Genomic DNA, 1153433 nt, shown 5'->3' with positions numbered 1-1153433 from the left:
GATCGAAGGCGATTATGATAATTTACATTGGCACCTAGTTTGACTTTTAATATGACATGGATTGGTATATTGTGTAAAAGCTTGATAGATAGATACATCAATAGATAATAAGATAGATAGATACAGGGTGGGGCAAATAAGACCGGACAAATTCTAACTTCTAAACAAATGAACATAAAATCGTCAATTTTAAAGATTTTATTGAATTTTAAAAACTGGCAAGCAAAATAGGTATATGACTATTAGATTATTCAATAAAATCGCCGCCAGCCTCAATCACCGCCTTCACCCGCCGTCTATTGGTGCATTCTTCAAAGTAGCCCCAGGCCAAAAAGTCTATTGAATTAAGATCGGGCTGCTGGGAGGCCCCATTTCCTTTAGAACGTGAGTAACCGCAGGATCCAAATTCACCCAACTTTAACGCTACCCTTTGACACGGAGGCTCTTATTTGGACCACAGTTGAGCTGGAACGACGTTTTTTACCTTTTAAGAAATGGCATGAAGTTTCAGCTAGGGTTGTCAGCGCAACCCATAGTCTAAAATGTGTTTTAAAGTTCAATATGGGTCCCTGAAGTCGAGAACCGAGAAATTTTCACGATTTCACACAATTTTTGACATCTTAAATTCGGCCACGTTTCACTTTGCCAGAGTACTACAGCCAAGCCACTTTAGATAGAGAGCTCTAGTCTTTTCTAGTGTCTTATTTATGTATCTAACAGTATCCCCAGCAAGTTGCATAACTCTACCTCATCTACAGATGGGCTGAGATCCGATTTAGTGGGTACTAGTCTAGAATCCAGATTATACCACCGGCGCATTTCGAATCTGCCTTGTTGAACATAAGCGCGGCCAGCTCGAAGTACGAGCCCATCTTCGTCCAAAGATTTTTTTGTGCTAAAAGGTAATTACCTAAGCTTTTTATAATGGGGTCAAACGTCCTGATTGGTCAAGTAGTTTTGGCGCTATGGCCGTTTAAAGTTTGTCCGGTCTTATTTGCCCCACCCTGTATATTCATTGCAACAAGGATATATTGATAAATGGATGCTTAAATATATAGAGTTAAGAGCAAACATGCTCGAAACAATTTGAAATGCCTGAATTAATATGTAAAATGGATATTTTGTTTAAGAGAAAACCTTTTTAGGTAGGTGTATAGATATGTAGTATGCCAGAAATTATATAGATTATTCTCGTATTCATTCGAATCCGGTGGTTAGGAACCGGTTTTCATCCGTACGAAAAAACTATGTCTAGCCTCGTATTATATCCAGCATTCTACGAATATAAAAATGTATAATCATAAGATTAAAACCAGTTTTTTAGCTCGTGCCTTCGGCACCTCGGGGCTAAAAAAACTGGTTTAATCTTATAATTGTACATTCTATATCCGCGAAAAGTGGTTTATAATACGATGAAAGAAATAACTATTAAGATATAGAATCATAGGTAAGTACATTGAGTTCTAGCTTGTATAGCATTTGCTTCATAAAATATATTTACTTTATGATGACGTTGTAATAAAGGGTTGATAGTTTGTTAACCCTTCTGTTATAAGCAGAGATGCATGAATATGGTAGAAGTAGTTAAATAAATCTACAACCCTTTTAAACAACATTATTTACAAACTAACAAATATTTTGCGAAATAAAATAGAAGACCCTCTGTGTATCTGTCTGTCTTTCTGTACAGAAGGATCTCGCTAACCACTGAACCGATATGGATCTTTTTACATGGTAGCTTCTCAGAGGTCCTGGGAAGGTTTGGAAGTTTATAACTATTTTAGGAGAGGGTACCATCACCTTCCCATGAGAAATAGCCCTAGAAAGAAATGACCACACCAATTTTTTTCTTTCTCTTTTTCTTTCTTTTTCACAATTGAAAGTGGGCGGGGGGTGGGGGCCCGTGGGGGGGGGGGGTCGACTAAACCATCCACCCTCAAGGATCCCTAGATGGCTCTAGGGGTGTATCTGCTAGTATATTATAACACACAAGAACGGCAGGAAATATTATCATTTATTTAACATTGTAATATCCCTATTTTCCTGAATATATATAATTATCACATGCAATTGGTAAAAGTATTCTGTTAAAGCTGTCAGGTAGGTGATGAGTTCGAATCTCGACTAAATGCAGCGCCGAAACTGTAGACGTTGTACAACATTAATTGCTAGTATAGGGGAAATAACTTGGTCCACAACAGGTGAAACCAACACCTTACAAAGATAGGAGTTGGTTGTCTGTAGTTCATTTGGCCGCGTAATCATGTTATTTCTTAGTAACATTTGTTTTAAAGATAAACCAAAATAAAATCCAAATGTGAATTCCGTTGTCCAAGTTTAGCAAAAGCTTTTTAATGGATAAAATTGTCTTTTATATATCCTTGTCTATATCTTAGAATTATTGTTGGCTACATCACGTACATACAAACTTAATGATTGTCATAAGCAGTAATTATTCTTAGTTTATCTTTCTATCTATATCTCAATCTATATTTCTATATTTATCTATTTGTATTTAAATCACGTATATACAAACTCAATGATTGTCATAATTGTTCTTACTTAGTTTATCTGTCTATCTATCTGATCTATCTATCTTTCTATCTATCTACGTATATTTATCTATCTATAGTTAAATCACGTACATACAAAGTTAATGATTGTCATAAGCAGTAATTATTCTTAGTTTATACATCTATTTATATTATATATCTAAATGTATACACATTCATCTATATTTCTATCTATTTATCTTTCCATAGTTAAGTCACTTAAATTAAGATTCCTTGGATATTTGGCCAAAATATTTGAAATTATTGGGTATAGTCCTTTTCATGACATCGCTTCATATTTTAAAAATGTAAATACAGATTATGCTCTGACATACGAAGCAGTACATACAATAATACCCATGCTACTTTTTTGAATAAAATTTAAACAGTGCCATTGTACAATGAAATCAATAAAATATGAAGAAAGTATAATATACAACTTTTAAATCCCTCAAACTAACTAGTTAACTCTTCCTCCCCTATTTTCAATTTATGAAAAGTGATTTTAGCTTATGTTTGTAGTTCTAACTTTTTCATTAAGTTTGTTTTTTCCCTACTCTTAGTTCAAATAAACCTATACCCTGCAGGGTTGTAGGAAATATTTGTATGTGTTGCCAAATTATTTTCACATTACCTAGCCCTAACCCATGCAGGGTTGTAGGAAATATTTGTATGTGTAGCCACATTATATTCATATTACCTATCCCTAATCTCTGCAGGGTTGTAGGAAATATTTGTATGTGTTGCCAAATTATTTTCATATTACCTATCCCTAATCCCTGCAGGGTTGAAGGAAATATTTGTTTGTGTTGCCTTATTATTTTTATATTACCTATCCCTAATCTCTGCAGGGTTGTAGGAAATATTTGTATGTGTTGCCAAATGTTGTCTGCAAATGGTTTTATTCAAATCTATTGATAGACACTATCTGCCAAATTTGATGTTCCCTAATTGCACACATTTTTTTTATAATAAAAAAATAGAAGGTGCTTTTATGCAAATGTAGAACACTGATAAATCCCCCACCTTGGGGTCAGGTTAGGTTATAATGAGTACTTTGTAGCCCCGCAACAATAAAAATTGGGGTTATTATGGCTCAAAAGGCAATCCCCCCCGCCCCTAAAAAAATGTCCCCCACAAAAAAACATCTTTTTACTTCTTTTTTTAAAATCTAAAATAAAATTTCGGTTGTTGAATTAAAGTGCCGCTAGTTTTAAATAATTTAGAAGTCCCAAAATAACTTTATTTGGTACAGGACGTTTAATGGTAAATTGATAACCACCCTATTACTTTACGTAAAAGGAGGTTGTCTAATTGCGATTTCGATATTTTTGCTTTTACATATAAACACTCGAAATAGTTTGGACTGAGAATTATACATAGTACATACTTTTCACTAGCAAAACTAGATAAAAAAAACAAGGATGACAGTAGACACATGTAGCTAGCTTATATCAACAATGAAAATAGTTCGAAAAAATCACAAAAACTATACGTGATTTTCAGCTGTCGGTTGGGGGCAACACTTATCTGAGCTTGTTGGCCATTCTTTATTCCTTATAAGTCGCATCAAAAATTATATCAGTGGACAAATGGACAAAGTGAGTTATAGAATAGATATTTAGTTGTCATAACAAAGAAAATAAAGGAAATGCAAAAACTCAAACGAAATGAAAAAAAACACAAAACTTTGGTGGTAATACACTTTTTTAGTTACTACTAAAACACGTAAGCTATTATATTGATCACCGTATTGCAAATATTCTCTATATTTAGCACATAACCGTCCGTATGCCCATCTTAACTTAAATAAAAGTACTTTAGTGTTCTTGATTTTTTATTTTTATTCATTGAATTTCACTATATTTTAATGATTTTAACAACTTAATACATGTTAGATAACACGTAACCCAGTCTTAGACTTCATGCTGTAAAACACTTTGTTTTTCTCAAACTTTCAACTAAAAAGTTAATAAGATATGTAATCTAACTTTACGATATTACAGGTAATTACAAATAATTACAACATTGCTGTCAAAAAATATTGTTATTACAAATAATAACATCATTTCTGTCGATAAAAATGATATTTATGTCAGTACTTTGCAGTAATATCACCATTTCAACAAAAATATTAAATCAATAAATTATTGTCATCATATAATAAGAAAAACATTTTTTCATCCATAAGTAATGAAGCTTAAAAGTATAAAATATATCAAAGCAAGGATAGCCATCATCAGACAAATGAGTCTACCTTTTATAGCAGATAAAAAAAAATGTATTTTATCATTAATTTTGGTAATGGAACAGAATAATAAAGCAGCTTATAGTGTCTCAAAAAAAGTGGACAAATGTTACAACCCTTGGTCGAATTATCCCGATTGACGGCATCTTGGAAGGGACTATGACGTCAATTGGTGTAGTTCGGCCAAATGTTGGAACACTTTTTTGGGAGATACTATGGAATGACGGAATGGGAACACTTGAGTAGCTATGTTATAGAAAACTAAACCCGCTTATTATATAAGAGATCTAAAAGAAACATACGTCATAAATCTTCAAATCTTTAAATAAAATGACTCAACGTGGGAGATTTTCATCCTTATCCCCCCCATACCACATTTTTTAGGGTTCATCTAATAAATATTTTTTTTACATATATTCAGATTCATTGTATAAAGTTTTGATAAATGTAGTGACCTTTACCTATTTACATTAAGTAGTTGTAGTATAAATAATGATTATTTCTATGCTATAATAATACTATAAATAATTATACATATTATGCATATATTTCTCATTTCCATGAAGGAAAAGTAAAAAATGAAAATAAGGATTATAACATTCATAAAAAATTTGCAAATTTGCCTTAATAGTTTTGGGAAATTTTTTTAAAAAGCCCCAGATGCTGGGGGAGCAGCCGTCAAGTATACTTTACAGTAGAACTTATGTACCTAGAATTAGCACAGCAATAGCTAATACCTTTATTCCTGGGGATTATTATACTTTTATTCATGATAGGTATTTCCTAATTACCAGAGCAATAGCAAATACCTTTATTCCTGGGGATTATTATACTTTTATTTATAATAGTTATTTCCTAACTAGCACAACAATAGCAAATACCTTTATTCCTGGGGATTATTATACTTTTATTTATAATAGTAATTTCCTAACTAGCACAGCAGTAGCAAATACCTTTATTCCTGGGGATTATTATACTTTTATTTATAATAGTTATTTCCTAACTAGCACAGCAGTAGCAAATACCTTTATTCCTGGGGATTATTATACTTTTATTTATAATAGTTATTTCCTAAGTAGCACAGCATTAGCAAATACCTTTTTTCCTGGAGATTATTATACTTTTATTTATAATAGTTATTTCCTAAGTAGCACAACAATAGCAAATACCTTTATTCCTGGGGATTATTATACTTTTATTTATAATAGTTATTTCCTAAGTAGCACAACAATAGCAAATACCTTTATTCCTGGGGATTATTATACTTTTATTTATAATAGGTATTTCCTAAGTAGCACAACAATAGCAAATACCTTTATTCCTGGGGATTATTATACTTTTATTTATGATAGGTATTTCCTAAGTAGCACAGCAATAGCAAATACCTTTATTCCTGGGGATTATTATACTTTTATTTATGATAGGTATTTCCTAAGTAGCACAGCAATAGCAAATACCTTTATTCCTGGGGATTATTATACTTTTATTTATGATAGGTATTTCCTAAGTAGCACAGCAATAGCAAATACCTTTATTCCTGGGGATTATTATACTTTTATTTATAATAGTTATTTCCTAATTACCAGAGCAATAGCAAATACCTTTATTCCTGGGGATTATTATACTTTTATTTATAATAGTTATTTCCTAACTAGCACAACAATAGCAAATACCTTTATTCCTGGGGATTATTATACTTTTATTTATAATAGTAATTTCCTAACTAGCACAGCAGTAGCAAATACCTTTATTCCTGGGGATTATTATACTTTTATTTATAATAGTTATTTCCTAACTAGCACAGCAGTAGCAAATACCTTTATTCCTGGGGATTATTATACTTTTATTTATAATAGTTATTTCCTAAGTAGCACAGCATTAGCAAATACCTTTTTTCCTGGAGATTATTATACTTTTATTTATAATAGTTATTTCCTAAGTAGCACAACAATAGCAAATACCTTTATTCCTGGGGATTATTATACTTTTATTTATAATAGTTATTTCCTAAGTAGCACAACAATAGCAAATACCTTTATTCCTGGGGATTATTATACTTTTATTTATAATAGGTATTTCCTAAGTAGCACAACAATAGCAAATACCTTTATTCCTGGGGATTATTATACTTTTATTTATGATAGGTATTTCCTAAGTAGCACAGCAATAGCAAATACCTTTATTCCTGGGGATTATTATACTTTTATTTATGATAGGTATTTCCTAAGTAGCACAGCAATAGCAAATACCTTTATTCCTGGGGATTATTATACTTTTATTTATGATAGGTATTTCCTAAGTAGCACAGCAATAGCAAATACCTTTATTCCTGGGGATTATTATACTTTTATTAGTGACAAGAATTTCCTAATGATGATTTTTCATTCCTTTCATAGGTCCACAGTGCCAACAAATCTGAATAACATACAAAATTATCACAAATAAATGGATAAGTTTTCAGACTCAATATCATATAGGAAAATTTTTATTGTGTTTATTTGCAAAGCTTAGATTGTAGATTGTTAAATAATAAACGGCTGCAGTTTGTCCAAACTTTTAGCGGCTATGAACAATCCAAATATAGGGCGTTTTGGGCATCCGCTTGTTGGTTTGTTTACATTCTGGTAGCTGCTGCTTTTTGAAAAGTTGACCTGGTTTAAAGTCTGCCGAACTCTGGAAAAAAACCAATAATCATAGTTATGTGAAGGAAAGCTATTCTATAATAATTCAGATTGGCTAAAGCATGGTTAATGGCACTAAATAATTTTGCATATAAACTATTTTACATATTCGTTTGTTTCCGAATTTATATATTTTTGACCAGTAATCAAAAACACAGTACTGCTAAAAAAAACTAGCATTTCATAGATATTAAAGTTTGTTTTACGTAACTAAGCTAAACTCTATGATTGTACGTCTCTGTCATAGTAATGAGGTCGTATGTTTTGGGCCGTTGCATTCTCCCCTTTTTTTTGACTTTTTTATGTCGCACGTTTTAATGTCTTTATTCATAACGCAGTGTAGGGCCGAGATGCAAATCACCTAATCGACAACGGGCTTATATATAGACTGTTTTTCATAAATAAGTTTATATTCTAAACTGTATGTATTATTTTGGGGGTACATTTCTAAAAGCAAAACTGTTGCAGTATTAATAGTGGAAATTTGGCATAAACCCATATAAAGATATAGATTGAGTATACCCCCCCCCCTGGATAATCAATAATGATTACAATATAATATACTTATTAGATTAGTTACAGGTTAAATGAACTATTACTAAGATTTATCTTTGTCCTCTCCTCTAAGTTTAATGTCGATTTGAAGTTATGTTAATTAAACTAATTACCTAAAACATAAACAAAAGCAAAAAATTACCTTAAATAAAAATAAGATTATCGGACAAACGAACGTACATCTTTATAGAGTGTCAGCAACAATCATCATAGTTTTAATCCAAAGGACGATTATAGCTTTCCTATAAACGTACGATTTAATACAATAATTTGTACTGACACTCCCTAATGAAGTTTAAGATTAGCTTTGACAATACGTGCAACTTATGAGCAGTTTGAATTTAGCAAAGCATTTAATGGTTTTTACATCATATCTGTAGAAAAAGAAATAAAGCATGAAATTTTCTGGCAGTCAAAATATACCTCTAAAATGTATTAAAGTGTTCTTCTTTTTAAATTTATTAGCGATGCATGGTAAGTTTATATAAAGCAGGAGTTTGGCAAAACAGATACTTCCCTTGAACGGAAATAGAAAAGTTAAAGAATAGCTTTTTCAAAGAAAAAATCCAAGACAAAGAGTTGTTACCATCGCGTCCAAAACAAAATCAAAATATTTTGCAGTATTACCGTGTAATGAATTTTAATTTAATCAGAGGAAAAACAACAGTCTTATTGTAGATAACAAAAAAAAGAGAAAATTTTTACTTTAGAACTTAACTAATTCTAGCTGGTTTAGGGGGTAAAAAAGCTTTAAGAATTTGTGACAATTAAATTGCTATTTCTTTCGCACATAAAATATTGCACTGGAAACTATGATGATACTTTTCCTATACTATAAATATGTCTAGGTGATGAGTCCAAATACTGGCTCAAATTGCGTCATAGCAAATTATATATAAAAAAGGAAAAAGGATGCACTGGCTATAAAGAGACTCAATTAAATAAATTATTAAATCAAGGGTATAGATTATTTTTAGGCACCATTATATCATAACTTTTTCTTAAAAGGATCCTGTGGTCGTCAGGATGGGTGTAGGCAAAATTGCTTAATACTAAAAAGTTAAAAAAAAAAATTTAGATTATATTACACATATATATACAACGCTACAGTAAAAAAGTTCTCAGATCAAAAACACTATTGTGATCATATGTAGGAATAAGGAAATAAGTGAAATAAATTAATATGTGAATAAAATAATATTTCGTGGGCAGATAAAAAGGTCGTCTTTACTAAGAAGCGATGCCGCCCAAAATCAATAAAAAATCTGATCAAATTACAATTGTTTTTAGAATTTATGCAGTTTTTGGTTACAGCTGGATCATATGTCATCAAACTTATCTCTACAACCAATCACGAAGTAGAAAATAAATTGTACAAATAAAAAAGAAACAGAAGTTTTAACAGAATGAAAAAGAGAGTTAGAGCCGAAGTTAGGGGCGTTTTTACGTTGTATAATATTTTGCTACTAAAGTCGATAATCCTTACATAAAAGTAACAGGATATCTGTGTGTTAGTAGCAAGGAATACCGTCAACCGATGGATCGATATGGTTCTCCTTTTCAATATAGCTTATCATAGGTTAGGGGAAGTTTAATAGCTATTTTACGGGGCCCGGTGTACCCCCCCCCCCTACCTCTAAAAATAGGGGAAGAGTTTACATTTTCCCCCCCACTACCTAAAATGCTTCTAGAAGCCTCTAGAGGTTTAGGTTTGCCTAAATTAAAAAAAAAATGAGATGAATCAAGGGCAGTTCATTGACAAGAATACTTAAACGTTTCGCGATTTCTTTTATTAATAATAGTGGCTACGCCCCTAGAGGCATGTAAATGGTAAAAGTCGACTTTAATTTTATTCACCGCCAAAATTTCACAATCAATTACTAAACATTAGACAGTTTTGTGCCATCTCGATTTACTTTAAATTGATAAAAAAATAGTCAAAACCTATTGCAAAACTAATCCTAAAATAATCTGTTACATTACAGAAACAAAAATAAAGTTTTGGCTTAAATTAGCTTTTTTTCTGGCAAAGTTTGTGTATTGGTAAATTTTACGCTCTATTTATTTTCATTTCTAGTTCTGGTAATTTGAAAAGAATTACTACCTACATGAAATGTAGGAAAATATAAGTGATATTTCGTGATTATTCTATTTGGGGCAATACTGAGGTGTCATAGACAGCTTTTCTGTTATTGTAAAATTAAACTATAATTTAAAAAAAAATAATTATTCTGTCTCCTTGATATTTGGGATATCGAATTCTATAACGTTTAGGTACAATGTTATTAACTAAGCATATTAATTACCAAATTTATTTTCATAAAAACTGTTTAAATGATACAAATTGACCAAGTGGGCATGGCTATAGAGTTGGTACATTTTCTAGAGTAAGTCGTATTTTTACAGGAACCTTTATGGACGTTTATAGATGAACGTTTCCAAGGACGTTAAAGCTTTTTTTTTTGGGGGGGGGGGGTATAAAAATTGTGTTTTTTTATGGGGAGGGGGGGGGGGAATCTTTATATTATAGAGGCAGGGACATCCAAGCTTTTTTATTTTTTTTGGTGGGGTGGGGGATAACATTAAAAGTAAAAAATTTTGGGAATGCCTAGGGCACCCACAAATTCATTTTTTAGGGGGGTTGGGGGTAATCACCTTTTTACCACCCCCCCCCCCCCTTGGACGTCCCTGACGTTTACACTCTACCTTATTGTAAAGAAGCTTTGATTTTAAAAGTAATAATATTGTATAATTTTATAAACTTCCTAATAAAATATTATCATAATGCTATTTTATTTCTTTATTTTGTTGTTTGAGAGTAATTTAAATGCATTTCTAGCTCAGTAATAACTATGAGTCTAAAAAAGGATAGTCATAGTTTTTCGTGTTGTATTTAAAAAACTTTATATTGTCAGCTAAACGGCTATATGTATTTTATATTTTTTAAATGAGAAGATAGTCTACATGACATCTATCTCACGCCAGGCTACAGTTGAATCAAGACAAAAGTAAGTGTCGAGCTCTGGCTATGTATGGTGAAATTAGACATAAAATTATGATGATTTTCACCCCCTAGGAGTTGCCGTATAATCATGACAAGAAAAGCAAATATTATTTATTAAAAATTTTTAACAACTTTGTTTTTATGAAGTCTTTCATAAAACCTCTCTATATATGATTTATTTAAAGCTATTTTTCTGTGACCTTACCAAAGCAACTGATAAAAATGCCCATTAATTAACTCCCTTCAGAGGTGGTTTTATGAAAAACTTTATAAAAGCAAAGTTGTTCAAAATTCTAAATAAATAATCTTTGCTTTTCTTTTCAAATCTAATTTTCTCAAAAAGATTCCGCTGAAATATTTTGGTTTTATCTTAGATCACTATGATTTTATGTCTAATTTCACCATACATAGGCACTTACTTTTATCTTGATTCAATTGTAGCCTGGCGTATATAGGCGTATATAGGCAAAGTATAATAGAGTTTAGGAAAATATGCTTATTGGTTTTTGAAGGATCTTCATAACAAATTACTTCAATCCAAAGAGGAATTAGCTATTGGACTGTAATTATAATGGTACCCAAACTTTTTAAGCAATAATTTTAATTTAATCTTTGGGTAAATTTGTATATCATCATTAGGGCTCTACATCAAATTGTCGTCCATTGGCTTACCCTTTAATTAAGAGTAGCTTTAAAATAAATAAAAAAATATGAGAGTTTCCTTTCTTAGTAGAAACTAATTTATTTATCTCCATATTATATTTTATAATTCTAGAAAGAGAAAATAATATGTACTTGAGAACAAATAACTTTCTTACATAACTTTTACTTCTTTTATTTATTTATTTTTGTCTTTATTTATAATATTTTTTCCTAGTACGGTAACTACTTTAAAATTTTGTTTGTCTAATCGTCTTTCTGTCTTTGTATTTCTTTGTCTCAACATAAGGGAATGAGATTTTCTCAGCAGCTATCAAAGATAGCGTGGTAAAATTTCTTATAGATTTTTTTTATAGAAAGTCTCATCACATGTTTTAGGTACTTAATGGGCTACCCACCTTAAAAATGATATTCTTCCAAAATAAATTATTATGAGGGTTGGGTTAAAGTGGTAAGGTTGGTTTCAGATTCGTTGTACATTGTACAAAATTTTAGGTTGTTTAGACTACATGAAGGAGAAATTAAATGATTTAAAATAAACTTTTTATTTTAATCATTGTCATTTGTGGATACTTAAATTCTAATGAAATTAAATTTATCACAAAGGACTAAAGAGAGATATCAAAATCTGTACTCAAGGTTGAAAAATAAAACGTTTACAATAAAGTTGATTTTAGTTGCGATGATTCTCGAAGCGGAAAGTGTCATGTGTGATGTCATAAAAAAGCGTTTAAAAAGGAGGGATGAGTGAAGAAGTGGTAAAGGAAACCCCTAAAAAAGATATTGATACTTTCCAGCACTGCAGATTCCCCAATTCTAAAAGTACGTCTTTTTGAAAAGTATCTTTTTTGTTAAAATTTCTTCGACCAAAGCAAAGAGTATCTATTCTAAAAACTTACTATATCCGTCCTTTTGTTCATAATGTTATGAGGAAAATTAATTTTATTTAGTAGTTTAGCTTTTCTATATAAAATAAACTAGCGGCTACGCCCCTAGAGGCCTCTAGTGGCACTTTAAATTTTTTTTATATTTAAATATGTCTATAATGCGTGTGACGTTTATGTTTCGTTAAACTCTCTTTGTTAAATCGAGAAACGTAAAAGTTTTAATTATTTTTTTGTGATTTCACTTGGGAGGGTGGTGGTACCCTCCCCTAAAAAAGTTATAACTTTTTCCGGGACCTATAAGAATCTACCCTGTTAAGGAGAACGCGATCGGTTCAGCGGTTAGCGAGATCCTTCGGTACAAAAACACCTACATCCTGTTACTTTAGTATAAGGATAACAGTTTATTGCTACGATCAAATATGTTCTTGTTTTTTTTTCCAAAACACTACAGATATTGTGTATAAATCATATTGTCTCCAGCCTTTGGGTAAAAGTCTTATGTCAGAGAAACTAGTGAAAACTCATTGCGCAAACACTGAAAATAGATGGTCTTACTGTCCGTTTACTAGCATGTTTAGAAAAAAGATCATGACGCTCATAACTCTATCATTTGAATAAAATATATTTTTAATTCAACAATCAAAACTGAAAATAGATGATCAAAGCAAACCGCAAACAAGGAAATAGATGCCCATATGGCCCGCTAAAAAATACCTTACATTTTAACACTTTAAAAAAAACCTAAGATATTTATACATATTAAATGTTTTCTTTGCTTATTGAGATATTAAAACCTTAAAAAATCTAAACTGAATCTAATTCTAATACGCTATACTAGTAAGTTTTAGGTTTATATACTAAGCTGATTAAGGTACAGTAAATGTTATTCGAAATTTCAAGCCTTGAGGGTTAGTGGGTGATTTTTTTCGAAAGTACAATCTAAAAAATAATTACAATTTAGTAAATACCTTGTTCTCTAATCTGAAAATAAATTTCCCAGTTAACAAAAAGAGATTTCCGTAATCAAGTTTTCCTTTGAAGTAAATTGTGTGTGTGTGTGTGTGTATATGTAGGTAAGTGTGTGAGTGTGTGTGTGTGTATGTAGGTAAGTGTGTGTGTGTGTGTGTGTGTAGGTAAGTGTGTAAGTGTGTGTGTGTCTTTGGAAATGTGAATATTTCAACTACTAGGTTTCAGATGAAATTTCAAGGAGCAAATTTTATGAGGTTTAGATACTACTCATTTAGTCTATGAATCAATATCAGACCGATTGTATAACATTTTTGAAAACAAAGATGACAACATCTATTAGAAGAGAATCATACAATAAAGAAAAGAAAGAGAGAAAATATGTAAAAACTCAAAGAAAACTTAAAACTTCAGCTGTCTTTAATAGCAGCCAATAAAATCACATTTTCCCCATAGTATAACGGACTGACTGATGATTGGCGTGTCTTGCTTTGCAAGGAAGTTTCACTGCATCATAAATGTTTCATTCCCTTTACCTTCAAATTCTATAAATATAAAAATTTAAAATTGCAAGATGAAAGTGAAATAAAAAGGACATGGACTAATATCAAACAATAATAAACTGGCAACATTTTAAAATTAATATCAAATTAATTGATAATATAGAAAAACAATATCTATAAGTAGCAAAACACAAAAAATCTGAAAATAGACAAAATGATTAATAGAGCTTATATTCAGTTGTCATAACAAAGGGAAAAAAGAGAAAGATTATTTAAACCTAAAGAAAACCAAGAACCCTCTAAAGAGCATAACCGACAGACAGACGGACAAAACAATGTATAGACTAGATGTCATAGGAATCTTCACTAAAAATTTACACTGTCTATCCTTAATAGCAACCGAGAAATTCCCTTAGCATTACGGACTGGCTGACGTTAAATCTGTTTTTTTTTGTCCGATTTTTATTTTTTTTTATTTTCAATTTCAGGAGAGATGTGATGCTTTATTTTGTGAATATAGTTCCCTAACACGTGCACCAAATGCCCTTGAAAATTAATTGGAAACAATATCTTTGAAAGTCAAATTACAATTTACAAATTACACTTTACAACAACTTTGAAATTTGCAGGGATCTTAAGGGATAAGACAATTGATTATAAATTTTTCTAAATCCCAAATAATGATAATCAAATACTGCAGATTAAAGAAATGGTTAAAACTTTTAAACATTACTAATTTTGATTGCAACAATCCTTATACTAAAGTAACAGGATGTTTGTCTGTCTCTGAGTCTGTACTGAAGGATCTCGCTAACCGATGAACCGATCGGGTTCTTCTTAACAGGGTATATTCTCATAGGTCCCGGGAAGGTTTTTAACTATTTTTGGGGAGGGTACCACCACCCTCCCAAGAGAAATCACAAAAAAAGAAATTTATTTTACGTTTCTTGATTTTAGAAAGAGAGTTAAGCGCAAACATAAACATTAAACGCAACATAGACATATTTTAATTATAAAAAAAAAACATTTAAAGTGCCACTAGAGGCCTTTAGGGGCGTAGCAGCTAATAAATCATAATTCAATAAATATAACCAAATTATTTGAGCCAATCAATAAGATAACATATTGATAAAGATTTGAATACCAATGTGAATTACAGTCAAATTTTCCCTACCTTCCTGGAAATTTGTAATGGAAAATATTGTTGAATTTATTTTCATTTTGTTTTAAGAACATTAGTAGAAAAATAAAACTAAAGTAATAGGAATCTCTCACTTTGTATTTCAGAAAGCGTTAGACTCAACATTTCGCAATCTTCAGGGAAGTTTTGTATTAGTCCAGTCATGTTATAGACCATTTAGTAAAGTGTTGCAACGCCTTAACTTGATACAAAATTTTCGGCGGGCATCGCACTGTATTTATCCCCTTTAAAGTTGAATTATCCCTTCTCCACTCCTAAACAATAAAAGCTTGGACGTCCATGAGAATTAATTGTTATTTGCTAAGGAATCTTGTAAGTTAGAGAATAATTACTCCAAAATTCTTTGCAAATACTTTGAAACCCAACACTTAAATTGTTTACAGGGAGGGATTAGACAATGATGTTTTAAACTGTAAAAATAGTTAAGAGAATAAATGATAACACAATGATTCTCTTTGTAGATTGAACTATTGGTTAAAAGGTTTGGACACAACAAAAGGGTATAGTACCTATCGTTAAATCGCACCTTATGGGGCGATTCTTCGTAGTTTTCACAGTAGCTTTTCTCCTATTTCTAGCCCCTGCGGGGGGCTCTAACCCTGCGGGGCCAATTACCTAACCCTGTGGGGCAATCGCCTAACCCAATATAACCTAACCTAACCTAAAAAACCTATAAAAAAGCCATTTAAAAAATATGACGAATCGCCCCTTATGGGCGATGTTACGAAAGAGACTATTCCCCAACAAAATTCAAGTAACCAACTAAGATTTTATTAGTACCCAATGTTTTTGAGCCTAGCAATGAGAAAGCATTTTAAATTTAGGTACCAGAGTTATTTACAGTTAGCAAAGAAACCAGAAGATTTACCATTGAATGAGTGGTACATTTATTTTATTTTGTATTTTCACATCCGTGGCCCCTAAATTGTTAAAATAAATAGAAATTGTTATGTATCTAGGCATATTTATGGTTTGTTAATAAAGCAAAATTAAACAAACTTGATAATAATTATTTAGGCATATCTTTCGCAGATATAAAACCAGGGATCGGAAGCCGCGCGTAAGCCGCGTGTAAGCCTCAGTTAAATCTTCATGTTATCACTATAAAATTCAGCTGGATGTATAAAACTGCTCTTTAGCAGACAATCCTTCTTTCTGACATTTTTTTTTATGCTCACAAGCAGGTTTAAAACTGAGGCTTATGCGCGGCTGAGGCGCGGTTTTCGAACCCTGTATAAAACAGATTATTAACCGACATAAATAGACAAAAGTATACACTTTGTATATTAAAACTATTAGTGGAGAGGCTTAGATACTGCAAGTTTGCACAACCCAATTAAGATTTTGAGTCAGCGAATGAGAGAACATATTTATGAAACTCTGAAAGCCATAATTTTTAAAAGTCCAATGTTCTATTCCTCTACGGAATTGACAAAACATAAAAATAAGATTAAAATAGTATGTCAAGTTTGAACCTCATTCTTTCAAAACAAGAATAAAAATTTGCAATATTTAGAAAACCAACATTTGACTATAATATACCTAACTACCCTTTAATGCACTTTGTCAAGTAGTCCTAACTTATCTAGGAAATTAGTACGTTAATATTGTTTGCAGTTACGTGCTTTTGTCAAAATAACATCATATAGTCGACAAAAAGTTATCTGTAAACTATATTGTTTAATTAAAATCTTAACAATGCAATGGATGTAGAATATAATTATACATGGATATTATGACAGGAGGAAATTTGACGCCAATTTAGCTTGCCATTTCCACAATCATTTATTTGCCGGGCCGTTAATCCAGTAGGATGGGCTGGGATGGGTGGAACGGAGGGATGGGGAAGTTTGTTATTTTAGCCCGCTACACGGTTCAATTTATTAGAGAACATGAAAATCTGTTGTAAGATCCAAGTAATAATAAATCCATTATCTTACCAGATTAGAACCCTAACTCTAAGGCGGCAGTTAGAGGACGTTTAGGGCTCTAAAGACTAAAGACACGAATAAAGTAAATTTTAGAGAAGTCAACTTATAACTTTAGTTTTTATTACATTTTTCTTTTCTATTTTTTCATTGAATTTTGTAATAAAAGAAAGATAAAAAGCCACGGGATATCTATAATGTTTTATTCCATGGAATAGAAAAAAATAAAGAATTTTTAGAGGAGGCAAGAGTTAAGTAGCTGTTTTCCTATCGAGCAATGACTTCATAAGCACTTAAAAAAAAACCAATTTTTTATCCAAAAAGAGCAGGCAATCGACGAGTTCTTAACAATGTCCAAAATGTGAACTCATCGAGGTATTTGCTTCTGTGATACATAATCAATGCTTATGAAAATGTAGGACGCCTTTACTTTACCCGACTTGTAGTATAGCTTTGCTTCCCTGGCTCCATCCCTAATTTTTCGTTAATTTCCCTTTAAGCTATGGGAGAAGCCATTGTGAATAGATCAATATAATGTATTATGCCTCTGTGTAGTAACTGTACATTTGAACCATTTATTATGTTTTGTTGAATCAGTTGTACATCTGCTGTTACCTCCCTGGGTCAGGGAGGGGATCAGCTTTGTATAACAACCAATTTAATATGATATATTTTACTATGTCAATTCTTATTCTCATATGTGTATCCTTAATCCATGTGCTATTATATTATGTTGTAAACCATTAGTATTTAAGCTGCCCTTAAACAATAAACATTTAAACTGAATTACTGTTGGTCATAGTTATAGGCAGATCAGCAAAGCTGACCTGCAAGTCATGGTGAAAAGTCTGTCTGTCTACCAAGCTTGTGATCGCGAACCCCTGAGGCTAAGGCGGGGTTCACTCCCACAAAAACATGGATTCTAGGATAAAATCTAAAGAAAAAGGTTGCTGCAAAATAGGGGTCTGGAGTATACAGCTATGATACTATATAAGAAAATGTTTTAATAGAAAAAGCAATTTTTAAAATTTCATAATTATGCATATAAAAATAAAAATATCTTATTCGTATTTTTGCCAATGATAAGATACAGGTATTTATATCCATTAATTAAAAATGAGACTTAGATAGACAGACAGAGGTAGATACAGATTGATAGAGATAGATTGATAGATAGAACGATGAAAAAGAGAGAGAGAGAGTATAAAAAAGTAGAAAGATAGAAAAAAGCGTAAAACATTATATTAAACTGAGAACGAGAGAGAGAGAGAGGAGAAAGAAAGAAAGAGAGAGAAAAAGCCTAGAACATTATATTACATTAAGAAAACCATTTCGTTTATTACTATCTTCTACACGAAATTATTAGTTATGGGAATAGATAGATATACATAGATAGATAGAAAGAAAAAAGAAAGAAAGATATATAGATACATAAACAGATAAATAGATAGATAGAATGATAAATATTTAGTTAGTTATGAGAGTAGATAGACATACATAGATAGATAGAAAGAAATACGAAAGAAAGATAGTTAGATAAATAAATTAATAGATAGATCAAAGTTTTAATAACAAGTCAACTATGACCAACCACGTTATTTTAAGTCATTTAGTCCACATAAAGATATAACCTGATTAGTTACTGATATACCGTTCTGTAATGCATAGTCGGTCAGTCTGCCATCTGCGGAATACGTCATTAATTGCAGTGACTGGGACATCTGCCATACTCGGCGAGTATGAGGTAATAAAAGTTAAGGGCCCTTGAGACAGCGGGTCAAGTACTTGTACTTAAGCGTGGAACTTGAGCTTGGACTTGGGCGTGGACCTTGGGCTGGCCCTGGAGGTTATCATACAAAAGTGTCTCGTATCGGATCTCCTTGCTAAATAGCCGAAAACCTTCCGTGTGACAAAGTAAAACTTCCCTACAAATTCTATAGAGACCAGTCCAGACGTTTACGAGATATTACTGAAAGGGAAATGGGTAAGAAGGGGAGAAAAAAGAGAAGAGGGTTGGGGGGAATTTTCACTCAGAATTGTTTGTCACAATCACATTTCCTTTTCCCTGATAACTAGCAGCTTCGGTCCTAGTAGGCCTCAAGGGCCATTTAAGTAGAGGGGGGGGGGGGTTAACCTTTTCCTAATTTAACCTAATTAAGATTGAAAGCTAAAAAAATTTTGGGAGGTATTAATTTTATTTGGAGGGTTGAGATACCCTCCCCTGCTAAATAATAACCTTCCCTGGACCTACAAACAAAAAAAGCTTACTACTTTATATAATAGGATATGATAGAGAAGCTGAGAAAAAAATTTAAAAAAATGTAAAAAATAAAATATAATTCGCATTGTTTACAGAAAGTAAAACATTTCTGCTTTTATACCAGGGATGGGAGGACAGTAATCAAATATTACCTCAAAAATAATAACTATCTGCCTTTGGCAGCAAGTAGAATTGGTTGGAGAAAATGTTTATTATAAAGATTTATTATAAAATATCATTTTCTCCCTCCTCCCTGGCTTTTAGACTCATTAATATTCTTCACAGACTTGCTCTTTCTTTCTTTTTTCTCTTTCTCTTGTTTTTGTTTATTTTTGTTTATTTCTTTATTTTTCGTTCTTTCTTTAACTATTTGTTTATATATATGGCAAAACATTTATTTATTTTTTAAAAGCGAAGCTTTCTCACATTTAGGGTAGGTCCGATTGTTTATACGTTATTAATGGATAGTTTTATTATTAATGGATTATTTATTTATTAATGTTAGATTGTCCTATCAAGCTCAAATTTTACGTGACGATTCCTGAATAATCTTTACTGAAAATATTTTTGCAATAGTTTTTACGTTATAAGGTAAACTACGCAGAATAATTCCTAGTAAGATTAGACACCATGTAAAAAGCATTTAATATTCGAGTCTTTTAATGTTTGTTATTTATTGAACTTTACTTAAATGTATGTTGCCATCCTTGTTTTTAAAATTCATTTTCTATAATTAGAGTCGGTCCGTCCGTAACGGATAGCTTTTCCCGCTAATTTAGGAATGTTAGAATTGTCCTATTAATTTCAAACTTTGCATGGTGATTCCTGTAGTAGTTAGGTAGCAACTCTATAATCATTACCAGAATGTCCGTACGTCCATTTTAAACATCCGATTGATCTGATTTTTGGTATACTGATTCCTGGGACAACAAAGTACAATATTATAAGCGAAGCAACTCTATGATCAAGTCCTAAAAATATAAGTATGTCCATAAACATTATTCTGTATCAAGCAGTTTTTCAACAATTTTACTTACAATTTTGCTTCGACATTTATACATTTATTTCCTGATTATTCAGTTCTGACACTATCCAAGTGTTAGTGTCCGTTTGTCCTACCGTTTCAGTGCTTCAATTTTATGGATGTTGTCAACCTTGTTTTCTTAGCAGTTTTGTAAACTAAGAGTATAATAAGTTGTGTTCAACCTAAATGAGACACTTTTAATCTATTCCATTTTAGGGGTTGATATACACTGAAGTTAGATTTTTATACCATCTAAAATATATTGTAATCTATTTTTTTTAAAGGTTTGTAATATGGTATTTCATTTATGAATAATATTTATATGTTTTAAAACAGAAATTTTGTTTTGTGGTTAACCTAAAAAGAACACTTCTAATTCGTTTTTTCTTTAGAAGATATACACCAAACTTAAATTCATGTACTCTTAATTTTAAACTTTTTCATTAATATTACCTCTTATGGGCGAGGTTAATGGCCCGAGACCAAACACGTCCGAGTCCATCAACCCAGGAAAACTAAGGAGAGCAGTAGTGTCCCCTTTTCTGTCCAAATTTCATTAATATTAAAGCACTTTCACTTTTTATTTGTTTCTTCTATTGTCTATTTAGTATGTAAGTATGTCCCTAAAGTTTTATATTAATGCTCTTATATTTGTTGGTTAAATGACTTTGGGGACTTTAATGAACTTTGATAGGTTGGCTAATTAAGTTGAGTGTTTAAACGTTTAATCGTTTCAACCACCAGAATCGGTAATTTTGTGTAACACAATTAGAGAAGTACATCAATTTATCGGCCATTGTCTTATCCCTTTAGATCCCTGGATTTGTGGAGCTTCTTTTATAAATGTTGTCATTCTTACATTACAAGTACAAAAATTTCAGTAAAGATATTTGAGTCAACCTGTCTTCTTCTGTATAATTAAGAATGTTTTAAATTCGCAGGTAGAATTTTAGTTGCTAAATTAAATTACTCGTCTTAGTTTTATACAGGAACACAAGATAATTTATTCGAATAAAACCATTTTACGTCAACTTTTCACTGCTTACCAGTTGGGATGGGGGGGGGGAGGGTGGTGGGAGTGGGCGGGTAAAACTTTATCCCCCCCTTCCTTTCAAAAAAGCGTAGAAGTCTTTGCACTCTCCTTAATACCAATAAACCTTTGATGGACCTATACAAAGTTTATATGTAAAGGAGAACCATATCAGTTAACCGATTAGTGAGAACATTCGCACTACATCCTGTTACTTTTAAAGATTACTAGCGGCTACGCCCCCTAGAGGCCTCTAGGGGCACTTGAGGAGGAGAGAGTCAAATTTAATAACCCAATTTCTTATTTTAAATTTTTAAAGAAAAAGTAAAAAAAAATTTAGGGGGGCTAAAAAAAATTATTTTTTTTTTTGGGGGGTGCCCTCCCCCCTCATTTTTAATTTTAGTTAAAAAAATGAAAAATTGTTTTCTTTTGGGGGGGGGGGATTTTTCATCTTTTGGGGGGGTTTGGGGTGTCCCACCCCCCAAAAAAATAGTTATAAACCTTCCCGGGACCTATGAGAAGCTACCCTTTTAAGGAAAACACGATCGGTTCAGCGGTTAGCGAGATCCTTCGGTACAGACACACAGACACACAGATACACAGATACACAGACACACAGACATCCTGTTACTTTAGTATAAGGATTGTACAATTTGTATGAAAAAGTTGTTTATCTTTAAAATATTAAAATTCTGGAAACGAAAGTAACTGCAAACCAATCTAATATCGAATATAAGCTTTATATCTGGGCTTGTGTATGTGTGTATGTGTGGGCTTGTGTATGTGTGTGTGTGTGTTGGTTTGTCTGTGTGTGTTTGGATTTAGAAGGATTTAGTGTATATTTCTGTGTGTCTGTGTGGTATTGGAAAAAGGATAGGTAAAGAAAACAAAATAAAAAAGTATTATTTTTTAAAGTAACCAACAGACTTTTCAATATCAGCTATTTTTAGCTCTATCCATCTGTTTTATGAGAGTCTATCAATACTTTAAACTTAAGAAGAGTGTAAGAGTTTGATGTCTGTCTAAAATATTCTAAATTAGCTCCTTGTTGATTCGGTTCCTAGGGAAATAATATTCCTTACTTTAAAAAAATTGCCAAAAAAAACATTATAAACTGTACATGTACATTATTTCTTTGGATTTTTTATTTATCTATTTTACTGAAGACTCTTTAACTGCATACCTTTTTTTCAAAGGCTTTAGCTGTTCTTAGTTTATTTTAATCTGTAGTTTCCCTTTAATGACAGTTGAAATACGTGTCCGATTTTGAATGATAGAAATTTTAACATTTAATTACCTAGTTGTTTTTCTTGAGTTTTATAAATAAAAAAAAAATATTTACTAAAATGTACAAACACATACATATACTTTTTAAACAAAATATTGATTAACTGACTTTTTTCCTTGTACTTTAAAACATACATTATCTGACCTCTGGGTACCTTTCAATTTTCATTAGCACTACAACCCTACAGTATACCATTGTAGAATAAGATCCCTAAATGCCTGAAGTGTAAAAGGGATAAAATGTATGATTTATGTTGAAATGTTTTTGTTGTATATCTTTGGTATGGCTGAGTCTTCAATTCTGCAGAAGTAACACATTATTAAACTATCAGAACCGCATATTATAACACAATACTAAACCTTGCCTTCTAAACATTTTCCTAATCCTCATTATCAGACTGTCAAAATCTCGTGTGATTAGTTTATAAAAATTAAATTATATCCCAAATTATCATAAACAAATTTACACCTTCTAATTAAATTAATGGAATACAGTTATGTTGATGAGATATGACTTTTAATTAAGCCAAATAATAAGGTCCTATGACAAACGCAGGAATCCCAAACGTCGGAATGGACACTTAACCTAACCTAAACCTATTTGAGACCATCTTTTAGGTTTTCAAATGCCTAACCCCTGCTTATTTGTATATTCATACCTTGACCTAACCTAATCTATATAGAAACACTTAACTAAATTAATACTTTAACAGTTTGTCCTGGAACCTTAACCCTTACAGATCGGGCCCAAATTCCCACTTTAACAGAAATTAATTATGAATATTCATTTTTTATTGTATTTTCTTTGACAGTTTTATCAGAAAAAATAAAGCCTCCACAAATTCTTAATTTCTGTTAGGGGTAAATGGGTAAAGTTAAACAATAATTTCATACTTCATAAAACCACCTTTCATGTTGTTAAAAAAATATTAATCGGAATTGAATGCCCACCACCATCTTTGTGAACAAGAGTTATGGCCGTTACCACAATTGTCCCCAGGGGGCGACAAACATGGATGGACACTTTAGGCCTCCCTGTTAGACTTTGCCGCTCTTATTATTTCGACACAAGACTACACTTTTATCAAATTACAGGTTTTATGTTAAGGTTTCCATAAGTGAAGATTTGCTACATAAGGGTCGGCCCGAAAGAAGTAACAGATAGTTTAAATCGAATTAATCTAGGCATGTTTAAAATTTGAAATATGAATGAAGAAACATATAACAGTTAGGTAAAATTTAGATAGTGTAGCAACTCATTTAATCTTTACCAAAGGACCTGTATGTCTGTTTTGATCATGCTGATTTTTTTTATCTAATTAATCTAATTTTAAATGAACTGAATTCAATTCATTGATTTTATAGGGGTAAAATAAATTACTGGTTAATAACTTGCAAGTAGATCTATTGTATGTTTTGAGTAATATCGTTAAATGAAGCTGCGGACGCAGGATTTTTAGCTAGATTATATTTTATTAACCAGATATTATACAAAAACTCGTGCAAAATTTTGGCAAACTTTTTAACGTACTAACTATATAAAATAGATGTATTCTTTTTAAAGTGCAAACTGCTAATTTAGTTGAATTGACCAATGCTGGTTTGGGGGCCGTTTTTGGGAGGGGGGGGGGGAACATTTTTATTCTAGCCCCCTCTATTCTTTACCTACTACCTGCTTTGCACCTAGCAACTACGGACTTTGATATAAAGGAAGAGAGGGGAGGATTTAACCATATTAAGATACAAATTAGAAAATAAAATAACGTAATGCTATCCCGTGACCTAGGTGAAGCTTTCCAAATATCTGTTAGGTTAAGTAGTTGATGAGAACTTAATTGACAAACACAGAACTTGCTACATTATATCACAGAACAATAGAAAGTAGAACGATGTCTATTTGTCTGTTAGTCATCCTGCTGTTTAAGATCCCGGTAACCGTTGGGACGACAGGTTTTTACTTTTTATGATCTAGGTTGTAGAATCACCAGAAAAAAAATAAAATAAAGTTTGACCTAAAAGGAAAAATGGAACTAAAGTTATTTTGTATTATAAAACATGATAAGAGATTCCCAAAGACAAAATTTTGCAATCTTTAAACAGTTAAATAACAATATAGTCCATCTGTGATAATGTGTTACACAATTTTTCTAAAACTGAGCTGGCTGTTTTGTAAATTTGAATTCTGTTCACAAGTTGTCTGAATGCACTGTGAATTAGATCCATACTTGACTACCACTGAATTTATTACGCAGAGAAAGATTGGAATTTCTCAGGCAGGGAGGGGACAATGGACTGTATATTTGCTAAAGGATCTTATGAGATTAGACAATGGACGCTAAATTGATATAAATAAGACAATAAATTATATTGATTGTATTGAATCTAGGTTGAAATGTTTTGACACTACTAGTTAATAACCAAACAATTAATATTTAATGAAGTTACTTTACAGCAAATAAGATGGTTCTAATATCTTATTCCTTGTTATTAATTACTCCCCCAAAATTTTATACATATTTAAGAACAATCTCTTTTTAATTAATTCCTCAGAACGAACAATATTGTTATTTTGTTATCCACTGGAATCTGTCTATAAAACCATAAACAATTAATTGAAGGGCCATTATTTTCCTACTCCTTTTTTTCAGATTTTTTCTCATTAGTTTTCTCATACTTAGTTTTCTTCCAGCTGAAATGAATCATATTAAGAACCCCACTAAAAATACATCTTAGACAGGTATAGGAATGGTAGTCTAGTAAGGCACTGTGTTAAGGTATAGTATTGTTTTACACTAAATTAGATTAACCAGTTCTAAGTTAGAACTATATGAACTAGGACATATTTTCGTAAAGAAAATTTGAAAGAGAAAAATTTCCTTTGATCGATATAGATTTCAAAGATTTAATTTTGTTTTGTTTATCTCCTTGCCCTACTAGAATAATTATGAAAGTTTGGGTACCAGTGTAATTTACTTTTGTGGTTTCTCCCTCTCAGATTTTTAAATGAAAAGGTTGTAACTCATATACATTTTATGCCAAAAGAAAAGGTTTTGAAAATAAAACCAATTGTCTTTTTTCAATTGTGACCATTTGTTGTTACCCTATTAAAGTAATATTCAAACCTTCAGAACATATATCCATCTCTCACTCTTGATTATGGAATTGAGACTTGTGACATAGAAATGCAGAAACCCAAAACCTTTTGTCCTAGAAATTGATGTTAAGAATTGTTACATAAAATAAGTCCAACTGATGATGACCTAAAATACATCTTCTCTACCAAATGATTATATATAGTAATCAATATCCAGAAAGTCTAAAGCCCATCTTGCATAGGCGCACAATTAGTCCTATATAAGCTCAAAAAACTCTATCAAAGATTGAGAATAATTTAAGAAAGAATTAGCATCATTTTTACTGGGGTTGTAAGAAATTGAGATATGTTTGTTGGAAGTATAATTATAAAGTTATATAACTACATATATTATTAAATTGAAATATAACAAAATATCTTAACATCATAAATATATTTCTTATAAATAATTTATCTACAATAAAAACATTTTACAATAATTTAAACACAATTTTCTTTTCTCAAAAAATTAATTCACACAATTTTAAACAATCAAATATTTTTCATCTTAAATTTTTTTTCCATGTAATAATCTTAATCTTTGGAAAATTAAATTTTAAGTAAAAATTCAAATACATAATTGTGTTATTGTAACAAGAATTACAACATACAAAGAAAGTTGACATTGCATATTAAAGCCATTCTGAATTTTTTTATATAAAATCATGATAGCAATTACTAATCAATTAATTTAAAATTTACAATCTGACAGCTTACTAAAAAACAAATATTTGAATTAATTTTATTGCAATATTTACCCTGGTTTAATTAATAATTAAAAAACAAAAAAATAAGGATTATTTTTAATTCCAGGGCTAAAATTCTAGAAGATTTAATCAAAAATGATTTTTCACCGGAAATAAGAAGGGGGAAGTTTCAGGGGACTATGTAAAATGATGAAAGGAAATTTAAGTCTTATTTTCATTTAAATGCAACAAATGATAATTTTAAATGCGTAAATCATAAATCATTGAAAGTTACATTTTCAAAATTTTAAATTATTAATGTAAACAACAACACTTTATATTATATATATATGTACATTTAAAACTATCTTTTTTTTTACAACTAATTCTTTACAGGTTTAAATGCTTTGTGGTTTTGCCTTAATTAACATGCATTGAATAAACTGTAAATAACATAACAATAATCATTTATATAAGTTTTAAAATTTAACCTTACGTACAACATTTATATTAGCAGAGCAATCAATTAAATATGAAGCAAAATAAAGTACAACAAAGAATGTTTTCTGTTGCTCTGAAATATTTAAAATCAAAATCAACTTAATCTGGGGATTAACTAAAGAGTTTGAGAAATAATAAAACTCTACTTCTAGAGAAAGCATGATATGTTTTTATTTATTTTCTAACATAAATTGTTTTAACAAAGAAAATCCAACACTTGCTACATTTATTTGAAAACCATGGTAAGAAATAGACCACCTAGTTTAAAGTATGTCATATCTAATAAAATTTCTTTTACTACTTGTCTTATGCATATGGTTTTATTTTTAAAAATAAAAATAATTTCAAATATTAATCTAATTCTAGAAATTGATTACAAATCTTATGAAAATTATTATAATCAAATTTAACTGACCTAAAATCATACAAAAATGATTACAACTTTTGGCAAAACTAATGGCATCTAGTTTATAATCAAAAATATATGATTTTATTTTTAAATTCATGAGTGTGCATCATTTCAGAATGATAATTATTAAAAAAATATGATCATCATTCAAATAAGCTTATGTTTGAATATTTCCAAATAAAAACAATTCAAATATCAATCATATCAAAATAAGTTTAATCATTCAAGTAAATCATGCATTTTACCTTAATTAACTGTAACAATAAAACATTTATGTGAGCTTTTAAGGAACAAAATAAATAAATAAAAAGAAAGCTTTACCCCAGTTGAGATAATATAGCACCAATATGCAAAGCTTTTACAATGTAGAATATTTGATCTACTTGGAGAAACTTGAGTGTATACAATGTTATTCATCAGCATATGGTAAACAATAAATCACATTAGAAGGATAAATTATGGATATATATTAGGTAAAGGTAATAAACTAAATTGGTATGGACATGCTTTTGTACTCTCCACCAATATGTTGCTTATCGATATATTAATATTTTTGACAGAAAAAAGATAAAGGATTATTGGTTATCTTATATCAGAAAAAAGTTTTGGTTTGTACTTATGAAACAAAAGGTACATAAGATATTTGATTGCTGGATTATTTCTGATGTATTGTAAATTATGCTGACAATTGACAAAAAAACACTCAGGGTACAATTATTAACAGGAGATCAGGTCCAAATTTTTCTTATTATATTATTTTATAAAATGATTATGAAAACTGATGATTTATATTATAATCTTTTTGTTTATGAAGACATGATTAATTGGCAAATAAATTATTCTAGACTGATCTCCTATTTTATGACTTAAAATTAATTTAACTACAATATAAACTACAATTCTGTACATTATATATATTTTTAGAAATAAAATTTACTTAAGACATTTATCAATTAAATAAAAAAGGGTGTTTTGTATTAACCTTAATAAGGATTTTTTCACTTCCTTCACATTAAATTTCAACTATGTACAAGTTTTGGATGTAATTATTGAAGATTTTGAGGTCCTAGGGTTTGAGTATTAACTATTTCTTTTTCACTTGAATATTTGAACACTTATGAGGGATGACCATTTTGGGATTAAAATGGCAAAATGTTTTTTTATTCTTTTGGCAAATGGCAGTTTTGTACTTAAATTCAATTTGTAAATTTACTTTTTATTGTCTATTGAATATGATGCAATTTGTTTGTTTTGTTTTGAATTCACTGGAATGATAATAACTCTTTTGTGCCAAAGTTTTGTCTTTTTTTTTGTTATATGTCCTATTTTGTGAAATAAAAGCGCATTTTGGGCAGTTTATTTTAAAATTTATTTATGCTATTAAGGCTATTTGACCTTATATGGTTTTAACAAGATAAAAAAAATTAAATACATTTAACAACAATATAAATAAATGAATAAAACAGTATCCTATATGTACAGTTACACTGAACAACAAATTTGCTTATTCAGTGAGGAGTTTAAATTGTCAACTCTTCACATGTGTTGAATATCTTTTATTGCCTTTAATAGATCTTAGTTTATTACTAGAATACTATTATTAAGTTATGTAGAATTAGAAACCAAGAATAAGTCAATACAAATTTTTATTTATTCATTGTGGAAGTCTTTCTAAAGAAAAAGAATGATTGAACAATCTAAAATAAAAGTTTACTGAAATAGTTATACCTCAAGTCATATCAAAGAAAATTGTAGATTGTTATGTCTCACAAATAAACAATAATCAATTCAAACTCTTCACTATAATATTTGTATTCTTGTATAAATTTGGGCACCAACAAATAAAGGAAAATCCTTGAAAATTGGTTGAGTAAGCATTACCATACATATCAGGGTTACAGGGGGGCGGGGGTGGGTTAGGCATGGTTGGAGGGTAATAAAATGAGAACTAGGGGGGGGGGGGAGTTGTTGTAGTATGTAAATGGGTTCACTTGTACATGCTTAGCCCTGGTTATGATACAGGGATATATGGGATGTTCATATTTAAATTAATCTTTCCCCAAATCTAAATAGCTTTTTTCCTTTTTTTTGTACTTTGACAGTAAAGAAAATATAAATATTTTAGAAATGAAAAATACAAAATTGTTAATTTGGGGTAAGATTAAGTTAATATTGTTTTTTATCTCCCAATATCCCTGCTAGTTATATCAAAACATAAACAATAAAATACAATTTGAATGTGATTTTTGTCTGGCATTTGCTACAACTTTAACTTTTACAGAAAGATTTTTAGATTTAAATGAACTTTTTTCATATTGGCACAATTTATTTTTCTTTTATTTTATAATAGGCACTTAATTATGAAAATAAACTTTAATACTCAATATTTCATAGTATTTTATGTTAACTTCAAAAAAATTCTAACAACCGTGAAATAAAAAAATCACTTTTACCTTATTTTTCGTTGACTTAATTATGCTTTACTAGGCATCATAATGGCTTTTAGTATAATCACTTAGTTATACTTAACAGTTTTAATTTTTTCCTACGTCTCATTGTTGAATAATTCACTAACAACCGTTGTTGTTTGAATATCATTTGGAGGATTTTTCCCAGTCCTCGTGGGTTTTGTGCATTGTCCACACAAATTCCCGCGTATCATGCCTAAAATAAATCATAACTAAGAAAAATGAAAATAGACGTTTTCCTGTGCTTAAGTACTAGAGATGTTGTCCTTGTAAAAAACTATAATGCAATTGATCCTATGTTTACAGTACTTAAAGTAATGAAAACTCAAATTAAACAATGTCAAAAAATATATTAAAATACAAATTTTAAGTTTCTAAAATTTTAATAGCTTCCAAAATTTCACTAAAATCTCTCTGCTATTATTTTGTAATTCTTGATTTAAAGTTAAAACATCTACTTTCATTTCAATCCTAAATAATTACCAGCTAAAAAATGCAAAATTTTAAAAGTAGCAATAAGTGAAGTTTGATTCATCATACATTGCCCTGTGTCTGCTTCTACTATATTGTAATTGTATAAAAATCATAAATCAAACATAATCCCAAATAAATGTATTTATTTGCCCGCGACACTTTTGTTTGACCATTTTTTTTACATTTTTTTTAGAGAGGGGAGAGTAATATTTTTTAAATAAAAAAACGATATCCATAAGTTTGTTTAGATGGAAAAATAACAGTAAATTGCAGCTATACACAAAGAGTTGTAAAATGGCTGTCTTCTTTGTCCCCTTTTTTAGTTATTTAAGATATGAAATTAACAAAATTTATCAAATTAATTCTTTTAAGATGTTGTTTAACAAACAACCTTAAAAATACTTACTGAACTATGAAATAAAGAGAGAATAGTAGCTTACGCAATAATCCGTAAAATTGTGAGCAAGCTTCCAGTCAAATTTGCCTATTAAGTCTAACTGTTCTTAATGTTGACCAAACGAATAGTATAATTAAACGCATATTTAAGAACAGTTTGACCCAATAAGCGCATTCGACTGGAATCTTACTCACAATTTTACGGAATTTCGCAAAAGCTACTATTTTCTTTCTAGAGAATCCTGAAATTGTATTTACCTTGAATACCCAGTTATTATGGCACTAGAGGTGACCACCCTGTATCCCATCATCTCCAAACCATTCAAAATCTAAAATTAATAATATTAAGAGACACCCTGTAAGTATATATGTATAAGTGACCACCCTGTATCCCATCATCTTCAAACCATTCAGAATCTAAAATATAATTATATTATGAGACATCCTGTAAGTATAGGTGAACACCCTGTATCCTATCAACTTAAAACCTAACAAAATCCAAGACATAATCATTACGAAGTTGTTATTAAAAATACCCAATTTTTGAATTATAATCCAATCAAAAATGTACATTGAATTATTTTCTGTAATGCTATACATGATTTTTCAGTATGGTCGAGAACCGGTTCTAATCCACGGTTTTGAAGCGATACTGGAACACAGTTTCATGTGACATCCCTGCGTGCTTGTAATGATTTGTATTCGTGTATGTGTCCACTTACTTATAAACTTGGCAAGTACATCATTACATGAGAGGTTTACAGGCATAGTTGGCACCAGGGATAAGGGACTAACTGTCCGACTTAACAGTATAAAAATAACCATTTTCCTAACTTCTAAAGTTCTATATCTCTACTAAAAAGCTATAAAGACTTATTTAGAACCTGTATAATAATAGTTTTCATTTTATAATTTTCTTATAATCATACAAATTTATTGTGTTACCATGATTTAAAAGAATAAAAAAAATATTATCATAAAATATTGTTTAATCATGATCAATATGAACATATTTTATAATTGAATAAAACAAATATATTCATTTGAAACTTATCTAGTTTTACAGAATCTGTATACACACTGTTATTTACCAGACTGAATGTTTTATGAATCATTTCACAGTGTCCTTTTTCTCTGATTGCATCCTAGTCTATCCAAAGCATATAAATGTGTGTGAATTTTTAGTTCAGTACATTAAAACTTTTAAAAGGATTTCTTTTTCTTGCCTCGCCTCAACCATTTTTTGTTCAAGTGTACGGAAATAGGACCAAGGACGTGGGAAGACCATAAGTTTTGCCTCATTTATATCTCATTTTAATTCACTTTTACCCAATTACCCCCTCACTCTTGGTAAAATATAAACAAATTTGTTTTTGTTTTCTTGGAGGGGATGTGTTGATTTATTTCCAAAACACTATATCACTTTGATAAAACACGCTGTATTGGCGTAATTAGTTAAGTGTCGGCTTGCTCTTGCGGAGGTGTCGGGTTCGAGTCTGGACCACGCCGCGTTATACTAGATACATTAAAAAAGGTACCTTTTGCTGCTATATCAGGCGCAAGACATCAATATTATAAGGCTAATAAACAGGCGCAACTCACACCCATGCACGGTTAGTTCTTCCAGAAAAAGGTCGTTTAATCAAAGGGTTGGATGTCTATCGTTCGAATGGACGCTGTATGTTTCAAGGTGCTAAGGAGATTCAAGTACATAAAAAAGTGAGAAGGGAAAAATTAGATTGTTTATAAGATTGACTTAAAAGTGCAATGTTTTATTTATCAAACACGTTTCTTAAGTCAAACTGACACTAATAATTTCTTTTTATACTTCAAAAAAAAGTTTAATTTCAAATTAAAACAAATAAAATAAACTAAAGTGTTTAGAGTAAAAGTTAAAAGTGAAAATAAATAGATATAAATGTTATGTTAAATTAACTTAGTAAAGTATACACTACACTTTGGAGTTCAGAATTTGATCATGTTTGAAAACAGAAACCTGATTACAAAATATAATTTTTTTTTTACAAAATATTAACGTTCGTCAAATCTAAAGTTCTACAGAATGCCTCCCTCAAAGTAAAGCGGACTAAAGTGGAGTTTTTGAAGGAACTTCTCGTTAATATAAATATTTTGGGTCAGGTTTTTCTAATTTAATGGGACTAAATTCTTTGGTTCTCTACTACACATGTATTTACTTTACAAGAAAAGCAAACAAATTAGAAACATATAAACCAACAAACAAACAAAGGTTTAAAAAATATAAAAATCCATTTTGGTTTAAAAGACAAACTATAAGCTGGAGCCTCAAACCAGAAGCTGCGACCGCCAGGAATTTGCTAAAGCAAAAAAATGCGGCTGTTGAGTTCTATTATCCTGATATAGAAGTTGCAGGATGCGTGTCTTTTTGTACTGTGAGATCATGTCAACCCTCTAGATCCAGGATCGGTTCGGAGGTGCTTTACAGGGAGAGGGGTTTGATTTTTTTTTTTTTTTTTTTTTTTGGGGGGGGGGGGTTACTTCCACCATCCATTGAATAATCAACTATAGATAATATTTGGTTTTCTTTTTTTAAATTTAAGCTGTTGACCTCCCCCTCACCATTGTTTGTGGACATATAGACCTTTTTAAATCACTAAAAAATAGTTCTTATAATATCTAGATTGCTAAAGAATTTCTTTTTAATTTGTTAATGAAAGTTAATTTTTGCAGAAAGTAAAATTACTTTTCTTTATTTGGCAGCGGAAACAATTTGACGGATGAGAAGTGAAAATGAAATAACATTTAATTTTATTTACTTTTACTTTATATATCTCGATCTTTCTCTCTCTCTCTCTCTCTCTCTCTCTCTCTCTCTCTCTCTCTATCCTACCGTTTTTTTTTATTTTTCCTCTGAAAACACTTTTTGCACTTTGCGTAGCATTTGGTTTTGTTCTTACAAAACATCCAAGGACAATTTAACTTAAGAAAAACTATTTTTCCATATTAAAAAATATATATCTATTATCCTTTTTTTCATTCTGAGAGCTAATTTGTAACTTAAAATCTTTGAAATATTTTTCTTCTTCTAAATCAATATTCCTTTTTTTCTAGTCATAAATAAGTATATTATCAGGTTGGTATTTTGCTACTTTTGAACATAACTATACTTGTTATTTTTATAAACCCAGAACCACTTCATTATGCAATCTACATTTTCCTGGATATTTTGTCTACGGTAGTCCATAAGTGTACAGCTTTACAGTACATTGTTTCTATTTGTTAAAGCAACACGTATGATAAAAGAAAAAGATTCTGTTTAGAGTAAAATGCTTATATTTCAATCAAAATCTATATTTTTGTATTTTTTACCGATCCACTTCATTATGCAAATCAAAAGAAAATCAATGGGAAAACGTTTGTTTTGCCCTTTTCTCCACTTTTATAAATTAATTCTGATAAAATAACAATTTTTAAAGAGATTTATGCATTAATTATTATGAAAAACAGTTTAAGGTAGATTTTAATGACTTTTCTAAATAAGAAATAATTGAAAAAAAGAAATTCTATCCCTATCACTTTAGAGGACAGCTGCCGACCCCCAGTCTTATGGATGAAGCTAAATGCATGTTAAAAATAAAAATTAGCCTGAAAATTATACAAAAATGTTTTTTGATGTGTTAAAAAAACTCCATTTTAAAATCTTGATTTTGAGGATGATGGCCTTTAACATGCTCTTACTGGTGGTGATTGTGAGCTAAATGTTATCAAAGTGCATGCCCATGATGAAAACTTATATATTGAACTATGGTCCAATTTTTGTAGTCATACCAGCCTCCAGCCAAGCAATATTAAAAACGAAAAAAATTGCAATTTTAATTACTAAAATTCATAAAGTAAATAATGTAGTTTTTGGATAATGGTTATATTTCATATCGAAAGGCTCCACTGGAGGCTGCTATGACTGCAAAAAATGGTACATAGGTTAATAGACAAGTTGTTATAATGGTCATGTACTTAGATAACATTTAGCTCACCTTCACCACCAGTAAGAGCATCTTAAAGGCCATCAACCTTAAAATCAAGATTTTAAAATGGAGTTTTTTAACATATCAAAAAACATTTTTGTATACTTTTCAGGCTAATTTTTATCTTTAACATGTATTTAGCTTCATCCATAAGACTGGGGGTCAGCAGCTGTCATCTAAAGTGATAGGGATAGAATTTCTTTTTTTCAATTATTTCTTATTTAGAAAAATCATTAAAATCTACCTTAAACTGTTTTTCATTATAATTAATGCATAAATCCCTTAAAAAATTGTTATTTTATCAGAATCATTTTTTAAAAGTGGAGAAAAGTGCAAAACAAACGTTTTCCCATTAATTTTCTTTTGATTTGCATAATGAAGTGGATCAGTAAAAAATATAAAAATGTAGATTTTGATTGAAATATAAGCATTTTACTTTAAAAAGAATTTTTTTCTTTTATCAGACGTGTTGCTTTAGCAAATAGAAACAATGTACTGTAAAGCTGTACACTTATGGACTACCGTAGACAAAATATCCAGGAAAATGTAGATTGCATAATGAAGTGGTTCTGGGTTTAGAAACACCATTTTTGGTTTTTTTTCACACCACAATCCGACACTCACAAACATTAAAGCTACTTAAACTAATGGCAAATACATTTCCGTATTTCCTCTTCTTAGTAGCGAATCTCCTCTACAATCAATTTGGTATAAATTAATGTATGTATGTCCAGCAGTTGTTTCTTTATTCCACTCTGTTTAAGCAAAGTAAAATTTGGAAGTCAGAGTACAAAAAACATGTCTATCATTTTTACTTTTGACAAAAGCTGGTTAATTAATTTTTTGGGCGGATGGATTTTTTTTCATATGAGATTGGAGTTATTTCCCCACCCTTCCAATGGAGGTTTCTGGTCTATTGGAAGGTAAATTTTTTGGGACAAAGAAAGAGAAAGAAAACTACAAAAAGGATCCTTAAAATTTCATCAGTAAATACAATAGTCCAATGCACTTGCCATGTCTGGTGCTAAATGATATCGGAAAATACAAGTTTTTTATTGCTCTATTATAGCTGCACTATCAATTGCTATTATCATCCTTGTTAATACTAATGTATTTTCTTTCACTTCTGACTAAACCTTCCTTTTTCAAGTTATTACAGTTATTATAACACAATATATAATCATAAAAAATGAGTTATTATCAATGTATTACTTTTTTGTATAATAATTTGAAGCTTTTTGTTACATACAGGGTGGGGCAAATAAGACCGGACAAATTCTAACTTCTAAACAAATGAACATAAAATCGTCAATTTTAAAGATTTTATTGAATTTTAAAAACTGGCAAGCAAAATAGGTATATGACTATTAGATTATTCAATAAAATCGCTGCCAGCCTTAATCACCGCCTCTACCCGCCTTCACAACCGCCGGCAGGTCCAGGTAAAAATGTACCTGTCCAAGCTGGTGTAGTTCTCCTTGATAGTGGCAATGAGGGGGGTCTTTGTGGTATGGGCACGTCTATTGGTGCATGCTTCAAAGTAGCCCCAGGCCCAAAAGTTCATTGAATTAAGATCGGGTTGCTGGGAGGCCTCATTTCCTTAGGAACGTGAGTAACCGCAGGATCCAAATTCGCCCAACTTTCAAGCTATCCTTATACACGGAAGCTCTTATTTAGACCATAGTTGAGCTAGAACGACGTTCTTTACATTTTTTGAAATGGCATGAAGTTTCAGCTAGGGTTGTCAGCGCAACCCATAGTCTAAAATGAGTTTTTAAGTTCAATATGGGTCCCTAAAGTCAAGAACCGAGAAATTTTCATGAATTTACACGGTTTTTGACGTTTTTTTATCTCTTAAAATCTGCCCCGTTTCACTTTGCTGGAGTACTACGGCCAAGCCATTTCAGATAGAGAGCTCTAGTCTTTTCTAGTGTTTTACTTATGTATCTAACAGTATCCCCAGCAAGTTACATAACTCTACCTCACCTACAGATGGGCTGAAGTCAGATTTAGTGGGCCCTAGTCGAGAATCCAGTTTAAACCACCGGCGCATTTGGAATCTGCCTTGTTGAACATTTGCGCGGCCAGCTTAATGTACACGTCCATCTTCGTCCAAAGATTTTTTTGTGCTAAAAGGTCATTACCTAAGCTTTTTATAGTGTGGTCAAACGTCCTGATTGGTCAAGTAGTTTTGGCGCTATGGCCGTTTAAAGTTTGTCCGGTCTTATTTGCCCCACCCTGTAGAATGCGATGATATTTTTTTTGCTTATTTCAGGAAATAAATAAATAAAATATATTTTGTCTCCAGCATTAGATTGAAGCACGTGCGTGCATAACAATTCATTAGGGGGTAAAAAAGAGAAAGTAGGCCTTCTCATTTTTTTAATTTTGAGGGAGTTGCCACTGGACTGAAGTCGATTTTTTAAATTTGCAATGCTTTTTTTAACAATTTTAAAAATGAAGTTTTAATAATATGTGGTAAAAATAAAGATGCAAAATATTTATCTTTTGATAAAATTTCCTGTTTTGATAACTTGTGCATGGAGGAAGAGGACATTAGACTCTACATCATAATGACGCCCAAACTTTAAGGGTTACATAAGGGTTATTTTATTTATTATAATTAGGGCATTGGAAAATGAATTGATCTACCATTTTCTCATACTTTATATCCCTGAATATTTCTGATATGCACCAAAGACAGACCTACTAACGCTAACACGGACTGATAGACAAACGGACGGACAGAAACATGAAATGAGAAACATAATAATCCTAATATATAAATTAGTAAGCTTTTTTTGTTTGTAGCGAAGGATCTCACTAACCGCTGAACCGATATGGTTCTCCTTTACAGTGAAGCTACTTATAGGTCCTGGGATGGTTTTAGGCTATTTTATTTATATAAAAGTCTGGGTATGTATGGTTTTAGGCTATTTTTCTAACCTTTTATATTCCTTCGATATAGAGCCCCTAGATACTAGGAGCGCAGCCGCTAGTATATATAGAATGAATTATATAGCCAACCTACCGACTGATCGACACAAATTTATAGTAGAGTAGTTGTGCTACTAAAAAGTAATCTTTGTACAACTGTCAAAATATGAAAATTGAAAATTATAAAATTGTTTTTTTTCTTTCATGTTTTGGAACCAATCTTATTTCAATTTTATTTTGCATTATGTCATAAGTTTATGAAACCAAATTACCTTTTTAAAAGCGAAGCTTTTCTATAATTAGGGTCGGCCCGTCCGTACGTCCGTCCGTCCGTACGTCCGTAACGGATAGCTTTTTTCGTTAATTTAGGCATGTTAGGATTGTCCTATCGATTTCAAATTTTGCATGGTGATTCCTTTAATAGTTAGGTACGATTTAGAAAGCGTAGCAACTCTATAATCATTACCAAAATGTCCGTACGTCCGTTTTAAACATGTTGATTTTTTTACTTTTTTAACAACAAATTTTTATGTGATCAAATCATCCGATTGATCTTTGGTATATTGATTCCTGGGAGAACAAAGTATAATGTTATAAGCGAAGCAACTCTATAATCAAGTCCTAAAAATGTAAGTATGTCCATAGACATCACCTGTATAAAGCATTTTTTAAAAACAAATTTACTTAGAATTTTGCTTCGACTCTTACATATTTTTATTCAGATTATTTAGTTCTGACAATATATAAGTGTTAATGTCCGTTTGTCCTACCGTTTTAGTGCTTCGCTTTTATGGATGTTGTCATCCTTGTTAAAATACAATTTTAAATCTAGAAGGAAAAAATCAATTATTTTCATATAAAAAACTTACAATTTTAGTTATAAAGTGTAAAAATCTAAATAATTTTTACCTATTTACTATAATCAATAATGAAAATCAACATAAAAATAATTACAAGGATAAATATAATAGTAGTAAGGCTTTAATTAATAAAAAAAAATAAACAGGAATTTTATTATTTAAATGAAGATATAGAATGTCAATAAACAGCATTTAGTTACCATACCAAAATAAATAAAAAAAATAATTTAATGTTTGTCCATTATGGAAATATGAAATAGTATAGACTCATAGAGTTAAATCTGCTATAAAAAATAAACAACCCATTTTAAAGGGAGTCTTCTTATTTTAAGGTAGAAGCTTATTAAGCCCATTTTTTTCTATTTTAAGAATCTATAATACATCAATAAAACCAAAAGGTAAAGTTAGAAAATTAGAAATTAGGAGGACTTACCCCCTAGACTGTAAAAAAGAAATAGTAAATTATGTTTGGACGAAAATTAAAATATTAAATTTACATAAAAGTTTATTTGATCAGACAAAGAAAATTGAAGAGTAGCTCCGCTGCTAACGATATTGCATGTCGTATGATTCATGTCAAAACTAATTACCACGAAAAGCATTAGTTTTACACCATATGTATGTATGTTGAATATATGTATACTAAGGACAGGTATACAATTAGTCAACAGTTTTTGATAGCACGACCATTCTCTGAAAGGCCTAAGAAAAGTTTTGTGAGTCAAAATCAGTAGTTGACACACTATCATCTTGAAAATAAAACTAGCGTTAGTTTTATGATTTTTTAGTATGGCTGAGAACTGGTTCTAATCAAGCGAATAATAACCGATATCCAAGCCATACAGGAAAGGAAAGTATTCTTGATGTTGATTGTGAGTTCTTAGCAAATTTTTTAGAAAGATTTCTTTAAGTAAGATGTCATAATAGAAGGTTGAAATTAAATCCTTTGCTATAAAGAATTTTTTTATTTGAAATAATCTGCTATGTGAAATCAGTTTAAAAATTTAAATCCTCTAACCCCTAACAGTCGGATCTAATTCCGAACCTTTAGCAATAGGAATGGGAGGGGGGGGGGGGAAGTGGGTGGCGTTGAAAGTTATGCCTTTTTTTATCTCTACCCTTCTATATATCCTCATTTAATATAAATTTATCTATCATATCTATTTATCTACCTATCCTCCTTCTTAATCTATCTATCTATAAGCTTAGTATGAGAGTAATGCATATTTTGGCATAGACCCCAACCTTTTATATTAATGCCAGAAGTATAAAGGAGATGAAGAGAGAGAAAGAGAGAGAGAGAGAGAGAGGGGGGGGGGGGAGTGAATGATAGTAAAAGACAATGGTAAAGTGAGGGAAATATAGGCCTTCTATTCCTCACATTGGGCATATGTTGTGCGTTTTTTTAGTAAAAGGGACAGAGCTAAGGTCAAAATTAATTACTTAATCCAGAAAAAAGATGTTTATTGCAAAAAGAATAATTAATGATTTGAATACATATAATATCACTTTTGATAAAATTTAAATGTACTTGGTAAAAAATACTTTTTTTTTCCGTGTCATTTGATTTCAATTGAAAAAAACTAATTTTTATTAAACAAAAACTCATTTTAACTTTAAGCTCTAAATGTTGTATTAAGAAGGATTAAAAAGAACCTGAAATAAATGTGATGTATTTTTTAACAGAGAACCAGAACATAATGTTTATTGTTTATTGGTTTCCTGGAAAAGGAAAACGCAATTTAATTTGACTTACCCCATAAAGAGTAGCTATACTAATAAAAAAAATATCCATCACCTGACCAACGTGATTTAGTGCACAGTCCAATAGTAATGAAAGCTTAAACATTCCTCCCTCTCTTTTTATCTCAAAATGTCTTTCCCTCCCAAGCCCTCCTCTAAAATACATGTATTATGTTTCCACTCTTTTCTAAAGAGTGACTTATAGAAAAATATTTAAATTGTTTTTTTTTGTCTGTTAATTGGTAAGTAATGCAATTTTAACCCATAATTTGCCAATTAACATAAAAAAAACAATTTACAAGAGCTGCGCGTAAGTGTTTTTTATCTAATTTGAATTATAGGTACATAGATTACATATTATTGTGCCTAATCTTCCAAGAAATTATCATTTACCAATAAATCATGTCAAAATAGCTACAAACTAAACATATTGAAAGTGAATATTCTGCCAATGATTACAGAGTTAATATGCTTTATAAATTGCATTTTATTGTTTCAAAAATCAGCAATCATCATGCAAAGTTTGAAATTGAACAGAGGATTATAAAATGCCTAAATTATTTATCATAGCTAACAGTTAAAGACAGACAATCCATTAATATAAAAAGCTTTGCTTTAAAAAGATCTTATTATGAGCTTCCATTTTTATTATAACACCCTGTATACAGGGAGTAAGGGAGGGGACAATGGGCAATTAATTCAATTTAAGAGTTTTTGAAGAAAGGCCATGAAAACCAGAATAATCCCGAAAATATGGTGGAAATTGTAAAGTGATTGTTGATTAAATCTAGAAAACCATAAACTAAGAAAAAAGTTCCAAGAAAAAAAGCAATAATTTGAAAATAAGATTACCAGTATTACAGACTGACATAACCATTCTGTAATTAATTACTAGAAATATCTCCCTGGATCTCTTCAGATGACAGGGAAAGAGAAAAGAGATTTGGGGGCAAGTGATGTGAACACGGAAAAAAGGGGCAGGCAGGCGTGTAGCTGGATGGGCAAGTATATGACCCGCACGCCTTCCTGCCCCCTTTTATCCTGTTTATTTCCCCCACCTCCCTTCTCCATTTTCCTTTCTCGTCTACTTTTAAAAAGGAGGTGGGGATGAAGGGAGTGAAATATAGTATGGGAGGGGGGCCGTGTATTTATATTTGAACTACTCTCTGTCTGCAAAACTATATATATTCAAAACTAACATAGCGAGTAACGGCATTTCTTGCGCATGTCCCCAAACTCAGTCAGAAACTGCTAAATTCTTGCACATTCCCTTTAGGCCAGTCCCCAAAGTCTGAGATTCCTAAAAATTGAATATTCGATCCATTGTCCCCTCCCTTACTCCCTGCCCTGTATATTCTTATAGGGGGGCCTCAGGGATCTTAAGGGATAAGACAATTGAGATATAAATACCCAGTAATGATAAACGAAATTATCCCTTTTTTTGAACCAACGCATAAGATAAAGTGGTTATAAAACTTAGGATACCATCGTACATTAAAATCCATTGTCCTCTCCCTCCCTGGGGTAGGGGAGCCCAAATGGGAATTGGAGACTAATTGAAAACAAGGAAGGATACATAATTGTCATTCAGAATATGTTATACATTATTTATACATATTATAGATAGATGGATAGTTAGATAGATAGATATATAAATATGAATACTAGAATGAAAATTAAATAATAGATAGCTTTTAAAATTGAAGCTTTCGTTATTCATTCATTTATAAAAGATATATGATTATATATCCAGAAAGATGAGTAAAGTAAAATAAAATCATATAATCAAAGGGTTGGTTGTCTGCTGGGCGAATTGACGCTTTACATTGAATTCATAAGACGCAGAGTCTGTCTCAAGGTGCGTGGAGAGAGGTCTATAACCCGAAGCGACACACCAAGTCCCCTAGCTACAGGATCATTTTTAATGTTCCTACAGTACACAAGGATGCATACCTGCCACCCTGCAGTACACAAGGATGCATACCTGCTACCAGGCAGTACACGCAGTACACATAGATGCATACCTGCTACCAGGTAGTACACGCAGTACACAAGGATGCATACCTGCTACCCTGCAGTACACAAGGATGCATACCTGCTACCCTGCAGTACACAAGGATGCATACCTGCTACCCTGCAGTACACAAGGATGCATACCTGCCACTCTGCAGTACATAATGATGCATACCTGCTACCCTGCAGTACACAAGGATGCATACCTGCTACCCTGCAGTACACAAGGATGCATACCTGCCACTCTGCAGTACATAATGATGCATACCTGCTACCCTGCAGTACACAAGGATGCATACATGTCACCTTGTAGTACACAAGGATGCCTACCTGCCACGTAGGTACACTGAACTCCACCTTCTTCTCCCTGTCATCGTGGTTCTCTGGCTGGTCACTAACTTTCTCTGTTAGCAATCTCACCTAGATAGATAGATAGATAGATAGATAGATAGATAGATAGATAGATAGATAGATAGATAGATAGATAGATAGATAGATAGATAGATAGATAGATAGATAGATAGATAGATAGATAGATAGATAGATAGATAGATAGATAGATAGATAGATAGATAGATAGATAGATAGATAGATAGATAGATAGATAGATAGATAGATAGATAGATAGATAGATATATAGATATATAAATAGATAGATAGATAGATAGATAGATAGATAGATAGATAGATAGATAGATAGATAGTTAGATAGATATATAGATAGATAAGTAGATAGATAGATAGATAGATAGATAAGTAGATAGATATATAGATAGATAGATAGATAGATAGATAGATAAATAGATAAATAGATAGATAGATAGATAGATAGATAGATAGATAGATAGATAGATAGATAGACATATAAATAGATAGATAGATAGATAGATATATACTATATAGATAGATAAATTGATGTATTAAAAAGTTTTATATCCATCAATATTTAACTACTTAAATGCCATTACTAAATGCATCTCATCTTATAAAACCTTGTAAATCAAAAAGATGTTTCTAGAAAACAGAGACAATAATGCCTTAATGTAAGAAAGCATAGGTAACATCAGGAAGGGAGGGGACTTTAGACAGCTTATTACACTAGTACCCAAAGATTTATAATAGCGTTGGCTTATCATCTTTGGGGACTTGAATTGAATTTGGATTGGTTAGTTCATTCAGCTGAGTATTCAAAAGTTTTGTAATCTACAGAAGTGAAAATGTTTTGTATCATCATTGGGGATGTATCATCAATGTATCGGCCATTGTCTTATCCCTTTAGATCTCTAAGTTGCAATTGCACTACTAAAAAAATAGTTGTAAAATATAAACACCAAGCCATATATTACACCCTTTACTAGCAGAGTTATAGAATATCAATATCTGTAAAATAATTTAAGGCCATAAAACGCTTCAAACAATATGATCCCTATTATAATATAGCAAGTTTCTCATTTTAGAGAAAAAAATATTATATTTTTGAAATTAAATTCAAGGGAAATATTATATGTTCTATTTTTAAAATGAGAAGTTTGTTTGTCTATTTTTTTTTCTTACATAATTATATTTTCTGTAACAGATTTCTCTCTTTAAAATTTTAATGATGTTATATTAAGATTGACCAACAATATGATCAAACACTTTACTGAAGTCCAACTTACACTATATAAAATTATGTTATATCTTTTTTTTTACAAAATTGTGAACCCTAAAAATAAATTTACAATACTGAAGCTAAAGATTTCCATAAGGGGGTTATAACCCCTTAATATATTTAGGGGGGGGGGGGAGAGTAATGTAAACCTATATTTTTGGTGTAAAATAAGAAAATTCACTTAATTTTTTGCTAACACAATACTTTTTAAAAGCGAAGCTTTTTCTATTAAAAGCGAAGCTTTTTCTATAATTAGGGTCGGTCCGTCCGTCCGTTCGTAACGGATAGCTTTTTTCGTTAATTTAGGCATGTTAGAATTGTCCTATCGATTTCAAATTTTGTATGGTGATTCCTTAAGTAGTTAAGTAGACATCGTAGCAACTCTATAATGATTACCAAAATTTCTGTATGTCCATTTCAAACATGTTGATTTTTTTTTACTTTTTCAACAAATTTACTTACAATTTTGCTTCGACTCTTATACATTTATATTCTGATTATTCAGTTCTGACACTATATAAGTGTTCATGTCCGTTTGTCCTACCGTTTCAGTGCTTCGCTTTTATGGATGTTGTCATCCTTGATCTAATAATGATTCAACACCTCAAGTCTACATACTTGGGGGCTGGAATGTAAATTAAATTCAAATACCTAAATGTGTGACTAAAGTATTTCTGACAATTAAAACAAGAATTTAGCAACATGAATACAGTACAAGTATAGCCATTTTTTGTATCTTTTTATCACTTTATCAATCTATCTGCTATTCTATTTACATTCTGAGCTAGATGTTTAAATCATTTTAGTGTTGAGCCAGATCGGGGTGAGCCAACTTTCCACCAATGAGAGCACAGCATTTTATGAAATGCCGCGCTGTGATTGGCTGAAATTCTATTGCTTACCTCATTGTAATTTAACCCCTGAACTGTAACCCACCATTTGATTTTATTCTCCCTAAAATAAAGAAATATTATTATATTTGGTGTTGCAAATCTTTTCTACATTTTTTTATAACCGTACTTCTGTTATTTATTATATCTACATTTGTCTACATTGTTTTTGTGTCTGTTTGTCTATCAGAGAAGTTTTTATGCTTGTCTGTTTGTTTTCTATCTGTTTGTCTGTCTATCTTCCTGTCTGTATGTATATTTACCTACTATCTTTTTTCTATCTATCTATGTAGCTATCCATCTATCTATAATCTATATATCCATTTATATTTAATATATCTATTTATCCAGCAATGTATGTATTGATCCGTTTATTCATCCAACTATTCATCTATTTATTACCCCTTCTATTCATCCATCTATTCATCCATCTATTCATCTTCCTATCTAACTGGTATACCTTACAAAGACATAAGGCATCCTTCCTCCAAAAGGTTTCTTTGAGTCGTTGTGGTTAATATCACTCCAACCCTGAATCATGCATATCATTAAATTAGTACGTCTGTAAGGCTAAAAGTATCAACAGGATGCTTGTGTGTTTGTAACGAAGGATCTCTATAATTGTTGGACCGATATAATATCTTTTATAGTGATCCTAATAGGTACAAAGAAGGTTTAAACTATTTTTGGCGAGGGAATCATTTTGAAACTAAAATGTAAAGGGTCAATCACTCTACGTTTAGATTTCATGGGCATCTATGATATAAAAATTATTGATCAATTTTAATTTAAACCATTCAAAGTTTCAGTTAGTTCTAAAAAGTTAATTAATGTTAGTTTGACTTTAAAATCCCGTTTGATAAAAAAAATGCAATTGTCTATAGATTGAAACCTTGTACATAGAGTAGTAACCTTACTTTAAAAAATACAAAAAAGGATTTCTTAAGATTTCGAAGAGTAAGAGATTCAAACTTATGGTTGATTGATTATAAAAGTTTTCAAAATATTTCTATAGCCCCGGAGTTTTAAACTAATTTAAATCTGCAAAATAATTAATTATCATCAAGGTTGGAAAAAAAAATAATGCAAATAGATTAAGAGCGATGTAGCTATTTTTGCACAAGTCAAAAAAATAGGGGCTGTAATATGATAACTATGTTGGTTTCCCCTAAAGAATCTAGTTGAGTACAAAACCACATCCTTATATTTTGAATAAAGAAATTAAAAAGGGCTATTGAGTACAAGAAAGCGCCGAATGCAGATATAGGCCCCGCCCTTGAGGATTAGGCATAAAGAAGAGTATGCCCGCCATCATGTTCAATTCTTTGCTGGTTAAGTTTAAGTCGCAATATTGTTATAGATAAATTTATCGTCCATTGTCTTATCTTTTAAGATCTCTGAATAAAACATTACTATTTGAATCTTAGTCTATCCTGTTTTGTCATTTGTCGAAAAATCTGTCAATTTTCTATATAAAAAAGTCTAAACTAATAACAAAAATAAGAAAAGTAAACTTGGATGAAAACATTTAATATTAAAGAGTTAATCCTTTGCGGACTATTAGACTAAAAACTTTTAAAAACCTGGATAATTGGACAGGAAAAAAGTTTGCTTTATAACAAATTTATCAAATTAAATTTTAAAAAGTCTTTTCTCAATTAAAATTGGGTATTTTAAATAGTTTAATGACTATTCTTATATTTTAAATATCAATAATGTAATAGCTTAACTATAAAGAGCCAAAAATAGAATGCTATTCTGATAATGAATTATTTTTGAAAATAAAAAGTGTTATCATTAGGACTGGGGGAGGTGTGTGTGTCTGGGGGGGGGGGGTGTTTCGGTGATTCAAAAATTGTTTTACAAAAAAACACAAATATCTTAGCTTAGCTTTTAGTTTATGAAAGACACCCAGTCCCTGGATGTTTGCAAGTTTACAGGAAGAAAAAAACACTAAAATAATGCTTTTAAAAGTTGACTAGTATTTTGATTGAAAAAAAAACATTATGTAAATTTTATTAGATAAACCTTTTCAAAAACAAATTGTAAAACTCGAGAGAAAGAAATATGAATCAAATATATTTGGACCCCAAAAAAACCTACCCCCCCCCCTCCCCCTCAAAAAAATATAGCAAACATTACCTTTGTGTCCGTGTGGTTTTCTACTCTCATCTGAAAAATAGAAATAAAATATGATAATATCAAAAATAGTCATTTCTCGCATCGTATCATAAACAGCTTTCCGCGAATATAAAAGTTTACATACTTTTAGCAAATAGAAAGTTAGGATTTTGATTAGGGTTGGGCCGGATACTTTTTTGGCCGGATACCGGATATCCGGCTGATTTCAAATGCCGGATATCCGGTAACCGGCCGGATATCCGGCCAACGCCGGATATCCGGCAAATATTCGGTTATCCGGCCAAATTACCGGTTATCCGGCCGGATAACCGGCCAAATTACCAGATATTAAAGTAGTAAAAAAAATTTCTTCAGAAATCTTATATAAATTTACAAAAAGTTAAACTTATTCAGAAAAAATGTTCTTCTAGCTTCAATGATAAGAAAATTATAGCCCTTTAAGATTTTAAAAAGCAGAGATTTTTGGTGTAAAGTATAAAAAATTGTAGAGCCGGATATCCGGCCGGATAGTTTCAATATCCGGTATCCGGCCGGATATTGAAAATGGCCGGATATCCGGATATTGATGACAAATGAAAGGATAAAAATCACTATACAAAAAGTGTGACAAAAAAACACAAAATATTTTGACATCATTGGCCATAAAAATGACTAAAAAGCAGTTTTAAAAATATTTAGTTTGTAAAAAAAATTAGAAACTATGAATTCATACATCGAATTTTCTTTTATTTCCTTAAGTATCTTAATAGTTGACAGGCAGGACAGGCTAGTTATAGAGAAGCTTCGCTATTTAATGATATTAAAATATTTTTCTCACCTGGTCGGTTAGAGCAGCTATTACTAGTATACGCCGCAACTAGATATCTAAATATAGATAGATAATTAGATATATAATATAGCTAGAGCAGCTATTACTAGTATACGCCGCAACTAGATATCTAAATAGACACCCCCAACCCCCCCAAAAAATGAAAAATAACCCCCCAAAAAAAAAAATTTTTTTTACTTTTTCTTTTTAAATCTAAAATACGAAAAATTAGGTTGATCAAACCTCTTAGGGCAAAGCCCCTAGAGGCTAGGGGCGAAGCCGCTAGTTAGATATATAATATAGCTAGAGCAGCTATTACTAGTATACGCCGCAACTAGATATCTAAATATAGATAGACAATTAGATATCTAGATATATAATATGGTTAGAGCAGCTATTACTAGTATACGGCGCAACTAGATATCTAAATATAGATAGATATATAGATATATAATATAGCTAGAGCAGCTATTACTAGTATACGGCGCAACTAGATATCTAAATATAGATAGATAATTAGATATCTAGATATATAATATGGTTAGAACAGCTATTACTAGTATATGCCGCAACTAGATATCTAAATATAGATAGATAATTATATATCTAGATATATAATATGGTTAGAGCAGCTATTACTAGTATACGCCGCAACTAGATATCTAAATATAGATAGATAATTAGATATCTAGATATATAATATGGTTAGAGCAGCTATTACTAGTATACGGCGCAACTAGATATCTAAATATAGATAGATATATAGATATATAATATAGCTAGAGCAGCTATTACTAGTATACGGCGCAACTAGATATCTAAATATAGATAGATAATTAGATATCTAGATATATAATATGGTTAGAACAGCTATTACTAGTATATGCCGCAACTAGATATCTAAATATAGATAGATAATTAGATATCTAGATATATAATATGGTTAGAGCAGCTATTACTAGTATATGCCGCAACTAGATATATAAATATAGATAGATAATTAGATATCTAGATATATAATATGGTTAGAGCAGCTATTACTAGTATACGCCGCAACTAGATATCTAAATATAGATAGATAATTAGATATCTAGATATATAATATGGTTAGAGCAGCTATTACTAGTATACGCCGCAACTAGATATCTAAATATAGATAGATAATTATGTATCTAGATATATAATATGGTTAGAGCAGCTATTACTAGTATATGCCGCAACTAGATATCTAAATATAGATAGATAATTAGATATCTAGATATATAATATGGTTAGAGCAGCTATTACTAGTATATGCCGCAACTAGATATCTAAATATAGATAGATAATTAGATATCTAGATATATAATATGGTTAGAGCAGCTATTACTAGTATATGCCGCAACTAGATATCTAAATATAGATAGACAATTAGATATATAATATAGCTAGAGCAGCTATTACTAGTATACGCCGCAACTAGATATCTAAATATAGATAGACAATCTATAATACAAAGTAGAACGATGTCTGTCTGTCTGTCTGTCTGTCTGTCCGTCTGTCCGTCTGTCTGTCCGTCTGAAGCTTAAGATCTCAGTAACCACTGAACCGATTGGGCTCTACTCTTCAGGGAATATACCTACTGGTCCTGTGATGGTTTTAAGCTATTTTCTTGGGGGGTGGGACACCCCCAACCCCCCCAAAAAATGAAAAATAACCCCCCAAAAAAAAAAATTTTTTTTACTTTTTCTTTTTAAATCTAAAATACGAAAAATTAGGTTGATCAAACCTCTTAGGGCAAAGCCCCTAGAGGCTAGGGGCGAAGCCGCTAGTTAGATATATAATATAGCTAGAGCAGCTATTACTAGTATACGCCGCAACTAGATATCTAAATATAGATAGACAATTAGATATCTAGATATATAATATGGTTAGAGCAGCTATTACTAGTATACGGCGCAACTAGATATCTAAATATAGATAGATATATAGATATATAATATAGTTAGAGCAGCTATTACTAGTATACGGCGCAACTAGATATCTAAATATAGATAGATAATTAGATATCTAGATATATAATATGGTTAGAACAGCTATTACTAGTATATGCCGCAACTAGATATCTAAATATAGATAGATAATTATATATCTAGATATATAATATGGTTAGAGCAGCTATTACTAGTATACGCCGCAACTAGATATCTAAATATAGATAGATAATTAGATATCTAGATATATAATATGGTTAGAGCAGCTATTACTAGTATACGGCGCAACTAGATATCTAAATATAGATAGATATATAGATATATAATATAGCTAGAGCAGCTATTACTAGTATACGGCGCAACTAGATATCTAAATATAGATAGATAATTAGATATCTAGATATATAATATGGTTAGAACAGCTATTACTAGTATATGCCGCAACTAGATATCTAAATATAGATAGATAATTAGATATCTAGATATATAATATGGTTAGAGCAGCTATTACTAGTATATGCCGCAACTAGATATATAAATATAGATAGATAATTAGATATCTAGATATATAATATGGTTAGAGCAGCTATTACTAGTATACGCCGCAACTAGATATCTAAATATAGATAGATAATTAGATATCTAGATATATAATATGGTTAGAGCAGCTATTACTAGTATACGCCGCAACTAGATATCTAAATATAGATAGATAATTATGTATCTAGATATATAATATGGTTAGAGCAGCTATTACTAGTATATGCCGCAACTAGATATCTAAATATAGATAGATAATTAGATATCTAGATATATAATATGGTTAGAGCAGCTATTACTAGTATATGCCGCAACTAGATATCTAAATATAGATAGATAATTAGATATCTAGATATATAATATGGTTAGAGCAGCTATTACTAGTATACGCCGCAACTAGATATCTAAATATAGATAGATAATTATGTATCTAGATATATAATATGGTTAGAGCAGCTATTACTAGTATATGCCGCAACTAGATATCTAAATATAGATAGATAATTAGATATCTAGATATATAATATGGTTAGAGCAGCTATTACTAGTCTACGCCGCAACTAGATATCTAAATATAGATAGATAATTATATATCTAGATATATAATATGGTTAGAGCAGCTATTACTAGTATACGCCGCAACTAGATATCTAAATATAGATAGATAATTAGATATCTAGATATATAATATGGTTAGAGCAGCTATTACTAGCATACGCCGCAACTAGATATCTAAATATAGATAGATAATTAGATATCGAGATATATAATAAGGTTAGAACAGGTATTTGATAGATAAATTGTTTTTAGTTTTACAAAGGATAGTATGTAATAAAAATAAGTACAGCAGAACCTTATCATAGATACATAAATATATGTCCTATTCCAAATAAACATAGTTAAAGAGTGGTTTTTCTACCAAAATATGTGTATAAGACTAAAGAGGGCTTTTGGTTTTACAAAGGATAATATGTAAGTAAAACAAGATACAATAGAATAATCTTTCATTAGACATACAATTATATGTTTGTAGAGCAGTTACTCTAAAATTAAGGAATATTTTTGCATATGACCTCATGTTAATTACAATTAAAGACTATTAATGGCTTTTTTATTGAAGAATTTTTAAAAAATTTTAAAAGCAAAAAAGGCTTGAAATCAAATCAAATATCTAAAATCATAGTAATTCCTTAAGGTAAAGTATTAAATTTTTAATAAGGTAAAGAATCTTAAAATCATGATTATGCCTCTTTTTAGTCTTAACTCTGTTGTATAAAAAGACCATAGATGTAAAATGATGTTCTTCAACTTCCGCATAGTATTATATTCGAATATTTGCAAATATTGGTAAAAATACAGAATAGTGAATAAATTACAATATGATCATATATTGCTGAAATAGAGTCAATGCTAAATATCCGTCAAAATGTTGTTTAAAATCCACAAATTTGTTTTTATTCTGGCCATTACTACATAATATTTTGATAATTGCTTTAAACTACATTCCATAGATCTTGAGAGGCGAGTTCCAGACCTTAATATTTACCATTTTCTCAAGCTATAAGTTGTACATTATATTTTTTTTTGTTAGCAAAACTATAATAAGGAGTCGTTTTACGGGCATCAAATACAATATTCTAAAACTTGCCAAGCCTAACTAAAGCTCACTTCAGTGGCATTTAGGACACGCTGTTACGGCGGTGGCGGTCATTTTTGAAAGCGAAATTGGAATTCAAACTTATTTTTTTATGGACCTTATATGAGCATTTTCTCAATTTCAGCAATATATGATCTAACTGTAGATATAATGGGACGTTTCTGTTGCGGTATAGATGGTCTAAAAATAGGATATATTTGTGGAAACTATGGCACACCACCCCCATGTAAAATATCCATATTCTTGGGGCCATAAAAGCTGTAAAAATCTTCTTCCCAAGTAAATGGGACAGAAAATTAATGCTCTAAAAATATCATCGGTTTATGTATATGTATATGGAACATTGTTGTACATGGTGCTTGCCTTTTATAGACACAATATTGCAAAGCTTTTCTAATTTAGATTTAAAAAAAAATAATTTCTTTAGGGGTCCCAAAATAAAGATATTCACCTCATGTAATCATTAAATGTTTGTCAGTTTATTAATTTTAAACATGACAAATTTTGAATTACTTTTAACAATAAGTTTATATCAAGAATTAAGATTCATCCTATTAAATCAATTTTAAAATGATTACTAAGGTGATTAGACACAGTATTGAAACGATAACTTGAAGGAAAATGGAGGTTGGATGGGAAGTGGAAATTCCAATAATAATTTTAGTTTTGAAAAAAAAACTTTTTTTTTATGTTTTTTTTCTATAGGAACTTTAACCTCCCAAAATATATATAAACTTTTCCTGTGCCTACAAAAAAAAATACTGTACCGATTCAGCATTTAGTGAGATCCTTCGCTACACACAAACACACACACACACACACACACACACACACACAAATAGACTTAATGTTCCGTCTATACAAGGATAAAAGTAAAAGTTTCAAAGACATTGGATTTAATAGCTAACAAAATGTTCCCTTAGAATATAATTATTTGAGAATGACAAATTAGCATTCAAATATCAAAGTAATTATAAACTTGGTATAAAAATAAAACCTACCTAAAACTATTGAAGAGAGGGCAGTATATAAAATGTAGAGCTAGCATTCAGCCATACAATAATACGCACTAGCGCCAGATATTGGCTGGTTCGCAGCCAGCTATGCAGCTATATGTATATGTAGTAGTAGTATCCTAAAATAAATAAGAATTAATTTTCTTCAAATTGTAACCTAATATGTGTGCAAAGCAAATAGACAAACTTTTTTATTCTTTTACATTATAAGTATGGTCAAATACGAAGATTTTTGCTCGGATTTATACTTATTGATAATGGAAAAAAGGTCAAAAAAAGCTACAGTCAATTAGTGCATTTTACTTTCATACAAAGACGAAATACAAGATTGAAGAAAAAGATTAAGAAGTATATACTATGATAATTTAATTAAGTATAAACTTTATAAAAAGTTAAACAAAATAAGTTAAGAAAATAAGACGAAGAAAAAATAAATGGATAGATTTCAAACATAAAAGAGAAAAGGTGAGAAGAAAAAGGATAAGAATGGAAGAAAAATATAAGAGAAAAGACAAAGAATATGACAGAAGGTAGGGAGAGAAAAAAATTACCGACAAATTTCAAAAGCTCATACAAAAAGTAAAAAATGCATGATAAAAAAGAACAACATTTTGTGTTAAAACTGAGTCTATAACACCTATCTTAATTTGCCCATCTTATCATAAAGCAAAAGAAAAAAGAGAAAAAATAGCATTAATGACAGAAGGACAGGCATACACCATCAAATAAAGAGAAGTTTTGCTGATATAATTAAGTTTCAAAATAAAAAAAAACCAACATTTTGTGTTAAAACTGAGACTGTAATTCCTAACTAAATTTGCCAATCTCAATGTAAATAAAAAAAGAAACTAGCCTTAGTAGCAATAGGGCATAAATATATACGACATCATCACATAAAGAGAAGTTTCACTACTAAAATTAAGTTTCAAAATAAAAAGAGCAAATTTGTTTAAAAACTGAGTGTGTAATTCCAATGTAAAGATTTCCTATCTCAAGTATTGACAGGCTAAGTGTTTAAGCCTATACATTCTCTACTTTACCTATACTTAACACAAAATATTTTAAGGAAAAAAAATAAACAAAGCCTATAACCATTAGAAGCTTTTGAAATGAAGAAAAAGGGAAGGAGAAAAGAAGGAAGGAAAAGGCAGGGCTTGGCAGCCGCACCTCATCCTTGATTAAGCCTCCAATTAAAACACGCTAGTATGACAAAAAAATTCGGAAAGATGGATTGTCTGTGTAGGAACAGGTTTAGACATTCAGCTGAAATTTAAAGTTATAATACTACGATATCGTTGAGGCCTAATGCGCGGCTGCCGAGCCCTGAGAAAAAAGTAAGAGGGAGAATTGACAGACATGAGGAGCAATACGATATGATACAGTATAACTTAAAACCATTTCTAATCCAGCGGAAAATTATCAGATTGGAAGCCACATTGAAATAGTTATTTATTGCTTAGTATTTTAAGACAGTTTTTCACAGATAATAAATGATTGTAATTAATTTAAATGTTGCAACCTTAAAGAGAGGAGAGAGAGAGAGAGAGAGAGAGAGAGAGAGAGAGAGAGAGAGAGAGAGAGAGAGAGAGAGAGAGAGTAAGAAAGATGTACATTCAACTCCACATAATAATACAAAGTGCCCAAAGTGCAAAGGACAACCAAAAGAATAAATTTTCCCATCCCTCTATGCCGGCATTCTGTTGATGAACCAATTCGAAACATCTGCGGAAATGAAGTCACACCGAACAGTAAAACTTTTATAAAATTTTGCACAATTAAAACAAAAAAGAAAGTATTAAAAGAAAATATAAATAGGTTAGGAAAAGTTTTGTAAGTATCTCTGCTGCTCTATACATAACTCTCTTTGTCCGTATGTCCATAATTCCCTACTTTCTGTATTACTAGCGGCTACGCCCCTAGAGGCCTCTAGAGGCACTTTAGGAGGAGAGAGTCGAATTTAATAACCCAATTTCTTATTTTAGATTTTAAAAGAAAAGTAAAAAAATTTTAGGGGGGCAAAATATTTTTTTGGGGGGGAGAAATTTTTTCATTTTTTGGGGGGGTAGGAGGTGTCCCACCCCCAAGAAAATAGTTAAAAACCTTTCCGGGACCTATGAGAAGCTACCCTGTAAAGAAGAACCCGATCGGTTCAGCGGTTAGCGAGATCCTTCGGTACAGACTGACACACAGAAACACAGACACACAAACAAACATCCTGTTACTTTAATATAAGGATTTAAGGATTTATTAAATCATCAAAATAATTAATAGTTGGGGCATGAGATATTTGTAACACTGCCCAAATGGCTTGGATAATGTCCCAATTTTGTATTGGGTCTTTGGAATCAGCTAATAGCTTTGGAAATATAAACAGAGAAAAATTCCTTCAAAAGAACATAGAGCAACATGATAGCAGATGAAAAGGGTCTTCACCACTTGAGACAGGAGTTGTCTAGATTGTACATCTATAGTTGTATATTTAGTATTCAATTAAAGCGCATTTTTCCTTAAATCCTCATGTCCGTCAGTCCATCCATGACGAAAATTTATACATACCTTTTATTTCGATCTTCTGTTCCGGTATAAAGAATTTTATTTTATTTTTTCTCAGTTACAGATGGATCTTGTGATCCTTGTTAAAAATCTAACTGGATTACCTATAATTTTCTATTGTTCTATTTCATTAGAAGGCCGATGCAGAGTCCAAACAAAGTCTAAAATAGAATAAAAATATTAATAAGGTTAAATCAAAGTTAAACATACTTTGACTTTGAGGATGGGCGAAAAAACGGTAGCTGTGTTTAGTGCCCTAGGAAGATTGGGATAAATGTCACCGCTTTTGGCCTACCTATTCTATTGGCGTCATATTAGAAGGAAAGAGAAAGGGGGAAAGAAACCCCCTAGAAAAGAAATGCGGTATAGGGCATTTCCTGGCGTCACTAGAATAGGTAGTCCAAAATAGTAACACCTATCCCTATTTTATTAGGGTACTATGGACAGCTACGAAAAGACGTAGTACTATTATATGCTTTTTTCTTATAAGAAGTTTTTCTTATATTGCTAATAATGTAATATTGGCAGAAATATCAATTTTATTATCAAAAGGAAAATATGTGCATACACTTCTGCACATAACCCCCTTAATCTAAAAGCCCTTTATTGTGCCTATAGAAAATGACGTCATATTATAATAGTCAATTATTCTAATATGACGTCATTCGGCATTTTTCGGCCAAAAGATTTTAACTGCAGTTCATGGACATGGGTTATTTATTCAACCATATTTTGCTGCTTATAAACAATTACTGTTTTTTATATTTTATTTAACATATTGGGTGTTTGAGTGTTTTCTCATTAGATTAACCTACAATTTATGGATCTTGGACAAAGTAGCTTCGGACAAAGTAGCTTCGGACAAAGTAGCTTCAGGACAAAGTAGCTTCCGGACAAAGTAGCTTCAGGACATTTACTTAAGAAAAGTAGCTTCCTTAGAAAAATAGGAAAATGTCTACACAGAAAGAGAGACATAAAGAAAGGCATAAAGACAGACATAAAGACAGACAAAAAGACAGACAAAAAGACAGACAAAATGACAGACAGACAGACAGAAAGGCGGACAGAAATTGTAAAAATTTTTAAAAATGTGAAAACGAATTAAAAATTATAAAAAAATCGCCGAACCATTTTTAGTAAAATCCACGATCCACTTTTTGTTAAAATTGTTAAAGTTTGGTTTGCTTTCAATAATATTAGAAGTTAATGTACATTAAACATTCTTACATAGGTTAGGTTAGGTTAGGTTATAGGCAAGGGGGCCGAGCGCCCGCGGCTAGGCAGGCCAGGGGGCCGAGCACTGCGGCCATAACCTTTATTACTATTAGAAGCTACTTTTCTTAAGTAAATGTCCTGAAGCTACTTTGTCCGGAAGCTACTTTGTCCTGAAGCTACTTTGTCCGAAGCTACTTTGTCCGAAGCTACTTTGTCCGAGATCCCAATCTATCCTATTCAAAAAATGTTTATTGATTTGTAGCTTTTACGGACAGACATTCATAGAATAACAATTATAGAGCAGCTTTGCTACGAAAACTAATCTACCTTTGGTATCAAACTTCTTTGTACCAGTCACAAAAGATCCACTCGTTACCACCCTACATTAAAATAAAATTATTTTAAAATTCAAATTCTTTAATTTTTGCGCTTCTGCTACTTTTTTTGTTTTTATAATCTCTAATTTTTCAAGGGATAGGAGACTTCTTTAAATTGTAAATAATTCATAAACAGGTCTTCAAATTCGTTGGCGTAAAAATTTTGTTTTATTTATGAAATGTTGATTGGTTGATATAACTATCACTGTCAAAAATTAAACAGATAATTTAAATTTATCAAAGCTTTTTATTATTTAAATTTATTTTCTTTCCTATTACAAACAAATTACAGTGTGTTTTTTTTATGAGAACTTTTTTGAAAGCAATTTTACCCCACCTATAGTTATCAGAATTTAATGATTAATGGCTTATTTTCTTGGTTTTTTAAGGGAAATTATGAAACAACCAAAAAAAATTACAGTTTTTGTTGAAAAAGTACAGTAAAGTTGAAAATTAAAAACTTATGTGTCAACATCTAAAAACGCTTCAAAGTTAAGATATAGAGCTAAAATTTATACAGATACTATTGGGGACATGTACTAGAATAGGACAAAGTTTGAAGGCCATATCTCAATCAGGGAGAAAGTACTGGCCCCCCAAAGTCGACTACTGAAAATCCAATTTTGAGCATAAGAAAAATGTGCTAAAACCATTTTTATATGTTGTCACCTAAGTTTTTAATTTTCAACTTTACTGTACTTTTTCAACAAAAACTGTAATTTTTTTGGTTGTTTCAAAATTTCCCTTAAAAAACGAAGAAAATAAGCCATTAATCATTAAATTCTGATAACTATAAGTGGGGTAAAATTGCTTTCAAAAAAGTTCTCATAAAAAAAAAACACACTGTATAAGCAATTATTTGACAAGATCTTAACTGGCAAACCAACAAAACCCTTACTACTTTAATTAATAACTATATATATTTGTTAATTGTAGAATATAAATGCGCTATTGGCCATATGTGTCCTTGATTATGACAATGGGATCATGGAAAGAAAACAAAGTCATTCCTAAATTAGGACAGAAGTCACCTTCCTAGGAAGGACATAAGTAGCCTTCCTTAAGTGAGAATTTGTTAGATGAAGGGCATAACATGCCTCCCTTAACAAAGATTTTGCAAGATTGAGGACATAAGTAGCCTCCCTTCACCTCACAAAACCTAGCTTTTGATTCTTCACATCGCAAAATCTTGCATAAAATTGGTTTTTGGTCCATCACATAGCAAAATATTGGAAAACTTAGCTTTTCTGTCCTTCACATAGCTAATTCTTGCAAAACATAGCAAATTCTTACAAAACATAGCAAATTCTTGCAAAACATAGCAAATTCTTGCAAAATATAGCAAATTCTTGGAACACTTAGCTTTTCTGTCCTTCACATAGCAAATTCTTGCAAAACATAGCAAATTCTTACAAAACATAGCAAATTCTTGCAAAACATAGCAAATTCTTACAAAACATAGCAAATTCTTGCAAAACATAGCAAATTCTTACAAAACATAGCAAATTCTTAGAAAACTTAGCTTTTATGTCCTTCTATTCTTGTAAGAATTTGCTATGTTTTGCAAGAATTAGCTATGTGAAGGACAGAAAAGCTAAGTTTTCCAAGAATTTGATATGTTTTGCAAGAATTTGCTATGTTTTGCAAGAATTTGCTATGTTTTGCAAGAATTTGCTATGTTTTGTAAGAATTTGCTATGTTTTGCAAGAATTAGCTATGTGAAGGACAGAAAAGCTAAGTTTTCCAAGAATTTGCTATGTTTTGCAAGAATTTGCTATGTTTTGTAAGAATATGCTATGTTTTGCAAGAATTTGCTATGTGAAGGACAGAAAAGCTAAGTTTTCCAAGGATTTGCTATGTTTTGCAAGAATTAGCTATGTGAAGGACAGAAAAGCTAAGTTTTCCAAGAATTTGCTATGTTTTGCAAGAATTTGCTATGTTTTGCAAGAATTTGCTATGTTTTGCAAGAATTTGCTATGTTTTGCAAGAATTTGCTATGTATTGCAAGGATTTGCTATGTTTTGTAAGAATTTGCAATGTTTTGCAAGAATTTGCTATGTTTTGTAAGAATTTGCTATGTTTTGCAAGAATTAGCTATTTGAAGGACAGAAAAGCTAAGTTTTCCAAGAATTTGCTATGTTTTGCAAGAATTTGCTATGTTTTGCAAGAATTTGCTATGTTTTGCCTGAATTTGCTATGTTTTGCAAGAATTTGCTATGTTTTGCAAGAATTTGCTATGTGAAGGACAGAAAAGCTATGTTTTGTGAGGTTTTGCAATGTGAAGGACAGAAAAGCTAAGTTTTGCAAGATGAAGGACATAAGCAGCCTTCCTAATGTAAGAATTTGTCAGACAAAGGACATAAGTCACCTCCCTTAAGTTAGATTTTGTTAGATGAAGGACATAAGTAGCCTTCCTTAGATCAATTTCCAGTGACTTCTGTCCTAATTAGGAATGACTTTGTTTTCTTTCCATGATCCTGACAATGTTTAATTATTTGTTAATAATAAGGTCAACGACATAAATAGTATTATAACAAGGATGACAACATCCATAAGAGAGTTAAGACTCTAGGGGGCTAGGTGTCGCTTTGTGTACTAGACCTCTCTCCACACACCTTGAAACATACTCCGCTTATGATTGCGGTGTAAAGCGTCCATTCACCCATCAGACAACCAACTCTCTGAGATGCACGACCTTTGTCCGAGAAGTCCCAACTGTGCATGGTAACGAGTTGCGCCTGTTTTGGGCCAAGGCATTCCCCCCACTCTAACTATTTACATCGCGCATCTGACATAGCAGCAGTGGGAACCATTTTTAACGTATTTATTTATGACGCGGTAACGGACCGAGATTCGAACCTATCACCTTCCCGACGACGAGCGGATGCGCTACGTGTTGAGCCACGGTCGCGGGTTTGACAGCATCCATAAGTAGAAAACTAATAACAAATCTAAATTAGTTGACAATTAACAAATAAATGTCTCCAAAGTTTTTAAAGATAGACTAACGAAATAAGAAAATTATTTAGTAGATGCACATTGGTCAGTGAAAATATTTTATCTATCTCTGAGAACAGCTGAGTTACTAGTAAATAGTAATAGAAGATAAATTCATCCTCCAATACCATAGCCCTGTATCAACGTGTGTTTATTTATGACATAAATGTTATTAAGAACTGCATAGACACGTCAGGTTTAATTAGTGTCAACCCAAAAAAAAGAAATATTGTATTTTCTTTTTTCCCCTTGAAACCCAAAAGTAAAGAATTACCCCCCCCCCTAAAAAACAAACAAAAAATTGTCCTAATAAAATGTTGGACGTTGTATGTATGTATGCAGCCCTGCTACTCTGACGTTAGGATTAAAATGCACACGGAGATTGGAAGTGAGAATCCTTTGAGAACCCTAAAAGTTCCCTTTTCCGTTATATAAATGTATAGATATTTAGAACTAACTAAATTCTTATATAGTTAGGACATATGACCCACCCCCTCCAAAAAATTAATTATGCCCTTGTAAATTGTTAGGACACCCAAAAATTCCCATTCAGGCCAGACACAATGCAATGACTGCCAAGAAAAAAAAACAAAAGAAAACAGTTAAGGAGTTGAAAATTAAGTTCCTAATTATATAGTCAGAATGGATTTTTTATTACTTGAATCTTATACAAGATTATTAAAAAATAGTAAAACTTGTAGCAGGCTAAAATAAAGATTCCCCCTCTACCCCCTTTAATCAATTCCCTTACATCCTACTGGATGAACAAACTGACAATAAATGACAGGAGAAATAGCCACCTAAATTGATAACAATTTTTCCCTGTCATAATATTTACGTTTATTCTACAGCCATCATACTTCTTTTAATTAAAAAGGATGATTTTATCTATCTACTATTTAATTCCCTAATACTTCATTCCTTTGACAAATTAGCATCTAGTCACAACTTATTTGGATTTTGGATATTCCGTATTGCTATTTAAAGTTTTATAAATATTTGAAATCTTTTAGGATTGATTAATTTTTTTTAGCTTTCCAACTGTAAAAGAATGTTATTTTTGTTTGTTTTGCTGGCTGAAGGAGAAATAAGCTTGTTCCTGGTTCTTATACATGTTTTCATGTTAGTATGACAGTTGGCTTTATGGTATATCTTGCCTGATAATCTGCTGTAATAATGCTGTAATTAATATTGCTTAGAAACTAGCCTTAATCTTTTTGGACATATTGTCTCGGCGTCATATTTAGAGTGTTTCTTCATTTGGAATATTTTTAAAAAGCACAAAGTTTTTTTTGTCAATGTAAAGGATGGATTTAACCTAACAAAAATAACTGATGTAAATCGTGATATGACAAATGCTACTTGCCTAATACGCTATGTTTAAAAATTGACAATATTAGAATATTATAACTTTGGCCATTATTCAAACTGGTTTTGTTTTGCGGATTTGAAGGCACATCCTTGAGATAAGCAGGGATCTTAAGTAATAAGGGATAGGACAATGAACGAAGAATTTATGTATAATATGTTAAAAAAATACCTTTCTTTAGAAAAATAATATATGAATAGTATAGAAACTGGTTTTTTTGGACCAACCAATCAAGATTTATAAAACTACAACAATTGAGGAACTTGTTTATAAAACTTTGGGTACCAGTACAATTTAGAGTCAGTGTTTCCTATTTCCCTGGTGATATCTAACATTCTAATTACTCACTGTACTATTACAGTTAGGGAGTTGAATCAATTTTTATAGAAGCAGAAATATAATCTATGATTATGGTTTGGACCTCTCTAAAACTGTAATCTACCCTTCCACTTTCCCCTCTCTTGGTGAAGATATCTTCAACGCCGATACGATTTTTGAAATATAAGATTCCACTTTTGTCTCTCTTGTTGAAGATATCTTCACCAAGAGAGGGGAAAGTGGAAAGGTAGATTACAGTTTTAGAGGGTCCAAACCATAATCATAGATTATATTTCTGCTTCTATAAAAATGGATTCAACTCCCTAACTGTATTAATGCTCAACCTAAAAGAAGTATTCCCTCCCCATATATTTATACCATGTATGTATGTATGTATGTTTGTATGTATGTATGTATGTATGTATCTAGGTCCAAAAATAAAACAAAACAAAAGAACTGAATGATGTATTGGGCCTTTGTATGCCAAAAAATGTCATTGATTGTTTTTTAATTTTCCCCAAATAAAGATTTTTTTGGTAGCAAGCTAATCTATAATTCAAATATGTCCGTATGTTTGACTAAAAAGATGTTTGTGCTTTAGTATTTAAATAGAAGGGAGGGGGGGGGGGGAGAGGCAGTACCATAGCCTCCTAAAAGGACAAACCTCCTAAAGGACAAAAAAAATATAAAAAAAAATTAACAATCAAATCCAAATGGCGATAATACTAATAATAATTGAATTTATTTCTTGAATAACTTTGCACACAGGCTGAAATTTAAAAATCCGTCTAACAGTTTTCCAAAGTCTGTGTTCGCTATCAAACGGCATGGTTTCAAACCCGATACAACCTTGCATTACAAAAATCGACCACACACTTAATAAATGTGATATTTTTAGGAGGTTTTACTTAAGAGATGTCTCTTTAGTACGGTTGTCCTTTAGAACGTTTGTCCCATGAGGAGGTTTGTCAGTGTACCGTTGTTTCATAAAAGTTTTTAACAAACAATTTTATTTTTCTAACTTTGTATCCATATCAAGAAAAGCAGTTATATGAAAATTATTGATAAAATAAAATGCACTTAATAATCTACTTAATGTGTAAACTAGCAGATTCTAACCAAAATCCTTTATATAATGGTTACTTAAAATTTTATTAAGTACTAAAATCTGTAAAAGAGGATTATTATTATGTAATAAAAAATTTAATATTTTAAAATATTAAAATTATATCATTACATTTTCTTGTTAAACCATAAAAACACACTTTAATTATTTTATTATAAATTTACAATCAATTTACACCTGTAACAATAAGTAAGATTTAGAATATTTAGAAACTCTATAATTGTTAACATTAACTCCGTAAGTCCATTACAAATATGATGATTTAAACTCATTTGAAAGTTTTTTGTATGATATAATTATTATATTTATCTGATTATTAGAACAATGAGTCATAGGACAACAAGGTACACTTTATTAACAACGAATCCTCTCTATAATAAAGACAAAAAATGTAAGTATGTCCTTAAGCAAGTATCCAGTATTTGCGCAATTTTGCAATTTATTTATATAATTTTGATTTCACTTATAAATTGGTATTATGATAATTAAGTTCTGACACTCTACAAGTGTTAAGATTCGTATATTTTTTCAGAGCTTCCCTTTATAAATGTGGTTATCCTTATTTTTTCCTCTTTTTGCGAGGATTAAATACAATGATTTAAGGCTTATTTCCCATAAACTAGGTAACGTGATGGATTAAAGAGGATAAACTTTTTCAGTTTTTAGGAATACTAAAATTTCTTTTAAATAAAGTGCAGATTAGTTTTTTTAATCACATGTGAAACGTTTTTACTACTATTAAATGTGGAAAATTCCTTTCCATGTGTCATTACTCTAAGTGTTCAATTTCAGATTTTTATATAAAGCCAATAATAGTTATCTATCACATCGCATTATAGACACCTTTTCCATTAAAACAAGTTTTGTTAGCCCCATTTTGTTATTAATTCCATGAATAATTATTTTAAAATTCGTGAGAAGTTTTCTATAATACGATGCTATACATAATTTTTCAGAATGACTGAGAACTGGTACTAACACAGGGAATATTAATTAGTTTCGAAGCCATACTAGAAAACCCTTTGAGACTATTTAGCCATGGCCCATGGGTTAATCATTAAGCTATTGAGTTACAATTTATGAAATAAATTTTCTTTTAGTGAAATTATAGTTATTTTTAAATAAAACAAATCTACACTGCCATGTGTCATGCATAGTAGCTGTTTAAGTTAAAATTTATACCTGTAACCTATCTGTTCCAATGCGTTCAGCAAGTTAAAGGAAGGAGTACAAAACTCTACCCTGAAATAGAAAAAATATTTATTGATTCGTTTTAACTTAATTCTTCGCATCATCGTTTTACTAATTACTTATTAAATCAGAGATCTAATAGGATTTCATTAATTGATGTACCTCCCCAATGATGATACACAAAAGTATCACTTCTGTGGATTTAAATTAGTGGTTAAAACGTTTGAACACTTAAACATATGAGAATCTACCCTGTTAAGGAGAACCCAATCGGTTCAGCGGTTAGCGAGATCCTTCGGTACAGACACACAGACAAACAGACAAACATCCTGTTACTTTAGTATAAGGATATGAGCTTCTCTAAATTATATGAAATACCGTATGTAGACTTAAATAAATATAAGCCAAAATATAGTTCTATTGAATAATAATATGATATTTTTGTGACCCAAAAAGCATTTTTTCTGCATTCCGTCATAGACAAGGATATACTTCTTAGAGGCAAAAAGTGGACCAACAAACAATTTATTACTTTTTATTCTTTAATTTTAGATTTTCTATCTGGAGAAAACTTTATGTGATATTAAAAATAATCTGAATCTAAGTTTTACTTTTTTAATGTTATTTAAAATTAGATTTACATCTAGAGGTTATTTATTAAACTTTCTATGTATATATTTATGTATTATGAATTTAGGTAAATATTCTTAGACTACTCGGAGATTTTTGTGATAATTTTAGAAGATTTTCTAAGCATCCAAGTTGTTTTTTTTAGGTTTATTTTTCCTGCCATTTGTTTGTGTATGTTTTTGTGTCTACACAAGAATGCATCATAAATTATTCATAATTTTTTTTCTTCAAGCTCTCATGGGAAAATAGGTTGATACATATGCCTAGCCTAACTCAAGCTTACCTTTTTTGTGTCCTAGTTCTTTGTAAACAAAGACAAATATACTAGAGAAGAAAAAAACAGTTAACTCGAAATTTTTCTTTCTTTAATTAATGATTCATTACGTAACAGTTCACATTCATAAAGGTGCTGCACTTTCCAAAATACTAGCAAAAGTTATAAATTTTATTCGTGGGGTTTTCAAATCATGTTTCGCAGCTACTCTATAACTAGCGTCTTTGCGTCTGGATGGTAAATTGACTGAGAAAATTTCCTAATTTATTGGTATATTGTATGCATATATTGAAAATATATTACGGATTTAATAAAAATGTAACATTAGATAATCCCAGATAAACTTCCTTATACAACCTAACTGCTTTTTTTTCAAAAATGTTTTAACATTAACAAATTAAATACAAAGAGAGGGGTAGGTTTCTGGTAAAATCCGTAAAGGTTATGTGTTATAAGTAAAAAACAGTATTAGAACGATAAAAATTTATGTTAACTTCTACAATTTTTTTTGTCTATAGTTCTTTTAAATAAAAAAAAAACACATATTTAGTGAATATTATCGTTCTACTACTAGTTTTAAGCCTTAAAACACACACCTTTACGAATTCTACCAGAAACCTACTCCACTCTTTATAAAAAAAAACTTTTCACTGTAATTCTTCAAATAGAAAGTATTTATGTTAAATAAAATTGATTTTAAAAGATCATTGAGGAAGGGGACATTGGGCTGTAAATTATTATGAAATACAATTTTTTAAAATAACGATCTCTTATTCGCTGGATTAACTGACAGTGCACAAACCCAAGTTATTTCAACCAACAATTTTAATTTCCATAAAGGGTAATTATTTCATCAGCATTGGGGATGTATAATGTATATTAATTTATCATCCATTGTCTAATCCCTGAAAAAATATAGAAAGATGTCGAAGAAAGAAAGACATATTCTCATGAAGACAAAGCAGCTAATGTCCCTTGGGACTGGAGGAAGAGAAAAGGCTGGCAATCACAATAGAGTAACAGAAACGAAAATATAAATGTATCATTTATTTTAACTTTCTACGAATATTCAAAATCCCACATCGATTTTAAACTGTGAAAAAATGAAAATCATTATCTAAATAAAACTTTGTCCTAAGGGAAAAGGCAATAATAGTTATTTCTCACATTGTATTATAAACAGCTTTCCGCGGATATAGAAAGTACAATTATGAGATTAAAACTAGTTTTTTTAGCCCCGAGGTGCCGAAGGCACCGGCTAAAAAAACTGCAAAGTCTTTACTATGTGCGTCTATTGTTTCTTAAGAAAAACAGAGTTGGGCTTTTCTATGCATCACTGAATCAAAGCAAATGTCTGTCACAGACAATAGACAAATACTTTTTTGACTCATATGAAATTACATTTTGTATATTATATACTGTTAAATTAGTCTGTTGTACATTTGTTCTAAATACGACACACGTTTTGAAAAAAGTCAAATTCAATCAGTGGTGTGTACGTACAGGTTTTTAAACCAAAATTGAGGTGGGCATAGAGGGGTGTTATCTTTAGGGGTTTGTAATCTAGAATCAAAAGGTGTCTCAACGTATCGTCAGAGGGTTTAGTGGAGAGTGAGCCTTGGGATTTGAGAGGGACAAGGGGGAGGAGCTAATCAGCATACTTTAAAGTCAATAAACCTACGTAACTTGTGACACTTTCATTTTAATTAAATCCTCCTTTCAGACAGGCATACAGATGGACAGAAACATAACAACTTTGCTAATTTCAAACGTGACGTTGTAGACTTCTTAAAACGTCATCATATGCTCTAAAAGAATGTTAAGAAAAACATTATAAACACTGTATTGGTATTATAAATATTAAAAACGAAAATAATGTATTATTAAAAGCGAAGCTTTTCTATAATTAGGGTCGGTCCGTCCGTACGTCCGTCCGTCCGTGATAGTTAGCTTTTATTCGTTAATTTAGGCATGTTAGAATTGTCCTATCGATTTCAAACTTTGCATAGTGATTCCTGTAGTAGTTAGGTACGATTAAGAAAGCGTAACAACTCTATAATTGTAACCAGAATGTCCATATGACCATTTTAAACATGTTGATTTTTTTTTACTTTTTTAATAACAAATTTTTTGTGTTAAAATCATCCGATTGATCTGATTTTTTTATTACTGATTCCTATTACAATAAGGTACAATATTATGAGCGAAGCATCTCTATAATCAAGTATTAAAATTGTCAGTATGTCCTTAAACAGAATTCTGTATTTAAGACGTTTTGCAACAAATTTACGTATAATTTTGTCAAACCTTATATTTTCATATTTTGTATATTCAATTCTGACTCTCAACAAAAGTTAACGTTCGTCTGTCATATCGTTTAAGAGCTTTGCTTTTATGGATGTTGTCATCCTTGTTACATAAGAATCTTAATGTGAGGTATTTTCCCAAATGTATCTAACTTATTATTAATGTTTTATAATGCTGATGTTTCTAACATAGTTTCATACTTTCTAGCACACAGATACTTTTAAGATACAAATATAATGTTATAACATATCCTTATACTAAAGTAACAGGATGTTTGTCTGTGTGTCTGTCTGTGTGTACCGAAGGATCTCGCTAACCGCTAAACCGATCGGGTTCTCCTTAACAGGGTAGATTCTCATATGTCCTGGGAAGGTTTTTTAACTATTTTGGGGGAGGGTACTACCACCCTCCCAAAAGAAATGACAAAACAATTGAAAAAATTCTTAAAATCTGGGAGACTTCAAAGTCAAATAAGGTGGTATCGTACATAAAAAATTTACTTTAACAAACAAAAACATTTAAAGTGCCACTAGAGGCCTCTAGGGGCGTAGCCGCTAGTATATAATTATTTTATAATAGAGATATGACAATTTACCGAAAATTTTGATCAAAAATAACAGCAAGGTACGATACAAAATTATAGATAGTTCTTTATAGTCAAAGATAAAGAAAAACAATCAAAATAACTAACATTCACAGGATGAGTGGGATAATATTACACAATATATTTCTTTAGGGTAATTCGATGTATTCACCCAAGTATGATAAACAAAATACTTCTGTAGCTTGTCATTATTGAAGGAAACGTTAGAACACGAACAAACAATCACGATCGAATTATAGTCTCTATAGTTTTCAAGTCAAACAATGAGAGAGCGTAATAATAAAACATTAGGAACCAGTATAATTTACATTCCTATGTACTACCTCGAAATAGTTTTAAATCTTGTGTTGGTTCGATCCCAAAAGGCTAGGACTGCAAATAAAGAAAAGCCTTGCTCTTCCAAAATGTAAATCCTTGAAAATGTCGCTATAAGTCAGATAAAATATCTTCTCTGCATAGCTTCAGGAATGCAAGGATATGACATTGGAAAAAAATAAGTCAGTCAAAAAATGAAACAGTATTTTTTGTAGCTCCAAAAAAAGAAGTTAAAATTTTTAACAAACAAGAGTTGGAGTAAAAATTTGTTTTTAACTGAAAATTTTTAGTATTAAAATTAAGCAACTTGCTGATAAACAACCCGTAGCTCCTCATGCCCCAGTATTACCAGCCATAATATTGTACCTTATACGAATTTGGATGAATATTTACTTTCAATTATTGCTTATTCCTTATATCCCTGTGGATAGCTCTTAAATCTTGAATCTTACTACAATATACATATAATTCCAATACTTCAAACTTTATACTATAAAACTAAAATATAGAAATGAGGACAATTGCGTCCCAAGGCATCAATCCATTTCTAGACTTATGACATTGTTAGAAAAAGTACATTGGTATTAGGTATTAGGTATATTTTACATTTTGAAAAGTATGTTCATTTATATTTAATTGTCAAAACTGGTGAATGAAAAAAAACAAGTAGGGGGAGAAAGTCACTCAATAATAAGCCACGCGACGTCATAAAAATGAGTGAGATGAGAGGATAAGTGGAAAAGAAAACCTGTAAAAATGAGATGAAGAATCCGTCATTTCTATGACGTCACTTGGCTGATATTTAAGTGACTTTCTCCCCCTACAAAAAAAGAAAAAATAGTTATTTCTCGCATCGTATTATAAACGGCTTTCCGCGGATATAGAATGTACAATTATAAGATTAAAACTAGTTTTTTTAGCCCCAAGGTGCCGAAGGCACTGGCTAAAAAAACTGGTTTTAATCTTATGATTGTACATTTTTATATTCGTAGAAAGCTTGATATAATACGATGCTAGACATAGTTTTTTCGTATGGATAAGAACCGGTTCCTATCCGCCGGTCTCGAATGAATACGAGAAATAGATTTTTCTAAAATTTACCATCTGCGGTTTTGCTAAAAGATCCAATATTTTTTTTTACTAACGTGGCTTAGTGCTGTGTTTGATTTTGGTAGAATCTCTAAAATTGGAATTATGACAAAAACTTCGAAACTACCTACAGATTTATTTTATGCATTTCTTGATAAAAGGCAAATACTTTTTATCGACTAATTTAGACTTTTTTGGTCCTAAATTCTAGTAAATTTATGTCTATCTTCCAAAGTAGTTGGATGTATGACTAATTGACTATATGAAATTTAACATATTTTTTTTCCTTTGGATTAAGTTTATATGAAACGATTGAAACCTTTTTTTTATTACAAAAAGGCATCAGTTTTCATGAAAACTGATCACGGTGGGAAAATTTCTAATATGAAAGGACTCCAATACGATGCGCTTTTTCTTCAAAATTGATAAAATATCTGTGATTGGGCTTTTCTGGTGTTACTATAACCAATGTAAGGATGATGTCTCGGGATTTTTACTCAATATTGGTTATTCTGCCAACTAACATTTTTGCAAAACTGTACAAAATCTTATAAATATTTTGACAAACGTCTATGGCTTATTTTGTATTAAATAATGTTGATTCATAGCGTTGGATAAAAAGTACTAAATTTTTAATTTTTTCCTTTATATAACTGTTCTTTATTATAATGTTTTTTTCAAAATATGCGAGTGTTTATGCTTACACATTGATTTTTCAAAAAAAATTGTTGATATATTTTAACTTTTCTGAACGTCCAAAGTGAGGATATTCTCCTTCGTCTCACTGTTTCAATGATCATAATTTCAACATATTAATCTATGCTTTAAAAATTATGAATGTTGTCAACCTCCTCGCAAAAAAATCAACTAATATAATAATCAAAATTACACTTTACAATTCATTATTTCTTATATAAAAATATTTAAAAATAAAAAAAGAAATGGAAGAAGATTCAATTTTTTTACTTAAACAACTTTAAATTACCAAACTTTATTTTATTTCCCAACATTGAAAGTAGAGAAAAAGTGTACAAAAAGTAAATTCCAGCATATTTATTTTTGTTATCGAAGCTAAACTACAATACATGCTTATTGTTTGTTCTTTTGCCACCAATCTATGGAATGGTTTGTAAGATTTTTCACATACACAGTGTGTTTTAATAGGACAAAAGTATTGCTTTATTTAACCCACTTACCATTGACAGGAGTTAAAAATCAATATCTCATTTTCTTCGTTGACATGGTACATTTTATATCAGAAAAAAATATTTCATGGTTTTCAACAAACTATCCCTTTAACCCTTAACGGTCGGGGGGGGGGGGGTTTCAACGCCCCCCCCCCCCATCCGGTTTTTTCTATCTCATTTTCTGTGTGTGAAAGATAAAGAGCCCAAACTGCGTGACTTTTTAAGTTTGGGTATGACACATAACCGAGAGTTGGAATTGTTTGAATATCTCCATCCAGGATGCCAGCAAACCTGGCAGGGTCATCCAGGTAAAGAGCAAAATTATTTTTTTTGGCTTAAAAAAGCATTTTATCTTACCAAAATACTAAAAAATCCTCTAGTAGTACATCCTCATATTAAATACAAAAATATAAAAATGCGTCTTTTTTTTTAAATTTCGTCAGTTTTTTGTATAGTCTACTTTCTCTTTGATATGACAACTAATATCTACTCTATAATTCACTCTTGCCACTTTGTTCATTCTATGTTTTGTGCTTTGATACTTATGGATGTTGTCATCCTTGTTACATTTAATTTTCTCAGTAAGTGAAAACATTGATTAAATTTTGGGTAAAGTGACTGTTTATCTAAATGCACTTAAATGCAAATACAATTTAGAATAAAGTGTCAAAACATTACAACTATTTTTTTTTATAAAAAAGCTAACTTTTTTTAACACAATGGCAAGAACATGTCAGTTAGTCATTAGTCAGTTAAAACCAATTAAAATACCTTTCTTGTTAATTGCTGGACTATAAAGTATAAAAATATCACTTTATTTAAATTGAACGAAATAAGATACAGCATATTCTTAAAATGTCACTTGTTAAATTTTTAAATCATATAAGATATAGAAAATTAATTCAGTTTTGCATCTAAGTTTTGTTTTGCGGTTTTGTATTTATATTATTTCAGATATATCTGAATTTCTGGCATCTTCTATATTGAGTATTTCACTTCTTCTGAGCCTCAGGGAGAGGACAATGAAAAATAAATCAACAATAATTTCTTCCCCTCAAAAATAAGCAACAACTCTAGACATAATTCGACAAAAAGCATGGGGAGATTGATTTATTATTTACATCCATTTCAATAAGATGCTTTAAAATCTAATTCTACACATCTTGTTTTGAATGTAAAAGAATTTTAAAATGATTTTACTTCAGTTTTTTAAATGCATTTTTTTAGTGACGAGTTTTCTGTGTAACACATTTGTCTGTTCGTCTATAAGTCACTGAGTTTTTCAGTCTTTATGCAGGTAAAATATTTCTATTCAAAAAATCTTTTTGTTTGTTAATTAATTTCCCTTTTCCCGTTACAGTTAACCAATATTTTTTCTTGTATTCATTCAAAACTGATTAATATCCGATGGATTAGAACCGGTTCTCATCACTACGAAAAAATTTATGTCTAGCATCGCATTATATCCAGTTTTCTACGAATATAAAAATGTACAATCATATGATTAAAACCATTTTTTTATCATTTCAGCAGCTCGGGGCTAAAAAAACAGGTTTTAATCATATAATTGTATATTCTGTATGCACTGAAAGCTGTTTATGATATGATGCGAGAAATAACTATTTTCATTTTTTTGGGGTATAATAATCCTTGGTTTTATATTTATGTCAGTACCCAAATATATCAATGATTAGCCCAATATTCAGTTGATAAAAAACCTCATTAATAACACTTAATCATATTACTTATGAATACTGGGAAATATTTGTAAATATATAAAGACAAGGAAAACTTTGTCCATAGGTACCTAAGCTACAAAAACGGTAAAATCAAGTTTTGTTTCCTATAATTAATCCCTGTAGGGGGTCGTGTACCTGCATGGCTACTTATTAACCAATATAACCTAACCTAACAAACTAAGGTCCACATTTAGAAAACAGTTTCCAATTAATATTGTTATTATACTTCCAATCTAAATATTAAGTGAATATAATATTTTAACAAAAAAGAAAACTCAATAAAGGCAGTAAAGATGATAATTTTGACAGGAATAAATTGATTAAAGAGTAGCTGCTCTGCTTATTAGAAAAGCACTAAGGTGTAAACAACCTTTTCATAGTAATGACATGTCATACAAATACACAGAAGTATGAATACAGGATTAACCATTGAATAAGATTGGTAGGACATTCCAGTTTTATCAAAATATTATCTATTAAACAAAGTAGCTTGATGTCCGCCCGTCCGTCTGTCTGTCTGGCTGACCGTCCCTTAATATCTAGGTAACCACGGAACCGATTGGATTCTACTCTTCAGGGAATATACCTAATGGTCCTTTGGAGGTTTTAGGCTATTTTAATTTTTTATTTTGAAATAAAAGCAGCTAAGATATGGTAAAAAATTTACAATAGGATAAACAAAAAATTATAGTTGCTTGGTTCCTAGCCTCTAAAGAGAGGGTGGTAAAGGTTAAGAAAATTTCCCTTAACCACCCTTGAACTTTTATAAAGCTTCTCTACGAAATATAATCAATAAGGACCAGTAATTTCCATTTTTTTAAAACTTAAAATAGTCAAGCTTAATACTTTTTTGACATAAGATAATGACATATATTTGTATTTTTATATGGTTACAAAATCATAAATAATAGATTAGCAAAAAATAAACACAAATAGATTTCCATATGAATAGAAGATATGAGATTACCATGTAGCTTGTAATAATCCCAGTTGTGTAGGTAGACACCTTATCAATTATACTTTAGATACACTACAGTACACAGTTATATACACCACACTGTCATCTACATAAACTTGGCCAGTGTGAGGGATCATAATTATATTTTTCCCCCCAAATAATTGTATGCTTGATAACAGGTAAATTTAGGGTTGAATTATGAAAAAATATCTAAAAAACCGGTAATTACTCTTTTAAACCAGTGTTTAGTACTTTATGTCCTTGTACTTTTTAAAGCTTGTGTACATACTGGACAGCTGGCATCGGATGTTTTAGTGGTTCTCATTGATCGGATCAGGGCACTGATAACTCACTCCTCTTAATTAAATTTGAAATAAGGTTGGGGGGGGGGGCTTAGTAGTTCTTTAGTATTTTCTATACTAGCACCTGCGGAGTCCAACCCTGCGGGGCCTATACCAGTAGTGCCCTGACCCTGCGGGGCTACCCAACATAACCTTGCCTAATCAAGCAAAAATGAATAAATAATCGAACAACACCAAAAATACCCCCCCCCCGTAAGTGTTTTAAATTCATTTAAAATAAGTAGTATACTTTGTGTGGATGTAATTTATTAAATTTTATGATTCAAATACTGTGTTAAAGTCTAAAGTACACTATATAACCTTAATATACTCTTCCGTTTTGTTTTAAATCAAAAGTTATCTTTATTTTCTTAATTAAAAATAAGGAAATGCAAGAAAAGTATATATATAATGTCTTAATGTGGCAAATAGCAAAAACATTATATGTAATTGTGTAATGTAATATTAATGTTTTCGTCACCAATATATTAAATATTCTTGTATATATGTGTACATTACAAATGTACAGTAATAACATTATATCATAACAACATAAGAAAAATTAGTTTAAACAATTTTGGATGCTTTGTAAGATTACTAAGAGTTTTTTTTTCATTTGTCTTAAAAAAACACAGAGTTTTTCTTATTTATTGATTTTTTACTTATTTATATAATGATTTTTTATGTTGAATTATGCTTAAGATATTTAAATATTAAATAATTATTATTCTTCATTTAATATTAAATAATTTTAAAATCTAAAATGTAATATTATTATTATTTTGCATGAGACTAAAACTATATATTGCAAGTATAAGCTCATAAATGTATATAAATGTCTGCATTATTATCTATGTATAGTGAGGAATTTGAGCAAAATACTATGTCCTTTACAAAAATGCTGGAAAGGGTATAATTTCTAGTTTTTAAAATTGTTAAAATCCTTTTTTGTTGTTGTTTTAGTTGATGAGTCATTTCAAATGATTTTAAGGACATAAATTTATTGAAATGTCTGCATCTATACATAGAAAGGAATTTGAGCAAACTACTTTGTCCTTTTGAAAAAAGGATATAAATTCTAGTTTTCAAAATTGTTAAACCTTTCCACGACTGTTTATAGTTGTTAGTTTTCTATAAATTACACATTAGTATGACATTGAAATTGTACATAAATGTATTTAGATTTCTACATTTTTATCTATGTGGAGTGGTTTTTTGGAGCATAATATTTTTACTTCAGAAAAATAATTTAAACATTATACATTCTAGTTTTTAAAATTGGAAATACCTTTCATGTTCTACCTATGAATGTAAAGTTCTATTTATATTAGGTCAAGATTATACTATAAAGTAATTTTGCTAATATTTGCCATACATCAGTATTTAAAACTGGAAATACATAAAAAATCAACATATTTTTAAAAATTTTGCAATATGCTAGTCTTCAAAATAATGTATATGAGCATATTATGAGCTTTATTAATTAACACTAAGATTCTTAAATAGATTCTTTTCAGAACACCACACATTTTCAAACTTAACATTAAAAATATCCCAGTTTAACACTTTTAATTTTACTAGCGGCTGCACTCCAAGCATCTAAAATCTATGTATTCATAGAAATATGGAAAGTAGGAAAATAGCATAAAACCAAATTAAATCATTTAAAACCATCCAGGAAATGGAGAACTCAGTTGGTTCAATAGTTATCAAAATCTAAAGCTTTAGACAGAAGAAAGGATAAAGCTTTTTTTACTGATCAGATCTGGAAAAGAATATATAGTTGACCAATCACATAAGTAAATATAAATCCCCTCATCTCTAACACTGTCATAACTATGTACGCTTTTATTGGATTATAGTAAATAAAGACACATTTTTCTCCTCTATAAATAGTATTATACATGACATATCATTTTTTGTCATGTAATCAAAAAGAAAACAAAAGATAACTGGTTGAAACAGTTAATATGTAAAAGAAATGGAATAAATCAATCAAGAAAAATGTATGGATTTGTCCTGAACTTTTTAACATTACCTAGTAAAATACAAAATTCCTAGCAATACCCTACATATAAAGTAAGGATATAAAAACAAAACTTGGAATATAATGTGTCCTCTGTAAAGTTATCCCTATTTCATCAATCAGGGAAATGTATCCTAAAGTGTAAAATTTAAATTGTTCTATCAAATTAAGTGGTTCATATCTAAATGAATTGAAAAATATCCTGTATGATATAAAGATAACACTTTATTATTCATTATTTAAGATTCTTGAGACATGCTATATTGCAAATTAGGACAGAAGAAAGCGTCATGTGTGGCGTCATAAAAACACAACTAATATACATCTCTTTTTTTCTTTCCACTTCTCCTTTCATCCTTCCTTTATAAACAAATATTTATGACCTCACACATGACAATTTCCGCTGTCACTTGCAAATTGAATTTTATTTTCCTTATCCATATCTCTTGTATAGCTATGCAGGGGTTTATATAAAGATTACACTTTATAAATTATTTAGTAGGGACTCTAGGAGGTGAAACACATAGGTATGTTTCTTACAATTGTACAGTGGACCACAACTCCCCCCTTACTTTTAAAATGTGTTTCTAGACTTTGAATTAATCTAATGTAAGATAATTTAATATAATCATGAAGCTAAATTTTTTTTTGCTTATTTTCATGTAAAAATGATTTGAAATTGCCAAATCATACTCTTTTTAGTCTTATTTAGACAGACATACCTAAAAGATTTTTGTATGAAAATTTTAAAAATAATCTTTATTTGTAAAACTCTCTACATAATATTCTATTTATGTTAAATAAGTTTGTCTGTTGTATAAATGAAGGTTATTAGCCATTGAAATACGAAGTAGTTATTATTAAGATTTATAGTTCTAACTGTTTGTAACTGACAACCAAATACTTTGACCTTAATATACCTGCCCGCATTCCATACCACGATCCTGACAAGTCCTCCTTGGATATATTTGTATGCAGGAAGAGGTCTGCTTAGTATATCTTTCTTTATTACATTAGAGTTATATTAGACTATAAGTCATATATCAGCTGTAGCGTTATGTCATTTTTATCTAAATTTGCATGTTTAGACCATTTGAGAACGACATTAATTTTTTCATTTGAAAATTCACATTATTTGATACAAGTGTAGTTACTATGTAATAGGTATTGACTGCTAAGAATATTGGTTTTACTTCATTTTAAAAGAAGGAATAATAATGTATCGCATCGTATTATACACAGCTTTCCACGGATATAAAAATGAAAAACTATAAGATTAAAACCAGTTTTGTTAGCCTCTTATTTTCTTATTTTAGTTTTTGTGGAAAATTTGTCTGTTATACGATGCTATACATGTATATTGTATAGTATAAGTATAGCTGAGAACCGGTTCTAATCCAGCGGATATTAATCGGTTTTGAAGCCATACTGGGAAATCTTATTTTGTTATTTCGTATTTCTTAACCAATTTTGAAGAAATGGTCATGATAAATCTATGACTATTTTGTCTATAAAAAGTTCTGGCTGCCCATGGATGGGCCAGCCCACACACACACAAAATGTCCATCCATCATTATTCTTCATGTTGGCGTCTATACCAAGTCAAGCTTTCCAGAAGTCTTACTCAAAATTTGCTCGCAGATAAGAGCGATATTTGTTTTTTCATACATGTTTCACTAGAAGTTATTAAAACAAATTTTTATGAAAATGAACTCAGAAAATACGTAATAGTAAAAGCATTAAATCAAATAACTTAAAAGTCCCAATACATCAAAAATGGTAAATTATTAAATTGCAGCTTAGAAGCTGTCCAAACTTAAATTCTAGTGCATCTTTTTGTGCAGCCTTTTTTTGAGAACTTACTCCTTTTGTGCTTAACCCAATGGTATGGAGATTTATAACAATCTTTAACATTCACCATATATGTACATATTATAACCAATAAATATATAGGTAAAAGATTAGAGAAATAATCTAAATGTTCACAAATGCTTTGTTTTAGTCTAACCTATATAAATTGGATAAAATTCATGTTGATTAACTAAAATTTTGTTTATTTATATTGAAGTGTGTTTCTTTTACATTGTAGCTTCTAATAGGTCCTGGGAAGGTTTATAACTATTTTGTGAAAATTTTAACTTTTTCTTTTTAAAATTAAAATTGAATATTAGTGCCCTAGAGCAATGAAGCAAGATATAAAATAATCCAAAAGTACTATTATGCATCTATAGTTGATATCTCTATTAAAAAAGCAAGGATTAAGATGAAATAGGAAAGAGGAAGGAATGATGATATGCATTTTTCTGCCAAAATTTATTTCAATGTGAGTTATATAAATGTGTGGGAATTTATGTTTGCATCTTTTAGTCATTTATTTTCTTATTTATATTTTATTGGCTCCTGAGACTAGAAATAAAAAAGTAAGAATAGCATAAATAATAAATTTTAATACTTTGTTAAAAGTTTTAAAAGTAAAGAAATAAATACAAAAACTGTAATAATTAGCTTTTTATACAAGAGGCTGTTATTTATGTCGTAGATAAATAGCATCAAATAAATATTATCTATTATCTAAAAATTTTCCACATTTAATAGAAAATGTTATATCTAGACTGTTATGTCAAACTCTAAACATTATCTGCCTAACAGTTTTTTTTTATCCTACTCCCTTTGTGTATCTAAATATATGTTAAACTATATCTCTATCTAATGCTCAACACGTAGCTGCTACTGCTATGTCAGGTGAGCGACATAAATAGTTAGAGTAGTGGGAATGTCTTGGCCTAGAAACACTGAACAGGTGCAGCTCATTACCATGCATAGTTAGGATTTCTAAGATAAAGGTCGTGCAATTTAAAGGCTGGTTGTATGTTAGATGTTACTTAACTTAATATCCTTGGTTGTTATAGTATCACATCCAATTACAAGCTGATCATGCTCTAAATTATCTGGATGATTACTTGAAAATCGAAGGATAATCCCAGCCTTACGAGGTAAGGTAAGGTAAGCTGCCGATATACATTTAGTGGGTAGTATTTTAAGAATTCAATATCAAACTTTCATTCATTAGAAAATCTTATCTACATACTAAATATCTTTCTATCTATTAAAAATCTATCTATCTATCTACCACTATAAATAGTAGATGATATCTTTAGAGTTGAAACTTTCATCATATAGAATCTTATCTTATACATAATTACTTTCTGTGTGTTACTCTGTATTTCAACAATACCACATACCAAACTCTAATATACTCCAATACTATCTTTGGTTTAACAAATGTATACAGGCCTACTATTGGTTAATTAAAATATATACTGGCCTACCATTGGTAATTTAGTCTGTGTATTGGCCTTTAATTGGTCATTTGTATTGTATTACGTTATTTTTTTCATAGGCTTGTGTCTATACTCATGAATAATTCCAGTAAATCAAAACTATCTATAATATAATATCAAAATATTGAACAGATTGTAAGAACATAACTATATCCTATTTCCCATTGACTTGATAGTTTCTGAACAAATTAACTTTAAGCAAATATATTCCAGGGCTCGGCACAAGTACCTTAAATCCTCAACAATTAAAGAGTATGCAAAAAATGCATTTTCCAACATTTTTATTACTAAAGAATGACAGAATTTAGAAAGATAACTATTTCTATCTGTATATATAGCAGGTGTGCTAGCTTACTGTTCTGTAAATGGATGGTTCAAGTCTGCCTTAAGCTTCACTAGAGATGAGCTTTTTTGATTCCCATTAAAAATTAAAGTTTGGTTACATTTTTTTTGTGCATTAAAGTAGGACACCTGCCATAATTTGAACAGGGTTAAACTGTTATTGCTTTCTGATTTGAATTATCCTTCTATTATCCCTACTTATGATAACTCTATTGTCAATACAAAAATATCTAAATCTTACCTTCTATTTTTTTCATCTCTCATATCTGAGGGTGAAGACGCCTTTTCAGACAATAACCTAAAATGAAAAATAAAAGATACATCAAAATTTAAAACATGTCTGAGGAAAATAAGAAGACCTTTGTATGGACATTAAAAGTCTTACTAAATAATCAAATTTAGTAACCTAATAACATGAAATTTATAGTAACTTGTGACCCATTGCATTGTTTAATAATGCTACCAATTTTTATTGAGTGCTTACCCAAGGAATAATCGTAGTTTAAAATAGAACCACCTGGTGACTTGAAGTTGATCTAATCTACTTCATTTCATTGAACAGAAGTACTCAATAAGAAATCCATATTATGCAACATAAAACCAAACTAAATTACCCATTTCTAATTTGCCAGTCTCAGAAGCCCAAAGAATATTAAAATTCATAAAGAAAGCTCCATTTAGAATAACTATACTGAAGCAATTACCCATAAAAAGCTAAATTATTTTTTTTAAACAGACGCCTAGTGACCAAAGTTTGAACTACATTAATTACCTAATTTCATTGAGTGGCAGCCCATCCACCATACAACTCGTTTGGATGAAGCTCTCTCGGACAATTACATAGGGCATCCTAAAACAACAACAATTTAGTAAAAAAATAACACTCTTTATGTAAAAGTAACACGATTTGTGTCTGTCTGTGTGTTCGGAATTATTCCGCTAACTGCTGAACTTAAATTGTGAAGCTTTTCATATAATGCTATTTGAAAAAATTATATTTCTTATAAAAACAGTTTAAAAGTTATATTTCATACAAGTTTTATTTACACTTCCTTTTTTATATTACAGGTTAGGTTAGGTTATATTGAGTACATGGTAGCCCCGCAGAGTTGGGGCTTCCATCAGACATAAAGAAAAAAATAATGGAAGTAAAATGTTATTAAATATGATTACTTGATACTGAATCAATAAGATATAAGTAGGAGTTCTCAAAACAAGATAACACTCCATATTGTACAGTCTATCAAATAGTACATCAATACACATAAATAGAATACTAAAATTGGATGAGGCAATGGCCGAATAAATGATCTAATGAAGGGGGTGGAAAAACATATGTATGTATGTATGTATCATCTATTTATCATGTATACAGAGGGTTAATTGTAAGATTCTATAGCAATGAGGAACATAAAAGGATTTGTTTTTACTTGAGAGAAAATTCTGTTTTCTTTTTTAACATTTAATTTTTGTAACGTATGACTAAAATCAACGACATTTTTAAAAAGGGTTATCAACTATAATATAAAAAAATAAGAACCCTTTTTTATATAATTTTTCAAGCAGTAATTTAGAGGCTATTTGCAAATGTACTTTTTAAATTTGTGTATGTTCTAGGTCTACTGAATCTCTGTAAATAAGGTAACGAATAAGCAAACTTACTAGTCAATCTTTTTTTAATAAATCAATAATCTAAGAACAAGAATAGTAAATTTACAGAATAGCTACAAACTGGTCTATTCAACTACCTCACTGCTAGAGTGCATTCATCCCAGAGTAAGTTAATAAACATTCATCATAATAATAATAATCAACAAATCAATAGCAAATAAAATAACACTAGAAACATCTATCTACCATGGAATACTGTTTATATTTCATTATTCTTTCTTTTATAAAACTATTTTGTTTACTTTTATCACTTTTTATATCCTTTATTGGTCCTAGAACAAACGCAGGAGTCCCAAACGTCGGATTGGACACTTAACCTAACCTTACCTATTTTAGACCATCTTATAGGTTTTTAAAATGCCTAACCCCTGCTGGGGGCTTATTTGTACATTAATATCTTAACCTAACCTATTCTGTATATAAATACTCAATTAAATATAATATTCAAACACTCTTGAATTAGTACTGGAACCCTTTATTTGATTATAATTATTTAAATCTTGAAATATGAACAACTATCTTAATCTCTGTTGTTGTTTGTTTGTCCGATTTATTGGTTTGTTAAACTTCGCTGGATTTTTATTTACATATGTTATCTTTATTTTAAAGCTATTCAACCTGTTTAATTAACCAATCTATCTATCTTTCTATAAATCTTTATTTTTGTCTAAATCACTTCATATTAACTTTGCTTCTATTATTTAAATATAGACATTATAAATATCCAAAAAATTTTCTCTATGCTACAGATTTTACATTTCTTACTGTTTTATATCTATTTATTTAAATATCAATCTATCTATCTGCCTATCCATTTATATATCTAACTATGTATCTACCTATATATATCTGTCTTGATATTTATCTATCAACTAATTTATATGACTACCTTTATATCTATCTACCTACCTATCTACCTACCTACCTATCTATCTGTCTAACTCTACATCTATTGGTAATTTTAATCATTCAGGCAATTACCCTTGATGTAGTACCACATATTTATATACTTGGATAGGAAAGTGTTTTACAGATTTAAAAAATCCGCTTTCGCATCCGCAGACTATTTAAGTTGGCTCTCAAATCTAGCCGTTTGCTCAATTTACAAAAAAACTCAAAATGGATTAACAAGCGTACAGAATTAAGACTCAAAATTTGTTACCCCTAAAAAAATATATTCCTGTGTCAAAACCCTGTGCACGCCACTTGTTTTCCATCTGCCAACATTGCTCGGTTACATTATTTGTGGTTCATCTGCCAACGTATTTGATTATCCGCCAGTTATTGAACAATCTGCGTTTTTAAACATTTCACAGCTGCATGTGATGGCTACAAAACATGTAGAAGCTTATAAAATATTAGATTTTATTGTAGTAAATGAAAAGAAAAGAAAAAACTAAATAATTTTTAAAGCCTTACACATATGAGATCTGCATATTTGTTTTTAAGAATGCATATGTATTTTCTTTTGGTATGTAGGAAGTTTACATACATACATACCCACCACAGTTAACATTATTTCCCTTTCTTTAATGGTGTAGCCAACCCTTAAGAATAGTTGTGTCTGTTCGTTTGTCCGTAACACAATCTGAGAATGCGATTTAAACAGCTATTTTGCAAGTTTAAACTTTTTGTGTTGATTTTCACGCCGTTAAGCATCTAGAAGCTTTCTATAACAATTTGAGCAAGTTAAACTAACAGTGATTTTGTTTTGACTTTGACCAATAATTATCAAGTTTTAAACAGGAGGGAGGGGATATTATTCTTTAAATCATAAATATACAAGTACCCAGAGTTTCATAAATAAGATGTAAAAGACTCTTTTAACACTTTGTTTTCTAAATGAAGACAAAACATTTTTTTAAAATTTGAATTATAGTTAATATATGACATGGGTTTAACTAATGTATCTCCCATTACCCTATCCACGCATCTCTCTTAATAACGGATGCAATTAGGTAAACGACTTTTCTCTCTCATCAAGTATTCATTATGTCCAAACAAAAATGATAAAAAAAGTTTTTAGCAATAAAATTTCATAAAATAATCGTACTTTAACTTATTTTTAGAACATGATTCCTAGACCGATTAGGAATCATGTGATAAATGTGTCAAAATTAAATGCCGTCCACTTACATAGTTTCAATACATTTTACAATTTTTTAATATCTTATTTTGTACAGACTTTTGAATATAATTTTATTTTAAAAAATTTATAAAAGCGCTGTCCTTCTATATTGGTGAACGTCCGTATTTGTTTAGCCTTACTTTTCTGAATATTATTTTTCGTAATTTTGTAAGATAATTTGTTTTTGTTGATGATAGCATCTGATAATTTAGTCAATATTTTATGCATACTATTGGCATTGAATAGATATCTATCTGACTATTTATCTATCTATATATTTTTCCTATCTGCCTATCTATGTATCTATTTTTCCATCTATCTATTTATATTTAATCCATGTGATATTATATCTATCCATCAATTCGTGTATCTATTCACCTATTCTTTCTAAGCTATTTATTCAATTTCATGGATCGTATTTCCATCTGGTTCAATATAAGGCATCTTAAGGGATAAGACTACGGACAATGAATTGATGTTCTGTCCAGTTTGATTCACAAAACTAAAATTAAAATAAATTTGTTGGTTAAAAAGTTTGGCCATTCTTAATTTTTCAACAAACCATTCAGGAGTTTTAATGCCACCAAATTAGAGAGCTCGTTAATAAAATTTTGGGAAAATAATTTACAGTCCAATGTCATCTCCCTCCCTGTTGAATAAACATTTATCCATCTATCAATCTATCTATGTTTTAGACTTCCAAACAAGTTAAGCTGCGTTTTTAAACATATGATTGTCTTTGTTTAATATATTTGTTATTCTCTTTGTTCGTTGAAAATAGGATAGACAGAAATTTTTAAATTTTAATAGATTATGATCATGATTATATGTTTTATAGATTTTATTTTTATACTTTAGGACAAATTTGAATGTTGTTCAAAGCAAAAGCAAAACGCACAGAAAACTATTATACAATGAAAATAAAGAATTTTAGGGTATTGTTGGTTTCGTTACTTTGCCTCTTAAAGGGCATTTCGTCGTATTTTCACAGTAGCTTTTGATTAAAGGTTATTATATAGAAATAGAAGAAAAGCTGCTGTAAAAAAATACAACAAAACGCCCCTTAAGAGGCGATGTCACGAAACCGACAACATCCCATCAAAAAAAAATCAATTAGATTATCATCTTTAAATATATGATAAACTTTAATGGAAGTTTTTAATAATTAAATATTATGGTTAAGTTAAATTAGTTAAATTTTGATAACCAACCACAAAAAAGTGTAGATATTACATTGATATTTTTTTTTGAAAACGATTTAATGTTTTACCCTGTCCGTGCTATGCATGCATATTTAACGAGTGCAATCTTCTAAGTGGAATTCTTAAAAATACAAAATCTGTGGAGATCCTTTTTTGCACTAGTAGGCTGAAAAAGTCCACCCTCTCCCCTATCCTAAATGTTAATAAAAGGAGGTTTTACGTCTGTCTGCATGTCCAGAAAAAAATCATAAAATAAAATTGGAGTGTTGGCCCACCAGATTATCCCCCCCCCCCCCCCTCCAATGAAAAATGTTTTAAAAAATCTACGAAATTTTAACAGAACATCCATAATCGTTAAGCTCAATCAATCACAACAATGTTATTCAGACCTGATCTTCATAATTTTAATTGATGTTATCTTATATTTTCTTTGCTATCCAATTCTCCGTAAAGTTTGAAATAAATAGGAAGATTCTAACATTTACAACTTATGGACAGATAAAATATAAACCCTAAATTAAAAAAAAAAATAATTTTCAATTTATATTATGATGATTAAATTTTAAGAAGTATTGATCTATATTTAGCAAAACTTTCAACTATATATCTATCAATCACTATTTTTTTCCCTACATACTTGCAAAAAATAGAATGCTACTAGTTCTGTCTAGACTTTTAGTTTTGGGCAAAAAGGAGTTTAACAATAATTCACTTTCCGCTTTCCCTTAAAAGTGTTTTTCTGTATTGAAATTGTTTTTTTTTGTTCTGAGTAAAATAAAAAATTACGCAAAAATTTGCATATGTACAGAATTAAAAACTTAAGTCCAAAAATTCTCAAAAAAAAAAAAGAATGTAATATTGTTTTCTTAACCTTATACAATACAAAAATAAAAGCTTACATACAAAGTTATAGCATGTTTGTATGCCTGTTTGTACCAAAGGATTTTGCTAACTGCTGAACCGATATGGTTCTTCTTTACAATGTACCTTCTTATTGGCTCTTTGAAGGTATTTGTTGGGTAGGGTACCGCCTTCCTCCCAAGAGAAGTAAATCCTAGAAAAAATTCCAAACACCACCCAAAAATATTTTCTTTTAGAACTAAAATATAAAATTGGGTTGGTGTCAACTTTCTTTCCATCCCACCCAATTAGTGCCCTTTAATGCATCTATTATCGTAGCCGCAGGTAATTCAGATTCAGAAACATACGAAATGACAATTAGTACAGGAAGTGTTAAACTAGCTAATTTATGTTAGCTTGACTTCAAAATCGCATTTGATAAAAAAATTTAATATAATTGGTTTGATTGATCGGAATCTCAATTCATTAAAATCATATAACTTATCTATAATTACAATTAATAAGATTCCAATTGGCATGATCTATCAACATGTTTTTAATGTAACCCGACATTATAATTCAATCAAGTGTTAACATAATAGGCTAAATTTAATATAATCATATAAAATGTCATAATTCATATTTAACACAAACATAATCTTATTTATTGAATGGTCTGTAATTATGTGAATTAGTCCGTGATGCAGACAATTACCTGTGAGGGTAGAAAAGGGTATATGGTGTATATTACTTGCATACATCCTCACAGCATCTCTCCTGATCCAATGGATATATTATTACTTGGATGTTACACCATGTCTTCATATTCACTAATAAAATGAAACTCGAAGCAGGCTAACATAACAATACCCTATATCTACCCCTTTACCTTATCCACTCCCCATTCTACTTGATGAAGTAACTGACCAATATGTGAGTTCCAGGTTATATACCTAAAAAGGTGAAATTTTTCCCCTGGCTTAATATCCACGTAAATTCTATATCCATTCCTGATCCAAACATTCTAACAGGGGATAATTACTGGCACTTATAACATTATACTCTGAAATATAATTAAGATTATTCTATTTTACAAAGTAGTACGTTTTTGTGGTCTGCAGCGAATGATCTCCCTAACCACTGAACAGATGTGGTTGTCCTTTAGATTGTACCTTCTCAGAGGTCCTGGAAAGGTTTATTGCCTTTTCCGGGGACGTTATTACCTCACTCTGAAGATAAATCGCTCTAGAAACAAATGCCGCTGGTTTTTTAATATCAAATATCATTAAAATTGTTGACATTCTGACGTTTTGGTGAAAGAGTTGTTTTATGTTGATTAAACGGCTGACATAAAAATTGATTTGTCATATACTAATGACCCTATGACAATGTTTGTGTAATAAGAACACAATATAATAACGACATGGTAATTATGAAACAATCATTTATAAACTTTTTCAGTTTTACGATTCACTATTCAGCTTTAGACAAATTAAACGGTAGCTTGTTGAAACTACATACTATGCTTGTAATAATATTAAATTCATAAAAAAATAAATTAATATTTTTCTTATTTTGTTAATTTGTTATTCATCAGTCTTGAAATACATTAGTTATGAATAAATCTCATGTTTTCTATCCATATTATGATAGACATCAATTCACTTTCGTACATGTTTCACATTATCAAATCATCAAAAATGCATATTATATTCAAGTATGGCTTCGAAACCGATTTATATCCAATGGATTAAAACTGTTTCTCAGACATAATGAAAAATCATGTACAGCATTACTGACAATTTTCAACGAATATTAAAATCTAATCATCAAATTAATACCAGTTTTGCTAGATCGGGCCTTCGACACTAACAATATTGGTCTTAGGCTTATCATTTTTCATTTTTAATATCCTCGAAAAGCTGTCTATATAACAATGCGATGAATAAGTATTGTCATCATAAACTATCAATTACCTTTTGCAAAAAAAACAAATTATTATATATGCCCGTTGTGTATTTTTGTGGAACTAAACAAACACCATCATTATAACTTCCATATATATGTAAATTACAAACAAAATTAGATCTTATAAATATGTTTTTATTTATATCCTTTTACTAAAGTAACAGGATGTCTGTTTGTGTGTCTGTTTGTTTGTTTGTATCGAAGGATCTCGCTAAATTTTAAAACAGTGGCGTACTTACAAGTAACATGTTTAACTTTGCTGCACCTACAAGTAACATGTTAAAGGGAGATAAAAAAAAGGAGATAGGCAGACAATGTTAGTTATATTTTTTATTGATAATAAGCTTATTAGTTATTTCTAAAGAACTTCAAAACCCCAAACAACTTCCTTCATCTTGAATCAAATTAAACCAGAAAAAATTCCTCCCACTGCACTCTTTAAAATGGTATTAGAATTATAAAAAAAAACATCTTAGTAATTTCAGGGTTATTTCTAAAAAGTTATAAAATCCATGTTTTTTTTGGCAATATAGTAAAAGGCCTTTATTGTTAGTACTTTTTCCTTCTATCAATCTTGAAACATATTACTCTATGATTTTGTAATGGTAAAAAGGAAAAAACATGAAGCACTACATTGTTTTTATTTCCATCTATATAATCTCTTTATATATATTGGGGTACCTAAGATTTTGGCCAGGTTTGACCATACAACCTGTATTTATTTTTCTATAGAAACCTACCAAAACTTATTCCCACCCCTCATTTGTATTGAGTTTTCTTCTTAAATATTTTTGATGGCACGAGGATGATGGGATATCATTTTTGAGGGGGAAGGTATTTCCTTTTGGCTATTTATCCACGAGTGTGTGATATGCCCCAATGCCAAATTGCTCAAAAAATTGCCTTGAATAGATAAAAATATCGGGTATAGTCCCTTGCGTGGCAACGCCTCTTGAGCGGCGTTCCTTCGTATTTTCACATTAGCTTTTCTTCTACTTCTAGTCCCTTTGGGAAGCTCTAACCATGCGGGGCAATCACCTAACCCAATATAACCTAACCTAACCTAAAATAACCTACCAAAAACCATTTTTAAAATACGATGAATCGCCCCTAAGAAGGCGTTGCCACGAAAGGGACTATACCCAACAGATCTAATATACATTCCATTATGATTTAAAAATGTAGGATTATTCCTTCTTTTTATACAAAGCTTTCTTGAGGCCACAGGACCGGTTTTAAAATTCAACATTAGCAAAATTCAGAGGCACCCCATTTTATACATTTTATCTATCTATTTGAGTTTGCCGCAGGATTATAGCAACGATCACTCAAAACAATATCTCTCCATTACAATTTGCCAAAAAGCTTTTGTGTTTCTTGCCCCATGTAAGAGTTACTGGGCTTTTCCCAGGGAATCTTAAGGGATAAGAGGATATACCATACATTTATGTACATCACCATTTATGATAATCAAAATTACCACTTCTGTAGTTAAAATCATTGGTGAAAAAGTTTGAAACCACAAATCAAATGTGATAAAATTGTCAATATTTTAATTTAACCAACATATGAGATAATGTGTTCTTAAAACTTTGGGTACCAGTATAATTTACAATTCACAGTCCCCTCCGTCCCTTTTTGTGTTTCTTGCACCATGTAAGAGTTGCTGGGCTTTACCCAGGAATCTTAAGGGATACGATATATATAACATACATTTATATACATCACCATTTATAATAATCAAAATTGCCACTTCTGTAGTTTAAATCATTGTTGAACAAGTTTGAAACCACCAATCAAATGTAATAAAATTGTCCATATTTTAATTTAACCAACATAGATGATAATGTGTTCTTAAAACTTTGGGTACCAGTTTACAGTCCCCTCCTTCCCTGGAATTTTCTGGTGTTCAATCACACTTCTGCATATCATGTTATCCGCAAAATAAGTTATAATCCCAAAAAAAACAATAGAAATAATCCAATAGGAAGGTTATAATGATTTCACAAGAAGGAGAAGGAACAATTTTTGCTGTTTTAATAATTGCGGTTCTTATTATTTGATAATGTTAAGCATTTAGGGAAGGGATTGCACACCACTTTTGCTGCTAAAGCAATATCTTTCCTTTTAGCATCCCCTAATATTTTAGCTTTTCTATTATGCTTTTTTCCTTCTATTTTCCTTCAAGTTAGAAAGAAAACTGAAGTACAACACAAAATAAGAACACTAAAAAAGTAAAAATATAAAGAAATTAAAGAAGAAAAAATAGATAAAACACAGGCCAAAATAAAACATTTAAAAGATTATATGGCTAAAAAGGAAAAAAATATCTGTTATCATGTACCATAATTAGTGAAATATATCTAAAAAAAAGACAACTATACTTCACAGCTACTGAATACTATACATACCTATCAATATTTATTTTAGCTTTGTTGCTTATTAACAGTATTGTCCTTGTTTTATTGCTTCTAATTGCCTCTTAGTTGTCCTTTAATTAATTTAAGTCACTATAAGTCATTTTTATGGCAAAACAAAATTATCATCATAATAATAATAATAATAACGTTGACTTACTTTTTAAGAACGAAGCCTTACTATAATTAGTTTAAAATCAATTATCTGAGTGGTTAAGGTTTCTAGCCATATCTTTTCTTTTCTGTAGATAGATTTCGTCAACTTTCTTGTTCTTAGGTTCTTAAGTTTCTTGTTAATCATCTAATGTAATAACTCTATTGTGCTATATTGCAATAGAAATAGAAGAATATAAGCAGATTCTGAACCCTTTTTTCGTCAAATCTAAGAAGGAACATTTCTAGCAGACAAAAGTATTGTTTACTTTCGACTCAAGCTGATGTGGATTCTTAAAAAATTATAGACTCGCCACTCGATAGTAAGGCAAAATTATTTTTGTGAAAAATCATCCAAAAGCACATTAAAAATCTACAAAAATTAATGTTAATAACCCTTTTAAGATTTTATTTAATTTTTGTAAATTTTTTTATTTGATTTTGGAGGATTTTTCACAAAAATAATTTTGCCTCACCAGCGAGTAGCCAGCCTAACTTTTTTTTAAAGAATCCATCTCGTTTCGAAGCTTTCAAATTTAAACGAAATTTTTGGGCAATTAACTCTGATTCCGCAAAGCTGTCTACTAAGAAAATATACTGTTTACAGCTGACTTTTAACTATGTATGAAATGAAAAAAAACATGCATTCGTAACAAGTTGTGTACAAAATTTCAACCAATGAAATTTAATGTATGTACCGATGCGATTCTCCCATTGGCTCAATCAGACATTCCCTCTCTTTCTTAGTACCTTAATTTATATTGCAGTTAATTAAAAGGGAAAGAGAAGAGTGAAAGTATTAGGTTTGTCCAAATTTAAGGGATAAGGGAGAGTAAGGACATTGGGCTGTAAATTACACTTGTACCAAATTTTAACATATATGCTCTGTCATTCGTTAGCTCAAAAATTTTTTAAGATATTGATATCGTCTATTGTCTTATCCCTTAAGAACCCTGTATGCTAGTACATTCGTTTAGTCATTTTTGTGTGACATTATCATTTGATTATTTGAGTCTTATCAAAGCTGCTCTATAATTATGATCATCCGTCTGTTCGTCCATCTTAAGAAAACTAAAAACAAATGATTTAACCATCAACAGTTTTGCCAAAGCCACGTAAATAAATCAACCTGTCCATATTTTTTTACAAAAAAAATTAAATAGCTTTGACGTCCTTATTAGACTTTACTTTTACGAAGCACAGATAAAAACATTTAATATTTAATAATATACAGCTATGCTAGTTTTATAATCAGATACATATGCAGAAATGGATGAACTTCCTAAACTATTTATGTGTGGTTTTTCAAGGGAAAACAGTAAAAGTGTCGAAATATGACGTCAGAAAAAATCAACAATTAACCAATAAGAAGCTAGTATTCACTGTGGTAAAATATATAGCGGCCTCTCATTGGTTAATTGTTAATTTTTTCTGACGTCATAGTTCGACACTTTTACTGTTTTCTTTTCAAGGAGGTAGGGGATAAAAAGGTATATTCTACTGGGCCTTCTTTCTTTCGAAATCTTATCAATCTCCATAAAGTTAGTTTAAAGTAACATAACAACACAATTTTTGTAAAAAATGACAAAATAGCTTTTCTACATGTATTTACATGCAAAGAGAAGAAAAATTGTAAATTTGTATTTATTCGCTTGGAAATGATTTCTCCTAAATCTTCTTTTACAACCACTTTTCTATGTTTTCCAGGGATATTGGCATAGGGCAACATAAAAAAATAATCATTTCAATATTTGGGTGAAATTTAACCCTGAGTAGTTCATAAAAACAGTGGCAGTAATTCTTTATGCTTTTCAATTTGTGTTTTGTTAATAATGTACATGGACGAAAAAAATTCCTGATGATGAGGGCAGTTTTGCCCTCGAAACGTTGAATAAATTTAAAAATTTGATGCCTTGAGTTTTTCTGTCTGAGGATTTTACATGTTGGGTCCGTTAACCATTCGTCTTATTTATGCTTTTTGAGTTATATATAGCATTTAATTAAAGTGGAAATGGTTGATATTATCTGATAATTTTTTTTTAAAATTATTGCTATAATATTTATGTCTACCAAAGGACCAGACATTGTGGCTTACATATTATTAAAATAACGGTATTCTAATGAGGAATGAAAGGGTTGTAGAGTAATTCAAACATTATATTCTACCTTAGATACTTATTTCCTTTATATGCAATATGAATGTAAAGAAATATTTTACATACACATTTACCTCACATTGGCATATTGGCTTGTAAAGGGACAAAGTATTTTATAAAAAAAACAAGAAATAGTTATTTCATAGGAAGCGCAGCATATAAAAAGTCAACAATTCTATATTTAAGAGTAAGGTAAAGAGAGATAGATAGATGGCGATAGAGTGAGAAAGAGAGAGAAAGAGAAAAAGAGTGTCTAACACATTTGAAGGAAAAACGGATATAATCTTAATTTTTGTCCAACTTAACCCTTTGTGTAATGTTATGATAAGCAGGAAACAGGCTTTGTACACACTAATAGCTTGGATATAAAAAAAACATTGAGTCTATGAATTACAATTACGTATGTCCTTATGTCAATTCTGTTCAGCAGCGAAGCTATTCTTTTACTTTTACCTGGCCTTTTGTACAGCCATACTACATACAAAATATTGAGGTAATATTTCCACTACTAACAAAAAGCATTGATAATGGTAAATTCAACGTTAAAATAACTGCTAATAATTTGTAGTAAGGGTCTGTTTGTAAGTTACTCCACCATTCTTGAGTAATGAGCCATTTTATAAAAAAAAATGAATTAGCTCTTTCTACCTACTTAACATGCCCGACTCTTAATGACTAAATGTACATTGCTATTTTATTTATGTCTTAACTTTGCTATTTTATTTTTATCTTAACTTTGATATTTTATATATAACCTAACTTTGCTATTGTATTTATATCTTAACTTTGCTTTTTTATTTATATCTTAACTTTGCTATTTTATTTATATCTTAACTTTGCTATTTTATTTATATCTTAACTTTGCTGTTTTATTTATATCTTAACTTTGCTATTTTATTTATATCTTAACTTTGCTATTTTATTTTTATCTTAACTTTGATATTTTATATATAACCTAACTTTGCTATTGTATTTATATCTTAACTTTGCTTTTTAATTTATATCTTAACTTTGCTATTTTATTTATATCTTAACGTTTAAGAAATTTTTATAACTACTTATTAAGCTATATAAGTTTGAAAGAATTTTAATGTATATAATAGATTTGAAATCTGCATAAAATTTTAAGAATTTTTTATAAAATTCGTTTTTTATATAATTCTTTATTTAAAAGCGCAAATACAATTTAAGTTAATTAATTTTGACCAATAGAATAGGTGGATTGGAAACTACCTGAGCTCTAATTGGTTGAATGATGTACGAAACTTAAGCTTCTCCAATCAGAGCGCAGATAGTTTTCAACCCACCAATCACAGATTAAAATTAATTTACTTAAATTGTATTTGCACTTTTAGATAAAGAATTATACAAAAAACGAATTTTATAAAAAAAATCCTTAAAATTTTATACAGATTTTAAATCTATTATTTACATTAAAATTATTTCCAACTGATATAGCTTACTACTTATGGACAGTATTGGCATTGTTCTAGGAAAGCCAAAACGTACATTTAGTGTACCTTACAAAACTGTCACATTAATCAATTATGTTAAAAAGCCTTTACCATCTACCCATATGTCTGTCCATCTGTCCTCAATAAGAGAGTTATATCCCAGAACTAGACACATTGATTGGTAGACAAGCGTAAGACTTTACTTAAGATCAACTGAAAATTTATTACCCATTTGTTCCCTAATTTCCGAAGTTGTACGACAGATAACCTAACTATTGCAAAAGCTATATTAAGCTACTCCGGTCAAAGGGAAAGGCTTTTTACATTTATTTTGGAAGTCTGAAGCTGTTTTAGCTAGTAGTAAATGTTGAGATAGGATGGGGGTGATACATACAAAGTCGGAAACTAAGATTCAGCTGAATGTTTACTAAGAAATAAAAATTGATGAGCTGAAAGATTTTATTGTCATAAAATTGTATGTTCAACTAATAATGCAGCATAATCACAATTTATGAGGAGACAAATAAAATATGGCTACACGCCTCTTTGAGGATTATTTCTTGCAGAATGGAGTACAAAAACATTTCAATTTCTTTATTTTGAAATAATCATTTCTGTTTATATTGATATCTCTTATGACAATGATATAAGGGTAGGAATATTATTATCACAACTTTATTGACAATCTTGCGACAATACCTTTTTACTAAGCAACCTTTATTCCTTAATGTGTACCCTGTACCCAATTTAGGTAGCAGGACAAAGTGTCTCAAAAATCAGCCATGTTACGTCATAAAATCAGGGATGTGAGAGAAGTGGGAAAGAAAACCCCTAAAAAAGATATGGATAATTACTCATTTTTATGACGTCACATGGTTGATTTTTTAGACACTTTGTTCAAGTACCAATTTAGCCCCATGTTACATGTTTAAGCTGTAGGAGTTACTTCCTAAATAGACAATATAAAGAAAAAAATCAGGTAGATGCATAAATGGATTACAAAGTATTGGAAATATTTAGATTCTATCTATTATAAAGATAATAATTATATAATAATATAGATTATCCTATTATATAAAGTAGTAAGCTTTTTTTTTGTCTGTAGCGAAGGATCTCGCTAACCGCTGAACCGATATGGTTCTCCTTTACAGTGAAACTTCTTATTGGTCCATATGTGGTTCTAGGCTATTCTATTTTTTTATAAGTAAGCCTGGGTATGGTTTTAGGCTATTTTTCTGCCCTTCAAATATAGAACCCCTAGATGCTAGGGGCGCAGCCGCTAGTAATATATATTTCAGTTAGATTTACACCTATTTAAAAATGTATTTTTGCTATTCTTAAAAATCAGTATCATCTTTTAGAATCTGGCTTGAATACTTTAGTTTTATGCAGCATAGGTTTACAACCAAAATATATAATAGATAATACATTCCAATAAATACCAATTCTTTTATTTATCTATCTAGAAATAGGTAGAAAAGAATTGTATAGAAAATGTTTGACCAAATCTTCTCAGTGGGAAACAAACATTTACTAAGATTGATATTATTCTTCTCTTACTCAACAAAACTACTCAATAGTTTACTATGTCTGTCTTTCTGTATGTCCATGAGTTCACAGAGCTGTACAGTAGATTTTCTATTCTGCTATTAAAGAAAGACAATCAAGATATCGCTGACTTATAGAGAATATGAATCTACTCTAAAACTGACTTAATTCACCTATAAGCTGTGCAGATATAATTTCTTTTGCAGAAATATGATTATCTTAGCTACTTTCAAAAGAAACTTCTGAAAATTTTAAACATTCCTATGAACAATAAGCAATGCTCTTTTTTATCCTAATTTGTCTGTTCGTCTGTCTGTAAGGCTGTATAGTATTAGTAAAATATTTAATATAATACATTTACAGGCTATTATTCTTGTAGTCTCTTTATGGATAAATAGAAGGATTTTTTAACCAGCTAGTTGATCAAAATTTGTAATTGAAAAAAAAAATATTTTTGTAATAATACCGTTTGTTAATAAGATACAGTATTATTTGCAATTAGGGCTAGAGTAGTATTGTAATCATTAAATTGTGTTTATTTTTAAAAAGACAGTTTTATAGTAGCTATGCTGATAGTATAGCAAAAAGTCCTATTTAGAAATGATAAATGGATTAACAAAAAAATTATCTTTTAATTTTTTTTCTAAAAAATAATAATAATTGATCCTGAGGCCTCTGGAGTCCTCAGTTTTAGTTTGGTTGCCAATTCTTGGTATTTGGGCATTTGTCTTGGTCAATACCTACATTAATCTTCATGGAGAATAGTTCTCAAACACACATTCACACTCTGTGTTAGGAATTGTAAAAAAGTTGAATGTTGAATTTAATAGAAATTTGTCATAACATATTTAGACCTTTAAAAGAATATGTTTTGAAGCCTACTTTACTAATCCTGATACAGTTAAAATAGTTGGAAATATATCAAAAATAATTTTCACAAATAAATCTTAATTTTGTAATTTATTTCAATTTTGTTCTTTATTAGGAAGCCATTTTATTCTTTTTACCTTCTACTTATTCTATATTTTATAACATAACCAAAAACTTACAAATAAACACACTCACAAATATTTTCTTCAAGTTTTTTTGGCAAGGAAACAATCATAGTACTTAGAAAGTACTAGAGAAAGAAAGAGAAAGAGAGAGAGAGGGGGAGAGAGAGAGAGAGAGAGAGGGGGGAGAGAGAGAGAAAGAGAAAAAGAGAAAGAAAAAGAGAAAGAGAAAGAGAGAGAGAGAGAAAGAGAGAGAGAGAGAGAGAGAGAGAGAAAGGAAAAGAGAGAGAGAGAGAGAGATTATATGACGGTCAGACACATTATAAGTTAAAGATTTGTGGTACTGAAAATGGTTAATAATTGTTTATAAGCCTTTCGTACCGTATTTCAATATAAAATAAAAGGTGATGGTAATATTCCTCTAGGCGCCAATATACGACACCCCCCCCCCCCCGAAACCCCCACCCTAAATTCTAGCAGATTTAAAATATATGCTTTTTAAATCCTCCATCAATATTTTTAAAAAAATTAAGTTCGTCAACTGTATTAGTGTTACTAGAAAAAACTAGAAGAATAAACTTGGATATTAGGTGGGCTATATATATGCAAGGCTTAAGGGATGAAGCAACAGTGAATTTATATATTATATCCCAAACGATGATAAACAAAATGATAAACAAAATTACCCCTTGTTAATTAAGCTTGTTTGCTGAAAATTTTGGATGCTGTTAGTTTGAAACCCATAAATCACAATTCAATAAAAATACCCGATGAATTAAGATAATGGGGTTATATAACTTAATACCAATGCACCTTCCCTCCCTGTTTATATAATATATACAGTTCCACTATTTGTAGGATTGTGCCAAGGTGTTATAGTGTGGTAAACACAAACTATACAACGCTGCTCATCACAGGAACTTCTTTTCATAAATCATCCTTAGAATGGATAATCTCACTCACAAATCTCCACGGATACAGAGATAAGACAGTGCATTGAAATATAACATTTCCTATAATTATAATAGACAAAATACATCCTTTTTGTTAGGTATTTTAAATCATGATACTTGGTGAAACATTATTTTTGTTTATTTTGTCAAAGCTGTCGCTCTAAAATTTGATTTTTCTACCATAATTATTGATATAATATTCAATTAGCGTCCATTTTCCTTTCTTTGTATCCCTGTGGTAATCTCTCTTTTTCAACTCTTGAAAAGATTTGCTTCCTAAAATGATATTAATGATACTTTAACTTGTTTGGTTGGCTTGGGCATCAAAGCATAAGAAAAGTTTTATTTTCAAAATATTTTTTATGAATGTTTTTTTTTCATTTAAGGTATATCTATCGCCCATATCGTATTGCATGTTTTAGGCTATTTTTTTGTGTTTGTAATCCCCCCCAAACATTTTTTTGAAAACAATTTGAAAAATATACCCTAACACACCTTGGATTAAAGCTCCTAGAGGCTAGAGACACAGCTACTATTTTATCAAAAACAGAAATAGAATTGAATATATATTTCATATTTGGGAATGTGAAAAAATGATTGAATCTTCAAAGTTAAGAGGAGAAAAATATATTAGATCTGGAATATTTATTTTATAAGGGAGCCGATCTTTATTATAAAGTTTGATACTTAAATGGATTTTAGTGCAATGTATTATATTTTATTTTCAAATCTTACGTGATGTTTGATTGTTCTTTATAACAAAGTTTTTCAATCGTCACGTCTTATGAAGCTAAAAGTAATCAATTCATGTTCCCAAATGTGGTAAACAATCAGATATAAAAACCGGTTAGGTAAGTATATGGTGATATTTTACCTCCTCCAGTACATAATAATCAATTTGTGTACCTAACTGTATGCTATGGCCAGGAAGAAAGACAACTTGGGTAAAAAATGATGCAGTTACTATTCAGGGTTGCAGGGTTAGGTCAGATAAGGAGAAATCAATATTCCCAATTCATATGTAATAAGGTCTGCTTTAAAACAAAAAGAATTGAAAATAAATTTTAACTGTGTCCGTTCCTTTTACTTTTTGTGAGTGAAAGATTTTAGTTTGCCATGCCAAAATTGGAAAGAGCAAAAAAGTGTTTACACTTCAGTTTCAACCAGGGATCTTAAGGAATAAGACTATGGACAATAAATTGATATAGATCTTTATGATAAAAAAATTATACTTTTGATGCTTTGAACCAACCCATCAGGGTTTGATAAAAGTCAAAACAATCCCTCCCATATTTTTTTTTTGCTGAAGATTTCCTTGGTCCTTTTACGAATTTCGCCAAAAAATTTGTTTTATCACATCTTGGGTCAAAGCCCCTAGAGGCTAGGTGCGAAGCCGCTAGTTATCTTATATACTATTAAAAACATGTCTGATAATTGAGAAGCTTTCTTATTTGTCTCAATTTGTCTTTCTTTTCATTAGCTCTTTCTACCAGTTTTTTAATGAGCTACGCTACTTTTGGATGTTGTCATCATTCTTTTTAAAATGTATTCTATGATATTCTATTCTATGTTTTTTTTGTCTGAAGATTAAGATCTCGAAAGATACTGGTTTGAATTGGATGTACTTTGAGCTTTATTTATGTCCCGCGTTGGTATTAGGCTATTTTATTAACCACCTTTACTTGCCTTATGTGCGTAACCGCTAGTTGAATATATGTAAACTAAATTAATTAAGGGTAAATACAGCTTTATTTAAATACTAAGCTTTGGGTTAATTTATCTAGCTTTCCCTCCAATTTGTAATATGCAAAATTTTGCAGAAATTAATTATTCAGGATTCTTTTTCTAAATTAATATATCTATATACATTATACATGTATTCATTATATATTTGACTATTTAACATAATTGAACTAGGAAAATTATAACCTAAAGCTCAATAATAGTTATTTATCGCATCGTATTATAAACAGCTTTCCGCAGATATAAACATGTATATTCATAATATCAAAACTAGTTTTGTTAGCCCATTCCGAAGACATGGGCTTAAATTGATTTATTTAGTTTAATGCTATATTAATTTAGGTCGAAAAGGTTAGGTTTTATTTTGTACTAAATATCCCCACATGGTCAGGGACGACTTTCACATACTTAGGATAAACTAACAAACTTCCCTCATTTCGGGAGAGGTGATCAATGCTTGACATGCACTTTTGGGAAAGTACTTACATAATATATATTGTAAGAATGACTTTGTTTAAAATCGACTTATGTCTGGGTATGAAAATGTTTAAACGCTGAAAGCTGCTGTGTTGACATCTGCAGTGAAATATTATAACGGATATATTCCTTATTTATAGCATTCTGTCAACCTGTTTATACCCCAAGGCCCGGCAGCTGTTTATTTTTTATAAAACCTAGATACTTTTGCATTACATATGGCGGGAAAATTGCAAATAAGCAAAGCATGTTTTGTTTTCAATAACTGTTAAAGATTATTTTTAATAAACCGTATTGCAATAATGCTTATTATCCAAAAATGCAACTGGCGAGCCCTTCGTTTTTTTTCTGTATAAAGCAGAAATGATGTATAAAATATACAAGTTTAAGGTAGAATTTTTCATAAAATATATGAGAATATAAACTAGCTATAGGTTGAACTTCACTTTATTTTAATACTATGTAACCAATGAAACAAAAATGCTTAATTAAGTGACAACCCTATGGCTTAATTAATGTTTATTAGAATCAATGTCGATTGTTTCAAGTACTTCTTATGCAGTTACATATTTTCACATATGGACTAATTTAGAACTTTTTGAAAATGTATATTTAATGCTTTAGGTTAGATTGGAAGAGCGCCGCAATGCTAGAAGCCCGAGATGATAGAGTCACTCGTAAAGACTTGAAATATGTTTTTTTTTCTCAAAAATTAAAGCAAGTAAGTTCGGTGGTGTTTTGAAAAAAGTTTTAATTGAGGTACAAATATGCCTATTGCCCTCTTTCTATACTAAAGATTAAAATACATAATTATTTGAATATAGACTAGTTTACCGAAAACTCCCCTTAAATTTTTAAAGAAAATAAAGATGTTCAATAGGTTATTTTAAAGTCCTTTTCATCATATAGTGGGCTTAGAGCTATTTCAACACAGTAAAAGAATAGGATGAGGGAGGGGGGGGGGGAGTAATTGCAACCTTGAAAAATGCGGGAGTCTACCAATATTTTGCTAAATTCTAGCTACGACATCTTCAAAATTTGCATAAGAATTGGGTGAACGTAACAGGTGTGCATTCACTTTGGCACAATTTGTTAAAACAGCATATTATTACAAAAGCACAAACTATCTTTAAAACCCAATCCAACTTTCTGCTATTGTGTCTTTTTGCAAATATACAACAATTTATTATGTGATAACTTACGGATGTGAAATCACACCATGCCGCCTATGTGTCCTAAATAATATAATTTCTCAGGGGATTTCATAAGAGTGATAAGATCTCCAGAACAGCAAATAAATCACGTATTGTAATCCTTCTTTTATAAGAGAAGCTCCTCTATAATTTTTATTGAAGTATTATTTTTAATCTTTGATTTCAAGGCTACTATTGATAGATATCTAAAATTTCTTGTGATTATTCCTATTAGCGTAAATATAATAAATCTATTTTCCATCTGCTATGTAAAATAGATGTCTAAAATTTCTTTTAAGTATATGAAGATAATTGAGGAAAAATATAAAATTTATTCGAAAAAAAGTATACATTTCTATGATCAAAAAGCGAAGTGTGGGTTTTCTTTGGAGGTTTTAATAGTAGCCAATCTAAACATATTCTAAAGTCTTCGAATATGCTTTAACAAACAAAAGAGAAAAAGAATATTTGCATTATATTTGGAATTCTTGTATCTTATATTATCAGGAATACATTGAAGGTTAATGGAAGACAAATTGATGTCCTAAAAATATACCTCACATATTTTTTTCCATCATGGTTCTAGAAAATCTGGAACTCGATCTAGCACCCCAATTAATTGACAAATTTAATGAAACAAGGAAGAATGTGAACTTGATCCCTGAAAATTTAAGTTGTTTATCTTGAAAAGGAGCCGAGAACATTCTGTTTCCTCCAAAGCTTTTCAGACGGACAGACGGACATTTTAAATTATAGAGTAGCTTCGCTACTAAAAAAGGTGTTTAAATTCAATATTAAAAAAGTTTTTTTTAAACTTAAAAAAAATTAAGATATAAAGGAAAACTAATAATAAATAAGCAATAGAAAATTACAATTAGATAAATTTTGTTCTTAACTTTTTAAAACAATTAAAATTAAAATTTGTTACATAAGTAATAATTATGCACTTTAAGTAGTACTCAACTAAATTTAAGATTTTAAGTAAAAATACTAAAAATCTTTAGTTCAAATTATAAATCAAACCTTTAAAGAATTACCACTTGGGATAATACATATTTCTTGTATTTAAACGAAACTTACAAATCATTCATTGTATCTGAAATAGTTGAAACAATTCAAAATACATAAATAAAATTCACTCTACGTTATTAATAGATATTAATGGCATAAAACTATTCTATTTGTAACTTTCCTAAAAAGGACGCTCAATCAGATGTAGCTAAGATGTGTGGAAAAACGACACACAAAAACTTTAGATTGTGTCTAGTATTCTAAAATGTATAAACAAGGAAAATTACTGTTAAATCTTTAAAGAATTTATATGTCATTGATCTTTAAAGTTTCACACACCCCTCTTAAATTAAGAAGTGGCTAAACCAATTTTTCCTTGACATCATTAGTATGATATTTCAGAATATTCTTACATTTTTGGTATTTTCTTTGGTAAATTTTTAACATAAAGTTTCATAATACAAAATTTGAAAATCATTAAAAATCTTGCTGTTTGAAGTTTCAATTCAGTGCAGGTTAAGTTATTTCCATGTATTCCCAAAATGTTAAAACCCACTAAACTATTATGTTTTAAATGATATAAACCTGGTTTTGTATTGGTCAGGATGTGTTCAATAAATGACTTCCAAATAAAGAGACTAAAAGTGAAGAGGAAGTTTAAGTTGAGTGTACACAATTTGGGTCAAACTAAAGAACGTGTCTAAAAATCAGTTAAGAGGTTGATTTTTATCCCCTCTATTAATGACTACTCTTTATGAATGTTAAATATTGGAATTGATTAAATCTCATAAAAACTGGTTAGGAAAAGAAAATGTGTATGACCTGCCAACTGTAAATGTGAAGATGTTAAGACTTGATAGTATTTGTGTAGTGTGTACTCAAGTCATAGTATAGTTACCATTCAATAGTAGTACCTTTACATTCTACAATAGAGCTACTGCAGTTAGAGTGTTGGATAATAAACAGAAACCATTTAGTTCTAGCATCTACATATTCTGTAATGGAGCTAAAGAAGACAGAATGATGTAAGTTAAAAAAAATATAAAACCAATAGTTTTAGTACAATAGAGCTACACAGAACACTAACTGGTCCATGCCAATTTACAATCTATATATATTCTAGTTTATCGCCCCTAGACTCTAGGGAAGGGCAGTGAAGGTAAATAGCCTAAAGCAACCCAAGATACTTACAAATCTTTACTGAAAAGTATAATTAATTCAGACATTATATTAAATAATATATATATATATTAATAACTTCAAACTTAAAAACTACATAATAAAAAAAATTTTACAATATAACGAATAATGATAACCTTAATGTTGCTAAAGATTTATGTTTCAACATAAGTGTTGACTTTTGAAAAACAATAAAACTTGAGGAATAAAGATTTGTAAAAGTGGAAAGAAGATAGGTATCATTCAGACTTGTCATTTGTCAACATTTTGCTGAGCTCAGCTGAGATCCAACTATCTTATCTTGTTCTACAACCACCCATCAGTATCCCTACAAATGAAAAATGAGAAACAAACCACTCCTCACTCAAAATACCTTTTCCTAAAGTTAGATTAGGATTGTTGTCTTTTTTTCTGGATTTAGCCTACAAAATATTAGTTTAAATTGAAGTTTCATTTACTGCAGGTGTAAGGATCCACAGGGTTACAGCTTAAATAAGTTGATATTTATGTACAGTAAAAAAACATTTACAATGTTTTAGTTCTGGAGGAATTGGGGATGTATAGGTTTTTGTCAAATGCAGATAAGGGTATTCTACTTTACAACTCCCCTTTAACACACACACTCACATATTTACAAATTCTACACACAGTTAAGCGTTACAAGGTATAAATCAAAATCCTGGAAGAAGAGGGTCAATAGCCTTGGATTATGTGGTGGCATGGCATGCCAGGTAAAACTAGTGACTGTGGTGGTATTTATGTGTTGCTGCATTCACTTTTGATCTGCAAATTAGATGAGGGGTTCATGGGAAACCCAATAATGTATTTTTGGCTTTGAAGTATCAACCTTGTTTTGGGAAAAATTACAATATTTTGTTTAGTTTGTTCAAATTATCTAATTTGTTATTATTGCCTAACCTTGAGGAAGGGCAGTGGATGAACTTTAAATATTTGATAAATACACTAAACAAGAATCTCATAAACATTAATAATTAGCAAAGCACAAATGGATAGGAATACAGACAAGCAGTTTTAAAGAGTATTTGTTAAAATCAAGAATGACTAAAACTTTCATCATAAATCTATTCTCAAATATTTTTATCTTTTATTATTTATATCTTATATCATGAATGACAGACCAATGGACAAATGAAATTACATACTGGATGCTCATTGGTAAGAGTATCTTAACAAAACAACAGCCGTCAATCTTGAATAACAGCTGAAAAAAATCACATATCACTTATAGCATTTACTGACTGACAAAACAAAATGAATTATAGATTAGCTTCTCAACTAAAAATAGTTTCAGAAAAATCATAATGTAATTTGGAAAAAAGGTCTAAAAAACTTTTTTTTTACCAAATTTTGATTTATTTAGATTGATTTAAGATAGAAAATCTAATATGTGATATGAATAATAGGGAAAACAGTGTCATAACTCAGAAGCCATCACTAAACAGTTGTACATATGTCTGTTTCTAAGTGGAAAATATTCTCAACACAAAGATTGGAAACAGATAGAATCAAAGGTAATAAATTATCTCGGCTTCTCTCCTCAACATTTATCCTTTTTTTTCCCTTTTCCATTGTATGCATAGTACAGTTAGTATAATAGCATTCTTTTATACAGAGTAGACATACTTAACATACCTTTCACACATTTTACTTTTATACACTTTTAGATAAATAGTAGCTAATATTCTATCTACTTGAGTGTTAAATACATAGAAGAAAAATTCCATAGAAGCATAAGGAACCAAAAAAATAAAGAGAAGGATTTATTAAAATTTTCTTTAACAAAACTTTCTTAACCCATCATATCTAACTGTCCTAGGAATCACTATTTCACATAAAAAAATATGAAAATTTTGACATGAACAATTTGGTATCAACATTCAACAGCTAAAGTCATTTAATACCTTTACATATTTTCAAAAATCTACACTTGTGCCATCATAGATAAACAAATGAACACACCTGAATTGCAGATGAGAATTTCTTTTCAAACAACATAGTGTTTCCTCTTAATACTTTTTGTATTTATTCTAATTTACTTAATTTAGTTACTATAGAACAGTGTAAGATATGTTCCTTCATAGAAAACAATTAAGTTATATTAATTATCTGCATCTAGTAATTATACAAGTATTGCAAACGTGGAAGGAATATAAATGCCATATACACAGCACATGATACTTATATTCATTACAAACATACATTAGGAGAAAAAAATGTTTATATGAAAGTTTTAGTGCAATGAGAAGAATTAAATTACATTGATACTTTTTTTTAATTCAAATAAAAAATGAACTCCTAAAGACCTCATTTTGTAAAATTATCATTTTCTACAATTTGTTTTTTGAAAATATAACCTTGTTGCCTTGAAAAGTTTAATTTGATATTTAGAAGAGCTGTTTGGTTAATAAAAGAAATAATTAATTATTACACACTCTATATTGGAGAACTAGAGTTTCAAGATTTTTCTAAAAAAGAAACATAAAGTCAAAATTTTAAAACAGTAAATTTCAATTTAGCACACATATCTTTCTCAGTTTCCAAGAAGAAATAGGACTCTGTTTCTACTTTCCTGGGCTAGAGCAGTTGGAGTAGATATGTATTTATATTTGAGTGGTTCAAGAGTGAAATTGCAATCTATTCACAAGATTTCTAACTTTGATTAAGTGGAGACAAACTTGAGTTTTGCACTACTGGTATAGTTGTAGCTAGTGGCTATATACATATAGAACTTCAGCTTTAGATACTATTTCTAGGTCTTTACAATTGCAAAATAATACTTACTTTTATGTAAAACAAGAACAAGTATTATGATGTATGTCCAACAAATGAAGTAATATCTTTTAAAGGGGTGGATAAACTTCAAATAGATAACAATGGTTAACATTTCAAATACTATAACTTTAAATGTTATAATTCAATTCAGAAATTCAAATCACAAAAACCTCAAGATTTATGTTATATATTCCTCAGATGTATTAATTTTAAGTTGTTTACATAACTTAATTTGAAAAACATAAATTTGAAAAGATCCTCAACACATCAAAAATGTGTTTTAATTTCCTGTTCCATTCTGTTTTAATCAGATTAATGTGGAAAAGAAAACTTATCTTTCTCACCATCGAGACATTTTTCTTTGAGGTTTTCCTAAAGGTCGCAGAACCTCAACCATTTTATTTTATTTAGAATATAAGTTTAAGCTGTAAATATTCTTTTTATGAAAATTAAGGGGAAAAATAGTTAAATTTTTTTAATTGAAAGAAATAAGTAAAATAAAATGTTTTTTTTTTTAGATTTAAAGACATATTACATCAACTACTTCCATAAAACCTCCCTCCCCCTTCTTTTTTCAAGCAACCAAAACAATTTTTTAAAATACATTTGTTCTATAATATTCATGTTTTTACATTTCTGTTTTACTGTAGTTTGCTGTTTCAAAAATTTTAAACTTAAACAATTATAATGAAATACCATGATATAATTTTGCAATTTTGATGATTTTGCAACAAAGAGATAAATTAATTAAATTGCATTTTCAACAACCTAGCATTTTTGTTCTCTCATTTTATTATTTTCTAATTCTTTTACCTTAGTTCTTTAAATTAGATATTGCTTTCATGAATTCCGAGGTTTATTTTCAAAGAGGCTTTCTATTTTTTATTAAGGTGTGTCCTTCAATCCTTATTTCTGTCTGAACAGATGGCCTTATAAGAAAGTTTCTATGTGATTAACTTTTTGATATGGTAATTCCTGGTACGATTAGCTATGTATAATGTAAAATGATGATACACAAAATTACCCGATCTGCAGATTAAAATTAATTGTTAAAACGTTTAAACATTCAACTTAATGAATAAACTAATGAAAATTCACACAAAGTCCCCAAATTTGTTAAGCCAACGAATAAGAAAACACTATTATTAAACTTTGAAGACTAGTGTAATAATCATTGTCCCCTCTTTCTATGAGAAGCATCCCTATAACAAGAGCTTAAAGATTGAAATGTTTTATTTTATTATTTTTTTTCTGTCAATAGTATTGTTAATATTAATATGTAAGAATACATATTGTTTATTTTCTGTAATATGTAGTATAAGTGTAAATTAACATAAACAAGTATAAGTACATATTATGTTGATGTATAAGTATGGATTATACATTATTTGTCTTTTCTAATCCTTTTTTGTGTGGGCTGAGTGTAGTGATGGCTGGGTATGTAAGTAACCAAGGTTTGTTTATCCACAATATTTTGGGACATGTGAACAGTGGTGCCAGGGGATATTAATTCATCAATATTTTACTGAGGTTTGATTAAAAAAAATATCAAATGTTATTCTAAGGTTTAAGGTTAAGTAACATTAATTGAAAAGTTTTTCAGTAGCAAAATTCGTGATATCATAATGTTTTTTTTCTTCAAAAAAAGGCTGCAATTTGTGCTATTTGAAAAGTCAGATAATTTTGTAACTGTACGTTTCACACAATTACAATGAGCTACCCTCCCTTCCCCCAACACCCCGTAATAAAGTTAAGTAACCTATGCTTAATTAATGTTAAATATGGTCCAACGGACGTGTGGACTTGTTCATTGATTTTCTGCTCTACTAAATACGTGAATAATTAAAGTTGACACCCGTGATACATGTGTGTAAACGAGACCAATTTATTTCCCACCAGGTTAAATAAACACAAACAAACCAAACTATCCATCTACCCTTTATTTTTCAATCTACTTATCCATCTATCTACAAGCAAAACCTATTATCTATTGTCAATCCATCAATTTGTAAATATATTTTAGAACTAAGCAACTAAACTTTTCAACTTTTAAAACATAAATAAAGCAAAGTATCTTTCTATTAACAAATCCCGCCAACTATAACCTCATAATATTCTTCTTATTCCAAACAAGAAGACAGCATGACAGCATCCATAAAAAAGCTATGAAACGGTAGGAAAAACGAACATTAACACTTTAGAGTGTCAGAACTGAATAACCAGAATAAAAATTTATAGTAGTAGAAAAATGTAAGTAAATTTGTTGAAAAACTGCTTAAATACAAAATAATGTTTAAGGACATATTTATATTTTTAGGGCTTCATTGTAGAGATGCTTCGCTTATAACATTGTATTTTGTTGTCCTAGGAATCAGTATAACAAAAATCAGATAAATCAGATAATTATATGATAGAAAAGTTTATTGTTGAAAAAAGTTAAAAATTAACATTTTTAAAATGGACGTACGGACATTCTGTTAACGATAATAGAGTTGCTTCGATTTGCAAATCTTACCAGATTAAACTACTACAGGAATCACCATGCAAAGTTTGAAATCTATAGGACAATTCTAACATGCCTAAATCTACGACAAAAGCTATTAGTTCCAGATGGACGCACAGACGAACCGACCCAAATTATAGAAAAGCTTCGCTTTTTAAAAACTATCTATATTTTATACAATATCTATCTTCAAAGTATTTTTTTGAAAATAATGAACTGTGAAAAATGTATAATATCACATCTCTTCTGTATCTAATAACTAGATGATAGCATCCTTATTCTACATATTACATATTTATTTAGCATGCTAAATAAACAAGGAAAATAGCAACCATAGGTTTCCACCATATTAAGTAAACAAAACCATACAGGTAAACAAACATTACATCTATCTATCTACTTATTCATCGGTGATACAACTATAGTGCAGTGGTCTAATTTCCTTCAACGACTGATTTTTAAAAGCGAAGCTTTTCTTTAATTAGGGTCGATCCCGTCCGTCCGTACGTCCGTCCGAGATAGATAGCTTTTATTCGTTAATTTAGGCATGTCTATCGATTTTAAACTTTGCATGATGATTCCTCTAGTAGTTAGGTACGATTTAGAAAGCGTAGCAACTCTATAATCATTACCAGAATGTACGTACGTCCATTTTAAACAGGTTGATTTTTCTACTTTTTTAACAACAAATTTTTATGTGATCTAAATATCCGTTTGATCTTGTTTTGGTATATTGGTTCCTGGGACAACAAAGAACAATATTATAAGCAAAGCAACTCTAAAATCAAGTCCTAAGAATGTAAGTATGTCAATAAACATTATCCTGTATCAAGCAGTTTTTCAACAAATTTACTTACAATTTTGGTTCGACTATCATACTTTTATATTCTGATTATTCAGTTTAGACATTATACAAGTGTTAATGTTCGTTTGTCCTACCGTTTCAGCGCTTCGCTTTTATCGTTGTCATCCTTGTAACTATATAATAAGTAAGGTTTTCTCTATCGGAAGATTTAGATTCAAATAACTACTTTTACATTTTATTAAAGCTTATCATAGCTCCCTTCATGGTTTTAGGCTATTTTACTGATAGATTTAAATCTCTAGATAGCCATAGCATTTTTTTCAATCTTCGATACCCTAAATGATAGGGGATAATTTTCATGAGATTATCTTTAAATCCTTTACAAAAGTAACAGGATGTTTGTCTGTATTAATGTGTGTGTGTGTAGCGAAGAATCTCGCTAACTACTAAATTGATATTTTTAAACCTTTACAGTGAAGCTTCTCATGAAGTTCTATAACTATTAAGGTGAAGGGTAAAACTACCCTCCCAAGGGAAATCGCCCATTTAGACGCCTCTAGGGGCGTTGCGGCTATTACATTGATATAATAACAGTCCAATAGTCTAACTGGGTAGAACAGTAGTAAAATTTAATGTCAGCAATATACTATTAAGGATTTATATACATTTTATTAGAAACCAAACTACACATAAAATACAGAAATAAAAGATAATAAATATACTGACGTGCTATTATTTCCGTACATGAATCACATTATCCAATCATCAGAAGCGCATTTTAGTATACCAGTAGAAATATCTGCTTCGGATGCTGTGAGTATTGGTGCAAAAAATATGACGTAACAAAAAAAATTAGCCAATGAGAGGCCGTTATTGACCAATGGTAAAATTTATAGTGGCCTCTCATTGGCTAATTTTTTTTGTTACGTCATATTTTTGCACCAATACTCACAGCATCTCTGCTTCGCTCATCTATGCAAAATCCCCTTTTTAATGATTTGCTTTTGTGTCTTTTTACGAATATGAAACACGATGCGGATGACATTGCACGACAAATAAACTACTGTGTGTCTTTTTTTCGTGAACACGGATAATACAAAAAAAAGTTCAATAACAACATTTATGCCTTTTTAAATTATACTTAATAAGACAAAATATATTATTTTCTGCATCTTATTGTACAAACAAATTGCCATTTATGAAAAAAGGAACAGAGATCATCTAGATAATAATTTAAACAAAAAAATATGATTAAAGGATGTCCAAATTTTGTATGTACAAATGAAAAAAACATTCATAATTGATGTTAAACCTATCATTGTGTTAATACCTAATTTTTAAGATAATACCTTATTGCTCCAGGAGTACACATACAAGGTTTTATTTTGATAATTTGATTAAATCACCAAAACAATATTAGTACTATGGCTGGCTTTTAGTTAGTGTTGGAGTAAAATATTCCTCTGGTGCCCTTTCTCTGTCCCTGTGTTTTTAGCTGACTAAGATATGACAATGATAAATATCAAACAAAATAATACAAAAAGATATCACAAGATAGAGAGAATGAGAATAAGACAAAGAGAAAGAGAGAGCAAGAGAAAGTTAAAGAGAGAGTGAGAGCGAAAAATGAAAGAAATAAGTTTAGAAATAATGAGAGAAAACGAAAGAAGAGAAAAAAAGTATGTTTGTCAACTTAAAAAATAAAACTCATTTCAGATAAATGTTATCTTTGATAAAATAAAATATAAATTCTCATTTCTCTACTTCAATCTGCCTTCGTAAATATTCTAAATATTATTCAATTTATCTATTTAACAGATAAATATCTAAGCTATGTATTAATCAACTAAATGTCAATTTATCTTTTTTACCAAATTTCTATCAATAGCTATTATTACTCTGACTACTTATTTAATCATTTATCTTATTTTTACCAAAGAATCTTCTCATCTAACCATCTTTAAATCTGACTATCTATCTATGTTTTCTATATAATATATCTGGTTATTTCCAATTCTGTCTATCTATCTATAACTCATATATTATCCAAAAGGGTTATTCCGGAAATGATGACTATTGACTGGGCAAACAAGCGGAAATAAAAAAAGATCATCTCTTCAGTTTTTCCCCAAAACATGAACTTTACATGTACTTATATATCATTACAATAATCTACCAAAACTGAATAAAACAAAGCTGATCTTTAACTTTTAAGCATTCTTCAGACCATTTTATCAAGGTATACAATGTTTGTTTAAATTTGGAAGTGAAACAAATTTTAGATTATGAATACTTTAAATAGTATTTGTAACAAACATGCTTAAATTTGTTAATAGTTAGTTAAGGGAATCTATACAAGACAAGCTACTCAAACTTTGAAACCTATCATTTTACTACATTAAAATTTTTAAAAATACAGTAGATTACCCCTGATTTTACCCCCCCCCCCCCCCCCTAAAAAAAAAGCTTGGACGTCCCTACGACAGTGAATGCTATATTTGCTTTCTTCTTAATTGTCAGGGAAAAGGGAATGTGATTCTGACAAACAATTCTAAGTGAAAATTTCCCCTCGACCCCCTTCCCTTTTATCATCCCTTCTTACACACTTCCCTTTCAGTAACACCAAAAATCAACTTTACTCCAACAAAATATTTAATTTTCGGCGATTTCAAATGTAATTAATTGGCTGAATAGCAGCCCCAGGGTATCATATAATTCATAATTGATTTAACCACCTTTGTTGTTGTTTCCCTCCCTGGTTTTATGCCTATACAGTATACATACATATTTTATCAGAATGAGTTTGCTCTTGTGTGCAGTAAAGTTTTTTCCAATATTCAAATTAGTTTCAAACTTTTTAAAGTCATTTCCTTCTTATCAGACCTTTTTGTTCGAGGTTTTAAAACAGAAAAGGCTTTTGGTTATGTCACCTTATTATTTTGCTTCTTCCAAGAAATTTTCTTTTTATTCAAAATCTACTTAATGAAATTAAAAATTATTTACCAGTCCTTTATTACTATTCATTTTATGTTTCTTAATTTACAAAAATATGCAAATTGTTTTTAATAGAAATATATAATAGAAGATGTATTTATTAGATATACCAATCTTACCCAAAAGCCAATATCTTAAAGTAGATACATTTCATTAATTAAATTTTAAGTTCTTGTGTGTTTGAATGTTGTGAAAAAAATGATGATTTTATTGTATTAAAAATTAAGTTCTTTTACTTACAATATTACGTTTAAAAAGAAAGTTTTACAATTTAAAACTAAAACTTGGCAAACTATTGGTTTTACTTTTATTGAAGCTTGATACATTTAATATCCTGAAAGACACAAACTTTACTTAATGAAATATAATATAGAAAAAAATACACCAAGAATTTTTGTTTAAATTTTGAAAATGTAAAAATTAGTTTTTGAGAACATTTTCAAGTTTTACTTAGAAGATTGATCTGTCAATTTTTTAAAAGTCTAATAAGTATAAGTCTGATTTTTTTGAGAAACTTTTTCCAGCTACTTCTAACTTCTTACCGTCTCTTTAGAATTTGGTAAAAACCTTGAAAATTGTAAATTTTAACATAAATAAGTCATTAAATTTTGTGCTTCCATTCTGCTGGATGCAACAACAATAAAGATATTTCACTCTTGGCGTTTTAAATTGGTTTAACATTATATATTCATGTATACCAGCCTTAAAGCTATTTAAGGCTTAAACAAAATGATGATAATAAAATTGCATAATATTTTAAACAGTGAATGTTTTTGAAAAACTTTTCCTTATATTATCATATTTGACTAAAACCTAAGGTTTTATAAAAATTTTACTTCTAAAAATAAAATAAGAAAATATATTTTTTTCCATATATAAATCCTAATTTTTCTATCCACGGACAACTTTCTATATATCCATATGATAAAGAGGTATTAGCATTTTTCAGAAGCATTAATAACAATAAATGATGTTATTAATAAAAAAAAAATTGATTTTAAAAGTAAAAAAAAATCTTAAAACTTTTGTAAAACTGCTTTTTAACAAAATTTATAGATCATTTTCAAAATAATAAATTAGTTACAAAACAAAATAAATAAAAATTGTCTCAAAAATGAGTTATGCTGTTTGGCCTTTAACTTTCTTAAAGTCTTGGGATAATGTTTTCAAACCTAGAGGACAAATACCATATATTATGATTTTCTTATATTTTCAAGGACAACAAAATTGATAAAAACATATTCAATAAAACTACTATTATGCCTTATAAAATAAACACTTTTAAAAATGATAAATCCGGGTAAAAATTGTAAAAAAAATCCGTCAGATGATAATGCATATATAAATGCAAATTTTTAGGCGTCATTTTTCCTTTTTTTGCAGAGAGAAAAACACACACAAATGTATGGAAAGAAAAATCGAAACGGACTGTTCTCTTTAGCTGGAGTTGATCAAAGCACTACTGTGTGTAAACTAAAGTCTTCTGGGCCCAAAATCTCCGTTGGATGGTCGGGTATGTGTAATGTGGGTGTGTGTGTGTAAGTTTTTGTTAGTGTGTGTGTGTGTGTGTGGTTGTGTGTGAATGTGTCCTCTTCTCTAATGTTTCATCAACCCCAAAGATCCCCCCTCCCAAACTCTCCCTAAAATTTTCCCCACCCAAGAGATGCGAATATCTAAACCCTTATTTCCCCCACTCCTCTCCGAGAGGACCCTATCATCTTGTAAAAGGCTCTGGTAGCGATGACAAGTTATATTGGTTTGGTTGCAAAATATACCATAACTCTTTTTAAAGGAAATATATCCTTTTCAAGATTATTGGAAATTTTTATAACTTTTCATTCAGCTCTTAATTTTTCTTTTTTAAAAAAACTTCGGAATATCTTTGATTTTTTAATATGGCTCATAACTGTTTTCAATTCAGTAGAAATAAATTGGTCTATGAAACATACTTGAAATCACTTACTATACTGCCCAATTATTTTCTTTATCTTAATGTTGCACAGTTCATACCTAATATTGGACTTTCACTGTCAAAATTATAACTTAGACTAGCGGCTTCGCTCGCTCCTTAGAGGCCGCTAGGGGCAATTGAGGTTGTAGATGAAATCGACCCCTTTTTTCTGGGGGGGGGGGGGTCTGGTACCCTCCGCCAATATAGCTAAAACATTACCCAGAAGCTACACTGTAAAGGTGAACCGTCACGGTTAAGCAGACAATCAAAGATCCATTTGCTTAAATTTGTTGATACCCTGCTATTAAACTCTGTCACAATTTAACTATAGTTTTATATGGTGGCCCAAGTCTTATATACAGGGAAGAGGAAACAACAAAACATTATATTCTCAAATATCATCAACGTACACAGAGATTAAGGGACAGGTCAACAGAAAAATTTTTAATAATAAACATCCATCAAATGCAAAATTTTATCTAATAGAGTAGAATTTTTGGGCAAATAAGATAAAGAACTATTTTATTATCCTTTATTATTTTATAGTTTGTAAAATCAGTAAAATCTGATAACTATTAAAGTCTCACAACAAGTAAGTTATCCAATGTAGATAGCTATCGTTGTTTTTTATTACTAATAAAAATTTTAAGTATATTCATAACCAAGATTAAACGAAAGGCCGTCTTTAGTCAACAAGCGGCAAATGTACTGACTACTTTTTATGTCATTTAAAGAGTTATTTGGTTATTATGAGGTAAAAAAAATAGGAAATAGTAATTTTATTCATATTACTTTTTGGTTAAAGCCTTATATACAGGGGATTGGGGGGCTTGGAATAAATACGAGGCTTTCTTAGACAAAATAACATAATTATTGCAGCTGTAAATGAATAGTAAGATTGTTTTTATTTAGTTTTACTCATTCACTTTAAATAAAATTTAGTTATGGTGTGCTAATATGTATTTATCAACTGATTGTGTTAGCTAATTCTTGTAGACATAATACATGATATTAGCATTTTCATCTAGGTTTTGTGATTTTTTATCTAATCTTGTTATATTAAGTAGTTACGCTTAGTGTTCGACTGCACAGTGGGATCCAGTGGGACATCCAAAAAAATTAAAATTGACTTTTATCTATCCTAGGAATTAATAATGGCTGTAAGTAGACAGCTAGAAAAGAAATTTTTAAAAAATATTCATTTTTGGCGGATTTATGCCATTTTTAAAAAAAGTAGTGAAAAATTTCTTTTCAGTTTTGATGATTTTCCAGATTTTTTTACATAATTTTTTCAAAGCAACAAAAAATACATTTATGTTCATCTTATGAAAATAATTTTTGATTGAGGTACTTTTCAGATACCTGTACCAATGTCTAATTAAAGAAAAATTTTAAAATTGGTGGTGTAAATTGACATTTTGTGAGAAAATTTCACTAAAATATTAAGATTTTTAACCCCAAAAAATCAGTTTTCTCCATTTTACCCAAAAACGGCCAGGATGCCCCGGGTTTTGCAATAATAATATTAATATGCAACATGTATTGTGTTTAACACAGTTTTCATAACCTGGGGCCTCCCGGCCGTTTTTGAGTAATTGAGCATTTTACATTGCATGGTTTGAACAATTTCGTTCTTGTTAATTTGAAATTTTCCCTCGTTAGAGGGGGAAGGAGTCATTTTAGAGCCCAAAGTCATCTCTGCAATGTTTTCTAACTTTTTGAGGCGGATCTTTCTTTACTTATGGATTATTTGCCTCCGGCCAACCGTTTCGCCGTTATTTGCCGCCGTAGGTGTGATTTTTAACGATTTTTGCCGTTCTCGCGGTTTTAATGGACATTTAAGGGAACAAGGAGTCCTTAAAAAAAGATGACTTATAAATACTTTTATTTTAGCAATTAAATTTGCTAAATTTCATGTGTTCTGAAAAAAGTTGTATTTCTAACTGGTTTTGGTTCAGCAGAAATTCAAATTCGGGGATTAATTATAATATTGCAAAAACATTATATATGCGTCTGAGAGAGAGAGAGAAATATACGTTTGAGAGAGAATATATGTAATATAAGCAATTATGTTTATATTCTTATACAAACTTTAAATGAAGATAGCTAGAATTAGAATAAAGGTATTAACACAAAATCAAAAGTGTTTTGAAAATTATGTTATTGTTGTTTATATCTGTAAAAAAAACATTAGAAAACATGCCTTATTAGTGTCCTATTTTACTTATACTGGACCTACCTAAAAATGCCGGGACTCAAACTGGGTGCACCTGACGCTATATTCATGTTCACAAACATTGTTTGCATTGAAGAAATATTTACATAGACGTTTATTTTGTTAAAATATTCCTATCCTAACTAAAGTTATGAAGGTTTATAGATTTTTTAAAAATAGGGTAGCTTCGCTCCTCCAAAACCGCCAGACGTACTTACCAAATGCACATTAGAAGTTAACAGGAGCAAAATTTATGTTATTTTTGAGTTAAAGCAAAAGAAATTACATCATTTCGTCTAATACAAGCTTTTTTATTGATGTTTACTTTTGTCTACCCTTAATGTCCCGTTTTTTGGCAAAAGATCCCACTGTGGACTGCTAAGATCTCGCTTACTGCAGGACCGATTTAGTTCCTTATTTTTTGGGAAGATTCAAATATCACCTGGGATGGTTTTATGCTATTTTTTCAAACTTTATTTTTAATGATAGGGATGACGACACTAGCATATGCATCCTTATACTAAAGTAACAGGATGTTTGTTTGTTTGTGTATTTGTGTATCTGTGTGTCTGTACCGAAGGATCTCGCTAACCGCTGAACCGATTGGGTTCTCCTTAACAGGGTAGCTTCTCATAGGTCCCGGAAAAAATAAATATTTTTTTTTACTTTTTCTTTTCAAATCTAAAATAATAAATTGGGTTATCAAATTCGACTCCCCCTCCTTAAGTGCCCCTAGAGGCCTCTAGGGGCGTAGCCGCTATTGAAGTATATAGCGTGCACAGATATTTTACATGAGTCTTGGGTGGGAGGGGGAGGGCGAAAAGGGAAGGCATGCCTATACCTTTTAATTTATATAGGTCTTGACGAATATTAGATTATAATTTTTATAAGGGTGACTAAATCCATGACAATATATGCATTGAATAAGTTATATAATAATACTAGCTATTTCTCGCATCGTATTATTAACAGTTTCCGCGGATATAAAATGTACAATTATAAGATTAAAACCAGTTTTTTTTGCATCGAGATGCCGAAAGCACCGGCTAAAAAAATTGTTTTAATCTTATGATTGTACATTTTGATATTTGTAGAAAACTGGATATGATACTAGACATATTTTTTTTCGTATGGATGAGCATCGGTTCTAATCCGACCGATATTAATCGGTTTTGAATGAATATAAGAAAATGAATTACAAAAAGGATAATCCAAGTGGTAGAAGAATCTTTTCAAAAATAAAATCAGTTATCTATTCATAATAGTAACTGAGTAAACCAGTAAAAGTTACTTCGTAGGACAGACGGACAAAGTGAGTTATATAATTAAATATACAGTGTTTTTTTTTATGAGCACTTTTTTGAAAGCAATTTTACCCCACTTATAGTTATCAGAATTTAATGATTAATGGCTTATTTTCTTCGTTTTTTAAGGGAAATTATGAAACAACAAAAAAAATTACAGTTTTTGTTGAAAAAGTACAGTAAAGTTGAAAATTAAAAACTTAGGTGTCAACATCTAAAAATGGTTTTAGCGCATTTTTCTTATGCTCAAATAATCAACCTTTTGCAAGAATGGCTGCTAAACACTTTCAAGTTGAGATATAGAGCTAAAAATGTATACAGATACTATTAGGGACATGTACTAGAACATATCAAAGTTTGAAGGTCATATCTCAACCAGGGAGGGAGTACTGGCCCCCCAAAGTCGACTACAGAAAATCCATTTTTTTAAGAAAAATGCGCTAAAACCCTTTTTATATGTTGACACCTAAGTTTTTAATTTTCAACTTTACTGTACTTTTTCAACAAAAACTGTATTTTTTTTTGTTGTTTCATAATTTCCCTTAAAAAACGAAGAAAATAAGCCCTTAATCATTAAATTCTGATAACTATAAGTGGGGTAAAATTGCTTTCAAAAAAGTGCTCATAAAAAAAACACACTGTAGAACAGAACATACAAAGCTTAATGTAAAATGAGTATTGTCTGTATTTGATTGAGACACACTGACAGATACTTTTTTTTCACCGTGAAATTAGCTACAAAAGTAGCCATGAAAAATAGATACTGAACTTTCAACAAGCTAATATTCATAAAGATAAGTTCAATAAATGATCATTGACAAACATTAAAATATAATAGCCAAAGGATAACAGAATTATGTGAAAAATTGAAGTCAATTCATAAATATGATTAAACGGTCTTGCTAAGCTGTTTCTGGAATCATCATGCATAGTTTGAAATAGAAAAAAACAATTCTAACATGCCTATATTAACGATTAGAGCTTTTATCAAGGTTTTTATATTCGAAAAAGTGAAGCTCGACCAAACAGACTAAAAAACTATATGAAAAGAAAAATAATATTCAATTTATTAAAAAAAAGTTGATAATAAATTAGAATGTTTATTTCCTTTTTAAACGCGAAGCTTTTCTATAATTAGGGTAGGTCCGTCCGTACGTCCGTAACAGAGAGCTTTTTTCGTTAATTTTACCATGTTAGAATTGTCCTATCGATTTCAAATTTTGCATGGTGATTCCTTTAGTAGTTAGGTACGATTTAGAAAGCGTAGCAACTCTATAATCATTACCAAACTGTCCGTGCGTCCATTTTAAACATGTTGATTTTTTTACTTTTTAACAACAAATTTTTATGTGATCTAATCATCGGATTGATCTGATTTTTGGTATTTTGATTCCTGGGACAACAAAGTATAATGTAATAAGCGATGCAACACTATAATCAAGTCCTGAAAATGTAAGTATGTCCATAAACATTATCCTGTATCACTCAGTTTTTCAACAAATTTACCTACAATTTTGCTTTGACTCTTATACATTATATATTCAGTTCTGACACTTTACAAGTGTTAATGTCCGTTTGTCCTACCGTTTCAGTGCTTCGCTTTTATGGATGTTGTCATCCTTGTTAAGATGTAATTAGGTGTAATTATAGAGATGTTACCATTAAAGTTTTAGTCCTAATAGTGATTTGAATTTTCATAATAAAAATCTCGTTATTAGAAAAATCATAAATTATTTATTTAGTAAACTTAAAAAAAGGTGTTTGTTAAATTCGATAAGAACCTACATTTACCAAAAATTAATTAACAGTACAAATATTTAATCGAATTAGCCCCCAACTGAACGAAATAAAACAAGTTATGCAAATCTTTAACATTTTTAAAGTCATTGAAACAAAATTTAAGGACTCTAAATTCAGTTCTTTTATAGAAATTTTTTGAAGGTGTGTCGGTTGCCAAAGGGCCAATATAAAGGTAACTAAAGTGGTCCATCCATTCACCCTAATCCTCCTTTATGAAGTTTGGTATAAAGGTACAAAAATTATTTTGTATAAATCTTTAATGTATAGATGAAATGTCGTTGTGAAAAGATTTATTTTTATGAAAATTAACAAACACTTGTTAGTAAACATTGGTTATGTTAGTACGTCCACAAAGATCTTGCAAACGGTTGGATTATTATTTTTATGATTTTTAGAAGATTTAACATCGTTTTGGGGCTGGTTTTGATGGGGACGCAATCCCCTCAGGAGAAATAGCTCTTATGCAATAAACGCCCCCGACCTACCTAAAAAAGGGTCATCTCAAAAAACGCTTATCTCAGAAAACGCCTATCTCAAAAAACGCCTTTTTCATAAAATGCCCACTACATTTTTGAAAAATAAAGCCTAATTTAAAAACAGTATTCAATAGAATAATACAATACTTGTCATTAATGATTTCTTACTTAAAACACAATTAAACAGTTACTAAATCAATTTAGTTAATAAACTATGTACAAAGATGGATAAAATGGTAAACTAAAGAGTAGCTGCTATATTAAGAGAATAAGGATAAGAAGGAATATAGGGGTAAGACATTAAAATAACCTCACCCTATTTTTCCCCCAAATTCATCAAATATGGAAAGTTAAATAGTTACATAGAAAATGTTAAATTGTTTATGATTTATAATAATTATTCTAAACAATTTATTTTATTTTGAGGAACAGCTATATAATTCTGATAAGTTTAAAGCATATCATACTCAATAAATATTTTGTATATTATTTGTGTATGTTAATAATTATATAACACGAATCTAAAATTTCTTTTAAGCATAATAAAAACTAGAACAAAATTTTGTGTTTTCCAAACTATTTATCACTTTCTTACACCCTACCCAAAGTTCATAACCCTATTTTGAAATTTACCCATCCAAAATTCCACAACATCTTCATGAATATCTCTTAACAAATTTACTAAGTGTAGTCATATTTACAACTTTTCAACCTGATATTCTGTTAATTCAAGATATTAGGTCAAATAATAAAGAAAATAAATAAGAATTATGTTTTAATAGATCTTATAGTTGTTCATCTTATTGTATTAACTGAAAAGTAAACTGGGTTGTTTGCAGTATACAAAATAAAGAAACTTAAAACATGAATTAACTAGGTAAAAGTAAAAAAAGCAAAATATATTGGAAGCTTGAGGTGGCAAAGTCAATTTGGATATACTGAAATAGCTGGATGCATCTAAGTAAGTTTAAGTTGCTACAGGAATCATATTATACTATCAAGTTTGAGTTTGAAAATATTAATCTAACATGCATGAATTAACAAAATGAGGTAAACGTTACGGGCGACGGACGGACCGACCCTAATTATATAGAAATCGATATCAATATTGTATAAGGCAAATTATGACAGCCTTCCTCTTTATAAAACACAAATTTAGATATCTACCCATACATAAAAATCAAGGATGAAAGCATCCATAAAAACGAATGTCTAAAATCAGTAGGAAGGACAAACGAACAATAACTTTTGTAGAGTGTCAGAATATAATAAACAAAAAATCTCAAATGATTATATTTTAGAAGGCTGTTCTTGTTTGTGTCGTATACCTCTATCTCTATGTCGCCGTGTTTTTTTTTTATACATTTAAGACTAAAAACCAATTTTGGGGAGGGGGCGGAGCATCTTTGCGATTAAAAGAATATCCAGGTTATTTTAAACTTTTTATACAACACGATTAGGCGTGTTCGATTGGAGAGTGCGATATCAATTTTGTGACAAATTACAAAATGAACAGCTGTTTAAATTTCAATAAATTTTCATCAACGTGTACTTAAACCTAGCTTTTGTGAAATGTAATTAGAAAAACAGACATATTTTTGTAGTTGCGAAGCGACTCTATAATTCCCAAATAAACACCAGAAATTCCCCTGACCTATGACCATCTAGTCTATCTTTTTTTGAATTTCTGGTGGTCTGTCGGTAACGATTTAATCAGTGTGCGACACTCAGGAGCAAAATTTATGGTTTTCTGTAAAAAAAAGGTTACTACCATTTTCCAGTCATTTTTTTGTTTAAGATTGTCTGCATATAAGAAAATACAATGGGAGATGTCTACTATACTGTTTTGCTTATAAATTAAAAATCGGTGCAGCGAAGATAAAATCTGCTGTCTACTTATTGAATAAATTAAAGAGGGGAGGGATAGTTTTTCCTATGTCTAAACCCTTAGTTGGGCCCTAACCATGATGAGTCTATACCTACTAGACAACCTTACCCAAAATAACCCAATAAAACCTGACCTAAAGTAATAAAAATTAAATGAAAATCTTCCACCTACTTTTTACAATATTTCAAAAAAAGAAAGCTCCTTGAACAAAGCCAGACTTACATATAGCCAATTGTATAGCAAAATTAACCTTGACATATGTACAGACTGTATCAGGCAGAGTTGGAGGGGATAGTATACCTCCCCCACCCATTAAGATTATATTATCTTAGCTTGTGATGGAAGCAAAGGCCTAGAAACTATTATAATGTTTCTCTGTTTGATAAAGAATGATAAAAAGTTGTATTTTGCCTTTGTTACCTATTTAGAAAACAAAGATTCTGAAAGACCTATCTAATGATTTTAAAGAAGTTAATATTAGAAGATAAAATTACTGAACAGCTGTACTGCTACTACAAATTAAATAACCTAACCCTCTTCACAGTTGTTTACCAATATTAGTGACACCTACACATCGTAAATAATAATAACAAGAGTTGCAGTAAATACATAATTCACAAGTGGTCAAAAAATAAATAAAAATGCTGAACTTAAAACTTTACTCAAGGAAAAAGTTATAGTAAAAGTAGCACACATACTTTATAACTAGGTCTGTATTGGCGGCAGAAAAGCCTTTTAATTAAATCTTATCATGAAATTATATAAAATGTTGACATAAAAATATTATTTCAATCTAGTTTAAAATTAGTCTGTGAATGGCTTGAAATTTTTATGAAACCCCATATGTAGCATGTCAATGACCTGGCCCAAGCGGTCACCTTGGACCAAAATAAGCTCGGCGAGTTTCACATGGGAGCTTCACATGAACGCATTTTTGTTCACTTCCCTTTCTTGGCTCACAACGGAGCTTCCCCATAAAGCAAAGTCTAGCACCAGATGATCTTTTTGATTTCGCGGTTATTTGAAATTACCGCCTATATTCTTTATGTTAAATGTATATAAAAAAAATCAGACTTCACTTGTACCTAAGATAAATGTTTTCTATGATTTATTCCATGAATTGCTTTTTACGACCAGCATTGATATAACTGTTGTTAAAAAGTTTTAAACGGAAAGCTAAGCTATCATTCAAAGTGACTATCAAGTTCTGCCCCTCCCCCCTCAAATTTTGAAATAAATTGAAAATAAATGGGGTGTGGGTTAGTTTGTTATAACTATGTCTTACCCCTGCGAGGCCTAAACCCGCGTTGCTCTAACCTGATGGACTACTCAATACCTAGAGTAGCCTTCCAAGATAATCTAATCAAACCTTAACTTAAGAATAAACAAACAAACGAAAAACTCCCCCCCAGTTTCAATTTGTTTCAAAGTAAGGAAGGTTCTGTGCTCGACTAAACACTTTGGGGGAAACCGCCAGGAATATTATAATTTAAATATACCTTAAACTTTTATCCTTTCTAGCTGCTCAGATTAAGTTTTTAATTTCAGGGAAGCTTTATATTACACCCTCTCAGGGTGTCCCATAGTGTAGTGGTTAGTGCACTACGCTGTGGTTTGGAGAAACCGAGTTCAAGTCCCCACATAGACTTTGCACTTGGTTGACAAATGCTGTCGCAATTTGTCAGATTATGATCACGCAACCTTCCCTAAGATGCCCTAGGGTTGTAAGGGGGGAGATTTGTAGGAAGTTAGGATTCTACAAATCAAGCAGCTCTAACCATGCTTTCCCTCATCCATGCTCCTCGTATGAGAGTGCCATTAATTAGGGTGGCTTAATATGGAACACCTGCCAAAACTCTAGGCCAGGGTGATGTAATAATTGAGTAGCTTCCCCGAGAATTGCGGGTCAGCTTGTAATGTAACATAGAATACAATCAGCTGTGCGCGAAGCTTACCAATCTAAGATTGGCCAAAGGGTTCTCACTTCCAGTCTCCGTGTGCATCTGAGTCCTAACTTCAGAGAATCATGGCTACAACAACAACAATTACACCCTCTTATTTACTAAGTATATTTGCGATAACTTTTATTTATTAGATTCTTCCGATTTTTAACATTTACAAAACAGCCTGCTATATTGCTTCAAGATTAATGTCAGATCTATATAGGAAATAAATGTCTATAAATGAGCTCAAGTTTTCCAAGGAATAAATGTTTAAAACTCATAGTGCTCGAATAATCCTCATTAAACTCTCATTGACCAAAGCAATAAGACCTTTATTCTATTTGTTTATGGAATGAATAAAGTTTTTCAATCCATGTTGATATTTGAATTACATTAAAGTATTAAATCTTGATTTAATAAACAAAAAATATACGTTCATAATATAAAAAATCTAAGAAAACTCTGTTTTAAAAGAGTTTGATTGTGGCGACACTTTCGTAGTGTTCAAATATTAAAACTAAAATTTTAATCATATTAACCCTTTGGTGATGGTAATGTAAATAAAAAATAAATTGAAGAAATCTTTTTAAAATCATTTAAATATTAAATATTTACTTCTTTCTTTTAGATAGTAATGGCGAGGGAGGAAAATTGAAATAGATAAATAGATATGTACTTATAGAAAACTAGCCAATAGTGGGATAGTTATATCGAGCCAACTCTAGTATATTGTATTTTCTATAACTTTTGATAGGTCAAAATTGGTGTTAATAATTTTCTTAACTCCAGTAATAATATTTCTAATGATGTTTGAAAAAACAATTATAAATAACATTCAAAGGTGAGATGTTAGGCCAATCCTTTAAATGTATTAGGTCAGCTTAATAGTTATGGTTCCTTTAGCCTTACATGCATATATATATATATAAGAGGTTAACTCACAAAACAAAATATGAATTTTACATATTTATTCAGACATTACAAATTGTTTCGTGCATGTTTGCACTCTTCAGATGTCAATGTAAAACTAAAGTTGAAAATAACTTTAATTTAAAGGATTTTTACTAATGTTTTAGAAGATTTTTTGAACATAATATTTAAAAAAATAAGCACCAGAAGTTCCGTTGAGGCAGAGTAGGAGATTTTTCTTTCTTGAAATTCTTCTTCTTGATCTTGTAAGCCATGAAAGGACCAGTTTTACAAGGTGCTGCATGAAGTTGGTCAGGGGGTGGGGGCAGATTCTTCTTCAGGATAGTCGTTGAAGGAAATCATTTTTGTTTCAGAGCGTTGATTGATATAAATATGCATGTAAGGCTAAATGAATTACCATATATACAAGGTGTTTCAAATAAAACTGCGTTTTCCAGTTTTGGAAAACAACCAGTAGGAGTATGAAAGAAATAATTGTATATTCTTAATCTCTATAAAAATATGGATCAATTTTATAAAAGGTGTTTTTTAATATCTCTTAAAACAATAGCGCTTTTTAGAGCTTAAAGAATTCAAAATGTATGTGTGTTGCTTTATTCTTGTAGAATTTAGGGCTAAAACGTCCAATTAAATTCTTCTTTTTACTTGAAAACGACATTATAGCATGCTAAACCAAATATTCTAATAATTACATTTAAAATTTAATTCAATAATGCTTTTTTAAAGAATAAATAACCAATTTTATTTTTGCTTTAATTACGATTCAATCATGATCATTCAATTATGCTCTCATAACCGTTCCTCCTACCCCTCCCCTTATAATCTCTTAATCCCTTTTGATTTGACATTTGTGACATATTAACCTAATATGATATAAATAGAAGCAGTTTTAACGACATTTTCAAACTAAGATAGCTTGCTTATTTTTTAAGATATTGAAATGAACTAAAAAGTGACTTGTTTTATTTCTCAATGCGCATGGAATTAAAAGATATTTTTTATGAAAAATGCCTTTGCAATGGAGAAATAGAAAAAACTAAAATCCGAGGAATCCAAAAAGCTCTGTGCATGTAGCCAAAAAAAGGAAATATGTAAAAAATCTCAAATGAGGACATTGATTTAACCTTTTATTACTTTTCAGCCTATATGTTGCAAAAAATATAAGTTAATTGAATCTCATTGTTGTCACAGATTTAGGATCAGGCATTTTTAACCTACATGTACCTATCAGTACAGCCACATTTTTAGAGATATCGAAAACCACCTTAAGTAAATGTTATGTGCATTTTTACAGAGGATATGGACCTATAATTATTTTTTTCTTGCTCCTTCTGGTTGATTCCCAAAACTGGAAAATGCAGTTTTTTCTAAAACACATTGTATATATATTGTATATGCATATAAAGGAATATGTAGGACTTATAAAACCAGCCTTGGAAATTGGTACAGGATTTGTCCTAACAGTTTTTTTTTATGAACATTCACTTTAGAAAAACGACAGGAAAAGAAAACTTCTCTATACTAATAAACATTCAGTGTGTAATTTACTTTGTCTGTCGGTCAGTCATTTATGATGAAATGTAAATACATACATGTGAAGGGTTTCATGATGAAAGATTAAGTGTAAATTTTTTCACCAATTCTTGATTTTAACAAATGCTCTTTAAATCTCCAAGTCTGCATTTGAATCCATGATTTATTGTGCTTCACTAATTATGAATGTTGACAATTATCAAGTCAGCAGAGAAGAGCATATTTTCTTGTTATATTTTCTATTTATTTATTCATGCATGTTTAATGTTTCTAGCACTGAAGAAAAAGTGGCACATCAAAATTATGAGATACATTTAGAGGAAAGAAAATTATTACAAAATAAAGAAGGAATTTTAATCTCTTATTTGAAATTGGGATTTTTGATTATAGCTTTAATTTTCAATACCAAGTAAATCATCGTATGGGTAGATAAAAATAATAGGATTAATCCTCCCTCCTCCCCATTAAGGAAAGACTTTCAAGCCTTGACTTGCAATACAACCTAAGGCTCACAAACAAATAAATGTTCTGTATTTAAGTTTTAAATTTTTTGACCATGACATGTAATAATAACAGTTGTTAAATTAGGTAATAAATTAAAACATCGTAAGGAAATCTTATGCTAAATTATTTTCTTCAACCAAATTTCTGTGGAAAGTAACTTTAGAAATAAAAGAGATATATCATTAAAGATACATTGAAGATACCATCTTTATATTATATGCAATATCTACTTGCACCATTTGAACCAGAAAAGGGTAAGTTTTTATTTGACAGTTTTTATTAGAAAAAGTTTGATGTTAGCAAGGATTTAACACAAAGCTTATATGCAAAAGAATTAAATAAATTTAGGTAACAAAATAACAAGGCATCAAACTAGATAATTTTTACTACAATATTTTGTGAATATATTCCATTAGTGGTTTAAGTCATTTTTTGGATACGTGATGAGACTTTGTACATAATGATAGAAAATACGTTTCCACTTTTGCCTTAAATTGTCCCCGGCGAATAAATATTTTTCGCAACATATTATTAGAGACAGCTTTCCGCGGATAGTAACATGCCAAATTATAAGACTAAAACCAGTTTTGGTAGCCCAAAAATGGTAATAATTTTGTGATTTTATATTATTATTCGCAGAATATTGTCTGTAATACTATAGGATACATGATCTAGCAGATATAAATAGGTTTTGAAATAGTTACCTGCTTTGTTTTCTTACATACATTGATATACAATATTTCAGGCAAAGCCATCAAGAAAGTTTGGCCCAAGGGTTGGAATATGTTCGCCAATCTGAACTTAAATCTTTTAAACGCTGAACTTACCAATGATTACTCTAGGAAAGTATTATTATAAATAACTATATAAAGTATTTTTTCAATAATAATTAGTACTTAGTAACTTTTTTATTGCTTGCTTTGTTAATGTCAGAATTACACGAATTCTATTTAAATCTTTTAATTCAGCTAGAAATAGTTATGCGAAAAAAAAGAAGCAATAATATTTGATAATCTAATCGTGTTCTTCATAAAAATGCAAATTACATAATGCTTTTATGGTAAAGAGTTGAAAGAAAACATGATAAGACATTTGTTTTTGAAAATCCAGGGCCCGTTGGTATTGTAGAGGAATTCAAAGATTTTATAAATTTATATTACATGTAAGTCTTTTAAGAAACAATTAATTAACATCCATGAATTGTAAAGCATATGAAATATTAAAATATGAAGTTATTGTGTAACAACATTGGAGGTTTTTATTTTAAGATTTCCTTAAAATACTAAAAAAATCAATAAATCTTTACAGACTGAACTCAAAAGACCCTCGACATAACCGGGAAAAATCAGGATTTTAAACAAAATATCCTTTAATCTATATAACTTTCCAATATGTCAGATAACTATGGATATCATATCTGGAAATCACTAATCTCCCGTAACATTGTGGGCTGACATAAAGAATAACACAATTATATAGTAAATGTTTTAGCTGTTTTAAACACATCTGCAATGAATTAATATAAAGTTAAAAATATGACAGAGAATAAACATATATGAAGAAATAAGTCACTAAATTAGAAAAAATCTTTGAATCTGGTAGAATAAAACAGTTGGTGAGAAAATAAGTCCTAAAGAGTCGAGGCATGTTCTGATTGGTAAGTTTTAAAAAAGCATCCTCATAATAGAGTAAATCCATCAAAGGACCAGTAGGAACATTTAATGAAAATCGAATCAGGTTATAGTGTCTAATAAAGAATTACGTAATTTAATACAAATGACCAATGATAGGCCAGTATGCATTTTACCATTAGTAAATTACAATTAGACAGATTTCACTGAACTTAGAATGAAAGTTAATAATGATAATAACTTGTAATTGATCAGTAACTTATAAATATAATTGTACTTTTTTGTTCTTGATACAAACTTTTTAGTAACAACCTGGAGAAGTGGCTCGTCATTTACTGGTGGCTTGCTGGATGAATTTCCTGGAACTTTCTACTCCTATGAACCTCTTCTATACAATGAACTCAGCAAAGATAAAGATATGTAAGTAAGAGTAATGTTAAAATGTATATCAAATCAACATTTAAGTATAGTTATAGAACTTAGATATTTCATAATTATGATGATTATTAATTTAACACAAAAGTAAAGAATCACAAAGTTTTGACAAATTTTTGGTGGCGACATTTCATCCATAGGCTAGGAGATACTAATAGTTTATTATTGCATTGTAAAATTATAGACAGGTTTCCACGATATTGAAAGGACTAATTATGAAATGAAAGCCTGTGTTAACAAAACTGGTATTAATCGTATGACTTGTATTTGTATTCATGGAAAATTGTCTGTAACACATTGGTATACACGATTTTTCAGTATGACTGAGATTTAGAAGATTATTCCCGTCTTTTAGGGTAAGAACATTGGAGCATATCTTCAAATGTGAGTTTGATGGAGAAAATGGCAATTTCCTAAAGTTTATCAGAAGAAATCCATTAGGAATACATAAGGTTATTTTTTAGATGATGAGCTACTCAATAACTGAATGTATGCCTGTATCTTTGGCTTTTAGTGTCTTACTATTATTATTATGGTCAACGAGCATTTTTCATATCACTCATGAATTGTGGTATTGTTCATGCAATTTAGTAGGAATGGGAATTCTAAATTTTTTTAAGATATGGATTTTATTTACTTTACAATCAGGTTCCTCGTTCATGTACTGATACTCACCCTTTGGATATGTGTTACACACCAAGTTATCTAGGTAACTATATAATTATTGCAGTTACTTTATAAATAGGAGTTAATAACTTAAAGGTTTAAAGGTACATCTCTAAAGAATCTGGTTTCTCAGTTTACATTCTTACTTTTATTTACAGTCCTATTTATTTTTAAAAATTACAGAATAAAATACAGATTACTGTATTATTCTTAATTTGCTTAATTATTTTGTGCTACTTATTGCATTTTGTCCTAGATCAAGATAATTAAAATAATTATAGAATAAATGAGTGAAAAATCCAATTTTTTTTTAAATTTTCAGAGGATTGGTGTAGTTACAACCCTATAAAATTGATCAAAACGGTCAGACTTTCAATGGAACAAGCAGTTATGCTTTCAGAAATTAAAGACCTTAATTTGAAGGTATAATGTCTTGTTTAATAATAATTATTCAACTTACACGTGTAGCATACTTTGCATTAAAATAACTTTATGTACTTTTTGAACTGTGTAATTTAATACTCAATAAGTAGTAATTAAAATAGATGCAAATTATTTATTTACAGCATCTGCAATTTGAAATCCTAGAAAACAAACAAATAATGTTGATAAAATTCTACTATTCAGATAGTTCTGTTGGTAAGAGATCCGCGGGGAGTTGCAGCCTCCCGAATGGAAAAAGGAGTGGAGCAGTGGTGCAAAAATACTCCAAAATGTTTTGATATGAAAGTTTCCTGTGGTATTACACTAAGTGATGTTGAGGTGAGTACTTAAAACTTGTTTTTTTGAATTTAAATTTCATATTTATATTTAAAAATTGAACACCTGCCTAGCTATCTATTCATAACATCTTAATTGGATATAATATAGTCCATTTCATCATCATACAGGATTATTACAGGATCCCTTTTGTCTTGTAGGTTATCCAGGTAAAGAGAGAATTTATTGATATGACAATAAAAAAAAAATAGAAATAATGCAGCCAATTTTAGGTATCCAGAAACCTTTTTTTGTAAGTGCTTAAATATACTTTATGCACTTTTAAAATATTACTTGATTGGTATCAATGATTAATAGAAATAGAAGAGTAGAAGAATATTCTGAACCCTTTTTTCGTCAAATCTAAGAGAGAACATTCCTAGCAGACAAAAGTATTGTTTACTTTCGACTCAAGCTGATGTGGATTCTTAAAAAATGATAGACTCGCTATTCGATAGTGAGGCAAAATTATTTTTGTGAAAAATCATCCAAAAGCACATTAAAAATCTACAAAAATTAAACAAAATCATATGTTAATAACCCTCTTAAGATTTTATTTCATTTTTGTAAATTTTTTTATTCGATTTTGGAGGATTTTTCACAAAAATAATTTTGCCTCACCAGCGAGTTGCCAGTCTAACTTTTTTTTTAAGAATCTAACTTTGTTTCAAGCTTTCAAATTGTAAACGAAATTTTTGGGCAATTAATTCTGATTCCGCAAAGCTTTCTACTAAGAAAATATACTGTTAACAGCTGACTTTTATGTATGTATGAAATGAAAAAAAACATGCCTTTGTAGGAAAATGTGTACATAATTTCAACCAATGAGATCCAATGTAAATTCCGATGCGATTCTCCTATTGGCTCAATCAGACATTCCCTCTCTTTCTTAGTACCTTTATTCAATGATTATTATTCAGATAGCAGAAAAATTGAAGAAAAAAAGGCCTGAGAGCGTTTATATAATGAGATATGAAGATTTATCCCTACATGTTAACCAACTATATAAAGAACTAATAAGGTATAAAAAACAGAGTAGTAGATTTGCTAATAGAGAGTTGTTTAAATCCAAAAATTAAAATAGATTATAATTTCTTAAAAACAATTGAAGTAAGGTGTATTTTCATATAACTGAAATTTATTGGTGTACACGTAGGTTTTGTAAGAGAACAAAATAGTAAGGAGAGCTTGCCAGTGTTAAAACTCTTAAAATATATTGAAAACAAGAGGTGTGTGTTTGTTGCTCACACATCAGGTTGGGTGATAGCAATAGAATTAGAAGAGAAGAAGTATAGTGTGAACCCCTTTTTCGTAAATCTGACAAAGGAACTCCTCAAGCTGACAAAAAACTTAAAAATTTTTCGAGTATATAATTTGAAATATGCTTTACACTATACTAGAAAATAAATTTTAACACGATATAATTTACGTGAGAAAAGCTTTATCTTAAGAAATGCGACTATTTACAGCTGACTCTTTATATGAACAAAATGAAAAAAAGATGCTCTTTCCTCTTACCCATATGTGTACAGTGTATACACAGTACAACGCTAGGTCCTGTTGAAAACGTAACGAACGTACTGTTGTATTGCTATTTGTTGTTATTTTATTTTTATGTAATTTATTTCGAGGTAAACATGAAACAAACTATGAATTTATGTATTTTAAATGTTTATAAATTATGTAATTAAAGTCCAAAATATTTTTTTTTGTTTTAATAGAAACTCAAGAAAAAAATATGATTTTATTAACTTAAATTCATAAAGGGATTTTTATTATTTTACAACGATTGCAATTGATGAAGCATATTTATTATTAATGCACAGATAAAACATAGATGTGAAACAACAATATGAAGGCAGTACTTCATGTGGTGGACTTTATTCGAGTAAAAGTTGAAAGAACAGCTCTAATTAACTCAGTTTAATTCAACCAATGAGATTTCATGTATGCTCCGATGCGATTCATTTATTGGCTCAATCAGACATAACCTCTCTTTCTTAGTACCTTTATTGTGATAGCATAGTAATTCCCAAGGTTGATTAAGTGAAGTTTTAAAGTTGATATGCTTTTGAGTAAATCCTGATGTAAAATTTTTATAGTTGGTTTTTAGTATGGTATTAGTAAATCAAGAGCAAGAAGATAAATCTAGAATAATAACATATCATTTTAGCTTTCAGTTAACCTTCATGTTCACCTACATCATTCACAATGTTGTTATTTATCTTATTTCAGATTTTTGGGCTGGCCATTGCAAAAATATTGGGAGAAAATGAAGAACTTCATTGATAAATCTACAAAGGCGGTAACACAGAAATATATACCCTAGCAGTAAAGTTACTCTACAATAATTCTATGTTTGTTTTTTATGAAGTTGGAAAGTCAGCAAAAATTAGCGAAGTTAATTTAATCTGAAGCTTGATTAACACACACCACATTATATTCAGTTGTTTATAGAGAGGAAAAAATGAATTATCCAAAATTGGACATAGACATTCCGTTAAAACAAAAACAATTTACAAATATAAACTTAAAAAGTGTATAACAGAGTAGATTCTAATTTAAAAGAAAAATAACAAAATAAAATCGCTCCTGACAAAAAAAAAATAAGAATGGATAATAATTTGTTAGGAAATTCCTATAGAGAAAAAGTATAATAATATTCTAATATTAATTTGCATTTTAGATGGACGAAGGAAATAACTTTTCTTTAACAAGAGATTCAAAGGTGAAACTCATGTACTTTAATAAAAATATAATAAAGTTAATTTGCCTTAACATAGCTTAGTAATTGAGCAAAAAAAGGAAAATTTATGAAGTGATAAGTAAATTAAACAATAATGATGTGATAAATTAATTAATTTATCTATTAATGTTTTGTAGAAAACAACATTCAAATGGAGGACAACTTTACCCTGGTATAAAGTCAAAGATGTTCAAGATTCATGCAGGTACATACATTAATGCGGTCATATTAGAATCATTCTGTTCATTCAAAACTTAAATTGAACTCTTACAACTTCAAGGACACACTCTTAACTTGTTTAGTTGAGATACAGAATGTGCTGAGATTTAAACCTGTAACCTTCCTGACATGTTAAAATATACTTATCTATTTTGTGTTTCAGTGAATTAATGACAAAAATGGGATATATGAAGTATAACTCAAAAGAAGAATACAAGAAAATTGACTCACCGTTACTGAAACCTCAAATACCAATAAATTAACAAAACTTTTTCTTTTATTTCTGCAAGTAGCAAAGCTAATTTTGAAATCAGCTGAAAGCTTTCGTTCAAACATGATTCTTTTGTTTTGTCTTTTTCAAAATTTTATTTCTAGTCCCCTTGGCCCTCTTCTCAGCTTTTTGGATCGAACAAATATCAACTCACAATACACTTACAATTATGCATGTCCTGGAAATGTCATTGGCTGACCTATTAGTAAGAGTTTCCTTAGCCATTTTAAGGAGGGGGTAATTCGTCTTTGGGGTGGGGGGGGGGTAAAATGGTTTTAAAAATTTTTTTTGTTAGAAATTTTTTATTTTTCGGGGGGTATTACCCCCCAAAAATTGTTTGGGGGGGGGGGTAAATACCCCCTCCTAAATGGTTTTGGGTGATTACGGCAACCCCTGGGTAGGGGTAAATTTTAAATAGGGGGGGGGGGGGGGTAATCCCCACTTTAACCCCCCCCCCCACTTTGTTCCAGAAATCCCGAAAAATGACAAAAAATCATAGAGAGTGTATAATTGAAAATTTTGATGAAATTTTCTTTAAATAGCAATAAGTATACATATATCTTTTTTAAAATGGTGAAAAATACTTATAATAGGGGTTTTACACAAGGGGCGTCAACGGGGGGTGTAAAGATAGTCTAATAAGCACATTTCAGAAGCTGTAACTTCCTTTCTTTTTGAGCTACATTGACGGGAATTATATCAAAAGATATTGTACTACCCAAATAACAATGTTTGTTAACCCTTAATAGTCGGGGGGGGGGGGGGGTCGCCCCCCCTTATGGTATTTTCTGTCTCATTTTCTGAGTGACTAGTTGTTAAAGATAGAGATCTATAACTGAAAGATAGAATAACTCTAAACATGGCAAGGACAACAGGAAATGATACAGGTAAAGAAAAAATAATGGGGGAAGTATGCCAGGATACCTTGCATATCATACAGGTAAAGAACAAAAATATTTTTTTTTATGACTTAAACTTAGCATTTCATCTTACCAAACTACTAAAATATCCTATATTACTACATTAGAATATGAAATATAGGCGTACATTTAAGCAGGGAGGGAGGGATCAATGGGCTGTTTATAATACTAGTCCACAAAGTTTTATAATAGTATTTTCTTATTTGTAGGCACAACAACTTTTGGGACTTTTATTGAATCTGATTGGTTGGTTTATTAGTTGAGTGTCCAAACATTTCAACAACTAAATGTAATTTATAGAATACACAATGGGCAATTTTGTGTATTAGCATTGGGGATGTACATTAATTTATCTGCCATTGTCTTATTCCTTTAGATCACAGATATGTAAGACTTTAATTTTATTTTCATTTTACTTTAAAGGAAACAGTTTCTATCTTAATCAGAGAGGTATGATAGTTCAGATAAGAGCTAAGACATTAGTAGATAATCTTTTATTTCATTTTAAAACTTTTCTTTACTTTAAGTTTAATTGAATATGTGTTTTAAATAATAAGAAAAATTGTTATTTTTTTGGTTGACCCTAGTTACTTAAGATTTAAAAAAAAAAACTTCGCAAGATTTCGGAAGATTAGGCTAAAGTTCTATGATATTGTACATAGTTCTAATTTACTCATACGAGAGGATTTTATTGCCATCCTTTGCCATTTTTAGTTCTGGAACCAAACGTAAAATTTTCATTTTAAGAAAATTGTTTATTTTACAAGAAACGGGTATGTCTAGAAAAGTACCTACAATTACAACAAAAAATGGAGATTTGACTTCTTTTAAAGGCTAAACGTTTAAAGCATTGCATATCTAATCCAAAAATGTATAATACTTAACGACAGCTTTAAAAATAAACCGTCCACACGGATTTGAAATGTAGTTTAGTTGACAGAAAAAAACAGTTGTCTACTATGATGAAAAGGAACTTAATTTAAAACCTCTGGTATAATTACACATACAATTCTTATTTTTCATAGTAAAGAGTTAATTCTTTCGGTTCTGTTTCCAAAAACTTGTGTGTATTACTAAATAATTGTTTAAAAGTGTATTTTCCAAAATGTAAAAATCGATTTTTTGTCACTGTCAGGAACATAGTGCCCCCCCCCCCCCTTGGACGTCTATGTTAGTCAAAGAACCTTTACAGGATTCGGCTTTTAATTAAAAAATTTTCTAAATTATTTTGTTTTAATATATTCTTGTACATTTTAAAAATATATTTATGATAGTTTTTTTGCTGAAATTATATTTTTGAGGTCTTCATGTTTTCTGTTTTTATCGAGAATAAAACCTTACCACCAGTTTTAACAGTATATAACTAAGAACTATTGTTTTGCCAATATGTCAATCCTATTATATAAAGTAGTAAACGTTTTTGGTCTGTCCCGAAGGATCTTGCTAACCACTGAACCGATATTGTTCTCCTTTACAGTGAAGCTTCTTATAGGTCCTGGAAAAGTTTTAAACTATTTTTTAAACCCCACAAAATAATTTTTTAAATCTTTCTTAAATCTTAAGTGCCACTAGAGGCTTCGAGGGGCGTAGCCGCTAGTTAGGGCTATAAAGTCAAATACTTCCTTAATCACCAATTCCCTGAACCTATTAGAAGCTTCATTGTAATTGCAGTTATCAGTTATAGACACACAGACAACCATCCATCTACTTTCATATAAGTATGAAACCTATTTGAAAAATATTTACAAAGCATAATTCATTTCAACAAATTTAACAAATTATTATACATATATAAGGATTATTACAAGATTTTCTAATTGATAAATCATATAAAGGGGGAGGTAGGTTGTAATAAAATTCCGTAAAGGTGTGAGTTTTAAGGCTTAAAAACAGTAGTAAAACAATAATACTCACTAAATATAATTATATAAAAAAAAATTTTCTCTGGTTCTATTTAATAAGGAATACAAATATTTTGTGAATATTATCGTTCTACTACTCTTTTTAAGCCTTAAATCTAAGCACAACCTACCTCTCCCTTTATAGATAATTTTGCATTTTATAAAATTAGTAATATGAATGTTTTTATTCTTTTTGAAAAACTATTTTTAAGAACTAATGTGATTATTGATTAGTTCATGTTTAAAAAGTACAGATTTGTAAGTACATTTAATTTAACATGAATACCAATCGTAGCTGCCATTTATGTGTTACTAATAAATTGCTTAAAGGAAGCCTGCAAGAAAAACTACGCTTTAACTGCTGAAAGACTGCCACAAGTAGACCCAATACCCAAAATTTGAAGCCTTCAGCTTCTATAACAAAAAAGTTCTAGGCATTTTAAAATGACATTTTATGTACAATGACAATTTTGAAAGAATCTCAATGCAGCTAATGTTAGAATTATCTTAATTAAACTACGTGGCCTAGAAACAAAATTATAAGCTTATTTTTGTCATAAATTTAGGTTGTCAGTAACTATTGATGTTTTTAGTCAAAATCATTAAAAAAATTAAGTTTAACTTGCATTGTACCGAGTGTACTGTAGCCAATCAGAAGTCTGAATCAGCTAAGCAACCAATCACAGCTGAGCTTGTATTAGTTTTCCCCTTTGTTTCCACTTTGTTTACAAATGCAATTTAAATCGATTTTTTTTCTATGAAATGTTGTGTTTTTATTGTAAAAATGTAATCAGTTATCGTTAATCTAAATTTCTGACAAAAATAAGGTTATAATTTTGTGTCTAGGTGACGTAATTTAATATTGTTTTTTCCTTTATGAGCATTGGATATTTTCAAAATTTTTATTGTACACAAAATGCTATTTTGAAATGCCTAGAACTTTTTTGTTATTGAAGCTGAAGGCTTTAAATTTGGGGTATTGGGTCTACTTGTGGCAGTCTTTAAGCAGTTAAAGCGTAGTATTTCTTGCAGGCGTCCTTTAACTGTACTCAATTCACATGATTATTTTTGTAATCTTTTATACAGAAAAACAACTTAAATTATGAAGAAGTTTAAGATATTGCCAACAATTTTTGACAGAAAATCAAAACTTTCACTTAGGAGCGAAGACTTTTGGTCTTCTTTTCTTTCTCTTCTGTCAATGATTGTATTTAGGTCTATATACTCTTGCAAAATTCTTAATTGCTCACTTTCAGCTTTTCCTCTTATTTCAGCAAATATTTGTTCAACTGGTTTCTATGTATTATTATAAGTTAATTATCTGAAAATTGACAAAAAATATTAATTTCTTCTGTTTGCAATAATTGCAACTTGAAAAACATTACTTAAAAAGCCTGCAAAAATATAAAAAATTTAATAAAAAGAATATACTCATTAGATATTATTGTCAAAATAGAGTTCTACAATTGCAGAAAATAAATATACATTTTAATTCCTATCTTGTTCAGAAGAAAAACATCTTGCTTTCAGATTTTTTGGATTTTTAGTATCAATAGTAATATTTTTTCTTCATTAATAAACATATACTTTTTATGATTTTTACATAAAAAAAAAGAACTTTATTTAATTCCTAAACACTTAAGATTGAAATTTTTTCAATCTTTACATGTTTGATAGATTTATGTTTTATTATTTCAATAAGTCTCTATTTCATCAGCTTGTTTATTGCCTTTTTTTTTAATTGAGTGATAATTGGCATCATTGAAAAATAGTTTCAAAAAACTTAATAAATATTCCTGTGAAAGACCATCAGAAAATCTCCTTGTTGTGTTGTTATCAGCTGTTATCTCTACTAACCGCTGACACTGTCTTCTATTTCTGCATTGACCAAATGATAGTTTACAAATATCAGGACATCTTGTTCTTCTAAATATAGTTGTATTTTCTTAAATTTTTGTTTACAGATGGTGTCTTGGTACTTTGCTACCATGTGAGGTGTATGACTGCCTTTGGGATTTGTTTCCTAGCTTCCCCTTTTTCCTTATATGACGTCCTACAAAGACGACCTTTGTGTTGGTCTGAAACGGGGCATTTTCCCAAGAGACTCGCGCTTAATGTAAACAACGCTCTCTTTTGTTTTAATTGAGGCACGCGCATTATGTTATGAGAATGAAAAACCATGTATTGTATGAATTGTGTGGTTTGCCGTGCTGATATATCCTCCAATATCTCCCGGCTTGATAAGAGAACCGTCTAGGTAACTTTTTTATCCGTAGAAATCTGCGTGTTAAAGTGTTAAGATGTGTTTTAAGCCAAGTAAAAAATTGCAATTTTATTTTTCTTATTTTCCAAGAGAAAGACCGATTGTTTTTAAACCTAACTTGTAACCGAATGTTTTAATATGCATTAATGATAATTTTATTCTTATGCCATTTATTTTTATTCTGTTTTTACACGTTTAATTATTTTGATTTTAATTATTTCTAAAACTGAAAGGATTTCTTTGTCTTACAAAAATTCACGAAATCTATCATTATTATTTTTATAAAATTACCTAAAAACAAATAAAATTAAATGTATTAATTTTAATATTGTTTCAGGATCGTCTGTTTTCATAGTTTTGTTCAATAAACATACTATTCATAAACCGCCTAGTTCTCCTGGGGAGTAGAGGAATCAGTTGCTTGTCGCAACAGATCTCGGTAATGGTCATATCTGTCCATGTACCTCGACAGATGGGAATGCAAGTACATTTTGAAGTAAATCTTTCTTGAAAAGCAATCAAAAATAGTTATCATAACAAAATTCCATACAAAATGTTAAATTAAATCAAAGATTGAAATGAAAACATAAAAAACAATGCTCTGTAAAAATTGATTGGACCTATTTGCAGTATTATTTTTTTTTCTTTACAAACAAAACATTGTCTGTATCTTACCTTGACATAACCATAGAGCCAAGAAGAAGTGATGAAGCAACTGTAAATGGTGGTACTAAGGCACCACCTGAAAATATATTAAAAGTTTAGTTGCTGTTACTGTATATGTAACTTTTAAAGTTTATAATAGAGAATTCCTGCAACTAATGATTCGAATTTTCTATTTAACTCTATGTCATTTTATACGTAAATCATTTATATTTTAGTTATTTAGTTTTTAAAATATAATATTTAAATGATTTATATTAACAACCTGCAACAGCAAAAGCACTACCAATACCAGCAGCTGCTATTCCAATTTGTACTGGACCTACCCCTGGGCAATTATTGCGACATGTACCAGTATTGCCTTTGTCTAAATTCAAATTGAGTTAATATTTAAAAATAATTTATTGTATTTAAATGAACAGATCTAAGATGACTATATTTACCTGTGATGCAATAAAAGGAATGGTCTCTATGCCCTTCTTGGTCAAAGGACCAACATTTATTAGTTAGATTGAAGAATTCCTAAATTACATTAAAATAATTATAATATAGTACATCCTTATTCCAAATAGTATATTCTTCTTAGTTTTGATTAACTTTTTCTTTTCTTACTAGGGGGAATCAAATTGTATAAAACCTGCCTTGGTCTATTAATAAACTTTATTGAAAATTGTTTAGAAAATCTTAGTCGACATAGACGTAGATACACATACATACAACTTAAATTTTTTTAGTAATTATTTGCTTCGTCCTAAGAATGGGTGAAGCTATCAACCCCCAACCTTATAAATAATATTTTATAATATAAAAATATGATTTAGAATATATAAATATGGCATGTTCAAAATTTTAGGAACTAATCTTGTTTTCTAAAATAGTTTACACCAGTGGCGTGCGAAGCAATTTGTCTGGGGGGAGGGGGGCATTTTAATTATATATACCTATTTTTAAAAAGGGCGTCTTAAGGGGGTGGGAATACTTGATTATGGGGCTTCTAATCCCTATCCCTTCTTCCCAATCCCTTCCCCCCATCACTTCCCCCATCCCATCCCTTATCTCTTCCCCCCATCCCTATCCCCCATCTCTTCATCCCCATCTCTTCGGTTAAAAGGCATCTTGCAAAAAAAAAAAATAATATTTACCTATCCCCCCCCGCAAGGAATCAAAATTTTTTTATGGGAGGGATGACAAAAAGAATGGCATTTTAAAAATCTGTCACTTTTTTATAAAGTGGTGATCGCAATTGATTGAATTTTAAATTGGTTGGTTAATCAAATTCCATGCATTCCATCGACTAATTTTAATCTATATAATGATTAATTTTGTGTATCATCATTGGGGATGTAGATCTTTTAATAGTCAATTGTCTTTTCCCTATAGATCCCTGCAAATATGTATTTTCTTTTCGGAAATGTTAATATTTTAAACAATTATGACAACATCCATAAGTAGGAAAGCACAAAAAAATCGTAGATGATTATTTTAGATTAATTTAAGAAAATAAGCACAAAACCCTATTTTATTTTGTATGATGACTGTTAGATCGACAGTCTAAGTAAATTAGATACTGGCTGCTAAGAAATATGGAAAAAATTCAAAAAGAAGTTTGAAAATTGGACCAAAAACACCAAAGATAAGGGAAAATATGTAAAATATAAAAATAGCCAAAAACCTGCTAAAAGACATGTTATTTGGTTATGCGCCTTGATAATAGGAATGTTGTCAAAAAGTTGCCTTAGTTTTTATTGGAGCCAAGAAAATCATGTATCCTCCTTATCATGTCTAACTGTTTCTACATTAGTTAAAAAATTATTGGTCATAATTAGGAATTTCCAAATATGGTAAGATTAATTGAATATTAAGGGCCAATAAATTTTTGGGTTATGATCTTTTGGATACAATGGGACAGTTTTGCTTTTTGGAGAGGGGAGGGGGCAAAATGGGGCATTTTTGTTCACCAGGATGGGGCAAAATGGGGCATTTTTCAACATTTAGGGGGGGGGGCAGGGGGAGCGTTGGCTAGGGGAGGGGGCCAGAAGGGGCGGGGGCAGAAGGGCAGGGGGCGTTTTAGGCGCTAGGGGGGGGGGCCCGGGGGGGCAATCTCCCCAAGTGCCCCCTTCGATTCGCACGCCTCTGGTTTACACCTTTTTTGTTTATTTCTTTAAAATTGGATAAAGCATTGTACATACCAAAGATTTTGCAAAATTACATTTTTGCCATCCAAATAGTGTATAAGCCTGACAATCAGAAGGTGCACTAAATAAAAAAGTATTTTTTTATTCATTTTTATTTATAATTTTTCTCATTATTATAAAACTTACACTTCGGAATATTTATTTCCTCTGCCATTAAGTTTAAAACACTCAGGGGGTGGATTATAGCCATCAGGCATTCTCATTCTATACTTATTTGCAATCCATCGCATGAAACATCGAGCATCTGAAACAAATTCAATGAATTTAATTCTAATATGCAATTGTAGGTACATTGGGCATTACATATTCCTATATCCATTACTAGTGGCCCCTTGCGGCCTCCAGGAACACTTAAGGTGTAGGGAGGGAGGGGAAATCAATAAAGAAATAAACTTTTTCCTAACCGTTAAGCATTCTTTTAACATATACTTTGCTCTAAACTAATGTATAGTTACTTAGAATTTAAATTAAACCATGATTTTGTCCATAATACAAAGTTGATTGATTTCTGTCTGTCCGTCCATCTATCTGTCTGAAGCTTAGGTTCACAGTAACTGCTGAACCGATTGTGCCCTCCTCTTCAGAATATACATACCGGTCCTTTGTTGGTTTTAAGCTATTTGTTGTTAGGTGTTACTCCTACAACCCCCCCCCCCCCCCAAGAGAATAAATATTTTTTTTTACTCTTATTCTTGATATCCTGATTTTTTGAGTTACAGATTATCATCTACTTTATTTCTTACTTGGTCTGTCAGTAAAGTAATGATTTGATGGTCATTTGATTTCAAATAGAAATTTACTCGGCGTTTGAAGGATGTAAAGAAAGAACCTAATCGCTCACAATTAAACTGCCTTAAGTACTTGAAATATTGGAGATGAGCCCCTAAATGTTTAGAGTTTTCGATGGGGCATGCAACCTATTTCCTTTTAATTGTTTTGCTGTTCTTTTTTTGCATTCTAAAGCTTCACTAAGTTTATGGATGTTGCTATTCTTGTTACAATATTTAAGATGAGTCACAGTGCCTTCGAAGGTGCTTTGACTTTAGTGTCAGAACCTAAATTGGGACATAGTGCATTTCATTACCCTAGGTTAGGTAACTTCATTTCACTTTTCAATAAAATCTAAAATGCAGCGGTTTTTGAGAAAATTAGATTTAAAAATTTCAAGTTCAATTCTCACCCACCAGGAGTTACCGCATAATCATGACAAGAAAAGCAAATATTAATAATTTAAAAATTTGAACAACTTTGCTTTTATAAAGTCAGTCATAAAACCTCTCTATATATGCTTTATTTAAGGCTGAATTTCCGTGACCTTAGCAAAGCAATTGATAAAAATGGCCATTAATTAACTTCAGGAGTGGTTTTATGAAGAACTTTATAAAAGCAAAGTTGTTCAAAATTTTAAATAAATAATCTTTGCTGTTCTTGTCATGATTATGAGGTAACTCCTAGTGGGTGAAAATTGAACTTGAAATTTTCCAATTTAATTTTCTGAAAAACCGCTACATTTTAGATTTTATTGAAAAGTGAAATGAAGTTACCTAACCTAGGGTAATGAAATGCACTATGTCCCAATTTAGGTTCTGACACAAAAGTCAAAGCACCTTCATTTGCACTGTGGAGTACTTTCACCTGTGAAAAATGTAGGATTTAAGGATTGCCTTATGTAGACTTCAGAAAATCCATTATACTTAGGCAAGAAATTGACTCGACAGCCCCTGTATTAAACATTAACAGACTTTTTATATTTAATGTTTGAATAGATTTATGTTTTTGAAATAAATTATACAATTATTATAAATTATTTTCTCGTAATCATTTGAATCCGGTGGATAGGAACCGGTTCTCATGAATACGAAAAAACTATGTCTAGCATCGTATTATATCCAGTTTTCTACGAATATAGAAATGTACAATCATAAGCTTAAAACTAGTTTTTTTAGCCGGTGCCTTCGGCACCATGGGGCTAAAAAAACTAGTTTTAATCTTATAATTGTACATTCTATATCCGCGGAAAGCCTTTTATAATACGATACGAGAAATAACTAATATTTTATTTGTAAAATGGAATTTTTAAAAAAGGTTTATTTAATACTTATATTTGAGGGAACTTTTGTTTAATTAAATCTTCCATTTTTTAATAATTACAAAACAGCATGCTTTATTGCATCAAGATCCATGACAGATCTATATAGGAAACAAATGTCTTTATATGAGCTCAAGTTTTCAAAGCGATAAATGTTTAAAACTCATATAATCCATAGTAATCTCTTATTGACCAGAACAATAAGACCCATTATTTTACTGAATGAAGAATAAATTATTTTTTTTATTTTATGTTGCTATTTGAATTATATTGAAGTATTAAATTTCTATCCATAAAACAGAAAATTTACATTTATAATATAGCAAAAAGAAAACTTAGTTTTAAAATGATTTGACATTAGCAATACGTGCGTAATATGGTCAGATATTGAACTAAAATCTAACAATTATGTGTTGGAATGATTTTCTTGTATTCCCTGGCAAGTTCGAACCCATTAATTCCCTTTTCCTTACACCAGAGAATGAGTGTGTTACGCGGCATTCCTAACTATCTCCGCGCTTCGCTTGTAAACAAACAAAGGCGCGCACATTTTTTCCTTGTTGATTCCCATGTGAAGAGCTACGTGAATAAAAATAATGTATTGGATGGATATACATGCGCTCTAATCCGTGGAAGATCTCAAATAAGCCTTCCTGCTTAGTTTGACGTATAATGTGGTAAGAATTTATCTTTAATTCTTAATAATAAGTGTAGTATGGTATATTTTTACGAAGAAATTTAAAACATTAATTTTTCAACAAATAGACCATTTAACTGCTAACTTTTGACATACGAATATTTTCCTTAATTTTATTGATCATTTGAATCTAAAATTATCAATTTCTGATGCTATTTAATATGTTTCGTGCCAATTTAAAGTTTTTTAGAAATTTTATATTTTTAATTAAATTGAAATCACGCAACCTCGATATACAAAAATAATAAACCATTAATATTATGTTATTAATTTTTATATTTTTGTTTTAGATGCACCGTTTTCATGGTAATAAATACACATTTGTAAACATTCACATGTTGGTCATTCGGAGGGCTTGGAGATTAAGATTTCGTGTACGGCAAGGCATGCGTACCGAAACAATGAAAACGAGACAGAACAGATGCGGCTAAGAAAATATCTGTGAAGTTTTGTGAATGTGTTGGTTGTGATACCTTACCACACACTATTATAATCATAATCAGTACAGTTAATTATTGTGACAATCATGGGTCCTAAAAAGAATAAAGGCGCTCAACTGGGACTACGGCTGCGCCCAGCCGTCGAGGCCCTAACCAGTGAACTAGATAAAGTGATGAAGTTGGTCAGTGAATCTTCAGAGCTTGATGTTAGACATTTCACTAAGGAGTCAATCCTTGTCCATGACAAGTTCGAGACATTCGATAGCATTATGGTCGGTTTTAGCAAGCTTGGTGTGAGAATCCAAGAGCTTGAGGAGTTTAGTGACATTTATTCTAATATAATTACTGTGCAAAAAGATTATAACGCTCTGAAAGATGCTCTAGATGCTATGGAGGAGCTCAGTGACATTCAAAGTGTTGTTGATTTAGTTGGTGATAATTTGCCTGACCATAAGGCTGAACTATATGATCGTTGCTTAAAGATTGTGAAGGTTATTAAAGGGTCATACTTTCCCTTACCAGAACCAATTATAAACACTTTGTCTGCTTTGATGAAACGGCTGGCCGAGGTTAAGCTTGAACCTGTGAAGCCGCCTACAACGACGGCGGGTGCTTCGACAGCATCGCCATTTGTGTCGCCGTTTGGCACACCACAGTTCGGCACCGGTTCTATGTTCACGCCAGGATATATGAATCGTGTCGACGAACGTCTTCTTCCAAGCTTTGACGGCTCAGAGTCAGCCTACGTAAGTTTCAAGGACAATTTTAAAAAGCTTACCGTAGGACAGGACCCGTCATATTTACAATTATTGTTGAGCAGTGAAAAGGTCTGCAAAAATAAAGAGTTAAGACTTCAGTTAATTCAGATTCAATCACATGAATCTCAATGGGCTTACCTCGACGCACGTTTTAAGTCCAAAACACGTCAGATGCTCTGCCTTTTCAACCAATGGGAGAAGAAGCCTAAACCGTCGGACTCCAACCAGATTGTGACAGTCTTAGCAGAGTTTGGTGGTGCAGTTAGCCAGCTCGAGCAGCTGACTAAAGATGATGATGATGAGGAAGTCACCACAAGCCAGTGGTTGACCATTATTCTTTTGGAAATGTTATCCAAAAAGTTGCCACGTGATTTCCAGGACAAGCTCAACCTGGCGTTGGGCTCAATGGATACCCCAAATATTCCTAAGCTGTTGAAGATTATAGAGGAACAGCGTGGCGCCATTTTGATGAGGTGTTCATTCGATGTAGACACCCCCTCCAAGAAGAAAGGTAATCCTGCGGCCGCAGCTACAGCCGTTGGTAAACCTGGGTCTCCAGCTAAGACCAAGAAGAAACAGCCTTGCCCGTCGGAAGGTTGTAACTCTGATCACCTGTTGTTCAAGTGCTCCAAGTTTAGGGATATGTCTGTTCCTGAACGCAAAGTCTTCATCAAGAAGATAGGCGCCTGTTTGCTCTGCTTACAAAAAGGGCATCGGGTGGCCGATTGTCCCAGAGCCGATAAGCTTGGCAGCTGCACCATTGACAGTTGCAACCAGCCTCATAATTCATTATTACATGAATCGGTTGCTAGTGGACAAGTTGCGGCAGTGTATGAGTCACAATTGTTTAGCAAGAACAATTTTATGCTGATGTTGCAGCAGGTCCCGGCGTTGGCGGCTGACAAACGTCAAGTCACCGTCAATGCCATGTGGGACAGTGGAGCAAATTTGACGTTGATTTCTAGAAGTATTGCCAAGAAGTTAGAGTTGCCATCTACTGGTCGCACAGCTACTATTTCTCTGGCAGATGGAAAGAGCCAAGCGTGTCCTACAGTCAAGATTTGTTTGGTTGACCGCAACCGGAATTCACATATTCTGGAGGCGGCGGTAGTGCCCAGCATTGGTACTGAAGAAGGGTTGCGTTCTATTGATCCTACAGCCGCCGCCGATATTTTCAACATGAAGCCTGATAATTTTTCTATGGTCGACGGCAAGATTGATGTTTTAATCGGCCATTTAACACCAGCTATGTTTCCGTGTGCAGATAAAATGGTTGGTGATTCTAGACTGTACAGAAGCTTATTTGGTACAGGCTATTTAGTAGTGTCTGCAGATGGCAGGACTGTTGCTAATCCTGTCGCCTGTAAAGCTGTGAAGTTGGAGGTCAGCAAGATGGAGTTCCTGAGTACTGAGAGTTTGGGAATACAGCCGCCATCAATGTGCAGCGGTTGTAAGAACTGCCGTCATTGCGCCGCCATAGCCGCCGGGCAGTCCGCCTTGGACGTGCGTAAGCGGCAGCTGATTGAAGAAGGTCTGACATTAGATCTTGAGAACCATATTTGGACGGCCTCATATCCCTACAAGCAGCCGCCAAGTGTGTTATTTGATAATTCAGAGCAGGCCTATAAGATCTGCTTACGTGACCGGCAGAGAATGATTAAAAAAGGTGAATACAGCACCTTCTGCCAAGTGTTTCAAGAAGCTGTGTCTCGTGGAGTGTATCAGAAAGCTTCGCCAGAAGACCTAGCTTATACTAAGCCCGTGTATTACTCGAGCCTAGTCTGCGCATATAAAGAGTCTATTTCCACACCGTTGAGGATATGCGCTAATTCTAGCCTCTGCTGCAAGGGGCTAAGCCTCAATAGTATTATGATGGACGGCCCAGTTCCATTATATACTCTGATGCACAATCTTATCCGGTTCAGAAGTTTTAAGTGTGCATTCGTGGCTGATATTCAGAAGTTCTATAATTCATTATTAGCTACCTATGAAGATTCTCAGCTGAAACGTGTTTTTTTCGCTGATACAGTTGATGGAGAGCCAGAGGTCTACCTTACCAAAACCATCAACTTTGGTGAGGCCTTGGCTGGAGATATGGCCGTGACCGCCCTCAGACTCACTGGTCGTATTTTTGGTGGACGTTCCCAGCAGGATGTTCAAGATGTTTATGGATCTGAGAAGATTAGAGGTTGTGACGTTGTAGCCCAGCAGGATGTGTGGAGAGATGTTCAGCAACCACTCAGTTCTGAATTTGTTTTGTATCAAGATCCTCCATCGGTCAAATTGGAGACTTGTACTTACGTGGATGACTGTTTGAGCGGTCATAACAGTAAACCTGAAGCTGTCCAGCTGGTCCAAGAGCTGGAGGATATGATTGCACCTGGCAATTTCAAGTTTAAATCTGTTGTTTATTCTGGAGATGATGTTGACAGTGTAAAAGTTCTGGGCCTCGTTTGGGACCCTAAACAGGATAAGTTGTTCCTACCTGTCAGAGCCAACCATGGCGAGAAGATTAAGGGTAGAAAGTTACTAGAGGATCTGGACCTGGAGGATCTCTGGAGAAGTCTACCTGAGTTGATAACTAAACGTGAAGTTTGGAGAATTGTGCAACAACTTTATGACCCAATGGGTCTAGCAGCGCCATTGCTGCTTAAGTCCAAGCTTTGTCTGCGCTCAGTTTGCATACATGGATGTAACTGGGATGATGTTATACCTGGAGAGTTGAGGTCGGAGCTCGTGTCCAGCCTCCAGGACCGTTCGGCACTTGGAAATGTGTCGTTCAGACGTTCGATGGTTCCTGATAAGCCGTTGGGGCTCCCAATGCTTGTTGGTTTCTGCGATGCATCTAACCAGGCCTATGCAGCCATCACCTACCTGAGATGGCCAGTTCCTGGAGGATATGATGTAGTTTTGTGTTGCGCCAAGTCACGTGTCGCACCAGTGAAGATTGAGTCTATACCAAGGTTAGAAATGCTTAGTTGTCTAATTTTGGCAAGGCTTGTGGATACTGTTGCCAGAGCCCTACCTTTCAACATTTCTGGCAAAGTGTTTTTTAGTGATAGCAGCTGCGCCCTAGCTCAGCTATCCAGTGACAGTGTTATGTTAAATGTTTTTAACAGTCATCGTGTTTCCGAGATACAACAGTTGACGAGCCCTGAAGATTGGAGATGGGTTCCAACCCAGCACAACATTGCCGATCTGGCAACGCGTGGTTTGTGTACGATTGAGGATGTACAACCTGGATCTACATACCAGGAAGGTCCAAGCTGGTTGCGCCTGGAACAGGACCAGTGGCCCGTTAAGACGGCGGGTGAGGTAAATGCATCCATTCCCGAGAGCGAGCTAAATCCCAAGATGGCGAAGCTCAAGGTAATGTTCACACAGGTAGTGGACAATGATTTTTGGAGGTCTCTGGCAAGAAGGACCTACAGGCAGGCAAGGAGGACTGTGGCCGCAGTTCTTAAGGCTGCCAACTGCTTTAAAACGCTGCTTATCAAGAAACGTGGCGTTGCAGCAAATGAGGATGTTGTTAGCAACACTGATAGTTCTAAGTATTATGAGAACTATACCTTCACAAATACATACATGGATTCTGTTTGTGACCTGTTTTTGACTTCCTTCAACCAAGAGGAGGAGATGACCATGGACGCCGAGGGGAAATTTGACTCCCTTCAACCGTATCATCACAAGGTCCAGGTTTGTTGGCCCATTGTGGGTCATGATGGATGTTACCCTCTTAGGACATTTACAATATTGAAAATGTCCGGGAGAGGAGATGAGGCTCTTGAGGCCGCTGCTGGAGGCCCCAGGAAGATTATGAAGGACAGCCCAGGTGTTGTCTTGCTCAGCCGCCACAACAGGCTGGCGCGGCTCATCCTTCAACAGTCCCACGATGAATTGGGGCATGGAGGCCATCGTAAGACGTTGGCGCAAAGCCGCAGGTATGCATGGATCACACATGGCCGCATGGAGGCTATGAAAGTGGTCAAGAGTTGTGCTGCATGTTCCATTGAATATGCCAAGCGTTCGAGTCCCGCAATTGCTAATATTCTGCCAGATCGTGTCGAGCCCTCTGTGCCCTTCAAGGAGGTGCATATGGACCTTGCGGGGCCGATCGAAGTTACGAAGCCTGGCGTTGGTACCAGGAGTTCCAAGACCAAGTACAAAGTTTGGTTGTTGATTGTGGCCTGTAGATTTACACAGGCTGTGTTTGTTGATGTGTTGACTGATTATTCAACTGAAGCCGTGCTGGTCGGCTTGAGAAAACTTCAGGCGTTTTACAATATGCCTAGAAGGGTTACCACAGACAGAGGCACCAATATGGCCGGTGCCAAGCGAATTATGGATGAACTTTTGAAGGATACCCGAATGCATTTTGAATGGCATCTGGTGCCCACCGCAGCACACTCGTTCGTGGGTACTGTGGAGAGGCAGGTTGGGCTGGTCAAGCGTGTGTTGAACAAGAAGTTGGCTGGTGCTACTGTAACCTTCAATGATTTATTGGTGTTGTGTGCTGAGACTGCACGAGTCCTGAATTCTAAGCCATTGACCTATGCCACCCAAGGAGATGACGTCAATTGCTGGAGAATAATTTCACCTGCTGATCTGTTAGGCGGCAGGACCAACGATGCAATCTGCACCTTTGAGACAGGTTGTAAAGAGCCCATCACCAGGAGGCTGGAGAACTTGGAGGAGTTGACCCGTCAGTTCCATCAGGTGTACAAGGAGCAGCTCATGCCTGAGCTACTCAAGTCCGTCAAGTGGCGCAGCAACAAGGTGCTGCTCGAGCCGGGAGACGTGGTGCTGATCGACGATAGCACAAATTTGATGAAGAAGTTCAGATTGGGGCGTGTGGAAGAAGTGCGCCCAGGTGGGAGGACCGTGGTTTGCAAGTTCAAATTATCAGATGACGCAGCCGCCACGAGTAACGAGACTTCCGCAAGACGTCTGCTCAAGATCAATCTACCCAAAGTTTAGTATAAGTATCGTTCTTGTTTAACTTTGAATTTTATTTTTACGGTAGATTTATCAGATATTTTTTTCGAAAGACAAAAAACGCAAATTTTGACTCAATTTCGTTTAAACTTTCAAATCGACGCAAGATTTTTTCATTTGAAATGCAAACTTAAGTTATTTATATGTTTACGCAAGTTTTTTCAATGATTTAAGTCTTTCCGGGACCAGGGATTTTTTTCGCGGAAATTTTCCTAGGTACCTACGCAAATACGAACATTTTTATCTTTGTTTAATTGAAATTCGATATGATAAAAAGTAACACAATGAAATTTTTTACATCATACAAATATTTCTTTAAGATTTATTATAATCACATAGATAATTTGATATTACATATATATTAAAATTATTTCTATTTACCTTTTAACCGATGTACCTAAAGAAAAATGCAGATTTTTTTCGTCTTGAATTAAGTAGATTCTTTGAGTTCGAAGATCTAAGCTTAATAAGACCGCTCTATAGTGTATCTTAGCTCTGTTACCTCGGCCAGACATACTACAGAACGGCAAAACTAAAGCATAAGATAATTTTATTTTGATTGCTTTGATTGATGATTCTAAAGTTTCTTGAATTATTCATGATTCTTTTAATTTTTGATATGATTTAAACATCACTAATTATGTTTATTTTCAGTTGATGGAGCCCTGCGCCAGAAATCCTGTCGGAAATTATGCAGTATCAAAAAATTGTGATGGAAAGACATAACGTCCGTCAGGATAGCTGGAACATGGCATTATTAATATTTTAAAGATTGGTTAGTTTGTATCTTGAGGGGTTCATTCTAACTGAGGCCCCAAATTGCCTTAATTTTGACTGTATGAATATGTACAAGTTGCTTTCTTCTTAAAACAGAGAGAAATTGCAAACTCAGCATTTAGAGAAGTTCTTTTCTTATAATTGAGCTTTTGTTTTATTTTGGTAATTTAATTTGCATATTTCAATTGCAATTTTATTTTACGCAATTTTGATTCACGAAGATTTAAAATTATGAAGTTTTAATTTTCCGATGTTTGATGATTTTACAGTCATATTTTATTTAGATTTAAGTATCTATTTTATTAAACATGTTAGATTTAAGGATTACCTATCTTATCTAAGAATGTCTAGATGTAAGCCCGAGTATTTTTCCGCTGGAGAAAATGCTTAATTTTGAGAAGTTTTTTATGAAAATTCTATTTTTCTTTTCTAGCAAAAAGATTCAGTAGAAAAAATGTCATTATTTAATCTTTCTTTCTTTTGATTAAAAGTTTGAGTTGATTATTTAATTATTGATGCGATTTTTAATATAAAAATCATTTGCCTATTATTATGTAGGTACCTAATCAAAGTTTAGGTACTATTGATTATTAATTCATGTATTCGCAATTACATGGTCTGTAATTCTAACTTTAATTGAGATTATGAGGCCATGATTAATGAGATGTGTGAGTGGTAAATGTGCATTTCATGAATGTTGAATGCTTTTCCCATTCCTTATTCCTATCCTTATGTGGTAGTGGAGTCGGTTTGAGTTATTGTGGTGTTCGTAAGTTACCATAATTAATTTTAGGCCTGATGGCCATGCCATTTTAAACTCTTGTAATTTATGCGTTATGAGATTGTGATTTTGTGGACACTGTCTGCACGCATGATGCTAAGATGAGTTATTGTGTTCGATTCCCAGTGACTAGACGGGTGTGTGTTGGAATGATTTTCTTGTATTCCCTGGCAAGTTCGAACCCATTAATTCCCTTTTCCTTACACCAGAGAATGAGTGTGTTACGCGGCATTCCTAACTATCTCCGCGCTTCGCTTGTAAACAAACAAAGGCGCGCACATTTTTTCCTTGTTGATTCCCATGTGAAGAGCTACGTGAATAAAAATAATGTATTGGATGGATATACATGCGCTCTAATCCGTGGAAGATCTCAAATAAGCCTTCCTGCTTAGTTTGACGTATAATGTGGTAAGAATTTATCTTTAATTCTTAATAATAAGTGTAGTATGGTATATTTTTACGAAGAAATTTAAAACATTAATTTTTCAACAAATAGACCATTTAACTGCTAACTTTTGACATACGAATATTTTCCTTAATTTTATTGATCATTTGAATCTAAAATTATCAATTTCTGATGCTATTTAATATGTTTCGTGCCAATTTAAAGTTTTTTAGAAATTTTATATTTTTAATTAAATTGAAATCACGCAACCTCGATATACAAAAATAATAAACCATTAATATTATGTTATTAATTTTTATATTTTTGTTTTAGATGCACCGTTTTCATGGTAATAAATACACATTTGTAAACATTCACATGTTGGTCATTCGGAGGGCTTGGAGATTAAGATTTCGTGTACGGCAAGGCATGCGTACCGAAACAAATTAACTAAACATTTTAACTTTTTCAGGACGATAGTTTGAAATAGAAAATATTAATATCCTAAAATAGTTTAAAGAAAGAAATCGTCAGGGAGAAGATAATGGAAGAATAGGGTTGGTAGTCAGAATTCAGATAATCAAAAGAAAGTAAATAAAAATTTGAATAAATCTAGCCAATAGCGAGATTATTAAATCAAGCCCAACTCTAGTAAATACATATAGGAGTGTATTAGTACTGATTTTTTGGATTAAAGTAAAAAACATTTGAATAAATCAACAAAACAATAGTTTGATTGAATTACTTTAGACTATAAAACTCTGTGTTATTATTTCCTGTGAAAACTGAGGGGGCCAAAGAAGCTGTATCTTTCCTTAAAAAGTGTACAGTATACGTTATAAAAAATGACCAGTCTTTAAAATGGTCTAGCCCCCCCTCTAATGAAATTTTAAAACTATTTTTTTGTGTGTGTTTTTATATACATGTATGATGGTGATTGTGTCGGTAAATTAAATAAAAGAACATTTTATGACATTTAGCAGGCTATAAAAGATTATATTCAAAATGTCAATATTCCACCGATTCTATATTTTAAGTAAATTTTACTTAAACTGTTTTTAAAGTATTTTTGAATGAGGGGTCAAAAATATACTTTGCCACATTTAGAACAAGACTGCAGGGCCCAAATTTTAATTAGGCCCCCAAGTTAGTTTTTTTGGGGATTTTAAAAATTATTTTTTATAGTAGATTGGGTAATTTTTACAAAAGCGGAAGCATTTTTAATTTTAATTGCTTTTTTCTTCCTTTCTTTTCATTTGTACACTCTACTATGCCCTTGATTGGGTATAACAAATAAAAAATATTTATGAAAGTAAAACACATTGGTTTAAGAATATCGTTCAGCTATATAATCTGCATTTTTGTGAACAAAACAACTGGAACGGGTAAATAAAAGGAATTTTGGACAATTTCTTCATTGCATAATTTTATCGTCTTTTCCCTGTATAAAATTTTGGGGGTTTAAAAAATAAGAGAATTTTTGTTAAGCGTATCCGCACCATATTTTATATGGTTTCTGGATAAATAACTTTGTACATTTTTTCCCCTAATTTATTCTATTTTCCTTAATTTAAAAATATAGAGAAAAAATTGGTAGAGAAAAAACGGAAACAATTAATTCATATGGTCTTTTGATTAGTCATATTATTATAACTATAATTGGCCATTAAACTTTTTTCTCTATTGAATTCACTTTTTAAGAAAAAATATTATTTGCATTTAACAGAGTACATTGTTTTTGTAGGCTATGCATATAAAGTGAATTACTAAAATGCTTCCATAAGCGACAATTTAACCACAAAATAAATAATCGATTTGCTGGGGTAAAAATTACCCAATCCACTATAAAAAATGATTTTTAAAATCCCAAAAAAAACTAACTTGGGGGCCTAATTTAAATGTAGGCCCTGCAGTCTTATTCTAAATGTGGCAAAGTATATTTTTGTTTTGTTTTGTTTTCTTACATTTGCTCATCTTTTTAAAAAAAATTTTCTTGGTCAAACTTTTACTTAAAGACTGATCTGCAAAGCTGCACCTATACTGAAGTTTTTTCTAGAGCAAATGATTTAAAGGAAGCCTGCAAGAAATACCACGCTTTAACTGCTGAAAGACTGCCACAAGAAGACCCAATTCCCCAAATTTGAAGCCTACAGCTTCTATAACAAAAAAGTTCTAGGCATTTTAAAATGCCATTTTATGTACAATGAAAATTTTGAAAGAATTACAGTGCTAATGTTAGAAATTTTGAAATTAAACTACGTGGCATAGAAACAAAATTATAAGCTTATTTTTGTCATAAATTTAGGCAACCAGTAACTAATTATAATTTTACAATAAAAATACCCATTTTTATAGTCAAAATCATTAAAAAAAATTAAGTTTAACTTGCGTTGTACCGAATGTACTGTAGCCAATCAGAAGGCTGAATCAGCTAAGCAACCAATCACAGCTGAGTTTCCCCCTTTGTTTCCGCTATGATTTTCGTTTAAAAATGCAATTTAAATCGAATTTTTTTCATGGATTTTGACTATGAGATGTGGTGTTTTTATTGTAAAAATGTAATCAGTTACCGGCAATGTAAGTTTCTGACAAAGGCAAAGTCATAATTTTGTGTCTAGGCGACGTAATTTAATATTGTTTTTTCTTTTATAAGCATTGGAAATCTTTGAAAATTTTCTTTGTACATAAAATGCTATTTTGAAATGCCTAGAACTTTTTTGTTATTGAAGCTGAAGGCTTTAAATTTGGGGTATCGGGTCTACTTGTGGCAGTCTTTCAGCAGTTAAAGCGTGGTATTTCTTGCAGGCGTCCTTTAATAACTTGTTTAATTTGACCGTCCAACTTTCAAAAAATTTACAAAAAAACAATCAAAAATTTGCCAGTTTCAATTTGTGTTTTGTTAATAATGTACATGGACGAAAAAAAGTAAGATTTTATTTCAAATTTAATTCTATTTTGTTATTTAAACTGCCCTACTTTGCATTTAATTAACCTTGTATAAACATATATCCTATTTATTCTAGGGTTGGGCCGGATATCCGGTGTGGCCGGATATCCGGCCATTTTCAATATCCGGCCGGATACCGGATATTGAAACTATCCGGCCGGATATCCGGCTCTATAATTTTTTATACTTTACACCAAAAATCTCTGCTTTTTAAAATCTTAAATGGCTATAATTTTCTTATTATTGAAGCTAGAAGAACATTTTTACTGAATAAGTTTAACTTTATGTAAATTTATATAAGATTTCTGAAGAAATTTTTTTTTACTACTTTAATATCTGGTAATTTGGCCGGTTATCCGGCCGGATATCCGGTAATTTGGCCGGATAACCGGATATTTGCCGGATATCCGGCGTTGGCCGGATATCCGGTCGGTTACCGGATATCCGGCATTTTAAATCAGCCGGATATCCGGTATCCGGTATCCGGCCAAAAAAGTATCCGGCCCAACCCTAATTTATTCACTTTATTTGTTATCAATGTGTAACCATAGGGAATTTTAATTCTTTTTTTTTATATGTAAAAATGCCTATAAAACATATATTAAGTAATAATTGACTTAAAATGCATATTTTGATAAATTTTAATTGCTATTTTTTTGTTTAGTTCCTGATGATGAGGGCAGTTTTGCCCTCGAAACGTTGAATAAATTTAAAAATTTGATGCCTTGAGTTTTTCTGTCTGAGGATTTTACATGTTGGGTCCGTTAACCATTCGTCTTACTTATCAACCAACCCTGTGACGGCCCAGTGTATCACGTATGTGATCCGTGTGAAGAACATCCTTGTGTAACTGTGATTTTAGAGTCGCCCCCCACCATGATGTCAGCCTCTCAAAACAACCCCATGGGCGACCAGACGCAGCAGACCATTCGGTTTCGATCACAGCCCCCAACCTCAAAATATTCAGGATTTTAGTTCTGTTTGGCTAACCATTGATAACATTCTTAAAAAGAAATATCTTAGAACAGTAGATTGTCTCAAAAATTATTCCCAAACTAAGTCGCTGATTAATTTTTTAAAAGACTGTTTAGTTAAAAAAGTCTTTCCAAAAACATTTGAAATCAAATCAAACGTCAATAAAAGATTTTCTTCTAAAGCCCAAAATAAAATGAAAAGTCTTTTTACCAGTGTACAAACTGAACAATTAAAGTTGTCTATAAAAGAGCATCACATATTGGAATGTGAACTTTATAAGAAATTTTTAAATCTAAGTAGTGAAGTTTATCTTTATCTTGAAAGCTCTGAAATTGTTATTGTAAAAAAAGAATTAGATATTAGATTATCTAAGTTTCTTCTAAGTGAAAAAAACAAGTATAAGGCAAAACTTTTTAATCTACAAAATGTGAATAAACAAGATTTTATTAGCAATGAAATAAAACCTGCTGAGTCTGACAATAACACAACTAAAAACGTAATCGCAGATTTATAAAACGTTCCAAATATAGGAGAAAAATGAAAAGGTTAAGTCAAAAACCTTTAGATGATTTGGTCATTAATTATTCTGACCATGTTTTAACATCAGATGAAATTTTGCTTTTCAACAAACATTTAAATTTCGCTCCTTTGCCAAAAAAGCTGAATATTACCAGCTTAAGTTATGATGTTAAGAGATTCTCTAGGTCAATGAGATGGAGGGAAGCCATTGATTTAAATCCCGATATTTTTAGTGAAAATTCTGATACAAATAATATACCAGAATTTAGCAATCCTGTTAAAAAATTTAATCTACCTTCATGTCAGCCAACTAAAACTTTGTCTAATTTTCTGTATGGAATTGAAAGTGATTTAATGTTTAATCAAAAAAAGAAAGTCTTTCCCAATGTATCAAAAGGGGAAGAAATTGCCTTAAAAAATTTAATTGACAAACAAAAATCGGGTCACATTGTTTGTTTAAGAGCTGATAAAGGTGGTGCATCCACTATAGTAAATAGAAATGATTATATTTCAGCGATTGGAGGTGAACACCTCAGCTCAAAAATAACCAATCAGGATGGATCTGTTTTGTCTGTTTATAGACAAATAGATCAAGTAATGGTGAAAGTACACTACAACAGAATCAAGGAGGCCTTAGAGGATGCTGTTGTAGACGAGACTATTGACAAAAAGCTGGCTGACCAACTTTTGCCTGACCAACCAGCAGAAGCGCGAGGTTATGGCTTAATCAAAGTACACAAAGGTGTAGCAGAAGGTAAAAAAATTCCGCCCACTAGATTAGTGATAAGTGGGTGTTCCAGCAATACTGAAAATCTAAGTAGCTATTTAGATTTTAAAGCCAAACATATTCCCCCAATGCTTGATAGCCACATTTTAGATACCCCTGATTTACTACGTTTTCTTGATCAGCAAAATGAAAATATGGACCAATCAGAACAGGCTATATTGGTCAGTATTGATGTCGAGGCACTTTATCCTTCAATTCCTATCAATGAAGGGATACAAGCTTTTAAAGAAGCTTTAAGTGATAAGAAATATGGTGATTGTAATGTATCTATTCCTTTTTTAATTATGTTACTATCTTTTGTTCTAAAATTCAACTCGTTCATATTTAATGGATTGTATTATTTGCAAGAGTGGGGGACAGCCATTGGAACAAAAGTGGCACCAACATATGCCAATATTTTCATGGGAAAACTTGAATCCCAATTACTCACAGATTGGAAAGGCCGTCCCCCCTCTAGGTGGAAACGCTTTATTGATGACATTCTTTGTTTGTTTGTAGGAACAGAGGATGAACTTCTTGATTTTTTAAAATATATAAGTACATTTCATAACATTATTAAATTTACATGTGAATATCGTTTAAAAGATAAAATTGTAAAAACAAAATGGAAAAATGGCCAATTTATTGTTGAAAATTTTCCTATTTTAAATATTAGGCCCAGATCTGTTGATTTTTTAGACTGTAATATTTGGATAAATGAAAATAATAAATTTGAAACTGACCTTTTTGTAAAGGGATCAGATCGTGTAACCTATTTAAAGCCTCAAAGTGCACATGCACCATTTGTTACAAAAAATATTCCTTACAGCTTAGCCTATAGATTAAAATGAATTTGTTCTTCAAATGATAATTTGTAATTAGATTAAAAGAACTTGAATGTAATTTATTAATTCGTGGATATAACTCTAAAGTTATAAAACATGCTTTTGAGAAAGTAAAGATTATTTCTCGCACACAAGCCTTACAAAAAGTTGTTCATGTAAAAAGTAACAGTAGACCTGTGTTTTGTTTAACATATGACCCTCGTATTGATTCTGTATCTAATTCTATGAAAAAACATTTCTCTTTAGCAAGTAAAGATCCAGTTTTTAAAAAAACTTTTCCTCTGATGCCAATGATAGGATATAAAAGAGCAAGAAATTTAGGTGAACACCTAATTCGAGCCAAGTTATATCCTACTCAGAGATACAATTTAAGAGAAAGAAATGGATTCTTTAAATGTAGCATAAGAGATATTGGTTGTAACCTGTGTAATCGTAGTCAAAATATTTCTGAACATGTTGCCAGTTTTTCTCAAACAAAGTACCCAATCAAGTCAAATATTAAATGTTCAGATAATTTTGTAATTTATTCTATTCAGTGTAAACAATGTCCAATGCAATATGTTGGACAAACTTCTAATGCTGCCTCTGTTAGATTTAATGCTCATTCTTCGGATATTTTAAACAAAAAAATTTCAAAGCCAGTTGCCAAACATTTTAACAGTAGAAACCATTCATGGTCAGACATGGTTTTTACCCCTTTTGAAAAACTCCACAAAAAAGATAAAACTCTGTTGGATATCAGAGAAAAAAAAGACAGTTGAACATATTTTAAATATAAATTCATGACAATTTTATGTACCTTTTTGCTAGTTGCAATAAAAATTTTTTTTTTGTTTTGTTTTGTTTTGTTACATTTGCTCATCTTTTTTAAAAAAATTTTCTTGGTCAAACTTTTACTTAAAGACTGATCTGCAAAGCTGCACCTATACTGAAGTTTTTTCTAGAGCAAATGATTTAATAACTTGTTTAATTTGACCGTCCAACTTTCAAAAAATTTACAAAAAATCAATCAAAAATTTGCCAGTTTCAATTTGTGTTTTGTTAATAATCTACATGGACGAAAAAAAGTAAGATTTTATTTCAAATTTAATTCTATTTTGTTATTTAAACTGCCCTACTTTGCATTTAATTAACCTTGTATAAACATATATCCTATTTATTCACTTTATTTGTTATCAATGTGTAACCATAGGGAATTTTAATTCTTTTTTTTTATATGTAAAAATGCCTATAAAACATATATTAAGTAATAATTGACTTAAAATGCATATTTTGATAAATTTTAATTGCTATTTTTTTGTTTAGTTCCTGATGATGAGGGCAGTTTTGCCCTCGAAACGTTGAATAAATTTAAAAATTTGATGCCTTGAGTTTTTCTGTCTGAGGATTTTACATGTTGGGTCCGTTAACCATTCGTCTTACTTATGTGGCAAAGTATATTTTTGACCCCCCATTCAAAAATACTTTAAAAACAGTTTAAAGCAAAAATCATAGATTTTAAAGGGATTGTAAATTAAAAAAATTCTCATCAGATTATCAAACCTTAACAGTATCTCATTCACATTTTCTCAAAGTTAGATCAAAACGGGCTCTCATTTCCTTAAAAAACGGCTTTTTCCGCCGATTTTTACTACGTCCAAGATTAGGGGAAAAAATTCCGTCCTATATAAATGTGCAGTTAATTGTCTTTTATACCTTCTATAGCTAAAACTAAACTTTTTTACATAGTTCTCTATTTTTCCTAACGGTTAAGCCTACTTTTAACATAATCCTTGCTTTCAATCAATATATAGTTACTTAGAAATTGATAAATTAAGCAATATTTTTTATTGAAAACCAAATACAATAACAAAGCAGGTTTTTTTATTAGTATCCAAGTAACTTTAGATGGCCCATCTCTCGCCCACCTTTAATTACAAAGAAGGTGTATCAACTTTTTTGTTTATAGCTAGCCGGTTCTTTTAGTAAGTAGTAGATGTAAAATTTTTCATAGAATTCAGTTATGCAATCGGTTTTTTTGTAGACCTCTTATTTTTAAAGTAATTTAAGTTTTTTTAAAAAATAATTAAGTCGGTTTTAAGGTACTAAAACGCAACAAAATAAAAGAAGAAAATGGCCAGTAAGAACAAAAATAGTAAGATCTTTAATTTGACACCTTACTTTTAAAATTCTGTTGAGTAATTATGGAAAAAATCTATTTTTTTAACCTCGGTTTAATAAAAACTTTAGACCTAAATATTTTCTCAAACAGACATAAAAAACATGGGTTCATATATACCTTTAGAATCAGAAAAATATTACGAATCCATTGTAAGCAAAATTGAAAAAAAGTAAAAAAATTAAAAAATATAAAAATGGCCAATTGTATTTTTTGTTCTGGCAACACTATTGTCTTCCCTTTTTTACCCCCTCTTTACCCCCTCTATACCCCCTTCCCATTTTTATAGTCAATTCAAGAGTTAAGACGTTGCATGTACAATATAATATGATATTTTCATATAATTCCTTTTATTGTAGTTTATATACTATATTGTAAACTTTTTTTTTCAATTTTGCTTACAATGAATTCGTAATATTTTTCTGATTCTAAAGGTATATATGAACCCATATTTTTTTACCTGTGAAATAATAAAATTAATGTCAAAGTTTTTATTCTCGTGGGTTTAAAAAAATCGATTTTTTCAATAATTACCTGACAGAATTGAAAAAGTAAGGTGTCAAATTAAAGATCTTACTATTTTTGTTCATAATGGCCATTTTTTTCTTTTTTTTGTTGCATTTTAGTACCTTAAAATCAACTTAATTTTTTTTTTTTAAACCTAAATTACTTAAAAAATAAGAGGTCTACAAAAAAACCGATTGCATATCTGAATTCTATGAGAAATTTTACATCTACTACTTACTAAAAGAACCGGCTAGCTATAAAAAAAAAGTTGATACACCTTCTTTGTAAATAATATAGGTGCAATATTTCTTTATAAACAGTCTGATAAAAGTGTAAACTAATTCTCCAAAGTGGGTTATTTATTGTCCTACACAATAAAAAAGGATATTATCATTTCAAATAAATTCTGAGATTCAACCCATTGTAAACAGTGAGGTATTTTTTTGTCAATAATATGAATTTAAAATAAATCTTTATTACTTAATTTCTACGTTATTACAGCATGAATCAACAATTTTATGTCATAAAATAAATGCTTAACAGTAAGTAAATAGTTTAAACTATATGTGACAATTTAAATATCCCTACAAACATTTTAATACAGAAAAACATTCAGATTTTCCCTGTTTTTCCAGTTTTCCCTCCCAAAATACCGAAAAATCAGGGCTTAACTCCTTGATATTTTTGTTAATAGGACGTTTTTGTTGATCAGTTTATTGAAAGGTGCTTAGAAAATGTTAAGATTTGATAATATGATGAGAAATTTTTATCTTTACACTTCCTTTAAGTTCTTGATACATACTTTTTGGCCTCAAATTACTTGTATGAGAACTAGGAAGCTGATTAATGTGTCTATGGACGCAGAATTTTATGCTGAAGATAAAACTCTTAATAAACCCTATGCTAAAATCAATTTTATTATGTGATTTTTTGGCTTAAGTAAAATTCAATTAAAATAATACTAGGTGGAATTTAGACATTTTTGATATTTATTTTTAGCCTGTTGCATGTCAATAAATGTTCTTTGATCTAATTGACCACAACAAACACCATTACACATGTATATAAAGATCACACACACAGAAAATGGGGCTACAATTTTATTAGAGGGCCGGGGGGGGGGGGGGGGCCGGGGTAGATCATTTTTAAGACCAGTTATTTTTTGTAATATATGCTGTAATAATTAAAATTTATATAGTATTTTTAATAAGATTGTAAAGGGAAATATAATAAGATAATAAGAACAAAAAAAGAGACTGTTACTTTAGTAAATATCTCAAGAAACAGCTATCTAATCAAAACCATGTGGATCTGCATAACCTGACGTTTCTGCAAATTGATTTTCCTGATATATATAATTAAATAACATTCCTATTTTTTGTTCAGTCTATTTTTAAAATTCAAATAGTTTTAATCTTACCAATCTTATATCTGAATATGGTCTCATGAGTCCAGATCCAGATATTCCAAAGTTTGGACAACTCATTGTAGTAGGGTCTCTAAATCAAAATAAAAGTTAACAACCTTTTATGCAAAAGTAGGAAATTGAGCCCGCTAAATAATCTAATTTGAAAATAATTAAATGTTTTGAAATTTAACCTGAAACAAGCCCCCTTTGGTGGATAATATGTATCTGTGTCCATTATATCATCGTCTTTACATTCATTCAGTTTTTCCATTAGAGCTTCTTTTTGGAAAAAAGTAGACTTTTCATATTCTGTAAAAGATTTTGAAGCAAGACCACCAATATTTCTTGTATTAACATCAGGGGAATCCCATCCAGCAATTCTCCCTTTCTTTAAAAGAATAGGGTCCCTGTACAAAACAAATGTAATCAGTCACAAAGATTATTTTTAATGAATGTAATGAAGCCTGCAGGAAATACACTAATTAAAGGGACTGTGAACGTAAATTTTTCTCATCTTAATATCAAATCTTAACATTATCTCATTCATAATATCTCACAGATAGAGCAAAACGCGCTTTTGTTTCACACCCTGCCTTAACCATTTAAAGGATAAAAAAAATTTACCATCAAAACGGACAATGCAGCGTTCAAATAGGACCTAGAGCTAAGTAGAATCCATTGAGCATGAAATCCTAGCTGTTCCTTCTTGGCAGATATTTCATTTTTAAGATTGAAGGTGAAAAACACCTAATTTACCCAATATACAAGGTAACTCTACTTTTAATACAGGAAGAAAAAATGTGTTTCTGTAAATTGTGCTCAAAAGGATACTTTTGTGACACAAATAAAATCTTATTAATGTGAAATCAATGAAGCAGTTGAGATTTGACTCAAATTTGGTTAACTAGTCTTTGTGTTTTAATTGTTTTCTTTTTATTCTCAAACATTCGGGTATAGAATTATTTACAAATTGTGTATGTGCTAAAAATAGAGATAATCTAGAAACACACTCTCTAGATCAACCAATATGATAACTGGGGAAGGGAAATCTGGCTAATTCATTGGTTGATGTGTACAGATTTTTGCATGGAAGAGATAGATTTTTCATTTAGTGTGCAAAATGTGTCAGATAAAAATAGTTGCATTTTTTAGAGTAAAGCTTTGATTGATTGATTAGCCATAGTCTCTTAGGGTTTGGACCTAAGTAGTCATGGAGTAGGCTGAGACACTTTTGTATAGGCACTAGGGCTATCAAGCTCCACATTCAAGGACATTATGACTTGACCCACTATCTCATGAGAGCTACTCATTATTACCTCACCCTTGCAGAGTATGGCAGGTGTCCCAAATTAAGTCACCGTAATGAATGACGCTCTCCACAGAGGAGCTTGGGATAAGGGTAGTACTGATATTATGTACTTGACTATTAAGTACCCAAACTTACTCAATAATCCCCTTCTTACACAACCAGGGGAAGTTGCGTTATTTAACTGAGAAATTTGAGTTGCCACATGGGGACTAGAACTCGAACTCTCATCACCATAAGTCAGTGCATTACCACTGAGCTACGACGCCCCTTAGAGTAAAGCTTTGAAAAGGTAAATAACATTCTGAAAGAATTTCTTTCTTCCCTTGTTTAAAGTAAAGCATATAACAAAACATATATAATAAGTCAACTATGAAAAGTTGCATTTCAAATTGTTGAAATTTCTTTGCTGTATTACTCAAATGGATCATACATACAAAAAAAAACTTTTGAATACTGTATGATAATCCATGGAGCTAATTTTCTATTACTTCTTAAAGTACTCTTTTAAATGAAAATGGAAACTTAATCCTGCCTTTTTTATACAAATCCCTAGTCCTAGTTATTGTATACAGGGAAGCTTAGGGTCTAACACAAATCACTCAGGAAGTGACTAAGAATCCAATTTGCCTAAACATGTTAAAATTATCAACCAGGCTCTCATATCTTCAGATGTCAGCGGGTTTTGAGCTTAAACTAGCATTAATTACTTTTTCAAAGCTTTATTTACAATCAATGTACAGTTCAAACTTGACTTAAACCTCGGCTTTTTCAAGTTCAGATTGATTAAATTTCTCCTAGAAATTCATATTTATTAATGAAAGCTTTACCTTTAAAAGTTGTACCATGATAACCTTTTGAAACAAAAACACTTAAGCAAAGGGTTCTTTAACTATAAGATTGCCTTTGCTGTACTGTGGCAATGTTTATCATGATTGAGATCTTGAGTGAATTTGGTGAAATGGTACCAAACAATGAGGACAGAGAAATGAACTTCTGGTTGTCTGAGGAACTAAAGCAATCAAATCTTTGTCATCAGACACTATCCAATAAAATTTAACTTACTTAGATCAAATATAAATTGAAAGTTGCTGTTTGGTTCAACCATATCAGAAACAAGAACTTGTAGATTTTGTAGGCTAGGGCTTATTGCCATTAAATAATAAACATACCAGTTTCAGGATCATTATCCCAGCTAAAGTCTTGTGAAAGTATAGTATCACTTAGAAGACTCTTTAACTCCATTTTTTATTATTAAGTACCTTAATAATTGGTCGTCCATTTTATTAATGAATTTAATTCAGAAATTTTAATAGAAACAGATTGATTACAAATTATTACTTGTCAGTTTATTAGAATTATATAGAAATATTAACTATACAGTCAAGTAATCAGATAACCTGTAGAGTCATATCTTAGCACTATAATCATCTATACTATCTCTGGTCCTATAATTCATCAGCTTAAAATAGAAATTCTAGCAGACAAACAACTTTGTTTATTTTTTAGTAGCGAAGCTACTCTATAATTTGAAATGTCCGTCTGTCCGTCTTAGTTTGGGGGAAACGTGATTTTCTCGGCTCCTATAAAAGATAAAAGGCTGAAATTTTTTGACAACATTCCCATTATTAAGGAGCACAATTAACTATAAAACATCAATGGCGATTGGACCGCTTTTTAGCAGGTTTTAGGCTATTTTTTATATTTTTCACATTTTTCTCCATATCTTTGGTGTTTATGGTCCGATTTCCAAAATTTTTTTAGTTTTAGATATCAAAATTAAATTACCTGTCGTTTAAAGAAAACAACTATGGCGGTCAGTCTGCGTTTAAGCAGGTTTTAGGCTATTTTTGTATTTTTCACATTTTTCTCCATACCTTTGGTGTTTATTGTCCGATTTCCAAAATTATTTCAGTTTCAGATATCAAAATTAAATTTCCTGTCGTTTTAAGAAAACAACCATGGCAGTCAAACTGCCTTTTAGCAGATTTTTGGCTATTTTTATATGTTTTACATAATTTCCTATATCTTTGGTGTTTTTGGTCCAATTTTAAAACTTTTTTTGGGATATCAGTATCAAAATAATTTTTACCATTATTATGAGCATCTTTTATGTAATTTTCTTTGACCTTCATCATTATACAAAATATGTGGTTTATTTATTTCTCCAATAAATCTATTCCCATACATTATTTTTTGTGCTTTGCTACTTATGGATGTTGTCATCCTTGTTTTATGTATAATCCATTCCAGTAATACAGCAAAGTAATATTTCAACAATATGATTTCTAAAAAGCTAACATTGTCTTAAGAAAAACAAAAATTTTCTCTTTTCTGCCAAATTCTTTACACATTTCTACCAATAACTTAGCCAGATTATTCTTCCATGGTTATTCTATTGGCTGATTTAGAGAGTGTGTCCCTAATTTTCTCTATTTTAATATGTAAAGAATTCTATACCCAAATTTATGAGATTAAAAAGAAAACAATTAAAACACAAAGACAAGTTAACTAAATTCGAGTCAAATCACAACTGCTTCATTGATTTCGCATAAAAAAGATTTTTTTGTGTCACAAAAGTATCCTATTGAGCACAATTTACAAAAACACATTTTTCTTCCTGTATTAAAAGTAGAGTAACCTTGTATATTTGGCGAATTAAGTGTTTTTCACCTTCAATCTTAAAAATGAAATATCTGCCAAGAAGAAGCAGCTAAGATTTCATGCTTAATGGATTCTACTCGGATCTAGGTCCTATTTGAACGCTCCATTGTCCGTTTTGATGGTAAATTTTTTTTATCCTTTAAATGGTTAAGGCAGGGTGTGGTTTGCTTATTTATTGTCCAACACAATAAAAAAGAATATTATTATTTTAAATAACCTATGAGATTCAACCCTTTGTAGACAGTGAGGTATTTTTTTTGTCAATAATACGAATTTAAAATATGCAGAATAAAATTTTTTTGGCAGAAAATGTTTATCTTTATATAAATTTTATATTTGAAATATCAAAATATAATTTCAGCGGCCGCAGCTGTACTTGGCAAACAAGAAAACAGCGGCGTATCTTTATGAAATTTTAATACATTATGTAGACATGTAAGATAAGTTTGAAATTTGAAGTCTCTAAGTCAAAAATTGCGGCCACAGGAGCCTTTTAAAGATTTCTGGAGACCTGCAGGATCAGGACCTGCAGGATCATACCTGCACCCAAAATTGACTTGAACACCTGTATTTAATATGAGGATGTACTTCTAGAGGATATTTTAGTATTTTGGTAAGATAAAATGCTTTGTTTAAGTCAAAAAATATTTTTGCTCTTTACCTGGATGACCCTGCCAGGTTTGCTGGCATCCTGTGCCCGCCAGGATGGATATTCAAAAAATTTCAACTCTCAATTATGTCTCATACCCACACTTCAAAAGTCAAGCAGTTTGGGCTCTTTATCTTTCACACATAGAAAATGAGATAGAAAAAAACGGATGGGGGGCGTTCAACACCCCCCCCCCCCCCTTAACTGCCTCATTGTATTGCTACCTAGTCTTATAACTACGTTGAAATTATATAAACAAGGATGACAACATCCATAAAAGCGAAGCACTGAAACGGTAGGACAAACGGACTTTAACACTTGTATAGTTTCAGAACTGAATAATACTAATATAAATTTGTAGAGTCAAAGCAAAATTGTGAGTAAATTTGTTAAAAAACTGCTTGATACAGGATAATGTTTATGGACATACTTACATTTTTAGGACTTGATTATAGAGTTGCTTCGTTTATTACATTATACTTTGTTGTCCCAGGAATCAATATACCAAAAATTAGATCAATCGGATAATTAGATCACATAAAAATTTGATGTTAAAAAAGTTAAAAAAATCATAAGATGAAGTTGGAGTCAGTTTCAGAGCTGAAGAAGCAAATTGCCTAATAAATTTCTTATCTTATAACTAAGTAAAAGCATCTCTCTGTGTCTGTTCTGAAGAATTCTGCTAACCACTGAAAGGATTAGCTTCTCCTTTACAGTGTGGCTTCTCATAGTTTTTTGGAAGGTTTATAGCTATTGGATATTGGGAAAAGGATAACACATCCCTGCCAAGAGATCATCAAAAATAAAATATAAAGCACCACCTAGCGGATATTTTCTTGTTAACAGCTAAATCTTAACATAAATTGAAAAGAAAACATTTTAAATGCAGTAGATGCCTCTAGGGGGAAAACCGCTAGCTATACTAAAATGGTAAGAGATTCTTGAACTCTGTAGTGGTGATTGTCTGGAATATATGTAACTTTTTAAATTTTAATACTGATTTACCAAATTCAGCTTTTTAAATGAAACAGTAGTTGGTTACTTTACATTAAGAATCTCCTTAAAACATTTAAAAAATAAAATTGCTTCTTCCAATATTTTCAACTAGCGGCTACGCCCCTAGAGGCCTCTAGTGGCACTTTGAATGTTTTTTTTTAAATATCTAATTACAGAAATAATTGGTTTATGTTTCGTTGGAGTCTCTTTTTCGGGAGGGGTAATTTTTTTCTAGGGGCGATTTCTCCTGATAGCGTGGTGGTACCCTCCCCCAAAATAGTTATAAACCTTCCCGGGACTTATGAGAAGCTACCCTGTTAAGGAGAACCCGATCGGTTCAGCGGTAAGCGAGATCCTTCGGTACAAACACACAAACACATAGACATCCTGTTACTTTAGTATAAGGATACAAAATATTTTTTGAGGAGGGGAACAATTCATTTCCTCTTTGAGAAAACTCTCTAGTTTTCAAAAATGCATGATACTAGAGAATTATTGGCAATCGTCTAGCCCTTTACAAGCCTTTCCCTTAAGAATTCAAGGCATACTGAGTTAAATTTTAAATGAAGTGAGACATGAAATCCTAGGGTCTTGCAATAAGTTTTTTCTTCATGACTTACCATAATTCAAAAACTGATTCATCTTTAGGAAGGCAAGCTGGCCATATGTTTCTTGGGTTTAAGATATTGTTTGTGAAATTCTAAATATATAGTAATTTGTTGTAGTGCATTGTAGAAAAACCTTTCTATAGACAACCTTAACCAGGTTTATAACCATTCCTAGCTAATTTGCATCAATAGATCGACCTGTTAAAAATCGAGGACTAAAAATAGACATAGCTGGCATATCTCATTGTTTGACTGATCTTGATGCCAAATTGGAAAGGATTAGGTTAGTAACCTGGTTTAGAAATGAATTTAAAATAAGGGGAGGGGGGAGTGGTGTTTTTATTTAAACTGAGGCTGGGCTATGTTTTGTTGGGTACAGGGTAGCCCCACAGAATTAGAACACCATAAGTGTGTAAAAATACTTTCCACCTCCCCTTATTTTAGATATATTTTCTAAGGGGGGGGGGGAGAGGTTCTGTGCCTGATTATTGGAAAGCATCAGTTTTGTATTACCTTTAAGGTTTGGTCATTGACCATGTAGACACTAATGTCATAACCATTTAGAATATTTGTAGGATCAAATGATGGATAGTTGTGATAAGCCAAAACTTGCATAGATATCTAGAATACAGAAACATTTCAAAGAAGTATTTCAATTTAAAATACAAAGTAGAATGATGTCTGTAGGTCTGTCTGTCCGTCCGTCCGTCCCTTAAGATCTCGGTAACCTATGAACCAATTGGATCTACTCTTCAGGAAATATACCTACTGGTCCTGTTTTAAGCTATTTTCTTGGGGGGTGGGACACCCCAACCTCCCAAAATAAAAATTTATACAATACAAATTCAAAAAGTGTGGACTGGCATCAACCCTTCTAATCCCTACTTTTTGTCCCTCTCATTTAATTGTGTTAAATATACAGTTACAAAATTTTCTTACTTCTTAAATGGCACAAATATACTTTTTGAAAATTTTTAAACCAGCAATCTTGGCGGCCACAGGAGCCATATTTGACCTCATAAAGGCCATTGGATTTGACAGGTACATATTAATAGCTGTTTGTAATGGTAAATAACAGTGATTGATAAATAACTTTAATCTTCCCTGAATTTTAATAACCAACAACATTGCTTTCAAGTATGTCTTAATATCTCTATTAGTTCTTTTAATGAGATAATGGTTGTTTTATATAAAATCTGCTAATATTCTAATAATTTTGAAAGTTATACCTCATTTTCTGCTGAGTTGTACTGATTTTCTATTTCCACACTTGCCTCTCCACAAACCATTACAAGATCTTCTGGCTTTGCTTTTTCCATCTTGAGATCCTCACTGTTACCACAGTGTATACTTGCTCTAAATAATGATATTTCTAGTGTGAAGAAGTTGTGTTTTAATCATTAAAGCCCAATCCCTTAAAGTCTGTTACTTTTTATATGTTCGATAATTACTTTATATTGATTTGTCAGTCAAAACATTTGATAACATTTTGCTCAGCATTATCACCAAGAGGAGTATCTTAAAGGTCATCAAAATTTTAAAATTGAATTTTTTAACATTTCCATTTTCTTTGGATTTGCATATCTTTTTGGTTCACCAGTATTTCCCCAAAATACTGTTCTTGAGATCTTGTGCTTCATTAATGCTTGTCAATAAAAAATTAACAGTGCACATAGGGGCAACCAGGGGATTCAATTCACCACCCCCAAATCAAGTTTTAATCATTCTATGAGTATTATCATACCATTACCCAATGTACATCAGAATTCAAAGGAATCGTAAAAATACGTTTTTTAAGTAAGCTTTCTAAAGCCTGAAAGTCAAGAAATGCACAAATTTTCTTACAGAAAAAGGCTTATTTTTTGTATTTCACCAACAATTTTAAAAGTATTATAAAATCTCTTAGAATTAACGTGATTAGACAAAATAACTTCTGATGAGTCATGTATTACATGTATTTTGACTATATAAAAGATAAAAACACAAATTAAAGATATTAGTCCTAAATAATTCTAGTTGAAGTCAAGATTTTAGTTTCTTTTTGTTTGTTTTAAAATCAACATTTAAGTAGACAGTAACAGGTTCATCGGTTGTCTCCGGCTAAAAAAACAATATTTGATTACCCAAAGACATATTATAATCGCCTGTACTGGTTTCAACCTAAATATAAACCTCTTTATGTTTGATGTTTTAATGTAACTGAATAATCGTTTCTATGGATTATTACAAACATCAGGGATTTAAAGGGATAAGACAAAGGTCAATAAATTGATGTACATCCCCAATGAGAATACACAAAATTACCCCTTGTGTAGATAAAAGTTAGTAGTTAAAACTTTTGAACACACAACTGTAAAACTTTGGGGACTAGTGTTATAAACAACCCAATGTCCCCTCCGTTACTGCGGAAAGGTAAAGTTAATATTTAAATAATGTGGTGTTCTTATAATCATTCTAAATTGGAATTAGCAAGTAGTCTATTTGTCTGTCTATTGGTAATGCTTTATTTTTAAATTATGTAGTTACATGGTCTTCATGTTTAGCGCCAGCAGTTTTATTTAGAAAGGGAAGGGACATTACACTAGTCCCCAAACTTCAAAGTTTTATAATAACGTTTTTAAATTTGTGGCATAACAACTTTAGAAAATTTTATTGATTTTTATTGGTTGGTTCATTAAGATGAGTACCAAAACTTTTCAACCACTGATATACTCTACTTACTATGGATGGTTTGCATGCAAATCAAAAGAAATTTTTTATTATGACCACTATGACAGAAAATATGACCACGTCAATAAATTGATGTTTGGCCACTCCCTACCCCGTTATCAGATGATAGGAAATAACACATTGACTACTGAAATTATTATTATTATTCTATAATTTATTGGTTTTTCTGTAAAATAAACATAAAATATTGATAAAATACGCATATATTAAAACAAGATAAGATAAAGTAAAAACGGTGAGATATAGTTTTACTGGTTTATAAGTTTGATGGCTTTATCATTTCTCTTTTCCATGTTGATGTTGTCATCCTCTGCATCGTTGTTGGTGTTGATGATGGTGTCGCTGTTGAAGATATTCTTCTTTGATAGCAGGGAAGAGAGTTGTACCTGTAGACTCTGTAGAGTCTGGAGGTTGGTTTGTTGAGTTTGGTTAGCAGACCAAACACAAATTTAGACAGTGTTTCAGTGGCGCTGTCCTGTAGATGGACGCCATCGGTGAGGTTGACACCAGCAAAGTTATGACCAAACACAGCAGGATATTCAATGTAGTGAACATTTTCGTGGCTGAGACCAGGTGACATGGCAATGTACTAGGAGACAGCAAGAGTGTAGTTGATCATGTTGACAGGGTTGCCTGTGACATCAACAATAGCATGGTCCCGGTTGTCACAGCATTTCTCTATGTGTCGGGGAAAAGGACTAATCGTAACTATTTTCCCTGTGAAAATACTTGTTAGTTTGACAAGTATTTGTGACAGAAGGACAATATGAAGGGCAGCTTGTTCATCATTGAGCAGTTGTGGGTGAAGAAGGTGATACTGTCCATTAGCTAATTGGTGCTGCTCTTTGACAAGCATACTGTTGCCAGTGGCATGGAGGATTATAATATCATCTTTGTTACACTCCTTTAAAGCAGAAAAGTCAAGTTTCTTTAACAAATCAAAAAAATCAAAATCAAAATAATAGACATGAAACATTTTTATGTTAATTCATTGATATATTGTAAAGAATTAATTTTTGATTAGTTCTGATAGATAAAATCAAAAGACCCAACTTTACTGTATACTAGCATAAAATATTTATGAAGCAAGACACTCTAAAAGCTGAGTATTTTATCCACAAAGAAAAGAAACATCACGATTCAGTAAAATTTATTTAATCCATAGTAAAAAATAAGCTTTAAAATCCTAATAAAAATCGATGTGGGCAATTATTCTCATTTTTGGTGTTGCATTATGATTCTACAGAGTATATTTTTGACATACCTTTCAAAAATAGGTTAAAAACAGTTTAAATAATCATAATAGCTGTTGCTTTAAATGAAAAACTATTTTAGAATATGAAAGCAATTTAACATATTGTTGAAGAATCCATGGTACATTATGTTTGATTTACCTTGAATTTTAATTTGGGAGAAGATTAATTTAAAGGAACCCTGCAAGAAATACAATACTAGGAATTTCAAAATTACATTTTATTTTGAAAGATTTCCATTGCTTATATTGGAAATTACAATATCATATACGTCGCCTAGACACAAAATTATAACCTTTCTTCATCAGAAACTAAGGTTGAAGGTAACTGATTACTTTTTTACAAGGAAAAAATACTTTTCATAGTCAAAATCTCTGAAAAAATTTGTTTAATTTGTGTTTGTAAGCGTAAAATCATACCAGAAACAAATGAAACTAATACAAACTCAGCTGTGATTGGTTGTTGAGCTGATTCAGCCTTCTGATTGGCTGGAAATACTACAGATCTCTCAGTACAAGGTAAGTTAAACTTCATTTAACTATAAAAATGAATATTTTTCAGCATTTATATCGGTATATTTCTTGCAGGCTTCCTTAAATGTCTTATTTCTATGCTTGATTGGATTATATCTAAAAATTATGTACTTTTGAATGAGCCTTAAAGGAAGCCTGCAAGAAATACCACGCTTTAACTGCTGAAAGACTGCCACAAGTAGACCCAATACCCCAAATTTGAAGCCTTCTGCTTTTATAACAAAAAAGTTCTAGGCATTTTAAAATGACATTTTATGTACAATGAAAATTTGAAAGAATTTTAATGCTAATGTTAGAAATTTTGAAATTAAACTACGTGGTCTAGAAACAAAATTGTAAGCTTATTTTTGTCATAAATTTAGATTGCCAGTAACTAATTATATTTTTACAATAAAAATACCCATTTTTATAGTCAAAATCATTAAAAAAAATTAAGTTTAACTTGCATTGTACCGAGTGTACTGTAGCCAATCAGAAGGCTGAATCAGCTAAGCAACCAATCACAGCTGAGCTTGTATTAGTTTACCCCTTTGTTTCCGCTATGATTTTCGTTTACAAATGCAATTTAAATTGAATATTTTTCATAGATTTTGACTATGAAATGTGGTGTTTTTATAATAAAAATGTAATCAGTTACAGGCAATCTAAGTTTCTGACAAAGATAAGGTTATAATTTTGTGTCTAGTCGACGTAATTTAATATTGTTTTTTCTTTTATGAGCATTGGAAATCTTTCAAAATATTCATTGTACATAAAATGCTATTTTGAAATGCCTAGAACTTTTTTGTTATTGAAGCTGAAGGCTTTAAATTTTAGGTATTGGGTCTACTTGTGGCAGTCTTTTAGCAGTTAAAGCGTGGTATTTCTTACAGGCGTCCTTTAATAATTTTATCCTTATCTATGTTTATATACTGGTTGGTTTGGTAACTGTTTATTTTTGAATTAAAAGAGTCCATGAATGACATGTTTTTACAAAATGAAAAAAATTGTGAAATATAATTATGATATTAAAATATTTTCTTTAATCTATTGTCAGATATAAAACAAGGCTTATTTTTAAAAATTAAGAACACATATTATGAGATAATCATTTTCTGAGATGTGTTTTGAGATGAACCAAAATATTTTTTCTAATATAAAGCTCCAAACTTTAATTAGATATTAATGATTAACCTCTGAAAGGGTAAGTGTGTTTAATTATTAAATTGTTTCTATTTAATGAAAAAGCTCACTATATTTACAAAGTAAGGAATTTGATTTTTAGCCATATACAAAAATAACTAACCTGCAATTAATGACCAATCCAGCATTACCATTTCGATTACAGCAGCAACTTTCATATATTTTGCCTTTTGAATCCTTAAAAAGAAAGTAGTACCCAAAATAAATACATTGCTAGGAGTACTAGGTATTTTCTTTTTTTTCTTTAAAATTTTATTTTCTTGTATACCCTTGTTTGGTTGATAAGGATTTGACATTGAAAAGAAAATAATCTAAAATTAAGCATATTCTCTCCAAAGCATATAATAGCAGAAATAACAAGGATGACAACATCCAAAAGCAAAGCTCAAAAATTATAGATGGACATCTGGAAAAATTTATTTAGAGCCATTTTGTAAAAAAATAAACATTAAACTAAAATAAATCAAATACATAATATGAAAAACTAGGAATTGATCTAGTACCTAAAAAAATAAGCAAATCTTAATGAATCTTATTTAATACCCTAAAATCTCACATGTCTATTTTGAAAAATCTATGATTGGAAATAGCACCCCAAGCAATAAGCAAATCTCATTGAAATTAACTGATAAAAGTATGCAGAATTTGAACTTAATCAATTCCTAAAAATTTCTCTGTCTATCTAGAAAAAATCGAGGAATCAATCTTGAACCCAAATTAAGTGATGAAACTTTGGGGAAATATGAATAATTTAAACTTATTGGGTATAGTCCTTTTCACGACATCCCTCCATAAGGAGCGATTCTTCGTATTTTTAAAATGGCTTTTTATAGGTTATTTTAGGTTAGGTTAGGTTATATTGTGTTAGGTGATTGCCCCACAGGGTTAGGTAATTGGCCCCGCAGGGTTAGAGCCCCCCGCAGGGGCTAGAAATAGGAGAAAAGCTACTGTGAAAAATACGAATAATCGCTCCTTATGGAGGGATGTCGTGAAAAGGACTATACCCAACTTATTTAATCCATGCAAAAGGAGCTGAGAAAATCACATTTCCCCTAAAATGTTTAATACAGACTTATGGACAGACAGACGTTTTAAATTATGGAAAAGCTTTTGCTTAAAATGTTGTGGCTGATCTTTTCCTCACTAGCAAAAACAACAAAAGATTTAAAGTTATATAACATTGTATAATTAACTGATCAACTTTTACCTTACATACATAGTTACAATGAGCAGCTGAAACAAGAATTGTAGGACTGTTAGGATTGTCTTTTGTAGGGGCGCTCAACATTGTTACTCCACATCTATGTAAACCCCTAAATAAACAAATATTTTTTAATGGTTATGTCTAATAAGCAGAACATCACTTTATAATAGCCGAATCATTTTGAAGCTTAATTCAAGTATTTGGAAAGTTTATATAATTTAAATATTTTATCTCAAATATTTGCTATAGTTTACCTATAACCTGAGCTTCTAAGAGAACAAACCCAAGGAAATCGTCGGTTGGTATCTCTCTCTAAAAATAACAATAAGTAATTAACTCAATCAGTCTCACTAGCCTATGTCACTCTCTTCACCGCTATTCTAAGGCAACCTCAGCTACAGCCAAACGACAGATAATACCTGATTTTAGTATTTCTACATGACAAGTACCTTCAAAACAATATTTAAAATTCTAAAAATAGAGCGATAGGAATACATAAATAATACAATAGTATATGTAGCATTTTTACCTATTAATGAGACTGAACAATGTATATCTATAATGCAAAGTATAAGATGTCTGTCTGTCCATCTGTCTGTTTAACTGAAACTTAAGATCTTGGTAACTGCGGTTTTAAACTGTTTTTAACCTATTATTAAAATGTATATCAAAAATATACTATGACACCAGTAGAATCAGACTGCAGAGCCCAAATTTGAACTAAGTCCCCAATAAACTTTTTTGGGGGGATTCAAAAATTAATTATTACTGTTGCTCTGGTCAGATTGACCAGAGCAAAAGGTTTTTTTTACTTGAGGTAATTTTGTGGCTTAGAGAACAATTTTATATAATTCACGTTATATTGATACAATAAAAAAAAAACATTATTCTGTTCAATGGAAATATTTTTTTTTCTAAAACAATTAATTTCAGTGAAAAATTTAACATAATACAATAAAACACATAATGCTAAAGTCAAACCAATAAGATTTCTTGTTTCATTTCAATTCTTTATAATTTCCGAAAGAGTGTTTTCACAAAGTGACTTATTTACAATGTAGTTAAATAATTTTTATATAATTAAAATGAAAAGAATGAAAACTATACACGTAAAAGATACATACTTTTTAAAAATATTTTTAAAAAATAAGTTTGAATAATCTTATTTTATATTATATTTGTATATGTGACAAAAATAATTTTGTTGTATTGCATAAACATTTGTTGTCATCTTGTCATGTTGTCATCAAATTTAACCCTTTACAGCCAATTTTTATGTGTTTAAAATAGGTGATAGAACACAAACATGTTAATGTTAATTCATTGGTATATTGTAAAGATTTAACTTTTTAGTGAATTGTTATAGTAAAATCATAAGGCCTAATTTTACTCTATACCAGAATACAATATTTATAAAGCAAAACACTCTAAAAGCTACGAATTTTACCTAAATAAAAAAAGACCTTTTGCTCTGGTCAAAATGACCATGGCAACAGTAAAAATTAATATTTAAATCCCCCCCAAAAAAGTTTATTGGGGACTTAATTCAAATTTAGGCTCTGCAGTCTGATTATACTGGTGTCATAGTATATTTTTTATATACGTTTTAAAAATAGGTTAAAAACAGTTTAACATTATCAATATATTTTGTTAGTAGTGAAAACATTAACTCAATGTACCCTTTAACACTTAAATTTCCTAAGAAATAACAGTGCTTAAAATAAAACTTAGTTATTTTTTCTTAAAAAAACTAAATGATTATGATTATTAGGTTAGACACTAAAAACTGTTTTGCTTCTTAAATCCTTTAAGCTAGGTTGAAGGGGAAGTTTTTGGGAACTTTATTGATTTATGCACAATTTTCATTTGCCAGTTTTGTGTTCAATTTTACCATAGAGCAATATGACTAAGAATATCTTTTTTGAAAATATCTCTAGCTTTAAGAATAATTTTATATTAAGGAGGGTTGACTTCTCATTACCTCATTGGGCGAAGCCCATAGAGGCTAGGAGCCAAGCCGCTAGTAGATTATAAGATAGCAGGGGCTTTATAAGTCTATTGATCTGGTATATCAATTTTTAAGAGAAACTTCCCTCTCTTACTAGAAAAGGTTTGAAATGAGTTACAACTTTACAATAATATTTTACTTACTCTCAAATGGAACGGCTGGAGATGGTCCCTGAATTCTTTCTAAAATGTTCCTCGTTCTAGAAATAGAAATATTTCAAAAATATTCATATAGCCATTATGTTTATATATTATATCATAAATTTTACTCAAGTTGTCACCTTGTTTACTCAGAGGTAAGGTGCATATAGCCAAAGCATAATTAGTAAAGATGTCTTTGTACCAATAAGGGCAAGAGTTTTATGAATTAATTTAAGAAATGGGATGGTGATTTGTAATAATATAACATTAATGTCAGCTCATACCAATAACGAAATTAATTCGGAAGAAAATCACGAAACCTATACGTGTTTTTCAGCTGTCGTTGGGGGGCAACACATCATAAAATTGACGACCTCTCCATTTGCCCCCCAAATATTATTTTAGAATTATTTTGCTTGTTGGTTATACCTTATTCATGCATTAATGTACTCCTTTTTTTAAAAAAATGGTAAAATATTTGCCCAGATTTCTGTCAATCAAATTTGACTCAATCAAACATTAGATTTAACTAGATTCGAGAGAATGAAATAACCTATTATCAGAGAGCTAACTATATATGTAGTGTATAAAAATAATAAAAATACCTGTCTTCTATTTTTTTATCAATGCTTCTTTTTTTTCTTTTACGACCCGAAGGACAAATAGATGGAGTAAATGTTGTACTATGGATACTAGTTGTACCTTTAATTTTATTTAGTCTTTGATGATTAAACATTTATATAAATATTTTAATTAAAAGTATAGGGTAATTAAAATTTTCTATATTCCTATTAACCCTTACAGATCGGGCCCCAATTCCCACCTTAATAGATCGGGTGGGGGGGGGGCTTATTTGACCCCCCCTCTATCTCGGCTCCTGTTACAGTTAGAGACATAAATTTTTTTCTGGTGGTTCATGTGCATATTTAAAGAAAATTACTTTTTCTAGTCATAGCGGTCAGCCCGCTCCTTGGCCGCTTTTTAGCGGCCAGCCGCTAATTATTAAAACAGCAGTAGAGCGGCAAATTTTAAGCTAGGATCACCAAATTTTAGGTGGAACTTTTTTTTATAACAAAAAAAATACTTTTTCTGACCATCGCTGAAAAACGGCAAGTAATGAAAACCTCCATTTTCGGCGGTTACGGCGGTAAAACGGCGGTTTGCGGCGCCAATCAATATTTTTATCTGTTTCTGATCACAATAAAAGACAACATAAAAAATTGGTTGGTCTATAGCTGTTTTGAAATTCGGCGGCTGGCAGCTTACAAACGGAATATTAAAAGTAGGAAATAGAAAATCAGTCAAAAATCGGTCAAGGAGTGGTTAAACAGTCATGACCTTACTACTCACGGAAGTTTATTATTGCTCAAGGATGTACCACAAATAATGCCACGAAATACATGATATAAGTCCATGTAAAAAGCAGGACATAAAATCGGTCATAAAATGGGTCAGGAAGCGGTCAAACGGTCACAACACCACTGTTCTCAGGTGTTCATTGACATCCCAGTATTCACCAAAAAAAAATTAGGTCTCTATCTAATACACAAAAGTCATAATGAAGAAATTAAGATTTATTTAGAATTTTTTCTAAATTTGGTGCCACCTAACCGACTTTGATCGGACGCCACAACCGACACAGACCAGATATTCTTATAAGATCAACTCTTGCCGACGTATAATTACTAAACTTAAAAAGTCATGAAGTCACAACTCTCTATCTTTATTTATGACATTGATAAAACTAGATGGTGGGTCATATTGACCCCCCCACCCCCCGATCTGTAAGGGTTAAAAACAGTAAACATTGAACTATTTTTATTACTTTAACTCTTTTAAAGCTTAACCCTTTACAGTCGGGCCCCTTGCCGCACCTTAATCGGTCGGGGGGGGGGGGGGCGTTCAACGCCCCCCCTAATTATCTCAGTTCCTATTAGAGCTAGAGGGCTAAATTTTTTTGTGCAAGTCCCCTGTTTGATAATGAAATTTCAAACAGCTGTAATTTTCTTATTTTTGAATCTAGAAGAAAATTTTTTTCCCAGAAAATGTTTATTTTTATGTAAATTTTACATTAGAAATATCAAAATATAAATTTCAGCGGCCGCAGCTGTACTTGGCAGCTGCCAGCCGCCGCAGTCGGCGGTCGGCGGGAAAACGGCGGCAGATCTTCATGATTTTAATACGTTATGTAGACATGTAAGAAAAGCTTAAGTTTAAAATTTGAAGTCTCTAAGTCAAAAATTGCGGCCACAGGAGCCTTTTAAAGATTTCTGGAGACCTGGAGGATCAGGACCTGCAGGATCATACCTGGAACCTGAAAGTGACTTGAACACCTGTATTTCATATAAGGATGTACTACTAGAGGATTTTTTTGTATTTTGGTATGATAAAATGCTTTGTTTTAGTCAAAAAAATATTTTTGCTCTTTACCTGGATGACCCTGCCAGGTTTGCTGGCATCCTGTGCCCGCCAGGATGGAGATATTCAAAAAATTCCAACTCTCAGTTATGTGTCATACCCATACTTAAAAAGTCAAGCAGTTTGGGCTCTTTATCTTTCACACACAGAAAATGAGATAGAAAAAACCGGATGGGGGGGGCGTTAAACGCCCCCCCCCCCTACCGTTAAGGGTTAATAGGGGACATATATTAAAATCCAGGGAAACTTTACAGAAAAATGTGGTATATCATATTTGGTTTATTTTAACGTGTTTTTGGTCTAATATTTAAAACAATTTCTGGATAAAAAGAATTTGTGTGTCTAAAAATACAAAGGACAAGAAGATTCATTTTCAAATTTTCAAGTATCTTAGCTGGTTAAAAAATGTGTATGATATTTACATTAGAGCTTAAGTTCTAGCTGTTACAGGACCAGTAGGTATAATCCCTGAAGAGTAGAGCCAAATCGATTCAGTGGTTACTGAGATCTTAAGCTTTAGACGGACAGACATCGAGCAACTTTGTATTATAGATATGGGGCAGTTAAAGGGACATCCGAGGGGGTGGTAAAGGAGTGATTACCCTCCCCCCACCCATCCTCGCGGATCATCACATTTATTATCTTCAGTTCTATATGTTAATTTATATTTCTGTTTGTGTTTAGTCATCTTTTGAAACTTTTGGGCTACGTTACATATGGGTGTTGTCTTCCATGTTTAATTATAGGTCAATGTTGTAAGTTGATATTCATACAATCATGAAAAAAAAATTTTCTGCTGAAAAAATAACAGACGGGCACAAATAATTTTAGAGTAACTTAGCCACTAAAAAACTTAAATCTATGTTGAAAAATATTTGAAGGTTGATTAAAGCGTAGTATTACTAAGTAAATGTATCTGTACCATTAACTTTAAAGTCAACATTTTTCACTTTTTATATCAAGTCAACAGACATTTTTTGCTAAAATTGATTAATTACCTATTGCTTTACATTTCTCCTTTTAAAGTAAAATTGACTGTATATCAAGCACTAAATTCCTGTATATGAAGCCAATGTTGAATCTAGAGAATTAATATGAAGATAATCTGCAACAAATGAAACCAATAGTCTTAGTGGATCAATCTGATAGTTAACCTCATACAACTAAACAAATACAGATTACAAACAAGCATTTTTTATAGCTAGTCAATGTTTTTAGTAAGTAGTAGATGTAATATTTTCCATAGAATTTAAATATGCAATCGTTTTTTTTGTAGACCTCTTTTTTTAAAGTAATTTAAGTTTAATAAAAAAAATGAAGTCAGTTTTAAGGTACTAAAACACAACAAAAAAAGAAGAAAATTGCCATTATAAACAAAAATAGTAAGATCTTTAATTTGACACCTTACCTTTTGAATTCTGTCAGGTGATTATTGAAAAATCGATTTTTTAAAACCTCAGTTTAATCAAAACTGTGAACGTAAATATATCCTATCACAGGCATAGAAAATATGGGTTCATATATACCTTTAGAATCAGAAAAATATTACGAATCAATTGTAAGCAAAATTGAAAAAAAGTAAAAAAAATAAAAATAACATAATGGCCTAACATATTTTATTGTAGAGGCAACACTTATTTCGTCCCCTCTTTACCCCCTTCCCTTTTTTACCCCAAAACAACAATTTAAGATGGTTGTCTGTACAATAAAATATGTTAGGCCATTTTTGTTATTTTTATTTTTTTTTACTTTATTTCAATTTTGCTTAGAATGGATTTGTAATATTTTTCTCATTCTAAAAGTATATAAAACACCTATTTCTTATGCCTATGTAATTATATAATTAAGTTCAAAGTTTTTATTCTTGTAGGTTAAAAAAAAATTTCAATAATTACTCAACAGAATTTAAAAAGTATGGTGTCAAATTAAAGATCTTACTATTTTTGTTCATAATGACAATTTTCTCCTTTTCTTTTGTTGCGTTTCAGTACCTTAAAATCTACTTAATTTTTTTAAAAACTTAAATTACTTTAAAAATAAGAGGTCTACAAAAAAAAAACCGATTGCATATCTAAATTCTATGGGAAATTTTACATCTACTACTTACTTAAAACACCGACTAGCTATAAAAATAAAAGTTAAGATGCCTTCTTTCATGTAATTGAAACTTTAGGAATGATAATCATTTCAAAGATAAATAAAAATAATTTAATTTAAATAGGGTGTGTTTAGTTCATATTAGTAGCGTGCACAGGGCTTTGTCATAGAGGTAAAATGCAATAAATATTTTAACAACTCTCTTAAACCAAATTGAGGGTGGTGTATTACAGACAGTAAGAGGTCTTTTATGATAAAAACTGAACATCATATGATATACCTCCAGTGATTTATTCAGAGAAACTGTGTGGAAATAAATTTGCAATATATAACACACAATAAATACAGATAGACATACAGACATAGTTAGATATCATAATCTATATGGTGCATTATTTGCCAAATGTACCACTTTTCTGCACTACCTCTCCGATTTTGTTAATACTCTATATTTTGGTCCGTTGGGTCATTCAAGGATGCTGGGTGGCCTAAAAAAAGTTTCATAGTCCCTGGATGTCTAGATATCTAGCTATCTATGAAGGTAGGTAACAAAAATGTAAAAAAGACCCATTTTTTCACAATTTTAAAAATTAATTTTTTCATCAATCTTACATCCAATCTATACATTTTATACACCAAAATGATTGTTTATTCATGTAAAAAGCGCACATAATGCTATTTTGGCCAAAACTCTAATTTTACAGGGTGTCCAAACAAAAAGTGTATTTTGGATATCTAGCGTAATACCCAAAATACCTGTCCGAAAAAAGTCATTTTTTTTGGCTTAAATCCTGTGTTTTATCTGTGTGCATATGTGGTATATAACGGTTCGGACCACCCGGGACTATAAGGTTGTCAAATTTCACTTTGGGACACCCTGTAAATGTGATTTTTGCGTCTGTAGAGCTAAAACTTGGTCCAAATTGGCTATTTTTTTCAAATTACTCTAATATGTGTCTTAGTATGTTTGGCCATAGTGTTTTCTGACCAGATCAATATTTTCATATTTTTTGGACACCCTGTATTTTCAAAAAAGAGAAAAAAAATTTTTGTTTTTTTTAAATTTTTTTTCTATTTTTAAGTTACTTAAAACTGTCATATAGATACAGATTTTGACTTATAACAAAAATATTTGCCTATTTTACAATTTTTTACACTTTTGGGACACCCTGTGCATGTTTTTGAAAAATGATGGTTTTTGCCCATTTTTGGGGGGAAGGAGTCGTTTTAGGGCCATAGACTATTTCTTCATTTTTGTAGAACTTTTCAAGACACATCATTTGTTATTTATGCAAAAACCACAAAAACCAAACCGTTTTGCCGTTATTCACCGCCAAAGGCGGAATTTTTTTACGTTTTTTGCCGTTCCCGAGGTTCTAATGGGCATTTGTGGTAAGAAGACGTTGATTTATTAAGATAACTGTGAAATACTTTTATTTAGGTATTTTAATTTACTAAATTTCATGTGAAGTAAATTTTTTTGTATATCCAACCGATTTTTGTCAAAAGGAATTTCAAATGCACATGATTTATGTTTCTTTTATCACTTATGTTATAGCAATTATTTATGTTATATTCACTTCATTTTCTTGTTTTAACAATTGAAATCCATCTCAACGAAAAACGGTTAGCTGCACAAAAAAATTTACTTAATATGAAATTTAGTAAATTGAATTACCTAAATAAAAGTATTTAAGAGGGATCTTGATAAATCAACGTTTTCTTACCACAAATGCCCATTACAACCTCCGGAACAGCAAAAACGTAAAAAAATTCCGCCTTTGGTGGTGAATAACGGCAAAACGGTTTGGTTTTTGCGGTTTTTGCATAAATAACAAATGATGTGTCTTGAAAAAATCAAAAATTCACATTTACAGGGTGTCCCAAAGTGAAATTTGACAACCTTATAGTCCCGGGTGGTCCAAACCGTTATATACCACATATGCACACAGATAAAACACAGGATTTAAGCCAAAAAAAATGACTTTTTTCGGACAGGTATTTTGGGTATTACGCTAGATATCCAAAATACACTTTTTGTTGGACACCCTGTAAAATTAGAGTTTTGGCCAAAAGAGCATTATGTGCGCTTTTTACATGAATAAACAATCATTTTGGTGTATAAAATGTATAGATTGGATGTAAGATTGATGAAAAAATTAATTTTTAAAATTGTGAAAAAAATGGGTCTTTTTTACATTTTTGTTACCTACCTTCATAGATAGCTAGATATCTAGACATCCAGGGACTATGAAACTTTTTTTAGGCCACCCAGCATCCTTGAATGACCCAACGGACCAAAATATAGAGTATTAACAAAATCGGAGAGGTAGTGCAGAAAAGTGGTACATTTGGCAAATAATGCACCATATATAATGTGGAATTCTATCAAAAATGTTACCTGTATATTTTGATCCGGTATTCTAACTATTTTTAAAAATTACAATTTAATTTTCTTAATTCTTCTTATACAATTACAGAAAGAAAAGCAAAATAAAATTTTATAAAAAGGATGGATATAATTTATAATTAATAAAATTTACCCCCAGGTTAAAATTTTTGCGATAGGTAATTTAATAATAGTAGTATCTCATTCCTTACATGAAAACATAATCACCAACTTACAAGTCTTGCTAACTGATAAACCAATATGATTATCCTGTAAAATGTAAAATCAAATAGGTAATGGTAAGGTTTTCTACTAGTCTTGGGGAAGGTACCACTACCCTGGCAGCCTGCCAAGATATATTGCCCCTAGAATAAAGTTTTTGAATGTTTGATTAAGTTGATTTATCTATTTTATGGAAGCTAGACAATTATTTTTGACTTTAACATTTTTTTCTTAATAACTGGAAAAAATTTACTTTTTTTGAATAGGCATTGTTTAGTCACACCCAGTCATTATAAACTATAACATATATTTTTTATCATGGTCAGAACTGTATAATCTGGTGGAGAATTATAATCTTTTGATTTTGAAGTTGAAGTAAAAATGCGCACAAAGCTCATCAAATTCTTTTTTTTAGGGATTATTTATTTTTGGGGGGTATTTACCCCCCCCCCCTTCCACAACATTAGTTAGGAGGTAAATTTTATATGAAAAGAATGAAAACTATTCTTATAAAAATATGTTAGGGTAAGGGGGGGGAAATTTCGTTTTTTTTTCGGTTTTTTTGAAAAAAAATGGGGTAAATATTAATATTTTCAAATAAAACCAAGACCAGTAGAAAGCTTACTGAAAGGACTATCAGGTCCTAAAAGGACATTATCCTAGGACTTTTAGAAGTTGGCCGAAATTGACCGCAAAAAAGTTACCGATATTTCCCCACCACCGGGGGAAATATCGGTAATTTTTTTCAACCTAAAAAAAATCTATGAAAAACGGCCAAACGGCCAGTCAAACATAAATAATCATAATTAGTATAGGTTATAGGGATTATCCACAAAAAGTTTCATAATGATCGGACTATTCCTTCTATGTTAAAAATGAATTTTTTTGAAAGACGCGAATTTTCGATTTTTTTTTTTCGAAATTTTTTTTTTTTTAAACTTAAAATTAATATAAGAAAAAAACGTATTTTATTACTTTTTAGGCCTGATCCTAAAAAAGCTCACATTGAACTATAGATTTAGCCCAAAAAACATGAAAATTGATTAAAGATTGACCTCAAAAATTGAATTTGAAGCAAAAGTGTCATCTTTGCAAAAAATCTTGACTACATTTTAACCTTAAAAAATCGATGAAAAAAGGCCAAACGACCAAACAAGCGTAATAAATCATAATTAGTATAGGTGATTGGGATTAACCACAAAAAAATTCATAAAGATCGGACTATTCCTCCTATGTCAAAAATATTTTTTTTTCAAAGGACCAGAAATTTTGATTTTTTCCACGCAAAATTTTGATTCAAAAAATAAAATTAATTTTTTTTTTGTTTTTTATCTGTTCTATTCATTTTTAGGCCTAATTCTTAAAAAGTCCATATGGAATAATAGATTTGACAAAAGATAACATGAAAACATGACCTTAAAAGTTGAATTTTAATTTCTTTTGAAATTACCGATTTTTCCCCCGGCGCCAACTTTGGTCATTTTTGAAAAAAATATTAACCAGATTTTAAAGCTCTCAACGGATTTGGAAAAAGCGGGCAATTTCTAGTTCAAAAAGTTTTTCAGATCAGCTCTAGGTCTTACCAATTTTTGTGTAGGTCGATCTTTACACACCTACTAAAAAATTTTTGGAAAAAAAAAATTTTCGTCCGACTTTGAGACCCAATAAGTACCCTTAATATTCATCTCACAAAAAATTCATTTGATACTTTTTTGTAGGCAATTTAATAAGGAACAAATTTGCTTTCATGTTTTTTTTCTGTCATTTGAAAGGAACATGGAGAAAAAGGTCATTTAATGAAGGTAGGTCGAAATTACCGAGAATAGCCCCTTACCGAAACTTCCCCCCCCCTTACCCTAATTCATTGATATATTAGGATTAGTGTTTAATAAGTTGAGAAAGATGAAATGAAAAGATCTAATTTTACTCTATAATAGAATCTAAAGGCTGATAATTTTACCCCAATAAAAACAAAACTTAATTATCTGTAAAAACTTTCTCAAAGCAAAGTAAAAAATAAACTTTAAGATTCCCCCAAAAAGTTATATAGGGGCCTATTCGTATTTTCGGCTGTGCAGTATGATTCTACAGGTTTGATATACCTTTCAAAAATAGTTTAATATTTTGATTTTATTTGTAAAGCAATATAAAATCAAATCTATGGAGATAAACCCTTTTAGCCTGTTTCCTACAATCTATTTGAAAATGATAACTTTCATGCCAAATTATATTTTCTTGGACATTTTATTTTAAGTGCAATAATATTTTGATAAGAATATGCCCTTTAAATATTTACATACAGGCATAAATTGTAATCCTGAAAAATAATAAATATAACACTTTACTAATTCTTCAATGTATTCATTGAATGTCAAGGGCTGAATGTCAACACAACTACATTTGTTATCTGGCTGATTCCTAAAAAGATATTCATACTGCCAGAAAGTGTTTTTTGATTTAGGAGGCAATATATCATGTTTTATCGAAAATACTGGGACACTTGAGCAGAATTGAACGTTTCTCTCCCCAACTACAGCTTTGATCCAAAAATAAGTGACAGAATTATGCAAAAAGTAGTAGAAATCCCACCCTCAACCATAAAAAATTGGGCCTATAGTATAAAATCAAGGACCTCTTTTTTTACGGTCCTGCTTCTTTCAATATTTTATAACATCTTGTATGTATGAGAAAAACCAGTTGGCCACACCGGGTTCTTAAAAATAATTGATTTATATTTAGTAGAATGCTGTTAAGGCAAAAGTTTTGTTAAATTTTACCTGATTTTGTCTTCTAATGTTTTGAAACATTTATTAAAGAAACAAGTCCAATCTGCCGGTATTCTTTAGAATATATTTGGATTTTAAGTCATAGTTTCTTAGTTTACAATTTAAATTTTAACTTGTACTACTGGTTTGAACACAGAGTGGACATTCCAGAAGACATTTGAGTAAAATACTACTCACAGTCCGTTCGAAGATTCTTTGACTTTTGTGTCAAAACCTAAATTGGGACATGGTGCATTTCATTACCCTAGGTTAGGTAACTATTATTCATTTAAAATTTTGAACAACTTTGCTTTCATGAACTCTTTCATAAAACCTCTCTATATATGATTTATTTAAGGCTAAATTTCCGTGACCTTAGCAAAGCAATTGATAAAAATGGCCATAAATCAACTCCCTTCAGAAGTGGTTTTATGAAGAACTTTATAATAGCAAACTTGTACAAAATTTTATATATTTTGCTTTTCTTGTCATAATTTTCTCAAAAACGGCTTCATTTTAGATTTTATTGAAAAGTCAAATGAAGTTACCTAACCTAGGGTAATGAAATGCACTATGTCCCAATTTAGGTTCTGACACAAAAGTTAAAGCACCTTCGAACGCACTGTGTATACAAGTACCCAAAGTTTTATAAACAAGATCCTTTATAAGTTTACAAAAAAAACTGTGGGTACTTTTATTATCCCATAATACGTATTTTTAAAAACCAGATTATATGAAAACCCCTGTAAATTAATTGTTTAAATTAATAATTTTGTTCTAAACAATTTATTAATTACACTTTCAATTTCAACTTTTCTCGTAATAGTATAACACAGTTTAGTTTCTTTCGCATTCTTAAACGACTCTAAATCCATTCCTAGTGTTTAATTGTGTGGCATAAATATATTTGTCAATGTACTTGCTATTGCTGATTTTCAAACATTGCAGTACATTTTAATGCGTAATGCTTCATATATTAGAAAGGAAAATTATTTGTCGCATAATAATCTATTTTTATGAAATCATATAGGGTAATGATAATAAATTAATATTTTAATTTAATGGGGAAGGAACCTTGTGAGCTTTACGGGGGTGTAACAAAGATATAAAGAGAGGTAATATTGTTTGTTAGGGTGTTTCATATTCCCTCATGGGTATCCGTCCCCCTACATAGTTAATGTACTAAAGATCAAACAAGCCTCCTTTGATTGGAAAATTGACGAATGAAGCGTACATCTTTTTAAATATCAGCTTTAAAATTAAGTATGGTATGCTTTTTTTAAACTTAACTCAAGCTTTGCAATTTTAAACGGGGGAAAACATTGGGTAGGTTAAAAGGTTTATCCATCCTCCTACCCCCTCCTTCTGCACGCCTCTGGTATAAAATGATGAGGGCTATAAGTGTTTAAGCCGAGTCCAGGTTTAAGAGTATGATCCTACAGGATCTCATCCTTCAGATCTCCTGCAAACTTTAAAAGTTGACTTTAAATCTAAATTTTAATCAAAAGCTTTTTCTTAAACGTCTACATAACATATTATTCTGTTGCTTCATAAGGCCTACACTCATAAAACCAACACTGACATAAGACCTAATCTCATAAGACCTACACTCATAACGTGAATGGAGGCCAAAATGTGTAAAATAAAAATTAACAAAAAATTTGTGTAAATAAATTGACAAAAAAATCTTCCAATTGCATTGTAAAAAGTCAACGATTATTTTTGTAAGAAGAGCACTTCTTAGTTTCTTATACAAAAAAATCACGCATGAACAGAAAAAGCCTAAAAACTATCCTAAATTTTTAAACATACATAAACCATTGACAGTGTATTAAAGAAAAGTTTTTTTATTGCTTAAATACTACAAAATAATTTTTTTTTCATTTTGACTTTAGCAACGCCATCAACTTTAACACATTGAAGAGGAAATACTAATTTTGTTCTAAAATGCGTAATTTTCAGAGTTAAAACATGATTAATACCTTAAACTTTTCCTTTAAACTTGCTTGACAATCTAAAACCTTTAAATCAACACATTTAATAAAGTGTATGAGTACAGCTCTTCACACGTGTTTTTTACCTGGAGGTCGATTGTGGAAAAAGCATGACCTAATATAAATTTTTTTTTCTCATAAATGGAATAGTCTGTACTTGAGTAAAATATGGTATCAATGCTAGATTGGCTACGCTATTCTAACTAGTTCTATAACTGATTAATCTGTTTCCAAAAATCTAGCTTTCTTTCTTTGCGCTTCTTTGTACTGTTTTTTTTTTGTCAAAATGATAAAATGTTTTAACAAATAGTCTTACATATATGAGATAATATAAATAGAAAAGGATATCCAGGGAGGTTGGCTAAATCTTCCCTTATTACCTCCTAGCAGATGAACTATCACTTCCTGTTAAATCTACGTAAATGGGACACAAAAAATACATTTTACATAAAACAACTTTACAGTAGCGAAGCTACTTTAAAATTAATTTTGTTTAAACCATAGATTAGTAAACAAAGCTCTTTACAACCGCCCTCTGTTTGCTAGTGGAACAAGGGGTGGGGGGGAGACAGTTTGAACACTTTCACATAAACAGTAAGCTCTGAGGCACATGTTTAATTGGGTGTGTTTTAGTTAATTATCAGAAAATATATCAAAAGTAACGAAAAACTATAGAGCTGCAAAATTGTTGTAATATTTATTAATAGCCACCACCAGCGGCTGGTAGTTTGCAGCTCAACAGTTTTTTGTTACTGTTGATATACTTTTTTATAATTAACCAAAACAAACCCCAAAAAAACAAGATTACATGTTTAATTTTACAAGTTTAGCTGAATAATTGAACCAGCGGTCAGCCGCCAAACCACCAAAATTAAAAGTTTTGCAGAATATTTCTAGACTGACCCATAGTATTATAATTCAGAGCTCTATCTTGTATATGGGGCCTCACAGCGCACTGTTTCTGTGAAAGTGTACACCCCCCCACCCCCTTATTTAAGTTTCATAAAGATATAGAGTCATTCTAAATGTTTTAAATTACAAATCCATTTATAACTACTGAATTTTTACACTATTTAATAAGAACATTTATTTGTATTAAATAAAAAAACAGGTTCACAACATCCATAAGTAGCGAAGCACAAAATCTATTGTAAAATAGACAAACAGACAAAGTGAGTCATAGAGCTGATTATCTGTTAACACAAAAAAGAAAAAAAGAGCAGTCTGACCGCTATGGATGTGTTATATTTAATTATGCTCCATATTTATGTGAATAGCTACAAGAATTTTCAGCCTTCTATCTTTCACAGGAGCTGAGAAAATCACGCCCCCCCCCCTCTTTTTGTTTCTAACAGATGGACTGACAGATGGACGGACGGACATTTCGAAATTTAGAGTAGCTTTGCTACTAAAAAAATTAATACATTGAGAAAATCAGTTGTGAAAATATAAAAAATATAAAAGCAGTCCGACTGCTATGGATGTTTCATACTTAATTATGCTCCATATTGATTTAATGTTTACAAGAAGTTTCAGTTTTCTATCTTTTATAGGAGCTGAGAAAATGATGTTTCCCATTGATGTCGATTGTCAAGTAAGTTTAAAGGAAAAGTTTAAGATACAAAACTCATGTCAACTCTGGAAATTGTTCAAATGAGAACAAAAATACGGTTTCAACATTTTTGTGTTGGCAGCCATGACTTCAACTAATTCTATAAGGAAAATAAAAAAATCTCTTTCTATTTTTAGAAAAAATATTTTTTTTCAACACACTATCATTTCTTAATGTATTTTTTACAATTTAGGATAGTTTTTAGGCTCTTTCTGTTCATGCGTGATTTTTTTGTATAAGGAACTAAGAAGTGCTCAGAACCAATAATTCGAGACAAAGTATCCTGCACTGTTAATAAAGGTCATGGCCAACATGAAGATTGCTGCAACAAATTACAACCATGCCTTCATCAAGGAGTACTTGCACAGCTTGTTTGGATTTCACACACATATATATATATTAGGGTAAGGCCGGATATCCGGCCAACGCCGGTATCTGGCAAATATCCGGTTATCCGGCCAAATTACCGGATATCCGGCCGGATAACGGGCCAAATTACAACATATTAAAGTATCAAAAAAGGATATAGTCCCTTTTGTGGCAACGCACCTTAAGGGGCGATCCGTTGTATTTTTAAAATTGCTTTTAATAGGTTATTTTAGGTTAGGTTAGATTATATTTGGTTAGGTGATTGCCCCGCAGGGTTAGGCAATTGGCCCCGCAACGTTAGAGTCCCCCGCGAGAGGCTAGAAATAGGAGGAAAGCTACTGTGAAAATACGAATAATCGCTCCTTAAGGGGCGTTGCCACGAAAGGGACTATACCCGCAAAAAAAATTTCTTCATAAACTGGTGTTTTATATTATACTAGCGGCTGCGTCCCTAGTATCTAGGGATATTATAAGGGACATGAAAGTGAAGAAAAATAACTTAAAACCTTACAACGACTTTTTTATAAAAATTAAACAGCCTAAAACCACCCTGGGACCTATAAGAAGCTTCACTCTAAAGGAGAACCATATCGGTTCAGCGGTTAGCAAGATCCTTCGCTACAGACAAAAAAAGCTTACTAATTTATATAATAGGATAAAATTAAGGTTAAAACTTAAAAATTAAGTAACTATTAAATGATCTTTCTTCTTAGCAAATAAATCTAATTAACTATTGCTCAATCTGGAGGATGGGCGGGGAGGTGGCGTTGAATGCCTGCCCCCCCCCCCCCCCTCTGTTTTTTTCTATCCCATTTTCTGTGTATAAAAGGTAAAGGGCTATAACTGAGTGACTTTCAAAATATGGGTATGACACATAACTGAGAGTTGAAATTTTTTTAATACCTCCTTCCTGGCGGGCACAGGATGCCAGCAAATCTGGTAAGGTCATTCAGGTAAAAAGTAAAAATATTTTTTTACTTAAACAACGCATTTCATGTTATCTAATACTAAAATACCCTATAGTTGTACATCCTAATATGTAATATAGGTGTTTAAGTCGAAATCTTTAAACGGTTCCTGTGACTGCAAATTTTTACTTAAAGATTTCAAATTTTAAACTTAGGCTTTTTTATATATCTTCATGACATATTACAATTTCATAAAATCCGTTGCCGTTTACCTGCCACCCGTCGGTTTGCGGCTGGCAGCTGCCAAGTACTGCTGCCACCGCCAAAATTTATGTTTTGAGATTTCTAATATAAAATTTACATAAAGATAAACATATTCAGAACAAATTGTTCTTCTAGCTTCAATAATAAAAAAATTACAGCCATTTAAGATTTTAAAAACTAGAGATTTTTGTTGTTAAATATAAAAGATTATATTGCCGGATATCCGGCCGGATAGTTTCAATTATTTATTATTTTCTAAATTTTCTTGTTTTGGGTAAAATCTGTAATTTCTAGTTATTATGTATAATTAATGCACAAACTCCTTAAAAAATTTAAGTAATATTTCCACTACTGACAAAACTATTAATAGACATTAACTGTTTAACTAACTCTAGACAGTTTTAGCGATTCTATGAAGATTTTAATGTTTTTTTTCTTTAATGTCTACACTTATAACATATAACTATCTTTTTTTTAACAGAAAAAGAGAAAAACTTCAAACTGAAAAACATGGAGAAAAACATCTATTGATTAAATCATCGAATAATGATTTCGATAATCCTTCTTGTGCTCCGTGTAAAAATAAGGAAAAAATGAGGGTATGCACAATACTGCAATTTTTACCCATGGTTTTTTGTAAGTAGTTCAAACATTAACATTGTTACAAAAACTGGAAAGTTTTAGCACTTGCCGTGAAGATTATGTTTTCTATCTTTTTTTCTCAATGTTTTGAGATATCAATGTCTAGTGATCCCCATTTAGATTATAATCTCAGTTTATTTTTTTCTATTATGAACATGAAAGCTGCCATATTATATTTCCTTCTGACAATGAAATGCTTGAAAATCTTTAAAGAGTTTTGTTAATCAATATGTATCTGTTCTGGATTTAATATGCCTACCTTTTATATTTTTGGATTAATTCTGTACTTTGCTATTTATGGATGTTTTAATCATTCCAATTTAAACAATGTACTACAATTACCCTAATTGAATTATGAGAGGATATAAAGCTGTATTCAAATCTCTGTCTATAGCCTTAAATGGACACGTCTCCCAACAGTCGTGAACCACTTTAGTTGCATAGTCCTTGGGGTCTGAAACATATTTGGGTTTTAGTATACAATTTACACAACACATACTTAAATCAATTGCTAAATAAAAAAAAATATTTTACATTTATTTTCATATATTTAAGACATTTCTAACTCTAAGTTAATTATGTAAAAATTTTCAAAAATTTTAGCGACCTGGTTATCCAGGATAAAAACCTAAATAGCAAAGATTATAAGGGTCAACTGATTTAACAACCCCAATTTTATTCTTATTTAAAAACGGTATCATTTGATAAAAATAACACTATATATTTTTAATAGAACAACACAAAAATATAAACGTAGTTCTGAATGTTTAAAATAAATCAATTACTTAGAAATAGTTGTATAATTTTCATATAATTTTGCTTGCCTACTTATTATTGGTAAGGGGGTTAAGGACAAGAGCTTTAGAATTGTTTGTTCAAGTCATTACCTTTGTTTTGCATAATATTATAAAGCTAAACCTAATCCAAATTATAGAAACCATATTACCATACCTTTTAATGACCTTGACTTTATTTTACAGACAGGTAAATAGCCATCAGAACAAGGTTTAACCAGCCAATTTGCACTGTATCTGTTCATCTAAATAACATTAATTAATGATCTAACAAGGATGACAACATCCATAAAAGCAAGATCTAAAACGATAGGACAAACGAACATTAATACTAGTAGTGTGTCAGAACTGAAAAAACAGAACATAAATGTACATTTAAATGTCGAATCAAAATTTTAAGTAAATTTGGACATAATTACATTTTTAGGATTTGATTATAGAGATGCTTTGCTTATAACATTGTAATTTGTTGTCCTAGGAATCAGTATTCCAAAAATCAGATCAATCGGATAATTTATCACATACAAATTTGTTGTAAAAAAAAGTTAAAAATCAACATGTTTAAAAACGACGTATGGACATTCTGGTAACGATTATATAGCTGCTACTCTTTCTAAATTGTGCCTTACTACTGCAGAAATCAACATGCAAAGTTTGAAATCGATAGGACAATTCTAGCATGCCTAAATTAACGAAAAAAGCTATATGTTCCATGCGTACGGACGGACCTACCCTAATTATAGAAAAGTTTCGATTTTAAAAAGATTAAAAAGATAAATAACATGCCCTTGTCAAAATAAGAATATATGTCATTTTTAAAGTTTTTATTCTGATACTAACTGTGATGTATATTACAGTTATGGACTTGAATCCATTTTTATAGAAGCAGAAATATAATCTATGATTATGGTTTGGACCCTCTAAAACTGTAATCTACCTTTCCACTTTCCCCTCTCTTGGTGAAGATATCTTCAACGCCGATACGATTTTTGAAATGTAAGATTCTACTTTCCCTTCTCTTGGTGAAGATATCTTCAACGCCGATACGATTTTTGAAATGTAAGATTCTACTTTCCCCTTTCTTGGTGAAGATATCTTCAACGCCAAGTCGATTTTTGAAATTTAAGATTCCACTTTTGCCTCTCTTGGTGAAGATATCTTCAACAAGAGAGACAAAAGTGGAATCTTATATTTCAAAAATCGTATCGGCGTTGAAGATATCTTCACCAAGAGAGGGGAAAGTGGAAGGGTAGATTACAGTTTTAGAGGGTCCAAACCATAATCATAGATTATATTTCTGCTTCTATAAAAATGGATTCAAGTCCCTAACTGTATTAGGTTTCTTCGAGCTATTGTAAATTTTAGAGGTATTTTATATCTAGATAACTAAATTGCTCATGAGTGTAAAATATCTTGGCTGAAAGTTCTTACACAATTTTATTTTTCCTTATTACCTAACTGGCCTTCACAGATTAAAAGTAAAATTTTTCTTAAGTTACTTTCTTGAAAAATTAATGGTTTTAAAAATTACCGCTATACACAGGGTATCATCCATCCCTTTACAACCAAAAGTATCATCTTGACAGTAACCAACTATATAAAGATTTTTGGATCATGGAAAGAAAACGAAGTCTTGTCTAATATTCACAGTAGCTTTTAATATAATATTTTAGGTTAAGTTAGGTTAAATACATGTTAATAATTGCCCTGCAGGGTTATAGTTCCCCGCAGGGGCTTTTAATAGGAGAAAAGCTACTGTGAAAAAACGACGAAACTTGCAACTTCGTTTTACTTCCTTTATACCGAGTTTTAAAGATTTAATCAAGATGAATCAATCTAATTATTTTTACATACGTTTTAGTTTCTTGACATAGCACGTAAAAGTTAAATTACTTCTGTCTTTCTTTCAACACCATTACGGAACAGAGAAAGTCTACATAGAAGGTATTCCCGTTTTTTTTGCTATGGAAACCCCAACTTATTATATTTTTAAAAGATAACAATTCTACACTCCAGGAATGTAAATTACCTGAAGAACCATCTGTCCACATACCCGTTCCTTGTTTTAACCCAATCCAAAAATTGTTTTTACTTGGATTTCTTTTTAAAAGTTCTGAAACAAAAATAATGATTATTTAAATCAAATTGATAAATATTAAACAATAATTAGGTTCTGTCCCTAACAGAAAGCTACAAACCCAGATACTTATGCATACAGGATAGACCTTATATTTAATCAAGATTTAGAAGGTGCAATATGTACGACAAACAACATGTACATGTCATCACAGTAAAACTATATTTGCATATAAATTAATTTGAACTTTTATTCAAATATGGTTTACTATTAAAAGTGTAGCAACTCCATTACTGAAAATTTTGAGTTTCTAATTCAAAAATGTTAAATTTTCAGTTATTTCATACGAACTGTTATCCTTTTTTATAGATTTTTAAATTGATAAAATTAAATAACCTAAGACAAATGCGTTGTCATCTTCACTGTTTATGGATGCCAAATGAGCTTCATCGGGGTCCAATTTTTTGCATTCTATTTCTGCTTCATCCCATGTATATTGTGGCTCTTTGATTATTTGATAGCAATCTCCTGATATAAAAAGTATAATAGCGGCTTTTCCCCTAGCCTCTAGGGGCTTTTTCCCAACAATGTAATTAAAAAAATTAGTTATTACTGGAACTCCCACCACTAATTTCAAATATTTTTTTTTTAATTGGGGAGAATTTTTTTATGTGGAATGATTGGGGTGTCCCACCCCCCCCCCCCCCCCCAAGAAAATAGCCTAAAAGCACCAGATGACCAGTAGGTATAATCCCTGAAGAGAAGAATCCAATCTGTTTATGGGTTACCAAGATCTTAGAGGATGGACAGCCATCAAGCTATAACTGTATTATAGATATTCCATAAGCATAATATTTTTTTAATAGAGAATATTTAATATATATTTTTTACATGTAAATTTTATTTTTATTTTGTGAGATTAAGTCATATCCACAACAATTTATACTTTAAAACCTTATAGTGAAGTAGTAAACTAAAATTTACCTGTTTTCAGATCAACAGTCCAATCACTACCACAGGTTTCAACTAATTTATATTAGTAATAATAAAAATGGTTAATATAAATCTAAAATACTTAAATATACATAAACTATATATTAGACGTACTTTTAAAAATTTGTATCCAAAAGAGACAAACATTTTTTTAAATTGTGAAAGTGTTTGAAAAGATAAATGATCTTTAAATATTAAGAGCAAGAAGTCAATTTCCTAATAGATATTTATAAATTGGTACTTAAAATATTCTATTAATTTCGATCCCAAGGCACACCTTTGATTTCTCCCACTCCATTAGGGGAGAATAAAGTAGAAATTATAATCTTTTATACATAATATAAAGCGAAAGATGAATTTCTGTTACAGTATAAAAACTCATTCTTATATTGAAATAAGATGATTTTGTATAATTTCCTTATTAAATAGACAAAATTATGCAAAAACAAAAATATAATTCCAACTTTTCTTTTTTGTGCACATAAGGTGACCATTGGAATAAAAAATAAACACTACCTGGATTTATCCTACCACAGTTTTGGTAATCTAAAAATACAATAATTTTTTTTAAAAACGATTGAAAAAACATTCTAATGAATTTTTCTATTAAAGCAAAAATCTATTGATGGATTAAGACCAAATTAAAAACCTTTCAGAAGGGTATTTACTAAAAATTTAAAAACTATTTGCCTCAACAAAATATCATTTACTAGCGGCTACACCCCCTAGAGGCCTCTAGGGGCACTTGAGGAGGAGAAAGTCAAATTTAAAAATTCACATTCTTATTTTAGATTTTAACAGAAAACGTAAAAAAAAATTTTAGGGGGGGGCGAAAAAATTTTTTTTTTTTTTGGGGGGGGGGTGCCAACCCTCTCATTTTTAATTTTAGTTAAACAATTTTTTTTTTAAATTGGGGGGGGGGGGATTTTTCATTTTGGGGGTTGGGGTTGGGGGTGTCCCACCCCCCAGGAAAATAGTTATAAACCTTCCCGGGCCCATGAGAAGCTACCCTGTTAAGGAGAACCCGGTCGGTTCAGCGGTTAGCGAGATCCTTCGGTACAAACATATAAACACACAGACAAACACACAAACATCCTGTTACTTTATTATAAGGATATTATATTTATTATGAAATATCATATTGTTTCACAATATAAAAAAAAATGAAGTTACTTCATGATATTTGTAGTTTTTATTGAAGAAGGTAATTCTTTGGAGAAAAATATTTTAATTATTATAGGCCAAACGAAATAGAAAGAACCAGAATTTGATGTTCTAATAAAACCAAAAAAGTAATCATGTACATATCAAGTATGTACAAGAATAGCAAAACACTAGTAATCCCGCAAAAATTTTAAAGGCATGTTTGTGTAATTTTTGTGAATTTTTATTATAAATAAACAATGAAGAAAATATATATTATTGATGATAATTGTTAAGAGGAAGGTTAAGTAAAGCAATACTGTTGTACTAAGACTTGTACCAAAGACTTCTAGGATTCTAGATGTCTAAAGTTTTTTCTTCCATTTTAAGTGTATAAGTTTCAATAACTTTTTTGACTTTTCAATTCAATGGTACAATATTCAACTTTTTTTGTAAATAAGATTTATTGTTCCAATAATTGGCTTACTAAAGCCAGTTTTGACGGGTATAACTGGCACCTGAAATACCTTATGAATCGATTGAGGAATGATGCTTTTACCCCAAACATTTACAACTTACCTTTAAGCACTGGAAGTTTGCTGGAAAACAAGTTTAGTACTTTATCCTCAAAATGTTCAAACCAATCATTTGTATCAAAGTTATTGCGCACTGAAAATAAAACTTTTTAAAAATTGCATATCTTTAAAACTAAAATTACTATGGATAAATTTCCGGAAAAATAAACTATAGAGCAGTTTCATAAAAAAATTAAACAAAAAAATCACGAAACCTTGTAAGATTTATAACTTGAAAATCTAGGAATCGATCTAGCACCTCGACCAAAATGCAAATATTAATGAAGCTGTGTGGGGATATATCAATTGTCGACTTAAATAATCCCTAAAAATATCAGCAATCTATCTCAAATAAGAGTAAAGAAAATCATGAAAACTTAAAAATCTAGGAATCGAACTAGCACCCCAACCAATAGGCAAATATAAGTATGCAGAACATTAAGGTATTAAATCCAGGGATTAAGGGAGTGGACAATGGGCAATTAATTCAATTTAAGAGTTTTCGCTGAAAGACCATGAAATACAGATTTATACAGAAAATATGAAGGATATTTTATGGATATATTAGGATATATTATGAAGGGTGTGTTAATAAAATTTAGAAAACTATTAAATTAGAAAAAAGTTTCAACAAAAAACATTCATTTGAAAATTAGATTACTAGCACATCAGACTGACGTAACCATTCTGTAATAATCATAGAAAAATCTCCCAAAATTTTAATGATTCTGTTTATTTAAAGACTGTTTATTACACAAATATCACAATAAAGTTTTTAAATATGAAATGATATTTTCTGGAGAGAAAAAATTGTTAAAACCATCTATCATGAAAACTTAAACATGTAGTAATCGATCTAGCACCCCAATTAATTGACGAATCTTAATAAAGCTATTATTATTGATATTAACATATTTAATCCCTGAAAATTTCAGCCTTCTATCTATTATGGGGAACGCGAAAATCACTTTTCCCCCACTTCATGACTGCAAGGACAGACGGACGGACGGAAATTTTGAATTATAGAGTAGCTTCGCTACTTAAAAATATATTTATACACTAATAAAACTTGTCTTACCAATTAAAGTATATTGAGATGTATATTGCCGAAATAGGAAGGACCCTTTTAGCAAGTGATGGTAATTTATCTATGTACCTTAGAGAAAGTTACATAGGGCTCACTTTACTATTTTAATTTAATGTCTTACCTTTACAATATGTAGTGTCTATAAGATAATACCATATCAATAAAGGTATCAAAAGATGATATTTCATTGTTTTATATCTAAAAAATAATAAAATAAAACTATTTTGACCATTGGTGATTTCACTTAATCCCTAGGTTTAATTTTTAGGTCATTTGGGAAAGCAAAAATCACATATTCAACTAAACGTTTTCGACGGACAATAGAATGACTGTTTAAAGTGCCTTTTAAGACCTCTTAAGTAAATGGCTAGTAAATTAGTCGACGGCCCTACGATCACTTGTGTTTATACGGTATCTTCGCAACTAAAATAAATTGAGTTTTATATGAATAAGGAAGTACTTTTTTAGTTTATTGAAAAGCTGCGCTTCTAAACATAAGACAAAATGTTAATGCTATATGTTTATATGTTAGCTATACTAAAAGTAAATATGTACTAACTGTGACCTAATATTGAACAGAGAACCATAATTTTCAGGGATATTGAGATAGGTCAAAGGTAAATCAATAAATTTAACTTTCTATATTTTCCCATTGAATGAGGTAGTGAGTTTTCTGTTTTAGGTAAGCGTCACATAGCTCCTGCTTACCTAAATGACTTTAAGCTAATTTTTTGCTTCTTTCCATCTCCTTAGAATATACATATACATATAACATATAGCTCCAAAAATGCTATGGAAACAATCACTTGTAGACTTAGTCTTGCCAATAATATTTCCTTTAAAAAATTCTTACTTATTATGCACTAGTAGTTCATCAGTAGGGCCTCGTGGTTTAATCTAGAAACAAAGTACAAGACCGCAACAACAATAAATTCATTGTCCTGTCCTTATATCTAAAATTTTTATTTTAGATACCCCTCTATAAAAGTCATCCCAAACAAGCCCCGAAAGAAAAGAATAATTCAAAGATTGTGGAATCGGATTCTAAAATAGATTTTGTTGGGTTGGGTATGACTGGTATATTTCTTAAAAATATACTAACAAAATTTTTGTGCTGCCACTTTATTGATTTTTAAAATGTTTAAAACTATTAAATGACTAGTGTGTAGATAATCAAGCAATTACAGATATTTCAGCTTCTCATAGGTCCTCTGTGAAGGTTTATAACTATTTTGGGGGAGGGTACCACCATTCTTCCAAGTGAAATCGCCCCATGAAAACCCCCCCCCCCCCCAACCCGAAAAAATTTTTTATTAAATTTTCTAACTAAAAATAGAAATGATGGAGCGTCAGCCCCCCCCCCCCCTCCGCTAGTCGCTAATCCTTATAATAAAGTAACAGAATGTCTCTCTGTGTGTTTGTGTGTTTTTTTTATGTTTGCACTGAAGGATCTCGCTAACCGCTGAACCGATCAGGTTCTCCTTTACAGTGTAGCTTTTCATAGGTCATTGGAAAGGTTTATAACTATTTCGGGGGAGAGTACCACCACCCTCTCAAGAGAAATCGTCCCTAGAAAGTAAAATTTAAAAAATTAAAAGGGGTGGGGGCGCGCAAAAAATACTCAAAAAATCCCCCCCCCCCTCTGGTTTTTTTCACTTTTATTTTTAAATCTAAAATAATAAAAATGGGTGATCAAATTCAACTTCCCCCTTCTTAGTGGCCACTAAAGGCATCTAGGGGGGCGTAGTAGCTAGTATTTTACTCACGCATACCAGTTACATGGTATGTTTAACAATTAACTCGTATGACCTCGCCTAGAAAACCAGGCTGTTTCTTTTGTTTATAATCACAGTACAATATACGCCCAATCACAGTTTCTATTCTGCTGTCCACTAGAAACTTTTTTTATAGCATCCATTGGCGTTAGAAAGTTTCGCGCACACTTACAGAAAATACCAGAGAGGGAGGGGACAATAGGGTGTTTATTACACTAAACCCAAAAGTTCTCTAATAACATATTCTTATTCGTTGGCTTAACAACTATGGGGACTTAGTGAATTTTGATTGGTTGGCTTATTAAGTTAAGTGTTCAAACGTTTCACCCACTACTTTTAATATACAGAAGGAGAAATTTTGTATATCATCATTTAGGATGTAAATTAATTTATTGGCCATTGTCTTTTCCCTTTATATCCCTGGCAAAATACTCTTTCCTCACGTACTATCTTGCCAAAATCAGACATTCACACGGATACATTCACTAGCATAGTGAAATATATCATAGCTTTAAAACAAACAATGGGTCTTTAGAAAGTTGGGAAATTAGACTAAATATGCATTTTAATAGTTTTATAAGAGATTCATCGCAATAATGGAACATTTTGATTTTAATCGAAACCCCCTTAATTTTTTCTTTATTTCTCAGCGAACAGAGAACTTACAAGCAAGCCTTAAATGTAGAAGAAAATATTTTGTTTAAAAGGGCGACCACTTTAAAAAAAAATAGAGGATGGACAAATTTAAGAAAGAAAGTTTAAACAACGTTCATTTACTTATGATATATCACAAGATATTACACAATCTATCCCGCAAAATTAGAGTAGAGGGTTTCGTCATACTTACACAGTAGCTTTTGATAGTTATTTTAGGTTAGGTAAATGGTTATAATTGCCCTGCAGGCTACAAATGGAGAGAAGCTACTGTGAAAATACGAAGAAACTCGATTCATCGTTTTCTTTCCAAGGATCCCCTTTTTCTTTGTGAAGCATGTTTAGCGAAATTGAAACACTATTTGTATTTGATGCGGTAGTTATTATACACAACTGGTAACTTTCTATTTCTGTAGACAAACTGAACGATGCTGTAAACCACGCGCAGAAGATAAATTACTAAATCAGGGATGCAAGGAGAGGCAAATACAAAATGATAAACTTTTCCCTCTCCTCAATATTTACTAATTTTACATTTAGTGCTATCGGCTTCATGTTAAACGAGATATGTGAGTCCAGTCTTAGGTAAAGAAGACATAACAACATCATGTTACTTGTAAATCCTGTCTGTCTATCTATTTTTAGGATCGCTTATCGCCAGACAGATATGGATCTGCTTTACAATGAAGCACACACACAAAAAAAAACGTTTATATGCAAAACTTTAAAAACGGCGTTTTAATTCTGGGTTTAAGGAACAACCAGAAGAAATATTAAAAGGGTAGTTTCACGAAATGCATTTAAACTTAATTTAGCGAACCGCATATTTTTTGCTAGTTAATGGGTTTAACTATATTTATAATTTATATGGCATATATTTGAAAGAATTTCAATTTTTTACCACTCAGTTTTTAAATATCAAGACTTGAAAATCGTCTTTTTGTGATATATGCAATTAAAAAAGACGATTTTCAAGTCTTGATATTTTAAAAACTACGTGGTAGAAAATTGAAATTCTTTCATATAAATGTAGTTTAACCAATTAACCAGAAAAATATGCGGTTCACTAAATTAAGTTCAAGTGCCTTTCGTGAAACTACCCCTGTGCATCAAAATTACTTAAGGCATTTTTTATATCTCTAAAAATCCAGCTGAACTGATAGGTATGTGTAGGGTAAAAATGTGTGATGCTAAATTTGTAATAACAATTAAATTCAATTTAGGATTATTATTTTGCATCATATTGGTTGAAAAGTACAGTATGACCCACGAAAAAGTGGTTTTTAGCATCTGCAGCCCATATTTCTCAATACAATAATAAAAGATGCATAGGTACTTGTTCTCTATAAATTTTCACATCAGAGGAAAAATTCTCTGAAATGTTCGATCAATTCAGAATCTTTGAATTTTCTGAGATCTATATCTTCAGACAAAAAACCTTACTACCTTATATTATAGGATATATACCTGTTCCTAAATCCTTGAATTTTAATAAAAATAGTTGGTTGAACCCAAACCCCCCTTCTATTATTATTCCTGCACTGGCACACCTTTAACTACGATGACAGTAGTTGGAGTTATTATATATCGTGGAATTCTTAAAAACCTGTTCTCCCCCCTCTCTTTTTTCTTCCCCCTTTCTTTGCGTAACTTTTTTTAGTTTATAGGTGTTTATACATATGCGCCAATTTTTTTTATAATTTTATTTTATAAAAAATGACATCTGTTTGGTTTTCCAAATTCCAGTGCAATTAAGCTTTTTTAGGTACAGGGAAGGTTTTTAACTATTTTGAGAGAGCGTATCTCCACCCTCCCAAATTTAAAATCCCCCCCCCCCCCAATTTTTTTTTAATATTCCTTATCAAAACTCAAATTAAAAAGTAGAAGGGCGGTTGACTTATCCCCCTCCCACATTAAGAACACCTAGAGGCTTCTAGTGGGAGTTGCCCCTAGTCTTTCTTAAAATAAAAGCTATGTCTTGCATTTTTTTTCAGTTAGGTGTTTGATCACGAATTGCATATGGAAAACATATTTTTCTTATTTAATTGTTATCCTAATAAGATAAAAGTTATGCTTGAAAATTGTTTTAATAGCTAGTAGTATATATTTCATTAAAAAAAAACGTGAATATTGAGATCAGAATTTGCGTAACTTTTGTACTCATTTGAGTCATTTCTATTTTCGGAATTTTCTTACCCGTCATCTTTAACTACATACATGCAAGCGGGTATGTTTCCCCCCTCCTTCTTCCAACACAGACAACCCATTGTGTGATATTATCATTAACAGCATAGTTAGGTTTCTAAGCCCAGCAACTCTATGATTACAACTAAAAAATGTAAGTAGAAAAAAGACAAACACAAAACCTATTTCGATAGGGACGGGGGAGGGGGAAAAGTAACCAGATTGACTTTGTTATTTTTAAGCGAAGCTTTGGTATAATTAGAGTCGGACAGTCCTTACTTCATCCATACGTCCGTCCATAACCACTAGCTATTTTCGTAAATTTAGACATCCTATCGATTTTAAACTTTTCACGATTATTTCTATAAAAGTTGGGTACGTTTTAGGAAAAATTGACAGAATCCCGTTCGGTAATTAAAATATGCTGATTTTCAACTTTTTAACAAAAATTTTTGTTTGATGTAAATATCTATCTGATTTTTGGAATACCAAAGTATAATATTATTAGCGATGCTTTTCTGTAATCAAATTCTTTGATTGAAACTATGCCCTTCTACTGTATCCTGTATTTACGACTTCGCTACAAATTATTTTTTTTCTTCACAATTTTATTTAGACTTACTCAGAATGTTGTATTTTGTTTTAAAAATGAGATTATCTATTTCTTCTGTATCAAATGTATTATTATATTAACACAGTATTAAAAACAGAGTTGAACAAAAAATACACAAAATAATTATCTAACATAGATTAATCTTAAATTTACATTAAAACATTTGATTTTATCTTTAAAAACAGTAAGTAAATAAATAAATAAAATAGAGAAAAATTTTTATTTTAATTTTATTCCAATACGACATTTTGTACTCCTAATGTTTTATGCATCTCTTTTTATCTATTAAATCTTTTCAAAAGGCACAAATATGCAACTTTTAAGTAAAAAAGTTTTGGGATTAATTAGCGACCACATGAGCCAATTAAGAACTAGCTTACTAGCTTCTCATCCAATAGTTTGTTGTTTCTTGCTTGAATATTCGCATTAGCAGATTCAAAAGCGGCTGTGCAACTGTGGACGGAATAACCATACCTTAAAAAAATTCAATCCATAGTGATTTTGAAGGGGACAAACTAATAAGAAAGGAAAGCAATTAGTTCCAGTTTTTATTTACACCAATACACAAAGGCAATTATGTAAAATGATTTTAAAAAAACCTTCATTGATCTAAGATTATCTAAACTATAATTTTCAGAGAAGCTTCCACTTACTTGAGTATGTCGTGTGTTGACCAACCAAACTGAGATTTTAAATGCAGACTCCACAGATTTTGATACCACTCTGGGGCATTCTGAACACATGTATAGTGTTATTTATTTTGACTAGCGGTTTCGCCCCTAGCCTCAAGGGGCTTCGCCCTATATAGTTTTGGGAAATCAACCCTCCTTAATAGAAATATACAAAAAATTATTCTTTGTTTAATTACTCTGTGGTAAAATTAAACCCAGGTTGTGCGCTTTATGCACAAAAATTTTAATTTGTACAAATTAAACCCAGGTTGTTTGCCGTATACACAAAAATTTCAATTCTTAAAAATTAGACCTAGGTTGTTCGCATACACAAAAATTAATATTAAAAAAAATATATTTTGATTTTTTTTTTGGGGGGGGGGATTCATTGGGGCTTCGCCCCATGTTGCAGTGGGGTTCCCCCACCCCAATTACTGGTTTTTGTTTAAAGAAAATAAAAAAATAAAAATTTGGGAAGTAGGGATTTTTTTATTTTTGGGGTGGTTTGGGTGTCCCACCCCCCCCAAGAAAATAGCTTAAAACCACCAGAGGACCAGTAGGTATATTCCCAGAAGGGTAGAGCCTAATTTGATCATCAGTTACTGAGATTTTACAAAAAATGTAAAAAAAAATTTTGGGGGTTGGATTTTTTTTATTTTTAGGAGGGTTACACCCCAAGAAAATAGCCTAAAACCACCACAGGACCAGTAGGTATATTCCCTGAAGAGTAGAATCCGATCGGTTCAGTGGTTACCGAGATCTTAAGGGACAGACAGACAGACGTACAGACGGACAGACATCAAGCTACTTTGTATTATAGATAAGAAAATGAATAACTACCCTAAAACTATGTCAGTTCTTGAGATAAGGAGGTTGCTAAATGTGAATAATTATAGCAGCTATATTAGAACAACAAAATTCGGATATCAAATGTTGACAACATAGATTTTTATAACACTCTAATGTACGTTAAACATTTGAAAAATTTTGCAAAACAAAAGATAAAAAATATACCTATCATAAGATGGTTTGGCTTTTAGTGAATCAATATATTTTTACCTGAATTTCATATCCATAATGAACAATATCTGTTCTTCTTTACATAGAATTATTTGTATTACATGATACTGTGGCTTGTAGTAATTAATATACTTTACCTGAATTTCATATCCAAAATTAATAGATATATCTTCTTATTTACATAGTCCAATTTGTACTACAAAATACTATGGCTTATAGTAAATAAATATATTTTTACCTGAATTTCATATCCATATTTAACAAATATCTTCTTACATAGATCCATTTGTATTACAAAGTACTATGGCTTATAGTAAATAAATTTATTTTACCTGAATTTCATATCCATAATTAACAAATATCTCTTCTCCTTTGCATAGATCCCTCTGTGCTACCAAGCATATAATTTCTCCAAACCTATCATGAAATTGTTTTAATAAATAAAAGCAGGATTAAAAGGTTAGGGATACTGTCAACAAGGAAAAAGATTGAAGAAAAAGAACAATTCAATTAGACTTACCAAACTATTTATTACTTTTATGGAAAACAGTAAAAGTGTCTAACTATGACGTCAGAAAAAAATTAACAATTAACCAATGAGAAGCCAGTATTCACAATGGTAAAATATATAGCGGGCTCTCATTGGTTAATTGTTAATTTTTTCTGACGTCATAGTTAGACACTTTTACTGTTTTCCTTTTATGAAATTAAAGAGGTAAATAATGAAATACCTTGGGTGATGAGTTTCAGAAAAAATGACATTAGGTTGAAATGAATGGCAGACTTTGTGGCCAAGGGTTGCTTTGTATCTAAAAACATGTCATGTGTTATTAATTACTAATGTCTAAACTAATGCTCTTCAGAAATTTGTGTACAAAAAATAAGTATCTTAATGTTTTTCTCTATACAATTTCTTTGATATATCTAATATTATATTACTTTATCAATTTCTTAGAGAAAAGCAACCTTACATATTTTTGGCGACCAGGTTGTAGCTTGTTTACTTAAATTACAAACTGTTAAAATAAATTTGGCTTCTTTAGTCGAATCTGCAGCTTTTGGCCTTGATCAAGTTATGTAAAATGATAAGGCCCAACTGTAGATTTTTAGAGTAACTGTCTTTCGTTGCTTTTTACTTATGATGTGACCTAAAATATCAATCATTTAATATAAGGTTTGACTTACTTTTTTATAGAAATGTATTCGTCAGGAATATCCAAACTTATATCTTTGCTCAAACATATCCTATAATTGATTTTGTGATATGAAAAATAACATTAAGCCAATGTGTTGTAAATTACATATAATACAGTGTGTGTTTTTTTATGAGAACTTTTTTGAAAGCAATTTTACCCCACTTATAGTTATCAGAATTTAATGATTAATGGCTTATTTTCTTTTAATGCAATTAATAGAACATTAACAAAATATTACAGTTTTTGTTTAAAAAGTACAGTAAAATGTAAAATTAAAAACTTAGATGTCAACATCTAAAAATGGTTTTAGCGCATTTTTCTTATGTTCAAATCTTCTACCTTTTGCAAGAATTGCTGCAAAATGCTTCAAAGTTAAGATCTAGAGCTAAAAATTGATACAGATACTACAGGGACATGTACTAGAATTTATCAAAGTTTGCAGGTCATATCTCAATCAGAGAGGGAGTACTGGCCCCCCAAAGTCGACTACTGAAAATCCAATTTTTTTCTTGCAAAAGGTAGAAGATTTGATCATAAGAAAAATGCGCTAAAACCCTTTTGATTTTGTCACCTAAGTTTTGAATTTTAAATTTTACTGTACTTTTTAATTAAAAAACTGAAATATTTTTTTTTAATGTCCTATTAATTGCATTAAAAAACGAAGAAAATAAGCCATTAATCAATAAATTCTGATAACTATAAGTGGGGTAAAATTGCATTCAAAAAAGTTCTCATAAAAAAAACACACTGTATTTAAATAGCAATCAATTTAGAAAAGTATTAGCTTAACTAAAGCATATGATTCATTACATTTCTAATTGTATATTAGTATATTTTTGAATTGCATATTACCTATATTCACTAAACTTCGTAATCTCTTGTTCTTGAAATGCACTTCGTAAACATTTTCTCTAATTTGAAGGGAAAAAAATTAATAGATAATGGAAAAAATGAGAATTATTTTAATTCTATACAAAATTACCCCTTCTGTAAATTACAACTTGTGGTTGTAAAGTGTAGGCACTCAACTTAATGTACCAAACAATCCAAATCTAATGAAAGTCCCCAAAAGTGTTAAGCCAGGTAGTAAGAAAAGGTAATTAAAACTTTGGGGACTAGTGTAATAACCAACCGAATATCCCCTCCCTCACCTAGTTAAAAAAAATATTTTTTTATACTTTTCTTTCCTACATTTTTAGTTTACAGTTTTTGCACTATTTCCAAAAGCTGTACAGTGTACAATTGGTAAATGCAACTTTATTAAGGGGTTGAACTTAAATTAAAAACAGTTTTGAAAAATATAATATACTAGGTTAAGCAATTATGAAATCTTAATGTAATTCAAACCTGTCTAATGCCATTAAAAAAGCAGACAATTTGATTTTGTTTTATATCTACTTTGGCGAACAGACCTTCTCCAGCTCCTTAAATAATTAAAACATTAGGTGAAAAATTATGGTACGTGTTAATCATAATCCTTATCCTTATAATAAAGTAAAAGAATCTGTCTGTCTGTCTGTGTTTACAGAAGGATCTTGCTAACTAAACCGAAATGGTTCTTATAGGTCCCTGGAAGGTTTATAATTATTATGGGGGATGGATTCACCACCCTCCAAGGAGAAATCGCCCCCAGAAAAAAATGACCCCTCTTTTTCTTTTCAAAACTATAATTAAAAGTATGGAGGGGGGAGGGTCGTCTTCCCCCCTACGCCTTCATGAGCCCTTAGAGACATCTAGGTATTTTTCGGTATTAAATTCAGCTGTTGGTAAAATTTTCTTTCTCTTTTACCAAGTCAAATAAAACATAAAGCCAAAAGCAATTTTTTTTGGTCAAAGTACTCTGCATGAAGGTTGTGAATAATTTTTAAAACAAATAAAGACCTACCAGGTACATTTGATTCGTTGACAAAAACTTGAATATTTTCTAGCATATCTTGACTTTGAAGGTTCTTTCCCAAACTAAATTAAAATATTATCAAATGGAACACAGTAATAGTGTCGGACTGATTATGACGTAACATAAAAAATTAGCCAATGAGAGGCCACTATAAATTTTACCATTACCATTACACTATTACTGTGTTCATCAAATGTAATTTGTGTCATTAACCTAAGTTTATTAAAATCTAGACCAATGATTCCTGAAGTAATACAAAAGTCGAGCTTAATAAACACTCTATGTGAATCTGAATGAATTTGAAAAAAAAATTTATATTAATTTACTTTTTGGATACAGTTCCTTCACATGCATTTGGAATGATGTTGTGAAAACAGTAATTTGAGAATACTGAACTTAAATTTTGAATTAGGTAGGTAATTGAAATACCTAATTTCCCATAAAAGATTTTTTAAATCTTAAATTAATTGTAAATAAATTGCTGTACGTTTGACTTCTGAAGTATAGACAGATGTTTGGAGGGATTACAGTTGACGTCGAAAAGATTAATACTACTAATATTTTGTATAACATTTTTTATTGTATTTACCTAAGTCTAGAAGGTGCCTCGAACTCTACAAGTGATTGGTTTTGTAATGGCTGAATAATTGGTTTCAAGAAACCATAATTATCATGAACTATATCTACTAGAACTCCTTCCCCACCTTTTAGATAAATTTACTTTGACTATTTATATAGATTTTGTTTAAATGTTTTGGAAGATTTTTCTAGAGCTTAATTAAAATTAGTGAATAAAAAAAAATTATATAAATATCATTTTATTTGTAAACTACATTGCAATATAAGAATGCGTGGATATTTTATCAAGATGTAGTTACTTTAATTGAAGATTGATTGCAAAATTATTTCAAAAAATCAAATTTTTTTGCTATCCAGAAAAACGGCCATACTCGAAATTTAAGAGGATATAGTTAAGGTTAAGAAACAAAGTAAATTTCCTTGTATAAATCTATCATTTTGAAATTGTCCATAAATAGCCAGCCAAAGATTTGGATAGAGATACACTCCATACCCTGACATCTTCCCAGTACTAAAAAAATATTAGAACATAGAATAGATGCATTTATAAATAAACTGCTTAATTTCTGTAAGCTTTTTTATTACTAGCAAAGATTTCTCTGTCAAAAAACACTTATTAACTTCTTTTCCTACTAAAAACGTACAATACATAATACATATGGCTCTTAGTTACAATTTTATAAAATTGATCAATTTTTACATAGTAAGTTAGCCACTAGCATAACCCGGGACTGTGTCTTAACACATAGCACATCCGCTGATTGTTGGGAAGGTGACAGGTTCGAAACTCAGCCCATGAATAAAAATGTTTAAATGGTCACTAATGCTGCTATGTCAGATGTGCAACAATAATAGTAGTGGGAATACATTGGCCCAGAACAGACGCAACTCATTACCATGTACAATTAGGACTTCTAGACTTCTAGAGAGTTGGTTTTTGTTTAGGTTTTACCTTACTTAATTAGCAATTATCGCGTTACATTGCAATTAAAACGCAGATTATGTTGAAAAAGGGTTTGGAGAAGTCTTGGGCCTGAAGCGTCACAGAGCACCCAAGAGCTCCTGCATTGTCCATTATATACTCTTTTTAAATTTTATACCTATCTAGTTGACCATATAATACAGCTCCATGATGAAGTATTGTCCAGAAAGGACCATTCCAAATGCCATATTTCACATTTTTTCCTCTAAAAATAAAATAATACCAAAAAAATAGGCTAGGTCAATTGTCAATGAATTATACTGGGAAATTGGCCTTGGGAAAAAAACTACCCCTCACTCTTGAGTTCATAAAATTCTTGTCTTTTTAGTTTCAAATCGATATTAATATTCTTTCTTATATCTCACTTTTAATTAAATTTATATCCCTTTTTATAGGCACTGTAAAGATCTTAATTTGTGACTTGAAAATTTATATAATTATCTTTATTTAGTAGCAAAATAAAGTAAAAATATTAAAATACCTTAATTCTTTGAATTGCCCATAGAGTTTCTCATTCTAAGAAAAGAATAAATTTTTGTTTTAGAATTCAGGATAAAAAAATATTTTTTTGATGTTGTATTTATTTTTTTCAATTTAATGTCTTCTTGACTTTTGCATAGCAGTTGTTGAATATTTTACCTTTTAATTTTTACTAATTTCTTTACTATAACTAATCTTTTATTATGTAAGTTAAATTAATATGATTTATGTAATTATTACTGAAGAGGGTGCTATGTTAACCAAAATATATTTCAAATGAAAAGTTATTTTTTTAGCTCAAGTGAATTTATCATGATAAATATACCTTGATATAGAAAAAAGCCCATTCTTCAGAATTATGTTCATTTTCACTGTAAAACAATCCTTCTGGGCAATCATTCACAAAGTAACCATCAAATCTATAATAAGGATTAATAATTATTTATAGCATTGTAAAATAAACAGTTTTCCATGGATAGTAAATAGAAATTATTAAAAAGATTAATTCTAGTTTTGATAGTTCCAAAGGACCGAAAGCCCTGGCTAATAAAACTGATATTAGCATTAGGATTCAATTATTCGGAGAAATTGTATAAATACGATACATGATTTTTCAGAAATGCTTACAACCGGTTCTAATCCAGCAGATATTCATCTGTTTTTAGCCTTACTGGAATTATTGTTATTTACTCTTAGATCAAAATATAATACACAACTGATTAAAATTGATTTTATTTTTTACCTAATATTATTTTTACTCCAAAAGCTTCCTTCTCCATGTTTTGTTCCATTCTAAATATAAAGTTTTCAACACAAATTTCATTTAAATACTTTATTATCAACTAGCAGCTACGCCACAAGTGAAATCTAAGGGCCCTTGCATGGTGTGTCGAAGAAGTCGATCCCTCCCCCCCCCCCTTTCAATTTAAATTTAAAAAAAAAGTATTTTGATAGGGGCAATTTCTCTGGAGAGGGTGGTGCCAACCTCCCCCAAAATTTATATAGACCTTTCCAGAACCTTTTTGAAGCTTCACTGTACAGGAAAACCATATTGGATGGGCGGTTAGAAACCTATTGGTCAGAAAGACACAGATCCTGTTACTTTTATATAAGCATTATTAAATTTATAAAAATCCATGGAACTGAATCTGATATTGGCAAAGAAAAGAAAAAGTACCTGCATATCGCCTTCATAATATGATCCATCAATATAACTAAAAATAAAATAAAAATATTACTAAGTAAAATAAATAAAAGAAATAATTATAAATCAACATCAATTATGGAAAGCAAAGCATTTACATAAAAGGGTTTATATCAAAGATAAAAACTGGTCAGGCAAAGAAGTAAGATAAAGAAGATTCCATTGCTCAGAATAAAACAAATATCATGATGAAACCAAGAAAAATACATTTATGTTCTATTCATTGTTTAGAGAATCTTCGCAATAAATCAAACGTCTATATATGTATATAACTTTTCTATAGAAATAACATATCTTGAATTGACACAGTAAGTTATTGAGTAAGTGCACATTGGACATTTTCCAGAAAAAAATGAATAGGATAGTAATTTAAATCATATCAAATTTAAACCTTATATTATTTTCTTCAATCCAACTAGGTTTGCTTTTTGTACATAATTCTTCTATTATCCAATGCTTAGGGTTATTTAAACCACCTTAATACAATAACCACATTAATATTAAATCAATCAATACAATTATATAGAAATGAATATTAGCTGGGTTCTTATTATAAAGAAAATAACATAGAAACTAATAACAGTAATCCATAATTTACAGACGGACATACAGAGAGTTTCCAGTTGAATAGCAGCTGTGCTACCAAAACAAAATTATTACCATTCAAAATGCAATCTTCAATTTTAGGAGTAGAAAAGCTTTGATTTTTGTCTCGCATTTCATCCAAAAATGTCCTAAAGTATAAACTATTATTGTTAAATCTCAAGATAATTTTATTTGCAAAGCTTCTCTTTAGTTAACTTTTTTTGTTTATCAGAAATAATATTTTCTCCGCATCTATTCAAGATATATGATTGAATAATCTTTTGACTATTTTTTATTACAATGAGCATCCAGTATATATTTTACTTGGTCAGTTGGACTGTCAGTCATATTACATTTTTAAAAATGTAAAAGGTTTCATTATATTTTAACAGTAAATTTATTTTTGATTTAAAACTTTTTTTTATAACTATTTGGTCCATAATGCATTTTTTGAAATTTTCAGAATTGTTACCTTAATATTTTAGTGGAATGTTTTGTAGCTTCAGAAAGTTTAATTTCAGTGGGTTCATTGTTGTAAGGTGACCTAAAGTAAATGGAAAAAATCATTTTGTAGAGAAGCTACTTTAAGATTCCATAAGTGTGTCAGCTGCTATCACATATAGATTAGAACAAATTAGAACAACATTAAAAATACAGAAAATCTCGAAAACTATTTAGAAACCCAAAAATTACCTTTTATTGATTTTGAGAGGCTTGGCAAAGACAGTATTTACATCATCAAGACAAACACATAAATCACTAAAATATTTCATTAAAATTATGATTAAAAACGTTTCAGGTGTAATGATAGATTGATATATATATATATAGAAGAAAATTGAGTTAATAGGGATACAGTCAAGTCAACTAATTCACAGCTAAATTATAATGTAATTTGATTGACAAAAATCTAATTTATTTCAGTATTCACTAGATAGACAAAATCTTACCTGGAGCAAAAGCAAGATTCAGAGGTAAATCTTGAAGAAGCTTTCGATGAAGTAGTAGAAACAGATCTTGATGTTAACAAGGAAAAATCTTGTAACCCATTTTCATATTCATAATCAGAACTTTCTTCCTAAAAATATGTTCAAGAAATGGGTCTCAAGCTGTGGTGCCAAGTGGTTTTAAATATATTTATTATTCAATTGTTACAATTGTTAAGTGTTTCCATGTGAACAAGGATGACAACATTCATAAAAGCGAAGCACTGAAAGCACTGTGACAACATTAACTCTTGTATAGTGTCAGAACTGAATGATCAGAATATAAATGTATAAGAGTCGAAGCAAAATTGTAAGTAAAATTGTTAAATAACTGCTTGACACGGATAGTGTTTATGGACATACTTACATTTTAGGACTTGATTATAGAGTTGCTTCGCTTATAATGTTGTACTTTGTTGTCCCAGTATCATTATACCAAATATTAGATCAATCGGATTATTAGATCACATAAAAATTTGTTGTTAAAAAAGTAAAAAATCAACATGTTTAAAATGGACGTACGGACATTCTGGTAATGATTATAGAGTTGCTACGCTTTCTAAATCGTACCTAACTACTACAGGAATAACCATGCAAAGTTTGAAATCAATAGGACAATTCTAACATGCCTAAATCAACGAAAAAAAGCTATCCGTTACGGACGGACGGACCGACCTTAATTATAGAAAGCTTCGCTTTTAAAATAAAGATCTTTTAACAAAATATTGTATAGTGTTTTTTCAAACACAATCTATACTGCTTCTGCCTATCCATAAATTTAGACTTCGATAAAATCTGTATATTTATTTTCTATCAATTTATGTATCTATATATTTTCTATCTGCACTGCTGTCTATCTATCTAATCAGATACGTACCTCAGAACCAGAAACGTATTCCCATTCGTAGTCTTCATAAATTTCAGTCATAATATCTTAAAAGAGTTTCCGTAAGATTGTTGTTAAACATACACATACAAACAACTGAGGTGGATTCTTTAAAAAAATAGGGTCACTTAGTGAGGCAAAATTATTTTTGTGAAAAATCTTCAAAAATCACATCTTGTGTTAATAAACCTTTTTTTGTAGATTTTTTATGCAATTTTGGAGGATTTTTCATGAAAATAATTTTGCCTCACTAAGTGACCTTAATTTTTTGTAAAGAATCCACCTCAGGACTGGTACATAAAAAGTAAAAATTATACCCTTCACTTTCGGCACTTGTGCTTTTGTCACTTAAACTTTTATGAATTTACCATCAGATTAATATTACTAAAAATTTTAGTATTATAGTTTAATTTTAATAGGAACTTCCAATTTGTCAGAAACTGTTCTACTATAGAATATAAATAATTGTTCTTATTATAAATAATTACTAGAGGCAGCGTTCTAAAATTATCCCATTAGCTAGATTGAATATTAATCTTTTTCTTCCATTGTCCTATCCCTGTTTAAAGTATTAAAGTATTTATAATTTTGCCTATCTTTCTTTAAAATATTTTAGGATCCTAATATTTTTTATTTCAAAGTATCATCCTGAAAGTGTCAAAATGTTTAGTTAACTGTTAGATTTTAGTTCAATATCTGACCACATTATGCACGTATCGCTAGTATCAAATTATTTTAAAACTAAGTTTACTTTTATTTTCTATATTATAAATTTAAATTTTCTGTTTTATGAATAGAAATTTAAGACACCATGGAAACTGTCCCAATTTTGTATAACTTTTGCGGAACATGTTCCAGTTACGTCATATTTTTCTTTCCCGAAAAAGAGAAGGGGGAAAGAAAAAAAGGGAAGGGGGGAAGAAAAAAGATATGGGAGAAAAGGGGGTTTTCCCCATCTCTTTTGAAGAGATTTTCTTCCCCCCTTCCCTTTTTTGGGAAAGAAAAATATGACGTAACTGGAACATGTTCCACAAAAGTTATACAAAATTGGGACAGTTTCCATGGTATCGAAATTTAATACTTCAATGTAATTCAAATAGCAAAATGAAATATAAAAAAAATATTCTTCATACAGTAAAATAATGGGTCATATCGTTCTGGTCAATGAGAGTTTATTATGGATTATTGGAGCACTATGAGTTTTAAACACTTAATATTTGGAAAACTTGAGCTCATTTATAGACATTTATTTCCTACCTAGATCTGTCATGGATCTTGATGCAATAAAGCAAGCCGTTTTATACATGTCAAAAATTGTATAATTTCATTATATAAAAGTTCCCGCAAATATAAGTATTAAATAATATTTTTTTCAAAATGAATAAGGGTAAAAAAAGAAGTTGCTTCTTTCTGACACGAATGTTAATCTAATACTGTACTAAAAGTGTACAGAAAGCATTAATATGATTAGTTTCATGGGCTTACGCATTTTGAGTCGTCTATATGGGAGATTTTTTAGAGTTGTGATTTTATAGTTTCTGATCTTTAGACTTTAGTGGAGCTTTTGATTGTTTTTCAAACCGTTTGTAACAAAATTAATTCAAAAGGTGCTGCTATTCTATAAACTATGTTTCTATTTATTTGAATATTTAAAGACCTATTACAAGTGAATTTATTTGTTAAAAATATCTAAAGGTTATTCATTATTTTTTTCTGCATTACAGCTTCTTGTTATTGTTTCACAGATTTTTGTTAGATTGTAATGTCTTAGCTACTTAGGAACGTTTTCATTCTTGTTAAATTCTAATCATCTAATATATCTCTAAGATAGACTTGACAGAAAAAAAATAAAATTATGATTGCAGAAAGATGAAATTGAACGGGCAAAGATGGATTAATAAAACGTGGAAAGTAAAAGTGTTTTTGTGGGACAGAAAAATATCATTTTTGTCCTCCTTTTCAAAAATATCTTTAATACAAAGTAGAACGATGTCTGTCCGTCTGTCACTCCGTATGTCCGTCTATAGCTTAAGATTTTATTAACCGCTGGACTTATTAGGCTCTTCTCTTAAGATAATATAATTACTAGTCTTGTGGTGGTTTTCAGCTATTTTCTTTGGGGGTGGGATAGAAAATTTTACATTTCTGTAAGATTTTTTTGTATATTGAATAAACATAAAACTATCACACCTCATTACTCCCGGGAGGGAGAGAAAAACTACAGTTAAATTAATCTACAAATCTTTCTTCAAATTTTCTGTTTCTACAGTCAAAAATAAGCAAATAGAAATATTAAAAAATAAATTTCTATCCATTGTAATATCCTTGTACCCTTGCATTGCTACAAACATCATTTGCATCATGTGGATTTTATTTTTGGAGTCCAGCTTATCTATAATTTGCTTTCTTTTTAGTTATAAAAATACAAAAAGGATATTTATGTGTGTTTTTTTTTGGTTGGTAAATAAAGACCTTTGAGAAAGAGAGGTAGCCTAAGGGGAAATTACAGTTTCATGAATTTAAAGTAATATAATATGATTTACAAATCTAAGCAAAATTTTAGGATAAATCAAAAAATTATTAAAAGTAAAGAATTAGTAATATGGAGATTTATGGTTTGGCTATAGAGATGCTTCATTTAAGCCTAATTATTCTAGTTATTGTTTTTGAAATATGTTTTTAGATAAGCTAGAATCAACGTGTTTGATATGGAAAACTTTATTTTTGTTGAAATAATCTTATCGATATGCCCCGTAATGCTATCAAGTGACTTTCTTTTTTTATTTCAGATTTGATGCGTTTGTATGTCAATTTCAATGAATGCTTGTGCGTCATTCATAGCATAGGTCATCAGTTTAAAAAAATGTAATTAATAGATAGATAAACAAAGATTAAAGTGTCATTTGAAGAGTAAATAAACATTTTCGAAACCAACAAAATAAAATGTACAATTCAAAAACCATTAAATAATTGTTCCTCCTGTAGGTAATTCCAAGTGTGGGTGCACCCCCACCCCCCTTATCCCCCAGCATAATTTGGAAATAAATTAGATTTGACCCCCCAACCTCCATAAATATTTAACTAAAAATTTCAAAAATAATTTAGGGGGAAGGGTTATAGCTCCCAACCGAAAAAATATTTTTGGCGCTTCGCGCAATGCTTTAATGTACATGTTATTTTTTAATTAGGTATATTTTTTACATTTCACACTTAAAATACGTGTTGTTACTCCCCCCCCCCCCCCATGCAAAATGAAAATAAAAAGTTTGAACACTGTGCTACTATTGGTACTGTGAATGATTGTTCATCTAGACCTTTTATATCAATTAACAAAAATCAGGAATCTAAAAGTATAAGACAATGAACGATAAATTAATGTACATCCCTAATGATGTTACACAAAATTACCTGTTCTTACTGGTTGAAACATTTAAACCATCAACTTGATGAATCAACTATTCAAAATTGAATAAAAGTCCCCATACAAAAAAAACGTTAATACAAAACGTTGGGGACTAGTGTTATAAATAGTTAAATGTCCCTTCCCTCCCTGCAAATAAATAGAAAAAAATCATACAAAGTTGATATACAGATAAAATAAAGCAGGATTGTGCCAGATTTATAGAATTATGACATAGTTATACTAAAAGTGTATACATTCCAAAAACTTTACGTAGCCGCAAAAATTGAAAAATAATAAATGATCCGAAAGATTTAATTTGTAATGCTAACTTTTTTATCTAAGGATGAGTTTATCATCAGTTGGAAAAAAAGTATTTTTTTTAAACAGAACAATAAAATAAATAACATATTTTGAATAAGTAAGTAAATGAAAGGTTAAGTTTAACCTATAATAAAAGTTTAAGTTTGAAAGAAAACATGGATTGAAAAATCATGAGTATCAAAGCCCAATAATTTTTTTGGAATAAAGGACAAAGTGAGTTAAAGTTAAAAACACATTGGCATTGGAATTCTTTAAGATAAAGATCTACCCTCAGTTTTCCGTATAAATGAACTGTTTCATAGGACCTTCAAAACTTAGTTTATTAGTTTCATTGACTAATAAACTGTTTAGGATAATTCCCAATAGTTTTTTTTAGTTTAAGAATAAGTGAGCGTGAAACTTTCGGTACAATTGATTTAAAGCCCAATATACCCACCCTCCATGCATAAAAAGAAATAGTTTACATTTTTAGGATTGATACGGTGCGTCACTGTCACGCTTTTTTTCTTGTAGCGCAGCTACTCTATACCTCTATAGGATCCATACGTCAGTTGTACAGATAACGTTTTGTTATAAGCATCAAAAGTATCTAGCCAGAAAGGGTTTTGTAATTGTTAAAATAGCCTAAAACTATCCCGGGACCTTAATGAAGCTTTCTTAAAAAAAAGAACCTAATCAGTTCAGTAGTTATTGAAATCTTTGTATAACAGAATAGTTATTAGTTCTACTTTAGGGAAGCTTTACATAGGTCCCGGTAGGGTTCTAGGCTATTCAATTTTTAGAAATACTATTCTACTACATTTTTACTCTAAATACAGAGCTCTTAGATGCTAGGGGCACATCCGCAAGTACATATGTCAAATAGAAAGATATGTCACGCAATTTTTAATTTGTTTGATAACTTTTCATATTTCTGATATGAGGCATCACATTTACATTTGATGTGTGACGCACTCAATTGTTGGAGCGCACCTTATCTATAATTATCCTGAGAGACTATGTCGTAACAAGTAGCGCATCCGCTAGTAGTTAGTAATGTGATGGATTCAAATCTCGCCCCAACTGAGTCATTACTAAAGACTTTCAAAATGGTTCCTACTGCTGCTAATGCAGATGCCCGACATAAAATAGTTGGAGTAGGGGGAAGGCCTTGACCACAAACAGGCGTAACTCTTTTACCATGCACAAACAAAGATAGTGCAATCAAGAGGTTGTTTGTCTAAAGATTGTTTGACCATATATTCGTGCACATTATTAATCAAGATTTGGTTCAGAAATACAAGAAAATAAGAACTCTGTTGTACCCTGTCTTCTTTATAGGCTATCCGAGGCTATATAATTATATAATGAGGGTAGTTACATAAATACGTCTATCTGAGTCATATTTATTTAGTAATCATGATTCGATAATGTTTACTTAAATATTTGATGTCTTGGGAAAAATGAAAATATTTTTACATATCCATCTTTAAAAAAATGTATAAATAAATAGATTTTACTATCCAATTTATGAAAATTGGCTTCGCTTTGAATAAGTTCATTGGAATATTGTCATCCTTGTTTTAGTACATTTCTTTGAAAAAACGTAGCGATATACAAATCAAATGAACGGAAAGAAATAGAAAAATAGTTCACATTTTTTACGTATTTCTTTTTAAAAAGCGAAGCTTTTCTATAATATTATAATCGAAGCAACTCGATAATCCTAAATAATAGTCCTAAAAATGTAAGCATGTCCATAAACATTATTCTCTACAAGCAGTTTTTCAACAAATTTACTTACAATTTTGCTTTGAATCTTATACATTATTTTATGTTTATTCAGTTCTGACACTATACTGACAAGTGTTAATGTCCGTTTGTCCTATCGTTTCAGAGCTTCGCTTTTATGGATGTTGTCATCCTTATTTTATTTTTTTAATGACGCACCTACTAGTTTAAGGAAAGTTTTATTAAATTTAGGGTAGGTATGCAGAAGTGATCCTCCTTTGTCATTTTATTCATTTCAGATTATTCTAGCTATTTTTGCTAGTTTTAGCTATTTTGAAAATAATTTATTATATAACGAGTAAGCTATAAAAACTGGAAAAAATTTTAATGAATATAATATATTTGAAATCTGCATAAAATTTTAAGGAATTTTTATAAAATTCGTTTTTTGTATAATTCTTTATATAATTCTATATCTATACAAATTAAGTTAAATAATTTTGACATCTGTGATTGGTGGATTGAAAATAATCTGCGCCCTGATTGGAGAAGCTTAAGTGACATACATCATTCAACCAATTAGAGCGCAGGTAGTTTCCAATCTACCTATCCTATTGGTCAAAATTTATTAACTTAAATTGGATTTGCGCTTTTAAATAATGAATTATATAAAAAAACGAATTTTATAAAAAAAAATCCTTAAAATTTTATGCAGATTTTAAATCTATTATATTCATTAAAATTCTTTCCAATTTTTATAGCTTAATAACGAGATTGAAATGTACAATTGATTTTTGAAATAATTATTCCTACGACGATAGGACGCAACCTTTAAACTTATAAGTAAATTTTAAGCATCTTTAATTCAATTTATATAGGGATAATTTATACAGAATTTTTGTTTGTTTATCTGACTCTTTCTATTCTATATTTTTATTATTTACATGTATGTTGTATGTAGCCCTGATTTTCTGAAGTTATGATTCAGATGCACACAGATATTGGAAGTGAGAATCCTTTGGCCAATCATGAATTGGTGAGCTTTGCGCACAGCTGAGTTACATTACAAGCGGACCTGCAATTCTCGTGGAAGCTACTCCATTATTACGTCACTTTGGCCTAGAGTTTCGGCAGGTGTTCCATATTTAGCCGTCCTAATTAATGGCACTCTCATATGAATGAGAAGCATGAGCAGGGAAAAGCATGATTACAGTTGTTTGATTGGTAGAATCCTAACTTCCTACAAATTTCCCTCCTTACAACAACAGGGCATCTTAGGTAAGGTTACGTGTTTATATTCTGACAAATTGCAATATAATTTGTCATCCAAGAAAAATATGTATGAAGCGATGTCAGAGCGTAGTGCGCTAATTACTACTTTATGGGACATCCATTAATGTTGTCATCCTTGTTTATTTAACTCTGCAACAAAAATAGTTAGTAAAACTCTTTTTCGTATCCAGCTTTCTACGAATATAAAAATGAATAATCATAAGATTAAAACCAGTTTTTTTAGCCGGTGCCTTCGGCACCTCGGGGCTAAAAAAACTAATCTCATAATTGTACATTCTATATCCGCGGAAAGCCGTTTATAATACGATGCGAGAAATAACTATTATACAATTATGGTAGGCCTGTTCGTCTTTCAGTCCATCCGTACTTCCATAACGGATAGCTTTGATCGTTAATTTAGGTATTGTCATATCAGTTTCAAACTCGGCATGACGGTTTATGATGTAGTTAGGTATAAGGTTTGTTTTATGTCTATCTCTTTTGTTAATCTAGGTCGTCATCCTTGTTAAAATAAGGGTGACTTCAATCATATCAAAAACATCTAATTTTATAAATTAAAATATTAAACTGAATTGATAAACGTAAAGTAGTTTTTTTTTGAAATAAATACTATGCAGTCATCACATTATCAAAGATAGCAACATTAAAAAGTAGCAAAGCACAAATATATTGGATGTTATAACATATATATTTAAATAACATGGAATAGATGATAATAAATCTGAGGAATCGTCTAAAATAATTTCAAGCTGCAATGAAACCTTTTGTCATCAACCATTAGAACAAATAAATATTAAGTTTTGATTTTAATAGCCTTAAAATTTCAAAAATGTTAGAATAAAAAAATTGTCTTCACTTTTATAGTTACTAAAATTCCATATAAAGTCTTAAACTTAATTTTGTTAATAGCCACGAGGAAGACACAGACCAACGTGCGGCCATACCTGAGTCATCACATAGCTGCCCTATCAGTAATCACTATTGATTAAATTAAACAAATTATTGCACACACCTGTAAATTATGTTCTTCAGTCAATAATACCAAGAAAAAAAATATAGAATAGCAAACATATTTTAGTAAGATTGCTTACATTTTTATCCGATTTGTTAATTTATCTAATTTCAACCTGAAATGCAGTTGGGTTGGGAAAAAACTCCCCACTCCCCCATTCCGACCCTCTAAAGAATGAATAATTTTGTGTATCATCATTGGGGATGTACATCAATTTATCGGCCATTGCCTTTATATCCCTGGTAAATTAGTGACTTTGAAGGTTGGTTATCATACAAAAATACGAAATTATAATTTTAAACATGACGAACAGTAAACTTGGCAGGGTCAACCGATCCAATGCATGTGAGAAAAATTTGTTGGACTTCAATAAAGAAATTAAAATAGTTATAGATCAAAATATCATACATATAGCGGCTACGCCCTTAGAGCCATAGACGTCCAAGGGGGAGGGGTAAAGTTTTATGGTACTTTCTACCAGTGTGCCTTTCGAGCACTGGTACCACTCTGCTTTATTTTTTTTTAAATGAAAATAAGAAGGAGTATGGGTTGTTTTTATCCTATGCCTAACTCCTTCAGGGTGACATAACCCTGCGGGTCTACCCAGTACCCAATATAACATAACCTAAAGTAATGGTTTTCCTCTCCTAATTTCTACTTTATATATTTAATGAAAGGGAGGTGTGATTGCTGACCAAGTCCAGGTATAAGGTATGACTAACAAGTAAAATAAATCTAAAAAGATATTTGGAGGGAAATTTTATTATATGTTGCCCCTAACTACAGCTTAAAACCACGTAAAGGTTTCATGCTTTTTTTCTCGAAATAATTTCGTTAGTGGTATAAGCTGGACCACTTCGCAATTTGTGGGAAAACGCTTGTTTTGCTTTAATGTAATTCGTAAATGTCCAAATGTTCTATTAGTTTGTTCAAGCAGATGTTCAGTTATAGGTGATTTAATTATAAATTAATATATGATAGTGACTTTAGTTTCAAGTGTTAAAATTTATATAATTTAAAATGTTAAATGCAAGAAATTACTACAGGAAAGGATTTTAGTACATATAATAGATTACTAAACTAACACAACAAACACAAATTACCTAACGACTGCAAAAATCCAAATCCCATTTTGCCAATAACTAAGGGGCCCTGGTAGTATTTTCTGCCTCTAGCGACCCTTTGAAATATTTTTGTGTATAAAATGTTTTCAATGTCAGTGACAATATCTAGCGACACTATAAAATATTTTAGGGATGATTTCTCTTAGGCGGGTTAGTTACAAAACCTTCCCATGACCTATAAACAGCTACTTTGTAATTAAAGGAGAACCATATTGGTCCAGTTGTTAGGGATATGCTTGGATACACACAGACACATAGATTATGTTACTTTTATAAAAGGATTTAAGCCTTTAGTTTGCAAACCAGGCAGTGAGACTAATTATTATTATCCTTGGTTTTGTTATTTAAATAAAACTTTTGTCAGCTTTAATTATCAGCTTATTAATTGAAGGGGACTATGCACAAACAAGAGCAAATGATTCTAAAGACCTCCCAACAGTAATTCTAAATGTTTCTTATTAGTGAATATACTAGGGTTATGTTTGATATCGTTATATCGATTTAAAAAATTTAATTTCACCATGATTTTTTATGAATAAAACTTTGAAATATTATACATTTTGTGACCAACTATTACTAAATGTTTTGTTGAGTTCAAACTGCTGTAACACAGAAGTAAACTTTTTTGATGAAACATGTTTATTAAGAAAAATTAATGGTACTTGTAATATTATAAACAGTTTTATTAGTGTACTTTCGTAATTTATAGCATTTGATTATTTTATTAGAACTTTTAACTCAACAAAACAGTTGATGATATATTGTCAAAAAATGCTCAACATTTCAAAGTTTTATTTGAAGAAAACCATGGTGAAACTTTATGGGGTTTTCTTTTTTTGATTTTAAACTAAGGACGTTATTTGTATGATTATGTACTATAATTCTTTAATTAAGATTTGTGTTAATAACAGTTCTTGCACTGTTTATGATACTATTAATCACAGATAAAACTTATAAACAAAACAAGCTAAGGTAACTCATTTTTTTCTTCTTAAACTCATGCAAACCTTTTCTACAATCAGGGCCGGTCTATTCCTATTTTTGTTTGTATTTAACCTGGCTTTTATGTATGTTGTCATCCCTGTTTCACATACCCCTTTTTAAAAGCGAAGCTTTTCTATGATTAGGGTCAGTACATATGTTCGTCCGTAACGGTTAGCTATTTTCATAAATTTAAACAGGATAGAATTGTCCTTCCGATTTCAAACTTTGCATGATGATTCCTTTAACAATTAGAAAGCGCAGCAACTCTATAATCGTTACCAGAAAGTCTGTCCGTCCATTTAAAACAGGCTGATTTTTTTTACATTTTTGACAACGAATTTTAGTATGTTTATTAGACCTTTTCATGAAAATACACTTTTTCGAATTTCAGTCTTCTGCTAACCTAAAAAGTTACTTTAGGAGCCTAGAAATACATGTACAAAATTTCAGCTCTCTATCTCTACTGGCGACCTAGCGCCAGGCATGTAAAATATCAACAGATAACGGTAGCACGGCGGTTTTAACAATATCTCAGCAATGTGCAGGTTTTAAGCTCTTCTGCATATTTCAATTTAAACACATAAGGACAAAGGTATATTATCCCAAAAATCTTTTGTCAGAGTCTACTCTACACCTAGCGCCAGTCAGTTTTCTAAAATCATTCATTTTATACCTCTGAAAATAGAAATCGCCAGCGCTAGGTTTAGAGTAGACTTTGACAAAAGATTTTTGGAATATTATATCTTTGGCCTTAAATGTTTAAATTGAAATATGCAGAACACCTAAATTCATCTTCCAAGCCATTCTCTAAGCATTTTATATTTTTTTATTAAATAACGGGATTTCAAAACTGCACTTTGAAAAGGCCTAAAATATATCTTTTTTTGTCACTTTTTTCACTGCTTATAATTACAACTTATTAAGATATTATGCTCAGTTAAAAAAAATCGGCGCCTCTAGCACCAAAACCGGCAAAAACTGGCAGTTAAACTTCTGTGCCCCTGCTTGCCCCCCTCTTCGGCCAACAGTAGTTAATAGTTATCTCAAGAAGTAAAAGACATATCAACACACAGAAAGAAAACTTTTTTAACATAACCGAACAGATTGTAATGTAATGTTTACAGATTTCATTTTGGGACTTTCCTTCTAGGGGCTTGTGGAGCAAAAGACCCCCCAAAACACTAAAAATATGAGTTCTGAGCTTATTTTTAAAGATATCAACCTGATTTTTTTTGAAAACTTTGTTAACATAAGCAAACTCAGTAACATTTACAGATTTCATTGGGGACTTTCCTTCTAGGTGCTTGTTTGGCAAAAGACCCCCATAACTAAAAATATGAGTTCTGGACTTATTTTAAAGATATCAACCTAATTTTTTTTTGAGAAAACTTTTCCAAATAACCAAACTCAGCAACCTATACAGATTTCATTTTGGGACTTTCCTTCCAGGGGCTAGTGGAGCAAAAGACACCCAAAACACAAAAATATGAGTTCTAAGCTTATTTTTAAAGATATCAACCTGATTTTTTTAAAAGAAAACTTTTTAAATAAAACTGAACTAAGTAACCATTACATATTTCATTTTGGGACTTTCCTTTGAAGGGTTTGTGGAGGAAAAGACCCCCCTAAACATAAAAATATGAGTTCTGAGCTTATGTTTAAAAATTTCAACCTGATTTGTTTAAAGAAAACTTTTTTAACATAACAAAACTCAGTAATGTTTACAGATTTCATCAAACATTACTGAGTTCGGTTATGTTAAAAAAGTTTTCTTTAATAAAATCAGGTTGATATTTTTAAATATAAGCTCAGAACTCATATTTTTTGTGTTTTGGGGGGTCTTTAGCTCCACTAGCCCCTAGAAGAAAAGTCCCAAAATGAAATCTGTAAAGGTTACTAAGTTCTGTTATGTAAAAAAAGTTTTAAAAAAAAATTAGGTTGATATCTTTAAAAACAAGTCCAGAACTCATATTTTTAGTTTTTGGGGGTCTTTTGCCAAACAAGTCCCTAGAAGGAATCCCAAATTGAAATCTGTAAATGTTACTGAGTTTGGTTATGGTAACAAAGTTTTTTTTAAAAAATCAAGTTGATATCTTTAAAAATAAGCTCAGAACTCATATTTTTTGTGTTTTGGGGGGTCTTTTGCTCCACAAGCCCCTGAAAGGAAAGTCCCAAAATGAAATGTTTAAATATTACTGAGTTCAGTTTTATTTAAAAAGTTTTCTTTTATAAAAATCAGGTTGATATCTTTAAAAATAAGCTCAGAACTCATATTTTTAGTGTTTTGGGTTTTTTTTTTGCTCCACAAGCCCCTGGAAGGAAAGTCCCAAAAAGAAATCTGTAAACATTACATTACAATCTGTTCGGTTATGTTAAAAAAGTTTTCTTTTCGTGTGTTGATATGTCTTTTACTTCTTGAGATAACTACTGTTGGCCGAAGAGGGGGGCAAGCAGGGGCACAGAAGTTTAACTGCCAGTTTTTGCCGGTTTTGGTGCTAGAGGCGCCGATTTTTTTAACTGAGCATAATATCTTAATAAGTTCTAATTATAAGCAGTGAAAAAAGTGACAAAAAAAAGATATTTTTTAGGCCTTTTCAAAGGGCAGTTTTGAAATCCCGTTATTTAATAAAAAGAATAAAATGCTTAGAGAATGGCTTGGAAGATGAATTTAGGTGTTCTGCATATTTCAAATTTAACACATAAGGCCAAAGATATAATATTCCAAAAATCTTTTGTCAAAGTCTACTCTACACCTAGCGCTGGCGATTTCTATTTTCACAGGTATAAAATGCATGATTTTAGAAAACTGACTGGCGCTAGGTGTAGAGTAGACTTTGACAAAAGATTTTTGGGATAATATATCTTTGTACTTATGTGTTTAAATTGAAATATGCAGAAGAGCTTAAAACCTGCACATTGCTGAGATATTGTTAAAACCGCCGTGCTACCGTTATCTGTTGATATTTTACATGCCTGGCGCTAGGTCGCCAGTAAAGATGGAGAGCTGAAATTTTGTACATGTATTTCTAGGCTCCTAAAGTAACTTTTTAGGTTAGCAAAAGACTGAAATTCGAAAAAGTGTATTTTCATGAAAAGGTCTAATGTTTTTATTATCCTATTTATCTGATTTTTTTAATACTGATTCCTTTTACAACAAGGTACAATGTTATAAGCGAAGCATCTCTATAATCAAGTCCTAAAAATGTAAGTATGTCCTTAAACATTATCATGTATTTCAGCAGTTTTGCAACAAATTTACTGCCATTTTTTTAGATTTTACATTAATATTCTACTTATTCAGTGCTGACACTTTACATGTGTTAATGTTCGTTTGTCCTTCCATTTAGAGCTTCGCTTTTATGGATGTTGTCATTCTTGTTATCTCTTAATAGACTATTATTATTATATTAGCCATATGTAAATACAGATTTCAAAGTTATTTGCAATTTCTCAATCCCTAATTCTAACATGCTTAAATCAAAACAATAGCTAGACGTTACGTACGGACCTACCCTAATTATAGAAAAGCTTCGATTTCAATGAATGATATTTATTTAGTGTATACAGATCCCAGCCAGAATATGAGTATGATTATGTTGAAGAGTGGGAAGGTGTAAAAGGAGAAAACATAGGAATATTTATCTTCTATCAATGGATATTTGATATACGTGGATATTATCACAGGGAAAAATTTGTCGTCAATTTAGCATTCTAATATGAAACTCATTTATTGGTCAGTTCGTTCATCCAGTAGGAGGTGGTGGGGACGGGGTAAATGGGGTGGAAAAGGTTGGGATCGTAATTTTAGTCATCTTCTACAGGGTCATCCAAGAGAAATGTTTTTTTTAAAACTTAATTCACAATGATTTCGAAGGTGCTTTGACTTTTGTGTCAGAACCTAAATGGGGACATAGTGCATTTTATTACCCTTAGGTTAGGTAACTTCATTTCACTTTTTAACCAAATCTAAAATGCAGCGGTTTTTGAGAAAATTGGATTTGAAAATTTCAAGTTAAATTTTCATCCCCTAGGAGTTATCGAATAATCATGACAAGAAAAGCAAAGATTATTAATTTAATATTTTAAACAACTTTGCTTTTATAAAGTCTTTCATAAAACATCTCTATATATGATTTATTTAAGGCTGAATTTCCATGACCTTAGCAAAGCAACTGATAAAAATGGCCATAATTAACTCCCTTCAGGAGTGGTTTTATGAAGAACTTTAGAAAAGCAAAGTTGTTCAAAATTTTAAATAAATAATCTTTGCTTTTCTTGTCATGATTATGCGATAACTCCTAGGGGATGAAAATTTGACCTAAAATTTTCAAATCTAATTTTCTCAAAAACCGCTGCATTTTAAATTTTATTGAAAAATGAAATGAAGTTACCTAACCTAGGGTAATGAAATGCACTATGTCCCAATTTAGGTTCTGACACAAAAGTCAAAGCACCTTCGAAATCATTGTGAATTATGCAAAGAAAAATAAACATTTATATAAGATGCTTTATATATTAGGTAAACCTGTTATAGGTCATTTATGTTTTAGATATTAAAAAACGATTATTTCAACAAATTGTTCCTTAAAAACCAGTTTTTACCAAAGGCATTATTTTTGAAGATTTAATGCTTTTAAGATCGTGCAAAAAATGCTCACATTCAAATTCAAATTCAAGTTGCGCGGCTTTTGTTAATAGTAGAAAAATGTTATGCATACCATTAGAGTCGTCATAGACTCTAGTTTTCAGAAATATAAATATTATTTTTGTGCTATTTGTAGTTGAGGCTTTACAGCTTATAGTGTCCATAAAAATGACGCCATACAATACAAATGACCAACGATAGGTCAGTATACAATTTACCATTGGACAATGATCATGTATACAGGCCTATCAATTTGTATTGTATGACGTCATTTTTATTGGATACTATACGCTGTTTCTGTTTTTAGTAGCAAAGCTACTCTATAATTCGAAATGTCCGTCTGCCGTCCGTCTGTCCGTCCGTCTGTCCGTCCGTCTGTCCGTCTATCCGTCTGTTCGTCTGAGACAAAGTGGGGGAAACGTGATTTTCTCGGCCCCTATAAAAGATAGACAGCTGAAATTTTATTGAAGATTCTTATAACATATGCCCATCTAATCTATACATTGTTTTGTCCATCTGTCTGTTATTTGGGGTGCTAGATCGATTCCTACATTTTCATGTTTTCCTGATTTTCTCAACTCCTTTTTAAGATAATGCGCTGAAATTTTTAGGGATTGAATAAATTTACATTCTACCTATTTTCCTTAAGTTTTATTACGATTTTCTTATTAATAGGGGTGCTAGATCGATTCCTAGATTTTTAGGTTTTCTTTTGTTTTCTCAATTCCTATTCAGGATTTGCGGCTGAAATTATTAGGGATTGAATATGCTCATATTCTACATTTTTTTTATCAAGTTTCATTAAGATTTGTCTATAAATTGTGGTGCTAGATCGATTCCTAGATTTTAAAATTTTCATGATTTTTAAGGTTGCGTGATTTTAAAGATTTTCTGATTTCTCTATTTTATCAACATTAATGTTTATTGTATGACACTGCTTTTTAGTAATTTTTCCTGATATATACTCATAATTTTTGAGCTTCGCTACTTATGGATGTGTCATCCTTGTTTTTTATTCTGAATGAAGATAAATACTGAAGAACTTGCTGACAATAAAAAAGGTACTGTTTATGATGTAACAGAAGACAATAAAGAAGATACTGTTTATAACGTTACTGAGGACAATATAACAACAGGAATAATTCATCATCATTTATCATTAACAAATACCTCTTAACTCTAATACCAGAGGAAGGGGGGAAAGATCTAAAGGGATAGGACAATGGCCAATAAATTATGTACCCCCCAATGATGATACACAAAATTACCCCATCTGTAGATTAATATATTATAAGTAAAAACGTTTGAACACTCGACCTAATGAATCTACCAATCAAAATTCACTAAAAGTCCCCAAAGTTGTTTGGCAAACGAATAAGAAAACATTATTTGTAAATTGTAAAACTTCGAGGAATTGTGTAAAAAAACAACCAATTGTCCTCTCTCTCTATGTATCTAAGAAGGGGATGTTTCCCTTCGTCAGTTTTTCTTCTTTTATTTCATTGTGTAAATTTTAAAATAATAAAAGAGAAGAAAAAAATGAGCTTAGCAAACCATATCAAAAGGAATCTAATGATTTTTAATATTTGATATATTTTGCTATGTCACAAGCTGAGATATTGAAGTTGGGTGTCACGGGGAGGGGAAAAGGCTATTAAAGGAAAATTAAAGATTCATTGGAAATTATAAGTATAACAAACCCTAGATGAGAAAACATCACTTGAGGCCCAAAAAAATGAAGATGAATTTAATGAAAATCCAAAAAAAGAAAATACTGATATTGAAGAAATCCTAAATGAAAGTGAAGATGAAATTACTCCACCTTCAAATGTTACAATTGAGATACCAGAGCTAACATATCTGCAGATTATGCTACAGCCCTACAGATTAAAAAAAAGTAAGTACCTCTTTATTGAATACTAGGCGTCTAGGGGCGCTTAAGAAGGTGGTAGTTGAATTCGATAAATTAAGTTTTTTATTTTAGATTTTAAAAGTAAAAAAAGTATTTTTTGATAGGGTAGTTTTTTTTAGAGGGGGGGGGAGGGTTGGAGGGGTCGACCAATTCTTAAATTTGAAAAGAAATTTTTTTTCAGGTGGGGGAAAATTTTTTTTCTAGGTGCGATTTCTCTTGATAGGGTGGTGTTACCCTTCCCTTAAATAGTTAGAAACTTTCCCGGGACGAATTATAAGCAACCCTGTAAAGGACAACCACATTGGTTCAGCGGTTAGTGAGATCCTTTGGTATAAATAGACAGTTAGACATCCTGTTAATTTATTATAAGGGTTATTTTTTAAAACGTTTACTTTGACTACAAATGCATTTTATGAATAACTAAATTTAATCAGGGAGTAAAGCAGGGGACAATGGGCATTTGATTCATTTTAAGAGTTTTAAGACCATGAATTTCAGATTTATCCAGAAAATATTAAGGAAATTTTAAAATGTGTGTTAATAAAATTTAGAAAACTATAAAATAAGAAAAAGTTTCAAGACAGAAAAGCATTCATTTGAAACATTCATTAAATTACCAGCACATCAGACTGACATAACCACTCAGTAATTAGAAAAATCGTCCCTGGAACCCCTTCAACGAACACAGTAATAGTGTCTGACTGATTATGACGTAACAAAAAAATTAGTCAATGAGAGGCTGTTATTGACCAATGGTAAAATTTATAGTGGCCTCTCATTGGCAAATTTTTTTGTTATGTCATAATCAGTCAGACACTATTACTGTGTTCCCCCTTAAACCCATAGCCCAATAACCCCAAATTGTAAGGGTTCTTAGATTGTTTATTACAAAACTATCACAATAAAGTTTTTATCTATGAAATGATATTTTCTGGATAATTTTTTTTTAAACTATCTCATAGCAAATTAAGTTTATTGATACTTGTCTGCTATATTCAAAACTAACGTTGTGAGTTGGCAGCATTTGATGCGCTAGTACCCAAAGTCAGTCAGAACCTGCTAAATTCTTGCACATTACCTTTAAGCCAGTACCCAAAGTCTGAGACTCCTAAAAATTGAATATTCGATCCATTGTCCCCAACCTTACTCCATGAAATTTAATTCTTCTGATTTAATATGTTAAAATTTGTTTTTTTGTGTGTGTTTTAGCTAGTAAGACAGTTGCCATGGTGGATGCAGAGTCCTGGGAAAAGTTCAAAAACCTACAAATGTATTTTATGAAAACAGAATTTAATTTCTGTTTTAATTTGTAAAATTTGTTAAAATTTGTTTTTTTGGTGTGTTTTAGCTAGTAAGACAGTTGCCATGGTGGATGCAGAGTCCTGGGAAAAGTTTAGAAACCTCAACTTGAACATTTTAAATGCTGAACTTACAAATAATTACTCAAGGAAAATATTATGATATATTATTGGCACTTTAGGAGATAGGATAGTTGAAGTCGACTCCTCAATCTAAAATTTTTTTTTTTTCGAGGAAAATTTTCCCGAAAAATAGTTGAAAATCTTAAAAATGAATTATATTTGTCATGAATTACGAGATCATAAGCTACAGTAAAAATCATATTACCTTTATATATGGTTCATATAGAACAAGCCTTTGAATTTTTTACAGTAATTTATTACATGTTTTAACATATAACAGCTGTGTTTTCTAATAGTTGTTGAAATGCATATATTCACATGTTACAAAAATTATTCTAAAAATAAAGGAATTTAAAAGATTAGTTGGTTTAAACAGTTATGCAAGCAATAAGAAACAGAATTGGAAAACGAAAGGTTAATAAAAATTAGCTTAGTAGAATGGATATAAAATACGTGGATATATATATGTGGGAAAATTTGTCATCAATTTAGATTGTTAACATGGACCTCATTTATTGTTCAGTTCGCTATATCAGTAGGAAGGGAGGGGATAATGTAAAGGGGTTAGGTGGAGGGTATCGTTCTTTTAGCCAGCTGCGAGTATCACTTCATTAGAGTACATAAAGATCTGGTGCAATATCCATTATCCATGTCATAATGTAGCGATTCCTAGTAACAATGTTTAGCAAAATTTTCTCTACTCTTAATTGAAAACTAAATATCAGAATATTTTTAAAACTAGAATAGAAACCGAGAACGAGGAAGCATTTGTTTTTGAAAATCCAGGACCTGTTGGTATAGTTCAGGAATATAAGGATAATTAAATTCATTATTTTAATAGTAACGTTATCTATATTCCAGACAACTACCTATAGAAAGAAATGAAGACCCTGTTTGTCTGCTAGCAAATTTTTTTCTGATCTTTTGTAGGGACTTGTCTGTGTTTATATTTCCGACGTTATTAGCTGAATTCAAAATTGGGACAGGAGTTACATAAAGCTCATGCCCCCTCTATTCTTTTACTTTAATAATAATGAATCAGCAGATTTCAAATTTCATCATTTTGTGTAAAGTATTATTCTAGGAGAAAAATTTTCCTTGACTGTGACTTAACACCTAGCGCATCCGCTCAGAGTCGGGTAGGAGATTAGTTCGAAACTCGGCTCGTCATAACTGAAGACGTTAAACACGGTTCATACTGCTACTATGCCAGATGCACAACTTTAATAGTTAGAGTAGTGGGAATGCTTTGGCCCAAAACATGCACAACTTGTGTTTTTGGATATGAAATTATACTGGTTCTGAGCCATACTAAAAAATCATGTATCGCATCGTATAAAATTTAGTTTTCTACAAATAATAAAATAAAAATCATAAAATAGACCTTCAGCTCCTCGGGTCTAACAAAACTGATATCAATCGTATAATGTATGAATATCTGGTGGGAAGCTGTCTATAATACGAGGCGATAAAACTTTTCTAATATTTAAGAATAAATTGCATTAAAGTTGGTTGTAGACTATCCTTGTAACGATTTGTAGAACAAAACTGTTGGAGAAAGAATAAGTAATGAAGAATCAAGACATGTATTAATTGGTAAGTTTTTTAAACAGCTTGCCTGCATGCTTCATTTAAAACTGACTTGCAAACTACTCATTTATTACATCACATTGGCCTCATTGAGTATTTACCCTACACCCAATATAATCTAACCTTACCTGACCTAGAGTAAAGCACATTTAAACATTGAAATATATTTAATTTTGCTTTTTATTTTAGTAACAACCTGGCGTAGTGGTTCCTCATTTACTGGTGGCTTGTTGGACGAATTTCCTGGAACTTTTTACTACTTTGAACCCTTACTTTACAATGAAATAAGCGGAAATCCTTATTTGTAAGTAATAATTCTGCTGGTCTTTTTCTTAAAAGAAAATTTAAATTCTTATTTAGTTCAATAAACCAACCTGTTTTATAAATATATCACCTCGAAGATTTTTATTACTGTTAGTTTTGTTTGTGAATTTTCATCTAAGAGTGTCAGTAGTTTTTTGCAAATTACTTTTTCATTTTACTAATATGGTTTAATATTAGGTAGAAATGGGCGCTTTAAAATAAATATCTTATTTGCGATATTTTATACAAGTTTGAAGAATTCAATAAATTTATGGTCATGAAAGCGGTAATGAAAATTTTTATAACCCCCCCCCCCCCCCTCCTACAGAACTATGAACTCTGGCCGCAACGCTCGGCACCTTTGCCTGCCTAGCCGCAGCGCTCGGCCATCTCGCCTGGCTAGCCGCAGCACTCGGCCCCCTTGCCTGCCTAGCCGCAGCGCTCGGCCATCTCGCCTTGCTAGCCGCAGCACTCGGCCCCCTTGCCTGCCTAGCCGCACCGCTCAGCTCCCTAGGCTAAAACCTAACCTAACCTAAAATAGTTAATCTGTCTATAAAATTTTTCAAAAGAGGAGAACGCCATGATAGCCCTTATATGTACTATTATACAAAGTAATAAAATTTTTTGTCTAAAGCGATTTGATAACTACAGAACTCAACTGAATTAAACTTCTGGATGTTGTTAAGCCTTTTTTTCTGCCGGACAGAAAGCTGGGAGTGCTTCACTAGTTATATCATAATTCGTTATTTTATCATTTACAATTTCAGTGTGAAAACATTAGAACATATTTTGAAGTGTAAATTTGATGGTGAAAATGAAGATTTTCTTGGTTTCCAAAGACAACAACCACACAAAATTCCAGCAGCAGTAAGTAAATTTTACATCCAATAAATGGACATAGAATACGTGGATATATTGACAGTGAAACATTTGTCATTAATTTGTGTTGCTATTATATGGACCTCTTTTACTGGTCAGTCCATTCATCCATTAGGGAGGGAGAGGATGGGATAAAGGGGGTGGATCGTCATTTTAGCCAGCTGCGAGTATCACCTTAATAACTATTATTTCTTAAATATTTGCTAATTAGATAAATATTTTGGTGCTTTAAAATCTTTTAAAACTTTAAGTAAAAAAGTTTTCCAGGCAAAATATTTCTGTAAAGTTCTGAATATTTTATATTTATCTGATTGATTTTTTTTTAGATTCTACGTTCATGTTACAATACCCATCCAATTGCGATGTGCTACAAGACAAATTATTTAGGTAAAAAAATGGAGAAAGTTGTTGTAATTTATTTAAAATTATTTATCTTTAAAGTTAAATTTTTGGATATATGAGAAAAGGTAAATATCCATTCCCATATAAACACCCTCTAAATTTGTATTAAGAACAGTTATTTCATTCTCCGAGGGTCTTAATAAATTAATTTTTCCCAATGGTTCTTCAAAAATCTTTTTCTTTCCCCGATGATTTTAATTGGTAAATTTAAAAAAAAAATTGGTAGATTTAAAAAAAAAATTTGGTAGATTTATAAATTTTAATAAAATTTTTAAATCTTTAAAATAAAGAAATGGTCACTAGAGGAAAGAAAACTTGTTTATAACATAAAAAAATTTTATATAGTAGCATTAGTGATAGTCATAGTAATAAGAAATAATATATTTATTTGGCAATTGATTTAATCTCTTATGGTTTTCAGAGCAGCTGTGTTCAACAAGTCCAATAAAAGTGATTAAAACAGTGAGATTAACCCTAGAGGATGCAGTTAAGCTCTTGGATATTAATGATCTCAATTTAAAGGTTTCTTTATTTATCATTCATACTTATATAAAAGTAACAGGATGTCTATTTGTCTGTCTGCACCAAATGATCTCGAAATCGTAAAACCAATATAGCTTCTCATAGGTTCTGGGATGGTTTATAACTATTTTGAGGAGGGTAGCACCACCCCCTCCTCCCCCCCCCCCGCCAAAGAATTTTACTTTTTCTTTTTAAATAAAATTTAAAATGAAGACAGCGTAAAGTGGAACCAAAAAAATGATGTCATACATTAAAATTGACTAATGAGAGGCCAGTATATACTGTAATTGACCGATGGTAAAATTAATACTGGCCTCTCATGGGTTATTTTATCGTATGACGTTATTTTTTGGTGCCACTTTACGCTGTCTCTTTAAAATGGTGTAGGGGTTGACTTCTTCAAGTGTCCTAGAGACCTCTAAAGGCGTAGTATAAACTAAAACTTGATTATGCAATTAGACACACTTCTTTGTCATTATATTAATATTATTATCTATTTTTGCAGAGCTGGATCTTTAAATCATTTTAGTGGTGAGCCAGATCGGGGTGAGCCAACTTTCCACCAATGAGAGCACAGAATTTTATGAAATGCCGCGCTTTGATTAACTGAAATTCAGCTCACCCCGATCTGACTCACCACTAAAATGATTTAAAGATCCAGCTCAGTTAAATTTTTAGATAGTACTTTTGGTTCGTGACCCCAGGGGTGTAGCAGCTTCCAGAGAAGAGAAGGGAGTAAAGGGATGGTGTAGCAATACTCCTAAATGTTATGATATGAAAGTATCATGTGGGATTACTCATCAAGATGTTTTGGTGAGATTTGTTCATCTATTAGAATTTTAAAATAATTACCAAAGAAAGTAATTTTTTTGCGTATTATCCGTAAAGCTGTGTGTTAGTGTTAATACGCTTATTAAGTCAATCAGTTCTTAATTTTGACCATTTTCAACAATTTTACTTAATAATCGCATTTGACTAAACGCTAACACACTACTTTACAGATGATAAACGAAAAAAAATAAACCTCTTTATAGCTTATTTATTTGTTTTCTACATTTTGGATATTTTATACAAATTAATTTACATGTATTAATATTGGTATTTTGTATTATTCTCTTAGAAATATCCACCCCCCAACCCCCCCCCCCCCACCCCCCCTAGACAGAAAAAAGAACTCTGGCCGCAGCGCTCGGCACCCTTACCCTAGCCGCAGCGCTCGGTCCCCTTGCCTGCTTAGCCTCTTGTCCCCTTGCTTATAACCTAACCTAAAATAGTTGTTCTCTGCTAGAGTTATAGTTCCGAGGGGGGGAAGGGGATATAAAAATTTTCAAAATTAAAAACAATGTTTCTAAGATGATAACGCCTGATATTTTTAGTTAGCTGAAAAGTTGAAGAAAGAGAGACCAGAAAAAGTTTACATCATGAGATATGAGGATTTATCACTAAATCCTACACAACAATCCACTCATCTTTTTAGGTAATTACAATCTATTTTATAGTTTATTGGGGAAAAAATACATGGATATTAAAAGGGGAATTTTTGACGTCAATTGAGAATGCTAATATAGTTCTCAGGTATTGGTCAATACGTTCCTTTATGATTAGCGCAGGGGATGGGGTGAAGTCAATAGAAGCGGATGGGGGTTATTGTTATAAATTAGCCAGCTGGTAGAAACATCAGGGTATGCGAGAATCTCTTACAATATCCACGTTTCTTATATGCATTAATTGATTTATTAATAACAACTTTTACAAATCTTATAAGTTATAATTTATGTATGATTATGATAGTACATAAGTATTTTTCAAAGAAATTTAAATTCACATTTGTTGTTTAATTACAGTTTTAAAGTTGTCACATGTGGATATTTTAAAATTATATAATTTCATAAAATTTCAATATACTTTAAATATTCTCTTGTATACACTTTTTGTTCATTAAAAAACATCAGAGTAATCAATTTATAATCAAATTGTTATTTAGATTTTTAGGCTGGCCATTAGAGAAATATTTGGATAGAATGAAAAACTTTATTGAAAATTCCACAAAACAGGTGTAAATAAAGATAATTTAAAATAGTAAATAGAAAGGTTCTTCATTACTAGCAAATACAAACAAATACAGAAAGGAACTTACTTTTCAATATGGATTTAAAACTGATTAATATTTTCATTATGCTGTAGTATACATGTTTTCAGCCATGCTGTAAAATTATGCATAGCATCGTATAAAAAAAAACATTTTTCAACGAATATAAAATAAAAATAATAAAATAAATACCAGTTTTTTAGCTCGGGAATTCGACCATACAAGGCTAACAAACAAGGCAATAAATAACTATTCTCGTATTCATTCGAATCCGTTGGATGGGAACCGGTACTCATCCATACGAAAAAACTATGTCTAGCATCGTATTATATCCAGCTTTCTATGAATATAAAAATGTACAAGCATAAGATTAAAACTAATTTTTTAGCCCGTGGCTACGGCACCTCGTGGCTAAAAAAAACTGGTAATACTATCTTATAAGTTTTCATTTTAATATCCGCGGAAAGGTGTACAGGGTGAGTCAGAAAAAACTGAGTTTTCCGATTTTCTGATACAACCAATAAGAATATGGAAAAAACAATTATAGGTTCTTGTTCTCTATAAAAATATACATTAAACATAGAAAAGGTGACTTTTTCGGCCATTATTTTGTACTTTTTAGGTAGATTTATTTATAATAAAAAATGTCTACCATCCTAAAAAGATAAACAACCATATATTTTGATTATTAAAATTTTTATTCAACAGATTGTAAATATTTAACATCTTAAAAATACAATTTGTTTAAATTAAATTATCACATTATAAATCAAACGTTTTGTTGTAATCAAAGACTATGTTTCAAAGCACTTTCCATCATTATTTAAGCATAGATCTGCACGTTTTCTGAAATCTAAAACGGCTCTACGACACATGTCAGGATCCATCTGCCTAACCTCACGTTGAATAGCTGCCTGCAGTTCATCCAGATTGTTAGGTTTAGGATAATAAACCCGAGATTTTAAATAACCCCACAGAAAGAAGTCACAGGGATTTAAATCTGGTGATCTTGGTGGCCATTCTCTTTCAGCTCCCTTGCTTATCAGTCGGCCATCAAACTGGCGGTGAAGATAAGCAATGTTTCTTCTTTCTGTGTGGCATGGAGCCCCGTCCTGTGTCCAGGTAAGGTTGTCTAGGTTGCCACCATTATTTGCCCTGACTTCAGGCAACACATGGTATTGGAGAAGTGACTTATATTTGAGACCAAATAAGCCAGATGCTTTGATTCCACAAAAAAAACAAGCAGCTTCTCCGACACAAAATTTTCATGTGCAAGGTTTTCTGGTCGCCCCTTCCCTACTTCAGCATACATTCCCACATTCTGTTAGTTAACATGACCTTTCAAATCAAAACAGGCCTCGTCCGAAAACAGGATATTCTTCATTTCACGCACTCTTTGTCTAGAAACCCAGTTACAAAAGTTGATTCGCCTTGGAAGATCTGTATCCAATAGTCTCTGGCGCCTGACAGCCTTGTACGGATGATATTTCAACTCGGCAGATATTCTACGCCAGCTGGTCTGACTAATACTAAGTTTAGGCCTGAGTTGATTGGTGATTGGTCTCGTCCAATACGGCCTAAATCCTTTGCAGAATCTCTATCCATCAACCTTTTAACCCTACGCTTATTTCTCTCTGTCACAACCGTGTGTGTGCGGCCACTTTGATTGTTGCCTGGAGAATATTTACTGTTACAATTGTGCATTGTAAACTTTGACAATTGTTTTTTCATAAGATTTCTCACTGTGTTCTTTGCAGGCAGACGAGACATGGGAAATGCTTCCATATACCGCTGGTTAAGCTCTGGCCAAAAGTTTTTTTTTAACACACTTAAATTAGAATAAGTCAAGCATAAGTTTAGTCCTTTGTTCAGGAGAAAACTGTGCACGAACCATTGTAATGACTTGATAGCTTTAAGGTATAATTAAAACTAAGGTAAATGAAAAACTATTCTTAAGATTTAACCACCCCATGACCGGAACACCAGCTCATGACCGGAAAACCAGCTCATGACCAGAAATATTTCATCTTGTTACCTAAATTCCTCCCCCCTCCCCCTAAATTTCCTCTATATTTGGACTATGACCGGATTTAATCTAAAAAATCTCCGCCCCCTTTTGACAAATTATACTTGTGTGTTATAATAACTTCATTTAAATAGGGTAGGGCTTCTAAAAGGCATTTTTATCTTAAAAATTCAAACTTTAATAACTTTTTTATCTTAAGAGATTTTTTTGTCAAATAAAAAGGTTTTTTTTTCTTTTTACTATAAGCTACGTTATTATAGAAGATTCTTTTAAACCACATGCATCACAATCAAGAAATATGAAAAAATGACAAATTGCAGTATTCTAAAAATGCTTTTGTAAGGAGCCAAAAAGCATTTCACCTATAAAACTCATTAAAGTACTTTTCTTAGACCTTTTTCTAAATAAATATTGAAATTTTAAGATTTTTATATACAAAATAGATGAGTTATTTTAATTTTTCTTGATCAACATTTTTCACACAAGGCATTTTTTGACACCATACACCTATCATAGAGGCCGCATTTTTAGAGATAATGAAAAACACCTTTTACAAGTTTGATGTGCTTTTGTACAGAGAACAAGGACATATAATCATTTTTTCTGTATTCCTTCTGGTTGTTTCTGAAAACCGGAAAACTCAGTTTTATTTGACTCACTCTGTATATAATAAATAACTATTAATAATCAATATTTTTGCAAGAAGGACAATGGAGACAAGTATGCCTTAACAAGAGACTCTAAGGTATTATTTCTTATCTAAATTTAGTAACATAACTCAAATCTTAACAATTAAATTTTTTTTATTTTTAGTATCAAAGCTATCCTATAGTTAAATTTGTCTGTCCGTTCGTCAATCAATTAGTCAGTTCATAATATGCTATGGCGGAAATGTAATATTCTTGACTGCTATTTAAAATAAATAGCTGATTTTTTCTGTGAAGATTTCATTGGCCTGTCAAGCTGTTTTTTCATCCTGGAAAAGTCAAAAATACTAAAAATTTAATATTGTAATTTCTATTTGGGGCAATGGAAATCTTTCAAAATTTTCATTGTACATAAAATGACATTTTAAAATGCCTAGAACTTTTTTGTTATTGAAGCTGAAGGCTTCAAATTTGGGGTATTGGGTCGACTTGTGGCAATTTTTCAGCAGTTAAAGCGTTGTATTTCTTGCAGGCTTCCTTTAACTCACTCTGTTTGTCTTTCCATGTAATTGTTCTTCACTATCTATGAATATTGTCATCCATATTTTGTTTATTGTAGAGTGTAACATTTAAATGGAGAACCACATTACCTTGGACAAAGGTTGAGGAAGTTCAGAATTCCTGCAGGTTAGATAATCAGATATCTCTTTAAATAAACAAAGATTTGAATTCATATTTGTGTTCTTTTTGGATATTTCATGATATGGTTACTCTACAATTATCAATGAATGTCCATATGTCTGTCTGTCAGTTACAACCAGTACGTGGAAAACATATTTTTACTACTAATGATGGTTGATTATTTTCTCTGTAGATTATGGCACAAAAGATATTCAATTTACATTGAAAGGTATTGTGTTATCTGTCTACTCTATTTTATTTTAAGATTTTTCCACCAATAAGTATTTACTCCACAATTTATTTAATCTGCCAGTCCGTCAGTAATGCTATTTATAAGGTGCAAATTAAAAGTAGCTGTCTATAGTGCCCTGACAAAATAGGTATAGATGTCACCACTTTTGACGTGCCTATTCTATTGACGTCATAAAATACCATATATCCCATCTCTTTTCTAGGGGGTTTCTTTCCCCCTTCCCTTTCACTTTCCTCTACTATGACGTTATTAGAACACGTTAGCCAAACGTAGTAACATCTATCTACATTTTGCTAGGGCTCTAAATAACAGATATTTGGGCACTAGGCTTAAATTTTGGAAGAAAAATAAGCTTCTACTATTTAACTTTCTTCTTTTGACTATCTGTCAGTGTTTCATTCTCTATGTTGAAATGGTTTTTATCATTTACTATGAAGTTAGAGATGTAATGCAAAATTTATATGATAATTTGTCCTTTGCCTTTTCTTCATATTTTAATAATGTTGATTTATGTGCTTCACTAATTATGTTACTATCCTTGTTTTCTTGTAGCTTTAAACTTCAGTTTTGACTTCTTTGATTGATTGAGAGAAACATTGTTTTAGTGAGTTGATGACAAAAATGGGGTACTTGCAGTACAATAATGAACAAGAATTCCAGGATAATGATTATCCTTTAACAAAACCACAAACTATTATAAATTAAAAGTTAAACAATTTTAATAGCTAAATACAAAACAAAACAAAACAGTTATACCCAGTGAAAATGTGAATTCTAAAGTAATTTAATAATAGATTAGAAGAGAAGATCAAAATAAAAGTTAGAAGTTATCTAAATATTAAAAGAGCAAGTATTTTATAGTATAATGATTTATTAATGAATATTTTTTTTAATCTTTTAATCAAATTATTATAGGACCATGTAATATTTTTTTTTATTTCTGCATCAATTTGTTATTTTTATGTTTTATTTTTTACTGAAAAATCACATGCCAAGAGTAATATTTTTGTGTATGTGATTGTGTACTAATAGAGTTAATCATTTAAACATATTATATAAGTGTTTACAGACACCTTTTAATTGTAATTTTTAATACATATAAATTCAAACCATAAAGCTTCTTTTCATGATATTGCAAAACTGAGAAAAAAATCTTTAGAAATAAATAAAATACAATGATCTGTCAATTTGCTGGATATGTTTCTTAGTACTGAGCAAATTAGGATGATGGACAGCAATATTTCCTAAATCTTATATTTTATTATTATCATTTGATATGAGTAAAATAGATTTTTTAATGCCACTTGAAATCATTTGTCTGTACTGATATAGTCCTCCTTTACAATGGTTTCTCAAAGGTCTTGGGAAGGTTTATAGCTATTTTGGGGAGAAATTGTCCATAGACAAAATTATTCTCTGTCCAAAAAATAATTTTTCACTTTTTCTTTTAAAACTAAAACTGAAATTATTGATAGTCCCCCCCCCCCCCGTACCCTTAGAGGCCTCATACTTACTTTTCTCCACACTCCTTTGCAGATAATTCATCTATTGATATCCTATAGAATAAATATTTTACTTTTTTATCGATTTCAGTAAACGTATACTCAATAACAACTTTTCAAAAACTTACTTTCTAAAAAGACTTTAGGATATTCATTATTTTGGGTTTTACAAATAAAACTTACTTGTTTGAAAAGTATTGATTTAGTAAAATTTGACATTCTACGCATATTTCTCCTGGTTCACAGCTATTGTTTTTCCAAGCCTACATAAATAACATAGGTTAATTAGTATTCAGCTCAATATTGTGTATGCTTTTTAATGTTATGAAAGAATCTTTTCAATAATCAAAATTAGGATTTTGTGACTTTGTTCTATCTCTTAAGATAGTTGTTTTATTGAAATAAATTTGAATAAAGTTAAAAAGAAATCAGTGAATGGAAAAAATAACCTGATTCTTATTGCTGCTGCTAGATGATTGATAGTTCCTACTTTCACTATTTCCACTATACCTAAGGCTCTATAAGACATAGAAATTTTAGAATTTTTATTTAGAAAATGGATATTGTTAAATTCAATTTATACCAAGCGACAATTAGAACTATTTGAAGAGTTCTAAATTATTAGAAATCAGGCAAATTATACTTAAAAATAGTTAATAACGCTATTAATCCTTTTTATAAAGGAAACCATTTTTACCTGGCGGCTATTCGAACTAGATGTTTGATAATTCCTTCTTGAAGAGCTCTAAATAATTAGTAGAATAGACATCATAAATATTTTAGTATTATATTATGGGTTTTGATAATAGAGATGGAAAGCGTTAAATACAGGGAGTAAGGGAGGGGACAATGGATCGAATATTCAATTTTTAGGAGTCTCAGACTTTGGGGACTGGCTTAAAGGGAATGTGCAAGAATTTAGCAGTTTCTGACTGAGTTTGGGGACTTGCTCATAGAATGCCGCTACTCGTTATGTATGTTTTGAATATTGCAGACGGGGAGAAGGGATAAGGGAAGTGGGGGGAAGAGATAAACACTCGTTGTGTTAGTTTGGAATGTAGCAGACGGGGAGAAGGGAGAAGTGAGGTGAGGGCAAGGGGCAAGGGAAATAAACAGAATAAAAAGGGGCAGTCATATTCTTGCTAGCAGCTGGCCAGGTCCAATAATCTTTTAATATAAAATCACACCAAAAAACCTCAATATATTTCATCAAAAACAAGTTGTGATTTCACTTTACATGACGCTATGGAAATTCATTATTCAATTAACAATCCCTTTATAATTTCCTACAAATTTATTGGATTAAACTGGATTTCATGCCCTTTCTTTGATAACTCTTATATTTAATTAATTGCCCATTGTCCCCTCCCTTACTCCCTGGTTAAATAACTGTATGAACCCAACCCGTGGACCCTGTGCCAACTTTCAATAGGGTCTCTCCATATTAGACAATATCGTCTATAAAATTAACACAGCCAAGTCGCTACAAAAGAGCTGAAAGCAATTTCCTATAAGACGAAAAAGGTCTCCAAGACCGGAAAAAGGTAGTAGTCTTGGTTATACATCTATACTTATTACATTTATTAATAATCCTTTAATACAGAAAACAATTTTTACCTGGCGGCTATTCGAACTAGATGTTGGATATTTCCTGCTTGAAGAGCTCTAAATAATTAGTAGAATTGACATAATAATAGTTATTTCTCGCATCGTATTATAAACAGCTTTTCGCGGATATAAAATGTACAATTTTAATATTAAAACTGTTTTCAATCTTATGATTGTACATTTTTGTGGATATAATACGATGATGGACATAATTTTTTCGTATGGATGAGAACCGGTTCTATTCCACCGGATTAGAAGCGGTTTGGAATGAATACAAGAAATATTTTTCTGTTACATTATGAGTTACTAGCGGCTTCGCCCCTAGCCTCTAGGGGCTTTGCCCCAAGAGGTTCGATCAGACCAATTTAAAAGAATTTTTTTTTTTTAATTCTTGGTGGGGGGAATTTTTTTTGGGTGGGGGGAAGTCGACCCCACTATTTTGACTTTAGTTTTAAAAAGAATTTTTTTTTTTGGGGGGGGGGATATTTTTCATTTTTGGGGGGGTTGGGGGTGTCCCATCCCCCAAGAAAAAAGTTATAAACCTTCCCGGGACCTATGAGAAGCTAACCTGTAAAGGAGAACCCGATCGGTTCAGCGGTTAGCGAGATACTTCAATACAAACAGACAGACAGACATCGTTCTACTTTGTATTATAGATGACAATGAAATCTTGCCTGTCTAGATTGCTGAGGATATCTGTTGCGGTTGGAAGGCCTCTTTAATACAAAAATTACCAAATTTGAATATTAAAGAAAACCATTAAACTTTTATGAAAATAAAAAACAGATCAACTAAACCGTAAAAGATCAGCAAAAAATAAAATCACTTTCATATAATGTAACCAAGCAAAGCTTTGTCCTATTATTCTTTGTTATTTTAATAACAGCATCATTATGCAAATGAAATGAAAAAATAACCGCCCCTTTTCACCAATAACTGTACACTTTCTAACCAATCATATGGCCGGGTAGTTCCTCCACTGTTTTAAGTTTTCATATTGTCTGATTAAGAGAGTGTGTGTCTTTATATAATCTCTATTGTTGATTTAAAAGTCAGTATGTTACTTCTATCGATATATCATTACTTGGATGTTGCACCACATTCTAAATTCTAATATACTCTAACAAGGTGATACTCGCAGCTGGCTAACGTATCGATACCCTCATATAACCCCTTTACCCAATCTCCTCCCAACCTACTGGATGAAGGAACTTGCTAATAAATGAGACCCATATTAGCAACCTAAATTAACGTCAATATAACCACATATTCTACATCCATTATGTTACTTTGTAAACTTTGATATTACCTGTCTTCTGTTGGAATTTTGATTCAGGATACCATTACTAAAGAGAGTCATTATAGCCAGTAAATTATTTATAGCAAATATAGAATAAAAATAAAGTCATATTCAATACATACTTGGTCTTCCATGTTTGATAACTAGCCTGAAAAAATAAAGACTGTTAGATCAATTAGCAAAATAAATTTAAAAAAATCTATTTTGAATAATATACGAATTGGCATTGAAAATAAGGTAGATCTATTAGTTTTATAACCTTAATTATGATATTTTATCAATGTAACGCCACGCAAGCATTAAATGCGAGTCTAAAACTAGAGGTATCCTGACTATTACACCGTTTTTCATTCGCAGGACAAAATAAAAGAAAAAAGCTTTTGTTTATCCAAGAGTATGTCCTGCGATTTAAAAAGTCTTTCTCTTGAAAACAAAAATAGCCTTAAACTGGCGAGACAATCAATATATCAATACAATAAAACAATCAAAATGAAAAATTTAAGCCAAAACAATCTTACCACACCAGAAGATTGAGTATTGGGTTCGAATCCAGTTCCAGATGGCATTACATGGGCTATCAACATATTGATCAACCTAAAAATATATTCATTTGTTTTTTTATCTTATGTACTTTGTATTTTGAAGTAAAAGTAGCTGCCTTAAGTGCCCTAGCAAAATAGGGATAGATGTCACTGCTTTTGGAATAATTATTCTGTTGACGTAAGGAAATACCCTATACCCCATTTCTTTTCAAGGGAGTGTCTTTTCCCTTCCCCTCTAGAAAAGGTAGGCTAAAAGCTGTGACATCTATCCCCATTTTCCCAGGGCACTAAACACAGCTACGAAGTAAAAATCTACTCGAACATATATGAAACCAAAAAAATATTTAACAATATTATAACAATTAAAATTTTTTTAGATATTTACCAAAATGATAAAAATAATCTTATCATCCTTAACAATCTTTCTTAAGTGTGTTAACCAGACGAAGAGTTTATCTAAACTGAGGGGATTTACAACCATAGAGAAAGTGTTGCATAGCACATATCAGTTAAAAATCTTAACCACTCAGGCTCATAAATAATTTTTAAACAAGGACAATTTAGCTAAAAGGTTTTGTTCAAAATAATATATTAATTATAGTATATTCGTTTGCTATCTCCTCATGAAAACTTAAACCCAAAAGACAATACACAAACCATCGACCATTCGGGTAAATGTTATTTTTTATAAATATCTTATGGTTTGTCTCTCACCCCCATAAACAAAATTCTTTAAAAAAACTCGATACTTTTCAAATTTCAAAACTTGAACTTCCATGGTACAGGAAAACTGATAAGAGGAATTATGGCCTCGGTTGGCCCTGTGGATGGGATACACAAGATCTTATTTTCTCGTATTCATTCGAATCCGGTGGATAGGAACTGGTTTGCATCATTATGAAAAAACTATGTCTAACATCGTATTGTATTTACCTTTCTATGAATATAAAAATGTACAATCATAAGATTAAAGCCAGTTTTTTTTGCACCTCGGGGCTAAAAAATAGTTTAAATCTCATAATTGTACATTTTATATCCGCGGAAAGCCGTTTATAATACGATGCAAGAAATAACTATTAGTGTCTCTGAAACTTGCTGAATGGTGTGCAAGGTTATATGGTCATACTTCCTTCAAACAGCCAACCCTTTGATTGCACGTGCTGATATTCGAACCTATCACCTCCACGAGTGAATGCTCTAAGGTCGCGTTTTTTTTATATTTGGCAGAGAAAGGGAATATCAGACAATTTTATATAAAATATGCATAGAGACTAAATGACTAAGTAACAATAATAACCTATAGAGTAGTTTTGCCATTTTCTGGCGGTTAATGGACTTAATTTAAATGCAAAAAAACAATGAAATAAAAAAAATAAAGTCAAATAATACTATAACTAGAAAATTAATAAGAAAAACAATAAAATATGCAATTTTTAACTATTTTTACATAAAAAATAAAATCCAATATTTTATTTCATTGATTAAAATATCATTTGTTTTTTTCCACTGTGTTTTTTGCAACAATTTACTGCAGTCATAACATGTCAGACTATGAAAAAAAAAGTAGAAAATCATGATCATTACAGATTGTAAAAGGTGTGCAAGCTCAATCGATTTTTTATTACATGGATGTTGCATCATATTTTCATGTACCCTATTAAAGTGATACTCGCAGCTGGCTAAAATAATGGTACCTTCTATCATCCCCCTTTACCCCAACCCTAGATATACCACACTTTTCTGGGATCTTGCCGAGTCAAGTATCAACTGTTGGGAATATCAAAGGATGACTCCATGCAAAATTTGAGCCGGATCCGGCCAAAACCGGCCGTGAATTTTATATAAAACCGTTTTTTCCGGTTTTTAGGGGGTATCTGTAAATCGATTCAGCTGGAGCAAAATCAGTTGGAGGTACAAAAAATTTTACTTCACATGAAATTTAGCCAATGCAATTGCCTACAAAAATGTACTTCATCATCAACTTGATTGGACAACTCTTTTCCCTCCTAAATGTCCATTAAAACGTCGGAAACGGCAAAAATCGACAAAAATCACGCCTTCGGCGGCGAATAACGGCTAAACGGTCAGCCGGAGGCGAATGAAACATAAATAAAGTCTCTAAAACGACTCCTTCCCCTCCTTTAAGGGGAAAAACTGAAAAAACGTCATTTTCAAAAGTATGCCCACTTCGTGGGTGTGGGGGGCACTGAACCCGTCACCCCAGGGTCACCAAATATAAAGTCTAGGCGGCTCACATTGCTGAATTTTCACCAAGTGAAAGTCTTGTGTCATTATCTCTTATGAGAAAAAAGTTATTAATTATTTAAAATTTCAAATTTTGATTTTTTGATGGATTTCTTTGATGAAATGAAAGGCCGGTCAATTTTTAGGCTATTTTTTGCGGTTTTTGGGCCGTCAGGCCCAAACGGTTTGAGATAATCTCACAGGACCTTTTGCCCGACCTAAGTCTGGTTATTTGTGAGGTCTAAGAAAAAAAATCTCGGATTGGATGAAGCACGACGTCGCTGCGCGCCGTCAAAAATCGCTGGTCGGCTCATTTTGCCCCCTCAAACCCTCACCTCATGCCATTTTTCTGTGTAAAGATTATAATTATAATCTTTTGCGTAAGTCGGATTTTTTTTCCTAGACCTCACAAATAACCAGACTTAGGTTGGGCAAAAGGTCCCGTGAGATTATCTCAAACCGTTTGGGCCTGACGGCCCAAAAACCGCAAAAAATGGCCTAAAAATTGACCGGCCTTTCATTTCATCAAAGAAATCCATCAATAAATCAAAATTTGAAATTTTAATTAATTAATAACTTTTTTCTCATAAGAGATAATGACACAAGACTTTCACTTGGTGAAAATTTAGCAATGTGAGCCGCCTAGACTTTATATTTGGTGACCCTGGGGTGATGGGTTCAGTGCCCCCCACACCCACGAAGTGGGCATACTTTTGAAAATGACGTTTTTTCAGTTTTTCCCCATAAAGGAGGGGAAGGAGTCGTTTAAGAGACTTCAAGCATCTCTTTGATATTGAACAACTTTTTGGGGCGGACATTTCTTTATTTATGTTTCATTCGCCTCCGGCTGACCGTTTAGCCGTTATTCGCCGCCGAAGGCGTGATTTTTGTCGATTTTTGCCGTTTCCGACGTTTTAATGGACATTTAGGAGGAAAAAGAGTTGTCCAATCAAGTTGATGATGAAGTACATTTTTGTAGGCAATTGCATTGGCTAAATTTCATGTGAAGTAAAATTTTTTGTACCTCCAACTGATTTTGCTCCAGCTGAATCGATTTACAGATACCCCCTAAAAACCGGAAAAAAACGTTTTTTTATAAAATTCACGGCCGGTTTTGGCCGGATCCGGCTCAAATTTTGCATGGAGTCATCCTTTGATATTCCCAACAGTTGATACTTGACTCGGCAAGATCCCAGAAAAGTGTGGTATATCAACCCCACCCCTCCTACTGGATGAAGGAACTGATCTATAAATAAGGTTCATGTTAGCGATATAAATTGAAAATATTCCCCTGTCCATTTATTCACGTATATCTAATTATATCCATTGCAAGCTCTCTCTTTCTTAATATTAGACTCATGGTTTTAGGAATGGTTTAATGTTCTGTAATTTACTCATCTTATAAATAAATACTTACAAAGTATTCTTTAGCAATAATGACAACATCCATAAAAGTGAAGCTCTGAAACGGTAAGACAAACAAACATTAACACTTGTAGTGTGTCAGAACTAAAAAATCAGAACATGAATGTATAAATGCCGTATCAAAATTGTAAGTAAATTTGTTGAAAAACTGCTTAAAAAAGGATAATGTTTAAGGACATACTTACGTTTTTAGGACTTTAATATATAGATGCTTCGCTTATAAAATTATACTTTGTTGTCCTAGGAATCAGTATTCAAAAAATCAGATCAATCGGATATTTTTATCTGATAAAATTTGTTGTTAAAAAAGTTATAAATCAACATGTTTAAAATGTACGTAAGAACATTCTGGCATTGATTATAGAGTTGCTTTCAACATCATACCTAACTACTACAGGAATCACCATGCAAAGTTTGAAATCGATAGAACAATTTTAACATGCCTAAATTAACGAAAAAAGCTATCCGTTTCAGACGTACGGACGGACTCACCATAATTATAGAAAAGCTTCGCTTTTAATAAAAATTAAGAAATTATAATAACACTGTTTTCTTAAGAGAATTATTATATTCTATTTCATATAATTATAAAACTGAAGACTTACTGTTCGTACAATTAAACTTTACATTACTAATAAAATTTCTGATCAGAGTTTTTGCGATTTCATTTACTTATTTTCTTTATAAGATAAAAGCGATGCTTGCAACATTATCTTATTCGCTATGATATAAAGGTAAATTTTAAATCGCGAAAACTAAGATCTGAAATTTGCGTCACCCTTAAACATTGCGTATGAACGCGTATTACTTTGGAAACGGCATTTTATTACTGATCATCTAAACTCAATGCATATATATTTTTTAAATTGCAAAAAAAGGTTTAAACATTTTACACTGTTTTAACAGATACTAATTCATAGGGCTCGGCAGCAGCAGCATCCAAGCGCAGCTACTAGAGGCAACCCAATAAGCTGCGAGGCGTAAAAAGCCGCCCAAGAAACATAATATTAGCTGTACGGCTTGGTATGAATGTTGATTAATTAAGTAGGGTAAATTGCAATGCGCTCCTGCAAATATGACGTCAGAAATTACCTTTTTCTATTGAAGCCATAGGCGAATTAAATAATACAAAAAAAATATTTTAAAATTATATTTCTATTTATTCAAAGCAATAAATGTCCGACCTAAACCCAGGGATCTAATGGATAAAACAATGGCCGATAAATTAATGTACATCCCCAATGAGGTAATGATGTACATTAATTTATCAGCCATTGTAATTACCTCTTCTGTAGATTAAAATTAATGGTTTAAAGGTTTAAACACTCAACCCAATAAATCAACAAATTAAAATTCACTGAAGTCCCCAAAGTTGTTAAGCCAACGAATAAAAAAAAACTTTGGGGACTGGGGACATAAATAGCTCATTGCCCCTTCTCTCTCACTTCAGTATAATGCCAACAGTTTTGACAGAGAACGTACTGATACCCATCTTTTTATTTAGAAACAGGACAAGTAATCAACAAATACATTACTATTTGCAAGCAGGGATCTAAAGGGGTTTAAAAATGGCCCATAAATTAATGTACATCCAATTTTGATAAACAGAATTACTCCTTCTGAAGATTACAAAAAGTGGTTGAAACTTTTGGACACTCATCTTAATAAACCAACTAATCAAAATTAATTAAAAAGTCCCGAGAGTTGTTAAGTCAACAAATAAGAAAATGTTGTTTCAAAACTTTGCTGGTGACTTATGTAATAAACGCACATTGTCCCCTCTTTCTCTGATTTGCATGTGTATATGGTTTAAATAAAATCTGGAGGCGAGGGGGGGGGGGGGGGGGGTTAACAACAACTTCTTACAACCCCGCCGTTTGGGGCAGGTTACATCTTTAAAATCAATGAATATCTGTCTTTCATCCTTGCAAATCTTGAATATTTCTAGTTTCAATAGATATAGTAGATCTAAGTGGTCAATCGGTCAAACTTTTTTCAAGTAGACGAACCCTTTTTTATATATAAATTTATTTAATAGTAAAAGATATGAAATCTTTTCACAAAAGCTAATTTTATCCTGTTTTGTCATATGCTTTAAATTATAATAAGGAAGAATTTTATAATATATATTTTGTTCAAGCAAATCTTTATCCTAAGAAATGCAACCATTTATATTTAAGTGTAGATAAAATGGAAAAATAACTGCCTTTTCGTAAAAGATACCAATAATATAGCCTGATTGTTATTATACTGTTTTCCTATTAGTTGATTAAAAGATTATGTATTTAAATTGTATCAATACTTGTTTTACTGATGCAACAATTTGATGACATATTTAAGGGTTGCCAACAAATAATGAAAACAGGGACAAATATATTATCATAGAAAAAAATGTTGATGTTCACAAAAAAATTAAAGATGTGTTCAAACTTATTACATTTCAAGTATTTATTTATTTTTTATATTTATTACTGTAACTAGATTGAAAACAATGAGAAAGTGTAGTAATTTTACCATAACAAGGATGACAACATCCATAAAAGCAAAGCTCTGAAACAATAGGAAAAACGAAAATTAACACATGTTGTATAAACAAATTGTAAGTAAATTTGTTGCAAAATGTATAACATATAAAATGTTGCCAAAAAGGTTAAAAATCAACATGTTTTAAAGGGACGTACAGACATTCTAGTAAAGATTATAGAGTTGCTACGCTTTCTGAGTCGTACCTAACTGATATAGGAATCATCATGCAAAGTTTAAAATCGATAGGACAATTCTAACATGTCTAAATTAATAAAAAGAGCCAACCGTTATGGACGGACGGACGGAATGACGGATAGACTGACGAGCGAACCGACCCTAATTATAGAAAAGCTTCGTTTTTACAAACTATAAAACAGAACCAGAAATTAGTTTGTATTCAGTAGCATTTCAACCCCTAACCATCAAACATGTATTTTGGAATCAAACAGTGTTTCATTGTAAGCATTTTCAACTTGTGAAATATGTTATATAAAGCTTAGCTTCACTGTAATTCATATTAAATATCCGTATATATATATTATATGAGTAATATAAGCGCATCTTACTACTCTATGTGTTAGTAGTCTATAATTATGTTTTTTTTTATCAAACTAACATACAATTTTGGCAAAGGCAGTCTAAGAAAGCTGCATTCAGCAGCTATTGGCAACTGGAGTTTGATTTCCCAAAATGTTAATATGTCATGTAGGGATGTAGGATAAGTTTCTATGTCGACAATTACGTTTACGGAGGCCATTCAAAGTTTACTGGAGAATCAGGACATGCAAGATCATACCTGGAACCTAAAATTGACTTTTATAATGTTACTACTGTAGGATATTTTAATTGCTTTATTAAAAAAGTCAGTTATTGCCTTCTATATTTTTCACTCAAAAAATAACAGATCTATAGTATAGATGTATATACAGATAACTACCTCCTTTCTTCTGTAATTAGGGTTCGGAAGCCGCGCCTCAGCCGCGCATAAGTCTCAGTTTTAAACCTGCTTGTGAGCAGAAAAATAAATTTCAGAAAGAAGGATTGTCTGCCAAAGAGCAGTTTTATACATCCAGCTAAATTTTATAGTGATAAAATGACGATTTCAGTGAGGCTTACACGCGGCTTACGCGCAGCTTCCGATCCCTGTCTGTAATGATCTTATTCGTCTGCTAGCAAATTTTTTTCTGCTTCTTTGCTGTATTATTATGCTCGAAACCATTGGTTGATTTTCATTGACGGCCCAATTGAGAGTTAGCACAAGAACATTGTGATAGGGAGGTAGCGGCGCTGTAGGACGGGTCATTCCCTACCGCCGTCACCCCTCTGAACCTTGCAGGACGGACATTCCCTGCTGCCAGTGCTTCCAGAATCACACCTAGAGCTCCTAGTGATAACAACACATAAGTGTGTATAAATGTCAACCAAGTGATAAAAATAAATATAAAATTGTTGACCCAGTGATAATTAATAAGCTCTAGTGATTCGAAGCTACAGTCTAAGCCACCATGGTAAGCGATACCACCATAGCTGCGGTTCGGCCACCACCGAAGTTTCTGCCAACCCCAGCCGAACGGGAGGCCCCCTTGTCTCAAGGGCAGGACCTCCACTTCCCCTGCCATATCAGGGTGAGGTTTCCTACTCCTGACCCTGCCCAGCATGTACAGGTTGATGCCATGATCGATTCTGGCAACCGTGTACCAGGGTCTGCTGTAATTTCTGAACACCTCATGCACGCAATGGGCGTGCAACGCATGTTGATTCCGGACAACACCCAAATCCTGACTGCTAACGAGGAAGGTCAACCCCTCCAGGTAATAGGAAAATTGAAAGAATTATATATGGCAGTCTCACACACTCTTATACTCCATCTTTACCACGTGACTGTGGTCCGGAACCTCTCACACCCTCTGAACCTAGGAGGGTATTTTCTCAAGGAGTTCGGAACTAGGCTCTGTTTCGACATGCAACCACCTTGCTTGTGGGTGCGTGAGGAGTTTATCCCACTCCGTGGCGTCCCCATTGACCGGGAGACAGCCGAGAGAGAGTTGAGTTATGAGGGGCCTCTGCCAGGCCCGCTGCCAGAGCAGCCGCGTGTGGTCGAGAAAGGCACGCACTGGGTGGATGCTGCGCTCAACGCCCATAGGGGGACCAACCTGCTAGCCATGGGGTTGCCCCCAGTGCCCAAGGTGCCGCGGGAGAACCTGCCAACAACGTTCCCTGAGATTGCCAGCCCTCCAGAACCAATCTTCTCCGCCGACACCTTTATCAATGGCCAGCCGTGTCCACCTGGCCCCCTCTACCTGGGACCTCCAGCCAGTCCACCAGCCAAGCCCGAGTCCAGACCCGTCAAGTCGCGGTCTGATGTACCCGGAGCCACACTCAACTCCCAGGTATCAGCCTCTCCCGGCGCCGTGCCCGTCAAGTCGTGGCCGGCTGCCTCCGGAACCATGCATGGCTCCGCTGCCTCAGCCTCTCCTAGCGCCGAGCCCGTCAAGTCGCGGCCGGACGCCCACGGAGCCCAGGCTGGACCCAGCACTTTGGCCTCTCCCAGCGCCGAGCCCGTCAAATCGTGGCCGGACGCCCTCGGAGCCACACCTGGCTCCAACACGTCAGCCCCTCCCGAGGCCGAGCCCGTCAAGTCGCGGCTGGTGGGTCCCGGAGCCGAAGCTGGCCCCACACCAGCCACGTATAGGTTAAGCGCTGTCACTCCAACTGACGGTCAGCCACCCCAACTGCGCACGGCCAAGCGGGTGGTCTTGCCTGGCCGCGGCGTCATGGCGGTCCCTGTTGAGCTAGTAGGCCACCGCACCAAGGATGCCATCCAACTAGCTGCCCCAGAACAGAGGTTTGGGGAGGATCTTGTCATCCCAGAAGGCCTGTATGCCCACAGGCCTGGATCCGCCACTGTGTTTCGAGTGCTGGTGGTGAATGAAGGGGAGACACCCCTTCTGCTGGACGCTGGCCTCCCAGTGGCAGGGGAGCTGGTCAAGCCTGACATTTTGGAGGTTTCTGATAAGCCTCCCCCGAGTCTCCACTCGTTCCAAGAGCCTGCTGAGCCCCCAGACATGCAAGAGTTGTGGGAGGCCCTTGAGATGGAAGACAACGAGTTCCTGCGCAAGGACCCCTTGCTCAAGAAGGAGGTCTGGACCATGCTATCAGAATACAGGGACGTCTTCTCCAACTCTACCCCCGGCTGCACCGATATAGTCGAGCTGCAGCTGCGCCTCAAGCCAGGGACCCAGCCGATCCGCCAGAGATTTAGGGATCTGAACCCGCGGCAGGAGGCTGAACTGGAGAAACAATTGGACAAATGGCTACAGGAGGGAGTCATAGAGCCGTCAGACTCCGCCTGGAGCAGCCCCCTGGTGCCCATCAAGAAGAAGGACGGGAGCACCCGCTGGGCCGTCGACTACAGAGCCCTCAACAAGTGCCTGGAGCTGGATAGCTACCCTCTGCCCAGGATCCAGCAGCTGGTAGAACGAGCTGGAGGGCACCGCGTCTACAGTGCCCTAGACGCGGTGGCCGCATACTACACCATCCGTGTGTCTGAGGACAGCCGGCCCTGCACCGCCTTCACCACCCCCAGAGGCTTGTATCAATGGAAAAGGATGCCCTTTGGCCTGGCTACGGCACCATCTGTCTATTCTAGATTTATTGCAGGGGTCCTAAACCCATTAGGCACAGCCAACCTCCAGTCATACCTTGACGACGTCCTGACCTTCCACCAGGATACCTGGGCCCACCTGGCTAGGCTCCGAGAGGTCTTGGAAGCCCACCGCAGGGGAGGAATCCGCCTCAAGCCAGCCAAGACTAAGCTGTTCCGAGCCAAGGTGGATTATCTGGGCCACACCCTCAGCCGTGAGGGGATAGTTATGCAAGAGGATTATATTGACCGTATCCTGGACTGGCCGGCCCCCAGCACCCCCAAAGACTTGCTGGCGCTTCTGGGGTTCTTTGGATACTACCGCCTGTTCATCCCAGAGTATGCCGACCTCACCTACGAGATGAATCGGCAGAAGACGGCCAAGACCCTAACCTGGACACCTGAGATGGAAGCCCAGCTGCTGCAGCTCAAGGACAAGTTCCGTCAAGCCCCCATCCGAGCGCCGCCCAGGTTTGACTTGCCAGCGGTATTCCAGCTCACCACAGATTTCAGCAGCCGCGCCATCTCTGCCATTCTGAGTCAATGCCAGGACGGCAAGGAGAGGCTGATTGCCGCCGTGGGGCGCAAGACAACCGACCCGGAGACTCGCTACCCGTCCTGGAAGGGAGAGATGGCCGCCATTATGTATGGAATCCGGAAATTCCACGGCATCTTGTCCTACCGCAGCTTCCAGATCAACACTGATTCCTCAGCCTTGCTGCAGATGAAGTCACTGAACACATCCACAGGAATGGTGGCCCGCTGGCAAGAGGAGCTAGCGGCCCTAGACTTTACTGTCTGCCACCGTCCTGGCACCCAGAACACCAACGCTGACGCCCTCAGCCGCCGGGAGGACGCCAACATGCCAACGGCCAGCGCCGAAGAATTAGCAGAGCAGGCTGAGTAACTCCATAACCTTTGCCAGCTAGGGGAGTCCGCAGCCAGCCGGCCCCCTGCCGCCCGACTGGACCCAGCTAGAGTACTAGAAGCCCAGACACAAGACCCCCTCCTGCTCCGTGTCCGCCAGTGGGTGGCTGATGGCAGAGCCCCAACCAAGGCTGAGCTGCGTGGCAAGGACCGAGACGAGCAGCAGTACGCCAGCCGCTTCCCAGCCCTGGGACTTGACGAGCATGGTTGCCTCACCACCACTGACCAGACCCTGACAGGGGAGCGGACAAGATACCTGCTGCCTTCGGCCCTCCAGCAGGACGCGTTCTTTCTAGCCCATGGGACCCCCATGGCCAGACACTTTGGGATGGACGCGACTATCGCCCGTGTGGCCATGCACTTCTGGTGGCCCAACCTGGCCCGTGACGTCCGCCTGATGGTTCAGACTTGTCCTGAATGTGTCCAGAAGGTTACCAAGGAAAGGTTGAAGCAAGGGATACATGTACCCTCCCGCCAGGGGTATCCACAGCAAGTCCTGTTCATCGACCTGGTGGGGCCGCTGCCAGAGACCCCAGCTGGGAACCGCTACATCCTCACCTGCCAAGATGGGTTCAGCCGGTTTGTCAGCCTCTACGCCATCCCCAACAAGCGCACCCTCACGGTGGCTGAAGCCCTGCTGCACCGCCACCTGGCCACGTTTGGATGCCCCCTGAAGATCCACTCCGATAATGGGATGGAGTTCACCGGCCAGGTATTCCAGGAACTGGCCTCCAGGCTTGAGATTGGCCTGACACATCCACCACCCTACAACCCACAGTCCAACCGAGTGGAAAGGTTCCATCGGACGCTCAATACCGGCATGCGTCTGTTCTTAGACAGAGACGACAACAACTGGGAGCCCCACTTGCCTGCCATTGCCTTCGCCTACAACACCAAGGCCTGCAGATCTACCGGCGTGACCCCGTTCCTGGCCTTCTTTGGGAGAGAGGCCAAGCTTCCGGTGGATATGGTGCTCCGGCTGCCAGAAACAGAATATGCCTCGGTCCCAGCCAACGTCCAAGCCCTCCTGCAACGTTACTATGCAGTGTATGATGCCATCCAGCAGAAGGAGGAGGGAGCCATCCGGAGGAGCGCGGCAGCCTACGCAGGCACGGCCAAGTATGAGGTTGGAGACTTGGTCTGGTACCTGGCCCCCCGCCTGGTGCCAGGGAAGGCAGCCAAGATCACCAAGAGATGGACTGGCCCCTGGAAGGTAGTGAGGAAAGCTACAGAAGTCCATTATGTCATCAAACCTGCCTCTCCAATAGCCAGGATCTCGGAAGTTACCGCGCATGTAGGCCGACTGCGCAAATACACTGGAGATGTGACTGCCCACCAGATTCCAGCAGACATTCAAGTTGATGTGGACGGTGACGAGGATGCCACCGAGCTGCCGGTTGGAGCGGCGGCGCCCGCAGCTAGCGACCCAGGACAGTTCCCAGTGCACCAGCCGGCCGCAGCCGCCCCACAGCCCAGCGGCCAAGATCGTGACCCAGTAGAAGAGGACCTGCAGGAGCAACCAAACGAACCACCGCCGCCGCCGCCAGTTCCAGAGCCACCCAGAGATGCCATCTGGAATCCTGACACAGACATGGAGCACCTGCCAGCCAGCAGCGAGCCTGTAGGAGGAGAAGCAGCTGTTGCAATGGAAGAGGCCGCCCCAGAGGACGAAGCTGAAGCCATGTGCCCCCTGTTAATGACAGCCATCCCTATCCGGGTAGGGGCTAGGAGGCCAAGCAACCTGAACCAGGCAGGCGCCCCCATGGAATTTTATGCGCCCTCATCCATCGTCATTCCCCCCTTGGGAACCACCAGAGTTAGCCTAGGCCTCCGTGTCCAGCTACCCGCTGAGGCAGAGCTAGTCCTGCAGACGAGGCAAAATTTCCAGCGCCGGGGCCTGGCCGTCGCCAACCCCCGTCTAGAAGCCAACCAGGAGCTGACAATGCTGATATCCAACCACAGCCAGACCGAGCAACGAGTGTCCCGTGGAGCCTGTGTAGCCAGAGCTGTCCTCCATCGAGCTGTGCCCCAGGAAGAGCCTGTACTGCGCAGACATAGGTTGTCGTATCCCCAGGTTCAAGGCCTGGTGGCTCGAGAGCCACGCAACCCTTGAAGGGGAGGTTGTGGTAATACGACAACCAGACGGACAGGCAGTTTACAGAGTTGCTACGCTGTGACTTATCATAACAAACCCACTGCACTAATCTTATTATATCACCATCTATCTCATGACCGATGTTGACCCCGCTATCTAGCGGTCAAACTGGCCTGCCTAAATGTGGGGAGGGGCTCAAACATGCAGCTATCACGCGCCCCTCACGCGCTTATATAACCGGGAGGCGCTGCCTCCCCTTTTACCACCGCTGCCCCCACAGCCTGTCTACCGCCGGGAGCTAAGCCCTAGCGTCCCACACCCCCTTCAAACCTAACCATTGTTATAATCTGTTGTATATATATAGTAAACATTGCTTGTAAATATTATTCAGTTAAATATATAATTTCTGTATGACTAAATCCTGCTAGTTTGTTTTGGTAGAATAATTCAAGGCTAGGGCTCGTTGAACTCGAACTCGTTACCCTGTGGGCCGAGAACGCTCGGCTTACCAGAATATATATACAAAATATTTTATAATGATTATAATTCACATTATTAATTTAAAGAGCTTGTTGCATATTCACCAACAATTCTATGCAAACAATCTAAGGTTCAAAGCACCTATATTTACAACAACAACGAAAAGAAGTTTAATTTCGATATTTCAAAAACTAAAAATAACATATCAGAAATGAAAAAACAATTTAAGAGGTATAAAGAAATGTTCGCGTGATAAGATGTTAACTGTTTAAAGCTTTGGTTTGAACTGTAGACGCACAATGTTTAGGGGTTAAAGGACCTATTCTAATATAGCACAAAAAAGTATCACAAAAAAGGCGCGCACTCAAATATACGGATGTTTGCAGCAAATCTACTCTACATTTGACTGTATTCTGCTTTACAATTTTCAAAAGTTCTTTTCTTAAAAATCCGTCACGCAATTAATCTATTCTTTAGGAACTAAAGCAGCTACTCTATATATACAAGGTATCCATCACATATTGTACTAAAAAGCCTAAGTAAATGTGTAATTTGGTGAATTCAATAATTATTACATATCCTATCTATATACGCAGTTTCTTTTTGTCATAAGATTTTGTAAATATTTATTACTGTATTACATTATACTGTGCTTTATGTTGTTAACCGGCTTCTGCTGCGCGAATAATGAACAAAATTGCACTTGTTGTGTATTATATTGGTTGGCATATCTTAGGCTCACTTTCTATTTTCATTCAGAATTTTAAAATTTTTGTGATTCCCCTAAAAAATCAATCTTCAACCCATGGAGAAATCTCAAGGATTTAAAGGGATCAGATAATGGCCGATAAATCAATGTAAATCCCCAATGAATTTACACAAAATTACACACTCTGTGGATTAAAATTATTGGTTGAAACGTTTGAACAACTTAATGAGCCAACCAATCAAAATTCACTAAAGCCCCCAAAGTTGTCCAGCCAATGGATAAGAAATCGTTATCTTAAAACTTTGGGGACTAGTGTAATAAATAGCCCATTGTCCCCTCTCTCTCTAAGAAATATACATGAGTAGTTGATTAAGACATCGAAAATTGAATATTGTCTATTATACGATACAATGCCTGATTTTTTAGTATGGATCAAAACCAGTTCTAATCCGGCAGATGGTAATCGGGTAATTTTTGATGTCTTAAATATTGACAACATCCATAAGTATGAAAATGAAAAAAAACATGGATGGACAGACGTACACTCCGAATTATAGAGTAGCTTCACTACTTGAGAGTGGGTGCGTCAACTTTCTAAAATTCCAGGCAGGTTTTCTTTGTAATGGTTTCAGATTCACAATTCCCACACAAAAAAGAAATAGTGATTTACGTATTATGATTATATTATAGACAGCTTTTCACAGACATTAACAATAAACATCTCAGACAGCAGAAAAATGTATAAAACTAAACAATTATTGCTATTTTGGAGATGATATGCTTTAACTAATGCTAGCGGCTATACCCCCTAGAGGCCTCTAGTGGCACTTTTTAAAATTTTTTATTTTGTGTCTATGTTGCCTTCAATCTCTTGAAATTAAAAAAAAATGTGTGTCTATGTTTCGTCCAAGTCTCTAGAATGTTTTTTTATAAAATAAGATTTTTTGTGATTTCTCTTGGAAGGGTGGTGGTACCCTCCCCCCAAATAGTTATTAACCCTCCCGGGACCTATGAAAAGCTACCCTGTTAAGGAGAACCCAATCGGTTCAGCGGTTAGCGAGATCCTTCGGTACAAACATACAAACACAAAGACAAAGCGTAGCAATTCTATTATCATCACCAGAAAGTTTGTATGATCATTTAAAACAATAAACATCTCAGACAGCAGAAAAATGTATAAAACTATGCTATTTTGGAGATGATATGCTTTAACTTATGCTAGCGGCTATACCCCCTAGAGGCCTCTAATGGCACTTTATTAAATGTTTTTTTTTATTTCAAATAATATGTCTAGATTGCGTTCAAGTCTCTATGTAAAATCGAGAATATTTTTGTTTAATTTCGATATTTTGTGATTTCTCTGGGGAGGGTGGTTGTACCCTCACCCCAAACAGTTATAAACCCTCCCGGGACCTATGGAAAGCTACCGTGTTAAGGAGAACCCAATCGGTTCAGCGGTTATCAAGATCTTTCGGTACAAACATACAAACACACTGACAGACATCCTGTTACTTTATTATAAGGACATATCAAAATAAAAATTTTAAACAATGAAGGATTTATTTATAAATAACATTATAACACTGTAATTATTATTATACCAGTAAATACGAATATAAATTTAACAAGATGCAGGACACACAATTCTTCTGCCTTGATAAGTTCTTTTACAACACCTAAATATTTGAATTTTCACGATTTTAAAATGAATATATTACACAGATAAGGATTGCTAAGAATCAAGTAAATCACACATTTTTTCTTTTTTCAACCACTAATAATAATCTACAGAAGTAGTAATTATGTGCATAATCATTGGGGTTTATATCAATTTATCGGCTATTGTCTTATCCCTTTAGATCCCTGCATTTTTTGGATATTCTAAAAGTCTGACTTACTGTCCACTATGAGCTCTGCATTCATTTCTCTCTACAATGCAATCTCTTTCTGAGGCTTCTAGAATAAAATATCATTTACTAGCGGCTACATAAAATGTTTTCCTTTCATTATATGTTAAAACCAACTGTTTACCAAAAAAAAATTCGCCGCTAAATGAGGTTAATTAAGTATTTTTTTGGTTTTAGCTGGTTACCAAAATATCTGCTAGGCGGCTTTTTTTTTATTTTTAGCGATTTATTTTAGGGGTGGTGGTATCCTCTCCTAAAATAACTTTAAATCTTTCCAGGACAGATAATAAGCTAAACTTTAAGGGAGAACCATATCAGTTCAGTGGTTAGCTAGATCCTTCTGTACAAACAGACGGACATACACCCTGTTACTTTATTATAAGAATACTTTTTAAGGTTTATTTTCATTTAAAGTGTTGTATGCATAATTAGTTATTATAATTAATTTATAACTAAAAAAAAATGTAAAAAATATTATCTACTATTACCCAGCGAAACTTTTTAAAAAGGTAGCATGGTACGTTGTTTGATATCTCAAATGGTAGCTTATGAATTACCACCTATTTTTTACGATAAACGTTGGAAATCGGCCTTTCAAGCAAAAGGTAGCATGCGAGTTCGCCATCGATATCGTAGCAGAGTAGCATAAATTAAAAGAGAGAGAGAGAGAGAAACATATCTTACTCTTTATTTAATCTCTCTCTCGCTCGCTCTTTTAATTTATGCTACTCTGCTACAATATCGATGGCGAACTCGCATGCTACCTTTTGCTTGAAAGGCCGATTTTCCATCGTTTATCGCCAAAAAATTAGGTGTTAATTCATGGCGAATGGGATTCGAGGTAGCATAGGAATCGGTTAATGTATTGCACGAGCTCGAAGGCGACTCTATGGCGAAATATCTAGCTGGGTATCTATCATTCATTAATATTTAACCTGTATCCGATAAAGATACTGATATAGTTGGGCAACAATGTTTCCTAAAAAAGAATGAATATTGTTTTTCTGTTATAACAGTTAATAAAAATAAATTTAAAAATATAAAAAAATATTTTTACTTACTGTTTGCCACATTCTTTTCTGGATAGCTGATCATGGGTTATTCTAAGATAAAAAAGTTATATTGAATAGGAAGAAAGAATCTGAATTGGGGTTGGGTAAAAAAATTAGATTTGGATTATTACGAATTGTCTTTCAAACTTATAGAGCATGTCATGTTTTTTTGTTCTCAGAAGTTTGATACTGTCAATATCTTTTGTTTTCTACTTGAAAAATATGTGTGTTAAACAGATAGACTGCAAATTAATAAAAAGAATCTTAAATTCATTCCTCAGAGGGCATCACCTAAGAGATCAAAAATATACTCTGACACCTATTTATACTAGAGTACAATATTTTTAAAGCATAAGGTTTAGAATTTTAGAAATAGGTTTAAAACAGTTTTAAAGATCTAGCTAAAAGTGTGTTTACCGTTTTGAGAAGAATTGCTGGAATAATTCTGGACATTCCTCACATGTTTCTCCAGGACAACAATCACGGGTCTGATGTTCCTAATGAAACAATAGTATTAGAAATAACTGTTGGTTTGGATGCACACTTATTTAGAATTTTGATTATACAAACAAATCTGAATAAGCAGCTGAGCTATTCAATGTTTGTACTATAAATAGGACACAAAGATCCTTGGATACTAGTTTCTAATGTCAATTTTCTAAAAATAATTGCTAATAAAGCTTAAGAATAATACAAATTAATAAATGCAAATCATCTGAGTTCGAGTAACAGTTATGTTAAAGTCTCCAATACAATCAGTGAGAGTAGAAACCTAAATATTGAACATGTAAAGCAAATATGTTGTAATCCTTCTAATAAAGTAATGTATCTGCCTGCCTGTCTGTCTGTCTGTACTGAAACTAATGAACAAATATGGTTCTCCCTTACCAGGTATTTTCTTATAGGTCATTTGAAGGTATAAAACTGCTTTGGGGAGGGGACCACAACCCTTCCAAGAGAAAACGCCACTAGAAAAAGATAAGCAACCATAATTTTTTTTAAATATTTCTTTTTAAAACTACAATTGAAGTGGGGGGGTTGACTTCCCCCCTCCCTTAGAGCCTCTAAAGGCCCAATGCATAGTTATAATGTAAAAAATAATTATAAACTTAAATTTTGCCTGAGAAATACTATTGCTAGTAGACGTATAGCTTCCAATGCGGTTAGTTTGACTGTATGTAGGTCAAGATTGACTGTATGTAGGGCTTGGTTGACTGTATGTAGAGCTTGGTTGATTGTATGTAGGTTGAGGATGATTGTATGTAGGTTTAGGTTGACTGTATGTAGGTCTAGATTGACTGTATGTAGGTCTAGATTGACTGTATGTAGGTCTAGATTGACTGTATGTAGGTCTAGATTGACTGTATGTAGGTCTAGATTGACTGTATGTAGGTCTAGATTGGTTGTATGTAGGTCTAGATTGACTGTATGTAGAGCTTGGTTTATTGTATGTAGAGCTTGGTTGGTTGTATGTAGGTCTAACTTGATTGTATGTAGGTTTAGGTTGATTGTATGTAGGCCTAGGTTGATTGTATGTAGGTCTAGGTTGATTGTATGTAGGTCTAGGTTGATTGTATGTAGGTTTCGATTGGTTGTATGTAGGGCTAGGTTGTTTGGTTGGAGGATCAGGTTTATATGATGGGAAAGGATTAGGTGTAAACACGGTTCCACCTGCCTGAAATAAATAAATTAGCACACAATGAGGATTTATGAATAATAGAACATTATAAAATATTAATGAGGTATTAACAAACACTAATAAATGGAAATAATATTTCAAAAAAAATATGATTACAAATACATTAAGAAGGCCTACAAATAATCTGGAATAGCCAAGATCCAATTATGCACAGGGAAAGCTTCACTGAAGAAAAAACGCGTAAAATATGTCTTTTTAGCACATTTCTCTGCACTGCGAGATAACTATGCATTAGTGATTTATGGCTATTCCAGATTATTTGTAGGCCTTTTTATGTCGCTTAAAACAGTGTGCGGGCATGATCTGTACGTTCAGCCGTTTGGCAGCTAGCAGCCTTAAAAATTCATAGATTTTTGGAAATATTACTTACCAGCAATATTTTACCGTGAACTGCAGTAGATCCAATATTTTTAATGGATTTCTTATCCTGACTACCTAGAGAAAATATGCTATCTTCATTCATTATCTATTATAACAAGTTGATCAATCCATCTGATAATTTTTTTGTCAATATTCAAGTTCCAGATCAATTATGGATCCATGATTATTGATTATGGGTGTAATAGTAAATGAAAACCCAAATATTATCAAAATCACTTACTACACTAGTCTTAGTTAGAACCTTCTGCATAAGAACATATAGATCAATTATCTAACTTTAAAAAATAAAAAAATTCTTATCATTTATTAGTTTTCTTTTCCATAATTAAGTGTGATCAAGGAGTATGTAGAGATAAACAACATTTAACGGAGGAGATTAAAATTGGACCTGCACAACTATGTTGAGATTTAAGTAATTGAGTAGTAAATTATGCAAATAGGCAATATTTATGAATAAAAACAAGACCAAAACTGTGACACGTGAAGATGATATGAAATTTAAATAAGGACAGCAAAATAAAAGTATAAAATAATTCATAATTGTTGATTTTAAATCTTACATGCAATGATATTCTTTTATTATGGTATACAAAGAAATTTCGGGTATAGTCCTAATCAAAAATTTAGTTTACCCACCCAAAATTTACCCCCGGGGTAAAATTTTTTTGGGGGGGTAATTTAAATTTTATTAAATATTTAGTATTAAAAATGCAAATGCAAGAATTGTTTTTATTAGAGATTTTTTATTTTAATTGAAGGGGGGGTATTTACCCCCCCAAAATTGTTTGGGAGGGGTAAACCAAGGTAGGGGTAAATTTTAAATGGGGGGGGGGGGTAAAATGAAAAAACATTTGGCACCCTTAAAATCGTTTGGGGGGGGGTAATCGCCCCATTACCCCACCCCCCTTGGACGGCTATGGTGCTTACATCCCCTCCCAACCCTCACAAAGAAAAATTTCTTGACTTGAGCCAAAACTTTTTAATAAATAACTATTTTGTAAGTGGGTACCTCCAACTTCCCAAGAATAATCGCCCCTGAAATGTTAGATATATATAATAGGTTTTACCCATCCCCACACAAAAAAATACAACCCGAAGAACCTAGTAAAAGTGTCTGACTCTGATTATGACGTAAAAAAATTAGCCAATGAGAGGCCAGTATACACTGTAATTGACCAATGGTAAAATTTATAGTGGCCTCTGATTGGCTAATTTCTTTTACGTCATAATCAGAGTCAGCCACTTTTACTAGGTTCCAACCCGAAGTAAAGGTTCAAAGCACCTAAATTTGCAACAACAACAACAAAAGAAGTTTAATTTCGATATTATATACACTAAAAATACACCCTCAATTAAAAAAGTAATGGGGATAAAGAATTTTTCGCGTGCTGTTAACTGTATAAACTTTTGGTTTTGACTGCAGGTTTAAGGACCGACCCTATTATATACATAGAAAAGTTTGACATTTAAAGTGCGTACTCAAGTATATGTAATAAACAAAATCACACTAGTCATGTATTATATTGATTGGTCGGCAAATCTTAAGCTAACTTTCTTAATTCATTGCAAATTTTAAAACTTGTGATTACCCTTTAAAAAATCAGTCTTCAGCCCATAGATAAATTTTCATGCGGATTTAATTATGACATCGCATTATATACAGTTTTCCCTGGATAATGAAATAAAAAATGTTAAGCTAAAATCCTGTTTTATTGGCCCCTCGTATCAAATGCCCGAGCCATAAAAAATATTATTGATTTTATTATTAGTAGTTTATTATGCGTTGAATTTTTCCTATTATACGACATAATGCATGCTTTTTCAGTATGGCTCAAAACCGTTTCTAATACAGCGGATATTAATCGGTTGGCATTGATATCTTAAATATTGACAATGTCCATTAGTAAACTGATTAATTACAAGATTGAAACCAGTTTTATTTGTACCGAGGAACCGAAGATCCGAGCCGACAAAACTTATATTAATTTTATGATTATTACTTTATTAGGCGTTGAAATTTGTCTATTATACGATACAATGCCTTTTTAATTATGGCTTAGAACTGGTTCTAATCAAGTGTAAATTAAGCGGTTCATGATGCATCATTGATGCCTTTGATCTGATCTGAATTATTGAGTACTTGAAATTGGGCGTAGCAACTTTCCAAAATGTTTTCTTTTTATTGGTTTGGGATTCACGGGTTCTTTAATGTTTATTCCTACACACAAAAAAAGAAAATGGTTAATAGTTTATTTATTATAGACAGCTTTCCGCAGATATTAAGATGAATAGTTATTAGATTAAAACCAATTTTGTAAGACCCGAGGGGCCGTAGTCCCGGGCTCATAAAACTGGTATTAATTTTATGATTTTTCTAACTTATAGGGATAATATTAAAAAACAAGGATTATATTGTCTTATAGATTTCAAACTTTGCATGATGATTCCTGTAACAGTTAGGAAAGCGTAGCAGCTCTATTATCATCCCCAATAAGTTTATATGTTCATTTAGGATGATTTTGTTACAACAAAATTTTTAATGACGTCAAAACTCCATAACTTCTCACATTATCCATTTTAGACAGCGTAATAAAGTATATAATTTTCATAAAATAAGGTAAAAAATGCTATTTAATCGATGTTTTTTATTATATATTAACTATATAAGGTTCAATATTCTAAAATAGATTTACATTGATAATAATTGACATTTAAAGTGCGTACTCAAGTATATGTAATAAACAAAATCACACTAGTCATGTATTATATTGATTGGTCGGCAAATCTTAAGCTAACTTTCTTAATTCATTGCAAATTTTAAAACTTGTGATTACCCTTTAAAAAATCAGTCTTCAGCCCATAGATAAATTTTCATGCGGATTTAATTATGACATCGCATTATATACAGTTTTCCCTGGATAATGAAATAAAAAATGTTAAGCTAAAATCCTGTTTTATTGGCCCCTCGTATCAAATGCCCGAGCCATAAAAAATATTATTGATTTTATTATTAGTAGTTTATTATGCGTTGAATTTTTCCTATTATACGACATAATGCATGCTTTTTCAGTATGGCTCAAAACCGTTTCTAATACAGCGGATATTAATCGGTTGGCATTGATATCTTAAATATTGACAATGTCCATTAGTAAACTGATTAATTACAAGATTGAAACCAGTTTTATTTGTACCGAGGAACCGAAGATCCGAGCCGACAAAACTTATATTAATTTTATGATTATTACTTTATTAGGCGTTGAAATTTGTCTATTATACGATACAATGCCTTTTTAATTATGGCTTAGAACTGGTTCTAATCAAGTGTAAATTAAGCGGTTCATGATGCATCATTGATGCCTTTGATCTGATCTGAATTATTGAGTACTTGAAATTGGGCGTAGCAACTTTCCAAAATGTTTTCTTTTTATTGGTTTGGGATTCACGGGTTCTTTAATGTTTATTCCTACACACAAAAAAAGAAAATGGTTAATAGTTTATTTATTATAGACAGCTTTCCGCAGATATTAAGATGAATAGTTATTAGATTAAAACCAATTTTGTAAGACCCGAGGGGCCGTAGTCCCGGGCTCATAAAACTGGTATTAATTTTATGATTTTTCTAACTTATAGGGATAATATTAAAAAACAAGGATTATATTGTCTTATAGATTTCAAACTTTGCATGATGATTCCTGTAACAGTTAGGAAAGCGTAGCAGCTCTATTATCATCCCCAATAAGTTTATATGTTCATTTAGGATGATTTTGTTACAACAAAATTTTTAATGACGTCAAAACTCCATAACTTCTCACATTATCCATTTTAGACAGCGTAATAAAGTATATAATTTTCATAAAATAAGGTAAAAAATGCTATTTAATCGATGTTTTTTATTATATATTAACTATATAAGGTTCAATATTCTAAAATAGATTTACATTGATAATAAAAGTATTTTAGCTATTAAAATTGTCATTCTCTTGCTTATTTGCTTGTTAGTACTTGAAAAAAAAACACAATTTAAACAAATACATATTACATATATGTTGCATAAGCAGTAGATCTTTTCATGAAAATACCCTTTCTCGAATTTCATTCTTCTGCTAACCTAAAAAGTTACTTTAGGGGCCTAGAAATACATGTACAAAATTTCAGCTCTTTATCTCTACTGGCGACCTAGCGCCAGGCATGTAAAATATCAACAGATAACGGTAGCACGGCGGTTTTAACAATATCTCAGTAATGTGCAGGTTTTAAGCTCTTCTGCATATTTCAATTTAAACACATAAGGCCAAAGATATTATATCCAAAAAATCTTTTGTCAAAGTCTACTCTGCACCTAGCGCCAGTCAGTTTTCTAAAATCATGCATTTTATACCTGTGAAAAATGAAATCGCCAGCGCTAGGTGTAGAGTAGACTTTGACAAAAGATTTTTGGGATATCATATCTTAGGCCTTATGTGTTTAAGTTGAAATATGCAGAACACATAAATTCACCTTCCAAGCCATTCTCTATGCATTTTAAATTTTTTAAAGAAATAACGGGATTTCAAAACTGCCTTTTGAAAAGGCCTAAAAAGTATCTTTTTTTGTTCCTTTTTTCACTGTTTATAGTTACAACTTATTAAGATATTATTCTCAGTTAAAAAAAAATTGGCGCTTCCAGCACCTAAACCGGCAAAAACAGGCAGTTAAACTTCTGTACCCCTACTTAACCCCCTAACAGACCCCCCCTCTATCTCGGCTCCTGTTACAGCTAGAGACGTAAAACTTTTTTCTGGTGGTTATGTGTATTTTTAGAGAAAATTACTTTTCTAGTCATAGCGGTCAGACCGCTTTTTAGCGGCCAGCCGCTAAATATTAAAACTGCTGTAGAGCAGCCAATTTTAAAGCTAAGAAAACCAAATTTTATGACGAACTATTATTTTTTATAACAAAAAAATACCTTTTCTGACCATTGCCGAAAAACGACAAATAACGGAAACTGCCAATTTTGGCGGTAAAATGGCGGTTGGCGGCGCTAATTCATATTTTTTTTCTGTTTATAGTTACAATTTATTAAGGTATTATTCTCAGTTAAAAAAAAATTGCCGCTTCCAGCACCAAAACCGGCAAAAACAGGCAGTTAAACTTCTGTACCCCTACTTAACCCCCTAACAGACCACCCCCCCTTCTATCTCGGCTCCTGTTACAGATAGAGACGTAATACTTTTTTCTGGTGGTTCATGTTTATTTTTAGAGAAAATTACTTTTTCTAGTCATAGCGGTCAGACCGCTCCTTATCCGCTTTTTAGCAGCCAGCCGCTAAATATTAAAACTGCTGTAGAGCAGCCAATTTTAAAGCTAGGAAAACCAAATTTTACAACGAACTATTATTTTTTATAACAAAAAAATACCTTTTCTGACCATCGCCAAAAAACGGCTAATAACGGAAACCGCCAATTTTGGCAGTAAAATGGCGGTTGGTGGCGCTAATTAATATTTTTATCTGTTTATGATCACAATAAAAGACTTCATACAAAAATTTGCTGATTAAGACCCGGAAAGGGGCAACACAGTTAATTGTTGAAACTAATGTAATAGATTTTTATTTTAGTCAGATGCCAGACGCAGGCAATTAAATAAATTAATATTTAGAAATAGGAAAGAAAACAAAGTCATTCCTAATTAGGACAGAAGTCACTGGAACTTGATCTGATCGATCTAAGAAAGGCTACTTATGTCCTTCATCTAACAAAATCTAACTTAAGGGAGATGACTTATGTCCTTTGTCTGACAAATTCTTACATTAGGAAGGCTGCTTATGTCCTTCATCTTGCAAAACTTAGCTTTTCTGTCCTTCACATAGCAAAACCTCACAAAACATAGCTTTTCTGTCCTTCACATAGCAAATTCTAGCAACACATAGCAAATTCTTGCAAAACATAGCAAATTCTTGCAAAACTTAGCAAATTCTTGCAAAACATTGCAAATTATTGGAAAACTTAGCTTTTCTGTCCTTCACATAGCAAATTCTTGCAAAATATAGCAAATTCTTACAAAACATAGCAAATTCTTGCAAAACATACCAAATTCTTACAAAACATAGCAAATTCTTGCAAAACATAGCAAATTCTTGCAAAACATAGCAAATTCTTGGAAAACTTAGCTTTTCTGTCCTTCACATAGCAAATTCTTGCAAAATGTAGCAAATTCTTGCAAAACATAGCAAATTATGGGAAAACATAGCAAATTCTTGCAAAACATAGCAAATTCTTGGAAAACTTAGCTTTTCTGTCCTTTAAATAGCTAATTCTTGCAAAACATAGCAAATTCTTACAAAACATAGCAAATTCTTGCAAAACATAGCAAATTCTTGCAAAACGTAGCAAATTCTTGCAAAACATAGCAAATTCTGGCAAAACATAGCAAATTCTTGCAAAACATAGCAAATTCTTACAAAACATAGCAAATTCTTAGAAAACTTAGCTTTTCTGTCCTTCACATAGCAAATTCTTGCAAAACATAGCAAATTCTTACAAAACATAGCAAATTCTTGCAAAACATAGCAAATTCTTGCAAAACATAGCAAATTCTTGCAAAACTTATCTTTTCTGTCCTTCACATAGCTAATTCTTGCAAAACATAGCAAATTCTTACAAAACATAGCAAATTCTTGCAAAACATAGCAAATTCTTGCAAAACATGGCAAATTCTTGCAAAACATAGCAAATTCTTGCAAAACATAGCAAATTCTTGCAAAACATAGCAAATTCTTGCAAAACATAGCAAATTCTTGCAAAACATAGCAAATTCTTGCAAAACATAGCAAATTCTTGCAAAACATAGCAAATTCTTGCAAAACATAGCAAATTCTTGCAAAACATAGCAAATCCTTGCAAAACTTGGCTTTTCTGTCCTTCACATAGCTAATTCTTGCAAAACATAGCTAATTCTTGCAAAACATAGCAAATTCTTACAAAACATAGCAAATTCTTGGAAAACTCAGCTTTACTGTCCTTTACATAGCTAATTCTTGCAAAACATAGCAAATTCTTACAAAACATAGCAAATTTATTCAAAACATAGCAAGTTCTTACAAAACATAGCAAATTCTTGCAAACATATCTAATTCTTACAAAACATAGCAAATTCTTGCAAAACATAGCGAATTCTTTCACAACATAGCAAATTCTTGCAAAACATAGCAAATTCTTACAAAACATAGCAAATTCTTGGAAAACTTAGCTTTTCTGTCCTTCACATAACTAATTCTTGCAAAACATAGCAAACTCTTACAAAAGTGTCAAAAAATTTAACTGTTGATAGAAAGATTCTGGATCATGGACAGAAAACGAAGTTGCCGGTGATTCTTATGTGCTAGTATGCATAAAATGACTTTAGAAATGTCTTCTGATTTTAGTTGAAAGGTGGATACAATAAGTGAAGGACCTATTTTTATAGTATCTAACAAAAAAAAGTTTATAATCAGTAATAGTGAGAAAAATTGTGTCTATGGTTGTCTTTATATAAACTTTTGTAAAATATCTAATATTGATATAGTGTAAAAAATAATTGTAGTAATATTACCATTCTCCCCTTCAAGGACGTCCAATGTGTTTATTAGGCAGGGGGGGGGGGGAAGGATATTTTATTTAGGGGGGATAACAGAATGTCTGTTTTTATGTCTCTCTGTACTGAAGGATCTCACTAACTGCTGAACTGATATGGTTCCCCATAACAGGGTAGCTTCTCTTAGGTCCTGGGAAGGTTTATAACTAATTTGGGGGAGGGTAACACCACCTTCCCAAGAACTTGAAAATCTAGGAATCAATCTGATTTGACACACAAAAAGTGTAGAAAAGTATGAATAAATATATATGATTGATCACATGGTACCTTCTGAATAAATTTTGACAAATAATATAAAAATAAGGGACAACAAAACTTATGTAGTTATAAAAAATAATAGTTCGTCATAAAATTTGGTTTTCTTAGATAAAAATATTAATCAGCGCCGCCAACTGCCATTTTACTGCCAAAATTGTCGTTTTTTGGCGATGGTCAGAAAAGGTATTTTTTTGTTATAAAAATAATAGTTCGTTGTAAAATTTGGTTTTCTTAGCTTTAAAATTGGCTGCTCTACAGCAGTTTTAATATTTAGCGGCTGGCTGCTAAAAAGCGGATAAGGAGCAGTCTGACCGCAATGACTAGAAAAAGTAATTTTCTCTAAAAATAAACATGAACCATCAGAAAAAAGTATTACGTCTCTATCTGTAACAGGAGCTGAGATAGAGGGGGGGGGGGGACTGTTAGGGGGTTAAAGTGATCGCGAATTTGATTTTTCAAAATGCATTTTTGTTTACCTTTTCGTATTTTTAAAGTAATTTTCAAAGTATAATGCCTTAAAAGTTCAACTAAGTTAGAAAAAAATCAGTTTAAAATGCCAAGAGTATTTCAACATGAAAATAATGTTAAAACTTGAGCATCAATTAAACTAAGAGAAAATAAGTCATTTCTTCGCTTGCAGATAAAAACAAAAAAAATGATACTTAGAAAATATTTTTGTAATATATCTTTATTAATATTTGTCCTCGAACTTTCTTTAAAATGTAATGAAAAAGTTTGGTTTATTTTAAAAAATCATTAACCAAATACCGCTGTGTTTATGCAGATATAGTGACAAAAGAAAAATTGTTTAAATCTCTAGAATCAATAACATTTAAGAATTAAATTGTTTAAAAACCAATGATCTATTATATTTGCTATACATTTACAGCAAAAAGTTGAGTCATTTTAATAAAATATTTTCATAAAAATGAGCATTCTTTTGTTCTCCCGATCATCGGAAACAAACCAAATTTTCTCAACAAAATTTACTATATTTAACCCCTAGATATCCAAAACATATCTTTTTTATTTAAATTTTTGTAAAGCCTAAAATTCTTATCTTTATAATTATAATAAATGTTTTTCACGTGTTTTTGACAAAACATTAATTTTAAAAGAAAAGGTTATATAAAATGAAAATTCAGGGCCCAAGGTCTATTTACATTTTATGGTTTGTTATTGTTTTTATTTGTACTGTGAATTCTGATAAAACACGCGTGAAAGATTACAGTTACATATAATGATATTTTTAAAATGATGCAACATTTATAGAATAATAATAATATATATCTACTATTCCCTTCCTTCGTTATCATTTTTATTTAAATTAGTCTTTTTTATCTTTTTATTTAACTCTTTCTATCATTTATGTATTTATGATATAGAAAGATCATAACACATAATGTATTCTTTTACCTTGGAATCTAAGTACACTTTTTATTTAACACTGTAGTAGTAACAAGAAAATAGCCTAAAATAACCACAGGACCAGTAGGTATATTCCTTGAAGAGTGGAATCCGATCGGTTCAATGGTTACCGAGATCTTAAGGGACAGATGGCCGGACAGACAGACGGACCAGACATCATTCTACTTTGTATTATAGATAAAAAGATTGTATGCAATGTATTCTTTTACCACGGCTTCTAAAAACACTTCTTATGATATATAAATAACGGGAGAATGTATTCTATAACCCTAAGTACACTTTTATAAGAAAATGCTAATACCAATTACGTCAAACGAGATATTTGTGGGGGAGAGTGAGTGTAAAACTTTAAATAAATATTCAATATTTAACAAAACTACAATTTGATTGTAGAAACAAAATGAAAATGTACGACGTTTTAGCCAAGAATGTGAATACCTTTTGAGGTAAATTTTTATTGATTTATCATATAAAATTAACTAACTATTTACGTTGTGCATCTGACATAGCAGCAGTGGGAACCATTTTTAACGTCTTTAGTTTTGACACAGTGTCGTACCATTATTCGAACCTATCACTTTCTCAACGACGAGCAGTTGCGCTGCGTGCTGAGCCACGGTTGCGGGTTATTTACGTCAAAAATGTTTAAAATGAATTGACAAAACCTCTTATTTAGTGGCGTGCACAGGCTTTTTTTTAGGTTCTGAGCTTATTTTTAGAAATAATGAGATGATTTTTTTCGAAAACTTTTTTAATATAACCAAACTAAGTAATCATTACAAATTTCATTTTGAGACTTTCCTTCTAGTGGCCAGTGGACCAAAAGACCCCCAAACACTAAAACTTTTAGTTTTGAGCTTATATTTAAATATATCAACCTGTTTTTTTAAGTAAACTTTTCCAACATAACCGTACTAAGTAATCATTACAAATTTCATTTTGGGACTTTCCTTCTAGGGGCTAGTGGAGCAAATACCCCCAAACATTAAAAAATTAAGTCTGAGCTTATTTTTAGAGATATTGAGATGATTTTTATTCAGAAACCTTTTTAAAAATAACCAAACTAAGTAATCATTACAGATTTCATCTCAATATCTCTAAAAATAAGCTCAGAACTTAAATTTTTAGTGTTTGGGGGAGTCTTTTGCCCCACTAGCCCCTAGAGGGAAAGTCCCAAAATTCAATTTTTAGACCATTGTCAAGGAGGGGAGGTGTATCTGTCCGCCTTAGTTTTTTCAGGGAGTGTATCCATCCAACTTTATTTAAAATCGGCCCAAAATTGACATTTATGTTGTTTTCAAACTACATAAATAATATTATTTTTTTATTTTGATTATTTTGTTGACTGTGATTTCATAAAACAAACTGAAGCTTATTATTCAAAATCTAGAAGAAATAAAAACACAGTGAGAAGTTGGAAGTGTCACTTTTTGAAAAACAAACTTTTACATCTTACATTTCTTAGTTTCAAGTAGCAATTGCATGCCTATGCTTTCGGGAAATTTTGAATTTTATTAAAGCATTAAATTCATTTATGAACGAGAGCAATTAATTTTAAGCACATTTCTTTTTCAGATAAATATACTAGGTTTCTTTTCAATATAGGTAAGGGGGGGGGGGGGAATGTGGTGACTCATACCACGACCGCCGCCGTTTTTTTTAAAGATACCAAAAAAAATGATCCCTAACAAAAAAAATTTGGCGAGCTTCGCGCGCAATTTCCCTACTAAATATTTCATAATTAGCTAGGTACCTTTATATAATTATTAAATTACCCCCCCCAAAAAAAATTTTGACCCGGGGGTAAGTTTTTTTTTTTTTTGGGGGGGGGGGTTGAAAATACTTACCCCTGCCATCGGATTTCAGCTGGGGTAATTACCCCCCTCCCCAAGAAAATTTTACCACCGTGGTAAAAATTTTTTTTGGGGGGGGTAAACAAATTTTGCAGAACGCTCCGCGCACAATTAACCCCCCCCCCCCTTACTAAATTACCCCCTTTACAAAATATTTACCAACCCAAAATAAAAAAGCTTGGACGCCCCTGCAAATATCTCTAAAACTAAGGGAGTAGCACCCAAAATAAAATTACTGGTATGTCGTGGCATGAGTAACCACATCCCCCCCCCCCCTTTAACAAAACAAGGATGACAACATATATAAAAGCGAAGCTCAAAAATGAACATTAACATTAGTATGTCAGTTTCAGTACTTAAAGAGCAAGTTATTAATTGTATGTATAGGACATACTTACATTTTTATAACTTGACTGTAAAGAACCTCCTCTTAAAACGCTGTACCTTGTTGTCATGGGAATTGTTAATCCAAAAATCAGAAAATAATTATTTAAATTAATAAGCTTTTTTTGTTTGTAGCAAATAATCTTGGTCCTTTTTACAATGAAGCTTTTTATAGGGCTCGTGATGGTTTTGGGCTATTTTATTATCGTAAAAAGTCTAGATATGGTTTATGGCATTAGACTATTTTTTGTCCCACAAATATATATTGTTGCCAAAAAAAAATGTTCCCAAAATTACATATTTTTATTGGACATATTATGTTTCTGGTAAGGATAATCTGAATCATACCTTACAGTTAAAGGAATCATCATGGCAATTCTCAATCAATAAGACAATTATTACATGCCTAAATGGACTATAAGATGCTAAGAGCTATCTATTACAAAGAGCTTCGTTATTGAAAATTTTTAATAAAAGTTTACACTAAAGATGATTTAATTCTTTGATACTAACTTTTGTGATTTATTTGTTATAGATGTATCATGTACTTATATTGGTTGATATTTTGCAGAGATTTATCCTTATACTAAAGTAACAGGATGGGTGTCTGTGTGTTTGTGTGTTTGTATGTTTGTGTGTTTGTATGTTTGTGTGTTTGTGTGTTTGTTTGTACCAAAGGATCTTGCTAACCGCTGGACCGATCGGGTTCTCCTTAACAGAGTAGCTTCTCATAGGTCCCAGAAAGGTTTATAACTATTTTCTTGGGGGGTGGGACACCCCCAACCCCCCCAAAAAATGAAAAATCCCCCCACCAAATTTTTTTTATTTTTTTAACTAAAATAAAAAATTAGGAGGGGGGCACCCCCACCCCCCTGATATTTTTTTTTGCCCCCCAAAAAATTTATTTTTAAACTTGTCTTTTTCTTTTAAAATCTAATATAAGAAATTGGGTTATCAAATTTGACTCTACCCTTCTCAAGTGCCCCTAGAGGCCTCTAGGGGGCGTAGCCGCTAGTGTATACATATTGAACTAAGCAAAACTAAATATATCATCATTTTTTACTTTGTCAAGCCTATATGTTATTAACTAGCGGCTACGCCCCCTAGAGGCCTCTAGTGGCACTTTAGATGTTTTTGTTTGTTAAAGTCTCTATGTGACCTCTTTATTCTTAGGTCTCCCATAAATTTCAAAAAATTTCGTTTTTTTTGTCATTTCTCTTGGGAGGGTGGTTGTACCCTCTCCCAAAATAGTTATAAACCTTCCCAGAACCCATGAGAATCTACCATGTTAAGGAGAACCCGATCGGTTCAGCGGTTAGCAAGATCTTTTGGTACAGACACACAGAAAACAAACAGACAAACATCCTGTTACTTTAGTATAAGGATTACTCAGAGAGAGAGAAGAGACTATTGACTGATTATTACACTAGTCCCCGTCGTTTTTAAATTATGTTTTCTTATTTGTTAGTTTACCAACTTTGGGGACATTAGTGAATTTTAATTGACTGGTTCATATAGTTGCGTGTTCAAATGATTTAATCACTAATTTTAACCTACAGAAGGGATAATTTTGTATATCATCATTGGGAATTTTCATCAATTTATCGGACATTGTCTCTTTATATCTTTCTTTCATATGTATTTCAGTTAAGTCGATTCCCTTTTTCTGGTAAATCTTTATAATATAGTAACAGAATGTTTGTCTGTGTGTTTGTATGTTTGTACTCAAGGATCTCGCTAACCGCTGAACTGATCGGGTTCTCCTTAACAGGGTAGCTTCTCATAGGTCCCGGGAAGGTTTTTAACTATTTTTCGGGAGTGTACCACCACCCTCCCAAAAGAAATAAATCGAAATTTTTATTTTAAGTATATAGACTCCTACGTATCATTGCGAGGTATCGTATAAAGATACTCTTGCGCTACATATCGTAGAAACTTGAACGCAACAAAAAACCAAACATTTAAAGGGCCACTAGAGGCTTCTAGGGGCGTAGCCGGTAGTATTTCAATAATTCATTTTGACCATGTTTGCTATTTTTTTTTATTAATGTTGTAATTCGTGTCATTCTATCTATTTAAAACATTAATGCAATGTTAAATGGCTTTCATCATATTTTTTGTTGTTCTTTATTAATCGTAGTTTTTAAAATCTAATTTTTATCTCCAGAAACAATATCAGTACTTATATATAAAAAAGTTTTAAAACACTTTACACTAAAAACTATTTTCTTAAAATTTCTATGGATTTGATCTTACTTTTAATTTCACCTAAAAATATCATTGAATGACTCCTTTAAATTTTGTAAACCCTAAGCTTTTGTAATTGATTATGTTTGTATTTTTAGTGAAGATTAAAATTCCTTTTATATACATATATATTGCGTTTTTGTGTTTTGATCAATAAAATATTTAATTTGGAAAAGATTTTCTTGGTCTATACATTCTATACGTCAAGTTTAATATGTTGGATTAAACCTATCCAACTTCTAACTTATTAGACGTTAATAATAAGGATGAAAATGTCCATAAGCAGCATAGGAAAACAAGGCCGGATGAACATCCATAAAAGTGAAGCTCTAAAAACCACAAGGAAGAAAAAACGAACAATAACTCTGTAAGAACTTTCTGAACAGAACATCAATTGCTAAGACTAAACAAAATATTTCCTAAAGGGGGAATTCCGTAAAGGTGTGTGTTTTAAGACATTAATATAGGAGTAGAACTCTAAAATTTGGCATTGTAGTTGCTATAATGCGGTTTAAAGTGGATTTAAAAAAATAAAAAAAAACGGCGGTGGAATCACTACTCCTGCCGAAAACTGCAAAAAAAAATTCCGCCTTTCTCGCCAAATTAGACAATTTTGAATCATTTGTGACAAACTTTTATTTGATAGAGTTGGGACATGTTTCTAAAATTAAAATCAAAGAAATCACAAGTGTCTGGTAAAATCCTTAAAGGTTATGTGTTATAAGTTAAAAACAGTAGTAGAACAATAAAAATGTATGCTAACTTTAAAAAAAAATTTGTCTATAGTTCTCTTCAATAAGAAATACACATATTTTGTGAATATTATCGTTCTATTACTATTTTTAAGCCTTAAAACACACACCTTTACGGATTCTACCAGAAACCTACCCCTCTCTTATTCAAATTTGGGTAATTTAGCAAGAAAAACCAAACAAAAATTTTGTAGGGAAAACTGTTTTTTTTTTGCCGCCAGCAAAGGTTTTGCTGCCATTTCTTCACAGTTTTATATAGTACCATATTAGAGCAACTGTCATAACAAATTTTAGAGTTCTACTCCTATTTTAAAGTCTTAAAACACACACCTTTACGGAATTTTGTGAAAAATAAAGACTTTTTGGTAAAGATTATATAGTTGCTACGCTTTTTAGATTGTACCTAACGCTTATAGGAATCATCATGCAAACTTTGAAATCAATAGGACAATTCTAACACGAGTAGATAAACGAAGAACAGGGCTTACTGTCATGGACAGGAGGACAAATCCTAATTATAGAAAAGCCTCGCCTATCTGAAATAAATTATACATAAATTTTTAGCAAAATTTCGTGAATCCTATTACATATAGTAGTCAGGTTTTGTTGTCTATTGCAAGGGATCTCACTAACCGCTGAACAGATTTGGTTCTCCTTTACAATTTAGCTCCTCGTAGGTCCTGGGATGGCTTATAACTTTTTTGGAGGATTGTACTACCACCCACCAAAGATAAATCGCTCCTAGAAAAAATGACAACCAACCAAATATTTTTTTTTGATTTTCATGAAAATTAGTGGAGGGGGTAGACTAATCCTAACTCTCCTCAAGGGCCCCTAGAGGCCTCTAGGTATAGCTGCTAGTACAAGGTAAAATAAAAGGACAAACTTTGATTTTAAGGATATGATTACAGATTCCTTGCTTATAATACTATACCTTTATGTCTTAAGAATCTTAATTCAAAAAAATTTGATGAATAGAATAGGTAATTATATCACAAAAAATTTTTTGTCAAAAAAGGTTTTATATCAGCATGTAAGGACTTTCTGGTAACAATTAGAGAGTTTTTATGCTTCCTAAAACGTACCTAACTGTTATAGGAATCAGCATGCAAAGTTTTAAATCAACAGGACAGTTATGACATATCTAAATTTATTAAAATAGCTAACCATTACAGACGAACAGATGGAGTGACTCTAAATATAGAAAAGCTTTACTTTGTTTCTTTTTAAAACAGTATAAACTATCTCTACATGTCATAGGAATCTTCACTGCAAATTTTTGATGAAACTTCAAAAGCAGGCGAGAAAATCACATTTCCCCAATGAAGTAATAGACAGACAAATTATATTATAAAATAGCTTTGCTACTTCTAAAATCGAATAATAATGACATGTAACTTCAAAAGCTTTAAAAAGTAAAATTCAATATAATAAAATGTATATAAAAAGCATGTAACCCTAACCTAGATTAATCTTCTTTACTTGAAAAGTTGAGTTACAACAAAAGAAAAAGCAAAAAAAGCAAACAACGTAAGGAAATATTTAATAATCGAAAAAAGGGATAGTTCCACGAAATTTATTTTTTTAAATCGTTGAACTTGAACTTGTACTTACAAGAGGTAAAACTGTTGAGACTTTTAACTAATCCCTTAAACAAAAATAGACATTTCTTATTATAGAGTAACTTTGCTACTTAAAAAATATACATCATAAAAAGTAAATATCATAGAAACAAGTCAATCTGTTAAAAGTATTTATATTTTAATTTCAACTAGAACATTACCTAGTAAAGACATTTAAATTCTTATTTTTCGAAATTTTCAAAAATACAATAATTATTATTAATTTTTTTATTTCATTTCTTATTTCTTGTTCTCGTCAAAAGGTTGGTAACTTCTCAACACCTGAAATAAAAAATTAATTAAGAAGATTTTATACATGTCTGTTTGAAAAGATCTCGCTAACCGATAAAGGATTCTTTTTAAATCGAAGCTTATAAAAAGTCCAGGGAAGGTTACATAGGCGTCCAAGGGGGGGGGTAATGGGCCATTTGGCACCCCCAAACGATTTTGGGGGTGCCGTAGGCACCCCCAAAATTTTGTGAACAATACCCCCCCCCAAAAAAAATTACCCCTACCTTGGGGGTGCCGTAGGCACCCCCAACGATTTTGGGGGGGGTATTTACCCCCCCAAACCATTTTGGGGGGGGTAATTACCCCCCCCCCAAAATAAATGTTCTTAAAAAAAAATTTTTTGGGGGGGGTATTTACCCCCCCCAAATTGAATGTTCTTTAAAAAAAATTTTACTGATAGTTTATTTTAGGATAGGTTATATTGGTTTAGGTGATTGCCCCACATGGTTAAGCAATTGGCCCCCCGCAGGGGCTAGAAATAGGAGAGAAGTTTGTGTGAAAAAAACGAAGAAACGCCCCTTAAAGAGCGTTGCCACAAAAGGGACTATACCCCAATATAGTCCAACCAGTTAAAACAGTTCTTAACCATGATAACAAAAAATTTAATAGTTTGATCATGTTTTATTTGCTTGGGCCTTTATAAGGGCTAAAACCATCCCGGGGATCTATGATGTAATTGTAAAGCACTGAAGATTCCATAAAATAGATACCTAACTAAATTAAATATTTCATTAAATAATGAAAAAGAATTTCTATAGGCGATTTCTTTTGGGAGGATGTCAGGGTGTCTCAAAACTAGTTATAAAACTTACCAGGACCTATAAGACGCTTCACTTTAAAGTATAATCATATTGGTTCATTGGTTAGTGAGTTAATTATTGTATTTTTATGTTCTAAAGAATGAGATACTACTATATATTTGAATAGTAGTGGCGCCCTTAGCATCTAAAAACTCGTGTTTTCTAAAGGGTAAAAAGGGAGGAGAAAAATAGCCTAAAACCACTCAAAGGATTGACCTATAATAGTGTGGAACCATCATGGGATCTATGTGAAGCTTTCCTAAAAAGGAGAACTCAGTATTAAAAGTAATGAAATCTGAAGCTATAGTCAAATAAACCTTACTTACTACTTTATGTTATAGGATAGTACTTATTAACTTAATAGATTAGGTAGGTGCTTTTTTTACATAATTAAATTACCCCCCCCAAAAATTTTACCCCCGGGGTAAATTAGTTTGGGGGGGGTAATTACCCCCCCCAAAAATTTTACCCCCGGGGTAAATTAGTTTGGGGGGGGGTAATTACCCCCCCCAACAGATTTGGGGGGAGTATTTACCCCCCCCAACAGACTTTAAGGGGGGTAATTACCCCCCCCAATCAAATTTTACCCCCGGGGTAAAAATTTTGGGGGGGGTAAAAAAAAATTTCGGCGCGCTTCGCGCGCCATTTTACCCCCCCCAAACACGAATTACCCCCCCTCCTAAAATTTTTTACCCCCCCCAAAAAAAAAAGCTTGGACGCCCCTGGAAGGTTATATTCAATAACTACCTAAAATTACTGGAAATTATTTACTCATATTTATTAGAAACCGATTAATATCCTGTGGATTAGAACCGGCTCTCATCCATACTAAAAATAAACTATGTCTAGCAATTTAAGGTCTGATTTAATCTGCAGAAATTGGTATAGAGATTCTTTGATTCTTTAATTACTCCTAGGTAAATTTCTTCCTAGCTAATCAAGCGGGGCTAATCTAACCTTTGTTTAACATTCACAAAATTTAATATACTTTTACGTAATGAAGGGCATTTCACGTTTTTAAAGTTCAAAATCATTATTATATACCTATGATATTCATTTATCATTAGCCTCCCCCCCCCCCCACCAAATAAAAGAGTGACAACATCCATAAAAGCGAAGCTCTTAAACGGTAGGATAAACAAACATTTACACTTGTAGAGTGTAAGAACTGAATAATCAGAATATAAATGTATAGAAGTTAAAACAAAATTTTCTTAAATACTTCTTAAATACAGGATAATGGGTGCTTGCTTACATGTGAAGACCGGAGCACCGAAAACCCCCCCCCCCCCGCTTAGTTTTGACAAAAATCAAAAATAAGGGGGGGGTAGTTTTTTAATGTCTGGAAAACGGCAAGGAGGAAAAAAGCACCGCAAGGCAAAGAATTAACCCCCCCCTTAATTTTGAAGAAAATCAAAAATAAGGGGGGGGTAGTTTTTTCACGCCAGAAAGTTGAGTGAGGTAAATCAAGAAAATCCAGTATACCAGAGGGGAAACCTTATTACAGGGATATTCATGTTTTGGGGCATAATTTCCTTATTTATTGACTTTGGCCAGTAAAAGGTTTTAATTTTGCGCAAAATTAAAACCTTTTACTGGCCAAAGTCAATAAATAAGGAAATTACGCCCCAAAACATGAATATCTCGTAATAAGGTTTCCCCTCTGGTATACTGGATTTACTTGATTTACCTCACTCAACTTTCTGGCGTGTTGTACAGTGAAAAAACTATCCCCCCCTTATTTTTGATTTTCTTCAAAATTAAGGGGGGGGGTTAATTCTTTGCCTTGCGGTGCTTTTTGCCTCCTTGCCGTTTTCCAGACATTAAAAAACTACCCCCCCCTTATTTTTGATTTTTGTCAAAACTAAGCGGGGGGGGGGGGGGGGTTTCGGTGCTCCAGTCTACCACATGTAAGCAAGTACCGGATAATGTTTAAGGAAACATAAAAATTATGTTATATAATAGCCTAAATAACATGCCTAAATTAACGAAAAGAGCTATCTGTAAGGGACGGGGCCCTGATTATAGAAAAGCTTCGCTTTTAAGAGGGGGGAGAAGTTCCTGTACTTGATTGGGTTTGGTTGGTATCTTACCTGTTGTTGTGATGCCATAATGTTTTGTAGTTGTTGTTGCTGAGCCATCATATTTGTTGTTGAATCTGCATTTGTGTCCTCTCGCTCCTTGGAAATTAAAATTATTAATCCTTATTATAAAGTAACAGGATGTTTGTGTGTTTGTATGTTTGTAACGTAGGATCTCGCTAATCGCTGAACCGATCGGGTTCTCCTTAACAGAGTATCTTCTCATAGGTCCCAGGAAGATTCATAATTATTTTGGTGGAGGTGTGGTATTCGGCAACCGTGAGCCATGCCTATGGCACCCCTGACCGGGGTTCGGGGAAGGGCCACAGGCCCTCCCCCGAGTCCTGGGGAAGGGGTCTGCCGACCCCCTCCCTATGCCTAAAATTAATGATTGAATCTGACAAGCTTTATTATGGTTAAGCTGCATTGTTAATTCCCCCACCCTTTCCAGGGATGGGGGATCATTATTGCCCAAACTGACTATTGTATATGTATTATAATGCTTTTATGTTATGATTATTTATTCCTATCTGTGTAACTATTGTTTGTTGTATATAGCTTCAATAAAGGAACAACTGAATAGATGCTGTTTGTTATTTAGTGATTGTTAGAGAAGCGTAGCTTCTCTATAGTAAGGTGTCCACGTCTGTCACACTGCCGTAGTCTTTTCGAACTCTGGTGTCTGCCATTTATCCTAGGCGGATACCACAGAGGTTACCAACACCCTCCCAAGAGAAATCACAATAAATAAATTTTTTTATTCTCGAATAGAGACTCCTACGTAACATTGAAGTATCGTATTTATTTTAAACACCAAACATTTAAAGTGCCACTAGAGGCCTCTAGGGGGCATAGCCGCAAGTCCTTTTATAAAGTAAAGAGTTTTTATGTCTGTAACTTAAGGCGTCAATAACTACTTAACAGATGGAGTTCTCCCTTTCAGGGAGGCTTCACATAGGCCTCGGGATGGTTTTAGGTTTTTTTCTGCCCTTCCCTACTCCTTCAAATGTAAAGCCTCTAGAGGCTAGGGGCACAGCCACTAGTATTTGTGTGTGTTTGTATCAAAAAATCTTGTTTACTGCTAAACCGATTATAGTTCTCCTTTATAGTAATGCTTGGCAAAGGTCATAGGAAGGTTTTAACCATTTAGAAGATTTGAGTAATAGGAAAAAATGACCCTCATGAAAAAAAATCTTGTCAAGATCTTGCTTACTACTGAACCGATAGAGTTAAAGTTGACAGATATATAACAGCATATTGAATTCAGAAAGGGCCCCCCCCCCCTTTCTGAATTATCTGAATATGGGGGGGGGGGGCGAATGTGGTGACTCGTGCCACAACATACCAGCTACTCCCTTAGTTTTAGAGATAACTGGGTAAAATCTTTTGGGCTGGGTCACTAATTACCCCAAGTTTTGGTATCTTCAAAAAAAAACCGGCGGCGGGATCGCCGCTCCAACCAACCCTGCGGGGGGACAGTCATTTTTTTCTTCAAATTTTCGTTTATCAAGGTATATCTTAAATTCAGTGCCTCTCCTAAGCTTTGGAAGATATTGAAACAAAATCTTTTAGGTAGGTTAGTAAAAAATATTAGAATAAAAAATGGCGGCAGTACCGCCGTTTTCCGCCGCCGCCAAAAAAAAAATTTTATTGCATTTCTCGCCGAATTAGGCAATTTGGAATCATTTGAGGCCATGTTATTTTTTCAAAAAATTTTCCCCTTGTACCAACCTTGTGGGGGGACAGTCATTTTTTTCAAACTTTCGTTTATCAAGGTATATCTTAAATTCAGTGCCTCTCCTAAGCTTTTAAAGATATTGAAACAAAATCTTTTTAGGTAGGTTAGTAAAAAATATTTGAATAAAAAATGGCGGCAGTACCGCCGCTTCCGCCGTCCACCGCCGTTTTCCGCTGCCGCTGCCAAAAATAAAGTCCACCCGCAGGGTTGGTTACAAGGAGAAAAATTTTTGAAAAAAATAACATGGTCTCAAATGATTCCAAATTGCCTAATTCGGCGAGAAATGCAATAAAAAAACTTTTTGGCGGCGGCGGAAAATGGCGGTGAACGGCGGGAGCGGCGGTCCCGCCGCCGTTTTTTTTTAAAGATAACAAAACTTGGGGTAATTAGTGACCCAGCCCAAAAGATTTTTACCCAATTATCTCTAATAAAATTGCTGGTATGTCGTGGCACGAGTCACCAAATTCCCCCCCCCCCCCTTTTATTAATACTAACCTTTAACAGTTTTTGAATTAACAGGCTTCTGTCTTGCTGGTTCATGTTTAGCAGCATCTGCTTTTGATGTTGAGTCAGCTGAATGGTATGCCTCTGTAGCTGGCCCCATTGACCAGTTGGGTTAGGTATTATCAGTCCCCTATAAAAAAAAACAAGAAAAATAATTACCAATATTGGTATTTTTATGTACAAATCCTCTAAAATACCTTCCGATGATTATCCACAAAATTATCTCTTCTGTAGATTACAATTAGTGGTTAAAACGTTTGGACGTACATATAACTTGAACCAGCAATTCAATAAAAATACCTAAGGTGATTGAGCTAACGAATAGGAAAACACTGTTATAAAACTTTGGGAACTCATGTAATGAAAAGCCCAATGTCCACTCCCTCCCTGTCTAGAAAAAGATTCAGTGACGGGCCCTAATTATAGAAAAGTTATGCTTTTAAAAATCTTTACGCATAACATCTATAGGTATAATCGTTACGTAAGTAAGTGTACATATAAACATAATCATAACTCAAATTACCAGGTAAAATATATGTGTAAAAAATGTATAGAACGCTCTCATTCATTGCAAGAAAAATTTTGGTACTTAAAGATTATTTTTATTGGCTGGTAAAAATATGCAGTGTCCAAACTTTTCCACGTAATTGAGAGCACATTAGATCATTTTCCACACTTTTAATTTAATAAATCTTTATAAGTTGATAAAAGATAAAAGCAATGAACAAATGCATCCCTTGAAATTATGTATATTATAATAAAATTACCTTTAAACAAGATTTACTATTCTTTGTTTGACATATTTGCATTTTATTTATTTAAAATATACAAGGTTGTATAAAACATATATAAAAACAGATTATATCGACTATCAATAAAAAAGCAAGGTTTAACCAATCTAAAGCCTCTAGGGGCATTTAAGGTGAGTGTGAAAATTGCCTTAATACCTTCAATGGACCTATAAGAAGCTTCACTGGAAATAAGGACCTTGGCGATTCAGCGGTTTACTAGATCCATAGCTAAAGATAATAAAGCTTACTACTTTATATAATACTAGCGGCTACGCCCCTAGAAGCCTCTAGGGGCACTGGTAGGAGGGGGAAATGTCGACCTCCTCCCATTTTAAATTTGAGTTTCAAAAGAGTTTTTAAAAATATTTTATAGGGGGAAGGGGGTGAAGACACCCTCTTCAAAAATAGTTTAAAACCTTCCCAGGACCTATAAGAAGCTTCACTGTAAAGGAGAACTATATCGGTTCAGTGGTTAGCGAGATCCTTCGGGACAGACAAAAAACCCTTACTACTTTATATAATAGGATTATTATATGTATAAACACAGTTTAATTTTTTAACTTTCTTTATTGTTGGAATACATATGTTTCTCTATAAAATAGATCATCAGTTCCAATTAAAGGATAAGATATTGTATAATACATTTTTTAGAAAGCTAAAATTTAGTTATAAATAGATGGGTCGACCTTTAATGTAGAAAAACATTGCTTTTGATTAATAATAATAAAATAATTTGCGTTTAAATTAAATTGTTTCTAAAAAAATGTTTAAAAGCATAATTATTTTAATCTACACTCGACAAACAGACTGGACTGGCTAGAGCTGTGCGTTTGTTTTGTTTTGATTTGTTACACACACACAAATATGCTTTCCTTCTCCCTTTCTCATTGGATAATGGTGCCGAAATTTCTCAATTTTATTGATTCTATCAAAATATTAATTAATTGCATTTATTTAATTTGTTAGTTGTTATATTATTTAATCATATATATACAAAGCAAATAACTGACTTCAAATGATTTTTAACATTATATATCTATGGATTTGTAGATATTTTTAAAAATATTAAAATAAATGAAAAGTTGAAAATCCAGGGTCCATAATCAAAAATGTTTTTTGGCATTTTTTTCCATATATGGATATATTTTTACGATCATCGGGAGAATTTTTAATCACCCCTAGAAAGCTATATACAACCTATTTTGGTTAGTTTAATATGTATGTAACAAAACCTTACATATTTTACTATGTATCCACGAGTAAACTTCAAGAAAAATAAGTGTCATTTGTCAATTTGATAGGTTTTAAGATATGTATAATAAACCTTTCTTGAAGATTAGTGGATTGGTAAGATGTAAATCACATTTTCTCATTTGATTATAAATTCATATTTTTAATACAAGAATGTGGAGCTATTGGTTTTGTTTACAATTTCATAATTTTTTCAATATCTTCCCATTATATATCCTCTAATGTGTTATTTTTTTGAGGGACAATTTATCTTGGGAGTTATGAGATATCCCCCCCCCAAAAAAAAAAAAAGTTATAAACCTTCCCTGGACCTATTAGAAGCTTCATTGAAAAGAAGAACCATTTCGGTTTTATGGTCAGCGAGATTCTTTGCTGAAAAAAATACAGCTTACATCTTTACAAAGTAGGATAACATATAGCCAACGGAAAAGTAAATGTTTTCTTAGCAATTTACTCTTAAATTAAAAAAAAATTCTTGCATCTTTTTATAATCCAAATATTTTCATTTTTATTAGTTATTTTGCATATTGTTTTATGTAAAAATGGATCTAGGATATATATACGTACGTACAGGGGAAAATTTGTCTTCAATTTAGCTTGCTTATATGGTCATTTATTTGTTAGTGCGTTCATCCAGAAGGAGGGAAGGGATGGGATGTATCGTTGTTTTAGCCAGCTACAAGTACTTTATTAGAGTGCAAGAAAATCTGGTGCAACATCCAAGTAACAATATATCGATTTATGTAAATAAGTATCATCATTTTCCGTATCATGATATCTCATCAACAATTAATTTCTTTTATCACATTTAATGTGAGAATATTGCTATTATCATATTCAAAATAAATGCTGTAATAAGCTTTAAAATATTTAAACACTAGTCTCTCATTGGACACAAAATAACGTCCAATAAGAAAAAGGAATAAAAATATTGGAAAGAAAATTATTTTATTTCAAAATTAATTCTTGGCATTTTGGAATAAAAAATATAGGGGAAAGAAAATTATTTATTTCAAATTTATTTCTGGTCTTGAAATAATATTCATTATTTTATTTTAATTCGAGTGTCAACCAATAAGAAATAGGCATGCTGATTTAAAAGTTTGGAATAAAAATAATTATTTTTTGTCAATTCCTTTTTTCAGAGTATAAAATGAAAATAAATTTTCCAACATCATTATTGATTTCTAATTTAACATTTCATACAGTGCAGTGGGTAATATTTATTTCAACATTTTTTGTCATTCAAAATCAAGTGTCACAAAAATAATAATATTTAACATAAAAAAGAAATTTTTAATATAATTTTGTTTTCTTTATTTGTTGAAGATTTAAGCCCAAGCTTTTTCTGAGGGGGGAGACCCCCCTCGACCCCCAACCCTGACGCTCTCTTCTTTAAATCTTTCATTATTTCTGTAATTTATTCTAACTATCTTATAAATTTCAAAACATGAGATAAAAAGGAAATAATTTGCTGTACATTATTAAAAAATTTAAAAATTGTAAAAAAATTCCAACATGATTTTTAATTTTAAATACAAGAATATTTTTTCCTATATGATATGTTAAATTTAAATACAGGAATAATTTTGTACTGTGGAATTAAAGAAATAAATGCTGTACATTAGAGTGGCTTGATTTTCAATGATTTTCTAATTTTAAATGTGCTACATACACTTTCTGCGTGAACATCATATAAGAGACCAAAAAATGAAAAGAAAATATTTTGAATAATGGGGAGGCTCGCTGATGCATGTAAACTTTTAGAAAGACACTTGTGGGGAGAATTTTTTTTTTTTTTTTTTTGGGGGGGGGCAATTATTTTTCTTTCTAAGTATAGCTTTATGCACCTTCCCAATTTTGTCTTGAAGAGTAGAATAAGAATAAAAAATCTGTTTTTAAAACTATTGATCCTAGCAAGAAAAATCCATAAATAAATTTAAAAACCAAGAGATTTTACATTTAATTTAAGATTTTTCATGCTTGGATGAATAATTTTTAAAACCAATTTGATATTCTTATATTAATCAACAAGACAAATTCAAAAAGATGCATAAAGCAATACTTTGAAAGAAAAAAAGTTGCACCTCCAGAATAAACTTCTAAAATTTTTAATGCATGGAAACACCTTCCCCCCATTTCCCCTCAAGGACAAAATCAATTTTTTATATTTAGGTTTCTTATATGACGTTTAAACTGTAGATGTTGATTACAAATTCAATGTCCAAAATTGATCCACTCTACTGTACATTGTTATAATTTAATATTTGATGTGGGTATAAACATTAGACATAGATGGTCAATCTGACCCCATTTTTTTCTTAAAAAGAAACCTTTGTTCACTTTTTGTTGTATATGAAATACAGCCCTATAGGCAACATTATTTGCAACTAAATTTTGCAATGATATAATTTTTAGAAAGATAACTTTATTATAAGAAATTAAATTATTTATAACTAACTTATTATATGTTGTGTCATACGCTTCACATTATATGATGGAAGAAATATTTTCTTCAAATATTTCACCCAAGGAAAGCTTTAACCTAAGATATTCAACAATTTATAGCTGATACATAATGTAAACAAAATTCCCTTGTGCTGTCTCTAGGTTATCTCTATTGTATAAATGAACGTACAAAAGAGGAGGAGAGAGAGAAGGAAATAGACAGAAAAGTGAGAGAGGGGGGAGGGGGAAGAAATATAGAGAAAAATAGACAGAGATATTTATTGTTCACCCTTAGATGATGTAAATTTTTTGATAGACTTTTTTGAATTTAAGAAAAAGATAGAGAATGAGACAAAACCAAGTATCATATTTTATTAATATTGCTTATACAAGAAAGGTCATTCAAAATTATTTCACCAATATTAAGGTCAAGTGACAAAAATTTAAATTTCCACCTACTTCGCCCCCAGAGGGGGCAATAGTAGAAGGAAAATTCAAATTTTGATCACATGACCAAAATTGTTGAAATAATTTTAATATCCTTTCTAGCATTCACAATATTACGAAAATATGATAAATAACTATTCTCGTATTCATTCGAATCCGGTGGATAGGAACCGGTTCTCATCCATACGAAAAAACTATGTCTAGCATCGTATTATATCCAGTAAATTTTTTTTACCCCCCCCAAAATTTTTACCCCGGGGGTAAAATTTGCTTGGGGGGGGGTAATTACCCCCCCTGAAATCTGTTGGCAGGGGTAAAATTTGTTTACCCCTCCAAAATTTACCCCCGGGGTAAAATTTTTGGGGGGGGTAATTTAAATTTTATAAAAAACTTAGTATTTTTTTTGTTAGAGATTTTCTATTTTGGGGGGAGTATTTACCCCCCCAAAATGGTTTGGGGGGGGGTAAATACCCCCCCCCCCAAAAAAATCGTTGGGGATATCTACGGCACCCCCAAGGTAGGGGTAATTTTTTTTTGGGGGGGGGTATTGTTCACAAAATTTTGGGGGTGCCAAATGGCCCATTACCCCCCCCCCCCTTGGACGCCTATGATCATGTAATTAAGTCTTTTCTTTATCTTTGAGGTGGGGTGGTGAAAAATGAAAATCAGTTAAACAGTACGCACCATGCCCTAGGCGTCCAAGGGGGGGGGTAATGGGCCATTTGGCACACCCAAACGAATTTGGGGGTGCCCAAACACGAATTACCCCCCCCCCTAAAATTTTTTACCCCCCCAAAAAAAAAAAGCTTGGACGCCCCTGCACCATGCCTCACCCTTTTTTAAATTTAAGAAATTGCAACGTTCCCATTTACATTACATTGCAAGACGTACTCAATTAAGTCTGAAATTTGTTGTGCTTGAACAACTTTAAACAGCTTATGGAACTTACATGTTTTACATGTCTGCATATTTAATAAAAATAAATGCAGTTAATTTTCTTTTTGGCTTTCATTTCACTTCTACCATAGTCGAGTTCAAGATTTTGCATTGAAAACTGCCTAAAATTCATAGATCTTAAGGTACATTGAATTTTATAACGAATTATTGTGTAAATAAAAAACAAGTAATCTTTCATTATTCAAAACTAAAAATGACTAAAAGATTCTTCTTTAGAACTAGAATTTTACTTTTATTTTCTCTTTTAATGTTCATGGCTTAATCTTTAATTCCAAATTTTCAGGATATACAATGAAGCTGAGTGCACTTTTATTTGGGTATTTTTTATTTAAGCTTCTCTATATATAATCAACTTTGTCTGTCCGTCCGTCCCAACGTCCGTCCGAAACTGAAATTTTTAGAGATTGAATAAGGGTGTTGCTACGAAAGATCTAATTTACAAAAGACCTAATCCTACAAAAAAATCTAATTTACAAAGGATCTAACCATACAAAAGACCTAATCATACAAAAGGTCTAATGTTGCAAAAGATCTAAATTACAAAAAAATAAAAACCCTTTTTTATACCATTTACCAAGATCTGTGTTTATTTTTTAAATTATTATATTTTAGATTGTGTTTAATGCAAACAGAAATTTTTGGGAGTCCTCAATTCGGCAATTTAGTTCAGAGGTATTTTACTATTACTTTCTTAAAATTAAGCTAATTATTTTCAGGGGAATGCATAAAGACCTTTGGTTGTCTTATTAAAAGATTTATAGTATAGATGTATATCAGATAACTACCTCCCTCACTTTTTCAATGATCTTTTTCGTCTGTAAGCAAATTGTTTTCTGCTACTTGACTGTGTTAATATTCTTGACACCATTGGTTGAATTTCAATAATTCAATTGAGATTCGTAACAAGTACGTTGCGTTGGGGAGATACAGTTATTTAACCCCTTCCCCCTCTAGTGTTTAACTCTAATGTCTCATTTTAGATTCTAAATCTTTCTCAGCACTATAGTAATACTCAGAAGTATTATATTATTTTATTTTTAAGTGTACTACAACAAGTGGCATCAGGAGGAGGGAGGGGAAGAGGTGGTAATAATAGAAGAAATATTGCAAATGCAATACAACAAGTTGCAAGGGACATTGTATCTGGAAGTTTTGGAAGTGGTGGTACACAGTTTGGTGGTGGTGGAGGTAATGGTGGGGGAGCAAGTGGAAACAGATGTCCAGGTTCTGAAGGTCCTATTGGAGATGGTTGTAGGCTTGATTATGATTCATCAAGAAATTGTTATGTAATTGGATGCCCAGCCATTGCTCCTGATGCCCCACAAACTTCATCAGGAATAGTAAGCTGTTTATTATTTAGCTTTTAAATTAGTTAAAAGACATGTAACCATTAACTAATTATGAATAAAATTTTATTTTTGAAAGCTCTTTTCCAATGTTTTAAGTTTAAATATAATAATTATTTCTATGTTGTGTCCCTCTTCCTCACTGACTTTGTGTCAATGATTTTCTGACTGTTTATAATACTTTTTATTCTAACTTGAAGAAAAAATGCCTTTTTTCGCAACTAATAAAAATAAACTTTATTTCAGAGTGGCACTACTAACTTCCAGTATAGGTAAATACTTTATCCAAACACAAGTTATTGTCAATTTTCGTAAAGTTGTTTAGTTGAGCAAAGAAACACCATCACCTCTATTTGAAATAATATAAAGTTATAGGATGGGGAGGGGGGGGGGGTGGGGCTAGATTTAGATTGTTTGTTTATTACTTATGGTCTGGTTAGATTAGGTTATTTTCAATTTATTCCACAAAATGAAAGAGAGGGTTGGTTTATTACTCGATAGGACTTTGCTATGAGCCTTTTAGTAGTAACCAACTTAATAAAATAAAATTAAATGTTTGATGGATTAATGCTACTTCAAGACATGATTCTATATTTAGAAAACATTTCAATATTATAAAACTATATCATCTTTTTCAGCTGTAGACCATATTGCAATAGACGTACCACAAGAAGGGTGATTTATTTTATTATTTAAAAATCTTCAATCCTAAAGATAAAACAATAAGTTTTTTTTATTAAGAAAATACTTTTCCGGTATGACTTCAAAACCGATAAATATCTTAGCAATACTGAAAAATCATATATAGCATCGTATTACAGACAATTTTCACTAATATAAAAATAAGAAATCATATATAATAATTTATATACCATTTATAAACAAACCTGGTTTTAATCTTATAATTTTTTACTTCAATATCTGCGTAAAGCTGTATCTATGATACGATGTTAAATAATTGTTCTTGAAATATAATTTTTTTGTTACAGCCTACATACTACAGACCCACTGCTACTTCATATGTCACACAAAACAACCAACCATCTAGAAATAACAACCAGCCGGTAATTCTAAAATTCTTAAAAGATTGAACAATTAGAACTTTAAAATGAAACATCTTGTTTTTAGAGCACATCATACAGGCAGCCTAATCGAATTGGAAATTATCAAGCTTCTAGCAATAACATAGTACAGGTAAAATTTATCTTAAACCTTCAGCATTATTTAGATTTATTTTTAAAAGCAAACCTTTTCTATAATTATGGGTGGTCATTCCGTATGTCCGTCATGGACAGTTACCTTTGTTCGTTAATTTAAAAAGATTAGAATTGTACTATCGATTTCAAACTTTGCAAATTCCTAAACAATTTAAGAAGCGTAACAACTCTATCATCGTTACCAGAAAGTCCATACGTCCATTTAAAACATGCTGATTTTTTATACTTTTTTACAACAAATTTTTGATGTTATATTTATTCTATTTATCTGCTTTTTGGAACACTTATAACTAATAACAAAAGGTATAATTTTATAAGCGAAGCATCTTTATAATCAAGTTATAAAAATACAAATATTTCCTTGAACAGTAGGTATCCTGTTTTGCAACAAATTTATTCATAATTTTATTTAGACTTATGCAATAATATTCAGCTTATTAATTATGACACTCTGAAAGTTTTAATGTTCATTTGTTCTACAATTTCAAAGCGTTGTATTTATGGATGTTGTCAACCTTGATTTTATACATTATGATTATTTAGTAAGAGATATAAGTTTTCCGGAATTTTAATGTAGGGAGGAGATTTGAAATCTGCATCAAATTTTAAGGATTTTTTATAAAATTCGTTTTTTGTATAATTCTTTATCTAAAAGCGGAAATACATTTTAAGTTAATTAACTTTGACCAATAGGATAGGTGGATTTTAAACTACCTGCGCTCTAATTGGTTGAATGATGTACGGCATCCAATCAGAGCGCAGATTTTTTAAATCCACCAATCACGGATGCCAAAATTAATTAACTTAATTTGTATTTCCGCTTTTAGATAAAGAATTATACAAAAAAAACGAATTTTATAAAAAAAATCCAATTTGATGCAGATTTCAAATCTCCTCCCTACATTAAAATTCCGGAAAACTTATATCTCTTATTATTTAGGGCTCAAGTTCAACTATCAGTGACTGTATTGGAGGAAATAGTATAACTATTAGTAGAACACAGGTAGTGATTTATATTTGTTAGATCATCTTCTCATCACACTTAATGCTCAATGTTTTGATTTTATTTGTTTATTTGATTTTACATCATATTAGTATTGTTGAGCATTCTTTGAAATTAGAGATGTAACCCAGAGAGGGGACAATGGGCTGTTTATTAGTCCCCAAAGTTTTATAATAACGTTTTCTTATTTGTTGACTTAACACCTTTGGAGGCTTTTATTGAATTTTTATTGGTTGGTCCATTAAGTTGTGTTTAAACGTTTCATCCACTAATGTTATTTACAGAAGGGGTAATTTTTTCATGAATTTATCGGCCATTGTCTTATCTCTTTAGATTCCTGGATGTAACCTCATTTCTTGTTACCATATGATTCAATGCTGTTTAATTTGTAACCTTCAAGATAATCAGTAATCCTTCGCCAACAAAAAAATATTGACAGCCAGTTTGTATAATGTATATAAAGGGTTACAAATCTAAAAGGAATAAAATTGTCTACCACCCAAAACCAGTTTTAGCAAATGGTTTTTAATTAGTTAAAAAAAAAATTTAACACAGGGATGGCAGACTCGAGATTGTTGTCCAGGAGAAACATGTGGGGAATGTCCAGATCTTCTACAGAAATTCTTCTCAAACCAGTAAGTCCACTTATAAAAAAACTAGCTGCTACTCTCTTAGTATCTGTATTTAAAGGGGCTGAGATGGGCTAGAAAATGTGCTTAAAACCATCCCAAGACCAAAACCAGAAAAAAATGGCCTATAAACACCACAGAAAGCTAAAATAGGGAACCCCATCGGTTTAGTATAGTATTTGAGATCTTAAGTTTCAGACAAAAAAACTTGCTACTTTATATAATAGTACTAGAGTTGGGCTCGATATAACTATCTCGCTATTGGCTAGGTTTATTCAATGTTTTATTTACTTTATTTTGGTTATCTGAATTCTGACTATAAACCCTATTCTTCCATTATCTTTTCCCTGACGATTTCTTTTTTTAAACTATTTTAGGATCTCAATATTTTTTATTTAAAATTAATGTCCTGAAAGGGTTAAAATGTTTAGTTAACTGTTAAAGAAGGTGTATTAACTTTTTTGCTTTTTATTTAAGATAGCTAGCCGGTGCTTTAGTAAGTAGTAGATGTAAAATTTTTCATAGAATTCAGATATGCAATCGTTTTTTTTGTAGACCTCTTATTTTTTAAGTAATTTAAGTTTTTTTTTAAAAATAATTAAGTCGGTTTTAAGATACCATATATTAAGTCGGGTTCATATATACCTTTAGAATCAGAAAAATATTACAAATCCATTCTAAGCAAAATAGAAAAAAAGTAAAAACTTTAAAAAAATGGCCTAGAATATTATATTTTTACAGGCAACACTTAATTGTAACTATTAAACTAGCCAATCAAAAATCTCTAAAATTGACGAATCAAGAAGCTTCACCTCAAAACTTAACCAATAGAATTGACAAAAAAAAGGATAATGTTCAAACAATATATACAATAGATACTACAATAAAAATAGTGATACTTACATAACATGTAAAGAATGAAAAATTATGAACAAGTATGCTTCAGTCTGTTTATAAACTTCAAAACAATGCAGTTAAAAATGCATTATTGTTTCTTGTGTTTAAAAAAAACTGTTACAGTGTATGTACATTTGTTTAGGTTTTGTTCAGGTTTTGTTCAAGTCAACCCTTTAAAGCCAAAAATTATGATTCTTAAAATAAACTTTTTTTTTATTATAGTTTTATAAAACTTTTTCAATTTTGCTTAGAATAGATTCGTAATATTTTTCTGATTCTAAAGGTATATATGAACCCATATTTTTTATGTCTGTTTGAGAAAATATTTAGGTTTAAAGTTTTTATAAAACCGAGGTTAAAAAAATTGATTTTTTCAATAATTACTCAACAGAATTTTAAAAGTAAGGTGTCAAATTACAGATCTTACTATTTTTGTTCATACTGGCCATTTTCTTCTTTAATTTTGTTGCGTTTTAGTACCTTTAAACTGACTTAATTATTTTTTTAAAAAACTTAAATTACTTTAAAAATAAGAGGTCTACAAAAAAACCGATTACATATCTGAATTCTATGAAAAAATTTTACATCTACTACTTACTAAAAGCACCGGCTAGCTATCTTAAATAAAAAGCAAAAAAGTTAATACACCTTCTTTTAGTTCAATATCTGACCACATTACGCAGATATCACTAGTATCAAATTATTTTAAAACTAAGTTTTCTTTTATTTACTATATTATAAATTTAAATTTTCTGTTTTATGGATAGAAATTTAATACTTCAATATAATTCAAATAGCAACATAAAATATAGAAATGAATTTATTCTTCATACAGTAAAATAATGGGTCTTATTGTTCTGGTCAATGAGAGTTTATTACATATTATTGGAGCACTATAAGTTTTAAACATTTATTGCTTAGAAAACTTGAGCTCATATATAGACATTTATTTCCTATATAGATCTGTCATGGATCTTGATGCAATAAAGCAGGCTGTTTTGTATATGTTAAATTTGGAAGATTTCATTAAACAAAAAATCCCGCAAATATAAATATTAAATAATTTGAAATGCATTTAAATTTAAATACTTTTAAAATTGAATAATTTCCCTATTTTATTTAGAATCAACATAGACCAGCTATCATCAAAAGAATGTGGAAAACAGTATGTATTTCTAAACTTAAAGATATAAATAGTTATATTGACAAAAAATTTTAAATTTTAATTTTGAATAGTAACATTTATTCTTAATTTTAGAAAATATTGCTGCCCATCTCTATCTGTTACAGGTAAAAATAATTTATTTGATGATCAAGTAATCAAAATTGCTATGGTACAATGTTTGTCTTATAAAATTGGTGAAATAATGAAAATGAAAACAGATTTTAGTGACCTTACTACAAATCCTAATTGGATCTTACAACAGATTAACATATACTCTAATAAAGTAAAACTTGTAGCTGGCTGAAATGACATTAACAACCCCTCACCTCATACTTGCCGATAAGTGCTGTACATTTTAGCAATTTTCCCCCTGTTTTAACATCCACATATATTCTATATCCATTTCAATGATATGTTTAGAAGGTACACCAGTAAGAGAGTGTATCAGGGAGAGAAATGAATGCAGAACCTACAGTGGACAGTGAGTAGTTTTTTAAGGCTTTCATACAAAGTACCTTGTTGAGCACTGATAATCCCCCCCACCCCCCACTAAAATCATTTCAGGTTTTATTGGGTGATTTAGTAGAGCCCCAAAGGGTTAGAAAACCGCAGGTATAGGCCCACAGGGTTATACAAAGGAAAAGCAATAAATATTATCAGTGCCAAACAGACACTTTGTGTAATAAATGTATAAGTATAGATGTATAACCCATACAACTTCCTGGCCCAAGGGATATGGACCTTTTTCCTCTGCTAGAAAATCGCTTTCTTTACTTATGTAGCGACTTTGCTGTGCTTATATTTCCAACGCTATTGGCTGACATTCAAAGAACCAATTGAAAGTCGACACAGGATCTCCAACCCGTGGGTTACATATAGCTCGTGCCCCCTCTATTCTTTTACTTTAATTTTTGTGTGAAAGCAAAATTTTGTTAATTTCAAATATCTTCCTATTAAATGTTTATATTTTATATCTAAGTAAATGTAACCTACCTCACTACCTACCTTATTATAAGGTAGGTATTATTCAATCACTTATGAAATTTTTAATAATCATTTCTTTTAAGATGCTGTAAGAGGTATAGAGAAGGAAGGAGAATTGTTTGCCCTGCTTCATGTTAAATTCATGAATTCAGCAACAAATTTTCAGAACAAATACTTAAACTCTATATTACTAAATCAAAAAATGGGAAAATCTGATGAGCAAAGAAGATATTTTATAACAGTATGTGTAAATTGTTCTGTATAAAACTTATAAGTTGTCTAAATTGTACAAAATTATTCATTGGTGAATAAATATTATATATTCTTGTTATATTTCAATATTTTTTTAGAAATAATCACGCAACCTTTACTTTTTTTTTTTTGACATGTGTTATTGATAATAAATATTACAATCGGCCAAGCTGTTAGCGAGATCTAAAGCTACAAACACAGAGATAGACTTTTATATAAGGACTGTATGACTGTTTTTAAGATCTAGAGTAAAACACATTAATAATCTGGGATCTAAAGGGATAAGACAATTGACGATATATTGATGTACGTACATCCCAAATAATGATACATAAAATTATCCCTTCTGATTTCAATTGTTGGTTGAATCGTTTGGACACCCAACTTGATGAACCAACTAATCAAATTCATTGGAGACTAGTGCAATAAACAGCCCAATGTCCCCCGTATAATCATAGATTCTTTGCCATAATTAATTTTGAACTTATTGCAACCGAGATGAAAAAGAAAGGTTGTTTTCCTAAAAACCCTAAAAAGTTCTTGTTTAAGAAGAGCCTTTAAATCGTTTAGTGGTGCGCTGAATTGGGGCGATCCAGTTCACCTCGGTTTTCTAGTATCGTGCCACTGGGCGCGCTGATTCGCCCATTCCATTTTGATTTAAAGATTGAAATCTAATAATATCTAGGTGCGCCGAACTGGATCGCACCGATTCAGCGCACGACTAAACGATTTAAAGATCCAGCTAAGGATACATTTTCAGAACTTTTTGCTTTAAAGCATTTTAGATATGGGTATATTTTAATAAACACTATCACTGTTAAACAAGAAGACTTTGCGATGACATATTTTAAGGTCAACTAATAAATGTATAAGTATAAATGCATAACCCAGACAACTACTTGGTCCAAGTAGGAGGGAAATTTTTCGTCTGTTAGCTCTATTGTAGCAACTTTGCTATTGGCTGATATTCAAAGACCCAATTGAAAGTCGGCACAGGGTCGCAACCCTGTGGTTAGAGTAATATACAGTTCGCGCCACCTATATCATTTCATTTAAAATGGTCTACTTTTAAAATAATTATTATCATTCAGCAACAATAAGTTGGAACACTTAATTTATCTTTAATAGTAATATTAGGAATTTTACTCCAATGTTGATATCATAACAGCAATCAAAGTACCAAAGTTTGATATAGATGTCCCTACGAATATATTTTAATAAAGATTGACATTGCTACTTCTCGTATGATTGCAACGCTTCGCTGCGCTTTTGATTGGCATCACAGTAAAGAAACAATTTTTCAGATTTATTTCCCAAAAAATGGAAAAGGACTGTTTTTTTAAGGACGGTAGTACATATTTGATAATATATTTAAGTATTATGATGTATTGGATATTTATGAAGAGCCCCCCCCCCCCCCCCCCGGAAAAATAGTTTAAAACCACCACAGGACCAGTAGGTAAATGCCCTAAAAACACAACCTTCTTGATTCAGCGGTTACTGAGCTCTTATGCTTTAAAAGGATAGACATCGTATTAATTTTTTTAAAGAAGACATATTAGATTTACGTTGCATTTTATGTCTGTACAGTCCTTTTTAAAATTCATAAAATGTATATATCAGGTTCTAAAATATTAAGTAACCTATCTATAGAATTAGTGTAGACGTAAGTTGATTGGGTATTCACAAAATAAAGTTAAAATTATAAAATAAAAGCCAAAATTACTATACACAGCCAGAATTGACATTAGATGCCAAAATAAGCATATATTGCCTAATTGGTATAAAGCTAAAATAAAAATACTAGCTACTACGTACGCCCCTTGCCTCTCGTGGCTCCTATTCTAAGAGGAACTAGAAAAATAGCTTTAAACCGTCCCACGACCTAAATCTGAAATAAAGGAGCTATGTGAAGTTACCTAGAACAGAGAACCATATCAGTATTCAGTATTTAGATCTTTAGCTTCAGACATTAAAAAAAACCTTACTACTTTATTTAATAGAAGGACAATTTCCTAAAATTATTTATGTAGAAATGTACGAACAGCGTTTGATTGACATATCAACTTTAATTTGATGGAATTGCCCCTGACCCTCAATGCTTTCCCTTAAATGTGCCTACTTCGTAAGTATGTTTTTGACCCAAGTTTTTTTTTCATAGCGAAGCTACTGTAATAAACAATACAATATTTGATTAAAACAAGACAAAAAAAAATGAATTAATAGGATTCAACAAAATAAACAAAATGAAATCAGTCAATTTTTTCCTAAAACCTTTACTTAATGGAGGGAGATTCATTTTATAGGAGTGTTTTCCACTTCATACTTTTAAACCACTCATTTTACCCCATATACACATTTCAAAATATAGATTAGTTACCCCCTATAGAAAAATACTTGGACGTCCTTTTGGTTAACTTAAAATTACGGGATACACCACAAGATCTTATTCTGGACCATGGGCGCCGTGGCTCAGTGGTAACACACTGAGCTACGGTGGTGAGGTTTCAAGTTCAATTCTCCATGTGTTGACTTGAAATTCTCATTCTCAATAATGATCACGCAACTTCCCCTGGTTGTGTTAGAAGGGAATCATTGAGTAAGTTTGGATACTCAATAGTCAAGTACATAATATCAGTACTACCCTTATCCCAAGCTCCACTGCGGTTAGCGTCATACATTACGGTGACTTAATTTGGGACACCTGCCATACTCGGCGAGGATGAGGTAATAATGAGTAGCTCTCATGAGACAGCGGGTCAAGTCATAATGTGCTTGAACGTGGAGCTTGATAGCCCTAGTGGCTAGACAAAAGTGTCTCAGCCTACTCCATGACTACTTAGGCCCAAACCCCAAGAAACTATGGCTAATCAATCAATCAATTAATTCTGGACTATACAGACAGACATATTGTAACTCTTATAATAAAGATTAGTTTCTTTGTCTGAAGCTTAGCATTCCAATATCTACTAAACTATTTTTTTTTCTTTTAAGAAAAGCTCCATTTAGGTAACGAGATGGTTCTAGGCTATCTTATTTTAGTTTAGTTAGGCTATTTACTGACCCCTTTGAATACAGAGCCCATAAAGGCTAAGGGCATATCTACAGTTTTTTTATAAAGTGATAAGATTAAGTATGTTTAGTAACCTATTAGTGTATATTATATAACTTCTTTAGTACTTTGCTCTTTTTAAATATGTAGGTCTTAAAAATTTTAAATCTATTCAACACCATTTAATAAAAAAGGAATATTTTAGAAAAAGCTTAAGAGCAAACTTATGAAAGAGTATAGGAAATTTTGTTATCAGAGAGGGGAAGAATAATGGCGCGGTTATTTTAATTTTAACCCATTTTTTACATAGTTCAAGAAACTAAAATTTAGCAAATAGGAATTAGGGAACAGTTTATTAATCTTTCATTGTCCAATCCCCAAAAATCCCTGCACATTACTATAAAATTCAAGCACCTAATCACTTAAATTTACCTTCCCTTTTTGTATAGTAGGTATTTACCTAGAAAATATTTACATGAATAAAATAGTTTTCGGTGTTTCTTTGTAATAACAAAATAAAAAGGACACAAGTCATAAAAAGTTATAATTACAAAATCATTTATGATAACTTATATTTAATTAAATGTTTTGTTTTTCTGTACAATATGTAACGAAAAATCTCACTAAAAGCTAGTATGATATTCAAATCCTTTACAGTATATCTTATTTTTGGTTGTAAGATTTTTTCTATTTTTGGGAAAATTTTCCTAGAAAAAGGACACATCACCTAGACTATAAAGAAGATTTGCTTCTTATGATGCATGTTATTCTGCTGTTTTACATGAACACCCATAGAATACTTGAAGTATATTTCCCTAAGTGAATATGAGTTGTATGAGATAGTATTTAGTTTGCAGTATGCGTGAAATAATTGAATACATCAGTGACACTGTCATGTAGTTGGGAGTTACCCGTCAATACAATTAGAATACTCAAACAAATTGTACTAATCAATCTATCATCTATAATAAAAAGTAGCTTCATGTCTGTCCGTCCGTCTGTCACTTAAGATCTTGGTAACCACTGAACCAATTGGATTCTATTCTTCAGGAAATATACCTAATGGTCCTTTGGTGGTTTTAAGCTATTGTCTTGGGGGTTGGACATCCCTAAACCCCTAAAAATTCAAATTACCCCCCCCCTAAAAAAAAAGAAAAAAAATTTATATGTTTTTAGATATTTTTATATATTTTTTTATATTTTCTATATTTTTTTATATTTAAAATTTTTTTCTTCTTTTTAAAATAAATTTCTTTTCTTCTCTTAAACTTTGTTTTATTAAATTCACAAAGATTGTGAAACCTTCCTTCTCCTGTAGGGGCGAAGCCCCAAAAAGGCTAATGGCAAAGAAATATTTAAGTGCATTAAAAAAGAGAAAAAAGAAGGTTTTAAAAAATATAAATCAATATAAAAAATATAAAAAGTTATAAATAGTTATAAAATACAGAAAATATTTTAAAAAGTATAAAAAAAATTCAAATTTTCTCCTGAACCTTTAGGGAACAAGGATGACAACATCCATAAAAGCGAAGCACTGAAACGGTAGGACAAACGGACATTAACACTTACATAGTGTCAGAACTGAATAATCAGAATATGAATGTGTAAGAGTCGATGCAAAATTTTAAGTAAAAATTTGTTGAAAAACTCCTTTATACAGGATAATGTTTATGGACATACTTACATTTTTAGGATTTGATTATAAAGTTGCTTCGCTTATAACATTATACTTTGTTGTCCCAGGAATCAATATACCAAAAATCAGACCAATCTGATGATTAGATCAAATAAAAATTTGATGTTAAAAAAGTAAAAAAATCAACATGTTTAAAATGGACGTACGGACATTTCGGTAATGATTATAGAGTTGCTACGCTTTCTAAATTGTACCTAACTACTAAAGGAATCACCATGCAAAATTTGAAATCGATAGGACAATTCTAACATGCCTAAATTAACGAAAAAAGCTATCCGTTACGGACGGACGGACGTACGGACGGACGGACGTACGGACGGACGGACGTACGGACGGTCCGACCCTAATTATAGAAAAGCTTCGCTTTTAAAAAGCCCCTAGAGGCTAGTGGCGAAACAGCTAGTATTATATAAAATAGTTATGTTTTTATATTTGTAGCTTGAGATTTTGATAACTAGTGAGCCGATTGAGTTCTCCATTTTATAGAAGCTTCTTATAGGTCCCTGGATGGTCCAGGCTATTTGATTTCTATATGTAAGTTTGGTTATAGGCTCTTTTCCTACTTACCTTAGTGTCTTTCAAATACATAAATCCTAGATGCTAGGAGAGTAGCCTCTAGTATGATTTTTTTTCTTTGTCTAAACTAATATTTTATATTGAAGCATTAGAAGCATAGCATCCCTATAATACGTCATAAAATATGTAGATTCTGCCTTTTAAGTATCCTGTAGGTATTGAATTCAATTTTAGTACAAGATAACACAGAATCTAATCTTTAATGATTCATTCTTTCAATCAGCGTTTCGGAGCCGTTTGATTTTGGTGCGGCTCCGGCTCCGGCTTCAGCTTCGGCTAAAATCAAGAAAAACTCGACATATTTTTTCCCCATAAAAAAAAATATTTTTTATTTTTGTTTTTTGTAGGTATTAAAAGTTAAATTTTTGCTAAAAATGGACTTGAAAAACTTAAGAAGGACATTTGCACATGACAAAACAGAGTTACCAAATTATAATTTATAAAAAATCTCTTTATTTATCTAGACCGGAGCCAGAGCCGTTTTAACGAAAATGACGGCTCAAGCTCCGGCTTCAGCAAAATATGGCGGCTCCACGGCTCCCGGAAACACTGCTTTTAATCCATCACTAAATAATTGTCGGGTATGGCTTCGAAACCGATTATATCTACTGGATAAGAACTACTGCTCAGCTATACTGAAAAGTCATGTATCGCATCGTATTATAGACAATTTTCTACGAAAAATTAAATAAAATTAATAAAATAATATTTATTTATGTTAGCCTCAAGATACAAAATTCTTTTTTTATAAGAAGCAATCTTTCATAAGTTTTCTAACTGTACTTTTATAGCTGATAATTTTCACACCTTTTAACCTATATTAAAATTTCAGACTTGGAAACAATTTTAGTGGAAAAAAAGTGAAAATTTATATAGTTTTATATATAAAAGGGAAACTCTACGACTTTTAAACATTATTAGTAGAGGTCTGAATAGCGGCTTTTTTAATTAGCACAAATATCTTTTTTGCTAATAAGACATTGAACATAAAAAAAAACGCAATGTTTTTAAGGTAATTTTTCGGCTGATTCTTAAACCTATTTTTCGGCAAACTTTATTTCTTGTAGCCAAGATTGTATTAAAATATTTAACCGCTGTAAAAGTCAAACCGTACTTTTGTCAACAGCTGAAAATCATTCGCCGATGTTGACTAACTAGCATGAATTTTTTTTTAATTTAAAATTGTAGATAAAGTGAATTTTTTGAATTAGTCAAATATTTTAAATGACTTGTAAGCCTTTTTAGTATTGAAGCTACTCTACTATAATGTCTGTCTGTCCGGCAGAAAGTTAGTCCGTAATTATAGTAAGGAAATTGCATATTCTCGGCTTCTATTTAAAATAAACAGCTAAAATTTTTAACAAAGATTCCCTTGTCCTGTATGCATATAGTTATACATAGTTTTTTTTCGTATGTCTGTCGTTAATGATTTAAAAACATACAAATTATTTTAATCTATAAGTTTTGTGATAGTTTTGATAATTTTGCATGTCAAATTGTCTTTTTTTGACATCTGAACATTGTCTGTTTGTTTACCAAGTTTTTGTGCTTCGCTACTTATGGATGATTTATTTTGTAATATTCAATTTATTTGTGCAATGTATATAATGCGAAGTCGTAGAGGGTCCCTTTATTAGAATTAGATAAAAACAGATAAAAATGAGTAGCAGACTTCCCGCTCCTAAAAAGGAATAGACACATCAAAATTAACCACAAAAAAATCTTCAAAAACTGGGATAAAAATCAGGGATCGGAAGCCTCACGTAAGCCGCGTGTAAGCCTCAGTGAAATCGTGATTTTATCACTATAAAATTCAGCTGGATGTATAAAACGGCTCTTTAGCAGACAATCCATCTTTCTTAAATTTTTTTTTCTGCTCACATACAGGTTTAAAACTGAGGCTTATGCGCGGCTTACGTGAGGCTTCCGATCCCTGATAAAAATACTTGAAATCTATTCGTAGAAATTATAGATATAAAAAAAAGTTGAACCAAAGCTCAAAGTATATATCTTATTAAAATCTTGAAGTAAATATCTTGTAGATAAATGAGCTTTTATTAAACAGTATAATTAAATTTATAATAAAAAAACAATAATTAGTTTTGAATTTAAAACCTAAAATATTGTTTATAAGTATTTTTTGTTTGTAGCTAAAATTACTAGAAATTGCTGATCAAAATGGGTTAATCAGAGAAGCTTTATAAATATTTTTAGTTTAGTTTCAGGCTATTTTCTCCCACCCATAAAGGCAATGGGGGAAGCAATTAGTATTCAGTATTGCAATAAAGAAATGTCTATAACATTAAATAATTCTTTCCTTTAAATAATAAATTATTATTCCTCTATTTTCCCATAAAATCTTTTTAAAGCTGGTCAAGGTGTTAGAGCATAAAATCATGTCTGTATCTAAATGTGAAATTTTAATAAAAGTACAAAAATATCATATGATATACCTTTCTACACGTTCCTACCATATCTTACTATTTTATAAGTTTATAGTATTTTTTGTGTCATTTCAAGTCTTTTTTTTGATGACCTCAAGACAGTTTTGCAGCCGAGTATGAAATTAATCAAAATTAAGGGTAAAATATATTCTGCAAAGCCCAAAAAATCATTAAAAATCTTAGTTGTATTTTTTTAAATTCCTTTTTGCTTTGAATTTAATTTTTTATTAACTCTACAATTAACCCATAAGTTTGTGTATCCCTGTCCAACTTTATAAAAATGATATGATTGTCTTCATCTGAAACAGTTAAGCACAACTACTTGTGGCTGGAGAAAGAAAGTAAGATATGTCAATAAATCCCATATTATGAAAATGTTCTACAAGTTATTTTATAAAGAAAATGGCTTTAAAATTTTTTGTAGAATATTTTCATAAAAGCACTTGTACAAAAATGAAATTTTAAAGATATTTATACATAATTCAGAAAATGATTAATTCTGTAAATAATCCTTTTCAGAAAAAAATATTATTTTTAATATTAAACTATTTTTGTATAGAAATTTATAACATTGTTATTGACATATGAAAATATTTACAATTCATAACTAACAAGAATGACAACATTTGTAAAGGCAAAACACATGAAGAAATAAAAACCAACAATGTACCAATTTTAAATAAGAACTTTTCATGTAACTTAGGAAGGGAGGGGACAATAGACAGTAAATTTTACAGGTCTACATATTTTTTTAAAACACTATTTCTCATTTGTTGACTTAAAAAGTGTACTTTCATTAAAGCTTGTTTGGGTTGTACAAAACTTGAGCGTCCAAACTTTTCCATCCGTAATTTTAGAAGGGGTAATTTTGTTTAAAGCAATCAAGGGTGTTCATTAAAATATCGTCCATTGCTTACAAAGACTCTTGAAATAGATATGTCGAATTTTTAAAAAAATAATTGATTTTCATATAACAAAAAATGTTTATGTCTTAGAAAAACCTTTATCAATTGCTATTTAAAAGTCTAAACTACAAAAAAACTTATAATTGCCTAACACCCAATAATAATGATTGTAAATAAATTGTACACTGTAAAAAAAAATTAACCAAACCTTGTACATAAGAAAATAACTTGTTGATTTTATAGTTATTAGGTAATCTGGTATGACAGATTTGAAAACAGAAATAAAATTCATATTTGAGGTATTATTTATAAAACATAAACATAAAGGCGGTTTCTTCCCCACCCCCTTATTTTAAAATAAATTAAAAGTAAGGAAGGGGTAAAGTGTCGTTTTTTTGTTTACTATTGTAGATCAGGTTAGGTTAGGTTATATTAGGGATCGCATGAATAGGCCCCGAAGGATTAGACATAGAGAAACAAATAAATAACTGCTCCCTTATTTTCAATTCATTTTAATGCGTAAACTTATAGAAAATAAACATATAAAAATACGAAATAAAATATAAATAAAAGACGCATGTTTTAATATTTGTGCATGTATGTACATAAACCAGTTAGGGAGTTGAATCCATTTTTATAGAAGCAGAAATATAATCTATGATTATGGTTTGGACCCTCTAAAACTGTAATCTACCCTTCCACTTTCCCCTCTCTTGGTGAAGATATCTTCAACGCCGATACGGTTTTTGAAATATAAGATTCCACTTTTGTCTCTCTTGTTAAAGATATCTTCACCAAGAGAGGCAAAAGTGGAATCTTAAATTTCAAAAATCGTAACGGCGTTGAAGATATCTTCACCAAGAGAGGGGAAAGTGGAATCTTACATTTCAAAAATCGTATCGGCGTTGAAGATATCTTCACCAAGAGAGGGGAAAGTAGAATCTTACATTTCAAAAATCGTATCGGCGTTGAAGATATCTTCACCAAGAGAGGGGAAAGTGAAAAGGTAGATTACAGTTTTAGAGGGTCCAAACCATAATCATAGACTATATTTCTGCTTCTATAAAAATGGATTCAACTCCCTAACTGTAAACTGCAACTAATATAAATTAATGAAACCAAAATTAAAATATACATCCCCTAACTGATATGTTACATAACCATTTTACATGACTGTACATAAAAAAACGCGAACAAAAAAACTGCGCCAAATTAATGATGCATTATATGTGTGTGTCCTGTGTAGAGCAACAACATGAACATTTCCTCCATCACCTTCTTCTCTGAGGAGAACTGGACCGGAGAATCTTTCACCTCGGAGGTTAGTATAATAATTTATTCTATGCTTAATAATCTAAGACGTACAAGCTTAAAGCTTGTTGCTGGGATTGAGAGGGGTTAAGAAATATCATCAGAGGGGGGGGGGGGAGAGAACAGTCTTATTAGAGGAGGGAAAATTAAAGTTTTGGGTAGGGTTTGAGGATGTCATAAATTTATCAGAATCATTTTTTCGTTGGTTTCAAAACTCTCAGGTTTACTGTTTACTGTTTCATTTTGATACTTAGTTGTTTCTTAAAACATTTATAACATTGATTCTTATAAATGCCTTCTAAAGAGCTAGTTAGTATGTATCTATCTATGGTTAAATATCTAATATTATCATGTTGCAATTAGCGCAACTGACCGATAAGCTAAGGTCATTTCCGCATTCAATAATAAGTGTTTCATGAAAAAAATCCGCAACATTTAAAAACAGCAAATCCGCCAAATATTTATATTATAATTTTTTTATATTTTATGAGGTGAATTTTATTTTATAATTAGATTTGTAGATGGTTATAATAACCAAACATCAAAATGAAAACTTTTTAAAAAAAATAAACATCAACGTGATTAATGGTAGAAAAATAGCCAGCTGTTAAGTTAATTACATAGGTTGTGCTATGCTAATTTCAAATCTTATTTTCTGAATGTAGAAATATATTTAATTTTTTGACACCTAATTTGCTTTGAAAGGAATTTAATTTCTGTCAAAATAAAATTTGAAACAAGTTTATTCACTTGAAATTTGAGGAAAATTAGTAAAATATGAATATTTATAGATTGTGTACTGTAAATGTCAATTTCTGCAATTTAATGATTAATTTAGGATTAAAAGTAAAGCAAATGGTATTTGTTTCAAAAGATCATTTTGACCTCAATATTTGAAATTTTATGGGGTGGAGATATTTTTTCTGAAAGTGATTTCTCTAGGGCCTAAAAGAAACTTTACTGTATACGGATTAAACGCAAACAATGTTTATAGCCTTCTCGATAGAAAAAAACTTGGACTGTAGCGGAGCTGCTCTATAATTATTATTTATTTTTTTGTTTAGGATTCTTTGTCTCAGTTAAAGAAACCTTGCAAGTTTGATGTTAAATCTGTTATCATTAAAGGTAACGTTTGATTTTTATAAGGGCTAAGACATATTTAATTTACAATCAAATTGTGATGAAAATAATGTTCCTTTCAATTATTGGAGGACAAGTTTGGACACTGTTACTTTGTACCAACCTATTAGAAATCAACCTATATATTCAAAGTTTTTAAGCTAGGGAAGGAATGTGTTTCTTTTTAATTATAGGTCAGTTATTTTAATATAGTTCATTGTCACACCCCTCCCTTATTCAAATATTGGATCATCAAATTATCTTGAATTTGTGTAGGTAACCCCTGGTGTGTGTACACCGAGCCCAGCTATGGGGGTAGGCCTGTTTTCATTGAAGAAGGAAAGTACCCGGATGTCAGCCTGTTCGCCAATTCTGAATTCCAGGTAAGATTTATTACAAATCTAGCAAATGTTGATAATAGTACAATGGTATTTAATAAATAGCGCCATTGATTTAAAAACTAAGTCAACATCAAAAGTCAGACAGCTCAAAGAATCAATATGTTCACCTTGATTTTGGGAGATGGGGGAGTCACCCTCTGAACATTATCAATTTTAGTTTTAAAATGAAAAAAAAAGAAAAATGGGGCAGGGAGCTGTCTAATATTGTAGGGGTGATGGAGGGTTGTAAAGGAGAACCATATTAGTTAGGCGCCATCCTTCGGTTCAACATATAGACACAAACACACACATACACAGATAGAGAGACATCCTGTCATTCTTATTTAAGGGTAATAGAATGTTAAATATATTTATGCCAATTTTGATGAAACCACAAAAAAAATTATGTTTTAGTCCGTGAAATTATTGCCTGAAGATATGAGCAAACCAATTCTTATTTGCTATAACTCTTCTAAATATAAAGGTAAAGTTATTTGATTGTTTATTGCTGAACCTTACCTCTCCCATCTTTTCAATCTTGTATCAGAACCCTGGAGGGTTACAACCACCCCCTTTTTCTTTTATTTTCTAGTGGGTGGTACAGTAATTCAATCCTATTATGTAAAGAAGTAAGTTTTTTTTGTCTAAAGCATATGATCTCGATAACTGTTCAACCGATTTGGTTCTTTATTTTAAGTAAGCTTTACACAGGTCTACTGATGCCCCCTATACCTTTATTATAGGAACTTATGCCCCCTACATTCTAATAATAGGAACTAATGCCCCCTATATCCATATTATAGGAACTGATGCCCCCTATACCCCAATAATAGGAACTTATGCCCCCTATACCCTTATCATAGGAACTGATGCCCCCTATACCCTTATTATAGGAACTAATGCTCCCTATACCCTTGTTATAGGAACTAATGCCCCCTTTACCCTTATTATAGGAACTAATGCCCCCTATACCCTTATTATAGGAACTAATGCCCCCTATACCCTTGTTATAGGAACTAATGCCCCCTATACCCTTATTATAGGAACTAATGCCCCCTATACCCTTATTATAGGAACTAATGCCCCCTATACCCTTATTATAGGAACTAATGCCCCCTATATCCTGACAATAGGAACTAATGCCCCCTATACCATGATAATAGGAACTAATGCTCCCATACCCTTATTATAGGAACTAATGCCCCCTATACCCTTATTATAGGAACTGGTGCCCCTTATACCCTAATAATAGGAACTAATGTCCACTATACACTTATTATAGGAACTGATGCCCCTTATACTCTAATAATAGGAACTAATGTCCCCTATACACTTATTATAGGAACTGATGCCCCTTATACTCTAATAATAGGAACTAATGCCCCCTATACACTTATTATAGGAACTGATGAGCCTTATACCCTAATTGAGGGAAGGACAATGAGGTTTGTGGCTATTGGTGAAGTTGGCCTGTGGGCGATAGCAAAGGTAATTATTCCAGTGATTCAAAGGTAGGACAATTGTTAATAAAAAAAAAACTTTTCTGCCAAAGTCTAATGTTTTAAATTCAAAATTAATAGTTCCAATGGCCTTATACTACTTCTAGAAAGAACTATAGCGGGTAAATAATTCTTTAAGTCTATCCCCCCCCCCCCCATCCCCTTCGTCCCCCATTTAAACACAATTTACAATGAAGATTTTTCAGGGATCTTAATGGATAGAATTTTGGACAATAAATTGATGTACATAAATACCAAATGATGATATGATATAATTACTCCCTCTGTACATTAGAATTATTGTATTGAAAGTTAAAACACTGGAATTTTCAACCCATAAGTAAGATTTTATTTGATTAACAAAAGAAAACAAAAGTTTTTGCCAAGTGTCAAAAGACATTAAATTTACAGTTTTGACAGAGAGTTTCTGCCGGTTGTCAAACTGGCATTTACCCATCTATATTTGATGTAGGATAATTCTATCTGGGTAAGAGGTGGTTGTGTAGGAAAGACTGGAACAACTATTGGTGAAAACTGGACCAAATGTCAGGTAAACTAGATACTCTTTTTTGGCAGAAGTGAAGCTACCCTTTAGATTAAAGCATGTGCCGTTCCGTCCGTTAGTCAGTAATTCTTTCCAAAAATAAAGAATTTGGGATTTATTAGGATTAAAGATAGAAAGTTTGGTTTTTGTAAAGTAAATTAATAGAGGGGGCACGAATTATATGTGTCTTTACCCACTGGGGACCCTGCACCGACTTTGAATTGGGTCGTTAAATATAAGCCAATAGCATCGAAAATATAAACACAGTTAAGTTGTTTCAAAAGAGCAGAAACCAATTTGCTAGCAGAAAAAAAGGCCTATCACTTGAGCCTTGTAGTTGCTGTGTTATACATCTATACTTATACATTTTTTACCTAAAATCATATAAACACTTATGTAAATAAAAAACTTAGATGATGAGAGACAGATGAAACTGTTCATTACACCATTTTTGTTTTAGAGTGCTCCCATCAAGTCTGCAAGTGTTGGAGGCAACTGTGTTTGGTGCATAGACATGGAGGGACATATCACCGTCAGAACTGAGGTACTGCATAACTTATCTATCTTTGTATCTGTAGAGCAAGTTTCTATCTATCTATCTTGATATCAATTGTTGGAGGTAATTCTGTTTATACCTGTGAGACATTTAACTATCAGAACTGAGGTATTTATACATAATCTATTTATTTATCTTATATAGCAAATTTCTATCTATCTATCTATCTTGTTCGCAATTTTGGAGGTATATGTGTTTGTTGCTTAGACATGGAGGGACATGTTACTGTTAGAACTGAGGTATAGATTATACATTATCTATCTATTTATCTATATAGCAAATTTCTATATATCTATCTTCATATCAATTGTTGGATGTTATTCTGTTCAGACATGTGATACATATAACTGTTAGAACTGAGGTATTTTTACATTATCAATCTATCTGGTATCTATCTGTCTATCTATCTTGAAGTTGGATGTTATTGTGTGTGATAGTTAGGTATAGTGTAATGTAACAACTAGAACTAAATCAGGTATTTTCTATCTATCTTTCTATTTGTGTCTTTAACTATATTTATATTCATTTGTTTATTTTCAATTTTTTTAGATTATTATTTTTTTGTCAAAACATATTATTTTTCCCTGTATCTTTTCTATTTATCTATGTTTTTAGTATTCAATCAAATTGTTTTTTTTTATGCAACATGATTATCTTTTATTCTATCCTTTTAGGTATCCGTGAGTAACCCTGCAGGCAAAAGCTGGGCAACTATAGATGGAGACATGAAATGTATATCTGTCAGTTCCAAGGGTCATGTGTGGGCTGTCAACAAAGGAGACAAGTAAGTCTTTTCCAGTATGGCTTCGAAACCGATATATATCCACTGGATTATAACCGCTTCTCAGGTATACTGAAAATCACGAATGACATCTATTAAAGACAATTTTCAACGAATATTAAAATAGAAATCTTAAAACTAATACCAGTTTTGTTAGCCCGGTCCTTCGGGCACTGGTCTTGATCTTATAATTTTTTATTTTAATATCCTCGGAAAGATGTCTATAATACGATGCGAAAAATAACTATTAACTTTTGAAGCCTTGTTATTAATAGGGTTTCATGGTTTAAAAAATCTAAACGCACTTTTTATTTTTTAGCTATTCATTATTTTATCAAATTTTCTCAGTGTCATAATGGTTATGAACCGCCCTGATATGAAGCCTAAAACCTTTCTTGGGCCAATGCTAAGTTTCTCCAAAAATTAAGGAATAATTGGTCCAGCCGTTTTGGAGACTTAAAGCGTACATAGAGACATCTAACTACTTTTTAATGGTGTATTAATAATGTTTATAAGATTCTTTTACATAAGATTGTCACATTTCAAGATTATTTTGTATTATATATTCAGAGTATGGTATAGAAAAGGGTCCAAACTGGACTCCCCTATGGGTTCAACTTGGAAGGCTGTCGCTGGTTCCCTTAAACATGTAAGATTATTTTAGTATTAGTATAATGGACTTTTAGAATATAATTCCTTTTAAAATGTAAAAAAATTCTCAAATTCTTATTTCTGCATAAAATGAGGGAAAGGCTTGGGATTAAATAGTACTGTAAAAAATTAATATGTAATATATCAAACCAAATATTTGAAAAATTGAGACATTGCTGTCATTTTGGTTCAAATTCCTCTCTGTTCTTTTTAGAGTTTCATTTGTTACTTAGCATAACGTTTTTTTATAATGCAAAAATCCTTAAAAATGGAGGGAATCAATAATTAAACCAAAAAAAAACTAATACCATTCCAGGACCTAAGTGAAACCAAAAAAATGCTACTTTAATCTAGTTGCTACCCCTGTAGTACTCAAGGGGTACCCATACCAAAAAAACCTTTCCTTGGCCTATGAGAAGCTTCATTGTAATAAACAACCATATCCTCAGTTAGCGAGATCTTATTGTGCAAACACACAGATAAACATTTGATGATATTTAGGTGAGTATTGGACCCCTTGGAGTGTGGGGTATTGATGCCAAGAATGAGGTCTACTTTAGGGAGGGTACTTTTGGAGATCCAGAAGATTGTGACGGAAAAGAATGGCTTAAGGTAAAAAAATGTTTTTTATTTTTATTGGGTAAAAAAGGGTTTTAAAAGTTTAAGGAGGGTAATCACCCCATTACACACCATCCTAAGACGTCCATGATTTTTTCAATTAAAAAAAAAATCTAATCTAACAAGAGACCTCATCCGACAAAAGGCCTAATTGCAAAAGACCTAATCCTACAAAAGACCTAAATGACATAAGACCTAATCCTACAAATGTCTGAAGGTTAGTTAGATTAGTTTAATTAAGATATTCCATGCAAGGCTAATAAGTAAACACCTAGGCTAGATTTGGAAATTTTATAGGATTTGTAAATTTTTATATTCTATAGATTGAGGGAAAGTTTATTGACCTGTGTGTTGGAACAAACACTGTCTGGGCCTTGGCATCTAACAGAGACATTTACTACAGGTAAAAATACTTTAACTAACATTTGATAAAATCAGCTGTAACTAACAACTGAATTAATTCGAAAAAATATATTTGGTAATTTCAGCTGAATTTTCTGTGAATTTTAAGGGACAACGCTTCGTATTAAGGATTACCTTTTTTATCTGCCACCCAAATATTACTTAAAATTTTTTTGCTTGTTGGCTATACCTAATACCTAGATAAAATGCATAAAGTTTTACTTATAAAAGGAATAAGTAGAAATATTATGTAGAAATTAAAATAGCTCAAACATACTAAAATATGATACACTTGAAAATATTTTCTCGTATTCATTCGAATCCGGTGGATAGGAACCGGTTCTCATCCATACGAAAAAACTATGTCTAGCATCGTATTATATCCAGATTTCTACGAATATAAAAATGTACAATCATAAGATTGAAACCAGTTTTTTTAGCCCGTGCCTTCGGCACCTCGGGGCTAAAAAAAAATGATTTAATCTTATAATTGTACATTCTATATCCGGAAAGCTGTTTATAATACGATGCGAGAAATAACTATTACATACTAAGTAATTATTTTTATTTTTAGTAACTAAGATTCTCTATAATTCACTTTGTCTGTCCATCAGTCCGCAACGCTATGGGGGAAATATGATTTTCTCGACTGCTACAAAGATAGATAGCTGAATGATTTCTATGACATATTATCATCTGTTATGGCTGTCTGTCTGTCGGTCATGCTACAATGCCATAAACCTGATTTTCAAAGGTTTATTGATTCTCTTTGCGTTTTGTATATTTTCTTTCTTTTCTTTCTTATGGCATCTTAAAATCTACTCTAAAACTTTCATTTTCATCTCGCTACTTATGGATGTTGTCATACTTGTTGATATTTAAGTTATTAAGAATTACCAAATTTTATTTCATTTTTCAAAATCATTTAAATACCCTTTTATTATTGTATAATTTATTCTAATATGATTGACATGTTTTAGAGCTGGCATGGATGGAGGACCAGGAACACATTGGTGCAGAATTGAACAGGAATAATACTTTACTATTCTTTTTACAATAAACTGAAAATTTTAAAATCTTAAAGGTGAAACAAAATCAAATAAGTAGGGAGAATACAAATCCTTATTTAAAAGTGATAGGATATGTGTCTGTGTGTTTGTAGCTTTATATCTCTGAACCAATTTGGTTCTCCTTTACACCGGAGCTTCGTATATGTGCAAGAAGGCTTATAATAATATTAGTGAATGGTTTCTCTACCATCAAAGAGAAAGCTCCCCAGCATAAAAAAACACCAGTACTCCACCAAAAGCATAACCTTTTCATTTAAAAACTAAAATCAAAAGTATGAGGTCGACTTAACCCTCACTCTTTCTTCAGTACCCCTAAAGGCCTCTAGCTGCATATTTGTAAGTAAGATTTAATTCATTAAAGAAATTAAAGTATATTGTTAATTAAATCAGAACAAGGACAAAAAGATTGTTTTTAAGCAGCTATCTGTGTCAGGTTAGTAAATTTATAGACATTCATAACACAAAATTATTGATTATTCTCTAATAATCAGTAACAGAATACCTGTCTTTCTCTGTGTAGCAATGGATCTCGCTAACCGCTGAGCCTATATATTTTCCTTTACAGTGAAGATTCGTATAGGTCTTTCGTCCCTGGAAATATCACCCCTCCCCATCCCTACAAAGAATGTAAATTGTAGGGTAGATTCTTCCACCCCCTTCCCTCAAATGCCTCTAGAGGCGTAACCGCTTGTTACAATATATAGACAAAGAATTATCGTCTTTTTTTGTTATTGATGTAAAATCAGCTAGTTCAAATAGCCATTTAGTTTGACATAAAATAACCCACTTTGACTTTTTTATGTAACGGACTCTATCTTACAGTTTCTAAGGTAGGATGGGGAAGAATTTTAAGATCACGGAATAGTAATTATTCAAAGCCCCCATCCCCGGAAAAGGTTAATAGCAAAGCATTGAAAAACAAATACTACTTTGTTTGCGCATTGTTTGTGTGTTGATTAATGAAACTATTGACACTGATACCTCAACTCATTTTTATGCATTGCAATGTGACAACATATTTTTTTATTGCCTTGACAATCATAAGTTCATGATACTGTTTTTTTTATAAGTTTCTAGCAGTGAGAAAAAAACAGGGAGAGGATCTGATATTCAAATAATTGAGTCATGTATTTTTAAAAACTTTCAAATATATTTTAATGTTTTATTATTGTAGCATGGTCTACGGACAAATATGCATATTATTATAGTAAATCTTCAACTAAATAACTTAACGTCTATGTCTTGGATAGCAGCTGAGAAAAATTCAATTTTCCTCATAGCGCCAAACAGACAGACAAAGAGAATTAAAGAGTATTCCACTCATGTTAATGGATGGTTAATATTCCACCAATGTTAATGGATTAAGTAAAATACTTGTACCTGGCCAAAACCCATATATCCACCCGCTTTACTCCATTATCTCCCTTCCTTTAAGATGAAACACTGACAAATAAAGGAAGTCAATTTTAGCAACCTATATTGACGAAAAAAATTTCCTGTCATAATATCCGTTCTTATGTCTTTAAGAAATGCAAAGACAAATAATCATAGAAAGAAAAATTTATTTAATTTGACTAATCCCTGTATACCTGGGATGTAAGAAAGGGTGAGAATAATAAGAATTGCATTTATTGTGACAATTCCTGAGTAAATTATTTAGTGTGTTTTCGTTTCCGCAAATGTATTATATTATCCAAATCATTAATGACTACAATGCACACCTTATCATTAAACATCCCTTTTTAGAATGGAAGCTTTTCTATACATCCGTCCGTAACGGTTGGCTTTTTTGTTATTTTAAACAAGTTACAGATTTCAAACTTCGTATGATGATTCCTATAACAGTAAGGTACGACTTAGAAAGCTCAGCAACTATATTATCAGAAAGTCCGTACGTCCATTGGAATCATGCTGATCCTTTACTTTTTGAACAACAAAATTTTTGTATTTTAGAATTATCCATTTATCTGATTTTTTAAATACTGATTCCTATTACAACAAGGTACTATATTATAAGCGAAGCATTTCTATAATCAAGTCCTAAAAATTTAAGTCTGTCCTAAAACAATATAATTTATTTAAGAAGTATTGCAACAAATATCCTTCCAATTTTGTTTAGACTCATGCAATAATATTCTACGGAAAAGTATGCACAATAAATTATTCTGCATTTCTACATTTTTTATGAAATGTTTATCAAGGTGCATTAAAAAGTTTCTTCACACTTGATACAAGGATGTTTACTTGTTGATTAAGAATTATTATTTATTCCAAAAACAATTAAGCAACTGTATGACAACTTCTATAAAATTTTAAAAATCGGAACCAAAACAGCAAAGATATTTGGAACAGTTAAAAATTAGAAAAGCGCATAAAAGCTTAAATTTAGATAATAAAAATAGAATAATTGGAATGCTACAAAAAAAAATCAAAGATGCAGCTTTAGTAGCAGCTGAGTAAATTCCATTTCCCTAATTAACGTTACGGACAGACTGACGGATGGTTAATTGTCCATTTCTGCTGAATCAAAATTGGTTCAGACCTATACTGCAAAATCATGTACTGTTGTATCATAAAGGCCGAGCATAATTTGTCCCTTCTTTCCTAAAAAAGCATGAAGATTAAATTGGCTATTATTTGCTCTCGTCTTTAAAATAGCGTATTACAATTTTATAAACTTCGCATCTAGCCTCTAAGGGTGATCTTAAAACCACCGCAGCGAGATACCTATAGAAAAGCGGTTAGTGAGAAATTAAGCGAAAGACAGACAGACTCACACATGAAAGTTAGACATCCTTCTATTTTTTATTTTTATATCAATCTATTTCAGAGGATACTCTGTTAGCAGTTGATAAGGACAACAATATTTATCACATCTTCAATGCTTCAAAAAATATCGAAGGTTAGTTCATTTTTATTTAATTATAAAGGTTTAAACATAAATATTATAAACTTTTTATGCTTTTTATATCTAAACTTAAAATGATAAGATCAAAACGACTAGATTAGTCTTATATGAATCATAAGGACTAGCAGCTGCGCTCCTAGCATCTAGGGCTAGAAAAATAGCTCAAAATCATCCTAAGATTTAATTGTAAAAAAAAATAAGATAGCCTAAAACCACCCTTTACTTATAAGTAGCTTCCATGAAATGGATAACCTAATCGATTTAGTAGTTATCGAAATCTTAGGCTACAGAAAAAAAACCTTACTTCTTGTTAAAATATTATAATTATAATAAAAAGAGCGATGAAACTTTTATATACACATAATACGATATAATAATAAATACAACTACATATTAGCGAAAGCATTGTCTCTGTTGTACCAAAATGTGTACACTTTCCATCCAATAATATATTCGTATTGTTCCTACACTGCGATCCTATTGGTTCTACTAAGTTATCTATATTCTATCTATCTATTGTTAAAAAATCTATGAATATACAGTTCACCATAAAAAAAAGTTTATAGTCTATTATATTATATTTCAATCATTAATAATCTTAATGAAGTTAACCATATGTTGAATATACAAATTAACTTATATTTGAAAATAAATACTGAGAATGCAGATTCTTTTCTTCAAAGTGCCAACTAGGCACTGAACCAACCCCCCCCCCTTATTTTTTAAATAAATTGAAAGGGAAAATTTTCCGGGGCCAATGCACTGAGGGGGGCCCTAACCCTACAGGGCTATCTAGGACCCAATATAACCTAAGTTCACTTAAGTTCAAAATAATTGGAGAGTTTCTGTGCTTGACTAGGCTTTATGAGGTAAACCGCCTGATTAAACATTAAACATACTCTGTATAAAAAGAAACGTATTTTGATTATATTTTATTGGTTTAGGGTTAGGGTATCCTTGTTAAATTAATGTCCCTCGCAAGGGCTAAAACCCATTTCAATAAGGTGAAAATAAAGATAGAAATATTTCTTTTTAATTAAGGTAGAATTAAGTGAAAGTTACATATAAAATTGAAAAATAACTGAACATTTTTATTAGAAGAAATATACAAAATTTACAGCCCTCTAGCTTTACTAGTAGCTGAGATAATAGGAAACATTAAGGGTTGATAATATTTGCAAAGTAGCTGCGCGAGAAATTATCTAGTTGTTCTTGCTTATTGTAAAGTTTAATTCTTAACACGTTAACATATAATTATTATTCTAATATAATTAAGTAAATAGTTTGAAATCAATTATCATAATTATAATGAATTGGTTAGAGGTTTACATATAGTCTACTCTACATAACAAGGATGACAACATCCATAAAAGCGTGGCTGTGAAACGTTAGGACAAAAGAACATAAACACTTGTAAAGTGTCAGAATTGAATAATCAGAATATAAATGTATAAAAGTCGAAACAAAATAAAATTGTTGAAAAAATGCTTAAATACAGGATATTATGAAAGGACATTTTGTGACTTTATGATAGAGTTGCTTTGCTTTTAACATTGTACTTTGTTGATCTAGGAATCAGTATTCCAAAAATCAGGACAATCGGATAGTCATAACACTTAAAAATTTGTTGTTAAAATCAACACGGACGTACGGACATTTTTATGCTGATTTTTGAGTTGATATGCTTTTGAACGACCTTAATTAAAGAAAAGCTTCGCTTTTAAAAATAGTTTAAGGATTAGGTTTTTTCTTCTTCTTTATATCTTAGTGTTTACAATATAAAACATGTTTAAATTAAAAGTAGAAAATTGTAAAACATTATTCGTTGATAGTTTTGGACAAAACAATCAATATTAGACAAAAAGTCCTCAAAGTTTTTAAGCCAACTAATGATAGCACAAGATAATAAAACCAGTAAAATCAACTTTCTAATGACCCCCCCCCCCCATCCTCTTTGTCAATATACGAACGTTTTCTTTCCTGGGAGATAAAGCATAATGACAGTTAGTAATATTAATTTACATTCCTTTTCCCCCCATATGATGCACTAACAATAAAAACATAAATTGGGGAAATATATTTTTTTTGTTCAGTTTCCTATCCACTTTTCCCCTGACATATATGCATGGTATAATTGTAATTAGAGCAATATGTTTTAGCTATAGCTACTGTTTCAAACCAGATGGAAGAACATTATATGGTGTGCCTTAAATTCCACAAAACTTATTTCTGCTTATTGCAAATAAATGAAAGTCTTCGTAAATAATAAAAGATAAAGCAAGAAGAAGGAGTCAGAGAGGGGGGGGGGGACATTAGGCTGCTCATTACACTAGTCCTTAAAGTTTTATGATAACGTATGCTTGACATTTTTGGGGGCCTTATTGAATTTGATTGTTTGGTTCATTAAGTGGATTGTCCAAACGTTACACTTACAACCATTAATTGTAATCTACAGAAGGGGTAATTTTGGTTCTAGGACAAACGCAGGAGTCCCAAACGTCAGAGTGGACACTTAACCTAACCTAACCTATTTTAGACCATCTTATAGGTTTTTAAATGCCTAACCCCTGCGGGGGGCTTATTTGTACATTCACATCTTAACCTAACCTAATCTGTATAGAAATGCTTTATCAAATTAATATTTAACACTCCTGCGTTTGTCCACTACGACGTTTGGGACTCCTGCGTTTGTCCTGGAACCGTAATTTTGTGTATAATTATTGGGGATGTACATCAATTTATCGTTCATTGTCTTATCCCTTTTGATCACTGAGAAGGAGTAGTTTATCTTGTAATAATATGCGATTCTGAGAGTTTTATAAGATGATACACTCGCGGGAGTAATTGCACACCATATTATATGTATGATTATACCCTTGACATTGAATATTTATATTTGTATCTTATACTAGTAACTAGGCTCTCATTTTATCAGGGATCTTAAGGGATAAGACAATGAACGATAAACTTCTTCTTCTGTAGATTAAGATTATTGATACTGGGCGTTTGTTAAATCACATTAAGATTAAACAAAAGTCTCAAAAGTTTTTAAACCAACGAATGGGAGAATGTGTTTATAAAACTTTGGGGACTAGTCTATAGTGTCAAAAATCGTAGGGGAATATCAATTGAAGAAAATAGTGAAAATATTTTTTGGGGGAAATCGTTCCTTGTTCTTAGTTTTTTTTTTAATTAATATACCCTATAAAAAAATTCGAGGTAATTATGGGTTATAAAATGCAAAAAAAAATAATAATAGCTATTTTTTTCTTTCAATTGCAACTTCTGCATTTTTTACTTCTTTATAATGCAAATTTTTATTTGTAAATGGGCTAACATTCTGTGCAGTTAGGGAACGTGAATATTACATTGAGCAACATATTTCTACTTATTTATTCCTAGACTAGCGGCTTTTCCCCTAGTGGCCTCTAGGAGCAGTTGAGGGGGGGGGGAGCATCCAGTTTTAGGTGAAAACAGAAGAAAAAAAATTATTTCGAGGGGAAATTTTTTGTGGTGCGATTTTCCTTGGGAGGGTGGTAGTACCCTCCCCAAAAATAGTAACTATCACCTAGAGGCCTATAAAGAATTAATTTTAGTTTTAAAGGTAAATTAAAAAAACGAGGATGAGTTTACAAACTGGAGGAGCTACCCTTGACCAAAATTAATTAATAACTTTCTGGGACATATTAAAAGCTTCATTGAAAAGTATACGCATTTAAGTTAAGTTGTTTTTAACGCACCAAATACACGTTTGAGAAATAGTTTGTATACGTTAAGATCGGCTGTTTCTTAATTATGTTTATCCATGTTTCTACAATACTGGCGCCGCGTAGCGGTGGTATCCAAATTAATAAAAAAAAAATACCAGAACCTATAAAAATCTAGCCGGTAAAGGAAACCATAGCGGTTTAGCGGTTAGCGAGATCATTCGGCACAGTAAAACAAACACACAAACATCCTGTTACTGTATGATATGGATAAAGAAGCTACTCTAATAAAGTACACAATTACAACAAACAAGCTTATGAACACACACACACAAACACATACACTCATACTTACACACACACACACACACACACTAACGAACCATCTCTCACTCGTACATGCATAAAGTCATACATACACAAAGACCATGGTGTTCGTTCCTAAACACAAATATATTTTTAAGTAAAATAGCTAAATGGCCGATGAATTGATGTACATACTAATGTTGATAAATAAAATTACCCCCTCTATAAATTGCAATTAGTGGTTAAAACGTGTGTGAACACTTAACCTAATGAACCAACCAATCAAAATTTAATGAGATGTCCCCAAAGCTGGTAAACTAACGAATAAGAAAACGTTATTTTAAAACTTTGGGGGTTAGTGTAATTAACAGCCCAATATCCCCTCTCGCCATGGATTTTGTCCAATTATGAAATTGGCTATTTATTATAATTTGCTGGTTTGATACTGCAACACTATCCATGGCAAATGGTATCATATGGCAGTGCAAGGTGAATTGAAAACATTTATCTACTGTGTTCTGAGACTCTGTGTGGTCTATGCCTCAAAGGAGCGATAGGAGCGAAGCTTCTCTATAACTAAGTATGTTTAAAGCACTTTTTTCCGTCTTTAATAAATTAACTGCCAACCGTAAAGAAAATATTCACTAATCTTCTCTTTAATATGACACATGACAATAAGTTGAGTTCTCTAATAAGACAAAGACCAAATTGTTTTAAAAATTACCCATTTAACGTCATAAAAATGAGGGAGATGAGAGGAGAAGTGAGAAAAAAAAACCCTAAAAAGGAGAAGGATAATCCCCCATTTTTATGACGTCACATGGGTGATTTTTAACACACTTGTCTTTGTCTCTGTAATCAAATAAAAAACGTTGGCTTTCCCTTTAACTTGTCAAATTCATGCTTTAGATGGAAAATGGAAATTCTTCACGCAAAATTTATAGAAGTATACACAATATAAAATTTTCCGAACATGGATTAAGGGCTGTGTAAACAATCGTTGCTGTGCACCACAATGCTTTTTATATTAGTTTTTTTGTTGAAAATTAAGAAGTACACCCACTAAAATTTGGTTAGATTGTTACTTGATTTTTCGTATCTGGTAATTGGAATAACATGCAAATTTTAGATTCAACAATTTGTTAACTATTGTGTACTAAACTTTTAATTGCATTATTGTTTGAAAAATCTGCTTAGAAATTTAAAATTCTCAATATTCTCTAATTAAATTTAGTAAAGTGATAGGAAGCATTACACCTGTTTTATAATCTTATTCGTTGGCTTCAAAACTTTGTTTTTTTTTTCTGTTTAATTCAAATCAAGGAGTTTCCAAACTTTTCCACCAACAATTCATTGAGGATGTAAATCAATTTAATATCAACTAGCGGCTACGCCCCCTAGAAGCCTCTAGGGGCACTAAGGGTAGGAGGGTGAAATGTCGACCTCATCCCATTTTAAATTTGAGTTTCAAAAGAGTAAAAAAATATTTCTTTTTTGGGGGGTGGAGGGGTGTAAAGACACCCTCCCCAAAAATAGTTTAAAACCTTCCCGGGACCTAAAAGAAGCTTCACTGTAAATTAGAACAATGTTGGTTCAGCGGTTAGCGAGATCCTTTGGGACATACAAAAAGCTTTCTACTTTATATAATAGGATATTGTACTGTCCCTTCAGACCCGGGAAATTATTTAAAGCAAGTATTTAATTATTTAAAACTCCCACTCACTTTATTTTTGAAATAAATTGAAAATAATGTATGGGGTTAGGCTAGCCTTTTCCTAACACCTGCTTTGGGTTTTTATCCTTGCGGGGCTACCTAGTAATCAATAAAACCTAACTTAACCTAAGATAAATTAATAAAAAACGAAAAACTACTCCCCTCGCTTTTTACATTTATTTTTTTTTTAAATGTTTATTCTTTAAAAGTTTGATTAAAGAGATAGCTTAAAAGTTGCTACACTTTATAGACTGCCGCTAGTACCCTAGATATTAGGATATTAGGCTAATAAAACTTTAGGAGTAACTTGATTTTTAAAATTACATTCTTTAAAAATAGAGGGGGGGGGGGAAGTTTTGACACATTTGCGTAAACCTGGTACCTAGGCTTTATCTTTGGACTGAGAGGATAGGTTATTAGAAATAAAATCATTCTTATATGATGAATTTCACGAAGTTTTAAGATTTTTTGGATAGACCTCCAGGTTCCGGAGCTGCAGGCCTCCAGGTGGTCTCTGTACAGGTAAAAATGAAAAAAAAAAAATTTTAAGTTACAGGTCAACTTACAAAACAAAATATGCATCTTTTTAAATATTATTAACATATTTGAAGAAAAAAGATGCATATTTTGTTTTATAAGTTGATTTGTAACTTTAAAAAAAAAAATTTTCATTTTCTTCCCAAAAAATCTTAAAACTTCGTGAAATTCATCATATAAGAATGATTTTATCATTAATAACCTATCCTCTCAGACCAAAGATAAAGCCTAGGTACCAGGTTTACGCAAATGTGTCAAAACTTCCCCCCCCCCCCTTAATCACTAATAAAATCTAATTAGAGTAATGTATTTCCTAAAAATAAATTTTACCATGAAATTTGAATTCACAAGGAACTGCTGATAATAAATTAGCATGAAACCAAGCAACAATAAAACATAACCTTTTTACAAGTAATAAATCTTCTCTACAGCGATTTTTTTAAATTGGTATTCTGTAGATATTGTAAGAGATAAAAGAAAGGAGAAAATAATGCAAAGTTGCAAAAGGAACTGTTAAAAGCAGAAAAATCTATGTAATTTTTCCCCCCTTATTCTTCAAACCCGTAGATTAGAACCAGTTCTCAGCCATACGGAAAAATTATGTCTAGCATTGTTTTATATCCAACTTTCTACGAAAATAAAGATGTAATTTTTACCCCCCGTTTAAGTATCCAGTAGATTAGAACCGGTTCTCAGCCATATGGAAAAATTATGTCTAACATTGTATTATATTCAGTTTTCTATAAAAATGTAAAATCACAAGATTGAAAAAAAATGTTTAGCCCGTGTCTCTGTTTATAATACGATGCGAGAAATAACTATTTGGAAGAAAAAACATATCTATTCTTTTGGAAGAAAAAAGTTTTTTTTTTAAAGCTTAATTTCTACTGAACATACTTATTCTTGTTATATGAAAAAATAAACATATTGATGAGGATTATGCTTATTAAAAAAAACCATGCATACAGCATACAGCAAAGCTACAAATCTGTTCAACCACATTCATTTTTAAGTTGTAGATTAAATGAATATATTTAGAATATTATGGTTTTAAAATGTTGGTAAAATTAAAAATTAATTTTAGAAATATTTTGCTTCTATTCGAATCATCAAATAAAATTAGTAGGAATTATGTCTGTGTGTGTAGCGAAGGATCTCCATGGAAGGTTTATAACTACTTACAGGAAGGGTATGTTTAAAAATCACCCTATAGAAAGAAAAACCCCCTCCCAATAAATATTTAACTGATATTGAAAGTCGGTGTTCGATTTACAACCCTTCCCTTCCCCTTTCCTCCTTTAGTGCCGTAGAGGCCACTTAGGTTATATCCTCAAATATGTACCGTATAAATGCTTCACCCAATAAGGACATATTGAAATTTGCCTAGTTCAAATTGTCAGCTTTGAAATACAAAAATATTTATATCTGTTTTGTTTTTCAATCCTATGAAAGGTGGCAAAAACATGGGGAAAAATTATATAGACTTATTAAAAAAGAAAAAGGCATAGAGCGAGTCAAGAATACAATTAATAGAAATTCTCTAAATATTTCAAAACATCAAATAACATATAATTTACAAATAATCTATATTGATCATAAAACATAAACAAATTGTACAAATATTAAGAGATTTTAACACACATATATCTACAAAATTCTATTACTGGAAAGCAGTTTTAATCTAATGAAGAATTATCTTACCTTCAATTTTATCTTTATCATATGAGGCAAAATTGTTCTTCAGTAGATTAAATGTCCCTTCCTTGAATAAAAAAATTTGCATGGTTATCACATTTTAAAATGACTAGAATTTTGAATTTGACTAGATAAAAATAATGAGTGTACGGTATAATCATAAGTATGTAACAAAAATGCAAAAAATCTTTGAATTTATTCTAAAAATTGTACGCAATAATTGTCATATGTTGCGGCAATGAAAAATTAAATGTTTCTTTAGAGTAACTAATTATAGAGTGAAAAAAAGTTTTTGAGAAACTTACTGTGGATGCCCCCATGGACGTCCAAAAATTGCTGTCGAGGATGTTAAAGAATCCATAATTCCCAATACAAAGTAGAAATATGTCTGTCTGTCCGTCCGTCTGTCTGTCCGTCTGTCCCTTAAGATCTCAGTAATCACTGAACCGATTGGATTCTACTCTTAAGGGTATATACCTATTGGTCCTGTGGAGGTTTTAAGCTATTTTCTTGAGGGGTGGGACACCCCAAACCCCCCAAAAAAACAAGAAATTCCCCACCATTTTTATTTTTTTAAAGAATTTGCTTAAGATTTCCCTAGTCCTTTTACGAATTTCGCCTTAATTTTTTTTCAATCACCTCTTGGGGCAAAGCCCCTAGAGGCTAGGGGCGAAGCCACTAGTAAAGAATATAACATAAAACCGTTCTTTAAATAACATTGAATGTAAAAAAGAAAAATGGCGAGAAGCCAAAAGAAAATTTACAATTTTTTCCAATTTGTGGATGTTTTTACGCTTTGTTGACTTTAATGATTTTGATAGTCAGCTTTATTTTCTCCTAAGATTGATGCATATAATATGTAAGGATAAATACATATTTAGTAGCGTAGTTACTCTTTGAAGTTAACTGTCTGTCCATCGCCTAAAGATTAGTGATTAATGACTCACTTTTTATGAACATTACATGTACTAAATAAACATTTTTTGTAAATACAATTTGCTGTTCTTTTGTTATCCAAAACATTTTAGCTTCCTCTGGACATAATTATTCTTGATTTTTTTTTCATGGAAAATGTCAAATCAAAATGAAAACATATACCATTCCAAAAAAATAGAAGTTGTGAAAATGTATGTTTTGGATAATTTCACTAAAAATAAAGTCAACCCAAAACAACCTTTTTCTAGAATGACCGAATTCTTGATTCTAAGTATGGGTTAAGATAAGTTAGGTAAGGGATATAAAAGCCATACAGGGTCAAAATTCCCAGAATTTCTAAAAACTTAAATTTTTTAAAGTTAAAAATAAAGATTGGGGAGGGGGGGTGGGTTTGACCACTTGCCTATTTAAGATCAAATAATATCACATAAGAGATTTTTTAACTAATAACCTAATGACTAGAATATGTTTCAGATTATATCAATAAAACTTTGTTATTGACTAGATTAATTCTCACCAAGTCCAAGTTTCTTATTGAAATTATCTATTGTCTGAGTTCATATTATTGTTTTGTATTTAATAATTGTTAAATTCACATCATGAAACATTATCCTTGTGTTCACACATTTTCTTTGGAATATGATTTATATTTGGATAAAAACTTTTTATATCTTTGTTGACTTGATAAAGGAGGTGGGTTTAATTTTTTTCCTGTCTTGGCATCTTTTGTGAATTCAGCTGGTGGAATTCTACCCTCATTATCAGGATCATTCATTTCATCAAAAGAATCCTCAAAGTCATATTCTTTACTATTATTTTCCTGTTCACTGTTTTCTTGATTATCATTATTAAGTTCCTCAAACAAGTCAGCATACTGCTCAGCATACTCAGCTAACCAATCATTATATTCTTTATCAGGGTCATATGTTGTAGTTGTTGTGGTGGCTATTTCGTCATAATCAGTTACTTCTTCAGATTCAACTGTTACAGATTCTTGAGATTCAGAGGAATTTTGAGATTCTTTGGTATCATCATCATTTGATATATCTTGTTCTAAGCTTATTGCGCTGTCAATTTCTTTGCCATTTCTTGGAATATCTTTTTCAATATAAAGATGGTGCTTTGGTGGTTGGTTGTCAGATTCAAATGTTGGAAGTCCTTTCAGCATATGGAAAGGTTTAAGAATAGAATTGTTAAACAAGCTAGCTAATCTATCTTGAATACTATGATCTTTAGGTTTTTTAATCACTTCAATATCTCTGGTTGGTTTGCTCTTTATCAGCTGATCAAGTCTTTCTTTAACTCCATTGTTTTGAGGTTCATTTTCATGGAGAATTTTTATGTCCCTAGGAACATTTCTATTGGTGCTATAATTTTCATGGCTTTTGTACATATTTATATTTTCATGCTCCCTGTTACTATGACTGTTTATAATCCTATGATCCATCTTATTGACATTATTCAAGTCTGAAAACTCTTGACTATTTTGCATTTCATAATTTTCTTTATCAAGAATAACCATGTCCATGGGTTCATAATCATCTGTATCATCAACAAACTTTGGTTCATTTTTATCAAAGTCTCTGATATTATTATCTTCTTTGATATTGTGATAATTAATTTCTCTAGATTCAAAATCTTTGGAGGGTCTCATTTGTTTTGATTCAGCTGAAGAATATTCAATATTTCTAACATTATCATTTCTCTTTAATGATGCAGAAGAGTATGGTAAAGATTTTATTGTCGGTGAAGTTTTAGGAAAATGAAGTCTTGGAATTGATGAAATTATATTCTTCAGAGTGTTCTTAGCTTTTCTTAATGGAGCTGGGCTTCCAGTGGGCTTCTTTATTCTTATTGGGGCCTAAAATATTTTATTTGATTGTTTAATTAGATTTTAATTGTTCAAATTAATTGCTGGTTTATTTAAATCATCAGTAACACGGTTAAAGAGAAAATGCTAAGAGATAAAAAATTGTATTTCATTTTATTTGTTATTATTTAAAATAAGCTAGGAAAATAACACTTGTCCATTAATATTTATTGTTATTAAATAATTTGAATAAGGAAGGACGTAACAAGTATGAGTAGTTGGAATTAGAAATAAAAAGAAACATGTATTCAATGAATTTGTATATGTTAATGTTATAATACTGTTAAAGTCTATCTAAATACTTCCCTTATACAAAGGTTTCTTATATGTTGGTTTGTATGAGGGTGGTGTACTTGGTTTTATCAATTGACTGTCAGGTTTACTGGATGTTGCAAGTGGTTTAGCTACCCAACCCTAAAAATCAAAGAAATATTAATCAATATCAAGTCAGCAGAAGAATATCAAAATATTTTATACTAACAATTTCAATATTATTCTACCTGATTATTTCCTGAAACCAAGTCCTCCATAACTTCATCATATTCTTTCATATCTTCAAAGAATGTAGCTTTGATTATCTTATTATGGGGTAAATATTTTGGTGTTTTGCCATCTTTGGGAGGCAGTTCTACTTGGGTTGAATACTTAAATGTTGGTAACATTTTCTCAGGTTTGGGTGTTACTGTTTGCAGATTTTTGTCATAAAGTGGCTTTTTGATGTAAGGTATGGGGAACTGTAGTGCATTATATTCACTTTGAGGGAAGGGTGCTGAGAAAAATTCATCAATAGGTTCATTACCGTCAAAGTTAAAAACATTATGACCTGTTTGATAATCATTGTAACTATAGGGATTATTGTCATATTCAGGTACATGATATTCATTCCCATGTTCATGAATAGGCTTTGGGGTTGTATACACAGGTGGCAATACTGTAGAGTGACTTTCTGGTGCATGTGTTGGGTATATATTTCTATAACTTGGCTGCAGTGATGACATATAGGCAGGTTCTACTGTTGGTTTATATGTAGGTTTATTTGGCGGTTTGTAGGATGGTTTATATGTTGGCCTATACTCAGGCTTGTTTGGATAATAAATTTGATCAGGAATATGCTTAATTTCTGGTGCTGAATTAGCCCAATTTTCAATAAGTCCACCATGGTGGTTATTATTTGGAATCTTTTTGGATACAGTTTCAATAAATTCCTCACTCATAAAGGGAAATGGGGATAGCATTGGAATAGGCATAAACTCTTCAAATTTGTATGGCACTTGACCAAATGGAGATTTAACACTAAGGACAGGCTCTATTGTAACATCTTCAACATAATTATGCTTAGGTGCATCATATAATTGATTATGTTTATATTTTGGTGCATCATATTCTTGATTATGATTGTATTGTGGTGCATCATAGCTAATTGGTTCTGGTTTAGAGTTGTGGCTGGTGTAGGATGGTTTAGCCTTGTAGCTTGGTTTACTATCCGATACAAGTTGGTATGATGGCTTAGATTTTTTATTGAAATGGTTAAATATAGTTCTTCGTTTATGAATACTTTTTTCATCATTACTAGTTTGTTCATAATCAGTCAACATATCTTGAAAGGAGTCAAAATCATCATCATCCATTCTTGTCATATCTCCTTGACCCATTAACATGTCAGCATCTGGGGCTGAATCAAATTCTTCCATTTTAGGCTGTTCATCTTCCAATCTTATTTTAGGTCTTGCTATCAACTGTCTCTGTCTTGTGTACATCTTAACTGGTCTCCTTACAACCACAGGCTTTTTGCGTCGGAATTTTGCTAAAGTTTTCTTTTCAGCAGAAAAGTTATTATCATTTTCCTCAATAATCGGTGCATTTGTTGTTGAAGTAGTTGTGGTCAATGCACTCTTTGTGGTTGTTACTGTTGTTGTTATGGTCACAGTTGTTCTAGAAGTTGTTGTTGTCACGGAGTTACCATTATGTTCAACAGTTGTCTGAGGAAGTAGAGAATATTTATATTTCAACAAATCACCACTTGAACCTTTCTCATTAATCAAAATGCCTTGCTTTACCTCAGGATTATTATTATTATGATTATTCATAGCCACCATATGTTGGGGTAGAGTAGTTGGGGCTGGGGGAGTTGTTGACGGGCTTGGTAAAGAAGGTAGAGCAGGCAGGGGTTGCAGGAAAGGCATATCTTCAGGGAAAGTCATTTGATTTGGGAAAGACATGTCTATGGACTCTTCTGGAGTTACTTTTAGAAAGTCTAGCTTGTGCCAGTGATAGGGATCTAGATTTTTATTTTCATCTTCCAATTCCTGAAACAAAAATTCAATTATAATTAAGTTTATATTTTTTTGTAAATCATACAAAAACAAGAATGACAACATCCATAAAAGCAAAGAACTGAAACGGTAGGACAAACGGACATTAACACTTGTAAAACTGAATAATCATAATATAAATGTATAAGAGTCAAAGCAAAATTGTAAGTAAATTTGTTGAAAAACTGCTTGATTCAGGATAATATTTATGGACATACTACATTTCTAGGACTCGATTATAGAGTTGCTTCGCTTATTACATTATACTTTGTTGTCCCAGGAATAAAAATTTGTTGTTAAAAAAGTAAAAAAATCAACATGTTCAAAATGGACGTACGGAGATTTTGGTGATGATTAAAGAGTTGCTACGCTTTCTAAATCGTACCTAACTATTAAAGGAATCACCATGCAAAATTTGAAATCGATAGGACAATTCTAACATGCCTAAATCAACGAAAAAAGCTATCCATTTCGGACGTACGGACGGACGGACGTACGGACGGACGGACCGACCCTAATTTTAGAAAAGCTTCGCTTTTAAAAATACATTGAGTTAACAAAACTATAACAATGAAAAGTACAAAGGAGACATTTCATCCAAAAGCCAGAATCAGAATTAAATTCTTTTGAGGGATCAATGTGAGAATGCAAACAGTAATGAGAAAGCAAAATGCAATATTCGATTATATAAAGTAGTAAGCTTTTTTTGTCTGTAGCGAAGGAACTGGGAAGGTTTATAGCTATTTTTTGGAGGGGGTTAACTCCATCGCACAAAAAAATTTCCCTCCCCTGAAATTTAAAAAAATCTTTTGAAACTAAAATAAAAAATAGGGGGTCAACTTAATTTCCTACCATCTAAGTACCACTAGAGGCCTCTAGGGGCGTAGCCGCTAGTTATGTAAAAAGAAATAAAATTACTGAACCACAGAAGAAAAAAAACAGTGACTAAATATATACAGTCTTCTAAACCCGCGACCGTGGCTCAACACGTAGCGCATCCGCTCGTCATCGGGAAGGTGATAGGTTCGAATCTCGGGCCGACACCGCGTCATAACTAAAGACGTTAAAAATGGTTCCTACTGCTGCTATGTCAGATGCGCGACATAAATAGTTAGAGTAGGGGGAATGCCTTGGCCCAAAACAGGCGCAACTCGTTACCATGCACAGTTGGGACTTCTCAGACAAAGGTCGTGCATCACAGAGAGTTGGTTGTCTGATGGATGTTACTTAGCCTAATATCCTTGGGTGTTTGGACAGAGAAGGGTGCGTTAGTCATCCTTAGTTCTCCTGGATTGCTGGACCAGGACCTGGACAGTACATCAAGTCGATAAGGTCCGGTACTGCAATCCCGACCGTACGAGGTAATCTAGGTAATATACAGTCTTCTAGATTCAAGATTAATTTTAAAGAAGGTGTATCAACTTTTTCACTTTTTATTTAAGATAGCTAGCCGGTTCTTTTAGTAAGTAAGGTGTCAAATTAAAGATCTTACTATTTTTGTTCATAATGGCCATTTTTTTGTTGCGTTTTAGTACCTTAAAATCGACTCATTTTTTTTTTTAAACTTAAATTTCTTTAAAAATAAGAGGTCTACAAAAAAAACGATTGCATATCTGAATTCTATGAAAAATTTTACATCTTCTACTTACTAAAAGAACCGGCTAGCTATCTTAAATAAAAAGTGAAAAAGTTGATACACCTTCTTTCTTACTTTGAAAAATGATGGTAACTCATGATGAATTTCATTTTGATGATCTATAGGTCTTATGATCCTTAACTCTGGTTCTGGTTCTTGATATGGATATATTGATGTTGTAGGATAGGGCAGCGGGGTGGTAGGATAAGGTGGAGAGGTGGTGTAATAAGGTGTTGCTGTTGGTTGGAAATGTTTGGGGTGTCTGTAAAATTCTTGCCTGTTACTCCAATCTGTTTTTCTAGGCAGGCTAGATACCTATAACATATAGATATATTAGATTATTAATTGAATTTTCAAATTTATTATCAGCTTTTTTACATTATTGTTAAAGCATTTCAATATGCAAAATATCATACTTTAGATGATTCTGTATAAATAAAATAAGAAGAAAAGATTTAATTTAGTTAAAACTTTGATATTCTTTTTCTTATACAGTGTTTTTTTATTAGGACAAAAGTATTTCTTGATTTAACCCATTTACCATTGACATAAATAAATAATTGATCAATATATCATTTTCTCATTAGGTTTATTTGTAGAGGAGCTGTAATAATATAGAGGAACTTAGGATAGAAAGAACATATCATTGGATATTAGAGTATATTAAGACTGTGTTGAAGCTGTAGAGTCTATAAGTACTCTAATGCCCTTGGGCATGTTCTTTCTGTCTTTTGTATATTATTACATTTCCTCTAATTATGACCCAAATAGGCTTTTATGTTCATAATAATCACAAAAAAAATCTTACCTTAGCAAAAGGAAGAGAGCTATTCATAGAATGTTTTTCTCTGTGCATTGGTATTATAGTGACTGGCTTAGGAGTAAACAGGTAGAATCCAGAGGTAGTTTTCATATCATCCTCATTTACAGGAACTAGGGGGGAGGGGGAGGTGTGTTGGATCATTGGGTGGGGGCGGGGCTCTATTAGCTTATACTACACAAATATAATCATAGATGAGACAAAAAAGTAATACAAATATTAGAAGATAATTTTAAGAAAAATTTAAATTATTAGATAGAGAAGTAGAGTATAAAAGAGAATATAAACTATTTCTTTCAGCATTTGCATAGAATAAACTATTAAGATTTAATATAAATCTATGATTATCCCTTTAGTTTAGTTAAATTTCTTGTATCTGGAACTATTCTTGGCTCTGCATCAAGCATTTCATCATCCTTTTTGTCTGACTCCGCTGCAGGTATAACTGGGATAGAATTATGCAAAGGATAGATGGGCTTTAGTGTTGGTTGCTGAACAAAATTGTGACATTTAAAAACAAAACTTCAAAATTTAAGACAGTGCAGTGTTATAACCATCCCCCTCCCCCACCCCTCACCTTCAAAAGAGGAACTTTATCCATCTCAGCCCCAATTTTTTTTGTACAGAAATATAACTAAATTAGGAAATAAAGTATACTTAAATCAGGCAGCTAAACAAGATTGATGATTGGCCAAAGTTGAAAATTTATAATATAATATTAATCAAGAAACTAAACAAATGTCAATCCTGAATGAAAATAGGTTTCAGGGAGGAAGTTGGTGTAACTATTTGTGGCAGGATGACCCTGGATCTTATTTTAAATCTTTTAGGCGGCCCAGTGGCTGGTCCTGTGCTCATCATCATGTCTTTGTCTTCATTGTGAGCCAGGTTTCTGGAATTTTCTCTTCTTCCTAAATTATAAAAATTATTCAGTATCCAGCAACTAGGTTCTGTATTATGTACGAATTGCTTCGCTCCTAGCATCTAGGGGATGGTGGGGATGACATGGAAAAAATGAATGCAATCGCCCTCAGATATTAATAAAGCTTCTCTTTCAGACCAGCAAAGACGATTGAAAAAATTTATTGTAGAATCTCTATACCAATAAGCATATATGTAATTCATATGGTCTATGTAAACTAAAAATCTGCTCTATAACTCACTTTGTCCATTTATGATTATGTGTGCTTCTCTACTAATAGATGTTGTTATCCTTGTTACTTTACCTTTATTTGTATTGCTATTACTTTCTTCTTCTTGAGAAAACATTTCGTCTCCCCCCTCTGATGTTACCATATAATCATCTGTTTTCATATCAAAGTCAAAATTTATTATTTTTTCTGAACTGATATGGTTCTCCTTTACAATGTAGCTTATCATCAGTCCTGGGAGGTTCAAAACTATTTTTTAGGGAATGGTTGGATTCTACTTTTCCTTTTAAAACAAACAAAACAGGGGGGGGGGGTTGAATACAACCCCCACCCCCCACCTTAAGTGCCTCTAAAGACCTCTAGGTAAGTAATAAGAAACTATTTGACTTGAATCCTGATTGTTTATCTTTCTCCTCTGGTTGTATTTCTCTCTTGTTATGCATATACTCTAAAGTTTCATAAAATCCTCTAAAAGATTCTTTTTCATTGTTTCCTGGGAATCCAGGTAGGTCAGGAAACCTCTGTTAGATTGTGTATTTCAAATTTCATGAAATGCTATTTAATTCTTTAATTTTTCCCAATTAAACATCATGAACATCTAAATCCCAAAAAATAGTTGAGTATAATGTATAATTTAACAAGGATGACACCCACAAGTATCGGAGCTCAAAAATTATGTTTTTTAAAGCATTACAGACATACAGACAAGGAAAGTGACTGTTTTCGCCCACTCTGGGGCATTTTAAGGGGGATAATCACGAGGAAATCACGTTTCCCCCAAAGCGTTACGGACTGACTGACTGGCGAACGTACAGCCAAAGTGAATTATAGTGTAGCTTCACTACTAAAAAATTATTTATATCTAAATTAGATACAATTATCACCCCTTTGTATTTAATTCACATTGTATCACTATAAATATTAATATACACATTCCTGAAAGAAATCATTCATAAATCCAGAATTAGCTTGGGCTGCTGGCAACCCAACCATCCAGGTGACTGCCAGAGAGACCAGCAGGAGCCGGGTTACTACAGGAAGGGAGGACATTCTGGTAGAATTGGGTCGGGGAAGATGGTTGATTACTGGGGTGTAGCACCAAACAGGATTTTTATCTAAATGAAATAATTTTAAAACAATAAAAAGACAAGTTTTACAATTTTCAAGGGACGGTTTTGGACTATTTTAAGTGGATATTAAGACCTCCCTCCCCCCAATTGAAAAATTAGCTGCAAGAATATATTCATTCCCCCCCCCCCCCCTCCTCCAAAAAATTTGTTTGATTGATGGCAACATGCAAAACATCGCTAGCTAGTAACACCTTTCCCCATTAAAACATAGCTGTGACCCGAGGCGTTCACATTGTTTTGTTTTACCAGGGGGTGCGCGAAGCGCACGTGAAAATTTATCCCCCCCCCCCTCCTTTAAACTGAAATCTAGGGGGTGTAGGGGGTTGCAAGCTTTAGGGGAGTGTAAAACAGGCAAAAAGAGAGATGTTATTTGATTGTTAGGGGGTTAAACTATTAAAATCAACATGCCAAGAAATCAAACAAAATGGGGTTCTCTAAAATTAAGAATTATTTAACAAATACATAAAACTTCAAGTTAATCATTAAAAGATATATAAAATTTCATTACAATTTTGTGATAAACAATAAACATGTATAAAATGCAAAATCATGTTAGAGATTTCAAATATGCGAAAAAAATCAAATTTATTTAGCATTTCCAATAATCAATGAGTGAAAACTATAACCGAAGCTTTTCTATAATAAGGGCATGTACTTTCGTCCGCACGTCACAGTTAGCTCTTCAGACATATCAGAATTGTCTTATGGATCTCAAACTTTAGATGGTGATTTCTGTAACAGTTAGGTATGATCGATGAAGCGGTGCAACTCTATAATCTTTACCAGAAAGTTCCTTTAAAACATCCTGCTTTGTATAAATTTTTTGGCAATGTTTGATGTACATTTATCCTATTTATCTGATTTTTGGAACATTGGCTCCTATAATAACAAGGTACAAAGCAAAGCATCTTTATAATCATTTTCTACAAATGTTCTTAAACAGAATCCTGTATTTACGCACTTTATATTTAGTTTTGTTTATACCTTTAAATTATATTCTGCTTGTTTTGGCACTTTACAATTGTTAATGTTTTTTTCTATGCCTGACCCCTACTTGGATAACCTAACCTTACCCAAAGTAGTGAACAGACAAAAGAAAACATTATAGTAAGGGTATAACATCATGATATGTTTATTGAAATTTTATATTTTTATTAGCCCCCCGCCCTCGCCCTCCCCTATTATGATAAACTTCATGACCATTAAAAATTAAATTGAAACAATGAAAAGCGGCTTCACAATGGAAACACTTTAACAAAACAAAATATTAGCTCCAAGTCAAAAATTGACATTTCATTCAACGTGCAAGAAAAACATTTCAAATACTTTATTTTGCAAATTGGAAACCGTCCCCTCTTCTTTATATACTTAGGTCTAAGATAAATACCTAATTATTGTTTCAAATAAGTTTAAGCTATTTTTCTATTAAAATTTCTTAGGTTAGGTTATATTGTGTACTAGGTAGCTCCGCAGGGTCAAGGAACCACAGGTATAGGTTCGCAGGGTTAATGCTACCCGCAATGCTTAGGCATAAAAAATGTACCCATCTCAACCTTATTTACACAATTGATATAAAAAGAGGGAAAGACAATGGCCGATAAATTGATGTAAATTGTACATCCCCAATGATCTTTCTCTCTTCTCTCTCTCTCTCTCTATTTATCTATCTCGCTCTCTCTCTCTAATGTTTGATTCTCTTTGGTGTCTTTCGTGGGATTGATTATGCTCTTTTTGCAAAATAAGGGATCCTACTAATAAAGTGTGCAAAAAAGGGGTCGTTATGCAAAATTGAACAGAAATGACAGCATCTATATGCAAGAAACTAAAATAATTTAGACATCTTCAAATTGACGTCTAGTGTGCAAATATTAAAATTAAATCTGAAAAAAATAGCAAATTTTTTTTATGGGGTATCAAATCTTTTCAAGCGGAGGGAGTGGGGGAATATTTAGACGGATGGGGGGGGGGGGATTAATTTCGAGATAAGGGGTTACTTTGGCTCCTTAACTTGATTAAACCGAGTAGATTCTGCTTTTCTGGAAACATATCTACCTATCGGTCATAATAAAATTTTTATATTTCTATGCAACATCGACTTACCCCCCAAAAAATATGGTAAACAAGGATGGCAACGTCCATAAAAGCGTCACAACTCTATAATTGTTACCAGAACAGAAAACTGTATGTCCATTTCAAGCATGCTAATCTGTAACTTTTTGGCAACAATTTTGTGTATGATATTATCCTATTCATTACTAAAATAATGATTCCTTGGAGAACAAGGAATAACATTATAGGCAAAACATCTCTATAATCAATTTCTTAAAATGTAAGTATGTCCTGTATCCTGTATTTTGCAAACATTTTTATAAAATTTTTGTTTACGTAAGTAGACTAAAATATAATATTCTGCTTGCTAACTTCTGACACTCTACAAGTGTTAACGTTCGTTTTTCCTACCGTCTGGTTCTACAGCTACACTTTTATGGATATTGTCATTCATATTTTAAATTCAAATCTATAGAAATGCTACAAACGAATAATCTATAATACAAAGTAGAACGATGTCTGTCTGTCTGTCTGTCTGTCTGTCCGTCTGTCTGTCCGTCTGTCTGTCCGTCTGTCCGTCTGTCTGTCCGTCTGAAGCTTAAGATCTCAGTAACCGCTGAACCGATTGGGCTCTACTTTTCAGGGATTATACCTACTGGTCCTGTGATGGTTTTAAGCTATTTTCTTAGGGGGTGGGACACCCCCAACCCCCCCAAAAATGAAAAACACCCCCCCCCAAAAAAAAAATTTCTTTTTAAAACTAAAATTTAAATAGTGGGGTCGACTACCCCCCCCCCAAAAAAAATTCCCCCCCCCCAAAAAAAATTTATTTTTAACTTTTCTTTTAAATCTAAAATACGAAAAATTGGTTTGATTAAACCTCTTGGGGCAAAGCCCCTAGAGGCTAGGGGCGTAGCCGCTAGTTTATATATAACTTACCAAAATATGTACAAACTCAAAAATTTAACTTTGTCCATTTCACTATTTTTTGTTTTAATCTTCAAAACTTATAACTAAACTAATCTTTGTATACCGTTTAATTTTCACAGCATTCTGATAATGTTATATTTTGCTAAAAAACTGTATGAAAAATAATGTTAACATATGCATGAATAACTAACCAACTGACTGATATTCTTACACCACACAGTTTACTTACAATTATATGGAGTTGGGGGGGGGGGAGGGGGGTATTATAGGAGGCAATGTGGAATTTTTACGCAATTTATGATAAACAAACAGTTACGCCCCTAGAGGCATCTAGTGGAACTTTAAAAGTTTTTTTTATTTCAAACATTATTATATGTACATGTTAACAGATTATTTCAGATTATTCATATGTTGCGTTGAAGTCTCCAAAAATATTTTAAAATTTAGATTTTTTGTGATTTCTCTTGAGGAGGGTGGCGGTACCCTCCCCCAAAATAGTTATAAATCTTCCCGGAACCTATGAGAAGCTGCCCTGTTAAGGAGACCCCGATCGGTTCAGCGGTTAGCTAGATCCTTCAGTACAGACAGACATTGTACTACTTTGTATTTTAGATAATGTAAAGCTACATTTAAGGCTTACACTTCAGCTTGTTTCTTCTTAATTTTTAGGGGTCTTCAGTAAAAGAGACTATAATAATTGCATAAAACCATTATAAGGTTTAAAGATAAAAACAAAATAGCCTAAAACCATCCAAGGTAGTAGCTAGATTTTTTTTTTAAATTTTGAATATTAAAAAGCCACTGATTTTAGAATTCATTTTCTCGTATTCATTCGAATCCGGTGGATAGGAAACGGTTCTCGTCCATACAAAAAAAAACTATGTCTAACATCGTCGTATTAAATCCAGCTTTCTACAAATATAAAAATGTACAATAATAAGATTAAAGCCAGTTTTTAAAGCCCGTGCCTTCGGCACCTCGGAGCTAAAAAAATGGTTTTAATCTTATAAGTGTACATTCTATATCCGCGGAAAGCTGTTTATAATACGATGCGAGAAATAACTATTTTAGTATGGCTTCAAAACCGAATAATATTCGCTGGAAAAGACCCGGTTCTCAGGCATACTGAAAAATCATATATAGCATCGTTTTACAAAAAATTTGTGAATATTGAAATAAAAATTATAAGATTAAAAGGGACCGCGGAAAGATGTCTATAATACGATGCGATAAATGATTATTTTAAAATCTATTGAAATGTTCCACTGTGTTTAATGGTAGGTGTAGATTAAGACTTTTTCCTCAATATGCTACGAAATATGCAAAATCTTTTTACGCGAGTCATTGGTTCCGTGCTTAAGCTTCATATACAAAAACAAAAGAAAAACATGAAAATTATATCTTATTTTATTGTATAAAATTCTACTTATCTTTTCCACATAATTCAAAAATTATATTTATATTAACAAAGCAATCAGTATTTAAATAAAAACAGTTAAGATCAACATGATTAAAATGGACTTACGGACATTCTGGTAACGATTATGGAGTTGCTACTCTTCCTAAATCGTACCTAACTACTACAGGAATCACCGTTCAAAGCTTGAAATTAATAGGACAATTCAAACATGCTTAAATTAACGAAAAAAGTTACAATATAATTTCTCAACATTTTTCAAATTTTCTTTTAATTATTAAAAATAACCTTATTTATACAAACTTTTATATATATACATAGTGACATACCAATAGATTTTGAATTTAATAATGCAATGTACAAAAAGATACTAGCAAAATGTTTAATTATTAATTAGCTTCACAAATTGACAAAGCTTAAGCACTCTGAATAACAAATAGTTAAATGAATTTCTCATGACCGTAGTATTGTTGTTTAAACCCTTACGTAGACAATAGAGTTGTTATGTAGAGTATCATTTGCAATAGAGATAATATGTAGAGTAATAATATTTCTCATGACCGTAGTATTGTTGTTTAAACCCTTACGTAGACAATAGAGTTGTTTATGTAGAGTAACATTTGGAATAGAGATAATATGTAGAGTAATAATATTTCTCATGACCGTAGTATTGTTGTTTAAACCCTTACATAGACAATAGAGTTGTTATGTAGAGTAACATTTACAATAGAGATAATATGTAGAGTAATAATATTTCTCATGACCGTAGTATTGTTGTTTAAACCCTTACATAGACAATAGAGTTGTTTTGTGTAGAGTAACATTTGCAATAGAGATAATATGTAGAGTAATAATATTTCTCATGACCGTAGTATTGTTGTTTAAACCCTTACACAGACAATAGAGTTGTATTGTGTAGAGTAACATTTGCAATAGAGATAATATGTAGAGTAATAATATTTCTCATGACCGTAGTATTGTTGTTTAAACCATTACGTAGACAATAGAGTTGTGATGTAGAGTAGATCATTTGCAATAGAGATAATATGTAGAGTAATAATATTTCTCATGACCGTAGTATTGTTGTTTAAACACTTACATAGACAATAGAGTTGTTATGTAGAGTATCATTTGCAATAGAGATAATATGTAGAGTAATAATATTTCTCATGACCGTAGTATTGTTGTTTAAACCCTTACATAGACAATAGAGTTGTTTTGTGTAGAGTAACATTTGCAATAGAGATAATATGTAGAGTAATAATATTTCTCATGACCGTAGTATTGTTGTTTAAACCCTTACACAGACAATAGAGTTGTATTGTGTAGAGTAACATTTGCAATAGAGATAATATGTAGAGTAATAATATTTCTCATGACCGTAGTATTGTTGTTTAAACCATTACGTAGACAATAGAGTTGTGATGTAGAGTAGATCATTTGCAATAGAGATAATATGTAGAGTAATAATATTTCTCATGACCGTAGTATTGTTGTTTAAACACTTACATAGACAATAGAGTTGTTATGTAGAGTATCATTTGCAATAGAGATAATATGTAGAGTAATAATATTTCTCATGACCGTAGTATTGTTGTTTAAACCCTTACATAGACAATAGAGTTGTTTTGTGTAGAGTAACATTTGCAATAGAGATAATATGTAGAGTAATAATATTTCTCATGACCGTAGTATTGTTGTTTAAACCCTTACACAGACAATAGAGTTGTATTGTGTAGAGTAACATTTGCAATAGAGATAATATGTAGAGTAATAATATTTCTCATGACCGTAGTATTGTTGTTTAAACCATTACGTAGACAATAGAGTTGTGATGTAAAGTAGATCATTTGCAATAGAGATAATATGTAGAGTAATAATATTTCTCATGACCGTAGTATTGTTGTTTAAACACTTACATAGACAATAGAGTTGTTATGTAGAGTATCATTTGCAATAGAGATAATATGTAGAGTAATAATATTTCTCATGACCGTCCTTAGTATTGTTGTTTAAACCCTTACGTAGACAATAGAGTTGTGTTGTGTAGAGTAACAACACATTTACAATAGATATAATATGTAGAATAATAATAAAATAGGAGTATTTGTGTTTTATATTTCATTTCTTCTATAATTTAATATAACAAACTATAATTTGTTTACTTTAATACTGGCGGTTGCGCCTCTAGTATGTAGGGTATCTGTATTCAAAGGGGTATATAATTGGCAGAAAAATAACCCTAAACCATTCCAAGAATAATATCTAAAAATAAGACAGTCTAAAACCATTCTAGGATAGGTGAATCTTCCCTTAAAGGAAGAAGTCAATCAGTTCAGTGATTATTAAAATCTTAAGCTTCAAACAAAAAAACGCAACTACTTTATATGATACCAGCAGTTACGCCTCTAGAGGCCTCTAGTGGCACTTTAAATGTTTTTTTGAATAATACAATCCTATCTATCTATGTTGCATTCAAGTCTCTACGATACCTTGCAATGAGGCGTTCAAGTCTTTATAAGTAAAAAAAAAATTGTGATTTCTCTTGGGAGGGTGGTGGTACCCTTCCCCAAAATAGTTGTAAACCTTCCCGGGACCAATGAGATGGTGCCCTGTAAAGGAGAATCTTATCGGTTCAGCGGTTAGTGAGATTCTTCGGTACAAACACATAGCCTCTAATATAATAAAATAGGGCATTATAGAATTTATAAGTCTAATGAAACACACACTCTTACGAAAAAGATAAATTGTTATTTAAAGAATTTTAGCATGACAGTAAAATTCCAGCCTATGCTTATGAACCATATTTTGAAAAGCGAAGTTTTCTATAACTAGGGTCGGTCCGTCCGTTCGTGACGGATAGCTTTTTCGTTAATTTGTTTTAATTGTCCTATCGATTTTAAACTTGTATGGTGATTCGTTTAGTAGTTTGGCTCAGAAAGCGTCCATTTAAACATGCTGATTTTTAACTTTTTTAACATCAAATTTTTTGTGATTTTTTTGTCTTATGAGAATTTGTAACCATGCTTAATGAATTAAAATAAAGGAAGTAAGTAAGATACAAATGATTAGTTATTCAAACATTTACAATGACTAACAACTAATAGACCGGTAATGTACGCAATTAAGTTTTAAAGTACGATGGCAAATAAGAATCATTACATTACTATTTTGTCATAAGAATCTATTTTTTATGTACATTTAAGTATATATACCTTTCAAACCTAATTAAAAACTCTAAAATAATGTTTGGGGTCAGATGTAGAGGTCGTATTGACGTATAGGTTTCATGATTTGTTTCGAATCAATTTCGTTGTTGGTATAAGCTTAAAAACTCGAGAGAATTCCGAATTTACAAAATATGCACTATACAAAATTGGTCGTTAATGAAGCCGTCATTACACTTACAATTATATTTTGAAATGTTAATGAGAAATAACTTTGCAGTATAATAAAAGCAAGCTTAACAAGGATGACAACTTTCCTTAAAATGCATATTTGGGCACAGATATTCTCCAAAAGTATTTTAAGATATTAAGATAAATTTTTTTAAAAGGAGGAGGATAGGTGGGTCTTTTGTTTGTGTTTTACTGTAGGTTAGTATATTAGGTAGTACAGGTTTAGCCCACAACAGGTATATAAGGCCCCGCAGTGTTAGATGCACCTCAGCAAAATTAGGCATGAAGAAAGAAAAAAAACTCTTCTATTACTTTCAATTTATTTCTTATGTTCTAATAATGGAAGCTTATCTTGTAAAACTGTTTAAAAATAAAAATTAAAAAATCAAATTTATTACATATAGAGATACTCTACTTAAACTATTAATAATATGACTTGTTAATAGCTATGATATGAAATTTATAATAAAAAACTTGAAAAAAAACAGCCAAGTTGTAATTTTGAAATCATGATTCATAAAAACTAATCTTTCAGAATAATTATGAAAAGTTTTACAATAATTTTATTATCAAATTATGCACGAGATCTTTTTACTTCATTAGTGAAAATTAATGTTTTATCTTAAACATAAAATTTTTCTAGTAAAATGTTTTGTTTTAAGATAACATTTATATGGTTTTCCTTCAAATGCTTAGTCGAGCACGTACACCATCTCCCGAATTTTATAAATATGTTGTTGTTTTGGCTGCTCATAGTCAGTTTCCGGTCCGGGTAGTCATCAGTGGGGTGAGGGGGGGGGGCGTGGGCTTATGGTGGGGGCTCTGGAGGGGGGCGTTGGAGGGGAGGAAGGCTGGTGAAACTTGGATGGGAGGAGAGGAAGGCAGCTACATGGGTGGGATTTTGCCAGAGGTCCATAGGAGTAAGATTTGTAGGATTATTTGGGCATGAAAAGAGGTGCTGGACTGTTTCTGGGGTAGGATTAACAGGACAGGATGGGCAGTTGGGGGTAAGAGAAGCGTTGATGGAATGGAGGTAGCTTTGGAGTTTAGGACAATAGTTGGATCTTAATTGGGAGAGGATGGTTCTGTAGTGCCTGGGGAGTTGGATTTCGGAGGGGTTGATGTCAGGGGGAGCTTGATTAAGGACAGGATTAGGGGGGTAAGAATTTATGGCTTGGGTGACAGCTGAGGTATGGAGTCTGGAGATTGTGGATTTGTAGTTTGTGGGAAGGAGGGTGTTGTCGGGGGAAAGAAAAGGTTGGAGAGTAGGAAGGAACATGGATTGAAGGGTGGATTTTTTGGATCTAGGGCCAGGGGGGGTTGTGACGTTGTGGAAGGATGGGTGGGAGGGGCGGAGGGAGGAGGCCAGGTATTGGGAACAAAGAAGGGAAAGGTGGTTCCGTACTGGTAGGATTTTGGTTTCTTGGTGGAGGTGGCTGATGGGAGATTTTTTAGTGGAACCAGTACAGATGCGGAGGGCTTGGTTTTGGAGGACTTGGAGTTTGTCAATGTTGTTTTTGGAGGTGTTAGGGAACCAAACAGGACAGGCATAGGTGGTGATGGGGCGGAGGAGGGTGTTGTAGGTGGTGAGGAGAGTCTCCTTCTGGTGGCCCCATTTGGTGCCAGCCAGACATTTGAGGATTCTAAGGCGGGAGGAAATTTTTGAGGAAATGGTGGAGACATGGGAACTGAAATTGAAAAAGGTGTCAAAGGTAACTCCAAGGATTTTAGGGGTTTTCTCAAGGGGAAGGGTGGAGCCGTTGATTTGGACTTGAGGATGAAGGTTGGATTGGTGCTTGCGGTCAGAAGTGAAGAGGGTGACAGTGGATTTGTTGGGAGCTATGGAGAGGCCGTTGGTGGAGGCCCAGTCAGCGATTGAGGAGAGGTGGGAGTTGATGGATTCAACTGACTGGGGGATGTTAGGGGAGGAGTGGAAGGAGTTAAGGTCGTCGGCATATGAGGAGGTGTGGGCAGGGGGAATGTGGGGGGCATCTGCTATGTAGAAGTTGAAGAGGACTGGGGAGATAACAGAGCCTTGGGGGACGCCAGTGTGGACAATTTTAGGAGAGGCATTGGTGTTTTGATAGGAACAGAAAGCCATCCTGCCACGCAAGTAGCAGGATAGCCATCTAATGATGTTGGGATGAAGGTTGGAGGAGGAGATTTTTTGGAGAAGGAGGTGGATGGGAATGCAGTCAAATGCTTTGGAAAGGTCGATGGAGGCAACAGTTGTGCGGCTGGGGGGGAGGTTTTGATTGAAGCCATTGGCAATGGTGGTGGAAAGGTTGAGGAGGGAGGAGGTGGTGGAGTGGAGGGGTTTAAAGCCGTGTTGTGAGGGGTGGGTGGAGAGGGATTGTTTAAGGTAGGGGAGGAGTAGGCGTTCAAGGACTTTTGCTGCAGGACAGAGGAGGGAGATTGGGCGGTAGGAGGTGGAAAGGTCAGGGGGTTTACCAGGTTTGAGGAGGGCAATGATTTTGGATAGTTTCCAAATGGCAGGGATGTTGGCAGCGGAGATGGAGAGGTTGAAAAGTTTAGTGAGGTAGGAGATGCCATTTGGACCAAGGTGTTTAAGGTGAAGGATGTTAAGGTTGTCGGGGCCAAGTGCAGAGGAATTGGAGGAATTTTTAATTGCTTCAAGGACAAGGGCAGGGGTAAAAGGTTGGAAGTTTCTGTTGAGGTGGTTGCGGCGGCGGATTTTACGGATAATTTTTCTGGAGAAAGGGTTGGAAGTATGACGGGAGACAGAGGTGAATTGACTGGTGAAGGATTCGGCAATGTGGAGGTGGGAGGTGTGGACTTTGTTGTTGTTGAAGGAAATGGGTTGGTTGGAGGGAGGGGAGTTGTTTTTGCCGGAAAGGGACTTGAGGAGGGACCAGAATTTGGAAGGATTTGTTCTATGGTCGGATTTGGAAAGGGTTTCTTGCCATTTTTTGTTGGAATGTTGGTTTACTATTGAGGAGATTTGGTCATTAAGGATTTGAATTTGAGGATCATGGGGGTTGGTTTCTCTTAAGGAGTCTCTTTGCTGGATAAGGGGTTTAGCAGACTGAGGGAGGGTAGGGTTGGAATTTTTGATGAAGCCAGCAGGAACAGTGTGTTTGGAGGCAGTTTGGAGGATTTGGCGGAAAGTGGCTTCACCTTGGGAGCAGGAGGAAGGGTCAGGAAGGTCTTCAAAAAGGGTTTCAGTTTCTAGGGTAAAGGTGTCCCAGTCTGCTTTATAAAATATACTAATAAGGGGGGGGTTTGTTTGTTAGTATTTTACTTAAGATTAGGTGAATTATAACAGGATAGCCCCGCAGGGTTAGGGACCAGCAGGTTTATGCCCTTTTGGGTTAGGAGCCCTCGGATCGGTGAGGCATAATTAAAAAAAACTACACCTCTCCCTAGTTTTCATTTTTTAAATTCACTTCTTTTTTTCTCGCAATTTGAGGAAAGCAACTAACGTTGATTATAGATATTTTGACATACATATAACACGATTTTTTCTTGTCATGATAGCGATAAAATATATAGTTAAAGATATCTTGAAGTATTACTTTTCGTCATTTGCCCTCAAAACTTTATGTCACTGTAATATTATAACTATACGCTGCTCCCTTAGCATGTAGGTGCTCTGTTTTTAACGCGGTAAGATAGGGGGCAAAATAGCCTAAAACCATCCCAAGGCTTAAATCTAAGAATAAAATCACCTATAACCATCTCGGTATCGATAGAAAACTTCAGACAAAAAAAACCTTACTAATTATATCATAAAATTAATGCATCATAATAAATTGCCTTGTATCGTATTATAGACAGCTTTCCGCAGATATTAAATGAAAAACTATGAGATTTAAAACAGTTTTAATGATTTTTATTTTAATATTCTGTAATACTATGTTATACAAAAAATTTCAGTATGGCTGATAACCGGCTCTAATCCAGCGGATATTAATCAGTTCCAAAGCCATAATTTATAACCTGTAAATGTACAATTAAAAACACCCAAATAATACTTTTAATTTTAAGAATTTAAAGACATGATTTACATAAAAGATCTAATCTAAATTAATTTAATTACATGAAAAAAAAATTCCAATTAAATTCCGTAAAATGAAGGAGTAAATCACGTTTTCATTTTTTTGGAATTTTTTAATCTTTATGTTTCAACAATATGACGAATATTTTACAATAAACATAGCAATGCTATATCAGTAAATTAAGGTCTATCCGTCTGTTCGAACGTCCATAAACGACAAGTGAAAATAAAACACAGTGCAGTGATAGCTTTATTGCTGCCGCTTGCCATAGAGGGGTGTTTAAACCCCACTACCCCATTACCCCTTTTATATATCATAGCAATTGTTTTTGGACAATATATTTTCTGTACTACAGTTTACTTTTCTTTTAAAATATACTATAATAACCGATTAATATCCGCTGGAATAGAGCTGGTTCTCAGCCATACTGAAAAATCATGTACAATCATTTTATTACAGACAACTTTCGACGAATAATGAAATCAAAATCATAAAATTAAAACCAGTTTTGTTATCCCAGGCCTTTGGACCCTTGGGGCTACCAAAACTGGTTTTAATCTTATATTTTTTTCTCATTTTAATATTCGAAGAATTCTGTCTATAATACATTGTGATAAATAACTATATAAATATTTTGCTAGTTTTATAAGTAAAAAAATTACAGAATTGTTCGACCTCAAAAAATGTAGACATTTCTATCAATCTGAAATTTCTCGGCTTTTTTCTAGCTGACGATACTCATCAAAATATTGACATTTGATCTTGAAATAATTGAAATTTAGAGCACAGAGATGGGTTTATGAAAGATGAATGCCGCGTTTATTCAACATTTTTTAGACATTGATTGATTGAACGAAGACGATAGGATTTCAACAGAGTATATAACTTAAGAATTCAAAATTTTAAAATTATTATTTTAGCCATTTGTATAATGTCTAATACAGCTCTAAAAAGATGCATTATTAAATATGCAGCAAAAATGGATTAAAGATATTTTGTTTTTCTTCTATGAAGGCCGTACCAACAAATGCGAAATAATTAAATAAATAGTTGTTACAGTTGAATTTCGCGAAATGAAAAAACGCGGCATTCATCTTTCAAAAACCCATCTCTGTAGAATAGCAAACTTTAGATGATTAGACTTTACCTTAATTCAAACTTGTTTTTGAAAAGTGATAGTTTTTCAAAAATGCTTTATAATTGTATGGTAGTAAGTCTGTCCAGCGTGTTTAAAACACAGAACCCGTGTGTTTATGTTTTACTTTAGGTTAGGTTAAGTTTAAAGTTAGGTCATAATATTATATTGAGTACAATGAGGCCCCGGAAGGTTTAGTGCACACTGCAGTTGTTAAGCATAAAAGAAGAAGAAACTAACCCCTCCCCCTTATTTTACTTTATTCTTAATAAAGGTGGATGGAAAGTTTATATGCTCGCAAGGCACTTTGATGGAAAGTACCAAATACACTTTCTTTATAATTTTTTAAGTAAAAGTTATATGTTTTAGTTAAAAACCATTTAGAAATAATATACAATCCTAACTGTCCTATATCAGCAGACGGACGACGTTAATTAAACATAGTTAAATTAGCTTTATTGATTTCATTCAATAAAATGATTTTGTAAAAAATTGATGTCGAATATACGACATACGTGGATATATTGACAGGGGAAAATTTGTCTTCAGTTTAGGTTGCTGACATGGACCTCAATTATTGGTCAGTTCGTTAATCCAATAGAAGAGGAGTGGATTTTTTAAAGGAGATGGATGGGGTTATCTTATTTTAGCCAGCTGTCAATATCATTTTATCAGAGTACATGATTATCTGGTGTAACATCCAAGTAATAATATATCGATTTTTGTTAATTGATGTATATAAAAAATATAATTATTTTACTTTATAAGGAAATTCACCTAATATATGTATTATGTATGTTAAGATATACAGAAAATCACTAGGTTTTCAAAACTTATATTTTGATTAATGTGTTAATGTCTAGTCGTCTAAATGATTCTTTGAATTTTAAATATTTGCAGTTTAAATAGTGTAGCAACTCTATATAATTAAGATTTACCGCTATATCAATAGTTCTTTTATACAGAAGCGACATAGGAGTTCTGGGGTGGGTGTAATGTCGTTTTTAATTCCCTCAAACATTGAAGCCCCTTATTTTACCCCCTTTAAAATCAAAAAAGATACATTAGATTAACCCCTCATTTCTTTAAAATCCCACAATTTACTCCCCTCATAAAAAAGCTTGGACGTCACTTCAGAGCGTCAGAGAAGGTCAAAAATAAGTGCAAAGAAAATCTTATATGATTTTAGGAAGCTACTTTGTATTTACTATATTTACTAGCGAAGCTACTCTATAATAATCTATGTTTGCCAGTCCGTCTTTAATATTATTGGGGGGGGGGGGAGTGGCTTGCTATTGGCTGCTATTTAAGATTAGACTGCTGATTTTTATACCCAGCATACTAATTACTTGGTCCGTCGGTAATGCTACACAATACTTTTATTAGTTACTATTTATTTAACTTTAAGGTTTCGTGATTTTTAATTGCTAATTTGACATATCTTATTTATGAAAAATAAACATCTGCTTTGTAACTCATGATATTTTTGTTGCTTCGCTTCTTATGGATGTTGTCATCTTTGTTATTAATTTTTAGAAGGGTCCTTTACAAATGTGTACGAAGATACTCCAAACTTTGACCAGTATAACTTTCCTAACAGAGCTACTTCCTATAAGGTAATCTAATCATTTTTTTATATCTAAAAAAAATATTTTTTTAAAATGAGTTGCACCTGTTTTTGGGCCTAAGGATTTTTACTTTTAATGTCTCTTTATCTAACACAACAATGAATTTTCCTTTTTTTAGATTTAGATAGACCAACCAAATAGCATTACTTAAAGAGTTAATTTGCAACTATACAAACATGCCATACATACAATTAATAATTTTAGGTTGTATCAGGAGGATGGGCTTTCTATTCTGAGCCTAATTACCAAGGAAAAGTTCATTATCAGCTTCCAGGTAAAGTATTCTAGATTTTTGGGTGCTTTCCCTCAAAGTACATATATAGTAAGGAATAACCCCTCCCTCCTCCTTATATTTTTAAATAGATTTAAATCTTATGGGTTTGTTTTCGTTTATTTATGTTTTATGTCAGGTTAGGTTAGATTATATTGGGTATAGTTTAGCTCTGCATGGCTACAGCATGCACCACGGGTAAAGGCCCCGCATAGGTTTGGCATAAAAACCCCTCTCCCTATAATTAAAGGTTACTTGATGAAAATCACTAGCTAATGAAATACAAACTCTAACAATTTCAATTGATTATTTTGATTGTTATTGTATGTACTTTGTAACAACTAATTAATTCTTCTTTTAGGAAACTGTATCAGTAATGACCCTCCAGTACCAACAGAAGAAATATACAAACAATATTCTGCCCAGTTTGGATCCTGTAGGCCAATCAGAAACCTTCTTTATAGAACCTGTATTATGAAGGTTAGTTTTAACCAATCATTAATCGTTTTGATTATGATTTACCAATAGGATTTCTTGTAAGATGTAGTTTGACCAATATCTTATCAGTTTGGATCTCGTAGGCCAATCAGAAACCTTCTTTGTAAAACTTGAATTATAAAAGTTAGTTTTAACCAATCATAAATAGTTTTTTATTATAATTTACCAATAGGAAGTCTTCTAGGATGTAGTTTGGACAATTAAAAACATTCTTTACGGAACATGTATTATTAGGGTTGGTTTTAACCAATCACAAATAGTTTATAGTTAATTGACCTATAGAAAGTCTTCTTAAATTCTGCTATATTGTTTTGTAGGTTGATGTTCAATGGGATAAGAAACACTTAGATGTTGAAAAAGAACTGGCATTTGAAAAGGTAACAGTTTTTTGAATGAACATCAGCAGTGGCGGTTTTTTCTTGACAAAACATAAATATTTCAAAACAAGATAAGAAATGAAAATTAACGCAGAAAAAATAATTTCCCAGGTATTGTTAGGTTGTTAATGATTTAAAAAGAATTCTATTTTGATGTTTATAGGACATGGCAAATGATACATTTGAGGCGATTCCTTGTGATTCTGAGTGGGAGCCAGCAATGCAGGTTAACATTTAAGTTAAATTTTAATTTGCTATTTTGGAATAACTTTACAACTTAACAGAGTTATGTGTTTCATCTTATAAAGTAAAAGAATCTCTGTCTTCTGTCTGTCAATTTGTCTGTCTGTACCAAAGGATCTTGGAGGAAGGTAAAAAATGTAATTTATTTTCTCACTTTAAAACTAAAATTAATAATAGTCGGGATTAATAAAATTTGGTTATCGAATTCTCCCTTTTTCCTCAAGTGCCCCTAGATGCCTCTGTGGGGGTGTAGACGCTAATATTTTAGAAAGAAATTAATAACACCATGCCACCTTTACATAAGAATATCTGTTTTAGTTTGAGACAGGTGTGAATGCCAAGTTCTCTCTAGATATTATTCAAAATCTTCCTGGTGTATATGTCAAGGTAAAAATTGGATAATTTTCACCATTTAAATTCTTAACAGGGCTCCTCAACTGCGCCTCAGCAACGCATAGGCTTAAAATCTTAACGCTTGTGTAAAAAAAAACGAAAGATGGACTGTCTGTTTAGGAATAGATTTAGACATCCAGCTGCATTTTAAAGTTATATGACGATTTCACGTGGCTGACGAGCACTGATGATTAACACCTGTTTAAGCTGATTTTACCTTTCTATCAATTAAAATTTGATGCCTATGATCCTAAGGACCTATAAAACAATGGTCTTCAACAAGTGTTAATATATGAGTTAGTCACATTTTAAAACTTGTTTTATTTTCAAAAAGGACCAGTAAATAATTTCCAGGTGTTCTATGAAGTAATTAGGTGTCTGTTTGTAACAATGGGTGTTTGTCTGAAATTTGCGTATCTTGACCATTTTCTTTCAAACTTATTTCAATTTTGATCCTCAGTATGTTCTTAAATATCATCTTTTTGTTTCACATATATCTTGGATAAAGAATATGTGGATATTGTGACATGGGAATTTTTGTCGTCAATTTAGGTTGTTAATATAGTCTTTAGCTATTGGTCCATACGTCCTCCATGGTCAGGGGATGTGATGGGATGGGGGGTATCGTTATATTAGCCAGCCAGGAAAACATTTTATCAGAGTGTGCGAGAATATCTCACAATATCCACTTATTCTATATCCATTTATATTTATTACTAAGTTTGTTGAAAGATTTTTAAAGTTTTTTTTTTGTAATGAAATATTGTTAATTTATTTAGGGAACCCATTTTTTTATTCCCTCTCCAGAACCAATGGAAATTCCATTCAAAGACGACCCTTCCATTTTTACAGGTAAAATTATGTTTCCATAAAATTCTGGTTAATTACTTGTTTGGGATGGGATTCTCCTTCGTTTTCAAGTGATCATCTACAGAAGCCAGAACATCATCCGCTTGTAATGGGATTCGATACTCTAATGCCTACAATAAGATTTCAAAAAAAAACATCAAACAGACAACCGACGTTTTTAATGGCACGACTTTTGTCTAATAGTCCCAACAGTGCATGACAATGAGTTGCACCTGTTTATGGGCCAAAGCATTTCATCTGCTCCAACTATTAGCCACGTGGGTTCTATTTTTAACGTCTCTGATATGACGAAGTTTGGACTAGACACCTCCCTGACAGCATTTACACTAACTAGCAGATACGCCCCTAGCATCTAGTGGCTCTATATTCAAAGGGGAGAGATGAAAAGCCTAAAACCTTCCCAAGACTTAAAATAAGATAGCCTTAAAACATCACAAGACAAATATTAAGCTTAACTGAAATAAAAAGCCCAATCGGTTCAGCAGTTTTTGAGATCTTAAGCTTCAGTACATAAAGCCTTACTACTTTATATAATAGGATGCCTTGGTTAGTTCTGAATGACATATGTATTTTGTAGGTGCTGAGTTCAATGAAATTCTGTCGACATGTTTTGTAATGACAACAGAAAAGGATGCAGTAAAAAATCTCAAGAAATTAACAACAGTTCAACTACCAAAATTCTTGGAGGGTAAAGCTAAAGCAAAGGTAAAATTAATTTTTTAGTTTAACTTTGAAACCGATTAATATCTGCTGGATTAGAACCGATTCTCCAGGAAACTCATGTATAGCATCGGTTTACTCACAATTTTTTCTCGTATATTAAAATTAAAAGTAATGCCAGCTTTTTTAGCCCAACCCTTCGGTGTTTTGTAGCTAACAAAACTGGTTTTAATCTTATAATTCTTTATTTTAATCTCCGCGAAAAGCTGTATGTAATACAATAGGATAAATGTCAATTCTCTATCCTCTCTTTCTCCATTTTTATCTATATCTTTCTTTTCATCCTTTATTTGTTGTGTCCTTTTATCTATTTCTTTTTTCTTTCTCATTTCTTTACTCCACTCAGAATACACTAAAATGTACACTAAGCAAATCAATAATATCCCTAAAAACGTTGAATTTTTGGTCTAGACTTTTGTGAGATCTTAACATAAAAATAGGCAGGCGAATTTTCTTTCTGTTTCTCTACCAAATTATCTTCTTTTCTGTCTTATTATTGTACTTGTCTACCCGTTACTTTGTTTTCTAATTATCTTTTGATTTGTTTCCCATTTTAAAAGATATTATGAATTATTTTGATTTTGTATTATTTTTAGGTTAAAGTTTACACGATGAGATACAAGATAACAGTGCCCTGTAGACTAGCCCTCAAAGTTGGTTTTCTACCTAACTTTGATATTGGCTCTGAACAATGGTAAGTGGATTAGGCAATGAATTTATTATTACGTTGATCTTACACCAGATTATCATGTAATCTAATAAAATGTAATTTGTAGCTGGCTAAAATAACAATCCCCCCATCCATCATCTTTACCCCTTACAATCCTCTACTATTGGACAAACGAACTGACCAATAATTGATGTCCATGTTAGCAAACTAAAATGACGACAATTTTTGTCCTGTCATAATATCCACGTATTATCTAATTCCATTAGTAAAGCATATCCGCAAATATTTAAAATTAAATTAGAGATCAAATATTATCTTTTAATCATTTTAATAGCACTACTAAAAGCAACTGAGAAATTGTTAAAAATTTAAACTTAACATTTTTTTATAAGAATTATAGTACAGAAATTACATTTTTACGATTTTAAATATCGTCTTGATTTGAGAACTAATATAAAAATAGGATTTATATAATTGTATTAAATTAATATTTCAGGACTGATTCGGCAATGCTCTACATTGAAGATAAAACATTCTTGAAGGTGTTTTTAGTAGCAATGCTATTCTAAAATTAGGGCCGGTCTGTTCTTCCGTTATGGATAACTCCGTTAATTCAGGCATTTTCTCATGCTCCTATCAAACAATATAATGCAGAAAGTGGGTGTAGTAGGGTTTCTACACCTCCTAAGAAATTCAAATGGGGAAGAACTGCCTTCCCATTGCTTTTTGCTTTGCCTCTCAAGAAATACTCCCCCCCCCCCCCTCCCTCTGTACACGCTACTGTATTAAACATTAAATTTCCTGGAAAATATATTTTTAAAAATCTTATCAATTTTTGTTTAGGTTGAGGTAAAGACAGAATCTACCAACATTGCAAGAAAGGCCTCCAGAATGAGAACCAACGGCTTTTAGACTGACATTCACACATCTTTAATTATAGAACAGCATCACTTCTTTTCAATGCAAATGGCCTAAGTATAAAAAATAATAATTCCAGTTAAGAAAATTATTACACTGCACAATGAAAACTGTCTTTTTACTCTTTTTTAGTATTTTATGTACTAGATTTGAAATGTATTTCTGAACGATTTTTTACTGTTTTCAAGGACCTTTAATTTTAATAGAAGTAATATCTTCAGCTGCAAGAAAATAAAAAAGAAAAAAATTTCATTATTTAATCCTAAAAAGAATTTTAAGATTTGAACCAACTAGCTTAATTCATAATTCCTTACATGTAAAAAATTTTAATTTATTTTCTTGAATATTCCATTAATGAATCATATTTTTCAGTTTCATGAAAATAAAATATTATTATTTTTAAATGTTAAATGTTTAGATAGAAAAGTAGGTTAATACTGTATTTGTCTTATATTATATTTTTGATCTAATATTTTTGTAGACAATTAAAAATATTTTAAAAATTGTACTCAATTCTTATAGATTGTAAATAAATTCTTAGATTTTAATGTTTTTTAGTAACTATAATTTGGTAAGTCTAAAACAAGGATGACAGCATCCATAAAAGCGATGCTCTAAAATCAGAAGGAAGGAAAAACTAAAAATAAATAGAAGAATGTCAGAATTTATTAATCAGAATATTAATTTTTAAGTCTAAACAAACTGTACATAAATTTGTTGCAAAATTGAGTAAATGCAGGATACAGTAATAGGGTATACATACTTTTCTAGGCCTTGATTTAAGAGTTGCTTCGCTTATAATGTTGTACCTTCCTAGGAATCATTATTCTAAAAATCAGATGGATAGGACAATTGTATCATACAAAAAGTAAAAAATCTGTATGTTTCAAATGGACTTTCTGGTAACGATCATAGAGTTGCTACGCTTTCTAAATCGTATCTAACCATTGCCAGGAAGGAATTATCAAAGTTCCAAAACGATAGGACAATTCTAACTTGTCTAAATTGTCGAAAACAGCTTTTCTTTCAATTTTTTTGTGACTGTCATTTTCTCCTTAAGATTGATGGCTGATATTTATAGAGTGTTATCAGACACTACACTTGGTTTGTTAACAGGGATGAGACAATGGCTGATAAAATGATGTAATAGCTCAATGATTATACACAAAATCATCCCTTCTGTTGATTATACTTAGTGGTTGAAACGTTTAGACACTCAAGTTAATAAACCAACCAATCAAAATTCAATAAAAGTCCCCAAAGTTGTTGGGCCAACAAATAAGAAAATTTATTATAAAACTTTGGGGACTGTTGTATTAAAAAGCCCATTGTCCTCTCTTTCTCTCTGCTTAATTTACTCGCAATCTTATGAGATTTAAAATAAGTTCTGTTATAGTGAGAAAGAAAGAGAGAGAGACAGAGAGAGAGAGAAAGAAAGAGAAAGAGTATGAGAAAGATAAATAAGAGAGTAGTTAGTTAAAGGGTTAGAGGAAACGGAAGTGAGAAAAAAAGAGAGAAAGACAGAGAGAGACAGAGAGAGAGAGAGTGAGAGAGAGTGAAAGAGAGTGAAAGAGAGACAGAGAGAAAGAGAGGTAGATAGATAGATAGAAATTTCTAAAAGCTAACTCTACTTTAGATAAAATTAATACAGGTTTCAGAGATTTCTCCAAACCCAAATCCCAACCCCCAATTTCCTCTCAAGCCCCAGGAAATATAAAATCTCCGAGAGACCAATTAAGAGGATCCGTATTTCTCTCCTCAAATCTCGGCACCGTCAACTTTATTGTGACTTAGAGCAAGTTAAATTGGTTAATCCGCCGGGCTTTATGCGGAGATGGCTAGGTTGGGGGGATGGGTATGGAGATAAAGGGCTAGTTTGGGTACCCACTGCGAGAATTGGGGTAAAGTGATGGTTTTGTCAGTTAGAAGTACGAACATTTTTATGCCGTCGAAATTTATGTGGTTTCATTTGTGATATGTTTATTATTAAAAGATTTTTTGGGTAATTTCTAAAAATATTGACATTATATTTTTTGTGACACATTAAAACCTGTATTATCAAAAACTTTAGACTTTAAGTGTTTTTTATTGAAAATTTAAAATTCTATGGATTTTTTAAATTGCCGCCAAAATTCTCCCATTTACAATATCTAAACATAAAAAAGGGTTGATTTTGTTTCTCATAATTAGAAATAGAAACCAATCTATCTTCCATGATATTATCCAGTAAAGTTGTAATAGTGTTTAGTGATATAATTTGTCCTTGTTTTTAGTGGCGAAGCTGCTCTGTAATTCAAAACAAAGTCGGAATGGATAAACGTCATTTTCTCGGCTTCTATTTCCGATAGACGTCGTTCAAAAAGATATCTGTGTCTATAAATGAAAGGAGAAGTAACTTTCTTATTAATTTTTCACATATTAAAAATAAATCTCCCATTGTTTTAAGTGTTCATGTAAATGAAAAGACAAGAAGATTTTAAGTTTCTCATATTTTAGCACATTTTGTCTGATTTCAAAAATATTAAGGATATTTACATTAGTAGAACATATGTTTTAGATGTTCTAATAAAGGTTGTTAAATTGTAAATAAAAGACTTTATTGCAATATCAAATTTGCTTCTGAAATCATTCTAGTCAATTCATATGCTTCATCTTTTTTTTTTAAATGTCCTTCACTACTCATGAATATTGTCATCTCTTTGTAATATTTGTTTGTAATTTTGTTACCTTTTCAGAGAATATATTTAATGGCAAAAGAATGGTCATAACATGTAGAAGGTTAATTTACACATGATGAAAATACATCAGGTACTCTAGTTTTTTTTACCAGTGCAGCTATTCTATTATTAACGTCTTTATTATGCCTGACCTTCTGTCATTAGCAGCACTTGTTCGCTTTGACCCTCTTCTTTTTCTGAAGCAAACAAAAATGCTCCAAAATTTTAGATTTAATGCCCAGATGTTTTGATAATATTGTCAATTAATGTGTTACTGGCCTTTTTTCATTTAAGTAATTCGATCCTTCTTATTAATATATTTGTTCTTGTTAAATTAATTATCAAAATTAGTTTTCTGTCTGAGGGTTTTTTGTCTTCTGGGGCTTAAGATCTTAAAAACTAACTAATGAATCGATGGAACCATATCGGTTGAGGGGTTAGCGAGATCTTTAGCTACACACAGCCATCGTGTTACTTAATATAATAAATTATCGTATGCCAGCTACTTCATAATTAGGTATATCCGTATAATTATATGTTGCGGCCTAAAATACTTTAAATGACGAGTTTTCATGGATTTTTTTAAATTTTCTTATTGGAGTTTATTATATTCTACGACTTAATTGATTTAGATTTACAGTTCGGTCTTTTTTATTAAAGATTTTGATACCTTTTAGTGCATTTTAATGATATAATTAAAATTTTAGGAAGATGTATGTACAGCCTTTGGTTTCTGCGATCCAAGCAATCTTTATAATCATCATTACTTTTTCAATCTTGTTACAGACAGGTTAGATAATGTTAATAGCAGCAAAGCTACGCTATAGTTGTATGCCCTTCTGTCTGTCTTTCGATATAGGTTGACCTAATTGTAATTCCAAATTCAAAGAAATCTAACTTTTTTAAAGATTTCAAATTTTAAATTTCATTCCCTTAGAGATATTATTTTTCTATAATGAGAAAAAAATATATTCCTATTTTTAAATTCTTTACAAGTTTACTTGTTTATAGTTTTTCAGTAGAAGCCTGTTAAGGGGGGAAGGGGGGTTGTTTAAGGACTGGTCCCCTAGGGAGCTGTATTCACTCCCCTAAGTTTTGACACCCCCCATCTGCATGCCTCTGTTTGACTATTATATCCTTTTCTATTATTCTCTTTCTGTTTTTTTTTTATTTCTTCTTTCTCTTAGTTTTATTGGCCGTATATTTTACTGGTAATTTTAAAAAGCTTCGCTAGTATTGGACGTAATCATCTTTATATTCAACGTAACCGGCTGTGTATAGTTCTTATAAACAATCTTATTGTTCATTTGTTAAACTATCATTCAAATATGAGGAAATAGTTATTAATCGCATCGTATTATGGACAGCTTTCCGCGGAAATTAAAATGTTAAATTTTAAATTATAAGATTAAAATTAGTTTTGTTAGGCCTGGGCTAATAATTTTTTTTGATGATGGAATGTTATGATTTTTCTTTTAATATTTGTGGAACACTGCTGTAATTCGATGCTATATCTGTGAATATATTTAGTAGATGGACTGGAATGTTATTCTGAGATAACTGGAGATCAGTATGGCCGCTGCAAAGAAAGAGAAGGGTATCGAACCTGCTTTACAAAATATTCAAGTATGAAATTTTTAACGATAGGGGTGGTTTTGTCATCTTAGCAAGGCTCGGCAGCCGCGCATAAGCCTCACATTTAAACCCACTAGTGTGCAGAATAAAAATGGTGGATTGTCTGTTTTAGAATTGGTTTAGACATCCAGCTGAATTTTTAAGTTATAATATGAAGATTTTACTAAGGATATGCGACTGCCGAGCCCTGGATCTTAGATTATTTTGTCTGTTTAGGGTGCTTATCTGATAGTTCTAATATTTAGTAAATTTACCTATGTTAGAAAGTCTTGCCAATTGCATATCTTGCACGGTAATTTCTGTAACAATAAAGTATAATCTTGAAAGCGTAGCGTCCGATTAGTCAAAGTGAATATTATCATATTTTTGTTTGTCAGTTTTAAAAAATATATGGTCTTTTTAAAGTTGAATTTTAAAAAAAATATTTTTAAGAATTGTACCATTATTTCAAGTTATTCAGTGACACCATTTACAATAAATGAAGGGTATATTGCATATTCATATTATTTTTGAAATATCACTTCAACATAATTAAAGTCTTATTTTTATTAACGGAGCTACACTATGAATCACTCTGTCTGTATGTCAGTCCGTAACGCTATGGGAGAAATGCATTGTTGCGGAGCCAGAGCCGGGAACCGTGGAGCCATATATTGCTGGAGCCGGAGCCGGGAACCGTGAAGCCATATTTTGCTGGAGCTGGAGCCGTTATTTTCGGTAAAAAACGGCTCCTGCTCCGGACTAGATAAATAATGAGATTTTTAATAAATTATAATTTGGTAACTCTGTTTTATCATGTGCAAATGCCCCTATTAAGTTGTTCAAGTCCATTTTTATCAAAAATTGAACTTTTAAAACCTTCAAAAGTCAAAAATAGACATGGGGGAAAAAATATGTCAAGTTTTTTCTTGATTTTAGGTCGAAGCCAGAGCCGCACCAAAATCAAACGGCTCCGTAACGCTGGGGAAATGTGATTTTCTCGTCTGCTATTTTATAAAAGTTTATATATGTATGTTATATTATACTAGCGACTTCGCCCCTAGCCTCTAGGAGCTTTGCCCCAAGAGGTTTAAAAGAAATTTTTTTTTTATTTTTTTTTGGGGGGGGGGGGATTTTTTTTGGGGGGGGGTAGTCGACCCTACTATTTTAATTTTAGTTTTAAAAAGAAAAAAAAATTTTGGAGGGGGGGATTTTTCATTTTTTGGGGGGGTTGGGGGTGTCCCACCCTCCAATAAAATAATTATAAACTTTCCCGGGACCTATGAGAAGCTACCCTGTAAAGGAGAACCCGATCGGTTCAGCGGTTAGCGAGATCCTTCGCTACAAACAAACAGAGAGACAAACAAACATCGTTCTACTTTGTATTATAGATTTGTTAAACCTTCCCTTTTCTAAGAGCATCCAGTATACAACTTGCATGATCCGTCTGTTCGTATTACAAATGAAGTTTACATATTTTTATGAGGGTTTCGTGATTTTCTATAAATCTTCTTCCCCTCTTTTTCTTTGATGAACATTTGTTAATAACTCACTTTGTCCGTATGTTCATCAATGATTATTTTGAGCTTCGATGCTGTTGGATGTTATCAAACTTTTTTTGTCATTTTTTATCCTTTCTTTTCAATGGACAAACTTTATTGTAAACTGTATTTTAGCGGAAACTATGGGACACCATACAAAGGATAGTAGATGAAAATTTGCATATAAATCAGAATATTTTCGGGGCAATAGAATGCAAGGGGTTGTAAAACAATATTTTAGCACACGGTGTCAAAGGTTATTTTATAAAAGTGTGATTAGATCACAGTAACAACCTGTGACAGATGTAAATTATGATGTGATTCTACAATTTTAAACCTACCAGATATTTTAATATCAGTCGAATATAATATAACATGGGTCATGCCAATTTATATATTTTCATTTTATTTCAAAGTTCCATACTTAATATGATTTAAAAGACTTTAAAATCCATAAAAATAACTTTGCGTTAACATTTAAATAACATCACCCTTAAAAATAGGTAGATAGATAAATAGATAGATAAGTAAATAGATAGATAGATAGATAAATAAGTCAATACGATGTGCACACCCTTGTTTAGATAGAAAGATAGATAAAACATACGTGAATATGATATATATATATCTTGACAAATCTTTTTCCAATGCTTCTCAGAATACAAACCATTTTTTTCCTTACGGTATAGACATACAATAAAATCTGCTGTAAATATTATTTTATTCTTTGTCAATTTTCTCGATGCTTTTCTATATTAGGGATCATTCTGTAAGTCAGTAAGTCAAAACGCCACTAAGACTTTTTAGATATGTAAGATTAATCCTGTTTCGGAAAAATTCTACAATGCACAGGACTATGTTACTCAATTTTATGAGTAAAGGTGAAAATAAATATACAACTATTCAGCTACTCTAAAAATTAATTGTTTATTAATAGTTATTTCTCGCATCGTATTATAAACGTCTTTCCGCGGATATAGAATGTACAATTACAAGATTAAAACTAGTTTTTTTAGCCCCGAGGTGCCGAAGGCACCGGCTAAAAAACTAGTTTTAATCTTATGAATGTACATTTTTATATTTGTAGAAAGCTGGATATAATACGATGCTAGACATAGTTTTTTCGTATCGATGAGAACCGGTTCCTATCCACCGGATTCATATGAATACGAGAAATATTTTTATTTTTAGATGGTGAGATATCTGGGAGGGGGTGTGCAACTAAAGATACAATATTTTCTCTCCACTGTGAAAACCATGTCATGAAAGGCATTCAGGTATAATATTCATTCGTAGATTTTTTTACCTTTCAAAATTATATGACTAGACTCTAGCTTTAAAACATTTTAAATACAAGATATTCACAAAATGAATAATATATATCGCATACTTATTGGATATTGTGACAGGGCAATCTTTGTCAGCTAGCTATAACCAACAAGCGAATTAATTATTTAAGCCTATTTCACCATATTTGCTTAAAACTTGTTTTTTGGGAGATTCAATTGTTAGCATCAAAACTGTCATATTAGGGTAATCGATATAATATTACACGGATATTGCACCAGATTTTTATGTACTTTAATAAAATTATTCTCCTAGCTGGCTAAAATACGATACCCCATTTACATCCTTTACCCCATTCCATTAATCATGATGCTGTCAACATAAAATCTTCTAATTTTTTTGAACAGTCCTTTTTTATTCATACAGACTTTTGTCTGCAATAATATAATTTTTTTGTTTACAAATAAAGCACAATATTTACAAAATGCCGCGATTTATCTATTGTTTCCCAATGGTGAAATACCAATTTTGCCCCCCAACGACAGCTGAAAAAGGCAATTTAATAAAGGTTGCGTTATTTTGCCCCCCAAATCAATTTTATAATTAATTTGCTTGTTGGTTATACCTTATTTCTGAATCTTTGTGGTCAATTCAGATATTGGTCAATACGTTCCTCCTTGGTCAGGGGAGGGGATGTGGCAAGATCAAACGGGTGTGGGGGGGGGGGTACATCGATATATATATTAGCCAGCTGGAAGAAATATTTTATCAGGGTTTACGAGAATCTATCATAATATCCACTTATTCTATATCCATTTATACTTACATGTTTTTCCTTAACTAAATACAACTTTTTTATGTATTTCAGGAAAGATTTTGTTACTGCTCCTCACGCCTCTGCAATGGCTCAGGGGGTACTATTGAAACTTTATTTATACCAATACTTATCACTTCTTTGATAACATTATTAACATGAGACTAATCCTTAAAAATATATGTAATTTACAAGAGTCTAATTCTTAAAATATTTAGTTGTTAATTATTTTTTGCAGTTAAACATTTTCAAACCTTATTTATACCATGAGACTAATCCTTAAAAAATGTTATTTGGTTAAAATGAGTCAATTACTTAAATTATTGTGTTTGCCAATTAGTTCTTTAAGGTCATTTTCAAACCTTATTTATTTCTTCTTTAATGCCTCTATTAACATGAGACTAGTCCTTAAAAAATACATGTTATTTTGTTAAAATGAGCCTATTACTTAAATTATTGTGTTTGCCAATTAGTTATGTAGGGATATTTTCAAACTTTATATTTATTAACATGAGACTAATCCTTAAAGATATTTCGTAATATTGCTAACATGAGTTTATTACTTAAATTATTGTGTGTGCCAATTAGTTCAAAAGGACATTTTCAAACCTTTTTTATTCCAATAATTATTACTTCCTAATTATTTGTTTATTTAAAACTTATCCTTAAAAATAAATATAATTTTGTTTTCATGAGTCTCTTACTCAAAATATTTAGTTTGTCAATTAGCTCTTTAAGGATATTTTAAACCTTACTTATTTCAATACTTTGTAAATTTAATAACATGAGACTAATCCTTAAAAATACAAGTTATTTTGTTAAAATCAGTCTATTACTTAATTTATTGTGTTTGACAATTAGTTCTTTAAGAACCTTCTTAACCAGCTTATTTATAGCAATATTTATTACTGGTTTAATAACTTTGTTAACTTAAGAGTAATACTTAACAAGATATCCGTAATTTTATAACATGAGTCTATTACTTAAATGATTGTGTTTTCCAATTAGTTGTTTAAGGATATTTTCAAACTTTATTAATACCAATACTTATTAATTCTTTAAAAACTTTGCTAACATGAGACTAATTCTTTTTAAAAAATTAACATGAGTGTATGTGTGAACTTGTTCTTGCAGTACAAATAACCTCTTTAATATCTCTGTTAACATAAGACTAATCCTTTAAAAAATCTATGTAATTTTGTTAACACGAGTCTATTTCTTAAAATATTTAGTTTGTTAGTTGTTTCTTACTGTTTTACATTTTAAAACCTTATTCATCTCATTATTATTATGTTACATCTTTAAAGCCTTTCTTAACATCAGATTAATCCTTAAAAATATTACGTAATATTGCCAACATGAGTTTATACTTTCAATATTTTGTTATGTTTAGTTTGTTAATTACCCCATTCATTAAACTCTGAAAAAATGTATTACTCCCAAAAATAATCATTATTTTAAAATCTTTCTTTAAAGTAGACTGAACCATAAGATATTTTAATTTCTCGTATTCATACGAATCCGGTAGATAAGAACCGGTTCTCATCAATACGAAAAAAACTATGTCTAGCATCGTATTATATCCAGCTTTCTACGAATATAAAAACTGGTTTTAATCTTATAATTGTACATAATATATCCGCGGAAAGCTGTTTATAATACGATGTAAGAAATAACTATTATGTCACTTATTTATTTCGTAATGTGATCTTATTTTTAAAAAATGCTAAATGAATATTTATATTAGATTCGTTTTTATCCTGTATGCTTATTAATTTAATAAATTTGCTTTACCAAAAAATTATATTTGATTTATTATAATTGTTGTTTTTTTAAAGAAATAAATATTTGTAAAACTGGATTTTAAAAGTTTAAATTAATAAAAATAAAATGAAATTAAACATAAATTATTTATTTTATTTTATAATAAATCACTTTTATTGGCCTTAATGTCTGTCCGTCAAATTGTATTTTTCTCTGCTGTCGTGAAAGATATCTGTTGTAATATCCTTGAATAGATTTACATGAGTACAATAACCCAATTCTGTTCTAAGTTCTTGTAAATAAAGAAAAAGTTTTATCTTTGATACCTATGGAAGTAGTAATCCTTGTTTCATCATTGTGTACCGAAGGATCCCACTAACCAAAATATTTTTTTCTTTATAGTGTCCTGGGAAGGTTTATAGTTATTTTGTGCGAGAGTACTACGACTACTACCACTCTTCCCAGAGAAATATAATCGTAATTTTTAAAACATTTTCTTTTTAATAATGAATTTAATAATTGAGGGTTGACTCCCCCCCCCCCTCCCCCTTCTCTAGAAGCCTCAGGGGAGAGTTATTTTTCTGCTGTAATGGATTACAGTGAAATAGGGCAATTTCATTTCGAAACAATTATCCCTTTCCATGATAAGAATTAAGACAAATAATGTATGCATGTGTGTACACATTTGCAGGGATTTAGGGATAAGACAATTAATTGTTTGAGAAAAGAAACTATGTTTTAATGCTTATTTTAGGTTAGGTTGATTAAGTAAAAGTATTGAGAGGGCAGGGGTTAAATAACAGTATGTTTACGGGATGGGGACCCTGTCGACTCTCAATTGGGTCTTTTAATATTAGCCATCAGTCGGAAATATTAACACAGCCAAGTCGCTACAAAGATCAGAAAGCTATTTGCTAGCAGACGAAAAAAAGTCTCCACCATTGGAATCCCAAATGGATAGTATCTTATAAGGGCCACCTGACAACATCCATAAAAGCGAAGCACTGAAACGGTAGGACAAACGGACATTACCATTTGTATAGTGTCAGAACTAAATAATCAGAATATAAATGTATAAGAGTCAAACCAAAATTGTAAGTAAATTTGTTGAAAAACTGCTGGATACAGGATAATGTTTATGGACATACTTATATTTTTAGGACTTGATTACAGAGTTGCTTTGCTTATAACATTATACTTTGTTGTCCCAGTAATTAATATACCAAAAATCAGATCAATCGGATGATTAGATCACATGAAAATTTGTTGTTAAAAAAGTAAAAAAGTTGACTTGTTTAAAATGGACGTACGGACATTCTGGTAATGATTATTGAGTTGCTACGCTTTTTAAATCGTACCTAACTTCTAAAGGAATCACCATGAAAAGTTTGAAATCGATAAGACATTTCTAACATGCCTAAGTTAACGAAAAAAGCTATCCGTTATGGACGGACCGACCCTTATATAGAAAAGCTTCGCTTAAAAAAAAAAATAATAATAATGGGGAAGAGCCGGATTTGGTGTTCTCAAACATATTCAGTAGTTTAAAAAATAATTTCAAAAATAACAGATGACAAAACTGTCATCTAAAAATAATATAGTTATTGCTGATACATTTTCTAACAACCAATAATTTTAGACCCATTGCCTTATTCCTAAATCCCTAATATATACATGCGTATGTAGATATATATTTGTGTTTAGGCTAATTACCAGAAAATAGATTATTTTGTCCTTTTTTCCCTTGGTATAGAATCTATAGATAAGTAAGTGTTTATGCAATGCAGATAAAAATTAGCCATAGACGTCCAAGGGTGGTTGTAAAGAAGTGTATATCCCCCCCCCAAAAAAAAACGAAAGAATTCCTCATTTTAACCCCCTCAAATTTTAAAACTCTTCATTTATCCCCCTCAAAATAAAAATCTTGGACGTCCCTGACTGTAGCGTAAATAGTGATTTACGCCATTTTTGCCTGGTTGAGTCAGGACCACACAGAGTCATAATAAAGACGGTAAAGTTGAACCCATTGCTACTATGTCAGATGCCTCCCTAATACGAAGATTAAGGCAAAATGTTTTGGATAAAAGTTTTTAAATTTATCCCTCTTAAAAGGCACTATAAATACGTCAATCGGGATACTCTAGCCAATTTTTTAAAAATTATACCCCCTTTTTTATAGGCACTGTAAAGAGCTTCTTGTATTGTCTGTTAAAAAGTAAAGATGAATAAAACAATAGAAGTGCTAATTTAAGTTTTTGTTGTTTTTTTACCTTACAGGTCTAAAATAACTATAATAATTAGTGTAATGTACAAGATGCATATACTACAGTGTGGGTATATTACAGATAGAACATTTACTAGGGTATAGAATAGTGTAAAATAAAATTATTTTACTATGGTGTGATTTATATTACATATAAAATATTTACAAAAGGATAAGTATATCCACTATGATATAGAATAGTGTAATATACAAGATGCATATAATATGATGCGAATTTATTACAACAAAAATATAAAATAAGTTTGAGTTTATCTACTCTAGTATAGAATAGCGTAAAGTACAAAAAAGCATATATTTTGATGTTGGCATATTACAGCTATAATATAAAACAAGAATAATTACATCCACTATGGTATAGTATTGTGCACTAATTTATACATTTCATACATGCTATACAAGGTTTATGTCTACTAATACTATTTAACTTCATTAATCTATAACCTGTTCTGCACCCACCACCCTCCGTAATTAAAAATAAATAAATATTTATCAGCTAACAAAGGCATAATTTACGCATAAGAATTAAAAATCTTCAAAATAACTGCTGTAATATTTTGCTACTCTATTCCCGACATCATTTTACAAATGTATAAGGAAAGATAGCTAACAATAATAAATAAATATACATAATACTATTGTTCATTTATAAAAAATGTAGATTTTTAAATACAAGATTTAATATATTTAATATGAAACTACAAAAAATTCAGTTAAAAATATAGCGTGAATATGAAGATTAGATCAGGGATGGAGGTTAAATTGGATTTTAAATTATAATGGTACGCGATTTTAAAAAATCTTAATTGAGGGTGTACATAAATTTATTGTCCATTTGCATATTATTTCCATTCTAAACGAACCACTCTCTCTCATCCTCCAGTTGTTCTTTTTCTGTTTGTGAAATATAAAGAGTTATGTATGTACTTATTAACCGACTTATTATATGGTGGTTATATACATATCAGAGAATTGGATTTCTTTTCAAAATATCCATGCATGTGGGCCCAGGATGCTAGCAAAACTGGATATGTCATCCAGGTAAAGAGCAAAAATATTATTTTGACAATAACAAAACATATATACTATGTTGCCATAATAATGAAATATCCTATAGCAGTACATCCTAATATAAATATAGGCATTCAAGTCAATTTCAGGATCTAGGTATAATGCTCCAGGTCCTTTTAAGCTTAGATACTTCAACCTTAAGTTTCTACAACATGTCTACATGTCATATTTAACTTTTGTAAAAACCCGCCGCCGTTTTCACATTCAACGAGCTTAGATCCAATGTGGTTGCATAAAAGGGTCACAATACGGTAGAGGTACAGGCTACAGCTGTTTAACTCTTGCCCCCACTATTCTTTTCTCACCTGAATCTATGAAGAGCTTTTAGAATTCGATTCAATACTGGATGGTTGTACATTTAGTTTCAGAGTAGCTGCAAAAAAGAAGATACATACATATTTGGATAGATGTTATTGAAGACAACTGAAAGCCTTTAGTTAATCCCTTCCCTCACTATTGGAAATTTTTCATTCACAGTCTTAAGTTCTTCTCACAATTTTATAACCGTCAAATATGCACTGCTCGTTAGTTTATGTATGTTAGAATTGTGGTATTGCTTTCAAACTTGGCTTTTTGATGGTTTCAGGTACAATATGAAAGGTCTAGCAACTTTGATTTTCGAAAGTCTGTATTACATTTTAAACATTTTGATATTTGATTATTCATAGCACAATAAGGTACAATGTTATAAGCAAAGTTTCTCCATAGTCAAGTCTTAAAATGTAAATATGTCTATAGATGTTCTTTTTTTGGAGCTTAGCTTATATGGATGTTTTTGTAATGCTACTATCTACCTTTTAATTTCTCTCTTTTTCTATCTATCAAACAATCAGTAATTGTAAGCTGCTCTCTATCAAGTTATCTTTCCCATAAGAAATACATTAAAACGCAACTAATTTTTAAGTTTTACTCTCCTTCCGTGTCTCTCTTTTATTTTATTCCAATGTATATTCTTAGATTTAGCTTATTGTTTTAAATGGCTTCCTTACTACTGGACGTAATCGCTTTTTGTACCAAATCCCCCTATTTAAAAAATTTGCCGGTGGTAACTCAGCCTACCCTACTTACATGTTTTCTGTAAAAACAACATGGAATTTCCTTGGCTGTCAGTCAGTTAAACAGGATGGCAGGTAAATTCAGGCTCCTATTTTGTACAATTCATAATAAGTACATATAAGATTTTATTAGTATTTTAAAAAAAAAATTCTAAAAACCAATTGTTAATTCAATTCTTCGAAGCAATGTTTTAGTGGTTTTATCTCCGTGTACAGTATGAACTTGGGTACACTCTCTGACTTCTAGGTGTCTGTCACCATTAAACAGATATAGAAAAGGTCTTAGTACAATAAAAACAAGAAAGAGTTCTACAATAGCAGCATATCTTTATAATAATTATATGAGGATATCTAATTGACAACCGCGAGGAAGGGAGACTGTAAATTACACTAGTACCCAAGATTTTACGTTTTCCCAACGCTTAATTTTGAGTACTCTAGTTGAATTGTGATTAGCTGGCTCCATAATATTAATAGCCAAACTTTTAAACCAAGAATTATAATCTAAAGAATGGGAAATAATGTTTATCATCACTGGCGATGTAAATACCTAGATTTTTTGTTAATTTCCTTACCTGTGAATTATTTACTTAATACAAATTATTTATGCATTTTTAAAAAATGATTTAGTAAATTATGAATATTAAAATTACAATTCAAAGTGCAACTTGAAATCTAAGTCAATAAGTGAAAATGTGACCAATTAGAAAGATAAGAATTGTGACATTAAAGTTTTACTGTTTCAATTTAAAAAATAATCATTACAGAGTATATTACGGACAGACATGATACCTAAAGAGTAACTGCGCTATCAAACCTTCTAAAAGTTTTTAGATAAATACTTATTATTTAACAAGGATGACAACATCCATAAAAGCGAAGCTCTGAAACCATGGGACAAACGGACATTAACACTTATATAGTGTCAGAACTGAATCATATTGAATAATCAGAATATAAATGAATAAGAGTAAACGCAAAATTGTGATTAAATTTGTTGAAAAACTTCTTGATACAGAATAATTTTTCTGGACATACTTACATTTTTAGGACTTGATTATATAGTTGCTTTGCTTAAAATATTGTACTTAATTGTCCCCGGAATCAGTATACCAAAAATCAGAACAATCGGATAATTAGATCACATAAAAATTTGTTGTTAAAAAAGTAAAAAATCAACATGTTGAAAAGGACGTACGGACATTCTGGTAATGATTATAGAGTTGCTAAGCTTTCTAAATAGTACCTAACTACTACAGGAATTACCATGCAAAGTTTGAAATCGATAGGACAATTCTAACATGCCTAAATTAACGAAAAAAGCTATCTGTCTCAAACGGACGGAAGTACAGACGGACCGACCCTAATTATAGAAAAGCTTCTCTTTTAAAAATAGGTTTTAAGGGTTACAATCATATGTTTTGGTTAACAAAGTTTTCAACATTAGGGCATCTTATTTTAAAAATGCAATAATTTGATTCGTAACTTAAAAACAAGGTCGAATTCCTTATTTTTTTGTATGAATTTACTCTAAAGATTGGACTAGAATATTGACTTCATTTTAATTTTTCTCTTTCTCTCACTCATATATTTATCATATATTTTACTTATGAGTTAAAACAGCTTTTCTACTATTGGACCTAATCGTCCTTTGTTTAAGCAATGGCACAACATGTTGAAAAGTTGGATTCTTAAAAAACAAGTATTGTGGTAACCGCCTCGGTTTAATGGCTGTTACCCAAGTTCAAATGACTACGGCAGTGCGGACAGACGTGGACACGTACAATTATAGAGAAGCTGGGCTTCTCTAGCTATCATTAAATAACAAACAGAATTACCACAGTATCACCGAATTGGCCATCATAGTCAGATCACCAAATATTATTTTGCACATGTTCTTCTATAAATTTTAAGAAAATTGTCTAAGGTTTATTAACATCCCATTTTTTATTTTAATTATATGATTTAGGAAGATTTTTACAAAATAATTATGGTGATTTAGCTACCATACCCTATTACAAGATTAATGTTTTTTAAGAATCCACCTATGATCTCTATACTACATTATCACTTACTGTACTCGCACTCGCAATATCATTCAAATATTTCATTTACTGAGTGTATAACAAAATATTGAATACTTTAATCTGTTTACTGTACTATAACATATTGGTGAAGCCCCGCTACTTTATAAACATAATTGTTCTTTTTCTTTCTCTGTTTGATGTTGTGACAAAAGAAATTGAGTAAAAGTTGTTCTGAAAGTTGCAACCAACTTTGACCAAATTAGTTTACTTTGTCTTCATCAGTTCAATACTTGGATACATGGATGGAAAGATAGATAGATAAATGGATAGATAGATGGATGGGCTGATAGATATATCAAAGGATATATAGATAGATTGATAGATTGATGAATAAATGGATAGATGGATTAATAGATAGATTGATAAATAGATGGATGGAATGATATATAGATAGATTGATTAATAATTGCAAGGAAAGATAGATAGTTAGATTGTTAAAAAGATGAATGGATAGATAGATTGATAAATAGATGGATAGATAGGTAGATAAACAGAAAGATAGACAGAAGTTAAAATGAAAGATATCTATATATGTACAGTACACATGGATGATATTTTTTCCATATATGTGTAAAAATAACAGGATCTGTGTCTGTCTGTCTGTACCGAAGGATCTTGCTAACCACTGAACTGATATGGTTCTCCTAAACAGTGTAGAGGCCTAAGGGGGTGTAGCCGCTAGTATAAAATAAAAGAAAGGAAACAGAATTGTTTAAATATAAAATAAAATGTATCGATTTAGAGGGTGCTAAATAGCAAATATACATACAATCAATATATTAGAATAGATGAAAACTATTTGCAGAATTCAGTAAATTTTATTAAATGGGCGTTTCCTATTTTTTGAATAATACTATGTCATTTTTAAAATGGAAATATAATATATTTCCAATCAAGATTTTAAACTCGTCTACATTTTTAACGAAAATGTTAATGATTGCTTGCATAAATAATCAAAATTATGTATAAATTTGTCTCTCTATATTAGTATACTGTATTATAATACTATGGAATGTATAAAATAGGTTGAATTAAAGATAATTCAAGATAATAAACTGAGATTGATTTTCCATAAATCATTTAATTGCCAAATTTTAATGATTGCTTGCATAAATAATCAAAATGATGTATAAATTTGTCTCTCTATATTAGTCTACTGTATTATAATACTATGGAATATTTAGAATGGGTTGTTTTCAATTCAAGATTCTAAACCATAACTTATTTTGTGCAGTATCATTTCATTGCGAAAATGTCTAGAATTGCTTTTATCAATGAAAAAAATAATTGTATTTTTGTCTCTCTATTTTAGTATACTGTATTATAATACTATGGAATATTTAAAATGGGTTGGATAATATAACTTCCATTCAAAATAATAAATTCAGATTGGTTTTCCATAATTCATTTCATTGCAAAAATGTTAATGATTGCTTGCATAAATAATCAAAATTATGTATAAATTTGTATCTCTATGTTAGTCTACTGTATTATAATACTATGGAATGTATAAAATAGGTTGAATTAAAGATAATTCAAGATAATAAACTGAGATTGATTTTCCATAAATCATTTAATGGCCAAATTTTAATGATTGCTTGCATAAATAATCAAAATTATGTATAAATTTGTCTCTCTTTATAAGTATACTGTATTAAAATACTATGAAATATTTAAAATGGGTTGTTTTTAATTCAAGATTTCAAACCATAAATTAATTTGTGCAGTATCATTTCATTGCCAAAATGTCTAGAATTGCTTGTATCAATGAAAAAATTATTTGTATACTGTATTATAATACTATGAAATATATTAAATGGGTTGAAAAGGGTTCAAGATAATAAATTTAGATCGGTTTTCCATAAATCATTTCATTGCAAAAATGTTAATGATTGCTTGCATAAATAATCAAAATTCTGTATAAATTCATCTCTCTATATTAGTATACTGTATTATAATACTATGTATAAAATGGGTTGAATAATATGTTTTCCATTCAAGATAATAAACTTAGATTGGTTCTCTACATTATCATTAAATTGCAAAAATGTTAATGATTGCTTGTATTTTTTAACAAATAATGTGTGAATTTGTCTCTCTATTTTAGTCTACTGTATTATAGTACTTTGAAATATATAAAATGGGTTGATTTTAATTAAAGATTTTAAACCATAATTTATTTTGTGCAGTATCATTTATCAAATTGCAAAAATGTCTAGGATGCTTGCATAAATAATCAAAATTATGTATATAAATTTGTCTCTCTATATCTGTATACTTTATTAAATTACTATGAAATATATAAATGGGTTGTATAATAATATAACTTCCATTCAAGATAATAAATTCAGATTAGTTTTCCATGAATCATTTCATTGCAAAAATGTTAATGATTGCTTGCATAAATAATCAAAATTCTGTATAAATTTGTCTCTCTATTTTAGTCTACTGTATTATAATACTATGGAATGTATAAAATAGGTTGAATTAAAGATAATTCAAGATAATAAACTGAGATTGATTTTCCATAAATCATTTAATGGCCAAATTTTAATGATTGCTTGCATAAATAATCAAAATTATGTATAAATTTGTCTCTCTTTATAAGTATATTGCATTAAAATATTATGAAATATTTAAAATGGGTTGTTTTCAATTCAAGATTTCAAACCATAAATTAATTTGTGCAGTATCATTTCATTGCCAAAAATGTCTAGAATTGCTTGTATCAATGAAAAAATTATTTGTATACTGTATTATAATACTATGAAATATATGAAATGGGTTGAAATGAGTTCAAGATAACAAATTTAGATCGGTTTTCCATAAATCATTTCATTGCAAAAATGTTAATGATTGCTTGCATAAATAATCAAAATGATGTATAAATTCGTCCCTCTATATTAGTATACTGTATTATAATACTATGGAAAGTATAAAATGGGTTGAATAATATGTTTTCCATTCAAGATAATAAACTGAGATTGGTTCTCTCCATTCTAGAAATTACTAGGAACAGATGGACTAAGGGACGTTCTAGTACAAAGCAGGACAGCTTAATTTTTTTTAAAACGTGTTATACTTAAATAAAAGTTACAAGATTGGTGTATGTCTGTTACAAAACATCTCGCTAACTGCTGAACTTTTACAATAAAGCTTCTCATAGGTCCTGAAAAGGTTTGTAACTTTTTAAAGGGTAGGGTACCACAAACCTCCCAAGAAAAATCGACCTTAGAAAAACATGACTACTCCACAAAAATAGCTGTTAGTATTATTCAAATGCAAAAGTTCTTACAGATCTGTTAAAAAGAATAAAATATTGGATTCAACTTAACAAGAACATATTTATTTACAGCAAGGAAAATTTTTATTTCTATAACAGGAAATCCTTTTTTTTCAGATTAGCTGATAAATAAAATAAATGAAGTGTATCTTTCCTATTCAAGGTGTGCAAATCATTCAACCAATTGATATACATTGCAAGTAAAAAAGAGCACAAAAAGTGGAAAAGCCTACGTAAAACACTGTGTCATACTAGAAACGTTAAAATATTTAGTTAAATAATAATATATAACTGCAATAGAGAGTAATCGAGGTTTAAGTGTTCTGCAGAGATAATGAAACTAAGAAAAAATTATATGTATTTCCCACTAAAATTTGTAAATTGGAAGCTGTTTATAGTGCCTATAAAAAATCACGTCATACAAATGACCAAAGAAAGGCCAAGATGCAGACTAAATTACTAATGGCAGGCCAGTATACAGTTTGATGTCATTTTTTTATAATTTCTGTAAACTATAATGTTTTAAATGAACTTAGACATTCTTGTAACGAGTTTCTAAGCTTTTTAAACCTTACTGTTACAGGAATCGCCCTGCAAAGTTTAAAATAAAGAGGACATTCCTAACACGTCTTCATAAACAAAACTGCTAACCGCTACACATGTACGGACCTACCTTGATTATAGAAAAGCTTCGAGAAAAAAAATTTGAGGCTCTTTAAGTAGTAGTCACACTACAAAAAATTTGGTTTGATCATATAAATGCCTGCCCTATTGTGCCTCTATTGGAAATCTGAGAAAACTACTCAAATCTTGATAAAAGTCCGGATAGAATTGCTTTCCGATTTCACCATCATACAATATTGCTAAACATTAATTTTAGCAAAAGTATGGAAGCACAAAACGACAAACGGACAACGTAAGGAATACTGCAGATGTTCCGTTGTCATAAAAATATAAGATAAATTTTATGAAATTAACCTTTTCAAAGATATGTTTTGATATTAAAGCATGACCGAAAGATTGACCAACCAAGTATATTATATACTGGATGCTTACTGGTCCAGGAAAACTTTAACAGTTTATAATAAACTAGCGGCTTCGCCCCTAGCCTCTAGGGACTTTGCCCCAAGAGGTTTGATCAAACCAATTTTCGTATTTTAGATTTAAAAGAAAAAGAAAGAAAAAAAATATTTTTTTTTTTTGGGGGGGGGGGTTAGTCGACCCCACTATTTAAATTTTAGTTTTAAAAAGAAAAAAGAATTTTTTGGGGGGGGGATATTTTTCATTTTTCGGGGGGTTTGGGTTGTCCCACGCCACCCCCCCCCCCCCCCCCCCAAGAAAATAGTTATAAACCTTCCCGGGACCTATGAGAAGCTACCCTGTAAAGGAGAACCCGATCGGTTCAGCGGTTAGCGAGATCCTTCGCTACAAACAAACACACAAACAAACAGACAGACAGAAAAAAAAACATTCTCCCTGCAGCGTTACGGACGGACATGCTTAGTGAATTATAGAGTAGTTTCACTATAAAAAAAAATACAGTTTCTTTGAATGCAATAAATATTCTTTGTTGATAACATTATACTTCTTATAATTGTTGTTTTGTTATTTTATTAGTTGTTTTGTAAAAACTGTTTTACAATTTGTCCGCGATACTTTTCTTCTAAGGGCATATTTTCCTGATATCTATCTATCAATAATAAGGATGAATATGTTTTTAGTAATCAAAATATCTTTTTACATTTGCCCTATACAAAAGTATTGAGCATATTTGTCTTTTATTAATATAAAAGCGGCTTAACCCTTAGTGGCCTCTTGGGGACTTGAGGTGGTGGTGGTGGGGGGGGGGGGGGGGGGGTTGTTCGTTCAATTGTTCTAAAGCTTCCCAGGACAAATGAGGAGCTAAACTGTAAAGGAGAATACTGTCGGTTAAGTGGTAATAGAGATCCCTTAGAACAAACACATGCACACACAGAACCTGTTACTTCGATCATTCTAAGTATGTAAGCAAAGTACTGTACATAAATCCTGCTAATGTTTTATTTGAAACCCCTCCACCTTACACCTCCCCCTCCCTCGTCAAGGACCTTTTCTTTTTTAAATTGAGATAGATTTAATTACATGTAAAGTTTTGGTTGGTTATCAACCCTATCAATCTTTAAAAAAAACGTCTTTTTTTTCAATACAATCATAAAAATTATCAATATATATATCAAAGTAAAAGCATGATCTTAATGTAGCTCTCACCACAGGGCGGGATCCTGTCCCGATTTTGTATTAGGTCTTTGAAATCAGCTAATAGCAACGGAAATATAAACACAGCCCACAAACCCTACAAAAGAAAAGAAATCAATTTGCTAGCAGATATTAAGGTCTCCAACACAATGGCTAGGAAGTTTTGAATCATAAATCTATACATTTATTGAATATATTTAAATTAAAATCAATATAAAATGCTACGGTTAAGTCAAAGTGACTCAAATTATAAGATGATATGTTTTTTTTTATAAAATCATAATCATAACATAAAAATTAATAGGATTGTTGATTGCTTTGAATTGAATTTTAAAAATATAACAGTACAAAATTAATGAAAAGAACTTTAGAAATATTGATTATTAGAAGAAAGTTTAAATCTAATTTAATTTTGTCGTGAAAAAAAAAGTTAAAGTTGTTCGTAAGACTAGTAAGTCCAGGAAGGGCGTGTACAATGGCCTTGAAATGAATACTCACCTCTTATCTCCCACAATAGCTACTAAAAGACAGAATTTAACCCTCCAAAAATAAGGGAGAAGATTTAATTAAGCATCTATTGTCCCATCCCCGTAACCCTGGGTAAGACTGATTTAGCTGATAAAGTTTTTCTTTCAAATTAATCTCACATTTCAGCATTTTATAATATTGACACATATTCAGACTAAGGTAGCGCAGCAATAATAGTTATTTATCACATCGTATGATAAACAGCTTTTTTGTGGACATAAAAAAAATGTAGAATTATAGGATTAAAACCAGTTTTTAGCCCCGAGATGCTGAAGGCATTGGTTAAAAACTGGCTATAATCTTATGATTGTACATTTTATATTCGTAGAAAACTAGATATTATACGATGCTATACAGGATTTTTCAGTATGACTGAGAACTGGTTCTAATCCAGTGGATAATAATCGGTTTTGAAGCTATACTGGAAAATTTTTAGACCCTCCCCCCCCCCCCCCCCAGAAGTATATGAACTCTGGGTCGGTGCTCGGCACCCTTGCCTGCCTAGCCGCAGCGCTCGGCCCCCTAGCCTGCCAAGCCGTGTGCGCTCGGTACCCTAGTCTATATCCTAACCTAACCTAAAATAATTATTCTCTACCAGACATATCTTTTATTGAAGATAGTATGTCTGTCTATTTTTAAACGAACCATCAATGACATCTTTTATATTTTGTCATACCTATTGACGTTAACATTAACAAAAATAATAACTTGGACGTCCTATACTAGAATGAATTAAAAACATTATATAAGTGTATAGCCTGTTTTGGTCAGTAAGTCAACCGAAGAGATATCTTATTAAACTTTGTTTACAACATAATCTAAATAAGGTTTCTAAGGTTATTTGTAACATTAATTACATATTGTCCAGTGTTCTTTCAACTTATCAAATTCAGTGTCCGATTTTGTTCTTTACATATTTTCAAACAAAATGAAATAATTTCCAAAATTAGTTGGGAGTAGTTTTTAACGCCTAACCCCTGGAGGAACCCTAACCTGCGGGGCTACCTTATACAAAATATAACCTAACCTACCTAAAGAAACAACAAATACCGGATTTTAATAAATTGTACAAATATTTTAAAAGTTTTTTACTAAATTTTTTTAGAAATATAAATCAACTTTCAGAAGAAGTATTTTAGTTTATCAAGTAGTAAATCTATTCTAACGCCATAAAAGAGAATATTAAAAATTGGGCAGCGAATAAAAAAATAGTCATCTAACATATAGACTAATATACTCTAATAGCTTTATTTCTAAATTCATTCCAGTAGTAAAATTCTAATTGTTGTATAGAATTTTTGGATCTACTGCAGTTCACGGTAAAATATTGCTGGTAAGCAATATTTCCCAAAAATCTATGAATTTTAAAGGCTGCTAGCTGCCAAACGGCTGAATGTACAGATCATACCCGCACACCACTTTAAGCGGCATAAGAAGGCCTACAAATAATCTGTAATAGCCAAGATCCAATGATGCACAGGGAAAGCTTCACTGAAGACAAAAAGCGTAAAATAGGTCTTTTTCGCGCATTTCTCTGCACTGCGAGATAATTATGTATTATTGATTAATGGCTATTCCAGATTATTTTTAGGCCTTCTTATGCCGCTTAAAACAATGTGCGGGCATGATCTGTATGTTCAGCCGTTTGGCAGCTAGCAGCCTTTAAAAATCATAGATTTTTGAAAATATTGCTTACCAGCAATATTTTACCGTGAACTGCAGTAGATCCGAATTTTTTTGTTAGAAATAATAAGTTAGTAGGTTAGTGAGGGAAGCGGATACTTATAATATGTTGTAAACTGTAATACACTTAAGAAACTGTGATTCTAAATATTTAAAGACCTTTAAACCCGAAATTAATTTAGCTACCAGCAGAAACTACATGAATTCTATATCACTTCTACAAACTATGCATTTAGTCCCTCTTTAAAAATGTGTATATGAATATTATGTAGGACAATGGCGGTTTCCCTTAAAGTAACAAGTAGTGCACAGAAATAAGTTTCGATTATATTGGGTTCTTGGTAGCTCCAGAGGGTTATGCTTAGGAAAAATACAATCCCCTATACTTTTCAATTTATTTTTGAAAATAATAGGGAGGGGTTCAGTGATCAATATGCACTTCGAGAAAAAGCACAAGAACATTTATCAGTTATGCATAATTTGATTTTTATTAAAGCAGATATATAGTTGATCAAAATTATAAATCCTAAGTTTTTTTTCTCCAAAAGTTAAAGAGTGTAAACTTATTAAGATTTAGCCAACACAAGGTTAAACTAATTTGAAGAAAAACATTTAGTTAGATTTGCATATCCTGCACATTTCTTTAGTTGACAATATTTGATAATCCTTATTATAAAGTAAAAGTATGTTTGTCTGTACCAAAGGATCGCGCTAACCGATAAACCGATCTCCTTAACAGGGTAGCTTCTCATATGTCCCGGGAAGGTTTATGACAAAATGGGGGAGGGTATGACCACCCTACCAAGGGAAATCGCCCCTAGAAAAAAATTACCACCCCCCATTGTTTAAACTAAAATCAAAAATCCCCCCCCCCCCCTCTAAGATATTTTTTTCCTTTTTCTTTTAAGATCTAAAATAAGAAATTGGGTTAACAAATTCGACTATTTCCTCCTCAAGTGCCCCTAGAGGCCTCTAGGGGCGTAGCCGCTAGTCCTAAAATTAAAACAGTAAGCTTTTTGGTCTGTAGCAAAGGATCTTGCTAACTGCTGAATCGATCTGGTCCTACTTTATAGTGAAGCTTCACATAGGTCCCGGGATGGTTTTAGGTTATTTTATTTTTAGATTTAAGGCTTTGGACGGTTTTGGGCTATTTTTCTTCCACCTCCTTACCCTTTGAAGATATGGTCCGCTAGATGCTAGGGGCGCAGCCGCTAATCTATAATACAAAGTAGGGATGTCTGTCCCTTAAGATCTCGGTATCCTTCGAACCATTTGGATTCTTCTCTTCAGGAAATATACCCAAAAACATAATGAATAAGAAAATACCGCTACTCTTCCATACTCAGGGGCTAGGAGGGGGTGAAGCCACTATAGTTTGATATATTGTAATCAGAATGATGGAAAGTTGTGGAGATAGAACAATCCCAAATCCAAATAGTTTCAATCTTAGTTATACAAACTCTGAATACATATATAGAAGTTGTCGTTCTTTCCTTGATAATATTTCATGTTAGTTTTTGTTTTCTATCATCATCCTTTGGGCATTACAACTTGCTGAATGGTGGAAAGTCAAAACTTAATCCTTATTCCAGTATGGCTTTGAAACGGTCCTATGGCAAATGCAGGAGTCCCATACGCAGGAGTGGACACTTAACCTAACCTAACTTATTTTAGACCATCTTTTAGGTTTTTTTAATGCCTAACCCCTGCGGGGTGCTTATTTGGGCATTCATATCTTAACCTAACCTAATCTGTATAGAAAAACTTAATTAATTTAATATTTTAACAGTCCTGCATTTGGGACTCCTGTGTTTGTCCTGGAACCTTTAAAACCAATTAATATCCACTGGATTAGAAGCCATACTGAAAAATCATGTATTGTATCATATTATATCTAGATTTATAGAAAATAAAAATGAACAGTCATAATATCAAAACCAGTTTTGTTAGCCCGTGCCTTCAGCATCTCGGGGCTGACAAAACTAGTTTTGATATTATAATTGTACATTTTTATATCCACGGAAAGCTGAATATAATAAAATGCGATAAATGACTATTGCTGTTATTGAGCGCTCTTTAAAAAGTGCAAAAATACAAAAATTTTGATATTAATTTTTTTTCAACTATGAATGGCTAAACCGTCCTTAGACAGATTACAGAGACTTTGAATTTTAGGGGAGATAAATTTTAAAAGAAATAAAGGCGGGAAAAGACAAAATAAATCATCCAAAATATAATTAAAATGTTATATTCTTGCCCACAGGGAGATGAGAGACAAGAAAACATTTAGTTTTAATTGCACTTGAAAGTTTTATCATTAAGAGACTTGTAATTAGTAATTCTGAAGTCACTCAGCAAATAACACATTACCATTTTTGCTCATCTTAGAACATAAAAAAAACTTGGACAAGAAACAGGGTTCGACACCCGCTATTTTATTTACTGGCAGCATTTATCGATAAGAAATTTCTATGACAGTTAATTAAATTGATCATAACTGACATAAAATCGCCGTGAAGTTTTTGGGAGGATATATGTCCACTTTATTGATTGAAATATATCATCGACATAACAATATTCGGGTTTGGTCATTTTCGTGACAACGCCTCTTAAGGGGATTTGGGTATAGTGTCTTTCGTGGCAACGCACTTTGAGGGGCGATTCTTCGTTTTTTTTCACAGTAGCATTTCTCCTATTCCTAACCCTGCGGGGCCAATTTCCTAACCCTGTTGGGCAATCACCTAACCCAATGTAACCTAACCTAACCTAAAATAACCTATCAAAAACCATTTCAAAAATACGACGAATCGCCCCTTAAGGGGTGTTGCCACGAAAGGGACTTTTCCCGGGTTTTTTTTCTTATTTCCACATTAGCTTTTGATAGGGTATTTTTTTCTTAGGTTATGTTATGTTAGGATTGCCTCGCAAGGGCTAGAAATAGTAGGAGAAAAATAATATGAAAATACCACTAAAAGCCCCTTAAAAAGAAGATGTCGCGAAAGGGACTATACCCCAATGTTATAATAAATAAGTAAGTTGTGGTTTACAATCCCTGTATAAAAGAACCTTGCATGTATCATTAAAAAGACTAGAGGTTAAATTGGCCTTTTTAAGAGCGTAGCTCCTCTAAACCCAACAAAAAAGGTAGCACTACAATTCAACGCCAACAAAAAGTGTTTAAGCTAATTTTAGGTTTGGTATGTATGGGAAACGAGCTGGAAGAACAAAACTCGGCAGGTTTGGAGCTTCCAGCAGAAGTTAGAAATACGTTTGTTTCCAAAGTTAAAAGTTGAGTTGAATTTCCATGGTCTACTCGTACGTTCCAAAGCGGGGAATTATTAATTATTAAATGCTCTGATAAGAGTTTTTCTCGTATTCATTCGAATCCGGTGGATAGGAACCGGTTCTCATCCATACGAAAAACTATGTCTAGCATCGTATTATATCCAGCTTTCTACGAATATAAAAATGTACAATCATAAGATTTAAAAAAATTAAAAAAAAAACTGGTTTTAATGTTAAAATTGTACATTCTATATCCGCGGAAAGCAGTTTATGATACGATGCGAGAAATAACTATTATTATCTTTTCAATATTGTTATAAAGCATAATAGATTTCTAGGCTAGCCTAGGTGTTAGTGATTCTTAGCCTTACATAGATATTAATGAATATTAGGATATATAAGTTGGAAGGAATTTTGATGTTAGGGGGAGATTTGAAATCTGCATCAAATTTTTTTTGTATAATTCTTTATCTAAAAGCGGAAATACAATTTAAGTTAATTAATTTTGACCAATAGGATAGGTGGATTAGAACCTACCTGTGCTCTAATTGGGTGAATGATGTACGACACTTAAGCTTCTCCAATCAGAGCGCAGATAGTTTTCAATCACAGATGTCAAAATTAATTAACTTAAATTGTATTTCCGCTTTTATATAAAGAATTATACAAAAAACGAATTTTATAAAAAAAATCCTTTAAATTTGATGCAGTTTTCAAATATCCCCCCAACTTTAAAATTCCAACTTATATATCCTAAAGAATATGAAACCCAAGATCCTAGGCTGGCCCAAGAAATTTTATAGTATTTGGGCCAATAACTTTATTTGCGTTATCTAAATTTTATAGAAAAGAAGCATTTAATAAAAACTTAAATATAAACAGAAAAGAGAGAAATTGTGAAAAGGGCAAAAAAATAAACAAGGATGACAACATCCATAAAAGCGAAGCACTGAAACGGTAGGACAAACGGACATTAACACTTGTATAGTGTCAGAACTGAATAATCATAATATAAATGTATAAAAGTCAAAGCAAAATTGTAAGTATATTTGTTGAAAAACTGCTTGATTCAGGATAATGTTTATGGACATACTTACAATTTTAGGACTTGATTATAGAGTTGCTTTGCTTATAATAGTGTACTTTGTTGTCCCAGGAATCAGTATACCAAACATCAGACCAATTAGATAATTAAGTCACATACAATTTTGTTGTTAAACTTGTAAAAAAATCAACATATTTTAAATGGACGTACGGACACTCTGGTAATGATTATAGAGTTGCTACGCTTTCTAACTCGTACCTTACTCCTATAGGAATCACCATGCAAAGTTTGAAATCGATAGGACAATTCTAACATGCCTAAATTAACGAAAAAAACTATCCGTTTGTGACGGACGGACCGACCCTAATTATAGTAAAGATTCGCTTTTAAAAATGATGCATTGAGTGAGAATCAGAAAATTAAGGAACATAAATATTCATGAACTGTTGTAAAAATTGTGAATCTAGTTTATAAAAGTTATTCATAAAAATCCAGTGAAAATTGTGACAAAATGTTGTTAAATCCACGTTCTAGCCAATATATTTGGTGTGCCTACAATAAATATGAAAAAAATAGAAGTCGTTCTATTATGCATGGCCTTTATCTCGAAGTCTTGTATCTACACTTTTCATGGTTTTTGGATTAATACTGGTTTTAAGTCATGTTAAAAAAACGGAGCCAATCAAACAGAAATTGGTCCTATAACTTACTATCCATGAAAATTTTTTTCTATAATACGATGCGATAAAAGTAAGCACTATATTTTTTGCTTAAGTCGTGCAAATTACATTGTATTATTGTGGGAAGACCAATATAGTCACTGTTCTGTCTACTCGAGTAGAATTATAATTTAGTTTTTATATACACAATATACAAATATGGATTTTTTAGATGCGTAGCTTCTCTATAATTATGGTCGGCCAGTCCGTCCTAGATAGATAGCTTTTATTCGTTAATTTAGGCATGTTAGAATTGTCCTATTGATTTCAAACTTTGCATGATGATTCCTCTAGTAGTTAGGTACGATTTAGAAAGCGTAGCAACTCTATAACTATTACCAGAATGTCCGTACGTCCATTTTAAACATGTTGATTTTTCTACTTTTTTAAAAAACAAATTTTTATGTGATCTAAATATCCGTTTGATCTAATTGTTGGTATATTGATTCCTGGGACAACAAAGAACAATATTATAGGCAAAACAACTCTATAATCAAGTTCTAAGAATGTAAGTATGTCCATAAACATTATCCTGTATCAAGCAGTTTTTCAACAAATTTACTTACAATTTTGCTTCGACTCTTATACTTTTATATTCTGATTATTCAGTTCAGACACTATACAAGTGTTATTAATGTCCGTTTGTCCTACCGTTTCAGTGCTTTGCTTTTATGGATGTTGTCATCCTTGTTTAGATGCATAGCATCTCTTTAATTCTCCTTCTTCCTCACTCCCTGATTACCTAACTGATTTTATTATTTCATTATTTACTGACTCAATGATTGATTAAAGGATCGGTCGGTGTTATTGCTTGTCATGAATGAGTATCTCAAAATAGCTTTGAAAATAATTTAAATGTGTAAGATAAATAAATTTACAATACTTTTTTATACTTTCACGCTACTGTAGGCAGAATTTTGATCATACACATTTGGGAGAAATTGTATTTAACTTCACATTAGGGTTCAGTATTATATATTAGTCTTTTTTAGACAATCTTGAAATCCTATTGTGTAAAGTAGTGAGGTTTTCTGTCTGTGGCTTATGATATCAATAAATTCTGAACCCAATGAGTTCTTCATTTTAGGGAATCTTCACCTAGGTCATGGGAAGGTGTTAGGCTTTTTATGTCGTTGCTACAAAAGACCTTAATTACAAAAGACCTAATGCTACAAAAGACCTAAGTTACATAAGAAAAATCGGGTATAGTCCCTTTCGTAGTAATGCCCCTTAAGGGGCGATTCGTCGTGTTTTTAAGAATGGCTTTTCTCCTATTTCTAGCCCCTGTGGGGGACTCTAACCCTGCGGGGCCAATCGTCTAACCCTGCGGGGAAATCACCTAACCCAATATAATCTCTAACCTAACCTAAAATAACTATCAAAAGCCATTTTGAAAACACGACGAATCGCCCATTAAGGGGCGTTGTCATGAAAGGGGCTATACCCGAAAAATCTAATATAACAAAAAAAAATATAGTTGTATCAAAAGCGTAAGTTTATGACTTGCAATGACTCGATCTATGGAAAAAAATGCACCATTGCATTGTCGACAATGTATATAGAGAGGGACAACATTGCCAGGGAGAGAGGGGACATAGGGCAGTTTATTACAAAGGTCCCCAAAGTTTTATAATAACTTTCTTATTTGTTGGCTTATCATCTGAATTTGAATTGGTTGGTTAATTAAGATGAGTGTCCATCATTTCAACCACTCATCGTAATCTACATATGGGGTAATTTTGTGTTCAATATTAGGGATTACAACAATTTATCGACTATTGTCTTATCCATTAAAATCCCTACAATATTGCACTTTATTTACACAATTTTATGCAGTTTATATTGTATTTTGCAGTCATTTTTAGCACATTCTTTACAATAAAATATAACATAAGGATAATAAATTCAGGGATCGGCAGCCGCGCGTAAGCCGCATGTAAGCCTCAGTGAAATCGACATCTTATCATTCTAAAATTCAGCTGGACGTTTAAACCTGCATTTTATCAGACAATCCTTCTTTTTAAATTTTCTTTTTTTGCTCACAAGAGGGTTTAAAACTGAGGATTATGCGCGGCGGACCACTGAATAAATTAATAAGATTAGTAATAACCTTGTAAGAGCAAGATACTCCTTTGATTTTTAATTAATTATCTAGATATTATAAGATATTAGATTAAGTAACATTCATCAGACAACCAACCCTTTGATTGAACGAACTGTGTCTGAGAAGTCTTATTGTAATTAGTTGCACTATTATTGCATTAGGTTTATGAGTAAAAGCTCCTACAACATCCTACAATTTTCCCCTAAAAAATATTAAAAGCTTAAACGTAAATAGCCAAATATTAATTTTGATTAAAAATTTAAATCATAATGTTTAAAATGTATAAACGGACAAAGTATGATTTAGATGCTCTTTTGTAAATGAATCTTACCGAAAAATAACCATCTATTAATACAAAGTAGAACAATGTATGTCTGTCTGTCCGTCTGTCCCTTAAAATCTCGGTAACCACTGAACCGATCGAATTCTACTCTTCAGGGAATATACCTACTGGTCCTGTGGTGGTTTTAGGCTATTTTCTTGGGGGGGTTGGACACCCCCAACCCCCTCAAAAAATAAAAAATCCCCACCCAATTTTTTTCTTTTTCTTGCGTATATAGATACCTATTTTTACACAATTTTTTTTTCTTATGGGGAAGTTAGTTCACATAAAACTACTGGCGGCAGCACCAGTAGTACTTAATTTTTTTTTTTTTTTCTTGGGGCAAAGCCCCTAGAGGCTAGGGGCGAAGCCGCTAGTTTATAATAAAAAGCAATCAGAAAAATAAACTTATATAAAAAAAATCAATTACTCACCTTGCATTTGATGGTATGCCTGATAAGAATGACGGGCATACAGACATTTTGGGTTATAGAGTAGCTTGGCTCCCAATTTAGGACGCTTGTTTTGTAATTATGCCAAGTGATTCAATGAAACCAGACAACAAAAAAAAACAATAAATAAAAGAAAAAAAGGAAAATGTTATTGTATGATTGTTATTATTGATAATAATTACCACCATATTGCCAAATATGTCTCAGTATTAGTAATTCATCTGACAACAGTAATAAGAATTCTGGTAAATTAATCTTAAAGTAGTCAAGGATCTAAAGGGATGAGACAGTGTCCGATAAATTGATGTACAATGTACATCCCCAATGATGACACGCAAAATTACCCCTTCTGTGAATTAAGATTAATGGTCGAAATAAATCAACAAATTAGTGTGATGAATTTGATTAAGAAAACTTACTGTTAAATTTCATATTGAAGCCGAGAAAATTACATTATTCACAAAAAAATCAGATGGAAAAAGTGATGCTGTGAGTATTGGTGCAAAAAATGGGGACATGATTCCAGTGACGTCATATTTTTCTTTCCCGAAAAAGGGAAGGGGGGAAGAAAAAAAGAGATGGGAGAAAAGGGGGTTTTCCCCATCTCTTTTGAAGAGATTTTCTTCCCCCCTTCCCTTTATCGGGAAAGAAAAATATGACGTCACTGGAATCATGTCCCCATTTTTTGCACCAATACTCACAGCATCGAAAAAGTCAGTTATAGAGTAATTAGAGTAAAACACTAGAGGGAGAAAGGGTTAAATAAGTGTATCTCCCCATTGCAACCGTCTTATGCAACCTTCCTATTGGGTCATTGAAAATCAACTAACGGCGTCGCTTATATTAACACAGTCAACTAGCAGAAAATTATTTAGAAGCAGACGAAAGAGGTCTTTGAAAATTGAAGAGAGGTAGTTGTCTGCATATACATCTATACTATAGATCTGTTGTAAAGTAGATGCTTAATGGTCTAAAATTCACAGAAGTGAAAACCAAAAGGTATTATAGCATTAAAGGTATTGTGAAAGGCATTATATGCACTTAGGTCATAATAATCTCAACGAAAAAAAAACAGTTATCTATCTTTACTAAAAGCCGAGAAAAAAAAATTATGAATCCTAGTTCCAATTCTTGAGTTGAGTTGCCAATTGTCCTAATTATGCTTGTAGCAGATAAATAAGAGTATATAAAGTATGGTGCTTTATCTCAAAATGCCTTTCGAGCACTAACCCCCTTTTTTTTAAATTGAAATCAATTTGGTACGGTCTAATTCTTTCGGGGACTCTAACCCTATAAGGTTTATACCTAAGGGTGTCCCATAGTGTAGTGGTTAGCGCACTACGCTGTGGTTGGGAGAAACCGAGTTCTAGTCCCACATAGACTTTGTACTTGGTCGCAATTTGTCAGATTATGATCACGCAACCTTCCCTAAGATGCCCTAGGGTTGTAAGGGGGGAGATTTGTAGGAAGTTAGGATTCTACCAATCATGCAGCTCTAACCATGCTTTCCCTCATCCATGCTCCTTGTATAAGAGTGCCATTAATTAGGGTGGCTTAATATGGAACACCTGCCAAAACTCTAGGCCAGGGTGATGTAATAATTGAGTAGCTTCCACGAGAATTGCGGGTCAGCTTGTAATGTAACATAGAATACAATCAGCTGTGCGCGAAGCTTACCAATCTAAGATTGGCCAAAGGATTCTCACTTCCAGTCTCCGTGTGCATCTGAGTCCTAACTTCAGAGAATCATGGCTACAACAACAACAACCTACGGTATTTCGATTAATTGATTTATTCAGTCTATGCACACTTGTTCTACCATTGGTTAGCTTAAAATTCATGGGAAAGGGTTTAAAAAAAGATAGTTTTCGAGAAAAAAAACATTTATCTTAGGTATAAAACACAGGGCGATTAATTCATGTACACAACAAAATTACATCAAATGTAAAATAAGATTATTAGGAAAAAATTGGATACTGCTATTTTGGAACAACCTATTAAGATTTCATAAAAGCATCCTTGTATGAGAAAGGATGTTTGTGAATTTTTGGGTACCAGTATAATTCATAGTCTAATGTCCCCATCCTCCCTGTATATCATAACTTAAAATATTTTTGAATTTACGTTGTTGTCACCTTGTTACAGCGACCAGTTTGCATGAACGTCTAGCTCACGCGCGTACCTCTCAAACAGGGTAACGAACGCTAAGGAGCATTTGACCGCCCTTAAAGCGCACTAACAAAATACTAGCACGTACTTTAATTTGGGTATATAAACTGATGCATTAATATTTTTTGTCATATTCCAACACACTGCACTGCAAGATGATACATTGTCTTCGAATCATTACCTTTAGGGTTATTTGGAAGTGATATATTTACTTATTTGTATATCACAGTCGAATGACCTTCATGGAAGCCTTAATCTTCATATTTTCTGTCTTTGCATACAGCTAATTTATTTCAAATGGCTTGATTAATTGTTTGTTATGTTTAGAAGGACATAACTCAGTGATTGTTTAAAATCTAATCACTGGTTAATGTTCTTTGATATATGGCAAAAACAACCATCTACACTATATATTTTATATAACTATAGATAAGGTAGTGTCTCTATAGTCATGGTTATATAATATACATGACTAGAGTAGACACTGCTTTATTATCAACCATCTACACTATATATTTTATATAACTATAGATAAGGTAGTGTCTCTATAGTCATGGTTATATAATATACATGACTAGAGTAGACACTGCTTTATTATCAACCATCTACACTATATATTTTATATAACTATAGATAAGGTAGTGTCTCTATAGTCATGGTTATATAATATACATGACTAGAGTAGACACTGCTTTATTATCAACCATCTACACTATATATTTTATATAACTATAGATAAGGTAGTGTCTCTATAGTCATGGTTATATAATATACATGACTAGAGTAGACACTGCGTTATTATCAACCATCTACACTATACATTCTATATAATCAAAGATAAGATAGTGTCTCTATAGTCAAGGTTATATAATGTACATGACTAGAGTAGACACTGCTTTATTATCAACCATCTACACTGTATACTCTATATAACTATAGATAAGGTAGTTACTCTATTGTCATGGTTATATAATATACATGACTAGAGTAGACACTGCTTTATTATCAACCATCTTCTCTGTATATTTTATATAACTATAGATAAGGTAGTATCTCTATAGTCATGGTTATATAATATACATGACTAGAGTAGACACTGCTTTATTATCAACCATCTACACTATATATTCTATATAACTATAGATAAGGTAGTGTCTCTGAGTCATGATTATATAATATACATGACTAGAGTAGACACTGCTTTATTATCAACCATCTACACTATATACTCTATATAACTATAGATAAGGTAGTGTCTATAGTCATGGTTATATAATATACATGACTAGAGTAGACACTGCTTTATTATCAACCATCTTCTCTGTATATTTTATATAACTATAGATAAGGTAGTGTCTCTATAGTCATGGTTATATAATATACATGACTAGAGTAGACACTGCTTTATTATCAACCATCTACACTATATATTCTATATAACTATAGATAAGGTAGTGTCTCTATAGTCATGGTTATATAATATACATGACTAGAGTAGACACTGCGTTATTATCAACCATCTACACTATATATTCTATATAACTATAGATAAGGTAGTGTCTCTATAGTCATGGTTATATAATATACATGACTAGAGTAGACACTGCTTTATTATCAACCATCTACACTATATACTCTATAACTATAGATAAGGTAGTGTCTCTGAGTCATGATTATATAATATGCATGACTAGAGTAGACACTGCTTTATTATCAACCATCTACACTATATACTCTATAACTATAGATAAGGTAGTATCTCTAAGTACACGTTTATTGCTTAGTTTACTGAGGGCTTGAGATGCTAAGCTTCTAACACTGTACCTTGTTGTAATAGGAATCAACATTCCAAAAAATAAATGAATAGGAAAATTATATCACACAAAAAAATTGTTTTAAAGGTTAATCACTTTTTAGAGTCTCAAAGCTTTCTAAATCGTGCCTAAAGGTTATAGGAATCCTCTTTCAAATTTTTAAATCAATTCTAAAATGTTTAAATTAATGAAAAATCTAATTATTACGGACGAATAATAGAGAAAAAAATTTTAGTAATTTGATTAAATGGAATTGTAATTCTAAAAAAGAAATAATAGATAACCAAAAAAGGGTGTTTAATGTTATATAAATCCCCGGAACTAATTTGTATATAAGTATATCTGATTATAATACTTGTTTATGATTGATATGTTTATTTACAAGGTTATAGAAAGAGGTTTACCAATTACGTATGTGCTTTAGATGAAATTAATTTACAGATTTTTTTTGTATACAATTAATGAAGCTTTTTATACTACCTTATACTAACTTTTGGCCTAAAAATCTCTGAATGTCGATTTTTCAGACTTAATAATTTTTTTTTAAATATAGCCCTAAAGAGGCGTTGTCACGAAAGGGACTATACCCGAAACTTCTATGTATTGCAAGGTATACCTTATTTAATAACCTTGACGAGTCTAATTTGGTTTGTTTTGGCATAGTTTATGATAAGAATGGCACGGAAACTTGCCAATAATATGCTAAGGCCATTCAGCAAAGCTACTCCATATTTTACTTTGTCTGTCTATCTGTCAGTAGTCTTTTTTTTGCTCTGCTGCTATTGCTGATTTTTTAATATCATTTTCAAGAGTATCCATTTTTTTGTCTCCTAATAAATTGGTGAACAAAATACGCTCGCCAATCCAAGATATTTTTGATCGCCACGTGTAATATCAAGTTTTTAAAGAACCCCAAATTGATTCTATGATCAACAAAACTAAAAAGTTTTAAGTCACTTGTATTTCCTTACATCAAATAGGGTTCTTTCTCATTCAGAAATTATTCAGAATTCCCCGCACACTGAACATGCCATGGACCAATACATAGCTTTCCTAAAAAACAGGATGTTTAAAAAACTTATTATATTTTTTGCATACATACAAATATCCAGCTAAATTAGAATATACAATCCGATATTTCGGGTATAGTCCCTTTCGTAACATCGCACCTTATGGGGCAATTCTTCGTATTTTTCACAGTAGCTTTTCTCCTATTTCTAGCCCCTGCGGGGGCTCTAACCCTGCGGGGCCAATTACCTAACCCAACATAACCTACCCTAACCCAAAATAACCTATAAAAAGCCATTTTAAAAATACGACGAATCACCCCTTATGGGGCGATGTTACGAAAGGGACTATTCCCTATATTTCTATATTTACTGGTTATACACAGGCATAAGACAATTGCTGATATAGTTATGTACATCCCCTGGGATAATACACAAAATTACCCCTTCTGTAGATTACAATTAGTGATTGAAATGTTAATCTTAATTAACAAACCAATCAAAATTCAAAGTTAACAAGCCATCGAATAAGAAAATATTTTATGACTTTAGGTACTAGTTTATTAAACAGTACATTGTCTCCCCCCTCCCTGAGTTATACAATATACATATAATACATATATGTCAATGTTAGACACATATCTTAAGAAACTAATTCCTTGGCTCAAGTATTTGACATGTAATTATTAAGTTTAGAGTGGAATGTCCGACAAACAAATAATAATTTTATAATAACTTTGCATAACAAAATTACAAGTAGCGAGCAAGAATAAGTGGATTTCACGACTGGTTGTTTCTAGGAAAAAGGTTTTAAACCTTCAGCAGATTTAAATTACTGGTGTAAAGTTTGGACACTGATAGTTTGTATCAACCAATCTATATTAAGTTTTAAGGTCAATGAAAACAGAAATAAGGTATACCCAACAAGTAAAATAAATCTAAAATAATATTTGGGGGCTGATGTAAAGGTCGCCAATTTTACTATGTGTTGACCCCAAACGACAGCTGAAATTACGTATAGGTTTCGTGATTTTTTTTCGAATTAATTGTTGGTATAAGCTGCAATAAAAAAGATAAAGTGTTTATAAAAGTTTGAGCCCTAGTGTATGTTCCCTCTCTCCCTGAAAGTCTTATCTGGATATATTTACGTGTATTTTTAAATAACCTGTAGCGGTTTCATACATCTTATAGGAAAAACAGACAAAAAATATCCTCTAGTAGTACATCCTCATATTAAATACAGGTGTTCAAGTCAATTTTAGGTTCCAGGTATGATCCTGCAGGTCCTGATCCTCCAGGTCTCCAGGTCTCTAGAAATCTTTAAAAGGCTCCTGTGGCCGCAATTTTTGACTTAAAGACTTCAAATTTCAAACTTAAGCTTATCTTACATGTCTACATAATGTATTAATTTTATGTAATTTCATAAAGATCCGCCGCCGTTTTCCCGCCGACCGCCAACTGCGGCGGCTGGCAGCTGTTAAGTACAGCTGCGGCCGCTGAAATTATATTTTGATATTTCAAATATAAAATTTACATAAAGATAAACATTTTCTGCTTAAATAATTTTATTCTAGCTTCAAAAATAAAAAAATTACAGCCGTTTGAAAATTATAAGTAAAAAAGGACCTAAAAACAAAGGTTGTTAAATAAAAGGGTGAAGGAAGCGAAAATTGACCTTGACTTACTTAAGGACGAAAATTCATCATAACACAGGGGACTTGCACAAAATTTTTTAGCCCTCTAGCTTTAATAGGAACTTAGATAATAGGGGGGGCGTTGAACGCCCCCCCCCCCCCGACTAATTAAGGTGCGGTAAGGGGCCCGACTGTAAGGGGTTAATCTTTAGGAAATTGAACTATAAATTAACTGTCCTCCTAATTATCTTTTCACTAAGTTGTCAACTATTATAATTGGAGTTATACCAAGAAAAATACAGAGATAATTATGTCTATAAGTAGCGCAGTTATAATATATACACTATTTTCTTTATTATTACTTCACTGACAGTATTTCTTTATTATTACTTCACTGACTAAATTGTCAACTAATATAATTGGAGTTATACCAAGAAAATACAGAGACAATTATGTCTATAAGTAGCCCAGTTATAATATATACACTATTTTCTTTATTATTTCTTCACTGACTAAGTTGTCAACTATTATAATTGGATTTATACCAAGAAAAATACAGAGATAATTATGTCCATAAGTAGCGGAGCTATAATATATACACTATTTTCTTTATTATTACTTCACTGACATAGTTGTCAACTATTATAATTGGAGTTATACCAAGAAAAATACAGAGATAATTATGTCTATAAGTAGCGCAACTAGAATATATACACTATTTTCTTTATTATTACTTCACTGACAGTATTTCTTTATTATTACTTCACTGACTAAATTGTCAACTAATATAATTGGAGTTATACCAAGAAAAATACAGAGATAATTATGTCTATAAGTACCGCAACTAGAATATATACTCTATTTTCTTTATTATTACTTCACTGACTAAGTTGTCAACTATTAGCATTGGATTTATACCAAGAAAAATACAGAGACAATTATTTCTATAAGTAGCGCAACTATAATATATACACTATTTTCTTTATTATTTCTTCACTGACTAAGTTGTCAACTATTATAATTGGAGTTATACTAAGAAAAACTAAGAATGATTATGTCCATAAGTAGCGCAGCTATAATATATACACTATTTTTTTTATTATTACTTCACTGACTAAATTGTCAACTAATATAATTGGAGTTATACCAAGAAAATACAGAGATAATTAGTCAAAAGTAGCACAGCAATATTTTGTGATAATTGAGGTTATTATAAATTTTATAAATTATAGACAAATTTCGGCAAGCTTCATCATCATATCACTTAATTTTATTGACGTAATATGCGAAATGTAATAGCTCATAGTTAAATACTAGGCAATGAAAAGAATAGTTACTTATCGCATCGTTTTTAGACAACGCAATACGCTGCTACACATGCTTTTTCAGTATGGCTCAGAACCGGTTCTAATCCAGCGATATCAATCGATTTTGATGCCATACTGGAAAAATAATCATGTGTTTTTTCATAGAGATGGATAGATAGAAAAAATCAATAGTAAAACCAAGATATGTAGAATGTAGATAGATAGTCAAAGGGTATAGATAGATAAATGTTCAATGTGAAAGATCTATTTATAAGTTTACAAGGATGACAACATCCAAAAGCAGACAAAAGAATATGGAATATGGACAAATGAACTAAGATCTTCAGTTTGGAGATGCGATCCTCAATTTTCAAATTCTTTGAACGTACATATGAGACTTTTACAGAAATGCTTCGCATCCAGACTATCTATCTATGTTTGATATAAAGTTAACACTATATAGAGTAGAATCTAAATATTTGATTGATGTGCCCCTGTAATTATCAAGTAGCAGTCAGGCACGAGACACAATTACTTTAGCTAGGCCCAAGGCATCATTTGTATCCTTTTATGCATTCATAGGCCTACCTTTACCAATATAACACCATATATGGGTAATGCTAGCCTATTCATGGTAATTTGTATGTGATTTGTTAATATTATATGTTTATTAAAGACATTATGTTTATTGTTAAAGTAACCATGTAACCAATCAGTACAAATATGTATGCCTACAACCATGTCTGATTTACGTCACAAATTAACATACAGACACTTTATTGCACAGACAAACACTAAGATCCTTGTTCTAAGCTGATGTTATAGCATGTACCTCTTAAAATAAGTTAGTTATTCATTGACTCTCCTACCATCAAGTTCTCTTCTGGCTTTAAAAGGTAATGACTTAGTTGTTTGGCATGCATTGTAGTTTAAATTTAGGACCCTTAGTACTTAGCATTAATTGAGCTTAGGCCTTATGTTAGAATTCTAACACTTAGCACAACTCACTGCTTGGGACTTAGGGCACTTTTCTGTCCTACACTACTTATAATTTTAACACTTATCCTGTAAATATTTTCATACTTAACTTATTCACTTGTAATATAAATACACTTTATAAAAACATTTTCCTTCCTTAATACTTAATATACTTATATAATTCCGATCGAATATCAAAACCAACCATTTATTCTTAGATTAAAGCAATATAATACTTTGCGTGGGTCTTTTGTTGAGCTTCCACCAGCTCAACCAAATTCGTATTATACTTGTGGGAATAGAGGGATAAGCATTCTAAATAGACGAACCGACGATGAGAATGTCTATGTGTATTGCAGTAAAAGTAGGTTTTTAGTAGTACTCATAGAAGAGCGGTCTCCATACCATAATTTGGACAAATGCCCCATTCGCACTAACAAGTTGTCATAAAATAAAGAAACAGAGAATATGCAAAAACCAAAAAAGATAACGAAAACGAAAATTATCTTTTGAATCATAACCGACAGACGGATAAAACAATGATTAGACCAACTGACTGACGGACAGACAACGGTAGTTATAGAGTAGCTTTGCTATTAAAAAATATAGAAGATGTAGAACAAAGCATTTACATTACAATCAGAGATTTTATACGAGATATACGAACCAGAGAGAGAGAGGGGACTATGGGCTGTTTATTACACTAGTCCCCAAAGTTTTATAATAACGTTTTCTTATTCGTTGACTTAACAACTTTGGGGACTTTAGTGAATTTTAATCGGTTGGATCATTAAGTTGAGTGTTCAAACGTTTCAACCTCTTATTTAAATCTACATAAGGAGGAATTTTATGTATCTTTATTTGGGATGTACATCAATTCATCGGCCATTGTCTTATCCCTTTAGATCAATGTGTACGAACGTTGGGTTGGTTTTCAAACAATATTGGGAAAATATATGAAATATTAAATGTTGTTTATTGGATTTGTAGCTTATATATTTTTTTCTATCCTTCATGTAAGTTCCTAAAAACCTAAAGTAACTATCAGACTTTTTAATAACTATCTTTTTTGCTTTCTTTTAGAAATGGTTTAGCTGTTTTAAAAGTTAACTTGCGTAAAACAATTGATCTTCTTTTTTTTTCAACGCTGATAAATTAGTCCGAATACACAAGAATGACTTTTTACAAAGCTATCCAACTTATAACATTGAACCTTGTTCTGTAAGGATAATTATTCCATAAGTCAAATAATTATACCATACAAAAAGTTCTGTCCAAAAAGTTTAAAATCAGCTTGTTTTTAATGGATGTACAGACTTCCTCTCTAAATCGTACTTACCTCTTATTGGTATCTTCATGCAAACTTTGAAATCTATAGGACAATTCTAACATGTCTAAATTAACAAAAAGATCTAACCATTAACCGACCCTATTTATAGAAAAGCTTCGCTTTTTTTTCTTTTGAAAGACAATCACGTCAAGAAATAGTAAATTGTGATTAGAGCCTAATTTTAAAGTAGCTTCAATAATTATTTTAAACTTTAGGCATGAAATGAGAGAATAAGATGTTCTTAATTATATACATCTAGTCTGTATTCAAATTGTTTAAGTTCACAACTATTATTCACACAAGATTTAAAAGTTTTGAGCCACCGAGCATGTTTTATATCTCCTGGTAACCAGTATTAGTTACAATCCAATTTATCCTCCTTCCCCTTTTAATATATTATTTGTCATCAAATTTTGCTTCTGTACATTGTTGATACACAAATAATATTGTTTGTTATTTTTGGGCAAGGGAAAGTGTGGACCAGAGCAGGGATATAGGGATAAGACATTGAAAGAGAGTTAAATCTGTCCTTCCTCCCCATTTGTTATAGTCAAAATTACGCATGAGGCTAAAGTTGAGTTAAATTTTTTTGTATGTAATAATTTTTCTCGTATTCATTCCAATCCGGTGGATAGGAACCGGTTCTCATCCATACGAAAAAAACTATGTCTATCATCGTATTATATCCAGCTTTCTACGAATATAGAAATGTACAATCATAAGATTATAACTAGTTTTTTTAGCCCGTGCCTTCGGTAACTCGGGGCTAAAAAAACTAGTTTTAATTTAGTAATTGTACATTCTATATCCGCGGAAAGCGGTTTATAATACAATGAAAGAAATAACTATTCCTGTTTCTCTTTATAATAACCAGAAAAAAAGATGAATTTATCTTCCATATTCCTATCCCTGTTTCGCTGAAGGCAAGGGCAAGACCAAGTATCAATTAATCTCCTAGTATATTTAGTATTACATGTAATAAGGAATAGCACATGTTGGGAAAAAATGTTCTTGATGCCCCCAATCAAACATATTTTTTCTTTGCATGGCCACAATATCCGAGGGTCTCTCTTAACCCTTTACTAGCCTAGTTTAGCAAAATGAATTTTAGTGTATTTTCTCAATGAGGATGAGGTATTTAATCTGTAAATTATACGGGTACCCAAAGTTTTATAAACACATTCTCTCATTAGTTTGCTTAAAAACCTTGGGAACTTTTATCAAAATTTTATTGATTAGTACAAACCAGCAGTTTGGGGGTATAATCATCATCGTAATTTAGTTTGTGTATGAATTTTTTTTCAATTGTCTTATCCCTTAAGATCCCTGGTATTTACTCCCTTCATCTTACACTGTATGTGTGTAGCGTGTTACAACAATGGATATATTATTACTTGGATGTTGCCCCAGATTTTCCTGTACTCCGATAAAGTGATGCTTACACTATGTAGCGTGTTACAACAATAGATATATTATTACTTGGATGTGGCACCAGATTTTCATGTGAAGTTCACAGCTGGTTAAAAAACAATATTCCCCTTTTCCCTATCTCATTCCCTCCTACTGATGAGCGAACTAGCAAATAAATGAGGTCCTTATTAGCAAACTTAATTGATGAGAAATTTTCCACTGTCAATGTATCCACGTATATCTTATATCCATTGTTACGACTCTATATGTTATATACCCCAACCAACAACAGCTAAATATATAACAACTTAATACAACTTAGTAAAGAACTGACATGTTAGTCGGTAATTCAAAAATTCTATCTGTTTTTGCACTTTTATAAAATTACTTAATTTAACTTATCTTGCAGTGTCTTAATACAATCAAGATTTTTTTATCATGTTTCAAAAAAATCTAATACAAGAATGACAGTATAAATAAGTAGTTAAGCACATTAAATCATGTAAAGACAAACAGACAAACTCAATTATAAAGTAGATGTTCAGTTTTCATTACATAGGAAAAGAAAGAAATAATAGAATAAGCAATAGATCTTATTTAATTAAAGTTAAACCGACGGACAAAGTAAACTATATACTGGATGTAAATTGGAATAATGAATAATCACCAAAAATTTCAGTTGTCAATCTTAAATAGCAGCTGAGAAATGGATATTTCCAACAATGCGTTACGGACGGACAGACAAAGCGTATTATAGTGTAGTTTTGCTACTAAAGCTGAACATTAAAATAGACCGAAGCAGCAACTAGTCCCTTAAAAAATGTCATCCAATACAAATGACCAATGATAGGACAGTATATATTTTACCATTACAATGTATACTGGCCTCTCTTTGGTCATTTTTATTGTATGACTAGTACACCTCTTAAGGGTCGTTTCGTCGTATTTTCACTGTAGCTTTTCCCCTAATTCTAGGCCCTGCGGGGGGCACTAGCACCGCGGGGCCAATTGCCTAACCCTGCGGAGCAATCACCTAACCCTACTTAAACTAAGCTAACCTTAAATAATCTATAAAAACTAATGTGAAAATACATTAAGAGGCGTTGCCACGAAAGGGACTATACCTTGTTCTAACAAATTTAAGATAAATAGTTTATCCATGTTAGCTTAGTCATAAACATATTGTAATATCTTATTTTAGCATAAATGACTCTTAACAGAGTAAATGAGATTACAACTTATTTACTTAGAAAACAGAAAAAAAGTTTAAATAATATGTTATTTGATAGCCGTTTCAAAGATTTTAAGTAACAAAAAATAATCTACTTTAAGTCTTTCAAGGTCAGTTTTAAATTATGAAATATTTATAGATATAAATTAATTACATTAAAAAAATTAATATATATATTTATGTTTTTTCCGTATTTTAGTCACTTTGACATAAACAAAACATCTAACAAAAACAACAAAATAGCATTGCAGAATTTTAAAATGATATATTTACAAATGATTTCTGTAAAAAAAATTTTTAAAAATGTTATACGATTTTCTTCTTTTTATGGACATATTCAGACTAGGATGACAACATCCATAAAAGCGAAGCACTGAAGCAGTAGAACAAACGAACATTAAAACTTGTATTTTGTCAGAACTGAATAATCAAAATATAAATGTACACTGTTAAAAATAATTTTTTTTTTTAGCATCAGGTAATACTATATATTCTTCACATTAATGTACAGCATGACCCTCAAAAAAGTATTTTTTAAGCATCTGCAGCCCTTATTTCTCAATGAATTAAAAAAAATGCATATGTCCTTGTTCTCCATAGTTTTCCACATAAGTAGATATAAAAATATTTTTTTTATCTCCATTAACACTGGAGATTTTTAGAGCTAAAGTTTTGAAAAAGTGACTGAGAAAAAGAATTTTTTTTGTTTCTCTTATTTTTTGGATGGTTATATTATGTTTTTCTGGCAACTGAATAATGAGACACAAAGAAAAACAAGTTAACTAATTATTTCTTTTTTATTCCACCAAAAAATATAAATTTTTAATGGCAAAAAATACTACTGAATGAATTGATAATTTGCAAATTTTAGGTTATTTATTAACCCTTATTTGAGAAAAGGATTAATTATGACAGTTGCTCCGCCTACTTTTCTGACATCTCAATAATTTAATAGGGGGTTAATTAAGCTTTTTAGACAAAAAAATCATTATGTTTTAATTTTATTTTCTTCATAACTTTTTTGTTATTAAAGTTAGGATTGTGAAACAAAAACAATTTTCCTGCTATATTCATAAAGATTTATTTGGTTTTTTAATCTTAAAAAATTTTGCCTAATAAGTAAGTTTTTCAAAATATCATTAAACTAAAAAGACTCAAAAAATATGTGTAAAAAAATGCTTTTTACTCAAAAACTAAATTTTTTATTTCATTTTTGTATAAAGTTTCTGCTAGTAACAAAAATAAAAGGATTTCTACCTTAATTTTGCTAAAAAAGTCGTTTCGTGTTAAAAGTTACTTTTTCCTCAGTCACTTTTTCAAAACTTTAGCTCTAAAAATCTCCGGTGTTAATGGAGGTAAAAAAAATATTTTTATATCTACTTATGTGGAATACTATGGAGAACAAGGACATATGCCTTTTTTTATAATTCATTGAGAAATAAGGGCTGCAGATGCTTAAAAATACTTTTTTGAGGGTCATGCTGTATAGTATCAATCCGTACGTACTAGGAAAAAAACCTCATTACGATACAAGGAAGTTTTCAATGCTGTATTGAGTATTAGGTAATGTTCTGTGAAGTAACATGTAGTACTAAATAATGTATTTGTCTGTAGAGTATTATCCAATACGCTCTTGGGAATAAAATTCAGTACGGTAGAAGTAATTTTTCATTACCCTCCTTCGCAATTGTTGTTACCCCCTATCATAATTGTTGATACTTTGTAGAGTATGAAACTGTTTTACTTTGTATGAAAGATCAGTTTATAATATATGATTATTATATGTACATATACATTTTGTTATATCAACAAACATACCAAGCAGAGCCATAAAACATTAATTTAAATGTAAATTTAGTAAAAAAATTACTTTAAAGATGTTTAGGACTAAACATTATCCTTAAAAATAAAAACTATGGTCAGTCATAATTACAAAAAACAAAATTATAAATCTGAGCATAAATAGTAACATTTCATCTTTGTCTAAAACGACCAAGCAGAAACACTTCCATGAGAGGTGTGCACGAATGGTGTCTGTTTCAATTATTCTTTACAGTACAGATTCGTACCCTAGAACGTATGAATAGTTACTATTTTAATAAACCATTCTCTTGCGTATTGTCTGATACGCTACAGCGCATGAAATAGTACTAAATCAAGAAACATTTCTACAGCGTATTTTCCGATACCCTACAACGTATAAAATATTACTATTTTTATAAACTTTTCTACAGCGTATTCTATAGTACCCTAGAGCGTATCAATCGATACTAAAAAAATGTATGGGTTCTGTATAGTAATAATTATTGTGTTATATAGTATTACATAGTGTTATATATTAATTATATAGTAGTAGCGTACTTATGGGTCCAATACTCTCCAGAGTATCAATTGATACTAAATAAAAAAATTATTTTTAACAGTGTATAATAGTCGAAGCAAAATTATAAATAAAATTTGTTGAAAAACGCTAGATACAGGATAATGTTTATGGACATAGGCGTCCAAGGGGGGGGGGGGGGGGGGGGTAATGGGGCGTTTACCCCCCCCCCCCCCCAAACGAATTTGGTTGTGCCGTAGGCACCCCCAAATTTTTTTTCATTTTACCCCCCCCATTTAAAATTTACCCCTACCCTGGGGGTGCCGTAGGCACCCCCAGCCATTTAGGAGGGGGTAATTACCCCCCCCCAAACAATTTTGGGGGGGGTAAATACCCCCCCCCAAAATAGAAAATCTCTAACAAAAAAAATTTTTGCGCGATTCGCGCGCATTTTTAATACTAAATTTTTAATAAAATTTAAATTACCCCCCCAAAAAATTTTACCCCGGGGGTAAATTTTGGGTGGGGTAAACAAATTTTACCCCTGCCAACAGATTTCAGGGGGGGTAATTACCCCCCCCCCCCAAGCAAATTTTACCCCCGGGGTAAAAATTTTGGGGTGGGTAACAAAAATTTGCGGCGCCATTTTACCCCCCCCAAAACCGAATTACCCCCCCCTTAAAAAAATTTTACCCCCCCCCTCAAAATAAAAAGCTTGGACGCCCCTGTTTATGGACATACTTTAATTATAGAGTTGCTTCGCTTATAACATTGTACTTTGTTGTCCTAGGAATCAGTATTAAAAGAATCAGATCAATAGGATAATTTTATCTGATACAAATATGTTTTTTTAAAAAGTTGAAAATCAACATGTTTAAAATGGACGTACGGACATTCTAGTAACGATTATAGAGTAGCTTCGCTTTCTAAATCCCCCCCCCCAAAAAAAAAATCACCCCCCCCCCCCCAATTTTTTTATTTTTTTATTTTTCTTAGTAAGCTGCTAGTAATCAATATTAGAAAGTCAAAATTTGTATTTTAAATATGGAGATTTTTAGCTTATTTTTCAAGACATTATCATCATATGCACTTGAATTATAAATATTATTACTAAGACCATTAGGTATATTGTTTTAAACGAAGCCCCTCTATTATCAATTATTAAAATACGAACGGCTTCGCCCCTAGCCTCTAGACAAACAGACAGACAAACAAACAGACAGACAGACATCGCTCTACTTTGTATTATAGATAAGGAAGTCCATGTTAACCATTCTCTATTAGTGTAATTTTGGTAATTTTAGGATTGATTTGTATTTTGTACGGAATTTTCGTTCAAATTCTAAATTGTAATTATTAAATGCATTGTTATTCTGTATTTTTCTGTAGTTTCTTTTTTGGTTAGTTTTGCTTTTGGAAGTTTTCATCCTTGTTATTCTATTCTGAAATGAAAGTCATCAAATTATCTTAAAGACTGCCAAAACTATTGTAAAAATTTCCGCTTTTTTGTCTCAACTCAAACTTTAGAAAGTCTAAGTTTTCATAATGGCAATGGGGAAAGTATAATTAAAACAAAATCAGGGTAAAATATACGATAGAAAAAAGCTTGACTTTCAAACTTAAAGTCCTAGAATTTTGGTATAGAGGTTTATATCTTAATTATCTTAATTTATTACTTACTAAGTCCATCTGTCTGTCTGCACTACATTTCCCTTTGCTTTGTTGTTTTTATTTTTACATTAAAGAGCTACGCTACTTTTGGATATTGTCAACCTTATTTTTTTATATTATTTTATATACTTTACAAATCTGTTGCCAATAAAATATTGATTTTAAAAATATAAAACAGTAAGAAAAAATAAAATAAGTTTTTAACATTCCATTATTTTTTCATAGTGTTTAATAGCTAATTTTCTTTTAATAAGATAGAAATAATATGATTGTCTGATATGTGAGTAAGAAATTATCTAAAGACTAATTTGGAACTGAAACTGTTAAATATAGATTCCCATTTAGATTGAAATTATCAAAAACCCTTTATTTTTTTTACTCTTTGAATATTGCATGTGCGTCCGTACATCTGTACGTGTAAATACAAAACTTTGTTTATTTCTTATGAAAAAAACATGCATTTTGCCCTACTTATGAGTGTTTTTGTCTAAATTGAACAATTCCATGATTAAATTAGGAAAGTAAATCGGTAAATCTGTTGCACAAATTTACTTATAATATAGACCTATACTTTTATATTCTGCTTATTCAGTTCTAAAGTGTTAATATTCGTTTGTCCTTCCGTTTCAGAGCTGAGCTTTTATGGATGTTTTTATTACAATAGGGGGGTTTAAAATAGGTTTATAAAAAAAATATACCAACCATACACAGACAAATCCAAAGTTTGCCTAATTTTTACTCAAAGATTCTGAATACCTAATAGACAAAAGAAAATCTTTACAATAAGAAGTTGGAAAGTAAGAAATATTACTTTCTCTTTCATTAAGAAGATATATTATAAAGTTTTAGGATTGCTGTAGACTATTTCTATATAACTATTTAAACTGCTTTATTAGAAGAGTCGTAAATAAGTTTTATCAAAATTCAAAATTATAATGGCGGAAAGAGGGTGGAAGGGGGTACTTACAGATTGTCCTAATTTATATATGTGTTATATGTGTACTTGCTGTTAAGCCCCTATTCTCAAGGGGCCTTTTTATTGAGTGAAGGGGCATAATCACCATCCTATAACCACTTCAAGTATTTTACAAAGCTTCCCTGAAATGCACAACTCCACCGACCCGGTAATTTCAGAGATCCTATGCATTAACCAAAAAATACCTTACTGCTTTATACTACAGACTTGCGATTGGGCCCCAACATCTAGAAAATCTTTATAATTTGGTTAGGAAAAACCAAAACATATATCAAAACCATCCTCAGACTTAAATCTAAAAAAAATAGCCCAAAGCCATCTTGGACCTATGTGAAGCTTCTTTAATATAGAGAACTCAATTGGTTTAGAAGTTATCGAAATCTTAAGGTACAGAAAACTTTCCATGATAGGATAAATATTAATAAAATCTTTTCTAACCCTTATTGAATATAAATCTATGTATGATGAATATGAGGGCACATTTTCTATACTTTGAGAAGCAATATATTTTGACACTTTAATGGTTTATATTGTCCTAGGTATACATTTAGAAAGAGGTATAGTCATAGAATATTATAGATAGATAGTGTCCTAGGTATACATTTAGAAAGAGGTATAGTCATAGAAAATTATAGATAGATAGTGTCCTAGGTATAGATTCAGAAAGAGGTATAGTCATATAATATAAGAGATAGATAGTGTCCTAGGTATACATTTTGAAAAAGGTATAGTAATAGAATATTATAGATAGATAGTGTCCTAGGTTTACATTCAGAAAGAGGTATAGTCATAGAATATAATATAAAGATAGTGTCCTAGGTATAAATTTAGAAAGAGGTATAGTCATAGAATATTACAGATAGATAGTGTCCTAGGTATATTTTTAGAAAAAGGTATAGTCATAGAATATTATAGATAGATAGTGTCCTAGGTATATATTTAAAAAGAGGTATAGTCAAAGAATATTATAGATAGATAGTGTCCTAGGTATATATTTAAAAAGAGGTATAGTCATAGAATATTATTGATAGATAACACCATATGTATATATTTAGAATATAGAATATCATAGTTATATAGTGTCCAAATTATTCAGTTTTATTTTTATTTTTTATTTTCTACTTTGTTCACATTCTTCTTATTTTTCTATGATTTCAGTATATTTTTCTCTTTGCAAGAATATTTATGAGCTGCTTGGGAATAGCTAAAAGTTATCATTCAAAGCTACAAGTTAAGATTTTTTTAAATTGTAACGGGTTTTGCTTGTCAAAGGTATGTAAAAATCCATTCTCTAATTGTCATCTATAATACAAAGTAGAACGATGTTTGTTTGTCTGTTTGTTAGTAGCGAAGGATCTCCCTAACCGCTGAACCGATCGGGTTCTCCTTTACAGGGTAGCTTCTCATGGGTCCCGGGAAGGTTTATACCTATTTTCTTGGGGGGTGGGACACCCCTAACCCCCCCTTAAAAAAATGAAAAATTCCCCCCCCCAAAGCAAAGCCCCTAGAGGCTAGGTGCGAAGCCGCTAGTGTATCTTATATTGCAATAGTAGATATAATCATGGAGGGAAGGGATTGGGCTGTTTATTACACTAGTTCCCAAAGTTTTATAATAACATTTTCTTATTCGTTGGCTTAAGAACTTTTATTGAATTTTGATTATTTGATTCATTAAGTTAAGTTTCCAAACTTTTCAACCACTAACTGGATTCTATAGAAGAGGTAATTTTGTGTATCATCTTTGTGGATGTACATTAATTTATCAGCTATTATCTTATCTCTTTAGATCCCTGAGTCCTTTTTGATTGTTTAAACACGAGCAGATTTTTAAAAAATTTGTTGTTTTGGAGAAACAACGTATCTACTAAGCACTGTGCTCTAAATCATTCAAATTCCATCAATACAACTTGGATTTTATAAAGTAAATCTTAGACATTCGATTTTATAGAGTAAGCATTAAAATGTAAAGAAACTTCACTATGTCTTGAACTAATCCATTAATACAAGTTAGATTTTATAATGTCAACTTTAGACATTGCAATATCTAGAATACTACTTTACTATGGATTAATCCATTAATACAAGTTGGTAATAAGTTGCACCTTTCTTGGGTTAAGGCATTCCCCTACTCTATTTATTAATATCGTGCATCTGACATATTAAGTAGTCAGGAATCATTTTTCTCGTATTCATTCGAATCCGTTGGATAGGAACCGGTTCTCGTCCATACGAAAAAACTATGTCTAGCATCGTATTATATCCAGCTTTCAACGAATATAAAAATGTACAATCATAAGATTAAAACCAGTTTTTTTAGCCCGTGCCTTCGGCACCTCGGGTCTTTAAAAACTGGTTTAATCTTATAATTGTGCATTCTATATCCGCGGAAAGCCGTTTATAATACGATGCGAGAAATAACTATTAACATCTTTAATTTTGATGCTGTGTTGAGCGTCCGACAAGCAGATGTGCTACGCATTGAGCCAAGGTAACATGGTTTGCAGTGAAGGGATAGTGAAGGGATAGTGAAGGGATAGTGAAGGGATAGTGAAGGAATAGTGAAGAGATAGTGAAGGAATAGTGAAGGGTTAGTGAAAGGATAGTGAAGGGATAGTGAAGGGATAGTGAAGGGATAGTGAAGGGATAGTGAAGGGATAGTGAAGGGATAGTGAAGGGATAGTGAAGAGATAGTGAAGGGATAGTGAAGTGATAGGGATGGACAGTAAAGGGGGAGAGAAGAAATAAAATGAAAAAGGATAAGGAAAGAGTTGGAAAAAAGAAAGGAAGAAAAAATTTTGAAATTAATTATCTGTCGTTCTAAAAATATAATTAGCAACTCATATGATTACAGAAGATTGAAGAACCTGAGAGAGATGGGAAATGAACTGCTTATCACATTTACCCCAAAGTTTTATAAAAAAAAGTTTCCTTTCCATTGCTTTAACAACTTTAAAGTAGTTATAAAGTAGCTTTAAAAAGTTACTAAAATTTAAGCTTACTTAGAGTTATTTATAGCATCGTATTATAAACAGCTTTTAGCGGATATAATTTTTTTACATTCTCATATTCGTAGAAAACTGGATACAACTCTATATGATAAATGCTTTTTCAGTATGGTTTTGCACCAATCTAATCCAGTGGATATCAATTGTTTTTGAAGCCATATTGGAATATTTATAACTTAAATATTATAAAATAATCAAATTTATATTATTCATATTTAAATGTGATTTTAGTTAAGAAAAAGGGATATATAATATTATAGGTATATTTTTTAGTAAAATATTAAGGTATATTAGTATAATTGATGAAAATTATATTTTTGTTGAATAAATTTTCATAATGGATATAGTATATGTGGATATTACGACACAGAAAAATTGTCGTCAATTTAGGTTGCTAACATGAAACTCATTATTTTTCAGTTACATTCAATAGGAGCGGGGATGTGGAATGGATTGTCATTTTAGTCGGCTGCGAGTTTCGCTTTATTGGAGAACAAGAAAATCTGGTGTAAGATCCAAGTAATAATATATCAATAAATTCTCTTAGATAAATATTTCATCAAAACAGTTTTTCAGTAGTTAAGAAATTAGTTAATAATAGTTAAGAAAAAGGAATATATAATTAATGTATATTTTTTTAGTAAAATATTTAAGTACTAAAATAAAAAAAAAATTTGTATGTCAAGTAAAAAATCATCAACTATAAGACAGATATGCCAAATAATTAGAAATCATTTCGATTGATCATGTGTGTTGATCAATACAATGAATTTAAATCTCTAATCCATTTATCCATGATATCCATACTCTTAAATTAAGAAATAAATTCTCTTAGATAAATATTTCACCAAAACAGTTTTTCAGTAGTTAAGAAATTAGTTAATATTAGTTAAGAAAAAGGAATATATAATAAATGAGTTATTTAAGCAAACAAAATTTAGCATAAATGGATATTTAAATCCCAAGGTATTAAATGATCGAGCGTTAGCTCATCATTGAATACTGAGGGATTTAAATATCCATTTATGCTAAATTTTGTTTGCTTAAATAACATTCTATTGCAACAAAAAGGTGATGTTAGCAAATAATTTCTTGAATAAAATCATAAAACGTTTTTTCATTTAATTTTCATTTTTTTCACTGTTGTGTTTTTATTTGACATTAAAAATAAAAATCATAAAAAATCTTTCAAATCAAAGAGAAAAAATCTTTGAATTATTGGTCAATTTAAGTTCAAAGATTTTTTTATTGTAAAAAGTTAATTTTTTAAAAATATTTTAGAAAAAAAATCTTCTAACAAAAAAAAATTATCATAATCCAAGATGGCGTCAATACATGTAAAATAATATTTTTAAAACAAAAAATTAAAACTTGAATATCTTTTTTCACAGATTGAATTTCAAAAATCGGGCTTACAGTTTTTCCAAAGTCAGTAGGATCTATTGAATGGAAAAGGTTTGAAACTGATAGAACATTTCTTTATACTAAAACATATTCTTTCTCCCGTTTTTTCCCACACTTCCAAAAAATGAAATTCAATGAAAATTAAATGGTTCTCACGTTAAAAAAATTTTCTCACGGGTCCTAAAAACGAATTTAAATGAAAATCATATGTACCATTTAAATCAAAATAAATGGTTCCCACATTCTAAAAATTTTCCCACGCTTGACATTATTGGAAAATGATAAATAAATGGACATTTAAACAAACCAAAGATCGCGTTTTTTGCAATGGAATGTATATTTTTTTAGCAAAACATTTAAGTACTAAAATAATAAATTTTTTGTATGTCAAGTAAAAAATCATCAACTATAAGACAGATATGCCAAATAATTAGAAATCATTTCTATTGATCGTGTGTGTTGATCAATACAATGAATTTAAAATCTCTAATCCATTTAGCCATGATATTCATACTCTTAATTTAAGAAATAAATTCTCTTAGATAACTATATTATCAAAACAGTTTTTCAGTAGTTAAGAAATTAGTTAATATTAGTTAAGAAAAAGGAATATATAATAAATGTATATTTTTTAGTAAAATATTTAAGTACTAAAATAATAAATTTTTTGTATGTCAAGTAAAAAATCATCAACTATAAGACAGACATGTCAAATAGTTTAGGAATCATTTCTATTGGTCATAAAAATTAGAATTCCAGTAAATATATCATTTATTTTTACTTTTCATTAAATTTTCAAAAATAACATCCAATCCATTTAGCCATGATATTCTTACTCTTAAATTAATCAATAAATTCTCTTAGTTAAATATTTAATCAAAACAGTTTTGCAGTTAATTAATTGTATTCTTTGTGTGTGCTTTTAAAAAATAGTGGTTCATATTTGAAAAGTGTATTGTATCAGATATTAGAGTATAACAATAGGAGGGGAAGGAGTTAAATAACTGTACGTCCCCACCCCGACAACCCCGTGCCGACTTTCAATTGGGTCTTTGAAAAACAACTAATAGCGTGGGGAAAATTAACACACCCAAGTCGCTAAAAAAAAAGAGCAGAAAGCAAGAAACTAGCAGACCAAAACAGATCCCACACAAAAGGACCCAAGTATTTGTCTGGTTATACATCTATATTTATAGTTTTATTTATCATATAGATAGAGAAAATATGAACCTTAAAAAGGTGATACTTGGTGTTGTAATAGCACTTTTATACCTAATCAACATAAGCATAGTTCCAGTGACAATAAGAATATTAACTTATTCACTATTCTTGCCTATTGGTATATTATCCTCATGCCTGGCTTTATATTTCTGTACTAAGATACCAGAAACTCAGTACTCCGTGCTAACTTGTGCTGCTAAATCAGTGATTGGTTATCATATCATCTTTTCAGGTACTGTATTAAAGTTCTTTAAAAACTTCCTACTTTTATTAGTAAAGCTATTCTATAATGTCAGTCAGTCCGTCTGTCATTCCTATAGTAAGTTGATAATCCAGTAAGATTTACTCAGCTGCTAATAAAGCTAGAACTCTGTATTAAAGTAATTTATGGTTTTTTGATATCTTTTGTGATTATATTTAATAATTTTGGTAAATGCCATAAAACTGACATAAATCTTTGGGTTATGGAAAGAACACGAAGTTGCGGGTTTCATCGTATTTTCACAAGGTTAGGTTAAGATAAGTAAATGTTAATGATTGCCCAGAAGGGTTAGAAAATATGACCCGCAGGGCTAGAGCTCTCCGCAGGGGCTAGAAATAGGAGAAAAGCTACTGTGAAAATACGACGAAACTCGCAACTTCGTTTGTTCGCAAGTGTCTGACTCTGATTATGACGTAAAAGAAAATTAGCCAATGACAGGCCAGTATACACTGTAATTGGCCAATGGTAAAATTTATAGTGGCCTCTCATTGGCTAATTTTTTTTACGTCATAATCAGAGTCCCTTTTACTAGGTTCAAAGTAAACTTCAATAAATAGGCTTGTATTTGAAGCAATGGTGTAATTTCTTTAACTTTAACTCAGAAATAACTTTAATTTTGCTCCTGTTAACTTCTAATGTACATTTGGTAAGAACGTCTTGCTATTTTCGAGGAGCAAAGCTACCCTATTTTAAAAAATCTATAAACCTTCATAACTTTAGTTAGGATAAGAATATTTTAACAAAATCAACGTATATGTAAATATTTCTTCAATGCAAACAATGTTTGAGAACAAGAATATAAAGTCAGGTGCACCCAGTTCGAGTCCCGGACTTTTTAGGTAGGCCCAGCATAAGTAAAATAGGACACTTGTAAGGCATGTTTTGAAATATTTTTTTTTACAGATATAAACAACAATAACATAATTTTCAAATTAAAACACTTTTGATTTTGTGTTAATATCTTTATTCTAAGTGTAGTTATATTCATTTAAAGTTTGTATAAGAATATACACATATTTACTTATATCAAACGCACATTGCTTTTTCTCTCTCTTACGCACATATAAGGTTTTTGCTAATATTATAAAAAATCCCCAAAAATTTAATTTCTGCTGGACCAAAACCGGTTAGAAATTTAAAAAAAAAACATGAAATTTAGCAAATTCTATTGCTAAAATCAAAGTATTTATAAGTCATCTTTATTTAACTATTCCTTTATCCCTTAAATGTCCATTAAAATTGTGAGAACGGCAAAAATAGTTAAAAATCACGCCATCGGCTGCAAATAACGGCGAAACGGTTCGCCGGGGGGAAGTAAAGAAAGATCTGCCTAAAAAATTTTTAAAATATTGCAGAGATGACTTTGGGCTCTAAAATGACTCCTTCCCCCTCTTGAAGTTGAATTTGAAATTAACAAGAACGAAATTGTTTAATTCATGCAATATAAAATGCACAATTACTCAAAAACGGCCGGGAAGCCGCAGATAGTGAAAACTGTTTTATACACAATACATGTTGCATATTGATATTATTATTGCAAAACCAGGGGCCTCCTGGCCGTTTTTGGGTAAAATGGAGAAAACTGATTTTTGGGGTTAAAAATCTTTATATTTTTGGTGAAATTTCAAAATGTCAATTTACACCCCTAAAAAATATTTTTTTTTAACTTTTTCTTTAATTAGACATTTGTACAGGTATCTGAAAAGTACCTCAGCCAAAAAATATTTTTATGAGATGAACATAAATGTATTTTTTGTTGCTTTGAAAAAATTGTGTAAAAAATCTGGAAAATCGTGAAAACTGACAAGAAGTTTTTCACCCCTTTTAAAAATGACATAAATCCGCCAAAAATTAATATTTTTAAAAAATTTCTTTTTTAGCTGTCTACTTACAGCCATTATTAGGTCCTAGTATAGATAAAAGTCGATTTTAAATTTTTTGGATGTCCCGATGTTTGTCAAAAGATCCCACTATGCTTTAGTTTCCAGAATTGTTGGTGTAAAATTATAGAATAGAAAAAGAATATTTTAAACCTTCCTGTATTTTAGGAAGTTCTTATGTCTACCTAATGAACTCCTTTGCCCACTCTGAGCAAACAGAAATGAACTTTGAAGAAAATGGAAATGAAACATGCTATGAGAACCCATCCTTGTATGTGTCTCCAGTATTCTCAACATCCGTTGCTCTCTTTCAAGTTCTCAGAGTCTTTCTTCAGCTATTTCCACAGGAATGGATGTACAATATAAATGGATGTTATGACATGGGGAAATTTTTGTCAATTTAGGTTGCTAACTTAGAACTCGTTATTGGCCAGTTTGTTTTTCCATCAGAAGCAGAGAGGATGAGGTAAAGGGGAGAATCATTATTTTAGCCCGTTGCGAGTTTCACCTTTATTAGATAACATGAAAATCTGGTGTAAGATCCAGGAAATAATAAATCCATTTCCACTAGAATAATTTTCGTCAATTTAGGTTGCTAACTTCAAATTCATTTATTGGTCATTTAAGCCCACTGCAAGTTTAACTTTCTTAGAAAGCATGAAAATCTGGTGTAATATCCAAGTATTAATACATCCATTTCTACAGGAGTTTTTAGCTCTGAATCATGAAGCATGGGCTTACCCATTAACTGCTCTGATTCCTATCACTGGACTAACTCTACAATATCTTGTTCACAATTATGATGGTACAATTTGTGATAGTAGGTTTACATTATACATCCTAAGAAAACTGGATATTAATGTGGATTGGAGCAATATCAAAGTTACCAAACTACAAGTAAGAACTTTAATGTCTCTTCTAGTTGCTTTGGGGGAATTTATCATAAGAGTGTCAAGAAATTGGAAAATTATTAAAAAGAGGCTAAGAAAGGAAAATAGAATTATTTATCCAGCCAATACTAACCTAAATCTTGTTGAATCTGCTAATAAGACAAGAGAACCAACCCTAAATACTTGTGAAGACGAAGCAAATCATGATAATTCTGCAAACTTGTCTGGTTTTCACCCTAAAACATCAAACACTCCAAGAGTTGAACAAGTTACGAGCCCTACTGTTAATAATGACATGGAAAATTCTGCAAACTTGTCTGGATTTCACCCAAAAACATCACACACATCAAAAGTTGAACAAGTTACGAGCCCTACTGTTGATAATGACAAGGAAAATTCTGCAAACTTGTCTGGTTTTCACCCTAAAACATCAAACACTTCAAGAGTTGAACAAGTTCCTAGCCCGACTGTTGATAATGACATGGAAAATTCTGCAAACTTGTCTGGCTTTCACCCAAAAACATCAAACACTCCAAAAGTTGAACAAGTTACGAGCCCTACAGTTAATAATGACATAGAAAATTCTGCAAACATGTCTGAATTTCATCCTAAAACATCAAACACTCCAAGAGTTGAACAAGTTACGAGCCCTACTGTTAATAATGACATGGAAAATTCTGCAAACTTGTCTGGATTTCACCCAAAAACATCAAACACTCCAAAAGTTGAACAAGTTACGAGCCCTACAATTAATAATGACATAGAAAATTCTGCAAACATGTCTGAATTTCACCCTAAAACATCAAACACTCCAAGAGTTGAACAAGTTACGAGCCCTACTGTTAACAATGACATGGAAAATTCTGCAAACTTGTCTGGATTTCACCCAAAAACATCAAACACTCCAAAAGTTGAACAAGTTACGAGCCCTACAGTTAATAATGACATAGAAAATTCTGCAAACATGTCTGAATTTCACCCTAAAACATCAAACACTCCAAGAGTTGAACAAGTTACGAGCCCTACTGTTAACAATGACATGGAAAATTCTGCAAACTTGTCTGGATTTCACCCAAAAACATCAAACACTCCAAAAGTTGAACAAGTTACGAGCCCTACAGTTAATAATGACATAGAAAATTCTGCAAACATGTCTGAATTTCACACTAAAACATCAAACACTCCAAGAGTTGAACAAGTTACGAGCCCTACTGTTAATAATGACATGGAAAATTCTGCAAACTTGTCTGGATTTCACCCAAAAACATCAAACACTCCAAAAGTTGAACAAGTTACGAGCCCGACTGTTGATAATGACATAGAAAATTCTGTAAACTTGCCTGGTTTTCACCCTAAAACATCAAACACTCCAAGAGTTGAACAAGTTACGAGCCCTACAGTTAATAATGACATGGAAAATTCTGCAAACTTGGCTGGATTTCCCCCAAAAACATCAAACACTCCAAGAGTTGAACAAGTTACTAGCTCTACTGTTAATAATGACATGGAAAAACCAATGGAAAGTGAAGATCTCAATGGATTTATCATATTTATTTCCCTGACCGCTATTTTTATCATCTACAGTTTCTTATTTGGACATGAGAGTATTATGTATGTTGTTTCTGTAGTGTTAGATTTCTTTCTTTTTGTCCTACCAACCTATTTTGTTTTCAACTCAGTGAAGATTATCAATTTTGTTAGACATAAAGTTAATCAGTTCAGTAATAGACTAAATTTTAATTAAACTATTCGGGTAAGTTCGTGCAAACGCCTCTTAAGGGGCTTTCGTCGTATTTTCACAGTAGATTTTGATAGGTTACTTTGGGTTAGGTGATTGGCCCGCAGGGTTAGAGCCTACCCCGCAGGGGCTAGAAATAGGGGAAAAACTACTATGAAAATACGACGAATCGCCCCTTAAGAGGCGTTGCCACGAAAGGAACTATACCCAACTATTGATAGAAAAGATAAAAAATATCTGTGTATGTAAAAATACTAAATAATTATAAATTTGATGTTTAATTTGTATTTAATTTTGTAAAAATATTTGTAAACTGTATATCTTTTCAACTAATAAAATACAATGATAACCACTAATTAATAATACCAAGAACAATTATGTCCATAAAAATAAATCCCAAAACACTAACATTAACCCTTGTAGAGTATCATAAATTAATAAGCAGAATATTGTATAAGGATATAGTCACCTTTTTATAACTTAGTTATAGAGAAGCTTCGCTTAAAATCCTTTACTTTGTTGTCCTAGGATTTATTGTTCTAAAACCCAGAACAATAGGATAATTATATCTCAAAAGGTTATAAATGGACGTACGGACTTTCTGGTAACGCTTACAGAGTTGCTAAATTTCTACATGGTACCTAAACAGGAATTTTCATGCAAAGTTTGAAATCGATAGGACAATTATAAAATATCTAAATAATGGTAAATGTTCTCTGTTTCTTACAGACAGACTTGAATTATAGAAAAGCTTTTTTTTTAAAGGAACAATAAATTTCAAAATGGCAAAAATATGCAAATTTTAGTTATCATTAATAAAAAATTATCAAGAAAGAAATAAAAAAAACGGTTGACTCAGAATCTAAAGTGAAGTATAAAGAGAACTGCAATTTTAAAGAGAAATAAAAAGAGAAAAAGTATGAAAGTTGTATGAAGGGTAAAGAGATGAATTGAATAATATGCAGTATGAATTATACATACCATATTCTCCACTTTAGGATTGGTTCAGGTTAGAGTAAAGAAAACTGTATATTACAATTTTACTCAATATATAATTTTTTAAATTTTCCTCTTATTCTTGGATTGGAGGCAAAATAGTCATTTTTGTACTTCAAAATTTGATGTGGGTTATTGTTTTATTTATAAACTTTAATGTTTATGGGTAAGGTTATGTTCTTCCACATGACCCAATCCCAAGGTCATCTAAAATCCATAAAAAAGATATTGGATATATTAAAAAAAGAAACATAGATTTTTATGCGAGATGTGAGGGGATTTAATTTTTAAAATACGGGAATTGTTATTTCTAGCATCGTACTATAAACACCTTTCCTCGTATATAAAATGTACAATTATGAGATTTTAATCTTATGATTGTACATTTTTATATTCGTAGAAAACGATGCTAGACATAGTTTTTTCGTATGGATGAGAATCGGTTTCGAACAATTACGAGAAACGTTAATTATTCAAATATTATTTAAGTTTGGCCATTAAAATCTTTTTTTAAAATTCTAGGATACCTATAAACAAAAAAGCTTTTGTGTTGGTAGTTTAAAATATGCTACGTGGATCTTGTTATTCTTGCTTTACAAATATTTTAAAACACTCTATCCATGTTTGAAATAGGGATCTAAAAGGATAAGACAAAGGCAAATAAATTGATGTACAATTTACATGCCCAATGAGGAGGAAACACAGAATTGCCCCTTCTGTACATTACAATTGGTGGTTGAAACGTTTTGACACAACCAACCAGTCAAAATTCAATAAAAGTCCCCAACGTTGTTAAGCCAACGAACTAGGAAACGCTATTTTAAAACTTTGGGGACTAGTGTAATAAACAGCTCAATGTCCCCTCCCTCCCTGGGTAAGTGAATATATATTGAGAAATATTGAATAAAATATGACCTGGACTTTAGCGGATTTCTTGCCATTCAAGAGTTCTTTTTACCTATGGAAGTTATCAACTTACTGTGCTTTAACATCCGCGTTTATATCTTTTCCAATTTATTGCAACAGAACAAATTATCTTCCATTGTTTCTCCGTCAGTCAGTAAATCTATGACTCTATAGAGAATATGTGATTTTCTCGACTGCCCTCAAAGAATAGTTATTTCTCGCATCGTATTATAAACGGCTTTCCGCGGATATAAAATGTACAATTATAAGATTAAAACCAGTTATTTAGCCCGTGCCTTAGGCATCTCGGGGCTAAAAAACTGGTTTTAATCTTATAATTGTACATTTTTATATTCGTAGAAAGCTGGATATAATTCGGTGCTAGACATAGTTTTTTCGTATGCATGAGAACCGGTTCCTATCCACCGGATTCAAATGAATACGAGAAAAACAGTTAAAATTTTCCGTGAAGATTCCTATGAATGCGCTTCTAGTCTATGAATAATTTTGTTAACTGTCTGTCGGTCATGCTTTAAAAGAAACTGGCGGCTGCACCCCTAGCATCTAATATGAAAATATACTAAAACCATCCCAATGATTAAAAAAGAATAGCCTAAAGCCATCCCTGGACATATGTGAAGCTTCCATGTAAAGGAGAACTCAATCAGTGCAGTAGTTATTGAAATCTTAAGCTACAGACAAAAAAAAACTTACTACTTAATGTAAAAGGATTTCCCAACGTGCTTTACTGAGAATAAAAAATTATATTAAGCGAATATTATGATAATATGCGGAATTGAGAGCACCCCTCAACCTTCTCTTCTGACTTTACCTTTGTCCAAAAACTTTTTAACTTTCCACTTTATTCTCTTAATAAAATCACATCCTTAAATATTATGTATTTTGTACTAGCGGATACGCCCCTAGAGGCCACTAGGGTGGAGAGTTTACAAGTCCCCCCCCCCACCCCAATATTATTGATTTTAGTTCAGAAAAATTTTTTTTAAAAACTTATGTAAGGTATTATTTTGAGAAAAAAAAATATTAAATCCATACTTGATATCTTTACAATGCTTAGGATCAAACAGCATTATGTTAAAAAGTTCGTAATGCTACTATGTTAGACACCTAAATTAGTAAGATTAGGTCAATGACTTAAACAATATTAAAGTCAAATAATTTATATGCAGATTTAAAAACATATGTTGTACAATCAAAGGATATTGTTGCATATTTGATGTTCCTTTTAATAAAATGCAAGGCAAAACATGAAGTGTGACATTCCTTATTTATGCTGGCTTTTGAATTTGAATCTTTTGTGTGTTATTTTGTTACCGTGTATCACCAAATATTTACTTACCTTACCTCGTAATGGCGGAATTCTCTTTCGATTTTTAAGTGATCATACGAAACGATACCCTAACATCCAAGGATATTAGGTTAAGTAACATCCAACAGGCAACCAACCCTTTAATTGCACGACCTTTGTCTGAGAATTACTTAATGTGCATGCCAATTTGTTGCGCCTGTTTATGGGCCGAGGCATTCCCCCTACTCTAACTATGTTGCGCACCTGACATAGAGAAGTATGGACTATTTTTAATGTTTTTAGTTATGACGCGGTGTCGGGCCGAGATTCGAACCTACCACCTCCCCGACAACGCGCAGATGCGCTATCTGTTGAGCCACGGTCGCAGAAACAATATATTTAAGTATTGAACGAAAAAAGTGGTTTGCAGTTTTATTTGAGTGAAAGAAATATTTGAATTCTATATTACATGATTAAATGTAAGGATTTATGTGCCCCTCACAAATATTTGTGAATATATTTTATTATTTTTGGACTTTTCATATTACTTTTTAACCTTAACTGTCATATTAATGTATTTAACAACAAAAATCTTTAGAAAATAAGGGTGACACCATCTAGGTAGCGAAGCACAGTAATTAGAACAGTTTTTTTTTCTGTAATCATTATGCTGTGCGCACGAAAGGACGGACAATCTAAGATATAAAGCAGGTGATCATCTATAATACAAAGTAGAACGATGTTTGTTTGTCTGTCTGTTTGTTTGTAGCGAAGGATCTCGCTAACCGCTGAACCGATCGGGTTCTCCTTTACAGGGTATATTCTCATAGGTCCCGGGAAGGTTTAAACCTATTTTCTTGGGGGGGGGGGGGGGGGGGGGGAGACAACCCCACCCAACCACCCCACCTCCCAAAAAAAATGAAAAATACCCCCCCCCCCCCAAAAAACAAAAATCTTTTAACTCTTAAATATGAAAAATTGGTTTGATTAAACCTCTTAGGGCAAAGCCCCTAGAGACTAGGGGCGAAGCCGCTAGTAAATCAAAATAGAGTAAAATAGTACAATGTTTGTTTACTACTTTAGGTTAGGGTTCCATATTATTTCTTCAATTAAAAAAATTTTGGGGCTAAGTGACGTTTCGTTTACAATCACCCAGGGTGTTAAGTAAGGTACCGCCAAACTTACAACCAACTCAAATAAATTTTGCGTGTCACTTCTAGGGATGGGGGGAGCGGCCCTTGCCTGCCCAGCCGCAGCGCTCGGCCCCCCTATCCTGCCTAGCCGCGGGTGCTCAGCTCCCTAGCCTATAATCTAAACTAACCTAATTGTAAAAAATAGGGGTATAAAAAAATTTTTAAAAGAGGATAACGCAAAAACCGTTTTGAAAAACATTTATCCTTAAATAACTATCATAACCAACAGAATTTGCAGAAATTAACTTCATTTTACAATTATTTTAGGATACTCCATTTTTTCAGTTTTTGGTTTCTTATATAATGTTAAAACAGTAAATTTTTAGCTCATTCCAATTCCAAAATGAGCCCAGCTTAATAACTAGTCGAAATAGCAGCCGAGATAAACGTAATTACGTAAAAAACATTTTAGAGACAGATGGACATTTGAAAACATAGAGAAGATTTGCTGCCAAAATAGATGCAGAAAAGCGTTCTTTAATAATGCAGTTTATATTTTTAAATGTGTTGAAAAAAGCATTGTTTAATATTAGTTGACAATATTTAGTGCTAAAAGTTGTCCAGTTACTACATTTAAATGCAATTTATTTTATTATGTTAGGCCAGGGGCGTGCAGGAAGGGGGTGTCAACAGCCTCCCCGCTTCAAATTTCTACATTATTTTCATATCTTTTTTCAGGCCACCCATTTACATAATACATTTTTAACCCACGGCATTAGCTTAAATTGTTTGTGGCTACTTGCTGTCTTGGGGGCTGTCGGGCTCGAATCTGGACAACACCACGTCATACTAGAGACGTTTAACATGGTACCTACTGCTGCTAAGTCTTGATCGTGACACTTATAGTGATGGTAGGGGGAATGCTTTGGCAAAACGAGGTCATTGAATATGTAATTACTTAATACATTTTCAAAAAAATATACAGCCTTATTTTTTTTATGTGGGTGGAGGGGAAGGATGTTTGTTAGGGGTGTTTCATGCACCCCCATTGTAAAATACTGTGGCTGCGCCAATGTTAAACATTTAGAAAATATATTCATGCAAATAATATACATGTAAACTACTTACTTAGTAGACGGTGCTTCAAAAAAGAAAAGAAAAATATCTTGACAAATTGTTTATTTTAGAATAATTTTTTAATTTTAAACAGTTATTTCTCTAGGGGCATTGCCCCAATAGGTGATTAAAAAAAATAAGTACCACTGATGCAACAACCACCACATTTTAAAAAAGTTAAGTATCACTGGTAAAAAAAATGGTCGAGTATTTTTCTAGTTTTGTACATTGTACATTTTTATATTCGTAGAAAGCTGGATATAATACGATGCTAGACATAGTTTTTTCGTATGGATGAGAACCGGTTCGTATCCACCGGATTCGAATGAATACGAGAATAGTTATTTCTCGTATCGTATTATAAACGGCTTTCCGCGGATATAGAATGTACAATTATAAGATTAAAACTATTTTTTTTAGCCCCGTGGTGCCGAAGGCACCGGCTAAAAAACTGGTTATAATCTTATGATTGTACATTTTTATATTCGTAGAAAACTGGATATGATACGATGCTAGACATAGTTTTTTCGTATGGATGAGAACCGGTTCCTATCCACCGGATTCGAATGAATACGAGAAAAAGTATTCCTTGTCTCTCTTCTGACTTGTACCAATTTTCTCTATTTTGTATATTTCATATTTTAAAAGAATATCACTAATTTTCCCCAGAACTTTTTCACCCTCTACAAAAGACAGTTAATTTTAACCCCACAACTATATTTTCTTCCCTTGAACCACCCTCTACCCCTCCCCTCAGATTCCCCTAAACATAAAATATTCACACAAATATTAGAATTTGATTTGGACACTTTCATGTACCAATTTCTTTGTCACCAAAAGAAAATATATAAATAGATAAAAACAAATAAAGATAAATCTATAGGCGTTTGTTAATTAGTAGTATCGGACATTAGTAGCGGGACAAAGTGTCTCAAAATTTAGCCATGTGACGTCATAAAAATGAGGGAGATGAGAGGAGAAGTGGGAAAGAAAACCCATATAAAAGAGATGGATAGTTCCTCATGTTTATGACGTCACATGGCTGATTTTTGGCAGACAATTAGGTTTTTAAAACATTAGGGGGTGAAAAAGGGGATAGAGAATGACACCCCACTACCCCCCTCCTCAAAAGGAGGGATTGTAAGATCTAAATGAACTAAAGAGGATTTAGAGATTTTTGTGTCCAAAAAGTTATTTGTTGAAAATGAGACAATACAAATTCTAAGCATATTGTCTTCCAGTTTATTCACACATTTTTATTCCAATAGTTTTATGCAAAAACAGAAATACAGGGTGTTCAAATATAATTACAATTTACAATAGCTTTTCCTCTTTTTCTAGCCCCTGCGGGGTGCTCTAACCCTGCGGGGCCAATTGCCTAACCCTGCAGGGCAATCACCTAACCCAACTTAACTTAACCTAACCTAAAATAACCTATAAAAAAAGGGGAAATTACGACGAATCGCCCCTTAATAGGCGTTGCTACGAAAGGGACTATACCCAATTATTGTATTACAGGGTCTTTACTGTGGGATGCATTTAGGGTGACTGATTTTTCTCGTTTTGATGTCACTTTCGCTCTTCTGATGGTAGCTGGGTGAGAGTTAGACCCTGAGTCCTTCAGAGTTTTCTGTTTGTTAAACCAGTAGTGTTTTGTATACACCTTAACATCTAAAATTTGTCTACCGTAAGTCCCTGGTGACTCAAAATTGGATTTAGCGTTCGGTCACCTTGAAAGCATCCTACTGTCCAATGGAATTAAAAAGCGCAATAGTTTTTAAAAGCGAAGCTTTTCTATAATTAGGGTAGGTCCGTCCGTCACAAACGGATAGCTTTTTTCGTTAATTTAGGCATGTTAGAATTGTCCTATCGATTTAAAACTTTGCATGATGATTCATTTAGTAGTTTTGTACGATTTAAAAAGCGTAGCAACTCTTTAATCATAACAAGAGTGTCCGTACGTCCATTTTAAACATGTTGATTTTTTTACTTTTTTAACAACAAATTTTTATGTGATTTAATCATCCGATTGATCTGATTTTTGGTATGTTGATCCCTGGGACAACAAAGTTTAATGTTATGAATCAAGCAGTTTTTCAACAAATTTACTTACAATTTTGCTCCGATTCTTATACATTTATGTTCTGATTATTCAGTTCTGACACTATATAAGTGTTAATGTCCGTTTGTCCCAACGTTTCAGTGCTTCGCTTTTATGGATGTTGTCATCTTTGTTTTATGACAACTCGAAAATAGAAAATAGCGAATACCTAACCTATAATAGTTGTTTCTAAGAATGAAAAACCGAGGATAATTTTCGGCAAAAGTGCAAGCTGCTTTAATCTTAGATTCAATGCTATATTCTTTAACTTTGTTAGAAAACTAGTTTCAACCATATATTAGTCAAATACTTCCTTATGTCAAATGTACATAAATTACATCGCATTATTGTAACAAAATTTTTATTCTTTTTCTTGCTTTCCTATCTGTCTATCTATATATTCATCTTTCTATCTGTCCATCCATCTGTCTATCTATCTTTCTTTCTCTTGCAAGTCCGCTGGGGATTGAACTAAATATTTAAGTAGATTAATTTATGTCTTGTCGCCTTTTCAACTTATTCTAGCAACATTCACTTTTATGTTATTTCTCAACAAAAATGTAAAGTATTGGGAGAACAACCCCCCATTCTCCCTCTATTTAAGGTGCATTAGGATGGGGATGGAACCTCTAGTATCTTATAGAACTCTTAAACGATGAATTTTAGATTTTTTCAACATTTTTTACTTAGCTGGAAGAATTTAATGTTTCAATTCTTATCTTATACTAAGTTATGTAATAGTGTTCTTTTTAAGTGCTAATCCTTTCTATGATTAGTGTCAGTCCGTTCGTAACGAATATCTTTTATTGTTATTTAACATGTTAGAATTGTCCTATTGATTTTAAACTTGGTATGTATATTCCTGTTATAGTTGGGTAGCTAAAAAGCGTAGCAACTCTATAATCAGAATGTCCATCCGTATATGTTGATTTTTATGTGGTAAAATTATCCTATTTTTTTTTTTTAAATACTGATACAAAAAAGCAAAATATTATAAACGAAGAATCTTTATAATCAATTCCTAAAAATGTAAGTATGTCCTTAAACAGTTTTCTGTATTTACGCAGTTTTACAACAAAGTTACTTACAAATTTATTTAGATTAACAAATTAATGTTTTGCTCATTTAGTTCTGACACTCCACAAATGTTCATTTGTTTGTTCTTCCCCGTGGGTGTTGTCATCCTTGCTTAAATATAGATGAACAGAGCGTAACATGAAATAAGAGATTTTCCGTTGAATAAAAGAATAAAAAAAGAATCTTTGTTTCTTTTTCTATAGATTTATAGAATAGGAAGTTAATGTTTTTCAAAAACTGTTAAGTTTAATAACTTTTTGATAGCGTATTTTTTACAATTTTATATTAATAAAAGAAACATCTTTAAAACCAAAGATTCGTAGATTGGTCTATATTTCCTTTCTGAATATATATTCATTCCCTTGATATATTTTGGGGGAAGGAATCACAAATACTAAGTTACATTTATGATTTACTAAAACAGATTTAATACAAGGAAAATGTTATTATGGGGCGCACAGCTACTTTCTCCCCTACAACAACACTTTATTCTAAAACAATTTATTAAACTATATTTTTCTAAATTTCAAAATCATTCCTTTTTGAAAATGATTTTCCAGGTAGCTAAATTATATTTGTTGTTTCATATGAAGACGCTGAGTTTTTATCTAAAAGCTTTCGATTGACCATTGAATAAATTATTCCTCTCTTATCAAAATTAAAAAGAAATAATATTTTGTAGCTATAACATATGTTTTGTGCTGTGAAAATGAAGGATACAGTGAAGACGAAGAAAGTCCCTAAAAAAATCATAAAAACGAGGGATTATTCATTTTTTTTCAGGGGTTATCTTTCCCACTCCTCCTTTCCTCATCCCTCATTTTTATGACGTCATTGAGAGACTCTCTTCGTCTTAAATAGACAGTAAATAGACATACTTTCAATTTTAAGATTTGATTATAAAGATGCCTCGCTTATAGCATTGTACCTTGTTGTCTTAGGAATCAATATTCCATTAATCAGATGAATAGGATAAATATAAAAAAAAGTTGTTTTGAATGGTATATAAACTACTACAGGAATAACCATATCAAGTTTGAAATCGTTATCGTTAACATGCCTAAATTAACGAAAAAAGCTATTCTAATTATGGAAGGGCTTTGCTTTTAAAAATTATACAGAATATTATATGTATGTAATGTATCAAACTTGAACTTAACTACGACGTTTAACAAAAGGACCCTGTGTTTTTAATTATAAAGCAAATAATTGCGGAGTTTAAGTCACTTTGAATTTAACAAAGCATTTGATAACGTTAAAATTATCCTTTTTCATTAGAATAGTAAAAACCAGAAATTGTAACTAACTGTATAAAGTATGTAAAATACATAATATTAATATGAAAGAAACAAATCTATAAGTAAAAAAACTAAAACATAGAATTCCATAACAATTCATCTTTCATAACTCTATGCAGATTTTAAAATTTTATTTTCATAAAACAACCTAAATATATGAAAATCCAAGAGTTTCTTCTATTTGAAATGTTCATAAATGAGTATTGAGACAAATGAACAGATTGGGTGCAACTACATTTGAGCTTTCATTAATTAACTCCTTAGGTAAATGGAATTCTAATTCTCTTCACGATTCATGATTATTTGTGAATGTAACTTTAAGTGTCAAAGCAAGTAACACTCAATAGACAACCCGCACATCCTTTGTCTGGAAATGATTATTGGGCATGGTAATAGTTCAAAGGTTGGATGTCAGAATTATGAGAATAAGATCCAAACCGCTCCTTCCTGGGGAGAAATGGGCATTTTTACTACTTTATTCTTACGTTTCTGGTATCACAATACATAATACCAGACAAATTAAAAAGAGAACCTGTAATGATTTTTGTTAAATCTAAAAGACATCTTTGGAATCCAGTGACTAGTTTATGAGCCAAGCCATTCCACTTGCCCTGAGCATTGAATACCGATGACAAGTTTTAAAAAATCAAAGGTTTACATTTTACGAAAAACATGATTATAATTTTCTTTTTCTAAAATCTCCAAAATTAGATTCATCTAAATTATTTGTAATGCTGAATTAATTGCTTTCCCAAATTATTGCACAGGGCATTAAAAGGCAACCATTCGCTTCATTCCTTGTATTGTCCTATAAATATTAAGCCCAATTGTAGTTGTTCCAACTTGCCACAAAGTCTAATGAAGGGAAAGTTTGACAACAATCTAAATTGTTAAATCTTCATTTACCAAACTAGTACTCTCACAACTTTACCTGTCCATACAATAAAGCAAATTAGTAATGGAGTAATAAATGTATAAGTATAGATATATCTACCTGAATCCGGTGTTGGAGACCTTTTTTGTCTGCCAGCAAATTGTTTTCTGCTCTTTTGTAGAGGCTTGGCTGTGTATATTTTAACGATGCTATTAGATAATATTCAATACCCCAACTGAAATTCAGCACAGGTTCTCTAACCAGGTAAATGTAGTTATTTAACCCCACCCCCTCTATTCTTTTACTTTAATGAAATGATGGCATCATACTTTTAAAGTTTCATAATAACACGGTATAGTTTTAACCCCTATAAAGTGAATGGAAGTTTGTTTAGATAGTCCTTAACATTAAATCATTCTACAATTTGATGTTTTACCATTTATTTTTAATTTTACATAGACATTTTAAAGAGTGTCTGTTACATATGAAATGCGCTTTTCCCTATAATTATTTTTGTTCGTTTGTCTTATTTTTATAAATTATTAAACTTCACCGTTATGGATGTTGTCATTCTTGTTACAATAAACTTTTGTATCAACATTTCATTTAATCCGAATGCCAAAATTAAAAATAATAAAAAGTAATTGTTAATAGTTTACAATTTTAAGATGGTATCTAGACATCCAGGAAGGAACTCTGAAACTTTTTTTACCATCCAGCATCCTTGAATCACCCAACGGACTAAAATATAGAGTATTGCCGAATTCGGAAAGGTGGTGCAGAAAAGTGGTCCGCTTGGCAATTAATGCACCAAATATATCATTTTGAAAGCATGTGAATTGAATATAAAACCTTTTTTTTCATATGCTAAAATTCACTAAAATATGTACAAAACTTATTAATTTAATTTACAAAAAGAAAATTCCTGATTAAACTGATTGATTATTCATATTCATACAGTTATTTTGGTCCTGTAAACATAATCTCTCATTGGTGCTGAAACTGATGATTTTATTCTACAGAAGATCTTTTGATGCTTTTATCCTTTTTTTAGTCCACTGACATCCAACTTTTGAAGTCTCTAGATGCTAGCGACAAAGCCACTGTTATCTTTAATAGAAGGTCAAAAACAGAAATTAGAAACTCTACTAAAATATTTATATTGGCAAGAACCTCTTTATTTTCATCTCAAGGAAAGATTAAGATCTGTTTAAATTTTAGAAACCATAGTAGATTTATTTTACAAATAATATATATTTTTTAGTACAGAAGTTACACTTAACTAACTTTGTCAGTCTGTCTGTGTGTCAGTCTAAAGATGTGAAGCAAATTTATTGAACTAAAATATGCTACTGAAATTCTTTATGGAGAACCTTTGAGCTAATTCTTTATTCAATTATAATTATGTTTGACCAATGAGCAGCTATTCTATAAATAGTTTTGTTTGTCCATACGTCTTCTTTTAAGACTGTCCTCTTTAAAACAAGACAACATAAATATCAGTAATGAGATGCAATACTCTAACGCCCACTGGTACTGGATATTAGGTTCAGTATCAACCAACCCTTCAATTGCATTACCATTAACATTAGAGTAAAACACTAGAGGGGGAGAAAGGATTAAATCTCCCTATCGCAACCGGCTTGTGCAACCTTTTTATTCGGTCATTGAAAATCAACCAATGTTGTCGCTTATATTAACACAACCAATTAGCAGAAAATAATTTAGAAGCAGACGAAAGAGGTCTTTGAAAAAGAAAGGGAGGTAGTTGTCTGTATATACATCTATACTATAGATCTGTTGTTTTAACTGTGCATGGTAATGAGTTACGTCTGTTTATGAGCCAATGCATTCCCCAACTATTTATGTCGCGCACTTGGCATAGCAGCAATAGGAACCAATTATAACGTCTTTATGGTGGCAGGTTATTTTATATCCCCCCCCCCCTTTTAATTTATATTTAGGAAGCAAATATCTGTGCACGCACCTGCTTGAAAATTCGTATTATTGTAATAATGCGAAGTAAAATAGTATTTCTCTTCTTTACACATAAAGTAGTAAAATCAAAGATTATATAAAAAAGTTAAACATATGAAATTAAGTTAAGAAAATAGACTTACATTAACTTTAAATTCCAACAAACAAAATTACTCCTTCAAGGGAGAAGAAACAGATAAATAAACAAACGAAAGCACAATATAATTGAAATTTATTTTGGTTGCATAGGTTTTGGTTAGCAAGGGGATAAATCACAATCTCATAAAGCAATGGATTTATTATTACATGTATCTTACACCAGATTTACACGTTCTCTAAGAAAGTGAATCTTCTAGTGGGCTAAAATAACGATATCCCCACTCCCTCCCCTTCTACTGAATGAACAGGCCTACCAATAAATGACAAAGGAAATAGCAAGCTAAATTGATGTCAATTTTTCTCCTGACATAATATCCTAGTCTATTGTATATTCATTCATAAAGTAGCCCTCATAGATAAAGTAAGCTATGGAGATATTGTTAAAAATACTTTCAACTTAACTATAATAACGTTGAAGGGTTTAGTTCTAAATCTATGAAAGTGTTTTTATAGATTCCGCTAATTTTTCACAACTAAAATTTTTTTTGAAAAAAAAAATCCAATATGTTTGACAATAAGAAAATATTGCCAAGTAAATGTGACAGTGTCTTTAATATTATCTATAATACAAAGTAGAACGATGTCTGTCTGTCTGTTTGTTTGTGTGTCTGTTTGTTTATATGTCTGTTTGTTTGTAGCGAAGGATCTCGCTAACAGCTGAACCGATCGGGTTCTACTTTACAGGGTAGCTTCTCATAGGTCCCAGGCAGGTTTAAAACTATTTTCTTGGGGGGTGGGACACCCCTAACCCCCCTAAAAAATGAAAAATACACCCCCCCTTAAAAAATTGAAATAGTATTGGACTACACCCTCTCCCCCCCCCCCAAAAAAAAATCCCCCCCACCATTTTACATTCTCATTTTAAATCTAAAATACAAAAATTTGTTTTGATTAAACCTCTTTGGGCCCAAGCTCCTAGAGTCTAGGGGCGAAGCCGCTAGTTTAGAATTAAAGAGGCAACGCCTTTAACATTATGCCTAATCTTCCTAAAACTCACTTAAACTTGGTGTTTACAAAGTTCTTTGTTTTTAGAGTTAATCTTCATTGTCACAGGAAGCATCCCACCAGATTTTAAATCGATAGGACCATTCTAAAAAATTGGGTTCTCCAGCAGATTTGTTGGGACATATCAAATCTATTGAGGTACTGCCCAAATATCTTCTCAGGGCTTTGTTAAAGTTCAATCAATGAAAAATAATCATTTCCTTGGGCCAGCAAACCCACTCTCTCATTCATACACATCCAACACAAATAAATGGATATAATACATCTAGATAAGCAATCTGATCCCATTTTTCGTCAATCTTAAAAAGGGATATTTTACAGATATATACGAGATCTATTCAAGAAATAGCGCGATGAATTTTTGATGGTATTAATTAAAGAAGGCTAACTTTATCCTAAGAAATCCAACTATTCATAACTAACTTATTATACAAGGGAAGAATTTTTACACGATATAATACCTAAGAAAAGCTTTATCCTAAGAAATACGACAATTTATTGCTGACGCATAATGCGTACGAAATAAAAAAAAATACGTGCTCAAATCTGTAAAATGTTTGAACCAATGACAGGTCTGGGATGTACCATCACTTTTCTCCTATTGGCCGATTTAGATAATATGTCTCTAGATTATCTCTATTCACAAATAGAAAGACAGGATCAAGTGCCGTTCACGGTAAAATGTTCATGGAAACGATTATCTCCAAAAATCTATGAACTTTAAAGGCTACTAACTGCAAAATGGCTGAACGTACATGTGATTTCCACACATTTTTAGGCCTAAAAAATCTGTAATTGCCAAGATCCAATGATCTACAGGGAAAGCTTTACTGAAGAAAACATGCGTAAAATAAGACTTTTCATACACATCCTACACAGATAGAAAAACTGGACCTAGTGCAGTTCACGGTAAATGTTCCTGGAAACGATTATCTCCAAAAATCTATTAACTTTAAAGGCTACTAGCTGCAAAATGGCTGAACTTACATGTGATTTCCACACATTATTTGGCCTACAAAAATCTCTAATTGCCAAGATCAAATGATACACAGGGAAAGCTTGACCGAAGAAAACACCCAGGTTCTAATTAATACCATAAAAACACCTAGTTTTTACCACTTTTATGGTAAAATTTTACCAGCCTATACGATTTAAAAGGTGGTAAAATTTTACCGTAACCGTGGTAAAAACACTTTTTGTGGTACTTTCTAACGCTTTTTACCAGCGATTTTTACCACAATTATCGGTAAAATTTTACCAGATTTCCGGTAAAATATTACCATTTTAGGACGCAAATTTATACCAGATTTTGACCAATTTTTACCACTTTTTTGGTAAAATCTTACCGCAAATTTCTGTAAGATTTTACCGAAAAAGTGGTAAAACTGTTCAACACCTGGTAATATTTTTGCCCTAAATTGGTAAAATTTTACCAGAAATAGGGTAAATATGGTAAAAATTTACCAAAAATTGTGGTAAAAACGGGTGGTAAAAATCTCGAGAAAGTGGTAAAAAACGACTGACTGACCTTAATTATAGAAAAACATCGCTTGTAGGTATAAATCGCAAAAATAAAAAAAAATTGTTTTCATTTTTATCTTTATTGATTGAAACAACACTTAAACATATTTTTCTTGATTCTACTGCTCTGGCCGCGAAAACTGTTGCGCAACCTCCTGGATTTGCTGGGCACCGGCCCCATTCGACCTCGTATCACTGATATTCAACCTGGAATAAAATTGCTCATTAGTTAATTAGATAATTACAGGGATATAAAGGGATAAGACAATGGCTGATAAATTGATGTTCATCTCTAATGATGATACACATCGTTACCCCTTCTGTAGATTACAATAAGTGATTGAAATGTTAGGACACTCAACTTAATGAACCAACCAATAAAAAATCAATAAAAGTACCCAAGGTTGTTAGGCCAAAGAATAAGAAAATGTTATTTGAAAACTTTGGGGGCTAGTGTAATTTACAGCCCAATGTCCCATCCCTCCCTACTAAATATCTAATCTATAATACAAAGTAGAACGATGTCTGTCCGTCCGTCCGTCCGTCCCAAAGATAAAGCCTATACTCGTTGTTTACGCAAATGTGTCAGAACTTCCCCCCCCCCTTACTCTCACACCTAAATTTTTTCTTTTGAAAGCAAAAATAAAAGTGTGTAGGTTCGACTCCCCCTCTCCCCCCTCATTCATTTCCTACAGGCATCTTGACACGTGGCAAAAAAATCAGCAAACTTATCTAACTAAACATCTTTGAAAACGCAGAACGAGAAAAAATAAAGGGAAAGCTTACCTGGAAAACATAAGCAGTAACAACATCCCTGGCTAACAAGAACATGCTGTGTCCATACTACTCGGCATTACTGATTATATGCTTCACGTGGCGTATGGAGTCGTGGAACGCGGGGTCCTAAGTTATGGAGGATTAAATGAAGGAAGGAAGTGGACTGTTTATTACACTAGTCCCCAAAGCTTTATTTTCTTCTTCGTTGCTTTAACAACTCTAGGGACTTTTATTGAATTTTGAATGGTTGATTAATCAAGTTAAGTGTCTAAGCTTTCAACAACTAATTATACTCCACAGAAGGGGTAATTTTGTGTATCATCATTGCTGATGTACATCAATTTATCCGCCATTGTCTTGTCCCTTTAGATCCCTGTCCCAAACAAGTACTAATATTAGATAAATTTAGACCTAAACCCCAGGCAGGGAGGGTAAAATATGGTGTAAATATCATAATGGTATCCAAAGTTTCAGAAACAAGTTTACTTATTCGTCAACTCAAAAACTTTGAGTACCTAATTTTTATTAGGTAAATCTTGATTTAATTTCAATACTTCGTCTTTTGTCCTATCCCATAAGAACCATGTTTCCCGTTGTGTCTACAGAAACGTAAATTATTTTAGTACAATCTTTTTTTAAACTTAAACAATATTTTACTTCGTCTTAAATCATTTAATAACCCATTCCTGAATAGCCTTGGTCCCTGGTCCACGTCTACCCGGGGAGGGTGGAGGTCCCCTGCGTCCTGGAGAATAGTCACCTGGTGGCCCTTTGGATGGGAGTGGTGACATGTACCTTGAATATTCAGATTAGTTTATAATAAGTAAATGTTATGTCGTTATCTATTAAAAATAACATATATCATCAAAATTCTAAAAATCAAATTAGGTAAAAAAACTAGGTACTTTATGTCATTATTGAGAGGAGACAATGAACTGTTAATTTCATCAGTCCCAAAAGTTTTATTATAACGTTTTCTTATTCATTGGCTTAGGTAACTACTTTGGGGAGTTAATTAAATTTTGATTTATTGTTTCAATAAGTTGAGTGTTCAAACGTTTTTTAACCACTAATTTTATGTATCATCGATGTTGATGTTCATCAGTTTATCGGCCATTGACTTATCCCTTTACATCCCTGATATAAATTTGATTTTACCTTGGGGGTGGCCGACCTCTTGGTTCAGGTGAGTAATCCCTGGGTGGTGGGCCCCTACCGGGAGGTCCCCTCCTGGGTGACGGGGAATATTTTCTGTGGTGGGGGGGAGGAGGTCCGCGGGGGGGTCCTCGTGGCGACATATCCCTCATTGGCGGTGGGGGGCCTCTGTAACGTTGTTGTGGAGGGGAGTAGTCGCCCCTGGGGTGTGCCTCCCTTGTGAAGTAATGTGAGGGGGGTCCGTAGCCATCTCTCCTCTCATACCTGAAAAAATAAAAATAATTTACTTAAAAAGTTAAAATTCATTAAAAAAAAGGTTTTTAAAATTTTTTGATTGGTAGAAAAGGGAAGAACTAATAAAAAAGAGCATATCTAGGTAGGAAAGTTATTGTAATTTTAGAAAATCTTTAATAAAGCAATAAAAGAGATGGTAGGCATTTAAAGTTAGCAAATTTGGAAATTACACTAATATATTTTGTTTATATACTAAATTGTTTAAAGTAAAAAGGTTCTTTGTCTTTAGCTTAAGATTTCGATAACTACTAAACCGATTGAGTTCTCCTTTATAGGTAGGAAAGCTTCTCATATGACACGGAATGGTTTTAGACTATATTTCTGTCCCCTATCTATCCTTTTTAATACAGAGCCCCTAAATGCTAGGGCCGCAGCCGCTAGCAATATCTAAACTAATCTTAAAATTTAAAATTTTACCTTGGTGGAGGGGATCTACCACCCCCTCTGCCACCACGTCCTCTGAAACCACCCCTGTCCCCTCCACGGCCTCTGCCTCTAAAGCCACCCTTATCACCTCCCCTTCCTCTAGAGCCACCTCTGTTATTTTTAAATGTTTTCATTTTGAAAAAAAAAATTCGATGATTTTTAGTAAGTATTTTGGAAGATTAATTTTAAATTTTTTTATCTTAGGTACTGCTGTTTTATTAGCGCAGCAACTTTATAACAAAACTGTACGTCAGTCCATGGCGAAATTACAAAAAATGCATTGCTTTTAAACGTTACATTTAATAAATAAGCCTACCTAAAGATTTTCTAACTTTTACTTTTTAAAACAAAAACTTTCCTAGAGTAATGTGGGGGGCTGCGTCTTTCATACCTATCCCCGCCCCCACCCCGGCCTCTACCTCTGTAAGAACTGCGCCCCCTATCACCTCCGCGTCCTCTATCACCGCCTCCACGTCCCCTGCCTCGTCCCCGGGATATTTCCACTCTCAGCCGTTCACCGGCATATAATGTACCGTTCATTTCCTTAAAAAATAAAGTGAAGTAAAAATAACTTCAAGACCTGAAGTTTGTTTAATAACAATAAGGTAAAAATAAATCAAAACAATTCCCTATAACTTAAAAATACCTCCTACCCTTGTGGAATATTCTAAACCCTTCTTGATCTCCCTAAACCTAACTAAAAGCAGTAGTGAAAGTTTCAAACAAAAAATTCAAGTAATGAAAAGGTGAAGGCAAGCCTTGACTTTTAAGGGGGTGGCAACACCCAGCCATTTTGTTGTAAAGAAACCAAAATATTGTTTGTATTATTATACAGATCTACAAAGATAAATATAAGCTGCGAAACTTTTCTGTAACTTACTTCTTCAACTGCCCCCTATGTTTCAAATGCTGATCTGAGGTCTTGTTTCTTTACAATCTAAATAAAAGAATTTGTTATAATCAAAAACTATAGGTATGAAACTAAAAAAATACGACAAAAGTAGAAACCTTATACTTTTTAGCTAGACCAAAATAATCAGTAGGTAACAAGTTTGAAATAGATAGGACAATTCCTACATGCTTGAATTAATGATAATAGCTATGAGTTTCGTCCATACAGACCGGCCATCCAACACTAATTATAGAAAAGCTTCGCGTTTACAAAAAACATAATTCCCTTCCACAAAATAACAATGATAACGTTTATGAGAGTAAAGCTCTCAAATAAGACAGTGGGACAAACGGAATTTTGTTGGTAAAACTTCAAGGATTTAAAGGGATAAGGCAATCCCCGATAAATTGATCCACATCATTAATGATTATTAACAAAATTACATCTTTATAATTATAATTTTTTTTTCAATTTTTTTCAATTTTGTACCCCCCCCCCCCCCCCCCCCGACTACCGACGAACAACTATTTTAGGTTAGGTTAGGTTTTAGGCTAGGGAGCCGAGCGCTGCGGCTAGGCAGGCAAGTGGGCCGCGCGCTGCGGCTAGGCAGGCAAGGGGGCCGAGCGCTGCGGCTAGGCAGGCTAGGGAGCCGAGCGCTACATTTCTAAAAGGATAATACCACCTACTCTAATGAATGTAGAATATACGTGGATATTACGACAGGGGGAAAAAATTGTCGTTATTTTAGCTTGCTAACATGAAATTCGTTTATTGGTCAGTTTGTTCAACCAGTAGTAGGGTAAGGATTGGGTTTAAAGAAGGGGGGTATCTTTATTTTAGCCAGCTGTGAGCATCTCCTTATCAGAGTAAATGAAAATGTGGTACAACATCCCAGTAATAATATATCGATTATTTTTATAAACTTTAATGGAAAAAACATTAAAAAAATAATATACCTGTCTAGCTAACACTCTGGTAAGGGTTTCCATAGTCTTAAACCACTCCCGGATTAATTCTTCCCATAAAGTTAGTCCACTCAAAACCTAAAACAAACGAACTTATTTTGACAAGTAGAAAAGTTGGTGGAAAAATAATTCATCTAAGTTAATGAAGCAAAAATTCGTCCCCAAACTTCATTTTTAATTCTTGATACAGATTTTAAAGGGTGGGGCTTAAAGGGTGTTAACTCCACTCAACCCGTAAAACCCCTTATTTGTTTCCCTTCAAAATTAAAAAAAAAATATATTAGATTACCAACCTCAAACCTTTGAAATCCCTCATTTTATCCCTCTTAAAATTAAAAGCTTGACGTACAATCAACCATTGGTTGTCTTTAGGACGATTGGCAAATAGATCTGATTCCTGTACTGTAGAACAAATAAAACATTATGGAATGGATATAGAATATACGTGGATATTGATGACAGTGGAAAAATTGAAGTCAATTTAGGTTGCTAACATGAAACTCATTCAATGGTCAGTTTGTTTATCCAGTAGGACGGGACGGAATGGAGTAAAGGGGGCGAATTAGGGTTATCGTCATTTTAGCCCACTGGGAGTTTTACTTTATTAGAGAAAATAAAAATCTAGTGTAACATCCAAGTAATAAAATATCTATTTCTGCAGGTTATCTTAATTATAGTATAGCTAACATTACCTCTAGAAACTGATCCCAAAGTTCACAGGACACAACAACATAGAGATTAGCCTTGATCCATGTGACAATGAGGGTCTGGAAGATGGCCTGGGTCAACCTTCCTCCAAGGGTGTCCTCCCTGATAAGCATAGATAACTATTAACTAAAGATCCAAGAACAAATTAAATATAAATAGGCTATTTTTATTTAAGTGTGTAGGTAGGTATAAAGTATACTTTTTATCTAAAAATGGTATTTTTGTCTCTGATTTTATTTATCGCGTCGTATTATAGACAGCTTTCCGCGACTGGTAAAATGAGAAATTTTCAGATCAATAGCAATTTTGTTAGCCCCGAGGGGCCAAAGGACTGGCCTAACAAAGCTGGTATTGATAATATAATTTCTAGACTATTGTTCATAGAAAATTGTCTGTAATACGTAATTTTTCAGTATGGCCCAGAACCATTTTTAATCCAGGGGATATTTATCGGTTTCAAAGCCATACTGGAAACTCTTTGTTTAGGTCAAAACTACATTAATATCAATTTTTCTTTATTTTAGATTTAGTGTGCTGACTAAACAAACTAATTTCATTACTTCTTCTTTACAAGCAAAATGCTAGTGAATTTGTTCTTAAATACTTAAAGAAAATCGTAACTTCTCTATAATAATTATCTATGTGCCTGCGTCTTGGTGGTGTTTCTGTGAGGGTGAGTTGAGTTATCTGCAGCAAGATAAAGAGTAACTGCTCCCATGTTCGCCCGTCCATCTTTACATTCATTACCATAAACCTGACCAAAATAAAATTATTGTTAGATTAGGAATATCTATTTCTTAAATAAAATTAACAGGATGTCTTTCTGTACCATGTGAAAAAGTTTAATTTTAGCTATAATGGGAGAAAAAATCGGCGTTATCCTCTTAGAAATTTTTTTTTCAATTTTTTTCAATTTTGTACCCCCCCCCCCCCCCCGACTACCGACGAACAACTATTTTAGGTTAGGTTTTAGGCTAGGGAGCCGAGCGCTGCGGCTAGGCAGGCAAGTGGGCCGAGCGCTGCGGCTAGGCAGGCAAGGGGGCAGAGCGCTGCGGCTAGGCAGGCTAGGGAGCCGAGCGCTGCGGCCAGAGTTCATAGTTCGCTGTCGGGGGGGGGGGGGGGTACTCAAATTTTCAATATTGAAAAAAAAATTTCTAAGAGGATAATACCAAAAAATCAATTTAATGGACATTTTATATAATACGGAAAATTTCTTCCTTTCCCTGTACCTTATAAAAATCGTCGGAAAAAGCCGTTTTTTAAGCAAACAAAAGCGCGTTTTGCTCTATCTGTGAGATATTATGAATAAGATAATGTTAAGATTTGATATTAAGATGAGAAAAATTTACGTTCACAGTCCCTTTAAAGACACAATACCTGTAATAATAATGTACAAACTTTTCAACCACTAATAATACCCTGGCCTTTCTAATTATAAGCCTAGGCAGAGCCATGCTGGTGATGCTAGCTCAAGCGTGTACCGTGGTTTCTGTAGAACTGTACTTCTGAAGCCAATACAGGGTTACGAAAGTTTAAATTGATGTTTTTTTTTTAATGTTAATATTAAATGTAATATAGTTTTGTAATGACATATAAAATATATATCCGATAGAATATAAAAAAATATAGTGCATTCAATATTAAAAAAAAATATTTAAATATATATATAGTTGTTAACCATATATGAACATATATGAATCTATTTCCGGCCGGGTTCTTAAAAGATATTGCCGCGTTTTTTCGACATTTTTTACGCTATGAATAACAAGCGCGACATTCGCGAAATCTAAAAAAGTATACAATGATTTATTTAATTATTTCGCTTTTGATGGTACGGCCTTCATAGAAAAAAAAAGATTATCTTCAATCCATTTTTGCTGCATATAATTTAATGCATCTTTTTAGAGCTGTGTTAGACATTAGAAAAATTGCTAAAAAAATAATTTAAAATTCAGTATTTTTATGTTATATACTCTGTTTGAAATTCTATCGTCAACGTTCAATCAATCAATGTCTAAAAAACGCCGAAAAAATGTGGCATTCATCTTTTAAAAACCCATCTCGGTGGTATTTCCGGTTGGCAAAGACAACATAAATATAGAAATCATGAAACATTGTTGTTCCACAATTTTGCCACATTTTTAAACATCTTGCTTAAAAAAAATCTTCCTTGTAAATTCTACAAATTTAAATATTTAGAGAAAATTGAGTAGTAATTTACTTCTTGATTCAAAATATTTGATTAAATTGAATCAAAACTAATAATTATTTTTGGCACTCTATATTCAAATAATCATAAGCTTATCATTAGTGCGCATGCGCGCACAGAGGTGCCATAAATTTCAAAACTTAAAAATATAAGTTTTGTAGCGAAATTACTCTATAATTCGAAATCTCTGTCTTTCTTTTAGAAACATTCAGGGGAATATACGAAAGCTTATATTTATATTAAAGATGAAAAATCGATAAATTCAAATGCACACGGCACATCTGCGTAAACACACCCTGGATTTTTTTTCTTTTAATTTTAATTCGTATGAAGCTAGCTCAAATAAGTAAATATTAAATTTGATATATTTTTGACGATGCGGGAGGATGTTTTAAAAGAAATGATGAAATAATTTTCAAGGTTTTAAAAAAAAGTTAGCTTCTTTTATGCGAAAAAATTCAATAAAAAGTAAAAATTTTTACCAAAAAGTTGGTCAAATTTTACCAAGTTTTTTTTTTGTTAAAGTCCAAAAATCTGGACTTAGCCTAAAAATTTACCTTGTCAATTTTTACCAAAAAGTTGGTCAAATTTTACCAAGTTTTTTTTTTTGTTAAAGTCCAAAAATCTGGACTTAGCCTAAAAATTTACCTTGTCAATTTTTACCAAAAAGTTGGTCAAATTTTACCAAGTTTTTTTTTTTGTCAAAGTCCAAAAATCTGGACTTAGCCTAAAAATTTACCTTGTCAATTTTTACCAAAAAGTTGGTCAAATTTTACCAAGTTCATTTTTTTTGTCAGAGTCCAAAAATCTGGACTTAGCCTAAAAAAATACCTTGTCAAATTTTACCAACTTTTTGGTAAAAATTGAGCAAATTGCGTTTTTTATCTAAGTCCGAAAATTCGGACTTAACCTGAAAAATAGAGTTGTAAAATTGACCACATTTTTGGTAAAACTTCCAAAAGTGGTAAAATTTAAAAAAAAAAAAAAATTTTTAAATATAGGCTTCATTGTATAGAAGTCATTATTTTAAAGTACTACAACTGATTATGAAGAGCTGTTTTTAATTTAAAACACAAAAAACGGGGTTTTTTGTTTCGTCAAATTTTACAAAAAAAATGGTAAAATTTGACTAATTTTTTGGCTAAAATTTTTGCTGGTAAAATTTACCACGAAACTGGTATATTTTACCAGGTTGACCAGCTTTACCACTTTTCTGGTAAAACGATTTTTTTTTCTGGTATTTCGTAGAACCTGGGCAAGCGTAAAATAAAACTTTTCATACACATCCTACACAGATAGAAAGACTGGATCAAGTGCAGTTCACGGTAAAATGTTCCTGGAAACGATTTTCTAAAAAAATCTATGAACTTTAAAGGTCACTAAGTGCAAAATGGCTGAACGTACATGCGATTTCCACACATTATTTGTCCTACAAAAATCTCTACAAAAAGTTCCAATGATCCATAGGGAAAGCTTGACTGAAGAAAACACATGTAAAAAAATATTATTATTATTATTCACGATTATTTGTAGACATTCTTGTGTTACTTAAAATTTTATACTAACATGATACATAGGTTCAGCCGTTAGCAGCCTATAAAGTTCGTCGATTTTTGTAGATAATAAATCCTAGGAATATTTGACAATGAACTGCACTAGATCCGAAAGGCTTCTCCTGGACAGGTATAAAGAAACTCAAGATTAATGCAAACACCAGGGATTTTTAGGGATAAGAATATAAACAGTAAATTTAGCAGGGTTCGGAAGCCGCGCTATCAGCCGCGCGGCTGCGGCTGCAGCTGAATCCTAATTTGCGGCTGCGGCTGACGTGCCTGAGGCTTACAGTTATGGAAGTGGCTGAGGCTGAGAGTGGCTGAGGCTTAGTGCGGCTGAGAGTGGCTGCGGCTGAATGCGGCTGAGGCTTAATAAGAATTGGGGTGGCTGAGGCTTACAGTGGCTGAATTGGAATTTTGTGGCTGAGGCTTCGAGCGGCTGAGGCTTACAGTGGCTGAGGGTGGCTGAGGCTTACAGTGGCTGAAGGATTTGTGGCTGAGGCTGCGGCTTACTGAAAGCCGCGCGGCTCAGAGCGGCTGCGGCTTACAGTGGCTGATTGGAAAATTAAGCCGCGCGGCTGAGGCTGAGAGTGGCTGATAACATAATTAAGCCTCGTGGCTGATTCTGAGGCTGCGGCTTACTGAAAGCCGTGCGGCTGAGGCTGTGGCTGAATTAAATTCAGCCGCACAGCTGAATGCGGCTGCGGCTGAATACAATATTAAGCCTTGCGGCTGATCTTATGGCTGATTATAAAATAAGCTTTGCAGCTGAGGCTTCGGCTAGATTGGATTTTTTAAATGCATTCTAGGACATTTTTTGGAGAGTTGAGGGTGGTTAGGGGTTGTGAGAATAGGAGTGGAGGGAAGAGGGGGGAGGACAGCAGGATTTTTTCAAATGTTTGATTCAGAATTAGTACCCAAATTTTATACTGGTACCCAAAGTTTATTCTGGTACCCAAAGTTTTATTCTAGTACTCAAATTTTATTCTGGTGCCCAAAGTTTTATTCTAGTACCCAAAGTTTTATACTGGTAATCAAAGTTTTATACTGGTACCCAAAGTTTTAGTCTGGTACCCAAAGTTTTATAATGGTACCCAAAGTTTTAGACTAGTACTCAAACTTTATTCTGGTACCCAAAGTTTTATACTGGTACCAAAAGTTTTATACTAGAACCCAAAGTTTTATACTGGTACACAAATTTTACTGGTAACCAAAGTTTTACACTGGTACCCAAATTTTTATACTGGTACCCAAAGTTTTATTCTGGTACCCAAAGTTTTATACTGGTACCCAAAATTTTATACTGGTACCCAAAGTTTTATTCTGGTACCGAAAGTTTTATACTGGTACCCAAAGTTTTATACTGGTACCCAAAATTATATACTAGTACTCAAATTTTATTCCGGTACCCAAAGTTTTATTCTAGTACCCAAAGTTTTATACTAGTACTCAAAGTTTTATACTGGTACCCAAAGTTTTAGTCTGGTACCCAAAGTTTTTATACAGGTACCCAAAGTTTTAGACTAGTACTCAAATTTTATTCTGGTACCCAAAGTTTTATACTGGTACCAAAAGTTTAATACTAGAACCCAAAGTTTTATACTGGTACCCAAAGTTTTATACTGGTACTCAAAGTTTTATACTGGTACCCAAAGTTTTAGTCTGGTACCCAAAGTTTTTATACAGGTACTCAAAGTTTTAGACTAGTACTCAAATTTTATTCTGGTACCCAAAGTTTTATACTGGTACCAAAAGTTTTATACTAGAACCCAAAGTTTTATACTGGTACCCAAAGTTTTATACTGGTACCCAAATTTTACTGGCAACCAAAGTTTTATACTGGTACTCAAAGTTTTATACTGGTACCCAAAGTTTTAGTCTGGTACCGAAAAATTTTTTACAGGTACCCAAAGTTTTATACTTTTATCAACTCCCAGACAACGAGCGGATACGCTACATGTTGAGCCACAGTCGAGGGCTTCTATGACACTAACTTAAGGTCCACTATTCCTGGATAACTAAGGGAACCATATCTTTCCTTTTCTATATTAGTTTAAGTAACACTTATCCAGCAACCAACTTTTTAATTGAACTACCTGCTGAAAGTTCTAACTGTTCATGGTAATGAGTTGTGCCTGTTTGTGAGCCAAGGAATTCCTCCTATTCTAACTCACACCTGGAATAGCAGCAGTACGAACCATTTAACGTCTTCAGTTATAACGCAGTGTCAGGCCAAGATTTGAACCTATTACCTTCATGATGACAAGCAGATGCGCAACGTGTTGAACCCTGGATAACTCAGGGGAACTATTTCTTTACTTTTCTGTACAAGTTTGAGTAACACATATCCAGCAACCAACTTCTTTATTGAACTACCTTCCTGAAATTCCTATGGTATTGAGTTAGACCTGTTTATGAGCCAAGGAATTCCTCCAACTCTAACTTTTAATGTTGCACACCTGGCAAAGCAGCAGTAGCGCCTTCATTTATAACTCAGTGTATGGCAAGATTCGAACCTACTACCTCCCTGATGACAAGCAGATGTGCTTCATGTTGAGCCATGGTACGCAGGTTAAATTTGTCCTAAAAATAATTGTCTTATAAAGGCTTATCATAAAAGGTACACTTGCAATAAGTGTATTTTTCATACAAACTTACCTCTTATGAAAAATGTTTTTTTTTTACAAACGTACCTTTTATTACTATTATTCATGGGACAAGTATAATTTTTATGACAAATTTCTTATGTCACATAATCGTAATGACAAGTGTAATTATGAAGTTATGATAAAAACAACTGAACAATAGGTACTGGAAAAAGAAGAACTGAATTAAAATAATTTTTGAGGGGATAGGGTGATTTTTATTGGGTGGGGAGGGCCGGGGCGAGTAAATCCCATTTTTATTATTAATTTTGGGGTGGAGTTTAATTTTTTTTCTAAGGCAATTTTTTTCTGGTAGTGTGATGGTACCCTCCCCATAAATAGTTATAAACCTTCCCAGGACCTATGAAAAACTACCCTGAATAGGAGCACCATATCGGTTTAGTAGTTAGCGAGATCCTGTAGTACAAACAAATAGACAGACAAACAAACAGATATCATAATACTTAATGATCTAAAAATAAGACAAATTTTCATTTTGAAATATTGAAGCTCTGATAGCTTTTTGGTACGGTAACAGCTTTGAACCATCTATCATCCGGGTTCGAATCCCAGAAGAAAAAAAAATTGGGAGGATGAAGGGTGACTTTTATTAATTTTTGGTGGGAAAAGAAGGGGGGGGGGTTGGTTGAGCACCCACCAGTTTTAATTTTAGTTTTTAAAAAAATTAAAAAACTTGGAAAAGGCAATTTAAAAAGAGCATTCAATTAGTTCAGTAGTTATCCAATTCTTAATCTACAGACAAAATAACTCTCCATACTTTATACAAGGTTTTAAAAATAATCAAATATAATTCTTAGTAAAATTGAACCGTAAACCTTTCTAACACAAGATGGTGCACAACCCCTAGTCTATGGGTGTAAAGCAATTTTATATAAAAATTTAGTTAATAATAATACAAATAAAGTAAGTTTACTTAGAACAAATCTCCTCTAATCTTTTTTACACATTATATCCACCCATTAAATTTTTTTCAACTTGAGAGGAAAATAGCTATAAATGAGAGGAAACACCAAATAATTGTCTATTGTCCATAGCAGAATAAAAACTCTAATCACATTCAATTCTTGGTGGAATTGAACCAAAACCTTTCCAACACAAGACTGCCACACTAACCCCTAGACCAAAGGTGAAAAGAAATTTTGAACAAAAATTTAGGTCTTAATATCACAATTATAATAAATTATTGGTTGCTAAATTTCGTAGGTATAACTATTAAGTACATACTTTTAAAACCTGTTTTAATAAGTAATTAGTTAAAGTGGCTGTGAATTTGCAAATAACGTTATATAAATAGGTAGATAACTGACAATTGAAGATAAATCTTTAAAAATATTGACTTAAAAAAATCACAAATATCTAATTAGATGAAAAAGAATTTTCAAATTTTGTGAACAGTTCAATACCGTACGTATCATTTTTATCAAAACTGAATAATAAATGCATTAAATACGAACAATGGCAGTGTTTTATAGAGAATTGGATTTACAGTAGGTAAAACATTGTGTGTTTTTTTAAAATGTCATTTAAAAGTAACATACATGACAATTATTTTAATGATAAAAAATGAAAAAAAATAAAAATAGCCAATGGTTCGAAATTTAAAATCTATTTTACTGTCACGGGATTTCCTCTCTCTCTCTCTCTCTCTCTCTCTCTCTCTCTCTCTCTCTCTCTCTCTCTCTCTCTCTCTCTCTCTCTCTCTCTCTCTCTCTCTCTCTCTCTCTCTCTCTCTCTTTCTCTCTCTTTCTCTCTCTCTCTCTCTCGATCGCTCTCTCCATAACTCTACCACCTACCTTAGTAGCTCAGTGAGTGTGTCGTGTGTGTGTGTGTGAGTAATGTACGTAGTGTGTGTGTACGTAGTGTGTGTGTGCGTATGTGGGAGGTATACAACAAAACTATCTATCTATCTATCTATCTCTCCATCTCTCCTCTTTCTCTCTCTCTCTCTCTCTCTCTCTCTCTCTCTCTCTCTCTCTCTCTCTCTCTCTCTATCGCTCTCTCCATAGCTCTACCTACTACCTTGGTAGTTTAGTGAGTGTGTGTGTGTGTGTGTGTGTGAGTAATGTACGTAGTGTGTGTGTGCGTATAATGTGGGGTAATTAACAAAACTCGACATATTTGAGAAGATTTGTAAAGAAATGAAAATGAATATTTTTATGTATATATTATGGACTGCTAAATTTTTTGCTGGATATGTCCGGCAAATATTATTTGTTTATTCTATTTAAACAATTCAATTCTTAAATATCATTATTTCTAGGGATTTAAACAATTTTTCTATTGTCTTAAACCAACTGAAACATACCGAAATTTGGTTAATGATTTTATAAAATAAACCAAACTTTTTCATTACATTTTAAAGAAAGTTTGTAGACAAATATTATTAGAGGTTTATTACAAAATTATTTCCTAAGTATTGATTTTTTTGTTTTTATCTGCAAGCGAAGAAATAGCTTATTTTCTTATAGTTTAATTGTTTCTCAAACTTTAACATCAACTTCGTGTTGAATTGAACTTGGCATTTTAATCTAATTTTTTTCTAACTTCTTGGAGCTATTAAGAAATTATTCTACGAAAATTACTTAAAAAATAGGGAAAGGTAAATAATAATGAATTCTGAAAAAACTAATTCGTGATCTCTTTAATGGATAAAGGATACTAGTGGCTGCGCCCCTAAAACCTCTAGGAATACTTAAGGGAAACGATAATAATCTATTTTGAGGGTCATTTTTTTTTTAGAGGGAAAAGATACAGAAAAAATTATAAACCTTCCCTGGCCCATAAGAATCTTAATATTACCACTTAATATAATAGAAAAAGTGGATATATTAAAAAAAAGAAAATATGTTAATAAAATTATGAACCTCATTTATTGGCCAGTTCATTTATATATCCCATTAGAGGGGAGAGATAGATTAAAGGGGGTGTATGGGGGTTATTGTTATTCTAGCCAGCTGAGATTATTTCTTTATCCGAGTACATGAAAATAAGGACAACATCAAAGTAATGAAATATCGATTCATGTATTGCTTATAAATTCAGAAATTGTATAACATAATGATAAAGATAAAGAAACATTTTTTTATAATAATTGCAGTTTCGAAAATAAAATTAATTTTAGTAGGCATCTTTGTAAAATAAACAAAATCGGATGATATGTGATAATCATTTAACTATTTCAATCTATCGCGCGAGTACTTAAAGATTATGAAGATAATATGGAGAGTATAGTTTTGTAAAGAAGGTGTATTAACTTTTTTGTTTTTTATTTAAGATAGCTAGCCGGTGCATTTAGTAAGTAGTAGATGTAAAATTTTTCATAGAATTTAGATATGTAATCGTTTTTTTTGTAGACCTCTTATTTTTTTAATAATTTAAGTTTTTTGATACTCAAGTTATATCGTAGCTTCTCTATTATTTTTCCGTTTAGGTACGCAATAAATGTTCTATATAATTTAGCTTCTCCTACTTAGATATTTCTTCAATTTTGAATGTATTTAATACTTTGTGGTTGATGAGAGACACTGAAAAAGTTATGCAAAAAAAATAGATTTATACATATACATATTTCATTTTTCATAGTATTTTAAAAATTAATGAAAATAATTAATTAAATTAAGATTTGGGGAGGGGGGAAGGGTGTGTGTGTGTGTGTTTATTTTGAACCAAAATTATCCTAAATATAGTTTTCTAACAAAAAAAATAAACAGCGATGTATTTTACTTTTTAAAGTTGGTTAAAAAAAGGTCTGTAAAATGCAATAAATTGTCCTTTATAATATGCTGGATCAACATTTCACCCCCTTAGTCATTTTACGACATACAGAAAATTGTAGAGTAGCCTTGCAGGGGAGAAAAGTAGATCCGGATTTAACTTCTATATTATTCTTCAAAATTTACAAAGAAACATCTAGAAAATAAATAATCCAGATAAATCCAGTTATGTTTAAAATTATCAACAATCATATGCCTATAACTTTTCTACCAGTAACACAAGCCTAATATTTTACCTTCCCCTATATATTGAAATTATATCTGATCAAAATGTTACCCTTTTTTCATAAGCAAATCTCTAGAAACATCTGGTTAAGTTTGAATTCAATAGGCTGAAGGCCCCAATAAGAAGTTTTCCACGAGTTAACACATGAAAAAATATGCCCTCCCCCATGTCATGAGGAGGTGATTAACAATAATTTTACCCACTTATATGAACAAATCAACATAATATCCTTCCCTTTTTGTCTTTATGCATTTAGTCTTTGAATCAAAACTTAACTCTTTTTATAATAATTCCCACAAAACAACAAAAATAATCAAAATAATATTCAAATACTTTTCTAGTTTAACAATAACATTATTATAGGATTCCTGGTTTCAAAAAGCCTCAGTTTAGGATCTCATATAAGTTTAATAGTTCTTAAAAAACATAAGAACAGATATTGGCTAAAATTTCCTAAACAAAGGAATCTTTGAAATCACTAATTCTATACCTTCGTTTTACTATGTAGTAATTATATGTGATCACTTTATAATCTTTAATTTGCTAATTAGTCACATTGTAACAACACTCGATTATTTTTCAAATGTCTCAAAGAAAAGGGGAAGGGAGATCCTTTGGTGATATTCTGCCTAGATAGTAGAATCTGCCTGGCTAGCAGGCTCTGCCTGGATAGCAGGCTCCGCCTGGTTAGTAGGAAGTCAGGCCTATAAAAAGCAGCCCATTTGGGCTCAATATCTCAGTTGTGATACTACACTCTTTATCACCAGTCAAAAGTCTTAAGGGTTAAGTCGGGTTATAATCTTTGACAGAATTTAACTTGAGTAAACTTTTCTTTGAGATCTTTGGCCAAAACATACCTAAAATAAAATAGATTTTGTTAATTAAAATTATTCCGTTCCCTTAAAAATAAAAATCTGAAATATTAAAAACTTTGTTTATGTATTAGGTGTAGGAGGGAAGTAATAGGGTTCAAGCCCTTATGGGCGAGTATTGGTAAATAGTCATTGAAATTAGTTCACAAGGAGTAAAATTTGCTCAGACCTTAAGATTACACAGTAGAACCCATTCTAAGGGATCGCATGATGGATCTGAGGTTTTTTCTAGTAGTACAGCATGACCCTCGAAAAAGTATTTTTAAGCATCTGCAGCCCATATTTCTCAATGAATTATCAAAAAATGTATATGTCCTTGTTCTCTGTAGATTTCCACATAAGTAGATATGAAAATATTTTTTTTACATCAATTAACAGCTGAGATTTTTAGAGCCAAAGTTTTGAAAAAGTGGCTGAGGAAAATGTAACTTTTCAAGAAAAATGTTATTTTAAAGTGAAATGACGTGTTTTCCTCATTATTTCAATACTTTTTATAAAACTTATATAAAGATGTTTCCAAGAAATTTATTTCATGCTGAAAGCACTTTTTTCACTTGCTCTAAAAGGCATTTTTAGATTAGTGTAAATTGCAAAAACACCCTTACAGAAAGAAATCCTATAAAAAATAGTAGCAAATTGAAAGTTTACATAAACAGAAATCAAACACTTTTTATTTTTATCAAAATAAGTTAAAAAAAACAAAAAGTTACAGCTACAAACTTTTATTGAACATTTAACAATTTAAATGATTTTTATGTGTCTTAGATTAATTTGATGAGTGGGCGTGAATTTATTGGTAAAGGTTGCGCTAATACTTCCGGTAATGAGCATAAATTGGGGAGGGGTTTATTTAAGGTCATATTAATAAGTGGGAGATATTATAAGATTTGAGGGAAAATGGTTATAAGAAAAATGTATTCAGTAAAATTTGAAAAGTAGTTTTTTATATGTTAAAGTAACGTTTTTTAATGCAATAAAAAATGTATCAATTGTAAACTTGCTCTTCTTTCTTATTTGTTTTTTAACTGGTTGATAAAAAGTAATATACTAATAAAAAAACTAAAAAATATTTAGCAATATCCAGTTTCTCAAGCACTTTTTCCAAACTTTGGCTTTAAAAATCTCGGCTGTTAATTGATGTAAAAAAAATATTTTGATATCCTTTGATGTAGAAAATTATAGAGAACAAGTACATATGAATCTTTTAATATTTTATTGAGAAATATAGGCTGCAGATGCTTAAAAATACTTTTTCGAGGGTCATGCTGTATAATTCCGTAACCAGAAGATAACACAGTAGACTACCACCTAAAGGCGTCGCATGATGGTTAGCAGGTGCCCACTTTAGTGGATATTTCTTCGGAGATAAAGTAACCAGCTTATTCTGAGGTTGTAAGGAATTTATTTCTTTATTATTTTGTGCTAGATTTTGAGATAACACAGTAGACTACCACCTAAAGGCGTCGCATGATGGTTAGCAGGTGCCCACTTTAGTGGATATTTCTTCGGAGATAAAGTAACCAGCTTATTCGATAGATCTTAGCATAAAATATTAGGGATTTTCATTTATTTTACGCCAAGACTTTAAGATAACACAGTAGACTACCACCTAAAGGCGTCGCATGATGGTTAGCAGGTGCCCACTTTAGTGGATATTTCTTCGGAGATAAAGTAACCAGCTTATTCTATAGATCTTGGCCTAAAATATTTATTTGGGTTTCATATATTACCACTAACTTAATAGTTTGATTCCCAATAAACGTATGATCGTTGATGTACAATCCTAAAACTACCGATAGCACATTATTTTTGGAATAGGGTTTTTAGGTAAATTATATATCTACTGTTTAGTAATCTATTGTCTAGTGAATTGGTTTGAATATAATTAGTCATTTCATTGGATAGTATTTCTAATCAGACAGATATTAGTGTTTCACTGAATCAGACTTGGACTGTAACAGGAGGTGAGAGCACTGCGCCTTAATCATAGTAGTGTGATTAAAGGGTGCGGCTGTTTCGAGGACCAGGTTGTGAAGCATAATAATTGGTTCCGTTACCAGGAATCGAACCCGGGCCTGCTGGGTGAGAGCCAGCTATCCTAACCACTAGACCATAACGGAGAAATAATATTTGCATATTTAATGGAGGAGCTAGGATATATAGAAGGTCTCTCAATTTTTGACACATATTTTGGAGATATGTTACAGACATATGAAAAGGAAATATTATCCCAGATGCTCCAAGATAAAGCCAGATATTTATTGGGAAAAGAAGTTCTTATTATACCCCTACATCTAAGAGGAAGCCACTGGGCTTTTGTGATTGTTTATTAGTCATGTGACTTGATTGAGTATTATGATTCTCTGCTACAATGGGATATAAAGGAACACCGAGACTACATAACCAACCTCCTCAAAAAACTACATGATTTTGTGATCTTCGAAAAAATCTTAATAGGCCCTGTCACCACTAAAATAGTGACAGACGCCCCACAACAACCTAATTTAACAGACTGTGGCCTTTTTGTGTGTCACACAGCTGTGGCAGTGTTAAGAAATTATCCTCTGGACTTCAATCTGCAAGACTTAGGATTTTTTCGAAGAATCATAGCTGATAAACTACTCGGACGAGACACTGCTAAACTGCTGCTAATACAACCACAACTCCAAAAAGAATCATCTGCCAATCTACATAAATGCCATCAACCAAGCATTCAAGTAGATAATACTAAAACACACAGCAGATCCTCCTCAGAGGAAAGCACGTGTTACGACGACCAGAACCTCAACAACTACCATCAACAGAATATAGGACAAACTAACCAAAACACCCTGATAAAACCATCTAAATTAAAGAATACTGAACCTCAACAGCGAGCAAGGAGAAATAAACCCAGTCCTGAAGAAAGATGGTTCAAGGAAACCTATGAAGAACAACTTAAACACCTAAGAATGACCAACATACCCTACCTTGACTATAACAGCAAAGGAAATATGGTCACACAAAACTTCACAGGAAACTACAAAGATTACAGAAAAATGAGTGAGGTAATATTTCTTCTGCGAAAAAATACAAAGAAAAGTGTACCTGAAATATGGGAATACCTGGAAGAAGAAGTTAAAAAAGATGCCCGGTTTTTGATGGAATGGTTTTCAAAAATAAAGGACACTATGACACCTCTTAACTTCTTACCTGGCAGCAGAAAGAACCACCAAAATTTAAAAAGACTTATGAAGCTAGTAAACGTGGACCAACTAAATTACCATCAATATCCTGAAACGAAAGTCGAAATCAAACGGAAAAAACTACCCAAACAAAAAAATAAGTTTCGAGTAACTGACCTTGACAAATAATCAACTATAATACCACATAAACCACCAGACGTCTGACCAATGAGAAAACAACACTTCAGGAACAATAAAAAATCTAATAAAACTGAGTTTTCATAAAAATAATAAGTTTTATGCATTTAAACATTGAATTTTACTAAATAATATCATGAGTAAAATAAGTAAAATTCTTAATTATATAGATTCAGACTTTCCCCAATTAAAACAAAAATATTCTTATGATATGATAAATAAAATAAGTCCTAGCAGCAAAATCTTGTGTAAAGTAAAAAGCCTACATCAAAAATTGAAAGCAAAAAATCTTTAAAAAATAAGCCATGCTAACACTCAATTAGAAACAATTAAAAATTAAAAAAAGCAAAAACTACTCTATAACTTAGATATAAGGTTATAATCATGTAATACTATAATTAAAAAAGTTACCTAACCCATAACGGCACATCAAAAAACCCAATGAATAGCTGCTCTTTTCAAAAAAGGGTTGTTGATAGGCAATGTTATCGGTCTGGTGACTGTTGATCTACTGTAAACCAGTGGAAAAATTGCATAAATAAAAAAAGGTTAATAAATTAGTGCATTTTCTCAATTGGTTATAATTTATAATATATTAATAAAATAATAAACCCCGAACAAACATATTATGCAATACTGAATTTTCAAAATAGCAGCTTTATTATTCATTTAGGATGATTTTACAATAAATATGAAATGTAGATGCCTCTTTTGGTTACAAAATTTCACTGTTATTTTTTAATTAGTCAGCACCAATAAAACACAAGATCTCAAAAACAGCATTTGGGGGTAATACTGGTGAACAAATATATTATGCAAATCCAAAACAAAGCGACAAAAAAAAGGTTTTTTGGCACTTTTCTCCTCTTTTAAAGATTGATTATGATAAAATAATATTTTTTCAAGGGATTTATGCATTAATTATTATGAAATATAGTATAAGGTAGAAATTAATGATTTTTCTAAATAATAAATGTATGAAAAAAATAAATTCGATCCCTATCACTTAAGTTGACAGCTGCTGACCCCCAGTCTTATGGATGAACCTAAATACATGTTAAAGATAAAAATTACCCTGAAAATTATACAAAAATGTTTTTTGGTGTGTTGAAAAAATCTATTTTAAAATCTTGATTTTGAGGATGATGACCTTTAAGATGCCCCTATTGGTGGTGATGGTGAGCCAAATGTTATCAAAGTGCAAGTCCATGATGACAACTTATATATTAAACTATGATCCAATTTTTGTAGTTATAGCATCCTCCAACCCAGCATTATTAAAAAAGAAAAGAATTGCAATTTTATTTACTTCAATTCATAAGGTGAATACTGTAGTTTTTAGAAGATGGTTATATTTCTTGTCAGAAGGCTCCATTGGAGGCTGCTATGACTACAAAAAATGGTACATAGGTTAATAGACAAGTTGTTGTAATGGGCATGTACTTAGATAACATTTGGCTCACCATCACCACCAACAGGAGCATCTGAAAGGTCATCATCCTCAAAATCAAGATTTTAAAATGAATTTTTTTAACACATAAAAAAACATTTTTGTATAATTTTCAGGGCAATTTTTATCTTTAACATGTATTTAGGTTCATCCATAAGACTGGGGGTCAGCAGCTGTCCTCTAAAGTGATAGGGATCGAATTTATTTTTTTCAATCATTTCTTATTTAGAAAAATCATTAATTTCTACCTTATACTATATTTCATAATAATTAATGCATAAATCCCTTAAAAAAATATTATTTTATTATAATCAATCTTTAAAAGAGGAGAAAAGTGCCAAAAAACCTTTTTTTTATTGCTTTGTTTTGGATTTGCATAATATATTTGTTCACCAGTATTACCCCCAAATGCTGTTTTTGAGATCTTGTGCTTTATTGGTGCTGATTAATCAAAAAATAACAGTGGAATTTTGTAACCAAAAGAGGCATCTACATTTCATATTTATTGTAAAATCATCCTAAATGAATACTAAAGCTGCTATTTTGAAAATTCAGATTTGCATAATATTTTTGTTCGGGGTTTAGTAAGAAAGGTCATACTAACGAGTTATTAAAGTAATTGATACTCACCAAATTTAATTAATAATGCAGATAGAATCAAGCTGCAGAGGCCCAAAATAGCTGCCACCAGAGGCCCCCGATTCGGATCACCAGTACTGACCCAGTCAAAACCTGACTGGGCCAACTGATGTAACACAATCTGAAAAATAGAAATAATAAAGTCATTTTTTCTTAAAATTTTAATCATAAAAGTTAAAAACTAAAATTATTAAATACCCATAAATTCAATCATAGAAAAAATAATTATATCCAGGTTATAATTCAGGAATGATTGCAATTATATGGAAAAGTAATAAATAACTTTTAAAAATACATATAAAATTTAGTCTATAAAACATTTATTCAATGACAAGTGAAAGGAAGACTAAATATTATATACCTAAAATATGTAACATAAGATTAAAAAACCCTAAGAAAATGAACTTTTAAACTAATCAGTGACAAAATGACCAAATAATTTGTAAATATTTGTAAATTAACTATCATTTTATCTTTTCAAAAAAGCTACCTAGTTATGATCTTAAAAGCTGTTTTTGAAAAATAAAAAGATATAAATAATGTAATATAGTGTAACAATGTACAAAAATAATTAATAACGATAAAAAATGAATTACCTTTAACTGTGCTGCCGCCTCCTCCTTCGACATCGACCCTGCACCCAACATATCCACCAGCTTACCACTGGCGTATAAGTTGAGTGCATTGAACTGTTGCAATGTGAGGTTGTACTCGGCCAAAACCGAGTACACCCTCTCCATAGCAACTTCGTTCAACATCAGGTCGGCAAAATAATAGTAAAATCAATCTAAAACAAATTATAATAACTTATATATGTGGTAATATATTCACGAAGGCTATAAAAAGAACTTTACACAAAATTTTAGGGAAAAATTAATATTTATCACTCAAAAATTAAAAGCCTCTACAATAAACGATATTTCTTTATCATTTTTTCACCAATTTTTCAGCCTAAAAAGCATTATTAACACTATTTTTCCCTTTTCAAAATTATAAAATTTTTCAGCTTGTAGCTACCATATTAAGACTAAAACAGTAAGGCACACGCAAAATGGCGTAGTTAAAATTTAACGCGGCATCCATTGCTTTCTCTTACAAATACGACATTACGTGTTTTGGTATAAGTTTTATAGGCCCTCAAGAAAATAAAGTATATTTTAGAAAACCATTATGAATATTTACCGTAAAATAGTAATAAGTACGTCTGTGAAAAAATAACAAAAAAATTCCAAAATTTCATAAAAAAATATTTCAAATTTATACATCCTTGAAAACCAAGTCAACTGCGATCATCTTTCATTTAACCTCATGAAAATGGCAATGCAGGACTTCTCTTTTTGAGGAGGGAGCATGGATCAACATTTTACCCCCTTAGTCATTTTACGACATACAGAAAATTGTAGAGTAGCCTTGCAGGGGAGAAAAGTAGATCCGGATTTAACTTCTATATTATTCTTCAAAATTTACAAAGAAACATCTAGAAAATAAATAATCCAGATAAATCCAGTTATGTTTAAAATTATCAACAATCATATGCCTATAACTTTTCTACCAGTAACACAAGCCTAATATTTTACCTTCCCCTATATATTGAAATTATATCTGATCAAAATGTTACCCTTTTTTCATAAGCAAATCTCTAGAAACATCTGGTTAAGTTTGAATTCAATAGGCTGAAGGCCCCAATAAGAAGTTTTCCACGAGTTAACACATGAAAAAATATGCCCTCCCCCATGTCATAAGGAGGTGATTAACAATAATTTTACCCACTTATATGAACAAATCAACATAATATCCTTCCCTTTTTGTCTTTATGCATTTAGTCTTTGAATCAAAACTTAACTCTTTTTATAATAATTCCCACAAAACAACAAAAATAATCAAAATAATATTCAAATACTTTTCTAGTTTAACAATAACATTATTATAGGATTCCTGGTTTCAAAAAGCCTCAGTTTAGGATCTCATATAAGTTTAATAGTTCTTAAAAAACATAAGAACAGATATTGGCTAAAATTTCCTAAACAAAGGAATCTTTGAAATCACTAATTCTATACCTTCGTTTTACTATGTAGTAATTATATGTGATCACTTTATAATCTTTAATTTGCTAATTAGTCACATTGTAACAACACTCGATTATTTTTCAAATGTCTCAAAGAAAAGGGGAAGGGAGATCCTTTGGTGATATTCTGCCTAGATAGTAGAATCTGCCTGGCTAGCAGGCTCTGCCTGGATAGCAGGCTCCGCCTGGTTAGTAGGAAGTAAGGCCTATAAAAAGCAGCCCATTTGGGCTCAATATCTCAGTTGTGATACTACACTCTTTATCACCAGTCAAAAGTCTTAAGGGTTAAGTCGGGTTATAATCTTTGACAGAATTTAACTTGAGTAAACTTTTCTTTGAGATCTTTGGCCAAAACATACCTAAAATAAAATAGATTTTGTTAATTAAAATTATTCCGTTCCCTTAAAAATAAAAATCTGAAATATTAAAAACTTTGTTATGTATTAGGTGTAGGAGGGAAGTAATAGGGTTCAAGCCCTTATGGGCGAGTATTGGTAAATAGTCATTGAAATTAGTTCACAAGGAGTAAAATTTGCTCAGACCTTAAGATTACACAGTAGAACCCATTCTAAGGGATCGCATGATGGATCTGAGGTTTTGACGATTTTATTTCTCTAGTAGTATAATTCCGTAACCAGAAGATAACACAGTAGACTACCACCTAAAGGCGTCGCATGATGGTTAGCAGGTGCCCACTTTAGTGGATATTTCTTCGGAGATAAAGTAACCAGCTTATTCTGAGGTTGTAAGGAATTTATTTCTTTATTATTTTGTGCTAGATTTTGAGATAACACAGTAGACTACCACCTAAAGGCGTCGCATGATGGTTAGCAGGTGCCCACCTTAGTGGATATTTCTTTGGAGATAAAGTAACCAGCTTATTCGATAGATCTTAGCATAAAATATTAGGGATTTTCATTTATTTTACGCCAAGACTTTAAGATAACACAGTAGACTACCACCTAAAGGCGTCGCATGATGGTTAGCAGGTGCCCACTTTAGTGGATATTTCTTCGGAGATAAAGTAACCAGCTTATTCTATAGATCTTGGCCTAAAATATTTATTTGGGTTTCATATATTACCACTAACTTAATAGTTTGATTCCCAATAAACGTATGATCGTTGATGTACAATCCTAAAACTACCGATAGCACATTATTTTCGGAATAGGGTTTTTAGGTAAATTATATATCTACTGTTTAGTAATCTATTGTCTAGTGAATTGGTTTGAATATAATTAGTCATTTCATTGGATAGTATTTCTAATCAGACAGATATTAGTGTTTCACTGAATCAGACTTGGACTGTAACAGGAGGTGAGAGCACTGCGCCTTAATCATAGTAGTGTGATTAAAGGGTGCGGCTGTTTCGAGGACCAGGTTGTGAAGCAATGCAAAAAAATATTTATAAATAAAAAGTAATTTGTAAAGAAGGTGAATTCACTTTTTTGCTTTTTATTTAAGATAGTTAGCCAGTGCTTTTAGTAAGTAGTAGATGTAAAATTTTTCATAGAATTCAGATATGCAATCGTTTTTTTTGTAGACCTCTTATTTTTTAAGTAATTTAAGTTTTTTTTAAAAATAATTAAGTCGGTTTTAAGGTACTAAAACGCAACAAAATAAAAGAAGAAAATGGCCAGTATGAACAAAAATAGTAAGATCTTTAATTTGACACCTTACTTTTAAAATTCTGTTGAGTTTTTAACCTCAGTTTAATAAAAACTTTAAACCTAAATATTTTCTCAAACAGACATAAAAAATATGGGTTCATATATACCTTTAGAATCAGAAAAATATTACCAATCTATTCTAAGCAAAATTGAAAAAGTTTTATAAAACTACAGTGTGTTTTTTTTTATGAGAACTTTTTTGAAAGCAATTTTACCCCACTTATAGTTATCAGAATTTAATGATTAATGGCTTATTTTCTTCGTTTTTTAAGGGAAATTATGAAACAACAAAAAAAAGTTTCAGTTTATGTTGAAAAAGTACAGTAAAGTTGAAAATTAAAAACTTAGGTGTCAACATCTAAAAATGGTTTTAGCGCATTTTTCTTATGCTCAAATAATCAACCTTTTGCAAGAATGGCTGCTAAACACTTCAAAGTTGAGATATAGAGCTAAAAATGTATACAGATATTATTAGGGACATGTACTAGAACATATCAAAGTTTGAAGGTCATATCTCAACCAGGGAGGGAGTACTGGCCCCCCAAAGTCGACTACAGAAAATGCATTTTTTTAGAAAAATGCGCTAAAACCATTTTTATATGTTGACACCTAAGTTTTTAATTTTCAACTTTACTGTACTTTTTCAACAAAAACTGTAATTTTTTTTGTAGTTTCATAATTTCCCTTAAAAAACGAAGAAAATAAGCCATTAATCATTAAATTCTGATAACTATAAGTGGGGTAAAATTGCTTTCAAAAAAGTTCTCATAAAAAAAACACACTGTATAATAAAAAAAATAAGTTTATTTTAAGAATCATAATTTTCGGCTTTAAAGGGATGACTTGGACAAAACCTGAACAAAACCTAAACAAATGTACATACACTGTAACAGATATTTTTAAACACAAAAAAAACAATGATGCATTTTGAACTGCATTGTTTTGAAGTTTATAAACAGACTGAAGCATACTTGTTCATAATTTTTCATTCTTTACATGTTATGTAAGTATCACTATTTTTATTGTAGTATCTATTGTATATATTGTTTGAACATTATCCTTTTTTTTGTTAATTCTATTGGTTAAGTTTTGAGGTGAAGCTTCTTGATTTGTCAATTTTAGAGACTTTTGATTGGCTAGTTTAATAGTTACAATTAAGTGTTGCCTGTAAAAATATAATATTTTAGGCCATTTTTATTTTTTTAAGTTTTTACTTTTTTAAATTTTGCTTAGAATGGATTCGTAATATTTTTCTGATTCTAAAGGTATATATGAACCCATGTTTTTATGTCTGTTTGAGAAAATATTAAGGTTTAAAGTTTTTATTAAACCGAGGTTAAAAAAATAGATTTTTTCAATAATTACTCAACAGAATTTTAAAAGTAAGGTGTCAAATTAAAGATCTTACTATTTTTGTTCATACTGGCCATTTTCTTCTTTTATTTTGTTGCGTTTTAGTACCTTAAAACCAACTTAATTATTTTAAAAAAAAACTTAAATTACTTAAAAAATAAGAGGTCTACAAAAAAAACGATTGCATATCTGAATTCTATTAAAAATTTTACATCTACTACTTACTAAAAGCACTGGCTAGCTATCTTAAATAAAAAGCATAAAAGTGAATTCACCTTCTTTACAAATTACTTTTTATTTATAAATATTTTTTTGCATATTATAAAGGACAATTTATTGCATTTTACAGACCTTTTTTTAACCAACTTTAAAAAGTAAAATACATCGCTGTTTATTTTTTTTGTTAGAAAACTATATTTAGGATAATTTTGGTTCAAAATAAAAACACACACACACACCCTTCCCCCCTCCCCAAATCTTAATTTAATTAATTATTTTCATTAATTTTTAAAATACTATGAAAAATGAAATATGTATATGTATAAATCTATTTTTTTTGCATAACTTTTTCAGTGTCTCTCATCAACCACAAAGTATTAAATACATTCAAAATTGAAGAAATATCTAAGTAGGAGAAGCTAAATTATATAGAACATTTATTGCGTACCTAAACGGAAAAATAATAGAGAAGCTACGATATAACTTGAGTATCACAAAAGTCGATTGCCCCCTGTGAGGTTTGAACTCACGGTCCCTGGTTTACAAGACGAGTGCTCTACCATTGAGATAAAGGAGCCACTTGTACAAAGAAAAAAATTTTAGATAATACAAATCCACAGAGAATATTAAGTAAAAAAAAATTGTATCATTTAAAAACAATAAAATTAGGCAAACGTCAGTAGGGCAGTTACCCTATAAATAGTATTCAAAAATATTCATAAGTATCAACATTCAAAAACGTATTGCTCCAGGTGAAACTCGAACTTATAACCCCTGCATAACAGTATAGAAGAACCGTGCGCTAACCGATTGCGCCACTGAGATCGGTTTTTAATAAATGCCGCGTTTTTTCGACAATTTTTTAGACATTGATTGATTGAACGAAGACGATGGGAGAGTATACAAAAGAATTCAAAATTTTAAAATTATTATTATAGCCATTTGTATAATGTCTAATACAACTTAAATCCATTTTCGCTGCATATTTATATTATTAGATATTATACAAATGGCTAAAATGATAACTTTAAAGTTTTGATTTCTTAATTTGTATACTCTGTTAAAATCGTACGGGGCATTGATCATCAAGATGAAATAAGGTTTAAAATAGAGTATACAACTTAAGGATTCAAAATTTTAAAATTATTATTTTGGCCATTTGTATAATGTCTAATACAGATCTAAAAAGATGCATTAATAAATATGCAGCGAAAATGGATTTAAGTTGTATTATACATTATACAAATGGCTAAAATATCAATTTTAAAATTTTGAATTCTTATGTTGTATACTCTCCCATCGTCTTCGTTCAATCAATCAATGTCTAAAAAATTGTCGAAAAAACGCGGCATTTATTAAAAACCGATCTCTGGAGCTCTTACATTACAGGTTCAATCTTTTTGTAGCTCTTCGAAATGGTGGTTTCTATGTTGTAATTTAAAAAAAAAACTTAAAATAAAATTTTTTTAAAAGAATATAAAAAAATTTAATAGGATAACATTTTTAAAAAATAAATTTTTAAAATTTTTTTTTGGGGTATGGAAATGTCTGACCCCCACCCCAAAATTAGCTCAAAACCACCCAATGACCATATATATATTTTCTGTGAAGGACAACCTTGTCAGTTCAGTGGTTACTGAGATCTTAAGCTTCAGACAGACAAAATAATATGAAAATTAAGCCCCGCGGCTGAATTGACGGCTGAGGATGTACTTGCACCTGCGGCTGCGGCTGGGGCTTACAATATCTCAGCCGCGCGGCTGCTTCAAAGCTGCGGCTGAATTTAAAAACTTAAGCTGCGGCTGAGGCTTACAAATATCAAGCCGCGCGGCTGCGGCTGAGGCATAATTAAACTAAATTAGGCAGACAGAGAAAGAGAGAGTGAAAGACAGAGAGAGACATGGTGTAAAGAGAAACCATTCTTTGTGCCCTTCAACTTTATGTATACTCTCAAAAGTTTTCAATTAACTTTGATAGAGTATTTGTAGGTTTATAACACTCAATGGCAATGATTTAAGGAATATTAAGACACACATTTAAAAATGTTGCCATTTAGAAAAAAAACTTTTTAAAAATACTTTTATTTGTAATATTAAACATAAACACATTATGACAATTTTAGTTATCAGTTTTATATTTATTTTGTTTGACAACAGAAAAAATGCAATATATTTTTTAAAATAATGTGAACTTCTAGCGGCCAATTTATAAACTATATTTCTCACAGAATGATGTTGATTATATGTTGGTTGTGTGTCTGTTTGTAAGTGTGTGTTGACACACATAAAATGCTATTGTTTACGATATCTTAGGGAAATCGTGGTTGCCGCGATTTTTACTACAAAATCGAATTAATCCCTAGCGATTTTTGCTATAAAATCTTAAATAAGATTTTGGCGATAATATACTACATATTGGATGCGAGTTTCCTTACGACGTTTCTAGCTGGGAAAGTTTTCATATTGCTGATTTTTATTGCAGACAGAGTAACTTATATGCTACAATATTTTTATTATCTTTTGTAATTTGTTGCGTGCACAGGGTTTTGTCAGGGGGGGTGTACATCGAGTGGGATTTAGAAGGTTGCTAAATTTTGTGTTGTGTAAGTCTTAAGGAAATAATTATTTTTTACCAACACACCAACAAACACACACACGCACTCACACACTAACACACACAAACACAATCACACACACGCGAACACACACACTCACACACACGCACTCACACACAAACACACACACATTCAATATGTGTTCTAATAATCCTACTTGACGTAAAGAGATCAATATACACATCACCTTATACATTTCTTACACATTAGATCTGTTATTTAACGGCTACTTGCAAGAAGAAAGGACCAGATCTAGTATATATATATACATATAACTACCTCCCCCCTTTTCCAATGACCTTTTTCGTCTGCTAGCAAACTGTTTTCTGCTACTTGGCTGTGCTAATATTCCCGATACCTGGTTAATTTTCAAAGACTTAATTGAGAGTCGGCTCAGGGTCATTGCAATAGGAAAATAGAGTTTTTTAACCCCTTCTCCCTCTAGAGTTTTACTCTAATAAAAAAAACAAGAATGGACAAACGGACAAAATGTGTAATAGACCAGAGGTGGATTCTTTAAAAAAAATTGCTCCACTAATCGCTTAGTAGGGCAAAATTGTTTTCGTGAAAAATCCTCCAATTTCACATAAAAAATCTACAAAATTAAAAAAATCTTTTGTTCATAACCCTTCTATGATTTTGTTTATTTTTTGTAGATTGTTAATGTAATTTTTGTGGATTTATGACAAAAAAAATTTTGCCCCACTAAGCGATTAGATCGATGATCTTGGGAGCTACATTAAATTCAATGGATATTGGATATATTTACAAGTTAAAATTTGTCGTCAATTTAGCTTGCTAGTATTCATCCAGTACTGACGGGGGGGGGGGAATAAAGGAGGTGGAAAGGGGGAATAATTATTTTAGCCCACTGCAAGTTTAACACTATTAGAGAACATGAAAACTTGGTGTAAGATGCAAGTAATAATATAATCATTTCTAGGGTATATGTCTGACTGAATTCTGTTAATTTCTTCCCCCTAATAGGTAATTTTGGTGGAATTATTTTGTTATTGCCTGTATCTTACACCAGATTATCACGTACTCTAATAAATTGAAACTTGTAGTTGGCTAAAATAATGATCCCCTCCATTCAACCCCTTTACCCCATCCAATCCCCTTTTACTGGAGAAACAAACTGAGCAATAAATGATGTCCATGTTAGCAATATAAATTGAAAAAAAAATTTCCTTTCATAATAAATCCACGTATATTCTATAACCAATTCTTTGGGCTCGGAAACGATAAAGCCGCGATTAACCAAAAATTATAAATAATATCGCGATGCAGCCACTACTACAGCGGTTAATATTTGCTTAACGTCATAATTGTACAAGCAGCTGCAAAATTTAGAACAATCTGCAGATGCCCGACTAAATAAAAATAGCTCGTGAACCCTGGTTTTTCTATTTAAAAGATTTATTACAATATGCATAGTGTGATAGTTTTACCTTAGATTTGCTGAATGTACACATTCTAGTCTTTTCAATACTCTCTAAATATAATACTTTTATAAACTTTTTTAATTCTTTTTTTTAAATTTCAAAAATGTAAAAGAATAAGAATATAAATTGATAATCTCTATATAAGGCCAGTGATTTGACATAATATTGTAGTCGTATCATATTTAGAAATAGCTGCGTTATTCTCTTAGAATTTTTTTTCTCGTATCGTATTCATTCGAATCCGGTGGATAGGAACCGGTTCTCATCCATACAAAAAAAAACTTTGTCTAGCATCGTATTATATCCAGCTTTCTACGTATATAGAATTATAATACGATGAAAGAAATAACTATTCTTAAATTTCTGTTTAATCTTGACTGAGTGCTACAAATCTTCACTTAACCACCATTAATTTTAATCAACAGAATGGGGTGTACATCAATTTATTATCTTATCGAAGCAGCTTATAGTGCTTAATAAAAAATAACAAAACAAAATACAAATGACCATTGATAGGCCAGTATACATTGTAATTTGCCAATGTAAAATGAATACTGGCGAATCATTGATCATTTGTATTTTGTTACGTCATTTTTTCTCTATAAGCTTCTTCATCTTATCCCTTAAAAATCCCTGTAGTAAAAGTGTTATCAATTGTTACACAATATAAATTAGGTCACCCAGAACCATATATAGAAAAATATCGCAAGTGAGTGTCCTAACATTATTGAGAGAAGATCAAGGATGAAAATATACAAAACTAACCAAACTCATCAATATTCAAGCCGTCATTACTACTGAGACAAATATCTAAAAAAATGCTAATATTACGAATTTTTTTATGCATTAATTCAGTTATCAATGGTTGCAGCTGTATAATTTCCCACATATTAAATCTCATTTTAACAAGATATAGCAGATGGGCTGCAGGACAAAGTGCAGTAGCTTCGCCCCTAGCCTCCGTGGGCTTCGCCTTGTAAAAGGAAAAAAGTTGCATTACATGTTATAAAGTATTTTTTTACCAGTATCTATGCTCTCTTTGAAGAATAGGGCCTATTCGATTCTGCTGTTTGCGAGATCTTTAGCAGACATACAGATTGACAGACAGTCATTATTCTACTTCTAAAATGACAATGCTAATATAGCATGATTCACTTGAATAGATTTGAATCATAATGAGCTTTTTTACTTGAAATATATTTCTGAATGACAACGTAGACTTTTTCCTCTTAAATTGGGTTGAAAAAGAATTCTAACTGAATGTATTTTTTTCTGTAAGATCGTATGCAGACCACGCATGTTGTTGAGTTGGCTTGTTGAAAGTTTTTGTTTAGATTAGTATGATCAATAGTGACTACACAATAATAGTTGCCAACTATACCTGCTAGACTTGGAGCTATCTCGTTCACATCAAATAATAGTTGCCAACTATACCTGCTAGACTTGAAGCTATCTCGTTGACATCAAATAATAGTTGCCAACTAGTCCTCCTAAACTTAGAGCTATCTCGTTGACATAAAATAATAGTTTTCAACTATACCTGCTAAACATGGAGCTATCTCGTTGACATCAAATAATAGTTGCCAACTATACCTGCTAGACTTGGAGCTATCTCGTTGACATCAAATAATAGTTGCCAACTATACCTGCTAGACTTGAAGCTATCTCGTTTACATCAAATAATAGTTGCCAACTATTCCTGCTAAACTTGGAGCTATCTCGTTGACATCAAATACTGGTTGCCAACTATACCTGCTAGACTTGGAGCTATCTCGTTGACATCAAATAATGGTTGCCAACTATACCTGCTAGACTTGGAGCTATTTCGTTGACATCGAATTTTGTCGAAAGTACAACAAACTGAAGTGTCAATTTTTTGCTTAAAGAAGTTGTATCAACTTTTTTGCTTTTTATTTAAGATAGCTAGCCATGACCCATGAGAAGCTACACAGACAGACAGATATAGATCCTGTTACTTTTATACAAGGATAGACTAATGTCCAAAGAAGTTGTATCAACTTTTTTGCTTTTTATTTAAGATAGCTAGCCGGTCCTTTCAGTAAGTATTAGATGTAAAATTTTTCATAGAATTCAGATATGCAATCGGTTTTTTTGTAGACCTCTTATTTTTAAAGTAATTTAAGTTTTAAAAAAAAAATAATTAAGTCGGTTTTAAGGTACTTAAACGCAACAAAATAAAAGAAGAAAATAGCCAGTATAAACAAAAATAGTAAGATCTTTAATTTGACACCTTACTTTTAAAATTCTGTTGAGTAATTGTTGAAAAAATCTATTTTTTTAACCTTGGTTTAATCAAAACATTAAACCTAAATATTTTCTCATACAGACATAAAAAATATGGGTTCATATATACCATTAGAATGAGAAAAATAATATGAATCCATTGTAAGCAAAATTGAAAAAGTTTAAAAAATTGTAATAAAAAATAGAAAAAATAAAAAAGTTATTTTAAGAATTGTAACTACTAAACTAGCCAATCACAAATCGCAAAAATTGACGAATCGGGAAGCTTAATCTATAAAATTAACCTATAGAATAGCCAGAAAAAAAGGAGAACGTTCATACAATATATACAATAGATACTACAATAAATATAGTGATATTAAAGAACATGTAAAGAATGAAAAATTATGAACAAATATGCATCAGTCTGTTTATAAACTTCAAAACAATGCAGTTAAAAATACATTATTGTTTCTTGTGTTTAAAAAATATCTGCTACATTGCATTGTCTTTTGTTTAGGTTTGGTTCAGGTTTGGTTCAAGCTAACCCTTTAAAGCCGAAAATTATGATTCTTAAAATAAACTTATTTTTTTTATTATAGTTTTATAAAACTTTTTCAATTTTGCTTAGAATAGATTCGTAATATTTTTCTGATTCTAAAGGTATATATGAACCCATGTTTTTTATGTCTGTTTGAGAAAATATTTAGGTCTAAAGTTTTTATTAAACCGAGGTTAAAAAAATAGATTTTTTCAATAATTACTCAACAGAATTTTAAAAATAAGGTGTCAAATTAAAGATCTTACTATTTTTGTTCATACTGGCCATTTTCTTCTTTTATTTTGTTGCGTTTTAGTACCTTAAAACCGACTTAATTATTTTTTTAAAAAACTTAAATTACTTTAAAAATAAGAGGTCTACAAAAAAAACCGATTGCATATCTGAATTCTATGAAAAATTTTACATCTACTACTTACTGAAAGGACCGGCTAGCTATCTTAAATAAAAAGCAAAAAAGTTGATACAACTTCTTTGGACATTAGTCTATCCTTGTATAAAAGTAACAGGATCTATATCTGTCTGTCTGTGTAGCTTCTCATGGGTCATGGGAAGGTTTATAACTGTTTTGGGGGATGGTACCACCAATCTCCCAAGAGAAATCACCCCTAGAAAAAAATGAATCCCCCCCCCCTTACGGGCCACCAATCGGGCTCTAGGAGCGTAACCGCAAGTTGTTGATAAAAGAATAGCACCGCTGTTTAACAAGGTAATCTATGATCAACCAATTCCAGATTGAGATTCTAACAACTAAATTAATTGGGTTTTGCTAATTTTGTTTCTTTCAAAAAAAAAATTTCAACCTTTTTAAACCTTTTTGCAAACTTAATTTTGTAATCTTTTTTTACACTAATTTTTTATGATATATTTTCATAATTTTTTGTACATTATATCATTTTACATGTATTTAAATATTTTTTTATTCAATAAAAAAGAAAATAAACATAAATGAATATCTACATGTATTTGATAACACAGTGGGGTCAAGTCATAATCATTAATTATAATTTAACAATAATCACTACAAAAAAGCGAAGCTTTTCTAAAATTATGGTTGCTCTGTAGGTCATTGTAATTGTCATAGACAAGTAATTTGGCACAATTCGACAAGAAAATCAACTCTATAACTATGATAAAAGGTCTGTCCGTCAGTACAACTACTTGAAAATTAACGTCTGTCCGTATGTCCGTCAGCTAATTCGTCACTTATACTACAGATTCCATTTTTATTTGCTTTAAAATAACTTGATTATTATGAAATATTTCGTTTGGTACTATCGTTTTATTTTTATTTCATTTATTGTGTCAACTTCTAAATTTTAAGTCTTTCAATAGGCTTCGCTTTTATGGATACTGTCAGCCTTGTTAAAACCTAAACATTGTATATAATGGATATAATAAAAGTATGGATTGTAGGTTCACATTACTATGTAGTCGTCTACACGAGGAGTTTGGTAACTTTCTGAAATTAAAAACAATAGTAATTATAAATCTAATGGTAGAAAAGCCTTAGATATAAAGGGGCAACGATTTCATAATAGTGTAGGTCGACCTTTTGACCAATAATAGGCCCTATTTCTTCATTAAAGTAAAATAGAGGAAGCAGGCTATATATAAATCTCCCTTTGGGATGATGACTCTGTGTCGACCTTTAATTGGGTCTCTGAATAAAAGTCAATAGCGTCGGAAATATAAAAACTGTCAAGTTGCTACAAACAGCAGAAAGCAATTTGCTAGCAGACGAAAAAGATCCCCACTTCTTGGGCCAGTTAGTTGTTTGGGTTATACATCTAAACTTTTACATTTTAAATTTTAAAAATGTAGAACATTTAATCTATTGTGAATAAAATAAACTTTCACTTAAAAGGAGAACCATATCAGTTCAGCGTAATCCTTCTTAATTCCACACATACAGACAGATAGCCTGTTATTTCCGTGTATTGATTTGAAAAAGAATGAACAATTTATAAAACGTGTAACTTGTCATAATTCAGAAGGGAAAATTGGCGAGAAAAATTTCATTGACTGCACACTCACAAATAGATTAGACCGACAGACCAAAGCTAAAAGTAGCTGATTAATTTTAATTAACGAGTAATATCCTCTGGATTAGACCCGGTTCTCAGGCATACTGAGAAATCATGTATAGCATCGTAGAATATACAATTTTCCAAGAGTGTTAAAATAAAAATCATAAAATTGATATCAGCATTGTTAGCCCTGGCCTTGAACTCTAGCCGTGGCGCTCGGCACCCTTACCTGCCTAGCCGCAGCGCTCGGCTCCCTAGCCTAAAACCTAACCTAACCTGAAATATTTGTTCTGTCGGGGTGGGTGGGGAGGTATAAAAATTTTCAAAATTGAAAAAAATATTTCTAAGAGGAGAACGCCCAATTGGTATTTATTTTTTTATTGAATATCCGCAGAAAGTTATCTATAATACGATGCGATAAATAGCTATTATTAACCTGTTACAGAGATAGAAAGTACAATAGCAGAACTTCTCAACCTAAAAAAGTTAGGTACGATTTAGAAAGCGAAGCAACTCGATAATCATTACCAGAATGACCGCTAAAAATATATTGATCATTAAAAATTTTGAGATATAAAGTGAGATATAAAGAAGATGTTCATTGGTTATAAAACAAGGATGACAACATCCATAAAAGCGAAGCACTGAAACGGTAGGACAAAAGGACGTTAACACTTGTATAGTTTCAGAACTGAATAATCCTAATATAAATGTATAAAAGTCAAAGAAAAATTGTGAGTAAATTTGTTAAAAAACTGCTTGATACAGGATAATGTTTATGGCCATACTTACATTTTTAGGACTTGATTATATAGTTGCTTCGTTTATTACATTATACTTTGTTGTCCCAGGAATCAATATATACCAAAAATCAGATCAATCGGATAATTAGATCACATAAAAATTTGATGTTAAAAAAGTAAAAAAATCATCATGTTTAAAATGGACGTACGGACATTTTGGTAATGATTATAGTCGTACCTAACTGCTAAAGGAATCACCATGCAATATTTGAAATCGATAGGACAATTCTGACATGCCTAAATTAACGAAAAAAGCTATCCATTACGGACGTACGGACGGACCGACCCTAATTATAGAAAAGCTTCGCTTTTAAAAAAAGATAGAAAATATCTGATTATTTATTAGTATAATTCAGGAAACCTTTGTAAAAAATATTTTTAGAATGATAGACAGATTGACAGGCCAAGTAAATTGTTTATTGGAAGCAAATAAGTATTTTAAAGCATTAGGTACAGACCGACGAAAGGACATAAAAATTGAATCATAGAGTAACTTCGCTACTGAATCTACTAGATAAAAAGTAGATGGAGAGATAAATAAAAAGATAGACCTACCTTCACAGTATCTTGAAAAGTTTCGCATATTTCTTTTTCTGTCAGCGATAATTCAAATTTCTAAAATGAAAAGGAAACTTGTTAATTAAAGACAAGTGTCTGAAGACAGTCCCTCAATGACGTCATAAAAATGAGGGATGAGGAGAGGAGGAGTGGGAAAGAAACCCAGTAAAAAAGGGATGGAAAATCCCTCGTTTTTATGACGTAACATGCTCATTTTTGAGGGACTTTCTTCGTCTTCCAAGTGTCTCCATAGGTTTTAACCTGAAATAGTTCTTTAGTCTATAATTGATATTTTACCGGATTTAAAACTTATCTAAAAATGCTTTTTTTTATTTTGAGGGCGGTAAAATGAGTTTCAAAGTTTGAGAGGGATAAACACCCCATTTAACCCCATTATTGGACGTCTGTTGTAAATACCTCTTTACCCCCACCCTTGCACGTATATGTAAGTATATGCTAAAGAGCTTATTAGAATCTTAATAGCATTGATATCATGTGCACTCCTATTCTATCAATATCAATGCTCATTAGTCTGAGTTTAAGTAAGTTGTGTTTTAATGTATGTTACCATCCTTGCTTTATTATCTAGAATTTGATTTAATATAAAATAGTAAGGTTTTTTGTCTGAAGCCAAAGATCTCAGAAATTTCTAGCTCAAATAGATTGCACTTTTCAGGGAAGCTTTGAACATGTCTATGGTTGGTTTTATTCTACTTTTCTGACCTCCCCTGTCCTCCCCTAGAGGCTTGGGACAAAGCAGCTAATTCTATAATAATCTTTAAAAAGTAGTTTTAGAATTAATTTTATCTTATTCTATGGTAGTCTGATTATAAGAACTAAGCCTTTTGTTAAACTTTAGTATAAAAAGGTATTTTTACCGTTCAGCTAATATTTTTTTCTAAATTATTTCAAAGTAATATTATGTTTGTAGTAAAAAAAACTAAAAGACACGAGCAATTATAGAGTAGACTTTCAATAATGTTATTAATTAATTTCATAAATTAAAGTAAAAGATTATAGGGGGCAGGGGTTAAATAACTGTATTTTCAAGGAATGGAAACCCAGTTCCGACTTTTAATTAGGTCTTTGAATATCAGTCAATAACGTCGGATGTATAAATTCAGCCATGTCGCTACAAAAGAGCAGAAAGCAATTTGCTAGCAGACAAAAAAGGTCCCTACCACTGGAACCAGGTAGTTGTCTAGGTTATACATCTATACTTATGGAAAATATTATCAAAATCGAGGCTTTGTTACAATTAGGGTCGGTAAATCTTAAGTATAAGCTTTTATGGAAGTGTCCTCCTTGTTTGAGTTTCAATTAGTAGAATAGACATAGTATATCTAGATAGTCCAACTGACCCCATTTTTCGTCAAAATCAAAGAGGATATACAAACTTTCCCGATTTTGTATAATTTTTGAGGAACACGACTCCAGTTATGTCATATTTTTCTTTCCCGAAAAAGGGAAGGGGGAAAGAAAAAAAAGGGAAGGGGGGAACAAAAAAGAGATGGGAGAAAAGGGGGCTTTCCCCATCTCTTTTGAAGAGATTTTCTTCCCACCTTCCCTTTTTCGGGAAAGAAAAATATCACGTCACTGGAGTCGTGTTCCTCAAAAATTATACAAAATCGGGAAAGTTTGTATATCCTCAAATCAAAAAGGGAAAAAATTTAAAACTATTATTTACATTGTGATATATACTAAATACGGGCGACGAAATTTGACGATATATTTTTTAGAAAGCTAACTTTATCAAAAGAATTTCACTAACTTAATATATGTTTTGTCATATGCTTAACAGTATATGAGGGAAGAATATTTACACAAATTAATTTACCCATGAAAAGCTTAATCCTAAAATATGCGACAAATTATAGCTGACTTATGATACAAACGAAATGAAAAAATTATGGCCTTATGTAACAAAGTGTGTACATAATTTCAACCAATGAGATTTCTTGTATGTTCCTTTAGTATTCTCTTATTGGTGGAATCAGACAATATGTCTAATATTTCTAAGTAACTCTATTACTATTAGTTATCTTTTGTTGTTGTTTTATATGCCAACCGGATAAAAGATTCAGAATAAAAGTTGTAAAGAATAAAAAGTAAGTGAAAAAGTTCTTTCTAGTACAAGTCCATTAAAATAAGTAGAAAAGGTTTTAATATTTTATTCTGGGTTCAGTAAAATTTATATTTCATTAAAAATGACTTTAATTTACAAAAGTAGAGAATTGTCTTTTTCTCTTTAGCCTGTGTGTGGTTGATTTTGTATATTAAGATCTCAAAAACGAACTAACTGTTTAATAAGAGTTCTTGATGAGGTTTTTCTTCCTGGGTTTGTTTTCATAAAAAGTAGGAAATTTATAGATATCCAGAAAGAAAGACTTTTAAGCAAATAAAAATTTTATTAAGCAAATTTACCCGTTTTGTAGATTGAACTTAGTTGTTGAAAAATTTTGATACTGCTAGTTAAAACAAACCAAAAAAAGATTTTAAAAATTGTTTTTCAGCTAGGTTGATTTACTAAATAGAATAGCTATCATGTAAAACCTTATATTTTGACATTTAATTGGTGGAGACGGACGGACGGCCGTACATATCAGAGAGAGAGAGGACTATGGGATGTTTATTACACTAGTTCTATTCGTTAGCTAAACAACTTTGGGGACTTCAGTAAATTTTGATTGGTTGGTTTATTAAGTTGTGTGTTAAAACTTTTCAACACTACTTTTCATCTACAGAAGGGGTAATTTTATGTTTCAACATTGGTGATGTACATCAACTAATCGGCCATTGTCTTATCCCTTTAGATTCCTGGGTATATACAGAGACATAGAGTAGCTTTGCCTACAAAATTTGTCCTAGATTTATAAGTGTTTTCAGCTTACATATTGTGAATCTGTTTGCTGTCAAACCTTATCAAATCTTCATTTTATTGGGGGAGACTAAATTTTTTAAAATTCTTTGTATATATTTATATTTGGTTTAATACAGTACTACCCTCTTTGGTGATTTCCCTTAAAGTAACTTTGTGAGCACAGAACCACCTCCCCCCGCCTAAATTTGTTAATAATTGAAAATAGGGATGGCTTTTTTCTTTATGCGTAACCCCGAGGATGGCTTACACTACGGGCCCTATAACTGCAAGGTGCTCAAAACCTGAAGTCTACCCTATTTTGTACTCAATTTAACCTGACTTGAGGGAAAAAAACTATCATGCAAAAATATAACTAGGGGGGTCTATGGTCGTTAGGTACTCAAGGGAAACCACTTTGCCTTTTGTTATACTTATAACTGTTTGCTAAACATTTGAGAATACATTGAGAGAGAAAAGATTGAGAAAGAGAAAAAGAAAGAGAGAGAGAAAGAGAAAGAGAGAGAGAGGGGGGGAAAGGGAGAAAGAAACAAAAAACTGAAAGATAGATAAATAAAAAAAAAGATAAAGACAGAAAGAAAAATAATGAGAAAGAAAACTGAATAGGAAAAAGCTTATAGAAGTAAGACTAGAAGGACAGACAGACAAACCAAATTAACAGATTCTGATTTGGACTGTAAACCACCAAACAAAAACTAAATATTACCTTATTTGAACATCCTCTGCCCGTAAGCTTGCCATCTAAAATAAATAAGTAAAGTCTTTCTATTTGTATATCTGTCTAATTTACCTTCCAATGTCCTGTCCCTCCCTGAACGCAACCCATGGTTGAAAATAAGTTAATTATAAGAAGTGTGTTAGTAGTAGGTTCTAATGTGATTGGACTAATTTTAATCAGTGCTTATAAAATGCAACCAATGATAAGAAATAGCAAAACAGTTCTAAAAATCCATAAAAGTCCTATGTATGAAAACATTAACACCACTTTTCACGAAAACAAAGCGGGTTTTAACGTGGTGTGTGTTTTAGGGGTTTGTAATATAGACAACAAGAGTGGTGTAGGTTTCTGTAAATTTAGACAACAAGATTGGTGTTTGGGGGGGGGGGGATATTATTGTAAGCTTTAGGGGGTTGTAATACAAAAAAAAACAAGTGGGGTGCAGGGAGTTGTAAGTTTTAGGGTTATGCAATACAGACAACAAGAGGGGTGTAAGGGAGTGTAAATTTTAGAGACTTTTACAAAAAAAAAACAGAGACAACAAGAGGTTTGCAGATGGTGAAACCTGTAGGGGCGTGCAATACAGAAAACAAAAGAGAAGCTGGGGGGTGTAAGCCTTATTGGGATTCATTACAGTCTACAATAGGCGTGCAGAGGGGAGTAAGTCCTAGGGTGTACGGCATTTATTGTGTGGGGTAAAACCAAATAATTATCATGCTAATAATATAAACCTATTTTAGTGGAACTTGTTATTGATTAAAGACTATCTATTCAGATACATACAAATGAAAAAAATAGGATAAGCGTCAAACTTTTTGAATGAGATTAGAAAATAGCCGCAAAAAGTCCATTTTCCCCTTAGTTTTACAAAAACACTAATTTTAGTCTCCCTTCTTTGAAATCTTTACTTTTTCCCCAATTCACTCTCATTTTGTTTTCTTTGCTCAATAGTTATAAAAGATCTAGATGGTCAATCTGGCCCCGTAATTAGTCAAAATTGAAAAGAGATTTATTTCTTAAATTTTTATTTATTTAAAGTTATATACGATTCATTCCAATTTTCACAAGATATAATTTAAGAAATTTTAAAAATGTAACTTTTTATAGCTCAATATACGAAGCAAATAAATTTAAAAGTTTGTATACTTCCTAACAAATAAAACGTCCGGATTGTTCCTCTACTTGTTTTCCTATTGGCTGATTTAGATAGTGTGTATCTAGATCTTTTCTATCTATTATTTTCTTACTTTGGTATCCCTCAAAATATCGTTGCTACTCTATGAATTACGTTGTCTGTCAGTTTGTCAATAAAATTATGTATGCCAGAACATATAGAATGATATAAGTATTGCATCTAACGAAATATTATTTTCTAAAAGGGAATAGTAGCTTATACAATAAGCCATAACATTGTGAGCAAGCTTCCAGTTAAATGCGCTTATTAGGTCGAACTGTTTTTAAGATATGCATTTAATTATACTATGCGTTTGGTCAATATTAAGAACAGTTAATCTTAATAAGCTCATTTGACTGTAAGCTTGCTTACAATTTTACGGATTATTGTGTAAACTACTTTTCACTTTTTAGTAGCGAAGCTACTCTATAATTCACTTTGTCCGTCCGTCCGTCCGTCAGTCAGTCCGTCAGTCAGTCCGTCAGTCAGTCCGTAACGCTATGGGGGAAATGGGATTTACTCAGCTCCTATAAAAGATAGAATGCTGAAATTTTTTGACAACATTCCCATCATTAAGGAGCACAATTGACTATAAAACATCATTGGCGGTCGGACCCCTTTTTAGCAGGTTTTAGGCTATTTTTATATTTTTCACATTTTTCTCCATATCTTCAGTGTTTATGGTCCGATTTTCAAAATTTTTTCAGTTATAGATATCAAAATTAAATTTCCCATCGTTTAAAGAAACATCCATAAAGGCCAGACTGCCTTTTTAGCAGGTTTTAGGCTATTTTTATATTTTTCACAATTTTCTCCATATCTTCAGTGTTTATGGCCTGATTTTCAAAATTTTTTCAATTATAGATATCAAAATTAAATTTCCTGTCTATTAAAGAAAAGAAACATGACGGCCAGATTGCCTTTTTAGCAGGTTTTAGGCTATTTTTATATTTTTCACATATCTCATATCTTCAGTGTATATGGTCTATTTTTCCTAATTTTTTTAAGTTAAGGTGATAAAAATTAAATTTTCTGTTGTTTTAAGAAAACAACCATGGTGGCCAGGCTGCCTTTATTCAGGTTTTTGGCTATATTAGTATGTTTTACATATTTCCCCATATCTTTGTTTTTTTTATCCAATTTTCAAACTTTTTTGGGATATCAGTATCAAAATAAATTTTCCCATTTTTATGAGCATCTTTTATGTAATTTACTTTGACCATCGTCATCATACATAATAAAACAAGTTTTCATGTTTATTTTATCCAATAAATATATTCTTGATTTTAATGAATACCCTGTTAATCTACTTGTACGTATTCCAATCTACGATTTTTTGTGCTTCGCTACTTATGGATGTTGTCATCCTTGTTATTAAAATAACTTACAACAATTACAACATTCTTTAACAAGGAAACGATAATTTTGATAAAATGTAGAAATTTAGTCATATGGTCATTGAGAGGTATATTTGCAGGGGAGCTTAATTAGGTCCATCAAATATGGATGAAATGATTATGGATGTATTACCTGTAAATTTAGTGAAACAAGAGTGGTAACCTTCATTTTCCTAAAATAATATGTTCAAATCAACATAAAAGTAAGCTGCTATGTCAGACGAAGGACAATCATTAATTGTAGGAGTAGAGAACATAAGAATGACAACATCCACAAAAAGCACAAAATATGATTGATGGACAAGCGGACAAAGTGGTTTGACAAAACAGATGTTTAGTTGTCATTAAAAGAGAGAATATTCAATAAATCACGAAAAAATATGCATAGAAAATAGACATTTGTGTCTTTTGAAGCTTGACCTACTCACCGACGGACTAAGTAATTTATCATTGGTACAAGGAATCAACGCTAAAAATATCAGTAGACTATCCTAAATTGCTTTCGGGAAAATCACATTTCTCACATAAAAGACAAAGTGAGCGTTAAACAGTAGCTTAGCTACAAAAAAAAGTAAGTACTTATTGGCATACAAGTTAGGACATCCAGACAAAGTATGTGTAATTAAATGAATACTTACATGGCAAACTTGCGTAGTCAACTCCCCGTCCTCGCTCTGCACTGTACATTTCAGGTTAGACACCATTCCTCCTAGATAGATAGATAGATAGATAGATAGATAGATAGATAGATAGATAGATAGATAGATAGATAGATAGATAGATAGATAGATGGATAGATAGATAGATAGATAGATAGATAGATAGATAGATAGATAGATAGATAGATAGATAGATAGATAGATAGATAGATAGATAGATAGATAGATAGATAGATGGATAGATAGATAGATAGATAGATAGATAGATAGATAGATAGATAGATAGATAGATAGATAGATAAATGGATCTAAAGGGATAAGATAATGGCCGATACATTGATGTACATCCCTAATGATGATACACAAAATTATCCCTTCTTTTTTATTACAATTAGAGGTTGAATCGTTTGGAAATTCAATTCAATGAACCAACCAATCAAAATTTAATATAAGTCTTCAGGGTTGTTGAATCGACGAATAAGAAACCGTTATTGAAAGACTCTGGGGACTAGTGTAATAAACATCCCAATGTCCTCTCCCTCCCTGCAAATTAGTAGATGGAAAAAAACGCAATTCATCATAGACGTCCAAAAGAGGGGGGGGGGTAAAGGGGTGATTAACCCACCTCCCTAAAAAAGAAAAGCATGGACGTCTTTGTGGCATTCATAAAAGAGGAAATGAAAAGTAAAAAGGTGAAAGAAAGATATAATTTTATTAGTTCTTTCCTGTTTATTCTTTACAATTTATACATTTTTATTTCAACACTTTGATTTACAATTTATGCTCACTCAGTGAGGATTTTAAATAAACTTTTGTTAACTTATGTGGTCAGATTAATATTAACTTTTTTAGCAAAATTACTTTTATCGATCAGTCAGTCAGAAATAATTGGGTTTTTTTAATAGTTATTGAGATTTTACGAACAAATAAAATAATTAATAGTGTCCATTAAAGTGATTTGATAATTTGTTTGCAAATATCTTTTGAGAAGATTTCTATTGGATTTGATAAAATTAATCTTTTTAGGCCAAGGGGTAGATTCTATACTCAAATGAAAAACGCCTTAAAAAAAATAATAATCAACCCAATATTTAGCAAATTTTAAATAAAATATTAAATGCTTGGAGCATCTATATACTTATCTCCTAATGAGAAACTTCTATAGGAAGCTGAATAAGTGCATATAAAAAAATGACATCATACAATACAGATGACCAAGTATAGGCCAATGCACAGACTAAATTACCAATGGCAAGCTAGTATACATTTTAATTTACCAAATGTAAGCCAGTATGCCTCATTTTTAAAGGCACTATGAAAAGTTCTTTATAGAGTTTAAAGTTTAATGTAAATCATAATGATTATCCACTTAAGTAACCAGTAGTCCCTTTAAATTCCAATCTCTGACTCCATCTCCTCACAAGAGTTTATAATTTATATTTTACATTATCTATTTTTTAATTTTTTGAGATTTCTAGTACTTTTGGTCAAATTTTGTCTATGTTTTAGAGTAAGGATCTTATTCCCTTCTTGAAAAGAAGTTTAATAAGAGTTTAAAAGTTTAATGAATAGAATAATAACTACCCACTTAAGTAATTCGTAGTCCCTTTAAATTCCAAACTCTGACTCCAACTCTTCACAAGAGTTTATATTTTACATAAAATTTTAGGAAATTGATAATTTGCATCACATTTCCTTTACAAATTTGGCACAGTTGAATATTTCATTGAAAATATATATTCTAAAATAGCCGATAAATACTTGTACATCCATAATGTATCTATCTTAAAAGGGTATCCTATCTAGGTACCTTAATAAACACTTTAAATCAAGGTGATGACCGCAAGCAGCTGGCAGAAGATCCAGATTAAAATTATAACTAGGTGGCTATCTATCTACTAACTTACCATTGCAGTAGCTACCAATTTATCTTAATTAAACCTATATAGGTATCTAATTAAGTATCTAGGTACCTGAATAAACACTTTTAATCAAGGTAATGACCGCCAGAAGCTGGCAGAAGATCCAGGTAAACCAGGTTACACTCATTGTTGGCACAAACAAATATCATAACTTTTTCCTATAACATATTAGATGGTTGAAATCTTAGCAGAGAAAAAAAATAAAAGAAGCTCTATAAGTGTCCGAAAAAATGAGCCGTGTGACGTCAATAGATCCATCTCTATTTAAGGGGTTTCCTTTTCCACTTCTCCTCTCATCCCTCATTATTATTACGTCACAAGGCTCAAATTTTCGGACACTTTGTAGAGCTTCCAAATAAAATTTAAATGTGATTAGTTGTGAAAATAGAATACATGGAAAAGAAAATATTTGCCCTTTCTTTAAGATAAAGTGTTATTTTTTTGTCTAAAGCTAAAGATCTTGGAAACTGGTAGTCCGAGTGAATTATATTTTTCAGTGAAGCGTTAAAAATGTCTTAGGGTGGTTTTAGGCTATTTTCCCTCACCTAGGACATAGGGGCGAGGCAATCCTATAATATAAAGTAGTAACATTTTTGTCTGAAAGATATCGAAAACTGGTAATCCGAATTAATTGTATTTTTCAGTTAAGCTTTATGAATGTTGTTGGGGGGTTATAGGCCATCTCCTGATCACCTTCGCTCTCCCTTAAAACCTAGTGGCGAGGCAACTATTTGCAAAATGAAATAGAATTAAATATTCTACCTTGGTTTTCTTATGGATGAAACAGTTCTCTTTTTGAAGCACTACAACTATTCATAAATAACATTTTAATCTGAAAAAAATGCTATCTATTTAGCTAACCTAAAAATATGTATTTATTTATTCTTAAATTAAATTTACGAGTAAAAATAAAACTTTTTTGAAATATAAATGCATGTTTTGATTTTCAATGTTTTTGGGCCTTATTTAACCTAAAATGTTTCTGAAACAAGTTAGTCAACATCCACAAAAACGAAGCTCTCAAACGGAAGGACAAACAAACATTAACACTTAAATAAGCAGAATATAAATGTATATATGGAAACAAAATTTTAAGTATATTATTTGCAAAACTATCTGAATACAGGATACTGTTTTCTGGATGTACTTATATGTTTGGGACTAGATTATAGAGTTGCTTCATTTTTAACATTGTACTTTGTTAGCAGTATTAGCAACTATTCAACATTAAGTTTGCAAAAATATTTGTGCTCTGTCCCTATCCCTGTCGCCGAATGTTGCCATTATTTAGAACTTTGTCTGGACACATGGACAGTCCACACATAAAAGTGCCATTTTTCTCTATATTACAGGGGTCCTACAAAAACAAAAAATTTTCAACAAAAAAATAATATCAATGGTTAATTGCATCCAAAAGAATTTTCAAATTATAAGTTGTGAACCTAGTAATAGTGTCTAACTTTTTATCTTTGTGACGTAACAAAAATCCATCTCTTTTTTAGAGTTTCCTTTCCCACCTTCCCTCTCATCCTTTGATTTTTGTTACATCTAAATAATTTAATTGTATAAGGGTTTGATAATTAATGGGGCTGAGAGACTAAAATCAACTGTTTTGAGGTATTTTGTGCAAATTTTGTCGTCCATATGCGAAAAACACCAATATTTGGTTAATTCTCTAATAATTAAAACATTCCAATACATCTAAGTTAATCTTTTAAGTTTATATATTTTACTGAAAATTTTCTTTTTTGAAAAACTCATAAAAGTCTTGTGATTTTTTTGGCAAATTTATTTTGTTGGTATAAGATAAGTCAGAAATAAAAATTAAACCCTACCCTCCTGCACAAAAATCTAAATTATGATATTTTGTATCTCCCCTAGAATAATGATATAAAGTGTGTATGACTGGAATATAGAGAGCTAAACTTGACACAATATATAAACAAACTTTATCAAAACAAGGATAATAATGTACGTTGGTAGCTCAGCAATAAACAGGGATCTTCAGGGATAAGATAATGTAATAGAGAATAATTTGTTGTAATTACCCAATATATGATAAACAAAATTATTGGTTGAAATGTTTGTACACTACTATTCCCCTAAATTTATATGCTATTGAATGAAAGAATGTACTTCTAAAACTTTGGGTACCAGTATAATTTACAGTCCATTATGACCTTCCTCCCCGGCAATTACAGTATAGGAAACAAAAACATAAAAAAAACATTTATTCAGTGACAGATTACGCCCCGTCTTACGAAGCAGTACATACAATAGTACACCAAACTACTGCTTAGTACCAGGTGCACTTTACAATTTTTCATAATATTTATAAAATTTAAATTGCATGACTAACACTAGATGTTATGTGTGGCACTGATTAGGCTTCCCCAAAAGTAGGAATATGCGTATCCGAGATGTTTGCATAAAATTGTTATACAGTACACTATTTTATCAAAACCAGGGAAGAAGGAGACTGTAAATTAAACTTGTACCCAAACTTTTATAAACATTTTCTATCATTTTTAAAGTAAAGACTTTGGGTACTTTTATCAAATCTTGATTGTTTTGTCCCAACAGTTAGTGTCCATACTTTTCAACAAATAATTATAATCTGCAAAAAGGGTAATTTTGTTAGTCATCATTGTAAAATAAATTAATTAATTGTCAAATAAGATTAATGATTAAAACTGTTCGTTCACAGTACAGATTAACTACTTTTCATCACTAACTTAGATTTTATTCTGCATTGATTTAAGGGACAGCAAAATGTTATGTGTGACGTCATAGAAATACGTCTATTATCCATCTCTTTTTTAGGGGTTTCCTTTCTACTCTCATCCTTCCTTTAAGACGTATTTTAATGACGTCACACATAACACTTTCCGCTGTATAAGATTCTTTTTTGGGAGGCATATAACAACAGATATATAATATATTCCTTGTAAAACTTTTACACTATTTTTCTTATTTTCAGGAAGGGAAAGGATATCATTAATTAAAACTTTGGGTACTTTTATAAAGATTGGTTTTTTACTTCAAACCCGAATTAGTTAAACCAATAACTTTAATCTACAGAAAGGGTAATTTGTTTATAAAAAAGGAAATGTTCATAAATTTGACGTCCATTGTCTTATCCCTTAAAATCCCTGGTGTTTATATAGTTGAGGACAGAGAGGCCATGGTAATGGGTTTAGAGTGGTGACCAAAAACTTTTTTTTATGTTTATATAATCCAACACATTTTTATTACTTAGGTTTTATGCACTTATTTTTGTATACAATAAGGATGACAACATCCATAAAAGCAAAGCTCTTAAATCAAGTTATTGTCAAAACAATTTTAATGGAATTTCTGATAACGATCATAAATTTACAAAGCTTCCAAAATCATACCTAACTGTTATAGGAATTATCATGTAAAGTTTAAAATTGATAAGACAATTTTTAAAATAACTAAGGTAATTATAGATATCTTCACTTTTAAAAAATATATATCTCTTAAGTGCTAACAGAGGGGGTAAGCTTAGTCAATAAAAAATCAACGCAATTCAAATAATGACTTTATGCCTATATATTTATAGCACCAAAGGTAACACAGTTTTTTGTATAAATTAGCTGTTTTTTAAAAACACTATAAAGTTTTTTGTCATGTTTTGCAATAGAAAAGACGTAGATATACATTTATTCATACCTTTTATGGACGTAAGATCTGGGAAAAAACAAGGATGACAACATCCATAAACGCAAAGCTCTAAAATCTAACTATAGGACAAATAAACATTACATGTTTATAACTTGATCATAGAGATACTTAAAATATGTTACCGTGTTGTCCTAAGAATCATTATTCCAAAAATCAGATGAATAGGATAATCAATATCATACAAAAATTATTGCAAAAAAAAGTTTTGAAAATCAGCATACTTTGGTCGCCCATACTTTCAATGGACGTACGGACTTTCTTGTAAGATTTTAGAAATGCTATGCTTTCCAACTCATACCTAACTGTTACAGGAATCATCATACAAAGTTTTATATCAATAGGAAAATTCTAACATGTCTAAATTACCGTTATGTATGTACGGATGGATTGATACTTATTATAGAAAAGTGTCGCTTTTAAAAGTATACAATTTATTCTCATTGCTTTTCATAATAAAACTCTTTTCTTGGGAATAATAATTAGGATAATAGAGAACTGCAATAATACTCTTATTTATATTTGTACTTGACACTTGGGATGATAGAATGCCATAGTCTGCAGGGATCTAAAGGGATAAGACAATGGCCAATAAATTGATGTACATCCCCAATGATAATGCACAAAATCCCTTTAATGTAGATTACATTTATTGGTATAAAACGTTGGACACTCAACTTAAAAATCAACCAATCAAAATTCATTAAAAGTCCCCAATGTTGTTAAGCCAACGAATAAGAAAACGTTATTAAAAACTTTGGAGACTAGTGTAATAAACAGCCCATTGTCCCCTTCCTTCCTGTATAGTGTGGCTATTAAATCTATTGTGGTTTATTCCTCATATTCTAATATATAGGCTTTTATACATAGTAGTAGTACGGCTGTCTGAAGATTAAGATTTCAGTAACTAAGAAAGAAGCTAGTAAAGTGGCAGATTATGACGTCAAAAAAAATTAACCAATGAGAGGTCAGTATACACTGTAATTGACCAATGCAATGGTAAAACGTATAGTGGCCTCTCATTGGTTAATTTTTTTAAAGTCATAATCTGAGTCAGCCACTTTTACTAGTTTCCTAAGAAACCGATCGAGTTCTCCATTTTAGGGAAGCTTAACACAGTTCCTGGTATGGTTTTAGGCTATTTTAATTTCTAGATTTAAGTCTTGGGATGGTTTAAGACTTTTTTCGGCCCCTCCTTACCCCTTTGAGGTATGACATGAGGTTGGCTTTTTTAACTGAAAGACAAAGATCTCTAAAATTGTTAATTTGAATGGTTGTACTTTTCAGTGAACCTTTCTAGACGTCTTGGAGTGGTTTCATGCTATTTTCTTGACCTCTTTCCCCTATAGGCTAGGGAAGAAGCAACCAATAAATTATAAAACATGATAACGTCCATAAGTAGCGAAGCACAGAAAATAACAGATTAAATGTAAAAAGGCCATGGAAAATTTCAGCTGAATATCTTAAAATCAGATGTTCTTTTATGGATTTTACCATCCTTGTTTAGTTTTAAGATGAATGGATCTTGAGGGATAAGACAATGGAAGATAAATAGATGTGCACTTCTGATTATGATAAACCAAATTACCCATTTGTAGATTAAGTTATAGGGGAAAAATTGGGTCACTGAAGATTTTTGTCCCCATAGTTTGTAAGCCAACTAATGAGAGATTGTATTTATGGAACTTTAAGGTCCAGTATAATTTACAGTCTAATGTCCTCTCCCTGCCTCCCTGTGTATGATAAGAAACACTGTGTTACATTAGCTAAATTAGTAATGCTATACAAATTGGGATGGGGGATATTTTTACCAGAAAATATTTTTAGCACAGCACAATCACCAGGGATAATCTTAAATCACTATCTGTATCCCAGAATAACTAGAATAAGATAAATAAGTAAATAACCAGCACCCATACATTATAATCTTGAATCACTATCTGTATCCCAGAATAACTAGAATAAGATAAATAACCAGCACCCATACATTATAATCCTCAATCACTATCTGTATTCCATACATTATAATCTTGAATCATTATCTATATCCCAGAATAACTAGAATAAGATAAAAAAGTAAATAACCAGCACAAACATCATAACTTTGAAACGTTATAACTAGAATAAGATAAATAAGTAAATAACCAGCACACATACATTATAATCTTGAATCATTATCTGTATCCCAGAATAACTAGAATAAGATAAAAAAGTAAATAACCAGCACAAACATCATAACTTTGAAACGTTATAACTAGAATAAGATAAATAAGTAAATAACCAGCACACATACATTATAATCTTGAATCACTATCTGTATCCTAGAATAACTAGAATAAGATAAATAAGTAAATAACCAGCACACATACATTATAATCTTGAATGATATGCAATATACAAAAGTGTTAACATAATAATATATTTGTATTATAGATAATCCTAATATATGAAGTAGTAAGCTTTTTTTAGTCTCTAGCGAAGGATTTCACTAACCACTGAACCGATATGGTTATCCTTTACTGTGAAGCTTCTTTTATAGATTTTGTTAGAAGTGGCTTCAAGAAAAAATAAAGAAAAATTGCACCTAAGGTTACCCAATATTTGAGTTAATATTTTGGGTATAGTCCCTTTCGTAACATCGCACCTTATGGGGCGATTCTTCGTATTTTTCACAGTAGCTTTTCTCCTATTTCTAGCCCCTGCGGTGGGCTCTAACCCTGCGGGGCCAATTACCTATCCCTGTGGGGCAATCACCTAACCTAATATAAACTAACCTAACCTAAAATAACATATAAAAAGCCATTTTAAAAATACGACGAATCGCCCCTTATGGGGCTATGTTACGAAAGGGACTATTCCCAATATTTTTAGAGGTAGGGGTGCCCAATCTCTCAAATATAGCTTAAAACCATCACTGGACTAGTATTTATGTTCCCTAAAAAGCACAACCTTGTCTGGGCAGCGGTTACAGAGATATTAAGCTTCAGACAGATGGACGTAATGATAGATAGCTATCATTTGACTTAGGGAGGGAGGGGACAATGTGCTGTTTAATAAATTAGTCCCCAAAGTTTTATAATGACGTTTCTTTTTCGTCGGCTTAACATTGGGGACTTTTTATAGAATTTTAATTGGTTGGTTCATAAAGTTGAGTGTTTAAACGATTCAACCACTACCTTTCATCTACTGAAGTGGTAATTTTGTGTATCATCATTGAAGATGTACATCAATTTATGGGCCATTGTCTTATCCCTTTAGATCCCTGCTTTTGACTGCATATTAAATTGTTGAAAAATTACCTGCTTTTTCGTATCAAAATGTGTACACACTTTCAAACCAATAATGTTGTTGGATTGTTCTACACTTTGTTGCTATTAGTCTAAGCCATTGATTCTTAACATATATTTTTTCTGTATTAAATTTAGTTGTTATTTACAAGTTATATGAAAGATATCTTACAAATTTAAGAAAAACAAGGATGACAATAATGCGAAGCTTGAAATCAATTAATCAATAACATTTGTAGAAATTTTCATACCTAAATAAGCAGAATATAAATATATAAGTTGAAACAAATTTGTTGGTTGCAAAATTGCTTCAATATAGGATACATTTCCAGGACATCATTATAGAGATGCTTTGCTTATAACATTGTGCCTTGTTGTCCCATGAATCTTTTTATTAAATTAATAGGAAAATTACATCATACAACAAATTTTTTGTCAAAAAAGTAAAATAGAAAAACAAACATAATCTAATGACTAACTAAAAGTTTATAGTTATTAAATTAATAATAGATATAGTTATATTAGGATTACTTGTGGTTACGAAAGTTTATGTTTTAATAGTTTGCAATTGTCATTAGTAAAGAATAAAAAAGAAAAGCATAATGGTTAACTTGAGAGGAGGAAATCAAAAACCACAAAATAAACAGGGCTTAGTAGCTAGATTGACTAAAAAATTCTCGAATAAATTGGTTGTTTGTTTATCAACAGGATTAGACACCCAGCTAAATTTTAAAGTTTTAATATCCTATTATATAAAGTAGTAGGCGTTTTTCGTCTGTCCCGAAGGATCTAGCTAACTGCTAAACCGATATTGTTCTCCTTTACAGTGAAGCTTCTTTTAGGTCCTGGGAAGGTTTTAAACTATTTTTGAGAAGGGTGTCTTCACCCCAAAAAATTATTTTTTCACTCTTTTGAAACTCAATTTTAAAATGGGATGAGGTCAACTTTTCCCTCTCCTACCTTAAGTGCCCCTAGAGGCTTCTAGGGGCGTAGCCGCTAGTGATTATATAAATTAGCTAACTAAAAATATAGATATTTCAATTTAATCGAACGACGTATTATTTTCTGGTAAGTTTCATAGAGTTGCAACGTTTTCTAACTTATACATACCTTATACCTAAGAATCACTATACAAAGCTTAAAATTGTTTTTAACTGCAATGACGTAACTGATTGTATTGTAGAGAAGCTTCGCTTCCAAATAGTTATGTTGTATGTTTTTAAATATTGGTATCTTTAAAAGATTCTAGCTACAAAAAAAGAATTACAAATTGATTTTAACATTATTACATTCAAATATAACATTAATTAATCACTTTTTAAGGCCTTATAAACATATGCAACATGTAAATAAAACAAATTAACCAAATAACACTGCCTTACCAATTTTTGTTAAGGCTAGCCAGACTAAAATTTTCCTAGCCTTCAGCCATTCTCTCTCTCTTTCTTACATTACATGGGATGGTTGTGTGTGTGTGTGTGTGTGTAGGGGGGAAAAAGGGAAGGCATGGAGAAAATCTCCGAAAATTTCGGAGCCGAGAATCACTCATCAATTCTCCGTTTAAAAATGTTCCGTGAAAAATCTTCTTGAAGAAACAAAACATTTTAAAAAGTTAAATAAATATTTTTGATATTAGAATATTAGTTTTGTAATAATTAGTATAAAGTCAGCTTGCAAAAATTGTTTGAAAAAATTTCATTCCTCCGTCGCGCGGCTCCGGGAAGGCAGAAGGCAGCATTTTGGAGTGCTCTTTACAATGAAAGGTTTCGTGAATTTTACTATTAAATCAAGTTTGTTCGGCGATCGAATTGTAACAGTATTATATTCATAAGAACGTTACGTAAAAAAACTAAAAACAAAGGGGGGGGGGGGGGTGGCGTCTAATGGGGTTTTTAGGGTTAAGACATTCATATCATATTGATTTACACCCTGAATAATGATAAACAAATTGCTTTTACAGATCAAATTATTGGTTGAAAAGTATGAAAACAGCTGGTTTTTAACCAAACAATCAGTATTAAATAAAAGTTCCTGTGATTTTAAACCAACAAATGTGAGGAATTATTAGTTACCACTATAACTAACATTCCATTGCATCCTCAACTCTTATTATCGTGGATATTATCACAGGGAAAAAATTGTCTACAATTTTGGTTACTAACATGGATATCACTTATTGGTTAGTACGTTAATCCATTAGAAGGGGGTTTTGGTTAAGGGGGTGAATCGTTGTATTCGCCTGCTACAAGTTTCACTTTGTTAGGGTACATGATAATCTGGTGTAAGATCCAAGTAATAATAACTCCATTGTTATACCTATTTAATACCCCTGGGAATAACTATTGCAGAGAATTAACCTTTTGCTTGCGCGATCTTTGTCAGTGAATGAATTTAAGTTATACCTTTTTTGGGGGCGAGGCATTTCTCTTAATCTTACTAAAATGTCGCTTCTGTGAAAAGCAAGCTAACATATTTACTTTCAATTAAAACAAACTTTTAGCCATTTGAGAAAGTGACAGACAATAAATAGACAAAGAAAGTAGGTTAAGTACAAGGGCAAATAACCCTTGTACTTATGACAGGCTGGCCAGTTCATTTTGAAAATAAAACGTACAAATCACGTAAATAAATTTTTTTATGTACATAAAAAACGTACATATTGAATATTTTATTCAAGTTATATCAATTAAAGTCTACTTTTAGTTTACAAAGAATATCTATAAAACAAAATAGGACGATGTAATATCTAAAAGCCTAAAATCTCGGTAATAACTGATCCGATAAGGCTCTTCTCTTTAGGGAATACTAGCGGCTACGCCCCTAGAGGCCTCTAGGGGCACTTGAGGAGGGGGGAGTCGAATTTGATAACCCAATATCTTACCCACAGAAAATAGGAGAACCCGATCGGTTCAGAGGTTAGCGATATCCTTCGGTACATAGCTACTGATCCTGCGATAGTTTCAAGCTATTTTCTTGGGGAGTGGGACAAACCCACCCAGCCAAAAAATAAGATACCGACTAATATTAAAATATGAAGAATGCGCTTCTAAATCCACCCTTTTAATTATTAGATTTTGTACTACGACATTTAAAGAAACAAAGATTATTTCTTTCAGAAGAATACTTACTTCCTAGTTTCAGACTTAAGAATTTGCGGAGATTAGTTAATTAATAATATACTCATTTTTTTTTTTTTAATTGGGAAGGGATTTTTTTCTCGGAGCGATTTCTATTTGGAAGGTAGTGGTACCCTTCCCCTAAATAGCTATTAACCTTCCCAGAACCTGTGAGAAGCTACCCTGTAAATAGTTCAGCGCTATTAGCGAGATCCTTCAGTAGAAAATAACAAACAAAAAGACATCCTGTTACTTTAATATAAGGATATAATATCGATGGAGTGAGAGGACAACGCATACCACCCCTTTTGAGTTTTCTATCTCATAAAGTTTTAGCCAGATACAAGTTTACTTATACAAATCCGGAGCTGCCATCTTCACAGACGGCTCCGCGAAGCCGGAGCCGCACCAAAATCAAACGGCTCCGCAACACTGCTTATTAGAGTACATGATAATCTGGTGTAAGCTCTAAGTAATTATAAATCCATTAAAACCATTAAACCATTGACCAATACCTAAAAACAGACAAATCAAGCAAGAGTATAGCTTAGCTTCTAATAGTAGGCTAAACTTAATTTGACTTTTATTGATTTATATTTAAAAATATCAAATATATCACAAGATAAATCACACAAAATCACATAAAACGGCTTTATAGAAGTATAAATGAAAAATCAAAATAACAAAATTTCAAGTGTAAGATTAATACAATAAATTAAAAAATATCCTAACCAAAACACAATCTTTCAATCGATTTATCATGTAAACTTTGTTTTAAAATTTCATATTTCTTTCTCAAAATGGCACAAAAAAAGCTTTTTTAACATTAGCAATAGAATTATTTCTCATTAATCTATTGCAAAGTAAAAAATAAATAAGAGAATTTTTTTATTAACATTAGGGTAAAACAAAAAAGGGGGAAAGGGGTTAAATAACTGTATTTTCCTACCCTGAGAACCCTGTGCCTACTTTTAAATCAACCAATAGCGTCGGAAATATTACAAGTGTCGAAAGCAATTTCCTAGGAGAAAAAAAACCCTGGTAGTTGTCTGGTTATACATCATATTTATAGATTTATTGTCACTACTAGAAAATTACAGTTTAATGTTCTTTCTTCATACCCATAACGTTTTTCTAAAGTGTGTTTCTCATATATATAAATGGAGTTTATTAATTGTTATTGCTGCGATATTTTGAACCGATTAGGAGTATTTGAAAACGTCTAAAGAGGAAAACTATATTCTTGTTAATTTAAAAATTAAGATTTAATTAAGATTTTTATACGAGGTGCAATGAATATTAAAAATAATATAATTTGGAATGATTGTTTTCTAATTATTTTTCTTGTGGTCTCCTGAGGCTAGTGTGGCACCTGAAAATAACAAGATTAATTTTCATGATAACTTGTGCGTTTTCAAAGGAATAAAAAATATGTCCTTTAGACAGGGCTCGGCAGTCGAACATAAGCCTCAAATTAAACCAACTTGTGTGCAAAAAAATCCCAAGAGATGGATTGTCTCTACATAGAAATTCAGTTTAGTAGTATGACGATTTCACTTTTTGGGTACTAGACATAGAAAATCCATGGATCTGTTAGACAATCTGAAAATCAGTATCTATCTGTCAGTCACCCAATAAGTTAATCTTTTTCTATCCCTTAGTCTGTATTTCATCTTGTCTTTGGATTACCTGCCACTGTGACCGCAGGAATTGGATTACCTGCTACTGTGACCGCTGGATTTGGATTACCTGCCACTGTGACCGCTGGATTTGGATTACCTGCTACTGTGACCGCTGGATTTGGATTACCTGCCACTGTGACCGCTGGATTTGGATTACCTGCTACTGTGACCACTGGATTTGGATTACCTGCCACTGTGACCGCTGGATTTGGATTACCTGCCACTGTGACCGCTGGATTTGGATTACCGCCTCCATCCAAAAACATCTTAGGAATGTCTGATCCAAAGTAAACCTTAAAACATAAATCAAATATGTGAGTTATTCAAGAAAAGGTTGATTCCCCTCCCCCCTCCCTTTAAAAAAAAAAGACAAAAACCGCCTAGGACTAATATCGATTCTATCACATAAATCGCGCCGGCTGTGCACTGATAACCCTTCCCCCTTAATTATGAAATAAACGGAGGGGGCGGTTGTGACACTTTTTGAAACCAAAACTATAGGAATTCAACTTTAAAAAGAGTTACATCACTGACGTTTTGAATAACAGTCGCTTTAAAGAGTTCCAATGTGGAACTGTGAAGAAAAGTTGGTGAGACTGCCGCTACCGCCGTTTCCCGCCAAAAATAAATCGGTGATAGCGGCGGTTCCGCCGCCGTTTCTTTACAGTTCCACATTGTACCTCTTTAAAGCATCTGCCATACCAAATTTCAGTGCTGTAACTCTTTTTTTAGTTGAGTTCCTTTGACTTTTAGTTTTGGTTTCAAAAAGTGTCACAACCGCCACCCCCCCTTTAAAGTAATGGTTAGCTTTATTTTTCTGTGCCTAACCCATGAGGGGCTACCAAGTGCATAATATAACCTGTCCTGAATTTATAAACAAAAATGAAAAATCCTGGAATCTTAAGAGGCAAGACAATGGACGATAAAGATTTGCGTTCACTACTAATTTCGATGAGAGATTATTTTAACTTCGGAGACTAGTCCCCAAAATCTATAGAAAGAAATAGTTGGTTTTCAAGAAGATAGAGAGGGAACAATGGACTGTGAATCACAGTTTCTACACTCATTCTGTCATTGGTTGGCTAAAAGTTTTAAGGTTTAAAGTAGAATTAGGATTGTATTACCTAGGTACTAAATTTAAAAAGTAACAGTGCATACAATTTTCTATAAATAATTCTAATTTACAAAAGGGGTTACTTTTAAGATAAATTATTATCCTTTATCCTATCCCTATATAAAAAAAAGACTAAAAGCTCATGAATATAATTCTATTTGTTTTATGTTCACATTGTTATATAAATAACAATTTGCATATGTACACGTAAACACGTGAAATCTTGTAATTTATACATAATTATATTTTATTATAAATTCTGGTATATACTGTAAAAAAAAATTAAGGATGAAACTACTTAACAAGTCATAACTCAAGCATTTTCTGTATTGTTTTCCTTCCACTTTTCATGTCAACTCACCTTTACTTCCGTTTTAAATTAAAAACAAGGATGATAACATCCATGAAAGTAAATCTCTGAAATGTAAGGACAAACGAACATAAACACTTGTAAATTGTCGGAATTTAATAAGCAGAATATAAATGTATAGGTAGAACAAAAAAAGTAAGTATTTTTTTGCAAAGCTGTCTAAATTAGGATACTTTTTAAGGACATTCTAACATTTTTAGGGCTTTATTATTAAGATGCTTTGCTTATAATATTTTCCTTTTTTTGTCCTAAGAATCAGTATTCCAAAAATCAGACGAATAGAATAATATGTCACATAAAAAATCATAAGTGCTATCCGTTACAAACGGACGGACCTTTCCTAGCAATAGAAATGTTTCGCTTTTAAAAATGGTGTTAAGCATATATGAAAGACAAAACCCGCAATAATAAAGCATTATGCCTTACTTCTTATTTTAACAACATATGAAACTTACCTTATTATTATTAGCAATTGCTTCAATTCTTTTAAGCTCTAAATACTCAGGTGTTAGCAAAGCTTTGTTAGCTTCTGCTTGTTTGGCTATCTAAAAAATAAGTATTGTTTATATTTTGTTTATGCATTTGGAGGAAATGAAATTCAGTAACAAATTTTGCCCTGGACGTTTGGGCTTGTCGTTATAGTTATCAACCTAATTCTTTTTGTATAAGTGTACAAATTCCACCCCCCCCCCACCCCCCTTAGGGTGGCTTAATATGGAACTCCAGGCCAGGATGATGTAATAATTGAGTAGCTTCCACGAGAATTGTGGGTCAGCATGTAATGTAACATAGAATACAATCAGCTGTGCGCAAAGCTTACCAATCTAAGATTGTTCAAAGGAATCTCACTTCCTCTCTCCGTATGCATCTCAGAGTATTAGGGCTACAAACATACATACCCCGCAGCCACAGAGTAGCTGCGCCACTAACAATTACACTGACCTTGTAATATTCTGCGTCAGTTCTACTCTTTTCCTTGGCCAGATGAATCTCGTCATCAATTTTCTCCATTTTCTGTTTGGACTCTCTTTCTGCCAGATTCTGGTCGTACCTGGATTTTAAAGCAATTCTTTTTTTTCCAGTATGGCTTCGAAATCGGTTAATATCCGTTGGATTAGAAATGGTCCTTCGCCATTCAAAAAAATTATGTATATGATCGTATTATATCTAGTTTTCTTCGAATATAAAATGTACAATCATAAGATTAAAACCTGTTTTTTTAGCCCGGTCCTTCGGCCTTTTAGGGCTAACAAAATTGGTTTTGTTCTTATAATTTTTCACTCTAATATCTGTGGAAAGCTGTAATTAATACGATGCGATGAATAACCAGGTATTCTGTTAATTCAATTAAACATATTTTTTAAGGTTATTTATTTATTTGTAGTCGTTTTCGTATATGTAACCTTGGGTGCGTGCACCGTTATTTGCAAGGGGGTTGCACCAGGCAGGGAGGGGACATTAGACGGATCAATAGAGTTTTATAAACACGTTCTTTATTCGTTGGCTTAAAAACTTTTACGAATTTTGTTATACAAACTGACAGCGTCCTGTTGAGTAATTTAGTACATCCAAGTTCGGAGTGTACATAACGTCCATAATCTTATTCCTAAAGATCCTGCGTTGAATCAAACCCCTTAAGTTGGGGAATAGAGTTTTGTTTTTGATGAACTATAATTGATTGTCCCTGTATGTGCCTCATATATTTCTTTTCTATAATATTAAATATTTTTTAACTGTTCTTAACCTACGTTATTTAATTTTTTATATTTCCTAATTTCATCGCACGATTGATTGATTACCTAGCTTAATTCTATCCTTTCCTATATCTTCTGTGAATTAACACTTACTTTATTTTAGCAACTTGAGCTTCTTTTTCAGCTTCTATGACAGCTTTCTTCCTCTCTGTTTCAGCATCTTTTTCAACAACCCTGACCATTTAGAACGTAGTATTTGAATCAAAGCAATTGTGATCGTATGCGTTAAGTTTTTTACAATCTGTGTGTCATTACAGAACACTTAAATAGCTGGACTAAAGATTGGTAATGGTCTTGGTTATCTTCAGTTTTTTTTTCCTTATATGAAGAAGGTTAAACTATCAAACCAATTTCATACAAGAGTAAGAATAAAAAATAGATTGCAGTTTCAATGCTTATTAAACCAATGAAAACACAGGTTTAAAACTGTATTTTTGATATTTACTTTCGGTTTGGTTGGCAAAGCCCTTTAGTTCATGGAATTGTTCATTATACTTGTGCTTTCATTCAAATCTATTTTTTGACAATCCCCCTCCCAAAAAATTCTTTTTTAATTTGGAAATTAATGTGAACTTTCTCTTTAGGGCTCTTCAAACTTTTACCTAACTAATCCTACAAGTTTTGCTTGTCAAAAAGTTTGTATGTTGACCTAATACAATAAAAGAAATCCACCAAAATATTATTTACTACAGTTTCCACCTATGTTACTAAGCCCATATAATTCCAATCATGAAAATTTTCAACAACGTCCTTGCCTCTGGCGCTGAGTTGAGATCAACAGTTTTGTCTTTTCTGCCTCCATAAGCTCGTAGTTCTTTCTAAAAATAAACTTTTATTTATTTCTTAGTTAAAATTGGCAATTAGGATTCTATAATACAATGTTTTTTTTGTCTCAATCTTAAGGTCTCGAAAAACACTGGTCTAAATTCGAAATGAATTTTAGGGAAGCTTAATAAATGATATAATCGGTTTCGAAGCCATCCTGGAAAGCCTACTACGGTTTTCTGTGTAGCTTTTCAATAAGTTAATAAGGTTCTAGTTTATGCTCTTTGAACTAAAACAAAGCGTTTAATGGTCAATTTTAACAATATCATTTATTTACATGTATAACAGGAAGTCAAAGCTCTATCTTAAGGGGGGTAAAATTAGGGTTTTTAAGGGTTTGAGGGGGGAGGGGCGGGTAATCAAATGATTTTTTATATAAATTTTGAGAGGGACAAAAGAGGAATTTTAAAGTTTGAGGGGAGGAAACACCCCTTTACCCTAACCATACAAACTAACCTAACATTCAAGTATAAGATTATATGAAAATTTATAAGAGTGTTAAATAAACAAACGTAGGTAACAATAAGTATATTTAGCGAGTAGCATGTAATATAGAAATTGAAATACAAGGAATATTAAATCCATAAATAGCGCAGCAACGACAAGCGAATACAATTTTAGTTAAAACAAAATTGTGATTAAGTAAGAGAAATTGTTGCTTGTGTCACTGAATAGTGATCAATAGAGTTGAAAATAATTAAATTCTTCTGATTATTTAAATGGTTAACGCTTGCATAAGTGAACGTTGTTTTGTTGTTCTTTGAAGAAATAACTCCGAAAAGGACAAAAGGTAAAAAATACACTTTGAAAAATATGATAAAATGCTATAAAATTGTCTTTAATATATTCTTTAAGACCCAGCTTATTAAATCAAAAGCCCGTAAATTATACTAGTTCCCAAAGTTTTATAAAATCCTTCTCTTATAAAACTTGATTCGTTGGTACAAACTAGCAGTGTCCAGATTTTTCCACCAATAAATTGAATATACCTACAGAAGAGGATATCAATTTATTGTAGGGTTGGCAATCCGAATCCGGGATCCGGAATCCGCCCAATTTATGGCCAATTTTGTAATCCGAATCCGGAATCCGATTTTTAATAGCGGATTCGGATTCTTAATTGGTAGGCTAAAATTAGCGTCTTGAGTTTTTTCTTTCAACTCCCGCTTTTTGAAGGCAAAGATTATCATCATTATATATAATATCTTTTAAAATCTGGTTCGATTCACGGAAGTGATTATACAGAACACCAAGAACATTAATTTTAAGGACATATCATTATGTAGCACTTAATTTAAAAATAAAGCCTTTTAAAATATTGCTAGAATCCGGAATCCGAATCCGGAATCCGCAAAAAATAAGAATCCGGAATCCGCGGGAATCCGCCATTTTTTTGGAAGGATTCTTGTAAGAATCCGAATCCGGTCCAAAAATTTGACGGATTGCCATCCCTAGTATATAGTCTTTTCCCTCAAGATGTCTGTAGTAATATTAGTCCTTGTCATCCGTTCGATGATGGTTATGACTTAATGTTGAGTTTCTACGCTTCTCAAATAATAAAAGATATAGCAAGGAACCAATAAAAGTATAATTATTCATACGGCCAGGAAGCTTGCTTAAACTGTTTGCCAAGTATCTTGAAATGGAATAATACCATTTGTAATGAAGGCTGAATTTGCAAAATGTGCTCTATAAAGTTTAGATTACTTATACTATTTGTTTCAACCGGCTCAAGGGGCACTTGAGTAAAGGTGGGGGGAGTGGATAAGTTAATTCTAATTATAAACTATCTCTGGACAAATAAGAAGCTTCGCTGTAAAGGAGAACATACAGGTTCAGCGGTTGGCGAGATATTAAGCTACAGACAGAAAATATCGTATCTCTTTTTTCCAATTAATTCAGTTGTTGGTTTCAGCTGATCTGGAGCTTTTATTTTATTAATGATTAATTTGGTTAATTTTCCCAGCGTATATGTTGTGTATAACTACATCCTTGTTTGTAAATAAAGGCAAAATATACTTAGAATTATTCGTAAAACCGTACACAGTCCTAATGCATTTTTTACAAAAGGTTAAAATGTTCGTAGTGGGATATAGGAAAATAGGGGGAGCGGGAGGGGGGTAAGTAAGGTATTTTCATAGGCTTTGAATTTACATAACGTGGAAAACCTATGTTAATTTGAAAAAAGGATCCAATAATTGCACAACCTTTGTTTAAAAGTCGAAAATGTCCACGGAAATAAGTTACTTCTGTATTGGACGGGAATTTTTACCTCTTCCTATTTAAGTCACATATTTGACAACGCAGAAGTTGGTGAAATCTTAAATGGCTCCGTTTATAAAGCAGTTTAAACTGTGAATTCAATTCGAACAGTTCACTTAACAGACAATCAACAGATTTATTAGTTTAACGCTAGAGTTGTGTCTTAATAATGGATTTATTATTACTTGAATATAAACTAGATTTTCATGTTCTATAATAAAGTGAACTCTCTAGCGAGCTAAAATAACAAACTCCCCCACCCCCTCCTTTATCCCATCCCCACATCTCCTACTGGATAAACGGCCCGACCAATAAATGCGAGGGGACATTACAATTTAAATTGACGACAATTTTTTTCCTGTCATAATTTCCACATATATTCTACATCTATTGTCCTAATACTCTTATTGTTATGAGTAAGCTAAACTTCTTCCTTACCTGATTGCTTCAGGAATCTTAGGTTTGGTAACTCTGACAGAATGTACTCTCAACCCAGGGGCCATCTCAGTCAAATCTCTCTAAATAGAAAAATATTTTTTAATACAAAGTAGAACAAAACATATCTGTCGGTCGGTCCTATTTGTCATACCATAGATATGATAATTTTCAATACCAGAACTCCCTCCAAAAAACTAAAAACTAAAATAACAAATATAAAAAATCGAGAACTATCAAATTCGATCTTAATAAAAGAACCATAATATTTTTACAAGTTGTAAAACACCTGTTCGAATGTTATGATCGATGCATTCTTCAGTTAGTTACTTATAATTCAGAGGTTTATAAGCTCATTTGTATTTTAAAGTACCAATTAAGACATTGGAATTTGCATTTAGGTCTATAACATGTTTTCATCCCTTAACAACTTTAATTTCCCTCTTTTAATCATTTCTCTATAAAACGATTCTAAGTAAATGGTAGGTTAACAAGAATGTTAACATCAATAAAAGCGAAGCTCTAAAACGGTAGGACAAACGAACATTAACACTTGTAGAGTGTAAGAAACGAATAATCAGAATATAAATGTATAAAGGTTGTTACAAAATTGTAAGTAAATTTGTTGAAAAACTGCTTAAATACAAGATAATGTTAAAGGACATTCTTACATTTTTAGGACTTGATAATAGAAATGCTTCGCTTATAGCATTGTACTTTGTTGTCCTAGGAATCGGCAACGATTATAGAGTTGCTACGCCTTCTAAGTTGTATCTAACTGCTACAGAAATCATAATGGAAAGTTTGAATTATAGAAAAGCTTTGCTTTTAACAAGTATGATAACATCAATAAGTCGCGAAGCACAAAAATCATGGATGGGAAAGTAGCAAGGAGACTTAAAGAGCATTTGTTAAAATCAAGAATAGATTTATTAGAGAAAAAAGCACGAAATCTTTCATCATAAAACCTTTCTTGTGTACTTTTTATATATTTCAATATTTATATTGTAACATGAGTGACAGACCGACGAACAAAGAAAATTACATACTGGATGCTCATTGGTAGAGGGAATCTTTCCCCAAAAATAAGCCATCTATCTTGAATAGCAGATGAGAAAATCAAGTTACGGACATACAAATAACTTATAGAGTAGGTTCGCTACTGATAATATTTATTTAGATTTATACATAAAACCATAATTATTGGTTTTGTAAGCTTACATAAACAAGGATGACAACATCCATAAAAGCGAAGCACTGAAACGGTAGGACAAACGGACATTAACAATTGTATAATATTAGAACTGAATAATCAGAATATAAATCAATGTATAAGAATCGAAGCAAAATTGTAAATAAATTTGTTGAAAAACTGCTTGATACAGAATAATGTTTATGGACATACTTACAACTTTAGGATTTGATTACATAAAAATTAGTTGTTAAAAAATTGAAAAAATATCAACATGTTTAAAATGGACGTACGGGCATTCTGGTAATGATTATAGAGTTGCTACGCTTTCTAAATCGTACCTAACTACTACAGGAAACACCATGCAAAGTTTGAAATCAATAGGACAATTCTAACATGTCTAAATTAACGAAAAAAGCTTTCCGTTACGGACGGACGGACCGATCCTAATTATAGAAAAGTTTCGCTTTTAAAAAGTAATGATAGGCATATGAAAAACAAAGTTTAGACATAAATTGATTGAATATGATAGTAGATAATGATATTAATGACCATATAATTAGCTTAGGTATCAAAATTGACCTTTTTCGGATGTTTTCAGCTTAAAAAGAAAATTGCCTTTTAAGTTCTCTAATATAATTCCCACTCCCGAAATTGTAGAAGTGTACAAAAGCGATGTACATTCCACATGTTACACAAAATTACCCCATCTGTAGAATAAATTAGTGCTTGAAACGTTTGGACACTCGGCCTAAGGAACCAACAAATTAAAGTACAATAAAGGTTCCCAAAAGTTATTGAGCCAATGAATAAGAAAAAGCTATTATAAAACTTTGGAAACCTGTGTAATAAACACCTAAATGTCCCTACCTCCCTGTTCTTTACTACTTATTTTAATATTTTCCCAATATCCAAATTGAAAAGGCTTAATTTGTATGGAACAACTTGATAATATTTTCAATAAAGTGTCACAAAAAAATAATTTTTTTTATTGATGAGTGCTGAAGTGCGTAATTTCTTACGCATAAACATTAATTATTCATTTCATACCTTTTTATAAATCCATTAGATTTTTTAACATGGATGAAAATCAAAACTGGATTTTGCCCTTTAGTTGTTTATATGTTAACTACCGGCTACGCCCCTAGAGGCCTCTAGGGGGACTTAAGGAGAGAGTCGAATTTAATAATTAAATTTCTTATTTTAGATTTTAAAAGAAAAAGTAAAAAAAAAATTTGGGGGGGGGGGGAGCGAAACAAATTTTTTTTTGGGGGGGGGTGCCCCCCCCCCCTCATTTTTAATTTTAGTTAAAAAAATTTAAAAAAAAAACATTTTTTGGGGGGGGGATTTTTCATTTTTTTGGGGGGTTGGGGGTGTCCCACCCCCCAAGAAAATAGTTATAAACCTTCCCGAGACCTATGAGAAGCTACCCTGTTAAGGAGAACCCGATCGGTTCAGCGGTTAGCGAGATCCTTCGTTACAAACAAACAGACAAACACACAGACAGACATCGTTCTACTTTGTATTATAGATTACTCGAGATATAAAAATGCAAAGAAATTCTGTGTTTTTATGAAGAGCTTTATTAGAATCATCAATTGCAACCTTGAATGTGGATTCCTGTAACTATAAGAAATAATAACAAATGTTTAGCATTCCTGAAAAGTCATTTGTCTGATTGAAACATGTTGATTTCAGTTGTTTTAGAACTTTTAGACGCAAAATTGTTGTGTTAGAAACGTCATCTTTTAAAAAAGAAATAATGATTCCTAGAAAAATAAAGAAAACTACCAAAATAAGCATCCTGAAGTTAAAATAAAAAATTATGACAAATATATTTCAGGCTAAAAATTAAAAATTCTGCCAATAGACATTTGCTTACCTTTCCTATTAATATGTTTTGATCAGCTTTTCATTACATTAAATTGTGAAATCCTATGGTGCTGTAAGTATATATAATATACCCATATATTCTATTATAAAAAGTAGTAAGATTTTTTCGTCTGTAGCTAAGGATCTCGAAAACCGCTAAGGGAAGTTTCTGAACTATTTATGAGGAGGGTATCTTCTCCCTTCAAAAGATGACTCCCCCCCCCCAAGAAAAAATAATTTTTTTTAAATTTCAAACTGAAAATGGGGGGGGGGTGTCGAATATTTTCCTTGCAACCTTTAGTGCCCCTAGAGGTTCAAGGGGCGTAGCCACTAATTAAATCATAAAAGGGGAGGGCTATGGGTGCATCCAGTACTTAGAAGTGTCCAGGGGTTGTGGAGTGGAGGGATAAATACCTCGCCCCAAACTTTTGAGGCTCCTATGACACCACACATTGGGGTGGGTGGGTGCCAGGAGAATAAAATGTAATATATTACCAAATGATATGGAGGAAGCAAAGATTTTATTGGGGGAGTGATTATCCCCCCTCCCCCTTGGACGTCCTTGTAAGAAGTAACAAAAAAAAAAAAAGGAAATGCAAGAAAAATTAATTTTTATATAAAATACAGTTATATGTAAATAAATTACCTACCAAATATTAAGTGAACTTAAGTCAATAAAGAACTCTTGTAATTAATAGGTATAAGTTATAATATTAATAAAATGTGCTACCATTTCTACATAAATATTAAAAGTGATAATTGCTATATAAAAAGGGGGTGTTTACTCGTACCTTGCAAGATCAGTCTCCTCCCTCCTTATTTTGATATCCTTATACTAAAGTAACAGGATGTTTGTCTGTCTGTGTGTCTGTACCGAAGGATCTCGCTAACTGCTGAACCGATGTTCTCCTTAACAGGGTAGCTTCTCATAAGTCCTGGGATGGTTTATAACTATTTTTTGGGGGGTGGGACACCCCAAACCACCCCCCCCCCAAAAAAAAAATATATTTACGTTTTTTAACTAAAATTAAAAATAATAGGGGAGGGGGGGGGGGTACTCCCCCCTCCTCAAGTGCCCCTAGAGGCCTCTAGGGGCGTAGCCGCTAGTACATTTAAACAGGGGAAAAAGGTTTTTGTATAGTTCTTTAAACCCATCAAATTCAATTTCTTTGAAAATTAGGGATGGGGAGTTTTTTGGTGCTCAAAAATTCTACTTGAGATAAACCGCCAAATGCTAAAGTTTTACACTGATATTAAGCTTTTAAGACACATTTAGATGTCTTACTGATCCTTGAATAATAAAAACTTTCTTAAAATTAATTCTTTTTACCTCTAGGCGTAATGCCTATAAGGCAGACATTATTCTCCTTATTGTAAAAGGGGGGGGAGGTTTAATGCAACCATCTCGTAATCAGTGAGCAAATGGCACTTAAAATTCGAATTTCGATCTGAAATTTTGCATGAGTAATCCTTGGTAGGTCTATTTTCGCTAAATCGAACAAAAAGTTGGAAAAGTAATGGCGGGAGCTCAGCCGTTATGCCGTTTTTTTGCCTATTTTTAGGGTAAATCCATCATCAATTACGTAGGAATCAACTTTTAAAAACATATTTTTGATTTAATTCATGCTAAATGATAGCAATAACCATTTTTAAAACTTCTAGTACCAACAGCTACCGTCTAGAACCGTTTGATAGCGTTTTGGAGTGGAAAAGAGTATTAGGTGGAGATAGGTTTCGCGACTAATTTGCAATATAGATATCCAAAACATGGCAAAATGGCTGAGCCGCCAGCCGTTAGCCGTTACTTTTCCAATTTTTTGTTCGATTAGGGAAAATAGACCTACCAAGGATTACACATGCAAAATTTCAGATGGAAATTCGAATTCTAAGTGCAATTTGCTCACTGATTACGAGATGGTTGCATTAAAAAAAAACTCTTATATCACAATATTTATGACATTTTGTTATTAATCATTTTTAAAAACTTTGAAACATTGCTGTCCTGCTATCCTAATTTTGACAATCCTTAAAATCATAGTTATTGAGCAGAACTGATGACACACCTGTTAATACCTATGAATATTTCAGTTTAATATTCCAGTAATTATAGGTCTATGCAAGTGGGTACACTTCCGTCAATATGAAGACAGAAACTATGTTAAGGTTGTTTTTTTTAAGGTTTTTAATAATTCTTATATGATTCAATTGGCTCTTTTTAGAAATTTAAACACTTTGGTATTTACAAAATGTTAGATTAAGAGATAATTCCATGACATGCAATTAAAGAAATATTTAGAGTAATGACCATTAAAATGATGTAGAAAAGGATATCAAAGATATTCTAAAAATATATTTGAATGAAAAATTAACTTTCACCAGGTTTCATGAATTGGTGAAGGATAGGAAAATAAGGCATAAAAAATCAATTAAAATGCCAATTAAGTCATGTCTGAACTAAACGAAAACCATAAACATTTTTGGAAATACATAATTTAGGGGAATGGCTGCTTTAAAGCTGATACCAATAAGAAAAGGAGAAGATAATCTTGCTGTTCATGATGTCTTTCACCCTCTTGCTGTTTTTCATGTTGCCCTTTTTACTTCTTGCTATATAGCCTATGTTTATCTGATAATTGAGGTAAACAAACAAATTTTACTAGATTACCTAGATTACCTTGTACGGGCGAGATTGCAGTACCGGACCTTATCGACTTGATGTACTGTCCAGGTCCTGGTCCAGCAATCCAGGAGAACTAAGGATGACTAAGGCACCCTTCTCTGTCCAAACACCCAAGGATATTAGGCTAAGTAACATCCATCAGACAACCAACTCTCTGTGATGCACGACCTTTGTCTGAGAAGTCCCAACTGTGCATGGTAACGAGTTGCGCCTGTTTTGGGCTAAGGCATTCCCCCTACTCTAACTATTTATGTCGCGCATCTGACATAGCAGCAGTAGGAACCATTTTTAACGTCTTTAGTTATGACGCGGTGTCGGCCCGAGATTCAAACCTATTACCTTCCCGACGACGAGCGGATGCGCTACGTGTTGAGCCACGGTCGCGGGTTAACAAATTATACTAATATTTAATCTTAATTATATGTCATATACAGTTTCTTTACAATTCTTTAATTTATTCACTCCAAATTATAGTATATGGCTTATTTGTTTATATTTGTTTAATTACTTTTCTCAAATTATTAAAAGAACAACTAAGAAATATATTTTATTCTGTAAAATGCTCATTATGATAATTATCCTAGAAATATTGATTGACAAGTATCTAATTTTGAATTATCATTTTTAGTTTTTTTTACTATATAAAACTTAAGGTCAGGTTAGGTTAAATAATATATTGGGTTCAGGGTGGCCACAAAGGGTTGGGGCAATTCAGGTATAGGCCCAGCAGTGGTTAGTCATGAAGGAAAAAACTTCTTTTTCAAATTTTCAATTCATTTCTAAAATTAGGTCGAAGGGGGTGTAGTGTTGGCAATGGGTGCTTTCAATTTCTATGCAATTATCCTAAAACCTAACTTGTATTTTATGAAAAGTGCCTCATATTATTCAATCATAGTTTCTTCATTGTCAATTAAATTCATAACAATCTCATGGTAAGATTTAATCTATATATTTCAAATTTTTAGCAAACATGCATGGACACTTTGACTGCAGCTGAGATTATTGTTGATATCTTCAAGATGGCTTCTTACATTTTGCCATATATTGCTATGTATTTAAACTCTGACATGGCAACTAAAATGGAACATTTTTGGTACAGGTATAAAAATGTTTGTTATGAAACTGTTTTTTTTTATTATAACATCATGTTTTAAGTTTTTTAATTTGTATTTTGTTTTAAAGTGGTATGGAGTTTGTACAATTCTCTTTATAATCCTAAATAACAATAATATATTTTCTTTGCTGTCGTAAAAAAATTTACTGATGATTCTGGTGACAACTGAATTGACATCTACTCAATAATTCACCAAGTTTTTCCATTTGTTAGTTATCTTATTAAATTAGCAAATTGTCTTAATAATGTGATCTTTTCTTCTTACCATCCATGTTTGAAGCCCTGCTTCTGTAAGTAGGAAATTAAATTGTATTGAATGACTTCTTAATTAGTGATAAGGTGAACAGAATGCCATGTCTGACCATATTGAAACACTGTGGTGTGGTTACATGCTATTATACAGGTTAGAACAAAATACCATTTAGTGTTTTCAGGTAAATTGGACATAATGTTTTACATGCATATTAAATTTAAAATAAAGTATAGGTATATACAGGGTCTCCAATGCAAACTGTTATTTCTTACACTTATTACTCCCTTAATATTTCAGCTAACTTAAAGGATTTGGCAGCCTACTGATTTTATTCTTTTAGCTTTGTGGATATTTTATCATTATCCCATAAAATATAAAATAGTAGGCTGACAAAATCTTTTATTTTACTAATATAGCTGGAATATAAAGGGAGTTATAAGAATTTTTTTCCAAAAATTACGTGGGACTCTGTAAATAATCATCTGTACAAGTAAAGAGAACCTTAGATCAATGGAGAAACAAGTTTTAATTAATGTCAAAAGCCATTTAAAAAAATTATAATTGACTGCTATATTTGATCATCAAAGAAGACACTTCAAAACATATTTTGTGTCTACCATTGTTCAATATTAAATATTTGAATAAACATAGATATTGTAACATTTTATTTTGAAGGTCTAATATTTCTGGATGATAACTACCTGTCCGTTCTCACAAAAGGAAGTGAATTTTACAAGGCTCTGCCACTTCTTGTGCTATTCATTTATAACATTTTGTCTTTATCTACTTGTTTTATTTTGATTGAATTGGCAATACATGTTGCTAGACGTTTTTTAAAAGGTAATATTTAAGTGTTACATTTCAAAAGAGTTATTTTTGCAATTTTGTATTTTTAAAAAATTTATTTGAAAGTATATTTAATACCTATTTATTTTTATGTATATATTTATTAATTCTCTTAATTTAGAAAACCTTGAGATAGAAATAACAGATCAGAAAGATGTAGAAAAGACAATCATTATGTGGGAGACCATAGTTAACTCTTTGTCATATTCTACTTTGCTTTTTTTCACTGCTCAACAGGAATATTTGTATTAGCTTCATTTCAATATAAGGAATAAGGTTGTATAATAAGATATATAAGTTTTCCGGAATTTTAATGTAGGGAGTAGATTTGAAATCTGCATCAAATTTTAAGGATTTTTTATAAAATTCGTTTTTTGTAAAATTCTTTATCTAAAAGCGAAAATACATTTTAAGTTAATTAATTTTGACCAATAGGATAAGTGGATTTTAAACTACCTGCGCTCTAATTGGTTGAATGATGTACGACATCCAATCAGAGCGCAGATTTTTTAAATCCACCAATCACAGATGCCAAAATTAATTAACTTAATTTGTATTTCCGCTTTTAGATAAAGAATTATACAAAAAACGAATTTTATAAAAAAAATCCTTAAAATTTGATGCAGATTTCAAATCTACTCCCTACATTACAATTCCGGAAAACTTATATCTCTTATTGTATAACCAACAGGCAAAATAAATCTAAAATAATATTTGGGGGGAGATGTAGAGGTTGTCAATTCTATTGTGTGTTGATCCCCAACAACAGCTGAAAATATGTATAAGTTTTCTGAATTAATTTTGTTGTTAGTATAAGCTGCTTCATTATTAGCACATTCACCACATTTTTTCAATATCATCGATGCAATATTGTTATAATAATATTTAGTAGGTACCTATATGTTTTGAGCCAAAAACTTTTTTTAAATATTGTTCAATGAAGAAAACAATTCATCACGAAACAAATTATCAATGTCATACTTATAAGATAAGGTGCTTCAATCAATTAACTTGATCAAGCATACTACATGTCAACAAATTAAGTGTAGATAATTTAAATATTAAGCAAATAAAATTATCTGTCAGATTCTTGTTATTATGGCAGCTTATGTATGTATTGCTGACATAAACCAATATTATATGATCATTTTAACAACTACAGCAGTAATTGGTAAGTATTCATCATTATTTATTCCTTGTATTTTGGTTTTCTGAAACTTTATACATTTACTAACATCTTGATGTCTAGATGTCTTTAAAAATACAGGTTCTAAATAATAAAGACATTTTAATGTGATTTTCTTAACAATGGTACTTTTTTAAAATTAAAAATTTTGCATTCACAGTAAATATTGATTTAACAGAATTTTTTTTGTTGGAAAAAATACAAACTAGATATTTTCAAAAAGTCAAAACTAGTACAGACTACACACTTTTAAATTTTTTTAATTTGGAAAAAAAATTCCCATAGGTACACTAAGTCTTCTATGTACTACATCTATAATTGTAGGGAAAAGTGTGTTCAATGCTTACTCTGTGGAAGATGTTTATGATCTGATCAAGAAATATGTCAAGAAAGCTCAACTAGATGCTTATAAAGCTAAGGTAAATATATTATCTACATACTTAGGTATGGTCATGTGTAGAATTTGTATAAATGTAGATTTTGTAAAAAATCTATTCATAACAGTTCTAATAATTTACTAGGTATGCAAATGTTTAAGTTTAAATAATTTTATTCCTAAGATACTAAGGAAATGGTACAATCAATAACCAAATGCCACAAACCAAAAATTCCCAAATTAGTAGGTCGTCAAAGGAAGATTCAATTTTGCAAATTTTAATCCACTTGGTGTAAATTCTGAAATTGCTGCTATTGTTTTGGGGGAATTTTGAAGATTCCCATGCCTAAGGAATTTTCTACATTTATGTTTCATTCGCAAAAACAATTTCAAAATCACAACATTTACAGTCAATCTTATTTATATGTATAGCTCTGAGTGGTTAGAGCTACACTAATGTTATAAAAATAGTACCTACTGTCTAGAATGTTATTACTTCAAAGTAGTAATGACAAAAACTATCCAAATAAACATTCTATAAGGTGCATTAGGCTATGAATATAAATAAATTGCTAGTTCTGAATCATGTATAGTCACTTTTTAAAGAAATATTTTTAACATTTAATAATATTTTAAGTATTATACTATGTCATGACCACATACATAGGTTTAGAGGTCATGCTTTGACTTTTTACAAATTACAAAAAGTCTAAAGAACAAGGCTTCTCTGAAAAGATGACAAGACATACTGTTACATTTTGTATTTAATTTAGGAGCTAAAGAGTCTAATGCAAATGAAAGAAAAGGCAAATGAGCTTGAAAATATTGGACCCGTTTCAGGAATCAGATTATTATAATCTTAAATTTTTCTACTTTTCAAAACAGAAAGATCAAAAAATTTGTGCTGTAATTAAATTTAAGTATTTAATATCAAGAAAAAAAACAAATGGCAGCTTCATGAGGCGAACAAATTTTTTTTTTGATAAACTTATTTCTTTATAAGTGCTATATTCTTTCACATAATTCGGCAGTGTCCCTCAAAGTGCCTAATAGAGAACAGAAATCCTCCGCCCCCATTATTGTGTATTAAATCTATTTATGGAAAGGAGTTTTTGTGTTGTTAATATAGGATTGGTTAGGTTATATTAGGTACAGATAAGCCCTACTAGATTAAGGCACCGCAGGGGTTGGGCATGCAGAAAAAATTACCCCTTTTATTTTACATTTTTCCAAAAAGTAAGTGGAAAGAGGGGTAGGGAATGGACAGAATCCCTTTTGTTTGTTTGTGTAGCCATTGTTTCTTAGTGTTTGGACCTAAGTAGTCCATGACAGAATCCCTTATTATTAGTAAATGCTTTAGTGTTATATTTAGTATTTACATATAAAGATTGTAATAAACTTGAAAACTAGGAGGTGGATATTTTGATCTGGATTTGAAAACTTTGACCGCTATGTTATCAACTACTGTTACCTATGTTATTATTCTTATTCAAATGGCACCAAAATAAAATTTTTTCAACATTGTGTTTTTTTACGATTAAAATTTCATGAAGAAAGTAGATAAAGAGATAGTTACCTATATGGTTTCACAAATTGTATTTAATTTAAGATTAGTAATTCTAACTTTTCTAGAAATTTAATATATTTATTTATTTTATTCATATCTTTGGTGTTTTTCAAATGATTTTCCATTTATTTTTGTTGTTCTGAGTAGGAATCAAATATGTAAATTACTTCGACCTTCAGTCCTCTTATCCTTGATTTTTTTGTGCGTCGCTATTTATGGATGTTGTCATTTTTGTTAACATATTACCTGTAAGGCAACTTTTAGGTTCTCGTCAATTTGATCAAAAAGTTCAATATAAACTTCTTGAAGATTGTGCACTGAACAAAACTGATTCAACTCGTGGTGAACCTGATAATAAATAATGATCAGAAACAACAAGGATGGTAACGTCCTAAAGTAACAGGGTGGGCATACAAAAAACCCACCCAAAAAAAACCCACCCAGGGTTTTTTTTAAAAAACCCAATAAAACCCCCATAAAAACCCTTAAAACCCTGGGTTTTTAAGGTTTTTTGGGTTGGGTTGGGCTTGGCTTTTTTTAAAAACCCTGGGTTTTTCCCCACCCTGTAAGGTAACGAAGGGCCAGGTATGAAAAGTGAGTAAGGGATACTTGCATGAAGTGTATTTAACGAGTTTTATTGCAAGCATAAGTTACAAAAATAAAATCTAACAAATATAATTTGGTATTACATAAATAGCAATCAGTTAGGCACCACTAAACAGTCAACATGATGTTTTTGTGAAAGCAGGACAGCCATCCAAGTTGCATATCAATGTCCAAAAAAAAATATGATATTTGATATTTTAAAAACTACCTAGTAAAAAATTAAAAATCTTCCAAATATATGTCCTATAGATGTAGTTTAAACTAATGAACAGCAAAAATTATAATTATAGAGTACCTTGCTACCAAGAGAGGAAGGGGACATTTATTACACTGCACTAGCCCCGAAGGTTTTATAATAACGTTTTTTTCTCGTATTCATTCGAATCCGGTGGATAGGAACCGGTTCTCATCCATACGAAAAAACTATGTCTAGCATCGTATTATATCCAGCTTTCTACGAATATAAAAATATACAATCATAAGATTAAAATCCGTTTTTTTAGCCGGTGCCTTCGGCACCTCGGGGCTAAAAAAAAACTAGTTTTAATCTCATAATTGTACATTCTATATCCGCGGAAAGCTGTTTATAATACGATGCGTGAAATAACTATTCTTAGTTGGCTCATCAACTTTGGGGTCTTTTATTGAATTTCGATTGGTGTGTGTGTGTGTGTAGCCATTGTTCCATAGTGTTTGGACATAAGTAGTCATGTAGTAGGACAAAACACTTATGTAGAGCTACAATTTCGATTGGTTGGGTTATTAAGTTTAGTGTCAAGACGTTTCAAATACTGATTGTAATCTAAAGAATTTTGTATATCATCAATGGAGATGTACAGTACATCAATTTATCTTTGCCATTGTCTTATCCCTTAAGATCCCTGCTTAATACCTATGCTACAAGATAGGAAACTAACCAAAATTTGAATACCTTGTCAAAGATGAGTGGTTTGTCATAATCAGCTGTAAAGTTCTTTACAATATCATAGACAGCATTGTACTGTAACACGTTCACCACCTCGATTCTAAAATAATTTACAATAAGATATCTTACAAAGGCTGACTTCTGTTGAGCTATGCTAACCAAATAGGCAAGTTTTCTGGTGTATAGGTATAAGATACAACCAAAGAAATATTATAAATGTTTTTGGTGTAAGTTATTGTCCTTAACACAGATGTATAATTCAACATCAGTCGTTAGAAAAACCGCGACTGTGGCGTAAAACGTAGCGCATCCGCTCGCTCGTTATCGGGAAGGTGAAGGGTCCTCATCTCGGCCTAACAACACGTCATAACAAAAGACGCCAGGAAAAGGTTCCTAACACTTCTATGTAAGACATAAGAAATAAATATTTAAACAAAAAAATATCTTAAACCATCCCAAGACTTAAATCTTAAAAAAAGAATAGTTTAAAAATTTAAAGATCTAAGTAAAGCTTACCAAAAAAAGGAGAACCTAATAGGTTCAGCAGCAGTTATTGAGATCTTAAGCTTTAGACAAAAAAAACTCTCTACTTTATATAATAGAATAGTTTATCCATTTTCATACCTAACTCTCTGAATATCTCTCAACCAAACTATATATCTATTTATTTATTTACCTATCTATCTATTGTACCAACCTATCAAAGTAGATCATAACACCCCCCGAGGTACCGCACGGAACATTCTTAACTTCATCTGTTTGGAGAGTTGTTTGAACATTTCTTACTGCAGAGGTCAAACAGTAAAATAGGAATAAAAAAATAGCTACAAAATCAACAAGTTTTAAATCAGGGAACTAAAGGTATAAAACAATGGCAGATAAATCATGTACATCCCCAATAATGATACACAAAATTATCCCTTCTGTATATTACAATAAGTGGTTAAAACGTTTGACACTTGAACCAACCAATCAAAATTCAATAAAAGTCCCCAAGGTTGTTAAGCCAATGAATAAGAAGACATTATTAAACTGCCCAATGTCCCATGTTTTAAAAGAAGGATAACAAGGTTTAAATCAAAAAAAAACATCATAACCCAAAAATGCCATCTTCTAAAGGCAGATTTACAAACAAGCAAAAAACATTCCGTAAATTACTAGGATTTGTTTCCAGCTTTTAGGGGGGGGGGGGGTAGTAGAAAGATGTTTTAAAAGAAGGATAACAAGGCTTAAATCAAATAAACACATTATAACTTAAAAATGCCATCTTGTAGAGGCAGAATTACACACATTAGACGAGGGGGGAAAGTGCAAGTTCGCTTTCAGCAAGTACAAAAGCCAACAACAAAACTAGATTTAACCCTTGAAAAATAACCCATATTATACAGGGTGCGCCACATAAATCCGGACTTTTTTTAAACAGCCATATAGCGCCAAAACTACTTCACCAATCAGGACGTTTGACCCCTCTATAAAAAGCTTAGGTAATGACCTTTTTACCCAAGAAAATCTTTGGACGATGGAGGACGTGTACGCCGAGCTGGCCGCGCATATGTTCAACAAGCCAGATTCGAATTGCGCAGATAAATTACCGTGGATTTATGACTTGGACCTACTAAATCTGACCTCAGCCCATCTGTAGGTGAGATGGACTAATGAAACTTGCTGGAGATACTATCAGATACCTAGTGAAAACACTAGAAAAGACTAAAGCTCTCTATCCCAGCTGACTTGGCTGTAGCACTCCGACAAAGTGGATCGTGGTAGATTTTAAGATGTCAAAAAACGTCAAAAATCTTGAAATTTTCTCGGTTCTTGACTTCAGGGGCCCATATGGAACCTTGAAACTCGTTTTAGACTATGTATTGCGCTGATAACCCTATCTTAATCTTCGTGTCATTTTTAAAAAGGTATAAACCGTTGTTCTAGCTTAACTGTGGCCCAAATGAGAGCGGCCGTGTCAAAGGGTAGCTTTAAAGATGGGTTAATTTGGATCCTGCTGTTACTCACTCCTTAAGGAGATGTGGCCTCCCAGCAGCCCCGATCCTAATCCAATAGACGTTTGGGCCTGGAGCGCCATTAAAGCATGAACCAATAGACGTGCCCATACCAAAAAGACTTCTCTCATTGCTCCTATCATGGTGAACTTCGCCTGCTTGAACAGGGACATGGTGACCAGGGTCAGCGGGCGGTTTAGGGGGCGGGTAGAGGCGGTGATTGAAGCTGGCGGCGATTTTATTAAATAATCTAATAGTCATATACCTAGGTTGCTTCCCAGTTTTTAAAATTCAATAAAATCTTTAAAATTGACGATTTTATGTTTATTTGTTTAAAAATAAGAAAAAGTCCGGATTTATGTGGTGTACCCTGTATGTTCCGGTCTTTTAATGTACACCAAAAATGAATGAAAGTCACGTTAATTTGTCCATTGAAAGTACACTTGTGTTTTACATTTGGCCTTAATGGCTCTGAAATGTACATAATGTAATTTAAAAATAATTGTAAAGCAAACAATGAATACTTACCTAATATATAAGTGTGTTTATTCAAATCATTTTAGTTTTAGACGTAAGAAAAAGTTATTTACCGCATCGTTATGTTGTAGACAGCTTTCTGTGGGTATTAAAATGAAAAATAATTATAAGGAGGTTCTCCCCTCGACTAGTCATTTAGAGGGAAACCACTGATTTTTATTTACAGAATTAGTTCTGGGGGATAAGTGAAGTCTGTTCTGACTATCACCCTTTGTTGTCAGTAATAACTTATCCCTTGGTTTTGAAAGATTTCATCATATTATACAAATACAAGAGATACATTAGGTACACGCTTGGTTTTTTATTAAATGAATAAGTTAGGGTACAATGTTTGGCACTTTCGATATAAGTAAATGATAATAAAAAACCCATAGAATGCGATAATAACTTCAGAAAAATCAAAGAAAATAGTTTTAATACTTAATTAACGTTTTTAAGTTTTTCTTCAAAAAGTTTAGATAAGATGCCTTTAAAAGTCGTCTATGATTTTGTCAGGGATAAAAATGTAACTTTAAAATAAGAATTACAACATATTTTTTCAATTAGTACAAAGTAAAATTTTGAACATTTTATTGATCAGTATATTTTTTAAAATGTGAAGTAGAAACCTGAATATTTTATCATGAAAATTGTGTTATGATTTGATTGTCTGCTAGATTACAAGAAAAAAGATACTGACAGTACTTGTTGGTTCTTTAAAAATAATTAGGTAGATTACTTTCAGAACCCCTCTTTTTGCAACGTTATTTCAATAGAACAGAGCCGTAGTCTTAGTGTACTCAATATCTAGACAGCCAACCATTGTTTTAGAATTGTTCAATTTTTTTAACTTCTGATAAAAACAGAATTAATGGTATTTTTGTAAATATTATACCTCCAAGAAATGGCTATACTTCCCAATCATATGTTGTGTGATATTTAAGAGGAATTATTTTGATATAATGTCATTAAAATATTCGTTAAAAAAAGTGCTATTCTAGCTTATACTTTACATTTTAATGTGTATGATAATTCAAATAAAAGATAATGAAGATTTATATTATATTTAATTGTTATAATTATAAAGAAAAACCTGGAAACAGTAAAAAACTGACTTTATTTTATTGACGTAGGGAAAATTTTGTCAAATATTTAAATAAAAAAACACTATAAAACAAAATAAATTATTTTTAATATAGTCACAAAAAGGCTTAATGAGTTTAGGAAATATTTCATTCACTAATCATGTCATTTAAACTCTATTACACAGAATACATTGTAAAAAGATGTTCTCCTTTTAATTTTAAGTAATTTGAAATGCATTTTAATACCTTTTAATGATTTATTTTTTGAAACATCTTTTTATAAAATGTTATTGATTTTTGAAGTTATATGTTAAAATGTTTTTAAATTTTGTTAACATTTTGTTTTAAATGTAGAAAATTGGTAATTCTAAACATTCAAAAAATGATTTTATTAAATTTTCATCACTTAAATTGCATGTTTGATGAAATTTTCAACTGATAATTCAAGAAAAATCGTTTAAGTTTTATTATATTTTACTTTGAAATGTTAAAAAAATATAATTATTGTCAAAAATGTGGAAGTTATACTTTCCTCAAAAAAAGACCTAAAACATGCAAATTAACACGAGTAATGAGATTTTTTTTCTTTCAGGTTTAATTTTAAGTAATTATTGATATTTTTTGTAAAAAGGATTTTATATAAAAAGTTTTAAAACTCGAGTTATGTAGTGGTTCTAAAAAAGGTTGCGAATTTATGCAATTTTCTTGCAAAAAAAATTTTCTAGGATTTTAAAAATAGCAAAGGGTGTTATTAGACGTACTTACAGATACAATTGCAAAGTCATTTTGGCCAAACACTAAAATAAAGTTTTGACATCTGAGGGTCCAACCGTGGGTACCAAATCTTTTCATTATTTAGATTAATTTTAAGTAATTTTCACACAATCAAAGTGATGCTAATATATCATAATATTATTGTTTAGGTATGTTTGTTTATCGCACTTAGATTTTATATCTAGGTTGTTTTTACTGATTTGTCCTCCCTGAGGTTATAAAAGGAATCATCATATGATAACCAGGTCCAGAAATGCCCTTTATCATCAAATATATGCATTACAATTTATATCTCTAGCTTTGAAAAGAGAAAATGAACTTGATCGACAGTTTTCTTATTCTATTTTTGATGTAATGTTTAAGATTTCTATCAAAGTGTGTAGCGACCACAGAAACCCCCCTCCTTACCATCGACTTTAGAGTGCAATCAAAGGGTAACCAAGTCCCAATAATACCCATAGGGCTCTTAAGATACTTTAAAAGGGGTAATCCCGAGGCGACACTTCGCCCCAAAGAGGTAATTGTAGGTAAAACTGTTCTTATTAAAAAGTGTCATTTTTAATGCCTATTTTCTGCAGACACCTAACCCTGAGGGGGACTTAGGTAAAACAAACATGAAGACTTACCCTTTATTTTTAATTTAATTCAAAATAAAGAAAGGGGGTGGGGGGGGGGGGGGGTCTGTTGCGGCTAGGCACAAGAGAATAAAAACAAGTTTGATGCATTATTTTCCTGTAGCATGGCCCCTCCTCTAAAGTACACTCCAACATGACCTTCTTCTATCTTGTGCAGAGAGTATTGGATCACTAATCCAAGAATCACAACAAATATTATTCCTGGGTTTTATACAGGCTTTTATTTATGTAGTTAAATGTATTTCATATGGATACTCGCGTCAAAAGCATAAACGATAGCATGCTAGCTTATTGTCGAGTTCTAGTCTGGTCCACACCGCGTGATACTTGAGTACCTGCTACTGCTATGTCTGGCACGTGAAACATTAGTTGAAGTAGGGGAAATACCTTGGCTCATAAATAAGCGCAACTCATTATGATGTACTGTTGGGACTACCAGACAAAGTATGTGCAATAAAAGGGTTGGTTATCCCATTACAAGCGAATGATGCTCTGGCTTCTCTAGAAAATCTCTTGAAATCGAAGAATTCTGCCCAAACGGTCTTATTAACTAGGTAGGTATTTTATAGGGATAAGTTACAATCACAAACAGAAAAGGTAATCCAAGGAAAAATCGGATTTAGCTTATCTGATTGGGTGTCAAAATATTTTGTAGATTAACCTGGAAACGGAATCCAGATGGATCCGGGCTAAATTTTCAGATTTAGGTTCCTGTCCTATGTCTACATATTTGCTATTAAAATCATGCAATAAGGGTAGTGTCAGTCACAGAATCGCAAGTTCCAATGAGTAGGAACCTCCTGGAGACATGAACTGAAAGTGGAATATATAATAACACCCTAGGTAATTATTTTTAACTAGTTACTCATTCACTAGCCTGGCATAGTCAAAAAAGACAGTGCTTTTTTAATGAGATATTTGAAGAGGATGGGTTCTTTCAAAAATTTAATTCTATTGAAAAGCCTTTCCTGTCCAGGGTCCGGTGTTGGCCATTTTTAATCTAAAAAAAACTAAGTTTTTTTCTGAAAACTTGTGTTCAAACCATTTATCTGAAAAAGTTATTAATAATTCAGTTTGTTAATATTTGTTTTTGTTTTAAGAGGCTGCTTTTTAATAGAAATAGCTGGGATATTTAAATATTATTGAGATGAAAAACATTAAGTTAAATAGAAAAATTACACCTATTTATGTAATAAAAATTGACAATGAATCACATGCAACCAATGAATTATGAGTAGATAAGGCAAAGCTTAAGTCCTATATGTTTCCATGTATTAACTAAGCAATTAAAATAACTTGCATAAAAACGCACATTTATAATAAAAAAACATCTTAAGAAAAGTTGAAAAATTTCGTGTACACAAGAACATTAGTAAGATAATAAGTATTAAATTAAATATTATCTTTTAAGCTGTTAAATGTTTTCATGTTGATAGTAGAATTTAAACTACAAAAGTAAACATTGCCATGTTGATAAGATTTCGTCATAACTTGAAATAATAAAATGATAAGCTTACGTGTCATTCTGCAATGCCGGCACTACACAGTAGGAAAAATAAAGAAATAAAAGGATTTAATAATTTACAGACCGATTTAAGTATCAAAAACAATAAACCTTGGTAGGTCTTTCAACATTTTATAATCCCCTTACGATTTTCAAGACATTAAGCTTCTAAAAAATTAATGTAGGTACTTACACATAGTTATGTGTTTTATAAAAGTTGTAAAAAAAATTATGACAAATTGATCTAATGGGGTTAATTAAGATTTCCTCAAAAAATTCAAAGCAGCCTCTTACAAAATACTAATGAAACATATAGTTGAATAAACACTAATACTTGTTTTGATAATAACTAATAATATATTTACAAAAACAGTTATTGCTGCCACGTTGTTACTTATTATAATACAACAATATATAACAATCTTTTACATCAAGTATATCAAAATATTTTTTGTTCTTGTTTATTTTATAAAAAGTTGTTTAGAAGAATTTTAATCAATACGAATCATGTTATGATTTCTATTTCGTTCACCCTAAATTTGTCCAACTTTTTAGTTTTTATACAGGGGTTAGACAATGGACAATAAATTGATGTTGTCTACAATTATAACAAGCAAATGTAAATTATTGATGGAACAAACCGATCAAGATTTAATTAAAGTGCCAACAGTTTTTAATTTAACGAAAGTTCATAAAGCTTTGGGTACCAGTGTAATTTATAGTCCAATATATCCTCCCTCCCTGAAAAAAAACCCCAAGCTTTCAATTCTAATTTGTCCCAAACTTAGCATAATTCATATTGATTAAATCTATGTCTGTCTTATGTTTAGAAAAAGTTGTTTTTTAAAAATTACATTAAATAAGTTATCTTAAAAACAAAATTGGTAGGTATGTGTTTTACTTATTTAAACCTAATAGGTATTAATGATTTTTTTATTTATCTGCTAAGCAACAAAAAGTTCTTTTAAAACAAGATTTTTTATATAAAGTTAGTTTGAATAAATTCACAGCCGTTGTAGAATAAAGTATAAAATTAATAATAGTTCATTTTTATATGTATATAGAATAATAAGATTCGCCTATATAAAAGAAAATATATATTTCTTATCACTTGTATTAATTAAACTAAAATAAGGGCACTATATTTATATTATAAATGTTTGTTTTTCTAACACATTTAATTTCAAATCTGGACGGATTTTATTTTGTTATCTCTTGTAGAATATATGATTATTAGCACTGGCCTTTGATAATAATTTTCACCCTAATTTAATTAGGTGTTAAAGATTTTAATTAAATTAACTAAAACTGTAGGTATTTCATCTCTATACATAAACAGGACCGGAGGGATTTTCGTTATCATCCGTAGATCTTGAGAAACTATTGCCAGCGGTGTTGCCACTCCCATTACCGCCATTGCCCCCGCCCCCTGACATAGGCGTAGTAATGTACGGATGCCCGGCATCGTCAAAAAATCTTCGAAACGTGAATTCGTAAAATCCGTGATAGTCCCGATTATTGTCGTCCCGGTCGCTATCACTCTTATCATCATCATTGCGCAGCTTGTCCGGATCTATGGGGTCGAAATTTGACGTGTCAGTGTCGAACATGATCTGCGGTTTGTGGGGCGCTTCGCGCATGCGCAGGTGCGATGTGAAATCCACACTGTTGAAAAAGGCGTGCTTCTTAATTTCATCCGCGCCGCGCGTGCCTAACCGCCGTTCCGGTGAAGTACACAGTGCAAGGATTAAATCTGTCGCCTCGGGGCTAACGCCCGCCGACCGCGGGACAATCATATACTCCTGCCAGTGGATAACTTTGTATTGGGTCTCCGCCGGCGTGTTGGCCAAAAACGGCGGCTGTCCAACTAACATTTCATACATGATAACGCCTAAACTCCACCAATCGCACAGCTGGGTATAGCCCAATCGTAGCAATACTTCGGGGGCGATATAATTTGGCGTTCCGACAAGACTGTGGGCTTGGCACCTGGCGTGTTCTCGTTTCCGCCGCCGTTCCAGCGGTTTCAAGGAGTTGTTTGAGCTGGGGCAGCTGCAGCGGCCAGAATCCAGGTCAAGGTTGCCAGGATCCATGGAGTCCTGCCGGCTGTGCCCGCCCATAAGGTCATTGTTCTGGTAATATTTGGAGTTGTGTGTCCACCTAAGAAAAATAATTTATAATATATTATTTCAAACTAGAGGCTATGCTCTAAGCACCTGGCTCTTTTTAAGAAGGGGCATAAATATCCTAAAACCATTCCAAAACTTTAATCTAGTAGCAAACTAAACTAAAACCATCCCAGGAAGGACCTTTATGAAACTTCCCTAAAATGGAGAACTCAATCGGTTCAGTAGTTATCGTAATCTTAAGCTACAGACAAATACCTTTGCTACTTTATATTATAGGGTGATGAAATTTCACACAAATTATAGCTACCTATAGTTCTAAACATTAAGTGGATTTATTTTAAAAATTAATTTGAATTTATTTTAAAAAATTTCCGTAACATATTATTCTGTAACCATCTGCAAAAAAGGAATACCTACTATACCTATAGATAAAAATAATTGCGATGTCCTATGAAACAAACACTGAGACATTCTGTTACTTTTATAAAACAATTATCTGACTATCTATATTTCTATCGCAAGCAAATTTATCATATATCTTACCTAAAGCCAGTACACAACCCGAAATCCGTAAGTTTGATATGTCCTCTAGCATCTATTAGAATATTGTCAGGCTTGATGTCCCTGTGGATAAATCCCATCTTGTGAACACTCTCTATAGCACACACCAGCTCGGATATGTAAAACCTAAATTAATTGAGTTTAGCAATTATGAAAAACTTTCCTTAAAAATAAACAAGGATTTACAAAAGTTATAGAAAAATGTTCAGTGGCAATAAAAAAAAGAGAATGAAGGAAACATAACAGTAAAAAGTAAGCTGAATTTGGTGCTTTCCCTAACCTTGAGGGTCTACACATTACCCATATAATCACCTTAGGTAATAAACAAACAAAAAAAGGGGGGGATTCCGTGCTCTAGTAGGTACTTTGAGGGAAACCAAGGGGAATCAATTCATCCCAAGTTTGTGATGTTGTAAGTAGACTCGAACCATATACCCGAAGAACTGTCAGCGAGTGCTTTAACCACTCACACACTGATCTCCCTACTATGCACACTTCCATGTACTGTACAGTACAGGAATAAGATGCAAGTGGACGTTTTAATTATGGCTTTTCTTTTGATAGGAAGAAACTACATTTAAAAGAATACACAGCTTGAATATGATAAATTGTGATAGTTTTTTATCGCATCGTATTACAGACAGCTTCCAGACAAATATTAGATTAAAACCAGTAGGGTGTCCTATAGAGTAGTGGTTAGCGCACTACGCTGTGGTTGGGAAAAATCCGAGTTCAAGTCCCCTCATAGATATTGCACTTGGATGACAAATGCTGTTGCAATTTGTCATAATATAATCACGCAACCTTCCCTGTGATGCCCTTAGGTTGTAAGGAGGGAGATTTGTAAGAAGTGTAATCGTGCTTTCCCTCGTCCATGCTCCTCATTCATATGAGAGTGCCATTAATTAGGGTGGCTTAATATGGAACATCTGCCAAAACTCTAGGCCAGAGGGTGATGTAATAATTGAGTAGCTTCCACGAGAATTGCGGGTCAGCTTGTGATGTAACTCAGCTGTGCGCGAAGCTTACCAATCTAGGATTGGTCAAAGGATTCTCCCCTCCAATCTCCTGGTGCATCTGAATCCTAACTTCAGAGAATCAAGGCTACATACATACACATTAAAACCAGTTTTGTTAACCCCAATATCAGAAGACTTGGGCTAAAAAAATTGTTTATATTTCATATTTGTTTTAATATTCGTGGAAAATTGCCTGTAATACGATGCCAAACATAATTTTTCTGTATGGCTGAGAACCGGTTCTAATCCAACGGACATTGATCAGTTTCGAAGCCAATGTTACCTGGCAAGTGTTTCACTGAAGATTCCAAACTTTATCAGCAAAGACATCAAATCTCCGCCAGGAATATATTCCATAACAAAGTACAGATTGTCTCGGTCCTAAAAGGTTAAAAATTAATTAAGGATTTGGCTCTACAACTATGCCCATTATTAAGTGCTTGGCACGATATTTTAGACGAAGCATCTCTATATTTAAGGTTAATACTTTATATACTTACATGCTGAGCATTTTAGGCAATTTTACAAGAAATAAACATATTATTTACATCTTCTATTTATTCAGATTTCTTTAGAAACTCAAATTTCTTAGTATTAATACCTAGTGCTTAATAAATAATGTTTGTGTGTCCTGTTGTTTGATTTCTTTGATTAATGTAGTTAGTCATACTTGTTAAGTTATGCTTATTTAAAAGTAAGAGGATGTTTGACATCTGTCTGTGAGTGCGTGATACGAACGGCTAATCCGAAATGGGTTTCCTTTACTGTGAAGCTTCTTATAGGTCCAGGGAAGGCTTAACAATATTTTATTGGAGGGCACCCCATCTCTTTCAAGCGTAATACACCATAGAAAAAATCACTTCCGCCGCGCCGTTCAAAGATTATATTTAAAATATGTTATTTTCAACTTAAGTAGAAGAGGGTCTACTCCTCTCAACCCTTGACACAATTGCCCCTAGAGGCCTTTAGGGACGTGACCACTTGTGATAAATAAAAGCTTATTCATGTTACCTGGAAAGAATAATAAAGTTTGACTACCCATTCACACTCTGCTTCAGCTAGGATATCTCTTTCTGCTTTCACATGGGCTACTTGATTTCTTTTTAATACCTAAAAATAAAATATTGTGTTAAAAAATCTTCTAAAATATTTTGAAAAAATCATCTAGGTAGGTAATTCCTTTGTAAAAAATCTTATGTTATTATTATCTATCTGAAGATTGCACAAGCATGAAACTTAAAGCTAAAGTTACATAAAATTGAAGTAAAAAAATATCAAGATAAATATCATACCATTGGAATACACGGAATTGTATCCGCTAGCTACACCCAAGCTTCTAGCCCTTGCAGGACGCCTAAACCTTGCGGTGGCTTAACCACTGTGTGGGGCTAACCTAAACTAACTATTTTTAACACTTAGCCTAACTGAGCAAACCATATAGATATAATTCAAATGAGCAAAACTTTAACTATAACGCCTCCAGCTTTTCCGCTATACAAATCAACAAGAATAAAAACTTACCTCAGATTTCCTCAAAGTTTTCATTGCACATAGCTGCCTGGAGTCAACTTTTCTGACTAGAGCCACCTCGCCAAATGCTCCAATACCTATGAAAAATGTTTATAGGTTATAGTACAATAACAATCTTACTACTTTTTGATAAACTTGCGCCTGCGCCCCAAGCATCTAGACGATCTGTATACAAAGGAACGTTAGACGGGGATAGTAAAATATGTAAATAGCATAAAACCATACAAAGGCTTTAATCTAAAAATAAAAAAAGCCTAAAACTATCACGGGACATATAAGAAGCTCCCCTAAAAATGATTCCTCAGTTCAGTAGTTCTTGAAATCTTAAGCTTCATATATGTAAGCCTTACTACTTTCATATAGTAAATTAATGTAGAGTTCTAATACATTTTCATTGCATATCTATCCTACTAAATTTTAAAAATCCGCCAATAAACACAAAAGTTACGGTTTATTTTCTTACAGATTTTGGTGAGGTTTTAAGGATATTAAAGTAAAAAATCTTAAAATATACGTTGTATTTTCAATGTCAATGTTTTGTAGGTAAGTATTTTAATTCAACCTTGGAATAACAAACAAAGGAAGTAAAATAAAAAAAAAGGTTGTATTTGCTGCAAAAAAAAAATGCTGCAATTACGACTATTTACATTTTTATTAAGTTGTTGAATAATGCTGATTTGAAGCTAATCTTTTCTAATAAACTACCTATGGTTTTCAATTTCTTGAACATTTTCTTGTCCATCTTGGATCTTTTAACTCTCAGGTGGTTTGATTCTTTTTGGCACAACATTTTCCTCATCTGCTCTTTGGCCTCTTCGTCCAAGCTTATTCTAAAACAAATTGATTTCTTATTGGGGACGTTTCATGAGTGGGTTTATGCAGGGGTATTTATTCTGCATGGGATACCTATAGGGGGGGGGGCGGCGGGTTTGATGAAAAATGTATGGGAGCGGAAAAATGAAAAAAAGTTACAGTACCTACCTAGTGAAAAAAAAACTAGAAAAATATGAAGGAAGGGTTAAAAATATGAATAAAATAAAAGAGTATCTACTGAAATTTTTTTCCATTTTTGAGGAAAACAACTAGGTGGAAAAAATAAAGTACTTTGCAGCAGGGGAATAAAGGAATCTTGTGCAGATTATACACCCCTGGGTTTATGTTAATTTACATATTAGCTAGAAATCTCAGTATAAATACTTAAAACTCAATTTAAAAATCATTTTTTATGTGTAGGTACCTAGTTTATCAAGATATTTAAAAAAAGAATTGATGTTTCTAAAAAGATGGGTAAAAATCTTTGTTAATAGGTAGGTATTAACTATATAAGTAGGTAAGTATCTCAATTATTGAATCGAATGTTATAAGTAAAACATTTTTCTGCTTCGATTTTATCATTTTAGTTAATTAAATCTTACTTGAGCATTTCTTTTTCAAGTTGCATCCTTCTCTTTTTTCTATCCTCGGAGCTTTTAATAACATTCTCAATATGCTGCTCCATGTAGAATTTATAGGCCTGAGGGGGACAGTTACGAATCTTAGACTCTAATCTCACCTAGATAGTTAGATAGGTTATTATATACTATTAGTTAGAAGATAAAGGAGATAATTAGATGGATAGTTAGATGGATTGAAAAGTAGAAATCCTATTTGGCTGTTGAATATTAAAATCAAATATTTTTAAGGCAACAAATAAGTTTAAAGATTGATGAACAGATAATATTATACCACATCTCCTTTTCCTTTTCAGAATAGGTTTTCTTTTTAAGGATAGGGGTTATTTGATGGGTGGTCCAGCTATGTAATATTGAGATATGGATGAATAAATAGATAGATAGAATATCTCACCCCTTCTTTCTCTTTAGAGTAAGTTTTTCTTTCACAGATTGGGGATATTAGATGGGTGGATTTATAGGGAACAGTTATGTAATATAAATATAGATAGATAGAAATGCATGTAAGAAATGCATAGATAGATAGGATATCTCACCTCCTCTTTCTCTTTAGAGTAAGTTTTCCTTTCAGGAATTAAGGATGTGTGATGGGTGGATTTATAAAGAACAGTTATGTAATATAAATATAGATAGATAGAAATGCATGTAAGAAATGAATAGATAGATAGGATATCTCACCTCCTCTTTCTCTTTAGAATAAGTTTTCCTTTCAGGGATTGGGGATGTGTGATGGGTGGTTTTGTAAGGTCCAGTGGATGTAGGGGGTGGCATTTCATTTCCAGTGGTTGTATGACTATCCCCGGTTGGGCTCATAACTAAATAATTCAATTCTTTATTCATTTTGTCCAAAAAATAAGAACATTTCTACAAGTGAAGCTTTTTATAATTAGGTTCGGTCCGTCCCTAACAGTCCTTAAATATAAATATGCTAGAATTCTCCTGTTCATTGGTTCATTATTTAACAGTTAGGTACGATTTGGGAAACAGCTATTTTTGTATGATATAATAATCCTATCCATCTAATTTTTGGAATAATGATTCCTAGAACAACATGGTATGAATGTTGTCACCCATGTTAACTTTTATGTTTGTTGATAATAATCATTCATAAAACAAAATGTGAATGAAAAAGGACAAATGGTTAAAGAATAAAATACCTGTGGTAGCTGTTGAAGCAAGATGTTGGTGATGTTGTTGTTGGGAAATGTGGTAGGATTCTTCAGCATTTAGATGGGAAGACTGGAACAACAAATAAACATTATTAGTGTATCAAGAAAAATGTTATGTTAACAATCATTCTACAAACAGAAAAATAAATACTTTTTACCTAAGGATTAAATATAACTGTAAATTATTTTGGTAATAAAAGTAGTATGTATCTACTTCTTTTGTGTTATCACTTGTTTTATGTCTAGAGAGCTTCTTTGATATTGAACACAAACGGGTTTTATTATTCATCTTAATACCTAGGGTCCTAGGTAGTGGTTTTAGTGAATTTAATATTTAGGATTCCTAATACAATTTACTAACCTCATAGATACTTAAAAAGTATGATAAATAAGATATCGTCATGCCAAAGAAAAAAAACTATGAAAAAAAGTTATAACGTGACGTTGAAAGGTTAAATTACTTAAAATAAACGTTAAAATACAACAGAAATTTGGACAATTTTTTTTTGTTTTTTTTGTAATAAAACTTTATTGCTTTTATTTACCTGTTGAATGTTATTATTATTATTGTTATTAGAACCACTACTGGCAGTTGACACATAAGAAACCGGACTAGCATTATCCCGCGAATTTGGCGGCGGCTGCTGAAGCAATTTATTGCGGCCACTGTTACTATTATTGCCACTACTTCCCGCCGAGCCGGTAGAGCTCGCCCGCATCCGCTGCTGTTCGGCGGTCTCATTTGGCGGCGGCAGCTGCATGGGTGATGCTTTGCGGGTGAGCGGTAGTTTGCCAACAACGGAAGACTGGGCGGCTATTACGGAGTCGTGGTGGACTAGGTTGGCGTTGCTTGCAGGAACAACCTTGAATAAACAATTAAAATTCTATAATTTTAATTATTTGGGACATCGCCATATTTGGGATTAAGTCATAATGTACTTAAACGTGAAGCTTGATGGCTATACAAAAGTGACTCGTCCTACTCCATGACTTCTTAGGTCCATACATTAAGGAACAATGGCTATTAACACACACACAAAATTCTATAGAAATATCCTAAGATATGGCTCATTGGACTTGGATAAGTGAACCTTAAAATGTATTAGTTTAATGTTACATGTAGATAAGTTTAGATGTGAAAAATATTTTTTGACATTTCGGGGCTGTAAAAATATACCATTTTAGAGGGAAAGAATATTTTTACCTAGCTTAGGTAATTTATATTTTATATGAAAAATAAATTAAAAGAAATAACAAACTAAAAGACACAATTAAATGTTTCCTAAAAGCCAGCAAATTAATCCAATTTAAAATTGCTGAAAATTTGGTTTAATATTTGTATGGCGTAGTGATGGCGTAAAACTAGTGCCTTAATTAAAGAGAAGTCGGTAAGAAAAGGAAAGAGGTAAGAGGAGTGTGGGCAATTTTCACTTAGAAAAATTTGATTCATTGTCCCTGCCAAAAATCAAAATCATAATTTACCTTTGCAGTGTTGATAACAGGTGAGGCCCTAGTCAGGACAGGTTGAGCAACCACTAGCCCCTCGTCTCCAGGTGACATTACTCGGCCATTCCCTATTGTTATACATGTTGTATTGTGTATAGGTAGGTAAAGTTTTTTTAAATGTTGATTTTTCAGAGTTAGGACTCCCCGCAGAGGTAAGGCTTTAAGAAAAAAATCTAAACCAATTTATTTCAATTTATTTCAATTTATTTCAAAAACAAAAGGTTAACGGGGGGGGGGGGGTCAATGCTCGTTAGGCACTTTAATGGAAAGCACTAATATATAAAAATCATTAAAATTATTAGGTAAGCAAGTGTCTAAATTCACATTTAAATCACTTTAATGTTAGGAAAACCCTCGTTACCAAAACATAAAATATATACATTACATCCCTTGAACTGCAGTCGACGGATAAGGGGGTGGGGGCATCATATCGCCCCCGCCAGCACCTGGAACCGGAGATCCAGCCCCGCCTAATTGCATGGGCGACATAGCCTGCTGGCGGGCGGCGGCTGCCGCAATTTGCTTCGCTTGAATAGATGTATTATAGGAGGGCGGGTCGGAGTTTGGGAGTGGAGAGGGCGACATCATGATGGGCGACATCGGGGACATGGGTATGGGGGTGCCGGGCTGACTGTTCACCTTGTGTTGGATAGATTGGGCATAGCTGGGGGGAGGCATCTGCGGGGTTAGCGAGTTGTTGGTCACGGGGACACCTGTGGCTACACCTGAAAATGAGTTAGGTTATATTATATTAGAAAAAAAGTCTCAATATACCTACCTATTGCAAAGAATTATTTTAGAGACAAAAGTATTGTACTGTTTTTATACATTTTGTAATATAAATGTTACGTGTATGATGATATTAATCATTAATCATACAGTACAAGTTAAAGATTGACACTTTCTCTCAAAGTGCTTATCGAGCACAGGACCATCCGCCCTTCTTTGGAAATAAATTAAAATAAGGCAGGTAAGATTTCATTTTTAATGCCTAATTCCTGATGGGGGCCATAACCCTGCCGCTATGCCTATACCTGCGGTAATCTAAACCTCCGTGGCTGCCTTGTAGCCAAAGTAACCTAACCTAATATAAAACTCTTGACTAGGCACTTTGAGGAAAAACTACTGATTTTCATTTACCCGTAACAACGCCAGCGCTGACAATATTGGTTGTTGCCACGGCAGTGCCTCGCTGCACCATCGGCAACTGGACACTGCTGGCAATGCCCGTGGGAATTGTTGCCACGCTGCTGTTCAAGTCCTCGGGGGCACAGGCTGTCTGTAACACTGGCTTTTGAACCTGAAAACAGGGAATCTTTTAGTACATATGAGCCAATAAAGATACAATGACAAATCAATGACAGATTAGTTGTATCTCGTCTAAAGTAAAAAGTACTACCTAGTCAACTTTTATGTGTAAAACAAAACAAAAACAAATGTAAAATGTAGAATTTCTGTCTAAAATCCGTCTAAATAACTATACCTGGGTAGATTTAACAGACTGCATAAAGATTGGCGAGTGTGTCTTGGCCTGTCTGGCTATCCAAGCCTGCTGGGAACTGGACCTAGACGAACCACCTATTTGGGGTCCACCTAAAAAAACAAAAGTAAAAATCTACGAAAAGTTTGGAGAAAAAAAACATATAATAAACCCCTATATTATATTTAAGTATAAATTAAAAGTAAATAAAGTCTCCGAGAAAATATTTTTGTAAGACACCTAACTGTTTTGCCTTAAGCTTTTTAGAAAGTCCGATTAAGGCAAAGTAGCGGGGCTACCACTCAACATAACTTAACCTAACCTTAAAATCAATCAAACGAAAAACTAACCAACCCTTGTATTTTCAATTTATTACAAAAAAAGGGGGTGGTGTTTTTAAAGGGGGATGTGGAAAATAACCATTTGGGCAGGGGGGGGGGGTTTACTCGAGAACCCTTAGAGCTAGAGGGAGCTAATTTTGGATATAAGCTTCTATGGGGCCAAAGTTACTTTTAAAATTATCGTCGACCCCCCACCCCCCCCCCAAATTTTTTTTTTTTTTGGGGGGGGGGGGCGGGTGAATTATACTATAGGATGTTTCTCATAAACGACTTGAGATAAATGGAGCAAACCTTGGGATACAAGTTTTGTAGGCCTATATTTGATTTTAGAATTATCGTTGACCACCCACCCACCCCAAAACCCCTAATTTTGGGGGGGGGGGGGCGGGTGAATTATACTATAGGGTGTTTCTCATAAACGACTTGAGATAAATGGAGCAAACCTTAGGATACAAGTTTTGTAGGCCTATATTTGATTTTAGAATTTTCGTTGACCACCCACCCACCCCAAAAACCCCTAATTTGGGGGGGGGGGGGGGCGGGTGAATTATACTATAGGGTGTTTCTCATAAACGACTCGAGATAAATGGAGCAAACCTTAGGATACAAGTTTTGTAGGCCTATATTTGATTTTAGAATTTTCGTTGACCACCCTACCACCCCAAAACCCCTAATTTGGGGGGGGGGGGGCGGGTGAATTATACTATAGGGTGTTTCTCATAAACGACTTGAGATAAATGGAGCAAACCTTAGGATACAAGTTTTGTAGGCCTATATTTGATTTTATATTTATCGTTGACCACCCACTCACCCCCAAACCCCTAATTTTTTTGGGGGGAGGGGGGGCGGGTGGATTATACTATAGGGTGTTTCTCATAAACGACTTGCAGCAATTTTATTTTGGGTGCTACTCCCTTAGTTTTAGAGATAATTGGATGAAATCTTTTGGGCTGGGTCACTAATTATCCCAACTATTGGTATCTTTAAAAAAACGGCTGCGAGACCGCCGCTCCCGCCGCCCGCCGCCATTTACCGCCCCCACCAAAAAAATTTTTTTATTGCATTTCTCGCTGAATTAGGCAATTTGGAATCATTTGAGACCATGTTATTTTTTTCTAAAATTTTTCGCCTTACAAGCAACCTTGCGGGGGATTTAGTCATTTTTTTTTCAAATTCTCGAAAAAAATAACATGGTCTAAAATGATTCCAAATTGCCTAATTCGGCGAGAAATGCAATAAAAATTTTTTTTTTATGGCGGCTGTAAACGGCTGCGGGCGGCGGGAGCGGCGGTCCCGCCGCCGTTTTTTTAAAAAAGATACCAATAGTTGGGGTAATTAGTGACCCAGCCCAAAAGATTTCATCCAATTATCTCTAAAACTAAGGGAGTAGCACCCAAAATAAAAGTCGAAACAAAATTGTAAGTAAAGGGGGGGGGGGGAATGTGGTGACTCGTCACACGACATACCAGCAATTTTATTTTGGGTGCTACGACCTTAGTTTTAGAGATAATTGGATGAAATCTTTTGGGCTGGGTCACTAATTACCCTAACTACTGGTATCTTTAAAAAAAACGGCTGCCTGACCGCCGCTCCTGCCGCCCGCCGCCATTTACCGCCGCCACCAAAAAAAATTTTTTTATTGCATTTCTCGCCGAATTAGGCAAATTTGGAATCATTTGAGACCATGTTATTTTTTTCGAGAATTTGAAAAAATGACTTAATCCCCTGCAGGGTTGCTTGTAAGGCAAAAAATTTTAGAAAAAAATAACATGGTCTCAAATGATTCCAAATTGTCTAATTCAGCGAGAAATGCAATTTTTCGCCTTACAAGCAACCCTGTGGGGGATTTAGTCATTTTTTTCAAATTTTCGAAAAAAATAACATGGTCTCAAATGATTCCAAATTGCCTAATTCAGCGAGAAATGCAATAAAAATTTTTTTTGTGGCGGCTGTAAACGGCCCAAAAGATTTCACCCAATTATCTCTAAAACTAAGGGAGTAGCACCCAAGATAAAAGTCGAAACAAAATTGTAAGTAAAGGGGGGGGGGAAATGTGGCGACTCGTCACACGACATACCAGCAATTTTATTTTGGGTGCTACGACCTTAGTTTTAGAGATAATTGGATGAAATCTTTTGGGCTGGGTCACTAATTACCCCAACTACTGGTATCTTTAAAAAAAAACGGCTGCGAGACCGCCGCCCGCCGCCATTTACCGCCGCCACCAAAAAAAAATTTTTTATTGCATTTCTCGCTGAATTAGGCAATTTGGAATCATTTGAGACCATGTTATTTTTTTCGAGAATTTGAAAAAAATGACTTAATCCCCCGCAGGGTTGCTTGTACCATGTTATTTTTTTCAAAAATTTTTCGCGGCTGTAAACGGCTGCGGGCGGCGGGAGCGGCGGTCCCGCCGCCGTTTTTTTTAAAAGATACCACTAGTTGGGGTAATTAGTGGCCCAGCCCAAAAGATTTCATCCAATTATCTCTAAAACTAAGGGAGTAGCACCCAAAATAAAAGTCGAAACAAAATTGTAAGTAAAGGGGGGGGGGAAATGTGGTGACTCGTCACACGACATACCAGCAATTTTATTTTGGGTGCTACGACCTTAGTTTTAGAGATAATTGGATGGAATCTTTTGGGCTGGGTCACTAATTACCCTAACTACTGGTATCTTTAAAAAAAACGGCTGCGTAACCGCCGCTCCCGCCGCCACCAAAAAAAAATTTTTAATTGGATTTCTCGCCGAATTAGGCAAATTTGGAATCATTTGAGACCATGTTATTTTTTTCGAGAATTTGAAAAAAATGACTTAATCCCCCGCAGGGTTGCTTGTAAGGCAAAAAATTTTAGAAAAAAATAACATGGTCTCAAATGATTCCAAATTGTCTAATTCAGCGAGAAATGCAATTTTTCGCCTTACAAGCAACCCTGTGGGGGATTTAGTCATTTTTTTCAAATTCTCGAAAAAAATAACATGGTCTCAAATGATTCCAAATTGCCTAATTCGGCGAGAAATGCAATAAAAAATTTTTTTTTTGTGGCGGCTGTAAACGGCGGCGGGCGGCGGGAGCAGCGGTCCCGCCGCCGTTTTTTTTAAAAGATACCAATAGTTGGGGTAATTAATGACCCAGCCCAAAAGATTTCATCCAATTATCTCTAAAACTAAGGGAGTAGCACCCAAGATAAAAGTCGAAACAAAATTGTAAGTAAAGGGGGGGGGGAAATGTGGTGACTCGTCACACGACATACCAGCAATTTTATTTTGGGTGCTACGACCTTAGTTTTAGAGATAATTGGATGAAATGGGCTGGGTCACTAATTACCCCAACTACTGGTATCTTTAAAAAAAACGGCTGCGAGACCGCCGCTCCCGCCGCCCGCCGCCACCAAAAAAATTTTTTTATTGCATTTCTCGATGAATTAGGCAATTTGGAATCATTTGAGACCATGTTATTTTTTTCTAAAATTTTTCGCCTTACAAGCAACCCTGCGGGGGATTTAGTCATTTTTTTCAAATTCTCGAAAAAAATAACATGGTCTCAAATGATTCCGAATTGCCTAATTCGGCGAGAAATGCAATAAATTTTTTTTTTTTGTGTGGCGGCTGTAAACGGCTGCGGGCGGCGGGAGCGGCGGTCCCGCCGCCGTTTTTTTTAAAAGATACCACTAGTTGGGGTAATTAGTGACCCAGCCCAAAAGATTTCATCCAATTATCTCTAAAACTAAGGGAGTAGCACCCAAAATAAAAGTCGAAACAAAATTGTAAGTAAAGGGGGGGGGGGGGGGGGAAATGTGGTGACTCGTCACACGACATACCAGCAATTTTATTTTGGGTGCTACGACCTTAGTTTTAGAGATAATTGGATGAAATCTAATTACCCCAACTACTGGTATCTTTAAAAAAAACGGCTGCGTGACCGCCGCTCCCGCCGCCCCCCTCCATTTACCGCCGCCACAAAAAAATTTTTTTATTGCATTTCTCGCCGCATTAGGCAATTTGGAATCATTTGAGACCATGTTATTTTTTTCGAAAATTTTTTGCCTTACAAGCAACCCTGCGGGGGATTTAGTCATTTTTTTCAAATTCTTGAAAAAAATAACATGGTCTCAAATGATTCCTAATTGCCTAATTCGGCGAGAAATGCAATAAACATTTTTTTTTTGGTGGCGGCGGTAAATGGCGACGGGCGGCGGGAGCGGCGGTCCCGCCGCCGTTGTTTTTAAAGATACCAATAGTTGGGGTAATTAGTGACCCAGCCCAAAAGATTTCATCCAATTATCTCTAAAACTAAGGGAGTAGCACCCAAAATAAAATTGCTGGTATGTCATGTGACAAGTCACCACATTTCCCCCCCCCCCCCCCTTTACTTACAATTTTGTTTCGACTTTTATTTTGGGTGCTACTCCCTTAGTTTTAGAGATAAATGGATGAAATCTTTTGGGCTGGGTCACTAATTACCCCAACTATTGGTATCTTTTAAAAAAAACGGCGGCGGGACCGCCGCTCCCGCCGCCCGCCGCCGTTTACAGCTGCCACCAAAAAATTTTTTTTTATTGCATTTCTCGCCGAATTAGGCAATTTGGAATCATTTGAGACCTTGTTATTTTTTTTGAGAATTTGAAAAAAATGACTAAATCCCCCGCAGGGTTGCTTGGAAGGTGAAAAATTTTGAAAAAAATAACATGGTCTCAAATGATTCCAAATTGCCTAATTCGGCGAGAAATGCAATAAAATTTTTTTTTGGTGGCGGCGGTAAATAGCGGGGGGCGGCGGGAGCGGCGGTCACGCAGCCGTTTTTTTTAAAGATACCAGTAGTTGGGGTAATTAGTGACCCAGCCCAAAAGATTTCATCCAATTATCTCTAAAACTAAGGTCGTAGCACCCAAAATAAAATTGCTGGTATGTCGTGTGACGAGTCACCACATTTCCCCCCCCCCTTTACTCACAATTTTGTTTCGACTTTTATTTTGGGTGCTACTCCCTTAGTTTTAGAGATAATTGGATGAAATCTTTTGGGCTGGGTCACTAATTACCCCAACTATTGGTATCTTTTAAAAAAACGGCGGCGGGACCGCCGCTCCCGCCGCCCGCCGCCGTTTACAGCCGCCACAAAAAAAAAAAATTTTATTGCATTTCTCGCTGAATTAGGCAATTTGGAATCATTTGAGACCATGTTATTTTTTTTGAGAATTTGAAAAAAATGACTAAATCCCCCACAGGGTTGCTTGTAAGGCGAAAAATTTTTGAAAAAAATAACATGGTCTCAAATAATTCCAAATTGCCTAATTCGGCGAGAAATGCAATAAAAAAAATTTTTTGGTGGCGGCGGTAAATGGCGGCAGGAGCGGCGGTCACACAGCAGTTTTTTTTAAAGATACCAGTAGTTGGGGTAATTAGTGACCCAGCCCAAAAGATTTCATCCAATTTTCTCTAAAACTAAGGTCGTAGCACCCAAAATAAAATTGCTGGTATGTTGTGTGACAAGTCACCACATTTCCCCCCCCCCCTTTACTTACAATTTTGTTTCGACTTTTATTTTGGGTGCTACTCCCTTAGTTTTAGAGATAATTGGGTGAAATCTTTTGGGCTGGGTCACTAATTACCCCAACTATTGGTATCTTTTAAAAAAAACGGCGGCGGGACCGCCGCTCCCGCCGCCCACAGCCGTTTACAGCCGCCACAATAAAAAAAAATTTTTATTGCATTTCTCGCCGAATTAGGCAATTTGGAATCATTTGAGACCATATTATTTTTTTCGAGAATTTGAAAAAAATGACTAAATCCCCTACAGGGTTGCTTGTAAGGCGAAAATTTTTTTTAAAAAATAACATGGTCTCAAATGATTCCAAATTGCCTAATTCAGCGAGAAATGCAATAAAAAAAATTTTTTTTGGTGGCGGCGGTAAATGGCGGCGGGCGGCGGGAGCGGCGGTCTCGCAGCCGTTTTATTTAAATATACCAGTAGTTTGGGTAATTAGTGACCCAGCCCAAAAGATTTCATCCAATTATCTCTAAAACTAAGGTCGTAGCACCCAAAATAAAATTGCTGGTATGTCGTGTGACGAGTCACCACATTTCCCCCCCCCCCCCCCTTTTACTTACAATTTTGTTTCGACTTTTATTTTGGGTGCTACTCCCTTAGTTTTAGAGATAATTGGATGAAATCTTTTGGGCTGGGTCACAAATTACCCAAACTAATGGTATCTTTAAAAAAAAAACGGCGGCAGGACCGCCGCTCCCGCCGCCGTTTACAGCCGCCACAAAAAAAAAAATTTTTATTGCATTTCTCGCTGAATTAGGCAATTTGGAATCATTCGAGACCATGTTATTTTTTTCGAGAATTTGAAAAAAATGACTAAATCCCCCGCAGGGTTGCTTGTAAGGCGAAAAATTTTTGAAAAAAATAACATGGTCTCAAATGATTCCAAATTGCCTAATTCAGCGAGAAATGCAATAAAAAAATTTTTTTTGGTGGCGGCGGGCGGCGGGAGCGGCGGTCTCGCAGCCGTTTTTTTTAAAGATACCAGTAGTTGGGGTAATTAGTTACCCAGCCCAAAAGATTTCATCCAATTATCTCTAAAACTAAGGTCGTAGCACCCAAAATAAAATTGCTGGTATGTCGTGTGACAAGTCACCACATTTCCCCCCCCCCCTTTACTTACAATTTTGTTTCGACTTTTATTTTGGGTGCTACTCCCTTAGTTTTAGAGATAATTGGATGAAATCTTTTGGGCTGGGTCACTAATTACCCCAACTATTGGTATCTTTAAAAAAAAAACGGCGGCGGGACCGCCGCTCCCGCCGCCCACAGCCGTTTACAGCCGCCACAAAAAAAATTTTTATTGCATTTCTCGCCGAATTAGGCAATTTGGAATCATTTGAGACCATATTATTTTTTTCGAGAATTTGAAAAAAATGACTAAATCCCCTGCAGGGTTGCTTGTAAGGCGAAAATTTTTTAAAAAAAATAACATGGTCTCAAATGATTCCAAATTGCCTAATTCAGCGAGAAATGCAATAAAAAAAATTTTTTTGGTGGCGGCGGTAAATGGCGGCGGGCGGCGGGAGCGGCGGTCTCGCAGCCGTTTTTTTTTAAAGATACCAGTAGTTGGGGTAATTAGTGACCCAGCCCAAAAGATTTCATCCAATTATCTCTTAAACTAAGGTCGTAGCACCCAAAATAAAATTGCTGGTATGTCGTGTGACGAGTCACCACATTCCCCCCCCCCCCTTTACTTACAATTTTGTTTCGACTTTTATTTTGGGTGCTACTCCCTTAGTTTTAGAGATAATTGGATGAAATCTTTTGGGCTGCGTCACTAATTACCCCAACTATTGGTATCTTTTAAAAAAAACGGCGGCGGGACCACCGCTCCCGCCGCCCGCCGCCGTTTACAGCTGCCACAAAAAAATTTTTTTATTGCATTTCTCGCTGAATTAGGCAATTTGGAATCATTTGAGACCATGTTATTTTTTTCGAGAATTTGAAAAAAATGACTAAATCCCCCAGTGTTGCTTGTAAGGCGAAAAATTTTTGAAAAAAATAACATGGTCTCAAATGATTCCAAATTGCCTAATTCGGCGAGAAATGCAATAAAAAAAAATTTTTTTGGTGGCGGCGGTAAATGGCGGCGGGAGCGGCGGTCACGCAGCCGTTTTTTTTAAAGATACCAGTAGTTGGGGTAATTAGTGACCCAGCCCAAAAGATTTCATCCAATTATCTCTAAAACTAAGGTCGTAGCACCCAAAATAAAATTGCTTGTATGTCGTGTGACGAGTCACCACATTTCCCCCCCCCCCCCCACTTTACTTACAATTTTGTTTCGACTTTTATTTTGGGTGCTTCTCCCTTAGTTTTAGAGATAATTGGATGAAATCTTTTGGGCTGGGTCACTAATTACCCCAACTATTGGTATCTTTTAAAAAAAACGGCGGCGGGACCGCCGCTCCCGCTGCCCGCAGCCGTTTACAGCTGCCACAAAAAAAAAAATTTTATTGCATTTCTCGCCGAATTAGGCAATTTGGAATCATTTGAGACCATGTTATTTTTTTCGAGAATTTGAAAAAAATGACTTAATCCCCCGCAGGGTTGCTTGTAAGGCGAAAAATTTTAGAAAAAAATAACATGGTCTCAAATGATTCCAAATTACCTAATTCAGCGAGAAATGCAATAAAAAAAATATTTTTGGTGGCGGCGGTAAATGGCGGCGGGCGGCGGGAGCGGTGGTCTCGCAGCCGTTTTTTTAAAGATACCAATAGTTGGGGTAATTAGTGACCCAGCCCAAAAGATTTCATCCAATTATCTCTAAAACTAAGGGAGTAGCACCCAAAATAAAATTGCTGCAAGTCGTTTATGAGAAACACCCTATAGTATAATCCACCCGCCCCCCCCCCCCCCCAAAAAAAGATTAGGGGTTTGGGGATGAGTGGGTGGTCAACGATATTTATAAAATCAAATATAGGCCTACAAAACTTGTATCCTAAGGTTTGCTCCATTTATCTCAAGTCGTTTATGAGAAACACCCTATAGTATAATTCACCCGCCCCCCCCCCCCCCAAATTAGGGGTTTTTAGGGTGGGTGGGTGGTCAACGAAAATTCTAAAATCAAATATAGGCCTACAAAACTTGTATCCTAAGGTTTGCTCCATTTATCTCAAGTCGTTTATGAGAAACACCCTATAGTATAATTCACCCGCCCCCCCCCCCCCCCAAATTAGGGGTTTTGGGGTGGGTGGGTGGTCAACGATAATTCTAAAATCAAATATAGGCCTACAAAACTTGTATCCCAAGGTTTGCTCCATTTATCTCAAGTCGTTTATGAGAAACATCCTATAGTATAATTCACCCGCCCCCCCCCCAAAAAAAAAAAAAAATTTGGGGGGGGGGTGGGGGGTCGACGATAATTTTAAAAGTAACTTTGGCCCCATAGAAGCTTATATCCAAAATTAGCTCCCTCTAGCTCTAAGGGTTCTCGAGTAAACCCCCCCCCCCTGCCCAAATGGTTATTTTCCACATCCCCCTTTACTCAGCAATTTGAGGGAAACCGCCATAAAGACGATTATTAAGAAAATGAAGATTGCTTACCTACAGGAGTAACCGTTCCTCCGCCAACTTGAACAAAAGGATAATTACTAAATCCAGGACTTCGCCTAGTAAAAATATTGTGTTCTCATATTGATAGTTGATGGTTACAAATTCAAGGGTTGTCTATTCTGCATGGAATCCCCGGCTAAATAAGGGGGGTGGGGCAAAAAATAAAAAATAAAGCTATTAACTAAGGTAAAAAAGCTAATATGAACAGAACAGAGAACATTGAATTATTGAAAATAATCTTGACTTAGTATGTCTATCATAATGAAATACAAATATTAAATCAGATACCTATAATTTAAATCATAAGATACCATGAAAGTACTCAGATTTCAATATTAGGCCATATACAATCCAGAAAATATGCAAGTTCTTTGTATATCATCCATTTTTCCATTATAACTACCTCTTTTCATCTTTCCCCTCACTCTTTAACACTTAAAAATGGGCCACCCTATGTAACTGAGGCGCTAAAAAGTAATCCATATAAACTGGACTAGCATTTCATTCTTTAAGTTTGTTTCATAAGTTTTATCATATTTTGTAAAAACACATTCCTGTATTCGCTAGAGGTGGAAGAAAGAGTTGGCGACTGTCTCATGGCAAGAGTTTGTGAGTAGGAAGGTGGTGGTGGGTTATTTGACGTCATGGCTGCCGTCCCCATGGGGTAGGGCGGTGGTGGCTCCATCTGCCCGTTCATCAGGTCACCAGGGAACAGACTCATAGCCTGAAAATGCACAATTTCATTATAATTTATTTACTGGATTTATCTTAATTACAATTAGTAATTCGATTATGTATTTTGCCTATCTAATAAAATACACTTTGCGTTCATCAAAACAATATATTAAAAAAAATTAGGTAGGTAGTATACCAATCAATTCAAAAACTAAGAACCGCAGTTTTAGAAGAAAATAGAGAGAATTAAATTTGGGGATGGGATATTTTTTTCTCCAGGCTCTATTTATCTTATGAAGGTGAAGGTTCCCTCTTCAAAAATAAACCTTATAAAAAGCTTAACTGCCACATCGATCAAGTGGTTAGCGAAAACAATTGCGACACACAGACAGATATTCAGTTATTTTTATATAAAAATAAAAGTTACTAAAACCTGCAGCTGTTGTTCAACTTGATTAGTGGATTGTTGTTGCTGTTGTAATCTTTGTATTTCCATGTTGGGATACAGGAGATGTTGTCGGGGAGGCACAGGACTAAAAAAAGAGGTTTTTTTAATACAACCATCTCGTAATCAGTGCATAAATGACACTTAGAATCTGAATTTTGTAATGAAACTTGCCATGAGTAAACATTGGTAGGTCTTTTTCCACTATATCGAACAAAAAGTTGAAAAGGTAACGGCTGGCGGCTCAGCGGTTTAGCGTTTTTATGTTGTTGGCTATTTTAAACCCCTTCCTTAAACAACATTGAATTGAAATAAACTGTTTAATTGCTTTATTTGAATATTTTTGAGTCTACTTTTTCTTCCGTCTTAACTTTAAATTAAAAATACAAAAATAACATTTGACATTTTTAATGTTAGTATTTTTTCAGGACTGTTAAAAGGTTAAAGGACATTTCATCTGATGAAAAATTACTATGTAATATTTCCCAATATCTTTATTGGCTGATTTAAAATGAACACCTAGTTATGCAATAATAACATGCATAAACCCAAAATATATACATTTTATCTCAAAAAAACAAAATAAGAAATGTACCTATCATAACTGTTATGAAGTTTTATCAGAAATATCGACAACATCATACAATAGCAAAAAATAATCCAATGGCAATATTTGAAAATATTAAAATAATCTCACCTTGTACCCCTTGTACTGCCAGTTCTGGCACTTAAACTGGAAACAGGAGAGGCCGTTGCACTAGATCTATAAATTATATAAAGTATTGAATTTAAGAAGATGTAGTTCCACAAAATGTATTTAAAAATGATAGCTGCATAGAATTGTCAAATTATAACAATGCTATAAAATAAATTAAGAAAATGGATAGACAGAAAGATAATTATCAAAACTTCTTTAGGAACTATTTTTATCTTTTAATGAAATAAGTGTCTTAAAATAAAGTTGACTGAAAATAAAATTAAATATAATGAATGATGAAAATAACTATTTTAAGAACCTGGTGTTATCTAGGTATTTTATTTCACAAGAATAAACTTTCAGAATATTTTCTGAACTTGGTAATATAATCTTTATATTTTGTCTATATAGAGGTAAACCTTACACTTGAAAGTAAAATAAAATATCACAGGTTTACTACCGTTTCCTGAATTCTTTACAATCCATTTATAAAGAACTTAGAAAATGTTTTTGATGCATTACCTTGAAACTAAACCAGAAGGAATCGGGGAAATCCTCCTATGATATGAAGGCGGTGGGGGCGGGGGCACACTATTCCCCAAACTTGAACTAGAATGCGGGGGCACTGGGGGTGGAGGCGTAGAGCCCCGAGGCGGCATAGGGGGTGGCGGGTTTGAACCCCTAGGTGGGGGCAAAGGTGGTGGGGAGCCGGAGTGATATTGTCTTTGAGCTGCGGATGATGAAAAAACGACAGAAGCCTAAAAAAATGAATTTGATTTACAAAATAAATTTTACAATATCTTAACTGAAATCCAATTTATTATATATAGGTATATGTTTCTATTACTACATACCACCTAGGTACCTACATAATTTCAAATTGTTAAAAAATTTAAAATTGGCAAAAACATATTTAATAACACTTAAAACATTTTTACTAACAGAACAAATGTAAAAGGAATAGTTTCATATTTGTTAAACAACTATTTTTGGCAAGATACAAGCTCAGATTAGGCAAAACTTAAAATAGTAAACTCACTTGAATAGCAGAATCCTGGGACGAAACCGCCAAAACAGGCACCGCATGATGATGACTTGACCGCGGCGGCAGTGCGGGCGCCGCGTCGCTGGGACTCGAGCTGCGCCGTTCTGACAACATGGCTACGGCCGCGGACGGATTTGAGGCCATCACAGAGTTGTTTTGATTGATAAAAATTTGGTCATTGTGGTAAAAGTATTGCGGTGGCAAGCCTTGGCCGCGGTTCTCATTGCTCGACTTCCGCTCTAACACTGAAAATCCTGAAGCTTACATATTTGGAATGTTTTTCTCTTTCAAAAATGTTAGTGCAAAAAAAGAAACAAATTGAAAATAAATCAATAAAACTTGGCCTTAGAAAAAGCAATAGCATTAGATGTCACTTTGAAGGACAGTAATATCAATACTGTACAGTATATAACGGTGAAGAAACAGCGGCAGAGGTAGTTTTAAACTAGCTTTCATTTTTATCAAAAAATGTAGGATGCCTTAAAGTAAACACTGTTTTCATAAGTAGAAAACCTTATATATAATATTTTTTTTGTAATGCAATTCTAAAATAATCGGGACAAAATAAAGATTTTACAAACATTTTAATGAAAAATTTGCTTTATAGTATATGAAGATGCTTTCCTGGATCTTTTCTACGCATACTAATAGCCGAATCAGTAGAATCCGATCCAGCCGAAATTCGGCCGTCCTCTTGAATCGGCACAGCTCGGATAGCCGTGGCAATGTAACCCCCCGAAACGGGTATTAAAACAACGGGTCCCTGCTGGGACTGTTGCAGTTGCATGTCCCTGTTTGGGAGGGGAGGGGGCTGCCCCCCGTCACGGTAGTTATCACTCATTATAAACTATTTTTCATTTACAAATATATAGAAATGTCTGGTTAATTGTCTATGTTAAATATTAGGCTTCATTTTTACATGTTCTGAAATCAATTTATATGAAAAATATTAAGACAAATACTGTATTTCAAACATTATAACAGTAGTATATGACATAAAGTTGATCATAAAATGTTTTATTATTGATTAATATATAATTTGTAAAAGTGTAAAATTAAATTATTATATACCTTCTCTTTCTGCAACTAGCGAAATTGATAAATTCATCAAATTTTCCCCAAACAACTAAGAAAACATATTATACTTTGAAAAAATAAAATCTGATCGAGCAAATTTTAACTTTTACCTGTTTTTATAATTGCTTTCAAACTTTCATTTTCTATAAAATCCTATATATATATTAATCAAACAACATAATAATAATAATAAAAAGTTAATATTTCATTAATTTTAATTATTTTATACACAAAAAATGTAAACAATCAATTTAAATTAATAAAAATATTTAATTGTTTACAAATTTTGAAGTGAAGGCTCATTGTGTGTGTGTGACGTCAGAGTGTCTCTATGCTCTGTGAATGCCGCGGCAAATTTCCAATATTTTCAAATGTCGTCTTTGATTTTAAAGAACAAATGTCGTCGTTACTTTAAAATAAAACTATTCAACCAAGGGATATTTAAAATACGTGGGTAAAGTGACATGTGAAGTATTGATGTCAATTTAATCAACAAAGTAACTGTTAAGAGTGGAGAATTCCTCACTAAAAGAGAAATATATTATGAACAACTTTTAAGCTTCAAGCTAATAGGGTTATTGTGGCTGAACTAAAAAATATGTTAGTACATTTTACTTTTTATTAAAAATACATTTAACATTCAATACATTTTTCAAAACATGTATAATTTTAAACATAATTTATATACTGTTATCAACTTTAAAATGTTTTTTTTTAAAACACATAAAAAATTCTTTTCAAATAAAGCTCAAATTTTAATATCAAAGTTTGGAATTTATACCATTTATATGACAATCTATCATTTGATAAATATGTTTAATACAGTTTCCATGATTGGTAGGTATAAATAATACTTACCATGTACTTATTTAGAAATTGCAGATCTGATCCTTTTGCTGATGAAGTTTTCCTTGATGAATTGGACAACCCAGACAACAATATCATGAAGTCCCAGTACAGATAAACCTAACCAGAGCCCAAACTGCTGCCAACATCAATGATATACTTGAACATATCATAGTTGGCTACTCTCTCAGTAACAAGTACTTTTGGATGGAAAGAGATAAGAGCTTCACGCATAATATGTTTCTCTTTGATTCCTTTTTCATTACTAATATATGTTTTCCTTCTACAAGATTTTCTTCAAACTTAATATTGCTCAATATCTGTACCATTTCTATAAAGTTTTCATCAAAGGCATTCTTAAAATCTCCATAAAAGTTTTCAGAATAAGTAAGATTGCATTGTTTGATGTAAGACAGCCAGGGAGGGACACACTCTACATTGTTTTGTCTGAAATCTTCCTGTATTTTGTCATCAACACATTTCTTAAAATTCTCTCATGTCATTGGTCATTCTCACAAAAGTTCCTCTCTTGAATGCTGACATCAATATAATACTTTGCTGCTCTCTCCATAAAATTTTAGAACCAATATGAGATGACATATCTGGCATGATGTAGCTTCTGTGATTTCTATCTGTAATTAGAACCCTTGCCTCCACAGGTCGCCTATTAGTTAATTTCAACTTTTGGGTAATATTGACATATGAAGTTTCTTTACACATACCATACCTTTGTATAAACACTAAATCATCTTTGTATACTCCTCCAGAAATGCCCATTCTCTCGTGTTCATCCAAATCAAATACCTGACTTTTGACTTCATCAAAAGTAAGATTTACATTAGCTCCCCAGGAATGGCATTGTTTTGTAACATTGCAATAAGTATATCCTGCAAGGAAATTATCATATGATAAGAATTCTAACTCAAAAAGCCTGTCAATATCTGTCTGATTTATAGGGCATACTGTTACAAGGGGAATATCATCATCAGTAATATCTCTTTCATATGTTGAATCAACTCTTAGTGGGTCCATCAACAACATTGTTGCTGTGTTAAGTTGGTAACAAAACATGGCAAATGCTACAACCCAGATAATAATCTTGAGGCTCTCAAGAACTTTCATTGCAGTTATTTAGTCCAAATAATAAATTAAATTAACCTTACTTTCCAAAAGCCTAAAGTTGATTGTAAAACTCACATGTTTAACACATTAGTTTTTTTATCCAATAAACAAACATTTAAGGAAACTCTATTTAATTAACTACCTCAGGTATATTTGGGTTCTAACAGAAAATTTGATTCTGATGCAATTCTACATTAAACTTTTATTTGGACTGTTGATATCTTTCTAATACTTAGAATACTAAAAAACTTATGTAAAATAAAAGGAATAGTAGCTTTGGCAAAATTCCATAAAGTTGTTAGCAAGCTTCCAGTCAAACGCGCTTATTAAATCAAAATGTAATTAATGTTGACCAAACGCATATTTAAAAACAGTTTGACCTCTTAAGTGCATTTGACTGGAATCATACTCACAACTTTACAGAATTTAGCAAAAGCTACTATTCCCTTTTTAAAACATTTAACAAATATTCTTCACAACCCATAAAAATATTAATAAGAGCCATTTAAAGAGCTGGGGGAAGGTAAATAAAAAATTCCTTATTCCAGGGGAAAGCTTTAATTTACAAAAATTGGATTTAGTAAGGTCAAAGTTATTTACTAAAACCTGAAACATATAAAAAGTTGTACAGAGGAACAAAGAAAACCAGAAATGTCAATTGTGTTATGTCTGTAGTGAACCAAAAATCAAGTTCCCAACAACAAAATTTATTTGAAAAAAAATCATGAAACCTATACATAATTTCAGCTGTCATTGGGGGTCAACTCATAATAGAATTATCAACATCTATATCTGCCTCCAAATATTATTTTAGATTTATGTTGCTTGATGGTTAAACCTTATTAGACTCATGGAAACATTTGTGTTTAAATTGTTTGCTTAGTTAGTTAATTTTTTATATTTTCGACAATTTACACACATAAATGTTTAATTTGCGGCTTAAAAAATTTACCTTTACTTAGTTAATTTCTATACAAACTTTTTGAGTGGCTTGATGTTTCTTGACTTCTAATTAAATTTTTTTAATGCGTTTAAAAAAATGTTATTCCAAGGTCGCAGTTTTGGTAAATAGTATCAGTGAAATTAATCAGCTAGCTATAACCAACAAGCAAATTAATTATTTAGCCCTATTTCACCATACTTGCTTAAAACCTGTTTTTTCGAAGATACAATTGTTAGTACTAAAACATTCATACTATGGTAATTGATATATTATTAAATGGATATTGCACCAGATTTGCATGTACTCTAATAAAATTATACTTGCATCTGGCTAAAACAACGATACCCCCATCAACATCCTATACCCAACCCCTCCCCTATACTGGATGAACGAACTGACAAATAAATGAGTACTATAAGAAAGATGAAATTTTCATATAAAATAACCATATCCATAAAATTTGACTTTACATATAAATGGACATGATATTTATTTGATTATTTATTGTTCTTTTTTTTATGTATGTACAGTGTACACCAAAGATTAAATTTAAAAAAAAAACCAAATTGACAACAATGTCCTCCTGTCAATATATCCACATATATTATATCAATTATTGTGATGTGCGTGTTAAGTTTTAATTGGTTGTTAATATCGAAGATTTTCTATATTAGATATACAGAGATACATAATCTTAAAATCAGACAATAGGCAAAAAGTAAAGAAACAACAAGGCCATATAAATGGTTAGATAGTGTATATATTTTGATGCAAAAGGACAGTTATTTTTAGTAGCGAAGCTACTCTATAACTTGAAATGTCCGTCTGTCTGTATGTCCGTCTGTCCGTATGTCTTAGTTTGGGGGAAACGTGATTTTCTCGGCTCCTATAAAAGATAAAAGGCTGAATTTTTTTGACAAAATTCCCATTATTAAGGAAACCAAATAGTTATAAAACATCAATGGCGGTCAGACCGCTTATTAGCAGGTTTTAGGCTATTTTTGTATTTTTCACATTTTTCTCCATATCTTTGGTGTTTATGGTCCAATTTCCAAAATTTTTTCAGATTTAGATATCAAAATAAAATTTCCTGTCATTTTAAGAAAACAACTATGACGGTCAGACTGCCTTTAAGCAGGTTTTAGGCTATTTTTGTATTTTTCACATTTTTATCCATACCTTTGGTGTTTATGGTCCGATTTCCATTTTTTTTTCAGTTATAGATATCAAAATTAAATTTCCTGTCTTTTCAAGAAAACATCAATGGCGGTCAAACTGCCGTTTTGCAGGTTTTTGGCTATTTTTTACATTGTCCTCATATCTTTGGTGTTTATGGTCCGATTTCAAAGTTCTTTTAGTTTAATATATTAAAATTAAATTTCCCATTGTTTTGAGCATCCAAATGAACAAATGTTGAAAAGGTTTCGTGATTTTTCCCTACAACTAATCTTTAAATTCTTTTACATAATTTTTGTGCTTCGCTACTTATGGATGTTGTCATCCTTGTTTTTATTTAGTTTGCTGTAAAAAGTAACATTTTTTAGGATAACACTTTGCTTAGGTATATGTATCATGTAAAATATTATTCCCTTGTATAATATGAAGCGTATGACATAACATTTTTGTTGTTCTTATAAATGGAAAGAATCCTATAAATTTGTTTAAATAAACAAAAAAGTTTACAGTTCGACAGATTAAAAGGCCAGATTGACCATCTAGATCTATTATTTCTATTAAAATAAATCTCTGAAACTAGAATATTTATTTTTTAAGGTGTGTCCAAATGAATAAAAAGGAATTATAAAAATCTTTAACTATATTCCTAAAACTTTTTTTTTCTATTTGATTATAGACAGATTCTATATGACAGCATAGCGATCAAAGCCCTTTGAAAATTTTAGCCTCTAAATATTCTAAAGAGGACAATCCACGAACGAGAGCACATGATTCTAAGTACCTTCCAGCATTGATCCTAAGTATTTTCTTTCAGAATATAATAGGTCACCATATATTATTATTATATTGACGAGAAAATTTATGTTTCACCACGATTTTTTAGGTATTTTAATTGATTTTAAAACTTTTATGAAGCTAATTCTTTTAATAAAATGGATATTTGATGATACATATGCGAATACTCGTGTTATAAAGATTGTAAATTAATCCATATTAGCATTAATTTAAACATACATATGAGATATAGTAGATGTGCTTTTGACTTTTTTTAATTTTTATCATTTGGCAACATGGACAATTAAAGACACCCCGAACTCAACAAAACGTTTGATAGAATTTTAACGAAAAATGGTGGACATTTTTTTACTTTTCTTCAACTTGAAGTGGTGAAACATAAATTTTCTCGTCAATATATTAATTATTTGATAGTGACCTATTATATTCTGAAAGAAAATACTCAGGATCAATGCTGGAAGGTACTTAGAATCACGTGCTCTTGTTCGTGGATAGTCCTCTTTGGGTACATATATAGCGTTGTGAGAGGCAAAAAATAGGAAAGAAAACTAAAAGAGTCGCCACTAAAGGAGCACAAAAAAAAGTGTGGAATAGCTTAATGGTTAGAGGTCAGAATTTTGATCATGATGATTTCAACTTAAAATCTTTTTTATTTTTTTTTCTGCTTGTGGACAGTCCTTCTTTATTATTCCTACAAACTATTGTCTGCAATCACTATTTTCTTTGTTTACAAATAAAGCTCAATATTATGAGAATGCCGCAATTACCCTATAATTTCTCGATTGTGAAATACAAATTTTGCCCCCCAACGACAGCTGAAAAAGGCAATTTAATAAAGGTTGCGTTATTTTGCCCCCCAAATCAATTTTCGAATTAATTTCCTTGTTGGTTATACCTTATTCCTGGAAATTAATTCTAATCTTACTTATTTGTATTTTCAAATAACTTACCTTAGCAGCTGCGCGTCTGATGCTGAATATTGCGCTTTTTTAGGCCATGGCATTCCCCCTACTCAACTATTCAAGTAATGACATGGTGTTTAACTGATTTAAACTTATTTATTAACAGAATACTCTGCTTAACTTGATCTGGCTATTCTTCTAAATGTTTTGCAGCTTTGCTACTTATAGAATGTTGGCATCCTTGTTTTTGTCCAAGGAGCCGCTATACTACTCGTAAAAGGTTAAAATTAGCCCTACATCAGTCACAAAATAAAAAAATAATACATCTTACATTAATTTTTTTAAAGTTTAATACATCAAGGTATGTTATTTTAAATTTAATAATTTTAAAATTTTTGTCAATAGTTAATTTACAGATAAATTTTCAAGAATTGTAACACACTTTTCTTCATATACTTCTCTGGGTATTTTTACTTCTTCTGATGGATTTTCTTTTGTTGGTTGCTTAACCTTTATTTGTAACAAACAAAGGATACTCTAAAAGTAATAATGAGATTAAGAACAATTTTTCAAACCTACTCTATTAGTGTTATAACCCTGAGGAGGTTGATAACAGCGCCAGAAATTTAAAGTAGGACCGAAGGCACTAGTAACCCAACTGTAGCAGACTTACAACCAACCCTTTCATTTCGTCTTGGAGTCCTAACTGTAGAAGGTAATGAGTTGCGCTTATTTTGTGTTAAGACATTCCCCCAACTCTTACTATTAAAGTCACACATTCGATATAGCATCAGTAGCTACAACTTTAAATTAGTGGGTTATGTGTTAGGGTATCTCAACAATGCTGCTCTAGAAATGGCTCTCTCTACTAAACTACTTGATCTGAATTATTTCATCTGAATATTGGCGATAAACATCTTTTTTTACTATTGGTAATCGTATAAGTATCTGTAATTTTGCACCTTAGACTTAAGGACAATGTTTGATATTAATTGCAATATAGCATCAATGACGGCTTCAGTTCTAGAGACCTCTATGGGCACTTGAGGAAAGGTTGGGGTTATTGAACAAGAGGTTCAATTAATCTATTACCATTGATCACCCACATAAACTTCGCCATCTCAAAAATTTTGAAGAGTAAAAGACGTTTTAGGATAATTTTGATGAGAAAATATTCATCTGCTTTCAAAGAACTTTTTCTTATGAAAACTTTAGATATATCTTCCAGTTAATTGCCTAAAACCTGCAAATGACCGTTAGATGCCACTAATACCTTGGAATTCTTTCTAGGCCCATCTACATACATGTGTTTATATCAATTTATGGAATAGTTTGAAAATATCATTACAAATCTCATTTTTTCCTTTTCAATAATATCATTAGATTCAGAATTATTGATTAGCTGCATAAACAAGGAAGAATCAGGTACACAACATTCAGATATGTTTGATAACAGTCTTACCAGTAATGACAAACCATCACTCTAAACAAAGAACACTGCACTGATATGTTGCAATCAGATCACTTTTAATTATAAAAGATACCTAACAGCAGTTCGACCGCCATGAATGTTTTAAACTTAAATATACTACATAATGTTGACAAGAAGTTTCAGCCGTCTATCTCTAACATAAAATATAAAATCTCTGTTAAACTAAAGTTAGACATTGAATAAAAATAGGGCCCAAGTAAACCGGCATTGATTTTATGATTTGATTTTATTATTTGTAGAAAATCAGTTCTAATCCAGCAGATTTTAATCGGTTTCACAATTCACAGCCATACTGGAAAGCTTTTATTTACCTGGATGTCTAAAGATTTGGAATTCAGCAATGTTTTAAAAAATTCTGTAGAAGTTATGACACTTTCACAAAAATCTGTAACTGCCTGTATAATAAATGCAATTAGTTAAAATATGATTAATATGATGATTTTACAAGCACTAAGTAGAAAGATACTGAGCTTGATCTTTAAATCGTTTATAGGTGATCTAAACCGGGGTGATTCATTCAGCGCGCCATCAAATTATTAATACCAATCTTTAAATCGAATTTGCATGGGCGATTTGGCGGGGCCAGTGGCGCGGTACTGGCACAGCAATGCCACTCACCGAGTGGCATTGCCGCGCCAAATCGGGGTGATTTATTTAATAAATAAATATTTTTTTTAATTACTTTAATATTTTATTGCAAAACTATCGTGAAAACATTTTTAAAGTTATTTAAAAAAAAAATTATATGTTAATGTTATATATAAAATACCATACTGACACGGCATTTTATATAAAATACCTTACTGACACGGCTTTAGTAATAAATTTGTACTGGCGCGCGTCGATATTTTATTGAGTGTCGCAAGCGATTTAACAACACCGCACCGAAAATCTTTTAAAAATCAATGTTTTATAGGTGCACCTCTGAATCGCCCCGATTCAGCGCACCATAAAAACGATTTAAAGATCAAGCTCAGATAACATTTTTTGATGTTTTCATTAGAGGATTTATTTTTAAATGTTTTTTAGTTCAAAGATTTTTCTCTTTAAATCAAATTACATAATAATCCATTTCTTTAGATACAAAAAAATCTTCCAAAAGAAATTAAAATGCTTAACTCAATATTATAAATATTCTTGTTTTGTTTATTATACCTGTTGACTTAACAGAATTAGTTTGATTAGAAGTGCTAGACTTGTTTCTGTAAGTTCATCATCATCTTTTTCTAATAATAATAGATTGTAATTTTTATATTTTTTAGTTTTTGATTTTTTGAGGGGCACATAAGTATTATATTCCAGTATGGCTTCGAAACCGATTATTATCCGCTGGATTAGAACCGTTTGTCAGCCACACTAAAAATTATGTCTAGCAACGTATTACAGACAATTTTCCATAAATATTTAAATAAAAATCACTAAACAAGCTTTAATGTTATAATTTTCATTTTAATATCCGCGGAAAGCTACTCTATAATTGTTAACAGAAAGTCCGTACGTCCATTTCAAACATGTAATTAAAAAGAACTTTTTATGTGGTATACTTATCCTATTTATCTGATATATTAAAATAATGATTTCTATAACATCAAGGTACAATATTATAAGCGAATCATCACTATAATCAAGTCCTAAAAATGTAAGTACGTCCTTAAGATAAGACCTACCTAAACTGTGCGTAATGATATTTGTTAGGACTTGACAAACCCCACAGGGTAACAACAAGTTTATGTAGGAACTGCTTTCCTAAAATAAAATAAAAGATGATGGAAATTTCCCTCAAAGTACCTTGTTGTGCATCGAACCCCTCCTTTATTTTTAAAACATATTCAAAATAGGGGAAGGTATAATTTGTCGCATGTTTGTTTATTACTTTAGGTCGTCTTGGGTTTTATATTTGGTTCAAGGTTGACCCACGTCCCACAGGGTTCGGGCATAGTAGCTACAGGCCCTAGGGTGGAGGGGTTTTATTTCTTGATGGACAAATTAAGGGAGCGCACTGTGTTATGTTCCAGTAAGATCTACAGTTTAGTTTCAGAAATGTGTAGGTAAATATTACGAATAAAATATTCAATTATATTTTATACTTCAATTATTTTACATTGTAAAAAAAAACTTACTTCACAAATTTCTACACTCCAATTGACAAATGGCAGAGACAGCAGTTTCAATGTTTTCAAGATAACCTCACTGAAAAAGCATAATCACACAAGTTTCTTACATGGTAATAATTCATTCTCAACTAGAGACTATGCCCCTAGAGGCCTCTAGAGGCATTTGAGGTGGGAGAAAAGTAGGACCCTGCCTATTTTAAATTTTAATTATAAAAGAATAAGAAAATTAGTTAGATGGGGTGATTATTTAACTAGGGACGATTTCTCTTTGGAGTGTAGTTGTACCTTCCCATAAAATAGTTATAAACCTTTCCAGGAAAAGACAGATAGACATTCTGTTACATTTATATAAGCATATGATTTTTTTGCGTAATATAACAAATTGACAAGAAATTAAAAACAATATTTTAATGTAAATACACCTTGTAGTTTCTTGTGTAGATTTTATTGGAGCAATTATCATTTCTAGAAGGTTCTTATTACTGATAGCACTGCAAGTTTAGTTTTGCTGTAATTCCAATTATATTTGAAATTTAAACTTTAAAACAATGCAAAGGTGTTGCTATTTTGTCGACTTAAGAAATTTTGTCATTGGACTGTTGATATGGGGATGTCATTTTAGCCATGAATAATGAGCATTAGTTAACTCAACCATATATTTGAGTAGATATAGTAAAAAAAACAGTATGCCATCATTATATCAGCTATGGCCACTTTTTATTTAAGTCATAAAATCGACATAAACAAAACCCTTGAAACTGCATATAGATTGAATGTCATCACATTTGAAAGTTAATTATGCATAATTGATGGACATTAAGTACTCAATTAAATCCTTCTCACTTCTTGAAAATGTAAAGCAAAACTTTCCAAGGGTTTTCTAGTGTTTCCAGAATTTGGGAATCTAGGAACTCAAGCCACTCCTTTAGAAATACATACGATGAATTTTAATTAAAACTGCTTCAAATAAATAGTGGTGATGAGGGTCGATAATAAAAGTAATAGGTAGAGATTAAAAGAGGTTTAATCAAAAAGGAAGAAAACACAAAAACATTTGTACTAATTTGGCAAAATTAATTTCAATGCATGTTTCCCTGATTTTCTAAATCCTGTTCATCACCAGAATTATCATTATCAGCATTCTTAATTGTGACATTACTATCAACAGAGGCAGTAGTAAGATCTTCATTAAGTTTAGCAACTGCAGGATTTGTTGGCTTTTCTGGCGGATTTCCTTTTTGTGTCTGAGGCTGTAATATTGAGGGGTGATATTGAACATTGTTAGCAGCTGTAACTGGCTTGCTAAAAGCTGTCTGGGCAGCTGCTAGGGAAGTACTATAAGCTGTTGTTTGGATAGCTGTTATAGGCTGACTGTAAACCGCCATTTGTCTGGGAACAATATTTAGAGCTTGGGTTTGTGTGGGTGGGTTTGATATTATTGCTCTTTGACTGTTTAATCCATGCATAGGAAAATTGCTGGCAGCATGCTGATTAAAAGCTTGGTTGTTGTATGCCATTTGTGGGGCCGCTGCAGCTGTTCTTGGGCTAGTAATACCTGAAGTCGAAACGGCTGAAACTTCAGTAAATACCTGTGGCCTAAAACAACAAAAAAAAATAAAAAGAATTATAATTTTTAAGAAAAATTCAACTGTAGTATGTATAGGTAGTAGTTTACCTGTTTAGTTTGGCTTGTAGGCACTGATTATGATATGCAGGGCTGTTTTGCTGGAAAAAAGCAGCAGAGGGATAATTCGTTGTCGGAACTTGATTCAAATAAGGCTGGTATTGATTTGATCCATGGGGCATAGGTCTTTGAAGTGCAGAATTATAAACCATGCCTGAAGAACTGTGGAGGCCTATTTGGGTAGCCATTGGGTTTTGTGTGTCAGGCACGAAGGAGCTCACTCTGTAAGGCGGCTGTTGATATACAGAAATTGCTGGATTATGACATTGTGTTTGTTGCATCCTTAAATATTGAAAAAAAAGCTGATCATTATCATAATATTGTAGGCATTGTCGACCCCAAAGAATACTCCTTACCTAAAAGATAAAGTTTACCTGGGGAAATATTGTTGCTGTTGCAATTGATATGGCATTTGACCATCTGGGCTCATTAGTCCACCAGTAGGAGCACTTGGATTTAACAGAGACTGTTGGCTTCCAGGATTAAAGGAAGGCTGATGGTTGTTAGTGGCAGGTTTGTTTGGATTAAGGTATGGGTGCTCTATGTTGGATAACGGTTGCAATGGTCTAAGCACCTGGGTGTCAATCATGTTTCCTTAAAAAATGTTATTGAAAATTAATGCTTTACACACAATAATCAAACATTATTGTCAGGAGGTTATTGGTGATTTTAATTGATAAATTGGTATACACCTCCAATGATAATTAACAAAATTACCCTTTCTTTAGATTAAAATTATTGGTTGAAAAGTTTGAGACTACTATTATTCTGGAACCATACAATCAAATTCAAATAAAGTACCCAAAGTTTATAAGTCAACGAAAAGCTAAAAGGTTTTAAAACTTTGGATACCATTGCATTGTAACTTAATGTCCCTTCTCTCCCTGATTAAGTCAACATGTAATATACAAACAAGACTATGTTTGAAGTGCACCTTAAAATACAAAAGATGGTGGCTGAATGTTAAAATTTGAAAATTTGCCGAAAGCATTCAGCAGGAGAAACCGAACCACGTTTTTTATCTACCCAAAACTGCAATGAATAGTTTAAAAATCATAGTTTCGAGAATTATACCTGGCAAAACAGCATCAGAAAGTCTGCGGTCTGGATTGTGTTTCCCCAGCAGGAGTGCAGAATTAGTTGCCTGTCCAATATCAGAGAACCGCCTCCTATTATGCCTACTTCCTCCCGCCCGGGGTGGACCAACGGATTGTGCATACGAATTCCCTGATTTTCTTTGTTGTAGCTCAAGATTGCGTGTGAATGCCGCAAGTTGTTGTTTTTGTGCCTCGTGCTTTTGCGCCACCCGTATTAGGGTTTGTGAGTTACCGGATAACAGTTTGGATTTGTCCTGGCGTTGCATTTCTTTGGCCAGTTCTTGGCTCTCTGAGAGAATTACAGTCAAAGGTTGAATTTCTTTGCCTCCGGTTGCAAGTACACGCCCCTTAATTTAACAAAGTTTAAAATTAACAAATAAAAGATTAGATGAAAATTATTTGCTTATCATAGTGGCTATTTTTAAATTTGTTTCAGGTTTCCTGGAACAATAAGGTATATAATAAGGTATATAAGCATAGTAACTCCATCTGAAATCTTGTTCAGATTTCAGTCAGTAACTATTTAAAGTGCTGTTATAGAGTATAATCCAGACAACTACTTTACCCTATCTTTCACCTGCTAGCAAATTGCTTTCTGTTCTTTTGTAGAGACTTGGCTGTGTTTACATTTCCAAAACTATCAGCTGATTTCAAAAACCCAATACAAAAACGGATAAGAGGCTCCGCCCTGTAGACAAAGGTGCATATAGCTATTGCCCCCTCTAATTATTTTAATATTCTTGTTGAACTATTCATCTAGAAGTAAGATAATTACAGCAAAAGTTATGGTTCATTACCTGTACAAACGGATGATGGGCTAAATCTGGCCAACTTAATCTTCTTTTACTTTCCTAGAAAAGAAAGGATGAAATCAGCCATAAGTAGCGAAGCATAAATATTATAAATGAGAATAATAATATTGGAGAAAATAATCACAAAACCTTTCTTACATATTCCTAGGTAGACGTATTATTTAATATTTATATTTTGAAGCATAACTGACAAACTGACGGAAAAAGTAAATTATAAAATGGATGCTTGTTGGTATACAAAATCTTCATATTTTTTTTCAGCTATCTACCTTGAATAGCATCTGAGAAAATCGCATTTCCCAATGGCATTACGAACTGACAAAGTCAATTATATAGTAGCTTCACTAATAAAAATTCTATTTGGTAAAAATCCTTAAAATAGATGGAATAATGGTTGATTTGTTGGTTACTTATATTTTTCCATTTATATAAATCAAAATTTTGTTTGAAATAAAAAGCAAACCTTTTCTAATACACCCTGTAGGAATGATCTAGCGTTCTCGGATAAGTGGGCTGGCCACTGGATACATTCATACCTAAACAAGGATGACAACATCCATAGGTAGCGAAGCTCAAAAATTATAGATGGACCAGGACATCCGAAAAAAATTAGCAATATAGCAGTGGCATAAAAAATAAACATTAAACTTGATCAAATACATCACGAAACCTTTTAAATTTTTAAAATGGTCTTTTGAAGAATAACAGACAGAAAACTTGGCAGTTTTCGCCCTCTTAGGGGCATTTTTAGGGGTGATTTATAGAGTAGCTCCTTTACTAAAAATATACTGAAATAAATCTTATTGAAAATGCATGCACTTTCATGCATTAATTGAAATAAATTAGAAAAAATGAAGATTGTTTTTATTTTCTCAATAAAACCTAACCATAAGTAACAAATAAAAAAACAAACCGAAAACTAACCCTCCCCCCCCCCCCCGCCTTTAATATCAATTTGCATCATGATAAGAAGGATTGGGGGGGGGGGGGGGGGATATCAAACGATAAAAATTCAGCAACTGATAATTAGTAATTACCTAATTTTGCTGATAAGTTTGAACAAAGAGCTGGTAGAGAACGGAGGCTGTCCACACAGGAGTTCATAGATAATACAGCCCAAGGACCAGATATCAGCTGTGTGGTCGTAGGGCTTTTCTTCTATCAATTCTGGTGCCATGTACAGTGGAGTTCCCTGTAATATAAATGTAATAGAATATGCCCCTAGAGGCCTCTAGCATCACTTTAAAATATTTTCTATGCCAATTAAGGCTATTAGCGGCACTTTAAAACATTTTTAGGCATAAAATATTTTCTACGCCAATAGTGGTGTCTGTCGGCACTTATATTTTTTTGTTATTTCTCTTACGATTTATCTTAGAAGGGTTGTGGTACCCTCCCCCCAAATGGTTATAGACCTTCCCAGGACCTATGAGAAGCTACATGGTAAAGAAGAACCATTTAGGTTCAGTGGTTTGCAAGATCCTTTGGTACAAAGACACAAAGATACCCTGTATTTGAAGACACTAGAAGAAACATTACAGAAATCTAAAATTAAAACCTCCAAAGAAACAGTTATAAAAAAATGTTACTTATTTTACCCTTATTTTTAATGTCTTCTGCTTTGATAAATATACAAGGATGACAACTTTCAAAAGTAGCGAAGCACAAACAAATTATGGATTAGAAATATATTGGAGAAAAATCATGAAAAATGGAAATGTAGGTTTCGGGTAAAATCCGTAAAGGTTATGTGTAATAAGTTTAAAACAGTAGTAGAACGATAATAGTTATTTTGTCTATAGTTCTTTTCAATAAGAAATACACATATTTAAGAATATTATCGTTCTACTACTATTTCTAAGCCTTAAAACACACACCTTTACGGATTTTACCCGAAACCTACTATCTTTCCCCCATTGAGTTACAGACTGACTGACTAACAAACGAACAAAGTGATTATAGAGTAGCTTCAATACTAAATCCCAAACCAAAACCCCAAATTACCTATATTTCCCTCAAAATAAAAAGCTTGGATGTCCCGGCTCACACAAGCATGAATATTACCTTAATTGAAGTAAGTACATGAGTATTAATGCCGAGGTTTCTGGCAAATCCAAAGTCACACAGCTTTGCCCGTCCTTCGTTGTCCAATAAAATATTCTAAAAAAATTGAGTTAAAGGTTGAGCAAAAAATGCGTAGATTTTTAAAATTCAAATCACGCGGCTTGTGCTAATAGTAGAAAAGATTTATACATACCATTAGAACCGCCATGAGCACTAATTTTTGGAAACATATGAACTTTTCATGTCGTGCTACGCATAGTTTAGTAGCTATGTGTTAAAATGTCCCAACAGACCTAAATCTTTAAAATCATATGCAAAAAAATTCGTACATTCATAAAGTTTTTTATTGCGCGACTTGTGTTAATAGTACAAAAAATGTTATGCATACTGTTGGAACCACTAAAAGCTCTAGTATTTGGAAATCTTTCTATTTAATTATTAGTGTACGCACAACCTGTGTAAAACAGTTCCAAAAGCAAAGTATTCAAATGTTTATAAAAAAATCTATTATATCAGACAAAAAAACTTTGATTATATTTGTTTGCAAAAAGTTATGCAAAAAAATATACACTACTGACAAACAGGCAAGCCAAACTTTTATAGCAGAGCAACTCCGCAGTTATTTTCACCTGAGGTTTAATGTCTCTGTGAAGGATCCTGTTTGAGTGTAGGTAGTATAAAGCAGACAGTAAATCACCGCAGAGCTCCTAAAATATTTACATTTATTCAGGGATCTTATGGGATGAGACAATGAACAATATATTCATATACTTATTCCCCAATTAAGATAAAGAATTACTTAATAAGATAAATTAAACAGTATGGACACTGCTAATTTGAAAGCAACCAATATAAGTTTAATAAAAGTACTCAAAGATTTTGAGCCAGGAAATAGGATAACGCGTTTATAAAACTTTGGGTATCATTGTAATTTACATTCAAATGTTTCCTCCCTCCCTGCCAATTTATAGTAAGACTAAAGAAAACTTTAAAACCTAGCCATTTTTTAAGATAACGATAAAACATTTAGACATTGCTTACTCTCCATACCGTATTATTTGAACTTAATTTTTCTTTTTAAAACTAAAATTCAAAGTAGAGGGTCTAGACTCTAGATGGCAAATCCTCTTTAAAATATAGTAATTTATATATATTCTTGCTATGAATGTAATAAATCAAAATGAAGTATCTAAAAAAATATCATATGCTTACCTGGACTCTTTCTTCTGGTAGCCGTCTATATCCCATCTCTACTTTGTACTGATCAAATAATCTAAACAAATAATATTTGTAGTGTAAGTAGATTCTATAAAGTATGTAAACCAAGAAACACTAAAACCAATTAAAATCCTTCAAAAATCATGCATTAGAATAATTGCAAAAACTAAAAATAACAGAGAACCTACATCCCCTCTTTTTAAACAATATGGAATACTTCCTGTAAATGAACTTATGACATACAATGTGTGTAAATTTATGCACTCATTTAAATATAACCAAGCCCCAAAAGTTTTTAATGATTGTTGGCATTTCACAAATAATGTTCATAATTACCCAACAAGAAACAATGAAGACTTTGCTACTAGAACTAATATTAACACTTACATTATGAATACTCCATTATATAAATTTCCTCGTATATTTAATAATTTGCCAGCAAATATAAAGAATATTGAGAACAAGAAATTATTCTCCAAAAAACTATTTACCCACCTCATTAATAACATAAACTAATAAACTTATTTTTCAGGAAAATAAGGGATAAGAAGAACTATGGAACAAATGCTGCATGAAGTCATTTTTGTAGTCCTCTCTTTTTTTTGTAGCATTTCTTTAGAAATCCAATTAATTGTAACCCCATCTAATCTTAGTTAATTCTACTTTCGCTCGTAATATTTACTTTTAAGTTTACTTATTATTATTTTACTATCTTATGCATTATTTAGCATATATTTTTTTTGATTTTTTATTAATCATACTAAGTCAACGTCTATACATAATTATGTATCATATCTGACTAAACCAACATTATTTCTATCCACTTTTTGTACTCAACGTACAATATACTTTAATAAAAGTACACATGAATAAATATGTCCCACCACTAAAAAATGGTAAACTAAATTACATTTTTTTCATCTTACTCTTAAAAGGACTGTCTCAAAACATCTAACTATTTATATCTTTTATATCTGTCCCCCCCTGGGGGCAGCCAAATTCTACTATTTTAGATACCTGACCAATTGGTGAATTTGGAAGTCACAGGGACACGGCACTTGGCACACCCACCACACCGCAACACAGCACCCCCCTGAAGTCGCTGACGGCACGGGTTCACACTGGCACGCAGCAGTGAATGGCCTGACAACGTCGAAGTACACACACCTCCACACACACATACCCAGCTGCAACCGCAGCACCTTTGTTGGACAGCTAGCCCCCACCTGGAACCCCAGAAGGGTACTGCCGTAAAAGCAGACCTCTAAGAGCCGACCTGTTTTCGGCTAAGGTGAACCTTTAAAGTGGACACAGCAACCTGTTCAACGCAGCAGCAAGCCTAACCTACAATTGTCTATATATTATATGCAAGTATCATAATAATAAATTATTTTAAATATTGCAAACACTTTGTACCAGCATCAACAAAGTGCAAGCGCCCCTAACTTAGAATATTGTGATTAATAAGGCTAAGTTTATTTTAAAATTATTACTATTAAATATGTACACTATTTCTAATATAAGTAGGGCCATATTTTGTTAACGTGATGCTAATGGTCATTTAGGCCTGTAATGCTGCAGTGCAATAAAACGAGGCGAGCAGTTATTGCACAGGAAAATAAATTACAATTACAATGTATTCCAATAGGTATAATCTATTAATTAACAAGTAGCCAGGGAGAGGGGTTAGGCATTGGGCTTTTTATTACACAAGTCCCAAAAGTTTTAGAATTACATTTTCTTGTTCATTGGCTCAGCAACTTTGGGGACTTTTATTGATCTTTGATCGGTTGGTTATTTAGTTGAGTGTCCAAACGTTTCAACAACGAATTAAACAATCAAGCAAATGTTCAGGGGTCATAAAAGAGAGGAAGAAACAAAGGACATCTATTATACAAAGTAGCGGATGTCTGTCCGTCTGTTCCTTAAGATCTCTGTAACCACTGAACCGATCGGATTCTACTCTTCAGGGTATATACCTATTGGTCCTGTGGTGGTTTTAAGCTATCCCCCCCCCCCTATTTTTAAAAAAAGATTTGCTGAAGATTTCCTTGGTCCATTTTATTTAAGAATTTCGCCTTAATTTTTTAGTCACCTCTTAGGGCAAAGCCCCTAGAGGCTAGACCGCTAGTGAGAATAAAAGATAAAAAGAATGACATAACATCACAAACCTTTACATAGTATATTTTTTTATAATATCCTTTGTTGCATCACCGCCAGACAAAGTAAGTTGACTATTGGACAGGGGTGTTTAGTTTATCCTGCACAAGATTTATTCCCTACAAAATACTTAATTTTTCTTCCCTTGCTAGTTTTTTTCTCCAAGGAAAGAAGGAGGTGGGAAAATGTTTTCAATACTCTTTATCTTATTCATTTTTCCCCATCCCACATATTTTTCTTGTTTTTCCTCCCAAGGAGGTGAAAATTTTTTTATAGGACTCCTACATATTTTTTTATCCCCCCCCCCCCTTTTAGCAGGGTATCCCATACAGAATATACACCCCTGCTAGTACCTAATGCTTTGTGTTACCTGTAAAGTTCTCCAGGTATAAACTCTGCCACACTGATTAATTCTTTGTCAGTTTCAAATCCGTCCAAAATTCTGACAAAAAAGCCTTTTCAATTAATTTTATTTAGATACTAAATATTTTGAAATTAGTGTATTGTAAGTAGCCCAGCTAGATTATCATTAGGGTATGGTATGTCAGTCACGCCGTTCAGAAAATGTTAAGCAAAAAAACCCAATGTATGCAAATAAGGTGCTCAAAAACTTTGAGAACATTTATTGAATTTGATTTGCTGGTTACAAACTGTTAGAGCCCACATTTTTCAACCAATAATTTAAATCTACAGAAGGTTTTTTTTTGTTAATTATGAAACAACATTTTTCTTATTACTTTTAATATGTTTCTTACTAAAGCTCATATGTCATATATTATATAATGTGACTCAATGGACTATTTTAGCTTTTTCATGCATTTAATTGACAAGGCCTGTTTTCCTGACTATATTTGGGTGTGATAATTCTTTCTGTATTTTGAACTCTGATCTCATTGATGATATCTCTCTGTCTGAATGGCTCACCTAGAAAATATTTTCAAAATTTAATGGACTGTTAATTCCCCCCTTCCATCATAATATTCCTGTTCTGTCGTTGGCTTCCTTAAAATTGATGGTTGGTTTGGATCCAGGTTGAACGAAGTTAAAATAACCTTACTTTTCCTCCAATATTATATAAATAAAAGTTTTCTCGTTTTAGTAACCTCTATTAAATCTTGGGTAAAAACTATCAGTGTCCATTCCAAGCTTTTCCATCAATGATTTTAATCTAAAGTAGCGGTCATTTAATATATCATAATTTGGAGTAAATATCAATTATCATCCACTGTCTTATCCTTTAAGATCCCTGATAATGACAATCACATGATCATATAGTTTATTGAAGACAATGTGGCATACAAGTCTAATAAGTATTATGCTTTAAATCTTCAATTGAAATGATACGATGAGTGAGAAATATTACCTTAGGTATAAGTTTGAGAGCAACTGTATTACCCGTCTGTTTTTCTGTCGCCCTGAAAAACAAACATTGGAAAAAGTGTCAATAATAAATGCATCCATATAGCAAACTTGCATTTTGGTAATGTTCTTATATATGAAACATGAAATTATATCTTAAGACTGAAACAAAGCGTTTGATCGAGAATGATATAAAAATAAAGATTATATTTTAAATTTTCTAAAACTTATCTATATCTATCTTAGTATACAACAAAAATATACTTAATATTTAGGGTTGGGCATCATATCCGACCATTTTCAATATCAGGTTAACTACGGGATTTTGAAACATTCCGGCCAGATATAATATCCAGCAATATTGTATTTTATATTATACAACAAAAATCCCTATTAACAAAGAGATTTCTTATTTCTTAAATTCTTGGTATTAACAGCAATAAGTAAGTAACACTTCATTAATATTACAGATTAACGGAATTACGGACGTATAGACGGACATACAGATGGACATACAGACATTTTAAGTTTTAACCTTTTTATATAATAAAACATAAATATGAAGAAAACTTTTTTGGTACTTCAATATCCGGTTATACGGTCCAACCCTATATAAAATACTAGCGGCTTCGCCCCTAGCCTCTAGGGGCTGTGCCCCAAGATGTTTGATCAACCTAATTTTTCGTATTTTAGATTTAAAAAGAAAAAGTAAAAAAAAATTTTTTTGGGGGGGGTTTTCATTTTTTGGGGGGGTTGGGGGGGGGTGTCCCACCCCCCAAGAAAATAGCTTAAAACCATCACAGGACCAGTAGGTATATTCCCTGAAGAGTAGAGCCCAATCGGTTCAGTGGTTACTGAGATCTTAAGCTTCAGACGGACAGACAGATGGACAGACGGACAGACAGACATCGTTCTACTTTGTATTATAGATAATTTAACCTACCTAAAGACTCTCCCAAACGATCCTTCCCCTATGATTTCTATGACTTTGTACTTGTCCATTTTTTTCTGAAACAAAAAAAATACAGTAACTAGAATATGACTAAGATTTAGGTTTACAAATGTCACTAATATATAGTTATTATAAATGAGTACTTGAATACATTTATGTTTCATATCTATAAAAAATATAACGTTTATGGTAAATTTTGAGATCAAAATGATGTTTGATGTTAAATCATTTTAGTGGAAAAATATCAAAGGTGACATATTAAGATTTTTAATTCGGCGTTCCTTAAATGGACAAAAAAATAGTTTAAATCACTACCTAAGCATTAAAAAAACAAAAAATATTTCTAATAAAGTAAGGGGACTTATCACGAATGAGAGCTATTTAGCTGTCTTAAGGCCTTTAGTCTTGATTTCATTTTTTTTAAATACTGCACATTTATGTAATTAATTGATAAATGAACAAAAATATTTTAGTTTTTTACAGTACAAATCTGAGTTTATCTATCAGTAACATCAAGCAAAAAAATGGACTACTTAAAGGTCACTTATATTCGTTCGCTAATAGTCTCCTTATTAAGATTAATAAAATTACATTGTTGTTGTTTATATTAATATATCTCTGATAAAATTTTAATGAATATCAAAAGTTAGGATCATGGAAAGAAAACGAAGTGGAGGGTTTCGAAGTATTTTCACAGTAGCTTTTGCTAGGTTTATTTATGTTAGCTAAATGTTAATAATTGCCGTCGCAGGGTCAGGAAATAGGTCCCACATAGGCTAGAAATAGGTGAAAAACTACTGTGAAAATACGACGAAACCCGCTACTTAATTTTCTTTTCATGATATAAAAGTTGTACACGAGCCAAAATATTTCTTATCAAGATCAAATATGAAAGTAATAGAAAATTTACAAAGTAAATTTTTATTATCAAAGACTCTTTACTTTGACAAAATCTGACAAAATAACATAAAGGGGTAGTTTCACGAAATGCATTTGAACTTAATTTAGTGAACCGCATATTTTTTCTTAGTTAATGGGGTAAACTACATTTAAATAGCATATATTTGAAATAAATTCAATTTTCTACCACGTAGTTTTTAAAATATCAAGACCTGAAAATTGTCTTTTTGTGATATATGCAATTCAAAAGACGATTTTCAAGTCTTGATATTTCAAAAACTATGTGGTAGAAAATTGAAATTTTTTCAAATATATGCCATATAAATGTAGTTTAACCATTTAACCAGGATAAAATATGCGGTTCACTAAATTAAGTTCAAATGCATTTCGTGAAACTACCCCTTTTAATTTGTTTTTTTTTACTATCTATCTAGATCAATTTTTTTATTAACCATATGTTAGTTTGAGAAAAATCTGAATAATTATGTTACATTGATTAAGTAATGATCATACATGGCACTTAAAAAATATCTTAAACTATAGAATATACACATAATTTTTTTACATATTACATTTTGTCAATTACTTAAGCTCCACTTACTTTATCACAAGATATCTTATAGAAAGGAAAATTATTTTGCCTATATTTCTTATATTTAATTTAAATTTAAGTTATACCTATCAGTTTCTAATTTCTTTGTTGTTTAATTTTCATGTAAATAAATAGAATGATTTATTAAAAATTAATGATCTTTTGATAAAAAAAATGAGGCACTATAATTTTTCTTTAGGTAAAATAATCATTGGTACTTTACTATCACAATTAGTGTTTACACTTAAAAGCTCAGAATGAAAGAATTATAGTTTTTGGTTAAGCGTTTTTATCACATATATATTTTTTGATATTGGCAGTTTCAATACAAAAACAAGACTATGAATTTTTTATCATTCAAAATAACATGAGATCATACTTATAATTACATACAGGAGATACTAAACATTAACCCGTCCTGTTTTAGAAAAATTTTGGCCCCTCCGCCAAAATTTGGTTGATTTATGCAAAATAATGACCCATGCAAAATATTTTTTATGTAATGCAAAAATTGCGATGGTACAAGGCTACAAGCACTGCAAAGTTTATTAAAATCTTCGATCAATAAGACCTATTTTTAAAGCTCTCGTACAATCTCAATTTTAAGATTTTTGTAAAAATGGGTAGGTAATTCTTTTTGCATAAATCAACCATATTTGGCTGGTTGCCAAAATTTTAACAAAATTTTTCTAAAACGGGACGGGGTACTAAATATATATTGCAAGATTTTTATGAGTATTGCCTTAAAAACTGACGAAGCAAAACTTTAACATAATTTTCTTATAACTTTAGATTTGTTAATCCTGGAATACCATGATTGTGTTGGACGGTTTGCAAAGAATGCCTCCATTTGCTATTGGGACAATGCGGAATTCGAATGTCAGCTTCCTCTGAGAGTAAACCAGCAAATAAAGTTTCATAAAAACAAATATTTTATACAATTATTGATAAACTTGCATTTAAACTTGAATTTAGTGAACTGCATATTTTTTCCTGTATAGACTTCCTTTAAAGGGCATATGTTTTAAAGAATCTAAATTTTCTACCGTGTAGTTTAAAAATTATCAAGACTTGAAAATCGCATTCTTGTGATATATGTAATGTATGGGTATAGCTAGCTTATTTAAAAAAAAAAACCAGCATGACGACTAATTTAGTAATGTCTAATTGTTTGTTATATATTGTAATTCAAAATTATATATGTTTGATGGTATACTTGTAATTTAAGCTCGAAATCAGTTATCTGAAATGCACTTCATGCAACTATCCCTTTTGAAAAAAATTGAAAATGAAAGAGGGGGGGTGGGGGTGGGGGAAGTAGAAGATTTCTTTTAATTAGGGTAGGTCTGTCTGTCCTAACATAACGGATAACTCTTTTTGTAAATTCAAGCAAGAATTTTTAAACATTGCAGGATTAATATTCTGCTTATTAAGTTCTGACACTACAAGTGTTAATGTTCATACAGTCCTACGTCTAATTTTAAAGCTTTGCCTTTATGGATGTTGTCATTCTTGTTTTAAATAAATTCATCTAGTTCTTGTTTAAAATGCAGCAATAAAAGAATAGTTATTTATCGCATCGGTATTATACACAGCTTTCCGAGGATATTAAAATTAAAAAAATATGAGATTAAATTTCTAAATCCCGAGCTAACAAATCTGGTAAAATTTTTATTAAGTTTATTTTAATGTTAGTGGAAAATTGTGTGTAATACGATGCAATAAATTATTTTTGGTATGCATGAGAACCGGTTCTAATCCAGCAGATCTTAATCAGTTTCAAACTTTACAAAACTTATATATAATTTACTGATTGACCTGATTGCTTTGTTGTTGGGGCATTTGTACAGTGGCTTGCATCGGTAGCTGTATAGGCTGCACTGATTGGACTAACCTCCAGGGGGGAGGAACTTCTGTGACACTCACTTTAAAAAAAAACAATAAAAATGTAAGGCAACTGTAAAGATTAGAGCTAAACGCTAGAGTGGGATGGGGTTAAATAACTGTATGTCCCCATCCCAAGGACCATGTGATGATGTGCCGGCTCTCGATTGGGTCTTTGAAAATCATCCAATTGTGTCGGGAATATTAACACAGCCAAGTAGCAGAAAACAATTTGCTAGCAGACGAAAAAGATGTTTGGAAAAGTGGGGCAGGTAGTTATTTGTATATATATCTATACTATAGATCTGTTGTTTAGTCAAAGATCTTGAGACAACTTGCAACGGTTCACCATATACTTTTAATTTTACAATTTCTGATACTAACAATAAAATTAAGGGATCTTAAGGAATAAAACAATGGATAGTAGGTAATATGATATACATTCCGAAATAAATAACCAAAATTTCAACTTCTGTAGACTAAAATTATCAATTGAAAAGTTTTGAACCATCCAATCAAAATTTAAAAAAAAGTACATTAAGTTCCGAAAAGTGAAGCTTCATATAGGTACGTATAAGGTTTATAACTAACTACACCCCCTTTTTAAAAAAATTAGCCCCTAACAAAAATTTTCATCCCCCAAAAATATTTTTTTCTATTGAAAACTTAATTAAAAAGTAAATAGTTGAATTACCCCCCCCCCCAGGCCCCCACCCTCTCTCTTAAAATCCCTTAAATGATTCCTCTTGGGGCGTAGCCGCTAATAAATAATAAAATTAATAACTTACGTTGTTCGAAAGCTCTGCACTGTATTCTGTATGAAACAACAAGGTACATAAGGTGCGCAGGTCCATGATTCCATCTTAAAACAAGGAAGGTCAAGTTAATTTCTAGCATGGCTATTAGCAAGACAAAAATTATACATTTCAGCCCTTTATAATAGGTCTAATCATCCCCAATTTCTAAATACATTCAATCAAATCACCCCAAAAGTAAAAAAAAACGCACCCACAAATCTTTTTAGTAGGGAATTACTCCTCCCCCGCCCAATCCAAAAAAAAGTTTTTGTGCGCTTTGAGAAAAATCTGGTATACTTTTCAAATGTGGGGTTTTACCACTTTAAAAAAAATTTCAGAGGGAAATTACAAATTTTCGGTGCCATCCCCCCTCCAACGTTCTTAATACTTCGACTTAAAGTTACCTTAGTGCCAATCCTGTGCTTTGTATATTGACTGCCAATCTCGGGGCCTCCAAACATTCTGTATTTACTACAGCCTGCTCTCTTCTGAACAAAACAATAGTTATGTTATTCTTATGAAAAAGTAACAGGATATATATCTGTCTGTCTGTGTGTTTGTGCCGAAGGATCTTGCTAACCGCTGGACCATGGTTCTAATTAACAGTGAAGCTTCTAAAAGGTCCTAGTTTGGTTTATAACTATTAGTGGAGGATACCACCAACCTTCCAAGAGGAATCGCCCCTAGAAAAATTAACAACCCACTTATAAAAGACAAAAATTGTAAATGAGCGGAGGTCAACTCAACTCTATCTAGATCCCCTAGAGCTCACTTGAGCGTAACCACTAATATTATATATCAGGACAAAACTTCCACTAAAAATTACTTATAGGAAAGTTCTGCTTAATATAAGCAAATTTTTATAAAATTAATAAAGTGTCCATTTATGGGTGACAATTAAATTAGAAATAATTCCATGAAAATGTAACTTTAATAAAACCTATCCCTGAATAAAACCCTACTAATAAGATGTTTACCTTGAAATCATTTGGGGAGGAATAAGAAAATCAGCTGGAATTTCTGATGTTGACACATTCATCTTTGGAACAGCTTGTTGGTTAGATGGTCCTTTATTTTCTTGGTTAAATTGCACTGTTGTTACAGCTTGTTGCTTGGATGAAACTGGTCGTGATGATGGTTTGGTTACCATTTGTCTGCTAGAAGATGGTCTCATTTTGACACTTTCTTCAGTAGATAAAATACAAGGTCCAACTGATGGCCCTGCTTTAATGGGAGATGAGCTTATGATTTTTACTATATTTCCATTTGCAGAGGACGTTATAGGTCTAAAAGTTACCAGAGTAGACAATGGCTTTGATGTGGAGAGCATTGAGGATCTTGAAATATCAGCAGTTGATGGCATTGAAGCTCTGGTAGTCACAGGTGTTATTGAAATTCTAGAAGTCACAGGATTTATTGAATCAGAGGGTTTTAAAGGAAAGCCACCAGTTACAGACTTTAATGAACTTGACAAAGTTGATATTAATCTGCTTGGACTTTGTGTGAATGTTGGCAATGGTCTTCCTGATGATGCTACGAAAGGCCAAGGAATACAGGCTTTATTTGATGATTGTATAGCAGGGACTGGAGCTCTAGATAATCCTTCTTTTGGAGAATTAATAGAAAGTGGTTTTATTGTTCCTGAAAAAGATCCTGCTATATTAGATTTAGATGTAATCTTGGGATTAATGGTTTTATTTTGTTGACCACTTTCTCCAGCCATCATTTGACTTTCAGTTCCTCTCACAATAATTGATTTTGAGTTGCTGGTTTCAATTTTCTGGACACTCATTAATTTCCTTTGAGTTGGTACATTGGATTTTGCATTACTTTGTTTCATTCGTTGTTGTACCTGTGAATGCGTTTCAGTTATACTTTCCTTGGCTAACATTACAGGTATTGATCTCATTTGTAAGCCGCTGAGCATTTTGCTATTTGTCACCACATTATGGGTAGAATTTCTGGTTGTACTTTGCTTGACACCCGGTTTGATAGCATTACTTCTATTAGCCGCATCAGAAGATCTTGAGTTGCTGGTATTTATTTGCTTGCCCTCAAAGAAATGACTTGCTGTGGGACACTTCCACCAGCAATTTGCTGGAGTAGCACTTGCTACTGAGTCAGTTGATGCAGTAGATGTTGGTTGTGGTGTGTTAAATTTGCTACCACTGATGACCTGTATTTCGATAACAAGGATAAAAAGCAGGCTTTATATTCATAAGAGGGGAAGCAATAAAAAGATATAATGAGAAAATATAATGTATAAAAAATGATATATCATCAAGCTTCTACAACAAATGATGATGGCATCATATTTATTTCATCTAAAAGCACAAGTGTACTTTGGACTGTTTTTAAAGGCTTGAGAGACAGAAAGTGTGGGGGGGGGGGTAATGCAACCATCTCGTAATCAATGCGCAAATGGCAATCCGAATTTCGTCATGAAACTTGGTATGAGTAATCCTTGGTAGGTCTATTTTCTCTAAATCGAATAAACAGGATAACGGCTGTCGGCTCAGCCGTTTATCCAACTTTGGGCTTTTTACGAGCAAAATTATCAACAATAATACCAATAAACTTTTTAAAAATTTCTATTACCAGCTGCTTAACAGCTAGAACTGACTGAAAAAGGCTGGTAGATTCTATAAAATGCCAAAAGTATATTTTTTATTCCAAATAATGTAAAACTATCATTCAAAAACACTGCGAATTTTAAAAGAAAAAAAGTTGACCCTTAAAATTCCACCTTGAAGTGATACTTTTCTAATAGTTTATAGTCCACTAAGTCGTAAGCAGTAAAAATTAAAATCCATTAAGTCCCTTCTAACGAGATATTGGCAACTTTTTGCACACATTTTCGCAAACGGCAATTATTTCCTTTATTTGGAGTTTTGGTTAATAACATTTTCATAAAAGTTTTCAGTAATAATCATTTAAGATCCATTGTCGAGAAGAAATGACTGAAAAAGTGTGTTTCCATGCAAAATAAGCTTAAAATCTAATGATTTTAAAAATTAGCAATTTAATAGTAAAAAAAAAATATTTTTAACTTTTTGATAGGTAGCCTGAATATGTTTAATTTAGTTTTTTTATATAATCTATTCTTTAAAAAGACAGGCATATTCTTTCAGATTTGAAAAAAATTTAAAAAATTAAAAATCGGAATTAATCAAAATTAATCTATAGCCTTTAAAAAATACTTTTGATATTTTTAACCTATATAATCAATATAATCAATGGAAAATAAAATATTTTTATAAAACAAACTTTTGGAAAGGGTTTAAGATAACTTCATAAAAGTAGCATTTAAGTAGGATATTTTTCTTGTCTTTTAAAAAAATGCAAATTAAACATAGTTAACGACTATTTAATTAGCAAGAATGGTAATAAAATATTTCAATAACTGCTTAAACCTTTTTGTGGCCATGTTATTTACTTAAACAGAAATTCTATTTTGACAGAATTATAAAAATAATGAAGTATTTTCAAAAAAGCTTGCAAAATAAACGTAATTTTATCAAACTTCCTCACAGTTTATAGAGGGTAATGTTGTAAAATGTTAATTATCAAAATAAAATCTTCAATTTACAACGTTTAAAACACCTAAAAGTAAATTCTAAGCAAAATTAGATTTATTTCCTAGATTTAGAGTAGCTGCGCTACTTAAAAAAACATCTAGTATTAAAACCAATCAGCTGATCAAATTGCTACAGACATCATTTGTTGGGTTGTTATTAACTGAAACATTTATTTTCTTTTTAATTCTAAAACGATGCTTGCCATGCTAAAAACGCTACGCCCCAAGCAATCATTATGGGCACTAGAATTTAATCCCCTCTATTTTTTAATTTAAGTTTTACAAAAAAAACAAGGACCACATCTGTTCAGCGGATAACGAGTTCCTTTGCTAGAGACAGATATACATACATCCCGTTATTTCCATATAAGAACTAGCGGCTACGTACCCTTAAATCCTCTAGGGACACTTGGGGATAGGAAGGGGAGGGAGGGGGGGGGGAGAGTCGCAACTACACTTAAGATCATAGTTTTTCAAAAATTTTAGAGGGTTATTTTTTGTTAGGAGCAATTTTTATATGTGGAGGTACCCTTTCCCAAAATAGTTATAAACATGGCCAGGACATATATAAAGCTTTAATGTAAAGAAAAACCATATCTGTCTAGCAGTTAGCGAGATCCTTTGAGACAAATAGATAAATAGACATCATGTTACTGTTATATAAGGATAAAAATCAAAGACGCCCAAGCTTTTTTGGGATTCAAATTAAAAAAAGAGTTAAGCGACAGGTTTGTGGGTAAAATGATGCACGGAGTATAAAAATGCAGTTTCACACTAACTTGAAACTTATATTGTGGGATCAGAACAAAAATTTTAGTATTATTTTTTTATGAACATTCTTCTTATTAATATTTTTGACAAACTGAATTTGTGATATATTTTTATTCATGAAAGTACCCCCTAGCAAAAATAATTTGCTGATATATTTTTAGATTTCTAATATAAAATATTAATAATTAATAAAAATATTAATAAAAGATAAAATAAAGGCAGCCGTTAGTAATATTGAAGTAAAAAAGGACCTAAAAACAAAGGTTGTTAAATAAAAGGATGAAGAAAGCGAAAATTTACTTTGACTCACTTATAGTCGGAAATTTATTATCAAACAGGGGACATACACAGAAATTTTAAGACCTCTAGCTCTAATAGTGGCTCAGATAATAGGGGAGGGGGCGTTGAACACCACCCCCTCACCCCCGACCGATAAAGATGCGGCAGGGGGCCCGACTGTTAAGGGTTAAGTAAATTATACAATATGACATTTAGTCAAATTTCAAACAAATATTTTTTCATTAATTCATTTATAAAAATCAATATTATAAATATGAACTCACAAAGAGACGTTGTATGTTATCATAATACATTTAGTCTGCTATGTAAAACAAAACAAATTTATTTCTTCTTTCATTGCAGGGATGATTCTAGTACAAAAAAAAAACAAAAAAAAATAAATTATTTTTAATTTAATTTGATATTACCGTACAATATTTTTTTATATACATAATTTAAGAAATATATTCATAACATCTTCACCTGTCATAAAGACGACATATAAAATCAACATCCTGATAAGGATATTAAAGTTTATGTTAAAAATTTTCAAATTCATTTTATGCTTAAGAAGGAACGAGAAGGAATTGAATCTCAACATTAACTTGTTATTTTGCTTGTATATTTATCATATTTGTTTACAGTTTATTGGTAAAGTTTGGTAATACTTTATTTCGAGTCTATCATGCAGTGAAAAGTTGATATATCCGTAATTAATGATTGATTTGTCCTGAAAATAGGCAACAAAAAAACTGCCGCCAGCCGTTACTTTTCTAACTTTCATCCGATTTGGGGAAAATAGACCTACCAAGGATTATTCATACCAAACTTCATCCTGAAATTCGGATTCTAAGTGCCATTTGCGCATTGATTACGAGATGGTTGCATTACCCCCCCCCCCCTTTTAACTGGCATATCCTGTCTAAAGAGGAGCTGCGCTAATAGATAGAAAATTAAAAGAATATCCACCAATTAAAGCTTTATCATAAGATATGTGTCTATTTACAGCTGACTCATTATGCGAACGAAATGAAAATATAACTACACTTTTGTAACAAAGTTTTCCTATTGGTTAATTTACTGAATATCTATCAAGATCTTCTATATCTATTATTTATCCTTTTACCCCTAATGAAGCAATTGTTGTTGAGGTAGTTTGTGTTTTGCTTGACTCAAACTATTTTGGAGAAAGAGTAAAGATTTTAAAGTTCAATTAGAGGAATTTGATCATTTAATATACATTTTCATTAAATTAAATACTATCTTTATATAAAAGTAACAGGGTGTGTCTGTCTGTGTGTAATGTGTACTGCACCAATGGATCTTGTTAACAGCTGGACCGATATGGTTCTCCTGTACAGTGAAGCTTCTCATAAATCCAGGAAAGAAATAAATAATATCTAAACTAGGAAAAGATACCTAGACACTCCCAAGAGAAATATTACCTGGAAAAAATACCCAACCTGATTTTTTACTTTTTCTTTTTAAAACTTAAAATGTAAAGGAATTAATATTGAACACCCCCCTCACCCCCTCCACCTTTCCTGAGTGTCCTAAATTATATCTTTAACGGTAATAAATTTTGTAAAAATAAACCGCGCGGCATTTTTCTCTCCCTAAATCTAAATCTCTATTCTTAAACCTGATTTGGTGGTGAAAGAACAATTCTTCCGTAAACTAATTTCGGTTCATCCGGATCTTTTTGGGTGGCAGATTTTCTTTTGACACATTTCTGTCCAGTATGATCTTGAATTTGTGTATGTGGAGAGATATACTGTCTAGCTACGGAATCAAGTGTATGGCCTCTGAATGTGATTTGATTCAAAGTTGCTTTGGGCAAATTTTGTTGTGACTTAAAATCTTGATTTGGAGATTTTGCTTTTGTTTTTCCATTTTTATCATCTAGCGCCATTACATTTTTAGAAGTACCCACAAAAGATGTGTCTGATGTAAACTCTTGCTGTTTCTTTGGGGCAACCATTTCAGAAGAATTGTTTTTTTGGTTTCTATTGTCTAGGCTAACTCTACAAGGTCTAAATAAACAAGGATGACAACATCAATAAGAAGCAAAGCTTAAAAATAAATATGAGCATATTCAATCCCTAATCATTTCAGCCGTCAATCCTGAATAGGAATAGAGAAAATCTCGAAAACCTAAAAATCTAGGAATCAATCGAGAACTCCAATTTATTGACAAATCTTAATAAAACTTTGTGAAAATATGTAGAATATAAAATTGATTAATCCCTGAAAATTTCAGCCCTCTATCACAAAAAGGAGTTGAGAAAATCACGAAAACGTAAAAATCTAGGAATCGATCTAGCACCCAAAATAACAGACAGATGGACAAAACATTAATGTATATATTAGATGGGCTGGGCATATATACAGGGCGACCACTCCAAAACAAAAAAAATATAGTATTTTTATAGTATATTTTTAAAATCCATATAGTATATATAGTATATTTTTTTGAACACATATAGTATGATATAGTATCGGACTTAGAATTATTTAGTAATACATAGTATATACATCATCAATAACTCAAAGCAAAGCTGTTATCAAAGCAATTTCACAAATAAGGGGCTTACTCTGTGATTATTAGGCTAGGTATTAATGTGAGACTATAGGTTATTTAGGATAAAAGTTTACTTTTGGTTAGTATTTCACATATATTTAATCATTTTTTGGATAGGTCTCAGGTTAAGGTGCTACAGGCTAGCTGGTAGGTGGTTTCTGGACAAGTAAAAAAAATTAAATTTCTGTTTGAAGGGTTAGAGATAAACTTATAAAACAAAATATGCATCTTTTTGGATGTTATAAACGTAAATAAAGAAAAAATTTAAATAGGCCTCCAAGTTCTGGTCTTACAGGCCTGCAGGTCCACTCTGGACAGGTTATAGATAATTTTTTAGTTGAAGAGTTAGAGGCCAACTTATAAAACAGAATATGCATCTTTTTGAATGCTATTTACATATCTGAAGAAATCTAAAATCGGCCTCCAAGTTCTGGTCCTGTAGGCCTCCAGGTCCACTCTGTGGACAGGTAAAAAATTCAAATTTCTTTTTTAAAGAGCTAGAGGTCAACTTATAAAACAGAATATGCACCTTTTTGGATGTTATTAACATAACTGAAGAAAAAAAATCGACCTCCAAGTTCTGGTCCTGCAGACTCTGCATTGAGAGTTGAACAACAAACTTCCCTTAATTGAACAGTTAATGGTATATATTTGTAAACAAAATGAGCTTATATTTGGATATTATTTATATATTTGAAGAAAAAATAAAATTGGCCTTCAGGTTTAGGTGCAGCAGGCCTCCAGGTGGACTCTGGACACGAATAAAATAAAAAATTTAAATTTAAGGAGTTAGAGGTTAATTCATTAAACAACATAAGCATCTTTATAGATGCTATTTATACACGGCGTTTAAAAAAAACTGTGTTTTCCAAATTTGGGAAACAACCATTAGGAGTACAAAAAAAAATTATATGTCAATATTCTCCATAAAAATATGCATCAAAATTGCTACAGGTGTTTTTTAATATCTCTGAAAATAACGGCGCATTTTAAAGCATAAATATTTCAAAAGATGCGTATGATACTTTTTTTCTGGTAGAATTTTGTGCCTTAAGGTTGGTTTTCAAAAATTTATTCACTTGAAAACAACATCTTAGTACGGACGATACAATTTTCTACCAATTACACTAAAAATTTCATTTAATATTCCCTCACTGAAAACAAATATTCAGTTTTCTTTTTGTATACTTAAGAAACATGACCTTAAAAATTGCTCATGTTCGTAAATCCCCACCCCTCATTTATGGTCGAATTTGATCCACTGACAAGAGTTCTAGGATTTATTGTAACTGGTTTCTAACTCATCCCTTATCCTCTACCCCACTTTTGCTTTCATTACAAAATTCTTCCATCCAAACTTAACAACGCTATTCAAAAATGTAGCTCACCAAATTTACACATAAACTGACATTAAAATGCGAAATACATATCATTCATTATGAAAATGATATATCCAAGTGCGTCTGTCGATAAAAAGAGAAAGACGCAATCACTCATTTAGCTCTTTATTAATTTTTTTAGTTTAAAACTATTGTACTCAGCTAATCCTTGGCTGATTTAGGCTTTTAATTATATCCTGGCTGAGACAAATTTAGATCCGTTGACTCAAAAATCGGTTCAGTTAGAGGGATACCCAACATCTCATTTTATTGCTACCCAAGTCTTATAACTACGCTGTAATAATATGTAACCCCCTAAATTAAGTTTAGATAAATGTGTACTATATATATTTAAATCACGCCCCTACCGCGTGGGTTAGTTTGGCAATCCTTTGTCAACAACCCTCATTTATTCCTATAATCCTTTAATTTGATTGACAGGTTAAGATATAAACTCATAATTTATCCATAATTTGTAGGTAATTAAATGCTTTAATAAAAAAAATTCAAACTTCAATAACTTTTTTGTCTTTAGAGATTTTTTTGTCAAATAAAAAGGAGTTTTTTTCTTTTTACTATAACCTACGTTATTAAAGAAGATTCTTTTACTGCAAATGCATCACAATCAAGAAGTGTGAAAAAATGACAAATTGCAGTTTCTTAAAAATGCTTTTGTGAGGAGCTAAAAAGCATTTCACCTTTAACACTCATTAAGGTACTTTTCTTATACCGTTTTCTAAATTGATATTGCAATTCTATGATTTTTTTTTATACATAATAGAAGAGTTATTTTAATTTTTCTTGCACAACATTTTTCACATTAAGCATTTTTGGAAACTATGTACCTATCATAGAGGCCGTATTTTTAGAGATAATGAAAAACACCTGTTATAAATTTGATGTACTTTTTTACAGAGAATAAGGAAATATAATCGTTTTTTCTGTATTCCTTCTGGTTGTGTCAGAAAAACGGAAAACGCAGTTTTTTCTGAAACACCGTGTACATATTCTGTTTCATAAGTTGACCTCAAAGAATAAGAAATTTGATTTTTTACCTGTCCAGAGGGAACCTGGAGGCCTGCAGGGCTTGACCCTGGTTGCTAATTTTCAATTTTTTTCAGATATGTTAATAAAATCCAAAAAGATGCATATTCTGTTTTATAGGTTGACTTCTAACTCTTCAAACAAAAAAATTGAATTTTTACTTGTCCAAAGTGGACCTGGTGGCCTGTAAGACCAAGAATTGGAGGCCAATTTTAATTTTTTCTTCAGATAAGTTAATAACATCATAAAAGATGCATATTCTGTTTAATAAATTGTTCTCTAAATTAAACAATTTTTCTACCTGTCCAGAAACCACCTTTTAGCCTGCAGCACCTGAACCTGGAGACTTATCAAAAAAAATATTAAATATAAGAGAACTACTACCCAAAAGTAAACTATTAAACTATTATCCAAAATAACCTATAGTCTCACATTAATACCTAGCCTAATAATCACAGAGTAAGCGAAAGTGGCAAAACTCCCCCCTTAATTTAATTCTATGAAAAATAACTGATATTTATATCATAATCACAAACAAAAATATTTTTTAAAGGATTTTCTTCATCTCTTTCTTACTGTAGAGCTTTATGCATTTTTGTCATATCACAGTATATAATAAGCCCCCCGCAGGGGCTAGAAATAGGAGAAAACCTACTGTGAAAATTAGACAAAACGCTCCTTAAGAGGCGTTGTCGAAAAACTGACAATATTCGTTTTTTGTTATATAAATGTAATATTATATAGTATATATAGTAAATTTTGTTCAAATAAAGGTAATAATATATAGTATATATAGTAATTTTTTGTCATATAGTATGATATAGTATCCAAATTCATCCTATATAGTATAAATAGTATATATAGTATGCAGTGGTCGCCCTGTATATAATGAGAATCTTCACTATAAATTTCAGCTGTCTATCTTTAATAGGAAACGAGAAAATCACGTTTCCTCCATAGCGTTACGGACAGACCAGGGTTTTGGATCCGGATCTGGATCCGGATCCGCATATTTTCGAGTCCAAGGATCCGGATCCGAATCAGCAAAAAAATTCGGATCCGGATCCGGATCCTTGGACTCAAAAAAAAATGCGGGAAAAATGGAAAAATCTACCTAAATTTATATAAAATCTCAGACATTCTCTTGATGAGAGCCAATCTTTAAGGTTTAGGGTAAGACTTGAAAATTAAAAGTATTTTTGACTTCGAATTAAGAATAAATATTTTTTGAAAGGTTTGATGATTTTATTTTTATTGTCAAGGATCCGGAATCGGATCCGGTAGGATCCGGATCTGGATCTGGATCCGCACTGACCAAATTTTGAGGATCCGGATCCGGATCCGCAAAAAATCAATGCGGATCCGAAACCCTGGGACAGACAAAGTGAAATATAGAGTAGCTTCGCTACTAAAGACAGGAACATAATTCATATACCTATAAAAACTAGGACCAATAAAGTTCACCAAATATGTTTCATCTTAATGTAAAACAAAAACGATGTTTATATCTTCTACCGTTCAAATCACTTACAAAAACAATTACATATTGAACATATAATAATTCTGTAAAGTGTAGATATACTGGAAAAAAAAAACTAGGCATATTGTACCTTGTAATGCACAGTTGGGACTTTTAGACAAAGGTTTGGTTGTCTGTTGGATGTTACTTAACCGGCCTAATATTCCTGTATGTTAGAGTATTGCATCCTACTAATGTTCATCAATTAAAATCTAAGGAGAATCCCACCCTAGGTAACATTGTATCAATGTATATTACCCAGTAATGACGAGAGACGGCTGTGCAGCATATGACACTTAACATCAGCTACAACAGCCAAGGATAACTAAGAAAGCAATGTCTCATTCCACGTTTAAACACCCAGGTATTATGTAAGTTAGCACCCAATAGACAATCCTGCCTCTTGATTGCAAGACCTTTATCAAGAAGTCCTGACTGTGCATACTAATTGAATTGCTTCTGTTTTAGGTCCAAGGCATTTCCTCTACTGTCACTAATAATGACATAGGTCAATTCGAACGCAACACTTCCCCGACGAAAGCTAATGCCTTAGGTACCTTGTTTAGGCAGATAAGCTATCTTTTATAAAACCAATTTACCTGATATTAGCAAGAACCTCAGGATTGTTGATACTAACATATTTTGTTTCACCATTATCAAAATACTGTATGCTATAATTTTTCACAGACTTTGTATTATATTCCGGTGTTTTTACTGGAGAAATTTTGATAGGTTTTTTGATGGTTGGCCCCGCCTGATTTGACCCATTTTGAACATTTTCCTTATTTGTGTCTAATTTAGAAGTAACATCATGAGTATTGATTTTCGGGTTTGATTTCTTCTTTTCAATCCCTTTCCTGACTAAATCAATGAATGCATCCACATTCATTTTCGCTCCAGTGTTTCCACGTGGTTCTTTTTCTTTATTGTTGTCTGATCCTCCGCTGGTAACTGCATTTGTTTCGGTAGCACTTGGAGGAGCTTGCTGAATGGATGACTCTTTGGGATCATGAATAATTTGAATTTCACCACCGTTGCAGTTTGGTTCTGTTTCATGTATTTGTTAATATTTATAACTTTAACTAGCGGCAAAACCCCCCAAGCATATAGAAGCTCTGGGTAAAAGTGGTAGGGAAACAAAAAAAAGTAGCCTAAAACCTTCCAAAGACCTAAAACTAAAAAATAAATGGCCCAAGATCATACCGAGAAGTATGTGACACTTCCAAAAACTGGAATACTGAATCAGTCCATAGGTAGGTTATCAAAATCCTATGCTACAGACAAAAAAACCTTACTACTACATACCTAATGTAGAATATGCTATGCTACATTTTGGGATAATGAAATAGCAAGAGACAAAAGTTAGTAGGTACTTATTGCTTATTTTTAAAAAAGAATTATTAAAAAGAAGAAATGTATTTTAACAACAAACATCCCTTGATTATTTTCATTGGTTGAATCTTCAATTATAATGGGAACATTATCTCGCCAATGTGGCAATGATTGTAGCCTTCTTTTATCAACCTTAAAGAATTACAGCAACATAATTGTATGGGTGTATGTATTCCCGCAGGGGGGGGGGTGGGGGTGATGAAATTCAAATAATTAATATTTCGTATGAAATAGATAGGGGGAAGAAATTCAACTTGGTTGGAAAATATACACCCCTGCGTAATAAGTGACTTGAGCAAAATAAGCTTTAAATTATATTTGTTTTTTTTTCTTACCAAGTCAGGTGTTGCTCTAATTTACTTTACAATAAAATTTACCGAAAATAAGGGGGGAGGTGCTTCCATGTCTTTACCTATACAAACCTGGATTCCAACATCTCTGACAGCGACTATTTCTGTTTTAACACTTGCCAGAGTACCTAGAATGAAACAAAATGGATCAAATCTAGCCTTACATAATCGTAACTGGATGTCTGTCTGTCTCTGTTAGTGTAACCTAGATTCTCGCTAACCGCTGAACCAATATGGTTCTCCTCTACAGAAAGGCGTTTATAGGGAAAGGTTAATAACTATTTGGGGAAAAGTACCCCTAGGAAAAAAATACAACAAAATTTTTTTACTTTTAATTAAAAACTAAAACTAAAAATAAGATTTAAGGGTCCCCCTCAACTCTCTTTCACTCAAGAGCCCCTAGAGGCTGCTGCTATCTTAATTAAAGTTATATAGTGAGTTTAAACATTTATATTTGCTTCCTTTTGTCTTATCTCTTAAATAATCTTAACTATATGCAAGATTTATAATCAGAAGTCATCAAAATGTTGAGAAAAATAAAGCAAAAAAATATTCGAACCTGCTATATTTGCTTTGTGATAATCTGAAATATTTTTCATTTGTTTCTTCAAGTCTTCCACCTTATCTTTATAAATCTTCATTCGCTCTCTGATTTTTAAAATTGTGATCAAAAGTTTTCATGTGTCTAATATAAGATGTCTGAAACGACTCTTCTACAATTTTTATTTGTCCTCAGCAAGCCTTTTGCTGTTAAAGAAGCGTCCCGCTACCCACCCTTTTAAATTGTCCAAAAAATATAAAACCTCAATATTTAGATAAAAACTTCAGTTATAACTTTTTCAACTTTATTATTTCAAACATATTTGACAACTGACAGGCCATAAGTAAACCCTGGTAAGTGGGCCGTGCCAAACAAGACCGAAAAAAATACTGTTTATCCTGATGGCTTTTTTCTAACAAGTTTTTCTGACCAACTATTAATTTAACTTTTTATTACTGACTGACATACCTACGGACCAATTACATAAAATTAAATATTAAATGCTTACAGGTATTAGGTATAGGGAATCTTCATCAAAAAAGATTTAGCCGTCTATCTTGAATAGAAGCCGAGAAAAATACAATTCAACCATAACGATACAGACTGACAGACAGATAGAAAAAGTAAAATACAGAGTAGCTTCATTTCAGTATGAAGCAATCATGAATTTTCAATCACAATCCTTTCAGTGTCACATTGCTTTCTTGCTTCACTTAACTCGCCGCTGCATTAACGATAAGGTTTTTCATAATTTCAGAAAATATAATAATTTAATTATTTAATACTAGCGGCATCGCCCCTAGCCTCTAGAACTGAGATGGTGGTTAGTCGACAGCCCACCTTTTATAATTTTAGTTTAAAAAGAAATATTTTTTTTCAGGGGGGGAGGGGGTGTCTCACTACTCAAGAAAATAGCTAAATAGCTTGAAACCATTACAGGACCAGTAGGTATATTCCCTGAAAAGTAGAGCCCATGCAATCGGTTCAGTGGTTACTGAAATCTTAAGCTTCAGACAAACCGACAGACGGAGAGACAGATATCGTTCTACTTTATATTATAGATTGCTTTTACAATATAAGATTAATCTAGAACCCTTTATCTGGCCAATAATCACAATTTCTTGTGGAGATGTTTTATTCAAAGTCCATTTTACGTTCCCTATAAAATTCCAGCGAATATAACATTACATTACACTCTTACCCAGGGTTCTGTAGGGATAAAACAATAAAAAATAAATTAATGTACATCCCCAATGATAATAAACAAAATTGCCCCTTCTGTAGATTTAAAATTATTGGCTTAAAAGTTTGAACACTACTATATTGGAAACCAAAGTACTTACTCAAAATTTTTGAGCTAACGAATAAGATAACATGGTTATTAAACTTTGTTACCAGTGTATTTTTTAGTCTAATGTCTACTCCCTCTCTTACCCCAATTTTAACATATTTTTGTCAACTGTTTCAATTTTTTTTACTTATGGGTATGCTGAATTAAAATAAAATCCTTCCTGTAAATGGAAGTGAGAATCACTGCCTTTTTTATCTCGTTCAAAAGATCTGTTTTTTTTTATGTTTAATTTTTTATGAAATATAATACCTAGGTACTGAATTAATTTCTCTGATGTTTTTTTTTACAAAAACGTAGAGCCTACCCTTGAAGTATATCTCCAGGCACAATGGATCTATTATTACTAGGATCTTACACCAGACATTAATGTACTCTAATAAATAAGTGAAACTTGTGGCTTGCTTAAATAACGACCCATCCCCCCCCCATCCACTCCTACTGGATGAACGAACTGATAACTTAATTGGAAAAAAAAATTTGTTCCACGTACATTCTATTTCCATTTAAGGCACTAATATCCCCACAGACAACCAGCCCAACAGGCAACCAACAATTTGATTGCACAACCTTTATCTGAAAGTCCAAATTGTGCATGGTAATAGAGACGTCTGTTCATGGACCAAGGCGTTCCTTTACTAATACTATTGATATTATTAACATAGTAGCAGTAGGTACCATTTTTTTTACATCTCTTGGTTGTCGCAGTGTAGTCCAGACTCGAACTCGACAGTGACACGTTAATAATCAAATACGCTAATTTCGCACAAATAAAACTACCTTTTCAGTGCTTAACAGACTCTGTGTTTCAATAAAAATCTATTACACTTTTTTAATATGAATCTTAATGATATCAGGCAGCTCAGTATATCTTTTATATTCAAATGATAACATAAATTATTCCTGATCTACTTAGTCTCTTAACTTTCTTCTTCTTAGGCTTTACTATCCCCAACTTTAGTAGATTGGAAGGTCCACTTTTACAAACACCAGAATCGTCGACTTTTCTTCTTTTTTCGTCCATTTTATACGATCTTGCATTTATTCAGCTTTGAATATTTTACTAAATTAGAGGACTTTTATTTGGAAGTTTTAAACCAAATATAAATTCCTAAAAATGTTTAATTTGTGATTGTTAAGGTTACCATTTCAGAAAAATTATTGGAAACATAAGTCACATGATTATAATTTAATATAAATTAGTATTTCATAAAAATATAATATCTTGATGCACTTACACATATCAAATGAATATGTATAATTTTCAGGTGAAGGTAAAAAAAAGTAATTTCTTTTATTTATGCTTCATCTATTAGATATGCCCTTATTTTCTAGGGGCTCTGTATTCGAAGATTGACACAATAGCCTAAAACCATCACAAGACTTTACTCATTGACTGAAATATCCTAGAACTACCTTTAATGGAGAACTTAATCGGTTCCGTGGGAATTGAAAACTTAAACCCTCAAGACAAAAATAACCTTACTACTTCAAATAATAGCATTGCATACATTTCAGGGGTGTATATTCTACAGGGGATCCCCTGCTCGGGGGGAGAATTAAAAAAATAAGTGGTTGGAGGGAAAAAAATGTAAAAATTAAGAAAACTGAAAACATTTTTTCCATTCCCCCCCCCCCCCTCCTTGGTGAAAAAACTAAAAAATGTGTGGTAAGAGGGATAAAATAAATAGAATATAGAGTTCTTTAAATATTTTTCCATTTTCCACCCTACTTCGTGAGAACAAAATAGTGGAGGGGGGGGGGGGGGGGGGGGGGGGTTAATAAAAAATTTTGTAGCCGGGGAAAAAAAATAAATCTTGTGCAGAATATACACAACTGAATTATGTTTGAAAAAAAAATTTAATATGTTCACTAATTTTTAATACAAATGCATTTCGTGCAACTACCCCTTATGGTTGAAGTGATCAACAAATAGATAATATACGGACGGAAAAACACTAGTTTAAGAGTTGCTGCGCTCAATAATATCCTTCTTACATTTTGATATATATCATCTACATTTTTATCTAAAACAGCCAAACATATCTGAAATTAACTTAACAAACAAATACGCCTTTTTTCAAGTTTAACAAACAAAAAAAGCATTAACACAATATATTCATTTAAAATCTATTTTACATAACATTTCTTTTTATAGAATTTACTATATTAACACAATTAATTTTAAGTCTTTTTATGACATACATATATTCAAGAGATAATTTAATGAATATTAACTTATGAAAAAATTGAATAACCAAATCTTCAAATTCAAATAGTTTAAGTTAAAATGGTGAACAACACAAAATAAAAATGCCACAAAGAAACACAAAAAAAATATTTTCAATTATCTACAATTTGAAATAACTCAAAAAGTTTTATATAAAATCTTTTAATCATAATATATTTTCTTTATTACTACCTATTAATTTTATTGAAATCTAAAGTGAATGGTTTTTAATAGTTATAATTTGCACTTTAAAACAAGCTCTTGTGTAGGTGAAAGAAACACAAACTATTTATTGAAAGCGTAAAAGAAATTGAAAAATAAAGGGATGTAAATATTACATATCTTCATGTCATGCAATTAATAAATTAGACATTTTTTCGACATTGTACAATAAATGATAAAATCTGAACATTAAATCAGGTTTTGTTGAAAAAATAACAGAATATAAACAACTTTCATTTGAATTAACACTTTTAAATTCAAGACGACTTTGTTAAATTAATGATGCAGGGGTGTATATTCTGCACAAGATTTTTTTTTTTTCCCCTGCTACAAATTTTTTTTATTTTTTTTCCCCCCTAGATTTTTCTTAAAAAGTAGGGGGGGAAATAGAAAAATTTTTAAAGAATTCTATATTTTATTTATTTTATCCCTCCTACCACACATTTTTTAGTTTTTTTTTAACCAAGGAGGGGGGCGAAATGGAAAAAATGTTTTCAGTTTTCTTAATTTTTAAATTTTTTTTCCCTCCAACCACTTATTTTTTATTTCCCCCCCCCCCCCCTGAGCCGGGGATCCCATGCAGAATATACACCCCTGTAATGATGACATTCTGAAGATTAAAGACGACCTATTGAAGATGGATAACGACATTTAAACTTGAACTTTAACATCCTCCATTACAATTTCCTCCCCCTCCACTTCTTGTCCCACCCCCTCCTCCTCATCCTCTATCTCTTCCCCCTCCCCTTCCTCTCCCTCTTCCTCGGCATCGTTGATCATGAACATCCTAGAACAAATAGTATATAATATTTCTCGTATTCATTCGAATCCGGTGGATAGGAACCGGTTCTCATCCATACGAAAAAACTATGGTTAGCATCGTATTATATCCAGCTTTCTACGAATATAAAAATGTACAATCATAAGATTATAACCAGTTTTTTAGCCCGTGCCTTCGGCACCTCGGGGCTAAAAAAAACTGGTATTAATCTTATAATTGTACATTCTATATCCACGGAAAGCTGTTTATAATACGATGCGAGAAATAACTATTATCTCTTTCCGCGGAAAGTAAAATGCCAAATTATAATCAAAACACATTTTTTTTATGATTCTCTTCTACTTAACTATAGATGTTGTAACGTTTCGTTAACTCATCATTTTTCTAATACATTCAATACGCTGGGATATCGAGGGATAAAAAAATAAACTGATTTACATTCCCATTGATGATAAACAAAACCACCTCTTCTATAGTTAAAAATTATCAGTTAAAAAGTTTGGGAACAACCAATCTAAATTCAATAAAAGTATCCGTAATTTTGAGCCAACGAATAGAATAGAGCGGTTAAATACTTTGGGTACTGGTGCAACTTACAGTCTAATATCACCTCCCTCACTGCATAATAGTAAAGTAGATACAATATCTGTACTTACCTAACTCCGCCCTCCTTATGATGATCCTGGACCTGTATGAAAACATCTGGACTTACCTCACTCCGCTCTCATGATGATGGTCGTGGACCTGTATGAAAACATCTGAACTTACCTGACTCCGCCCTCCTGATAATGATCCTGGACCTGTATAAAACAATTGGACTTACCTGACTCCGCCCTTTTGATGATGATCCTGGACCTGTATGAAAACATCTGAACTTACCTGACTCCGCCCTCCTTATGATGATCCTGGACCTGTATGAAAACATCTGAACTTACCTGACTCCGCCCTCCTGATAAAGATCCTGGACCTGTATAAAACAATTGGACTTACCTGACTCCGCCCTTTTGATGATGATCCTGGACCTGTATGAAAACATCTGGACTTACATGACTCCGCCCTCCTTATGATGATCCTGGACCTGTATGAAAACATCTGTACTTACCTGACTCCGCCCTACTGATGATGATCCTGGACCTGTATGAAAACATCTGTACTTACCTGACTCCGCCCTCCCGATGATGATCCTGGACCTGCATTAAAACATCTGGTCTTACCTTACTCCTCCCTCCTGATGATGATCCTGGACCTGTATGAAAACTCCGTCCTCTGTCTGAACGCTCTTATACATCTAAACATAATAAACATATGAGTAAAATAAAATTTTGACATAATTTAAACTACCATGTTTATTTGATGTTTAATTGAATTTTAGAGTGTTAATTTTATTAAAATAATTTAGTTATAATGTTGGGATAACACGCCGTAATGAAAGGGTTATTGTATCGATTAAATTATATAAGAGTGGGGCCCTTCTGTATCTTTAAATTTGTTTAAAAAAAGGAGTGTGGGGGGGGGGGAGGTGTTAGTTTTTCGTGTGTTTATGTTTTACATTATGACGGATTAGGTTAGGTTATATTGGGTACAGGGTAGCCAACAGGGATAGTGCATAAGGAAATAAAATTACACTCGCCATATTTTCAATTAATTTCAAACATAAGGGGGGGGGGGGGAGTCCATGCTAACTAGACACATTGAGAGGAAGCACCATGTATACAATATTCTTACCGGATCAAGTACAGATTCTTCGACCAATGACTCCGCTCCCTCTGTCAGATGCAATGATGCTCCATGTTCTTAATTTAAAAATGAAATATATCAATAAAACTTTATTATATGTATGTGGTGTAATCAATTCATTCCCATTAAATTCAGCGCTTAGTCAAGCAATTGTCCTTAGCATGTGTAAATAACATAAATTTTAAGAATAAGTAGATTAGGTATAGAAATGTTTCAAGCCAATAGAATGATTTTAACATTTAAGTCCAGAAAGAGCTATATACCTGCATCGATAAATTCCATGGGAAATCCGCGATTAGAAACTCTATGCCTACTACCCGCTTGTGTCTGCAAGCTGGCTGCTACACTGGCCGCCTGGCTGTTTTCTAGCTGCTGCTGCTGAATCTGCCGTTTCTTCTCGTTCACTTCCTTCCTCTTTCTTCGTTCCTCTTTGTGTGCCTTGCTGTTCCATTTTATTTTCATACCGTAATGCACAGCATTCTTATGTCTAGTCATGTCCTACAATAATAAAATATTTAATTACAAAATACAACCACTAAGGCCTCTAATGGCACTGAAGGCAAAGGGGGAGGAGGGATTCGACCCCACATCACCACATTTTCAATTTTAGTTTTAAAAAGAATTTTTTAGAGTGAGGTTATTTTTTTCTCTTAAGAGAGTAGTGGTATCCTTCACCAAAAAAATTAGAAACCTTTCCAGGACCTATGAGAACCTACAATGTAAAGGAGAACCATATTATTTAGGTAGTTCACCCAGACAGACAAACACACAAAACATCCTATTACTGAAAAATTATAAAAATCTTGTAAATGTAACAAACCTTCATATCAGCGAATCTTTTACCACAGAGATCACAAGGAAAGTTTCTAACACCAAGATGTACAGTCACACGGTGACGGTTCAGATCAAATTTTCTCTTAAATCTTAACAGAAACAAATTTGTTCATCACTTGAAAATAATGTTTACTGATTAAGAGTTAAACGAATACTAATATAAGCTATTGGCCCGGGGTTAAATTGATGAGTTCTAACAAATGAAAAAGGGGTGTAAGATAAATGATATAAAAACAAGTTTTTTCTATCTTGTATGCTTAGGTATTATTTAATTGTATTGAAAAGCGAGAGGAATAGGCCAGTTGTATGAAATCTAATCATTCTCACAATTGTTAAATTGAAAAAAGTTAGAATTTTTGGATTGGTTGGTAGGTAAAAACCTTATTTTTAATATTCAAAACAAGGGAGGGGGAAGGGGTATTTTACAATCCGCTCTGGACCCTTACCTTGCCAGGCCAATACCTACGGGGCCTCCTTGTTCTCAGTTTTCCCTTCTCTTGTTTGGGAATTTAATAACACAGTATGCACAAAGGACGTTCAAGCTTTTTTTGAGGGGGGGGGGGAGGAATTTCAAAGGTGTGAGGGTGGTAATCTAATGTATTTCTAAAGGGATAGGGTACCAAATAATTCCACGGTCGTAGCGTCTTGCGTCATATTGGAAGGGTGACGCAAATTTCAGATCTCAAAATTAACTATTTTTCTCTATAAGATAAAAGCGATGCTTGCTAGATAATCTAATTCGCTATAATATAAAGATCAATTTTTCTCAAATCGTTAAATCTGGGGTCTGAAATTTGCGTCACCCTTCCAACCTGACGCAAGAAGCATAACCGCTACGACCGTAGCATTATTTTGTCCACTATCTTTTAAAAGGGGGTAAAACGAGGGGTTTCAAAGTTTCAAACACTCCATTACACCCACCCTTGGACGTCTGTTTGCACCATTTTAAAATTCTTATAAATATGAGTATCTACTCGGTGGCAATGGCAATGCACCAGTATAACGTAAACTTGACACGTACCTTTTACCACAATCAGGACAGGGGAATTCCGGTAGTTCTGAGTGAACCATTCTCACATGGAGGTCTAGCCTGGTCACAGGTTTCTCACATAGTGGACAGATAGTTCGGACACCTACAAAAATAGATTTATTATTACTTGGATGTAGTTACACCAGATTATTATGTTATCTAATAAAATGAAACTTGTAGCTGGCTAATGATACCCCACATCCAACCCTTTTACCCCCATCACATCCCCTTAAAAACTAGAGTAATCAGAAGGCCATTGCCCCCATCCTCCCTGATAAAATACATTCACACTCCGGCACTGTAGTTCCAATTATTTAAGAAGTTACCTAAGTGAATAGCTTCTCTATGAAACTCTAATCCCTTCTTGTTATCAAATCCTTTGCCACAGTCCTGACACTCATACAGCTTCTTCTTTACCCAACCAAGGTGATGCACCTACAAAATAGAAATCCTATAATATAAAGGGGTAAGGTTTTTTTTTTGTCTAAAACTTAAGATTTTGATGACTACTGAACCGATTGAGTTCTCCAATTAGTGGTTTCAGGCTGTCTTAATTTACGACTTAAATCTTTGGATGGTTTCAAGCTATTTTTTCAATCCTCGAGTACAGTACCTTTAGATACTAGTAGCGCAGCAACTAGTATACTATATTCCTTTAAGTATAGGTAACTAATACTTTGCTACGGATCCGAAAATTTAAAATAAATGTATTTGTGGAAACTTTCTATGAAGCCATTTAGTAGTAGGAACTTAATAAGTTTTTTTGTCCATGGATAGGACAATGGACAATAAATTGAGGTTAGACCCCAAGAATAATCAACAAAATAACTCCTTCTGTAGATAAAATTGTTAGTATAAAAGTTTGGGCATTGCCTGTTTTATCCAACTATTCAAGATTTTTCAAATTACCCAAGAGAAATACCAAAACTTAAGATTATGATACCAGTATAATTTACAGTCCAATAACCTCCTTGTAAAAAAAACAAATACCTTGATATGAACTGTGCAAGTTGTCTTGTGTTTAAACTTTCTCTCACAGACGGGACAAACCACGGTGAAGTCTGCATCTCTGTCAGGATCGTCTGGCTCCAGGTCCACAGGTTTGAACTCCTCCAGCTCGGGATGCACTTCAGTACGATGCTTTCTACAAACAACAAGAATGGTGATATGACAGGGACAGTCGAACCTCCAATTAACATCTGAGATCTTGTACAGATAATGAATTATAAAATAACAAGGATACCAAAAGAAGTTTTTTTAGGACAATCACTACTCGTTAAGTTGAAGTTCTTGAAAGTAAATTCACTTCATTGGTGAGTATAAGTTTTAGTCTATAATTACCTAAGGGCGCCTCTGCTATCAAATATAGCATTGCAGTCACCCATCCCACATGGCAGCCTGGGCTGTTCTCCGTGCTCTCTCCTCACATGCTCAGATAGTTCGTCCATAGAGTTGAAGAAGGTGTCACAACCCAAATGTTTACATCTAAATAAATTTTAGTTTTAATAAATGAATTTCTAAATCTAATTTTTATCAGAAAAAATAGTAATATTGGACAATAAACGTTAAACTAACATTCCCATAATCCCCCCCCCCCCAAAAAAAAATTTCCAAACTCAACTTTATAAGTATTTTTGTATAAAGAAGCATGAACAATTGATAGACCGACATAAAAATGCGCAAAGGTCATAGGAATCTTCAATAAAAATTTCAAATGTCAGTCTTAAATAGCAGCAAAGAAAAACATAATTCCCCCAAAAACGTAACAGAAAGAAAAAAAAAGGAAGTTGTATAGAATCTTTGTACTACAAAAAGTTAGTATTAAGAATAGTTTGATATTTAACATTACATAGGAAATTCAGAATCTTTCTTTTAAAAAATGCACGAATTTAATTAAACATACCTAACAACGACAAGTTCAGTGGTGAGAACCAACTTGTTGACTGTCCTATCTGGGTTGTGCTTCATGTCCTTGTGGTTGGACAGACTGGCTACGAACACGTTACATTCGGGACACCTGCCGTAAAAAATAGTCAATAATGATTCCTGTAACAGTTAGGTACAATTAAGAATGCTTTTTAAAACAATTTTTAATGGAACAAAATTATTCAGTTGACTTGAATGTTGGCAATGCTGATTCCCAGGATGACTAGGTACAATGTTATATGCGAAGCATGTCAACAATCATGTCTTAAAATGTAAGTATGTCCTTTTTACTAAGTATAGTAGTCTCACGTCGAGCAATTTTATGGAATTTTCGTTCTAGCTTTTGAATAATTTTGAAGATTGAATGCGTTTTTACTCTACATATGCTAATGTTCGTTTGTCAGGCCGTCTAAAATAGTAAGCTTCACTTAACGAATGGTTCCATCCCTTTTTATGAATAAAAATATTAGGGTTGGCAATCCGTATCCGAATCCGGGATCCGGAATCCACCCAATTTTAGGTCAATTTTGGAATCCGAATCCGGAATCCGTTTTTTCATAGCGGATTCGGATTCTTAATTGGTAGGCTAAACTTAGCGCCTTGAGTTTTTTCTTTCAACTCTCCCTTTTTTAAGGCAAAGATAATCATCATCATATATAAAATCTTTTAAAGTCTGGTTCGATTCTCGGAAGTGAATTATAGAGAACACCAAGAACATTAATTTTAAGGACATTTAAATTTTTTAATTTAAAAAAAAAAGCCTTTTAAAATATTGCTAGAATCCGAATCCGGAATCCGCCATTTTTTTTTGGACGGATTCTTGTAAGAATCCGAATCCGGTTCAAAAATTTGACGGATTGCCATCCCTAAAAAATATTTAGGATTAAACAAGTTACCTGTATTTAGCAGTGACTATTTTTTCTTGATTATGAATATACTTCATATGAGAACTCAATATCTTTACATATAGTCCACAGTCGGGACACTCGTATTTATGATCGTTTACATTCCTGAAAAAAAGTAAATACAGTGCACAGTTACGCAAAAGTTTTTTTTATCGCATCGTATTATAGACTGCTTTCCGCGGACATTAAAATTTAAAATTTATAAGATTAAAACAAAACCAATTTTATCATTTTTTTTTGTATTCGTGAAAAACTGTCTATAATACAATTCTATACATCAATGACACGTGGTTCTAATCCAGTGGATATTAATCGGATCAAAGCCATACTGGAATAGTTATCGCATCGTATTATAAAAAGCTTTCCGCGGATACAATTTTTACAATTATAAGATTAAAACCAGTTTTTTTAGCCCCGAGACGGTTTTGTGTTTTCTGTATCTTCCCCCTCCTTCGAATGCAGAGCCCCTAGATGCAAAAGCTCAGTCGCTAGTTGATAAATATTAACATAAGCTATTGGGCACATGACCCAGTAACCAAAGTTTTTACCTGACTATTCTGGCTCTTGGTATTTGTTCATTTTCCTCGTCACTAGAATCTATTGGCATGTTGTAATATTTCTCTGGCTCAATGGGTTTTCGTCCTAAAAATAATATTTCATATAAGCTTTAGTAAGGATGGGACATTGAGATGTAAATTACGTAGGTAGGTAGGTAAGTAACCAAAACTTTATTTGAACCTGATCTTATTCATTTTAAGAACTTTAAACACATTTTTATTGGATAGGTAGTGTCCAAACATTTCATCTAATAGTTTTAATCTTCAGAAGGGATAATTTTGTTTGTCAAATTACAAAGTAGGAAAATTGCGATATTTTAATATTCAAAGTTCAAACAAGTTTTGTCCATAAAAGAATATTAATTCAGCCTTAGGAAGGAAAGCAGTCTTGTCATAAGTAAGGAATTTTGAATAGTCTGTTGTAAAAAATCTTGATAAAAGGCTAGCTTCTGCCATTTTCGAGATCTTATTGTTTTTGTTTATAAATATTATTAAAATTAACTAACCTAAAAGTTCAGTCTCTTGGGCAATAAGATCAATATTTCGCTTCCTCTTCGAGAGATCACAGTCCACGTTTTTATGTGTCCTTAAAAATATTTGATTTAATTTCTGAAACTTTTTCTTAATCTCTTACTATTATATTTTTCATCTGTAACTGTTTTACTAGGTAACTATTTATAACGCCCTTAGATGCTCTGACCTAAGGTTAGCTTGTGTACAACATTGTGTATTACAAAGATCATAAGAGTAACTGTATCACTTTCTATCTGTCTCTCTATCTTTCTAGGTATCTAATTATCTTTCTATACTAGTGACCTAAGGTTAGCTTGTGTACAACTTTGTGTATTACAAAGATCATAAGAGTTACTAGAATCACTTTCTATCTGTCTATCTATTGTTCTATATATCTAATTATCTATCCATACTACTGACCTAAGGTTAGCCTGTGTACAACATTGTGTATTACAAAGATCACAAAGGGTAACTTTGTTGGATATGTGAATACGTAGGTAGTGCTCGGATACAAAACATTTCTAAAAAAGAAAAAAAATATCAATTAGTTTATTTAGACGTACAAAATCCGGGAAACGACTAGAAAAATATACACAAAATACAACTTTTTTTTGGTAATCTCATTATTTTTTTCCTTTTCCGTTATTTTAAAGTAAATAATAGAATCAATTTTCTACCATGTAGTTTTTAAAATGGCAAGACTTGAAAATGATGCTCTTTTGATTTATGCTTCCTTTATGTATTTAATATTTTCATCAATATAAGTATTGAATTAAAAACTACGACAATTGGCAAAGATAAACAATATAAATTAAGATCAACTCAACTCATATTTAAACTAATATCTTCAGTTTACCTTACAATTTGGACAAGCTACAGCTCTGTTGGTAGATTCTTTTTCGAACTGGGCCAATATATCTTCTATTGTGTCTCCTTCAAAAGTGTTCTTTTCCTAAAATATATGATTCTACATTTATGTCATAAAAATTACACCTTTTTAAATATATTTTTATAATACTACCTAGTAACTAAACTATACTCCTAGATGCTTTTAAGGAACACTTGTGTGAAGAAAAGATAGGTCGACACTTCACTTTCAATTTTATTTAAAAAAAAAAAAAATTCCGGGTTATAAACCTTCCCATGACCTTTGAGTAGCTTCATTGTAAAGGAGAACCATATCGGTCTAGCGGTTTTCAATCTTCAGCTACAGACAAACATCCTATTACTTTTATATAAGGATCGGGTAATCAAAGTAAAACTCTCGCAAAAAATGCATCCTATTATTAAGTAGAATAATATCCTAGTAACTAGGCGTTATATAAGTAAGATCTAACTATTTATATCTATCTATCTGTTCTTTATTTACCTCTAATGGATTCCTATTAAGCCTGCTTAGTAAGAGATATAAGTTTTCCGGAATTTTAATGTAGGGAGTAGATTTGAAATCTGCATCAAATTTTAAGGATTTTTTATAAAATTCGTTTTTTGTATAATTCTTTATCTAAAAGCGGAAATACATTTTAAGTTAATTAATTTTGACCAATAGGATAGTTGGATTTTAAACTACCTGCGCTCTAATTGGTTGAATGATGTATGACATCCAATCAGAGCTCAGATTTTTTAAATCCACCAATCACGGATGCCAAAATTAATTAACTTAATTTGTATTTCCGCTTTTAGATAAAGAATTATACAAAAAATGAATTTTATAAAAAATCCTTAAAATTTGATGCAGATTTCAAATCTACTCCCTACATTAAAATTCCGGAAAACTTATATCTCTTACTGCTTAGAGTAAGATGCAAACAATAAAGATCTATCTTCTGTATATCTATATATCTGTATAAATGAAATACCTAACTGAGCTGTCTATTCATCTATCTATCATTTTATTACCTCTAATGGAATCCTATTAAGTCTGCTAAGTGTGAGATCCGTATGATCCAGGTCCACGTCACTGCCATCATCATCAACTATGACAGTGAACTCTCTGTCCTCAAACTCACTGTCAGTATCAGAATCTCCATCCTACAATACGATAATAGTTATATCCCACAGCCATCATATGGATCTTACACCAGATAATTCGTGTACTCTTATAAAATGAAACAACTTGTAGCGGGCTAAAAAAAACAATCTCCCCATCCATTATTTTACCCCATCCCCACTCCTCCTACTTGGTGAACGAACTGACTAAAAATGATGTCCACTTATCCACCTAAATTGACGACAATTTTTCCCTTGTCATAATACCCACGTACATTCTATATCTATTCAGTCAGTGTAACTTTTTAATAGCAAAATATTTTTCATTTACTTTTTTTCTTTCTTTTTAGGTATTATCTATTTATAACCCACTTTGTCCTTTTGTCTGTCCAGATTTTATTTGTGCTTCTGTTAGATACCTTGAAAAAAAATAGTTCACCTTTTCCATAAAAACAATAGTATCTCCATTTTCATCCACAATTTGAATATTTCTGTCCATGTTTTTAGATCCTCTGATTTCTTCTGAGGAATGAATTGTTTTGATTGATCCAGGTCCATCTCCTAGAAAAGGTATAGTATAGAGGTAATTCTGCACTGATTAGCCATACCAAAAAAACATGTATGTTAAACTATGCTTGTTTTATTTTCATTCAAAGTCATGTGATCAATTTAAATTTTTAAAGAGATAAATATAGCATTAATAACAATTTAGCTAGCAAGCATAGAGGAGGGATATGATTAGAAAATAGAACAAAACCACCCTAATACATTGTTGAAACACTTCTAGTTTCGCACTAAAAAATAAAATTAGAAAAAGTACCCAAAGTTTTTAAGTTAATGTAAAGGATACATATCGGTGCTATAAACCCTATATATAAGAAACAGGATCAAGGTCTGTCTGTCTCGAAGGCTTTTGCTTACCGCTGAACCGAAATAGTTCACCTGAACAGTGTAATGTCACATAGGTCCTGGAATGTGTTTTAACTATTTGGGGGATGGTTTCACAACCATCCTAAGAGAAATCGCCCCTAGGAAAAATACCCCCCCCCCCCCTCCCCTCGCTTTTAAGTGCCCCTAGAGATCTCTAGGGGCGAAGTGACTAGTGAATAATAATTTTCTTACCAGTTTCAATTATTGTTATTTTATCAATCTCGTTCTTTGGTTCTCTGCGCGTCAAGTCCTTAAAAAAGATAGAAATTCTTTTAGAGAAACGGAGAAATTCCAGGGATATTAAGGGATAAGACAATGGATAGAAATATAATTCAAATGCATTCCCAACGATGATGAACAATATAACCCCTTTTATATAATAAATGTTTAGGTTGATGGGTTTGGACACTGCTATTTTGAACCAACCAATCAAGATCTAATAAAAGTTCCCAAAGTTTTTAAGCCAACAAATGAGAGACCTCGCTGATAAAACTTTGAATACCAGTATATTAAACCGTCCAATGTCCCCTTCCTCACTGAGATTATATAAAATTATTGGTTTATACCTATAAGTTTCAACTGCGTAAAGATAAACAACAGTTTTTTTTTGGCATGCAATATTTATAAGACCCCATAAAGTTCTACTAAATGATAAAAAAAAATTACCGTTGGAAATTTGAAAAAAAAATTTAAAGTAGAAATCTTACCTCAATCTTTCTGAATACAATTTGATTTCCCTGTTCGTCAGTAACCACCTCCCCCAATTCCCCCCTCTCCAACCCACCTCCGCTACTTACTTCACCAACTTCTAAAAAAAAAATAATTATCAGCTATACTTGGTTTCAGGGCTGTATATTCTGCACAATATTTATTTTTTTCCCTGCTACAAATTTTTTTTTCCCCCTCTATCTATTTTTTTTCACCAAGTAGGGGGGAAAATGGAAAAATATTTAAAGAACTCTATATTTTTTTTTTTTTTCCCCAGCCACATATTTTCATTTTTTACCCCCCCCCCCCCTGAGCAGGGTCAATTTTGCAGAATATACACCCCTGTTTGGTTTTCAAAACTATTCTCGACTAATGGTTATATTATTACTCGAATCTTACGCCGAATTTTCTTGTACTCTAATAAAGTGAAACATGTAACTGGCTAACCCCCGTCCAACCCCTTTAACCGAAAATTTGTATAATTATTAAAAGCGAAGCTTTTCTATAATTATTAAAAGCGAAGCTTTTCTATAATTAGGGTCGGTCCGTCCGTCCGTCCGTACGTCCGTCCGTACGTCCGTAACGGATAGCTTTTTTCGTTAATTTAGGCATGTTAGAATTGTCCTATCGATTTAAAATTTTGCATGGTGATTCCTTTAATAGTTAGGTACGATTTAGAAAGCGTAGCAACTCTATAATCATCACCAAAATGTCCGTACGTCCATTTTAAACATGTTGATTTTTTTACTTTTTTAACAACAAATTTTTATGTGATCTAATCATCCGATTGATCTGATTTTTGGTATATTGATTCCTGGGACAACAAAGTATAATGTAATAAGCAAAGCAACTCTATAATCAAGTCCTAGAAATGTAAGTATGTCCATAAACATTATCCTGAATCAAGCAGTTTTTCAACACATTTTACTTACAATTTTGCTTTGACTCTTATACATTTATATTATGATTATTCAGTTCTGACACTATATAAGTGTTAATGTCCGTTTGTCCTACTGTTTAAGTGCTTCGCTTTTATGGATGTTGTCATCCTTGTTTTGTTCAAAATTATTATTGAAAATGAAAAAATAAAAATCTAGAATAGGTATAAAAACAATATCTGGTAATTCTTTAAAAAACCCTATAGCGTTTAACTTAAGAGATGTCCCCCTAAAACGTTTATCTCATAGAGGGTTTGTCGCACTCGAACATTAGTCGGTGTACCGAAATAAAGTTGATAATGCATAATCTAAACTCCATTATCCTATCCCTGTATCCTAATAAATAATGTTTACCTCCTTCCACTTCTTCCTCCCTTATAACCTGCTGGTGCAGGTCCTGGTGGCCTCCAGCTGGACCTGACACTTCTCCGTCAGATGTCAACTCAATGTTCTACAGAAAAACAAAGTATTTTGTAAAATTTTGATGGGGGTAAAATAAGGGTTTAAAAGTTTTAGGAGGGTAAACACCCCTTAACCGCCACCCTTGGACGATTATGCATAAAATATCATAGCGAATTTTATACCAAATGTTCAGTTTTCATAAGAGAGAAAGAGAGAAGAAGATAGATAGATATAATGGAACTTTGAAAAAGTAATATTATTTACATGACTTGCTATATTATCGAAAAATAACTGCAAATGGTTTTTAGAACAGAAATACATACCTTGTTATAGAATAGCTTCGCTACCGACAACCAATCAAAATTATTAAGAGTCTCCAAAGTTGTTAAGCCAACGGATAAGTAAACGATATTATAAAACTTTGGGGACTAGTGTAATAAACAGCCCAATGTACCCTCCCTCCCTGGTTTCCTGATACCTGTGTTTGGATAACCTCCAGGTTCTGAACCTCAGTGCCATCCTCTCCGACCACCACCAGGATTTGCTGGCTGTCTTCGTCAACATTCTCCAGAAACTCAACCTCCTCAACCGCCATTACGTTATGCTGGGGTGAGTCCTAAGGCGATAACAAAGTTATCATACATTTAAGCTTATGCTTTTTCAAATGAAAAAGACACAAACATAATAGAACGACTTGGATCAATCCTAATATGAAAGAAACAGAATGTCTTTCTGTGTGTAGTAAAGAATCACTATAACCGCTGAACCAATATGGTTATTCTTTACTGTGAAACTTCTCATAGGTCTATGCAAAATTTTTACTATTTAGGGGGAGGGTACAACCACTCTCACCTAGAAGAAAATGCATCCATGAAAAAAAAATTCAGACTTTATCTTTTTAAAACTAAAATTGAATTGGGGGTATCTACTCCTCTCCCCTCCCCCCTTCCTTTACTTTTTTTTACCTTAGAGGCCCTAGGATCGTAGCCTGTAGTGTTATTATATATTGACTATTAAATACCTGTTTATCGTCTTGGTATTGTGTTTGGTTTCTGATTATAATAGTGGCTGCGCCTTCTTGGTGCTGTTGTTCTTGTTCCATTATATCTGGTATCACAGCCTCATGAGAGTCAACTTCAAGGATAATGTAAGTTAGTTATTTGATAGCTAGCCTGCTAGGTAGGTTGCTATTAAATTATTTAGGGTTGCTATTAAAAGGAAAATCCGTCAACACTTGATTGAATACCAGGTACAACATGAGTGAAATATAATATTCCCAAAAAAGACAACATAAGTTGCCTTTTTTGAAAATTCTTTACTGTTTTTTTGTGTGATTGATTATTGGCACATGGGCTATTTTTTTTATGTTTCAGTGAAATCAAGGCCCATTAGACGAAATCAGCCAATTCAATCACGTATATTTTTAATTGTGTGTATCTTTGTTTGTACGGGTCTGTGCGTGTGTGTGTTAATGCGGGTCTCTTAACAGCGGTGTGTAAGAATCAAGTAAACAAAGGCGTAAAATATAATATTAATTAGGCAAGCTTAGGTTAATCAGTGCAGAAAACTCTATTTATAAAGTAGTTGCGTTACTAATAAATCAACTGTACCTGTAACTAGAGTCTCTTCAATGCATTTAGCCAGCGCATCCATAGGCTTGTCCTTGTTACTGTCAACAGTCGTAACTTGGATAGTGTTATCCCCAGCTAATGTGGTGGTTATTATTGACTCAGGACCGATAACGTGTTCACTTGCTATAACCTAAGAAAACATAGTTATGGCAGGAGTTCCTTAATAGGCCACCCTAATTAATGGCACTCTCATATGAATGAGGAGCATGGACAAGTGCTATCAAATCATGATATTAGTTGTTTAATATATAGATTCCTAACTTTCTACAAATCTCATCCTTTACAACCTCAGGGCATCTCAGGGAAGGTTGTGTGATTACAATATGACAAATTGCAACAGCATTTGTCAAACAAGTGCACCGTCTCCCAGCCGCTACACTGAGGGACTTGAACTTGGTTTCTCCCAACCGCTACACTATAGGATACCTCAACCAATCACTTTTCTTACAACAAGCAGATGTGCTACGTTTAAGGCCAGAGATGCGGATTGCAAGAGCTTCTAGGATAAAAATAAACTTTACCTCTGCCGCCTCTGTCACAACAATCATTTTGGGTGTTTGTTGCTGTTGTTTAGCTTTAGGAGTTGTGTTCATTACAATTCTCTCTATCCTTGTTGCCGGAGACGTGCTAGTTGTCTGTCCTTGTCTTGGGGGTGTCACCTGGCTAACTGTTTCGTCCAAGGGCGCTTTTGTTATCATTCTAAATAATCATAACTTCAAATATTTTAATTAAAGAATATTTCACCGACATGGAAGATGTTGCTAATAGTTATTTGTATTGTATTACAGACAGCTTTACGCGGATATTAAAATGAAAAAGATTTAAACCAGTTTTGTTTTGTTAGCCCCTAGGGGCGGAAGGTCTGGGCTAACAAAACTGGTAATAGGTAATATGATTTTTATTTTGTTATTCGTAGAAATTTGTATGTTATACGATGCTATGCATGATTTTTCGGTATGGCTGAGAACCGGTTTAAAATTCAGAGGATATTAAATCTCAAGTTTTATTTTACCTGATGGGTCTTTCATTGCCAACCTTCCTGACAGGTAGTGGATGTGCCTTGTTCTTGTGCGGCTCTGGAACTGTTACTATTTTCTGTACAGTCATACCAGCCTTCTGTCTAGGTGTCTGGGCATTTATCTGGGAGGGTTTACGGCCCCTGCGGGCTGGTGTTCCATCCTAGAAACAGATGAAATTATGCAGAAATATTCAAATCCGCTGCAGGGGGGCTTATACCATCTAAACCTAACTTAAACGCATAAATAATAAACAAACAAAAAAAACCTACCCCCATATTTTCAATTTATTGAAAATAAAATAATGTTTGTTGTGTTTCTGTGCATAACAAGGCATTTATAGGTAAATGCCCAAAGTTGTTATTGTATTAAATTATGTTAAATTGACGCTAATATTACAAAAAAAAAACAGTTATATTCATGTGGAAAATATGGGATTGCGAGCAATTAGGAATCCCTAATAAATTGGGGAAAAAATTGGCGTTTTATCAAAAAAGCTGGCAAAATACTGACCTTGACACTAATATCAGGTCCAAGATTTCTAGCAATAGTATTCATAGCAGCAATACTAAGCTTATCATCACTTGTCCTCACCTCCTCCACAGATATTCCAACCTCCATATTATCCTCGAGATGGTCCGGCCCAATGTCGGATTTCAGTGGTGATTGTGCGCTTATTGCGATCTTTGTCGGGCTTGTTTGCAGTGCTGCTCGCGGGCTTAGGCTGCCAGCAGCCGCTATTCGCGGACTTGAGCTGCCAGCAGCTGCAACACGTGGACTTGTTACACGTGAAGGACTTGAGCTACCTGCCCCGCGGGGGCTCAACACACGTACAACTGTTCCCGGGCTGCCACGTGGACTTCCGGGTGCCTTGATAATAGCAACGGTTGCAGTACCTCTTGGGCTGCCGGGAGATTTAACAATTGCTGCTGAGCCGCTGCCAGCACCACGCGGACTAGCAGGCGCTTTAATAATTGCTATGTTGTTACCACCACGTGGACTTAGAGGCGAGGCTATTTTCATAATTGCGGAACTGCCGGCACCGCGTGGACTAGTTAAAACCGGTCTAGGACTGGCGGGAGCCGCTTTAGGGCTTCCAGGAGCTGGTCTTGGACTACCTGGAGCCACCGCAGCTACTATGTGCGTACTAATAACAATATTGTTGGCTGGCTGCGGTGTTGACACCTTTTCTACATCTGCTTTATTCGAAACAGGTAAAGATGTCTTTGAAACAGTCAAATCAGAAGATCCACTCAGGAAATTTATAACTCCCATTGACTTGGAACTTTCAGGTAGTGCAGTAGATTTAGAACTAGTTGTATTACCAGCTTCCTGGCTTTTAGCTTGGCCCATTGGGATAGGTTTAACAGCGGCGGCTGTAACAGCTGCGCAAGTCTTGGCAGCTGCAACAGGAAGAGGAGTTATTTTAGTCTGCCCATGTAGAAGGATGGGTGTAGTAACAGGTTCAATGATGAGTTCTTGTCTTTCAACAGAAACGTCCTCTGGTTCCTCCTAAACAATAACAATGTCAACTTTAAGCTCCATTTATTGATACTAGCGGCTACGCCCCTAGAGTCCTAAAGAACCTTTCGAGAAAGGGGGTAAGTCGAACTCTTTACTTATCATTTTAGTTTGAGAAAGTAGCAAATATTAAGAGGAAGGTGCGATTTCTTTTGTAATCTTATTTACCATCATTTGGGTGTATAATAATTTATCGTCCATAGTCTTATCACTTTAAATTTTAAAAAAATTGCAAAATTACTAACCTTAATAACAATGGGCCTAGGGATATCCTTGACATCAAAGCCATGGCATATTTCTATATCCTCATCATCCAAAAAGATCTTTTTATTCTCCTTCACTTTTTCAGGTTCTACAACAGACGCAACAGCGGCAACAGCTTCCTCGAGTTTGGCCCGTTTCCTGGATTTTGTCTTTTCAGCGACGGCGGAGGCTTCTGTCCGTTTGTTTGCAGGTTCTTTTTGCTGTCTGGTTGGTTTTGTGGGTTCATTCTTGCCAGCTTTTGGGGTTTGCACACGGACAACCTGGAGTGTAAAATAAAATGAATGGTCTAAAAAAAAATTTGTCTGTACCTTGAGATTTTGGTAATTACTGAACTGGTGGAGTTGTTATTTTTTATGTAAGCTTCACATTGTTTGTTACCCAGCTTTTTTTCAGTTATGTAAACTTGGGTATTTTAATTACTATTTTTAAAAGATAAATCATCCAAAATTAAATATAAGACAATTAAGTTAAAAACAAGGTAACTAAAATCTAATACAGTAAGAATTTAGGAAAGAAATTGGACGGAAGTTTTTAGACACATAAAGAAAATTCCTGCGCTGTATAAAATATTTTTACTAGAATTTAGTAATGATTTAATGAACCTGGGTTTTTATTCAATTTTGAATAAGTTAACCAGTACATAATTATCCAAGTACCTGTATATTCTCAATTGTTTCTTCATCATCCGGTGTAACCTCTATAGACGACTCTGGAATGTCTGACTCATGGAACCCAAAACATGGGGAGAGGGGCGGTGACACGGCCTGGTCCATGTCACTGTAACTGCTGATAAGGTCAACACCACTGAAAAAAATACTTTTGAATTTATTTTAATGAGCAGTCAACAGCATAACCCGCGAATGATAGGTTCGAATCTCGGCCGAACACCGCGTCATAATTAAAGACGTTAAAAAAAGTTCCAACAGCGGTCATGTGCGCGACTTAAATAGAGTTAGAGGAAATGCCTTGGTGCAACTAACTAACTAGTAAGCACAGTAAGGACTTGCAATCAATGGGTTGGTTGTCTTAAGGGGGATTGACGAAATTATTGTCATAATTATAATAAGGCAAGATTTAATTCAGAGCAACACAAAAAAAGATCTTGTTGTGTATCCCGTCCTCTATAGGCTAATCACTAAACAGCTGACAGCTTACTATGACCAATAACAGTAACTTTTAAAATGTATTTAAAGGGAAATTTTATATTACAAAAAAAACCCAAGTAGGTAGGTATAACAATTTGAAGAAAAAAATTATACCTTGGAACTTCGTTTTCTGTATACCCATGGAAAGGCGACATGGGGGGTGATAGGTCCGATTCCTCCATTTTAGAGAAAAGATACTGCATTAACTACAGTAGGTAATAAATAACTCAATAATATTTTTTTTTCATCAAATGATCATATTATCAATCTGAAACTTAGAAAGCTACACATAAATAGAGAATATTTACATATTTAGAAACATCTCTAAGGCTTTTTGTAAAATTGTAACATAGAGAATTCATAATACATGTGTAATAGTGATAAAAATTAAATTACATAGAACAAATTATTTCTAATATCGAAAGATTTAAGATTAATTTAAAATACAGGTACTGTAAAAGATTTGTAATAAAAAAACTATGATTTTTAACAAATTTAAAGGGAGGGGGCGCTTGTGATACTTTTTGAAACCAAAACTACAGAAATTCAACTTAAAAATAGTTACAGCACTGAAATTTGGAATGACAGTCGCTTTAAAGAGGTACAATGTGGAACTGTTAAGAAAAGTTGGTGAAACCGCCGCTACCGCCGTTTCTCGCCAAAAAAAAGTCCACCGCCGTTTCTTCACAGTTCCACATTGTACCTCTTTAAAGCAACTGCCATACCAAATTTCAGTGCTGTAACTCCATTTTTTAGTTGAGTTCCTTTGATTTTTAGTTTTGGTTTCAAAAAGTGTCACAACCGCCTACCCCTTTTAAGTACATTGTTAATGTAAATTTTATAGGTGGCAGTTTTCATTTTATAAACAGGCAAAAAGGTAAAAAAAAAGAGCCTGTAAAATGCACATTGAGGCCTTATTTATATTTTTGTGGATTGCTTTGAGGAAAAAACACATATTTTTTTTGGCAAAGTCAACACATCCATAATATAATAGGGGATAAAAATTATCCATTTTCTTTAAAAATCTAATGCCTTAAAAAGATTTACTCGTTCATTTTATGTTCTTCCATTCCCGCTAGAGGGTCTATCCGCGTATCCATGCCTTTGGTAAAACATGCGCTGTTTTTTAAATGCCTTTATTACAGTCCTAAATGGACAGATATTAATAAACAACAATTGTGTGTATTAATATCTTTAATACTTTATGCCAAAAAAGGAATAGTTACAAATAAAAAGTAGTGAAAAAGGAGTTAAGCCCAAATGGAAGTTTCCTTAATAACACTTATGTACCACAAAAGAACTTTTATGTAAAAAGAGAACAGTAAAAAAAGGCTTATTTTATGATAGGTAAAGGTTAGAAAAACCCCCAAGGGATAAACCAAGTATAGGGTTGTGTGCAGCAAGGGAAGAAAATACACGATTTTTAAAAATAAAAAACGGGAAGAATGGTTTCAATGTGTCCAAAAAAAGGTTTGAATAAAATACCGCTACAAGTATTTAGAAACTATGTAGGTATAATTTTTCTAGAAGCGCATGTTTGCCTGTGGTAGGATCTAAACCAGACGCGTCCATTCGTTGTTCTTCTAGTTTAGGCTCTGCTGTAGGTACATGCATTTCAGACCCCATCTGTTGCTCATTTACCTAACATTGAGGAACAGTTATTATTAACAGCTTTCCGCGGAGTTTAAAATGAAAAATTTTAAGATTAGTTCCAGTTTTGTTGGCCTGGCCTTTAGGGTTTAATTTAACGATTTTTATTTTATTAATCGTGGATTTTCCTGAACCGCTTCTAATCCAGCGGTTATTAATCGGGTTAAAGCCATACTTGAAAATTATCTTTTGAATTTGACAATCATTGAACATTTGAATAACAAAAAACTTTTAATTTCCCACAACAATTTTTGATTTAATGATGATAAAAATAACCCTTCTGTAGATTAAAAGTATTGTTGGAAAAGTTAGGACACTTCTTGATTGACCAACTATCAATATTTAATTAAAGTACCCAAAGTTTTCAGCCAACAAATGAGATACCTAGCTTATTTTTAAAAACTTTGGGCACCGGAATATTTTACAGTCTAATACATTGTTTAAATAAAACTTAAGATTATTCTACTTCTTAAATTTTAAAAGTCAAACTATAAATAATATTTTACCTTAGGTTTAGTGCCTTCACTGAAGTTCTTAATAATGCCATGTTTTCTAATATAATGGGCTTTCAGTGACCGTTTTCTCACACATTGTGACGGACAGAGCTCGCATTGGAATGGCTTCACTGACGCATGTGTCATTTTGTGCTCTTCCAAGTCACTAAAAAAATAAAAGATAAATATCAAAGGCACTTCTCAGCTATAGTACTTAATAAATCCAAAATCTATATAGTTGTTTGATATCAAACTTAAAATAGCTTGTGTCTTTTCATTTCCTACAAGAAATTGTAAGCTTTTAAAGCAAAGTTCATAAAACAGTCTAAATATTAATCTTTTAATTAAGAGGAGTTAGTAGAACTGTATTATTCAGGGATAAGACAATGGAGATAAATTGTTATAAATCTCCAACAATGATAAACAAAATTACCCCATCTGTTGGATAAAACAATAGGTTGAAAAGTTTGAACACTTCTAGGTTGGAACCAACCAATCAAAATTTAATTAAAGTGCCTAAAGTTTTCGATTCAACAAATAAGATAACATGGTTATAAAACTTATAGGTACCAGTGTAATTTACAGTCCAATGTCCCCTTCCTCCCTGATTAATATAGCAACAGAGAAATACTTACGCCATTGTTCTAAAAGATCTCGGCTTGACGCATTCATCACAGCTAAAAGGTTTGTCTTCATTATGCGTATTCATATGACGCACTAAATATTGACGCTTCTTAAATGTTGAACCACACTATTTGAAAGTTTGTTTTAATTAGTATATATAAATTGTTTTCATTATTGATTCCTAGGACAACAAGATACAATATCTAAAGCGAAATATCTTTATAATCAAGATTAAGAAAATGAAAATAAATTAAAATATATCCTCCATATTAAAAAAACAAAATTACCCCTTTTTAGATTAAAATTATTTCAATAAAGTTTGGACACTTCTAGATTGAAAACAACCAATCAAATACAATAAAGATATACAAAGTTTATAAGCCGACCAATAAGATGGCGTGTTTATAAAACGTTTTATAAAAATGTGATTTACAGTTCAATATCCATTTCTTAAAAGCATAGGCACGTTTTATTGCTATCACAATGAAAAATGTGTATACATCATAGGTAGGTATTGAAGATCTTGTAAAAAAAACCCTCATGGAATTACCCCATTAAGTTTCTCTTTAGTGTTAAAATAAAATGACAAACAAACTTTCCTGTTCGCATGCAAAATTTTTGCCCGTTGTATGAACAAATTTCACGTGGCGTTGCAGGTATATCTCATTGGCAAAAGTTTTACCGCATTGCTGAAATTATAAAAAAAAAATATCATTAACAGAGAATTTAAGGGGTTCCGATTTGATAAACAAGAGTTTGGACAATGCTAGTTTGATCTAACCAATCCAAAATTATAATATCCTAAGTTTTTAACCAAATGAGAGAACATGTCTATTATAATAAAACTTTGGGTACCAAGTTCAATGTCCCTACTTTCCCAGGCAGCAGCTACATTATAATTGTGGCCTGTTAGTATGTCCGCTCGTAGTAAATATGTTTTTGCTCGACTTTCATATTTTTAAAAAGGCCGAAAGCTTATTATGCTCAGCTCATTGATATAACTATTACCTAACTACCCTATCTATTTCGACCCTCACTAAATCAAATATATTTTTGTTTAAGGTGCAATTTATCATTTTATATTTCACTAGTTATATTCTTTCCCAATAACTTACAGACATTCTTTAAAAATGACGGAGAAAAAAAATAGTTATTTATCGCATCGTATTATAGTCAGCTTTCCGCGGATATCAAAATAATATTTGTAGAAAATTGTCTGTAATACGATGCTATACAGAATTTTTCAGCATGGCTGGTTCTAATCCAGTGTATATTAATCGGTTTTGAAGCCATACAGGAACAGCAACTTACATCACATTCTTGAGGCGTACTGTTTTCCATCCCGATACCATGGACCATTTTCTTGTGTATCAACACATACTCCTTGGTTGTCAATTGTTTGCCACAGATATCACAGCAGAATAGTTTCACTTTTGTGTGCTTTTGTACATGGTGCTTCAGATGGTACAGTGTTCTAGTAGAAAATAAGATATACTTATTAGGATTAAGGTATAGTCAACAAGTGAAATAAATCTAAAATGATATTTGGGGTCAGATAAAAAGGACGTCAATTACCACTAAGTGTTGCCCCCCAAAGGGGTAGCTGCACGAAATGCATTTAAACATGAATTTAGTGAACTGCTCTATATTTTTTCCTCTTTAATGGTTTTAACAACATTAACAAGGCATATAATTGAAATAATTTTAATTTTCTACGATGTAGTTTGAAAAATATAAAGACTGGAAAATCGTATTCTTGTGATATATCCAATCTATAATGCTGACTTATTGTCACAAATACATCATGAAGACTATTTAGTGATGTCTTATTGTTAGTTATTCATTGTAATACAAAATTATATATGTTTGATGGTATACTTCTAAATTATGCTTAAAATAATTTTTCTGAAATGCACTTCATGCAACTATCCCTTTGATAAAAATCAAGCAACGGGTTCGTGTTTTTTTCTTCTTTTTTATCTTAACATTTGTTATGACAAAACTTATGGAAGGGCTTTCTAAACTAAAATATGTGCTGTATTAATAAATCTCTTTTCTTCCCTGAAATATTTCCCACAATACGTGCATCTCAATTCTTCATGATCAAAATTAGCCTGATGTTCTAAATATCTTTGGAAGGTTAAAAATTTGCTCTTGCAAATTGTGCAAAGGTAATAGGTTTTGTCTTCGTGTAGGATTGTTTGGACAGAGTTTGGGTCTATGTCGGGTGGTGGCTTTTTCTTGGCTCTGCAACATTATCCAAATCAATTCATAATTTTTAAGTAGATATATTGTTAGGTTTTATATTTGAATATCAATAATTAGCGGCTGCACCCCTTGCAATAATATACTCTAGATCCATTTAAATATATACCTACATAATATATTGTAAGATATTTTGATTAAAACAAAAAGCCCGTATAATTTTTTGTTGGCATAAGCCGATTTAACGCACCCATACAAAAAGTTGAAAGATGTCTTCTTCCATAATTCAATTCATATAAAAAATTAATTTGGTAAATTCCTTTTACAAGTGCCAGTCACGGGTTTGGTTTTCTTTTCTTCGGGTTCGTCAAATTCTTCAAATTTAAAATCTTCGTCATTTAAATCATCAACATCCTCATGGTCATCATTAACTGTCAGAACAACAGCATTTTAAACAATCATTATATAATAGTGTGAGAATGTTTAATATTATTATTCTTTCTTATTAGCTGGACAAAATACCTATTTTTTTAATATTTTATCTAATGCCGTAACTGGACCTTTTACAAGATTTTTATGGAAACCTCCTAACTACCTATTTTCAATTTACACAAAAACTTTATTGCTATCCCCTGTAGGAGGCTATAACCCTGCTGGGATATTCTAACTTTTACTTAACCTAACATAAAGTGATAATCAAAACTACGATTAACAAAAAGTTACATTTTGTGGTCAAGATGCCAAATAAGGGAAACCACATCAACATCAGTTTATCTCCCTCTCACAAAAACACATCTAAATATAGTTGTATAATGTTGAAAATGCTCGCCATCATCATCAAAACTTGCATTGCTCTCTTCTTTGATTTGTTTTATATCTTTAGAGTCACCATTTGTTTCAAAATCCTAAAATACAGCAACTATTAGATATGTAAAACAGGTACATGGATTTGTTGGTTATCAATAGATGATGTCATGGATATAAGACTTGCCCAAATAGATTCATTAAAAAAATATTACCTACAACAAATTCCTTGTAAAAGATCATGCAATGAAATAAGTTCATTCTTAAATAAAAATTAAGGAAATGCGTAAAGAGACAAATATTTGTCTTGGCGCTAACTTCAGAAAGATGGCGGTGGATTCAAGTTGTTCCAACTTTAAAATAGGAGTGGTCAGCTCTTGCCAATGAAATTTGTTGGTCTAAGATGTCAAATCAATGGTTAGGGGAATCAACAATAGAAAAATCAGACCTCAATCTTTTACAGCATTGAAGAATTGCTTTTGTTAACTTACTTTTATCAGACGGACTAAGGTCTATTTAATGAGTAGCTACGATACGAAAATAATATACCCACCTTTGGATCTTTGTGATTTTTAAGAGAAATATGGGATAAAGAGTTGGATAGGAGAGATCTGATTAGGTTCAAATTTTCTAAAACAATTTCTGGTGGTTCATCTGTCACGTAATTGAAAATTGCTTCCACCTAAATAAGTAAATTAGTTTTATTAAAAGCGAAGCTTTTCTATAATTAGGGTCGGTTCGTCCGTCCGTAACGGATAGCTTTTTTCGTTAATTTAGGCATGTTAGAATTGTCCTATCGAATTCAAATTTTGCATGGTGATTCCTTTAATAGTTAGGTACGATTTAGTAAGCGTAGCAACTCTATAAGTATCACCAAAATGTCCGCACGTACCAACATGTTGATTTTTTTACTTTTTTAACAACAAATTGTTATGTGATCTGATTTTTGGTATATTGATTCCTGGGACAACAAAGTATAATGTAATAAGCGAAGCAACTCTATAATCAAGTCCTAAAAATGTAAGTATGTCCATAAACATTATCCTGAATCAAGCAGTTTTTCAACAAATTTACTTACAATTTTGCTTTGACTCTTATACATATATATCATGATTATTCAGTTCTGACACTATACAAGTGTTAATGTCCGTTTGTCCTACCGTTTCAGTGCTTCGCTTTTATGGATGTTGTCATCCTTGTTTTTCAATACAAATCTTAGGTATTGATTTTAGTTTACCATTAGAAAACATCCATATTATCAGTCTCATTAAGGTATCGTTTTCAAGTAGGATCTTTTTAAAAGCTTGTATAACAAGTCACACTGTCAATAAAATTTGCTCATATACAATGTCAGTTATGACTATCTACTTAGGACATTTATTATCATTGTTATGTGTTTGTCGATGCTAATTTAATGCAATCACTGTGTAAAGTTAGGATTCCCAAAAAAGGTTTATTTAAGTAGCGCAGTAATTTAACAACACATAAATGATTTTAGATTTTACTTTGTCTTTAGAGAATTCTAGATTCTAGGGGCATAACATTAGTATGGCTATAAAGTTGCTACATTTCTAATAACATTTACCTTAGTTTCAAACTCCATCAAGTCACTAGTTAAATGTGTTAAACAGTCCATTCTTCAATGGGTAGTTGTATATTATGTGTGATAAAACATTAATTATATAAAACTAAGCTTTGCTTGTGTTCTTCTGAAATAAAAAATAATGAAATATAAATTGTAAGGTTTAGAAGCTTCATTTAGCACCCAGGATGGAGGTTCTAGGCTATTTTAAGTAGAAAATTAAATAGTATTTGCATAGGCTTCGAACTATTTTTATAATCAATCCTTTTCCTAACGAATACATAGGCCCTAAATGCTTTAGGGGCGTAGACATGCGTTCAAATTTAAATAAAAAATATTAAATACATTAAAAGTATAAAAAATTATTTAGTTAGAATAATTGAGAAATAATAAAATTCTAAAATATTTGACATATATTCTTCACGTGGTCATTTTTGTAAAATAACAATACTAAAAACATAAATCTTACTAATAAAACTATCACAATTAGCACTTTTAAAGACAAATTTAAGGCATTTTTTGATATAATAGGTAAATAAATAAATAAATTTTCATTTGTTATGAATTTAAAGGGTCTATGCTCACATACCGCGCTTCCCTCTGTTAGCCCGCACAAAATGACGCGGCAGCCATTTAATAAGGCTGTTAGTAAACCAACAATAAATTGGAAATAAATAAAATAATAAAAGGGAAGATATATTTTCTCTGCTATAAATTTTCCCCTTCTAAATGAGGTGCACAACAGGGAGTAAGGGAGGGGACAATGGATCGAATATTAAATTTTTAGGAGTCTTAGACTTTAGGTACTGGCTTAAAGGAAATGTGCAAGAATTTAGCAGGTTCTGACTGACTTTGGGTGCTAGCGCATCAAATGCCACTAACTGGCAATGTTAGTTTTAAATATAGCAGACGATTATCAATAAACTTAATTTGTTATAAGATGGCTGGTTTAAAAAAAGTTTTCTCCTGAAAATATAATTTCATAGATAAAAACTTTATTTAGATATTTGTGTAATAAACAATCTAAGAACCCTTATTATTATATGTTGTTATGGAGCTATGGGTTGAACAGGTTCCAGGGACGATTTTTCTAGTAATTAATTACAGAATGGTTACATCTGTCTGACGTGCTGATAATCTAATTTTCAAATGAATGCTTTTTTTCTTGGAACTTTTTTCTTATTTTTGTTTTAATTTAAAAAATCGAAAAATCTATGTAAAAGTGAAAAAGCGAAAATGTGAAAAAAGAAGATTTAGAGTAATGTGATGTTCGACTATTGGCTTTAAGAAATAATACTTTTCTAGACAATTTTAATAAATTAACAAAAGATAAAAAGATGTGGAAAGAATAACTTTATTTTAAACCTTTTTAATGCAAAATTCAATATCAAAATATTACAAGTGGCATAAATTTTTCTAAATTTTATCAACACACATTTAAAATTTCAATAACATTTTCTGAATAAATCTGGATTTCATGGTCTTTTAGTTAAAACTCTTAAATTGAATTAATTGCCCATTGTCCCCTTCCCTTACTCCCTGGGTGCACAATCCTGATGTTAAAGTAACTATTAATATAAACCTAATTTTTTTTTCTAATTTCATCCATGGAAAACAATTGTTCTATTCCATCATATCTGTGTTAAGATGTTATTTACTATTTCAGAGGTTACGTGGCATGCGCGCATTAATGAAAGTTAATCTATATTAAGTTAGTTGAACCTAATTTAACCCAACCTAACCAAACATAACCTAACCTAACCTGAATTAACCTAATAAAGCTTAAATTTTTCATTGATGCACACATGCACAAATCGTATATAACACCATAACACAAATATAATGGAACAGTTCAACTAATTAAATAGATCATCAGTTCCAATTAAGATTTTTAAAAATAAGAGTTATAAAGATATAAGTCTTTGAATTTTTAATGGTTTAATTGGCATTGATCTGTTTTTGAGTCTCTCTGTCTCTCTTTGAGGAGGAGGGGGGAGTTAAATTTGATTATCCAATTTTTTAATTTAGATTTTAAAAAAAATTTAAATTTGGTGGGGGGGGGGGGGGACTGAGTAGACCTCACCACTTTTCATTTTAGTTTTTTAAAAATTTAAAAAATTGAGAGGAGGGAAATTTTTTCAAGTGGCGATTTCTCTTGTAAGGGTGGTGGTACCCTCCCCCAAAATAATTATAAACCATTCCAGGAGCTATGAGAAGCCTGTAAAGAAGAACCATGTTGGTTCAGTGGTTAGCAAGATCATTTGGTACAGACAAACAAATAGACGGACAAACATCCTGTTATTTAATTATAAGGATTTTCAAACAGGGGGAATTTTATCACTACATAATTGGTCCCAAATGTGTAAAGTCTATTTTACTAGAAGCCGAATAAAAACAAAGCATTTTATTTATGACGCATGCGCAACTTATTAACATTTGGTCTGCAGTGAAATCATAACAACAATTTTAACTTATTTTAGTCATTTTCTATAAGAAATTAGTTTTTATTTTATTTTATGACTTCAATTTGTGCCTTCAGGTGTATAAAAGTTAGCGTTTTTATAAATTATATTTATCTTATATGGAAATACTACTTTATTGGTGAGTCTTTATAAAAAGTATTTACTTAATTACTAATGATTTTTACTTTTGATCTATAATATTAATATTGATTTATGATCTTTTACAGAAAATTAAACCATAGGTTTCTTTTTTTTTGGGTGGGGGGGGGGGGTTGAATTGAGGGAGTACTTGATCCTATTATATAGTACCTAAGTAGAAAGGTTTTTATTTGTCTGTAGCTTAAGATATTGATACCTATATTTATTATTTACTGAACCGATTAGAGTTAAGATTAGGGGCAAGCATTACTGATAATCCCGGGATGGCTTTAGGCTTTTTTTCTGCCCTTTCCTACTCCTTTAAATGTAACGCCCCCCCTAGATGAGAGGGGCGTAACTGCTATACACGTCGAAATATTGTAATTCATAATAGGAGGAGAGCATATGAGACAATAAATGTATCTAGCTAAATGTGGCGAGGAAAAAGAACGATAAAAATATAAAAACTTCTGTTTTTTTTCAGCGACAGCGGTGGTTTTGCCGCCGTTTTTTTTTAACTATTTGTTGTTTAATCTTTAATATACTTGAATTCTATAGAATATTAATAGCTTCAATTGATCTAAATAAGTGCCCCAAATATTTTATTGTTAGATCTAGCTCCATAATTGCCAACCCTCACACCATTTAATTTGAGTTTAGTGGCGTGCAAAGTTTGCCTGAAAATTTTAATATCCCCATTAAACCAACATTTATGGTTTTTATACAAGTTTGGTACGTAATTATTCGTATTACATGCTTCTAGTTAGGTTCCTATCACATTTGATTTTAATCACCCAACCTTAGGTCTAACGGATTGTCCTATTATTTTATTTGTGAAAAATAAATAATACTACCTATAAAAACTTTCTTTAACAAAGACCGTGTTTCTTATTTCATTTGTAAGTTACAAATTCTTAAGTTTTTCTTTTATTTCAGTAATCTCTGTATTTCTGTATAAGACATACGATTCCTCATGTTTAGTATCGAAGATACTCCAGGATTGGCATAAAAAAACCCAAGTTGGGTTTTATTGGGTTTTTTAACTCAATAAAATCAAAAAACCTGGTATTTTTTAAAAAATGTACCTTTTGTCGATAATGTTAACTCTATTTTGACTCATAAGGAGTATTATTTTCAAACAACTATAGAAATTATTTAACACCGAAAATGTTTAATACGAGCGATTACGCCCATAGAGGTTTCTTGGGGCACTTGAGGAGGGAGGAGTTGAATTCGGTAACACAATTAAGATTCAAATAGAAAAATATTTTTTGAGAGGTGTGGAATATTTTTTTTTTTTGGGGGGGGGAGATTTCTCTTAAAAGGGTGGTAGTATACCCTCCCCCAAAATTGGAATAAACCTTCCCTGGACTTATGAAAAGCTACCCTGTACAGGAGAACCATATTTTACTTTCTCATGCATCACGTCCCTTCATAATGCTAAGGGGTAAACGTCGTTCATGCTACCAAGGAAAATGTTTTTTTTCCATATATTTTCTCATTTCTTCTTTTCTGACCAGACCACTGAACATTTGCTCCATAAATCAATATCTGTTTGAAAATTCATTGTTGTTGAATGTTTTCATTGTTGTTTCTCGAAAAATTCTGGTCCGAATTGGTAACACTCTTCAGGGAAGCTTGATAAATATTGTGGGATAGTTTAAGGCTATTTTTATGATCTCCCCCTCCCCCGCCCCTCCCTTGAAGCTAGTTTGTATAAAATGTGGTTAATAGTTATTTCTTGCATCGTATTATATACGGCTTTCCGCAGATATAAAATGTACAATTATAAGATTAAAACAATTTTTTTTAGCCCCGAGGTGCCGAAGGCTCCGGCTAAAAAAACTGGTTTTAATCTTATGATCGTACATTTTTATATTCGTAGAAAACTGGATATAATACGATGCTAGACATAGTTTTTTCGTATGGATGAGAACCGGTTCCTATCCACCGGATTCGAATGAATACGAGAACGTTTGTTATGGATATTTTAAAGGTGTGTCTTGTTTTAGAGAGAAAGGTTTTTGCTATCTTATTCACTGTGAACTATCAGTATTTTTCTTTTTACATGTTGCTAAATCCATGAGAGTAAAGTATATATAATTACTACGTCATGTAAAACTTTAAGAAACACACCTTTTCATACAAAGAGTTGTTGCAGGCATAAGGGAAAAGTTAAATCTACAAAAAAATAGTTTTTGAATATGAGTTCATTTTTTAATTGAATACTTGAGTTGGAAAAAATAGTTATAAACCTGTCCAGGACCTCTGAGAAGCTAAATTGTAAAGGAGAACCGGATCAGGGAAAGAAAACAAAGTAACGGGGTTCGTCGTATTTTCACAGTAGCTTTTGATAGGTTGGGTAAATGTTAAGAATTGCCCCGCTGACTCCCGCTGGGGTTATAAATAGATGAATATAAACTGTGAAATATGACGAAACCCACTACTTCGTTTTCTTTTCATGATCCAGAGATTGAGAACCTTATCGGTCCAGTGGTTAGGGATATCCTTCTGTACAAACAGACACACACAGAGAGACATCACGTTACTTTTATATGATGGTGAAAATTACTTTCAAAGCTGTTGGTTTATTTACCGATCCCCCAATCGTGAGAGGAAAAAAAGAGAGCTACTGATAAAGGGTTATGCGTGCATTTTTTTGAGTCGCCTGTTACAATTACTGCAACTGTAACGCAACTTGGTAAATATATTAAAGTTTTAGAATTATTTTTCGTAGCTTAATGAATTTTGAACGGTTTTGGAAAAGGAGCGAAAAGTACTTATCTTAGGTTGTATCAAATTAATCAATTTGATCCCCAACTTTGGTTTCAGTTGCGTCATACCAAAGATGTCAAAAATGGTACTTCACTTTGTTGGACACATGACATAAAAAAGTTTGAGTAGGGGAATGCATTTGCCCCGATCAGGCGCAACTCATTCCCATGCACAGTGAGAATTTCCAGACAAAGATCGTGCAATCAAAGGGTTTACTCAAGGTGCAACTTACCCATACGATATCAGCATTGCTCTCGGTTAAAAATAATCATTATTGAGACAAAATATTTAGCTGTTTAGTATGTTGGCTTACTTTTTAGGATGTAAAAATACTGTCGGATTTTAATTGTGGATAAGTTAAGTGTTCTTTTAATGCTCATTTGATATTACTAACAATTAAAATGATGATTCAAATGGCATTGGATAGAGATTTTGCACCCGAAGAAAGACTTTTTGCGTTTAAAATTGAATATTTTCTTTGGTGTTTTCATATTTATTTAGTTATAGCTAGCGGCTGTGTCCCCAGAATCTTATGGCTCTGTCTTTGTAGGGTAGGGTAAGTAGAAAATAGCCTAAAACTATTACAAGACTTAAAGCTTAAATCTAAATAGCCTAAAACCATCTCGGGACCTAAGTGAAGCTTAAATAAGATTGAGAACTCAATCAATTCAGCATTTATTGAGATATTTAGCTAAAAAGAGACAATAAAAATTGGGGAATATTACAGGCCAAATTGTCAGTTTTTTTTTCGAATTGTCCGTCCGTCTTTTCTAGACAAGGCAATAATCAAAGAAATAACTTTGCATTGAAAAACTTTGAAAATTTAAAGCGTTACTTTTTCTAACATGTTCCAACACATAATAATTGTATGAATAGAGCGTGTGTGTGTGTGTGTGTTTCTGCGCACACTTGAATTTGAAAACATGTAATTTTTGTTGATTTGTGCAGTTTCTAACAAAATTTGAAGGACGTGCGTGTGATTGTGCGCTCGGGCAGGGATACAGAGATAGGGAAATGGGAATTAAAATAATCTTTCCAGTTATTTTGTATTTAAAATTCTGCTTTGGTAACCCGTTTTCTCATACAGACGACAATTTGGAAGTATAGGGTAGCTTCAAAACATTAAATTTGAAATTAAAGTACAAGAGTTTGCCTTGTTTGTAGAAGATTTGCTGCCGTCCAATACAACAGGAGTCAAAAGGGATAAGACAATGACCGATAAATTGTTACACTTCCCCTATGATGATACACAAAATTATCTCTTCTGTAGATTACAATTAGTGGTTAAAGCGTTTGGACACTCATCTTAATGAACCAACCAATCATGTTTCAATAAAAGTCCCTAAAGTTGTTAATTCAGCGATAAGAAAACTTTATTATAAAACTATGAGGACTTATGTAATAAACAGCCTAAACTTTTATTTATTAATACTATTAGGTATACTATTTAAAAAATGAAGAATGGTTAACTAATCTGCTTTTGGCCCATAAAGTATCCATGGGTTGTCAAGGAGATTCAAAGAAAACAAGGGCACTCTAAAAGAATTTAGATTTGATCTGAACAGAAATTATTGCTCCTGGAATCAAGCAGGGCTAGTTGGGATCAGGAATAAGGTACAGCCAACAAGCGAAATAAATCTAAAATAATATTTTGGGGACAGATAATAAGGTTTTCAAGTGTTGCCCCCCAACTACAGCTGGAAATCATGTATAGGTTTTGTGATTTTTCTCAAAAATTAATTTCGTTGTTTGTATAAGCTCAGATGGGATTCAAATAATATTTGGTGTGAAAATCTTTGGTGTTTTCCCTATAAGTGCCTATAGAGCATAGAACCCCCCTGACTTTTTTTGAAATACTTACCAAACCAAAATCTTTAAAACCTATTAAAAACTAATGGTGTGGGGTTTTCTATGTTTTACAAGGCTCTTTTAGGGAAACCGTCTAGTTTTTATCCCTGGAAGCTTCACACAGATCAATAGATAGTTTTAGGCTATTTTGTTAAAAAATTAATAACTCTGAAATTTTTGTAAGTAATCTCTTCATTCTTGAGCATAAGATTTGTATGTTCCGTGAACAATATTTTAGGATAGTTATTCAAATATCATTTTTAAATATGGTTCATGAAAAATACTGTTTTGAGAAGAACTTAAAAAAACAAAGATGATAACATCAACGTGCAGCGAAGCTCAATTATAAACAACTAGCGGCTACGCCCCTAGGAGCCTCTAGGGGCATTTAAGGTAGGAGGGGGAAAAGTCGACCTCGTCCCATTTTAAATTTGAGTTTAAAAGAGTAAAAAAAATATTTTTTTTGGAGGAAGGGGGGTGAGGACACCCTCCTCAAAAATAGAAGAAAATAAGAAGCTTCAATGTAAAGGAGAACAATATCGGTTCAGCGGGTAGCGAGATCCTTCGGGACAGACAAAAAACGCTTACTACTTTATATAATAGGATAATAAAAATAAGTTGCTTCACATTGATTTGATATACTTATAAGAGTTTTTTTCATTTTGAAGGGGTTTATGTTTTTCTTCCCTTCTGCTCTCAATAGCCTGAAACCTTCCTTGGGTTATTATGAAAAGTTTGGAATGATCGGTTTAAGCCATTTAAAAGATCACATTACTTTTGTTGTTATAATTTAATAATCTACATCAAAATGCTTTAAAGATTGAAACAATTTTTGATTTTAGAAATTATTAAAATCTTAAAATGGATGTTGATAGTGATAGCGAGGTTCCCGCTGGACCTTCCCTGATGAATAAGGAGAAGAAAAGGTAACTATCAGGAATCTAAAGGGATAAGACATTGGCCTATAAATTGATGGGCATCCCCAATGATGATACACAAAATAACCCCTTTCGTGGATTACATTTAGTGGTTGAAACATTTTGACACTTAATCAAAATTCAATGTAAGTTCCCAAAAATGTTAATCCAGCAAGTAAGATACCTAACGTTATTATAAAACTTGGAGGAATTGTGTAATAAAATTAAACAGCCCAATGTCCCCTTCCTCACATTGGACTATAGGAATAAGACATTAGTCTAAATATTAGGGTTGGCAATCCGAGTCCGGAATCCGCCCAATTTTTAGCCAATTTTGGAGTCCGAATCCGGAATCCATTTTTTAATAGCGGATTCGGATTCTTAAATGGTAGGCTAAAATTAGCGTCTTGAGTTTTTTCTTTCAACGTCGCCTTTTTGAAGGCAAAGATTATCATCATTAGGTATATATAATATCTTTTAAAGTTTGATTCGATTCTCAAGAGTGAATTATAGAACACCAAGAACATTAATTTTTAGGACATATGTAGCACTTAAATTTTATAATTTTTATAAAAAGCCTTTAAAAATATTGCTAGAATCCGGAATCTGAATCCGGAATCCGCAGGAATCCGTCTTTTTATTGGACGGATTCTTGTAAGAATCCGAATCCGGTCCAAAAATTTAACGTATTGCCATCCCTACTAAATATAATATGCACCTCTAATTATGTTAAACAAATTACCTTCCTCTTCTATAGATTAAAATTATTTGTTTATGTTTGGATACTCTTCGTTTTTTATACAGATTTGATAAAAGTTAACAAAGTTTTTTGATTTCTGTTTTTAATGCTTTCCTGAAATTCACAGACAAGGTATCTTTATAGATCCTAACTAACCCAATTATTGATAGACATACAGACTATTGTAGTATATTCTATTTTAGGTTTGAGGTAAAGAAATGGAACGCTGTAGCTCTGTGGGCGTGGGATATAGTTGTAGACAACTGTGCTATCTGCAGGTCTGATAAAGAATAGTCTTTTATCGTATTATAAACAGCTTTTCGCGGATAGTAAGATAAAAATTATAAGATTATTTCCAGTTTTGTTGTACCTGAGGGCTAAACAAACAATAATTACATAATTTGTTTTCGTAGAAAATTATAATTTTAGGATTCTTTAAACCATCTTAAACCTAAATACCTATATATTTTAGGAACCATATTATGGATCTGTGCATCGAGTGTCAAGCTAACCAAACCAGCGCCACCAGTGAAGAGTGCACGGTAATCATTATTTGTAGCGCAGCTACGCTCTTGCTTTTGCGTATGTCCGTACGTCCATTGATACGCCTCTAAGACTATTTACAATTAAATCGTATCTTATTATCAATCAAATAAGAAGGGAAACTATTGAGAAATTTGGATATTCAATAGTCACATTCATGAAATCAGTACAACCCAAATAACAAGCTCCTCTTCGGAAAGCGTCATTCATTGTTGTATGGTAACTTAATTTAGGACACCTGCCATACTCGGCTAGGGTGAGGTAATGATGATCGTGGGCCGTTTCATAATGTGATTGAGCTGGCCCTTGTTGCAATACAATAGTGTTTCAACTTAGTCCATTACGACTTAGATCCAAATATTAAGAAACTGTGGCTTATGTAATAGATCATAAAATGTAAATGGCAATCGAAAGTTTTTATTTTTATCTGGTTTAGGTTGCTTGGGGTATGTGTAACCATGCTTTCCACTTCCACTGCATCAGTCGCTGGCTCAAGACACGTCAGGTAAAGTAGTTTTTAAGGTACCCAGATAGGCTGTGTCTCTAGCCTCCAGGGCTATACTGGATTGTATACCTATCCTTCAATTTATTAAGTTTTGACACTACAAGTTTTAATGTTAGTTTGTCCTACCGTTTTGCTTTAAAGAATGTTTTCTTGCATGATGGGGTGACTTTTTCCATCTCAAAAAAGCTTCAGTTACGTCCCCCTTTAACTAACAACCCTAGTAGTTTTTACCCCTTTTCGGTCAGATTAGAAATCCACAGTCACTAGATTTCAGATTTAAATCTGTCTCAATATGACTCTGTGTTACCAAAGTTCATATATGACAAAATTTGACCAAAGTTCAGATTTCAATCTGAAATTTAGTGACATTATGTCAGGTTATTTTCTCATTTTTGGCAATGCAAACAAATCTGACACAATATAACCAAAAGTCATATATGACATTTAGTGACATAGAGTCAGAGTTGGGGAAATTACCTAATCTGACACATTATTGCCAAAAGTCATATATGACATTTAGTGAAATAGAGTCAGAGTTGAGAAAATTACCTAATCTGACACAATATCACTAAAAGTCATATATGACATTTAGTGACATAGAGTCAGAGTTGGGGAAATTACCTAATCTGACACAATATCACTAAAAGTCATATATGACATTTAGTGACATAGAGTCAGAGTTGGGGAAATTACCTAATCTGACACATTATTGCCAAAAGTCATATATGACATTTAGTGAAATAGAGTCAGAGTTGAGAAAATTACCTAATCTGACACAATATCACTAAAAGTCATATATGACATTTAGTGACATAGAGTCAGAGTTGGGGAAATTACCTAATCTGACACAATATCACTAAAAGTCATATATGACATTTAGTGACATAGAGTCAGAGTTGGGGAAATTACCTAATCTGACACAATGTTACTAAAAGTCATATATGACATTTAGTGACATAGAGTCAGAGTTAGGGAAATTACCTAATCTGACACATTATTGCCAAAAGTCATATATGACATTTAGTGAAATAGAGTCAGAGTTGAGAAAATTACCTAATCTGACACAATATCACTAAAAGTCATATATGACATTTAGTGACATAGAGTCAGAGTTGGGGAAATTACCTAATCTGACACAATATCACTAAAAGTCATATATGACATTTAGTGACATAGAGTCAGAGTTGGGGAAATTACCTAATCTGACACATTATTGCCAAAAGTCATATATGACATTTAGTGAAATAGAGTCAGAGTTGAGAAAATTACCTAATCTGACACAATATCACTAAAAGTCATATATGACATTTAGTGACATAGAGTCAGAGTTGGGGAAATTACCTAATCTGACACAATATCACTAAAAGTCATATATGACATTTAGTGACATAGAGTCAGAGTTGGGGAAATTACCTAATCTGACACAATGTTACAGTGCTTCGCTTTTATGGATGTTGTCATCCTTATTGTAACAAAACTTTTTAAATGCAGAATTCTGACTTGATTATATAGATGCTTCGATTATAATATTGTACCTTATTGTATTAGGAATCAGTATTTCAGTCAATCGGATATGAAATAAAATTATATTATTAAAAAAGATAAAAATCAACATGCTTAAAATGAACTTACGGACATTCTAGTAACGATTATAGAGTTGCTACGCTTTCTTAATCGTACCTAACTACTACAGGAATACAGGAATAATCATGCAAAGTTTGAAATCGATAGGACAATTCTAACTTGCCTAAATTAACGGAAAAAGCTATCAGTTACGTACGGACGAATTGACACTAATAATAGAAAAGTCAAGTAGTGCAGATATAATTAAATCTATCTATACGTTTATTATCATGAACAATTTATCTCTAAGTAGTGAAGTTTTTTTTGTTTATAAGATGTGCAGCTATATAGAACTAACTATTAAATACCCTCCCCCCCAAAAATTTTGAAAGTACATTTGATCCCCAATTTCCTCCCCTCTGACCTTCGAAGGGCCTCATTTTAACCACCCTCCAAAAAAAATAAAGCTTGGACGTCCTTGTATTTATGTCCTGAAATAGTCAGGGAACTTAATGGATAAGAGACTGGCTAATAAATTGATGTACATCCCCAATTTTAAAACACAAATTTACCCCTTCTGTAGATTACAATTAGTGGTAAAAGTAAAAAGTATTTGGACACTCAATTTATTAACCAACCAATCTAATTTCATTTAAATTCCTCAATGTTGTTTGGCCAACGAATAAGAAAACGTAAATATAAAACTTTGGGAACAAGTGTTTTAAACAGCTCATTGTCCTCTCTCTCTCTCTTTCTCTCTCTCTCCCTCCCTCCCTCTCCGTCTCTTGAAGAAAATCTAGCTGACAATTTTATATTAATAAGGAAAATTATGATCATGATTAGCGAAGCAAAATATTTTAAATAGATAGTCTAATAAGAACAATCAAATCCTATCCATACTGACGTATTTTTTCTTTTAGAAATAATTACAGAATAATATTACTATGTCAGACAAACCCCAAACTGTCCCAGTTTTGAGCAAGACAATTCCTGTGACGTCATTTAAAAAGGGCAGAGGGAAGAAAATATCTTCCCTTTTCTCCCATCTCTTTTGAAGAGATTTTCTTCCCCCCTTCCCTTTTTCTTTCCCGAAATGTATATGACGTAAATGGAATCGTCTTGCTCAATACTGGGACAGTTTGGGGTTTGTCTGACATAGCAATATCATTCTGTAATTATTTCTTAAAGAAAAAATACGTCTTTAAATAGCGCAGCAATATATGTTTCTTATTTTAATAATATACAGCTATGACATAAAAGTGCACTTAAAACTAGCTATACTTATTCTAACCAAGTACAATTTCAACAATAAGTAGCACAGCAAAACAAGCCAACTATTTATCGTGCAAAGCTTGAAACCAATGCATTGCAATGGGACAAAATTGATTAATTATGGATGTACAGACCTATCCTAATTACCTCCTAAAAACTCGTGGTATCAAGGACGTCCAATCTTTTTTTTTATAGTGGGGGTAGTCATCCCTTTATAAGTAAAGTTTAATAAAAGTATAGTTTTTAATCCAACGAATAAATAAACGTGATTTTAAAACTTTGGGTACTTTACCCTTCTCCCTGAAGATATTTAAATTGATTCTCTAAGTAATATCCCTGAAAAAATAGATTGACGATAATATGTCTGCCAAGGGTATCATTTTAACAGCTATATAGTCGACGACTATATTAATTTGAACTTTTTTTCACTTCTATTTTTAGCAAAGCTACTCTATAATTATCTTTGTCCTTTCGTAACTGTTCGTAACTCTATGTGGGCAATGCTAATGTTTAAGATAGACCGCTTAAACATTTGGTACTAATTTTTTTCCACTTCTATTTTGTAGCAAAGCTACTCTATGATTATCTTTGTCCATCAGTCCGTCAGTAACTCTAAGTGGGCGATGCTAATATTTAATATTGACCCCTTAAATATATTGGTACTAAAATTTTTTTCATATTTTTTTTCTTTTCTATATCAGCTGACAATCCTCTCTAATTATAATTTTTTGCTTTGTTTCTTGTGGATTTTGTCATCCTTGTTATTAATGTTGCAAAGTCTAGTATTTTTAAACTGGTTATTTCCCCCTCCCTATTTAAATATGCTTGCACGCCCTTGAACGAGAAGACAGGCATGCATCCTTATAAAGTAAAAACCCATTGAATACTACGCTTTTTAGATTGTACCTTACTGTTAGAATCATCATTAAAAGTTTGAATTCAATAGGACAATTATGACATTTTTAAATAATTCAAAAGAGCTATGCGTTTTGAACGGACATGCGGATAGACCAACCAGAATTATAGGAAAGCTTAGACTTTTAACAATTGTTACTTATGCATAGCTAACTTCTTTTCAGGGATCGAAAGGGATAAGACAATGGTCGATGATTTGATGTACATCCCCAATGATGGTACACAAAATTACCCCTTCTGTAGATTACAATTATTGGTTGAAACGTTTGAGCCCTCAACTTTCTGAACCAACCAATCAAAATTCAATAAAAAGTCCCGAAAGTTTTCTACGAAGTTTGCAACGAATAAGAAAACATTATCATAGACTTTGGGGACTAAAGTAATAAACAGCCCAATGTCCCCTTCCTCCCCAACTACTATACTGTTTTTTTTTAGAGAAAGAGGGGTAATTGGCTGTTAATTACACTAGTCCTCAAATTATTATAAAAATGTTTTCTTATTTGTTGGCTTTTCAACTTTGGGCTCTTTAGTTAATTTTGATTTGTTGTTTCATTAAGTTGAAAGTTCAAACGTTTCAACCAATAATTTTAATCTACAGAAACGGTGATTTTGTGTATCATCATTGGGGAAGTACATCAATTTATCAGCCATTGTCTTATAACTTAAATCCCTGGTTTATTTTAAAGCTACTTTGTATAATTGGGGTCGGTCCGGTTAGCTAGAATTATCCTATTGATAATCAACAAATATTAAATTTTTTTGATAAATATTTTGTTGGCATAGAGTTGGCGTAAAACTTGTTTCTTGATGTAAATGAAGGGAAGTGGGTAAGAACAGCAGAAAAAGGGGAAGGAGATTGTGGGGAAATTTTCACTTAGAATTGTTTGTCAGAATCCAATCCCTTTCCCCTGGTTTTACTACTTTAGAGCTTCGCTTTTGTATTTTTCCTCGTCAAAAGAGAAGCTTTTTATATAGTTAGGGTCTGTTTGTCCGTACATAATGGTTATATTTTATTAATTTATCATGTTAAAATGTTCTATCCATATCAAACTTTTCATAATTATTCTGTAAATGTTATCAGAAAGCCCACACATCCATTTAATACATTTTATTTTTTATCAATTAGTTCAAGTGTCCTTTGATATGTTTAGGTGAAATTTTGGAAAGTTGAATATAAGGGGGGGGGCCGGGGGGGGGGGGGCTGAGGTGCATTTATAAAATTGAGAGATATTTCCTGATATTCATTTTAGTAGACTGATTTTTATATGATGCTCTTACTTGAGGTAGCCTAGCTAAAAGATGACGAATATCCTTGGTCAACTTAATACTACAATTAATCCTTCACAGCTTAGAATCCACTTGCTTTTCAGAGACGTATAACATTGTCAGTGATAAAAGGGATAAAACAATGGATGATACATCAAAATACCCCTTCTAAATTCTATAATTATTGGTTAAAACGTTTGGACCCTACTGGTATATTAATTGACTAATCAAATTTAATAAAGTGTTGAGCAAATGAATTAAAACTTTGGTATTATTGTAATATGCAGACTTTTTGACCAGGGAGGGAGAGGACATTTTTCTACATTTGTTCTACATTAGAAGAGTGCAAATTTTTCAACCAATAATTTTATTCTACAGTAGGATTATCTTGTTTATCATCATTTTGGATATGAATAAATGTTTTGTCCATTGGTTTATCCCTTAAATTCCTGTTAAATCTTTAACGTTTTTTCATTCATTGGCACAACAACTTTAGGGACTTTTTTACTTATTTTGAGTCTCCAAACGTTTTAACTACTTATTATAATTTACAGAAAGGGTAATTTTGTGCATCATCATTGGAGATGTATGTTAAGGCGGGTAGATTTTCCACTTTTTTGTTTACACAATTTTTTTTAGTAAAAGTCCCCAAAGTTGTTAAATCAGCGAATGACCAAACGTTATTAAAAAACTTAGGGGACCAGTGTAAAATGGCTCATTGTTCACTCTCTCTCTGGACAATGTGGTGATTAAACTTTGGGTACTTACTTATTCCCTACTTTGACATTTGGCTGTTTATAACACTGGTACCCAAAGTTTTATGATAATGTTTTCTCATTCGTTGGTTTAATAACTTTTACAAAATTATGATTGGTTGATTTATTAAATTGCGTGTTCAAATGTTTCAACCACTAATTTTAATCTTCAGAAGGTGTAATTTTGTGTGCCATTGATATGTATATCCATTTATCTGCCATTGTCTTATCCCTTTCGATCCCTGAGTATCATTAGATATTGCTATTTTGTTCAGGGATCTAAAGGGATAAGGCAAGGGCCAATAAAAAAATGTTGTATATCCCCAATGATAATACACAAAATTAACCCATCTGTAGATTAAAATAAGTGGTTGAAACGTTTGAACACTCAACTTTATGAACCAATCGATAAAAATACAATAAATATCTCAAGAGCTGGCAAGCCAAAGAACAAGGAATAGTTATTTCTCGTATCGTATTATAAACGGCTTTTCGCGGATATAGAATGTACAATTATAAGATTAAAACTAGTTTTTTTAGCCCCGAGGTGCCGGAGGCACCGGCTTAAAAAACTGGTTTTAATCTTATGATTGTACATTTCTATATTCGTAGAAAACTGGATATAATACGATGCTAGACATAGTTTTTTCGTATGAATGAGAACCGGTTCCTATCCACCGGATTCGAATGAATACGAGAAAGGTTGTTATAAAACTTTGGGAAATAATGTATTAAAATGCCCATGGTTTTTCCCTCCCTGTATTTTGATTCTAACTAGCGGCTACATCCCTAAAAGCCTCTAATGGGGGGGGGGGGGGAGTGAATCAACTCTCCTTAATTTTCAATTTTAGTTTTATAAAGAAAAGGTAAAAAACATCTTCTCCGGACCTATGAGAAGCTACACTGTTAATTAGAACCATATTGGTTCAGCAGTTAGAGAGATCCAATTGTATTAAGAGACAAACTGACACTCTCATATAGACATCCTGTTACTTTTATATAAGGAGAAACAAATATATGAATTGTTAATTTCAATAGATAGATAGTGAAGTTTAAGTTTTAAAAGAAAAACTAAAAATTTATAAAGTTGGAGAAAATATTTTGTGTTGTATTTTTTTAGATATCCTTTCCGGTTAGTTTTTTTTTCTAGATAATCGTTATTGTGGTTGAATTTTTGTGTTATATAACAATCAAGATATTTGCATAAACCACAGAGGGAGTGGACATTGGACTGGAAATTACACTGGTTCTATAATTTATTTTGGTTATTTTGAAATATTAATTGGATGTTACATGCCAAACATACAGACTGAAAGTTAAAAAAATTTTCATTTAAAATTAGGTAAAATTAAAGTTAGAAGAACACTTTAGATTTTAAGTACCGAGGCATTTAAAAAAAGGTTTTGGTAGGATTATAATCAATGTTACTTTGTGCAAAAAAATTGGTGGCATCTAGGAGTAAAAAAAATTACAGTAAAGATTGCATATTTGTGTAATTTAAAAAGAAATTTTGTAAATCTAACATTCAAAATAAGAGGCAAAAAAACTTTATGGGGGGGGGGGGAAGTATTAAAAAAATATAGAAACTACTTCAAAATATATCACAATATGAATCTTGATCTTAACAACATTAACAAAAACAAAAATATTGTTGCATATTCTGTGTTTTTTAGTTTTCTTTTTTTCTGATATAATATTATTATTTAGTTTAATAAATTGTTTAATTTGTTTATTTGAATGTTTAAATCAAATATTCATAGATATCCAATTAATAGTATTAAATTTTTCCTTATTTTTGCATCAAAGGTGTAGTTGCAAGAAATGCATTTAAACTTGAATTTAGTAAACTTCATATTGTTTATGTTCAATAGTTTATCTAGAGGACATACATTTGAAATAATTTCAATTTTCTACCAGGTAGTTTTAAAAATGACTAGTCCAGTGGTGCCTATTGATTGTTTTTCATTTTAATACAAAATTATATATGTTAGATGGTATTTTTGTAACTTATGCTGGCCATCAAACTTTTTAAATGCACTTTATGTAACTATCCCTTTAGATATTATTTGTTGATTATAAGTTTACCTATTGTCAATAATTAATTTAACACAAAATTTTAGAATCACTTCAATGTCAGGTTGTTAATTTTTTTTAGTCTGGTGTTGAAGTGGTTTTGAAAATCTTAAAACTACATCATAACTTATTTTTAAATTGTTGATGAACATTTTTTGGTGCATTTACCACACAAACAAAGAAATGAGAAACCAAGAAAGAGACAACTTTCAATAGATTAACTTAATTAAAAGATTGTTACATAAGTACAAAATCTTTTATAATAGTTACTTCTGTTGACCCATTTTCACAACTAGAACAACCAGAATCTTTTGAAGAATACCATCACTTAATTTTATAGTTTTATATTTTTTGTATAAAAATTATTCAATTTCGTAAAATTTATTGCTATTAAAATCAAAATATCAGAATTATTATTTGTTTAAATAAAGAGTATGACTATTTGTCATTAAGAGTCAGATTAGAGTATGACTACTTTTCACTTGAATTCAGATTAGAGTATGACTGTTTGTCATCAAATATCAGATTAGAGTATGACTGTTTGTCACTAAAAGTCAGACTTGATTATGACTGTTTGTCAATAAAAGTCAGTTTAGAGTATGACTGTTTGTCTGCAAATGTCAGATTAGAGTATGACTGTTTGTCATCAAATGTCAGATTAGAGTATGACTGTTTTTCTTTAAAAGTCAGGTAAGAGTATGACTGTTTGTCATCAAATGTCAGATTAGAGTATGACTGTTTGTCATCAAATGTCAGATTAGAGTATGACTGTTTGTCATCAAATGTCAGATTAGAGTATGACTGTTTGTCATCAAATGTCAGATTAGAGTATGACTGTTTGTCTTCAAATGTCAGATTAGAGTATGACTGTTTGTCATCAAATGTCAGATTAGAGTATGACTGTTTGTCATCAAATGTCAGATTAGAGTATGACTGTTTGTCATCAAATGTCAGATAAGAGTATGACTGTTTGTCATCAAATGTCAGATTAGAGTATGACTGTTTGTCATCAAATGTCAGATTAGAGTATGACTGTTTGTCATCAAATGTCAGATTAGAGTATGACTGTTTGTCATCAAATGTCAGATAAGAGTATGACTGTTTGACATCAAATGTCAGATCAGAGTATGACTGTTTGTCATTAAATGTCAGATTAGAGTATGACTGTTTGTCATCAAATGTCAGATTATAGTATGACTGTTTGTCATCAAATGTCAGATTAGAGTATGACTGTTTGTCATCAAATGTCAGATTATAGTATGATTGTTTGTCATCAAATGTCAGATTGGAGTATGACTTTTTGTCACTAAAAGTCAGTTAGCAGTATGACCATTTGTCATCAAATGTCAGATCATAGTATGACTGTTTGTCATCAAAAGTCAGATTAGAGTATGAGTGTTTGTCATCATATGTCAGATTAGAGTATGACTGTTTGTCACTAAAAGTCAGTTAGGAGTATGACCATTTGTCATCAAATGCCAGATTAGAATATGATTGTTTGTCATCAAAAGTCAGATTAGAGTATGACTGTTTGTCATCAATTGTCAGATTAGAGTATGACTGTTTGTCATCAAATGTCAGATTAGAGTATGACTGTTTGTCATCAAATGTCAGATTAGAGTATGACTGTTTGTCATCAAATGTCAGATTAGAGTATGACTAATTGTCATCAAATGTCAGATTAGAGTATGACTGTTTGTCATCAATTGTCAGATTAGAATATGACTGTTTGTCATCAAATGTCAGGTTAGAGTATGACTGTTTGTCATCAAATGTCAGATAAGGGATTAACTGGGCAAATTTTGAGGGTCAATTTAATCACAGATTACGATCTTAATCACCTGAACTTTGCTCACATTGAGTCAGATTCGTCAGATTATAATCTGAAATCCCCCCTGACAGATTAAAAATTTGGCGGCAAATCCTGAGTAATCTGAGTTTTAGTACCTTTTTGCGCAAAAACACAGGTTTCGTCAGATTACAATCTGACGAAATGTAATCAAATGTCAGAGTTGATTGATGAGGGGCGGGCAGATTAAAACCTGAGGAAAACCTGTCAAAACTCAGATTAGACAAGGTTTTGTCACTACTTGTCAGATTTAAAAACTACTAGGGAAGTAAAAACACTATACCTAATACTTTATATAATAATAAACTAGTTGCATCTACCTTACCTAGCCTCTAGTAGAGGACGGGAAAGTTCAGGAAAAAATGTTTAAAGCTTTCCTAAAAAGTGCAACCATTTAATCATGCCTTTCCGAGATTTTTAACTTCAGACAAAAAAGGATTACTTTATATTATAGGATAGGCTACAGTTAGATTAATTTCTTATATCAATCTATTTTCTTTTTAGGTGTGTCCGCTAGACAACAGAGACTGGGAATTCCAAAAGTATGGCCACTAAAAAATATCCATCTTTTATTCCAAACTTTTCTAAATTCCACGTGATGATGCACTATGTGTTTAATTCATCCTGGTTGCCTATAATATTAATATCCTTGTTAAAGGGATAGTTGCATGAAGTGCATTTCAGAACAAAGATTTCAAGCATAAAAATCACTAAATTAGTCGTCAGGCTGTTTTTTTTTGTGTGAAAATAAACAGCTATATAAATTACATATATCACAAGAATACGATTTTTAAGTCTTGATATTGTTTAAACTACATGGTAGAACATTGGAATTTTTTCAAATATATGCCCTATAAATGTAGTTTAAACCATTGCATTGAAAAGAAAAAAAAATGTGCAGTTAACTAAATCAAAGTTTAAATGCATTTCGTGCAACTACCCCTTTCAATATTGCCCAGTCAAATTATAATATGAGTTCATTTTAAGATCTCCAATATAAAAATATTTTTTACTAATCCAAGAACAATTATGGTGGTTTTAATGATGATATTTGTCAAATGTGTTTCTTACTTAATAAAAATTCTTTTATACATTCGTTTTGACTTTATTATAGGCGAGGCTTTTCAATAATTAGGGTCAGGCTGGCTGTTCAGATAGCCCTGATTGTTAATTTAGGAACAGATATATAGTATATATGTATATACAGATAACTACCTCCTTCCTTTTTTAATAACCCTTTTCTTCTGCTCACAAATTATTTCTTCTACTTGGCTGTGTTATTTTAACCGACGTAATTGGTTGATTTTCAATGACCCAATTGAGATTCGGCACAAGGACACTGCGATGGGGAGATACAGTTATCTAACTCCTTACCCCTCTTTTGTTTTTTTTCTAATAATTTAGGCATGTTAGAATTGTCCTGTCGATTTCAAACATCGTATGATTCTTGCAAAAGTTAAGTACAATCATAAAAGAGTAGCATTTTTTTAATTCTTACCATATTTTTGGTACTGTATGACTATGCATAGCACTATGTTATAGCTGAAGCTTCTCCATGACTAAGTCTTTACTTGTAATTTATGGCCGTAATTACAGAAATATTTAGGATAGATTGAATTGAAATGTTCCTCATTTGTTGTTCTCTGCATAGCTTATTGTTTTGAAAGCTTCGTTTCTATTGTGTTTAATTGTCTTTGTTACTTTGAGATGTTTCATCCTTGTTTAACATCTAAAATTGTCCTATGCCCCATGTAACATCATAATTTTGACTGTAATAGACATTTAAATTGTTTGTTTATGAGACTATTTCATAACACAGTTATGGAATCTCGACCACAAAGATTTTTTTATCCAATCTTGACAAGTGAGGTATTTTTGGAAAGAGGAATATACATAGAAAACGTCTATGTAAATTAGAAAATCTGCAGAAATCATATTTGAAAGTTATTTGCAAAAATCTGCAATGTTAATTTGCAAAATTTTTTTCATGCCTTAAATGACAGATTAAGAAAAAATTGTTTTATAAAATATGTTTATCTATAAGTTTAGAACATAATTAAGGCAAAAAAAATTTCTTCAGTGTTGTAAACACAATAATTGGCATAAAATCTATCATCCTGAAGGTAAAAATCAGATATAGAATCCTTTTTAGAGTCAATATAGTGCAAAAAGTAACCAAGACATTTTTGCAAAGTATGATTATCTAAAGAAAATAGTTCTTTTTGCTTTTGATATACATATCAGATAAATGTATATAAAATTAGTGATCAAAAACTATAAAACATGTTATAAGTTTTTCAACACTGTCATTGCTTAAATTGCACTTTTAGGTTTAAGAATTACTGAAGTAGTGCATAAAAACTCTTATTATGAAGTAATTAAACAAAATAAATGCAAAAAAAAACAACTACAAAATGGTCTACTGCATTATAAAAAACGCCTAATTGTTGTTTGAATTTATTTTGTTTAATAACTTAATAAAAGGAGTTTTTATGTGCAACTTTAGTAATGAGTAAACCTAAAAGTGCATTTTAAACAATGATAGGATTGAAAAAAGTTATACTTGTTTTTATAGTTTTTGATCACTAATTTTATATACATTTATCTGATATGTATATCAAAATCAAAAAGAACTATTTTCTTTAGATTTTCATACTTTGCAAAAATGTCTTGGTTAGGGTAAAGTGGGGCGATCTCGGTTTTGAGGTGAAGTCGGTATTTTTTTGACCACCTTCATTAAATGACATTTTTCTCCATGTTCTAATCGACTGACAGAAAAAAAACAAAAAATCAAATTTGTTCCTTATTAAATTGCCTACAAAAAAGTATAAAATGAAATTTTTGTGAGATGAATTTTTAGGGTACTTATTGGGTCTTAAAGTCGGACGACAAAAATTTTTTTTTTCGATTTTTTTGCTTCGGTCGGAAAAACGGTAAGTTGGACAAAAACTGGTAAGAGCTAGAGCTTAGACGTCTTCAGGGGACTTATTAAGAATCTAATAGGCTATCCATTTCCGTTTAAAACTTTAAAAAAGCTTGTATAGTTTTTTCTTAAATCGACTAAAAGTGAAGCGGGGCGAATTCGGTTTTTTCACTTTTTATACTAACTTTTTCAATTTTATATAAAAAGTGAAATTTTCGAGAGAAAAAAGTCAAATTTCTTGTACTTAGAAAAAATTTATTTTTTTTGTAGAAAAAATTTTCCGATCTTCATAATTTTTTTTGTGAATGCTCTTTATTACATTTAGCAACTTTAACCTTTAGGGCATGCTGTAATTAAATCAATATGTCATAGGTTTTTTTGAAGCTGGAAAATCGACCACAGATTTTGCCAAACTTTTCTCTTTTTTTCAACTTGATTTTTTTAGGAAATTTTGCTAATAGAACTAATTTTTTTTTGGCCAAATCTATTCAAAATTGCCTGTATTTTAAGGATCAGGCCTTTAAAGTCATAAAAAGTTATTTTTTTCTAGTAGTATTTTTATGTTTTTTATCAAAAAAATTTTCGAAAAAAAGTCAAATTTCGCGTACTTCGGAAAAATTATTTTTTTTGGTAGAAAAAATTGACCTATCTTAATAAAATTTTTTGTGCATACTCTTTATTACATTTAGCAACTTTTACCTTTTGGGCATGCTGTAATAAAATCAATACGTCATCGATTTTTCGAAGCTTGAAAATGCCCTACCGACTTCGCCTCAAGGCGGGGCGAAGTCGGTGCCGTTTTAGAGATCAATTTTCACAAACTTCCCAAAGTCCTAGGTTTACGTCCTTTTAGGACCTGATCGACTTTTCCGAGATCTTTCTACTGGTCTTGGTCCCATTTAAAAAAAAAAAAATTTACGATTTGCAGGTTCAAAAAACCGAAAAAAACACCGAGTTCGCCCCGCTTTACCCTACTTTTTGAACTATATTTGCTCTAAAAAGGAGTCTATATCTGATTTTTACATTTAGGATGATAGAATTTATGACAATTATTGTGTTTACATCAAGAAAAAACATATTTTTTGTTCCTATACCTTTTTTTATCATAAATTGTGAAAAACTGCTTTTTTCATTTATAAGGTGAAAAAAGTAACACTTAAGAATTTGTTTTTGCCTTAATTATGTTCTAAACTTATAGATAAACACATTTCATAAAAAGATTTTTTCAAAATAAGTCATTTAAGGCATGAAATTAATTTTGCAAATTAACATTGCAGATTTTTGCAAATAACTTGCAAATATGATTTCTGCGGATTTTCTAATTTACATAGGCGTTTTCTATGTATACTCCTCTTTCCAAAAATACCTCACTTGTCAAGATTGGATAAAAAAATCTTTTTGGTCGAGATTCTATAACTGTGATAAGTAAGAACATGGTTACAATAGAGATATGTTAGATAGAAAGCATACTCCATATGCAACTAGAGCTTAAAAGGCCTTTAATGACTACTTAGGTTCAAACCCTAAGAGACTATAACTAATCAATCAATCAAGGCCTTTAAGGGGGGGGGGGGGTAGTGGTCGACAATCATCAATAAATTTGATTTCGTTAAGAATTTTTTTTGCCATGAGTTGAGCTATTTTTGTACACGCCCCTTAATTTCCAGGGGGTGTGACTTGACACCCCCCTTAGCATGTATTAGGGGGTCGTCTAGACATGATTTCTTTGGGAGGGGGGTTAGTCCAGCGCCCCTTCTGCACACATTTTATCATCCTTGTTAGAAATTTTAAAAACTAATTAAAAACATATCTAGTAGATAATAAAAGATATTTTAGAGGTTGGATTTGTAGCAAATCGCGTTAATAACCCTCAATAGAACTACTTGTTGAACTTCTATCTTGTTCTAGCTTTTAGGTTATTAAATCTATTTTCTGGACTTGACATAGCATGACAATATTATTTAGAACATTGTTGAATAGTGATACTAAAGATACATATTGGTTAGTCATAGTTGAGGATCAGGCTTTGAAACTGATTATTATCCGATGGATAAGAACCGGTTCTCAGCCCAACTGAGTAATCATGTATTGTATGGTAATATATCCACATATAAAAATGTACAAAAATAATATTAAAACAAGTTTAGTTAATCTTATAATTGTACATTTTTATATCCAGGGAAAGCTTTTTATAAAACGATGCGATAAATAACTGTTCCGAATTAGTACCGGTTCTCAGTCATACTGAAAAATAATGTATATTGTATAGCATGCATCGTATTACAGACAAATCATAAAATTGATACTATTTTTGTTATCCATGGCCTTCGGCCCTTCGGGGTTAACAAATCTGGTTTTTATCTTATCTTTTTCCATTTTGATATCCGCGGAAAGCTGTCTATAGTACAATGCGATGAATAACTATTACTTAAGTCTATCCCTGCATTGCTTATTGTAATGTCTTTGGTAAAAATGCTTAGAGCATAGATCATTTTATTACACTATGTAATTTATTTATTTTAAATCATTTATATACGAATCAATATTCTGTATTTAAAATCTAGCTTAATATTTAGATTTGTTGTTTTTAGCAAACATCAATGGTTACCGAGATCTTAAGCTTTTAGTCAGACATATCTATACTTTGCATTGTAGATTATATTTTTAATTTATAATGCTAACTTGATAAAATTATCTTTTGTTAAAAAAAAATAATGAAAAAAGAGAGAGATAGCATGTATTGAGTTGTCATAAAATATAAATGGAAGGAATATGCCAAAAAATAATTATGAAACCTTTGAATCATGAACGTCAGATAGATGGACAAAGCGATGTATAGATTAGATGAGCATAGGTCACAGGAATCTTTTCTGAAAATTTCATATTTCTATCTTAAATAGCAGCTGAGAAAATCACATTTCTCCTATCACGTTACAGACTGGCTAACTGATGGACCGACCGACAGACAAAATAAATTGCTTCGCTACTAAGCAATTTTAAATTGAAGCAGTGTTGCGAAGCCGGGAGCCGCCATATTTTGCTGGAGCCAGAGCCATAGTTTTTGTTAAAAAACGGCTCTGGCTCCGGACTAGATAAATAAAGAGATTTTTTATTAAATTATAATTTGGTAACTCTGTTTTGTCATGTGTAAATGCCTCTAATAAGTTTTTCAAGTCCGTTTTTATCAAAAATTGAACTTTTAAACCTTCAAAAGTCCAAAATAGACGTGGGGAAAAAATATGTCCAGTTTTTTCTTGATTTTAGGTTGGAGCCGGAGCCGCCATCATCACAGACGGCTCCGCGGAGCCAGAGCCGCGCCAAAATCAAACGGCTCCGCAACGCTGCATTGAAGGTGTAGGACCTGCCACAAAGAAAGAGCTTATATCATCAACAAAATTAATTTGAGGGAAAATCACGAAACCTAGACGTGCTTTTCAGCTGTTGATAAGGGGAAACACTTAGTATCTGTCTCCTAAATATTATTTTAGATTTATTTCGCTTGTTAGCTATACCGTGACCTTATTCCTGCAAAGTCCCATAAAATATCCCCAATGATGAGTTAAATTGAGTTTTTCTTTAGCTTCAAATTTTGATAACTACTAGACCAATCTATAATAATATCTTCATTGTAGGCAATATTCATATAAGTCCCAGGATGGTTTTAGGCTTGTCTATTTGTATGGTTCTAGGCTATTTGTGTCTGCTTCCAAACAATTCCGAATAGGTACATAGCCGATAAATGCTAGTATGCATAAAAAGTGTCTGAAGCTCTAAATGATAAATGAGAATCTGGACAGAAGGACAAACAAATAAAGATATATAAAATACACTCTTTTTGATAACTGAACAAAATATTGTCCATTGAAATCTTTATATTAACTATTTCAGTGGTTGTTACATCTTCACTATACTTATTTTTATGGCTTAGTTTTAATATAATCTAAACTATTATAGTCTTCCAAAGACATAAATTTGTAATTATTTCAATGGGATATAATAAAGGGATCTAAAGGAATAAGGCAATGAATGAAAAATTGAGACGCATCCCTATTATTATGTCAGACAAAATACCCCCTCTGCAAATTAAAATAATTAATATTTAGATTATATAATTTCTCTAAAAAAAGTAATAAGTTATTAACTTTTGACTCTTATAATTTAATCTTAGTTTAATTTAAACATTAGCTCATTTACCTGGAGGGAGATAACATTAGACTGTACATTTTACAGACCCCAAATGAGATGATTAAAACCTGAAGGTTAGGTTTAACAAAACTGGTATTAATTTTATGTTTTTTATTTCAATATTCGTTGAAAATTGTCTGTAATACAATGCTATACATGATTTTTTAGTATAGCTGAGAGCCGTTTCAAATCCAGCTGATAGTTATCGGTTTCGAAGTCGTACTAAATTTTTTTATAAATAAAAAAAAAGTAAATTGTTTGTGTATTAATCGATAACAACGTACAGGTGTTGCACTACACAGTAGTTGACTCAGAGTTTAATGTTCCGTGAACAACCTGTGGAAAAATTGTAGCATAATTGGTCTAATTTCATTCATTTACACACAAAGAATAAAAGAAATAGAATGTCAATGAAAATTAAACACAGAAAATTATGATAGAAAAATTGTAGAATAATTGATCTAATTTCATTCATTTACACACACAGAATAATAAAATAGAATGTCAATGAAAATTAAACACAGAAAAGTATGATAGAAAAATTGTAGCATAATTGGTCTAATTTCATTCATTTACACACTTAGATTAATGAAATAGAGTGGCAATGAAAATTAAACACAGAAAAGTATGATTGGTCTAATTTCATTCATTTACACACACAGAATAATAGAAATAGAATGTCAATGAAATTAAACACTAGGGTGGGTTGATTTTGGACTTTTTTTTCTGAGGCCAAAGCGGGGATCTGCACTCAATTTATATAGATATAATACACCTCTGGATGATTTAAAATTTATCCTAAGTCTTAAAACCGCTGACGACCAGACATTCAATTGTATAGCTATTTGTAAATGGGAGTCAAAAATTTATTGAATCAGAATTATGGCTTCATGGTGCTCCCTGGAAATGCCTTGAGGAGCTGAGTCAGGAACTTTTGTCCGTTTCAAAAAATCTCGTTCCTAGCCTGAGAAAATCTAAAAAAACCTCTACAAATTAGACAATTCTCAATAAACCTTAATTTTTTTTGGTTTTTTAGTGATTTCTAAGGATAGGAACGAGATATTTTGAAACGGACAAAAGTTCCTGATTCAGCTCCTCAAGGCCTTTCCAGGAAGCACCATGAAGCCATAGTTCTGATTCAAAAATTTTTTTGAATGTCGTCTTTGCATACTAATAAGTAATGAATTATATTTTTAAGTGGTCGTGTTCTAAAACTCAATTTTTTAAAATTCTTTTTCGGTCAGAAATGTTTTTAAGGTTAATTTTATCTGTTGCATATCCCCGCTTTGTCTAATTCCGATATGAACCCACCCTATTAAACACAGAAAAGTATGATAGAAAAATTGTAGCATAATTGGTCTCATTTCATTCATTTACATACACAGAATAATAGAAATAGAATGTCAATGAAAATTAAACACAGAAAAGTATGATAGAAAAATTGTAGCATAATTGGTCTAATTTCATTCATTTACACACAGAATAATAAAATAGAGTGTCAATGAAAATTAAACACAGAAAAGTATGATAGAAAAATTGTAGCATAATTGGTCTAATTTCATTCATTTACACACAGAATAATAAAATAGAGTGTCAATGAAAATTAAACACAGAAAAGTATGATAGAAAAATTGTAGCATAATTGGTCTAATTTCATTCATTTACATACACAGAATAATAGAAATAGAATGTTAATAAAAATTAAACACAGAAAAGTATGATAGAAAAATTGTAGCATAATTGGTCTATTTTCATTCATTTACACACACAGAATAATAGAAATAGAATGTCAATGAAAATTAAACACAGAAAAGTATGATAGAAAAATTGTAGCATAATTGGTCTAATTTCAATCATTTACACACACAGAATAATAGAAATAGAATGTCAATGAAAATTAAACACAGAAAAGTAAGAAAGAAAAATTGTAGCATAATTGGTCTAATTTAATTAATTTACACACTTACATTAATGAAGTAAAATGATAATGAAAATTTAACAGAATAAAACATATATGATAGAGAGTACTTTCTACTTTGGCTTAGAAAATGATTAATATCCGGTGGTTCAGAACCTGTTCTTAGCTATTCTTAAAAATTATTTATATCATCGTATTACAGATAGTTTTCCACAAATATTGAAATAAAAATCATAATATTAATACCCCTTGAGGCTAACAAAACTGATTTTAATCCTTTAATTTTTCATTTTATTGTTCGCTGAAAGCTGTCTTTAATACATTGCGATAGATAACTATTCTTGTATCATTACATTCTATCTTATTTTATTTCCTGTTTGATTTTCTATGCACCTTGACGACAACTTTAATAATCAACATTCTTACAACTTAAACCAACAATAGTAGTTACTTTAAATTGTTTCAACTTATAATTGATTTGTAATAACAGTTCAAATTATATGTATCTCTATAACAAACATATTAACATATCTGTCAATTGCAAATTATTCTATATGATGTCTGTCTGTATATTCATCCACAGTAATATTTCGTAAGGCTGGACCAAACATTGTATAATTTTTTAGGGAAGCGAAGTATTGATTTAGAGTATAAAACTCCCTATGTCCCAGAGAATACAACCCCCACCCCTTCCCCCATTGCATGAAAAATTTCTTTGTACTAGTATTTAAAGGGAAGGAGTGGACATTGGACTGTTTATCACACTAGTCCTCAAAGTTTTATGATGAAAACGTTCTTATTTGTTGGCTTAACAACTTGTTGAGAGTCCAAACGTTTTAACCCAATATTGTAATCTACAGAAGGTGTAATTATTACGGATTAGAATAAATTCATCGGCCATCGTCTTACGCCCTTATATTACTTTGTATTTAGGTGAAGTAAGCTAAATTTAACCTATAATGAATACTTAACAAATTACAGACAAGCCCCATACTAGTCGTTTACTCCTTACCTAACAGATGTATCAGTATGCATTTTTTTTGCATAAAACAAACCAATAGCTTTTAATATTTTTGCAATATGTTTTACAGTTATTGAAAAAATATCCTTATGGCTCAAAACTGCCCAGAATTGTACAGGGCTCAGCAGCCGCACAGCCTATGACAGCTGGCATCAGCCTCACTGCTGGCAGCTGGCTGAGCTTAAGATGAACTTAATTAAAGTCCCACTGCCTATTGCTGGCAGATAAATATTGTAAATATATTAAACAGCGGCGTGCTTAGGTTTTTACCAGGGGATTTGCAAAACCACAGCAAAAATCGAGGGGGGTTTGATACAGACAATATAAGGATTACTTTTTTTCACACAGCTCTAAATTTAAGGGAGGCTAGGGGTGTATCAGGAAGTTTAGACCCTTGTCAAGGAGTGTTTTTATCCCCCTTAATTTTTCCTCCTATGTCTCCTCTTCTGCACGCCTCTGATACCAAGTTAAAAAAAAAAAAAAAAAAAAAAAAAGTACAACTGAAATAGTACGGCTGTAAGCTTTAGTTTTTATTATTTTACGGCTGATTGGCAAGTTAAGGCGGCTGTTGCGGATGCGGCATAATGCATTTATGCTGCGGCTGACTTTTTTTAGATTAAAGACACATGTGTAAAAGTAAGAAAAGGTGGGGATTGTTGCATAATTTGACAAGGATGACAACATCCTTAATCTAGTTCCCAGTATGGCTTTGAAACCGATTAATATTCTCAGCCGTACTGAAAAATCATGCATAGCATCGTATTACAGAAGATTTTTCACGAATAATAAGTTAAAAATCATAAAATCAACACAAGTTTTGTTATCCATTGCCTCTGCTTTCTCATAACTAACAAAACTGGTTTTAGTAATTAAAAAAATCAATGCAAGTCGAAATACATTTATGTCTTTTGTTTATGTCAAACAGTAAAAGCAATTTATACACTGGATGCTTATTATTAAAATTGATAAATACTCGTTTATTTGTCTATTTTAAATAAAAGCTGAAGAAAATACATTTGTACTTTACATATTTCAATTTGCATAGATTGAAATAGATTGATAAACCGAGATAAAAGTATGAAAAAACAACATCCACAAGTAGCAATGTTTGTAAATGTAAAAGTAAAAACAGCAAAGTAAATGGAAGGGACAGTGTAAGTAACAATTAATAGTGGTCATACAAATCTTCACACAAAATAACAGCATAAAAATGTGTTTTTAAGAGCAGTACCGATATACATACGTACAATGATTTTTTATTGTAGGAAAGTCACGAATTATTCAAACAAAAATCAGCCTTCTCTCTTTAATAGCCGAAGAGAAAACCACATTTCCCCTATAAAATTCGATGCACTCTAGAGCATTACATACAGACTAACGGAATAAGTGATAAATAGAGTAGTTGCTCGGATGAATGGACATTCCTAATTATAGAGTAGCTTCGCTACTAAAAAAAGGAAATAGATTTATGTAGAGGGAGGGGGGAGGGGATAGAGAGAAATGGGTTTTGAAGATTCATAAGGAATTATCAATGACATGTTTATGCTGCAATTTATATCTTTGCAAACCTACACACACACATACACTCACACGCACAATAGTAAGAAAGGAATAAGTATATGAAAAAAGGGACATTATTGTCCATAAGCAGAGCAGCAACAACATTTTTGTTCAGGATAAAACAGCAAAATAGAATATGTTAATATTGAACAAATTTTGACGTGTCTTTAATAAAAAAAAGTTGTTATGGTTGAAAAAATATTGAGTCTAAATATTGAAAAATAGTCTAAAGAAATCATAATTACTTACTTTTTAAGGAGCAATAAGAAATCAAATTCCTTTCGTATCTTGAGACAGATAAAAAAGGCCATGATTAGGGTTATCCGTCACAAAAGACATTTATTTCGTATTCCAAAACTCATATTTTGATTGCTGTATCCATATCCCTGCAAATTGGATATTGAATGTACGTGGATATTATGACAATATTGTCGTCAATTTAGGTTGCTAGCATGGAACTGATTTATTGGTCCAGTTGGATGGGAGAAGATGGGTTTAAGGGGTTGGATGGGGGTTATCGTTATTTAAGCCAGCTGCGAGTTTCGCCCTATTAGAGAACATAAAATCTGATGTAACATCCAAGTAAAAATATATCCATTCCCTGTATATTCCCACCAATACACACACACTCACAAACACACACACACACTCTTACACTCACACACACAAATACATAAATAAATAGCTACACAATACAGGCATAAAATTGTGAAATGCATGCTCATAAGAATCATAAGAGGGGTGTAAAATATATTTGCATCCAGGGAAGGAGGGGACAATTGGCTGTTTAATACACTATTTCCCAAAGATTTATGGTAACTTTTTCTTATTCGTTGACTTAACAACTTTGGGGACTTGAATTTTGATTTAGATAGTTTATTAAGTTGAGTGTCCAAACATTTCTATTAGTAATATTAATCTACAGAAGGGGAATTTTTGTGTATTATCAATGGGGATGCACATGAATTTATCAGCCATTGTCTTATCCCTTTAGATCCGTGGTTTGCATCTCTTATTAGTTGCGCAGCTACTCCACAATTCATTAAACAATAGCAATGGATTTATTATTACCTGGATTTTGCACCAGATTATTATGTACTCTAATAAAGTGAAATTTTTATCGGGCTAAAATAACGATCCCCATATCCTTTACCCTATTTCCTCCCCTTTTAATGGATGAACGAATTGACCAATGAATGACAGGGGAAAGAGCAACCTAACTTGACGACAATTATTCCTCTGTCATATATCCACGTATATTCTACATCCATTACAATAACTTTTAAAAAATTGTGAGAAAATTGTATACATATAAGGTTAATTCAGGGATCTTAAAGGATAAGATAATGAATGATAAATTGATATACATCCACAATGATGACAATTAAAATTACCCCTTTTGTAGATCAAAATTAATTTTTTATAGGTTTGGACACTACTAGTTAATCTACACAAGCATTAAAAAGACAATTAAAGCCCCGAATAAGTTAACGTGGTTATAAAACCTTGAGAACCAGAGTAATTAACAGTCCAACATCCACTAACTCCATGGGTTTATTTGATGCTTCAAAACTTTGGTAGCTTTTAATAAATCTTGATTGGGTTGTACAATATAGCAGTATAAAAACAGAAGGGGAATTTTGTTTATCATCAATTTATCTTCTATTTTTTTATTCCTTAAAATCCGTTGGTTGATAAATAAGCAGTTTAAATTACATTAATTTTTATTGTATGGATTCTTTATGAAAACTTATTTTTTTCTCCTAATATTTAATTTTTGAAAGCCACATAAGTTTATTGAAAAATATTGTCCTTGTTTGAAGATACATAATATACAATTATATCTGTTAGAAATAGAATAGGTTTGGTTTGCATGCAGCTTTTATGTTACCACTTAGTACCTTTACAACACAGGGTGTCCAATTTTTAGAAATCTTATTATAAAAGTAACAGAATGCCTGTCTCATTATCTTTACATCTGTCTGTAGTCCAGAATCTCGCTAACCGCTGGACCTAAATGGTTATCCTATATAGTGAAGGGAAGGTTTTAAACTATTTTAGGTGAGGGTAACTTTACATTCCCAAGAGAAACTTTTTCTTTTCATATCCCCCCCTCAAGTGCCACTTAGTACATATAATTATACAGGGTGTCCAATTTGTATAAACCAAGGATATCTTCTTATAAACCCAACAGAATGCCTGTCTGTCTGACTGAAGCTCATGATCTCGCTAATTGCTGCTCAGATCTGGTTCTTCAGGGAAGGGATTAAACTTTTTAAGGGGAGGGTACCTCCACAATCGTCCATGGAAATTGATACTCCCACCCCCATACAATTTTTAAAACTTTTTCTTTTAAAAAGTGTAATTGAAAGTTGGTGGTCGATTCACATCTTTCTCAAGTGCCCCTAGAGGCCTATAAGGTCGAAGTCGCTAGTATATATATTTAAGGATTCAATTACTAGAGCAAATACTAGGTTATGGTAATCCTGGTGTATAAATAACAGGATATAGTGTATACTGAAGGATCTTGCTAACTGCTGAACTAATATGGTTCTCCTTAACAATAAAGCTTCTCATGGGTCCTGGGATAGTCTATATCTATTTTGTGGGAGAGTGCCACCATCCTCCATAGAGGAATGATCTTTAGAAACCCCCCCCCCCCACCGGAAACAAATGGATTATTTTACTCTTTTTTTTAAAATCAAAATTGAAATTTAAGGAAGGGGTGGAGGGTTGGACTTCCCAAAACACCCCTAGAGGGTTTTAGGGACGTAGCTTCTACTACAAGAAGTTAGTATTATAAAGAAATATTAAAATAATCAATTTTGTGTAAGCTGCACCATAACATAAATAAACAAATATGTACAAGTTTTATGCATTTTTAAGATTCTCATTTTAAAAAGATGGACATGAAATATATCCGCATTCAAGGCTTGTCCAAAACACACACACACAAACAATAATTTCGGCGAGTAAAGGGACAGATTCATATTGCGAAAATATTTTCGCATACTTAAATATTTGTTGTTCATATTCATACTTAAAGGAGGGGGGGGGGGGGGGGAGATAGCTTGAAAATCATTAGCTAAAATGGACTTTAGCTTTTATAGGTATAGATCAAAAGTATCTTTTTGGAAAAATGTTTAGACACTGTGGAGGGCCTTTTCCTGTGGGATACTTTACCTGCGATTCGATTCTTCGAAACTTTACTTAACCTCAGGGGGTGGGGGGGAATTAATAGTCCATTGTCTTATCCCTGCATCACATGAAATATCCAAACACATTACCCACATATTATCACACTCATACCAGGGAGGGAGGGGACATTGGACAATAAATTACACTGGTACCCAAAGATTTATATCCACAGTATCTTTTTCGTTGATTTAAAACTTTGGGTACATACATTCAATTTTGATTTGTAGATTTCAAACAAATTGTGTACAACCAATAATTTTAATCTGTAGAGGGGTAAATTTTGTTTATTATCATTGGTTATTTACAATAATTTAATAATCCTTTAGGATCTCAACACTCATACACTGTCAAGAATTTGAATTTACTCAAAATATAAAGAGATACCACACACATACACACACACACACATACACACATAAAATATATATAGACACATAGATATTTACCTAAGCTGCCTAATAAAAGAAGGAAGATTTTGTCTGTTGAAGCTTATATGAGTTATTTTTAAAAATGATTATGTATATTTTGCATTCTATCACACCTTATTTAGATTGAAAATTATTTACACTGCTAGCTAGAACCAACCAATTGATATTCAATAATATTACCAAAAGTTTTTAAGCCAACGAATAAGATAGTTATAAAACTTTGGGTACCGTTGTAATCTACAGGCCAATGTCCTTCCTTACCTGGTTTGAACTGAGTTTCGAACCAGTCATCTAACACACAACTGGTAGTACTTATGAAGTGGAAAGGCAAATCTGGCAACAAATGTCCTATGTTGGCAACTACTGGCAAAATTTGCAAAAGCCCAGGGGGGTTTAAGTAAACTTGTACACTCTGAATATACAGGAATAGCTTTAAGCCACCAGGAGGGGTTAGAAAGGACAATGGCAGATAAAATAAGTGTCCCCCCATCATCGTCCAAATATTTACAAGCCATGAAAGTTAGAATTTCAGTAATGATATATGGAAAAAAATCAATTTACTCTCCAATGTCAAGGCCCGATCTATCAAAACTGGTATTAATTTTATGGGTTTTATTTTAATATTCGGGGAAAATTGTCTGTAATCGATGCTATTACATGAGTTTTGAGTATGACTGAGAACAGGTTCTAATCCAGCGGATATTAATCGGTTTTGAAGCCATACAACAATCAGTGCCACACAAGAAGTAAGATTTTTGTATAGATTTTAAGATTGACTATAAATAAGAGACTTGCATCAAGAATAAATATGATAGACAACCAGTTATAGGCAGGGATGAGACAATGGTCAATAATTTGATGTACATCCCCAATAATGATACACAAAATTACCCCTTCTATTGATTACAACTAGTTGTTGAAACGTTTGGACATTCAACTTAAATGAAGCAACCAATCAAATTCAATAAAAGTCCCCAAGTTGTTAAGCCAAAGAATAAGAAAACGTTATTATAAAAATTTGGGGACCAGAGTAATAAACAGCCCAATGTCCCCTCCCTCCCTTAATTATAGGACTCATCAGAAGGTTACATAAATAATTACATAAAAGAGACTTCAAGAATTTAGTCAGCACGAATGTGAAAATGTGGTTATAAAACATTGGGTACCAGTATATGTATATTTAAAATTTACAGTTGCAATGTCTCCTCCCTCCCTGGTAAAATGTGTCCATAAATGTGAATGACATTGCCACACAAGGGTTGGAAAAGATCTTGGACTTCAACTTGCAAAATTTGTGAATATTTGCACTTTTAACACACACACTCATAATGTGTGTGTGTGTGTGTGTGTATGCTATTGTCAGGTGAATTAAAGATACTATAAATAGATTGAAGGTGCAATTTACAGAAGCTCTATTTAAAACTTAGATTTGTCCTATGGATTCAAACTTGCCATGATGATTTCTGCATCAGTTAGGTACAATTGAGATAGCGTAGCAGTGCTACATTCATTCCACTAAAGTTTGTAAGTTTATTATAAACATAGACATGCTGGTTTTTGAAATTCAAATATATAACTATGTAGTTGTCCTTTTAAAATGAGTTCTGTTAAATGGCGATTCCTAGGACTATTAGAAACCATTAATACAAATTTCAAATATCCTGATTTTAACGACCAAGCTAATACGGCTTGATTCACTTCTACAAGGCATGCGATTGATAATGAGTATTTTTTTCTTGAAATATATTTAAAAAGATAAAGTAGACTTTTTGCTTTTAAATTGGGTTGAGAAAGATTTCTAAATGGATGTTTTTTTTCTGATTTTAATATGTTTAACATGAGTCATAGTTGACATTGCACATTTCATTGGTAGAACAATCGATATATTATTACTTGGATATTGCACCAGATTTTCATGTACTCTGATAAATTAATACTCGAAGCTAGTTAAAATAAATATTAGCCACATCTACTCCCTTCCCTCATACTGGATGAACAAACTGGTCAATAAATAAGTTAAAACTGTACAAATTCTAATAACTCTTTTATTAGAATATGTAAATAATGTGTGTAATGTAAATGTCCAACAATATTTATTTTATCCAGATAAGTGAACAATTTTATATTTAACATTCTGTAAGTCTTAAAGTTTTGAGGAAGGGTAGGTTTTCAGGGTAGGAGGGGACATTGCACTGTGAATTATACTTGTACCCAATGTGTAACGAACACGTTTTCTCATTTGTTACACTTAAAAGCTTTGAATCCTTATACTAAAGTAACAGGATGTTTGTGTGTTTGTGTGTCTGTACCGAAGGATCTCACTAACCGCTGAACCGATCGGGTTCTCCTTAACAGGGTAGATTCTCATGGGTCCCAGGAAGGTTTATAACAATTTTGGGGGAGGGTACCACCACCCTCCCAAGAGAAATGACCAAAAATCAAATTGTTAAATATATTGGGGAGCCTTCAACGTAACATAAAGAGGTATCGTAAAAGAAAGGATTATCGTAGAGACTTTAACAAACAAAAACATTTAAAGTGCCACTAGAGGCCTCTAGGGGCGTAGCCGCTAGTTCTATATACAGGATCTATACAAAACTAAAAAACGTTCAAACTAGTAGTGCCCATACATTTCTGCCAATGATTTTAATCTAAAGAAGAGGTAGTAATCAATTTATGATCAATTGTCTTATCCCTGGTAAATTTCTGGTTTTAAAATTAATTTATAAACAGTTAGAGGAAAAGTATTTTTTTTTAAGAGGAGGGGTTACGTAGTATATGCACTTATTGTTACTTAAGAGTTCTAAAACGGCTGTAAATATCTGTAAAGGATACATTACAATTTACAAAGTAATGATAATAGAATCTGCTGGATTAGAACCAGTTCTCCGCCTCGCTGAAAAATCATCTAAGCATCGTATTAAAGACAGTTTTCCATGAATATTAAAATGAATATCATAGAATTAATACTACTTTTGTTTCCTCAGGGCTGATAAAACTGGTTTAAAATTTATGATTTTAATATCCGAGGAAAGTTGTTTATAATTCGATGCGATAATAACTAGTATTTAATAATTTTACTTCTAGAAAAATAGGACAATAGACGATTTTTACATTACTCAGATGAAGTAGGGGCTATCTTATAAAGTAGTAAAGGTTTTTTGTCTGTAGCTAAAGACCTTGGAAATGGCTTGTCCGGATGGGTAATTTTTTTTCAGGTTATGTTCAGATATGTCTAAAGTAGTTTTGGGCTATTTTTCTTATATATCCGTCCTCCCCTAGGCTAGGGGCGAAGCAACTAGTAAAATATTTAAACTAGTATTGTTCTTCCACTTCTTAAAAATATTTTTCCCTAAAACTTATTCTCTCCCCTATGGTCAACAATTTACTTATACGGATTGTTGCAAAAGCTGAGAGAAGTTGAGGGATTATCAGCTGCTGGCTCTAATTCGCTGGCTTAAAGACTTTGGGTACTTTTAAAATTTAAAATTAGCAGTGTCCAAAATTTTCCACTTTCAATTTTAGGCTATAGGATGGGCAATTTTGTTTATCATGATATTATTTGTCCATTGTAACTTCAGTTCACCTTTATTGGAGAGCTATACATAGGTCCCGGGATGGTTTTAGTATATTAATTTTCATATTTATCTCTTGGAGGGGTTAAAGCTATTTTTTTCTGCCCTTCTAATCTTATGATTCTTAGGGTGCAGCCACTAGTAAGGAGCTAGCCGCCCATAACACAGCAGCTGAGGTTCCCTGTGGGATTATTGCTCCGCGGCGAAGCATGAAATAGGTTTGTAAGTAAAATCCGAATTAAAAATGCCTCACATACATGCAAGCCCAGTTCAAGAATTTTATAAATTTAACGTTTGGGTTCGTAATAGTAAAAAAAACTATTTTACAAGCACTCCTAGCATCTTGTGGCGTTGAAATCGAAGGTTAGGGAAGAAAAAATAATTAAAACCATCCCAATACTTAAATCTGAAAAAAATGGCCTAAACCATTCCTGGAACATTAAAGGCTAGGTGTGAAGTATTTTAGTATTATTTTTAGAAAAAAAGTGATAGCAGAACAGAGCTTCTGTGTATAATATTTACATAAATTTATTATTACTTGGATCTTACACCAGATTATCATGTACTCCATGAAACTGAAACTTTTAGTGGTCTAAAAAAACGACCACAGGGTCAGAATGATTATTTTTCTTCGTGGTTTTAAGATTAGGCGTTGTTTAAGTTTCATATATTCAAAGATTTTCTAAAACTAAAAAAAATATATGTGAACTAATGGTTTAACTATGTAGAGATAACTCATAAAGCAAAAATCATAAAAAGGAACTAATAAACCACTGAGAAGTATTAAAACAATTAAATTGTCACCGTTTATGTACTTCTGGTAATTTTAAAGAAAGGGTATAGTATTTTTAAATAACTTAAAAGTAAATTTTATTGACAGGTGACGGACGTACAGCAAAATCCGTAATATGGGGTAGCCGCGCTACTAAAAGTATTTCTAATGCTTCTTTTTGATTGGTTTACAAAGCTAAGCTAAGCAATAGGATATATAAGTTGGAAGGAATTGGAATTTTAATGTTAGGGGGAGATTTGAAATCTGCATCAAATTTTAAGGATTTTTTTATAAAATTCGTTTTTTGTATAATTCTTTATCTAAAAGCGGAAATACAATTTAAGTTAATTAATTTTGACCAATAGGACAGGTGGATTAGAAACTACCTGCGCTCTAATTTGGTAAATGATGTACGACACTTAAGCTTCTCCAATCAGAGCGCAGATAGTTTTCAATCCACCAATCACAGATATCAAAATTAATTATCTAATTGTATTTCCGCTTTTAGATAAAGAATTATACAAAAAACAAATTTTATAAAAAATCCTTAAAATTTGATGGAGTTTTAAATCTCCCCCTAACATTAAAATTCCTTCCAACTTATATATCCTACTAAGCAAGCACCTTCGTTGTTAAAACAAGGATGACAACGTCCCCAAAAGAATGTCAACAAATAAGACAGTCAGACTAACAAACATAGCATACATATAGAGTGATAGCACTTTTTAATATTCAGTATTATTTAGAATTCAGAACAATTATTTCATTAATATCAATCAGAATTACATTTCTGACTTTATTTTAGACATGCTTCACCTATTACATTGTGCTTAATCGTATCAAGAATCGTACGCGGTATAGGGTGCTAAGATGTCATGTCAATAACAAGTCAGTCATTTGTTTTTCCTAATATTTATCTCTTTCTTGCTTATGGATTTATTATTACTTGGATCTTACACCAGATTATAATGTACTCTGATAAAGTGAAAATCGAAGCTGCATATGATAACCATATCCCAATTAACCCCCTTTACCTCATTCCCTCCTCTCCTACTAGTTTAACCAATAAGTGATGTCCATGTTGGCAACTTAAATTGATGACAATTTTTCCCTGTCATAATATCCACGTATATTCTTGTTTATCTATTACATTGCATTATAATTGTACATTTATTATTGCTATAGGAAACATAAATTTTCTTAATATACATAATAGGTGTGTCTTCAGTTCCGCCTGTATTACACTCGCAAAATGTGTCAAAATCGCGAGAAAATAAGCATAAAAATAAGAGGGGTTGTTTATACGGAAGAGTGAAGGAAAGGACCAGTTTTTGCTGTTGTTACAACACCTTACAAAAATTCAAAGAGGGCTATTACCCCTTCAAAATCGTCTAAAAACCTCATCAGAAGACATAAATTTTTACAAAATAAGTGAGTTTTTGAAATTTTATATAAGAATTGGTTCTTACACTTAAGAATTTCAGTTGGCTAATCACCCCCTCTATGGAAAATTTCCCCAATTTAAATAACAAAAAAGCTCGGACGTCTTTAGTCAACACATGAGGTTTTGACGATTCCTTAAAGTGATACAAGTGCGGAAGTTATGGCACTACTTCATAAATTTTGTCTTAGACATAAATATAACAAAACATAACTTATAATGTTACTACACTTGTTACATGTTGCTAATTCTTCAAATCAAAATACATCGTGTTCTTGAAAAAGTTGGCTTTTTATTTTTTACACATAAAAACTGTTAAGTTTCTTAGTTTCATCAATTAGTCAGCTAATTTAAAAGAAAATATTCGTACCTTGATGTTTATGTTCAAAACCTTGCAAAAGTTAAGTAGTTTAAATATAGGATTTTTTAGATGATTTGCAACAGGGATAAGACAATTGACAATACATTTATGTACTATCCAAATTATTGATAGAAAAGTTTGGACACTGCTTGTTTGTATAACCCCATAAAGATTTAATTCTTTTTATAGAACGTTTTCATAAGACTTTGGAGAGCAATATAATTTACAGTCCAATATTGTCCCCTTTCTTCTTGGATTCACTGTTTTTATCTTACTGTATTTAGAGAGTTTGCCATATGTATTACCCTACTTCTAAGTAAACCATCCTTGTACATATAAGAATAGTTATTTATCGCATCGTATTACAGGCAGATTTTCGCGGATATTAAGATAAAACATTGTAATACGATGCTATAAATGATTGTGTCAATATGGCTAAGAACCGGTTCTAATCTAGCGGATATTAATTAGTTTCGAAGCCACACTGGAAAATGAGTGAATTCCCAGATGATAATGTCTCCCTCACTCAGGGATCTTAAGGGATAAGACAATGGATATACGTTATAAATAAAATTAACCTTTCTGAAGATTAAATTTATTTGTTGAAATGTGTGTACACTCTAAGTCTAGAGCCAATCAATTGAAATTTGATGAAAGTGCCCAAAGTTTTGAGCCAAAGAATTAAAACCGTGGATAAAAAACTTTGGGTAAGGTGAAATTTACAATTGAATTTCCATTCCCTCCCTGCCCTCACACGATTATATGTACTTGAAGATGTCAAATTTACAAAAATGGTGCCACTTCATCTAATAGGGTTAGGTAGGGTAATTATTATTAAGCAAAGCACGATTTCGTCAAAGTATCTGCAATAACCAAAGGAAAATCAAGGTCTTAAGTCATATAATACCTTGTAGTCCGCCAGAATGGATTATATAGGCACCCAAACGGGTTTTTATCAACGGCTAATACCCCCCGTTAGCAAGCAATGCAGATAAATTCTTTCCTTCTACCCAATACTTTTCAGATACTTGTAAACAGGGATGTAAGTTGTCCAATTTGTGTGCTAAACCTTTGGAACTTTTATCACATTTAAAGTAGATTTTACAGAATAGCATAAAAAATGATAGAAGCAATACGCTTGGATGTTGAGGTTCTTTCACACAAAGTAAATGTTGAACACTGGTTTCTCCCTAACATTATTTTTATAATAAATTATTTTTTCCTGCGGTGCCTATACCAAATATAACCTACAGTAACAAAGAAACACAAAGAAAAAATTGCCAGGTTGAGGGGGCAGGGATGCTCAACAAGTTAATTTCTGAGAAAACGTCGATATTGATAATATGAAGGCTATATATTAGAGTAAAACATTAGAGAGGGAAGGTGTTAAATATCTGAATGTCCTCGCCATGAGGACCCTGTGCCGACTTGCAATTGGGTCTTTGAATATCCGCCAATAGCATCGACAATATTATCACAGCCCAGTCGCTCTTAAAAAGCAGAATAAGGTCCCCTACACTGGATTCAGGTATTTGTCTCGGCTATACATCTATATTTCTAATTTATTGGCTAGCTGGAGGGGTAATGATGTGCGATTTTGATGTGATACATTTGCGGAATTACGGGCTCACCAATATGGCTCGATTCACATCTACAAGGCATGCGATTGATAATGAGTATTTTTTACTTGAAATATATTTAAAAAGATAAAGCAGACTTTTTACTTTTAAATTGGGTTGAGAAATATTTCTAAATGGATGTTTTTTTTTCTGATTTTAATATGTTTAACATGAGTCCTATTGACGTGTTTTTGTGTTTGCTTCTAATTGCATATTTCAGTGGCACAACAATCGATATATTATTACTTGGATATTGCACCAGATTTTCATGTACTCTGATAAATAAATACTCGAAGCTAGCTAAAATAACGATTTGCCACATCCGCTCCCTTCCCTCCTACTGGATGAACAAACTGTTCAATAAATAAGTTAAAACTGTACAAATTCTAATAACTCTTTTATTAGAATATGTAAATAATGTGTGTAATGTAAATGTCCAACAATATTTATTTTATCCAGATAAGTGAACAATTTTATATTTAACATTCTGTAAGTCTTAAAGTTTTGAGGAAGGGTAGGTTTTCAGGGTAGGAGGGGACATTGCACTGTGAATTATACTTGTACCCAATGTGTAACGAACACGTTTTCTCATTTGTTACACTTAAAAGCTTTGAATCCTTATACTAAAGTAACAGGATGTTTGTGTGTTTGTGTGTCTGTACCGAAGGATCTCACTAACCGCTGAACCGATCGGGTTCTCCTTAACAGGGTAGATTCTCATGGGTCCCAGGAAGGTTTATAACAATTTTGGGGGAGGGTACCACCACCCTCCCAAGAGAAATGACCAAAAATCAAATTGTTAAATATATTGGGGAGCCTTCAACGTAACATAAAGAGGTATCGTAAAAGAAAGGATTATCGTAGAGACTTTAACAAACAAAAACATTTAAAGTGCCACTAGAGGCCTCTAGGGGCGTAGCCGCTAGTTCTATATACAGGATCTATACAAAACTAAAAAACGTTCAAACTAGTAGTGCCCATACATTTCTGCCAATGATTTTAATCTAAAGAAGAGGTAGTAATCAATTTATGATCAATTGTCTTATCCCTGGTAAATTTCTGGTTTTAAAATTAATTTATAAACAGTTAGAGGAAAAGTATTTTTTTTTAAGAGGAGGGGTTACGTAGTATATGCACTTATTGTTACTTAAGAGTTCTAAAACGGCTGTAAATATCTGTAAAGGATACATTACAATTTACAAAGTAATGATAATAGAATCTGCTGGATTAGAACCAGTTCTCCGCCTCGCTGAAAAATCATCTAAGCATCGTATTAAAGACAGTTTTCCATGAATATTAAAATGAATATCATAGAATTAATACTACTTTTGTTTCCTCAGGGCTGATAAAACTGGTTTAAAATTTATGATTTTAATATCCGAGGAAAGTTGTTTATAATTCGATGCGATAATAACTAGTATTTAATAATTTTACTTCTAGAAAAATAGGACAATAGACGATTTTTACATTACTCAGATGAAGTAGGGGCTATCTTATAAAGTAGTAAAGGTTTTTTGTCTGTAGCTAAAGACCTTGGAAATGGCTTGTCCGGATGGGTAATTTTTTTTCAGGTTATGTTCAGATATGTCTAAAGTAGTTTTGGGCTATTTTTCTTATATATCCGTCCTCCCCTAGGCTAGGGGCGAAGCAACTAGTAAAATATTTAAACTAGTATTGTTCTTCCACTTCTTAAAAATATTTTTCCCTAAAACTTATTCTCTCCCCTATGGTCAACAATTTACTTATACGGATTGTTGCAAAAGCTGAGAGAAGTTGAGGGATTATCAGCTGCTGGCTCTAATTCGCTGGCTTAAAGACTTTGGGTACTTTTAAAATTTAAAATTAGCAGTGTCCAAAATTTTCCACTTTCAATTTTAGGCTATAGGATGGGCAATTTTGTTTATCATGATATTATTTGTCCATTGTAACTTCAGTTCACCTTTATTGGAGAGCTATACATAGGTCCCGGGATGGTTTTAGTATATTAATTTTCATATTTATCTCTTGGAGGGGTTAAAGCTATTTTTTTCTGCCCTTCTAATCTTATGATTCTTAGGGTGCAGCCACTAGTAAGGAGCTAGCCGCCCATAACACAGCAGCTGAGGTTCCCTGTGGGATTATTGCTCCGCGGCGAAGCATGAAATAGGTTTGTAAGTAAAATCCGAATTAAAAATGCCTCACATACATGCAAGCCCAGTTCAAGAATTTTATAAATTTAACGTTTGGGTTCGTAATAGTAAAAAAAACTATTTTACAAGCACTCCTAGCATCTTGTGGCGTTGAAATCGAAGGTTAGGGAAGAAAAAATAATTAAAACCATCCCAATACTTAAATCTGAAAAAAATGGCCTAAACCATTCCTGGAACATTAAAGGCTAGGTGTGAAGTATTTTAGTATTATTTTTAGAAAAAAAGTGATAGCAGAACAGAGCTTCTGTGTATAATATTTACATAAATTTATTATTACTTGGATCTTACACCAGATTATCATGTACTCCATGAAACTGAAACTTTTAGTGGTCTAAAAAAACGACCACAGGGTCAGAATGATTATTTTTCTTCGTGGTTTTAAGATTAGGCGTTGTTTAAGTTTCATATATTCAAAGATTTTCTAAAACTAAAAAAAATATATGTGAACTAATGGTTTAACTATGTAGAGATAACTCATAAAGCAAAAATCATAAAAAGGAACTAATAAACCACTGAGAAGTATTAAAACAATTAAATTGTCACCGTTTATGTACTTCTGGTAATTTTAAAGAAAGGGTATAGTATTTTTAAATAACTTAAAAGTAAATTTTATTGACAGGTGACGGACGTACAGCAAAATCCGTAATATGGGGTAGCCGCGCTACTAAAAGTATTTCTAATGCTTCTTTTTGATTGGTTTACAAAGCTAAGCTAAGCAATAGGATATATAAGTTGGAAGGAATTGGAATTTTAATGTTAGGGGGAGATTTGAAATCTGCATCAAATTTTAAGGATTTTTTTATAAAATTCGTTTTTTGTATAATTCTTTATCTAAAAGCGGAAATACAATTTAAGTTAATTAATTTTGACCAATAGGACAGGTGGATTAGAAACTACCTGCGCTCTAATTTGGTAAATGATGTACGACACTTAAGCTTCTCCAATCAGAGCGCAGATAGTTTTCAATCCACCAATCACAGATATCAAAATTAATTATCTAATTGTATTTCCGCTTTTAGATAAAGAATTATACAAAAAACAAATTTTATAAAAAATCCTTAAAATTTGATGGAGTTTTAAATCTCCCCCTAACATTAAAATTCCTTCCAACTTATATATCCTACTAAGCAAGCACCTTCGTTGTTAAAACAAGGATGACAACGTCCCCAAAAGAATGTCAACAAATAAGACAGTCAGACTAACAAACATAGCATACATATAGAGTGATAGCACTTTTTAATATTCAGTATTATTTAGAATTCAGAACAATTATTTCATTAATATCAATCAGAATTACATTTCTGACTTTATTTTAGACATGCTTCACCTATTACATTGTGCTTAATCGTATCAAGAATCGTACGCGGTATAGGGTGCTAAGATGTCATGTCAATAACAAGTCAGTCATTTGTTTTTCCTAATATTTATCTCTTTCTTGCTTATGGATTTATTATTACTTGGATCTTACACCAGATTATAATGTACTCTGATAAAGTGAAAATCGAAGCTGCATATGATAACCATATCCCAATTAACCCCCTTTACCTCATTCCCTCCTCTCCTACTAGTTTAACCAATAAGTGATGTCCATGTTGGCAACTTAAATTGATGACAATTTTTCCCTGTCATAATATCCACGTATATTCTTGTTTATCTATTACATTGCATTATAATTGTACATTTATTATTGCTATAGGAAACATAAATTTTCTTAATATACATAATAGGTGTGTCTTCAGTTCCGCCTGTATTACACTCGCAAAATGTGTCAAAATCGCGAGAAAATAAGCATAAAAATAAGAGGGGTTGTTTATACGGAAGAGTGAAGGAAAGGACCAGTTTTTGCTGTTGTTACAACACCTTACAAAAATTCAAAGAGGGCTATTACCCCTTCAAAATCGTCTAAAAACCTCATCAGAAGACATAAATTTTTACAAAATAAGTGAGTTTTTGAAATTTTATATAAGAATTGGTTCTTACACTTAAGAATTTCAGTTGGCTAATCACCCCCTCTATGGAAAATTTCCCCAATTTAAATAACAAAAAAGCTCGGACGTCTTTAGTCAACACATGAGGTTTTGACGATTCCTTAAAGTGATACAAGTGCGGAAGTTATGGCACTACTTCATAAATTTTGTCTTAGACATAAATATAACAAAACATAACTTATAATGTTACTACACTTGTTACATGTTGCTAATTCTTCAAATCAAAATACATCGTGTTCTTGAAAAAGTTGGCTTTTTATTTTTTACACATAAAAACTGTTAAGTTTCTTAGTTTCATCAATTAGTCAGCTAATTTAAAAGAAAATATTCGTACCTTGATGTTTATGTTCAAAACCTTGCAAAAGTTAAGTAGTTTAAATATAGGATTTTTTAGATGATTTGCAACAGGGATAAGACAATTGACAATACATTTATGTACTATCCAAATTATTGATAGAAAAGTTTGGACACTGCTTGTTTGTATAACCCCATAAAGATTTAATTCTTTTTATAGAACGTTTTCATAAGACTTTGGAGAGCAATATAATTTACAGTCCAATATTGTCCCCTTTCTTCTTGGATTCACTGTTTTTATCTTACTGTATTTAGAGAGTTTGCCATATGTATTACCCTACTTCTAAGTAAACCATCCTTGTACATATAAGAATAGTTATTTATCGCATCGTATTACAGGCAGATTTTCGCGGATATTAAGATAAAACATTGTAATACGATGCTATAAATGATTGTGTCAATATGGCTAAGAACCGGTTCTAATCTAGCGGATATTAATTAGTTTCGAAGCCACACTGGAAAATGAGTGAATTCCCAGATGATAATGTCTCCCTCACTCAGGGATCTTAAGGGATAAGACAATGGATATACGTTATAAATAAAATTAACCTTTCTGAAGATTAAATTTATTTGTTGAAATGTGTGTACACTCTAAGTCTAGAGCCAATCAATTGAAATTTGATGAAAGTGCCCAAAGTTTTGAGCCAAAGAATTAAAACCGTGGATAAAAAACTTTGGGTAAGGTGAAATTTACAATTGAATTTCCATTCCCTCCCTGCCCTCACACGATTATATGTACTTGAAGATGTCAAATTTACAAAAATGGTGCCACTTCATCTAATAGGGTTAGGTAGGGTAATTATTATTAAGCAAAGCACGATTTCGTCAAAGTATCTGCAATAACCAAAGGAAAATCAAGGTCTTAAGTCATATAATACCTTGTAGTCCGCCAGAATGGATTATATAGGCACCCAAACGGGTTTTTATCAACGGCTAATACCCCCCGTTAGCAAGCAATGCAGATAAATTCTTTCCTTCTACCCAATACTTTTCAGATACTTGTAAACAGGGATGTAAGTTGTCCAATTTGTGTGCTAAACCTTTGGAACTTTTATCACATTTAAAGTAGATTTTAAAACTTTTTTACCAATAATTATAAAAAGCATGTGAATAATTGGAATGTACATCAACTTAGTCCATTGTTTTATGGAGGTCACCCTCCACCAAAAACCCTATGTAGGAGCTAAAAGAAAATGATTGCTATATTGGTCCAGCATTTAGTCAAAACTTTTACTAAAACAACTCATACACACATACTCTGTTGCTTTTCAATATTCATATGATTTACTAGGACTTTTTTATTTTATTTAAAATCACCCCAAGTTACCCTACCATTGAAAAAAACATATTGCATCAAGAAGAAATGTTTCCTACTTGTTACATGACAAATAATTGCATATTTCACCCAGTTTCCTATATGTTTTAAATAAGGCTAATACCTCACCCCTTTACGCTGTTGCTTGATTTAAGGTTTAACCAATTATCCTATATTCTATCGATCTTTATGTCAGTTAATATTTCGAAACACACTCAATTGATCGTTTTACATTATTTTACATTGGCGCAAGTAAAAGTTTTAGTCTATTCATATTGTGTATGCCTATTCCCATTATGAAGGGGCTGGTAGTTTTAGGCCTTTAATGAATTGAAGTGAATGATGCATATTTTTCTTTTCTGTTTTACACATCTTTACCAAGAGGAGGGAGGGGACAATGATAGTTAAATTAACCTATGTGCCTCTTATATACCCAAAAATTATTGTTAAGGTATCTTGGAAGTATTAATTTATTTTCCATAGATATATCTCCTTCTTTACAACACATCTTTACATGTTTAAAACAAATTTAAGATATAGCAATAAAAAATTGGAAATATCTTGGCCCATAAACAAAGGTTGTGCAATCAAAAGGGTTAGTTGTATGTTGGGTATCACAAGAACCATCAGGCGAATGTACGCTTTAATTATAAAAGGCGAGTTTCAAGGTGCTTGGAAAAGGCTAGAACACCCCACCCCTCGAGAGGTAAAAAAACGGGTGTATTTGAATTTAATAAAAGTTCTAAATATGAAATGGGATGTGATGTGATTTTAGATTGCATTTTTGTATCGCTACACAGTGATAATTACATTCTTGTTTATAATTACTTAAATCTTTGTTTTGACAAATAAATAAAAAGAAATGTATAATAGTTATTATTGCATCGCATTATAGACAGCTTTCCACGGATATTAAAAAGAAAAATTATAAGATTAAAACTAGTTTTGTTAGCCTCGAGGGGCCGAACAAAACTGGTATTAATTTTATCATTTTTATTTTAGTATTCGTGGAAAATAGTCTGTAATACGATGTTATACATGATTTTTTTCAGTATGGCATAGAACTTGTTCCAATCCAGCGAATATTAATCGGTTTCGGAGCCATACTGGAAAACACACTCTTGTTTAAAATTACTGAAACCTTTGTTTTGACAAATAAATTAAAAACAAATGTATATATTTCCACAAAAATATTTAGACTGGAAAATTAAATACAATAATAATTTTTGTTTTGTTTATTTAAACATAAAAATAAATGGAAATATATTTTTACATGAAACTTGGCATACCTTTTAAAAGCTGATGTAAGATCTATCCGACATTGAGTAGTATATAAAAGTAACAAGATGTCTATTTTTCTTCGCTTAGAATATCGCTAACCGCTGGACCAATATGGTTCTCCTTTATAGTGAAGTATCTTATATAAGCATGCAAGGTTTTTAACTATTTTGGGAGAGGATACTTTCAACCTCTCAAGATGAGTAACCCCTTAAAATATCACATTTACATTAAAAAAAAACAAGAACTTAAATCAAATTGTGAAGCGTATCTGCGTGGGAGCAGCAGTAAATAGGTTAAATTATAGAGAATTATTTGTCTGTCCGTTAAGATCTTGAGAACCAATAAAAATTCACACATTCTTTATTTGGGGAAACTATTAGATTGGTTTGAGTCTCTATTCACCTCCCCCTCCTTAAACTTCGAAAACAGAGCCCCTAGATGTTAGGGGTGAAGCCATTAGTCTATATTAAGATGTCAACTTTTCTATTTACATATTTGAATTTCCTTCCCGCAGTAAGGATGCATTGATAGTAGGTAAATGGTTGCAATTTTTGTACTGTCCATAGTACATTACCTATATACTGTTATGTTCAGTAGGTATATTCCAGGAAAAACAGCGGTTACTAACGTCTAAAGATTCATAAATACAGAGAGACAGGCGGTCAAACTTTATATTTAGACTAGCGGCTACGCCCCTAGTATCTAGGGACTCTGAAGGACATAGAGGGGCTAGAGAAAAAGCTTAAAACCAGAGTTAAATCTGAAAATTATATAGCCTAAATATATCATAAATCGCAGAACATATATGAAGCTTACCTGATCAATTCAATAGTTTTTAAGGTCTTAAGCTTCAGGCAAAAAAACTACTTTATATTAGGATATTATGTAAATGGTCATATAAATCATTCTAAATCTACAGTATGGATTCAGAACCAATTCATATCCGCTGGATTAGATCCAGTTCTCAGATATACTAAAAACACATATAACAGACAATTTTCCACGAACAATAAAAGATAATATATTTTAATATCTGCGGAAAGCTGTCTATAATACCATGCACATAACTATTACCTATAAAAATGTGGTGAATTTTGTATCTATTATACAATTACATTTATATTATTAAATTTTCTGAACAAAAAATGAAACCATTATCTGTTTACTGAAAAGCTGCTTCCTTAAAGCAATTAAGTATATTTTGTATGAAACACATTTTTACGATATTATATATTGTACAAATCTGTATTTATGAATTAGGGTAGGTAAAGCCCCGAGGGGCTAAGGTTCATTAATCAGGATTGATATACTATATAGTGATATTTTGGTTAATGATTAAACAAAAATTGTATGATGTCATTGTCTTTCTGTTTGTACCTTGAGATCTGGTTAACGGCTATAATAAAATGATTTTATTTACAGAGAAGCTTCTTATAGGTCTTAAAATTTTAGGTTTTGGGTCAAATGTTTAATATTAATCCTGAGGTTTATAGGAATAGAAATAGAAAAAGTGGATATTATGACAAGGAAATTTTTGTCATCATTTTAGATTGCTAATATAGTCCTAAGATATTGGTCAACTCGTTCCTCTCCATTATCAGATTAAAGATAGGGTAAAGTAATACGATGAGGGGGGTATTGTTATATTAGCCAGGTGGGAGAAACATTTTTATCAGGGTATGCGAGAATCTCTCACAATATCCACATATTATATATCCATTGTTATAGGAAAGAATTTCGGATATCCTATATAGTTGAAATACCTGTATAAATATGTGCTTAATTACGTCCATACACGGATAATATTAAGGATAGGACAATGGATGATGAATTCTAATCTGTGTGCTAAAAATCTCCCTTTGATAGCAAATAATTGTTAGGAGAAAGAAAGTAGCGTAATTTTAGATGTTTTGGAGGGTTTATTGTAGAAATGGCGATCTTTTAGTTTTATTTTGGTAGTTGGTTACGGTTATACCTTATGCCTGGAGTGAAGATAATAATGCCATTATAGTGTCAAAACTTTCGGAAAGATCGATTTTTTTTGATTTACATGTAAATCTAGTTACTAAATTAGTCGTGAAGCTTATCTATAATTCACTTTGTTTGTCCACCATGTAGTCCGTAAGTCAATCAGTCCGCAACGGATTGGGGGAATGTGTAGATTCCCTTATCTGATGAGCATCTGGTATATATTTAACTTTGTCTGTAGGTATGCCAGTCACGTTACAAAAGATTTTGAGAAAGTGTAAATAAGAAAACGTTATTGTTTGGGACTAGTGTAATAAACAGCTTAATATCCCCCACCCTCCCTAAATGCTTGAACTGTCCCAAATTGCTGAAGTGCAGGATGGTTAATACACAAATTACGAAAATGCAGCTTCTTAATTTTTATAATTTCTCATTAGTTCCTCATTAATCTAAATATTTCATTGAGTAATATCATAAAGAGAGGATGAATTATATCAAAAGTATAAATATTTTTTGGTAATTTTCCTTAATTTGCAAAGCGAATCCAAACCGACCTACATATTTTGGAAATTATTTACAAATAGGGAAATTGGAACATTTTTTTCATTTCGCCAAAACCCTGCTAATAAAAACTGGTATTAATTTCATATTTCTTTATTATTCGTAAAAAAATTGTCTGTAATACAATGCTATTTATGATTTTTCAGTATGGCTGAGAACTGGTTATAATCCAAGGGATATTAATTATTGAAGACATACTGGAAAAATACTTCCTGTTGCCTTTAAATTCGCCTCTTGTAAGTTTACTCCTTGAATATGTGTAGTAAGTACTTACAAAATTGGTGAGCCCGTAATTCTGCACATGTATCACATCAAAATCGTACATCATTACCTCTCCAGCTAGCCAAATCTAAAAATATAGATGTATAACCGAGACAAATACCTGAATCCAGTGTTGGGGACATTTTTCTGCTCTTTAAGAGCGACTGGGCTGTGATAATATTGTCGATGCTATTGGCGGATATTTAAAGACCCAATTGCAAGTCGGCAGAGGGTCCTCATGGCGGAGACATACAGATATTTACCCTTTTCTATCTCTAATGTTTTACTCTAATATATAGCCTTCATAATATCAATATCGACGTTTTCTCAGAAATTAACTTGTTGAGCATCCCTGCCCCCTTAACCTGGCAATTTTTTCTTTGTGTGTTTCTTTATTACTGTAGGTTATATTTGGTATAGGCACCACAGGAATAAATAATTTTTTATAAAAATAATGTTAGGGAGTTATAAAAGCTCAACAGTTACATTGTGTGAAAGCTCATTAACACCCTTCCTTTTGCTTAATGTATTTTTGCTATAGCTTACTTGTTACTTGCGGAATCGAGGACCCACCTACAATATTTTATGGCAAAAATGCAGTCCATATTATTGGGATGTAGAAATGGATGTAGAATATGTACGTGGATATTATGACAAGGGAAAATTGTTGTCAATTTAGGTTGCTATTTCACCTTTTATTTATTGGTTAGTTCGTTTATCCAGTAGAAAAGGAGTGAATAGGATAAAGGAGGACGATAGGGGGATCGGTTTTTTAGCCAGCGACAAGGTTTACTTTATTAATGTACATGATCAATGGTGTAAGATCCAAGTAATAATAAATCCATTGATGTAGCGTATTTTAAAAACATTGCTATATGATACAAACGGATAAAATGGTAAGTAATAAGGCGGAAAAACAAAGGTTGATAAGCTGAGGGGTGTCTGGTAGGTGATTAAATCAACAGGCTGAACAGGGTTGATCGTCTGCGGCTACTAAACGTTGGCAGCTGTAATTTTTTATCAAGTGGCAGCAGACAGCAAAAAATTATTTGAATGGATGATTTCTTTTGGGAGTGTATTCTTCCCTAATATATTAAAATAACCCTCCCTGGACCTTTCCTGTAAAGAAGATATCCTGTTACTTTTTAGTTTACTAGTTTCAACGGAACCCGGTATTAGTGTCGGACTGATTATGACGTAACAAAAAATTATATAATTTTTGCATCAAATCTGAGACTGTAATATTTACATCACAAATTGCAAAATTTAAGTCTGGAAAAGGTTTTTCTATGAAAAAGTATCTTAAAAAGTAGCAAAGCATTATGAAGCTAACTAAAATTTAAAAAAAGGTTGAAAATATGCGATACTTTCCTTTAAATTGCCTAGTGATCATACAAACCCTCCTAATTTTTTGAAATAATAACTCTACCCAATATAACCTATCGAAATCAAAACACAAAAACACGAAAAAATACCCTTCCCCCTTATTTTCAATTCATTTCTCCGAATAAGATTGGTTTGGTTTTGTGTGTTCGATTAGAAACTTTGAGGTAAACATTAGTCTTATAGAAGGAATAATACAGGGTGTTTTTTTTTAATAGGTTAAAAGTATTGCTTAATATAACCCACTTGCCATTGACAGAAATTAATAATCTATATCTTAATTTCTTCATTGGGTTGGGGCAATTTGTTTAAGAAAAAAATACTTGGCAATTTTATTTTTGGAAGATTTTTGGACCATGACTAACTTAAAAAGTGTGCAAAAATGCGTATATTTTAAAAATTCAAATTGCCCGGCTTGTGTTAATAGTAGAAAAATGTTATGCATATCGTTAGAATCGTCATAAACTCTAGTTTTTTGGTGTTTAAGAAATATTCCTGTGCGACGTATAGTTTTGGAGCTACATGGTAAAATGGCCCAACTTACTTAAAACTTTTCAACCTTTCTCACATTTTCCAACGTAGCTTCTATACTACAAATTGCATGAATATGATACATATATTTCCAAAAACTAGAGTTTATGACAATTCTAACGCTATGCGTAACATTTTTTTTACTATTAACACAAGCCAGGCAATTTGAATTTTAAAAATGCACGCATTTTTGCACACTCTTTAAATTGGTCATGATCCAAAAATCTTCCAAAAATAGGTACTTTGGAAAAACTGGTTTTGTTGAAAATCGCCAAGTATTTTTTTCTTATACAAAATGCCCCAACCCATTGAAGAAATTAAGATATAGATTATTAATTCCTGTCAATGGCAAGTGGGTTATATTAAGCAATACTTTTAACTTATTTAAAAAACACCCTGTACTAAACAAAAAAGTGAACATACCGACAAGGTTAACTTGTTTAGTAGCAACGGTAATAAAACACTTTTTTTTTACAATTTCTGAATATGAAACATACCTAACCCATTTTTGTTTCAAGCATTTACCAGCTACCAAAAGCAGGATTTCACACAAGAAAATTATTGTTTTTTTGTTCATTGTTCTATCCCCGTGTATCCCTGAGTAATACGAGACTGATTGCAATGTATTTATTTGATTAAAAGGCCTTTAAGCCAGGGAAGCATGGATGGGATAATGTTAAAAATATTAAATCATTCTTACTCCAATTCTTATGAATAAAAACTGCAAATCACCTAGCTCATCTTTTTGTTGTTGGGAAGGTCAGAAAACGCGTTATAACTAAATACGTTAAAAATGGTTTGTAATGCTGTTATGTCAGGTGCCCAACATAAATAATAGAGGTTGGGTAATATCTAGGCCTAGAACAGGCGCAACTCATTACTATGCATAAATAGTTATAACTTCTAGACAAATGTTGTGAAATCAAAGGGTTCGTGGCCTGCTGTAATAAAGTAATTCATAAGATTTGGTTTAGTGATACATCAAAGTAAGATCTCTTAGTGTATCCCGTCCTCTATATTTAGGAAATCCAAGGCTAGTAGCATTTGATTATTGGAGGAAAGAAAGTGTTGTAGATCTATCTAATCGTTAATGCTGATCCCCCTCCTCTCTGGATTTGAATACCTAATTGCCCGCATACAAGTATATTTTTAAGTATCATCGCGATTGCGAAAAGGTGTCAAGAACGATTATATTCACAATCTATATGATTACTTGCGGATACGCCCATCTAGTGAATTTGTATTTGTATTTGTAGGGGAGGGGTTGGGGGAGGGGAAGGACAAAAAGTAGCTGTAAACCATGCCAAACATTAATTTTAAGAGCAGAAGAGCCTAAAACCAGCCAGGGACCTATATAAAGCTTCTTCAGTGGATAATCGAACAAACTAAAAACATAACTACTATTTATACTTTGATAAACCAAAAATATATTTTAATAAAGTTAGTATATTAAAAACCAGTTAAATAATAATTCTTACAGTCGACAATTGTAGAATAGCTTTGTTTCTTCAACAAGGATGACTGTCTTATTTTTTTTGGCAAAAAATATCTAAACATTAAGGACTTTGACTCGACAACCCCCCCCCCCCCCCCCACCAAATATATAAAAAATGCAGTTCTTCGGAAATGAAACTTCATATAGGTCCTTCATATTCTTATACCTATTTTGAAGAAGGGTAACTTAACCCTTTCAAGAGAAATCACCCAGTAAAAAGATAAGTTTTAACTTTTCTTTTAAAAAATAAAATTAAATATAGAGGTCGATTTCCACTCCCCCATAAATAACATAACCTACTCCAACACCTTCTATGATAATATTAACTTTGGTAATAAAGAAGTCTTGTACAAGAAAATATGAGGATATTTATGACTAGACACTTTTATTGGCCGGATTTTTTAGGGTATATTTTTAAAGGGTTTTAGAGATGTGGGACAAAAAAATAAGTTAGGTAAAAAGAAAATTTCTCAAAATACTTTGAATTTGCTGTTTAAAGGTATTAAGAGAAAGCAAAGCAGTTAGAATCACTGGACTCTTTCACACAAAAGACCTCTTGAGCACTTATAGTTATAACCACCTCTTTTTATTTTGAAAAAAAAATTAAATAGGGTGGGGAGGAGGGAGAAATTTTTCTTTTTTAGTTTATTACTTTAGATCATGTTTGGTTAGGTTTTATGGAGTAATGGTTAGTTTTACAGATAGATCCTTTTAGGGGTAAGTATAGGCATACTAAGAATAAAAATATCTAAACTTTATTTTCAATTCATATCGAAAATAGAGGGAGGTTGGGAGGGAGGGGGTGGGGTTTATCAGTGCTCAACCGGTCTTTTGTAAGCTATTACCAACCATCACATTAGCCTATTAGAGATAAACTTACACTGGTAAATGATAGAGTAGCCTTATATATTAGAGACAAACAAACACTAGTAAATGATATAGTGGCCTTATAAATCATCCTATTAAAGATAAACAACCACTGTTAAATGATAGAGTAGCCTAATGAATCAGCATATTAGATACAAACAAACACTAGTAAATGATATAGTAGCCTTATAAATCAGCCTATTGAAGTCAAACATACACTGGTAAATTAGGTAAATTATAGAGCAGCTTAATGGATTAGCCTATCAAAAACAAACTGACAATGGTAAATGATGTAGTAGCCTAATGCATCAGCCTACAAGAATATTGCAAGATTGAAGCATCACATTAATTCTGATGTAAATACACAATAAATTTGGTAGCTGGGCAACAAAACAACTGAAAAATCAATTTTTCTTTAGCCAAAAATATGTAAACATATCTTATATTTTTAGATATTGAAATAAACCTACATACATACTAACATAGTCCTAAAAAGTAAATAACATTACTGTATTCTACTATCTGTAGAATTTTTGAGTTTTGTTAGACAAACAATTTTGTGGTGGATTTTTGGTGGATAATTATGCGTAATGCAATTTTAGTCTTTATGGTTGTTTGAATCTTTAACAATCTATGATTTTGATATTTTTGGAAATATAGTCAGTTGTAATTATATGTATCAAAAATCATAAGCTAAGATTTTGTATTATTTTTTGTTGTTAAACCACTAGTATTATAAGTTTCTGTCTGAAGCTTTAAATTTCAATAACTACTGAACTGACTGAGTTCTAAAAAAGATTCATATAGTTCTCGGGATAATTTTATAATTTATTCTGCCCCCTCCTCACCTATTTGAATACTAAGCTCTTAGATGCAAATTATACAAAGTAATAAGATTGTTTTGTCTGTCCATTAAGATCTTACTAACTACTGAAGCAATTTAATTTACATCATAGGGAAGCTTAACAAAGGTCACGGTATGATTTTATCATATTTTTATGCTACCATCAAATACAAAGCTTTTAGATACTAGGGACGCAGCTGCTAGTCCTATTATATAAGTAGTAAGGTTTTTTGCTTGTCCATAAAGATCTCGCTATCCACTGTACTGATTTATTTCTCAATTCTAGGGAATCTTCATGTAGGACCTGGAATGGTTTTAGGCTATTTTTTAGGTGGTTTTAGACTATTTCTTTGAATACACAACCCCAAAATGCTGGGGGAGAATCCGCTACTTTGATTTTATTTAAAATTACAATTAGGTTCCAACATTTCATGATGTATGTAAAATTAATGTTGGCAAAATATATACTTTTCTTCAGGGATCTGAAGGGATAAGACAATGGACGATAAATTGATGTACACACCCATTGATGAGGAACAAAATACCCCTTTTGTTAAAGTATTTAAATCAACTAATCAAAATTCAATAAAAGTACCCAAAGTTTTTGAGCAAACGAATAGGAAATTTATAAATCTTTGGGTACCAGTATATTAATATTTCAATGTCCCCTCCCTCCCTGACTTTTCTTGCTAACAAGTTTTGACCCTAAAATATCTCTAGTCCTACTTTTTGCTTCCAAAACTATTATCACAAAGGATTTTTTCATACACATGATGAAAAGTCAGCTTTTTATGATTGTTTAGTAACGCAGCTACTCTATAACTATGGTTTATCTGCCCTTATATTTAGGAAATTGGCTTAACTTTCTTACAAAAATTGATTACAAAAAATAAAATATAATTTCCTTTAGCTATTGTAGCTATTGAGTGTTTAATGTTATGTAATGTTAATTTTTTTTCTTGGCTGCTCTTAAATACCAAAGAACATTAAGTATACAACTTTTTTGTTTATCAGTCTTTTGGTCATGCTACAAAACAAATTTATGGATTGATATGTAAAGGTTTCGTATCTTTTTTTATCTCATTTCTCTCTTTGTCCGTTCGTCTATCAATGATTTGTTTGCGCTTCGCTACTTTTTTATGCCGTCATCCTTGTTATATATTTATTATTGTCTTTTATAAAAAGCTAGCTATAAAAAAGTTGAGTTAAAAAAATCTTGGTTCACAGGAAAGATCAAGAAATTATTTTGACCCATTTTGTGCTAGAAGAATAATAATTTGCAAAAATTAAGTAAAAAATGTGTGAATTTGTTATAAGTTATATGTAATATGTATGTCATGTTTGTGTATGTGTATTTTTATACACTGTTTGTTTAGCGGTTTCGCTCAAAGTGCTAAGTCAAGCAAACAACCCTTCTCAGGGAGTAAGGGATGGGACAATGGATTGAATATTCAATTTTTAAGAGTCTGAGACTTTGAGTACTGGCCTAAAGGGAATGTGCAAGAATTTAGCAATTTCTGACTGACTTTGGGTACTAGCGCACAGAATGCCGCTAACTCGTTTGTTTGTTTTGAATATTGCAGACAAGTATCAATAAACTTAATTTGTTATGATGTGGCTGGTTATAACAATTTTTTTCTCTCCAGAAAATATCATTTCATAGATAAAAACTTTAATGTGATATTGTGCTGGTAATATAATTTTCAAATGAATGCTTTTTTCTTGGAACTTTCTTCTTATTTTATTGTTTTCTGTATTGTATTAACTCTCCTTTTAAAATTTCCTACATATTTTCTGGATTAATCTGGATTTCAAGGTCTTTCAGAAAATACTCTTAAATTGAATTAATTGCCTATTGTCCCCTCCCTTACTCCCTGACCCTTCTCCTATAAACAAAAATTATATAAAGGGATTGGGGTGGTTTTTCATGTGTTTTGCCTTAGCAAGAGGCTTAGAATAGTTATTTCTCGCATCATATTATAAACAGCTTTCCGCGGATATAGAATGTACAAATATAAGATTAAAACTATTTCTTTAGCCCCGACGTGCCGAAGGCACCGGCTAAAAAACTGGTTTTGATCTTATGATTGTACATTTTTATATTCGTAGAAAGCTGGATATAATACGATGCTAGACATAGTTTTTTTCGTATGGATGAAAACCGGTTCCTATCCAACGGATTCAAAAGTTTTAAAGTCAGATTACATAGACTACCCTGACTTTGTTTCAACCAGCCTCTTTCATTTGAGCGGCTTATATATTTTTTAAGCCACAGCTAGACCCCTTCGCACGAATTTTATTTTTGTACCAGGAATAATTCTAAAAATTGTTAAAAATCTAACCAAACAGAATATTTTTCGGAAAGTATAATATTTGATGTGAGTAGACAAAATTGATTAAAGTAATCTACATCCTGTTCTCCTCTGAAAAAATAAAAGCTACAAAAGGTAGAATTTGCTTAATTAGATTTAAAGGAAGAAAATTTAATATTGATTGTAATATCGATAAGTTTTATTTGCATACCAAAGTAAAAGAATAGAGGGGGCATTGGCTATATATAACTCTGTCCACAAAAAAAAACCAGATCAGATCAGAAATTAGCTAATACCGTCGGAAATACAAACACAGAAGAGTCACTACAAAAGAAAAGAAAGCAATTTGCTAGCAGACGAAAAGGGTCCCAAACACTTGGTCTAGGGTGTTGTTTGAATTATTCATCTATACTTATACATTTATTATTTACACATGTTTTATGTTTACATAATCCAAAAACCAAATATGTTTCATAATTCTTTTTGTTTTAATTTAAACAATAAACAAAAATTTATGTTTATTTTCAGTGGTTTTTGTCCAAACATGTATACATATACATATGAAATGTATGTATGTGAAATGTCATGTGCATTAACTTCCGCATTAATATTACATTCTTAAATCTACGGAATTGCATATTATTATCACAGAACAACTGCCGTCAGTTTTAAACATTTTGTCCAGTCGTTTAGCCGTAAATTTCTGCCTTGCCAAATGTAAAATTAATAGTTATTTATTGTGCATCATAAAATTAATAATGAGCTGAAGGCCAACAAAACAGAGATTTATTCTAAATGTCATTTCAGTGAGGCTTCAAACTGGTTTCAATCCAGCAGTAATTATTAAATTAATAAGATTTGGAACAATACTGAATAAAAGTTTGTAGTCTTTATTTACTAAGTAGTGTGCCGCTTGTCTTTTTTTTCTGCTGAAGCATATTATCTCAGAAACGACTTACTTACTTTATATTTTCTTTTGTTTTTTCTTTATTTAAATTCTCCTCATTCCAAAACTAGAATTTTTTAATCGCATCGTATTATCGTATTATGAACAGCTCTCCGCAGATATAAGATTCAAACCAGTTTTTTAGCCCCCAGATGCTGAAGGCACGGGCTTGAAAACTGGTTTAAATCTTATGATTGTACAATTCTATATTCGTAGAAAACTGTATATAATACAATGCTATCATGATTTTTCAATATGACTGAGAAAATATTCTAATCCAGCGGATATTAATTGGTTTCGAAGCCATACAAGAAAGGTTTTCATAATATCAAGATTTTTTCACATTCCACTTACTTCATTTGAATTTTCTGATCATAGAGTAGCTACGCCAAACATTATAATGTCCATAATTTAAACAAACGGACACTGTCTAAATTGTTTTGGATTTCATGTTAAATTCAAATTAGAATGATAGCAAAGGTGACAACATCCATCAGTAGCGAAGCACAAAAAACATGGAATGGACAAACAGACAAAGTGAGTTATAAAGAAGATGTTCAGTTGTCATAACAATGAAAAAAGAGATAATATGCAAAAACTCAAAGAAAATTATGGAAGTTTAAAAAATAAGATTCACGTCTTTTGAAGCATGACCGACAACAACGGAAATAGGAATATTCACAAAAAAATCAGATTAATATCTTCAATAGGAACCGAGACAATCGCATTTCTTCTAAGCAGTACATACAGACGGATATAAGTAAATTATATAGTTTTAGCTTTGCAACCAAAAATATTATAACCGTTTCCTAAATATGTGTTAAAATATTTTTTTTTAAAGCGAAGCTTTTCTATAATTAGGGTCGGTCCGTCCGTATGTCCGTAAAACCCGTAACGGATAGCTTTTTTCGTTAATTTAGGCATGTAAGAATTGTCCTATCGATTTCAAATTTTGCATTGTGATTTCTTTGATAGTTAGGTACGATTTAGAAAGCGTAGCAACTCTATAATCATCACCAAAATGTCCGTACGTCCATTTTAAACATGTTGATTTTTTAACTTTTTTCAACAACAAATTTTTATGTGATCTAATCATCCGATTGATCTGATTTTTGGTATATTGATTCCTGGGACAACAAAGTATAATGTAATCATCGAAGTAACTCTATAATCAAGTCCTAAAAATGTAAGTTTGTCCATAAATATTATCCTGAATCAAGCAGTTTTTCAACAAATTTACTTACAATTTTGCTTTGAGTCTTATACATTTATATTATGATTATTTAGTTCTGACACTATACAAGTGTTAATGTCCGTTTGTCCTACCGTTTCAGTGCTTCGCTTTTATGGATGTTGCCATCCTTGTTCTTTTTTTATTAGTGAAGCTACACTATTACTCATAATGTCTGTCTGTCTGTTACACAAAATGCTTTACTTGAGGTAGACTTTTGAAATTTCTTGTAAAGTTATGTTTAGAATTCAATGTCAGTCCGTCCATCCGTCCAGCCATGAGGCATGGACTTCGTATTAACGGAAATTTCTTGTGAATATTTTCTTGGCCAATAAAGTATCTTTTTAAATCTTCATCTTGTCATAATAATACTTATTTATAAGTTTATTTTAAGTTAGGATGATATTAGCCCGTTTACAAGCCACATTTAACTTCATTCGGACGTCATGATGTTTGAGACGAAGACCAAACTGCATTACTTTTGTGTCACTTTTGATTCCTGTGACGTCATAAAATGAGGAAGATGAGAGGAGAAGTGGTAAAGAAAACCCCTAAAAAAGAGATGGATAATATGACGTCAAAAGTGGTGCAAAAGTAATGCAGTTTGGTCTTCGTCATGTTTGAGTTATCTTTAAGATTTATTATATCCAATTACTTATCACGAAGGACATTGGGATGCAATATACAATGATCTTCTAACTCCTTATCTTATTCGTTGGCTTAAAAACTTTGATTACTGATATTGAATTATCATTGGTGGGTTTCTAACTAGTAGTGTCAAAATTTTTCTACCAATAATTTTAAATAATAGAAGTGGTAATTATATTTATCAATATAGGGGTTGTATATCAATTTATTGTCATTTGTCTTATCCCTAAATATACCTGCTTATCAGAAATTTTGCTTTGATTTAACAGGATGTTGTTATTTTTGTTACATTATGTATTTTTAACTTGGTATGTTATATCATCTTGGTCATGGATGTTGTTATCCTTGTTAAAGTTTGCATTTTTAACTTTGTTTGATGTACTCTCTTGGTCATGTTGTTATCCTTGTTAAAGTATGTATTTTTAACTTGGTATGTTATACTTTCTTGGTCATGTTGTTATCCTTGTTAAAGTATGTATTTTTAACTTGGTATGTTATACTTTCTTGGTCATGTTGTTATCCTTGTTAAAGTATGTATTTTTAACTTGATATGTTATACTTTCTTGGTCATGTTGTTATCCTTGTTAAAGTATGTATTTTTAACTTGATATGTTATACTTTCTTGGTCATGTTGTTATCCTTGTTAAAGTATGTATTTTTAACTTGATATGTTATACTTTCTTGGTCATGTTGTTATCCTTGTTAAAGTATGTATTTTTAACTTGGTATGTTATACTTTCTTGGTCATGGATGTTGTTATCCTTGTTAAAGTATGCATTTTTAACTTGGTATGTTATACTTTCTTGGTCATGGATGTTGTTATCCTTGTTAAAGTATGTATTTTTAACTTGGTTTGTTGTATTATCTTGGTCATGGATGTTGTTATCCTTGTTAAAGTATGCATTTTTAACTTGGTATGTTGTATTATCTTGGTCATGGATGTTGTTATCCTTGTTAAAGTATGCATTTTTAACTTGGTATGTTGTATTATCTTGGTCATGGATGTTGTTATCCTTGTTAAAGTATGTATTTTTAACTTGATATGTTATACTTTCTTGGTCATGTTGTTATCCTTGTTAAAGTATGTATTTTTAACTTGATATGTTATACTTTCTTGGTCATGTTGTTATCCTTGTTAAAGTATGTATTATTAACTTGGTATGTTGTATTCTCTTTGTCATGGATGTTGTTATCCTTGTTAGAGTATGCATTTTAACTTGATATGTTGTATTATCTTGGTCATGGATGTTGTTATCCTTGTTAAAGTATGTATTATTAACTTGGTATGTTGTATTATCTTGGTCATGGATGTTGTTATCCTTGTTAAAGTATGTATTTTTAACTTGATATGTTATACTTTCTTGGTCATGGTCAGTTAGACTTTTATTTTTTTCGGGCGTAGCTTTTCCACAACCTAATTGAATGTTTTTTTTTATATTTGATTACATTTATAAAAAGCATTTTACTATGGTAAATCCTATTATAAAAAGTAGTAAGCGTTTTTTGTTTGTCCCGAAGGATCTCGCTAACCAATGTACCGATATTGTTCTCCTTTACACTGAAGCTTCTTTTAGGTCCTGGGAAGTTTTTAAACTATTTTTGGGGAGGGTGTCTTCCCCCCCTCCTCCTAAAAATACTTCTTTTACTCTTTTGAAACTCAAATTTAAAATGGGATAAGGTCGACTTTTACCCTCCTACCTTAAGTGACCCTAGAGGCTTCTAGGGGCGTAGCCGCTTGTATAATATACATGAATTAGTGCTAACTGATAAAATTACATATAAATATATTTATTAAGAATAGATAATAAATATAAAATATAAGATCAAAAATTAATTAAACGCCGAATGATCAATGAAATCATAAATTTCTTATCTATAATACAAAGTAGATAAGTCCGTCCGTCTGAAGCTTAAGATCTCGGTAACCGCTTTACTGATTTGGCTCTACTCTTCAATGAGTCCTATTATATAGAGTAGTAAGGTTTTTTTTGTCTGAAGCTATAGATCTCGGGAAATGCTGGTTTGAATTGGTTGTAACTTTCAGGGAAGCTATACATGTCTTGGGGTGGTTTTAGGTCATTTTCCTGACCTTCGACGCTCTTCACCGGAAGCTAGGGGCGAAGCAACCAATTATATTATGTTTTATCAAGTAGAAAGGTTTTCGGTTTGCCTCTTATGATCTCACTAACCTCTCATTCGATTTTGGTAAGTAAAGGGATGGTTTTAGGCTATATTGGAATGATTTTTACAGTCCTTTCTCCCATAAAAGCTAGTGGCGCTTCAGCTATATACAAATACAAATAAAAAATCTGGAAGAAAAATGTTCTTGTTTTGAGTTCCAGTTTGATGTATTGAAACTGACAGAAAATGGCTGTATTTAGCTCCCTTTTTCATTGCATGACCATGTATAGTGTAGTATTTTTAAGAATCTTAACCCTTAACGGTCGGGGGGGGGGGGCGTTGAACGCCCCCCCATCCGGTTTTTTCTATCTCATTTTCTGTGTGTGAAAGATAAAGAGCCCAAACTGCTTGACTTTTTAAGTTTGGGTATGACACATAACTGAGAGTTGGAATTTTTTTAATATCTCCATCCTGGCGGGCACAGGATGCCAGCAAACCTGGCAGGGTCATCCAGGTAAAGATCAAAAATATTTTTTTGACTTAAACAAAGCATTTTATCTTACCAAAATACTAAAATATCCTCTAGTAGTACATCCTCATATTAAATACAGGTGTTCAAGTCAATTTTAGGTTCCAGGTATGATCCTGCAGGTCCTGATCCTCCAGGTCTCCAGAAATCTTTAAAAGGCTCCTGTGGCCGCAATTTTTGACTTAGAGACTTCAAATTTTAAACTTAAGCTTTTCTTACATGTCTACATAATGTATTAAAATTTCATAAAGATCCGCCGCCGTTTTCCCGCCGACCGCCGACTGCGGCGGCTGGCAGCTGCCAAGTACAGCTGCGGCCGCTGAAATTTATGTTTTGATATTTCAAACATAAAATTTACATAAAAATAAATATTTTCTGCAAAAAAAATTTTCTTCTAGCTTCAAAAATAAAAAAATTACAGCCGTTTGAAATTTTTAAGTAAAAAAGGACCTAAAAACAAAGGTTGTTAAATAAAAGGGTGAAGGAAGCGAAAATTGACCTTGACTTACTTAAGGTCGAAAATTCATCATAACAAAGGGGACTTGCACAAAGTTTTTTAGCCCTCTAGCTCTAATAGGAACTGAGATAATAGGGGGGGGCGTTGAACGCCCCCCCCCCGACTGATTAAGGTGCGGCAAGGGGCCCGACTGTAAAGGGTTAAGGGATAAGAAAATGGACGATAAATTGATGTACATTCGAAATAATTATTAAGTACAATGACCATTTTGTGTATCAAAATTATTGGTTTCGACACTAGTTTTGACCTAAACAATTACAATTCAATAAAAGTACCCAAAGTTTTTAAGCCACCGATTAAGATAACGTTGTTATAAACTCTTGGGTACTAGTTAAATAAACAGTCCAATGTCTCCTCTCTCCCTGATTAATATAGGGTAACTTTCATGTAACGAGTAATTTTGATTATGGTCGTTCTTCCTTTTATTAATAGCTGATATTTACTATTTTAGATGCACAGGGAAAAGGATAATTATATAGTATAATCGCTTTTAATAATATTTTACTCATAGTTTTCTAGAATTATATTTCTAGAGAGGGTGAAATAAGTATTATCCCCCAAAATCAGATACAAAACTTTTCAGGGACCTTATAATGAGCTTTACTTTTTGGGAGAGCCATATCGGTCCAGTGGTAAGCGAGGTACACAGACAGACAGACATACAGATTATCAAACATTCTGTTACTTTAATTTATACTAGCGGCTACGCCCCTAGAGGCCTCTAGGGGCACTTGAGGAGGAGAGAGTCGAATTTAATAATCCAATTACTTATTTTAGATTTTAAAAGAAAAAATAAAACAAATTGGATGGGGGGCGAATTTTTTTTTTGAGGGTGGGGATTTTTCATTTTTGGGGGGGTTGGGGGTGTCCCACCCCCCAAGAAAATAGTTATAAACCTTCCTGTGACCTATGAGAAGCTACCCTGTTAAGGAGAACCCGATCGGTTCAGCGGTTAGCGAGATCCTTCGGTACAGACACACAAACACACAAACATCCTGTTACTTTAGTATAAGGATAAATATTGAGTTCAAAATTGCCTGAATTTACGCATAGCCCTAGGGCCAAATTCATAAATAGACATGGGAAAAAATCTATAGAAAAATAGGGCGATTTTATTTTCTTCATGTTAGAATAGTTATTTCTCGCATCGTATCATAAACAGCTTTTCGCGGTTATAAAAATGTACAATTATAAGATTAAAACCTGTTTTTTTAAGCCCCGAGGTGCCGAAGGGACGGATTAAAAAAACTGGTTTTAATCTTACGATTGTACTTTTTTTATATTCGTAGAAAGCTGGATAAAATACGATGCTAGACATAGTTTTTTTTCGTATGGAATTATGCATTACATGTATATATTTATATTAGAATTGTTCTACTGTTTTTAAACCGTTTTGTAAGAACCGATTTTCAGACATACTAAAAAATCAAGCATAACAAAACTGGTTTTAATCTTATAATGTTTTATTCTAATATACGTGGAAAGCAGTCTAAAATACGATGCGATAAATAACTATTAGTATGTATAATATTAAAGATTTCACCTAATTTCAGAGTATATAGAAAATTAAATTGAAATTTTATATTCTATAAAGTTATATAAAAAACAAAAATATACATTACATGAGAAAAACAAGGATAACTAAAGAGCATTAAAGCGAGACTTTTAAGATGAACATATAAATTTAAAGACTTGAATAAAACATTACCACAAAGTGACTATCGAGCTCAGATTTCCAACCACCTCATTTAAAAAAAAATAAATTACATGGGTAGTTATTTTTCTTATGCTTAATGCAGTTATGGAGTTGAATCCATTTTTATAGAAGCAGAAATATAATCTATGATTACGGTTTTGACCCTTAAAAAACGTAATCTACCATTCCACTTTCCCCTCTCTTGGCGATGATATCAGCATAGCGGATACGATTTTTGAAATATACCATTCCACTTTCAATAGAGGCGAATTTGGAATAGTACATTTATGTTTACATATCAGCGTATTCATAAACATTGATTTCCTTATTTAAATCGACATAATAGTAATGGTATATTCTAGTCATTATTTTTGGATGGTAATTTGATGGAAACCACACTGTTCCTTTCTGGGTCGATGTTCTTCATACTCAAGAAGAATACAGCCATACAGACGAACATACAGACACACACATTTGGGAAAGTTTCGCTACTTGTAAAAAAAAGTAATTGCATAAAATGGGGTTATCCTGGGTTATGGAAATTATAATAGTTATTTCTTGCATCGTATTATAAACGGCTTTCCGCGGATATAGAATATACAATTATAAGATTAAAACTAGTTTTTTAGCCCCGAGGTGCCGAAGGCACCGGCTAAAAAACTGGTTTTATTCTTATGATTGTACATTTTTATAATCGTAGAAAGCTGGATATAATACGATGCTATACATAGTTTTTTCGTATGGATGAGAACCGGTTCCTATCCACCGGATTCGAATAAATACGAGAAATAAACTTTCAAAGCGTTTTACACATTATTCAATAACAAGAATAATTTTGTTTTGCAGTAGCGAAGAATCAGCAAATTATAAAATATTAACGGCTAATTGTTATATAGTATGAATAGAGAAAATCTTAGGACACAAAGAGTATGTTAACATGGTAATGGCTATTTTCACTATTACATTACACAGTTAGGACTTATAGACAAAGATTTTTGCAATTAAAAGGTTATTGATTAATTCCATATTTCTTTCTATTTCACAAGTAAATGTTTTTGACTTTCTATCTGTCTGTCAATCCATTTATCTATACGTTTGTCTATCTTTCTATCTACCAATATACATTCATCTATCTATATATCATCTCTTAATCTATTTATTTTTTTATTATTATATATTAAGTAATCCAATAATCTATCAATTAGTCAATCAAACTATATGTATATTTGTCTCTGCTACCTTTCTATCTATCTATCTATTTTTCTACCAATTTATCAACCTAAAGAAAGCTATCCTAGGGATGGGGGGGGGGGGGGGGGAATGATGACCTGTTAGGGGGGAAAATGTCATCTTCCAAAGGGGGAAAGATAGGATGTAGGAGAGAAAGTGAAAATTGAGGAGGGGAAAGAACAGGAAGTCTCTAATGTATGAGAATATTTTTGGGGTAGATTCCCTGGAAGCGAACAGTGGACCACACATCCCCCCCCCCATATATTTTATTACAAAAATAATTTCTAACCCCTGCGGTTAGCCCACTCATTCTGCCTTTCCTGAAACTTACATGACCTAAAGGAATACAAAATAATGATGACAACTATGTTTAAAAGCAAAGCTGAACAAATTAGAAAGCGGATATAAGGCTTAATTTTATGTTTATTCGTTGGCTGAAAATAATTTGGGGACTTTTATTAAATCTTGATTGGTTGGTACACACTAGAAGTATCCGAAACTTTATTCGCCAATATTTGTAATATACAGATCTAACGTATAGTTGCTTAACTAACATTTTTGCCCGCAATTATACGCTTATTATATCTTGTCTATTACAAATCAAATTGTATAAAATTGACGTACTTTCAATAAAATTATGCTTATGACTTATAGTTACAAGAAACGCCATACAAAATTTTAAATTTAAAATCAATAAGATGATTCTAGTATGCCAAAATTTAAGATCAAAACAGCCTGTACTGCTGTACAGACAGACGAACATTAAATGCTGAAAAGCTGTGTCTTTAGAAATATTTACCGAAAGGGGTATGTAACAATTGCCCGACTCGCAATTTAAGGGATATTGACTGACAATGTTTTCATGCACAGTTCAACTTTTAGAATTGATAGCTTCAATTATTTGTATCGTCCCTAAAAATGGCCCAAAATTTTAGGGTGCTAAAATTATAGCTTTTAGTTTTGGATAGTTTTTAAAATGTGGTAGAATCTTTAATGAATCCTTAAATAAAATTAAATGCATTTTTGTATGTCTGTTGTATGTTGTATGTCTCTACTGAAGGATACCGCTAACCGCTGAACCGATACCGCTGAACCGGGGAGGTATCGTTATATTAGCCAGCTAAGAGAAATTTTTTATTACTATATTTTATCAACGTATTCTATATCCATTAGTAAAGTAGATGCCCTATTTATTGAAATGCTTTGCTGATTGTTTTAAAAATTGATATCAACTGCTGCTTATTCAGGTGACAAATATCAATTAATTATTTCTTTATTTCCTACATGCAGTTATGCCCCCCCCTTCCCTTCTGCCCCAAATGGGAGACTGACACACATCCTGTTACTTTTACAAGGACTACCGTCTACACACCTAAAGGACTCTAGCAGAACGTAAAATGTTTTCTTTTAAATCTATGTTAAGATCAGCAGTTTACTAAAAATATTTTTTTTTGCCGTGTGGAGAACCATATCGGTTCAGAGGTTAGCGAGATCCTTCGATAAAACAGACATACAGACACACATCATGTTCCTTTTATAAGGATATAAACTGTAACTATATATTTTCCTAACCGATAGACGTTTTCTTTTAAGGTAAGATTAATACTAGTCCTAGGATGATTTTAAGCTATATCCTTCCATTTTTGCGCTGCTAACCCAAGAAATAGCTTAAAACCACCCCATGATGTAAAGGACATGCTTTCCTGTTATATTAATCGTGAGAATAACCTACTGTAATACAATACGGGAAAATAGGAATGAAAAGGAAGAAATGAACGACATTGAAAAATAAAGGCTTAAATTAGCCCTAACTAGGACAAGTATGTTTATTAGTAGCGCAGAAAAGTTAATAATTTTGAACATAAAAGAAAGTATTATATTACAATAAATATAATCAATTCTAAACGAAAAAAATATTTTTGAACAAATAATGATTTGCCTCAAAGTGCCTTGTTAAGCATTGAAACTCTCAACCCTCTCTTCTTAAATGATTTGAAAATAAATGGGAGGGGGGTTTTTCGTTTTATTTTGTTACTGTTGGCTAGGTTAGGTTAGTTTATCTTGTGTACTAGGTAGCCCCGCTAGATCATTAAGAGACAGGCAGACAGACGAGTGAAAGAGCATACAGACAAACAGACAGACAATAGTTTTTAAGTAGCAGCGATACTACTTCAAAAAGGAGGGGAAAATATGAGGAAGAGGGGACATTAGACTGTAAATTATACTGGTACCCAAAGTTTTATAAACACGATATTTTATTCGTTGGCCTATAGATTTAGAGACTTTTATTAGAGTTTGTTGGTTAGTATTAGCTAGCAGTGACTAGACTTTTTCACCAATAATTTAATCGTGGATTATTTTGTCTTATCCCTTACTATCTCTGGAAGACATACATTAGAAAACTAAAATAAAAGGGTAAAAGAACAAAACATTAATATTACTTACAAAGTGACGCAATAGAGAGAGAGAGAGAGAGAGAGAGAGAGAGAGAGAGAGAGAGAGAGAGAGAGAGAGAGAGAGAGAGAGAGAGAGAGAGAGAGAGAGAGAGAGAGAGAGAGAGAGAGAGAAAGAGAGATAGAATTTTGAAGAAGCAACTTTTACATGCAAACACAGTCACACACACACACACATAACATGATCATGAGAAGTAAATCACCGGTCTTTTCAAGCCAATCCACGGTGTCCCCGGTGTCAATACAAGTACGCAAATTTAAAACTACAAGATAGCAATCTGTTTTTATTAATTGTGAGGAGATTACGAATTTTCATATAAACATTAATCCAAGACTTAAATCTGAAAATATAATAGCCTAAAACAATGACAGGACTTATTTAAAGCTTATCTAAAAATAGAGAACCCAATCGGTTAAGTAATTTTGGAGATCTTAAGCTAAGACTTACATTTGAAAATAAAATATATTAAAACAACGCAAGACCTATGTGAAGATGAATTGAAATAGAGAAACCAATCGGTTAAGTAAATATTAAGATCTCAAGCTTCAGATAAAAATCCATACTTTATATTATAAGATTTGAGGGATACTAGTTACTTATTTAATTTTGACTTCAAAAATTTTTGCTATTAAAACAAAACAAAATTTTTGCGCCATTTGTTCCAAACCACTTGTTTTCCCCCATGTAACATCCCCTCACCCCTTCTCCCCCCTCCCCCCATCATTCAATGTCGCTTCCGGTGACTCTTGACAACGGAGACGTTGGAAAGAGGGGGGGGGGTAAATAGGGGTTAGCAGGCGTAAATTCTACGGTGATTTCAACACCGATAGAGAACAGTAGCGCTTTTAGTGTCGTTCACCAAAGAACACCGCGATATTTGAGTTTAACCTCTTTGAAATATATATTTTCTTGGTGATTTTAACATAAGTGATACTTAAACATAATAATAAAATAGATAAATGAATTAAAAGTGTTTTAAAATAGTGATAATATTAGAATAAGATATATAAGTGAAATAAAAAAAACAAGGAGCTATACGTCTAAAGCAGGGGGTGTAAATATGCGTGATATTGCCCCCACAGTGTTGAGGGGGCTAGAGGCGGAGCTGGGCACCCTCCACAGACGAATTGATGATAATATCAAGTGGGATATGTGATTTTAAAAATTTTCTTGAAATAATAACTTTATCAAATTTGCAAAAAAATCTTTTAAAGTATATTTTAATAGTGGGAACAATGGTTGGTAAAAATTTATCCCCAAAAACAACATATTTTGCCGTTGGCTCAGTAGGGGTAAAATTCAGGATAAGAACTGGATTAGTGAAAAGTAACATTTTTTAAACTCCTCTCCAATAATTTCAAAATAGTTTATTTTTATTATCAAAGCTGGAAGGGGGATGGATATTCTTTACCTTCTATTCTCCTATCTATGGCCCTAAAAAACTTTCTTATTGATTTAAACGCAAAAAAGGCCTCTAAAATATTTAATAGCATTAACGGATTTTAGATAGGCCTTATCGCAGCTAATATACTACGAAACTAGTGAGTTACTAGTTACCCTGATTTTCTGTTTTAATTTTTATTTAAAAAGTTAATGCAAATTTTTACAAGTAAACTAAAATGGAAAGAAAACAATTTTAAATCATAAAATCCAAAAGGCGAGTAGACGAGAATAACGGCTATCATCTTGGCGGGATGGAGCGGGTGCCGTTAAGGAGCACGTCAATCCGCCTCAGAAAACGGCGGGATCAGGCAAAACGAGAGTTTCTTGTGAATCGGCGTAGCGGCGATTTCGGCTATCAGGGATTTATTATAGTCATATGATAATACTTAAAATTAAATTATGGTATGATAACAAATAAAAGATGAATTAATTTTTTGTTAGAAAAAAAAACTTTAGAAAATTAACATTTGTACAAAGTGTGTAAAATACAAAAATAGATCCTTAACTAAACCTATGAACAAAAAAATGTTGGTGGCATGAAAGTATTGCACCTTTTCTTTGTATGTTTGTTTGACCGTCCAATCGCTAGCATAAATAAGTTACGTTAATTACTTAATCAAGTCATTACAAGCTTAGTATATTGACAATAACTGCGAGTTATTTTTTGATTTGTTTCAGCTGAATTTTAAAAACTCTATAATATTGGCTTGCTTCTAAGGAACATGAAAGCATAATATAATTTATAAATATTTTAAAATACATTGTCAGTAATAACTTTTTGCAGTTAAAACTATTAAGCATAAGTAAATAAGATGGATAATACAAAGTAAAACAATAAAACAATCGCAAAATCATTTTCTTGCTGACCATACAAAAAATTGACAAAAAACATTCAATATTTATCCTATGCATTTCACTTTGATACTGGAAAAAGCCCCTTTTGATTTATAAAAAAAGCTTTACAAATAGTCTAAAAAAATCAGCCATGTGGTGTCATAAAAATGAGAGATGAAAGCAGAAGTGGGAAAGAAAACCCCTAAAAAAGAGATGGATAATCCCTCATTTTTATGACGTACCATGACTGATTTTTTAGACACTTTCTTTATAAAGAAATTAGAATATATATGTATAACCGCTTCTAAGCCATCCTGAAAAACGAAATATCGTATTGTATTATCTAATTTTTCAATTTACTATCCATGGAAAGCTGTCTGTAATACAATAACTATTATTGTTGGTTAACACTATGTCCAAGCTTTTTATTTTAAAAGTGAGGGGGGGGGGGGAGGGTAAAATAATGAACAAAGATACCTGAAAATTTTATATCTTGCACAATTACATTTTTGTTTGATTTACTAAAATCAGAAGGGCTAATTATCAACCATTTTGTTCAAATGACTTCAAAAGTTGGTAACTTGTCATAAATGACAATATATTGGTTGAGTTTAACTAGGGGTTCAATCTTAACCAAAATGAAAACTAACTGAAACGTCAAGTCTCCTAGATTTAGACATCTTTAACAATACACGACATTATGTGAACAAAAAACCAAATAGGTATTCAAATAAGAAGAATTATATAGACTACAATATTAGTTTAAACATTTTTTTTATTTACATCTTTATAACTATTTTAACTTCAATTTTAAACACTTAAAGTTTGGAACCAACCAATCACAATTCAATAAAAGTACCCAAAGTTATTGAGCGAACGAAAGATTAAGAGGTTTATAACTTTGGGTACCAGTGTAATTTAAAGTCCAATGTCCCCTTCCTCCATGCTTTTATCTCATGTTAAAATGCTTGCATGTCCATTTTTAGCAATTGCAAAGTGGCAAAAAAAGATTTAAGGAATAGCTCTTTTTACGTTATACAAGCTTATGTCATGTAGTCTTTTGTAGATAAACCTTTAAATATGTATTTATTTTGATAAAAAGGTTTTTACACATTTCTTTTCTATACATAAAATTTGAATACTATCAAAACTAAAAATCTCTCAAAAGCAGTTGAATAAACATTATTAAGTTAGATTTAAATATACTGTTAAAAGCACAAAAAGAATTTTAAAATCTTGTCCATATAACAAGAATGAAAACATTCATTAATAGCAGGGTGGTATTGGTCTGTAAATTATACTGGTACCCTAAGTGTTATTATCATGTTCTCTAACTGGGCATGTATAATTATATATCAATTTATAGTGCATTATCTTATCCCGTAAGATTCCTGCTGAAAGTTGAAAAGTAAAAAAGAAAAAAAAAAGACAACTATGGATATCTAAATATAAGTAGGACAAACTAATAATGTTTTTAAAAAAAGAAAAGTACGGTCTATTTGCATTTGATAGAAATAGTAAATTTTTAAAAATCCGTCTATAAACCAAAGAAATCTCGGACAAACGGATCTCGGTCATATCATGATAATAGATTGGCTACGCTTTAAAAAAACCCACCAGTTGCGGACTAAGGAAGTTAGCAATAAAATGTTTAATTAAGATTCTAATATCACAGCAAATGTAACAAAAAATTATGCAAACAATTTTATATAAAATATGGTACAAAATGGTACAAAAATCCGCTAATTACTTCTGTATATTGCTTTTTATTAGTTGCGAAGTGATGCTTTAATTCACTTAGTATGTCGTGCTGTCCGAAATGTATTTATTAGACTGCTATTTAAGATGGCAGTATCAAGCATCAAAACCACGTGACAGAAAAGACTGCTCTTATTATTATAATATTTTTGACGAAGATCAAACTGCATTACTTTTGTGTCACTTTTGATTCCTGTGACGTCATAAAATGAGGAAGGTGAGAGGAGATGTGGGAAAGAAAACCCCTAAAAAAGAGATGGAGAATATGACGTCAAAAGTGGTGCAAAAGTAATGCAGTTTGGTCTTCGTCATAATTTTTTTTTTATAAAATCATGCGCTATGCCAGTTTTAAACATATTTGACCTTGTTATTACACAATTAAAATTTAAAATTTTTGTATGAATAAGATAATTAAAGCCTGTGTTTTAATGCCATAAATCAAGAACTTCATATTTATTCATTTCATAGATTTTTTTTACTAATTGCTAAAATTTTTAGTAGCAAATCTAATCTATAATTCAAAATGTCCGTACGTTCGACTGTTAGAAACGGTATGTGGAAAACGTGAATTTGTCGGCTGCATCCAGTTTATAATTTACTTGGTACGTCTGTCTATTGGTAATGTTCGAACGATTTTGACATAGAAATGTGTTTTTATAATAAAATGCTTATTTTTGTATTGAAAATATCAAATATTATTATCAATAACTTTTTGTTCTTAAAGTTTCTTTTTGATTAGAAGAAAATAGAGATAGAAACCAAAACTAAAAAATGCTTTTTATGATTTGACGATTCTCCAATCTTGATGTATGTATCTGTTTTCGGTATACACAAAACATAATTCTTTGTCGGGCAATGTATAATATATTTATTTAAAACAGTAATAAATTCATAATAGCTAAAACTTGAAACATGTTTAATTTTTAACCTTTTTAACAACAAATTTTTATAAGATATAATAATTCGATTGATCTGATTTTTTGAATATGATTCCTAGGACAACAAAGTACAATGTTTAAAGCGCAGAATTTTTCAACTTCAATTGCAATTTTGTTTCGACTTTCATACATTTGTATTCTGATTATTCACTTCTGACAAGTGTTAATGTTCGTTTGTCCTACCGTTTCAGAGCTTCGCTTTTATGGATGTTGTCATCCTTGTTGTTAAAGTAGCTTTCAAACTTCGCTAAATTTATATAAAAAGTTTTGCAGTTTTCTAAGATATATAAGAGGGAAGGAAAAGAAGAATTATAGAGTAATTGATCTTACAACTTATTAGGGATAAAATTTCTTAAAAATAATCTAGGTTAATAATAATAATGACTTTTAATTTACGTATTAAGGGTATAATTAAAATTAGAAATTAAAATTAATCTACTTTAATAAGAAGAATAGAAGTTTTTTTGCTTGTCCGTCAAGATTTCGCTAACCACTGAACCGATTAAGTTCCCTATTATAGTAGTCGCATTGCTAGGATTGTTTTAGGCAATTTTACTTTAGATAAAAGACTTAGATGGGTTTATGCTATTTTTCCTAAGTCCTTTTCCCTAGATTCTAGGGGAGAAGTCACTAGTTTTATAAAAAGCCTGCCAATATTGAAATTATTATCAAATTAATGTTTAGGTATTATTTATTGTAATGTGTCATCTATAAGATATAACTTTCTTCGTATACTACATTCTATTATTTAGAATACTTGTCTTTCTCCTGACTTACAGCGGAAGTGCTGGGTAGAATCTTGACTAAATTTCTATTTTTTATATGCTCTATTGAATATTCTAATTTGTTTTGGTTTTCATGTTTTGTAATGCATTCGTAGCTGCCCTATAATCATATTATTATTTATGTTGACGGTTAGTATTTAAGATAATTAGCTTATTAAAATAGCAGCTGCACCCCTAGCATATAGAAGCTCTGCATTCGAAGAGGTAGTGAAAGCAGAAAAATAGCTTGAAACCATCTCAAGACTTATATCTGAAATGTAAATACACTAAATCATCCTGGGATGTATGAGGAGCTTCAATAAAAATGATAACTCAATCGGTCCAGTAATTATCAAAATCTTAAGCTACATAAAAAAACTTTCTACTTTAAATATTAGGTAATCAGGTAATTAGATATATACAATAGGTTTGAAAGTGATAGAATGATTCTTACATTAATATTGGGGGGGGGGGGTGGTTGGGGGTATTAGGGTTCAACGAACAAATTTTCGCATGCCACAGGCTACTTTAGTAATAATATTTAATCAAATCAGAAATTCTATTTATAAATTTAGGATTTAGTGTTCCATCAATTCTAGCAAAAAAAATTATATCTGGAAATACGCTAATTAATACAAACGGACAAACTGGCCTTTCATTTTTGCTTCACTCTCATAATTAATTAACCAATCTATTTGCAATTGTATCTTTTGGCGATTATAAAACAACTAGCAGATGTGATATCATGGGAAAGTTAAAGCACACCTTCAATATAAGGGAGGGAGGGTTAATTGGATAAAAAACTACACTTATACCAAAAGTTTCATAAAAAATATCCTCTTAATAGCTAGCTTAAAAACTTTGGGTACTTTTATTAAGTCTTGATTGGTTGATTTAAACTAGGATTATAAAATTATTGCAACCAATAATTTTAATCTACAGAAGGGGTAATTTAAAATTTTGGATGTGTATAAATTATTCACCCATTATCTTATCCCTTATAATATTGTAAGATATACATTACATTACATACATATTTATTTATTTCCAAACATCATCTAAGGAAGTCACAAATTAGAAAAACGGTACTTTTCAAAGTTTTATAGAAAAGTATATATAATAAAAATTTGACTCTAATAGTTTCCCAATAACTTACCTTATTGGTTTAGAATTATAATTAAAATCACATGGCCTAATCTTGTTATAAGGAATCACTATTCTTCAAATTTAAAATTTAATCAAACAAATAGGGCAAAAATAATTAATCCCTTATTTAAATTGACGTTCTGAATTTAGGATAAAGACTTAAGAGTTGCTTCGCTTTCAAGAGATTCTTCCTTATTGATTCAAGAATCCTTATGCAAGGTTTTAAGTTGAAAGGAAGATTTTAACAGATCTAAGATTCAGAAAAAAGTTTCTTAATACCTTTTCGAAATAACTTTGAAAAATCCTAATTTAATACAAACTTATGTTTGAACGAATAAAAGTGTAGGGAAATTAATCACATTATATAAAATCATACTGATAAAAATATTCATGTCTACGCAAAGTTATATCTAAAATATATCTTGATTTCAATAATAAAATTAGACTTATTTCGATAAAAAAGGAGCTTAAAAACATAAGTAAATTTCAATAAAAATATTACTGTTTCCTTTATCTTTAGTTTAATGCTTCTCTATATATTAATATGTATATTCTCGTAATTGAAATTCATGATTTGATGAATCTATTTCATCAAAATTATAGACTTTGCAAATGGACCTAGGAACGATAACAACCAGCAAATATTTATTTTTGCACTTTTGACAATAAATTGTATTATAGACAAGCTTATAAAAAAGATCATAATACGAAAAATTTAAATAAAAAATTCTCTATTTCATCAAACTAATAGTCATTAATGATTTAATAATTTTTTTACTTAAACAGTAAATAATAGAAAACATAGTATGAAGCTAATTTTATAACTTAAATGACAACTATTTTACTGATATATTAACACGATTGAAGTATTACGTTAATTAAAGGAACAAAATTTAATAAATGATGAAGTTCCTCTTAAGTTAAATATATAAAATTACATATTTAAATTTACCTACCTACATATGTTTAAATGATAAGCAACATTTTTCTTACACATACATTAGTTTTGAAATAGACTTTAGGTAGCGTGGCAACTCTTAAGCTTTGATTTTTAATCCGTCCATCAATCAGCACTTAAATTTGTTTTTATGGAGGAATTAAGGAAAGTTACCTAGGGATTCAAATAAGTAAATTATCTAATATAAATCTGATACTCAGTGATTTGTAAACATTATCGGCTAAACAATTTAATTTGCTTTATTTATGTATGACAATTTACTGTTTTTTTAAAAGTGTTGTAAGTTTGTTATTGCTGTATTTCTTTTTTTATAAAATGTCCAGAAAAACATTAACTTTACATAAGAAAATATCGTAAACTGAATTATTTCAATTAAATGTAAGTAATTTTCTATAAAATAAAGTTACAAACGATTTTTCCTTAATAGGAAAGCTTTATATTGGTCCTTAAAGGGTTTTATGCTATTATTTGAGTATATTTTCCCCCCCATCAACCTTAAAAGATAGTTTTCAGCAGTGAATACAACTTATGGAGTAGCTGCTCAACTATCAGCGCATATAATCATAAAAAATCTTTACTTTACTGTGGAATGACAATTATTCTGCAATTCATTTTAATAATAAGGAAACATTTTTATTAGTAGCAAATCTACTCTATAATTCACCTTTTCTGTCAACTAGATAAAGCTATGGGAGAAATATGATTTTCTCGGCTGTTATAAAATATAAACAGCTGAAATTTGTGCACATCTAGTCTATTTATGGTTTTGTCCGTATGTATGTCGTTAATACTTGGACATAATCCTTATTTTTTAAAGGTATCGTGATTTTCTTTAAATTTTTGCATATTCTGTCTCTTTCTTTTCTTTGCTTCATAACTTTGTCCGTTTGTCCATATTACAGCTTTTTTGTGGTTGGCTACTTATGGATGTTTTCATCCTGGTTTACCAGATATCCTATTACACAAGTGGCTGCAATAACCTCTGTAAAAAAAAGAAAATAAAGGACACACAACCCTTGTAATAGAGTATCTGCGTCACTAAAATATTTTGTTTTGTCGTTTATATGGTATCCTTTTAAAGTGGAATTGACTGACTTATTTTCACGTCATTAATACATGGATCTAAAGGAATAAGACAATGGCCGATAAATTGATGTACATAATACACAAGACTACCCCTTCTGTAGATTACAATTAAGGTTTTAACGTTTAAACACTCAACTAAATGAACCAACCATTTAAAAAAAGTCCCCAAGGTTGTTAAGCCAACAAAGGAGAAAACGTTATCATTTTTGGGACTAATGTAATAAACGGAACAATGTCCCCAATCTCCCTTTCATTAATAAGTGCCATTAGCAATAAATATTAAATAAAAGTGGTTATACATTTACTGAAGGGACTTTAATGTTTTTATATTATTTCTATATTAAACAACTTTTTTTTGTCAATTTTTCAGAGTGTTTTTTTTATATACAGAATTCACAAAGTATTAAAATAAATGACCAAGACAATTTTTTTTCTTCACAAAAGGGCATTTTTAACTGTTGAAGCAGATTCTTGATTATAATTAAGTTAATAAGATAAAATTATGCTTTAAAAACGTTATTATATCTTATTATTTATCGGCATCAGCTACTTCTCATTAGCTTAGCTTTTATTACAGTTTACTGTTTTCTGTTTAATACTTTATCGTTGTTTTTGATCAAAAATGTTATTAAACTGTTTTTTGCTACGCTACTTATAAACTTTGTTGTCCTAGGAGGAACCAATAAGGTCAAGCAGTTACCAAGATCTTTTGGTACAGACGGATCATATTTAATATATAAAAGTATTAAAATTATTAATGAATAATTTGTCATAAATTTAAAATCTCATATACAATAGAATTGAGTAATATCTCATTTTTGCAGGGAGGGAGGGATGGGGCATTGAAGAAAAAAAATTATAATCATTTTCCATTTCATTAACATGTTCTCTCGTTCGTTGGTTATAACATTGGGGACCTTTTTAAAATCTTGTTAAGGTTGCACAAAAGAGCAGAGTTCAAACCTTTTTTACCAATTAATCTAATTTATATAATGGGTAATTTTGTTGATTATAATTGTGGATGTACAACATAGTCTATTATCTTATCCCTTAAGATCCCTGCATTCTTGTGTGTTTAAGAATTGAAATCTTACTTATAGACAATACAGTGTTTAAACAAAAATACAAAAAAAGAATGCAAAGCTAATTAACTAACCTTGTATAAAAGTAACTTGAAGGGTATGGTTCTCCTTTATAGTGAAGCTTCTTATAGGTCTAGGGGAGGTTTCTTACTATTTCTTACCTCCACCCTTCATAGAAGAATCGTCCCTGGAAAAAAATACCCCCTTTTCCCCCAAAAAAACTTTTTTTCCCAAAACTAAAATGAAAAGTGTGGCTCGACTCCCCCCCCCCTCACCCCACCTCAAGTGTTTCAAGAGGCCCCAAGGAGCTTTTTTACAGATATATTAATACATAGCTTATTTATAAGATCGTTTTATGTATTTTTATCTCTTCCCAATTCGTTGAAGAGAGTAAAAATTGTATATTGTATAATGAAAATCTGTTAAATTGAATGGACAATTAAATAATATTTATACTTGGGTGGCAAGGCAATAGTTCACATTAGAATGGTTCAAATTATTCTAAGTTTAAAAAAAGTACACTCTTATTGGCTACACTTAGAGAGTAGCGACTCTCATTTATTACAATTAGCATAGCCTAGTGCCTTTTATAAGGTCTAATTTTTTGTTAAAGTCTTTCACACAAAGTGTTAGTTGAGCACTGATAAATCCTTTCCTCTTAATTTTGAAAAAAATTGAAAATAAGGGGGGCTCTATGCCTTATTAATGCGGGGAACTTAATCCTACGGTGACTATAACTGCGGTGCAATAAGCCTTTGGGGCTACCCAGTACTAAATATAACCTAACCTAAAGTAATAAAAGAACATCAAAACAACCCCCCCCCCCTCAATTTTTAATTTATTTGAAAAATAAGGGGAGAGGTTGTCAGTGATCAACAAAATACTTTGAGTGCCGCCGCCAATGATATAATTTGGATTTTTAGGCCAGTCTATTCTCATACATATGAAGATAATTAGCATAACAATAGCTTTGTCACTTTAAGAAATACATTAAGTAATATGGCGCATACCATGAGGTAAATGGTAAGTGGGCTCAAAATTTACTATTTGAGTTGGAGAAGGGATATTGATAATGTTCTCTTTAAATTCATTTTAATTATATTATATTACTATTATATACTATACTATTATATTAATTAGTTGGAATGGACAGAAAAAAGACTTAAAATCACCATAAACTTAAATTATCAATTGAATAGTCAATCGGTTCAGTGGTTAGCTAGATCCTAATGTACAAACAAAAAATACCTTACTATTTTTTAAATTTTTAGGCTAGATAACATATCCTATCTATCTATGAACTCATACATAACATACTATTGTCTTCTCGTGAAGGATTTAGAAAGGGTAGATTTAGGGAACTTAAAGGGACAAGACAAAGGACGATAAATTGTTTTACACCCTATATGATGATAAATCCAAGTATCCCTTTTGTAGATCAAAATCATTGGTTGAAACATTTTGATCAAAATTAAGTTAAAGAATCCAAAGTTTTTGACTAACGAATAAGATAATGTGGTTATAAAACTTTGGGTACTAGTGTATTTTTGCCCAATGATTCCTTCCCTCCCTGTGAAAGGGAAGATAATAGTTTTTAAAACACACTTTTGTTTGATTCATTTATGAAATGCGCTTCCATTTAAAAACTTTGGGGCTTAAATCTTGATTGGGATGTACAAAGTTTTTTCTTTCTTTTCGTCTTCCTTAAAAAGGGGCTTCAGGAATCAAATACACTATCCCCATTTTGGTCAAGATAGTACTCCTGTAGCTCCTGGTGCATATCCTAAAATTTTCCTTCTTTTCCACCAATTTATATTTAGATAATAATTTAAGTCTTAGTTAGTATATATTATTTTATTTTTTTTGTATGAGACTAAACATCATAATGTAAACTCTAAATTGGCTATAGATAGCAGCAATTTAGAGTATTGTATGTGCTATCTCCTAAGCTGGGGGGTACCTGGCAGCAACAAATAAACATTATTATCATAAGTTACAATGTCCAAACATATTCACCAATTATTTTAAGTTTAGCATAATTAATGCACACTTTCATAAATTAAAGTTATAGAGATTCCCTTACAGTTTGTTTACTTATATGGTTTAATTATTATTCCCATGTTATAACTTAGAAGTTCTAAAATGAAATATTTATTTTTGAATTTACTAATATATGTATCAAATAAATTTTGTTTGAAATGGTAGCATATTTCATTATGTTTTAATTTTTTATATCTTTAGTTTTAAAATACTTAGATGCTACTATCATCTTTGGTGGCATTTAAAAAAAATTGCCGCTAAAATTGACCAATCACGTATCTCTATGTCAAAATACTAACGTATTGGCGGATGTCTTTTTACCTGGAGACACGCGATTGGTTCATTTCTTTTACAAAATTACCAAGATTCGAACTGGGCACTAATTTTAAATATTTAATTTAATTCTTATGCCAGTAAGTACTTAATACGCAAATGTTGCTTTTAATTAAATTGAACAAGAATGACAACATCCAAAAGCGAAGTCGCACTAAGCCTTTTATTTCGAAGAAACAGAACATTTAAAAGCCTGGACAAAGTTTCATATATATCTGTCGATAATGCTAAATATGAATCCTACTTTCATTTGAAGACTTGTATTATAACGTACCTTATTTTACATTTTAACATAAATTGACTATATTGATCGTACGGACTTTCTGGTAATAATTTTTGAGTTTCTACACTTTCAAAAGCCTTCATTATGCAAGGTTGAAAATTAACGATTACAACTATCCACTTAGGACATACGGACGGAGACGCCTTAATTTATAGAAAAGCTTTAATTTAACTAGGGCTATGATTTATTATTTAATACTTCCATACTTAGCATATCATAATGTACCATTATATAGCTGGCTTATTATTTATGAATAGGGGCACGAATAAAGTTATCATTGGTTTTACAATTTTCATAACTTATAAAAGCGAACCTTTTCTAAGTCCGTTCGTCCGTACAGCCGTACAGGTCTTATTGTATTTTTAGGCAAGTTAGAATTGACCTATCGATTTAAAACTTGGGTTGGTGATTCCAGGTACAATTTACTACTATTACCATAAAGTCCGTATGTCGGTTTTTAACATGATAATTCTTGGCTTTTTTAATAATACTTTTTATTTTATTTTTGTAATGTACATTAAAATCTCTTTAATTAGATCTTCAAATTGAAATAAAACCATATTAAGCACCCTGTATTTAATAAATAATTTGTAAAATTTTCGCCCATACGTCTAGATTATAATAAATGATTGAACAGTCTTATGTCTATCCGCCTGATTTATTGAGCTTCGTTTTTATAGATGTTGTCATACTTTTATTATTAGCTTGTGGCAAAATAACTTATATAGAATTGTTATTTGGCTTACCTATATCTCTTCATGCGTGTTGAAGATAGCAGAATTAGATTTGGAGTAGGGGTATTTAGATTCAATATCTATGTTGCCATTTTTAGGCATACGAAAACCACAATGTTCTAATAAGGGACAAAATTATGACAATGCTATGAAATATCTTGTATGAAAGTAACTGGATGTCTGTGTGTCCCACATGATCTTGCTATCTGCTGAACCGACATGCTTCTCCTATAGAGTGAGGCTGGGGATTTTAGAATGGCCAAATAGCTCCATTTTAACCCATTGTGCCCGGTAATAAAGTATCAAAAATGACACTTGTATTTTTGCATGGGCGGGTGTTCGTGATAATTTTTCACCCATAGAAAAAGTTGAGAATACAAATTTCAGCTGATTAATTGATACAAATTGAAATTTAATATGAGGGGGAGGGGGATCTAACTATGAAGGACTAAATAATGGGTTTATTACTTGGATCTTATACAAGATTGTCATGTAATCTAAGTGAAACTCGTAGCTGGCTAAAATAACGATACCCCAATCCACCCAATTTACCCCCACCTCTTCAACAGGCTGAAGAACAAACTGGCCAATAAATGATAGCAACATAAATTGACAACAATTTTTCACCTGTGTCATAAAATCTACGTATATTCTATATCCATTGTCTAAATAGTCAATGCAATAAATGATTTTTCAGTATGGATCACGACTGCTTATAAACCATTGGTAATCAATCGGACTCGGAGCCATACTGGAAATAATAATAAAATTTTATAGCACTGAAATTCAGTATTTGTTAATTTTAGCTTGTCTTACTGTCTGATTTGTTGAGCTTCTCTTTATGAATGTTGTCATCCTTGCTTATTAATAATCTAATTAAAAACACAAAAAAATAAAATAAACAAATAAAAATTGTAATTATATTACAAAATTACATTTAACTGTAAATAAAGAATTAAAATGCATAAATTAGCGGGATCTTTAATATGTTTAATTTAAACTTTGATTAATTAGAATGGTCATTTTAATTTTAACAACCTTATTTATACAGAGATGTTTATGCATTTTAGAAGATTTAAACAGTTATGTATTAAATCGTATTGTAGACAGCTTTTAAAAAATAAAAGATTAAAACTATTTTTAATAGCCCCGAGTTTAAAAAAAAAATAAAAGATTAAAACTAGTTTTATTAGATCCGAGATGCCGAAGGCACGGGGTAACAAAGCTGATATTTATTTTATCATTGACTTAATATTCGTGTAAAAATTGTATGTAAAACGATGCTATACATGATTTTTTAATATGGCTGAGAACCGGTTCTAATCCAGCGGATATTTATCGGTTTGAAGCCATACTGGAAAATACATGGCATGAATGGGAGGTTTTAGGTTCAAGCTTGAAGCACACCGATTCATTCTAGAGACGTCAAATATTGAAGCTAATTCTGCAATGTTAGGTATATTAAATCAATGGTAAGAGTAGGGGCAAATGGCTTTGTCCATAAACAGGTGTAACTCATGCCATGCGCAGTTGGAATTTCCTGCCAAAGGTGGTACAATAAAAGGGTGGGTTGACTGCCTCTTATTAAAATAATTTGCCGCTTTAGCAAATGAATTTTTATACCACTTGTTAAAACACCTATTAAAATAAAATAGCGGCATATCATATATGGAATTAAAAAATGTTAATTTGGATGCAAATTAGTTTAATTTGGCAACAAAACGTGTAATAACAATAGTTGTGTTCGTTTTTGATAAAAAGAGTAAGTTTTAAATTTTCCATTAATATGGGACCCAAAGGACCCATAAGATATTGGCCTCCAAGAAGTTTGTCTGTCTTCAAGTCACACATTTTTAAATTCTGCGAATTTTAATGGTTTTTTAGATTTAATATTCTAAGTAATTTGTGTCTAAGCACAAAAGGATAGTAATCTTTATTTTTCTTTACGAAAGGCATAAGTTTTTTTGAAAAGTAATCTTGTTAATTTTTTATTTATAATGATTATCTCTAGTTAGTATAAAAATAGCACAGCTACTTGATAATTAAACATTTTGATACATCTGTCTGTCTGTCTGTCTGTCTGTCTGTCTGTCTGTCCTCTTGTCTGTGCGTCTGATTTGTTAAAGAAGGCGATAAAATTGCATAAGCTTATTCAAGTAAATCTAATTGAATAGTTTAAACCATGAGAGAAAATTTGGGTGTGCATATATAACAACAACTAAACATCATCATGATTATCATGACAATAAAAACATTAAGTATGAGAAAAATGAAAAAGAAATGAAAAAACTTGTACAAAATTTGTATGACATTAAAACACATTTAAAAGAGAGTTTTTGTTTGTGTATCCAATCCATCCTTTACAAAATAAATTTTTTGATAATGGTGTATCTATTCATACACCCCTAGCATCTAGGGGCTCTGTATTACAAGGGGCAGAGAGTTTAAAACCTTCCCAAGGATTAAATCTACAATTAAAATAGTCTAAAAACACCCCGTTAACTAAATGAAGGAGAACTTAATCAGTTCCGTAGTTATTAAACTCTTAAGCTTCTGACAAAAGAACTCAGAAAGGAGAGGCTTCCTTTTTTTCACCCACTGAAGGTTTCACATCTGTATTGAATTGCTCTGCATTGTCATTTTTGATCAATAAATTTACCATTTTAAGATATAAATGTCTTACTTACATGACATTTGCATCATTTTGAAAAGTTTTGTTCTTTAGTGTGTCACTGCTTATATAGCTATATTGTTTATTTAAATACTGCGACCCTATATTGTTAAATATGAAGGGGGGGGGGGGGGGAATTCTCAAGACATGAGTATTATTAAGACGCCCTTCCTCAAATAATTCTTTTTGAATAAACACTTGAAATTCGATCGTGAGAAGATAGGATGCAGTATTTGAAACACTATGTGGCATTGGTTTTTATATCAAATATCTGTTCAATAAGATATCAGAAGTGGCTAAATAAGTCGGTAGCTTGCTTCACTAAAAGATCACCAAGATAAATGAGAGTGTCTTCTTTTTTTTATAAAGGGATTTTAAAAATTCATTTATTTAGCTTTCAATCTAAAATGTACTTTGAAAACTTTTTTCTTTCTTTCTGAATAAAAGTATTTTGTTCGTTTGATTTTAAATGAAACTTTTTATGATTAAATTTGTTATTTGCTGCAAAATGTAATAAAAATGTACGCACAGTGAATTTAAAAATATGAAAAAAAACATTATGTATGAGAAAAAAATGAAAAAAAAAGTAATACATAAAATGCTTAATGATAGCCTATGACGTGAATTTTAATATAAACAGTTAGAAAAAAGGGAAAAATTCAGATTTGTGCATGTAATTTTCTCCGTAAAATCAGGGTTCTAACTTCTAAATTGATCCATTCATTTTAACGGGATAAGACAATAGACGACAAACCTAATATATACTCCCAATTACAATGAACAAAATAACTCCTTCTGTACAATAAATTTTGTACAGCCCAAGCAAGCTTTAAAGATTTAATTCCAATAACGAGAGAACGTGTTTTATACTTAGGTGACCAGTATTATTTATTGGCAATTGTCCCCTTCCCCTTTGATTTTCATGGACTTTTTCTTATTTTGGAGTAGCAGTGCTACTAATTAACAAGAAAAGTAAACTTTTATTGTCTCAACCATGACACTTTGGTTGAGCTTGGACTTCCGAATTAGCGGGAAGTTCACGAGATCAGTTGGCGAACATACAAAACCCCCAATACCAGGAACCATCAAGTTTCAACAGCAGGTTTGAATATAGATTTATTGATGAAATTATTTCAAAAGACCTGAAATTACAAGATCAATTAATAAACAGAATAAAATATTATTCGTTATCTTAAAACTTTGAGCACTAAAAAAAATCTTTTTCTTTTCTTATGGTTAAAGAATCTTTGGAAACTTTGGCTTTTAAAGGAAAATTATTTGGTTTAATAAATCATTGTTAAATGCAACAATAAGGCACATAAAAATTACTAAAACATATATTAATCATAATTAAGTTTCATGCTTAGCTGGCTAAAGCCTTTTTTAAAACTACATATAATCGTCCTATACACCATACTTCTTAATCAAATTAACAAATTCTACCTGAAGCTCTTATGGTTTCAAATCCCTGATATACTAGGGTAGTTCACACTCAATGAGACCAATGATAGGCCCAATTTTGTTCTCCGCAATCTTCACACTCTCATATCTCATTCAAAAGTAAAGAACGTGCGCTTCAAAATAAACAAACACTCTATGCCGCGCCACATTATGAAAGGAAAGCCCTAAAAGACGACATTTGCGCTTTGTTTTTGGTTTAATGATAAGGAATTTAATTTCGAACTTGATAAACACAAAGCTTCCTCGAAAAGAGGTTAAGACACACCCCCCGTTTGAAAGTCAAATTAACTTCCTTAACGAGATTCAAGGTTTTTTTCGCGCTGAGCACTAGCAACATTTCTCACTAAACTCAACTCACCATAATCACATGAGAATGGCCACATCCCGAAAACGTGACAATTTTGCTCCTAACTAAATGAAACCCCGTGAAATGCATACACAATATTATACTTCTCACTAGAACTCATAATACCTCACATTTAGGATAGAAGGATGGGAATTGGTTTGTACCATACAACATTCCATGCACATGACAATCACAAGATCACATACACAATCCTAAAATGGATAATCCTATTAATCATGATGTTGTAAATATAACAACTATACTAAATAATAATCATTTCATAATCAATAGGCAATAAATCATTATTAATAAATCAATAAGTACCTACGAAATCAGGTTGAAATGTAAATGTAAACAATAATGTAAAATAAAACGAAATAAATCTTAGACAAGAAAATTAAGATTTATAGGTACTTAAAACTAAATTTGTTAAGCATCAAAAAGAGTAGTAAGAAAAAATTTTTCAAAATCCTTGGGCAGAAAGTTTTTCAAACCTAATGAATAAGAACTGTAATATCTTAATCAACAATAAAACTTTTTAATACTTAAAGAATAGCAAAATAATATCTTTGTTAGAATTTTCATTGAACTTATGAAAAAAATACCAATTTTTCTTTGTAAAAAAAAACTTTAAATATGAATTTTCAATCATTCCTTGATCTGAATAAAATGTTTTACTTGATTGAAATTCATATATAATTTTTTAAAAAAATCTGCTAAAAAAATACTTGATTTTTTTCTTAGAATAAATATCGAATCACGCAACCTCGACACATTTATTCCTTTTTGTTAAACTTTTCAGGTAAGTTTTAAAATGAATTTTACTTTTGAAAGGAAATTAAACTCAATAAAATTAAATTTGAGCATATGAAATAGAAGAATATTTAATCGCATTTCATTTGATTCTTATTTTAGGCATAAAAATAGGCATATGAAAAATGTGGCTTTTTACTAAAAAAAATCTCAATTTCCATAAAATAAGAATCAATTATTAATCATAATTTTTAACAACTGCCTGACTGATACAGCATGTTCTTCTAGGGGAGATTTATCTGTCAGTCTGAACAAGACTCTTGCCGTCTTTCTTCCATCCTCAATTCTCGTCACTCGGCCCATCCTCAAACATCTCATCAGCGGATTGGTACTCGTAACCAGAACTATATCTCCATCAGTTAGTGGCTCCGCCATCTCATCCTTCCACTTGGACATCCGCAATATCTTCGGTAGGATCTCCTGGCGGTAGGCAGTCCAAAACTGGGCAGATAAATCTTCCAACAACTTCAACCTGGAGGAAATTTGGTCCTCCGGTTTCATCGCCACATTGCACAACGGCTGGCGGTCAACATTTCCCAGCAGCTGGCCAGGGGTGATCAGCCGCCAGTTCTCCACGTCGTTCGCAGCTTCAATCGTCAGTGGTCTGCTATTCATAATTTTGCTGACCTCCGCCAACAGCACCAGGAGCTCGTTGAAATTAACAGAACTATTCACCAACTTCTTGGACAGCAATCTCTTGGTTAATCCCACCATTTTCTCAGCCTGCCCAATATAATGGTGGGCTCGGGCCGGGATCTGAGACCAAGAAAACTCTACCTGGCTGCCCAACTTCTGCTCTAAAACCTTGCGAGCACCGGATAATTGTGTGCCCATGTCGCTTACTATGATCTTCGGCAGACAATGAACAGCTTCCAACTTGCGCAGGGACAACAGGATACTGCTGGTATCATACTTTTCCAAGGCATCTAACCACAACGCCCCTGAGAATCTGCAGACCACCACGAACACCCACACCTTCTTCGTTGCTGTCTGGCTCCTCGTTTTGGCGGCAGCTCTCCTCGTAACCAGCGGACCCATCAGGTCGACTTGCACAGCTTCAAAAGGCCTGCTCGGGACCAACTTGTCAGGTAACACCTCCTTCATGGTAGCACGACATTCCTTAGCCCTCTCAACACTGCAGGGCCAACATTTCTTCACTTCCATGATGGCCAACCTCCTTGCCTTCACAATCCAGCACCAACGGCGGCTCTCAGCTAAAGTTCCACGGACACCAGAGTGAAGCTCAACATGCGCTTCTCTCATAAAAACAGCAGCTAACCAATTACCAGGCTCCAAAATTATTAAACCTGGCATGTCTTCAAATATCATTTTACGGCCGCCAGTAATGGCGTCAATGACTGGCTGTCCTCGACCAACCATTTTAAGAATCCTCATCTCCCTGGTCACATACTTTCCACCGGGACCAACGACAGGCCAGGTCAATGATACTTCATGCACTAATGGATTTAATGACGCATAATTGCCTTTAGCATCATTTATCCACTCATCCTCTTGGCTTCGGGACACAATGAAAAGTTCCGCCGCCGCCATAAAATTGTACAAAGACGGCTTGTACACAGCATCTGCGGCTGCTACATGACTACCAGCGGCTGTAGCCTTACCTTCTTGTCTGCTCTTTAGCTTCTTCAACCAGGTGTTCGCAACTTGCAGGACAGCTGCCATAATACGTTTGGCCTGTCCAAATGACCTCCTGTGCTTAAACCTAAAGACATCTTCAGCGGCTTCTCCGGCAACTTTCATTGAACATAACTTAACCATTTTGGTATTCAACTCCTCAGGGGGTAAAACCTGCTTGACTTCTTCGGCAGTTTTCACCGGCCACGCACTTTCATCCTGGCGCAACCATTCTGGGCCCAATCTGTACCTGGAACCTGGTCCCAAATCTGATACTTTGCAGGTGCTTCTGGTGCCCAAATCTGCAACGTTTTGCGTCCCCGGGACCCACCTCCAGTCATCCTTGTTGGTCGCAGATTGAATTTCTCCAATACGATGAGAATTAAATGTGTTCAACATAGCACTGTTGGAAACTATTTGTGATAAAACACACGATGAATCAGTAAAATACATCACTCTGATAATATCAAAGGGCAGGGCATCTCTGACGGACTTTGCCAGCCTTGTGGACATTTGGCATCCCATCAACTCAAGGCGTGGAATTGACTCACACTTGACCGGCGCAACTCTTGACTTAGTGGCTAGCAGAAACGTTTCAAATCCTTGTCTAGTTGGCCACCTCAAATATGCATTGGATGCATAAGCCTCTGATGACCCATCCGAAAACATCATCAAGGATGGAAGGCCAGTTGGTTCATCCGGAACCACACAACGGTCAAACTCCAATTTAGCGACCTCAGCTCTGTCCTCCAGCGACTGAACAAGTTCATCCCGTAGACTTTTTGGAATGAAATCTTGCCAGCCCAAATTCAGCAAACAGGTTTTCCGCAGGACAAGTTTAATTCTCAACAGAATAGGGCTGCAAAGCCCGATCGGGTCGAAGGTTTGGGCGGCGAACCTGTGGACCATCTTCTTCGTCAGATTCTCGTCCAAGGCGTCCTGGAGGTTGTACAAATCAGCATCCTCTTTCACCTTCCTTCCCTTGACTTTACCATCTTGGTTGACTCTTGTGGCAATGGACAACACATCGGTGGCTGGCTTCCATATCAGCCCGAGAACCTTGGTATGCTGGCAATCATCTCCAGAATAAATGACTTGTTTGAAGGAAAAACTACCTTTGCCGATAATCCTGTCGGCCTCTTTCATCATCTCCTTGGCTTCTGGCTTCGATCCTGCTCCCGAAATAACGTCGTCTATGAAGCTGTGCTTCTCAAGCTTGACTGCAACTGGAATCTGAAGTAACTTGAACTCCTCATCAGGGTAGGTAGGTATTTGTGGCTCCTTCCATAATTCAGGTTTGGCAACAATTTCACTACCGTTTATTTGTCCCTCTCCATACATCTCCTTGACCTCTGCTTCACTCTTTCCGCCGAACAGGCGGGACGTCAACTTCAGGGCTGTAACTGCCAAATTTCCCGCAGCTAACTCGCCGAAATTTACAACTTTGGTCAGGTAAATTTCAAGTGGACCATCTGGCGTCGGGGAAAATAAAACTCTCTTCATCTGGCTGTCGAACTCTGTGGCCAGGATGGAGTTATAAAACTTGGAGATATCCGCGGTTATACCAACTTTGTAACCGCGGAAAAGCATCAAATGATAAAATATCTTCTGCATTGGCGGCGGGCCTCCCAGCATTATGTTATTAAAACTGGTACCCTTGAACGTCAGAGAACTATTTGCACACAATCGCATGGGTGTGGAACTTGAATCCTCCTTGAAAGCAACCACTATTGATGAACAAGACTTAGGTCCTTCATACTGCAACTCTTCAGGCGTGGCTTTTTGGAAAACGCCTCTTCTTATGGCGTCGTTGAATACCTCCACATACATTCCATAGGTACCTTCCTTGACCATCCTGGCACGATCCTTTTCAGCAATTTTGCGGGCTAAACTTTCATTGTAGGGTAAAGTGTGAGGATCTTCAATATAAGCATATTGACCTGTCCACTTGTTGGACTGCAAGTCTAGTGTTAAACCTGCCTCAATTATCCTCTGCCTCTCACGCTGGTCCCAGGTAGTGCCGTCGGCCATAGCCTTGCACTCTTGACAAGCAGTACATCCAGGACAAAGTGCCTGCGGCCGTATGCCAAACGATTCAGACGTCAAAAAGTCTGGCAAGGTGCCTCCACTGACACTGACAGCCTTATAAGCCGACTTTTGATCTCCAGCTCCACCATCAGCACTCGTACAGATAAAACCACTACCAAAAATGGTTCGCCACAACATAGACTGGCCCACTTTCTGGTAGGTTGAAGGAAACACGTCAGGATGTGTATTTCCAATGATGATATCTAAGCCTCCACTAACATATGTAAACCTTTCTGGCGGCATTTTAAATATCTCGGCGGCAGTTTCGGGGTGGACCGAGCGCATCTCGTTGGCCCCGCCGAGGGTAGGCATGACAGCTGCCTCAAACTCCCTCAGATTGCCGTCCCTATCCTTCAAATAAAACACAACATTGCGGCAGGAAGACTCACTACCATCAGCTACAGAAATAGTCGTATATCTGCCGGTAGATTTCAGCTTCAACTTGTTGGATAACTTCTCAGACACAAGTGGCAAATTTGCCCCGGAGTCAAACATTACCGTGGCGTGGCAGGTGCCGCCGCCAGGTGCTACAACAGGAACTAACTGCAGTAAGAAAGTACAGGGGCTGGGTGCAGAACTTGACTTGTAAACTGTATTCACACCAGCACTAGCCTCATGGAGTAACCTGGAATGGTATCTGTCGCAATTATTAGTACCACAAACACCAAGCTTATCAGACTTATTACACTTGTCAGCAGTATGGCCGTCACATAGGCAAAGTTCACATAATTTCTTCTGCTGGACAACTTTCTTTCGGTCAACCACGTCCATCTTCTTAAACGTGAGGCAACGGAAAATCGGGTGTTTCTCCTTGCAGCTCTCCACAGGACATGCACTGTTCCACTTGGAAGCCTTGCCCTTTCCAGCCTTTCCATTCTTATCGTCGCTGCGGCCAGATACTTGCGCGGCAGCAGCTCTATCACGATTTCTCTTGCCGGCGCCATTATCATAAGACATATCACCGGCCAACATGGCACCCCTGGTCCTCTCCAGCAGTTCTACAATCTTCGGGATGTTTGGTTGGTTCATGCTACCAAGCTCCATCATAATTTTGTCTCTCAAATTCTCAGGGCACTTGTCTTTAAAAATATGAATAAGAGTCAGGTGGTTGTAATCCTTTGCAGCAGAACCAACGATGGCTTCTACCTCCTGCATCATGCTCTTGAAGGTAGCAATTGCGCTAACCACGTCCACAGGTTTATCCACAGGTTTCATCTTGTTCAACTTAGTTAAAATCCTCATGAACCGGCGAGTGTTTGATAAAAACATCTGGTCAAGAAACGCCCATTGTTCATTGTGATCTCTAATCGCTGACACTTGCTTGCGTAGTTCCGGGTTGGTTATCACCTTCTCCATACACAACATCAGACTTAACCTCTGGTCAGCAAATCCATAACCAGAGCATAGATCCTTAAAGACCTGTTTAAAGTTTGGGTAATCCGTGTCAGTACCGTCGAACGACGGCAACAAACTGTTGTCCCAGCGCCCATACTGCGGGTTGGAACTCCGAATATCCACAGCAGACATACTTCTGGAGAGCATGGCAGGTGTTCCACTCTCATCCAGATTAGATGAACGACGTTCCATCTCTCTAAGCCTTCGGTACATATCACGTACTTCTTGGCGCAACTCCACGGAAATTTTAAGCACTCCCATGTCCATCTTCACCTTCTCAATGACGTCAAGGTTCCTGGCGACAGTGCTTGACCTCGCGTCATCTGAATCATTGTCAAGCCAGTACAGAATTTTTGTACACTGCTCCAACGACGCATAAACTTTATCTGCAACAGTTTTCTGCTCACTAGCTTCATCCAAATCACGCTTAAACTCGCGCAGCTCACTAGTCTCCACGGCAGGTTTTAGACTTTTTATTAGGTCAGATTGGTCCTTGACCTCACTAAAAATGTCACGAATTGATTTTACATTCACATTTTCACATGAACTAAAACTTTGGCAGGCTTTTAGATTGTCATAAAACAATTTTAACTGTTCATCAAAAACTTCTAGCCTTTCACTGCCAATAGCGATTGCTCGCTCAATTTTCTGCTTTTTGGTTAGTGGCATATTGATTCACTAGGTACTTATTTCACAGAAAAATTGTCACAGTTTATTGCATCAATAATTCACTAGATGCTATTGATCTCTTGATGAATGCTAACGCCTATTCATCAGATCTTTTGAAATTGTCTCAACCATGACACTTTGGTTGAGCTTGGACTTCCGAATTAGCGGGAAGTTCACGAGATCAGTTGGCGAACATACAAAACCCCCAATACCAGGAACCATCAAGTTTCAACAGCAGGTTTGAATATAGATTTATTGATGAAATTATTTCAAAAGACCTGAAATTACAAGATCAATTAATAAACAGAATAAAATATTATTCGTTATCTTAAAACTTTGAGCACTAAAAAAAATCTTTTTCTTTTCTTATGGTTAAAGAATCTTTGGAAACTTTGGCTTTTAAAGGAAAAATATTTGGTTTAATAAATCATTGTTAAATGCAACAATAAGGCACATAAAAATTACTAAAACATATATTAATCATAATTAAGTTTCATGCTTAGCTGGCTAAAGCCTTTTTTAAAACTACATATAATCGTCCTATACACCATACTTCTTAATCAAATTAACAAATTCTACCTGAAGCTCTTATGGTTTCAAATCCCTGATATACTAGGGTAGTTCACACTCAATGAGACCAATGATAGGCCCAATTTTGTTCTCCGCAATCTTCACACTCTCATATCTCATTCAAAAGTAAAGAACGTGCGCTTCAAAATAAACAAACACTCTATGCCGCGCCACATTATGAAAGGAAAGCCCTAAAAGACGACATTTGCGCTTTGTTTTTGGTTTAATGATAAGGAATTTAATTTCGAACTTGATAAACACAAAGCTTCCTCGAAAAGAGGTTAAGACATTTATACAGTAATAAGAAGAATTGACTACATAAATCTACATCTTTTTTTTAATGTAGGCCTTCCACTATAAAACATTGACTAATTGAGAAATCTAAAAATTGAAGGTTCTGCATGATTGGTTTATTTAAATATAAAATCATGCATATAAAACAATTAAATATGTATGTTTTAAAATTGAAGTTATTTTATGCAACTAAAATGCTGGTGGCTTCGCGTTTAGCTTCTAATAAGTGACAGAAAAAGGGTCTAAAATTATCCAAAGATTTGAAATAAAAATAAATAAGATCAAAACTAATGAAGCAATCTTTACGTTTTATAATCTCTGATTACTTTTATTCTAGAAACTTAAAAAATAACAATAGAATTAATATAAATAACAGCAACTCTGTGATTTAGACTAGTTATTTATCGCATCACATTATAGACAGCTTTTTGCGGATTGTCATATGAAAAATTATAAGAATGATTCGAGTTTGTTGGCCCCTATCGAGTAAAAAATTGTCAATAATATAATACAATATGATATTTTTAGTAACCGGTTCAGAAGATATTTTTCTGTTTTTGAAAATGAATTAAAAAATGGTGAAAATTATTATGATACCTAGAAATAATATGATCAAAATTGAACAAAGCACTTTCACACGAATCGACAGACGTACGCAGAAAAAAGTATATTACAGCGTAGCTTCGCTACTAAAATAATAATAGTTTTATTGGGGGGTAAAAAGGCAGGATGTTTTCATCTTTTATGCTTGTCTATCTATTAATACTGGATAGAGATTGCTCTTATGAAAAAATTGCATAAAAGCAATTATTTTAATCAAGGTTTATACGTTTGTCATACTATTACCATAAATTCTACTTGTTTATTGGCAGATTTTAAAATTAAAGGAACAAATCATAATTTTTCTGTAGGGCTTAAAACCGGTTCTATTTCAGCGGATATTTTTCGGTTTCGTAGCTATACTGGAAAATGATATACATTGCTTACAAAATGACTTTCCTAAATTCTATCAAACTGGTCTTTTTATAAAACACCTTGGTAGCAAAAAATTTGAGGAGAAAACGTATTCCCGCACCGAACTGCTTCTCTATAATTCAGTTTAGCTGTGGTTTTTCTGGTGCGGTTAGTCTGCAAGGTTAATGTTGTTGTTCTGTACACTAAAAAAAACAAATTTTGAAAATTCGAAGATTTTTTCAACAATTTGCATTAATTATAATAATTCAATTCTACCATTTGCAGAAATTCAGAGCAAAATTGGTACCCAATAGTTAATTTAACACGTTTTGTCATTCGTTTGATAAAAAACCGTAGGTGCCTTTTTCAAGTCTTGATTTTTTTTATGTCAAATCATCATTATCCAAACTTTTCAACCAATAATTTTAATCTGCATAAGTGGTACTTTTTAATATTTCCATGGAGTGAGTCTTTTAAATCACGAAAATAAATAAAATATATCAACTGAAAAATTTACTATATATTTTTTATAGTACAATAAATCTTTTTATACAAAAATAGACCAACATTTTTATATCATTAATATAAAAAGTACATTATTTTTATTCCTAATAACATATTTGTGCATTATTTTTATTATGTATCATATATTTTGGTCTTTTATGTTGTTAACAAGGACATAATTGTTTATAAGAGGAAATATAATTGCAGTAGAGTCTAAACTTTGTTGTCAGGAGCGAAGCTACTCTATAATTCACTATGTCTGTCCGTCAGTAACGTTCTGGAGGAAATGGGATTTTCTCAGATGTTATATAAGCCGAGACAGCTGAAATTTTTGGTGATGTTTCCCTGTACCAATGAGAAGGCAGTATATAATTTACTTGTTCCGTTCGTCTGTCAATCAAGCTTTAATAGACAGAGATACTTGTTTTTTTAGTTCAGTGATTAAATAATAGTTATTTCTTGCATCGTATTATAAACAGCTTTCCGCGGATATAAAAGATTTTTTAGCCCCGAGGTGCCGAAGGCACAGGCTAAAAAAACTGGTTTTAATCTTATGATTGTACATTTTTATATTCGTAGAAAGCTGGATATAGTACGATGCTAGACATAGTTTTTTCGTATGGACGAGAACCGGTTCCTATCCACCGGATTCGAATGAATACGAGAAAAGGATTTTTCGCATAATCTTTTCTTGACAACTGAACAACTGCTCTATAACTCAGTTTGTCCTTTTGTCCATTCAATAATTTTTTTTGTGCTTTGCTACTTATCGATGTTGTCATTCCTGATAATATATTTCTAGTGTTAGACAAACTATAATTATAGAGTAGCTGCGCTACTAAAACTACGCCAAATTCCTTTATGGTTTATGCACTGTTATTATTTGCCAATAAATTGGTTTATTTAATATGCTTTTTAGTTTTAATATATTTTATTAAAATCTAAGGTAGGTAAGAGTAGAAAAATGGCTTAAACTACCCTAAAATCTAAAAGTAAAAAAGCTTAAAACCACCTCGCGATAATTGTGAAGCTTTCCTTAAATGAAGAACTCAATCGATTAAATTTTTATCACAATTTTAAGCTCTTAAGATGGATTTAAATTATTATAAAGTCATCATTAATTAGAAAGTACTTAAGTATATTGTCCACTTTTGAAAACAACGTCATTTAATATTAATCTACTTATGTAATTTGAATAATAAACAGGGATTAATCAAATTTTAAAAAATGAATAAGAAATTTAAAAAATATACTTTTATTTAGTTTTTAATATTAGTAAATGTTATATTTTTAACCACTTAAAATGTAAACAATCGATTTTTCTTACCCATGGGATTAAATGATGGAGCGATAGCTCATTAATTGAATAACTACAGGAATCCTATCTCTCTAAAGTAATGATTCAATACTTACTATTCCTTCTCTTTTAGTTATGTAATTATCTATTGTTTTGTTACCTTTTGTCACAATTGTCCTTGTTAATTAAAAATATTATTATTTTGGATTTTAATTTTTAATTGGTACTTGATAAATTGAAAAAAATAAATTAGTTTAGTTTACACATTCTAGTGATGTATACAACAAAATACAAAGTATTGTTTGGTCTGTATTTCTTTTTAATATGCATACAGCCCAACTATGATTGCTACTTTGCTGCGCTGCTCTTCACCATTGGAATAATTATAAACACTGCTTGTCTTGTTGCAATGTTTAATTATTACCACAATGTTCCGCAATCAAAGAAAAATATTCTCATATTCCTAATCAGATGTTTGATTCTGGCTCTGATGGTTGTGAGTATTTCTGATTATGTTATAAATATGATTATGTTCCTATGGAGAGACAAAGTAATTCAACTAGTGGAAGATTATTTTTCTCAAGTTTGCATGCTGTTGGAAAGAACAATGATAAATTTGGGATATATCATGTTTATGATTGAAATAATAATCTTCAAGTGGATTCTCATGCTGTTTCCTACACATTTCCTTGGAATGAACACAGTTAGGATACAGACTGCCTGCTTTCTGCCAATAATAATACATTTTGTATTCCTTATCTACAGATTTGTCAAGATTCCTGTTTGTTTAGAGTTCTTTATTTATGAGATGCACACGAGATATAATCTTGCTTCCTTGGAGACAATTCAGGAGCAATTGTCTGATAGTGATGAGAGTAAGCTTAGATTTTTAAAACTTCCTGGATTTTTTCTAGTCTTTATCAGCACACTTGATTTAATATTCAAAATTATTAAGTATGTCAAGTTTAAACTGCAATATCAAGAAAATCCTTGCTGTGGCTCAACAAGTACATTCAAAATATCCAATGTATCAACTAACATGTCAAGTTTTGGATCAAGCTTAACATTACAATCTGTAAGATCTACTTCTTCAATACCTAAGTTTATTCAATCATTTAAACCAAACAAAATAAATCCTTTCAAGGCTACAACAAATCATAGAGAACAAACAACAGAAGAGGAACCATTAGAAATATTTACAATTCATACGCGACCATCATCGCCTTGTATAAATTTACAATTATTACCTCTATTAGAAACAGGACAATCAAGAGCAAGCTCACCTCTGCAAATATTGTCACCATCTGCTCTATTTAAACACTTAGCACCTACTTCAGCTTTAAAACCATCAACAGCTCCTTCAACTTTAGAACAATCAATATTTCTTTTAGATGTAGAGTCACAAAAATCTTCTGCTGATCTAGAAACATCAATTGATAATGCAAACTTATTGGTTGAGACATCAAAGGTGCAGCCCATCACAACTAATAAAGATCTAGAGCAATCAAGAGGTGATCAAACTGTTGAACCAACCATATGTACTCCTTCTAAAGAAACATCAAATGCTACTTTAAATCTGCAATCATCAACATCTACCGGAACATTAACCCCAAACATAGCTTCTGAAAATTCTGAAAACTTAAAGGTTTCTGTGAAGCCTAAATCAATAGTTGGTACTTTAGAACAGTCATTTGCTAAAAATCCTACTGGTTCTGCAAATCTAAATTCAACATCAGGAACTTCATCAAAACCAACATCATTATTTTCTTCAGGATTACAAGTTCCAAATCTTAAAAGATCTGTATCAAGTCCAATGTTTAAATTAACAGCACCCTCCTCAATTAATATCTCAATGCTAAATCCTCCAACAGCTATTTCAACATTTGAAACACCTACTAGTTCCCTATCCCCAAATAATTCAAGTTCAACTGTTAATCTAAAAACTTCAAGTGTAGAAATATCATCAATTAGGCTATCAAAAGAATTTAAGCAATCATCAAAAACAGTATCAAAAGTTAGTCCTGAGAAAATACCATCAATGCTGCAGACCTCAATAGCTGCAAAAACAGTAAAATTATCACCAACCCAGTTATCAAGATCAAAAACTTTATCACACTTGCTACCATCAGCTAGAATTCCCCTTCGCCAGCGACCACCAACAGCTGTGTCAACAAACAATTCAGTAACCTCAACTAAAACAGTTGTATCCCGCCAACTATCAGCTGCCAACCTGGACAAGAAAAAGATAAAGAAACTGGAATCACATGGTATGTTAATGTGGTTGATTTATCTGACTATTTGTGTGGGGATGTTAAATCTCTTGTGGAAAGTATCAGATGCAACTAAATATGTGTTGATGTTTATGAATATTGTAGTGAAAAGGATGAATATCTATATATTTCCATTGGTTTGGTTTTCCAACCATAAGGAAGCCATAACTTTTAATAATAACAGAATTCGAAGACTTTTTATGAAAAAAAACTCAATAAACACTGTATAGTATGTTGATATGCTTTATTTATACCTGAAATACATGTTTTTTTGAGTGATGGTTGTGTTTGGTTTGATTGGGTTGATATTTTCAGTTTGTGTCTTTTATTCTTAACTTCCCTCCCTTTGTAGATCACCCACCCTTGTTAGTTGGGATAGTTTTAGATTTATCTTTAGGTCATTGTTATTGTCTAATTTTAAGTATTTTAGTTGTATGTCTATTTTAATAAATATGATTTGTATTTTATTTATGAATAAATGGACTAATATCTGATTGATTGTTTTATTTTGGGTTAGATATTGTATGTTATATAGACTTATAATAATATAATGTTTTAATAATATGAATTTCTAAGACAATATTCTTTATTGATAAAATTTTTTTTAATAAAATATGACTATAATAAATTGTATCAGAGCTCTGATATGGTGGACAATGGATGGGGACAGCCACTGCAGGATGTCAGACATAACAGGTAAATATTGGATAGATAGATACATGTTCAGTGTCATGTGTGACGTCATAATGGATGGGGACAGCCACTGCAGGATGTCAGACACAACAGGTAAATATTGGATAGATAGATACATGGAGATACGGTCAGTGTCATGTGTGACGTCATAATGGATGGGGATAGCCACTGCAGGATGTCAGACACAACAGGTAAATCTTAGATAGATAGATACATGGAGATATGTTCAGTGTCATGTGTGACGTCATAATGGATGGGGATAGCCACTGCAGGATGTCAGACTCAACAGGTAAATCTTAGATAGATAGATTGACTTTTGACTCTAGGGGTCTGGTGACGCTTCGGGTACAAGTCCTCTCAACTTCATCTTTGAACATACGCTGCATTTTAAATTGCAATATAACGCGATCAATCGCCTAGGGTATCAACACCCATCAGACAACCAACCTTTTGATTGCACGACCTTTGTCTGAGAAGTCCTAACTGTGCATTGTAATGAGATGCGCCTGTTTTGGGCCAAGGCATTCCCCATACTCTACCTATTTATGTCGCCCATCTCACATAGTTTATTTAATTTTAAATAGTAAAGTCTTACAATGTTCATAAAAACATTACCATTAAAGAAACTTTTTTTCTAACGCGAAACAAATTAACTTTGACTAACAAGGATACTATTGTGCAATTGTAGCGTAAATAAAAATAAACCTTTGGATTTTAATTTTAAACAAATATCCTCCAAATATAGAAAACAATATATAATATTTTCTATTTCATGTGCACAACTAATTTCCCCCCGGCTTCCTACTAATTTAAGCCCCCTCCCCCCCTCCAGTTTGAAATAAATAAAAAACAAAAGGGTGAAACAAGAGTTTTTAGTTTGTCTGTTAATTTCTTGAGGTTAATTTAGGTTAGGTTATATTGGGTACTAGGTAGCCCCGTAGGGTTAGAACCTTCCAAAGGTGTTAGGAAAAAGGGGAAAAAAGTACTTTCCTATACTATTTAAATTCATTTAAAAAGTAAGGGGAAGGGGTCAGTGTTCGATAGGTACTTTGAGTAAAGGTACCTATCCTCTTCTTTTATCTTTAGTCTTAATACATGATAAACGTACTATATACAGCGAAAGTAAATCATAGAGTAGGGCAACTGCTAACAAATTAGGTATGGCTAAAAATAAATAAATTACTGTATTGGCTCTTGTTGTATTAATTTTGCATTACGCCAGAATTTCACTCACATGGACTTACAGTATAAGTTTTAAAATATTAAGTTTCTGTACTTGTAACTAGAAGCTGCATCCCTAAAAAAAAGTGATAGAAAAAAGCCTGAAACCATTTTAAGACTTAAATTAAATATCAAAACAGCCTAAACCCACAATGTTACTTAAATTAAGCTTTCCTAAAATAGGTAACTCAATAAGTGAGAATGGTTAACGAGATCTTAACTGACAAACAAAAAACCTAATTATTATATACACTTCGATTACTCTTCTTCTTTATACTCAATCAAATTAAAACTTTGGGAACTTAGAACTTTGGGAACTATAATTAAATCCTAATTATTTAGTTCAAGCCAGAAGTGTTCAAACTTTATAACCAACTAAATCTACAGAAGAGATACTTTTGTTTATCTTCATGGGGAATGTACATTAATTTATCGTCCATTGTCATAACCATAAAGATCCCCTCAATACAAATTAAAATCATAAGATTTTCGGCCAATCGGATCTAGCAAAACTGGTATTAATTTTTTTGATACTTGTTGGAAATTGTCTGTAATTCGATGCAATACACGATTTTTCAGTATGGCTGAGAACTGGTTCTAATCCACCGGATATTAATCGGTTTCGAAGCGATACTGGAAAATATAATCTTACACTTATCTTGCTTGATTTAAATTTACTAAAATCAGTCTCTGTCCCGATGGAAAATAAATTGCAATCAATGTTAAACATTGCAGATGAAACCTACGCACTTTTGTGACGTGACAACGTTCGTGCTTAATTATATTTTAGCAGTGCAGATAATCTATATTATACTAGCGAATGCGCCTCTAGCCTATTGTTGATTCGTATCAAATGGGTAAGGAGCCAGAAAAATTGTCTATAAGCATCCTAAGGTTTAAATATAAACTATTCTGGGACCTATGTGAAGAATACCTAACAATGAGAACTCAATCAGTTCAGTAGCTGGCTATTCTAATTGTCTGAACTCTTTTATTAGTGGATAGGGAAAAAATATTCTATGTTTTATAGTAGATCAAAATCAAGGACTTCCTGGGGGTGATTACACTCCCCCCCCCCCATCCAAAACGAATTTTGGGTTGCCCTAGGACCTTCCAAATTTGTTAGGTGCACATTAGATTAACCCAACCTCGAACTTTGAAGAAAAAAATAAATTAAAAGTTTGGACGGCCTTGCTTATTTTGTTTTCAATTGCAATCCTTAAATACCTTAATCAAACTCAAATCAAAGCAAAGTGATATAATTTTTGCTAAAACGTTTGCATACCATTAAATTGCATTTTTATCCCTTTCTATTTCATTCTACTTTTTTTTCTCTCCCTTTCTCTCTCTTGAAAGTCAAACACTTTTTAGTTGTTATTAATAAAAAGCTAGTGTTGCATACTGTTAAAAATAATAAAATTAATAATCAATGAAACTAGCGGCTCTAGGGGTACTTGAAGGAAAGGGGGCGGGGGTTACCCTCCAGTTTATATTTCAATTTTTAAAAATGTAACAAATATGGGAGGGGGAGCATTACAGGGGCGATTTCTCTTAGGAGGATTAAGATACATTTCCCTAAAATAGTTTTAAACCTTTAATGAACCTATGAGAATCTTCACGGTAAAAGAGAACCATATCGAACCAGTTATAAACACACAGGCAGACAGACGGAAATCCTGTAACTTTTGTACATACATGACCACCTTTGGCATTTAAACTAGACTTATCTCATTCCATTGAATCCCATGAAAACATAAACAAATAGTTTTTTTTTGCAGTGGGAGAGTTTTAAATATTCTAAGCGAATTCTTTTGCGCTTTTTAAAACAAGTTTTTAATGGTTTATAACTTAAGATTAATTCTTTTTGATAGCCATACCACTTTTTAAGTGGCGTAGCTACTCTCAATATTAAGTATGTATGTACTATCTTTAAAAACAAATAGGGATAACAATATCCATAAACGCGTAGCTTAACAAATTCGACAGACAGACGAACAAACGAAAGTAAGAGCATATGATATTGAAAAATAAATTCACAATTGGAAATTGCTAAGGAAATACTTACGTTTTAATTAGTAATTGCCAATTGTACACAATCATCTTAAGAAGCGTCATATCAGAGATTCAAGTAAATCTGGAATCATTTAAACAACATATAATGGGCTATTATGGAATAATTCGTTCTTGTACCTTATTGTCCAAATAAACTTAACGTCTTAGGATTATGTACAAAGTACATGATTATCTTGAATCTTAAGGGATTAGACAATGGACGATAAATTTATGTACATATCCCAAGATAATAAACAATATTACCCCTTCTGTAGATTTTATTATTAGTTGAAAACTTTGAACATCAAAATTCAATAAAAGTACAAAAAGTTGTTAAGCCAACGAATAAGATAATGTTGATTTACAGTTTAATGTTCTCCCTCTCACTGATCTTTATACACTAAGACTTGTAGAGCAACTGCGCTCCTTAAAATGATTTCTTATGGCTTACTTAATATAGCCAGACAAAGAATAATATGTAATGCTTAATCTTCGCATCATTTGTTTTCACAAATTTTTTGGTTGGATTGTTAATCATGGATTTAAAAAAAAGTTACTGGTACATTTTTTATTTTAGTAAACTAGAAGCCGAGAATATATGCCCCACCCCACCTCATAAAAAACAGTAGAGAAAATGACATACAGACAGACGAGACTTACAAACAGACAGACTTACAGATTAGCCTTGCTTATAGAAAACTAACTTTTCTTTAAAAATCTTGCAAACCTAAGTAGATGATTTTAAGTAAAAATTGCAAAATCTTCGGTTAATAAAATTGTAAAATATCCGTTGTTGTATTGCAATGTTGTTTTAAAGACCGACTTGCACGACAAAATTATTTTATAAATAGATGGATATTTATATACAAAGGACGATTATATCCAATAGTAGTGTATATTTTACAAGGATTACAACATCCAATACAATTTTTGGGGGGAAGATTCTGTACCAAAAAAAGTACACCTGGATATAATAACCCCATCAAAAAATGTTTTTCTAAGCTTTTCTTTTTAGAACTAAAATGGGCGACTTTTCCGTCCCTTCCTTCAAGTGCCACTAGGGGTCTCTAGGGGCGTAGCCGCTAGTTACATAGAAAACAACCTGCACGACAAAATATATAAAGAGCAATTTCAAAAACAATTTAAGTATAAAATGTAAATAAAAATAGCAATTACTTTTCAATATAATGCAGCTTTTTATTATCTTCAGTCTTATTTGACATTTAGAACAGGAATGGCAGAGTCCAATAGTAGCCAAGACACACATTAAAACAAGGATAACAACATCCGAACAAGCAAAAGCTTTTAAATAAGTCAGTAGGACAAATGAACATTACCACTTGTATAGTGTCAGAATATGCTGAATACAAATTTATAAGTCTAAACATAAATTTGTATATTAAGTTGTTACAAAATTTATTAAATACAGTATACTGTTTAAGGACATACTAACATTTTTGGTAATTGATTATAATATTGTACCTTGTTTTTCTAGGAATCTTATTCCAAAAATTATAAAAATAGGATAATCATATCATACAAAAAATTGTAAAAAGTAAGCTTGTTTTTATTAGACGGGCCTTTAAAGTAACAAGTATTGAGTTGCTACACTTTCTAAATCGTAACTAACTGTTTTATCGTACTAAGTTTGAAATTTTTAAGACGATTCTAACAGGCCCAAATGAACGATACGAGACAGACAGACGGACCGACCCTAATTATAGAAACACTATAATGAGCAATGTGGTATGGTAGCAAAGGAAAAAACAACTGCTTATGAGAGAGTACATTTGATCAAAAACCCAAGCTGAGATTGAAATCTAACCAAAATACTTGAAACTGCTTGAAATCGATTGTTTAATTGTATTAAAAAGTGTCAATCCATAAAAAGACTGAAAAAGAGAAAGAGAGAAAAAACTAGGATGACAAAATCCATGTAATACGAGTGTGGAAAATGTCAATTGGTTGAACTTATTACTTTTGACAAATTTTAAATTTGAAAAAATATAGTGGTTAAGTTATCATTGTAATTGAGTTGATATTAAATTATACTGGTCCCCAGAGGTAAATAGTTTAGTTAAATCTTGATTTGGTGTTACAAACTAGCAGTGCTTAAACTTGTCCACTGATATGTAATCTTATAAACCTCTGAAACTCACCAAAGTAAAGTTTTATTGCTTCGCTCCATCGTTAGAAACCTTTCCTTTTACAAATTATGTGAATTTTTAACATTTTATATATTAAAATATGGGCTTAAATGATCCCACACCCCCCCTCCCAAAAAAAGGCTGTGATGTCCTTTGACGTCGTATAATCAACTACTATATAGAGCAGCAGCGCTACTCAAATTGGCTGGGTGTCAACACTGAAAAATGATCCCCCCCAACTTTCCTTATCAAGCCAAACCAAAAATTTGACACGACAAAGGAGAAAAAAATGCAGTTTTGAACGTCCCACCCTGAGAACCAGGGATAAGGCATCTGAAGATTAAATACTTTAATAAAAATACTTTTCCAGTATGGCTTAATAAACACTGGATCAAAACCGGTTCACTAAAAAATGATGTATAGCATCGTAGAATAGATAAATTCCTACTAATATAAAAATTAAAATCATAAAATCAATATTGTAGGCCCAGGCTAACAAATGGTTGGAATCTTACAATTTTTCATTTTAATATCCGCGTAAAGCTGTCTATAATACGATACGATCAATAACTATTCTTTGTTTCTTGTACAAACGTAAGTAGTACCAGAGATGGGTTTTCATAAAGTTATTGATTGATTTAAGCGCAGACAACAGACAGAAAAATGCCTCGTAGGATTTAAACAGCGTATACAACTATTTATTTAATTATTTCGCTTTTGCTGGTACGGTTTTTATAGAAGAAAAATAAATAATCTTATATCGTTTTTTGCTGTATATTAACCCATTAGTGACGAACCGGCTTTTAACGCCCGGTTCCAGAAAATGCCGAAAAAAACCGGTTCTCAGTTTTAGGATTGCATCATTCTCAGTATGAATCCCCCCTCTACTACCCTGGTTTTCATTTCCCCCTGGAGCAGGCAGATTTGCTTACTTCCGTTTGCCGGTATAGCTCAACAAAATTTGAAAACCAAGAAAAACAAGGTGATTTTAAAATACCCCTCCTAACTTTTTTGTTTATGAAGTAAAGTTAGTGATTTTTTTCGTGAAATTTAAAGTTTATTGGCATTTACATTCATTTGTGAATTCGTTTTATTCAAATTATTATTTTTTATATGATTTTTTTATCGTTTTTTTACGTTCTATATAGACCCGGCTCGGCATATGGGGGGAAAGTCTGAAATTTTCATTACCCGGTTTTACTAATAGATCTTTTTTACAACAACAACAAAAACCGGGTTTATTAACCAAAAAGGGGTGGTACCTATAGCCAAAATCTTAAATGTGATATAAATTGTTTTGTATGTTAGTTGTAGCTCTATCAATTACATGAGGTTATGTAGTTTTCAATTACGGATCGTATCGTAGTTTTAAAAAGTGTTCATCTCACTTTGGGCGTTCAAAAATTACATTTTTAATTTTTTGGGCCAAATAACCGGGTATTTAGGTCGCAAACGGGCTTTAATGCCGGGGGAAAGCACCAAAAAACGCCAAAAACGGTTATTAATGCCGCAAGGTTTTTTTACTCGCGCCGAACCGGGTTTTATTGCAACTTTCCTGTGCACGCCACTAGAGCAAAACAAAAAAATTGGAATTCCGTTTTTACCATTATAAAGCTTCCCTGAGATTTTCAGCTCGATCGGTCCATAAAAGTGGCGCTCGGCACTAATGGGTTAATTGATGCATCTTTTTAAAGCTTTATTAGACATTATACCAATGGCTAAAATAATTATTTTAAAATTTTGAATTCCTAAGTTATATACTCTGTTTAAATCCTACAAGGCATTTTCTGTCTGTTGTCTGTGCTTAAATCAATCAATAACTTTATGAAAACCCATCTCAGGGCCGTGCAAAGGGATTTTTAAATGGGGTGCTAAAAAAGTTAATCTTCTTTAAGGTGAGGTGAAGGGGGGAGGGGGTGGAATTATTGCAATCCTAAAAATCTGCAAAATTCAAAAAAAGATTATCACACTTTACTGGCAGTAAACTAATAATTTTTTCAATACCACATACCCCTATCTTTGAAAAACACCATTCAAAACACAAAAATTGTATATACCGTTAAATTTATCGGTTTATTTAACAAGATTTAACATTTTTACATTATGAAAAACCTATGCTATGTGAAAGCTTATAATTCTCAAAAAAATAACATTAATTTTTATATTTTTATCAAGTTTATTCTATTATATAAAGTAGTAAAGTTTTTTTGTGTCTGAAGCTTTATATTTCACTAAATACTGAACCGATTGCGTTCTCCTTTTTAAAAAGAAATCTTCACAGAGTGTGGTTTTAGGGTATTTATTTTTTTTTAGATTCAAGTCATAGGATGGTTTTAGGCTAGTGGCTCAACCACTAGTTCTCTTTAAAGAAGAAGCGTGTAGTAAGAATCCACCCCCATCAACCCCTAGACAGATAATATCACCCCTCTTGTTGTCAGTATAGCAACCCCCTCGACATTGCGTTAAGAAGGGGTGCAAAACACTGTGGACGCCATTGCTTTAAAGCCATTTTCCCCAAAACAGACATAGGTACCAGAGAGAGAGAGAGAGAGAGAGAGAGAGAGAGAGAGAGAGAGAGAGAGAGAGAGAGAGAGATAGAGGGGGGGGGGGGGGGAGGCAATAGGCTGTTTATTTCACTATTCTCCAAAGTTTTACTATAACGTTTTCTTATTCGTTGGCTCAACAACTTCGGGGACTTTAACTGAATTTTAATTGGTTGGTTTATTGAGTTGAGAGTTCAAACGTTTCAACCACTAATATTGATCTAGGGACGAACTGTAATCTTACTTTCATAAATGATATCATAATAAAACTATAAAGCGGCCTATAAAAATGAAATATTGATTATTTTATTAAGCATAAAAAAAGTTGCAGGACTTATAAGGACTGCACACATTTTTCTCACAGCACGTTTTACTATTAGTGAAGCTACTCTATGACTTTTACGGTTGATAAAAATATCTGTACGTCTGTCTGCCCCACTTTCAAACAAGGACTTCATTATAGAAATAAATTTCTTTTAAATAGCCAAGCTAATCTGTAATAAAATTTATCTGTCCGTCCGTCAGCTTCCCGTATGTAATATAGTTGGTCCGTCGGTCTAAACTTAAAAGCTACCATGAAAAGGGGAACCAAATCGGTGTATCCGTTCGATATATCTCAAGAGACAGATACACATAACATTTTGTAATCCTTTTTTAATATTAAGATTACAATAGATAAAGAATCAAGTAGACATTTACTATTATTGCTGCGCTACTAACGAACTAACTCATCCTATTTTCTCACTCCTTTCACTCTTGATTAAGTTGAACAGAGAATTAAATATCAAGCCATGGCGATTTACTCCTAGTAGATCGAAATTGTACACAAGTTTATAAAGTACAGGGATAAAAAATCGAAAATATTGCTTTTAAAAGTTATAGGTTTTTAAAATCTGTTTGTTTCATACATTTTACTATACTAGCAGCTGAACTCCTAGCATCTAGGCGCTCTGTATTCGATGGAGTAGGGAGAGTAGCAAATAGCCTTAAAGCAAACTTAGATATAGAAATTTAAAGTCCAAACCATCCAGGGACATATAAGAAGCTTCTATAAAATGGAGAACTCAATCTGTTTAGTGGTTATCAAAATCTTAAACTAAATACAAAAAACCTTACTACTTTATCTAATAGGATGTACACAATATAAACAGTATTAATTCGGACCTTGAATTAACCCCGCATTTAAACCACAGTTGGATCGAGCCATAAACACAGGGATAGGGCAATGGGCGATAAGTTAACATTACCTATAACTCTATAATGACGAATATTTTTTTTTCTACATAATAACTAATAATTTGAAAGAATTAAATCTATTTATAAACATATTTTCCTATCTGTACATGCCTGGATTGGAAAAAAGGTCAGAAAAAGATCAATTTCTTTATTTAAAATGACAGCCGCCTTTACACGTTGGAAATTTGTTAAAATCCAGCGAAACTTCTTTATAATTTATGTCCAATATGACAATCACATTTCTTCAATACGACGGACTTAGAGACAAATTGAATCAAAGTGCAACAACTTCACCCATTTAACTGCGACAGAAGAATAATCCTAGGCATTGAAAAGCCTCGCTAATAGAAAAAAAAGTCGGGTAAAAACATCACGAACAAATAATTTTGAGATTATACAAGTGTCGTAAGAATTGGCATTATTATGCATATATCACATGATTATGAGAGTTGGAATATTTAGATGAAACAAGAATGAGAGATGGATAGATAGAAAAGAGAGAGAGAAAGAGATGGAAAGAGAGAGAGAGAGAGAGAGAGAGAGCGAGAGAGAGAGAGAGGGGGAGATAGAGAGAGAGAGAGAATGCAGGAAAGAAAATTGTGAGATAGCTATTTAGAGAGTGAGTGAGAGAAAGGTAGAGAGAGAGAGAGAGAGAGAGAGAGAAAGAGAGAGGGAGAGGTTGAAAGAAGACAAAACTAATCAAACGGATAAACAGACTTGTATAGTATCTCTGCTACAAATAAATAGTGTAGATAAGACAGACAGATGGATAATTGTAATTGTGCATATATCACATGAATATGCAAGATTTGTATCTATCTTAAAATTGTAGTAAATGCATCCTTTGCTCGTAAGAAATAAAAGTAGAACCTAGAATCAACAAAGATTTTTAAGTAAGAAAATGTTAAAAAGATAAAGAATTTTCGCTAGGGAAGGAAAAAAACTAAAAAAAGAAGAGTTAATTCTAGCTTTGATATTTTTTACCATTAAAAAAGTTTTTTTTTGTCTGAAGCTGTAGATTTCAATAGATACTGAACTAAATGGGTTTTGGGAAACTTCTTATATTTTTCTTAAATATTTATAAAAAAATTACAATATGCTAGGTGCGCAGTCGTTAGTTTGAAATATAAAAGGAAGTAAATTTTTTTTGATTAAGTCTTGGGATGGTTTTGGACTATTTTTCTGCAATAATCTTAACAATTTGAATACAGAGCCTCAGAAGATTACAAACATGAACAATTTATATAAAAGCTTCACTTTCTAAAGCCTTGACGAATATCTTAGTGTCACATGTAGTTTTTAGATGATAAAGATATTTTAAAACATAGTCTTAATATTAAACTAAGTAGTGCTATAAAAAGTTCTTACAATTTGAACAATTTTATTTGCATTATTAAAAAAAGCAGTAGAGTTACATAAAATAAAAATGAAAATTTTATGAAATATATATAATATGAAAGGAAGTTATCCTTATTTGGCTTGTTCAGCACTGACCCCCCCAACCCCCTTTGAAAAATTAAAATAAGGTTGGGGGGGGAGGGGTGGATAGTTTGTTTGTTTTTTACTTAGGTCAAATTAGGTTAGGTTATTTCGGGTTAAGGGTAGGGTTCAGTGATCGACAGTGATGAGGAAAAGCATTAATTTTTTTTTTAATCCAACTAAAGAAATTTTTTACTATTTTTTTCCTCAAATCAATTTTTTTCTTCAAAATCGTAGCACCACCTTCGACAAATCACGACTCTAGTAAAAGTTGCCAAATCAGGGATCATACATATGTCAGCAGTCATCTATCTACCTATCTATCTATCTATCTGTCTATATTTTTGTCAGTCTATCTATCTATCTATCTGTCTGTCAGTCTTTTTATCTATCTAATATATATATCTGTTCATCTTCATTTTATATCTATTAATACATCTATCTATCTGCTTATACAAAAGAAAAGCTAATAATCTATTGTCTGTCTAATTCAATTGTATATTCATCTATCTAAAAATCTAATAATTAATAAGCTAATAAATCGCTTAATGTGACTTTTTCGTTAAACATCACTCTAGAAAAAGAAATTTAGGAATTCATAAATGCTAGTCTTTTGAGATATTAAATTCATCTTAAATTGTCATTTTGCAGTTTTAAGATGTATCTAAGAAGGCGCTTTCCCATAAAGTACTACAAGTTTAAGCTCTCCTCCCCCAAATTTTTAATAAATTGAAAAAAAGGAGAGAGGGGGGTGTTCAATGTTCAACCGGATTTTTGGGGGAAATCACCGCTAAGAATATCCAAGGGTATGTGATATCGGTAAACTTCGACATAGGAAGCACGATTCTTAAACCAACATCTTGTTTTTTGAGTCACAGATACCCAGTACTCAGAAAATAAACGCAAATTTAAAAACTGCAAGGACAAATTACTACTATGATACTGCTTCTAAAATTTGAATAAATATTTTAATACAAAATATCTTTGTATTATACATTTAAATAATTGATCCGTTTTATCTATATGTACAGAAAATGTACTGTACAAAATCATTACCTGAATGTAGCTTGGTAACCTTTTTTTAAAATTTGTCTCATATTTACATCGATAATATGAACAAAATAAAGCAATGTGGTCGGTTTCCCTCATATTCCATCCGGACAATAAACAAACTTTTTGAAGAAAAAAAATGTATTTTTAATGTTTATTTCAGGTATGATTAAGAAAACGCATATTAAGAGCCTCTGGAAACGTTGAAACAATCATGGACTAGCGGATAGCCAAATATTTTAGATTTCATCTTAGTACAAAATGGGGTTTTCTTAAGTTAACAAATTCGTAAATGAAGGTTTATTCTAAATTTTGTAAAAAAATATTAAAACTAAATTTATTCAACTTTTACAAAAAATATTTTATTGGTTAATTGAGCTTGTACTTTTTAAACTTGCGTACATTCTTGGTCTATTAATTCTCTGTAATGGATCCAACAACGGGTTTCCACATTTTTCTGAACATCCCTCATTCTTTTCCGATCAATCGCGGGTTTCAAGGTTTATTTTAAAAAGGTTGAAAAATATTTGAATGGCTAACTCTAGTTGCTGCACCACTAGCTCAATAAGTTGGGGGGTGGGGGGGGGGGGCATAAGTCAAATAATCTTCACGTGAAGAAAAATCGTAAAACAGGACCAAACTCTTCTGAAAGATTAGATCAAACTATCAAGTTTTCAATATCTTATCTACACTGCACAATTTATCTCCCCGCTTTAGTTCTTAATTAATGGAAACTTCCCTAGAGGCCTCTAGGGGCACTTGTGTGATAAGTCTATCCTCGGATTTCAATTGATATTTAGAAGAAACAGTGGCTTTGGGTGGGGAATACTGGGGCGATTCATCCTCAGAGGGTAGCCTCCCCCTACAATAGTTATAAACCTTACCTAGAGTTATAAGAAGCTTTAAATGACAATCATATTGGCTCAGTGATTAGCAAAAATTTAAGCTCAATAATGATAAGAATGTTGTCATGAACTTTCTGCCATCTATCTTGAATAGGAGCCGAGAAAAACTTGATTCCCCTAAAACGGACAAACAGACGCTACTAAAAATTTTCAATAACCTAATTTATCAACCTTATTCTTCAAACCCTAAAATCGCCTTGTAGTAAATCGTGGCTTTATTTGTAGCATTTGTTCACAGTTACATGGCAGGACACCAGGGAGGGAGGGGTCGTTGGACTGGAATTTACATGGGTACCCAAAGTTTTATAAAGTACGTTATTGTTTATGTTGATTAAAAAACTTTGGGTATTTTGTTGGTTGATTCCAAACTGTTAGTGTCTAAATTTTACAGCCAATAATTTTTATCTATAGAAAGTTTAAATTTGTTTATTATTATTTGGGGATACATATCACTTTATCGTCCACTAGCGGCTACGCCCCTAGAGGCCTCTAGTGGCACTTTAAATGTTTTTGTTTGTTAAAGTTAATTTTTTATGTACAATACCACCTTATTTGACGCTGAAGTCTCCCAGATTTTAAGAAAATTTTCAATTTTTTTGTCATTTCTTTTGGGAGGGTGGTAGTACCCTCCCCAAAAATAGTTAAAAACCTTACCAGGACATATGAGAATCTACCCTGTTAAGGAGAACCCGATCGGTTTAGCGGTTTGCGAGATCCTTCGGTACACACAGACAGACACACAGACAAACATCCTGTTACTTTAGTATAAGGATTGTATTATCCCTTAAGATACCTGGAGGACAGGGATCTTAAGGGATAAGATAATGGATAAAAAATTAATATACACTTAAATAAAAAAAAAACCTTCTGTAGAATTAAATTCTTGATATAAAAGTTTGGATAACGCTAGTTTGTATTACCCAATCAAAAGTTGTTAAGCCAACAAAGGTCCAAAGTCTCAAAATTTAAAGGGGTGTTTACTCCCCCTAAACAAATTAGGGGGTGCCCCCCCTAAAATATTTTGAAATCTTTTGGGGAAAGAGGGGTGTTAACCCTTTCTTACATTATGGCTATTAAAATAGCCAGGGTCGAGAGAAATTTTTTCTTACAGCAAAGTGTACACTTAATGTCACTTAATGTGAGTATTGGCCCATGTGTTAATTACTCATATGTATGAGCTCAGTTGTGTAGGGGAATATTTACAGTCATTCATGTGGTCTGAAGAAGGCAAGGTGTAAAATTGTGATTTCACCCAACTTGAAAACAATGCTTAAAAAAGTGATAAAAATACATAATAGTGAATTGTCAATACAATAAACATAATCATAACTAGATGCTCTTTATGTGTATAGATTCGTTTTTTTTTATACAGTGAATACTTTTTTAGTTATATCTATTCAAACACAAATTTTCACAAAAATAGCCATTAATGGAGAACACACTTTTTCCCTTACCACTTTATTAGCCACTTATGTAAATACTGCTAGTGAATTTTCAGTTTTTGATAATGCATTTTTATTCTGTTATCACTTTTTTCAAAAAAATCCAAGACCTGTGAATTGGCAATTGCCTCTAATATATGTATAAAGCTTAAAAAAAACATATTTATGTAATAAAAAGTATGATTTAAAAAAAAAAGTTTTTTTGTGATTTGACCAACTTTTTTCAAATGGGGAAAAACCGGTCAAAAAATTGTCTGATCTGCATGCGTCTAGTATTGTTAGAAAGCTTATGACCTAAGCTTTCCATTTATAGTTTAAAGTATTGATAAAAATTATTTTAAGGGGGTGTAGCATCCCCCAAAGTCAAATGACCAGAGTGGGATAATTTCGGTCTATGCCACCCACCTCTCTTTAGACCGATTTTTGACCAACTTCTAACCAACTTAATGGGACCAAGACAGGCATCAACCTTAATGCCATAGGTGTTATTAGCAACGAAAATATTTTGTAAAAAAGTTATTAGAAGTATGTTTTTTTAGGAAGAAGAAAAAAATTGACTGGAATTTCTTCTATTAAGCATTTACATAAGTGGCTGTTTTTTTTGGCTAAAAAGTGATACCAAAAAGTATAGTTCTCCATATTGGCTATTAAAGTAGCCAGCTGGTTCTGGTTCCCTGGTAAAGGTAGGAAATTTTTAAAACCATTTTTGAAATGCTTATGCCTTGTATGTTAAGGTCCTAAAATATGCACAATGTATCTCAAAGCACAAAAAACTATGTAAGAAGGGGTTAATTGGGTCAAATCTCTTTAACATTTGAAAAATCATTTGTTGATTTGTATTTTTAGCTATCTAAAGATGGTGTCAAAATTGTCTTAGCATATTGACTGATCTTATTTTTATATTTCGTGTACTTGTAATTAAAATTTTAAATTGGTACTATTTTTATGTAGATTCAATCTATTTTAATCAAGTGCTTACTAAAAACAACAATATTTTTTCTATTTTATAATATAAAGTAGTAAGTTTTTTTTGTTTTTGAAGCTAATCTCGGAAAATGCTAGTTGGAATTAGTTGAACTTTTTAGGGAAGGTTTATACGTGCCTTGGGTTTCTTAGCTATTCTGAAAATAATGTTATCCTTGTTATATAGGCGTAGCTGCTCTAAATCTAATTACCTTATAAGGTATCACTGTATGCTATACTTTCTGAAAACGAAAATTTTATGCCATTGATTTAATGATGATATTTACTAAATAAAAAGTACTTCATTTACAAAATAGTTATACAATATTATTATTATTGCTGCGCTACTTATCGCCATAATTGTTCTTGTTTTACTGATAAATTAAAGACAGATGTTCCTTGCGTATTTTTTACGCACCTTGTGCGCCTTACAGAGCGACAGTAGTAAAGTGTACTTGCGTAATCCACTTTTAGGCATACCAGGGACGAAGGGAACATTGGACTGTAATTTAAGCTGGTACTCAAAGTTTTATACCCCCATTTTCTTATTCATTGGCTCAAAGAGTAATTTTTTTTGGCGAGGTTTATTTTTTCCATAAGGAAAAAGGATAAGAGGATGAATACTCACCCCTTTTTCATGGTAAAATACTACTTCCCCATCCCTAAATTTAGAAGCAGACGAAAATCAAAAGCCGGCCAGGGCTTTTTGTAAGTCAATCATAAATAATAATGTGAATAAAAAGAAAAGCGATATTTAGCAAACAGCCGTGGGCGGTCAGAATCAGCTGAATGTTTATTATGAAAAAAATTTCCCCCTTTTTAGAAATGGAAGGATTCATCTTTCATGAACAAATTTTTTTAAATAAAAATAAAATTCTATGTAATTTTTAATTAAAACATTAAAACGAAAATATCTAATCTAATATTCTTGCCCTAAATATAGAAATAGTAAAAAGTAAAAAAATATTTTTTTTTAATAATTTTTGATCCTCCCATTTGAAAAGTAGTGGAATAGCAATAAATTTTAGCGCGGCAACAGCGCTGAGTAGGCCTCTAGGCCCACTGCCTATTTTCGCCTCTAGTTGCTTCGATTCCTCTCTTTTATTTTTTTCTCTATGATTTTTTCGAATGATTTTTCTTAGTTTGTTTGAGTTACCCTCTCCCAAAATAGCCAAAAATGTTCCCTGAAAATATAAGAGGTTTTACTGTAAATATAACCATATTGCTCCATTGGTTTGCGATTTCTTATGGTACCAACACACAAACATACAGCCAACCTCTTACTTTATATAAAGATAAGCAATCGAAAAATATAATTAGAAAAAAGTTAATTATCAAGTATTTTTGAGTTTATTGTACAGTCTTTCAAACATGTCATTCATGGATCTTAAGGGATAAGACAATGGACAATAAATTTATATACATTCCCAATGATGAAAAACAAGATTTCCTCTTTTTAGATTAAAATTATTGGTTGAAACGTTTAGACACTAGTTTTGAACTAACCAATAAAATTCATTAAAAGTACCCAAAGTTTTTGAACTGACGATTAAGTTCCGTGGTTTTAGAACGTTGGGTACAAGTGCAATTTATAGCACAATGTCCCCAACCTCCCTGAGAATATTACAAACAAACATGTCTTTAAATGTATGGGGTATTCTTTTATTCGACCTTTAGCTACTGGTAAAGAATTTATCTTTCTATTAGAAATAAGCGAAGCTACTCTACAAATATTTGATTGTTTTCCATATCCGTCCTGTTCGAAATGTTTTCATAATGGATATAGAACATACGTGGATATTGTGACAGGGGAAAAATTGTCGTCAATTTAGGTTGCTAACATGGACATCAATTATGGCCAGTTAGTTGGAGGGAAGGGGATAGGGTTAAGGGTGTTATCCAGCTACAAGTTAAACTTTATCAGAGTACATGATAATCTGGTGTAAGATCCAAATGATAGTAAATCTATTATTTATATTAATAAACATAGAGCTTTTAATTTTTGTAGGACTATACAATTCCCTTTTTTATTTGACTGAACTTAAAGTCATTTATTATAGAAAACACTGCTAAAACGTAATTGTCTTCTTTGTTTTATATGTTTCAAGTGCTGCTTATGGATATTGGTATCCTTGTTTTAAATATTATCTAATTTAACTATCTATCTATCTAATTCTTCTGACCAAATCAACTAATTTAGACCTAATATGTTTCTATGATATAGATATCAAACTTGTTGGCAGGCACGCTCTACGAAACCATAGAAAAATAGTTTGTAGAAGAGATAGGACATTGGGGGATAAATATATCCGCAAATTAAAAGTTTATGTATGCTATATATTGAAATATGATAATTTATATTTTAGTTAGAAAAAGAAATAGTATAGTTTTTTTTTTTTTGGGGGGGGGGGGAGGGGGTACATTTTTTGCAAGGGTCGAATTTTCATGGTAGGTTACTCAGTGACTCACCCTCAAAATAGTTATAATTAGCTTCACTGTAAAGGACATAATAAATAACTTAATTCAAACGAAGAAACCATGATTCTAACCTATTATTCTATGTCAATAACAATACGATTTCATGGAATTAGATTTTGAATGGAGAAGTTATTTATCCCATGTCATTGTATGCCCAGGCCATAACAACCGTAATATTTCCTAACAGTGGGACACTGCTGGCTACCAGGATTATTTTTGCCTAGGCCTTGACTACCGTAATATTCACTAACAGTGGGACACTGCCAGCTACCAGAATTTTTGTATGCCCAGGCCATGACTACTGTAATATTCCCTACCAGTGCAGTGTGACACTGCTAGCTACCAGGATTATTGTATGGCTAGGCCATAACTACCATAATATTCCCTAACAGTGGGACACTACTAGCTACCAGGATTATTGTATGCCCATGCCATAACTTCAACAGTGGGACACTCCTAGATACCATATATTAATAATATTTCATAAGTCCCTATAAAAAGACAAAACACAATTTGCTAGTAGTTAAAAGAATCTCTGCCATTTGGGGCAGGTAGTTGTCTAGATTTTAGATCTATAATCTTTCAGTGAAAAACTATCTAAAACAATGTAAATTATATTTAAGCTTCTAACCTCTTTATGGATTAAACAAAGTTTCATGAAATAATTTTGTCAGATGCTATCCTTACTATTTGAGGAAAGTAGTTGTCTGTAATATACACCTATTATTATACATTGATTAGAGTTAAAAGGTCCCAATATTATACATTATTATGGTATCGCTGTGCAAACATTGGGTGGCCAGCCAAATAAAACGTTTATACAATCCCTCAGTTGGTGTCTATTAAGTTAATTTTTATGTAAAGGGATGAAAAACTAAGTTTTCATAATTCTGTTCACTGCCATTTTCTATTAGAAGAATGAACTTATTTTGGTATATGTTCGTATGCTTCAATATCTAATTCAAAATTAGGATAATTATATATGTATGTCTATATTTTGTCAGAATTGGATATCTTTTTTGATGTATTCCCTTAAAGTGATGTTTTTTTTGTTTTGTTTGTATGCTTTTTACTTTAGGGTATGTTAGGTTAAGTTATATGAGTTATAGAGTAGCTCCGCATCAACAAGCACTTTAAAGGAACGAGAATTGCGGGTCAGCTTGTAATGTAACATAGAATACAATCAGCTGTGCGCGAAGCTTACCAATCTAAGATTGGGCAAAGGATTCTCACTTCCAGTCTCCGTGTGCATCTGAGTCCTAACTTCAGAGAATCATGGCTACAACAATAACAACTGTAAAGGAAAAATGTATTATATAGTCTATACCAGAACATGGCAATTTAATTTGCTATTATAATTAGATGGATAATGTGAAAACACCTGGTATGTCCTGTGCACTATGTGAAATAATTAGTTTAATTTGCTATTATAATATGATGGGTATGTATGTGACAATGCGAAAACACCTGGTATGTCCGGTGCTCTATTTGAAATAGATAGTTTAGTTTGCTATTATAATAAGATGGATATGTGTGTGATAATATGAAAACACCTATTATGTCCTGTGCACTATGTGAAACAAATAGTTTGAGGGCAAAGAATGATATTCAAAAACAACAGAAAAAAATAATATACCCCATACTTCATAGATTATTCATAAGGATAGACAAATAATTAGGTAGTATGTAAAACAAATTTGTTTAGAAGGCAAAGAATGATATTTAAAGACAGATAAGAAAAAAATATACCCCATAGATTATTGATAATGATAGACGAATAAGCAGGTAGTAAATAAAACATAGTGGTATGAAATCATAGAATGATATATTAAAACCCCATACTTCATAGAGTATTGACAAGGATAGACGAATAATTAGGTAGTATGAGAAAAAATCGTTTGAGGGCAAAGAATGATATCCAAAAACAACAGAAAAAAAATAATAAACCTAATACTCCTTAGATTTTTGATAAATTTAGAATTACATACCTATTACAAAGTTTCACAAGTAATATTGTATAGTTTTATGAAAGTTGTCTACAGAAACATATAATGATTATAAACGCCAACAAAAAAGTATAAAATTTAGGATTTTAGGATGAAATAGACATTTACGTTTTAGAACTGTTTTGATTCCAATGGAAAAGAATTTGATACCTAGCTCTTAAGCATAATTATTACATTATAACTTTTTAAATTATATTATTGTTAGTTTAATTTTAAGGTCTGTTTTTTTTATGTGATTAAGATTTCTGTGTGGATTTGTTTATGTGTGTGTGTGCGCGTGTGTGTTTATGATTTCTGTGTGTGATGAGTGTGTATGTTTTAATTTATGTGTGGAATTGTGGTTTTCTTTATCTTTCTGTGTATAAGAAAAAAAGATGTCAAGAATTCCCTTCAATTTAAATAGAGTTGACTATCCCCCTCCAGCAATTTAATCTCTTGTTATAATTTAAAATGTCCGTCTGTCTGTCTGAAACAGTTTAAACATTATAAAAATAATAAATATATCCTATTTTTTTCATTATAAAATACATATTTTAAAAACAAAAAAGTAGAAAGGTATGATGCTGTGAGTATTGGTGCAAAAAATATGACGTAACAAAAAAAATTAGCCAATGAGAGGCCGTAATTGACTAATGGTAAAATTTATAGTTGCCTCTCATTGGCTAATTTTTTTTGTTACGTCATATTTTTTGCACCAATACTCACAGCATCGAAAGGTATTTGTCCTGTATAATTAGGAAACTACTGAACTTATTTAGCTTTTCTCTTGGGTCCAGAGATGATTTAAGACTCTTTTGTTTGTGTTAAATACTTTAGATGGTTTTAGGCTATTTTTCTGCTCTATATGAAATGGGCAGCATCGCTAGTATAGAATAGAATTGTGGGAGGGTTATCAAATGGTACACTCAGCTTTCAGGGGGAAATTGCGAAAATAATTTTGAAAATGTTTAATGAACTGTTGAAGTAAATAATGATTGGCATATGCGGTAATGGACAAAGCCGTAGTGTGCCCACAATCACACAAAACAACATAATGTTATTTTTGTAAAAAACTTTTTTACGACATTTTAATGTAAGGTCCAACAACTAAGAATAACCAAGAGGAGCCAATCTCTCATTTTCTGTCTTAACATCTGGGTCATTAGGTTTAGTATCACCCAACAATCAACTGTTTGATTACATGAACTTTGTCTGGAAGTCCTAACTGTGTATGGTAACGAGTTGCGCCTGTTTTTGGGATTGAGGCATTGCCCAACTTTAATTATTAATGTCACACATTAGACATACCAGCAGTAGAACATTTTAACATCTTTTTAAAATTCTATTGTCGCTGTGTTATTATTGTGCAAGATCGAATAAACGCCAGATAAATTTACCATACACCTAAAGCCCCCGAGGACGCAAGTGCTGGTTTTTAATTGAAAATTGCTAAACTAAATTTGCTATTACCAGTTTACATAATTACCTTTCAAAAATGGCATTTTTAATTTTCAAGAAACATTTAGATAAAGATTTAATTTGGTGGATTTATCTTATTTAATCTTAACAATTTTCAAAATTTAAAAAAAATAGCAATCTTTGAATTAATTTGAGAAAATTTACCCTTTACATTTAAGATTTTATTGTTCTCACACCCTTAATATACTTTAAAATTGGATTTGGAGGGGGGCTACCCCACCTACTACAAATAGCATTAAACCTTCATATGACCAATAGGTATATTCCCTAAGATACAGAGCCCAATCGGTCCAGCGGTTAACGCGTTTTAGAGCAAATTTATGGTGATAAAATATATTTATTGATATTTATGTTTTTAATTTCAGGTAAGGAAAAACAAAAAGTCTGATCACGGAATACAAACAGATTAGTTGAAATTAAACCAATGTAACTGGACAAAGTGTCTAAAAAATCAGCCATGTAACGTCATAAAAATGAGGGAGATGAGATAAGAAGTGCGAAAGAAAACCCCTAAAAAAGTGATGAAAAGTCCCTAATTTTTATGACATCACATGGCTTATTTTTGAGACAGTTTACTAAAACAATACATAACTTTTCAGTGCTTAAATGCATAAAAGGAATAAGTTAATGTACGTACAAACGGACATATTTTAGTTATAGAGAAACTATAATCCTTATAAGCAAACTGAATACAGCACTGTAAAAGATGGTAAATTTTTATGGTTCACATATGTTCTTAAAATACTGTGTGTTTACTTAAGAATTCAGTGATAGGACAATTGGCAACATATTTATCTTATAAAAGATTGTGTTTTTGGTATACTTTATTTATTGCGAAAAGGCATTTTAAACAAAAACTATTTTTTTTCAAATATCTTTCAGTAAATTTCTTTTTATCTCACATATATTATACAGTCCAAACTTTTCCACCAATGGTATGATGTACATAATGGGTGATTTTGTTTATTATAAAAGGCAGCAAATAACTGTTTACTAAACTAGTTCTTAATTCCTAAATAGAATTTAATATTTGACAATTTAACAGATCAATAGGTAAGCTCTAAAGAACGCCACATTAGCTGAATAAGTGAATATACAAATATGCAGAGAAAACATTATGTTCATAGGTAGCGGAGCTTTAGAAGATAATACGAGTCACATACTTGATATTTTGTTTAAAGGATATGTAATGCTTAATCATTGCATTATATAACTATTTAGCTATTACTTAAATAACTCTTGATAATCACCAAACTGGTTTAGTTTTCTATTGTAGGGAATAGTTCATTGGATTGAACAAGGACTTTTTTGATTTTGAATATTCTTCTTTGCATGGTTTTAGGCTATTTACTGCTCCCCTTTCTAAAAAATAGAGAACCTCTAGATGCCAGGTCGAAGCCAATAATGTTAGGTATTCAATTATTTAAAGTAGTAAGGTTTTTTTGTCTGTAGCTTAAGATTTTAATAACAACCGAACCGATGAGATCTCCCTTTCAGGGAAACTACACATAGGCCTCGTGATGGTTCGAGTCTATTTTAGTAAAATAAAATACTTACAGTAATAGTGGTCAAATTAGATTTCATAATTATGATATATGGGTGGATAATATAATTGTTTATTAAGCTCAAAGAGAAGCTTTGCTCCTACAAAAAAGCAGCAATAAGCTTTTACACCCTATTTTTGTTTGGTTATACATTTATACAACTTCCAACAAATAAGATGACCAATAGTAGTATAGAAAGGGTTGTACATATTTTGATTATTTTGGAAATGATGTAGTTTAAGGTTAAATTGCATATTTGCTGTACTTATCCTTATAAAATAGTAATAGGATGTCTTTGTCTGTCGATTTGCACTAATATTGATCTTCTTTACATTTTAGCTCCTCAGTGGTCCTGGGTAGGGTTATTTATATTTTGGTGGAGGGTAACACTCCCCTAGGGGCGTAGCCGCTATTAACTATTATCCTTATACTAAAGTAACAGGATGTCAGATTGTGTGTCTGTGTGTTTGTTTGTACCGAAGTATCTCGCTAACCGCTGAACCGATCGGAATCTCCTTAACAGGGTAGATTCTCATAGGTCCCGGGAAGGTTTATAAACACCACCCTCTCAAGAGAAATCACAAAAAATAATTTTTTTACGTTTCTCGATTTAACAAAGAGAGTTCGACGAAACATAAACGTCAAACGCAACATAGACATATTTAAATATAAAAAAAACATTTAAAGTGCCACTAGAGGCCTCTAGGGGCGTATCCGCTAGTAATAATTAAAAGGAACAAATGTATATCTAAATTACAATATCATAAAAATTGTACCTAAAATTGAGTCTGATGGTTGATCATCTTAGATTGTAATACATACAGTACACATGAATATGCCTATTTTTATTTTCATTATAGAGAACTTAGAAATAGATAGACAGGGTATTAACCTTTATGTCTCACTTTAAATTATATGCTATTTAGAAAAAAATCAAAACCTACAATATTCACCCAAAAAATGCTTTACATTAATCGAAATATTATTTGTTGCAACAGATTTCTACGTACCCTAATAAAGTTATATATACTTATAGTTGGATAAAATAACGAACCTTCATTTACCACCATTACCAAATCCTCTATCATAATACTGGATGAAAAATTGACCAATAAATAAGATCCATATAAGCAACCTAATTTGACGACAAATTCTCCTCATTAAATGTATCTACCTATATACATCAATGTTTGACATCACTGCTGGAATATGCTTTACATCATGCTATACATGATTTATCAGTATGACTAAGAACCGGATATTTATGGTAACAATTTTATAATAACAAATAAGTCTAATACTAAACCAAAAAGTGTTTTTCCATTTATGCAGTGTAAAGTTAAATATTTTATTCAATTATTTTTCCATTGCATTGATTAAACCAAAAAGGGGGAGGAGAGATTTGACTGTAAATTACACTGGTACCCAAAGTTTTATTACCACGTTACTTATTCGTTGATTTTGGGTACTTTTATTGAACTGTGATTGGTTGGTTCTAATCCCTTGGAGTTTAAACTTTTCAACCAATGATTTTAATCTACAGAAGGGGTAATTTTGTTAATTATTATTTGGGATGTACATAAGTTATTGTCGATTGTCTTATCCCGTAAGATCCTTTCATTCAATAAAAGACTATTTGTGCGGTTTGGAAAGAACATATTGAACCAAATGGGCGTAGCTAGTTAACTAAGCTATGATGAATTTATATTTTTCCTGTGTATCTGTAAATCTTGAACAAACATAATAAATTAACTTAAAGACCTATAAGGCACTTCCTAGCTGGGACGTCCAAGCTTTTTATTTTGACGGGGTATAAATGAATGAAGGGTTTCAAAGGTTTGGGGAGGTAAAATAAGGATTTTAAATTTGAAGGTGAAAACCCCTTTAGAAAGGAAGGGATAAATAGTTTGGAAAACACAAAATGTTGTTCTTGTTTTTATTATGCTTAAAAGAAATTTTAGATTCATGTTGTATAATTATTAACATACACAAATAATATACAAAATATTTATTGAGCATGATATGCTTTAAAATTATCAGAATTATACAGCTGTTCCTCAAAATTAAAATTTAGTTTAGAATAATTATAATAAATTATAAAGCAATTTAACATTTTTTTTTAGATTTTACTTTCCATAGTTGATTAATTTTGGGGGTAAAATAGGGTGAGGTTATTTTAATGTCTTATCCCTATATTCCTTCTTATTTTTATCAGATTAAAAAATGATGTACTTTTGAATAAGCTTCAAATATAATTAAATCCTTTCCTCTAATGAGTTCTTTCTCAAATAATTTTCATCCATCCCCCAATTTCCATTTATTTGAAGTATCCCTATTCTCTTAATATAACAGCTACTCTTTAGTTTACCATTTTATCCATCTTTGTACATAGTTTATAAACTGGTTGATTTGGTAACTGTTTATTTGTGTTTTAGACAAGAGATCATGAATGACAAGTATTTTAATATTCAATTGAATACTAGTTATAAATTAGGCTTTATTTTTAAAAAATGTAATGGGCATTTTATGAAAAAGGCGTTTTTTGAGATAGGCGTTTTCTGAGATGGGCGTTTTTTGAGATGACCCTCCAGTAGGTTGGGAGGGGAGAGGAAAAAGGGGGAAATCGTTTTTTAGCCCACTGTGTATTTTACTTTCTTAGAGAACATTCAAATCCAAATAATAATATATCCATTAACATGCATGATATTTCTAATCTAATTCTAAAAGCAATCAAACGAAATGAAAATTATATTTTCCATTGTCCAATCCCTCTATTCCTGTGAAGACTGTAGCCCAAAATTAATTCATCAAATTCAAAGTATCCTAAAATGATAAATGGCATATCATCGCAAGGTTAAATTTCATGTTTTTCTTTTAAACATGGATGCCATATTCAAAATGTTATACAATACCATTTTATCATAGTATTTACGAAAGGCTTTTCTATAATTTTAAACTTTCATTGTGAATCCTGAAACAGTGCAAAGAAGTGATAATATTTTTCTACTAATAAATGTATAATCCAGAACACTGTCTGGTTCTAGTTGTGGGAACATTTTTCGTCTGCTAGCAAATTTGCTTTCTGCTCTATTGTAACGACTAGCTGTGTCAATATTTCCGACGCTATTGGCTGGTGTTCAAAGACCCAATTAAAAGTACGCCCGTCTAATCTATTACAGTATTGTTCTTCTGTTCATACCAACCTTTGATTTCATACCCTTTATCCATTAGTTCTAATAACGACTTTTGTTATGGCAAAGTTATCACATATTAAACCACCCAGACAAATAATACAAATTGATGTGGCAACCCTATTTAAAAACCAAACCTCAAAGTAAGGGCGGGTTGTTGTCAGTCTAAAAATATGGTTTTATGCATTGCATAAGGCCCAGGAAGGGAGAGAACAATGGACTGCAAATAACTCTGGTACCCAAAGTTGTATTACCACGATGTCATATTCGTTGGCTCAAATCTTTTACTAGTTTAGATGAATTTTGATTGGTTGATTACAAACATAAAGTATCCAAACTTTTCAACCAATGTTTAGTTCTACAGAAAAATGTATAATAATTTATCATCCATTGTCTTATCTCTTAAGATCCCAGAAAAAATGAATCTTTGCATAAGGATGAGGAGAGGACAATGAAAATCAAACTAATCTGCATCCCTGTCTTCTCCCTATATATACTAAAAGCATTTTAAGAAAATAAATTTTTGGCTCCTTTGTCCATGCCTGTATTCCTGATAAGACTTTTGATTTGGAAGATTGTTTTTGTTTGTGCATAGTGGCCAGCTAGGAAAAACATTTATCAAATTTTACGTATAGCTCTCAAAATGTCCACGTATTTTTATATCCATTCGTTCATATAAATTAAATTCTCTTAAAAATTTTATATATAAAAAAATTTACTTAGATTTTATGTTAACTATAATCCCTGTGAGCTGTGTTTATTGATTTGCTGCGTTTTGGGTGGGTTTTCTTTACAGGGAAGAAGGAATAAGAAGAAAAAAACCACATGTATAAGATTAAAATTGGTTTCAAAGATTTAAAGGAAAATTTTTTATATACTAAAGTAGTTAAACGTACTTAATATTATTCATTGGGTAAAAAAAATTGGATGCTTTTTTTGAATTTTGATTTATAGTGTTTAATCTTTTTAACTAATAATTTCAATCTACATAAGGAGTAATTTTGTTAATCATTATTGGGGATGCATATAAATTTATCCACCATTGTCCTATCCCTGAAAATCCCTGCTTAGAATAGGTCTAGGGCAGGATTAAGTAAATTTTTCGAGATGGAGAAAAATGACTACCATTCAGAAAAAAATCAATTTATTTAATCAGGTATCCCTTGAATATCATGCAGAGAAAATATCTTATTTAGCCAAAATAAATTCCTTAAACTTTCATTAGTAGATTTATTTAAACTTTTATAAAAAATATTGAAACCAATCTAACGAATATACATGTCTGCGTACTAAGACCTTGAAAACAGCTTAATCGATGACTCCACAAATTTCAATAAAACTTAACATTGGTCATTTTAGGATTTATACTAATTTATAGATGAAATACCCCATAAATTCCCCCACAAAACCCTTTCTTTATTTTTTGTCTTTATATTATTAAAACAACAAAATAAAGGAGGTTCTTTTCCCCATAGCTTTTTTGAAAATATTTGTGAATTTTAAAGATATTGATTTTCTAGACAGATTAGAACTGGTTTTTGCTTCGTGGAAAAACGGGAATTTGGGACCGCTTAAGAAAAGCTATTTGATTTAAATCAGGGCTCGGCAGCTGCGCGTAGACCCCAGTTAAATCGTCGTATTATAACTTCAATATTCAGCTGGATGTCTAAACCTGTTTCTTAACATAAGACGGTTTTAGTTTGAGGCTTATGAAGGGCTGTCGCTGGCTGCCGAGCAATGGTTTGAATATAAAGATTCATTCCCATATAAACAACCCCTTAAATAGTGGATGTAAATATTCATTTATTTCCCTGGTATCTCATTTATATCCCTGGTATGATTTTAGAAGATTTTTAATTTTTTTTGGAAGATTTTAGAATTTTTATTAATTACTAAAAGAAAGAAAAATTATACCAGGGAAATAAATGAAATTTAAAAACCAAAATTAACCACATTTTACTAGCATAAAAATGGGTTTTTGTTTAAATGAGAATGATATTCCTGTCCAGTTTTTTGTTTAGGAATGAATATTTCTTACCCTCGTGAATAAATGATGACCTATCGGTCCATCATTTATTCCCTCGGGTAAGAAATATTCATTCCTAAACAAAAAACTGGACAGGAATACCCCATTGTCTGATTGATTTCTTTAAGTTAATCCTATTTAATCAGGGAGGGAGGGGACATTGGATTGTAAATTACACTGGTTCCCAAAGTTATAAACCACGTTATCTTATTTGTTGGCTCAAAAACATTGGGCACTAGCAATGTTCAAAAGTTTCAATCAATAATTTTTAAATAACATTTTACTTCATTGGGAATGTACATTGTACATCTATGTATCATTAATTGTCTTATCCCCTAAGATCCCTGTATTTTGACAAGATTGATTGGAATTTAAAAATGAACAAAAAGCAATAATCATTTTACTAACAGAAAACAATTAGCTTAAAATTTATAGCAAAAAAAGAACTTAATTTATCATTTACTATAAGAAACAGAGAAAGTAAAAAAGTTATAAATATTTCTGTTTTCTATTAAAGGTATATGTATACTACTAGTGGGACACCCTGGGAGGGAGGGAGGGGACATTGGGCTGTATATAATACTAGTCCCCAATGTTTTTATTAACGTTTTCTTATTTCGTTGTCTTACTAACTTTAAGGACTTTTATTGAGTTTTGATTGGTTGGTTCATGAAATTGGGTGTTCTAATGTAATTAATGTAAAGAATGGGTAATTCTGTGTATCATCATGCAAGAATGAACATTGGGCTGTAAACCAAACTGGCCATACATTTGTGCCTGTTTCGGGCTAAGGCATCCCCCCCCCCCACGCTTACTATTTAAGTCGCACATCTCGCATAGCAGTAGCAGGCAAACTTTTAAGGTCTTTAATTATGACGCGGTGTTGCCGAAGATTGGGCCCTATCACCTCCGCGAATAACAAGGATGAAATAAGACCAAATATAAACATAGTAAAAACAAAATTAACAAGGATGACAACATCCATAAAAGCGAAGCACTGAAACGGCAGGACAAACGGATCTGAATAATCAGAATATAAAAGTATAAGAGTCAAAGCAAAATTGTAAGTAAATTTGTTGAAAAACTGCTTGATATAGGATAATGTTTAAGGACATACTTACATTTTTAGGACTTGATTATAGAGTTGCTTCGCTTATAATATTGTTCTTTGTTGTCTCAGGAATTAATATACCAAAAATCAGATCAAACGGATAAATAGTTCACATAAAAATTAGTTGTTTAAAAAGTAGAAAAATCAACATGTTTAAAATGGACGTACGGACATTCTGGTAATGATTATAGAGTTGCTACGCTTTCTAAATCGTACCTAACTACTACAGGAATCATCATGCAAAGTTTGAAATCGATAGGACAATTCTAACATGCCTAAATTAACGAATTAAAGCTATCTATCTCGGACGGACGGACGGACGTACGGACGTACGGACGGACGGACCGACCCTAATTATAGAAAAGCTTCGCTTTTAATAATCAAAATGAAATCAGAATCAGCATTTTAAGAATGACAGACTAAGTAAAGTATTACAGTTATAGAGTAGCTATGCTTTAAATCATGGAGGGAGCAGAAATTGTACTGTAAATTACAATGGTATCCAATGTCTTTAACCACGTTCGTTGACTTAAAAACTATGGGTACTTTATTTGCATTTAGTTTGGTTGGGTAAAAACTGGGTAATTTTATTTATCATTTGATTATATTCCTATATCTTCGAATACAATACCTAAATGAAGATTAAAATTTCTCTGATCTTAATTAGAGTGTATTAAAAAGCAAGCCATATATAGAGATAGATTTTTGAGTGGTCTAATTAAAAACAAAGCTATTCTTTGGTTAAACTTCACCAAATCAGGCCCGTCCATAACGGATAGCAATGTCAAAATTGGGTTTAATAAAAAAATTTGCGTTCTCCTCTTAGAAATAATTTTTTTTCAATTTTGAATATTTGTAACCCACCTTCCCCCGACAGAACAACTATTTTAGGTTAGGTTAGGTTTTAGGCTAGGGGCTAGGCAGGCAAGGGGGCCGAGCGATATAAAACTTATAAATTTTCAAAATTTAAAAAAATATTTCTAAGAGGATATTACAAAATAATTTATTCATTAACAAAAAATATAATAAAACTAATAGAAAATCATCATGTCCGTTTTAGGTTTTTATTAGTTATTGTTGCGCTACTTATGAACATAATTGTATCCGTTTTGAACATTTTACAAGATTAATGGCTACTATTAAACAAAAACAGCTTTTTAAAAGACTTATATTAGCTTCGCTTCTATGGATGTAATTCTTGGTATTAATTTTAATAAGCCGCTAAGTAATTAGAATGAAAGTAGGTCTACTTAGAGATAGTTACATTTTGCTAAATCACATTATTTTTAAACTGCCTCAAAAATTTAACTATCCATTTACCACTAAATGTGTCCTAATGCTTCTATGTCAAGCTCTTGATATAATTTTTAATTCAGAGGGAATGTCTTGACCTAAATACACTCTTCTTCTTTTTAACTCCTTCTTTCTCGCATTCTTTTCAATATCCCTTTCTCTATCTCTCTCTCTTTCTCGCTTACTATCACCCTCTCTTTATCTTTATCACCTTTTTTTATATCTCCCTTTTCTCTCTTTATCTTCATCCCTCTATTTATCTTTATCTCTTTCTCTATTTCTCTCTCCCTATCTCTATCGCCCTCTTTACATCTCCTTTTCCTCTCTTTATCTCCCTCTCTCTCTCTCTCTCTCTCTCTCTCTCTCTCTCTCTCTCTCTCTCTCTCTCTCTCTCTCTCGCTCTCTCTCTCTCTCGCTCTCTCTCTTTCTTCTTTGTCTCAGCTAAACATTTCAAATTAAAACATCTTTGTTATTTGGCCATAATCGTCGCTATTAGCTTGTATATAAATCATAAACATGCGGTGGGAGTTGCAAACCCCCCTCGATTTCGAAATTTAGTAGAACTAACTACCCATTTTTCGCCAATCCCCCTGGAAACACCCTCTGTATACCACTGATTTCAAATAACATTTTTGTATTTTGCAATCTTCTCTAATGTAAGAAACCTAAAAATAAAACAGATGATATTCTTTAAGCAAAACAAAGCTTTGATTAATGAACTTTTATTTTTCATCATTTCTAATAATAGAGGTAGAATATATAGAGAGATAATTCAATAGATAGATACAAAGGTATTGTAGTATTGGGATATCCTAATAATGTTATACATAATAGTTATTGATCGCATCGTATTATAGACATCTTTCCACAAATATTAAAATGAAAAAAAATAAGATTAAATCCAGTTTTGTTAGCCCCTTTATTTTTATTTAAATATTCGTGGAAGATTGTTTGTAATACAATGTTAAAAATGATTTTTCATTGTGGCTTAGAACCGGTTCCATTCTAGCGGATAAAAATCGGTTTTGAAGCCATACTGGAAATGAGAATTGAAAACAAAACATACATACAAGATAAGAACCAAAAAATATATCTAAAACATCTAAAGAGAAATTGAAATATAATATAAAAAAATAAGAAATTATAGATAAAGAAAGCAAGAAAGAAAATAATAAGAAAGTTATAGATATTATAGATAGCTTTAATTAAAGCCTTCTAAATTTTAGGGGAAAGCCACAAGTAATCCAAAAGAGGAATAAAACCAACCCTTTAATCCCATATCTTGATATTTAATTGTAATGGAATACCTTATAAGGAATTTTAATAACCTGTTTAGGATTAAATAGTCCCACTAGAGAGTGTTTAAAATAGATAATTTTACAGAAAATTAGTTGCTTCCTTCCCCTATTTACTAGAAAGGAAGGGCGTTGGATGTTCATAAAATAGCTTAAAACCACCCCAGGACATTTAAAAGCTTTCCAGAAAGTGCAACCAATTTGGACCAATTTTCAAGCTCTTTATCTTGAGACAAAAAATATGCTAGAATTGCTTGAAAATATGAATACAGAATGCAACTATGAATAGAGAATTATAATTTTTTTGAAAGGACAGACGTAGATGTTCTACTTATTATAGATCACATAATTATAAATGGTTTTTATAAAAAATATTGAAAAAAAAGTATTATAGTAGTATAAAATGAATTAATTAATCTGTTTTATGTATAAAAGAAATACGTAAAGCAAATTTGATAAATAATTGTTAAATGTATTGCATTAGTAAGCATACTAAATGTTAATACTCTATTTTATAAATCTTATGTGTTGCAACTATGTATAATTTGGAATTGTTTAATTTACTTCTAGAGAAATTGTTTAGGATAATTTATCTTGCACTTCGAACCTAGTAATAGTGTCTAACTTTTTATCTTTGTGACGTAACAAAAATCGAAGGATGAGAGGGGAGGTGGGAAAGGAAACCCCTAAAAAAGAGATGGATTTTTGTTACGTCACAAAGATAAAAAGTTAGACACTATTACTAGGTTCTTGCACTTCTTTATTTAGTAGAGCTCATATTTTATACTTAGGATCTGGTAGACAATTAGTACTCCAACCATCGGGATATTATATATTTTATTTAGGGAGGGAAGAGACATTGGGTCGTTTATTACACTAGTCCCCAAAGTTTTACAGTGACGTCTTTCTATTCGTTAAATCAACAACTTTAGAACTTTTATTTAATATTGATTAGGTAATTTATCAAGCTGAGTTTCAAACGTTTCAACCACTAATTTAAGAGGCACAGAAGGGGTAATTTTGTATATAATCATTGGGGATTCATCAGCGATTGTCTTATCCCTTTAGATGCCTGCATCATATTTGTCTTTTTGTTAATGCTTATTTTTTTCTAATCTTCCTGATTTATGGATGTTGATTGTCATTCCCAGGACCTATGAGAATCTGCATTGTAAAGGAGAACCTTATCGGTCATGCAGTTAGCGCAATCCTTCGGTTCACACTCACAGACATCCTGTTACTTTTTATTATAAGTAAGGATAATCGCTTAAATACCTGAGTTTGTATATGATTGAATGATTTAGGTTTTAGCCTTGCTCCGACTATTTTAGAAATTATCACGGTGCAATAGGGAACAGCCAACTGCGAAAAACAATTTACCAACATTAATTGTTACATTGACTTGATTTTAATTTCCTTTGCATAAGAATCGCAGCAATAACAAGCTAACTATCCTAATATAAAAGAAACAGGATGTATGTTTGTCTGTGTATCTGTCTGTCTTGCTGACCGCTGTACCGATATGGTTCTCTTTTACAGTAAAGTTTCTCATAGGTTAAGGGAAGGTTTATAATCATATTTTATGGAATCTACTTCATCTATTCAAAAAATATATCTTCCCTGGAAAACATCCCCAAATATTTGTTTTACTTTTTCCTATAAAGAAATAAAATTGAAAGTGTATGATCGTTTAACTCCCTCCCCCCATTACTCAAGTTCCCCTTAAAATGGACTCTAGGGGCATAACGCTAGTATTTCAATAAAGCAAAAAACTTGTTCATTTAAAGAGTTTATGTTTCAAACTAATTAATATACAGAGAAGTCATCTTTTTTAAGAGTAGCGTAAAGATTTTCCCCCAAGTTCAATATTCCCTGTATTTCTTGTGAAGATTTTACTTTATGTATGGTGTGTGTTTATTCGTGTGCTTTTTCAACAAAATTTTCGGGGATAAAGGGATAGGACAATGAAGGAAAATAATTATTTATCGCAACGTGTTATAGTCAGCTTTCCGCGTATAGTAACGTAAAAAATATGAGATTAAGTCCAGTTTGTGTGACCCCGAGGTGCCTAAGACCCGGGGTAACAAATTAATTAATAACTTAATTTAATATTATTACTATTACTTTATTATTTGTAAGAGACTGTCTTTAATACGATACGATACATGGTTTTTCAGTGAGGCTAAGAACCGGTTCTAATCCAACGGATTTTTATCTGTTTCAATGTTTTATTACAGTCACAGCAAGATAATACTAAGATAATGATAATAATAATTAAAGAAAACAGTAGCTTGTTATACAGTAATATAAAATATAAGGTTTAATCTGCGTATACAATTGATATACTTTAATCTTTTTTACCTATCCCCTTTAGCCCTGCAGGGGGGTTTATGCGGTTATTTTTCCCCCTATGAATGGTGTGTGGCTTTGTGGGGATGTTTTTTTTTGCACGGAAAACCACCAAAAGAATATCAGTCTTCATACATTATTACTAAATAATTCATCTTAATTGAAAAAAAATCGATAAATCAATTTAATAAGGGAGGGGACAAAGGTACCCAAAGTTTCGTATGCTTAAATTTTTGGGGACTTTTGTTAAATCTTCATTGGTTGACACAAACTAAAAGTGTCTTATCTTTCTTAACAATAGCGTTGATCTTACTTAAATTTGGTTTATAATAATTGGAAATGAACATCAAATTATCGCCCATTGTCCTATTATTTTTGGTCTCTAAGAAGATTTGACAAAGGTTTTTAACCTTTTAAATCCACTTGCCAAGAAGAAAAAGAAGACATATGACTTAATTACTAACAATTGTAACTGGCTAAAATAATGTACTTCGCGGGAAAGTATAAACGCCATGAATATGATCATTGAGATATTTTCTATGCATGAAAACAAAGTTAGTAAACAAAGTCATAATCATTTTTTATCTTGAGCTTTAACAAGCGCACACTATATTGTCCAAATGAGTTTTTATTACTTAGATATTACACCAAATTTTCATGTACTCTTATAAAGTGAAATTTGTAACAGGCTAAAATAACGACATCCCCCATCCACCTACTGTATTATCGAACTGACCAATAAATGACAGGAAAAATAGGAACCTTAATTGACGACAATTTCCTCTTGTCATGATATCCACGTATATTCTTCATCCATTTTTGTCCACAAATAGCGTAGCAGAAACAAGATTACATAATTTCATTAGATATGAAGCAAGATGTTATAAAGTATAGCGACCTTTAAAGTTTCTGCAGTTAATTTTATTTTTAGTTTGACATTTATCTCCAAAAAGGATATAAATAGAAACCATTGGGATTGAACGTAAAGGCCCCAAGAGGCTAGGTGCGCAGCAATTCACAATTAATTACTTTCTAGATTAACTTTGGACTAAATATCATGAAACAAACTCATTTCACTCAACTTTAGGCTTAAAATGCAAAAAATAAAGGAAGAAAGTTAAAGTCAGGAAAAAGGAAAAAAATAAAATAAACAAGGATGACAACATCCATAAGTAGTAAAGCACAAACATATATATTTTTACATTGCTTTATAGACGGATAGACGGACAATATGGGTTTCAGAGAAGATGCTCAGCGAAAAAAAAATCATTTCAGGATTATTAGCGAAGGTAATCCTCAAAAAATCATCCATTTATCTTATGTAGCAGCCAAGAAACATTACATTACAGACAGACTAACACACCTAGTTAAGCACTAAGTAGATGCTCATTGGTCATATAAATTTACATTACTAGGAATAAAGGGCATACAAAATTAGTAATAGATTAGCTTTGCTCCTACTAATCTTTTGTTTTTATGTTTAATTTTAGTTAAATTTCTAATATTTACTATGCTAAATCATGCAAAGGGCAAATAAATCATAAAATCTTGTTTTTATTGATTTTCCATACATGAATACTATTACTTATACATGATATAAAGGCAATGAGTTCCAAGGTTGAGATAGAAGGGGTCTTTACCACCCTAATATTAAAATATAAATATTTTCTCGTATTCATTCGAATCCGGTGGATAGGAACCGGTTCTCATTCATACGAAAAAAACTAAGTCTAGCATCGTATTATATCCAGCTTTCTACTAATATAAAAATGTACAATCATAAGATTAAAAACAGTCTTTATTAGCCCGTGCCTTCGGCACCTCGAGGCTAAAAAAAATGGTTTTAATCTTATAATTGTACATTCTAAATCCGCGGAAATCCGTTTATAATACGAGGAAAGAAATAACTATTTTTACCCCCCACCCCCCTATAAGCAAATTGACCTCAAAGGTTTTTTTTATGGGGGGGGGGGGGAGGGTCACCCTTAAATAACTGGAATAGCCCCTTTATTTAAGAGCTTGTAGAGATTATTTTAATAAATTAAAACTTTACGATGTTGTTCTACCTTTCGTTGATGTTAATTTTGCAGTCAATTCAAATGGATTTGAAGTCCTATAAAAAAACAAATAATAAAACTGTACTTATGTCCATTAATATCTCGTTAATGATCTTTTAAGTATTATTATTTTGCCTGTTTTACTTTAACCATTCTTGTTTATGTAAATTATTATTTTAAATATTTTTAGGCCATTGTGAATTTTTCAATTGACTTCACGTAACCTAATTTTTTTGAATAAGCTTGTGTGTGCATTTCTTTTATTATTCACACTTACACACACACACACACACACACACACACACACACACTTCTACAGACACACACACACATACACACACAAACACATACACACACACAAACACACATACACAAACACTAGCACAAACACACACACAAACTAAATGTATCTTTTACACACTGAAATAGATTCTAAAGGTATACTCCTAGGTTTTTACGCTATGTCATCGCCCATAATAAACAGATTAATATCCGCAGGATTAAAACCGGTTCTCAGTCATACTGAAAAATCATGATTCAGGGGCGTCCAAGCTTTTTATTTTGGGGGGGGTAAATTTTTTTTAGGGGGGGGGGTAAAATGGCGCGCGAAGCGCGCCGCAATTTTTTTTTACCCCCCCCAAAATTTTTACCCCGGGGGTAAAATTTGCTTGGGGGGGGGGGGGTAATTACCCCCCCTGAAATCTGTTGGCAGGGGTAAATTTAGTTTACCCCCCCAAAAATTTACCCCCGGGGTAAAATTTTTGGGGGGGGTAATTTAAATTTTATTAAATATATAGTATTAAAAATATCAATATCTTTCACCCATGGAGTAAAATTTCTTCATCAAATATTTTTTCTTTGGATGAATATTACGTATTAGGGGATTACAATATTAAGTTTTAGCACTATAATTTTTTTTCTTCAAAAGCTATAAATAGGTTAACTTTGGTATTCTGTTTTCTAATAAAGATATCAAAATGTCAAATCGAAATAAATTTTTAACTTCAAGAAACTTTTTAAAATTATTTCTTGTGTTAAAAGTATCTCTTTAAGCTCACACACAGTTACACACACATAAACAAAATCACACACACACAAACACACCGCGGATTTGCGCTTTCAATAGAAAGTATAATAATAAAAGCATTTGCATTTTAGAAAACAATTTTTCAAAACACTTTTTTTGCCCCAGGAATTAAATGTATTATGTCTTACGAAAAAAATATTATCTTTAGTGGCTCTTAATTAATTTGTTTAAACAGCTTTGTTTTTTTGATACAAACATTTTGTAAGTTGTTAATAGCGACGATCTGACCGTCCGACTATCCATCCATAATGCGTTTTCCACCCCTTCCCTCTACAATCTCTTTTTTACGTTGATGTAATACAATATCAGAATGTTTTTCTTGCGGCTGATCTGCTAACATCTAGAGGCTTTGTATTTTTAAACGCGAAGCTTTTCTATAATTAGGATCGTTCCGTCCGTCCGTAACGGATAGCTTTTTTCGTTAATTTGGGCATGTTAGAATTGTCCTATCGATTTCAAACTTTGCATGGTGATTCCTTTAGTAGTTAGGTGCGATTTAGAAAGCGTAGCAACTCTACAATCATTACCAGAAAGTATAATGTTATAAGCGAAGCAACTCTATAATCAAGTCCTAAAAATGTAAGTATGTCCATAAACATTATCCTGTATCCAGCAGTTTTTCAACAAATTTACTTTAATTTTGGTTCGACTCTGATACATTTATATTCTGATTATTCAGTTCTGACACAATACAAATGTTAATGTCCGTTTGTCCTACAGTTTCAGTGCTTCGCTTTTATGGATGTTGTCATCCTTGTTATAATTATATTCTATAACCCTTTTTAGAAAAAAAATTGTGTTTTGACTATGCTTAACAAAATTATATTTATGCTTTTTAATATTTTTTTTTACATAAATCGTTTATAACTTTATTCCCACACTTTTTTACTATTTCACCACTATAAAGAACAGAAAAAAGGCGACCTAGCCGCCCTCTATTGGTTAGTTGCATGTAGAAACGCAATGGATATACGATATACGTGGATATATTGACAGTGGAAATTTTTTCGTTAAATTAGGTTGCTAATATGGAGCTCATTTATTGGTCAGTTTGTTCATCCAGTAGGTTTGCGAGGGGATGGGGTAAAGAGATGTATGTGGGCTATCATTATTTTAGCCAGCTGTAGGTATTACCATATTAGAGTACATAAAATCTGATACAACATCCAAGTAATAATAGATCAATTAAATTAATATACAATCTGGTGCATATGTCCTTTGGTAATAGATATAATATAGATACACACTCTCTTAATTGGCCAATAGGAAAACAGTAAAGGAACAATACGGCCATATTATTGGTTATAAAGTGTACAGTATTTAGTGTGGCAGTTATTTTTTTATTTCGTTCGCATAATATGTTAGTTATTTCTCGATCATTTAATACCTTGGGATGTAAATATGTATTATGCTAGTTTTGTTTTAGTAAAAAACTGATTGTTCAACATTTGTATTATATTAGTGGCTTCGCTCATAACATCTATTTGTGTTGTATTTTAAGGGGTAGGAAGGGGTCGCACAAACAGCCAAAAACTAATCTAAAGCCTAAATATACAAATATTATAGCCTAAATCCATCCCGGGACCTCTGAGAAGCTTCTCTGAAAAGGATATTCAATCAGTTCAGTAATTATTGAAATCTTAACTTGCAGTTAAAAAAACCTTACTACTTTATATAATAGGAGTTTTCTTAATAAGTTTATTGTTTAAAATTACCAAATTATTTTTATTTCAGAAACGAGAACAAGGACGCTGATGTTGTAAGGCGGAGAGATGATAGAAGGGAAACCAGGTATAGTTGATTTTTAGCACTTCCCTTCAGGGATTTTTAGGGATAAGATACTGTAAGATAAATTTATCTATATCCCTAATGATGATGAATAAACCTTTTGTAGTTTTGAACAAACCAATTTAATCAAAGTACCAAAATGTTTTGACCATAAGAATAAAATCCCTTTTTAAAAATAAAACTTTGACATCCAGTGAAAACTACATTCCAATGTTCCTTTTCCCTCCGTGGTTTTCCCAACAACAGTTTTGGACCATGAACATTCTTTGCTAATTATTTATTGATGCTTACAAAACCTAAACTATTAAGGAGGGGTTGGTGGGGTTGGGTGGGTATTAGTAATATAGCCTAAAACCATCTCTGAAGCTGTATGAGGCTTCCCCAGAAAAGATAACTCAATCGCGTCAGTGGTTAGCGAGATCAAAACAGACAATTTTTAATTTTAATGTTAAATATTAACATTTTTAAGGATATCTTAACATAATGTTTAATGAATAAATATAGCTTAAATATCTCCTAATATTAGTATAGCTATCAGGGAATAAGGGAAGATAAGTTAGATTAATATACATAGTCTTGTAATCTGATAAAGTGATGATCGCAGCTGTCTATTTTAACGATTACCCCCATCATCCTTCTCTACCATATATCCTCCCCTGATACTGGATAAACGAACTGACCAATAATGAAAATCCATATTGGCAACCTAAATTGACGTCATATTTTCCCCTGTCAATATATCCACGTATGTATATCCTATATCCCATTAACCTTTCCTTATCCCTTAGTCCTTGCAAAGATATATGGCTTCATCAGAATATACCAGGGATTTTAAGGGATAAGACAATAAACAATAGATTAGTTTAAATGACGATAAAAATAAACACCACTTTTTCTAGAATTAAGATTATAGGAAAAAAGTTTGGACATTACTAGTTTTAAACCAATAAATATAAAATTGTATAAGGGTACCCAAATGAATATAAAAACTTTGGGTACCAGTGTAATTTAGGGTCTAATGTCCTCTCCCTCCCTGGTGGTATATCCTGATATAGACCATTAAGACTTCTTAATGAATGTGCCAAAATGAAGGATTTTCAGCCACAAGATATGCGGACTTTACGCGGATGCGGCAAATAGGGGAATATACAAAATATTACGAAATCTGAGTATCTTTCTTATTTATTAGCAACATTTAAAAAAATTTAAAAAACTTAACAAGAATGTCATATAAATTGGTTTATTGTATAAGGGATCTTAAGGATAAGATAATGGACGATAAATCAATATGATAATGAAGAAAAATTAGTTTACCTTTTTCTAATTCTAGATTTTTATGATTGGTTAAAAGATATAAACCAACTAATCACAATTAGTAAAGTATCCAATTTTTTCGAACCAACTTGGTAAGATAACTTGTTTATAAAACTTTGGGTAACAGTTAAATTTTTCCGTTAATGTCTCCTTCCTCTCTGTTTTGTTGACAAGTATATTGACAGCTTGTTATTGCTACGCTCATATGAAAACATTTTTCCTTGCACACGCATTGTCTCTTATCCCGCGTTTTACGATCCCTTGAATGTGTAAATGGAAAATCAGACCTCAAAATTGTGGGCTATGGTTTGACTTGTCAAAATTTTTAGACATCTTCATAATAAATATTGGGGGCAGGTTTTTATAATAAGTGATCTAAAGAGATAAGACAAAGACAGATAAATTGATGTACATTTGCAATGATAATACACAATATTACCCCTTCTGTAGATTTCAATGAGAGGTTACAACGTTTAGACTTAATGAACCAACTAATCAAAATTCAATAAAAACAGCCCGATGTCATTATTTTACATGTCATGCAGAGAACATCAATTTTCTCGTATTCATTCGAATCCGGTGGATAGGAACCGGTTTTCATCCATAAGAAAAAACTATGTCTAGCATCGTATTATATCCAGCTTTCTACAAATATAGAAATGTACAATCATAAGATTAAAACCAGTTTTTTTAGCCGGTGCCTCCGCCACCTCGGGGCTAAAAAAACTAGTTTTAATCTCATAATTGTACTTTCTATATCCGCGGAAAGCCGTTTATAATACGATGCGAGAAATAACTAATATAACATTCATTGTTCTATATATCTTAGATTTTGTCAATTAATCCTGAATTACAAAAGAGAGCTAACACTAAAAACCACGAATGAGTTAAGAATAAAATCCAACGCCATTTAGATGATTAAAAATTCATAGATATGGATGATGTGACAGTCTTTTGAATTATAAAGAAACAGAAAAAGCTATATTTATAATTTTAAACGTTTACAACTTGATACTGTTTAAACAGATAAGGCCATCAAAAAAGGCCATGCAATTAAATGGAAATAAATCATATCATTATTCCAAGAGGTATACGAGAGTAAATTAAAATTTAATTCTGTAGTGTTCTACAAAATATTAAAAAAAAACTCTACAAAAGACTGTTAAAACTGTATTTGTATGCAGGGAGGAAGGGGGGGGACATTGGACTGTAAATTATACTGAAATAATTCTATAAATATGCTCTCGTATTTGTTAGTTTTAAAACTTTGGATCCTTCCATTGAATCTTAGTTGGCTTAATCAAATTAGTAGGGTAGTGTTGTTTAACATCATTGGGGATACCAATTACATCAAATTATCCCTCAATGTCTTATCCCTTAAGATCCATGGTTTGTATATCATTAAAAGGTTAATAGCTGGAACAAAATTAAAAAGAAAAAGCTTTAATTAATCTTATTTAGTTAACAAAATAACGGGAATCTTGTTTTCTTTCAGAACTTTATTCTCTTTATGCAAGATAAGGATCTTAGGGGATAAAACACTCCCAATAACAATAAATAAAACTACCCCTTCCTTAGATGAAGATTATTTGTTGGGAAGTTTGACCACAATGAAATTTTATTAATTAAGAAACCAAAGTTTTCAGACATGGAATAAGACAATGTGTTTATAAAACGTTGGGTAATGGTATGCAATATATTAAATTCTCTAAATTTTTTTTCTCCAAAATATTATATTAATTTTTCCAACCAAAGGTCAAATGAAAATTTTGCTTAATTAAAAGGAACATAATTAATAATTTTGAAAATGAATATTGTGTAATAAATGATTAAAGGAAAAATCTGGGAGTGCCATTCACAATTTTTTCACCGAATAATCTTGTTTATTATTTTTATTCAAAGCGAAACTTTTCTATAGGGGTTTGTTGTCAATCAATAAAACTTGTGGAATCTTATCACCTTATTTGCTAGCTGTCAATTATAATAAAACTGCATCTGGACCACAAACGATTTTTAAAAACCCATATTTTTGTTGCTTATTTAGTTTAGGCTAGGTTAATAAAAATAGAGAAAGTACCAAAGATAATTATAAATGTTGTTATAGCTGAAAAATCATAGAAATACTCATTAACCCTTAACAGTCGGGCCCCTTGCCGCACCTTAATCAGTCGGGGGGGGGGGGGGGGGCGTTCAACGCCCCCCCTCATTATCTCAGTTCCTATTAGAGCTAGAGGGCTAATTTTTTTTGTACAAGTCCCCTGTGTTATGGTGAATTTCCGACCTTAAGTAAGTCAAGGTCAATTTCCGCTTCCTTCACCCTTTTATTTAACAACCTTTGTTTTTAGGTCCTTTTTTACTTAAAAATTTCAAACGGCTGTAATTTTTTTATTTTTAAAGCTAGAAGAAAATTTTTCTTTGCAGAAAATGTTTATTTTATTTAAATTTTATATTTGAAATATCAAAACATAAGTTTCAGCGGCCGCAGCTGTACTTGGCAGCTGCCAGCCGCCGCAGTCGGCGGTCGGCGGGAAAACGGCGGCGGATCTTTATGAAATTTTAATACATTATGTAGACATGTTAGAAAAGCTTAAGTTTGAAATTTGAAGTCTCTAAGTCAAAAATTGCGGCCACAGGAGCATTATAAATTTCTGGAGACCTGGAGGATCAGGACCTGCAGGATCATACCTGGAACCTGAAATTGACTTGAACACCTGTACTTAATATGAGGATGTACTACTAGAGGATATTTTAGTATTTTGGTAAGATAAAATGCTTTGTTTAAATCAAAAACAAATTTTTGTTCTTTACCTGGATGACCCTGCCAGGTTTGCTGGCATCCTGTGCCCGCCAGGATGGAGATATTCAAAAAATTCCAACTCTCAGTTATGTGTCATACCCATACTTAAAAAGTCAAGCAGTTTGGGCTCTTTATCTTTCACACACAGAAAATGAGATAGAAAAAACCGGATGGGGGGGCGTTCAACGCCCCTCCCCCCCCCCCCCCCCCGACCGTTAAGGGTTAAATATGTTTTTTTTGTCTAGAATAATGACTTTTTAATAATATGTTTCGCTTCTTAAAATACATTGTCATCCTTGTTTTTTTTCGTTGGTTCTTGCAATAAATGACAGCATAAACAAAACGCTTAATAAGAATAAGAAATTTTTTAAAAGCTCAATTCAATTATTCAAAACATTTAAAATAAAATTTTATGCTGTGTAAAATTTAAAAAAAAAATAATATCTCCCCACCACCCCCTGAAAGAAGACAAAACTATAGATACTTTGTTAACAACCCTCCCCTTTAATCTTCAATATAAAAAGAAAATCAGGCCCCTACAGGAAGCTCTAACCTTGTAGAGCCTTAAACCTAATATGGTACTTTTTCTTTGGTGCTCTTCTTGCCTTTACAAAACCTAACCTAACTTTCAATAAGCAACAAAAATTTGTTTAACAAAAAAAATTATATTGCAAGTTAAAATACAGGACAAAAAAAAACTTATAGAGAAGCTGCATCCCTAAAAAATATGCAATCTGCCTTTGCTAAATGACATTTTATTTTGAAGTTTGATAGCTGTAGTGTTGTTTATCGATTAATAAAATTTGGCTTAAACCTTAGGCTTTTAATATTAAGAATAATATTTTGAATATCATAATTTTGTCAAAACAAAAAAGATTTAAAGGATAAAATGAATAATGGATATAGAATACGTGGATAAATTGACAGGGGAAAATTTATCGTCAATTTATGTTGCTAATATGAACCTCATTTATTGGTCGGTTCTTTAATCCAATAGGAGGGTAGGGAATTGGGTATAGGGGTCAGGTGGCAGCTGGCTCCTTTTATCACTGTAGTAGAGTGCATTAAAATCTGGTGCAACATCCATGTAATAATAATTAATTTGTAAAAAAAGGGAAAGGAAGGTTGCGGATATAATCCGTAAAAGTGGTTGTTTTAAAGCTTAAAATTAGTAGTAGAACGATAATATTCACTAAATATGTGTATTTCTTATTGAAAAAAACTATAGACAACAATTTTTTTAAAAAAGTTAATATAAATTTTTATCGTTCTACTACTGTTTTTAACTTGAAACACACAACCTTTACGAATTTTACCCGCAACCTACATTTCCCTTTGTCGTTTTGACCTTGGATGGACAAAGATGTAAATTATGGATATATTTACGGTAGTTTGGATGTTTTTATTCTTGTTAACCATCTATCTTTATGTTTTAGGTCTGATATATTGGACAAAAAGGCGTACAGACGAAGTATGACAGAATTTAAACACTTTGGACTCATTGACGGTCCACCAAATACAAATCAGAAGCAAGAAAATAGGTAAATATGTTTTCAGTTTGACTTCCAAACCTATTAACATCCGCTGGATAAGAACCGGTTCTTAGTCATACAGAAAAATTATGTATAGCATCGTATTACAGAGTATTTTCTAGGAATATGAAAATAAAAACCATAAAACTAATACCTGTTGTAATTTTTCATTTTAATATCCACGGAAAGATGTCTATAAAACGACGCGATAAAAGAAAAAAAATTGTAAATTGATTGCAATGTTCTTACCCACCTGGAAAATATTATCTAAATTTATAATAAATATATATATTTATTTCCAGGTATTCCTATTTTATGGATTCTCGGCACCAGCTGGACCACGCCCCCCAGAATCTTGTAGGCGGAGCAGGAAGACTCAGAAGGGGCGGAGCTCAACAGCCAACATCCATGCAGGCAAAGTTTTGATATAAGAATGAAATAAATCGTTTAAATTGCCTCAATAAATTCCTAAAATTTTTAAATTGAAATTTAAAATTGAGGTTATAATATGTAAAAATTAGTAAATAAGATTAATATTTACATTTATTACTTCAGTCATAAGATTTTTTGTGCTCTCCACAAAGTGCCAGTCAAACTCTGAACTCCCCTACCCTTATTTTGAAAAAAATTTTGTGAAATTATTTCCCCCCATTCCTAGCCTAACTCTGCGTGGCTACTCAGTACGCAAAATGACCCAACCGAACTTAAAGTAAAAACAACCCCCCCCTTCTCCTTATTTCAAAATATTTCTTCTTAAAATAATTTGATCCAACAGGAGCGTAGTATACCAGAACACCACGAGATGGCGTCGGCTCCCGGTGGACAGAACAGAGGCAAACAACAGAGGTAAATATTTGTCAAATAAGATTTTACTAACGGGGAAATGCTACTCTATAAGTGGTCGTGTCTGTCTGTCTTTCGTTTGTCTAGCACACTGATCTTTAATAGGTTCTCTTCTAGTATACACATACTCTATATTGTAAACTTTTCTCACTTAATATTTTTTTATTGGGTAGTCCAACTCATTCTCGTATATTATTCTCTTTAATACTTTCTTTTTCTTTAAAGCTCTTTATAGTGCCTTTAAAAAATGGCGTCATACAATTCAAATGACCAACGTTAGGTTAATACGCAGACTAAATTACTTGAAAAACAGTATACATTCTAATTGGTAAAATAAACATTTTTTATTAATATTTAGGCCCCATTCTGGTATCTACAGAATGGGACGGGGAGCCGAACCTATATCCCTGCCTGTTAATATCCAGTCTGATTTTACAAGGTAAGGATTTCCTCTCAGTCTTCGAAACCTTCGGATTAGAAACCGGATTAGAACCGGTTCTCAGCCATGTATCATATCGTAATACAGAAAATCTTCAACGAATGTTAAAAATACAGTTTTGTTATCCCGAGTCTTTAGCCCTTAGGAGCTAACAAAACTGACTTTAATCTTTCAATTTTTCCTTTTCATATCCGCTGAAAGCTGTCTTTGACACGATGCGAAAAATAACAATAAAACGAACGAAGACCCTAGAGACTTAGAGCGAAGCCGATTGTAAACATAAAATTATTATATAGCATTTTTCTTTTAAAGCGTAATTTAGATAGCTTACCTCTCATGGACATAAACATGCTTGTTTCATGATAATTAAACAAAATGATGATTACAGATTACATTAAACATTTTTATGATTAATTATTTTTGTACGAAAAAATAACATACACATGTTAATCTTTTCAAAATAGAATTTAATGTTAAAGTTTTTTTATTGGATCTGCCATAATTGTGATTATTACGATATGTATATTAAGAGATATAAGTTTTCCGGAATTTTAATGTAGGGAGTAGATTTGAAATCTGCATCAAATTTTAAGGATTTTTTTTTATAAAATTCGTTTTTTGTAAAATTCTTTATCTAAAAGCGAAAATACATTTTAAGTTAATTAATTTTGACCAATAGGATAGGTGGATTTTAAACTACCTGCGCTCTAATTGGTTGAATGATGTACGACATCCAATCAGAGCGCAGATTTTTTAAATCCACCAATCACAGATGCCAAAATTAATTAACTTAATTTGTATTTCCGCATTAGATAAAGAATTATACAAAAAACGAATTTTATAAAAAATCCTTAAAATTTGATGCAGATTTCAAATCTACTCCCTACATTACAATTCCGGAAAACTTATATCTCTTAATGTATATACACCATTTTAAGAAAAAAACTTCCAATAACGTCCTATTTTGTGTACCTACTGCTACTATGCCAGATGCAAATATTAGGTTAGGTTTTGTAAGGGTTAAGAAAGCCCTGTTGGACTAAAGCCTCGTTAAAGGGTTAAATTATTTTTTTTGAAAAGTACATTAAATAGACAGTACAAACCTTGAAACTAATGTATTCGGCCATTTTTATTACAAATGAGTAATAAAAAAAAGTACATCAGCAAAACTTTATTTCCGCGTCATATGCAAATAGTTCTCGGTCAATAAGTGTACGTGTGTGTGTTCATATTATTTTTGTACATTCATTTTTATTATTTGGTCATTCTCAGGGGGGAGGGTGTATGAGACTGTAAATTTCACTAGTATCCAAAGTTTTTAACTTAGTTTTCTTGTTCGATGGTTTAACACTTCGGTACTTTAATTGAATTTTGATTGGTTGGTTCCACACTACTAGTAGTGTCTAAACTTTTCAAACAGGAATTTTAATCTACAGAAGGGGTAATTCTATAAAATGATTAGGTAATTTTATTAAATTTTTCTTCCATTGTCTTATCCCTTAAAATCCCTAAATATTCAATTATTTAATTTGTGTCATTTATGCACCTTACTAGCTATATTTTTAAGGTTCATAATCTTCTTTACAGTTTGTGTATGACGATAAACAAAATTACCCCTTTAATTTCAATTAGTGATGGCTCTTTCAAGAAAAAACTCTGCACACGCCACTGGGTTAGAGTAAAATGATTTAGGTTTTCAAAAGTTTTCTTTGCAGAGAATTTGCTTACCATACAATTTCGCTGACTTTTTTTTTTTTTATAAAAATGATTATTGATCATTTTTGCAACATATGTTAACCAAATTTAAACTCTAATTTAAATAATGACTGGAAAATTATTATTATTATTACTATTATCGGATGAAAAAATAATATAAAAAGCGTATGAAGCCAGGAATAAGGTACAGCCAACAAGCGAAGTAAATCTAAAATCATAATTAGGAGCAGACAAAAAAGTCGTCAACTCTACTGTTTTCCCCCATAGGCTACAACATAAGCTTAACTTACCTACAACCCTTTCACCCCCCCTATCCTTATACTAAAGTAACAGGATGTTTGTTTGTGTGTCTGTGTGTCTGTACCGAAGGATCTCGCTAAACGCTGAACCGATCGGGTTCTCATTAACAGAGTAGATTCTCATGGTTCCCGGGAAGGTTTAAAACTATTTTGGGGGAGGGTACCACCACCCTTCCAAGAGAAATGACAAAAAATCGATTTTTTAAAATACGGGAGACTTCAACGTAAAGTAAAGAGGTATCGTTCGTAAAGAATTATCGTAGAGACTTTAACAAACAAAAACATTTAAAGTGCCACTAGAGGCCTCTAGGGGCGTAACCGCTAGTATTTCCATAAAGAGCATTAAGAGCAAATAAATTCGGGAAAAAATATTTTAATTGCTAGTGGCTTCACCCCTAGAATCCTACACTTGTATATCAGTCATCATAATACTAGGAGGGATATTCCCTGAAAAGTAGACCTGTTGGCGAGATCTTAAGCTTCATCAAAGTACCATACCTCTGTTTTGTATCATAATATGAAAGTAACAGAATGTATGTTTGTCCGTGAGTACTGAAGGTTCTCGCTAACCGATGAACCAAAATAATCCTCCTTTCCATTAAAAATTCTCATAGATTTAGGGAAGGTTTATAAACATTCTAATTGGGGATGGGAAAGGTAACAACAAAGCATCCCTAAAATATGATAACCCACCCCCCCCCCCAAAAAAAAAAATTGTCTTACCTTACCCCACTTCCCTGAAGTAGTTTCTAGTACTAAATATTGAATAGTTGCGCTACTACTGTTTCTGTCATGGTTGATGTGTATAAATTGTGTGCTATGAATATATGGAGGTTTACTTTAAGTACAAGAAAACCGACGCATGACCAATATTTGTACTGAGATTTTGTACACTATATTTCGATGAAAAGCTAAAAATCATGGTTCATATTTTAGAGTTACGAATTAAAAGTGATAGATAGTTTTATGCCATTTTTTCTGCCTGTTACGTCCTCCCCCTTGAATAAAATGTCCATACATGCTAGGAAATAAAATAATAATATTGAATATTTAGGTGTCAAAAGCAAATTTCCTCTTACATGTTTGAAATGTATAACTAGGGACGGTTTAAAGCTATTTTCTTACTGTGTAAGGATCGATCTGCTGCTATTTATTCCAAATTTAAATAGCCTTTTAAGATATAAAAACAAATTAAAAATGCTTACTATTGATCACCACCAGAACATAGATATACCTAGAAACCACAAAGTAGTTTTTCTTCCTGGGTAATACAGATAATAAATTAGATTAAAAGATGGATAGCATAAGAAAGAAAAGTTGAAAAGAGAGAGCAGGGTAGAGAGAGAGAGAGAGAGAGAGAGAGAGAGAGAGAGAGAGAGAGAGAGAGAGAGAGAGAGAGAGAGAGAGAGAGAGAGAGAGAGAGAGAGAGAGAGAGAGAGAGAGAGAGAGAGAGAGAGAGAGAGAGAGAGAGAGAGAGAGAGTGAAAGAGAGAGAGAGAGAGAGAGAGAGAGAGAGAGAGAGAGAGAGAGAGAGAGAAAGAGAGAGAGAGAGATAGAGAGAGAGAGAGAGAGAGAGAGAGAGAGTATTAACATATATTGTATGTCAAATATGTATTTTTATTGACATAATTTCTAAATCAAGCATTTTCGATGATGCCGTTCTAATAATGAGATGTTAATTGTTGTCCTGATTCGACATAACAATACTAAATACTGAAACAGTGGTATATGAATATTATTATATTCGATATATAATTACTTGGATGTTGCACCAAATTTTCATGTACTCTAATAAAGTAATACTCACAGCTGGCTCAAATAACAATACCCCCATCCATCCATTTTACCTCATCATCTCCCCTCCTACCGGATGAACGAACTGACCAATAAATGAGGTCAATGTAACAGACCTACAACCAACTTTCCCCTGTCAATATATCCACGTATATCATATCTATTGTTTGGGGGGGGGGGGGACGGGGTATATGAATATTATTATTAATTGTGTGTGTAATTGGTCATAAGGCAAGGTACATAATCTCACGGCGTTTCACGGAGCGGGAATAAGGATCAAGGACGTCGAAGCTCTTTATTTTCATTGGGGCAAAATGATGGGTTTCAAAGATATTGATTAATTCCTAATTATCTTAACAAGATTGCCCCTTCTGTAGATTAAAACTAGTTGTTGAAAAGTTTAAAATTAACAAATCAAAATTTAATAAAAGTTCCCAAAGTTTATGAGCCAACGAATACGATAACATGGTTATTAAACTTTGATTACCAGTTTAATTTACAGCTCAATTTCTCCTTCCTCCCTGACTTTAAAGACTTTATTTCTGTCAATATATTACAATTGAACATTCTATCTGAAAACTATGTACAGTTTTTTTAGTAAGAAGGTAGTTATCAATGAATCACTGAATATGATATTGTTTTGGAATAGCTACGCTTTTAAAATATCAGATTGTGCTACCTATGAAATTATTTTATATTACTAATCATTTTTAATAATTTTTTGTCTTGTTCTTTCTCATTGCAAGGCCCAGGAGTGAAATAACCCTTAAGGGCCATTTCGGGTATTGGATAAAATTACAACTGATATATTATTTAGTAATTTTGAATATATCTGTTGTCCAAATGGATATAGAATACGTGGATTTTGTGACGGGGGAATTTATTCGTCAATTTAGGTTGCCAATATGGTCCTCCAATATTGGTCAATATTTTCCTCCGTGGTGAGGGGAGGAAATAGAGGGTATTGTTATATTTGCCAGCAGGGGGGACATTTTATCAAAGTAGTTTTTGTTGATTATGCCAAAAAAGCCTCAAAAAAATGTAAAAATGCAAACATATTGGTTGTGCATTTTTCCACCCCAAAATTTAAATGTGTAAAGTATTTATATTTCATTCGATAGACTTCATTGTTTAACTTTAAACTATTTCCAACTGTGACAAAAAGGCAACATGCAACATTTTGCTTGTTGCTTAAGATAAGATTCAACTCCCCCCCCCAAAAAAATGTTTGACAAGAATCAAAATAAATTTTGTAATGATTATGACACAAATGCAGAAATTAAGAAAAAAAGTTTGGTTGTACATTTTCCCACCCTCAAGTTTGAATGTGTGAATAACCAAGTATTTATATTTGATCCGCTGCACTAAATTGTTTTAATTATTTGCAATTGTGACAAAAATGCAACTCACAATAACATTTTGCTTCTTGCTTAAAAGATAAAATCCAATAACTCACCCCCCAAAAAATGTTCATTATTTGCAAGAAAACAGTTAGTTTTTGTTTGTTTTGACAAAAATGCAAAAATGAAGAAAAAAAGTTCGTTGTACATCTTCCCACCCCCAAGTTTGAATGTGTGACTAACCAAGTATTTATATTTCATTCGCCAGACTTCATTGTTTAAATAGTTAGAAATGAATTTATACAGCTGTAGGCGCTAATAACAAAAGGGCTTATATTTAAGTAGAATAGTGACTTGTTTTTTTATCAGGAATCTTAGAGAATAAGTCTATGGACAATTAATTGACATGCGTTTCCAATGATAAGAAACAAAATTACTCCTATTTTAGGATAAAATATTGGTTGAAAAAATAAAATTTAATTAAAGCACCCAACGTTTTTGAGCAAAGCAATAAAATATTGTGGTGATTAAACTTATGGTACCAGTGTTATTTTCAGTCATATATCCTCTACCTCCCTGGTTTTAATATTACAAGGATGACAACATCTTTAAATGCAAAGCTAAATCAATAAACAATGCTCTAAACCAGAAAACTTAATAAGTTAAAAACACTATAAAAGTCATCTAGCATGTAAAACTTACTTTTCTATAAACTTTGAACCTTTTCAAGAGCAAATTAATTTCTTTAATTTTGAATTGTTTGTGTTTGAGTATGTCTAATATATGTTTGTGTAGGTAGAAAATAGAAAGTGATTTATTGTTCTATTCTTTAAGGTAAACATTTCTTTTGCTATCATAAGCTTAATAATGTCGATAGGATGTCAGCCATTAACACTTTTATTTGATGTTTATGACTAAGCATGCATATAAAAAATAACATGTTGATAATGTGTCACTTATGACCTTTTTTAGTTATGGCAATAAAGTCGACATAAACAATTGAAGAAAATAATAGCTATTTTGACATTTCACCCCTTCACCACCCCCCTACACATTCTTCTATTATATAAAGTAGTAAGCTTTTTTTGTCTGTTGCGAATGATCTCGCCAACCTCTCAACCGTTATGGTTTTCCATTACAGTGAAGCTTTCCATTGGTCGGGAGATGGTTTTAGGCTGTTTTAATTTTATAAATAAGGTTGGGTATGGATATAGGCTTTTTTTTCTGCCTTCCGCCCCTAAAAGGCAGGGGCGCAAACGCTAGTATATATATTAAACAGCATAGAAACGATAAGAAGATCAATGCATCATCCATTGAACTATCCCTGGATTCCTGGTAAATATACAAAGGATAATTAACGCCATAATTGAAGTAATATTTTGTCTCATCTTCTTGCCAGGGATATAGGTATAGCTATTAAAGTAAAAAATAGAGGGGGCATCAGCTATATGTAACTTTCACCTCAGGGCAGGGACCCTGTCCAAATTTTGTATTGGGTCTTTAAAATCAACTAATATCCTCGGAAATATAAACACAGCCGAGTCACTACAAAAGAAGAAAGCAATTTGCTAGCAGACAAAAAGGGTTTCACCCACTTGGGCTAGGTAGTTGTCTGGATTATGCATCATTATTTATATATTTATTATCATTTGTTTTGGACTACCCATATGTCTGTTTGTCTTACATACCATATCAATTAGTAGCTATGAGTGAAACTAAAAAAAATACTAACTATCTCTTTATCTTTCAAAGTTTTTAAAAGCGAAGCTTTTCTATAATTAGGGTCGGTCCGTCCGTCCGTCCGTACGTCCGTCCGAGATAGATAGCTTTTATTCGTTAATTTAGGCATGTTAGAATTGTCCTATCGATTTCAAACTTTGCATGATTATTCCTGTAGTAGTTAGGTACGATTTAGAAAGCGTAGCAACTCTATAATCAATACCAGAATGTCCGTACGTCCATTTTAAACATGTTGATTTTTCTAATTTTTTAACAGCAAATTTTTATGTGATCTAATTAACTATAATCAAATCCTAAAAATTTAAGTATGTCCATAAACTCAATAAACATTATCCTGTATCAAGAAGTTTTTCAACAAATTTACTTACAATTTTGCTTCGACTCTTATACTTTTATATTCTGATAATTCAGTTTAGACACTATACAAGTGTTAATGTCCGTTTGTCCTAACGTTTCAGTGCTTCGCTTTTATGGATGTTGTCATCCTTGTTAATTTATACATAACGTAGATTTTAGCACTCCTTTTCGCAGACTCTATGCTTAAAATTAAAGAATTAAACCGTGTATTCAATTCTAAAACATTAATGTGTCGGCGTCTGTATAAATATTAATTTTTGATGTTACTTAAGATCTATGAAATGACTGAAAAATTTTGGGTTTGTCTTGAACTGATTTGAAACTTATTTTTTTACAATTTGCAATTTTCAAACTTGAGTGAGCTTTTAGTAGCGAAGCTACTTTTTAGTTTGTCAGTTAGTCATTCAGTAACGCTGTATGGAAAATGTTTATAGACTGCTACTTAAGATAGGGTGCTATTTTATACTTACTACTGAAAACTTCATATCATAGCATATTACTACTGAGCGGCTGCTTTAAAAATATCTTTGTCTCTTTGTTCTTCCTTCTTTTTTGTACCTATGTTTGATTGAATTACGCTTTCTACAAAATAAACTAATTACTACGAGAAACACAAATCTACACTATCCCTAATGTACCTATAATAATATTCATCTCAAATAAAACGAATTTTGGCGCCATTGTACCTTGTTGTGCACTGATATCCACCCCCTTTAAAAAAAGGAGTGGAAAGGGGTAATTTTTCGTTTGTTTGTTTATTACTTTAGGGTCAAGTGAGGGTCAAGTGAGGGTCAAGTAACCCTACAGGGTTTATACTTCCCGTTGGGGTTCTACATAGAAACCCCTTTTATTTTCTATTTAATTTTGAGGTTAGAAGTGCTCAACTGGTATTTTGTGAGAAAGCACCAAAATTGAGACGCGACGACGTTGCCCAATTATGGAATACTCGCACACTTTTTGAAAATCATCGCTGCCCTTTTTTATTCCATATTATATTCTTATATGTATTAGTGTTTTTGTAAAACTACCCGTTTTATTATAATTTTGGTAGCTAAAAGAGAATATTGTGTATCGAAGGATCTCCCTAACCTTGAGCCGATATGGTTTTCCTTTATAGAGAAGCTTCTTATAGGTCATGAAGAGGATTATAAATACATAGGGGGAAGATAAAGCATCCAAAGAAACCGTACCCCCCATTTAAAAAAAATCTTTTAAACACTAAAAGAAAAAGGGGAGATGGTCGACTTTCCCTAACTCAACTTCAAGTGCCGCTAGATGCCTCTAGGGGCGTATCCGCGACTATTGCTGGCTTCTTTTTTAGCAACATAATATGCTTTAATAATAATCAGAATTAATTGTACTACTACTTTTTAGAAAAGTTTTATGAATGTCTTGAGGTGGGTTTAGACTCTATCTTGACCTTCTCCGCTCTCCCTAAACGATAGGGAGGAAGCTACTTGTCTTACTTACTTGGGATACTTGATGTTGTAATTCTCTGTGTCCCCAGCTAGGGGCCCTGTGAGAATGTCTGATATTCTGTTAAACTCGTAACTGCATCCATTCAACCAACTTTTGCTTGAACTTTTTAACATCTGCTGTGTGTTTGATGTCCGAAGGAATTAGGTTCCAACCCTCCACTACTCTCTCGCAGAAAAAATTCCTTCTAATCTCTAGATTACACCTAGATTTAACTAGGTTTAGAGGTTCAGCTCGAGTTCTAGTTAGATTATTTTCTCTGTTTTGAACAAACTTCAGACCACATTCTACATTTCCAATTTTATTTACAATTTTGTGAACTTGGACCATATCAAACATTTTTCGGCGCTGCTCAAGGGTCCAAAGATTGAGCTCTGTCAATCTGTCTTCATAGGTTCTTGATGTTAGGCCTGAGATCATACCAATAGCTTTCCTTTGCACATTTTCCAGACTCTGTATGTCCATAATAGACCACGGAGACCACACAGAGCTAGAAAACTCTAAATGTGGCCTTACAAACTGTTTGTATAGCCTCAGAAAAACAACTTTATCTCTAAAGTGAAAACAGCGAGTTATTTGGCCCAACACTGCTCTGGCTCTGCCAACACTTTCCTGAATATGTTGAGAAGGTTTAAGGTTTGAGTGAACACAGACTCCAATATCTCTCTCCTTTTCTATCTTAGATAGTTCAATGCCATTTATAGTGTAATTAAATGACTGATTTCTTCTTCCAATGTGCATTACCTTGCATTTTTTAATGTTGAATTCCATGCTCCAATCTTGGCTCCATTTGTAAAGTCTGTTAAGGCATTCCTGCAGGTTTTCAGCATCCTCCAGAGTCTCAACAATATTAGCAATTTTGGTATCATCAGCAAATTTTCGAATCATGTTAATTCCAGCTGTAGCATCATCAATATCATTAATAAATATGATAAACAGAAGTGGACCAAGCACACTTCCCTGTGGCACACCAGAAGTTACTAACTCCACATCAGACTCTTCTCCATTCACTGAAACATATTGTTTACGATTTGTTAACCATTTTTCAATCCATTTCCTGACATTTCCAGACACCCCATGAGCCTGAAGTTTTTGTATTAGCTTGGGATGACTAATCTTGTCAAATGCTTTCGAGAAATCCAGGTAAATGGCATCCAAAGGCTTAGAATTATCCAAAGCTTGGGTTACAAAGTCCAAAAATTCCAATAGGTTGGTCTGACAAGATCTTTCTTTCATAAAACCATGCTGTGTCAATTTCAAGAGATTATTAGTGTACAGATGATCAGTTATTTCCTCTCTAACAATACCTTCAAGCATCTTGCATACACCACTTGTTAAGGAAACTGGACGATGGTTGGTAGGTAACCCTCTGGCACCTTTCTTGAAAATGGCTATAACTTTAGCAAGTTTCCAATCATCTGGAATGTCTCCCGTTTCAATTGAATGTTGGAAAAGTATCTGTAATGGTTTTATTACACTAGCCTTCAACTGTTTTAGGATATTATTTGTAATCCCATCAGGACCAGGAGATTTTCCAACTTTTAATTCATCAATCTTCTTGGCAACTTTGTCATAAGTAATATTTATATCTCCTATTTCCACTCCAATATTAATGTTATCCATATTTGGTCCAAGTTGTTCATTTTCTTCATGAAAAAAAACACTACTGAAATGTTTATTTAACAGGTCAGCCATCTTCTTGTCATCACTCACAATGTTTTTATTTTCATCAAGAAGAGGTCCTATGCCTTTTTTGTCACTCATTTTACTTTTCACATAAGATGTGAACTTTTTCCTGCCAGCATTACCAGTCTGTTTAGATATATTAATCTCTACTCTTCTCTTAGCTCTCCTTACTGCATTTTTTAATTCCTTCGACAAATCATTGTAATTGTTAACATTTTCTTCACTGTTATGAGCCTTCATTTTTTTATATAACTTTGGCTTTTTATTTTTTAACCTCTTTATATAGCTATTCATCCAAATTGGCTTTTTATTATCACCTTTGCAGACAATTTTCGGCACATTTTTATCAATCACTTTTTGAATACTATCTTTAAATAGTTTCCAACCTTTATGAATATCTCTGTTAATCTCTTCTTCCCAGTTGATTCTGTTCAGCTCATTTTTCATTTTTCCATAGTCTGCTTTATTCCAATCATATCTAACATAATCTTTAATTGCTTCACGTTTCATAAAATGATTGGTATTTATCATCATCATAACATGATCACTATTTCCAAGGGGTCCTAAATTATCAATACTAATAACACTATCATCATTACATAAAACAAGGTCAAGTATATTATTACGAGAGTGTGTTGGAAAATTTACATATTGACTAAAATTACATTCTAAACATTTATCAAGAAATTCAGCACTTACATTATTACTGCCATCACAGGTTAAATTATTCCAATTGATTTTAGGTAAGTTAAAATCTCCAATAAACATTGTATTTGCAGTTGCATTTTCTATAAGTTTAATTAATTTTTCACTGTTTTCTCTGCTACAATTAGGTGGTCGATAAACTAAAACAATATTAACAAAAGAATTACTAGTTGAAATCTTAAAATTACAATATTGGTTAAAATCATTATTATATTGGTCACTTGGTAAAATATCAAGTCTTTCTCTTGAATAAACTAATAGGCCACCACCTATTCCATTTTGAGTGTCAGATCTGTCTTTTCTGAGTTCAGAAACAATATTAAATCCATTAAGCTTTAAAACATTTTCAGTCACACTAGGGTTACACCATGATTCAGTTACCAGAATGATATCTGGTGGATTGTCACAAATTGTTGCATTTAAGTCATTTACTTTACTTAAAATACTTTGAGCATTAAGGTAAAGTATTTTTAGTCCTCCATCATGTTCTCCTCCTCCTCCTCTGGTGCCTCCCTCTCTACCATCTCCTCTTCCCCTTCCTCCTCCACCTCTGAAGGTCTCGTTCTTTTTTTCTCCTTTCCTGCTTCTGGAGTCAGCTGTCTTTTCTGACCTCCTCTCCCCCTGCCCCTTGTTGGGCCTCTCTCGTTGCTCCTCCCTATTGCTGGGCTCCTCCCACTGGCTGCGCCTCTCCCTCTGGCTGTGCTCCTCCCCCTTCCAGGGCCCCTCCCTCTTTCGTTGAAGGTTCCCCTTCCTCTGACTCCTCCCCTCCTTGTTGCATCTGGCCATATTCTCCTCAATATTAATCTTTTTTCTCCTCTCATTCCGACTACTTTCCACTCGGAGTTTAAAGCAGCTTCTTCATCTAGTTCAGCATTTCTTCTCATGGCTTCTTTTCCAAGTTCTAGCTCTTCATCTCTCTGCTGCTTAGTTAAGTCAGGGGCAATATATATTTCTTCATAATCATAATTGTCTTTCAAGCCACGGGAATTCATAATCAGCTCCTTCTTCTTTTCAGCATCCTTAAACCCTAAAAGTATAGGCCTAGCAGCGTCACTTGTGTTTAAATCACCTAGTCTTTTAATGAACTTAATATCATTGTCAGCAACTCTCACATTCACAGCATATGCTATGTCTACAGCCCATTCTATATCATGTGCTTTCTTCTCCTTGCCAGATTCAAGGTCAACTGGTTCAGGTACACCATAAATGAGGACATTACACTTTTTTTCATCCCTCTCTCTCAGCTCGCTAAAAACATCATTTTTAACAACTTTAGAAGTATTACAGATTTTTTTGTCCAACTTAGTATAGTTCTCTTTACAAACTGTTACCTCCTTCTTCAAATCATCCTGCTCAGTTTGAAGAGATTTAACGCTTTTTTTGATATCCATAATATCTTTGTTGAGTGCTTTAACTTTATTGTTAAGAACTTTAGCAACTTTTTTACAGTGAGTACATGTCCATGAAATAGAGTTACCTTCGCTGCTTTCATCAATTAAGTACTTGAGAAGATCGTTGCTAATGCCAGAACACGTTGGATGTGTGTACTCCTCACATACTTGACACATTACACTGGTATCCTTTCGTTTTAGAGCCTCCTTGCAACCAAGACAGAAATATTTTCCCTTTTCTGCCATCTTGGACACAGCTAATTTTGTTTGATTCAACAATCCACAAACTTCTCCAACATAAACATAAAATATATTCTACTCTCTCCCCTACCCTACCGAGATGTGATAGGTACGGGGCACCCTCGCGGATGTGTAAGAGAGAATATATATACAAATCACAATAATATAATTACAAAATATTACAGAGCTTGGGTGTCCGATTTTTTTTTGTTTTATGTTTTTTTTTCTCTTTATATAAACTTTGTTCTTTACTTTTACTTTAGATCTTTTTTTTTTGTTCTTTTTCTTTTTATTTAGATCTTTCTTCTTTAACTTTTTTTTGGGGTGATCATTTATTTGATCATCTTTTTTTTCTATTTTTTTTAACTGTATCTTTTTTTTATATAAAATTAAACCGGACAATCTTTTTATTGCTACAAATGCAATACTCTGTAATATTAGGTTTTAGGTGTTAGTCAGGAATACATATATCCTGTGATTAGGTTATTTGATGTTAGTCGTATTAGTAGGTAATCATTAATCTTTCAACTTAATTATAATTTCAGAAATATCAAGTTCACTAATATAATCTTAATTATAATTATCCTGGGTATTATAGTACAGGAGGGTTATTTATTCCGCCTCAACTGTTTCTCCAACTCAAAAACTCAACATTTTTCCGGCAGCCGCCGGGGAAGACATTTTTATATGAAAAATCTTTTAGTGAAGTGAATCAAGCAAGTATAGCTTGGTCAGTTTAGATATATAAGATATATTTGTCTATAAAAAGGAGTTTTTGAAATATTCACATTATGACTATAGTACTGTAAATACAAAAAAACAGCACTAGATATACGATTTGCTATTTAAAAATCTACATTTTGTTGACTTTTGCAAGAACCCTTTTTTTAACAAATTGGCCATGATGTTTAGCTACGAATTCAATTCAATTGTACTCCAAAGTGTTGCGATTTATATGCAATAAAAAGTTTGCAAAAAATCTGCATGGAAAATTGAAAAAAATCTTCGAAACTTATTTTATTGCATTTACAAACAGTGGGTAATAGTAGAATTACGACTGGGCGACTTGAGGAAAAAATCCTATAATTTCATTCTTTTACCCGCGGAAAACTGTTTAAAGTATTCTATTAAAAATGCAAAAAATATAAATTTATAGAGAAGCTTTGCTGACATTGAAATGGATCTTATTAAGAAATAATCAGCCAAGGTTCATGCATAAATAAGTTATGAAAATAAGAGATTTTATTTTGAATTTGGTTTGTAGATGGTGGGACAAGAACATACCTCTAGAACAAGTTTGGGGGGATATTTATTTGAATCTGTTACTGTGTAAATTGGGAAACCAATCGCAAAAAAGAATGAAAGTCAAGTTTTAATACAAAGCTTTCCTGAAAATATCCTTAGGTCAACTCCTTTAGGTTATCTAACTGGACATTATACAAACACACATACACTCAGCCACTTTATGGTAAACTAGCGGCTTCGCCCCTAGCCTTTAGGGGCTTTGCCCCAAGAGGTGATCAAATAAAATTTTTGGCGAAATTCGTAAAAGGACCAAGGAAATCTTTAGCAACAAAAAAAAAATTTGGGGGGAATTTTTTCTTTTGGGGGGGTTGGGGGTGTCCTACCCCCCAAAAAAATAGCCTAAAATCACCACAGGACCAGTAGGTATATTCCCTGAAGAGTAGAATCCGATCGGTTCAGTGGTTACCGAGATCTTAAGGGACGGACGGACAGACATCATTCTACTTAGATATAGATTAGCGGTTGCACTACTAGCATCTAAAGGCTCTTTGAAGGGGTAGTTAAGGACATAAATAGCCTAAAACCATCCCAAAAATTTAAAAATCAATCGGCTCAGTAGTTATCGAAAATTTAAGCTACAGACAAAAAAATGTTGGTATTTTAAATAATAGGATAAATTTGCTTTTAAAATTACATATTTGCATTATTAAAATAAACTACTACAACATTAGTATAACTAAAGTAAAAAACTATGTTTTTCTAACCTTTATATTTTGTATTTATGAAAGAAATCAGCGAAAGTTGGTAAAGTTCATTTTACCATGAAAAAACGTCAATTTCAATTTTGCAAATATTTAATTGCAAATTAGTATTGGAGCGTAGCTACATCACAATTTGTTGTTTGCAAAATTTGTACTTTTCAATTATATGCCAATAGCAATATAAATATTATTATGGGGGAGTATTTTTTTCGGAGGAGGGGGGGCTTTTTTGACCATTTTCATGGAGGGTTTTGTGAACTCTCCCCACCCCAATGAAAAAATTAACAAAACCCGTGTATTAGGTCAACTCTTCTTTAGTATGAAAAAAATCTTTATTTTTAAAAATCCTATTTATTTATATGAATTTTGTAATCCTTGTTAAATTTTCAATTGCATTTTTCTTCAGTAAAAGTAAAAATATATTTATCAATTTATTTTCTATCTAAAATATTTTTTACAAATTATACTTTTTTAAAAAGAATTAGAATAATTGTACAACTGTTTTTTGTTTGATATGACTTAACATTCAAAAAGCAAAACGCATGGAGACAGGGGACATTAGGCTGTCCAAACATTTCAACCACTAATTGTAATCCACAGAAGGTATAATTTTGTGTATCATTATTGGGGATGTACATCGGTTATCGGTTATTGTCTTATCCCTTCAGATCCTTGCTCAAACGCGATAGTTTTATTACTCACAAACGGACCGAATATCTAATAATTATAGAGTATCATTGCTATATCTATGATACAAAGTAGCTTGATGTCTGTCTGTCCGTCTGTCTGTCTGTCCCGTAACCACTGAACAGATCGGATTCTACTCTTCAGGGTATCTACCTATTGGTCCTGTGGTGGTTTTAAGCTATTTTCTTGGGGGGTGGGACACACCTAACCCCTCTAAAAGTGAAAATCCCCCCCCCCAAAAAAAAATAATTTTCTTGAGAACACATTGGACTATGAGCACCACTAGTATTAATTTTCTTGAGAACACATTAGACTATTTTTTTTACGAATTTTGCGAATTCGTTATTTAATCGAGAAAATGTTTTCCTGCTGGGTAGGGGCGAAAATTTGCGATCCGTTCTGCTGGGTAAGTAATAGAAATGTAATTATACCTCTTGGGGCAAAGCCCCTAGAGGCTAGGGGCGAAGCTGCTAGTAAATGTAAAAGTACTACCTATAACATTACGACGTCTAAGAATTAATATATTCAACGACGCTTTTATATGGAAATAGTCATACATGAAAACGAATTTAACAAGGATGACAACATATATGAGTAGCGAAGCAGATGATGGGTGGACATACGGATGCTTGTTTATACAGAAAATTTTCACAAAAATACCAACTATCCATCTTATATAGCAGCCGAGAAAATCAGATTTCTCCCTAGGTGTTACTCACAGAAAAAGTAAATTATAGAAATACCAAAAAATGAGCTAGTAAATTCAATTTGGTATTGTTGTAAATTACATTTGGCCTACTGTATATTAGTTTGTCTGACCTTCTGTCTGTCTGCCTAAGTTTGCTTGTCTTTCTTTCTCTGTTTGTTCTAAAAGCTAGTGGCGAAGCCGATGGCTTATAACTAGGATAAAAAGCTAAAGATAATCACTTAATAATCTGCGTCCCAACTGCCCCGAGATAAAATGAATATTCATTATGTGACACCTTGTCGAGCTTTATGGAGAGAAAAAATTGTGTCACATCACACTTCAGGGATTTTAAGGGATAAGACAATGGACAATAAATTGTTGTACACTCTTAACACCCTTCTATAATCACAATGAACAAAATTTACCCTTCTTTTCCATGTGGGTGTATTTATAATTTTATATGACATCTAATCCAATCAATAAATGAAGAAGATATGTAGAAAAGCTTCACTTTATTCTAAAAAAAGATAATTTTTCTGACTATCCCTTGCCTTTTAATGCTATGAATTTTGTCACTTTATACTGAATTTAATCGTTCTGTTATATTTTCACTTTTTATATCATTTAATTTTTGAACACATTAAAATTGGATAAAATCTTTAAAAACTAATATCATATTATACTTAGATTAATTTAGAACAAAAGTAGTTACTATCTCATGTAATTAAATGCTTAAACCTTTTTTGGACATAAAATTTTTTTTAACACGCTTCGCACCCCATTTATCCCAACCCTCATATAAACTTACCCCCGCTTTTGAGATTTTACTCCACCTAAAACAAAAAAGCTTAGACGTCTTTGAGAGGGCAATAGAAAACTTTTTAATGATTACATCCATGATTAAACATTACCTATAGGTTTAACAGAGATGCTTCGCTGAAAAAAAATACTTCATCCATAATTCTAAAATCCAATATTACTCATCAAATGATTTCTTTTCTACCTCACGTTGACATCTACATAATTGTATGCATGTTACACTTGGCGTGTCACAGAGAAAAAGAACAGTAAATTATTATAAAGTAAAATAAGGAAACTCTTTTGGCAAAATTTGATGGTATTCATAAAAAAGATTATATTTTTGGCATATTCTAATTTTTTACATCAATATACACACATTATTTTATTACCGCAGCTACTTTAAAATTAATGCAACGTCCGTACGTTCGTCCTAATATCCGTATATATAATTATAAACCTTCTTTTAAACCTGAAGCATCATTGGAAAGAAGAACCAGATCGGTCTAGTTTTTAGTGAGATCCTTCGGTAAAACACACAGACAGACAGACAGAATCATATTCACTTAATTTTACCAACTTCCTGTTCTTAATATAACACTATACTGTTATTTACCCAAGTATTTGCTTACTGGCGATGCTGCGATTCTTATGGACATAATTTTCCTTGTTTTAATCCTATTTACTTAATCTATAATCTTTATTTGTGCATATAGATTTGGTCTTTATAGACGTATATCCTAATAAGAAAGGTGTCGCATATATAAGGAAGCTCCTATATAGTTATTTCTATCTTTCTATAATAATTTTCCATTTTTACTTAAAGACCGATTTATGCCCTCTAGATTAGAACCGGTTTTCTATTAAACTGAAAAAACATGCAAACCATCAAACTGCAGACAAACTTCCACGAATATTAAAGTAAAAATCATTATTTTTGATTTTGATGTCCGCGGAAAGCTTTTATTAAAAATTACGATGTAGTCTAGTATATTGCTTGTTAATGTTTCCTTAAAGATGAAAAAGGATTATTTTTTCCATATATTGCCCTTCTCATATTCTGTATATTACTGTAAAAAAAGTAGATTATGATAAAATAATTTAGGCACCCTGTTTATGAAATATAGTCATCCTGTAGGTTGAATGGTGATGTTTGGTTTTGAATTCCCATAAGAATGTAATAGAATAATTTTATTGAACAACCTGTATAATTAGAACATGACAAAATGATATAGTCACACTTTATATCGATTTGAATATGGCAAAATTTAATGAAGTCACCATGTATATTTATGTAAAAAATATAACATGCCAAAACAATCTAGTCACCCTGTATATTGAAGAAAAAAAGTAGAATATGACAAAATATTCTAAGCACCCTGTTAAATGATGTAAAAAATAGAATATGCCAAAATAATGTAGTCACCCTGTATATTGAATGGTGATGTTTGGTTTTGAATTCCCATAAGGATGGGATGGAATCGCCCCTGGCATATTTACCAAGAGAAATCACTTTATTCCAGGAAATTATGCATTGGTACATGGACAAAAAAACTATACAAAATTAAACAAAATCATAGGATAAACATTTCATATAAAAGTTTGGGTATAGTTCCTTTCGTGACAACGCCTCTTAAGGGGCGCTTCAACGTATTTTTACGACAAAACGCCTGTTAAGAGCCGTTGTCACGATAGGGACTATACCCAAAAGTTTTATACCTATGCAAGAACCTTTGTTTGAAATAGACGTACAGACATTTCAGTAATAATTATAGTGTTGCTTTGCTTATCTTCATAGATTATACCCATTGTTAAACGAATCTTAGTGCAAGGTTTGAAATTAATAATACGACTTTAACATACCCAAATAATCAGTAAAGAACGGAAGGACGTTTAGAGCAAATATGAATGTAGAAGCCTTTTTTTGAAAAAATCTAAATATTCCTAAAGTCCTGTTTTATTCTTAAATTTGATGAAAACACACACACACACACCCAAACACACATACACACACACACACACACACACACACACACACACACATGTATCAAATCACTTTTACTCGAATAAAAATATCATCATTTGATTTTCAGAATGTATATATGAATTATTAAACATTTAAGGAGTAGAAAGTTTAAATGACTTTTTTCCAACCATTAGAAAAGGATTCAAAAATGCATTTTTGATAGCGCAGCTACTCTTTATTGCGTATGTTAAATGACGATTACTTTCTTGTTTATTGGATGATTACATTAGTATGTTATTAGGTTGTTTTAGCTGAACATTACTATGATAAATAAAATAATTTTCTCGTATTCATTCGAATCCGGTGGATAGGAACCGGTTTTCATCCATACAAAAAAAACTATGTCTAGCATCGTATTATATCCAGCTTTCCACGAATATAAAAGTGTACAATCATAAGATTAAAACCAGTTTTTTTAGCCCGTGCCTTCGGCATCTCGGGGCTAAAAAAACTGGTTTTAATCTTATAATTGTGGTAATAAACACCCAAGTTTATGTATCCTTATCCCTGTTCACATTCCTATACTTCTCTGGCTGAGTCAGACCTCCACTTGTAACCGCCACCATACTCCATCCTGCTGTGTTGAGGGCTAGTTGATTGTTGCAGGCCAAAGAGTGAATACGCTTCCTCCCGTCTGCACTCGGTTAGATACAAGCCTATAAGTCTAGGCTGGCGGTATCTATATCTCCCACGTGTTCAAGTACGTCGTTTCTTACCTAACTAAGAAACAGGACGTCCAAGCCTTTAATATATATATCATAATAAATATATCCTATAATAATAATCCCATTAATCTGCCTATTTCTAACCAGTTTTATATGTTTAATAAATGTGTATTTTTTAGAAATACTTTGTTAGATTATTGATTATTAAATTGTATCGGAGCTACTCTATACTCGTATTCGCAGTCTGTCTGTACATCCCCTCATACGTCATTTTGGCGCAGTCTTGTCTACCACTCATTTTTTGAGGGGGGAAGGTTTGGATAATTAGCGTACAGACAAAATTAAATTGTAAAGTAGCTTCGATTGCAAAGTGAAATTAATATTTTCCTGATAACTAAGTTTATTCACGGAATCGGTTTACAGTAACAATTTGTTACAGAATATTTATAATAATTATTTCGTGGCAAACTGCCAAATAAAGATAAAAAGGAACCCGCCTTTTATTTTCACACTAGTATTTAATTTCACACATTTTCATATTTTCTCCTTAAAACAGGAAGAAAGGGATATCCCCAAGTTCTTAAAAAGTTTTGTGGTAGACAAATCAGTGTTAACGAACACTACACTCCAGCACCATGACCGATAAGAAAAATGATGATAAACAAAAACCGCCGCCTCCGCCGGCTCCGGCCGTCTCTGGCACCTCGCAGCAGCAGCAGCAGCAGCAGCAGCAGGCTGACCCGCTTTCCCCTGAAAAAATCAAAGATCTCATATCGGAAGCGTTAAATGATAAGTTAAACGAATATTCGGCACATTATAGAGATTTAATAAAACAAGAATCCGAGATTATGCAGCTCGAATTAGAAACAAAATGGGCAGGGTTTAAGGACACAGAATCACATCGCAGATTATTAGCCGATACCGACATTTTAGACCTAAAACGCAGAGTATCAAAACTCCCAGCGGACGGAAATCTTGGCCCATTGTTTGCGGAAAAAACGCTAAACGAAAGTCTTAACATGACTCATTTTAACACCATAGGTGACGATTCAATTAATGCCACTTTTTATGACCGTATATCGGTCCAGCAAAAGATAAACGTGGTTGAATGGGTCGCCAAGGATAGGATGACAGCCCCAGGTTGTATGGCCTATTCAATTGTAGGCTTTATAGGTCCGGCGGATAATGACAATTGGATGAATGTAAGAGAAACTTCTCTAACTGAATATGAAAAAACCTTGCTAGAAAGGATTCCCTTTATCCCTGATAGGATTAAGTCGTTAGAACCCCTCCGTAAAACTACAAGGTCTGCACCCAATGTAGCAAATAGACCCTCTACAAGAAATACGCCAAACACAGGCGCAGCCGCAACGGCAACAACTAGCGCCGCCGACGATGACTTTATTAAAGAATGCTTTATTAAGGGACAAAAATGGGATTCCGATTTTGCGAGGGATGCCCCTAGGTGGGACGGTAGGGCTGATTTTGATAACTTCTTTTCTAATATGTGGAGGGTTGCAAAGACATATAGAATCTGTGACCCAATCCTTTTTAAGGATATTTTATACCAGCGAATTTATGACTCTAGAGGGGAACGATTAGGAGACTTAATTACGCCTGAAAGAAATCAGGCCTTATCTGCTTTAAGTTATTACCTGATGATTAGGAGGCTGGTCACTCCTTTCTCGGATCCAGAAGTAGCCTCTCAGTACTTCTACAACCTAAAACAGGAGACTAATCAACCCCTTGACACCTATTTTGAAAACAAACTTAGGGTGTTCAAACTCATGAATCCTGGTCTCATACCTAAAAAGAAGTGGAAAGAATTCTATCTTAACGTTAGCAAAAATCTGCTGTATACCAACCTTGCCATAGACATGGCCAATTACGTTGAGAGCATGCAATTTTTGGACGATTACAACGCTTACTTAAATAAACTTATTAATCTCGGACAGAGATACGTTAACTGGGATGGGTCTGGCCATATTAGCAAGGAAAACCTTTCTGCTTGCTATTCTCAAGCTATGGAAATGTTCCTACCTAAAAATTCTGCGGAAACGAAAAAACAACCCATAATCAGTATTATCGAAGATAATATCCCCACTAACACGGCAATGTATAAAGAAAACTTAACCGAAGAACCTGACGAGGTTCCTTCTTGGGTAGACCATGAGGATGATCCTATTGCTTGGGATCAAATCGAGGGCGTTATAGGAGCCTTTAATGGGAGGAGTAAAAATATTAAATGCTGGCATTGTAATATCCCTGGCCATGTAGTGCAAAATTGCAACAAAAAGAAAGCTGGGGAGCCCCCAAATCCTGAGTCCCGCTTTGGTAAAACACGGAGTAAATTCACGCCCAGAAAAGCTCCAAGTAATAGTAATAAAATACCTGAGCAGTATGCGCGTAAGACTATCAACCAAATGGATCAGGAAGCCAGCGAAGAATCTGAAATAGATAAATATGTTCAAGCGATTGTTAAAAATCACGTCCTCTAAATATAAAAGTGGATTTATGCGATATTAATTGTCCCTATCCCAGAAAATAAAAATTTGCTGAATGAGTTTCATATTTTGATACGAAAGATAAACAAAATATCCCATGCCAAGCTAAGCTTGCAAATTCCTTAATATCAAATATCCCTTGCCAAGCAATGCTTTGGCGCGAAAAAATAAAACAAATTATTGTTATTAAGTCTGACTAAGCAACACAAAATAAACTCCTCCCCCTCCTTTCCCTATCCAAATGTAGCTGATACAGGAAATTGGGGGAAGTAGGGAAGTAACCTGAGGAGCATTTCACATGCACTTAATATTTCCATTTTTTAAAATCTAATAGTCTTTATCAAGAAGCTAATAAGTGAATACCTATTTTCTATTTAGTAGTATTTATTTTTAATATTGCACGACTTATCTAATATGTAAATATCGTATATTTTGAATGTATATATAGTAAGAATCTAAAACATTCTAGTTTAATTTTTAACCGCTAGGGGAACTTAAGCGAATTATCTGTATATAAACAATGATTTTTGAGTTGAACCCTCAGTATCGACTTTATCTGAGAGTTGCTCACTCTTAGCCTCTGATTTTTGTAGCTGAAATATCTCAGCAATTATGTATATTAACTTATCCATATGGATACATATTATTGCATTTTGTACAGTGACAATAATAGAACTATATTTAATTTATTATGTATCCGAAAGATGTCACCTAGAATGCTACCGCGGTCCGTATAAGTAAATGATAAGGTTAAGAAGGGGGGGGTCTATGGAAAATCTGTATAAATACAAGCAAATTTTCAAATCTAATTCAGTTGTCCTTCAGTTCTTTGTTGTTATCATTTACTCATTTTTGAGCTGCAATCAAGCAGCATTTAAAAATTAAAATCTTTAATCATTTAAGATGTGATTAATAAAATCTTAAAACATTTTGATTAAATTATTTTCCGCTAGGATTACTAGCAGAATGAAATAAAGTTAGTTCTATTAGCTTCCGCTAGGATTACCAGTGGAATAAAAAGTCTATATAAAAGTGAATGCACATTATTAATCAAGGCCAGTTACTACCAAAGCAGTTACTACAAACCACATCCTATTTTTTTAAGCTGATTTCAGCATTAATTATACTCTAGTAATTATATAAGCTTGTTCTACCCCATAGGTGGTAAAAATTTAAGTATAAATACTAACAATATCAGAATAATAAACCAGTCATCATTGACCCTCTTTATTATATTAACCATATCTAATAATTTTTGAGCTATAATTTAGCGCTAACCTTAAATTATCTGTATCGTGAATCAGATACTGACTAATGACACTATATTTTGTATAAATACAGATGTAAGTCAAAAAATAAGTCAGTCTGTTTTTAATGTCTTGTTAGTTGCAAGCTGAACACTTATTTTTAAGCTACTTTGTAGCCCTTCAATCTTTTAAAACTTTTTAGTTCAGTTTTATTCCGATAAGTTTCTATCATATATCCAAGTATATAAATAAGGACCCGTATAAAAATTAAGTAGTTTCTTTAGAACTATTAACATTCTCATGCTTATTGAGACATTTCTGGAGCTGAAAAGCGCTTGATAAAAAAACTTAATGAAACCCAGAAAGCTATACAAAATTATTTTAACAATTAACCATATTGTTAAAACATTTCATTATTTAAAAAATTTCGACAGACAACTATACCTGGAACACAGGAAGTCTCTGTGTGAGGATTACCATCGTCTAACCGCTGAGGTGGGAATCTTGGAAAATATGCATCTTAGGCTTCGACTAAAAATATAATTTATTTTATAATGCCTATCTGTGCAAAACTAAAAGTTCTTAATCCCGTGGGGGGGGAATTCCTGCAACACGCTTTAGTGGATACAGGAAATAACTTTAGGTCCCTTATTTCTAGAGAAATCTTAGATGATAATAAAATCACATTCACCCCCGCCAATCTTAGCGCTCTGTCTGTAGATTTAAAACCAGTAAATATCATAGGACATGTAAGTTTAAAATTCAGCTTTGATGGGTCAGATAAAATATTCGAAGAAACGTTTTACATCCCTGAAACGACGTCTAAAATTATAAATCTAGGATATGAATTTCTCAAAGTTAATCGAATTAATTTATTATTAGATAAGTTTTCCTTTGAGCTCCCCAATGGCGAGCAAATCCCCATAGAAAATTCAACAATTAATATAGTTGAAGAAAGTAAAAACGTACCCTTAATTCCTACAAATAATGTTCATACGGAACAAAACTCCCTTATCCCGGGAATAAATTGGAGTAACAAGGGGGGTACTGGGACATTGAAACAAAATAAAACATGCGTAAAATTAGCAAAGAAAACAACATTCTTGCCGGGGGGGAATACAACGGTGATAATAACTCCTATTCATCAGAAAAATAGGAAGCTGTATATATCCCCAAATAATTCTAAAATGACAAGCCATAACGGCTTAATGCTTATGGAGGGTATTTATAATGTAAATGAGAAGGGAGAATGTTGGGTAAATTTTGTTAATTTAGCAGGAAAAAATATTACCTTATTGGATAACGTTAAAGTTGGATACTGCTTTGAATTCGAATCAGATCCCCCAAATTCCTGCAATAAAAGTATTAATCAAATAAATGAATTATCAGGAACTACACTTCTTAAAAGAATTAAATTCATTAAAGAAAAATTAGATTTAGAAAATAGTGATCTTATCAAAAATAACCCAGGGATGAAGGAAAAGGTAATAAAATTATGCCTTGATCATTTTGATATATTTTCGGCTGACGATGCTGATATCGGTAACTGTGACCTCTTACAGTATAAAATAGACTTGATCCCCGGGGCTAAACCTATTAAGGCTAGAAACATTCAGTTAAACCCATTATACGAAGCCAAATTAAAAGAACAAATTGAAAATTGGCTAAGGGGGGGCGTCATTGAGGAGGGCTACAGCGAGTGGTCCTCCCCAATCTTTGCGGTAAAGAAAAAACCGACGGCTGGGGGGGAAGGCAAGCTTAGGTTCGTTATCGACTTTCGTGCGCTTAATAGTGTAACACGAAAAATTAATTGGCCCCTTCCCCTGATTTCTAGTAATTTAGAAAAATTAGGCACTGGTAATGTATTTACCACCCTCGATTTGACTAGCGCATTCCATGCGCTAGCCATTTCGAAGGAAAGTAAGCACTTGACCGCGTTCACAGCCCTTAACAGGCAGTATCTTTTCAAGAAACTGCCGTTTGGACTGTGTAACGCGCCAAGTGTTTTCTGCCACTTGATGGACAAAGTCCTAACCCTTATCCCTGGCTTATATGAATTTATAATATCTTACCTTGATGATCTTATCATATTCTCAAAGAATGTTGAGGAACATCTGAGACATCTCAGAAAACTCTTCGGAGTCCTAAAAATAGCAAAACTTAAGTTAAATCTAGCCAAATGTAAATTTTTCACATCCGAATGTACATATTTAGGTCATATAGTCAGTTCCCAAGGGCTTAAAATGAACCCCGAATATTTAGAACAAATTAAAAATTGGAGCAGGCCCAGGACTGGCAAGGAACTCCAGCGTTTCCTGGGCTTCTCCAATTATTATAGGGCCTATTTCCCAGCCTACGCAAAAAATTCTTGTACCCTAGATGAACACAGAAATGATAAAATTATCGATTGGACCGATTCCCTATCAAAAGATTGGGAAAATTTCATAAATATGTTCTCAAATTCTATAAGTAAAGGCTACCCCCAGTGGGATAATCCTAACCCCTTTATAGTAGACGTAGATTTTTCTACGAGTTATTTCGCTGGAATTCTCAGCCAAAATCAAGGGGGGGTAGAAAGAATTATTGGAATATGTTCCAAAAAATGTAACGGGGCAGAGAAAAATTATCCAAGCTATAAAGGTGAATTAGCATGTCTAGTATTTGTTCTTAAAACCTTTCTTCATTATTTAAGATTCAGAAACTTTATTGTGCGTACAGATTCGATTTCCTTAGTTCATTACAAAAAATGGCAAAAAGGAACAATAAATGGTGTAACTGTAAGATGGATTTACTTCATCCAAAGTTTTGACTTTACAGTAATTCATCGAAAGGGTAGGGACCATTGTAATGCCGACAATTTATCTAGAGGGCAATTTTTATGCAAAGAACATAAGGAAACCGATTGTGAAAAATGTACTAGCTCATTTACCTTGGATCCTTATGAACAGGATTGCCCATACCAAGACCAGATTTTTGAGTTACATTCGGCTTCGGAAGTCGGTGTGAACAATGTTTGGCAATCTGAAACACAGAAAGATCAAGTATTATCTGAAATTCGTAGGTGGATATTCGAAAAAAAGAAGTTGTCGAGCTTTGATAAAGCTGAACTAACCGGCCGGAAAGAGGTCCTTTTTAAATTAATAGAACATTTATACGTTATGGAAGGACTTCTAATATTTAGACAACCTCTTAGCAATGGAACATTCATTGAAAGACCCGTCGTACCCATTGGATTATATAATAAAGTTTTTGAATTGGCACATAATAATAGTATAGGTCACAAAGGGGTTAACGAAACAACACGCAAGATAAATGAAAGATTCTTCCTTATAGGAATTAATAAGTTTGTCGAATCACGCATTAAAAATTGTATTACCTGCCTAAGAAAAATAGGACAGGTACCTAAACACAAGCAACCTATCACCCATTCAGCCATTAGTCACGAGATTTTTGGCCAGGTGTCAGTAGACCTTATCGGTCCTTTAACCCCTAACTATTTTCAAGGACAACATGTCCGTTACATATTTATACTAGTTGACCTATTCTCTAGGTATATTATCGCTCACCCCATCAAGGACGCCACCGTGGAAAGCACGGTGAAGGTCATCCTTGAACAGGTGGTACCCATCTACGGCTTATTTCGGTCATTGAGAAGTGACAGGGGAACAAATTTTACCGGGGAAGTTTTCAAAAAGGTTATGGATGAACTGGGTATTGAAACTAAACTTATTCCCCCAAGAAACCCTAATAGTAACCCATGTGAAAGGCATAATCAAAGCATTTATGCAGGTCTAAGATCCGATGACCGATTTGAAAGTAAAGACTGGGCAAGAAAATTAGCCTTGACCACTTTTGTAATTAACTCTAGTACGTCTAGAAGAACGGGGTATACGCCTTATTACCTCATGTTCGGCAGGCAACCAACTCTCAATCTCGATTTCTTTTCTCCAATCTTGCAGAAAAGGCAGGACATTGACTGCAGGTCTTATTTGAACTACCTAAAAAATTTTGGAAGAAATTATTGCACAGGTTTCCAAAAAATCTAAGATTTATTTAGAGTTTCAAAATAAATCTAGGAAGGCTTCATCTCCCCTTTTCGTTAACGACGTGGTCTTTGCATTTTTTAACCTAGTCAAAATAGGGGTCAGTAAAAAATTGCAATCTTTCTATGGGGGTCCTTTTATTGTAACAAAAAAATTCTCAGAGGCCCTTTTTGAGCTCAGTCCCTTTGGATCAAATCCAATAAAAACTAACCAAGTTGTTAGTAGAGATAAAATACGGAAAATAGATTCTAAAGTAGAATTATTGGGGGAAACACTTTCCTTTAACGTCTTTCCTATTGAAGAAATCGTCCCGTCTGAGGAAATAACCTTAGGAATAGATAATACCGGGCAAACCGAAATAAACGATAATAAAGGTATGGAAAATGACGATTTTACCTACCTAGATAACGATGGTGACGATTTTATAGAAGGAAACCCTGAAACTAACCAGGATTTACCCCAGGGGGAGGTGGATTGTGATGGGGGAGGGGATATAATGGAAAAAAACTCACCATTTGAGTCACAGCCCAAAGACCAAGAAACCCCTAACGCAGACCGGTCATCCGGTCCTCAAATTCACGTCGAAAATAGTTTCTTGGAAGAAACCGTCCCGTCCGAGGCTTCTTTCTTCGCACAAAGACCCAAACAATCCAGCCCTGAAAAGGTTATTAACGTTAACAAACAAAGCATAGTACCCAAGTATATATTAGAAGAAGAAAGAAAAACTAGGTCACAAGGGGGGGATAACCGCATACATGTCCAAATCGGACTGCATAACCCAATTAAAAGGAAAAAATAAAATGTATATAAATGTATTATATAAAACCAAGGTGGCAAATGTATATAGCTTAATCTACGTATGTATAATAACGAAAATAAACAAAAAAAATATATGTTAAAACTAACTAATTAACATATTTCAGAGAAAAACGAGAAGCATAAAAATAAAATGCAGCATCATTTGGCAAAGGCACCAGGAGCTCGAGGTAAATTTATTTTGGGATTCTTGGGGCTTTTTATTATTTTGGCAAAATCAAATGCGTCCGAAATAATACAAATAGATGCGACTCAATGTGTAGCAAACGAAAATCCGCGTTTGAAAATCTCTGAATGCGCTGCGTTTCTTAATATTACTAATATTGAACAAAAACAATTTCACCTGCTGCAAAAGGTTGAAAGAAAAATTATACCTGGAATTCGTTGCCACCTCCGAACCAGTACTCATTACTGGTATTGTGGCAGATATAGCCACATACACCTCGCTGCTCCAGCTCTTGTAGAGATACCGAACCTCGTAACTTATGAAGACTGTTACACCATGTCCAAAACTAAAATATTTAACTTTGAAGGAAAATCAGTCTCAGTGTATGAACACCAGATGTCATACACGCGTTTCCTGGTAAACGGGACACTTACTTACCCCAACAACATCCTTAACGGCATCGACCCCGCCTGCGAGGGGAACGGCGTAAACATAAACGGCATTTTTATCCCTGGGACATTTGAGGAAAAGCAAATAGGGGTCCAGGCTGAGCCTGTTGAATTATTACAAACAAAAGCGGGCTGTTACCTGGGCAGTCACTGGGTGGGAAACAATTGTTTAGATCACAATCTGAGATTAGGCTACGATAGAATTATCTCAGATGATAAAACTGATAGCGCACAAAAATTCACTTCTCCTTGGCGAACGGTAGACATCTTTAATATTTCATTGTTTACATTTGAAGGAGAACAGGGTACCCAAAAATATCTAGTGATCGATCCCCAAATTACTCTAGCACTAGAACTTAAAGAAAAAAAAACATTTTGAAAGTCTAATTCCCGAATTATTTTATTACAAAACTAATATTGATAACTTAATGGTATGGTTCACAAATGCTATAAAACCATATTTCCCACTCTTAAACGCTAAAGAAAAAGATGATATGTTACCACTAGAGATTTTCTATTCCTACCAACAATATAACAAATTAATTGTCCCCGAAACTCGCTGTTTACAGAACCATTTTCTGTCTAAAAGCAGTATTCAGACTCATCGTAAAAAACTAGTCAGGGCGCTCGGTGAGCTGGATTTAGTAATACAGTGCGACAGTCTTAAAATCAATGTTTCTCTGGGAGAAAATTTACCCTGTTTTGTGGATCATTTTTCGGTTTCAATCAATAATAAGACTATGGGAATATCCCCATTTTCGCGCAGATTGGTTAATACCACCCATTTAACCCCGACTAAATGTGCCGAAAATCCAATTTTCTTACATTTGTACCAAGGAAAATTCCTTGGTAATCAAGGGCAGGGTATGCAAATACTAAATGTAAATCAATATCTTATGGATAAACCTATTAGCTTATTTCTATATCATTCTTGGCAAAGCCTAGAAAAAACTAATTTCTCAGAAAGTGCCGAGGAATTATACCTCAGCCAACTTGCCGCAGACTCCAATAATTTTGAAGTAAAAATAACTGACTCCTGGTTTATTCAAACTTATCATAAGGTGGTTGATTTTCTATCCAGTACTTGGTATCATATAGTACTTGTAGTAGCAGCCATCCTTACAGGAATAGGGTCGTTATTATGCGTCGCTTTTATTATCTACATATTAGCCTGCACCAAAATTCACGCGTACAAAGAAGGAGGTACGAGTGAAACGCACGAATTGCGGGATTTTACAAATAATGGGGAAAACTAATCCCCTCAAAAACGGACGACCTGTATCAAGCATATATACCTATAAAATTGTCGTCTCTAAAGGTCGTCTTTGTAAAAATATTTCCTTATTCGGTATAAGGAATTAATGACCCTTAATTTTAAGTTTATTATTTTTGTTTTAGGATATCCCAGGCGGAATTTTTCAAGGGGTTTTCACCACTCCCATGGGGCCGGTCACTCTTCATACCGTCGAGAATATGAAGAGGCACCCTTTTACAATGAAGAGGACTATTACTATGACAGCAATCATGGCTATCCCCAGGGCGGCCCTGAGGAAGCCTACTATGAACCTGATGAAAACAGGTATCAGCCGCGTGTAAAACCGCCGCGCAACCCTGAAAACCTCAGTGAATTGCAATGTGTCTCAAAGTCAATCCACGTTTACCGCCAAGCGAGAAAAGATGTTCCAAAGGAACTCCTAGACTTGCAAGAAAAATTGCGGCAGGCTAAAAAATTAGAAGCCAACGAATATTCCGATAAAGCCAGGTCTATAACCAGGCCTCTAATGGAACAAAATAGGGGAGGGGAACCGCAAAAAAATCGGGTGGAATCGCCGCCAAAACGTAGTGCCTCACCTGAATTGGAGGTAGTCGCCGTAAAATCTGCCCCAAAAGCGGTAGAAAAACGTCCGCCAACACCATCAGGCAGCGGCGGCCCAGTAGCCAAAAAGGCTAAGGTGGAAATTCAACCGCCTCCATTACCCCCTAAAAAGAAAGAGACATTAGCAGAAAACAAAAGTGAGCCTAAGGCTTTTTGGGTGACCGCTGAGGAATGGAAAAAAGTCCTATCCTCCACTGTAAAAGAAGCAATGGAGGAAGCTCTTCTCCCCTTCCAGAGAAGTCTGGAAACTAAAATTGCTAGCAATGCTTCATTTGTTGAGAAAGCATATATACAACATGGCAAACGCCTTATTGAAATTTCCGCAGAATTACTGCGGAACCGCAGAACTTTGCGCGACAAAATTCGCACCGTCTCTGAGGACTCGACCGTTGAGTTAAAATCACGAATGACCACGGTTATTGAGGCCACTAGTCGACTGTTGGACCAAAACTCTGACAGGGTAATTAAATATATTAATACTCGTTGTAATGTAATGAATGTACCTGGGCAGAATGTGGCACCCATAGAGGCATCTCTTCCCGCTAGGGACGTACCCCGGCCAGATGATGATGGAGTTGAGCTGATCTCCCATTATGGCGGTTCTGAATGCTCTGATGAGTACAGGCCCACCGATAGAGAAGGCAATCCAGAGGTCCTGGATCCTGCAGAGGAAAACAGTGACACAGAGCTCGATAATCAAATCAATGAGCTCTTTCCATCTGGAATTGATCTGCCTGTTAATCCGCAGGCTGGCGCTGCCTCTGAAGATCCAGTAGCCACGGCTCCCTGTGAGGGCATGTTAGCTCTCCAGAATGCTGTGGCTCCAGAGCCTCCAGCAGCTCCAGAAAATCCTACTCCCGCTGAACCCAATCCTGTGGATATCGTAGAAAGGGCCATGGCCGCAATCGAAGAACCTGCGAGTACCACATCAACCCGCAGAAGCCGGCGTGCAGGTCAACTGTGAGGGAATATTTCATATTCCCTCAGAGGGGGCAAGTGTGGTAATAAACACCCAAGTTTATGTATCCTTATCCCTGTTCACATTCCTATACTTCTCTGGCTGAGTCAGACCTCCACTTGTAACCGCCACCATACTCCATCCTGCTGTGTTGAGGGCTAGTTGATTGTTGCAGGCCAAAGAGTGAATACGCTTCCTCCCGTCTGCACTCGGTTAGATACAAGCCTATAAGTCTAGGCTGGCGGTATCTATATCTCCCACGTGTTCAAGTACGTCGTTTCTTACCTAACTAAGAAACAGGACGTCCAAGCCTTTAATATATATATCATAATAAATATATCCTATAATAATAATCCCATTAATCTGCCTATTTCTAACCAGTTTTATATGTTTAATAAATGTGTATTTTTTAGAAATACTTTGTTAGATTATTGATTATTAAATTGTATCGGAGCTACTCTATACTCGTATTCGCAGTCTGTCTGTACATCCCCTCATACGTCATAATTGTACATTCTATATCCGCGGAAAGCTGTTTATAATACGATGCGAGAAATAACTATTATTCAATTATTTAGGTCCCTAACCTTAAGAAGCCTAAATCTTGAAGGGTCCTAACCTTGCGGGACACTTATCCTTCGGTGCTATCTTGTACCCAATATTATTTCAAAATAAGGTTCTGTGATCGACTAGGTACTAGAAATGAAACTGCCTAAAAGAGCTATACCATTACTTTCAAAATAAAAATTATGAATATTTAAAATAAATATTTTATTTGTACTGGTTAAAGCCATAACAAAAGGAATAGTTATAGAGTAGCTGCGATATTTTTAATAATGCATTTAGATTTAATTTTTAAAATTATTTTGATTTGAATTAAACAAGGATGATAACATCCATAACTAGCTAAGTATCGAAATTTCACTTTACAGCGAAGCTTCTTTTAGGCCTAGGAAAAGTTTATAACTATGTTGGGGTGGGGGGGTGGAGTGCCTCTAACCTTCCAAGAACAATAGTCATTGAAAAAATAACCTTTTCTTTTAACATTAAAATTAAAGTAACTCTCACCCCAACCCCCTTTTTTACCTAAATCGCTATTAGTGTGAGAGGCCTCTGGGATGTAGCCACTAATTAAATATAAGATAAATATTTTTCTTAAGATATAAGACGATGAATTGATGATAAACATAATTACCCCTTCTGTATATTTAAGTTACTGATTGCAAAGTCTGACAGGTGTTTAAGATGTTATTGAGAATAGTTTTTACGAGAAATATGACTTAGATACCGTTTCCATTCAATTTAGATTTCGGAAAAAATTGGCGTACGGACGTACGGACGGATTTTCATGGTTATAGAGTAGCTACATGGAAAAGGTTAAGAAATGAAAAGCAGAGGGGTTATACAATAGAGCTTCATAATTAGACCATCTTAAACTCGGGGAGGGATGGTACATTGGACTGTGCATAATTATGGTACCACAAGTTTTATTAACACACTCTCCCATTCGCTAGCTTAGTGTCTTATTAGATTGTTGAAGCAGGACAATTATGCCAATAAAAAGCACAATAACGACAACATCTATTATAGAATTACACTAAATAGAAAATGTCTATTTCAAAATACAACTCCTTTTAAAATTTAAAAAAAAACAGTTCTTTATCAATTTTGCTTGAAGGGGTGGGGGGGGGGGGGGTGGGGATAAAAACCCGCACGCCACTGATTCCAATTCATTTCAAATCTATTAGTTTGAATATTAAAAAATGTTTTGAAGAAGAAAAAAATATGCTTTAATATTTGAAATGCTATTTTATAACAGAGGGTATTCATTGTTGTTAAATAGTATATTAAACCTAAAACTTTTACATGATTTAATTTCATTTAATACAATGTTCACCTCTCAGCAAAAAAAATGTAGTAAATTGTATACTAAAATGATGGAAAATAATTTTTTTTTCAAGAATCGGTTAAATTACCTATTAGGCCTCCAATTAAATCCGATTAGGTGCTAAATGTTTCGTCTCATAAGAGCCAACAAAATCCTTTGCTTTTATTTTTTATTTCGTGGAAAAAAATCTTAATAGCAATAATCTTTTTTTATTATCAGGTTTATACAGCTAATTTTTATAGAATGTTAATTTTCAACGTTTATGTAAATATATTTTTGTGTATATGACTACTAAATGAATGTAACCCTTAAGTCGAAATTTGGACTACCAATTACCTCCCCGCCCCCCAACACAAAAAATATTTTTACCCTTTGGTGAACTTTAAATTACTCAGTTTTAAATTGATTAACCCAAATAATGATAAATAATGTCACCCTTTTTGTAGATTATAATTATTGTTTGAAAAGTTTAAACACGCTTTTTTTGAACCAAACAATCAAAATTCAATAAAAAGTACCCACAATTTTTAAGTAAAAAGTTATAAAACTTTATGTACCAATATCGCAATCCTAACCTAACCTAACCTAAAAGAAGCATCTTAATTGTAAATTTTGAGTAATCTAAAAATCAAACTCTGTATGAATGGGGGAATGAATTAGTTGACTCGCTGACGAAGTAATGTATTTCCCCGTGTTGTTTCTTGTCGACGAAGTCTCTGGGAAATTTTTTTTTATCGGTGAGAACTTCCGTTGTTGTTTGGCTGTCACGTGATCATTTTACTTGTTTATACAACACGGTTGACATCAACCATAAAAGCGACATGTTTTAAATGGATGTACGGACTTCCTGGTAACGATTTTAGAGTTGCTAAGCTTTCCAAATCGTACCTAACTGTTATAGGAATCATCATGGAAAGTTTAATATCGATAGGACAATTCTAACATGTCTAAATCAACGAAAAGAGCTGTCCGTTTCGGACGTACGGACAGAACGATCATAATTATAGAAAAAAACGCTTGTAACAACTAGTTGCCTCGCCCATTACCTCTAGGGGCACTTTAGGAATGGGAAGGGAGGTCTACCCTCTTCTTTACATTTTAGTTTTAAAAAAGAAAATGTAAAAACTATAAATCTAAGGTGTTGTGAGCTTTGTTAACCCTTACAGATCGGGTTTTTCAATCTCATTTTTTTTGTAGGTAAGATGGAGAGCTGTAACTTCATGACTTTTTAAGTTTTTATAATTATTAGGATATCTGGTCTGTGTCGGTTGGGTAGCAAAATAAATTAGAAAAAATTCTAAATAAATCTTAATTTCTACATTATGACTTTTGTGTATAAGGTAGAAACCTAATTTTTTTTGGTGAATACTTAGATATCAATGACCATCTGAGAAAAGTGGTGTTATGACCGTTTGACCGCTCCCTGACCGACTTTATGACCGATTCTTGTCCGGCTTTTACTACAGACATATATCATGAATATCGTGGCTTCTATTACAGCTAGAGACCTATAATTTTTTTTGGTAAATCCTTGAGCAGTAATAAACAGATATAAATATTAATTTGCGCCGCCAACCGCCGTTTTACCGCCGTAACCGCCGAAAATGGCGGTTTCCGTTATTTGCCGTTTTTCGGCGATGATCAGAAAAAGTAATTTTTTTGTTTTGAAAAATAAAAGTTCGTCCTAAAATTTGGTCATCCTAGCTGCAAAATTGGCCGCTCTACAGCTGTTTTAAAATTTAGCGGCTGGCCGCTAAAAAGCGGCTAAGGAGCGGTCTGACTGCTATGACTAGAAAAAGTAATTTTCTCTAAAAATACACATGAACCACCAGAAAAAAAATTTACGTCTTTATCTGTACCAGGAGCCGAGATAGACGGGAGGGGTCTTGGAGCCCCCCCCCCGGCCCCCCCCCCCGATCTATTAAGGTGGGAATTGGGGCCCGATCTGTAAGGGTTAAAATAAGACAAAAAGTGGGATGTTATTTTGTTGTCTGGGTGGTGGACACACACCCCTAAATGTTCATAAACATATTACTATTTAGTAACACAGCCAATAAAATAACAAAATAAACATAAACTCTCAAACAATTAGAATTGAGAAGGCTTGAATAAAGCGAAATATATTTTCTACAAAGAAGTGTGTTCTTACTGTGTAGTTAGCTCTAGCCGCGCGTTTTTTGAAAATAACAAAAGTTTTGCTGTACGTCCACCCGTCTCTAACAAAAATTTACAATATGTGTTTTGTTTATTGCTGCGCTACTCATGGATAAAATTATCATTGTTCATTAATGTCGATTCTAGTTAAGATTATTCCATGTTTTATTCATTTTACAACGGAACCAGAAAGGTTAAAATTATTCTATATAGAATGCGTGGATATTGTGACAGGGGAATTTCGTCGTCAATTTTGGTTGCTGATACAGTCCTCATATATTGGTCAGTACATTCCTCCATGGTCAGAGGGTAAAGTCATAAGGGAGGGAAGGAGGATATCGTTATATTAACCAGCTGGGAGAAATATTTTATCAGAGTATGCGAGAATCGCTCTCATTATCCACGTATTATATATCCATTATTAAAATTAAGGCAATGATTTTTCCTGGGAAAATTATAAAAATTACAAGGATCACAATGTTCATTAATGGAAGCTTAATCCTTAATTAAAAGTAAAAGGATGTATGTCTGTGTGTACCAAAGGATCTCGCTAACCCCTGGACCAATATAATTCTTCTTTACAGTGTAGGTTTATAACTATTTTGAGGGAGGGTACCACCTTCCTCCCAAGAGATATCACCATTAGATAAAGAGTCGATCAAATCAAATTTTTGCTGTCAATCATGTTAAAAAGAAGAAAGTTTAGAGATATTTTTAATGAAAACATTATGTTGTTATCCTTGTTTTTTATACAAGAAATATTTTGTATTTTATATTATATTTATATTTATATCATTAATGATATATTTAATATATACATTTATTTTATAATTGTTCTGGAAACAATTTGTAATGTCGAAATGAATAGAAGCAGCTTATAGTGCCTATAAAAAATTACCTCAAACAATAAAAATGACTAATGATAGGCCAGTATATATTTTAATTGACCAATGGTAAATGTATACTGGCCAATCATTGATTATTTGTATTGTATGACGTCATTTTTTATAGGCACTATAAGCTGCTTTGAATAAATATGTAAAATTCATATTTTGTTTGTGAGTTAACCTCTTATATTTTTAGGTATGTTTTTTACTATTTCTTTAAATCACTCCGCTAGTAAGTAATGGTTTTTTCTTGTCTATATAATTTAATTTCTTTACTGGATTTTTACCAGGCCTCAGAAGCCGTTCATTAGCTGCCACAAATGAAAACCTGTTTGGATAAAATAAACTTAACATATAAATTATTGTATGAGGGACAGGTTTAGTCAAACATTCAGCTTATTTTGATAATTATTAAATATTTTTTTCCCTGCAACATTTATATAACCCTGATATAACCTATAGAGGACGATTGTCGTACTATTTTCTTTTTGCTCTTGTTTTGTTTTGATTTTTTGAATTTCTCTGCCTATAATTATTTATGTACCTTTGCTGTCAAGGATAAAGACTATTTTGATAAATTCACTGGAGTCAAACAATAGTCTTTTCTTCCACGGATCTAAAGGGATAAGACAATGGCCGATAAATTGATGTACATCCCTAATGTTGATACAGTGATTAAAATTACGTGCTTTTAACGTTTTAACACTGAACTTAATGAAACAACCAATCACAATTCACTGAACTCCGCAAAGTCATTATGCTAACGAATAAAAAACATTGTTATAAAACTTAGGGGACTAGTGTAATAAACAGCCCATCTCTCTCTCTCTCTCTCTCTCTCTCTCTCTCACACACACTCACTCACTCACTCTCTCTCTCTCTCTCTCTCTCTCTCTCTCTCTCTCTCTCTCTCTCTCTCTCTCTCTCTCTCTCTCTCTTTCTCTCTCTCTCACACACTCACTCTCTTTCTCTCTCTCTGCTTTATCATAGTATTCATATAGAAATATATTTCGGGGAACATGGCACCCTTTTCCGTCTAAATGACAAAAATCATAAACTTTTTAATACTTCCTATATTGGATTAAGCTTTTTAACGACCTAGTTGTTTTCATATCTAAGGTATGCAAGCCTGAAAAAATCTACATTTTGACTGTAACACATAGTTACCAAAATTGACAAGAAATTTCTTGTTTATTGACTATTTTTTTGTGTGTTTAATTATCTATATCTTTATTCTTGATAAAATGAAAGGTTGACTTTTTATTTGTATTTGGCAATAGCAATTATCTTTGAGATGGACCATACCTACATAATACAACTTTCCCTGTAATCTAATATTTTTTAAGTAGCACAGTTCTTCTAGAATTAGGTATGTCCGTCGGTATGAATTTAGATTTTGAGATATTTCTTTAATAATTTTTGTAGATTTTTGATACTATTTTGGAAGATTTTTTGCTAAAATAATTTTGTTGCTTTAACAAGAACCTAACTCAGTTTGTGTGATTATTTTATCTGAATCATATTTTATGTAATTTTACTATATAACTGTTTTTAGTAGCGAAGCTACTCTATAATTCACTTTGTCCGTCCGTCCGTCCGTCCGTCCGTCAGTCCGTCAGTCCGTAACGCTATGGGGGAAATGGGATTTACTCAGCTCCTATAAAAGATAGAAAGCTGAAATTTTTTGACAACATTCCCATCATTAAGGAGCACAATTAACTATAAAACATCAATTGCGGTCGGACGGCTTTTTAGCAGGTTTTAGGCTATTTTTTTATTTTCCACATTTTTCCTCATATCTTAGGTGTTTATGGTCCGATTTTCAAAATTTTTTCAGTTAGATGTATCAAAATTAAATTTTCCGTCGTTTGGAGAATCAACAATGACGGACAGACTGCATTTTTGCAGGTTTTTGGCTATTTTTATATTTTTTACATTTTCCCCCATATCTTTGGTGTTTATGGCCCGATTTTCAAACTTTTTTCAGTTCAAGATATCAAAATAAAATTTCCCATCATTTGATGAAAACAACAATGACGGTTAGACTGCCTTTTGCAGGTTTTTGGCTATTTTTTATATTTTTTACATTATCCCCCATATCTTTGGTGTTTATGGACCGATTTTCAAAATTTTTTCAGTTAAAGATATCAAAACTAAATTTACGGTCATTTGAAGAAATCAACAATGACGGTCAGACTGCCCTTTTTGCAGGTTTTTGGCTATTTTTATATTTTTTACATTTTCCCCCATATCTTTGGTGTTTATTAATCGATTTTCAATTTTTTTTCAGTGAAAGATATCAAAATTAAATTTCCCGTCGTTTGAAGAAAACAACAATGACCGTCAGTCCCATCCTCGAAATGTTGTGCTTCGCTACTTATGGATGTTGTCATCCTTGTTATTTATATACTTATTGATAGCTCACCTACCCTATTAAGTGGAAATTTATAATTACACCTATAATTAAAACTTATAGAAAGCTTCTAAAGATTCATATAAAGAAAAAGTATAGAGGGGTCATCAGCTATATGTAACTCTGCCCACTGGGTTAGAACTCTATACCGATTTTGTATTGGGTTTTTGAAATCAACACTTCGATACTATAAACACAACCGAATCCATACAAAAAAACCCAGAAAGCAAAGTAGACGAAAACGGACTCCACCACTTGGGCTAGATAGATGTCTGGATTTAGCATCAATACTTATACATTTTTAAAAAAAAACTGTAACTGTTACATTATAGAACGTTCCTTATCCCTGTATCTTACGTAATTACTATATCAGATATCAGATATTAGATACAAGATAAAACAATAAATATATTATCCTAAATGGTTAATTAGACACAATAATTCGTTCAACCAAAAAAAGGAATTTTTAACAAAGGAGGAAAACAATTGAGAGGAAAGGGGTTAAATAAATGTAAGTCCCTATCCGAGGACCCTGTGCCGAATTTGGTCTTTGAAAATCAACCTCTAGCGATCCAGTTTATAGATTTATTCCCTTAAATGAAACTTATTATAATAAATTTCACAATGATTACTTATTATGTGAATAAAAAAAGAATTAGCACAATGTGTACACTCTCTAACCAATAACATGGTCAGATTGTCCCTGCACTGTGTTTCTATTGGTCCATTAATTGATTGGGTATCTAGACGTTCTATATTTCTTGATAAAACAATCATCTCGCTGCAATTTTCAAATACACACAATTTAACAAATCAAGGTTGCCGTATTGACCATATTACAACCTCTAATTATAAACGTAGATATATTTTAAAAAAAGAATTTCTAAATGGACATTGCCTTTATATAATTTTTGATTTGCTTAAGCTCATATGTCATTTATTTAAGTTCTTTTACTTTTAATGTACTAACGGCCATATATTAATATTATGGGCAAATTTATTTCAGTCTAAAAAGGGGGAGGAATAATAATCAAAAAGAAGAAACTTTTTTGATTCAGCGGTTAGTAATATATAGACGGACAGATAGATAACGTTCTAATTTCTTTATAGATTTTAAAAATAAATGTTGTTTTTAGCTGGCAGAAAAGGTAAATACAAACTAGATTTTCTAGAGCAAACTATTTTACTCTATATCACTTTAATATTTTGATGTAAAAACTTTGATACTATTAGGTGTGCATATTATAATGTTAGCTAAATCGATAAATAATTACTTGGATGTTGCACCAGATTTTCATGTACTCTAATAAAGTGATACTAGCAGCTGGCTAAAATAACGATAGCCCTCAAACACACCCTTTTCCCATACCCCCTTCTCCTATTGGATGAATGAACAATAAATTAGGTCCATGATAGCAACTTAAATTGACGATAAATTTACCCCTGGCAATATATCCGCGTATTGCATATCCATTGTTATTAGTTATAATATTTAATAATCCCTTTGATCTTATGATCTTTAACTGCAGACGGATTTTTAGTATGATTTTTAAACTCAAAATCTTTTTACATAAAGTAGTAAGGTTTTTTTTATAATATTTTGGGGAAGTTTCATATAGGTCCATATATAGTTTTAGGCTATTTAATTTTCTCTTCTGCTCCATTCCTAATTTAATACAGAGCCCCTAGTAGCAATGACAACCGACGGACCACGTAATTCATATACTAAATGCCCACTGGTACTGGGAATCACCACCAAAAAAATTCAGGTTTCCGTCCTTAAAAGCAGAAGAAAAATTAACTTTTCCCTCATGGCGTTTCAGACGAATGGACTGACAGACAAAGTTAATTATAAATTAGCTTGGCAACAAGTAGTATATATTTATTTCAATATACAAATCCTTTTATCTAAATTGAAATGTAAAGCAATGTTCACTTAACCTGAGCTAAATTTAGTCTGACTTTCATCTATTCTCACTATCACGAAATATTTCAACTTGGTGATACAAATTTTAAAATAATAATCCAGCTAAACAAGGATAACACCATCCACAATGGAAACTCAATATTTTTTTTCACTTTACAGATACCTAATCAAGTTAAAAAAAAAGACATATTAACTAAATAAAAAAGCTTAAAACTATCCCAAAACTAGTAGTTTAAAACCATTAAAGGACCTATGTAAAGCTTTCCAAAATTATAGAACCTAATCGGTTCAGTAGTTATTGAGATCTTTAGCTTCAGACAAAAAACCTTACTATTCTATACAATAGGATAATATTAGTACAAAGTTTACTATTAATTTGGCTATTTTAAATGTCCACATTTAAGTTGAGTGCAATTTAATTTCAGTTTTTTTGTAGCACCGCAAAGTTAAGAATCTTACTTTAAAAAGATAACATCAATCGAATTAAAAAGGCTTAGGACGATTTTTGATCTAGTTTGAAACTATAGTATAACAGCTAAATTTCTATGTAAGTTAGCCTGTTAAGTTACTGTAACGTTACTTAAAATGACTGACTTTAGGAAAATGCCTTAAGAAAGATGATACACATTTATTTCAAACAGAAAAATTGCAAATGATAAACAAGGATGACAACAATCAAACATTGAGTAAATGTATGTTATACAGTGCATATGGTTTTCCTTTACAGTGAAGCTTACTATGTATGTAGGTCATGGGAAAGTTGATAATTATTTTTGGAGAGGATATCTTCACCCTGAAAATCACCTCTGGAACCTCACCCCCTCAATTTTCAAAAATTCTTATTATAAATTAATTGGTTTATGGATGGTCAACTTACCCCCCTTTGCATTTCCTTAAGTGCCCCTAGAGAAACATTTTTAAAAACAAAAAGGTTTGACATTTTGATTGGCTTTATTAGATTCCAAAATGTATTTCATAAATCATTTATAACTAAATTGAATTCAAAACAAATTTCTACTTTGCTTATAGCAAAATATAGAATTTTATTGATGGCCTAAAAGTGACCTAAAAAACAGCCACCGGCATTTTTTTCACTTAGAAATGATAAAAATTAATGAAGAAATCAATCAGAACGTTTTCATAAACCAACCAATAATACTTTATGGTAAATAAGCTTAGTGTACATGTCCCAATGTGATAATCAAGTTCTTTAAAACGGCTTTAATTGTTTACATTGGGTCAACTTAAAAATTCTCCTTTCTTAGAAAAAACAACTATCTAAAAAGAAGTCCTTATCTTTAATAAAAACAAGCATTAATAGCGAAATAAAAAGCGAAGCTCTGAAATCAACAAACTTAGAATAGCAAGCACTTTTAGAGTGAAAAACTTGATAAGTTAATAAGCAGAATATTGATTCAAAGGAATGAACAGATTTGTTTACATTTTTTCTCTCCAAAATTACTTAAATAATTAAACTGTATAAGGACATACTTACTTTTTTGGACTTGATTATAGAGATACTTCGCTTACAAATTTTATCTTGTTGTCCTAGGAGTCACTGTTCCAAGAAACCAGATGAAAAAGATAATTATATCATACAAAGAATTGTTGTATAAAAAGTTAAAGATTAGCATGTTTTAAATTGACAGTCATAGAGTTGCTACGCTTTCTAAACCGTACCTAATTGTTACAGGATTCATCATCCCAAGTTTGAAATCGATAGGACAATTATAACAAACAAAAATTGACGTAACAAGCTTTCTGTGACGGACGTACATACTACATACAGACCCTAATTGTGGAAAGCTACGCTTTTTGAAAAAGATACACAAAACCGCATTTGCACTCAGGTCTAACTGTAGAATATAACCTAAAGACTATAATCTTACTTTATTATATACAACTCAAATTTTATAAAAATAGGATAGTATATTTGCGACAAAAGATGAATTTGCAGGCAAATTTTCAAATTCAGATCAAAAAAGTTGTGTTGTTATTGTGTTGCCCCATTGTCTTCGCGCAATTTTACAACAAAAAAACAAGTATATATATGATCATAAAAAGCGCAGCAAAATCAATCAATCAATTTGTTTCAATAAGTTTCAAAAAAAGTTGTTTCCCATTTACAGAAATTGGAGCTTTTACACAAAGAGTGTCTGTTGATTACTGTTGCCCTCATACCCATTATTTTCCTATACGTTGTCGTGCAGTGGCCTAAACTTGCGGAGGTACCACCCTTATTATTATGAGGAGGGGGAGGGGGGGGGGGGGGTTTAGCAGGGCACTTTGTGTGAAAGGCCGTAAAATTACTATTTGTACAAAAAGTCTTTTGTAACAATTAAATCAATTGTTTATAACGGATGGTCGGATGGACATGTTGAATTAAAGAGTAGCTTCGCTGACAAAAATGATGTTTTCAATGCCTTTACATATGTTTGTATGCATGTGTCATCTTTGAGAGCTTTCAAAAGCAAAACTTCTGGATATTTCACTCATGTTTTTCGGCTTGTTTTGGAGTGAGTCAAAAGTAAATCTTCTCAAAAATGTACTATTACCCTAAAACCTTTAGAAACCTCAGGTAAACTTTATCATTGGGGTAAAAATTAGGATTTTAACCCTTTCTAATTTATGAAATATGAAATTTATGAAATAGCCGGGGATTTTGAGATTTTGTACTCCTCTCTGCCTTAGAAAAAGGGTAGTCGTTGATTTAATACTACGTCATCAACAAACTTTTTATTTTGATGGGGGAAAAATTAAGGGCTTCAAAGGTGTGAGGGGGGTAAACACCCCTTTACCCCACACTTTGACGTCTCTGTTGTCAAGAATGTTTTTCGCTACTATCTATCTAAACTGCCCTTGTTTTATATCTATTTTGATCAGTATATTGTAAGGTTATATACAATGCATCGTAAACTGTTACATTTTATATTCAATTTGTTGTGGGAATATTTTTAATAGCTAAGCTTTTACATATTTAAGGTCTGTCCGTCTGTAACGGTATCTTTATCATTAGTTAAATCATGTTAGAAATGTCCTACCTCTTTCTAACTTGGCAAATAAATCATAAAAAAGCGCAGCAACTCATTAATCACCACCAGAAAGTTCTTAGGTTCCCTTAAAACATGAATGTTTTTTAAGGATAAAAATATATTCGAGAAAAAAATCACGAAACTTTTTTGATACATGACTGATAGACTGATGGACAAATTAAAATACATACTGAATGATCATTCGTATGGGGAATCTTACCAAATAAAAATCATCTGTCTATCGTAAGCTACGGACTGACTGACGGACGGACAAGGTGAATTATAGAAGTGCTTCGCTACTAAAAAGATAACCTTATTCATCATTTTGTCTGATAATTGAACGGAAAGACAAACTTGAAAAAAACATGAAAAATATGAAAAAAATACAAAATGTTCTTGAAACGTGAAAAGCCGAAGTGATTAAGGATATCAGAAACTCATTTACTTCCGTCAAGGAGGTTTTACCAAAGGTTTTAAATTTGGTAGTGGGACAAAGTGTCTCAAAATTCAGCTATGTGACGTCAGAAATATTAGGGATTATCCATCTCTTTATTAGGGGTTTTCTTTCTGCCTCGTTTTTATGACGTCATATGGCTGATTTTGTTCCTTTCTAAATTCCCAGTTCTAGTTTTCTAAACTTTATGAAATGATCCTTTATTTCCCCCCTTGTAACAATTATATTTGTTGGTAGATCTTTTTATAAATTATATCAGCCTATTAGGAGCGAAGTGACTCTTAATATTTGTATGTTGTATTAGGAAATGCGTCCCTTTTGAGTTTGTAGTTTTAACAAGGATGTCAACATCCATAAAAGCTAAGCTTTGAAACGGTAGGACAAACAAACATTAACACTTGTGATCAGATGAATAGGATAATTTCATCATACAAAAAGTTGTTGTCAAAAAAGTCAATAAATCAGCAGGTTTTAAATGACCGTGGTAATGATTATTTAGTTGGTACGCTCTTTAAATTGTACCTTACTGTTATAGGAATCGTCATGCAAAGTTTGAAATCAATAGGACAATTCTAACATGTATAAATTAACGAAAATAACTAACTTTTACAGACAAACGGACGGACCGACTCTAATTATAGAAAAGGTTCGTTTTTAAAAAGAATAATAAAGATTTTTTTTTGCTACATATGTTTTTAAAGATAATTAGTCTGCCAAAATGATGAAAGCTTTAAGAGGGTTCTAAAATGCTAACTATAAATGTTATCATTTTTGTTAAGTATATGAGATTGTTATAAAAAAAGTTAAGACAAACTAATTATAAATGTACAGTGGGTTGTATATAAAGTCCTCCTCCTTATGCACTATTTATGGATTTATATTTTCTTGTAATACATATAGGCAGGGAGGGGACATTAGAACGTAAATTACACTAGTACAACAACTTCCTCTTATTTGTTGTTTCAATAACTTTGGGCACTTTTTAAATTTTGATTGGTGTTTAATAAACTTTTTGACCAATAATTCCAATCTTTTTATTATATGTGATTTTTATGTCTATTGTCTTATCCCTTAAGATCCCTGTTCATTATTAATTGACAAAATAATTAGAACGTTGCAGGGGTTGATGTAATTTAAGAGGGGTGTTAGTTCAGTTAATTAAGATAGAAGGCAACAATAAAAATGTTACTTATAAAACAAGAATGACAACATCCATAAAAGCGAAGCTCTGAAACGGTAGGACAAACGGACATTAACACTTGTATAATGTCAGAACTGAATAATCAGAATATAAATGTATAAGAATCGAAGCAAAATTGTAAGTAAAATTGTTGAAAAACTGCTTGATACAGAATAATGTTTATGGACATACTTACAACTTTAGGACTTGATTATATAGATGCTTCGCTTATAAAATTGTACTTTGTTGTCCCAGGAATCAGTATACCAAAAATCAGATCAATCGGATTATTATATCACATAAAAATTAGTTGTTAAAAAAGTAAAAAAATCAACATGTTTAAAATGGACGTACGGACATTCTGGTAATGATTATAGAGTTGCTACGCTTTCTTAATCGTACCTAACTACTATAGAAATCACCATGCAAAGTTTGAAATCAATAGGACAATTCTAACAACGTTTAAACTTTTCCTCCAACGATTTTAATATTCTTAGAGTTATTTTTCATCAAAATTAAGAGAAAATTCATTTATCTTCATTTATGCAATTTACTGTGTCTGCAACGCCATGGATAAATGTGATTTTCTCGCCTGCTTTTTGAGATAGAGAGATTATTTTTTTGTAACAATTTATTTTCCTAATGAGGAGAGCATCTTATGCTAGTTTTTTTACAACAACTAAACATCTGCTCTATAAATCAATTTCTCGTATTTATTCGAATCCGGTGGATAGGAACCGGTTCTCATCCATACGAAGAAACTATGTCTAGCATCTTATTATATCCGCGGAAAGCCGTTTATAATACGATGAAAGAAATAACTATTCTCCGTTTGTCCATCTATGATTTTTTTGTGTTTCTTTACTTGTGAATGTTTTCATTCTTCAATAAAATTTTGAACAAAATAATAAAAAATTATATTCTCAATATAATGCATTTAATTTTTATTCATAAGTTAGAGAAGTTTTACCGAAGCCGTTCCTAATTATTGGGGCATAAGTTAAAAAGGCCATTTTAGCCATGTTTTAAAAACCATGATATTTTCTTGGCATGGCTTTTAAATGCTACAGGGAATATTGTTCTTTCCTAGATATGGAAGTAATATAATGTCTCTGTGTTTGTCTGTTATAAAAACTACTGAATCTATATGGTTCTCCTTTACAGTAAAACTTCTTATAGGTCAAGGGAAGGCTTTAAACTCTAGCGGAAGATGGTGCTCCCATGAGAAATTGCATTTGGATGTGAAGCCGCTAGAATATGATTATATAATAGGATGTCCGTCTGTATGTATGTTTTTCAATATGACAAATTGTTCAAATTTCTTAACATTATTTTATTTGGGGAAAAGCATATTTATGTCCTTATTTTTTGGCATAAATCTTAAAGAACTCTAATAACTCTTTATCTTAAATAATAAGTGTTTTTGGCCTATTTTTACCCGGGATCTGAAGGGATAAGACAATTGATCCTAAATTATGATAGACCAAATTGCCCTTTTAAATCAAAAAGATTAAAATAATTCGTTGAAAAGTTGAATACTTCTAATTTAGCCAACCAATTACGATTTAGTAAAAAATCCTCAAAGTTTTTAATCCAACAAATAAAAGAACGTGTTTTTAAAACTTTATAATTTTCAGTCTACTCTGCCTCTCGTATTGAGAATCATGAAATAAAAAATCATTAAATAAATTAGGCAATGATTTTTATTTAATGATTATTTTATTTTTACGGATAACTTTATTAAATAGAAGTTTTGTAACTAATCTCACATACAATGTATGTAAAATTTAATGTGTTTTTCACTATACTATTTATGGGAGAGCCTACCAAAAAAAAATCGCACATAATAGGGGAAGCTACGACATGAATAAAAATATATTTTTCATGCTTTTATAGCCAATATATCTGTTTCAATATACCGTTGGCAAAGTGGTTAAACACATGTTGCTAAATTTAATACTTGGTTTGGTGAACTTGTTCTATTCGTATAAAACAATATTGGTTACAAAATAACTAAAAATTACATCCTGAATTTTTATATTATCCAGGATGATAAACAAAATCACACTTCAAATAACATTGGTTGGAAAGTTTGGACACTACTAGTTAGGTAACAAGCAATCAAATTTAATATGAGTACCCAAGGTCTTTGAGCAAATGAATGAGCAATCAATTTGGGTACCAGTGTTAATTTTAATTCTAATGTCCCCCCCCCCCTGATATGCCATTAATTGTTCTTTTGATTTTAGGTAAGTTTTTGTCCTAAACAGCATTAAAGCTGCCCCTGACCAATATCAAATATCCCCTAGAACGAACCGATTGATTCAGAAGTTTTCGAGATCTCAATGAACAACAATAAATAAATCTAAGTATACATAAAAGAATATAGCTATTTTTATAAATTGCAAACCCATCGACATATCCATCCGTTTAAAAGATCTTACCGTACAAACACACATACTTTTTTAGTAACAAAGATACTCTTTAATTCCAAATTTGTGATAGTTTGTAATGTTTAAGGGAAGCATGAACTTTTTAGCTACTATTTTTTTTTGAGGGGGGAGGGGGGAGTGGGAGTCCATCCCCCAAGAAAATGAGTTGAGCCCAAGCGGTTCAGCGGTTACCGATATCTTAGATTTCAGACAGACAGACATTGTTCTACTTTGTCTGTCGGTATATCGATCATGCCATAAATGAAATACAATTTCTTTAAGATAAATATGATATACTTGAGTGTACATACTTTGTTATAGCTAACTTTATGCCTATAGTATATCTTTTTCAATTTCCTCAATAAAGACATACTAAACAAATAATAACATCTCAAGGAGGGGATAGGAAAATAGACGATAAAAATTAAAAAGCATTTGTGTTAAAATCTGATTAATCAATTAATTTCTTATGAGAAAAATGGAGCATTCTGTCCACCTACAATTTAAATGGTTTATGCTTTTAGGGCATTTATTTAGCATTATGCTCAAAAATTTATAAAAAAACAGTTTAACAATTATTGAGACCTTTTAATCAATTTATAATACTTATATATTCAGTAATTTATTCACAATACCTGCAAAAATTCATTAGCTTGTTATCGATGTAATCCAACAGACTAAGTTTTATATTTTTGGAAAGCTTCACATAGGTCCCGGGAATTTTTTGGACTATTTTATTCTCAAATTTCAGTCTTAGGTTGGTTTAATGCCCTCCTTCCCCAAGATGCTAAGAGCGCATCCAATATTGTAGTATAAATGCATAATATTTATATAAAAACATAATAATGTGATAAATAAACATCAACAAGTTTAGATAAAGGCCAATATAATTGTTTGAATTACGCATCCATGCGTAAAACATGAGTGTTTGTGTCTAAATATTGATATAAGTATAATATTAATATTTTGTCGTCTCTATAAAGACAAGAGTGACATCATCCATAAAGGCAAAGCTATGAAACAATAGGACAACCGAACATAAGAGTGTCAGAACTGAATGAGCAGAATATATATAAATACGTAAGTCTTATCAAATTTGTAAGTAAATTTGTTGCAATATAGGACATTGTAATATTTTAGGACTTGATTATACAGATGATTCGCCTATAACATTGTACTTTGTTGTCCTCACTACTACAGGAATCACCATGCTAGGTTTAAAAGGTTTGAAATCAATAGGAAAATTTTAACATGTTTGATTTAACTATAAGAACTATCTGTTAAGGATGGACAGACGGACCGACCCTAATTACTTTTAAAAATAGGAAAAGGCCCAAATTTTCAGCGGATATTTATCTGTTTTGAAGCCATACTGGAAACTTATATTTATAAATGTAATTATATAATAAATATAAGTGTATGGCCTAATTTATAATGATTCTAATTTACAAAACAATCGAGATTTTAAATGAACAATTATCTGCTAATTATCACCTCTATAATTAGATGAAATAATGGTGGGAGTTAAAACATTTCCAGCATGGCTTCAAAACCGATTAATATCCACTGGATTATAACTGGTTCGGAGCCATAATGAAAATTCATAGATCGTCTATAGAAGAAAGGGTAATTTTGTTTATCATAATTGGGGAGAAAAATTTATTCATCGTTCATATCAGCATATCTGAGCAGGATCTTTAAATCATTTTAGTGGTGAGCCAGATCGGGGTGCGCCGAATTTCAGCCAATCACAGCGCGGCATTTAATAAAATGCTGTGCTCTTATTGGTGGAAAGATGGCTCACCCCGATCTGGCTCACCACTAAAATGATTTAAAGATCCAGCTCAGAATATACAGACATACAAAACAAAATTATTGTGTAACAGCTTACTGTATCTTTGCGTTTCATAATTAGCAGATCAAAAGGGATATTAGATACTCTTTTTTTGTGTGTGTATTGTGTTTGTGTATGTGTGTGTGTGTGTGTGTGTGTGTGTGTGTGTGTGTGTGTGTGTGTGTGTGTGTGTGTGTGTGTTTAAATGGTTTATGATATAATCAGATAGGTATTATTATAGACACTCAATCAGTAGTGTGCATAAAAAGCAACTAATTTTATCTGAGAAAAAATGTAAAAATTTAAAAAAATCTTTTCTAGAAATAAACCTACTTTTGATAAAAAACAACATTTATAAAAGCGAGGCTCTGAAACCAGACGGTAAAACAAACAAACATGAAGAGTTGTAGAGTGTCATAACTTAATAATCATAATAGTAATTTATAAATAAAAACAAAATTTTTAAAATTTAGGATACTGTGGACAAAATTACATTTTTTTGACTTAATTAAAGTGATGCTTTGCTTGAAATATTGTTCCTTGTTGTCCTAATAATCATTGTTTCAAAAATCAGATTAATAGGAAAATTATCATACAATAAAGTCAGCATGTTTTAGGAAGGACGTAAGGATTTTCTGTTAACATTCAAAGAGTGGTTACGCTTTCTTAATTGTACCTGACTGTTACAGGAGTAACCATGCAAAATTTTAAATTGATGGGACAATTCTAATCTGCCTAAATGTACGAAAAAAGCTACCGACCCTAACCATAGTAAAACTTCGATTAAAAATAATATTGGTTGTAAGGTCTGAACTAGCTACTCAATCATAAGAGGCTAAGATAATCAAAACTAATACTTTAAACAGCCATGCTCTACCCCACGGAGGAGGGGACATTGATTTTTAATTATAATGGTACCCAAAGTTTTATAACCATGTTTTCTTATTAATTGGTTTAAAAACTTAAAGTACTTTTTAAAATTTTGAATGGTTGGTTCAAAACAAGCAATGTTCAAACTTTCCAACCAATAAATTTCATATAGAGGAGGGGTAATTTTGTTTATTATCATTGAAGATGTATGTAAATTAATATCCATTGTTTTATCCCTTAAGATCCCTGGCACTACCCCCATATCATATAATCTATCAAATTATCTATCTATGTATGTAATTATCCATCTATCTATATCTGCTTTAAATAGCCATATAATCTATCAAATTTAACATATAGGATTATTAAACAGTAGGAACAGAGTATTAGAGAGTATTGAGAAACGCCTTTTATTTAATTGATTTTGTATTTTATTTGGAAAGGAGTAAAATGAACGTTATTTTGGTATCAAAATTATAATTTTTTACCTCAAAAAGTTTAAGTGTTTTTAATATACATAATTTTTTATAATTTTATTATTTCTATATGTCATATACCTGCGGTGCCCTAATCAAATATAACCTAACCTAACCTTAGCTAAAGTATAGTAGAAAATCTATTCCGCCCCCTTCCCCCTTTATATTGGGTACCGGGTAGTCTGGCATAGTTAAGGCACCGCAGGTGTAAGCCCTGCAGGCATAGAAAAAAATGCTCTCCTCTTATTTTCAGTTTCGAAAAATAAGGGGTGGGGGTTCAATGCTAAACTGACAATTTGTGGGAAATCACCCCCAAAATCTCTTTATGCACCTGGAGCCTACTTGCCATAAATAGAATGTTAACATTGAATATTATTTTGTTAACTCATATTTCTACCTAAAGGCATGGGACTACAAAAACAAGGCTGCTACATCTCAGGAATCTTAAGGGATAAGACAATGGATGATAAAGAGAGGGGTAGAATCCGTAAAGGTGTGTGTTTTAAGGCTTAAAAATAGTAGTAGAACGATAATATTCACTAAATATGTATATTTCTTATTGAAAAGAACTTTAGACAAAATTTTTATCGTTCTACTACTGTTTTTTAAAAACAATGATGACAACATTCATAAGTAGGGAAATGAAAAGGCATGAAGGGAAAAACTGACAAAGTTAGTTTTAGATTAAATGTTTTCAGTGATTTAATGAGATAGAAGTATGTGATAAAAATAAATTATGTCTAGCATGTCCAGCTAAAAAATCACTTTTTCCCCTAGAATGTTACTGAGGGACGGACGAACGGACAGATTGTAAGATAATAAGTTTTTGTTGTGAAAGTAAATACTCTTAACAAATTTTACTCTTAATATCTAAACTGCAGTAGAGTAATCCTTGGTATAAAGCCTTAACAACAAAATTCGCAGTCGCACAAGGATAACAATTTTCATAAGTAGCGGAGATTTAGTATATAGTAGAAACATGACGGACTAAATTTTTAGTCATGCAGCTGTTTTTCAGTACAGGGAGGGGGGTGACATTGGAATATAAATTTAACTTCTTCAAAAAAATAATAAAACCTGAAATATTCAGGGATCTTTGGGACAAGACATATGAGGATACAAATGTAAATACCCAATCATGATAAACAAAATTATTCTTTTGTTCATTAAAACTTTTAAGTGAAACGTTTGGACACTCAACTTAAGTGACGAAGCCCAATCTGCACCACTTTTGCACCACTTTTAATTCTTGTGACGTCATATAAATGAGAGAGATGGGATGAGAAGTGGGAAAGAAAACCCCTAAAATGAGACGGAGAGTCCCTTGTTTTTATGACGTCATAGGAATCAAAAAGTGGTACAGATTGGGCTTCGTCAACTTAAGTCAACGAACAGGAAAACGTTAATTAAAAACTTTGGGTACTACTGTAATTAAAAGTCCACTGTCTAATGTCCCTCCCTCCCTGAAAATATTTTAAAAGAAGGGGCGGCGTCATAATATCCTCGGGGACAATGTGGGCGAGAAAACAATGTAAACCTCTTACAAGAAAAACATAAATTTTAAGTAAATTGCTACTTAAAAATATTTAGAATTATGTTGAAAATAAGCCATTATAAACCTTCTATTCTGCTCATTGTAGATAAATTAAAAATATTAAATCTTAAATTCTTTTCAATAAAAATATATAGAAGAATAGATTTATTATTTTACTTGGATCTCACACCAGATTATCATGTACAAAGTGAAACTTATAGCTGGCTAAAATAACGATCCCCCAAATCCATCCCTTTTTCATCCCTCCTCTCCTACTGGATGAACGAACTTACCAATAAATAATATCCATGTTTGAAATATAAACCAACGACAATTTTCCCCTGCCATAATATCAACACATATTCCATTTATAGAAGTGGTATGTATTATTCTAGCTATAATACTTTTTAGGAAAGCTGTATATAGGTCTTGTAAAGCCCTTTTTAGTTCTACCTAGAGGCTAGGGCAATGTCATTAAAACAGGGATGACAACACCAACAAGAAGCGTAACAGAGAAAAATATAGATACCCAAATTGAAAAAAAATTGTTCGGTGGTCATAAAGAAGAAAATAACAGAATATATGGGGTATTTCTATCCAGTTTATTGTTTAGGAATGAATATTTTTTGCCCGAGGGAATAAATGATGGAGCGATAGCTCATCATTTATCATTTCACTCATATTCATTCCTAAACAAAAAGCTGGATAGAAATATCATTCTCATTTAAACAAAAACTCATCACGGTTGGTTTTTTATTAAATGAATAAGTTAGGGTACAATGTTTGGCACTTTCGATTTAAGTAAATGATAATAAAAAACCCATAGAATACGATAATAACTTCAGAAAAATCGAAGAAAATAGTTTTCATACTTAATTAACGTTTTTAAGTTTTTCTTCAAAAAGTTTAGATAAGATGCCTTTAAAAGTCGTCTATGATTTTGTCAGGGATAAAAATGTAACTTTAAAATAAGAATTACAACATATTTTTTCAATTAGTACAAAGTAAAATTTTGAACATTTTATTGATCAGTATATTTTTTAAAATGTGAAGTAGAAACCTGAATATTTTATCATGAAAATTGTGTTATGATTTGATTGTCTGCTAGATTACAAGAAAAAAGATACTGACAGTACTTGTTGGTTCTTTAAAAAAAATTAGGTAGATTACTTTCAGAACCCCTCTTTTTGCAACGTTATATCAATAGAACAGAGCCATAGTCTTAGTGTACTCAATATCTAGACAGCCAACCATTTTTTTAGAATTGTTCAATTTTTTTAACTTCTGATAAAAACAGAATTAATGGTATTTTTGTATATATTATTCCTCCAAGAAATGGCTATACTTCCCAATCATATGTTGTGTGATATTTAAGAGGAATTATTTTGATATAATGTCATTAAAATATTCGTTGAAAAAAGTGCTATTCTAGCTTATACTTTACATTTTAATGTGTATGATAATTCAAATAAAAGATAATGAAGATTTATATTATATTTAATTGTTATAATTATAAAGAAAAACCTGGAAACAGTAAAAAACTGACTTTATTTTATTGACGTAGGGAAAATTTTGTCAAATATTTGAATAAAAAAACAATATGAAACAAAATAAATTATTTTTAATATAGTCACAAAAAGGCTTAATGAGTTTAGGAAATATTTCATTCACTAATCATGTCATTTAAACTCTATTACACAGAATACAGTGTAGAAAGATGTTCTCGTTTTAATTTTAAGTAATTTCAAATGCATTTAATACCTTTTAATGATTTATTTTTTGAAACATCTTTTTATAAAATGTTATTGATTTTTGAAGTTATATGTTAAAATGTTTTTAAATTTTGTTAACATTTTGTTTTAAATGTAGAAAATTGGTAATTCTAAACATTCAAAAAATGATTTTATTAAATTTTCATCACTTAAATTGCATGTTTGATGAAATTTTCAACTGATAATTCAAGAAAAATCGTTTAAGTTTTATTATATTTTACTTTGAAATGTTAAAAAAATATAATTATTGTCAAAAATGTGGAAGTTATACTTTCCTCAAAAAAAGACCTAAAATATGCAAATTAACACGTGTAATGAGATTTTTTTTCTTTCAGGTTTAATTTTAAGTAATTATTAATATTTTTTGTAAAAAGGATTTTATATAAAAAGTTTTAAAACTCGAGTTATGTAGTGGTTCTAAAAAAGGTTGCGAATTTATGCAATTTTCTTGCAAAAAAAATTTTCTAGGATTTTAAAAATAGCAAAGGGTGTTATTAGACGTACTTACAGATACAATTGCTAAGTCATTTTGGCCAAACACTAAAATAAAGTTTTCATATCTGAGGGTCCAACCGTGTCATTTTATGCTAATTGTAAATGATACCAGGGAAAAAAATGACTACTTCGGGGAGAAAAAAAAGAATATTTACATCCACTATTTAAGGGGTAGTTTATGTGAGAATGATTATTCCAATTTTTAAAAATCACGATACCCATTTCACCCATTTCGGACAGCCTGCATGGACATGGACTGACAGACAGACAATTTATATCAAAATGAATCTTCGCTACTTATAACACGTAAATGTTCAAATTTTCTACATGCTAATTTTTAACGTATTAAAATCTGAGGAAAAATTAACAAAGAAATTTTTTTCTTCTGTATTATCGTGTCAAAAAAAAGGATTTTAAGTATCATTTATTGTATGTTAGGACAGATGAAAGACAATAATGTTATAATATTGTGACCCGCGTATGTGACCTATATTGTTTAATATCACAGGGAGTAAAGGTATAACATAAATAAGGAAACAATTATATTTATAAATAGCGCAGTCATAACAAGCTCATACTAAATAATAAGGGATTTTACTTGGATGTTGCAACAGATTTTCTCTTATTCATTCAAATCCGGTGGATAGGAACCGGTTCTCATCCATACGAAAAAAATATGTCTAGCATCGTATTATATCCAGCTTTCTACGAATATAAAAATGTTTTTATATTCGTAGAAAGCTGGATAAAATACGATACGAGAAATAACTATTAATGTACTATGATAAAGTAATACTCGCAGCTGGCTATAATAACAATCCATCCCCTTTACTCTATCACTCTCCACCTCCTACTGTATGAACAAACTGACAAATAAATGAGTTATAACATATTAGCAAGCAAATTTGCGACAAATTTACCCCTGTCAATATTCGAAGCAAAACTCCATATTTCCCTGGGTTTAAGATTATGTCAAAGCATCAATCAAATCATTCAAACATCTTTTGTTGTTTCCATCTAACTTAAAATTTTATCCTTTTTGTTTTTCTTAGTTTTTCTTGTTTTTTTAGTTTGTTTATATTCAAAATATTAAAATCCTCCGATAAATAAACCAAAGTAAGTCGGCATTAAACTAACTTCCCCCTGAAATAAAAAATAATCCAAAACCTTTACTGTATATAGATTTAAGGTGAATTATTAAAAGATCATACATACATCAAACTGCCTTTACCCCCCTCCACATATACTAAATAAATAAGGGGGAGGGGCATTCCTTTACCCATCCCATTTAAAGTTGACCTTTAAATAAGAGCTTGGACGTCTTTCGAAGTTGTCTATTTGTCTTTTATTTTATTCAACCTTTTAAATTTATTTATTTTGTTTCCTTCTCTCTCTCTCTCTCTCTCTCTTTCTCTCTCTTTAACTCTTTCTTTCTTACTTTCTTTCTTTCTCTCTCTCTTTCTCTCTTTCTTTTTTCTTTCTCCCTTTCTTTCTTTTCTCTTCCTCTCTTTCGCTCTTTGTTTTCTTCTCTCTGTCTCTTTTATTATATCTTTTTCTCTTTCGCTCTTTGTTTGCTTCCTTCTTTCTTTTTCTATTTCTTTTTCTCTATCTTTCTCTCTTTCTCTTATTCTTTTTTCTCTCTCTCTCTCTCTCTCTCTCTCTCTCTCTCTCTCTCTCTCTCTCTCTCTCTCTCTCTCTATCTCTCTCTCTCATTCTCTCTTTCTTTCTCTCTTTCTTTCTTTCTCTCTCTCTTTCTTTCTCTCTATTATTCTTTCTCTCTCTCTTTCTTTATCTCTCTCTTTCTTTCACTCTTTCTTTCTTTCTCTCTATTACTCTTTCTTTCTTACTTTCTTTCTTTCTTTCTTTCTCTCTTTTTTTATCTTTCTCCCTTTCTTTCTTTTTCTCTCTTTCGCTCTTTGTTTCCTTCTCTCTATCTCTTTTATTACATCTTTTTCTCTTTCTTACTCTTTTTCTCTTTCTTACTCTTTTTCTCCTTCGCTCTTTGTTTCCTTCCTTCTTTATTTTTTTCTTTCTTTCTCCCTTTCTTTCTTTCACTTTTTCTTTTTCTCTTTCTTTCTCCCTTTCTTTCATTCTTTCTTTCTTTCTTTCTTTCTTTCTTTCTCTCTTTCTCCCTTTCTTTCATTCTTTCTTTCTTTTTTTCTTTCTCTCTTTCTCTCATTTTCTCTTTCGCTCTTTGTTTCCTTCTCTCTATCTCTTTTATTATATCTTTTTCTCTTTCTTACTCTTTTTCTCTTTCGCTCTTTGTTTCCTTCCTTCTTTCTTTTTCTCTTTCTCTCTTTCGCTCTTTGTTTCCTTCTCTCTATCTCTTTTATTATATCTTTTTCTCTTTCTTACTCTTTTTCTCTTTCGCTCTTTGTTTCCTTCCTTCTTTCTTTTTCTCTTTCTCTCTTTCGCTCTTTGTTTCCTTCTCTCTATCTCTTTTATTATATCTTTTTCTCTTTCTTACTCTTTTTCTCTTTCGCTCTTTGTTTCCTTCCTTCTTTCTTTTTCTCTTTCTCTCTTTCGCTCTTTGTTTCCTTCTCTCTATCTCTTTTATTATATCTTTTTCTCTTTCTTACTCTTTTTCTCTTTCGCTCTTTGTTTCCTTCCTTCTTTCTTTTTCTCTTTCTCTCTTTCGCTCTTTGTTTCCTTCTCTCTATCTCTTTTATTATATCTTTTTCTCTTTCTTACTCTTTTTCTCTTTCGCTCTTTGTTTCCTTCCTTCTTTCTTTTTCTCTTTCTCTCTTTCGCTCTTTGTTTCCTTCTCTCTATCTCTTTTATTATATCTTTTTCTCTTTCTTACTCTTTTTCTCTTTCGCTCTTTGTTTCCTTCCTTCTTTCTTTTTCTCTTTCTCTCTTTCGCTCTTTGTTTCCTTCTCTCTATCTCTTTTATTATATCTTTTTCTCTTTCTTACTCTTTTTCTCTTTCGCTCTTTGTTTCCTTCCTTCTTTCTTTTTCTCTTTCTCTCTTTCGCTCTTTGTTTCCTTCTATCTATCTCTTTTATTATATCTTTTTTCTCTTTCGCTCTTTCTCTCATTCTTTCTTTCTTTCTCTCATTCTTTCTTTCTTTCTCTCTCTTTCTCTCTCTCTCTCTCTCTCTCTCTCTCTCTCTCTCTCTCTCTCTCTCTCTCTCTCTCTCTCTCTCTCTTCTCTCTTTCTCTCTTTCTCTGTCTTTCTCTCTTTCTCTGTCTTTCTCTCTTTCTTTCTCTCTTTCATTCTTTCTTCCTTTCTTTCTATCCTTCTCTGTTTCTTCCTCTCATCCCATTAATATATTTCTCCCCTATTAATGAGTATTTGAATTGAAGGTCTAATGTTTGTGTAGAAAGCAGGGATCTTAATGGATAAGACAATGAAAGAAAGATTAGATTACTTTCCCAATGATGATGAACTAAATCAACCCTTATGTATATTTAGAAAGTTGTATATTGTAAATTTTTACATTGCTAGTTTAAACAAGATTTAATCAATGCACCCAAACTTTTTAAGGAAAAGAAAGTGAAATTTGTACAAAAATTTGGGTACCAGTATGAATTATAGTCCAAGGTCCCCCTCCTTCTTGATGTTGTAACGGAAGGAAGAAGTAGAAATTAATGATGATAGGGGGGGAAAATTTAAACTCTAAACATGGTGAAAGTCTTATATTAAGCGAAGCTTTCCTATAATTAGGATATGATCGTACGTCCGTTGTTGATTATGAAAGTTTTATATTATAGGCTATGGAAAATCGTCCATAATGATAAGTTGTATCTAATGTCAATTCGTTCCTTTACTCATTTGAAAAGGCTTCGAAACCGTTTAATATTCGGCGGATTAGAACCGGTTCTCAGCCATACTGAAAAATCATGTATAGCATCGTATTACAAAAATTGTCCACGAATATTAAAATAAAATTATATTATTAAAACTAGTTTTGTTAGCCCGAGCCTTTGGTTATAATCTTATAAATTTTGATTTTAATATTTGTGGAAAGCTGTCTATTATGCGATGCGGTAAATAATTATTTTTTTTACTTATATTATCATAATCGCTATCTAAGCTACGCTTCTATGGACGCTTTTATTCCGTTCATTGTTTCCAAATATATGGTATTAATAATAGGTTTTCTTCACAGATAATATCCCATTAATAACAGGGATTGTCATCAAATCAAGGTTAGGTACCACTCAGTCAGAGATCTAAAGGGATAAGACAATGGGCGATAGATAAAAAATTATCCCTTCTGTAGATTAAAATAATGAAGTAACCAATCAAAATTCCCCAAAGATGTTACAAACGAATATGAAAACCTTATTACAAAACTTTGGGGACTAGTGTAATAGACAGCTACACGTCGTCGGGAAGGTGATGGGATCGACTCTCGACTGCATCAAAACTAAAGACGTTAAAAATGGTTCATACTACTGCTTGCCCATAATTAATTGCAAAATTTGTCATCAAATACGAAAAAACTAAGTCTAGCATCATATTATATCCCGCTTTCTACGAATATAAAAATGTACAATCATAAGATTAAAACCATTTTTTTAGCCCTTGCCTTCGGCACCTCGGGGCTAAAAACTGGTTTTAATCTCATAATTGTACATTCTATATCCGCGAAAAGCTGTTTATAATACGATGCGAGAAATAACTATTAAAAACTTTGGAAACCAGTGTAATTTACAATTCAATGTCCCCTCCCCCCCCTGCAAAAAAACTTTGCACTTGAAAATTATGAAATATCCTTCCTTCGCGAATACAACATTCAACATTGTTTCTTAATACCTACAAAACAATTGTTACGAAAGCTAAAAAAAATTATCAATTGTGAAAAAAATACAATTTCTAGCCACAAGAGGAGGAGGGGGGGGGGAGGGGTGGTAACACCCTTATTTTGTTTGGATAAAAAATAAAAACTATTAAATTTCTCTTTACTTATTTTCAAATGATAAAAAAAATTATTTTTAGCCCCTACGGTTGTTCTAGCAATTACTTAACCTAACCTAACATAAGCATCAAAAGATCGTTTGTGGTACTTGATCTTTCATGAGTAGAAATTTAAAGATTAGAATTTATAAAAACATTATTGAAATTTAATGGCCGTTTTTATGGTATCCTTATAAAATATGTATTACTTTATTAATAGACAAATAATTTTAGAAAATATAATTATATTTTTTCTATTTAATTTCAGGTATGTTTTTTTTAAATTTTAAGTGTTGAAAAAAGGTAGCGAGTAGGCATAAAAATAGCCTAAAACCAACACAAGACTTTAATTTAAATCAAAAATAGCCTAAAACAATCCTGGGACCTATGGAAAGCTTCCGAAAATGGAAAACTTAATTTGTTCAGTAATAAGCGAGATCTTAACGTACAAACAAAACAATCCTAGTTCTTTACTTAAAACTAAAACTAAGGATTTAAATATCCGAATTAAAGAGTAGAGGATAAAATAAAAATAAATAAAAAATATTTAAAATCCCCAATTCAGAGTCTTATGGAATTATTATTACTCGGATCTTACACTAGATTACCATGTACTCTAAGAAAGTGAAACTTGTAGCTGGCCAAAATAACGACCCCCCATGCATCCATTTTACCCAATCTCCTCCTCTCCTACTATATTTTATATCCATTAGAGTTTTATAGGTAAATTGTACCTCTAATATTTTGGATAGTTTCTTAATTAACATAATCACAGTTAAGACAATAATTATAATCTTGCTAACTTAACTGTGATTCTAAGTCATGCATTACTTTAGACCTGACATATAAATTCCTTTGAAATGCATGAAACAGTAGGAGAGATAATTTAACAAGAAATTGCAACCGTGATAGGATAAATCCATTCAGAGTGGCCAAAGTTTGACAAACCCGCTTATCGTAGGAGAGGTGATTGGTTCGACACTTGGCTTAACACCGCGTCACAACTTAAGGAGTTAAAATAAATGGTTTCTACTGCTGCTATGTCAAATGCGTGACATTGATTAATATAATAGTGGGAATGCATTGGCCCAAAACAGGCGCAAATCAATATCATTAATTAGAAAAAAAGAGATTTGCTCCTATTAATTACCCTTGTTTGTTAAACCTGACGTTAAAGTGTCATGCCTAACCCGTATTTGACGAGATGAGTTTGACAAACTTTCTTGCAATAGCATGCTATAATAATTATCCTTTAGAAAATATGAAGATATTTATGCTATGTATAATTCATAATTTAGGCCACTAAATGCCTCTACGGGCACTCTAGGGAAGGTGGTGGGACATACGACACTTTTGCATTAATTTTAAAGACAAAAACAAAGAAAACTTTTGTCTAAATTATGAAACTCTAAACAAGATGAACCTTTAAGTAACCAGAAAAGTTTAAATGTTATGTTTGCTCTATAATATATCATGTAATACCATAGCCGTTCATATGGGGCGTATGGGGGTGATTTTAACCTACCCAAACTATCGTCCAGGGTCTTAGGGCATCGTTGCTAAGGTAGACGACGTTTTTTTATACATTAGGGCCGGGAGGGGGGAGGGGAGGATAGTCAACATTATTTTTAATTTTGCTTTAAAAAATCTTTTGAGAGGGGTATTTTTCGGGAACGATTTCTCTTGGAAAGGGGGGGGGGTACCCTCCTCCATAATGACGAGAAGGAAACTGTCCCAATTTTGTATAATATTTGCGGAACAAGTTTTAGTTACGTCACATACGTTTCGGGAAAGAGAAAGGGAAGGGGGGAAGAAAATCTCTTCAAAAGAGATGGGAGAAAAGGGGGCTTTCTTACTATAATAGGCTGAGTTGATTATACAAAAAAAAATCATATTTAAAGATGCAACGAGTGCAAACTGCAATGTTTGCTATGCTCTTTGTAAATCTACTTTATGTTGCCTTTCCATAGATAAATTAATTTGTATTTTCTAGAAGATAATTAACTTTTAAATTCATCCAGCTTGGATAGGATATAGGTAGAATTTTGTATTTTGCTTGTTTATTGCCCCTACAGGGCCATATCCTAACATAGAGAAAATAGACAACATAAAGAGAAATCAACGAAGTACAAAAAGAACTTTCTTCTTACTCGAACTAATTTATTTTTAAAAACAGAACTGAAATATATGACTGCTAGCGGCTACGCACCTAGATGCCTTTAGTGGCACTTAATTTTTTTTTTATATTTAAAATATGTCTATGTATTTTGATTTTTTTTGATTTCTCTTGGGAGGGTGGTGGTACCCTCCCCCAAAATAGTTAAAAACTTTCACGGGACATATGAGAATCTACCCTGTTAAGGAGAACCCAATCGGTTCAGCAGTTAGCGAGATCCTTTGGTACAGACACACAGACAAACAAGCAGACAAACATCCTGTTACTTTAGTATAAGGATTATGCGTTATATTTTATTCGTGTTCAGAAAAGCATGGAAACAGTATTGAAATAAAAACTGCGTCCCATGGCTATGACGGCATTTTAAATTTTTAGAGGATATTATCTGCACTAGACTTTCTGGATCTAGTTGATTTAATTACATTTCCCCGAATGCCCATTAATTTGACATTTTTCACCTATTTATAGCCACCCATAGGTGGCTAACTCTCCAAGGCACTTCTACCCCTTTAACCCTTTACAGTCGGGCCCCTAGCCGCACCTTAATCGGTCGGGGGGGGGGGGCGTTCAACGCCCCCCCTTATTATCTCAGTTCCTATTAGAGCTAGAGGGCTAATTTTTTTTGTGAAAGTCCCCTGTTTGATAATGAATTTCCGACCTTTTATAGGTCTAAGTCAATTTTCGCTTCCTTCACCCTTTTATTTAACAACCTTTGTTTTTAGGTCTTTTTTTACTTAAAAATTTCAAACGGCTGTATTTTTCTTATTTTTGAAGCTAGAAGAAAATTTTTTTTCCAGAAAATGTTTATCTTTATGTAAATTTTACATTAGAAATATTAAAATATAAATTTCAGCGGCCGCAGCTGTACTTGGCAGCTGCCAGCCGCCGCAGTCGGCGGTCGGCGGGAAAACGGCGGTGGATCTTCATGAAATTTTAATACGTTATGTAGACATGTCAGAAAAGCTTAAGTTTCAAATTTGAAGTCTCTAGATCAAAAATTGCGGCCACAGGAGCCTTTTAAAGATTTCTGGAGACCTGGAGGATCAGGACCTGCAGGATCATACCTGGAACCTGAAAGTGACTTGAACACCTGTATTTCATATAAGGATGTACTACTAGAGGATTTTTTAGTAATTTGGTATGATAAAATGCTTTGTTTTAGTCAAAAAAATATTTTTGCTCTTTACCTGGATAACCCTGCCAGGTTTGCTAGCATCCTGTGCCCGCCAGGATGGAGATATTCAAAAAATTCCAACTCTCAGTTATGTGTCATACCCATACTTAAAAAGTCAAGCAGTTTGGGCTCTTTATCTTTCACACACAGAAAATGAGATAGAAAAAACCGGATGGGGGGGCGTTCAACGCCCCCCCCCCCCCCGACCGTTAAGGGTTAATTACCTAATCGAGGAGCTTAACTCTGCGGGTCAATTATAACCTTTATAAACTAATGTTACCTAAAAGCCTAAACTGTCTAAATATTCTTAGTTATGGGCAATGTGTATCGGTCGGCCGGGTCTACCAAATAGTTTTTCAAAAGTCTTAAAACAGAAAAAAAATAACAGTTTTAATTTTTATTAAACATAAATAATTGTATATACATAACAACTACAAACTTTAAAAAAGGCTATATAATTTCACAAATCATGGTGAAAACAAGGATGACAACATCCATAAAATCGAAGCTCTAAACGGCAGGTATAACAAAACTGATTTTAAGCTTTTAATTTTCATTAACTACAGAAAACTGACTATAATACGATGCAATATATGACTATTAATATACAAAAATACAACATTTTATACTTTATCACAATAAAAAAACAAGGATGACAACATCCATAAAAGCGAAGCACTAAAACGGTAGGACAAACGGACATTAACACTTGTATAGTATCTGAACTGAAAATCGGAACATAAATGTATAAATCTCGAATCAAAATTGTAGGTAAATTTGTTGAAAAACTGCTTAAAAACAGGATAATGTTTATGGACATACTTACATTTTTGGACTTGATTATAGAGTTGCTTTGCTTATAATATTGTTCTTTGTTGTCCCAGGAATCAATATACCAAAAATCAGATCAAACGGATATTTAAAACACTTTAAAATTTGTTGTTAAAAAAGTAGAAAAATCAACATGTTTAAAATGGACGTACAGACATTTTGGTAATGATTATAGAGTTGCTACGCTTTCTAAATCGTACCCAACTACTACAGGAATCATCATGCAAAGTTTGAAATCGATAGGACAATTCTAACATGCCTAAATTAACGAATAAAAGCTATCTATCTCGGACGGACGTACGGACGGACGGACGGACCGACCCTAATTATAGAAAAGCTTCGCTTTTAAAAACAATTATAAACAACATTAACTAGATTTTGAAAATTAAATAAAAAAGGGATAAAAAAGTAAAGCTTTTGATTATGTAAGGTATATTTTTTGTTTTCATCTTTGGGAACTTTTCTTTAGTTTTTTAAAATGAAAAGTTTGATTTGTTCATGTTTTCTAATTAGTTTTTATGTAAAAAAGTAAATGCAATGTTTACATACCCTGAGACAAATAGTAAAAAAGGTTTGACTGTTTTTTAACATTTATATAAACAACTATTTCATTATGTAAAACATCAAAAATTAACTCTTTTCATATGAAAATGAGGGTAAAATGATATTTCCATTCCACTTTTTTAAACAAACAATTGAAATTGTACAAAAAAACCCAAAAAGATATGCATAATTTATATTTTTAGACTAGCAATTATTTCAAACAAACTGGTATATAATCTAAAAGTTCTAAAATTAATTTTATCAAGTAAGGTTACTCTTTTTTGTTTTTGTGATAATTAATCATTTATATAGTTGATATTCTATACATGAGTTTTGTGGTGTGACTTTAACGGATTGGACCAGGTTCATTAAAATTTCACTAAGGGGGGGGGGGGGGTTAATGCAACCATCTCGTAATCAGTGAGCAAATGGCACTTAGAATTCGAATTTCGATCTGAACTTTTGCATGAGTAATCCTTGGTAGGTATATTTTTTCAGTCGTTTTTTTGCGTATTTTCAGGGTAAATCCATCATCAATTATGTAGTAATCAACTTTTTTAAAACATATTTTTGGTTTGATTCATGTTAAATGATAGCAATAACCATTTTTAAAACTTCTAGTACCAACAGCTACCGTCTAGAACCGTTTAATAGCGTTTTGGAGTGGAAAAGAGTATTATGTGGAGATAGGTTTCATGACTAATTTGCAATATAGATATCCAAAAAATGGCAAAACGGCTATCCGCAAGCTGTTAGCCGTTACTTTTCCAACTTTTTGTTCGATTTAGGGAAAATAGACCTATCAAGGATTTACTCATACAAAAGTTGAGATCGAAATTCGAATTCTAAGTACCATTTGCTCACTGATTACGAGATTGTTGCATTAACCCCCCTCCCCCTTATCGACGGCGGTGTTTTTAACTGTTGTCCGGTTACTAAACACTTCCGCATTTTTTCCAGCGTACTGCATGTCACAAAAACGGCTATTAAATGCGGCGTTGAATGTTACACTGCCGCCTCCGCCGTTACCACCATGACCGCTACAACATGCGCAGTTGTAGGACACTCCCACGGCCTCTGGTTGGCTTTTCTGAAAAAATATATTAACTATTAATGAATTTTGATTGGTTGGTTCATTAAGTAGAGTTTTTAAACGTTTCAACCAATAATTGTATTCTATAAAAGTGTTAATTTTGTGTCTTAACATTTGGGATGTACATCAATTTATCCGTCATTGTCTTATCCCTTTTAGATCCCTAAGTTTTATATATTATTTATATCAACGTATTATAGACAGCTTTCCTCGGATATTATGCAGATAGTATGACTGAAAACTGGTTCTAATCCAGCGGATATACCATCTCCTTCCTCAACCTTAAATCATAATTATAATAAAGTAACAAGATGTCTGTCTGATTATACCAAAGGATCTTGCTAACCCCTGAACTGATATGGTTCTCTTTTACAGGATACATCTAAGGACCTAAGGTTCTTTTTTTAGGGGAGGGAAAAGAAAGTAGAAAGGAAAGAGAAAGCGCCCCTAGGACCCGCCCCCCCCCCAAAAAAAAAAAAAAAAAATATTAGGTCATTAGGCTGTTTATTACACTAGTCCCCAATATTTTATAATTACGTTTTCTTATTTCATGGTATAACAAAGGGGGGAGAGAGAAAGAATATTTACCCCCATCCACTTACAGTTTTAATTTCTTTTAAACTTTCGACGGAAATTTTTGGAGAGTGAATTAACAGGTATCTAGAGGGATGAGACAATGGACGAAAAATTGATGTACAACCCCAATAATATTATAATGATACTCAAAATTTCCCCTTCTTTAGATTAAAATTACTTGTTAAAATGTTTGATCACTCAACTTAATGAATCAATGAATCAAATTGACTAACATCCTCAAAGTTTTTAAGTCAACGAATAAGAAAACTTCGGGGACTAGTGTAATAAACAGCCCATTGTCCCCTATTTCTTACTGATTTTTACTGGTACCCAAACTTTTATATAGATATACACAGACAGTCATTTACCCTAAAAAAGCTTTATCCTAGAAAAAATTAACTTAAATTGTATTTCCGCTTTTAGATAAAGAATTATACAAAAAACGAATTTTATAAAAAATCCTTAAAATTTGATGCAGATTTCAAATCTCCCTCTAACATTAAAATTCTTTCCAACTTATATATCTTATATAGCCTAAAACGTGTCTATATACATTTGTTTCAAGTTTCTAAAGGAGGAAAAGTTGATGGCAAAATATTTTTTTCCGTCAAAAAGAAGTGGCGTTCAAATTTACAAGAGACATAGTAAATCTAGATGGTCAAATTTAAAAAAGGATTCCATGCAGAGTTTTTCCATTTTTAGCTGACTCTTTATGCAAGTAAACATCTGTACACCAATAATATGACCGGATTGTTATCCCATTGGCTGATTTAGGGAGTATGTATCTAGATTATATCTATTAAATAACCTTAAAAATCTTTTTGAATGGAAATTTTAGTTTTTGCTTTTCCTTTCCAAACTGCAATATTTGTCAAAACTGTCTGACAAATTTACTCAGGGATATGAAGGGATAAGACAATAGACCAAATATTGATATACATCCCCAACGAGGATAGACAAGATTACCCCTTTAGCAGATTGAAAATATTGGTTGGAACGTTTGGACACAACTAGTTTTAAACTAACAAAAGTTTTTTAGCCATCAAATAAGATTATGAAATTTGGGTACCAGTATAATTATGGGCCCAATGTACCCTTCCTCCCTGGTTTTAATACACACAGGAGACAGGTAAAGGCTACATTTTGTCTGTTTGAAATTTGTTTTTAATCCTTATATAAAAGTAACAGGATGTCTGTCTGTCTATGTGTATCAAAGGATCTTTCTAACAGCTGAAATTATTTAGCATCTAATAGGTCTTGGGAAGCTTTATAAATTTATGGGGCTTTCAATACCCTTCCAAGAGAGTCGCCTCTACAAAGAAAAACTCCCAATATTATATTTTTTTTGGACTAAAATCTAAATTTTGGGGATTGACTACCCCCCCCCCCCCGGCCCCCCCCTCTCTACATCAAGTGCCTATAGAGGCGTAGACGCTAGTTGTATGCCGGTAATGCTTTAAAAAACATAAATCCTATTTAAAAAAATGTTTTGTGATTTCTTTGACTTTTTGCATATTTTCTCTCTTTCTTCTTTTTGTTATGAACAGCTGCTTTATAACTCACTTTGTCCGTTTGGATGTTGTCATCCTTGTTTAAATTATTACCAAAATAATTGTACCTATTCCTTCAAGAATAACTGTAACAATATTCCCTAAAAAGATAGAGCACGTTCGAAATCTTATCGGTAATTGTTATCCTATGTAGCGCAGCTACTCTAAAAAGCTTTTAATACTGCCTATAAAAAATTACGCCGCACTGGCGTACCATTGGACAATTAAAATGTATACTGGCCTGCCATTGGTAATTTAGTCTTTAAATTGGTCATTTGTATTGAATAACGTCAATTTAACCATTGGACCAAGATGATTCTATTTTACATTGAAGCTCCTCATATGTCCTGGTAAGGTTTATAACTATTTAGGGGAAGGAAACCTCGATCCTCCCAAAAGAAATTGCTTCTCCCCTTGATATTTATGTATTTTTGGCTACTAATGGATGTTGTCATCCCTGTTTAGGTAACATAATCAAAAATGCATTTTTATAATACAGTTTCTTTACCAATCTTGGCATATACCATCTCTATCTATTTATCTATCTATCTATCTATCTCTCTTAACTATTGGAATTTGGCAACCGTACTATTACCCAATTATCATAACATTTCATTTTCAATAGATTTTTTTCACCCTAAAGATTTTTTTATGTTTAGTATTTCAAGCAATTCACATTTCTCTCTCTCTCTCTCTCTCTCTTTTTTTCTCTCTTTCTCCCTCTCTCTATCTCTCTCTCTCTCTCTCTCTCTCTCTCTCTCTCTCTCTCTCTCTCTCTCTCTCTCTCTTCTCTCTCTCAAATTTTTTTATCCTGTTTTCTGAGTCCAATTCCATACTTAAAAATTAATGAAAAACAACAGTAAAAGAAGTAATTTTATTAAATCTTAAGTATATTTTTACACAACCTATATTAGTATTCAAAAGGCATAGAAATCATTATTCGAACGTTTATTGTTAAATAGATACTCCTTAAGCCAGTATCACTTAGATTTTCAGACAAATACAATGGGGGTGAAATTGTATTATTTAGAGAGGGGATTTTGGAGTAGAATAATACATGTGACCAAGAGTTTTAAACACGTATTTGAGCTTAAACACTTTGGATACTTTCATTAAATTATTCATTTAATGGAAATATCCTCCTCCAAAAAAAGGTAAAACCTTCACTGTAAAGGAGAACCATATTGGTTCGGCGGTTAGTGAGATCCTTTGCTACAGACAAAGAAAAGCTTACTACTTTGTATAATAAGATATACTGTACCTACTAGTTTTTAAATCTGAAAAATAAAAATAAAAATATCTATTTCTCATAGCAATTAGAAAGATTAATTTTTTGTATATCTTTTTCACTGACAGACAAACGAACATGTCCTAGGTATACAAAAGAGAAGCAGCTATAATAGATATATTATTACTTGGATCTTACACCAGATTTTCATGTTCTCTAATAAAGTGAAACTTGCAGCGGGCTAAAATAACGATTCTTCCTTTCACCACCCCATCCCCTCCTCTTCTAATGTATGAATGAACTGACCAATAAACGAGTTAAATTGACGATAATGTTGGCCCTGGCACAATATCTACGTAAATAATACATCCTTTGTAGCTATAGATATTAAGATATATTTTTTGAATATCAAACATAATAAATCAATTCTAAAATGGTGTAAAATTTATGTTCGAACGTGGCATAAATTCTTACAGCATTTTAAAACAGAATATTTAAAAAAAAACTGTTGGGTTTAGAAAAACAGTAAAAATTATAGCAAAACAAGGATGACGACAACCATAAAAGAGAAGCTCTGAAATCAAACAGCAGATCAAACGAACATGAACACTTGTAGAGTGTTTTGCCCAAGATCAGACGTAAGTCCTTACCATGCACCATGTTAGGACTTTCAGGCAAAGGTCTTGAAATAAAAGGACTTATTGTCTTTAGGGCGTTTGACACAAAAAATATTATATTTAGGGATAACCCGTCTATCCTAACCCCGTGGGGCTCTCCAACTTTACTCAACTAATCCCTTTCTAATGATGAAATCCTATAAATAAACATTTTACACACTATTATTGTGGTCCATGTTTTATAGAAGGAAAATTGCCAATTTATAAAATTAGCTTTTTTATGCTTTGCTGGTGTAAACCCAGTAAAAAAAGTAAGAGATACTCTAGTCCTAAATAAGATAGATAGATTATTTTAACATAACATAGTTACATCGTTCCAGGGAGGGGGGGGGGGGGGGGACATTGGACTGTAAATTCATTGGAGCTCAAGGTTTTATAACCGTGTTGTTTTACGTTGGCATCTTACTTTTATTGAATTTTGATTTGTACTAGTAATGTTTAAACTTTTCAACCTATAATTTAATCTAAGACATGGGTAATTTTTTACCAGCATAGGGGACGTATATCAACTCATCTTTCATTATCTTATCCCTTAAGATCACTGCGTAGTTCTATCCATTTAAAACCTATTTACATATTAAATACTATTAGCTAAGCTTCTAGAGGGCACTTGAGGTAGTAAGAGGTGGAATTCGACTTCCTATTTTTACTTTTGTTTTAAAAAAAGTAAAATCCCTTCCACTCATTCCAAGGACCTGACTAGGATCCTGTTACTTTATTATAAGGATTATAATACCAATTATAAGTTTTGTAATTCTATCAATTTAAAGCCTACATATATGCATAATAATAAGCATCTCTTTCAATTCAGTATCGATTCTATTGAACAACTAAAGGCTATTTATTCCTTCTATAAATAATTGATTTGAATGAAAAATGATTGAAAAGTTTTAAAATTTTCTTAAACATATAAACTTCATATGTGTTGGAATTTTTTTTCTAGCTTCGACACTTCTTTTGTTTAAAGTTTATTAATATAAATGTACAAGTCAATATTTAGAAGATATGAACATAATATTAACTTCTGTTTTGAATTCATTGATACTTATTTTGTGTGAATATGTGTTTTGAATGTAATTTTATCTCAGGCAAAAAAGGAACATACAGACTCTGAAACTTATTTAATAATGGTATACTTTACTGACAGGTCGTTTAACTATATTAAAGAAAAATGAATAGTTCTCTATAGTAATTCTATTGCCCATGAATCTAATTGTCCTTAAATATTTTGAATTAAAAAACATTGGAGTTACCATTATTCCATGATATTCTTCGTTAATGTTGAAAATATTGAACAAACCAAAACTAATCAGGAAAATGATATCCTAATCAGATTTCAACATACTATACTCAAAAATTGCAATTCTAAGAAAAAGCATATGAAAAAGTTTTTTTCGCCTGTACAAATTTTTAAAAAAAAATGTCTAATCTAAAGTTGTTCTTCAATGAGGATAGTCTGTCTTTACATATTTACATCTGTAATTCCCTTTTCCCTTTTTTAAGTTATGCACAAGGTGCTACTGAGAAGTTAAAAGAGTAGGTTATACTAACGCAGCTTTTTAGTTGTTAGTAATCATTGAATTGTTGCAAAGGTTGATAAAGAAATCCTTTTCTAAGCACATGCATAAAAGTACATTAGTGTAATGCACAAAATTAGCATTTTTATCTACTGCATTTTTGAATTACCTTGATTTTGTTATTGTTGCAAGCTTTTAAAATAGAAATATTGCTTTCCACATTTTTTGAACTATTCCAAAGGTGTTATTGAGAGGTTATGAGGTTGTTGTAATATGTGAATGTGGCATCATAATAAACCACATCTCCGACTGCCTTTTTGAGTTAGTGCCACTGGATTATTGCTGCAAGCCTGTAAATTAGTAGTGATTTTTTATATTGCAATCTGTGGGTTTTTCTAGACAGGAACTGTACAAAAGTAGCAAAGTTGAATATCACACATTTGAGTTATTCTGAAGGTGTTATTGAGAGGTTTTGAGTTAGCCTGATTGATTTATTGGTGCAAGCTTGTGAAGTAGTAATAATCTTATGCAATCTGTGTGTTTTTTAGACAGCAAAATAGACTGTACAAAAATACCAATATTGCTTACTACATTTTTTGAGCTATTCCAAAGGTGTTATTGAGAGGTTATGAGGTTGTAATATACGGATATGGCAACATTATTAAACAACATCTCCAACTGTCTTTTTGAGTTAGCAGTTAGGGTTATTTGTGCAAGTTTGTAAAACAGTATTGCAATCCGTGAGTATTTCTAGACAGCAACTGTACAAAAATGCCAATATTGCATACCATATTTTTGAGTTACTCCAAAGGTATTATTGAGAGGTTGTGATGTTGTAATATGCGGATATGGAAACATCAATATACAGTATCTCCAACTGCCTTTTTGAGTTAGCCTGTTTTGGTTATTTGTGCAATTTTGTAAAATAGTATTTCAATCTGTGAGTATTTCTAGACATCAACTGTACTAAAATACCAATATTGCATACCACATTTTTTGAGTTATTCCGAAGGTGTTATTGAGAGGTTATGAGGTTGTAATATGCGGATATGGCAACATCATTAAACAACATCTTCAACTAACCAGGGAGGTGGAAGGCTTTCATGAAAAACTTTTTGGTTTTAATCTTAACAAGTTTTTGTGCTATTTTTGTATATACTGTTATCATAACAACATAATCCACTAAAGTTTACTCATTATTAGAATATTGTAATATTTCTTGTTGGATGTAGGGAATACAGAAATAGTTTAAAGAGTCAAATTCAGTGATTTATTAACATTAATTATTTTTATTGAAAATCTGTTCAACATTTATTATTTCTGGGCTTAATATAGACATAATTATTTTATCAAGATTTTTTTTATCTTTTCTTTGTTTCCCATATATATCTTGATTTTTTATAATTTTTGTGTCTCTCCACGAAAACAACAATTTCCATATATGTGGTTGTTTATTTTTTATCATTCTAAATATTTATTCTTATATATATGTACTTCAATATGGCACCTTATATTTTATTTGATTCTTTGTACATATGTTAAGTTTACATTGTTAGATGTATAAGTGGCATAAATTCTAGTCTTCATGCATATTGGACTGTAGATTATACTAAAATTTTATAAATAAGATATTATAAGTTAGCTTAAAAACTTTAGATTTTTTTATTTTGAAAATAATTCTACAGAAGGGTAATTTAGTTCATCGTAGTTGGGTGTGTACATCAATTAAGTAGTTAACAGTTATTGGGTTCTTCGCCATGAACATTTAGAGTGGTGATAGTGGGGACATTGAACGTAAATTAAACTAGTACCCAAAGTTATATAACCACATTATCTTATTCGTTGACTCAAAAGTTTTTGGTACTATCATTGAATTCTTAATGGTTGTTTCCAAACTATGGTACTAGGTCAAACGTCAGAGCGACAAACGTCAGAGAGACAAACGTCAGAGCGACAAACGTCAGAGCGAAAAACGTCAGAGCGACAAACGTCAGACTGGACAAACGTCAGACTATACAAACATCAGAGTGGTACAAAGGTCAGACAAATTAAGCTTTTTGTAAACGTCTGACGTTTTTATAAACCTTAAAAACTATGTTTGTATTCATTATTAGTGTCTTAACTATTTATCAATAAACTATTAAGCTTATCATCATTGGAGATGTACATCAATTTATCGTTTATATTCTTATCCCTTAAGATCCCAGAGTCTAGACTGAGTTTATACCTTTTTTGAGAATAGGCTTCTATGCGTATATCCTTTAAACTTTCCATAATTTGGTACAGACAAACCCTAGTTATAAAGTAGCTGCGCTACCAAAATGATTCCTTAAACATAATGCATACTTAATATAGAGTTTGGGCAGATTTTTTTATGCATATCAGACGTTTCGGCAATTTCCCTTGAAATTTCATTAAAATTACATTTCTAGCCCCCCCCCCCCCCCCGCCCTAATTTTTTTCTATTCAGGTAAGGGCAAAAAATTAATAGCACACCCTCGCTCCCTATATAAAACAGTTAAAGTCTGTTTTTGATAGCTTTTACATAATAATCACTGAGTTTTGAGGGGAGGTTAAAAAAACTGCCAAGCTAAACCAACTGAAAATTTGAGACATATCAACAATGAGTTTTCAATTCTTTTATCCTTTTTATGGGGGGATGATAGCATTTTTATATTCAGGTGTTTATGCGATTAATAGCGAAGCTATTCTGTAATTTGTATAATAATAGCTGCGCCCCTAGCATATTTTTTAATCTGATGATTGAAAAATATCCTGAATCCATCCCAAGATTTAAATAAAAAAATAGATTAAAAGCAGGGATCTAAAGGGATCATACAAAGGCCAATAAATTGATGTACATCCCCTATGATGATACACAAAATTAACCCTTCTGTTGATTGCAATTAATGGTTGAAACCTTAGAACATTTGACTTAATGAAGCAAATAATCAAAATTCAATGAAAGTCCTAAAAGTTGTTAAGCTAACTAATACCCCTTTACTGTATTAAAGGGGTTAATACTTTTTGCCAGCGGATTGAAGAGGGGTGTAGGGGGCGGACACTTATAAAGTGTCTACAACTTCCTTAATTTTACTATGGAGTTGATACTCCCCCTGCTACACGCCTCTGTGTCATCCTTGTTTATGTTTCTTTATTTGTTTTATGTTTGTTTTATCCTTGTAATTTAGATTAAAAGTCGTTATTAAATAACACATAATAAATTTTCTTTTGATAAATTAAGAGTTACAACATGTGTCATATGGTTTAAGTTTTTAGTATCGGTAGCTATTCTACATTTTAGTCGTCGGTACGTCAATGGCTAATAGTTCTTTTTATCTTAAAGTATTCAAAAAAATATCTATAAAAATGAAACTTGTCTTGGTATGAGAATATTTGTATATTTTGTGTCGTGCCCCCTTATGTTAGATGCGCAGCATAAGTAGTATGAATAGTATGCTTTGGCCCAAAACAGGCTCAATTCTTTAACTTACACCGTTAGGACCCCAAAACAAGCCCAACTAATTGACTTGCTGAGTTATGACAGTCAGACAAAGGTTGTGAAATCAAAGGGTTAGTTGTTTGCAATAGCTGGGATGTTAGTTCCTTTTTTTATTTATATAATTCCATATGAGCTTTTCTTCTATGTGTGTATAATCCTTGTTTTTTTCCTATCGTTTAGCAGTTAGTTTTAAATATGTTTTAACCTTAATTATAGTTTTTGATAAATTGAAGTTTTTCTATAATCGGTGTTTTTACTTCTGTATTACCGTAGTATATAAAACAAAGTAATTTAAAATTACAAATATTCGCAAGAAAAAAAGCCAAAAACATGGTATGACCTTTGGATACATTCTATGAAAATCAGAACCTAAACAGACCAACGGTCAGATTTTAGTTTTCTTAGACGAAATGATAGACATACAGTCATCGTTTTACTCTGCATCTGTAAAATAAATTTTATTTGTTTTAGGTATGTCTATCTCAATTGGGAACTAAGAAAGTTTTTAAGATTTTAATTTTCACAAAAACTAGAGGTTGAAATTTATTGTGTAAATCGATATTAAATTACTTGGATGTTGTCCCAGATTTTTATGTACTGTAATAAAGTGATACTTACAGCTGGCTAAAATAAAGGTACCCCCACCCACCCCCTTTACCCTATCCCCTCCCTTTCTACTGAATGAACGAACTGACCAATTAAAGAGGTCCATATTTACAACCTTAATTAGGACAAATTCTCCCCTGTCAATATATCCACGTATATTATATTTATTATTGTTATAACATAATTGAAATTGTTAAATTTACAACTCTAAACCTATAAGAGTGGCTTAGTTTTCGAATGGGCACTTTGAGAGAAACCGCCTGTATTTTTAATCCGTTGTCATATCCCTGCATCCCTGCACTTTAGAATCTTTAAGGCATGTATTGTAAGTCATGTTAATATGTAAATCTCTATGTCTCGAACCCAGAGAATAATTATAGATGAGCTGATAGGTAGCTTAATAAGTAGCCTTGAGCAACGATAATGGGGTTTGACAATTGCTACACAGGGAGGGAGGGGACATTGGACTGTAAATTATACTGGTACCAAAGTTTCATAAATGTGACCTTTGTATCAATAACTTTAATCTCAAAAGGGGTAATTTTGTTTATCATGACTGGCAATGTACAATACATATCACATATTGTTTAATCCATTAGGTCCCTGTCCAAACTTACATAAGCAGTTTGACTCAAATTGTAAAAAAGTTAGTTTTAAGCAATTAACATGACATTTTTCAATTTTAATTATCATATTATTACTTATCATCAAAAGCGCAGTCACTCTATATTTGTTTATGTTTGCTTGTACGTAAGTCTGCTTAGTTAATTAGCGTTTTTTTATCCATCGTTTGTATTCTTACTTATTCTATGTGTTGTATCCTAAAGAAATTCAACCAGAGATCACAAGGGATAAGACAATGGACGATAAATTGATATATCTCCAATGTTGATAAACAAGATTACCGCTTCTGTAGATTAAAGTTATTGGTTGAATCGTTAATGCACACTCTAGTTATGAACTAACAAATCAAAGTTTATTTATAGTATCCATAGTTTTTGAGCCAACCAATAAGAAATCATTATTTAACAACTTTGGGTACCAGCGTAATTACCAGCCTAATGCCCCTTCCTGAATTCGACCTTCCGCTGGCCTTAAGAATTTGAATACTAATTTACATCATGTTCTTTAGTAGCACAGCTAAAATACATTTTTAAACGTTGCAAAGACGTACAAACTTTTGTGTGTGTGTGTGTGTGGGGGGGGGGGGGGTACACCACTTAACCCCCCCCATGGACGACCCTGATACGTTGTTAAACTTTTTGCTGATATTGTACCAACAAATACTATAAAGTCATAATGTTATAATTCAGCGTAGATATAGACTTCTCAAGTAAAAATTGAAATATTATTCAAATTATGTCATTAATAAGTCACTAATGATTACTTTTAAGAAATGCTATATAATCGCTATAAACTCGTTTTTATATGTTTATTTGTTTTACTAATAATACATTTTTAGTAAATTTTTAATATAGATTTGCTTACAGAGTTGCTTAATTGTCCCAGGAATATTTTTTAGATATAATAGATTGGCATAAAAAAATCAAAATGTTTAGGTTATTACAAAATTGCTAAGCTTTTTAAATTGTACCTTATTTAAGCAGTAATCATAACATAATGTGCGAAATCTATAAGAGGTTTTAAACATGCCTCTAATGGTTGTAGAAAAGCTTCGCTTTTAAAGTTTTAATTATTATTGATATCATAAAATGTATGTTTATATACTCAATAATTATTTAATAGCTAGACAGAACAATAGTATATTTTGTTTAATACAATAATTAAAAATTTAAAAGCATTTAAAAATTTTACACAAATTTTTTATCTGTCTGGCCTTTACCCCTTCTCTCAGCTTTTTTTTCGGATTTTCGTGGATATTAAAGTAAAAAATAAAAAATTAATACCAGTTTGTTAACCCCGAGGAACCGAAGGTGCTGGCTAACAAAACTGGTAATAATTTTATGTTTTTTCATATTCTTGGAAAATTTTCTATAATACAATACTATTTAATTTATGATTAGTCAGTGTTAAATTAGATGAGCGATAAAGGCGAACGTTACGGCGGACTGACCCTAATAATAGGAAAGCTTCGCTTTAAAAAATTTAAATTGATTTCTATCCATGAAGTTAATACGTCTGATCACTTAATTAAAGGTTGGCATGAAATCTAAAGGCTTTGCCAATTATTTTATTTAACTGGCAAAAAACCACAAGCTATGAACAAGCGTTGCCAAGTTTACTTTCTAATTTGCCTGAATATTTTGCATTTGACATCCTATATTCTCATGTTACTATCGTCATCGTCTCTTGCATCGATGCGGCGAAGAGGGTACAAAAAATCATAAAATTATCTAAAGTATTCAATCTTTAATTAAATAGTTTAAAACCCACCTGAAACCTATGTGAAGCTTTGTAAAATGGAGAACTGTTCTGTATTCATTGATATCTCAAGCTTCAGGCAAAAAACCTTACTACTTTATGTAACACTAGCGGATTCGCCCCTAGCCTCTAGGGGCTTTTTCCCTTATGGTTCAGGAGAATATTTTAAAAATTTTGTTTACATTTTTTTATAGATATTTTCTTTATTCTATAACTTTATAAAAAGAAGATGTGGTGGCAGATGGACTGATCAACCCACAAGTTTAAATAATTTCGTGTTGTTCTAGGCAGGTTTTAGGCTATTTGACGAGGGTACACTTCCCCCTAAGGTTATAATTACAAATTATAAAATCTATTTTTGAACTGTATCGACTAGAAAAATGCATCAATAAATCAATATTAATTTTGAACCATCAAAATTAGTTGTAGGTCAAGCTCCATGCTATGAAGCTTGTTTTGCGGTTTCATGGATTTTACTCCTTAACAGTGGGGGCCTTCAATTAATCCTTTTTTTTCAAACACGCACATTAGTCTTACAATTAAATTATCTTTCACCTTTTTTTAACTTTCGCAGCTACTTTTTCTATATTGTGTTTCTTGTGTTCAGTTGAGCTATTCATGTGTCTTTAGAAGATTGGTCTTTAAATGATTATGAATATTTTCAGATGATAACATTTATATGCACTTTTTTGTATAGTGGAATTATAAAAAAAATAAGATTATTTTTTCTGTTGTAGCACTGTTGATCATCAAAATAAAAGAAACAACAACATTATTCCACCCAATTAATTTTCAAAAACAAAAATAAATATTAAGGGCATCCCCCACCTCTTGAGTTTTTTAAAACTATGTATAATATCTCGCATATTCCTAGTAGCTCCTTGTAACGTCAAAATGAACAAAGATATTGAAACCAAAAAGTGCCCCCATGATTTTGGCCCGAATTAGCGGTATTTTGTAACAATTTCTGTGTGTGTGTGTGATCTTCTGTGTCTCTGTGTGTAGGATTTTTAGTAGCGAAGCTACTTTATATCGTAGGTGTGATGGTTGGTTGGTCTTTGAGAATGTCAATCATTTATATTGACATACAGACAAACAAACAAACAGACATTCTGAGAGAAAGACATGGAGAAAGAAAGTTATACAGGCAGACAGACAGATATAGAAGTAGACAGGCAGAGAGTCAAATAGATAGATAGACAGGCAGACAGACAGATAAAGAGGTGGACAGGCAGACAGACAGATATAGAGGTAGACAGGCAGACAGACAGATATAGAGGTAGACAGGCAGACAGACAGATATAGAGGTAGACAGGCAGAGAGTCAAATAGAGAGATAGACAGGCAGACAAATAGACAGACAAACAGACAAACAACACTGACAAACAGACAGACAAAAAAGAGAGACAAACAGACAGACTAACAGAAGACAAACAGACAGACAAACAGATAGACAAACATATAAACAGACAGACAAACATATAAACAGACAAACAGACAGACACACATATAAACAGACAAACAAGACAGACAAACAGATAGACAAACAGACAAACAAACATACGAACAGACAGACAAACATACGAACAGACAGACAAACAGACAGACAGATAAACAGACAGACAGACATTCAGACAGACAGACAATAGATAAATGATCCACAAATAATTTATTCAATATACTGCTGCGCGACATTAAAACATAAGCACATCCTTGTTTAAAAGGGGAGCGTCAAAAGAATCACTCTTTTAAAAAGAGCTCTTGAAAAATATTATGTCATGACACTAGGATTTGATATGTTCAATGGAGATATATCAAAAGTAGAATTATTTCAAATTACAGCACTCTAGTAGGATTTAGTTGCAGACTAAGACTAGCTACGCCCCTAGAGGCTTCTGGGAGCACTTGAGAAAGGGGGAAATATTTTTCCGGGGACGTTTTGATTCGAAGGTATTAGGTATCCTCCCCAAAAATAAACCTAATAATAACAATATTTAGTGAAATCCTTTTGCTGACAGAAAGGCTTAAATTGAAATTATTCTTTTTTTTAATAATCAAGAGCTTAGAACATGCAAAGTTATTGTTTCGTAAAAATCTATGTTTATGTTTTTGAGATCTTAAGCATCAAAAAGACGATAGTAGACATTATCACCAAAATTAAGTTTCAAAGTTTTTAAAATCATGAAAAAATAAATACAAAACTTAAAAATAAGCCTAAATGATAATTTTAAAACATATAAACTTCTTAAGACTTACTTTGAGCGTGTGTGTGTGCGTATTTTAGTGTTAAATATATCTAAACAAAGGGTGGAAATCAACCACTGTTATTACAAAATATATAAAATTAGGAAATATTTTCATTTTAAATTTTTTTAAAGTAGCGCAGCTTCTCTTTAACTCGCCTTTTCTATCATTTTGTAGGTGGATCATAGGAAGCACGTCGTTGGGTAGGGAATGGGTTCGAATCTTAGCCCAAACAGCGTCATAACTTAAGATGTCAAAAGCTGTTTCAATTGCTGCTATGTCAGATGCGCACCATTAATAGTAAGAGAAGGGGGAAGCCTTTGCCCAAAACAGGCGCATTACCATTAACACGCGCAGTTAGGACTTCCATACAGAGGTCGTGCAATCAAAGGGTTGGTTGTCTGAAATAGTTGGGATGTTAGTGCCATGAGACCTACTGTAAAGGTTTGGCCCATGTTACAGCTGACCCCTAAAGTAATAAATCAGGTAAAAGAGGTTGGAAAGGGTTAATTAAAATTTCTCTTGGAGGGGTTTAGTTAGAGTTACCTAAAAAAGGCAGAAGCTTAACTGCTAAAGAGAACATAATTATTCCATAACGAGATCTTTCGGTATAATAATCCTTCTTTTTAAGTATAGGTATATGAAAAATTTGTTCTAATCTGCGCTATGTATGGAAATTGTCAACCATGTTCATTTATGTCATTTCTGATTACATTGTCGTCAGCTGCAGCCTGCACTTCACCAAGGTTTTGTATCAATGTGCAGGAATCTAAAGGGTTAAGACAATGGCTGATAAATAGATGCACATCCTCAATGATGACAAAAGAATTATCTCTTTTAGGGATCAAAATAAGTAGTTGAAACGTTTGAACATTCAACTTAATGATTCAGCCAATCAAAATTCTCTAAAGTCCCCAAAGTTGTTAAGCCAACGAATAAGAAAACGTTAATATAAAACTTTGGAGACTAGTATACTTTACAGCCCATTGTCCCCTCTCTCTCTCTTTTTTTATACCAGAGGCCTTAAGGGATAAGACAATGAACAATGAATAGATGTACATCCCCAATCATGCAACCGAGTTATTCTATAATTGACGGTTCTCGATCCCAGTTTATGCTATATGCACAAGAATTTTATCTATTCTTATTTGACTACCTTAATATATTACCCTAGGGTAAGACTTCATTTAAAAAGAATGATAAAAGACACGTCAAATCTTCATTTAAAATTATTTCAAAATTGTACAATAAACAGTTAGCAGATGGGAAAATTTATCTTTTCTTAAATTAAATACTTTTTATATTTTCTTACATTATAAAAATTCAATGATTTGAAGCAATGGTTAAAATACAACGAAAAAAAAAATTTTAAACATCCCCAATGATGAAGCACAAAATTTTCCCCTCTGTACATTAAATGTGCTTAGACACTGCTAGCTTATGCACCAGCCAATTACAATTTGATTAAAGTACCCAATTTTTGTTTATAAAACTTTGGATACTAGTGTTATTAACAGTCTAATGTCCCCTCTTTAGCTTAATTTGATAACTTTCTCATTCTTTTTTTTAAGAAAAGAAACTATCATTTATCTGCCTTTCTGGTGAAATCTGTCATTTAGAGTCGTGGTTGAGTAATAAATAAGAAAACAAGGATGATAACATCCATAAGTTGTGCAGTAAATAATCAATATGTATGTCTGTCTGTCTGTCCTTCCAAATGTTTGTCTGTAATGATCTATCTGTAATAATATAATGTATCGCATCGTATTATAGACAGCTTTCATAAAAAATACAGATTTAAACCAGTTTTATTAGCCCCGAGGGGCCGAAAGCCAGAGTTAACAAAACTGGTATTAATTTTAAGGTTTTTACTATGATAGTTGTGGAAAATTGTCTGTAATACCATGCTTTAAATGATTTTTCAGTATGGATGTTCCGATTCTAATCCAGCGGATATTTATTATATTTTTATTAACGTAGTAGAAATGAAGTTATCGTAATAATTATTGTACATAGAGTAGCTCCGCTACTAAAAAAGTAATTTAGTAAATGACCGAAATAAAAAGTAACGATCTTCTTGTAAAAACGAAAGGTCATACTGTTGTTGCCATTGATAGATACTATGTCTGGAGGACTTTTTAAAAGCAAAGCTTTTCTATAATAGATTTCATCCATCCGTACGTAACTGATAGTTTTCATCGTTAATTTAGCATGTTAAAATTGTCCTACCGTTTCAAAATTTTCCATGATGATTCCTATAACAGTTATGTACGATTTGGGAAGTGTAGCAACTTTATTATCGTTACCAGAAAGTAAGTGCGTCCATTTAAACATTTAACCTTTTTGATAGGATTTTTTTTTGTATATTTAAAGTAATATTGTTTTTTAAAGATCACTAAACCAATTATTTTTTTCAATTCCAGGGAAGCTTTTGGAATTGATGAAGCAATTATACGTCTTAGGATGGTTTTAGGCTATGTATTCATAAATTTTAGAGCGCCTAGATGCCAAGGTCGCAGAAGATAGTGATGTAATTTGCTGTTATAATATACAATCGCAAAGTAATTTTGGGGGATGATTATAATTGAGGGTTGTTCTAAGAGTTATACATGGATATAACGTTATGACAGTGGCAGATAAAATATTTACAGAACGAATTTATAATCATTGGGGTAAGGTTTAATCAAGATTGGATAGTAAAAAGAAACATTGTATAAACTTTTCCACTTACAGTTTAATTTTGCAAAAGGGGTTATTATGTTTATCTTATTTTGTGTGTAGGTGGGAGGGAGAGGGGGGGGGGCAGGGTGATGTTAAAAGATGATTTGATTGGACTTTATTTAAATTAAATATTGATGGGATGGTTTAACTTGCATTGTCCAAACTTTACAACTAATAATTTAATCTACAAAAGTGGCAGTTTTGTCTATTATAATTGGGTACGAACATCAATTTATCGTCTATTGTCTTATCTCTTAAGATCCATGTAGTACCACCCTTTTGTGGTTCCCTTAAACATTTTACTATAACAATACATTTACCCTCTGATTATGTTATTCTTAAATGTTATAACACCTCAGAACTAGATTAAAAGTGTTTATTAATTGTAGTAAATTTTAAGTTAGTATTGATTCTTACTCTAGAAAGTATGAATTGTTACTATAATAATAAACTAATCTGTAAAGTATTGATCCTTACTCTAGAGGGTATCAAATATTACTATATTAAAAAACTATTCTCCAGCGTATTTTCCCGTACGCTAGAACGTATCAAATGTTACTATACTAAAAAACTATTCTCCAGCGTATTTTCCCGTACGCTAGAACGTATCAAATATTACTATATTAAAAAACTATTCTCTAGAGTATTTTCCCGTACGCTAGAGAATATCAATCAATACTAAAAAATGTAATGATTCTGTATAGTAATAATTATTGTGTTATATAGTACTACATAGTGTTATATACTAATTATATAATTGTAGCATATTTACAGGTCCAATACTCTCCAGAGTATCAATTGATACTAAATAAAAAAATTATTTTTAACAGTGTAGGGCCTTACTGTTCGTAGGAACGTCAGAGTAAGTAAAATAAACTATGTTACCCTGTTTATAAAGTACATTGCTCTTCAATTGTATTCCATCAAACAGACGCATTTTTAAGTAGTAATAAATTAAAATCTATTATGATTTTTAGGTAAGTTTTGAGGGAAATGTGATTTTCTCAGCTGTTATTTATAATACAAAGCTTTGTTGTTTTTAAGATTCCTTACGGTAATGATCTACCAGAAAATAAATATTGACTACTCGTCTTTTATTAGAGATAGGAAGCTGATTTTTTTTTTGTGAAGATTCATCTGACCAATAAGCATTTCTAATATTATTACATACTATGTCCGTAATTCTCATTTATTCAATAATACACATGATTTACTCAGTTGCTGTGTAAGATAGAGTTCAAACCATGCATTGTATGTCTTTCTGTTTTATTTAAATAGTAAGATCTATTTGCAAAACTACTGTAACGATTCTATTTCTTCATTTTAAGGAAACTTCACATAGTCCCTAGCACGGTTTTAGGCTTTTTTCTTCTCTAATCTACCCCTCTGAAAACAGTGACCATAGATCCTAGGGGCATAGCTGCTATTATTAGTAGCGAGGCCACTATCTAATTCTAAATGTTCACCTGTCTCTCCGTCCGTTCGTCTGTCTGTAAGAGACGAAATGGGAGAAAGGTGATTTTCTTGGCTCCTATTTAAGATAGAAGGCTGAAACTTTTTGTCAACATTCCCATCAATAAGGAGCATAATGAACTATAAAATATAAATGGCGGTCAGACTACTTTTTAACAGGTTTTAGGTTATTTTTATATCTTTATCCATATCTTTAGTGTTTTTGGTCCTATTTTCAAAATTTTGTTGTTTTGTTTAAACCTAGAATATGATTGAACATGTGAACTATCTTGACGAATTTGTTTCTAATTACAGTCTTACCAAGTGGGGGTTACGTCAGGGAGGGAGGAGACATTGGGCTGTTTATTACACTAGTTCCCAAAGTTTTATAATAATGTTTTCTTATTCGTTGGCTTCACAACTTTGGGGACTTTGGTTGATTGGTTGGTTCATTAAGTTGAGTGTCCAGACAATTCAACTACTAATTGTGATTTAGAGAAGGGGTAATTTTGTGAATTAGCATTAGGGACGGGGATCAAATTATCAGCCATTTTCTTATCCCTGTATTCCTGGTGTTAGGCTCTAGTTAACATTCCAAATCTTACACATGTAACAGGATGTTTGTCTGCGTGTCTGTATGTTTCTTAAGATCCTTGATAATGCATATCTATTACCTTTTGAGTTATAAATATTTATAGGCTGGTTTTAAGCCATTTATATTTATAAATAACAATTATTATAGTTTAAATTGAAAACTTTAGCATTCTATTGAACAATAAGATGGACAATAAATTAATCATCATCCAATTATGATAAACAAAATCAATCCTTTGACAGATTAAAATTACTGGGGGGAAAATCTTGAAGATTGGTTCTTTTTTTCTATAAAACTGGAAACAATTATGATCTAACAAATAACAGAACGGGTTCTAAAAAAGATTGTAAAAAACGCAGAGAGTATTTAATTTAAAGCCAATCAGATTTGTATTGCTTTATATCTGGTTTAGTATAAGATAGATCTAAAATTAATTCCTAAAACTGTTTATCCTGAAATAGTAGATACAGGGCGGTAAGTTTTTAATAATAAAATTGTTTCACACTTTTCTCATTTCTAGGTCCCATTGTGAAAAAGAAAACAACGTTAAATGTTTAGGTAAAAACGAAGAATAGGAATAATAAAAAGACAAACAAGTATATTTTAGTTTTAAAGGCAAAATGCAACATTTTTGGGACACCCTGTATTTCTAATTTATTTCTATGTTATAATCAACAAGGAGGGAGTTGACAATGGCGGTTAAATTATTTTGAAACCCTTTATTCACCCATTAATTAAAGTATTTCAAACTGGATTTCAAACAAGAAATGTTGAAAGATACATTGATTTTCATTACACGATCCCTTTATCCCTGATAATAATCCAAATATAGAATTTTGCAAATCATACGGGAATTGAAATTAGTTGGCTTTGATCATACTTTTATTAATGGATATAGAATATGTGGATATTGTTAGAGATTCTTGCATACCCTGATATAATACTCATCAAGCTGGCTATTATAACAATACACCCCCACCTCCTCCCATGAACACATTGACCAATATCTGACGACTTTATTAGCAACCTAAAGTGACGATCAAAATTCCCATTTTATAACATTTTTAAAAGTCTAAGATTGAAAATTGGAGAAGAATCGACTCAACCCCCCCCCCCCCCCTCCCCAACTCAAAAGGCGTAGCCACTAGAAGTAAATAAACCATTAAAAAGAGCCCTTGAAATTTCAGCTATTTAAAATTAAATAAAATTCAAGTTGTCTGTATATATGATTAAGGATAGGAATATAATTTCTGAAGAAAAATTATTTACTTTTTTCATGAACAGCTGTTTTTCAGATTCCTTTAGGCGAAATAATTAAGGGGGTATATTCCCCATAATATTTATTTTGTGCTTTTTAACTTCAAACATCTTCGCTACTATTGAACGAAATCGTTTTTTTAAAATTTATTATTCATCTGGCTTCCTGAATATAATTATGAGTTAAGTGATTTACACCTAGTCTTGGCTAACACTTTAAAAGTGTGTTTAAAAATTACCAACACTTTTAATATTTGTTTATTTTTGCCACTTAGTGTATGTCTGACATCTGTCCTGTCTGCTGTCTACTCAGCTATTTCACTTCTGTATAAATACATTCTACATTCTAAAATCTCCTCTTATTTTATATTTGTTCATTTGCTGCGCTACTCTAAATGATACACAGTTTCTGTCTGTCTGTCTGTATGTGTGTGTGTAATGCTTTAATCTCCTCTCATTTATTAATTTCTAAGTTCAATTCTCTATCCAATGACAGGCGAATTTAGGGTCTGATTTAAGACAGTTTATATTCTGTACATAAGGTTTTTTTTCACTTGCGTTATACAACTATTTTTTATAAAGGCGTATTTATCAAAATAAAAAAAAACAAAAATAATTTTAAGTAAAATGTCAATTCAACTTTTAGAAGCAGTCTTTGCACCTACACTTTTAAAACTTGCGTAAATCGTCAGACTTTTGGGTATATGTTATTAAAATAGACAAACTGACTCTTTGATTGTGGTTATATAGTTGCTACGCTCAGAAATGTATATTAAGGTTTGAATTGTATAGGGCGACTCAATTATATCTATATCAGAGTACCGTTTTCTTAATTGTAGAAAAGCTGCACTTTTGAAAACAAGACTTAATTACATAATACATAACACTATTACCCCGGATATGCGTTTATGTATAATTTTAAGTGAGGCTTGGTGACCGCGCATTAGCCATATAAAAAGCCTGATGAAAATTTACGTTAATAACTAACAAGACCCGCTGGATGTCTATACGCATTTTTGATATAACATTCTATTTGACTGTTCAGTAAAATTCATCTAGCTCTCGGATGTTTGGCGTTTTCTGCGCGGCCTACGCTCGGCTGCTGAGCCCTGATTTAAAGTATTAATAATATGGATCTTAGTTTAAAATATTCAACAAAATGTACCATACAAAGCAATTAATTTATGGAAAACAAAGCTAATTATATCCATATGCAGTAGCACTGGAAACCAAGGGTACATTGTACTGATAATTATGCTAGCACTCAAAGTTTTATATATAGCTCTGTGGCTTAAAAACTTAAGGTACTTTTACTAAATTTTGATTGGTTTGTTTCAAACTGGAAGTGTCCAATTGTTTTAACCATAATTATAATATATAATGTTCAATCTTGTTTATTATCATTGGGAATGTATATCAATTTAATGTCCACTTTCTTGGGCTCTACCCTTATTTTTTTGTCATATTTCTAAAACATACTTCTTCATCAAAAGTTACCTTCCTTCTATTTCATTGCCTTAAGAATTTTAACATTCTAACACCCCATTCACAATAGAATAGCATTGGTTTAGAATGACTAAATCTTATGATTACCTAATTATGAAACAGGGCAAATCAAATCTTATCTATTATGAAACATTCTATTATAGTTTCCTAGATCTAAATGGACATACAAATGCACACATATATTTAGAATACACAATATACATTTTTTATGTATTCAAATTTAATAGAGACCTTTAGCTTTATGTAAAATAACTGCACATGGTTATTTGAACCATAAGCTCTAGTTCAGCACTCGATGTATATAAATTCTACTATATTCCAATTGTTAATGGAGACCTTTATGTCCTAAACAGAAGTACATGGATATTTAAAAAATGAAGCTATAAGCAGCACCCTATGTATACAAATTCTACTATATTCCAATTGTTAATAGAGACCTTTAGTTTTTGTGTCATGCATATAATTAGTTAATGACGAAGTTAGAAAAAAGTTCCACTTTAGACTTAGAAATCGCGGCTACTCTTTGGCTATCGGGTTGTCTGTCTGTCTATTCGCCCAGGCCTCTTTTCAAAAGGTGTTACTTCTTCACATTGGTTTCATGCTTTCAAACCTATTAATTATTAATTAATAGAATATCTAAATATTTATGTGTCTGTCTTCTGTACTAAAAGATCTCACTAACCACTAGTTGAAGTAATGTTCTTTAAGGCCTCTGACAGGTTTTAATCTAATTTATGGGGGAGTATGTCAACGACAACCCTCAACTTTTATTTCTCTTTTATAAACTTTTCAACTAAGCATGTCTTTTTCGAACTCACCCTTTTTTAGTTCCATGTCAATTTTAGAATATGTTTGTGTATGTGTGTCTTTAAATTGGTCTGTCTGCAGTCTGTTTGATGTGTATGTGTGTGTGTGTGTGTGTGTATCTGTGTGTGTTAGTGTTACACAGATATCTGAATTGCCTTAGGTTAATATTCATAATTTCCCTAACATACACACACACTCACACACAAAATTTACACACGCACACACAAAGACACATTTACAAACAGCCACACAAACACACACATACAAACACACACTGACACAGATATTCAATGTTTAAAGGGCTAAAAGCTAAATGCGTGTTAATTGCCATATTTAGCAGGAACAGACCCTAGCTTCTAAGGACGGAATATTTAAAGGTTATGTTGGAGAAAATAACCTATAACCACCCCCCCCCCCCTAGAGATATTGCCCCTAGCGTTATAGACCGGACAGACAGACGGATAGAGTTATTCAAAGAGTGGATAGCAATTTGTCAAAATGATTTCAGTTTTAAGCCGTCTTTCACTAATAGCAACTGAGAAAATCACAGTTCTTATTAAGGACGGACAGTCAAAGTGAATAAGACATCAGCTTTGCTGTTTGAAAAGATTAATAAAGGATTTTTCCACCTCTCAAACATTTAAGGGAGTGTTTTCTTCCCCCCAATGCTAGTTTTCAAATAATACAATGTCCAACAATATATATGATAGAATTGTTAACAAAGAGATATAGTCCATTATGTCAAATTAATCATATCTGTTGAAATCAAAATAAAAAGAAAATGGACATTATGGCTGCTACAATGATAGAGCATTTGGAGAAAATTATTTTTTATAAATATTTAACAACATGATTGAAGAAACTATTTTAAAGGACTTTGAGAACATTATTTTATTATTCAATTTTATTTTTTTTCTTCTCATGTTCAAATTCCCATTTCTACCACTTAAATTATTTATTATAATGATAAAATTATTGATTAATTGTTATATCCTTAAATAAGAAGATAATCGTTTGAAAAGCAAAGTTTTTCTAAATTTAATATGTACGTCCGTAAAGGCCTTAATTTAGGCATGTTAGAAAAGTCCTATTAATACAAAACTTTGCATGATGATTCTTGCAAGTCTTTATATTATTTAGATTTCTGTAAGAATAATTCCTAGCACGATTAGGTACAACGTAATCAGTGAAGCCACTCTATAATGAAGTATTCTGTATACAATTCATTTTATAAAAGATTTACATTCTATTTATACGTATAAAACATATTCTCTTTTTTTTCATTTAATTTACTGTTAGCCTGTCCTTTTGTCAGATTTATGAAGCTTCACTTTTATGGATGTTGTCATCCTTGTTTATATTGATAATGATTTTTAAAACTAAATAAAAGCGTTTTGTCGGTCCATTTTATTATAGAAATTCTTTTCTTTTATTTACAGTCGGTTGCGAAAGACCTTAGGGGAAAATTTTATTTATCTAATCTATATTTTATTCTATCTGTATGGCTTAAAGGATATTTTTATATCCTTATATTATTCAATTAATCTTGGATATAAAATAGACTCAATTTTTTGCAGCAATGCAGCAGCAGCAGCAGAAAAAGTAATTGTTTTAATTCCGCTTGATGAAAACCGGTTCTGATGCCATACTGAAAAGTCATGTATCGAAATTCGAATCGTATTATAAAGAATAAAAAAAATATATTATTGCTATCCGCGTAAAACTGTCAATTATACGTTGCGATAAGGGCTATTTATCGCATAATTTATAGACAGCTGTCTGCGGATATTAAAATAAAAAATTAAAAATAGTTTTTAGCCCAGAATGGTGGGTAGCCAAGGTAAAAAAACTAGTATTTATTTTATGATGTCATTTAATATTCGTGGAAAACTGTCTATAAGTCGATGCTATACATGATTATTCAATAAGAATGAGAACCGGTTCTAATCCAACGGATATCAATCGGTTTCGAAGCCATAATGGAAAAATCTATTCTTTATCATTTATGTTAATAATTTATGTATTGATTTTGGTTTTAAGAATATAACTGTAAGTTTATTTATTTATTTTTCATATTATACCAAGAAAAATAATGTTCATAGATTTGTAAAAAAAATACTTATAAAATTTTATTCCAAAATTATACCACAAAAAGATATGATAGAAGATTTAGTTAAAAGTTTACATCATTATTCAAGCCATTAAAATTTAATATATAATAAGAATGAAAACAATCATATAAATGGATTAGTAATGATAATTATTGAGTAGGTACGCTATTCTAATAAGCTAAACAGCAACACACTATTATTATTATTATTATAGAGTTTTCTGGTTTTAACAGTTAGGGTAACATTAATGATATGAGTTATATAGGGCAAAGGATATTAATTTTTATCTTCTTTTTTTGGAGGGGGGGAGGCTTCTAGGGTTGATTTTTATAGGGAGGGTGGAGGTAACCTTAAAAAAATAATTATAAAGCTTCAATGAAAAGGAGAACCATATCAGTCCAGTGGGTTAGTGAGATCCTTTGGTACACACAGATAGACATCCTGCTGCTTAATACAGTTATCTCTTTCCCCAATCGATTTCAAGCTAATAAAGGCAGATTTGCTAAGATTCTTCACCCCATAGTATGTTCATATCAGTTGTTGACTTCACTGGTTTAAGGGTGGGTGGGTAAATCATCTCATACCCATATTTAGAAAATTACACAATAGTTTAAAAATCTTAAAAACCATGCACACTTATTTAAATTAATTTTAAACTTGTAATGAAACGAGAAAAAATACAAATAAGCAGTCATATATAGAACATATTATTGTAATTAATATCAAATTAGCTTTCAAAAAACTAGGCACACGCTCCTTCATCTATATGTCATAGGAGTTTTGTACTCATTATGACCATAGTAGGGCAGGGGTAATGTTTTTATAGACTTAATGGGTCTTTTTCAGGGTTGATGGGGGATAACAGGATAATATTTAGGAAAAAGAAATATAATAAAAGAATAGACAAAGAATAAATAGATAGTTTTTTCCTCAAATTGTTCGGCTTTAATGGTTGAACAATCAAACGGACATAAAAATGTTTAAATGACAGGACCTTCAAAGGTTTTTTTTCTTATATAATTTTTAAAATTCGAAGTGTAAAAAGCCGGATAACTTTACAAATATATGGCGGCTCCTTGTTTATAGGGGCTAGAACATAGCTTAAAACCATCTCAAGACTTAAATCTAAAAGTAAATGGCCTTAAACTATCTAGGAACCTATGTGAATCTTCCCTAAAATAGAGAACCCAATCAGTTTAGTAGTTATTGAGATCTTTAACTTCAGACAAAACCCCTTACTACATTATATTATAGGATAATAGATGCATGATTGTTTTAAAAATAATTCAGAAAAGCATGAATTATTGTAAGGATGCATATTTTACCTATCTTATCTAACCGATGTTTGACATGTTTTGCATTATTTTTTTTTATAAAACTTATCAGTGTCCCGTAGGGTTGATGCCTAACTATGAATGATAGATCGGGTTACTAAAAATTCTTTATTATGGAGTGTCAGTAAAAAATACTTTTACAAGGATGACAACTTTCACAAAATCTAAAATCAGAAAGCAACTTGCAAGCAGGAGAAAAAGGTCTCTACGGATTAAACCCGGTAGTTGTCTGGGTTATACATCTATACTTTTAAATTTATTATCAAAACAAATCAAGACTCGTGCGCTGTTTATTCTTTTTGAAGACAATTACATTTATATAATTGAATGACTTAATTGTCCTATTGAATTGAAATTAAATAAAACCTAAATCAATCATGATAAACGTTATGTTTTTGAAAGCAAAGCTTTTTTATAATTAGGGTCGGTCAGTTAGTACGTCCGAAACGGTTATATATTATTGTTAATTTAGGCATGTAAGAGTTGACCTTTTGATTAAAAACTTTGCATGATGATTCCTGTAATAGTTACATTTTAGTCCATACGTCGTCCATTTAATACAAACTCATTTTTTTTACATTCTTGACAAGAACTTTTTGTGTGATATAATTATCCTATGGATAAAATTTTTTGGATCTTGATTCCTAGGACAATAAGAGAATCATTTCTTTACTCTAATGTTTGTTTGTCTTCCGAAAATTGCTGCATTTTTATGGATATTGTCATTCTTGTTTTGTCCAGCTTTGATTGCACTTTAATTCTTTTTATTTATGGGAAAATTTAGCTTCGTTTTGTTGTTTCGTTTAGATACAAGAATAACGTAATACACATATTTTTAACTTTCTTAATAAATCCCTATCTTATAATACAAAGTAGCTTGATGTCTGTCCGTCCGTCCGTCTGAAGCTTAAGATCTCGTTTTTTTTTTGTAGAAGATTTCCTTGGTCCTTTTTTTTTGTAGGAAATATCCTTGGTCCTTTTTTTTTTTACGAATTTCACCTTAACTTTTTTTGAACACCTCTTGGGGCAAAGCCCCTAGAGGCTAGCCGCTAGTACTTATATAAAAGTAACGGCATTTCTGTCTGTCTCTGTGTTTTTCTAAACCGATATGGTTCTTCTTTGCAGTAAAGCTTGTTATAGGTCTAGGGAAGGTTGTAAGGTAGGATATCTCCTCCCTCTCAAAAAAACTTGAAAGTTAAGGATCGACCCCCCCCCCCTCTCCCCACCTTCACCTAACTGCTCACAGAGGCTCCTAGGGGCGCAACCGCTAGTATTAGATATATCATAAGTTTGCTAAAACTGACATAAAATTTAATTTTCTAGGATAAAAATCTTATTTTCAAATAAATTTACTTATTACTTTATTCTATTTTTATGTTGCTTTTCATTGCTTTTAAATTCTCTGTTATGAAAGTCACTTATCAACCCTTTAATTTAATTTTTCTGACCTTTAGTAACACTTTATTTGCTACTAGCAGTTGCGCCCGTAGTAACTAGGGGATCTGTATTCGAGGATATGATGGGGGCAGAACGTAGCCTAAAACCATTCCAAGACTTAAATATAAAATAAAGTATCTAAAACCATCTCGAGATTTATTTGAAAACCTCCCTAAAATAAAAAACATAATTTATTAAATCTTAGACTTCAGACAAAAATACTATAATACTTATAATATAATCCTATTATACAAAGTAGTAAGGTTTTTTGTCTGAAGCTTAAGATCTCAACAATCACTGAGCATATTGGGTTATCTATTTTAGTTTAGCTTCACATATGTGATGGGTTTTAGACTGTTTCATTTAAATAAATTGGGATGGTTTTAAGCTATTTTCTAGCCTCAATATGCACCTTCGAATTCACAGCCATTAGATGCTAGGGGCGTATCCGCTAGTAAAAAAGAAAGGATTAGTACAGATGATTAAAGTATTTGTCTATCCGTCATAAAGAATAAATTATATTTTTTCAGTTGCTATATGATATACTGGTGGGGGTAGGTAGGTATTATTTTTAGGGGCGATTTCTCTTGGGAGGGAGTTGGTACCCTCCCCCAAAATAGTTATAAACGTGTCAAGGACCTATGCAAAGCTACGGTATAAAGGAGAAACATATCGATTTAGTAGTTAGCGAAATCCTTCAGTACAAACAGACAGACAGGAAGACATCCTCTTTTTTTTATCTATAATACAAAGTAGCTTGATGTCTGTCCGTCCGTCAGACCATCTGTCTGTCTGTCCGTCCGTCCGTCCGTCTGTCCCTTAAGATCTCGGTAACCGCTGAACCGATCAGATTCTACTCTTTAGGGTATTTACCTTTTGGTCCTGTTGTGGTTTTAAGCTATTTTCTTGGGGGATGGGACACCCCTAACCCCCCCCCCAAAAAAAAAAAAAAAAAAAATCCCCCCCATTTGTTTTTATTTTTTTTATTTTGAATTTGATACTGGGGCAGATCCAATTTTTTTTCCCGAAAATTTTGAAATTGATACTTGGGCAGCTCCAATTTTTTTAAATTACCTCTTGGGTAGCCGCTAGTTATAACAAAAAGAAAACATATAACTAAAAAGATGCTTTGCTATTTTGAAAAGAAAAAAAATTGCATAAACAAATATCTCAAAATAATCATAGTTACCTAATAGACAAGTTTTAAAAGTACAAGGGCAAATAATCAATAATTAGTTTGTTATAAAATCTCTTTGTTTTGTACATTTAAACCTTTTATGTGAAAATATTTGTAAAACCCGAGAAAATCTCACAATTTAGAATATGAACTGTACACAATGGGGCTCTAAATTAACCTGTCATCCTAGAAAGTTATTGACTTGACTGCTTGTCTACCATTGTTAAAAAATCAGGAATAACAAGCATCAAATATGAATATCAGAGTAGCTTTATATGTTATGAAAATTTATCAGTATTGAAGTATATTAACCATAATTTTGACAAAAGTATTAAAAAAAAACTATCTCTAACAACGACATGTCAATAATAAATCAGCCAAGACCACTTTTGAAAATTATCATATAGTCTATAATATAATAACCATTGAGATTGTGTTTCCGTTAAAGATTTTTTTTTCAGATACACTTTCCCTACCAAACATGGCTAATAGTCTCGAAAACTGCGGAATCACTGTTTGTATATTGTTTTACGTTATTCATTTGTCACCTCTTTAACTCCTTTAACCCTATTCCTGAGAGGCTCTAAATAATAATTTTTCCTGGGGCATGGGGCGCAAAATGGTCCTACCCCAAACGCAGGAGTCCCAAACGTCGGAGTGGACAAACATAGGAGTGGGAAAAACGTCGGAGTGGACAAACGTCGGAGTGGACAAACGTCGGAGTGGACATTGCTTAAGTAAAACGCAGGAGTGTCCGCTATTTTACTAATATGACAATTTTGAATTTTTTTAATACCCCTGTCTACAAAATAATGGTTATGGCCGCAGCGCTCGGCCCCCTGGCCTATAACCTAACCTAACCTAACTAAGAAAAATAAGGGGACCGAGGGAGGATGGGAGGGTGTATAAAAAAATTCAAAATTGAAAAAAAATTAAAAATTGAAAAATAATTCAAAATTGAAAAAAAAATTCAAAATTGAAAAAAAATCAAAATTGAAAAAAATTCAAAATTGAAAAAAAATTGGGACTCCTGAGTTTGTCCACTTCGACGTTTGTCCCAAAAATCCTGCGTTTGTCCACTCCGACGTTTGTCCCACTCCTGCGTTTGTCCTACTCCGACGTTTGGAAAATTATTTTTGATTATTATTTTTCAACTTATTTACTCTTTTAAATAGCATACCTTCTTTATAATTGTGATTTTATGCAAAGTATTTGTCTGTCTGTAGGTTTGTTAGGATAATATGCAGAAAAACTTCCAATTGTTTGTTAATTAAATAAAAAAAGTATCGTAAAGGATAATGCAGGAGATGAAAAATGTGTGTACAACACAAATCAAGATAAACAAAATTATCCCTTTCTTTATTCATTGGTAGAAAAGTTAGTATACTACTAGTTTTTACCAACCAATTTAGATTTAATACAGGTTACCAAAGGACAACGATTGTAAGCACGTTTGTGAAAAACTTTTTTCCAATGTCCCCTCCCTCCTTGAGTATAACAAGAGAAATTCTACGCCAAATATAGATATAGGGTCAAGTGCCTAATTATACACTTGATAAAATGCGCAAAAAATCTACTACCATCTTTACATTTCAGGGATGAATATGGACACATCAGAGAGTCAGAGCCGAGACAGACAGAGCAGGGAATAGAACTGAGCAAAACTGTCCTCTGGGTACAGAAAGATAAACTTTTCTCAAGGTAAGTATTTCATTTTCTCGTATTCATTCGAATCCGGTGGATAGGAACCGGTTCTCATGAATACGAAAAAACTATGTCTAGCATCGTATTATATCCAGTTTTCTACGAATATAGAAATGTACAATCATAAGATTAAAACCAGTTTTTTTAGCCGGTGCCTTCGGCACCACGGGGCTAAAAAAACTAGTTTTAATCTTATAATTGTACATTCTATATCCGCGGAAAGCCGTTTATAATACGATACGAGAAATAACTATTAATTTGTTTTATAACACGACCCCTTCCCCCTAAAAAATCCTAAATCCCCCACCTATAATTTAATTACCTTAGTCTTTTTCAAATCAAGTAAACTTTTAGATTTCAAATAAAAAATGTTTATATTCCCCCACTCCTCCCCAAAAAAGTTACTCAAATTTTCAAAATTGAAAAAAAAATTTTTAAAAGGATAATACCCAATATTTTTTTCTTTTTAATGCAGGTGTTAATGTTCGTTTGTCCTACAATCTGTTTTGGGAGCTTTGCTTTTATCATCCTTGTTTCAGATGGAAAGAAAGACTGTGTATCGTACGTGACGACACCGTAGCCTTCTGTAAGAAACCAGACAATTCAATGAGCAAAGCTTCTACACAAGATTTGATTATGAAGGTAGGCATTTGGAAAGCTTTCATATTAAAGCAGCTTATAGTGCCTGATAAAAAATGACGTCATACAATACAAGTAATCAATGATAGGCCAGTATTGTAATTGATCAATGGTAAAATGTATACAGGCATATCATTGGTCATTTGTATTTTATGAAGTAATTTTTTATTAGGCAATATAAGCTGCTTTGCTTTCATTTGTTTATTTGCTGAAGCTATGAATTATGAGGCTTACAGGCGGCTGACGCAGGGTGTATTTTTGGCATGAAAACTGTCTAATTTGACAGTCTAATTTTCATGCAAATGACAACGAAACTGTGTCTTAGACAGTGGTTAAGTTGTAATTTTGCCTGTGAGTGAAACACCTAATAATCAAATTGACAAAAACACACCCATATTTTATAAAAAAACTTGACGTACTTTTGCCGGTCGCAGAAATGGCAGCACCCCACGTAATAATATTTTTATTAATTATGATAAACTAAACCAACTAACGCTTAACATTAATTAACAAAAACTACTAACTAATTTGAAATTTTTGATTTATAAAATCCTGAAATAATAGTAGTATGATGTCTTTGTGTCTGTAGAGTAAGATCTTGCTAACCGCTCACCAGATATGATTCTCCTTCACATTGAATCTTTTTATAGATCATCAGTAAGTTATTTAATAATTAGGGGGAGGGTATTTCTGTGGTATCCGCCGAGGATAAATGGCAGACACCGGAGTTCAATTAGATTACGGCAGTGTGACAGACGTGGACACCTTACTATAGAGAAGCTACGCTTCTCTAGCTTTCACTAGATAATGATCAACATCTATTTTCAGTTGTCACTTTATTGAAGGTTTAAAAGATACTGAAGCTATATACAACAAACAATAATTACATGGATAGGAATAAATAATCATAACATAAAAGCATAACTAATACATATACAATGGTCAGTTTGGGCAATAATGATCCCCCATCCCTGAAAAGGGTGGGGGAGAATTAAGAATACAGTTAACCATAATAAACATGACAGATTCAATCATTAATTCTAAGCGTAGGGAGGGGGTCACTAGACCCCTTCCCCAGGACTCGGGGGAGGGCCATTGACCCTCCACCGAACCCCAGATCAGGGGTGCCATAAGCATGGCTCACGGTTGCCGAATACCACAACTCTCCCCTCGGAAGGCTGGGAGGTGGTTTCCCTACCAGACTTCCGACAGTGGTTGAGGCCCTCGGTCCGCTCCTTAGGGCTAAAATTATATACAAACGATAATGATTCAATGGAATCCTAGTGGTGAGTATCTTCTTAGGGTTGATGGGCTCCCAATGTGGGATAGAAGGCAGAGGCTGGCTTAGGTTGGACACGTTGGTCAGCGCCGGCAGGTATCAGGTTTGCTGGTGGCACAGTTGTTGCTGGAACAGTCAGCAGTGGGGCCTGCTGGTTGTTGTTGGCAGCGGCTGGGGCACTGGCTGCCAGGTTGATCGTCTGAGCAGCGGCCTGTCCTCCTGAGGGGCCGCGGGGTCTGCCAGAGGGCGGTCCTGGCCTACCTGGGCGGTCATGCCCGCTGTCAGTTGATTTCATAGACACCATTTCCTCGGCTGCTTCCCTGCCAATGGGAATGGCATCCCAGTCCACTGAAAAGTCCCGGGACTTGGCATGGTTGAGCCTGGCTCTAGCCAGCGCTTTCCTATATAAAGCTGGATGGTACAGGAACACTTGTGATATCGCATTCAGGGCTGCTCGGACTCCTCCTTGTGCTGCTGCCAGGGAAATGATGGTTAGGTCCCCCAGCAGTTTGAGGATCAACAACAGCAAACACAGTATGGCTGCGCCATCTCCCCACTCGTGGATGGCTTGTCTAAATCCAGCCCAGACATCCAGGGCTGCCTCTCCTTCCTCCGCCAGTCGGTCAATGTTGTAGGACACTATCCCATGGTCTCCTGTGGCCGAACAGCTGCCTTGCTGAACGCAGGAGCCATAGGATAGGCCGGTCAGCATGGCACTTTTGTATGCTGGGAACGCCAGCAGTTGTTGCCAGTCGTTCAACTCAGCCTGCGAATACAAGCCACCTGAACTGAAGTCATCTAAGGGTTCTGTCAACAACTGTTTAGGCGTATCCAGCGGGGGTGGCCTCTTCTTGGGAGCGGGGGTTAACTCTATCCAGCCTTCCTCCGCGTGCACAGTCAGGGGGTAGGTGGAGGAGCAGGGAATCTTGGTGGCGTGTTCACTGTATACCCGTGTCACAGCGTCTACAAAACCTGTGGGCTCTACTGGCACTTTGTCCCAACACTCCTTGTGTTCGCGGACAACGTACTTGTGACGTTGGCAGGTCAGCTGCAGCAGGATGTCTCCCCTCAGTACCGAGAACGTGCTCCCCTGGACACGCACCGGGTGGGCCGGGTCTAGTTGCTGGAGCTTCCAGCAGTTGGCCGCTACTTCTTCTGCTGCGGTGCTTTTCATGCGCGTTTCCAGGGTAAACCCAATATAACCTGCATGTATCTGTGCTTGAAGGGGAACGTCAACATCCCTGGCCGACACTCTGGGCAGCGCAGCCGCGGCTGGGTCAGCTGCCACGAACAACGCTGGATGGTTTGTGGCATGGGCCTCGAAGTCGCAGTTCACAATCGAGGTGGGGTTGGTCATGTTGATGAAAAACTGGGCCTGATGGTCAACCAGATATGCATCCATCACCAGGCTGGGCTGGAGGCTGCGGATCAGCCTCAAGGGGCAATCTCTTCCCAGGTGGTCCCACACATAGGTTGCTTCCCCAGTGATGCAGGACAGCTCAGAATGGGGACACTCTAGGGTCAGGTGGTCAGACTGGGACTCCACCCGTCCATCCTCCACCACATAGGTCTCCTCCTTGACCAGCAGCCGTCGCTCCTGGAGCACTAATTCGTTGCGGTATAGCTGGCCCTCGAAGTGGACGTCCTCCCCCTCACAACCTACCCCCTCGGGGCTGTTGACGAGGGCGCCCACCATGTCGATGGTGAAGAACAGGGGATGGTTCAGCTGGAACGTCAGTGGCTGGGTCTTGCCTGGCAACGTGTAGACTCGGTTCCTGGCCAGGTCTCGGCACGCTTCTGGGTCTATCTTGGTTGGCCTCATGAGGGTGGGGACCGAGGTCACCTTGAGGTGACCCCATACCCCACACCTGAATGTCCACTGGGACACGGTGAGCTGACAACTGTACCCGGTGGTTTCCCTCACCTTGACTTGCTGCAGGACGTGTACTTCATGGCCAAGGGGCACCTCCTGGTGTAGGGGCTCCGTGTTACACATCTTTTCTTTATTGTAAGACGTGACATGGGTGGGGTTGGCACAGTCCCACCCCACCAGGACGTAGCTGGTTGTAGGCCACACGGCTGCCAGCAGGAGGCCCCACAGGACCATCCACCAATGGGAGAGGCTTCCAGGCAACCATCTTCCTCGTACACGCGGCTGGGGATCTTCAGCTCTGGTCACGGCTGCTTCTTGGGACTGGACACGGCTGGGCTGCTCCTGGCTAGATACAAGTTTCCATTGAGCGTTATCTGTATGCGGCCGAGGCACCCCGATACCCTCCCCAATGACAGACTGGCAAGCGACTGGCACTTGCCTGGGTGTCGGCTCCCCTAGCCCTAAGTGCTCCCTTCCCTTGTCCAAAGCATGCCCAGTGGCATGGGGCTGAAGTGCATGTGGCACAGGCTCGCCCTTACTCACTTCCCTCCCCTGCCCTAGGAACTCAGGTGCATGTGGCACAGGCAAGTCCTTATTTTCCCAAATTTCAATCTCCCCAGCCTCTGGTGCAGGGGGCACAGGCAAGGCTGTTTTTTTACAATATCTTGGATACAACACATTTAACAAATTCAACTTATCCTGATGTTGAGCAGCTGGGTTCCCTTGGCTGGCAGGGGGCTCTGGATGGCATGTAGCTGGGCTCTCCCTGCAGGCTAGTGGCGCTGGCTGACTGGGGGTGACGGGTGTCACCCCTTCCTCTGGGACCGCTGGCTCGTTCCAGGACTCAGGTCTCTCGGTGGCGGCGACGGTTGTCGCCCCAGACATCAGGTTGGAGGCTGGCTCGTTCCAGGATCCAGGTATCTCGGTGGCGGCGACGGTTGTCGCCCCAGGCACCAGGTGGGAGGCGCTGGATAGCACCCCCCCATCATCCCAGGTGGCGACGCCGGGTGGCGTCCCATACATCGATGCAGAGGTGCTGGCTAGCACCTCCTGCCTCTCTCGTTCGGCGGCTGCCAGGACCTCCCCATACACCGTCTCAGGGACGCTGGGCAGCGCCCCTCCACTCTTGCTGGGTAGGCTCAGTCGGGCAGGTTCCATCATGTTGAGGCTAAAAGGCTGGGGCCTCAGCACCTCTGGCTCGGCTATGTTGGTGGGCTGTATCAGCTCTGGCCCCAGATGGTTAAGACTGAAGCCTAGGCCAACCCGGTTGGGTTCAGCCGCGCCGCCCAGTACGTTGATCCTAGCTGGGACAGTCCCAAACTGCGGCATCCCATCGGCTCGGTCCGCAGCTCTGGGGGCGGCTGCTTGCTGTGGTGGTGCTGGGGGCGCGCTCCCTTCCATGTGGGCCACTCTGCTGGGCTTCCCTGGAGGGGCACCCTTGTCGGCGGTGCGCCTGCGGCTGGCTACCTGGGCCCAGTCAGCTCTACAATCGGCCGCCGTGTGACCGTCATAGTGGCAACGCTCACACTTGGCAGAACGGTCACGGCGCGGCTGGGTGCGTCTCTCCTCTAGGCTAACTTCCACAGGCGTTGGGCAGTCTCGAGCTCGGTGGCCTCTCCCCTGGCAGCGGTAGCAGCGGCCTGGAACCTTGTCATCTGGAGCGACCTTCCCCATCTGGTGGAGACCCGGAGCCAAGGAGCCAATCTCCATTGGCTCCGACTCGTCATATTGGGGCAACTGGATGCAGGCAGATCCAGTCAGCCCGTCGGTCGAGTCCACTAAGCACACACCTTCCTTCAGCTGCTTAGTAACCATGGTCACGGTGAACATGGCCTTACGAGTGTACTCAGGTACACTCGTAATTTCATGGTTCATCATGAGGCGTTTTACATTGGCGTTACGAATTCCACGATTTAATTCGTCCACCAACAACTCAAGATCCTCATGGTTGTAGGCGTCCCTATACAAGGCGCACTTAGTTGATATGTACGCTTGTATAGGTTCTGTCGAGTGTTGCTTGTAATCCCTAAACGCTTGTTTAAGCGTTTGGGATTCAAAAGCAGGGCGAAATAGCAATTCACACTCGGTCTTGACCTGTTCGTAGGTCAAGGCTTGGCCTGCCTCGCCAAACAGATGGGACGCCATTTCCGCCGCTTGCCCTACCAGTGACAGTAGTAGGGCGTTGCGGCGGTTGAGGGAATCATGAGGTGGCACGCGGTAAGCCGCCCATGACATCTCGAGTCTGCGGATATGTGCCGACCAGGATTGCTTGGGCGGCCCTCTAAACTCCGGCAGATTGCTCAGCATCAGCTTGCGGTACTCGGCTGGGGCCGGCTGAGGGTCATCCTGGAGCCATCCTGGGGCTTGGTCACCTCCTGGGGCTTGATGCTGGTCCATTGGGTCAACGGTGCAACGGCGGGCACAAAGTTATACAGTACTAAAATGAATGGTTTGTCACTTGAGGCTTCCTAGCCTAACAGCCAACACTGTTTGTATCACTAGGTTGGGAGTTTAGTTGCAAAGGTATAACTTAGCTGTACTTATCACTAGTTAGGTGTTGAGGTTGTAGGGTAGGCTGGTAGAGGTAGATAGATGTTGAGGGTCTGAACTGCTGTCAGGAACTGATTGGGTTTTCCTTTATCACACTAGAGCTAGAAGGAAAGAAGCTTGTAATTCTTTATTTGCTAAAAATACCCCTGTTAAATGCTATGGAGTAGCTCCGCTCCGGTGTGAGTGTGTGTGTGTGTGTGGAATCTCCTGTCCTTGTAACGCGCGTCCGCGCCGTCAAATCCGCGCACACGGGGAAAACGCGCTCTCACCCCTCAACTCGCTCTCTCATTGGTCCGCTTCGTCCGTTGGATTTATGATATTTTCCGCACTCTGTTGCGCTACCCGTGAATGGCGCTCTGTGTGTCCGATCGCTAGCCCCACACTACAGACGGACTTAGTCTAGTGTGGGTAGGAAGGGGGAAGCGCTTGAGGGGACGGGGGTAACTCCGTCCGTTCCCCCTGTGAGGGAGGGGGGTAACTGTGTGCTGGTGTAATATTGCCTTTTCTTCTTAATCCTAGGCTTATCTATTATATCACCCTGATTGTATTTGCCTTCAATGGAGAGGGGCTCCTCCCTTTCCTTGGAATAAGGGGTGTATTGTTGTTGTGCTGTGGGCTTGAGATGTTTTGATTGTATATCAGGATCTTTATTATATCACATCTAGCTTCTATTTTTGTCCTTATCACAATTGCATAACAGATTTGTTTACCAACTCTGTTCTATTTTTAGCTGTTATCACAATACACAATAATCCAAGCCTGTTCTATTCTTAGATTTATCACAACACAACAATTTGTTTGCCAAGCTTTGCTCATAAATCTATTGTTTGGCCATCACATCAGGGTGGTAATCCCTGCAATGTAACATAATATCTGTTTTTCTAGATGGGTGGCTGCGTTGTAGCTTCTCAGGATACTCGGAGTTGACGTAGTTTTTCTCTGTTCTGGTGCACTACACTCGTATGTTAGCTCGCAGCTTGCAGCTATGTGGCATGTTTCAGCCTATCGGCGGAAGGGAATGTCCCGTCCTGCTAGCGCCGCTGATCCAAATCCGGCTGATGGCGGCAGGGAATGTCCCGTCCTGCTAGCGCCACTGGTTCGGATCCTGCTATTTCTTGCAGTAAAGTTGGCCTATTTCCAGCCGTTTACACTTATTTGGCTTGTTTCAGCCGGTCCGCAGGCCTGTTTCAGCCCTTTTGGCGCTCAATTCTCCGTTAGATATCAGCGCTGCTCGCGGTTATTCGTCAAATTTCGCTGTCTCGCTTCCACAACTGCCGGATGCAGAGTTAAACTTTGCTGTCCAGGGTGGGTAATTCAGGTTGCTTGCGTCAGTTTTGCCAGATTCACTGCTGGGAGTACCTTAGCCTCAGATGCGCGTCTGCTCTACACTTGTGGTTCGCCGTAATCTCACACAGCTGTCACCAAAGTTGTGGTATCCGCCGAGGATAAATGGCAGACACCGGAGTTCAATTAGATTACGGCAGTGTGACAGACGTGGACACCTTACTATAGAGAAGCTACGCTTCTCTAGCTTTCACTAGATAATGATCAACATCTATTTTCAGTTGTCACTTTATTGAAGGTTTAAAAGATACTGAAGCTATATACAACAAACAATAATTACATGGATAGGAATAAATAATCATAACATAAAAGCATAACTAATACATATACAATGGTCAGTTTGGGCAATAATGATCCCCCATCCCTGAAAAGGGTGGGGGAGAATTAAGAATACAGTTAACCATAATAAACATGACAGATTCAATCATTAATTCTAAGCGTAGGGAGGGGGTCACTAGACCCCTTCCCCAGGACTCGGGGGAGGGCCATTGACCCTCCACCGAACCCCAGATCAGGGGTGCCATAAGCATGGCTCACGGTTGCCGAATACCACATTTCCACCCTCAAAATAGAAATCGTCCATTAAAAATCTTTTCTTTCTAGAGGCCTCTAAGGGCGTAGCCGCTAGTATACTATTATATATTACGTTTTTATTTCATTTATTTTTGCTGACCATTTTATTGGCAGCACCATATAAAATCTATCCAAACATTTGTGTTGTATTTATATCAGGGATAAAAGGTATAAGACAATGAATGATAAATGTACGGATTCCTTTATAATGATGAAGAAAATTACCCCTAATTTAGAATATGAATATAATGGTTGAAAAACACTGGCACTTTAAAGTACCCAAAGTTATTAATCTGATGGATGAGAAATTGTGTTTACTAAATTTTGGGTACCAGTAAAATATAAAATTCACTGACCCTTTATCCCTGTGTTTGTATACAAACTGGAGCCAAATTTTTGCCAGTTTTTGAGTGGTCTAATTTCATGCATATTATAAAGTTATCAAGGGCAAGAAGGGGGGGAGCGGGGCGGCTTACCCCCACCTCCAGCCCCACCTTGATCAAGGCCGACAATGTTGTTCGAATAAAAGAGGCATAGTTCAATAGAGGCTCATTTTTGTTATTTATAACACCAGCGGAAACGCCCCTCGTAAAAAAAATAGTTCGGGGGAGGGGGGGATTTTTTTCGAAAACAGTAAAAGTGTCGAACTATGACGTCAGAAAAAATTAACAATTAACCAATGAGAGGCCGCTATATATTTTACCTCAGTGAATACTGGCTCCTTATTGGTTAATTGTTAATTTTTTCTGACGTCATAGTTCGACACTTTTACTGTTTTCTTTTTTTCCAGAAACTAGTTCTCTTCAGTAAAAAAGTTCCATTTCTGTTCAACGAGATCTTTCAGTATACACAGACAGACATACATCCTGTATCTTTTAGTTCTTAAGTAATCCTAAAAATTAATAGAAAAGTGGAAAACTGTAAGAAAAAAGAAAATAAATTGATTGATCGGAACTCTAGTTCAAGAGTAGCTCCGCCACAGTGCCTTCGAAGGTGCTTTGACTTTAGTATCAGAACCTAAATTGGGACATAGTGCATTTCATTACCCTAGGTTAGGTAACTTCATTTCACTTTTCAATAAAATCTAAAATGCAGCGGTTTTTGAGAAAATTAGATTTAAAAATTTCAAGTTTAATTTTTACCCACTAGGAGTTACCGCATAATCATGACAAGAAAAGCAAAGATTATTTATTTAAAATTTTAAACAACTTTGCTTTTATAAAGTCAGTCATAAAACCTCTCTATATATGATTTATTTAAGGCTGAATTTCCGTGACCTTAGCAAAGCAATTGATAAAAATGGCCATTAATTAACTCACTTCAGGAGTGGTTTTATGAAGAACTTTATAAAAGCAAAGTTGTTCAAAATTTTAAATAAATAATCTTTGCTTTTCTTGTCATGATTATGCGGTAACTCCTAGTGGGTGAAAATTGAACTTGAAATTTTCAAATTTAATTTTCTGAAAAACCGCTGCATTTTAGATTTTATTGAAAAGTGAAATGAAGTTACCTAACCTCAGGTAATGAAATGTACTATGTCCCAATTTAGGTTCTGACACAAAAGTCAAAGCACCTTCATTTGCACTGTGCCGCTAGTAACAATTAGAAAAAGAATGAAACAGTCTTCTTTTTATGATTCTCACTGGCTTAATAATAACACGCAAGGACCAGTTAAGCAATTTTGAAAACAAAAATCCAAGATTTCGTACGTTAAAATAATTATGAAGACAAAATAATAATTTTCATATAAAAGTCACATGATGTCTGGCTGTGTGTACCGAAGGATCTCGCTAACCGCTGAACCGATATGTTTCTCCCTTACAAAGTAGCTTCTTACATTACATGTCACCCCCAAATTTTTTTTTAGATACAAAATAAATTTAAAATAGGGCGGAGGCTAATCCTCGACCCCCCCCCTCACGACCTCAAGTACCTCTAGATTTCTAGTCGTATACTAAAAAGAAGCTATTATTAAATTTACAGAATGATTATTTTTCTGTATTTCTATTCTTATTCCTTGATAAAGGAGCAACGTAATGTCTTCTTTTTTCCCAAGTAATGAAAGCGAAACATCCTTATAATCAAGAAAGATATGTATGTCCGTCAAACATTTGGTAGTTATGCAATACTCAAGTCAATAGAAATGATGATATTATTTGAATTGCGTTATAATGTAGACTATCGGCTAGTTACTTTTAATAAATCCTTATTGGGTTATACAAAATTTCAGTATCCAAACTTTTCCATCAATCTACAATTTATCGTTATTTGGGGATGTGTGCACCAATTTATCGTCTATTGCCTTTTCTCCTAAGATCCTAGAATAAACCCCAACATACATATCCCAGTATATAACTTTCCATAATTTTAGTTCCTTTGTGCTTCTCTTTTGAGGGTATTGTCATCCTTGTTTGTCCTGTAATTAATTGTATTACCGCGGCTAAACAATCTTTAATTTGGAACTGAAAAACACAATGATATCTTCATTTAAACAGATTATCATTTAAAAGTGTTTTAAGCGTTTGTTTTCCTAGTCCTAATTACAAAATGTACAAAAACGATGGTCTGACAAACGAACATTAACAAATGTAAAGCAACAGCGGATATGATATCTACTATTTATATGTTTGAAACGAAATTCATTATTTTTTTTATTTTTAAAATCTTTGATGTGTACTAAAATTATTCAACAGAGCATCTTTATTGTTTATTACTTAAATTAAGCAGTACATATAAATTCTCATGTATACTGTACATAACAAGGATGTTAACATCCATAACTTTGAGAGGAATACTTTTCCCAGCATGGCTTCGAAGCCGATTAATATCTGCTGGATTAGAACCTGTTTTTAGCCATACTGAAAAATCATGCATAACATCGTATTACATACAATTTTCCACGAATACTAGAATATAAATTATAATACCAGTTTTTTAGCATTTGGCCCTTCGTGTCTAACAAAACTGGTTTAAATCTTATAATTTTCATATCAATATTAGCGGAAAGCTGTCTCTAATACGATGCGATAAATAATCATTAACATCACAGTTTACTTTATTTAAAACTGTTTTTTTTATTTGAAATAGACAGATAAAGGGTAAGATGGCTGATTATTATTTTTTATTGCACAGTTTATCCAGGCTGATTTTGTTTGGTTTTTAATGCACAAATCCTCAAAGCTCCTTATAGAGTTGCTATGCTATCAATACTAAATTGATAACAACAATCTTGAACAGAAATAGATATTCAATAACTTTAATTCATTTGAATCAACCATGTTTTTTTTTTTTTAAACTGCTTATTTTAGGTTAAGTTTAGTAAACGTTATAGAATCCCCGTTAGGCCTTTAATAAAGTTTTTTTTTCTGGTATAAAAGTGGGTTTTAGTGAAAGGACTAAGATCTTATAATTTTAGAATAAGCAGAAGGAATGCTTTGGCCCATAAACAGGCACACCTCTTTACCTTTAACAGACATCGTTTAGCCTTAAAATGATTGGTTGTCTGATGGGTGTTATTTTTCCGATTATCTATCTCTGTTCCCCAAGCACAACAATAGAATAAGGCAGGAAATCTCTCAACCTTTGTGGCTTCCGACAAGGGGCTAGGGACGTTTTTAGCCAGTAAAGCTATTCTACAACAAAACTTGGCAGTCAGTAGGTCTTTGTACAGTTGAAATGTAAGACCATCTTCGCTCTACGAAAATACTCATAAAACCTATAATATAAGTTAGTTATAGTCCAAAGCTAAATAACTCGAAAAATGCAACTCCGAATTGGTTCTACTTTTCAGTGGAGCTTTATAAAAGCTTGGGGCGATTTTAATCCTTTTTACTGACCTTCCTCGGCTCTCCTAAAGGATAGGGACAAAACAATTTGTATCACATTCAGTTACCATTGGCAAAAAAACAAAGCTTCCCTTAAAGTAATACATGGCTTTCCAAATCCAACTAAATGTCTTCTAGATTTCATTGTATGAAGTAATCTAAAATGGCTTAAAGGTTTAACTCGGTTATACATGAATTTTAGAATTGTTTTTTCCCTCAAATTATCAAATATTAGGTAAGAAAAGTATAATTATAAAGATGTTTAGAATTGTACCTGCTGTTGCTTTGTTAGATGTATGATTTTTGTCTGGGTAACTAATTACAATAAAGTAATATACAGTAAAACTTATTGTTTGAAAGTTATTATCAATACAAAACCTTATATGATGTTAATTAAATCAAAAGGTTTTAAAACTTAAAAATCAATTAACAAATAATCATAGAGTAGGTGCGCTAGTAACTAATCCAGGGATCTAAAGGGATAAGACATTGAATGATAAATTTATGAACATTGAACAGTTATAACCTCAATTAAGATTCAAATGATAACTCATTCTGTAAATTAGATATAAAGTCTAAAATATATTTCAACCATCGAATGGGAGAAAGTGTTTTTAAGCGTTTGATATCAGTATTATTTACAGTCCAATGTCCCATCCCTCCCTCTTTAAATCAAACTGTTATTTTTAAACCCAAAATTGAAATATAATCATTTAGACGCGACTGTAAATAAAATAATATTAAATAGATATATTAGATCTAGATCTATAATCAGTAAATTTGACCAATTAAAACACAATGTAGGAACCCAGCCATATTATTGGTTAAAAAGCGTAAAGTTTTGGTACGAAAAGACAGTTATTTTAGCATTGCATTTCAGATATTTATATCATCCAAAAATGACCTCGCTTACATTATAGATACATTTCCTAAAGTATAAAGTGAGAAGTTTTTTTTGTCTTAATCTTAAGATTTCGGAAAATGCTTTATATATGTCTGGGGGTGGTTTTGAGATATTTTCTATACCTACATCTACCCCCCTTAGAGGCTAGAGGCGAAGTAACTAGTATACTAAATAAAAACAAAAATCTTTGTCTGCCATAAATTCCTTTTAAGTTGAACTGATTATTGTGTCTGACAGCCCATCTAGTTTAATAAATCTATTAATACCAATATCAAAAAGCTATAAACGTTAACTTTAGGCTTTGACGGTTTTTTTAGTTGTAAATCATATAAAATTGCAGCATAAATTCTGAATTTGATTGCTTTAGAGTATAATCGAACTATTTCTAATATTTTGTCTATAAAACCGACTTATCGCCCTGCGTAGGTGAAATAGAATGCGCAAAAATCCATTTTTGGAATAGAATTAGCACAAACTAATGCTATGTACGAAATTGGATACTTCTTATTGAAAACTAAAGTATAAGTATCAAGGAGGGAGGAGACATTGGGCTGTTATTACACTAGTCAACAAAGTTTTAAAACAACGTTTTCTTATTCATCGGCTTAACAACTTTGGGGACTTTTTTATTTTAATAAAAGTTGAGTGTCCAAACGTTTCCACTACTAATTGTAATCTACTTCAGGGTCAGTTTTGTTCATAGTTAATTGGGACGTATATCTTTTTATTGGCTAATGTCTTATCTCTTTAGATCCCTGATATGTATAGAATTTAAAAGTTATTCGATGATGTTATTACACTTTCACATCAACATTATCAAGAACAAAAATTTGCAAACCTTTTTTTAGGTGGTGGGGAAAGGGTAATTTTTTTTCTTGAGACCACAACTTGTACCTTCTCCTCCCCCCCCCCCCACCCTCAAGACGTTTTCGAGATCTTACCGGACCTTCAGGATGTCATACATCTTGTTACTTTAGCAGATAAGATGATAAAATTTTATATTTTCTTTACCTCCTAATGGAAACCAATTAGAAAGTTTAAAACTTGAGTAATTTCTAATGTTTTTATACATATTAATATGTTTAACATAAATTACTTTGCATCACCTCATACTCAAAGTTAGGGAGTGGGCAGTGAAAGAAAAATTATGTACAAATGTCCAATCCCCCAAAAAAATTTGTAGAAATTTCTAGCACAGAATTACCCCCCCTCCCTCCCCCATCCTTATTTTAAAATAAATCTAAAATAAGGGGGTTGGTGGTAGTTTTTCGTTTTTTTTTTTAATTTAAAAAGGTTAGGTTATATTGGATACTGGGTAGCCCCGCAGAGTTAGCACACAGCTTAGAACAAACAAAGGTGGGATAGTGATTAAGTGCTAGATGTACACTTTAAGGGAAAGCAAAGCACCAAAGTAAGTTTTTTACACAGGAATTTGGATGAAGATTAATTTGCTATACATTGGCCCATCTCTTATTTAGCTTTTCTATAATTAGGGTCGGTCCGTCCGTCAATCCGTGACGGATAGCTTCTTTCGTTAATTTAGGTATGTTAGAGTTGTCCTATCGATTTCAAATTTGCATGATGATTCCTGTAGTAGTTAGGTACGATTTAGAAAGCGGAATAACTCTATAATCGTTACCAGAATGTCCGTACATCCATTTTAAACATGTAAATTTTTAACTTTTTAACAACAAATTTTTATGTAATAAAATCATCCAAATTTTCAGATTTTTACTAAAAATTTTGTTTCTTCTTTTATTTATTTATATTTTGATTTTTCAGTTCTGACACTCTAAAAGTGTTAATGTTCGTTAGTCCTACTGTTTTAGAGCTTCGCTTTTATGGATGTTGTCATCCTTGTTTTTACAACAAATATTTATTTTCTTTAAAAGATTTCCGTCATACTTTTTTGAATGTAGGGAAAAAGTACCAAGAATGATTATTAGATATAAAAAAAATATTTTGGAGTTAGGGGGGGGGGGGGACACCTCCTTTAAATTCCTTTAGACACCTTGTTCTGTTATGAGACAGTATTTTGTGTTATAATAATAGTTTTATCAAGTCTGTAAAATAGAATTATTATACCCTTAAGCAAATATAAATACGTGTTAAAAATTTGGAAAGCGCAAAATTCAAATTCTGACTTTTATGACTAAAAGGATAACTTTTTCATTATTTCTGAAAGCCATTGATATTTGTAAAAACAGTAAATTGTAGTTCAGAACATGTTATAATTTTGTGACAAAAAAACACTGCAGTCTTTGTCTGATAATCATTGCAATGCCAATGTATTACCCCTACCCTATGAAAAGTCATGGCAAGCTTAGAAATGTTTAAAAATCATTGGCAACAAATGTATGATGTTCTCCAACCCCATCGTTTAACCCATGATACAATTTTGGTTTTGATTTGACACTCAAATTTTTCTTATATAGCTTCGTCATGAATGATAAAGTTTCCTTAAATTTTAATAGCATAGGTAGAGACATTCAATGTGCTCTATAAAGCTTAGTTAAAGTCCTAATCTGGATCTTTTAATCGTTTTAGTGGTGAGCCAGATCGGGGTGAGCCAACTTTCCACTAATGAGAGCACAGCATTTACTGAAATACCGCGCTGTGATTGGCTGAAATTCGGCGCACCCCGATCTGGCTCACCACTAAAATGATTTAAAGATCCAGCTCTGTAAAAAAAAAATTTAGGCTATTTTATCACCGCAGTTAAGAATTTTGTCATAATGTCAATGTTATGTCACATTTTTTAATGCCATATAGGATAATAATAATAATCAATAAATTTATTTGGAATGTCGATATTATGTCAACTATGACCACTTCTTATCAAAGCCATGTATATCGACAAAATTTGTCAGATTTGTGAGGGTTTTAAAGGAAATTAACCAGAGTTAACACTTGAATGTAATAACTGAGCAATACTTTTCCAAAAAGTGCATGTGGAGTACTGAAACCCTCCTCTCATCCTCTTATTTAAAAACAAGGATGACAACATCCATAAAAGCGAAGCACTGAAACGGTAGGACAAACGGACATTAACACTTGTATAGTATCTGAACTGAAAAATCGGAACATAAATGTATAAATGTCGAATCAAAATTGTAGGTAAATTTGTTGAAGATGATTAAAAACAGGATAATGTTTATGGACAAACTTACATTTTTGGACTTGATTATAGAGTTGCTTCGCTAATAATATTGTTCTTTGTTGTCCCAGGAATCAATATACCAAAAATCAGATCAAACGGATAATTAAAACACTTGAAAACTGTTGTTAAAAAAGTAGAAAAATCAACATGTTTAAAATGGACGTACGGACATTCTGGTAATGATTATAGAGTTGCTACGCTTTCTAAATCGTACCCAACTACTACAGGAATCACCATGCAAAGTTTGAAATCGATAGGACAATTCTAACATGCCTAAATTAACGAATAAAAGCTATCTATCTCGGACGGACGGACGGACGGACGTACGGACGGACGTACGGACGGACGGACGGACCGACCCTAATTATAGAAAAGCTTCGCTTTTAAAAACATGGGGGGGGGGGCGGATATTTTTCATCTACCTAACCCCTGGGGGGGGGGGTGGTGGCTATAACCATGCAGGGCTACACACTATCCAAAATACCTACCTTAGATAATAACAAACAAAAAATACCCACCCTCATTTTTACAATTAATTTCCAAATAAGGCTGAAGGGGGATAGTTATGCTCAACAAGTCACTGCGAGGGAAAACGCCAACTTAGCTAAGTTAATGTATCCTAGAACATTATCAGGAAGTGATGGAACAATGAAAGAGAAAAATAATCAAACTTAAAGTAGAAAGGTTTTTGTGTCTGTAGCTTAAGATTTTTACTGAACCATTTGAGTTCTCAATTTTAGGGAAGCTTCACATAGGTCCTAGAAAGGTTTTAAGCTATATTTTTTTTATCTAAGTCTGAGAATGGTTTTAGGATATATTTTTCTTTGATAACAGACCAACTCCGCTAGTGACTGATTTAAATCATAGATTTTCAGAGAAGGAAAAAAAACAATGATAATTAAATAAATTTACAACATTTATATCCCCAATGATTATCTATCTATGTACCCCTGATCCTAAGACATTATGAAATGTGTGACTTAGTTATTGGAGCTGAGAAAATATAGAGCTCTGTTAATGTTGCTATGTTCAAGTTAAAATTATAGTTTTAGCAAATAAAAACAGTAGCGACACTATATTATTCAATTACTAGCGGATGCACCCTTGGCCTCTTAGGGCTCTGAATTAAAAAAGGCAGAGATGGGCTAAAAAATAGCTTAAAACCATTCCAAGACTTTAATCTGAAAATAGTATAGCTTAGAAACATCACAGAATATATATGAAGCTTACCTAAATAAGAGAACTCAATCGGTTTAGTAGCCAATAAGATCTTAAGCTTCAGACAATAAAAAACCTTACTACTTGATATAGTGTAAGTATAGCCATTAACAATATCCTGTATTTACGCAATTTTCAACAAATTTATTTACATTTTTGTTTAGACTTATAAATTGATAGTCTGCTTATTAATTTCCAAAACACATTTTATTATTGAAACCATTTTTTCTTTCTGTTTAAAAACACGTTTTAATTAAAGTCTTCAAAAAATTTAATTACAAAAAACTTTTTTGCTGAAAGGAAAGAAAACTAAAATACTAAAAGAATGTTAAATGGACTAAAACCTAACGCAAACCCTTTTCCTTTATAATTACAGATTCAAGCTATTTTGGACTTTTTGTTATGATGCATTAATTGGCAGGGATCTAAAGGGATAAGACACTTGCCGATAAATCAATGTAGATCCCCTATGATTATATACAAAATATCCCATTATTTGATCACAATTAATGGTTGAAAAGTTTTGACACTCAACTTAATTAACCAATCCATAAAATTTAATAAAAGTCCCCAAAGTTGTTGAGCCAATGAATAAGAAAACGGTAATATAAATCTTTGGGAACTAGTGTAATAAAAAGCCTATTGTCCCCTCCCTCCATGGTTTATGACTTCAATGTTTCATAAATTGTAAGATTTAAAAATAAAATTTGGAAGATTTTCTTGAGTTGGTTGAATTATCCTAAATTATCTTCATGCAGATATATTTTACTTCCTAGTCACCACTTCACATATATTAAAGACTAATATAATTTATATTTTTAACACTTGGTACTTCAAGATATAAACAAAAAAAATAAAAAGTAGCGAAGCACAAAAAAACTATGGAATGGACAAACGGACAAAGTGAGTCATAGAGCAGTTGTTCAGTTGTCATGATAAATAATGAAAGATAGAGAATATACAAAGCTTTAAAAAAAGAATTACAACTTTAGAAGCATGTCCGACAGACATACGGACAAAACAATTTATTGACTAGATGCTCATATATCATAGAAATCTTCACTAAAAATTTCAGCTGTCTATCTTCAATAGCAGCTGAGAAAATCACTTTTCCTTTATAGCCTTACGGACTGACTGACTGACTAACAGACAGACAAAAGGAATTATAGAGTGGACAAGGTAAATTGTACTCTACAAGCATAGTATGTCCGTCTGAAAGTCAATCGAAGGTCTTTAAACTGCATATTCCTTATTTCTAGACACTATTCTGTTAAAAATAAAAAATTTCTAATTTTTAAGTAAAGTGCTAATTGTCATGTATTTAAAAGTATGTTCAAATCTGCTCGTTGGTGTAAACCATTTAGGATTGTATGCAAAATTGTAATAAAAAGATAGCCGAAAAAAAAATTAAAAAGGGATAAAACTGTTATGTAAAATATTGATCTAAAAAATACTATTGCAAAACTTTTTTTTATCATTCAAAATTTCCAAGAAATTGATGTCAAAAGATTTTAAAACCTTTTTTATAAAAAAAATTTCTTTTTAACACATATATGTATAATTCACAAATGGAAGGTGTAAAAAATAATTGCAATCCCTTTAGCAAAAATTAAGTTTGGCAAAAAACAGCAAAAATATTATATTAAATTTATACATTTAGTATCCTAACATTAATATGCAGAAGAGGGGTTTAGGATCTACTGCAGTTCACGGTAAAATATTGCTGGTAAGCAATATTTCCAAAAATCTATGAATTTTAAAGGCTGCTAGCTGCCAAACGGCCAAAAGGCTTAAGAAGACCTACAAATAATCTGGAAAAGCCAAGATCCAACTATGCACAGGGAAAGATTCACTGAAGAAAAAACGCCTAAAATAGGTCTTTTTCGCGAATTTCTCTGCACTGCGAGATAATTATCCATTATTGATTTATGGCTATTCCAGACAATTTGTAGGCCTTTTTATGCCGCTTAAAACAGTGTGCTAGCAGCCTTTAAAATTCATAGACTTTTGGAAATATTGCTTACCAGCAATATTTTACCGTGAACTGCAGTAGATCCGGGGTTTATTCACCCCCCTGACAAAATCAATGGGGTTGGATACACCTCCTTAACAAGGGTCTAAACACCCCTGAAATTGAGCTGCACTGGTTTTTTAGCTACATAGTAGTATATCTTTTACTTATACATAGAAAATGAATTATTAGAACGTTCCCTATTACACTCTTTATTCTACTCTTTAGGGATCTTAAGGGATAAGACAATGGACATATTTACATTCCATATTAGATAAAATTACCACTTATATAGATTAAAATTATTGGTAGTGAAGTTTGGATACTGTTAGTTGGAATCAACTAATCAACAAATGTTAAAAGTACCCAAAGTTTTATTAAAACTTTTTGAAAACAAGTATGGTCTTTTTTGGAGGATTTTTTTGTGTTTATAGATGAAAAGCTATAGATTTATGTTTTTCACTTGCATTGATTTTCTCTTCTGCTATTTAAGATATATTGCTGATTTTTTGATGAAGATTATCTGTATTTATTAACAAATATATGCTACCTACTTGACATTCTTTATAATCTTATTCTGTGTTAACACCTATCATATTCGTTTATCTGTCCTACTATCTCAACCCTGATACAAAAATTGCCCCCCTCAAAGTATATCTAATAATGTTTAAAAAATCTAATAGTGTTAATCCTTATATAAAAATTAGAAAGAGTAAATAAATATTAGCAATATTTATTTATAGCATCGTATTATGGACATGTTTCCGCTGTTTTAAAAGCAAAAATTATAAGAATAAAACCAGTTTTGTTAGACTCGTGGGACCGAAAGCCTTTGATAACAAAACTAGTATTAATCTTATGATTTATTTTAATTTTCGTGGGAAATTGTCTGTAATACAATGCTGTACTTGATTTTTCATTGTGGTTGAGAACTGGTTCTAATCCAACGGAAATAAATTGGTTTCGAAGCCAACTGGAAAATATCTAACTTTTCTTGAAGAACTTTGACAAAATAGAATTGGTTGAAAATCTGCAATAATAAGCTAACAGCAAATTAAATTGCACATACATAATAGATATAGTATGTTTAGATCACTATTTCATTAATTAAATCCATTGGAACACAAGAACAATCCGATAATATTATTGGTTATTCATATAATAGGTCAGCTGTAAACATTAAAATTTCTTAGGATAAGATTATGCTTTGGATGCGCTCATATTATTGTATTGGACTTATTTATAAGATTGTCCATCTAGGTAATAAATCTATTTTGAACATATAATAAATGTATCGTATCTATATGTGTAAAGTGCAAATTTTACATTTATATTTGTATATATTATACATCCGTATCTACTCTACAATTTTATAGATTTGTAGTCATGAAATTTAAAAATGGACAATGATTTCAACCTGAGTTGAAATAATCATTCTATTATATAAAGTAGTAAGGTTTTTGGTTTGTACCTCAAGATTTCATAGAACAATTAAGCTTTAGAAGAAGTACTAGCATGACACAGTAATAAATCTATTTTAGACTTGTTTAGAAAATGTAAAATTGTCATGTCTATGCGATAAGTTATGTACATAAGTTAATGTCGGAAGATTTACATTCATAAGGCAAATTATCATAAATGTGAATTCGTGGTGTGATAATTTTATTAAATATTAACATCATCTAGCTCCCAGATAAAATTATCTCAATTAACTCTTTTTATTTGAAATCATAAGTGTTAGAAAATTATTTTACAACCCCCGTAATAAAATTAAATTTTGTGCCCTTGGAAAGTTTATTATTGCAATTTCAATTGTTTAGCCAGTTGGAAAATTTGTAAAAACTTGCATACACTCTAAAAAATTTTATAAATATTTTTTTTATTAGATTGTATGCTGCGTCGGGCATAGGATTTTGCTCAGACAGTGACCAAAAGCACACCCAAAAATTATGTCACCTTCTTACGATTTTTGAAAACCTCTCGAAGCCAAAATCGAGGGGGTTTAGTACTTACATACAACAAAGGGGGGATGTTATTTTATTGTCAGGAGGGTGGTTCCAACCACCTAAACTCCCTTTAAATTTGCCAAAGGGGTGTAACCACCTCCCTTATTATGGGTTACAAACCCCATCTGATTTTGATCGTCTAAAGATTCCTAAAGTCTTGTGTTTAAGCCATAATTGTATCATCAAACATTTAGCAGAATGTAATTTTAAATTGTTGACATGATAATCGCAAAAAATTTTTTTTTATTATTTTTTAATTTAAAATCTACACATTTTTTGGTTGATTTTGAAAGTTTTTTTTTACAGTGAGTTGTAAATAAAAAGCATAGAGCAAAGGGTCACACATCCACCTTTGCATGTTAACACATTTGTGTTGGTCCGGTTCTAGAGTTATCCTGTTTGATATGTACAGTAGGTAAAGTTGTTCAATGTCCTTCAAGATCTTGTAAACTACTACTGCAAAGGGCCACACATCCACCTTTGCATGTTAACATATTTGTGTTGGTCTGGATATAGAGATATACTGTTTATTATTTATAGTAGGTATGGTTGTCCGGTTGTAAGATCTTGGAAACTACTAGTGCAAACGGTCACATCTCTAAATGTAGAAGGTTTTGTCGTACATTAAGATCTTGCTAAACACTGAACCGATTGAATTATCCATATTATGAAGGATTCACTTAATTCCTGGTGTGGCTTTAGGCTATTTTTAGAATTATAAGTCTTAAGAATTTGTATATATGTCCGCCACCGATGCATTATGACTACATGTATAATTATGTATATTGTAATGTGCTGTTATACTAAGCTAACTTAATGTCCATAGGAATGGTCGTTTTTTATAAAACTTTTATTTTCACTTATTAAATATTTTGATACAGCTAGGTATTGGTCAATGTCAGATAAAATGATATTCTTCTGGAAATTATAAATGTATATTGACTTCACTTTAATATAAGGAGAAAGATTACTAATAATTAAGCTCAAACATTAATTGTATTTATAATAAATTAATGTTCAATAAGTGATTTTAATTTATTTGCTGATTAAAATTTTTTAAAGAAAAAAAACAATAACTTTAATTAAGTTTTCTAGTTAAGATGATGGACATAAAGTTATTATCAAATCATTATTCTTTTATCTGGTATTCTTAATGATTTTTGAAGCAAATTTAATTAACTTTAATGAAGTTTTAAGGGAAAATATAAACAAAAGATTGGTACAGATATTATATATTAATTTGTTTATTTTTTTATCAGGGATCTCGAGGGATAAGACAATGGACGTACTAAAGATAATAAACAAAAATCAATATTAACCCTTCTTATTGAAAAATTTACACACAACTAGCTTGAAGCTAATCATCAAAATTTAATAAAAGTGCCCAAAGTTTTGGGACCAATGAATCTTATTTATAAAACTTTGAGTACCAGTGTAGTTTTTAGTCTAGTTTTCCCTGAATTTAATAGATTTTTGAAGCTAGGTTGCGTGACAATTTACATTCTTATTTTTAGTTTTGTATAATAGTAAGACATATTATGCTATATTATAAAACAGCGGTTGAGCCCCAGGCATCTAGGAGTTCAACATAAAAGCCTAAAAGGTATTGGAAGAGCAAAAAAAATTCAACCATAAAATAACAAGTAGCCAAAGGCCCGGGTTAACAAAACTGGTACTAATATCATGATTTTTATTTTAATATTCGTGAAAAATTTGTCTGTAATACGATGCTATTTATAATATTTTAGTATGACTGAGAACCGGTTCTAATCCAGTGGATATTAATCGGTTTCAAAGCCATACTGGAAAAGAGTTTCTCGAAATTTTAAGCTACTTTCAGAAATACTATATTGTACAATAGTTCAATCATAAAAACTTTCTTGAATAAGAACCAAAAATATGTTTAAGACTTTTATTGAAAATATTTTGATGTTTATGTTGCACTTATCAACAATAGGAATATAATAGATATCTAATTAATGACAATTTGACAAAATGTTCAGGTAAAAAAAAATCCTATTTAACAAAGGTTTTGGTAAAATTATAACACGACTAACTATTAACACATTTGGTCCATCCACAAATATTCCCTTCTGAACAGGTTAAAAGCTCCATAAAGTTGTTTTTGTTCCAGGTCAATCTGACAGACATTGAGGATGTCAAGCTGGAGGAGAGGCGGGGATATCTGATTCTGAGTATCCAGGTAGATAAATAGATAGTTAGATAGATAGATAGGCGTTTTTCAGCCCATGGATACTTGAATTATATTGTGTTAAACCTATAGTATTCATTGTTTACTAAAAATAGTTTATTAGTTAATTTTAATACAATGTAATTATCATTTATTAATGTTGATATTAAATGTATAAGTTGTTTTGTACCAATAAATATTTGAATTTGATTTGAGATAGATAGATAGATAGATAGACAGACAGACAGACAGACAGACAGACAGACAGACAGACAGACAGACAGACAGACAGACAGACAGACAGACAGACAGACAGACAGACAGACAGACAGACAGACAGACAGACAGACAGACAGACAGACAGACAGATAGACAGACAGATAGACAGACAGACATACAGAAAGGTAGACAAACAGACATTCAGACAGACAGACACACAGACACAGAGACAGAACCTAAGACAAACCCACACATAGATAGACAGACAGAAAGACAAAAAGACAGACATACAGACAGATAGATAGACAGACACACACATAGATAGACAGACAGACAGACAGATAGACAGACAGACAGACAGATAGATAGACAGTCAGACATACAAGCAGTCAGACAGACAAAATGTCACGTATGGAAAGAAAAACATAGACATACACTGGAAACAAACTTAATTAATTTTTTTTCAGGTTTCCAAAGAGGGTAAAATCTTGTTAAGAAAGACAGACAACATCAGAGAACTTTATAATATTCTCAAAAGACTGAGCGCCGAATCACAAGTAAGTACTTTTAATTTAACATTCACTATAAATAATTAATTATGAATTACTATGAATTACACTGGTACCCAAAGTTTTATAATCCCGTTGTCTTATTGTTAGCTCTAAAACTTTTGGCTTTAATGAATCTAAATTAGTTAGGCCTAAACTACTTACCAGTGTTTTAGCTTATCACACAATAATTTTATTATCTTTAGAGTCGTTAATTTAAAAATTAACTATCATTTTTTCAGGTAAAGATGCGCTCTACTGAAGAGTTCTGGAACCGGCGGAACCTGGCAGAATCAAACGACCTCGAAAACTGGCTGCTCAGCCGCCAAGTGCTTCCACAACAACAGAATAACGGCGGCGTGCGGACGCCAACATCATCTGCCAGCGGCAACCGCCGCAACCGTCGTTCCCGCTCTGAGGAGCGTCCCAAAAATAATCAGTTGTTGCATCATGTGGGCAGCCATCATAATTTGGCGGGAAAAGATATTTTGCGCGGGAACAACAACAACAAGGAGCGCGGCATTGTTGGCAGCGAGAAGGAGTTTAGGATGAGCAAGATGTTGGTGCCAGTTAACAATAGCGAGGATTCGGGTAATTCATCCCTTAATACCTCTACAACGGACAGTCGTAAGTCAAGACGGAATCAAAACAAGTTGATTCATGCCTAATAATCAATTAAAAAGTATTTTTTTTATAATGTACTATATTTTAAGTCTTAGTCAATTGCAATATGTAAATTGAAAAATGAAATTATTGATTTAATAAATGTTTGATTTTAAGATTTTTTCTTTTAATTTAAATATGAAACTAAGATTAATTTATCACAATTTTGGGTTCTTATACCTAAAGAACTTTTTATGTTAATTTTAATGTTTAAATATAGTTTATTTTTTTGGTTACTAAAGTTTATGACATCTTTTATCTTTTCTATTACTATTAAATTTTATTTTGATACAATATAGATTTCCATAATTTTAAATTACCTTTTAATTATTAGAAAATTTTTGTACATATTTTTCATAAATTAAAATTGTATATGTAAATAATATCAAAACTGTATATTTATGTACTATAAATTGTAAATTGTATGCAATTTTGTAAAAAGTTTTATTAAATAAACTTAGAAATGTTTTTCTGTCCTGGTTGTTTTTTTGTTGAAAAAAAAGTTGCTAAACTAAAAAAACCATGGGGGGGGGGTTGGATGAGAAAATTGAGCTATAAAGTAGATGTTCAGTGATCATAAAAAAGAGAGAACAGGATCTTAAATAAGTAACAAATCACGAAACCTTTACATAGGAATGTACAGGGTGCCCGTCGAAAACTGTTTTTTTTTCTAAACGCTTACTACTCCCTTAATATTTGAGCTATCTTAGTAAAATAAAACGTTTTTGGCAGCCTACTACTGACCATTTTATGTGATAATGATGAAAAATCCACAAAATAAACAGGAAAAAATCTACGAGGTAGTACATAAGAGGTTGATTTTATTAAATTTTGACTAGACCAGTTAGAAAATATGAAAGGATATTGACAGGTCAATAGACCAATGAAGTAAGTCATATCCTTGATGCGCATTGATATGGGGAAACGTGTTTGGGGGAACGAAACCGTATTTTAAAACTTTGGGTACTGCAGAGTAACCAACTTACAGTTCAATTTCCTGCTGTCAATTCTGAAAATCAATGATCTATTTAGACAATCTGGCATTTTATAAAAGTGGTCGTTGCTGATATATTATTGACCATAGCTTTAAGTTGACAAGCAACACAGATTTTATTCCAAGAGTCAGAAGATGTAGAAAGTATAGAAGATTAATGTACCAATTGGACCAATAATAACACAGTGTAGCAATAATCCAACCACCTATCTATAATACAAAGTAGAATGATGGCTGTCCGTCTGTCTGTCTGTCCGTCGGCCGTCCCTTAAGATCTCGGTAACCACTGAACCGATTGGATTATACTCTTCAGGGAATATACCTACTGGTCCTGTAGTGGTTTTAGGCTATTTTCTTGGGTGGTGGGACACCCTTAACCCCCCAAAAAACAAAAAAATCCCCCCACCACTTTTTTTAGGTAGGCTGTAGCACTAGGCGTCAGCCTGTAGCAGTGCCTATTTTTTTTAACAAATCTGCACTAGGCATCAGCCTGTAGCAGTGCCTATTTTTTTTTAACAAACTTGCACTAGGCGTCAGCCTGTAGCAGTGCCTATTTTTTAAATAAATCTGCACTAGGCATCAGCCTGTAGCTGTGCCTATTAAAAAAAAAAAAAAATCTATATAGGAGGGTTGACTTCCTTACCTCTTAGGACGAAGACCCTAGAGGCTAAGGGCTAAACCGCTAGTTTATTAGAAATGATACTAAAGGATAATTTTTTTTTCTCATTTATATCGTCAATTATCTTATTGTGGTATATACTAATATGTTACAAAAAAAGAATATATATTTATTATTTTTTTTACAAAAATATTTAGTACAATATTTATTGATTTGATATTTCATGTTCGATTCAAAGTTTTATGGAAAAAATAATATTTTTAAAATCTTTCTTATATTTAAAAGTTTAAGAATAATATTTGAAGGGTTGAATCAATTCACAAATGCAAGGAAATAAATTAACCGGGGGGGGGGGTGGGGGGGGGAGCCAATGGAATGTAAATTACAGTGGTACCCAAAGTTTAATAACCACGTTATCCAGTGGCGTGCGAACCGAAGGGGGCATTTGGGGCAATCGCCCCCCCTAGCGACCAAAACGCCCCCCCTGCCCCCCCCTAGCCACCGCCCCCCCTGCCCCCCCCTAAATGTGGAAAAATGCCCCATTTTGCCCCCCCCCTGGACAACAAAAATGCCCCTTTTTGCCCCCTACCCTACAAAAAGCAAAACTATCCCAGTTTCCAAAAAAAAAGATCAAGAAATACTCATAAAAAAAAATTTTTGGCGCTTCGCGCCAAACAGACAGTTACTATTCATTTAACCTTACCAAATTTTTAATTAGTGTAGAAATTAGGTTATAATCTTTTTTCATTGAACATAACAAACCAGGTAATAGGAAGTATTCTATTTTGTATAATATAGATTTTTACCAAAGAAATTTTGTACATCCCCAATGATGATACACAAAATTACCCCTTATATAGATTACAATTAGTGGATGAAATGTATGGAAACTCGACTTAATTAACCAACCAATCAAAATTTATCAAAAAAAGTTTATCATTTTTTTTTTTATATACCCTTACAAAAAGACATGTTTTTTTATGGCAATTTTCATTAAAAACCCTTAACTAGCTACACTCTATATTCCTAACTTGATAAAATACGCCACTCTTGTTGTCTTTAATTGATTTTAGTTCAAAGGGGGAGTAAAGGGGGGGGGGCGAAAGTGACACTTTTTGAAACCAAAACTAAGAGTCAACAAAGGAACTCAACTAAAAAAAGGGTTACAGGTCTGAGATTTTGCATGGCAGTTGCTTTATAGGGGTACAATATGGAACTGTGAAGAAACGGCGGCGCAACCGCCGAAAACCGCCGTTTCCCGCCGTAATTTTTGTTGCCTTTTCTCGGCGGTTTTCGGCGGTTGCGCCGCCGTTTCTTCACAGTTCCATATTGTACCCCTATAAAGCAACTGCCATGCAAAATGTCAGACCTGTAACTCTTTTTTTAGTTGAGTTCCTTTGACTTTTAGTTTTGGTTTCAAAAAGTGTCACTTTCGCCCCCCCCCCTTTTTTTAGGTGCGCTTCACGCACCGCCCATATAAATGATTGGAAACACCACTTAATCAAAAATTAACATAGTTTTAAAGTGCCATTTAAAGAGGGTAGGATATGTTGATATAACTTTTTAGCTTCTCTATAATTCACTATGGCTGTCAGTACGTAATGCTAAGGGGGAAATGTGATTTTTTCAACTGCAATTAAAGATAGAAGGCTAAAACTTAATGTTAACATTCCCATCATTATGGAGTATAGTTAACTATTAAAAATTCATGGAGGTCGGACTGCTTTTCAGGACGTTTTTGGCTATTTTTGTATCTTTTAAATTTCGGGTATAGTCCCTTTTGTCACATTGCCCTTAAGGTGCATTTCATCGTAATTTCACAGTAGCTTTTCACCTATTTATAGCTCCTGCGGGGCCAATTGCCTAACCCTGCGGGGAAATCACCTGACCTAACTCAACCTAGAATAACCTATTAAAAGCTACTATGAAAATACGACAAAATGCCCCTTCAGAGGCATTGCCACAAAAGAGACTATACCCCAAAGTTTTCCATATTTTTAAGAGATTTTTATATCTGTAGATGAAAGGACAAGTAATTTTTTATATTTTTTACATAGTTCTTTATATCTTTGGTTTTTATGATACGATAAACTTTTTTGTGGATTATAAGATTAAAAAAAAAAAGTTTTTTTCGCTGTTTCGAGCATCCAGTATGTAATTTACTTTGACTGTCATCACACAACATACAGGAAAAAGGATTTGTGACTTTCTATCTAAAATATATATTTATTTCAACAGATGCTCTTTAAATCTACTTGTCTGTTTTCTTATTAATGATTTTTTGTGCTTTGCTACTTAAAGATGTTGTCATCCTTGTTGTCATACAATAAAGAAATATTTAAAATCAGTTTTACATATTAGGTTAATTTTGGTAAATTATTTCTAAAATAAGTGTTTTTATCTCCCCCCCCCAAATTTTTTTTTAATGGGGTTATTCATCCTTCCTGCTGAGATTTTATAACATCCCCTTCCACCCATAAAAAATGTTTTGATGGGGGGGTGGGGGGAAGGTTAAATTATCTTCTGTACTTTTTTTCGAAGATGCTTTCTAGCTCCCTTCCCTTTGGTCATTGCAGGGTGGGGAGAAGGGATGGGGGAGAAGAGATGGGGGGGGAAGAGATGGGGGATATAAATGGGAAATAGGGATGGGGGAAGGGATGGGGAAGAAGGGATAAGGACTAGAAGGCCCATAATCAAATAATCCAACCCCTTAAAACGCCCTTATTTAAAATTAGTATATATAATCAAAATGCCCCCCCCTAAAGCAAAGTGCCCCCCCGGGGCACTTTGATTTAGGGGGGGCAAAATTTTACAAAATCTTCAAAATGCCCCCCCCTAGACAAAGTGCTTCGCACGCCACTGACGTTATCTTATTGGATTTTTGATTGGTTGATTTTAATCTAGTAATCTCCAAATTTTCAACCAATCTTTATCTACAGAGGGAGTTATTTTGTTTATCATCAATTTATCGTGCATTGGCTTATCCTTTACGCTAACATTCAATTGTGAGTAGCAGTGTTGCGGAGCCGGAAGCCGAGGAGCCGCCATATTTTGCTGGTGCCGGAGCCGGAGCCGTAATTTTCGTTAAAAAATAAAGAGGTTTTTTATAAGTTATAATTTGGTAACTCTGTTTTGTCATGTGCAAATGCCCCTATTAAAAATTGAACTTTTAAAACCTTCAAAAGTCAAAAATAGACGTGGGGAAAAAAATATGTCGAGTTTTTTCTTGATTTTATGTCGGAGCCGGAGCCGCACCAAAATCAAACGGCATCGCAACGCTGGTGAGTAGCGAAGCTACTCTGTGATTCCGTTTTCTGTCTGTAATCTAAGTTTAAGTAGGATTTTCTCGGCTACTTTTTTGTTATTATGACCTAGATACTCTAGACCATTGCGTCTCAATTCTACCGTTTAAATTTCTTCTTGTGTATGATTTTTAGTCACATCCCTACAATTGTAAAAATCCTTTAGCATCAATACAAAATATATATTTAAAATTCTAAACATCTAAATAATTTCATGTCAGTTATTGTCATCAGGGATAACAGGGATATTGTGCAAAAAATTGAGATTATTAAATCCAGAAGCGTGCAGAAGGGATTACCAACCTTCCTGAGGGGGTAAATACAGTTCCTTAAACCCACCTAATATAGCCAAAGGGGGGGGGGGGGGAGATTGTCAAGGTAAAAAAAGCTATATCAACCTAAAATTTAAGGGGGTTTGAATAAAAATTTTGAACTATGCGCGTCAATTTATCAATTCATTGACACTTTTAGGACTTTTGAGTAAGTGGTTGGACACCTAGAGGGCTGTATTACCCATGTAATACTAATAATACACCTCTATTGTTGTCTGTAACACGATTGGGTTTAAAATATTGCCACGGTCGTAGCGGTCATGCGTCTTGCGTCATATTGGAAGGGTGACGCAGATCTCAGTTTTCGCCGTTTGATTTACTATTTTTCTCTATAAGATAAAAGAGATGCTTGCTAGATTATCTAATTCGCTATAATATAAAGATAAATTTTTCTCAAATCGCCAAATCTGGGGTCTGAAATTTGCGTCACTCTTTCAACCTGAAAGTAGGGAAGAGAATAAGGGATGCGGTAGAACCGGTTATCATAATATTTTATTTTCTCGACTTTAAGTTAAACTCTATCTGTAACACAGCCCTCTAGATTTTAATTTAAGGAGGGTGTCAAAAAAAGAAATTTTTATCCTACGAATGGATATAGAATAGACGATATTTTTACGGAGGTAAACTTGTCGTCAAATTTTGGTCGCTAACATGGAAATCATTTATTTGTCATATCGTTTATTTAGTAGGTAGGAATGGAATTGGTTATTTTAGCCAGCTAAACGTATTACTTTATTAGAGTACATTATAACATGGTGTAAGATCCAAGTGATAACAAATCCATTATACTACGCAACAAACATACATTTAAAATATTTGAGGGTATTAAATATTAATATTTTGTCTTACTCTTAAAGTTAAGAGCATACTATGATACATCATAAAAAGGAAACAAGGATGACAACATCCATAAAAGCGAAGCTCTGAAACGTTAGGACAAAGGAACGTTTATACTTGTAGTGTGTCAGAACTGAAAAATCAGAGCATAAATGACGAATCAAAATTTTAATTAAATTTGTTGAAAAACTGCTTAAATACAGGATATTGTTTAAGGACATACTTACGTTTTTGGGACTTGATTATAGAGATGTTTCGCTTATAACATTGTACTTTGTTGTCCTAGGAATCAGTATTCCAAAATTAAATTAATCGGATAATTTTATCACATACAAATTAGTTGTTAAAAAAGTAAAAAAATCAACATGTTTAAAATGGACGTTCGGACATTCTGGTAGTGATTATAGAGTTGATAAGCTTTCTAAATCGTACGTACCTAACTATTATACAGGAATCACTATATAAAGTTGAAATCGATAGGACAATTCTAAATTAACGAAAAAAGCTATCCGTTGCAGACGTACGGACGGTCGGACGGACGTACGGACGGACCGACCCTAATTATAGAAAAGCTTCGCTTTTAAAAAGGAAAAAAAGTGAGATACATTAAAAATTAAATACATGATATATAGGGTTAGGATACAGAAAGCCCGACTCAGAAAGCCAGAAATAAACTTTTTGTTTCAAATTTCAGAAATCCCATAAATCTCAAGGCAAATTATTGGGGTTGAAATTTACACTTTAAAAAGGATTTTAAGGGTTGGGGAGGGGGTATATTAGGTAAAGGAAATTGATTTAGAATTGATAAAGATAGTGGACTAAATAATGCCATATCTCCCGGACATACGCCGTCATGCGTCAGGTTGGAAGGGTGACGCAAATTTTAGATCCCAGATTTCGCGATTTGAAAAAAATATCTTTATATTATAGCGAATTAAATAATCTTGCAAGCATCGTTGTTATCTTATAGAGAAAAATAGTAAATCAAATAGCAAAAACTGAGATCTGAAATTTGCGTCACCCTTTTAATATGACGCATGACCGCAACGACCGCGAGACGTGGCATTACTATATCGAGGAAGATGGGGGGGGGGGAGGTAATAAATGTGTCATAAACCCAACTAAGGTCACCGGGCTATATGATAAATAAACTGCAGGGATTTAAGGGGATAAGACAATGGCCTATAAATAAACATACATTCACAATCATGATACATATAATTACCCCTCCTGTAGATTACAATTAGTGTTTTAACCGTTATAACACTCAACTTACTGATATAACCATTAAAAATTCACTTTGTCCCTCAAAGTTGTTGAGCTAACGAATAAGAAAACATTATTACAAAACTTTAGGTACCAGCATAATAAACAGCCCAATGTCCCCTCTCTCCCTGATAAACTGTTTAAGATGGGGAGGAGTTGTATTATAATTCATAACAACCTCACAAAAAGGAGGGAAATTCTAACTGAAGATTATATTGTTTCCTACTATACAAATAGGAATGGTAAAATATTGCAATTACAAGTAAAATAAGACAAAGTGGTTCTTTGAAAATTTATTTAGAATTTGGAAAAAAATTTGCTTTAGCAAGCAATGTTTATAATGGCGTACATATGATTAAGTATTACATTTGTAATACATAGAATAACCCCTCCCGTTTTATAATTCCCAATTTAAGAAATAAACAACAAGGAGGACAATATCTATAAGTAGCAATAATATCCAGAAAAAGGCAGAAACATAGCCCAAAAGATAGAAGAAATAGTGAAGGAAGAGTCAGCAGAATAAAACAAGGATGACAACATCCATAAAAGCAAAGCACCGAAACAGTAGGACAAACAAACATGAACACTTGTATAGTGTCAGAACTGAATAATCACTATATAAATGTATAAGAGTCAGCAAATCTGTAAATAAACTTGTTGAAAAACAGATACAAAAAAAACTTGATACAGGATAATGTTTATGGACATACTTACATTTTCAGGACTTGATTATAGAGTTGCATCGCTTATTACATTATACTTTTTTGTCCCAGGAATCAATATATCAAAAATCAGATCAATCCGATGATTAGAACACATAAAACTTTGTTGATAAAAAGTAAAAAAATCAACATGTTTAAAATGGACTTACGGACATTTTGGTAATGATTATAGAGTTGCTACGCTTTCTAAATCAAACCTAACTACTAAAGGAATCACCATGCAAAATTTGAAATCGATAGGACAATTCTAACATTCCTAAATTAACGAAAAAAGCTATCCGTTACGGACGGACGTACGGACGGACCGACCCTAATTATAGAAAGGCTTCGCTTTTGAAAATACAAAACACAGCATAACATATAGACTGACGGATATAGTGAGTTAAAAAGAAGCTCTGTAATATTGTGAAAAGTTTTCTTTGTTCATTTCCTGTGTAAATTTGGTTTATTTCAGAGCAATACAAACTGACCGACAAATCAAAAACTTTTTTGGAGTAGATTTGCAATGGATGCTCATCTCGGTAAAGATAATATTCAGTCAAAAATTAGCCGTCTATCATGAATAGCAGTAAAGAAATTTCCCCATACTGTTTTAATGGACAAAAAGACAGACAGACAAATGGAGAGATGGAAGGAGATTCTGTAACAGAAAGCAGCTTCGCTATTAAAACAAAGCCTTTATTTCATCTATTAGTATCTTTTAACCATGCATAATATTAACCCTTAACAGTCGGGCCCCTTGCCGCACCTTAATCAGTCGGGGGGGGGGGGGCGTTCAACGCCCCCCCTCATTATCTCAGTTCCTATTAGAGCTAGAGGGCTAAATTTTTTTGTGTAAATCCCCTGTGTTATGGTGAATTTCCGACCTTAAGTAAGTCAAGGTCAATTTCCGCTTCCTTCACCCTTTTATTTAACAACCTTTGTTTTTAGGTCCTTTTTTACTTAAAAATGTCAAACGGCTGTAATTTTTTTATTTTTAAAGCTAGAAGAAATTTTTTTTTGCAGAAAATGTTTATTTTTATTTAAATTTTATAATTGAAATATCAAAACATAAGTTTCAGCGGCCGCAGCTGTACTTGGCAGCTGCCAGCCGCCGCAGTCGGCGGTCGGCGGGAAAACGGTGGCGGATCTTTATGAAATTTTAATACATTATGTAGACATGTAAGAAAAGCTTAAGTTTAAAATTTGAAGTCTCTAAGTCAAAATTTGCGGCCACAGGAGCATTTTAAAGATTTCTGGAGACCTGGAGGATCAGGACCTGCAGGATCATACCTGGAACCTGAAATTGACTTGAACACCTGTATTTAATATGAGGATGTACTACTAGAGGATATTTTAGTATTTTGGTAAGATAAAATGCTTTGTTTAAGTCAAAAACAAATTTTTGTTCTTTACCTGGATGACCCTGCCAGGTTTGCTGGCATCCTGTGCCCGCCAGGATGGAGATATTCAAAAAATTCCAACTCTCAGTTATGTGTCATACCCATACTTAAAAAGTCAAGCAGTTTGGGCTCTTTATCTTTCACACACAGAAAATGAGATAGAAAAAACCGGAAGGGGGGCGTTCAACGCCCCCCCCCCCCCCCGACCGTTAAGGGTTAATATTACAGCTTTTACAACGTTATTGATGAATTAGTAACTTCTGTAACATAGAGCAGCTTTCCTATTAAATCAATGCCTTTATTTCATATTTTATAATCTTTAAACCATGCATAACATTAGTATTGCAGTTTCTACAACAATAAACTGATTTATTAGCGAAGCCACTCTGTAATAAGTCTTTAACAATAAGCAAATTTACTCTATGATCGTTACCTTTAAAGCAACAGTTTTTAAGTGATAAAATAACATTATTTATATGATTATTAGAATACTAATTCCTACCGTTTCAGAGTTTCGCTTTTATGGATGTTGTCATTCTTGTTTTATTTATAGATGTATTAAAACATTTCAATTACTAGCTTAGAAGTTGAAAATATTTTTCTCTTCCTAAAATGCTAGTTTTATGTAGTGGGGAAAATGGATACAATATTGCTAGCTTGCTGATACCCTTGAGGCCTCTAGGAGCACTTGCATTATGGAGTAGGGTTTTTTAACGGGCGGATTCTTTACAGAGGGTGGTATTCTCCCCTTAAATTGTAATAAACCTATGAGAAGCTTCACTATAAAAGAGAACCATAGTTAGCGAGATCCTTCACTTCACACACCATGCAAAGCCACTCATTAATTATAAATTTTTATCCTTTGATTTTCTTGGCTGCTATGCAAGAGCTACGAATGGAATTTTTTTTGTAGAGATTTTCTATACCAATTGGCATCCAACATTTAATTTACTTTATCATTAAAGCCTTCCCTTTTTATGTAATGCATTCAACTTAATCAAAATTAAAATAGTGGACACAAGGATCTTAATGGATAATATAATGGTCAATAAATTGAAGGAAGAATCCCCAAAATACGAGAAAAGTTAGTTAGCGCATCGTATTATAGACAGCTTACCGCTGATATTAAAGAGAAATATCATAAGATTAAAACCAAATTTGTTATTCCCGAGGGGCCAAAGGTCTCGGCTAACAAAACTTGTATTTATTCTATGATTTTAAAAACGAAGCTTTTCTATAATAAGCGTCGGTCCGTCCATCCGTTATGTTTACCTCTTTTCGTTAAATTAGACATATTAGAATTGTCTTCATATTAAACTTTATATGATGATTCCTATACTGTTAGGTATGATCTGGTAGCAAATCTATAATTATTACCAGAAAGTCCGCATGTCTATAAAATATGCTGATTTTTTGACAAAAACATCTTATTTATATACATTTAATATTTTGAATAATTAATCCTAGTACAATATTATTAGCAATGCGTCTCTATAATCAAATTCTAATAATGAAAGAAAGTGATTTTACTGTACCCTGTATTTACACCATTTTGCAACAAATTTCTGTACAATTTTTTGGGGCTTATAAATTATTGCGTTGCTTAATAAGTGCTGATACTCTACAGGAGTTATTGTTCGTTTGTCCTTCCTTCTGATTTTAGAAAATTACTTTTATGGATGTTGTCATCCTTGTTTAATCTGTAAGTTAAAGTTGTGAAAAGGATTTATGGAAGCCAAGTGTCACTAATTAGTAATAATCTCCACCCAATAAAAGGAAAGAGTTTGAGAGGAGGGGGGTTTATTAAACAAGGTCAAAATAGTCCAAAATGTACTATAAATAAAATAAGAATTAGATGTAGAATTAGAGACGGAGAAAGAAGACATTTTCACCAATGGCATCAAGTAGAACTAAAGAATCCATTTAAGAGGTAGAAAGGAGAAAAGAAAGGAATGAGGTCATTATGAGGGATGCTACTCATGAAATATGTTGATTTTTTTTATGTTAAACAAGTTGTATATGTGCACTTTTGTTTGATTTATAGTTTTTGATATGCAATTTACAAATTATGAATTTTGATTGATCTTAAGTAATAAACTACAGTAAGAAAGAAATACAAAGTGTATGAGGGAAGAAGGGACTTATAGAGATACTACATATCTAAAAAACATATAGTGGGGGGGGGGCAAATTTAGAAATGTGATACTTCCTATTTCTTTGAAGATTGTGTGATGAACGGGAATGAGGGGGGGGGGAGACATTAGGAAAGGATTATAAGGAATGGATAAATTCTCATAAGGAGGGTGGGGTAAATATCCCTTATGCTTTAGTTTTATAATAAATTGACTATTTTAGTATTTTTTTAATGAACATTTTTAAGTACTTTAATTTATTTTTTTAACACTTAACATATTTTTTATAAAATATTTGTATTTTTTTGGCACAAAAACAACATAACACATTTTGTACAAATTCTATCTATAATGCTTATGAGCGCTATTCCGGGTGTTCAACCCCAATAATTAGCCTTGAGACCTTCAAAATGAGGTGTGAAATTTAAAATCCCCTATTGCTGGGTAACTCAGGCCCGGGGTATCTGATACCTCGTCCGATATATATCTTATGTACCAAAGTGACATGGTGTCCATTTTACCGTCTGTAAATATATCAAGTAAAATCTCCTAAGCGACTGTGTTAATCTATAATACAAAGTAGAATGATGGCTGTCCGTCTGTCTGTCCGTCTGTCCGTTCCCTAAGATCTCGGTAACCACTGAACCGATCGGATTCTACTCTTTAGGGAATATACCTACTGGTCCTGTGGTAGTTTTAGGCTATTTTCTTGGGGGGTAGGACACCCTCAACCCCCCAAAAAACCAAAAAAAACCTCATTCTTTTTTGCCGAAGATTTCCTTGGTCCTTTTTTTGCTGAAGATTTCCTTGGTCCTTTTACGAATTTCGCCAAAATTTCGTGGAGGTTTAGTATTAGTCCAGGGCTGGTTTTAGGCTATAGATAAGACTAAGAGCAATCTGTCTATATATATGCCTATGAAAATGCCTTACTATCTGTCTGTCTATCTATCTATCTATCTATCTTTTTTGACCGTCAGACAATAAACATGATTTATAGAGTAGCAGCGCTACAAGAAAAAAAACCGGTAAACCTATATTTAGTATCATTATCAATAATAATATTATATCATAGACTTTGTGGAGTTAATTAAATCAACTTCCTTTAACAATTTTGGATTAATTTGATTTAGATAGCGGAACCTCTCTATATGTTTGGCAGAGAACAATTATTTAACGCTTTCCGGAGATAATAATATTAAAGATTTGGATATTAATTTCAGTTTTCTTAGTCCCAAGGGGTTAAAGGGCCGGTCCATGATTAATGTTAGTTTTATAATTTTATTTCCTAATTCGTGAAAATTTTGTGTAATTCGATACGATACATGATGTTTCAGACTCAGAATCCAGAGGATATTTATCGGTTTCGAAGCCATACTGAAAAGTATTTCTATTATGATGTTATTAACTAGCGTCTAGGGCTCTGCATTCGAAGGGGTAGAAAGGGGGCTTGAACTATGGCCCAAAAAAAATCCAAGACGTTAGTTTTCAAATAAAATAGCCTAAAATCATCACCTGACCTATATCAAGCTTATATAAAACAGAGAACCCAAATCTCTTCAGTAGTTATTGATATCTTAAGCTTTATACAAAAAAAACTGTACTACTTTATATTGTACTAGCGGCTTCGCCCCTAGCCTCTAGGCTTTAAAATGAGTAAAAAAAAAGTTTTTGGAGAGAATTTTTTTTCTTTAGGAGGGGGGGGAGGTTATTCGACCCCCCTTTTTAAATGTTAGTTTAAAAAGAAAATTTATTTTTTTGGGACGGGTAGGAATTTTTTATTTTTGGATGGTTGGGGGTGTCCCACCCCCCAAGAAAATAGCTTTAAACTATCACAGGTATATTCCCTAAAGAGTAGACCCCAATCGGTTCAGTGGTTACTGAGATCTTAAGCTTCCGACGGACAGACAGACAGACAGACGTCGTTCTACTTTGTTTTATAGATTATAGGGATATCATTATATTCAGTCGAATGTTGATAATTGCAACTTTAAGGGATTTGTTTCGTCCTATTTGTTAATGAACGTCCTTGTTTTCGGTTTCTCATGTTGCTCAATAAGCCAAAGTTGATTTAGAACCATAGTAAGTCGTGAATTATGAAATGATCCCTTATAATCAAGGCAAGGAGGGGTCATTGGGCTGTAATTTGCTTTGGTACCCAAAGTTTTATAATCACGTAATCTTATTTGTTGGCCTTAAAACTTTTATTAAATTTTGATTGGTCTAACCTAATAGTGTCCAAACTTTTCAACCAGTAATTTTGATCTATAGAATCGGTATTCCTGGTTTATCATTATTGGGAATTTATATTAATTTATAGTTTATTGTCGTATTCCTTAAGATCATTGCTAATAATCAATGATGTTGTGCATCAATTTCTGCATGTGGACCTTATCCTAAAAGTGTTACATTTTTGTTTGTGAGTTAAGATCTCGCTAACCACCACTGGACCGATTGAGTTATCAATATCAAGAAAGCTTTACATAGGTCTTAGTATTGTTTTGGGCTATTTTTACTAAAAAATAGGATGGTTTTATGCTATTTTCCTACATACTTTCTTCCACTTCTAATGCAGATGTTAGTGGCGCAACATCCAGTTTACAATAATGTTAGGAAATATTTTCAAGGGGTTGTTTGAAGCTGAGAGTATAACAAAGTATTTTTTTTGTGATAATATTTTACTGTTCTGATGATTAAATTTTAATCTTTTGAGAAAGTGATAGCACTCCGTAATAAATAAATAGGGGTACGTTGATAGGACAATATACAATAAAAATATTTTTTTTTGTGCATCTATACCTTTGGTAGTATAAAAATATTGGGAAGGTTGATGATATATTATTCTAATTGAAAACTGTAGATTTTTATTCTTTTGGTAGATTTGTGAATTAAAAGATTTAAAAAAAAACTAAATTGTTTTACTAATAGCTTATATCAATTATTTATTTTATAAATGTACTGAAAACCTGGAAGAGAAATTTTCTTGTTCACTTCCATTTTGTTTCATTATAACAAATAATCACGCAACCTTTGCTTTATACAGATTTTTGACGACTGCTCATAAAAGATTAGTTATCTAAATTGTCTCGTATTATCGACAGTTTTCCCCGGATAGACATGATTATATGAATAATTCAGTTTTATTGGTTCCGAAACACCAAAGGCCCTATATAGCCATCGAAAATGTAAATAGCTTTAAACCAAACAGGACCAGTGGGTTTTATATATGAGATAAACATTAATCAATTTAGAGATTACAAAGAATTTAGCTTTTTCCTAACAGACAGACGGACAGACAGACACCGTTCTACTTGAATAATGACTCTCTGTATTTCTGTTTTAAACTAATAAAAGTAAAGTTTTTGTTTGAGGGGGGCAGCTCAATTATTTATTCCGGCAAAGTTGTGGAAAACGGAAATAAAAGTAATAAAACTACAATTATTTAACTTTTTCTTAGCTTTTACGCCACAATTTTTAATCTAAATAAAAGCTTTCAAAAAGAAAAAGTATTGGGAATGGGGTAATTTTAAAAAGACAATTTTTCTTAGAGGGGTTGGAGATACCCTCTTTCAAATTAAACCTGTTCTTGGCCTATGGAAAGCTTCACTTTAAAGGAGAACCATGTCGGTCCAGTGGTAAGGGATATCTTTCATTATACACAATAACAACAAAGAAAAATAAGACAACTGCAGCATCCAGCACCAAGCATTTATATGGCAGCGGTTGCAGCACATTGTCTAAAACAGCGGCCGCCGAGAAATATCTCTTTGGTTAAAATATTATATGTTAATGATATGATCTATAACACATAGACCATCCAATGCAATGCATTGCAATTGCAATGGTTCGAATCTTGGCCGAAACGGCGTCAAAGCTAAGAGAATTAACGGCTGCTAACCTGTGACTAAAGACGATAATAATGGTACTAACTGATGTTATGTTGTATATACATAAACTCTCAAACAATTAGAATTGAGAAGGCTTGAATAAAGCGAAATATATTTTCTACAAAGTTAGCTCTAGCTGTGCGTTTTTTGATGTTATGTTAATATTAAGAGTAGGGGAATACCTTGCCAAAAAAACAGGCGCCGCTGATTACCATGTACTATTAGGACTTTATGACAAAGGTTATGTAATCAAAGGGTTGGTTGTATGCAATAGTTGGGATGGTAGTGCCTTGGAACCTTCTATAAAAGATCTGGCTTTACTATGTCAACAACCGTCCTCCAAGAGGTAGTAATAGTTAAGATTAAAAAGTTCGGGTTAGTTGTGATTTAAGTGGTAAAATCTTGGAACAATATGTGAAGACTTTCCTTGGTTTTTCCCTATTTTTTAGTTTTCTAAATGTTAAAGATTTTGTGCCTTTTTCGTACTTGGATGACAAATAGCAAATATAAAGGAATAGTTATTTACCGCTTCGTATTATAGACAGCTTTCCGCGTGTATTAAAATTTAGAAATATAAGATTACAACCAGTATTGTTAGCCCAAAGGGGCGGAAGGTCCGGGCCATAAAACTGGTATTGATTGTACGATTTTTAAATTAATATTGTCTGTAATGCGATGCTGTACAAGATTTTTCAGTATAACTAAGAACCGGTTCTAATCCAGCGGATATTAATTGGTTTTGAAGTGATAAATGACCAAGGAAACCTTCAGCAAAAAAAGAATTAAGGGGATTTTTTGGTTGTTGGGGGGGGGGGGGGTTGGAGAGTCCCAACCCCCAAGAAAATAGTCTAAAACCACCACAGGACCAGTACGTATATTCCCTGAAGAGTAGAATCCGATCGGTTCAGTGGTTACCGAGATCTTAAGGAACGAACAGACAGACGGACGGAAAGACATCATTCTACTTTGTATTATAGATTACATTACTTTAGCTGGTTTTAAGGATATTGTTTTAGTGCTAATACTTTATAAGGTACGTACAAAAGTGAGGGGGGGGGGGGGGTTAAATGTTAAAATGTTAATCTGGTAAGCCGAGCGTACTCGGCCCACGGGGTAACGAGTTCGGATTCAACGGGCCCTAGCCTTTAAGTATTCTACCAAACAAACAAGCAGGATTCAATCATACAGAATTATATATTTAAACTGAATAATATTTACAAGTTATGTTTACTATATATATACAACAAAAATATGACAATGGTTAGGTTTGAAGGGGGTGTGGGGCGCTAGGGCTTAGCGCCCGACGGTAGACAGGCTGTGGGGGCAGCGGTGGTAAAAGGGGAGGCAGTGCCTCCCGATTATATAAGCGCATGATGGACTCGTGATAGTTGCATGTTCAAGTCCCCTCCCCACATTTTAGGCAGGCTAGTTTGACCGCCGGGTGCGGGGTTAACAGCGGTCATGAGATGGATCGTGATATAATAGGATTAGTGCGGGGGGTTTGTTATCATAAGTCACAGCGAAGCAACTCTGTAATCGGCCTGTCCGTATGGGTGTCGTATTACCACAACCTCCCCTTCAAGGGTTGCGTGGCTCCTGAGCCACCAGGCCTTGAACCTGGGGATACGACAGCCGGCTCATGCGCCGGACAGGCAGTTCCTGGGGCACAGCTCGATGGAGGACAGCTCGGGCTACACAGGCTCCCCGGGACACTCGTTGCTCGGTCTGACTGTGGTTGGTGATCAGCATTGTCAGCTCCTGGTTGGCTTCTAGGCGTGGGTTGGCCACGGCCAGGCCTCGCCGCTGGAAATTTTGCCTCGTCTGCAGGATCAGTTCTGTCGCGGCTGGTAACTGGACACGGAGGCCTAGGCAGATTCTGGTGGTTCCTAAGGGTGGAATGGTGATGGCAAAGGGCGCATAGAATTCCATGGGGGCGCCTGCTTGATTCAGGTTGCTTGGCCTCCTAGCTCCTACCCGGATGGGGATGGCTGTCATCAGCAGGGGGCACATGGCTTCTTCTTCTTCTTCTGGGGCGGCCTCTTCCATCGCAGTGGCTGGCTCTTCTCCTACAGGTTCGCTGCTGGCTGGCAGGTTCTCCATGTCTGCGTCAGGGTTCCAGATGGCATCTCTGAGTGGCTCTGGAGCGGGCGGCGGCGGCGGTGGTTCGTTGGGTTGCTCCTGCAGGTTTTCCTCCACTGGGTCACGATCTTGGCCGCTAGGCTGTGGGGCGGCTGCGGCTGGCTGGTGCACTGGGAACTCTCCTGGATTGCTAGCTGCGGGCGCCGCCGCTCCAACTGGCAGCTCGGTGGCATCCTCGTCGCCGTCCACGTCAACTTGGATGTCTTCTGGGATCTGGTGGGCAGTCACATCTCCAGTGTATTTGCGCAGTCGGCCTACATGCGCGGTAACTTCTGAGATCCTGGCTACTGGAGAGGCAGGTTTGATGACATAATGGACTTCTGTAGCTTTCCTCACTACTTTCCAGGGGCCAGTCCATCTCTTGGTAATCTTGGCTGCCTTTCCTGGCACCAGGCGAGGGGCCAGGTACCAGACCAAGTCTCCAACCTCATACTTGGCCGTGCCTTCGTAAGCTGCCGCGCTCCTCCTGATGGCTCCCTCCTCCTTCTGCTGGATGGCATCATAAACTGCATAGTAGCGCTGCAACAGAGCTTGGACGTTGGCTGGAACTGAAGCATATTCGGTCTCTGGCAGCCGTAGTACCATGTCCACCGGAAGTTTGGCCTCTCTCCCAAAGAAGGCCAGGAACGGGGTCACACCAGTGGATCTGCAGGCCTTGGTGTTGTAGGCAAAGGCGATGGCAGGCAGGTGTGGCTCCCAGTTGTTATCGTCTCTGTCTAGGAACAGGCGCATGCCTGTGTTGAGCGTCCTATGAAACCTCTCCACTCGGTTGGACTGCGGGTTGTAGGGTGGTGGATGTGTCAGGCCAATCTCGAGCCGGGAGGCCAGTTCCTGGAATACCTGGCCGGTAAATTCCATTCCATTGTCGGAATGGATCTTCAGGGGGCATCCGAACGTGGCCAGGTGGCGGTGCAACAGGGCTTCAGCCACCGTGAGGGTGCGCTTGTTGGGGATGGCGTAGAGGCTGACAAACCGGCTAAATCCATCTTGGCAGGTGAGGATGTAGCGGTTCCCAGCTGGGGTCTCTGGCAGTGGCCCCACCAGGTCGATGAATAGGACTTGCTGTGGATACCCCTGGCGGGAGGGCACGTGGATCCCCTGCTTCAGCCTCTCCTTGGTAACTTTCTGGACACACTCAGGGCAGGTTTGTACCATCAGGCGGACGTCACGGGCCAGGTTGGGCCACCAGAAGTGCATGGCAACGCGGGCGATAGTTGCGTCCATCCCAAAGTGCCCAGCCATGGGGGTCCCATGGGCTAGAAAGAACGCGTCCTGCTGGAGGGCCGAAGGCAGCAGGTATCTTGTCCTCTCTCCTGTCAGAGTCTGGTCAGTGGTGGTGAGGCAGCCATGCTCGTCAAGCCCCAGGGCTGAGAAGCGGCTGGCGTACTGCTGCTCGTCTCGTTCCTTGCCCCGCAGCTCAGCCTTGGTTGGGGCCTTGCCATCAGCCACCCATTGGCGGACACGGAGCAGGAGGGGGTCCTGTGTCTGGGCTTCCAATACTCTAGCTGAATCCAGTCGGGCGGCAGGAGGCCGGCTAGCTGCGGCCTCCCCTAGCTGGCCCAGGTTGTGGATATACTCAGCCTGCTCTGCTAATTCTTCGGCGCTAGCCGTTGGCATGTTGGCATCTTCCCGGCGGCTGAGGGCGTCGGCGTTGGTATTCTGGGTGCCAGGCCTGTGGCAGACGGTAAAGTCTAAGGCCGCTAGCTCCTCCTGCCAGCGGGCCACCATCCCTGTGGATGTGTTCAGTGATTTCATCTGTAGCAGGGCAGAGGAATCAGTGTTGATCTGGAAGCTGCGGTAGGACAAGATGCCGTGGAATTTTCGGATCCCATAGATAATGACGGCCATCTCTCCCTTCCAGGACGGGTAGCGCGTCTCAGGGTCGGTTGTCTTGCGCCCCACGGCGGCAATCAGCCTCTCCTTGCCCTCCTGGCATTGACTCAGTATGGCAGAGATGGCGCGGCTGCTGAAATCTGTGGTGAGCTGGAACACTGCTGGTAAATCAAACCTGGGCGGCGCTCGGATGGGGGCCTGTCGGAACTTGTCCTTGAGTTGCAGCAGCTGGGCTTCCATCTCAGGCGTCCAGGTTAGGGCCTTGGCCGCCTTCTGCCGATTCATCTCGTAGGTGAGGTCTGCATACTCTGGGATGAACAGGCGGTAGTATCCAAAGAAGCCCAGCAACGCCAGCAAATCCTTGGGGGTGCTAGGGGCTGGCCAGTCCAAGATGCGGTCAATATAGTCCTCTTGCATGGCTATCCCCTCACGGCTGAGGGTGTGACCCAGATAATCCACCTTGGACCGGAACAACTTGGTCTTGGCTGGCTTGAGGCGGATCCCTCCCCTGCGGTGGGCTTCCAAGACCTCTCGGAGCCTGGCCAGGTGGGCCCAGGTATCCTGGTGGAAGGTCAGGACGTCGTCAAGGTATGACTGGAGGTTGGCTGTGCCTAGTGGGTTTAGGACCCCTGCAATAAACCTGGAATAGACAGACGGTGCCGTAGCCAGGCCAAAGGGCATCCTTTTCCATTGATACAAGCCCCTGGGGGTGGTGAAGGCGGTGCAGGGCCGGCTATCCTCAGACACACGGATGGTGTAGTATGCGGCCACCGCGTCTAGAGCACTGTAGACACGGTGCCCGCCAGCTCGTTCCACCAATTGCTGGATCCTAGGCAGGGGGTAGCTGTCCAGCTCCAGACACTTGTTGAGGGCCCTGTAGTCGACGGCCCAGCGGGTGCTCCCGTCCTTCTTCTTGATGGGCACCAGGGGGCTGCTCCAGGCGGAGTCCGACGGCTCTATAACTCCTTCCTGCAGCCAGGTGTCCAGTTGTTTCTCCAGTTCAGCCTCTTGCCGCGGGTTCAGATCCCTAAATCTCTGGCGGATCGGCTGGGTCCCTGGCTTGAGGCGCAGCTGCAATTCAACCACATCTGTGCAGCCGGGGGTAGAATTGGAGAAGACGTCCCTGTACTCTGACAACGTAGTCCAGACCTCCTTCTTGAGCAAGGGGTCCTTGCGTAGGAACTCATTGTCTTCCATCTCCAAGGCCTCCCACAACTCTTGCATGTCTATAGGCTCAGCAGGTTCTTGGACCGAGTGGAGACGCGGGGGAGGCGTATCAGAGACCTCCAAAATGTCAGGTTTGACCAGCTCCCCTGCCACTGGGAGGCCAGCATCCAGCAAGAGGGGCACCTCCCCCTCATTGACCACCAGTACTCTAAACACAGTGGCAGAGCCAGGCCTGTGGGCATACAGGCCCTCTGGAATAACAAGGTCCTCCCCAAACCTCTGTTCTGGGGCAGCTAGTTGAATGGCATCCTTGGTGCGATGGCCTACTAGCTCAACAGGGACTGCCATAACCCCGCGGCCAGGCAGGACCACCCGCTTGGCTGTGCGGAGCTGGGGTGGTTGACCGTCAGTTGGAGTGACAGCGCTTAGCCGATACGTGGCTGGTGAGGGGTCAGCCTTGGCTCCGGGACCCACCGGCCGCGACTTGACGGGCTCGGCTTCTGGAGAGGCTGACGTGTCGGAGCCAGGCTTGGCTCCGGGGGCGTCCGGCCACGATTTGACGGGCTCGGCGCTGGGAGAGGCCAAAGTGCTGGGTCCAGCTTTGGCTCCGTGGGCGTCCGGCCGCGACTTGACGGGCACGGCGCCGGGAGAGGCTGGGGCCTGAGAGTTGAGTATGGCTCCGGGTACATCAGACCGCGACTTGACGGGTCTGGACTCGGGCTTGGCTGGTGGACTGGCTGGAGGTCCCAGGTAGAGGGGGCCAGGTGGACACGGCTGGCCGTTGATAAAAATGTCGGAGGAGAAGATTGGTTCTGGAGGGCTGGCAATCTCAGGAAACGTCGTTGGCAGGCTTTCCCTTGGCACCTTGGGCACTGGGGGCAACCCCATGGCTAGCAGGTTAGCTCCCTTGTGTGCGTTGAGCTCAGCGTCCACCCAGTGTGTGCCTTTCTCAACCACACGCGGCTGCTCAGGCAGGGGGCCTGGCAGAGGCCCCTCATAGCTTAGCTCTCTCTCGGCTGTCTCCCGGTCAATGGGGACGCCACGGAGTGGGATAAACTCCCCACGCGCCCACAAGCAAGGTGGTTGCATGTCGAAACAGAGCCTAGTTCCGAACTCCTTGAGAAAATACCCTCCTAAGTTCAGAGGGTGTGAGAGATTGCGGACCACAGTCACGTGGTATAGATGGAGTATAAGAGTGTGTGAAACTGCCATATATAACTCTTTTAATTTTCCAATTACCTGGAGGGGCTGGCCTTCCTCATTAGCAGTCAGGATCTGGGTGTTGTCCGGAATCAACATGCGTTGCACGCCCATCGCGTGCATGAGGTGCTCAGAAATTACAGCGGACCCTGGTACACGGTTGCCAGAGTCAACCATGGCATCAACCTGTACATGCTGGGCAGGGTCAGGAGTAGGAAACCTCACCCTGATATGGCAGGGGAAGTGGAGGTCCTGCCCTTGAGACAAGGGGGCCTCTCGTTCGGCTGGGGTTGGCAGAAACTTTGGTGGTGGCCGCACCGCAGCTATGGTGGTATCGCTTACCATGGTGGCTTAGACTGTAGCTTCGAATCACTAGAGCTTATTAATTATCACTTGGTCAACAATTTTATATTTATTTTTATCACTTGGTTGACATTTTATACACAATGATGTGTTGTTATCACTAGGAGCTCTAGGTGTGATTCTGGAAGCACTGGCAGCAGGGAATGTCCGTCCTGCAAGGTTCAGAGGGGTGACGGCGGTAGGGAATGACCCGTCCTACAGCGCCGCTGGTTCGAATCCCGACAAATGGCGGCAGGGAATGGCCCGTCCTGCAGCGCCTCGGGTTCGAATCCTGGGAGACAGCGGCAGGGAATGTCCCGTCCTGCCGTGCCTGTGGCTCAAAATCTGCTATCCGTCGCAGTGGTAGGGCTTACTTGTGTGCTGAAGCTTCGCAGCCACACATTGCCTTCTTAGGGAGACCAGCACACAGCTGTCTGTCTCGTAGGTTTGGCCTGGGTGTCCTGGGGCTTGTCCCAGCTACACTTGCCAATTTAGACTCAGTTTTGTAGCCGTCTGAGCTAAATTATCCGGTTGCCGTGGCTGCGCACCTAGCGCTACTCCTACACGACACGGAAAAAGCGTCTTAACTGGCGCTTTTAGCAGGCTAAATCTGCTTGCCGTAGGCCAGAGGCCCACATATTGCGTTCAAAATGATGGAAATTCGACCTAAAAAGGCCGTGTCACGGGTCAGTTGGCGGCTGATTGTCCCCTTACTTGCCAAAGGGTCCAATCAGAGGTAGAATAGGCTAGTTTCTGTAAGGCTCGATCTCACAGCTGACACCAAGTTCTGGTAAGCCGAGCGTACTCGGCCCACGGGGTAACGAGTTCGGATTCAACGGGCCCTAGCCTTTAAGTATTCTACCAAACAAACAAGCAGGATTCAATCATACAGAATTATATATTTAAACTGAATAATATTTACAAGTTATGTTTACTATATATATACAACAAAAATATGACAATGGTTAGGTTTGAAGGGGGTGTGGGGCGCTAGGGCTTAGCGCCCGACGGTAGACAGGCTGTGGGGGCAGCGGTGGTAAAAGGGGAGGCAGTGCCTCCCGATTATATAAGCGCATGATGGACTCGTGATAGTTGCATGTTCAAGTCCCCTCCCCACATTTTAGGCAGGCTAGTTTGACCGCCGGGTGCGGGGTTAACAGCGGTCATGAGATGGATCGTGATATAATAGGATTAGTGCGGGGGGTTTGTTATCATAAGTCACAGCGAAGCAACTCTGTAATCGGCCTGTCCGTATGGGTGTCGTATTACCACATTAACCCCCCCCCCCCGAATAGAGTTAATGTGTATTAGAAATCGTACTAAATTTGGCGTTGCTACATAAGACCTAATTGCATAAGACCTAATTCTACAAAAGACCTAGTGTTACAAAAGACCTAAATTGCATAGTGAATTTTATTTTATTTCTTTTAAACTTCATTATAAAGCAGAATATAATTTTAAAACTGACAATAATTTTATATTGATGTATTTTTTACTGAATAATTTAGCGACACCCACCATATTGTGATTTTATTTTGGATTTATGAAATAACATTTCTGTATTTGCGATTACAGGTGTGAAAAATATTTTCAACTTTGGCGAATACAAACTATAAATAATAAATGTATAGATTGATAGGTTGGTTAATTATTTAAAAAATAAATAGGTTAGAAAAAACAGAAATACACTAAATTCTAATTATTTTTAGGGTCTATAAAAAAAGAATTTCTGTTGCCCTTATATTTCCATGGATCTAAAGGGATAGGACACTGAACAATAAAATGAAATACATCCCCAATGTTTGATAAACAAAATTAATCCTTCTGTAGATCATAATTATTGGTTATAAAGTTCGGACACACTAGATTGAAACCAACCAATCTGAATTCAATAGAAGTACCCAAAGTTTTTGATCTAACGAATGAGATGATATGATTATAAAACTTTGGGTACTACTGTATTTTGCTGTCAATGTCCTCTCCTTCTCTGGGTATTTCTTGAAGAACCCTATTTTATAGTATTGTATATAATTACTAGCGGCTTCGCCCCTAGTTTAATCAAGGTTTAATCAAACCAATTTTTCGTATTTTAGATTTTTTTTCTTTTGGGGGGGGTTGGGGGTATCCACACCCCAAGAAAATAGTTATAAACCTTTCCGGGACCTATGAGAAGCTACCCTGTAAAGGAGCACCTGATCGGTTCAGCGGTTAGCGAGATCCTTTTCTACAAACAGACAGACAAACAAACAGACAAACAAACAAGCATCGTTCTATTTTGTATTATAGATTATGTAAAAAAATAAATTCAATAATTTAGTTTGTAAAATCACGAAACCTTCCCCAAATATAAAATAACTAACTAGAACCCTTTATAAGATTTAAAAGCAGAAATCGCATATCACTACGGATAGAATGGACAATTGGGCTGTAAATTATACTTGTTTCCAAAGTTTTATAACCATAAAATCTTATTTGTTGGCTTATAAACTTTAGGTAATTCAATGAATTTTGATCGGTTGTTTCAAAACTAGTAGTTTCCAAACGTTTCAACCAGTAATTTTAATCTACAAAAGTAGTACTCAAATTATCACCATTGGGAATGTAGAATATCTCTACAAATCAGTCAGAACAAAATATGATCTAATTAAGTAACGAAATATAATCCTTTACTCATATTTTAAATAGATTTTTTGAAGAAAATAATTTTGCGCGGATTTTTAAAAAATCCCCCGTATAATACAACAATTAGTAATAACTATGACTAGGCAGCCGCTACTATGCCGTCGAACTGCTGTATTAAAGCTGTACAACAATGGGGGCGGGTAATTAAATAAATAGATTTTAGGAGTTCTTATGGAACCTCTTGGACGTCCCTATATTGATGTAGTTTTTTATTTAAAGTTCATTGGAGGAAAAAATAATCTGAATTTAAAATCATATCTTCTTTCGCCTCTAGCTTCTAGTGGCTATGACACTCATGAGAGGAGAAATAAAAGAAAGCTGTTCACATGTTGCATTGTTCCCCCTAAAAAACCCCTACATTAACCTACCAACAAAAAATCTTAAAATAACACAATTTGAATCTATAATAAAACAAGGATGACAACATCCATAAGCAGCGAAGCACAAAAATTGTGGATGGGAATACGTAGAAGTAGATTTAAAGTGTATTTATTAAAATCAAGAATAGATTTATTGGAGAAAAAAACAGGAAAAAGTTTTAATAAACACCAAAGATATGGGGAAATACGTCAAACATGTAAAAATAGCCAAAAACCTGCAAACGGGCAGTCTGACTATCATTGTTGTCTTCTTCAAACGACAGGAAATTTAATTTTGATATCTTTAACTGAAAAAATTTCGAAAATCGGACCATAAACACCAAAGATATGGGGAAAACTGTGAAAAATATAAAAATAGCCAAAAAACCTGCAAAAAGGCAGTCTGACCGTCTTTGTTGTTTTCTTCAAATGACGGGAAATTTAATTTTGATATCTTTAACTGAAAAAATTTTGAAAATCGGACCATAAACACCAAAGTTATGGGGAAAATTTGGAACATATAAAAAATAGCCTAAAACCTGCTAAAAAGCAGTCCGACCGCCATTGATGTTTTATAATTGTGCTCCTTAATGATGGGAATGTTGTCAAAAAATTTCAGCTTTCTATCTTTTGTAGGAGCCGAGAAAATCACATTTCCCCCAATTCATTAATTACGGACGGACAGACGGACGGACAGACGGACGGACAGACAGACGGACGGACAGACGGACCGACATTGTGAATTATAGAGTAGCTTCGCTACTAATAATATATATTAAAATTGAGTGAGTAAATTAAAGAAATACTTATGCTTTACAATAAACTAACACATTTTAATAAGAGAATATTTTGGATTAGTTCAAATTTAATATTTTTATAATAACTCTTATAATTCATATGTAAACTTTTTATGTAAATAATTAACACAAATAAAGAATTAAATAAAATTTTTAAAAAATAATTGAAGCGGTTTAGATGCGGCAAATAAAAGCGGCTGCCACGCCCCCAAAATAAAACTTAGTTGAAAGGGAAATAAAAGTAATTTAAATATAATAGTTTCACATTAGACCAGTTTTAATCTCAAAATATAATGAAGGCTTAAAAACTTTATATACAAAATAAATCTTCTTACGTAAGAAAAAAAGTATTTATTTCTTTCTTTTTCCCTTACTTTGAATTAATTATAATGCAAGGATGGCAACATCCATAGAATATCAGGGAGTAAGGGAGGGGACAATGGGCAATTAATTCAATATAAGAGTTATCAAAGAAAGGGCATGAAATCCAGTTTAATCCAATAAATTTGTAGGAAATTATAAAGGGATTGTTAATTGAATAATAGATTTCCATAGCGTCATGTAAAGTGAAATCACAACTTGTTTTTGATGAAATATATTGAGGTTTTTTGGTGTGATTTTTATATTAAAAGATTATTGGACCCGGCCAGCTGCTAGCAAGAATATGACTGCCCCTTTTTATTCTGTTTATTTCCCTTGCCCCCACCTCCCTTCTCCCTTCTCCCCGTCTGCTACATTCCAAACTAACACAACGAGTGTTTATTTCCCTTCCCCCCACTTACCTTATCCCTTCTCCCCGTCTGCAATATTCAAAACATACATAACGAGTAGCGGCATTTCATGCGCAAGTCCCCTAACTCAGTCAGAAACTGCTAAATTCTTGCACATTCCCTTTAAGCCAGTCCCCAAAGTCTGAGACTCCTAAAAATTGAATATTCGATCCATTGTCCCCTCCCTTTCTCCCTGATAGAATATAGTTGTAAAACAGACAGATAGGCAAACGAACATAAACAAATATGCACAGTGACCAAGCTTTTTTAAAAAGTCTGGTTAAAATTTAAACAAGAACTTAATAAAAATAGATATAATAATAATAGATGAATATAACAAAAATAAAGTAGAGCTACGCATAAAATTAAATAAATAGAATAGTAACAAATCTGGTGTTAATTTTGTAATTTATATTTCAGTTTTCGTGGAAAAATATTTATGATTCAAAACAATACATGATGTTTCAGTATGACTCATAACCGGTTCTAGTCAATCGATTCAGCAATTTCAAAGCCATACAGAAAACGCTTTACTTTTACAATGTCATTTTTAAAAATTAACTTGTATTTTATTCATATTAATCTATTGTACGTACATAAAACAAAAATCAACATAATTTGATGATTTCCAAAAATGAAATAACATTAAATTAAATTTGCAACTTTATTTCCTCATAGTTTCATTAACAGCAGAGCAGAGATGTAGGATAGGACAATGGGGAATTAGAAAAATTTCCTCGGGATGTGTGTTTGTATCAAGAGATCTTCTGCTTCCCGATAAACCGATATGGTTCTCCTTTACAGTGAAGATTCTAGGCAAGAGGTATAGAGACGGTTAATAACTATCCTGGGAGAGGATACCACCACCCTCCCAAGATAAGGGGGAATATAGTGTTGTAGGTTAGTCAAATATAAAAAAGTAATGTTGTATCCACGTACATTTGGACATAGATATACTTGTTATTCCCCCGACATAAATAAGAAGTCTGACCAAAGTTATATTTAAATTTGAAAGGGGGCAGTATCCCCCCCCCCCCACCCCAACATCCCCATAACTCATTCATGTTACGCCTCTGGCTAGTAGTCATACCAGGGATCTTAAGGGATAAGACAATGAACGATAATTTGTTATACAACCCAAATTATGTTACCCATTCTGTTGACTTAAATTATTGGACACTGCTTGTTTGTACATTATCCATTTAAAGTCTCCGAGGTTTTTAAGTCAACGAATGAGAAAACACTTATATAAAACTTTGGGGACCTTTACAATATCCCCTAACCCCCTTCAGCTGAGTAATACATACAACAAGCAAAATTGAGTCCATAGAAAGGGCAGCAGAATTATGTTTTCAGAATGGCTTCGAAAACGATTAATATCCGCTGGTTTGGAACCGGTTCTTAGCCGCATTAAAAACTTATTTATAGCATCGTATTATAAATAATAAAATTAATACTAGTTTTGTTAGACCGGTCCTTCGGCTCCTCGGGTCTGACAAAACGGGATTTGATTTTATATAATATTTGCGGATAGCACTCTTTAATACGATACGATAATAACTATTACACATATTTTAAATCCTTATACTAAAGTAACAGGATGTCTGAGTGTTTGTGTGTCTGTGTGTTAGTACCGAAGGATCTCGCTAACCGCTGAACCGATCGGGTTCTCCTTAACAGGGTAGCTTCTCATAGGTCCTGGGAAGGTTTATAACTATTTTGGGGGAGGGTACCACCACCCTCTCAAGAGAAATCACAATAAAATCGAAAAAAATGAAATATTTCCGCCGCATAGTGTCGCGCTGCGTAGAGACATGAATTTAACAGCTGATAACATATACAAATTATTTCTAAAATAAAAAAATAACATTTAAATGCCACCAGAGGCCTCTAGGGGCGTAGCCGCTAGTATTAAAAGAAAGAATTAGTACAATTTCTTTAGTTAATTGAAGGAACAAAATAATTAAACATTTCCGTCTATGTCAACATATCTAAAGATATTTTGTAATATATTTTTTTAAACTTAGAGAGACAGAATTACTCTACTTATATAGTAGCTGCGCTGCTAACGTTGTTGTTGGGTGGGGGATATTTTGGTTCCCTACTAACTTTCTGATAACAAGGACACCAACATCCATAATTAACATATCCAAGACCTCGACACCATATCTTCACTATACATGAATACATATGCATGAAGCTCTTTATAATGACTCTAAAAAAGGAGATAAAAAACCTTTGGCCAACGTATACCGAATGAGGTCATATTAGAGTAATGGATTCTTATAATATGACACCATTCGGGATTCTTTGGCCAAAACTTTTTAAATTATCCCCTTTTTTGGTGGGCACTATAAAGAACCTCAAAATACATTTCTTGAAACAGATTCGTTTTGTGGGCTTAATGAACTAGAAGGAAAACCGTCAAAAAAAAACGTGTCAGATATAAAGATTATAAAGTAAGGGAATGTGAATTGTAGAACAGCTACGCAACTGAAGAGAGGGTAGACGAATAAAAGAGCAATTGAATAGTAGCAAATAAGAGAGAGAGAGACAGAGAGAGAGAGAGAGAGAGAGAGAGAGAGAGAGAGAGAGAGAGAGAGAGAGAGAGAGAGAGAGAGAGAGAGAGAGAGAGAGAGAGAGAGAGAGAGAGAGAGAGAGAGAGAGAGAGAGAGAGAGAGAGAGAGAGAATGGTTGATTTGCTAGTTATTCAATTTAAGTTATTTAACTTGTTAAACAATTAGTTTATGCTCTTGTGCTTTACATCGATCCAAATAATAGATGAAATAAAATAGACAATCAACTAATGACAATCAAATCTATTACTACGTGTGTCTATCTTTAATATCAGCCAAGCAAAAATACTTCTTGCATTGACGGACAAAGTTAAAGAGTAGATGCACATTGATCAATATTAGTAATCTATCTTTTTAAAGCAGTTGAGAAAATCATATTTCCCCCTTCAAATTGACAGACAGATGTGAAGACACATTATTAGGCTGTTTATTACAATTGTTTTGCACACACGTTTTCTTATTCGTTGGCTTCACAACCTTGGGAAGTCTTAGAGAATTTTAATTAGATGGTTTATTTAGTTGATTGTTCAAAGTTCCAAACAACTAAATAGTTGTAATCTACATTGGGTATGTACATCAATTGCGGAGAATCACCTTTTTTCCTTGACAGACTTTGCAATTATAGATTAATATGAATAAAAGCGAAGCGCTGAAACGTTAGGACAAACGGACATTAACACTTGTATAGTGTCAGAATTGAATAATCAGAAAATAAATGTATGAGAGTCGATGCAAAATTGTAAGTAAAATTGTTGAAAAACTGCTTGATATAGAATAATGTTTATGGACATACTTACATTTTTAAGACTTAATTATAGAGTTGCTTTCCTTATAATAATGTACTTTGTTGTCCCAGAAATCAGCATACAAAAAATCAGATCAATCGGATAATTAGATCATATAAAATTTGGGGTGTAGTCCTTTCCACGACATCCCTCCATAAGGGGCGATTAGTCGTATTTTTAAAATGGCTTTTTATAGGTTATTTTAGGTTAGGTTAGGTTATATTGTGTTAGGTGATTGCCCCACAGGGTTAGGTAATTGGCCCCGCAGGGTTGGAGCCCCCCGCAGGGGCTAGAAATAGGAGAAAAGTTACTGTGAAAAATACGAAGAATCGCCCCTTATGGAGGGATGTCGTGGAAAGGACTATACCCATAATTTGTTGTTAAAAAAGTAAAAAAATCAACATGTTTAAAATGGACGTACGGACATTCTGGTAATGATTATAGAGTTGCTACGCTTTCTAAATCGTACCTCATTACTGCAGGAATCACCATACAAAGTTCGGAATCGATAGGACAATTCTAACATGCCTAAATTAACGAAAAAAAGCTATCCGTTACGGACGGACGGATGGACGGACGTACGGACGGACGGACCGACCCTAATTATAGAAAAGCTTCGCTTTTAAAAAGTGCATATTTAATGCTGTTTAGACCTTTTGGAAGCATTTGACAACTATTCTAATATTTGTTTATTTAGATTCAAATTTTAAAGCTTTTCGAACATTCATTTTAATCTACCATTCTTTAGTAATATTAATTTCAAAACTAAATTATAATTCACCAAAATTTTGTAATTATTACAAATAGAAAAAAGTTACTAATTTGTTTTAAAAGTTTTGCCTACAATTTATAAAAAAATCAGGTATTAGCCAAACAGCAGGTGCGACCCTGGCATTTAGTAAAACAGTTACATGACCTATGTTAAGCTTCCCTAAAAATGAAATCTCAATTAATGGAATCTTATGATTATGTCAAATCTCTTACTACTTTACTATTTCTCGCATCGTATTATAAACAGCTTTCCGCTGATATAAATGTACAATCATAAGATTAAATCCAGGTTTTATATTCTAAAAAAACTGTATATAATTTTTTCGTATGGATGAGAACCGGTTCTAATCCACCGGTTTCGAATGAAAACAAGAAAAATCTTTAAAACATCCTAAATTATCTCCATTTTCCTGTTTAAATCTAAGGTACGGTTTAAGGAAGTATTTCATTGTCAAGGAGTTTCTCTAGAACGGTATGAAATAGTCTTTCAGGGTTCGACAGGTGCAGTTCAGCCGATGGTAAGCCGCCTTAGTAACATCAAACTGTTACAAATAAATAAATCAGCTGGAAATCTAAACCTGACCCAAATATGACAATCCCCCATTTGAAAAAAAAAACTTTAAAACATCCAAACGGGTTTTACTTTGAGGCTATTGACTTTCACAACATCGCATTGGATTAAAAAAATACGTGTTGTTTTTTAGAACAATTTAACAGTCTTATGTTAGGTCTGTTTTTAAGTAAATTTTAGGCAAAATATCTATAATTTTAGGATTTTTACAAAACAAATAAGTTTTAATTATTTGAAATGCCATTTCTGCATACTTAAATAGATATTGTAATAAAAACAGAACACTTTAAAATCACTAATTAACTTCTTATTATAGCCTATATTGTTTTTAGGCCATTTTTGTATCTTACCCGAACGCTCCTTGAGGCTAGGGGCGAAGCAACCAGTTATAGTTAATTCTTCAAGAAATATTAAATTTATTTCTCATAAATCCTGTAATTTAAAAACTTTTGAGAACATTCTCTTTCATGTAAACAACTAGCTAGAGACTTTGGCTTTACAATATCATTGTAAAGAATCAAGTTTATTTGGGAGTTTTGGGTTATATGTCGGTTTCCCTTAAAAAAGCCATTCGAGCACATAAATCCCCCTCCCTCACATTATTTTGAAATAAAATGAAAATATGGTAGGGGGTAGTTTTTATTACTTTAGGTCAGATTAGGATAGATTATATTTGGTACAGGGAAGCACAAAATTGTTAGGGCACGACTGTTATAGTCCACGCAGGGTTAGGGTTGCCCACAGATGTTAAGCCTACAAAGAAGAAAAAATGTAACTCCCTACCCTATATTCAATTTACTGCAAATAAGGCTAAAAATGTTAATCTTCCCAAAAATCAGTTCAGTGGTTATCAAGATCCTAACGGACCAAAAAACCTTACTACTTTATATAATAGGTTTAGACTTAGCTTAGATAGTTTTCTATTTTACTGTATTATACTTCACAGTTATCTTCGAAGTTACAAACTGAACAAGATCCCTTCCTGTTTTGACAAGAATCTTGTAACAGAATGTTAATTTCTTTAGATTTAATTTAGAGACTTAAGGTTAATTCAAAGACTGATATCTTTGATAAAGATTGGAACAACAATATCATCAGAAACAGCATATAGCGTCCAATAAAAAAAAATGACCAATGATTGGCCAGTATACAGTTTACCTTTGGTCAATTATGATATATACTGGCCTATCACTGGTAATTTGTATTGTATGACGTCATTATTTATTGGACAATATACGCTGTTTCATATCAAGTAGCGAAGCTCAATGAAACAATGGATGGACAAACAGACAAAGTGAGTTTTTGCGTAGGTGTTCAGTTGTAAATAAAAGAGTTAAAAGTCAACGACAGATCAGACATTCGGACAAAACTCTAGAATAGGTGTGCAAAGTCAATAGGGATCTTCCCTGAAACTTTCTGCTGTCTATCTTACATAGCAAATGAGAAAAAAAAAACAGATTCACCCTAGTAGCGTTACGGACTGACTATTATTACTGACGAAGGGATAGACAAAGTGAATTAAAGAGTAGCATTTTATCATAAAATCATGCATCCATTAAACAATATCTTTTTGTCAGAGATTTACTTAAATAATATCTTACTAGCGGCTTCGCCCCTAGCCTCAAGGGGCTTTGCCCCAAGAGGTTTGATCAAACCAATTTTTCGTATTTTAGATTTAAAAGTTTAAAAAGTTTCTTTGGGAGGGGGGGGGGGATTTTTTGGGGGGGGAGGTTGGGGGTGTCCCACCCCCCAAGAAAATAGTTATAAACCTTCCCGTGATCTATGAGAAGCTACCCTGTAAAGGAGAACCTGATCGGTTCAGCGGTTAGTGAGATCCTTCGCTACAAACAAACAGACAGACAAACAAAAAGACAAACAAACAGACAGAAAGACATCGTTCTACTTTGTATTATAATTTGTGTATCCTAATAGTTTATCCTAGGAACTATCTATCTACAGGTTTTCAATTAAAGTGTCCGTCCCATTAAGATTAAACCACTCCTGGCTGATTATTCCTGGGACAATGGGCAGCTTTCAAATACACTCTCAGGGGTGTGCACTTGATTTTGTTATGGGAGTGCTAGGGGGAAGAGGTTGTAAAATATTTTTTTTATAAATATGGGAGGGGGTGGTATTTTATAAAGAAGTATTTTTTTGTCTGAAGGCTACAATTTCAATAACTATTTAGAGAATCTTCATATAGATCCGCTTTTGGTTTTAATATTTAAGCCATTTATTGCCCTCATACGCCTTTGTACAAAAGAAAAGCGTTTAAATGCTAGAACGCATCCTCTTGTAAACTATTCATCTAACCCGTTTACTCCCACCTATCCCCCGTATGAGCACTCTTATAAATAAACTCGCCATTTATATTCCCACCTATATCTATTGAATACTAACGTAGGCGGAAAATAAGTTCCAATCGTTACAAGAAGATAAGTTCCAAAAGGTGTCGGGTTTGAATCATGATCAAACTGTGTCATTTCAATACCTGTTGCTGCTATATCAGGTGAAGCTCTTTATAGTGACTATTCATCTCCTTTTTTATAGGCACTTTAAAGAGTGTCGTAGCTTATACACTTGTAGGTCAAGGTGATAGGTCCGAATCTCGGCCCAACAGATAGTTTCTACTCCTGCTATGTCAGGTGTAGGATATAAATAATTAGAGTAGGGGGAATGCCTTGTCGCAGCTCATTACAATGCATGGTTAGGATTTTCAGTGTCATGGACAGCAACTTCGCGTGTTTACTGAATATTATAGTATCTTAAGATACAAATAATTGCAATTAACAAACAAACTTTTAATAATCTATAAAAAGAAATGCTATATTAATGATCTAACAGTTATACTGATTCTTAAGATCCAATATAATAGTGAAGGATTGCATAATAGTTTTATAACCTCAGGAGGGAGGGGAAAATTGACTGTAACTTTTACTGATAAATAGATTTTTATTACTACATTTTCTTATTCGTTAGCTTAAAAACTTAAAAACTTCATTTAAATAGTGATTGGTGGGTGGTACATAAAATTCTTTTAAAACTTTTAATCTCACTATCTGCAAAAGGGGCACTTTTGTTTATCATCACTCGGGATGTACATCAACTTATTGTCCATTGTCTTAGCCCTTGAGATTCCTGGATGTAATACATTATTTTGTTTTAACACCCGGGTTATTTACCTTGAGAATCTACTAGAGGTTTTATCGTTTATCCTTAGAGGCCTCTAGAGGAAAATCCGCTATTTTACTTAGAAAGCATTAATGTTATTTGTCTGTCCGTTAAAATCACGCGATTTATTTTGAGGAAATTTGAATAGGTCCTATGATGTGTTTTTGTTATTTTACACAATTTTGTCTTGTCTTTCTTACTCTTAGAATTCAGAGCTATTTGATTCTAGGAGCGCAGCCAATTGTATACTCCAACATAAAACTCTCAAAAAAATTTGGAGATGGTTCTTTTTATGTTTGTATAATTGTAAAAGGAAAAGACCATAAAGTTTTCTAATGTGGAGTAATTTGTGTTGTATATAATCTAAAAAGACCCAATACAATACACTTGCAACACTATAAATTATTGACCAAGGTTTCATACATTAAAAAACACTAATAGATTAGAAATATTACATGAAAAGTATCTAAAGTAATGTTTGATTTAGTGTTTAGGGTTACCAAAACTATATACATTAATAAATCAGAAAAAATAACCATAATAATAACCCAATTCCATATAATGGTAATAGTAATAGAGTTTATTTAGGCTTCATTAGATTAAGTAGCATCCAATAGACAACCAACTCTTTGATTGCATGACCTTTGTCTGAAAGTCCTAACTGTGCATGGTAATAAGTTGGTCCTGTTTTTGGCCAAGCCATTACCCCTACTCAAACTTTAAATGAAGAGTATCTAACATAGCAAGCTAATACTCTAAATGTTAAGCCAATAGTGTGGGTTATCCTACAACAATGATTCTTTTCATAAATTACATTTCCAATACGGCTTCGAAATCGATTAATTAGAACCAGTTCTCAGCCATAAATATTCTCGTATGGCTCTAAATTAAGGGGATAGGGGGGGGGGGGGGGCTTTTGCTATAACAACTTGTAAAATGTTGTTAGTTTTTCAATCCATACCTAATTGTTAGTCTATGAAACCAGAACTATAAATTCCGACAGAGAAAATTTCTTTGAAATTGAAAGTTGATGGTAAATCAATATTTTTCTTTTGTGCATAGAGGGTGTTAGTCAACATTATTCAAGAACAAAAAGTTTATATAAAAAGTCAACTCTATAGGGGAAAAAGTTAATTAAAAATAAGGGATCTACTGCAGTTCACAGTAAAATATTGCTTATAACGCAATTTTCCAAAAATCTATGAATTTTAAAGGATGCTAGCTGCTAAACGGCTGAACGTACAAATCATACCCGCACACCATTTCAAGCGGCATAAGAAGGCCTACAAATAATCTGTAATAGCCAAGATCCAATGATGCACAGGGAAAGCTTCACTGAAGAAAAAACGCGTAAAATAGGTCTTTTTCGCGCATTTCTCTGCACTGCGAGATAATTATGCATTGTTGATTTATGGCTATTCCAGATTATTTGTAGGCCTTCTATGCCGCTTAAAACAGTGTGCGGGCATGATCTGTACATTCAGCCGTTTGGCAGCTAGCAGCCTTTAAAATTCATAGATTTTTGGAAAATTGCGTTATAAGCAATAATTTACCGTGAACTGCAGTAGATCCAAAATAAGACCTATTCATTCGTAAATTTTTACCTAAATATTGTGAAGAGATTAAAGTTTAAATGGTCGAAAACATTAAATTTCAGGATTTATTTATACTTTTAGTAAAAGATGGAAATAATTTTGGGCCTAACATTTTTTCATAAAGATTTTTTATTTTGATTCATATATAAAATGACGAAACCCCTTCTATCTCTATAGATTATATACAGATTGAATTATCATTTAAGGGAAGCATTATATTAGTTATGAAAATCCTTTCTAGAAAAGGCACTGTTGATATGATCCCCACTTCTCCCTTCAAACCTTTCCAACTCCACCCAATTTAACATTTAAAATTAAATAAATATCAAAGAAGGACTGAGTTACTTTATTTCCCCAAATAAATGTACACAGCCCCCAGAGGCAAGGGGAGCAGCTGTTAGCATATGAAAAATGTAAAATGTGTTTGATATGATATGTTATGAATATTCAACGATATTCAAATCTTTTGTATAGCGGCCTCAAATTCTAATTCTTATAGCGTTTTTTTCTTCATCTTTTGCATACTATGGATATGCAAGACTTCTCTACAATTTAGAGTTGTAAATTAAGGCATCATTATGTAGGCTTTATAAGACAATTGCCGATAAACTGATGTACATCCCCAATGATGATATACAAAACTACCCCTTCTGTAGATTACAATTAGTGGTTGAAACGTTTGGACAATCAGCTTAATAAACAAATTAATCAAAATTCAATAAAAGTCCCCAAAGTTTTCAAGCCAACAAATAAAGAATCGTTATTATCGTTACTGGTGTAATGAACAGCCTATTGCCCCTCCCTCTCTGAAATCTTTAATAATCCCTTTGGTCGTTTGGAACTGAATTGTCAGAGATCTAAAGTGATAAGACAATGAAAGATAGATGGATGTTTATTCTCAATAAAGAAGTACAAAAATACAAAAATATTGGCTGTAAAGTTTAAACACTGGTAGTTTGTAACTAACCAATCTCAATTCAATAAAAGTACTCAAAGTTTATTAGCGAATGAATAAGAGATAACAGGGTAAAAAACGTTGGGTACTAGTGTAATTTAAAGTCCAATGTCTCCTCCCTCCCTGGTGCACAGTACTAAGAAAAACTCCCTTTTTAAAGTTGATGTTTTTTTTTGTTGCATGTTTGTTGTCATCCTTGTTATTCCTAACTTTCTTCTTATCAAAATGAAAAGGTAAGGATGAAGGAGGGGAAAGACATAGAAAAAGGGGGAAAGAAGGAGATAAAGATAAAGGGAAAAGAAAGGAACTATAAAAAAGATAAAAATACAATCCTGAAAAATAAAAAAATTGTTTGTATGTTAATCTATAATCTTTTTTTTTACATACCTTTAGTGGATAGGGGCGAAACTACTAGCAAATAAATAGAATTAAAACGATTTAGAATCCTTTTAAAATTGATTTATATCCATTAAAACCTTAAGAAATCTATTAGACGTAAAGTAATATCTAAAATTCCAAATAAAATGGTATAAAACCAACTTTTTTTATAATATCTATTTATATCTTTTCTATATAAACATATGTATAATATTTCTGTCATGTAAAAAAGATTTGAGATTTTATCCAAATTTGGTTTCTTTGTGGGGAATATTTTTATATGTACTTGAAACTACATTAGACATTAGATCTTAGCACATTTCTTTTCAAATATTAAAGTCCAAAAGAATAATGAATATATTATTACCTCGATCTTACACTAAATTTTCATGATCTTTAATAAAGTGAAACACTTAAAAACTATTCAAAAACAATCAAAATTTAATAAAAGTCCCCAAAGTAGTTCAGCCAAAGAACAAGAAAACGTTTTTATAAAACCTTGGGATAGTGTAATAAACAGCTTAATGTACCATCCTGTTGTAAAGAAGATTTTCTTAAAATATGTGTATAATTAGACAAAATGTAGTAAGCCAAAACATCCTCTCGTCGCCGGGGAGGTGACAGGTTCGAATCTCGATCCGACATCGCGTCATAACTAAAGACGTTAAAAATAGTTCCTACTGCTGCTATGTCTGGTGCGCGACGTAAATAGTAGAAGTATGGGTAATGCCTTGGCCCATTAACAGGCGCAACTCACTACCATGCACAGTTAGGACTTCTCAGACAAAGGTCGTGCAATCAAAGGGTTGGTTACTTAACCTAATATCCTTGAGTGTTAGAGTATCGCATTACACGTGGATGATGGTCTGGATTCTCTAGATGATCACTTAAAATCGAAGGAGAATTCTACTCTTACGAGGTAATGGTAATAAGTCAAATCCATATACTAATCATGTCTATAAAACAGTTGATTTGGTAAGGAGTATAATGAGTAGTTTCTCTTTTAATTGTAATTTGAACACATGTAGATGTCCACAGACTGGCCTACTTAAAACCATTCATGTCTATGTATTTAAAATTGTGGAAAAAGGCCCTAATATTATCTATCTTAAATTGATCTACAGAATATTGCTTATGTATTCAAATTTAAATGGAATTATTACAATTTTCCATTTTGTATATGTGAAAAATTTCAACTTTAAGAATTCTATAATTCGATAAACCACGGCATTAGCGTAAATGATAGCGTGCCTGCTTTCTGTCGTCGAGTTGTTAGGTTCAATTCTTGTTCACACTGCGTCATGATAAAGACATTTGAAATAATCCGACTGCTGCTATGTCTGGCACATGATACTAATAGTGAAATAAGTCGAAATGCCCATAAACAGGCGCAACTTATTGTGATGCAGAGGTAGATTTCCAGACAAATGTCGTGCAATTAAGGGGTTGGTTGTCTGTTGGATCCCTGGGTGTTAGAGTATCGCATTCCATTACAAGTGGATGCTGATTTGGCTTTTCTAGATGATCAATTAATCTTTAACGGTCGTGGGGGGTGGGGAGGCGTTGTACGACCCCCCCCCCTCTACCGGTTTTTTATATCTCATTTTCTGTGTGTGAAAGATATTGGTATGTCACATCAGGGAGAGTTGGAATCCCGCCCTTATGTGGTAATTCATCATCATCGCCATTTATCTCTTCTTTCCAGAGCATAGGCCACGCACAATGGTTCTCCATTTATCTTTGAATTGGGCCTTAGTAGAGGCTTCACTGAAAGATGAAAAATTCTTTTTACTCAGTTCTTCAAGGAATTCCCTCCTCCAGGTTGTTTTTGGTCTACCTGGTTTCCTTTTTCCTGTGAAGGGGTCCCAAGTCAAGGCTTGATAGGTTAAATCATCATGCCCTTTCCTTAGAGTGTGCCCCAACCATCTCCATTTTCTCTGTTTTATTGTCAGTTTAATGTCTGACATATCACTGCGCTCTAAAAGCTCAGCATTTGTGATCTTGTTTGGCCAAAAGATCTTGTGGATTCACCTAAGACATTTGTTGACATATGTCTGAAGCTTGGAGACCACTGCTGTGTTTAGGAACCAAGTTTCGGCCCCATACAGCAAAACAGACAGAACATTTGACTTGAAAAGTCTTAACTTGGTCTTTATGGAGATGTTGTTGGAATTCCAAATTTTGTTCAAGCTGGCAAAGGCTGTTCTAGATTTGTTAATTCTAGCTTTAACATCTGTCAAAGTGCCTCCAGCTTCATCAATTTTACTTCCAAGATACTCAAAGCAGTTAACATCCTCAAGAATTTGGTTTCCAATAGTTATTGGTTCTTGGGAGTTTGCATTTAATCTGAGTATTTTAGTTTTTGGAACATTTATTTCAAGTCCAACTTTCTTGGAAGTTTCAGCTATCATGTTAGTCCTTCTTTGCATTTGACTTCTATTGCTTGTTAACAAAGCAATATCATCAGCAAAGTCCAGATCTCCCAAATATTTGGGATTGTCAAATAACTGCCAGCGAATGCCATCATTGCTTTCACAGTTCTTCATGATCCAGTCAATGGCAAGGAGGAAAAGGAAGGGAGAGAGAAGGCATCCTTGTCTGACACCTGTTACAATCTCAAAAAAGGTTGATAGTTTGATAGTTTACCTTTATACATTACATTTCCACCTCCTTTATGATATATAGCTTTAATGATATTGATTATCTTTTCTGGAATGCCATAGTGTCGGCAGATTTTCCAGAGTGATTTCCTGTCTAAAGAATCAAATGCTTTTTTGTAGTCAATAAAGTTTACAAAAAGCTCAGAGTTCCATTCCTTGGATTGCTCTATGATGATTCTTAGAGAGGTTATCTGATCAATAGTGGAACGGTTTGGTCTAAATCCAGCCTGATTAGGTCTTAGCTTTTCATTAACCTTCTTCTTTATTCTATTAAGAAGAATCTTACTAAGGATACGGCCAGGTACTGAGAGAAGCATTATCCCTCTGTAGTTTCCACATTGTGTCAAGTCTCCTTTTTTGGCCAGTATTGAGATATGTCCATTTTTCCAGTCCTTTGGGCATAACTCATCATTCCATATCTTAGTGATCAAAGGTAGGAATGCCTCAGCAGATGTGTCTAGGTCTGCTTTCATGACCTCCGCTGGGATGTTATCAGGTCCTGCGGCCTTGTTATTTTTCAAACTTTTAATGGCCTCTTTGATTTCCAATAGATTTGGCGCTCGACAGTCAATGTCAAGTGCATCTGAGGGTGGAATCTCAGTTTCTTCCTCTGGAACTGGAAGATTGAGCAGTTCAGTGAAATGTTCTGCCCATCTATTTAGAATATCCTCATCAGTTTTAAGGAGTGAACCATCCTTGTCCCTGATGTGTGATCCTGATTTGTGTACTTTGCCTGCAATGCTCTTAGTAATCTCATAGACATCTTTCATTCTATTTTGATTAGCAGCATTTTCTGCTTGCAAGGCAAGGTTTTCCAAGTGTTCTTTTTTGTCAATTCTGACACTTTTTTGGATTTCCCTGCTGAGCCTCTTATACAGGTCTTTATCTTCTGGAGAGTTTCTAGAGAGTGTCTTTTGTCTTACCTCTCTTCTTTGATCCATGAGATCAATGGATCTTTGTGTGATCCACGGCTTTTGGTTAGCCTTTTTGAAACCTAATTTTTCTTGGCTGGTATCATTATAAACTTTTTTGATACCTTGCCAAATATCTTCCACTCCATCTTCCTCTTGAAGAGTCAGCAACTCAAATCTATTCTTTAGAGTGAGCTTAAACTCTTGCAACTTTTCAGAGTTTTGGAGGGTTGTTAAATTATATTTCTTCCTGGGGTTAGGCTTTGTGTCCTGCTTTTTAAATCTAAGCCGAACTTTAGAAGATAGAAGATAATGGTCTGAATTAACATCAGGTCCTCTTTCAACCCTGACATCAAGGAGAGAACCTTTAAAGCGTCTAGATATACATATGTGGTCTATCTGGTTAAAGGTTCTTTGATCTGGTGATCTCCAGGTGGCAGTATGAATCTTTTTGTGTTTAAAGATGGTTCCACCAATGACAAGTTTGTTTTCAGTACAAAAACTTACAAGTCTATCACCATTGTCATTTTCCTTGCCATTACTTAAGCCTAGGCCATATCTGCCCATAACTTCTTCTAAATTCTCATTATTACTCCCCACTTGAGCATTGAAATCTCCTAGGAGCATGGTCAGATCCTTTTCTTTATGACCATTTTTAAATACAGAGTCAAGCTGGTCATAAAATTCGTTTTTGACCTCTGTATTTGCTTGTTCTGTAGGAGCATATGCTACTATAATTCTCAGTTTGATGTGGTAATTAGCTAGGTATTAATTTTAAACTTTTTTTATAATGCCCATAAATATCCCAGTTTACTAAAAAAATGCATATTTAATATTTAAAATAGCATTTATTTGTAAAATATGACATTTAAATCAAAGCTTTTCTATAGGTATTTTTTATGTAAATCTTAGGTTAGATTTATATCAAACTTTAATCCTATTTTGCAACTTTTTTTGCATATGTTTATAAGATAATATAATTTTTTTTTGCAAAATGTGGTTAGATGATAGTTTTATTTTTTAATTGTTCTTCATGAACTATACTGTTTACATAACCATTTTATATTTCTTGAATTTTGCTATTCATAGATTTTCGGGGTTTTTTTTGCAAAGAAGGTCTGTTTCTATAATATTTAATTCGCTGTAGCTTTTTCTAAAAATTACATCCTTGTTAAAAATTTCCCTAGTATGGCACTAAACACTACAAACTACAACATGTCCTTACAGAATGCTTTTTATACAAAATACCTTCAGGGCAAAAATGTATTTTTTATAACTTTTAAAATGTCCTTCTTTCTTTCTTTCTTTCCTCCATCCCCTTTTTTCTCTTTCATTTTTCAGGAATAAAATACTAGTTGAAGTCACAGAAAAAAAAGATCAGTAATATTTGAAACAAAATCACTTCACATAAGGGTTTATTTGACAAAAGAACACTTTACATAAGGTATGTTTGCCATAAAGGTACAATTCACTTATAACGTTTCACATTAAGGTATATTTGACATAAAGGTACATTTGACATAAGGGTACATTTGACATAAGGGTACATTTGACATAAAGATTCACTTTACATAAAGGTACATTTGACATAAAGGTACACTTTAGATCAAGGTACATTTAACATAAAGGTACATTTGACATAAAGGTACACTTTAGATCAAGGTACATTTAACATAAAGGTAAATTTAACATAAAGATAAATGTTTTATGTCAAATGAGGTAAGTGTCTAAAAATCAGCCATGTGATGTATTAAAAATGAGGGAGATGAGAGGAGAAGTGAGAAAGAAAACCACTAATTTTTATGACGTCACATGGCTGATTTTTGTGACATTGTATCCAGTTACCAAATGCGTTTATGTGAAATGATTTTATATTAAATATTACTGATCTTAGTTCTTGAGTATATTTTATGGTCAAAATGTTTTCTACTGTTTTCTAACTTTTTTTTAAACAATTGCATTATTCAAATACATTTAGATTTTAGTAATAATATTTTAATTCATCATTACTCTTGCAGAAGTTAATTGGGATTGGCCGTTTCAGTTTGTGAATAAAAAGTAAGGAGATTTACTTCTAAAATACATTTAACTATTTAACTATAAAACAAGGATGACAACATCCATAAAAGCGAAGCACGGAAACGGTAGGACAAACGGACACTAACACTTGTATAGTGTCAGAACTGAATAATCAGAATATAAATGTCGAAGCAAAATTTAAGTAAAATTGTTGAAAAACTGCTTGACAGAGAATAATGTTTATGGACATACTTATATTTTTAGGACTTTATTATAGAGCTGCTTCGCTTATAATATTGTACTTTGTTGTCCCAGGAATCAGTATACCAAAAATCAGATCATTCGGATTATTATATCACATAAAAATTTGTTGATAAAAAGTAAAAAAATCAACATGTTTAAAATGGACGTACGGACATTCTGGTAATGATTATAGAGTTGCTACGCTTTCTAAATCGTACCTAACTACTACAGGAATCACCATGCAAACCAATAGAACAATTCTAACATGCCTAAATTAGCGAAAAAAGATATCCGTTACGGACGGACGAACCGACCCTAATTATAGAAAAGCTTTTAAAAATAGTTTATACATCTTGTTGGTTGGTTGTTACTTTATTCAAATGAATTTTACTATCGTTTTACAACTTATTCAACATGACATTTATTTCTGACGTTCCATTCTATCCAGGGATCTTAAGGGATAGGATAATGGACAATAATTTGATGAACACCCCCAGTATTTATAAACAAAATTACCACATCTCTAGATTAAAATATTGATAAAAAAGTTTATACACTTATTTTCTAGAACCAACCAATTAAAATTTAATAAAATAACCTAAAATTAAGCCAACCAAAAACATAATTTGGTTATAAAACATTGGGTATGGGTGTAATTTACAGTCCAATATCCACTCCCTCCCTGTTTATATCCCCCTTCTTTTTCTTCTTCTCTCTCTTGGATGCCTTTTTATGCCGGGTTTTGTAAGAAAGCCTTATATCAGAAAAATGCTGGAGGGTGAAAAGATAAATTCAATGCAGTAATAAAATATATATCTTTCTTCATTTTTCTCTCCTTTCTACCACTCTTTTTTATATTCTCCTTTCTTAAGCAAAACTAATCTATATGTCTTATATGATTTATCAGTTTTTCAGTGAGTAATGCTTTAAAAATCATTCTTTTTCAAAGCAATGTCTTTTTTTCGTCGGTAATGAACGTAAAAATATAAATTAGTAATAAAGTAAAGTGCCTATCAATCGCTGAATCCCCTACCCTTATTTTACATTTTACATTTATGGTTATATGACAAACCAGCATATACTTTTATCGCATTATTTTAAGAAACATGTCGCATTAATACGTCCTTAATGACGTAACTTTTTTATTACTATACAAATGACGTTTCATATTTTTTTAAAGGACGTTTTGTGTACCAAAAATACGTCGTTATCTTTAAAAAAACGTCACAAAAAAAATATAAATAATAACAATATTTTGAATTTAATGAGATGTTATCTTAAATAACGGCGCATTAAAACGTCAATTTTTCCTTTAAAACGTCCAGAAAAACAAGATAGCCGCCAAACTAACAATATAATTTAAATATTAATTAAAAAATAATAATATTTTATTAAATCCTAAAAATGCGGCCTTAACTCTGAAAAAACGTCACTAAAAAATATAAATAACAAAAATATTAAATGACATATTATTTTTAATAAAGACATATCAAAACGTCATTTTTTTACTGTAAAACGTCAAAAAAACAATATGGCCGCCAAAATTGGTATTTAATGTGTATCAATAAAATATTAGATTTAATATTAAACAATTATTATATTGAATTAAATAAATATTTTTTTAATTAAATCATTGAATTAATTAATAATTAGAAATTGATTTGAGTTAAATAAAAATGGATTATTTTAATAAAAATTGCAATTAATCTAGATGCTTGAATATGAGAAATGTACAAAGGAAAAAAATAAGACCTCACTCTTAATCAGGAAACGAGAAAATCTTTTTTTTTATATATTTCTAAATTTCTGCCTGTTATTGCCTAACCAACCGACCAACATACAAAATATCATGGAACAGATTGGTTAGAAGCCTCTAGGGGCAATGGTAGGAGGGGGAAAAGTTGACCTTATCCCATTTTAAATTTGAGTTTCAAAAGAGTTTTAAAAAATATTTTTTTTGGGGGGGAGGGGGGTGTAGAATCCTCCCAAAAGATAGTTAAAAACCTTCCCAGGACCTATAAGAAGCTTCACTGTAAAAGAGAACAATATCGGTTCAGCGGTTAGCGAGATCCTTTGGGACAGACAAAAAACGTTTACTAATTAATATAATAGGATTGATATAAAATAGAACTCTTACCTTTAAAGTTATAAAACCAATTGAAATTCACTAAAGTCCCCAAAGTTGTTTAAGCTAACTTCTTACCTCAACATTGTAAAACTTATATTCATGATTTGTCGTCGATTATGATCTCCTTTCGAAATTATGCAACAAGAGAAGGAAAAATGTTTTTAAAGTTCATTTAACTAATTCTCTCATCACATTTACGAACGAAGTTCTATTATTAAGTAAATCTTATTCTTCACACAAATTAAATTACTCATAAATTGTAATGTTTGTTTGTAGGGTTTAACTATTACTAAATACTCATAATATTTATATGGGGATCATAGTTCAGAAATTTTTTTTTGTCTTTTAATAAGAAAAATTTAACTTTAAAAATAAAAATAATAGATTTCTTGATTTTATTTTTATGTTACAAACTTTTAGTTTTTAAGAAGAAAAAAATATTTAAAAATAATTATGTCAGAATTTTTTCTGAACTCTTTCTTATTTCCTAAAGTGTCTTGAAAATTATTTAATTAATCAAGATGACACATTACACAATAAGGACGTTTTGATTCCACATTATTTATTTTATTTACTGCGGAATTAATATGTAATATGTAAGTAATATATTAATAAATTATTTAATTAATAAAGATGACTTATTACAAATTAAGGACGTTTTAATTCCACATTATTTATTTTATTTACTGTCACATTAATATGTAATTCTACACATAATATATTAATATGTGGAAAAAATACAAAATGACGCATTGAAACAACCATAATTTTTATATTTAATCAGGCATTAATTCGTAATGTCTTTTTTAAAGAAAAATAATGGCAAATAAAAAACAATTAAGGACATATTAATAAGTCATTTTCTTTAACTACGTCACAAAAAAGATGTATTGAAAATTAACGACATGTCAATGCAAAATTTCTAAAGAAACAAACCACTTTAGTAGATGCTTGGAAGGGAAAATTTGTTGTCAATTTAGCGTGCTACTATGGACCTCATCTATGGTTAGTTCGTTCATCCAGTAGAAGAGGAGGGGATGTTTTTTTAGCCAGCTGAGTGTATAACATTATCAGAGTATATGAAAATCTGGAACGACATCTAATTAATAATATATCGAGTTTTACATTTTGGCCTATAGATTACTTAGCAATGATTTTAAAAACATAAAGTAAGTGCAAAAAGGAAGTACTTAAATATTACTGTTTTTTTTATTTAATTAGTATATTAAAAAGGCTTTGAATATGTGCTTTTATAGATTTTTCATTCATTAAAGTAAAAGAATTGGAGGTGCAAGAGCTAAATGCAACTCTACTCTCATTTAATTGCAGAAGAAAGGGGTCTCTGCCACTTGGGGCAGGTAGTTGTCTGGATTATACATCTATACTTTATTCTAACTTGATTTATACCTTTTTTTGAAAAACAAATTTGTGATTGTTAGACTTTATCAAAGCATTTGATACAATACATCAAATTGTTATAGTTTAGTTAGAAGCTTTAAAGTGTCTAAAAAAGTCAGCCATGTGATGTCATAAAAATGTCGGGTGGGATTAGAAGTGGGAAAGAAAACCCATAAAAAAAGAGAGGGATATTCATTTTTATGACGTCACATGGCTGATTTTTTTTAGACACTTTGTAAAGCTTCGTTTTATTACATACATAGGCAAAAAAAGGATACATTTTAAGGTATCCAAAGCATTTCTCTTTTAAAACCCAAGTGAATGCAAATTTGTTCCAAGAAAAAAAAGTAGGCTGCACAATTTTTTGAACCTAAACCCTCTGAAGTTTTTAAACCATAGATAAATAGATAGAATGACAGATTACCATCTTTAAAATTGATTAAGTTGATTGCACTGAAATTAAATGGTTTTATACATGTCATACTAGAAATGAACACAGTAATAGTGTCTGACTGATTATGACGTAACAAAAAAAATAAGCCAATGAGAGGCCACTATAAATTTTAACATTGGTCAATAACGGCCTCTCATTGGCTAATTTTTTTTGTTATGTCATAATCTGTCAGACACTATTACTGTGTTCACTAGAAATGTTATAATACTATCATCAAAACATAAAGTTAGGTGAAATTTCTTTGCCCAATAAAGGAATATTAGCTGTCGCCAAATTCAGTAAAGTTGTAAGATTCCAGTTAAATGCACTGTTTTTAAATATGTGTTTAATTATACTATGCGTTTGGTCAACATTAAAAACAGATGGACTTAATAAGCGCATTTGACTGAAAGCTTTCGCAAAATTTTACAGAATATTGCAAAAGCTACTATGCCCTTTATACCCTAACAGTCGTGCAATCAAAGTGTTATAGCTTTACAAACCATTAAGCATTGGAAACAGATTTCTTTTGATGAAACGATACTTTCAATTTTGTAGTCATGATTTAACCTTATTGTGGTTCTATAATTTTCTGTGGCCTAATTTGACCCGAACTAATCTTTTTATCTTGTTTTCTCCTTGTTTGACACGCTAACAGTGTTCTACACAGCTTTGTCACAGCCATTGAAAAAGGAATGGGAAATAGAATAACAAGGATGACAACATCCATAAGTAGCGAAGCACAAAAACATGAATAAGTATACGGACAAGGAGATTTAAAGAGCATTTTGTAGATTTACATTTTACACCAAAGCATAAGTTTTCTTATAGACAATTTTACCGTCTACATTGTTTCAACCATCTTAAGGACAAAATAATAAAAAAGGGTGCGATTTGTGAGAAATTTTCTGCAAAAAAAGGGGTTAATGATCGAAGAATATTAAGTATACATCTAATTTCTTTTTGTCAATTTGAAACTAATCTTGGAATTCTTTTGATTCTCACACTTTTACTAAGGAATCTAAAAACTTGGACTGTTTGGTAAATTTACTCTAAAATATTATATAACAAACAAATTATTTAAATTATTTTCTCTATTTTGTTAGCTTGGCTAATATAAAAGTTGTTATCCTTGTTTCAAATGAAAAACTAAAGTTTGAGAGCTCTTAATTGTACAAAACATTTGGTCAACTTTCAGTTTTTCTTTCTCTTTCATCAATTAAAAGTAGTTTGCAAAAAAAGTTGTGTTCTCCAGAGCCCTCCCCTTTTTTCTCCTCCCATTTTTAGTTGCAAAGTTTCTAAATAATTTGAAATCTTAATTTCTCTCGTAAAATAGCATTTAGTCTGTACATTGCTATGTATTTCCGTCTATAGGTAATTCAATGAAAAAAAAATAGATTTCTGTAGGAAATAAAATAATCTATTCAGCTATTTTTTTATATGAACGATTTTTTGTGATGATTCGGCTGATCAATGAGCATCTACTCTTTAACTTACTTGGTCCACTATATCTATGGTCTATCTGTAATGCTCTTGGTACATCAAATATCGATTTTATAAATAATTATGTAAATAAGTTAAATGGAAGAAATTATTAGTTCTAAACACAATCAACTCTTTGAGGTAAGATTTACAAATTATTTTGGAGAAGAAAAACAGTTTATTCAATTGCTGCTTAATAAGTTTTCTCCCCGGCCAAGTTAGAAAATTAAATAATTAAGTTTTTAAAAAATATTTATAAGAAGAATTGTTAAACTTTCATTTAGGTGTACCTAAGTATTCAAATGAAACAGATCATGAAAAACAACGAAATATTTTTTCTGCTTACATTTTAAATTTGTAAAGCTTCATTATTTTAACTTTAAGCTGATTTAGGTTACATGGTTATTCCAACTTTTGGTGAGGCTTGTCTTGATCCTAATGGTTATTTGTAAGTGTTTAATGAAATGTCATAGGAAATCATTTTTTAACCAATGCACTGTATGATTTTTTGATTTACTTTTATTTTTAATATGATATCATATCTAAAGGACGTCTAAGCCTTTTTATTTAGGGGGGGTGGTTAAAATTTAAAACTAAAATTTGAGGGGGGGAATCTTTATATCATACAGGCAAGGACGTCCAAGCTTTTTTATTTGGGGGGATAAAAATAAAAAAAAATTGGGTACCTTTAGCACCCCTAAATTCAATTGGAGGGGGGGGGGGTGGTAGGTAATTACACCTCTTTACGTCCCTGATATCTAAATTAAAGAACATTCTATGATTTTTTTATAAAAATGCTTATATTTTTTAATTGATGGTTGACATACATCTTTTTATGCTCTTGTTTTAGGAACTGTCGAATGGCACTAAGTTATTCATGTACTGTATTATTAATCAAATGCATGTTTTATTTTACAGTGGAGGAAAGTGTTTAATTGGAAGTGGAATAATATAAATTGTTCTTGGGAACCCCAGTTATGGCAGGCTCTGTGTAAAATACCTGGTAATTTACAATATTTAAAAAATAAGCATTAAAGATTTCTGCAGTTAGTAAAATGAAAAATCTAAATGATTGGTTCAGGCTTTTTATGCCCCAATTAAATATTATATCACAATCTATTTTTCTATGTCTAAAAATACATGTTTATTTTATAGCTCAGAACAAGTTTTAATCCAGTGAAAATAAATCAAATTCGTCATATGATGGATATATTTCCGCAAATATTAGAATGAAAAATGGTAGGATCAATTCTATGATAATCCCATAATTAAATTTAGATTTTTTCATCAAAAAATCCAACAATACATGGTTTTTAAGTATGGCTCAGGACCAGTTTTAATACAACGGAAACGTATCAGATTTTGAGCCATAATATTAATATGTGATTCTTGTGATTCAGCTTGAAACAATGACAATCAAAATGAAATGGAAAACTTACAGGACCAACAAATTCTACAGAACAAAAAACATGTATCTTTACTTTTTTATTTTATTCTGTTATGTTAAATCGTTTAAATAAATTTTATCTAATTTAATTTTTTAAATTCTGTTTCGAGCATAACGCAATGTTATAATCCTTATAATAAAGTAAAAGGATGTTTATTTGTCTGTTTGTCTATTTGTTTGTCTCTACCAAAGGATCTCGCTAACCGTTTTTTTTAGAGACTTCAACGCAACATAGACATTTATTTAAACATTAAAGTGCCACTAGAGGCCTCTAGGGGCGTAGCCGCTAGTTACTGAATATTGCAATAACTTCGCCATTTTCGATTTTGGTTTCTTTTATTTTTTGTAAACATTCTTTAGTCTGAGTTAAGCCTGATTATAATGAACAATTAATCAGAAAAAGTTTGCTAGATAAATAAAACAAGAGAAAAGTAGAATATATAAACTGTAAAAGTAAAATATGGTTTCAAGCTATTTTGCCATTCCGTTTTACTAAAAAGCTCAGCCATCAGCTATTTTATATTATTCTATAGCATTTCAAGAACTAAAATTTGACTAACATTGAAACATTTTCCATTTAGAAAAGTCCAATGATTTTAAATCCCACCCTACTGTACAAAAATACATCTTATAGTATATTGAATTTAAACTCTCAAAAGTATTTAAATTTAAAGTCTAGTTTGCATTACAAATTGTTTTATTCACAGATGTATACATTGTTTTTATGCCAAATATATTAATTAGTAAGTTTTTTTTATTAAGATTAACTAGGTAATAAAGATGAACTAATAAACTGATTCTGTTTTTTAGCTTCACATCGGTCCTAAAAAGGGTTTCAAGCTTTTTTTCTAAACCTTTTACGCTGTTAAATACTGATCCCACATTATAGTTAGTAGCAAAGCTACTCTATTCATCCATTTGTTAGTCCGGCAGTCCTTTAAAATATGAATTAGTACGGGGAGAAAGTCGCTTAAAAATCAGCCACGTGACTTCTTAAAAATGAGGGATTATCTCTATCTTTTTAAAGACTTTCTTTCCCATTTCTCCTCTCGTCTTCCTCATTTTTATGACGTCACCTGGCTCATTTTTAAGCGACTTTCTCCCCGTACTATGAATAACTAATCTTTTATTAAAAAAAAACGTTTGTTTTTAGGAAATATTTTGTTGACTAATAAGCATATCTAAAATACAAAGTAGCTTTATTTCTGTCCGTCTGTCTGTCTGTCTAACAAAGACCTCGGTAACCACTGAACTGATCGGATTCTACTCTACAGGGAATATACCTACTGGTCCTGTGGTGGTTTAAGGCTATTTTCTTGGGGGATGGGACACCCCCAACCCCCCCAACCCCCCCTCCCCCAAAAAAATCCCCCAACCAATTTTTTTAATTATTTAAAATAATGGTGGAGTGCGGACATCTCCAGGTAATAAAAGATGTAATTATACCTCTTGGGGCAAAGCCCCTAGAGGCTAATATTCTATACTAGTCTCTGCACTTGGTCCGTCAGTCAGTCAGTATATTCATAGAGTAGTTTAGGTACAAATAATGATAAAATTCGTTCAAATTAACAAAAAAGAAAATTGCCTACAAAATTTCTCTCTTTTCAAACATCAAATATAAACTTTTTCACAACTTTTAAGTTTAATTGTTTAATTAGACATTATTTATTAACATTTTATTTACTTTGTAAAGTACTTTGATAGATAATCTAATTAACTTTTTTATTATAGTTTTATTAGAAAAATAATACCCATTGAAATAAGCAGTTGAAATGAAGAAACCTAATATATAAGAAAGACTAAAATCGACAAAACAAAAATTTTGAAGTAGCTATTTGGGATCTAAAGGGATAAGACAATGTCAGATAAATTAATGTTCATCCCACAAAATTACCCCTTCTAGAGTTTTCTATTAGTGGTTGAAACGTTTGGTCACTCTACTTGATGAACCAAACAATCAAAATTCAATAAAAGTTCCCAAAGTTGTTAAGCCAATGAATAAAAAAACGTTCAAATAAAACTTTGCTGATCAGAGTATTAAACAGCTCAATGTCCCTTCCTCTGCTGAGTTGTTATATATCCTTTACTTATTGGGGGATGGATCGTCTTTTTCCCATAAACCGATTCTATGAATAACCTGTAGAGTAGCTTTACTGGGGAAAAATCCAACCCATACTTTAAATTATGTATTTATTCTAATGAAAATAAAAGACTATAAAAATATTATCAAAATTAGACAAATTTAAAACAATTTAATATAATTTTTAAGTAAAAAAGCATGTATAAAGACCTATTTATTAAAATGGAGAAATAAGATTTATAAAACGAAGACCCTAAAATGTAATGTTAGAGACAATAACCCTTTTAATAGAATGGTCATAGTACAGCTAAAAAATTATTAGCAAATATTGTCAGTACAAATTAACATTAGTAAAACAACACAAGAATCATAAAATTAGAGGTTTCGTGATAAAAAAACTAAATTAAAAGAATGAAAGTTTGTAAAAATTAAAGAGGATATTGTAAAAACATTACTAGAAAAACTAATTTGAAACCAATAGTTTAATGTATTCTTGATGTAAAATAAAATAAAATGTGATCTTACTAATTTATGAAATGAATATTGTAATTTAGTTGAGATATACACACACCATTAAATGCAAAATCTTAAAAATTAGGTCGCCAATTCCTGATAAAACATAAAAATCAACATAAAAATCAAAATCATCCTTTTTGTCTCTCTTTTCTCCTTAGGCTTCAGGCCTATAAAAGTAAACCTGGAAGAGAGAAACAGTCAGTCGTTATACGGAATTACTATATCACACTGACTCTTTTTAAAAATTCTAAAATTTAAGGGAAGACTCCCTTCTCTTGCTTTGGAATTTTCTGGAGGGTCCTGGCGGCTCAAACTTAGGATTTTTCATTTAAAACATACCTAAAAAATAAAAAGTTTTGTTAGATAATTTCATAATACTTTGTTAAATAAATTATAGAATATCATTTTGATGTTGGTCAATTGAGATAAAATTAAGGGTAAGGCCTTCTTGGGGCCTAAAAGCTTAGGCATCCGGACGGATAGTTATCTCCAAGTTTTGTTCTGAAGAGAACTCCTATAAGCGCGTGTATCATCATAAGTCGCAAGTCACTACGGGGCTAAATAGGAATAACACGGGAAGATACGGTGGTGGCTCGGCTACCAACGGTTGATTATAGCTTGCTATCTGACGGCCGATACTAACAACCGGATCCTCCCCAAGCTTCTGAAGTCCAGGAAAGTTGGAGATCGTTATCTATTCGGACAATTTAACATTTTCGGATTAGAACTCTGAATAAGTTCACGTCTTAAAGGTAGTTTTACTTTGCTAATACTCTGGAAGATTGGTTCGGAGCTAGCCTAGTGATTTTCTTACCTGACAAAGGTACCTAACAAAGAACTTCACGCCTCACGGGGATACAGGCAGCAGAACGGAATATTGTAGTCATGTTCGCATGACTCTAGTAATCACAGTAGATACTTTCAGTCCAAAAGTGTTGGCAAAGTTAGTTACCTAGGAATAAAAAATTCTTAGACTAAATAACAGTATAAAGTTATCAGTAATGTCTTAGTACCATTTTCGGAATAAGGCTTATAAACAAAAGACTATCTCTTAAGTGTATTTGGGTTTAGGATTGGTGTAAAATAATACCACCATTCTAAGGTTAGATATACTTGTCAAACAGGGATTAATGCGTCGCTGATCTGGAAAGGAGACATTGGTGAGAGATTGTAGTCCTGTGAAGTAGTGATAAAGGATTACATTTGTCCCTGGAACCCGGAGGTGACCCAGGGAGGGAGGAATCATTTAAAATATAGAGACGCCACACATCCATAGAATATTATTAGAGAGACATATTCTTTATTATTGAATTAATTATTATATTTGTAAGAGCGACTAACATTTTATCATTTTCTTATCCTATGTAGATCCAATTATACATATAATAGTTAGTGTGTTTTTCTTTGTCTGTAACAAAATATCTCCCTATCCTCTAATGTGATAAGGTTTTACTTAACAGTGAAGCTTTTTTAGGGTCCCAACGAGCTAGCTCAACTTTCCCAATCCAAGCCTTGGTTTTATGCTATATTCAACCGTGTTTCAAGATTTAAATTTAAAAAAAAAAATCCAAAAAAGTAAGTATTACCTTACGGGCGAGCCTGCTGTTCATGACATTTTAACGTCAGGTTAAACAACCATGGTTAAGTAAGGAAAGCCATGCCTTCTTTTTAGAACATTAGATAGAAGAACAGCCAACAACAGGCAACTGACCTTTTGATTGCACAACCTTTGTCTTAAAGTTTTAACATATGTAAATTGCAATGAGTTGCGCCTGTTTATGGCCAAGGCAAGTGCAGGCTTGGCCAGTTAATAATATACAATAAGCAAATAAGCACAACAAATAAATATGATACAAAACAAGAATCAATATATAGATATATATTTATGCATATATAGAAATATTATTTTTCAGTAATAAAAGGGATAATGAATAAAACGTATGACAACACCAAAATATTGTGGATGGATAAACAGACAAAGGGAATATATAATAAAAATAACGAAACCTTTTGTAGCTTGACACACAGACCGACTGGCAAAGTAAATTATATTATGCTAAATTTTAATTGGTATGGGGAAACTTCACAAAAATTTCACCCTTCTATTTTGAACAAAAGCCAAGAAATTCGTGTTTAATATTTCCACAGAAATGTGGATATTTTACATTTTCCAGTTTAGCTTCGAAACCCATTATTATCTGCTGGTTACAAGCCATACTGAAAAAATCATGTAACATATCATATTACAGATATAATTATCCACGCAAACTAAAATTGGGTTCAATGAGACTGGATTTAAGCTAATAATTTTTATTTACTATCTACGGAAAGCTGTGTGTATAATAAGATGCGATAAAAAAAACTATGTAACTCCATTCAATAATGATTTTATCCGTGATTATTTGTAGTGAATATTTCCTTATCAATATTGTTACCAGTAATTGACCAACCAAAGAGTTGTTACTGATCTACAGGGTGCTACATATCAATATTGTTACCAGTAATTGACCAACCAAAGAGTTGTTACTGATCTACAGGGTGCTACATATCAATATTGTTACCAGTAATTAACCAACCAAAGAGTTGTTACTGATCTACAGGGTACTACATATCAATATTGTTACCAGTAATTCACCAACCAAAGAGTTGTTACTGATCTACAGGGTGCTACATATCAATATTGTTACCAGTAATTCACCAACCAAAGAGTTGTTACTGATCTACAGGGTGCTACATATCAATATTGTTACCAGTAATTGACCAACCAAAGAGTTGTTACTGATCTACAGGGTGCTACATATCAATATTGTTACCAGTAATTTACCAACCAAAGAGTTGTTACTGAGCTACAGAGTGCAACATAAATTTGTGAAATAAATAGAGGTTACGATCTATTTTTATTTAAAAGTTTAAAAAAAAATTGGTCACAATTTAAACCAATTTTAGTACTTAAAATCTTAGATATTGACCCCACAATGATTTTAGTTTTTGATGGAGCAAGTAAAGACCTTTCTATAGACACCTTAACCAGATTTCTAACTCAATCTTTGCCAATTTTACATCAAAAAGACAGACCCGTCAAACATACGGCTCTTTCTCATTTTAATTCTTGATGTTTGCCAGGTTTTTCTTTTTGATGCCAAATTTGCTATGGTTGTGTTTGAAACCTGGTTAAGGTGTCTAGAGAGGTCTTTAGGTCATAAAGTTGCTACAGGGTGCTACATATCAATAGTGTTACCAGTAATTCACCAACCGAAGAGTTGTTACTGATCTACAGGGTGCTACATATCAATAGTGTTACCAGTAATTGACCAACCAAAGAGTTGTTACTGATCTACAGGGTGCTACATATCAATATTGTTACCAGTAATTGACCAACCAAAGAGTTTTTACTGATCTACAGGGTGCTACATATCAATATTGTTACCAGTAATTCACCAACCAAAGAGTTGTTACTGATCTACAGGGTGCTACATATCAATATTGTTACCAGTAATTGACCAACCAAAGAGTTGTTACTGATCTACAGGGTGCTACATATCAATATTGTTACCAGTAATTGACCAACCAAAGAGTTGTTACTGATCTACAGGGTGCTACATATCAATATTGTTACCAGTAATTGACCAACCAAAGAGTTGTTACTGATCTACAGGGTGCTACATATCAATATTGTTACCAGTAATTGACCAACCAAAGAGTTGTTACTGATCTACAGGGTGCTACATATCAATATTGTTACCAGTAATTGACCAACCAAAGAGTTGTTACTGATCTACAGGGTGCTACATATCAATATTGTTACCAGTAATTCACCAACCAAAGAGTTGTTACTGAGCTACAGGGTGCTACATATCAATATTGTTACTAGGGTTGGGCCGGATATCCGGTGTGGCCGGATATCCGGTGTGGATGGATATCCAGTGTGGACGGATATCCGGCAATATAATCTTTATATTTTACAACAAAAATCTCTGTTTCTTTTAACTTAAATGGCTGAAATTTTCTTATTATTAAAGCTAGAAAAAAAAATTTTCTGAATATGTTTATCTTTATGTAAATTTTATATTAGAAATCTCAAAACATAAATTTTGGCGGTGGCAGCAGTACTTGGCAGCTGCCAGCCGAAAACCGACGGTTGGCAGGTAAACGGCAATAATCTATTTTTTACTTAAAGGGTGTTAAATAAAACAATCGTTCACAATTTAAACCAATTTAAATATTTAAAATCTTGGAGATTGACCCAACAATGATTTTAGTTTTTGATGAAGCAAGTAAAGACCTTTCTATAGACACCTTAACCAGATTTCTAGCTCAATCTTTGCCAATTTGGCATAAAAAAGACAGACCCGTCAAACATTGAGATATACGGCTCTTTCTCATTTTAATTCTTGATGTTTGCCAGGTTTTTCTTTTTGTATGCTAAATTGGCTATGATTGTGTTTGAAACCTGGTTAAGGTGTCTAGAGAGGTCTTTACATGCACCATCAAAAATTCTAAACATTATGAGGTCTACCTACAAGTTTAAAGTACTTAAGACAGTTTATTTAAAAACAGACAAACTTTAAAAAAAATTTATAATAAGATATATATTGTAATTGACCAATAGTAAAAGTATACAATACTGGCCTATCATCGGTAATTTGTATTGTATGACGTCATTTCTTAGGCACTATTTGCTGCTTCCTAAAATTTATGTGAAAAAAATTATTTAGGCTAAACACCCTGTAGATTGTGTGTAAATATAATGTGATTGTTTGCTTGCTAGTATGTCTGATTAAGTATGTTAGTGTGTGTGTGTATGTGTGAGTGTCTGTGTGATGTGTGTATGTGTGTGGGTGCGTCTGTATGTGTGTACTTATGTGTGTGCGCGTGTGTGTGGGTGTATGTGTGTGTGAATGTGTGTGGGTATGTATGTTTGTGGGTGAGTGTGTAAATGAGTGAGTATGTGTGAAATGGGAGATACTATGAGCTAAAGGTACTGATACATTTGATTATTTTTTAAGAAAAATTTTTATTCGTCAGGTTGTTATATTACAGCGCTAATCTTTAGGGGGAGGGGGATATCAGATTCCCACCCCCCCTTCCCGTAATATAAATATGTAGGTTTCGAAGCCAATTCGATCTGCAATGCATGCAAGGGGTTTTAAGGGATAAGACAATAGAAGAAAAAAAAGTTTACATCCTTAATGATGAAAAACAAAGTACGAAAAGTAAAGATGCCTTTAATTATCTAAGTTTAATTTGTTTCACATTTTTAAATGAAATATCAAAATCCTCCAAAAATCTGCAGATGTTTCCTTGCTTTTGAAAAAAAATATTATAGATTTTGTATTTCTGCAATATATGACATTGTCTAATGTATACGGAAGACTTGGCTTGATTGTCTTATATTATCTAGATTGATTATTATAAAGACCAACATAAGAAAGAGTAAAGAGATAGAGGGATGTGTAGAGAATGAGAGAGAGAGTTGGGGATTGAGGGAGAGACAGAGAGAGATAGGAAGTGAGGGAGAGAGAGAGGAAAGATAGATAGATAGAGAGATAGAGAGAGAGAGAGAGAGAGAGAGAGAGAGAGAGATAGAGAGAGAGAGAGAGAGAGGAAAGATAGATAGATAGATAGATAGATAGATAGATAGAGAGAGAGAGAGAGAGAGAGAGAGAGAGAGAGAGAGAGAGAGAGAGAGGAAAGATAGATAGATAGATAGATAGATAGAGAGAGAGAGAGAATGAGAGAGAGAGAGAGAGAGAGAGAGAGAGGAAAGATAGATAGATAGAGAGAGAGAGAGAATGAGAGAGTGAGAGAGAGATGGGGAGGAAGAAAAAGAGAGAGAGAGAGTTGGGGATTTAGGGAGAGATGGAGAGTGAGGGAGAGAAAAAGAGACAGTAAGAATGAAAGAGAAAAATAAACCTAAAGCATAAGCAATTGAGGAAGATAAAATTAGATAAAGACAGAGAGTGGAAGAGAGAGAAAGAAAGATAGAATACAAGAAAGGGAAAGGAAGGAGTTACAAAGACAGATGAAACAGAAATAACTAAATGTATAGGTAAATTAGAATTTAGATTATTTGGGAAAGAAAGTAGATGAGAGAGAGTGAGAAAGAGAGAGAGAGAAAAAGAGAGAGAGAGAAAGAGTGAGAGAGAGAAAGAGAGAGAGAGAGAGAGAGAGAGAGAACGAGAGAAAAAAAGAAAGAGAGAGAAATAGAGAGAGAGAGAGAGAGAGGGAAAACACAGCCTTTTCGATGTAACACATTTGTAACCAATTTATATACTGTAAGAATTATCCAAGATAGTCTCCACATTAAATTCCAATATTTGTATGGAATGTACTTTGGACATTAGTTATAACCCCTATTTTCAGTTTTAAACAATATTTAAAATAAAAGTTTATTAGACAAAAAAAATTGAGCCATAAAATAATTTTATTAAATGCTTTACTAATGTCTAAATAACTTAAATAACTTAAGAAATTTTACTTGAATAATACATATTTAATTTTTAGAACAGCCTTCTAGATAGTCTCCACATTAAGTTCCAATATTTATATAGAAAGTACTGTGTACATTACTTAATAATTATCCACAATTATAGTTTTAACCATATTTGAAATAATGACAAAAAAGTGAGCCATAAAAAGATTTAGTAATTGAATACTTTACTGAAGTCTAATGTACCTAAAATAAATAATATAGTAATTGCCTAGATTCATTTATTTTTTTATTTTTCTCTGCTCTAAAATTAAGTTTAAGGGTGGGAGGGACATTGGACTGTAAATTATAATGGTCACCATATATTTATATTGCTCTCAATAGTAGGCTTAAAATTTTAAATTATCTAAATTGATTGGTAGTGTTCAAATCCATTTGATCCACAAAATCAATTTTGTTTATCATAGTAGAGGCTGTACTTTAAATTATTGTCTATTGTCTTATCCATTAAGATCCTTGGGTTTTGATTAGATTCACTTAAGAAAAAAGGCACAGAATTTTATTTTATATCCGAAAAGATGTATAAATCTTGAAAATAAATCTGCAATGTTATAATCCTAAGTTCTAATCTACACTATCTTAATATCATATGTTCATATCCAATATAGTGTATTCGTCGATTTTTAAAAAATTTAATGCAACTTTGACTAATTTTTTTTCAGTTTCGGCATAGTGTCATTCAGTATTGCTTGTGGCACTTTTGGCGATTTCTCTTGGGAGGGTGGTGGTACCCTCCCTCAAAACAGTTATAACTCTTCTTAGGAATTATGGCAAGCTACATTGTAAAGGAGAACCATATCGGTTCAGTGGTTAGTGAGATACCTTGGTACACACACACAGACACAGATTCCGTTACTTCTATTTAAGGGCTAGCAGCTGCAACCCTAGAATCTAGGGGCTCTATTTTCTAAGGGTAAATTAAAACCATTTTAACCCTTACAGATTGGGGGGGGGGGGACATATTGACCCCCCCTCTAGTCTGTGTCGGTCGTGGCGTCCGGTCAAAGTCGGTTAGGTGGCACCAAATTTAGAAAAAATTCTAAATAAATCTTAATTTCTTCATTATGACTTTTATAAGATAGAGACCTAAATTGTTATTTGGTGAATACTGGGATATCAATGAACATCTGAGAATAGTGGTGTTATGACCCTTTGACCGTTTGACCGCTTCCTGACCGATTTTATGACTGATTTTATGTCCTGCTTTTAATATGGACTTATATCATGTATATCGTGGCTTCTATTACAGCTAGAGACCTAAAAAATTGTAGTACATCCTTAAGCAATAATAAACTTCCGTGAGTAGTAAGGTCATGACCGTTTGACCACTCCTTGACCGATTTTTGACCGATTTTCTATTTCCTACCTGTAATTTTGCCGTTTGTAAGCTGCCAGCCGCCGAATTTTAAAACAGCTATAGACCAACCAAATTTTTTATGTAGTCTTTTATTGTGATTAAAAACAGATCAAAATATTAATTGGCGCCGCCAACCGCCGTTTTACCGCCGTAACCGCCGAAAATGGCGGTTTTCGTTATTTGACGTTTTTCGGCGATGGTCAGAAAAAGTAATTTTTTTGTTATAAAAAATAAAAGTTTCACCTAAAATTTGGTAATCCTAGCTTTAAAATTGGCCGCTCTATAGCTGTTTTAATATTTAGCGGCTAAGGAGCGGTCTGACCGCTATGACTAGAAAAAGTAATTTTCTCTAAATATGCACATGAACCACCAGAGAAAAAAAAATTATGTCTCTAACTGTATCAGGAGCCGTGATAGAGGTGGGGGGGTCAAATAAGCCCCCCCCCCCCCCCCCCCCGATCTATTAAGGTGGGAATTGGGGCCCGATCTGTAAGGGTTAAGACATCAATCTAAAACCATTCTGGAACCTGTATAAAGCTTCATAACTATGGAGAACTTAATCGGTAAGTATTTATTGAAACTAATAAACTTACAAAATTTATCTTACTACTTTTATGTAATTGGATAGATGGATAATTACAAAAAAAACAGTAAAACATTTTCTTTAATATGTTTGACTTTTGAATTTCCCAGTATCTACATTTTAATTTTGTGAAGGTGTAACATATTTTTACTCACAAACAAACATATGTACTCTCTCTAACAAGGAGTATAACATCAGTAGGTGGTGTAAACTAAGAAATTACTTAGGATAAAACAAAAGCACAGTATCATACATAAAATTTTGGTACTATATCTAAAGCAAGACATCAACATAAAATGATTTTTAAAGCTTTTGTATGCCTTTGCGTATATTTATGCATTCTAAAAGTTTTTGGTAACTCCTTTTTTTTCTTCAGAGAAGCTTCAAAATGGCCGTTGAGAGGATATGTAACCTATACAATGAAAAAGTCCTATTTTTTTATTTTATTTTAAACAGAAAATTAAGGTTATAAGTAACAAAAAACCTTCACTGAACTCAAAGGAAAAAAATAAACCTGCATACAAAAACAATGGCTGATGAATTATATAACATTCCCAATGATGATACACAAAATTTTCCCTTCTGAAGATTGAAAAACATTCAACTAAATGAACCAACCAATCAAAATTTACTAAGTTGTTTTGGGGACTAGTGTAACAAACAGCCCATTGTCCCCTCTCTCTCTGGCTATGGAGTACCAGTGCTACAAACAAATATGTTCTCGTAGTATCTCAGTGTAGCAGGTGCAAGTCGGGACTAACTAGGGAGGAAAGGGACACTGGACTATAAAATTTGCTGGTACTCATAGTTTTTTAACCCCATTATCTCTTTGGCTCGTTGGACTTTGATTAATTAGTTCCAAACTTGACATGTCCCAACTTTGCAACCAATATGTTTATATAAAAATGGGTATTTTGTTTTTCTTCATTGTAGATGTACATCAATTTGTCATCCAGTGTCTTATCCCTTTACATTCCTGGGACTAACAAAATATTAGAGAGCCTGTTTGAAATATACAGGTTAACTTAAACAGTTTTAAATGAACTCCATAATGATTTTATGTTGAAAATTGTCTCTGCTGCTGCTATGTCAGATGAATGATATTTATATTAGGGGAATGGTTTTGGCCATAAACCGTTGCAACTCAGGGAAAAGACAATGGCCGATAAATGATTGTACATCCCCAATGATTATACACAAATTCATCACTTCATTAGATTACATCAGTGATTGAAGCTTTGGACACTCTAACCAATTAAAATATAATTAAGTCATCAATATTGTTGAGCCAACGAATAAGAAATTGTTATAAAAAAAATTTCGGGACTTGTGTAAAAACAGCCCAATGTCCCCTCCCTCCCTGTGTGCAACTCGTTATAATGCAAAGCTAGGACTTTTGGATTAATTTAATTGGTTGATTCCCAAGACTTTTAAAGTCGAGTAATTATATTACACTTTCAACATTTGGTTATACCAAAATATTTCTGGATATATTTTGGTGTAATCTTGCGCCAGATTTTCAAAATCTCGATTATGTTCCATGTAAGCAAGCTAAATTAACAACAATTTGTCTAGTGTCATAATTTTCACATACATATATTCTACATCTATTTGTACAGGAGACCTGTGAAATATTTTATAATAATATCTCATCTTTCTTGTAAGTCTTAGCCTTGACTCTTTAGATTTCATGGTTATATACTAAGGTAGACTCTTTATATTTCAGGGTTATATACTAAGGTAGACTCTTTATATTTCAGGGTTATATACTAAGGTAGACTCTTTATATTTCAGGGTTATATACTAAGGTAGACTCTTTATATTTCAGGGTTATATACTAAGGTAGACTCTTTATATTTCAGGGTTATATACTAAGGTAGACTCTTTATATTTCAGGGTTATATACTAAGGTAGACTCTTTATATTTCAGGGTTATATACTAAGGTAGACTCTTTATATTTCAGGGTTATATACTAAGGTAAATTCTTTATATTTCAGGGTTATATACTAAGGTAAACTCTTTATATTTCAGGGTTATATACTAAGGTAAACTCTTTATATTTCAGGGTTATATACTAAGGTAAACTCTTTATATTTCAGGGTTATATACTAAAGTAGACTCTTTATATTTCAGGGTTATATACTAAGGTAAACTCTTTATATTTCAGGGTTATATACTAAGGTAGACTCTTTATATTTCAGGGTTATATACTATGGTAGACTCTTTATATTTCAGGGTTATATACTAAGGTAGACTCTTTATATTTCAGGGTTATATACTAAGGTAGACTCTTTATATTTCAGGGTTATATACTAAGGTTGACTCTTTATATTTCAGGGTTATATACTAAGGTAGACTCTTTATATTTCAGGGATATATACTAAGATAGACTCTTTATATTTCAGGGTTATATACTAAGGTTGACTCTTTATATTTCAGAGTTATATACTAAGGTAGATTCTTTATATTTCAGGGTTATATACTAAGGTAGATTCTTTATATTTCAGGGTTATATACTAAGGTAGATTCTTTATATTTCAGGGTTATATACTAAGGTAGACTCTTTATATTTCAGGGTTATATCTAAGTTAGATTCTTTATATTTCAGGGTTATATACTAAGGTAGACTCTTTATATTTCAGGGTTATATACTAAGGTAGATTCTTTATACTTCATGGTTATATACTAAGGTAGACTCTTTATATTTCAGGGTTATATACTAAGGTAGACTCTTTATATTTCAGGGTTATATACTAAGGTAGATTCTTGTTAAATTGTTAAATTGTTAAAATTGGTATATCTTTAAAATTTTAATTTATATTTAAATATTTTGACATTATATAAACATTTTAATAGTTTTTGACTGAAATAATATCCATAAATATAATTTGTGTTCTTTTGACTTTATCAAAACGTTTGATATATAAAACTAAAACTTTTCTTGTTAAGCATCTTGTTATAACCCGCGATTTTGGCTAAACACGTAGAGCATACGCTCGTCGTCGGGAAGGATCGAGTCTCGGCTCAACACCGCATCAAAACTAAAAATTACAATTCACAATGAATTTTCAAGGTGGCATTGAAAGGACTTGTACCTGAAGCGTCACACATAGCCTCCAAGAGGTTATCACAATCTTGTAATAAACGTTTTTACTATCAAAAGATGAGAAAAAAATGTACCTTAATAAGTCAAATGCCTTGTTCATGTGTATTTATTAACCATATGTTGCGAATAAAGTGCTTGATTAGGCTTAGAAATATCCTACAGATATTCACTTTTTTGCCTACACGACCCATGTCAGGAAGTCATAACTTTGATAGACGTACAGACGGACGGACATTTATACAGCCAAACACAAATCCTAGTCTTCTTTAAGAAACTAAAATTTAAATATCTACATAGACACAGTCGAAAGACAAACATCTTTTCTTGTGTATAATCCTTTATAAAAGTAACAGGATGTATGTCTGTCTATATGTAGCGTAAGATCTCGCTTAATTCTGGATCGTTATGATTCTTCTTTACAGTGAAGCTGATATAGGCCATGGGACGGTTTATAGCTATTTTAATCATCCCTGAATCTTTTTTTTACTTTTTCTTTTTAAATCTAAAAGCCTCTAGGGGCAAATCAGTGTGGGGAGTGGAAGGTGACTCCACAATTTTCAATGTAAGGTTTAAAAAGTAAAAGTTAAAAAATTTGGGGGATGTTTTATCTTGGGAGGGTGGAGATACCCACTCCAAAAATAGTTATTAACCTTTCTTGGACACAAGAGAAGCTTTACGATTGAGGAAAACCATATAGGTTCAGTGGTTAGGGAGATCCTTTGCTGAAGACAAAAAAAACTACTTAACCCCTCTCTCTTTCTTTAAGAAGCTTAGGGAATAGTAGATTAAAAAGTATGAAATACCTTGGTTATAGAGAAGCTGCGACACAAAAAAAGCATGATTTATTTTTTCAACTGTATATTTAATTCTTTTATTTAAATACATGTTAATAATACATAATTTTATATGGGCTAACTCTATAATAATTCAATATCTATTTACATTGCATAGTTATAACAAGAACAATAAGTAGCGCAGATAATTAATGCTTTAATTGGGTTTTTATGTCGTCGACTAAGGGGTAATGATTGACACATTAATTACAGCAATTTGTTGGTATTAAAATTACATTATTTAAGTATAGGGGATAAGACAATGGGCGATAAATTTTAATACATAAAATTAACACTTCTGTAGATTACAATCAGTGATTGAAACTTAATGTATCAACTAATTAAAATTCAAAAAAGTCTCCAAAGTCGTTAAGCCATCGAATAAGAAAACATTTTTATAAAACTTTGGGGACTAGTGTAATAAACAGCCCAATGTCCCCACCCTTCCTGATTTAATGCTGTGTACCAGTGACAGGATAATTTCTACACAAAATTTTGATAGATTTTAAAGTTTAAAAAAAATTTTAGATTGAATTTTAATTTAGCGTATGACAGACAAGAAAAGTTTTTGATAGAGTAGCTATGCTGCTAACTATAATACTATAATACTTCAGTATAAGTTATAACAGTAACATTTCTAGTAAACATTATTTTTCTAAAATCTATAAGTATTTTATAATTTTTAAATGTTTTAAACGGCTTGGAATTATTATTTTATAACTTTAATGGACCTTTAAAAATATTTCTTCATGGATTCAAAGAAATGAAAATTTTTGATATGTTTTAAAGAAAAAACAATACTTGAAAACAATTGTAACCACTTAATTTTAGGTCCATTTAAAGGCAGCTTAGATAGTAAACCCACAAAATGTATTTCAACTTTGACAAGTGATCAAAAATTTTCGTTTATGATGACAAGAGCTATATTTATTTGTACATTGTTTAATGAAACAAATAAATTCTATATCAAGAATGTGTCTTATTTTCAAAGGGGGCTTAACCCTTAAAATGCAAGTCTTAAATCCAGTAAAATTTAGCAAATTTTTTTTCACACACCCCTTAAATTCAAGGGAGGTTAGTACTTTTTTAACCCCTTTGGCTGCTTAAGAGGGTGTATCAAGGGAGTATAGGGAGGTGTAAAGGAGTGTGTTTGAGGGGTGACAAACTAGAATGTGTATCAACCCCCTTAATTTTGCGAGGGGGTGAAAACATCACCATTTTGCCTGCCTCAGCTTGAAACTATCCCATGTAATTACTGTAAAAGAACTTGAAGTATTGAGTTACTTTATTTACATTATTCAAAAATGCACAATATCAAAATTAAATTTTACAATAAATCAAAGATAATGTATGAGATTCTTTTAACAGATTTTTTTTTCATGATGAATATTGAACTTTGTAAATTTTTATCTTTAAAATTTTATACAGCAAGATAAATTAGTTTTTAAACAAATTATATTTTTTTATCACTATTGAACTGTTTATTTTATGATTTAATTATTATTATTTTTTGTTAATAACTATTACAATTTTAAGTTGCATTGAATTTAAAAATAATTCGAGCCTGATAGCACGCCGCTAAGTTGAAGCAGCTTACAGTGCCTGATAAATTGTAACGTCATACAAATGACCAATGATAGGCCAGTATATATTTTACCATTGGGCAATTACATGTTTACTGTCCTATCATTGGTCATTTAAATTGTATGTCGTCGTTTTGTATGAGGCACTAGAAGCTGCTTCCTCTGAGTAAGATTATTATTCCATAAACAATTGGCAGTATCAAAAAAAATAATTTTTAACAAAAACTCGATAATAAACAACAAATAAAGATTTTTCCAGTAAGGCATAGTGAAGTTTGTCGATTGAAATATAATACAATGTTGAATAATAGTTATTAATCGCAACTGGTTTTAATTTCATGAAAATTGTCTTTTATACGATGCTATAAAGTATGGATAAGAATCTGTTCTAATCAAGCGGATATCAATCCGTTTTAAATCCATTCTGGAAAAAAAATCATAAGTACCATAGCAGCGAAAATAAAACACTATTGTTGAAATATTAAAAGACTGTGTAGTTACTGCAGTGCTTTTATTGTGTATAAGCAAATATTAGTCTGTCTCTATATTCTTAACAATCTTTGACGGTTCCATTGGAATTCAGCCCACACGGGATTCGACCCACGGAATTCAGCCCAGCGGTATTCAACCCAACGGTATTCAGCCCACACGGGATTCAACCCACGGTATTCAGTCCATACGGGACTCAGCCCACAGAATTCAGTCCATACGGAACTCAACCCACGGAATTCAGTCCACACGGGACTCAACCCAATATATACATAAAAATCTCAGTTTAAAAAAAAATTTTAGAACAAAATTTTAAAAAATAATTTTTTTCTCTGATTTTTTAAAGCATATTTTATAAGATAATTTCTACAAAAAAAATTTACATAAACTTTTTTCAAAACTTAAAAAAAAAAATATTTCTAAAAATTTTGTTCTCAAATTAATTTTTTTTTTAAACTGGTAATTTTATATATATATTGGGTTGAATCCCGTGTGGACTGAATTCCATGGGTTGAGTCCCGTATGGACTAAATTCCGTGGGTTGAGTCCCGTATGGACTGAATTCTGTGGGTTGAGTCCCGTATGGACTGAATTCCGTGGGTTGAGTCCCGTGTGGGCTGAATTCCGTGGGTTGAATCCCGTTGGGTTGAATCCCGCTGGGCTGAATTCCGTGGGTTGAATCCCGTGTGGACTGAATTTCAATGGAACCATCTTTGACATATGAAGACGGACGAACCTGCCTTATTATAAAAAAGCTGTGCTACGAAAAAGCCTAATCTATCTAAACATAATATAGTCAGACATGCGTGGCGAGACTCGAACCCAACATATCTTGGCGGATGACATATTCAGTGCTCACTAGGTTAGCCGCGGGACGCATAGTACCGCCACCGCCGCCAACATAATCACCATAACTATAGTCGTTTGAAGGGCCGCTGCCCCCACTCGGTAGGGGCGGCGTGTAGCCGCCAATGCTGTTTCTGCCGTTGTTTCCGCTCAGCCCACCGGCTGTGGAGTAGTCGTGGTAGAAGCCGCTGTCAATTGCAGTGGAAGAACGAAGATACGGGTTACCATAAACTAGTTTCAAAAGATTCAAGTTTTAACAAGAACGATATTTTTCCAAAAAAAAAACAGCAATTATTAGTTTATAATAAAATCTAATTGATTAAATTGTGAAATTGAATTAAGTTTTTTAGAGTTTGTTTAAGTTTACAGACCATTTGACCAATTGTAATTCTAACGCATGGCAAAACGAGTTTATGAACTTCTGGAGAATTGTCCGTGTCATTTGCAGCTAGTTTTTCCATACCTCCCAAGTAAGTTCAACTACCAAATATCGACCTAGCAAGAGCGTTTGACACAATTACAAATAAAAAGACTTGTATCCAATGCCTGCTGAGTAGTGAGGGTCCTGCACATTCAAGTTCATAGTTCTAAATTTATCCGCTAGGGCAGCACTGCTCCTGTGTATAGTTCTGAATTTGTCCGTGTAGGGGCTCTGGGCGGGGTGAAGGCTGGTGGATGGATCGTAAGGCTGGTTCAACGGCATTTCTTCCTCCTTCACGAAAAAAATAAGCTTTTGATTATTTTTGACATAATTTATTTTAATTGAAATTCTTTAATCAAATCAGTTTACATTGATTTGTATTTGTATGTAATTCTGATCTAACTCTGTAACAAATACAAAAAACTAAATAATCATCCGATGATTTGATTATTTTAAAATAGCGATTAGGAAAAATACATATCTTCAAAGAATATTGATTCTTGAACAAGTTTGCTAAGAACTAGTCGCAAAATTATTAAACAGCCTTTAATTATCATTGTAAGTATCCACCTTCATAGAATTTGTTTTGTTTTCCTTGCCTTTTTTATGATTTTTATAATAATTTTAGTTATTTAGAGTCTTTGCTCCTAGCATTTGGGGCTCTGTTTTCGTTCCGTGAACACTTGGGGGGTATATAGCGTGAATACCATCCCGGAATCAATATGGAGAATCTCTCAAATGAAGGCCTCAGTAGTTAGCAAGATCTTAACTTTACATGACTAGTTGCTTCCCATATAGACTGTAGGGTAGGTTGATCGGAGGAAAGGAAAAAAGCCTAAAACTATCACAAGACATTTATAAAGCTACAACCAATTCGGACCAGTATTTTCAGAGATCTTAAGCTTCTGACAAAAAAAACAATAAGAATAATTATTAGTTAATGGACAAATAAACATATGAATACAAACAATCTTCAATTTAAAAGTTTACCTGAACTTGAAGAAGATGTTTGTCCTGGGGAAATTGGTCTGTCTTCCACTCTGTATCTGGATCTAGAATTTCAGAAAAGTAAAAATAAATTTTATCTACTTTTATAACCAGGTTGTTGGCTCAAAACTATTGGTTCTTTTATTAAATTTTGATTCGTTGATTAAAAACTAAGATTTTCCAACTTTTCAATAATTTTAATGGATAATTTAATTGGATGTAAATAAATTATTGTCCATTATCTTATCCCCAAGATTCCTGGATTTAACAATTAAATTAGTTATTTTCTTAATACATCTACATGAATGGCTGGATATAGGATATACGCGGATAAATTGACAGGGGAAAACTTGTCGTCAATTTAGCTTGCTAATATGGAATTCTTTTATTTGTCAATTCGTTCATCAAATAGGAGGGGAGTTTAGGGGGTAAATAGGATGATGGTGGTGTCGTTACTTTAGCTAGATTCGAGTATTACATACCAGTACTAAAATATCGATTTGTACATGACAAAGAAGCTACAAGTATAAATTATACTTTACTAACCTGACATAGTCTCTTTGAATGGCTTCTCTTTAGCTCTCTTGTAATGAAGACCAAGAAGCAGGAAGAAAAGGGTTAAGAAAACTCCCCCAGAGATACCAGCAGCTAAGGGGATAAGCAAGGAAGTATCTGAATATAAAAAGGTTAAGAAAACTCCCCCGGAAATACCAGCAGCTAATGGGCAAAGCAAGGAAGTATCTGAATATAAAAAGATTAAGAAAACTCCACCAGAGATACCAGCAGCTAAGGGGATAAGCAGGGAGGTATCTGAATATAAAAAGGTTAAGAAAACTCCCCCAGAGATACCAGCAGCTAAGGGGATAAGCAAGGAAGTATCTGAATATAAAAAGGTTAAGAAAACTCCCCCAGAGATACCAGCAGCTAAGGGGATAAGCAGGTAGTATCTCAATACAAAAAGGTTTATAAAACTCCCCCAGAGATACCAGCAGCTAATGGGATAAATAGGGAGGTATCTGAATACAAAAAGGTTAAGAAAAGTTCCCCAGAGTTACCAGAAGCTAAGGGGATAAGCAAGGAGGTATCTGAATATAAAAAGGTTAAGAAAACTCCCCCAGAAATACCAGCAGCTAATGGGATAAGCAAGGAAGTATCTAAATATGAAAAGGTTAAGAAAACTCCACCAGAGATACTAGCAGCTAAGAGGATAAGTAGGGAGGTATCTGAATACAAAAAGGTTTATGAATCATATCAGGCAACCAGAAAATTTAAAAGAAATTTGGTTTTTACAAAATTCTAGAATATTCATGATATCTATTAAAAAAATCAATGGTGAAACAATAATAATATTGTCAAATAGCATTTCTTTTAAAAAATGTAATACCTTCTCTCAATTGTAGGGTAACAGTAGAGTAATCAACACCATATAGATTAGAAGCTGTACAATTATATACACCGAAGTCTGACGGCTTTACATCCTTAAAAACAACACGAATGAAAATATTAATAGATTAAGATTTTTTTAAGTTGATAAATTTCCCCTTCATTGATGATAATGGATTTATCATTACTCAGATTCTAATAAAGTGCATTTTGTATCGGGTTAAATAACGATCCCCTGCAACCCATCCCATTACCACATCCCTTCCTTTCCTACCTGATTCACAAATTGACCAACTAATGGCAGGGGAAATAGCACCCTTAATTGAAGCCATTTTTACTGTCATAATATCCACTTATATCCTTCATCCATTTTAAAAATAAGCTTACCTTTATGATTAAAACACTATGCAAGGCATCCTCCTTTGTAGAGGTCTGTATGTTATATCTTATTCCATTGCTTAGCAAATGACCTAAAACATAAAGCTATTTGTGTCATATTTAAAAACAGAGACTGACAGACAAGCATGTGTTATAGAAAAAATAGCTCTTGTAAAGCCTATTACAGACTGATTTACAGTCAAACAAACTAACTTCTTAGTGAGTAAAAGAATAGCCTTTCAACATAACATAAAACAAGACTAGTTTTCATGAAAACTGGTGCCTTTTTGAAACGTAAGGACGTAAGACATACAAACCCTAAACAAAGGCATATTCCATTATATTCTGAAATTCAAAGGCTAAACAAATTTAATAATATCAATATAAAGCACTCTTGCTATCTCAAAATTAAAACTGACCAAAAAACCTTTATAACTGTCTTCATTCTTTAGCCATACTATTGTCCAAATTAGTGTAACCTGTAGAAAGTTGGGACACATAGACAGACACACAGAAAGACAAAGTTTTTGGGGACCATCGTTTGATAATAAAGCTATAAAACGCGAAAACTATATTCCTTTTCTCAAAAAGGCATACAAAGTAAAAAATTAAAATAATAATAACCTTAACCTAACTAAAATTACTTCCTAATTTGCCCTAACCTCTGTTCTGGGTTAAAATGCATAAAATTAATGTTTTTATTACCAGTTCTATTGGATTTTATACTGCACAGGGTAAAAAAGCCTCAATTTCCACGTATAATGATTTAGCCTGAAAATTTTTACCCCTAACTTTATCTTATTTTACTGGCGGTTGCGCCCTTAGCATCTACGGACTTTGTATTCAAAGGGGTAAGAAGGGGCAGAAAATAGTCTAAAAATAAAATAAAACCTAAAACAATCCTGGAACCTGTTTGAAGCTTTCCTAAAAAGGAGAACTCAATCAAATCATTAGTTATTAAAATCTTAAGCTTCAGAGTTTTTTTGGGGGGTTGGTATAGGTATCTTATTCAGCACCCACAAATTCTATGGGTGAAGATTTAAAACCCCCTTGAATATCCTACCTATTATCTGTTATATTTTCTGGACGGGATTAAATATAGGTATTATTTTAAAATAAAAGGATTCTGTTTCTAAAAGAAAATGACAACACCCATATAAGCGAAGATATAATATCAGGACAAACGAGCATTATAACTTGTAGAGTGTCAGGACATATGAATTTAAAGTCTAAACAAAATTGCATGTAAATTTGTTGCAAAATTATCCAAATACATGATACTGTTTAAGGACATAGTAACAATTTAATATCTTTATTTTAGAGATGTTTCACTTGTTAAATTGTACCTTATTTCCAAAGAATCATTTTTTAAATGGACATGAGGGCTTTTGGCAACGATAATAGAGTTGCTACGGTTTATAAACCGTACCCAACTGATACAGGACTAAGGACGGACATACATAGCTATAAAAAAGCCTTGCTTTTAAAATAAGAAAATATTCAATGGTCAAGAATTAGCTGGTTGCAAAATACAGTAAAAAATTGCAATTAAAGTTACGCAAAAAAAAGAATTGGCAAAGTATGGGCATTGTGCCATAAAATTCAATAAGTTTATATTAACCCTGTTCTGGGGAGTGGGTCCTCTCCCTTTTTTTTACCTCTCATATTGTTTTTGTGAAAGGTACACTTATAAAATGTCACATTTTTTATTACTGGCAACTATGCTTTTTGGTTTGGGTTTGTAAAGGGAGGTATAATAGTATAGCAACTTAGCAACTTAGGGATCTGCATTCGAAGGGGCAGTGTGTTTCTATGAAAATAGCGTAAAACCAACCCCAAGTCTTAATTCTGAAAATCTAAAATCATCACTGGACCAAGTCGTTCAGTTAAGTTTTTGAAATCTGAAGCTTCAGCCCCCCCAAAAAACCTTACTATTTTATATTACAGGATAGCAGACTCGAACCCGACTAATCATCGCCAGCAATCAGCTAATGCCGCGGCTATATAGATTTGTACCTTGTCTAGTCCAAATAATATTCTGAGGAACCGGGACACCGCGAGCCATGCATAACAAATCTAAAATAATTTTAATAGTTATTTATCGCATCGTATTATAGACATCTTTCCGCGTTTATTAAAGTGAAATATTGCAAAATTAAACCAGTTTTGTAATCCCCGAAGTCCTAGTTTGCATAACATGATTTTATAAGTAAGGCTTAGGACAGGTTCTAATCCACCGGATAATAATTGGTATTGGAGTCATACTAGAAATTTTTTTTCGATGCATCATCAGTTATTAGTAGCGAATCTATTTTATAATTTTCTTTGTCTATCCGTTAGTTAGTGGGAAATATGATTTTATCGGCTGCTTTTTAATATAGACTACTAATATTTTTATGAAGATACTCATTTTGAATCATTTACTAAGTATATTTGCGATTACTTTTATTTAATGAAATCTTCTAATTTTTAACATGTACAAAACGGCCTGCTGTATTGCATCAAGATCCATGACTGATCTATATAGGAAATAAACGTCTATAATCGAGCTCGAATTCTCCAAATAAAGAATGTTAAAAACTCATAGTGCTCCAATAATCCCTATTAAATTCTCATTGACCAGAACGATAAGACCCATTATTCTACTTTTAGCATCATTAATTCAGTTTTTTAAATTCATGTTGCTATTTAAATAACATTGAAGTATTTGATTTCTATTCATAACACAGAAAATTTAAATTTATAATATAGTAAATCTAAGAAAACTTAGTTGTAATATAAATTGATTCGTGCGACACTCCCGTAATGTGGTCTGATATTAAACTAAACATTTTAACCCTTTCAGGACGAAAATTTGAAATGAAAAATATTAGGTGTATATTCTTTAAAAAATGTTAAAAAAATGAGGCAAAACGTTATATCGTGTATTGTTACATTAAATATAGATAAAACAAAAAATTACTGAATAAATAAGTTAAACAGATATTATAAAATAAGACGTTAAAGTCGTAATCTTTATGTGCAACTTAATATCTTTAAAAGAAAGAGAGAGAACGGGTCGATAGAGAGAGAGGTAGAGAGAGAGAGAACGAGGGGATAGAGAAAAGAGAGAGAGAGAGAGAACGGGGGGATATATATAGAGAGAGAACAGGGGGATAGAGGGAGAGAGAGAGAGAGAGAGAGAGAGAGAGAGAGAGAGAGAGAGAGAGAGAGAGAGAGAGAGAGAGAGAGAGAGAAAGAAAGAGAACGGGAGAGAAATAGGGGATAGAGAGAGAGAGAGAGAGAGAGAGAGAGAACAGGGGGATAGAGAGAGAGAAAGAAAGAGAGAGAACGAGAGAGAATTAGGGGAGAGGACATAACAGTTTCAAAAATTTTATTGTCGAGTTTGAATTCAATAGGACAATTCTAATATGCCTAAATTAACAATCAGAACTATCTGTTAGGGATATTCGGATGGACAGACCAACCCCCACTGTAGAAAAGTTTTGCTTTTAACAAGAAATAGATCATTAATATTATACAATCCCTTTTCAAACTGACCAATAAATGAGGTCCATACTGGCAAGCTATGTTGGGAATATTTACACAATTTTTCAGCCATTGATTAGTAAATGAGAAAATCACATTTTCCCCTAATCTAGCCAACAGCAGACGAACGGACAGACATTTTGAATTATAAATGAGATTCGCTAATAAATAACAGCGGAAAATGAATTTTGCAAATATTCCATTATAATCTTGATAAAAAATGTAATCCAAAACAAATATTTTAGCTATAGGCGTACAGAAGTGCATTGCTTTCCAAAAAATTAAACCTTCTATATTAAATAGCAGAAGGGAAAATAAACATTTCTCCTACAGTAATTTTATTTATTTCAGAGCACTTAAGACATAAAGTAAAACTTTTTTAAATTTAAATTTATTGACTTCGCTACTAACATTTAACAGAAAGGATGACAAAATCCATAACTATAGAAGCTCTTGAATTAAAAAAATAAAAGGCAAAGCAAATGAAAGCAAAAACGGTGCACAAAAGACAGACATATTGAGTAATGATACTTAGTGGTATTTGAATCTTTACACAAAAAATATCTTCGATAAAAGCTGGGAAAATTATTTAAGAGCATTATCGATAGACCGACAGACAATATTATTCTTAGAGTATACATGCATTGGTCAGCAAACATAAAATAAGCCTTCTGTCTTAACCCTGAATTCTTAATACATCGGATTTTATACCTTAATATTTGCATCAGCCTTCTACCTTTCCAGTACGGATATTTAATATTCATGAGAACATTACAGACCAGTGAACAACGTGAGCTGTAGGCTAGTTATTTCTATATTTCCGCTGAATGTAAAACAACTGGCTCTGAACCATAAGAAAAATAAATAAGTGTGAGTGATATAAATTGTCCACGGGTTCGAAAATTTTCTTGGTCTTACCTGTGGATTCATCTAATCCAACCTCAACCACTTTAGATCCAGATACATGCGGAGGTCCTGCAAAGATTCCTTTGTTAATGTTAATCCAATAAATATATAAGAATAGATGTATTATCCAAACAACAGTCTGGCCAAAGTGGTGGAGACCCTTTTAAGTCTGATAGTAAATTGATTTTTGTTCTTTTGTATGGACTCGGCTGTATTTATATTTCCGATGCTATTAGCTGATTTCAAATTCCCAGAGTTACATATAGGGCATGCTTCTTTATTCTTTTACTTTAATGTAAATCCTATATTTTAAAACCCATTAAAATCTCCTTTCTGACTATTTATATACCTATATCTTTTAGGACATTCTGTTGAACATTCTGTTGAAATTAGTGATTCTTACACTGATTAACCCCCCCCCCCCCATTATTTAAAAAATAGAAAAAGGAGGTGAGGGTCAATTGATATTTATTTATTTGAACTGCTCCGACTGGTAAAAATGTAAATATTATTCATACCTTTAAGCATAATGAAAGCTGAAGACTGAATGGGGCTAGAGCCCGGAGGGCTTACTTTGCATGTATACCGACCCTAAACAGTCAAAAAAGCAAGTTTTTAAAAATTGTATACATGAATATAATATACATGAATAATAAATACGGTTAATTTTAAGAACTTTAGGTAAAATGGTTAATTATTTATCGGATCGTATGACAGCTGTCCGCGGATAATGAAATGAAAAATTATAATATTAAAACTAGTTTTGTTAGCCAATGGCTCGTGCAAACAAATTTGGTATTAATTTCATGATTTTTATTTCAACATTCGTGGAATATTGTCTGTAATACGATGCTATACATATTTTTTAGTATGACTGAGAACAGTTTATAATACCGTTTCGAAGCCATACTGGAATAGTTATTTCTCGCTTCGTATTATAAACAGCTTTCCGTGGATATAGAACGACAATTATATGATTAAAACCAGTTTTTTTCAGCCCCGAAGTGCCGTAGAAAGCTGGATATAATACGATGATAGCAGTGGCGTGCGAAGCACTTTGTCTAGGGGGGGGCATTTTGAAGAATTTGTAAAATTTTGCCCCCCCCTAAATCAAAGTGCCCCGGGGGGGCACTTTGCTTTAGGGGGGGGCATTTTGATTATATATACTAATTTTAAATAAGGGCGTTTTAAGGGGTGGGATTATTTGATTATGGGCCTCCTAGTCCTTATCCCTTCTTCCCCCTCCCTTCCCCCATCCCTATTTCCCATTTATATCCCCCACCTCTCCCCCCCCATCTCTTCCCCCCCCCATCTCTTCTCCCCCATTCCTTCTCCCCACCCTGCGATGACCAAAGGAAAGGGAGCTAGAAGGCATCTTCGAAAAAATAGTACAGAAGATAAATTAACCTTTCCCCCCCCCCCCCTCCACCACAAAACATTTTTAATGGGTGGAAGGGGATGTTATAAAATCTCAGCAGGAAGGACGAATAACCCCATTAAAAAAAATTGGGGGGGGGGGAGATAAAAACACTCATTTTGGAAATAATTTACCAAAAATTAACCTAATATGAAAAAATGATATTAAATATTTCTTTATTGTTTGACAACAAGGATGACAACATCTTTAAGTAGCAAAGCACAAAAAATCATTAATAAGAATACAGACAAGTAGATTTAAAGAGCATCTGTTGAAATAAATATATATTTTAGGTAGAAAAAGTCACAAATCCTTTTTCCTGTATGTTGTGTGATGACAGTCAAAGTAAATTACATACTGGATGCTCGAAACAGCAAGAAATTTTATTTTTAATATTTAATATTATAATCCACAAAAAAATTTATCATACCATAAAAACCAAAGATATAATGCAAAAAATAAAAAAAAATTACTTGTCCTTTCATTGTGATAAAAAGCAGAAACCATTTGGAAGGGCGCGAAGCGCAAATTTTTTTCTTCAAATATGCAGGGAGGAAGGGGTTTTTGGGCTATTTATTACACTAGTCCCCAATATTTCATAGCAGAAACCATTTGGAATGGCGTGAAGCAAAAATTTTTTTCTTCAAATATGCAGGGAGGGAGGGGTTTTTGGGCTATTTATTACACTAGTCCCCAATATTTCATAGCAGAAACCATTTGGAAGGGCGCGAAGCGCAAATTTTTTTCTTCAAATATGCAGGGAGGGATGGGTTTTTGGGCTATTTATTACACTAGTCCCCAATATTTCATAGCAGAAACCATTTAGAAGGGCGCGAAACGCAAATTTTTTTCTTCAAATATGCAGGAAGGAAGGGGTTTTTGGGCTATTTATTACACTAGTCCCCAATATTTCATAGCAGAAACCATTTGGAAGGGCGCGAAGCGCAAATTTTTTTTTTCAAATATGCAGGGAGGGAGGGGTTTTTGGGCTATTTATTACACTAGTCCCCAATATTTCATAGCAGAAACCATTTAGAAGGGCGCGAAGCGCAAATTTTTTTCTTCAAATATGCAGGGAGGGATGGGTTTTTGGGCTATTTATTACACTAGTCCCCAATATTTCATAGCAGAAACCATTTGGAAGGGCGCGAAGCGCAAATTTTTTTCTTTAAATATGCAGGGAGGGAGGGTTTTTTGGGCTATTTATTACACTAGTCCCCAATATTTCATAGCAGAAACCATTTAGAAGGGCGTGAAGCGCAATTTTTTTTCTTCAAATATGCAGGGAGGGAGGGGTTTTTGGGCTATTTATTACACTAGACCCCAATATTTCATATAAAATTAACTTATTCGTTGGCTCAACAACTTTAGGGACTTTAATGGAATTTTGATTGGTTGGTTAATTAATTCGAGTTTCCCTACATTTCATCCACTAATTGTAATCTATATAAGGGGTAATTTTGTGTATCATCATTGGGGATGTACAAATTTCTTTGGTAAAAAGTTTATATTATACAAAATAAAATACTTCCTATAACCTGGTTTGTTATGTTCAGTGAAAAAAGATTATAACCTAATTTCTACACTAATTAAAAAGATTGGTAAGGTTAAATGAATAGTAACTGTCTTTTTGGCGCGAAGCGCCAAAAATTTTTTTTGGAGTATTTCTTGATCTTTGATCTTTGTTTTGGAAACTGGGATAGTTTTGCTTTTTGTAGGGTAGGGGGCAAAAAGGGGCATTTTTGTTGACCAGGGGGGGGCAAAATGGGGCATTTTTTAACATTTAGGGGGGGGCAGGGGGGGCGGTTGCTAGGGGGGGGCAGGGGGGGGCGTTTTGGTCGCTAGGGGGGGGCGATTGCCCCAACTGCCCCCTTCGGTTCGCACGCCACTGGATGATAGACATAGTTTTTTCGTATGAATGAGAACCAGTTCCTATCCACCGGATTCGAATGAATACGAGAAAGTAATTTCTTACCTGTGTATTTTCATTTGTAATAACAGTAAGATTCATAGATCTACTTATTACTGTTGTAAAATCATCATTTCTGTACCAGGAATAACTAAAAATTAACAAAAAAATAAATAGATTTAAGATAATAGATTTAGACACCATTATCCAATAAAATTAAAAAGGAGTTTAAGGGAAATTTTATCTATACTTAGTTACACAAAAAATCAGTTAGTGATAGCAATGAAAGGTATGGATAAAATAAAACAAAAAAAGATTCCCTAAATGTGTACACTTTCTAACCCAATTATGTTTCACCAGGTTACTTTTAGTTCAAGCAATTGGTTAAGTGATTGATATCTATTATAAAAAGCATTTTTGAAGTTAAGTAATAAATGGAATTGATATTAGTTCTATGTATAAGATTAAAACTATTAAAACTAGATAGCTACAATAGTGTGGTTTAAAAAGACAGTTGTTATTAGTTACTATAAAAAGCATTTTTGTCTGTAGCGAAGGATCTCGTTAACTGCTGAACCGATATGGTTCCTTCTTATAGGTCCAGAAGAAAAACCATACCTTGGTGGGGGATAAGAATCCGCCAAACATGACAGAGTTGCGGCTTCGCCGCTTTCCGCGGACATGTCTCGTGGCCGCAGTATCCATACCTATACAAAAGAAATATAATTTGGCACATATTAACCAGGGTTCGGAAGCCGCGCTATCAGCCGCGCGGCTGCGGCTGCGGCTGAATCTTAATTTGCGGCTGCGGCTGCGGCTGCAGCTGCTTAAAGTTATGGAAGTGGCTGAGGCTGAGAGTGGCTGAGGCTTAGTGCGGCTGAGAGTGGCTGCGGCTGAATGCGGCTGAGGCTTAATAAGAATTGGGGTGGCTGAGGCTTACAGTGGCTGAATTGGAATTTTGTGGCTGAGGCTTCGAGCGGCTGAGGCTTACAGTGGCTGAGGGTGGCTGAGGCTTACAGTGGCTGAAGAATTTGTGGCAGAGGCTGCGGCTTACTGAAAGCCGCGCGGCTCATAGCGGCTGCGGCTTACAGTGGCTGATTGGAAAATTAAGCCGCGCGGCTGAGTGAGGCTGAGGCTGACAGTGGCTGATAACATAATTAAGCCTCGCGGCTGATTCTGAGGCTGCGGCTTACTGAAAGCCGTGCGGCTGAGGCTGTGGCTGAATTAAATTCAGCCGCGCAGCTGAATGCGGCTGCGGCTGAATACAATATTAAGCCTTGCGGCTAATCTTATGGCTGATTATAAAATAAGCTTTGCAGCTGAGGCTTCGGCTAAATTGGATTTTTTAAATGCATTCTAGGACATTTTTTGGAGAGTTGAGGGTGGTTAGGGGTTGTGAGAATAAGAGTGGAGGGAAGAGGGGGGAGGACAGCAGGATTTTTTCAAATGATTGATTCAGAATTAGTACCCAAATTTTATACTGGTACCCAAAGTTTTATACTGGTACCCAAAGTTTATTCTGGTACCCAAAGTTTTATTCTAGTACCCAAAGTTTTATACTGGTACCCAAAATTATATACTAGTACTCAAATTTTATTCTGGTACCCAAAGTTTTATTCTAGTACCCAAAGTTTTATACTGGTACTCAAAGTTTTATACTGGTACCCAAAGTTTTAGTCTGGTACCCAAAGTTTTATACTGGTACCCAAAGTTTTAGACTAGAACCCAAAGTTTTATACTGGTACCCAAATTTTACTGGTAACCAAAGTTTTATACTGGTACACAAAGTTTTATACTGGTACCCAAAGTTTTATACTAGTACCCAAAATTTTATACTGGTACCCAAAGTTTTATTCTGGTACCCAAAGTTTTATACTGGTACCCAAAGTTTTATACTGGTACCCAAAATTTTATACTGGTACCCAAAGTTTTATACTGGTACCCAAAGTTTTATACTAGTACCCAAAATTATATACTAGTACTCAAATTTTATTCTGGTATCCAAAGTTTTATTTTAGTACCCAAAGTTTTATACTAGTACTCAAATTTTATTCTGGTACCCAAAGTTTTTATACAGGTACCCAAAGTTTTAGACTAGTACTCAAATTTTATTCTGGTACCCAAAGTTTTATACTTGTACCAAAAGTTTTATACTAGAACCCAAAGTTTTATACTGGTACCCAAAGTTTTATACTGGTACCCAAAGTTTTAAACTGGTACCAAAAGTTTTATACTGGTACTAAAAATTTATACTGGTACCCAAAGTTTTTTACTGGTACCCAAAGTTTTATACAGGTACCCAAATTTTATACTGGTACCCAAATTTTATACTGGTACCCAAAGTTTTATACTGGTACCCAAAGTTTTATACTGGTACCCAAAATTTTATACTAATACCTAAAATTTTGTTTTAATATTGGTACCCAAAGTTTTATACTGGTACCTTAAGTTTTATACGAGTACCCAAAATTTTATACTGGTACCCAAATTTTATATTGGTACCCAAAGTTTTATACTGGTACCCAAAGTTTTATACTGGTACCCAAAATTTTATACTTATAGCCAAAAATTTATTCTGGTACCCAAAGTTTTATACTGGTACCCAAAGTTTTATACTAATAGACAAAAATTTATTCTGATACCCAAAGTTTTATACAAGTTTTTTAGCAGTAGGAATTTATTTCAACATCTTTAGTTATGATGCAGTACAAAGCCTATCAACTCCCAGACGACGAGCCAATGCGCTACATGTTGAGCCACGGTCGAGGGTTTCTATGACATTAACTCAAGGTCCAACAACCCTGGATAACTAAGGGGAATTATATCTTTCCTTTGCGCCTGTTCATGTTGCACACCTAGCACCTAGGAACCATTTAATGTCTTCAGTTATAACGCAGTGTCTGCGCGAGATTCGAACCTATTACATCCCTGATGACAAGCAGATGCGCTACTTGTTGAACCTTGGGGAACCAATTCTTTCCTTTTCTGTATTAGTTTAAGTGACATCTATCCAGCAACCAACTTTTTTTTATTGAATTACCTGCCTGAATGTTTTATGGTAATGAGTTACGCCTGTTTATGAGCCAAGGAAATCCTCCTACTCCAACTTTACATGTTGCACACCTGCCATAGCAGCAGTAGGAACCATTTAATGTCTTCAGTTATAACGCAGTGTCTGGCCGAGATTCGAACCTATTACCTCCCTGATGACAAGCAGATGTGCTTCTTGTTGAACCTTGGATAATTAAGGGGAACCAATTCTTTCCAATTTAAGTGACATCTATCCAGCAACCAACTACCTGCCAGATAGTCCTATGGTAATGAGTTACGCCTGTTTACGAGCCAAGGAAATCCTCATACTCTAACTTTACATGTTGCATACCTGGCATAGCTGCAGTAGGAACCATTTAACGTCTTCAGTTTTCACGCAGTGTCTGGCCGAGATTCGAACCTATTACCTCCATGATGACAAGCAGATGCGCTACATGTTGAGCCATGGTATGCAGGTTAAATTTGTCTTAAAAATAATCGTCTTTAAAATGCTTATCATATGTACACTTGCAATAAATGTATTTGTCATAAAAACTTACCTCTTATGAAAAATGTTTTTTTTTACAAAAGTGCTTTTTATTACAATTATTCATGGGTATAATTTTTATGACTAACTTTTTATGTCACATAATCTTAATGACAATGTAATTATGAAGTTATTACAAAAAATACTAAACAATAGGTACTGGAAAAAGAAGAACTGAATTAAAATAATTTTTGGGGGGTAGGGTGATTTTTATTGGGTGGGGAGGGCCGGGGCGAGTAAATCCCATTTTTAATTTTGGGGTGATGTTTAATTTTTTTTCGAAGGCAAAGAAACTACCCTGAATAGGAGCACCATATCGGTTTAGTAGTTAGCGAGATCCTGTAGTACAAACATATAGACAGACAAACAAACAGACATCATAATACTTAATGATCTAAAAATAAGACAAATTTTCATTTTGAAATATTGGAGCTCTGATAGCTTTTTGGTACGGTAACAGCTTTGAACCATCTATCATCCGGGTTCGAATCCCAGAAGAAGAAAAAAATTTGGGGGGATGAAGGGTGACTTTTATTATTTTTTTATGGGAAAATAGGGGGGAGTTTGGTTGAGCACCCACCAGTTTTAATTTTAGTTTTTTAAAAAATTCAAAAACTTGGAAAAGGCAATTTAAAAAGTTTTCATTAGTTCAGTAGTTATCGAATTCTTAATCTACAGACAAAATAACTCTCCATACTTTATACAAGGTTTTAGAAATAATCATATGTAATTCTTGGTGGAATTGAACAGAAAACCTTTCTTACACATGATGGTGCAATAACCCTTAGAACATAGGTGTAAAGCAATTTTATATTAAAATTTAGTTAATAATATTACAAATAAAGTAAGTTTACCTAGAACAAATCTCCTCTAATCTTTTTTTACACATTATATCCACCCTCCTTTTAAAAATTTTTTTCAACTTGAGAGGAAAATAACTAAATATAAATGAGAGGAAACAAAAATTATTGTCCATTGTCCCAATGTCCATAGCAGAATAAAAACTTTAATCACTTTCAATTCTTGGTGGAATTGAACCAAGAACCTTTCCAACACACGACTGCCACACTAACCCCTAGACCAAAGGTGACAGAAATTTTGAAGAAAAATTTAGGTCTAAATATCACAATTTAATAAATTATTGGGAGCTAAATTTCATAGGTATAACTCTTTTGTACATACTTTTAAAACCTGTTTTAATATGTAATGAGTTAATGGTTAAAGGATACTAGTGGCTGCGCCCCTAAAACCTCTAGGAATACTTAAGGGAAGCAAAAATAATTTATTTTGAGGGTCATCTTTTTTTGGGAGGGAAAAGATACATTTCCCCAAAAAAATTATAAACTTTCCCTGGATCAATAAGAAGCTTCACATTACCACTTTATATAATAGAATATGTGGATATATTAAAAAAAAAGAAAATTTGTTAATAAAATTATGGACCTCATTTATTGGCCAGTTCATTTATATATTCCATAAGAGGGGAGAGATGGATTAAAGGGGGTGTATGGGGGTTATTGTTATTTTAGCCAGCTGAGATTATTTCTTTATCAGAGTACATGAAAATATGGACAACATCAAAGTAATAATATATCGATTCATGTATTGCTTATAAATTCAGAAATTGTATAACATAATGATAAAGATAAAGAAACATTTTTTTTATAATAATTGCAGTTTCGAAAATAAAATAGATTTTAGTAAGCATCTTTGTAAAATAAACAAAATCGGATAATATATGATAATCATTTAACTATTTCAATCTATCGAGTACATAAAGATTATGTAGATTTTTTTGCATATTATACAGGACAATTTATTGCATTTTACAGACCTTTTTTTAACCAACTTTAAAAAGTAAAATACATCGCTGTTTAAATTTTTTTTGTTAGAAAACATATTAGGATAATTTGTGTTCAAAATAAACACACACACACACCCTCCCCCCTCCCCAAATCTTAATTTAATTATTTTCTTTAATTTAAAAATACTATGAAAAATGAAATATGTATAAATCTTTTTTTTGCATAACTTTTTCAGTGTCTCTCATCAACCACAAAGTATTAAATACATTTAAAATATCTAAGTAGGAGAAGCTTAATTATATAGAACAAGTATTGCGTACCTAAACGGAAAAATAATAGAGAAGCTACTATATAACTTGAGTATCACAAAAATTGATTGCCCCCTGTGAGGTTTGAACTCACGGTCCCTAGTTTACAAGACGAGTGCTCTACCATTGAGCTAAATAGGCCACTTGTACAAGAAAAAAAATTTAAGATAATACAAATTCATAGTGAATATTAAGTAAATTCTGAAAAATTTGTATCTTTCAAAAACAATAAAATTAGGCAAACGTCAGTAGGGCAGTTACCCTATAAATAGTATTCAATAATATTCATAAGTATCAACGTTCAAAAACGTATTGCTCCTGGTGAAATTCGAACTTATAACCCCGGCATAACAGTGTAGAAGAACCGTGCGCTAACTGATTGCGCTACTGGAGCTCTTACATTACAGGTTCAAACTTTTTGTAGTTGTTCGAGATGGTAGTTTCTATGTTGTAATTTTAAAAAAAACTTAAGATAAAATTTTTATAAAAGAATATAAAAAAATTTAAAAGTATAACATTTAAAAAAATTATTTTTAGGCGATGGAAATGTCTGACCCCCACCCCAAAATTAGCTCAAAACCATCCAATGTCAATATATATATAACTAGCGGCTACGCCCCTAGAGGCCTCTAGGGGGCACTTGAGGAAGAGAGAGAGTCAAATTTAATAACCCAATTTCTTATTTTAAATTTTAAAGAAAAGTAAAAAAAAAATTTTTTTTGGGGGGGGGAATTGTTTTTTTTTAGGGGGGGGGGGAGCCTCCCCCCTCATTTTTAATTTTAGTTTAAAAAATTTAAAATTTTTTTTCTTTTTTTGAGGGGGGGGATTTTTAATTTTTTGGGGGGGTTGGGGGTGTCCCACCCCCAAAAAAATAGTTATAAACCTTCCCAGGACCTATGAGCAGCTACCCTGTTAAGGAGAACCCGATCGGTTCAGCGGTTAGAGAGATCCTTCGGTACAGACACACAGATACACAGATACACAGACACACAGACATCCTGTTACTTTAGTAAAAGGATTCCTGAGAAGGACAACATTGTCAGTTCAGTGGTTGCTGAGATCTTAAGCTTCAGACAGACAAAATTAAATGAAAATTAAGCCCCGCGGCTGAATTGACGGCTGAGGCTTGTACTAATTTAGCACCTGCGGCTGCGGCTTACAATATCTCAGCCGCGCGGCTGTGTCAAAGCTGCGGCTGAATTTAAAAAATTAAGCTGCGGCTGAGGCTACGGCTTACAAATATCAAGCCGCGCGGCTGCGGCTGCGGCATAATCATAACTTTGCAGCTGCGGCTGATGCTTTCTTGAAGCCGCGCGGCTGAGTGCGGCTGCGGCTTCAAATTATTAACAGCCGCGCGGCTGAGTGTGGCTGAGGCTTCCCCAACTATAAGCCGCGCGGCTGATTGCGGCTGAGGCTTAGAGGGGCGTTGGCTGAATGAGGCTTAGTGCGGCTGAGGCTTAATGTGGCTGAATTGGAGTTTTGTGGCTGAGGCTTACAGTGGCTGAGGCTTACAGTGGCTGAATGCGGCTGAGGCTTACAGTGGCTTATGTTTTCTTTAAGCCGCGCGGCTGCGACTAAGGCTGAGGCTTATTGGGTGGCTGAGGAAGCCGCGCGGCTGATTTTGAGGCTTCTCGTAAGCCGCGCGGCTGATGGTGGCTGAGGCTGAGGCTGCGGCTGCGGCTTCCGAACCCTGATATTAACCTCTTGAGCGCTGATAAACCCCTCCCTAATTTTTTTTTTTAAATATATCCTCTTGAGAAGGAATCTAAAGGAATAAGACAATGGCCGATAAATTGATGTACATCCCCAATAAACGAAATTACCCCTTCTGTAGATTAAAATCAGTGGTTGAAACGTTTGAACAATCAACCAATGAGCCAACCAATCAAAATTCACTATATTTCCTAAAGCTGTTAAGCCAACGAATAAGAAAACGTTATTGTAATTTTTTGGGGATTAGTGTAATAAACAGACCATTGTCCCTTCTTTTTTGCCCAATAGGGGAAAAACTAACCCCCTTATAAGCGAAGCTTTTCTATAACTAGGGTCAGTCCGTCCGTCCGTCCGTAACGGATAGCTTTTTTCGTTAATTTAGGCATGTTAGTATTGTTCTATCGATTTCAAATTCTGCATGGTGATTCCTTTAGTAGTTAGGTACGATTTCGAAAGCATAGCATAAAATTTGACTGTATATATAAATGTATATAGTATTCATTTAATTCATTTATTATTTTGTTGTTTTTTTTTCTATGTATGTACACCCAAGAATAATAAATCTAATCTAAAAAAATCTAATCTAATCTTTACTAAAATGTCCGTACGTTCATTTTAAACATGTTGATTTTTTTTACTTTTTTAACAACTAATATTTTTGTGATCTAATCATCCGATAGATCTGATTTTTGGTATATTGATTCCTGGGACAACAAGGTATAATGTTACAAGCGAAGCAACTTATAATCAAGTCCTAAAAATGTAAGTATGTCCATAACATTATCCTGTATAAAGCAGTTTTTCAAAAAATTTACTTACAATTTTGCTTCGACTCTTATACATTTATATTCTGATTATTCAGTTCTGACACTATATAAGTGTTAATGTCCGCTTGTCCTACCGTTTCAGTGCTTCGCAATTATTGATGTTAACATCCTTGTTTATTTATTTCTAATCACCACTTACCGGCGGATAAACAATTGAAATTGTATGAGTTTCCTCGGATCTGCCAATCCTGTTCTGGACGACGCACTTGAGTACGCTGCCATGCATGGTCTTGTTCAGGTTGGACAGGATCAAGGTACGGCTGTGCTCATTCTCCACCTCTCTGTTGTTTATCAACCATCTAGATAAGAAATTCATTGATGATAAACAAAATTATCCCTTCTGTATAAAAAGGTCCGGCTAGGCTCACTCTCCACCTCTCTGTTGTTTATCAACCATCTAGATATGAAATATATTGATGATAAACAAAATTATTCCTTCTTTATAAAAAGGTTCGGCAGTGCTAACTATCTATGTTGTTTATAAACCATCTATATATTAAATGCATTAATGATAAACAAAATTATCCCTTCTTTATAAAAAGGTCCGGCAGTGCTAACTATCTATGTTGTTTATCAACCATCTAGATAGGAAATACATTGATGATAAACAAAATTATCCCTTCTGTGTTCGCTCTCCACCTCTCTGTTGTTTATCAACTATCTAGATATGAAATAGGGATAGGAAAATGGACGATAATAGTTATTTTGAAAGTAATTAGATGAAAAATTTGAAACAAGTGTATTTTCCATAACATTTCTTCTCCCCCTTTAATATTGTAAAATGCTTCAAATCGGGTTTTGAAAAAAAAACATCAAACCATAAAAGTTAAAATGAATCAAACTTTTTAGTACCTGTAACTAACTTGGGCTGGATTAGCGTCTGCAGAACATTTAAAAGTGGCATTTTCTCCTTCCTAAGCAAAAACAAAATAAATTCTTTAAACATTACATGTCTTAAAGTCAAGTTTTAAAAAATCTATGTTATGATATATCAGGTACGCCCCTAGAGGCCTCTAGTAACACTTAACTTGTTGATCCTCCATTTGAAGATGATTAAAGTCCATCCACAGATTATGACGTCAAACGAAAGAATAGCCAATAAGAGGCCAGTATACACTGTAATTGACCAATGGTAAAATCTATGATGGCCCCTCATTGGTCATTCTATCTTCCTCCATTTGAATGTGACGTAACTTCTTTAGATTTGTAGAATACAAGAGTTATAGAGTAACTACACTATTTAAGGATACTACTTACTTTTAGATTATATGGTTGATAATGCTGGGTAACATTAGGTAGATATTCGACAAATAATAGAAGTTCCTTTTTGACTTACAGAATACATGAGTTATAGAGTAACTACGCTATAAAAGGACATTACATGCCTTGAAAATTATATGGTTGATAATGAAGGGTAACATAAGGAGTTCTTTTTGGAACTTACATAATACAAAGTTATAGAATAACTATGCTATAAAAGGAAACTATTTACCTTTAGATTATATGGTTGATAATGAAGGGTAACATAAGGAGGATATTTAATTAACAATGAAAGTTCCTTTTAGACTTACATAATACATGATTTAAGAGTAACTACTCTATAAAAGGACACTACATACCTTGAAAATTATATGGTTGATAATGATGGACAACTTTAGGAGTATATTCAAATACAATGGAATTTCCTTTTAGACTTAAATAACACACGAGTTATAGAGTAACTACGCTATAAAAGGATACTACGTACCTTTAGATTATATGGTTGGTAATGAAGGGTAACATAAGGAGAATATTATCAAAACTAATGGAAGTTCTATTTAGACTTACATAATACATGAATTATAGAGTAACTACGCTATAAAAGTACACTACATACCTTCAGATTATATGGTTGATAATGAAGGGTAACATAAGGAGGATATTCGACAAATAGCTCTATGGAAGTTCTCTTTGGGACACTCTCTGCTATATTTTGGGCCTCGCAGGTGATATTTCTGTTTTTGTTTATATTTATATATTTAACCAAATTCATAATTTTTTTTCATTTTATGTATTTTTTCTTATAAATTATTACATTAAAGAGTAAGAAGTAATAAGGTTGATAAGACTATTCAACTAGAAGTAGACAACAAGTCGACGGTTATATAAGTTAAATGAGAACTTGCAATAGCATTTATTCTTCCAAACGTTGACTTTTTATCCATATTTTTATGTCAACTATATGACTTTAATAAAAGTTGCCATAGCTGACATAATATTAATATATTAATTACAAATGTTTATCTATAATACAAAGTAGAACGATGTCTGTCTGTCTGTTTGTTTGTCTGTCTGTTTGTTTGTAGCGAAGGATCTTGCTAACCGCTGAACCGATCGGGTTCTCCTTTACAGGGTAGCTTCTCATAGGTCCCGGGAAGGTTTATAACTATTTTCTTGGGGGTGGGACACCCCTAACCCCCTCAAAAAAATAAAGCCCCTAGAGGCTAGGGGCAAAGCCGCTAGTTATTTAAATACTATGATTTATTTTTGTAATAACTATCAAACGTTTTACTGAAGTCAAGCTGTATAAAATAACACAAAATTTCTAACTTAAATTTATTGTATCTTTTTAAGAGTGAAGCTACTTTGTTTGTACGAATCTTTATCAATCCTACATTCTATCTACTGCCCGTCTTAAATTAGAAAAGTTAGTATATCAGCTTGAGCTAAAGATTTTATTGATCTATAAGCAATTATTCTATATTTTTCGTTGTCAACTTATGCTTTGTGGAGATAATTTTCACCTTATTTTAAAGATTCCATGGTCAATGCGAATATTCCTCATAATTTACTATGTCTGTCCATCCGTTGGGCAGTACTTTTTTATATTCGTTTCTTGTGGAGTTTGTCATTCTTGTTATTTCTTTCTTTATAGAAAAATTATTTTGTTTGGTAAAAAAAACGCAATTGTATATTATAAGATTATACAATATGCTTATTAATATATTGTATTTATTCTTTTTATAATTCTTCATGTTATTATCAGAAAGAGACTAAAGTCGTTCGTAATGTCATTATTTAAGTAGCGTTTAATGATACTGTTGAAATGTTTATAAATCGCAGCCAAATTATAATATTATAAAAATACTGACTTTCAACTTTTTTAGTTTTACCAAAATTTTTTTTTTTACTATTTATCTAAGTTTTAGCACAATCATTCCCTGGACAACAAAGTAAAAAATTTCAGGCGAAGCATCTCTTAATCTATAATACAAAGTAGAACGATGTCTGTCTGTTTGTTTGTCTGTCTGTCTGTTTCTTTGTAGCGAAGGATCTCGCTAACCGCTGAACTGATCGGGTTCTCCTTTACAGGGTAGCTTCTCATAGGTCCCGGGAAGATTTATAACTATTTTCTTGGGGAGTGGGACACCCCCAACCCCCCCAAAAAATTAATAATACCCCCCAAAAAAATTTTTTTTCTTTTTAAAACTAAAATTAAAATAGTGGGGTGGACTACCCACCACCTACCCCCCCCCCCCGCCAAATTAAAAAAAAAAAATTAAAATCTAAAACACGAATAATTAGTTTGATCAAACCTCTTGGGACAAAGCCGCTAGTTTCTTAAACAGTATACTACATTTAGCCAATTTTTTAATACAATTTTGAACTTATTGAGTTATGACACAATTGTTAATATTCGTTTTTATACGGTTTGATTATAGAGCTTCGCTTTTTTATGGATGTAGTCATCCTTGTTTTGATGTTATTAAATCCAATTTTATTTGATTAAATATATTTCCTATGATTATCCGATCTCTCCATCTGTTTTCTGAGCATGGATATTGTGTTCTTCCGTTTTCCATCTGGTAGGTCTTCTAAATAACAAGGATAACAATATTAATATGTTTTCCATCTGGTAGGTCTTCTAAATAACAAGGATAATAATATTAATATGTTTTCCATCTGGTAGGTCTTCTAAATAACAAGGATAACAATATTGATATGTTTTCCATCTGGTAGGTCTTCTAAATAACAAGGATAATAATATTAATATGTTTTCCATCTGGTAGGTCTTCTAGATAACAAGGATAATAATATTAATATGTTTTCCATCTGGTAGGTCTTCTAGATAACAAGGATAACAATATTAATATGTTTTCCATCTGGTAGGTCTTCTAGATAACAAGGATAACAATATTAATATGTTTTCCATCTGGTAGGTCTTCTAAATAACAAAGATAACAATACTAATATGTTTTCCATCTGGTAGGTCTTCTAAATAACAAGGATAACAATATTAATATGTTTTCCATCTGGTAGGTCTTCTAAATAACAAGGATAACAATACTAATATGTTTTCCATCTGGTAGGTCTTCTAAATAACAAGGATAACAATATTAATATGTTTTCCATCTGGTAGATCTTCTAAATAACAAGGATAACAATATTAATATGTTTTCCATCTGGTAGGTCTTCTAGATAATAAGGATAACAATATTAATATGTTTTCCATCTGGTAGGTCTTCTAAATAACAAGGATAACAATATTAGTAAGTTTTCCATCTGGTAGGTCTTCTAGATAACAAGGATAACAATATTAATATGTTTTCCATCTGGTAGGTCTTCTAAATAACAAAGATAACAATACTAATATGTTTTCCATCTGGTAGGTCTTCTAAATAACAAGGATAACAATATTAATATGTTTTCCATCTGGTAGGTCTTCTAAATAACAAGGATAACAATACTAATATGTTTTCCATCTGGTAGGTCTTCTAAATAACAAGGATAACAATATTAATATGTTTTCCATCTGGTAGGTCTTCTAAATAACAAGGATAACAATATTAATATGTTTTCCATCTGGTAGGTCTTCTAGATAATAAGGATAACAATATTAATATGTTTTCCATCTGGTAGGTCTTCTAAATAACAAGGATAACAATATTAGTAAGTTTTCCATCTGGTAGGTCTTCTAGATAACAAGGATAACAATATTAATATGTTTTCCATCTGGTAGGTCTTCTAAATAACAAGGATAACAATACTAATATGTTTTCCATCTGGTAGGTCTTCTAAATAACAAGGATAACAATATTAATATGTTTTCCATCTGGTAGGTCTTCTAAATAACAAGGATAACAATACTAATATGTTTTCCATCTGGTAGGTCTTCTAAATAACAAGGATAACAATATTAATATGTTTTCCATCTGGTAGGTCTTCTAAATAACAAGGATAATAATATTAATATGTTTTCCATCTGGTAGGTCTTCTAAATAACAAGGATAATAATATTAATATGTTTTCCATCTGGTAGGTCTTCTAAATAACAAGGATAACAATATTAATATGTTTTCCATCTGGTAGGTCTCTTAAAATTGTGTTTTCTATCATGAGCAATGGAAATCTTTCAAAAGTTTCATTGTACATAAAATGTCATTTTGAAATGCCTAGAACTTTTTTGTTATTGAAGCTGAAGGCTTTAAATTTGGGGTATTGGGTCTGCTTGTGGCAGTCTTTCAGCAGTTAAAGCGTGGTATTACTTGCAGGCTTCCTTTATTAAGTTTTCCATCTGGTAGGTCTTCTAAATAACAAGGATAACAATATTAATATGTAGCATACCAACAAGAAAGTAAGTGTTATCATCAAAGTAACAGGATCCGTCTCTTTCTCTCTCTGTGTCAAAGACTCTCGCTAACTGCTTAGCTTAACCAATATGGTTCTCCTTTCCAATGTATTTTCTCATTAGTCCTGGGAAGGTTAATAATCATTTTGGGGGAAGGTAAAAGACAACCCCCCCCCCCCCCCCCGATAAATAGCAAATAGCAAAAAATATGGAGGTCGAATTCAATTACCCCACTCCCGCCTAAATCACCCTCTATGGGCGTAGCCACTAGTATTATATAATATGGCAATATATACTCCCCTAGAGGCCTCTAGGAACACTGGGGGAGGGGGGGGAGTCGACCCTCCACTTTACATTTTAGTTTTCTTTTCTACGGGAGATTTCACTTGGTACCCTCCCCAAAAATGTTTAAAATTTTGCCCTAGAACTATTACAAGCTTCAATGTAAAGGGAACCAAATTGGTCCAGAAGTTTGCGAGATCTGTTGGTACACATACAAAGAAACAAGTAAAGACCATTGGACTGGTTGAGTTCTACATTTTGGGAAGTTTCAATGATAGTTTTAGGCTATTTTCTGTCCTCCATCATATTATGAATACATAGTCGCTAGATGTTAGGGTACATCTACAAATACCTGACTAAAAAATACAAACCAACGCACAAAATAAACTTTAGAAGCGTAGTAAAGCATCTAAAAAAGTTTCTTTATCATTCTTTAAAGTTTTGTAAAAACAAGAATGTAAACGTTGCTAAAGGAGCGAAGCTTTAAAAGACAAAATATATCCTATATTATAAGGTAGTGAGCTTTTTTGTCTGCAGCGAAGTATCTCGCTAACTGCTGAAGCGATATGGTTCTCCTTTTCAGTAAAGCTTCTCATAGGTCCTGGGAAGTAGCTATTTTCACCCCTAAAAAATAATCTCCTATATTTTTTACTTTTCTAATTAAAAGTAGGGGAGGTTATCCCCCCCACCCCCAGTGAGTCCCTAGGTAAAACCTCCCAAGAAGTAAGAATGCATCAAACCTCTCAATGCCCCATATCTTATAAAAATAATTTAAAAATATGCCATGGATTCAAAACCTCTTTTTGGATTAATAAAAATATATATTAATTTTTTACAGTGTGCGATGAAATGAATATAAAGAAACTCTTTCTTTTGCCTCTTTTTGATTAGGTATATCTATCGGAGATTAAGGAATAAGTAAACTTAAAATTTAGGAAATCAAAGTACAATAATGATTATCTATTGCATCGTATTATAGACAGCTTTCCGCAGATATCAAAATGAAAAATTACTAAAGATAAAAGCCAGTTTTGTTGGCCCCGAGGGGACAAGGTATTTTTTGTTGATTTCATATTCAGAGAAAACCTAATCCACTAACATTATTAGGGCAAATATCATTCTTATACACCAGATCAAAGCTAAACGTTTCTATTGCTAAAATATGTTTTTACATAATCCTTTTTGCCTGGGTATATCTAGGAACTTTTTCCCCCTTTGTTAAATTTTGTGAGTTAAGGTGTAATAATCAGACAGGCGGAAACTGAGAAACTTTTTTCTATCATATTCTTCTTTCTTTCTTTTATTCGTAGACTTAAGTTTTAATCAGGGCTCGGCAGCTGCGCGTCAGGCGTGACAAAGCCTTAAATTTTAATAAGTTTTTATGCTTTTGAAAAGAGGGATTCCTATATTTGGGTCAGGTTAAGAATTCCAGCTTATTTTAAAACTGTAAAATGTCGATTACCCTGAGGCTTACAGGCGGCTGACGCACCGCTGCCGAGCCTTGATTTTGATAGAGGCGAAGCATTTCCAGGAGGATTTTTGTCTGTCAATAATTGTACTGTCATTTACTAACCAAGGTTTAGAGCTTGTTTAAAAAAATTTGATAGTTATTTCTCCTTCGATCACAATCAGACAAAAATGATTAATATTCATAGAGAGGATAATTTTGTTTATTATCATTGGAGATGTACGTACATTAATTTATCTCTCTTTGACTTATCCCCTAAGATCATCAAATGTTTTGTTTAGTTAAAGCTGCTTGAAATAGGAAATGTTATCGCTAAATACATGGGTAAATCTTTTCAATAAAGATTTCTATGATTCTAACAATTCAAATGTTTTCTAGGTTTGGTTAAAGAATCTTTTTATTGATATAATAAAGACTAATTTTTAAAAAATTGTCATTTGGACACATCAAAACTTATATTTCTTATATTAAGTAAAAAAGAAACACAAAAATACAGATAACCTATCATAAAGTAGTAAGGTTTTTTAGCTAAATCTTAAGATTTTAAATAAAAACTGAACAAATTGAGTTTTCCATTTAAGGAAAGCTTCACAGAAATTTTGGGATGTCCCAAGGGTATTTTAGTTTTTAATCTTGGGATGGCTTAATGCTATGTTTCTGTCTTTCCCCAAACTATGAATAAAGGGCTCCTAGATATATATTTAAAGTGCCCAAATATATGGGACACTTTAACGGGTTTCTTATTAACAATTTAGGTTTTTTAAGTAGATTTTTAAATTCATTTTCCTCGGGGCGATATCTCTTAAGGAAAATTTAATGAAACCTCACTGGTTTCAGCGGTTAAAGCGAGATATTTATAACACACACTCCAATAGACAGGCAGACAATAACCCTGTTCCTTTTAATAAGGCTTCCTTACATATTACGTATTCTTACGCAGAGTTTCTGTTTCTGATAATTATGTTATGTACGCATTGTTAGCCACCTCTAGTCTAATTGGAATGTCTGGTTGTTCCCAAAGTAAATCAGGAAGGAAGAGAACAATGGGCTATTACACTAGTCCCCAAAGTTTTAAAATAACGTTTTATTTTTGGTTGATTTAATAACATTAGGAACTTTTATTGAATTTTGATTGATTGGTTCTTTAAGTTGTATGTCCAAACGTTTCAACCACTTATTGTAATCTACAGAAGGGGTAATTTTGTTTATTATCATTGGAGGTATATATCAATTTATTCCATTCGATCGCTGACAGAATATGCATATGAATATGAAACTGAACTCTATGCTATTTTAATTCAGTCTTTAGCCATTGGAAACTTTTTTCATCTAATTCTATACACAAGGTTTAGTTTTCTAAGATTTCAACAATTGGCGGTTTTTTTTCAAAGTGCCTAGCCGAGCATGCAAAGATCCCACCTCCTCATTTTTAGATAGATTGAAGCTAAAGTGACGGTGTTTTTTTCGTGTGTTTGTGTTTGAACTGGGGTTAGGCATGAATTAGAAAAAACTTAAACCTCCCTCCTTATTTTAGATTTGGTTTTGAAAAGTTTTGTTTATATTGAACTTAAACATTTCACTTCAAAAAAACGACTTGATTTTTTCTTTGTTTGTTTTTTTATATGAGTAATAGAGTATGACACAATAATTTAAACTATCCTAGTATTCCTAAGTCACAAGAATACCATGCAACATGATGATGACTAGACTATCCTAGTATCCCTGGGTCACAAGAATACCATGCAACATGATGATGACTAGACTATCCTAGTATCCCTGGGACACAAGAATACCATGCAACATGATGATGACTAGACTATCCTAGTATCCCTGGGTCACAAGAATACCATGCAACATGATGATGACTAGACTATCCTAGTATCCCTGGGTCACAAGAATACCATGCAACATGATGATGACTAGACTATCCTAGTATCCCTGGGACACAAGAATACCATGCAACATGATGATGACTAAACTATCCTAGTATCCCTGGGACACAAGAATACCATGCAACATGATGATGACTAGACTATCCTAGTATCCCTGGGACACAAGAATACCATGCAACATGATAATGACTAGACTATCCTAGTATCCCTGGGACACAAGAATACCATGCAACATGATGATGACTAGACTATCCTAGTATCCCTGGGACACAAGAATACCATGCAACATGATGATGACTAGACTATCCTAGTATCCCTGGGTCACAAGAATACCATGCAACATGATGATGACTAGACTATCCTAGTATTCCTGGGTCACAAGAATACCATGCAACATGATGATGACTAAACTATCCTAGTATCCCTGAACACAAGAATACCATGCAACATGATGATGACTAGACTATCCTAGTATCCCTGGGTCACAAGAATACCATGCAACATGATGATGACTAGACTATCCTAGTATCCCTGGGTCACAAGAATACCATGCAACCATGATGATGACTAGACTATCCTAGTATCCCTGGGACACAAGAATACCATGCAACATGATGATGACTAGACTATCCTAGTATCCCTGGGTCACAAGAATACCATGCAACATGATGATGACTAGACTATCCTAGTATCCCTGGGTCACAAGAATACCATGCAACATGATGATGACTAGACTATCCTAGTATCCCTGGGTCACAAGAATACCATGCAACCATGATGATGACTAGACTATCCTAGTATCCCTGGGACACAAGAATACCATGCAACATGATGATGACTAGACTATCCTAGTATCCCTGGGACACAAGAATACCATGCAACATGATGATGACCAGACTATCCTAGTATCCCTGGGTCACAAGAATACCATGCAACATGATGATGACTAGACTATCCTAGTATCCCTGGGTCACAAGAATACCATGCAACCATGATGATGACTAGACTATCCTAGTATCCCTGGGACACAAGAATACCATGCAACCATGATGATGACTAGACTATCCTAGTATCCCTGGGACAAAAGAATACCATGCAACATGATGATGACTAGACTATCCTAGTATCCCTGGGACAAAAGAATACCATGCAACATGATGATGACTAGACTATCCTAGTATCCCTGGGACAAAAGAATACCATGCAACATGATGATGACTAGACTATCCTAGTATCCCTGGGACACAAGAATACCATGCAACCATGATGATGACTAGACTATCCTAGTATCCCTGGGACACAAAAAATCCATGCAACATGATGATGACTAGACGAACATTGCAGAAAATATTATAAAATATACATTTTACCTTACATAGATTATTATCTTATTATATAAGTAGCCAGGTTTGTTTGTCTAGAGCTTAAGATCTAAGACAACACTGTTTCGAATTGGTTGTACTCTCAGTAGGGATGAATCAACTAGTATATCATATTCTATAAATTGCATTGTCCGAATTTATTACGGTGTGTCACATAAAAAAGTACTTAACCTCAAAGAATTCGAGATTCTTCCTATTCTAGTTCATAATTTTAATAGATTGAAACTATTTGTTGAAAAGTTAAAATACTACTAGTTTGGAACCCACAAAATAAATTGAAAAAAGGTATATAAAGTTTTTCAGTCAAAGAATAAGATAACGCAGTTATAAAACTTTAGGTATAAAATGTGTAAACTTAGTGGGGGGGAGCTGATGTAGGGATGTTTTTAACACTAGTACCCAAAGTTTTATAATCTGGATATCTTAGAAAGGGGTGATTCTATTCTTCATCATTTTTTATGTATATCAATTTATCCATTATCTTATCCTTTAAGATCCCTGAAACTTACCAACAATAGATTCGACTCCAGCTCTGATGGGAACATTGTCATTGTCCAACCAGGTTATCTCCGCGGCTGGCTTCCCACCCTAATAGAAAAAAATATTTGTTTATCGCATCGTATTATAAACAGCTTTCCGGAGATATAAAAATGAAACATTATAAGATTAAGACCAGAGGCCGAAATCCCTGGCTAACAAACTGGTATTAAGATAATGAATTTTCATTTAAGTATTATTATCTTATTTTTCATACATAGTAATTTTTACAAAATTGCAAATTGGATTATGTAACGAATGGATATTCCTTCCATGTATGCTAGCTGAGATTTATAAAATTTTATGTGATAAAATTGAATCAAGAAGAAAATACGAAGAAAGCTATTTATTTTTAACTTTAAACCCTAACTTCTCACACTAATAGAGCCAGCAAATTTTAGCCTAAAAACGATCTGACATAGCCAAGATCTTAAGCACACAAGAATAGCACAGCTAGAGAAAATGCGTTAATAATTAAACTTTTCTTTCTTGATTACCTTTACCACGTTAGGGTGAATTTCTACTTCGATTTAAAGTGATCATCTAGAGAACCAGAGCATCATCCACTTGTAATAGGATGCAATACTCTAACACCCAAGGATATTAAGTTAAGTAACATTCAACAGACAACAAAGCCTTTGATTGCACAGCTTTTGTCTGGAAGACCTAACTATGCATGGTAGTGAATTGCGCCTGTTTATGGCCCAATGCATTCCCCCTACTTTTGCTTTTATTGACACATACCAGACAGATCAGCAGTAGGTACCATTTTTAACGTATCAAATATGACGCGGTGTTGACCAGACTCAAACCCGACACCTCTCGGACAGTTGGCAAGCACGCTATAATATAAGCTAATGCCGAGGGTATTTTTCTTGATACTTCCGACTTGGCCTCTAAAATCTGAGGTGGATTCTTTATAGAAAAATTAGGGTTGCCGCTCACTGGTGAGGCAAAATTGTTTTTTTTTTAAATCCTCCAAGATCCCATAAAAATCTACAAAAAATAAACAAAATCTTATGTTAATAACCATTTTATGATTTTATTTAATTTTGGAGGTTTTTTCACAAAAATAATTTTACCTCATCAACAAACAGCGAACCTAATTTTTTAAAGAATCCACCTCTGGTTAAGTATTAAATGCTAAAAGTTTTACCTTTGAAACACATTCTAATGTGACAATTTTGCCCTCCAATACATGTAACTTCTCTCCATTCAAGATAATGGGAGGATCTAAAATGTAAGGTTATTCTATCAAAATAGAAAAATGTATAAATCTTACATTTTATGCTAGAAGATTTATAAAGATAGATCAATGGCTCAAAAATTATTCTTCCCCTCTTTTATTAATTTAATAACTATCGATTTCAAACATAATATGATGATTACTATAACAGTAAGGTACAGTTTTAAAAGCATAGACACTGTATAATCATTACCATAAAATCCAATACTCTATATTAATTATTAAGTCTTAAAATGTCATTATGTCCTTATTAAGCATCTTGTATTTTGGGGACAGATTAATACAGAATTTTTTAAACAGTTTCCTCCTATTGGAATTTACCAGGGAAGGAGGGGACATTAGTCCCCATAGTTTTATAATAACGATTTCTAATTCGTTGACTTAAAAAACTTTGGGGACTTTATTGAATTTTAATTGGTTAATTCATTTTTCAAAAGTTTAAACCACTAATTGTAATCTACAAACAGGTATTTTTGTGTATCATCTTTGGAGATGTAAATCAATTTATCAGCATTTGTGTTGGTTTTATTCTTTTTCAACCAATAAAAGTATTTTTACCTGGTGGAACAGTAACAATTAAAGTTGCATATCTGGATCTTATTGGCGCAATTCCTTTTGCCGCTCCAACCTAAATACAATCGATATATCATTACTTGGATGTTGCACTAGATTTTAATGTACAATAAACAGTGATACTTAAAGTTGGCTAAAATAACGTTACCCCCATATCCACCCCTTTACCCCATCCACTCTACGCCCACTGAATGAACAAACTGACCAATAAATGAGGTCCATAATAGCAACTAAAATTGACGACTAATTTTCTTCTGTGAATATATTAAAGTATTCTATATCAATTTTATAAACACAAGATCCAGTTATTGCGAATTTTTCAGTTTTTTTTTACAAATCTAATAATTTCCATTAAATGAGATTAGTTATTTATCGCAACGTATTATAGACTACTTTCCGAATATATTGAAATGAAAAATTATAAGATTAAAACTAGTTTTGATAGGCCCGAGGGGTAGAACTCCCCAGCTAACCATACTGGTATTGATTTTATGATTTTTATTTTGATATTCATGGAAAATTGTCTGTAATATGATGCCCAGTCCCAGAACTGGTTATAATTCAGCGGATATCAATCGGTTTCAAAGAAAATCGTTTCACTGATTTATGGACTAAAAATCCATCTTACTGAACTTCTTTCCTTAAAATCTACATAACCAATAAGCATACAAAATTCACCCTCAACTTTTATCCCCCTTTTATCAGGAATTGAGAGAAGTTTTTTTTGTTTTCTACCTTATTACAGGTTATGATAGGGTTATTTTGGTACTGGGTAGCCCCCACAGGGATAGGACACGGCAGGTATAGGATACGCAGGTTTAACCCATCCCCCGGGGTTTATCAAAAGTTATTTTTTTTTAAATAAAGGGTGATATTAATGCTCACGACTTTGTGGGAAAGCACCGAAATATTACAATTCTATAGAAACTTATTTTCCAGTATGGCTTTGAAACCGATAATTATCCATTGGATTAGAACCGGTTCTCAGCCATACATCGTATCTAAGATAATTTTTCACGAATATTAAAATAAAATCCATAAATTGATATAAGTTTTATAAGCCCAGGACTTCGGCCCTTCGGAGCGACAAACCTGGTGTTAATATTAAAATTTTTCATTTCAATATCCGCGGAGAGCTGTCTATAATAAGATGCAATAAATAACTATTCCCTATATCCTATAGAAATTGAATTGTGAACAAACAAAATTATTTACAAAGTAAACACAAGCAGATGATGTCACTTTTACATACTTTCAATATTATTCAAGAGATTTCACAAAAAGTGCCTTTTGAGCATTGAGGACCCCTCCCTCCCCTCCGCCATCTCTCATTTTAAAAGTAAACTTTGCGGTACTACCCAGTACCCTATAGAACTTAATCTAAAGTATTAAAACAGCAAATGAAAAAAAACCTACTCCCTCATTTTCAATTCATTTTAATAATAATAAGGTGAGGTTATCAATGCTTAACAAGATACTTTCTGTGAAAGCACCAATTTGTCCTACAAAGTTAATATTTTTATAAATATATTTTTCTTGCAGTTCAATGGTATTATTAAAATTAGTTTAAGCCACTTTTTCTAAAAGCAAGAATTGTAAAAAAAGTTTTTATTAAAAAATGCTACTTTTCCCTCCTAAATTAGAGTAAAAATGCTATAAATTAACTCTACCTAAACAGAACATAAAGGTGTTTAGGTAAATGTTAAATGTTTAGCAAGCAAAGTTTATTTTTACAAGCCCAAGGTTTACAGTGATACAATGCCTCCTTTAACTACAGAGGGTAAGGAAAGCTGTGAATGGGGCTTTTAAATAAATTGCCAGTTGAGTACTGATACCCCCCCCCCCCCACAACGTTTGGATAATAAATAAGGTGAGACATTTTTTCCAGTGCATTGTGTCAAGAGGGCAAAGACTGTTACCCAAAGCTTTATAAACATAATTTCTCATTTGCTGGCTTAAAACTTTAGGTACTTTTATTACATGTTGATTGGTTGGTTTCAAAACTTTTCAACCAATAAATTTAACCTTTAAAAGTATTTTTATTTATGATCATTTGGGATTATCAATCTATTGTCAAATGTCTTATCCCTGACAAATCAAAGTCATTTACTTCACTTCAAACAGACAGAAAGACATCCAATTACTTGTAAAAACAATATTTTATTGCATAACTCTATTTCAACATTGAATATTTTGTGTGGTAAAAAAAGAATAATTTTTGGATTGTTGATTTATTGCATAAAGATAAAGTCCACTATGTCTAGATAACATTTTCGTCAGGGAGGAGGGGACATTGGGATGTTTATCACACTAGTCCCCAAAGTCTTTTCTTAATTTTGGCCTTGTAACTTTGAGGACATTTTTGAATTATGATTGGCTGGTTCAATAAATTGATTATCCAAACTTTTAACCACTTATTTTAATTTATAGAAGGGGAAATGGCTAGAGTTTCCCGATAGGAATGTTTTTTATTAGTGACGATAAAAAAGGTTTTAGCTGCACTTTTTAGGATAAGACAATGTTCGACAATTGATATACATTATACATCCCAAATGATGATTATTGATTGAAAAGTTTAGACACTCATAATTGGAACCAACCAATCAAAATTAAAAAAAAGTTTTGAACCAACGAATAACCTGGTTGTAAATCTTGGGTACCAGTGAATTTTTCTATCCAATGTCCTCTACCGCCCTGCCTACAGTAAAATTACCATTCTCGTTTAAAATATTCAGGGAGGGAGGTGACATTGGACTATAAATTACACCGGTAACCAAAGTTTTGTAATCACGTTTTCTTATTCATTTGCTTAAAGTTAGATTGATTGGGTTATTGATTTGCGTGTTTAAACGTTTCAACCAATAGTTTAATTTGTAGAAGGGGTAATTTTATTTATCATCATTGCAGTCGAAAATAGATTTATTTCGTCCATTGTCTTATCCCTCAGATCCCTGGAGATATGAAACTAACATTATTCAAATCAAGAGAGGGAAATATTTGGAAAATAAATAATTTGGAAAAGGACAATTATGTCCATAAGTAGGACAGCAATCATTATAACAAAGCAAAAGGATCTATGTTTCTTCTTTTCAGTGTAGTTTCCCATAGGTCCTGGAATGATTTGTAACTATTTTGGGGAGGGTAACAAGAGAAATCGCCCCAAGAAAGATTTAAAGAGATTTAAAGTTCTCTAGGGGTGTAGATAAGGCAATATAAATTGTTTTTTAGACTATTTTATTTCTAAATTAAAGTCTTGGATTGGGTTTCAGCTATTTTCTGCGATCCGCCCCCCTCCCATAATTCTCTTATGGATAAGAAATACTGTGCTAGGGTATTTTAGGAAACTCTAATATTAAATATTGTCAACTTAAGATATCCTTTATATTTGTATGATACGTTACTATTATTTTTTTTATCATATAAATACAAAATGATTAATATTACTAATTACAAGAAAAAACTTTTCTAATGCTTAATTACCTTGTAAAAAAAGTTTACATAAAGTTGCAAAAAAGTATTAACATTGTATAATGTATGTAATAATTCCTTAGTTCAAACTAGAACGATCATTTTTTTATCTTCAATTTTTACAGTCATCTATTCTTTCAGTCTGTTAGGAAAAATCTCGGAAATGGAATAGTTATTAATTGCATCGCATTATAGACAGCTTTCAGGGGATATTAAAAATAAAAAATTATACGATTAAAAGCAGTTTTGTTAACCCCAACTTAAATTTATTTTTATATTCGTGGTAAATTGTCTATTAAAACTGGTTCTAATCCAGCGGATGTTGATCTGTTTTAAAGCAATACTGATATAAAATTTTATAATAAGGCAATTCTTTTCAATATTTAAGATGGATATCTATTTTTTAAATAAAAAATACCCTTACCAATGTGAACCCAGTATATAACTTACTTGGTCCGTGGGTCTAATGGTTTTGCTACTAATGTTTATTAATGTTAAAAGGTATTATTTCTTGACTTCGCTACTTATGTAGTGGATGTTGTCATCCTCGTTCATCGTAAATTTAAAAGTATTTGTTTTATAATTGGATATAACTAATAATCTAAATCAATCTACGACCCATTCTTCTTCTAATTACAAACAAGCTATCAAGAGGAGAAGGGGGAGGAAGATTTATTTACTGTCCATTGTATTGTCCCTCACTTCCTGAAGAGAATTAAGTTGAATCTAAAGTTTGAAATTTTGCTAAAATAATATTCACGAGAACTAATTCCAAACTTTTAACAAGGATCGCAACATTTCAAAATTAGCGAAGCAAGAAAGTAAGATAGTTTTATTAATGATATTACAGTAAAAGAATTAACTACTTTTTTAGCAGTTGCGCTGCAAAGTATTTGTTTTTGTATTTAAAAATATCTTTTCCAGCATGGCTTTGAAACCGATTAATATCCGCTGAATTAGAACCGGTTCTCAGCCATTCTGAAAAATCATGCATCGTATAACAGAAAATTTCCCTTAACATTAAAATAAAAATTATACAATCAATATCAGTTTTGTTAGCCCACGCCTTCGGTGGAAAGCTGTCTATAAAACGATACTATAAATAGCATTTTTAAATTCCTTGTTTTAACCAAAAATACTAATGTTTTAAGCCATTACAAAATGGTTTCTAATCTTTCAAATGGATTATATGATTTGGCATTTTTCCTCAAAAAGCCTTGATAAGCAAAGAATCCTTTTAAATTAATTGCCAACATTCATGATGATAGATTTGAAGTTGTTTCTCACACTTTCCGAGCGTCTAGCTAATCTATACTTCCTTTGGACAAAATAAATAACCTAACCTAACTTTTCAGCGACCAAATATACGATATATCCAATTCTGGATAGATAAAAGTAAAAAAATAAGTCAGCTTTACTATAAAGTTTAATTTTATTGGTACATAACTTTACATTGGAAAATTAAGTAGCTCGTATTATGGGACTGAATATGACCAAAATTTAAACAAAGAACTTTTTCTGGTAGAAATTCCTATTCAAGTTGAATAGATTATTGTACTTGATTGACCATTTAGGGTCTAAAATTTATTGACATTTGCACTAAACTTAGATAACAAATTGGTGACATTGTTCTATATAAATGTATGTTTAATATCTTTGATCATATTTGCTGTTATCTAATGTCTCATAACTATATTTTTTATAATAAATTGAAAATGATTGCTAAAATCGAAATATATCTTCATGTCTTAGAATAGTGTATTTTTTTAAAAATAGGTTGAAAAACATACTAACTTTAAAATATAACAAATAAACCCTTTAAAACAATCTCTTAGTTTGATATACTAAAAAAGATAATATAGAAAAGACTGAAAAAACAAATTTTACAAAAAAAGAAAAAGAAAAGAAAATTGAATAAAAATATTGAAAGCAAAAAGAGAAAAAAATGTAAGAAAAGAGGGGAGCGTAAAATACATTTATTTCTCGCTTATATTTGACTACAGAAAATAAATCAACTACGAATCTTTAACAGAAATACAGATACATATTAACAAAAATAATAATAGGCATAAAGTAAAACACGCGAAAAAACTACCCGCTCCCGATATTTTTACTTATATGAAATAAGAGGATGGGGTTTTGTGCTCGACTTGGCACTATAAGGGAACCGCTTGATTTTTTCAGTTACTGGCATATTTTAACATTTAGATGAAGGGTGAGTTGGTCCATCCAATCCCAATTCCCCCCAAAAAGATTAATAAATACAAGAGGGGAGGGGGGGGGCGATAGCATTATAATTAATCTCCCCCCATTCTATTTACAAAATTACAAAATAAAAAGTTTACACAGTAATAAATTCAATATTATTGTGATTTTACTTCAAGACAAAGAATTCTATTCATTAAAATATTTTTAGATAAAATCTTAACCTATCCTGATATTTAAGCCCAAACTAAAAAGTTGTAAAACTCTTGAAAGCTAACAATTCCATAGTTGCCAAATTTACATTCTTTTAATGCTTTTTATAATTTCACAGAGTTCTAAAGGGATAAGACAATGAATGATAAATAGTTGTACATTCCAAATGATGATAAACATAATTACTCCTTCTGTACAACAAAATTATTTGGTTTAAGTTTGGACACTACTAGTTTAAGCCAACCAATCAAGTACCCAAACCTTTTGAGTTAACGAATAAGAGTTCATGTTTTAAAACTTTATGTGTGATTTGCAAGTTATAAGAAAGTGTCGGTCTGTCAGATAATACAGATAAAAAGTTAGCAATATTTTTATGTAATCTTACTTAGGGAGGGAGGGGACAATTGACTGGTAATTCCATTGGTACCCAAAGTTTTATAATAAAGTTTAAAACGTTAGATACTTTTATTAGTTAGGGTTTTTTGTTCCATCCAAACTAAAAGAGTCCAAACTTTTAATAATTTTAGTCTACAAAAGAGGACTTTCTTTTGTGTAATAGGAATGACAACCATGATTATTAAAGTCTATAATAAAACCAACTCAAATTGAAAATTTATATTTCTTTCCTTCTTCCTTGTTATGCAAAAATTTGTCTTATGTAAGAATACATTTAGGAATTAATATAATCATTTTATTCTTCTATCTATCTATCTATCTACATGGCACTGGAACAAAGCATCATCCTCCAGGTGTACAGGAAAGATACTGAGTGTGTAGTCACCTTCCTAGTCTATCTATCTATATATCTATCTACCTGGCACTGAAACAGAGCATCATCCTCCAGGTGTACAGGAAAGATACTGAGTGTGTAGTCACCTTCCTGGTCGCTTCCGGTCATTTTGTACCTGGAAAAAATATCAGGGATCTTAAGGGATGAGACAATGGCAGATAAAACGAAAAACGATCTTGTTGATTATAAAAAAAATTACTCCTTTTATGGATTAAAACAATGGTTAATACGTTTAGACAAAGTTTTAAAACCAACGAATAACCTGGTTTGATAACTTTTAGTACTCGTGTAAATTAAATATTAGACTGTTAATTACACTAGTACACAAACTGTTTTTAATTCGTAGGCTTAAAAACTTTAAGTGCTTTAACAAATTTTGATTGGTCCGTTTAAATAAAAGAACAAGATTGGATGTACATCAGTTTATAGTCCATGGACCTATCCCTTAAGCTTCCTGAGAATTACAAAGTCTGTTTTTATTGTACAATATGTAAACGATTCGGACGAACGGGCACACCCTAATTATAGAAAAGCTTGGCTTCTAAAATAGTTATGTACCTATCAAATCCTGTAAGGTCTCTACCAAGCCCTAGACCAAAATCGTCTCTTGTCCATTGGATATTTCCCTAAAATTAATTTATTTCAATCCGAAATAAATTGAAATAAGGGGGGAAAGAAAATTTTACGTTTGTTTTTGCTTAGGTTAGGTTAGGTTAGGTATATAGGGCACTAGTTGGTACGACAGGGTTAGGCCTCCCCTCAGGGGTTGTGCATATAAAAAAGCTATCAATAATAAAGAGGGAGAGGGGGGAGGGGATGAAGTACTCGAGAGGGGAGGTACTAAATTTGGTATGTTTATTATAATCCCATTAATGGTTAATTTAAAATCTCACCTTTTTATTTTTTACTCTGCAGGGCAATGTTACTTGTTCGCCAATCTAAATTTCATTTTTCATAGATTTAAAATAGTGGCTTTGCCTCTAGGGATACTGAAGGTAAAAAGGGGGGGGGGGGAAGGAGTCAACCCTCCACTTTAAACTTTTAGTTCTGGATAAGAAAAGAAAATTTGCGATTTTTTAGAGGGTAGATGTTGAACACATCTCACAAATAGTTATAGACCTTCCCTGGACCTAAAAGAAGCCACAGAGGAGAACCATATCAGTCCTACAGTTAGCGAGATTTAAGCTACAGACAAACACATCATGTTATTTTTGTATATGCCGTGATTCGTCAAATTAACTAGATATCTTAAAAGGATAAGAAAATGTGACTAAAAGATTACCCCTTCTGTAAATTAAAATCATTGGTGAAAAACTTCAGTAAGATATGATAAAACGGGGCCAACCAAAACAGGAATTAAACTAATATGTTTGTATTTTATTATCTCCGGAAAAATATCTATGCGATATTTATTTTAACCTTGAAATTAAAACTTTATCAAAAGAAGAATTATAAATACAGAAAATTAGAATTAAATTAAATTACAAATAAACCCTTCTGGTCTTATTTTAGAATTAATTCAATTTTACGCAAAAACTTTTTGTATTTCATCAAAGTTAAAAGTTCTTGGGATTAACGTAAAACTAACTTCTTATTATCCTTATGTAAAATATGTAAAAGGGTGTATATGTGTGTGTTTAGCGAAGGAACTCGCTAACCGCTAAACTGATATGATTCTTATATGCCCGGAGTAAGTTTATAGTTTATTTTTTTGTAGTCTCCTCACTCACTCTCCTCCCTAGAGGCTGCATAATGTGCACATATCAATTACAAATATTCCTCTACTTTTTAGTTGACTTTTTCCGCCTATAAAATTCAAATAATGTTGTTTTTTATATTTTAAAGCGGAGCATTTCATTAATAAGGTGCGGTCCGTAACGTAAAAGCTCTTGTCATTCATTTAAGTATGTTTAATTGTCCTATGAAAATTAGTTATATATGTTATGAGCGAAGCATCTCTATAATCAAGTCTTCAAATGGGGCATCCTTTATTTATGTAAGTTTAGGATAAATATAAATGGACTTTTTTCTATAAGCTTCCAAATAATGTTGAAAAATAGATGCGTTGTTATTCTACATTTGTTAAAGTTTATTTGTCTGACTTTCTATTATTTCAAGCTTCGCTTTTATGGATGTTATCATCCCTGTTTTAGGGTTATAATCACTTATTGAGAAAACAAACTTACATATGTATAGTAATCGATATATTAGTACTTGAATGTTGCACCAGATTTTTATGTGCACAAATAAAGTGATTCTCGCATTTCCCCTCCCCCCCCTCCCCCATCCAGCCCGCTTTATTCCATCCCCTCCCATCCTACTTGACGTATGAACTGAACAATAAATGAGTTCCATATTGGCAACCCAAATTGAAAACAAATTTTCCTCTTTCAATATATCCACGTATTTTATATCCATTTAATATAGTGTTAGATAAATTTTAGCAAGATTAATCTTTATCCTGAACCTTTTATCTTATTTAACCAATGCATACACAAATATTTGATAATATCCCAGTTTTTTCATGTGGACCAATTAAAATCCTCTTCCCCTAATTAGACATGTGGGTCATCTATAACTGTATACAATCGCTGGACCGTTATGGTTCACTCTTATGGGAGGGTGCCACAACACTCCTTGGAGAAATTGCGGTTAAAAAAATACTATTCGCCAAAAATGATTTGTTTTTTATAATATTCCTTGTAAACTAAAATTTAAGTAGGTCGTAAATAATACAGGGGGGGGGGGGGGGGGACTTTTCGGCTCAACCATTGCTAAATAAAGGAACTTATTTGATATTTAAAAGATCAGTTTAGATTCTTACATAAAAGATTTTACTACTTATGTAATGATATGTTACTTTTTCAATTTAACAATAGCGAAACTTTCATTTAATTAGCAAATTTTGGCAGCTGAAGCCGCAAAGATCCGCACTTTTAGATTTTTGGAATAATGAATTCTAGGACAATTCTTATAAGCGAAGAATCTCTTTAGTCAAGCCCTATAAATGGAATTATTCCCCTAAACATTATCTTGAATTTAATCAAATTTTACAACATATTTTGTTTCTTAAAAAGTATATTAATTAGGTTCTGACACTTTACTTAAATGTTAGTTTGTCTAACCGTCTGGTTTTAAAATTCGTTTTTATGGATGTTGTAATCGGTTTTTTTCTAATTACAATATGTCCTTTATAAATAACTAATAATCCTAATGAATTGAAACCATACAAAGTAAAAACCGGATTAAAATCTTAATCTGTATAATTTTTAAAATGTATGTTCTCGTGAATCAACAAAATATAAAGCTTCACTGAAAAAAACAACCAATTCGTATTAGTATTTTCGAAATCTTCAGCTTCAGACAAAAATCTTACTACTTTATATACTTTACAAAATATATCCAAGTTTTTCCAAAAGTTTTTGAGATTTTTTATTATTTTTAGCTGAAAAACTAACTTGTTGATATTGTATGAGATAACAAATAATTTTATATCTTTAATCATAACCATTTACCTAATTTCAATAATTAAATACCACTTTTATAATAGGATTATCAGCTTACGTCATGTTTAGAACAGTATATTTTAAACAGAGATGGATTTAAAAGAAAATTTTGCCTCACTAAAATCAGTTTGCCCCACTAAAAACATTGAGGCTCGCTAAAAATTTAGAGGGGATAATTTTGCCTCACTAAAATTCTAGTGGGGCAAACTGATTTTAGTGAGGCAAAAGTTTTTTTTACAGAATTCACCTCAGTACTCGGCAGCCAAGCATAAGCTGCGTGTAAGCCTCTGTGAAATCCTCATACTGTATATTCAGCTGGATGCCTAAACCTATTCTTAAATTGAAAATAAGAGAAGGGTTAGTTTTTGTTTGTTTCGTTTTTACTTCAGGTTATATTTTTATTTATTTTAATAGGTCAGGGGTTTTCGTGCTCCCTAGACACTTTACGGGGAAGCACTAAAAAGTGGCACAGAGTAGATATAGTTTCAAAATCTATAAATTCCTTGGCAGTTTGATCTGGTGGTTCTCTAAGAAATCTCTGCACATGTTCAGCCCCTGCTCCGGCAACGCTTATTGCTCCTGTTTCTCCATCCTCTAAAAAATTATGTTCTTGTTAATAACATTGCTACTACCCAAATTAAATATGTCCGTCTGTTTGTTTATTAACGACACCTAAACAAAGTTAGTTAATACCTTTTTGTATGCTCATTAAATTCCTATTTATATGTTAGTTTGACTATACTAAAGTGTTTGACAGAAAAGTCCTAAGTAAATTGAAAGCAAACTGATTTTTTTATAAGTGACTAATAACTCAAGGAATGGTTATTAAGGACAAACAATATATTGGTTGCACGGCCTTTATCTGTAAGTCATGTATTGATAAGTATTGTCCTTTTCAATATCACTAAGTTTCAAAGTCTTTAGTTATGACGCAGATTGTATGGAGTTTCAAACCAACATCTAACTAAAAACTTGATAGAAATGGGTAAAGCTTGATAAACAAGGATGACAACATCCACAAATAGCGAAGCAAAAAGAAATCATGGATTTACAATAGGCCGTGAAAATCACACTACCTCCATAGCGTTGCGGACGGACGTACGAACAAAAACAGTAAATTATAGAGCAGCTTCGCTACTACAAATGTGTTGATACCTGTCAATGTATGCATGCCCGGCCTAAACCTTCTTCTAGTCGTCACTTGGTGGTTAAAATCATACTCCACTCTCTCAAACCCTTCCTCTTCCTCCTGAGGAGAAAGATAGATAGACAGATAGATAGATAGATAGATAGATAGATAGATAGATAGATAGATAGATAGATAGATAGATAGATAGATAGATAGATAGATAGATAGATAGATAGATAGATAGATAGATAGATAGATAGATAGATAGATAGATAGATAGATAGATAGATAGATAGATAGATAGATAGATAGATAGATAGATAGATAGATAGATAGATAGATAGATAGATAGATAGATAGATAGATAGATAGATAGATAGATAGATAGATAGATAGATAGATAGATAGATAGATAGATAGATAGATAGATAGATAGATAGATAGATAGATAGATAGATAGATAGATAGATAGATAGATAGATAGATAGATAGATAGATAGATAGATAGATAGATAGATAGATAGATAGATAGATAGATAGATAGATAGATAGATAGATAGATAGATAGATAGATAGATAGATAGATAGATAGATAGATAGATAGATAGATAGATAGATAGATAGATAGATAGATAGATAGATAGATAGATAGATAGATAGATAGATAGATAGATAGATAGATAGATAGATAGATAGATAGATAGATAGATAGATAGATAGATTGCTTACCTTATCATATCGAGCAAAGGTTAAACTATTTAGCAAAACCAGAAACACTAAAATAGAAAATCATTATTTTTCAAATTTTTAACCAGGGATAATTGTGATGGATTATAAAAAGTAACCTTATTAAATTTAAAATAAAACCAATCATTACTCTATAATACAAATAATCTGATAAATTAGACAAGTAATAGCATCACTACTACAAGCGTACTTGTGTTCGTTTTTGTGTTGTTTCAGTCTTAACGTGTAAGTAAGTACGATATTGTTAGGTCATTTACTTTATAAACAAACGCATGAATTATGCAATTGCAATCTATCGGACGGACGTTCAAACATACATACTAGTTTTAGAGTAGCTTCACTTCTTGTAAAAACACTCACCTACAATATGTTGAATAATTAACATTTTGATTTTATTTTTATTCTTTTGAGTTATAGCTTTAATACATTTTATTCTTCAGTTTACAGAACATATATCTGAAAAATAAAGTTAGTAGAAATAGAGACAAAATATATTACTAACGCCTTTTAGAATTGTTATTTATCGCATCGTATTATAGACAGCTTTCCGTTGATATAAATTAGAAAGATTGATTTTTAAAGATGTAAAATGCAGGGAGATTGTGTATATCAGACTTTTAATTTCACGTATTCATATTAGTTGGCTCAAAAACTTTGGGTTATTTCATTGAATTTTTATTAGTTCTTTTATAAACTAGCGGTGTTCAAACGTTTTGACCAATAATTATCTTCAGCAAGGTATGTCTATTTCCTTAAGAACCCTAGAAAAAAAATAAAAATTTTTGGTGGTTTTGGAGACTTTGCAAAAAACCTCTATATGCCAAATCCTCATTTTTAATTTAACCAATTAAACATGTAATTATTAGCAATTAAAACTAATTACAGGGTAAGAACATGCAACAAAATTCATTTACAAAATATATTATTTAATTATGAATTCAGGGGTTAGGGGGTTTAGAAGAATCTTTTACATGTAACTTAACCAACAAGGCTGGGACCATATCCCGATTTTATATTAGGTCTTTTGAATAAGCTAATAGCGTCGGAACACAGCCAAGTCTCTACAAAAGAAAAAGCAATATGCAAGCAGACAAAAAGGGTCTTCAACACTTGAGCCAAGTATTTGTCTGGATTATACATTTATACTCTTTAAAACTTAAATACAATTTTAGAGGGGGAGATATTATAAATATCACCCATTGTCGTATTCCTGGGTATTAATAATTATCCAATATTAATAAAGTGTTTATTAATATTCTGTGTATCTCCCCCGCAGCTATTATGAAACAAATAGTAAGGAATATATAATACTAGCGGCATCGCCCCTAGCCTCTAGGGGCTTTACCCCAAGAGGTGATAAAAAATAATTTTTGGCGAAATTCGTAAAAGGACCAAGGAAATCTTCAGCAAAAAAATAAAACCAAGAAAATATTCAGCAAAAAAATGGGGGGGAATTTTTTGTTTTTTTGGGGGGGTTGGGGGTGTCCCACCCCCCAAGAAAATAGCCTAAAACCACCACATGACCAGTAGATATATTCCCTGAAGAGTAGAATCTAATCTGTTCAGTAGTTACCAAGATCTTAAGGGACGGACAGACGGACAGACGGACAGACAGACAGACAGACGGACAGACAGACGGACAGACAAACAGACAAACAGACAGACAGACAGACGGACGGACGGACAGACATCATTCTACTTTGTATTATAGATTAATTATTATCTTTGGAAATGTGGACAATTTTAAACAATATTTTTTAGCCATTTTTCTTATTTCTAGTCACGAAGCTACTCTATTATTCGTTACTAGCGGCTTCGCAAAAAGAGGTATAATTACAACTTTTATTATCTGGAGATGCCCCCATTCCACCACTATTCTAAATAATTTTTTTAAAATTCGTGGGGGGATTTTTTGTTTTTGGGGGGCGTTTGGGGTGTCCCACCCCCCAAGAAAATAGCCTAAAACCACCACAGTACCAGTAGGTATATTCCCTGAAGAGTAGAATCCGATCGGTTCATTGGTTACCGAGATCTAAGGGGACAGACGGACAGACAGACGGACGGACAGACATCGTTCTACTTTGTATTATAGATGTCCACCTGTTTCTCTAACGTAATGGGGAAAACGTGATATTCTCGGCTCTTATAAAAGATATACGGATCCAGCTTCTTGACAACATGCCCATCATAAAAAAAATCCATGAAGGTCGAACGCTTGTAAGCAGCTTTTACTTTTTAAACTGATTTTCTTTGCTCCTACGGAAAATAGATTCTAACAAAAAAAAACTTTTTTATAAATTTAAAAGTTTTAAATTTATTTTTTGTTTTTGCTACATATTTTTAGAGGTTGGCATTCCCTGTCATAAAATAGCCTTAAACCTAGCCAAGACAACAAAGATTTTTAACCTAAATGTCTGGCAGTTTGTGAGATCTTACTAGTTATACAAATACAGATAGTCAGACACCAATCTACTTTGATATTGCAAAGTTAGAAGAATGTTGAAGCTATACTTCTGTTCTTAACTACTAAAAAGTAAATAAAAGAAAAAGTTATAAGATATCATTATTTATCATAGTATGTTTAATATTACAGGAAGTAAGAGGGATAAACCTCCCCCTAAATTAGTAAATAAAATATAATGTTGTAAGATATCATTATCTATCATAGTATGTTTAATATTCCAGGGAGTAAGAGGGATAAACCTCCCCCTAAATTAGTAAATAAAATATATTGTTGTAAGATATCATTATCTATCATAGTATGTTTAATATTCCAGGAAGTAAGAGGGATAAACCTCCCCCTAAATTAGTAAATAAAATATAATGTTATAAGATATCATTATCTATTATAGTATGTTTAATATAACAGGGAGTAAGAGGGATAAACCTCCCCCTAAATTAGTAAATAAAATATAATGTTGTAAGATATCATTATCTATCATAGTATGTTTAATATTCCAGGAAGTAAGAGGGATAAACCTCCCCCTAAATTAGTAAATAAAATATAATGTTATAAGATATCATTATCTATTATAGTATGTTTAATATAACAGGGAGTAAGAGGGATAAACCTACCCCTAAATTAGTAAATAAAATATATTGTTGTAAGATATCATTATCTATCATAGTATGTTTAATATTCCAGGGAGTAAGAGGGATAAACCTCCCCCTAAATTAGTAAATAAAATATATTGTTGTAAGATATCATTATCTATCATAGTATGTTTAATATTCCAGGGAGTAAGAGGGATAAACCTCCCCCTAAATTAGTAAATAAAATATAATGTTATAAGATATTATTATTTATCATAGTATGTTTAATATTACAGGGAGTAAGAGGGATAAACCTCCCCCTAAATTAGTAAATAAAATATAATGTTATAAGATATTATTATTTATCATAGTATGTTTAATATTCCAGGGAGTAAGAGGGATAAACCTCCCTCTAAATTAGTAAATAAAATATAATGTTGTAAGATATCATTATCTATCATAGTATGTTTAATATTCCAGGGAGTAAGAGGGATAAACCTCCCCCTAAATTAGTAAATAAAATATAATGTTATAAGATATTATTATTTATCATAGTATGTTTAATATTCCAGGGAGTAAGAGGGATAAACCTCCCCCTAAATTAGTAAATAAAATATAATGTTGTAAGATATCATTATCTATCATAGTATGTTTAATATTCCAGGGAGTAAGAGGGATAAACCTCCCCCTAAATTAGTAAATAAAATATATTGTTATAAGATATTATTATTTATCATAGTATGTTTAATATTCCAGGGAGTAAGAGGGATAAACCTCCCTCTAAATTAGTAAATAAAATATAATGTTGTAAGATATCATTATCTATCATAGTATGTTTAATATAACAGGGAGTAAGAGGGATAAACCTCCCCCTAAATTAGTAAATAAAATATAATGTTATAAGATATCATTATCTATTATAGTATGTTTAATATAACAGGGAGTAAGAGGGATAAACCTACCCCTAAATTAGTAAATAAAATATAATGTTGTAAGATATCATTATCTATCATAGTATGTTTAATATAACAGGGAGTAAGAGGGATAAACCTCCCCCTAAATTAGTAAATAAAATATATTGTTGTAAGATATCATTATCTATCATAGTATGTTTAATATTCCAGGAAGTAAGAGGGATAAACCTCCCCCTAAATTAGTAAATAAAATATAATGTTATAAGATATCATTATCTATTATAGTATGTTTAATATAACAGGGAGTAAGAGGGATAAACCTCCCCCTAAATTAGTAAATAAAATATAATGTTGTAAGATATCATTATCTATCATAGTATGTTTAATATTCCAGGAAGTAAGAGGGATAAACCTCCCCCTAAATTAGTAAATAAAATATAATGTTATAAGATATCATTATCTATTATAGTATGTTTAATATAACAGGGAGTAAGAGGGATAAACCTACCCCTAAATTAGTAAATAAAATATATTGTTGTAAGATATCATTATCTATCATAGTATGTTTAATATTCTAGGGAATAAGAGGGATAATTGAAAAACCTCCCTAAAAATTAAATAAATACTAAAGAAATATTCTAATACGTAAGAATTAAGAAGAAATTAAATTTTAGCAACATTTTATCCCTGGATTCTTGAGCTTTTACACATGAATACTTTTTTATACTGGTCAGATATTTGCTTATGTTCAATCATTTGGTGTTTTCCCTTAAAGTGCCTCGTTGAGCACAGAAACCCCCTTCCCCTTTGGGAATTGCTTTAGCTCATTTTAGATTAGGTTATATTGAAAACTAAGTAGCCCCGCAGGTTTAGGGACTCCAGCAGGAGTATAGAATAGGAAATAGGAACACCCGCCCCTCACTCCCCCCCCCCCTTTATTTTTTATTAACTCAAAGATAAGAGAGGGTGGTTTCAGTGCTATACGGGAATTTTAAGAGAAAGCACCGTTTATTCTTCATCTACTTTGTTACTATCAGGATTAATACAATACAAGAATGTTTACAATTATATCAAATATGACCATAAGTAGCGCGGCAGTAAAAAGCTAAACTTAGTAGGTATTTTTAATAAATAATTAAAGAATATGGTCATTAAATTAAGATAATTTTTGCTGTTTTTATTTTCAAAATCTGTCAATAAATGGGAGGTTTTGAGTAAATTTTTTTATTTATTATGAAGCTCTTTACAGTGCCTATAATATATGACGTCATATTAGAAGAGCCCATTATTCTAATATGACGTAATTCGGGATTTTTCGGCCAAAAGTTTTTAAATTTAGTGCCTATAAAAAAGGGGATAAAACGTTTGGCCCTGCCGAAAAACCCCGAATTACGAAATATTAAAATAATGACGTCATTTTCTATAGGCACTATAAAGAGCTTCATTCGTAATTTAAGCTTTCAGACTGACGTACAGATGGGCATTAAGAGTGCCTTTGCTAACAAGAAAATGTATCTTATATGAGCCATATATTTCTATATTTCTTGAGAGGAGGATGGTCAGTCAATCTTAGATGGTATAAAATGTTCCGGAAATCTGGGCTTTAAAATCTGACACCAATATCTTCCATTTCCTAACTTTTCTGCCCTTTCTTTCAAGCAAAGCTGCTTTATAATTTTTAGCAATGTCCAAAGTACTCAGAAACATATTTATAAGATTTTGGGGACCAGTATAATTTACATTCCAGAGACCTCTTCCGTCAATTTTGCTTGTGCTATGTAGGAAAACCTTTATTCTAAATTTTTTTCTCGGACATTTTATAATTCAAGTGACTAAAAAAAGCTATTTAAATCAAATATAGGAACATTTAGCTAGTCGTAGGTATTTTTTAATGTTTTACTTTAATAATTGCCGAAGGGGGGATGGATATTTATGAGCTACAAAAGGCAAACTTTGAGTCTGAGAATTCGATAGAGTTCTAATATATCAAACTGACTAATCTTTCTATCTTTCATTATATCTATCTATCTCCCTAACTTTAACTCTAGTTTGACATCGAAAACGATTGATGTCCGCTGGATTTGAAATGGTTTTCAGCCATACTGAAAAAATGTATATCATCATATTACAGACAATTATCCACGACTCTATAATACGATGCGATAAATAACTATTCTATCTCTATCTACCATTCTATCTAACAATATATCACTCTATGTATTTATCTATCTTACTCACGTATGCTCCTCTCTATTTATCTATCTACCTTACTCACTTATGCTTCTCTCTATTAATCTATCTATCTCTCTCACTTATGCTTTTATGCTCCAGTATTAAAGTTATAAGTTATATTGATATCAAGTGAGCTAAATAAAATATTTCCTTAACCAAACAGGAAGGGAGGAGACATTGGACTGTAAACTACACTGGAACCAAAAGTTTTCTATTTTCCATAGAAAACCAGGAGGGAGGGGAAATTGGACTGTAAAGTAGACTAGTACTCCAAGTATAATACATTGTTTCCTGGACAACTGTAAATTAGACCAGTTCTCAAAAATTTATAAATATTTCTCATATAAAGCAAGAAGGGAGGGAACATTGGACTGTAAATTAGACAAGTACCAAAAGTTTCATAAAATATTTCCTATATTAAACAAGGAGGAAGGGGACATTGGACTGTAAATTAGACTAGTACCAAAAGTTTCATAAAATATTTCCTATATTAAACAAGGAGGGAGGGGACATTGGACTGTAAATTAGACCAGTTCTCAAAATTTTATAAATATTTCCAATATAAAGCAGGAAAGGAGGAGACATTGGACTATAAATAACACTGGTACCCAAAGTTTTATCAAATATTTCCTATATTAAACAAGAAGGAAGGGGACATTGGACTGTAAATTAGACCAGTTCTCAAAATTTTATAAATATTTCTAATATAAAGCAGGCAGGGAGGAGACATTGGACTATAAATTACACTGGTATCCAAAGATTAATGAAATATTTTCTCTATTAAACAAGGAGGGAGGGGACATTGGACTGTAAATTAGACCAGTTCTCAAAATTTTATAAATATTTCTAGTATAAAGCAGGAAAGGAGGGGACATTGGACTATAAATTACACTGGTATCCAAAGATTAATGAAATATTTTCTCTATGAAGCAGGAAGAGAGGGGATTCTTAATTACATTTTTACCCAAAGTTTTATAACTTCGAAGGCATTGAAAACATATTAACACAAAATATTTTTTGAATGTGATCGTTGGATATATTTGGGTATGACAAGTCTAGGAAATTTAATATTTATCTGCTGTGTGACTTTATGTGTGTGAGTGTGTGTGTGTGTGTGTGTATGTGTGTATGTGCGTGTGTGTGTGTGTGTGTGTGAGTTAAAGCTACCAATATAATTTTGATATTAAAGGCTGTAGAAGACTTTTCTAGGTTATTTGAGAACTAACAGAAAACTAAAATAAAATTATAAATAAGAAAACTAAAAATATTGAACTTAATTACCAATTTTAAGGAATTTATATCGACAAAAATACATTAAAAAGTGGTCATGATATTGAATTGTCAATTATTATTAAAGATCCAGTTATTGACATGGTTCACTTAAATTTACAATTTTTTGCAGGGATCTTAAGGTTCAAGACATTGAATAGTAAATTTGCATTTATCCCCAATGATGATTAACATATTTAAATTCCTCTTTTAAAAAATTAAAACTATTGTTTGTAAAGTTTAGACACTACTTAACTTATTCCAACCAATCAAAATTCATTAAATGTACCAAAAAATAATATTATAAAACTGTATGTACCAGTGTAATTTAAGGTGTAGCTTTTGTCCCCTCCCTTTCTTAATGTATGTGTAATATAAGCAAAGGTATTCAGTGCATTTTTGACTACTAGCGGATACGCCCCTAGAGGCGCTAATTTGAATTATAGTTTTGGTACCTTTGTACAAAGGGAAGTTCATTAAGTCATACATTGGCGCCGCCTAGCAGCCTAGCAGCACTTGAAAATACTTAGGTTTTTTTCTAGGAGCAACTTCTCTATTAAGGGTGGTGGTAATCTCCCCCCAAATAGTTTTAAACCTTACCAGGACATATGAGTCTTGACTTGTTAAGTAGCTGCGCAACTAGAAAAAAAGTTGCATAAATCAGGTTAATTAGCAAAAAAAGGGGAGGGAGGTGTCTACAGAGAAATTTAAGAAAATGATTGGTGGTGAAAATTTGGAGAGAGACTGGTAATCAGCGGTTGTATTTATGTTATTTTTTGTGTGTTTATTTAGCATTTTTGGGATGGTAACCATTAAGTACACCAAACTTAAACATACAAATTAGACGACAAATAAGATCTCCAGGAGGTATTGACATAAAAATACATTAGTTTATGTAGACTTTAAAGCAGGCAAGTAAATGATGTATATCATTCTATCGTCTATTGCCTTTTTCGATAAGATACTTTAATTTCAATATAATTTCAGTATAAATGTCCCCATTAATGCTTGACTATGAGTGCAATAATTTTAAGAAGGAAGTCCTATGATCAAATTTCAATGTTAAGTGAGTTAAGATGATTGGGGATACACCATGAGATCATATATTTTAGTGTATCTCTTAACCAGATATTGCTTAATTATGTGTTTGACAAATATGGTAAAACGCCCTTTCAAACAACTAATCCTTTGATTGCACGACCTTTGTCTGGAAATCCTAACTGTGCAATGTTAAAAGTTGTGGCTGTTTCTGGCTAAGAAACGAATCCATCACCTTCCCGACAACGAGCGGATGCGCTACGTAATAAGCCACAGTCGTAATAAATTGAAAAAAAAGGAGATGATAGTTTTTTTACTATGCCCAACCCCTGTTGGGGAACCTCAGCCCTACAGGGCCTATGCTTGTGGTTCTCTAACCCCGAGGGGCTACCAAGTACCCAAATCTAATCTAACTTAACCTAAATAAAAACAAGTAAATGAAAAACTACTTCACCCATTTCCTTATTTTAAATTCAAATGTTCTGAGGTCCTTGAAATCTTTATAAGAAGTTTCAGTCATCTATCTTTTATGGAAGCTGAGTAGAAAAAAACAGTGAATTACAGAGTTAATGACGTGAATAGTATAATCTTTACCTAAAAAGATGGTGTGCCTTGTCAAAAATCGAAAAGTTATCAAGTTTGTAGATATAATGTCAGCCACTACCACTTTTATAAATACGACAATGTCGACATTAATCATTAGAATAGCATGTATTAATTCTTATCCGAAATTCCTGAAGAAATGCAGTGCTAGGAATCGATATATTATTACTTGGATGTTGCAACAGATTTTCATTTACTCTAATAAAGTGATACTCGCACCCAGCTAACATTTTCATTAAAATTCATTTAATTTTCATCTTTTTTGCTTACATCTATTCATTTAAAATCATCATGCCAGAAAAATGAAAATCAGGGATATTTCAGAATCAACTCCCTTCTAAAATGGCACCGATTTTGATGATTATAGAAATGAATTTTAAATGACAATCATTTTTGTGGAGACCTGACTTTTAAATGACAGTCATGTTTGTAGAGAAATGAAATTTACATGCCAGGTCATCTTTTTACGGAAATAATGTATAATGTAAAGCAGCATCAAAGGACTTGCCACATGTACCTAAGTATGATGGCCAAAGATATTACTTAAATAGATAATGTGTTGTAGTTGACACTGAATTTAGTCGTTTATATGACTAATTGAAATTGTAATTCAAATAAGATTTCTTTATTTTAAATGAATGTTAAAAATTCCTTTCAAGTTCAAAAATATTTCCGTTATATTTTCTAATAACATAATAATTACTCAATTTTAATTAAATTTATTTTTACTTAACTTTTCCCACTTTTAAAATTAAAATTTGGGACCTCTAGCGGGATTTTTTCTAACCATGTAATATAGAAAAAAAGAATGACATGAAAATTAAATGAAAGTCATTTAGATGAAAAAAAGATGACAGGAATGTTTTTTTCATCAAAAAAATGAAAAGTAAATGACCAGCATTTATTTTTCATCTCTTAATGATATGAAGATTCTTGGCATAATTTGGAAAAAGTCAAACATGAAAATTTAATGCCGGGTCATTTTTCGGAAAATTACAAAAATGAAAAATAAATGCTGGTCATTCACTTTTCATTTTCAATGAAAAAAACATTCTTTTCATCTTTATGGCATTTGGGGGAAAATTACAAAAATGAAAAAAAAATGCTGGTCATTTATTTTTCATTTTCAATGAAAAAAAGATTCCTATCATTTCTATGAATTTGAAATTGTCATTTAATTTTTTGGAGAGATGACGCATGTTTGACTGGGCAGCTGGTTTCAATATCGATACCACCGTTCACCTCCATTAACTCATCCCCTCCTCTCCTACTGAATAAACAAACTGACAAATAAATGAGGTCCATGTTAGCATCCTAAGTTTTCCCTTATCAATATATCCACGTATCTTATATCCATTGTGCTAGGATAATCCTTAATCCTTATTCAAATCCTTCATTATCCATATTTCTTAGTGTCATTTTATTATTAATTACTTCCACACAGGGATAAAGGAATAAATAGCACGGCCTTTATCTTTAGGTCTTTCTTTGAAGGGTCGTGATCCTTCCCCACCCCTTACTCAATTGCCTCTAGAGGCCTCTAGGGGCTTAGCGACTTATATAATAAAATGTAATTATGCATTTATACCCAGGGATCTTCGGGGAAAAGACAATGGCCGACTAATTGATGTACATCTCAAATGTTAATGTACAAAACTAACCTTTCTGTACATTACGATTAAGTATGAATTTAATAAACCAACCAATCCAAATTCATTTTAAGTCTCCGAAGTTGTCAAGCCAATGAACTTATTATAAAACTTTGGGGACTTGAGTAATAAATTGCACTTTGTCCCCCCTCTCATAATTATACAATTTTTCCCTGTTGTTATACTATAGAATTACATCTCAATCAAAGGATTAAATGTATTATTATTCTTCCAGTTTTACATGTCATTAATCAGGGGGCGTGCTTGTGCCCCTCACCCCCCCCCCCCCCAGGACAACACTGCTCTAAAATCGTCCTGCAGGCCGTACTAAATGTAGATATTCTGCAGGGATCGGAAGCCTCACGTAAGCCGCGTGTAAGCCTCAGTGAAATCGTGATTTTATCACTATAAAATTCAGCTGGATGTATAAAACGGCTTTTTAGCAGACAATCCTTCTTTCTGAAATTTTTTTTTTCTGCTCACAAGCAGGTTTAAAACTGAGGCTTATGCGCGGCTTACGTGAGGCTTCCGATCCCTGAATTCTGACTTACACAAGTTATTCTATCTTTTTTTCTAATATACAAAGTAGAATGATGTCTGTCTGTCTGTCCGTCCGTCCGTCAATCTGAAGCTTAAGATCTCTGGAACTGTGGTGGTTTTAAGCTATTTTCTTGTGGGGGTGGGGGGGACATCCACAAAATATATAAAAAAAATTTAAATTAATACACCTGTATGGAAAAAAGCCGCTAGATTAAAAAAAGGAATGATTGACCGACATTTATCCCCACTATAATGCATTGCGAAGTGGCTTGGCTTCTGAAAAATATCTTATTACATTATATTTTAGATAGATGCATTTTAGACAAAAGTTCGCCACAGGACATTTCTGATTTGCAGTGATAACTTCAAAATTTGGAGGATTTTTATATTATTAGGTTGAAAAATAATTCTAGCAAGCGAATTCTGAAAAAGAATATATTTGATTTAACAAATCTAGACCCATTTCTTTCTTCTAACGCTAACAGGATTATTAAATAGAGAATTATTTCCTTTTGTTTGTTTTGGTTAATTTTATAAAGCAAGCATAAATTATTATCCATAAAGGTTTCAATACTTATATTCTTATTTTTTAAATAAAATGAAAAAAGTGGTGGTAGCTTTTATCTGTATGTCTAGCTTTTACAGGTTTTACCTTTACCTAATGTAACAAACCTAACCAAACCTGGCTAAAGTAAAACAAAAACACGAAATAAACACAGTCTCATTTTCAATTTTCCGAAATGGAAAATGTGGGGGAGGGATTCTGTGATCAACTTGGTACTTTGAGGGAACCGCCTACCATCAGTCTAAACCTACAATGTGTCTTGTTTTATGTTAATAAGATAAAAGCACAAATCGTCTAGAAATTCAACAAAATGTTTAGAAACATGGTTTTCTTATTTTCCAACCTTTAAATTGGACTCCTGTAGTAGTTACGACCTAGATATGACTTAACCCATAACCTTTAGGCAATATTTCCAGGGTTAAGACAATGGATGATATATTGACAAAGAAAACTACCCTTTTTTGCAGATTAACATTATTGGTGGTAAAGTTTGGACGCCCAATTAAGATTTAATCAAATCAAAGTCCCCAAAGAATTTTAGTCCAATACAACTTTGGGTATCAGTGTAATTTACAGTCCAATGGTCCAACACTTCATTAAAAATTATTCGAAAAATTTGGTGTTATATATATCATTTCGACTAATTATTCTCATGGTCCATCAGAACTTGGAACTTCTGATATTATTTATATTTTATCAATCAGTCAATAAATAGGGAAAATTTGGGTATAGTCCCTTTCGTAACATCGCACCTTATGGGGCGATTTTTCGTTTTTTTTACAGTAGCTTTTCTCCTATTTCTAGCCCCTGCGGGGGGCTCTAACCCTGTGGGGCAATCACCTAACCCAATATAACCAAACCTAACCTAAAATAACCTATAAAAAGTCATTTTAAAAATACGACGAATCGCCCCTTATGGGGCGATGTTACGAAAGGGACTATTCCCGAAGATTTTAACATATAATCAACGAACTGTTCTACTTTCATAGAGTACATACGCTTCCACAAAGCCAAATTGATTTGAATAGTGTTTGTCAGGGAGTCAAGAAGAAGTGTACTGGTACCCAAAGTTTTATAAACTAAATTTTAGGGACTTTGATTAAATCTTAATTATTTAATTCAAACTTTTAATCAATGATTTTATTTTAGTGTTGTACTTTAAATCATCGTGTATTGTCTTATCCCTTAAGATCACTGGCGTTTGAATAGTAATAAAGTGGACACTGGAAACATATTTCTCCATTACCTGATTAACTTTTATACTATTTCATAAAAAAGGGATAGTGACATTTTTTGCTTTGATTCTGTAATTTTTACTTTAATATTAGCGAACAACCATATACATAAATCAATTATAGAATGCTTATATGGTCCTAGGACAAACGCAAGAGATTCAAACGTCGGAATGGACAAACGCAGGAGTTGAAACTTAACCTAACCTAACCTATTTTAAACCATTTTTTAGGTTTTTTAAATTAAATTAATATTTTAGCACTCCTGCGTTTGTCGTGGAACCGCTTATATACATCCAGCTTATACCAACCACAAAATTAATTCGGAAAAAAATCAAGAAACCTATATGTGTTTTTCAGCTGTCGTTGGGGGGCAACACATAGTAAATTTGACGACCTCTCCATCTGGCCCCCAAGTATTATTTAGATTTATTTCGCTTGTTGGTTAAACCTTATTATTCCTGATATAAATATATGTAAAAATAAACTAATTCTAAAAACTGACACTGTCCCTTTTACCAAAATGGGGAAAGATTCAGAGAGAGAGGGGACATTGGGCTGTTTATTACTTACAATAGTCCCCAAAGTTTATAATAACGTTTTCTTATTCTATGGTTTAACAACTTTTGAAACCCTCATTAATTTTGATTGGTTATTTCAAAAAGTTGAGATTAAACGTTTAAACCATTAACTGTAATCTATACAAGGAGTAATTTTGTGTATCATTATTTGGGATGTACATCAATTTACCAGCCATTGTCTTGTCCCTTTATATCCCTGGAAAAGATTTATAGCCAGTTTCTACATGTGAAAGCAATTTCAACTATTTTCTCTTAATTCAGGGAACGGGGACTTTTTTATCGATTGGAATAATATAATGTTTGAGTGTGTTTCTATATTTTAAAAAAATTTAAGTAAATTAAGTAAAAAGTTAGAACCCAATCGGTTCCGTAGTTATTGAAATCTTAAACTACAGACAAGTTCGATTCTTGGTCAAATGAAATTTACAGTGAATTTTACAGTGCTGATTTCTTTTCGGAGGGTGGAGATACCCTCCCCAGCAAATAGTTAATAATAACCTTTCCTGGACCTATAAGAAGCTTCACTGCGAAGGAGAATCATACAGAGCTTATGGTTAGCGAAACCTAAGGCTAACCAGTATTAGCAGTATTTACTGTTCTGTAATTATAAAACATATTTCCAGTATGGCTTTGAAACGAACAATATCCGCTGGATTAGAAACGGTTCTATGCCATACTGAAAAATTATGTGTAACATCGTATTATATCCAGTTTTCTATGAATATAAAAATATAAATATTAATCCGTGTCTTAGGAATCCCGGAACTAAAATACTAGTTTTAATCTTATATTTGTACATTTTTATATCCGCGGAAAGCTGTTTATACTACGATACGATTAATAATTATTACTGTCTCTTAAAGTTTTGAACTTGAAACTACAAATTTTTTTTTACTACTTTTTAATCACTTTTTAATAGGAAACATTATCTAGGGGTGACAATAAACTAATTTCTTGTATTCATTCGAATCCGGTGGATAGGAACCGGTTCTCATCCATACGAAAAAACTATGTCTAGCATCGAATTGTATCCAGCTTTCTACGAATATAAAAATGTACAATCATAAGATTAAAACCAGTTTTTTTAGCCCGTGCCTTCGGCACCTCGGAGCTAAAAAAACTGGTGTTAATCTTATAATTGTACATTCTATATCCGCGGAAAGCTGTTTATAATACGATGCGAGTAATAACTATTAAAGGGGAAACTTGAAATTTAACAAAAAATGTAAAAATTTCTAACAAAATAATTTCACTTTTCTATCTTCTGATTTTGGCTTAGACATATTAACTTTTATGTACATAGAATATTAGAAAAAGTAATAGCATAAAAACTATTCTTATTTTGCATAAGATGTCTGACAAAAAAAAAGTTGACTGCATATACATTATTGACCACTAATAACCCCACCCCTCCTCCAACTAAATTATGAAATTAATTGAAAATATGTAAGGGAGGGGTAGTTTTTCGTTTATTTGTTTGTTACTTTAGGTCTGATTAGGTTAGGTAAATTTGGGTGCTAGGTATACTCGCAGGGTCAGGGACCCCCCGAGTAAGATCCACGCAATGGATAGGCAACCCCACAGGAAACCCTCTACTCACCTATAATTTAATTAAAACGTAGAAGGGGTGGGGGTATCACTGCTCAATAGGCAATTTATGTGAAAGCAACAAATATTTTCATTTAATATTAATTAATCTAAATCTTTATTTATTATAACTCATGATTAAAGACTTTGACTGTTTTTGTCAAAAATTGACTATTTAAAGCTCTAAATTCAGGTATCTTTTTAAACCCCTTTTTTGAAATTTAAGTTCTAAAGCTGTATAAAATTTAGCCCCTAGAATATAAAGCAACTAATTTGACATGACAGAATAGTATAACTCGGGGATCTTAAGGGATAAGACAATGGATGATAAATTGATATACAACCCTAATAATGAACAGTATTTAAAGAGTTAATTAAAATTTTGAATACCAAAACCAACAAAAAAATCAATAAAAGTACCCAAAGTTTTTTAGCCAACGAATAAGATAATGTTGATATAAAACTTTGAGTACCAGTGTCCCCTCCTCCCTGAGAATAACTAGACACTGAAAGCGTAAATTTAACAGGAATAAAAGAGATTATTGGATTTTAAAGAAAAAATACTCAATCAATGGACGATAAATCCCCAATAATGATAAACAAAATTACCCTGATGCACTCTTAACCTCTCTCTTTCTTGTTGTTATATTGAGGATTTAAATATATATATAATCATCTTATGGTTCAATAGTTTACAAACCCATTGATAATATAAAATGTTCTTCATAACTGGTATGCGTTTGCATGACATTTTTTGTCTTTTGGCGAGTTAAAAAAAATTAATCTCTAACAAATGAATTTCTATCAACACAATCATAACTTTTTTGGAAAGTTTCTCTATCAATTAATCCATGATATTATTAGGGGCAGGTGTCCCTATTTAAAATACATTCCTTGGCTCCATGGAGGAAGGAGCCAATGGGCAGTTTATTACACTAGTCCCCAAAGTTTTCTCATTCGTTGGCTTAACAACTGACTTTTAATGAATCTTGATAGGTTGATTTATTAAGGTGAGTGTTTAAACTTTTTCACCAATAATTGTAATCTACAGAAGGGTTAATTTTATGTATCATCAAGTGAGATGTACATAAATTTAATCACCATTGTCTTATCTCTTTAGATCCCTACCTTTTCTCCGTCAAGATTTCAGGAATATAGGATTACGACAATGCTTTTCTTAACAGTACTAAAGTATGCAGGTTTATTAAGGGATAAGGTAATAGACGATAAGTTTCTACGCTTGCAGTAGGGAATACTTGTCTAGTTTTTATTCAATCATTGAATAGATTATAATATTCTGTATCCATTCAATGGACGTTGTTTCTAATAAATAATAGTCCTTGTTAAAATACAAAAGCTAAATTTTTAACTTTTTCATTGCCCTGTCCCTCTTTCCCTGACAAAGATATATAAATGTGGAAATAATAGGTACTAATTCAATCCGAAAGGACTTTGGGTTGCTATCCCCTAAAATGACTATTGAGTACTCCTTAGGCACCCCCTCCCCTCCCATCCGTGGGGGGGGGGCCTGTACCTGTCGTGTTTTAACCCTGTGGGACCACCTACACATTACCTAATATATCCAAACTTTACCTGACTTAACGAAAAACTACCCTCCTCCATTTCAAATCTATTTCATAATGAAGGGGTGAGGGTTCTGTGCTCGACTATGAACTTTGAGGGAAACCTCCGGACTTTGCTTTGTTCTACTTAGAATCCTATTTAAATTTGTGTCTGTTTATTTTTCTCATGCATTAAAAAACATGGACATTAATAACAAGCTCAAGTATTAATGAAACAAGGATGACAACTTACACTATTAAAATCCATATGACAAAAATAGCACGCCAAAATTAACGATAGATAAACATGTTTTAAATAAACGCACGGATTTGATGGTAACTATTATAGTGTTGCTTCGGAATCCTTAAGATAGATTGTCAAGCAATTTCATAGACTTAGAAACTAAAACCCATACAAAAAGAAGATAAGTTAGTTTTTATTACAGTTTATGTTTTTTTAATTCTTCAGCTTTTTATTGCTGCGCTACTTTTAGAAATGACTTTTCTTGTTAATATAAAAATATATTAAAATTTAAATGGACATAATGGACGGTATTGTTAAAATAATTTTAACAATATATAATTTATTGACTTTTACTTTATTTAAAGCCTAACACTTTACCTATGGACCTAGTTATCTATAATCTATAGCCATTGAACATCTGCTAATCTAAATGTTGTGCTATCACTTCCACCAAATATATTATACTAAATAATCATCAGAACGGCAAATTATACATCCAGCATTTTGCTTAACTATTGAAGCTCTCTATAGTGCCTAGTAAAAGGGGATAAAATAGAAAAACATTTGGCCTATGTATCCAAAATGACGTCACATTAGAGAAATGGACTATTCTAATATATGACGTCATTCGGAATGTTTTGGCAAAACGTTTTTAGACTTAACCCCTTTTAATACCGGCGCTTTAAAGAGCTTCTTAACTATCCTATCTTACAAATTTGAAATTGTGTTTTTTTGCGAATATGAAACATGTGAATATGACAATATGCGGAAGTAATGGAGCACCAATCTAAATATTTACATTTGAAACAAAAATATTCATTATATACCTTTTCTCGAGAATTTACTATTTAAAGTAGGAAGGTTGAAAATGCTTCTCTTCTATTATAATATTGACTTATGGTTAAACCCCTAGAATCTAGGAGTTCTGTATTCATCACACGATTAAAAAGTAGCCTTACAATCTTAAAGTAAATTGCTTAAACCACTCTGGGACGTATGTGAAGCTTTCTTAAATTAAAGAACTCGGTCGTTCCAATAGTCATCCAAATCTCAAACAAGAACTGAACACCTTAATACTTTATATCATCCTTTTATAGAAAGTAGTAAGTTTTATTCTGGAGCTTAAGATCTCAATAACTACTAAACTTATTATGTACACTATTTTAGGAAAGCATCACATATCTCACATGGTTTCAGGCCATTTTATTTTTATAATTAAGTCTTGAGATGGTTTTAAGCTTTTTTCTATTGGCTCATTTCTACATCTTTGAATTCAAAGCCCCTAGATACTAGGGGCGCAACCGCTAGATAAATATTTGCCGCTGAAATGAATTAATCACGTGTCTACTTGTGAAAGTATTAGCATATTATTGGATGTCTTTTGACATCAAGATATGTGATTGGTTCATTTTAGCGGCAAAATGTAACTTCGCGAACTAAAAGTTTTTAATCACAAAACCATTTTTTGTGATTATTTCAGACAACGAACCTCTCTATTTTCCTTATACTATTCAATTGTGCCTGTTTTGTGGGCAACATATTCCCCCTACATTTACTTTTCTTTCATTGTCTCGCTACAAGTAAAGTTTTTCAACTGCCCAACTATTTTATCTACAATTTTCGTGTTAAATTGGAACACATAATGGGGGGGAATTTTAAAATTTGTTCTTATAATGTTCTTGTAATTTTGGATCATTTTAAGAATATTAGGCTTGTTATTTCTTATAATAGGATAATTATTAAATTCTAGTGTAACAAGGAGAATATTAATTTAAGAAAGTGCAGCATAAAATGGTTTATTAAAGATTGTATGATTAAATGTTTAATAAATTATACAAAGGATTTATAGAAATCTGGTGAAATTAACAAAAAAAATTGTATGATTGTTCTCAAACCTATTTCTTCATCAAACAAATTCCCCTCTCCCTCCCATCCCTGCCAACCCAATCTTTTTTAAAGGAAAAAAGTATTTCTAGCCCCTGATTAAGGCTCTAAAACTAAAACTAAAGGCTACGTACGAAGCCAATAGTTGTTGAAACAGTATTTGTATCATTTTAAACTGTTTAAATTAAAAGAAATGAGTTAGGAAATAGAAACAATTAGTTTTTCTTAAACAAACAGCTTTCTTTCTTTTTAAACAAGGGTTTACATATGCACAAGTAACTAAAGCTTTTTAATTCACTTTGTCTGTCCGTCAGTCAGTCCGTCAGTCATACTAAAAACTACATAATTGTTTTACATTTTCCTTTTCAAACTAAAATTGAAACTAGGTGGGTTAATTAACCCACTCTCAAGTGCCCCTAGAGGCTTACAGGGGGCAAATTCGTTAGTTATATATATAGAGTTAGTGTAAGAATTGAAATACACAAAGTATGAATCAATTTGATAAAATAAATCTGTGAATATTTATTACTTTCTATGGTTCTAATAAATAATTGCAGAAATAACCTTACTCTTTGCACATAACCTTTTCTTTCTTTTTCGAAGCTTTTCTGAAACTAAGATATTTCCGTCCGTAAGTCTACAACGGATAGCTCTTAGGGTTGTTATAATTGTCCTATGGATTTCAAACTTTGCATGAAGGTTTAGATAAAGAATTATAAAGCGTAGCAACTCTATAATCGTTTCCAGAAAGTACGTGCATCCATTTTACAGGCTGATATTTTTTGTATGATATCAGTATCCCATTTATCGGATTGTTGGAGCAATGATTCTTAGGACAACATTTTAGTACAATATTTTAAGCGAATCATTTTTATAATCAATTTATAAAAATTGTATTTAATCCTTTATGGAACAAATTTATATTTAATTGAAATACAAGTGCTATTTATTAGATGGAATGCCGTCTTATTTATGCCGTCGCTTTTATGGATGTTATCATCCTTGTTTATATAATTTTATACCTTAACTATGGGACAGGTAAATCCAATGAAAATTTATCACAAAAAGACAATAAAAGAAAAATTGATGGACACACAATTATGATAAAAACAAGGATGACAACATCCATAAGTAGCGAAGCACAAAATTGTGGATGGGAATACGTAGAAGTAGATTTAAAGTTTATTTATTAAAATCAATAATAGATTTATTGGAGAAAATAAACATGAAACCTTGTTTTATTTTGTATGATGAAGATGGTTAAAGTAAATTACATACTAGATGCACATAACAATGGGAAAAAATATTATGAAACTGTTAATGCAAAAAAGTTTTAAAATTGGACCAAAAATGCCAAAGATATGGGGAAATATATCAACATATAAAAATAGCCAAAAACCTGCCGCCATTGTTTCTTTTCTTAAAACGCCAGAAATTTAATTTTAATATCTTTAACTGAAAAATTTATGAAAATTGGACTATAAACACCAAAGATATGGGTAAAAATGTGAAAAATATAAAAATAGCCAAAAACCTGCAAGAAGGCAGTCTGACCGTCATTGTTGTTTTCTTCAAATGACGGGAAATTTGTTTTGATAACTTTAACTGAAAAAATTTTGAAAATCGGACCATAAACACAAAAGATATGAGGAAAATTTGGAAAATATAAAAAATAGCCTAAAACCTGCAAAAAGGCAGTCTGGCTGTCATTGTTGTTTTTTTCAAACGACAGGAAATTTAATTTTGATATCTTTAACTGAAAAAATTTCGAAAATCGGACCATAAACACCAAAGATATGGGGGGAAATGTAAAAAATATAAAAATAGCCAAAAACCTGCAAAAAGGCAGACTGACCGTCATTGTTGTTTTCTTCAAATGACGGGAAATTTAATTTTGATATCTTTAACTGAAAAAATTTCGAAAATCGGACCATAAACACCAAAGATATGCGGAAAATTTGAAAAATATAAAAAATAGCCTAAAACCTGCTAAAAAGCAGTCCGACCACCATTGATGTTTTATAGTTAATTGTGCTCCTTAATGATGGGAATGTTGTCAAAAAATTTCAGCTCTCTATCTTTTATAGGAGCCGAGAAAATCACGTTTCCCCCAATTCATTAATTACGGACGGACGGACAGACGGACGGACGGACGGACAGACGGACGGACAGACGGACGGACGGACGGACATTGTGAATTATAGAGTAGCCTCGCTACTAATAACTATCCCTTCCGTAGATAAAATATTTTGGTTGCAAAATTTGGATTGGTAGTTTGAACTAACCAATCAGGTTTTACTTAAATTACCAAAATCTTCAAAGACAGCAAATTAGAGTACTTGCTTATAAAATAAAACGTTTACAGCCGAATGTAATTAACTATATATTGTTAGAAGCACAGTTAATTTGCCAATCTTTTTATTCCCAGTTTCAACCTTTTTGTTTTAATGCAGTAAAATAAAAATGTCCTAGCCTGCGAATTTTATGATTTCAATTTGAAATTGAAAATGGGAATAGAAAATATAATCTTTTATTTTCTGATTTTTTACTGTTTTTAGCCTAACCCATCTACTTATATTAGCCTGTGTTTATTCATATGTAAAGGTAAAAAGATCTCGCTTGACCGTTATGATTCTCCTTTATAATATAGTTTCTCATAGGTCCTGGGATTCTTTATAACTATTTACCACCAAAATTGCAAGGAAAGTACCCCTACAAAAAATACTTGCCCCACCCCCCTCCCTCCCCAAAAAATTAAATAAAATTGGCGTCGTCTAAAGAAGTGCACCTAGGGGTCTATAGGGGCGTGTCCGCTAATTAATTTTTAAAAAAAATAATACCAATATTTAGAATCATATATGTAGAACTAAATTTTTATTTTATTTCAGCTATCATGAATGAAGTAGAACATATAAATACATATTTTATTTACAAAACGTAACATATAAGATATGATCTGCTTAAATTGTCATTTTAAATTCCCCTACCTCTACACAAGTCAACAGTGAGGGTAACACCTCTAATATGAGTAAAGAAAGGTTAAGATTTATCGGGGCTCCATAAAGACATTAACAGATACAAGGGGGTGGGGGAGAGAAAAACGACCTCTCAACTCTTAAGAATACAGAATAAATGTTAAGTTTTCATAGAATAAAATTGCGGTCGCAGGATCCATCCAAAGTTTCCTGGAGACCAATTGCATGAGCTCTTTTGTTTTACTTTATTTTATAAACACTTTTCTTTTTCTTTCTTATAAAAAAAATATTTTTGCCGCCACACAGGATAGGGATGTTAAAAATTTCTAGTTGTTTGCAATTTAGTTGCATGCGGTAAGGGGATGTCGAAACCACCTTCAAAATTAAACTGTCAACTGCCTCTTTTTTTAACCCCCTGGTGATCGCTAATGCACGCCACTGGTGCAATTACTACATTTAAAAAGTCACTTCAATAAAGTCAATTATTTAGATCCTAAGCCTATATTCGTTCTGTGATATACCTAAGTCTGTCATTGCCAATACTATCAAAAGAATGTATTTCATCTCCCCCTATAAAAAGTTTAAATCAACAACGGTGGATTAAAATTGACTTCTCAATAACATAAAATATTTTGACAATCATGTTTTTACTCCACCAAAAATATTGACAAAGTTTCTTTCTATTTTCTCTCATAAGACAAAAAGTGAAAAAGGTTTTGACAAAAACAATTTTGAAATCAAGCGTTCATCCCACTTTGCCAGGAATAAACGGATAAATAATTATTTAGAAAATCTAAAATTACTAAGATGTATGTATTATTGAGTGTCTGTTCTTTTAGATCTTCAAAACTGCTGTCTTATTTAATCTAAATGCATTATGCAATCTCTAAGTATTATGTCAATTAAAAAGCATTAAATTCTGGGACAGCGGAACATTGGACATTAAATTTTACTGGTGCCCAAAGTTTTATTAAAACGCTCTCTCATTCGTTGGGTTAAAAACTTTGGGTAACAAATTTTAGCTAGTTGGTACAAACTAACAGTGTCCAAACTTTTCTACCAATAACTTTAATCAATAAAAAACATTTTATTGGCTTGCCCTAATGAAATCTAATTTAAATTCGTTGCCATATTGTCTATTGTTTTGCATTACTTCTGGAAACCCATATCTACAACTTCATAACTTTCTTTATTTTTCCTTTATTCTATCTTTCCTATATGTATATATTCTATTCTTTTTCTGTAGTTTTATATGTATAATATACTTGTAACTCTAGGGGAATTTTTATTAACCATAATCTGAAAAATAGATTTTTAAAAAACATAAATTTATAATGATAAAGAGGTTTATTAAGTTATCTTTCGATCTATAAAACAGCCTATATGTTTAATCTAAATTGTTTTGTTTTTTTAAATTTAAAATCCAAATAAAATAAGAAGAAAAGTACATTTGTATTAATTAAATAATCCGATTGAAAAGAATTATAAAACTTGTTTAACGATTAAAAGAGAAAAAAGTAGTGGAATTTTTAAAAAACTTTTCAATAAGGACAATTGTTATGAATTAAAACAAGGATGACAACAACCATAAGTAGCGAAGCACAAAAAATTGTGGATGAACAAACAGACAAAGTGAGTTATACAGCAGTTGTTCAGTTGTCATAGCAAAGAAAAACAAAGAAAACAAAGATAATATGCGGTAATTAAATGCGGAAAAATTCACAACACTTAAAGTACTTTTAAAGCATGACCGACAGACCGTTACGGACAGATGGATAAAGTAAATTACAGATTGGCGTCGATATTAAAAGGACTTCTGTCTAAACAATAGTAGCGCAGCATAAGTATTTATGTTAATGCGTCTCAGAGTAATTAGATAAAGAGCGATACAATTACAAAACAAATTAATATTACATCTTACTGTTACAGTTTTTTCATGTACTTTTTGACTTTAATGACTTTAATTATAAGCTACACTATTCATGGATAAAAACTATCTTTTTATAAAATTTATCTTTTCATATTTGCAAATAATTCCATGAGAAGGAAAGTTTAAAAAGTTTGTCTCAGGAAGATTATGACACATTAAATATGAAAGAACCAGAGTTTTTTACTTTTATTTAGTTTTAGTTCTTCAAAATAAACAAATTGGATAGGAAGAAAACCTACTCTACAAATATTAATGTTTGCCAGTCAGATTTAGTCACTTGCACCAACAGTAAGGAAAGGAATTATGTGCTAAACATTCAAATATTTTGTTAAATTCAAATAATTGAAATTGAAATGTAAAATTAACAATTGATTGACCCTACCTGCCCACTTACATTAAAAGGGTTAATTCTACACATTTGTCAAGTGTGCTTTTAGAATTATATCCTCAGAAGTAAAAAAACATTAATATCATTGTACTCTTTCATAGTTAGAGACTTTTTTGTATGAACTTCTGTCTGTCTGTCTGTCTGTCTATATGTCTGTAAGTATGTCTGCCTGCTCGACCAAGATTGTTAGAAAAATTGTTGTTACCTACTTATTTATTGGTGGATATAGATAAAATCATTTTTTTTTAACTAGCGGCTACGACCCTAGAAGCCTCTAGTGGCATTGAGATAATGGGAAGGGGTCAAGTTGACTTTCACTTTCCATCTTTTAGAGAAAAGAAAAAAAGGAGGGAGTACATCTATTGGGACCATTTATCTTAAAGGGTGCAGGTACCCTTTCCCTAAATAGTTATAAATCTTACTTAAGAAGCTTCTCCCACCTTAAGCTACAGACATACATACATAAATCATGTTTCTTTTATATAAGGATAAATTCCAATTTAATTGTAATATTTTTATATGCAATGTGCTTGTGAGTAAATGCTATAAGTAACTCTGCACAAACTCTGTCCCAATTTTGTATTGGGTCTTTGAAATCAACTAATGTCGTCAGAAATATAAATACAGCCAAGTCCCTACAAAAGAACAAATATAAATTTACTAGCCTACGAAAAGGGTCTAGTAGTCCGGTAGTCTGGATTATACATTTATTCCTCCCTGATAAAAAAAAGTTACATAAGGATATTAATGTAGAACTACACTTGATCAAACATTCTTTTCTACATATTTTTCTGCTAGGGTGGATCTTTCAATTTTATAGTACATTCAAAGCTGCTAAAAAACATATTCATTTCAAAGCACACATAAAAGTAATTTATTAAAAGTAAAAGTATTTAATTATCATGACAAAACACCTAGAGATTTTATTCTTATATTAATTTCTTTTATATTGGCTTTAAATTAAAGAAACCTACAAAAAATGGGTATACTTTTGATCAAATGGTTCTAAAAAATGTGACAAAACTGTCAGGATAAGTTTTTAAATGATAAGACATTATCATTAGCCTTTATTTCACTCTAAAAGGTGAAAGAGGGAGGGGACATTGAACTGTGAATTATACTGGTCCCAATATTTTATTAATTATATTATAATTTTTTTCTCATTTGCTTAATTAAAAAAATATGAGAAAATATCAATGTCTAAACATTTCAACCTATTATTTATATCTACAGAAGAGGTTATTTTTCACCATTGTCTTTATAATGTAATTGTAAACAGCTTATTTACATCTTTATAGGAACATCTTAAGTTTAAAAAAGAGTAAGGGACAGAAATAAATACATTTAAATCATTTAAATTAAAAGAGTTGACAGAAAAAATAATATATATATAAACAATAAAATGTATAAGTATTGATGTATATTCCTGAAAATTATCTGTCCCTGTTGGAAACGTTTTTGCTCCTAGTAAAATGTTTCATGTTCTTTTGAGGGACGGCTGCGCTTATATTTCTGACTTTATTGACTGATTGAAAGACCCAATAAAAGATCATGACAGGGTCCCTACCCTGTGGGCAGAGTTATATATAGCTCATGTTCCCTCTATTCTTTACTTTAAAATTTAAACAAGAACTCCTACTCTTAAACAACTTACTTTAAGACTAGCAATTAATATTGAAATTTCCTACTCTTATACAACTTACTCTATGGCTTGCAATAACTCTATGACCTGAAATTTTTATTGATTTTTTTCGCACTCTATTACTATTTACTATAAGACTTGAAATTAATTTGTAATTTTCCTACTCTTATGCTATTTACTCGATAAAACTTGCAATTATTATTGAATTGTCCTACTCTTATACAACTTACCCTAAGACATGCAATTACTCTTAAATTTTCCTACTCTTATCCTATTTACTCTAAGACCTGCAATTACTCTTGAATTGACCCCAATTTAATTTTCTGTGAAGAACACATTTTTCTTTTGCGGGACAATTACAATTAAAACATTCTAGGGGATCATGTTTGTTTCAGGAGGTAAATCTTTCAAAGCACTATCACACAAATTATTCTTTTGAGCTCTGATAAAATCCCCCCCCCCCCCTTTATTTTGAAAATAATTTAACATACTGGAGGGTAGTTTATCGATTTTTATTGCTTTAAATTAGGTTAGGTTAGGTAATACTCGTTAACTGGGTAGCCCCGCAGGGTTAGGGCCCCCGCAAGGGTTAGGAGTATTAACTTACTCCCCTTATCACTTTATATCAAAATAAGGAGGGGAGGTTTCTGTGCTCGACTAGGCTCTTTGAGAGAAACCGTCAAAAATAATAATAAATTTATAACAAAAGAAATGTGACTCAAAAAAACTTGATTTTGAACTAGATATTATGAATTTTTTTATCGTAGCACAGCTACTTTGTTAATAATATATGTCTGTCCATCTGTCGCTCCGTAAATTACTTAAAATGTAAAAGTTATAATATTGAAAAGTAGAAAATAAATTATGAACTCAAAAATGAATATGGTACTTAACCAACAAAATAGCAGATTTATAGTTAATACTACCTACAGTATTTTTGAAAGCGAAGCTTTTTTTATAATTAGTTCGATTAGGTCCGTACGACCGTTCGTAACGGATAACTTTTAATTTAGACTTGTTAGGCATTTTATTCTATCACATAGCTTTACTGCTTATCTTACTTTTGGACCAATGATTCCTAAGACAACAATATTATTAGTGAAGCATCTGAAGTTCTAAAGATGAGTTTAATGTTCGTTTGTTCTTCTGTTTCCGATTCTAGAGCTTCGTTTTATTGGATGTTGCCATCCTTGTTATTGCAGCGCTACTTGCATATTTATTTGTATTTTTACAACAAATTACAACTCATGTTAAGTTAATGAATGATTAAAGTGCAAGTACAGCAGGGAGGGAGGGGACATTGGACTGTTTATCACACTAGCCCCCAAAGTTTTATAATAAAGTTGGCTATAATAACAATACCATCCATCAACAATATTTGTTGTTTAAAATTCCTTTTTATATCTAATATTACATAAACGTTTTGAAATTCTTTCGTCATAGTTTATTTTTTAAAAGATTTTACCAGCATAGCTACTCTTATTGTAACGTGTGTCCGTTTGGAGTATAGTTTTTCAGGTTTTAGGCCTTTTTGTGGTGTATTTAATCAACCTTGTATGGGATATGGTTCACCAGGCTTTAACTCAAGGAGGGAAAGAACAATTGGTTGGTTCATTAAGTTGAGTGTCCAAACGTTTCAACCACTAATTGTAAACTACAGAATGGATAATTTTGGATAATAATAAGGGATGTACATTGATTTATAGGCCATTGTCTTATCTCTTTAGATCCCTACCTTTATAAACCCTAGACCCTAGAAAAAGCCTCTAGTAAAATAATTGAATTATATAGAGTATATTACATGCATTTTAAATATTTCACCTAACCTTATTTTAATTGAAAAAAACTGTACTTGTTCTTTACAATTTTGTATAATATAAATAATTCTGTATTTTTCATATTTTCGCTTTTGAGTAAATTGAAAATTGTATATTTATTTCAGAAAACACGTCTTAAAACAGAAAAAGTAAAAAACTGTTTGTCAGTTGCAGTTTTTAAAACAACAAGCGGCTACTCCATTATAAACCTCTAGGGAACATGAAAGTGGAGAGGGGTAGTCGACCCTCAACTTCATTCATTAAGAAAAAAAAGATGTTTAGGAGGGGGGGTCATGTTTAGGGGTGCTTTCTCCTTGGGGAGTGGTGGTGTTTCTTTCCCTCACTGTAAAGGAGAACCATATTAGTCCAGTACATAGACGTCCAAGGGGGGGGGGGGTAATGGGGCGATTACCCCCCCCCCCCCCAAAGATTTTACCCCGGGGGTAAATTTTTTTGGGGGGGGTAAACTAAATATACCCCTGCCAACAGATTTCAGGAGGGGTAATTACCCCCCCCCCCCCCCCCAAATACGAATTAACCCCCCCCCCTTAAAATTTTTTACCCCCCCCCAAAAAAAAAAAGCTTGGACGTCTATGGTACAGTATACAGTTTTTAGCATTATTCTTTGCTACACACACAAACACAAATAGATAGGTATCGTTTTTTTTACAATGACAATAAAGTTAATTTCTAGAAAAAATGGCCCATGAATCAAAAAAATAATGCAATTTAACATCCAAATTTTAATCTATTTAAAAACTTAAATTCTAATATTAGTTATAAGACAATTAAGAAGTTTTCAACATAACCACACGGCATAATCTAGTTATACATGAGCTGCGCTACTTCGGATGTTGTTATCATCCTTGTTTTAAAAAAGTACTCCAAAAATAATTTACAACAAATTTTTCAACAAATTTGAATTGAACAAATCCGTGAAAAAAAAACATTCCTAAAATTTTTCAAATGCATTTTGATTTTTGAAAACGAATCTTTTCAAGAATTAAAGCATGCATATTGTACATTGGTGAATACAGCATGTGAAAATGATAACAATTTAATTTTATATTTTTTTAAACTAGCGGCTACGCCCCTAGAGCCTCTCGTGATACTTTAGTGAAGGGGGAGAGAAAAGTCAACTCTACCTTTTACTTAGAAAAAGTAAAAAAAAATGAGGAGAGGGAGGTTCCTCATGGGAAGGTGGGGGTTTCCTTCCACGAAAACATTTTTGATACATCCCTTTTAAGAAGCTTTACTGTGAAAGAGAACCATATCGGTTCAGTGGTTGGCGAGATTTTTTATACACAAGACATCCTGTTAATCTAAGGATACTATTAAGCTGCTTTACAAACATTTATAATATCTATTAAACTTAATTCATGTTTTCAATGTCCCAATAGTAAAATTACAATCTAAAAATCTAGAATTTTTAGCTCAACTTATATAATTGTTGTCATCCTTGTTTTAAACTTTTCTTGATCAGACAAAGAGGATTTAGATTTAAGGGGGGAATAAGACATAATCAAGTCAAAATTTAGCCTTTTTTCTGACACAAAATTTAAAATTGGGGGTAAATTAAAACAAGGATGTCAATAAGCAGTAGAGCACAGAAAAAAAACATAGTTTTTAATATTATTTGAAAAAGCAGTACAATCCTAACATAATTGTTAGCAATCTATCTTTAATTGCAGTTGAGAAAATTACATTAACATAGCATATACGACAAACATTATTTTGAAGGATGCTAATTGTTAGGGAATCTTCACAAAAAAAATATTACCTATTATCTGAAATAGCATCAGAGAAAATCAGATTTTCCAAGAAAAAAAAACTGTACTAGCAGCGAATTGTAAAAAAAATATTTCTTTTCTGATATCCCCCCGTTCCTTATTTTTAAATAGATTAGAATAAGGGGGGGGGGTGTTTACTATGTCTAAATGAAATGCAATGACAAAAGAAGGTTTTATAGCATCACACAAAAAAAATTAATGTTTTTTTCTGAAGCTTAAGATCTCTGTTAAGTCTCTTTATGTAAGCTTCAAATAGCTCATGTAATGTTTTTTTTCTTTCTACCTCCAAATTAAGTATTAGGATGGTTAAAGCTATTTTCTAGTCCCTATAGACTAGGGGCGCAACCGCTAGTTTGAAAATAAAATAGCATGTTAACATGTTTGAATGAAATGGCCGTTTTGATTGCCATCAAATTAGGAGGTGTCAGTTACAAATGGCCGTCATCAATATTGGTTATACAGGAATTTTACACATATTTTATTCACAGAGAAACTTCTATTCATTTAGGATCTACACGTCCATCCATATGTCCGTTAACTGGTCTTTAAGTTAGACTTGTTAGTGACGTCCAATCGATTACAAAATTTACATTATGGTCCTGTATAATTTAGAAAGCGTGGCAACTCTATACACATTTCTTGAGAGTCCGTATGTTCGTTTTAACTACTTTAGCACAAATTGGTTACATGATATAATATAAATGATTATATGCAAAGCACTTCTTAAATATAGTCTAAAAATGTAAGTTTGTATTAATTAATCATCCTTTACGTCGGTAAACTTGAAAAGGGTTATTTAGATATCAAAATAATAGTTCGTTTCTACACCATATTAAAACTTATTGAGCTTCGCTTTTATGGATATTTATATCCTTGACTAAATATTTTTATTGATTTTTGCAACAAAAGTTAGAAGTGAAGCTAATACATAATGTGTTTAAGTTGGTTGAAAATTTTGGATTGGCAATATTTCAATTATTTTCTAAACCAAAACAGAAAATCGCAGCTTTTCGCGGATATTAAAATCAAAATAATAAGATTAAAACCAGTTTTATTAGACACGAGTGGCCGAAGGCCCGGGCTAACAAAACTGGTATTCATTTTATGATTTTTATTTATTATATTTTAAATATGTTACACATTATTTTTCAGTATGGCTGAGAACCGGTTTTTCGGTTTCGAAGCCATACTGGAAAACTTAAATTGGTGACTATTTTTCGGAAACCAATTGAGTCGTTCCTGTTTTTATTTTATTTTAAACATTTTTTAACTTGTTAGAATGACATTTTATGAAAATAATTTGTACAATTGTTTGTATCATTATTGTTAACTATATTGAAGGATATTTGTTAAAATATCAATCCTATTATACATAGAAGGTTGAAGTTTTTTTTGTTTGGTTGACAGTTAAGATCTCGAAAACAACTAAACCATTAGAGTTATTCATTCTAAGTGAGCTTTACATAGGTCCATGGGTGGTTTAAGGCTATATTATCTTAAACTTTTAGCCTTGGGTTGGTTTTAGGCTATTTAACTGCCAAATGTAAGAAACAGCTGGATTTTTCTTTGCTTATGTATTTGTTCATTAAGATCTTTAAAACGAAAGGTACAAAGAACGTTACTGGAGAAAAAGAACTTCCCAAATAAGATAGGCGGGGAGGGGGGATATACCCTCCTTTAGTACTAGAAATCTTCCATCATAACATTAAAATTTATTTTTGCCATTCTGACGTACACACTTTATTAATAGAAAATGTTTTTAAATTTGAAATAATACATTTGTTTAAGAACAAGGATGACAACATCCATAAAAGCAAAGCACAGAAAGGGTAGGACAAACGAACATTAATACTTGTATAGTGTCAGAACTGAATAATCAGAATATAAATGTGGAAGAGTCAAAGCAAAATTGTAAGTAAATTTGTTGAAAACAGCTTGATTCAGGATAATGTTTATGGACATACTTACATTTTTAGAACTTGATTATAGAGTTGCTTCGCTTATTATATTATACTTTGTTGTCCCAGGAATCAATATACCAAAAAGCAGATCAATCGGATGATTAGATCACATAAAAATTTGTTGTGAAAAAAGTAAAAAAAATCAACTTGTTTAAAATGGACGTACGGACATTTAAGTGATGATTATAGAATTGCTACGCTTTCTAAATCATACCTAGCTATTAAAGGAATCACCATGCAAAATTTGAAATCGATAGGACAATTCTAACATGCCTAAATTAACGAAAAAAGCTATCCGTTACGGACGTACGGACGTTCGGACGTACGGACGGACCGACCCTAATTATAGAAAAGCTTCGCTTTAAAAATTGTACAAAAAAAATATATTAATAATTGATAGCTAGAAAAACTTTTTATTTATTTTTAGTTAACCGTCTGTCTGTCCATCTGTCAGTCTACCAGTTCTGATTCTTCTGTAAAAAAAGAATTTCTTTAAATGCTTCGCTAGATCCTACTTTTATTTTTCCTTCTCGAATTCCCTATCTAAATTTTTTTATTTCTCTCTCTCTTTCTCTCTAACTCTCTCTCTCTCTCTCTCTCTCTCTCTCTCTCTCTCTCTCTCTCTCTCTCTCTCTCTCTCTCTCTCTCTCTCTCTCTCTCTCTCTCTCTCTCTCTCTCTCTCTCTCTCTCTCTCTCTCTCTCTCTCTCTCTCTCTCTCTCTCTCTCTCTCTCTCTCTCTCCCTATCTCTATCTATCTATCTATCTATCTTCTGACCTTATGGTTACTTTCAAAAACTTTCAAAATTGAACGTAAACATTCTTAATATTTGATAATCTAGTGTTTAGACTAAGTTTATTTTATCTATGATTTATAGCTGTTGCAATTTTTATTTTTATATTAAGATATTTCTATGTTTTTATAGTATATCTATCTAGATGGTCTATCTCTTTCCAAAATTCGTCAAACCTATACAGGATTTTCTAGCAGACAAACGTCTTTATTTGTGTTTGTTATACACAATTCTTTCTAATAATACCAGCCACGAAATTTTTGAGGATATAAGTTACTGAAAACTATCCTAAGAATACATTTATTAGCAAAGCTTCATCCTAAGTAATGCGAATATTAACAGCTGACTCATAATCAAATGAAACACAAAACTTAACCGCCTTTTCCTACTTAAATCTGTACACTTTCTAACCAATCATATGACCGGGTTGTTCATTCACTGTTTTCCTTTTGGCTGATTTAGAGAGTGTGTTTCTAGATTATCTCTATTTTAAAATTTTGTTGTATATTAAGGCATTAGACAATAGACGATAATTACGATAATACAAATAACTACCCCTTCTATAGTTAAAACTATAGCTAGATAGTTTTAATTACAACCAATAAAGTTTAAATAAAGGTCTTCGTGGTTCTTAAAGCAACGAATGAGAATTTTTTAAAATTTTGAACAGTTTTATTTACATTCTAATTAGGGTTGGGCCGGATACTTTTTTGGCCGGATACCGGCCAACGCCGGATATCCGGCAAATATCACGTTATCCGGCCAAATTACCGGATATCCGGCCGGATAACCGGCCAAATTACCAGATATTAAAGTAGTAAAAAAAATTTCTTCAGAAATCTTATATAAATTTACATAATGTTAAACTTATTCAAAAAAAATGTTCTTCTAGCTTCAATAATAAGAAAATTATAGCAATTTAAGATTTTAAAAAGCAGAGATTTTTGGTGTAAAGTATAAAAAATTATAGAGCCGGATATCCGGCCGGATAGTTTCAATATCCGGTATCCGGCCGGATATTGAAAATGGCCGGATATCCGGCCACACCGGATATCCGGCCCAACCCTAATTCTAATGTCCCCTCCCTCTCTAAGCCTAATATGTCTAGTGTTTACCAAAAGTAATAGGTTAGTATTGTGCTATAGATGTATGTCTGTCTAAGAACTGCTTTTCAGTGCAGCTTTAAATTGTTTTTTTTCTATATGTATTTAAATAAGTTCTACTATCTCAAGATGTAGATGTACCCTAGAAAAAAAACATTCCAATCCAACAAAATAGTTTTTTAAATTCTGAGAATATAATTTGTATACCCTACCCTTTTTTATTTAGTCCCTAGAGGCTAGGGGCCAAGCTGTTAGTGTTTATATAAAGAGACATTGACTTAGTTTAAAGGAATCAAAGGAACATTCATGTAGAATTCTAAATACTGTTTAATATTTACTTAAGAGCTTTAACAGAGACATATACTAAACAATTTAGACTTTTGTATTAGAAAAGCTACTTCATAATTCACTTTGTCTGTCCGTTCGTTAGTCCGTAATGCTATTGGAATTTAATTAGCTGCTATTGAAACTAGACTTCTGATTTTTATCTATTTTCTAACAATATGGAGCATAGTTATGTATAAAATATCCATGACAGTTCGACTGCTTTTAATAAGAAGGAATTATTTTGAAAGGTTAAGTTAAATAAATTAGACTACGCATGAATTGATTAAATTAATAGTTGATCCTGCTCAAGATTTTATATATTTATATGTAGTGCAATGAAGTTCAAGGCAGCTAACTTCAAATTTTCTAGGTTAGATTCGTGATTTTTTTTTGATCTTTTAATTTTTTCAGTATGGCTTCGAAACCGATTAATATCCACTAGATTAGAACATGATAGCATCGTGTTACAGACAATTAACAGTTTTGTTATCCCGATCCCTTCGGTCCCACAGAGCTAACAAAACTGGTTTTCATATAACTTTTCATTTTAATTTCCTCGGAAAGCTGTCTGTAATACTATGCAATAAATAACTATTCACGGTCATAATTAACTCAAGGAATATAAAAAGCATGAGCAAGTAGCGCAAAATTACCGATTTAAAAAAAAGCATCAAAATTGTCTTAGCGTGTTTTGATTAACAAATTATACATTTTTGAAATTATTATGGTTGCTAAATTTAAGCCATTTCTGGAAATTATTTTGTAGGAAAAATAGTTTAAAATAATAATTGGGGATTGATAACGAAAAGCTACGATAACATTAATTATGGAAATTAATAAAGGAGAATATATAAAATTTTATAATTTAACACATTTTGACTTTTAAATATGGTTCTCAATTCATTATAAAAATATTTCAAATATTTAACTAAATTAGATTTTTCAATATTTCAATTTTTCAATTTTGGTCCGTCCTTTCGTTAATTTAGACATGTTAGAATTGTCCTGTTGCTTTAAAACTTTGAGTGATGATTCCTTTAACATTTAGGTACGATTTAGGAAGCATCTCAATATTCAAATTATAAAACTAAGTATGCCCTTTTACTGCATACTGTATTTTGTTTAGACTTACAAATTAATGTTCTGACACTCTACAAGAGTTATTGTTTGTTTGTTTCTCCTTCCGATTTTAAGGCTTCGCTTTTATGGATGTTGTCATCCTTGTTTTAATAGTGCCAATGACCTGATGCAAACAAGGATGACCATTTTCATTCCATAAATACTAGGCAGTAAGTCAAAATTACATGTGCATAACTTAATTCTAACAAATTTATCCACAAAAGTAAAAGTTTAAGACTTCAATTATGAAAATTTTAAATGGACTTTCTTTATGCGAATATAGAGTTGCTGCGCTTTATATATCGCACCTAACTGTTATAGGAATCATAATGCAAAGGATAATACTAACATTCGTTACAGACAGAATGACTGACCTACGGATGACAATGTCCCTAGGAGAAAAGCTCTCCATGGCCATTCTTGTTTTGTTAAATTAAAAATAAAATGAACAAAGAAATGTAACACATATAGAACAGACAAAATATAAAATACAGAAAGAGAATATGAGAGTTGACTTTTTAAACTTTTGGTTAAATTTGACTAAATTTAGTTCACAATATTTTAGAAATATCCTTTAAAACTGAAAAGTATATAAAAAAAAGTCCCCTTAGTTGTTGGCTCTTTTTGTAGATTTAGACAAGTTAAAATTGTTCTGTCGATTTTAAACTTTCCATTAAGATTCCTATTGCAGTTAGTTACAATTTATCAAGCATAGAAAATCTTTATCCATTACCAGAAAGTCAGTATGTATTGTCCATTTAAAACTATTTGACGACAATTTTATGTATAACATAATTATCCTATTCATATAAATTTTGAAATAAAGGTTCCTAAGACAACAAGGTACAATATCATAAGCGAATCATCTCTATAATCAAATCGTAAAAAAAGTATGTCATAAAACAGTGTCTTGTATTAAACAATTTTGCAACAAATTTATAAACAAATTTTGTTTAGACTTAAAATTAACATCTGCTTATTAAGTTGGTTTGACCTGTCGTCTGATTTGAGAGTTTCTCTTTTATGGGTGTCATTACTTTTTTGAGGGTAAAACTAGGGTGGCAATTTTGTGTGTCAATTCAAGCGCATGAGAGTTTTGCAAAACTATTGGAAATTTGCGAATATTTTGCATTTATATATGTAAACAACTTTTTATACACACTTGTAGGAGTCTAGCTAGACCAGATAGATAGGTACATTTAAAGGGATAGTTGCAAGAAAATTATTCAACCAGTTAAGGTAATAGTAGTAGTAAATCTTCATATATATATTAAGCTATAAAAGTTGGAAAGAATTTTAATGAATATAATAGATTTGAAATCTGCATAAAATTTTAAGGATTTTTTATAAAATTCGTTTTTTATATAATTCATTATTTAAAAGCGCAAATCCAATTCAAGTTAATAAATTTTGACTAATTGGATAGATGGATTGGAAACTACCTGCGCTCCAATTGGTTGAATGGTGTACGTCACTTAAGCTTCTCCAATCAGAGTGAGATAGTTTTTAATCCACCAATCACAGATGTCAAAATTATTTAACTTAATTTGTATTTGCGCTTAAAGATAAAGAATTATATAAAAAACGAATTTTATAAAAATTCCTTGAAATTTTATGCAGATTCCAAATCTATTATATTCATTAAAATTCTTTCCAACTTTTATAGCTCAATATATATATATATATATATATATTGTGGAATATGATAATTATCAGGGGCAGTCCGTCTCGTCAACAATTCTTCAATAATTCTTCAACAATTCTTGGAAAATCACCAAACCTACCACGGTAATTGTCAGCTGATATAGCAAAAAGAAAGATGCAACTACTTCTATTATGTACTATTGTTCATTTATCTGAGTATAAATCATAAGCTATCACCAAACCTCGTTAGCTTAGAATTTTATAATTGCCGTCTGCTGGTGGAATCAAAACAAAGATTTCTTTCTAAAGAATTTAGAATTAGGGAGATTAAAAAAATATTTTTAAAAACTTCTTAAAATTAAAATCTTTAAATTTTTTTCTTATCCAAAATATTTGTAACTGTTTAAAATCAAAAACAAAATATTTCAAAAAATTTTTAATCCTAAAGATTTTCAAGCACTTTGTTTAACCCCCTGAAGTAGGTTAACGCAAAAGTTTCAAAATGATTCAATAACTGATTAATATCTCACTTTATGAATCTATAAAAAATGAAATAGGACAAATTCAATCAAAACAATTTGGATCTTTAAAGAAAAATTGAAAACAATTAGAAAATAATCAAACTTATGCCTAAAGCTCAAAATTAAATTCATTTTTCATTATTTATCAAACAAGGATGACAACATCTATGAGAGCAAAGCTCTGATACGATAGGACAAATGGACATGAACACTTATAGAATGTCAGAACTGAATAATCAGAAGTGAAATGTATAAGAGTCGAAGCAAAATTGTTAGTAAACTTTGTTGAAAAACTGCTTAATACAGGATAATGTTTATGGACATACTCACATTTCTAGGACTTGATTATAGAGTTGCTTCGCTTATAATATTGTACTTTGTTGTCCCAGGAATCAGTATACCAAATAAATAGGATAATTAGATCACATAAAAATTTGTTATTAAAAAGTAAAAAAAATCAACATAATGTTTAAAATGGACATATGGACATTCTGGTAACAATTATAGAGTTGCTACGCTCTCTAAATTGTATCTAACTACTACAGGAATCACATGCAAAGTTTTTAAACAATAGGACAATTCTAATATGCCGCCCTTTTGAACGTTTTCAATTTGTTTTACATTAATGGTAGGGAAAGGGGGGACTCTGTGCTCTACAAGGCACTTTGGGGGAAATTACCCATATCTTAAATGATTCAAATGTTTGTAAGTTGTAATATTCGGAGAAGATTATAAGTTTTTAGGTTTGATTATTGCAGTACTTATTAAATCATGATTTCAGGAAAACTTTTTATTTTACTTCCCTAATTCGCCACTTTCCTCCAACTTGTTTAGCTATTAGAGACAAGAAGTTGCCAAGAAAGTCAAAATTAAACTACTACAAATATTATAAAATGTATTATTGTGAAAATTTATAGCTATGTAGTCCAGAATTTTATTGCTAGGTGTCGTAAAAACCTTTTTTGAATTAAAATATGTATATGAGATAAATTTTTAAATAATCTTAAATATTTTTCAAAGTATCACAGCTATTCACTCTTTAGGATTTTTATAAATTTATTCACTCTTTAACATATAATTTACGAGTAGTTTATGATTTAGATAAAATACCTAAATATTGTAAAAAAGCTTTATTTCTGCCCATACATCTTTAAACTGGACGTGCAGGCAAACTCTGTCTATCCTTTTAGCATGGCTTTTAGTAAACAAAGCAAAAAGTGTTAAAATAATGCTTGAGTTTATTATCAAATTCTGCCAAAAGTTGCTTTATCTCATCATCAAGTTTAAACTGGAAATCTAAGAAATTAACTCTAAAGCATTGTTTGCCAGAATAGCCTTCCCTTGTCCCTGGATAATTATGGGTTAGCATTAAAGATTTGTGATTGTTAAGGTTACTATTACAGCAAGAATAAATCACAAGATCAACAATAGTATTTCATATGGAAGTAAAGAATAAACAAAATGGCAACATTAAAAGTTTTAAAAGATGCATATAATTAAATATTTTGAAAACTATATGGTAAAAAAATAATTCATTTATTTATCTGCTTTAATACTATAGAAAATGAAAATACTGGGTTCACTAATTTAAGTTTAAATAAATTTTGTGCAACTTAACTTTTAAATTATTTATACTATACAATTGTACTGTGATGATACTCCCCTTTTTTCAACCCAATAATCATAAGCTAACAAAGGCAGATTTCGAACAGAACAGAAAAATATATCATTTATGGTCCTATCCTGATGAGTGGGGCAAATTTTTTTAAGAATCCACCTCTGATATAATAAACTCAAACTCAAGTTATAAGCTTCGAAATGTCTGTTCGTCTGTCTGTTAAAAACTGATTGAGGGAAATCAAATATCTCGGTAGCTGTTCAAGATACATGGCTTAAAATATGTTTGTAGATTTTCTTACTCAATGAGTATTAAGAACATAATTTACTTTGTCCGTCGGTCATACTACAAAAGGACCAAACATATTTTATGTAAAAATATTTTGTAATTCTTTACTATCTTTGTCTGTTTTTAAACCCGCGACCGTGGCTCAACATGTAGCGCATCCGCTCGTCGTCGGGAAGGTGATAGGTTCCAATCTCGGTCCGACACCGCGTCATAACTAAAGACGTTAAAAATGGTTCCCACTGCTACTATGTCAGTTGCGCGACGTAAATAGTTAGAGTGGGGGGAATGCCTTGGCCTAAAACAGGCGCAACTCGTTACCATGCACAGTTAGGACTTCTCAGACAAAGGTCGTGCATCTCAGAGAGTTGGTTGTCTGATGGGTGAATGGACGCTTTACACTGCAATCATAAGCGGAGTATGTTTCAAGGTGCGTGGAGAAGAGGTCTAGTATCCGAAGCGACACCTAACCCCCTAGAGTCTAATCTTTGTCTGTTAGTCCATTTATAATTTTGATACTTCGCTACTTATGGATGTTGCTATCATTGTTTTTCGTTCTTTGTCATATTTATAATGTCAACAATAATTCAAAGACATATAAATAAAGAAAATTATACCAAACAAGGATGATAACAAATCAAAGCTGTTCTATAATAAAAATAGTAAGTTTTTTTTCTCGGGCTAAAGATATCGGAAATTGCTGATCTGAATGGCTTGTACTTTTCAGGGTAGTATTATAAGTATCTTGGTGTGGTTTTAGGATATTTCTCTACCCCCCCCCCTCCCCTCCTATCCCCCAAGAGGCTAAGTAATTAAGCAAACTTTACATTAATTGTCATAAAACCAAATAAAAAAAAGTTTAAACTAATAGAAACCACAACAAAAATAAGTTGTCTGTTGGATGTCACTTATCCTAATATCCTATAGTTGGAGATGGTTAATAGCATCTCATTACAAGCTGATGATGCCTTTGGGTTCTCTATGAAATCTCTTAAAATCATAGAAGAAACTCTCCTTAACCAAATTATTGAAAAGATTTGCTGATAATTCACATAAATTTTGCCTAAAAATTCTTTAAATGGAATGACAGCTGCATTTTACATTTGTCAGTTATTTGAAGAAAAAAAAATAATTAGTGTTTTTTCTTTACATAGTACAAGAGATTTCAGGGGGGGTAATTACCCCCCCCCCCAAGCAAATTTTACCCCCGGGGTAAAAATTTTGGGGGGGTAAAAAAAATTCGCGACGCGCTTCGCGCGCCATTTTACCCCCCCCCCCCTTAAAAAAATTTTACACCCCCCAACAAAAAAAAGCTTGGACGCCCCTGAACTAAACTGCTATTAATTTTAAATATTCGTGGAAAATTGTCTGTACATGATTTTTATTTTCCAGCAGATATAAATCGGTTTTTGAAACATCCTGAGCTGGATCTTTAAATCACCACTAAAATGATTTAAAGATCGAGCTCTGGAAATATGTTTCAGTATATATTAAAAATCACTATTGATATTAACTTGATAATAAATGTTGCAAAACTGACTAAAAAATGCTACCTGTAAAGTACTTTATCATAAAATACAAATAATTTTCACAAATGTTTCTGTTATCATTTTTATTATCACTTTTCAAGAGCACACATGCGTTCCTGTCAGGGATCTTAAGGAATAAGACAACGGAGAATTAAATTTATTTACAAAACAATGAAATAAACAAATGCCCTTTATGCCCTTGTTAAAATTATCAGTTCAAAAGTCTGAACACTACAAGTTAAAAGTTGAAACCAACCATCAAGATTGATTGAAAGTGCCCATAGTTTTTAAACCAACGAATAGGAAAACTTGATTATAAAACTTTGTGTGTAATTAACAGTTTAATGTTCCATTCCTCCCTGGTTCCAGTTTAATTTGCAGATTTGAAATTGCGCCGCTACTCTTCAAGTGCTGTGCTCGTATTTTGACTAGTAAAATATCTTAAAATTATGTAAGACATTTGGCAAAAGTAAATTTATATACTGTAGACTTTTATATCAAATAGGTTTTAAAAATTTGCTCGGCATTTTTTTGTAAATTCTATTTATTGTTCAATTTTGGTAGCTAAAAAACTTTGATAATCAAGTAGCATATGTTAAATTAAAGCATTAAATAATCGATAAGATAACAAATCTTAATTGTTTTGCAAAGGAACAAATTGTTGATGGTGTAAAATAAATATAAATCTTATATAATAGTACATTATGATGTATAAAATTTATTCTTTAATTATTTTTTTTTGCTTTGCTAAGTACTAACGTAGAAATATTTTTCCCTTAATGGTACGCCCCTGGCATCTAAGGACTTCTTAACAGACAAAAAAACAGACATTTAAAAAAAACTAAGTTCTCTAAATTTTAGTTATCTTAAGATTATCACTGAAAGCCTGTTCAATTTTGACAGTTACTTACTAAATGGAGAGAGTAGATTAGTTATTTATTACATCGTAATACAGATAGCTTTCTGTGGATATTAAAATGAAAAACTAAAAGATTAAAGACAGTTTTGTTACCACCGAATGCTCGTGGAAAATTGTCTGTAATACGATGATATACATGACTTGTTGAAAATGTCCCTAGAAAATTTAATTTTAATTAAAATTTATATCATTTAAACAATCTAATTGCTCTATTGAAGCTTTTCAATTTGGCATCATTACCTACGTATTTTACATATCCTTGTTTTATTTGATAATTATAATTTTCTTAATTGGTTTCTAAACCCATCACTTTTATTTGTTCACAATATAGAAGAATTATTTTTATTACAAGTAACATCCTAAAAGACTTTCATTTAAAGAATAAACTCGAATTTGAAAACTAAATTTGAAAAATCCTTCCCCATTTATCTTGTTTTCCCCTTTCAAATTTTGAACACTTTTCGGAGGAGAATTTAAGTGTCTCTCCTCATTCCCCCCCCCCCCCAATCTTTTTCTCCGCTGGTATTTTAAATAAACCCACCAAAAAAAAAATTTACAAAAAATTTAAATATCTATTTTATGTTTGTTTATTTCCAAAAAAAAGATTTTAAAAAAAAATTTGTTTGAAATGTACATTCAGAATTTAAATAACAAGGTTAAAAGCATCTTTGGTAGGTAAAAAACTAACCTATAAAAAAGCATACATATAATTATATTATTGTTTCTTATAAGATGAAAATAAGTTATCGCAAATATTTGTTGCAATTTTAATGCGATTTTATTGCAAATAGGAAGACATAGGATTTTAGTTTTAACAGATTATGATTCTGGACCCAAAATTACATAGGACTGAAGTTTTCGTTTGTTGATTGCTGAAAGTTAAAGTTTCTTGCTCTAGAATCGCTATGTGATAAGTAATAAGAATCATATAATGCTTATAATATAAAACTGTTAGCAACCTTTATTTAATAAACTTTTGATTGAGGTGATCTTTATAAAATTATTACCATTACCTTACCTGTAACTTAAAAAATAACCTTTAAATTTCACTTTTTTAACAATAAAAACAAATATTAATAGATTTTCAGTTTTTTGAAGATTTTAGAAAACAATTTCGAAGATTTTTTTTTTCCTATGAAAATTGCGGATTTATGTTAACACCGATGGCACATGCCAAGTCCCGCTCTGATCTGCATACGGTAGTATAACTCTCTGAACACTGACTAAGAGGTTTTCTGAAAAGTAACGGAGACGCTACTATAGTAATTCTTGGCTCCGGCCAATATCTCCGTGAGTGCAGTTTTAAACCTCTCGGAGATGTGAAATAAAGCAACGGGGAATTGATGGGTAAATTGCGGTTTGAGTTCAGTCATATAAAAATCAGCGGAAAACTTAAAATAAACCGAGTGCATTGGTGCGTTTTTGAAGCAAATCTATTCTAAAAATAAGTTTGTCCTTATTACTAAACAAAGATAAAAAGAAGTTCAAATATTTTGTTAGGTAAACGTTTTATTCTTCTTTTTTTAATATCGATGATACACGCGTATCGTGTCTATGAAAATAATTTAAATGTTTGTTTATATGTATAGTTTGTGTTTGACACTCCCAACCTTGTTTTTAAATCAATCAAATTTAAGGCGTTAGGTCATTTTTTCCCCCTACATTGCGCTACAAATATTAAGGAGAGAAAAACTTAATGTTATAGAGTCGCCTGGATACCAATAAGTACAGAAAAGCAAAGTGCAAGTCCATAGAAAACTACAAAGATGATAAAGCAAGTATCTTATCTTTTACCTTATAAAATTCTAGCGGATACGCCCCTAGATTCGTTGAAAATTTGTTGTAAGGGAGCGGGGGAATAAGCCAATCCTCCCAAAAAATAGTTATAAACCTTCCCTTATTACATTGTAAAAGAAAATTATTGGTTCAGTAGTTAGCAAGATCCTTCTGTACAAACAGAAAGACAGACAGATTTGATCCATGGTTCAAAATACTTTGTTTTACAAATCAAATTTTTACGGATCGCTTTTCACCATCAAACTAAATTTGGGGTAGGACATTGTCAATTGTACCCCCCCCCCCCCCTTTCTTATTGAGATTGTGTACCTTCGCCCCCCCCCCCCCCGTAAAAAAGCTTTAACGTCCTTGCCTGAAGAAATAGCGATACTGAAAATCATATGGTATAGTATTGTTGACAATTAGACAGTAATCATAATATTTATACCAGTTCTGTTAGCCCGTTCCTTTGGTCCTTTGGGGAGAACAAAACAGGAATTAATCTTAAAATTAATCTTTTCAAACCCGTGGAAATCTGTTAATAATACGATACGATAAATAACTATTCTCTATTATTCAATGACAGCATCTGATATTCGGTATAGAAGGATCGTGTAACAAACTTAGCAAACACATTAAGCGTCCATACAATAAAATAAATCTAGCGAGAGGAACAAAATATTTAAAGGGTGTGAAGAAAAAAAAAATTTAATTACTAACAAGTAACAACTGAGTTCATTGCATCTAGAAGCTATGTATTCGAAGTAGAATGGCCTAAAACCAAACTTTTATATCAAAATTAAACAGCCTAAACCCATCGAGGAACTTATATGAAGTTTCCATAAATTGAAGAATTTAATCTGTTCAGTAGTTATCAAAATCTTAAGCTACAGCACACAAAAAAAACTTTACAACTTTATATGATAGGATAGTCCATATATTTGGGTCCACAACAAATAAAATTAATGTAATTCACACTCAAAAATTATCAATAGGAAGGCAAAATTGTATTGTGAATCAACTCACCTCTCCAGAGCACCACAGCTCGAGACCTATCCCTTGTGGATAATTTTCCTATACAAGGAGAGTATCATATTTTATTACAAATATGCAAAAAATAATGTTGATTGTGATAAAGAATAGACCTCGTTACACACACACAAACACATTCAAACACAAACAATTCACCCATACACACACATGATTTCACACACAGACACACACAAACTTTTGAAGAAATGTTTCAACAAACAGAAAAACTAGAGAAACTGTGGCATTATGTTGGATCAATGTTTTGAATCACAAGATCTACATAAAGGAAAGTTCAAAATGAGGGGGGTGTATTGTTTTAATAGCAAATCTACTGTATAATGAACTTCGTTTTTCCTATCACGCATTGGGAGTGAAGTGTGATTTTCTATGCTATTTTGCTATTTATGATATGATGCAGAGTTTTTAGTGAAGATATCTCCCACAAAAGAGTTTACAGTAAAACTAAACAACTTGGTTAGTCCATGATACTACAAAAGAAGAATATATTTGTTTAGTGAGTTTGTACTTTTTTTTGTATGATTATTAAACATCTGCTCTATATCTCACTTTGTCTGTTTGTCTATCTATGTTTTCCTAGTGCCCCTTAAAGAAAAGGGCTTCGCCTCTGTCTTACAATATACCTACCATTTACTTTAAGAAGAAAAGAAATATTTATACTTTTGTACATTTATAGTTCTTGAATTATTCTTTTTTCATTCTTTGCTTGGTTTACTAGCTGATATGTTCCTAGTAGCCTCTAGAGTGCACTTGGGGTAGGGGAGTGAAGAAGTCAACCCTCTTAAATTTATTTTGTGGGCGGGGAGTTGTTTTTCCCTGGGACCTTATAAGCAGTTTCTATGTAAATGAGATAGGACCATACAAAAACAAATAAACACCCTGTTACTTATAAATAATTTAACAAAATGCCAGAAAAAAAGAAAATGTTGTTCTAACTGCTTGCCACTGATTTGATGTTAGTATTCTTAGCGAATTTGTGTTGTTTATGGTATAAGTTGAGCATATAAATCTGTAAATATAAGTTGGAATAAATCCACTTCTGTCCGACAAATATGAAATATTACTGTATAATATTACTCTCTTTATTCATATGTTTCATTTTACATTTTTAAGTGTGTCAGGTTTATTTAAAGGCTATCAAAGGAATAAATGGAATGATGAAAAAATAACATTTAAATAAGAAATATTTCTTAAATTATTAATATAAGAAATAGAAGTAACAGGATCTGTGTCTGTAAGTCTGTGTATCTGCATTAAAGTATCTCTCTTACTGTAGAGCTTCTTATTGGTTCTGTGAAGGTTTAAAACTTTTTGGGGGGATGGTACCACCACTCTACCAAGAAAAAATTATTCTTAATTTTTATCAGACCAAAATATTAATTTTCTGTTTATTAAGTTCTTACACTTTAAAATTATTGATGTTCGTTTCAATAAACTATTGAATTCAGAGCTTCGCTTTCAAGGAGTTATACTCGGTTAAACATTACATTAGGAGTGTACTGTACATCTTTTTCCTATCCCATAAAATAATTCATCATTCAGAACTACCTCAAGTTAGGATAGGTACCTATATAATGTTACCTATAGGTAATAGGCAGGTATAGCCTTCAAATCAATTGTTTTAAAACCTCAAAGTAATCTGATGATTGCACATTTTCTAGATAAAGCTGCCTAAAAATCTTACAAATGGGAAACTTTCATTTTTTTTGCAAATTGTGTTATCAGAATAAAAGGGGGAGTAAAATAAATGTCAACCATGCTTCAAAGGATATCTAAGACAATATCTAAAAATCTACTCTATAACTCACATTGTCCATCCATCCATCTTTGATTGTTTTGCTTCGCTATGTATGGGTGTTGGAATCCTTGTTTTACAAATTTTGTTCCATATACTTTTTCCTAAATTGTTAGTTATGATAAACTAACCATTGCTCGCGGGTAAACATCCTATAATAATCTTAGATTAATCCTAAGTTTTGTAGAAAGGTGAAAAAAAAAGCCATTAAGTTCATTTCGAACTTTTTTTCTTCTCGTCATTATGCATATGTTATCTTAATTAACACATCAATATTAACCAAAAAAGATTTTGTTCAAATTCAAATGTGCATAATTGAATTATTGAGCAGTGTTCAATTATCAACAATATGCGATAAATCATAGAAAAAAATAAAAAAATTTAATTAAGCATTTAAATGTATTTTGATTCATTGCCGACAGACCGACGGGTAAAGTAACTTATATGCTGGATGGTAATTTGAACAGAGAATCTTCACCAAAGATATTAGCTGTCTATTTTTGATAGCAGCCGAAAAAATCACATCTCCCTCATAGTGGACTGATGATGGATGGATCAAAGACGTCCAAGGGGGGGGGGGTAAAGTGGGGATTACCCCCCCCCCCCCCCATTTAAAATTTGCTGCAGCAGCAAGACGCGGATAAGTAAATAAGTATTTAAAATTTACCCCTACCATGGGGGTGCCGTAGGCCCTCCCCAACCATTTAGGAGGGGGTATTTACCCCCCCACCCAAAAAAAACGAATTACTCCCCCTTGAATAAAAATTTTACCCCCCCCCCCAAAAAAAAAAGCTTGGACGCCCCTGGGATGGATGACTAAAGAACATTTATACAAAGTTGATTATAGGGATTATAGGTTCACTACTACAAGCTTGTAATAGCTTTACAGGGTATAGTCCTTTCCACGACATATCTCCATAAGGAGCGATTCTTCGTAATTTTAAAATGGCTTTTTATAGGTTATTTTAGGTTAGGTTAGGTTATATTGTGTTAGGTGATTGCCCCACAGGGTTAGGTAAATGGCCCCGCAGGGTTAGAGCCCCCCGCAGGGGCTAGAAATAGGAGAAAAGCTACTGTGAAAAATACGAAGAATCGCTCCTTATGGAGATATGTCGTGGAAAGGACTATAACCGCTTTACATATAGGCACATAAAATTCAGAAGGTTGATGAGAAAAATAAAAGGTCTCCTTGTACACACTACCCTGTGTAAACCTAAAATATAGATAAAGAGAGAAAGTACTAGTTTAGCATCGGGGAAGTAAGGAAAAATAGGAAATAGCAGAAAAAAACTTATTTTATAAAAATTTCACAGAGTAATTTGAAAAGATTTCATAATAATCAAAATAATTTTTAAATCATAATGATTGTGACCCTGTGCACTGTGTAGATTTTTAATTAGGTCTTTATATATCAATAGCATCGGAAATATAAAAAGAGCCAAGTCGCTACAAAAAAAAACAGAAAGCAATTGTTAGCAGACGAAAAAGGTCCCCACCACATAGACTAGATAGTTGTATGGATTTTACATCTAAACTTATACATTTATTGATCTTACAATAGCTTAAACTGCTACTATGTCAGATGCGTTGAGTTAATGACAATGATAGTTTAATCGCAGTTGCACAATTGCTATTTAAAAACAAAAGTTGTGCAATAAATGGGTCAACTCTATGAAAAGTAAAATCATAGATAGAAAAGAGTGGGACAATTTAATCAAAATTTACATGTTTTGATAAAGAAAATGAAAAAGTTATGTTTATTCTTTGTAAAACTTGTTGATAGCAGAAAAATGTAAAATGCTTGTGTGTAGAAACCAGTGATGGCATGGAGGGGACAGTTAACTTTTAATTATACTGGTCCCCAAAGTTTTATAAACAATAATCCCCATTTGTTATCTTAAACCCTAACGGGACTTCTATTAAATCTTGATTTGGTTGTACAAACTAACAGTGAAAAAACTTATTATTTTAAGTTACTGAGGGGTAAAATATGTTTATAATCATGGGGGATGTATGTATAAAAAATTTTCTTTCATTGTCTTATCCCCTAATATCCCTGGGTGATGGTCATTATTTATCCCATCACTTTAGTTTGTAAAGTTATCAGGTATAAAAGATTATGGATAGCCAGAGGGGGATGCCTGCCTGCCTGCCTGCTTGGCTGTTCAGGAAAATATGGACTGACATTATCATTTTTTGCATACCTTATTCTTACATGAAAGTAACAGGATATGAGTATGTCTTTCTGTGTTTACCAATGGATCTCGCTAACCGCTGAATTGGTATGATTCTCCTTTACAAAGAAGCTTTTGGTAGGTCTAGGTAAGGTTTATAGCTGTTATTGGGGAGGGAACCACTACTCTCAAAATATAATTCGCCCATAAAAATGTACCCCTCCTAATCTTTTTTAACTTTTCTTTTTAAAACTAAAATATGAAATCGGAGGCGACTTCAAAGGGAGCATCTAGAGGCATTAGTAACATAGCCGCTATTTTTATGTAATTAGTAAGTTTTTTGTATGCAGTTTAAGATTTCAATAACTACTGAAATGATTATAAGATTTAAACTTGAGCATTAAGTTATATCTTTTTATCCATGTACCTGTAGTTTTTTGTCCAGTGGACATTTTTATACATTAAATGTGTGTTTTGACAAGCATTTGTTGCATCTAAAAAAGGTTCAGTACAGCTCATTCTATACTAAATGATAAAATATTATTGCAATCGATGTATAATTACTTGGATGATGCACCAAATTTCCATGTACTTTAAAAAAGTGGTAGTCCCAGCTGGCTAAAAATGATAGTCCCCATTCAACCCCTTTACCCCATTTCCTCTCCTCCTCCTTTGTATGAACGAACTGATAAATAGATGAAGTTTTCATTAGCAACCTAAATTGACGACTAATTTTCTTCCATTGCAATGATGGAGTGGACTTTGGGGACTTTGAATATTGATTGGTTGGTTCATTAAGTTGAGTGTCCAAACGTTTCAACAACTTTTACAGAAGGGGGTAATTTTGTCTGTCAGCATTTGGGATGTACATCATTTTATCAATCATTATCTTATCCCTTTAGATCCCTGGTATGTTCCATTTAAAAATAAGGCATTACATGGAAACGACATTGAAAAATTGTTTTTCAGAAAAGTTTGAAAATAGAATAGTAAAAGGTTAATTTTATGATTAAACTATTTTTGCCTAGTTCAATAGCATTTAGGATTTTCAAAAGCGAAGATTTTCAATGATTAGGGAAATTTATAAAATATTACAGTGGAACTTTCATATTTTATAACCGATATTTTTGGCGGATTTTTAAATCTAAATTTAGGTAATAGAATAAACATCAGTGAATTGCAGAGGGATTTGCCAGGGAAGGGTCAATACGCCCCTTTTCAGCACGCCTATGATCAAAATAAATTTTTCAGATTGCTGAAAATATTTTTTTTTTAAATTCTAAAAGAATACCTTAAATTGCGGCTACACCCCCCCCCCCTCCTGAGGCCTCTAGAAGCACTTGGGTGGGATAGGGTGGGGAAGTAGTAGACCCTCCACCCATATTAAATTTTTGCTACAACAAAAGCAGTTAGTTTTTTTGGGGTACAAAAAGACAGACAGTCAAGCTCAAAGACATCCTGTTACTTTCTGAGATTTGATACTTATGGATTTGTGGATTTTGTGAGCCTTGTTTATTATTAATAGCTAAGATTTGTACAGTGACAGGAGAATATATTTGTAAAATTATCATAACCATTAATGAAATTGTATTTGGACACTAATGGCTGAGAAATTAATCTATTTAATTGTTACACAGTGTTGATTCGTTTTTTGGCGTTTTAAAGGGAGAAGGGTATAGAGAAATATAATGGTCATATTGATTTAAAACTTTTATATAATCCTTATGTAAAATGGGCCTGTCTCTGTGTTTGCATAAAAAGTTCTTGCTAACCGCTAGACTGATATGGTTTTCCTTTTCAGTTTCTCTTAAGAAACATATTAGAAATCACAATCAAACACGGTTAAAAAGTCAAACTGTCTAAAATTGTTGTTATTAAAGTATAATACTACAAGATTCAAATGGACGTACAGTGTTCTGGTAACGATTATAGAGTTTCTCAGTTGTACCTAACTGTAATAGGAATCACCATACATAGTTTGAATTCTATAGGACAAATCTAATTAACATGCTAACCTTTATGCACAGAATCCAATTTTAGAAAAGCTTCGCTTTTTAATAATGATGTTACCCATGTGCTAAAATTACATATAGCGCCCTTTTAATGGATTAACTAGACAGCTTTTATGGCCTTTGGTCACTTAATCAAATTAACTCGGATTTAACAAAAGAAACTGATTTACAAAATTGAATATTTTTCTATTGTGTCAAGCTACTCTACAAGTTAAAGTTAAAATTGTATGTATGCATGTTTTTGTTGGTATTTCTGGATTTTCTATGGCGTCAAGCTACTCTACAAATCATAGTTAGAATTGTTTGTATCTTTTAGATATACCTGGATTTTCTACTAGAAGAATCTGCGTAAACAGGGAGGAAGGGGACATTTTTATGCTAGTCGCCAAAGTTTTATACTAACGTTTAGTATTTGTTGGTTTAACAATTTGGGGTCTTTTATTAAATTTTGATTGGTTGGCATCTAATATGAATGTTTAAACTTTTTAACCACTATTTTAATCTACAGAAGGGATAATTTTTGTACCATCATTAGGGATGTACATCAATATGTCGGCTATTGTCCTCTCCCCTATATCACTGATGTAAAAAGAAACGTATTCTATTTTGGAGGGGGTAAGTTAATATTTTTCTTTACAGTTATTTTGACCCCTGGTTACCCTTAAATAAATATATATGTAAGAAAAAGACTTAAATTAAGAAAACATAGTACTTGATTAGTCTTATGGTCGGTAAGATCTTAGATAAAAGCTGACAGTCAAAAAAAAAGAATGAAAACGTACAGTATTTGATATTTTTATTAACTCTCCTCTAAAAAATATACATACTGTTGTTATTCAAAAGTTGGTGTAAAAAGTAAATAAATAAGTTAAATAATTCACGAAATGAATATTTTATTTCATTTTTTACTTCTTGTCATTTTTTTTTCTTTTTACAATTTTGTATTTTTCTCTTGTTTTTGTCTTTAGATTCTTCAAGGCTCGACAGCCGCGCGTCAGTCGTCTGTAGGCCGCACGGAAATTAACCGTTTACACAATTTCAAATATCAGTTGAAAGTCTAAACATGACCCAATTATGACAATCCCTCTTTCCAAAAAAAAATTTTAAAAACATCCAAACGGGTATTTGAATCTTAGTATCTACTAACGCGCGGCTGCCGTGCCATTCTTCTTTTTTTCTTTATATCTTTAGAAGCAAAGCCAACCTTCATCTCCAAACTCCAAGGGATTGGTTGTCTTTGTGAAGATTTCTATGACTAATGAGGATGGTGAGTTCTGGAACCTAGTGATAGTGTCTAACTTTTTATCTTTATGACGTAACAAAAATCCATCTCTTTTTTAGGGGTTTCCTTTCCCACCTCCCCTCTCATTCTTCGATATTTGTTACGATAAAAAGTTAGACACTATTACTAGGTTCTGAGTTCTGCCTGTTCGTGGCAGTTCATCTATCTATTGATTTATAATTAAACGTGTCACTGAACACAGTAATAGTGTCTGACTGATTATGACGTAACAAAAAAAATAGGCCAATGAGAGGCCGTTATTGACCAATGGTAAAATTTATAGTGGCCTCTCATTGGCTATTTTTTTTTGTTACGTCATAATCAGTCAGACACTATTACTGTGTTCCGTGTCACTGTCCAAGCATCATGCATGTCACTTTGGAGAGGAATGAATCTCAATAGAAGAGTGGGATGATTTATTGTAGACGGCCAGGGGTAAAACCCACATGATGTTGTATAAAATGTTAAAATTAACATTAACATTTTACCTTATTATCCTAGGAATGATTATTAAAAAATCAAATTAATGGTTTAGGTGTATCATATTGAAAAAAGTTATCAAAAAAGTTAAAAATTCAGCACTTTTAAAACAAATTTTCTATTAAAAAATATTGGAGTTGCTACGTGAATAAATCGTGACTAACCGTTATAGGAATCATCATCCAAAGTTTGAAATCGATAAGACGATTCTAAAATGTCTAAATTAACGACAAGAGCTTTTAATTAGGTACGGATGGACCTACCCTAATTATAGAAAAGAATTCGATTTTTAAAATCATATTGAAGCTTACTTTTCACAAAACAAACCTACCCACACACTTATACAAGCTCACACACACACACACACACACACACACACACACACACACACACACACACACACACACACACACACACACACACACACACACACACACACACACATACACAAAGCTTGTAACACTAACTCTTTTTTAATCTCAGGTGTTAAAATTTCATAAATCTATTAAGAAGCAAAACTTTTTTCTTCCCGATGTGCATCGAATCTAAACTTTTTACTGTCCAGATTCTTTTAAGGAATCAAATCTTTCAGCAATGTTTAAAAAAACATATAAAACATAAAACGTAGCAAAGCTTAAATATATCTTGGACAACAAACGGGCAAGTAAGTTACAGAGAAGGTGCTCATGGCAAGGATCTCAAACATTTTTTTTATTGTGGGTGGGGGGGGGGGGGGTGATAATTAATGTCCCCCTAAAACATGAGTGTTAAAATGACAATAAAGGTGGTTTTATGACAGCGGTAAAGGTGTAATTTTGACAGTGGATAAAAAAAAAACACTGCCAAAATGCGGCAAAAACGAAATTGACAAAATCACGCCCATTTTTTTGGCAAAAATGCACTGGCCAATTTTTGCTAGTGATAGAGGTGGTAACATCCCCTCAGAAGTGATTTTTAAAGGGAAAGGCCTACATCGGCAGGCACACCTAAATTGATTTTGTGTGTGCGAATGGGGCGTTTGTCCAAATTTAGGTATGGAGACCGCTCTTCTATGAGTATTACTAAAAACCTACTTTTACTGCAATACACATAGACATTCTCATCGTCGGTTCGTTTGTTTAGAATGCTTAACCCTCTATTCCCACAAGTATAATACGAATTTGGTTGAGCTGGTGGAAGCTCAACAAAAGACCCACGCGAAGTATTATGTTGCTTTAATCTAAGAATAAATGGTTGGTTTTGATATTCGATCAGAATTATATAAGTATATTAAGTATTAAGGAAGGAAAATGTTTTTATAAAGTGTATTTATATTACAAGTGCATAAGTTAAGTATGAAAATATTTACAGGATAAGTGTTAAAATCATAAGTAGAGTAGGACAGAAATGTGCCCTGAGTCCCAAGCAGTGAATTGTGCTAAGTGTTAGAATTCTAACATAAGGCCTAAGCTCAATTCATGCTAAGTACTAAGGGTCCTAAATTTAAACTACAATGCATGCCAAACAACTAAGTCATTACCTTTTAAAGCCAGAAAGAGAAGTTGATGGTAGGAGAGTCAATAAATAACTAAATAAATTTAAGAGGTACATGCTATAACATTAGCTTTGGACCAGGATCTTAGTGTTTGTCTGTGCAATTAAATGTCTGTATGTTAATATGTGACGTAAATCAGGCATGGTTGTAGGCATACATATTTGTACTGATTGTTTACATGGTTACTTTAACAATAAACATAATGTCTTTAATAAACATATACTATTAGCAAATCACATACAAATTACCATGAATAGGCTAGCGTTACCCATATATGGTGTCATATAGGTAGAGATAGGCCTATGAATGCATAAAAGGATACAAATAATGCCTTGGGCCTAGCTAAAGTAATTGTGTCTTGCGCCTGATTGCTACTGGATAATTGCGGGGCACACATCAATCAAATATTCATAATCTGCTCTATAAAGTGTTAACTTTATATCAAGCATAGATAGATAGTTTGGATGCGAAGCATTTCTGTAAAAGTCTTATATGTACGTTCAAAGAATTTGAAAATTGAGGATCGCATCTCCAATTTATTCAAGGGAAAGTGAGTTATTGAGTCGTAGCTAAATATAAAAAATATAACCCCAGAAGAAAGAATTAATAGAGGGAACGGAGTATGTAATTTTAGATGTAAATATAATGCCTAGGCATCTTTTTACATTTTGTTAAGTTCATAAACATTAAGAGCGAAAAGTTTTCTGAGGGGTGACTTTGCTGTTGGTGTAAGATAACTTAAAAGTCCAATGGAATAAACAAAACGCTGTCCATAAGACACCCAGAAATACATAAGAATGTGAGGCTTCGCTGTTTTGCTTTGCATGTTACACAAATATGAAAACAAAATTATTTATAAAGGGTGCGAGGTTGAGTGATTATTCTAAATAAATTTTAGAAATATTAAGTATCTAGTAGGATAAGATAACCTATATAGAAAATTGTAGTATTAATAATATTAATAGTATTATAGTTTTCTAACGGTGTAGATAAGCGTAGAAAGAATAGACTGATACAGATTCAGACACAATTGTGGTTAAGCTATAAAAGACGTTCTATTATCCTATTATTTATTATTATTATCCAAATCCTATTATTTACTTTTATGAATGTTACCATCCTTGTCAAAAAATAAATTTCTAACAAACTTATGACAACAGATTTTACTAACTCATAATTAGCATAAAGTTCAGCCTTCTATTTCATATCATTTAAGTCTCTCATATCTACAAACATTAGGGATGGAAGGGACAATGGACTGAAAATTATTCTTTTCCCCAAAGGTTTAACTCGAAAAATTACCCATTAGTGCTCAAATTTTGGGTATCTTTATTGAATTGTGATTGGTTGGTTCAAACTAGCAACATCCATACATTTTAACTTATATTTTCAATGTACAGAAGGGTTAATTTTGTATTGAAGATGTATATCAATTTATCGTCCATGTCTTATTCCTTAAGATCTCCGCTAATAAAATCTACCTCATAACACCACATCAATTATTTATATCAAAGTACAACTTTTTTCTCCCTTTTTAATGGCCCTTCTCTTTTGGTTATTAGCATCTTTTATGGTATATCTCATAGCTACTAAATAACAGTGTCCGTATAATTAGCGTAAATGATAGCGTCCTGCTTGCTGTTGGGTTCGATTCTGGGCCACACTACGTCATATTAAAGGCATTAAAAATGGTACCTACTTCTTCTATGTCTAGAACTTAACACTGATAATTGTATTGGTCTGTAAACAGGTGGACCTAACTACCATGCATATTGTAAACTTCCAAACAAAGGTCGTGCAATCAAAGGGTTTATTGTCTGTTACTGTTATATATTACAATCGAATAATGCTTTGGCTTCTTTTAACGATGTTTTAAAATCCAGATTAGATATCTGCCCCAACGAGGTTATTAACTCTAGTAAATTAAATTCATATAGTTGCTGCTCTGCTTGGGAATATAATTGTTCTTGTATTATTTTTCTATTCTCTATTGTAAATATTTTGAGTGTGAATATTTAAAGTGAGCCAGACTGTCAAAAAAAGCATCAAAGTGTAATAGATATAATCTGTAGATACATACTCTATAAATCAGCCAATAGGACAAGAGTAGAGGAACAATCCGGCCATATAATTGGTTAGAAGTGTACAAAATTTGGTTCAAAAAGGGCAGTTATTTTTTCACATAGTTCACATAAAGTCAGCTAGTCGCATTTCTTAGGATAAAAATAATTTGTTTATTTGCTAAAATTTACTCTTTAAGTTTGACAGATAGTTGAGGCCAGTTTGACCATCTAGAAGTATTATCTATTCACAGTATATAGGTATTTGAACACTATGATCCATTTTTGGCCAAAAATTGCAAATACAAATATAAGATCAGAAACTTATTGTCTATAAATAGTAGTTAGTAACCAACCAATTAAAATCTAATAAAAGTACCAAAAGTTCTTGAGAAGAGGAATAAGATAATCCGGTTTTTAAAACTTTGGGTACCCGTGTAATTTACAGTCCTATGTCCCATCCCTCCTTGATGTATAGGTTTGAATGGCTCTAATCGAAAAAAAACTTCAAAACAGCTTTTAAAAAACAAGTTACATTTCTGTAAGAAAACATTTGAATAAGAGGGGGGAGGGGGTTGTTGTTACACCCCCTTTTCATCTAAAAGCCTGACCTGGACCTTTACAAAGATAAAAGTAAGGTAAATTGTAGACTAAGGAATAAATTAAATTATGAGATCTTATTGGACAAAATTAAATGTGCATTAGTATTTATGTTTTTTTTTATATTATTAGTTCGATAAAACAAATAAATATTTTTTATCTGAACAATTATTGCACTATTATTACATACTTTAGTACATAGGTACACATTTCAAGCAGTTATCAATAGCGTGGTTAGGAGGGGTTTAGGAGGAAATAAAACCAGGGAGGGAGAGAACATTGGCATTTTTTATTAACTTATATAAACATTCACTCTTCTGCTATGTTTATATTAAAGGTAATAAAGTTTTTAAAGAATATTTCTTTAACTTGATAAACATAGAAATTTACTTAATGACCTTAGAATTAAAAATATGGAAGAATGTGTCCTTATTAGATCAGAACAAAAAATGTTTAGACTAGTTTTGCATAGATGCTTAAAATGTCAGCTGTCTATCTTAAATAGCATTCGAGAAAGTTTAATTTCCGCCATAGTGTAATAGAATGGCTGACAGATGGATGAATACAAATTGAATTATAGAGTATCTTTGCTACTAAAAATACTGTATAAGCCCTGATGTGTAGTATACACTTACACTCTTATATATAGCTGGGAATATGGTAAACAAATATTTACTCCATTTATGAAAAAAGGTCCAGCATCTCAGGTGATGTGTGCTCAGGAATAACAAGTATTGTGCATAAATTTAAACATTGTGTATTACATAATCAAAGAGTTTTTGTGATTTACTCTGCATCTTTTTATTTTTCTTATTTTTTAGTACAGTCACATGCACATGATTTTGCCTTAGGGAGCAAAATGGAAGTTGTAACACCTCCCTTGATTTTGTCGCTTGGTTATAAACACCCCACCTCTGCATTCATATCTACCAACAATAAGCCACATTCTAAATCCTAAATTGTGTATTTGTATAGAGTAATGGAATGTTTATGATTATAATGCATTACTGATAAAAATGACAACTTGTTACAAAAATTCTTTATTCCTGTAAGTTTATCTTCTCTTCATCTTTTTCCACTATAGACGCTCTTCTATCTCTTACCAGAACTTGAATGTTTATGTCAAGAAATGGAAATATGAATATTTACTGTATTATTCTTTAACATCTATCAAAATATTTACTACAAAATTTTAAATCCAATTTTATTATACCAAAGAATAATATCTATAATTCTAAATTCTTATTCAGATACAATGATCATTAACTTGTTTTAATACTTTATTTTATACATTTTGTATTTATTTCCCTTTAATTTATATCACCATTTCTATGAAGCTTGATTAATTTGTTTATTTTGATTAACCACTAGTTTATTATGAGGTTTAAAATTAGAAGAGAACAATGCTATTGTTCTTAATTCAATAGATGTGAGAAACATAATTACAATTAAATTATAAATTTTATGATAGGTTGATAGTACATTTGTATCATTATATGAAGAAATGAATCTTTAATGAATAAACACTATTTATCTATGGAATATTGTATTTTGTATTAATTTGATTGAATATTTTTAACAAATATTGTATTAGTTTACCTGATATTGTAATTGAAAGCAGCCCAGCAACTAAATAAACATGTAAATTCATTTGTCCATGAGAGTATATACTCCAAAGCAAACTGGGGCCTCCTAAACTAATCTCTCTTCTTGAAATGCAATTAATTTAATACCATTGTGTCTACTAGTGCCAAAAAGATACCTGTCTATGTATCAACTGAAAGAGGAAAATTCTTATTTTATTTTTTTTAATTTTCTCGCTTCATTTGTTTGTAAAATTGCAATCAATTATAAAATTACATTCATGTATAAATTGATGTTGTTTATACTTTCAAGATAATTAGCTGATAAAGTTATTTAGCTAGGATAAAAATGTCCTATAATATTAAATCAATTTCAGAATGACTACAGTATAAATTTTGAAAATTTTTAAAGATTTTGTTTTGACAAAATTACAACCATAACAAATTTACATGTGGTTCAACCATTGAAGTCCCTTCTAAATATATTAAAGCTAAGATGGGAATTAATACAATTTGACATGAATTTGATAATTGTTTAAACTCCACACTACAATGTACTTACATACATGCTAATGAGGCCAGTGAACAGACACTACACCAAGGAATTATGTTTGGGTAGATATGCATGCAGTTTTTAAAAGAATATGTATTGCACAAAATGAATGAGTTTTCTTTGTAAATATTACCTACAATCTATAAAAGGATGTAGACTGATTTCTTTTTTATCTAAGATATCATATTTTTCTATTTATGAGCCTGCTATTTTCTGATGGCTTTTAGTATACAGTACACATAAAAGTTGGAAACAGGATTTGTCCACCAACTTTAATCGATGCATAACAAGAAAAAGATTAAGATGGAGGATTTTTTTCTAGTAATGTAAATTCTCCTAAAAATAAATTAAAAACCTCACCTGAACCCATAAGATGCTTCCCTTTAAAGGAAAATAATTAAGTCAAGTGGTTAGTGAGTTTAAACAGTATAGACACAGTTCATGTTATTTTATTTAAGTATAATAAACTAAATTCCACACTTATCTTATGAAGGGGAATTTTTTATTTTTGGGGGGATTAGGGGTGTCCCACGCTACAAGAAAATAGCCTAAAACCACCACAGGACCAGTAGGTATATTCCCTGATGGGTTCATTGGTTACAGAGATCTTAAGGGACAGACAGACAGACATCAAGCTACTTTGAATTATAGAGAAATAATGAATAAGTATAAAATCGGTACAAGAAAATCAAATATATTACCAAAGAACTGAAGGGAGCAATTGATAGATTATTAATATTAGTTTATATAACAGGGGGAGACTTCTTCCAGAGAAAGGGAATTTGTTATTAAGTTGTTCATTGTTATCTATTCTCCTTTGATGCCATAATACACACACACACAACACAAAAGAGCTTATCAATATTTACTACTTTATCATGATTACTATACTAATAGATTCCATTCAATAGAGGATTATGTATTAAAAAATAAAACATAAAAAAGTTTTTTTTTTAAGTATTTAATTATTTGTTGGGGACAAGCAAGATAATCGTAACAAAATTTCAAAATGATGTCTTTACCAACTTTAAACAGCCTTAAACCTTACCAGTGTTATCAACACAAAGCTTCCCTTACAAACAAAAATTTACTATTCTAGCCAATTTTAGCAGTTGTACATACATTTAACTTTAAAAACTTGGTTTTAAATGAAATTATTTTTTTTAAAATTTTCAACGCATGATTACAAATCTATTTCTGACTATTATAATACTACCATTCATTTCATAATCTGGATTGCTAAGGGTTGTCTAGGTTGAATTTAGATGAAAGGTAGGTATGGATTTAACAGATTCAATCGAATAAACACTTTTAAGATTTAAATAATAGAATAATCATATCCAAAAGAAGCAAAAGCATAATCATAATTAAATACAATGGAAAAAGAAGTAGAAGAGAAGAGTAGAGAGATAGAAAGAGACAGAGAGATGTAGCTGACAAATATGGCACATAATAGCAAAGTATAAAAAAATAGTAAAGTAGAAAATAGCAAATAGAATTCTATTATTAGAATATGGTATTTGTGATAGCCTAAATATTAGATTTTATATATAAACAGTTTTCATTGCTGTCATTAATAATTCCTTACTACTCTTAATCATAGAAATTCTACTATTAAGTTATGGGTGCCATTTACGCCACAAAAAAGTTTTATTTGGGGGGGGGGGCCGGGGGGTTATTACTCGCCTCAATTTTTTTTGGCTTCTTTGCAACTACAGTTCAATGCTGATAGTTTTATAATATCAGGTTTTTTTTCACATTTATACCTAAAATATGGTTTTCTCCCCCCCCCCCCCAAAAAAAATAACTTAGTAAGATAATTACCACTTCATGAAATTTTTATTTAGGGGGGAGGGGCGGATGGTAACATTTATTGCCTTTCCCTTCAAGTTCAGTTGTCACAATTTTGAAATTTTTACAAACCCCCGCTAAATAAAAATATGGAATTGCGTGCTACCTCTCCCCCCATTCAGGCTTCACCCCCCCTCCAAAAAAATATATCATTCATTAGCAAGAAACTTTTTTTATTGGTGGGAGGGTGGTTGGATTATTGAATATTCCAATTCTCCCGTGACTAAAAAAACCCTAAAATCAATCATTTTTTTAAAAACCCCAATTTACTTTACGATTTATGCCCTTACTATAATAAACTAAGACGTACAGACACACTACAACTCACGGTCAAACACACACACACACACACACACAATTATTAGAAGCACTACAAAGCCACTTGTTGTTTTCCGTAAGTGGCCAAAATTTCTTAATGAATTTTCTGTAAAAATTTAAAAAATAAATTAAATATTTTAAATATCTTTTTATCTTTTTCTCGTCATTATATAATACTTCATTTAGATTTTTTTTGTATATGATTTTTTTTATCCTGAAAATATTTTTTGAATTAATTTAAGTTTGGCCACTCTGATTTTGAAGCACTAATAGGAGGAGTTTAAATTGATCAGCTGATTTCAACATAAACATTGTTCAATTCAAAATCTTCTTAGTCATATAAAAAATGTTATTGTTTAAATTCGTGGAATAATGTGATTGTATGTGAAATTGAAATGTGATTATTAGTTCCGTGTCTTTTTAACTCTTTTACAAAACTGTTAAATCGCGATTTTTTTGTTGTTGTAAAAAGTGACTTTCAAGTGAAAAATTTCACATATTAGGTATAAATTAGTGTAATGAAAAAAAATGATATTAATGTAACAGTTATTTAAATGCAAGAAATTACTAGTTATGCATATATATATGTATGTACTTTGTTTTATAAATAACATAAGGATTATATTATTTCAGTATAGCTAAGTTAAATTTTATTATCACGTACGATTAGAAGGAAACTTGATTTTCTCGGCTGCTATGCAAAATAGTCGTCTGATATTTTGTTGACATTCCACATATTATACAAAATATGTGTTTTACGTCTACTTTTCAAGATCGACGACTGAAATAATTTTTTTTATAAAGATTTACTTGGTCCGTCGATCAGCTAGGCTGTCAGATATGCTGAAAAAGAGAGATATTAAAACATGTAAGGTTTTGTTATTTTTCCCAATAAAGTTATTAACATTAAACATCAGAGGTGGATTTTTTTTTAAAAAATGGGACTCTGGTGAGGCAAAATTGTTTCCGTGAAAAATCCTCCAAAATCACATAAAAAAATTACAAAAATTAAATAAAATATTAGAAGGGTTTTAACACAAGATCTTACCTCTGTTGTTTAAATATCCTTGAATTTCCATCTATGATTTTTTGTTTTCGCTTCTTATGATTGTATTAATCCTTAATTGTAAAGTAAACTTCTATCAACCATGTATTTTTATTCTTTTTCAGATAAATTATGGAATTTAAGGCCAAAGTTCTGTATGATTTTATAGGAGAAGCTGAAAATGAATTATCTGTTAGGTAAGCATAACCTTATATTAATGTAACAGGATGTTTGTCCAGGGAAGGTTTTAAACCATTTTGAGATACTACAAAGAGATATCGTCCCTGGGAAAATGCACCAGCCCCCCCTCCAAAAAAAGGTCTCTGGGGCGTATCCTTTATCAACATCTACTCACTGTAAACAACAAAGGTGGATTCGAATCCACCCAAACTCATAGAAGTGAGGATTTTAAGTTTCCCTACGCCCTACCCAAATTGTTTCTATATATTTCAAGACAAATAAAAAAGTATATCACCTGTCATACCCAGGCTATCTGTCAAATACCTCGTCCATGACACTTTAACGTTGGGTCCAGCAACAATGCAATTTTATCCTTTTTTGTCCAAACACCAAGGATATTAGAACAAATAACATGCAACAAACAAACAACTCTGTTTTGGGCCAAGGCATTCCTAACTATCCATGTCGCACATCTTTCGTAGTAGAAGTATGTCTTTACTTATCAACTCTTAAAATGTCAATAATAATCATAATGAATTATTTAAGATGTAAGGAACGATCGAAACAATTTTTATGACAGGTGTTCTACCTACTTAGTTTACTATTTCGTTTTAGTTTAGAGCTAGATGCCTTGATAATAAAATAATTAGGTATGTCTATAATTTGAAATATGTACCTACCTACTTTGATATCAAAATATTTTTAAATGCCTAGGTATATTTAATTGAAATTTATTGAAATTTTTATGTTTTGTTTCTGGTAATTTATGTGTCATTAAAAAGAAAGCCCTTTTTGGTGTGAAGGAATGTAATGAATTGACAAAATATCAGGGCTAAACAATCATGTTTTATAACTAACGTTTAGTTTTTGTAGCATAAAAAAGTTGGAGGCGTAGTAACTTTATACATTATCAGCGTCCATCTATTCTGAAATGGTAATTCTTTGTTAGGGATACGATGTGATGTGGTAGGCAGGAAGGGACAGAAAAAAGCCCATAACAATCCTGAGTATTCAATTAACGAATAAAATATCTAAAACCCGTTCCCGGACCAAAGTTAGGAATCCCTTAAATGGAGAACTCAATCGGCTCAGCGGGCAGACAAAAAACCTCAATTCTTATAAAAAGTTTATTGAAATTTCATTCTCTACGGCTTATTCCTGTTAAATAATAAACTTTTCCAATGAATATTACGCATTTATGTATATTTTAATCCTTGTTTTCATATTGTAAAATTTAAAAATTAAGTTGTTTCTCTTAATTTTGTAGGTATGATTTTATTGGTGTATTAATTTCATGGTTGCTTGATTTTGCGTGATTTCGCTATTCATTTTATTCTACTTGTTGTAAAAATTTTAATTCGCAAATACGGATCCTAATATTACAATATTACATGCTGTTTTTTTGGTCGCGTAGCTACTTGATAATTTACCAACGGTTACGATCCTAGAGGACTCCATGGGCACTTAAAAGCGAGGGGGGGGGGGGGAGGATGTATTGTGAATTAAACCTTCTCTTTAAATTTCAGTTTTATAAATAAAAATTTAAAGTTTTAAAAATTTATAGGGGGAAGAGTTTGTTTCCAGGGACGATTTCTCTTAGGAGGGTGGAAGTATACTCCCCAAAAATAGTTACAATTCTACCCTTTACCTGTAAGAAACTTCATTGTGAATGCTTGCGCGGAGAGGCAGATAACTTGTTTGATAATCAAATGTACATCCCAAAATTTTGGGTGAATATAAACTAAAAACTCCTTAAACTACCCCCAACCCTGGCCTTGGATATTCTTGAAATCTCCAGGATATTACATTAAACTTTCTAACTCTATTCTAATGAGGTATAGACCTACTATGAATGTTCTCACCTTTGTTAGTATCGTAGCTATTCTATAATATAATTAACTTTGTATGTCTGTCCGTAAATCCGTAACGCAATAGGGGAAATTTTATTTTCTATTCTTTACATTGTTTTGTCGGTCTGTCTGTCGGTCATGATTTAAAAGAAAACCCTTATTTTTATCAAAGAATTTGTAATTTCTTTGGGTTTTGAATTTTTATCTCTTTTATTCTTTGTTATTACAACCAAACATCTGCTTTAACTTCGTTTATCCGTTTTCTATACCCTGACTTTTTTGTGCTTTGCTACTTATGAATGTTGTCATCCTTGTTTAACTTCATCATGGTTTAATGAAGCATAGAGTACTGAAGATTTGATAATAAATATGCTATATCAGTATTTTATTTTTAACACATAACAGGACCGAGAGAAATGCTAATGGCGCCTAAATTAATATGCTCCCCTGCTATACTGTTTCTCAAAATTTTGAGTTACCATTGCAAAATTTCAACAACAAAAAATTTGATGTTTTTTTTTTCATTTTTATTTACCTATACCTTTATCCCAACGATGGGTAATGTTAGTTATGTTGCTGATATTTCAAATTTAAATTTGATTTATATATTCCAAAAATACTTTTTTCAAAGTGAAGATTTAATGCACGTAATGCATATAATGAGTTAAGGACAATCTAGCTTTGTAATCAATACCACAGAGTCCGTATGTCATTTATGATGAGAAAAATGTTTTTCTTCTGCTAATTGAGGCACAATGTTACTTCTATGTAATGGGGAGATGGGTAATTAATATTCCATTGTCCTATCCTATCCTGAAGAATTGTAAGTGATACATTGCTTTTTATCTGCAATGATAAATCTGATTTTTTTCTAAATATTATCATTAGAAGATTAACATTTCAATACTAGTTGATAAAATATTTCATAATCTTAATAAATAAGGGATCTAGTGCAGTTCTCGGTTAAATGTTGCTCGGATCGATTATCTAAAAAAAAACCTACAATTTTGACGGATGCTAGTTGCCAAACGGCTTAACGCCCATTTTATTCCCGCACATCATCATAAGTGGCATAGGAAGCTCTATTAATAATATATACCTAATACCTATCCAAGATCCAAACACGCGTAAAAACAAATATTTTACATTTTTACCAAAGTTCTTACATTTTAGGAAAAATCGTTTTCAGCAACATTTAATCATAAAATATACCAGATCCTAAATACGCATGTTCAATGTAAAATATAGAAATATTGTACATAATAGTAGAGCTCAGTGTTAGTATAAAAGTTTCTATTTTATTGTACAGGAATTAATGTATACAGCATCTGGCAAAAAATGTGAAAATTATTGAATTTTTATTATATATTCGTGTTTAGAAGCTCTGTATTAGAAGGGTAGGGGATGCAGAAAAATAGGCTAAAACCATCCCAAGACATATATAATCTGAAATTACATAGCTACGGGACCTATATGAAGCTTCCATATAATTAAGCACTCCGAGTCCATATGGGTAGTAGTTTTCGAAATCTTAAGCAACAGAGATTTAATGAATAGGTATAAGGATATTGGGACAGTGGAATTATTGTTGTCAATTTAGGTTGCTAATACAGACCTCAGATATTGATCAATACGTTCCCATTAAGAAGGGGGTATTGTTATTATAGCCAGCTGGGAGAATAATTTTATTCTATAATTTAGAGTAGATATGCAAGAATCTCTCAATATCCACGTATATTATATCCATTGTAATTATTTTGTTAACTACTTAGTGATTCCTATGATTACGAATTTAGCAAATTATTTCTTTGGAAGCCCTTCCCCTTTTATTCCAGGCTATGTCCTGTGAAGAATGGTGTGCATTAATTTCTGTGCATGCGTCACATGTTCAAATCACCAGTACCGCGAATTATTACAACAGTACAAACTTTGCCTTAAGTCTTATCAACTTAACGCATCCTTTTATCTATTGCTTTTTTCCCGCGGCAGTAGTAAAGTGGTGCAAGGGAGGTGTCGGGTTTGAGTTTGTACCACACTCCGTCATAATAGATCGTTAAAAATTGTACCTACTGCTGTTATGTCAGAAGCGAGACATTAATAGACAGAGCAGGGGAAATGTCAAAACATGAACAACTCATTACCATGCACAGTTTGGACTTCCTGACAAAGGTCGTGCAATAAAAGGGTGGTTGTCTACTCGAGTATCGCATCCCAGAGGATGGTGCTCTTGGGTTCTCTAGATGATGTCTTATAATCGAAGGAGAACCCCACTTCAATAAGTCAATGAACTTGTAATGAATGCTATTGCGATGCAATGGTATTTGCTATTATAATGCTATGCGGAAATGTTGGGACACCGTGTGAGTGATCTGAGAGCTGCTGGCATATTGAAACCATTCTGGTGAAAAGTTGTGGCCATAATTCATGAGGCATATGGGGGCAATTTTACTACAACCCCAGCCACTCACTCACACTTACCCCTTTCATTCTTCATTTTTGGGGGAGGTTAATGGAAGCGAAGCTAATCTTTGACTTTGACTTGTATGTTTTTAGGTAAAGCAAAGTTTTATTTTAGGATATTAGGTTAAGTAACATCAAAACAGAAAACCAACCCTTTGATTGCACGACCTTTGTCTGTGCATAGTAAAGAATTGTGCCTTTTATGGGTAAATGCATTTCCCCTACACTGACTATCAGTGGCAGTATAGCAGTAATGAGTACCATTTTTAACGTCTCTAGTATGATGCAGTGAAGACTAGACTTTGACCCGACATCTCCCCGAAAGCAAGGAGGCACGCTATCAATTACGCTAAAGCCACGGGTATGATTCACCTCTAAATAGTTACAAACCTTCACAGGACCTTCACGTAGCTTAATTTCAAAGTTGGACCATCATTGGGCCAGTGGTTATACGCGACATTTTAGGCTTTATTTCACAGAAAGACAACAGAATACAAAGGATCGATTAGATTTCAATTTGATGAGCTTCGCTCTTTCGGTAGCTGCCATCCTTGTTATACAAATGACCCATCTTCCAGGATTGTTCAACAGCCCCCCAGCTCTAGTAATACATTTTTTTCAAACGGGCAATCTCGGTTTTTCTATTATTTCGTTGTTTGGAAACACCAATATTTTATGTGTAATTAAATTTATTTGTTGCTATTCAAGATAGAAGACTGAAAATTCTTGTAGAGAACCCTTTATTTTGTCTGTCTCACTGCTAGGTTTATTTAATGGAACAAAAATCTTTCTTAATTTATTCCATTCATTACTTCTTAGCTAATAAAAAAAAAATGTTGATGATAGATTTAAGTCTAGGGTAAGTGTGTTAAATTAAGCAATACTTGATACCAGTAATGCCAATAGAATAACACTATTTGATTTATTAAAAGGATGTTCTTTGAAAATATGTTAAATTTTTATAGATGTAACAAATATTTTAATATAAATTGAGGAATGTCCCTTTGACCCCTTAATTCAATTTGTACAAGATGAATAGTGCTTGGGATTGGTTGCATTTATTCATACATATGTATTATGCATTTTTGGTCAGTCAGGGAGGAGACATTGGACTGTTATTTACACTAGCAGTTAGTACCCAAAGTTTTATTAACACGTTATATCAAAAAACTTTAAACTGAATTATGATTGTTTTATTCAAATAAGTAAGTAGTGTCCAAATGTTTCAACCAATGATTTTAATATACCCACAGAAGGGATAATCTTATATATTTTCATTGGGGTTGTTTATCAATTTATCGTCCATTGTCTTATCCCTTAATATACCTGACTTTTGGTTACCCTTATAATATTGTCAATAATTTATTTCATTAAGATATATTCAAGATTTATTCAATTATTAAAATGTAGTTTCTATCTAACTTTAAAAGGTAACTTAAATCCATCCATCAGATATAAGACTTATAGACAAAGGCTGCCCAATTGAAAGAAAGACTGGTTTTCTAAATACTTTTACTTACAGGGAGGTAGTGGACATTGGGCTGTTTATTACACTAGTTCCCACACTTTTACAATAAAGATTTCTTATTCGTTGGTGTCACAACTTTGGGGACTTTTAGTGAATTAGTGAATCCTCATATGTTATTTATTTAAGTTGAGTGTTTAAACGTGTCAACCACTAATTGTAAATTGTATTCTACAGGATTAATTTTGTGTATCATTATTGGGGATGTAGGTATATCAATTTATCGTCCATTGTCTTATCCCTTAATATTCATTCCTGTAATAGCTTTAGCAAACTAACATAAATGTTCTTTCAAAATGTGAATATGTATGCTTCACTAGGTATACAGTCTTACAATTATAATCAGAAATAGCCAATGCCTGCCTAACTAGGTACCTACTAATATTAAGCTTGCAACTTTAATGTAGAAAAGTTTATTGTAATGTAATTTTAAATTTCAGTTTAAGAATGGATTCAAGGGCTGATGTATTGAATTTGAATTAGTTTTATTACAGGAGGCACTTCGAGTTTACATATTAAGTTGCATTTACATTTTGGTGAAAAGTTATTGTATAGGTAGGTAGTAAAATAGATGATTCAAATTAAGAGTTTACAATTCTTTAGATCATTAATGGAAGGTTTTTGTCACTTTAAGTATTCTTTCATCGTCATTGCCTTTTAGTTCTCGGCAGAACGTAGGCCATGCACAATGGTTCTCCAATCTTCCTTTGATTGGACACGTTTTGAGGCATTGCTGAAAGATGGAATTTTCTTATCTTTCAGTTCACTTAGGAGTTCCCTCCTCCAGGTTGTTTTTGGTCTACCTGGTTTCCTCTTTCCTATGTGAGGGTTCCAAGTCAAGGCTTGATTGGTTATATCATCATACCCTTTCCTTAGAGTGTGCCCCAACCATTTCCATTTTCTCTGTTTTTACTTTAGGTATTAGTATTTTGGAACTGAAAATTGTAATTCAGCAACCAGATATACAAAATAATAAATGATTAAACAAGTGGCGTGCACAGCGTTACAAGAGTGGGGTGTGATACAGTTAGGGGGTAAAAAAGGAAGGGGGACTTCAGGCATTACAAATTCAATTTTTTAGGGGAGGAGGGGGGGAGGTATTCACACCCATTGTAAAAATGTTTAAATAATGTTTTATGATTAACTTTGTTTGTCTGTCTGTCCGTAACAATATGGGGGGGGGGGGATGTTATTTTCTCGGCTGCCATTTAAGATAGAATACAACTAAAGATTCCCATGACCCTTACGCCTCTAGTAAAATAATTGATTAATTTGCTTTTAAATATTTTTCTTTACGCAGTTCATGAACAAGGATGACATGAAAATTAGTAAAGCACAAAATAATTATATATGAAAATACGTACAAAGTTTTATACCTTTGAATTGAAATATTTTATTTTATTAGCATGACTGACATACTGACGGACTAAGTAAATTACATATTGCATGTTATTTGTGTATGGAATCTCAACAAGATATGTAAAGATTTTCTCGGAGAATTAAATTTCTCTCATAACGTTACTGGCTGACTTACAGACAGACAAACAAAGTGAATTATTGAGTAGCTTTTATACTAAAAGCTTTGTGGTTAAGCTTTATATTTTATTTTGAAGAAGTGATACCTAGGTAAATGTTTTATAATTATAATTGTTTCAGGGAAGGAGATATTGTCACGGTAACCAACACAGAAGTTGGTACGTTTAAAATTTACCTTTTTTTCAGTAGCACTGCTACTTTACAAGCTATTAGAATGGTCAGTAAATTTTATTAGCTAGATGTTCAGCAAAATTTATTAGGTAACCCGTCCAACGTTTACTTTATGATATAGATATGTTTTTCTATTTCTCATAATGTTCCATTTTAGATTGTACCAATGGATATATAATTACTTGGATGTTACACCAGATTTTCATGTTCTCTAATAAAGTGAACTCGCATCGGGCTAAAATAACGATATCTACCCCCTGTACCCCATCAATCCCCTGAACTCAATCCCCTCCCTTTGACTGACCAAATAATGAGTTTTATGTTAGCAACCTAAATGACGATAATTTTTACTCTGTCATATTATACACGGTCATTCTATATCCATTATTGTTTGTACCGAAGTATCTTTATTTCTTCCATCATCTGATTTTTTCCCCAGGTGAAGGTTGGTGGTTTGGACTGACTTCAGATGGAAAGGAGGGTATTTTTCCCACAGCTTACGTTGAGAAAGCAGATGACAGGTTTGTAAAACCAAAAAAAAAAGGTGGGGGGGGGGGGGGGGGGGGTGTTGGATGAGACACTTTTTAAAACTAAACCAAATAAAAAGAGGTACAGTACTGAAATTAAGCATGGCGGTTGCTTTGGTGTAGTACAATTGTCTGGTTACATAAAGTGGTACATTCGCCCCCCCCCCCCTATCTCCCTCTTAAAGATGATGGCTACCACTATATTCTATTCTTGTGCCTATTTCCTATATTATCATACTAGCGACTACGATTTCTCCTGTCAGGGTGGTGTTACTCTCCCTCAAAATAGTTATAAACCTTGCCAGAACTTATAAGAAGCTTCACAGTCACACTGTAAAGGAGAACCAGATTGGATTAGCGTATAGCGGGTTCATTCGGTTTAAACAGATAGATCGACAAGAAGACAAGCACAACCTTTTACTTTTCTACAAGGATTGTTTATTTAGTGAGTTAATGCCCCCACCACCTCCCAGCATAGTCACCAGTAATGTTGCCAGCTACACAGCCCCAGATCCTGGCTGGTCAACCTTAGGTACTCCTGTACAGAATACAACAGATTCAGGTGGGACTTTAATTGGAATCTAAACGATGCTGGTAGTACCTAAAGTTTTATAAACATGTTAGGTATTTATTATATTAAACCTTGATAAGTTCAGGCTGACCACAAACATGCTATTTCTACTATTTCCGCTATTTCTACTATTTTTGCATGCTATGCATACTATTCCAAAAAAATATGCTATTTCCACTATTGTCCAAAACTGCATACTATTTCCACTATTTTCTAAAAACTGCATACCTAATATTTGCCACAATTTGTTTGTATGTCAGATAAATCTTCAATTTTTAGGTAATTAAAACGAACTGATTTTTTTAGATCATGAAAAGAAATCGAAGTATCGGGTTTTATCGCATTTTCACAGTATCTTTTATCCTATTTATAGCCCCTGTGGGGGGCTCTAACACTGCGGGGCAATCATTACCTCTTACCTAACCTAAAATAACTTATCAAATGCTACTGTGAAAATACGGCAAACTCGCTACTTTGTTTTCAATTTTTTTTAGAAATGTTTCCAGAAGAAAGTAGTTTTTCAGTTCAGATTGTTGTACCTTTTTTGAAAGTTATTGGTATTTCCACATTCAATGTAAAGATATCTTCTTTTAAATTTTAATAGCATTGAGGAGTACTTTTATTATTAAATGATCCTATAGGTAACTGAGGTTTATGATCTCTTAACTAATATAAATCCTCTGTTTTTAGGTCCTTTTTCACATAACAATTTTAAACGGCTGTAATTTTGAAGCTAGAAGACTATTTTTTTCAGAAAAGGTTTTTATGTGTGTAAATTTTATGTTAGGAATCTCAAAACATAAATTTCAGCAGCGGAAGCTGTACTTAGCAGCTGCCAGCCGGGGCTCGGCCGGAAAACGACGGTGGATATTTATGAAATTTTAATACCTCATGTGGACATGTTGGAAAAGCTTAAGTTTATAATTTAAAGTCAAATATTTTTACTCTTTACCTGCATGATCCTGCCAGGTTTGCTGGCATCCTATGCCCGCTAGGAATGAGATATTCATAAAATCTTTACTCTTTTTACTCTCACTTAAGTGTCATACCCAAACCCATTATTTAAGTCACTCGGTGTCTATTAGATCTAGGGGGGGGGGGGGGGGTTCTCAGGAACCAAAATTATAAACCTTGCAGAGTTTTTGGACTTAAGCTTTTATGGGTAAATTAACATTTAGTTAGATGTCACCCCACTTCCAATCCCCCTAGCTCCGCGGGGACTTAAGCTATGAGAGGTATAGTTTAAGCAAGAAGCAACTCAAGCAACCTCAGTTTTCTCTTAAAATTACTGAATAAACCGTGCAGATATTTTGGACTTAAGCTTTTATTAGTGCAGACCAACTTTTAGTTTAAAAGTCATTCTCCCCCCTAGCCCTCCGGGACTCATTAAAACCCTAAAATGAACCTGACCTTAATTATCCCTAAACCATTTAATTATAAATGCAGATTTTTTTAATTTAAGTTATCAGAGGCATGAGTTATAATTTTAGCAAGAAGCAACACCTTAGCCCCAATCCCCCTAGCACTCTGGGACTTTATGAAACCCTAAAAATTGACCAAACCTTAGTTTTCTCTTGAATCACATTTGAACCGTGCAGATATTTTTAACTTAAACAATGTGTATAAAATAACTTTTAAGTTTAGAAGTCATTCCCCCTGACCCCCCCCCCCCCCTACGCCTCCAGCCTTTTAGGGCTTTATAAAACCCTAAAAATGACCTGGAATCCCTTAATTTACCATCTTTATCAACCAACTTTTAGTCTAGAAGTCAATTTGATGCCCCCTCCCCCCTAGCCCTTCGTGGCTCAAAAAAACCTTAAGATTAACCTAACCCTAGTTAGGTATCTCTTTAACCATTCAATCATCAGAGCAGTTTTTTTTTGGACTAAAGCTGTCAGAGGCATGAGCTATAGTTTATGCAAGAATCAACACCTGAAGACCCCCCCTCCCCTTCCTGCATTTTAAGTCATTAAGTTGATTTGAAATGCTCATTATTGTGTTTAAAATGCATGCTATTTTATACTATTTTGTTTTAAATGCATGCTATTTCATACTATTTTATGGAATTTGTACATACTATTGCATACTATTTACTTTTTTTCTGCATACTATTTTATGCTATTTTGAAAAAAAGTCTGTGGCCACCCTGTAAGTTGTTTTAAACTAGCAGTATTTAAATTTTTCAACCAATTTTGATGTACGAGGATATTTTAATTTGATGTACAGCAATTTAATGTCCTAGTCTTATCCCTTAATTTTCCTGACCACAAATTAAAAAAAATTAAAAAAAAAAAATTATGTCAGCCATGAGGAAGACATCAGTTTCCAGTTTCAATGATGATTGGAATTCTAGTAGTGTTCAAACTTTTCAACCAATATTCATTTCAGCCGTGAGGAAGACCTCAGTATCCAGTTTCAATGATGATTGGAATTCTACAGATGAAGAGAGTGTCAGGTTAGAACAAAACAAGGATGATTACATCCATAAGCATCAAGAAATCGTAAAAAAATGGACAAACACACGGTTAGATTTAGAGCAGATGTAATAAAAACAAGGATGACAATATCCATAAAAGCGAAGCACTGAAACGGTAGGACAAACGGACATTAACACTTGTATAGAGTATAATCATAATAATAATGTATAAGAGTCAAAGCAAAATTGTAAGTAAATTTGTTGAAAAACTGCTTGATTCAGGATAATGTTTATAGACATACTTACATTTTTAGGACTTGATTATAGAGTTGCTTTACTTATTACATTTTACTTTGTTGTCCCAGGAATCAATATACCAAAAATCAGATCAATCGAATGATTAGATCACATAAAAATTTGTTGTTAAAAAAGTAAAAAATCAACATGTTAAAAAAAAACGTACGGACATTTTGGTGATGATTATAGAGTTGCTCTGCTTTCAAAATCGTACCTAACTATTAAAGGAATCACCATGCAAAATTTGAAATGGATAGGACAATTCTAACATGCCTAAATTAACGAAAAAAGCTATCCGTTAAGGACGGACGGACCGACCCTAATCATAGAAAAGCTTTGCTTTTAATAATTATAGAAAAGCTTCGCTTTTAAAAAGAGAGAAAAAAGTCAAATCACGAAAGTCGTAAACTGGATGCGTTTAGGTAAGGGGAAGGGGGTAGGAGAATCCCACAACAAAATCCGAAGTGTAGCTTTATGCTAATGTCGTATGGGTGAGTTGCACCTGGACTGAACAGTCAACTTGTCAACTCAAGGCCAGACTCTTGGTCCTTCACCTCATACCCGTGGTACAGTACATTACAGACAACCAACTCTCTGTGATGCACGACCTTTGTCTGAGAAGTCCTAACTGTGCATGGTAACGAGTTGCGCCTGTTTTGGGCCAAGGCATTCCCCCCACTCTAACTATTTACGTCGCGCATCTGACATAGTAGCAGTGGGAACCATTTTTAACGTCTTTAGTTATGACGCGGTGTCGGACCGAGATTCGAACCTAACACCTTCCCGACGACGAGCGGATGCGCTACGTGTTAAGCCACGGTCGCGGGTTGAAGTGTAGCTTTAAAAAAATAGCAACTGAGAAAATCTCATTACGAATTATCTGACTGACGGACAGACAGGCAGACAGACAAATTATAAAGTAGATTTGCTTCTAAAAAGATAGATATGACACAGATATTGAGCAAGATAGCAAAGTTAACTTTTAGAAGCATTATTTTTATAATTTTAGGTTATTTATCCAGTCCATATATTTTCAATCTACTGGGACAATTGATGTAGAATATATGTGGTTATTATGACAGGGGACAAGTTGTCGTTAATTTAGGTTGCTTATAATTATAGACCTAACTTATTGGTCAGTTCGTTCATCCAGTAGGAGGAGAGGATATTGGGTAAAGTAGTGGATTGGGGGGGAGGGGTAGTTATTTTAGCAGGCTATGAAATTCACTAATTAGAGTACATGATAATCTGGTAATGTAATAATAAATCAATTACTGCAATTTTATAATCACAATTAATATAATATATATTTATTTATTTCAGTACAACTGTACAGCAACCCTACAGTGTACAAGCAGTACAACAGAGTACAAATCAAGTTATTACAACAGAGATTAGCAGACCACCATTGCAGAAAAGTGATTCGATAAGGTACAAATAATTTTCCAGTGATAAATTCACTGAGTGAAAAAGTCTTTGATACTTCTTAGTTATTTTTTATTGAAATATATTTCGGTGGACATTGCACCCTCTTCAGTCTAAATGACATAAATCATATTAATTTAATTTACATATTAAAAGATAGGTAAAAATAAAGAAATTTGTAGAACTATAAAGGCAGAAAATGTTGCTAAAAAAAGAAGAAAATAATATGATCAACCTTGAGTTTAGTTGGATGTTTAAAGTAAACTGAAAGGGATTTTTTAGCAGGAGGCAATAATCAGCAGGGGAGGGGGGATGTTTAAAAATACATTAATATACATAAATTTTAATATTTAACATTTTATATGAAAAAAACTATTTCCTTTTTTATCAAATTATCATTATTGATAGAGTATTTAGAATTAGGTTATGTTGCATAGATATGTAGAATAAAATTAGTATTTAGAAGTCAAGCTGTTTATACATTAGGTCTTGTAAAATAAAAATAAAATTACCTATTTGCTATTAGCTATCATTTACTATATCCATTATATTGACAAAAAATTGGTATTTAAAAGTTAAACTGTTTATACCTTATTATTGAGAATCAAAAAAACATTTTTAAGAAAAGTTTTTGTGGAAAAGGTTTTTTAATATTGGAGTTAGTTATCATTTACTATATCTATTATATTTCAAAAAATATTTTTTAAAAGAGATAACTGTATATACATAAATAGGTAAAATAATAAAATTTAAGAGAAAAGTTTTTTTTTAGGTCTTGTAAAATAAAAAAAATTATTTTGCCATTAGCTATTATTTACTATATTCATTATATTGACAAAAAACATTGAGTTAGTTGTTGGAAAATTTCTTTTTAAAAAATGAATTAGTTCATATTTTCATTTATTGATTTATTATGTAAACTAAAAGAAGTTTTATAAAAAATGTTGTTGTGCAAACAAAAAAATAAAAAAAAAGTAATTAGCTAATCATTTACTAATCCTATTATCTATTATTAAGGTCTATTGTCTTTGTGTTGAATAGATTGATACATCTTGCCTCCTTAATTTTTCTCTCTGTTTCTCCTTCATATTTCAGAACATGTAAAATTGTAACTTTCATGTTGTGATTTTGTTGTTGAAAATGTTGTCCTGTTGTCGTGTTTTTGTTATTTGCTATGTATCTCAAATGTTCGCCAATTCTGGTTCTTAGAGTGCGCCAATATATTGTTGTTTGCAATAAGAGCAGGTTATGCAATACACAATATTTTTTGTAAGACAGGTAGCCTTGCGGTTTATTGATATTTTTATATTGTTGTCGTTTGAACTTGTGGTTGTAGATTTTGCATCAATATGTATGGGCAGGGCATATATTACATATATTCATATTACATGGTTTAAGTACAGGCAGAATTCTGTGTTCTCTTTCAGGGGATCTTGGACAAAGTAGCTTCAGACAAAGTAGCTTCGGACAAAGTAGCTTCAGGACAAAGTAGCTTCAGGACATTTACTTAAGAAAAGTAGCTTCCTAAGAAAAATAGTCTCCAATATGGCCCCTAGCCATGGGCGCTCGGCCCCCTAGCCTATAACCTAACCTAACCTATGTTAGCCTCAGAACATTTATTTAAGAAAAATATCATCAACTGATAATACATAGATGGTTTAGAATTCCGTGGATTTTGCAAAAAGTGGTTGATAGATTTTTACAATTTATAATTTAATTTTGAATAATTTTACAATTTTTTTGGTTAGGTTAGGTTATAGGCTAGGGGCGGAGCGCCCGCGGCTAGGAAGGCCAGGGGGCCGAGCGCTGCGGTCATGACCTTTATTAACAGTGGAGGCTACTTTCCTTAGGAGGCTACTTTGTCCGGAAGCTACTTTTTCCTGAAGCTACTTTGTCCTGAAGCTACTTTGTCCGAAGCTACTTTGTCTGAAGCTACTTTGTCCGAAGCTACTTAGTCCAAGATCCCTTTCAGGGAGTGTGGATTTAACAAGAATTTGACGTAGGCTGGAATTAGAAGGTTGTTTATTAGGGTGGGCCCATTTCATCCTTTTTTTAGATTTTACTGTTATCATAAGTTGTGGAAGTCATATATATGTATGATAAGCCCCTTTCAAGTTTCAAAAGTTACTTTGCTTTGATGGCTGCCGGCGCGCGGGGGGTATAAAAAGTGCCCACCCCCTTATAAAACCAAAAATTTAAATTCCTTAAAATACATGCATGTTGCATATCAAAATGACCGCATTGAAATGCTGATTACGAATCTGAAAACCGTTTTGAAAAATATTGCTCCTAGTTCGATTAAGATCTCATTAAGTACCTAAAAACAGCTGATTTGGTCAAAATTGTTCATTTTGGTAACTTATTTGAAAATCATTTCTGACTGAATCAATATTTTTCAAAACGGTTTTCAGATCTGTAATCAGCATTTCAATGCGGTCATTTTGATATGCAACATGCCTGTGTTTGAAGGAATTTCAATTTTTGGTTTTATAGGGGGGCGGGCACATTTTATACCCCCCGCGCGCCCGTTGTTTTTGGATTAAAAAACCTCTTTCAAGTTTCACAGGTTTCTATACTGGCCCAGTAACCCTTGCCAATGTCTACTAATGTGAAATTCCAAAATCGACCCACCCTATTGTTTATATGCCACCATTGGTAGTTTGTCAAAAATTTTGTTTAATTGGTTGTCTGTTTCAATATTCATTCTCCACGAATCTTTTAATATTTTTGATATATGTGGGAGTGCAGGGTGGTAGGTAGTAGTAAAAATTGTTCTTGAGTTTTGTTTTTTGGTGACTTTTTTTTAGGGTATCCGATCTTTTGAGTTTTAATGCTCTCATTATGCTGGAATTGATTAATTGTTTATCATAGTTTCTTAAAAGAAAAAAGTCTTTGAGTTCCTCCATTCTTTCCAGTAAAGTTGGTCTCTCTGAGCAAATTCTAACCAGTCTATAGCACAGGGAGTAAGGAATATTTTTTATAACATGGGGTGGATGGCAGGATGAAGGAAGAAGGTATTGGCAGCGGTCTGTTGGTTTTCTGTAAATGTCTGTTATCAGTTTTTAATTTTTGATTTTTATTTCAACATCTAAAAATGGAATTTTTCTTGTTGTATGAACAGTCATGTGTTACATTTTGTTACAAAAACATTCATGTGGCACATCTGTTGTTTCATAGCATGGAAAGGGAGAAGTATAATTGTATGTGAACTTTAAAGTAGGATGGTTATTGTTGATTTCATTCAGGAACTCTTCTAATGATTGTATGCCTCCTGTCCAAAGCATAAAATAGTCATCTAAAAAGCGTTTTAGTGCTAATATAGGGTCAAAGTTACCTTGGATGTCTATTGCTAGTTGGTGAAGTTTGGGATCAATGAATTTTCCCATCGTATGTGTGGCTGTGTTTGGTGCAGATATTGTCCCCATTGCTACGCCTATTTCTTGCTTGAATACTCTATTGCCAAATTTAAAATAGTTGCAGTCAAATACCAATTCAAGTAGTTCTAAAATATATGAGGTAGGAATTGATTTGTTGTGTCTTGTTTCTAAATAATGTTGTACTGATGGTATTGCATCTTGTTTGGAAATGTTGGTATATAAGGAAACTACATCTATAGTAACAAGGATGTGATTGTCTTTAAGATTTCCAGATTGGTTTATGTTTTCACAAAGGTCCAGGAAATCTCTTGTGTCTTCAAGGTAGGAAGGTAATGTTTTGACAAGGTCTTTGGTGTGATGGTCGACATATTTTGAAATGTTTTCATTAAGTGAGCCAATATTATTGATGATTGGTCTTGCTGGCGGTAATTGTCCTTCATTAAATTGTTTGTGAATTTTATAAATTTGATAAAACTTTGCAAGTCCATTAAATTAAAATCGGCTTCGAAACCGCTTAATATCCGCTGGATTAGAACCTGTTCTGAGCCATTCTGAAAAATCATATATTGCATTACATACAAGTTTTACGAATAATAAGTTAAGAATGACAATATTAACACCAGTTTTGTAGGCCCTGAAAGCGTTGTTCAATAGGTATAAGAAAGCCTGTACCTAAAGTACTCCTTTTGAAAATCGTTTTAAAAAGTTCAAGATCCAACTACTAAAATTATTAAACTATCCTTTTGACGGATCTTGTGATGGTTTTAGGCTATTTTATTTTTAGATTTAAGCCATGGGTAGTGGTTTTATGCTATTTTTCTACCCTTTGCGTATCCCTTTGATTATAGAGCCCCTATATGATAGGGGCACAACACAACTGCTAGTTTTCCGTATAGCTTTTTTTGACGGGAGTATTGAATAAGAGAGTAATATTTATCCCAAAAGTGATTTTAAAATAGAATGATTTATATTAAGGTCCACTGGTGACAAAGGTGACAAGAAAGGTGGTTTCAAGCTATTTGGAAAATCCAGCAGCTTTGATAACTTTCTTTGTGGCGCTATAGAAAGTTCAGGTAAAATAAGAAAGTAGAGTTAAAAGCAAAGCTTTGCTATAATTAGGGTCGGTTCGTCTGTATGTCCGTACGTCATAGATATTTCTTATCAATAATTTAAGTAGCATAACAGAATTGTCTTTTTAATTTTAACTTTCTATGATGATTCCTGTAACAGTTAGGTACGATTTAGAAAGCGAAGCTACTCTTTAATTTGAAATGTTCACCTGTTTATAAGAAACCGTCCGGCTACTATTCAAGATAGACGGCTGATTTTTTTGGGGCAAAGAATTTTCTGATCGATTAGTATTTACTTTATATCTTACTTGGTCCGTCAGTTTGTCTGTAATGCTTCAGAGTATATTCAATTTCTATAGAAGAAACGTGTTTTTCATTTCTTTGCTATTTAAAGGGTTTCCAGTGAAAACTTTTTAAGTCATATTTTCCCTCGGTCTATCGGTAAAACTTTACAATACAATTTTCTAAGTGGTAATGGATTCAAACTCCTAACTTTTTTTCTAAGTTTTACTTGCTAATATTGTAATACTTTTGTATGTTTTTATTCTTGTTTTTTTTCAGCAACCACAGTAGCTGAAGCAGTGGATATTATTGATGTTACTGGATTTCTTTACTGGAAACCAAGGTACAATTAATTATTTTTTAGTAGCCATTTTAGTAGAAATATTGGTTGTTTAGACCGTCCGTCCGTCAGAGACCGTGTACAAAAACTCAATTTTCTCAAATGCCAAGATTTTTCTAGTGCATGTGTAGATTCCCTTAACTATTTGGTATGTTTGCTCATTTTATAGCATTGGCAACCAGAAAATTATCTTTGTATTACTTAAAATCTCACATATATTTGCTTGTTCTACTGAACAAGTGCTTTTTGAAATTTTGAAACGGAAAATGGTTATATTGATAAATACTGTAGCTTTCCATTATAAATTAGCCCATGCTCAACGCGTTGGGCTAATATGAATATTTCTTTCAATAACATTGTTTTTTTATTTCAGTACAAGCCAGTACACTTGTACTATTGGAGTACCGAAAAAAGGCGCCAAGTTTGGTGGACTCAAGGCCTATATGACGTACCCTGTCACACCAAGTTTTAATAACATACAGGTAAGGCCATCTTTCCGCGGATACAAAAATGAAAACATATAGTTTCGTTGGCTTCGATAGGACGAAGGCCCGAGCCAAAAAAAATGTAAACCATGTTGAAAATTTTGAATTTGCCAGGATGGATATAAATTAATTGTTTTAAGGAGATTTTTTCCTGAATATGTAACCTCTGTGCTATGTTTATTTTAAGTTCAATTTTTTTCCTTTGAATTTTCACTATTTTTTATGTATTTCCCAACATATTAACTTTCTGGTAATTTTATACAATCTGCTCGTATGAATTCTTTCTTGATTTGACAGAAATACTTGAATACCTACCGTCTTTAAATAAGAATTTTGCAAGTTTTCTCAATTTTTAGGTTTCCAGAAGATATAAGCATTTTGATTGGCTCCATGCCCGTTTGACTGCAAAGTATGGAGCTACTATTGCAATCCCTCCTTTACCAGAAAAACAGGTAGAGTTGGAAAATTGACGAGAATTAGAATATTTATTCCTCCACAGCGTTTCAGACGGAGGGACGTACATACATAGTGTATTATAGAGCAGATCGCTATTAAAAAATGGTTAGTAGTGGTATAGTCAGATTATTAAAGCCTCAAAACCAAAGCAAAAGAAAGCCATCAAAAATTCTATCTAAACCATTTATTTTTTGAAATGTAAAGTGGATGTTACCAAAAGTCGATGCCAATGGGGTTGGGGTAAGTTATAACTTTTAGAAATCCACAATAGAACAATTTCTTATGATTATGAATATGCCTAAGAAGTAAGCTTGCTTTTGTATAGAATTTTCTTTCAGAAAAATATACAACAACTATGATTTGAATGTCGTCACACTGAAGAGTTAGCTTTGAATCTATGCTTTGATTATATAAATGCTTAACAAAGTTTTTAAAATTATCCTTTCTGGCAGTATTGTATGTATATCTTTATATATATACTAGCGGCTTCACCTCTAGCCTCTAGGGGCTTTGCCCCATGAGGTAATTTTTTAAAAAAAAATTTAAAAAAGAAAAAATTCGGGTGCTACGCTCATCATTTATGGTCAGCACCATTTTTTATTTTTTTTGGGGTGTGTGGGAAATTTTCATTTTTGGGGGGTTGGGGGTGTCCCATCCCCCAAGAAAATAGCTTAAAACCACCACAGGACCAATAGGTATAGACTCTGAAGAGTAGAATCCGATCGGTTCAGTGGTTACCGATATCTTAAGAGACAGACGGACGGACGGACAGACAGACAGACATCGTTCTACTTTGTATAATCCTATAATATAGAGTAATAAGCTTTTTTTGTCTGTAGCGAAGGATCTCGATTTTTTACAGTGAAGACTCTTATAGGCTCTGAGATGGTTTTAGGCTATTTACTTTTTTAGTAGCGAAGCTACTCTATAATTCACTTTGTCCGTCAGTCCGTCAGTCAGTCAGTCAGTCAGTCCGTAACGCTATGGGGGAAATGGGATTTACTCAGCTCCTATAAAAGATAGAATGCTGAAATTTTTTGACAACATTCCCATTATTAAGGAGCACAATTGACTATAAAACATCATTTGGGGTCGGACCGATTTTTAGCAGGTTTTAGGCTATTTTTATATTTTTCACATTTTTCTCCATATCTTCAGTGTTTATGGTCCGATTTTCAAAATTTTTTCAGTTACAGATATCAAAATTAAATTTCCTGTCGTTTAAAGAAACAATCATGAAGGCCAGACTGCCTTTTTAGCAGGTTTTAGGCTATTTTTATATTTTTCACATTTTTCTCCATATCTTCAGTGTATGGTCCGATTTTCAAAATTTTTTCAGTTATAGATATCAAAATCAAATTTCCCGTCTTTTAAAGAAGAAAACCATGACGGCAATATGATGTTTGGCTGGGAAACCGCTAACGGACCAGTCAGGCGGATGATTCTGAATTCCCGCAGACCAGCAAAAATTTGCACCTGGAATGTTCGGACAATGTTTCAGTCAGGCCAGACAGAAAACATTTGCCGAGAAATGCTAAAAGCCAAGGTTGACATCCTGGCGCTCACTGAATCAAGGTGGACAAACAATGGAGAGTTTAAACATCATTCTGGCTTGAAAATACTATACTCAGGTCATATGAATGAGGATCTAGGCCATAATCAAGGGGTGGCTCTTATGCTGACCAAGCAAGCAGAGCAGGCCATGATCAGTTGGCAACCCCATGGTCCTAGAATTACGGAGGCTTATTTCAAATCCTCAGTTAAAAACATCAAACTGAGAATTATAGTAGCATATGCTCCTACAGAACAAGCAGATGCAGAGGTCAAAAACTAATTTTATGACCAGCTTGACTCTGTATTTAAAAATGGTCATAAAGAAAAGGATCTGACCATGCTCCTAGGAGATTTCAATGCTCAAGTGGGGAGTAATAATGAGAATTTAGAAGTAGTCATGGGCAGATATGGCCTAGGCTTAAGTAATGGCAAGGAAAATGACAATGGTGATAGACTTGTAAGTTTTTGTACTGAAAACAAACTTGTCATTGGTGGAACCATCTTTTAACACAAAAAGATTCATACTGCCACCTGGAGATCACCAGATCAAAGAACCTTTAACCAGATAGACCACATATGTATATCTAGACGCTTTAAAGGTTCTCTCCTTGATGTCAGGGTTGAAAGAGGACCTGATGTTAATTCAGACCATTATCTTCTCTCTTCTTAGATTTAAAAAGCAGGACACAAAGCCTAACCCCAGGAAGAAATATAGTTTAACAACCCTCCAAAACTCTGAAAAGTTACAAGAGTTTAAGCTCACTCTAAAGAATAGATTTGAGTTTAAGCTCACTCTAAAGAATAGATTTGAGTTGCTGACTCTTCAAGAGGAAGATGGAGTGGAAGATATTTGGCAAGGTATCAAAAAAGTTTACAATGATACTAGCCAAGAAAAATTAGGTTTCAAAAAGGCTAACCAAAAGCCGTGGATCACTCAAAGATCCATTGATCTCATGGATCAAAGAAGAGAGGTAAGATAAAAGACACTCTCTAGAAACTCTCCAGAAGATAAAGACCTGTATAAGAGGCTCAGCAGGGAAATCCAAAAAAGTGTCAGAATTGACAAAAAAGAACACTTGGAAAACCTTGCCTTGCAAGCAGAAAATGCTGCTAATCAAAATAGAATGAAAGATGTCTATGAGATTACTAAGAGCATTGCAGGTAAAGTACACAAATCAGGATCACACATCAGGGACAAGGATGGTTCACTCCTTAAAACTGATGAGGATTTTCTAAATAGATGGGCAGAGCATTTCACTGAACTGCTGAATCTTCCAGTTCCAGAGGAAGAAACTGAGATTCCACCCTCAGATGCACTTGACATTGACTGTCGAGCGCCAAATCTATTGGAAATCAAAGAGGCCATTAAAAGTTTAAAAAATAACAAGGCCGCTGGACCTGATAACATCCCAGCTGAGGTCATGAAAGCAGACTTAGACACATCTGCTGAGGCATTCCTACCTTTGATCACTAAGATATGGAATGATGAGTTATGCCCAGAGGACTGGAAAAATGGACATATCTCAATACTGGCCAAAAAAGGAGACTTGACCCAATGTGGAAACTACAGAGGGATAATGCTTCTTTCAGTACCTGGCCGTATCCTTAGTAAGATTCTTCTTAATAGAATAAAGAAGAAGGTTAATGAAAAGCTAAGACCTAATCAGGCTGGATTTAGACCAAACCGTTCCACTATTGATCAGATAACCTCTCTAAGAATCATCATAGAGCAATCCAAGGAATGGAACTCTGAGCTTTTTGTAAACTTTATTGACTACAAAAAAGCATTTGATTCTTTAGACAAGAAATCTCTCTGGAAAATTTGCCGACACTATGGCATTTCAGAAAAGATAATCAATATCATTAAAGCTATCTATCATAAAGGAGGTGGAAATGTTATGTATAAAGGTAAACTATCAACCTTTTTTGAGATTGTAACAGGTGTCAGACAAGGATGCCTTCTCTCTCCCTTCCTTTTCCTCCTTGCCATTGACTGGATCATGAAGAACTGTGAAAGCAATGATGGCATTCGCTGGCAGTTATTTGGCAATCCCAAATATTTGGGAGATCTGGACTTTGCTGATGATATTGCTTTGTTAACAAGTAATAGAAGTCAAATGCAAAGAAGAACTAACATGATAGCTGAAACTTCCAAGAAAGTTGGACTTGAAATAAATGTTCCAAAAACTAAAATACTCAGATTAAATGCAAACTCCCAAGAACCAATATCTATTGGAAACCAAATTCTTGAGGATGTTAACTGCTTTGAGTATCTTGGAAGTAAAATTGATGAAGCTGGAGGCACTTTGACATACGTTAAAGCTAGAATTAACAAATCTAGAACAGCCTTTGCCAGCTTGAACAAAATTTGGAATTCTAACAACATCTCCATAAAGACCAAGTTAAGACTTTTCAAGTCAAATGTTCTCTCTGTTTTGCTGTATGGGGCCAAAACTTGGTTCCTACTAAACACAGCAGTGGTCTCCAAGCTACAGACATATGTAAACAAATGTCTTAGGAGAATCCACAAGATCTTTTGGCCAAACAAGATCACAAATGCTGAGCTTTTAGAGCGCAGTGATATGTCAGACATCAAACTGACAATAAAACAGAGAAAATGGAGATGGTTGGGGCACACTCTAAGGAAAGGGCATGATGATTTAACCAATCAAGCCTTAACTTGGGACCCCTTCACAGGAAAAAGGAAACCAGGCAGACCAAAAACAACCTGCAGGAGGGAATTCCTTGAGGAACTGAGAAAGAAGAATTTTTCATCTTTCAGTGAAGCCTCTACTGAGGCCCAATTCAAAGATAAATGGAGAACCATTGTGCGTGGCCTATGCTCTGGAAAGAAGAGATAAATGGCGATGATGATGATGATGACGGCCAGACTGCCTTTTCAGCAGGTTTTAGGCTGTTTTTTTAATATTTTTAACATTTTTCTCCATATCTTCAGTGTTTATAGTCCGATTTTCAAAATTTTTTCAGTTGTAGATATCAAAATTAAATTTCCCGTCTTTAGAGGAAATAACCATGACGGCCAGACTGCCTTTTTGGCAGGTTTTAGGCTATTTATAAATATAATTAACACTTTTTTCCATATCTTAAAAGTATATGGTCCGATTTTCCAAATTTTTAAAGTTTTTAAGGATTTAAAAATTAAACTTTTTGTCGTTTTAAGAAAACAACCATGGCGGCCAGACTGCCTTTTATCAGGTTTTTGGCTATTTTTATATGTTTTACATATTTCCCAAGATCTTTGTTTATTTTGATCCAATTTTCAAACTTCTATGGGATATCAGTATCAAAATAATTTTTCCCATTGTTATGAGCATCTTTAATATAATTTACTTTGACCATTGTCATCATACAAAATAAAACAAGGTTTCATATTTATTTTATCCAATAAATCTATTCTTGATTTTTGTAAAAACCTTTTAAATCTACCTGTACGTATTCCCATCTACGATTTTTTGTGCTTCGCTACTTATGGATGTTGTCATCCTTGTTAAAAAATAAGTCTGGGTATGGTTTTAGGCTATTTTTCTATTCTTTAGAATATAGAGCCCCTATAACTTAGGGGAACAGCCGCTAGTATATATATATATTAGGGTTGGGCCGGATACTTTTTTGGCCGGATACCGGATATCCGGCTGATTTCAAATGACGGATATCCGGTTATCCGGCCAAATTACCGGATATCCGGCCGGATAACCGGCCAAATTACCAGATATTAAAGTAGTAAAAAAAATTTCTTCAAAAATCTTATATAAATTTACATAAAGTTAAACTTATTCAGAAAAAATGTTCTTCTAGCTTCAATAAAAAGAAAATTATAGCCATTTAAGATTTTAAAAAGCAGAGATTTTTGGTGTAAAGTATAAAAAATTATAGAGCCGGATATCCGGCCGGATAGTTTCAATATCCGGTATCCGGCCGGATATTGAAAATGGCTGGATATCCGGCCACACCGGATATCCGGCCCAACCCTAATATATATATATAACATTTGTCTTCCAGTCATCAAAATCGAGGAGGCTGTACTATAGACATCAAGAGGGGTGTATTTTCTTGTCTTGAGGTAGACTAGCAACCTAGGTATCCATCCATCCATCTACCCACCCACTTAAACGTCAAACAAGTGTCCTTGAATTTAAGAACAGACGCGCGAATCGCGCAAAATTTTGTTAACACCAACTTTAAGATTAAGGGATGTGTGTAAATTTTTACACTAACATTCCCTTTTGCTGTCTTAGTGAGTAGGATTCACCCCCCTTTTGCACGACTTTGTATATCCATCTAATTAACTAAGATATGTTTAGATAACTGGTCGATTTGAAGAAGAATTGATAGAAAATAGAAGAATAGAGCTTCAGAGTTTTGCTGATAGGTAATGCCAACAATTTAATAAAAACGATTCCTGTAGCATTTAGAAACAACATAAAATGCCTACCCAGCATTTCTAAAATCACTACCAGAACGTTCGTAGGTCAATTTAAAACATCGTTATTTTTTAACTTTTATTTTACAATTTATTTTAAATACAATTTTGTTTAGACTTATGAATCTATATTCATCAGCACATTAAGTTCGGAAATATCGTTTGTCCTTCCGTCTGATTTTAGAGCTTCGTTTTTATGGATGTCGTCATCCTTGTTTTTTTTTTATTTTGTAGGATTTGTCGACATCCAGTCTTATCCCAATCTGCAGTTTGGAGGCATTTCATTACAGAAACTAATGAAAAGTAAGAGTTATTCTTATAATAAAGTAACAGGATGTCTGTGTTTGTACCAAAGGATCTCGCTATACGCTGAACCGATATGGTTCTACCTGACAATGTAGATTCTTAGCAGCTCATACCAATAACGAAATTAATTCGGAAAAAAATCACGAAACCTATACGTGTTTTTCAGCTGTCGTTGGGGGGCAACACATCGTAAAATTGACGACCTCTCCATTTGCCCCCCAAATATTATTTTAGATTAGATTCCCTTGTTGGTTATACCTTATTCCTGGATTCTTAGTACTTAGCAAGATATCTATTTAAAGAACTAGAAGAGGGTTTGATATATTTTTGCATCTATTTTTGTATTTCATTTTCAGTGATGATACACAAAATCACCCCTTCTGTAGATTAAAATTAGTAGTTAAAAAGGTTCAACACTCAGCATAATTAACCAACCAATAAAAACTTGCTTAAGTCCACGAAAAAGAAACAGTTATTTAAAAACTTTGGGGACTAGTGTAATAAACAGCCAATTTTCCCCACTCTCTGTCTGAATCTTTTTACACTTTTAGACAATGGACAGCTGGCAAACGAAAAGCAGAAAGTGATAACTTGATTGGAACCGACTTTTTGACAACTCTTCAAGCACCAGGTTCGAATGCATATTTTTCTCCTATTGTCCTTTCCCAGCAGAAAACAACCCCAGACCCAATAGGTATAAATATTCCCTGAAGAGCACAGCCTTTACGGTTCAGTGGTTACCGATATCTTGTGCTGAAGACAGATAGACGGACAGACATTCATTGTACTGTTTTTTTTTGAGTTATGTAATGTCAAGTGAAAATATAAGGGAAAATCGCGCACCTTTCTACCCAGCCACCGCCCCCCCCCCCCGCCTCGAAAAAAATAAAAGCTTTGACGTCCTTGTAAATTTGTTGATATTTCAGAGGAGGATAGAAATGAAGAAATTATAACCGAGTTTAAGACAACTCTTGGCAAAGTTGAGAATGCTGTCAAGATATTGTACGCTGCCTCTCTTGAACAAGAAAATAGGTTAGTTTCAGGGATGCAGGGGATAAGACGTGCTTTAAACGATAAATTATTCTTTCCCCTAAATTCGTTTGTGTGAAGTTTTCAGGGAGGGAGGGGGCAATGTACTGAAAATTACACTGGTTAGCTTTTTAGTAACCATAATTTCATATTCCTTTTCATTAAAAACTCTGAGTACTTTTAATTGAATTTTAATCGGTTGATTGCAAAACAATAATTTTGATCTTTAGAGGGGGTAATTTTGCTTATAATCATTGGGTAATTATCGTCCATTGCCTTATAACTTTTAAGATCCCTGTCAATAATTCAAAGGGGGGGGGGGGGTAATGCAACCATCTCGTAATCAGTGAGTAAATGGCACTTAGAATTCGAATTTTGATCAGAAATTTTGCATGAGTACCTAATCCTTGGTAGGTCTATTTTCCCTAAATCGAACAAAAAGTTGTAAAAGTAACGGCTAGCGGCTCAACCGTTTTTTGCCTATTTTCAGGGCAAATTCATCATTAAATGCGTAGGAATCAACTTTTTAAAACATATTTTTGGTTTAATTCATGTTAAATGATAGCAATAACCATTTTTAAAATATCTTGTACCAACAGCTACCGGCTAGAACCGTTTGATAACGTTTTGGAGCAGCAAAGAGTATCATGTGGAGATAGGTTTCGTGACTAATTAGCCCTATAGATAGCCAAAATATGGCAAAACGGCTGAACCTTAAGCCGTAACTTTTCCAACATATTGTTCGATTTAGGGAAAATAGACCTACCAAGGATTACTCATGCAAACTTTCAGATGAAAATTCGAATTCTAAGTGCCATTTACTTCTTGATTACGAGATGGTTGCATTAAAACCACCCCTTTTTAAAAAAATTAGGGTAGTGCGGGGTTATTCCGGTCAATTTTTTGCTTCAACTTAAAAAAAAAAAACTTCCCAAAAACTTTTACCGGTTTTTAAGAGTGCAAATGAAAGATATGGCAATAACAAAGAAGCCTGTCTTGGTCCCGTTAAGATCTCGCAACTGGAAGTCGGTCAAAAATCGGTTTTAAGGGCGGCGGTTGGCCTATACCGGAATAACCCCACTGGTGGGGCTATTTCGGTCAGTTGACTTTGGGGGGGTGGAACACCCCCTTAAAATATTTTTTTTTAACATTTTAAACTATGAGTAGAAAGCTAAGGTCATTAGCTTTCTAACGGTACTAGTCGCATGCAGATCAGAAAATTTTTTGACCACATTTTGCCCATTTAAAAAAAGTCGGTAAAATCGCAAAAAAACATCGAATTTTTTCATACAAACTTTTTTTAAAAAATCATACTTTTTATTATATGATTAGGTTTTTTTAAGCTTTATACATAAATTAGAGTCAATTTCTGATTCGCAGGTCTTGGAATTTCTTGAAAAAAGTGATTTTTTCCCCAAAAATTTTTAATTTTAAAAATCCTGCCAGTTTTGACAGCAGTTTTTGATACAATTTTTCTTGTCTCAAATTGGCTAGGATTGACCTACAAGGGTGGTTAAGGTGTCTAAAGATGCAAAATTACATGCCTGACAATTAACTCGAAATGATATGGGGTCTAACTCTAATATTTCAACACATTTTATGCAACAGGAATTTTGAAAATGCAAAATTTTGAATATGGAGATAGAACCCATATCCTGGGGAGTTTTTGTTAGGACATGCAAAGAGCTTTCTATAGACACCTTAAACACCTTTCTAGCTTAATCCTAGCCGATTTGACATTAAAAATCCAAACCGCGCAAAAATCGCGAACACCCTCTTATATGAAAAAGATGCAAGGGTTTCATATGGAATTTTAAATCTTCTAGCGGTCTTTCTAATAGACATACCCCTTCTTACATGAGCCAATGCAGCTGATACATCTTCAGGCAAATATTTAAGGCGTTCCTTTGGGTGATATACTCTTCCCATTACTATAAAAATGTGTCTGAAAAATTTTAAATGTCTTAACAAATTGAAAAGCTGAGGCAACAAAACATGACATAATACAAGCAGTAAAATGACTAATAATGTACATCTAACAACAGGCAAGGCAATGATTAAAGCTTAGGTCATGCATTTAGGTTGTTCATGCTTCCAGATCACCTGAAAAAAAAATTAGGGTATTATAAATTTATAAATACAGTAATAAAAAAAAGTAAAAAAAGTGACTGGAATAGACCCTTTTTTTGAGATGAAAAAAAAATTATGAAAAAATCAAGTTAGAACAACGCCTCCAATTGCAAACGATAAATGAATGCCATATCTTTCATTTTACAAAAACCCGGGGGTCAATAGGACTTACCATTTTTTCACAATTTTAGATTGAACATGGCCTATTTTGAAAATTTTTTTTTGCAAATTTTTTGCAACTTTTTGAGGGCAAAAAAACCATAGAAAAATTTGCTGAAGTGAGAAATGAAAGTATAGGCAATGAACTACAACTTTGCTTTTCTGAAGATCTCTCGCAAACGTTCAGAACACCGTTAAAAAACGGTTTTAAAAAAGTTGGTCGAGTGACCGGAATTAGACCCCCCTACCGCATTAACCCCGCACTACCCTACTCTATTTTTTTATTTTTCAGGTATAGAACAACAAACAAGAAAGATATGGTTTCATTGGGTCATGCATTCTCTTTGCTTGGCAGCAGTTTGAACAGCCGGGTCCCCCCTCTTGAGAAGGTAAATGGTCTTCTAGTCTTCACCTATTAGATAAATATTTTTACCTGATTTTCTCGGCCCCTATTCAAGATAGACGGCTGAAATTTATGTTAATATAATTATTGTTTTGGTTTGATTATCACAATTTTCGGTTAATATTATTAAAATTGAAGCTTCATGCTCTTATATTTTTGTGCTTCGCTCCTTATACATGTTATCATCCTTGTCATCACATAACTTGCTTTGCCTGTCTTTTTATCCATCTGGCTGTGTTTGTATGTAAGGCTGCAGTTTACATTCTGACGTGACAAAAATTAATTGTAAAAGGCTTTGCTTCAAAATAAAATACTTTCAGATTGGAGATAGTTTTTGCAATGTAGCTGAAGTTATGGAGACACATGCATCCAAGTAAGTGTGCTAATAGCAGGGTGTGAGATGAAAATTAACTATAAATTACACTGGTACCCAAAGTTTGATAACCAGAGTTTGTTAACTCTAAAACTTTTTTCCTACACTTATTGAAATTTCATTGGTTAAAAACTTGTAGTGTCAAAATTTCAACTATAAATTTAAATCTAACAAAAGGGATAATTTTTTTATCTTACTTGGGGATGTATGTACCTGTATAAATTTTTCTTCCATTGTCTTCCATCAACACGAAGAATTTAAAAGAATGTGAGAGGGGTAAAAAAATGATTTAAAACAAGGCACTCCAGAAAGGAAATTGGTTAGGATAAGCTCCATAGATTATAGAAAATTAGAACAGCCAGGAAGACGATTTTTAGAATTCTTAATTTTTATCTATTTTTTCTAGATCACTGTGAATTTAATACATTTATTAATTTATTCCAGGGCTTGGGATCCAATTGTTCATTTGCTGCATGATTACAAGGTAATACAAATCTCATTATCTAGCTAATTATTATTGCTTAACGTTAATCTGTTAGATGATTTTTGTTACAAATAATTCTTAATAAAATAGGTACCTAGGCTTATAGATTTATTGTTTCTTTGACTTTCTCAAGGCATTTGATAGTTCTTATTGGTTATCTTAAATAAGAGAGCATTCTTGATTAGCGCTATAAACAATACTATACCTGTTAATAAAAAAATTAAAGGGGTAGTTGCACGAAATATTTGATGATATATTTGTAACTTTTGCTTAAATTTTTTTTTCTGAAATGCAATTCAGACAACCATCCGTTTGCAAATATTCTGTTAAAATTCAATTTTAAAGACATCTAAGCATATATATCAATTGCTATCACAAATATCAACCCTCCCTTATTTCAAATTTACTTACAATACAATATTCTTTCCCATTATAAACCAGAACCGGTTCTTAGCCATACACGGAGAAAATTTTCTACGAATAGTAAAATAAAAATAATAATTGATATCGGTTTTGTTCTGCCCCTAGAGGCATACAGAACCTTAATAAACCTTATAATTTATCGTTTTAATATCCGCAGGAAGTTGTCTATAATACGATGCGATAATTAACTACCTAAACTATTATTGTTTTAGGGTTTGGCAGCCTCTTGGACAGAAATATTGAATGCATATTTTTCATGCAGAGATAGGTAACATTTTTTACAGTGCTTTCCCTCATAATGGATTGGTATCCTAGGAACCCCCCCAACCTTTTTTTTTAAAATAAATCGAAAATACTGGAGTTAGTTTTTTCTTTATGCTTAATTCCTCTCCGGGGAAAATGCCTTAAACTCAAAATTGTCTAAACTAAGATTAACACTAACACAAGAAAAATATCCGTTTATTACGGGAAGGGTGGTATCTGTAGTCGCTAGACAATTTTTTGGAAACTACCTTTTTTTTACATGTATTTATTTGAGATATTGTCAAACCTAAGATATCTCCAAATATCAGCAAATTTTGGTTAAGATTTTTTTATAAAAATTATAAAAGAATGATCGTCTTTAATTCTATTATTGAATTTTCTACAACTAGCTTTTACTTAATCTGTATTTAGACAAAAAGAACTTGAAGCCACCGCTGGCGATAAAGAACGATTTATTGCACGATCAAGAATAAATTTATACAGGTAAAAATAGTTTTATTTTATAGACCTGAAAAAGATGCATATGAAATATTATTTCGAGCGAATCTTTTAAAGAAAACTAAGTTATGTATGTATTTTTATAATTAAGAGAAACGAGCAAGATAACAACATCCATAAGTAGCGAAGCACGAAATTCAAGGATAAACAGACGGACGAAGTTAGTTATAGAGCACAAGTTCAGAAAGAGAGATAGAATATGCAATCAATCATAAAAAAAATCATGAATCTTTTATAAAACATTACTAGTATCTTTGTATTTTAAGCATGACCGACAGACAGACAATCAAAAAACAAAGCGTTGGTACAAAGATTCATCACCCAAAATTTCAGCTGTCTATTTTAAATAGCAGCCGAGTAATTGAACATCTCCTCTACAGCGTTACGGATGAAAAGATTCGATTAAAAAACTTACATAAACTTCGAAAAGGTTCAATTTTGTAAAAATGGAGTTGTTAATGATTTTTTTCTGTGCAGAATTGGTGTAATGTGCGAGATCAATCATTTCCTACAAGAAGTTGAAACAGATTTGAACCATGCTAGTCAGGTATAGTATACTGATGTATAATCCAGAAAACTACCTGGCCAAAGTTTCGGAATTGCAATCTGCTCTTTTGTAGAGACCTAGCTGTTTATATTTACAACGCTATTAGCTGATTTCAAAGATTCAATACAAAATCGCCCACCTAATTTTTTTCTACTTTTTTATTGGTTTAAGCTGGAGGCTTTTTTGGGCTTAGACGATAATGTATCAAAATAAAATCAGTTATTTATTTAAATTTTACCACCTTACTGTTTTTGTAGGTTTTGATATATGAACAGATGACACACTACAAAGATATGGCTGACAAGTAAGTTACTTTTACCAATTCACAATTAACATTTCCCAAAATTTCCCTCGTTTTTTTGTGTATTCACGTTCAAATATAAAAGAAGTATGCATCTTAAAGATAGGCATTTTAAATATCTAATATTGGCTTTTTCTTATTTAGGCTTTTTAAGATAAGCGTTTTCTAGTCTAGACGTTTTCTAAGTTAAGCGTTTTCTGATTTAGGTATTTTCTAAGTATACACGTTTTCTAAGTTTGCCATTTTCCAAGACAGGTTATTTCTAAGATAGACATTTTGTTAGATGACCCTACTTCTATTGTAGTTAAACTTTGATTTTATAAATATAATTTTTTAAAAGGATGGAATCCCTATATGCCAACTGCTGGGGAGGTGGTGCAGTGCAACAACAACAACCACAGCAACAGCCAACAGCTGTCATCCAGGCCAAGACAATTAATCTGGACCCTTGGGGCAATGATGGCATATATGAAGAGATGCCCTAGTTTGCCTGGGATACTTTCCCTTGAAGTTCCTAACAAGCACTGAAACCTAACCCTGTGGGGCTACCCATTACCCAATATACAACCTTTCCTATGCTAACCTAAACTAATAAACAAACAAAAAAAAGGGAAAAACTAATCTCCCTTCTATGATATCCATTTATTTAAAAATAGGGGGGGGTGGGTTTTGTGCTCGACTAGGCACTCTGAGGGAAACCGCCTGCAAATAAAATAGAAGCTACTGCATCTTATTTTGGTAGCAAATCTTCTTTTTAATAAAGGTTTGTATGTCCGTCTGACCATCAACGAGCATCGAACAAATAAAATCTTGTTTCTTTTATTTATTGATGACAAATTTTAATGAATGCTTAGAATTAAATATTCTTTTTTTAAATTGTATAATTGTAGTTATCATATTATTGTTGCACTCTTAATGACTGTAATCAGTTTAGTTAAGATATAATATTCAATAATAAGCATTTTTAAACCTAAACTTGAAATGGCATTTTGAAAGGCTATACCATTTATTCTTAGTTAAAAAGACATACCTATTCTTATTTTCTTCTAATGTATTTTTCAAATCTTATAAATTGACAATTGGAGGGGTGTGTTAGTAAACCCCTGATACACGCCCTTTTCTAAAAATAAAATAACATAATGTAAAATATTATTGTAATTTTTTATATAATCTGTTGATTAGAAAATTGTATGTGATATGATAAGATAAAATTGCATAGTGCCTTTCAACAAGGATAGTTGAGTCCAATGGTAGCAGAAATCATTTTTAAAATATTCCCGTAAAATATAAGTGCAACCTATTTGGACCAGTAATTTTTTTAATCTTAAGATTAAGAGAAAAAAATCACTTCTTTATATTAAAGGGTTAAAGTTAGTTGATTTTAAGCCACAAACCTTTTCATTTTTTTTCTTTCGATTTTTTTGTTGATGGAAATATTTATGAATAAAATTCTAATATGATCGGTAGTTCTTTGATTTATATTTTCGAAAGAAAATTAAAAATATTAATTTTATTTTCAGTTAATTTAAAAATAATTATGGACTATTATATATATTTTTGATAATTGCCATTATAAATAATGTATTTAACAAGGATGACAACATCCATAAAAAGCGCCAAAAAATAAAATAATACATTGACAATTACAGAGTAACAGCACTTCTAAAATTCAAATACACAAAGTTTTACAATTACGTTATCTTATTCTTAGGTCTAACAAGGATGACAACATCCATAAAAGCGAAGCACTGAAACGGTAGGACAAACGGACATTAACACTTATATAGTGTTAGAACTGAATGATCAGAATATAATCGAAGCAAAATTGTGAGTAAATTTGTTGAAAAACTGCTTGAAACAGGATAATGTTTCTGGACATACTTACATTTTTAGGACTTGATTATAGAGTTGCTTCGCGTACAACATTATACTTTGTTGTCCCAGGAATCAACATATCAAAAATCAGATCAATCGGATGATTAGATCACATAAAAATTTGTTGTTAAAAAAAGTAAAAAAAAATCAACATGTTTAAAATGAACGTACAGACATTCTTGTAATGATTATAGAGTTGCTACGCTTTATAATTTGTACCTAACTACTACAGGAATCATCATGCAAAGTTTGAAATCGATAGGACAATTCTAACATGCCTAAATTAACGAAAAAAGCAATACGACCCTAATTGTAGAAAAGCTTCGCTTTTAAAAAGTTAGGGTACTTCTATTAAATTTTATAAGTTGGTCGTAAATCAATTATCGTCCATTGCTTCTAATCTTTCTGAAAATTAACTTGTTTAATATAACCGTACGTACAGCCTTTCTAATTGATACAAGAATCAAAACAGACGGACCAATCCTAAATATAGAAAAGCTTTGCTTTCTAAAAATGATGTGATTGATTTAATTGAAACAGTGCTATTTAGAATATTATATATACATATCAGATTATTTACCTAAGATGGAGGTACGGGGGGGGGGGGACATTGGACTGTAAATTATACTGGTACCCATTTTGGGTACTGATTATGAATTTTGATTAGTTAGTTTTAAATTAGTATTGTCCAAACTTTATATCAATTGTTCTAAATTACATTAAAGGTAATATTGTTTTCTATCATTGGGGCCGTATATAAATTTATTGTCCATTGTCTTATCCCTTAAATTTCCCTGCTAAATGTGATTTTCTTATGATCTTGTACATATAAACTATTGTGATTAAAAATGATTTTATTGACTATCATGTATTGAAATATTTTTTTAGATATTTAATTAATTATATAATAAAATATGAAACTTAAGTATATTTAGTATCCGTTAAAGAAATTCAAAACCCTATTTCTATTATATAGAAGCCAGTATATAGGAAAGCTGCGCTGTTAAAAAGTAGAATACAATATAGACGTCCTAGCATACACGAGTTCTGGGGGTGTATATCAATTTATTGTTGATTGTCTTATTCCTTAAGATCCTTGGATAAAAAAGTCTTTAATTTTAGTCTGGAGTATTAATTGTCCATTCTTTGAAAAAACGTGAATGTGTGGTATCCGCCTTGGTTAAATGGCAGACACCCGAGTTCAAAATGACTACGGCAGTGCGAACAGACGTGGACACATATATTATAGAGAAGCTACGCTTCTCTAGCAATCACTAAATAATAAACAGAGTCTATTCAGGTGTTACTTTATTCAGGGTCTAACGTTTACTAAAGTTATATACAACAAACAATAAATACACAGATTGGAATAAATAATCCTAAAGCAGAATCAATATAAATACATATACAATAATCAGATTGGGCAATAATGATCCCCCATCCCTGGAAAGGGTGGGGGAACCAAACAATACAGCTTAACCATAATAAGGCTGTCAAAATCTATCATTAATTTTAAAGCATAGGGAGGGGTCAGGCTGACCCCTTCCCCAGTTCTCGGGGGAGGGCCCTCGGCCCTTCTCCGAACCAAGGTCAGGGTTGCCATAGGACATGGCTCACGGCTGCCGAATACCACAACTCTCCCCTCGGAAGGCTGGGAGGGGGTTTCCCTGCCAGACTTCCGACAGTGGTTGAGGCCTTCGGCCCGCTCATTAGGGGCTATTATGTACAAGAGATAATGATTCAATGGAATCCTAGTGGTGATTTTCAGGGCTGATGGGCCCCCAACGTGGGGTAGAAGGTAGAGGCTGGCTTTTGTTGGGCACATAGCTCGGCGCCAGCGGGTGTCAGGTTGGCATGGGGCGCAGCCGCTGCTGGACCGGTCAGCAACGGGGCATTCTGGTTGGTGTTGGCAGCGGCTGGGGCACTGGCTACCAGGTTGACTGTCTGGGCGACAGCCTGGCCTCCCGAGGGGCCGCGGGGCTTTCCAGAGTGCGGCCCAGGCCTGCCTGGGCGGTCATTCCCACTATCGGCTGATTTCATGGATACCATCTCCTCGGCTGCTTCCCGGCCAATAGGAATGGCATCCCAGTCCACTGAAACGTCCCGGGACTTGGCATGGGTGAGCCTTGTGACATCGCGTTCAGGGCGGCTCGTACACCTCCTTGTGCAGCTGCCAGGGAGATGATGGTTAAGTCTCCCAGCAGCTTGAGGATCAACAGCAACAGACACAGTATGGCTGCGCCATCTCCCCACTCGTGAATAGCCTGTCTGAACCCAGCCCAGACATCCAGGGTTTCCTCCCCTTCCTCCGCCAGTCGGTCAATATTGTAGGACACGATCCCATGGTCTCCGGTGGCTGAACAGCTGCCTTGCTGGACGCATGAGCCATACGACAGGCCGGTCAGCATTGCGGCCTTATACGCCGGGAACGCTAGTAGCTGCTGCCAGTCATTCAGCTTGGCCTGAGAATACAATCCTCCCGAGCTAAAGTCATCCAAGGGCTCGGTCAGCAGCTGCTTGGGTGTATCCAGCGGGGGCGGCCTCTTCTTAGGTCCAGGAGTTAGCTCTATCCACCCTTCCTCAGCGTGTACAGTTAGGGGGTAGGTGGAGGAGCAGGGAATCTTGGTGGCGTGACCGCTATACACCTTTGTCACGGCATCTACAAATCCTGTGGGCTCCACCGGCACCTTGTCCCAACATTCATTGCTCTCCCTTACCACGTACTTATTACGTTGGCAGGTAAGCTGGAGCAATACATCTCCCCTCAAAATAGAGAACGTGCTCCCCTGGACACGCACCGGATGGGCCGGGTCTAGCTGCTGGAGCTTCCAGCAATTGGCCGCTACTTCTTCTGCTGCTGCGCTTCTCATTCGAGTTTCCAGGGTAAATCCGATGTAACCCGCGTGTATCTGGGCCTGGAGGGGGACATCCATGTCCCTGGCCGATACTCTAGGCAACGCTGCCGCGGCCGGGTCGGCTGCCACGAACAGTGCTGGGTGGTTGGTGGCATGGGCCTCAAAGTCGCAGTTCACTATCGAGGTGGGGGTAGTCATGTTGATGAAGAATTGGGCCTGATGGTCAACCAGGAACGCATCCATCACCAGGCCACAGTGGTCTAAGGCCGGACATTTCGCCAAAAATCAACATTGGAATTCCTCAAAATTGATAATTTATTTTAAAAATATATACCCTATATCATATAAAACCGAAGAGTTTTTGTCTTTTCAACTACTGGTTGATGAATTATGAACTTTGAAACATGAAGGTTCAGGATTATTTTCATGTCATGAATTTTACCTTTTGAATTTTCACCATCTTTGGAAAAAATATTTTTTTTCAGTGTTGCATTGATACAATATAGTTTCTTCACCTATTTATATTTATAATATTACATGATATATTAGGAAACTGGGGTTTTAGATTTATTTTTTACTTTTTTCATCAATTTTATAGTTGTTTTTAAAATTTTTTTATGTCATTTCCTAAATATTTTTGCAATAAATTTTGGCAATAATTTTCAGTTTTTTAAGTTTTTGACCAAAAACCGGGCCCCGTAACATACCAAACCATATATTATTCTTAATATACAGGTATAATGTTATAGTTTGATGTTTAGTTTAGGTTGTTACGGGGCCCGGTTTATTTCAAATTTTAACTTTAACTTTATAGGGTAAACTCTAAAATTGCAATAGATGAAAAAAAAATTATTTTTTTATTCTTTGTTAATTTTAATCTTAAATGTATTTTAACTTATTTCTTCTCAATAACATGATATCATTAATGTTTAAATTTGTGTGTTTGTTATGTAAGATATCTAAAACAGATTTTCGAACAATAATTTGATTTTTGTTAAACTAGTAGGTATAATATCAATAAAAAATGTCTTGTTACATTAATCAATTCAAGGGCCAATGCAATGCCCATACTCTAAAAGTAACGTGTCTAACAAAGCTGAAGCCTTTTTTAACGTCTCTAGTATGATAAAGTTTTACACAAAATAAAAACTAGCAAACGCATTACCCTTTATGCTATAGCCTCGGGTTCCAGCTAGACTAATGGATATAGAATATACTTGGATATTATGACAGGGGAAAAATTGTTGTCAATTTAGCTTGCTAACATGTTACTCGTTTATTGGTTAGTTCATTTATCGAGTAGGAGATGGGATGCGGTAAATGAGGTGGATTAGGGTGTCATGTTATTTTAGTCCGCTGAGAGTTTCCCTTGCTAACATGGAACTCGTTTATTTGCCAGTTCATTTATCGAGTAGGAGATGGTATGGGGTAAAGGAGGGGGATGGGGGTATAGTTATTTCAGTCTGCTGCGAGTTTCCCTTTTCATGAGAACATAAAAATCTGGTGTAATATTCAAGTAATAGTAAATCCAATGCTAGACTAAAACCATCTGGAAATTTTATTTTCGTCAAAGATATGGCATCTAAGGAACAAAGCCTCAGACTTTTCAGTCATCGAATTTAATCATTTTCCTTCCCATTTAAGTACTATTGAATGAGTAATCTAAAGGGATAAGACAATGGATGATTAATTAATAATGATGTCCATCCCTAATAATGATGAACAAAATTATCCCTTTTATTATTGGTAAAAAAAATTGGACACTTCTAGTTTGAAACCAACCAATCAATTTCAATAAAAAGTTTTTGGGCCAACAAACAAGATAACGTGGTTATAAAACTTTGGGTACCAGTGTAATTTACGGTCGTTGCAATTGCATGCTGTATGAAACTTTCTTTTGGAGCCAATAAGATTGTCTTCAAGTAACATATCCCTGTGTATTTATTTCGTGATAAGAAGCAACGACTTGGGTTACCACAAAAACAACATTTTTAGATAAATTCCTTTCCAATAAAATAATGTTTGCCAGTAACCTATCCTTGTTTTTTATTACTAGATTACATTAAGTATTATTAAATATCTAAGAGAAAATAAAACTTCGTAAAATAAGGGTGAAGAAACTTCAATTAGTTGTATCAAATATAAGTTGTACAAAGTTTGGTGATAGATCATTTACCTTTATATAATCATTTCTACAGTAATAACTATTCATGCTTCAAGGTTTTTAAATGTTTTTTTTGCTTTAAAACATAGAATTTAGGCTCTCTAGGACTTAAGAAAAAATTATAAAAATATGAAATTTTAGCTAAGTTTCAAAGTATTTTCTAGGCCAGTTGGCTTTTGTTTTTCTTCTCTAGATGCATATAGGAGTTGTATTGGGTAATAATAAGGCGCACACTTTTTATTTTGAACGTTTCTATCAACTACAAGCTGAGAAAATTGACTTTGAGTAGAGGTAGGTGAAATGTCCACCAAAAGGCCAAAATAGACCACTGTGCAGGCTGGGCTGGAGGCTGCGGATCAGCCTCAAGGGGCAATCTCTCCCCAGGTGGTCCCACACATATGTGGCCTCTCCAGTGACACAGGACAGCTCGGACTGGGGACACTCTAGGGTCAGGTGGTCGGACTGGGACTCCACCCGTCTGTTCTCAACTAAGTAGGTCTCTTCCTTGACCAGCAGCCGTCGCTCCTGGAGCACTAACTCATTTCGGTACAGCTGGCCTTCAAAATGGACGTCCTCCCCTTCACAACCCACCCCCTCAGGGCTGTTGACCAATGCGCCTACCATATCGAGGGTAAAGAACAGGGGGTGGTTCAGCTGGAAGGTCAATGTCTTGGTCTTGCCTGGCAGGGTGTAGACTCAGCTCCGGGCCAGGTCCCGGCACGTTTCAGGGTCAATCTTGGTTGGCCGCATGAGGGTGGGGACCGAGGTCACCTTCAGGTGGCCCCAGACTCCACACCTAAATGTCCACTGGGACACTGTGAGTTGACAGCTATATCCCGTGGTCTCCCGAATCTTAACTTGCTGCAGGATATGTACCTCATGGCCCAAGGGCACCTCCTGGTGTAGCGGCTCCTTGCTACACATCTGCTCTTTGTTGAAGGCGGTGACATGGGTGGGGTTGGCACAGTCCCACCCTACTAAGACATAGCTAGTTGTAGGCCACACAGCTGCTAACAATAGGCCCCACAGAACCATCCACCAATGGGAGAATCTGCCAGACAGCCACCGTCCTCGCGCGCGCATCTGGGGATCCTCGGCTCTGGCCACAACTGCTTCCTGGGGCTGGACACTGCTGGACTGCTCCTGGCTAGATATAAATTTCCATTGAGTGTTATCTTTGGACGCCCGGGGCGTCCCGATACCCTCCCCAATGACGGACTGACAGGCAACTGGCGCCTGTCTGGGCGTCGGCTCCCCTAGCCCCAGGGTGGCCCTTCCCTCGTCCATGGCATGCCCAGTGGCATGGGGCTGTAGTGCGTGTGGCACAGGCTCGCCCTGTATTACATCCCTCCCCGGCCCTAGGAACTCCTGATAACCCCAAATCTCAATCTCCCCAGCCTCTGGTGCGGGAGGCACAGGCAAGGCTGGAGGGTTACAATATTTTGGATACAATGCATTTGTCAATTTCAACTTATCCTGGCCCAGTTGAGGGTGGTAGACAGCTGGACTCTCTCTGCTGGCAGGGGGCTCTAGATGAGGGACAGCTGGACTCTCCCTGCTGGCTGGGGGCTCTGGATGATGGATAGCTGGACTCTCCCTGCTGGCTGGTGGCGCTGGCTGATTGGGGGTGACGGATGTCACCCCTCCCTCTGGGGCTGCAGGCTCGTTCCAGGGTCCAGGTATCTTGGTGGTGGCGACGGTTGTCGCCCCAGGCACCAGTGTGGGGGCGCTGGATAGCACCCCCCAGTCTTCACAGGTGGCAGCGGCGGTTGCCGCCCCAGACATCAGCTTGGGGGTGCGGGATCGCACCTCTCGTCCTTCCCAGGTGGCGACGCCAGATGGCGCCCCATACATCGACTCCGATGCGCTGGCTAGCGCCTCTCGCCTCTCCCACTCGGCGGCCGCCAGGGCCTCCCCTTACATCGTCTCGGTGGCGCTGGGTAGCGCCCCTCCGCTCTTGCTGGGGGGACTCGGTCTTGCAGGCCCCATCATGTTGAGGCTGAATGGTAGAGGCCGCAGGACTTCTGGCTCCGCAATGTTGGTTGGCTGCACGAACTCCGGTCCCAAGTGGTTGAGGCTGAAGCCCAGGCCAACCCTGTTGGGTTCAGCCGCTCCTCCCAACACGTTGATCCTGGCTGGGATAGTCCCAAACTGCGGCATTCCGTCTGAGTGGCCCACAGCGCTGGGGGCGGCTGCTTGCTGGAGTGTTGCTGGGGGCGCGCTCCATTCCATGTTGGCTACCTGGCTGGGCTTCCCTGAGTGAGCGCCCTTGCCAGCTACACGTCTCCTGCCGGCTACCTGGTCCCAGTCAGCCTTGCACTCGGCTGCCGTATGGCCTGCGTAATGGCAACGTTCACATTTGGCAGGACGGTCACGGCATGGCTGGGTGCGTCGCTCTTCTAGGCTGACCTCCATAGGCGTAGAACAATCTCTGATTCGGTGGCCCTTCCCATGGCAGCGGTAGCAGCGGCCTGGAATCTTGGAGGCGTCGTCTGGTGCAACCTTCCCCATCTGGTGGAGACCCGGAGCCAAGGCGCCAATCTCCATTGGCTCCGACTCATCGTACTGGGGCAACTGGACGCTGGCCGATCCCGTGAGCCCGTCGGTGGCGTCAACTAGGCACACACCCTCCTTCAGCTGCTTGGTGATCATGGTCACGGTGAACATGGCTTGCCTCGTGTACTCAGGTACCGAGGCGATCTCATGTCCCATCATAACGCGTTTCACATTGGCATTGGGGATGCCGCGGTTAAGTTCATCGATGAGTAACTCCAAGTCTTCGTGGCTGTAGGCCTCCCTGTACAGCGCACACTTGGTGGATATGTAGGCTTGTATGGGCTCCGTCGAGTGTTGCCTGTAGTCTCTGAAGGCTTGCTTCAGGGTCTGAGACTCATAGGCTGGACGAAATAACATTTCACACTTGGCCTTGACTTGTTCGTAGGTCAAGGCTTGGCCTGCCTCTCCAAACAGATGAGAGGCCATCTCCACCGCTTGCCCCGCCAGGGATAGTAAAAGGGCGTTGCGGCGGTTCAGTGTGTCATGGGGGGGTACACGGTAAGCCGCCCATGACATCTCCAGCCTCCGGATGTGGGAGTTCCAGGACTGCTTGGGCGGTCCTCGGTACTCCGGCAGGTTACTCAACATCAGCTTGCGGTACTCGGCTGGAGCCGGCTGGGGATCGTCCTGGAGCCATCCTTGGAGCTGGTCGCCTCCTTGCGCTTGTGGCTGCTCCATCGGGTCAAAGGTTCAGCGGCGGGACACTAGGTTTTAAGTCAATACTATAGGCGGTTTACACTTATGGTTTCTAGCCTAGCAGCCAATACCGTTTATCACTTGGTTGGTAGTTTGAACTACAAAGATCTAAAATAGGTGTACACTAGGATACTTGTCACTAGCTTCTAAGCTTTAAGGTAGGCTGGTAGGTGTAGAGAGTTGTTGAGGGTCTGAACTGCTGTCAGGAACTGATTTGGTTTTCCTTATCACACTGTAGATAGGAGGGAGGAGCTTGCAAGTCTTTTTTCTAAAAATATCTCTGTTGTATGCTATAGAGTAGCTCCTCTCCTGTGTGTGTGTGTGTGCGTGAAATCTCCTTTCCTTGCAACGCGCCTATGCGCCGTCAGAATGCGCACACAGGTAAAACGCGCATCTATCCCTCAATCTGCTCTCTCATTGGTCCGCTTTATCTTCTTTGTCCGTTGAATTTTCGTTGCGTCCCGAGCTCCGCTGCGCAACCCGTGAATTGCGCTCCGTTCTCCCGGTCGCTATCTCCGCACGGTGGACGGACTTATCCAAGTGTGGGGAGAAGGGGGAGTGCGTGAGGGGACGGGGTAAAGCCGTCCTTCCCCCGATGGGGAGGGGGGTGCAGCAGGGTTGAGGTGACTGGGTGGTGAGGTAATTGTGCTTCTCCTTTAATCCTTGGCTTATTCTTATGTCACCTCAATTGTATTTGCTTCAATTTATGGTGGGCCCCTCCCCTTCCGTTGGGATAAGGGGGTGTATTTGTCGTGCTGCAGGTTTGGGGTCAGATTGTTTACCAATGCATTGTTATCTTACATCTAGGTTCTATTTTTGGCTTTATCACAATACACAACAAATTTGTTTACCAAGCCCTGCCCATAAATCTATTGTTCAGCTTTCACACCAGGGTGGTAATCCATAAAATCTGATATAATATCTGTTTTTCTCAATGGGTGGCTGCGCTGTAGCCTCTCAGGATACTTGGAGTTAACGTAGTTTTTCTTCTGCTTGGTACACTACACTCGTATTTTCGCTCACAGCTCTCAGCTATTTTGCTTGTTTCAGCCAGTCGGCGGCAGGGAATGTCCCATCCTGCAGCGCTGTGGGTCCGAATCCGGGTGGTGGCGGCAGGGAATGTCCCGTCCTGCAGCGCCGTGGGTTCGGATCCTGCTATCTTTTGCAGTAAATGTTGGCCTATTTTCAGCCGTTTGCAGTTATTTGGCCTGTTTCAGCCCGTCCGCAGGCCTGTTTCAGCCCTTGAGCGCTCAATCCTCCGTTAGATTTCGGCGCTCTTCGCGGTTCTCCGTCAAGTTTCGCTGCTCTCTGCAGTCTCTCGTCCGATTTCGCTACTCTCCGCAGCTCAGGTTCCGCCACTCTCCGTGGTCTTTTGCTAGGTTTCGCTTCCACAACTGCCGGATACAGAGTTAGACCTTGCTATCCAGGGTGGGTAATTCAGGTTGCTTGTGTCAGTTTTGCCAGTTTCACTGCTGGGAGTACCTTAGCCTCAGCTGCGCGTCTGCTCTACACTTGTGGTTTGCCGTAATCTCACACAGCTGTCACCAAAAGTTGTGGTATCCGCCTTGGTTAAATGGCAGACACCCGAGTTCAAATGACTACGGCAGTGCGAACAGACGTGGACACATATATTATAGAGAAGCTACGCTTCTCTAGCAATCACTAAATAATAAACAGAGTCTATTCAGGTGTTACTTTATTCAGGGTCTAACGTTTACTAAAGTTATATACAACAAACAATAAATACACAGATTGGAATAAATAATCCTAAAGCAGAATCAATATAAATACATATACAATAATCAGATTGGGCAATAATGATCCCCCATCCCTGGAAAGGGTGGGGGAACCAAACAATACAGCTTAACCATAATAAGGCTGTCAAAATCTATCATTAATTTTAAAGCATAGGGAGGGGTCAGGCTGACCCCTTCCCCAGTACTCGGGGGAGGGCCCTCGGCCCTTCTCCGAACCAAGGTCAGGGTTGCCATAGGACATGGCTCACGGCTGCCGAATACCACAAATGCAGTATAATGATAAAATAAATATTTTCGTGCATTTTTTCTGATATTTATAAACATGTGCGTTCTATTTTAATATATTGATCTGTGTACTTTAGTTATTTACAAATTGGCTTAAGAAACTTAGTTCAATATGGTTAATTATTTTTAAAAGCGAAGCTTTTTTATAATTATTAAAACCGAAGCTTTTCTATAATAAGGGTAGGTACGTCCGTGCGTCACAGACAGTTAGATATTTTTGTTAATTTTAACAGGTTAGAATTGTCCTCTCGATTCCACACTTTACATGGTGATTCCTTTAGTTGTTAGGTACGATTAAGAAAGTGTAGCAACTTTATAATCGTTACTAGAATGTCCGTACGTCCATTTTAAACATGTTGCATTTTTAACTTTTATAGCAATAAGTTTTTATGTTATATAATTATCCGATTTTTGTATACTGATTCCTAGGACAACTAGTTTCTATGTTATAAGTGGAGCATCTATATAATCAAGTCCTAAAAATGTAAGTATGTCCTTTAATAAAAATATCCTGTATTTAAGCAGTTTTTCAACAAATTTACTTAAAATTATTTTTGATTTTATACATTTATATTCTGATTATTCAGTTATGACACTCTCCAAGTGTTAATGTTTGCTTGTTCTACCCTTTCAGAGCTTTATGGATAATGTCATCCTTGTTCAAAGTGTAAATCTAAAAAACAATGTATTTTGATATCTAGACTATACTGTTAAGACACATCTAAACTTGGCTTGGAGATATTCAGGGATTTGTAACTTTAGTTTTTTTTAAAGTAAAAAGCATTCGGGAAGTCATTGTTTCTTGGGGCGCTTTCTTTTAGAATGTTAATGGTACCCTCCCCCCAATGCAATGTTATAAGCAATCCCTAAACCTATGATAAGCTAATCTGTAAAGGATAACCATATCGGTTCAGCGGTTAGCGGAGGGGGGCCCCTTGACGATCCATAATCCACTTTTTATTTACATTTTTAAAGAAAAATAGAAATTTTTTCCAGGGGGTTTACATTTTATTCTAAGGGCGATTTCTCTCACGAGAGTGGTTGTACCCTCTCCGAAAATACAGTGTGTTTTTTTTATGAGAACTTTTCTGAAAGCAATTGTACCCCACTTATAGTTATCAGATATTAATGATTAATAGCTTATTTTCTTCGTTTTTTATTGCAATTAATAGAACATTAAAAAAATATTTCAGTTTTCATTTAAAAAGTACAGTAAAATCTAAAATTCAAAACTTAGGTGTTAACATCTAAAAATGGTTTTAGCGCATTTTTCTTATGCTCAAATATTCAACCTTTAAACTTTGATATGTTCTAGTACATGTCCCTAATAGTATCTGTATACATTTTTAGCTCTATATCTAAACTTTGAAGTGTTTTGCAGCTATTCTTGCAAAAAGGTTGAATATTTGAGTATAAGAAAAATGCGCTAAAACCATTTTTAGATGTTGACACCTAAGTTTTGAATTTTAGATTTTACTGTACTTTTTAAATAAAAACTTAAATATTTTTTTGTTGTTCTATTAATTGCATTAAAAAACGAAGAAAATAAGCCATTAATCATTAAATTCTGATAACTACAAGTGGGGTAAAATTGCTTTCAAAAAAGTTCTCATAAAAAAAACACACTGTAGTTATAAACTTTCCCATGACCTTTAAAATGCTGCAATGTAAAGGAGAATCTAATCAGTCCAGTGGTAAGCAAGATCCTTCGGTACAAACATATTTGCAGACGCACACCCTGTTACTTTCATATAAGTATTTGCATGTACCTTCATCCCTGGCAGAAATGTGAGAAGTATAGATTCTTAATCCAGAGAGGAAGATGACATTGGACTGAAAATGGCACAAGTACCCAAAGTTTTATAACAACGTTTTCTAATTCGTTAGGTTGGCTCAAAAACTTTGGGTACTTTACTAAATATAAATTTTTGGTGTCCAAACTTTTCCACAATTAATATTAATCTACAGAAGGAATAATTTTGTTTATCATCATTGGGGATGTACATCAATTTTCGCCCATTGTCTTATCCTTTAGTACCCCTGTGTTTTATCTCTGTTGCTAGCTGAGACCCTAGGCATATATAGACGAGAATACTTGGGCAAGGCTGCCAACGCTTAAAAACGTAAGGCCAAAATAAAAGTTGCGTGTGCGTCCAACTGACTGTAATTCATATTATAGCCTAAACCACCCCAAGACATTTCTTAAGCTTCCCTGAAGGCTGAAAGAAAAACAAATTATGATTCGGTACTTTTCGAGATCTTCATCCACAAACAAACAAAAAACATACGACTTTATTTTATAGGTTATTAATTATTCAGTTTAAGCTTCCAAATTTGCTGTTAGTTGTTAAATTTTAAATAAAATATTGAATTTTAATTAAGAAATATTGTAAATCTTTATAAATTATAATTAATGAGTTGGTATATTAGCATGAGAGAGCTGAAAGAAAAAAAAAGCAAGTTTCATTTCAGTTTCTCTATAGTCTACATGTTATAGTCCGTCTATAGCCCCCCCCCCCCCCCCCCTCTATCTTTCTCTTACTACAGACCATAAATAATGGGGGAGGTGTCTGTACAGAGCAAGTGATATTTCCCCCAAAAGGGAAAGTGTACGAAAAAGAGAAAGATGTAAAATGAACGAGAGCATTTTTACAATTCAGTCCGTGTGCAACGCAATTTGCAAAGGCAGCAAAAATTTCCTAAACAAAAATATATTTACGCCTCTTCGCAGCAATTTTAAGATATAATTTACTTTTAAAATCACACTTTTTAATGCCCCAAGGGATTTAACATTTGTTAAATTGTTATAATAATGTGAAAATAAAATATATAACTTGTACATTCAAATTAATATATAAGCTATGGTTAGAGTGAAAATAGTTATTGAATGTAAAGATTTATTGACTATCTATCTATTATTACAGCATGCTTTTAGTATAGTATAGTAATCATCATATGTTTTTAGTGTGTTAGATAACTAACAAGGGCGGGCCACAGGGTGGAGTGGACATCAGATTGTAAAATAAACTGGTTCCCAAAGTTTTATAAACACATTTCCACATTCGTTGGCTAAAAGACTTTTTGTACTTTGATTAAATCTTGATTGGCTGGTTAAAACAAAGAGTGTTCAAACTTTTGATTCTAAAGGAGGGTAACATCCTTTATTATCATTGGGGATGATCAATTTTTACTTAAAATACGCACAGTTTTTTTTCTGCAAATATATGTGGTTTGTCTAAAAGGTTGAATTTTAATTTAAAATAAAAATGGAAGTGTGTGTTCTTTCATATTTATTACTAAGCTTCAGCGCATCTATACCAGGGAGTAAGGGAGGGGACAATGGGCAGTTAATTCAATTTTATAGTTGTGACCCTTTAAGGTTGAAAACCCAGATATTTCCAGATAAAACAAGTATTTGCAATATAGCAACCTTTAGTGGAAATTTTTGACTTTTTGAATTGTTTTTAATTCGAAATGCACCATCCTTAAACTGATGCTATACCACAAGCCTTTGATTCTAGAGATCAAAACCCTTGTTTACAATTCATTTCCATAATTGTTATTATTTAAACTTCGGAAAATTAAGGAAACAGACCATTTTACTTTTACAACTTCTTTTACCCAAATTTTTTTATTGTATTTATTAAAAAGCTTAGACATGAAAAAGCCTTTAAATAATTATATTACAAAACTTACTAAAACAATTACCTTCCTACAGAACTTTTAACTCAAGTTATTTTATTTAACGAAATAAAAATGAGATACCTTGCGTCAAAATTTCATACTACATAAATAAAATAGTTGAGAACATAAGTACATCTTAATTTTAAAGATCTTAAGGTTTAAGTAACATATCTTAGGATAACTGGTAGCTGCGCTCCTAGCATCCAGGACAGAAAAATAAAATAACACCATCTTGAGATTTTAATGATAAACAAACCTTGAACAACTCAGGACTTCGTGAATTTTCCCTAAAATTTTGAAATTAATCGGATCATTAATTACAGAAATATTAAGCTAAAGACAAAAAACTTTTGCCTTTACATTAAATCAATAAGAAACATCTAACATGTCTAAAGTAACGAAAAGAGCTAATCGTTACGGACGTACAAATGTGCGGGACCTAATTATAGGAAGGCTTTGCTAATAATAACTAATAATCTTAATATAATTTCTTTCTACAACGAACTAATCGGAATGAATTAACATTAAACAAGAATTAGATTTAAAAAATGTAATGATTCAATTTACAAAATAATTTTCAAAATCAAAATATTCTGTCTGCTTGTTATTGTTTATCTTTTTTGTTGACGCGCTAGTTTGCCGCGAGATAATGCATGATTTTGCGTGACGTCATTCATAATTGGTCCCCAAGATTGGTTAGAAACTGCTAAATTCTTGCAAGTTCCCTTTAAGCCAGTCCCCAAAGTCTAAGACTCCTAAAAATTGAATATTCGATCCATTGTCCCCTCCCTTACTCCCTGCATCTATACACTTGTTGTTCTATATTCGAAAAATTGCCTAAAACCATCCCAAGACTTAAATCTAAAAATGTAATAGCCCTAAACCATCCCCCTAAAACTTGAGTTAAATTGAGAACTAAATTGGTTCAATCTTAAGCTACAGATGTATAAAACTTTTTAGAAAAATTTTAATAGGATATACCTACTGTTTTAAAACTTTATATATTTTATTTGTTTGAGTAAAAATATAAAAAATATATTCATCTGTCAATGTTAAATGTTTTTTGTTGACATAGCACAGATGTTAAAAGTTTGTTTGTACTTTTTTATAGGGAGTCAGAGGCCATTTGGCTCTTGTACCCAAAGTTTTGTAACAACGTTCCTATTAAAATCATGAAATCTTATAGTGCCCAATCTTTTATTTCAATAATTTTAATTTAAAACCCACCAAAGATTTTTAGACAAACAATAAGTTAAAGTGGTAATAAAAACTTTTGGCACCAGTGTAATTTACAATCCAATGTCCCCTTACTCCCTGGGAATTTCTTTAATTTGTTTTGGTAAAGATTGACAGACGAACAATTTTTTCTCTATAGAATAGTTCTGCTGTTTAAAATAGTAATAAAACACCCACTCTCTGTTGCACTATGTATTTTAAATAGTAAAGCTGCTCCATATTGTAATGCAGGTAATGATTAATCCTGTGCAAAACTGCGCGCCTTGTTGCACGGCAGCTTGCAGGCCTACCTAAATATTTGCACCAACATAATGTTATGTTCTAAGTATATTTTTATGATAATAAAAAAGGTCTTATAGATCACAAAATTTTAAGCTATGAGGTGCTTTTTCGGTATAAATATGTTTATTAATAATTGCAATTATACAATTAATTAAAGTAGGCTGCAGCTGCTGGAGAGTTACACTTGTTCCAATTTATTTGTTCATCCCTAGCCAAAAACTGGTCGGCTCCTAGAGGCTTTATTGATGTGCAGGAACCTTCTGGGGTTCAATGGGTGCTTTGCTGTCGGACCCTGAGTATTCGGGTCCATTTATTTAAAATTTACAGGAATCTAAAGGAATAAGACAAATAGATGTACATCCATAAAATTTACACTTTTTTCTATGGAAGTTAGTAATTGAAAAGTTTTAACACTACCAGTTTCATCCAATCAATCATTATTTGATAAAAGTAATCTTGATCTACAGGAGGAGTAATTTTGTTTAACATAATTGGGGGTGTGCATCAATTTGTCAATCATTGTCTTGTCATTTATTATTTTAGAGCAAATAGAATGAATGATATACAATTAAATATTTAAAAAATAGCTGATGCGCCACAAGCATTTAGGGAGAAAACGTGGGGAGAAAGAGGATAGGAATAGTTATTTCTCGCATCGTATAATAAACAGCATTCCGCGGATATAGAATGTACAATTATAAGATTAAAACCAGTTTTTTAGCACCGAGGTGCCGAAGGCACGGGCTAAAAAAACTAGTTTTAATCTTATGATTGTACATTTTTATATTCGTAGAAAGCTGGACATAATACGATGCTAGAGACATCGTTTTTTTCGTATGGATGAGAACCGGTTCCTATCCACCGGATTCGAATGAATACGAGAAAAAACCTTAAAACTATCAAAAACATCTGAAATGAATAAGCCTAAAACCATCACTAGACCTATGTGAAGCTTGCCTAAAACAGAGAACCCAATCGTTTCAGTAGTTATTGAGATCTTAAGCTCTGGACAAAAAAATTAATAATTTATAGAATAGGATTGGAATTCCTTGTCAAATATCGAAGCATTAGTTTGACAAATATGTCATTATTACAGTCCTATGTTGTCATAGTAACAGAACAGAATTTTGACAGAAATAAATTTGAAGATAGGTATACGACAATGTCCATGATCAATGCAATGGATATATTATTACTTGGATGTTGCCCCAGATTTTCATGTACTCTGGTAAAGTGATACTCGCCGCAAATCAATTTTAAGTTTAGAGTTTATATAAATGTTTTGCAATAATGCTTTTTGTACCTTGTTGTCCCGGGAATCCCAAAAATCAAGCAATTAGGATAAGTATATCATACAAAAACATATTGTAAAAAATTGGCATGTTTCAAATGGACGTGCGGACTTTCTAAATTGTACCTAACTATTATAGGAATTATAGAATAGTGTTGCCTCATGTGAACTGAATTCTCCTTGCTTTTACTAAAAATAGTTTCAAGATTATATACATGTCAACTTTTTGTGACATTTTGTGACATTATAGAATATCTTCGCTTTAAAAAAAGTATATTCTTATTACACCTTTATCACTCTTTACAGGTCAATGACCTCGTATAAAAACAGGATTAAATTTATGCAAATGCTTCTAAAACTTTTATCTGTAAAACATAAGTTGTCTATTCTAAATTGAAGCTGAGAAATTCATTTATTAACCATAGAAATACAAATATATACTGGATGTATATCTTCACAAATTTAAAAATGAGCTCTCTATTTTGAATAGAAGCCAAGAATATCACGTTTGTCCTAAAGCGGAGACCGACACACTATTGAGTAGCTTTGCTATTAAAAAGCTTTAATTGATTAAAAAGCTTTCATAGATATAAAACTATATTTAGAACATTTTTATTAATATGCATGCTTTGATCATAGAAAAGCTTTGCTCATTCAATATATTTATTTTAAAACAAGAATGACAACATCCATAAAAGCGCAGCTTTAAAATAAGAAGAAAGACCTACGAAGAATAACTCATGAAGAGTGTCAGAACTTAATAAGCTAAACATAGAGTTGCTACGTTTTAAAAATCTTTATGTAAAGTTTGAAATCGATAGGATAGTACTAACATGTTTAAGTTAACAAAAAGACGAAACTACTCTAATTGTAGTAAAGCTTCGCTTTTAAAAAGATAAGTGTCTGTTGTATATTGTATAATGTTTGTTCTGTCATTAAAGTAAAATAATTATTAAAAGCCAATTAAAGGCGAAGCTTTCTCAGAATTAGGGCCCGTCCGTCCTTATAGCTCCTATAGTTAGAAGGAAGGCATTTTTGAATTGTCCTAGCGATTTCAAGCTTTGTATCATGATTCTTATGATATGGTATAATGTTAAAATCGAATCATCTATATAAGCAATTCCTATAAAAAAAAAGTATGCATTTCCTTTAACATTATTCTTCATCTAATCTATTTGCAACTTCTTTTTTGCACATTAGGTTCTGACACTCTTCTATAAATGGTGTCATCCTTGTTTTCAAAAGAGGAAAACGCCGAATTTTATAAGTAAATTGTATTAGTATATACTGTGCTATCATCGTTTAGGGAGGTTCAACACTGTCTCGTTCATTGTCTTATCCCCTAAGATCCCTGTTTGATATGATTATGCATTAAGATATATAAGTTTTCCGGAATTTTAAAGTTAGGGGGAGATTTGAAATCTGCATCAAGTTTTAAGGATTTTTTATAAAATTCGTTTTTTCTATAATTCTTTATCTAAAAGCGGAAATGCAATTTAAGTTAATTAATTTTGGCATCTGTGATTGGTGGATTTAAAAAATCTGCGCTCTGATTGGATGGCGTACATCATTCAACCAATTAGAGCGCAGGTAGTTTAAAATCCACCTATCCTATTGGTCAAAACTAATTAACTTAAAATGCATTTCCGCTTTTAGATAAAGAATTATACAAAAAACGAATTTTATAAAAAATTCTTAAAATTTGATGCAGATTTCAAATCTCCCCCTAACATTAAAATTCCGGAAAACTTATATATCTTATTATGCATAGTTGCTGCGTTACTACAAATATATTTATGTATATAATATTTGTACATTTGTTTTTGTCGTTGAAAAAACATATTTGTTTATTGAAGAGATATCTACATGAGCCTATATAATCAAAGAATAGCTTGGTAATTTTGGAAACTGCAGACTAAATTAGATTGAATTTAGAACATAAGACCCCGAGGAAATAGCTTAAAACAATCGCAGGACCAGTAGATATTTTCCCTAAAGCCCAATCGATTCATCTGTTACCGATATCTTAAGCTTCAGACAGACAGACATAAATCGTTCTACTTTATATTATAGATGTTAAAAAATTTAATTATAAATTTTATTAAACTGTTAGATTATTAAAACCAAATATTAGTTCTGATTTTATGTTTTATTTAGCAGTGTTTTAGTGGTTATTTGTCCTTGTACATTTTACATTGTGCTCATTTCCAGTCTACTGGGTCTGGGTCTCTAATAGCTGTGACTCCTCAAAAGAAACTCTAGTAGCATAGTCTCTAATAGTTGTGACTACTCCAGAGAAACTCTAGTAGCATAGTCTCTAATAGCTGTGACTACTCCAAGGAAACTCTAGTAGAATAGTCTCTAATAGCTGTGACTCCTCCAAGGAAACTTTAGTAGCATAGTCTCTAATAGCTGTGACTCCTCCAAGGAAACTCTAGTAGCATAGTTTCTAATAGCTGTGACTCCTCCAAGGAAACTGTAGTAGCATAGTTTCTAATAGCTGTGACTCCTCCAAGGAAACTCTAGTAACATAGTCTCTAATAGCTGTGACTGCTCCAAGGAAACTCTAGTAACATAGTCTCTAATAGCTGTGACTGCTCCAAGGAAACTCTAGTAACATAGTCTAGTCAGTGAGGAAAGCAGACAGATGTACAAAACAATGTATAGATTAGACGGGCATATGTCATACGAATCTTCACTAAAAATTTCAGCTGTGTATCTTCATTAGGAGCCGAGAAAATCACGTTTCCCACATAGCGTTACGGACTGACTGACGGACAGAGAAAGTGAATTATAGAGTATCTTCGCTACTAAAAAAGAATTTAATCAATGATGCATTAGACCAAGTCAGGACAGATAAAATGACAAAGAAACAATGGAAAGAATTTCCTTTAAGAAATTTGTCCCAAATACAGTCTTCTCAATTTTGTAATAAAATTGATTGTTTTAAACATAGTTACTTCGCTCCTAGCCTCTAGGGGAGGGCGTGAGAGTTTAGGAAATAGCTCAAAGTCATTTTACTCTGTTAGTTTGTACTGATCATTTAAGATAATAACATTGCTTTTAAACCAACAAATGAGAGAATGTGCATATAAAATATTGGGTGCCTTGGTTTCTTATGGACATAATTTTCCTTATCATTAATTTGAGAAAATCCGAAGTTACCTTTATCTACACGATATTTTGACGAGTGTTTACATACAGTTTAAGATGTACTTATGTAAAGCAGTTTTATTTTATACAATTTTAATGTATCAACAAGGACAACAATAGTCTTAATTAAAAAGATAGAAAAAAATAATTCCATCAGTGTTTTTGAATGACAAGAGAAATTGGATCTTGGAAAGAAAACGAAGCAGTGGGTTTCGTCGTATTTTCCGCAAGGGCTTATAGAAATATGAGAAAAGCTACTGTGAAAATACAACAAAACCCGCTACTTCGGCTTCTTTTCATGTTCCGGGAAATTATACCCCCTAATAAATTTAAAGGGCTTAAGGTTTTAAACCTAGGCGTACAGGATGGGATACACCCACCTAGGGGTCAACACCCCCCTGAAAGACATCTTTGATACAACCAAGAGTGGGGGGGGGGGGCGGGGGGATCTAGTAAAAGAGTCTCACCCCACTAACTAGGGATGGGTCCTAGGACAAACGCAGGATTCCCAAACGTCGGAGTGGACAAACGCAGGAGTGGACCCTTAACCTAACCTAACCTATTTTAAACCATGGTTTAGGTTTTTTAAATGTCTAACCTCTTCGGGGGGCTTATTGGTATATTCATATCTTAACCTTACCTAACCCGTATAGAAATACTTACTTAAAATAATATTTTAACACTCCTGCGTTTGTCCACTACGACGTTTGGGACTCCTGCGTTTGTCGTGGAACCGGGAAGGCAAATAAATCAATCTAAAAATTTTCAGACGCCTTATGTGAACGTTAATAACATTAAAAATGGATTGGCAGCCGGACGACGAGCTCAAGCTTCTTGGAAAAATAACAGGTAGAGACACATTAGATAGATAGTCAGATAGATAGACAGATAGACAGACAGATAGATAGACAGACAGACAGACAGACAGACAGACAGATAGATAGACATACAGATAGACAGACAGATAGACAGACAGATAGATAGATAGACAGACAGATACACATTGATAGACATTGATAAACAAACTGATAAAGTGAAAGAATAGATAAAATATAAAGATTAACAGAAAATCACGAAACCTTAATTAAAAATAAACACGTCTTTTGTTTTATGTCTGACAGGCCGACACACAAAGTAAGTTGTGTAAATGATTCTCTGTAAAAAGGGAAAACTTCACACCAAAAAAATCTGCAATCTATCCTCAATAGCAGTAGAGATAATCACAGAATACGAAAACTGTTTAAAAGTGTTTTGAAGAGTAACTAAGCAACAAAAAAATTATCAGCTTTTAGAAATATTCAGAAAAAACTGACTCCATGTAACTGTTATGAAGAAAATGATTAATCATTAATCGAATGTAAAATTAATATTTTTAGTAAACAAGGATGACATTAACAATATCCATAAGTAGCAAAGAACAATTTTTGGAATACAGAAACTCCCCTCTTTATTTTGAAATTAAAATAAGTGAAAAAATAGGGGTATTTTTCATTTGTTTGCTTTTACTTTAGATTATATTGGGTACGAAGTAGCCCCGCAGGGTTAGGCCACTGCAGGTTTAGGTATATTGTAAAAAAAACTAACCACCCTTCCCCTATTTTGAGTACTAGCGGCTTCGCCCCTAGCCTCTAGGGGCTTTGCCCCAACAGGAAAGATAAAAAAATTAAGGCTATATTTGTAAAATGACCAGGGAAATCTTCAGCAAAAAAAAGGGGGGGGGGATTTTTTTGTTTTTGGGGATGTTGGGGGTGTCCCACCCCCAAGAAAATAGCCTAAAACCAACGTAGAACCAGTAGGTATATTCCCTAAAGAGTAGAATCCGATCGGTTTAGTGGTTACCAAGATCTTAAGGGACGGACAGACAGATGAACAGACATCAAGCTAATTTGTATTATAGATAGACTAAATCACCACTTTTTATTCATCAGGCTTAGAGACATAAATAGGCAATCATTATTAACTATTAGCCAAGAAATTTTCAAAAAAGATCAAAATCTGACATAGCAACTAATTAAATTAAATCAAAGTAGCTTCGCATCTTAAAATCAAACTTTGACGTAAATTTATAGAAAAGTTGATGAATATATCTTTAAACGTAGACGATTACGTCTTTTTATCAAAATTATTAATATGTTTTGAAGACGTATAAATATAACGAGAGGAAAAGGGAGAAAAAAATATTTTAATCAGCACATAATTACTTAGATGTTGCACCAGATTTTCATGTACTCTAATAAAATGATATTACCAGTTTGCTAAAATAACTTTACCCCACACCCTTCCCTCTTAGTGGCTGAACGAACTAGCCAACAAATGAGTTTTATATTTGCAACATAAATTGACAACAAATTTTTCCCTTTCATTATATCCACGTATTCTACAGTTTGTTTGTTTTTAAAGCAATTTTACCCCACTTATAGTTATCAGAAATTAATGATTAATGGCTTATTTTCTTCGTTTTTTTATAACCATTTATAGAACATCAAAACAATATTTCAGTTTTTATTAAAAAATTGCAGTAAAATAAAAAATTCAAATCCTAGGTGTCAACATCCAAAAATGGTTTTAGCGCATTTTTCTCATGCTTAAATCTTCTACCCCTTGCAAGAATGGCTGCAACACGCTTCAAAGTAGAGATACAGAGTTAAAAATTGATACAGATACTTTCGGGGACATTTACTAGAACATATTAAAGTTTGAAGTCCATATCTCAACCAGGGAGGGAGTATTGGCCCTCAAAAGTCGACTACTGAAAATCCAATTTTTTTCTTGCAAAGGGTAACAGATTTGAGCTTAAGAAAAATGCGCTAAAACAATTTTTAGATGTTGACACCTAAGTTTTGAATTTTTTATTTTACTGCACTTTTTAAATAAAAACTGAAATATGTTTTTGATGTTCTATAAATGGTTATAAGAAACAAAGAAAATAAGCCGTTAATCATTAAATTCTGATAACTATAAGTGGGGTAAAATTGCTTTCAAAAAAGTTCTCATAAAAAAAAACACACTGTATATTCATTAACATTATTGACGTCATGATATTGGAGAGAACCAAATTCAATCAATATGTACCTAAAGACTAGTGAAACAATCATAGACGTCCAAGGGTGAGGTAATAGGGTGGTTATTCCCCTCAAACTTTGTAACCCCCTCAAAGTAATAAAAATACATTAGATTACCCCACTAATACCTTTAAAACCCGTCATTATAAAAAGCTTTTGACTTCCCCTGGAAACAATTTCATAATATAGATTATGATTAAACAAGGATGACAATTGTTCATTGGATACCAAAAAAATCAGCAATCTATCTTAATTAGCTTAAATCCAATTTCCCCAATTGCGTTACGGACTGACAGACATAGGTACAGACAGACAACATAAATTATACAGTGGCTTCACCATTAAAAAGTTAATAAATCTAGTTTTTTTATTATTGCAAGGTTTGAAATTGATACAACAAATCTTATTTGTTTAATTTTGTTTAGATCTGACCCTAGATCTGGAATGGACAAAACCTGGTGATATTCAGTACTTTCATTTAACTATAGGTAAAAAGTTAGATAGCTAGTTTTATATCTTTCTATCTGTCTATCTATATTCTATACTTTTATTTAATATAGGTAAGTAGTCAGATAGCTAGTTTTATACCTATAGATAGTTGTTGAATTTATAAAATTATTTCTTAATGCGTCTTTAGATGTATTGTAATGTAATTTATGATAATATGAAAATGTTATCCTATAATATAAAGTAGTAAGGTGTTTTGTCTGTAGCTAAGGATCTCGCTAATCACTGAACCAACACGGTTACCATTTACAGTGTAGCATCTCATAGGTCATGGGAAGGTTTATAGCTAATTTTAGGGAGGGTACCACCACCCCAACCCCCCTCTACTTTTTTTAAACTAAAAAAGGGAGGAGGGGTCGAATTCAGGCCATTATAACCTCAAGTACCCCTAGTCTAATAATATAATGCGACAAACTTAGAAATTGTTGCTTGAAAAAGCTAGAAAGTTGGGCGAATGAAATAATTTCTCTTGACTTTTTAGATTTATATCTAAACTTACTAACAAGAATGACAACATCCATAAAGGGAAGATCTTAAATCATAAGGAAAGACAAGCAAACATTAACTCTTATAGATTGTCAGAACTTGATAAGCAGAACATTATTTATTTGTCTAAAATATAAATTTGTTGCAAATTTACGCAATTGCAGGTTACTAATATAAGATATATTTACATTTGTAGAATTTGATAATAGAGATGCCTCGCTTTTTATATTGTACCTTGTTGTCCTAGGAATCAGTACTTGAAAAATTAGATGATTAGGATACAAAAAAGTTGCAAAATTAGTTAAAAATCAACATGTTTTAAATGAAAGTACGGAATTTCTGGTAACGATCATAGATTTGCTTCGCTTCTAAACAGTAACTTACAGTTAAAGGGATCATCATCCAAAGTTTGAAAGCTTTAGAAAAATTCTAAATTAACGAAAAAAGCTAACCGTGACATAAGGCGGACAAACGTACAAACTCTCTGTTTCCAAAAACTAGTTTTAATGTAATTTACATAATGTAATGTTTTTTTTAGATAAATGCGGGGCTCGAGATTGTTCCACAACAGTCATTAACACAAATATAACAGGTAATTTCTTCTGTCTGTACAACACCTAATTTTTCCTTTTTATCCTATTATATGAAGTAGTAAGCTTTTTTTGTCTGTAGCGAAGGATCTCTCTAACCGCAGAACCGATATGGTTCTCCTTTACAGTGAGGCTTCTTATGTATCTTGAGATGGTTTTAGGCTATTTTATTTTTTAAGATTAAGTTTGGTATAGTTCTAGCCTTCTAGGCTATTTTTCTGCCCTTTCATATCTTTTTGAGTATAGAGCCCCTAGATGCTAGGGGCGCAGCCGCTAGTACCTAATAAAGTAACAGAATAATTGTCAGTGAGGTTCTCCCTTACAAAGTAGCATTTCATAGGTCCTGGGTTTAAAAAAAAAATCTTTTTAAATCTAAAATAAAAAATTTCATTATCGAATTCAAACTCCCCCCTCCTCAAGTGCCCCTAGACTCAAGGGGCGTAGCCGCTAGTAAGTTAAATTAACAACCAACAGACAACCAACCAGTTGATAACATGTATTTGTCTGGAAGTCTTACTTTGCATGGTAAAAAACTACGCCTACTTATGGACTAAGGAATATTGTCACCCGCCTTATTTAGTGTTTTATCAAGGGAGTAAGGGAGGGGACAATGGGCAATTAATTCAATTTAAGAGTTTTCACTGAAAAGCAATGAAAACCAGATTTATCAAAAAAATTTGACCAAAATTGTAAAGGGATCATGGTAATATAATTGAGAACAAAATTAGTTCTAAGAAAAAAATCATTTACTTGAAAATTAAATTACCAGTACATCACAATGTAGTAAACATTCTGTAATTAATCACTAGAAAAATCACCTTGAGAACTTCGTCAACCCTTCTCATATATTTAAACTGCTATCTAAATTCAAGGGGTTCTCTATCGTTTAATACATAAATATCACAGTAGAGTTTCTATACATGAAATGACATTTTCTTGGGAAAAATATTTGTTAAAACCAGTCATCTAAGGACAAATTTTTCTGTCTGCTATATTCAAAACTAACTCAGCTAGTTAACGGGGCATTAATGCGCTAGTACCCAAAGTCAGTCAGAAACTGCTGAATTCTTGCACATTCCCTTTAAGCTAGTACCCAAAGTCTCAGACTCTTAAAAATTGAATATTCGATCCATTGTCCCATAGTATGACGTGATGGAATCCAGACTAGAATCCGAAAGCAAACTGACGTTTTACAACATTTTATCACTTGTGGACATTATTGTCCTTGAGAAAAAATAAGCATTTTATATTTAGGGTTGGCTCGTCTACCCGTTCGTAATGGACAACTCTGAGAGATAATCTAAGCATGTTAGAACTGACCTAATGATTTTAAACTTACCTTTATGATTCCTGTAACAGTTTGGTACAATTTAGAAAAAGTAGTAAAAAGTCTGAATATCCATTTTAAACATTTAAACAGCCTTTTTAACAACACATTTAGGGAATATTGATTCTTAGGATGATTAGACACAATTCAATATTGATTATTTTTATTTTTCAGATACCTCATTTGGTCACACAAACCTTATCTTTCAAGATTGTACAGTTTTTGATGTCAGGTATGTCGGGGTAGTAAGGGGAGGGGCACGACCGACAGACAGACATTCAAAACAATGTTTTTACAAGATGCGCATGTGTCAGAGGAATATTCGAGAAAAATTTCAGCTTTATATCTTGAAAACCAGCCGAGAAATTACATTTCACTCATAGCGTTACGGACTGACTGGCGGACAGATAAAGTGAATTTTTTAAAGCTTCGCTGCTAAAAAGGTGAACATTAGGATTTGTATAAAGAAATGTTAACGGTGCCAAAGTAGTAAAGATACACTATAATTCACTTTGTCGGTCCGTTCGTCCATAACGTTATAAAGGAAATGTAATTTGTTCGGCTAGTACTTCAGATAGACTTCCGATTTATTTTGTTTATTTATTTTTTATCAAGTAGCATTGGTCCGTCTGTCTGTCGGTTATACAACAAAAGAGATAAATGTACATATGCAAATTTTTATGACTACTGAACACCTACTCCATAACTCACTGTGTCCTTCTGTCCATCTGGGATTTTTTTTGTGTTGATGTTGTATTCAATTTATTTTTAGGTAACTTGATTAAAATATAAATTTTTTAGATTAGCCGGTGTGAACAACTATGGTCATACAATATATAGGTAATAATTATTCCAGTATTGCTTCGAGACCGATTTATACCTGATGAATTTGAACTGGTTCTCAGCAATACTGAAAAATCATGTATAGCATCGTATCACAGTCATTTTTCTACAAATATTAAAATTAAGATCATAAAATAAAATTATAATTTTTCATTTCAATATCCTCGGAAATCTATAATACGATGCGATAATAGTTACTTCTCGCATCGTATTATAAACGGCTTTCCGCGGATATAGAATTTACAATAATGAATTAAAACCGAAGGCACCGGGTAAAAAAACTGGTTTTAATCTTATGATTGGACATTTTTATATTCTTAGAAAGCTGGATATAATTCGATGCTAGACATAGTTTTTTCGTATGGATGAGAACCGGTTCCTATCAACCGGATTCGAATGAATACAAGAAATAACTTTTAACATACAAAGTTTGTTCTATTAAGCTTAGCTTTCTACCCGCTGTCTTTTCACGTTATTTTTGTATATGCCTTTTTTGCTAGAGAATTTTGAAGAAAAAAAATTAATGCTGATATACATTGAATATTGCTTTTAAATCGGAGATAGGCAACAATTATACTATGATGTCAAAATTTTAAATGTAGCAAAATTATAGGGCCTTGTTTTAAGTATCAATTATTCTTATTGTGAAAATTTTAGTGTCAGTTTTGCTTCGTTTTAAGGATGATGTCATCCTTGTTTTAAGCATTGAATTTTGCATAGACAATGACATGTTGGAAAAAGGTCATTAAAGCCATCAATTTCATTCTGCTAAACTGTCACATTTTTAAAAGCGAAGCTTTTCTATACTTTCTGTATGTCCGTTCGTATATATTAATGTAATGGATAGCAATCATCGTTTATTCAAACAAGTTAGAATTGTTCTCTTTATTTGAAATTGCATGATGATTCATTCTGTTATAGTCAGTACGTCCATTTAAAACTTACTTATTTTGCAATAATTTGCATGATACAATTATCCTATTCATTAATTTTTGAAAAATGTATTTCTTTTTTAGCGAAGTATCTCTATAATTAAGTATGTAAGTATTTCCTTAAATTAACACAAATGTTTCATAATTTTAGACCATATGCAAAACTGTTTTTCTTGGCAAAAAAACGTTCTAGTTTTTTAATTTATTTTTTCGCAAATGAAAGATATTTACTTTTGAATGCAACTGTGAGCAGGGAGGGAGGGGACAATGGTCTGTTTATTACACTTGTCCTTACAGTTTTATGATAACGTTTTCATGTTCGGTGGCTTATCAACTTTGGGGACCTTTTATAGAATTTTGATTGGTTGTTTCATTAAGTCGAGTTTTTAAACGTTTGGACCACTAATTGTAATTTACAGAAGAGGTTATTTTGTATATCATCATTGTGGATGTACATTAATTTATTGGCCATTGTCTTACCCCTTTAGATCCCTGAATTTGTTAATTAAAATAATTCACTTTGTCTGTCCGACGTTCAATACTCTGCTCTATGCTTTAATGCTTATGTTTTTTGTCATCCTTGTTATTTAAATTAAACTAAACTGAATTTTTATCTTAAAATTATAAGATTAATTTTTGTAATATCATTTGATTCAAACAATTGAAATTGAATAAATATTTCATGGTTATAGATTATGCAATTTTAAATAATAATATGAATAAAATTATGCAATAAATGAAACGAGGATGACAACATACATAACTACATTGAAACATAAAAAAAAGTCATGGAATAGACAAACGGACAAAGTTGAGTTAAAGAGCAGATGTTATTGTTCAAAAATAAAGTTTGTGAGGAATCTTCACTGAAAATTTCAGCCGTCTATTTTCAAATGCAGCCGAGAAAATCACATTTCCCTCATAGCATTACGGACTGATTGACGGACAGACAAAGTTAATAACAGAGCAGCTTTGCTATCAAAAATGAGTATTTAGTTGATTACCATTTGTTTACTCAGCATAAAAATCCAGGGATAAAAAGGGACGAAACAATGACCGATTGATGTACGTCCACAATGTACACAAAATTACCTTTATTGTAGATTACAATACTCAAATAAATGAATCAATCAATCAAATTTCGATAAAAGTCTTCAGAGTTGTGAAGCTAACAAAAATAAACGCTTTTGGAAAACTTTGGGGACTTGTGTAATAAAAAGCCTAATGTGGCCCCCCTCCATGATAAATATCAATAGTGTGCAATATCCACTAGAAAAAAAATCATATCTGCAAATTGTTTCATAATTGCCAAAATTCTGTTTGTGCTTGTATTTAATTATGTTCGTTTTAATCTATTTCTTTTCAAACGTAAATCCAACAAATTTTAGTTGTCCTACTACCATGAATTTTTTAAATAACCTATGGCAGTTATTCACTATGCAACAAGCAAATCATCTAAAATATGAAGTGTTTTGTTAATATTTAAAGTTCAGTTACTTTGTTTTTGTGAATTTCCTTAGTCCGTGATTTTTTGAGCTTTTATGAATGTTTTCATCCTTGCTTTATAATTTTCTTTGAAAATATCAAAATTTTCAATTTCATAATAATTCAGTAATATTTTTTTTAGATCTGAATTACGATTAAAGAAGAGCTTTACAGAGTGTCATTTAACACCAGGCAACCACATTAAATCTCACTATTTACCAAACAGCTATAAGAATAAGGATTTTAGAGGAAAAAAAAATAAATGCAGACCAACAAAATCAATACATTACTCATTTGGGCGGGATTCTCCTTCGGTTTCAAGTGATCACCTAAAGAACCCAACAGACGACGACCATTGTCTGCATTTTCGAAAATATTTTAAGTCGTAGATTGTAATTTTTTTCATCATCATTGCTATGCAGATCTACAAATTATTATCTGAAACTATATCCCAAATCCAAAACGACCATTATTACATTAAGTATTCTCTATTAATAGACTTTTTATTACCCTTTCCAAAGTCATGGTTTATTATAGATAAAAATTCAGGTAGCTAAATCTGTAATCTCAAATAGTTGGAATATTGATAGGGTTAATTTTGATTTTTTTAAAAGGTTTAGGTATTTACTTTACCTACTATTTTAATTTTTCAACGATAATGTATTGTATTGCTCTTGGAATCTCTAAAACAATGATCTTCAAAAAGTGTGTGTGTGCAGTGCCCTCCTAGTGTGAATGTGCCCTAGTCCATTGCATTATGTTGTAAGTAATTAATTCATTTTATAGGATTTTTATTTTTCACGGCTGAAAACATTAGAAATTAATTAGTAATTGGATTTCTTTCAGGGACTAAGGAATGTGATTCAGACCAACAATTATATGGGTAAATTTCCCAACAACCTCATTTCTTATTTCCACTCCCCCTCCCCTTCTTACCCACTTCCCTTCAGCTACATAAAAAAAAACAAGTTTTACGCCAACAAAATATCTAATTTTCGGCAATTTCAAATGGAATTAATTGGCTGAATCACAGCCCCTGGATGGATTTCTAAATGCCTAAATAGTAGGATGTATGTGTGTCTATTACACCGACTCAGAATTACCACTTTTAAAAAAAAATCAATGGGCGCGCTATTCCAATCAATTCCTTTTAGGATATAATGACCATTGATACCAAAAAATTGTTCTTTTTTCAGCAATATGTCAATTTCGATTTTCATATGAAATATTGCTTATCTTGGCCATTTTCTTTGTTTCTTCCCCATTCTCACAGCTTAGTATATTTGATGTGGATTTGTTTAGAAACATTACTCGGTGTTGGACTCTCTATTCTTTGCATTGTACTTTTAGGTAAAACATTTTTAGTAGCGTAGCTACTCTATAATTCACTTTGTCTGTTCGTCAGTCCTTCCGTAACTTTATTGTACTTATAGGTAAACATTTTTAATTTGCGTAGCTACTCTTTAATTTACCTTGTCTGTCAGTAAATAACGTAATGGTATAAATGTAGTTTTTTTCGACTGCTATTTAGGAACAGGATTTTTTAAGGTTTACTTTTGGTTTTAATATTGTTAACCTTTTAACTTCTTTTTTTCTAACTACGAAATCGACTCCCGCATCGTATTATAAACAGCTTTCCGCGGATATAGAATGTACAATTTTAAGATTAAAACCATTTTTTAACCCCGAGGTGACGAAGGCACGGGGTAAAAAAAATTATTTTACATTTTTATATTCGTAGAAAGCTGGATATAATACGATGCTAGACATAGTTTTTTCGTATGAATGAGAACCGGTTCCTATCCACCGGATTCGAATGAATACGAGAAAAGAAATTAACTTATCCATTGACCTTGCGTATGTCCCCATAACTACAGGCTCTTTAAACCTTTACTTAACCTAACCATTCTGACGTCATAAAAATGGGGGTTGAGGAGAGGAGGAGTGGGGAAGAAAACCCCTAAATGGATAATCCCTCATTTTTATAAAGTCACGTATTGAGCGACTTTCACCGTCCTCTTTGTGAACCAGATACAATAGGAGTGAACCCGCCAAGCTTTATTTCATTTACCTAACCCAGGATTAGAAGGAGAAGCCAATTTATCGTCCATTTTCGTATCCCTTAAGATCTCTGGGGGAAATCTATTGGAAAATAACAGAGATGGGTTTTTGAAAGATGAATGCCGCGTTTTTTTCGACATTTTTTCGAAATTGATTGTTTGAACGAAGACGATAAAATTTCAACAGAGTATACAACTTTAGGATTCAAAATTTTAAAATTATTATTTTAGCCATTTGTATAATGTCTAATACAGCTCTAAAAGGATGCATTAATTAATATGCAGCAAAAATGGATTGAAGATGATTTGTTTTTCTTCTATGAAGGCCGTACCAACAAAAGCGAAATAATTAAATAAATAGTTGTATACTCTGTTTAAATTTCGCGAATAAAAAAACGCGGCATTCATCTTTTAAAAACCTATCTCAGAGAAGCCACAAAATAAGAAGTTAACATGTCCAGGGAAAAAAGGATAAAACAATGGGCATTATATTCTTCTTTCCCCCAATCACTCACTTGTAAAATTCAGCCTTTGATAGGTAGTAAACATTGCAGAGATAAAAAAAAGTCATAGAAATATTTAATAGTCAACTGCTTTGTTAAAGTCAAACTAACATTTTGAATGCTTCTTTAACTTTTTCCTATATACTAGAGGATGTTAGCTTATATGCATGAAAGTCCGCTAAGTTTTCGTAAACAGCTAGACCGTTGCGCATTTAACAGAGCTGGATCTTTAAATCATTTCAGTGGTGAGACAGATCGGGGTGAGCCGAATTTCAGCCAATCACAGCGCGGCATTTCATAAAATGCTGTGCTCTCATTAGTGAAAAGTTGGCTCACCCCGATCTGGCTCACCACTAAAATGATTTAAAGATCCAGCTCAGGAAAACTTCCTATCAGTCCAAATATATAAATTCTCCGAATAATATGACCGGATTGGCTGATAAAGAGAATGTTTCTATAGAAACGAAATGCTTTCAGGTGGAATAATTGGATTATATTTGTATCAAAGAAAGTATCAATCTCAAGGATTATCAAGGTAAATTCCATCCATACATAAAAAGAACAGAGCTGGATCTTTAAATCATTTTAATGGTGCGCCAATGCGGGTTGCGCCGAATTTCAGCCAATCACAGCGCGGCATTTCCTAAAATGCTGTGCTTTCATTGGTGGAAAGTTGGCTCACCCCGATTTAGCCACCATTGAAATGATTTAAAGATCCAGCTTAGGATTTTTGTGAGTCTGTCTTTGTGTTTGTACCGAAGGATCCCGCTGAACAGATATTGCTCTCTAATTTACAATGTTGCTTCTCATAGGTTCTGGGAAGTTTAGACTATTTTTTGTGGAGGTCTCTAGACTTCCCCCCCCCCCCCTCACAGCCTTTTTTCAAAACTAAAATTGAAAAAATATTGAATACGATTTTTAATGTATTTACGTCTATTTTATGTACATAACAAGAATGGTCTATTTAATTAATTTTATACCGAAAAAAAAATAATCCAATAAATAGGATTATTTTTTCTTAAGAAAAAATTATGAATTTATCAAATGAACGCGTTTATGAATAAAAAAAATCATTTATAAAGAGTTCAAAGATACCGGATTTTCAGCTATATAATGGGATTAAAATATTTTTTTCATAATTTTGATAAAAAAAACACAGTTTTAATCTTTCAAGCATGACTTTTCTATAATTAGGGTCTGTAAGTCCGTTCGTAACAGTTACTTAGTTTAGTTAATCTAGACATATTATACTTGTGTAGCAACTATACAATCGTTACTGTACGTACATTTAGGACATTCTGATTTTTTAATATCTTTAAAAAATTGTGTGATATAATTATCCTATTCAAATTGGAATAATAATTTCCAAGAAAACAAGGTACAATATTTAAGCGAAGTATCTTTATAAAAAAGACATAAAATTGTAAGTAAGTTTTGACGCACTACGAGTGTTATGTTCGTTTGTTCTGGCGTTTTAATTTCAGATTTTCGCTTTTATGGTTGTTGTCATCCTTGTCGATCCTAAATTCTAAAAAAACAATACTGAAAGCAAGCTTAAAACCTTATAAAAGCATTTTATGATTTCGAAGAAAAGTATTCATATCCCGAAACAATAGATTTAAATTTTACATTCATCAAATGCATGTGAAAGGTCTTAAAACACATTTTAAAACATTTGATTATTTAAATATCAAAATTGTTGTTTATCGCATCGTATTATAGATAGCTTTCCGCGGATATCAAAGTGAAAAATTACAAGATTAAAACCTGTTGTGATAGCCCTGTGGGGCCTAAGGCCTAGGCTAACAAAACTGGTATTTATTTTAATATTCGTGGAAATTTGTCTGTAATACGATGCTATACACGATTTTTCAGTATGACTGATAACTAGTTCTAAACCAGCAGATATTTATCGGTTTCGAAGCCACACTGGAAATGATTATTCTTTAATTTTAGGGTGAGATCAAGAATATATCAAAGATTATATAGTCAGGTTAGTTAATTTTTTTAGGTATATAAGGGGATAAGACATTGGATGGTACAATATGATAAACAAAATACCCCTTCTCTAGAATACCATAATTGGTTGAAAAGTTTGGACGGTTCTTGTTTCATCCTGGCAATTAAATATTTCTTATGTATATCACATTGATTGGTAATTTTTTCATATGGTAAAGTATACCAATTTATCTTCCATCGTCCTATCCATAAAGATCTCTGATAAAAGAAATAAGTTTTAATACTGAATAGATTTTAAGATATCAACGACTGTTTTCATATGAATGGTACGTTACCTCAATTGCTGTGTAATATACGTGGATATTATGACAAGGGAAAATTATCGGCAATTCAGGTTGCTAACATGAAACTCGTTTAATAGTCAGTTCGTTAATCCAGTTGGAGGGTGGGGGGGGGGGGTGTAGTAAAGGGGGTGGTAGAGAGGAATCGTTATTTTAGCCCGCTGTAAGTTTTACTTTATTAGAGAACATGAAAATCTGATGTAAGTTCCAAGTAATAGTATATCCATTGTTACCCCAACCAGTGGCGTGCGAACCGAAGGGGGCACTTGGGGTGATTGCCCCCCCCCCCTAGTGCCCAAAACGCCCCCCCCCCCACTGGTGAAAAATAGACTAGGAGTACTTTGATTTAGGGTGGGGGGGGCAAAATTTTACTAAATGTTCAAAATGCCCCCCCCCCCCCTAGACAAAGTGCTTCGCACGCCACTGACCCCAACTATTTAAATTTTTCAGGAAAGATTCCAAGTAGTGTTAAAGAAGGACAGTATTTCTGAGTATATAAATGCTCAGCTTCTCACACAGAATCCGTTTGAACAGGTGCACATCATAACATAAAGTAGTAAGGTTTTTTTGAAGCTTCAGATCTCCAAAAAATTTAGTCCAAATTGGTTTTACTGTTCGAAACTTGGGGTCTTTGGTTGGATTTAGGCTTTTTCCTGACCTTCCATGCCCATCTACAGAGGCGAAGCAATTATTTGAAATATAGAGTTGAACGTCTATCTGTTTGTATGATGCCTTAGATTTTGGTAGGCACTGGATTTTAATTTGACCTTTTAAGAGGTCTGTAATTTATTTCTGTTCATGAAAGGAGTTTTCTTTTTAGTAGCGAAGCTGCTATTTATTTCTCTTTGTCTGTCTGTTAGTTTTTCAGTCATTCCGTAACGCTATGAGGAAATTTTTACTCAGCTGTTATTTAAGATAGACATGTGAAATATTTGTTTAAAATTTCCTGTACCAATGAGGATCCAGGTAATCATTTATTTGGTCCGTCAGTCTGTCGGTCTCATGTCATGTATGTCTATAAGGTTTTCGTAAAATTTTAATCATAGCATATGTCTCTCTTTTTTATAACAACCAAGAATCTGCTCTACAACTCGCTTCGTCCTTTTGTTCAACAATGATTTATTACTTATGGATGTTTTCATCCTTGTTTACATGTTCAGGAGTTCTTGCGACTAGAACGATTGTGTGAAGATACTATTCAGAGAAAAACTATGGTGGCGGAACTTCCAATTAACAAGAAAAGAAATAGGTAAAGAAAAATATATGTCTGTGTGTCTGTCTGTGCCGAAGGACCCCAATAACTGCTAATCCGATATGGTTCTCCTTTACAGGGAAGCTTTACATAGGTCCAGGGATTGATTTAGCCTATCTTCTTACTTAAAAGTCTTCGGATAGTTTTAGAGAAATATCTACGAGAAAAGAATAAAATATAGGATTAATCCCGGTTTTGTTGACTTACTGTTTTGCCGCTCAGGTCTAACAAAACTGGAATTAATCCTATAATTTTTCATATTTCTATACGATAAATAACTAAATTATTTAATTAAAACACAAAAATAAATATTTATTACTTTTGTGACCATTGTAAAGCATTTTATTTGCGCATTAAAGGTGTAAACAGGTTTAAGCAATTTTGCAAAAAAAAATATATATGACTAAACCTTAGTTGCGGTTTTTTATTTAAAACGTAAAAAAAGCATATTCTAAAGGATATTAGACATCCTACCTAATAGAGTTACCATTTAATTTTATTATGGGTACTCTTTTCTTTATATGTATGTCTGCACTTTAAATATAAGTGTTGGGATGGTTTGACGCTACTGCCAACTTCCCTCAATATCCGCTGGATTAGAACCGGTTCTAAGCCATAATGAAAGTTTATGTATCATATCGTATTTAGTATTCTACGAACATTGAGATAAACACCATATTATTAATAATGGATTAAATCATTTAATTTTTATTTAATATCCGCGGAAAGCTGTCTATAATACGAAATAACAACTATAGATTTAAACTTTACTAAAGAATTGTTTTAATTACTGAACTGAACAAGGATGAATTTTTTTTAGAAAGCTTCATGGTAGCTTTTTTCCATATTTAACCCCTGGGGGGGACCCTAACCCTGAAGTTCTTATATTATACCTACTGGTCTCAAATCTTGCGGGGCTACCAAGTTTCCAAATATAACTATAGCAAAATTTTAAAATGGGTGCCCAAATCCCCCCTTCCAACGTAAGTGCCTATAAAGGCTCCAAGGGGTATGTAAATTATAAAGTAGCTGCTACCTCAAAAAAAATTGAACGCATTAAGAGAGATCTTTCTTGTTTTGAATTGACGTCAAAAAAATAAGTGAATAAATAAATATAAAAAAAAATAATTTAATAATATGTTATTCATACTTTTACGTAAATGGACAAATTAGCCATTAACTACGCCTATATTCTATAACTAGCAGCTATCTATGCCCCTTCCATCTTGTATTTAAAAATAGCTTAAAACCATCACAAAACTTAAATCTAAAAAAGAAATGCCCTAAAACCATCACATGATCTATGTGAAGCTTACCTAAAATATAAAAACCCAATCGGTTTACATGAGTATCTTAAGCTTGACAAAAAAAAACTACTTTTAAAGTACAATTGAAGGAAAAAAAGAACTAAACCTGTCCCTCCACTACATTTATTCAAGTAAGGCACACCCCTCACCTACACCTCTCAAAAAAATGATAATTATAGTTATAACATTGTTAAAACACTCCAAAATTGATTGTGTTTATGTTTATTAATATTATACCATAGGTTTCTTAATATTGTACCATAGAAACCAAAGTACAAATGGTCCAATATCCGTAATATTGTTATAATTTTTTGTATAAAGTTAATCAATAATACCTTATTAATTTTATTTTGGTTACATTTCTATCAATTATTTAAGTTTTAATAAACCTGTACATAAGATGACTTCTTAAGAATCGTCCCAGTGACATCTATTGAATAGCCCTATCGTCCGTTTATCCGCTTACAGTCGGGCCCCATTCAAGTCTTAATCCGGTTGATATTATCTCAGCTCCTATTAGAGCTAGAGGGCTAAAACTTTTGTGAATATCACCGGTTAGATAAAAATTTCGACTTTAAGTCAGCCAAAGTGAAATTTGGCATCCATCATCCTTTTATGAAAACACTTAGTTTTTAGGTTCATTTTTACGTAAAATTTTAACTGCTGCAATATTCCTATTTTTGAGGCCAGGAGGACTTTATTCCTTAAAATATGCATATTTTCAGCCCCATCCCCACCTTATCGTTATGATTTAAATAACCGATTTTATATCCTTTTATAACATAATTAAAATAATTTTTTGATTGTTTTGTTTGTCGTCATATTGGCCTACCAATGGCCTGCTAAATGTATACTGGCCTGCCATTGGTAATATAATCTCTGTATGGCCTATCATTGGTCATTGTTATTGTTCGACGTAATTTTTTTAGGCACTATAAAGAGTCTTGTTTTATTTAGGTATAATGATATAGTTCCGTTTGATAGCACAAGAGTAAGAATAATTCCACCATATAAGGTAGTCATTTATTTTCAGTATTCATTCGAAACCGATTAATATCCCCTGGATTAGAACTGGTTCTAAGCCATGCTGAAAAATCATGTATCGTATTATATCCAGTTTTCTACGAATATAAAAATGTATAAAACTGGTTTTAATCTTATAATTGATCATTTTTATACCTGCGGAATGCTGTTTATAATACGATACGATAAATATCTATTATAAATTACCCTTGCATAAAAGTAATAGGATATCTGTTTGTATATATGTGTGTTTGTCCCGAAGGATCTCGGTAATTGCTACACCAATATGGTTCTCCTTTATAGTGAAACTTCTCATAGGTCTAGAAGGTCCCTAGTCCAGTGACGGTTTTTGTTTGTCCGTTAAGAATTTAAGAGGATTTTTTATTTACGTAATTTCTTTTCAAACGCATCAAAATTGTTATAAAATTAATTGATAAAATATAACAATGATAAAAACTTGCCATTCTAAGTATTATATTAAATTTATCAAATATTCAAGAAATTTTCTAGTTTCAAAAGAATCAAAGGAATATTTTTTTAATATTTGAACATTGATGAAAGGATTTTCTTCCAGTTCCGCTTCGAATCCGATTAATATCCGGTGGATTATAACCGGTTCTCGGCCATACTGAAAAATCATGTCTAGCATCTTATTATATCCAGTTTTCTTCGAATATAAAAATGGTTTTAATTTTTTAATTGTACATTTTTATATCGGCAGAAAGCTTTTTATTAATACGATGCTATACATATCTATTATATTTCACATTTTTTTAGAAATGTGAAATTATAAAAAGTTTTAATTTATTGGAGAGTTAACCTTCCCTCCTTCTTCTGAATAACCCCTTTAAGTCTTTTTTTCGGAGGTACAGCCTCTGTAATGGAAATACTTTGGTTTCTTTTGTTGAGTTTGGATTGGGATTGCTTACAAAAGTATGCGAGTGACCAAACTTTTGAACCAATAATGGTTTGTTTCAGATTTCTGGAGATATATATAGAGCATAGCAACTATATAAACTATGTTTCAGATTTCTGGTGATATAGAGAATAGCGACTATATAAACTATGTTTCAGATTTCTGGAGATATAGAGCATAGCAACTATATAAACTATGTTTCAGATTTCTGGTGATATAGAGAATAGCGACTATATAAACTATGTTTCAGATTTCTGGAGATATAGAGCATAGCAACTATATAAACTATGTTTCAGATTTCTGGTGATATAGAGAATAGCGACTATATAAACTATGTTTCAGATTTCTGGCGAAATAGAGCATAACGACTATATAAACTATATTTCAGATTTCTGATGATATAGAGCATAGCGACTATATAAACTATATTTCAGATTTCTGGTGATATAGAGCATAGCGACTATATAAACTATGTTTCAGATTTCTGGTGATATAGAGCATAGCGACTATATAAACGCCTCCTTCATCTCTGATATTTGTGATAATAAAACATCAAGGAAATACATTGCAGCCCAGGTATTTACGTCTTATGAAAAAAGCGAAGCCTTTCAATAATTGGGGTCTGTCTTGTTAGAAATGTCCTAGCGATTTCAAACTTTGCATGATGATATCTATAATAGTTAGTTAGATTTAGAAGGCGTAGCAACTTTATAATAGATTCCAATTTTATTTAGACTTATAAATTAACTAGTGACATCGCCCATTGCCTCTAGGGGCTTCTCCCCAAGATACGATGGGAAGTTTCCGAGATTTAGATACAGAGATTTTATGAATGGAATTTTTTTTTAAGACTAAGGCTCGAAAAATTTGGAGTGATTGCATTGGTTTTTTTTTGGGGGGGGGGAGAAGTTCCAATCCCCCAACAATAACCAACACAGGACAAATATCTATATTCCCTAAAAAGTAGAGCTTCATCGGTGCAGTGGTTACCGAGAACTTAAGCATAAGTTGGAAAGACATACGGCCAGATATCAATCTCCTTTTCATTGACATTCTGCCTAATACGTTCTGACACTCTACAAGTATTGATGTTCGTTTTCCTACCGTCTGACTATAGAGCCTTGATTTTATACTTATTGTCATCCTGTATAAAGTTTCGCTAAAATAAATAAGTTATTTTTAAGTTATTTTATTTGCTTAAATTAGAAATCTAAATTTTTTGTACAAAAAATAAAAGAAAATATTTTATTTTAAATGTATACTTGTGCATTTTTGCGTTATGAAGTTCAAAAGTTAATCATTCGAGAATGCTATTAATTTGTTATTTATAGAATTAAATTTAATACATTTTTAATATGATATAATTGCATAAGATCATATGTTTTAAAAACGCAATTTAAAAAAATATTCAGTATCATTATGACGGATATTTACTTCAATATATTAAAATTGGTGATGGAAAATTTTGGTCAATTTAATTTTGTACAACCCAATCGAGATTTTACGAAAGTCAATAAATAAAAGATCATGTTTATAAAACTTAATAGCACTAATTTACTGTAGTTCGAATTAGGTTAGGTTGAATTGGGTGCTGGTAGCCTCACAGGGTTAGGGAATTACTTGTACAGGTACCGCAGGTTTAGAGCCATCTTAGGAGTTAGGTATAGGAAGAAAAACTAACCACCCCATTTTAGTTTCAATTTATTTAAAGGGGAGGGAGCTATCAATATTAAACCGACAGCCTATGGGAAAGCACCTTTTGCTACTCTAAAAAATGATTTTATTATGACATTAAGAATGAGAATTGTTAATTTATATGATCTTACATCAATTAAAATTATTATTTTTTTGACACTTGAAAAGAGTTTGAACATTAAATATGACCTTGAATCTAATCAGGGAGGGATGGGACATTCAACTGATAATTATATTCATACCCAAAATTACATAACACGTTAGATTAAAACATTGGATATTTTACATTGTTTCTTTTTTGTTGGTTAGTGTAAAACCAATAATTTAAACTACATTTTAAGAGTTAATTTTGATTTCATCATTCGGGATGCATATCAACAATTGTTTCATTACTTGTGAAACCTGAGTATACTGCAATAAGTAGGGCAGCATTAGAGGTTAACAATAGCTGGATGAAAATCTTGCAAACCAAAGTAATTTAACAGACATATGGCTGGACCCAAATTATAGGGTAGCTGCGAATGATGAAGTAGACTTTTTTCCTTTTAAATTGGGTTGAGAAAGATTTATAACTGAATAGTTTTTTTGCGAATGCGTCTACAGAACAACTCATTACGAATAAGTCTGTTAAAGAAAAGTTAACGCCTTCAGGCTAACATTAACCTTACAAGGATCCAAAATAATCTATCCAAAATGTCAATTTCTGTGATTTATTGACGTTTACTGCCAAAAAATTAGCAAAGCATAGATTGTATAATTATGTTCGTTTTGAAAATAATAAATACGCAGTTTTCCTGTTAAATAAGAATACAATTTTAACAATATTTTTGCTGATAAGTGAAATAGTATAATTTCTACATGTTTATATAAATAGTATCTTATTTCAACCAATAGATGTATAACTCTAGATGGTTAAAGGTGAAAATTAATGGTGGTCAATAAAAGGTGTAATTTTTCGAAAACTTTATAAATATCTTTGGTTAGTTTTAGGCTACTTTATACCCTCCCTCCCTAAATATTTCGCTAATATAAACCATTTATAATTTATTTTGACAAACCAACCAACCATTTGTCTAGAAGTCATACTTTGCATGGTATAAGTTGCGCCTGTTTTAGGCCAAGTTTATTTCCCCTACTTTTACTATTGCATGTGATTTAGCTGCAGCAGATATAACTCTTAGGATGTGGTTTTGGGCGAAATTCGAACCCTTTCCCCTCCCCAACGACAAGCGGATGCTTTGCCCTAAAGTCACAAATCTTTATCCCTTTATCCACACAAATTAATCATTTTGAAACTGATTACATTTGAAATAAAAAAATACGCAGTTCTTAGTCATCTATAATGAATAAATAATATCATATTTCATTTATTTAAATTAAATGTAAAATTCATGTTTTAGCTCTTTACAATGTAATTAAAAGAAATATTTTTTTAAATTATTAAATCAGCCCTTCCAATTATCTTCCCCACTCTATCTTCTATTTATAATCCAAACCCTAATTTATTAACCCAACAAATGAGAGAATATGTTAATTAAACTTCTGGTACCAGCAAAATTTAAAGTCAAATGTTCACTCACTTCCTGTCTATTATGGAGAAAAATGCTGATCCAAATAAATACTGAAGTTGCGTGTTATGACCGTACTCAGTTTGTTTTAATTAAGAAAGGAAATTGATTTAAATACAAATTTAAGTTTACTATGTTTTTTTTGTGTAGAGGAAAATTGAAATTTAATTGATATAAATTTCAACATTTAATATTAACATTTTTTTTAGTATGGGTACTAAACTGATTAATATCAGCTGGTTTAGAACCAGTTCTCCTTCATACTGAAAAATAATGCTTCTTATGAAAGACAATTTTATAAATTTTCATTACACTATCCACGGAAAGATGTCTATAATACGATGCGATACATAACTATTTTTATAACCTTTATAAACAGCTTTAATAACTTACTAGAGGTAGGGATCTGTAGATTATACAAATATTGGTTGAAAAGTTTGGACAATACTTGTTTGGAACTAACCAACTAAAATTTAATTATAGTACTGAAAACTTTTGGTACCAGTGTAATTTACAGTCCAATGTCCCCTGCCTCCCTTGCATTTTGAGTATTATCTGAGCTGGATCTTTTAATCATTTTAGTGGTGAGCCAGATCGGGGTGAGCCGAATTTCAGCCAATCACAGCGCGGCATTTTATAAAATGCTGTGCTCTCATTGGTGGAAAGTTGGCTCACCCCGATCTGGCTCACCACTAAAATGATTTAAAGATCCAGCTCTGGTCAGTCTAACCAGTATTTCTTTTACAGGGTCCTGGTGATGATACAACTCCAGCTTTCTGGGCTATGATCTGGCAATATGATGTCAGGTATAGTTAGGAATAGGATTAGCTCCAGCCGTTCTTGAGATCTTATAGACAGACAACCTGCAAATCCTCACTTGTCTATATTTTTGTGTGTTAGGTTATGTTAGGTAATTCTATTTTAAAAACTAAGCACGGTTGGACCCTCAGATGTCAAAACTTTATTTTAGTGTTTGGCCAAAATGACTTTGCAATTGTATCTGTAAGTACGTCTAATAACACCCTTTGCTATTTTTAAAATCCTAGACATTTTTTTTTGCAAGAAAATTGCATAAATTCGCAACCTTTTTTAGAACCACTACATAACTCGAGTTTTAAAACTTTTTATATAAAATCCTTTTTACAAAAAATATCAATAATTACTTAAAATTAAACCTGAAAGAAAAAAAATCTCATTACATGTGTTAATTTGCATGTTTTAGGTCTTTTTTTGAGGAAAGTATAACTTCCACATTTTTGACAATAATTATATTTTTTTAACATTTCAAAGTAAAATATAATAAAACTTAAACGATTTTTCTTGAATTATCAGTTGAAAATTTCATCAAACATGCAATTTAAGTGATGAAAATTTAATAAAATCATTTTTTGAATGTTTAGAATTACCAATTTTCTACATTTAAAACAAAATGTTAACAAAATTTAAAAACATTTTAACATATAACTTCAAAAATCAATAACATTTTATAAAAAGATGTTTCAAAAAATAAATCATTAAAAGGTATTAAAATGCATTTCAAATTACTTAAAATTAAAACGAGAACATCTTTTTACACTGTATTCTTTGTAATAGAGTTTAAATGACATGATTAGTGAATGAAATATTTCCTAAACTCATTAAGCCTTTTTGTGACTATATTAAAAATAATTTATTTTCTTTTATATTGTTTTTTTATTCAAATATTTGACAAAATTTTCCCTACGTAAATAAAATAAAGTCAGTTTTTTACTGTTTCCAGGTTTTTCTTTATAATTATAACAATTAAATATAATATAAATCTTCATTATCTTTTATTTGAATTATCATACACATTAAAATGTAAAGTATAAGCTAGAATAGCACTTTTTTTAACGAATATTTTAATGACATTATATCAAAATAATTCCTCTTAAATATCACACAACATATGATTGGGAAGTATAGCCATTTCTTGGAGGTATAATATTTACAAAAATACCATTAATTCTGTTTTTATCAGAAGTTAAAAAAATTGAACAATTCTAAAACAATGGTTGGCTGTCTAGATATTGAGTACACTAAGACTACGGCTCTGTTCTATTGAAATAACGTTGCAAAAAGAGGGGTTCTGAAAGTAATCTACCTAATTATTTTTAAAGAACCAACAAGTACTGTCAGTATCTTTTTTCTTGTAATTTAGCAGACAATCAAATCATAACACAATTTTCATGATAAAATATTCAGGTTTCTACTTCACATTTTAAAAAATATACTGATCAATAAAATGTTCAAAATTTTACTTTGTACTAATTGAAAAAAATATGTTGTAATTCTTATTTTAAAGTTACATTTTTATCCCTGACAAAATCATAGACGACTTTTAAAGGCATCTTATCTAAACTTTTTGAAGAAAAACTTAAAAACGTTAATTAAGTATTAAAACTATTTTCTTCGATTTTTCTGAAGTTATTATCGCATTCTCTGGGTTTTTTATTATCATTTACTTATATCGAAAGTGCCAAACATTGTACCCTAACTTATTCATTTAATAAAAAACCAAGCGTGTAAGTGTTGTTTTTGCTCGAAATACACTTTAAGGGAAAGCACCTATGCAGATAAAATAACCTTTCATAGATAGAATCAAATAAGATTATAATATGAATAATAATATCCTTACCTAATTAGATAGTTTAAGCTTTAAGGTGCTGCATAAGCAAACCGGTTTTAGATATAGGTAATGGTATAGGTAGACATTTATCGAATGGTATTATAGACAGCTTTCCGTGGATATTAAAATGAAAAAATATTAGATTACAACCAGCTTTGTACATGATTTTTTAGGAAGGCTGAAAACCAGTTAAAATTTTTATGATTCCAGCTATCATAACTGTAAACTGTTAATTTTAGGGTGATAGTCATGTTAACAGCTGTAGTGGAGTCCTGTGGGGTAAAATGTAATGCCTATTGGCCACAGGATATAGGTAAATTATAGAGCAACTACTCTATAATTTGATTTGTCTGTGCATCTACTATGAGTTAAAGTTCTAATGTAAATATGTCCATATAAAAGTCATGTTCGACCCTTTTTATGCCTTTTTCATATGATCTTCAATTTGTGTCGGCTTAAAGTATTAGAATTGTTATTTATCGCCTTGTAGTATGGAAATTCCGCGGGTATTAAAATTAAAAATCATTTGATTGAAACCAGTTTTGTTATCCTCGAGGGTTCGCTCTTTTCATTGGATTTTCAATAAACAATTTCTAGACGTTTTATGTATTGTGTATGGCTGTTCTTGAAAGGAGAGTAATCTTGATTTTCTCCATTTTAAAAGGCGTCAGTTTTCATTAAAACTAATCTTGTTACATTAAAGTTCTTTTCTATGTAAACCATCGTTGTTCAATTTTAGTAGCGAAGGTTTCGTGATTTTTTATAAGTTTATGCATATTCTCTCTTTTCTTTGTTATGAGACCTGCTCTATTACTCGCTTTGTCTGTTTGTCTATTTCATGATTTTTTGTGCTTCGCTACTTATAAATGTTTTCCTCCTTGTTTAGGACAATCAAAGAGGTTTGGTGAGTTGAGAGTTCAGCTGTTTGACCACCAGGAGGCGCCCACGTATGTGGTTAGAAAATTTGACGTGGCACATGATTCAGTACCTGAGAGCAGAGTTATAGTACAAATTCAGTACATAATGTGGCCAGACAGGTATAACGTACATTTTGATCGGTTCTCCTTTGGAGGATAGCTGCTCATAGGTCCTGGGGGGTTTATAACTATTTTGGGGGAGTGTACCACCACAATCCCAAGAGAAATCTCTCCTAGAAAAGTGACCCCCCCAAAGTTTTTTTTTTATAACTTTTCTTTTTAAATCTACAATTGAAAATAGAGGGATCGACTTCCCCTACCCCCTAGAAATACAGGTTACATTTTGCTGGGTTTCTTGTAGTTATATCTGAAGTTGAACAACATGTAAAATGCTTTAAAAATGAGACAAACATCAACAGATATATTTCAAGAATATTGAGGATTTCAGTTATACATTATACATGCATAGTTACAGACATGTTGAGCAGTTTAATATTTATAGAACCTATAAATGCCTTTTTTTTATAAAGTGACATCTGACTTAATAATTCAAAATTCGTTTAAAACTCTCCACACAGGTATTAATAGCTTGTGTTTTTATTATCACTTCAAAGAGAACTCTGGGATAAATAAAATTTAAAATAAAATTCATTTAGAACTTACCACAAAGCTATTAAAATCGTGTATTATAATTATTATTTGTAAAGAGAAATCTGTGTTAAAAATTTGAACTAAAATTTGTTTAGAACTGTACCACACAGCTATTAAGAGCCTGAATTATAATAATATTGTAAAAAGACACCCTGTGGTAATAAATTGAACTAAAATTTATTTAGAACTGTACCACACAGCTGTGAAGAGCTTATACAACTTGTTCAACTAACAAGAGTCTCCTACAAGGAGTTTGTTCACAAGAATAGAAAAGTAAGTATTTAGTTAGTATTTTATTTACTAGAGTATGTTTATACATTTTCAGTTTTTTCCACTTCTCAAAAAACAATGGCTATACCTTACAAGAATGTTTGGATTTTTAGTTTTGATTTTTTTTAGTAAAGTATGTCATAAGGAATTTGAGCGGACCGTTAAGAAATTACCGACAGACAAACCTACCCTATTGATAGAAAAGCCTAAAGGGGGAGGTTAAGAGAGCACAGCAGACACCTTGTTCATATTCCTAGACAGATGATTGTATTTCTGTAATAAAAAAAGTTAGTTAGAAAAGAAAATGATCTTATCACTATCACTAGTTTGGACATGTTAAAATTGTCCTATCGATGTTGAAATTGTTTGTTTTTGTTTAGAATGACCGATCAAGTCCAATTTTGGTCCACTGTAGCGCGGGGGTAGGTAGATCAGGTATGAATGAACCCAAAGTTTTGAGTTTTATATACCCAAGCTTATATTATTGTTGTGTTTAATCTTAGTTGGTTGAGACAAACTAAATGTGGCCAAACATTTCATCCACTATAATTTTTATCTACATTAGGGATAATTTGTTTATTATGATTTGGTATGGTACCCAAAGTTTTCTATAACCAAGCTTATCTTATTTTTTGGCTTTAAAACTTTGGATACTTTTAACCTTAATTAAATTGTTCAAACTAATTGTGCCCCAACATTCTAACCAATAATTCTATAAATGAATAAATGACATAGAGTAAACAGTCAATGTAGTAGTCAATGTTAAAGGACAGGATATAAAATTAGGACGTGTTTTGGTGTATCTCTGAAACGAATCTTGCTATTGAAGAGCATGATAACACAGCCAAACGTGCTACAGACAACCAGCCTTTGGATTGCACGAACTTTTTATGGGAAGGGAAAGGAGAAACAAAATTTTTAGATATTTTAGCAGTATATCATGTGTTTTTTATGATGCTAATTTGCAGTTGTTTTATGACATTCAGCTTCTCCCTAAGAAATTACAAAAAGAAGGGTAGAGAGGGGGTTCTGTGATCATTAGTCTTTTTGAGGGAAAGCAACGACAATTTTGTTGTTTCATGTTTTAATTGAAACCAATGTTGTTTAATTTCAGGAACGTATATTTGTGTTGATCAAGTTATGAGTATGCTAGATAATAATAAGACAACAGCTCTGGATGTTTTTAATACAGTCTACCAACTAAGAAAAGATAGGTATGTTGATAACAGTGTAACTACTCTAGAATTAAAATTGTTAGTAAGTCCGTTTATAAGGATGTATTATGAGTCAAATTAATTTTTAGTAATTTTTTTTTTGATTGATTGACTCGAACTAGCAGTGCTTAAACTTTTTAACCAGTTATTTTAATCAACTGATGGGGAGCAATTCTGTTTCTCATCATCATTGGGAATTAAATAAATTTATCGTCCATGGTTCTATGCCCTAAGATCCATCAGTAGAACTCCTCTATGATAGATTTTGTCTGTAAGTCAATCTTCCTTCTGCCGTGCGTCTGTCGTACATATTTCTTGATACAGTCACTACACTGTTTTGTCTAACTGCTGAAAAAGGAAAAAATTTCAATTTTATACTTTTACTGTACATTAGTATGCTGTTATTTTTTATTTATGAAAATGTAAATCCAGCATGCCTTCGAAACCGATTAACATCCGCTGGATTAGAACCAGTTCTCAACCACACTGAAATATCATTTATAGATAATTTTCCACGAATAATAAAATAAAATTTATAACAGTTTTGCTAGTCTCCGGCTCCTCGGGACTAACAAAACTGGTTTTAATCTCATAATTTTATATTTTAAAAGTTATCTATAATACGGTGCGATAAATAGCTATTATTATTTTAGAAGATATATGGTTCAGACCCGGGAGCAGTATGCGTATGTTTACAGGTAAACTTTACAGATAAAGTTATGCTCGCAGCAGGCTATAATAACGCTAACTACCTTTACCCCATCCCCTCCTCCTGGATAAACGAATTGAATACTAAATAAGGTCTATAATATATGAATAATATAATATAAATATAATCAATATAATAATATTGACAACAAATTTTTCTTGGTCATTATATCCACGTCGTATATCCTAAATTCATTATTTTAGTTACTTTCCCACAAAGTACCAGTAGAGGACGGACCCCCCCCCCCCCTCTCCTTTTTTTTAAATTGAAAATAATGTGGGGTTATTTCTTATCCTAAGTCTGCGGGGCATATATTTGCAGTCTTTAAATCCTGTGGGGCTACTCTGTATCAAATATAACCTAAAGTAATGATCAAACAAAATTCATTCCACCCACCTTATTTTTTATTTTGTTCAAGGGGGAGGAGGAGGGTTACAGTGCTCAACAAAGCACTTTTAGGGAAAACGCCAAACTCCATCTTTAAAATTCATTTGACTACAACTTGAAAAATTTCTTTTGTAAAATTCTTGTTAAGACGACCTTTCTAACTTTTTATTTATCTTATATACTTATTAACCCAAAGACTTTGGGTTTCAATTATGTCTCTACTAGTAGCTACGCCCCTAAAGGCCTCTAGAGTACTTAATGGAGGGGTAGGGGCCAGGGGTTGACCCTCAACTTCACGTTTACTTTCCAGGGGCCATAGAGGGAGTAGTAGTAGAGGGCGTCAACAAACATCCTGTAGAAAGTTTCAAAACTATGTCAGTTATAGCCACTTTCATTTTATAAATTCCATAAAATGTAAAAAAAAAATTGCAAACAACAGGTTTTGATTAATTGAGTGTATTTTTAGATGTTTGTTGTACTATGTGAATCAAGTAAATCAGAAGAACAACCAGTCTAATGCCTACGACGTCTAATAGCTGTGTGTCAGTCTAATTCCAACATCATCATGTATATATGTTTAATGTTTACTCTAAAAAAAATTTGACATTACTATAACATTTAAATAATGTAATTTGAGGATTTTAAAAATTCATCTGAATCGAAAGTTCCTAAAAAATAAATTGCCTTAGAATAAATTTGCATCGTATTATAACCTCCTTTCCGCGAATATTGAAAAAAAATTATAAGATCTAATTTAGTTTGCTCAGGCCAAAAAAACTTAAATTGATTTTACTACTTTTATTTTATTCTTCGTAGAAAATTGTCGAAATAGGGGGCGAGCGAGTTCTTAGAATAGTTATATTATAGCATCGCTTTCGGCGGATATAAAAATTTACAATTATAAGATTAAAACCAGTTTTGTTAGCCCAAACATGCCGAAGGCTTAGGCTAAAAAAATATGATTGTACACTTTTATATTCGTAGAAAACTGGTTATAATACGATTCGATACATGATTTTTCAGTATGGCATAGAACCGGTTCTAATCCAGCGGATATTAATCGAGGCCATACTACTTTAAATTATCAATCAGAAGAAGAAAAAATGTATCTAGCCGGTAATAAAGAATACGAAAAGTGCTGTGAAATGTTTTGTAATTAAGATATTGATATTTTTATAAGAAATTTAACATATTTGTTAGAAGCTGTACTTAAAGTATATATGTATCATTTTATTTTTGATATTTAAACTTTAGAAATTGAAATAGACTTTACCAGAGGTGGATCTTAAAAAAAAGGGTCTCTGCATCGCTGGTGAGGCACAATTGTTTTTGTGAAAAATCATCTAAAATCACATAAAAATCTACAAAAGTTATTTAAAATTATACAAAGGCTATTAAAATCAGATTTTATTCAATTTTGTAGATTTTTCATGCTATTTGGAGGATTTTTCACAAAAAAAAAACAATTTTGCCTTAACATTGATGCAGAGACCCTAATTCTTTTTAAGAATCCATCTCTGGGCTCGGCAGCCGCGCTTCAGCCGCATGTAAGCCTCAGGGTAATCAACCTTTTACAAATAAAAAAAAATAGCTGCAAAACCTGACCCAAATATGGTAATCTTTTTTTTAATTATTAATGCATCCAAACGGGGTTTAATTTGATGTTGGGCACGGCATACGATTATGCGCGGCTGCTGAGCCCTGGAATTTACAAAAGAAAATAAGGAAAACATTATTAGATTATGAAAAGATATTTAAAATATGAAAAAATGTTAACTTTTCATTTTATAAATCTGCCTTTCAATGCAAAAATTATTTTTAAATCCTTGTCAGAAAGATAAAATATGTAGTTTTATTTTGTAAAATTAGATTAAGGTTTTCTTTAATATCTAAAATGCTGGTTATTTAAAAGAGTTTTGCGAATACATGATCAAAGATAGAAAAACAGAATATTTTAAATTCCCATTCCAGTAAGATCATTATTATGAAGATATACGATAAACCTGATTTTTAATTTCTTTATGCAAAATGTTTTTTTATAATATTAATGGAGCTACTCTAAAATTTCGTTTTTCCGTTCATTACGCAGTTTTCATCCACATGCTCACACATTGACAAGCTTTAAACAGAAATTATCAGTGAATTTTGTTGTGATCTGTTGCTTACTGTTTCTGCACTACTTATGGATGGATATTACTGTCCTTGTTTGGGACAAATTTCATATTTTTGGGGATGAAAATGTGATATAGCAAATTTGCCGCTAAAATAAACCAATCTGGTTTCTCTATGTCAAAATACCAGCATATTATTGGTTGTCTTTTAACAAAGGAGACATGTGATTGGTTCTTTTTAGCGGCAAATTTTAAATAGTGTCATCTGTTTTGTTTTATGTAAATGTAAAGATGTTTTATGTGATAAAAAAAAGATATGTGATTAAATAAAGTCTCTTTCAGTTTGGGTAGCTCAAAAATCACTTTATTTAAACAATTTATTTATTTATAGCCTACTATTTCTATTTCCAGAGAATTCTAGAACGTCAAACCAATTTTTATATCATAGAAAATATAGTTATAAAATGGACGTTCAAGGAGTGGGCATTTAATACCATCTCTCAAAAAAACATATTTAATAAAAACCCGACCTTTTACTGCCTTGAAACCAATAATGGGTTAAATTATTTCTCCACTGTGCTTCTATTGGTTCAATTAAGAGATTGTTTATCTAAATTTTCTATATTTATTATTAAAAATTGACTATTAGAAAAGCGTTAAAAGATTTTTGAGCTGCCTAGATCCTATTTCTACAAATTGCGGTGTAATTTTGTAATCTAATCAAAAATATTATCCTATATATGTAAATATTGTTTTGATATTGTACTTGTCATTAATAAATGTTTATATTCTTAATGGATTTATTATTACTTGGATCCTACACCAGATTATCATGTACTCATATAATGTGAAACTGTTAGCTGAGAAAATTATAAAAAAATTAATAGTTAATTATCCCATCGTATTATATACAATACAGCTTTCCGCCAGGGATAAGGGATGGGAAACCTGACCGAAAATTAGGTCTCAGCCTCCTTTTAAAAGTGATGGGGCAACTTTTCTTTTTTGCCTATAAAATCAACTCATTTTTCCCAGTTCCTCATTGGCTGTAGGCCAATATCCAATAGCCTGAAACTTGCTTTTAGCATTAACCAATTAATTAATAACAAACGCGTCCCCCAGTTCATTATTGGCTAAATTAATTCAACCAAACATAAATTTCTGCTATTAGAAAGACAACAATGGAAACTTTCTGCTATTTGAATGACAACAATATATATGACGTTCAATCACATCAACTTATTATTAAATTTACACATTAATAAATGTCCATATAGCAAAACATAAATTGAGAGATTGTTTTTTGAAGACTGAGTAGGATTCAACATTTTATACTTTAGAACAATGTGAAAAACTCATGTCTTTAGACAATTTAAAAGTTACATTTCATGTGGAATTGATAACCCATCTAAATGATCACAAATACAAAACTAGTTCAATATGTAAATAAAAGTGTACTGTGTTTTGTTAAAAAAAAAATTTCATTAATTTTGGTAAAAATTATTGCACACTTAATTGAACTTTTCTGTTAATATTTAACGTAAAATAATTTTTTTTTTTAAATTCTTAATTTATATGTTTGCTATGGAACAATTAGTTGATAGAATGTTACCCATGTACTTATTCAATTCTACTTAATTTATTTATTAAAGCTGGGGAGCTAAAGCGGTGTTTATTTCTATATACAAATTTTGGGGTGAAGTAGATCCCCCCTTAAAATGTTTGAAAATAAATCAGATTTAACCATCTCCAAAAAAACTTTTTTTTTAAATGGGGGGGGGGGGTTGGGTTGGCGAAGTAATAACGGGATTCTACTTAAAGCCACTAACATATTGGTTCTTTGAAAAGTTTTTATTATATTTTATGATAGGTGAAATCAATTACCTGAATTCTATTCTATACTTTTTTTCTTTGCATTCATATAATAGCTATTTCATCATTGTTCATAGTTTTCAAATCTAACTACTGCGTCATCCCGAAACTAGTTTTTTAGGCCTAGTTGGAAAATAGGCCTGGAATAATATTTTCTTACGTTTCCCATCCCTTATCCCTGCTTTCCGCGGATATTAAAATGATAAATTATAAGATTTAGCCCAGTTTTGTTTACTAAAATTATGCATCAAGCCGAAAATTCCAACTACACCTTTTCTTCTGATTCCTTAGACAACAAGGTATAGTATTATAAGCAAAGCATCTCAACAATAAAATTATGCCCACAAAATAAAAGTATTTACTTAAACAGTATCCTGTATTTAAGCAATTATGCAACAAATTTACCTCCAATTTTTTAGACTTATAAATAAATTTCTTTCACTCTACAAGTGTTCATGTTCGTTTGTCCTACTTTCTGATTTTAGAGCTTCACCTGTATGGATTGTTGTCATCCTTATTTTGTATGTATAAATTTTAATGTAGAATAGGAAATGGCTAAAGATCATTGGGGGCGTTTTTCACATTCACAAAAAAATAACATTAAAAACAGAAGGGAGTGTATGGGTTACCACACTATGGGAAAATATTGGAATAATTATATTGTTTTATCGTAGATAAATATATAGAATTATACCTAAAGCAATAAGCAAACAAACGAAATCCCTACTACTTTATCTTATTTTCAATTTTTTTTTTAAATGGGAAGTGTCGATGCTCAACATTCATTCTTTACTAAAGATGGTTTATTTCTTATCCGCTAGAATCTCTCAATCTTAGATGCTATTTTTAAATTGAACAATATGACAACATACATAGTAAAGCACAACACAATCATAGATGGAAATACAGGCAAAGTGATTTAAAGAGCATATATTTGTAAATAAAGAAAAAAATTATTCAAAAAAATCACGAAATCTTTCAGGTATATTTTTTTGTTTTAATTTGTTTTAGCATGACTTACAGATATATATCATATTTTAAAGATGCTGAATAGTACAGGGAATCTTCAAAAAAGTTCAAGATAGACAGCTGAGAAAATCACATTTTCTTCATACCGTTACGGATTGACGAACGGACAGACACACAAAGTGTATTATAAAATAACCTAACTCAGGGATCTAAAGGGATGAGACAATAGCTGATAATTTGATGTACATCCACAATGATAATACACAAAATTACCCCTTTTGTAGATTAAAATTACTGGTTGGAACGTTTGAACACTAAACTTAATTAATCAACCAATCAAAATTTACTAAAGTATCCAAAGCTGTTAAGCCAACAAATAAGAAAACGTTATTATAAAACTTTGGGGACTAGTGTAATAGACAGCCCATTGTCCCCTATCTCTCTCTTAGCTTAACTACTAAAATTCTTTAGTGAGTGTAGAAATATGCAAATTGCTCCTAGGCGGTCGAGTGAATATTTATAGATAAGGAAAGACAAACCGCTGAAAGTCATTTAAATATGACCCGAGGCAACTTTCTATGCAAACAAGAATGATTCGATACATTTCACCAGCCAAGCTTTGTCTAATCTTTATAGTTTTTATATAAACGTATTATAATCAAAGTATTTTTACTTCAATATTAGGTCAACCATTGCCACTGTTATTTATGTCATATAGTTGACAAAAATCTAAATTTGAAATCAACTCTGTTTTTGCATGATAGAGAGGGCCTAAAACCATCCTAAGAAGAAGACTATTTTGGGCCATATGTAAAGCTTCCAAACTTTTTCCATCAATCAACAATCATAAACCACATAAGGGTTCGTTTTGTCTATTATAATTGGGGATATTTATGTTTCACATCCTTCACGCTATGCCAAAATATGTAAAAATTCTTTCATTAACTACCAACTTATATATTTGAGGAATGGCTTTGCTGCTAATCATAAAAATGTGCCTGTTTCGTCAATATTGTTCATAACCATAACTTGGTTTGCAAACAGAGGCGTGCAAAAGGAGGGTGTATCCACCACCCCCCCCCCCTGACATTATAATATGACACCCCTTTTGATGTCTTATAACAATCCCCGTGAATTTTATCTTCAGGGGGATGTCAAAATTCGCAAGGGTAGGTGTCACAATCAACCCCGGACAAAACTCTTTGCACGCCATTGTTTTTTTTTTTTTTATTTTAGATAAAAAAATATTTGTATAATAACGAAGAAGCTGGGTGTGTCTTTGTTTATTAAGATCTCAGGAACATCTATATAAATATGATACATAATTTAAAAAATTTTCTGATTGATCTTATGCAGTTTTAGGCTATTTTTCATTTGGCAGGCACCTTAATTTGTCAAACAAACTAAAAGTCATTAAATTGCATAAAAATGACGAACTTTCTTTTTCATGCAATGAAGGTATTTTTATTTTAAACAAATCATGAGTTACATAGAATAGAACTTATAAACTTTTACCAATATGTAGTTTATTGATAATATCAGCTATATTATTCTCCTGTAAAACTCCAAAACTTTAATGTACTATACTTTACTTTTCTTTTTTATCAAATGTTTAACTTCCTATTTTTGGATATATTTGTCATAGTAAAGTTATGAATTGGTTTTAAAAATTTTTGTTGCTGTCATACTTTGCTAATCAGGATGATATTTTCATCTTTTGGCAATTTCCTATGCAATTGATCAGTACATTACCCCCCCACCCCCTTCCATCTTATCGAAAAAAAATAAGCAGTCTTCTAAAATTTGCGTTGTTATTTTAAAATCATTAAAAAGGAATATCATGATGTCGTTAATATGCTAGTTTTGATCACTTTTACTTAATGCCATATATTTGAAGCTAGACCTTTTATGTCAAGATTTTGTTTATGGTTAGGAAGGGTGGAGAGACATTGGACTCTAAATTACACTGGTACCCACAGTTTTAACCTCGTTATCTTATTGGTCGGTTTTAAGACTTTTGGTACTTTTTTCGAATTTTAATTGGTTAGTTCACAATAAGTATGGACCAACCAATTAAGTTTTTTGCCAACAAATAAGATCTTTGTTTGGGCTCGAGAAATAATTCTTTGACCATTTTCCCTTGATCCTTTCTGTGTCCCCCTTCTAAAAAATTAAGTTAATGGGGGAGGGGGGGGGGGGGGATTGGAATAGGTAGTTCATTCTCAGTTGAAGGTATAGTGCGCATCTTTTTAACTGGCTTCTGACTTGCATAAAATATTTTCAATTCAATCTACCACAGTTAGATTAAGAAGACTTTATTTTTTAGTAGCGAAGCTAATTTATAATTAACTTTGTCTGTCCATCATTTAGTCAGTCAGTCAGTCCGTAAAGCTATGGGAAGAAATATAGTTTTCTCGGCTTCTATTTTAGTTTTCCTAATGATTTTTTTTGGTAATGTACTCCTTTTACCTAGTAGATTACCTTGTACGGGAAGGATTACAGTCCAGGACCTTTTCGACTTGGTGTACTGTCTAGGTCCTGGTCCAGCAATCCAGGAGAACTAAGGATGACTGTTACGCACCCTTCTCTGTCCAAACATCCAAGGATATTAGGTTAAGTAACATCCAACAGACAACCAACTTTATGTGATGCACGACATTTGTCTGTGCATGGTAACAAGTTGCACCTGTTTTGGGCCAAGGCATTCCCCCTACTCTAACTATTTATGTCGCGCATCTGACATAGCAACAGTAGGACCCATTTTTAAGGTCTTTAGTTATGACGCCATTTCGGCCCAAGATTCGAACCTATCACCTTCCCGGCGACGAGCGGATGCGCTACGTGTTGAGCCACGGTCTAGGGTAGGTACTCCTTACTAAAGAGCATAAAATTTACTTGGTCCGTCGGTCTTAAGGCCATGCTTCAAATACATTCGTCTGTTTGTCTATTCATGTTTCTTTTGAGCATCGCAACTTATGGATGTTGTCATCCTTGTTAAACTAAAAGATGAGATTTCAATTAGAGAGAAGAAAATAATTAATAGTAAATTGGATAATTGGATTAGCGTGTTACTTAAATACTTCTAAACGGCTTGAACAAGTCGTAAACGCTTTGCATAGTCTTGAGCAGGTTTTAGGCTATCTTAGAGAGTACACGAGCTGTTTTAAAAGTTTTATAAATTTGATTTTTTTAATCTTTAAAAATGCTATTTTAAAGATTTCTATCAGATTTAAAAGCAAGTACGGTACTAAAATATTTCTTTTTAAATGCGTAGCATTTTAAAAATTATCAGTTTCCCTAGAAAGTTGTCTGTAGTATGCATGGATATTTTATTTAGACTTTGTCTTGTGTTTCATATTTTCCCCCCTTTCAAAACAAGGTGAGTTAGGCAGCCGCAGCCGCATTGAACCGACCGCAAGGGAATAAACAGGGATGACAACATCCATAAGTAGCGAAGCACAAAAAAATCGTGGATGGGACTGACCGTCATTGTTATTTTCTTCAAACGACGGGAAATTTGATTTTTATATCTTTAACTAAAAAATTTTGAAAATAAGACCATAAACACCAAAGATATGGGGGAAAATGTAAAAAAATTTAAAAATAGCCCAAAACCTGCAAAAAGGCAGTCTGACCTTCATAATAAGACAAACATAACTCCCACGGTATGGAGATTGAAATTTTTGGAGAAATTAGTTTGAACTCTGTTATTTTGTACAAACCAAACAATATTTCGTTAAAGTTCCAAACGTTTCAATGTCTTTTGCTTTAAATTAAAACTTTTGTGTCTTATATTTTTGTTGTATTAGTTATGACCTAAGCCTTGCAAACTTATTATATTTTGCCTTTTAAATCAATCTGTATGGTATTGAAATAAGATTTTTTGTTTTTATACTGTCTCGAAACCAAAGGATGTAAACATCCTTGCTTGCCAAAAGGCCTTTCAGGCAAAAATGGCCACCAATATAAATGGGGAAGGGGTAATGTAAAATTAAGGAACGGGTCAAAGAGAGAGATTTTCTAAAGAAACTAAGAATTTAAGCCTTTATGAGTGTGCTTGTAAAGACGCGAAAAATTAAAACTCGAAAAATGTTAGTAGTAGGAGAATGGGGGGAGGCATTGGGCTGTTTATAACACAAGTTTCCAAAGTTTTATAATAATGTTTTCTTATTTACTAGCGGCTTCGGCCCTAGCCTCTAGGGGCTTCGCCCTATGAAGTAATGGGAAGTCAACCCTCCTAAATAGAAATATTCAAAAAAATTATTCTTTGTTTAATTACTCTGTGGTAAAATTAAACCCAGGTTGTGAGTTTTATGCACAAAAATTTTAATTTGTACAAATTAAACCCAGGTTGTTTGCCATATAAACAAAAAATTTCAATTCGTAAAAATTAAACCTAGGTTGTTCGCATACACAAAAATTAAAATTAAAAAAAAAATATTTAAATTTTTTTTTTTTGGGGTGGGGGGGGAATGGTGGGGGCTTCGCCCCATGTTGCAGTGGGGTTCCCCCACCCCAATTACTGGTTTTTGTTTACAAAAATTTTTAAAAATTTAAAATTTTGGAAGTGGGGATTTTTTTATTTTTTGGAGGGTTGGGGTGTCCCACCCCCCAAGAAAAAAGCTTAAAACCACCAGAGGACCAGTAGGTTTATTCCCATAAGGGTTGAGCCCAATTTGATCAACAGTTACTGAGATTTTACAAAAAATGTAAAAAAAATCTTTGGGGGGGTGTTTTTTTTTATTTTTGGGGGGGTTGGGGGTGTCCCACCCCCCAAGAAAATAGCCTAAAACCCCCCCAGGACCAGTAGGTATATTCCCTGAAGAGTAGAATCCGATTGGTTCAGTGGTTACCAAGATCTTAAGGGACGGACGGACAGACAGACGGACAGACATCAAGCTACTTTGTATTATAGATTGGCTTAACAACTTTGGGGACTTTATTGAATTTTGATTGGTTGGTTAATTAAGTTGAGTGTCCAAACGTTTAAACCACTAATCGTAATCTACAGAAAAGGTAATTTTGGGTGTCGTCAATGGGGATGTACATCAATTTATCGGCCATTATCTTATAACTTTAGATCTCTGTCAATTACTTTATGATGAGAGAGTATATACGACGACCAAATGCAAGACCATCCGACCTTTTTACTGTAAATCGTCGTTTGTTAGCAAAATAGCTGGGTTTCTGCTGTTTAGAGTACTAGCGGCTTCACCCTTAGCCTCTAGGGGCTGTTCCCCAAGAGGTTTGATCAACCTATTTTTGTATTAATTAAATTTAAAAAGAAAAATTAAAAATTAAAAATTTTGGAGGGGGGAATTTTTTTTGTTTTGGGGTGGGGGGAAGGTGTAGTCGACCTCCCTTTTTTAATTTTAGTTTAAAAAAAAAGATTTGAGGAGATCTTAAGCTTCAGACAGACAGACAGACAGACATCGTACTACTTTGTAATTGTTTATAGATTATAGATATCTTTTTAGAATTGTATGTGTGTCCTTTTTGAAATTTTGCAATATGGTTTTATGCAATTTTGTTTATCCTATCCTAAAATAGTAGCGTAAGATCTCGCTAACCACTAGACCTATATGGTTCTCCTTTACAATGAAGCGTCTTTTAGGTCCATGGAAGGTTTATAACTATTTTTGGTGAGGGTATCTCAACCCTCCCAAGATAAATCATCCCTAGAATAAAAACAGCCACCAATCTAAATTTTCAATTTTTTATTTTAAAAACATATTAAAAATTGGGGCGCAACCTTTCCCCCTCCCCTAAAACTGCCCCTAGAGGCTTCTAGGGGGCGTAGCTGCTAGTATCTAATATTCTTATTATCAAGTTTCGACATTTATCTGCATTCTATCTAAAAAGACTTGTCAAAATTTAGTGTTATTGTAAGGTTAACTCTGGAGTGAAGTGTTTGTTTGAAGAGGAATGCACTTAAATGAAAGCGGGAAGTCATATTCAATAGGCCAGTGCGCACATAATATCGCAATTCTAATGATAAATATGGATAATTTTATCCAATGATATATTCAATTGCCAAGTGAACATAGAGGTTCAATATTATAATGATAAATTAAATAGAGGGAGGGTGGGCATTAGATTAGTAGAACCATCTCAACCCTTGAAATGTAAAAGAAAATAGACCAAAACTATCCCAGGACGTTGGTCAAGCTGTCAAAAAATAAATAACTCAATCCGACCAATGGTTAGCGAGATCTTAACAGACAGATAAAATAATCTTATTACTTTAATACGACGATAAAAAATTACCATTACTCAAATACATTTTAGCTTTTTTGGTATATGGATTCATTACTTGATAAGTTGATACTTACACAAATTTTAGGCTAAGATTTAAACCAAAGATATTATAATTTCACTAGTTGCTTCGTCCCTAGCCTTTATGGGACGGTGAAAAAGGGTCAGTAAAATATTCTAAAACCACCCCCAAGTCATTCATGTAGCTTCACTGAAAAGTGCAATTAAATCAGACCAGGAATTTCCGAGATCTAAAGCTTCAGCCGAAAAAACTACTAGATTAAATAGGATATTTATTGGCTGCGCCTCTAGGCAAAGAGGGGGTAATTTCTCTTTATCTCAAAGAAACATTACAGGGGCGTCCAAGCTTTTTTTATTTGTGGGGGAAGATTTTTTATCCCCCCTCCAAAAAAAAAATTGCTTGGGGAGGGGGTGGGGTGTAATTACCCACCCTGAAATCTGTTGGCAGGGGTAAATTTTTTTCCATTTAATTAGAAATTATTGTATTTATTTATAGAGCTGCTAAACTCCAAATGTATGTATAAAATCATATATCATATATGTATAAGTATATACATTTATGGGAAGGGGGAGGTTTTCACATATGTGAAATTTATTCCACTTGCCCGGCAAATTTTCAACCCCCCCCCCCCCCCATTCTCCTCTTTTAATTATCTATGGCCCTCTCTCTCTTTCAATCTCTCTCTATCCTTACGAGCACACCTTTGTAGTGACGGACTGACAGACGGACGGACGAACGGAAGTGTTACGCAGGAGAAATCTGTGGGCCCTAGATTTTCACATAGTAATTTGATGAAATATGATTACCTAAACATTTCATAATTTTTATATATAAATTTATTTTCATATTTGATAATATCAGAGTTTCATATTTTCATCAAAAGAATAATAAAAATCTTGGGCCCAAAGCACTAAAATCAGGCAGTTGTTTCTTGTCTGTTCAATCCCTAACTTCACCCCCTCACTCCTCCCCCCCCCCCCACCTCCCCCCTCCCTCCCTACACACATATCCTGCTGTTGATTACCCTTTCCCTTTCTCTCATACATATGTTGGGTATGTGGTGGGGAAGGGGGGGGGGTAATCCCCTTTTTTTCTCACTTTCATGCTTTACACTTACTTTTCCTTCCACTGTACGTACATTTCCCCTCTTTCTGTGTGTCTGTTTGTGTATGTCTGTTTGTCATTTAGATAGATCTAAGCGAAGCTAACCCGCCTTGCTTGCTCTCTCTCTCTCTCTCTTTCGATCGACTGTGAACAGTGAGTTATAATTTAACTCTTAATTTTAAAGTTAGTTGTTTATTTTTGGTGCAGAATCAGATTAAGAACTTCATAAGCAGTTTAAACAATTTGAAATTATGATTATTTGCTATAATCATATATGTACTAAGAGTAGTTTTCTACTATACTTTTCTCGGTGATTTTTATAAAGTGAATTTTCTAAAATTATTGTTACCTATAGATCCAGTTAGTCGAATATTTAGTGACAAAATTTATTGTGTAATTAGTTATAGTATGATTTGATTTTCATGCAATTTTGTTTATGATAAAATCAATCTCATTTTTATAGATCTTTTACATGCCCTTTAAAATAAGGCAAATTGAGTATTTTTGTTAGTTTTAATTTATATTGATAATTTTTTGGTCTGTAAAAATCTTTGAGTCTTGCAAGTGAATGACTCGCGGCTGCCGAGCCCTAATATTTATTAAAATGTCCAAGTTAAAAAAATGCGTATTAATGCATAGAAAACTAAAATTTTACTTTTTAACAAGTATATATATGTATTTTAGAATACGTGGATATATTGACAGGGGAAAATTTATCATCAATATGGACTTATTTATTGGTCAGTTCGTTCATCCAGTTAAAATAATTGAAATGGGATAAAGAAGGTGAATGGGGGGAATCGTTATATTAGCCAGCTGCGAGTATCATTTTATCAGATTAAATGAAAATCTGGTACAATATCCAAGTGTTAATATAACGATTTTTTAACATGTGTTGCACTACCTAAGAAGTTTCTTTGTCTTTTAATGGGTAATTGTACAAAAAAAACTTTATCTTTATGTAACTTTCTTAGTAGTGTAGCTACTCTACAAAGAGTTTTTTCTAAACGTCACCGAGTATAACGTTTACAGTGGCTCCTGTGATATACATACATTTATATGCTTGATACAAGATTTTGTATTATAATAAAAATAACAGGATGTCTCTCTGTCTCTGTGTGCGTACCGAAAGATCTCTATATCACCTGAACTGATATGGTTCTCCTTGAAAATGTAGATTGGAGGGAAAACCCATCTCTTTTTCTCTCAAGTGCCCCTAGAGTCCTTTAGGGACGTAGCCGTTAGCTTTAATGTATAATGTTCTTTTGCTCAACTACGTATCAACATAGTCTCCTTTTTTACTACAAAAAATCTCGGAATAGGAAGTACACCTTTTAGGAAATTTTTGAGTATTAAATTCAATAATTAGAAACATGTGTCTACAGATTTTACTAAAAGTTCAATGTTGATGGTGGCCAACAAAAAAGTAATTTTTTGGGGGATTAATAAGCTTTTTCTTTTATCGAGAATGATATACTATATAACTATACTAGCAGCTTCGCCCCTAGCCTCTAGAAGCTTTGCCCTAAGAGGTTTGATCAACCTAATTTTTTTGTATTTTAGATTCAAAAGAATTTTTTTTTTTTTTGGGGGGGGGGGTTTAGTCGATCCCAGTATTTTAAATTTATTTTCTAACTTTTTTGGAATAGGGGTTTGGGGGTGTCCCACCCCCCCCCCCCCCCAAAAAAAAATGGTTATAAACCTTCCCAGGACCTATGAGAAGATACCCTGTAGAGGAGAACCCAATCGGTTCAGCGGTTAGCGAGATCCTTCGGTACAAACAAACAGACAGACAGACATCGTTCTACTTTGTATTATAGATTTCCTAGAATTTAAACTAAATATAAAATTTAACACCAACCTGTAAATAAACTCAATGTCCACGAAGGAAAAGAAATCTAAATTATACTTGTACCCAAAGTTGTATAACTTCATTCTTTCATTGTTAGCTTAAACATTTGAGCATGTTTATTTAATTAGATTGGTTGGTTCTATGTATTAAATACAGAAGGGGTAATTCTGTGTGTCATCTTTGCATTTTGCATTTGAATTTATCGGCCATTGTCTTATTCCTAGATTTTTCTTCATCTACCTACCATGTTTTCATTGGACACACATTTATGGTTAATATATTCAAATTTTATGTTAGTCATCTTAAATTTGAGAAAATAAGGAAATTTAGACCATAATTTTATAGTATAAACATTAGGATATATAAGTTGGAAGGATTTTTAATGTTAGAGGGAGATTTTTTTTTTAAATTTTTTTTTTGTGTAAATCTTTATCTGAAAGCGGAAATACAATTTAAGTTCATAAATTTTGACCAAAAGGATAGGTGAATTGGAAACTAAAGGCGCTCTAATTAGTTGAATGATGTGCGACACTTAAGCTTCTCCAATTAGAGCGCAGATAATTTTCAATCCACCAATCACAGATGTCAAAATTAATTAACTTAAATTGTATTTCCGCTTTTAGATAAATAATTATACAAATAACGAATTTTATAAAAAAAAAATCCTTAAAATTTGGAGCAGATTTCAAATCTCCTTCTAACATTAAAATTCTTTCCAACTTATATATCTTAATAAACATTATATTTTAGTATCCTCAATATTATAAATTTTAAACCAAAGTCACTTTATTTACATAATTACGCCCCTAGAGACCTCTAGGAGTAGTTGAGGTCGGGGGGGGGGGGGGGGTCAACCTTACTCTTTACATTTTAGTGTTCAAAGGAAAAAGAAGGGGGGGGGGGGAGGTTCTCTTGTGACTGTGGTGGCACCCTTCCCCAAAATTGCTACAAAAATCTTCTGCAAACTCACAGACAATCATACATCTTATTAATTTTTGTTAGGATTTCTACCGTGAAATTGTTTATGTTATTAAAGTTATTATGTGATTCCAGATTTGAAATACTATAGTGTTATGATAACATGAGGGTTATCATTAACAGCATTGTTATTGTATAATCACAAGGTTATACCATTTAGAACAATAGATGTATTATATGTAGATGGTTAAACTGGCACTATAGTCCGTCAAACTTAAACTTTTTTTAAAATATACTTTTAATATCTTTTTCACATTATTTTTATACGATATAATTCTTCAAAGAAAGCTTTATCCTAAGAAATGCGACTATTTATAGCTGACTCATTAAGCGAATGAAATGAAAGATTAAGTGCCCAATCGTTTAAATAGCTGTACATTTTCTAACCAATAATAAGGCCATATTGTTCCTCTACTGTTTTGCTATTGGCTGATGTATTAGAGTATGTATTTAAATAAAATCTATTGTTGTACCATTTAGAATACTAACGTCTGCGCCCCTAGTATCTAGGGGCTCTGTATTCGAAGGAATATGAAAGGGCAGAAAAATAGCTTAAAACCATACCCAGGCTTATTTATAAAAATTAAATAGCCCAAAACCATCTCAGGGCCTATAAGAAGCTTCCCCCTAAAGGAGAACCATATCAATTCAGTGGTTAGCGAGGTCCTTCGCTTCAAACAAAAAAAGCTTAGTACTTTATATTATAGGATGAAGGATGAATTATGGTCACAGGCAAATTCAGGGTCCAATTTTGTACATTACATATATATCTTGTTCTTGGGTCATCGTAGTGTTTAAAATGTTGAAATATACTAAACAAAAAATTAAACCATTTATATCTTTAAACTTAGTATTTTCGTGGTTATCTTGTACTTTTAAAACTTGTGTACATTCTAAGACCTCCAAGGTATCAGTCACCTTATTAATAGATATCTTAAAATAGAGTCATATTCCTAAATATTGCAATAAAATCTTAATATAATAAACTCATTAACCATAAATGATTAATGATTTTAACATTTACATGTGGTTTTAAGGCTTGATTTTCTGTACAAACAAGGATGACAACATCCATAACAGGGAAGCTCTAAAATCAGACAATAGACAAACTAACATTAGTGTCACAACCTTAAGGGAAGGGGGAAAAGTTTACAAGTTTAACATACATACATTTTTAGGACATGATTAATATTAATGAGATATTTCGCTTATAACATTGTATCTTTTTGTCCTAGAATTATTAACCAAAATCACATAAATATGATTTTAAAAAATCTGCATGTTAAAATGGTAAAACGATAATAGAGTTGCTACGCTTTCTTAAAAGTACCTAATTGTTACAGCAATCATCATTCCAAGGATGAAATCGATAGGACAGTTCTAACATGCCTAAAAAAGCCTACATGTTTTAAATTTTTGTGATGCCATTCGGCAGCTTAAAATAAGGGATTATGTTACCCAAAAAATATCAGTATTAGCCATTTAGGTTTTCTTAGGTATAACATTTTTATTTACAAACAAGGAAGTTTCAAAACCAAAAATAATCCTAATATCAATATCCTATTGCTTAATTAATGAATACATTTAAACAATAATTAATAATTTGTTA

General features: G+C 32.5%; 28 protein-coding genes, 7 long non-coding RNA genes and 1 other non-coding gene across 51 annotated transcripts; 13 read left to right on the top strand and 23 right to left on the bottom strand.

Annotated features, from left to right (window-relative positions):
* Positions 1-26298: 26298 nt before the first annotated feature.
* Positions 26299-86303, bottom strand: LOC145331413 (uncharacterized). Of its 3 annotated transcripts, none has more exons than XM_080176044.1 (9): positions 55745-55763; positions 53073-53206; positions 47911-47957; positions 47094-47123; positions 45412-45482; positions 44964-45015; positions 42741-42830; positions 31112-31182; positions 26299-30179 (listed from the first exon to the last, which is right to left on the bottom strand). In XM_080176044.1, exons 4-9 carry the CDS (start codon positions 47121-47123, stop codon positions 30110-30112), a joined length of 384 nt encoding a protein of 127 aa, XP_080032170.1. In that variant the 5' UTR covers positions 47911-47957; positions 53073-53206; positions 55745-55763; the 3' UTR covers positions 26299-30109. The 3 variants fall into 3 exon arrangements, 1 of the variants encoding a protein (XP_080032170.1); XR_013883722.1 differs by lacking the exons at positions 26299-30179; positions 31112-31182; positions 42741-42830; ... (2 more) ...; positions 47094-47123; positions 47911-47957 and adding exons at positions 51024-51064; positions 57183-57235; positions 64225-64284; ... (2 more) ...; positions 85943-86013; positions 86247-86303 and having other exon boundaries at positions 55745-55801; XR_013883723.1 differs by lacking the exons at positions 26299-30179; positions 31112-31182; positions 42741-42830; ... (2 more) ...; positions 47094-47123; positions 47911-47957 and adding exons at positions 51106-51146; positions 57183-57235; positions 64225-64284; ... (2 more) ...; positions 85943-86013; positions 86247-86303 and having other exon boundaries at positions 55745-55801.
* Positions 86304-127630: 41327 nt separating this feature from the next.
* On the top strand, positions 127631-129248 carry LOC145331744 (uncharacterized). The gene is made up of 5 exons (XR_013883885.1): positions 127631-127767; positions 128047-128161; positions 128532-128628; positions 128825-128885; positions 129165-129248. It is a non-coding gene; the product is annotated as an uncharacterized LOC145331744 (long non-coding RNA).
* Positions 129249-131840: 2592 nt separating this feature from the next.
* On the top strand, positions 131841-132940 carry LOC145331919 (uncharacterized). Its single transcript, XR_013883956.1, has 4 exons — positions 131841-131906; positions 132288-132329; positions 132485-132552; positions 132730-132940. It is a non-coding gene; the product is annotated as an uncharacterized LOC145331919 (long non-coding RNA).
* Positions 132941-137352: 4412 nt separating this feature from the next.
* Positions 137353-177789, bottom strand: LOC145331146 (uncharacterized). The gene is made up of 18 exons (XM_080175771.1): positions 177705-177789; positions 177103-177158; positions 175206-175263; positions 174955-175060; positions 173851-173924; positions 169279-169405; positions 168563-168670; positions 168062-168141; positions 162018-162233; positions 161839-161917; positions 152482-152515; positions 142415-142504; positions 140906-141023; positions 140774-140840; positions 139028-139106; positions 138850-138951; positions 138597-138663; positions 137353-137584 (listed from the first exon to the last, which is right to left on the bottom strand). The coding sequence occupies exons 4-18, from the start codon at positions 175033-175035 to the stop codon at positions 137353-137355; spliced, it is 1554 nt and encodes a 517-aa protein (XP_080031897.1). The 5' UTR covers positions 175036-175060; positions 175206-175263; positions 177103-177158; positions 177705-177789.
* A 10056-nt stretch (positions 177790-187845) lies between these two features.
* Positions 187846-199642, bottom strand: LOC145331145 (uncharacterized). Its single transcript, XM_080175770.1, has 10 exons — positions 199570-199642; positions 198366-198455; positions 197160-197189; positions 196635-196676; positions 196047-196178; positions 195603-195686; positions 195105-195166; positions 193731-193818; positions 193122-193233; positions 187846-187918 (listed from the first exon to the last, which is right to left on the bottom strand). The coding sequence occupies exons 1-10, from the start codon at positions 199634-199636 to the stop codon at positions 187846-187848; spliced, it is 780 nt and encodes a 259-aa protein (XP_080031896.1). The 5' UTR covers positions 199637-199642.
* Positions 199643-204890: 5248 nt separating this feature from the next.
* On the bottom strand, positions 204891-215203 carry LOC145331717 (uncharacterized). The gene is made up of 21 exons (XM_080176529.1): positions 215152-215203; positions 214239-214366; positions 213982-214047; positions 213761-213832; positions 213364-213437; positions 213095-213179; positions 212677-212713; positions 212242-212291; positions 211825-211918; positions 211501-211535; positions 211138-211224; positions 210460-210548; positions 210048-210165; positions 209447-209520; positions 208909-208985; positions 208414-208472; positions 207551-207610; positions 207097-207174; positions 206698-206782; positions 205328-205407; positions 204891-205148 (listed from the first exon to the last, which is right to left on the bottom strand). The coding sequence occupies exons 1-21, from the start codon at positions 215200-215202 to the stop codon at positions 205046-205048; spliced, it is 1602 nt and encodes a 533-aa protein (XP_080032655.1). The 5' UTR covers position 215203; the 3' UTR covers positions 204891-205045.
* A 19253-nt stretch (positions 215204-234456) lies between these two features.
* On the top strand, positions 234457-243117 carry LOC145332002 (carbohydrate sulfotransferase 4-like). 2 transcript variants are annotated; one of them, XM_080176909.1, is made up of 11 exons: positions 234457-234581; positions 234765-234879; positions 235646-235745; positions 236084-236144; positions 236581-236681; positions 237360-237494; positions 238058-238158; positions 238666-238735; positions 241503-241541; positions 242063-242130; positions 242983-243117. In XM_080176909.1, the coding sequence occupies exons 4-11, from the start codon at positions 236120-236122 to the stop codon at positions 243080-243082; spliced, it is 639 nt and encodes a 212-aa protein (XP_080033035.1). In that variant the 5' UTR covers positions 234457-234581; positions 234765-234879; positions 235646-235745; positions 236084-236119; the 3' UTR covers positions 243083-243117. The 2 variants fall into 2 exon arrangements, with proteins under 2 accessions (XP_080033035.1, XP_080033034.1); XM_080176908.1 differs by having other exon boundaries at positions 241500-241541.
* A 124-nt stretch (positions 243118-243241) lies between these two features.
* On the bottom strand, positions 243242-247831 carry LOC145332003 (uncharacterized). Its single transcript, XM_080176910.1, has 11 exons — positions 247715-247831; positions 247306-247381; positions 246910-246935; positions 246797-246833; positions 246162-246203; positions 245497-245544; positions 244577-244624; positions 244329-244397; positions 244063-244142; positions 243892-243933; positions 243242-243621 (listed from the first exon to the last, which is right to left on the bottom strand). Exons 1-11 carry the CDS (start codon positions 247738-247740, stop codon positions 243597-243599), a joined length of 519 nt encoding a protein of 172 aa, XP_080033036.1. The 5' UTR covers positions 247741-247831; the 3' UTR covers positions 243242-243596.
* A 34859-nt stretch (positions 247832-282690) lies between these two features.
* Positions 282691-289326, bottom strand: LOC145332183 (uncharacterized). The gene is made up of 4 exons (XR_013884075.1): positions 288754-289326; positions 287978-288116; positions 285757-285843; positions 282691-282854 (listed from the first exon to the last, which is right to left on the bottom strand). It is a non-coding gene; the product is annotated as an uncharacterized LOC145332183 (long non-coding RNA).
* A 4612-nt stretch (positions 289327-293938) lies between these two features.
* On the top strand, positions 293939-301481 carry LOC145332908 (uncharacterized). Its single transcript, XM_080178011.1, has 14 exons — positions 293939-294002; positions 294164-294197; positions 294493-294552; positions 294923-295220; positions 295473-295498; positions 295865-295901; positions 296216-296290; positions 296355-296420; positions 297384-297446; positions 298002-298081; positions 300096-300137; positions 300231-300262; positions 300558-300618; positions 301205-301481. Exons 2-14 carry the CDS (start codon positions 294172-294174, stop codon positions 301257-301259), a joined length of 921 nt encoding a protein of 306 aa, XP_080034137.1. The 5' UTR covers positions 293939-294002; positions 294164-294171; the 3' UTR covers positions 301260-301481.
* A 9734-nt stretch (positions 301482-311215) lies between these two features.
* LOC145331143 (uncharacterized) lies at positions 311216-316139 on the top strand. Its single transcript, XM_080175769.1, has 9 exons — positions 311216-311367; positions 312422-312482; positions 312753-312859; positions 313271-313340; positions 314259-314344; positions 314828-314905; positions 315360-315443; positions 315663-315694; positions 316130-316139. The coding sequence occupies exons 1-9, from the start codon at positions 311302-311304 to the stop codon at positions 316137-316139; spliced, it is 594 nt and encodes a 197-aa protein (XP_080031895.1). The 5' UTR covers positions 311216-311301.
* Positions 316134-359783, top strand: LOC145331903 (uncharacterized). The gene is made up of 18 exons (XM_080176776.1): positions 316134-316239; positions 316807-316885; positions 317389-317499; positions 317829-317908; positions 318888-318936; positions 319368-319410; positions 321808-321879; positions 354184-354263; positions 354480-354549; positions 354908-355026; positions 355362-355421; positions 355585-355647; positions 355983-356051; positions 356837-356909; positions 357505-357632; positions 358244-358341; positions 358814-358859; positions 359161-359783. Exons 1-18 carry the CDS (start codon positions 316181-316183, stop codon positions 359227-359229), a joined length of 1368 nt encoding a protein of 455 aa, XP_080032902.1. The 5' UTR covers positions 316134-316180; the 3' UTR covers positions 359230-359783.
* On the bottom strand, positions 332857-337588 carry LOC145331570 (uncharacterized). Its single transcript, XM_080176289.1, has 4 exons — positions 337407-337588; positions 336674-336913; positions 333151-334956; positions 332857-333064 (listed from the first exon to the last, which is right to left on the bottom strand). Exons 1-4 carry the CDS (start codon positions 337560-337562, stop codon positions 332945-332947), a joined length of 2322 nt encoding a protein of 773 aa, XP_080032415.1. The 5' UTR covers positions 337563-337588; the 3' UTR covers positions 332857-332944.
* LOC145332378 (uncharacterized) lies at positions 338160-338732 on the bottom strand. The gene is made up of 2 exons (XR_013884171.1): positions 338645-338732; positions 338160-338329 (listed from the first exon to the last, which is right to left on the bottom strand). It is a non-coding gene; the product is annotated as an uncharacterized LOC145332378 (long non-coding RNA).
* A 2184-nt stretch (positions 359784-361967) lies between the features above and the next one.
* LOC145332615 (uncharacterized) lies at positions 361968-367775 on the top strand. The gene is made up of 5 exons (XM_080177622.1): positions 361968-362043; positions 362660-362742; positions 363483-363578; positions 366299-366384; positions 367263-367775. Exons 2-5 carry the CDS (start codon positions 362664-362666, stop codon positions 367368-367370), a joined length of 369 nt encoding a protein of 122 aa, XP_080033748.1. The 5' UTR covers positions 361968-362043; positions 362660-362663; the 3' UTR covers positions 367371-367775.
* Positions 367776-434905: 67130 nt separating this feature from the next.
* LOC145332197 (ral GTPase-activating protein subunit alpha-1-like) lies at positions 434906-441681 on the bottom strand. Of its 2 annotated transcripts, XM_080177157.1 has the most exons (8): positions 439342-439424; positions 438374-438430; positions 437854-438036; positions 437485-437606; positions 436777-437037; positions 436307-436413; positions 435628-435746; positions 434906-435048 (listed from the first exon to the last, which is right to left on the bottom strand). In XM_080177157.1, exons 3-7 carry the CDS (start codon positions 438031-438033, stop codon positions 435685-435687), a joined length of 732 nt encoding a protein of 243 aa, XP_080033283.1. In that variant the 5' UTR covers positions 438034-438036; positions 438374-438430; positions 439342-439424; the 3' UTR covers positions 434906-435048; positions 435628-435684. The 2 variants fall into 2 exon arrangements, with proteins under 2 accessions (XP_080033283.1, XP_080033284.1); XM_080177158.1 differs by lacking the exons at positions 434906-435048; positions 435628-435746; positions 436307-436413; positions 436777-437037; positions 437485-437606 and adding exons at positions 440043-440160; positions 440705-440812; positions 441436-441681 and having other exon boundaries at positions 437991-438036; positions 439342-439428.
* An 11724-nt stretch (positions 441682-453405) lies between these two features.
* On the bottom strand, positions 453406-453477 carry TRNAE-CUC (transfer RNA glutamic acid (anticodon CUC)). The gene has a single exon. It is a non-coding gene; the product is annotated as a tRNA-Glu (tRNA).
* Positions 453478-469928: 16451 nt separating this feature from the next.
* Positions 469929-481950, bottom strand: LOC145331641 (uncharacterized). The gene is made up of 8 exons (XM_080176418.1): positions 481879-481950; positions 481168-481274; positions 479174-479244; positions 478669-478708; positions 475953-475987; positions 472366-472425; positions 471444-471484; positions 469929-470439 (listed from the first exon to the last, which is right to left on the bottom strand). Exons 2-8 carry the CDS (start codon positions 481241-481243, stop codon positions 470343-470345), a joined length of 420 nt encoding a protein of 139 aa, XP_080032544.1. The 5' UTR covers positions 481244-481274; positions 481879-481950; the 3' UTR covers positions 469929-470342.
* Positions 481951-491790: 9840 nt separating this feature from the next.
* Positions 491791-518976, bottom strand: LOC145332196 (erlin-1-like). 3 transcript variants are annotated; one of them, XM_080177156.1, is made up of 14 exons: positions 518262-518976; positions 517390-517494; positions 516868-516915; positions 512981-513071; positions 512290-512383; positions 510999-511100; positions 499670-499749; positions 496900-496962; positions 496238-496318; positions 495333-495441; positions 494846-494935; positions 493154-493199; positions 493064-493093; positions 491791-492596 (listed from the first exon to the last, which is right to left on the bottom strand). In XM_080177156.1, exons 1-14 carry the CDS (start codon positions 518281-518283, stop codon positions 492556-492558), a joined length of 1002 nt encoding a protein of 333 aa, XP_080033282.1. In that variant the 5' UTR covers positions 518284-518976; the 3' UTR covers positions 491791-492555. The 3 variants fall into 3 exon arrangements, with proteins under 3 accessions (XP_080033282.1, XP_080033280.1, XP_080033281.1); XM_080177154.1 differs by lacking the exon at positions 493064-493093 and having other exon boundaries at positions 493094-493199; positions 518262-518973; XM_080177155.1 differs by lacking the exon at positions 493064-493093 and having other exon boundaries at positions 493124-493199; positions 518262-518340.
* Positions 504832-507875, top strand: LOC145332376 (uncharacterized). The gene is made up of 6 exons (XM_080177376.1): positions 504832-504893; positions 505227-505368; positions 506376-506509; positions 506857-506927; positions 507453-507617; positions 507745-507875. Exons 1-6 carry the CDS (start codon positions 504871-504873, stop codon positions 507873-507875), a joined length of 666 nt encoding a protein of 221 aa, XP_080033502.1. The 5' UTR covers positions 504832-504870.
* LOC145332098 (uncharacterized) lies at positions 508713-510150 on the top strand. Its single transcript, XR_013884027.1, has 3 exons — positions 508713-508794; positions 509134-509228; positions 509959-510150. It is a non-coding gene; the product is annotated as an uncharacterized LOC145332098 (long non-coding RNA).
* Positions 518977-519131: 155 nt separating the features above from the next.
* On the bottom strand, positions 519132-539209 carry LOC145332194 (serine/threonine-protein kinase LATS1-like). The gene is made up of 15 exons (XM_080177152.1): positions 539071-539209; positions 529643-529752; positions 529300-529459; positions 528551-528884; positions 528136-528229; positions 527199-527516; positions 526642-526723; positions 526163-526299; positions 525449-525585; positions 524739-524863; positions 524025-524110; positions 523515-523613; positions 522787-522884; positions 521467-521610; positions 519132-520954 (listed from the first exon to the last, which is right to left on the bottom strand). Exons 2-15 carry the CDS (start codon positions 529664-529666, stop codon positions 520120-520122), a joined length of 2673 nt encoding a protein of 890 aa, XP_080033278.1. The 5' UTR covers positions 529667-529752; positions 539071-539209; the 3' UTR covers positions 519132-520119.
* A 345-nt stretch (positions 539210-539554) lies between these two features.
* LOC145332195 (uncharacterized) lies at positions 539555-542861 on the bottom strand. Its single transcript, XM_080177153.1, has 6 exons — positions 542569-542861; positions 541936-542189; positions 541419-541654; positions 540897-540962; positions 540188-540287; positions 539555-539803 (listed from the first exon to the last, which is right to left on the bottom strand). Exons 1-6 carry the CDS (start codon positions 542780-542782, stop codon positions 539588-539590), a joined length of 1086 nt encoding a protein of 361 aa, XP_080033279.1. The 5' UTR covers positions 542783-542861; the 3' UTR covers positions 539555-539587.
* Positions 542862-549125: 6264 nt separating this feature from the next.
* Positions 549126-561892, bottom strand: LOC145331450 (uncharacterized). The gene is made up of 19 exons (XM_080176100.1): positions 561814-561892; positions 559278-559338; positions 558695-558772; positions 558066-558161; positions 557039-557193; positions 556465-556537; positions 555987-556040; positions 555167-555536; positions 554467-554686; positions 554084-554374; positions 553505-554004; positions 553280-553333; positions 552831-552900; positions 552415-552484; positions 551962-552040; positions 551450-551520; positions 550606-550689; positions 550168-550285; positions 549126-549341 (listed from the first exon to the last, which is right to left on the bottom strand). Exons 2-19 carry the CDS (start codon positions 559311-559313, stop codon positions 549208-549210), a joined length of 2553 nt encoding a protein of 850 aa, XP_080032226.1. The 5' UTR covers positions 559314-559338; positions 561814-561892; the 3' UTR covers positions 549126-549207.
* A 354-nt stretch (positions 561893-562246) lies between these two features.
* Positions 562247-563812, bottom strand: LOC145332160 (cyclin-dependent kinase 5 homolog). The gene is made up of 3 exons (XM_080177113.1): positions 563746-563812; positions 562807-562858; positions 562247-562367 (listed from the first exon to the last, which is right to left on the bottom strand). The coding sequence occupies exons 1-3, from the start codon at positions 563802-563804 to the stop codon at positions 562263-562265; spliced, it is 216 nt and encodes a 71-aa protein (XP_080033239.1). The 5' UTR covers positions 563805-563812; the 3' UTR covers positions 562247-562262.
* A 1534-nt stretch (positions 563813-565346) lies between these two features.
* LOC145332159 (uncharacterized) lies at positions 565347-581486 on the bottom strand. 3 transcript variants are annotated; one of them, XM_080177109.1, is made up of 12 exons: positions 581379-581486; positions 580892-580947; positions 580516-580601; positions 579677-580126; positions 574197-574587; positions 573681-573731; positions 568905-570103; positions 568332-568415; positions 567919-567992; positions 567065-567171; positions 565948-566136; positions 565347-565647 (listed from the first exon to the last, which is right to left on the bottom strand). In XM_080177109.1, the coding sequence occupies exons 1-11, from the start codon at positions 581458-581460 to the stop codon at positions 566044-566046; spliced, it is 2673 nt and encodes an 890-aa protein (XP_080033235.1). In that variant the 5' UTR covers positions 581461-581486; the 3' UTR covers positions 565347-565647; positions 565948-566043. The 3 variants fall into 3 exon arrangements, with proteins under 3 accessions (XP_080033235.1, XP_080033237.1, XP_080033238.1); XM_080177111.1 differs by having other exon boundaries at positions 565511-565647; positions 565955-566136; XM_080177112.1 differs by lacking the exon at positions 567919-567992 and having other exon boundaries at positions 565518-565647.
* A 4087-nt stretch (positions 581487-585573) lies between these two features.
* LOC145332156 (uncharacterized) lies at positions 585574-604263 on the bottom strand. Its single transcript, XM_080177106.1, has 29 exons — positions 604102-604263; positions 603499-603646; positions 602824-603102; positions 601571-602569; positions 601054-601220; positions 600563-600740; positions 600021-600171; positions 599432-599544; positions 598889-599026; positions 598363-598459; positions 597070-597170; positions 596555-596612; positions 595872-595993; positions 595343-595474; positions 594300-594395; positions 593864-593964; positions 593437-593516; positions 592922-593015; positions 592365-592478; positions 591446-591559; positions 590884-591027; positions 590533-590686; positions 589869-589977; positions 589534-589645; positions 588499-588601; positions 587942-588176; positions 587667-587734; positions 587156-587229; positions 585574-585947 (listed from the first exon to the last, which is right to left on the bottom strand). The coding sequence occupies exons 1-29, from the start codon at positions 604188-604190 to the stop codon at positions 585812-585814; spliced, it is 4506 nt and encodes a 1501-aa protein (XP_080033232.1). The 5' UTR covers positions 604191-604263; the 3' UTR covers positions 585574-585811.
* On the bottom strand, positions 604255-611475 carry LOC145332158 (uncharacterized). Of its 2 annotated transcripts, none has more exons than XM_080177107.1 (12): positions 611350-611475; positions 610318-610446; positions 609790-609865; positions 609282-609391; positions 608819-609004; positions 608067-608231; positions 607357-607444; positions 606767-606884; positions 606144-606297; positions 605529-605628; positions 604797-605089; positions 604255-604464 (listed from the first exon to the last, which is right to left on the bottom strand). In XM_080177107.1, the coding sequence occupies exons 1-11, from the start codon at positions 611398-611400 to the stop codon at positions 605031-605033; spliced, it is 1236 nt and encodes a 411-aa protein (XP_080033233.1). In that variant the 5' UTR covers positions 611401-611475; the 3' UTR covers positions 604255-604464; positions 604797-605030. The 2 variants fall into 2 exon arrangements, with proteins under 2 accessions (XP_080033233.1, XP_080033234.1); XM_080177108.1 differs by having other exon boundaries at positions 609282-609392; positions 609794-609865.
* Positions 611476-619400: 7925 nt separating this feature from the next.
* LOC145331100 (E3 ubiquitin-protein ligase RBX1) lies at positions 619401-632057 on the top strand. The gene is made up of 5 exons (XM_080175730.1): positions 619401-619495; positions 620429-620503; positions 620698-620767; positions 621205-621273; positions 631471-632057. The coding sequence occupies exons 1-5, from the start codon at positions 619431-619433 to the stop codon at positions 631519-631521; spliced, it is 330 nt and encodes a 109-aa protein (XP_080031856.1). The 5' UTR covers positions 619401-619430; the 3' UTR covers positions 631522-632057.
* A 15828-nt stretch (positions 632058-647885) lies between these two features.
* LOC145332239 (sorting nexin lst-4-like) lies at positions 647886-1139567 on the top strand. 4 transcript variants are annotated; one of them, XM_080177191.1, is made up of 24 exons: positions 647886-647906; positions 1054420-1054493; positions 1061968-1062005; positions 1062458-1062539; positions 1062992-1063107; positions 1065505-1065571; positions 1067153-1067260; positions 1071607-1071704; positions 1072263-1072326; positions 1072697-1072805; positions 1073165-1073260; positions 1073469-1073504; positions 1079141-1079208; positions 1079494-1079562; positions 1080117-1080196; positions 1080492-1080597; positions 1083176-1083272; positions 1083607-1083659; positions 1084104-1084143; positions 1084779-1084834; positions 1085242-1085313; positions 1085806-1085875; positions 1086133-1086179; positions 1086517-1088976. In XM_080177191.1, exons 2-24 carry the CDS (start codon positions 1054429-1054431, stop codon positions 1086659-1086661), a joined length of 1782 nt encoding a protein of 593 aa, XP_080033317.1. In that variant the 5' UTR covers positions 647886-647906; positions 1054420-1054428; the 3' UTR covers positions 1086662-1088976. The 4 variants fall into 4 exon arrangements, with proteins under 4 accessions (XP_080033317.1, XP_080033318.1, XP_080033320.1 ...); XM_080177192.1 differs by lacking the exon at positions 1073469-1073504; XM_080177193.1 differs by lacking the exons at positions 647886-647906; positions 1054420-1054493 and adding an exon at positions 955276-955301 and having other exon boundaries at positions 1061971-1062005.
* Positions 683585-684511, top strand: LOC145331142 (uncharacterized). Its single transcript, XR_013883691.1, has 2 exons — positions 683585-683831; positions 684346-684511. It is a non-coding gene; the product is annotated as an uncharacterized LOC145331142 (long non-coding RNA).
* Positions 713692-880985, top strand: LOC145331526 (uncharacterized). 2 transcript variants are annotated; one of them, XM_080176223.1, is made up of 11 exons: positions 713692-713750; positions 752415-752471; positions 758016-758120; positions 758414-758525; positions 758887-758957; positions 759313-759393; positions 855408-855512; positions 856055-856157; positions 879016-879099; positions 879774-879863; positions 880097-880985. In XM_080176223.1, exons 1-11 carry the CDS (start codon positions 713701-713703, stop codon positions 880520-880522), a joined length of 1284 nt encoding a protein of 427 aa, XP_080032349.1. In that variant the 5' UTR covers positions 713692-713700; the 3' UTR covers positions 880523-880985. The 2 variants fall into 2 exon arrangements, with proteins under 2 accessions (XP_080032349.1, XP_080032350.1); XM_080176224.1 differs by having other exon boundaries at positions 879031-879099; positions 880097-880977.
* Positions 785472-790194, bottom strand: LOC145332891 (uncharacterized). 2 transcript variants are annotated; one of them, XR_013884369.1, is made up of 5 exons: positions 790083-790194; positions 787991-788128; positions 787313-787456; positions 786660-786755; positions 785472-785778 (listed from the first exon to the last, which is right to left on the bottom strand). XR_013884369.1 is itself a non-coding variant. In XM_080177993.1 (4 exons), the coding sequence occupies exons 1-3, from the start codon at positions 790146-790148 to the stop codon at positions 787346-787348; spliced, it is 315 nt and encodes a 104-aa protein (XP_080034119.1). In that variant the 5' UTR covers positions 790149-790194; the 3' UTR covers positions 786497-786755; positions 787313-787345. The 2 variants fall into 2 exon arrangements, 1 of the variants encoding a protein (XP_080034119.1); XM_080177993.1 differs by lacking the exon at positions 785472-785778 and having other exon boundaries at positions 786497-786755.
* Positions 823049-825414, bottom strand: LOC145332314 (uncharacterized). Of its 2 annotated transcripts, XR_013884133.1 has the most exons (3): positions 824929-825414; positions 824047-824419; positions 823049-824002 (listed from the first exon to the last, which is right to left on the bottom strand). It is a non-coding gene; the product is annotated as an uncharacterized LOC145332314 (long non-coding RNA). The 2 variants fall into 2 exon arrangements; XR_013884132.1 differs by having other exon boundaries at positions 823049-824419.
* On the bottom strand, positions 948546-988443 carry LOC145332238 (irregular chiasm C-roughest protein-like). The gene is made up of 21 exons (XM_080177190.1): positions 988403-988443; positions 988068-988135; positions 987534-987624; positions 980819-980888; positions 980171-980247; positions 978987-979065; positions 971626-971699; positions 969722-969841; positions 968698-968759; positions 967985-968144; positions 960234-960322; positions 959682-959766; positions 956808-956880; positions 956302-956358; positions 953872-953931; positions 951865-951947; positions 951479-951572; positions 950641-950766; positions 950098-950159; positions 949233-949398; positions 948546-948917 (listed from the first exon to the last, which is right to left on the bottom strand). Exons 3-21 carry the CDS (start codon positions 987615-987617, stop codon positions 948637-948639), a joined length of 1902 nt encoding a protein of 633 aa, XP_080033316.1. The 5' UTR covers positions 987618-987624; positions 988068-988135; positions 988403-988443; the 3' UTR covers positions 948546-948636.
* LOC145331141 (uncharacterized) lies at positions 991431-993349 on the bottom strand. Its single transcript, XM_080175768.1, has 4 exons — positions 993252-993349; positions 992874-992920; positions 992171-992264; positions 991431-991609 (listed from the first exon to the last, which is right to left on the bottom strand). The coding sequence occupies exons 1-4, from the start codon at positions 993274-993276 to the stop codon at positions 991431-991433; spliced, it is 345 nt and encodes a 114-aa protein (XP_080031894.1). The 5' UTR covers positions 993277-993349.
* Positions 1139568-1153433: the final 13866 nt, after the last annotated feature.

This window comes from Acartia tonsa, chromosome 11 (assembly GCF_053477335.1).
Source record: "Acartia tonsa isolate MP-2025a chromosome 11, ASM5347733v1, whole genome shotgun sequence".
Taxonomy (NCBI): Eukaryota; Metazoa; Arthropoda; class Copepoda; order Calanoida; family Acartiidae; genus Acartia; species Acartia tonsa.
This window is presented reverse-complemented; position numbering and strand designations above follow the sequence as displayed.

What these genes read in the sequence shown, in the direction of transcription:
- LOC145331145 (XM_080175770.1), bottom strand. Translation starts at nt 199,636, where the DNA reads ATGAAATATCATCTTTTGATACCTTTATTGATATGGTATTATCTTATA. An exon ending in ATGATACCCTGTGTATAGCG is followed by an intron (nt 193,819 to 195,104) that starts GTAATTTTTAAA and finishes AATGTTATTTAG; the next exon opens with ATGAACAGATACAGTGCAAA. An exon ending in AAAGTCAAGGTCATTAAAAG is followed by an intron (nt 193,234 to 193,730) that starts GTATGGTAATAT and finishes AATATGTTTCAG; the next exon opens with ACCCCAAGGACTATGCAACT.
- LOC145331717 (XM_080176529.1), bottom strand. Translation starts at nt 215,202, where the DNA reads ATGACTGAAATTTATGAAGACTACGAATGGGAATACGTTTCTGGTTCT. An exon ending in CAACGAATCAAATGTACCTG is followed by an intron (nt 208,986 to 209,446) that starts GTAGGTCTTTAT and finishes TAATTATTTAAG; the next exon opens with GAGCTGGAGAAGGTCTGTTC. An exon ending in TTTTTAATGGCATTAGACAG is followed by an intron (nt 208,473 to 208,908) that starts GTTTGAATTACA and finishes CCTTCAAATTAG; the next exon opens with AGAAAATGTTTACGAAGTGC.
- LOC145331903 (XM_080176776.1), top strand. Translation starts at nt 316,181, where the DNA reads ATGAAATGTATATCTGTCAGTTCCAAGGGTCATGTGTGGGCTGTCAAC. An exon ending in AACAGAGACATTTACTACAG is followed by an intron (nt 317,909 to 318,887) that starts GTAAAAATACTT and finishes GACATGTTTTAG; the next exon opens with AGCTGGCATGGATGGAGGAC. An exon ending in TGCTTCAAAAAATATCGAAG is followed by an intron (nt 321,880 to 354,183) that starts GTTAGTTCATTT and finishes ATTAATTTTTAG; the next exon opens with AAGGGTCCTTTACAAATGTG.
- LOC145332376 (XM_080177376.1), top strand. Translation starts at nt 504,871, where the DNA reads ATGAAGACAGAAACTATGTTAAG. An exon ending in AAGACAGAAACTATGTTAAG is followed by an intron (nt 504,894 to 505,226) that starts GTTGTTTTTTTT and finishes TACATAATTTAG; the next exon opens with GGGAATGGCTGCTTTAAAGC. An exon ending in GGTTACATGCTATTATACAG is followed by an intron (nt 506,928 to 507,452) that starts GTTAGAACAAAA and finishes TTTATTTTGAAG; the next exon opens with GTCTAATATTTCTGGATGAT.
- LOC145332158 (XM_080177107.1), bottom strand. Translation starts at nt 611,400, where the DNA reads ATGGACTGTTTAACACATTTAACTAGTGACTTGATGGAGTTTGAAACT. An exon ending in TGCAAGTTTTGATGATGATG is followed by an intron (nt 609,392 to 609,789) that starts GCGAGCATTTTC and finishes TTGTTCTGACAG; the next exon opens with TTAATGATGACCATGAGGAT. An exon ending in TGGTTTAGATCCTACCACAG is followed by an intron (nt 605,090 to 605,528) that starts GCAAACATGCGC and finishes GTTTTACCAAAG; the next exon opens with GCATGGATACGCGGATAGAC.
- LOC145332196 (XM_080177154.1), bottom strand. Translation starts at nt 518,283, where the DNA reads ATGGCCAACACCGGACCCTGGA. An exon ending in GGCCAACACCGGACCCTGGA is followed by an intron (nt 517,495 to 518,261) that starts CAGGAAAGGCTT and finishes CTGTATAAAACC; the next exon opens with CAGGAATAATATTTGTTGTG. An exon ending in ATCTCAACTCAGCGCCAGAG is followed by an intron (nt 496,319 to 496,899) that starts GCAAGGACGTTG and finishes CTAAATGGTCAG; the next exon opens with GGTTGTTGAAAAAGATGCTG.
- LOC145332891 (XM_080177993.1), bottom strand. Translation starts at nt 790,148, where the DNA reads ATGGTGTTGGCGGACGTTTTTCTACCGCTTTTGGGGCAGATTTTACGG. An exon ending in GGCGACTACCTCCAATTCAG is followed by an intron (nt 788,129 to 790,082) that starts GTGAGGCACTAC and finishes TAAATATTTTAG; the next exon opens with TTTTGGACATGGTGTAACAG. An exon ending in GAGGTGGCAACGAATTCCAG is followed by an intron (nt 787,457 to 787,990) that starts GTATAATTTTTC and finishes TAACCTTTTCAG; the next exon opens with GGCTGGATTGTTTGGGTCTT.
- LOC145331570 (XM_080176289.1), bottom strand. Translation starts at nt 337,562, where the DNA reads ATGATCCAACACACCTCCCCCTCCCCCCTAGTTCCTGTAAATGAGGAT. An exon ending in GCTCTCTTCCTTTTGCTAAG is followed by an intron (nt 336,914 to 337,406) that starts GTAAGATTTTTT and finishes TATATGTTATAG; the next exon opens with GTATCTAGCCTGCCTAGAAA. An exon ending in TGGTTTCAGGAAATAATCAG is followed by an intron (nt 333,065 to 333,150) that starts GTAGAATAATAT and finishes TTTGATTTTTAG; the next exon opens with GGTTGGGTAGCTAAACCACT.
- LOC145331143 (XM_080175769.1), top strand. Translation starts at nt 311,302, where the DNA reads ATGAACATTTCCTCCATCACCTTCTTCTCTGAGGAGAACTGGACCGGA. An exon ending in GAGAATCTTTCACCTCGGAG is followed by an intron (nt 311,368 to 312,421) that starts GTTAGTATAATA and finishes TTTTTTGTTTAG; the next exon opens with GATTCTTTGTCTCAGTTAAA. An exon ending in TAAATCTGTTATCATTAAAG is followed by an intron (nt 312,483 to 312,752) that starts GTAACGTTTGAT and finishes GAATTTGTGTAG; the next exon opens with GTAACCCCTGGTGTGTGTAC.
- LOC145331146 (XM_080175771.1), bottom strand. Translation starts at nt 175,035, where the DNA reads ATGTTGAGCGCCCCTACAAAAGACAATCCTAACAGTCCTACAATTCTT. An exon ending in GGATTGGTCATTAATTGCAG is followed by an intron (nt 169,406 to 173,850) that starts GTTAGTTATTTT and finishes ATCATTATTTAG; the next exon opens with AGCAAGTATACACTGTGGTA. An exon ending in CTTTGGCCCCCTCAGTTTTC is followed by an intron (nt 142,505 to 152,481) that starts ACAGGAAATAAT and finishes TTAATGTTTAAT; the next exon opens with ACAGGGGCTGTCGAGTCAAT.
- LOC145332003 (XM_080176910.1), bottom strand. Translation starts at nt 247,740, where the DNA reads ATGATAAGATTATTTTTATCATTTTG. An exon ending in AAAATTCCAACAGAAGACAG is followed by an intron (nt 246,204 to 246,796) that starts GTAATATCAAAG and finishes TTTGTATTAAAG; the next exon opens with AGGCCTTCCAACCGCAACAG. An exon ending in AATCAATACTTTTCAAACAA is followed by an intron (nt 243,934 to 244,062) that starts GTAAGTTTTATT and finishes TTTATTCTATAG; the next exon opens with GATATCAATAGATGAATTAT.
- LOC145331100 (XM_080175730.1), top strand. Translation starts at nt 619,431, where the DNA reads ATGGATGTTGATAGTGATAGCGAGGTTCCCGCTGGACCTTCCCTGATG. An exon ending in GACAACTGTGCTATCTGCAG is followed by an intron (nt 620,504 to 620,697) that starts GTCTGATAAAGA and finishes TATATATTTTAG; the next exon opens with GAACCATATTATGGATCTGT. An exon ending in CCACCAGTGAAGAGTGCACG is followed by an intron (nt 620,768 to 621,204) that starts GTAATCATTATT and finishes TATCTGGTTTAG; the next exon opens with GTTGCTTGGGGTATGTGTAA.
- LOC145331413 (XM_080176044.1), bottom strand. Translation starts at nt 47,123, where the DNA reads ATGAGAGTAGAAAACCACACGGACACAAAG. An exon ending in AAAACCACACGGACACAAAG is followed by an intron (nt 45,483 to 47,093) that starts GTAATGTTTGCT and finishes TGCATGATTCAG; the next exon opens with GGTTGGAGTGATATTAACCA. An exon ending in AGGGGTTAAATTACAATGAG is followed by an intron (nt 42,831 to 44,963) that starts GTAAGCAATAGA and finishes CTATCTATCTAG; the next exon opens with GTGAGATTGCTAACAGAGAA.
- LOC145332239 (XM_080177191.1), top strand. Translation starts at nt 1,054,429, where the DNA reads ATGGAATTTAAGGCCAAAGTTCTGTATGATTTTATAGGAGAAGCTGAA. An exon ending in CAAGTTTTAATAACATACAG is followed by an intron (nt 1,072,806 to 1,073,164) that starts GTAAGGCCATCT and finishes CTCAATTTTTAG; the next exon opens with GTTTCCAGAAGATATAAGCA. An exon ending in TATTTTTCATGCAGAGATAG is followed by an intron (nt 1,084,835 to 1,085,241) that starts GTAACATTTTTT and finishes ATCTGTATTTAG; the next exon opens with ACAAAAAGAACTTGAAGCCA.
- LOC145331141 (XM_080175768.1), bottom strand. Translation starts at nt 993,276, where the DNA reads ATGTTAATTATTCAACATATTGTAG. An exon ending in CCTTTGCTCGATATGATAAG is followed by an intron (nt 992,265 to 992,873) that starts GTAAGCAATCTA and finishes CTTTCTCCTCAG; the next exon opens with GAGGAAGAGGAAGGGTTTGA. An exon ending in GGGCATGCATACATTGACAG is followed by an intron (nt 991,610 to 992,170) that starts GTATCAACACAT and finishes ATAATTTTTTAG; the next exon opens with AGGATGGAGAAACAGGAGCA.
- LOC145332908 (XM_080178011.1), top strand. Translation starts at nt 294,172, where the DNA reads ATGAAGCTGAGTGCACTTTTATTTGG. An exon ending in CTAGAAATAACAACCAGCCG is followed by an intron (nt 296,291 to 296,354) that starts GTAATTCTAAAA and finishes TCTTGTTTTTAG; the next exon opens with AGCACATCATACAGGCAGCC. An exon ending in CAGAAATTCTTCTCAAACCA is followed by an intron (nt 298,082 to 300,095) that starts GTAAGTCCACTT and finishes TATTTTATTTAG; the next exon opens with AATCAACATAGACCAGCTAT.
- LOC145331526 (XM_080176223.1), top strand. Translation starts at nt 713,701, where the DNA reads ATGGTGGACAATGGATGGGGACAGCCACTGCAGGATGTCAGACATAAC. An exon ending in CAGGATGTCAGACATAACAG is followed by an intron (nt 713,751 to 752,414) that starts GTAAATATTGGA and finishes TTTTTATTTCAG; the next exon opens with AAACGAGAACAAGGACGCTG. An exon ending in CACAAGATTTGATTATGAAG is followed by an intron (nt 856,158 to 879,015) that starts GTAGGCATTTGG and finishes AGCTCCATAAAG; the next exon opens with TTGTTTTTGTTCCAGGTCAA.
- LOC145332238 (XM_080177190.1), bottom strand. Translation starts at nt 987,617, where the DNA reads ATGACCGGAAGCGACCAGGAAGGTGACTACACACTCAGTATCTTTCCT. An exon ending in AATTGTTACTGTTCCACCAG is followed by an intron (nt 980,248 to 980,818) that starts GTAAAAATACTT and finishes CTTACATTTTAG; the next exon opens with ATCCTCCCATTATCTTGAAT. An exon ending in ATAGTGTTTTAATCATAAAG is followed by an intron (nt 951,573 to 951,864) that starts GTAAGCTTATTT and finishes GTTGTTTTTAAG; the next exon opens with GATGTAAAGCCGTCAGACTT.
- LOC145331450 (XM_080176100.1), bottom strand. Translation starts at nt 559,313, where the DNA reads ATGGGATATAGACGGCTACCAGAAGAAAGAGTCCAG. An exon ending in CCCATCATCCGTTTGTACAG is followed by an intron (nt 555,537 to 555,986) that starts GTAATGAACCAT and finishes TGTTAAATTAAG; the next exon opens with GGGCGTGTACTTGCAACCGG. An exon ending in TTCTGATGCTGTTTTGCCAG is followed by an intron (nt 554,687 to 555,166) that starts GTATAATTCTCG and finishes ACATTTTTTAAG; the next exon opens with GAAACATGATTGACACCCAG.
- LOC145332197 (XM_080177157.1), bottom strand. Translation starts at nt 438,033, where the DNA reads ATGAACGGTACATTATATGCCGGTGAACGGCTGAGAGTGGAAATATCC. An exon ending in GCAGCCCCCCACATTACTCT is followed by an intron (nt 437,607 to 437,853) that starts AGGAAAGTTTTT and finishes TTTAAAAATAAC; the next exon opens with AGAGGTGGCTCTAGAGGAAG. An exon ending in AGAGGTCGGCCACCCCCAAG is followed by an intron (nt 436,414 to 436,776) that starts GTAAAATCAAAT and finishes TGAATATTCAAG; the next exon opens with GTACATGTCACCACTCCCAT.
- LOC145331641 (XM_080176418.1), bottom strand. Translation starts at nt 481,243, where the DNA reads ATGAGTGTAACCTGGTTTACCTGGATCTTCTGCCAGCTTCTGGCGGTC. An exon ending in GCAGAGGATGTTCAAATAAG is followed by an intron (nt 472,426 to 475,952) that starts GTAATATTTAGT and finishes TTTTCATTTTAG; the next exon opens with AAATTTGAATTATCGCTGAC. An exon ending in CTTTTCAAGATACTGTGAAG is followed by an intron (nt 471,485 to 472,365) that starts GTAGGTCTATCT and finishes TAACTTTTTTAG; the next exon opens with GTTGAGAAGTTCTGCTATTG.
- LOC145332156 (XM_080177106.1), bottom strand. Translation starts at nt 604,190, where the DNA reads ATGCAGTATCTTTTCTCTAAAATGGAGGAATCGGACCTATCACCCCCC. An exon ending in AATACCAAGACGATAAACAG is followed by an intron (nt 599,027 to 599,431) that starts GTATTTAATAGT and finishes TTATCGCCTTAG; the next exon opens with GACTCACCCCAGCATAACGT. An exon ending in CCAAGAGACTGAACTTTTAG is followed by an intron (nt 593,016 to 593,436) that starts GTTAGTTAATTT and finishes TATTATTTTTAG; the next exon opens with GACGAAAACCCATTGAGCCA.
- LOC145332159 (XM_080177109.1), bottom strand. Translation starts at nt 581,460, where the DNA reads ATGAAGATTTATAAAGATAAGGTGGAAGACTTGAAGAAACAAATGAAA. An exon ending in GAGGTTCTTGCTAATATCAG is followed by an intron (nt 574,588 to 579,676) that starts GTAAATTGGTTT and finishes TTGTTTATTTAG; the next exon opens with ACCTTGTAGAGTTAGCCTAG. An exon ending in CAACAATTGCTTCATTAGGG is followed by an intron (nt 570,104 to 573,680) that starts GTAAAAGGATAA and finishes ATCGAAATACAG; the next exon opens with GTCATCAGTGGTAGCAAATT.
- LOC145332160 (XM_080177113.1), bottom strand. Translation starts at nt 563,804, where the DNA reads ATGGACAAGTACAAAGTCATAGAAATCATAGGGGAAGGATCGTTTGGG. An exon ending in TCGTTTGGGAGAGTCTTTAG is followed by an intron (nt 562,859 to 563,745) that starts GTAGGTTAAATT and finishes TTTGTTTTTCAG; the next exon opens with GGCGACAGAAAAACAGACGG. An exon ending in CTCTCAAACTTATACCTAAG is followed by an intron (nt 562,368 to 562,806) that starts GTAATATTTCTC and finishes AATATTTTCTAG; the next exon opens with GTGAGCCATTCAGACAGAGA.
- LOC145332002 (XM_080176908.1), top strand. Translation starts at nt 236,120, where the DNA reads ATGTGCTACAAGACAAATTATTTAG. An exon ending in CAATCCACTCATCTTTTTAG is followed by an intron (nt 238,159 to 238,665) that starts GTAATTACAATC and finishes ATTGTTATTTAG; the next exon opens with ATTTTTAGGCTGGCCATTAG. An exon ending in GAAGTTCAGAATTCCTGCAG is followed by an intron (nt 242,131 to 242,982) that starts GTTAGATAATCA and finishes ACATTGTTTTAG; the next exon opens with TGAGTTGATGACAAAAATGG.
- LOC145332194 (XM_080177152.1), bottom strand. Translation starts at nt 529,666, where the DNA reads ATGCAGTCTGTTAAATCTACCCAG. An exon ending in AGTCTGTTAAATCTACCCAG is followed by an intron (nt 529,460 to 529,642) that starts GTATAGTTATTT and finishes CCCTGTTTTCAG; the next exon opens with GTTCAAAAGCCAGTGTTACA. An exon ending in CAGCGCTGGCGTTGTTACGG is followed by an intron (nt 528,885 to 529,299) that starts GTAAATGAAAAT and finishes ACTCATTTTCAG; the next exon opens with GTGTAGCCACAGGTGTCCCC.
- LOC145332615 (XM_080177622.1), top strand. Translation starts at nt 362,664, where the DNA reads ATGTATGTACAGCCTTTGGTTTCTGCGATCCAAGCAATCTTTATAATC. An exon ending in TTCAATCTTGTTACAGACAG is followed by an intron (nt 362,743 to 363,482) that starts GTTAGATAATGT and finishes GAATATATTTAG; the next exon opens with TAGATGGACTGGAATGTTAT. An exon ending in ATGTCATGAAAGGCATTCAG is followed by an intron (nt 366,385 to 367,262) that starts GTATAATATTCA and finishes TATGTATTTCAG; the next exon opens with GAAAGATTTTGTTACTGCTC.
- LOC145332195 (XM_080177153.1), bottom strand. Translation starts at nt 542,782, where the DNA reads ATGAGTGATAACTACCGTGACGGGGGGCAGCCCCCTCCCCTCCCAAAC. An exon ending in TAGTATGCGTAGAAAAGATC is followed by an intron (nt 542,190 to 542,568) that starts CAGGAAAGCATC and finishes CTTCAGGATTTT; the next exon opens with CAGTGTTAGAGCGGAAGTCG. An exon ending in AAGTTGAACAACAGCTGCAG is followed by an intron (nt 539,804 to 540,187) that starts GTTTTAGTAACT and finishes GTGCATTTTCAG; the next exon opens with GCTATGAGTCTGTTCCCTGG.